Consider the following 1037679-nt stretch of genomic DNA (forward strand, 5'->3'; position numbering starts at 1 on the left):
TCTGTACTCTGTATATGGGCTTGGCCGGCTGCTGCGGCTGGCTTTTCTGGCTTTGTTGGCTTACGAGTGCGGCGGCTTGGGCGCTGGCTTATGGTGGAAGAGAACAAGATTGGTGTGTGGTTGGTGTGGCCTCGTCATCTTCTAGGGTGGGGGGTTCCGGGAGAGGCGCTGCAGGTTGTGACCCTGTGGTTGCCCGGGGGTGGGGTTGTGGTGCTGTGGTGGTTGTGGTTGTGGTGGTAATGGTGGTGGTGGTGGTGGTGGTGGTAGTAGTACTGGTGCTGCTGGTGCTGCTGGTGCTGCTGCTGCTGATGGCCGGCTGGTGGAGAGAATGTACAAAGGGTCTTTTCAGTGTCCAGGACACACCTGAGAGAGGGAGCAGAGCCAAACGGGGCCAGGAGAACGCAAATGGACGTTCTAAGGAGCAAGAGCGCACGAGAGAGGGAACGCAGCCAGGACCCACATCTAACGCTATTGCCCAGGATCCCAGGATATACACCGTGCAAAAGAGCGAAGAGAGGAGCGACCGTCTCGGCTGCTCGGCGCTCGGCAGGAGCGCTCTGTGGGCGGAGAGATGGCGTTGGCCCCCCCTCAGCCCACAGCCAGGAACGGCGCTGGCACAGAGAGAGAGAGAGAGAGAGAGGTGTGCGTGTTGTCTGTCCGTCTGCCTGCCTGCATGCATGCATGCATCTGCCCGCCGCCGCCGCCAGTCTCCGTCGGTATCGGTGCACTGCTCCAGACTGGCGGCCACACCCAAATGCCCCCCCCCTCGGCCTGACAACCGTACTTCCCCCTTCCCCCCACTCTTCCTTTCTCCATCTTTCAAACTGTAGTCTTCCTTCGACACCACACACTACTCCACATACACACACTCTTACCCATCAACCCTCATCTCTCTTCTCCCCCCCCCCCTCCCTCGAGACTCCACAACATCGCATCTCGCATCAGCATCAGCACCCCCCACCACCACCACTACCACCACTACCACCCACATCCACTACACGTCTACATTGCATACCCCTCTCCCTCGTATCTGGCAACGCACCCACCTCCCATCAATCACACACCCAATCTTGCCTTTGCCCCGTGTTCCACCCACCCCCTGTTCCCCCCGCTAGTCTTCCCTCCCCCTCCCCTCTCCCCCCTCCGCCCTTGTCCCGCTCACCCAATTGCCTACGCCACACATCAACAACAAACCGCCGGCCTCCTTACCCTCGCCGCCTTGTCCCGTGTACGCAGCGTTGCATCCTCCAGCAACCCATATCGCCACCGGCAGCTACCACGTCGTCGCTGCATCAACACTTACGTTCGTCTGTTGCTGTAAAAGATTGCCTGGTTTGCGGAGATTACATTCCGGTACCTCTGCTTCCAGCCTATCAAACCCGAGAGAGCCCCAGGTGCTCTACCGCTGTACCATCTCTCGATCGCGCCCCGCCCATCAAAAGACGTTGTATCGATCCACTAGGCCAGGCCCCTCATTGCTTGTCGGCTTGCAGCACAGCAACAAGAGCGTGCACCCGACATTCTAGCCCTCGATCCCGAACAGATAGCCCGTCGCTCACAAATCAACCGCCGTTTCGACGCGCTGCGCCCGATCTGCCCCGCCCGCTGATCGCCGCATTCCCCCCGCCCCCTGTGCACCCAGCTCCCATCCACCACTTGGCACCCCGCTTCCTACTTCGGTCATTCCTTCTGGCGTGGGCTACTATCCACACAGTCAACAACACAACCAGTCGCTGCGACGCGCTTGGACCGGTCCAGAACAGCTGCACCACCGCACTGGCCACCCACCTTGGAACCTGCGCTGTTTCGCTTCCGCGGGAGTAGCAGCCCTTAAAGTTTGGCTCATTTTCAAGAGTCCACGGCCCGCCAAACAGCTGTGTGCCCCCCCAGATTGACCACCACCTGCCTCAACTGAGCAGGCTCTCCTACAGCGCCCTTGCGGAGTAGCGACGTGCCATCGAACCACACGAAGCGCAGCAGCAGCTGTTGGGTTCCTTGGATCTTTCTACGCCATCAACAGTCCTGCTGAAGGATTCCCCCGGCGCCGCCACGTGGAGGTGGCAACGACCTTTCCTTCCCTCAGTCTAACAACCCCCAAGTCGTTGGCCTGCTTGTTGGCAGCCTCAGCCGCTTTTTTTGTTCTTCCTGCGTCCTTGGCTTTACCGCAGAAGGCACAGGTAACAGACAAGACCTTTGTGCCCCACTCGCACATCACGCGTCTCTTTCCCTGGGGCCTCGTGGATTCGCCGGTTGCCATATTGGCATAGTGCTTTTCTCCCGTGAATCCATCATTATCCCAACCCAGGACCTCGTCTTTCTGTCTGTCTGTCTCTCTCTCGTACCCGCAAGCAACCACCCCCCGCTTTCGTCCGTCTGTAGCCTAGAGGGGTAGGGTCCGACATCGGCTCTCTCAAACGCGGTTCCTGAACACACCGACGTACATACAACCCATCTCGAGGGTGGCACAACCAGGAGGCACCAAAGGCACCTGTCGTCTCCGTCGTCGCCCAGTCCTTTTCCTCGGCCTCTCGTCGTCTCTATCTCCGCGCTCAACATCACGCTCGCATAGCGCGGTCCCGTCTCCAGCGCACAGCATCCTCCACCCCGTCGCAAACTTGGTCATTGACGACCGTACGACACAGTACACGACGCACATACCAACACGACACATACACACAGGCTTCCTTGTGTTAGTACTCTCTCCCTTTCCTCTCCTCTTGTTTATCCCCCTTTTCCTATTTTTCTTCTCTCCCCACCAATCTGCCTTCCACACACCCCACTCCCCACCCCAGCGCCTCATCCCTCCTTGTTATTTCTCACGGGCGTACAGTCCTCCTCGTACAGTAACTGTGAGCAGCGTTCTCTCCTGTCCATCACTGCGGGTTAAACTCCGCATGCTGTTGTGCTTTGGACAGTTTCGACGATCTGTCGATCCTGTGTTCGTTCGGACTGGGCGCATTGTCCGACCATCTGCCTTCCTTTGTAAACTGCTGGTCACCACGCACATGCGGACCTGTGCCGACACGTTGGCTCCCAGAGCAGAGGAAAGGAAGCCTTGGCGTATTCCAGTTCCTGTACTTCCTGTCGGCATGTGTACAAAAGCCCCGGACAGACCACGCAACTTGGGGCTCACAGACACACACTTGCCAACATGGTCGTCATGCTTGACGCCCCCCCCCCCCCCCCCCCCCCCCCCCCAACGGCACCTTATCGTGCCGGCGGTCGGCAATCGCGCGCTCACGTTATATGTTCTGCCTTTTTTGTCTCGTGGTTTTCCAACTCCGGCGCCCTCTCCGCGCCCGTCTGTTGTCACTTCTCCTCCTCCGTCCACACATCAACACACAGTCTGGTTCCCTTGCTGATCTCTCGCCCCCAGGTCGATATAGATGCCACACAGGCAGTCAAGCCACCCACCTGCACAACACTTTCTCACCTGCCCCTAAACAACCCATCCCACCATAACCGTCCTACTCGAATACGCATCTTCGCGCCATCAGGCCAATGCCATAGCCCCTCCTCCGCATCAACAGTCACTTACATCTCCCGTGCACATGTCCAGGAGAGCATCCTCCTCTGAGCGGAAGCGCCGCCTCTCGATAGGCGGCGAACAAACCGACAAGCGGCCACGGTCAGACAACGCTCGCGCTGGCGCTGTCCATGGCAGTTCTCATGACAGGGGAAACGCCTCTGCGGGACCATCAAACCCATCCTCGTCGGCTTCGTCGGCTGCCTCGTACCCCGTCAAGCCAGAACGGCCAGTCGAACATTCCTCACGCCGTCACCAAGAGTCCTCTTCACCCACCATGTCGTCTCCAGAATCTTCCAGCAGCCATCGTGACGACCATGATTCTCGCACAGCGCGAGGCTCGGTGCCCCCTCGTCATCCCGAGGCATCGGGCAGCGTCAGGACTCGACCAACATGGCAGACCGAGGGCCCCTCGGACCAGCACCGCGACTCACACTGGCAGCGCGAGCACCGTGACCCGCGCGACCATCGAGAGCAGCGGGAATCCATGCGTCCTTCAAGCGCTAATCCGTCGCGCGCCATTACTCCCACAGGTGGCTTCTCGTCCTCTAGCAATGCGATCGTCCAGCCGCCGATCAAGACCCAAGCGGCCTTTGTCGGCAAGCTCTACTCCATGCTTGAGGACGAAAAGATTGCCAAGTCGGGCTTGCTCTACTGGTCGGGCGACGGCTCGTCCTTTGTGTGTCCCAACCCCACCGAGTTTTCAAAGTGAGTGTGGACTGCGCCCTGTCACCACTTTTGCGGAAGTAGTGCTAACACACACTGCAGAGAAGTACTGCCGAATTATTTCAAGCACAACAACTGGCAGTCCTTTGTTCGGCAGTTGAACATGTACTCGTACGTGTGGCTTGCTTTCATTCTCTCCTTTTTTTATTCCTTCTAACACCACTCTTAGCTTCAACAAGGTATCAGACTTGTACTCGACTGCCAACAGTGACCCTCAAGCCTGGGAATTCAGACACCCACTGTTTCGCCGCGGCGAACCACACCTGTTGCCTAGCATTAAGCGCAAATCGACCCGCCCATCGAACCAGGATGGGCCTGCGAACGATGAGGACGCGAGACCGCCCAACTGGCAGCAGCAGCCTCCGGTTCAGCCTCAGTATCGAGGCTCACCTGGTCGCGATTACCCGAATCACCCCAACTATTACCCAGCTCCTCCCCCTCCCCCTCCTGTTGGCCGCCCCGACAGCAGACATCACTACGACGCCCCACGGTCGCCCCCGCCCCCGCCACACACGATCGCCCATGACCCGAGCCACCCACCCGCCGGCCCGATATATCAGGACAATTCGAGGTCTGAGCCGCCATACTACCCACACCCACCTCCGTCGCGTCCTTCGCCTGTGGAATCGCTCGGCGCGTCAGTTGCCTCGCTTCAGGATCAGGTCCAGAGTCTTTGGGGTCAATTGCACGCCGAGCGCCAGTCAAACATGCAGATCAACCTGGAGATGGCCCACAGCATGCTGCGCATGACCGACTGGCTTACCGACGCTAGCAAGGATCTGAGGCTTCCTTATGACCACTTGATGCACCAGCGCAGCGACTTGATCTCCCGGATCGAGGCCATCAACGCGTCGGACAGGGCGCGAACGTATGCCAGTGGTCCGCCTCACGATGATCGCCGCGGCATGAGCTGTGAGTCTTGCTTGACCCATGCGTATGTAAGAAATTCCTGACTGACCTTTCAGATGAGCCTCCCAACCGGTCAATACACTCGGCAATGCACGACCCGCGCCAGGTGTATACGTCGCACCACCAGCCTTCGCCGCCGCAGTCGCGCATGCCAGACCGCGTGCGCCCGTCGACCTCGGACACTACTGCGATGAGTGGGTACTCGGGTTCGCCACGCACATACCCTTCGTCCAGGCAACCTCCCCCCACATCAGACTTCCGCTTCAGGCCACCCCCGCTGGATGACCGTTTACCCCCTCGGGAACGTGAACGCGAACGCGACCGTGACCGGGACCGTGAACGTCCCCGCCCATTGTCTCGTCGCGAGACTGACCCCCTTCCCCCCCACACCCCCGACGACAGACCCTCGTCGTCCATGGACATCAACGCCCCCAAAACGTCCATCCGCAACCTCCTGCACTAGATCTCACAGAGCGCGCACACGGTCTCTCGAGAATCTATGTCTAGAGAACATAGTGTACCCGCACCCCATTACCCCGCCAGAATACACGACAACAACACCAGCAACAACAGGCGGGTCTAGCGAGTTCAACAAACAATAGCGTCCAGGACGCAAACATGTTATATTCACACTGGGCCCCCGGATATTACCCCACCCCAACACCAACCGTCCATTTTCTCTCTCAAGCATTGGTATCGCATAGTAGGAGGTCTGTTCATTGATGACATGCGACGAAGATAAGCAACCAATAAAAAGAATATATATATTGTTGGCAAGACACTGACTAGATGCCTCGGCGACGAGCTTTGAGGATTGTGAAGACGCGAAGACGTGTTGATTGGCATGTGGCTACCGCCACCGCTAATTCCGTGGCGTGGCGTCGTGGTATACCCCGGGTTAGATTGCCACGGTGGCTCCCATGGTTTCGCAGCGCCTCCCCGAGCCGGCGTGCGCAGGAAGAACGGCAGAATAGGCATGCTGCTGCGCACACGATCCCGGTCCCCCCATCCCCCAACGCCCCCGAGAACGCCGACGCGCCGAATGGCCGTGCCCGTCGGCGTCAGGTCGACGTGGTTCCCTGTTTTCACCTGCTGTGTGTGGACTACTTTGTACCTCGCCGTTCACGCCGTGCTGTCGGTCCCGTGGCGTCTCGAGCTCCGCGCCGCAGAGGACAGAAAAGGCCACACAGAAGGAGGCAAGGAGAGGATGGCGGGGGGCTAAACTGTATCGGACACGGCCCATGCGCTTTGTTTGCATTCCTTTGTCCTTTGTTCGACCAAGCCACCTTCTACGGGTCCGCAGGCCCAAGACCCAATGATCCATTGAGATCCATTGATCCATCTGATGATCCCGCCCCCCCCCCCCCGGCGCCTTGACCTTTTTCTGCTTGTCTCTCACTCATTCTCCGCCGAGAGACACCCTCGGCTCCGTCGCGATTCCGCCGCAGTCGCAGTCACTGCACGTGGGGTATCCCCCTTCAACGGCCACTACTCGCACTCGTGTGTGACACGGGTGCGGCGGCGTCGTGGCGGTACGGCGGTACGGCGGTACGGCGGTGCGTCATGGTCCGCATGTGTCGGACAGAGGTGATTGCGAGGCGCCCGCACAGAACAGCGCAAACCACGCAAGCCGCACACAGAACATGGCGCGTGGCATCTTGTGGCGCCAAAAAAGGGTTTGGACGTGGGTGGACCGTGGCGCCAGCTTTGCCTCGCCGCGCTGGGATGTTTGCGTAGTGCCAAACTCGTCAGCGTGTGGTTTACAGACGTCGGTGCCAGTCCGGCTCGGAGAGTATACCGAGACGGGCGTGAGACATTGCGGCTGGACACCTCGTCCCCCTGCTCGTCCCCCCTGCTCGTCCTTTGGTAGCGTTCACCACAGCTGCAATCAAGAGGCTGGAACACCCTCCCATAGACGAACAATGGCACAGACACATCAGGCGTGTCTCGGCATCGACACAGAGTCACGCAGCAGTCGTTTTCTCTCGGCACTGTCCCTCCCTCTGTAACCTGTGTCCTGTTGTTTGGACCCTTGCAAGGACTCGGCTGGGCATGCACGTTGCCATCTCCCCCAGGATGTTCAACTACCGGCGCGTGTTCCTTCCCCCACCCACTTCGTGCCACTCTCACACCATGTCACGGTGCCTTCTGCTCACAGCCTCGTGTGCGGGGGGGGCCAAAGGCTGCGTAAGCCAATCCCCAAAGTGCCACACTTGCACACCTTTGCCGACACGACATGCCGCCTGCCTCGCGCGCCCGCGTGCCAAGCTTACCTGCCGTGTTATCCTGTGCGATACCCTGTGGCCTGAGGCCTGTGGAACCGTGGAACATGGCAAACAGGGCCGGTAACGAAGGTCCCATCCCCCGTGGTATCATCGGCGGCGGGGTGAAGCGGCAGGGTCAGAACAAGGCGTTGATACCCATGTGGACGATCTTGCTAGTCTCATTCGCGAGGCACAGGGGGAGGAGGAGAGTGGGCCCAGGCTACATACAGCAGTAGTTGTTGGCTCGACGCAGACAAACCCACGATGCCACGACCGTCGGCCCACGAGATGGACGAGATGGACACGGCTTGGAACACGACGTCGTAGGCCGCTGTCGCTGCAGCGGGCAAACCGAGCTGTGACTGCAGGGGAAGACCTCCTGTGTGCACCAGTACGCGGGGACCGGCTGTGTTTCCATCCCCTCGCTGGGCCCGAGAAAAGTTTGTTTGGGGCCCAGACTCGGGTTCCGGTGCACGGCATGCTCTGCCTCGAAACGTCCACAGGCTGGCTCGTAAAAGGCGCTGCAATAGAGTTACGGGGAAAACCCTGTAGCCACGGGCGATGTGCTCAAGTGTTCTGTTGTGAGCATTTGCTGCATCGGGTGGAAAATGAGAGACGTTGTTTGTTCGTGTTTTGGGTGTTCCAGCAACGCGCGTCCATGCCTTCCACTTGGATCCGAATATCGGGGGCAGGAAAGGGGAAACGTGAGAGGGTGACAAAATCCAATAATTAGCAACGTGGTAGGTTAGCAACAGCACACATATGTTTGCTGTGGCTGGGGGTGAGCGGAGGAACGCGACTCCCCCGGCTGGGAAGCGGTTTGTGCACGGCGTACCTCCGACCGCAGGCTACAGGTACGACCAGTTCCAGACGAAATGAACCGAGGCAAGACGCAACCCGACCACGCCTGGACGCAACATGGGTTCTCGTTGATGAATGAATAACGCAACCGAGGCGCTCCAGACGCCGGGGGTTGCGCTTCCACTGCCACATCTCGTCATTCCCGTTCTTGGCGTCTGCTGCTTACCCAGGACGACGCCAGTGGAGTGCCGTGTCACTGTCACTTGTTACATACCAACTTTGGCCCGGAGGTTGCCGCTGCTTCCCGAAATACTCACGCTTCTCCCCCACCCGCGCCTTCCCTTCACGACCGTGGAAGTGGCAGTGCGGAATGCGACTCTTGTTCAAGGTTGGTTGCATCGCCGATCTCAGAATTCGAAGCTTTATTCCTTTGCTCTTTGTGCTCGGGCCTGTCGGAGGACCCGCAGTTGTTACCCCGTTGCGCAGCAAGGACAGGGGCATGTGCTGACACCGAGAGGGGGCGGAAGCAACCTCAACGTCGACATGTACATACAGCGCGGTATCCGTTGCTTCCGTCATCGCCACGAAAGACCAGGGCGGGGAGGCGGAGAAGGGTGGCGACTGTGCCGATGGCCGATCTGGATCTCCCCCGAGGCAAGGACGCTGAGCTAGAGACAATGATAATCAAGGGGAAGAGACAGAAAGAGTGCGTTTGGGTGATGTGGCGTGATGTGCACAGCCGAGGAAGCGAAAAGCGGAATAGGTACAGGGCAGCCAGGAGCAACGGCGTTTGTATACCAGCCGCCACGGTGACACCTTCCTCCTTGGCAGCTGTGCGGAGCTGGCTCAATTGTACGGCTTTTCATGAACTCAGTCAGTCCAGTATTGCATGTGTCCTTGTACAGAAGGAGGGGTGCGAGTGATAGGCATGACCAAAGCACGAAGGGCAGAGTCGAGTTGCGCGAGTACTCTGTGGGAGACTATGGTCGTCTGTATCACGTCCGCCCCGTCTCCTCGCTGACAGTTGTCGCTCCTGGACTTTACGTTGCGAGAGGAGGACATGCGTAACTGAGAGCAGACCATGGAGGGGGAGGCATACTACAGACATGCAGACTGGCTGGAGAAGTGACGTCGCTCTACTATGTGGTCCGTAGGCCAGGGTGCCACGGCGATGCGGCTCTAAAGATGCATTGGTTGGTCCTATGTGTTGCTTGAAAATAACTGCAAATTAAGGCTCATTCCAAAGAGTTGAATTACATGGAAAACGTCGTTGTGTTCGCTTTCGATGATGCGGGTTCCGAGCCGACGGGCCTCTGTTCGCTGGAATAGAATTGGCCGGTGGACAGAGCTGACCGGTCTACTTCTCTTGATGTAAACGACCAGGATGCACATACGCGTATGAGCCTGTGTCTTGTATCCGCACCTGAACTCCGAGTGGGCCTGATATATTTCCTGTGCGCTGTTGCCGAGGCCAGTGGCACGAAGTCGTCTCAGTATGCAAGTCGCCAAGGCTCGCAAATCGTGGCGCCAACCAAACGCCAACCAAACGCCCACATAGGACAACCGCCTATGCTGCCCAGCTCCGTATTTTTGTGCCTGTGCAGTGTAGTGTGGGCACATATTCTGGTCAGAAGACGTGCTCAATGTAGACGAAATGACTCCAGGTGCAAGCCGCGATGGGTTGACAACAATCTGCGGTGTGAACGCATCAGCAACCAGATGGACCTTGCCAGGATGGCGAGCTTACCTGCTTGATAATGACCCTTGAAGTCTCTTGTTTATCTCACACCATCACCGGATTCTCAATAATTCCAGATGCAGTTCTTGGTAGCATTGATCGATCTGGAAGGACCTACGAGGGATCCGACACCGGCTGCATGATGATGACAACCGGACGAATGGGCGGTTAAATACCATTTGGGTCCCTTGGGTTGTCAGTGCTCCAGACTGATCTGCCACTGGCTCCCGGCTTCTCATTTTTGAAATTATGCCCAGTCTTATCCTCATATGGGGATGAATATCTTGGGTTTGATGTGTTGTCGCTGTCTACTTCGAGCAAGCCACACATTGGGAAGGCAGCAACCGGTCAACAATCGAAGGACATGAAACAACTCCATCCACGCGGTTGCAAGACACGTTCTCTGCTTCTCGTCCTCTCCTCTTGCTCGGTCGTCCTCTCAACCACGTAGAGATAGTCTAGAAACGGCTCACCATTGGCAGAGGACGAGGTTTACCGTCCCTTCCATTGCGTTTCCATGAGTGAAGCGGGCATGATGTGGTGTAGTGAAACGCAACAGACAGCTGTATATGTATATATGTAGCGCGTATTTCTCCCTGGAAGTCATGGAGTGCTTTAGAGAGTAACAGAATGTCGTAGCAGGTCCAGTGGGACCAGAAGAATGGCGGAGTAGGTAGATATGTCGCTTATTGTCGCGCGTTTGTGGCACACAGGCAGTTACCAAAAACGCGGGAAACAAAGACCTGCTGTTCTCCCATCCACCGTTACCGGACGCAGACTCGAAGCAACATCAGGCTGTCGGGTAGTGCTTCGTGCAGAAATCCTCTGTGTGGTTCGTGAAACACCTGCGACATCGCGAGTGGCAATCCAACGGTGACACCGCTCCTGTTGCCCCCAGTTGGCTATCGCAAGGGGCATGATGTCGTTGGCCAAGTCGCACAAAAAGCGTAGATAGTGTTTTTTTTTTTTTTTTTTTGTTCAAGCAAACAATTCGATAAAGCTGCGAAGACAACATAGTATGAATTTATGTGATGAAAGATGATGTAGGCAGCCACGACGACACCAGCAGCAAAAATAACCGAAAAATAAGGTACGAAAAGTGGCCGTGCCTGGCTGCGTGACCAGATTCGTCGTCATCTTGTGGCTTTCGACAGATCTTTGGATGTTTGGGAGCCACACATAAGCATACTCTTTTTATTAATACGTCGAAGAAAATGTCTACACCCTTCTCGACGCGTACCCACAATCTGACGGCCGCAGGACGAACGGTTGTGGAAGAAGACCAAGGCAGCCAGCATCACGGACGTTTTTTTTTAAGATGTATTTTTGGCGATGAACATTGGGTCGTTACCGAGTGGAGCAAGCGACGAACACTGCATACCTCAGCACAGCATGCAACACAGGTGCCTCTCCGTCTTTGACAAATGCGTCACAGCATCAACTGAGCACCCGGTGCCCTTCCCGTGGCCCGCAGGTACATGGTGTCCTCCCCGAGACATTGGATCTGTCCTCGTTGGACCGCCGTACGGCATTTCCACCAGCCCAAGTGATCTGCGATCTGTGATGGCAAATCGTGGCGGCCACGATCTCTTCGGCTGATCGACATGTCGCTCGTCCGGCAGACTCACGCAAACCGTGAGCGCGTCGGCATGAGGGATTGTCACGTCGAGAGCTACGTCTTACGATTTTACAACGTAGCATACGTGCTTCCCCTGATGCATACGCAGAGTGATTCGCAGGCCAAGTCGACAACCGAAGTGACTCCGCTCTCCGAATAGTCATCTTGCTTCCCGAGGGTCGGACCAACTGCGCCACTGCTCCGCTTGCTCCACTGGTTTGATTTCCATCCTCTGACTCCCATTTACTGTTATATCAAGCACCTACGCTAAGAGGAGTGAGGTCATTTTCCATCAGCCGCACCGCAACACATTCCGGTCACGCCCGTGCGGTATGATGAATAGAAAGGTTAATGGCCCCGCGCTGTCAAAAGTGGGCCACATTGTAATCAGCTTCGCCTTCAATTCAATGAGGATCGGCCACAAATTTCACGCCCCAAGATGCCAAGAAAGGCCCGTTGCCCGATAACTCGAATTGACCGATATACGTCCAGGGCAAAATGTCTAAAAAACTCCACAGTAGTCCTAAGACGACGTCAACCATGCCCTAGGTCAACAGATCCTGCCGTTCAACAGAGTCCCAGGTGGGGCCTCGGCGGCTTTACTAATGGAGCAATGCAACGCAATGCAACGGCAAGGACAGGATCGACAACGCCACGTTGGCCAACAGAAGTTGAAATTTCAGGACCCTGCCCGTTTGCTTCTGCCCTGTCTGAAAACTCCAACCTCTATGCAAAACACCGCATGGTCCACGTAGGTGAGTCGATAGCGACTAATACTGTGTATTGGACGGTACCAGTGCATTGGAAAGTATGCAGGACTACCTCCACCCATGACCGCGAGGAGGCCGCACAAGTGCACAGGGGAATTCGTTAGCACTTACCCTCCTACCCCACAGTCTCTTGATTCCGCATAAACGGCGCTATTCAACGGACACCTTATGTTCAATCTTCAGGACCAGACGGGCACATCGTTGGAGTACCGATGATTTTATTGGGGTGCGGTTCTGTTCATGAGGGTGTGGTGCTGCGAGCGAGGCATTGGGGCAGGCAGGAACCTAGCTTACCTACAGCGCCGCCACACTGGGCGAGACACCGCTGCTGCACAAGCTGTGCACCGAGTTCATGTCCCAACTGTTTAACAGAGCAATGAAAGCAATGGTGGCTGACGCTCGCCGCTCAGCACCGGCAGTGGGAACAAATAGTGGAGGACCTGCGCGGTCTATCTTGCTTCTTTCTGTCCCTTTGAGCCAGAGGTGGCAAGCTTCGAGTGCGTGCCGTGGCTGCATTATCCTCGGACAAGCACAAACCCCACCCAACCCTGCCACTGATTATCGTCTTGTCATGTCGACTGCAACTCCAAACTTGATCAAGAGGTTGCTGTCTATAAGGTTCCTGAATGACAATTCCAGCTGCAGAGATGCTTAATGAACCTGTCAGCCCACGTCACCACCTACCCTCTACCTACCCTTACCCAGAAAACTGCAGTGACCCCACTACCGAACCGTGCCCAGTAAGTTCATCCCTTGCGGGGGCGCCCCACAGACTCCTTCAACCATAGGACCAATTGTCCGACTAGCGCTTGATTGCACCTACTCATACCCTCAATCCCCGCAATACCCGCAGTAAAGTAACAGCAACATCGTTGTTAGCTCCACCCCGCTTTTGCTCGATGCCAGGTCCCGACGGACAGACGACGAATTATCCTCCCAGGTCGTCAAAGTGGGCGTGCGACTGCCATTATCGTAGTCTGCCCTCCCTTCAACACAGGACGGACCATGACCGGTCGCAGCAGAGCACGATCGCCCAGCCGCACAAGAAGCGCGGCGTTGAATAAACAAGGGGAGGGGCCCACATATAGTGAACGGCGAGGGACGGTACGTCCCTTTCATGCTTCCAAAGTCGTGACAATTTGGACGGACAAATTGAGTGGCACTGATCACAAATGCACTTTGAAACTAGTGGGTAAAAGCGTATCATAGATGGCTAAACATAGCTATCTGTCACAGAGGTACAGAGGGGTGTATAGCTGACAGCTGACCTTTCATAGCGTTGAAACAGTTAGAGCCTATACGTTCACATGCCACCGAGGACATCCTGTTTTCATGTTGCAACTTCATTCTGGCACAGTCACGTGGCAGTTGACATATTATCGCTCTTCTCAAGTCTGACACTACCTACTTTGTGCGAACTCCATCACGCATCGTGAACTCCCTAAAGCTCATCCGTGCTCCACCCTCCTTGGGACTGCACGTCATGATGCCGACGAACACCTCGCCGGCGGTGTGATCGCGGCTGGCATCGTTGTCTACTGTTGGGCCAAACCACTTGACCTGGCGGATCATGTCAGGGCCCAGGTAGACCTTTACGAGTCCTGGAGTGTACGCAATGGTGAAGCGGTTGTGTTCGGCAGGACCACGCTTCACCTTGGACCTGACAAGTTAGACGTCATCGTGGCCACGACCCCAAGAGATAGATCCAAGAGGAATGGAACGCTCCGACCTGGGTGTTTCGTCAACTTACCAGTCAGAGTACGGGTTGACCACGACCACCGAGTTCCAGAGAACATCCTCATCGAACTCCAACCCTGTCTTGACCCAGCACGTGGGCGACACTCGGAGGAACAGACACAACTGGTCGCTGTGGAGTCAGCATCGTGTGAGCCTACCCACACTGCAACCTCCCCTCCGCATCATACGCACTACTGCGACTGTCAGCACGCCACCTGCCCGTATTCTGCTACCTACTTGCTGCTGGGGATCGATCCCGACAATGACAGAGACCTCAAACGAGTCGGCACTTGACCGCGTGAATCCCAGCGTTGGTCCATTGCTTGGACTGCGTTCGGGGCTGCGCCACCAGTCTGTACCTCCCACAGACGTGGTCGCCAAGGTGAGCCCATCGGGCGACACCGTGCCCTCTAGCTTTGACTTGGGGTCGAAAGACGTCCACCGCTTGTCGTTGAAGAGGATCGTGCTCATGGTGGGATGGGTGATGCGTAGTGGTGACGGGAAGTGTAGGCGAGTAATGTTGCTCTGGTGATTCTGTGCCTAACGCGGGAACTGAAGTGGAGGCCGATTCCCATGACGAGAGTTGCGTGGACTGGTTTTCAAGATCTTTTAGCTAGCATCTGCACACAGTGCTGCTGCTGTCATGCGACTCAGGATAAGATAAGACCACAGCGTCTGCAAGGATCCCGGGATCTGGCAACGCTCCAGCTGCCGTCCATGAACTGGTGAAGCTGAACGGCACCCTCACAAACGAACATTTGTCCGATCCACCTCTCGCTTCTCTCACCAAAGTCACGGGCGTGTCAGTTGCAATGTCAGTTGGCACTGAACGGGAAGCAGACTGTTCCTCAGTCAACCTGTGGTCTCTTGCCAGTCATTTCAGAGACACCGAACACTCCACAAAGCACCTGCCCGCAACTGGACTCCGCTTTGTGCGGCGACCGGCGCTGGGCATCCTCAACGGGCCCGCGCCAGAGCGTTCCTATACGCAGTCGTGCATGATATCTATCGTTTTAGAAGCCACCGGAACCTGAGAGACCGACACCGGAGACGTTGGAGGCGCCACCAGTCTTGCGGTGCCAGAAGCCCATGACGGCGCGCTCGCCGCGCCACCAGAGGCGGCCGACACGGACAGCCTCACGGGCGGTGATCTCACCAAGGCCGAGCATGATGCCGTTAATAAAGGGGAGGACGAGGTTGATGCCGAGCGCGGCCACGACGCGGGACACGGTCAGGCCACCGGGCCTGGTGAAGAGCGACAGGGTGAGGGAAGGGGTGGTGATGGGCTCGCCAGCGGCGGCAGGCGCGGGTGCGAGAGCGACGTCCTTGGGCGCCGGGGGAGACAAAGGAGCGGAAGCGGTGGCCTTCTCCTTCTCCTCGGGGGGAGAGCGCTGCGAGGTGCTAGGCGACGAAGCAGTGGCCGACACGGATCCAATGTCCTCGACGCTGCTGTGGGGAGCGCTGATCTCCTCCCACTGGCTGGCAGCGGCCGAGGGGACGGAGGTGGAGGGCTCGGTCTTCGAGGGACCCGAGGCAGCGGGCTGGTCCTTGCCCTTGACGAGCTGCCATGCGTCACGGACCTTGGCGTTGCGGTCCTCGGCAGTGGACGAGGCGACGGCGGCAAAGCTCGACGTCGAAGGGTGCAGGCGGCCCGCCGCCGACGCGTTGTCGTCGGCGAGAGCCTTGGCGAGGCGGACCTCACGCTCGGCGCGCTCCTTCTCCTCCTTGATCGCGTTGGCCTGGGCCTTCTCAGCATCGGCCTTGGCCTTGGCCACGGCGGCGTGCTCGGCCTCGATGGCGGCGCGGGTCGCGGCGGCCTTTTCGCGGGCAACATCGGCCTCCTCGCGCCACTCGGCGAGCTTGGCGTCGTATGCAGGCTTCCAGTCCTCGGTAGCACCACCAACAGCCTCCTCGACGGCCTCCTCAGCCTCGGCCTCAGGCTCGACGTCGGCGGCGGGAGCCGGAGCCTCGCGGGGCTCGGCGGCGGGCATCGCGAACGAGCTGTTGAACGCGGACTGCGGGGGGAAGAGTCAGCACTCGCGCGCGCATCCCTTGTTAGCCACTTACGGCGAGGGAGTCCTCAATGCCAGTGTTGTCAGACATTGCTTTTAGGGATGTACAGGGTTGTGTGGAGAAAGATACGTCGAGCTCGACGTATTGGATGTCGTCCAAGACGATCAACCTGGCGTCTTTGGAAACGGGAGCAAATGTCGGAACACGAAGAACATTGAAGACGCAATCTCGGTGCCCCGCACTGACGTTTCAATCATTCCACTCTTCCTCATGTCCACCTGCCCCGTCTGCGACCAGGTCATCCACGCAGACGACGCGGCGTTCGCGCACCACGTCAATGCCCACTTTGACGAGGCTCCGCTGGACCTCTCTGGCAGCGACGCCGGTGGCCCAAGCGCGGCAACTCTTGTGGCCCACAATGACAACCAGTTTCTCGGACACGAGTGAGTTCACCATGGCCCGGGTTTCTACTGCACGTGACCAGTACACACGAGCGTCTTGAGTTATCAGAAGACAGGGAATGCTGACAGCGACAGGCCTGCCAAAGCAGACACCGCGTGCTTTGTGTGCGGTACCGACCTCTCCGGTCTGTCCGAGCTAGCGGCCAACGCGCACGTCAGCGACTGCCTGGGTGAGTCGGGAGCCCGGTCGTATCCCTGGTGACGCAGCTGACTTGCAGACGGCGGTGCTGGTGGTGCGCCCGAGCCCGATTTCGGCGAAGAAGACGATGAAGACCTGTACAACTCATCGCAAGATGAGGCCGTCCAGCATGCTCGCAAGGACCGCACCGCCGACGGCGCGTGGGACGGCGCCGCCTTTGCCGCGCGTGGAGGTGGAACCGACAAGGCCGGCAAGGGCGACAAGTGGTGAGCATGGCTGCTGGAGAGATCAAACTCCACTGTTGTGGCCTGACTGACATCCAGGTGGGACCCCGTGCGTGGAAGCTTGGGCGCCGGTGCCGTTCCCCCAAACTTCTCCCCTGGTGAGGTTCCTGCGGCCGACGAACGATATGTGTGGCAGCAATGATGTTGACCATCAGGCCTGATACCCGTTCTTCAAAGTCTTCTCCAGCGCTCCGCAGAGTCGGGTAACACGCGCTCAGCAGTCCTGGCCAAGAACGGTGTTCACATTCGCGGATCCTGGGGCTTTGATGGAAGTGAGTTTGTTACTTTGGACACCGGACTGACGGCAGCCTGGGGATGTGGATACCGCAACGGCCTGATGGCGATCGCCACGACATGGGCCACGTACGGTCCAGTCTTCCAGGGAGACCCCGGTGTACGAGCCATCCAGACCTGGATTGAAGACGCCTGGCGGTCGGGCTTCGACGTGGCCGGCAAGGAGCAACTCAAAGGCAAGCTGGTGGGCACGCGCAAGTGGATTGGAACGACAGGTGTGTTGTGCTGTTTCTCTGACCTGCACTAACGGCAGACCTCTATGCCATGTTCTCTGCACTCGGCATCTCGTGCACACTTTGTACGTGTCGCGGCCCCAGCACCGTCACTGACAGCAGACGACTTCCCTAAACCCTCCGACCGCCGAACCGACGAACCCACGTACAAGATTCTCGAACGCTGGACGAGGACGTACTTTGACAGCGACGCTTCTCAAACCGGGTCCACCGACGACGCGTTTCACGAGCTCATGCGTCCCGCAGTGCGAGTCGGTACCAAGTTGCCGTTCATTCTACAGGTGTGGCGCTCATTGTTTGGAACAAGGCTGACAGGCAGCACGCTGGCCACTCCCGCACCGTCGTTGGATACGAGCTCACTGGCAAGGACTTCAACCTGCTTATCTACGACCCTGCCAAGTGAGTGGCATACAGCGAGACCAGCATTCTGACGGCAGGACGGTGCCAAAGGACGTCCGCGAGGCTGGCATTGGGTCGCTGCGACTGGCGCGAGACAGCCCAGCCGCCTCCAACGGCGCCTCACCTGCCTCACCTCAACCCCGCGGTGACGTGCGCGAAGGTGTCGCAGCGGCCGATCTGAGCGATAGCGATGAGGTGACTGCTGGTGGCTGGGTGCGTCGCAAGGCCAAGAAGGACAAGGGCGACAAGAACGACCCCCTTCTCTCGTCGCTGAATGTGTTTCGTGTCAACCTCGGGCGTTGGAAGGCGCACACGCAGTACCAGGTTCTGGCCTTTGACGGGAGGCCGCTCCTCGGCCCAAGGGGGAGGGTGGCACGCAAGGTGGTCGACAGCGTCGTCGTCGAGGCTTGAGGCAGCGCAGCATGATTGGTGTTTGCATGTTTGATGTTTGCATGTTTGGTGTTGGCGTGTGTACGTGTGTCTGATCCATGCGGCGCGCGTTCTTCATGGCTGTCTTTGCTGTCTATTTGAGGACAGACAACACACCGCCTCTCTCCGTACCTTCCTTTCAAACGATTGTATTATGTGACGAGGATAGCGACCTAGTGAACAGTGGGATGCGCATGCCAAGACTGCTCTTGGGAGCTTAGGAGTCTGGATAAGGGGGTACAGCTTCATGGCTGAATGACTCCACCGACTGACCTGCGTCAAGGGCACAAGGGCACAAGAGGCCACCCATGGCTGAATGCCGGCAAACCGCCCTGGAGCTCTCGCTGGCGGCTGGGCCTCTGACCTGCTCAGGTTGCTTTTGGCCAGCCCAACAGTGATCAGTGAATGCATTGCCCACGCACACCAGTGTTGATGTTTGTTGCGGCTGACGTTCCTGCTCAAGGTGTTCTGCTTTGCACAAAAGAGATCAAGAGAGAGAGACTGTGTACGCCTCCGACTTCGGGCGGCGCACGCGAATGACGAGACACAGAATGTCTCACGAGATCTGAACTATATTAGCGCGGCGCGCTATCTGGTATATCTGGCGTCGCAGGACCGTCCTAAAACATTCAGCAACAGCATTGTCCATTCTTCCTTAGTCCACACAATGCGCGCAAACGTAGTCATGGCCTTCTGGACCCCGCGCGCGTGCATGTGTACGTACATACAGTGTGTCCTGGATCCTGGGCCTTTGCTCGATCGGGTTAGCAGAGAACGTGCACACAGGAAAAGTGCAGAAAACTGTGGCGTTGTCGCAATTCAGTCGACGGTGTCGACAGATTTCTGTGTCCCCTCCCTCCTCCCTGGCAGCCGCGGCGGCACCCAGGCACTGCCAGACCTGTTTTCTTTGCATGCCTCAGGTAAAACCTAAAATCAATGTCGACAAAATGCACCGCTGATCCAACAGGGGCCACAGATCTGGGGGGACTGTTGATTGCCGCGGCTGAGCGAGGTCAGAGCAGCAGGTGGCGGCGGTCTGCACCCACAAACACAACCACAACCACCACCCACACCCGCCCGTCCACCACCCGTCCCATCCCCCACCGTCCCATCCCCTTCCTCCCATGCGCCCCCCCCCTGCATGCGGGTCTCTTGGCAGAGATCGAATGACCTTGAATGCGCGCACAGGCATGTCGTGCGTGTGTGTGTGTGTGTGTTGTGCAACCGCTCAGGGAAGGTGGGTGCGTGGCCGTTGTTGTGCCCCGATGTTTGTGCCACTTGAGAATCGACAAGCCCACCACCGTCACCTCTGCTCAGCTCTGACGCCGATACACCGCTGGGGTGTTTGGGCTGGGGAGTGGCATGGCCCAGCCTCTGTCCCCCCCAAACATATAAGAGGCGAGCCGTTTCTCTCAACCTCCTTCTTTCTCTCAAACTTCTTTCTTCATTCTTTCATCCCCCAGTCTCTCCTTCACCGTCTTCGCCAACCATGAAGGTCTCATTCTTTATTGCCGCGGCTCTGTCGCTTATCCAGGCAGCGTCCGCCGCCAACGCGCCCGTCTTCGTTGGCTGTTACGCGCCCGGTCTTCTTGAGGGCCTCCTTACCAGCACCCTTGGTGGTCTCGTCGGCACTGTCGTTGGTACCACCCAGGCTTCCTGCAACGTAAGTCTACTGCGCATGTTTTCCATCTTCCTTGGAGTCGCATGAAGCTGACATGACAACAGACCGCTTGCGGTAATGCGAACTTTGAGTACGCCATGTTCAACGTCGGCATCACCATTGGCATTATCACCCTCCTTCCCTCGTGTGTCTGTGCCCAGTCCGGCGCGCTCGGTACCACCACTCTCGGCGAGGGCAAGATCGTCAGTGCCCAGGACAGCACCGGCGTCTCCTGCATCCCCCCAGGAGTTACCCTTGGCGTGATCTACCCGATTTACAACATCCAGAGGACTCAGGCTGCTGTTGCCACTGCCGACCAGGTCGCTCTTTCCGGCTGCTTCAGCACTGTTACCCTCAGCGGCACTACCACCTCCACCTCCTCGATCACCAACCCTGAGGCCTGCTTCACCAAGTGCCTCGATTGGAAGTACGCGACCTTCACCCCTGTCGGAGCGTCGGGCACCTACTCATGCACTTGTGGTACTGTCGCCACTACCGGAGCCTCCGCCACCTGCGGCGTTAACGTCCCCATTCTCTACAACAACGCGCTCGCTGTTACGGGCGCTATGAGTCGCCGCCGCAGGCAGGCGGCCGCCATTGCCGCTCGCAACGCCAAGAACTGCCCCGCCTCCTACTCTGAATGCCTCGTCAACGCTGCCACCCCCACCACCCTTGCCTCGTTCGAATGCATCGACACCCAGACTGAGCTCGAGTCGTGCGGCGGCTGCGTCAACGGCGTCTACACCGGCCAGGACACTGCCAGCAACATCACCTCCTCGGGCGTCGACTGCACTGCCATCCCCGGTGTCAGCTTTGGCTCTGTTTCGTGTGTCCGCGGCCAGTGTGTTGTCTCTCGCTGCCGCAGGGGCTACCACCTGATCGACGGCACCTGCGAGGCCGACGATGCCACCCTCAAGATCCAGGACGGCTCCTCGTACTTCAAGCGCCTGCTCTAGTTTGACACAAACACCGCTTTTCTCGTCAAGCTGTAGCGCTACTGGCACGGAGACGCCTTTCCTCCTTGTCTTTCACTGTTTAGTAATAATTTTTTCTCTCTCTTTCCCCATTCCCCAGTCATTGGAGGGTTGATGGCATGCATTCGGACATTATTCACGACTGGGGCATGTTGCGCTGCAAGTGTCAGTGGGGATGTGGTGCGCAGGTGGCCTTGGCCTTGGCCTAGGTAGGGGCTTGTATCTTCCAGGCCCCGCGTGGGGGGCCACAGGCGGCCACTTTGCGTGGGGTGGTGTCGAGGGAAGGTGTGAATGGGAGCGCGGTGTGGCTTTGTTCTGATGGCTGGGTGTGTTGACGGCGGTCGACTGTGCCGCTGGCCGCGGGACTGATGCCTGTGCGTAGGTACGGCTGTTCACCTGGCGGCGCGGCCCTCTCCTGGGAGCCTGAGAGCACGGTGCGAGGAAAACATCACTGATCACTGAATGCTGCGTCTAAGGATTCTCAACAAGACCATTTTACCAGAACACTGTGTGAGCCCTGTACCAATTGGAGGAGCTGCAGAGCACTTCCGAGACCACTCGTCGTCCCTGGGCCTCAACAACGACCGTCCGAAGGGCCTGGCTGGGCGCTCTGGACCCAACCTGTGCATCCATATGGTGGATGCCGAGCAAGGGCTCTCCCCAGCGTCCAGCAGAGAAGGAAGGTGGTTGTGTGGCTGACGAACGTTATCTATTGACGGTCAGGTAACTGTGGCGGCGTGTGGCTGCCGGTGGCTTTTTCTTTTGCCCGGTGACCCGGTGGCGGCTGTGGGGCCGGCGGGTGCGGCAGGCGCGGCAGGCGCGGCACTTAGCATCCGGACGGGGGCCCTGGGCGCCACAGTTTTCAATGGAATTTTCAGCGCACCGTGTCGATTACCTCTGTACGCGCCTGGGCCCCTCTGGGCCCCTCTGTACCCTCTGTATACCCTCTGTGTCTGTTCAGCCTCTCACTTCGCACAAGGCCCGCACGTACGCGTACGGCAGCCTCGACCCAGCCGTGTCATTGCTTGGTCCTGTGGTCTGTGGCCCCCCTGTCCCAAGCAAAGAGCCGTGATGGACAGGCTGCCAGCCATGTTGCCCTATACTTTCCAGGACACTCATACGCATTCTGTGCGTTCGTTGTATTCACCGCCCGGGTGCCGTGGCGTCGGTGACGGCAGAGGCACATCGGCTCGACGCGTCAGGACACGTATGACGCCGGCAACAAAGGATGTACGGCGCGTCTCGTTTTCGCCGAGAAAAATAAAAACCATATTGCGTTACTGAATAGAGGCAAAGGCAATGGCGTCTCGTCGTCCGGCATGTCTCACAGCCTATTCATCGTTGGTCCGGCTCGACCCTCAGAACCCCTCACCCCAGTACGCCCACAGTCCGTTGAATTGTTGGCCTCTGCACGCATCCCATGGGACGTATCATGTGGGGGCTTCTTTGCTGTATACAAGATTATACCCCCTGTTCCAAACCAACGTGTCGCACCGTTGAGGCACACTGAGTGTCGACTGGTCTGGAGCTTGAATTACAACAGCCGTCTTTTCAAGCTCATTGATCATTGGAATTGTAGCGGAGGTAGCGGCAGCCCCGGCCGGACCAGCCAGGCCAGCCAACGCGGGCGCTCACGCCCACGCCGGCATCGTGGTCATAGGCCATAGGGCCCGAGGTGCAGAGGTTGGCGCCGGCAGCCTCCTCTGGTTCTGTTCCAGGTCTCTCTGCCGGACCTGCCGAAGCCCGACACCGCTGCTCTCCCGGCCTGCCCTGTCTATTCAAGGATGATAGATCTGGTTCGTCTGTGTACAGTATGTGTGTAGCATGCGTAACACAAACATACTGCACCACACACAACCAAAGAGATGAAATACCGATGCAGGCTTGGCAGGAATCACGTCAAAGGGTCAATACATACGTCCTCCCTGGCGAATACGGCTTTTGTTCTGCGTCTTCCTCTCACGTCCTCCCCCACCTGCCAGACCCCATCACGGCCACAGCTACAGTACATACCTAGCCGTAGCTCTCAAATTCAAAGGTCTGCATCTCCAAGGCGATGTGGGCCTCGAACGTTCGTTACATTCCACTTGACCTTGATCAGCACTCATCAGCGGCGCAGTCACAGAAGCCGTAATCGTCGAGTGCGACACCACCCCTTTATTTTGTATTCCGTACGACGTCAGACATACGCAACTTTCTTCGGTGGTACCCCCGTATATGCTGCCTACCGACGCAACTGCAAAGGCAAAGCTGACTAGAGTTATTCATCATTAGCGCTCAATTTACCGGTAGAGATTAGTAAGACTCGATTTAAGAATTCAGCGACGCACTACCGCGACTGGTTGTGGGCAGCAACGATCGTGTCCGGTGGTAAACCTAATCTTGCACGTCGTACGCTTTTCGCATCGATTTGAGTGAGGACCATGCGTGTCAATGGCCAAGCCCGAAGGCTTGCGTGTGTTGGGGAGGTGACCGCATGGTGTGGTGTGTACAGTATACGGCTCATGGTCCTCCTGTCAAAGCAAGTCACGTGCATATCACAGAACAGGCCGTTGTGCCACCAACCGGTTCGGCCAGTTGAGCCAGGTGATCAAGCGAAGGTTCCGCTGCTCCACCTACGTACTGTTGCCTCTGGCTGTCACGTATTCGCCTTACTCGCTGGCATACTTTTCACCACCGCGTTCAGTCCGGGGTTCCCAGCCCTGCATGCTGCTGCTGTCACATCCATCGCAATGTGCTCACGGCACAGCGCCACCACTCCCCAGTGGATGAGACGAAAAGTTGGAAACACCGAAGGGCCACACAAATCGCGACCGGACATCCATGACGGCTGCGGGGGCCTGTGTCCTGCGAAGGGGGACTGTGAATGCGCACACTGCTGAAAACTTTGCGGACACCCACACAAAAACCTGCAGACACTAGTACAGTACTGTTATTCCTGATCGTCCTGACACCCTGCAGTACCACCGCTGCCGAGTATCTGCCCGTGCGACGGCCCGCGGTCCCGAGTATGTGCAGAGGGACTCGGACCGCGGCGACCACAACTCGTGCGCTAGAAGACTGATGGTTCACAGGTCGTCTGACCCAGGGCACATGCTTGTAGCTTGCAAGGGATACCAACATGTGTTGTCGATATCCAGATCGGAAGGAGAGTGTTGAACCACAGGCAAAGATAACAGATAAAAACGCCACACTCTTTGAGTTTTCTAAAAACGCCACAAACGGCCGACCAGCCCCCCACGGCCCAACCAACTACAAGGCAAAGATGCTGAACTTTTGCCTCTCTGCATCGCCGCGCTGGACCTCTGTGCCGGCAATGCGGTTCTCGAGAATGTACGCCGCTTCAGTCCTCCAGTCTCTTATGACAAAGTTGTACATGCGTTGTTGGAACGCGGTGGGTGACATGCGGTCGTAGCGGTGCCTGTCGATCAGTCAGCACACCGCACACAGTACGGTGTCTCAGTGGATCTGTGGATCTGTGGGCGACGATCAAACGTACGGCGCAATGGGAGTCGTCATGGCTTTACGAATCACTTCGACAAGGCGTGTGTAGTTGTGGGCCTCGGCGGCGTACACGTAACTGAACCCGTCAGCCTCGATCCCAGCCTGCTGCGACGGACGAAAGCCACTCACGGTTCCGCCTCAAGATCTAAAACTTCGTGTTGACAGAACAGCCGGCGACCTTGTTCGTTGTGTTCCACGGCGTTGAGGAAGGGAACACCCTTTGTGGTATCAGCGTTACTACTCTTGCGGCAGCCTTGGGGAATGACCACAAGCTCACCATTGCAAGCGCGCGGTATGGCGATGGGCTGAGGGTCGGCCACCCAATGCCCATGAGTAGACGTGCCTGCGCCACTTCGGCGTCCCACTGGTCCGCATCGAGCGGATACATGTTCTTGATACCTTCCGGGAGGCTCATTCACCAGACTGTTCCATATCCTGTGGACTGCGGTCGTCCCGGACGGCACCGACAAACTCGAACCCAGGGAACTCTTCAGCGAGCTCCTTGGCAGCGCGGGCGAACTGGTCTCTGGGGGTCGTCGCCGGTGCCCGCCACTCGTAAAAGTAATGCAAGCGCTTGGCCAAGACGTATACCCGGTAGGGGCGCTGGTTGAAGGGGATGAATTTCATCTCTTTGGCGGGGGGCTCCAAGGAGTATCCGAGGTAGGTAAAGTCTGTATGGGTCAGACAAGACCAGCGCATCTAGGCCGCAAGGCAGAACACAGGCGGTACCGAGCGCCCACAGATCCACGGAACGTCCCCGGCTACACAACCTCGAGACGTCTCGACCAAAGACTGCCAGCCGGAAAGCCGACACAGTGGCTTCCGGAATGGTACGACGAAAGAAAAGTGACTCACTGTTGAAGTTACCAGAATCGGACTGGAGGAAAGGCGGCTCGGCGCAGACCACCCACTGCTGGCCAACAATGGTTCCTGCCAAGGAAGGAAAGTACGTAAACCGGAAGTGCTGTGACATGTCAGCCACCACGCGCAGCACTCATTCGCTGGTCCTTGTGCGGAGGCACTCACCTTCCAGGCCGGAATGCTGTCGGGTTTCGAGTCCGACTTGATAAAGTAGGTGTAAAGACCCTTCTGGTCATGGTGGTTGGCAATGACGACTCTGATGAGGTCACCGACCTGGCGATACAGATGTTCCGCGTAGGCTAGAAGATGTCAATGGGTGCTACCATGTGGTGGAAGGCGGAAGTGGCTGCCTCGTCGTCGGTGAGACGTGGGCCGCTCAAGCGACGTGGCGGAAGGGACCGAAGGGACAACGTGAACATACCCAAGTCGGCGGGGCCTGCATGCAGGACAGTGAAGCCCATGCCCTCGAGTGCATTGATCTGAGCATGTCAGTCAAGGTTGGCCAGTCGGCGAAGGAGCGGCATCGTAAAGCACGGGCAGAAATCCGACCCGCCGAACTGATCGGCGCCGCGGATTGGTGCCCTTTCGCGCCACTTGTTCAAGCCCCTCACCATTGCCTTACACCTGCACAAGAGTCAGCATAGCGTCGCAGAAGCGCATACATCATACTTCTCAATCCCACAAGCATCGTTTGACCTTCCTGCAGTGCTCCACTCACCATACGCCCTCGCCACCGAAGTACTTGCCAAAGTACGCCCAGTCGCAGTGCACCACGGAAAACACCACAATCTGTTCCTGTCAGTCTCGACTGCCTCCCACCAGCCAACACCCATGGACCGTTAGCCGGCATGAAGTCACGGTGAGTTGACACACACCCGTGTGCGGCGTATGGGCGCCCTGGCACTCGTGTTCACATGTCACACGAGCCTCGCTCCCAAACCGGTGCTCACCTTGTCCGCATTCTCGGGGCAGTCGCCACGGGCCATGCAAGCAGTGAGCCAGCGCAGCTTGCTCTCCGAGTAGAGCTTGTAGTGCTCCTGCCCCTGGGCTCGGAGGCCAGTTGGGACCTTTTCCAGGACAAAGAGCGACTTTGCGGCAGCTCGGCGCTCGTCGTCGCCGACATTGTACCTGCCGCGATGGTCGTCATTACTGTCCGGGAAGAGACCGACCCGTTGCGGCCACCAGGTGTTGACCTTGGACGGTCGCGAGTACGTGTAGCGGGTTCCATGGTATCCGCTGAAGAGGATGAGTGCGACTGTCACCACCACGATGAAGGGGATGGTGTTCCAGCGCCTCATGGTGCGTTGCAGACGTGGGCGGAACACAGCTGAGAAGTGGGAGCAGTTCCGTTGGATGACGGAGCGTGGCGACGATGGGATATGGTTGATGCTGATGTGGCCAGGCAGCGAGGAGACGTTGGAGATTCAGGCTCTAGGCCTGATATTGCGGACAGCAAAGTATTCTGGGCTTGCATGGCTCGCCAGGCTGGAGGAGTTGTCCTTCCGTAAGTGTCGAGCCGTGTTGGTGGAACGAAGTGCGAGCCGGGAATCCGCTCGTGGTGCCCACACACGTCTGAGGTTGCGACTCGGAGTCGTCTCCGTCCCTGCCTGCGTTGCAAGTCAAGGAAAGATCAGAGTGTGGTAAACACCCTGGTGCGGCAAGGGGAGTTATCCCATGTTGGCCGTAAAGGGATAAGAGGGATAAGAGGGACAGAGTGCGAGTGGGGAAGGTTTGGAGTAGGGTGGCCACCGAGCCTCCAGCTCAGCAGGTGCGCACGCGCGGGCAAGTGTCGGATTGAATCCCTCTACCCCAAGTTGGCCCCCAAGTTGGAAAGGCGACGAAGACACAAGGGCGTTCCAATGGTTACTGTGTCAGCATTCGCCGTCGAGACACTTGGGAGTGGTGGTTCAGGCCAACAAGCCACCTTCAGTCAGTTTGGTGATGGAACCGCGTCGCGTCGGCGCACGCGTCGCGCCTGTCTGTAGCCACCAGAGCTTCCAGGCAACCAGAAGCCCCTCCATGTCTGACGAGGTGATAAGGTCTCGCGTTCCTGCCAGCTGGCAGCTTGGCCCAAATGGAACTTCGTCGTGATTGCAACTGGAACGTTGAAAGACGCTGTGCGTATCACATGCAGCGCAGTGAGACGGCCTGGCGTAGAGCACCACCGCGAGAGATGCATGCCAACGCAGGTAGCCAGAGTCCAGAGGAATGTGACTGTATTCAAGTAAGCGAAGCTGGCAAGGCTGCATTGGTGCGCTCGGAGAACTCACTGTGTCATGTCGGCGTGCACCCAGTCGAGGGGATACTGTGTTATTGCAACCGGAAGATAAACGCAGCGTAATGTCCGCCCGCCTACGGTCGCAAACTCTATTACGTGTTTCACCTAAACCTATTTTGTTGGATTCACGCTAATGCGTCATTACTCCGTGGGCCGTAATCCGTGGGTGTTCCTAACATCATAACGTAAAGTGGTCCTCGTTCAAACCAAAGAGCCTGAAACCAACCATTCAAATCGCGCGTCAGCAGCAGCGTTGGGATCATCACGTGACATCTCACACACGTTGCTGCGTCATTGAGGCGCGCGACGAGGCCATCGCTGCTCCTCCGAGTGCAGCGTCTGTGTTTGTCTTCAGCTTTCACCTTCGACATGCTTCACTGATCACTGAAGGGCATGTAGATCATACCAACGGCTTACTTTACACCTCTTTCTAGTTACTGTTCCCAAGGCAGCGAAAGTTATGCGATGGCTGTATCACGGGCAAGTGGCTGGTTGGGGAGGTCACTGGGCCCGATACTGAACGTTCAACACCGTGTCACCACTCAATCGGACTACCTGCACAAGAGTCATGGGTGGAAAATCTCTGGGATATCCATGGGGGCGTTACGGTTCTACAAACTTAATAAAGACGGCAACCACGAAGGTCTGCCAAGCTGAGGCGTTGGGGGGGTGACTACCGGGAGTCGATGATATGGGGGTTTCTCGTTGATTCGTTGAATAAATGCAATACGCTCTCGAGCGCGGGGGGAAGACACACAGACACGTCGCCAGATCTCTCTCTCTCTCTCTCTCTTACACACTCTTGATGTTGTTGGGCTATTGCTCCAGGACCTGGGCCTTAGGTGTTGATCGTGGCCGCCGCGGCATAACTAGGGTGGAGCTTGCTGTTCTCGTGCTTGACAGGAGGTTCCTCGAGCTCCAGCTGGCCTACAATACTGACCGTGTCGTCATCGTCGACGCCGACGTAGACGTGCTCCCAGTCATCGTCGTCTTCATCGGGACGTGTAGGCTCCAGAGGGGGTGTGGCCGGCCCCGCAAGACGAGGCTCTGGCGCCTCGGCTAGTTGCTCTCCCACTTCGACAGCCGTCACGAGTGGGCTAGCAGCAGGCCGAGGCGACGTAGCTGCTGACAAGGCCGACCAAGGCCAGAGAGAAGGACGGGGAGGGGTCGGAACCGGCTCGGTAACGGCTGGAGGTGTTATGGACTCGTTGTCGCCCATTGCCACAACCTCGGGGCGCGGAACAAAGTCAAACCCGAGCTGGGCGGCGGCGCCCGTGCGTTTGGGCCGACCGCGGCCGTCCATCATCAGCGTGGTGAGGGCCACCTCGCGCGACGCGGCCGATGGGAACCCCGCCGGAGGCGTGGAGGCGCGAGTGCTCGACCCCGAGGACGAGGGGGAGCCGGCCGTGATGCGGATGCCATGGAGCGGCGGTGCCGAGGACCCGAACGCCGGCAACAGCTGCATCTCGGCGCGGCTGTCGGCGACGAGCGAGTGGAGAGACCCGCGGTGGTCCTTGTGCTCCTTGCGGGTCACCACACCTGGGCGAGCAGCGGGGCGGCGCGAGTGGGCCGGTGCGGTCGGGATTGGGCGCGGGGGGATGGGCATGGTGGGTGGCAACAGGGGGGTAGGTGTAGTGGCGTGTGGTGGTTGGATGTGGTGAGCGAGATGGGTGTACACGTTGTGAACGGAGTCGGTGGAGAGGAGGGATGTGGAACAGATGAGAGGGGAAGAGAGAGAGAGAGATGGGAGATGCGGGTGATGCGGGTGATGTGGGGGCTGGCGGGGGCGGGCCGGTGGCAACGCGGGGGTTGCCCGAGAAGCGGGAAGCAAAGGAAGGTGGCGACAACGGTCCAGAGATCCAGAGAAGAGAACCGGGGACTCGGAAATCGGGGGTGACGCCAGAGTATGTGTACCGTCGTAGTGTGTTCGGGCAGCCTGGGGCGGTGTTGTGCTTGCTCGTCGTGTATCGACGCGTCCCGGGTAGTGTGTATCTGGCCAAAGAGTCAACAGACAAACCAACCTGGAGAGACTGCGCGGGTGTACGCGCTCCTCCTGATAACAGTCCCCGCGTTAACGCCCCGGCGTTGGAGATAGCCGCACCCTGTGGCCCCAACAACGCGACTGCAGCAACAACCAGAGCACCAGAGATTCAGAAAGATCCAGAGATCAAGAGACTGACTCAAAGCCATTCATTGCGTTGCACAGGTGGGGGTGGGCTGCATCATTCATATGTCCATGTTCCCACGAAAATGGCACTTGGCGTCTGGACAAACAACAACAACCGCAACGGGGAGGTGTGCCGATCGGCCGTGTCCGGCAATGGTGCCGATGCCGTACGCCTCGCTTTGGATTCGCGATAAGAACGCAGTACCTGGCGGGCCGACTTCCCATGCGCAGAGCCAACCCGACGAGGGTTGTTGTGTTGATCTTATGCAGTCTCTGTTGTTTGTACCCACAGCTTGGTGCTGCTCAGCACAGGCGTGTGCATGGGCAGCTGCACGCGTCCGACGTCCAACGCGCTAGCCTGCGTGATAGCCGGTCGGGTCGCAAGAACCCGTGTGGCGATCAACAGGTACCGTTCCCGGCTTGGGCATGCGCGAACGTGCGATCCCGAGTTTGGAGCGCAGGTGGCCACAGGCCACAGGTGGAACGTTCGTCTTCAACAAGTGCACCAAGACTGGTCAACGTCTAGCTGGACGAGGGCCCCGCTGGCTCGCTGGCGGGCTGAATGTCGCAGCAGTGAGTGAACAGCGAGTGTGTTCTCCCATAACCCCACTACAAACACTTCCAGTCGCGTCCCAGTCTGCCTGCTACCCCACTGCGCCGTGTCTAGCGCAGGCGTCACAGATCCAACCGTCAACTGTCTTGCTGGTAACTGTCAGGACCAATGGGCCATTCACAGGCCACCGCGGGAGTCAGATCGCCGCAGGGAGAGGTGGCTGCAGCAGCAAAGATGATGACTGCACGAACAACAACATCATATTGTTGTCCGTGTCTGCCCAAGCAATACTCCACTCCCGGGCAGCACCCATAAGCTATTCCACAGGCCACAGGCCACAGGCGCTGGGAACGCGTCGATTCGCTCGTCCATCCTTTGTCCTCACCCCACAGTACCACAGTCCACGGTGGTTGAGTGGACCTTGCTCTCTATTACGTCATCTCGGTGTTGACCTGCCAGGACCGGCCACGACGCCAAGACGCGCTACACAAGACGCGCTGCACCAGAAACCAATACAGTACCATCGCTCTTGTACGTCTTCACCAACTCCTTTCGCCCAGCCATGACCGTCACCATCATACCCCCGGTCACCAAGGACGACTTTTGGGCTACGCTCGAGTCTGCCTGGCACGGCATCGAGGACGATGGCGCCCGTGCACGCCTCGTCGACGCCACCCTCCCGCACAGCGAGCGTGAGGAGGCTGCCCAACACCTCGGATCCAACGGTCTCATTGACAAGATGCTCGCCAACCTCAAGGCCTTGCTGTTACCATACTCCTCTGAGCGCCTGCACGAATGGGACACGCACCTCGAACGCGCGCAGTACGACATCGACCGCGAGGACGTGCACGAGGCCCTGGACGGTAGCGACGATGGCTTCCTCTACAACCGTGGCTTTGTCGTTGCCTGTGGCAAAAAGTACTACGACGCTGTCAACAAGGAGCCTGGAACGTATGGCTTGTGCGACTTTGACGCCGAGGAGATGTGCTACTTCCCCATGCACCTCTGGAACGAGAAGACTGGCGAGTACCCCGACTGGCCGCGCAGCGGAATCAGCCGCGAAAGCAACAGCAATGCCGCGGGATGGTCGTAGGCCGAGGTGTGGAGGTGTAATGTACAGTACAAAGCAGTCATAATGTGAAGGAGTGCACCTGTAAATGGTGACCAACCCTGCGGCAGGCGACGACGGATTGAATTGCCTTTGCCAGTCCGCGCACCTCACTGATTCCGCGCAGACATGAGAAGCGCTCACCGGCAGCGTTCACGACCTCTTGGCCCTTCGGGCCTCTAGGACTTTGCACAACCAGCGAATACATGCGCTGCAGATAATCATACAAGTTGCACCCAGGCGACCATCTAGTCCATGTGGCTCGCCATCGGTGCAGTGTTGGCGGACATGAATAGTCCTTGGCGTCCCGCCTAACACACTCACTTTTTGTCGCGTCGCCGCCGGTGCGACGTGACCCTCGCATCGACCTGCTCACTTGGCCTCGAGCTTGGTGACAAGCCAGTCCATGCCCTCCATCAAGCCCAGGCCAGTGAGCGCGCTGCAGCCCATGATCTGCCATTCGCGCTCACGCAGGTCGGTGAGTCCCAATGCCTCCGACACCTGGGCCGGGGTGAGGCGACCTTCTTCTGCGGGGAGGTCCTGTTTGTTCGCGAGGACGAGGAGGAGAGACGAGCGCAGTTCCTGCGAACGGGTCAGCTGGCTGTCCAACACGCGACATGGGCAGCCACTTACATCCGCCTTGGTCAGCTTTTGCAGCTCTGTCTTGGCCAGACTCAAGCGCGCCGCATCGTTTGAATCAATGACGAGAATGATGGCCTCGGTGTCGGCAAAGTACTGGCTCCAGGATGACCGCAGCGAGCTCTGTCCTCCAAGATCGATGAGACCGAACCGCACGCCCTTGTAGTCGTAAATCTCGTGGTTGGAGCCGACGGTGGGTGCAGACGCCACGACAGCACCCATGGTGATGCGGTACAGGATGGTCGACTAGCGAATGTCAGCTCAAACTGCTGGGAGCTACGAGCTACCGGCACTGGTAATGTGGGTCTCGTAGCGGTCCGTACCTTGCCAGCATTGTCGAGACCGAGGATGAGGACCTTTGTTTCGCGCTTGGAGAAGAGGCGCGACCACAGGCTCGAGAATGTGACTTTATGTTAGCTTTATTGGTCCGTCCATGTTTAAGCTTACCTCCCATGGTGTAGGCCGAGCACTAGGCGGAGATGATAGACTGGGGAGCACAGGTGGACGTTGTGGACGGGCTGTGAGTGGCGTGGCAACAACAGTGGGACGCGCGCACAATGCTGGACGGAATCAAAATCCCCAATGACGCGCCTGGAAATCGCGACGGGACGGAAGCTATTATTCCCTGCAAATAGACCCAACCGCCAACCCTGTTCTAATACCACTCCCATTTCCTTAACGGCCAATATGAATTCTATACCACTCAAGTCACGTGACTGGCCGACGTCCTAATGTTGCTGTTGTCACACTGAAAACTTCGCCGCTATGTTGCGGATCCCCGCCTTTTTGCTAGGGAAAGGGCCCATAAACGACTCAACTCTCGAATATCTCGGTTTTCTTTCATCTCCATACTCTCTTCCCCCTCCTCTACCCCCCTTTTTCGGGACCCCCCACCCAAACCGTCCACTTGGACTCTAGCTTCTCAGTGAGAATCGCTCCCACTGACCCAGTTCACTGACGGTCTAGGGATGCTCGTCCTCTCCGGCTCGTCGGCTGTCACGCCCTCCAGGCGCGCCGTGCTCCTTGCGGCTCTCCAGGCTGCTGTCCCGAGCATTACGGCGATCGATGCCGTGCACCTTCACCTTGTCAACCCCACCTCGGAGGCGGCGGGTGAGGTGCTCTCTACCCCCGGCTCGGCTGAGCGTGCCATCCTCGACCAGCTCCTCGCCTACGGTGACGACGAGCGTCTCGAGTCAACCACGGCATTCCTGGCTGCGGAGGGCAAGGGCACTGAGGGCATTCTTGCCCTCTACGTCCTGCCCCGCGCGGGGACCATTTCTCCCTGGTCGTCCAAGGCCACGAACATTGCCCAGCTTTGTCGCCTTGAGAACCAGGTCCAGCGTCTGGAGCGCGGCGCGCTCTACCTCTTCTCGTCGAGCAAGCCCCTCACGCTCCCCGAGCTCGCGCCTCACCTCCACTCGATCCACGACCGTATGACCCAGATTGTCTACACGTCGATCCCCAAGGCTGAGACCGTCTTCCCTCCCTCGCACCCCACCCCGGACCCGCTTGTCACCGTCAAGATTGTCGGTGCCGAGAACCCCCGCGAGGTTCTCGAGGAGGCCAACGTCCGTCTCGGTCTCGCCCTCTCCGAGGCTGAGATTCCTTACCTCGTCGAGTCGTTTGTCGCGGCTGGCCGCAACCCCACCGACGCCGAGCTCTTCATGTTCGCCCAGGTCAACTCGGAGCACTGTCGCCACAAGATCTTCAATGCCGAGTGGACTATTGACGGCGCTGTCAAGGAGAACTCGCTCTTTGGCATGATCCGTAACACTGAGAAGGCTTGCCAGTCGGCCGGTACCATTTCGGCCTACCACGACAACGCTGCCATCCTCGAGGGCTACAGTGCTCCCCGCTTTGCTGTCGACGGTGCCAGCCAGGACAACAAGTACGACGCCAACCAGGAGGCCATGCCCATCCTCATCAAGGTCGAGACCCACAACCACCCCACCGCCGTCTCGCCTTACCCCGGTGCCGCTACTGGTTCGGGTGGTGAGATCCGTGACGAGGGTGCTACTGGCCGTGGCTCCAAGCCCAAGGCCGGTCTCGCCGGTTACACCGTTTCGGACCTCCTCATCCCCGGCGCCACCCAGCCTTGGGAGAGCGATGTTGGCCGCCCCAGCCACATTGCCTCGGCCCTTGACATTATGCTCGAGGCTCCCCTCGGTGCCGCTGCCTTCAACAACGAGTTTGGCCGTCCCGCTCTTGGCGGTTACTTCCGTTCGTTCCTCATGGAGGTCCCTTCGCCCAACGGCGAGCCCGAGTGGCGCGGTTACCACAAGCCCATCATGATCGCTGGTGGTCTCGGCATGGTCCGCCCCCAGTTCTGTCTCAAGGACAAGATCACTCCCGGTGCCAAGGTCATCGTCCTCGGTGGCCCTGGTATGCTCATTGGTCTTGGTGGCGGTGCCGCCTCGTCGATGGCCTCGGGTGCCTCGTCTGCTGACCTCGACTTCGCCTCGGTCCAGCGCGAGAACCCCGAGATGGAGCGTCGCTGCCAGCAGGTCATTGACGCCTGTGTCAACCGTGGTGACCTCAACCCCATCCAGTCGATCCACGACGTTGGTGCCGGTGGTCTCTCGAACGCCCTTCCCGAGCTCGTCCACGACGCTGGCCTCGGTGCCATCTTTGAGATCCGCGACGTTCTCGTCGACGACCCCAAGATGTCCCCCATGGAGATCTGGTGCAACGAGTCGCAGGAGCGTTATGTTCTTGCCGTCTCCCCGGAGAACCTCCCCGTCTTTGAGGCTATCGCCAAGCGTGAGCGTTGCCCCTTCGCCGTTGTCGGTATCGCCACCGAGGAGGAGCGCCTCGTCGTTACCGATCGCCTCCTTGGTGACAACGCCATTGACATTGCCATGTCGGTCCTCTTTGGCAAGCCCCCCCGCATGCACCGTCACGCTACCACCGTGTCGCCTCCTCGTGTTGCCTTTGACACCACCCTCAAGACCTACGCCCCCGACGCGGCTGTTGCCAGCGCCGTCGAGCGTGTCCTCCGCCTCCCCTCGGTCGGCTCGAAGCAGTTCCTCATCACCATCGGTGACCGTTCCATCACTGGTCTCGTCACCCGTGACCAGATGGTCGGCCCCTGGCAGGTCCCCGTCGCCGACGTTGCCGTCACCCGCTCGTCGTTTGGCTTTGACGTCGTTGCCGGTGAGGCCATGGCCATGGGCGAGCGTACTCCCCTCGCTCTCCTCTCGGCCGGTGCCTCGGCCCGCATGGCTGTCGCCGAGTCGCTCACCAACCTGGCCGCCGCCTCGTTCGAGCTTTCCAAGGTCAAGCTCTCGGCCAACTGGATGTCTGCTGCCAGCACCGAGGGTGAGGGCTCGCGCCTGTACGAGGCCGTCGAGGCCATTGGTCTCGAGCTCTGCCCCGCTCTCGGCGTTGGTATCCCCGTCGGCAAGGACTCGATGTCCATGTCGATGCGCTGGCCTGGTGCCAAGGGCGAGAAGAAGGAGGTCACTGCCCCCCTTTCGTGCATCGTCACTGCCTTTGCCCCCGTCGACAACGTCGAGCGCACTTGGACCCCTGAGCTCCGCACCGACCAGGGCGAGACTGTGCTCGTCTTTGCCGACCTTGCCCAGGGCAAGCAGCGTCTTGGTGGTTCGGCTCTTGCCCAGGTCTTCAAGCAGCTCGGTAACGAGGCTCCCGATGTCGAGGATGCTGCCGAGCTCAAGGCCTTCTTCAACGCCACCCACGCGCTCAAGAAGACCGACGTTGTCCTCGCCTACCACGACCGCTCGGACGGTGGTCTCTTCACTGCCGCCACCGAGATGGCCTTTGCTGGCCGTACCGGTATTGAGCTCGCTGTCGACGCCATTACCACCACGGACGCTTCCGCCGCGCTCTTCAACGAGGAGCTCGGTGCCCTCTTCCAGGTCCGCACTGCCGACCTCGCTGCCTTCACCGACGCGTTCGTCAAGGCCGGCTTCCCCACCCGTAGCCTCCACTCCATCGGCCGCGTTCTCGGCCGCGACAACCAGGCCATCAACGTTATCCAGGGTGGTGCGGTCATCTTCACCTCAACCCGTGGTGAGCTCCAGCAGGCTTGGGCCGAGACCTCGTACCGCATGCAGGCGCTCCGTGACGAGCCTACCGGCGCCAAGCAGGAGTTTGACGCCATCCTCGACGACAAGGACACTGGTATCCTCTACGACGTCAAGTTCCCCTTCCTTGCCGACGTTGAGCGCTCCCTCACCGCTGCCCCCAAGGTCGCCATTCTCCGCGAGCAGGGTGTCAACGGCCACATTGAGATGGCTTGGTCGTTCCACGCTGCCGGCTTTGACGCCATTGACGTGCACATGAGCGACATTATCAGCGGCAAGCTCTCGCTCGCCGGTTTCGCCGGTCTCGCTGCCTGTGGTGGTTTCTCTTACGGTGACGTTCTCGGTGCCGGTTCCGGCTGGGCCCAGTCTGTCCTCCTCAACCCCACCGCGCGTGCCGAGTTTGCCGCCTTCTTCGCTCGCGAGGACACCTTTGCCCTCGGTGTCTGCAACGGTTGCCAGTTCTTCTCGCAGCTCACCGACATTATCCCCGGCACCGAGTCGTGGCCCAACTTCAAGTGGAACCGCTCGGAGCGCTTCGAGGGCCGTGTCGCCACCGTCGGCATCACCGAGGCCGCCACCAACAACGTCTTCCTCCGCGGTATGGAGGGTGCCCGTCTCCCCGTCGCCGTCGCGCACGGTGAGGGCCGCGCCTCGTTCAACACCCACGGCTCGCTCGACGGTCTCAAGTCGCAGGGCCTCATCCCTGTCCAGTACGTCGACTCGACTGGTGCCCCCACCATGCAGTACCCCCTCAACCCCAACGGCTCGCCCGAGGGTATCTCGGCCATCCAGACCCCCAACGGCCGCGTCCTCGCCATCATGCCCCACCCGGAGCGTGTCGTTGCCGCCGAGTCCAACTCGTGGTTCCCCGCCGACAAGCGCGCCGAGTGGAAGGGCAAGGGCCCCTGGTTCCGCATGTTCCAGAACGCCTACGCCTTCGCCACCGCCAAGTAAGGCGCTGAGCGTGAGCGAAACCAGGAGGAGGTGTAGGAGGAGGAGGAGGAGGTGGAGGGGCGAAGGAGATAGACGGTGGAGGAGACAAAGATAGATTTTCATGTTCCTTTGTGGGACAAGGACAAACCCGGGATACGATAGCATTTCTTGAGCAGCACTCCATGTGCCGTTCCAACAAAAAACGAGTGGGCGAACGAGAGAGCGAGAGAAAAATCAAAACAATTCGTCAATCTTGGTCCAAATGCATGTGTTAGTTCAGCCACAGGTTGCGGAAATTTGGTGACGAAATCTGCCTGTTTATTTAGCCGTGTCGACTCCAAAACGGTTATTCACACAGGGCCGGTGGTATGTTGATGCGTCCCACAGCCAACAGATCCAGTTGAGAAGGGCTCCAGCCATTATATCGAGTCGAGAAGAGCTCGACTCGGTGCAGATTGCGGCTTGGCTGGTACGGGTGGTCTACAGTGGTACATTGGTCGTGTTCGTGGCTGGGAGATGTTCGTGGCGCAAGTGCAAGCACATGGAAAGTCAGTCTTCCTACCCTCATCAATTGTGGGAGCCTGTGTTGTCTGCAGCGGCACACACGCCGAAAGGTTAGGATCCTAGCACTGCATCTGATCTGTGTAGTAGTAGATTACGTCTGCGGACACTACATTTAAGCCTTCTCCTCAGCGGCGGCAGCGGGGGCAGCAGCAGCGGCCTCGGTGGCGGTGGGGTTCTGGCCGAGAGGGCGCATGGCGGGGAAGAGGAGGACCTCCTTGATGTTGGCGCTGTCGGTGAGGAACATGACAAGACGGTCGATACCGAGACCCCAGCCACCGGTAGGGGGGAGACCGTACTCGAGGGCGTTGAGGAAGGTCTCGTCGACACCCTGGGCCTCGTCGTCACCCTGCTCCTTCTGGCGGACCTGCTCCTCGAAGCGCTCGCGCTGGTCGAAGGGGTCGTTGAGCTCGGTGTACGAGTTACAGATCTCCTTGGTGGCGACGAAGCACTCGAAGCGCTCGCAAAGTCCGGGACGCGAACGGTGGTACTTGGCCAAGGGGGACATGACCTGGGGGTGGCCGACAATGAACGAGGGGTTGATGCACTGGACCTCGATAAAGTCGCCGACGAGCTTGTCGAGGAGACGAGCGTTGGTCTTGGGCTCGGAGCAGTCGACGTTGTGCTTGGCGCAAATGTCACGGAGGAACTTGTTGGCCTCCTCGGTGTGGAGGGTGTCGCCGGGGGGGAACTTGACGCCGAGCTGCTTCTCGAGCTCCTCGATCATGTCAAAGCGCTTCCAGGGGGTAGCAAAGTCAATCTCGTACGACTTCTCGTCGGCCTTGCCCTTGGGGTGGAAGGTGACCTTGGTGCCGCCAGTGAGGTACTTGACCATGCCCGAGATCATCGACTCGGTCATGTCCATGAGGTCGTACATGTCCGCGTAGGCCATGTAGAACTCACAGATGGAGAACTCGGGGTTGTGGGTCATGTCGATCTGCTCGTTACGGAAGACACGGCCAATCTCGAACACACGGTCGAGGCCACCGACAACAAGCTCCTTGAGGTAGAGCTCGGGGGCGATACGCATGTACTGGTCAAGCTTGAGGTCGTTGTGGTGGGTGATGAAGGGCTTGGCAGTGGCGCCACCAGCCATCAACGACATCATGGGGGTCTCAACCTCGAGGAAACCAAGCGAGTCAAGGTACTTGCGAATGTAGTTGATGACCTTGGAACGGGTGATGAAAATGTCGCGCGTGTTGTTGTTGACGATGAGGTCGAGGTAGCGCTTGCGGTAGCGGGTCTCGACGTCAACCAGACCCTCACGGCCGGGAAGCTGGTGGAGACAGGGCGAAAGGAGCTTGACCTCGGAGACGGCAATCGAGAGCTCACCGGCCTTGGTACGCGAGGGCTTACCGGTGACACCGATAATGTCACCACGGCGGATGATGTCGTTCGACGCAATAAAGTCGTCGAGGTTGGGGGCGTTCTGGGCCTGGGCAAGGACCTGGACCTTGACACCGTCGGCGCGAATGTCGTAGAAGCGGAGCTTGGCAGAGTTGGAACGCATCGAGACAACACGACCAGCAAGGGTAATGGGCTGCTCAACCTCGACGGTCTGGCCCTCGGGGACCTTGCCCTCGACACCCCACTCGCGCACAAACTGGGGGATACCAGCGCTAACGTGGAACTTGTGGGGGTAGGGGTCGGGCTGCTTGGTCTCACGGAACTTCTTGATGGCAGCCGAGCGCATCTCGTAGTACTTGGTGGGGTCAAGCTCGGCGTCGGCGTCGGCGCCGGCCTTGGCCTTGGCAACGACCGCGGGGGCAGCGGCGGCCTTGGCGGCCTTCTCGGCCTCCTTCTGGCGCTGCTTCTGACGGCGCTTGAGCTCACTGCGCGTATGATCAGCAATGCGCGTCATTGGCGTGGGGTAAGGCTGCGGGTTTTGATTTTGCCTTTTACTTGTGCAGGGCAGGGGCAGTGAGAGCAAGAGCTGGTGGCTTCAAAAGCACTTCGCAGCTCTGCACGCCAGCATCAAAGACTTGCCACTCGCACCCCCCTTCCCCAGACATTATCTCTACTCACCCCTTGGAGATCATCTCTCCGGTGACCTCGTCCTTGTGGAGGGCAGCGTCGGGGGCAGACATGCTGAACAGGCGGTTGTGATAAGAAGCCGGGGGAGGAGCGTTGGGGCAGGTGAGGGGTAGAGACGGGCGACGAGCGAGGAACCGGGAAGGTTGCTGGTGTGCGGCCGATGAGATGAGTGGTGGGAAGATGTTCACGCGGCGAGCAAGGCCTGTGATCATGCAGTGGTGGGTGGGGTTGAAATGAAATGTATAGCAATCTCGACTCGTTCAATGCTCTCTCGCTCTGCCAACTTTGTGCGCGCCGATCGAGTGTCTCCATTTTGGGAAAATAAATGACGTGTATCAGGAAATCCCACTGCACACCCCGTTATCACAAAAGGTCCAGGATGTTCCGACTTTGTTTCGAGAGCATCCAGCAGAGCTTGAAGTGCAAGGACACATCCATACAACTCGTTTCCTCACCACTCCCTCGCCATGTTCTTCGCCCTCCCCGCCATCTTTGAGGCGGGCGCCAGCCGCCTCCCGCGTTTTGCCACCGCCGGCAGCTCGCGCTCCATGTCTACCATCCATCTCGGCAACCTTGCCCCAGCAAAGGGCTCGACCAAGACTGTTCGTATCGTCTAGCGGAACGTCTGGCAGGATATCTGGCGCGACACGGCAGACGCGCAAGGGAGAGAGAGAGGAATAAACTGTGAAGGCGGTTCCCCGGGAGAATGGCCTGGAATCGTGCCCATGTTGGCTCGAGTATTGGCCCAGGAACGTTGGGCTGTTCGACGGAGTGTCCAGCCACTTCATCGTTGGGTGTCCCGACCTCCCGCTCCTTCAGCGTCTCTTCCTCTCCCTCAGCATCTCCTCACTGTGCTCCTCGTGAGCCTGGCGATCGCTGGAGAGCAGAAAACCTACCGGGTGTGGTGTTTTGATCGCCACATCTGTCTGCCGCTGGGGGTCCCGCTCTGCCTCTGCCGTTCCCTCACTGCCTCGTTGCCAGACCAACGCCATCTTCCCCCAAACACACCCACTGACACCTCCCCAGAACACTCGTCGCGGTCGTGGACAGGGTTCGACCAAGGGTGGTACCGCCGGTCGCGGTCACAAGGGTCAGCTCGCGCGTTCCGGCAACGGCAAGCCCGGCCCAGGCTTCGAGGGAGGTCAGACGCCCATCACCCGTCTGTTCCCCAAGCGCGGCTTTGTCAACCAGATGAAGCGCGAGTATGCGCCCCTCTCCATCGCCACGCTGCAGCGCTTCATTCAGTCGGGCCGCATCGACCCCAGCCAGCCCATCACCATTGGCACCGTCGTCCACTCGAACGCTGTGCACGGCCTCTCGAAGAAGCAGGGCATCAAGCTCCTCGGCACGCCCAACCCCGACCTGCCGCTGCCCGCGCTCGAGCTTGAGCTCTCGCGCTTCTCCAAGAGCTCGGCGCAGGCGGTCATCGACGCCGGCGGCAAGGTCACTGCCGTCTACCGCAACGCCCTCGCCCTCCGCCAGGAGGTCTTCCCCCACAAGTTTGACTCGCCCATCAAGATCGCCGAGCCTATTCGTAGGACGGACATTGGTGAGCTGGGACAATGTCACTGGTATGAACTCGAAACACTGACAGCGCCTCCCCACAGAGTACTACTCCAACCCCGAAAACCACGGCTACCTGGCCAAGGCCAAGGCTGCGGCTTTGGCGGCCAAGGCGGCAAAGAGGACTCAGTAGACGCGCAGCATAGATATTCACATGCAACCATTCATTTAGGGACTAGTTTTTTTCACATTCGACTGGACTCGACTGCACGAGCATGCGCGAGGCTGCACAGACGCAGAATACAATGCTTCTCGGGCCATTATTCTCCTCTACGAGATCCAGTCTGTGCAGATGTTGCGCTAGCTCCCTGTGTGGCACTTTGCGTGTGGCGTCTGCTCTCTTATTCTACGGCAATGTCGATCAGTTCCTCTTTAGTTTGCAGCTCTTGGAGGGTGCACCACGCGTACATTCTCACTATAATTCATCTGTATGGAGCCGTGAACCAGCACAGCGAGGGGGGTTTGTATCTATGTACTGACTACCAAGAAAACCCGCCTAGTCACTAGGGGGTAGAGTCCGCCGACAAAGTCCGTGTGTCTCCTTCTCCGCCTCTCAAGTAGCTGTCCTACTCAAGGATCTCGTCGTCGGCACGGATCTCGTGCTCCTCGACCCAGAGGATCTCGTAGTCGTCCTCGTAGTAGCTGTCACGCGCGCAGATCTCAGAAGCAGTAGCCTCGGCGGTCGTTGCGGTGGACGTCGGGGTCACATCGCTGCCGGTAGGGGCAGGCGAAGCAGAGTCGGTAGTCTGGACAGTGGGCTCGACAGACGACGAGGGAGTAGAGGTCGACAGGGGAGCCTCGGACGTGCTGCTCTCGGTGACGCTGGGCTCAGCCGAGGCCGGGACAGACGAAGACGGGTCAACCGAAGCCGAAGTGGTGGCCTCAGGCTGGACGGCGTCGACAGTGGTTGTCGAGTTGAGAGTAGGCTCAGCCGACGAGACGGGGTCAACAGTCGAGGTCGCGTTCACCGAGGCGGTAGGGACAACAGTCGAGGTCGCGGTGGGCTCGACAGTGGCAGTGACGTTGGCAGTAGGCTCCACGGTGGCAGTAGCGTTGGCAGTTGGCTGCACAGTCGAGGTGGCGTTGACAGTAGGCTCCACAGTCGAGGTGGCGTTGACAACGTCGCTGGCCGACGCCGTAGGCTCAACGGTCTGGGTAGCGTTGGCAACGGGGTCAACAGTCGAGGTGGCGTTGACAACGGGGTCGGCAGTCGAGGTAACGTTGGCCGAGTCGGTCGCGGTAGGGACAGCAGCAGTGCCAGAGCGGGTCATGGTGAAGTTGACAGTGGTGTACACAGTCTCGAACAGGGTGGCAATGCCGTTGTCGTTCTCCTCAACCGAGACGGTGGGCGTAGCCGTGGGGACAGCCTGAGTCGATGTCGAGTTGGCAATCGACTCGGTAGCGCTGGGAGACTGCGACGAGGTCGACTCGGTGGCAGTGGGCAGGAGGCTGGTGCTCGACTCCTCGACAGTGGGGAGAGCCTGGGTGGTAGACTCAGTGGGGACAGCCGAAGAGGTCGAGTTGTCAACAGTGGCAGTGGGCTCAACGCTAGCCGTGGACTCTGTCGAGTTGGCGGTGGCAGTTGGCTCAACCTCGGTCACATTTCCGGTGGTGGTGGGCTCAAGCGAAGCGGTAACGGTAGGCCCAACGTCAGTCGAGTTGCTGGTGACAGTAGGCTCGACCTCGGTGGCGTTGCCGGTAACGGTAGGCTCGACAGAGGCAGTGACGGTAGGCGCAAAGTCTGTCGAGTTGCTGGTGACAGTGGGCTCGACAGAGGCAGTGAAGGTAGGCTCAACCTCGGTCGAGTTGCTGGTGACAGTAGGCTCGACCTCGGTGGCGTTGCCAGTTGAGGTGGGCTCAAGCGAAGCGGTGAGGGTAGGCTCGACCTCGGTGGCGTTTCCAGTAACGGTGGGCTCGACGGAGGCGGTGACAGTGGGCTCAACCTCGGTAGAGTTGCTGGTAGCAGTAGGCTCAACCTCGGTGGCGTTGCCAGTAACAGTGGGCTCGAGCGAAGCGGTAACAGTAGGCTCAACCTCGGTAGAGTTGCTGGTGACAGTGGGCTCAACCTCGGTGGCGTTGCCAGTAACAGTGGGCTCGAGCGAAGCAGTGGCAGTAGGCTCAACGTCGGTGGCGTTGCCGGTGACAGTGGGCTCAACGACAGTCGAGTTTCCGGTGACAGTGGGCTCAACGACAGTCGAGTTTCCGGTGACAGTGGGCTCGACCGATGGGTCAACAATGGCAGTCTCCACAGCGGGCGAACCAGTCTCGGTCGAGTCAACAGTGGCGGTGGGCTCAACCGAGGTAGACTCGTCGACGGCAGGGAAAGCGCCCGAGGGGTAGTTGTGGCCCGAACCAACGGTGGCAGTGGGCTGAACAACCGCAGCCGACTCGGTGCTGGAGGGGTCGACAGACGAGGCCGAGGTCGATGGGTCAACAGAGTCGCTCACTTCGGGGGTAGGCTCAGCCGACGCCGAAGTGGCGATAATGTGGGGAGGGTACGAGGGAACGATAACGTCAGCCGACGACGAAGAGCTGGGGGCAGCCTCGCTCGTTGGGTCAGCCGAAGAGACGTCCTCGGTGGGGGTAGGCTCCTCCTGGGTAGCCGTCTCGGTGGGGTCGGTCGACTCTTGCGAGGCCGAGGGCTCCGAGCCGTCGACGGTCGAGGCAGTCTGGTCATCGCCCGAGCCATCGGCACTGCTGTTGTTGCTCGACGACGCATCCGAAGAAGGCGCAGCCGACTGGGAAGACGAGGTGGTAGCAACAGGCTGGGCCGACGATGCGCTCGAGCTGGTGGCCTGGGCCTCGGCCTCGACGGGAGCGCTAGTTGTCGTGGGAGCGGCGGTAGATGACGACGCCGCGATAACGTTGACACTGGAGGCCGGAACAAGGTACTGGTTCGACGAGGTAGTGGTCGCCGATGCCGAAGCGCCGCCAGAGAGGTCGGCAACGGTCGTCACTGGGGGCACGTAGCTCGAGCCAGTCGAGCTAGTGGGAGTCGCAGCGGCGGTTGTGCTGGCCACAAAGGTTGGGGAAGCCGTAGCCGTTCCGTCAGGGCCAATGTGAACAATGTAGTCCCAAGAGCCATCGGCCTCCTGGGTGGGCTCAAGCACGACCTCGAGGGTGACGGTAGGGAGGTACTTGCCCATGTTCTGGTTCATCATCGACGAGATGTACTGGGCGGCAATCTGCTGAGCCTGCGCGTAGGGGTCGTCGCTGCCAGCAGCAGACGAGGTCGCGGCTGCCTGGGTAACAACAGCGGACGAGGTCTGGGTAACCGTGGTGGCGACGTACTGGGTGTACGTGAGGGTCTCGTACACGGCGGCGTTTGACTGAGCAGAGGAGACGTCCGAGTTGCTGAGGTCCGGGGCGTTGGGAACGGTGTCGGTTCCAGTCGTGTTGCGGCTAGGGTACGTGGGCTTTGAAACACCAGCAGACGAGGTCGATGTGGTCTCCTCGCCCACAACCGACTGGGTGGCAGCCGAGTCGGTGGCAGAGTCGGTAGCAGAGTCGGTAGCAGAGTCGGTGGCAGTAACCTGGGCGGTCACGTTGCCGGTCGAGTCAACAACACTGGTGGCAGTGGCGTTGACGGCGTTATCGGTGGGCTCAACTGGGGAAGAAGACACAGTCTCGGTAGCAGTCGAGTTGGCCGACGAGTCATCAACGACAGCGGTCGTGGTCTGGTTGGCGTCCGCAGCAGTCACGGTAATGGTCGCTGCCTCGACAGTGGTGCTTGAGGCACCCTGCGAGGACGAAGCCGCCTCGACGGAGGATGAAGGGTCAGCCTCGGTGGCATTAACCGCAGCAAACTTGGCAGCCTTGAGGATCTGGTCGATCGGGGCACCGGCGCGGCGCTCGCCGTTGAAGACCTTTGTGGTGCGACCGTTGTGTCCAGGACGACGGAGGCTGGGGGCTGCCACGGCAGAAGTCGCCAGCAGAGGGAGGAGGAGGAGGGACGGGCCGGCCGAAGAAGGAAGACGCATGGTGAGTAAAGTTTCTGTTGTGTTGCGCTGCAAACAAGGGAGAGAACTGTCGGTACGTGTCTGTGTGGTGGTGAGGGTGCTGAGAGGAGGGGGTGGAGAGTAGGATGGATGCCGCCAGGGCTGTCTGCGTCAAGCAGGTGAGGGGTGGATGCAGCTCGACTAGCGAGTGCGTGGGAGGATGTGTCGGGAGGATGAGGGGGAGTGAGAAGTGAAGAATGGAGATGCGGTGGGGGGAATGCCTATATGGTGGGTCTCTGGGTGCCGTCAGCCATGCGTGGGTGGGCGCTGGCTGGCTGGCTGGCTGGACAGGGTGTGGTGGCGGGACTCTGGGCGGAGAGGGGGGCGACTGGTTTTTCTTGCCCTCATCGTCGTCGTCGTCGGGTTTGCTGGCCACTAGTCTCTGCCTTGATGGAACAGGTGGTGTGCGTGTCCTGAATACCAAGGCCAATGTTGGTCCCTCTGGAGCCGTGCACCATGGTGCGGTGGCGACAACCCCACCCCACCCCCGCGCAGCACGAGGCGTGTTCAGTAAACTGTGATTGCCCTGTGGTGGTCGACATGCTGCGTCGGTTGGGTCGACCCACCTGCCCTGGCTGCTCTGCTTTCAGTACTTGTGCAGGGAACAGGTCATGAACGGGAACTGCGATGGCGCTTGGCCTGCTGCTGGCCTGCTGCTGGCTTGCTGCTGCTTGCTGGCCAAAGTGTCATGTACAGGAACACGATGGCTGGTCACAATTCACCGTCAGTTGGAATGCTGGCGTACGTCCACCTCTTCCCCCGGGCCCATCGGGAGAGAAAAATCAGCCGCGCTGGCGCACCACCTACGGCCACCCACCAGCCCAAATACGGCGGAAGCTAACAATGGCGCACCTGTACAGCTGTACAGCAAATGACCTGCATGGCCTGCATGCCGAGCTGGGTGGACCCCGGCCTGTGGCGTTGCTCTGCCTGGAAGCTCAAGGACGTGTACACCCCACCCGCACGGTCACGCTCGCTTCATGACCTCACGTTCAACCCTCTCCCGGCCCTCACACTCACCCCTCACGCTTACGCGCCAGCCCGTCAACAGTTTGGCCTCCCATGTGCTTTTCCTGTGATCACCAGATCAATCTTCATGATCCCCTCAGGGAGGGCATAGAGGGCTGGCATAGCGGGACAAATGGGCCAAGAAAAAAAAAGGTCATCTCGCCGTCAATAAGACCAGGGACACTCTTGCTCTTGCTCGTCTCTAGCTCTCTAGGCCTCTAAAGCCGCCCGATCTGTTTGCCACTAATGGACCATTTCGTGTCCAAGGCCAGGATTCAACAAGACTGTTACACGACCATCCCGCACGTCGTGTCGTGCCCGCGGCCCTTGTGTTGACACTCGCCGCGAGGTCGTCGACCAGACAAGCTTTTCTGCCCATCCTCTTTGTTCTCGGCCTCGCCTCGGTTAGGGCAGTCGTTCAATTCAATCATGTCACGGCCGTCGGGGAATGGATCCGACCATGGCGCATTCAGGGGAGACGGCCAACCACTCGTGGGTCCTTGTTGACATTGAGGGATCGAGGTTGGAGCCGCCCACCAGTGTCTATAAGGAGCCGCCAGACTGTCAGTCCGCAGGCCGCAGGCCGGACCCCCCACCCCCCCTCACCTTTCGAGGGCCATGCAGCCTTCCGCATCTTGGAGCAGTCGGTACGTTATACGTGGCCGCCGTGTGCAGTGACGTTGGGATAACATCGTGGCGACGACCTACCTTATGTTGGCGACCGGCTCATCTGAGTCAACTGACGTCAACGTTGCAGACTGTGAGCTGTGGCGCAGTCGGTGGACCGGGATGGCGTCTGTCTGCAACCCGGTCCATACCCTGCGACCACGTCTGAAAGTGGCCACGCCAAGCAAGGTTCAAGGTTCATCAACAAGGCCTTGTTTACATCAGCAACGTTGTCGGGTGACTCGCCAAAGCTGCCCCGATCACTGTCGGCGTCAATGTCCCAGGTTGCTGTCACCACTCCACTCGACGTTTGGTCCACCCACTGATCCTTATTCACCACACACACTGCGGTTTGCTCTCGGTTACTAGACCTGCTTATGGCGATCCTGGAACACAAGCACCAGGCACTCAGGCTCCAATTTGGTGTGGCAAAGGTCCACGAATGTCCGCTGCTCCTGGGTCAAGTCAAGGCTTAGGAGAGCTCGCCCAGTGGAAAAAAAAACAGTTGCAAGGAGGGCAGAAGAGGCAGGTGGTAGAAGCCCTGTTGGGATCAGCAATCTGTTTGTTATCTGGCCACTCGTCACTGTTAGAGCCAGGTCAACGCACAAGTCACACGACAGAAGAAAGAGTGCAGATAACATCATCCGAGGCACGCCTTAGACACCTTCCTTGTCTGTGCGCTCAGCTGCTTGGACCTGGATGGGGAATCGTGGTCAGGTAGTCTGTATGACCTGTGGCGTGATTGCCCAGGAGAACAGTGGTGCGAGCGTGCAGCAGCATTTGGTGTCGGCGGACGATATACACTGATTGGTGACCGACGGACGATATACACTGATTGGTGACCGACGATGCCAACATGAATAGGGTGCGACAGGGACTGAGCAGGTGTCTGTGCAGCTGCAGCTGGTATTAGAAGAGCACCGGAACGGAGACTCAGAGTGAGGGTTTAGCAAGATGGTATTCTGACCCAGGTATGCTCTGAATCAGTTGTAAGGTCCTGGGAAAGAGTATGCGGTTCTTGCTAGGTTCTGTGGATGGTCGCATAGAAGTCGGGGCCCTCGGTGCCACCTGGACGCCTGTGGCCTGTGGGCTGTCCGTCGCCTCCTTTCCCACGGTAAGCCAAAGAACAAACTTTCCCACGGAAGTACCCCAGACCAGAAGTTACGTAAAATAAAACTGGTCGTTTATTACATTACGTAACTTTACTTTTGAACTCCATTACGTAATTCCTCTTTCCACCTCCATTTGGCGTTTTCAAAGATCCGACGACCACTTCATACACCTCATACACACACCACCATGGTCATGGCCACCACCCGTCCCCTCGTCGCCTCGCTGGCACCCACCCTGCGGCGCACAGTCGTGCACCACGCCCGCCCCCCTCGTGTCCCTATTATTTCGGGTCCTCACGTCGAGCACGCCCCGCGCAAGACAGAAGGCACCAACACTGCGCGTCCCCAGGCGCTCGCGACCGAGTCCGACATTCCCGCTTCCTCCTTCACCACCCCGTCGTCGTCCAAGCTCGAGGGCGACCTGACGTTCCACCACGCACCCCCTCCCACCGCTCCCAGCTACACCACCGGCGCCAAGCCCGCCCTCCTCCGTTGGATCGATGGCGAGGGCGTCGCCGTCACGGGCGAGGAGCATGCGCCGCTCCGCCGTGCCGAGCTGCCCCGCGGTGTCGGCCTGCCCTTCTCCGAGGAGCAGGTTGGGCAGATCACCCAGCTCCGTGCTGCTGGCCGGTCACGTGGAGAGATTCTCAAGAAGTAAGTCAAGGGCAACCGAGGCGGGTGTCCTCAGCGTCCTCTGTCATCCGCGTCACACGTCGCAGCCGAGACTGACCAAACCCACAGGCTCAAGCTTCCCAAGGAGCAGAAGCACTTGATCAGCCGTGTGGCCCGTAGCTCGCCGGAGCGTCTCGCCATTGAGGCCAACCGCGTCGAGGAGCAACAGGCCAACTGGCCCAACAAAAAGGCGACCGCTCGTGCCGTCCGCGAGCGTCGCAAGGACTTCTGGTAACGATGTGGTGTATGTAGACAATGGCATATGCAGGCAACCCTTCACGCATGAGATATAAAACGCGCGAGACAGAGTGTGCTTGGTGCGTGTACAGAAGAGCGGCGCTTGGGAACCGGTTGGTTCAGCGGCGGCGGTCGTATCGCGAGTCGTCCCTCTCGTCACGACGAGAGTCTCGGGGGTCGCGCGAGTCGCGCGGGTCATCGCGACGACGGTCTCGGCGGTCGTCATAACGGTCCCTGTCGTCTCGACGGGAGTCGCCAGAGTCGCGAGGGTCGCGGGTATCCCGCTCATCGCGGTACCGGTCGCGTGGCCTGTCGTCGTCGCGGCGGCTGCGGGCGCCACGGTCCTCGTCCCTCACACCGTTCTTGTCGTCGCGAGCAGAACGCTCCCTGTCGTCGCGAGTAGAGCGTTCCCGGTCGGAGCGAGCAGAGCGTTCCCTGTCGTCACGAGGGCGCTCCTTGTCGTCACGAGAAGAGCGTTCACGGTCGTCCCGAGTAGAGCGATCACGGTTGTCGCGGGACGAGCGCTCCCTATCATCACGCGACGAACGCGCACGGTCACCGCCGTCGCGATCCCGGCGGTCCTCGGAGTCGCGCTTGTCCCGCCTCTCCCTGTCATCCCTCTCGGCCTTGTCAACCCTCTCAGCCCTCTCCACCTTGTCCCGTCCCTCACTCCTCCTCTCCCTCTCCTTGTCTTCCAGCCTCTTCGGCCTGTCTCCGCGCTCGCGCTCGCGCTCACGGCCAGACCGCTCGGCACGCTTGCGCTCGCGCTCGGCCTTGCGCGCCCGCTTGGCCTCCTTGCGCGCCTTCTTCTCGTCCTTGCTTTCGTCGCGTTTACGCTTGCCGCTCAGCTGCTTGGCGCGTTCGGCGCGGATGAACTCTGTCATGGGATCCTCCTCGTCCAGGCCGTCGTCCTCGGCCTCGGAGGCCGTGTCCGAGTCGTCCGAGTCTGCGTGAGCCGTCAGCGACTGCATGAATCTGAGCCATGGTGTGGGTCGCCAGGAGGCCCTATTGCGTGCTAGAGCCGAAGTGGGATGCAGCACACGCCTCCAAACAGCCATCCCCATCCCAGCAGACACAGACACTCACCGTCGAGCGGCTTCGGCCGGGCATTGTACGTCGGCTGCTCTGCGGGCTCCCAGTCGCCGCCCTCGTTCTTCTTCCCTGGCTGGCGATACTCGCGCACATGGTCGCACCGCAGGGTACGTCCCAGGACCTGCGCGCCGTTCATGTTGTCCACGGCCAGCACGGTCGAGCGCTGGTCCTCAAACATGATGAAGCAAAAGCCCTTTGTCTTGCCCGTCTCGGCGTCGCGCGGGAGGTTGACGTCGGCAATCTCGCCCCACTGGCTGAACACGGTCACGACGTCGCCCTCGGTCAGGTCGTACGAGAGGCCGCCGACCCACACGTAGGCCGAGTCTGGGACGCTTGTCAGTTCACGGCAGTGGAGTGGTAGCGCGCTGGGCCGGAGCACTCACCTCTGTACTCGTCGTGCCACGAGCCCTTGACGCCGAGCTCGAGCTCGCGCTGGTTGATCGTGTTGATCTCGCGAACACGGCTGATCGTTAGCTAAAAGCCTTGTCCCATCGTGGCCATAACTTACTTCATGCTTGTTGCGTTACGTTGAACGCGTCGATGAGGCGATGAGGCGATGGACTCTTACCTGGTGTTGTTGGATCGGCCTGCACTGAGCAGCGGAAGCAATTTGACATTGCGCGCCCATCAGGTGGCAAAAGCCAGTTCTCGCTGTCAATGTCCGCTACATCGGCAGCCTTTCCCAATCGACGCAACACGATTTCATTATTCGAAAAGCACAAAAACTACCAAACAGCGAGATAGAAGACCCGCGTGTGTACGGAGCTAAACTAATTTTCTTTTCAGAAGAAGAGGAGGGACAAGAAAAAAAAGAGTTCAAAGTCATTAAAAAGGAAGCAGCCACAACATTCGTTTTGCTGTTTTACTGGTCGTCAACGAAGATGTGCTCCACCTCGCTCCACTTCTGCCCTGCCGGCAGGCTGCCCTGTGCCTCGCGGTCGTGCCAGAACTTGACCTCGCCGTCGTCGGCGCGCTTGGGCATCCACAGGCGCTCGCCCGAGTCGGGGTCGGTGACGGGGTTGAACCACCGCGGCTCGTGTTGCGGCAGCTTGCCTTCGGCGCGAAGCTTGCGGGTCGCGCGCTGGTGGTCTTCGTTGGCAGTCTTGAGTGACTGCGCACGCTCGTACTCGGCGTTCTCGAACGCGCGCATGTCGGTACGCAGACGACAGTCGGTGGGCGCAAGGTAGGCCTCCAGACCCTTGGGAATGTCGTTGAGGGTGACGGCGTAAGGGGTGAGGTTGAAGGGAGCCTTGGGCTTGGTGGTGTTGCGCCACAGCTGCATGTACTCTGTCGTGTCCTCGTGGTCGACTTCCTCGTTGGACTCGAGGGGCTCCGAGGCAATACCCGTGCGGCGGGCAATAAGCTGCGAGTCCCAACCTGAAGGTATCAGCTTTACCGTATTACACAACTACTTAGCTGTACTCACGTCCTGCAATCTCCCACTGCGAATCGCCCTGCCTGTCGTACACCTCGCCCTTGATCTCAAAGGCGTCCTTGCCGCGCCAGGTACGCGGCTTGAACGTGAGGGTACACGTCTCGCCGGTACGGTGGTTGGTGACGGTCAAGTCACCGTAGTGGTCGATGAGCGGGTTACCCATGATAAAGTTGGACACGTTGGTGATGACCTTCTTCCACGAATAGTGCTCGACAACGTAGCCCTCCGGGTACTCGGGTCCGGCGTCGGGGTACTTGTCGCCGTCCTTGACCCATGCCCTGGGGATGATCAGGTCACAGTGCGCGACACCCGTGGGGCGAATCTCAAAGTAGCGGCCCTGGAACTTGTTCTTGGCATCGACCTCGCCATAGTACTTCCAAGTGGGGGCCTCGCAGTAGCACGCCGAGATGGGAGGGTGGTGCGAGACCTGCTCGGAGATGTAACGGTAGCGGTTAGGGATGGCGTACTCGAAACTCTGAGACAGCATGGGGTTGAAGGGCTTGGCGATACGGCCAATGGTCGACGAGTAGTTGGACATGCCAAAGGCGGCGACAAAGGCGATACGCTTGAGCGGGTCCTTCTCCCCGGCAGCAACCGTCAAACAGGCGTCATACTCCATGTCCTCGGCCATGCGCTGCAGCATGGAGGTACACTCGTTGAAGTTGACAGGGAAGGTAATCTTGGTAAGATCCTTGCCGATGGACGACTTGAGAATGCTCCAAAGGCTGACACCAGGACGCTTGTCGTCGTCAATGGGCAGCTTGTGGCGGACGTGGCTGTATGGCTCAAGACTGTCGCGGGCGAGGTAGGTGGCAATGGTGTGCTCGTTGGCCGGGGTAATCTCCGCGTGCGGTGGGGGGGCCGTAGGAGTAGCAGGACGCTCTGGGTGGGCGATCGAGTCGTAGAGCTTGAGGTTGGGAATCGTGTTGGTTTCGATGGCGTCAAAGAACTCGTCATCGTCATCCTCCGACTCGTCCATGGCCGCGACGACCTTGTCGACATCGTGTATGCTGAGCGACTGGCGCGAGTAGTTCTTGGACAGCGAGACCGAGTGGCGGGAAAGAGACCCGCGCGAAATAGACTGGCGCGACATGGATCCACGCGAGATGGAACTACGCAGAGTGTGCTGCAAGAGCGCAGGAGGGAGCGCCGGCGCAAAGTCACTCTCCATGATGCCAGGGGAAGCAACATAGCCGCCGTCCTCGCCCTCAATCTTGGGGGACGTGGGCTGGCTGGCACTAATGTCGGCAAGAACACTGCGCGCCTGGCGCAGCGCACGCCGCTTCTTTTCATTGTCCTTGGCCGCCTCGGTGAGCTGGCGATCGGTCTCCTGCTGCTGCTGCGCAACGGCAAGGAGGTTCTCCTCCCACAGCTTGCGAGCGTTCACTTCGCGCTTGATGCGGCTCTCGTAGTACTTTTCGCGGTCCTGGGTCATCTGCCCCTGACGGGCGACAAGGCGCTGAATGGTGGAGAGCGACTCGCGAAGGGCGTTCTTGACTTCATGCTGGCGCGACGACGAGACAGGAGCGGAGCTGCGTGACGGGTCGGGCGAGCCTTGAGACGAAGAAGGAGGGGTGACAATGGAACCGACAAGCTGCTCCGTGGCCTCGAGTTGAGCAGTGAGCTCCCTCATCGACAGCTCATACTCGGACTCGTGGGGAATGGTCTCGGAGTCCTTTTCATCGCCGCTGGCCTCGTCACTGGTCGATGCGCCATCACTGCCAGTGTCATGGTCAATGCCGAGCCCCAGAGCGGTATGCTGCTTGAGGCGGCGAGATGTCGTGGACATGGGCGACGACACCTGCCGCATGCCCTGGGGTTTCCCGACATTTGTATTGACACTGATACCGCTGAGGGCAGTCGGGGAACGCTTCAGGCCAGGGTGGAGGAAACCGTCGGCAGGAGGAAGCTCGCTGATCTGCGTGCCAAGGGCAGCACGGTCCTGGTTGGAGTAGAGGCTGGGGGTGTACTTGCCCTTGCCGGTAGGGTCGCGCGACGACGGAGCCGGGCTGGTCTTGGACCCGCCGTGCTGGTAAAACTCCATGTTGAGACGGATGGCCTGGACCCAACGAGCAATCTCGCCACGAGCGCTCGACTTGACAACAATCTTGGGGACGGAGGTGGTCACGGCCGAGCTCACTTCGAAGCGGCTGCCATCAATCGAGGGGTGGAGGTAGGCGGTGGCGAGCGCAATGGAACCGCGGCAGGCAATGTGCTCGTCCTCGCGGTTGCGGTCTGGGGCGAGGTCAACGCTGTGTACTGTTCACACATGGCTGGTCTGACTCACAATAACTCAACACGCCGTTCTCGAGGACAAACCAGCGAGTCTTCCATCCCTGGCGGTAGTTGACCCACTTGGACAGGAAGCCCTTGAGGTCAGGCGGGCGGCCATCGCTCTTGGGCTGCACGACGCTGTCCTGGTTGCTAACTGTGAATGTCAGCTAACATCAAATGTCACCTAGCTTACATTGACGAAGGTACGCTTTGATGCGCTCGTCGGCGCTCTTGTCGTGCTCCAGGACGCGACGGCCGCGGCGGTCACGGACAAACACGTCTGCTCCCTTCTTCACCACGAGCTCCACAAGACGCAGGTCACGACGACTGCAGTGTGAGCTCAAGGTCCTGCGTCAAGATGTCTCAGCTTACCGTGCAGCCTCGTGGAGCAGGCTGGTGCCAGTCCGCTCGTCGAGGGCGTTCAGATTGACGGCTTCGGAGCGGGGTTCGTTCAGGAAAGTGGCAATGTTGGAACTCTCCTCGACGGAGCTCAGGGGACTGGCGACGTATGCGGTCAAGAGGTTCATAAAACGGACTTGGTGGGTTGAGCGGGAATCTGCAATTGTATGTGTAAGTGAGGGAATGGAGGGTTGAGAAAGGTGTGTGGTGGCGTGGAGGTTGTGGGTGGTAATGTGAATGTTACTCACCCTCGATGAGAGTGGCCACGTCCTGGTTGGCGGCACACTCCAGGGGCGTGCGTCCCTTCTCGTCTCTGAGCGTGTCGTCGACGCGCGGGTCGCTGAGCAAAAGGGCAACTGCGGCTCAAGTCAGCGGCAAGTGCAAAAGGGGGAGGTACCGCCAGACTCTGCTGCTGCGGAAACTGATCAACGTAACGTACCTGCTTCGGGACGGCCAATCTCGCTCGCGACGTGGAGAGCTGTGGCCGTGGTGCCAGGTGCGACGGGGACGTTGGGGTTGGGCACGTTTGGCGACTTGAGGACGAGCTCGATGATGGGCACTGGAGTGGATCAGCACAGTTTGATGCAACGAGCGCGCCGAGGCGCAATGTCTGTGGGGAACAACGCGTCTGGGGCAAAGAGAGGAGATTCGCAACTGCCAAGCGACATCGGCGGAGATGCGTCCGAAGCGACCGTGGCGAGCCACAGAAGCAGTACGTCTCCAAGCTCCGTAGACGGACGCAGTGTCCCCCGTGTCATACCAGTACACACCAGAGGCGACTTGGACGGCCATCCCAAGGACACGTCCGGCAGAGGATTCTTGTGGCGCGTTCTTGAGTTCATCGAGGAACGGCTGGACATCGGCTGGGTTGCCGGAACGAAGCGCCGTCAGGAGCTTAATGTTGTGCAGCGCCGAGGCTGTCGAGGATGGCACCGATCCGACCGATGTGGCCAAGGAAGGGCTGCGTGCTGATCAGTTAGCTTGATTCTCTGCATGACGAAAAAATAAAAAAGGTCGGTGTCGGTGACGGCTGGCGGGACAACGTGTGTGTTGTGCTGCCGTCGCTGACACTGTTTCGGAGGGATGGCACGTACCCAGATCCCCAGGAGCACCACGGGCGTCGGGGCGCGCGGGGATGGGCACTGCCATGTTGCCCGTCTGGAAGGGGAGGTGCGAAGGTGGGAGAGGAAGGGGTGTGAGAGGTGGGTGTGGAGTAGGGGAGAGGTGGAAATGGAGGATGTGAATGGGCACGGAAGGGAGACGGGGGTGCGTTGGAGGATACGACGGGGGAACGGACCTGATGGCGTAGGTGCTTGGGGGCGGGTTTCCCACGGTGGTGCACACGCAATGGATTGTGGCAGAGCCGGATGGAGACCCCGCCCAGTCGGCGGGCGGGCGGGCGGGGCGATGACGATGACGACAATGGTCAACAGCTTACGCACCTGACTTCTCTTTCAAGCATTTCCCCACACAGCGCATCGACTCTTGCACAACAAGAACATGCCCTCGCTACGGCCAAGCTGGGTCATCCAGCAGGTCGTACCTCCAGCAATCCTCACATACTTTGCCTGGGCATGGCGACGCTGCACATGGACAATCGGTCGTGGGTAACGGGGTGTTGATATCTCCTGACCCACCCAGGCGACTACCTCTTCCTCGGCCTCAACCACCGTTGGCTTGGAGGTGAGTAAGAGTGCTGTGTTGATAGGCACCAACGCTCCAGCATTCTACATGGCCGCGACAAACATCCTCATCCCGAGCGTCGCGACCATCTTCCTCCGGCTCTACTTTCTGCCCTCGACACAGTCTGTGCCTCCGTGCCGCCCGCCTGTCGACATTGCGTCGCTCAAGTGCGTCTTTGAGTGCTCTCCCCCACCACAGGCTCTGGACGATGGTTATTCCCTCGTTGTGCGCGGCTCGACCCCTGCACCGGGAACCGCCGACTCGCTCTTGTCCCACTGCCATCGCGGGAGGTGTGGCGGACGGTGGAAACCAGCTCGCGCACGACACTGCTCCGAGTGTGGTGTGTGTCGTGCCGGGTTTGACCACCACTGTGCCTTTGTGGGTAGACCGGCCAGATGCTTCTCGCTAACCCATTTGCTCAGTTTGCAAACTGCTTGACTGCACCGCACCTCCCGGCCTTCCTGGCCCTCTGCTTCCTCACACCGCTGGCCGTCTTCGTCCTCGCCACGCCGGTATACTGGCCGCTCTTCTTCCGCGCGATCGCCGCATGGAAAGAATCCCAGGTAGACCCGCGGGCTGTGGCGTGGTGGTCGTGGGGTCCTAGCTGGATAGTTGCCGGCGGGCCCGTCGGACGCTGGGTCGCGGGGCTGGCACTTGGCTGGCGCGCACTGGACGCCGTCGACGGCGGGCTGGTCGCTGGATCCCAGCGCCTCGAGATCGGGTGTTTGTGTGTTGTCGGCAACGTTCTCGCTGCAATCACATTAGTGGGTTTACAAATTGACTGGCTTTGGATCTAACCCACCCCCAGGCGCTCGGCTGGTCGACGTACACGCACATCCGCGACGGCGAGCTGACTGTCGACAAGGAACGCACGCGCGCGCTCCTCCGCACGCGGGATAGCATCGCCAAGCTCGTCGCGGCTGCACAGCCTGTCCCGCCCGCGCTCACGGCTGATCTGGAGCGCTTCGGCCCGCGACACTGGTTCTTCGTGCCCACCCCTGACTCTGCGACTTGGGCCGGCGTCATCCTCCCAACTCTCCCGCTCGAGCGACCATACAACCTTGGACCGGAAGGTAACCTCGACCAGGCCGTGTCCAGAGGCCGCGGGCTGCGCTGGCTGCTCCCTTGGGTCGCGGTGCGGGCCGGGATGGCGCAGGATGAGGTACTCTGCTGGCCGCTGGACCCGGATGTGGCCGCGCGTCTGGCGCAGGATGCCGACGAACGTGTCCATGCCCAGACCTAGACGCAGCTGGGGGTACCAGCAACAGCGGCAACAAGCTGTCATCGCCAGTCCGTAGACCTGGGCCACACCAGCTGGCAGTCACCCGTTTCTACAAGCACCAGCCTCGACGAAATGACGCAAACCCACAACACAAACCACCCTGCACACCATAACCTCGCCACCACCATCATTCCATACCCTCATGTGATACCAGACTATGAACACGGCATGCGTAAAATAAAAATAAAAGCTATGTACAAATGAAAGTGTTCTGTAGCGCAATGACAACTGTCCACTGTCCGAAACTGTCCAGTTTCTCTGTCTCTACGGCTTTGCCCCGATTGTCCGGCGCTTCCCCAGCTCCCCCATTTCCCCTCTCCCCGCTTCTCTCTGCCCTCCCTCTCCCCTCTCTCAGCTCGCCCTTCCATCACCTCACCTCACCTCACCTCACCTCACTTGACCTCACCTCACCTCACTTGCCGCTCTCCGGAAAGCTCAGCTTCACCCTCGTCCGCCCACTGCCGACGCCCGGCGGCCGCGAGCTCGCCGTCGACGTCGTGGTCTTGAAGGAAAACTCGCTCCCGGCAAGACTCGCGCGGTGGTTGAGCGTGCGCGACCCCTTGTCCGCGCGCACACTGACAGCGGCACTCGCGCCCGCACTGGCGCCGTCCTTGGAGAGGAGGCTGGTGGTGGACGCGGCGGACCCGACCCCGGCGCCCGAGCCGCGGAGCACGTCGTGCAGCAGGCTGCCCTGCGGGATGGGCATGGGCGGGAGGGTGGGCGACTTGGCCCCGGTCCGGCCTGGTGAGCGGGCCGGCAGCGGCAGGGGCGGGTGCGCGAGCGTCAGCGGCGGCGAGGCGGCGCGCGCCGGCGAGCGGTGGGGGATGGGCGGCGTCCAAGTACCCGTGCCCGTGCCCGAGCCCGCGACAGGCAGACCGGGGAGGGGCCGCTCGGTGCTCGAGGTGGAGGCGATGCTTCCCATCGAGACCTGGCGGGAGGTGTGCCTGCTGAGGTCGTTGTTGTTGATGCTGGCGCTAGCCGAGCCGGTGATGACGTTTCCGAGCACGATGGATGGGAAACGCGCGCGGCCATCCTCCATCTCCGAGCTGCGAGGGCGGACCGTGGGTGTAGGAAAGGCGAGCGACGACAGGGACGTCGACGACGAGCCCGTTCCCGATCCAGACACCATGTGGACAACGCCGGGCGTGGAGGGAGTCCCCGGCGCGCCGCTGTTACGGCGGCTGCTATCGGCGGGGGCCGGGGCGAGGATGTTGGCGCCCAGCGCGGGGGCGGAGACGGCGCTGGCGTCCTGCGTGGTCGGCTTGGGAGAGAGGCGCGCCGCGCCCCACGCCTCGCTCGGGATGGCGCTTGCGCTTGCCGGGCTCGAGACCGACCGGCCGTGACGCAGGTGACGAGTCTGGGAGGGCGAGTAGGCGTTGATGTGCGGCACAAGCGGGGCAGTGTTTCCCATGTCCTTGAAGTCCTGCTCCAAACCAATGACGGAGGGCAGGTCGAGTGGATACTTCTGGTCTGGCTGAGCCTGTGTAGAGATGTCGGAGCTGGAGCTCTTCCTGGGAGATGGACGCGGTGGTGGGCCCAATCCGAGCGGCATGGGCGAACCGGGTGTCCTCAGCTCCGGGTCGATTGGAGTAGCCCTGTCCTTGCTGTCCCTATGCCTACGGTCGCTGCGATCCGCAGACATGGTCTGTGTCTGGCCTCCAGGAAGCAAGAGGACAGTACCGATAGGCAGGCCGCGGTGTGAGTTTCCCCGGCTGAGGCTGCTGCTCCGGTGACTGAAGCCGCTGTGGCTGTGATTGCTGCTGTGTCCCGATTGCTGAGACGCCCGAGACTTTCCAGAGTACGAAGAAGCCTTGCTGCTGTGACTAGCGGCACGGGCGACGGCAGGGTGGGCCGGTCCCATTCCCATTCCAAGCGGGAAGGGAATGCTGACGCTGCTGTTCGAGTGGACGCTGGGGGCGAGGTTGCCCGCCGACTCGACACGACGGAGCGGGCGCTGCTGGGCGCTGGCGGACCTGTCCCAGACCTCGAGAGACGAGCGGCGGATGAGTGGCGTTGTTGATCCGGGGGTAACAGGTGGCGTGTGGTATATGGTTGCGCCTGTCTGGTTTGTGGCAGTCGATGTGGTGGTCGGAGTGACCAGTCGGCGATCTTTTGTACGCGGAGTCGAGGACGCGTGGATGTCGGGCACACTCATTGCACGGCCACGAGACTTTGTCGGGGTCGTCTCCGTCGAACCCAAGCCTGAGAAGGGGACCACCGCCGCAATGGCGTCAGACGTGGCAGTGTCGAGGAATCCTTCGGTTCCAAACGCGTCCCGCGCGCTGAGACCAGACTCGGGAGTCGAGCAAAAGATGAAGACATCGCGGCCGGCAGTGCTTGACAGGGGGATGCTCTTGACAAACTGGAAATTGAGCCTGTTGAGAATGTTGATGATGCCAATGACCATGGGAGGCTGCATCCTGTAGCGTTAGCGTGGCAGCGCCGTGATAACTCACTTGGAAACCTGGTCACGCTTGACAGTGCCACCGAGACGGCGGAGACCTGCAAGCCAGAAGCGGTACACGCCAGCGTGTATCCAGCCCTCCGTCTTGATGTCTGCAAAGTTGGAGAGGCACTGACGAACCCCACTGATGATAGCCGCAGAGGCAGGCTTGGGAGGGGACACGAGAGAGATGCGGTCAGGCACTGTAGGCGTTCAGCCAAAAGTTACACTACTGTTGCTCCCCCCATAACCATCCCGGCGGATCCCGACATTTCACGACATGTCGCACAGACATTACTCACAAGGCATGGTCACTGCAAAAAACAGCGGTGCGGGTGGAGGGTCGGGCTTGGCAGCAAACAGGAGGTTGTGTGCGTCAACCTGGACATTGTCAGTGGTCGTCTTCTCGCTTCTGTGTCCCCCACCTTGCTCATCGCCGCAATGTCACCAGCCATTGACCATCCATGTCTACCGAGAGCGGTGAGAAGGGTGAGAATGAGACGGATTGACCTGCACGGAATGTCAGCGATCAGCAAGTGGGCCACACAGCACGGTCCACCCACTCTAGCTCCTGGTTGCCCTTCTTCTGCCACGCCTTGCCACGCAGGGCGATGCGGTACACGATTGGTGTGTTCGAGTCGACGAGCTGTGTTGGGTCGCAGCTGCGGGCGACGACGCCAAGGTGCCAACTGGCCAGAGCCTCATCGGCGGCGCGGACGGCGGCCGCTGGGAATCCACACAACCTCACGCCGGCATCACTGACGAGTGACACAAGAGCATAACGGCTGGGGTTGAGCGAGACGAGGTGCTTGGCCGGGAGGAGGGGGCTCCTGGGGTACGGTACGTCGGGCGGGGTAATGGGCTGGGCGCCAACCTGCACGTCTGGAATCTCTGGTGGTGAATCCGACCACAGGGGCAGACTTGGAACGGTGTCGAGGGAGCTCATAAAGGCCAAGTACAAGTCCCTCTCCTCGTCGGTGATGACCAGTGGTTCATACTCGGAGGCCGGGTAATGCACATAGTTGAAGGGTTCCTTGCTCTCGAACTCGTTCATGCGCGAAATGACCGCGAATGACTGGACGGGGTGGTCGGCGTCGTCGCCGCCGCCATCATCATGGTCGGCCGCCCCGGCTTTCCTGAACCAGTTGAGCATTGTTAAAGTGCGCGACTCGTCCGCAGCGATGGGAGGGGAGGTGTGGAGGTGTGAATGGAGTCAGAAACGTGTGGATGCGGAGTGAGTGAGTGAGAGTGGATGGAGTGAGTGTGGAACATGAACAAAGAAGGAGCACCCACGGGCCGCGGCCGCGCGCCCCCCTTGCACATCACCCCGTCCTTCTCAGCCATCTGCGACGGACATTACACGGACGAGGACGAGGACATATGGGTTCGCGTGTGCGCACGAGCCTTCTCTCCATCCTACAACTCATGGCGTTCACCCAAGCCGCCGCCGCCGCCTGGGAAAAAAAAGGAGAGTCGAGCGAAGAGAAGCCCTCTCTCGCGCTAGAGCCTCCAGCGCCTCGTTGGTACAGGTGCCTTAGCGCAGGCGGTGTGATCGCGCAGCCAGAGCACATGTGCGTGGTGATGCTGGGCCAAGTATAATTTCCGCAGGTATATGCACGGTCCAGAGAGGGGGGGGTCGGGGACAAGGTGATGGGCGATGACGGAGAGAGACATGACGATGAAACCGACACATGACAAACGTTCCTCGTCGTCGTCGTCGTTGATCGTCAGGCTCTGTCGCCGCTGCAGCCATTGTGCCGACGCGCAGTTCAAAAGGAAGGAAAAGGTTAATTTGGCCGTTGCCGCACTGTGCGGGTATGACGTCGACGTCGCACCTTTTTTTCTTGCCCCTCCACCCCGCCTCGCTCCCTCGTAAACGGCCTTGGCGCCGCGTGCACCGACCGGTCGGGCGGTGGGGTGTGCAGCAGTGACCATCACATCACACGCACACCCGACACAGCAGTGGGAACTGTTCCGAGACATCTTGACGCACTTCTTATACACACGTCCAACCCCGCATACCACACTCTCTTTATCTCTCTCACACATTTATAATATAGCCAGCGACCCCTCGCGCGCGTCGACAAGCCCAACCATCATCGCAATGCCGGAAGCGGTCCCTCTGTCGACGACGGCAACGCCGCCCAAACGTTCCACCTCATCAGGCCCTGGCGGTCTCGGTTTGACCATTGACACCGACACGCACGACACACCGCCTCTCACACCGACCCACAACTATCCAACAGCTGTTCTCAATGGCGACGACCGCCTGCATCTGCATGCCATGAACGCGTCCAGCAGCATGGGCGCATCGGCGGTGCCCCCGCCCCACAATAACAACACGGCCGTGGGCAACGGCAGACACACGGCGCATACGCATCCCACGTTCAACCTCCCTGCACACGCCGATGGCAACAACCCGTCACCGCCTTCACCCATTGCCGTCGACAAGCCGCTGCCGAGTCTCAAGGCTCCCTCCCCACTATACCTCGCGCCATCACCATCAGCTTCGAGGTCGGCCCTCGGGTTGGGTCCACTACCAAACGAGAGGCAGCGCACGTTGCCTCCAACGCCAACCACCCCGTCTCCTGCTAGTGCAGACTATCAGTCAGCTCATGACCGGCCTGCGTCAGCCGCCCGGGCAAACCACGTCGCACCAACACCGCCAGGCTCCTTTGTGCGTACAGAGTCCCCATCGCCCCTGGCCGAAAAGGACGGCACGACTCCCACTTCATCTTCTTCTTACGTCCCTTCCTCCGTGAGGACGATGGCCGAGCACAAGCACTTTATCCCCGCCGCCATCGTCGCGACTCTCTTCATCATTTACGCACTTGGCCCTCGCCTATTCTTCACCCTTGTCGGCCTGGCCGCCGCCCCCTTTATCGCTCGCTACCTCCTTCCTCCCCGAGGCAGCCCAAATCCGCCCTTGTCACTAGACGAAATCGCGCAAGGCGATGCCGTCGGCTGGGTGTGAGTCACCAACAAAACTAGCGCACTGGGAACCTGCAAACTGACCCCACAGCAACCACGCTCTGCGCGCGCTCTTCCCCCTCGTCTCGACCGATGTTCTCACACCCTTTGTCGACTTGCTGGAAGATGCGCTCATTCAGCAGGTCCCTCCTATTGTGGTGCGTAATTAATCGGGCTATTTTGGACCCAAAGGCTGTGTGTGGGCTAATTCCGGTATTTAGACCTCGGTTCGCGTCTCGTCCGTCTCGCTTGGTACCAAACCCATCGTCCTCACCTCGCTCCGGCCCATTACCGATGACGAATGGTTCAGATCGCTGGATGAAAAGGCACGAATCATGACCCAGTCCAGTGTACCATATGCCAAGGCCAAAGATACACATATCACTCCTGCAAACATCACAAAGGGCCGTCAGCCATCCGAGACGCTTTCCACAAGGCGTCGACCTTCCGAGATCCAGCGACCATATTCTCTTTCTCCGGGATCCCTGGCCGTACCACTCTCGCCAGGTGCGACCCCATGGTCCCCGTCCTCTGCCTCCTCCTTCGGGTCACCCTCATCTGTTCCAGCTCCAATCATCACCCCTGTATCCCCAACTACTCCTTCGCGCAGAGCAACCACACGCCACACCCGCAGCGCCTCGAACGCGTCCCGTGCCTCCTTTCTCACCGCCTCCGACTATGCCGTCTCCACACACGGCTCCACACAGTCTGGGGCGCCAGAACGCGCACAAACTATGCGTAAACGCGACCGCCTCCTTGCCAAGCTGCGCGGCAACAAGGGCGCTCGTCGGGCCTCATTTGCACCGCCCACGAACGGCAACGGTGCGCCCGGTATCAGTGTTATTCCCTCAGAACCCGGAGAGGACGACCACGACCGCAACGACGAATACGTTCCGTTCTATGACAAGGACGACCCAGACGGGCCCCAGTACGTAAACTACGAATGTGGGTTTGTGTACCAGCACACGGCAGCCATGGGTCGTGGCAACGGCCTACACATGATCACCCACTTTGGCGTCGGTGTCAAGGGTCTCACCGGCACCGAGTGGCCAGTGTACCTCGACGTCAGCCAGCTGTCCGGCAAGGTCCGCATACGCCTGTTGCTGTGTGCCTCCCCGCCATTTGTGCGCGAGGCGGCCTTTTCGTTTGTCACCATGCCCCAGTTTGACATTGCCGCCCGTCCTCTGGGTACCTTCAACGCCATGGACGTGCCTCTCGTCAAGAGCTATGTTGAAAAGTCCATTGCACGCGTGGCGGGTGCCTTTGTCGCTCCCAAAGCGTTTTCTATGGACGTCGACCGTCTCCTCCTGGGCCACGAAAGCACCCTGCGGACCCAGTCGGTCGGTGTCTTCCGCATCATGATCCATGGAGCGTCGGGCCTGCCGCGTACCGACACGGTTGGCTCTTCTGACCCTTACCTTGTCGTCTCCTACTCCAAGTTTAACAAGCCTCGTGAGCTATGGATCTTGGTCTGAACGAAGCTGACATTCACAGTATTCTCTACTCGCACAATTGTCGATACTCTCGACCCTGTATGGGAGGAGCCGGCCTACATTCTCGTCCCAGCCGAAGCCATCGAGGTCGGCGAGAAGCTCCGCATGCGCATTATCGACTCGGACCGCTTCTCTTCCGACGACAGTATTGGCCAAGTCGAGGTGGACGTCTACGACCTTGTTGAAAAGTCCACCAACACCCCTGGCGAAACGCTGTTCCGCCGTACCGATGCACTCCAGCCCGAACAGACCGGTATGCGCACCCAGGGCGAGTTGGACTGGTCCATTCGTTTCTTCCCGCTGTACAAGATGCCTCAGGCGGAAGTCCAGCGCCGCCTGCAGGCCATCCAGGACAAGCGGGGTGAAGGCTACCCGCCGCCTCCTTGGTGGATGGAGAAGATTGCCAGCTACATGGAGGTGCCGGGCTGGGAGACTGAGAGGCAGGAGAGGCGGAAGGAGACTCTGGCGTATTTCACGGGCGAGCGTGCCCGCGACGAGATGGAGGCAGCCGGCAAACCGACTGCCGAGCTGTGCTCTGGTGTTCTCCAGTTCCACGTTCACCAGTGTACGGGTGAGTTGACAGTGCCTTGTTTGGTTGCAGCAGCTGACATACACACGCAGACCTGGAGCTCGAGTCGCCCAACGGCACGTTCTCTGGCTCGTCCATCAGTCGGCGCAAGTCTGCGGCATCTGGCAAGCCCGCTTTGCACGATGCCATTGACCGCTCGGCTGCCGACCAGACCGACCCGCCCAGCTCATACGTCGAGATCCACGTGAACGACAAGTACGTCTATCGCACACGTACCAAGCAACTCAACCCGGTTCCATACTTCAACGCCGTGAGCGAGCGGTTCATTGCCGACTGGCGCTTGGCCAAGATCACCTTTGTGGTCCGTGACGACCGTAACCGCGAGCACGACCCGATTATCGGTCTGGTCTCTCTCCGTCTCAAGGACGTGCTCAAGGACAAGTGCCAGTTTACGCGCTGGTTCCCGCTCGTTGGTGGGCGTGGCTGGGGTCGTATCCGTCTTTCACTCCTGTTCAAGCCCTTTGACATGCACCTGCCACAAGGCATTTCGTCTTTCGAGGCCGCCACGCTCGACATTCTTGGGCTGGCGACGACGGACATGTCCGAGCTGCATGGGAAACAGCCCTCCATCGTCATTGAGACGGAGCATGACAGCGCGTTACTTCGCGAACCCGATGACGACGACCGCAGCGACGAGGCCGTTTCCGCCAGAGCGCAGAACGGCCATGGACAAGCGTACGAGGCGCACAATGGCCAGCAGACGGCCAGCCCCAACTCGGCGCGTGACTCCCGCCACTCGGCCGTGTCAGACCACACGACCAAGTCACATATCCATGCCTCGCACACTTCGGGCAACGGCGTCTCGTGGGACATTTCCAAGCCGGTCCGCCTCGCTGTCATGTACCGCCACAGCTGCTCGGTGGTCTTCAGCCTTGTGCAGCGGCGCAAAATCAAAAAGTCAAAGGTCCACGCCTTGGCCACGCTGCGCCTCGACGACTGTCAGGACGGCGTGGAGACGACCCGCAAGATTCCCGTGTACGCTACCGCGTCGGTGCGGGACGCCATGAGGGCTGCGCGCATGTTCATCGACATGGGTGTGCAGGGAGGTACTGCCAACACTCCGCACGGCGTGCTCCGTGGCGGTGATATCCCCCAGGTCGAGCTCGTCGGCTTTATCACTGTCACGTTTGTACTTCACTCGGGCATGTCCCGAGTCCACCACATACTGAAGAAACGCGACCTCAAGTTCCGCCACGTCTACGAGGCGTGGGAGGCAGCGCGCCTGCTCGAGGGCAGCTCGCACAGCAACTTGAACACGGACAACGAGAGCGGGTCCGACTCTGAAGACGATTCGGATTCCGACAATGACGACTACGACCCGCTGGCGCGCGAGGAGAGCAGGGCCAAGCGGCGTAGCGGCGGCGCGGGTGCGGGTGCGGCGGCCAACGAGGCGATGCAGCGCGACCACACGCGCGAGCTCGCCGAGCGCAGCGGGTCCCACGGCAAGGCGCTGCGCAAGTCGAACAAGGGCATTTTCCAGCTCAAGCTCGCGCGGACAGGCAAGTTTGTCAAGGACAAGGTCGAGGCCAAGCTTCTCTCCAGTTCGGTCGGCACCAAAGTGGATGCCAGGCCGCGCGGCATGGACCTCGAGGTCGAGCACGAGGGCCAGAGCCACTTCTAATCTTTTCTTTTCTTTTTCCATTTTCTTGTTTCCTTATTTCACGAATACAACCGCGTCGTTTTCCGACTTCATGGTGTCGACGACAAGTGTGGACGACAAGTGTGGCACACGAATCATGTATAGTTTTCGCGTCCGTGGGTGTTCTCCACGTTTATATATATATTTAGCTTTCTGCGTGCGGCGGGCGACATACATGGACAACCCGCTTAGAGAAATGCATTGCAGGCAAAGGCGCCATGTTACACAAGGACAGAGAGAATGATGATGCAGGATGGGATACAACGGGGGGGACACCAGGTCGTGAAGCGTAAAAGGCCGAGAGGGCGGGAGGTTGCAAGCTCTTTGGCTTGGCAGCAGCCAAGCTGCGCGCCGGCTGCGTCTTGCCTACAAGACCCAGTCGAAGATTGTCGTCAGGCCAGCAGCGATAGCCAGTACCAGCAGCGCCGAAAAGCTCAGCACAATAGCGAGCATCTCCTTTCCTCGTGGCCGCTCAAACTCGGCCTCGTCCAGGCCCAAATCCATGTCCAGGTCGTCGCTGAGGGCATCGTACACTTCGACGGATGCCTCGGTCGCAAACTGCACGCGGCGGGGTTGGCCCGGATGGCCGGGATGGTCGTGGTCTTCGAGTCCCGCGCCCGGGTGAGCGTTGGCCGCGGCCCACTCGCCCGGATCGAGCGGTAGCAGCGGCGAGAGGGCGTCGGTGCTGCCCCGTGGACTTGCGGGCAAGGTCGGGAGACTCTTGGGGGTTGCTGGGATATGCTCACGGGCGGTGTCACGGTCGCGATACGACTCGGCCGACGGCGAGATGGGTGTGAGGTGCAGGCTGGTCTTGCGCGCACTGCCGCTGGCTTCGCGGTCGTCGTCGCTGACCCCGCTTGCGATGGAGGGCGGCCCACTGCCGCCGCCTGACCGGCCGGCCGAGCGCGCGAGGTGCAGGGTGCTCACGCCGCCGACGGAGCCTGAGCGGCGGCGCGGGGCCGGAGGCGTCGGGAGGATCAACGACGGCAAGCGAAAGTGCGCTGGCGGAGCCATGGTGGTGGTGAACGAGCCGAGTGTCGTTGAAAGACGCACGTCGTTGTGGGGTGATAGAATGGACAATGTCGAAAGTACCACGCGAGTGGTGACTGCCTGGAGGCGGCATTCGAGTTCTGTTCCCGAACGGCGGCGGGCATGGAGGTATGACGCGACGACCAAAGAACGACGCGGCCGCAACTAGACGTCTCTTTCTTTCCTCCACTCGTCCTCGTCGCTTTCCATTCACTACACTACACCGGCCCACCTCACGCACGATGGACGACCCGTGGGCCGCGTGGGGCAAGTCCGCCACCAGCGCTGCTCAGCGCATGATGTCCCTCTCCCCGCCGCCAGAGTCACTCGATGTCTCCGACCCGTGGGCCCCAACCCCCGCCAGGAAGGCAGCGCAGTCCTCGAGCACCGCTCCTGATACGGCGAGCGACAGCACAGCAGGCCCCAGCATGCCCGCCATGCCAGACATGGGCATGCTCCGTGACCTCGGCATGCAGCATGCCCAGACGGCACTGCAGGCCGGCCGCGAAATCAACCAACACGCACAGGCGGCAGCGGCGTCGGCTGCCGCGACCCGCGCCCACGCAACAGCGGCCGTGGACGCCGTAAAGGCCAACGCCCGCGCACTCGAAGGCCTTCCAACAAGCCTGATGGGTGCTGCTACTGGAGCGGCTGGATCGGCAGCAGCAGGCGCGCTCGAGGGGCTGCCAAACCATCTCATGGGCGCTGCAGCCTCGGCGGCCATGTCGGGACAGCTCGATGGTCTGCCTGCCAGTCTCATAGGTGCCGCTGCAATGGCCAACGCAACCAAAAGGTTTGACATGGGAGACATTTCGACTTCGCTCATGGGTGTGGGCGCTGCAGCGACCAAACAGCTTGACGCGGCCAAGTTTGCCGACATGCCAGCGACACTCATGGGCAAGGCTTCGAGCAGCGTCGCCAGCATGAACATGGGCGGTATGGGCGCAGCCCTCGGCGGATGGGGTGACGCAGCAGCAGGATGGGGTACCTCCTCTGCCTCGCCATCAAAACCTACTCGCTCTCCGTCCCCCGTGCGCTCTCTGTCGCCCGAGCTCACCGGCGACGTATGGGGTGCCCCAACACCCTCAAAGTCCACGGACCCCGCCCCACAGCAGACCGCTCCTGAACCCTCCCCCACCTCCCCGACGTCATTCACGGCCTCGGCACTGCCCCGCGCGTCTATCGACGACATGACAGCGTCTGCGGCTCGTCTATCCATGTCCTTTTCGCAATCGTCTGCCTCGCTCGCCCGCTCCATCTCCGGCACTCTCTCCTCCCCGCGCAAGAGCGTCGACAAGGTCGCCCGCCTCGCTGAAGAAGAAGAAGAAGCAGAGGAAGGGTTTGCGTCCCCGCGCGCATCGCTGGATGCTATCGAGCGTATATCGCGCGAATCGTCTCGTGCTGGGTCGCCTCTCGCCGTGGCTGCAGCCAGCGCTGTTGCAAGAGCAGACTCCATTCCGCCCGTCTCCGTCAACGCCGCTTCGCCCACCATCTCGGCAGCATCGGCGTCCTCCCCCCGTGCCTCCCTCGACGCCTTGCGCCTCGATGCCGACGCTCCCCAGCTCCGTCGTACACCAAGCTTTGGTAGCGACTTTGGCGGCTTTGCAGACGCCGGCGCCAGCGACCCGTGGGGCGGCGGTGGAGACGAGTGGGGCAAGCCTGCAGGAGCAGGTGGTGATCAGGACGAGAGTTTCCAGAGTTTCGGCGGCAGGTCCAGCAGCCCCACGCGTGCCAGTGAAGACGGTTGGGGTACACCAGCGCCAGACGAGCCGCGTGGCGGCGACGGAGACCGTGATGCCGACGAAGGCGCGTACGAGGGTTGGGGCGGTGTGTCGCGTTCTGCGGCCGCTCCAGAACCGTCTAGGACCACACAGGAGACCGAGTGGGAAGAAGCCCAGCGCCGGATTGCTGTCCAAGAGTCCCGCGCCCCGTACGCCAAGATTGAGGCACTGAAGCGCGAGTGGGACGAGGTTGCTGCCAGTGTGATCACGCACAAGGTCGAGAACGCCGATGAAGCTGAGGAGACCAAGCTCGAGGCTGGCGTCAAGGCGCTCCAAGACAATGTGTGAGTTTTGTGGCAACACACCGCTGCCTTGCTGACGTTCAGTGCCGAGACGATGCGCTCCCTCACGACACCTGGAGATGGCCGTGTTCCCCCATTACACACCCTTACCACACACCAGCGGTACACTGGTGCCCTGTCGCGTGCAAACCCGAACCCGTCAACGTCACTGCTGCATCTTCCGCCGTCCTCGCGAGCTCGCCGCCTCGAGGGATTGAATTTCGGGCCTGGGCTCGAGGACAATTGGACTGGCCGTTCCCGTCTGGGCGAGCCCGAAGAGTTGGCTGCTGCTCAGCCTGCTCAAGAGGATGCTGGATCCAGCCGCTGGGGATTCTGGCGCAAGAGCGCTGCGCCAAAGTCGCTCGTCACGTCTGGTGGCGGTATCCTCGAGGTCAAGACGCCAACGTTGAGCCCGTCGACCCCTACAAGTGTCGCAACCGCTGCTGGAGCCGCTGCTGCCGCAGCTGTGGCCGAGACGGCCAGCATCGCTCCCTCGGTCGCGTCTGCTCGCCTTTCCACATCGCGCGCTCCGTCCCTTGCATCTCGTCCCGCGACCCCAGACGTCTCCGTGGCTGCTGCGCCACCGGCTCTCGCTGTCACCGAGTCTCACGAGGACGAGGGCCACGACGCACCGTCGCGCTCCCTGTCCGAGGACCCTCAGGCTCAGCCTGCACGCATGTCGCGCTTCTTCCGGTGGGGCCGCAAGGCCGCTGCTCCGGCACAGGAGGCCGACTCGCTCGCACCACAGGATCCGGACATTGAGCTGAGCGCCGACGATTTCGCGTTCCTGGCCGAAGTGCCCACTGTCCAGCAGGCCGGTATGGGTGACCTGCTTGGCATGGACCCGAACGCGACCCGTGAGATGAACACGCTGGAGCGTGTGCTCAATGCTCCAAAGCCAGCGCCTCTTCCGGCTCCGCTCGCTCCGCCACCCCGCGGTGCGCCACAATCTCACCACGCCAGCAGGCAAGGCAGCACGTCGTCGTCGTCATTCCGTGCGCGCATGGCCCCGTCTGCTGCGCCAAAGCAGTCTGCAATGGACCTGCTCTCTGGACTCGATTTTGATGCCCCGGCGTCGGCGACATCGTCGTCAGGTCCAAACTCGGCCTCACCTGTGGCCTCGTCTATTTCGGGCTGGGACGACCTCTTTGCGACGCCCGCTCCGCCCCGCGCGTCCACGCCGCCAACCATCGCCCCACCCATTAATCCCTCATCACCTTCCTCGTCGGCACGAAACTCGTTCCAACTCACGTCGAGCCCACTGTCCCACAGCACGACTCCTGCTGCGAGCACGGCCCCACCCGCCACCTCGTCTTCAGGGTTCCCACCTCCCATCCAACGCATTGCGTCGCCCCCCGCCACATCACCACTGGCAACTGCACCTCCTCTCTCGATGTCTTCCATGGTCCCCTCGGCACCGACTCAGCGCGTCTCCTCCCCACCGCTCATGACACCCATGGCCCCCATGGCCCCCATGGCCCCCATGGCCCCCATGGCTCCGACTCAGCGCGTCGCGTCGCCGCCAGTGCCGTCATCGTTCACCCCCATGGTCCCCACAGCGCGCCCCGCATCCGTCAGCCCCACAGCGACAGGTACGGCCAACGCCGCCGACGCTGCGTTTAGTACAGGTACCAGCAGCGCATTCAGCGGCCTGGACTTTAGCTCCTTCTCATCAGTGTCGGCCGCTCCCTCGCGCGCCATGTCTCCGCCGAGCGTGTTCCACGTCGCGCCGCCGCCTGCAGCCCCAGCACTCGCTCCCCAGACATGGGGTGGGATCACACCCAGCACGGCCCCGCTGTCGCCCAACCCGGCAAGCCGCAGTGCTACGCCCTCAGCGTTCCCTGGTATCTCGCCGATTCCCGCGCCGGTTGCACCAGTCTCCGTCGCTACGGCCGCAGCCGCCGTCGCCGCTGTCAACCTGAACGCCAACGACAATGACGATTTCGGCGACTTTGGTGACTTTGGTGACTTTTCCGCTCCCTCCGCCGCAGCCAGCACTGTGGTTCCAGCTGCCGCCAACAACGCAGGCAGCGACTCGTTTGACGACTTTGGCGACTTTGGGGACTTTGACACCAGCTTTGCCTCCATCCCCCCACCGCCAGTCTCCAAGACATCCACGCCGATGGGCAGTCCTGGGCCTACCCCGCCTGCCAAGGGTCCCGAGATCTTGCCGAGCATGTACGCCATCCGTCCTCCCGCCGGGATCTCGTCGCGCCTGGCCGCCGCGGCCCCCGGCGGTCCCTCTGCGATCCCAACTCTGCCCCCTCCTGACTCGTCGTTTGGCAGCAGCAGCAGCAGCGCTGCTACCCGCGGCCCGCGGCTCACTGACAGCTCGACGACCATGCCCGCCCTGTCTACGTTTTCGACGCGCGGGATCGCGCCCGTGTCGGGCTCGAGCCGCCGCCAGCCGAGCGTGGACCACACCCCGGCGCTGTCGCTCGTCACGGCCGCAAGCCAGACGTCTGGCAAACGGTGGCCGGCGCCGCCCAGTCCCAACCCGCCAGCGATTGCGCCTCCCAGTGGGTTCCTGCCCCCACCGCCTGGCGGGCGGCGCAAGCCTCAAGTCAACCTCTTGGAGGACTTTGACTTTTAGGAGAGGACGAGTGAGAGGAGTGAGAGGAGGGTAGGAGGAGAGGAGGCGCGGACGGAGGGATATCTAGCACACTTTTTGGACACATACAAATGCACCTCATTCTGCATGGGATTAACTTGTGGAACGAGGGCGTAGGGGGCTCTGCAGAAAGGCAGCAGACGGGACGTTGCTCTCGTTGTGCCACTCGCCACTCGCCACAAACGGAGGTGTCAGTCTTGGCCTCCACTCCACTCTCGCCTTGTTCCGGTCCGCTGAAAGCCGTGTTACCCCGCACACCCCCGCATCCGTGCCGCTGAATTGACACCGAGACCAAGGACCTCGCCGTCCACACCAATATGGGTGGGTACTCACGCAGTCACGCGCTGTGGTACGACTGGTGCGATCGTGGGTGTCGAGAGCGCCAGCGGCCAGCGGTGTGTGACGGCAGGGTATACGCGTCGAGAGAGCCAGAACTAAACGTGTCGCTGGGCGATGGTTATGACCGCGCAAGTTCTCGCCTCGCAGACGCGCCACAGTTAGTCTTTACCCCACAGTTGGTGAGCTGGGCTGGCACTTGTCTGGCTCCTGCGAGGCTTGTGACAGAGGCGGCTGCTGCGACTCGCCGACGCGCTCGCGCCGTTCCATGTGACCGGTTACTGGCATCACAGGCTCTGTGGGTGTTATGAGGTCCCAGTTCGATTCACCGGCGCGGCGTGGCAGCGGGGCAGAGAGAGAGCGAGAGCGAGGAATTGCAGCCACGTCAGGCGTGTTTTGGCGGCGGTGGAGCACGGCGCTCGGCCAGGTGGCCACACCATGACACGCCTACAGAGCCTGATGCATGCGGCGTTGGTCCACGGGGGCGTGCCGTCGCAGAGCACTGTTGGCGACCTCGGACCCATGCATGCATGCAGAGTGAACGCATGAACGAGCTGATGAGTTGGCGGGGGGGTGCATGAAAACGGGCTTGACGATTGGCGGGATAGGGCGCGCGTCATACAGGCGGGCGCCAGACGGGGGGAGAGGGCCGGTGGGTTTGCAGAGAGCGACGATGGCTCATCTGACCGCACACACACTCACAACCCGCTCCCCGCCTCTGTACCATCAACCACCAACACCCACATACAACCAACCAACCACCCACACCCCGCCTACCTCCTCGGCAACACCACACCCCCTTCCACCACCGCAGCGGCACAACCCCCCAACGGCGCCTGCGCTGCACACGCCGCCAGGTCGCCGCCCCCGTCCATTCCGCACAAGCAAATTCTTGTTGCGGCGCAAGTGTGATCGACCACCACCACCACCAACAACCCTCTGTCAAGCTCGGTATCCCTGTCGACACCCCGCTCCCCGCCCTCCTTTCACGTGCGCCGACGCGCTTTAGATGTCTCAACGTGCGCGCAGACAACGGTGTATCCCCGAAACCCAGCTGCTGACTTTGTGCCCCTCTTACAGCACACCAATAATCCTCCACCCCACCCCCCACGCGCGCTCGCTCTCGCCACGATGAACGCGTCCGCCTCGTCTTCTTCGTCGTCGTCCTCTGAGGCAGGACCCTCCAACCCTTCCACCTCCTCCCCCTCTCCCAACGACAATGCCCACTACCCTCTCCTGGGGACTAGCGGCGCGTCGTTGCGGGAACCACCAGGCGTTGACCTGGCACCGCGCGAGCAGCCCACCTTGGCCGACTTTCGTATCCACGAAGGCGCCCAGGTGCGCTCCGCCAAGCTCCGTCACTTGTGGTCGTCGCTCCCCAAGCTGCCCGACATTGAGGGCGACCAGCCGACCCCGACACAGCGTATGCGTTTACCAGGCCAAGGAACACTTGCCGCCCTGAGTCCCGAACGCGCCGAGCGTCTCCGCATCCTCTACCAAGAGGAGCTGGTGCGCAGGTGTAGCGAGAACCGTCCCGACGCCCGGCTCTGGGGCGGTGCCGATGACCTGCAGCCAGACTCGGTGATGGATGGCGCCTCCGAGGTGCGCGACAAGAGTGTCTCGTGGAAAGCTTTCCGGTGAGTCACCCCCCGACTACCCCGAGTGACAGGCAGCTAGTCATGAACCTTTGCTGACACGGTGTGTGCAACAGAAAATACCTCTGGGACCAGGAACGCCAGCTGTGGGACATGTTCCAGGAGCTCGACAAGAATGGCGACGGCGTCCTCGACATGGACGAGATGAACACTGCACTGGTCCAGGGCGGTGTCAAGCTGTCCGGCGCTACTGTAAAGGACATTGTCCGACTGCTCTCGGGGTCTGCAAGCGGCGAGTCTGTCACCTTTCCCGAATTTCGCGACTTTCTCCTCATGCTGCCCCGCCGCGCGACGCCAAATGAAATCTACAAGTTTTACCAGGTCCACAAGCGGTTCAGCGACGGTCGCGGGGTCGCCCGGGTCGATAAAGACGGCGATTTGAACCCGAGTTTCCCCAAGGCGCCCGGTGGACCAGAACACTCGACCGCCGCGGGGTTCCTGTTACACTACGAGCACACCGAGTCGCCCGTCGACAACCTGGACGACGCGGTCGACGTCGAAGACGAGGAAGTGTACATTATCGACGAGGGACGGCACGATGCCTGGCGCTTTCTCCTTGCCGGAGGCGTCGCCGGCGGAGTGTCGCGCTCAGTGACCGCGCCCTTTGACCGTCTCAAGATCTACCTCATCACCTCGACCATCCAGCCCGACCCCAACAGCAAGCCCTCGCCCTTCCGCGCCATCCACACCTTGTGGTCTGCCATGGGCAGGATCTACCACGAGGGCGGCGGCGTGCGTGCGTTCTGGGTCGGCAACGGCCTGAACATTGTCAAGATTCTCCCAGAGTCGGCCATCAAGTTTGTCTCGTACGAGCAGGCAAAACGTGTGCTGGCCCGTGTGGTGGATGGCGTCTCCGACCCGGCCGACGTGTCGAGCCTGTCTCGCTTCATCGCCGGTGGATTTGGCGGTATCTCTGCCCAGCTGTCGATTTACGGTCTCGAGACCCTCAAGACGCGTATCCAGTCCGAGACGGGTCCCGCAAAGGGCTGGAGGGACGTGGTGCGCGTCGCACAGTCAATGTACGCCAAGGGCGGCGTCCGCTCGTTCTACCGTGGTCTCGGCCTCGGCCTCATTGGCGTGTTCCCGTACAGTGCCATCGACATGGGCACGTACGAGTCGCTCAAGAACGCCTACCTGCGCTCGACGGGTAAAGACGAGCCCGAGATATACGCCGTCCTCTCGTTTGGTGCCCTGTCGGGATCCATCGGTGCCGCGAGCGTCTACCCCATCAACCTGCTGCGCACCCGTCTCCAGGCGTCTGGCTCATCGGGCCATCCCCAGCAGTACACGGGTTTCATGGACGTGGCAAGACAAACGTGGCGAAACGAGGGACCCCGCGGCATGTACAAGGGCCTGCTCCCGACGCTGCTCAAGGTCGGCCCCGCCGTCGGCGTCTCGTGGATCGTGTACGAGGACATGAAGCGCCGCCTGGGCGTGTAGTGTGTAGTAGGTCTTTGTTTGGTGGACTTTTTGGGTGTGACGGCTTGTTTGGGAGGGGCTGGTGTAAACCGCGCTGTGCTCCCTTTCTGTGTCGCTCCTCAGGTGTCTCCCTCATGTCCCCCCGCGTAGGTGTGGGGTATGTCGTCGTTAAAAAGTGTGCATTTCATACATTTTCATAGTCATCATAGATATTTGCATAGCATTGGCAAGAATGGCTGCAGGAGGAGGAGGGGAGGACCCATCGTGATCAGGCGCTGGTCGTCCACGCGGTAATCTCGACGCCGTCACATCTCATGTACCCCCCGCTATTGCCTGCGCGAAGACTGGTGACGCGGCACCGCCCGCTCATTGTCCATTGTAGCAGCCACATGGCCACATGGGCACCCGGGACATTTGTGCGGATCTCACTCGAGATCTCGAGAACCGAGAACATACATGACCAAAATTAAAGGGGATTGCGTGGACATGTGTCAGGCCAGAATGGTCAGCACGTAGCACAATGAAACAGCTTCTCGGCAAAAGGCAAACAAGAGATAGACATGCAGCATGCTTGGGGATGTGGGTGTGGTTGCGTCGGGATACGGAAACCATTCCACAGCCACTGGGCACTGGCCGGCCACTGGTGTAGCACTACGGTTGCGTCTGTGCCATTGACCATCCGGCGCCCGATGACAGGTCAAACGCTTTGTTCTGCCGCGCCGCCGCGCCGCCGTGCCAGTTACTCCGCCACACGCCTCCCGCCGCCTTGCGTCGTCGTCACCATCGCTTGCCAGGTTTCAGGCAGCGGGGGGCTGAGCGCAGGCAGATGAATGGAATGTGGGTCCGCCAAGTGTGGCAGCGCTGCCAAGGCATCCTAGCTTGCGACCACTGGCAGCAGTACCATTATGCACACAGTGGTACAGTGGCCAAAGCTCTCCCTCTCATCATGTGATGTGATGACCGATGGCCATTATTAATCCCCGTACCTGTTGCCGAACTCCGCGCGCCGGTGTGCAGCATGTGTGTGCAGCAGCGCCAGGTACAGCTGCTTTTGGTTCTCTTCCACAAGGCCATTAAACCCTAACCCGTCAACCGCCCCCACCCCCAACCCCACCATCGTCCACTCGCTCACTCTCTCACCACAAAGCGACATACCCAAATGTGGGCCAACACCACCTCGCCAGCAGGCCAGCCAGGCCTCTGGGCCTCGCTCCTCACCCTCCCCCAAGACCACCTCGCCGTCACGGCCGGTGTTGTTGTTTTGCTGGGGCTGCTGGGCGCACACGCCGTCAACGTGCGCCGCCACCGGTTCGACCGCGTCCGCGAGATGGAGCGCAAGTACCCACACTACCTCAAGGACCCCTCGGGCATGAACTATAAGGATGCGGCCGACATTATGCTCGTGTCGCAGAAGTATGTGAGTAGTAGTCGCCCTGCTGTGCTGCTGTGCTGGCGCCGCCGCACCGCGCACCATGTCGCCCACGCGGGCCGCAGTGGCGAGGGACATGTGCGCACACCCACGACCCCCGCGGGGGGTCCCGTACCGCCCCCACACCTCGCCGGCCTGGCATTTCCGACTTGACCGGAGATGTGGAGCGTGATGATGAAGAGATACGCGCAAAAGATCGACGTACGCTGACAGGGTCTCTCCGCCGCCGATTAGGACATGCCGTGGCTCATTGCAATCTCCCTGAGCTTTGCGCTGTTCAAGACGTATGCCGTGCCGACCATCTCCAAAGTACTCGCCGACTCGAAGCAGCTGCTGCTGCCTGAGAACGCCACGCGCCGCGCCGAGGACACGGGTGTCGTCATTGCAGAGTTTCTGTGTCCCGAGGGCCTCGACTCTGAGCGCGCCACAACGGCGCTCGCGCGCATGAACTGGCTGCACAGGCGCTACGGCAAGCGGATCACCCGCGACGACATGCTGTACACGCTCTCCCTGTTCATCTTTGAGCCCATCATCTTTTGCGAAAAGTTTGAGTGGCGACCTCTCACCCAGATGGAGCAGGAGGCGCGGTACGTCTTCTGGCGCGAGGTCGGCGCCCGTATGGGGATTGCCGATATCCCGCGCACGCGCCAGGGCCTGTGGGACTGGCAGGCGGCCTACGCTGAAAAGGTCATGGTGTACGCCGAGTCGAACGCAAAGGTCGCCGCGACCACCACGGCCATTTTCCTCTCTCCGCAGCCCGAGATCCTCAAGCCGTTTGCACACAAGGTCACGGGCGTGTTCCTCGACGAGCTCTGCCGCAAGGCGTTTGGCCTGCCCCGGTCGCCGGAATGGATGTACACCGTCGTCCCGGCGCTTATCGGGCTGCGCGCCTGGGTCATTGGCCACCTCATGGGCCCGCGTGTGGAGCAGCCGTCGTGGCAAAAAGTAGAAGTCACACAGGGCGAGAATGGCAAACCGCGATACGTGCGCCAGGGATACCTCTTTGAGCCGTGGTACACGAGCGTCAAGGCCCCGCGTCTGGGTCTGTACGGCGCAACGATCAAGCCGGGCAAGCCGTTCCACCCGGAAGGGTTCCAGTCGACACAGCTGGGACCCCCCAACCTCGAAGGCCAGGGCGAAGAGGCCACGCTCCAGAATGCGGCAGAGATGAGGGAGAGGGCGGCCACGTGCCCGTTCTTCATGTAATGGGTGTCTTCTGAAGCGACAGTGACGGGGGTGTGTTTGTATATATGGGAGAGGTTGTGTGTCGATGTATTGGGAATGTGCGTCTCCTGTTGTGCCACACTGTGGCGTCGCTGTCAAAAAGGACTGGGTGTGTAGATTCCCGTCGATTGAAATAAGGGGGGTCTGCAACTGCCGCAAAAATATTACGTCATTTGTCTGTTCGAAAAAAGCGCGCTAAACGGGGTGGGCCGTATAAACTGAATTTTCGGAATGAACCCTGCCCCCCGTTGCAGTTGTTCGGATGAGATGGCGCCACTGCGAGCACGCCAGCAGCAATGTGTGTGAGGGAGCGCGGTGGGTCAGTCGAGTCAATCCCTTCGTCTTCTCTTTCTTCATCTATACATAAACACCCCCATCGCTCCCTCCCCCCTCTCCCCTCCTCCACCACACCAACACACCCTACACCCACAATGTCCGCTCCTCAGCACATCAGGAGGCCATCCGTCTCGGCCTCGGACCCCCCTAGCTCGTGAGTTGCCCAAAACCGACCCGCGTCACCCGCGCGCGCTGCGGCTGCGCGCATCCCTTGTGCTTCTCATGGCCATCGTCAAACGAGATCGCACCTCCATGTCAACCCCCGTACTGACTCGTGTCCCCCTTCCAGCATTGCCATCCCTGCCAACACCCGCGGCATCCCCCAGTCGTCGTTTGGCGGCGTCTCCCCCTCGGCTGCTCTCTCGACCTCGCCCCGCTTCTCGACGTCCCCTCCCACGGGCTCGTTTGGCGGTGCTTCGTTTGGCGGCGCCTCCTTCAGCGGTTCGCGTGCTGCCCGTCAGCTCCAGGCCTTCCTGCCCCCTACCTTCCCCGTCACCAGCGAGGAGGGCACCAGCACCCCTCGCCAGGGCCGCATCAAGGTCCTCCTCCTCGAGAACATTAGCGCCGACGCCGCCGCCTTTTTGAAGAATGCTGGCTACCAGGTAGGTTTTGACGAGAGAGCGACACACACACACGTTCCTAACATGTCCAGGTCGACCACTTCACCAAGGCGTTCACCGAGGACGAGCTCCTCGCCAAGCTGCCCGGCTACCACGCGATTGGTATCCGCTCCAAGACCAAGATGACCGCCAAGGTCATTGAGGCCTGCCCCCAGCTCCTTGTCATTGGCTGCTTCTGTATCGGTACCAACCAGGTCGACCTCGACGTTGCCGCCAAGCACGGTATTGCCGTCTTCAACTCTCCCTTCTCCAACTCGCGTTCGGTTGCCGAGCTCGTCATTGGCGAGATTATCTCGCTCTCGCGTCAGCTCATCGACCGCGCCTCGGAGCTCCGTGCCGGTATCTGGAACAAGGTGTCCAAGGGCTGCTGGGAGATCCGTGGCAAGACCATTGGTATCGTCGGCTACGGCCACATTGGCTCGCAGCTCTCGGTCCTGTCCGAGGCCTTTGGTATGAACGTCATCTACTACGACGTCGTCCCCATCATGCCCCTCGGTACCGCCCGCCAGGTCGACACGCTGGAGGAGCTCCTGGAGAAGGCCGACTTTGTCACCCTCCACGTCCCCGAGATTGCCGACACCATCGGCATGATTGGCCCCAAGGAGTTTGCGCACATGAAGGAGGGTGCCTTCTTCATCAACAACGCTCGCGGCAAGGTCGTCGACCTCTCCGCCCTCGCCGACGCCCTCGAGTCGGGCCACCTCGCCGGTGCCGCCGTCGACGTCTTCCCCAAGGAGCCTGGATCCAACGGCCCCGGCTTCTCTGAGGTTCTCGGCGAGTTTATCCCCCGCCTCCGCAAGCTGCCCAACTTGATCATGACCCCGCACATTGGTGGTTCGACCGAGGAGGCCCAGCGCGCCATCGGTGCCGAGGTCGCCTCGGCCCTCGTCGGCTACCTCAACTACGGCACGTCGCTCGGCTCGGTCAACTTCCCCGAGGTCAACCTCCGTGCCATCACCACCGAGGACGACCGCCACATCCGTGTCTGCTACGTGCACAGGAACGAGCCCGGTGTCCTGCGCAACATCAACGCCATCCTCGCCGCCCACAACATCGAGAAGCAGTTCTCCGACTCAAAGGGCGACATTGCCTACCTCATGGCGGACATTTCCGGCGTCGGCCACGACGAGGTCAAGGACATTTACGAGGCCATCAACCACACCCGCGCCAACGTTCTCACCCGTCTCTTGTATTAAGTGAGCAACAACCAACACGGGCGTGTGAACGGCCGCAGTGTGAAAACCCACCCCAAAAAACGTCCCATAGACTCTTAGCCTTCTCGGTAGGCTGGCCCCTCAACAGGCCCGCCGCTGCTGGAAGAACAACCACCATCTCCCCCTCTTGTGTATCCCCTCTCGGCCAATGTTCTCATATAGTGTGCTCCACCACAGCGGCCAATCCCCCCGTCAAAACCAACCCCCCACATACATCTTCCGGATCCTTTCGATAGATATGCATCTCTTGCGACCAACGAGCGTACAGTGGAGGTGCAGCTGGGCCAGCGTGCAGTGGAGAAAGAAGGAGCTGGCCAGGCGTGGTGCGGTACAGCAGGAGGGAGAGCCCGTTGGGCGATGGGCGACGGGCGAGCAGGACCGGCCATGATGTCAGATTCGATAACCCCTGGGACAGAATGGAAGTGGTCAAGAGGTGCTAGTGGCATTTCGCTGTACTGTATAGGCACATATGGACGAGATGGGGTGATGGATACGCCACGCGAAAGAGGTCTGTACGGTCTGTATTGATGAAAGCGAAGACGAGGAGAGGAACAAAAAAACAATTCTGGGAAAACCCCACTACAACGACAAGTCCGCAATTCTAACAAACTATGCTAAATTAATGCTCTTTTCCTTTGAGATGGCCTCCGCGCGACACGTCCAGCCGCGTCGCTCTATCCCGGTGGTGGTACCCTTGCGCGCAGACCGACCTGACGCACAGATGGTGTCCGTTCCGTGCGTCCTCAAGGTCCATACCCCTCGTACTCGCGCCTCTCGCGCGCCTGCTGTTCCGCAAGCGCCAGCCGCGCCATCAGGCTCTCGACAACGGGACTCCTGCTGGTTCCATTCCCGTTGCCATTGCCACTGCCGCTGCCGTTCCCGGCCGCAGCGACGGTGCGCGTCACCCCACTGCCCATCCCGCCGCCCATGCCCGTCCCGCCGCCCATGCCCGTCCCGGCCCCGGACCCGGTCCCTTCCTGGATCGTGGCTGGGGACGTGCTTCCCTCGCTGGCTACGCGGCCGACACCGCGACCTCCGCGTCGCGTCGACCCCGTCGCCGCCTCCGTCTCGCTGTCCTCGCTCACGTCGGCGCCCAACGAACTGGGGGCGGTCCGCCCCACGCGCCGCGTGTATGACGACGGCATGCCGATGCCAGATGTCAAGGCCGACGCGCTCCGGCGCGCACCGAGGGACGCTCCTGCGCCGCCGCCGCTGGGCCCGCTCGCGAGCGTCTCCTCCCGGCCGCGTTCGGCGCTCACGCCCAGCCGGTACGGGCGGACGAAATCGCGGACGGGCGAGTGGGAGGGCGAGCTGGACGTGGTGGACCCCTTGGAGCTTGCGGGCGGGTTGAAGCCGCCTCGGACGAGCACGGGGCCGCGGCGGCGCGAGTCGGTCGTGCCGCCTGTGGTCTGTGGGGACAGTGGAGACAGTGCGCGTAGGCCGCCAGCAGCGGGCGGGGTCGTGCCGGTCGGAACGGCGCCGGGGAGCGATCGCGCGGCAGGCGCATCGGCCTCGGCTTCCACGGGCGACAGTGTAGATCTCGCTCGGGGGAGGGATCCATGGCGGAGACTGGAGCCAGGCAAGGGCGATACGGCGGACCGAGGCGAGGCCGACAGCGAGCCTGGGAGTGGCAGTTGGCGCGGGGACGTGGACGGCCGTGACGCCGAGAGCAGGCCCGTGCCGACGAGGTGGAGCTCGGTCCGCTCCGAGCCCATGGACTCGCGTCTGGAGGCGAGGCTCGAGGTGGCCATGTTGGACCCTGCACGTGACATGGCCGCTGGAGACGTTCCGCTCGGACTGGCTTGTGTGCTAAAGCTCCCTACCATGCGTTTGAGCATGTCGTCGACGTGTTGGCGGGTGAGTGGGGCACGGGGACCAGTGGTTATAGAAGGCGACGGTGAGATGGACGACGTCGCGGACGACTGTCTGGGTGCCGCGGCAGTGGTAGTGAGAGATGGCCCAGCGGTTGGTGTAGGCTGGACGGCGGTAGTGGTGGTGCGTGGGGACTGCGAATGCGGTGCAATAGTCGCTGGGGGAGTCCAGCTATCGAGTTGCCGCAAAAACGCGTGCACGTCGTCCTTGTCTGGCGCGTCTGGCCTGGGCTCGTCGATACTGTGTCGCAAACCACTCTCACGCGTGCTGGTACGGCGAATCGACGACGGCGAGTCGCCACTTGCGGGAGACCCAGGGAGACGGCGACCGATGGAACCCGAGTACCGTCTAGGGTTGGACTGGGGCGACACTGAGGGACTGTCCCTGTCGAGGCTAGACGCGACAAAGGGGGACGTCGTCGAGAAGGCGAGTGTGGGCTGCTGCCGCACTGCCTGCTTGGAAAAGGACAGCGAGCTGGGGGCAAACGGTGGTGACCCGCCCAGACCAGGCATGATCGGCGGACTGGCTGCTGCCATGTTTGCCATTTGCGCGTGGGAGAATGAACGCCCCGATGAGGAGAGAAACTCGGACATTCGGGGTAGGGAGCCCGGTAGCGGCGATGCTGTGCCGGACACGCCTGGAATGTTTCGTCCTGCCGCCCCGATGGGCGACGGCAGACCACCGACGGCGGCTACAGGGCCGCCACGCAACACGGATGTGGAAGGGGATGCCGAGATGGACCGGAAAGGTTGCAGAGAGTGTGCACTCAGTCGTCGGTAAGGAATGGCCGTGGACGTTGGCGAACTGTTCTCAGTGGCCATTTGTGATGCAGAAGCAAAGGGAAGGTTCTCGGCGAGTGCTCCCCATTTCGCAGCACCAAGCGAACTAGGCTGGCTCGGGGTCGTACCCGTTCGCGATGCCACCTGTCTCGATGCACCGAGAGAACTGCCAGGCTGGCGTGGTGGCGTGGCTGAGGCCGGGGTCGGGTTGGCCGTCCTCGACACGGACCTGCTCGTCGCCGTCGATGCGGCCGCACGCGCCTCCTCGAGCCGATGCCTCGCCACTGTAGGCGTGAACCATTCTTCGTCCATGTCCACAAACCGCTCGCTGAGCACACTCTCCATGTCCTCGACCTCGAAATCCACGTTGGGGCGATACGCCACTCCCAACTCGTACGTGTTTCCAAACAAGTCGAGCGGGGCGAAATCATATGTCTCGATGGTCGATTCCGTCGTCGTCGCCGTGTCCGCCTCGGCGGTCATGTGCTCCAGTGGGACATTGATACCGACGAGACCTCGCTCAATAATGTCCCACGCTTCGGCCAGCCCCGCAGGGGTGTTGGTGGCATATCCCTCGGGTCCCCACAGCTTGATTCCCAGCCGGAGACCCGTGTTGAGACGCCGCAGTCGGCGAAAGAGTCGGTAGGCTGGCAGGAGGCGGATGAACGCGTACAGTGCTCGGAAATGGATGATACCAAGCCTGTAGGCTGTAGGAGGCGCCATCTCTGAGCCAGTGGGAACGCTTGCTGCAACGTCGCTGAAGAGAGAGGGTCAGCCACGCAAAGTGGGTATGCAGTCGGGGGAGTTCTTACGTCACGCGAAACGTCCACTGCTCGAGAACGATGCCAGGTCGCTTGGCCCCCGCCGTCGGCGCATGACCGCGACATGGGTCCAGTGAGACTCGCACGCCATCCCGACTCCACATGAGCGTTTGGCCGGCCGGAATGTCATTCGTGTCGAGAATAAAGGCGATAAGGAGTGGAGGAATAGTGCTCCTACTTGTCCCCTCGCCGGGAGGAGCTCGAGGTAAAGGCGGGTACGCCGAAATGGAGCGGTAGATGGTCAAGTCTCCCTTGTGCACGTCCGTATCTGGGATGGTAATGTTGAACCATCGGTCCTTCTTGTCCTGGACGCCGCCAATGTGCGTCACACGCCCGTCGACGAGCACGCCCACCGTCTTGAGGTAGAAGCGGTACACGATCTGGTCGGAGCGCGATGGCGAGCCGCTCGCGCTCGCGCTCGCCATTTGGGAACTGGCAGCAGACGAGCTTGCCAGGTCAACAGCGGGGCCGGTGGCGGCGGTGGCGGGCGTGGTTCCAGAACCTGGTTGGCCCGGGGTAGATGAACGGCGAGATGACGACTCGAGTCCACCGCCGCTGCTGCCGGCGCCGCCGCCGGTGCGGCCAACTGCCGTGGCGAGCGACGATGCGCGCACCTGGCTGCTGGGCGCTGTCATGGGATGGAGAACGTCTCAAACTATGCGCACACAAGGGGCATCGCGCGGGGGTTCAATGGATCGGCCGCGCGCCCAGTGTGTTGGGGGGTTGGGTTGTGCTTCGAATGAGTAGCGAGTGGATTGGGCTGTGGAGCAGAGGGTCGACGTCGTCGGTGTGGTGGGAAGCTGTGTGTCGATGTGATGATCTCCAGAGCCGGCTGGAGATGAGAGTGGGTTGTTGCGAGTAGCACGATTGTGTGAAACAGCAGAGAGAGTTGTTTGAATGGGAGGATGAGGATGAGAGCGTTACGAGCGACAGCCCCCGGATGATAGCGGGCAGAGCGGCTCTCGGTGTGTGCGTGCGGTGGCGTCAGTTGCGCTCAGTGACGTCCGCCCACACAGTGCGTGTCTCTCGGCTGGCGGCGCCTAAATTGGAGACCCCCACCAACGGGGCCTGGGGTCTCCACCCACCCGCGCCTGGCCGTGCGTGCCTATGACGCGTGGTGCATGCGATATATGCGATATGCGGCCAACCTCTTTGTTTACATGCATCTTCGGGCATGCGGTTGTGTGTGGGAAGCTGCGTGAGAGACAAAGCGCGTGACGCGCGCATGGGGCTTGGATCTGTACATGCTGTACAGGGAGGGGCCTCGTGCTGGTTGATGGCGGGGGCCTCGTCCTCATCGCCGATCGGGAAATCGAGACCGCATGTGAAGTCACACAGAGTGCAGAGTCCCCTGTGCAGCAGCAAGCTCCCCGCAGGTGCTATACAGCAGCACGCATGCGTATGCGATGTGTGCGTTGTAGTGGGCTCGTGAGATCGATGCCTAGTCACTCGGTTGCGCGGCACCGCTGTAGCGACTGCAGATCTACAGAGGGTCAGTCCGGAAGCGGCAAGCTAGTGCCGCACCAACATTCCAGTGTTATCTTCAATCGTGGAGCTCTTTTTTCCCGACCAGACGACGTAGCAGGCTAGACCTGGTTAAAGCGCACAAGGGTAGCAACTGGACTGCAGCGTGAACTGTCGGCGTTTTGTCGTTTATTAAACCCTTCTCTTATCTTTGAAGCCAGAGTTTGCACATATATCCGGGTCTGAACAGCGACATGTGTCACCCAAAAACTCAATATTATTCGTGCCAAACTATGTATCCTAATTATTGTCAAAATACTCCACCATTACTGTCTCCCATGCTGTGCGACTGTCCACTCGTCGCCCACTCTGCTGTGAAAACGGAGGTTAATCCTTGTATAATGATGAGCGGAGACGGGGGCTTCTCTGCTTCTTATTTCTGCTTCTTCTTCTTCCCCAGTTTCCTTATTTATTCGTCGTCAGACACATTCCCATCTCTCTCAACTCTCAACTTAACTGAGATAACTATGTCCACCTCGTCATCTCTTTATTTACCTTTGTCACCCCCCATTCCCATAGACCCCGTGAGTGTCTCTCTGGACGTGGCCCAACACAACAGCCACGGACCCGGCTGGCTGCTGGGCAGACACGTTGCCTGCGCCCCCGCCTTTCGCTGTCCCCCCTCCCCCCCAACACCATAAAAGAGCAACCATCACCTTGCACTGCTTTTCCCACATCTCACTGTACCCCCCATGAGAGCTTCGCTGATGCGCCACAGACTCAACCGTCAACACTGTCTTGGGCTACTGTCCCCGACCCACCGCCACCCACTCCCACCAGCACCATCATGGCCGCTGGCCCATCTACATGCGATCTGCGTGCTGATCTCTCGACTTTCGCCGCCGATGCTGTCGGCTCACCCATCCTCCCCGACGACACCAACTTGGACCGCAACGTTCAAAACGTCGTCAGTCTGACTCTCCCTTCGGGCCACTCGGCGTGGGACTGGAACGCAATGCCACACCAACATTGTGAGAAGGGGTCTCACCCATGCCGCGGCCCGCGCCACGAGGAGCTCAGGCGCAAGTCCCCCTTTCCCCACTTCTTCCTCGAGGGTAACCTCGTCGTCTGCAAGGCCTTTTGGCCTTCTCATCTCTGCATGTCGTGCTTCATCGACGAGCGCATGCTCATCGAGGTCCACGCCAACCACCTTGAGCTTTCTCTCAAGATCAGCAAGCAGCGAGACCTGCGACACTTCCAAGAGAGCCAGGGTCTGGGACGCAAGGGCAACCACAAGGACTATGTCGAGGCCACTGCCGACGACTCCCTCGAAGATTTCGAGGTGCCCTGGCCCTTCCCGACTCCGGAGCAAGTGAGTTAAGGCAGTTCTCCAGACGCACGCTTGCGAGATCAACCACTGACAGGTTTTAAAGGTCTACCAGCTTCCACTGCTGAGGGGTGTCATTGCCGAGTCGATCTTTTGGAGCCCGGGCTTGCACGCAGAGATTGAGCGTTTTGTTGTCACAGGCGACATTGAGGTAAACCCCGAGGTCTTTGCGGCCACGGACCTTGAGCTCATCGCCCCCGTTGAGCGTATTCCTGCCGCTTTCCAGCCCTTCAACTGTTTCCATGATCGTATGGTCCGGATGAAGATGTCGGTGGACATCGAGCACCCCCTCTTCGAGCTCAAGGACGAGGACGACGAGGGCGGCGACGCCAAGGTGTCGACATTCCCTTTCCACCATCCGCTCGAGCTACAGCTCATCCCGGCCGCTGAGAACATTGGCAAGGTCCGAACCCATCCTTTGACCGTGCAATTCGTCGAGACGGCCATTTCGGTCAACCACGACGAGACGCTGCCTGCGAAACACCGCGAGATGCTGCTGGCTGTCCTTGAGAAGCTCATCCGCGCCCTCAAGCCCATCAACTCCGCCTACTGGAACGCCTCCTCTCCCACCCTCTCTATCGCGGCCCGAACGCAAGCCGTCGAGGACAGCACCAAGCTCGAAGAGCTGTTCAACCCCACCGTCGTCGACCTGAACGGTTGGGCCCCATACGTCGACGCTGGCGTCGAATATGCTACACCGCCTGACCTCCAAGTCATTTCAGAGGGATACATCAAGGCACTTACATTCCAGGAGCGCGTCCTCGACCACCTCTACCCTTACGTCGCGACCTTTGTTGCTCTGACTAAGGAGTATGAGACCACCTGTGATGGTGTTACATTCCTCCGCAATGACGACGGCTTCCCCACCGTGTGGTGGGCTACCAATACCAGCACCCACGACACGCTTCTCTTTGCTCTCGCCGTCTTCAAGCATGCAATGGCGGCATGTGACCGCATGCGCATCCCCACCGAAGGCTTTCCCCCCCTCACTGTCATCTTCGTTTGGTGCCACCACTTTGCCAAGTGGGGATACAAGGACCAGCTGACGGGTCTCAAGTTTGGTTTCACCGGCCCGCACGATGTTCTTGCCCCGACTCTCTTGGCCCACAGTATCCACCGGGTCGCCTTCGCCACCGGCTTCCTCACCCCTTACCCAAGCAGCCTTGACGAGTTCGACCCATCGCGCATGACAGTGCGCGTCGAGCTGCGCCAGGCCAACTTTCTCGTTAGGACCATGAGGCTCCCCTCCCTGCTCGCCCTCGTCCGCGGCGCGCGTGACGACTGCCAGCGCATCGTCGACCGCGTCGTGGACGTTCTCGACCTCGAGCGTGTCGAGCTTGTCAAGGAGTTCAGCTTGGTTCCGGCCACCGCGGAGGCGTACCGCCTCAACGGTACCAGCTCGTAGGTATGAACGGATCGGTCGCGCACGCACTGCCAAGTTCTCTGACTGACGACACTAGGTACGAGCGCATTGTCCTCTTCCCGGACGCACCTCGCGAGGTCTCGTTCGATGAGCTCTGGGCGATCTGTCGCGCCAAGAAGATCCGCTGCGACTACAGTCGCCAGGAGATGGTCGAGCTGCTCGAGGAGAAGAGTGTAAGCTGGGCGAGCGGAGGTCGCAGAACGAGACTGACTTGGCTGCAGGTACCCAACGCCCACGCCATGAGCATTTCAACAATGCTGAAACTCGGCAAGGAGACCGGTGCCTTCAGCGGTAAGGGAATCCCGTTCCCCATCCTCCTGCGAAAGCTCGAAGACCATTTCGTGAGTCCCTCCTCCCCTTTTCGAGCCTATAATGAGTATTGACCGGAAAGGCCGGCAGCCTCGACAAAGCCGCCTACTTGAAGGAGGACGGAACCGCGCTTGCAAGCCCGACGACCTTCGCCAGCATCGACGACTATGTCGATGTTGACGAATTCGTCAAGAGCGTCCCACCTGCCGATATCGCGGGATGCTCGGCCAAGGGCAAGGGACCGGTACGTATTCATCCACACTCAGGAGACTGATTCCAAGGCATACAAGCTCTGTGTCGCGGCTGGCATCCGCAACACATACAACACCAACGACATGGTGTGGATGCTGGCAAGGGCAGAGGTGAGTGTTCCCCTTCATCAACCGTTGTTGAATTCTGACACTACCGACAGGCCAAGCCGGTCTCGGACTACAAGGACTGGCCGAGGAAAAAGCTCATTGCGCGTCTGCAAGAGGTCGACCTCTTCGGCAAGTCCAGACAAATCGGCCCCGACAAGCTCAAGGTGCTCCTCGGTCTCGATCACGTACGTGTCTTATTCAACAGCACCGCCACTGCAATAGGACCTGGCTTACCTTGCAGAACAAGAAGCTGCCCGTCCATTACTACGCGGAGGGCAAGGGATTGCGTGCAAAGGAGAGCGAGGACGAGCAAGACGAAGATGAAGACGACGAGCCCAAGCTCAAGGCCCCTGCCAAGGGCAAGGGCAAGGCAAAGGCAAAGCCTAAGCCTAAGCCTAATCCCAAGCAGAAGCAGACTCGAAAGCGCAAAGCCAAGACGCCCGAGTCGGAGTCACAGCCTGACGCAGTGCTGTCCGCCGCCGACGACTCCTCTGAGGAGTACGCAGGTGACGACTCAGAGCAGGGAAGTGGCAGGAGGTTGCAGGGACGGACATTACAATCAGTAGAGCTCGGATTAGGGAGTACAAGGGGGTTCATGTTTGTACACGCAGGCCTCGACACCAAATATGTATTTACAGGTGTGACGAGTTCTCTTCCGGTTGCGAGAGCATCAAGCTGTCAAGACCCTTTATGAATGTGTGTAGAGAGCGTAGATATGTATTGCTCCGCAAGGATCCAGCAGCACTGGGGTGTGAGATGCAACCAAACGACGTATTTGTGCCTCCGCGTGGCGCAACAACTCTGAAGCCTCGGAATTTTGGCTCATTTTCCTGATTTCTCGTTGCCACACGGTCATTTTCATTAAATTTCGAAGTGAAAACCACAGGCTTGGAGCTGTAGAAAGGTCGGATACCATGAAAGCACACGGTAGCGTCCTCCAAAACGGGTCACCAGCCAGCTGAATGGCTTCTGTGAGGGCACGAGGAGGAAGCAATAGAAGGTGCACCGGATGGCGCCATGCAGAGGACGAAGAGGCTTCACGCAGGTCGGCCGGATCCAAGCCCGCAGGACCACTCGGGCACAACATCTGTAGCCCACGAACAAACCATGCGAGGATAAACAGCATCTGTGCATCAGTACGTATACGTATCCATCAGTTTTTCTCTAGCGACAGCTGTCGATGGTGCGTGCTGAAGGCCTAGAGGGAACAGGCGGCAGGGTGCATGAGATACACGTAACGGGGCGAAACCGCACCCAGTGGAACTGGGAAATGCCACATAGTGTGTTTATTGGTTTGCTTCCGTCGCCACCCAACGAGGCCACAAAGTGTGCCACGGGGGAGGGGTCTACACCGGCTACACCACTATGGAGGCTCATCGCTGATAGGCGCTGATCAATCTATGCCCCATGCACTGTGGGGCAGTCTGACACGTACGCAGCGTTAATGCAGCTTGTGATCGATCATGCATTGCTTCAACGGGGAACTACGAAAGATTGAGTACCAGTCGCCAGCCAGTCGCCTATGCAGGTGCTCGGTGTCCAAGTGCCACATCGGCGTTTCTGATATTCCGACTGTCGGCGTTTCCGGGTTGGACTCGGGTGATGGTCAAACTGGCCGCGAAATCGAGGTGGCTCAAAAATTGGTTCCGCTAGGCAGGACGGCCCCGCCTGGGTGTGCACCCACCCGCCGCTGGCAGGCGGCACACATCTTCACACTTCTTGACCTCGTCGACCTCCTAACCCTCAAAACACATCGTCAAAATGTGAGTGTGCAGCTCGCCGACGACAACGGACTGCGCGATACGTCGGGAACCGCTCCCTCGCCAGATCCGAGGCGTTGTTGCGAAAGAATGGGACGCCGTGCTGACAACCTTCGAGGGTCAAGATCTACAAGCCCGGAAAGGTCGCTGTCGTCCTCAACGGCCGGTGAGTACCTTCTGTTGTCCATGAGTCGCTGCTGACGACGTGAAGCCAGGCGGGCAAGAAGGTAGTCGTCATCCAGCAGCGTGACGAGGGCACCAAGGAGCGTCCTTACCCCCACGCCATCGTTGCCGGCATTGAGCGGTGAGTCGACCAGAAAGAGTGGGAGAGGGAGGATCGGCGAGGGGCAGCGTTGGCCAGAGCACGCAGGAGAAGCGTAACCAGCGCACAGGAGAAGCGTAGCCAGCGTACGCAGATGGAGATGGCTGCGTACGGGCATGGCAAGGTCTTGAGGTCTGGCGAGACCAAGGAATTTCAAGGTCGAAGAAATCTCCCGCGTGGCGTGTGCCCAAACGAGCAAACGAGCAAGCCTCGCCTGCACTCCTCTCTCACCCTCTGCATCCATGCGGCGGAACAGCCAGCTGATGCCCCGCCTCCAGTTACCCCCTGAAGGTCACCAAGTCGATGGGCAAGAAGAAGGTTGCCAAGCGCAGCAAGGTCAAGCCTTTCATCAAGGTTGTCAACTACTCGCACCTCCTCCCCACCCGTTACGTCCTCGAGCTCGAGTCGCTCAAGGGTGCCGTCACCAACGACACCTTCAAGGAGCCCACCCAGCGTGTCGAGTCCAAGAAGGCCATCAAGAAGGCCTTCGAGGAGCGCTACGCCAAGGGCGCCAACCGCTGGTTCTTCTCCAAGCTCCGCTTCTAAAAATCTCGACCACACTTTTTTAGTCGGGGAACCAACTTGTCGACTTTAATGGCAAACGGCCGACCTGCTTTTTCCGTTGTCGACGATAGGCCCTCGGCGTGTTCGAGAGAAGGGGCGTGGTGTAGAGGGCCGCGGGCGATGTACCAGATCGTGGGATGCGATCACACCTGCATGACAAAAGAGCAAAACCGTGGCCTCATGGGCACTTTGCTGCTTTCCGAGTGTGTTAGACTGACCTCCTTGCCGCTGTTATCAGCAGTTGCCACAGCCTGTGCCCTGCATGTCGCTGGGGCTATGACCACTGTTATCAGCAGATCTCCATGTGCATGACCACCAGAGATTGAAGTCCAATGCCACTCCACCGATGCACTGCGCAGGATCAGCACATAGTGTGACTGGAAACCACCGTTGCCTTTTTCGTGCCTAGGCAGAGCATCCCCGAGCGACAAGCGGGGTTAGAGCCGCTGCGACTGCTGAGAGTGCAGCGCGTTGTATGTTAAAGACTTTTTGCAGTGTCTGTGGCCAGCTGCAACCCCATGGCAACACCAACGTCAGTTATCGAGCTCACGCTCAGCGGACCAGCGGCTGGAGGCCAATGTCCCCGCGGCTCGCCGCTTGCTGACCGCGGTGCCACACAAACCGTCGTGCATCGCAACGTGCCACCATCTGCCCTGCCACCACTCGTACTACCACCATACGCCTGCATCTCATGTACAACACTGCCACGGGCGCACTAGTCACTGTCGTCGCTGCCGCTGCTATCGTCGTCGTCGTCATCTGGCACCACGCCACTGGCGAGACGGCGCATGCCCACGCCGCCCTCGACGCCAAACTGCACCACTTGCTGGGGCATGGGTGGTGGCTGGGCCGCGACGCCCGTAAAGCCCGCTCCTTCGGCCGTGTGCGCGTACTCGTCCAGCGCAGCCGTGGCGGCCAGCGCGTCCGCGTCGACGCCGCCACCCTCTCCTTCGCCGGCACCGTCGCCGACACCCCCGTCGTCGGGCGCGCCGCCGCCCAGGTCCGCGTTGCCCAGCTCGGCGGCGAGGAGGGCGGCCATCTCGTCCATCTCGTCGTCCTCCATCGTGACGTCGCCTTCCTCCTCCTCTTCGTCGTCCTCGTCGTCGTTTCCGGCCGGCGGCGGGGCCTGGGGCATGTCGACGTCGCCGTCGTCTTCGAGGTCGTCGCCAAACAGGTCGTCCTCGTCCGACTCGTCGTCGGCAACGGCGGGCGACTCGCCCTCGGGCAGGGGTGTGGCGGCGGTGACACCGGGCGTAGGCATGGGCGTGACGGCTGGCGTGGCGTCAAACTCTGCGTCCTCGCCGTCATCGAACAGGTCGTCTGCTTCCGCATCGGCGTCCGCATCGGCATCGGCATCGGCGCCCTCGGGCGCCGGCGTGGCGACCGGCGGGGCCAGGGCCAGTTCCTCGGCCTCCTTGGCGGCGCGGGCATCCGACGCGTCCTTTTCGATGGCGTCGAGCAGCGCCTGGCGCGCGGCGACCTTTGTGTTGACGTCGTCTTGCAGGCCCTTGATGGTCTCCTCGAAACGTTTTGTAATGATGGGGTTGCCGCCCGTGAACCCTGCGCGCTTCTTGTCGATAAGAGTCTCGAGCTGCTTGATTTCCGAGGTGTACTGCTTGATCTTGGCGCGCTTTTCGGTCGTCTCCTCGTCCTCGTCCTCGTCTTCTTGGTCCGAGGCGCCGCCATCGTCGTCGTCGTCGTCTTCGTCTGTTCCCGACAGGTCGTCGTCGGAACCCGACGCATCGGACTGCTCCATCTTCTCCATGAGCGCGGCCTGGAGGTCTTCGTCGAGCACGTCGTCTTCGTCGCCGTCCCCCTCTTCGCCCTCTTCAAACTCGCCGCCTTCCTCGCCCTCGCCGTATCCGTCGCCTTCGTACCAGTCGGCGCCGGCGGTGCCCGGGTCGTCGTACGCCTCGGACCCGGCGTCGGTGCCGTCCCACTGGCCATAGTACTGGTCCTCGGGCGTCCAGTTGATGTAGTAGCTGTCGGGCGCGTCCGGGTCGGGGTTCTGGTCGATGAGGTCAAACGTGCACTCGTCGGCCTCTTCGTCCTTTTTCAACAGCTCCTCCACTTGCTCCTCAACCACCTCGATGGTGCGGCGGGACAGGCGCTTGCGGAACCGCCGTTTACGCGCATACCGCATCGGCGGGGTGATGCCGTGTTGCCAGATATAGTCGTCGACGTTGAGCGGGGACGCCGTGATGGCCGATTCGCTCGTGACGGGGTCGCCGACGATGAGCATTTGCGAAATGTCGGCCACTTTGAACAAGTGCCGCGAGTCGGCCGTCTTCTGCGACTCGACAATACACGGCAGGTCGACGAGCTTGGTCGCATAGCTAGTGTTGCCAATCTTGAACACGCCGCGGCGCGGGTCGAGAAACTTGAACTCTACGCCGTCGAGCCCCCGCCCCTTTCCGCGCACGAGGTCGCGCAGCCCACCGTCGCTGCCCTTGCCGCCATCGGCGACGTGCGGCGGGACGCGGAGGATGAACTGCTCCTCAAACGCCAGCGGCTCGTCGGGCTGCTCGTCCAGCTCGCGGTCGTACTCGCCGAGAAAGGACGTGTGCCGCCCGCCAGCAGCCTCGCCGGCCTTGAAGCTGATCTTGAGCTTGGTGGGGCCCGACGACGCCGCTGCACGCTGCGACAGGCGCGAGCTCGCACGCCCGCTGCTGCCCGCGCCGCGACCGCGGCCACGACCGGTACCCCGCCCGCGACCTCGTCCCCGGCCGCGGCCGCGTCCTCGGCCTCGTCCTCGCCCGCCCTCTTCGCCACCGCCAAACCCGCCATCTACGGCGCCGACGTGCGGCGAGTTGAGCGAAAATGCCGCAGAGGACGGGCCCGGGTCGCCGTTGGACGGCGGAAAGCCGTTGTACGCGCCGTCGGACATTGCGCTTGCGAGTTGGACGGGCGGCGCGCGCGCAGGGAGCGGTAACTGGCCCGGCGTGGGTGGGGGTCGCCTTGTTGTTGTTGTAGCCGCAACTGCCCGCTAGTGCGTGGCAGACGTGGGATGTAATGGGCTTTGTTTGCCGCTGGCCGCTGGGTGTGTGAGTGGATGTGTTGATGGTGGTAGAGGCCGCAGGTGGCCAAGTGGCCAAGGCCATGTGGTCAATCAACATTCGGATATTTGCTTCCGTGCGTGGCGACCTCACACATCCATCCCCGTCCCAACGATTAACCTCCTCCTCTGGCACCTAGCTGCAGCAACCAAGTAATATGCATAGTACACCGTGCGCTCATAGACGCCATCTATCGTCTGGACCGAGAAAGAGAAACTATGGGAATCCGATTCTTGGCGTGTGTCCTTAATAAAAGTCGTCAAACCATTCGCCTTCTGTGATGAGCTGGAAACAAAGTGTCAGTTGCATGTTGCGTGCTAGCCGGTGTTTTGTTTCTCCACTCACGTTCCACATGAAGAAGATGATGACAATGGCGGCGTTGTTAGTGATAGCGGTAATAAACGTGGCGTTGACCTTGCCGCTTGCGGCCTTGCACAGGGGCTCGTTGGCGAGGAAGAAGACGACCTGGCCAGCGGCAAAGATGGCCGTCGCGGCGCCGAGGCAGACTGAGACAAGTGTCAATTTTGTACGCAATCCCCGGTGTTTAAACTCACTGGCAGGGTTCAGCTCGTCGAGGTCAAAGATGACCCAAACCATGGCGATGATGTAGAAGACGACGGCGGCGGCGGGCCAGATGAGCGTGAGGACAAACAGCGGGGTGCTCTTGAGGGTGGTCGCGTCGTGCACGTCAAACACCGACTCATACCCAAAGCCTGTGGCCAGGGAGATGTACAGTGTTCCGGCAAAGGTGATGACCGCGAGACCAATGGTAGGCAGGAGTGACGAGATGGTGGCGTCTCTGGAGGTAGAGGGTTTGGGTCAGTCGAGTCCCCGCGCGGACGAGCACAACTCACTCGACTAGCTGGGTCGCGACCAGCGCGTTACCCAAGAGGAGCCATCCGAGACCCGCAATCATGCCGCATTCGATAGCAGACAGGATCGTGAGCGCCTGTCCGCCCTGTTCGAGCATGGAGCTCATGGTCACGGCCTGGAGAGCAGAGAAGAGCGCAAAGCCCTGTGCGGGTTAGCTTGCGACGGCGTGGTCTTTACCCACTCCGAGGAAGATGGCCATTTCCAACCGGCCGACGGCGGCCTTGCGGTGGCGCGAGTAGTAGACGAGGCCGGCACAGAGGAGGATCGAGAGGAAGGACATGACGACGAGGACTGCGAGGGGGTGTTTGTTGGTCATTCCTTCTTTCCGTTCTGGCGACCATTTCGCCAGCACTCACCGACATCACCGACACTTCCGCGCTGGCCGACGTGTGGGATCTCGCACATGGCGCCAAAACCATTGCCAGCCTGCAGACGGGCGAGCTGGACGTTGGTGTCGTCAAAGAGGCTTGTGCTCGTCTGTGTGGTGGGGTTTCCCATCAGCCAAACAAACGGGGATATGAGCCCAAGTGATCCTGGATCAGCACGCACCACATTGTAGCGAGCAAAGAAGTCCGAGGTTGATGGGAAGAGGGCCGTCACGTCGCTGCCGTTGTTCCACTTTTGAGTGAACAAGAGGTTGCACTGCGGCAGTGTGGTGTGGCGGCCTGCGGATGGCGTCAGTGGGTGTGGGAGTCGGGGGTGGCGACTTGTTTGTTGTTTGTTACTCACAGATCCAACCAAAGGAACCAAAGGGCTCAGGAGACATTATGGGGTGCTGTTGTTATAAGGTGGTGGTTGTTGTTGATGGAGGTAGGAGGGGAGTTCCTTCTAGGAATCCACGAGTAAACACGAGAAGATCAAGAATCGAGGGTTGGGGGTGTAGCGGTTGTTGTTGATTATTGAGCTCGTGTGGTCGATTGATGAGGGGGCTGGTGGAACTAGTAGAAAGAGTAGAGTATAGGAGGATGGAGATCCGAGCGCCTGCGCTGGTGTGGTAGACCGTGCCGTCAAGGCTGTACGGGGGAGGAGGAGTGATGGAGGGGGAGGGGGGGAGTGCAAAAAAACTGGACCAGCCTGTTAGTGGAGTGTTGCAAACGGGAAAAAGAGAAGCAAGACGAGGGATTGACACAGATGAGAATCGACGGGCGAGGGGGCGGGCTGGGCCTGCACCGGTCTCTGGCAACAGCTGTCGCTGTTTGGGGGTTGTTGCCCAGACAGCGACGGCGGCGGCGGTCAGTGCGGCGCCAATGGCTGGACGCTCGCTCCACGGCACGGCTCTAGTGTGGCGTGCAGGCATGCGGGCATGGTGAGAACGGAGCGAAGAGGGGTGGGCATGCACACACAGGTGGCCGTGGGGATGAGAGAGAGATGGCATGGTGCGTGTGTGATTGCCGCAACAGCACCTGCTGTATAGTAGAGATGGAGCGAGCATGCGTCACTCCATAGCAGCAGCAGCAGTCGTTGCTACTACTGATGCAGGCTGCGCTGGCGGGAAGAGCTGTGCACACACTAATGTCGCAAAAGCCTCCCGGACGCCACAGTGTCACAACGCGGTCCGAGCGTACGTCCAGTGCAGAGCCATAGGAAGAGGAGAGAGCAAGAAGGAGAGCAAGGACCAAAAGGCGGGGGGCACCGAGAGCAAAAAGAGCCAGCTCGCTCACTCACCTGTGTAGGAAGCAAAAGGGGCCAACACGGTAACACTGTGCGACACCCAGGTGCACAGGTGGCCAGGTGCTTGGCACTGCAGTCTCCTGGTAACTCTTGGTCGCCCGGCAGATCGATATCCCTGGAGGAGCGTGCGCCTGCGCTTGCTACCTGCTGTTTGCTTGCTGGTTGCTGCGGCTACCTGAGCTGCGCGAGGGATGGATGCGTGAGCACGATAAGCAAGAGAGAGAGAGAGAGAGAGTAATATAGAGAGGAACATGAGAGTTGGCGGATCCCGGTCGTCAGGTGGCAACGAGACGAGAACCATGCGCACTGGAATGCTCTGTGTTCCATGAGTGCCAAGGGGGCGGCTCCACGGCAGCGCGTGCGGAAGAACCCATTACATTGCATAGGCGTTGCACACTTGCGCACACTTTAATTTTGGTTGCACGCGACCTCGGACCGCTTGCTTTGCGGGGGCACACACCACAATATGAACATTATGGAAAGGCGGGTCTGCTTGGCCTCTTGGCCTCTTGTGCGCGCGCCTTGTGTTTTTGGTGGCAAATAGCGCGGATGTCGCTTTTGAATTGGAATGGGACGCGTCGCGAAACAGCACACCGCGTAAGGCAAACTGCGGCGTGGGTGTGCCTGCACTTGGGGAAACTGGTTAAACTGGTGCGCATGAACGCGTCGTCATGCTTATGTCCGTCAGAGCCGTTTCTATAATTGGGAGGGCCCACCCGAGACAGATCTCTGCCCCCCGTTCCTTCTGCCAGGACGTATGGCTTCTGGGGGACCAACAAACTCGGCTGATAAGTTTTCTTGCCCATGGCCCATGTGCATGCATCGCGCGCATCCGCGTGCAGGTGTATTTGGGCTGCACAGAGAGAGAGAGAGAGAGAGATGGACAGATGTGCCTATATGTAGGTCTTTGACCAGGGACGAGCCAGGACGTTGGCCAGGACCATATCCGGGCCCTGCCCGCGACGGACGCAGTTTCGGGGGAGACGCGTCTTCCGTCGTCGTCGTCGCCGCTCTCGCATCTCTCTCACTACAACTCGATACTGACACGCTTCTAACGCTGCACAGAGCGATGCACTCGTCTCTCGCCCATTCTCTTCTTCTGGTTGCCGCCGACGTCACGGCCCAAACTCAATGTGCGCTGTCCTGGCGCAGTCTGGGGAGACGCAGCACACGCGCGAGGGCCACACCGCGCAGAGGCGTGTATAGGGAACACGTTTTGCTCGTTTCAACGCCTCCCCGTGGGCCAACTTTGGGCCTTTGGGTCCAGCGCGCGTATAGGCGTATAGGCGGCAGGCGGCACCCGCGCCAGCCAGGGAGACTCTCTACCTGGGGGGCATTCCGCTGCCCTGACCATTCCACTGCGTTGGGCCGACGCGTCTGATGCCTCTGGCCTGTGGATGCTGGATGCTATTGCTGCCATTGCTGCCAGTGCTGCTGCGCTCACCTGCGCAGGACATGCAGGACAGGCCAGGACGGGCAACAACAAACTGGCCAGCACCCTGCCGCCAACCAACCCACCACCCACACCCCCGTGGCCCGTGGTCCAACCCTCGTGTGGCCGTGTGGCCTCACACCCCGCCGGTCGACCCTCACGCACACCGTATGGAGTCACTCTAAACGCTTTGATCCTGCTTTCGCCCATCCCCTCTTGTCTCTTGTCTCTTTCTCTCCGCCAGGTCCCCCCACGTCCTCTACGTCTCGACGACTCTCTCTTACACCTACCCACATTCTTTAACGACACTCCTTGAACCCCTCCTTTATCCACAACAACAATGCTCGCCCACACCGCCGCCCTCGCGCTCGTCGCCCTCGCCCCCTCGGCCCTCGCTGTAAGTCTGTCTTTGCAGACGTCGTCGGATTGCGGTGCTGCTGGTGGGCCCACAGAAATAGAGACCTGTGCGGCCCATCACATTATTACTGCAGTCCTCGCCTCGTCGCTGTCGCGGCCCGTCGCTAACAGCTGTCCCCCCCGCAGAAGTCGCACCACGCCTCGCACACCGCCACTGCCTCGTCGGCCTCGGTCTCGGACGCGGCGTCGACCACCATGACTACTTACACCATCTCGCCGGCTCTCGCTCCGGGGCTGTGCCTCGCGCCCAGCAACAGCACCAACGGCGCCACCCTCGTCCTCGCCGACTGCTCCGACAACACCACCGTGTTCCGCCACAACACCAAGAACGGCAAGGTGCGCAACATGGACAGCGGTCTCTGTGTCGACGTCACCGACGGCGTCTTCTCGAACGGCACCCTCGCCCAGGTCTGGGGCTGCTACTCGTGCAACACCCACCAGGCGTTTGACTTTATCGCCCAGTCCAACACCACCGACACCAACGGCACCGTCACCGCCGACGTCCTGGGCAACTACACCATCCAGTGGGCCAGCACCGACTACTGCCTCGACCTCATCAACGGCACCGCCCAGGTCGGCGCCGAGGTCCAGGTCTGGAAGTGCCTCGACTACAACGACAACCAGAAGTGGACCCTCGACGAGGTCGTCGAGGTCGACGAGACCGAGGACGACGGCGCCCTCGACACGTACAACGCCGCCCTCGCCGCCGCCCAGAACGCCGCTCGCGTCGCCGCGTCCACCTCGGCCGTCAAGCGCCACATCTACCGTGGCGCCCACCACGGCCGCTCGCACCACTAGGCGCAAGAGCCAAAAGCATAGGGACACCCGTGGTGTGGTCGGGGCGGTAACGCGCCGTTCGATGGCCGCTAGCACTTGACGCGCTCGCGCCGTCTGTTCGCGTTTCGTTTTTGTTTCCACACCACACCCTCGCCCTCGCCCTCGCCTTGTCGTTTCCCCTTCTCGCACTCTCCCCACCCTTCTCCTGATCGCCGACCGCTCGCTGCGCGGGCACCACCAGCGGCAGGTCCGAGTCACGTCCACGGCCACCCACGCCCCATCAACCCTGCATGCACACTGGCTCGTGTTTTCTCTCCTTTTTTATGTCCGATTACGTTCCCCCCTTTTCTTTTCTTTTCGCTCCCTCGCTTGGGCGGCACAGGTGCCGTCCGGGCAGCGTGTGTGTGTGCGTGCGTGCGTTTGCTGGCTGGCTTTGTTGCTTTGCTCGCTCGCTGCTCGCGCTGCGCTGCGCTGCCCATAAACCCAGGTCTATCGTTCTCCATTTTATCTCTCTTCCTCACCCCCTATTCTCCTGTGGAGATGGCACCCGTCAAAAAAGCTACATTTACCACATGGTCATCATCGGGACTGCGACGTAATTACTCTTTACTCTCCCGTCTCTACGTGTTCTATGCTATCTTGCTTGATTGGTGTGTGTATTATGTCGATTTGGCACCAGTTGGTTGCCAGTGGGGGACGGTGTGTGCCGAGAATACCGGGGTGCCGTACAGTGGCTAGGAACCAGGTTGGGGGTGTTCCAGAAACATTGAACATGACAGAAGAAGACAGGTGGAAGGCAGGCAGGCAGGCAAAGACTGGTTGATGGTCGGGACAGACGGCAGACACGCTGTCGAGCATGATGGAGGTCGGCGAAGGCGACGGTCTGGGCGGCGGGGGACGTTCCGGTATCGAGGTGTACAGGTGTACCCCCTTGTGGCTGTGACGGTTTCCGCTGCCAGTGCTGGCTGGCTGGTCGCAGCTGAGCTCGGAGCGCCGCCACGCGCTCGGCGCACACAGGGCCAGACGGACACGAGCACCCAGCGTTTGGCGTTTTTGAGGGGTGACGAGCGTGATGAGCGTGGCGTCAGGTGTGGGCGAGTGGCTCGCGCACTCGCAGTCTCTATCTGACTGATCCCGATCCCGATCACGCCCGCCACCGAGCCCCAACGACGATCGTACGCCGTCCCAACAAACCCTCCACTGACAAGCATACCGACCGCACTCGCCCCGCACTCGCTCCGCTCGTGGCACTCGGCTCTGCTCAGAAGTACCCACCCCGCCTGGCCTGTCGCCACCGCCACGCGCGGCCCCACACCGACCCGCGGCCGGCGTCCCAGTCCACGCCGCCCACGGCCGCCGCGGCGGGGAGGCCACAGATGTCCTCGGCGGCGCGGCGCGCGCTGCCCACGCACCCCTCGAGCAGGGGGATGCCAGGGTACGCGTACGAGCCTGCGAGGTGGATGAGGGGCGCGGGCTGGGGCGGGTGGTCTGTGGATGTCGACGACGGCAGCACCGACATCGACGCGGTGGGGGAACTGGGCGGCCTGAGGCCCGCCAGCGTCTTGGCAGCGTCGCGCAGGGGAAGCGCGCGCTCCAATCTCGCGACGCCGAGGACGCTGCTCGAGTCGATGGGGACGACGGGGTTGGTCGTCTGGTACACGGGACCCGTGGGCGTGGCGATGACGTGAGTGGCCATGGTGTACACTGCGTCCGTGGGCGAAAAGTATGGCGTGCCGCTGCCGAGCACATCCACGTCCACGTCCATGCCGGCAGGACCCGATGCGAGCTGCGCGGGCGGGTTGGGCGGGGACGGGCACGGCGAGCTCGAGGCCGAGCGGGAGCGCGTGGGCGTGAGTGGCGGCGTGTCGATGGAGATGTTGATGTCGGTCGACTCGGTCGCGCCGCCCGCAACCTGTGTGTGCGCCTGCGGCTGGACGAGGTTGATGTCTCGCACATCCAAGGCGTGAGGCAGGACGCTGGCGTCGCGATGCGTGGCTACGATCGTGTCGCGGTAGCGCACCTCGGCAAGGGCGGTACGCATCCGTGCCACGCGGCGAGCCTCGGTGCGTGCGCCGCCAACAACGAGACTCGCCTCAAGACCGGCAAGGAGAGCCCGCGCAGCGCTCGCCTGGGTGGCAATCACGACACGGTCGACGTCGAGCTCGTCGCCGCCGTCCAGGCTGAGAGTGAGGCCCGCGGCAACAGTGGCAGTGGCGGCACGGTAGCGGATCGAGCGAATGGCCGTGCCGAGACGGACATGGTCGTCCCCTTGCGCGCGGATAGGCGCAGCGAGCGACTGGGCGACATCGCGCGCGCTCCGGCCGCCACCAACAGCATAGTGCGACGTGCCCGCACCAGCGTGGATGTAGTCGAGCACATAGTGCGCCGGGGTAGCCCACACGTCGTCGGCGGTCATGGTGCCCACGGCCGAGAAGAGCGGGAGGACAATGTCGGCTGCAAACGCCTTGAACCTGGGTCCCAGACGCGTGTGGACCCACCGGTGGGGGCGGTCGAGGACGTGCGCGACCCCGTCCACCACCTGTGCGAACGTCGCGTCACTGCCCCATGCCTTGGGCAGGCGGCCGTGCCACGACAAAAAGGCAGTGACAAGGAGCGCGAGGTAGCATATGGCAACCACGACAAAGTCGACCACGGCGCGCACCAGGGCCAGTGGCGATGCCCACGCGCGGCCGGGCAGTGATGGGCGCGAGACACCAGACGAGCCGGCGTGGATAAAGTAAGTGTCGGCTGGACGCAGGGCCGCGCGGCCGGCGTGGCCGTGTCCGTGGGCGTGTCCGCGCGTGCGCAGCGCCGAAAAGCTGAATGTGAAACGCTGAGGAGCCAAGGGAAGCCCGAGGTGGGTGTACAGCGCGATCAAGAGCGGGTAGTAGCCCCCTTGGAACGAGCGCATGGGCACGTCGACGGCCGTCTTGTGCCCTGTGCTCGTCGCGCCCGACTTGGCAGCGACGAGGGATGGCAATGGGGCCGCCTTCAGTGCTGTTGTGGGCGACAGAGACAGCCCCGTCGGTGTAGCGCCCAGGCCAGAGAGACCGAGACTGCCGTCGCAGCCGACGTCGGCGACGAGACCAGAGTTGGCGCTCGGACTGCGACGAAAGTTGGCCTTGCCCTTGTGCACCTCGACGCTCACGGGCCTGTCCAGCTCGATGCTCCACGCATGGAATCCGAGACGCTGTGACTGTGATGGCGTCAACACATGTCCTGCTGCAGCTGCGTGAAGGAGCTTTGAAACAGAGCTGGATGGCACATGCTGTATCGAGCTGTTCTTCGAAACATGACACCCAGGTTTGATTGAATCAACGCCAAGACATGACGCACCTTTTCAATCAGCCACACGTCTGCACCTTCCCTTCGAAGGAGGTACGCGGCGGCGAGACCGGCGAGGCCTGAGCCGACGACGGCGACGCGGGGCGCGTCCATCGTGTGCTTTGTGGGACTTGCGGGTGGCGAGGACTGCGGTCGCTGTCGCATGGCCGGGGGCGTTGTTGGTGGGGATGAGAATGACAAGATGTCCAAAGTGGAGGTCGCAGAAGCCGTGCGGAGCTGGGAGCAAATAGCCGGCAAAAGGGGTTCTCGAATCGCACGATGGGCCCAGAACGCGTCGTTTGGGCGTTCTCTTGGCGGGCGTGGGTCGTTAAATTTCTGTCCACAAAGTGCACGAATTTCAAGCCGTTCGTCTGTAACAAGGTTGGTTGCGCGCACCACTAGCTCGGAGATGGTTATATGCAAGAGCAAAGTGCGAAAACAACGCTCGCTAAGCGCTCCTCTGCATCAGTGCCGGGTGGAGGTCCGACGGCCCCGTTCGGCCACCTAAATGTGCGGACATTACAGGACGCCACCGTGCACGCCCAGGAATCGAACGGACAGACGGACATTGGTGACCCTTCACAGTGGCCGTGGATGCGTGCATGGGGACAGACTCGGCCGCTTAAGAAGCCAGAGACTGAGGAAGCTAGGAAGCGTCCCATTGCAGGGAGAGGGAGGGCCTGCCAGTGGGCCCAGGTTTCAGTGGGGATCACGGTCGCCGTCGGTGGCCGTACACGTTATTGCGATGTCTAATCAATCTAGTATCGACATCGGTCTTTTGATTTCCGCAGCGGACGACCGGTGTCGGCGTAGTTCTTAACCTCAGGATGATAACACCCAGGTAAGACACAAGGCAAAATTGTTAGCGAGCTTCAAAATGATTCTCCCGAGTGGGTCTGCGTAACGAAACCTCGGCATACTTGGGCTGTCAGACAAAGTCGCCACTATGGTGCAGTGGGGACACTCGGACTCCCCAACTGGATCGCGGTTCAACTGTAGAGGAGGCTATATGTGCAGATGAAGACAGACCCGCACTACACACACCTCGCTCAGCTCAAACCGGTCCTCCAAGCCCGTGTCTCGTACTAAATTAGTACAAGGGTCAGACACATGGTGTTGCGCATAGTGCCGGGTAGCAAGCTGACACTTCGGTACACCAAGCGTGCCACTACTGTCACTTCACTACCGCCTGATATCGTACTCCACCCCATGAAACGTCGTAGTAGTAGTGTTACAGCGGGACGATGGTGAACCAGCGTCGCTTCTGGTTTAGAGGTTCATGAACGTGGTGGAGCGAAGTACGACGACGAGTGGGTCTGATTAAGCAGCATTTGAATGATCCGAGACAAGAGTGCGAACTCCATGTACAAACGACCCCAGATGGTGTCGGAGTCGGGATTGTCACGCCCGTCACACTCCTTTCCGACCAAAGTGGACGCTTCGAAATGGTAGAAACGACGCCAACGATCCGAGGACGGGGGGGTCACAAGCGAGGAGCATGGAGCATACCGCAACGTCACGCGTGAACTGTACTGTATCGGAACAGGGCCCCTCCGATTCTTTGAGCCTCACAATGTCCGGGAGCTGCAGTCCTGGGTCAATCCAGCAGAGATGACATGCCGATGTCAAAGCCCACGGCAGCGAAACGACAACGCACCCGTCAAATTATGGCTGTAGACATTCCCCACGACGGCGTCCCCGAGACGGCGGTCAGCAACTGTGTGAAGAGAACTGGGTCACACCCTCGTTCACCAAACCCCACAAGTTGTCCCTTCTCCCTCCCAGCCTCGAGGAATGGCTGGGACAAACCTGGTCCGCCGCGTGACACTGCAGACGCAAGTACACAAGAGAGCTTGTTTGGCATGGTTTATGGTTGTGGTTTGCTGGGCTTCTTCAACACGATACCTTGGAATAAGTCTCCCTGCAACGCGCATTGATGACAGCTTGTGGTAATCGCGGGGTGGGTGGGGGGTCAAGCTTTTGGCACACCCAAGCACTCGGGGCAGTGCCGTGGCGCATTGCTGCCGCGGCAATATTATCGTATTCTTTGCGATCCCGCAAGCCGCGTCAGAACACCACACCAACACGGCAAACACCCCATATTTGTAGCGGAACGGACTTGCGTACGTTCGTGTAGCCACTGGTCCTTTGATAACCGCAAGTGGTGCGGTCTGCATTCCACGAATTACGTTTTTGGGTAAGCGTTGTGTGAACACGAACACTTTAAGTGTCTGGCTCTATTCGATGTGTGCAAGCGTTCAGATCAAGACGCACGGTGTGCCACAACACAAACACATGAACACAAGCAGCATGGGTAACTCACACACAGCCTCACTGCCACCGTTTGAGAGCCGGACGGGTGGGCCACCCGATGTAAAAACCGCGATCAACAACTCCACCTTTGCCAGCTTGCCGCCAATGTCGTGTTGTGTAGCCAGTTACTATGGTGCCAAGCCCATGCCGGCGGCTCGTCTACCCGTCCGCCTGTATCCGCGCCACGCCCCTCTGCAAAACAACAACACTGACGGCTGTGAGACATGACACAGACAGACACACGGACAGATGGCGGGACTGAAAACGACGGAACAAGTGGCTGAGACGCCAAACAACAGACCCAACCGGGTACCCGGTGTCTGTCTCGTGTCTCGTCGTCCGACTCTTTCGGCATGGTTGGTTCATCAGGTCCGCTAGCTTGACCTGCTGCTTGGCTACTTCCGCAGGTATCAACAACTTTGTGACAGGCAAAAAACTGGATAGATAAACAAGTCGCGTCCGTATCGGGTTGTCGATCAGCAACGAGCAGCACGACAGGTCCAGGTTGAGGTACTGATGTCAGCCTGCCACCCAACATGTGGTCGAATTCATTGTTTCAACAAGCATGTCCCGCTGTCCAGGCTACAATTAACTGACGGTCAGGCCCCGCTCAACGTCATGCACGGCTCATCTGCTATGGCTCGGAGTGTTCAATACCCGATGGCCACAGTTGAGTGCCACGGCAGTCCGTAGCGTCTTTTTTGGTGCTTTGCTCAGATATCGTGGCAGCAACCACAGTGCTTGCCCAAGGTGGCCAGACCGGCCTTGGTCGTATTAGTTTCCTCGCTTGCAAAACAAGTCGCGAGCCACTGCACTGCACTGCACTGGGCTGTCCAGGACGATGTACTGCCCTGAAGAACGTCGAAAGGAGCAGGGGGGCCAACATCGGTTGCGCCAAGGTCCTCAACGGCTTGCACCTCTGACAACACAGACACACACACAAACACACACACACACACACACACACACACACACACACACACACACACACACACACACACACACACACACACACAAAGTACACTCCAATCCATTGATCTTTCTCCGCCGCATTGGAAGGTACCGTATCCGCGCGTTTTGCATGACCATAGCCGCACAACAACAACAGCAACCGCAACCGCCACCGCCACCCGCTCCGGCAGTCGTTGTCTTCTCCGCCGTGCCTCAGGCACATGGTTCCTCGCACCTATTATCGAGTGGCAGGTGTGCCGACATGGAGAGGTGGGGTGGCGTTGTGCACCAGTGTCTGTGGCTGGGTGGATGAGGGTGGTCTTTGTTGACGGCCCGGACAAGGGTTGCTCCAGAAAGGAACCCAGATTCACTAACAACGTACCTGTTTTTGGTCCTTGTGGTCTGACATCCGCACCGCCGCGGAGACAAAGGCCCCCAGGGAAGTGGGACCGCGTGAGTTTGTGGGAGCCAGCTTTTCCACAGGTGGGAACTGAGTGTGTCAGGCTTGTCATGTGCTGATGCGGGGTGTCCACACCACATGGGACATGGTACACGCCCGACATGCCCTTCTCGGCTGGGCCCGCCTCCCCAACCCACAGGCCAGATCCAGCAGCGGAGCCACAACGAGGTCCATCGGGTCGGGTCGTTTCAGACATTCCCGCGAGGGCCTTCGTATCAGACAGCGGTCCGAACAAGAGGCCGCGGAGCAGGGACGGCAGCAACGAACGACCAGAAAGTGGGGCCGTCATCCAGCCACTTGTTCCTCAGGGCGGACACAGGATGCAGTGGAGTTTAGGGGGGGTGGGAGGGATAGCGATGGCAATGGAAAGTGTAGGAAGAGAATGGCCGACTACTGACTGCCGTCTGTGTGAGGTTGTGTGATTCGGCCACCACTTGTGCCACACTGCCTGCCAGTGAGAGAGAGGTGATCGTCATACAGGGCGACCGATGCCGAGATACCAGGCCCGCAGATGGTTTCGATCGAAACGTAGGGTGCTATGACTCTGGGAAGCCGGCGCAACGGTTCTGGGGAAGGCCACATCGGTGTGAATTTGCATACATCGTGTCATTTGGCTGGTGGTGGTTGGTGGACGAGTGGTTGTGGGACCAGTTTCCGAGTGCCACGGCGCCACGGCTGGTTACCGACGTCGTCGACGTTTGCCTGGGAAACCAGAAGCAGTCGGCCATGCCTTTTTTTGTGTCGATCACACAGACCCTCGGTTTGATTGACTTTGGTGCCGGCAGCGCCAGCCCGCACCAACTCCGTGGGGTTTGTCCGTTCTCGGCGCAGCATCGGAAGCTCCGCCGCGTTTCGGACAGCCCGCTCGCTCCCGCCATCGTCCTCTCGCACGCTATGGCGATCGACCAGATGTTTGCAGTGAAAGGTCAAACGCTCTGTAAAGGTCAAGAGCTCTGTGCAGGCCATTCCTTCCTTGCCCTGCCGATCCACCGAGACAACGCCTCACTCAAACTCTGCCGGGCGCCACTTTGCTCGGCGGGCATGAGGGATACAGGGCAACCATCAATCGTGCCGGAATGATGAACGGGCTGTGCAGATCGTGATGAACATCCACTCCAAGAATACAGGCCAACTCGCTTGCGATCTCCGAGTCATGAACTTGACTCCACGGCTCTCACGCAAAGATCTGTTTGTAAAACTCTTGGTCAAGCCAATAAGCACCACACTCCAATAATTGAGCCAAAAGGCCGACGTCATATGATCGTGGTCGCGAGGCCGTATCCATAAAGACCTCTTCTCCACGGCAACGGCAACGGGCAACGCCTGCTGCCAAACCACGGCTCCTTCGGATTGGACTCTTGGACTGCCGATCGTGCGCCGTCTGGGGCAAATCAAGACGGCAGTCGTACCGTCCGTCCATCGGGTTACCGTCCATTCTGCCTGAATGGAGTGCCGACTGTGACGTGCTCCGAACCCCTGCGATGGTTCTTTCTGAACTCTTTTTTTCTCTGCCCCCGTGCCCTTTCGCCAAGCGTATTGCCTCTGTCATGCTGTCAACTGCCTCGCCACCCTTTCTTTTGTGGGGCCAGAAACCATGGAAGCGTGCGCAACGACCAGGTCACATGCACAGTTAGTAACCAGACCCGCACAACGCCACCACGTCTCTTTTCTGTGGGTCTTGCGGTCTTTGCGCCAGACTTTTATTAGACACACCAGTCCTGAAAGGCAAGCGATAGGTGAAGAGCACTGATCAGTCTCGATCCTGGCAACGTCATAGCAGTCGGGGAGGGGGCGGGTCCCGCAATTCCGGTGTGAGCTGGAAAGGCAGAGCAGAGAAGAAAGCAGGATGAAGGAGTAGACGGCTGAAGGGGTCGGCGACGGGAAGCGCTACACGAGACCATTGCTCTATCTGGTAAGACGGTGTAAGGGGTTTCGGGCAGTCTGTGCTCTTCCGCCTGTTTTTTTGTCTCGTGTTTCGACAAAGCAACTCTGGTATTCTGGCTCGTAGTGGCGCAGAGGACAAGGAATGGCAGAGCTCCACACGGGCTACTCGAATCGTTCTCTTGCCAGCCCCCCACCCATTGCAAGGGAAAAGATAGTTATTCCGTCCCCAGAACAGCTGCGGGTGGGGCGGGCACAACACTGTGGCAAGCAAAGGTGGGCAGGGAGGGATGCTGGCCCGTGTACAGTGCAATAGATCGCGCGTCAACGTAGGGCCTGTGGTTGGTGGCAGAGAACAAACTCTGTAGAAGGCCGGTAGGGATGGAACATGACTTCCGACAACGCCTTTCCAAGCCACCTTGTCTCGGTGTAACTGGCAGCCACACCTGAACCCGCGCTGCTCCCTGGCTGATATCATACTCAATCTGTGCAGATAGCCAGCAGACAAAGGGCGAGGAGAGTACGCGGGTCCACAGGAGACGAACGTTCCTTTGGGCTACGAGAAACAAGGTGCCTTGGATCAGCAGTGCGCTCGTTGTCCTCCCCCACTCGAGGCTCCAGCCTGGCCCTTTTCCCTCCAGCTGACAGCTGAGTACTTGCTTGTCAACCAGTCCTCAACTGTTTGCAACCAGTTCAATGGACTGGGTCGTGTTGGAATTTGCTTGCCTGCGTCTTGCCCCAAGATCCTCTACCAACCGACGTGGTCGGGTGCCGTTAAAGTCGCTGCTCGCCAGCTTTGAAAACACGAGAACACTGTCCAGCGGCCCTGATACTGGGCACGCTCCCGCTAGTGCGGTGCGGGCTCATGACCCCCACAGTCTGGAACGCTCCGCCCTCACCGCATCTCCCTTGGAAATGTAGCAGAGGGTCACTGTGTATCTGGGTGTGTGTGTGTGCATGCTTTGTAAGGGAAGGGACAGGAGGAAAAAGCTGGAGCCGTATCGGTTGCGGCAGCTGCCGTAGGGACAAAGGTCCGCTGACAGAAAGGTCAGGCGCGGAGGACTTCAGCAGAGGAGCGGGGCTTGGCCATATGGGGGGACTGCAGCAGGTGCAAGCGAGAGAGAGAGCTGGCGAGAGTACCGTGGGTGGTTCTGCCACTCACTCCCTGGCGGTTCAACCGTGGATGAGAGCAGTCGTTGCAGGTGACCGGCATTGCATCGGGTAGCCCGGTGGGTGTACGTGCCGCTGCTGCTGCTGCAACAGCAGCCTGCCTCTGTCTGTTACCTCTCTCTGCTCTGCCTGTTGCTTGCGTGGCCGGTGTACCTATGATGCGAGGTTGTTGGCTGCTGTAACCAACCCCTTCACGCCTCCCGCCCTGGCGATGCGATCGACCGCCAAAACCCCCGAGCGCTGCACCCTCTTCGATCCTCGGATGAGCAGCAGATCTCGAGAAGCCCACCCCGCCCAGCCGAGCCTGCCGCACCCACCCGCAAACCACCCGCGACCGCCTGCCCCCCCCCGCCAACCCCCCAGGCCGGGAGCACTATTGAAGAGCGTCGGGCTCTGCGCGGGGCCGGAATGGGCCATGGCCGACATGAGGGGGGAGTGGGGAGCGAGAGGGATACCGCGAGGGCCATGCGAGGGCCGAGAGCCATCTCAAAGGGACCCCCATGCACACCCACTCTTTCAACGGCAGAACATGAGAGAGAGAGAGAGAGCGCGCGCCAGAGAGAGAGCGACCCAAGAGGGACAAGAGAACTACACCTGCACAGAGAGACGAGAGCGACGAACCGCGAACCCGCCCGCCGCATGCAACGTCCGCCTGCTCTGCCGGCAGCGGCCATCAAGAGCCCCCGCGGGTCGGGGTGTGCATCATAGCGTCTAGCTAGCATTTCATCGGCCCAGCCAGCCGTGTTGACCTCTTCGCTCCTCCTCAATCCCTCTTCTCCTCTCACTCCTCTTTTCTCTCCTCTCTTCTCTTTTTATCGTCCTACCCGTCGACTCGAGTCTCCCATTGCTCTCCCACTGCTTCTCTCTTTTCCATCATACCCCCGCCAACGACCTCGACTCGTTTGAGCCGCCCTGTCCCAACCACTTTGTTGGTCACCAGATATCGCTCGCTGCAGAAGACTGCGCCGCGCCCACTCCTCGGCACCTCACTCCATAACAGCCAGAAGAGGCGTCAAAGTGCCACTGTGGCAGATCAGTCCATCTGCGCCCCCCTCCACCCTCGACATATAAACACCCCGCGACAACAACCGTGTGTTCCACGGCCACTGTATCGTTCGTTCTCCCTTCTCCGCCCCCTACTCCGCGGGCGCCGTTCTCTTTCGACGTCCTTCCAGGGCAGTACTGCCCGTACCCTCCGCCTCAGGCAGATCAAGAACCAGAGCGAGGCGGCGTCGCGGCGATGATGCAGAGCTCAAGCTCGGCGCCTCACACACGAACACCGTCGGGCGCCGCGCTGGGTGGACCAGATGATGGCGACAACCGCTCGCGGAATGCCAAAGCCCAGCGCCGACACCGCGAAAAGCGCAAGGCACACTTCAAGGCGGTGAGTAGCTCGTTCTGTGTGCCTTGTCTGCGTCAAATCCAGCGCACAATGCCAAGTCTGAACGTCCTATTACTCTCAGTGACTGACCTCTCATCTTCAGCTCGAGGATTCGGTTGCTCTGCTCACCGCTCAACTCGAGGAAGCGCGCCGTCAAGTAAGCGCCGCGGCGTACGCGAGCTCGCGAATCGCCTACTCGCCAGAGTCAAAGGATGTTGCCCAACTCGCTGCAGAGAATGCATACCTGCGCGATGAGAACGCCGACCTCCGTCGCCAGCTCTATGCTGTCCGCATAAACTACACTCCGCGCGACCCTGGGTCCGCAGGTGGTCCTCTCGGTGCTCCCCCAACAGCCGGTGGAGAACCTCCCAAGGTGGGTCCTTGGATGGGAGGCGACATCAAGCAGGAACCCGCGTCGGGAGCTGCACCCTATGGCGTGTATGGCGTCCAGTCGGCCGGGATGGTATCTCCTCCTCGTGTCGGCTCGTCGTCCCACGGCCGCACAATGTCACACCCAGGCGACTTTGTTCGCGTGAGTCTCCAGCGTCCACATCTTGGAGTCACAAATACATATTTCGCTTTCTCCCCTAACGCTGTACCAGCTGACTTGGCAGGACCCCGCCGCCGAAGGAAGCACGTCGGCGCCATCGTCGTACCCACCACCACTATACCAGTTTGGCACGATTGTCGGCGAGGACAAGTGGGCCGCGCAGGACCCTACGCGTCACCCCCAGCGTGGCTCGAGCTCGAGCTCGTCCCGCAGCCGCCTCCTGTCTTCCTCTTCGGTAAGTTTACCGCCCTCCTTTCCATTGCGTGCGGTCATTGTGTTACGCGCGAGACATGTGGTGCCAAGAAGACTACGCATGATGTCAAGAGAGCAAAAGCACCGCGGTTAAAGTCAGACGTCGGCCGCGTCGCGTCTATCGTCTCCCCGTGCTTGTTCCTCGCGTCGCGCAAGCGCCAAATGGCTGTTTTGGCTCCCCATCTGACCTTTATTTTGTTCCTCATGCTAACACAATCTCAAGGCGCCATCGGCCTCCCCATACGTCCAGTCTGCGCCGTTCCCTACAGACCCACGCGCACACGCGCTTTCAACTCACAACGCGGCCTACCCCGTGCGGTACGAGTCGACCGTCTATCCTGCCGTCCCGCCTCCGCACAACCTGCCTCGTTCGGCCGTCGGAAGCTCGAGCGGTGGCGGCGGAGGTCCATCGTCTTCTGGAGGATATGCTCATGGCGCGCCTCCCGGCAGCGGCGTGGCATATGTCCCGCGCACAGACGGCGAGGTTACTACCTGGGGCCAGCAGGACGTGAGTTGGGCGGCGTCAGTCGGCGCTCAGCCCTGACCACCCCCGCAGCAAGCAGTCCAGCACGGCCAGCAGCAGACCACCTTTGCAGCGTCGGCCGCTGCATCGACGTCAGCAGCAGCGTTTGCCGCTACGGGTGCAGCATACACCAACCCCTTACCCACAAACCCGAACCCGATTGCTTTTCCCCCGAATCACTGGCGTGAGCAACAACCCCGCCACTAGCATCCCCGTAACACTACTCCACCCACTCCCGTCCACACCCGCCCCCTTTTCCCTTGGATAAAAGTCCAATGGTCCACCTTGCGCCACCCACCTCACGGAGATCGCCCACCCTCTCTCTCTCTCTCTCGCAGGCCTTGCATATACGATTCTTCCGCGACACCATCCTGCCTCCATGGTAACCCTTCTGCACTCTGCGAGGGGGGGTCCTGTGTTTGACCCTCTTTGGTCGACATATGGCCAGTAAATTCCCTTACGTTTGTGAGCACACTGCTCCAAAGGGCGTGTACCGGCCCTCGCCACCCCGGTCATATTGCCGGCGCCTTTGCTCTCGTTTGGCGCCTAATATCGCCCAACCACCCTTATTGCGCTTCCTCTTCCAAACTAGACATCAAGAGCCGCGGCTCGGCTTCGCCCTTTCGTTGAACCCCATGGATTCTTTTCAGACTTCGTTTCGTTCCCCCCTCTCTCTTTGGCCCCTTATTTTGGTCTATCGGCTTCGGTCGATAATAGTGTCTCAATTACAGGCAACGCGCTAATTGCCGCCGATCCAATATCTCGGGTTGGCTTCTCCTGCTGGCTTCCGCCACTGGTGGTCTCACTCGTATCGGTTTGTGTCGTTCGTCACCCACTTTTTTTGTGTTTTTTTACCTCCTTGTTTATATGTTGATTTTCTCGCTCGTGCGTCTCAATGCCAACAGCTTCAATGCATTGATTTGCCGCTCAGTGATCAGTGCCTTTCTTCCACAACTTGAGTCTTGCACAATGCATAACCCACCACACCAAAGGTTGCCAAATCCGCCACTTTGTTTGCCGCCACGCTTACCGGTTCGCTGGAACCTGCCCACTTAAATTCCTCGTTTGTCGCCATGCATCCGCACGTCGTGGAGCGACGACGGCATCTCCTCCCTACTTCCGCAGCGCAGCACCGAGCTTCTTCCCTTTCGGCTCGTGGCTTGGGACGTACGTCAGTCGGGGCGAGTGAGAGGTCTATGCAAGGGAGCACTCGGTGTGGTGCGTGCGTCGGCTAAGGCACCCACTTCGCGGTGTCGTCCTGAGTTCCCCCCCCTCTCCTTAATGCTGGCCAAGGAGATCCCCGTCTCTCGGTGGGAGACAGAGTTGGTGTGCGTCGTCGTTGGCGGTTCCGTGCCCGCCTTCTGGGCTCGGTGTTGCGGTGGATGCGCACAGTTCAAAGTTTAACCAGGTCCGCCAAAGGGTCCATCGAGCTCCCACAAAGTTCACCAAGCGTGCCAATTCAAAGTTCACAGCACCAAGCACCAGGCCACCAGGGTCCGGACTCTGACTTTGTGGCGATTTCTGGCACGGCCGGCGACTGAGAAACTTGCGAATCTATGAATCATTGGATCACGGGCTCTACGCAATCAAAGATCATGAGACGCCATCACCCTTGTGTCGCACCTTGCCGACTGCTCGCGACTACGACACCACATTGCCTGCACTGAATTGTCACCACGTGGAGCAGAAACGCACACTTGGGGATTGTTGGAGATCGACATCACCTTCGCCACGCACAACCACTTACGTAGGCCCCCTCCCAGCCTCGCTCCAATGTCTCTTGGCCACAGGCCACAGGCGGGGTACCGCAGCCCAGCGTCCCCGACCGCAGCGACCTGCCCAGTCCGATTCAGCCATACTGCCTGCTGGAGTCGGGCACCGAAAAGGGTCTCGTTGTAAAGGCCCCGGCGACCGGGGAGCAGGTCCCACACACTTCGTGGGCCGCGGACGCAGAGTCAATGGTAGCTGTAGTTGTGTCCTACTGCAGGAGGTGTCGGGGTCAGGCCTGAGCTTGATCTGACGGAGGGGTGGTGGGGTCCGGATCTCCGCCGCTTCGAAAGCAAACTGGAGCACATCGTGTGTGGCAGGCTTGGCTCTTATGTGGGACGACGAACGTCATTGCCGATAATTGGTGTGCAGTTTCACGTGTGAATCTCGCCGCCACATGCCACACCGACATACACACGTAGCAAACGGCCTGACACTACTGCTAGACGTGCTCTCACGACGCGAGAGCCGGGGGAGAGAAAACGGACCCCAATGGACCTGCGGAGGTGTCTACCAGCGCCAATTGGAACAACGCCGTCCTATCCGAATGTACTGCAGCCGGAGACCAATGCCATAGAGAACGGCAGACCCGGGGTGGGGAATCACTGCCGCGCCACGCCACTGACGCCTTGGACGAAGAGAACGAGGAAGGTTACGAGTCTTTTTCCCCCGTAGATGCAGGCGGGCGTTCCTCGTGTCTTACTTTACAGGCTAGCGCCTTGGCTCCGAGTGAGAGGTACACATACACTGCGTGCAGGCGGCCCGGGGACACCAGGCTGCTAGCCGTCGGCAACGTTGTCGTCGACACCTGGATCCGTTCATGCCGATCTCCGCTCCGGTCTTTGCATTCGCCGTCGTCCATTAATATCCGAGCCAGTGCCATTCCGGTTTCCGGAAACGGTTCTTGGGCCCCCCTGCGTCATGCGCCTGCGTAGTTTGCGGTTGATTAAAGGCGCCGCACAAACGTGTCGACAGTGGAATGGCGTGATGCTGAAAAATGGAACAAAAAACAGTCGATAATTCTGCCACATCAACGCGTGAATACAACCCTCCGCCGCCGCTGCGGGTAACGAAGAGGTCAGCGATCAGCAACCCAGTGGCAATGGTGGTCCATCGTAGGTTACGGGGGCTTGGAAAAGAGTATAGCGGAGGTTGCCGGAGGATGCGGAGAATGCGGAGCAGGGCGAGGGGGCAAGCGGCACAGGCACCCGGGTGGGAAAACCCAGTTGTGGTGAAGCAGCCTCCACGACGCACGACATGGACGGTGCACAGAGGGGAGGGAATGCGACGTCATAGCTACCACCGATTTGAGAAGCACGTCGACGACTCCAGAGCCGCCATCAAAAATCAACCAAAGTGGTTTAATGGGTGGCATGTTTTGGGTACATACTCGCAACCGGCGACCGCACTGCCACCTGCAGTCGCCGCCTCACCGCCACCCAACTTTGTTCGCTGCTCCATTCCAGCCAATGTTGATGAACCGCATACCGATGTCCCTCCCGCCACTCCCGAACGGGGTTCATCAGGCCACGCGTGCCATGGACCTTGCGGGCTCGGGTTATGAACTATCGGGCAATTGGAGTCGTCGGAGGGCCACGCATCACGCGGTTGGGAGAGATCAGCCTCTTGTGGCGCTGTCATGCTCACATGAGGCGGGGAGGGGTACTGCACAGTAAGTACGATGGCGACACGCACACAATTCTATTGTTATCTACACTTTGGGTTTGCGGGAAGGGCACGCTTTATCTGTCGCTGGCATAGACTCCAATAAACAGTAACGCGGGGAGGCCAGGGTGCCACACGAGCCGAGATTTATCGAGCCTGTCAAACCTAGCCAACCGGCCAACTTCCACTGTCAGCATGTGTCACTAAACTGTCTCGAAGAGCACACGGCTGATAGATCTATGCGCCTTTGACGCCCCGGACCGCCTATCCATGATACCTCTTCGTCAGACGGCGACTGACTCCGACCCCAGCATCCCTCATGGGGGTTCTGCGACATCAGTGCAAATGTAACTACGTCTCGTGTACTGTACCTACTGTACCCAGTGCTCAAAACCGACCTACACACCCCGTTTGTAGTACGAGGCCATCTCAGAGGATCAGAGGGTTTGTACAAGCCCTAGAACCTATCGATGGAATTGGCATTGATTTATAATGTAAACCTAATCGCAACGTCTGTTGCTGATAGGCAAATCATTGTCAACAACAATGTCTCCCCCGTCTGCACCCATCCAATCCTAGTTCTACCGCGGGTCAATTTGCACACCCCACTCCACTCTTTCCGTTCGTTTTGCCCTGTAATACCCCAAAGTGCCAAGCCCATCGCGTGCCGACGTGCCGGGATGCCGGCGCTAGCCTCTTGCAAGCCGGCACAGCTAGGCTGCGCAGATGCCCGTGTAACCTGAATGACCGTCTAGTCGCTACGCGCATCCACTGCCCGATGACGACCACATTGTTCGAACACTGGATCAGGCTGAGAGAGGAAAGCGTGCGCCAGGGGGGGCTGACGGGCAAAAAGATCGGTCGCTCCCGCGCCCCCCGCGCGGCCGAGACACTCGGCATTCTCACCGAGAACACGTCAACCTCGGGGCATGGTTGGATGGTGGTGCGTACTAGCGACAACGACCAGGCAACGGGTCCGAGCTGTAGTGCAAGTACATAGTGGGCGCGGAGGCGGTTTGCCGCTGGTGCCACTGTATATTGATGCATAATTCGTTCTAGTACAAAACGGAGTACAAGTTGGGGTGGAGCAGAGAGCAACGGGTGCGTGAGGGCTATGCGTGTCGTTCGGGGGGGAAGGGGTCGGTTGTCGCTTGACGGTCGACGATGATGCAAGGGGTGATGTGGATGTGGATGGGGTTGGTCGGTGGGGCAGGTGATATGTAGCAAGGACAGTTTATATTAGCGTCGTTTGGGAATGCACGGTCTGGTGTCGAAAAGCTCGAAAAGCACGAGGGGACAATGTGCGCCACTTAATGTCGCTCGCGTCTGATTTTTCTGCCGGGTGGGCGTGGCCATGATGGGGTCGATGAACGGGTCAAGGTTTGGTGTGGCGGAGGCACAAAATGAATGTGGCTGAGATTCGCACACCGACTGCCATGTTGCTCATTTGTTGCAAGGGTTGCTCTTCACTCTGCGGCGCAGGCGCGACCACGCATGATGTCCCACATCGAGATGTTCCATGGCCATGGCCTGGTTGTCCACATCGAGGTCCAGCGTACCAGTGTCGTCCTCATCCCTGCCACCGTCATCGTAGCCATCGTCATCACCTGGGATATAAGTGAATGGCGAAAACTCGTCGCCAACAGCAGGGTTGAAGACGGACTCGATGACAAGGTCGGGCTGGAGGTCACCGTCAGTGTCGTCAAGGAGGTAGTGGGAGTGGTGGTTGTGGTTGTTTGGTGGGGACCACTCCGGGGACGTGAGGCCTCCCAGTATCGGAGACGTAGGCGACAGTGGTGCAGTAGCGTCCATCCGGCTCGTGTCGAAACGCGTGGTAACGGGCGACAGGGTCGCACCAAACGCGCCATAACCAGAAGGCACGCGCTCAAAGTATCCGAGGGTGCCGTCGGCATCCTTGTCAACCTTGAACTTGGTGTCAAGCATGGGCAGCTGCGTTTCTGGGAAAGTCGGGGTCGACGACGGTGACGTTGTGTATGGTACCTCCTGGGGTGCAACGCGGCTCATGGTGGGAGATGTAGGTGACAAGGAAGCAAAGTCCGATGTGTATGTGCGTTGCGGGCGCGGGTATGAGCGGTTGGAGTCTGACGAACGTGAATGCGCAGCTCGTGGGGGCTTGATCTCTTGCTCAGGCTGCAAGTGGTGCTCAAACGACCTGTAACGATGCCTGCTCGCATGTGACGCGGCTTTGTACGCGTGGGGCTGCTTGGTCCGGCCGACGCCAGTGTGAGCAGAGCGGTGGCTGGGCGGGTTGGCCGAGTGTGAGGACAGGTCCGAGTTGGACGAGATGGAGGGTGTGGGAAGCAGCTGGACTGTAAAGGGCGTAAGCATCGTCCCATCGTCGAAACGGCACGGTACTCACGTTCCTGATATTCTTCGCCAGTGAGGTCTGCGACGGCCACGAGGTGGCCCTCCTGCATTGGCGGCGCCACCCAGTCCTGTTCGCCCCCAATAAACCTCATGTCGACCGAGACCTTCTAATTAGCACCAAGGCACACAGGGATTTTCCGGAGAAGGTAAAAAAACTCACTCGAAGAGTGGCATTAGCCTTGCTGTCCTTGAGCAAGAACTTGCGTGCCATAGGCGGACTGTCGGCAAAGGGCGCAAGGTCAATGTTGACATAGCCAAAGAGTTTGGGTTCAGTGTCCTTTTCGCCCTCACGCGGTGCTTGCAGGATCTCGAGCTTTATGCCGGAATCACTCTGGGGACCGCCACCAAGAACCGGTAGCGACTTCTTATCGGGCGTAGGCGAAGGGTGGCGCGAGTGGCTGCCTCCACTGCTGGGGACCGCCACCGGCTTGCCCAAAGGCACGCGCAACACATTTTCAAGTCTGTACTCCCACGTGATGGTATGGGAGCGAATTGTGCACATGGGCGTCTGCCCTTTGCGTTCACTCGAATCGATAGGGGCAGCGGCTGGTATGCGATTATGAGAGGCAACGAGGGTTGGGTCGATGGTGAGCGACAGGTCGGACCGCGTGCTTGCGCGTGACGGCACGCGTCGCCGCAGGTCATCGGTAACGGGGATCGTCGACGACCTCGAGGCGAGGGAAGGCGTGCTGGCCCCTCCAGCACCCGTGAGGCCGAGCCCGGAAGGAAATGGCTTGACAGACGGGCCAGACGCGGTGGTGTTGATGGAGGGTGTGACCGAGTAGAGGGAAGGCGTCAACGAGTGCACCGACTGGGCCCGCGAGCTGCCGGCGGACTCGGTCGTCAATGTGGGGACCGACGAAGTGGGAGCGTCATCGCTCCTCGACTCGGCATCGCCCAGATCCTCTGGCTCTTCCACAATGTCGCGTCCATTGTCGTCCGTCTGCTGGCGCAACGGAGTAGGGTCTGATCCCTTCTTGCCTCGCAGGCGTGGCGGTCTGGACGTCGTCGGGTCAGCCATGAGGGTCGCATTGCGTCCCAACGGACTAGGCATCGACGACGAGTGGGAAACCGGGTGGGAAGTGGGGTGTGTGGGCGGACTGGGAACTGGTAGCGATGCCGCATGGCGGGGCTTGCTGCCGAGGCTCTGTGGTGCGACGAGCGCAGACGTTGTTGACGTGCCTGTAGTGGAGGTTGACGCGGTCGACGTAGTCCGGAGGCTCATGACAGACCCGGACGGTCGCAACGTCCGCATGTTGGTATTGGGAGCAGGCCTCTCGACGACACCGCGGCGGGGGACAGGCTGGGTGAGGTATCGGTCGGCGTCTCGAGGTCGGGATCCCCGAAACTTCCAGCGGACACTGAATTGACCTTCCAGCTGCGGAACGTTGCTAAGCTCATGGATGGTGACGTGGGCGTCGAACACGGCAAAGCCTGGGTTGCTGTTGAGCATGGACTTGAGCTTGGAAAACTTGGAGCTGCTTTGGGCCGACGAGGTCGGGGGAGGTGTCGCGTGAGGCGTGAGCGACTCTGACCGCACCGAAGGGGTACGTGACGACATGGGTGGTCGCCTACGCTCCACCGCGGTCGCCATGATGTCAAGCTGTTGTCGAGGAGGAAAGAGGTGGACAAGAGGTGGTATGGGGGTGGATGAGTTGCCTTCGGGCTACAGCTTGTCGGGTTCTTCAGCGGCGTGTGACCGACGTGGTGCAGAGGGGGCGATCCGCGGTTGGAGCGAGGTCGTTGCTGATCGCTGACAGTGTCCGTTGAACGTGCGCGCTGCGACCGTGGGACGAATGCAGCCCTCGCGGTCGCACGCGCGAGAAGGGAGTGCTTAAAGAGCTATGCGGAGGAGTGGCAGGGGCGCGCGTGTGGGCCAGGTGTGTGTTGGAGAGGGCAAAGGTGGAAAGAACAGGACAAGACACGAGCTGGGACGAGTATTGGAATGTGGGGGTGGAGTGATCGCCAGAAGTTGATGGGAGGTGGTTGTTTCGCGCTGGTTTGGGGCACGCACAGACTCGTCTTCCCCAACCAACTCGTCACGGTGTTGATCAGTCGAGAAGGACTGACCTGCGCAGACGTTGCTGCAGACAGTGGGAGGTGGGTGTGGAAGGGTGGTCGTGTGCAGTGAGAAGAAAGGTGGACGCGTTGGACTGATAGAGAGCGCGTGCTGTCGCTGTCGTCGCCAAGGATCCCGATGGACCAGCCTGCGGGCACCCGCAGGAAATCGCTGGCAGCTGTCCTCGCCTGTCCTGAACTGCGTCAAGCTTGTGCGCCACCGACGCCGCCGCCGTTGTGGGCTGTGGGCTGGGGGGATGTGGAGGGATGTTGAATCTCCGACGCGCTGGAATTTGGGTTCGCTCGTTGGCCGTTGGGTGTAGTGATCGTGTAGTGAGCGGGAGATGGAGACAAGACAGACAACGACAGAGAGTGAGAAACAGAGAGTGGATACGAAATGCGGATGCGTGGGGGACGGGAGACACAAGAGCGCCGACACTCGTGTGTTCCCTCTCCCTCATTCCCATTCAAGACGACGAACGGCATGACTGAAAGCGGTGACGTCCCCCCGCACCTCCTTCCCCCCGCCGGCGACAGTGACAGGTCTCGGCTCCGTCGCCGACTCCCCGTCGCACCGGCCGCCGGAGGCCTCGGAAAGTCCCCCCCTGTTGCAGCCACAGCTGGCCAAGCTGGGCCCACATGTGCGCGCAGGTGTGCTCCACGTTCCTTGCATGCATATGCTGCCTCTCAGAGCTCTGCGTAGAATGCGTTACTGGGTCGCCCCCAAAGGCACGTTCTGCGACGGATGTGTGCATGTTGGCAGCCATGACAATCATACACAATTTTATCCAACAACGCGCAATTCATTCCTTGAGCACGCGGGGCAGCATGGCAGCAGCGCAGCAGTGTGGCCGCCATGTGGGTAATATCGCGGGGCCTGGGCTCTCGACGTCGAGGCATGCCATATAACCCCCCGTGTCATGATGGTGTATACCCCCCAACAACGTTAACGTTTTTGCTATGCTGCTGGTCCACACCGGTGACACCGGTTTGCCAGGATCCCAGGTTCTCACCTCTCACCTCTCCGACTGTATTCTCAACCTCTCAGCATGTTCCGTAGTCTACGGCATGTGTTTATCGGGGCTGTGTTCTAATCGTTCCAGCGGCTGTCCTTGCTCCCCTCCGTCGCACAGCTGCACTGCAAACATGACACGTCAGGTGTCGAACAGGCTGAAGCTTCACGCCCCTTCCCCTCGCTGGGTCTTGAAGGTTACAGTACGTGATGGAACGCTGGGGTGAAGGGGGCGGGGTGGGCGGGGTTTGGGGAGATGGTAATGCCTGTTACATCATCCCTCGGCGAACGGCCATGTATAGCATGCTACCGTTCAATGAACCGTGAACCGAGTAGTTGGTCGCGTGCACTGACCATTTGTATCAAGTGTCCCCAATCCCCAACCGCGACTGACACTCCCCTTGAGCGAGGCAGAGGCCCCCTCCATTGCCCCGTTGGGTGCGTTTGAGAGCGTGGGGTTACTGCGCCGCCACTGACGCCAGCACGGAACATGTGGGAGTGTGGAGCAAAGGGAAGAAAAGTGTGGGGAAAGGACTCCAACAAAAATCAACAACAACCATGTCATTGTCATGGACACGGCGAGGGCCCACGCAACAGGAAAACCAGTTCCGTGACATTGCCCAGTGGGCATCGACACTTCTGCTGAACTGTGAGTGCGAGAGTGCCAAGGCCTGCTGAATGTATACCGGGGGAGGCCACGACGCGGAACTGCCTGTCCCGCTGTTATACTGTTAAATGCGCGGCTGGAGCCATGGTGAATGACCAGATTACCACACAAAGGTCCAAACGTCCAAAAGGTCCGACCACAGCGGGCCAGCCTTTCGTTTAGCACGTTTTGCAAGCAGCAACCTTCTTGTTGTCAATACCAACTCGCACCTCGACACCACCCAACTCTAACACACAGCTACCTGCATACCCTAGAGACCCAGTTCGCCGACGACTCGGGCCACAGAGATACCCACAGACACGCTACAGGCACCGCACCGCTGAGCATCACACGGCACACCAAGCGCGCCTCCCGCCCGCACACACCAGCTTTTCACTGCACTCCTCTCCTTCCTCTACACCTATCCACCATGTCTGGCCTCTTGGGGAAGTATGCGACCCTTGTCAGCCGCTACCCCTACAGCGGTAACATGCTGCAGTCGGCGGTACGTTGTTTATCAGCAGCTCATGACTGCAGGTTGTTTGTGGAGCTGATTGAAAACACACAGATCCTCTTTGCGACTGGCGACGGTGCGTCCAGCCGATCAACCCGAACGGGCGCATAGCGAGCGCGTCTAACAACTACAGTGATTGCCCAGCAGGGTATTGAGAAGAAGGGCTGGAAGAATCACGACTATGCTCGTACTGGGTGAGCTGGGTGGCAACTGGTGTCGCTTGACCTCGTGCTGACGCTCTACTTCTCTGTTTCCTTCGGTATACCGTCTTCCCCCCCCGTCTTTCCTCGTTCTCTGCGTGACCCAACAATGTCATCCCTCGGCGTCCCAACATTCATTTGTCACCACCTCATGCGGGTTGTGTTCGTCTTGACTACCAATCGCCTCATCCACATCGCCCAACCCAGCCGCATCGTCATCTGGGGAGGAGGATGCTTTGCGCCATTCGCAACCACCTGGTTCCGCTTTCTCCAGAACCTGCCCATCAAGAGCAAGATCCCAGCCACCATCACCCGCGTCGCGCTCGACCAGACTGTCGCCGCACCAATTGTCCTGTCTAGTGAGTTGGACGGGACCCGAATACCAACTCGCGCTAATGGCAGCCTTCTTCACGGTGATGACCTTGCTGGAGGGCAAGGACATGAACGCCGTCAAGGACAAGTGGCAATCTGTGAGTGCTGGAGCTGCCGACCTGCCTGCTGACCTGCCTCAAGACGTTCTGGCCGACACTCAAGTCCAACTGGATGCTGTGAGGCTGCCATTATGATATCCTTGCCAGCCGCTAACGGACAGGTTTGTGCCATTCCAGGCCGTCAACATGGTGAGTACCCAGAGTACTGTAACTGGAGAGGTTGTTTTCCTCCATTCCGGAGTTCAGCCGCTGGCATACTGGCTTTGCCAAGAGAGCAACGCTAGGGCTGCGGGGGCGGTAGGCTAAGCCGGAATGATATCGCAATTCAATTCGGCGACGACAGTCCCCCCTCCCCCCCCGCATACGGCGAGGTCCCGTGGCGCGGACCTTTCAACAGTCGTCGTGTACCACAGGGCCGCGCGCGGCTAGAGGCCGAGTGCCAAGAGCCAAGAGCTAGCTGAGAGCGAGCTGAGGGCTGAGGGCTGAGAGAAGTGTTCTGGACGAGGGGCCGGGTCTTCTGAATTGAGCGTTGAACACCGAGTGGTCCTAGACTGAGCTAACATGGCAGGGTGTAAGTTGAACCAGAACAAGACGATGCCGGCGTCATCACGTCACGTAGCCCATCGACGGACGAGCCTGTCAGCACCTACGCCTCTGTACTGACCGTTTTCTTTTCTCAGATTATCCCGCCCGCGTACCGTGTGCTTGCGATTAACGCTGTCAACATTCCGTGGAACGCGTACCTGTCGCTGCAGAACGCCAAGGCGGACCGTATCGAGGAGCAGCACCACGCCGCTGAGATGGGCATCAAGATGAGTTAGAGGGACAATTTTAGAGAGAGACAAAGAGAGACTGTTACATGCCATACTTTGAGCGCTTCGCACCCACCTCCACTTTTCCTTCCACGCCCGCACTCATTTCGTATCCTTGTGCGCTCCGTACCCAACGGATTTGCTTTTGTGTTCTGTCTCACGCCATCGCTTTCGGTTGCTGTTCGCTCGGGGATGCAGTAGTAGTGTCGCAGTTTGTTGCAGCAGCATAGATACCGGCTATTAATTACATGGTGACACCATCGCTCGTATGCCGATCCGACTCCACCGGGACAGCACCAGTGCATGGACCCCGATCCGGTGGGGTCGGACACGGTGGTGGTGTTACGTCGCCGTGATAACTTGCAGCCCACATTGATATCGCCTATCGCTCTTCCCACCATCGGGCATCCCCCGGACAATGTCCATCACTCTACTGGACCCACGGACGCCGCCAACTGTGCCTTTGTGCACCATCAATAGAGGCCTCTTCGACGACCTCGTCTGCACTCTGCACTGCCCGACACTGTCGGCGATACGTCGGCCGTCGCCACTTTTCACGGCCTGCCGGTGTCGGCTGGCGATTTCCATCGGCGCGACGGTTGTGGAGTCGGTATGCCAAATTGTGGGATCGCTGTCAATCTGTGATCTGTGATCTGTGCCAGAACAAAGGGAGCGTTGCACCTCCTGACCACGACCCCTTCGTCCCCCCTTCGACTGCCCTTGTGCACATGTCCTGGCAGTCCTGGCAGGCCTGGCTGGCCTGGCTGGTCCCCTCGCTGGCTGGCACAGGCCAAGCCAATGAGAATGGTCAAAATAGCATGCCGTGGAGAATGGTGGCGGGGTGCGGGCGGTGACGTCGCTAGGATAAGTTTTGGTTATCAGCAAAATTTCAGCCTTCCCTCCTGCCCCCCCTCCTGAGCGCCCGCGCTCCGCCTGTTTATCCATCACGCAGTCAAATGCCACACCCGTTTTTGGTGAATTGGTAACCAGTCGGTTGGCCCAGTAGTTTGGCCCAGACCGCCGCCGCCCCCGCTGTTGACCGCACTTGACCGGGCTGATCCGGTTCTCACGGGCTTGGGATAATCTCAACTGCGCGCCGGCGATGTCGCCTCGAGAAGCTGTTGCTGCATGTCTTGGCAACGGCGCTGTGGTGCACATCCCGCCCAGACCGCGATGGGCTATTTCGAGCTATCGAAAAACGCCCCGTCAGAGATAACTATCGAAAGCCGCCCCGCTCGCACCGCGTGCAACCGAGGTGTCCTCTTGCCGTTGGCTCCTTTCTGCTGCTGCTGCTGCCTGCTGCTGCAGCAGCTGATCCTGCTCTTGCTCGTGTGCATATGCATTTCCCGGACTGCGCACCGAACCGCGCAATCCCAAACGCTGCTTCCTGCCTGCAGAGCCTGAGGCGACACGCAGGGAGATGCCCGACGACCCACCCACCCACGACCCTGGGGTCCATACGGATAGCCCTTTGGCAAACGGCGCAGATTTCCCGCCAGACCCGGCCAACGGCCGCCGCCGCCGCCAGCAGGCCCAGCAGAGGCCACCGCGTGCAACGAGGTCTCTGGGTGGAGATTTCGAAACTCACAAATACCGGCCCTCCCGACCTCAGTACGTATGGCCCCACCCACATTCTTTCACTTCTAGACTTTCTTACATCTCTACCAAGCCATTGGCTACCCACCTACCCCCCCTCCCCCCCTATCCTCGCCAACCCCCCCACCCCCCTTCCTCGTGCAAACGATGTCGGACATTGAAAAGCAGGTGGCCACCGACAGCCCCGCTGTCGTGTCGGCGTCCAACTCGACCTCGGCCTCGGACGTGGTCCCCATCACCATGCTGGAGAAGTTCACCTACTACAACGGCCGCATGGAGGCTGCCATGGGCATTGAGGCTGTGAGTTGAGAAAAAAAAAGCTGTCTGTCATTTGTGAGCGGCTGGGTGCCGCCTGTGGATGTGGCTGTTGTCTCGGGGCAGTCGGGCACTTCGGCCCGCCGCTCAAGTGTGCTTTTCCCATCGCACGGGCCAGATCCGTTTTGGGCGTTGGGTCTTTTCATTGAGCACCACGGCGGAGGCACCCTCACCCGCTCACAAGTGACGGTTGATCTAACCCGTTCATGTTGCTGACCGTCGTTCTCAGCGTGGTATCCAGCGTGTTCCCGAGGATGAGCGCCCGGACAAGCGTCTGTGGGGTAACCTCACCATCTGGTTGAGTGCCAACTGTGTGCTCCCCACCTTTGGCGTCGGCATTCTCGGTCCCCTCACCTTCTACATGTCCCTCGGTGACTCGATGTAAGTGACACACCGCTAGCCTTTCAAAACAGGCAGACACCCGCGCAGTCACTGACAGAACACCTTCAGGCTCACCGTCTTTTTCTTTGTGATTTTCTCCTCGATCCTGCCCGCCTTCTGCTCGACTTTTGGTCCCAAGCTTGGTCTCCGTCAGATGACCTCGTCGCGTTTCTCGTGGGGCTTCTACGGCGCCAAGGGTGTCGCCTTCCTCAACTGTATCGCGTGCGTCGGATGGTCGATCGCCAACACCATTGCCGGTGCCCAGGCGCTCTGCGCCGTTGGCGAGTGGAAGTTCTCGGCCGCCGCCGGCACTGTCATTATTGGCATGTGCACCCTCGTGATCGGCATGTTTGGCTACAAGTTTGTGCACAGGTACGAGCAGTTTGCGTGGATCCCCACCGCCATCACCTTCTTGGTCGTCCTCGGTGTGGCTGCCAAGCACCTCGTCAACGAGCCCATGGGCGTTGGCCGCGCCGAGGCCTCCAACGTCCTCTCGTTTGGCGGTGTCATCTGGGGCTTCTGCATTGGCTGGGTCTCGCTCGCTTCCGACTACAACGTCTACATGCCCGCCGAAGCCCCCGCGTGGAAGATCTTCATGTGGACCTACATTGGTATCTCGGTCCCCTGTGTGCTTGTCATGTGGCTCGGTGCCGCTGTCGCCGCTGCGGCCCTCGCCGGCGCCGACATGGAGGCCGGAACCACCCTCGCCAACTGGTACGCCATGTACGACGCCCACGAGCTCGGCGGTCTCCTCCACGCCGTCATGGTCCCGCCTCTCAAGGGTGGTGGCAAGTTCTTCATGGTCCTCCTCGTGCTCTCGGTCGTCGCCAACAACATCATCAACGTCTACTCGATGGGCATGTCGATCTCCGTCATCACCAAGTACCTCTCCTACGTGCCCCGTATCGTCTGGCCCTGTGTCATCACCGCCATCTACATCCCCGTCGCCATTGTCGGTGCCAACAGCTTCTCCACTACCCTCGAGGACTTTTTGTCTGTGCTCGGCTACTGGCTCGCCATTTTCGTCACCGTCGTCGTCGAGGAACACCTCATTTTCCGCAAGTCGAACTGGGACAGCTACAACGCCGAGAAGGCTTGGAACGACCGCAAGCTCCTCCCTATCGGCCTCGGAGCGCTCGGCGCCTTCTGTTTCGGCGTCGTCGGCGCCGTTATGGGCATGGCTCAGATCTGGTACATCGGACCTCTTGGAGCAAAGGTCGGAGGTAGCGCCAACCCCTTCGGCGGTGACATTGGCTACGAACTCGCCGCGGCGTTCACCGCCGTCACATATCCGATCTTCCGCACTCTCGAGCTCAAGTACATGGGCAGGTAAAGGCCGCAGGGCCTCTCTGCTTGTACGATCTCGTTTTTTTCTCCGATTCGATCTCTCTTCAGACGACGTTTCAACGTTTCTCTTCATCTAGGTATAAATAGGGGACAGGCGCGAGCCGTCCAGGCTCTTCTTTCAGTAGGATCGCAGCCATTCAGTAATGCAGCGTATGCAAATAGACTTTACACAGCAAGGGGTGCGGTACATGGGTGCAGATGTGCCATTTGGGTATGCTGTGCGCGCAGACGGGGGACAAGTGTCTCTCGGGGGCCTTGGAAACATGAGCATGTCGAGTGTGGCGGTTTCATTCACAACAAATGACTGAGGTGCTGTGCCTGTCCATCACATTGCGATCGTGCACCCCCATGACACACAATGGAACCCTGACGTGTGGCTGTCCGAAGGAGGATGGCTGCCGATGAACAGGCAGTGCAAGGTCACCAACATTGACCGACTGAGGACATTAACGCGTTGGGGAAGGCGATCGAGGAGAAGTATAGAGGCGTGTGTAGTTCATAATGACTACTTTACAGGTGGCACGTCGAACTTTACTAATCCGAGTTGGAAGCTCAAGTTGTGTCAACAGTCAACACCAGCGGCGCGCATGTCATTAGCCGGACCAGTCAACCTGCGTTCCCAGAATTAGCGAGCGTTGTAAAGGTTGTGTGGTTGGTCGCGAAAGGCCTTGAACGCTTTGCTGTCAACAAAGGTGGCGGGAGCAAATTCCCAGCCCCACCGGGTGCACCACATTTTGAATGTGCCCCCCTCTTTTCCAAGCGGCTCCATTTCCGTGCCTGGGCCGCTCCCGGGACTATGACACCTATTTTACGTTGCACCAACGCTTATCAGCTTCCTTCTTTGCCTTCCTTCCTTACCCCCCGCGTTTGCCGCCCAAGCCCCCGGTCCATAAATGACGCCTGCATCATCCATCCAGTTCCTCAATCAATCATCCGAACAAAGCCACAGCCCAAGAATCGTACACGCAAACCACCCAACATCGACACAACCCCCCCCCAACCCACCCAACCCACCCCATCCCGCCCACCCACCTCTCCCTCTCTTCACCAAATGCCCACGGCGCCAGTCCGCGTCCCCGGGCGCACGCCGGCGCGCGGCGGACCACACCGCTCGTCGTTTGGCGCCGCCGACGACATCAGCCACCTGACCCTCACCGAGGTGCGCGAGCGGCTTGCGCGCAACGAGCGCGTCCTCCAGAGCGCCCTGTTCAGCACCTCGCCCAGCGCACCCACGTCTCCACTCATCGTGGGCTCGCCCAACGGCGCCGGCTTTGGGTTCGGCGGCGGTGCGGCCACGTCTCCCGGCGGCGTCGGAATCGGCATTCCGGGAGCGTCGCGCCCGTCGGCACAGGGCCCCGCACCAGGCGCACCGGGTGGTGCTGGTGCTGCCAGTGTGGGCTTTGCGCCGGGCACATCGCCCGTGACGGCCTACTATGCGACGCGCGGCGCAGCAGAGGGCGACGACCCGGTCCGCGAACGGCTGCTCGCTGTGCGGCAGCAGCTGCGTGCGCGCGAGGCCGAGCTGCTCGCCGAGAGTCTGGGCGGGATCAGTCTCGAGAACAGCTCGGCGGCGTTCGCGACCAGCCCGACGAGCAGGAGCGGCAAGGCGCGCGCACTGGACCAAATCCAACGGACGGAGGCAGGCAAGACAAGGCCTGCTATGAGTTTGTGGGTGCACCAGATGACTGGACTCGCGTCGGGTGGGCGCAAGGTGGCCGATAGGGGGCTTTGGTTGCCCCAGTTGTTGGCGGCAACCAATGACCAATGCCCGGCCGTCCCTCTCCCCATACCAGCTTTCCTGCTAACACGCCCCAGGCCAATCTCCCAGACTCTTGCCCTCGGCGAACGCGACTTTGACAACCAGACCGCCGCACGCATGGCCGGCCTGAACATGTCCGCTTCATCGTCCCAACCAAGACGGATCGACGACGAGCTCGGCCGCGCCGCCGACGCAGCCGTCTACGCCCGCCTGCGCGTAGACGCCGACGACGACGACGTGTTCGACACCGACGAGCAGTATGCCGCTGCCAGCGTGTTTGCGTCCATGCGACACGACACGGGCAACGGCCTGCCTATGGCGTCCAAGAAGGCACGGGAGCAAGAAGGGTTCGACAACGACATGCTCGGAGAAGACGAGCCGGGAGACAGCAATTTTGCAGAGGGGGACGACGAGTATGACGGGGCCGGACATGGCAGCATGGAGTCTGGACCGAGCATGGGCGGAGAGTTTGACGAGCAGATGCACGACTAGGCGTGCGGCGGGAGGGAGAGCACGGGGAAGAGAGGGAGAGAGAGGGAGAGAGAGAGAGAGACCAAGAGGAAGATCACAGCAGCAATCCATTGCAATCCGTAGCAAATAGCACCCACATCTCATAGCACATGTTGTCACGTCTTGGGACTATGCACATGTACATTGTCACCAGACATCGGGGAGCATTGACCTTTAGAGTGGAAGGAAAGAGTCAGGGAGGCAGCCACACAATGTACCACGCTCTACTTTATGCACATGTACATTGGTTTACGTCTCTGGCGTCGCTACTCGTGCAGCTCGCTCAGATCGGGTTATATATATCGTCACCAGCAGTCTACTGCGTGGGCGAGAGCTGAGGAGTTAGTTAGGGAAGGCTGCCCACAACTCACGAGAATGACACCGTCGCCGCGCACGAACAGCATCTCGAGGCTACGGCGCTCAACCTGGGAGAGACATTGTCAGTGCTTGGTATGGGTTGCTGTTAAGGAGAATGCAAACCCACCCGGGGAGCCTGAGGGATACCGTCCTCGTTGACGTCCACAATGTGTATTGACTCCTCGACGTTGGACAGCACGACGTTCATGTGCGCGTCGTAGGCCTGGGGCGTCAGCTGAGGACCGTCGCGTCCCACGGAACGTGGGGTGCCGCGAGAAGAACGGAGGGGCCTGCTAACTCTGGCATTCATTTCCGTAGCAGACCTCCCGCTCCGCACTACTCACATGCAGAGTACCAGTGATGGTCCTATCGCCGCGCATCTTCATGAACACGCGCCTGAGGGGCATTGTCAGTTTACCGTCCAAACGGGTTGAAACTTGGGCGCAAACTCACTCTCCGAGGGAGAGCTTGACGATGTCGAGAGGCTCAGAGATGGTAGCGTTGACGGCGTCCTCCATTGTGGTAGTGAGATGAGTTGGATGGGCGTTGTTGACAGTCGTAGCTGTGAGCAATGTCATGAACCTGGCCGACAGGAGGGGGAAGGTGGCGAATTGGTCCCGCTAAAAGAGTCACGTGACCTGAACGTCCTGTGGAGATCGCACCTGCGTATGGGTGTTGTGCATGCATGCATGCATGCATGCAAGAAGAGCTCGTTATATTCTACCAGGTATACGTATCATGCCAGGGGAACCGTTCACTGCAGTCCACGGTGGGACGACGCGGGGTCAACAGGTGTCCCGGCCACGCAGCTGCCACTGATTTCCCGGCTGGAAGGCACGATCGTGCCATAAGTTGAGACGGAGAACGCGTCTTCCCTCAAACCATACTTTCTTTGTTGTACCATCCCAATACCACCAAGCATGAGCGGCACAAGCACACCGACACTGTCGGCTCCCGCCGCAGACGCGAACCGCATCATCGCCATTGTGACGGGTGCTAACAGGTGAGTTTACTCCGCGAGCTAGCAGCTGTCCGCTGTCTGTCATGGATGAGCCATGTCCCCTTGTTTTTGGGCCTCCCAGCTGACTGTCAGCGGTTTTGGCCTGGGTATCTGCCACGAGCTGCTGCGCAACCTCTCTGTCGACTCTGGTGTGCCCGTGCCAAGCGCTGTCCCCCAGCTCGCCGCCCTGCCCTCTCCGCTCTCTGGCCTGCTCGACGGCCCCGGTGCAGCAGCAGCAAGCACTGCCGCGTCCCTTCCCCGCCCGCACCCGACCTTTACGCTCGTGCTCGCATGCAGGAGTGAGAAGAACGCTATTGCCGCCCGGGACGCTGTCCTTGCTCGTCACAAAAAGGACCTGGCAGCTCGCAGGCGAAAGGGCATCCCCGTCCCGTATGGCTGGGAGGAAGGCCTGCGGGTCGAGTACGAGCTGGTCGACCTCGACAGTGTGGGCGGCGACAAGGGCCTGTTGTCCTTTGCCCGTCGTATTGGCGACAAGTACCCGCACGTCACGAGCTTGTTCCTCAATGCCGGCTACGCGGCGTTCAAGCAGGTCGTCATGGGCCGGTTCATGATGCAGGTCCTGACCAACGGTCTCATCCACGCCCTCCACCGTCCCCGGTACAACATTGAAAACGTCGGCGAGCGTTCGGCTGATGGAGAGCGTGGAAGCGTGTGGGGTGTCAACGTGCTGGCCCCTTACATTCTGGTGAGTGGCTGACGCTCACTGGACGACACTCTCGCTGACACTATTTTGCAGGCCAAGGAGCTTACTCCCCTCCTCCGCGCGTCGCCCAAGACGCTCCCCTTCGAACCCCGTGTGGTGTACACCTCGTCGATCGAGGCCGACGCCGAGGGCCTGAAGGAGGACCCTCTGGACGACTACCAGCTGCTTTCTTACGACGAGTCGTACCGCGCGTCCAAGTACATGGGCGACCTGGTGCTCACCGCCCTCGACGGCGACCTCGGCGAGGAGGAGCGCCCCATCCGCTGTATCGTCGCCGAGCCCGGCTGCGTGTCCACCAACATTGCGGTTGCGGGTCTGGGAGCGTGGCAGTGGCTCGTCAAGCTCAAGTGGTACTGCTACTGGCTGACGTTCTATTTTGCGCACCTTATCGGCTCGCCTTACCACCCTGTGTGGGCCACGGCTGGCGCCATGCCCATGCTGTACGCGGCGTTTATTGCCGACACGTTCCTCCTCTCGGCAGCCAAGACGCCCGCACCCAAACTGCACGTCGTGTCTCGGCCCTTGCGTGCCCCGACCGTCAAGTATGGCGAGGTGGACAAGTGGGACCAGAATGCCGATGTGGCCAAGGGCCTGGCTGAGCGCTGTGAGCAAATCCGTCTCGACTGGCACAAGCGCGAGCAGGAGAACAAGTAAGCGGGGGAAGGGGTCTCTTGTCTGTCCACACACGGTCTCTTGTGGCTTGCAGGAGAGACGTGTTGACGGTGTGTGTTTTGGCTGTAGAGGCGGGCACTGCATGACGCGCATGGCGGCGTTCCAGGCGTGTCGGTTAGGTTAATAGAAGGGGAGAGGCCTTAGATTGTGGGGCATGGAGATATGCAACGCGACAAGCCCCGTGTCGGCTGGAGAACTGTGGGGTAGCATCGTGTATATGCATATGGTTTGCGCAGTAACATGTTACCAGAGTACCAGAGTGCCAGTAAAGCCCAAAAACATGGTGCACCAGAGCAACAAAGGCTTGCTGCAAGGCTGTGCAAGAGATGCCGAAGGAACATGCGTTGTCTGCAGGCGAGAGAGCCCACCATTTCCCCCAGGCACACACCACCCCCGCGGCCGCTTGTCCCTTGTGCTCTCGTTCTTTTCCCTGCACGACGCTCGACGCCTCCGTCATATACTCTCTCCCTTCTCCAACCCCCGACACCACCCCTTTATTCCTCCTCTCCATCCCATCCACCCCTCGTCTCTCCATCCGTCCTCCACACACACACACACACACCCCATCCACCACAGCATTCACACAGCGGTGTCTCTGTAGAGACACCACACCCTCCCCCGAGCGCGTGCTTCAACACACTCCCACAATGTTCAAGCGCAAAAGCCACCAGGCGGCAGTCTCCCCACTGCCGGCTCCCGACGACCCCCGTGCCTCCATGTCGTCCATGGCGTCGACGGCCATGAACATCGGCGTGCCCCCCCACCGTATCGCCAGCATCGCCAGCGTAGACACCACAGACAGCGGCACAAAGAGCAAGCGTCGGTCGGGATTCCTGGGCCTGGGCCGCAAAAAGGACAAGGACGAGGTGGGTAGATGACGACTGTGTTTTTCATTCCCCCATTTGCCGAGTGCGGTCGGAGAGGAGCGAGACAGAGCGAGACAGAGAGACACAGCCAGCAAACGGAGATTCAGTGGGGGTTGTCGGCCGGCCTTGCCCACTGCATCTTGTGGGCACGTCCCTCGCTCAACAGACATGGGATGCTGCACGCTCGCGCATCCAGCTGGGGCGACCTTTCGCAGGCCGCCGTATTGCGCGTGATGCGTGATGCGCTGTACGCCTATGCGGGCCTGGGTTGGGGCATGGAGCAGATCGTCGCCCCGGTCCAAGCTTCGCAGCGAAGCAACCTTGGAACGTCAACACACAGAAGCCAGACTGCGTCTGCGACATGACAAACATGCTGACTCTTCATCTTAGCCTGTCCAGAGCTCTCGTCCTTTATCGTCATTCTCTGTCAACGGCCGCGCCCCACTCCGTCAACCTCAGCACGGCGAGTCGTTCGTGCACGAAAACGGCCGCGTCATGGCTGGTACCCAGCAAGGACGACAGCAGCAACAGCAGATGCACCAGCAGCAAATGCAGCAACAGCAAATGCAAGGTGGTGGCGACTTTGGGCCCATTCCGGCCAACGCCGCCCGTGCCAGGAGTATGGGATACGCCTCTGGCCCCAACGACCAGTACGACCAGAAGAACAGCGTGCCCCAGTCGCCTGCTTCGTCCGGCACCTTCAAGCACAGCATGCAGTTGTCGTCGCCCATGGGCGCACCGGCCATCACCGACCCGGCATTCCGCTCCCAGTTTGATACGATTGTGGAGCTCATATCCCTCCAGCCGCACAAGACCTATGTCGCTTCTCCGCCCGAGGTGGAGATGATCTTGGCCCGTACCAGCGCTGGTCAGCAGCCAAAGTAGGTTCCGAAAGGGCGGGTACACGCTAACCTAGCAGACAGGGCGTCCCCGGCTCGCCGAACAATGACTGGGACGCCGTCTGGCTCCAGCTCTCGGGCACGTCACTCTCCATGTGGTCGATGAAGGAGACGCGTGCGGCTGCTGCTCGCGGAGCAAAGGTTCCACCGACCTACTTTAACATTACCGAGTCGTCGCTCGAGCTCCTCAACCCCCTCCCTCCTCCCCCGCACCGACCCAACTCGCACCCCCACAACTATGTGTTTTCGCTCAACACAGCCGGCTCGAACCGTCTGCTCCTCTCGACCCCGACGGACCGCGAGCTCATCCGCTGGACGACTGGTCTCCGCCTTGCTGCCTGGGAGCGTTCCCGTCTTGAGGAAATCTACACCGCCCACCTTATCAAGTCCGTCCTCCGTAACGAGGAACCAATGTCACCCCTTGTCCGCGGGCGCTTTGAAGGTTGGGTCCGTGTAAGGATCATGGGGGGCACCGAGTGGCACCGTCTCTGGCTCGTGCTCTCGGACCCCGTTGGTGCTTCGGAGGATGCCAGTGCTACGGGCAGTGTTCGCCGCCACTCTCTATTCAGTCTCAACAAGCACGAAGAAGTCCAGGAGCCCAACACTGGTGTGCCCATGGCCTCGTTCTACCAGCAACCTCGCACATCCAAGAACCGTACCACCTCCCTCCCGGTGTTGACCCTCACCAACGTCACCCAGACGTACGCCGTCTTCCCCGAGCGCGTCGAAGTCATCGTCCAGTCCAACTTGATGAAGGCCGTCGGACGCATCAGTGGCGAGCTGGTCACCATCGAGGGCGGTCTCCGGGACTCTGGCTGGGCGTTGATCATGCCCGAGCCCGTGGCCGACGACCCGGCTGCGCCCCAGCCCCCTACCCCAGTCGCCACCATGCTTCGCTGGGTCACCGCCTTCCACGATGCCTTCCGACTCCATGGCCGTCCACAGGGATACAGCTGGGACAGGCAGGACCCCAAGAGTCTCGTCTTTGGTTACCCGAACGGCGAGTTCCGCGGCGACCTCTTCCTTTCAATGGACGATGCACAGGCTGCCAACTTCCGTCTCAACACACCCGGCATTCGCGCACAGTTCAACAACCTCGTTCTCCGTCGTCAGCGTCTCGGCCCCGCGGCTCCCGTCGCGACGCCTCGTGACGAAAAGGCCCAGTATGTTGCTGCCCAGCCCGAGACCATCCCCGAGGAGCTGCCAGAAAAGTCTCAGTACCAGCAGGACCAGGCCGAGCAGTCGCGCGCCCCTCAGCAGCGTGAGATGGCTCAGGCCCAGCAGTCTCAGCAGCCTCAGCAGCCTCAGCAGCCTCAACAGTATGGCCAGACCGATCGTGAGGCCGAAGACGGCCCTGAAGCCGACCGTTCCGCCGGCGGCGTCCAGCCGCAGCGCCAGTCATCCGCAGACTTCCGTCTCCCGCCGCTCTCGTTCAATCAAGAGGAGACGTCCCCCGGCGAGGCAGCTCGTTCGCTGACCCCCATCACTGAGGCCGAGGCATCGCGTGCCAACTCGACCAAGCGTGGCCCTGCCCATCCCGAACCTGTCGGCAACCTCCCCCAGCCTGACCTCAACCCCATCCCCGACCAGGCCGAGCACCTCGAAACGCCTATGGAGGAGCAGCGCTCCAACTCGCTCATGACGGACGCAACGTTTGGTCCTGGACCCCGCGAGCTTGGAACTCCGCCCAACCCTGTCCAAGCGCCTCATGTCCACGCCGCTGCACAGCTGTCCCAGCCTTCGCCTCCGCCTCAGCCTCAACGTTCGCCCAAGCGTCTCCAACAACAATACCAACAGATGCAACAGCAGCAGCTTTCGGACCGTACCGCTGTGCCTGCAAACGGCTCTGCCCTCGGTATTACAACCCTCGGCCCGGACGCCAATGCGGTGCCCCACCAGCAACAGCAGCAGCAGCAGCCACAGGTGTCTGGTGCAGGCCTTCCTGACCAGCGCACCGCTGTCAGGAATATGTCGCCCTCAAAGGTCTCACCGTCGTCACCGCCCACGTCCAGTGCAAAGGCACTGGCTGCCGCTGGAGCCGTCGTCGCTGGTGCCGGCGTTGCAGCAGCAGCTGTGGCCGCCGGTGCGGGCTCGCGCCAGGATAGCCAATCATCGCGTTCGCAGCATTCGGACACGTTGCACGCGCCCAAGCCGCAGCGTGCGCCATCGTCGGAGCCGTTGCTCAGAGACGAACCAGCGGCCATGTACTTGATGAACATGGTCGAGGAGCCTGCTTCCATCGCACCACCACCAGTAGTGCCAATCCCCGCCGTCCCTGTAGCGCCACCAGTCAAGTCCCCGACCAGCCCAGGCTCCAGCACTTCCGACAGGCAGCCAGCTCGGGCCGCCCCTGTTGTGACACAGTTTGAGCCCTCCCACCGACCTGAAGTCGCCCGTCGTCCATCTGGAGCTCGCGCAATTCCGACTTCCACTCGTTCGAACAGTAACACTTCTCGCGGCATTCTCGAGGAGGACCACACGCCGGTCTCGACCACCTTTAGCAAGCCGCCGTCCAGCAGCATCAGCTCGCGCGAGTCGGAGCCTAGGGCGCACGTCTCACCACCAATTTCGCAGACCTCCACCATGGCGAGTTCGTTCAACCACCCCAAGCCCCAGCTGGCAGTCCACACCAACCCGGCCGCAGCTGGCGGCAGCGGCAGCGGCGAGTATAACGATGCCGCCGCGTTCATGGCGTATGCCGACCAGAACTCGCCCGTCGCTTCCAAGGCCACGCGGGCGTCGTCAATCCCAGCGCCAGTGCCAGCGCAGTCTGCACCTGCACCTGTGCCCGTCCAAGCACAAGCCCCCACCCCCACCGCCCCCGAGGCCCGATCATCGTTCGCACCCTCCAAGGCCGCTGCCGAGCGTCGTGCAAAGGCAGAGGCTCAGACAGAGCAGCAGCGCTCGGTCATGAACGTTCCCGGCGGTGGTCGTCGTGCCAACCGCGGCATGGCGCGCACGCCTACCCCTCGCGACGAGTCGAGCGACGAAGACGAAGATGAAGAAGAGGTCGAGGAGGACGAGGACCGTTCGCCTGCCTCTCGCCCTTACAGCCAGCAGCAACAGCAGTACCCCGAGGCCACTGTCGAGCGCCGTGGTTCGCGCGCTCTCCCTGCCATCCCACCCCAGATGCAGGCTCAGCCCAGTTACGAGCGCACCCGCTCGTTCTACGATGTCGGACCCTCCAATGGCCACGGCAATGGCAATGGCAACGGCAACGGCGGCGACTATTACGAGATGCCTGTCCAGTCCATGAACAACCTCAACATTGGCCAGACGACCGACCGTCCTCGCTCGCGCTCTCCTCCCGCACCGCACCGTCACATGCCGCCCCAGCTGCAACAGCCCGCCCACCCTGTCGCTCCCCTCCCGCAGCCGCCTGCGCCCGCCACGCGCCAGAACGTCTGGAACGCCAACTTCTCCGTCGAGCACGGTATGCAGGAGCGCAAGGGCACGTTTGTGCAGCTCGAAGAGCCCCAGGTCACCCTCACCAAGGCGTTCACTCCCGGCGGTCTCCTCAGCGCCGGCCTGCAGGACAAGGACGACCGCAGCGCCAAGCGTCAAGAAGAGGTCGCCCGCGAGACTGGGTCGTCCCTCATCAACGTCCCCGCCAAGCCCCCTCCCCCCTCTACGGGTCTGCTTGGTGTTGTCGCCCAGCACGAGTCCCAGCGTAGCGCTCCCGGCGGTATTGGCGCGACGCTCACCGACCGTGACCGCGAGCGCCGCATTGCCGAGGAACGCCAGCGCAAGATTGACGAACTGCAAGGCAGCCAGATGCAAGGTGGCTATGGCGGCGGCATGCCCGGCATGCCTGGCTACGGCGGCTTCCCCCAGTATCCCGGCGGTATGGGCGGTATGGGTGGATACGGCGGCATGGCCCCTCAAATGGGCTACAACGTGAGTAGCTACATCCAACCCGCACTGGGGATAAGCTAACCGTGTTTCCAGCCCTACGGCATGATGTCCCCCGCTGCCCAGCAACAGGCCATGATGGCCGCCCAGATGGCCTACCAGCAGACCATGTACGCCATGTCGCAGGCCGGCTCGCAGATGGGCGACGCGCAGACGCAGGACGGCCGCAACTCGCCCACGCCGTCCAACCGCGCCGCATCGCCCTTTGGCGCCGGCGGCCCGATGAGCATGTACGGCTACGGCAGCCCGATGAGCATGTACGGCGGCTTCCCGCAGTTTGGCATGGGCGGCATGCCGCCCATGGGCATGCCTGGCATGGGTTCGCCCGGCATGATGTCTCCGGCCATGCAGCCCGGCATGCCTGGCTGGGCCTCGCCGCCTGCCGGTGGCGGCGGGGGTGGTGGGGCCTACGGCCGCCCCATGAGCGCTGCCGACGGCAACGGGTCGCCCGCCATGCCTGGAGGCTCGTACAACGGCTCGGACAGGGGCCACGGCGCCCACGAGGAGAGGAACGCGTCGTAGAGACGCAAGTCACAGCACCACCACTCCCGCAAGTACCCAAAATCAAGTAGAGTAAAAGGAATGAGAGGCGCACCCCGCCCGCCACCCGCCGCGCGAGGGCGGTGGATTATAGAGTTTGATCTGTGTGTGTGTTTTTTTGTGTTGGATGGACGATCTAAACGAGTCGAATGCCTTTTTTTCCCATTCCAATAGTTTTAGTTCATAGTGAGCGAGCGAGCGACCGTGTCAAAATAGTGATTCTTGGCCGAGAAATGCACTGCATGATGAACCTGGCAGAGGTGGGGATCTGGCTGGGTCTCAAAAGGCATTGTTGCGGGTGCGGACGAAACATATATCAGTGTCTGCTCATGTGCCAGTCGCCGTCTGGTTCCGCCAACAGTGTGCATATCGATATCTATGTCGTGTCCCCTCGCCTGCCTCTCTCATCGTCCATGGAGTCTAGTGGCCGTAGATGGGCATGTCGAGCTTGAAAGAAAAAAAAAGGAGGTCAGCTAATGATACACCGTGCATGTGCTGCGTTTAGCTTACCTCTTGCTGGAGCAAAAAGCTGACGCGGCGCTGCGACTTGGCGGCGGTACGGCCGCCGGTGGTGCGCATTTCCTGGCAGACAAACGAGTCGGGCGCGCCGGCCCAGTCCTCGAGCGCATAGTTGCCGTCGCCGTGGGAGACGTGGTCCTTTGGTCCACCAAACAGGTCGGTGGCGAGCTTGGTGTGCGAGACACCGCCGTACGTCGTCAGGCAGCGGGGGTTGACGAGGATGCGCGCCGGGAGGAACTCGGTGTTGGGGATCATGAATGGCAGGTCCTCCTTCTTGAGCGCCTCGGGAGCCGGGTTGGCCGCGTCCTCGTCCATCGCGTCAATGTCGGTACCCGAGCCTCCGTCGGCCGGCGACTCGGTGCCGTCATTGTCGGCGTGGGCGTCGTTCTTGTCACGGTTGGGGACCTCGCGCTGGGCGGCCGGGTCGTCCTCGGCAGCAGCGGCGACCTGGGCGGCAATCTCGGCGGCGACACGTCCCTTGGCCTTTTCGCCGTCGGCGAGCTCCTCGGCGGCGACATCGGCATCGGCACGCTTGTCAGCCTCGGCGCGCTTGGCCTTGGCCTTGAGGTCCTGCTCGCGCTTCTCGAGGGGCTCAATGTTCTGGGCGACCTCAATCAATTCGCGCTTGTTCTGGTTACGGCGGGGGCCGCGGTCGGTGTTCTTGAGGCCCGAGCGGGCAGCGTCCACCCACATGTCACGGCAGAACCACATCTGGGTCGAGTCCATGCAAGGAGTGTCAGGGTCGGCCGAGAGGTCGGCGCTGCCAGTAACGTTGACGGCGTTGCTCGCGGCGCGGTACGCGATGCCGCGGTAGTACGACTGTTCGGGGTCAACGACGTGGGTGCCCGACTCGCAGCAGAAGACCTGGAAGGGCAAGTGGTGGGTGTAGCGCTCGGTGCCGACCTTGTCGCGGGGCGGGCCAGCCTCGGGCTTGGACGACGAACGAGCCTGACGGAAGAGGTCGCCGGCAATGTCACGCGTACGCCAGCGGTCCGAGAAGATGAAGAAGCCGTTGTGCTCGGCCCAGTCCATGCCGCAGGTCATGGCGGCCTTGTTGACCTCGGAGACACGGAGCGACTCGAGAATGTCCATCGGGCAGGTGAAGCCCTTGAGCCAGATGACGCGGTGGAACTTGATTGAACGCTTGTCCCACAGCTCGTGGAGGGGCTCCAGGACCGCGTTACGGACCTCGGCCTCCTCGAGAGGGTAGTAGTTGATGGAGAGGGGAGGAATGCGGCGGATACGGAACGAAATGCCCAGGATCGTAAGGACGGCTTCGCAGAGATCCGAGAGAGTAGGCGTCGAGTCTGCCGAGCCCTGGTCGAGCATCGACACAAAGATGTTGCGGGTACCCAGACGGCGCGCGAGCTGGACAATGACGGCCAGCTGGTCAACGAGGAAGTGGTCGGCCGAGTGGACGACAACGGCCACATAGTAGAGGTTGTCGGCGCTGGCGAGGTCCTCGTAGTTGTCATGGCCCGAGTTTTGGCCAAAGGGACGCACGAGCTTTTGGCACGAGGCAGTCACCCAGCCGTTGAACTGGAGGAGATCGTCGACAACCGAGCGCATGACCTGGGTGTCAAGGTGCGCCGTGTCCTTGCCCGTGATAAATGGCTTTTGGAAGCGCTGCCAAAAATCAAGGATACCATCCCCAACCTCGTCGTCAAACAGGTCTGGGCGGTCGTCGCGGCCTATCCTGGCCTGGAGGAAGGGGTACTTGTACACGTCGAGGTACTTTTCGGGGAGGAGGACACGCTCAAACATGCCATGGCTTTGGATCTCGTCGGCGCGCTTCGAGGGGGAGAGGAGGGAACGGAGGAGAAGAATGATCACGAAGAGCAGTCCACCACGGATTGCGAGCCGCTGCTGCGCGGGCGTGAGCGAGAACCCGCGCTGTGTCAAGATCGGCATGGTCGGCACGTTGGCAGCGCCAGGAGACGCGGGGTGGGGCCGACGGTGGTCAAAGCCCTTGGGCTTGGGTGAAGGTGCTGGACGAGTTGACGACGCGTTGGAAAGACGCGAAAGGAAAGGTCGCCGAGGTCACCAAAGCCGGGGGGGAGACCAAAAGGGAGTCGTGAGAGGTGGCCGGGATGGGGCGAGGGGAGGGAGGGCGGGAGGGAGGATGGGTGGGAGAAGGAGAACCGGGTCCAAGGTGGAGATGAGTGACAGCAGAGAGGTTGAAGACGAGATGTGCACGGAGAGCGGAGTCGTCGGTGAGCTGGCATGTCTTTCGGAGGCGTTCAGGCCATTCAGGGCGAGAGGGGGAGGGAGCAAGGACGTACAGGAGGGTGCAATCTTGGGCAAACGAGCTAAAGTAGCTCGAGACGACGAATCCAAAGGAAAAAGGTTGGCTCGGATGGCCGTGGGGGGGTTGCAGCGATTGACGAAAGGAAACGCGACGAGAGATGATGCCAGCGCACTACTGGCGCGTGGGGGGACACAGAATGGCGAGCGAGACCGGGAAAGCGAACAAGAAACCTTACTTTGTGCGCAGACGGTGAAGGGGCTCTCGGCGGACACGACACGACGCCGCCCCCAGGTCAATCAATTGCACGTCCGGGGCCAGTCGCGCGCGCGCGGGACCAGATGCCCCTCCCCGTTGCACCTATCTCTAGCTCGTCGTGCAGACGAGGCGCGCGCGCGTATCGACTGCGTACAGCTGCAGCACAATCAAGGCATAACAAGGGCTCTGCTTCAAGTGCAAGGTTCCAATGCATTGTCTACTCTACTCCTGGCGAATAACCTCCACCGTAACGGCAATCTGCTCGCCGGCGTACCCCTTGACAGCAATAGTCGCTGGCCAGCCGCCCAGCGCCTTCATGCGCTCTTGCTCGTCGCGGTCGACCCAGTTGACCTCAAAGTCCGCGCTCTTCATGCCGTGCTGCTTGGCCAGACGGATGTAGACGTCTGAGATGGTGATGGAGCCATGGATGGCGTCGGTGTCATCGCCAACTGTGCGGCGGTGGAAGGGCAGAGTCTCCGGGACGAGGAACAGCTTGTTGAGCAGTTCAGTGGGAGTGGGGACCGCGGGGCGGGTGTTTCCCGGGGTGTTGGGGTGCAGGTGCGACTGCGAGCCGTCCTCGAGGTAACCGTCGACGTCGGGCTTGGCCACATGGCCCTAAACAGTCAGTACAGGTACTGTGACAGGGTGTGCTCGTAGAGCCCCAGTCATGAACATGAGCTCCAGCTGGAGATCTGGCACGCTGGTCTTCAAACGTACTCGTGGTGTGGTCCAAACACGCGGCGCAGTCTTGGGCATCTTGTAGGGAATGTAACGGGCGAGACGGTAAGGAGCGAGGCTGTTGCGCATCTGGCCCTCGGAAATCTCGACATGGTCGTCTAGACGCTCGTCAGCTCGGTTGTGCCGTCAGAGAAAGGGCAGGATCACGCACGCCTCATGCCAAGGTTCTTCACATCGTGCAGGAGCTCGACGACAACAGTCTTCTTCTTCGAGGCGGGTGCCGAGGTCTGGAAGGATCAATGTCAGCGGTTTGTAGAGGAAGGTGACGTCGATCCGAGGCGGAGGAGAGACAAGGGCATGTGCGAGAGAGACAGAGACAAGTCAAGAGAGCCAGCAGCTGGCAGTAAATGCTGGAGCACTTTCGTATCCTCTCCATGTGGTCCCCATGGTCCTCATACCCAAGTCGGGGACACTCACGGAGAAGGCAGGCGCCTTGCCGGCCGCCATCGAGCGGGACGAGCGGAGGACCGCGCGGGAGGTGGACGCAAGCATTCCGGGAGCAGGAAACGGGGATTATAGACGAATCGGTATAGTCCTCCTCAGTCAACGAGTGTCGTTGTTGAGCGTGGGGTGCTGAGCCGAGGGTGGTGGTGACGACGAGTGGTCCGTTTGACACTTCTTTGCAGGTGGACCATCTTTCGAGTTTTGACCCGAACTTCAGAGGGAACGTTGTGAACGGAAGCAAATACACGTGGTCCCAGGCAATCTCAAAAGTTGAGCGGCGCGCGGCCGGTGGAGGGAGAGGAATAGAACCTCATACGTCCCACTGTCGTCTAACACACATCCCCAACGACAACCACACCATGGACAGAGGAGCAGCACGCAGTCGCAAGCGTGAGCAGCAGGCTCAGAAGGACAAGGAGCAGACAGCCAAGCCCGCTGAAGGCTCATCCCGCCCCGTCAAGCCCCTCCGTGGCGACAAGGGCAAGTTCAACAACAACAAGAGCCGCAAGGATGGCGACGAGGACGACGAAGACAAGAAGGGCAAGGGCGTCCACCCGGACAGGAGGCAAGAGAAGCAAGACCCCAACCCCGAGCTGTACACCTCCAAGGCCATCCGTACTGCCCGTGCATTGGTGTACTCGCAACAGGCATTCGAGCTTCCTCCCCCTGCCGAGCGTCTTGCTGGTGTCACCCGCGTGGACCTGGAGGGAAGCTCGTGCACCGACGTCTCTTGGCTCGCTGGCACTGGAGTCACCTGGCTCAGTGTCAAGGGTTGCCACATTGAGAAGGGCTGGGACGCTATTGGCGGCCTCGAGGGCCTCGCCGTGCTCAACATTAGCGCCTGTGGCCGCAAGACGCTGCCCAAGGAGCTCGGCGACCTGAGCAAGCTCAAGGCAGTGGTTGCGATGAACAACGAGTGGTCGTCTCTGGACGCCGAGGTCGTTGGCGGCTGGAGCCAACTGAACTCTCTCAGTAAGCTGAAGACATCGTCATGTACTCTAGCTAACATATTCCAGTTGTCTCCCACTCACCCGTTCTCTCCTCCCTCCCTACCACGCTCTCGACCCTCCCCCACCTCGCCAAGCTCACCTTCTCCCACTGCCCCCGTCTGGATGCCCGCGGCCTTCCCGACCTCTCGGCTCTTCCCCTCCTTCGTGACGTGCGCGCCAACAACTTGCCCCGTCTCGAGTCCCTCCCCTCCCACCTCGCTACCTGGGGAACTGGATCCCTGGCTCTCGTTGGCAAGGACAAGGACGATGCCGGCCGTAAGGGCGATGGCCTCGAGGTGCTCGATGTCGGCAACTGTTCGCTCCCCTTCTCAGCTGTTACGACTGCGTTTGGCCTCGGTCCCACCGCCACCAAGCCCAAGAACATTTGGCACCTCCGCATGCTCACCCTCCAGGCCAACCCTCTCGCCCTTGAGGAGCCCAAGTACGCCGAGCTCCTGCAGGCTTCCCCCGCCATGCCCCGTTTGCAGATCATTGACTCGAAGCGCGTCGTTGAGCGTAAGCGTGCAGGCGTCGCTCCCGAGACCAAGCAGGAGCGTAGGGCCCGCGAGCGTCGCGAGAAGAAGATGCAGCCCACGGGTGCCAACGCCGGTAACCAGAAGATGAGGACCTGGGGCGGTGCCGGCAAGGACGATGTTGAGGCCGAAGGTGACGAGAAGGAGGAGGGTGGTGACCGCAAGCGCCAGCGTGTTGAGGGCGGCAAGCCCGAGAAGCGCAGGAGGGAGGACGGCAAGTCGGACAAGCCTAGGAGCGAGCGTCCCAAGTCCGACAGGCCCAGGAGCGACAAACCTCGCGGCGACAAGCCCCGCGGTGAGCGTCCTGAGAGGTCCAGGACCGACAAGGGCGACAAGGCCGAGCGGAAGCCAGTCGAGAAGAAGCGCAAGGAGCGCTACTTTGACTTTGAGGGTGACGACGAGACCCCCGCGGCCACCGAGCCCAAGACCTCCAAGCCTTCGCCGGCTGCCAAGGGCAAGGCTCCCGCCACTCCCGCTCCTGTTTCTGCCCCCACTCCTGTCGCCGCTGCTGTGGAGGTCGCCGAGCCCGAGCGCAAGAAGCGTAAGCGCAAGCACGGCAAGAACGTCCAAGCCACTCCTGCTGTCGCCGTCCCTGTCGCCGAGAAGCCCGCAGCAGCCCCCGTACCCGTCAAGGCCGCCGAGAAGGCCACCAAGCCTGCCGTCGTCAAGCCCGCCCGTGCCCCCGCACCGGCACCTGCGCCCGTCCCCATCCCCGCACCAGTGTCCGTGGTCAAGGCGGACCCCTCAACGGCACGCAAGACGGGCAAGCCGTCCAAGTCGCAGACTGCCGTTGTCGGTGTCGTGGACGTTGTCAAGCGTGCTGGCGGTGTCGACTTGAAGTCGATGTTTGGCGGTGCCAAGGAGGTCGGTGCTGGCGCAAAGGACGAGGACAGCGGACTGGGTCTTGGTGGTTGGTAGGCTCGGGTGTCGCGGTGTAGTAGACGTTACATTTTTATGCATTTTGGCTGGATCACAGGAAGTCACTGGCCACTGGGGGACAGACGTGGTATGGCATGCTACGGATGAGCACAACCTGCAATATCCATCTGCGGGGGGCGCAAGAGAACGCAGTACGGCCGCACCTGCTACCGCCACTCGGCTGAATGGTGGGTATCTATCTGCCTGAGGACCCAAAACACGTAACGCGGTGGGGAGCCAGAAAGACGCCTGCCATACTGTGTTCACCTGTGTTGGGTGAGATAGCAGTATTGGGGTGAGATAGCAGTATTGCCGTAGCCGTAGCCGTAGCCACCTTGATAGTGCGTATCGGCCTGAGGCGCAAAACACACAACGTCCGGCAGTGCCATGAACGCGCCCAGCATACTGTGTTTCCATGTTTCCTCTTGTCTTTAGCAGAGGCGCAGAGGGCCATGTTGCATGTTACATACACCTCAAACGAGTGAGATCAGGCACCTTCTCTCCACACCAACGCCCTCTCGTTACTCGTTCCCAGCTTCCCATACTCTCAGGTTGTTTGGGTACTACACAATGTAGCAGGTCGAGGCAGACAGCATACGCCGAGTGCACACAAAACAAAAGGGTTTGGGTCGCGGTCATGTCTGTCGAGGAAAGCAGCAGCCTCTGATCCTCTGACTGGCCACAGGCCACGTCCGCGCGGATCTCTGATGCACTTTCCCCCCCTGGCCCAAATTTAACTGCCACAGGCCACTGGCCATTGTCATCGCCGTAGATCTCGGTGCACGTGTGGACAAGAGCGTACGCGAAACACGTCCGGTGTGTGCCCTCGCCGTGTCTTGGGCTGCCCAGCCCGATTCCGGCTCCGCGTACCCAAAAAAGAATATGCAACAAAAAGAGGCGAGAGGGTGCCGCAAATCCTGCCAATCCTGCCAATCCTGCCACAGATGGCGCGCGATCGGCGCGTGTGGCTGTTGCGAGTCAGGATTTCTGTATCACAGCGTGCAGCGTGCATCTGCCAGAGGATCAGAGGACAAAGAAATTGCAAAGCCGACGCCGAGGACGGCCTCGCATGGCCTCGCATGGGCTCAAACCGCTTGTCACCTATTGCTCCGTCGCGTTGCGCCACGGTGTGCTGTACCCCGCTGTACGAACACGCGCTGATCCATGGCCATGTCACCTCCCTGTGTGGCGCGAGGGCTGTGCTGTTCGGTGTTGCCGACACCAGAGGCGGCGGAGCAGCAGCGGTGCGCGGGGTCCGAACGGCCTGTGGCCTGTGGGTGACAGGGACAGCGACAGAACCCAGGAAATCGGTGCCTCTGTGCCTCTTCGGTACGGCGTCGGCGTTCACATTTTTGTCGTTGGGTACAACCCACACACAGGCCACACGAGACAGGCTGTGGTTGAGGCTGGGGGGGGGGGGGTTTCAAATGGGAGGATAAAGCTGGGCTTCGTCGGCTGGCCGCATGCACGCGCTGTTTACATTGTGGATGGTGTGGCCGTGTGTGCGCCGCAGTCTCGGTCGGAAGCAACATGAGTGATCATTGTCGTCATTGCGTCGTCGTCCAGAACCGCCATCTCTGATCTGCTGTTTGTTGAACCCTGGGTACCGCTCGGTTTGCCCCTGTGCAGTTCATCAAACGAAGGTTGCAGGGCTACTGGGCACCATGTGCTGGCAGGAATGACAAGCTGACAAGACACGGAGCTTGAACGGGGCGGTTAGGGGCAACTGCCGAGGTTGGCAGGAACCCAACGCACACTGTTTAAACCCGTGCAGTCGGAGGTGCTCCGTGCCGAGAGGGAGCTGTGGGCTGGTGCGTTGGGTACGATTGTTGGCGCTGTGTCATGCTATGGCCAGTGGCCAGTGGCCAGTGGGCGTTGATTAGAACACAGCGTGTGTGGCCTGGTAACAGAGCGTTGTTGGCAGAGGAGGGGCTGAGAGGATGCGAGATGCCACGGATCTCACTCGCCACAGAGACCTGGTAGGGGAACAGCGACGTCATGAGCAGACTACCCACGACACACGGAACAAACGGTGGCAACAGGGCAGGGAAAACGCGCATGTGCTGGCCCTCCCCTCAATGGTCTCATTTGTGCCCTGCACCTACACACCTAGGTCGGTTTTGCAGGTGGTGTGGGTCCAAAGCACAGGCCGCACCAACAACGGGGCACAGAGGGATGGAACCGACCGAACGGCCTGCAGTCAGCCTTGCGCTCCGACGGCGACCACCGGCCCCGTACGGGTGAACCGGATTAACGATTTGTTCAGTTCAACCCATTCTCCCACTCTTGTCCACCACCACACGGCCTCGCAGCGCAGGACGCTGCGCACCCGTCATCACCAAGGCAGCTGTACTCCGTCCCTCTTCACCTCTGCTCTCCATCGCCACGCGCTCGACGCGCATCGAAAATTTCAACCTTGTGACCTCACCCGGCAGGACCCACGCGCACCCGTCCCTCTCCGCCATTGTTGGGTGCACCTGGCGCTACTCGTCCCCCCTCCCTTCAAAGCCTCCAAGCCTCCACGCCGTTTGCTGCGAACGCGTACACTGGAAACTGCGGATCTACCTCTCCAGGCCAATCCCAGTCTACCGAACGCCTTTCTTCTACGTGTCCCCCATTGCACACTCGTTCTCGACGTCTCCGCTCCGTCGACTGTTATCGCGCGACGTGCCAACTCCCTACGGCTGCTGACGCTGTTTGGCGACGGCCTCCAGCCCTCGACAACCACGGTCTCGACCCGAGTCCCACTTGGGCGCGCGCTGCGCCTCGGCGCCCGTCGTTCCTCTGTTGTTCGCGTCTCGGCACTCGTCGCCGCTCCGCGTCCTACCTAGTTCTACGGTCACCGCTACCACGAGCCCGTCTTCAACAACCATGTTCCACAAGGGCATGTTCTGCTGGGTCTGGTACGCTGTTCTCGCCGCGTGCCTCGGCACGGCGAGGGCCGGGTATCTGACGGTGAACATGGATGAGTGAGTTCCGGCATCTCGGACCTGCCGCGGGTCGTGACCACGACGCCCGGCGCAGGCTTTAAACCTTTAACGTAGCTGACGGTCATCAAGCCCAGTGCAGTGCGGAAACGCCAACGTCTCGTGGTATGGCGACACTGGGCCATATCATTTGCTCTTAACCCGTTAGTGGAGATTGTTTTGAGAGCCCGCACAAATACTGATGGCGCAGCAACCACCTTCGTATCCCATGGCTACAATGTACGTACACTGGGGAGGCAGGGATCACTTGGCATTGCGAGCGGGCATCGCCCAGAGGCAATGAGAGTGTATCTAGCCTCTATCGGACCCAACTTTGGGGGTTGTGCTCACGCAACCACAGCAATGGATCGCCACTATTCCCAACGGGACAAACTCGTACACTCTCCCAATCAACCAGCCGGCCGGCCTCCAGTTCATGTTGACAGTGTGGGGAAACGGTGGAATCGAATATGCCGGCACCACTACCGTCCTCAGTGAGTTGAGAATCTATCGCCCTATCGGCGTCTCGTTTCTGGGGTGGTGAAGAAGGATGTGGCGTGGCCGTTGCACACGACGTGCGCACACACCTCGTCTACGGGGGGGCGCGGTGTGTCCTCGCTTGTTGCTACTTGCCCACTTTGGTCGGGAAAGTGGGTATGCAAGTGGACAATGGAGGGCGGTGCTCACGCGCCGTCTTCATTGGGGGACCGTTGGCGCCGATCCCCTCGCAGCGTTTTCCTGAGAGCTCTGGCGGATGGCTGCATAATGGCGCGTCCATTGCTGCGACTCCCCTGACTGAAACGGAAGTCTGAGCGGTTTGCGGCGTTGCTTGCGCACGCAGAAAAAAGTTGGGATGGAGGAGCCAGTCGTCTCTATGCAGGTCGAAGAGCATGATCTAACGACGCAGCTGTCGGCAGCTCGCCTACAGGCGACTCGTCGTGTTTCCTTTCGGACAGTGCGATCAACAGCCTCTACACATTTGCGTTCAACATCACCAATCCCAACAGCCTCCCACCACAATGCTCCAACATGAGCATCACGTGGCCGACGTCACTTGAGAGCGCCATCACAGATACGCGACGAAGTGTTCCGGGCGACGACGAGACCGAGGAAGTTTCAATCAACCTCAACCTCGCACGCGATGTGGCAGCGGTGGACTCTACCAACGTGCTCGACGACATGAGCAGCAGCAACAAGTCGTCGGGCAACACCACTGTCCCGCCGACTATTTTCGGCATCATCCCACTGGGCAACTCATTCTCATTGCCCATCACGTACAGCAAAACGTCCAAATTCGCAGATGGACTCCCAGCCTCGAGTCTCTCCGATACGCCGACGACATGGACCAGCCAGGGTATCACTCACATGAACTGGACCATCAACCTCGCCAAGGGCACTCGCTTCATTCTGGTTGCGGGTATCGGCAGCCTGGAGGAGTGGGCCTCGGGTGGTTCCAGTGAGATGATGACTGTTGGCCAAGGCGATTCCGCTTGCCTGTCTAGTTCTGGTGCCGTCCCCTCGGTGACTGCAGACTCGACTTCAGGCTCGGTTGGTCCCACGGACGATTCCAGCACCAGCACACCCAAGCGCAGCACGTCCAGCATCGGCATCATCCTCGCATGCGTCTTCTCGGCACTCGGGACGTTCCTCATGTGCATGGTATTGTGGTGGTGCTGTCGTATACGCAAGCACCGCCAGCGTGCTGTCAAGGCAGGTCTCACCAAGCCAAGTATCGTGAACCTGGCCACGTTTGGCAAAATGGACAGGAAGCGTGGACCCAATCGAAACATTGCGCGCTACTCGCCCGGCCACGGACATGGTGCCGACACGCAGCTCGACCTCATCGGCAACGAGCACGACTCGATTGACGGCGGTACACCACCACCCGGTACGGCTGGCAGCCGCCGCCTACCCAACATTACGACCTCGCCTACCCCCCGCCCGATCTCTGCAGTCAGCGGCATGGAGTACCCCTCGCCAAGCTCGTCAGCCGATTTCCGCGAGGTCACACCGTACATTCACGCTGCGCAGGCGTCCAACGTATCCATGCGCTCAGCGACCATGTACGAGGAGCCACCTTACTCGTACCAGTACGCCACATCACCGCTGTCGTCGCCAGTGCTCCGCAACATGTCGTTTGACCGTGTCTCGGACCTGCGTAACAGTGGCGCCGACTTTATCGGGCGTCAAGCGTCCATCGACGGCCTGGTCTCGTACCCACCACTTGCACACACGCCTGCGGAGAGCACTACGGGCATCGCGCGTCGTGGCCCGCTCGTCCTCCATGACCCCACGGGTGCGGACCACGACAGTGATGAGGAGGAGGCCAACCCTGTGAATGTTGCCGAGTTTAAGCGCGAGACTCTCGCCCACCTCGGTAGCGCGCCGTCATCTCCTACCATTGGTGCTTCAGGACAGCCAGTCCCTCCCCCGCGCCGACGCCGCAGTCAACCGGCAGAATATGTCGTCCACCGTGACGCCGGTCGCGTGGCCGGTACTGGTCCTAGCAGCAGGCGCGTCTTTGAGCTCCCACCACGGTACGAGGAGCTCATGTGGGACGACGAAGACGAGTCGCCCGCGGGTACGGTTGCACCGGGGACACGCACTGGCACGTCGTCAGCGACCGGTGGGTCGACTCCTCTGACTCCAGGCCCTCCTGTATCCCTCCACGGTGTGTCGGGTCCACAGGGATCAGCACCGCCGTCGCCGCTCGCGCTGCGGTCTAGGCCAACCTCGGTTCCCACCTCACCGGTAACCGCCATGCCTTCGCAAGAGGACCGCGACACGACAGGCCGGTAACGCTCTTTCCCTGCCGCAGGCCATCTACACACCCCTGCTTGCCCCGTTATCCTCACTACACATCGACATTCAGTAATTTGCCGACCTACACAGCAGAACAGAAGTACACATGCCGATACAAGGCAGTAATTTGAGTTACCCCACCGACGACGACACCGCCCAGGCCGAACACACCAGATGCCCCGCGCCTCGACAGTACTGGCTCGCGTCACCGCCCCACTCCCCACTCGTCCCCCCCACCCCAATACAATTGCTGCGCCCCGTTCACAGCCCATGGCCCATGGGCACCCCATGGGACGTGGGCGTGCTCGCGTGTACAGCAAAATGAAAATGGGGCCGCCGCGGATACGAAACACCCCACCACACCACAAACCTACTACCACATCCCACACATCACTGCTAATGGTACTGGAACCAACAAATCGGACAATTGTGCACACACCAGTGCGAAGAATGAGGACGGGAGGAGAACGAGGACCAGAGTTTTGATCATTGTTGTAGAATAACACCCATTTGCGATGACAGAAACACATGATTCATGCCATGCCGGCGGGCCAGTTGGAGGACATGGTGGCGCCGAGGGACGATGAGGGTGTGCCACTGGTCACTGGTCGTAGGACATCGCCCTCCATGGCGGTGATTTCACTGCACCCCCGTTGGGTACTTGTCGCCTTCGGGGGGTCACGAAGTCACAGCAGTCACATCCAGGCATGCTTCGGCAGCAGCTGTAACCACCGGCAGATGTACCACTGTACCATACACCGCGGTGCAACAGCGCAAGGAGGTCATACCGAGTGCCGTCGCCGCTTCAACGCTGGCAAGCTGTGACGAGAGACTCGTGCAGCTTCGGTTCTCCGCAGGACATAGGTTCTGAGCGAGGGAGACCGACCAAACCCAACCTATGCGCTCGATGAGAACACGTTAGGGCATCCCCAGCAAGTGTCTCCCAGCTTCCTTCCATTGGGTTGCCCAATCAGTAAGCCACGGTGTTCAACAAGTCGTAAGTAAAGGACCAAGCACGACGCCGCTATAGCAATACAATACATGTGTGGGTGTATGTCGGGTCACCGTCTACTCGTCGTCGCTCGCCTCGCCGCCGCCGACAGCGTCGCGCTCGTGCTCGGCAGCGTTGATGCTGGCCACAAGGTCGACCTGCCCGCCCTTGTCCTTTCGCATCGCTTGCAACCGTTGGCGGAAGATGGTCGCGATCGCCTCGTTTGTTTTACGCTCCAGCTTGCCCATGCGCACGTTCATGTCGCGCTTGAGGTCCCAATTCGGGCGCTTGGGCTGGATGTTGAACAGGTCCTGCGCAAAACGCGTGTTAATTGTAGCTCGAACAGGATCCACCAAAAGCAGCCACTCACCAGCTCCTCGGCGCGGCGCTCCTCGTCCTCGGCGACAATGGCCTCTGCAAGGCCCTCGACCTCCTTCTCGACAGTGTTCTCCTCGGCCTCGCCGGCAACGCGCACGCGAGCCTGGCGCGTCTCGGGGTCGAAGTTGCGCTGCTTGAAGGTAAACGTGCCGCTGGTGGAACCGCCGGCGTCGTGGTTCGCCTTGCGTTTCCTCAGTGCGATGAGGCGCTCTTTACGTGCCGCAGCGGTGGCGGCGAGGTTGGTCTCGATGTCCATCGTGTGTGTGATGGCGCGCGTATGCGTAAATGAAGGTGGAAAAGGGTTGTTGATTGAGGTTGCATTCGCGCAACGATCCCTAAGAGACATGTTGAAATCGACCGTGGGAAAGTCCGGTGGCAACTGAAGAAGTTGGAGAGACTTCGGCGACCATGTGCTCGCAAACCACCGATTTGTCAACTGTTTACCACTGTCTTGCACAAAGCTCACCCAACAATGGACCCCGCGACTGAGGGAATCGACCGCCCTGCTGTGGCAGAGATCGCCAAGGCGCCAACCACAAAGCCCCGCAAGCGCTTTGTGGGCACGTCGGCACGCGCAACCGGTAGCCGTGCTGCTCCCAGAAAGGTCGCCAACCAGATTCCCGACGAGATCCTCAATGACCCAGCGCTCAAGGAGGCTATGAGGGGTGGGTTTCCTGGTCTATTAGACGATGGAAGGAGACTCAAGCTGACATGATGACCCCCCAGCCTTGCCGCAAAACTACAACTTTGAGATCCCGAAGACGATCCACCATGTCCGCCGCGAGGGTGTCAAGACTGTCGCACTGCAGATGCCCGAGGGTCTGATGATGTATGGCACAGCCATTGCGGACATTGTTGAGAGGTGAGCTAAGGGATTCTGCACATATTAGCTGACAACAAGGTTTACCGGCGCACAGCCCCTGCTCCTCGCCGACGTGACGTACGGCGCGTGCTGTATCGACGACTTTACCGCCCGCGAGCTCGGCGCCGAGATGATCGTGCACTATGGCCACTCGTGCCTCATCCCCGTCAACCAGACCAGCATCAAGACACTCTACATCTTTGTCGAGATTGCCATTGACGCACCGCACCTCGCGTACAGTGTGCGCCGGAATTTCCCGTCGTCTCGCGACGCTTTTGCCCGTGCAGTTCTCGGTGCTGCTCCGGCCGCACCGGGTGCCAAGGTCGGCATTGAACTCGAGGAGGACGACAAGGCCAAGATGACTGGAAAGGAGGGTGTGGAGAGTGAGGAGCTGCCTACCCGCCTGGCACTGGTCGGCACTATCCAGTTTGTCGCTGCTGTCCAGTCGCTCCGTGACGATTTGGAGAAGGCCCTCCCCCCTCTTGACGAGGAGGCGGCTGCCGAGGACGCGGGAGAGGACCAGGCGCTGGCAAAGGTCCGCAAGGGCGAGATTGGTGTCTGGAGGGGCAAGTACGACATTACCGTCCCCCAGACCCGCCCACTGTCTCCCGGTGAGATCCTGGGTTGCACAGCGCCCAAGCTTGGCGACGTCGACGCGTTGATGTGAGTTGTTTCCATCTCAGAGTTTAGCTCACACATCAGCTACGTCGGTGACGGCCGCTTCCACCTCGAGTCCATCATGATCGCCAACCCGACTGTCCCGGCCTTCCGTTTCGACCCGTACTCGAAGAAGTTTACGCGCGAGACGTACGAGCACGCCGAGATGCGCACTGTCCGTGGCGACGCTGTCAAGACCGCCCGCCGTGCTCTCTTGGACCGCGGAGCCGCCAGCTGGGCCGTCATTCTCGGCACCCTCGGCCGCCAAGGATCCGTCAGCGTCCTCCAGACCGTCACTGCCGGTCTGCCACCCGACGCCGTCCCGCCACTCTTGATCTTGTTGTCGGAAATGTCGCCGCAAAAGCTGGCCCTGTTCTCCGAGGAGGAGATTTCAACCTTTGTGCAGACATCGTGTCCCCGCTTGAGTATTGACTGGGGATACGCCTTCTCCCGTCCTTTGCTCAGCCCCTACGAGGCGAGCGTGGCTGCTGGACGTATCACTGGTTGGGAGGGCTTGGACCTCGCCGGTACCGAGAAGGGTGCTGGCGACTACCCGATGGACTTCTATGCGGTAAGTGTAGAAACTCCTCGCCTTCTTGCAGAACTGACACGGCTCAGGATGGTAGCCTTGGCCCATGGACACCACGACACCGTCCCCCGAGGGTCAAGTAGTGATAAGAATACAACATGCATGTATAGACAGACACCCAACCGAAGAGCAGGTCTACTGGTCCAGGGCCTCGATGTCCGAGTCGTCACTGTCGTCTGCAGCAGCGAATGGCGCAATGTAGTCGTTCAATCTGTCTGGTCAGTTGGGCAAGGATGTTACAACTCACGTATGAACAAACGGCGCCATGACCGCCACGACTGCCTTGGCCTTATCCACAAAGTCTGGCGCAAGCACCTCTTTGTCTGTGAAACTGAATGTCAGCTAACCGCAGAAAAAGTATAGCTCACTACTTGACAACGGTGATGGACCGGAGCTTGAGCAAGTCGATATCCTTGTGTGTCCTATCCACCCCCTTGGGCGCGACCTTGAGCATATCGGGATGACCGTAGATATTCTGCCTGTGGCCCTTTTCGTGTGGCTTGGCCGGACCAAACATCTTGACAAAGGCCGGCGCGCTGATTGCTTGCCTCAAGGTGTCCGGGTCGGAGAGGAGTCGCGTACGGATACGCTGCAGCACGTCGCGTTCGGGCTGCCATGTCCCGCACGCAATCAACGAGCCACCAGGCTGGACGTAGAGGTGGTATCCGGCCCAGATTCCCCTACGGCCTGACCGCGAGGTCGAGAGCGCAAAGTTGGCCTTGTATGGTGACTTGTCGGCTGAGAAGCGCACGTCGCGGTAGATACGGTGCTGGCGGGGTCAGCTCAGAAGGATGAGGTACCACGTACGACAATGTCGCGCGCAGGCACGATGGGCAGTTGCGTATCGGCCTCGGACAGGTGGACCTGGAGGACTTGGACAAAGTCTTTGAATTCCTGCCAGTGTCAGTTTCGGCAGCGCGTGCGAAGCTAACCTTCTCTGCCATCCTGAACGCTGGCTCATGGCTCCTGAACCAGTCGCGATCGTTGTTCTCGGGATACATGAGACACTCGAGGAAGTTGAGAGTGTTGGCGCTAATCTGACCAGGCGGCACTGGATGTTCAGCTCAACACAGCCATTTAGGGAGCTCACCGAGACCAGTCTTTGGAGCAGAGTGGATACGGCCAATAACCTTCTGTCCCTCCTCGAGCTCAATGTCCGAGTCGTCGTCCACCTCGATGGCCTTGCCCTTGGTCTTCCCATTTTTCGGCGCCGTGGCCACCTTGGCGCGTTTGGACGTGTCCAGGTTACCGGGGGTTGTACGGTGGCCAAACGCCGTGCTCTTGCGCTTGCCCTTGTGGGCTGGGGCATCGAGGTCCTCGCTGTCCATGTCCGACTCGGCCGCTTCCTCGTGCTCGGATTCCGACTCTGGCTCAAACGCATCGCCAGAGGCTGGGTCTGAATCCGAATCGGACCCCGTACCAAAGCCAGAACCAGAACCACTCTCGTCGTCGTCGTCGTCACTCTCGCTTTCGCTCGTAAGGCCCGTCGGTTCGGGCACATCGCTCAGCTCGTCGTCGCTGTCCTCTTTGGCCGGTTTCCTGGCTCTGCCTTTCCCCTTTCCCGCCATTTTGTCAAAGTACGGTGATGTCGTCTTGCTGTCATCGTTCTTCTGGTTCGTCTTTGCTTTCGCTGCGGCGGCGCGCGCCGGGCCTGAGCCCTTGCCGCGAGGCGTTCGTGCTGTGGATGATGGGGCTCCGGCGAGGCTCGAGCTGGTGGATGCGCCACCTGCACGGGGCGTCCTGCGTGTGACCATCGTGAGCGTGATGACAAGAGAGAATGTTGGACGATAGACTGTCGCGTTGAACACAACAAAAGAAACAACTCAACGCGCCGACATTGACAGGCATCGTCCTCGTCGCGTCCCCCCCACATCCTGCGTCATTCTCCACAGTGAACAGTGGTCTCCCACGGTCGACCTCTCGCCCCCACCTTTCCCTCCTGCAAGTCCCACCCAGCTCCCGACGTCATGCGCGGCCCAGACAGACTCGACACAAGTAACATTCACCTCAACACTGCAAGTCCATTCACCCTCACCATGTCGTCGGCATCTCGGAGAAAGGTGAGCTGCCTGTTTTGCGCCATAGCTGACGGAACTAGGTGCTGCTCATGGGCAAGTCTGGTAAGTCAATCGCCCTCAGATACGGTGGCGAGCGAGCGAGAGAGAGTATGCTGAATGTACACAGGGAGCGGCAAGACGTCGATGCGCTCAGTCATCTTGTGCGTTGCGAGGATGCACCTCACTTTGACAACGCTGACCTCTCAGCTCAAACTATACGGCCAAGGACACGAAGCGCCTGGGCATGACCATTGATGTGGAGCAGAGCGCCGTCCGACTGTTGGGCTCCCTTGTCCTCGTACGTTAGATACGACGTCCATCGTCTCTTGATCTAACATTCAGAACCTCTGGGATTGTGGTGGCCAAGACGCCTTTTTGGACAACTACCTCCTCGCCCAGCGCGACACCATCTTCTCCAACGTCGCCGTCCTCATCTATGTCTTTGACGTCACGTCCGAGGACTGGGACACTGACATGCGGTACTTTGAAGATAACCTCGTTGCGCTGCGCGAAAACAGCTCGGATGCCGGTGTCTGGGTGCTCATCAACAAGATGGACCTCATCGACAAGGAAGACCCCAAGCGGACCAAGTACAATGAGCGCAAGGCCGAGATCCTCGCGCTCGACGAGCGCGTGTCCGCAGACGTGAGCGCGGCGGGGACGTGCCGCTGCTTCCCCACAAGTATCTGGGACGAGTCGCTGTACAGGGTGAGTTCGCAGGATGCAGATCCCCAAACTAACGGTAACAGGCGTGGTCGGGAGTCATCCACACCCTTATCCCGAACATCCAGCTCATCATAACCCACCTCACCTTCCTGCGCGACCTGTGCGGCGCCGCCGAGGCTGTGGTGTTTGAGGGCGAGACCTTCCTCACAATGGCCAAGTCTGGCTCCCCGCTCGACGCAGACCCGAACGACTACGACTCTACAGAGGTCACGCGCGGCTACGGCCGCCTGGACAGGGAGCGCTTTGAAAAGATCAGCGACATTGTCAAGAGTTTCCGCAAGACGTGCCAGCGTACCGGCGAGCAGTTTGTCGGCTTTGAGTCGACGTTTGATGGGTGTACCGTCGTCCTGGAGCCGCTTACCAAGAACACGTTCATCCTCATCGTCACCACCGACGCGCGCGTCCAGGCTGGGTTTATCAAGTATAACATTTGGCAAAGCCAGCTCCACTTTGCCGAGTTTGGCACCTTTAGCGACTTTACGCGCAAGTGCAAGTAAGTACCAGCAGCAAACCACCCATGGGTTGCAAACAAGTCTGCTGACATGTTCTTAGCGTCTGCCGCACGACCATCAAGTCGGTGCCCGACGCGACATACGACGTCAAGACCGACGACGACCCTTCGGTGAGGGCTTGGGACGACGTGGGGATCGATGTAAGCGCATAGGGCGGTGCATTGATGTACAAGTAGAACTGTAGCGGACGTAGATACAGGAGATATTTTAAAGCGCCAAACCTATCAGGGCGTAGAGAGTGAGATACTAGCAGATTGCAAGGGCTGTGACAGTTGCAGCAGGCCACACAGGCAGTAGAGAGGGATAAGATCCAGGACCTTGGGTAGGGCCATGGTGAACAGATAGTGACAGTCGAGATCGGCGCGCGACAAGAGATGATACAGGGAGGAGAGGGTCTTGACAGTCGTTCTGGTTACTTGAACTCGGCGAACAGACTTGCAAACTCGTCGCCGTCGACGTTGGGCATCTGGTCAAAGTTGAAGTCGTCAAAGTTGAGGTCACTGGTGAACTCTCCACCCATGTCTCCTCCGCCATAGTTGTCCAAGTCGGGCTGGGGCTCGGGCACAACCTCAGCCACAGGCTGTGGTGCAGGCTCTGGCGCAGGCTCGGGAACCGGCGGCGGCGGCGGTGGTGGTGCCTCGACAACGGGGGCTGGCTGTGGGACAGGTACAGGCTCGACGGGGGCAGGTACAGGCTCGGGAGGTGGGGGAGCAGGCTGCTCCTTGACCTCGACCTTTTGCTCTATAGGCTGAGGCTGAGGTTGCTCGACCTTGGGAGGCTCCATCTTGACTTCCGGCTTCTGCTCCTGTTGCTGCTCTCCGCCGGCACCGCCTGCAAGCAGAGCCCCGAAGGAGCTCATGTCCGTGTCTCCGCCGCCGCTGCCATCGTCTCCAAATAGGCCCTCGAGGGCGCTGAAGTCGAGGTTGTTGAGGTCCACTCCATCCGTGTCGCCAAAGTTGAAGTCAAACATCCCTGCGTCCTGTGCGGTGGGAATGGGCGCCTGTGGCTGTGTTGATGTTGAACCGGACGCTACGGCGTTCATGTTCTGGACAGGCTGTGGCTGTTGTTGTTGCTGCTGTTGCTGCTGTTGCTGCTGTTGCTGTTGTTGCTGTTGTTGCTGTTGCTGCTGCTGCTGTTGTTGCAACTGTTGTTGCAGCTGTTGTGGTGGTGGTTGCTGCTGTTGGTGTTGCTGTTGGTTCTGGTTCTGACTCGCGCCCATCGTTTCCAACATCTTGGATGTATTTGGCGTCATGCCACTTCCATCCGCGCCTCCGCTCCCTCCTGCTCCTCCAAGGCCGAGCGCATTGAGGTCACCCGAAAACTCGCTGCCACCTGCAATGATGGCATTGAGCTCGTCCATTCCAAGACCGTTCAGATCCAAGCCCTCCGGGAACAGTCCGTCCAGTCCGCCGTCAGCTTGCGCCGTCTGCGGGACCATCTGTGGCTGTGGCCGGTCGGCGAGGAACGAGGCGGACGATAGGGGGATGGGGCTCGCCACTGGCAGAGCCGCGAGGTGGGTCGGCACGGTCGTCACCGCTGGCGAGGGCGTCGGGATCGGGGCCGGGGCCAGCGGCGGGGGCCGGCGAGGGGCAAACTTGTCCGGCGCAGCGGCATACTCTTGGTTCTGGCTGATGAACCACTCGACATGTCGCCGTGTCGCATCATAGTTGCGCCAAGCGGCTTCGAGTCGGACCTCGAGTCGGCGTGGTGGTTTGGGCCTGTACCCACTGCGGAAACGAGTCAGTTGGGGACACACAGCAGCAAGTGGCTATGAGGACTCGTGTGACGTACATTGCTTTGCAGTCGGCTTGGAACTGGCAAATCATTGCTGCTGTGACGAGAGCGTTCTGCGCCGTCAGTGGTCTGGGAGTGGGCCGCGAACATACCTTGTATTGTCTCTGCATCACGTCGACCTGAGCCGCAATCCAGGCCGCCCCTGGCGACAGCTTGGTCCTCTTGGCGGCCGGAGAGTCCTTGCCATCCTTGCCGGTACCCGTATCACGACGCTTGAGACTGGGACCAGCGACAGATGGGCTCCCAGGACCGCCTGTTGGGCCGGGGAGGGCAGCAGGTGATGGGCGAGTTGGGGTTGGTAGTCCACGGGCTCGACCGGCCGCCGGCGACGGCGCCGACATTTGCCGTGGGCTGGGGGCGACGACGGGACGGGGTGATGGGCCGGAGAGGGGTGACGGACCTGCGCGCGGCGACGGGCCTGCGCGTGGCATGCCGCCTGCGAGGGGGCTGGGTCCTGCCAGAGGTCTGGACATGGTGTGGGGGCAGGCGAGTGGGATGGATGGATGGACAACGACGAACGACGACGAAGGGTGAGTGTCCCGATTTGGCGGGGTTGAGCGGTGTGGCCGGGGGTGTGGGTGAGCGCGGGGCGGGGGTGGAAGCGTTGCATTGCCTGCCGCCGTCGTTCCCTGGGCCCTGGTGCGTTTGGCAGCCCCGGATAAACTCCCCCGCCCGACCGACTACGGCAAAGCGGTATATAAAAAGGTGAGTTGGGGAGCAAAGCGGTATATAAAAAGGTGAGTTGGGGAGTGTGGATTGCAGCTGCCACCACCCACCAATGCAACCCATCTCATCTGCCCACACGCTCATATCATACAATGCCATCAAGCTCCTATCTATGCCACCTCACATGCAGATGCGGTATGTAATGTATCTGAGACGTCAGCAGTGTTCACGGGAATCTCCAAAGTCGGCAAAGTCTAGGGAATGCGTTGCTCAATGCGTCCAATTCGGCGGTGACCAAAATGGCTGGATGACTCGCTGAACTGGGACTCGCAGCGCTGGGACTTGCAAACCCACAGCTCCTCTCTCTCTCTCTCTCTCTCCCTTTTGCAGTATCAACTCACCGTCCAGCAGTCTGCGACGCGCGCTCGATGCGCATGACCTGTCCCCTACGCATGCCGTAGTAGCGGGCAACGGGGTCGGTGACCAGGATACGGGGCAGCTGGGTGTCCTTGAGGCGGTAACGCTTGATGAGAGCCGACTTCTCCTCGGGGGTCATGATCTGGTGCTTGGGAACGAGGAAGTGCTTGGTAATGTTGACAAGCAGGTCGGCCTCGGCAAAGTCCTCGAGGTGGTACTCGGACTGCATCTCCACAAGGGTCTTCTTGGCTGCCGGCGAGATCTTCTCGCTCCAGATAATAATACCGCGTTTTGCGCCCACGCCGTCCAGCGAGGTGATGAAGCTGGATTGTCAGCAGAAGCACGGGCAAAGTGAGAGGTTGGGGTCCAACACTGGTGTCGATGAGGGGAGGGGGACCACCTCGTCGCGGACCAGCTAGCCATCTGGCTGGAGGGCAGACCAGACCACCAGCCAACGCGGCCGCTGTAGCACATCCTCCGCGTGGCCCCGTCTTCACTCACCTCTTCATAGCCGCCTTGGAGACGTTCTTCTCGGAGCAGAAGTAAACATATATCCTGTCACGCTGGTCGTCCTTGTGGTTGGCGTGGAAGGCCATACGTCCACGGCTGGAGGTGTCAGCTCATGTCCCAGGAGCTTATCGTGCAGCATCATCCAGCTGATTGGGAAAACACGGCAGCCAACTGGATGTATGAAGCCGCCTACGCACTCGACACTGCCGCCACCACCGTAAAGGTCCTTGAACTCGTCGAAGCCAATGTTGATCTCGTAGTCGGCAACCTCGTAGCCCTGCCATTAGTATACCATTACCAATTGTTGGAGAAGGGAGCAGCACATCCTCAAGTGAGGGATATGTTACAGCTCCCAGGTGACCAAATACGCACGCGGTCACGGATCATCTCGTGAACGGTCTTGGAGACGCGCCAGAGGCGCGCGAGCTCGCGGTCCGAGTCGAGGGACATCGGGGAGGTAAGAGTCGGTGGTAGGGCGGTAGTTTGAAGGGGTGAAGGGGAGAAGGGGGCGGATGCCGAGGTGGATAGACAAGTGTTGTTGGTGGTGGAGTGCACGAGCAAACGTCAATGTTGGTGGATGATTGACTTGTGACCGCAAAAAGCTGGTGAAAGCGTCAGTGAAAGGTGGTAGGCACGTGACCACGTGGGGGGAAAGAAGGTGGGTGCCTAATGTTTTATAGGCGTGCACAGTGCTAAAGTGAATTCAAAGTTGTTCTAATTGTTTACTTGGTGCCTGCCACTCCATTACCACATCTCGCTGATCACGCTGGCCCGCCTGTAATCTGTCAATCTGTAATCTCCGCAGCAGGCTGACCCATATGGGTACATGGGTACAGCCTGTGTACCATGTGTGTGCTTGGAGTTGTGGCTGGTGTGCCTGAGAGCGACCACCGCGCGTCTCCCGCACGAGGCAAACGCTTTCGCGGCGCAGGTGACGTCTTTCGGCGCGCGCTACTATTTCAGGCCACACTCGCTCCGATATCTCAATGTCTCCCAACACATCCGTCACCCCCATAACAGGTCCAGGCCATAGCACTTTCGTACCGACAACCTCACAGCGAGAACCACCTGCTCGCCATGATTGTGCGTATGCCGGCCACTCACTCACGACGCGTCGCTCAAGCTAATGTCGCCTCCACACAGGTCAGCGAGGGGCCCATACCGTATCCCAAGTTGGCGGCAGTTCGGACACTGCTCCCTCTGGGCATCATCGCCGCCTCCGCCGTGACCCGTATCCCGCCCATCAAGCGTGCTCTCGACTGGGCCTTCACTGATACCTACCCCCTCTCAGCTGTCCCCAGCAATGTCGAACCCGCCGTCGCCGAGCGCAAGGCGGCCCAGTTTGCTCCTGCGGGCTTCTTGCATCCCCTCCTCGGCTTCCTGAGCGGCATGGAGCTGCTCGCGTGGACCATCGTGTTTGGCGATGAGCTTGCACTTGCTATCAACACCAGTACTGTCGACCTCAAGACCGCCCTTCTCGCCGGTGGCATGGTTATTGTCTGGGTAGGTTCTGCAGTGGCGGGCACGCCGCACTAAGACAAGCGCGCCGCGCGCTAACAAGCATCTAGTTATTCCTCACTGTGCGCACGGTTGTTCACCCACCTGTGACTCCGCCCGGGTCGTCTTTGTTAATCTATGCCGTGCTGTGCGCTTACAGCGTCGCCGTGTGGATTGACGTTGGCAACGCCCGTCTCGCCAATGGCGAGTTCCCCGTGTGGGCAACCCAGCAGGCGCTCATATTCGAGACTGCCAACCTGACAACGACTCTGATGTTGGTCCTGCTTGCGAGCCAGCTTCGCTTTAGCTCGCCCATCGTGCTTGCTCGTGCTGTGAGTGTGGTGGCTCCAAAGGTTGTTGGCTACCGACTAATGTGTACTAGCCCCAGCTGGGCATGGACGACACTGCGACGTTCTGGCAGTGGATCACCTTTTCCTGGGTGTCCTCGTTCATCAAGTACACTGCAAGCAACGAGCTTACGCCCGAGGAGCTCCCGAAGCTGTCGCCTACCCAACAGACTGCCAACACCTTCCGCTTGCTGCAGGATGTGGTCGCCAACACCCTGCTTCGGAAGCTTGCCCTGGCCAACCGCTTCGACGTGTTCGTCGACCTTAGTCTCACATTCGTCTCCGTCTGCCTGAACTACCTGTCGCCATTCTTCCTTGGCAAGATCCTGTACGTGTTCAATGTGGCATCAAAGGCTGAGTGTTTGAAACTGATACACATTCAGCACTGCCATCAGCCATCACCGCAATGGTCACGACGGTGCCCTTGCTCAGGCCTACACTTTTGCATTCCTGGCATTCCTCGCTAGCGTGTCCAAGTCTGTTTTCGACCTGATTCACCTCTGGGCGTGTCGCCGTGCTTCTGTGCGTATCAAGGGCAGCCTCATTGCTGCTCTCTGTGACAAGGCCCTCCGTCGCAAGGATGCTTCGGGTGTCATCAACCCCAAGGAGGAGGAGACCAGCAATGTCTCGAAGGACGGCAAGGACGTTGCCAAGGATGGAAAGGATGGAAAGGACGGCAAGGAGGAGAAGAAGACCAACGCCAACGCCGGCAAGGTCGTCAACCTCATGTCTGGTGATGCCAACCGGTGCGTTGGCTGAATCGTGGACAGCACTGACCCTGCAGTATCGCAATGACTGTGTCCTTCCTCAACATCATCTACGCGAACCCCATCGAGATCACTGTCGCCTGTACTCTCCTTTACGGGTGAGTTTGACCTTGACCGAACGGACATAACTGACATTAGTCTCCTGGGGTGGTCTGCGTTCGCCGGGGTCATTGCCGTCGTGATCGCCACTCCGATAAACTCTTGGATCTCGCGCCGTGCCGTCGGGGTGAGTAGGCTTCGCTGGTGACCACTGACCCGCGCAGATCCAGAAGGACCTCCTCAAGGCTCGTGACAAGCGTATTAACGTGATGAATGAGCTCATTGGCGCTATTACTTTTATCAAGGTGAGTCTGGTTTGCTACACGTACACTGACCCGACCAGTTCTTTGCGTGGACAGAGAAGTGGGAGAAGCGCGCCTCGGACGCGCGCAAGGGCGAGCTCAAGCAAATGATTCGATGTAGGTGCTAAAGCGATGACCGTAAGCTAACCTTTAGCCATCTTGAACAACCTGATGTTCTCGCTCCTCTGGTCGCTTGTCCCCATCATGGTCTCACTCCTCTCATTCTTCTGGTGAGTTGTATTGGATTCGCGAACTCAACTGATGAAACAGCTTCATTGTCATCGCCAAGGAGAAGCTCACCGTGGCAATCGCTTTCGAGTCCATTGCGCTCTTCAGCATGCTTCGTATGCCTCTCAACTCGATCCCCATGTTCATTGTCTGGATCCTCCAGTCCAAGGTTGCCCTGGGTCGTATCCAGTCCTTCCTTGAAGAGGAGGAAGTGCCTGACTGGGTGTCGTCGCTCAAGCGTCACGAGGCGCCGAGCAGCGACAGCAAGATTGGCTTCACCAAGGCCACCCTCAGGTGGAACGCTGGTGACAAGGACAAGACCGAGAATGGCCAGGCTGGCGAGAACGGCAATGGCAACGGTGCATCGTCACCTGATGCCGAGGGCCCCGAATCTTCTTCGGTCGAGTCTGTCCCCGAGGTGTTTGAACTGTCAAACGTTACTGTCGATTTCCCACTCGGAAAACTGACTGTGGTCACTGGGCCTACGGGTGCGGGTAAAACCGCCATCCTCACCGGTCTTCTTGGCGAGATGGACATCGTCCAGGGTGAGACCCACCTGCCCAAGTACCTTACTCAAGTCGATCACACCACCGGTCTCCGTAACTCTGTGGCGTATGCTGCGCAGACGCCATGGCTTCAGCAAAAGACTATCAAGGACAACATTCTGTTTGGCGAGCAGGTCGACGAGGAGCGTTACGAGGCCTGCGTTGATGCCTGTGCCCTGTGAGTTTGGGGAAGAGGGGAGGAGGACAATGGGCTGGCGCTGACGTTACAGTCGGACCGACTTTGACATTCTCGAGGACGGCGACCAGACCGAGATCGGCGCAAAGGGCGTGAGTACATGGTGTCAGAACGGGGAGCGGCGATACATTCCTAACCACATGCCTCAGGTTTCTCTCAGTGGTGGTCAAAAGGCCCGAGTCGCTCTTGCGCGTGCCGTCTACTCGTTTGCGCAACACGTGCTCCTGGACGATCCTCTGGCCGCGGTGGACTCGCACACGGCCAAACACCTCGTGGACAAGTGTCTCAACGGGCCGTTGCTCAAGGGCCGCACAGTGGTGCGTATTCCGCGTGCCGTTTGAGTCGGGCCGGCATGATATCGGCCCGCAAAAGCATTACTGATACGCCTCCCCACAGATCCTGGTCTCTCACCACCTGGACCTGCTCCTTCCGACGGCCGACTACATCGTTCGAATCCTGGACGGTCGCGTGGACTGCCAGGGTGCGCCCGAACACCTGCGCGAGACCGGCGACCTCGACGGCGTTGTGGCAGTTGAGGAGGCTGAGGTGACCAAGCTGGAGATTGTGTCTGCCGACAATGTCGTCGACGAGATTGAAGGCGAGGAGGACGACTCCAAGAAGACCGAGAAGAAGAAGGGCCCAGGTCGCAAGCTCGTCAAGGACGAGGAGCGTGCCGTCGGCAACGTCAAGTGGCACACCTACAAGCTTTACATCCAGGCGTCGACCTACATCACGCTGGTCTTTTGGGTCATCACCTTGGTGCTCTCGCAGTTGAACGCGGTTGCAGAGTGGTTCTGGCTTCGTGTCTGGGGCGAAGCGTACAACACTCAGGTCACCAACTTCTTTTCGTTTGGATACGCCAACAGCCTGCCCGACAAGCAGCTTTCTACCGACTACCACCACCACTTTATCTACCACTCGCAGAACAATGTCACTGCCGCTCCTGGCTTTGTCGTTCAGGGCGCGGACGTTGGTTCCATCGCCAGCCTGCCGTCTGCGGACACCAACCCGGGCTTTTACCTCGGCGTGTACGCTGCGATCATGCTTGGTTCTGCTTTCGTCAGCATTATCCAGTCGATTGTCGGCGCATGGGGCGGATACCGTGCCGGCAAGACTCTGCACGACCGTCTTCTTGACTCTGTGATTCATAGCACCATCCGCTTCTTCAACACGACGCCGCTCGGCCGTATTCTCAGTGCGTGTTTTTGTGTGCTGATCAAGGTCCCAGTTTTCCCTTTCATGGACTTCATGGAGACCAACACTGACGCCGCAGACCGTTTCTCCAAGGACATTGAAACCATCGACACACGCCTCAGCGGCAGTTTGCGCACTGTGGCAGTCTACGGTGCCGCCCTCCTGGTCCGCCTGGGTGTCGTCGCCTACATCGTCCCGTCTTTCCTCATCCCTGCGGCCTTTATGAGCTACCTGTACTACAGCTACGCCCTCCTCTACCTCCGTGCCGGTCGCAGCTTCCGTCGTTTGGAGGCCACGTCCAACTCGCCCATCTTCAGTGGTTTCGCCGAGCTCCTCGACGGTGTCATCACTGTCCGTGCCTTTTCCGCCGAGTCGCGCTTCTTCGAGACCATGTGTGTCCAGGTCGACCAGGCTCTGTCGGCGTTCTACTACTACTGGATGTCCAACCGCTGGCTCATGGTCCGCATCGACGTGCTCGGCGGTGCCAGCGTCTTTATCACCACCCTGATGGTTCTCCGCGCCGCCACGACCGACGGTAGCGCAGGTGTGGCCATTTCGGCTGCGTCCGGTCTCGTCCAGTCGTTCTACTGGCTTTCGAGGTTCTGGGGCGAGATGGAGATGGACCTCAACAGTGTGGAGCGTGTCGAAGAGTACTTGAACATTCCTCAAGAGCCACCCTCGGTCATCGAGGGCAGCCGCCCGCCTGCCTACTGGCCCTCGTACTCTACGACCGAGAGCTTTATCAGTGCCCAGGACCTCGAGATCAAGTACTCGCCCGAACTGCCTACCGTCTTCAAGGGATCGTTTGACATCAAGGCTAGTGAGAAGATTGGTCTCATTGGACGCACTGGATCGGGCAAGAGCACCCTGGCTATGAGGTGAGTCGAGCAATGCCCCATCGTGCTAACTCGTCAGTCTGCTTCGCTTCACCGACCCAGCTTCCGGCAAGCTCTTTATCGACGGTATTGATGTCACTTCGATCGGTGTCGACGACCTGCGTTCGCGTATCACGTACATTCCCCAGGACGCCGTGCTTTTCTCGGGTACTGTGCGCGACAACCTTGACCCCTTTGGCGAACACACCGATGCCGACCTTCTCGATGCTCTCGAGCGCGTCAACCTCGTTGCTGACACTGCACCCGCAAGCCGCATGGGTAGCCGCCCCGAGAGTGGTGCCGCGACCCCGGTGCTCAACAAGTCGGCACCGACACACCCTCGTCTTGTGGCGATTGCGGCTGAGAATGCTGCCGACGACAGCGCCAGCGGTCGTTCGTCCGGCCTCCACACGCCCCGTCTCCAGATCACACTCGCGTCCGAAGTCTCGGCCGGCGGCACCAACTTCTCCCAAGGCCAACGTCAGCTCGTGGCCATGGCTCGCGCGCTGCTTCGTCGCTCCAACCTCATCGTAAGTCTCTGAAATAGTTCGGCGTCCCTCCGACGTGCAATGTGGTGCCCCGACGTCCTCCGATGTTTCGCGAGCAACAGCAAACCACTCGACTCGGAGTGTCTCCGACCTCTGAGCCGAGATGGGTTTGTTCTGGGACACGAGCACCCACATGGGCAGACGCCGCAAACGCCTCTCTGTTCCTCGGTCCACATGTGCTCGTTCACATGCCCGCCCACGTTGCCCAGCGTTCGGTGGAGACCGAGGTGGTGCAAGCGGGGGATTGTGGCGCGCAAGGCAAAGGACGGCCCCAGCTGACACTTGGCAGATTATGGACGAGGCGACTGCGTCGGTTGACTTTGCGACGGACGAGGCTATCCAGCAGGCCATCCGGTCCGAGTTCAAGGAGAGCACCCTGATCACCATCGCGCACCGTCTCAGCTCGATCATCGACTATGACCGCCTGCTTGTGCTCTCGGACGGTGGCGTTGCCGAGTTTGACACTCCCATGGTAGGTGCTAAGTCGCATGCGGCAGAGCCCAGGCATCCCTGAGCACCTGCCTGCCCGCATGCATGGGACCCGCCGTGGCTGACAATGAATGCGCAGAACCTCCTCCGCAAGGACACGTCGCTGTTCAAGAGCCTGTGCGAAAAGTCCGGCAAGTACACGCAGCTGTACAAGGCGGCCGAGCGCAAGGAGAAGCAGCTCAAGGGTGAAGTCGAGGTGGAGGCGGAGGCGTCTCCTGCGTCGGTCGACTGAGCGGCGCGCACACAGACCCGCCGTACCGCACATCGCATGAGTAGCCCCAGGCGGCACAACTGTTTTTGCGAAAAAGGAGAATGAGGCGAGCCACAAAGGTGGTCGCCCGCTAGAAAAGGACAATCAGTTTATCAGAATGCAAACATCGACAGCACCGAATGGGTGTCTCCGCTGAAAAAGCACCACCAGTTTATCAGAACACACACAATCAAGAGCATTAACAGCTACAGAGATGCCTCTGTGAGTTTACCAGAGATGCAGCTACCACTGTGCGTGCGTGCGAGAGCGGGACTGTTGTGCGGCCTGTCCGCGGAGCATGGACAGCCTGGTAAAGCTGTTGAAATGACGCCTGGACACTGGTACACTGGACGGACGACACTCACCCGTTGGCCATTGGGGTCCCCAGAGCATGTGCGGCGATCACGGTGCGTGTCGCCGCGAACAGCCGGTCCAGGATGGGAGCCCGGGGGGGGAGGAGGGGGGGGGGTCCTGGAACACCGGCCCTAATGGGGTGGTGGTCCTGTCCTGTCCATCTGCCTGCGCGCGGGTCCTGGATGGCGCCTGTGTCCCTCGTGCCCGCCTCACGTGCATACTGCCGCTGGACTGGAATCACTGTGGGAGGCAAAGAGCGAGGGTGTTGCGGCAGGCAGTTTGCGGCTGTCGGTCGGCATGACCTGCGGGTCCCAGACCGGCAGTGCGGGAGTTTCGGTGCATTGGCGAAAGCTGGTGCTCGGCTCGGCCCATTATCCCACCGAGAGCAGCGATGACCTTTTGCGTGAGGGTCATTTTCCCGGCGCATCACATGCTTGCGGCAGAGCGGATGTGCCAGCCCCCATACTGCTCCCCCGTCTCCCGAAGTCTTGGCTCTGCGGTCGGCAGCATCGGCGGCAGATATATACCACCGGGTTGGTGCCGAGCCAAGGCAACCAGGCTGCCAGGCTGCCAGGCCCCGCTTCCCTGCCGAGGAACAAATCCTGAGGCGAGAGACGAGGGAGCTGGGAGGGTGTAGATCGAAACCCGCCAGGCCGCCAGGCCGCCAGCGTGGATCGCCGGCGAAAAAGAATGGAGCCAAGCAAAATGCACATGGCCATATCGACCGAAAACAGCGGAAAATGTCCTGCTGCAGACGACGTCGATGGATCCAACACCGGTCTTTGCCGGCGTACGGCGCTTTGCAGCTTTTGCGAACCTATGCAGAGTCGCCTAGCGGCCATGTGCCCGGCGACCCAGCGGCCAGCACGCCGGTCATCGGTGACCGGTCCGGCGATGACGCTCCGTTGGTTTATCGCATAAACTACCGCCGAGCCGCTGTGCAGCCGTGTGTTCCAGTGCCGGTGCCGGTGACGGCTGGGGACGGCTGTTGGCTGTTTGGCTGGCATGGGGTATGGGGTCTATTAATTGTGACTCTGGGCCTGGCTCCCAGAGGCCAGAGGCCAGATTTGATACAGCATGCGTATGCATGTGCGCTTCCGTGGCTTGGCTCACGGGGCCTGGGGGAAGCGAGGGGATCCGCTACACGGGTAACGGCCTATGGACCTTGGGGCCCGTGGGCGAGGAACGGACGTTCGCTTTGGGGTTTGGGAGGGGGTCCGATGGGGCCGAGACATTGGTGGTCATGTGCACAGGCAGCTGAGGGGCGGATTTGATCGCGCGAGTGATCGATTTGCTCTGGGCATGTGTCCTCGGTCGCCCGCTTGCGGGGACGTTCGCTTGGATAACCGCTGGATTTGTATTTTGGCCAGCACCGTTTGCATCGGCGTCTCCGGCAGCGGTCCTTAGTCGACGTCACGCATTCTGCCCACCCACAGGCAAATCAGATGATCAGCTGCCTGGCAGGCAAGGCCGTATACGGCACCCACGACTCCAAAGCCCGGCAGAAGTGATGTGGCATCGCGTGTCTGTGGCTCTTGGCCGCTCCTTGTGGCCCGGGTCACAAACAATAACTACACTGCGATCACCGGCGAGCCCTCAGCCACGATCACAAGACCTGCCCGAATGGTCCCTCCGCGTTGTTAGCTGCATGCCGAAAATGGGCCGGGGGTGGTGTAACGTGACGTTGATCACGAACGGGGTGAGCTGCAGACCCGGCAGCTGAACTCTGATGAAAGCCCACGCCACGTTCGGCGGAAAGCTGGGCGCTGGACGCTGCTGTGCTTTGCGGAGCCACTTCGGGCGTATTGGCCACGGCGGAGAGGCGGGGGGCGCTGACGGCACACGGGGGGCGACAGAGAAGCAGCCACGGGGTCCGGATGGCTGCCGAACACGAGTGCACGCGTACGGAGGATATAGGAGCGCAGCCGGGCGATTGTGGCATGGCCTTGATATGCGGCGGCGGCAGCGGCGCATTGGGTGCGGTATCTATGTGCGGTTTTTTGTGTTTTTTTTTTCTTTCTTTCTGTAGGTCGCTCACGCGCGCTCGCCGAGTTTGCGTTGGCGTTGGCGTTTCTGGCGTCTGTGGCGAGTGCGGGGTGGTCGGGGCTGTCGGCATCTGGGTGTGGGGATCAGGGGATGGGGAGACGCTTCGGGCGCCGTAGAGGCTGTTCTGCTAAAGTTGGCCTCAGCCTTCAGGATGGACGTCAGGAGTCTGCGCGTCCTGGAGATGTGGATCTGGGGGCCGCAAAGCTGGGCACGACGAGTATTGCCGCTATGTGCGCAGCTGCTCACATGCCCGTGTGCGCGTGTTTGCGGACGGGTTCGGAGCATACTTGTCGCTCATTCCAAGTGGCACAGAGTGGCTCACGCCCAGGGGCTGTGCCGTCGGTGGTCGGTGCATTTTTTGTCATTTTTTTTGTACGTGCGTACCGTGCGTATCTATCAAAGTCGCGAGGTTCAGGCGAACAAGGCGAGGTCCGAAGCGCAGGACACATGTGTGCATGACAACGGCTAAATCTACTCAGACGGCCGAAATGGAGAAGGGACCACACGCTCTGTCGCCACCTGCTAAAGCGGCTAATTGACATGAAAGGCGGTTTGTCCCGGCGATCCTTGCACAAGTTCCAGTTGCGTGCCCGGTACCAGTCGTGCTTCTCAGCACTGGTCGTCGAGATCTGCTGCACCGCCGGCTTGCGAGCTTTGGCTCATGGCCTGGCCACTGGCGCGAACGTGTGCTGGCGCGGAATGGCAAAGGCGTGGGATTCGGGGGGTGGCACAAAGCACGCGCTGTGAGGCCGCGCCACGACGAGTTCATGGCGTGTTCTCTTGCGCCTTGTCGGTCTTCGGTCCAAGCCCCTGCTCTCATCGTCCTCCTCTGCTCATGTCACGCCCTTGGCCCCTGTTAGATGACAAGGTACCAGCGCAGCTGCCACGGTGGCGTCTGCGTGAGTCGCCTATCATCCCCGCTGTCCGCCGTCTGTCGTCGCCTCGGTGACGGGAGAGACGGGGTGCGTGGCCGCTCAGCCACGCCCTGCGCCTCCTAGGCCCAGGTGTCACTCTGCGTCCAACACATGATGCTGATTAATATCTGCACGCGCAGAGCACGTTGGCGACACACACACACATACATACACGCTTAGCTTGTGCGGTCTTGGCCGACAGGCCGGTGGCCGGTGTGTTTTTGTCTGTGGCAATGAGTCGCCGGTGGCCGTTAGACGCCAGGCAGTGACTGGCGGTCCCCTTTTCGTTTAGCACGAGAAGTCATTGGGGCCACATGCACGCCCAGGGATGTGCGTGTCTGTGTGTGTTGCTCCCTGCATGCAAAAGCACTCTCGCTATTGCTCACATTCTTTTTCCTTGTCCAGCAGCCAGCAGCTGCAGCACGGCGGATCAATTACGCCGTGGACCAGACGTCAGCATTTGGGGACCGGTGGGGGGGCGGTTATGTCGTTGTTTTTCAGGGGTGCAATGGAGAATACCGATGAACGAATGCCGGGTTTTGTTTCGGCCCGGTGCATCCGACAAGAGGCAGAAAAGCACCCACATCGGGCCTCCCGAGAGGGCCATGGAGACACGGTTCATGCTCCCCCGTGCTTTGGCTGAACACATGCGTGTACGTACAACCGCGAGGAGCAAGGGGGCAGAGAGAGAGCATATGGCCATTGCTGCGGGACCCACATGTGCCGTCTGGACTGCCGCTGGCCGCTCTGGGTGCTGCCTGCCCTGGCGCTGGGGCAACATGCCCAGAGGACAGGGCCCCCAGAACGACCTGAAGCGAGGCGGGGCACATGGTGTGTCGGCCCTGTCGGTCTTTGGAGAGAGCGCGCGCGCGCGCGCGCGCGCAAGACGAGCATGTGTGCCAAGAATCTGCAACAGCGGCACAACACCACGGGACAACAACAATGCAGGACACGCACGCTCACACGGCGGGATCGACAGAAGAAGGTCGCCGCACACACCGAAAAAAGAGCAGCTTAGCAGAGAGGGAAAGAGAGAAAAAAAAAAAGGAGACCGGCCAACAGACCAATGCCACCTGGCCCCCAGCCCCGGCTGATCCCCCCCCCTCCCTTTGCCTCTCTCGCACCCGGCGTCCCTCCCTTTTTGGCTCCCCACATGCCCCCCACCCCACACCGGAGCCCGCGCCGAAAGCAGGTCTCTGTGGGTCCCTTGTGCATGCTGTCGCCCTGTTACCCCGCCAGAGCAGAGTCACAAGAGTGTGGGTCGGCCCGCTCCCTCCGTTGCTCCGCGCTGCGTAAAACAGAACTTGGGACCGGACCGTGATCGGCGCGAACAAACGAGAGAAAAACACAGACACGAGCTGGCGAGTATTGCCGCCCTCGTGACTGTTCGTTCTCCACAGTGTTGCGGTCAGCTGCTTGCGGCAACGTGCTCTCTCTTGACCCTCTCATCCCATCCGCCCACTTCTTGGCTCTCTATTATACACACCCGGCTCTATCCTCCGTATCCCCCGCGCGCGCCAGCCCCCCCACCCACACCCACCTACCCCCCAAATCCACCACCACCCAACATCTCACATCATCCCTCCTCCATCCACTCTCCATCTTCCAACCACTCTCCCTCCCACTCTCCTCCGGAATCTTGCCGACGCTCGTCGCCCACCGTTCGCTCCCGCCTCCCACCCATTCATATATTTCCCTCTCTCTTCAACGACGCCACGGCGCAAGAGATCCCGGCGCCCGACCCCCCCACGGCTCACCCTCGGCCCAACACCCACCACCACCACCCCCTCATTCCTCTCTCGGGACATTGCCCACCCGGCACCGAAGCAGGCCACATTTCTTGGCAGACGCGCTCTAGTTTCACTGCCTCCCCACAACGCCTCCCAAACCCCCCAACTCGGACTGGCTTTGGACCTCTGGACCTCTGATCCGACACCTGTAATAGCGTGTCTCTTCGCGGCTGCCACGGTTGACGGTTATCCGTGTTCCGCAACGCCTCGGCACCACCTTTGTGTCGCGCCTCTTTGCAACTGCACTCTCACCTCATCACACACACACACACACACACCCATCGTTTGCAACTCTTGGTCACTTGTCTGCGGCTCCCGCACGATACACCCCACCAACCAGACGGCAGACAGACTCGAAGGCACGGGGACATCCTCACGCTCCCAAACAGCCGGCGGCACCTCGACACCTCTGGGCCCCGCCCCCCGCCTCTTGCCCGTGCTGGACGTGGCCCCCCTTTGGTCCTGACCAGCCTGGCCGCTACCACCTGCTGCCTCGTACAGCGTCAGCTGCACAACGTTTCTCGCCTCCTGTCGGCTGCGCACAGCTCGCTGGATTGCTGACCGCCCGCGAGACATAATAGCCACACCCATCGCCCTTACCACTTGCCCATGACCTATTCGCCCGAAGCGCACTCGCGCTCACCCACCGAGCCCACCATGGCCATGTCCATCCCCATCCCTTCCGTACACGCCCCCTACACTTCTGAGCGCTCGCTGGGCGGACGTCCCCTCCTCTCACCGTCGTCGTCGCGTTCCCCCACCCAGTCGTCGCTGTCCTCGTACCGCGCCCATCCCTACCCTCGTCGCCACAGCGTCAGCACCCAGGCGTCACTGTCCCCGCGCGAGGACCCATCGCGCATCTACCTTCCCCCTCCCAACTCTGGTGCTCCTCTGCATGTCTTGCACGAGAGACACGAGCGCGACGCCCGTGACCCCCGCGACCCCCGGGAGCAGCGCGACCCGCGCTCGCCTCATGAGAGCCACAGCCACCGTGATGTCCGTGACGCCCGAGACCGTGAATGGCGTGACCGTCGCCCATCGCTTCCGCGTGCTCACAGCGAGAGGTATCCTGGTGAACGTGGTTTCCACCTGCCATCGTTTGCAAGCATCTCGGCATCGGCACATGGCTCGCCCATCCAGCACAACACGGGCCCGCTGACGCCCACGTCGGTTCCCAGCGGCACGATGGGTCCTCCCGCGGCTCTTCCCGCCACTTCCCCCGGCAGTTCTCGCGCAGCCAGTCCGAAACTATTTTCGCTTGGGGGTCTCCGACCCTCGTATTCGTACGACCAGAACAACACACAGCCGGCACCATCTTCCGCCCGCAGCGGCCCCACACTGGGCCTCTCCACGCAGGGCGGCGGCGGTGGGTCCAGCTGCTACCGCAACGACCCGTCACCGCCAAGGTCGTACCCACCCCCCGCGGACCGCGCATCTCCACCTCTCCGCGCCATCAACGGCTACTCGCCCGAGACTTATTTGCAGCAGCCGGCCGGTGGCCGGTCGCGCTCGCACTCTGCTGCGTCCGCACTGAGCCGATATGGGGCACGCAGTGCCGGTTCGTCTGACGGGGGTGACTGGGCCGCGCCTCCTACGCCACGTGAGACCCCTCAGTACACGCCCAGTGGCGGACACTCGAGCGGGGGAAACGGCAGTGGAGGCAATGGTGGTGGCGGACAGAGCCGCCGCCTGGCCCACCTCATGTCTGAGCAAAAGCGCCGAGAGTGAGTACTATCGTGGCACCGGCAGAGTCCTGGGACATTTTTTTTTGGGCCCACTGGCAACTGGCCACTGGGCAATGGGCCACACCCTCCCAGCCGGCCCGACTCTTCGGGTTCGGGACAATGAGGAAATACGTGCTGACGCCACACCCAGGTCAATCAACACTGGATTCCAGTCGCTCCGGACGGCTCTTCCGTCATCCATCCCCACCGACTCCAAGGCCATCATCCTCCGCAAGGCCGTCTCGCACATCACCCATCTCGAGGCCCTGCTGCGCAAGGCCGGGATCCCCATCGCGCCCTCGCCGCCCGGCCTGAACCGCGGCGACTCGGGCAGCACGCGCGGCGAGGAGGAGGACGAGGAGGACGACTCGAACGACGTCGTCATGCGCGAGACCACCGGCGCCGTCGCCACCCTCAAGATGGACAAGGGCGGCTGGGAGAACGTGCACGTCGAAGACGTCGAGGTCACCGACGCCAAGCCCGCCGTCAAGGTCCGCGGATGAGCCTGTGACGCGTCTTGCAGGTCTTTGACAGCTTGCGGTCGTCATTTTCCGCCGCGCCATCTTTGCTAGGCTCTGGAACCACCGAGTCATTTTCTTTCAAGCTCGCCTCGCTCTCGTCTGCGCGCGGATACGACTGGGCTACGACACCGCGCCCGCTCTTTTCTTTTGGGAACATTTTCTTCTGTCCTATGTTTTTGTTTCGACAATACCCCGCCTCCAAAAAAAGGGCTTTCTTTCTATTTTCCCTATTGTTTTTTTTTTCTCGCTCTCGCCTTTTCTTCACAAGCAAGTCAAAAGGCCAGGTGTGCTGTGTTTTGGAGGTTTGGAGATTGGTCTGGGGTTGACGGTGTTTGCTGGGTAGAGCTCACCCGAGTAGCGAGGTGTAGCTGAGGGAGAGGGTGATTCGTTCGAGTTCAGGAAACGTAACAAGAGGACGACAAGGTATCAAAAATATGGTTACGAGGGTTGTTGTATGGGTACCTAGGGGGAGAAGACAGAAAACGCAACATGTCTTGTGGATGAAGGAGAAATATGCAGTATCATATCGTGATCGCTATCACATGTCTCGAGCTCGCTGCCGGCCTGTTCAAAGGCCTTGGGAATGTACCTGTTGTGCCGCCTTTGTTTTCTGTATGGCCTCTCCTCTCCCTTCCTATGTCCCCCGTACTGCCTAACATCAAGTGCCTGACATGTTTGGCAGTACAAAGCGACCACACCGCCTGCCCCACTGCCCCACACACACACCACAAAGCCCAGCAAGTCAAGCGGTGGACGGAACCACGGAACGAGCCAACGACACCTTCGCCTCCCCTCGTATGAGAGCCCGGGAAACACCTCCCCGCTTGGTCCAGCGGGAAAACAAAGAGACCGCACTGCCACCAGCCACGAGAGAGCAGAGTGTGGACGAGAACAAGTGGGGAACAAGGGGGGGGGCGGCACGCAATCGACCATGGGCCGCGTCGTCGCCCATTTCGGCCGTCTTGGCGCAGCCCCAGTTGTTTGCCACGCCCAAGACCCGTGTCACGCCCCGCGCGCCGTCGTGCCATGCCATGTACTGCACTGCACAGTACTGTACAGCAAGGACAGCGAGTCGGCGCCAGGAGGCGTTTTCCGAGCGGACATGTGAGCGAGCACAGGTGTACGCGCGTACTGTACGTCAGCAGCCGGGCGCGCAAGCGGGCAAGCAAGCAAGGGTCGTCGGGTCGTCGAGTCGTCGAGTCGTCGAGTTGTCCCCACGCACAACGCACGCACGCCGGCGGCGCAGCGGCCTCTGCTCGCCCAGTGGCCAGTGGCCAGTGGTCAGTGGCATGTGCGCCGCAAAAGGCCACGGCGAGGCCGCCGACCAGCATCATGTGACAGCAGCAGCGAGAACATGCATCGAACGGGAATCCACCACCTTGGCGAACGGGAATAATGGTTTCGTCCACTGCGCCGCGTTTGCTACTGCACCCAACTGGATCACTTGCGAACGGGAATGGCAAGGCCAGCGTTGCCACGGAAAGCACCGAGGCGTTTTGCGGAAAACGGGAATCGCGGCCACGGCCGGTCCGGAATGGTTTGGGAGCGACCTTGCGCGCGTCCAGTAGGCCCATTAGCGGCAAAACCTCCGCGCGCCCGCCTCGCCAGCCTCGCCCCCCGCTCATATCTTGCGGTTTTTCTTGCCCCGGCCACGCCACGCACCCTTGTTCCGCGATGCAGAAGTAGCGGCGACGTGGCCGAGGGCTGCGACGCGTAGGGTCGGGGTCCTGCGCGCGGAGTGGAGTGGAGTGGAGTGGCGGAGCGCTGTGGAGGCCGGTGGGGAGAGGAGGGGCGGTCCTGGGTGCCAAGTGTCCGGCTGTGGTGGGCACCACATGAGGCTATGAGGGAGGGGGGGCAATTGGCCGACGCCGATCCCTGCTGTCGGACAGTCCGGCGCGACGAAAAAAGTCAAATAAAAAAGTCAAATGTCTGGCGTTGGTTTGGTTGGCTGGTACGCTTCCCGTTCTGCGGCAGACGCGGCGCGCGGACAACACGGACAACGCGGACAGATGGACAGGACAGATAGTGAGGCAGGACAGGCAGGACTCGGGCCGATGGCTGGGAAGCTGGGGAGCTGGGGAGCGGGGGACGCAACGGTAACATGCGGTGCTGTTCTGGTTCTGGTTCAGCCAGGAGCACGAGAAAGCACGAGAGAAAGCAGAAAGCAAGATGTGAGCAACCGCGAATACCCCGGAGGAGGACGAAGGGCGTGGACGGAAGGGACGCGCATTGAAGGGGTTGGCGGGTGGACGCGAGTTGCGCGCCCCATGGCCCACAAACATGTTCCGCCGGTGTCCCAACGACGGACGCCACACGCAACACGCAGACTGCGAGCGCCGGTGACGCCGCGCTGTTCACCTCAGCCTCCTGCCCTCCCGATTACTGCCCGAGATTCTGGGGTCGCGTCAATTGCAGCGGACAGCTGTGCACGCGCTCCTGGTGGCTGTTGTGGCGGGCCGGACGGCAAGCACACGGAAATAACAAGGAAATAAATGGCATGTGAGGGATTCTTACGTTTTTGGTTGTTGCTACAGAAAGAGCAGAAAGGTGGGGTGGGCAAACATCCGCGCTCGTTCCGGTGGGGCCAGCTGGCTGTGCGTGCAAACTGGCTTTTTACTGACGCCAAACAAGCTCTTCCTCGTTGCTGGGACGGGGGACACCCTCGTCGGAGAGAAGACCGTGCGGGTGCAGGGCCTCGTACTCGATGTCCTCGTCTGTAATGTCGTCGCGGCCGGGACGCGGGAGGAGGGGCAGGTGGCACGTGGGGTGCGCGAGCTGGGGATAGTAGGTGCGGTACGAGACGAAAGCTGCGCAGGGGCTCGGGTTAGTATTCATGCCGTGGGGTGCCGGGATAAAGACATACCGATGACAAGGCCCAGCGCCGAGCCGACAAGCACGTCCTGCCAGTGGTGGCGGTTGTCCTGGGTACGCGTGATGGCCACCATGGCCGCGAGGAGGAGGGGGCTGAGGGCGAACCAGGCGCGGTTGCGGTGGCCGTACCTGTCCCAAAGGTGCATCTTGCCGGCCAGGTAAAAGGTCAGGAAGCCGAGACCGGCAAACGAGAGCGACGAGTGTCCGCTGGGGAACGACTTGAAGCCGTCGTCGAGCACAAGCTGGTTGGTGGACGTGCAGATGGTGTAGTTGGAGAGGCCCCAGACCGGCGCATCGGCGGCACCCTCAGCGGGCAAGCAGCGGTTGATGAGGTCAGGACGGGGACGGCCAACCATCATCTTGACAATCTGGGTCACGACACCAGCCATGGTCCATGAAAGTCCGAGGCCTGGGTGGTGGGGTTAGAAACAGTTATTCGACCAAGGACACAGGCGTACCGCAGATGGCGTTGTGCACGTCCCAGGCATTGCGGGCAACAAGGATGCTGATGGGAATGAGGACGGTCAGGGGGACCACAACGGAGACGATGGCGAGCAGGCTGGGAGGATCAGCTGCGAGTTGTTATCCGTTTCAACTGTTAAACACACTGAGGTGGGACGCGCTCATGCACGGCGTACGCAAACTGAATAGTCTTGTCGGTCAGACTGAACTGGCGCTTGTGGCCACCAGTACGCTCGAGGACGGCCAGCAGACCCCTGTGATCTATGTCAGCGTGTCGATCATGTTGCCACACGACAGGGGTGGTGGGTGCCCATCTCCGTATCTCCCAAACGGTCGCGAGCCACCGGTTAGAACAGCGATGGGCACCGGCGACGTCATGTGATGTGACTGCTATCTCCTCACTCCGAGTCTTCCCGGAAACGACGCGCGTGGTTCCGGGGGTGACATGCAGACATGCCATCGCTTTTCGAAGCGAAGCGAGTGGTCGCACACAGGTGCACAGGTGGGTATAGGAATGTGGTGTGGGGACCTGGGTGTGTCTCGGGACACTCGCATGACGCAGACGACACTGGTATGGACAGGAACATGCGGATCGTGCGGACTCGAGTGGCGGCAAATGAGACCCGACGCATATCAATCGCAACTGCGCATAACCCCCAGGTCCGTCACCAAACGATATGCCGTGCACGCGCGGCTTTCTTGCTTGCTTCTGTACGCGCCGCGCCGGGTATCTACCACAGCTGCAGACCGACACACCCCGACCTGCTCCGCGCCATACAGAGATATCCCCATGGGAGTAGAGTATAGGGGCTGGCTCCCCTTGGGGCCTCCACTTACCAGAGGAGAAGGATCAAGATCCAGTCGCTAAAGTAGCTCTTGGCCAGACGCATCCAGGAGAAGCTACGCGACTCGGGACGCGACCCTCTGCGCGACCTGCGCTCCTGGACGCCGTCCTCTGCTGTGACGGGCAGCGCGGGGCGGGGCACTGGAGCTGGGAAGCAGGCCGCGACCGAGTCAGCGACAAAGACCGACATGGTGTTTGGAGCGGGGAGAGGGAGGAGGATGATTGTGTGGTGTGGGTGGTGTGGACAGAGAGTCGGTCGGGTACCCTTCCGCGTCGTTGCTGTTGGAGAGAGATGAGTGACGACCGTTGCGGGGCCGTCATGGAAGCTAAAAAGGGAAATGACGTGTAAAAAGGAGGGTGGGACAAGCGGCGGCAATGGGCCTGCACTGCCCAGGGTCCACACCCGCTTCAACCGGCGGCAGCGGCCGGGGAGCTGCCAACGAGCAAATCACCCCACAGCAAACCAGTCAACGGCCAGAACGTCCCCCAAGTCCCCCTGGAGCCAAGCGCCTGTTATCAGCCGCTGCCCGTCCCCGAGTCGCTGTTTTCCCTCCGGCGCCCACAAATAACAGCGACAACCCCCCCTCGTCTTCTCCTTCTTTCTCTCCACCCCCGTCTTCAACACAACACACCGCTCTCCCCGCGCTCTAAAAGGACCTCCTCCGCCCCCCTCACAGGTAAGTCGACACCACTCTGCACTGCGCGTTCTGGCCACCGGCTACTCCGAAATCCCAATTGCGTGGGCCATTCAGAAATCTCTCGCACCACCCACCCCACGTGGGCCTCGCTTGTGGCGCGCCCTCTGCCGCTACCCACGACGGCGTACATCAGAAGCCCCCAACGTCTCACCGCGATCCCGTTTATCTCACTCACACTCTCAGGCCACCCATTCGTCCACCATGGCTCTCCGCCAGCTTGGTACGTACCCCAGCAGCGTGGATGCAGTCAAAACGAGTGCCCTGCTGCCAGCAGCGTGCTCGTGCAAGGCGACATTCCTCGAAACTGTCGTGCAAAAAGCTGATACAGGTTCCAACTTTTTTCCCGACCCTCTCCGATTGATCTACTCAATGTTGTCATCCAAACAGCCCGCGCCCCCATGCTCGCGCGCTCCGGCCTCGCGCCCCGCGTCGTCGCCGCCCCCCTCTTCGCTGCCCGTCAGGCCGCTGCCACCGTTTCGGCCAGCCCCGTTCTGTCGCGTGCCTACGCGACTGCCCCCGCTGCCGCTGCCCCCGACGCCGGCTCTAGCTCCAACGGCGGCGCTCCTGAGGTGAGTCACTCGCGGTGACTGACAGTGAACAACCCGTGACTGACCGTGTGTTCTCCAGCCCCCCAAGCAGGGCAAGTTCCGCCGCTTCGCTACCAACTTTGGTCGCGTCACCCTCGTCGTCGCCATTACTGCCACTGGCGCCTTCCTGTACGGTAAGTCGCGAGATCAAATGTCCGCGGTCGGATTCCTGGTCGGATTACCGGTCCGGACAGTCATTGACATCCGCCAACCCCGATTGTTGTTGACACGGACTACAGTGACCCAGAGCGAGGCCCACCCTGGAACCCAGCTCGAGCAGGACCCCACCAAGCCCACTCTTGTCGTTCTCGGCTCGGGCTGGGGTGCCACGTCGTTCCTCAAGAACCTCGACACTGACGAGTTCAACGTCGTTGTCATCTCGCCCCGCAACTACTTCCTCTTCACCCCTCTCCTCCCCTCCGTCACTGTCGGTACCCTCGAGGCCCGTTCCCTCATCCAGCCCACTCGCTTCATCACCCGCCACAAGAAGCGCGCCGTCCAGGTTTACGAGGCTGAGGCCCAGGATGTCGACCCCATCAAGAAGACTGTTACCTTCCAGGGTGCGTTCATTGGTATCCTCTTTTCTCTGTCTCTAGCTAACATTCTCGCAGACATCTCGGAGATCAAGGGCACCACCGCCTCGGTCACTGTCCCCTACGACTACCTCGTCTACGCCGTTGGCTGCGAGAACCAGACCTTTGGCATCAAGGGTGTGACCGAGTACGCCTGCTTCCTCAAGGAACTCACGGACGCCGACAAGATCCGCCAGAAGCTCATGGACTGCATTGAGACCGCTGCCTTCAAGGACCAGTCCCAGGAGGAGATTGACCGTCTCATGCACATGGTCGTTGTCGGCGGTGGCCCCACCGGTGTCGAGTACGCCGGTGAGCTCCACGACTTCCTTATCGACGACCTCAAGAAGTGGTACCCCGAGGTCGCCGACCGCCTGCGCATCACCCTCATTGAGGCCCTCCCCAACGTGCTCCCCGCCTTCTCCAAGCAGCTCATCCAGTACACCGAGTCCACCTTCCGTGAGAACAAGATCGACGTCCTCACCCGCACCATGGTCAAGGACGTCAAGGAGCAGTCGGTTGTCGTCCAGGACGCCAACAAGGAGATCCGCGAGATCCCCTACGGTCTCCTCGTCTGGGCTACCGGTAACACTTCGCGCCCCATCACCCGCAACCTCATGAACAAGCTCCCCGGCGCCCAGAACGTCCGCCGCGGTCTCGTTGTCGACGACTACCTCAACATGACCGGCGCCGACCAGGTCTACTGCCTTGGTGACTGCACTGCCACCCAGTACGCTCCCACCGCCCAGGTCGCCTCGCAGCAGGGCCAGTACCTCGCCCAGGTCTTCAACAAGCTCGGCCAGAAGTCCAAGTTTGAGCGTGACCTCGCCGCCGCCCGCGCCACCGGCACTGCCGAGCCCGCGGAGATTGAGAGCCTCGTCAAGAAGCTCAACCGCGTCGCCAAGGTCAACCCCTTCCACTACTCGCACCAGGGCTCGCTCGCCTACATTGGTTCGGAGAAGGCCATTGCCGACCTCCCCCTCTTCAACGGCAACGTCGCCTCGGGCGGTGGTGCCGCTTATCTCTTCTGGCGCTCGGCCTACGTCGTAAGTGTGGCAGCTGACCCTTGAACCTACCTTTGACATCTGCTAACCCACCCTCCAGTCGACCCTGTACTCGATCAGGAATCGTACCCTCGTCATGGCCGACTGGATCAAGGTCAAGCTCTTTGGCCGTGACGTGTCCCGTGCTGTGAGTCACACCTACACCGGCCCTAGGCCTTCACTAGACCACCACCCCCATCGGCATCGGTCGCTGACGTCTCTCTCTCTCTAGTAAACGGCTCACCTTTGGAGTGTGCAACGTAGACGTGGTGGTGGAGAGCGGGGGCAGAGAATGGAGGAGAGGAGAGGAGGAGCAGAGTCGGCGCGGGTCGACGGCGTTTGACTCTGCTGCATTGTTTTTTTCTTGCTTGCTTTCGGCGCATCTTGGCTCGACTCGACTCGTCACTATATGATTTCGGCCCTTGTGGCTATAGACTATGCATCTGTTAGGACGAAACCCGCGGAGGAGGGGTGCGCAGTGAGTGAGCCAGGACGCGGTCCGCTGTTGTGTGAGAGCGCTAAGCAAACGTCGTGAGTGAGGACGTGAGAGTTTGGCGTGAAAGAGAAGAACGCCAAGCAGTCACCGTACCCACCGTTGGGAAACTGATCGACGAGACAGTCACCTCCGCGCGCGCAAGGTACGATGCTGATCCTGCAGCACAAGGCACAGATCACAGATTACGGACGTGGCCCAATCTTTCAAACCGCATGGCCCGGCTGGTCAACAGAGTGGCAGGTGCAGCTGTACTCTACTCACACAAACAACGGTCCGGAACCACCGTGCCGAAGCTGCACACGAGCCTCGCATGCCGACGAGGGTCTTGTCCTCGAAGACCCGCCTCCATATGACGACCTGTGCTCGCGACGAGCCGTCGCCCATGGGAGGCGTGTGGCCGGCCGGCTCACGACTCGGACACGCCCTTCCCTCTGGGCTTCGCTAAGCGCCCCGCCAGGTCAGTCCAACTTGCGTGTTGCGGTCTCATGTCCGTTACGGGTGTGCATGCACGTCTTGCGCGCGTGGAACCCCCAGAACGCAGAACAGGAGATGGGGACGAGGACGTGACGAACTCGGGATCGTCAAGCACTGACCACCTGGCGACGAGCACCCCGCCACAGAGTCCCACACGACACACCATGCCACCACGGCCACCACTGTTTCTCGCGGCACCGTCCCTCCTCAATGGCCTGCCCACTGATCCACTGATCCACTGATCCACGGAACAATCGTCGCCGAAATGACATTCTGACCTCTCTATCATCGTCCATCCACGTGACCCGTCATCGAGACCGTGGACTGAGCGGGCACGCGAACACACGAACACGCCAACACGCCAACCCATAGGTATTGTCGCTCTGAACGCCGCCACGAGAGTATGTCCTCCCGCCTCGGCGCGGCAAGCACGGCTCTCTTTCCTGACAACTAGTACAAAGGTAATCGGTGCGTGTGGAGGAGGGTTTGGGCAATGGGTGCCACTGGCCAGTGGGAAACGGGACTTGTGGCCTTGCATCCCAGTGGCCAGCGGCTGTGGGTGCCCTCCCTGGCTTCCAATGCGTACGCGGGTGCCACGAGCACGGCAGGGTGTGGTGCCAGGACGAGGACGAGGTCTCGTCTCGTCCTGATTGTGAAGATACTGTACACGTCTGACGAATGACGCATGACGCAACGCAACTGAGGCTTGGTGTGCCACAGCTGCAGTGGCCCAGTGGTAAGATCGCAACGAGGGAAACATAAGTTTGGGACGCTTTCACGGCTGAGGACGGCTAGGACGGCCGGGACGGGCTGTCCTGCGACGTGCAGTGAGTGCGGAGGTGCCCTCGTGGTGCTGTTTACGGTAAGAAACAGGACGAGTAACTAGCACCACGACGTCCTCGTGCCATTGGGGTCCTTGGGACATTTCCATTGGGGTCCTGGTTTCCTGGGTGTGGAAACATACGTCAGTGCGTCAAGGAGCGGAATGACGATGTAACCGCTCACAAAGAGAGGAAAGGAAGGTGCAGGGCCAAAAGGTCGTCGTCGCTAACCGAGCTGCTGTACCCGCTCATTTACAGATCTGACATGTTCACCTCCCCCCCCCGCGCATCCCTTCCCCCACCCTAGCCACCCTCCAACCGATAACGTACTGTACTGCGACAAGCTTTGCGCTGGGAAATGGAGTCGTGCCCGGAGTGTTCGTAAGTGATCGTAAGGGACCAGGATAGCCACGGGAGTGACTTGTTAAGCACTGACCGCTGCTGTAATTTGCTGCTGCCTGGCTGACGTACTGTAAGTACAGTACTGTCACTCCCGGTTGACGTATGTACTTTACAGAACATTAAGGTCTCTGGCGACCGTTTCACGCCGGCGGAAAGGGTTGCGGATGCTTAACTCACGCATGTTACGGATAGTTGCCTAATGGAGATGAAGGAGACATGTAGCGTGTGGCACGCCGTGCCAACGTAAGCCGCGAGCCAGCGTCTGTGCCAGCATGAATGTGGCGATGGGTCTATCCATAACACGAACGTGCCACACGAGCAACGATGCTGGCCTCTGGCTGGATGGTACAGGTTCGATACTGTGGCATGGTAACAATGGTTCTACGGCCCGATGCAGTGTTCCTACGGATATACGTAGTGTGGTGGCAACAAACGCCTACCAAAAGCGAGAGCGAGAGATAGAGCGAAAGAGATGGGAAAGAAATGTGGATTGAGAGCGATGGGGATGAGAGACACAGGTGGGATCGGAGATGGGGGCGCGGGCAATGTCTCTAGGCCACCTCGGCGTCCTCGGTCCGCTCGTCCGTCTCCCAAGGAAGAGCAGGCGCCGCGCCGCCGTTGAGAATCTTGAAGCGGACCGCACGGTCGTTGCGCTGCTTCTGCATCCAAGCTCCCTGGGTTGGTGTCAGCGATGGTGTTTTATGCGCGTTTTAAGATGTCCGGGGAATCACAGGACAGGAATGACGGCCGGGGCGACGACGAGGTTGGTTGGGCGCATGCTCTATGTGACAGTGAAGCGTGTGCGTGGTCGTCGAGAACACGCGCATCCAAGGACCACTGCAGAGAAGACGACCCAGCCCTGCTACCACTGTTGAGGGTTGCAGGGCGGTACAGTCACCATGTGGCTCTGCAGATGCGGTCTGCCTTGACGACCACGCAGCCGTACCACCCCGGTCACCGCTTCCCTCCTGTGCCATTACATCGATGACAGCAGTGGTGAATGGTGCACAGGTGTGCTCGGAGGCATGCAGTCGTCCGGCCGTGACGGCACGTCGCCCGACAAGTACCCTGGTCTCTAGAACAAGTGGAACGGCCACTCCTAGTCCACGTTGAAGTCACCAGTAACTCACAGCATTGGGGCGCTTCTGCCTTGCCCAAACCTCCTCAAGGGCACGCTGCTCGGCGGCGCGGGCCTCACGTTCCAGCTGCGCGTCGCTGGGGTCGAACACGGGCTCGCCGACGACGAACTCTCGCGCGGGCTGCGCTGCCGCGGGCGTGTTGCTGGCAATGTCGGGGTCCACATAACCGATGCCTGCCAGTGCGCCAAAGAAGACAAAGAGGGCACTGTTTGTGTGTTTGCGTGTGTACGTGTGTACGTGTGTAGGTATGTGGCGTGTGCAGTGTAATGTGTGCGGAAGCGGAGACGAGATAAGGTGAGATTTCACGAGTTTCAAAACGAAAAGAGATCTCCGTCAGCTTGGGATCTCATCTCTTGGCGTCCCGAGATCGTGGAGCCGCAGTGCTGTTGCTGCGGACCACGTTTCGCTTTTTTTTTTTTGGCGACTCACGTCAGGAAGATGATAAGGAACGGCAGGTTGCCACGGCGCACAGCGCGGAGGAAACGGCTCAGCATGGCCTTGCCGACGCTCCTGGGGCTGAGGCCGCGCGAGGGGCCGTGACTGTGGTGGTGGCCGTCAAAGGCGTCGGGCTTCGACAGCGCGCCAGTGCCAGAGAGAGACTTCTCCCTGGTGTGGGTTGGGGGTTGCGAGTGGGCGTGGGGGTTACCGCTGGGCTTGTGGCCGACGACATCGGCATAGCCGCGCTCTGCCAGCGACTCGTACATGTCGTGACCGTTGGTCTGAGCAGAGGCGGTCATGGTAGGCTGAAGCGGCACCGAGGAGCTGATGGAGCGAGCCGAATTGGGAGGAGTGGAGTGGAGCCGAGAGGGTGGGCAGAGCGTTGGCGATCTGACCTGTGGTCTCTTCGTAACAGAGGAAACACGGGTAGTTGAGACGGTTGTCCGACCAAGATGAAGACAGAGATTGTGTAGATCAAAGAACGTGTCCCGATACGGAGAGCTGCGATATCCAAATGAAATGGAGATGGGGAAGACGCTAAAGTCGATGCGTGTGACCTATGTGATGTTTGTGACGGGCGGGACGATGGAGAAGACAGGAGCAGCGAGAGAGGCAATCTCGATCTTGCGGGAGCGGGATGGGTGGACATGGAATGGGCAGGGGGATCGTCGCCCCCACCCAACAGCCCCACCTACGGGCAGAGGACGCGGGACCAACACGTCGTCGCGAGTGGATTTTACTTCCGTCAAATCCCACACAATGACGGCGACGGAGACCCGTCTCGTCTCAATTGAGAAGAGCGTGGACAGTTAATACTTCCGCTAATACTTTTCGCACAGATTCGCCTGGCAGAAGGGTATTGTCCTGTAGTGTTTTTTAATCCCGGCTTGAAACACAATACCTCGAGACGAAATGGATTTCGAGACGGGTGTTTGTGTTTTTCAGTTGTACTGTGTACCGTATGCTCGGCAGTGCACCGTCGTGGACGACATCTGGATCATGGACATCAGCAACAAGGTCGCAGCTAAGGTCAGACCATGCTCGCCCAACGCTCGTCAGCGCGTCAGCGCGTCCTTCCAAGCATTCCAGGCTCTGTTAAGCTTCCAATGTCTTAGTCTAAAGCTTACTAAAGCTTGTTAAATCTTAGACGCGTCTCGACGCGCGCGGTTTGCCGTTCGCGCGTTCGTGGCGACGGATCACACTACTCACGCTGTCTCTCGTCCGAGTCGTCGAGGTGTACATTCTTGCCAACTTGCCAACACTGACGGAGATATAGCATGCGTGTGCATGTGCAGCACCGGATCTCCCAAGACAACAGCCGCACCGATGCGAACTCCCGTCCTCCAGGTTGTCTCACGCGGGTCCTCTTTTTTCTCCCATTGGTCCACAAAACACATCCCGGCCACTCCTGCACTCCTGCACTCCCAAACAAACACAACGTGATTGAAAGCCGGGCACGCACGCCGATCTCGCCTCGCGGAGCTTTCAAGAGCCTGGAGCCTGGAGTGATCTTCCGCTCTGTTCTTTCCTCCGCGTCGTCTGCTTTTTTTCCTCCTCGAGACCCGCAGGCCGCAGGCCCGCAGGCCGCACACCACACACCGTTTTCCTCGTCCACTTCGACGGCCGGGTCGGGATTTTTCCAGGGACCAACCCTTCCGGCCTTACCGACCTTGAATTGCTGCCCATCCGGGCCCATCTTTTTGGGCCGCGCCTCGAATTTATCGCAGCCTGACCAACGCAGGCTCCCTGTTGGCGCCACCTGGATTTGCTCCAGGTGCACCTCGAAGCGGTGTACAGTACGGCCGTGGAGGAGAGGACGATGTGAGCCCGACGGCCTTGACTGGCGTTCAGGAAGTCAGGAGCTGGACAGGAGCTCGGCAGTGGTTTATAGCCGGCGGTATGCTGAGATCGTTGAGATGAGCCCGCTTCCGACATGGGTATGGTATGGGGTGCAAAGTTGCTTGCACGAGGCCGTCTAGCTGCCATTTGTGGCTCCTCGCACCAGAGGACAGCGGCTGGCGGCGCTGCAAGGTGCACACGAGCGCTGTCTCTTGTGTACCCTTCCTCCATACAGGTAGTCAGCTCTCTCTGACCTGAACCCCGTGTCCCCCTCGGCTCCGAATGCCGTCAGTTATACACGTTGTAGCCAGCTGCTCTGCGAGGTTGGCCACGCCGTGGCCGGATGAGTAGGGAGCTCGCACCCAAGTCGCACGTCGCGGTCCACACAGATGGCCAAACAACGAAAACTGCGAATGCCTCCCCCAACACCAAACACCGACGCCACGAGCATACCGCGCTCGCTCTCAGCCTGTGTCTGGTTAGCGCCGGCACTAGCTTTGTTTTGACACGAGACGGCGGGGTGAGGAAGGGACGACAGAGACCAAGGCCGGGAAGGCGAAAGGAAGGAAGGGAACAGTGGACGAGAACGATGCTCTGACGCGAAACGACAGGTGAGGGAAGGAATACAGGAATACAGGAATACAGGCATACAGGAATACAGGACGGGACAGATGTACAACATCATCGGGTAGCGAACAAGCAGGGTTAGTTCAGGTGTGGCACGCCACCGCAACCCATGTAACGGTGCACGCCTCATTCCTCACTCATCACTCCTCAGTGAGAGGAGAGAGAGAGAGAGTGGACTGTGTAGTGCCAAACACACTAGGTGGACCTGCTTTCCTTGGCGGACGTGCAAGGATGCAAGGATACTGCGTCTACGGGGGGGGGGGGGGGGGGGGGGGGGGGGGGGGGGGAGGCTGGACGCCGCAGACGCCGCTCCGTTTTGCCGAGACCTCCCCGCCCAGCGGCCAGCGGCCGTAGCTGTTTTATGTTACGGCGCACTTTGGTTTGCTGCGGCGCTCTGGTACGGACGCGACGCGTCGTGTTGGGTGGGCCACGGCACCGCAGTTATGGCGTGTTGGTGCCGTTGTGGGCCGGTGGCCGGTGGGTGGGGGAGGCATGGGCGGGCGGCACACGCGTCGCGACCGCGCGCCGTGGCTCGTAACTCGTGGCTCGTGTGCGCAGCCTTTGCTTTCGACCAAATTTCAACCCAACCCAGCCCGCTACGTTCGCGGCCGAGAGCTCGCGGTCTACGGTAATTCCGTGTTCGGTCCTTATCCTAGTCGCGAGCACCTGTATCGAGGTGTTCTCTATGGTATGTAACGACCGGCAAAGGGTTTCTTTCTCGGTCACTTGGTATCCACAATCCACAAGGGTTCTGATCTGCATGGCCGAGTAGGGGTTTTGCTCTCAACCATGCTGCTCAGCCAAAAGGGTTCGGGATGTTGCTGTCAGTAGTTGTTTGACCTGAGCTGCAAGATCTCGCTCGTTCTGGGGTCTGGTGTTCTCGATCGCGGTCGGTTGCGGCCGGTGTGAAAAGCTGCAAACAAGCATGCAAGCAGCAAGCAAGACGCGAGCAGGGAGGCAAGGATGCAGGCAGCTGCGGTGGTGTTGACGCGGGCCGTGGTCCGGACATGTCTGTGGCATGGACGGGCCTACGTTGGTGTTTTCATCTAACCCCTGCGAGACCCGCTTCTCGTCGTTTCGATGGTGGGAAACCAGCACGATGTTTATCTTTCCAAGAACATGCTTTGCGAAACTGGTACATACTCAGGAGACGGAGACCAGGTGTGCGACGAGTGGTATCTAGCATGACACGCGTGTTGTGTCACCTCCGATGGAGACTGTTGGTTGTTCTTTTCAATATCGAGCAGCTGCGACGCCCGTAATGTTTGTACGTCGTCAAGAGGGTGTGCGACGATGCGCAAACAAGCTTATGCAGGAGAAGCAGAGTGAATCAGATGTGTCTCAGATGGGTCAGTGAGTCCTGTGCACAGCGAGTATGATCAAATCAAATCTTTGTGTTTTCATCGTAAGCATGACATTGTCCGTCGTACATGCAACTACGTGTATAAGTGTCCAGGGTTTTCATCTCGATTCCACTCGCGGTCCGCGTAGAGGAAGAGGGGGTGCTCTATGAGTTGGATACAAGCGTGGCAGGCTTTGTACCAAAGGGTGTACCATCATAATGTCCCATGACCTCGCGCCCGACCGCCGCCGCATAGCCGCCGCGTGTGCCGCACATCACCTCGTACTACAAGGTGAATGATGGGCTGGGTGGGGCCGACGAGCAAGGTCGGTCTTGGAGTGTGGGCGCGTCCAGTCAAAAGGTGCCGAGTGGGTACACCGAGTGTTCGAGGGTTGGAGAAGGGGTACGGTGGAAATTATACAGGCGTGGTTGAGAAAGGGGGGGTTGTGGTGGTTGGTCTATATTCGAGAAGGAAGGGTTGGGATAACAGATGCGATCTGATGGGGTGGAGCAGATGCGCTTAGTTGGAGACGCACTGGGCGCCCTCGGCGGTGTAGCCCTTCTTGCACGAGTAGACCTTGCAGGCACCCTGCTCACAGCCGACCGAGGCGGCGTTGGAGATGGAAGTGCAGTCGACACCAGTGCCGTCGGAGATGCAGCCACCGCACGACTCGAGCTCGGTGAGGGGGTTGATGCACTCCCAAGCCCAAGCGGTGCCGTTAGCCGAGGGGACAGTGCAGACCTTGCCCTCGGGGCAGTACATGGAGTCGAACGAAGACTGGGCGTAGGTGTCGTCACGCTTGCCCTTGCGGTGCTTCCAGCCGTTGGAGCCAGAGTTGTGGTTGGAGCCGGCCGAAGGAGTAGCAGTGGTGTGGGTACCGCAGCAGTTCTGGGCCGAGTTCCAGTTGGAGCAGTCGGGCTCGGGCGAACGGGGCTTGAGGGGGACACAGCAGTTGTGCGAGTCGGACCACGACCACGAGGTGGGGCAGGTAACGCCCGAGGGGCACTTGCCGGTGGGAGGGGTCTTGGTCCACGAGTTCTCGCAGCAGAGGCCGGTACGCTCGTTCCACCACTGCGAGCTGGAGCAGCCGCCGCCGGTGGTCAACTCGCACTTGCACGAGTTGGTGTTGTAGGTGTAGCCCTCACCGCAGTCGCAGGTCGAGGTAACCTTGGGGGGAGCACAGGCCTTGGCACCGGTGTGGAAGAGCCAGTCAAAGGGGCAGGTGCACGACGAGGGGATGCTAGGTGTGGCGTCAGCGTCGTCCGTGGCGTGGCGCAAAAGGATTTTGTCGGCCCGCGGGCCGCGGGTCGTGCCAAAAAGGTCCATGCGTCCGAGACATCCCTGACACAACCGGTGGGGTGTGTTTGGGAGATGGAACGCATAGACCAGAAAGCATGGGCCACCGGCATGCGCATGCAGCGCGGTGCGGTGTGTAGAGGGCAAACTTACGTGGTGGTGGTCCACTTGGACGAGACACAGCAGGCCGAGCCGAGGATGGAGGTGTAGAACGAGCCAACAGTGTTGCCCGAGCAGGTGTACTTGGCACCCGAAGAGCTGCAGCTCCAGTTCTTGGAAGCCTTGAGGGTCTTGAAGGAGAGACCACCAGCCTCGGCAGAGGGGGCGATGAGGAGGGCGGCGACGCCGGCGAGGACGGCAGACTTGAACATCGTAGGTGTGATGTTGGGGGGGGAGGAAAGGAGTGTTGGAAGGTGAAGCGAACGGAGGGAAGGTCGAACGAGAGGGGGAGAGAGACCGACTACTGTGGAGAGTGGAAAGAGGAGAAGCTGATGGGGCAAGAAGATTGATGAAGGAGTGTGGGTGGGGTTTATAGGTGTTTCTGGAAAGCGGTCTGGGAGGCTGGGAGGTGGGGGAGGGGGGTGAGGTGGCACGGGTGAAGCGAGCGAGCGAGGAAGGAAGGAGGGTTGTGAGGCAAAGAGAGAAAAGAAACGGGGGGCGGAGTGCGACGAGAGGTTCGAGGTACCCCCTTGCTTGCCTTCCAGCCGCGTCCCTGGTGCTGATTGCAACACCCCCCACCGCCCATGCCATGTGCACCTGGTCACGGTCTGTGTGTCTGTCTGCCTTTCCATGCGCGTCCATGCGTCTCACCCTCTGACATGCATCCTGGTTTGATGCACGCCCGCGGACGCCAGGATCCATGCCCTCCCAGGGTTGGGCCACACCACCACCCAGGGGTCAGCGAGGGCTCGTGCCACATCCACCACGACCACCCCCCCCCCCCCCCCCCCCCCCGCCCAGGGTGCTGCGGTCGGGGAGGTGATGGGGGGCCTCGTGGGCCCGTGCATACAACAGACCCCTCTGGCCGCTGGGTGCGGGGGTCGTCAAGGCCTGAAGCGGTCGGTTGCCATGTACGGTGCAAGGGACAACCCCATCCACCTCTGTCATCCACCAGCCAGCGCGGCCTTTGCAAGACATGGTGGGGCTGGTCAAGCGTCCACGTCCTATGCCCATCTCCACCACTCCATTCAACACGGACTGCGCAACAGGTGCTTACGTTGTGGTTGCTTGCCACTGGCCACCGTTGGACACAACAACAGAATATCAGAATGCATTGGCCGGTTTCCATCACCACAAAGGACAACGGACCCGCCATCGTCCAGTCTGTCTGTCTGTCTGTATGTGCGGCGTTGATCAGTGCGCCAAGGCCGCGTGGGTCGTTGCCCACTGTTCCAAAAACAGCGTCCAGGGCTAGGGCCCATAGCGAGACCGTCTCGTTCCCGGCGGCGAGACGTGCGGCACTAGGCTCGGATGCAACGAGGTAGATGTTGAGGGCACTGGTGTCCACTCGTTAGGGGCACGCCGAACCGACGTTACATCTTCGAATGGGGGTGGCAGGCGCGGTAATAGGTCTTCATTACGAGTTTCATTCCGCCTCACCTGGACGATTGCCGCGCATGTCGTCGACCAGAGCCATTTCGCGAAGGACAGCACACACATACAGAAAAAACGTGGGTCTAGGGTTGGAGCCAGCGATGCCTTGCCTCCTTTCCCTTGTGCGGGGTGGCACATTCCGTAACGATATATAGCGAGGCCGGATCGACTTGCCGAAACTGTTCCGATCCACCAAGAGGACCTGGGTGCCGTAAGGGATAGCGTCGCCCCCCCGACGCAGCCAGGTACTCCCCGGGTTGCTGGTAACTGGTGCCGCGTGTTTTTCTTTACGGTCCCTGTGCACCCACCCACCTATACCACTGCTGTTTCTCGATAACCCAAACGGGCGGATACCGGTCCGTTCCAGGGTGAAACGACTTTGCGCTTCCCGCCAGGTATAAAAAAAAAAAACGAGACTGCGGTTCCTGCTGCAAAACGCCATTGCCGCGGTCCGTCCCAAGGGCCCGGTGCCAGGACGAGCCATCTTGTGGGCTGGTGGTTGCCACACTTTAATGCTGCACTAGAAACCTCCTGCGACAACACCAAAGGGCGGAGTGAAAGAAAGGCCATTGGTTCGCCTCACAGGAAAATGGGTCAGATCAGACATGCTCTCGTCGCCTTGGCAAGTCCATGTCCTGCGACACAAGAGCGCCCATGTGCCCCTGCCAACCTTCAGGACTGGAAACCGGCGGCCGCCGTTAACCGCAGCGACCAGCCCAGTCGGGCAACATCTCGTCGTCCATCGCAACTGCATCAACGCTACCAATGCGCGCCACAAACGTCCCCGAGCAGTACGCAGTTGGCAGAGACGCACCGTGTGGCAGAACACGCATGTCATGTCCGTTTGTGCAGTCGCTGCCGCCGGCGTTGCGCAGGCCAGCCTGCCACCACCTGACAGTTCTGCCCCCCCCCGTCCCGAGAGCCTGCCGAACACCAAGCCCGCACGTACCTTTTGCCTTACCTTCCTTACCTTACCACAGACCTCGATCCTTTCCTTGCACTCACCGATAGTCTTCGTCTCATCGTCTCAGACGCCGCGCCTCCGTTGCCTGCCACGTTCATTACCTCCCATCGGCGTTCACGTTCCCGGTGTTCACCGTTTCAGTTGGCGCCCCCCATCGTGCAGTGTGGCAGCCCCCCCCCCCCCCCCCCCCCCGCAAGGTCCCAAGGTCCTCCCCGCTCCTCACAGCCCCTGCGAGAACGGGCCCGAGCGGGAAATCGATCCTTCTCGAGTCTCTCTCCCGCCCTCAAGACATATGGTGCATCGCCCGTGTCGTGAGACGAAACACACAGAAAGGAGATAACGAACGTTGTGATGCTGTTGCCTAGGGTACCGATCGTGCCGAGGACGCTCCTATACTCTGCTACCTGCCAGGTGCCAGGTGTGTGCAACGGCATGCCACTTGATACATGAATTGGGTAGGTGTGGTGGTCTGTGCGGCCGTTGCGGTATGTCAAGAGGCTGTTGTACAGGTGACTGACACAGTATCCAGCAGCTAGTGGCTAGCACAGACACAATCGAAGCCACTACCCATAGCTAAAAGGATCAGAGACGCGAGAGACAAGGGGGGCACGCAACTCGCCTCCGACCGTCGGAACCCCACCGCCCGCTCGTATTAGCCTCGACATGAGGCAAGGCGACGGAGGCGCCGGGGGTTGGGGGCGTATTGGTCTCTACACGACAGTGTAGTGTTTGGGTCCCAAACCTGAACAATACAGCGAGATTGTGGCGGGCGTTGCCGTGCCACATTGCACCTCTGCCAGCCATGTTCCGGCAAGCGACAAGGGGATATGCGGCTTGTGACTGTTGTCCACCACAATGTTAGCTAGTGTGTATAGCTTCTTACCGTTGCTGTTGCTTGCGTAGCCTGTTACACGACACCCCCGCCTCCGAACAGCCATAGTCGCGGCGACTGCTTCAGCACTGTCCCGCTGGAGGGGGCCCGGCGCCGCATCGGCCGCATCGGCCCGCCGCTTGGTGTCGCTCTCGGTCAGTGGATCAGTGTACTGTACCTGCCGCCATGAGATAACCCGCATTGTTCGGTGCGCATGTCATAAATGCCACATCCAGCGCACCCCGTTGCCGTTTCCATGCTCGTGCCACACGACCGTTCCCGGTTCCAGTTCCAATCGAACAATACATAAATAACAACGACTGCTTGAAGCAAGCAGAGCTTGCCAGCCCCCGCACCGCCCGCTCAGCGCGCCAGCGCTGCCTCGTGGCGTGTGTAAACTTTATATCTGGTCTTAGTGGAACGTGCAACATGACATGCATCCAAAGATCCTCTGGGCAGGCCACAGCGTCAAGGCTGTCGCCCAGTGCGTGCATGCATGGCTTTGCGTGTTTGCTTGCTTGCTTGCTTGCTTGCTGACGACACGCACCGTCCAAAGGGACCAGATTGCCTCAAACCTATGCCCGTGCCTGTCCCGTTTGTCCTTTTTTTAAACCGTCGTGTCTTAGCATGTTGCCTGTCCCGAGAGTTTGTCGTCGACAAATACTACTGCTCCTAGTACTCTACTAATGGACTCGTTACCGCCATACTCCTACTGCGACCGGGCTACTCGGCTCGCTTGCTGTCGTTTTTTCTTTCCTTTTTTTTTCCTTCGGAGGTCAGGGGTGTGCTGTCCGGAGGTAGCAGGACAGACCCCGACCTTGGTCGGCGTCCGTAACACCCACGCGGACGCGGCATGCAGTGACACCGAGAACACCGAGCTAAACACGCAAGCGGACGGCGAGGAATGAGATCGGTGGTGTTCCGGATACCTTTCGCGGAGCCGAACTAAGGTTATGTCTCGGACAGCAAGAGGGTTTCTGTGGCCATCGCCGAGAACCGAACCGAACCCAACGAACCCTTTTTGCCTCGTCACGGTGTTCTTTTTTTTTCCAGTCCTTCGCACCCGAAACGCAGGACTAGGACACCGCAGCAGGCGGTGGCAAAGACGCCATTCCCCGAAGCCTGGCATGCAACTATGGCTAGTGCCAGAGACTAGCCTTGGCAAGAGGGGCATACCGGCGTTGACGAGATGTTGCTTTTGCTCGAGCTGGACGTCGATGCCGTTGAAACCCAAATTCTCCCCGCGACCAAATCTCCGGCCTCGGCGAGCAGAGCGAGCGTTCCGCGCGAGGGTAGCAACGACACAGATCACAGAGCGAATGGAAGCAAAACCACATCCGACAAGCTCAAACAGACCATGACGGAACAGAGGCTGTGAGCCGCGCTGTCACATGTGCAATGGGTGGGAATGGGTGGACGGATGGGATGGACGTGAGGTTCAGAAATAGTCTTGTCAGACGCCACTAGCTGCTTCGGTGAGAGACAACGACGGCCCCCAAGTCCATCCAGTGGTACAGCGGTCTGTGGCATCCGTTATCACTATGCCGCAAGATCCCCCCACAGCACACGGCGGTGAATGCGGCCCGCGCTACGGCAAGTACTGTTGTACATACAGAAGGAAAGGTACAAGCGTCGACATGACGGGTGCCAAACGTTAAACCGCCACCAGTACAATGATGGTTTGACACCGGTCCTCGGGACGCGTTCGGTTGGGCTTGCGTATGGCTTTCACTTGGCCAGCGACCGAGCAGTGCCCAGAGGTAATCACAGTGAGGCCGCGGAAACCCTTGTCGCGCACATTCGAGCCAACCTCGCTCGCTAAATGCTAAGCTAAGGCTCACGATCAGGCTCCCAGGCTCTTCCAGTCGATGCCACCGTCGGTACCGTAACGCTCTCGCAGCCACGAGTTGCTCTTGGCGAAATGCTCGTTGCCCCAGAACTTGCGCACCGACAGCGGACTGGGGTGTGCCGACTTGAGCACAAGGTGTCGGGTCTGCGATGCGTCAGTACAGGTCGCTAGCAGCGGCAAGTACAAGAGCGGCAGCAGAGTGACGGGACACCACCGAACCTTGACTTACAGTGTTGAGCCCTGCGATCATGTTCTGGGCATGCGCTCCCCATGCCATCAAGACCAGTCCATTGGCTCCCGGAGTATCGGGCGATCCGGCCATGTAGTCTGTGACTGCCCCCAACGCGGCAAGAGTGAACTGGTCCCACCCAGCCTTCGAGTGTGATCCCGCCTGGTTAGGTTAGAGATGACGTTCAGAAGCCAGCGTCGACATAGGGATCGTCCACAGAGTTGACGAGTGAACCCGACAAGGTACAGTGTCCCCCTCGTGACTCGACGCTTCTAGCACTCACCTCGTGCGCGCGGACCGTGAGAGATGTGTTAAGCAGCAACACACCGTGCTTGGCCCACTCGGTAAGGTCACTTGAACCCGTCAGCCAAAGAAAATAGGGCTTCCAAGTCGTTGGGCGGGTCATTGGCTCCCCGCACTGACGACCACCACCGCCACGGTCACACCTACCCATGTGTGGGCACAACAAAGCCGTTGACGGCAGTGCCCATCTCCTTGTAGATGTTGCGCAGCGACGGCGGGATGCGCACACCTTTACGGACACTGAATGCGAGGCCCTGTCGGAGTCAGTATTGAGCTATCACAGGCAAGCTTACATGGGCCTGGCCATCGTCCTGTTTTGTCAGCAGGCATTCAACTAGAGATTCGATTATCACTGGACGACCGCCGAGGAAGCACTGGCGGTGGCCTCAACGACGCCGGCAGCAGTGTCGGGTTAGGCTAGATCGATAACTCACATGGTAGGGGTCCTGGCCTGCAAAGGTCAATACGGCTGCTCGTTATCGGCCTTGACACTCACCGACAATGATGACGCGAACGTCCTTCAGTGGGCACAGGCGCGACCACGAATAAATGTCCTCGGCTATACTTGTGAGCTCAGACACGTGTGTAGGGCCAGTAAGCTCACCTGGTGGGAACACCTTCTTCGAACTCTGCTCCTTGATAAGAAACTCCTTGAGCTGCGAAGGGTAATCAGCAGCAGTCAGGCACGATACCAAATATCAAAAGTGGACGCAGCAGGGTGCGAGAAGCGGACACCCACTGAAAGGAAATACGGCTTGGTGAGCTCGTCCTGCAGCGCCAGCAGCCAGTCCTCGCCAAGAGTGTCAAGCTCGAGTTCCAGCAGAGGAAGGACCTTGGGATGCGCTTCCAGCGCCTTGCGGAGCTCGGCGCGGGACTGTGCGCGGGGAATGGTGACGGTCGGGGCCTGGGGGATCACAGCTGCGAGGTGTGAGGACCATGAGGACCACATGATTTCCATTTTTCGACGGAATTCAAAGATAAGAACGTACCGGCTCCCTTCTTCGCACGGCCCGCAGTCGTGGTGGCGGCCACCTTGGCGCGCTTCGCAGGCGGCTCGTCGTTGTCCTTGTTGTCCTTGTCCTTTGCGTCCATGGCGGCTTTGCGTGCTGCCGCTGAGGGGGTGGTGCGGTTGCGCGCTGCGGGGGTTCCGGCGGCCGCGCCGCTGGCAGGCTTGAAGTATGATGCGATTGATTTGGGGGGCATGGTGTGGAGAGAGAAGACGGAGATGAACGATGACTGTTGACCAGAGCTCTGTGATCTGTGGCTTGTGTGTAGTGACTGCGTCCCGCCTGGTCGCGTCAAGTCGCGTCAACTCCTAGCGTTGCGCGGGTGGTGTCAATGTTGACGGAGTGGAGGTAATCCTACCGTGGGATACTTGCCTTGTAAGAACAGGCTGAATTCATATCTCTGGCCATTTGGGCCCCGCCGACGCAACGACGGCATGTCCGAAGGGCTCTCGCAGAAGCGTGAAGCGACAAGCGGCCGTGTCTCTCCCCCTCCACCCCTCTCCGCCCCGCGCGGCAAGCGAGTCGCGAGAGCGTCGTTCTCGCATCTCCCGTACGTGTGTATCTCATCTATCTTATTGCAACTCCAATCCCATCTCTCTCACATCCCCCATCACTACAATCATTCACAATGCCCCCTTCCCCCACCGAGAACGCACCCAAGACCCAGCAGGAGCTGGAGACCCTCCTCAAGGACGATGTCATGGTCAAAGTCGCAGGTACGCTCCAGCTGTTGTTGTCGTCGAGTTGGCCGCCCCGCGGGTCCGCTGACACCCGACGCAGGTATCGACGTTGATGGCGTCCTCCGTGGAAAGGTCATGAGCAAGTCCAAGTTCCTCTCCGCTGCCAAGTCCGACTTTGGCTTCTGCGGTGTCGTGTTTGGCTGGGACTGTGAGTTTGCGACGCGGCCAACCTTGACGTCACGCGAACACCCAAAATGTTGGGCGGGCGTCGTCGTGGTTTGATGTGCCAATATGGCTGGACTGCTCATCAAGGCGCAACACTGACCACAAATAAAAAACAGTGCACGACATGACGTACATGAACGAGGGCCTCGTGTCAAACAAGGCCAACGGCTACCGTGACCTGTCTGCTCGTATCGACATTGCTACTTTCCGCCGTATTCCTTGGGAGAACAACATTCCCTTCTTCCTCCTCCGCTTCTGTGACCAGGAGTCGGACGAGCACATTACCGTCGACCCCCGCACTCTTCTCGAGAATGTCGTTGCGGGCGCAACTGAGTCGGGCTGGGCCTGCATGTCCGGCGCCGAGTTTGAGGTGAGTGATCGATGGTTGGACAAGGAGGTCGGGTGGCAACTGACTTGCTGCAGTACTTCCAGTACGACGAGACGGCCAAGTCGGTCCAGGACAAGAGCTTTGTCAACCTCACCCCGCTCACCCCTGGCAGTAAGTCTCTGCATTTTGTACCGCGACAGCACTGACTCTTCCCTCCAGACCACGGCTACTCGATGCTGCGCACCACGAACAACAAGGACTACTTCTACGACCTCTTCCACGAGTCGGCCAAGTTCGGCATTGAGATTGAGGGACACCGTGCGTATTCTGGCTGTGGAAGGTTCCTACTGGGGAGCTCCGTGCTCACTTGACAGATACCGAGACCGGCCCGGGTGTGTTCGAGACCGCACTCGCGTACACCGACACCTGCCGCATGGCCGACAATGCCGCCCTCTTCAAGCTCGTGGCCAAGAGCGTTGGCATCAAGTACAACATCCTGCCAACATTCATGGCCAAGCCATGGGAGAACGTGAGTACCCGGCAAAGGACTGGCTGGTGGTTGGTTCGCCCCGCGGCCTCGCTATCTGGTGTTTCTATTTGTGTCTCCTGCGCCTCTTGGACGCCACCGCGCCTCGCCCCGATATCCAGCTGACACCATCAGCTTTCGGGTTGCTCGGGTCACATTCACGTGTCCCTGCGTGACAAGAACGGCCAGAACATCTTTGCTCCCACCGACGCAGACGTCAAGAACGGCGGTCGCGCCAGTGCCCAGTGGAAGGACGTCAAGTATATCTCCCAGGAGGCCGAGTGGTTCCTCGCGGGCCTGCTCGAGGGTCTCGCTGATGGTGAGCTAAGACCTGCTCGGTCCTCTTAGCTGACATCCAGTCATCCCCATGATGTGCCCCACCATCAACTCGTACAAGCGCCTGTTGGGCGGTGAGGCCTTCTGGGCACCCGACACCGCGTCGTACGGCTACGACTCGCGCGCCGCCTCCATCCGTATCCTCTCGGCCCCCGGTGTCAAGGGCTACGCGACCCGCTTCGAGGTCCGTATCCCCGGTGCCGACATGAACACCCACTACGCCATGGCCGCCATCTTCGGTCTCGGTCTGCGCGGTATCAAGAACAAGACCGCGCTTCCCTATGGCCCCATGGGCGCTCCTGGCGTCACCCGTGCAACCCTCAAGAAGCTGCCCACGAGCCTCGAGACCGCCACCGCCGTGTTCATGGCCAAGGACTCACTGGCACGCGAGGTGTTTGGCGACTTCTTCGTCGACCACTACGGCGGTACCCGCGAGCACGAGCTCGAGCTCAACCGCCGTGCAGTCACCGACTGGGAGAGTGAGTTTGCCGATCCGTCCCCTGCAATGACGCAGAGCTGACCCCCACCGCAGTGCGCCGCTACCTCGAGCTCGCTTAAAAGATTGTATCCAGTTGTTATGTGTCAGATTACCCCGTGATGGCAGTATCAGTAGTAGTATGTGGATATGGAGCAGTATGCGGCAGTCCCAGCGACCACGGTGCCGGAAGGTTCTAGCCACGGTCTAGAGCAAGTGGCATACCAGACAGGGCACGTCCTCGTGTCCATCGCCTTTATGTGCTCTATTCACGTGGACCCATGCAGTTATCGCATTACCGAGTGGGCCCCACTCCCCCCGCATCTGTAACGCCCACCTCTGGCTGTGTTGTCAGGGTGCGACGGCGTAACGGGAGGTTTCAAAGGTGAAATAAGTCGGCCACGAACAACGGACTCAAAACTCACCTATAACAGACACAACGATCCAGTGATCCAGTGGCCAGTGAGCCACTTGTGTACACGGACATGAGCGAACGGGGTGACCACACTTTTATGATCCACATCTATACCCCTACCTACCTAAGCAATGGTGGGTTCTTGCTTTTCCACCGTGTGGTGTGATACACATGCTCCAGCGGCAAAAAGATTGTTTGCCTTTTTTGAAAAACAGAAAAACATCTAGTGTTCTACCACTGGATGTGTAACATGCATGGAAACAACCCTTGCGATGCAGCCAGAGGCATCCGTCGTGATCTAGACAGGATGCATGACAGACGAGTGCGTCCGGGTTGGCCTGTTGCTCATCAGCCCCATCACATATCCTATGATAGGAGCAATTTATTTATGAACTGCCTTTTATGCGTCCTCTGTCGTAGCACTTCATTCCCGTTCATGACATATCTCCTCTTTTCTATCTATGTTCCCGCCTCAGTACAAAATGGTCTACGAGCAACAAGTTTACCTCGTTCCCGAAATCCATGTTGCAAGTCAGTTGGCGAGACTGTGCCACCACACTCGCTTGATCACGTCTTTGGTGAACCAGCAAGCCCTGGACCCTTCTTTAGGTGCTTACCTGGACGTTGATTACCGTCTGACAAACCGACTGTCGTATATGCTCTATCCTGCCTATACAATGGCTGTGGGATTAGTTGGAAAGTAACCATTGAAGTCTGAAGTTGGAAGGGCGTCCCCCAACGTGGGTCTTGTGCCCGGGGTTCCCACCATCTTGCTGCTATACGACAGAGCAGTGTCCCCCGGGTCTCCAAGAACAGCTCCCCTACCCTCCAGCTTGCTCGCCGGTACCGGACTCACAACACTACCGTCCATTCACCAGCGCCACCAACCAGCTCCGGAAATTACGGAGCGAGCTCCACCACAACTGGGGACTCGCAGACCTTTAGACCGTGTGCGGGCCGTCCACGTCCCCTGGTCGCTAGGCATCTGGTCGTAGGAGCACATTCATGCTGGGCGAGTCGCACAATGGTCTGGCCACCAGCAGCACTCTCATGCAGAGTTGGATCAAAAATGGAACACGGTGCAAGTACATGGTGACCTGGTGAGGAGTGACAAAAGGTTGAGGCTTGCCCTTTACGGCCGTCGACCCCCTTCCTACCAGTGTTGGTTCTTCATTTCGGGATATGTATTTGGTTTATCCCGAGGAATCGAACCTTCAACCCCCCAGACTCCTTCAGACAGTGTCAATAAGTTATGACCCTATTGTCCTACGGACTGTATAGTTTATAGGGGTAAAACAGACCTCATATACTTTTCGGGAGTAACACTTAGTCTAAACACCTGGGCCGAAGCCCGTCGAAGCGAGAGACATCGAGGCCGAGCCAGAGGAAGCAAGCACGCATCTGGGTGCCAAGGCAACTGACATGGCACGTCAGCTTGATGAAGTGGCTGCCTGGTTTATTGCGCTGCAGAGGACGCCGTGGTCTTGCAGAGGTCGGTCGGACAGTGGGCCACGAGCCCACATTCCCTCCACCTGTGAGAGAGGACTGAGCTGAGCGGATGCGAACCGACGAGGGGTTGCAGTTTGACACATGTCAGAGGATCAGAGGGGAAGGAATCGGCTCTCAGAATGTTTTGGTCCTGTATACGCACGGATATGGGGAGGACACGGTCATCTTTGCAGCACCACTGTGGGGGAGGCTGTGGAACGGTGGGAATGAATGCGGTGCGATGAAAGACGCCTGGGTGCGGGGAAGGCCCAGGCTGTCTCCAAGACCAATGACGCGTGTGTGGGGTGGGTTGCATCCGATCTCCTGGCCGGGCGGCAACAGTTGAACCCATCTGCAAGATCTCTCTCAACCCTTTCCTCCCCACACTCCGCATCTCGCTCACAACCCCAACTGTCAGACTCACCCCCTACCACTCCATGCCGCCTCCCCTCTACAGCCTGCCCTAAGCACCCACCATGAACCGCGACGATGCCGACGCCGCCCTAGGCGTCGGCGCCCGTCGCGAAAGGGTGAGTCCCACGCCGATGTCCGGTAACAAGCAAAGCTGACTCCGTCGTGCAGTCGGGACAGGGAAGTGAGTACACATCGCGACCCCACTCTGCCAATGTGATGTATGGCCTGGCAGTGTACCCCGTCATGCTGCATGCCGGGCAGTACAATCCTAGTCCTCACCAGTGGACTGGCGCCTGCACGGCCGGCGGCACATGGGTTGTTGTTGCCGTCGGCGTCTGTTGCCACTGCCTCCTCCGCCGCCTATTCCATCGTCCTTCACTGACACAACAGCACCGCGCAAGAACCGAAAGAAGGCCGACTGGAACAATGGACCAGTCCCAGAGCCCTACCTCGCTCTCGCGCCGCCGCCGATGGCGAGTTCGGCGCCAGATCCTGTCCCAGGCGCTGGCGGCCTCATCCTCCCCTCCGACTATGTGCGATCCATCAAGACACCGCGTCCCACGAGCGGGTACGGTGCCAACCTCCTCTCTCCGCCAAGCATCATGCCAGGCGGTAGCAGCAGCGGTGGTGGTGGCAGTGACCGAGGCAACGGCGGTCGTCCACAAACGTGGTCGCCGTCGCCCGCTGCCGCACAAGGGAGAGGAGGTTACGCCGCAAACCTCCTCTCCCCACCATCCATCATGCCTGGGGGCAATCCATCGCCGCCCCTTGTGCAGCATGTCGGGCCTTCGCGCCCACCCCTCGTCCTCCACGGGGGGCGTAGCTCAAACAACATCCGCACTCTCGGGCAAATGGACGGCAGCTCGACGTCGCTGGGACGCCCCTCCTCACCCAACCCTCCGTCGCGCCGGAGGCCCCGCCGAGTCGTGCACAATGTCGTTCTCTCGCGCCAGCCGACCGTCTCCTCTCGAGAAGAAGGACGTGCTCTCGGCCTCGCACGCGGAGCAAGCATGCGCCGAACAAATGTCTGGGACGGTGCGTTGAATGTAACGTCGCTTGATTTCAGCCCCTGACATCATTTCAGATCTACCAGAGTCCAACGACCCTTTGCCGCCATTCCCCTTTCCGACAGCGAGCAACTCGCGACTTCCTCCAACATTCTCCCCCCTACAGGAGACGGAGGAGGAGTATGCAGCACCGTCGGGGGGATACCTTCCTCCATATGTCGGTGATCCAACGTCAGGTTCCAGCGGCAACAACGAACGCCCGCGCTCGCCACCACCATCATTCGACGCTGCGGTGGGTTCAAGCCTGCCTGTACCTGGTCAACGCGGCGCTTCGCACTCTGGAACTCCCAGCGTTGACGGCTCGTACGCCTCGCATGACGAGACTGACGACGACGACGAAGACGAGCGCGAGGACCGACGGATGTGGAATGCCGACCTCCTTGCTGGTTATTCTCTCGTGGATAGAGTACGACGTGAGGCCGCACGGCGAGCCGACCGGCTACTCCGTTTACGCTCTGGAAACACCCCGGACCCCGTCCCCGTGCCGCGGCCACATAACGAGACACGACCGCGACGAGAGACCGAAGTAGAGGCCGACATTCGGCGAGCGGCCGAGGCTGCATCGGCCCAGGCCCATGCTGCCGAGGCTGCCGCTCAACGAGCTGAAGCTGCTGCCACTGCACGGCGTGCCGAGGCCGAGGCTTCTGCCACGGAATCCGCTTTGGCGGTTAGTCGACGAACGGAGGTCGAATCGGCCGTCGAAGAGGTCAGTGGTGGCAGGAAGATGCCCAAGGACGAGCTCGAGACGGCTGTCCGCGAGGCAATTGAAGTCCTCGGTACCGGACGCGCAAGCAAGGAGCAGATCCTTCAAGCAGCAAGGGACGCTCTAGCGGCCAAGGCGGACAAGGCGAAGCGCGACAAGGAGACTGTTCAGCGCACCAGCCCGGCAGTGTTTGTCGAGACGTCTGGGCCAAAGGTCCTCACCCGGCCCGAAGAGCCCGGTGTGTTCTACCGTCTCGTGCAGAAGAAGGACCCCAAGCGTCCCAAGACTCCGAACACGCCGCACCAGAGGCAGGACGCCCTTCAACCTTCCACTGGCAGCACGCCACCACGACCGGCATCGGCGGCAGCACGGGCAGACCCCAATCGAGTGAACGCGGTCGATACGAGCGAGCTGGACGATAGACCCGGTTTCTTGTCCAACTCGCTACCTCGCAATCGCCCTCGTAGCCACAGCAGCAGTGTCACAGACCGTGACCTGAGGCAGACCCTCCACGACTCGTCTGTCCCGGATGTCCCTGTCATTCCCGACTCGTTGAAACGTCAAAATCGCAACTCGACATCCACCTTCTCGGCCTTGACGAACAACAGTTCAACGACGAGTTTGGCCCAGTCTCAAGTATATGAGACCGGTCGTGATCGCTCCAGCAGTGACGCTGCTGCAGCTCAGACCAAGAGGGAGATCATCGCCGCTCTTGAGAATGAATCTGCAAAGCCTAAACTAGCGCCACTTTCCAAACCTGTCGTTTTCTCCAACCGCGCCTCCGGAGATGCGCTCGTGACCCGTGCAGAGGAGCCCGGCGTCCTTTACCGTCTAGTCACCAATGAGGATGGGAAGCGGAAGAAGACTACACCGGAGATTGGCAGGGGGCCGAGACCGCAATCGCTCCAACAAGGGACTGCACCACAGCGGCCTGTCCCCACGTCTGCAAACACCGATCCGAGCCCGGTCACCAGCGAGCGTTCCGGTTCCGACTTTCGAACCTATCGCCCACAAAGCGCTCAGCACGTCCCTGGTGTTACACCTCGGTTGCGCGAGTCCGTGGCATCGTTTGAGAGTGGCTCCCATGGATCACTGGCTGCTGTGTCTCCGGCTGGCCCACCACCGCTCCCGCCTCGCCCACCCGCGTCATATGTGGCCGAATACAAGGACGACGTTGCTTCGTTGCTGTCGGAGACACCCGACGACGCACAAACTCCTCGTTCACTGCGGATCAGAGGTGCACGTCGTGTATCAGGCCCTGACTCGCCGACTTCGCAACCTACGAGCGGACGTACCTCGCGCGCGTCCATGCAGCTGCCTTTTGTTATGGAGAGTGACAGTTCAATGTCCTCTGAACAGTTGAGACGACATCATGACGCCGGTGGACCCCCACCAACCCCGCACCGCTCCATGACGACGCCGGCGACACCGAGCGTGACGACGGTACCGCCCCTGCCTTCAGCCCCCGCCCCAGGTGGCCACCGTCACAGCGCCGCCGAAGGTATGGGGGGCTGGGTGCCCATTTCAAGCTCCCCAAATGCGGTTACCATGCCCATTCCGTCGGTTGGGACCCAGCAATATCCAGGCTATCGTCGCACGACCTCGAACGCCTCGATCACGTCCATGGCCTCGATCACGTCTGTGGCATCGGTGGCCAAGACACCTGCCACAATGTCCCCGCCACACTCAAACTTGCCGCCAATCTTTCCTGGTCAGCCTCTAATGCAGTCACCACCACAGTCCGGCTCGTCGCTTCCATTCGGCTCTCCGCATGCGCTCCCAACTGCTTTGCCCACTCCGCATCCCTATCGGCCGCAGCATTCACCGCCCAGTCAACATGCGTCGGCGCAGCATCATCAGCCCATACCACCGGTCCATCAGTCGCCACCTGGGCCATCGCGGACCTTGCAGCCGCTCTTTCACAATCTGCCGTCCCCGCGCGCTCCGCCACCGCGTATCAAGGACCAGCTGATGACGATTGAGGATACGTCACCGACTGAAGCGACCGTCCGTCAACCTAGCCCCAGCCGTGAGGCGGCGATGAAGCGGCGAGAGCTTGTACCTCAACTGGCCACCACCTCGTCGCCGCGCTGGTCAGTGCCGGGTGGCCACCAGCAACAGCAACAGCAACAGCAGCAGCAGCAGCAACACCCAGGACAGATGCGACAGACAAGTAGTGGAAGCATTACCACGACTGGTCCTCTGATCGATCTGCGGCCTTCGCCGCCTGACCCGCGCCGCATGTCCCGACCCCCAGAGGTCTCCCCCGACATTGTGCCTCTCGCGACCCCGTCGAGCACGCTGCTCAACCTCCTCGAGTCCGATGGGGATGCGATTTCGGGCGAATCGAGTGCACATGCGGCCGCGAGGGCAGCTACCCAGCAGCGCTTCCATGCCGAGATTGAGCAGCAAAAGGAGATTGAGGCTCAAATCGCCAGTGGCCGCGCATCTGCCATGGGTATTGTGACAGAGGGCCAGCCAAGTTCCAACAAGGAGGCGCCCATCCCCCCTCCATCCCGCAGATCCATCATCGGTTTCCCTGGCGCCACTCCAAACCTGTCATGGAGCGAGCAGTCAAACCACCCACCAAGTGACCAGTCGAACCGTCCGCTCAGCATGCAGTCGAACCGCCCGCTCAGCGTGTATTCTGGACCACCTCCTGGCTCACGCCCTGCAGAGTACCCCGGTACGACCCCACACTTGATCATGCCAGTGTCCCACGCACCGACGCCCACGTCTCCCACAAAGCGACGTGCACCTCCACCTCCACCACCCCGTCAGCTGCCTCACCGTACACAATACGACCCTAGAACGCACTCACCATTACCCCCTGGCGCAATGGAAGCCTTCCGACCGCCATCCCCACATACACTTGACCCCCAAACTACCAATCCGGCATATGGAGCGCCAAACCCTTATGCCCCACAACCAGCTGGTCATTCCGGATACCCTACGTCAGCTCCTCATCCTCCACCTCGCCGTCCGCCCATTCCCGGTGGCAACCAGGTTCCAGCCGCCCTCCCATCACCGGATATGACACAGTACCGTATTCTGGTTGATTCGCAAGACGCGTCTACAGTGAACCGCCGTGAACCACCGCCAGTGCCCCCTCCTCGTAACAGCGCGTTCCGCTTAAGCGTGGATGCCGCCCAGGTGACTGGACACCCATACTTGACGGCGCCGCGGCGTCGCACCCTCCAGGACGGCCAGTCGTTGTCATCATCGACCAGCTCGCTGGTAGACCTGAGCGACCCACCGACCGCCACACCGTCGCCCTCGACTGGGTTCAATTCACCGGCTCTGCAGACTGCTGCTGGTGGCCGCGGTCTTCCACGCCCTCCTGGTATACGCGGTCCTCGCGCGCTTCCCCCGATTCCTGGATCCAATCGCGCTTCCCTCGGTGCCTCGAACGGTGTCTCACCAGACCAAAGCACCGCAAACAGCCCTTTGAGCGCCCTGGGAGGTGGTAGCCGGGTGCCAAGTGACCACCGTCCGCCGCCACAACCGCATACCAACCCGCGGGGCATGTCCGGCCCAGAAGTGACCGACTTGGACATCTTCGTCTCGCGACTGGAGGGCAGCGGCCGTGAATACGAGGTAGGTGTCCACCGCCGTGACAACAAACATACTAACACTTTGCGGAGGGATTAAACCAGCTTGCCCAGTTCCTCGGTCCGGCCAAGGACCCCGGCGCGACCAAGGAGGCCATGGAGACGCTCATTGCTGCGCCGGTACTCGTCGACAGCAAGCGCACAAACTCGCAGGGCAAAGTAAAGCTCAAGCTCTCGGTCCTCGGCGTGCGCGTCTCCAACTGTCCCATCTGCCTGTCCCAGTTCCGCGGCACCGACCTGGCGGTGCTGTTGCCCCGCTGTGGCCATGTGGCGCACGAGACATGCGCAAAGCGCTGGTTCAAGGAAGGCAATACCTGTATGGTTTGTCGCGAGCCGTTGATAGAGGCGGATGACGACCACGACATCAACTGAGAGATGGAATGGAATTGTTCACCACCACCACCACCCCTGTGTCAGATCTTTTGTACGACCTGATCTCGAGAGAGATCTTGTATATTTTAATGCCCATGCACATATGCACACCATGCTAGAAGAGAAGAGGTCAGTGATCAGTGAGGAGGCGGCTGGCACCCTGTGTCCAGGCACACGAAGTGCTGTCCCAGAGCGTCGACTGGTTCCCACCTCCATCGCGCGCTCGCCTGCGCGTATCTGTACCCCATGTCTCTCGAATCGTCGTACATGGTCATGACACTTATCGCCCACCACCTGTCCTAAATAAAAAACACCGTCAAACCTCCGTGTCTCCCAACCTCCAGACGCCAGCGTCTCCGCGCACGCCGCGGCAGAGGGGCAAAAGGGAAGGGTGTGGGGGCATCTATTGGGCGAGGATGGAGCGGACAAACGAGTGGTAGTTGATCTGGCCGTCCTGGACGGGGAAGCCCTTGAGGAGCTCGTCGACCTCGTCGTCGGTCATCTTCTCGCCCAGCTGGGTGAGGACGTAGCGCAGCTCGCCGGCGCCAATGAAGCCGTTGCCGGCCTTGTCGAACACCTGGAAGCCCTTGATGAACTCGTCTGAGGTAGGGAGACAGCGGTCAGCTTGAACGAGGTCGCGGGGGTGCAATGTGTGTGCGTGGGGGGCACTTACCGGCAGTGCCGGCGGGCTTCCAGCCGTCGGGGCGGTTGAGGATCTGGAGGAACTGGTCGTAGCCGACTGAGCAGGTCAGTTTGAGTGTAACGATACATTGAACTGATTGGAGGTGTCGTTCTTCTGCAACAGAAAACGGTGCTTCTGTGGCACACTACTCACAGGTGGCACCGACGCCGCTCTCGAGGCCGGCGACCTCGGCCTGGGTGGGGTTCTGGCCCAGCGAGCGGAGGAGCTCGCCAAGGGACTCGCGCGGGACCTGGCCCGTGCCCTTCTTGTCAAAGAGGGCAAAGGCCTCCTTGTACTCTGTGAAATGCGTCAGCTACATGTGTATGTGTGTGCCACCTTGCTCCTTCCGTGAACGAGTTGCAAGGCGGTGAGCCGGCTAAGCGAGGGGGGTGGAGGGCCCCGATGGAGGAAGGAGGATGGTGCGGTGGCAACACGCGCATGGCGGTGCCGGCTGGAAACGTACCGGCGTTGTTGGGAGCGGACTGCGTGTGAGCTGGTGAAAAATAGAAGGGTCAGCTTACCATTATGAGTGTGTAGAGGTAGTGTTGTAAAGGTTGGACACCAGATATAGGGGTTGAGGAGGAAGGAGCGAGGTTGTGGCCAAGTTGCAATGTGTTTGTGTACGTCCTGACAACGACACACGGCGTGTTCGAAGCCAAGCGGAACCAAATCCACGTGGCAGCCTTACGCGACGACGCGTCCAGAATTGAGGGTCCCGTGCGTCCCCGTCCGTATCACAAAAAGGGAAAAGCGGCCAGCGGGACTGAAACAGAACAAAACACACGTGTAAAAGAACCTTGCCGGAGCCGGACGGATGCGATGACGTGGGAACCCCCGTTCTAATGCCCCACTTTGAATATTTACATCCCCACTGTAAAAGCTGCAATAGACGCAATAGACCCGGTAGTTTGACCCTGGTCCGTCCGATTCAAAACGCGTCATAATGAGAGAGCCTACCGTCCTTGGGGCCAGCACTCCGCTCTGTGGATCCCAAAAACTTCGTGCCATATTAATCCGGCGGCATCAGAAAAAAAAAAATAGGTCCCGGGTCTCGGGCGTGGCCCAGGGGGCGGCAGAGCGGCGGCGGCGGCGACACACACACAGTAGTCACACCAGGGGGCGGCGCGGGTGGGCGGCAGGCAGACGGTCCTTCCCTCTCTCCCCCTTTGCGTGTGCACACCGCCAGAACCGCCCACGGGGGCTCTGCATTCCCCCGCCCGCATTGGGCACACACCCTCTCGTCCTTAAAACTACTCTCTGGCTTTTCCTTCTTCTCTTTCCTCATCTCATCCCCCCCCCCCCCCAACCCACCTCTAAAAACAACCACTCTCCCCCCTCTCCCCCCTTCCCGGCACCGGCTTAGATCGCACGTATCGACACATTCTTTTCGCTCTGTATTCATAGACGAGAAGAAAGACCCAACCCGGAGACTAGAAACACACCTTCCCCATCTCACCAACCCCCCCTCTTTTCAACGCGTCCTTTACCTAGCGAAATCGCAAGGTACACCCCAACAAACCACCTCTCTCAAATCATGACCACAGCCCCCATCAGCGACTCGAACGGTACCGCCAACGGCACCGCCGGCCTCGAGAAGAAGTTCGGTGAGTAGAGGACAGATGGCGGTCGCGTGAGCGCGTTGCTCCCGGGAGTGGTTGGGGGGTGGGTGGCGTGGGTTGGGTGATTCATCATCTTGCCACCCATCTTCCCTTGCCCTGTCTGCATCTCACAACGCGCCATCAACGTCTTCCTACATTGTCAATGGCAACCGCTAACCATCCTACAGCCAGCGTCTCGCTCAACGCCGGACGTCCCGCCTACGTTCCCCCTTACCTCCGCGCCCGCCAGGCCGCCGAGCCTGTCAAGGCCGCCCCTGCGCCCGCCGCCTTCAACGGCGCCGCGCCCACCCCTACCCCCGCTGGCAACGGCTACCGCCCGTCGCCTACCGGCCTCCCCACTCCCGCTCCTACCCCCGTCCCCGCTCGCGGCTCCTACGTTCCCCCCGTCCGTGCCGCTGGCTCGGACGACGGTGGCTGGGGCGCTGGTCCCCGCCGCGCTGCCGGTGGCGGTGGTGGTGACCGCTCGTTCGAGCGCGGCACCGCTCCCGGTGTCGGCGCCTGGCGCGATGGCAAGCACGTCCCTGGTGCTCGCAACCCCCGTCTCGAGAAGGAGCTCTACGGCGAGGAGGGTGACGGCTCTCACCAGGTGAGTGGCAAAAATTGATCGACGGGACCCGACCTGACCCGCCGGAATCAAAAATCCTGTGCTGAATGAAATGCTAATGTCTCAGTCGACCGGTATTAACTTTGACAAGTATGCCGACATCCCTGTTGAGGCTACCGGTGCCGGTGCTCCCGAGCCCGTGACCGAGTTCAAGGCCCCCATCGACCCCGTTCTCCTCGAGAACATTGCCTACTCGCGCTACACCACCCCCACCCCCGTCCAGAAGTACTCGATCCCCATTATCGCTCTCGGCCGTGACCTCATGGCCTGTGCCCAGACCGGTTCGGGTAAGACTGGTGGTTTCCTCTTCCCCATCCTCTCGGCCATGTTCACCTACGGCCCCTCGGCTCCTCCCCCCGAGAACCAGTCGTACGGCTACTCGCGCCGCAAGGCCTACCCCACTGCCCTCATCCTTGCCCCCACTCGTGAGCTCGTCTCGCAGATTCACGAGGAGGCCCGCAAGTTTGCCTACCGCTCGTGGGTCCGCCCCGCCGTCGTTTACGGTGGTGCCGACATTGGCCAGCAGATCCGCCAGCTCGACCGCGGCTGTGACCTTCTCTCGGCCACCCCTGGTCGTCTTGTCGACCTGATCGAGCGTGGCCGCATCTCGCTCGCCAACGTCAAGTACCTTGTCCTTGACGAGGCCGACCGCATGCTCGACATGGGTTTCGAGCCCCAGATCCGCCGCATTGTCGAGGGTGAGGACATGCCTGGTGTCCAGGACCGCCAGACCCTCATGTTCTCGGCCACCTTCCCCAAGGAGATCCAGATGCTCGCCCGCACCTTCCTCAAGGACTACATCTTCCTTTCGGTCGGTCGTGTCGGCTCCACCTCGGAGAACATTACCCAGCGTATCGAGTACGTCGACGAGCACGACAAGCGTTCGCTCCTCCTCGACTTGCTCCTCGCCGAGCAGTCGGGTGGTCTCATCCTCGTCTTCGTCGAGACCAAGCGCATGGCCGACTCGCTTTGCGACTTCCTCTGCTCGCAGCGCCACAACGCCACCTCCATTCACGGTGACCGTACCCAGCGCGAGCGTGAGGCCGCCCTTTACGCTTTCCGTACTGGTCGTGCCCCCATCCTTGTCGCCACTGCCGTCGCTGCCCGTGGTCTCGACATTCCCAACGTCACCCACGTCATCCTTTACGACCTCCCCACCGACGTTGCCGAGTACACCCACCGTATCGGTCGTACCGGTCGTGCCGGTAACACTGGTACCTCGACTGCCTTCTTCAACCGCACCAACCTTGCCATTGGCCGCGACCTCATCGAGCTTCTCAAGGAGGCCAACCAGGAGATCCCCCAGTGGCTCGTCGACATCTCGCAGGAGCGCTCGTTCGGCGGCGGTGGCTACGGTCGCTCGAGCGGCCGTGGCCGTGGCGGAGGCGCCCGCTCAGGCGGTGGCCGTGACGCTCGTACCGGCGGTGGCTTTGGCGGCTCGGCCGGCGGCTACTCGCGCGGCGGCGCTGGCGGCTACGGCGGTGCTGGTGGCTTCGGCGGAGGCTACGGCGGTGCCCCCGCTGGTGGCATGGGCGGCGGCTTCGGCGGTGGTGGTTTCCCCCCCGCTGCTGGCTCGTCCGGCGCCAGCTGGTGGTAAACAACACCACCACAACAGCCAGAATGTCTCGCGACACCTGGCGCAACGCGGATGAGGACTTGTTAAGAACACAACAACCTCGTCGCATTCCGTTTTCTCTTTCCAACCTCAAGTTTCCCTTTCACGTTTCCGACTCGCATCTCATCAAGCGGCTCTTCGCCCGTCCAGCATTTTTTTTATTCGCAAGCATGTGTTCACGCGTCTCCTCAAACCACCCCTTCCATTTCTCCCAAACTTCCTACAGCGCACAATTATACATCAACATCGCATTGATTTTGGTTACCAACAGCGGCGCTGGTCGCAGAACGAAATGGACGTTGCAACTCGATAAACGCATCAGAACACGCTTGCCCACAAGGCCTCCGCTGGCACGGCGGACACGCAAACAAGATACCCCGACCTTACACGACGTGTACGATTAGAAGGGCACCCTATTCAGAGATTCCCCCCTCCCACATGATGGCGACAAGGCACAGCCATTGATATCAAACCAACCACACACCCCAACCGCATATTACGAGCATTGTGCCGCCCCCCCGCCGTCTAGGTGTATATACTGGGAATAGACGGGCAAAGAAGACGCTAGAGGCTTAGAGTGATAGAAGATCCAGAAAGCCTCAATTGGCGTTTTGTAGCCCTGCCGATGAATAGAGTGCGCACGCGCACGAGTATGAGTATTACAACTGGTTGCATTTGCATTGGTGCGCACTGGCTTGGCCACAGATGCAAAGGAGGTCGACCTGGTGGTTGGCGCAGGCGCACAGGCGAAAACATTACCTGGGCGAGACTGAGGGCGACGATCATTCGGACCTTCGGCACGAGAGCGGCCGTCTTGGCACTGTACCTTTTGTTTCATTAACAATGATGAATTCTGCAAAGCAGCTGTGCGAGACACCGAGCCGGTAGAGAGCGGAGCACACGACGCAGTACAGCACAGTAGCCCAGTGGCACTAGTGCGCCTGTGGCCTGTGAGACAGCACCACATTCCAAGACAACGGACAAAAGTTGGTGGTTTGGTACACGTCATGATGTCATCACGATGGGAAGCACGTCCTTGACGCTGACAATCGTGTCATGTTGTGTAGATACCGGGGCCCGTAGTGTTGGGGAGCCTGGCTGGCACGTTTACGGGTTGCGCAGGAACCATGCTTCAAGGGGCCAAGGGGTGTAGGTGTTTCGAAGCTAGAATAACCATCACTCTTGCATCTCATATTTGATTCTACGTCGCTGCCACTCGCTCGCTCACTTGCCAGCAAGGGCACCCATGGGGTCCCAAGGCTCGAGCTCGGCCGGCTCCTGGTCCAGCACCTCGACCCACTTGGTCTCCGCCACCGAGCGCGGGATGACCACCTGGTAGACATACTCGCGGAACCAGTCGGCTGTACCCATGTACCAGCCCTTTTCGCCACTCTCGTCCGACCACGAGTTTTCAATCTTGTAGCGGACGGGCCGGCCCGTGGCTTCGTCGACGTGAACAGCCGTGATGACCATGGCATGGTTGGCACAGCTCTCGCCTGTCACCAGGCGCTCGGCCTTGGTCGAGTTGAACTTGTATGGGAACGCCGCAGAGACCTGGAACAGGGCAGTGTCGAGGATACCCGCCTTGCCGTCCATAAACTTGCCGACGTCGCAGCCGAAGAACAGGGGCGTGTTGGCCTTGATGCCGGTCACGACGGCGTCCTCGAGCTCTTCGATAGGGATGTTGACGTCTGCGACAAGTCAGTTGTAAGCCCTTCAGTCAGGATGCCACAACTCACAGCGGACACGGGGACCGCCCCACACGTTACCCAGACGCTTGACAGTGTAGAGCCTGCCATACTCGTTACGCGGGTCGTTGATGAGCGAGAAGCTGTCCTTGGGCGCCATGTCCTTGCGCTCGCAGAACTCGGAGTAGTACTGCAGCGGTGTGCCCGTCCACGAGTGGAACTTGTTGTCCTTGTCATAGTACTCCCACGTCACCTTGTCGTCGGGCTTGGGAGGTGTGCCGAGGGTGATACACAGCGTGGCGTAGATCTCGCGCATGAACCCGGTTTTCAGCGCCTGCAGCTCCTCGGCAGTCGCTGCTGTCTCGTCGCTTGTGGGGCGGACAGCTTTGCGGAGCGCAATGGTGTACTCGCGGAGCTTGGCCGTGAGGAGCCAGCACATGCGGCTCGAGGACGAGGACGAAAAGGACTCTGGGTACAGCGAGGCCGGGATGATGCCGTACTTGTCTGTGTGTGGGTCAGTTCTCTCCCTGGTCTCACGCTTACACACCCAGGAGGTTGTACGCCATGTCCCATTGTCCACCGTCACCCATAGGGTCCGTGTTGAAGAATGACATGAGGCGACCTTCGAGGGGCTCATCGACGAGCTCAAGAACGTTTCTGCCTGTAAGCTACTGCGTGGAAGAGTCTAGCTCACTCGAGGTAATAGTTTGCCTTTTCAAGCTTGTCGTAGAAGTAGAGGTAGCTCTGGGACAGTTGGAAATCGCCAAGCTTGAGCTGTTCGATGACATTGTAGCGGAGGACATTTGCTGGGGATGGGGATCAGCACCGCCACACTTCCCACTGGTCGCGTGAACGAGTCGACCGACGCCAACAGTCATGTACTCACTCGCAGCAAACAGCCAGCAACGGCCCGACGACTTTTGGTTGACGCGCGGACCGGGGTACTTGCCCTCGTCCTTGTCGCTCACGCCCTTGAGGTTGACATTGAAGACCTTGTCATCGGCAATCTGCGCGCGGCGCGACCTGAGGGTGGCAACCGGGTCGACATGGTTGAGAACCAGGCGAGCCAGGGTGAACTTGTCGTCCTGCTCAAACTCCTCGTCCCAGCTGTTCAGAGAGGACACGGCCACTCCTGCGCTACCACCCAGCTTAGTAGGCGCGGCGGTTACTTCAGATTGGGTGTTGACCAGCGTTTTGGTCATGGTGCGCGGTATGTTGTACGGTTTGTAGCCTTCGCAGGAGCATGTGACCTTGGGACGGGATGACGAGCGATACTTATATGAGGATACGGAGTTTACGCCGGTTCTGATGGCCCCAACACACATACACACCGCGAGGCAGGGTCAGCGGGTCAGCGGATCAGTAGCCAATATTGACACGATAGTGAACGTTGAATGATGGCCAACCGCGACCGATTGTCGCAAATGGGAACGACGGGCCCTAGTGGGCATCGCCAATCGAGTCACCAGACCATGTGGTGTGCGGGGAACAGCTATACGCAGCTATGGCTCTATACACGCGGTACCTGCACTTGATTCCAGTGGGCGTAGACCCCAACTCCCACCGCGGGCCCCCAGGAGATTCAGCGGTCCTTGCATCAGGTGTCCGCATATACGCGTACGAGGTGGGGGATCCCGTAGCTCCGGCATCATCATTACTGCGACGAACGTGATGAGCTGCGGCGATGCTGCCGACGCACCCTTTTGCATGAGGGTGGGCAGGGAAATGGACAGATGACGTGCAGGCCTCTATGAGCGGACCATGCTTCGCAGCTCGTTGCCTGGATGTTGCTTGAGTTGGGCCGTGGAGGGAACCCGCCCATATCCCGACACTCCGCCGCCGCCAATAACCGCCGTCCACAACAACCACACAGCGTCGCTCTTCTCCGCCAAGATGCCTGGAGCTGGTGACATGTTAAGGAACCAGCCTAGCTGCAGCTAGCTGCCGAATGGCCAATCGAGCGAGAGCCGGATATGGCCAATCCCCAGCACCAGACTCTTCTCTCCACAGGCAGCACATGCCGCGGTGCAGCTCGTTGCTCGCCGATTCGGCCGAGAAACGCCAAAGTTCAGCTAACTTTAGCTAATGAGTGTGGAGCTCCAGCCAAACACTCGACCTTCTACCAACGTTTAAAGCGCGTTCAGTATCGTTCAACGCGGGGCAAACGCCGCGAACCTTCGTGCCGAGCGATCGCAAGGAAACGTTCCTGGAGTCGCAACCCCGGGCCGGTCTCTGCCCACATCGAGGATAGATGTGGGTCCCCATGGGCTATCTGAAAGGAAGTGGCCTTGGCACAAGCACTAGAGGAGTTGACGTACGAACCTACCGCATGCTCGGTTTTGGCATTCCATATCTCTTGTCGGCGGTTAGTTCACGGAGTTCGGAAGAGTGGTGATGGGGGCCGGTGGGGCCGTCGACCGGTCAAGCGCTGAGTGTAACTTACAACCCGGTATATATATCACGAGGGAACACCCCCTCGTGATTCCTTCGGTTTGCTTCAGCGCCACTCCACTTCGAACTCAGAAACCATGGCCGAGAAGGACGGCATCACCGAAACCAAAGGGAATGATCTCTGGGTGGTGAGTGGCAGTGAGCGGTGGCAGAGTGCCACTTGTTTATGTGAGAGACTGTGACTGATAGTGCCTAGGAGAATCTTGCAGAGAACCACGATGTCGATGACCACGGTGACCCCCTGAAGAAGGCCGAGGATGCCGACTTGGGTGCCAACCTGATGGCCTCGGGTCACGTCCAGATCACCCAGGCTGAGCTTGAGGAGCTCGAATCCAAGTTGCCCGAGATGCCCGCAGAGGAGGCCAGAAAGGTAGGTGGTGTGCCTCGCAGAAGGATCGCTCGGCAAAACACAGCTGACCAACGTCAAGGTCCTTGACGAGATCTACACTGTTCACCAGCACGACCCTCGTTACGACCCCCAGACCCTCGAGCGCATTCGCATGTTCCTCTTCGACCCAGAGATCCTTGCCAACCCAGAGCTCTACAAGGAACTCATCTTCGAAATGCGGATCTTTGCTCTCCTCACCACCACTTCGTCCGCCTACCCTGAAGTCCGTGCTGTTGCCACCAACACCGACGACCCCACCTTGCCCACCCTCACCATTCGCGTGTGGATTATCGGCACTTTCTTCTCGGCCATTGGATGCGTTATTAATTCCATCTTCTCCTTGGTTCGTTTGGCTACATACTTTGCGACAACATACATACTGACTGTGAATTAGCGTTACCCGTCGGTTGCCATCGGACAAAACGTGGTTCAACTTATCGCTTACCCATGCGGCCTGGCAATGGCCAAGTGGTTGCCGAAGAAGACTATTCTCGGTGTCAACCTCAACCCCGGACCGTTCAACAAGAAGGAGCACATGCTTATTGTCATCATGAGTGGACTGGGCATGTCCTGGCCGCCGCTTCAGCATCTTGTCTTTGTCCAGGCAATGCCCCAGTACTATAACATGGAGTGGGCCCGCAAGCCCGGTTACCAGTTCCTCGGTTCCCTGGGAACGAACATGATCGGTTTTGGATTTGCTGGCCTCACCCGTCGCTTCCTCGTCTACCCATCGTACTGTGTCTGGCCATTCTCGCTGTCCACCATTGCGCTCAACAACGCCCTCCACGACCACGGCAGCAAATCGTCCTACATCCCCGGTCCGTTTGGCACCCGCTGGAAGGCGAGCATGTACAAGTGCTTCTGGGTCGTTTTTATCGCCTATTTCGTCTATTACTTCTTCCCGGGCTACATGTTCCCCAACCTCACCATCTTCGACTGGATGTCCTGGATCAAGCCTACCAACGGCAAGCTTGTGGCGATCACTTCCCTCAACTTTGGTGTCGGCTTGGGCTTCAACCCCTTCCCCACGTTCGACTACAACTACCTTGCCAACCCAGGAGGCTACTACCCCATGTTTGTCCACTACAACTTCCTGGCTGGCCTCACAGTTGCGCTCCTTCTTTCCATCATCTTCTATTATCGTAACGCTTGGAACACCGGATACCTCATGATCGCCTCTCCCAGCACCTTCGACAACAAGGGCAACAGCTACAAGGTCACCAGTGTCACCGACTCGATGGGCAGGATCATCGAGGAGAAGTACCAACGTAAGTCTGTCCCAGACCGAGGGTTACCATGTTATCCCCGTCGAGTTGGCGTTTCGACGCCCAGCTACCTTGGAGAAGGGATTACCCTAGACGCCAACACAAAATAAATAAAATAAAAATATCCGAAAATCACGTCAAAAAACCCCCGCTGACACCAGGGCAGAGTACTCTGAGCCGTACATGAGCGCTACCCGCATCGTTTCCTTTATCGGAAGCTTTGCCTACACCACTGGTAGTGAGTTCTACTATACATATACCCTCGCAGCGACGGTGCCTGACTAACCTCCAGCCCTCACTCACACACTCCTCTACAACCGCCACGAGCTCAAGATGGGCTGGGGTAGCCTGTGGAAGGACTTCAAACGCTTCGTCTGCAGGATCCGTGGCCAAGACGTGGGCGAGGAGGACGATGTCCACTTTGGTGACGACATTCACTACCGTCTCATGCAGGCGTACCCCGAGGTCCCCGAGTGGTGGTTTACTATCGTCGCCGTCGTGTTCATGATTCTCAGCATGGTCTGTCTGGGCGTTTACACCGACGTAAACCCTGCGGTCGTCCTCATGGCTCCCGCAATGACCATCATCTTCGTTATTCCTATTGGCATCGTGACGGCTGTGTCGGGCATCGAGCCCTCTCTCAACACAATAGCCGAAATAATCGGCGGCGCAGCAGCTGGCGGAGACACCATGTTCGTATTTAACAGCGCCCGGTGACGATATACTGTACCTTTTACTGACTAGAACAGGACGGTCCAGTTCTTCCGCATGTTTGGTTCAGAGCCGGCCTACCACGCGTTGATCTACTCCAACGACCTCAAGCTCTCGCATTACGTCAAGATCCCACCTCGCGACATGTTCTGGGTCCAGATGTGGGGTGGCCTCATCGGCACCATGGTCACTGTGGGCCAGTGGAACTGGCTCATGGACCTCCCGGGAGTGTGTACACCCGACGCTCCATTCAGGCTCATCTGTCCTGGAATCCAGGGCGACTTCTCCAACTTGTGGGTTCTTCACTTGCGTCCACGATGCTGACCTCACCAGCGTGTTCTGGGGTACCCTGGGTGCCAAGCGCATGTTCGGCCCCGGATCCAAGTACTCGATTCTGCTCATTGGCTTCCCGCTCGGTGTCGCTATCCCCATCAGTATGTGCAAAGATACGGACATTGTTCTAACAACGCCACAGTCATCTTCCTCCTCAAGAAGAAGTTCAAGAAGAGCGAGATCCTCCAGTCGTGCCACCCACTTCTCCTCATTCTTTCGTTCGCTTGGGGCGGACACTGGGGCGCGTACATCCCCGGTATCTTCATCAACCTGTTCTCGTGGAACTACCTCAAGCGCAACTACCTCGAGTTCTGGACTCGATACAACTACGTTACCCTCGCAGCCCTTGGCGGAGCGATTTCCATCAATGCGCTCCTCGTCTTCTGGGCGCTCGTTTTCCCCAACATCGCCTTCCCCACTTGGTGGGGCAACCCCGATGCCCAGCCTGGTTGCATCGGTGGCTGGAACAACGCAGACTGCGCGCCGTTCAAGATTCCCGACATTGGATACTTTGGCCCGGCTCCGGGCAACCTCAACTAGTTGAGCACTGGTTGCCACGATACGTATGCCCGGAGGATGATTGTTTAAGTGAGAAAGGAAACAAGGAAAGATCAAGAAGGGGTGAACAGTTACTTTTGTAAGACTTTGACGGAATGGCGATGCGATATGTGATCCGTGCAACAATGTGCGTGGTGGCTGCAGTAGACACGGACATTGTGAGAGGCTGTGTGCCTCGACACCCTCTACTGTAGCCACCCTGTGTCCTGTCTCACATGATCACATGTGACCGGGGAAGCTTCCAGACTGTCGGCGATCAGTGGATCAGCGGGAGGTTTAGTCAGATGTTATGCCAAGCGTGCTGCATATAGGACTTCATGACGTAACCGCACCGGAAGGTTGTGCGGGGTGTGACATGTGTCCTCGCAACAAGGTGCTCCACAAGTGCGCAGTGAGTCGCAACGGAGGAGGATCACAAGAACAATTCGCACTCTGTTTAAATGTTTTAATCCGCCCCCCGCAAAATCGCGTTCCGCACTGTCAAGCCGCCGATATTTATCCGAGTTACATCGCACTTTTTGAGGCCACCCTGGGACCTCTCGGCGTCTCCCCCCTACTGCCAAGACCGTCGTCGGTGCCCAACCGCACGGGGGACCCGCCTGTCCACTGGTAACTGCACCTGACAGGGCCCCAGACGCCCTGGTGACCCGGCCCAACTTCGCCGTTTTGCAGCAATTTACAGGCGGCGGCGGGAAAAACTCGCCGATGCCTTGGCGTGGACCGGTAAATCTCGGCGGCCACCGAGCAGCGACCCGTGTCAACCCAGCGCGTACAACTCGAAACGGTCGGCATTACTCTTCTCACCTTGTAGGTAACTGGACCGCCGCTCCCATGGCCCCGTAGCCCTCGCCTGCAACGTATGTTAATGGTGCGAAGGAAACGCAACATGGGCCGGAAGGTTTCCTTGTCGTTGCTGACATATCCAGCCGTTAGACGTGGAGCCCAGCTGAGAAGCAGAAGACTTCTTAAGAGCAACAACTCGCTCGTGACAACAGCAGTTATCTTCCAAGCGTTTCCCACGTCTACACATTTGCCACCCTATCGACACGAACGCCCCCCTCCCCCGACCCCCCGAATTTCCAGAGTTCAAGATGAGCGAGAAGGCCGCTATCACCACACCAGTGGCGGTGTCGGAAAAGACCGACATCTCAAAAAACGAGCCCACCAGCGAGTCGATGAGCCCACTCGAGCGCCTTACGTCTCGCGTCTCGGCCGTGTATGCACCTGAAGGCTGCATTGAGGCCACTGCGTCAGCAGGTATCGCAATGATGGTGAACGACGAGCCTCCTCGTCACCATTATGTCTTTGCTCGCCTGGGCAATGAGATGCCGCGTCCCGGCAAGATGCACTACAACGCTATGGTGTGAGTTTGCAGAGTACCAGAGGTGTAAACGTACTAACATTGCAAGCGGTACTCTTTTCCTCGTCATGTTCCTCGCAGGCTGGAACGACGGCAGTCAAGGCCCCCTCCTCCCCAGTCTGCAGGAGTACTACAACGTGAGTGGCGAGTCGGCAATACACCGAGATCTGCATGCTGACGGCAAATAGGTTGATTATCTGATCAGTAAGTGCTCAAGATGACTCAAGATGGAACAATTGGAACAAGCTCTGACTCCTCCCAGTCTCCATTATCTGGATCTTCAACGCTCTTGGCTTCTTCTTGTCCGGCGTCACCAACGTGTGGCTTACTGATCGATTTGGCTTCGGTATTGGTAGGTCCCTTGCTTCATCCACCCATTTCAGTTCTCACGCACCTCCAGTTGCTCCCCTTGGCGCCATCTCTCAGATGTCGGGCTACATTTTCATGTGCTGGGGCGGCCCATACGAGCTCTTCTGCTTTGCATTCGTGCTGGTCGGATTCGGCCTTGGACTCCAGGATGCGCAGGTCAACTCGCTCGTCTCCCGCATGCCCCACGCCAACACGCTCATGTTCCTCATGCACGCCGTGTACGGCCTTGGCGCAACAATGTCGCCCCTCGTCTCGACCCAGTTCGTCAAGCACGTCCAGAAGGAGGTCTACTACTACTATGCTGTTTCGCTCGGTCTCGGCGCCCTGACGGCCATCATGCTCATTAGCGTGTTCCGTTTCCGCACCGATGACCAGATTCTTGGCCCTCGCGAGCCAGAGGTTATCGAAGGCGAGAACGCTGTCGAACTTACACCTGAGGCGACACACGATACCGATGCGTCGCAAGTTGAGGCCCAGTCTCCTCCTCCGTCACCCAGGAATGCCAAGGGTGCCTCCGGTTCAGGCAGCAAGATGAAGCGTCTCCTTCGCTCGCCCACCATGTACTTCCTCTCCGTCTACATCCTCATCTACGTTGGTGTGGAGGTCACGATCGGCGGCTGGGCGACTTCGTTCCTCATCGACGAGCGCGGCGGCAACGACTCGTCCGGTTACGTCTCGTCGGGATACTTTGGTGGTCTTACCTTGGGCCGTAAGTCTAGAGCTGTTAATTGCACTACAAAGCTGACCCACAACTCCAGGCGTTATTCTCATCCCCGTCACGAGCATGCTGGGGCAGTGGAACGCCGTTTGGGTCTACACCGCCGTCGCCATCGCGCTCGAGGTCGTCGTGTGGACAGTTAGGAGCTTCATCGGTGATGCTGTCGCGTACGCATTTGTCGGTGTCGCCCTGGGTCCCATGTACCCTATCGTCATGATGGTGATTGTCGCCATCATCCCGCAGGAGCTGCAGGGCGGTGCCATTGGCCTGGTCGCCAGTCTGGGCCAGGTTGGCTCAGCCATGCTTCCATTCATCACTGGCGCTATTTCGCAGCACACCGGTGTCTGGGTCTTGCAGCCTCTTATGGTTGCCCTCTTGGGCTTCTCGCTGCTCGTGTGGGCACTTGTGCCTCGCAAGCCTGTCAAGGCCTAAAAAGGAGTTCCCATAGACAGAGGAACAAGCCAAAAGCCCCGGCATTCATCGCAATTCCATACATCCCGTTTCACTTGCTGCATATAGATCACATGGTGTAACCATAGCCATAGAAGAACATTGAATGTACACCGTTTCTGAAGATGGGCTGCGCGAGAGGGGTCAGTGGGGTCAGAGGATCAGAGTGGCCATGTCGCCACAACGCAGAGTGCTGTGGCCTTGTTTGGTTCCGAGGAGCGACGGAGTCAGATGGAGGACGGCGAGACACCACCTACGTCAGAAGCTTGCCTGTGCTCTGCATACTTGACCATGGACCATGCCCGACATGTTGATGCCCAAAATCGTCTACGGAACAGCCTGGTATGTACGGATGTGCTGCGCCAGTTTAAGAGGCCGCCCGCTAACGTACAGGAAGAAGGACCGCACCGCGGACCTCGTCTATACGGCGCTCAAGGCTGGATTCCGGGGTGTAGACACTGCGTGTCAGCCCAAGGTCAGCTCGTCCTGTTGTTCTGAAGCTGACAGCCAGCACTACCGCGAGGACCTTGTTGGCGAGGGTGTGCTGCGTGCGATAAAGGAAGGTCTTGTGACCCGCGACGAGTTGTGGTTGCAGACCAAGTACGGCTCATTGACGAAGGAAACGAGCTGACGGCCAGGTTCACATCCATCGACGGCCAGGATCGCCGCCAGCCCTTGCCGTACGACCCCAAACTTCCCATCCCGGAGCAGGTTAAACAATCCATCGCTCGGTCACTCACCAACCTCGGAGTGACTCGCATCGACTCGGTGGTCCTGCACTCGCCCCTGCGCACGCGCGAAGCGACCCTCGCAGCGTACCGCGTCCTGGAGGACTTTGTCACAAAGGGAACAGTCGGGGCCATTGGGGTGTCCAACATCTATGACGCGGACGAGCTGGCATGGCTCATTGGACAGGCCACGGTCCCAGTCTCGGTAGTGCAGAATAGGTGGTATCAGGACAATGGGTGGGATGGGGCCGTGTATGATCTCTGTCAGAAGCACGGAATCAGGTATCAGAGCTTTTGGACGCTCACTGGGTCGCCCGCTCTCTTGCAGTCGCCGCTCGTAGAGGCGCTGGCGACCAGCAATGGTATCACTCCGGAGCAGACCGTGTATCGGCTGTGTCAGCTGTACGTACTGGCTACGATGAACAGAGCGAATCTCGCTGACAGACCATAGGTGGAACATCACCCCGCTCTGCGGCTCGACGTCGCCGACCCACATTGCCGAGGCGCTGGCCGTTGAGAACTCGTTCACCCTCGACGAACCTGCGGTGAAGCAACTCTGGAGTGTTATGCATGGTGAGAGGCCATAGAGCGTGCTCAAAGGGGCAGTGAACATATGTATGTACCAATTGTGAAGTTGGCTCAGTGTGAAATCGCCGTAACGCCAGCGCGACACAGGGGCAACCCGGGCCTGTTGCATGTCTGTACTCTGCGCGGGGCCCAGAACACTCGACAGTGACTGGTCCGATAAGAAGTAGCCTCTCCACTGATCAGTACACTGGGGTGACAACAATCCGCAGGTCGACGTGGCAGCAAGCGTGGTGCCACGTCCGCAATCTGAGCGAACCGGGAAACGGACAGTCGAATCTCGGAGACGTTCGCCCATATGGTCAGTTGATCGACTTGGCGGTCCTTACCCTGCCCTACACTCGGCACCGACTGGTACCGCATGCAACAGCCAAGCCGCAGATGTTGAGAACCAGACATCACTATGACGCAGGATGAGCAAGCATGCCCCTCTGACGCTGCTGACTCTTGCGCCCGCCATTGCATGAATTCTTGTACGGTTCCGCCAGCGACATGCCACGTCAACAAGTACGTCCAGCCACGTCGATACATGTTGCTGTATGCTCTTGATAAAAGAAAGGTGATGAGTTAGTGGCATGAGAAACCCAGCCTCCTCGGCGAGCCACCAACCTCAAAGCCCAGCACCAACACGCCATATCCACATGACAGTGCCACCTATGACTCTCCACAATAACGACTCGTCCAGCACGGTCGACCTTGGTGAACCTGTCAACAGTATCAGCGCCGCAATGTGCGAGGATACGACTCCACAGCCCTCTCCTGACCCCAATGTCAAGAGCGACAATGACAATCAGGAGGGCAAGGCCGACACGACCACCGATGCCAAACCCACCATCGTCCTCGAGATGGAGATCGAAGAAAGCGAGGTCAATGTCCTCGCTCCTCTCCCCAGTGGACAGAAGACGTTTCTCCTCTTCATCTTTGTGAGCCAACACCATCCTTCGCTTTGACGAGTTATAACGAGTTATGCCAACCTAACGCTTCAGTGTCTCGCGGTCTTCATTGACGTTGCCGGCACCTCTGCTGCATTCATTATGACTGCCCCCATTGCTGAACAGCTAGAACTGAATGTCGCCAACTCCATCTGGACCGTGTACAGCTATTCACTCCCATTCGCCTCCTGTCTGCTCTTCGCTGGAAGAGTGGCAGACCTCTACTCGCCGTCAATGGTGTACAGCGTTGGCTTCCTCGGTAATGGAATCCTGAACCTTGTCCTATCGTTCATGAGTAACAAGTATGCGTTTCTCGTCCTCAGAGGACTGTCTGCGCTCTTTTCCGTCTTTACCGTCCCTTCCTCGGTCAACATGATTGGTAAGTTTGAAGCATATTCTCGCCGGTTTTCGTTTTTGACTCTTGTTTCCAGTTCAGATGTACCCCGACCGCACCGAGCAGTCCAAGAAACTCGCCCTCTTTAGCCTGTCCGCTGCACTTGCCAACACTGTGGCATTCGTAATCGCCGGTGGTTTCCTCGCAGTTTCGTGGCGATGGTATTTCCGTTTGTGAGTCCTCGGCAACACAAGAGGCGAGAACTCATGTCCGCAGCGTGGCGATCCTCGTCATTCCGCTGTCATTCCTAACCCTCTGGATTCTCCCGCGCGTCACTCCTGTCGTACGGCGTATGCGAGGAGTGGACAGGTGGAAGCGCATGGACATCCTCGGATCGGACCTACTTCTCGCCACTCTCGTCTTCTTCATGTTGGCATGGACCCAAGTCGAGACTGCTGGCTGGAGCAACGCGCTGTTCATCGCGCCCCTCACCTTATCGCTGTGCATCCTCCCATTCTTCTTCCTTTGGGAGAGCAAGCTACCCATCGGGTTCTCTCTCTTGCCGCATGACTTGTGGAGGTTTCCCAACATTGGACCACTCGTTCTCGCTGCCCTTACCATCTTCCTGTGTAGGTCGCCACCTATCGATGTTGAACTGTCGAGCTAGCAGATGCTGTCGAGCTAACCAGCCCAGGGTACGCTCCTTACCAGCTCCGCATGGCCACCTACTTCCAGCAAGTCCTGCACAACTCGCCCATCATTACGGGCGTCAAGATCCTGCCCATGGGCATCACTGCCTGCCTGGTTGGTGCGCTCTCACAGCCGTTCCCTGTTCTCTTCCAGAAACCGAGGTACACCATCCCCCTCGCCTCAGCTCTGTGCTTTGGCAGCGGCATCCTGTTGGCATATTCGGGTGGCGGACACGGCAAGGACTATTGGCGCTGTGAGTATTTGAACATTCTGTCATGGGTGCCTTCTCCTGACAGCCAGATATCTTCCCGAGCGAGATTGTGGGCACCGTTGGCGCCATGATCATCTTCGTCGTCATCAAGTGAGTTCTGTCAACCAGCAAACTCTCGCGTGAACTAACAAGTTGACTCAGCACCAACCTCATCCAAACCTTCCCCACTGAATTCGCCGGCGTGGCAGGAAGCTTTGTCCAAGTCCTGTTCCAAATTGGCGCTGCGGTCGGCAACGCCGCCCAAGCCGGGTTTCTCAAGTCCAATCCGAGTGGCACCTTGACCGACTGGACGGGTTCGCGCAACTCGTTCTTCTTCACCAGTGCCGTGATCGCCGCGTCGGGTGTGGTGTTTGCCGTTACCTTTTGCCACGACAAGATGCCAGTCCTCTTCCCGCCGGACGAGACGCAGACGGCGGAGACGCAGAGGGAGAACGGGGCGGATCTCGAGGATAGGTCCGGAATTCCTGTTGCAGTGAAGGGTGAGGGTGAGTAATGTTCAAAACTGTGCGGCCTCGAAGACAGCCTCAGACCTGAAATACAAATGTAACTAGCTGTCTGGAATGTACCTCTGTGCCATGACTGCCGCAACTGCTCTTAAGCAATGCCTTCTATCCTGATATCATAATGTGATGGTACTACAACAATGCTACTAAACTCGGTGGAGGGTATGCAGACGGGGTGGAGAGCAGGTCGCCTATTCTGGCACCTGCCAGCCCTCGTGGCGGCTGTCGTCCTGGTCATCGCCAGCATCGCTGGCGGCATCCTCGCCTTCGTCGTCGCTGTCACCTCCTCCACCAATCTCGATACCCTCGTCATCGCTGACCTCGACGAGACCCTTTTCTTCCATGCGGCGCTTCTGCTTGGCCTCGAGCTTGGCAAGGAGCTTTTCGGCCTTGTTGAAGATACCGTTGGTAGCGGCACCGCAGGCGTAGCACTTTGGCGACTTGATGAAGCGGTCGACGGCGCACTTCATGCAAAAGTAGTGACCGCACTTTGTGACGACAGGCTCGTTAAACTCCTTCTTGCAGATGAGGCAGGCAAAGGGGAGCATCTCCTCCTCCTCTTCCACCTCTTTGACCTGGTCGTCGTTGGGGTCCAGCTGGTCGAGTTGCCAGCCAGCGAGATAGTCGCCACGGTCGTGCATAAACTTGCACGAGTCGCCATAGCCACAGAAACCAGTGTCCTTGTATGGCTTACACACGTCGGGTTGGTAGTCGACGAGGGTGATGGTGCGAATGTTGGCGGTGGCGCGGATGGGACCCGTCTTCATCTTGGCATCGCTCTGCGAACCACCACGAGTGTTGAGGGTCTTGAGGTAGCCGGCTTGACCATGGTACATGCCATCATCAATGTTACCGTCCTCGTCAATCTTGATTCGCTTGTGCTCGTCCTTCTTCTCGACCCCTTGGAGGTCCCAGTTGGCATCACGGGTCGCAAAGTCGTCGGCACGCGACATTGCGCCCTCGTCGGCCTTGTAGTCAAACTCGTCGAGTCCACCACCCGCGCCGCTGCCCTCGTTCTCACCCCGTCGCCTCTTGGAGCCTTGGACGAGCGGGTTGGCGATCGACTTCTTGTTTGGGCGGACGATTGCGGTTGCTTCCTCGGCGGCAGCGCTCCCTTCGTCGTCGACGGGTGGGGTGGCTGAGCGCTTGCGGGACTGGTTTGGCCGTGAACGGGGGCCCTTTTTGAACATGACGACGGGCTTTGCGGTGGATGTAGATGCTTCAGGAGCAGACATGGTAGGTAGATGAGTAGATGAGAGAGAGTGTTGGTGAGTCATGCAATGATCGGCTGTCTTCGTCTGTTGAAATCACAACTGACCATATCTGTGGGTGGCCAGATACTCTCCCACGCATGCTGACTAACGATGACGTCTGGCAGAATCTGGCGGCACAGGCCGGGGTCACGTGATGTTTGTATTGAATGGAAGATTTTGATCCCGTGTGTTTTTTTCCACTGGCCCCCCCAAACAACCGCTTGCGCACGCCACGGCCAGCGAGAGCAGAGCCTGGGGGAGCGACCCGTCGCCACCCGAGCGAGGACCAGGACGAGAAAACCAGTTTGCTCGCTATCACCACTGTTCTGCACAACGTTCACATACAAATCTCCCCCGGCATCCATCCCGTTCCATCCACGTTCCCGCTTCTCCCAGCAACCCTGCCAACAAGGTGAGTCTTTTTGGGCGTATGGATCTGCCGTGTGGTTGTTGGCAGTGGGCCAGTGAGGCCAAGGCCCCTCCCCCTCTGGCAAGACATTGAGACCGCTGCCTCCCACAACACGCCGTGAAACGCCGCTTCCTTCACCACCATCCGCCTCGTTCTCTCCATTCTCGGCGTTACCTCGATCCCCCATCCACCTCCACCGCCGCGTGGTTATCTTCCCCGCTGATAGCAGTTGCGCCCACCAGAGCATGGACGACCTCGCACAACAGGCCGAGCAGGACGTTGCCCTCGCTACCGCGGCCGCCGCCGCCGCGGCCCAGCTCGGGCTCGCCGACCTTCAGCCTGCTCCCCACCAGCAACACCATTTCCACCACAACCTTCAGCAACCCGACTTCAGTCACACCCACAAGGATGATGGCACCGAGCACCACCACCACCACCACCACCAGGATGTCGTGGATGTCCACGCCCTCGAGATCCCCGTGGAAGGCCCGGACGATGTGGGCCTTCACGCTCAGGACACCGACCTCGACCTCAGTTTAGGCATGGGCAGCCCACATGTTGACACTCCGCCTCGCGCCTCGTTTGGACGCCCGCCTAGCATCCGTAAAGGTAAGTGGCACCTCGTGCATGGATGGATGGATGCTGACTCGACCTTCAGCGTGCGACCTATGCCATGCTGCCAAGCAGGTAAGTGGTGTCCCCCCTGCCAACCCACATTTTTCATTGTTGGCTGACGATATCAGAAATGTTCAGGTGACCGTCCATCCTGCACGCGTTGTGCCCAAGGGGGCTGGCAGTGCATCTATGCCCCTCGTCAGCGCCGGAGGACAGTCCCCAAGGACCAGAAGCTCGCCAACGCTTTGGAGCAGCGCTCGCACCTGTCGTCCATGTCGGGTCTGGCCGGCAAGAAGCGCAAGCTGCAACGGGATAGCATCGGCGGACTCGGGACCGACACGATGGACATGCGTATGGCCATGGGCATGGCTATGGACCTTGGTCTTGCCGAGGAGGACGATGACGACCAGATGTTGACAATGAGCGATGACCAGATGGTGGGTTCTTTTGAGACGTTGCACCTTGCTCACCTAGCAGCTCGAGGCTATTGCTATTGACGGCTACCTCGCCGACCTGCCGCTGGCGACGTTTGTCCACAACTTGCCATACAACTCAAGCCAGGGCAACAACAGTGGTCCCTTTGGCACTGGCGACTTTCCCGACACTGGCGATGGAAACTACTCTTCTGAGATGGACCAACACACCACGTCGGCCCTTCGTGATGCCATTTTCTCGCTCAACGAATCAAGCGGCACTGCCCCAGTTGAAGGTCCCCCCGACGGGCAGGACCCCACCGCCGACCACGGCATGGACGGTATGGACCAGCAGGGGCTTGACCCCCATCTCGCCCTGCTCGACCTGTCTCACGCCATGCCCGTCGAGGACGGTACTCAGAACCCCGATGGTAGCGACCTGAACCTCGGCAGCCTTGGCGGTTCAACCTACCAGGCTCCGTGTGCACACGTTGCCCTTGTTCCTCGGGTTCTTGCTCTTCTCACTCAGCACCCCTTGGAGCCCAAGCCTGGATCCAACACACCGCTCAACATGTACATCTTCCCTCCTCTGGCGCGTTCCCTCCGCCTATTCCACTCGGTCACCCAGTGCACCCACTGCTCGGCCTCACCACAACAGACGCTGCCACAGCTCGCATTGTTGTCTCGCACGACCACAATACTCACTTTTCCCTGCCCGCCACCGCCTCCCAACGCTGCCGGCCAGCCTTCGGCCCAGATCACCGTCCACGGTGCCCGCCTCTCTGGCACTGGGATTTCGGAGGCGATCGAATCGCACATTGTCGGTGTCGTATGGGACTCGTGGCGCGCAAGTGTCCGTGAGATTTTCAACGCGTTCGAGCGCAAGGCGCAAGAGGTCATCCAACAAAACGCGCAGCTTGCCGCCGAGTCCGGTGGCCAGCCGCCTCCTTCAAGTGCCGAGACTCAGCGTGCGGGCCTCATGTTCCAGGCCATGTCGCGTCTGGTATCGGCCATGAACGAAGTGGAGCGCGATTAGGCCATAAAACGGCCAACAAAAATATGACATTTGGGTAACGTGGTGGAGTGGGGAAGAGGGGATGTACGTTTTTGATAGACGAGAGTGGCCATAGCCGTCTTGCGTGTAACTTTATCTAAATCTGATATGACGGCCATGTACTGGCGCCGTATGCAAAACCGTGACTTGTTCATGCTCTGTTGGAGGGGGGTTGGTGACGTCAAAGGGACGTCAGGTGTGTTGCCCATCAGAAAGCTGTTGGGGAGGTACAGATGCATACATGGACCAAGACCAGTGACGCGCTCCTGTCATGCCGTCTTGTCTGACCTTCATCGCTCTCGATGTCGTACACGCTACCATTTGGGGTGATCTCGTTGGTCGCGACAAGCAAGTTTCCCACGGTGGCTTTCCCGCCACCCAACTGGTGCCGCCATTACCCGTGCGCAATACGATGATGCACAACATCGACGTCTCCTCTACCTGACCATGAACAAGCCATAACATGGACACGCTCAACCACCTCAAGCTCGTACGTCCTGTCCCACATCTACTCGTTACTGACAGTACTAGCGTATCGAGCGGCGGCACGCAGCGACCGTCCTCCGCGCTCTCCTTCACGCAATCTACTTCCATCGCACTTTGGATAATGTCGATCCCGAGACGGTTGATATCCTCGAGACGCATGTCGCGGTCGCCAGTGGTCGGGACATGCGTGCGTTAGAGCGCGATATCAATACCAAAGTGGACGAGTTCCAGCAGACGTTTGTGGATGCCGGGGCCGACTCTGGAGAGGTAAGCAGCGAGCGTCGTTGATGATCTATCGGCTCCATCTCATTCTGTGCTCACACGACCAGATCGCTGTCGTCTTCCTACAACGCAAGAATCGAAAGGGCTGGTTTGCCGTCACAGAGGTTGGCTTGCCTTTCAGGTAAATACATAAAGCTGACAGACAGGCGCTCGTACCATGGGAGGAGCATCTCATCACCCTCACATTTGTGACGCGGGCAACCACCAACCCGCTACCACATGCGCTACTCCAGCTCTTGTCGTTCTGTAACGAGCGCAAAGGCAATGTCCCTCCACTCGTTGGCACCTCGGTATGTACCGTACGAACCCTACATTAACTATTCCACAATGGCAATAGCTGACCGTGTCCAGGACCAGACCAACCTCTCACACCAGGTATGTCATCCCCCCGCACCCCCCTCCTCTCACCGACGCACTGACTGCCCAGATCCTCATCTCCCCACCACCCCCGGCAGACCTCTTTGCGCCCTCCTCCCCGCCCTCCGGCCCAAATGTCGGTCTACCCCCCAACCACTCCTCCGCGACCATTACACCTTCACCTCGCGGAACGCCGTACCAGCTACCTACAGACCCACGCGCCTTCCCCGCCCGCTCGAGCAGTTCCAGCGTGGCTGGGACAAGTGGCCTGGGTGCACCCCGCTCGGCGTCGCCCATGACAGCTGCAATCTCAGACGCGGGCACGTCAGCGATGGGATACCTCGAGCAAGCCAAGGATGGGCTGCGCGCTGTGGGGGCCAAGGCTGGGGCTGTTGGATGGGCAAGGACGCCGTTTGGGACCCGATAGAGAGTGAGTTGTACCGCAGCGAAGCGAGCTGGAGAGAGGGAGTTGTCATGCCGTTGTATAGAGTGTCAGTGTCATGCATCTGCATCTAGTTGTCACGTGCAAATGATGAAACGCTGAGTACGAGGAACATGGGTTGGCCACAGCGATCACAGCACAGCTGGCTGTAGTGAACGGGATCACCTCACACGGGGCTCACCCCACTCAATCCCTGACTATCTCATGACGGCCATGACGACTGATAAGACCCGGCAGGATACGCCTCCCGAGTCGATCGCGCCCCACCGTGATGCACTCATTACGGGGACGGCGGGGAGCACACTCCAAATGGCGAAATGATGCTGGCCTTCCCGCCCAGTGGGGCCAGATGATACGTCACGTTTTTTCCGCCCTTCACCGCCTCGACCATGTCCACCGTTCGCCACATGGCTGTTAGTGTTCTTTGGTGTAAGTGGAGTCTTGGATGGGAGCACAGGATCAGCAAACGCGGTCGAAAGGGCGAAATTCATACAAATGTGAAAAATACCAGAAAAATTCAAATGCCACCTCACGAACGAAGGTAAGTGGGTGAGCATCCACAGGTTGCATGTGCAGAAGTAGAGATAGAGATGATTCATAGCTGCACGAGGACAGACACAAATAACGATGTGTGTGGAGATCGGGTGTAGGGAAGTACAGGTAAACTATGGGGGGGGGCGTCTAATGGGCATGGCATGTCGTCAAAATGCTAGCACTGTCTTGTCGGCAAATTATAACAAAGGATGAAGATGGGTGGGGTTCGTGTCGGCGGCCGAGGGCCAGTATAATGTCCAAGATAAGAAATCGAGACTGCCGCGTGAATGTTTGGGAGGGGCGAATCTAGGAGGAATGTGGTGTCTGCTGACGCGAGTGTGGCGGACGTGGCGTGGGGAGGGGCATGTGATGGCAAAAATCTACGGGGTTGCCGCACCCTCCCACTTCGCGGATGCCCTTACTCGTCTCTGGGTGTGGCCAGCATGTCCAGGTCGCGGCCAGTAAAGCCTACCACACAAAGTGCGGGACCCGGAGCAGCACAATCTGCCACCTTACAGCTCCCATAGCGAGCCGAGCACTTGCTGGAAACGAGCCGCGTTCGAGGGCTCGCAGGTGGTGCCGTTGACAAGAGTCCAGCCGGTCTGGCAAGCTGAGACGACGCAGCGGGAAGCAATGCACGCCACGTCGGCGACACCGTCAATGGCCGAGCAGTCCTGGCCCTGGCCCTCGCCCACACATCCACCGCACGACTCAAGCTGGGTCGTGACGTCGAGGCACTCAAACTGGCCGTTCCAGCCGCTCTCGCTCGAGTCGAGACGGCAAGCAGTCATACCCTTGGCGCAGAGGTGGTTGACGTATGTGGCGTCACGGCGACGGCGGCTGCCCGAAGGGAGGATGCAGTTGCACGACGAGTCGAGGATTCCGCCCTTCTTGACGCAGGACCACTGAGCGTCACAGTTGCACTTGTTGCAAGAGCAATCCGAGTTGACGCCGAGGCCGCGCAGAGCGCAGGCCGAAATCGCCGCCGCGTTCTTGCAGGATCCGACGGCGGTGGGTGTGGAGCTCTGCGAGGTGGTGGTGGCCGTGCTGCTCGTGGTCGAGACAGGTGTGCACACGCACTTGGCGTTGCACCCATAGCCCTGCTTGAAGCAGTTGCTCATAGCGGTAGAGTCGGTACACGACGACGAGCCGCCGGGGACTGTAGGAGTGCCGCTCACGCATTGGCACTGTCCGTTGGTCGTCTTGCCCTCAAGGAGACAGATGGAGATTGCAAGCCAGTCCTTGCAGACACCAGATGGGGTCGTCGTGGCAGCTGGTGGGCTCGTAGTGGACGAAGCCTTGGTCGAGGATGCAACAGTGGAAGACGTCGTTGCCGGTGTGCAGACACACTTGGCGTTGCAGCCGTAGCCCTGCTTGAAGCAGTTGCTCATCGCCGTGGCGTCGCCGCAGGACGATGACCCGCCGGGAACTGTGGGGGTACCGCTAACACATTGGCACTGTCCGTTTGTGGTCTTGCCCTCAATGGCGCAGACGGCGATGCTCAGCCAGTCCTTGCAGGTTCCGGCCGCGGTAGACGTGGCGGCGGCAGACGAGGATGTGCTGGTGGCCTTGACCGACGTGCTGGTAGTCTTGATGGAGGTGCTGGTGGTCTTGACGGACGTGGTTGAGGTTGTGCAGGGTGTTGTGGTACTGGTGGTCTTGACGGAGGTGCTTGTGGTCTTGGCCGACGTGGTTGAGGTTGTGCAGGGTGTGCTTGTGCTGATGGTCTTGACTGAACTGCTGGTGGTCTTGACGGAGGTGGTTGAGGTAGTACAGGGAGTCGTTGTGCTGGTGGTCTTGACAGAGGTGGTCGAGGTAGTGCTTGTCGTCTTTGCGGACGTCGAGGTCGTCGTCACAGGAGTACAAACGCACTTGGCGTTGCACCCGTAGCCTTGCTTGAAGCAGTTTGACATGGCAGTGGCGTCGGAGCAGCTCGACGATCCACCGGGGACGGTTGCGGTGCCCGAGACGCAGTTGCACTTGCCGTCGGTAGTCTTTCCCTCCAGGAGACAGATAGAAATGGCAAGCCAGTCGTTGCAGGTTCCGGCAGCAGTGGTCTGAGCAGCGGACGTAGTTGAGACCTTGGTAGACGAAGTTGATGTAGTCTTGACCGAAGTCGAAGTAGCAGGAACGACGCAGTTGCAGTTGTTGTCAACAGCGTAACCCTGGTCCCAGCACTTGACAAGCGAGGAGATTGACGTGCAGGAGGCATAGGTGCCACTGCCGCAGGGCTGCGAAGGCTTGGCCGTGTAGGACATGACGTCGCAGAGACACGAGCTGGTCATGCCGTAGCCCATGATATAGCACGAGGCACGCGTGGTTGATGAACAGGTAAAGGTGCGGTCGTCCAGCTCAGAAGCGGTCTCGGGCTGAGCCTCGGGAAGGGCCATGGCATTGGCGAACAGGGCCGGAAGCGCAAGTAGCGCCAGGCCAAAGTTCGCAAACTTCATTTTGGGGAAGATGAAGTGAAGTGAAGTGAAGTGTAGACAATGGGTGACAAGGTGTGCGATGAGGCAGGGAAGGTTGTTGTTGTTGTGGTGGTGGTGGGTCGCCCGTGAGAGAGGTTGAGAGGAGGAAGAATAAACAAGGAAAGGGTAAAGAGAGTGGTGCCGGCAATCAGAAGGCGTTGGGTGGAAGAGGAAGGGTGAACCTGGTCAACGGCACAAGTTGAGGATGAGGGGCAAAAAGTATGGTCAGCTGTCAGTGGCAGTCTATATACTGTCGCGATGAGTGGGGACCGCACAGACTGAAGAGACAGGCAAAACGCCACAGTCCCGGGAAACCGACAGAGCGGTCCAGACATGCCACACACAACTGTCCCGTAGTGACAAGTTACCTGGACCCTTTGATCGACCAAGGCAGCAGACGCGAAGTGGCCGAGCAAGACAACTTTGGGACCGGTTGTTGATGCCCTTAACGTTGGCCCCCTGGCAACTGGGGTCAGTGGGCATCCGTGAGTACGCCAAAGTGTAAACCAGGCGCGGATTCCTCGTCGCGCACGAGTCAGCCAGCGTTTACTTGGGTGTTTGAGCAGTAAACGAGGACCCCGGCGCAGTTCGGCCGGGAACATCCCGTAGTCATTAGCCATAGCGCGACGTGTACCGCGGATGCTTGCATGGCGCGCAGGAAAAGCTGACGCCTGTCTCGGATAGACGGCGAGGGGTAAACAGTTGGCCAAAGTCAGTGGAAGAGGAGGAGAGCAATGGAGAAAGGTTGCGTGTCGCGTGGATGCGGAGCTGCTCGGGGCGCGGAGCCTCAGCCGACCCGAACGTCCCGGGAAGGAAAAGTGGCGTTTCTGGCCTTTCGGCGCGTGAACATGGTTGTCAATCCCGGTGGGACTTGCCGCCACCCTGTACGATGCATGCCCGGGGAACGTGGACATTCTGGGCCTGGCGATCGCAGTGGACCTGAGGTTCAGAGGAACATGGCCCTGGCATGCTTCTCTTGATGGGTCGAAGACGTTTCCGTTCGAACCGGTATCGACCCAGAGTCCAGGACCCAGGGTCTGTGGTGGGAGGACGGGAAGATGTTCGCTTGTCTCGGGCTGCTGGATTTAGCACAGTGAGCTTGGCTCTTTGGGGGGTATGCGTGTGGGCGCGTCAGGTATCTACCTACGCACACGCGGGGTGTGCTATGTGATGCCATGCAGCCCACGTTGGACGCTACGCTGTTCTCGGTACGTTCACCGATCCTGCGAAACGTCACATCAGCCGCGGAAAAACATTGTTAAACCGCTCGCGTCCCGTTGTCCACAAGGCCACAACGTCACCACTGTACCACTGTCGCGACTGCGGCCTCACTTAACTGTCGATAAATTGACGTCCAGGCCTCTACTGCCAGGCATATGCCGCAGCTGCCCAGGAATTCCAGGAACACACAACCGGCTGGTCGGCATAGGAATCAGCGACTAAGGAGAACTCATATCCGGATGTGTTGGGGATCTATGTATTCGAACGCATGAAACTTGCACTAAGGCAGACGCCGCACACTACGGGTTCATCTGATACACTATTGAGCGACCTATCGCCGAGCTCACTATCCGGGGATGGTGATGTGGGACGTGGATGAGGCGTACGGTATCAGCTCGTGAGGCGGCTGTCCTCCAGGCAACATCGGCGACTGGTATCCGCAAGCCTTCGCACCTGTCTAGGTAATGTGCCAGACCGAGCCGAAGCGAACAGTCATGCAGTCAACAAATCAAAGGGAGCGGAGTAGTCAAACATGCCTTACCCAACATCCGCACCCCTCGGTGCTGAGAAACCCCGGACCCCCAGACCCCCAGAGGCCAGAGGCCGGATTTTCCACCCTCACACGACCACACCGATAATACAGCTTGACGATCGTTCCGGGGCGTCGTGGGGGGCTGCCCAGATTCTCGTATGGAACATCTGATGGGCTAATGACCTACATAATGAACCCTTAACATGCTTCCCGGAGAGTGCTCAATGCCACACTGTGGATGCCGTTAAACAGACCCAGGGTGCTTGCGCTCCCGACAGCACCCAAAGTGCTGCGTCCACTTTCGCTTGCTGACGGGCCCCTTGAGTTCTGGAGAGCACGTTACTCCCTTTTACTGGGTTGGCCCAGAGATCCAGAGACGCGGAATCGCCCTCAAGCGCAGGGCAGGTCCTGCCGCCGAAAGCCTTCATCGGTAGCACACGCCGAGCATCGACGGTACACATTCAGGATACCAAAAACGCACACACGAATCCAATCTGACGGGAACGCCAGGGACGCATGAGCACATCCGGCCACAGATCTCCACATCATCCGACAGCATGGCTACACTACGTGCACTGCACAGCGCACGGAGCTGTGGCGGATGGGTACTACCATGTTAGGAGGTACCTTCCGACAGCCTCATGAGCGTGACCGCTGCCCTTGCCACATTAGAACCGAACAAAGAGCGCGAGCGTTTACGTACATACCTATGCTGGGGATCTCGGAGGTGAGTGACGCCTGCCAGATCAGAATGTGCTCCTGTTTGCGACCACATCCTGACATCTGGCTGAGGGCGTTCACGCGTGGTCGAACGGCTGTTGGCGGTTCTTCACTCTCCTGACCATCGTCATCGTCGAGACTTTGCCGTCTGCACCCCAAAACGTCTGAGGGCTGAGCCAGTGCCAAACAACCTCCAAACACCGAAGTCCCAGATCTGACCAAGTCCTCGGTCTCACTTTAGTACTGGTACGATGGTGCATACATGAAACGGTCAACCGCACGCGACTTTTTCGCGGCGAGACCTGTTCGTGGGCGTGGGCGGGACCGATTGGGGCTAGCCAGCACAGAACTGCTGTCTCCCTAACAGCCCTCCGCCGTCGTCATTCGTCTTTCAAGAGGGACGGTCTACCTCTCCTTGGCTCCTTTCCTCTCTCCTTTCTCGCTTTTCTGCTCATATTCCTTTCGCGCTCCGCATACTTCTAGCACTTAGTAGTATGCCGGGCGAGCACGCTGCTGGGCGGCCCACGTTCGCTGCAGGAAAGCGTCAGCCCACTGTCACTCCCGCATTCCCTGGGGCGTGGCGTGCATTGCTCGCTTATTGCAAGTGCAATCCGAACACGACGCCACAACGGAGACTCACGTATGCAGCAACACCAAAGGCGATGAATGCCAGAACACCAATAGCCTGTGAATAACGTCAGCGTCATGTTTCTATTTTCTTCCACCGGCACGTCATGGAGTCTCGTAGTGCGGGTGTGGTGCGCGTATGACCGCTATCTCCATCTCGAAAGTCCGCACATCTCTGATGATCTCTGGTTTCCTTGCCAGCCGGGATACCATAAAGCCCATCGACATTATAGGCAGGCACACTCCACTCACCTTGAGGAGGAAGAGGAACCAGCCGACAATACCGCCGCCGCTGCTGCTGCCGTCCTGGCGCTTGCGAGCGTTGTCACGAGCAGCCTGGCCGCGGGGACCGGCCCTCTTGTCATCCGGGATGCCGAGGGGGACCTGACCGGCCTGGTGGGCGGTCGCACGGTACTGGGGGTACAGAGTGGCAGAGAAAGTCTGGACAGAGATAATGTCGTGGTTGTCCGAGACGTCACCAGTGGCGGCCGAGAAGCCAACGTAGGGGCTGTCCGGGAGGTTGACATTAATCTCAAAGCAAGTCATCCACTGGTCCCACTCCTTGTGGTGGAGCTGGAGCTGGAGACCGTGGTTCTTCACGTAAGTGATGCGAGCCTTGGTGGCGACGTCGCGGCGGCGGAAGTTCTCCTGCATGACTGTCAGTGGGTTCTCAACAGCCCGCGTGCATTGTAAACATACCGAGCACGCTCCAACCTCGGTCTTTGCGTTGTCGCCAGCAAGGTCGTACTGAGTCTTGCCGTCGCCCATCATCGCAGTGATGCGGGGGAAGGTGTAAGAGTGGCGAGAGTTGGAATAGCTGTGGCGTCAGCGGTGAGTCATGGTGCCCCGGATGAAGGACGTGTGGGTGTTCCCAGCGAGATCGGTAGCCGTGTGCTGTGCTGAACAGAAAGGTGGAGTTTAACCAGCGGCCTGTGGGATACCAAGCCCAGCCCAGCGCACAGCCGCAGCAGCGCCGGTCACACGAGCATTGCCACGACCACTCCGCGGTCTCGTTGTAGTCAAGCACTAGCTCAAACAAGACACTTACGTGTCAAAGAAGATGCCGAGACCGTTGAAGTAATCTGACATTAGCTTGGGGCACCTAGATCTTGGCTAACTCACCCTGGCTGCCAAACACGGGGCCAGCGACGGCGCGGTCCTTGGTGACCCAGAAGGCAAAGCCGTCACCGTACATGGACTGGGCCTTGCCGTCAACCTGGAGAGATTGTCAGCCAAGGTCTGAGCAGAGGCCATAACCGGCAGAGCGAGCTGCACTACGCGCGTGCCAGGTAGAGTGGTGGACGGATTACCTGGCAAGATGCGCGGGCGTGTGTTCTGCAACAACAACACCCACCTTGAACTCAAAGTCAATCTGCCAGTTGGTAACACCGAGGGGCATACGGCTCCAGAGCCAACCCGCCTCGGACTGACGGTCCTGCGTCAAACGGATGTGCTTGTTGGTGTTCTGACAGTTAGCCACACTCGCTTCGTTTCATATCCAGCCCGTTGGCCATGTTGGTAAACGCACAATGATGGCGTCTCCGCCAAAGTCCCACCTGTACGCTGTCAGCTGTTATCCAATTTGATAGGTTTCATTCAGCGAAATGGGCAGCTGGGTTGCATAAACGCAGTGGACCAGCTGCGTGCCAACATGACATCTCATGACTGGACAGGACGCGACGCGACGCGGAGTGACGACAACTGCACACGAGCTGCCAGCTCTTTGGTAGTTGCGCATACCTACGCCCATTTCACATGCCACTCACCAACGGTTCTGCAGGTCGGTGTCGACATACGGCGGCGCGATCGAGTGTGTCCTCAACGGCACGCGCTGGACATGGCGTCAGCTACAGCGACTGGCAACTTCGATTTATAGCTCACCTTTTCGACCATGGAATCGACGGACGCCGCGGGGGCGCCAGCTGCGGCCACTGCGGGGCTCAGTGCCGCGAGCGCGAGGGCGATCGCGGTGAGGGGGAGCATGGTGGCGACGTGGAAGACGGTGAAGATGGAGAGATGAGGGAATATGCTTCTTCTGACCCGGCCGTTGTAATGTGCCGTGCTGGCGCTGGCGCGCTGGCAACCGGTGTGCGGTGTGCGTGCACCGTCGCGTTGATCCGCAGAGACGTGTGTTGAAATACTCCCGTTAATGGCCATCGCATGGCTTCCACGTGGTTTTGGAACGCACCTGATTCCGTTGTGCGACAGCCTCCACTTCCTTACTCTTCTGGCCACTGAATTCCGCAGAACGTTATTGTTCTCCACTTATAGCATGCGATGAGCGCACTCAGAAACGGCCCCAGACTGAGCCTCCAACACTTTATTCTCCAGGCAGAGATCATCAAGGCCTACCGCGCAGCAGTGCGCGCTACAAGGCGTGAGTCGGAAAGTCAACACTGCTATTGATATACGAGCTGACGTTCCTTCCCTCCTTCCAGCTCTGCCCGACTCTGCAACCCGGCGTGAGACCCTCGACTGGCTGAGAGGGGACATTGAGCGGCTGCGGTACGAGACAGATCTGGTGAGCACAGTGGACTGATCACCACTTGCGCCGAGGGGCCGGGACCCGTTCGTCTAACACCTCCTGCAGGAGCGCTTGAGAACCAATATCAGCAGCTTCAACCGTAACCTCAAGATTCTCATTCCCGGCCTGGGACTGACGGGCCTCACGCCCGAGCATGGAGCCAAGCTCATAGGACGTGGCGGGAGGAGGACGGTGTAGGCGGTACGGTACATACAGGGAAGAACAGCAGCGACACAGCATAGAAACATCACAGTAGATCCCATGTGAGCAGGAGTGCTCCGGTGCATTTCCTCTCACACTTTTGACTACTACGGGGCACTAACACTAAACACCTCTCCCAATCTCCTACTGCTTCTCACGCCGACGGTGGCGCTCAAGCTTGACGCTCATCTCGTGGTGTTCGCCACATTCGGCCAGCTGCGTGGGCCGCTCCATGGCGGGCTCCTCGGCGGTGAAGTACGGCATGGCGAGGGCGTCATCAGCCAAGAGTCGCTGGGACGGGTCAAACGCGAGCAGACCCTCGATGACAGCGATGGCTCCAGGCGAGAGCCACTTGGCAAAGCTCGCACGGAAGCGGGAGGCCATGGCTTCCTTGGGTCGCACAAGCTCGTACCACGGCAACTCGGTCATGCCAGGCCATTGCGACGCGCTGGGCGTGCCAAGAATGGAATAAATAACCTCCAGCTGGTTGATCTCGTCACTGCCCTGGAACACGGGCTTGGTAGTGAAGATTTCGAGCATGATGCAGCCTGCAGACCACGTGTCCACCTCGGGGCCATAGCACGTCTCGCCCATGAGCAGCTCGGGCGAGCGGTACCACAGGGTGATGACGCGGTTCGTGTAGTCGTCCCGCTTGTGCTTGTGGTACCATCGCGCGAGGCCAAAGTCGGCCAGCTTGAGCTCGCCAGCGCCGTTGAGCAAAATGTTGGAACCCTTCATGTCACGGTGCAAGATACCGCGGCGGTGCAGGTACCCAAGACCAGAGAGCATTTGGTGGTTGAGCGACTTGATGTTGGCCGCAGAGAGTGACACCTCGGGGTGTGAGAGGATACCAGTGAGGTCGTGGTTCATATACTCGAGCACCATGTACACGGATCCCTTCGAGACCATCATCTCGCGGAGACGGACAACGTTGGGATGGTGCAAGGCTTGAAGGAGCTTGATCTCGCGCATAGACGTGACAGGGAATCCGTCCTTTTCCTGCTCCATGCGGATTCGCTTGAGAGCCACGAGGCTGCCGTCCCCAACGTTGCGTGCCTTGTACACCTTGCCATACGTGCCCTCACCGACTTGAGAGAGGCGTTCGTAGGCCTCGCCAGTGACATTGCGTGAGGAGCGGGGCGGACGCGACGTAGAGTCGGAGGACGGGGTCCCAGCGGGAGACGGGCCTGTCAAGGCGGTAAGGGGGGCCGCGATGGTAGGAACGCTTGCCTCGATCCGCAAGGCTTGCTCATGCAAGTGGCGGAGCTCTTGTTGGTCGCGCGCAAGCTGCGTGCGCCGCTGAAGTAACTGATGAACTTGTTCGAGCTCGATATTGCTTGGCTGGCGGCTAAAGTAGTGGACCAGGAACTCAGGCAAGGCAGGTGTAGCGTTTTGCGTATACCACTGTGCAAAGGCCGCGGTGACGTAGGGTGAAATGGTACTCAAGTGTTGGTCGTACTGGCGCTCTTTGTCGGCCAGGCGGTCCAGATACATCGCTGCACGCTCCTGGGAAGGGTCTGACCTCTTGGGAGAGTGTGGCCTAGACGCAGGCATCGACGGTGGCGCCGAATCCTCGTCCTCCATCTCGATCTCAGGAACGTCCGACTCTGGCTCAGGCGACTTGCGACGCGGAGGTGAACCGTTAATCGGGCGCCTGTTGAGTGGCGGCACGTCCTCAAACGTCCGGCCGAATGACGCACGGCGTTGCTGGTTTGGCTGCTGCTGCTGCTGCTGCCACGGGGACCGCTTGCTAGGACTCACGCCGCCGCTGAGTGGGGTACGCACCGGTGTGGAGTGCCCGTTGGATGGGCCTGTCGGTGGCGGGGCTCCAGGGGCTCCAGTACCACCACGGGGACCCGTTGGTGGAGCGCGTCTAAAACCAGCAGGCGGAGGTGGGTCACGCGGCTCAACACGACGCCATCCTGACCCCGCGTCGGGCTGCCTCGCAGGCTGAGGCGACCGTTCCCTCGGTGGAGGAATGGGCGACCGACGCGCAGGTGGTGGCGAGGGCGAGCGACTGGCACTGGCTTGCCGACCCCACTGGCGCATTTTGACAGGGGCCTCTGACACCTGAGTGAAGCGGTTGGGAGGCACATCCGAGAAGCGGCTGGGTGAGACTTGTGCAAACCGGTTGGGCGGTAACGCTAAAGATTGCCTATCACCCTGCGAGGAGAAGTGATGGCGTTCTGTCTGCGAGGAGAAATGCTGGCGCTCCCCCTGTGAGAACGGTTGGCGATCCTGCGACAAAGGCGGGCGGTCCTGTGACAACGGCTGGCGGTCCTGCGACAAAGGCTGGCGGCCCTGTGACAACGGCTGTCTGTCCTGCGAGGACGACTGTCGATCTTGTAATGAAGGTTGACGCTCCTGTGAGAATGGTTGGCGCTCAGCTTGCTGTGAGAATGGCTGACGGTTGCTTGGCGCAAACTGCTGGCGGTTGCCGAAGCGATTGTCGTCACGAGGACCACGCGGCGCAGGTTGCTGCCAGTGGTCTCTCTCGCGGTCGCGGTCCAGTCGATCCCTCTCCACGGGCCGCTCGTGTTGCCGCTCGGGAGCCCTCTCTGCGGTCCTTTCTGGTGCCCGGTCTGGCGACCGGTCACGCTCCCTGTCTTGCCACCTCCCGGCTCCAGCACCAGCACGCGAGTCATAGGAGCGTGGTGGCGAGTCGGGTGAGCGGGCCCTCTCCCTCTCACGAGAACTCCCGCGGGCGGCGCGGCGAGGAGGGGTGGGCGAGCGCGAACGCGAGCTCGAGCGGCTCGGCGACCGCCCTCGGCGAGGCGGGGGTGGAGAATAGTCACGTGCACGTTTTGCGTCAGGCAAACGAGGCGAGGGAGGTGCACGTCGCTTGACGGGTTCGGGCGATGGCGAGCGCCAGCGAGGCGGTGAACGTCTACCCAGTGTCAGCACGCTCATCGGGCGCTACCTACCTCTTATCACGTTCTTTGTCAGAATCCGAGTCACTCAGGCTCGAGCGACGCGCACGCCTCGGTGGAGGAGAACGGTCGCGCGAGCGCGAGCGGTCCCTTCGTTGATCCCGGTCGTCCGGGGAAGCTGCGCGGCCGCCAACGGCGGCGCGACGCCCCCAGCCTTGTTCGCGGTCGTTGCGATCACGGTCACCGCGGTCCCGGTCGTCGGCCCTCTGGCCCCAGCGCCTGTCGTCGTCGTCCTTGTCTTTGCGGCGCGCCGCCCATCCTCCACGATCACGCCCACGGTCCCTGTCGTCGTCGCGGTCAGGGCTGGCGGCGCGGCGCTTGTTGGCCATGCGCTGGCGGTAGTCGTCCCAGCTTCCTCGGTCGTCGTCTCTCGTCTCCCTCTTTTTCCAAGCATCACGGCCGCCACGGTTGTTGTCTCGCTCGGTGTCTCTATCCCGGACATCTCGAGAGTCTCGGTCACGATCTCTCTCACGTTCACGATCTCTGTCACGGTCACGGCTGTCGGCGCGGCGTCCATTCCCTCTGTCCCTGTCGCGGTCATCTGTACGATATCCAGTCGAGGTCGAGACATCTGGGGGCTCGTAGTATGCGTCGGTGCGGGCACGGTACGCTCCGTGGCTGGGACCCGGGGACGAGCTGCGCGGCGAGTCGCGGCTAGCCCACGCGTTGGCTGGGCGCGAGGACGACGACGGCACCGACGCCGCGTTTGGCTGGCTGGTCGAACCCGAGCTCGTAGACGCACCAGGACGCCATGTTGATTCGCGCTTGACGCCAAGGTGAGCTACTGAAGCGTTGTTGCCGCTTCCCCGGTCGCCCGCGCGTTCCGAGCCATTGTCGTGACGACGGTGCGACGGCGGCATGTAGTACTGTGAATCTGCCATGGCGCGCTGACGGTCGTTGTCTAGCGGCGGTAGCCACGGCAGAGACTGATGGGCAGCCTGTTCAGCTTGACTGGCGGGTAGGGATAGGGCAGACTGAACGCGTCTGCTGGGCGTGTTGAGATGGGGAAGATGTTGGTTGACGAATGTTGGATACGACATTCGGGCTGAATGCTCGGTCAAAAGAACGCGAGTGGGCGGCTGGTGGATCCTAAGTGATACTAGAAAGACATTTCCTAATCAATTCAAATCTAATTAGGTGAATCAACTTGACGTTTTGCTTCCGTTCCAGCACCTCCACCTCCAATTTCAAGCACGCAACGCAAGAAGCGGCGCGTTCATAAACGTTCGATCCCAAGTTCATCAACAGACTCACAACAACAGACACCATGGCGTCCCAGGCTCCCTCCGGCTCCAAGCAGCTTCCCGATATGATGACTTCCATCCGTATCACCGCACAGGGTGATGTCGAGATTGTCGACCAGCTCCTCCTGCCGTATGTCGAGCAAACTTCTGCCGTTTAGTCGCTCATCCGTCAGCCACACTGTCAAGTGGGACAAGGTGTCGACCCCCGAGGAGGCCTTTGACGCCATCAAGTCGATGAAGGTAAGCTCTCAGCAATGACATGAAATTGACCTGGCGTAGATCCGCGGTGCCCCCGCCATTGCTTCGCTTGCTGCTCTCTCGATCCGCTCGCACCTCTCATCAGCCAACGCTCCCACGTTCGCTTCCCCCGCCGAGGTGGCGGCTCACGTCTCGCCCATCCTCGACTACCTCCAGTCGTCGCGCCCCACTGCCGTCAACCTCTCTGAGGCCATGAACCGCATCCGTGCCGTCCTCAAGAAGGAGGGCGGTGCCGGTGACGCCGCTGCCGCCACGGACCTCGTCGAGACTCTCAAGGCCATGTGCTTTGCCGTCCACGAGGAGGACATGGAGCGTAACCGCACCATGGGTCGTCTCGGTGCCGAGTGGCTCTGGAAGCAGCGTGGTGGAAAGGACGGCAAGAAGGCCCTCAAGGTCATCACCGTCTGCAACACTGGTTCGCTCGCTACCTCTGGCTACGGAACCGCCATCGGTGTGATCACTGCCCTCTTTGAGGCTGACCAGCTCGACACTGCCTACTACGCCCAGACCACCCCTTACCACCAGGGCTCGCGTCTCACCTCGCTCGAGCTCACCACCCTCCGCATCCCCGCTTGCATGATCTGCGACACCATGCTCGGCTCGCTCATGCAGCACAACGACATTGACGGTGTCATTGTCGGTGCTGACCGTATCGTCAAGAACGGCGACACGGCCAACAAGATTGGTACCTACCAGGCGGCTGTCCTCGCCCAGCGCCATGGTGTCCCCTTCATTGTCGCTGCTCCCGTCACCACCGTCGACCTCTCGCTCGAGACCGGCGCCGAGATCCACATTGAGCAGCGCCCGCCCGTCGAGGCTACCCTCGTCCGCGGCCGCAACGTCGAGACTGGCGGCATGTCGGTCGTCCGTATCTCCCCCGAGGGTGTCGGTGCCGGCCCCGAGCCCTGGAACCAGGTCTACAACCCTTCGTTTGACGTTACCCCCGCCGAGCTCATCAGCGCTGTCGTCACTGAGAAGGGTGTTGCTGTCCGTGCCGAGGGTGCCAAGAGCATTGACGTTGCATCGGTGTGCTAGGTGCTAGAGACTTGTAGATGTGATGATATATTTGCGGTTGTGTGTGTGTGTGAGAGAGAGGAGAGAGAGAGAGAGACGTTAATAGGACGGACAAATGGTGGACCCCAGCAGCGCAATGAAAACTGAAATCTCGCGGAGAAAGGGAATCGATTCCAAGAAATCGTCAACTGACTAAATTCAATTTGCCGAGATGTTGACGTCAGAACATTACTCAACCTTCCCCCCTGTTTCGCACCACCAAACAACTCGATCTCTTGATTTCTCCTTCCAGTCCCATCCATGCCACTCGTCGCCTGCGGCTCGAACGGGTCCGGCCAGCTCGCAATAGGCCACGACGAGGACGTCTCGTCGTTCACGCCGTGCGTGTTTGACCCATCGTGCCCAACCTGGGCTGTGAGCGAGGACTGTGAGATTGTCGACCTCGTCTCGGCCGCGTCGCATGCGCTCCTCCTCATCCGTCTCCGGTCTCAGGATCCAGCAGCCACACCACGCAACGTCCTCCTGGGTGCTGGAACGAACACCCACGGCCAGCTGGGCCTGCGCTGTGCGCTTACAGACTCGCCAACGGTAGCTACCTCCTTTCGTCCCTTCTCCCTCGCTCGCGACGCTGGCCTCGACGATACATGGGAGCCGGTCAAGGTGGCTGCGACCTGGACCACGAGCTTTGTCGTGTATGAAAGACAAGGACACCACGCTACTGGCCCGTTTCCAGAGCAGGTGGTCGTCGCTGGGGGCTCAAACGACTTTGGCGAGATCGGCGTGGCCCCGTCCAAGCCTGCCGTCATGCGAGTCGACGCCGCGCTGCAGGACGGCGAATGGGTCGAACATCTCCACGGTGGACAGCGACATGTCGTGGCCGTGGTCAGCCACGGACATGGTGACAACCGCACGCAGCGCGTGGTTGGGTGGGGCGCCGCGCGGCGCGGCGAGCTCAGCGCCGTGCCCTTGCCTCCGCCGACGAGAGGGACCAAGGGTAAAGGCAAGGCTGTCGCGACACCGACGACACTCCCGCCGACGCCCATCAACCTCGCCATCCCTAGCGGAACACACGTTATCGACCTCGCGCTCGGCGCTGCTCATTCCATTGCACTGTGCGCAAACGGCACCGTTCTCGCGTGGGGCAGCGATGCAAAAGGCCAGATCACTGGCCTCACGTCCTCCTCTTCCTCCCTGTCCTCCCCCTCCTCACTCCCCAGCATGATCACCCATGTACGCTGCATCGGTGCGACATGGGGTGGCAGCTACTTGCTCACTGGCGACGCAATATGGTCCCAGGGGGGCAACACCCACGGCCAGCTGCTGCGCCATACGCCAGCGGACGCCAATTCGGGCGCGAGCCGGGCCGACGACCACGACAATAACGCTGCTGCCCGCGGTCCCGTCCTCCTCCCTGACCATGACGCTGTTACATCAGCCCTCGTTGCCGGCAGCGAGCATGTGCTTGTTGTGGCCGATGGTGGCAAGACACTCTACACTGGAGGCTGGAACGAGCACGGCAACTTGGGAGTGGGTGACACGGTGGACCGTGGGCGCTTGGTGCCTGCTGGCGTCGGACAGGGCCTCGACTCTGGAGCCCGGACGATTGTACGAGTGTGGGGAGGGTGTGCCGCGAGCTGGGTGTGGACTCGATAGAGATTACAGAAGATCTAGAACGAGACAGACCTGGGACCTCATGTGCGTTGCCAAGCACATGTTGGCTGCTCCAATGCACCATATGCACCCCGGGCATATGTTTCGGGTTGGAGGGAGGGAGAGAGAAAAAGGGGTGCTGCCACAAAACTACGCCACCCAAAAGTGCAAAACGCACACCCACTCTCCGCGCCTCCGCCCACTCGCGCGCTGTGGTCACGTTTGTTTTAGGCGCTCGAGCCTCCTACACCAGCAGAGTGTCGACGACAGGAGGACCGTGCGGCGAGGGGGGCACGCAGCAAATGCAGAGCCACCACCCCGGAATGACAATCACACACACGGGGGGCTGGCATAAGATTCCATTTCTGGTAGCAAAACACAAAACAAACAGGTGCATATCAGGACCTCGTTGGCTGCTGGCCTGCTGGTGGTGGCGAGCGAGTGAGCGAGCGAGCGAGTAGGTGGACGTGTATTGCCGTACGCAGACGCGCCTCTTGATCACAGAATGGCCAGAGGCCAGAATGGGCTCCAGTCGCCACGCACCTAGCGCGTGCCGGAATGAACCACCGTACCCACCATGGGCACCGTCTGTGCACGAGCATCCAGAGCACCCCCCCACCCCCCATAATGGCCTGCGGCGCTCGCGCATACGCCTCTTGCGCGCGCCCGGTGCTGTGGGCTGGCACCGGCCGCACTGGACGCCTCTGGACAAGCTCACGCATCACGCACTCACGCGCACTGCAATCGTCCTCAAACACACATCCCGCATCCTCTCCATCATCCACACCTTCTCCATCGCCATCGCCCGCGCCTGCACCCACGTCGTGCACGCTAGGCAGCCTTGACGGCTCCCTGCCGCCATGGCCAGACCTCCTTCTCGTAATGCCATGCCGCCTGCGACAGAGGTCTCGTACACCGCCTACTCGCCTTCGCCCTCGTCTATTAACGCGTTTCACCAAAAGAACGACCGCGTGAATGCGTGGACACACAACGTCGACCTTGCACCGCGTCGGATATCCAAAAGTCCAGCCGGTATCAGTGTCGGCGCCGTGTCGCAGGCATGGACACATGTCGACCTGCCCGAGGTTGCCGCTGCCGCGAGGGCTGAGAGGATGACGACACCTCGTCGACGGACCACACCATCCCCCATCCCGGACCGACCATCGCAACGGCGGTCCACGCTCACAGCGGACGGTCCTCGACCACCGATGCTGCCGCCCCCAAGTGGGCCACTGCCTCCACAGCCAGGTCTGACAGCGCCGCCTCCTCCGCAGTCGTTCCGCCCTGTCCGCCAGCCGCCTCCCAACGCGTACCTCGCCGCCACCCCAGTGGAGCCTGCACACCTCAGCTCAGAGTTTGAACTTCCCCGCATAGAGCACCTGTCGCGCTCGGCGAGTACGGGTGCGAACCATGCGCCACAGGCATCCGCCGCCGCCCATTCGGCGCGTGCACAGCGTGAGGCTTACCTCAACTCGGCACTCGACTTTCCCCTCGACATTATCTCAGAGGTCGACAAGCCTGCAGCAGCGAGTGGTGTCAACAGAGCTGCACCTCCCCCCCGAACGCCGTCGCCGAACAGGGGACTTGTTGGCTCATTCCTTAACCGTGCGCGTAGCAATGTGAGCCTGAGGCATGGCACACATGGCCACCCCGGCCACCTGCCTACCCCTGAGGCCACCGACGTAGTCGTCGAGGTTCGCAAGCCGAAACCCGAGAACCGCGCTCGATCAGCCAGTTTGTCTCAGCATCCAGTCAATGTGGCCCCACTCGCCCCCACCGTCCTGTCTCGCAGTGCCTCGACCGTCCACCACCGCCGCGAAGACAACGTGCCCACGAGAATCGTCGACCGGGTCGACCGCCAGGCCGCAGTCGTGTCCCCTGCACCACCACGACGATCTTCTCGAGCGGCATTCACGCGTGGTCCCGACGACGCCACGCTTCTCGTCACTAACGAGGCGTTCAGGCGCACTAATACTGGACAGAACCATGGCCCTGTTCATCCTCCCACAGTTGCCACCGGTGCTACATTGCAAACTGCTTCAGCTGGAAAGGTGACAACAGCCGCAGCGCCTCCTCCTCCACGCCCAGACAGAGACAGGAGGAGGGTTCTGTCCCCAGACCTCTCAGCTACGGTTGGTGGTTCTGTTCGAGATCGGGCCAGCTTCGTACCACGTTCAGCCTCCGATGCGGATCTTGTTGCTGTCGCAAAGAGGGTTCTGTCCCCACCGCCGCCACCTCCGTCGGCCTTCGCACACACCGCCTCCGAGGCACCGGCCCAAGCTCGAATCCCAGCCGTCCAAATGGACCCCATCCGACTCATGAGGCGTACTTCTTCTCGAGGAGCGTTAAATGGGGCTACCCCTCTTCTCACACAGGTTGCAGACACTGCATTCGTATCTGGCCGTGACCGTGAAGTACTGGGAGAGTCATTGACCCCATCCGACGCCTCCGAGACTGGCACCACTCTGCACGACCCAATCGACGGGTTCCCCTTCCCTCCCCATTACAAGCAACAGTCCCCACCGGTGGTACCTCTTGAAATGTCGCGCTCCAGAGTCCATAGCCCCAACTTCGACAGGTCCCCCACCTCCCCACAGTTTGATAGGATTGAGACTGTCCGCGGCGTCCCCATGTCGCCACCACCCAATGGCTCTACTCCATATGGCTTCTCTCAGTCACTAGTTGACAAACGAGGTGCCCCCCTGGTGCACCTCCAGCCAGCCAGCCGGTCACCAGACATGCTGGCGTCGAATGGCAACGGCGTCGACTGCACGATCGCCCAGCTGCCCCAAGGGGCCAAGCTGCAGGTCATTGTCAACGTCCTGCCGCCAGAGCAGAACAACGCCGATGCACAGCCTGGTGGCGCCAAGATCACCGAGCTCAGCCCAGGCCACTCGGTCAACGGCAGTGCCAGCTCTCTCGGTAGCTTGCCACGGACCATGGCCAACGTCATCCCACACCACCGCAGCACGTTCAGCTCGAGTGTACCAAACGACGCGACGACATCATACCGCTCCAACCTCCTGCGTGGAGAGCAGCAGCAGCATCCCGAGCCTCCTCGGCATGGCAAAGTGCTGAGCGAGGCTGACCATGCCTACGACACTGGAGCCGACCTCGACTCGCCGCGGGTGCGACCTCGCCTCTTCCCTGTTTCGGACGGTATGATAACCCCCGCACCGCTTCTACCCCAGGCCACTGGTGTTTCTGTAGTACCGGGACAGATGAGGTACGCCCATTTACCTGAACAGCGACCGGCATTTATGGGGCCAGTAGTGCACCCTCAGTTGGCCTTCCCCAGCGGTGTGCCTGGTCAACACAGTTGGCAGTACCACCCTCCTCCGCCTCCTCCGCCCCCGCCACAAGCACAAGCACCGGCTCGTGAGCCTTCTTCGTCCACAACATCGGAGCATGCAGCCAACGGCAAGTGGAAGAACAAGATGTGGCCATTTGGCCACAGCAACAACAAGTCCACCCCAGCACTTGCGAGCTCGTCGGCACCCGACAACAGTAACCATTGGCTCCACGAGACGCAGAGCCACCCGATGCCTGTCACAGCTGCTGCGATGCCGCCCGACCAACACCGCACCATGTTCAGCTTTAAGAAGCCGCCACAGCCTGTCGGCTACCCCGTGGTCTCCTTGGGCGACTCGTCGCGTCGCGCAGCCGAGAAGGAGAACGAGCGCATGAGGTCCCATTCTCAGCTCACGAGGCATGAGTCTACTCCATCTCGTACGTCGCTTGTGCCTGAGCGAAGCATTCCCGCCGACAAGAAGCGAAACCCCTCCTCAAAGACGGTAGACGCCGCCGCGAGCCGCAAACCCGCCCTTGGGAACGCAAGCTCCAAAAGCAAGGCGGACAACCGGGACAGCACGGGCGGCAGCAAGTCCAAGGCATCGGCGACCGCGTCCAAGAGCAGCAAGGACCGCTCCTCCAAGGCCAAAGACTCCAAGGACAAGCAATCAAAGTCCAAGAGCTCAAAGGACAAGCATTCGTCCTTCAAGGCCAAGGAGTCGTCCAAGACCCTCGGGAAGAGCACCAGCAAGAAGGTCAGCAAGTAGTTGCCTCGCGCCGTCCACTTCGCTTGCGTTGGCACTGGCCACGCTGGTTTGGTAGGCTTCGACGTTTCCGCTGGTCGTTGCGTCATCGCCACCAGTACCAACATTCTTCTCCACCTCCACCTCCACCTCGTCCCCCTCCTCGTCCCCGTCCCCTTCCCTCCCGCACTCGCACTCGAACTCAATCATCTGGCTCGAGCTGGTCTCGCCTCTTCTGGTGGTGGCCCTGGCGGTCGCGCAAAAGCGACGGTACGCAACACGCCACGCCCAAGCGTACACATACACATCCCACTGCAAGATCAACAACAACATTTTCCCGCAATTCCAAGTCCAAGCAAAAAGCCAAGGCGGCCCGGAAGCGAACACGCATGTCGAGTCAACGGCGACACCAACAACAACAACGGCGCAGGCGCTGGCACCTCAAACTCTCCCCATGGGCGTGTGTCATGGAGACCGAGTATTATTAAGTAGACATCACAGAGAAGACGAGAGAGAAGCAAGGCGGAGGTTGTAGGGGATTGTGGAGCATAAGCATGGAAGAGCGTCGTTAAACCATGGCTACAGCAGTAGATGGATGTACAAACACTTTTTGACACACAACGCCACGGGGCAAGAACTTGAACACTCTACTGAGACAGTTCGGGTACCCGAACAAACACCTCGTCACATTCCTTCTTCCCCTCCAACTCACAAATCTTCCAGGGAACAAGACTGTCCACATGTCCCACATGTCCAAGATAGTCGCGTATCTTCGGACAATCTCACCGGGAGGTGCGAGCGTGTCGGCGAGTTGCCATCGCTCACGGGACGCTAGCCGGCGGCAAGTGTCGACAATGGGCAACCTGCAGCCCCGAACTCGCCGGTACTAGCGCGTAGCGAGCGGGTCTGTCGCGCTGTCGGGGCGATGGCCCTCCGACGGGCCGACTGTATTCGTAGCTCCAGTGCAGCTACACCGCTACGCCGCCGGACGGGTGCGAGGATGCTCCCTCGGTTTTCCGGAGTCTTCCCGGTCGGCGTGATTACGGCGAGGCCGCCGTGCGCGACGGATGTACCGCGGCACAAGTTCGGTCCAGCTCGGAGGGATCGGCGCGCTCGGAGCGGTCGTCGGTGCTGCCTCGAGCACCCGGACCGGCCTCGGCGTTTTGGACGAATAGACGGCCGCTACACGCGGTCGACGTGGGTCGCCCTCGGTCCAGCGGCGAGGGGAGCGCTCCTCGCCGGGAGATTGCAGGGCAGACTGTGCGGCTATGGACGGTGGACGGCGCTCCTCCTCTCATCGCAATGGCGGTTAGCGGTGGTTAGTAGGGTGTTCACGTGTATCTGCGTATGCCATTGCCGCACACTGCCGCTTTTCCTGGTCAAATCAACCCAGCACCAGTGCTGGAACGGTAGAACAACGGGCCGCGAACCGCTTCACGCGCCAGGGCAGTAGAGGGGGAATAACGGATGGTCGCCAATGCCGGCGGCTACGGACCGACATGTGCCGTAGTCCCAAACGATATGCAACCGGCTTTTATCCGTTGTCCCGCAACACCCAGTCAACTGCAATTGCACAAGCTCTGCTGCCGCCGGCTACGGTCCGGAATGTGCTGCAGGTCCTCCTGTTCCCTCCGTCCCGGCCAGAAGTGGGACTTTGATCGGGTCAATGCCGGCGGCATACGGGCTCACCGCGGACACATGCCCGCGTCTTTCCAGATTCCATCCCGGAATGGTCGCCGCGGTGCGGTCGGCGGACCGGTGGATTGTAAGTCCGGCGGTGTACCCGTCAGGACTGGAAGTCGGTATAGGCAATAGGAGGGGGCGAAAGCGGCCGCGGTCAAATTATGCCGGGCATAACGTTTAGGCAACAGCCGCAACGGCAATACATGGTCTCAATAATGGCAACAGAGGGGTTAAACGAAGGGTAAAAGAAAGGGAAGGACAATTTGGAGGCGACCCAGGCGACGAAATAGCCAATACGCTCGTTGAAATCCACGCGTTCTGCCCAATACGAGGTACGGCTGGCCAATAACGATTCCGAGGGTATACCCAACCCGACTACACCCACGACTGTTCACAAAGTTCCGTCGCCAAAGGACCCAGGCGCTTGAAGCGACGTTTCTCCGCTGGCGCGCCAAACGTCCACCTCCGATCACATCGGTGTCGGTGCTTGACATCAGTTGCGGGTCTTGACCGCGGCAAGAGCGGCTCCTTGCCGCGGAAAACAACCGCTGAGACGGTGGATCCGTACATCCCGGCCGGTATTGAGCATCTACAGCGTCTAGGACCGCCGTGCGGAGCTCGCCGCACGACGGTACCGCACAAACGAGAACCGCTGAACCGAGCGGACCTCGCCTGTCTCGTGTATCTGGGCTTAACGTCGGTACGCATGATCATGCATAAACTAGGAGGATCAACATGTTCCATTCCGGAACGGAGCTGGAGGTGGAACGGAGCTGTGAGATCAGCCTCTGCGGGTCATGTAACCGTGGATGTTGCAGATGCGGATGATTGTGGCACCGCCAACACCGGACAAAAGCATGTTTTCCAAAATTTTAGCTCCTAGCGGACCTCGCCGACGCGTCTGATTTTCGGCCCGCCCCAACCATGGATCACGGAGCCACGGAGCCATGGAACCTCACGGGATCACGGCAAACCCACGTCCACCCGGACGCGTGTGGTTTCTCTGCTGTGCAGGAGGTTGGGAGCAACATGCGCCGGATCAACATGGCTCTCATGCATACGTCACTCCGCGCGAAGGAGAGTGCACTACAGTACATTGGGGATATTGGGGACAATACAATCACATGGTCTGGAGACACACCGTGTGCTGCAGAACATTGCAACTAGTTGCCGAACATTCCGGCGATCAGTGCGCGTGCTCCGCGCCAAGTGCAGACTAACACAAGCGAACAGTCTCTAGAGTGGTGGGCTGCACGCTGGTCCACGAGCCAAGCGAGCGCGTACACCGTGCTGGGAGCAACCAAAGCAACATTCCCTCATGGCAGTGCGGGTTTTGTGCGGCCCTGAGGGTGACAGCTGCCTGAACGGTGGATTCCACAGCAAGCGACCCACGCGCAGACGAAGCGGATACCCAACATCCGCTTAGGCGCCATGCGTCAACCGCATGGACGTCGCTTGTGTCGCCTCTCGCGTCGTATGGGCTGCCCGGAGTACACGGAACCACGCGCTAAGAGCTGGCGAACAGTTGCCAACTCGACAGCAAACGCATGGCCAAGGGCGAATGTTGACCTGCCGAGCCGCCGGATGCACATGGTACCTGACTGACAAGTGGGCCACCAGCTCGCCACTGGACAAGGCTGCCGCTTGGCAGAGCAACCTTCACATGCGCGCGTATGGGAGGGCATGTGGTTGAGCACAGTAGACGCGCGGTAAAGACGGCAACCAGTGGGGCAAGCAGATGGAAAGGCATGTGGTGGAGCACAGTAGACGCGCGGTAAAGACGGCGAACAGTGGGGCAAGCAGGTCGCTGCGCGTGTGGTGGCGCTTTGGGAGCAAGACGAGCACATGTTCCGTGGCTGGCCCGCACGCTTGTGATAGGAAATACATGCGAGTACGTGGAAATCACATGCGCTGTCTGTACGTCTGCACGCGGAATCTCCGACAGAGGCATGTGTCCATGTGGCTTGCACATGGAATCATGAGGCACCTTCTGCGGCTCGTATCTGATATGTCATGTTGACCGGCTGGCCAAGGCTGGAACCGCGCTGCAGCGCGGTAGGCAGCATGCCACCCACCGCAGCAGTCGTGTGTTCGCCCAAGAAATCAGACGCGTACCACGCTGGTGTGAGCCGTAGGCCACATGATAATCACCGAAGGCCCATGCGTGTGTGTGTGGACATATTCCAGACCATTCCAGTCCATCGCAGGCACCACATTGCTCTATAGGACGCACATGTTCCACTGACACAATGCCACATTGTCCTTGCAGCTCGCTCGCACCCGGAACATGTGCTCCAACGTCGGGAAGCACAACATGTAGCGTGGCAGTTGGCGCCCGGATTGACGTGCCACCTTTCCCGGCTGTGTGTGATTACGAGTGCCATGCATGATCCGGAGAGTCAGCGTGCCCACGATACGACTGTAGCCGCGCTCCGTAGCTTAGGACAGAGAGCGAGGTTGACGTTGTGATAGGTGCGGCGCGTGCTTGCGGCGAGGCTGATTTCCTTGTTCATACGCGCAAGGCTTACGTCTCCTCCATGGTCCGGACGGCCGCGGCTGCTTTCCTGGTCCATTCTTCATTCACAGGGCTGACGTCTACTGCACGATCCGGACGGCCGCGGCACCACGACGCGCGGACTATGACGGGCGCGGTTGGGTAGACCTTGCGAGACGAACATAGGGCGACTGATTTTGCCTGACGATCATGCACACACGGGCTGGCGCGGCGGATAGCCGGAAAATCCTCGCCGCGAAAAATGGGTCAAGCCAGTGGTGGCGTCCAGCTGTGGCGGTGCCCAGCTTAACAAATCACTGAAAATCTCTAATAATCACCAGAGGGTATGTGTTCACTTTGAATGTGAGTGCTTTCGTGAACGGGACTTGACCATGGGATCCTTCAAGGAGTTATGGCAGCGCACTTCACCTTGCACAGAAGCTGCCACACAAAACAAATACAACTGCGTGCACTGTAGCGCAGCCCACAATGCAAGGTGCATGAACCGCTGGCTACGCATTTCTGACCTCGATGCTCTACAGCTGCATACACGCCAGGTACGTCCCTGCTACGCCGTCATCGTACTGGCCATCCCGACGATGAGCGGACTCTGGCCCCCGCTCATGAGTTCGGTCTGTCCCATGGCAGGGCGAGACGTAGGGACGGCGACGTCGGTCGTGGGTGTGATGGTCCGAGCACGCGTGTTCTCGGTGTGATGTCGGTCGTCGACGCGCGGACGCGGAGTACGCGGAAAGTCGACAGTGCCAAGTTACGGTCGTCCATGGAGGCATGTGCTACGGAAATGTGTGCCACTGTGGCAGATCTACGCCTTCAATCAACATCCGTCGTTTCCACGGATATTGTGGATTATCACATGCGGCCGGGTGGATTCTACCACAAGTATCGGCCCCTCGGTGCGGTAACGGGCCCAGACTACAGTTCCACTGTCCATGTGCGCCAGCAAGGAGCGGTAACCTGTGCGGACGTCGCTGTTATTGCAGTCCCGGACCGATAGGTCAGGAGCAACATGGCATCGCACATTGTCGTCACCGGGCCGCGTATAGACCGAGCTATGACATTGTCGATATCCCAGAGCTGCTGCGCGGACCGAAATACATGCGAGAACTGCACCAGACTCGGCGTGGTACCGAGATTCTGGCATTCAACCGACCGGCACGTCGGTGGTCGCCGTTTAACAGCGTCCGGCAGTTCGGTAGCGGGACCGAACATCCCAACGGCCGTTGGGAAGTATCTTGGGCTATGACCTGGAGCTATGCACAGTTCCGGCCCGATTCTGCGCCGTTTGACTGTTCGGGACCACGACGTAGGACCGAGGAAACAGCGAGTACCGAGGAAACAGCGAGTACCGAGGAAACAGCGAGTACCGGCGAAACAGCGAGTACCGAACGAAACGATATGTGCGATTGCCACGGGGCAATGTGAGAGTCCCGGACCAGACTTTTCCGTTCTTGCATCCGAGGAAACAGCGAACCCCGCCACGCCGCGGTCAACACGCCGTGGAGCGTGACTGCCGGACCGACGTGACCCATGGGACGCAGCATGGGGATTGCATGTAGGGAGCCAGCTGCTCTCTCCGATGCTATCGGGACTCCTATTCCCTCGCCTTACTTCCGGCAAAGATCCATAAATCCCAATTAACCCTCATGAATATGCGCTGTCGGTCCGATTTGTCAATCATGCCTTGCACATCATGCCGGTCCTGGGTGTTCGGCGCGCCGCGGAGCATTGCAACTGTTCAAACCTGCGCAAGCGAGCGCCAATGGTCCGCGGGTCGGTGGATTACAGCCTATCACGCCGTCCGCATTATATGGCCGGTGCCGTAGTTTACAAGACGATTTTCCGAGGCAACAGCCAATTTCGCTGCGGAGTGCGGCCGGCTGTCAGCGGTCTGCCACAGTTCAGCCGTTCACGAGGTCCGCAATGTCCGTTGCGGCCGCCGTTTGCGGCGCAATCGTCGCTGGCATGGACGTAACGACGGGCCGACGCCGAACGCGCCGAGTGCATAACGGGGGGCGGTCCGTTGACTGCTGCACCCAGCAGCTGCCAGTTGCCAACCTGCTAAATTATCGGCCCGGACTGACACCGAAAACGACCGCCGAGTGGGCCGGTTGCATATCGTTTCTCGCAGTACTGTGCGGGGTCTGCTATGTGACAAGGGCATGTACAGTCCCAGAGTGCCGAAGATGGACCGGTTGGCGACGATTTTCCGGGCAGAGACCCGACGTTGTTGATGATCGTCCCGGTGACGGCCGACCGCTACAGAAACGACCTTCCATGATATTTCCTTTACGCGTAGCGAGCTCTACGCGCTCACCTGGCCATGTTTACCGGACAATCTGCCGGACTCTCGCAGATCCCATTGATCCAGAAGATCCAGAGATGGATAGACGGAGAAACGGGTAACCGTCAGTCGGTGCCATATCTGGAAAACGACCAGTTGCCGCTCATATGTCCATTTCACCACTTCGCGCGGGTCCATGGATCCATGGAGGGTCCGGCGCTAGCTGGTCACAGCGGCTACAGACGCTCCAGAGACAAGGCTGGGACGGCAATGGACGGTGGCATTGGTTATGCATGCTATTACGGGCATTCGGGCCAACTATGAGATCCAATTCCCCGGGGGCAACTGTTAACCTACGTAGGCCTCGCTGAATCGTCCGGCATAGAACGAATATGCCACACTACTGTCTTGTGCCTCCCCTATACAACAGGTACAGCGCTTCGCCGACCTCGCCGGGCTCACCGACCTCGGCACGGAGGGCATGCAGCCGGCGGCTGGCGGTTGGTGGCATTAAGCATATGGGCGCTTAGGAGGACTCGTATGGCCCGCCACATTGGCAGCAAGAGTCCCACGTGGTGCTCGTGGAACACCACATTCCCAGTCCCTGACCAGTGGACGTTGATGCCAAGGGTCTTGGTCAATCCCACGAGCACGTGTAGAGGCGAGAACAGGAATGCATGAAGAGGGAGAAGGGCAAACAGTTGACGGCCATTCCAAATTTGTAATCTGTATAACGGGTTTCATCGTATAACGGTTAGTACATAAGATTCTGACCTGAGAGTTGTTCTTGTAATCTGGGTTCGATTCCCAGTGAGACCTTTCCTTTTGCTTGTCTGCTCAAGTGAAGACAGGACGACGGAAGATGTATGGACAGTGTTGAGCAGAAAAAGAGTGGAGTGAGTGTTGTAGAGGTGTAGTGATCATCCGCCACACACGGCTATTCTGACCCGTCATTTTCGACAGCCGACTGCCACTAGTGTGCACTAGTGCCTTTTGGTTTACTCGTCTCGGTTGCTGCATGCTGCAAGTCGTAATCTTTGCAGGTTTCATCTTTTGTACAGGACTCGACTTTACAGTCGTAATCCACGACTCAGTCGGGGCGAGTCGTACGTACTCCAGAGCCACAGAGGCATGTGCATGATTATCTGCGAAAAGGAAGCCATGGCCCGAGAGATCGAGAGACGTGTGAAGCAAAACAATTCATGATAAATGTTACAATACAGACTTTGTTCCTATGCAAGTGCGTTTCTAGTAGGTGTAGATCATCTCGTCGTTCTCGTAGTCGGTAAGGTCGAGCAGGGCGTTCTGGCCAAGCATGACGCGGGCGACGGGCGCCTCGCCCTCAGCGGTAGGAGCAGCATCGGTAGTGTCCTCGTTGCCCTCGCCAAAGGCAACATACTTGCTCTCCATCGAGGTGTCCTTGATGAACCTGGGCTTGCCGTTCTTGACACGCTGGTTCTGGCGAACCTTGTTGAGAGCGTGGAGGACAACAACCTGGATACCGACGACGGCAAGGAGGGCACAGAAGATGGCAAGGACTGTGCGGATACCGGGAACGTAGTGGGGGCTCTGGGACGAGGGGAAGAGCATGGGGCCGATAATGTTGCCGGCGCTCGAGCCAGCGTTGTAGAGGGACATGATGACCGACTTCTTGGTCTGACCAGCGGTGCAACTAATCATCCACGAGACAATGAGAGGGTTGCAGCCGAAGAGGAACGAGAGCAGGTAGTAGCCAGCGAGAGCGGGGCCCTGCTTGTAGGCGTCACCCTTGAGACCCTCCGAGTAGAGGAGGGCGAGACCGACAACGACGGGAACGACGAAGATGGCGAGGACGCCCGACTTGATGCGCCATGCCTGGGCGGCGTACGAAGCGGCAAGAATGCAGATGAACTGGAGGACACCAAAGGGCATGTTGAGGAGAGTGGTGACGTAGGTGTCAAAGCCCATTCCCTTGATGAGAGTGGGGCCAAGAGCGTTGGAGACACTGGCGCCGACGTTGAGGAGGAGCGACATGGCGACCCAGAGGTACGACTTGGGGTCGTAGAAGACCTCGTAAACCTGCTGCCACTTGAACTCGTGGCTTCCGGTACCGGTCTGGTTGGCGCGAAGACGCTCGACGGCCTGGGCCTTCTCGTGCTCGTCCAGGAAGCGGGCGGTGGGAATGTCCGAGTCGATGATCCACCACACAATGGGGGCAGAGATGCAGGTAATGCAGCCAACGACCATGAAGATGATCTGCCACGCGTGGATGTGGTCGCTCTTAATGTGACCCAGGGCCCACGAGAGGAAGGCGGCGGCGATGGTGGCGAGACCGTTGGTCGAGTACCAGGCCGCGACACGAACAGGCTGCTCCGAGCGACGGTACCACTGGGCGGTGAGGATGGAGAAGAGGGGAAGGCAGCCGGCCTCGAAAAGTCCCAGGAAGAAGCGGCAGGCCATGAGGCCGCTAAAGTTGGTGCAGGCGGCCATGCATGCCTGGGCGGCACCCCAACCGAAACAGAGGATAGCCATGAGGTGGCGAGATGGAACGCGAACAATGAGGTAACTGCTCATGGGCATCCAGCAGAGCTGGGCAGCGGCGGAGATGATGCTGACACTGTTGTATTGAGTGCCAACGAGGTGGGTGTCGGTGCTCAGGCCCCAGACATTGCCGACACCGAGGACCGACTTGTCGAGAATCTGCAAAAAGTAGACCCAAATGAGCATCGACAGGATGTACTTGTCGGTCTTGCGACGAATGCGGTCGTTCTAGATGCATGTCAGCTTGTGACCAGGATGACAAGTGGGTAGGAGTGAAGTGACCAGACGTCACTGATCACCACCCCACACCCCACATGATAAAGCACTCACGTCCTCCTGGGTGAGGTCGATGCGTTCGTTGCCAACGAGGGCAAGGGCCATGTCACCGGTGCGGGGCTTCATGTTGGCGACGGAGCCCTTCTCAGTGTCAATGTCCTCGGCATGGGCCGGGATGTCCTTCTCGTATGGTGTCGACATTGCTGTGCGAGTCGAGTCGAGTCGAATGGGGTGGGATGAGAGTGAGATGAAAAGTTCTAACTTTGTCGGAGAGCCAGCGGGCTAGGTGTCTTGAGCCAGTCAAAGGTGTGTGATCTGGGGCCTCAGATGAGGAGTTGGAGAGTCTAGTGGAGAACTGTGGAGCCCTCAGCGTTGAGAGCGATGTCTTTTAATCATCAACATTGTGACCTTCCGGTCCGACGTACCGTACTCTGGCTCCCCTCAACCCCGGCCCCGTCACCCACGGTGTGCGCAGTTTCCCCCGTAGGTTGCCCCAGATATCCCCAGTTTGGCCAAGGGGGTCCTCTTCTGTGGCGAACGACGTTGTACGGGGCCCTGGGGACAGCGCACTGCGAGCTCTTCCGGCCGTGTGATCCAATAGCCATGAGCCTGGAGACGAAGGTTGCCTCGCAAAAAACCGATACGCCGATGTAGGCCGTGAAATCAAAGGGTCGATTGCCGCCCATGTGGCCCTGCGTGGCCCGTTACCCTGGCCGTTGCCTGGCACATGTCCATTTCGAACCCTCGACAGCGCCGGTCTTTCGGGGCGGGTACGACGGGTGCAGGCGGAGGTTGCTGCATCGGGGCGGTGGCCGGCGGCGGCTACAGTCGGCAACCGCACCCGTCGACGTCGACAAGACCTTCGGATCACCTTCCGGTCGGTGCACTCTACCGATTAGCAGCACACCGCTGCGCAATCTCCCGCGGCCGTGCAGCGATTCTCGCGTCATGTTGCTGCATGGATTTGTGGAGGCCGCGCCTTGGCAGCAGGAAACTACGGGTTTGCGGCCAACTGGCCAACTGGCGAGCGCATTGAAACACCGGGGCCAAGCATTGCGGCTGCTGAAGGAGGTAGAGTTCTCAGCACAGTACGGCGAGCCTCGCCGGCGGTGTGACTTGCCGCGACTTGCCGGTCGGTCAACATGTCATTCGCGTTGCAGCAAACAACTTGCCGCGACTTGCCGGCGGATACACGGGCCACACTCGTTGCGTATACGCGTCTCCTTATCGGACCAGCAGTGCAGCTGTCCGGCACAGCAGCAATGACTACGAATCCTCCCATCCGCCGTCGATCCTCCCCACCTTCTCTCATCTGTCGATCTTCCCCACCTTCGTTCCCAGACGGCTACTGCTGCCCCTTGTCGGCCCATGAATTCCGCCCTCCAACTGTGCGGCATTGAGACGTCGCAACCAGTCAACCTCGCCTTGTTGGCGTCCGAGCCTCTGCTGATAGACATTGTGTGCCACGGGGGGGGAAGGAGAACGGACGCTTGGTCAGTCTGGAGCGTCTGGGTCGATACGTCGAGTGTTGCCCGCTTGTCCTTCTCAGTGCACCGCATCCCCGGGCACTCGCGAGTTCCACGAGTTCCGAGCCCAGCTACTTCCAACACCGTTACGGTCGGACACCTGACATTTTCAGCCTCCCTGGAAGGCTGCAGACCCTCCCTAAAGCCTGGGCTTCCAGCGTCTTGAGCAGCGAGGACCTCGTGGAGACCAGGTCAGCTGTGATGAGTTGGGAGGCCCGGGGGGGGGGGGGGGGGGGGGGGGGGATCGCCGCCGCTGCGGGCCCCTTCTGTCGACGGCTCTCCTTCATGGTCGTTGTCGGGGTTACTGCAGAGTGAGGTGGTCCCCTCGCTAGCCACCAACTGTAGCAGCTTCACTCTGGAAGGCCGTTGTCCACCCGCACCGTGTCTTCCTCCGCTCGACTCGAGAGATCATGTACAACGTCAGACCCCTGTCTCTACATGCGTTCCTGTGGTCCGCGACCTTGTCGCGGTAACCGCTCAAAAGTTCTCGCGCGGTTGGCCGCGCCAAACGGCACCCTGAGGGTCGCGCAGTAGAGTCGTGCGTGCATCCGTCGCGTCGCGTCTGTCGCGTCGGTAATCTCGCCAGTGTGGCGACTGGTTTGGCTGTACTCAACGTAGTGTCTGCGCCTGCCCGCACGTGGCGCACGCTCTTGGCTTCTGGGTCTTCACTGTGTCGGCCAGTACACCTCGTGTAATGATGCTCGGGGGGCCGTCGAGGGTGGGCCTTGTCGATGTTTCATGCCGGTATTGAGGACACGCGGATTTTCTGTGGAAACCGGGAGCCGCCTTTAGTGCTTTATTCGAGAAAAGAATCTGTACGTACAGTACGTCCCAGCAGTGGACTGGTAAACACCCACTCTCGGTCCAGGACTTCCGGCATGGTACTCCTCGCATACGTATGTATAGGGTCTGTTTTATTGTCAAAAAATGCACGGAGGTGTCCCAGATGGCCACAGTATCTCATATCAGCGGCTGTGTGATGTTACACCATACTGAGGAGCTTGATACATAACTCTACCATCTATAGGTGAAGAGGCGAGTGGGGAGCTGGACTTCCATGCCCTGAAGCTGGGGGGTGCTATGCATTCAGATTTTAGTATTAACTGTTGCAACTGCCACCAAAATAAATACCCAATTAATTGCCATTCGCATTTTGCGTCCCCTTACGTTCTCTGTCCAGTCTCGACCGTCGTCTGTGGGAGTAGATCGTTTCATTCTAACGTGTAGCTGTAGTTGCAGTTGCTGGGTCCAGATAAAGGACCCCGTCGGAGGAGGAGAAATGCAGCACATAGAGGGAAGCACGCTCGAAAAATTATGAGAATATGTTATGCCGAGAGGTTGTATTGGGAACACAAGGACGTGGTTGTCAAGATGCCACCTAGCAGCAGAAAGTCATCTGCACACGGCCGCGGCCGTGGTACCCTTGCGTAGTTGACAGCCACAGGTGTTTCGTATCAAGACTATGTATGTACATTGCATTCCATGCTCTGTTGCCAAAGCTGCTTCCCTCCCAAACCGTATCGCACACAATCCCTTCCCTTACTCCGCCTACTTGGGCTGTGGCAGCCACTTGCCCACCAGCTGCTCGACGCGCACAATACCCGACCAACCACCGCTCGCGATCCAGCCTGCACGCGCCATGCCCGCTCCACTCTGCCACGCGACGCGGTGTGCCGCCACCCGCTTACTCCAAGCACCAGACTTGACCACTGCCGCGTCCCCTGTGGTCGGGGCCATGGCCTCGGCGCGGTTTCCCTTTGTGCGCGAGTTCTTGTGCGTGGCTTTGGAGGTGGCTTCCTCCAGACCAGAGGCTTCGGCGCGATAGTTGTCCGTCATCCTGTACTGGTGTGTGTGCTCGTCATAGTCGAGCTCGTACAGGCGTTGGAAGAGCATGCCCTGGAGTGGTTGTCAGTGGATGAGACGCTTTGGAGGTTGGTCATCCTGCGACTCACGCCTTGCTTGCGACGGTAGAAGCCTGTGCCGCAGTTTGACACAAGGACCGAGCCGTCGCTGGCCGCTGAGGCGACCATGGTGTGGTAGTCTGATGTGCTGATTTCCTGCACAAGTTAGCGTGTATGCTGGGTGTGGTGGGAACTCACCCATACTGGACCACGGTGTGGGGTGAGATAATAGGTCGCAGGACCGAGGTTGGCGCGCGTCTGGGCCATGATGACCATGTAGTCGACATCAGCATACAGCGGGACGCCGACATGGTGCGACCACGCGGTGGCCATACAGGGCACTGCAAGTCAGCATGGATTCTGTCCAGACACAGAGCACAGAATACTCACGTCGCGAGCGGTTCAGTTCAACCACATTGCTGGGGTCGCGCATGTCGAGCACACCGGTGGTGCCGTCCATTGCACCAAAGGCAACGTATAGTGCCTCGCCAGAGTAATCGAGGTCGCCATCGGCGTCGGTCGGCGGGCAGCGTCCGGTCGAGAGAGAACGGATAGCTGAGAGTGCAACCGTGGCGTAGATGGATGGTAGCGGGGGCTCGGATGGCGGAGAGATGAGCGCATCGACAATATCCCACACGACGATGTGGCCTGAGGCGTTAGCTCAACGATAGCTTTGTGGTGACCTCGGTAACTAACCATTGGCAAGACCAGTGACAATGCGGTGGCCAGAGAGCCACTGGATGCAGGTGCAAGCGGCGTCCGCAATGCTCAGCTTGAGAAGAGGCTCAGCACGCAGGTATGTTGGGCCGGGTTCGGTAACCTTGTCACGCAGGACGCGAGGGTGGGGTACGGCATAGAACGCGAGGCTGCCATCAAGCTGAACAGCGGCGAGGATACCAATCTTGGGGACACCGTCGCCGCCAATCTCGTCCCAGGCGCCAAGGGGCATCCAACGAATGTCTAGCGCGGGGCCACCCGAGAGGCAGAGCACAATCTCGCATGCGGTGTTGCCCTCGGGTCGTGACGAGGCGCCCGCCTCGGGGCCCAGAACAGACCAGATCTGGATCGAACCCGGAGCATCTGGGGAGCAGCGAGCACCGATCGCCGGCTGAATGTCCTCAGGAATCGTACTCAGAGCGACATACTGCTCTCCACCGTGCTCTATAGCCAGGCGGTCGGGGTATGGACACCAGTCGAGACCCCAGACTGGTGCGCCAGCGGCGACGATGAAACCGGTCGAAATGAACGCGTCTGCCTGTTAGCTGGTACAGCATGCACAGCGACAAGCTCACCAATGGGGGTAGTGTCAAACTGCTTGAGCTCGACAGTCTTCTCTGACTTGAGCGAGGCAATGTTGAGATGAACAGGGCCCGCGGACGGGACATATTTGCGTCCCTCGCTTACCATTAGCCTTGTTGAACTCTCGCGCGATGACTATCACGTACCTGGCGGGAATGACGTTCTTGGCCGCGTCGCGTCCCACACCGTCGAGACCGAGACGGACATCGGAGCGCCACTGCCATCCCTCGACGGGTCCGGCCACCGAGCTGGCCTTGCCCTTTCCCTTGCCCTCGCCGGCCTCCCCAGCACACATCTCAGGCCACCAACCCTCGCCCTCCCATGCCTGCCAAGGAGGGATGACAGCGACGCGCTTGGCCTTCTCGCGCATCCTATCACGACGGGATTCCTTGTGCGGGCTGTCGTCGGGCGTGATCTTGAAAGTGGCCACTTGCTCCCTACGGGGCATGCTGGCGAGATGCGTACTGAAGGGGGTGACCACGCCGAGGGGGAAGATGGGTGCTTTGAGTGTCGGCGGTGGTGGGCGCTCGCCACCGTCCTTGCGCGTGAGGCTGTTGGCGCTCTGGAGCAGCAAGTCACGGTACGCGGGCGGGTAGGCGTTGAGAGTCGAGTTGGACAAGGCAGTAGCCGTGCTTCGTCGTCCAGCATCGGTTCGAGGAGTGAGGTTGGCACGACGGACGCCGCGGGGTGTACGCTGCGTCTTGGGTGTCTTGGGTGTACGAGGAGTCACGTTGCTGCCCTTTCCGCGCTTGGGTTTCTCCTCGTCGGCCCAATCCTCTTCCTCTTCGTCATCCTCAGACTCGGGTTCGGGTTCCGGCTCATCCACCTCCATCCCCTCGTCTTCTTCGACCTCGGCTTCGGCGCCATCGTCGACATACTCATCCTCAGAGTCAGAGTCGTCTGGGACACGGATTTCAGACTCGTCAGAGTCGGGCGTTGGCTGGCGAGAGGTCTTCTGTGTGCTCTGTGGACGCGCGCGAGCGCTACGGCGCAAGGGCGTGGCCATGGCGGTCTGGTTTGTGGATAATGGTAAAGTTTCTTGGGCGGATGGATGCTGTGCGGCTGTCCGCCAACGGAATGAGAGAGTTGTAGAGGGCGAGAGGATGGTAGAGGTCTGTCATGAAAGAAACAACAAACCTCGAGCCCCGTCAGTATCACGTGGGTTTGCTCCCGTTCCACACGGTTAGTGGCATCTCCAACTCTGTTGCCTCTCCCATCCACATTGCTGTGCGAGCTCTGTGCAAGTTCTGTACAAGTTCTGTGTACCTGTGTATCTATACATTGTACATGCATGCGGTTAACAGGCGATGCTTACATTCTAATGTCTGAAGCAGCTTTGTGGCTTGTGGGTTAGCCCTCCATGGATCTATGCGGAGACGGTATGTGGCTGCTGGAGAAACACACTACAAGAGTTAGGGACCTACCTCCCCACTGCGATACTTGGTTATCGGCTCTCACAAGAAGACGCGCAAGCAAAGTGGTCACGAAATGCCTGGTCATCTGCCGCCCCTTATGGGTTTCTTCACTGGTCCAGAAACACACTACGGTTCGATCAATTGATTTTGGTATCCGGTGCGGGCATTCATACTCGGTTCTCACGTCCCCGTCATCCCAGCTGTGGCCGTCACAGAATGGGTGCTTGCTTCCCATCTACCTGCCGCCTGTGGCTCAAGCAAATCCGTGTGATCCTCTCGCCCACATGCACATGCTGCGTGGACACCTGACGATGCATCCAGTGGGCCCTCCGGGCCTCCGGTCTTTGCACGCCCCGGCTCGTCCAACAGATCCAGCTACACATATGCCCTCACGTCAACACGAACAAGCGGCCCGCCTCGAGGCATCTCACACAACCGCCCTTTGCGACTCGTCACCAACTTGCTGCGCCGTTTGATGTAAAGTGCCATATGCATCCAGACGTACAGGGGGCACGGGGAGAGGGTATACTTGCTTGCGCCGCGACAAAAATGTATGTACACGGCCGCCGTCGAGAGGCCGTGATAAAAAAAAGGTAGTGTATCAAAATGTCCAGACCACCATTGTTCTGCTTCTTTGCATGAAAAGCAAAGTAAGCAAAGGGTGGTCAAAAAGTGGGGGGAGATGGGTGGATGTTTGGTCGTTCGGGTCGTGGGTGTTGAGGGTGGGATTGGTCGACATTCCCGCGAGTCCGGCGCATGCTCTAGGGCCTCCGCCGCTCCTGCAGCCCGCTACAGCTCAATTTAGAAGATGGAGAGGCCAAGCACGGCGACGGCGAGAGCCGAGCCGGCAACACTGAGGATACCAGTGCTGGCCGAGACCGACGCCGAGGAACGCTTCTTGACGTGGGGGAGCTCGGCACGGACGGAGCGCTTTCGTGATGAGGTCTGCCCAGTGCTGTTGGTACCGGTGAGGGTGTGGGTGGGCAGCATGTTGGGGGGACGGGCGATGAGGTACATCTGAAAAGGACGTCATCAGCAATTGTTACGCCACGCCACTCAAGTTGGCTACTCACAGGAGCAAGCTTGGCGCCGTCAAAACGGTTCAGCTTGAGGGCGTAGTTGGCAGTGGCACCGTCGATGACGATTCCCCAGTCAGAGAATGTAGTCTAAAGGCGCGTCAGAAGTTGCGTAAACGGGGGCGCACACAACGAGACGAATACGTACCACTTGGTCATAGTAGGTGACGACGTTAGTGGTGGCGGCACATGGATCCTGCACTTGGATACGGCCGTCCGAAGAGAACGGGTTGAGGGTCATGGATCCGTCGGTGTTGAGCACGTAGGTGCCGTGCTGCCAGAGGACCATGCCAAGGATACAGCTGGGGTTGGTGCCGTTGGCTGTGTAGCGGTACTGGGCCTCCTCAAAGAAGCCGTCATCGGTGCTGGATCGTCAGTCATGTCTGTGACGCGAGGTGCAGAGACATGAAGGTCACTCACAACGAGTACGAGATACCGGTATTGTTCGGGTAAGTGAAGGTCATGTCTGCGGGAGTGCAGAACGACTGTGAGGGTCAGCTACGCTGCCGTTGTGGAATCCCAAGTTTTGGACACTGCGCATAACTGCGCGCGCATGCAGATGTTTACATGCCCGCGCGTGCGCGCGTGGCGGCCACCTGCCGGCGACTGCCATGAATGGACGTGGGGGGATAGACTTACACCACCGGTGGAGACGGAACCGCTGCCAGACGACCACGTCCCCAGGAGGGACGTGACATTGTTAGCCTCGGAGAGGTCCTGAGCGTTGGCGCCGAGCGCAAGGACGACAGCGGCGAGGGCGACTGCGGAGCGCATGGTGATGTGGGTGGGGAGAGGTGAAGGAAGAGACGGATGTGGAGAGAGACAACGGCGAAGGATCGCGAAGAATAGATCCAGTCGCGTGGGGGTGCTGGTGTGGTGTGTGGATGTGTTATGCGGTACTGCAGTGCCAAGTGTGCGCTGTGTGCACGGCGACGAGGTGGCGGGAACGCGCGAGGGGCGGTGTGGTTTTAGAGACGGGGGGGATGGGGGGCCTGGCGCTGGCTGGGTATGCTGCGCGAAATGTGTGTGTGTGGGTGTGTGTTGAGCGTCTAGGGAGAGGGGATGAGAGGAGGCGAGAGGGGGAGGATGGGGGAGATGGGAGATGGATTGTGTAGAGGTTTGTGAGAGTGCAAGATGTGGAATGGGTGGTGGTGGTGTGGGTGCACAGGTGGCGCCAGGTGGTGCTCTCAGGTGGTGCTGGCTGCGTTGCGCTGCCTGCCAGGTGCCGTGTGTGGTCAGGAGATGGGTGGAAACAGGGGTGGCTTGGCTGGCCACCCCCTCTCTCTTGCATCTCTTGGGCCCTTTGGCGGCCATGCCTGTTGTGCGCGGTGCATCGCCCGCCCCGCCCACGCCCGCCGCCCAGCAAAAGCAGCAAAATCCGGCAAAACGCACGTCGTACAGCGTGCAATACATTTTTGATCCCGTGTGCGGTGCTCGCAGCGACCCACAACAGGTACACAGGGCTGAAAAGGCAGGGAACGCAACAACAAGGTCCACCCGCCCCCCCCCCCCGGTGCCGCCACAGCCACTTAATCCCGCTCATAACGCCGCTCAGTCGTTGCTGCCAGAGTCCCGAGACCAGACGTCATCGATGGAGTGTGGCGATTGCCATACTGCTGGTGAGCTCTGTTGACATGCAGAATGGTGGGAGATGCATATGGCTGGTGCTAGAGTCTACTTGCTGTCCTTGTTGTTGTTCTTCTTCTTCTGCTGGGCGGCAGCCGTCTCCTGGTCGATCTCATACTCGATCAGCCATTGTGGCTTGAGCGTCTCCATTTCCTCCATCGCCTCGTTGAGGCTCGTCTCCATCTCGTGCATCATCTTACTCCGAGGGGTCCGCTCAACCATCTTGTGGCCAGCCTCGCGCTTGCCAAACCTCACAACAGTGGCCACGGGGTCCACACCATCAGGCAGGCCCATTTCTTGGAAACTGGCCATTGTCTGGGCGAACCGAGCCACAGAGTCCGCACTGTCCAAGAATGCCTGGTTCTGCTGGGCCTCCTCGCCCATCCACCGCTGGATGCGGGCGTCAAACCAGTTGAGCTCGACATTGTTGGCCACGGAGAGTGTAGGCGATGGTGGCACAGAGTCGCCATCGGTCATCGGTGCCATCCATTGAATGATGGCGTCATTCACCACTTTGCTAGTCGGCTCTGTCTTGCGGAAGCCACTCCCCGTGAAGGGCGCCTTGGGGAGCACGAACGAAGTGGTATCCACAAACGGAACGGTCCATAGCCAGTACCTGGACTCGCCCTGCTCGCCAACCATCTCCTTGGGGGGAACCTGGCAGTTGATTGAGCATTCGGACAGCTGAATCACCTGTCAGTAATGCTGTCCATACTGGGTCAACTCTCACCTGTTCCTCGCCGGCGTGCATGACGACCCTGTAGGAATACGACGACTCATCGCTGGAATCGGGAGTGAACTCAAACTCGGCCACATAGATGGGCACCATGACGGGGTAGGCAGCCGCAAGGTTGGTCTTCCAGTCACGCTCGTCGATCCGCATGTCGTTGACATGGCAATTGTGTCCAACCTTGCGGCGCGCACTGTCAAGCACTCCAAATGGCGATACGTTGAATGGCACTTCGATAATCTCGTACCCAGAACCAAACTGATTCAGGTCCTCCCGTGGGTTGTACTCTTTGAGTTCGTTCTTGGGCACTTTTGCAACCTGGAATGAAATGTAGGACAAGGGCGCGAACGCGTTTCCTAAGGATAAAGGTCAGACACCGAGCGTGTGGCGACGAGCTGTGACGCACCTGGGATATGGGCCCCACGCAGCGCAAGGGAAGCGTCCATTGCCTTTCCACCTTGTGTCGGCGTCACCTTGCCTTGCACAAGCAAGTCCATGACCCAGACAGGATAGTAGGCGGCCTTCATCTCTGTGAGCTTCAAGTTCGAGGCCAGTCCAAGCTCGCGACCGATGGGCTCGATGTCGGCGCCGAAGAGACGCATGCCGAGGGACAACAGAATGTTCATTGGGCTTGCTTGTCGACGTCAGCCTTTTTTAATAAAACAACAAAAGTCCTTTGTTTTGTTTTTTCTGTCTTCTCACCAGTGGCGGCGAGGCCGATCTGCATAAGGCGGCCCCGAGCTTCCTCCGGGGTGTGCTTGAAGGGAAGGACGGAGACAAGGGAGGGTGGAGGCGTGGACGTGTACATCCTAGCACGGGGGGCGCATGGTGCAACAAACGCACGCCTGGCGGCGGGGTTGAGGGCCACTCTGCGAGCGAGCATGGCGGGTGGTGAAGGAGGTCGTCGAAATGGAGATGGATGTGAGGGCTGCGAAACAGACGTCATGACTTTTGGTCGCGTTCTCCAACGGACATTGCCCACGGTGGTGTCCGGGGGGCCAGCGGGATCAAATGTGGGCTGTGGTCGTCGGGGTGGACATGGCCGGCTGGCACGGCACCGGCTCGCGGCTCGGGCGGTAGCCGACGGAGGGTACACCAGGTCCCATCTTTCTAGATGCACTTGCCCCATCCTTCTCGTTCTCTTCCACCATCTTCTCAACACCCAATGCCTGCTCCTCGCCCCTTTGGGCGCCCAAGCCCCGTGCGCGCAGACGTACATGCTCTCCCATCCGGCGGCGACACTGCTGAAGCTTCCTCCGACCTCTGGGCCGCTCTCCAGCGTCGGCCCAAGACCGACGCGGCAACCCCGTCGCGTATCGCCGTCGCCGTCGAGTGGGCTCAAGAACGCCGTCTCCCACCTTCGGCTCAACGCACAGCTCGCAAGCTCGTCCTCTGGGTCACCCCTGCTACTGCCGAGGTGTGTACTGTTACTATACGGGAACGAGCTTTATCGTTAACACCTACAGCCGAGCACATCATCATCCCCTTCCCCACGTCCCCGCCTCCATGTCCCAGCTCACCTCCTGCCGGCGTACGTCCCCACCCCGGCCGAGGTGAGTGTGCACGCCCACGAACCGGTCCCCCTCTCTCTTGTGGTGGTGCAGCCTGTTGGAGCTGCCGAGATTGTTGCCGACGACCTGGCCTCGTTTTTCCCCGAGGCCCCGCAGCTCCCCAACGGTCAGCTGTGGAACGAGGATGCGAACGGTACCGTCCACTTTGCCGACGAAGGAGATCGCGCTGGCGCGTTCCTCCGCGAGGGAAGGCATGTGAGCTTGGGACACGGCCGTGCATTCCGTGTCCTCATGTGTGAGCCTGTGCTGCAGGGCCTGGTCACACCGGACACCCGCGTGATCGTCGCCGAGCGTTCCGCGCACGGTGAAGACGACAATGTGAATGGTGACGGAGGGAGTATTGCTCCCTCACACCGCTCGCTCGTCGAGGAGTTTGACCCAGACGCGTTCCTCGCCTCGTCGCTTGCTCGCTCCCTTGGCCACCTCGCAGACGACACCGACCTTCCTCCTGGGCCCGACCACTCGTCCGACACATGCTCTTCTGAAATGTCGCCCCTCACCAACTCTGGTTCTCTGACCCCGCGCCCCGGACACGCTGGTGTCCCGCGTCCGCCATCTCCAGTGGCTGCGCCCGACGACATTCTCCAGCCCCTCGACTCGCCTTCCGAGGAAAGCGGTATGCGCTTCGTCGTTGTTCCCGCGTCTGGCAAGGGCCCCGACCTGCCTGGTGTCGAGTACGACGATGACGTCTGCTACGCGGGTGTATGGGCTCTCGGCCGCGCAGGTGTCTTTGAGGGCGACTGGGTGACTATCAAAGCGTTCGAAGATGGTTCGCTGGGACGCACTCGCCTCGCCCGCGTCGTTGCATGGGAACAGCTCGACGAGGAAGCATCAGAACTGCCACCCAACGCCCTCCTCGTTCCCCCCTCGGTCCACCGCGCGCTCTTCCCCGTGCCCGTGCCCCGCCCCGAGGTTTTCGTCACGCCAACCCCCTTCGGCGCACGTCAGCCCACCCTCCCTATCGCCGCCAGCATGACGCTGTCCCGCGTCGCGACCGCTGAGGGTGTCGATAAGCGGTACGAGCGGGCGTGGCTGCGTGGCCTCAAGAGCCACTTTGCCGCCACTGACTCGGAAGGAGAGCGCCGCCAGCGTCTTGTCCGCCGTGGTGACATTATCTCCGTCCCCGTGTGGGTTGGCAAGCCAGTTGCCGAGGACGAAGACGTGTCAGAGGACGACGGAAACGCTTCCGATGACGGCGACGACGCTCCATCCACTTCCAAACCCTCGGCCGTGGCATACTTTGCCGTCACCGCGCTCCAGTTTGAGCCTCTCGTCCCTCCCGAGGACGACTTTAGCTCCTCTCTCGCGTCCAAGGCGCGTGCGGGCGAGCTCGGATGCTGGGTCGATGCCGGCATTGGCGGCGAGACGAGCCTCGTCCTCGCTGGTGTCGAGCGCGCGCGCGTCGCTGGCCGCGCAGGCGACCAGACGTGGCACAACCTCGCTCCTCCCCCTCCTCCCTTCTGCGCTCCCGCCGCGTCCACCTTGCGTGATCTTATCCGTTCGTCATTTTCGCCTCTCGCCCTGGCCCGTCTTTTCCCCCTCAGTGTGCTGGTCAAGGGAGCCCGTGGTGCCGGCAAGCGTGCGCTCGTCAAGGCCCTTGCCGACGAGCTTGGCCTCAGCGTCGTCGAGGTCCCCTGCTACGACATTATCGGCGACACGCCGCAGGTTACAGAGGGAACTCTGAGGGCACGCCTCGACAAGGCACGCAACTGTGCGCCGGCCATTCTCCTCCTTTCCCATCTCGAGGCCTTTTCGCCTCCCTCTGGAGGTGGCGCGGCTCCCCCTACTCGCCCCCCGCCCATTGTCAAAGTTATCGAGGACATTCTCGCCGAATGCCGCGCTGCCGGAGCTGAGACGGGCCAGCCTGTCGCCCTCATTGGCACGACCAGCGCGTCCGACACTGTTCCGCGGGACATGCTGGCGTGCTTCAAGCACGAGATCGCCCTGCCTGCGCCGAACGCTACTGAGCGCGAGGTTATCCTGGCCACAGCGCTGGCAGACACCCCACTCGCCCCCGACGTGCAGGTCTCGCATGTTGCCGCGCAGGCCGCCGCCCTCAACGCCGGGGACCTGTCGTCTCTCATTGAGCGTGCGCGGGACATGGCCCTCGCTCGCGCGTGTGCCGATGCCCCCTCGGCCCCGGACGCGCTCCTCGCCGGTATCTCGCTCACGGCGGCGGACCTGACCGCTGCGCTGGGCGACGCGCGTTCAGCGTACGCCGACTCCATTGGCGCGCCCAAGATTCCCAACGTGTCATGGGACGACGTCGGTGGTCTCGCGGCCGTCAAGGCGGATATCCTCGACACGGTCCAGCTCCCACTGGAGCACCCCGAGCTGTTCGGCGAGGGCATGAAGAAGCGCTCTGGTATCCTCCTGTACGGCCCTCCCGGTACCGGAAAGACGCTTCTCGCCAAGGCCGTGGCTACGTCCTGCGCTGCCAACTTCCTTTCTGTCAAGGGTCCCGAGCTGCTCAACATGTACATTGGTGAATCGGAAGCCAACGTCCGTCGCGTGTTTGAAAAGGCTCGCGACGCCTCGCCCTGCGTCATCTTCATGGACGAGCTCGACTCGGTGGCTCCCAAGCGTGGTAACCAGGGCGATTCCGGTGGCGTGATGGACCGCATCGTCTCGCAACTGCTCGCCGAGCTGGACGGCATGTCGACGGGCCGTGGTCAGGTCATCGTCATGGCAGCCACCAACCGTCCCGACTTGCTCGACCCCGCCCTCCTCCGTCCGGGCCGTTTCGACCGCATGCTCTACCTCTCCGTTCCCGAGACACACGCCGCACAGCGCGACGTCCTGGCCGCGCTTACGCGAAAGTTTGCACTCGACCCGGCCCTCTCGCTCGACACCTTGTCGCAGCGCCTGCCCTTCACCTATACCGGTGCAGACTTGTATGCCCTGTGTGCCGATGCCATGCTCGCGGCCATGTCCCGCGTAGCATCCGAGGTGGACGCCAAGGTCGCCGAACTGGACGCTGCGCCCCTGCCGCGCGCCTACCCATCGCCTCTTACCGCGCAGTACTACCTGTCCGCCATGGCGAGTGACGCCGAGACGGCCGTGGTGGTCAACGAGGAAGACTTTAGCGGCGCGCTCACGCGCCTCATTCCCTCCGTCTCGGCGGACGAGATGGAGCACTACAGGCGCGTGCAGGGCGAGTTCAAGGGGTACGAGATTGGTGCCAAGTGAGAACGTGAGAAGAAGCACAAGGGGTTTGTTCATGGTAGAGCCTTCACGGCGGTTATATACATACACCAAAAAATGTACAGGAATCAATCATGGGTCTCGCTCGGTGGTTTGGGTTGCGGGTCTCTGTCCTCGCTGCTCTTTGCTGTTTGCGTGGTCGCTTGTCGAAATTATGTTACACACTTCTTGTCAATTTGTTCCGCCTTCCTCAACCCTCAGACACCTGCAAGGCCGGACCACTGATCGCGGTCCTTGATGTCGCTCGACTCGTTGGCCATGCGCAGGACCGCCGCGTTGAGTTCGTCGGCGTCTGTGCCCTCGCCATGTCCCGCGCGCGGGAGGGCGAGTAGGACGCGCGCAAGACCTTCCTGCGTGCCGAGCTCGTGACCCAAAAACTCGCCGGCCATGTTGCTGTCAATGGCGTCGCCGAGGGCAAAGCCGCCGTCCACGACGTGAGGGTGCGTGTGGACATGGGCGTGCTCCTGCTGCACGTGGGCCTGCACATGGGTGTGCGCGTCCAGAGACTGCGTGTGGTCCACGGACGTGTGGTCCACGGACGTGTGGTCCACGGACGTGTGGTCGAGGCTGTGGTCGATGTTGACATCGACAGGCGGGTAGGCCTGGACGGCAGCCATGGTGGCTGCGTCGGCGGCCGACTTGTCGATGACAGACGAGGGCCCGGGCCCGGCCGCGTCCGTCTTGACGTCGTCCTCGCCCAGCGCGCGCTTGCGCGAGCGCGGGTTCTTGGGGGGCTTGAATTCCTTGATGGGGCCCTTGAGTTTGCGGTAGCGGTTGTAGATGTCGGGATACTTGATGCGCAGCGTGAGAGCGAGCGCGGGGGGTTTCTCGGGGTCGATGCGCGAGGGGTCCTCTGCAATCTCACGCAGGTACGTGGTCTTTTCCTCATCGGTCATCATGAGCGAGCGGCGGATCTCGTCCGTGTCCTTTCCGGCCTGGATCTGGGCGACCAGCCACTCGTCAATGACCTTGGGGAGACGACCAGACTCGAGCTCGTCGTCGGCGTATGCGTCGTGGCCCTCGTGACGCCAAAAGTATGACACCTTGCACTCGCCCTCTTCCATCTCGGTGAGGACAATGCGAGCGGGGCAGTCGCACTTGACACTCTTCTTGGTGTTCATGCGCAGCTTCTCGGGTGGGAGGGTGGTCGAGTGCTTGGCCTCGTAGCGACCAGCGTGGTGACAGGTGAAGGTCACCTTCTCCTTGATCGTACTGGTACGGTTGCGGCGACGACGTTTCAGAGGAGGGGCCGAGGCAATCTCTTCGGCCGACATGGACTGGAGCATGCGCTCGTGGGCCTTGATGCGCGCACGGAGACGCTCCTCGGCGCGCTTCTCGGGAGTCGTTGTGCGGCGCTGCACAAAGTGGCACCAGCTGCTCTCGCCTTCGAACCAAACCTCAAACTCGGCGCGGTTCGCAAATGCCATGTTCTCTGGGTGGGGGGTGCTGTCGTCGCGCTGTGGGCGGGAAAATGGCGCAATATGGGCCGAGGCGACGCCCATCGCACCGCCCGCCGATTCGTTGCTGTCAATCTGCTGGTCGGTGCCGCCATCGGTGGGAGTAGTGTCCGTGTTCACAGTGGGGCCAGTGAGGGGAGCAGGAGGGGCGACATCCACGCCGACACCGCCGACACTGCCCAAGCCGGCCATGCCAACATTGACGCCGACATTCTGAAGGCCCTGGACGAGGGATGCGCCGAGTGTGCCGTCGCCGTGTTGTTGGTGGTGGTGGGCGGCGGCGGCGGCGACTGCAGCTGCGGCCAGTTCGTCGTCAAATTTGTGTTCTTCGCCAGTGGGGTTGAAGAATTGAGCTGCCTGGGCAGCCAGCTGCGGATCGATGAGGGAGTCGTCGACGTGGGACACGCCGGCGAGGTTGAGTTCGGCCATCTTGGGGAAAGGGGGGGGGGGGCGGTTGTTATCGTTAACGGGGGGGAGGATCAAGACAGGTCGCTATCGTTAACGGGGGGGATGGTGATGAGGGCGGCGGCGGGGTGGGAACCGGGAGGGCGGGACTTAAATTTGATGCCGCGTCCGGAATGTTTGCGTCTGTCTGTGGGGGCGGGCGTGGGAGAGTCGAGCTTATCCGGATTTGCTCCCGCTTTCTCCCGTTGCTGAGTGGCGACTGTGGTGTAAATGTCAGATCCAGTAACATCTCGGCCGACTCAAACCGCTGGCCTTACACACCACAAACGCGACAAGCGTCCACCCCCCCCGGCTGACTCTTCCACCCCCAAAAGGACAGCACTGTGATACTCCAGTTTTCATATTGGACTCTACCTTTTGCTCTCCATCGCCATGACGTTCGCTGGCGCCCTTGTGAGTCACCCAACCCAAGCTCCCCCTCTCCGCCCACTTTGCCGCCGGTTACTAACTGGAGCAGACCATAACGGACCTCGACGACTTTCTCACCCCGTCGCAGGCATGTATCATCCCAGTCAGGACATCGAACAAGCCTGCAGGCCAGGAGACTGGCGAGAATGCAGACGTGAGTTACAGCGCGCGCTCTTCCATCACGCCCTCTCGCGCTCACGCCTGTCAGACGGAGATTGTCATCGACTCCAACAACAACTACTACGAGGTCTCAACATACCCCACCGCCGCGGCTGGCCCATCCACCAATATTGAGGTGGCAGGGAGGCAGCAGCTGAAGAAGGCGGAAATCAGCCTCAACGACTGTTTGGCGTGCAGGTGAGCCAATATCTTTTGCTTTGTCAGCTAACGTCCAGTGGCTGCATTACCTCCACCGAGTCACTCCTCATCACCATGCAGAGCCACAACGAGGTTCTCGACTTTATCAAGGCGGGTGACTTTGCGCGTGCACCCGTTCTGTCCATCGCTCCCCAAACCCTCGCATCGCTGTCGGCATCGTATGCTGCAGCTCACGGCACCGAGCCGATTCCCCTCCTCACCCTTTTGAGGCGGATACGTTCGTTCCTCGCCGACCCGGCACGTGGAGGATGGCAGGTGTGGGACACGACGTTTGCGCGCCACGTCTCCCTGCGCGAGACAGTACGCGAGTTTGAGGAGCGCCGCGCCTCGCCCAAGTCGCTGCCCGTCCTCGCCTCCGCTTGCCCCGGCTGGGTATGCTACGCCGAAAAGGCCCAGGGCGACCTCCTCCCTCTCCTGTCTGCTGCTCGCTCGTCACAGGGTGTGATGGGTGCGCTCGTCAAGAAGTTCTGGGCGGCTCAGAATGGCCGCAATGCCGCCGAGGTGTACCACGTCACCGCCATGCCTTGTTACGATAAGAAGCTGGAGGCCTCGCGCCAGGACTTCTACTCGGATGTCTACAAGACGCGTGACACCGACTGTGTCCTCACCACAGGGGAGCTGGATCTCCTGCTGGCTGAGATGGGTTTCAACCCCATTGTGCCCGTCGATGCCGAGGAGGCCCCTGTCTCGACACTGGCGGCCATCGACTCGAACGCGGCAGTTCCTTTCCCCGAGTTGCTCCAGCACCCCGGCTCGTCTTCGGGCTCCTATCTCGCGACCCTCCTGACATCGCTTGCTGCCTCCCACCCCAAGCCCACACGCGTCATCTCGCGCCAGATTCGTGGCTCGACTGATAATGTCGAGTACCTCCTCGAGGATGTGGACGGCAACGTCCTCTTCAAGGGATCACGCGTGTACGGCTTCCGCAACCTGCAGAACATGGTCCGCAAGGTCGGCCGTGAGAGTGGGCTCGGCAAAGGTGGACCTCGTGGTGCCGGTGCTGGCAAGCTGTCGGCCGCCGTTGCCGCACGCCGACGCAAGGCCCGTACCGGTGCCGGCGAGATCGCTACCCCGTCCACACCGGGCACTCCCGGCACCCCGCCAGTCGACGCCGGAGCCGACCTGGCCACTGCTGCGCTCCTCGCAGCGCGGGACGAGAAGAAGCTCGACTTTGTCGAGGTCATGGCCTGTCCTGGTGGCTGTGTCAATGGTGGTGGACAGATGAAGCCCGCAACCGCTGGCTCCAAGGAGGCCAAGCCCGATGGTCCAGTCGACGCCGAGGGGTACCCCCGCCCCCTGCCCGACGACGGCGTCGCCCCGGCTCCTCTCCCAACAAACTCGGGACTCAGTGGTGCCGACGAGGGTATGCGCTGGAGCACCAAGGAGTGGGTCGATAAGGTCGAGGCGATCTACTGGTCTGGACTGCCCACCCCGCCGGCTAGCCCGACTCTGGCGCCTACCGTCCCTGCTACTGGTGCAAGTGCGGGCGAGGAGCCTGTCCCGGTCCTTCCTGCGCGTACTCGTGCTGCGGACGCGCTGGCCGACGCGGTCATTGCTGCCACCTTGCCGGAGAGTGGAGACAGGTACGACGCGGTTCGAACCAAGTTCAACCGCGTCGAGGGTGATGTCCTCTCCCAAGGTGGACTGACGCACGAGCAGGTGCGCTGGTAAACGGGTGAGATGGCGAGAGGGAAACGTTGTATGGCGTTGAGTAGTGCATTGATAGACTGCATGGATGCATGGTTTCACATTGCAAGCTACATGAGTCCAAAACCACAATCTCAGTCTGCTGTTTCTGATACTGCCCATGTGGTCGCTCTGCTTTTGGTGCTGGCTGAGCTATACGCGCGTGGAGTGCGACTGGGCCTCCCAGAAAATCAGACGCCTCGCGGGATCAAACCCTCTGTCCAACGTTGTGGCACTGCCAGCTCGACGAACCAGCTGCCTGTGAAGCAAATCGAGCGCAAGGAAGATTCATGGACTACAGGAACGATATCTACACCTTGCAACGTAAAGCTATACCTCGTACTGCTTCGGGTCCGCCATGTATTCCTCAATGGGTTTAACCTCGACCTTGCTTCTCGGGAAGTCTTCCGCAATGATGTCTTTCACAATACCGTAGTCCCCGTTGAATTTGTTGTGGAGAGCGAGTTGACTAAGGCCATCAAAACGGAGCCTTTCAAGGCCATAAAACTCAAAGCGGTGGGTTTTCGGAGAAGCGACGTTTCTTCCAACCAACTTGCAGGAGGCTGAGTAGGTCATTGACGAAAAGGGTAGAGTTGTAGCTTGGGTCGGGGCTGGGGCCATACCGTTCGCGCCAGAACACGATCTTGAGTTGATGGTTGTTGACAAAGTGGAGAAACATACCTCTCATGAGGGGCTCTCGTGAGTCAGTCTGTAACTCGTCAGAGCCATACATAATTATGGGAGCGGTGTAGTCCATACTCACGTTGAAACCCATGCCGTCCGGGTTTTGAGTGGGAAGGAAAAGTACGTCCTCTTGATCACTCTGCTGGTTTTGCCAATCAAGAGGGCTAGGAAGGGAAAGGTATGCGCCCTTGCGAATAACAATCTTGCTAGGTTTGAGACGCTCGATAAACGGGCACGACGTCTGTTTGCAAAAGTAGTCGGGCGGGCCTTGCACAATGAGAAGCTCAAGATGGTGTTGCGTGCGCTCGGCCAGGTACTCGGCAATTTCATGGCAGGATGTCGGCCCATCACGATGGGAGCCAATAGTCACGGCCTTCAGATGATGGGACAACAGAGTTGACTTTGCGGTACGTTGCTGGGTCTGCTTGCTACTGTTGGCCTTGCTCTTGCGCCCCTTGCCTTTGTGATGCTCGCCGACCCCGACGTTGGGTTTCACTTTCTTGTTGGGCTCCTCACGGTCCACTCCCTCGTACATAAACTTGTCAAAGTTGTGACTATCGAGAGACACAGCCGTGTACAGTGGCTTGGCGGCAAGGTCGTAGAACCGATGGTTGACAGTCATAAGGGTGGCGAGCGTGGGGGTTCCAGCGGCCGCGACCATGGCTTCCATCAGGCGGTCCGTATCAACAAACGCTTGGGCGGGGGAGGGTGCAGGGGTAGCCATGACGTGCACAGGCGGTGAGAAGTGAGAGGGGTGAGAGATGAGGAAAGAGACGTTCGCGGCGGTGTTATATATCATATCACTCATGCGAGGGCGTTGCCCACGCATGCACGGCGCCGCTGTCACGAGTGTGCCATCGTGACACACATGACCTCACTGACCACTGCGCCCAAGAAAGGACGACACGTCAACTGCAACCACCTCCTTCCATTCCTCCTTCTACCCACTTGATCGTGCATTGCACAATGACACCCCCGGGGGAGCTTTTCTTCAGCATCGACCACCTGGTCGACAAGTTGGTCGCCGCGGCCGACCGCCACACCCTCGCCAAGCTCATTCGTGTCTCTCGCAGCCTTTACGACCGCGTGTCCAAGCCCCTCTACACGATCGTCACTATCTGGGAGGACAATGTGGACCAGTTCATGTACCAGGTGATTGACACAAAGTCGCGCAAGACACACAAGCGCGGTACACGCAAGACCCACAGAACAACAAGGCCAAGGCCAAAACGGCCAACAGTGACTCGGACTGGACCGATGATGACCAGCCAACGACTTCCCCGCGCAAGACCAAGCGCGAACTCCTGTCCCACATGCGCGTCATCAGTATCGGCTCTCACATGAGTTCAGCGTGTGAATCGTATGCCGAGGTGCTCAAGACATACGCGACCAATGTCCAGGTTTTCCGTTTCGTCCAGACCCCCCACTCGTCTGCCCCGTGCTTCCAGTTCTGCGAGCGCAGGTTGTGCCCGTTCCACTTGTGTTTCCGTCGTACCCACAAGCTCGTTTTTCGCAACTGCTTCTGCAACAAACTTCCTATTCCTGCGGCCTGGGACCTTGACAAGGCTACCAAGGATGTCGTCGTCGTCCTTCCCGTCTACCTTCAGCGCTACAGCGGCAGGGACGTTAGTCTGAAAGGGGACCGCTTGAGTGACTGGGCTGACCGGTTACCAGGGTACGGGACCCCATGAGCTCGCCCACAGCCTGGTTGGCCAGTTTGGTACTGCCCGCAACATCAAGGTGGTCTTTTGGCCCGACTGGGATAACAGTATCCCTGCTGTGAACCAGTTAGGCGACATCAATGCCATCGACAAGGACGAGCCCATGTTCCTCGACGTCGTCGCCAACGTCCTTAAGTCGGCCTGCTACGGTCCCGGAGCCTGTGCCAAGCCCCTCGTCACCATCTATGGCCTCGAAACCGTCAAGCTGTGTGACACCACCTTGGCTTACCAGCGCAGTGATGGCCCCAACAGCCCTGTCGACCTCAAGAAGCCGCCCACAACTTTGGAGTCGCCAATTGCCGCAAAGTTCCGCAAAGCCTACCCCAACAAGGACCCGGACGACCTCCACAGCATTGTCCGCCAGCAAGTCGGAGGTCAACTTGAAGTCATTACCATGTTCAAGCAGGCGCCCGACGGTTCTGCGCAGGGCATGCGTATCCTTGGATCGTGTCAGGTCCAGTTCAAGACCATTGAGGAATACCTCGGCAGCCTCTCCAAGGGCAACGGTGAGATCAGCGAGTGGGACTAGTCGCCACGTTACTGCTCATACCCATGCATGTGATATATCGATCCCTACCTTGCTATCCTATACGTTAAATGACTGCTGGCACACTCACACACTACCTAGCGCCAAGAGCAGGCATGCCGCCGCCGCCGCCGCCAAACAGAGATCCCATGAGGTTCTGAAGCATGTCATTGCCGCCGCCACGCTGAGGGATGAGGAAGACCGCAACCGAGATGTGGTCGATAGCCTGGTATTGTCAGCGATAGTCGGGGGCACCAAGAATACAGCTGCATCCATTACTCACCTCGACAACATCTTTGCTAGCCAGCACACCGTCGGTGCCCGCGATACGGCGGTAACGAGCCACGAGCTGCTGCCAATCGCGGGCGACGCCACCGTCGGTTCCGCGGGCCTGGACAGCGCTTGCTCCAGGTGCTGGGGCGCGCATAACGGTCAGGATCGCCAACTGAAGGAAGTTGACGGTCGGGTTGGTCGTGAGCTGGACCTGCGGGTCCTTGTCAGTCGGCCCAGGAGCGGAACCGATGAAGATGGAGGAAGCCGGGGATGAGGGCTGGGCGAGGAGAGACAAGAAGCGGGTGATAAAAGTGGTCGCGGCGAGAACGTTGGGAGGGGCCTGCGCAAGGAAGGGAAGGACACCGCGAGCAGCGTAGCCGCCGACGGGGTCAGCGCCCTTGTGGGACCACTCGAACATGAGCTCGGCGAGCAGGGACGCAGCGTCACGCTTGCCAGAGGCGAGGAGGTGAGTCTCGGCGGGGACAAAGAGGTTGTCTGAGGGGCAAGTCAGAACATCGACAGACATACAGCGGCAACCTGTGCTCACCCTTGTAGTACAGCTCGCCGAGGTACTGTTGCAGCGAGGGGTCGCCAGTAGGACACTCCTGAGCCGACCACTTGACAGCGGCATCGGCGAGCTTCTTGCGCCAGGGTCCAGCAGGAGGGGTAAGCGCGAGCAGCTGCGTGACGGTAGCTGTGAGAGTTAGTCAACTGTGCTGGATACACTGTGCTGGCAATGACACAGGCGCACAGCATCCTTGGCGTTGTGCGGCATGGCACTCTCAGCTGCGAGGACCAGACTCACCCCTCGACTTGTCATCAACCTCGACCTTGGTCTCGCCCATAATCTCCAGCATGCGGAAGCCGAGCTCGACACCACTTGCCACTTCGCCAATCTTGAGCATCTCGCGCGACGAGGCCGCCAGGATCTCAATCGCCAGGGCACCGTGGCCAGAGTGGACAAGACGCGCCGTAGTCGTCAGCGCCTTTTGGTGAGCGCTGTATGCGTTGGGCGGGGTCTCCTCCAGAAGGGCGAGGATAGGTGGCAGGAGAGCCTCGAGAGTGGGCTTGCGTCCGGCGCGGGGCGGCATGGTGGTGATGTTTGGGAACGCGTGTGGGTTGGGAAGAAGCTCGAGGACAATGGTGGATGTCGATTGACATTGACGCCTCGATGCGTGTCATGGCTGGGTCACGTGACAGGCACGCCACTACATCAGCGACTGACCTGACGGCATGAACGATGCGTTGAGCATCCGCTCTTCATCCCTTCGCAACGATCGGTAACCAGACGGTGAATATCACGGAGACGAAGCAGCACCAGGAGTAGGGTTCGGCCCTTGTCTCGACAGAAAGCACACTGCATGCAACTCTACGTGTCCAGCTCATCCAGCACCCCTTCCAGCAGCTCCTCCGCCTCCTCCTCAAACGCCTGTCGTGACATACTTAAAAACTCGCTAAAGCCACTGGCGACATAGTCAATCTGATCCGGATCGTGGGTGTAGGTGATGACCTGTCCACGCATCCCCTCCTCGGACGGGCTCAAGTCCAGGATGAGCAACATCGAGCCGCCCCCAAACGAGCCAAACGGCAGCCAGCCAGGCTGAAACCAACCCGGGCGTATGCGGGTATCCCGCGGTCGTTCTTCCTCGTAGCCGTCATACTGAGGTGCAACACTCCGCTGAGTCTCTCGTGCATTTACCGCCTGTGATACCGACAGAAGGTCGTAACCGGTAAGAAACCCCGGGCGGGCAAAGATTGGGTGGTATGGCCGGGAGCCGTCCGTGATAGACCACATTGCAGCGAGTGTTGGATCTAGGTCGAAATGGGTGTCGTTGTCGGACAGGGCGCTGGCCATCGAGGAGATGGAGGCCGGGGACGCGCCGGCATTGAGAGCCAGTTCAGCACCGTACCGACGGTACACGGCCTGGATGGAAGAGATGTATGTCACGGCCCTGGTCATTGCTGAGGTCAATGGATGAAGTAAAGTGTAGAAGTGGGTCAAGCCCACAACTGTGTGTGGAGGGAAATGCGTGTACCAGTTTCCACTGCCCCAGTACGCTGTGCCAACCATATATATCTGAAGTGCGCCAGTCACCAACAACATCAGTAACAACCCCAACAAGCAGCGGCAACAGCGACGCGGCACAAGGAAAGATCATACAGAGACACCGGGCATGCTCAAGTATCTGAAGAGAACACGAATCCGGCACCACTTGCTCACGCCGGAGCGCTCGCCGTCTGGCTGCTATCGTCATAATGCCGATGCATCCTACACCCACAAGTCCCTAGTCTAGTATTGACTTAGAACTTGGAGAAGCCCTTGGCGGCCTTGTTCTTGGCCACGCGGAGGACGTTGAAGCGGACAGTCTTCGAAAGGGGGCGGCACTGTCCGACGGTAACCTGGTCACCGACCTCGACACGGAAAGCGGGCGAAAGGTGGGCGGCGAGGTTCTTGTGGCGCTTCTCGTAACGGCGGTACTTGGGGATGAAGTGGAGGTACTCGCGACGAATGATGATGGTGTTGGTCATCTTGGTCGAGTGGACGACACCGGTGAGGATGCGGCCACGGATCGAGACATCGCCGGTGAAGGGGCACTTCTTGTCGATGTAGGTGCCGTTGATAGCCTCTGCAAAAGTGTTAGGACATTCCGTGGTTCGTCTAATCGAGCTGATTGGCAGAGAAGAGAGGACTGTAGGAGAGCGACAGTGCTTCTGAAGGCACTGTCCACTGTCCAGCTGGCCCAGCTCCAGTCTACGCCTGCTCCCAATGCCCGCTCTGCCACTCACCGGCAGGGGTCTTGAAGCCAAGACCGACGTCCTTGTACCAGCGCTTAGTCTTGGTGGCAATCTTCTTGCCGCCTGTTCGAGGAACGCAAAGAACAGATTGAAGATAGGTCAACGGAGGGGCAGGTCATTGAATGTCGAAAAAGTTTGGAGCCGGACAAAACCACGAATTCGAGCCAAATGAAGAACAGCGGCAAGAGCAGCAGGAGGCGAGACGAGCAAGAGATTTTGGCGGGCGGAGAGGGGAGAGAAAGAACGCGAGGTGAAGAGAATGTCGATAGCACACGAGAAAGCGAAGCGTCAGCACACAATTCTACTTCCAAATCTCTCCACAAGCGACGCACCCTTCGACTTGGCGTTCTGGAAAAGGTGCTGCTTGCGGTAGGCACGCTCGATCTCAGCCACTTGGAGGGTCAGCACAACGCTCTACACAGTCTGCGGGACGTGTCCAGCTCGAAAACCTCGGCAGAGGGAGGGGCTCATCTCCCTCGCTTCTTCACTTGAGCCGCCCCCCTCCAGCTTCCGACATCTCTCCAACCCCATTCCAAGCCAAGGACGCGGTTCCTCAACTTCTCTGGTGGTCGAGGACGGGAAGTTGTGCGCGATGCGCATGCCGTGTCGCTGGTATCGAGCTGGTGGTCCCCATGGCGAGCTCACTTTTGAATGTTTGACGGGTAAGAGTACGCTCTGACAGACGACCAAGTAGAAACGGCACACCCCGCCGTCCGCCAGACCCACACCCCCCGCGGCCGCATTTCGCGGTCCGTTTGGCCACATCAACGGAACCTTTCGGCGTTTTGAGAAATTGTGGCACTCGACGCAGCTTTCCCACGGTATGAATGGGCTGGTCGTGCCTGGCCAACCTCGGCATTGCAGCACTCGCAACGCCTATACGCATACACGCCTCGCTGTCCACCGCTCATGATGCATCATGAGGCATCAATCCAGATCTACATGTTGGCCAACTCCAAGTGTCCCATGCTTGGTATCGAGCGTAGACAAGTTCCACCTTGGAATGAAAATCCGTGAAAATAACAGTGTCCAGAGCACCGACTGCTTCGCTGGACCACTGACACGGGTCTCAGACAGACAGACGCCGGTCCACGCGCACCTGTGTATGGCAGCCACATACTTTCCAGTCAAGTCACAGTACCACAGTTCTACAATTCTACAATCCACTCACAATACCACAGTGTTCGCATCTACCCAACTGCCCTCGCCCAACGCACAACACACCTGTCCTGTCGCATTCCATCTTGTCAGGTGGAGGTGGGTCCCCGCGTGTCCGTGCGCCACGATTCGACTCGCTCAGTTACGTTCGCATCCGAGGTTTGTCGCGTCTCAAGACCAAAACATTACACACAACACACGCCATGTCGAAAAGGCTGAAGAACAAGCGACAGCTACGCGAGCTGGAAGAGCTCGAGGCCCTGCGTGCTGCGGAAAAGACTGTTACTCCCATGCAGGACGAATCGGAGGAGGAAGAGGAGGAAGAGGAGGCGGTCGACGCGCCCAAGGCATTCAACCCCTTTGCTGCTGTGAGCGTTGTGCCCGGACGCTTCTGTAGCGGCAGCTGACGTTACCCAGCTTGAAGGAGATGAAGAGCCTGAACATGAAGAGGACGAGGACGATGAGGAGGACGAGACTCCTGTGGCTGCCAAGAAGAAGTCCAAGAAGAAGAAGCCAAAGAAGAAGAAGACTGCCGCCACCGCGCTCGCTGCCGAGGACACTCCCTCGCCAGCATCCTCCACGCCCAAGGGCAAGGGCAAGAAGGGCAAGGGAGGTTCTGCGCCGGCCGAGGATCCACTTGATGGCCTGGACGAGGTGGACCGCGCCCTCGCCGAGCTCAAACTCAAGTACGGTGATTCGCCAGCTGCTTCGGCTGCGCCTGAGGCTGGCCCATCGACCTCGGAGCAGCGCTCAGCATTCGCATTCCGCTCTCTTCTCTCTGTTGAACCCAAGAACCTCGATGCCGACTTGGAGCTTCGCCGGTTCTTTGGATCCAAGGTGGTAAGTTGTTGCCACCCGGAACAGGATCCCAGCTGACATTGCCCAGATCGCGTCGGCGGCACCCACTGCCCGTCGCGCTGCCATCTCCAAGGCGCGCTACACTCTCGCCAAGCCCAAGCCTGGATACCCACCACCGACCTCGCTTGCGGGCCTCAACATGCACGAAATGTCCGAGGAGGATGTTGTTGACGCATACGAACGTCGTGGGTGGGAACAGGTGGATCTCGGAGAGAAGTGGTTTACGTTCGAGCACTCGCCTGCGTGGCGTGAGATTGAGCGTCAGTTCCTTGGCGCCGTGAGGAGTCACGACCCCAACGAGCTCATGGCACTGCTGCAAGTGTACCCGTGGCATGTCGACACGTTGCTGCAAATGTCCGAGGTCTACCGCCTTCAGTCTGACATTGGTGCGGCGTCCGACTTTGCCGAGCGTGCACTGTACGCGTTCGACCGCTGTCTCGTTCCCGGATTCAATGTCTCGAGTGGAGCATGCCGCCTCGACTTTGACTATGTCGAGAACCGACCCATGTTCACCGGTCTTCACCGCATCATCTCGTACCTTGGCCGCCGTGGATGCTGGGTTACCGCATTCAACTTTGCCAAGCTCCTCTTTGCGCTCGACCCGGAGGGTGACCCGCACGGCGCAGCCCTCTGGCTGGATTTCCTTGCTGTCAAGTCGGGCAACGGCGACTGGCTCCTCGAAATGCTGGACATGCGGGAATCATCTCGCGCTGCAGCCCTGTGGCATGGATACCCTGGTATGGGCTACAACCGTGCCCTTGCTCTGCGTGCCGACGAGGACTCAGCCAAGGACAAGAAGCACGAAAAGTCCACCGCCGCGCTCGTCAATGCCATCAAGACCTTCCCCGAGGTCATTGTCCTTCTCGCCGACAAGGTTGGTGCCACCGTGCCCAACGGCGCCCGCTCCAACCCTTTGCTTCAGGTCGAGGCTGGCTTCTCCGACTCTCCCACCATCCTCCTCCACCTCCTCGCACACATCTACGTGGCGCGTAACGAAGCGCTGTGGAAGGAACCCTCCGTTCTCGCCTGGCTGGAAAAGACCATTGCCCAGGCTATGCCGCTGTTGGACGAAGGCTCTGCGCGCTCCCTCCGGGCCGAGGCGCACGCTATTGCCCAAACTCCACGCGACCTTGGCGGCGACGGAGACCTCCCCATCCCCCTCAACATCTGCCGCCACGTCCTCTGCTCCGAGTCAACCTCCTGGGTCGGCTTCCTCCCTCCCCAAATCACTTCACGCCCCTTCCACGCCTTTGACCCTCTCCCGCCAGCAACGGCTGTGACCTCCTACAACGCAGCCTACTTCAACCCCGTGGCGCGCGTGCGCGCGCGCGCAACGGGCGGTGCTGGCTTCCGCGGCCCGGCCGACGTCCGGAGACAGATGTACGAGCGTTTCCTGGGTGAGGTGCGCGGCCTCATTGGGCAGGAGCCCGATGACTGGCCACCCCACCTTCAAGACACGTTCCGCGAGTATGCTGGTGGCCGCGCACCGCAGGATATCCCCGTGGAGCAGCGTGCGGCCATGGTGCGTGATCTCGTTCGAATGTGGGAGGAGGTCGTCCGCAGGTTGCAGAATGGCGAGGACTTTGGCGAAATGGTCGAATATGGAGATGAGGACGAGGGCGAGGCTGGCGACATGCCTGGAGCGTTCCCTCAGTGAATTAGAACCCCCGACTTCCGCGGCCCCACGCGATAGCCCGCTTATAGCATTGATGTATCCCATTGCACAAGGCTTCTCTTTACTGTATGCTACATGACTTGAATGTGTGTAATCTATGCCTGCCCATGCCCGTTGGTCAATTCCTTCACACGCTCATTGTTCTCCTCGACCTCGATGCGGCGCCACTCCGCCAGACTCGATGGGTTCACAACCCAGATCCTTGCCCACTGCGCGGTCTCCCCCTCACCGTCGGCTGCAGGGATTCCCTCGGCCACACCGGCCTCGCGCATGACCTTGAGGACGGCACCGCGGTTGTTTGTGAGTACCGTCGCGTGGCGCTCCAGCCCGGCGAGCAGGGTACGCAGCGTGTGTCCGCTTGGCAGACGAGAAGCTGGTGGGAACACTGTACCAGGCCGAAGCGGGGAGCGGCTCTCGGATGAACGCTTGGGCTTGGGTGGGCGGAGAACCTTGTCGGCCTTGGGTGGGCGGACGGGAACGGGCGTAACGGATGGCGTCGGTGCCGGCGTTGGCTCGGGTGACTCGTCGGTCGCGGCCACCATGGACGTCGTGACGTACGTGACCAGTTCATCGAACGGTGTGTCCGGGTCTTGGAGCTTGGGCGCGCTCTCATCCTCATCGGCGTCTTCCAGTACGCGGACGTGGATATTGGACAGACATCCGGCCTTGCCCTCCCACCTACTGCCCGACCAGAAGTCGCCAGCGGTCGGGTCGAACAGTGCCTTGGCTCGCGCCCGCTCCGCCACTCCGCCAATAACGTCAACAAGGGAGGGGAAGCGGTCGTACACCTCGCGCGTCACCCAGAACCTGGGGGCGACACCGCCCTTTGACAGGCGCTCATCAAGCTCAAGAATGAGGGGACGCTGCATCTCGCACCGCAGCTGGTCGCGCAGGTCGCGTGAGGCGCCTGAGTGGCTCGCTAAGCTGCCGTCCACGTTCATCGCACGGAAGCGTGTTTCAACCTCGTCATCGTGGATGGGGAGCTGGTGGTGCGTGCTGTCACAGCAGAGAGCGATGAGGACTGAGAGGTCGAGCACAATGTCGTGGGCGGGCACTGGCTCCGGTGGCAACTGTGAAAGAGGGTGTGGCTGTCCCCATTCGCTGGCAAACTCGATTTCGATACCCAAATCACGCATAGCATCCAGTGTGGCACCTATGCGCGGGTCCGAGTGTCCTGAACGCTCTAAGCGAGTGAGGACATACTTGACTCGCGGAGCAGGCAGGGTCGAAAGCCGTGAGTGTGCCTTTGCCGCCTTCACCAGCGCCTCTGCCTGCTGGAGTAACGAGTTGGTGAGGGGAGGAATCGATGGCCCGCCGGATGAGTCAGAGTCATAGTCCGAGTTGATGTACGAGTCGTGTTCGCGAAACTCGACCAAGAGACGGGACTCTTTCACACTGGAGTCGTTAGCTAACCGACTCGAATTAGCACCATGGACACTGACGTGTTGACCTTGATCCACTCGTCACCGCCTTGGGCCACAACGTCAACCTTGGTCGCGCCATCGCCGCCACCGCTTCGACCGGGACGACGGTCCATGACCTGCCAGATACCGATGAGGGGAGGAGTAGCGCGGCGGAACGCTTCCCATACTCCTTGCAAAGAGACGAGGTTGGTCGGGTAGTCCTCTGGCGGGTTGGCTGATGCGACGAGCTGCGAGTCAGTCAAAGTAGCATGGAAGGGGCGTAAGGGCCAAGCAGTCGTCACCGTACCCCGCCCTCTCAGACCTCGCTCGTGCACCATCACTCATCACTCACATTGTCCACGATCGCCTTCTCCTTTGCCACTTGCGAGAGGTACTTGCTGAGGCCCTGCACACCTTGCTGGCAGTACTCCGCTGGGTGATGCCAGTCAATTATGGGGGGCATGTAGCGGTCACATGGCGGCAGAGTGTTCATGTACGACTCGATGTCGTTCGTGAGGGCGTTCAGCGCCGCCGCCGCCGTGCTGAGCGTCATGGCCGACGCAGCAGGTCGGGTCGTGCGAGCGCAATCGACCGAGCTGGAAGGAACCTTCTGCCGAGGTTGGTGGAAAGGGGATAGTCGGAGGACGCTATCCGAGAACTCCAACCTGTTATAAGGAGCTCCCTGTGTTGCTCGCTGTCGATAGGCTTGATGCGGTTGTTGCGCAAGAGGGTGGTACAAGAGGCGCGTCAATATAGACTGACCTCATAGTTGGCGAGACATGTTGGCCTGTTGACTGTATTCGTCCCCCCCCCTTACCGTCGAGCGTTCAGTTGAGTTTATCCGGTACACCCCTGTACCCCTCCGCAGTAAACCCCATTCCAGGGCAGCCGCGAATTGGGGCTGTCGAGAGCTTCTTTGTCGTTCATTCTGCCTTTGGTGCCATCAAGAGGCTGTTGGTATGCTCGAGTGAGATGTAAAACTATTTCCAAAGGGGTCTTGAGCAGGTCATTGATCATTGAGGGAAGACCCGAACAGGGGGCCAGAGGTCTGCGGTACGTGGCAAATGGTGTTGAATTCCGTGTACACCAGACGCAACTTAACAGACAACTAGGTAACATGCAACGAGTGCCTACACCTACATAGCTACATAAAACAGAAACATGGTAAACTGTACAAAGCGGTGGAAGAGCAAAGTTACACGCCGCGTGGCATCCCAAGCAGTCCGCGGACCGTGGCCGCCTCATTCGTGTACGCAGAGCGCTTGTCGGGGCAGTCTGGGACGCCACTCAGGTCGAGTGCGTGGGTATAGTCGATCACCATCACGCGTCCATCGGGTTGCACGTGCCAATGCTCGTCCTTGATGTCGCCGTGGAGAATGTCGTGGTGATGAATCGCGTCATATGTCTCCACAATCTGATCCCTGCAAATGACGGTCAATAATACAGTAAACAACGGTGCAGCGCTTACTTTTGACGCGCTGTCAGCTCATCCACGGACAGCAGAGGGTCACCAGCGTCCTCGACCAGAAGAGCCCAGTATTCACAGCCTTGAGGGTCACCGCCGGCCCACACCTCTACGAGACGCGGAATGTGATCGATATCCTCAAGCTTCTTTAAAATCATGATTTCGTTAGCGACACATCGTCGCACATCATCAGGCGTGTAATTGTGTTCCGTGTTCGACTGGACTCCAGTGACCTTGAGGACTTGAGGAGATCCCCCAGAGGCGGGGTTGGAGACCTTGAAGACGTTCCAAATGGCACCTTGTCCAACCCGCTCAGTAACCGACATTGTTGGCTCAGGTTGCATTAAAGGGTGGGTGACAGCAGTTACGTCCAACTTGGGCGCGGTTCCCGAGTTGAAGAGTGTTGGCGATGCTGGGCCGCGGAAGACGATGAGGTTGAGGTGGCTCGGGTAAATGGCACCGCAAAAATCTAGGTTCGACTCAACGTCGAGGCATCGGACGTCCAGCGACAGGCGTTCGGTACCGACCTGCCGTTAGCGAAACTCAACATGAAGCTGTCCACACCGAACAGAATGTAGTCAAGGAGGGCTAAACGTACATTAGCTAGGACTAGTCCGGTTGCAGAGCGAGGACTGTGTGCCTAGGGACGTCAGAGCAATCAAACAACACAACAGAATTGACCTACCTCTACCCCTTCCGGTGACGACCATTGAGAGCCGCTGGCGGACAGCGGTGGAGGCGTGGAATCCGAGTACGCCAAGGCTGTTGACATAGCTGGGCCCGCGGAAGCGGACGAGGACCCGCCAGCCGGCGGAACGCCTGCACCTCCGGCTACGGGGGTGACCCGACCGACTTGAACAGGAGGCGAAGCAGGTAGGTGCCTTGCAAGATCGTTTGCCCGTGTCTGCCGTGGGCTTGGTCGGACGGGAACAATGGCGTAGTCTGCATCTGGAAGGACAGCCAGGGCGAGGAGCAGCGTGATGAGATTCTGGCAGGGGTCGGTGGCAGTATTGCGGCCGTCCCGATATAACATCGCCGAGGAGACAATGGAAGTGGGGGTGCGGGCGAAGAGGAGTGTAGCCTCATGGTTCGTGAGAACAACAAAGCGTAGAGGAGGCTGGTAGGGCTGCGGAGGGAACTGGCTCCAGACCTGACCGTGTCAGGTGTTGGACTGGCAAAGACTCACTTGGCGGAGGACTGTCAACGCCTTCATCACGTTGCCATTATCGGTAAGTTGTTGAAAGGGACTTTCCGAGCGAATTTCGACGACGCGACGAATGCGGTTGTAGAATACGTGCCCGGCAGACATCGCGGAAATGTTGAGCATAACCTCAAGAGAGACGACATTCTGAGGCTTAATTTCGATTCCAACAAGCCTCTGGAGACGGTTGCGCAGGTCAAAGTCGGGCTTGCCGGCATTGCCGACGCCTACGAATCCCATATTGCGAGCTCGAATGTTCGCATTGCGGGGCACATCCTCCCAGATGATGGCGTTGACAGCGCCAATGACAAAGCCAAGTACACCTGTGAGCCGCAGCTCGCTCTCCACCGGTGTAAACTGTATCGCCTCGCGAGCATGCTCGATGTGACTCCCAACGCGCCCGCGCTCCCCAAAGATTTCTGGAGAACAACTGTCGGAAAGATAAGCTTGGAGCGGCCCGACGAGTAGGTTGGTTATGAGGTCGTTCGATTGGGTGAAGGCTGTAGGAACGTTGGAATCGATGCCAGGTGTCACATTGGTCGGGTCGTGTGGTGGTGCTAGGCAAGGGATGTGTGGGAGAGAGAGGGTGTTGAGGGCCGCTATGGCATCCACCAATGGCAACGTCATGACGTGCGACTGACCGAGACCGGATGCGAAGCGAGAGTAAAGTTTTGAGGATGAGGACGTGAACGTTGGGGAATTGGGGAAATGGGGATACGAAAGTGGGCCCACAAACAACGACGACGACCATGTGCATCATCGGTCGCGGTGATTTGCTTCCGTGCGGCCAATGTTCGCCCAACACATGCAAACACAACCCACACCCGTACGGCCCGTGGCCTGTGGCCTTTGCCCTTTGGGGGACGTGTGCCTGTCTTCAATTCCTGAGCAAGCCCATCTTTGTCGCAGAACGCGTTTCTTGTCAACAACATCCATTCCGGGCCACAATGTCCTTATCATACGAAGAACAACGTCTACAGAATATCAAGTGAGTGTCAGTGGTGCTCTCTGAGTAAAGCCTTGGAGCTGATGAGTAAAGGGACAATGAAGCGCTCCTCCTCTCACTCGGCCTCGCACCGCCTGCCGCGCCCAAACCCAAGACGCTCGCTCGTCCCAGGGCCAAGGACTTGAACAAGCTCAAGAAAAGCACCGACGACGCGTACGTCGACAAGGGTGAAAACCAAGACAGCGAGTCCGAGTCCGAACCCGAGTCCAGGTGTAGATCCAAGAGGGCCAAGCCCAACAAGTCCAAAGAGGACAACACCCCTTGTCGTCGCAGCACGCGCCAATCCATTGCGCCCGTCCGACATGTCGCGCTGTCGGATGGCGATTATGACGACAACACCGACAGTGACGACGAAGACAAGGGCAAAAGGCCATACACGCCATCTGCGTACTGTCGCGGGTCTGAACCTCAGCGCTTCGCCCAGCGTCTTGGCGTGCGCACACAGGACCCGTACGTCGGAGATGACGCTTTGCGTAGCAATCAGTAGTGTAGTACTAACGCGCACCAGCAAGCAGTTTGGACACATCCCTGGCGTCAAGGTGGGCACATGGTGGGAGTCCCGCATGGACTGCTCGACAGCTGCCGTCCACGGGCCACCTGTCGCAGGCATCAGCGGCAATTACGAAAAGGGAGCTTGGAGCGTCGCACTTTCTGGCGGCTACCCCGACGAGTGAGTTGGTCATACACAAACTAATCCTTTGCTAACATGGCAGTGTCGACCTCGGCGAAGCCTTCACTTACACTGGCTCTGGTGGCCGCGACCTGAAAGGCACCTCCACCGCTCCCAAGAACTTGCGTACCGCGCCCCAAACATTTGACCAGAGCTTCGAGACCCCCACCAATGCTGCGCTCAAGAAGTCGGCCGAGACCCACAAGCCCGTCCGCGTGATTCGCGGTTTCAAGCTCGACTCTCCTTACGCTCCTGTCCAGGGCTATCGCTACGATGGACTGTACGTCGTTGAGCGCGCGTGGATGGCCCCCGGTCTCACGAAGGGTCTCAAGGTGTGCCGTTACGCGTTCAAGCGCGTGGCCGGTCAGCCTCCTCTCCCTGTCCGGGGCGATGAGGAGGAGGAGGAGGAGGAGGAGGAGGAGGAAGAGGAGGAAGTGGTGGAAGATGAGGAAGTGGCGGAAGATGAGGAGAGGGGTGAGGATGCGGACCAGGAGGCTCGAGAGCCCAATGGTGAGCAGAGCGAGGAAGAGGAGGTTCAGCCGCCGCCAAAGCAGTCCAAGAGGAACCGTCTGAGCGTGGTTATGCCCACCCGCAACGCCATTGAGAGCGAAGAAGAGGAGGAGGAGGAGGAGGAGGAAGTCCAGCCCGAGCCGAAAAAGTCGAAAAGGAACCGCCTCAGCGTTGTCATGCCCACCCGCAACACAGTCAAAACCGATGATGAGACTGCCTCGCCTGAACCCAACAACAAAAGCAGGAACCGTGTCAGCGTGGTCATTCCCATCCGTAGCGGCAGGTCGAGCGCCAATGCTACTCCCAACGTCAAGTCGACTCCCAAGGGCAACAGCAAGGTCCCCAGTACCCCCTCCAAGAACGAGTCGCCAGCTCGCCCTACGCGTAGCCGCCGTTCCAGCATGAAGGCGTAGTCGTCCTCCTCCCGCTACCCTCTACTCCTCGAGATACCTGTCACCCCCTGTCCTTCCTTGTTGTAACGTTGCATGCTACCTATACTGCGCAACTTTACAAGCGCCCTAAATTCCCTATTATCACAATCTACCCTGCGTGTCTGTGTTGCACTCGTCTCGCCGGATCGCGGGTCCTCGATGTGTGGATCCACTCTGCCGTCGTCATCTCTGTCCCTTCCTCTCTTAATCACATGATGGAAGCGGGGAGGAGCACGCATCCCCCTCGTTGCCTTGCCTCGTCTAGAACTGCTTGTTGACGAAAATCGCGCTCGTTTCAGCCAGCCAGCCAGGTCTTGTTGCTACGACCTCAATTTTGGTCTCGAGGCCCCGAACATTGACCGTCCAGCGCACAGCCGTAGGGCGGTCCTTGTGAGTCTCGGTGCCGTAGATGACAGTTGGGCGGGGCGCGGGCGCGCCGTTTACCTTGAGGATAACATCGGGGGAGGCTGCGTCCTTTTGGGAGGATCCAGGGCTAGCAGCCTCGGCGTGGTCCATCCAGGCCGTTACTTCGAGCTGGGCCGTGTCCTGCGACACCGATACAGCGTGGGTCATGATGCCACGGAGGTTCTGTAGCCTGATGGACTGGCGAGCGGGGGAAGGTTCGGCAGACAGCGTCGGGGCGAGCGAGAGTGCCAGTGCTGTTGATGTTGACGAAGACTGGCCGTAAGTCAAGTCGATGTGTTTAATCGCCGGGGACCGTGAAAGAGGGACGTCTTTAGAGGGAGACATTGGGGGTGGTGCTGGTGGCGCAACACCGCGCTTGCGAGCCTCATTGACAGCGGCCATCTGGCGGTAGATGCTTTGCGCAAAAGGTGGGAGGGACGCAACCCATGCTTGTTGTTCAACGGCTGGGTAGCGGTCGAGAGAAGACACGACCTCTTCGGTCACGACGCCATGGGGAAGTTGAGGCAGGTAGGGTGCTGGTGTCGGTGCGGTAGGAGCAGCAGGTGAATGGTTGGGCAGTGGCGGGTGGTGGCTTGGAGGCGTGCTGTATGCGTTGTAAGACGATTGTGTGTAGGTGGAACGGATTTCAGGAGGCCGCATGACGCCGGGTTGCGCCTGACTGTTGGGGAGAGGTGCGGGTCGAGCAGGCGTGATTGTTGTTGAAGTTCTGGGTTTGGGTGGTACGTGGCCCTTTGGCTGAGCGAGCCTCTCCTTGACAAGCTCGCGGTGCATGGCGACAATACCTCGGATCTGGTGCGCGTCGCTCCACACCTCGCTTTCGTCTTCGTTGTACGCCATGGCGTTGTCACACATGAGCTCGACGTCGGCAAAGAACAGGTCTGACGAGTCATATCGTCTAGAGACCATGCGATGCTCAATCTCATCCAGAGAGATTGGGTCCTTTATCGTCTTGTAATAGTCCGCAAACTCCTTGCGGTCAGGAAGTGTGAGGAAAATGTCCGCCACATCGCGATCCGAGCCACTGGAGAGTCAGCTTATGCTTCCTTCCGGTCGCAGTACTCACTCTTCCGCCTTGGCCTCCTTAATGGCCCTCATACATGGCTTGATCAGTTTGTACACTGTTGGTCCGTCCTTCATGTAACTTCCGCGCTTGCGTCCCGTGGCCTTTGGAGTAGCTGCAGACTCTTCGGCAGGTGTGGATGGTCCTGCCGTTGCGTTGTCGGCTTCGTCCTCCACGTCGTCGGCCGCGTCCGCGTCCGCAGTCGTTGGTTGGCGCGGTGGTGGTGGTGCAGGCGCTTCTTCCTCGCTCTCGGATTCCTCCTTGCCCGACACATGGTGGTTGTAAAAAGTCCGAGTTATCTTGTGCAGCTTCTTGGCCCATTGGAATAATGTCGAATCGCGCATGTTGTCTATCCATCAGTGACGGTCCTTTGGGGTGCAGACGCGGCCTATCACACTGCTGCAGCGAGACCAACTCACAGCGCTTGGCATTGTTCCAAATTTGACCTAGATCATTGCAGACGTCTCGCAGTTGATTGTATTTGGCAATATCCAGCTTGTCGCGCACCTGTTCCAGTGACAGGGGATGCTTGATGGTCTCGTAGTAGTCTGGGAACTGGCGCTGGAGTGGTGATCAGCCTTCTTTCCTCGGTCTTTCACTGTTGTCCATGGCCCACCTTGTTTGGCAGCTTGAGGAAGGGCTGGGCCATTTCATCACCACTGTTCCGTCAGCCAGATGTTCACCATCGCATCGCCAGTTCAAAGTTCCGAACGTCAATGACGCGCACGCCACGGCCAACGCACTTTGAGTCTTTCATGGCCATGATTCTGGCCAGCAGCTGCAAGCCTAGAGTCTTTGCGCGCTCGGGATCACGAGGATCAAGGTCGGGCTTGACATCATGCGCGGGGCTCGGCGACCGTCGTCGTCGTCGGCCCTCCGTAATGATCAAAGACGTATCCACATCGAGTTTCCGTTTGCGAGCGCGCTTGTCGGGAGAAGTGCCCGGAGCGGCGGGGACGGCGAGTGCACTTTCATCTGCCGTCACCGCAGTGGCCACGGTGGGGGCTGACTCGTCCGTCGACATGGGAGAGTGGATGGGTCGCTGTGTGATAGGTGGATGCTGGTATTTGCTATTGTTGTGGTTGTTGGTGAGGGCAGTGTCGACAACAGTGAGGTGCGTGTGGGTGGTGGTGAGAATTGCTTCCGCGCCCGTCCGTGTTGACACTTGAATGGACGTCAACATTTCAACGTCTTTCCCTCAACACCACCCCTCCGCCGTCGACCACGGCCATCTCGCCAGCATCCCGCTCAGCCGCTGCGACAACGACCTCTGGAAGAAGGATATCTCACAGGCGAGCATCTCTGCAGAGTCATGTACATCACAAACTGACGCATGTAGCCCTACAGCCCCTCCTCCTCACGCCTTCTTTCTGCGCCACTGAGCAACAACAACAATGGCGCCAGTCTTGCCACTGGCTCTCTGCATCCAGCCGGCATGCTTACAGCACAAGTATATCCGCCACCCCAACTCGTCGCACATCTTTGAGCGGCCGGAGCGTATTCGCGCCGTCCTCCTTGGTATCGCCGCAGCCCTCTCTCGCCTCGAAACTGAGGCTGCTCTTGCACGTGCCTTGGATAGCGCAACACCTGCCTCCCCAGGTGGGGAAGACCTGGCTTCCATGCTCTCAGGACTGTCCATTGCATCGTCGTCGCCATTCCTCCCTCCTTTGCATGCCCACATCATCTCGCCGCCTCCTCTGCCCTCCTCACCTGGCCAGATCCTCATGCACCACCCGGCCCTTCAACTGGCACACTCGCCACCCGTCGAAGCGCCCTTTCCTTACCTCCCCATGACGCGGGGTGCGGCCATTCCCAGCAGCACGTATCTGCGCGACCTGTACAAGTGGGCCAGCAACGCTGTAGAGGCGATCAAGAACACTGGGTGCGAGATCCCCGATGACATGGGCCTCAACCCTGGCGACCTCTACCTTGGCCCTGGAAGCATTGTCGCCATTGAGGGATCTGTGAGTGAGAGTGAAGGAAGACAGTCGTATTAATGAGTGAAGATCCAGACTGTGTGTCAGGCAGTCGACGGCGTCTGCGGTTCTACCACTCCCTCACGTCCAAGTACCCCTGTCAACAGCTCCCCCGGGTCACCGTCCAGTACGAAGCCGTTGCCAGAATTTACCAAAGCTTTCTGCGCCATTCGTCCCCCTGGCCATCACTGCGGTGAGGACGCACCTTCTGGGTAAGGTCGACGGTGTCACGATTGGTAGCTGACAACAGCTTCTGCTACGTGAACAACGTCGTCGTCGGCGCTCTGCACGGTGCGTACATCGTCGTCAATATCCGCTGACCCTCATAGGCTACCTCCAACATGACATTGACCGTGCCATCATTATTGACTTTGACCTGCACCACGGCAATGGCACTCAAGCTCTCGTTATGCCTCACAATGCAGCGTCCTATGCCGAAGACCTCGCTGTCAAAGCTGGTAAGCCACCCCAGATGCGTGGGCCCAAGGGTGCCAGGCGAGGTTGGAAGGCGTTCTACGGGTCCGTGCACGATATTTACAGCTATCCCTGCGAGGTGAGTTATTGTTTTGGGACTGGGCTCAGACCCAGGATGGAGACCTTGAACTTGTCAAGGACGCTAGTGTCAGCCTTGCCGCCCATGGCCAATACATGTGAGTTTCAGACTGAAAACAGTGACAGCTGACGTCAGTGAGAACATTCATCTCCAACCTTACGCGTCCGAGGAAGACTTTTACGAGAGAATCTACCCGAAATACCTTACCTTGCTCGAGAGAGCGCTGGTATTCATGAAGGAGACCGAGGCCGACCCGGAGAGGACAATCCTGTTCATCAGGTGAGCTATCATAGTGCCTCATAAGCTGACGCCCAGTGCTGGTTTCGATGCCTGCGAGCATGAGCACCAGGGCATGCAGCGCCACGACCGCCGTGTCCCTGTCTCGTTCTACTCGCGGTACACGCGCGATCTTGCAGCCTTTGCTGATAAGCACACAATGGGTAAGGTTGTCTCGGTCCTTGAGGGCGGCTACGGCGACCGTGCTCTCACGTCCGCTGCCATGGGACACGCCATCGGACTACTTGGTCAGGAAGGTGTTCCATCGTGGTGGGAAGTTGATGAGCTCGTCCTGCTCGAGCGGGCAGCAAAGAAACGCAGGCGCGGTAAGCTCTGTGCACTTGGCCCCGAGCTCGCATCCAACCCTCACCTTGCGCGTACGCACGCATTGCTGGCCCACATGGAGGGATCTGCGCCTCCCGAGACGCCCGCGCCCAGTACCAATGCGACACCACAGGCGCGTATGACTCTCCGTACGCGTCGACAGGCCACTCCCGAAGAAGATTCGTCAGCTCCATCGAGCACCACTCGTCGTCCACGGGCCAAGCCAAATGTGACACCGACGCCGACGCCACTGCGCAAGGGAGCAAGTGAGACGGCTAGTGAGGTGCCAGTCCAACTGGTGCCAAAGCCAGCAGGCGCGTCTGTCAAGGCCGTAACCGAGCTGCCAGCCGAACTTCCACCCGCGGTCAAAGTGATCTCAAAAGTGGAGTTCGTTACCGTTCCTGCCATTCCAGACCTGATCGTCAAGGACGACACGCTTGACGTGTATCCTTCTCCGGCCCCGTCCGCACCCTCACCTACGACACCCATTGAGACCCCCCGTAACTCAACACCGCCAACATCATCTGAGGCTGCCACTGAGCGGATTGTGCTGCGGATCCCGCGGCTCACGCCATCCTCATCGCCCCCGGCCGAGGACAGAGGTCTGATAGATTCGGCCAATTTGGCCGCCCAGGTGTCGTCGTCAACGTCGGCATCCATTGCCTCACCAACAGTTGTGCCGCCGGTTCCACGCGTTGTCGGCCCCTCTGTGCCCGCACAACCGCTGAACCACCGAGCGTCGGCTGCCACTGCCCCTACTCCCCGCCCGATGACATTCCGTCCTGGCGCTATGGAACCCGTCTTGCTGCCTCCATCGCCGGCACGGGCGCCAGTGCACTCGACAACGCCACAGACATGGCAGCACTCTCAGCCGCATCCTTCCTATCCGCGCCCCTTCGCTCCACAGCAAGACTACGCACAGCCCCAACCACCGTTCCCTAAACCACTGTACCCGCAGCAGCAGTATCAGATGGCCCAGTATTCTCTACAACCCCCTTCTTCGGGGGCGTTGTACCCGTCACTTCCTGTGCCCACAGTGCCAGTGCTTCCAGCCGCGCCCCGACTCCAGACCATGGGTGCAGGTGTGGACGGCGCTCCACAGCGTGACGGTCCACCAGCGTATGTCGATCGCGACGCGACAACCAACGCCACAGTCCCTCCCGACCCTGCGCCACGGACTTGACATCACGTCCAAAACGCGTAGCAGATGTAGTTCACGTGAACAACACCATCCGGCAGCTGGCTGCAGCTGGCCTGCCTAAACGGTGAGCAGCGCACAGCTTGCGTCCGTTGGCGGCAAACATTGAAGGAACGTTTACAGTGCTCGTAAGAAGGTGGTTTCGGGAGCAGAGATTCATCTGTAGCAATGTACAACTAGGTAGGTGTGTCTATACTGCTGCGTGCAATTGTCGTAGCTGTTGCCATGCCGCTGCTGCCGCAGTGTGAACGAGCGAGCAACGTCTGGTCGTGATAAATGGTTTGGAGGACAAGGTCCGTGCGATGCAAAACCAAGGGATGGGGAACAGAGATAGTAGTGGGAGTGCCAGAGTGTCCGGAGAAAGAGAGTCTTGACTGGCGTCGTCCCTAATAGGCAGGCGGTTGAGTGTCCTTGAGGTATGTGCGGTGCGACTCGTCCGGCGAGCGCAGCCGTTTTAAAATACGGCAGGAGAGATAGATGCTTGGGTCGAAGAGACAGTGATTGCTGGAGCGAGATAAGGGAAGGTGCGGGATCGGCGGGATCCCAGTGTCCGTGTTGGTTGTCTAGTTACAGGCCTCGACGCGCCATGAGGAAGCGGGGAGTGACCTAATGGGAGCCATGTGCTGCTTGCCATTTCTGCCCGAGTTCCACTTCTTGGGGCGAATCTCGGGCTCCGACTCACTCTCCCACTGGTCACGCTCGCTCAGCGAGTCGTCAGAGTGGGAAAGAATGAGTGCCGGTGCCGAGTCCATCTGGCAGTCGCCGTCGTCGAACGAGAGAGTGAGGCTTTGCTGCGTGGTAGGTGTGCGGGGCTCGGGGGAGGCAGATACGCTCGAACGGCTGTCCGAGAGGTCGGGCTCGTCGTCGTCCGACGCGGCCTCGAGAATGTCCTCGAGGGCGGCTGTGGCGGTTGCAGCGGCGAAGCGAGCCTCGCGCTCAATGTCCTCGGCGGTGATGCTCTGGCGGAGAGAGGAGCGGCGGAGGGGAGCGGCGCTGAGCGTGGCACTACGAGGTAGGAGGCCGTTGGAGAAGGCCCGGCGACAGGCCTTGTCAGCGTCACGAGAGAGGTCGAGCTGCTCGAGCCAGCGGCGTTTGCCCTCCTCGCGCTCGTAGCGGGATGCAAGCTTCGTGATACTGCCGATCCGCGAGGCGAGCTGAGTGAGACGCGTGAGCTGGGCGCTGTATGCAACGCGCTGCTTGAGGGGGAGGGTGTGAGCGGGGGGAATGCTGAGGAGGAAGGTCTGGGGGGAGGTGGACTCGGTTGACTCTAACGAGGACCGACGCGAGGAGCTCTCCGACTCGCACGAGAGGGTGGCGATCGACGACTGGGTGCAGGCAAAGCGGTAACGCTTGAGTGGCGAGGTGGTGTCAACGGCCATGGGGTCGACGCCGGCCTGCTCGAGAAGCGAGTAGATCTCGTCACGAAGGCGGGTGAACTCGTCCATCTTGGTAGCGGTCTCGCTCTGGATAGACCAGAGGAGGTATGCAGATGGGAGGCGGTCCTTGATGAGGGGAAGGACGTAGCGGCGGTACGCGTCAACGAGCAGCGAGCGTGCCTGGCGGCGGTGTGCGCGCGCGGGCTGCTGGTGAACCGCGACGTGAGGAGGAGCTTGGACGGCCAGGGCGGGGTTTGGGAGCAGTGGTGACAACAGGGACAAGAGCAGTGAAGATGGTGTCCGGCGAGAGTTGGCAGCCGACGAGGGAAGCGAGAGGGACGAGTTGGAGCGATCAGATGACATGCTCGAACGCGGCGTGTCTGCCGGCGCCGCAGCTGGCGGGGGAGGAGGAAGTGGTGCGGCGGCGGCGGCGAACGAGAGCTGGACCTCATTGACAACGCGGTGCAGCTGCGCCACACAGTCGCCGGTCAGATCCAGGCTGACGGTAGATCCGTCAACCAGATGCACGATAATCGTGGCGTGAGGCAGAGAGAATGTGACATTGTCAACAACCTGGAGGCGGTGTCAGTGCACTGATAACAAATTTAGCATGTTGGGTCGGCCACTTACTCCACTGATCCAGCTGGACTTGTCACCCAACAAGACGTTGGCACATTCGATGTCCTCCTGCAGGCAGAGGCTGCGGTGAGCGAGAAGGTTGGGTGGCAAGGGGAGGGCGCGCGAGCTAAGCTGTCAGAATTATACTCGAGGGGTATGGGGGGAGTGTGTTGAACTCACGTATAAGGCGACGCAGGAAGGGGGAGGGTGAAGAGGATCGTAGGGGGAGAAGGTTGACTCGGGGAAGGGACAGGAAGCAGGCGAAGAAGCATGGCGACGACTCGACAGTGGTGGGGAGGGGGGTCAAAAAGAACAACAGGGGGGCGACAGTGGGTATTATTTGATCTCCCGTTGAGCAAGAGTCGATCTCAACTGGTCCACAGGTCGAAGAGTGCAAGAGGAAGTGAGAGTGAGTGTGAGAAGATGGGTTGGGAGAGAAAGTGTTGTGGGAGATGGCTGCCGTGTTGCTCGTCGTACGTTACGTTGCCCTTTTGATGCTTCTGGTTGTCCTCTATCATGTCTCCTTGCTCTGGGTGGTCAGACTCTTCGTTTGCCGTCTTGGCCTGGGTTTCTTCCCGTAGCCTGTCCCGTCGACCTGTGTGATCGTAAACGGCAGCCCATGTTGCAGCCCGCTAAACGCGCACGACGCAGGGCACATCAGGCAAGCAGGGACGCACATCCTAAGCCGGGCACGAGCAGTACGACGTCCACCGGGGCTTTGCACCACACAGAGTTATGCTCCTCTGCTCGCCCCGTTGAGAGCGTTTGCGGAACACGGGTTGCTGGCATCCCTGCGTGTCCGACAAGCCCGGATGAACCGGCCGCCCTGGAGCTCGATGCGGCACGTCGTCAAGGAGCAAGAGGCGGTCCGGCCAGTACGCCTCTTCCGAGGGACCTCTAGACCGGGCGGGCAGCACTGTGCTGACGCTCTGAACACGCGACGTGACGGCAGCGGCTACCTTCTTCGCCAGGCATTCCAGCCCAAACTCTCGCTCGGAAGCGGGTCCAGGGCAGCGGGGAGCGGGAAGGCGGGTTGCGCGGCGGGCTCGCATTACCTGTGGACATGTCTCTCCTTTTGCCCGGTCTCGTCTACTTTGTGTGCAGTTTCTGGCCCCTATAGGTCTGGCCTTGTGTACTCTTTGCTCATCCGAGAGCGAGGCAAAGTTGTTGTGTTCCGGGTAATTTTCCTGGTCCACGGAAGGGGAGCCCTTGAGGAAGTGGGCCAGCCCGCTCACGTACTCTGGCTTCCCAAATTGCCCCAGCCAAATTGCGACAACTAAGGTGTGGAGCTTGTGGTGGAAGCGAGGCAATTAGACGGAATGCAAATGCTCACGTCGATCTCGCATGGCACAATTTGCATCGCTGGTGAGCACAACGGAAAGGGGGGATGATGCACCCGGTCCGATCAAAATGCAACACCCGGGGTCTCGAAAAGATAGAACAGTCATGGCGTCGGGCCAGCGATCAGGCGATCAGTTGCAAGCCATGCTCGTCACCAACACCGTCAGTGGCGGCCAGTGGCAGCACCTTTACCCAGTACAGTACCACGGTACCAGGCCTCGGATGTTCCACAAGCACCACACACATATGATACCCCCGCCGCATCATAGATCATCGAGAAAACGAGATCGGGTGTCTGTGATGTTGGCATTGGAGCGTTCGTAACGGACGTCACCACCATCTCATGCCACGCTGATGCCACACATGTTGCCCCTCCCCGGCCTCTCCAGGCGATTCGTCGTTGAACAACGTGTCGGTGGACCGTGTGGCGCTGTGGCGGCGACCCCCGTCGTGAGGTTGGAGCTCACAGAGATCAGAGAGCGGGGGTCGCCAGAGTGAGGGGCATGTACGTGACAGCGCGCAGATCCGGCTTGTCCTGAGCCAAACTCCTGACCCGCATGCTCGGTGCCAGGGAACATCGGTACCTAGTCGTTGTTCCGCGGCGCCAACTTTGCTCGCTCCGAGATGCTCATTCCGAACAGCGAGCCTCCCAGTCAAGAACATAGTGCTGCATATATGGGCAGTACGCGCGGGTCGTTCTACCTGGAATGCAGAAACCGCAGTCGCTTCCCCTCGCATCTTCCTATCCGCCGCCACGCGGCATGACCAGAAGAAATTAAACGTCACGACCTTCCGCGGCTCATCCGCGTTCATCCCACGCGATGTTCTGGCCAACGCATGCAACACACGAACCCACTCACACAGAACCCGAACAGCACCTCCTGTGCTGGCCACTTCCAACGTAGACCAAGGTCGACAGTGACCAGAGTAACAGACCCCTGGCAAAAGAGTAATTAAGACTTCGGTTCACACATAATAAGTATGTAGGCCCAATTGTGGCCCAAGGTTTCAGTACCGTATTCCGAACAAGCGGGTCCAGCCGAGTGAACGCACACTCCAAGTCTGTCTGCCGGCGCCGTACCGTCACCTTGGATCTCGTTGGCAAACTTTGGATGCTCGGCCCCGACGAGCGACGAGCGGGAAGGATCAGACTTCAGCGCCTTTTCCAGCCACTGCAAGCGTGTACATCTCTCCTCTCGGCGTCCAAGCACTTACATGACACTCCACTGCTCTGTTTAATATAAGTATGCAACACCTACGCTGCATCTATAGGCTTGAGCTTAGGTTTGGATGTCAGACAAGCTAAGGCTCGGACGGGATGTCAGTTACCAGCCACCGCAGGAACAATCTGGGCGGTATACGATATGACAGCCTTTTCCGCATGGACAACGTCGTATGCCCCACTATGCCAAAGCTCCAAGGACCGGGGTTTGTATTTAGGGAGTGTTCGTTGTCATGGCAAGCTGCGCACTCTTGCTGGCACTGCCATGGCACCCACTGACGGCATTTAGGAATGGGGTTTCTGTGTAGTATTGAGAGTCCGTCCTTGACTGCCGACAAATTACGAAGCTCACACGCATAGCTGTCAAAGTTAGTGGTAGCGTTACACTCTCAAGCAGAATTGTCAGTTTCTTAACCATTTCAAACAACAACTGCAGGACTGGCGTCTATGCAACGAGGCGCAGGCTTACACGATGGGCACTGTTTAACATTGACAGCAGAATGCAGTGGGTATGCTTCCGTGCAGGGTACTGGGGACGTTGGATACTTTGGGCAGGAAGTTGTCAGGTCGAGTAGTTTGATGTGGCGGCTAGTGGTGCGAAGGCCGAGGGGATCCAGGACGGTTTGGTGCAAGGGGTACGTACACGTACGAGACGCGGCGTAGGGAATGTGCCATGTGCACACTTTCGAGTGAGCGTGGCTCATGGGCAGGTTTGGTGAGCAAGACTCACACGCGTTCACGCAAGAGTCAAACATAGGTAGCGGCAGCCATACCGACTAAAGCAGAAGGGCTGATCGCGCCTGCGGCTGCTCATGTCGGTGCTCCCCTGGCGACTTGATCTAGAGCTTAATTACGACAACGCGCCCACGATGAGCTCGAAAGTGAGGAAGATGACCATGTTGGCCTAATTGTCAGTATCACGTTCTTTATTCACTGTCACGCAGTGGAGCCGTTCAATTTCCAGTGCCTTACTCACGGGGATCGCACTGCCACACCCAGCGACGAAGAGATTAGGTTAGCTCAGAAGTTGCCGGTGCTAGTAACTTGCTTGTCGTAGTCTCAAGGCATGGACGCGGACAATGGACGGTGGATGGTCGCACATGGTCGTCTCGGTTCATTCCAGTGCTACCCCAAAAGGACGTGGAATCCTCTCGGGAAGGGCAGACTGGAATGGCACCAAACCATACCTCCACTTGTCCCTCCATATGTCGCCCACCTGACGACTGCCGATTGGTGCACACTCTCGCGAGTGCGACTCTGCAGTTCACGTTCCACACTACTCACCGAACGACGGTGGGCCAGAGGCCTGCAACCATGACGCCTGGGCCTTCTCGACGAATGCTTTCGGTCGCCACGCGCCATAGACCAGGTGGTTTGCGCGTTCCACTACCTTCCTCCAAGGTGGAGGAGCTCTGCATGCGAGTCTTGAAAACGTCAAACGGGAAGGTGACCTGGAGAAAGCGTGTCAGAACATCAGAACCATTGTGTAGTGGCGGTCTAGAACCATTGAGGCGGGGTTTTACTCCAGTAGGAGGACGTTCCTACCACCAATGCCCCATGTCCAGCCGACATCCATCCGATGCCAACTTACCATCCACGCCACAACACCTGCTACACCGCCAGCAGCCATCAGCTCTGGCCAGCTGAGCGTGTGCATCTCAGCCTCCGCCTCGTGGATGAGGTCGTGGCGATGCGGTTTCTCATGGAGGTCCTCTCCGTCACGCCTTCGGCGCCACTTGAACAGCCTCAGCATGCCCTCGTATCTGAATGTCAGCAGAGAGTCGTCTGCACAGACTTGGCACATGGCAGCAGCATTGTCCGAGTTGGTGCAGCACTCCGACTTTGTCGGCTCCACATTGAAGGATGACAAATGTGACGAAGGAGCGGCAGAATTGACAGAGTGGCAGACAAGGCTTTGGGCTCTTTACACGTGGGCCAAATTCAGAACTCACGCGCCAAAGTACGGCCCATACGCGAGCTCGCGTATCAATGTGGCCGAAAAGCCGCGGTAGATACCGCGAATACCGCCCTGCCTCAAAATGTCCTTGGTGACGGACCATGTCGAGGGGTTCATGTGGATGGGCATGGACTGCTGACGGATCTGCCATAGTCAGTAGCAGAACACGTGCTCGTTACGAGGTCTAAGGGTGGGTCAAACAGTCGGCGAAGCGCGTAGAAGTGACACTGTGGAGCTTCACCTCCACGGAGCCTTGTTCCGTGGATATGTGGGCGCCCAACAACCCCACGGGGTCGGATAACGCCACTGCCGCATGAACCCGGCCAACCCCCGTTTTTCGATGGTACACACACCTTGACGAGCTCGATGGGACATGTCAGGAAACTGAAGTCAGCATGGGTGTGCAAAAGGATGTCCACCGCCATGGGGAAGGGACCTCTCTCAAGCACTCACGCTGCGAGCATGCCGCTTCCTGTGCCAGCCAGGGTGATCTGCCCAAGCGTTGGACTGCTACCGTTTCCTGGGTGTTGGAGGTTGATGAAGAACGAGTAGGAAGAGAAGACGACACCGTTGACCTAGTGGGTTAGATTCAGATGGACAGAGTTTATCGCAGCTCGATAGACTCACGAAAGCAATGCCAGCCTGGTTGTCAGCACCTGCCCTTCATCGTGCTCGTGTGACTCACCATGGGTGAAGTGACGCCTTTGAACAGGCCGACTGTGCCCTCCTGCTGCACGATGGACCCTGCTGATCAGCGCCATGCCAGCCAATACAGAGACCAGTGGTACTCACGGAACGCTCCAAAGATGGAGGTGTATTTGCCGTTGAAGGCAGGGGTCTGGTACCGCACCTTGACGACATCGAACGGCTGGCCGACCACGAGGCCGACGGCACCTGGGTGGTTAGCCTCGGCGCGCAAGAGGGTATGAAGCTGCAGTCCACAGCGGTGGGGGGCAGGGAGCCTCGACCAGCTCTCAGAATAAGATCACGGCGCAAGAGCTGACATCTGCAGGCGCACATGCGGCCCAGACATCCACGTACCTGCGACAACGCCAGCGCTGAAGTCGACAGCTGGGGAGACGGCTACACCGTTAGCGCTCGGCATTATGAAGTCGAGGGAGGGGGGAGACTTACCATCATCACCGTCACTCATAGCTGGTAGATAAGGAGCCTAGACACAGACACGGTGATGGCAATGACACACCGGTGGCGAGGAAGACAAAAGGAGAGGGAATGGGAACGGAGAGATGGGCGGTTCAACCGTGTCCCGGACAACGGTGGGGACAACGTCGGCTCCTTCGGCGATGAAGAGCAGTCGGATACCGGTGGAAGAGACCGGGGGACTGAAGCAATCAAGATAGACACTGGGCGAGAGAGAGAGAAAGAGAGAAAGAGAGAAGCGTGGTCGTTGGTTGCAATTGTGAGTGACAACACGATTCCCGCTGCGTCGCGTACAGGGCGCGTCATTTTGGATCAGCGTTTCGGATCTTCGGATCCTGCCGCATAATCTCGTATCTCTTGTGCATCAACCGTCCTCTTTGATCCTTGACATCGAGCCGACGCTCTTCTTCCCCCTTATCGCACATTAGCCCGTCTCATTCTCGCACCCACCACTGGCCACTGGCCACTGGTCAACATGCACCATGATTGGCACCTCCACGGCACTCCCTGCTGCGGAGCCATGCATTAACAGGATTTGACGCCGACAGGTGCCCCTCACGGCCCTCGCCGAGCCCCTGTGGCCCGGGTCTATCAACCCGAATCCCCAGCACGTCGCTGCCCATTCCCGGTCCGAACCCACCGTGCTCAGCGCTGCGGGCACCACCCGGCCAGAGTGCATATGGTCTTTGTCTCATTGGACTCGAGATGGTAACATGAGCTCGCATGAATCCCTCCTTTTCCGCCCTCCGGGCCTCTCCTCCCGTGCCAGCCGCCCTCTGCTCTTTGTTTGAAGACCCTCCGGGTGCTGGGTGTACAGACGTCGGACCGTGGGGCCTCCTTTCGGAACAGCGCTCGCCCTGTGTACCTGTATGTGTAGGTGCCATTCTTGGGTCAGATCAGACGACCTGTGATGGGTGTTGGATGTGCTGGGGGACATTACGAAATCCATTAAGAAAGATTAATAGATTAATAATTAACGCCACGTGTCGTGACGGGACCAACTAACGGGAGTAAACCTCTTATTAGGCCGCGTCATGTTATCGACAGTCGGCGTCTTGGGCTCTTGATCGACTCCTGTGTCTTCTTATTCCCCACACCTCATATCCCACATCGAGCTCTCATACCCTAACACACACCCTGTCGCAATGAACCTCGATGAGGAGGTCCGCCTGCCCACCACCCCGGCCGAGCGCGAACGCACCGAAAACCTCGCAACGCTCTACAGCATCGTCGTCAGCCTCGAGTACCTGGAGCGTGCATATGTGCGGGATTCTGTCAGCTCAAAGGAATACGAGCCGGCATGTACTCGCCTCTTGGCTCAGTATAAAAGTGTCATGAAGGTTGTGGGCGAGGAGATTGGGGGCGTGGAGACGTTCATGAAGCGGTATCGGGTGAGTTGGGTGACGCGGTGTGTTCAGTTGTACTACTGGGCCACCGAGTTATGAGCCTGGATGACGGATGGTGCACTAACTCTCGACAGATGGACCACCCTGCAGCTCTGCACCGCATACAAGTCGGTGTACCCGCCACGGTTGAACACAGCGCCGAGGCAGGTGGTGGTGGCGAGAGCGGCAAATACGTGGCCGAGGCAACACAGGTAAGTCTGCTCCGCCGGCGAGCAAGTCACAGCACCGTGTTGCTGCAGCCATCCCCAGTACATGCGGGGGACGTAATTTCAATCGCATCCTTGCTAACATACAGGCCTTCATCACCTTTATGGACGCGCTCAAGCTCAACCTCCGCGCCAAAGACCAACTGCACCCTCTCCTCACCGAGGTCATGTCTGGCTACGCAAAGTTCAAAGGAAGCGCCGAGTGGGAGGGCCGCGCAAAGATCATTCACTGGTGCGTAATGCGCGTCATGAGGTGGTGCTCCCGATGTGTCCACCTCCTCTTCGGGGCTTTTCCCCTGTCCTCCTTCCCGGTCCCCAGGTTGACGTCTCTCAGGCTCATTACCCTCAATGCCATGAAGGCTTCCGACGAGATCACAGAGGAGCAGTCTCGCCAGATGCTATTCGACATCGAGAACGCGTACAACGAGTTCTTCCGTTCGCTAAGCTCGGGCAACTAGAGGGTGACGAACGAGCGGATACGATTGTGACGATGAGGACGAAGCCGAACATAGCAACATGGGTAACCAGAGGGTGGGACTAAGCACTAGCAGCACGCACGCGGGTGGCATCATTTGTACACAATATATATTACTACACTCTAGACCCCGAGGCCAAGCTTGACCGACATCGTGTTCATATAGTCCTCTGCGTGTCGTCAGTGAAAGCTCAATGTGGAGGTCTAGTTGATCGCTGTAACACTTACCAGCTTCCTTTCGCAGCGTCCAGTATTGAGCCAACAGCTCGTTGAGCTCGTGCTCGTTCTCCTCGACAAAGGCGTCCATCTCGGCAGTGACAGCCTTGTGGTCGGCAAGGATACGCTCGCGCTCCTTGTTGAGTCCCTGGCGTTCCTTTGAACGCACGACGTAGCTGCAGGGTCAGCACAATCCTGTGAAAACGTCAACTCACTCGTCTTTCAAAGCCTGGATCTTGGCCTTGGCCTCTGCGCGGCTCTCCTCGGTGATCCTCTTCTGGCGCTCCAGCCTGTCTTCGGTGTTCCTCTGTTGTCGTTCGAGCTGCTTAATACGCTCTTCTAGTCCCTCACGCTCAATCTTCCCCTGCTCCACACGCGCTCGCAGGGCTGTACGGTTGCGTGTGAGCTCTTCGCTCTTTGCTCGTTGGGAATCGATCTCGCGCTCCAGATCGACGAGGCGGCGGAGGTCAGCCTCGAGGCTGTCGTACACCTCAAGACGCTTGGCGAGCTCGCGTGCCTTGGTCACGTATCCCGAGTGGGTAGCACGTTCAGAAGCGACCATGGAGCTCATCTCGGAGAGGTGGCGCTTGAGGCGTTCGGGGGAGCGGACGAGACGGGACTTTGCCTCACGGATCTGCTGCTGAACCTGTCCGAGCTCGCGGGCAGTGTCGGCAACGTCCTGTGATAAGCCCGCACGTTCCTGCTTCAGACGTTCGTATGTGTCTGCAGTCTCGCGATGTGACGAGTGCATCTGGAGGAGCTCAGCATGGAGGGCATTGTTTCGTGCCCTTGCTGCCTCCATTTTGGGCGCCTCGTCTGCGTTCTTGGCCCTACGGTCGTTAGCTGAGTATAGGGAAAGGATAACTCACGCAATGTCGCCGATAGCAGCCTCGACCCTGTCCAGCTTGCGCCTGAGGTCGACAGCACGGTCCATCTCGCCGTGTGCGCGCTGCGAGAGCGCCAAGTGCAGGCCCTGTTTGTCTTCGCGGAACTTGGCAAAGTTCATGACGCCGCTCAGGACGGTGCGCAGGCGGTGTGGGTCGGGGCGCGTCAAGTCAGTGGTGGTGAAAGACTTGAGACCACATAGAAGAGCGAGTTGACGACTGTTGTTAGCTTGAGGGGCGGCAGTAACCAAACTCACCAATGACGGTAAAGGATGAGGAACTGGAGTGAGTCGCCGTACAGTTCCTGTCTGTCAGCCTGTGAAGCGTGAATGATAGCTCACCCTGTACTGCATCATCCCGAGGAGCGTCGCCTTGGGACCCTCAAACATCTCGACCGGTGTTCCGGTGAGAGCTTCCAGAAGGGCGGCCCAGATGGCTTGTGTTGACTGGGGTGTTGGCTTCTGGAGGTCGTCGGCGTGAACATTGATGCCCAGCGCGCCGAGGCATTCAAGCACCTCGGGAGTCGTCATCATCGGAAAGCCTAAGAGCTCCTGCTTGGACTGTTTCTGCCGTCCTTGCATCATGGTGCCGGGTGGTTGGGCGGAGTTGGATGTGCTGATAGGTGAGTTATGTGTTGGTTGACAAAGAAAGACAAACAGACGCGACGGCTTTGTTTACGGCGGCGAGTGACTGATTATGTAAGTGGGCGGCGCATTACAAATCGACTACAATTTCAGGGACGCATTTGGTTCCGTTTATTTGAAGATTATTGTAATCACATTGTAAATGGCCACACAGGAAGACAGTCACGTCGAGACAAACAATGTCAACAACCCTCTTCATCGACAACTGACCGTTCTGGCTCCATTGCTCCAACCTACAACCGCTACAACACTTCCAATACATTACCTACCACCATGGCGCCTCGCCAACAACGTCGTGCGACGCTCTCGTACTTGAGCGACGTGCTGCCGACCGCCCTGCCGCCCATCTTTGATCAAGCGCAGGGCACCACGGCCAACCACCGCAAGAACATTGTCCAGCTGCGCAAGATCCAAGACAAGTGTGCTGGTGTCACGGAGGAGACTCCCAAGGGAATCAAACTTGTTGGAGAACGCGCGTTCAACGCCTTGTTTATCGACATGGTCAACCGCGTCCTCCCAGTCAAGAAAGGTGTCGCTGTCGCCGACCGCATCGTCAAGTTTGTCGCCAGCTACGTCGCGTACACTACTGAACAGGGTGAGTTGGAGGCAGAGAAGGAATACGAGCTGACATCAGATTCCGCTTCCGAAGATGAGGACGATGGCACGTCGTCGCGCTTCGTTTCCAAGCTCCTCCGTCACCTCCTGTCCGGCATGGAGGCCAAGGACAAGAACGTGCGGTTCCGCGTCACTCTCATGACCGTGTCGCTCATCAATGGTCTCGGCGAGATCGAGTGAGTTAACCTCTGGTCGCGCAGCGAGCTGACATCAGTGACGAACTGTATGTGCTTCTTCGCCGCAGCCTTCTCGCCCGTGCCCGCGACAAGGAGTCGGCTGTCCGCATCCAGGCCGCTCTCGGTCTGGCCAAGCTCCAGTCGGGTGAGGACGAGGACGATCTGGAGGAGGGCCAAGAGTCGCTCGCCGAGGTTCTCCTCGACCTCCTCCGCTACGACCCGGCCGGAGAGGTCCGCCGTGCTGCACTGTACAACCTTCCCCGCACCCCGGCGACTCTCGCTGTCATCCTGGCTCGTACACGCGACGTCGACCCCATTCTCCGCCGCACCGTCTACCAGGGTAGCTTGAGCGCAGCTGGTCTTCCCGATGCCCGTGTCCTCACTATTGCACAGCGCGAGGAGGTTGTCCGCAACGGTCTTGGTGACCGTGACCCCAGCGTCCGCAAGGCCGCTGCCGCCATGCTCGGAGGCTGGCTCGACCAAGCCGAGGGTAACCTTGTCGAGGTACGTTTGAAACGGTATGCAGGTCAAAGCTAACGTTCAGTTCCTTACTCGATTCGACGTCGTTTCTTCCGAGGTGGCCGAGGACGCTCTCCTCTCCATCTTCGTTACCCGCTCTGAGGTGTTTGAGCACGTCGAGTTTGGTGACGAGTGGTGGAACGAGCTTACGCCAGAGAAGGCGTTCCTCGCTCGCGTGTTCTCCGAGCACTGCATTGCCAACAAGGACGAGGTACGCCTCGAGGAGACCATGCCTGTTGTTACGGCTCTCGCGTTCAAGATCCAGGACGAGTACAACAACCTGGTTACTTTGACGGTCGAGGGTAACGAGGACGTTCAGGACCAGGTGTTTATTGTTGGCGAGCTCCTTCGCCTCGCTATCACCTTGGACTATGCCGACGAGATTGGCCGTCGTAAGATGTTCCAGCTCTCGCGCGAAATGATTGCCCAACCAAACCTTCCCGAGTCCCTCATTCCTCGCTGCCTCGACGTTCTGAGCAAGATTTCCAACGGCGAGCGTGACCTGATCCGCCTTATTGTCGACGTCGTCACCGAGCTTCGTGAAGGCGATGGCGAGATTGAATTGTCCGAGGCGCCCACTCCCAGCCGCTCAACGTATGGCGGTCCCTCCAGCCCTTCTCGCCGCGAGTCGCGCGTCGACCCCAACGACCCCGAGGCGGTCATGCGCGCTGCTCTCATCGACCTGCGCTGCCTGCTCATCTGTATCTCGCTCCTCGAGCGCGTCAACACTCCCCTTCAGGACAACTCGGTCTTCCACGGTCTTCTCCCCGACCTCATCATCCCAGCAGTCCGTAACAAGGACGAACCTGCCCTCCGTGACCAGGGCCTTGTTTGCCTCGGCCTGTGTTGCATGATCGACGAGAAGATGGCGTCCAACAGTTTCGGCCTCTTCATCCAGCAGCTGACCGCTGCCGACGACGAGCTCAAGGTCAAGGTCGTCCAGGTCATCTTTGACTTGCTGATGATCCACGACATTGATAGTCTCATTGTCAAGACAATGCCGGCGGACCGTGTTGTCGAACTGGTTCGCCACATGCTCGTCCAGGACGCACCAGAGGTTCAGGCGGCAGCATGTGAGGGCGTTGCCAAGCTCATGCTGGCCGGCATGATCCAAGACGAGACTGTGCTCCAGTCACTTGTGCTCCTCTACTTCTCGCCCGAGACGGCCGATAACCAGCCACTTCGACAGTGCCTCACATACTTCCTCCCTGTCTACTGCTACTCGTCGCCACTCAACCAGCGCCGCATGCTTGACATCTTCGGTGACACGTTTGCCATGCTCTCCCAGCTGCGTGAAGAGTTTGAGGATGCCACCGACCTCCTGCCTCTATCCCAGATGGGTCTCATGATGGTTGACTGGCTTGACCCTCACAAGGCTGTGTACGTACTCTTCATAGCAACTGTGGCTGACGATTTAGCGAGCGTGACGGGGCCGTGCCCGACCACGCCATCCACCTGGACCTCGCCATCGAACTTGTCAAGGGTCTCCTCACCGAGTCATCACGTGAGTGTTTGTTAACCAGATTAGTTTTGCGTACTGACGGCCGTCCTAGGTGAGGTGCGCAAGACCCTTGTTGGTTTCCTTGGCAAGCTCAACCTGCCCGAGAGCTTTGAGACGGACGCTTGGAAGACCAAGGCAGCGTTCCAGCTCATCGGCGCCGTCAAGCAGAAGCGACCATTGCCAGACACAATGTCCCGCAACGCCTTGTCCCGTTTCGAGGCATCCCTCGTTAAGCGGTACCCCGAGCTCGAGGGCTACGACGAGGAGGTGTTCCGCGGCGAGGGCGCCGAACACGAGGAGACGCAAGAACTGTTTGGCTTCATTGATGATGTGTGAGTGCACTGCATGGGGAACGTCGTTGCATGGCGATGCGTCGCCGGATGCGTGGTCGGTCCGCTAACGCCGCATATAGTGAGGATATGGTTGAATCACCCGAGAAGCCTGGACGCCGAAGCAGCCGGGCACCAGCGTCACGGCGAGGTTCCTCGGTGGCGCCTAGCGAGCGGAGCGACGCATCAGAAGGCGAGGCGACACCTGTGCGCCGACGTGCACCCCCACGCCCCGAGACTGTGGAAGAGGAAACGGAGGAGGAGGAGGAAGAGGAGAGTGATGTGGATGGTATGCTCGGTACCGATGACGAGTAGTGCGCGCGGTTAGTAATTGCGGTGGCTGGCTGTTGTGTTCGAACCGATGAATGTTTTGACTCTTGGCTCCGCTCACCGGGCTGGCGACGTCACTGCGGTGCTTTCTTTAGATTGAAACCACCGAACTGATTGTCTCTGTGCATTCTCTTTTCCTCCGCTCCATCCACCATGCCGCCATCCGAGCGCACTCCTCTTGTGGCCTCGAGCATCTACCCGCCCCAGTGCGAGCCTCTCGAAGACCGCGCCGCCGCGCTCCTGCGCAGCGGCGTCGGCCGCTCGCTCAGTGCAAACGTTGATCTAACCCACGAACTTGCGTCGGCCTTGTATGCTCTCCACGTTGTGGAGCGGCACGATCGCGCTCGTGGGTCTGCTCGTGCGGCCGCTTTTCGTGCTTCAGAGACAGCGCGCACCCGCGCCGCACTCCGCGATCATGCTGTGGCCGCCCTCGATGCCGCCCTCGAGTATGCGGGCGGCAACGCCGGTGACCCAGAGGGCAAGGACGACGACGACGACGATGTACTCGAGCTCTCCCGCCCGCTCCCTATCAAGGAGGAGCGCAACACTACAGGTGAGTTTATTCGGTGCGGTGTGAGCCATCTTGTGCTGGTTGTTTCCAAGCTCGCCGCTGCGAGGTGGAACGACCGAAATGCACGGGTCGCCGCCCAAACATTGATGGCCGGCGGCGTCTCGTCGCTTCCCGCCGTAAACCTACGGCATCATCATCACCCCGCCGCCGAAGGGGACGCACCACACATGACTAACCTCCTTCAGTCGCCGCCCTCCTCGCTCACCATACCACCCCCGACCCCGTTCTCGAACACCCCTTGATCCGTGCATCTCTACCTCGTGCATGGTCACGGTCTCGCCGTAGCCGGCGTGAACCAGCCCGCAGCCTCCGTGGGCTCCTGGACCGAGCCGTCACCCCTGCGTGAGTTCCGGCAGCCATGCCCTGATAAATCCTCTGCCACCGTGAGACCCGATTCTCTCCAGTCGGCCGGCTTGGCGTGCTCTGGTCGTCGTCGTCGTCGGACGGCAGAGGTATCACGGTGGACGTTGTTTGGGTGTGCCGGTCGTTCATTAGCAATGGTCGCTAACATGCCGCAGCCGTGCACACGTGCTTGAGCTAGTGGCCAGCCTCGTGTTTATTGCCCTCACGTTCGTGACTGCGCTTGTACCCGACATTGATGTGCGACCTGATACGAGTGGCGCGACCACCATAGTCTGGTGTGTCTGGGCCTGGGCATCGCTTCTCGGAGTGAGTAGTTTCTGGGTGGATTTTGCCGCTTCAAGCGCCTGAGCGTATGAACCTGACTGACATTCTCAGTCCATGGTGGACGCGGCCCACCGCCGTCGCGGACCTAGCTCCTCCACGCACCTGGTGCTCATGCTCCCTGCTCAACTCGCCGGTGTGCTACTCCCTGTCTTCCCATCCTTTGCCATCTTCCTCCGCACACTCGCGATCCCATGCTGCACGCTGGCTGTGGTCCTCCCTTCGGCTCCGTCGGTCCCGTTCCTCCTGCCTCACCGCCTGCTGCCACTCTCGATCATGCTGGCCGGCATCCTGGCACGTGGCGCCAAGGCGGCCGCCCTCTTGATTCCGCTCGCTGCCGGTCTCTGGGCGCTGTTTGCGTACGCTCTCAACGGCGACGTGTGGCGTGCTGGGTCGATCAACTCGATCGCTAGCGTCGGCGGCGGTGGGCCAATCGAGGTTGGTGTGGCACCTTTCGAGACCCGTGTCGCCCTCTTCGTCACCCTCGTCCTCGTCCTCGCCCTCTCAGCGGCCCTCTCCATCCTCCGCGCCATGGCCCCCTCCAACGACATCCACGACGGCACGTGGGAGGCAGAGTACGGACCGGCTATCGGTTTTGCTTCTCGCCGTGCCCTTGCCGCCGCCGTGGCGCGCTACCTGCCACCGTCGTCGGATGCTGCCCCACCTTCCCCGCCGTTGCCAGTTCCTCTCAACGTCTTTGTTCTCCCTCTCGACATTCTGGCCGGGTTCTGGCGTCTCGCTCGCCACGAGCCACCATTCGGCATCCGTCGTGCTCGCGGTTGGATCGCCCTCATCATTGTTGGAGTCCCCTGTCTTTTGCTTGCCCCCGTAGGCGCCTTCCTCCCCCACTGGTAATGCCCCACTGGTAATGGCGCGTTATCTTGATCCCACTGGTGGGGATATGTGTGGGTGTGCCATACTGTAGAAGTAGTTTTGTGACGCGAGAGTGCAGTACACAGTAATAATGAGAGCATGTAACGGGTGCGAGGATGGCTAGCTACTGGGTCTTGTGTGTGACGGACATGCCTGCGTGCATCGCCCATGCCAACAACATTGTCACAGCGTTGACTTTTGCCAGAACAATGATATAGCATCTTCTTCTGATGTAGGGGCTGCATGTTGTATTTGCGTAACGGACTGCTGTCGGCTGCCAGGCTCCACAGGTCTCGGGTCAAAAGGTCAGCCCTCAAAATCGAGAAACACATAACGGACTGTATGTGTATTCGCCTTTCCTCGACAATGCGTTTTCGCCGCCAAAAACACCCACCCCGCCTAAGCGGCTGCAGGTGGCGGTGCTTGGAGGCCTAGTACACTGCCTTGGCATTTGGCGTGCCAAGTGGCACCAGTCGCGAGTCATGAGTGTACCTCACCAACGTCAACAGCAATTAAGCAAGAGGTGCATGGACCTATGTACGTAGGGGTACAATACAACATTGCTTATTGTCCCTTAGTCTATGTTCTATGATAATCTAGGCGAACAAGAACCTGTAGATCTTGACGTAGAGCGGTGCGGCGGCACGCTCGGCGCGGTACGCGCGGCCCTCTTCGGCGGTGAGCCAAGACTTGCGGCCAGTGTCAAGGTCAATGTCCTTTGCACGCTTGGGAAGGGTGCGCTTCCAGAGGTAGCCGAGGATCCACATGGCAATGAGGATGGGAAGGGACAGGAAGGTCTGGAAGAAGGTCGACGCGGCCTCGGCGCCGTGGGGCTGCTCGCCAATGGGCCAGACTGCGGTGTAGAACTGGGCAATGACGACGAGCACGATGAGGAAGGAGCCGAGGTACGAGCCGTACACGCCACCAAAGGCGCGGTAGGGCAGCTCGTCGACGCTGTGGCCCTGCACCTTCCATGCGCGCCGGAAGCGAATGTGGGTGATAGTGATGCTGAGCCAGGTGAAGAGGGTCGACAGTCCAGAAAGGGCAAGCAGCCAGTCGAACACGGCACCACCGACGTCGGCGCAGTTGACGTAGGCAATGGGACCAAAGGCGCAAATGGCGACAAGCGACCACAGAGGACGACCAGCCTTGTCAATGTAGGTGAAGCACGAGGGAGCGTAACCAGTCTCGGCAATTGCGGTGAGCATGCGGCTGCCGGCGTACACGGCACTCAGGCCGATGGAGAGCACGGCAATGAGGATGGTGACGTTGACGAGGTGGTCGATGCCGTGGATTCCGGCCTTGACCATGAGAATGACAAAGGGCGACGCAGACGCGCCAGTGCCGTTGTACAGACGGGGGTCGTCGTAGGGGATGGCCAGACCGATAATGGTGAGGCACACGATGTAGACCATGGTCACGCGCCAGAAGGTCTGCTTGACAGCAGTCGGGATGGTCTTGCGCGGGTTGGGGGTCTCAGCAGCCGCGAGGCCGACGAGCTCAGTGCCAGAGAAGGAGAAGGCGGCAGTCACGAAAACGCTGCACACGCCCTTGAAGCCATTGGCGAAAGCTCCAGGAGACTGCCACAACGAGCCTCCGATGTAATGGTTGTAGTCGCCAGACTTGGGTCCACCGCCGCAGATGCACACGATGCCAATGATGAGGAAGATGACCGCGACGATGATACGCAGCAGCGATGACCAGAACTCTTCTTCCGCGAACCCGATGGTGCCGAAAAGGACGGCAATGAGGATGACGACGAAGAAGATGGTGATCCATTCGGCTTGAGACAGACTCGTGTTCCAGTACTGCACCGTCGTGTTGGCGACGGTGAGCTCCAGAGGCAGGATGATGGCCCACTGGATGAGGTAGTTCCAGCCCATGCTGAAGGCGAAGGCAGGGTCGAGCATGCGCGAGGCGAGGGTGTAGAAACCACCAGAGACGGGGTAGACGATAGACATTTCACCAAGGGCCTGGGTGACGTTCATGAGCATGACGCCGACAACCGCCCAGGCGATGAGGATACCAGCAGGGCCGCCAGTGGCCAGGGCGCTACCCGAGCCGACAAACAGACCCGTGCCGATCGTACCAGCAACAGCAATCATCTGGAGGTGGCGGGGCTTCATGGTCTGCTGGTAGCCCGGGTTGTCGTGCTCCAGGTATTCGATGGGCACATCGCCGTGAGCCACCATGCCGCGTGTCGTTCCCGGGGCACGCTTGAAGCTCTCCTTCGTGAGACCGATGCGCGTCATGAGGCTCTCCTTGGTCGGGTCGTAGAACGAGGCAGCATCGCTGCCCTTGGCGGGGGCGAAGCCGCCCAGTGGGGTCGCCTTTTCGTTGGCGAACTCCGTTGTGTCGGACATGGCTGCCGGGGTACAGTCCGTCAGAGGGGAATGTGGTGATGGAGAAGGGCGAAAGGAGCAGGTGGATCTAACAAGCGCAAGTGTACTGCGCACCCAGTCCAACAGAGCCCTGGCAGTGGGGGGTCAGAAATTATCGGACCAATTGTTTACGCGTAAAATCCTGCTCGTCAGAGTGCGAGCGAGTCCGTTTTTCCGGCCCTTGAAGGGGCTCCAGCCTCGACTCCGGCCGGGCAAAGAGCGGCTTCGGTCTGTGTCGGCGATGCATGCTGCCAAGGAGGCTTCATTGCTCGAGCGGTGGCGACTCCGAAACAAGTGGTATGGCTGAGAAGATGTGTGCAAGACACGAAGGACTGCGATGGCGGTTATCAGCATATAGCGGATATCCTGTGGCAAGAGGCGTCTGTGTCGTTGACAATTGACCGCAGTGAACGAAAATTGAACAGGTTGCGTCAGCCACAGTATGTAAGCAACTAGTGGCTATGACTGGAAAGTCTCGTTCGAGGTGACACTCGTGGAGGTTACCAAGGGTCTCAGCGCAACGACGTTGAGCTGACAGTCGCCCAGCAGCAAGACCGAGGTTGCAGGTGGAATGGAAGAATAAATAAAAATTGCACTGACGGCCAGTTAATGTTGGGTTTTGATTGTTCACTCGGTGACTCCAGTTTGCAAGACACTTTGGTGTGCAGTCTCAATGTATCGTATACAGAGGTCGTCAGCGGACTACATTGCCGGCCAGTCGCTGTCTTATCTGCAGTGACATGAATACTGGTCGCCTAATAAATATTTATCACGCAAACCATTTAATCTCAGGAGATCAAAGTTGTGCCAACAAACAAGACAAAACAATCAACAAGATGCAGGACTCATATCCCACAACTCTGTGCCACAGTACTGTGAGCCACGAATCCTTATCTCAACGTACAGTGTGGCAAAACGCTCAAAAAGAAGCGCGGCTAGTCGTTTCGGCGGGCTGGGCTGGGTGCCGGAGGCATCGGCCACTCAACACTTTGCCATTCACAAGCCAGTTGAATGTGCCAACAGAGCCACATGCACACATCCATCTTGTTCAAAGCACAGTCATGCAACGGCGCCGTACCTCTGGGTCCAGGATGCATTCTGTGCATGAAGGTCAGCCACAGCCAGTCGCCTCGCAACGACGAACGGCGCCGAATACCAACCGCCACCCGGCTGCTGCGCCAGCACAGCCGGATACAGGGCCTGGCCCCAGCCTGCCCCCGTCCACAACCCCACACTCCAACGGGTCCGGCGTTGATCGACCACATGACGACACGTTCAACGCACACTTGCAACCATCGCCCACTCTCTTCGCATACACCCATCCGCCCAAATGGCTACAGAACAACCACCTACAGACACTCCTACGGCGAGCTCCACTGCACCGGTCGCTCCTGCGGCCGTACCAGTGCCAACAGCGCCAACGGATGCTGCCCCTGGAACGACGTCTGGAGCTGCTCCTGAGACCGTCGACAGCGATGGCACGCCAGTCGCGCTCAAAGAGCTAGTCCTTGGCTTTGAGTCGTACAACTTTAGCGGAGACGATGCGTTCCGGGTACGTTGAAGTCGAAGAGCCACCGGAGAACACATCCCAGGAGGGGCACAAGGGACAAAGGGGCGTGTGGGGTGGTGTTGCTGTGCTGCGCCCTGGCGGTCGACTAGTTGGTGTGTTGCGCCAAGCCTTCAACATCGACCCCACCACACCACCCCACCATTGTGAAAGAGTGAAGGAACGACGCTGACGCTCCGCTCTGCAGACCGGCCTGCCAGCAGTGATCAAGGCGCTGAAGGGTGGCCGGAAATCAACGGCGGCGGACATCGACGACATTATTGCTCGGGCGCAGTGGTTCTACTACACCAGGTGTGTAGCAGCGGACAAGGGACACGGAGAGGACAGTGCTGACATCTGGACAGGCTGAAGGGTTCTGCGGTCCCCTTTGAGACTTACCTCAAGATCCGCACACACGAGACCGAGAGCCGGCCCATGAAAAGCCCTATGGTCTCGACCTCGGCGCTGCCCACCGAGCCAGAGGCCCCAGCGTACAGCGAGGGCTCCATCTCCGTGACGGCTGCGCCTCCGACGCCGCCCACTGGGCATCTGGCACGCGCACCGGATGAGATGACGTTCAACGACGTGGTCCGCCTCATTGCGGCTGGACGCGCAGGCGAAGTCCCTACCCAGGACATCCCGGACGGAATTAACGAGGCAGCGCCGAGTGTGAGCACTATGAGTGCCCGTCCCAAGCCATGGGAGTCAAGCGGAGAGGCTACAGCAGTGGACTCTGCTGTCGAGAGTGCGACGCACGACCATGGAACAGCACCGGATGGCAGCTCCGCGGCGCCTCCAGCGTACTGAGTGATCACCAGGTTTCATAGACGTAGCTTGCGGGGGTGAACATGCACGCGACCACCAATGCTTCTGTTTCAGTAAATCCTTCCTTGCTGCGCTGCACGGAACACATATGCAAAATAAGTTCTAGCCAGCGTGGAGCCATCTCTACATCTGGCGTGGCCTACGGCCGCTCGTGTCGGGAATGGGTACATGCAGAATACGAAGAGACCAACCCCGGTCGCCAGCCCTTCGTCCCTCTCAACCACCACACTGCGTTTCAAAGGCAGCGCTTAAACCATCTGGTGGATGAGCTTGGAGATGTGCTGCTCGCGGTTGCCGGTGTCACCGCCCTCGATGTAGCCGGTGAACTTCCTGGGGCGCCAGCCGCCGGTGGGGTTCGACAGCTTGAAGGGCCAGAGGCCGGAGGTGACCTGCTTGAAGTTGGGGCCGCAGGTGGCGATCTCGTGAACGAGGTCCTCAATGCAGACAATGCCGAACTTGCCGAGCTGCTGCTCGATGATCGAGTTGTCGGTGATGGGGATGCGCTGGCCGCTGACCTTGGCGTATCCGCGCTTGTAGACAAGCTCGCGGATGGCCTTGAGGTTGGGCTCACCGTAGGCGATGTAGGGCTCAACGAGGCGGAGCATCTGCTCGGTGGCCTTGGTCACGCGAACGAAGACACCGTTGTTGATCTGGAGGAGGCGGAGGAGCTGGAGGATCTTCTTGGGCTTGGGGGCAAGCTTGGAGATACCCTTAAGACGAACAACGAAGTAGACCTTGGGCTGGGCAGCGACGTAGTAGTCGCCGGTCTTGCGGGCCTCGCGCTTGAGGCGGATCTCCTCCTTCTCCTTGGCGAGGTACTCCTTGACGTACTCGTCGGCACGCTTGAAGATGACCTTGCGCTTGGCCTGGCGGGCCTGTAGTTTGTTAGCGTTCGTTCACAAGACCAATTTTGTGGGTGGACAAAAAGTTTGCGAATAGGAGGTTTTGGTTCAGCCCCGAAAGATGGTTAATTTACGACAGCATTGCCTTGCGAGCTAGCCGTGTGATGCGACAGAGTCGCCCTTTGCATCATTGAAGGGGGAGAGCTCGCTGCCCGTCCCCCTTCACTCCTCATGCAGAAATCGTTGCCCAACGATGCGGAAAGTCGGAGGACGCTGCTCACCTTGCGGGCCTCGGTGGCGGCGACGAGCTTGGCCTCGCGAGTGGCCTCAGTCGAGCGACGCTTCTTGAGAAGCGTCTCGGGCACCTGCACGTTGACGGCACTGGCAACAGTAGTCGAAACCATTTTGGGATGTGTTGAAGGTTAGAGGTCGAAGGAGGACGAGGTGTAGACGACGCAAAGGGACCCTCCGCTGGACCCACCCACGGCGGAATCTTCTCCTGTGCCAATTTGGATCTGCGCCCTTGCCACATCTATAATGCCGATGAGATGGGGGGCGCATTTAAACATCCGTGGACGCCCGCCCTGGGCGTAGGGGCGGTGGCGCGGATATTGCCGAACGAGCCATGCCGGCGCTCTGCCTGCTGGCTGTGCTGGCTGCTGGCCGTGTAACGTCATGCAACTCTTGCATTGTCCGTCAATGGCCTTGTCATCCCCTCTCTGCTCCATCTGCTTATGACTGTGACTTCAGTTTTACATTTCAGCTCCTCGGCAACGCGAAGACAACCCCCACTATGCCCCGCTCGCCGCTGAGATCTGAGATTTGAAGAGAGACGCCGTGTCCCAAGCGACAGACAGCCTGCGCCCGGGCACGGTTGTACTGTTGCCCGAATGGGGCGGTCATTGCACGCGCCCAGGTGGACCGTCGCTTGGTGGTGGTCGTAGCATCCCCGCAGCGCTCACTGTCCGCATAGTGCTCTTGCTGCAAGCAGCTTCTCCTTATGCCCATGCTGCTGTGCTTCACTGATCATTGCCGTTATCGTGTACCTGTGGCGATACTGTTCTGTTCTCACAACCCCTGCTCTAGATGTCACCAGAACCCCTCCCAGTGGTCCCCTCGATCCCTTTCCAGTGGCCAGTGGCCAGTGGTCACTCTCATCGCACGGGACTCCAATCCTTGCGCCCCCAACCTCCCACGAAGCAATCGCCAACCCCTTTGACAGGTCATCCTTCATGTCCGTTTCTTGCGGGACTCGACGTTCCGCCTCACCGGGACATATTGTCCAACATGGACGAACACGTTGTCAACCAGATCAAGCATGTTTGCCTTGGGGAACTATTTTGGCACGTTCGCCACAGACAGCGTCGCTGGCGTCCGCGGCGCACCCAAGACAGCTGTCGACGTCTTTCCAGCCGACGGCCTACAGCAAACCGTTTCGCCGTGTCTGGCCCCGTGTCTCGAGAGGGCGCAGCTGGCGCAGGCGCTCCATCGATTTCACAGCAGGTCTAGCATGCTACTGGAGCACCGTAGCCATTGCCCTCAATAAACGCAGCGCAAGCAGTGACAAATGAGCGGCTAGTGCCTCAGTGCTCTTAATGCAAGGTCCTGCGGTGGTGCCATATGTGCCCAGCAGCTGGGGCCCAGCCTGCATGCGGCCTGGAAGAGTCGTTCTCCGTCCTTGTCGCTCCCTTACGTCTGATCTGCGCATCAAGGCTCACACTCTCCCCCACGGCGATTGGACTGGCGATGCCTGAAGGCTACCGCGTTTCTCACAACCACATCGGCCTATCGTTTCAGCGGTCCGTGGCAAACCAGCCCGCGGTTCAAGCAGCGTCTACGGAGGTTCCTTAGGCCGAGAAAGGAAGAGCAGGCGCAAGAGCAGGAGCCGAACAACTGCTGGGACAACAACATCATTGGCCACCAGGTCGACGAGCTCCAGGTCGACAGTTCCAACGGCACGCTCGGCAGCGACTCATGCGGTGATGTCCTCGACGATTAGACCGACATTGAAGCATCCAGCCATTCGCCCACGGAAACCTGGCCAAGGTGCCTCCACACGACCACACGAGATATACCACGGGAGGGATCAGCGCTTTGACGACACCTCCGTTCACGACGGGGCCTCTGTCAGCGCTTCAGCCCTATATCGCTGCTGACATTACTGAATGCGAGCGGAACACCCCGCAGCACCAGACCATAGATCCATAGCTTGTATATGCATTTACTTGCCCCGTTCTGTCAACGACATTGGTCGTTCACGCGATGTGTGACAACCGACCAGCGCCTAGCCGACGACCAGCTCAAGGGGCACAACCACCACCTCCTGCGTGTGGGGCGTCCATGTGTGTGTGGGGCGGCCGTTGCCCATGCCCCAGGTACAACTGTCTACTCGTAGCGACCGTGTGGCGGTCGCGGTGCCCGTGGAAAGAGCATGATGCGATTCTGCAAGTACACAGTGCAAGGCTTCACTGAAAGTGCATTCGAAGTGGTCCTCCTTGCGGACGACCTCCACCAGCGAGGGCGTATGCATCCTCTGTATATATTTATTACGAGTTGTTAAGCATTAATCCCAAATGCGATGCCACCGGCGTTATCACCGCAACGGGAGCCAAATTTCCGGAGTGCAGTATGCCCCCGCGCCTGGGGCGTGTGCTGGGTCCCTCGACTTGGTCGTTTCCACAACTCGACACTTTCTTCAATCCAAACGTTGAGCCCGCTTCCCAGCTTAAACAGGTTAACGTAAAAATGGTGAGTACGCCGCTGGAACTGGCGCGTCGACACGCTTCGACAGGGCTTGGGCAGGCTTTGACAGACTTGTCAATGGTCGTGGAAGTGCGGAGGGATCGTCGTGCGTCGGGAGGCGGTGTGTGGCAACAATCTGCGCCCCGTTTCACTGCGTCCCGAACTCGTCCAACTTCTTGCAACATCGCGACAGCCTGCCAAGTCCTTCTGATAGCGACAACGATGCTAACAATCACAGTCCGCCGAGTCCGCTGCCACGCTCGCTGCTCTCAGTGCGTTTAGATTGCGAATTCGCCTGGCAATGCGTGCCTGCGAGATGGACGATAGTTTTTGAATAATTGCTGACTTTCAGTCCTCGCCGACGAGGGTGTTGAGATCACCGGTGACAAGATCACCGCCCTCACTTCGGCCGCCAAGGTTGAGGTTGAGCCCATCTGGGCCACCCTCCTCGCCAAGGCTCTCGACGGCAAGGACGTCAAGGCCCTCCTCACCAACGTTGGTGGTGGTGGTGCCCCCGCCGCTGCCGCCGCTGGTGGTGCCGCCGCCGCCGCCGGTGCCGCTGAGGACGCCCCCGTTGAGGAGAAGAAGGAGGAGGCCAAGGAGGAGTCCGACGACGACATGGTGAGTTTTGCGCGGAACGGTGTCTCCTGCACGCAGAATGCTAACATTTTCGCAGGGCTTCGGTCTGTTCGACTAAGCGCATCGTCCTACCCCGACTTTGCAACCTTCTCCCAGTCTGCATGTCCTACATATATGCATGACTTGGTCCCCCTAAACTAAACCCGTTTGCGAGATTTTGGTGTATGACGAGAAGAGGACGAAGTTGGGACAGCGGTGCGAGGAGCGAGGGCGGCAGGAATTTTTGGCCCGACGTTTTTGACCCATGTGGTTTCAGCTGACCTGTGTAGTGTCAAAACATCCGCAATGTTCACTGATTTCGAGCGTGCTGCTCCTGGAAAGCAGCTTGCGGGAACGATACACCCTATCTAATCTTTGGCAAGCTGCGGGCGTCGCAAGTTGGACATGGGGGTTCCGCATTGAAGGCGTGTGGTGGTCGCAACCGCGTTCCGCAGTGTGTGTTTGTGGGGGAATCAGAGCATTGCAGCTGGGAGAAGCACGCAGAGAGCTGCCGGCAAGTCGACTGTGGCAACGTTTTGGCAAGGCAGTGTTGATTTCTGAGAGCGTCTGCCACTGGCAAGGTAGGTGCCCATCCCGCCACTGTACCCACTCCACTGTACCACTGTGTACTATCTATTTTGTCTATTGCATAGTGGTACAGGACTCATGGCTAGCTGTCCCGCCGCCTTGGTCCCGGCGAATTATTTCTATGGAACCTCCTCCACTGTACCACTGTGCCACTGTAACCACTGTCGACCAGAGGAGAAATACGAGTGCCGCGACACGGGTCGGCCCATGGGCCTCAACTCGGCGGTATCTGCCCCGTTCAGAACGGGCTACCGGCACCGAGGTACACGCGCATAGATGCTGGTGGCACCTCGATGATACGGGCCCGGATTGACTCGAGCTTGAGTCGCTTGGTCGCCTCGTACCTGTCACCTCGTCAGCATGCCGTCAAAATCCAGCTTTCACAGCAACGCACCGGTGACAGCCGCCCATTGCAAAGTAGAATGTCTGTACACCCGCCGCAGGGTTGGCCTTGAGCGGGGCGCGAACCTTGATCACCTCGATAGGGGTAAACACGTCACCTGCCTGAGTTTGTCAGCGGGGGACTGCGGAAAGGTTACTAAGCAGCCCAGTAGCCATCTGGCCACAATTTTGGTCTTCGGCCGACTGGAGGGAGTCAAACTGCACGCACCCGCATCTCGTCCATGAAGGCGAGGACCTTGGCCTCGTCGAGCTCAGAGGGGAGTGGGCGGTGGATCACGCGCATGGGTACAACGTGAACTGGCGCATCCTGGTCGCGAGAGAACACAGATGAGGTAGCATGCGGCGCGGTGGAAGCCTGCTCGGTCGCGGCTGGGGCAGTGTCTGCTGACTGTCTGTTTTCGGTAGGCACGCTCGAGTTTGAGAGGTCGTCTGCGGCCTCACGCAGCTCCTCGGGGATGCAGGCAGCTGTTGTGGAGCTCATTGTTGTGGAATGACGATGGTTGGGAGATGGAGGAATGATGATGGGGAGGCGATAATTAAACAAGGCGGTGGTAATGACGTTATATAATCACCGCCTCTGGACCCTGTTTAGGACTTGGCGGCGTGTGTCATGTCCGGCCGAACAAGGACGGCATCATGGAACTACGTTGGGTTTGAAACTGCATGGCTCGCAGGCGACGCAAGAGATGCAGGTGTGCAGGTGGAGCCCGCCGAGACGGAAAGTGTGTCGCACTTACGACACGACTCGGTATCAGATCATCGCGACGCCTCGCCGCCCATCTCCCGAGACACTGTACAATCTGTTGGAATGCTTGTTCTCCTCTGACCCGCTCAGAACTTCTGTTGCCTCAGCCTCCGAACATGTGGGCAGCCCCGCGATGTTCGGGCCTCTCTTGTCGCCGTTCGGCAACAAACTGTGGTCAGGTGGTGGATAAAGAGATACCAAGTCTGGCAAACGCGAGTGTGCAAGTGGAAAAGCCAGAACCCGCCTGAAATCTCGGACCCTGCCAACAGCTCATGTCGAGGAGATGATGCAGTGTTTTGGAGTGTCGAGTTGGAAGACCGTCCCGTCAATGCTGAACATAAAGCTTTCATGCATTGCCCGCACGCATCCCCGTCGACCCACTGCCCATAATTACCAAACGTTGCTGAACATGCTTGCCATGGCGCCTTCACCAACCGACCACTTTGACATCTCGGCTTACAAGTACGCCTGCTCGCGTCCGGGGTCTCCGCGTCGATCGGATCCCACTCCGCCGCCTTTGGCAACTCGCAACCTGACCTATTCTCATCATCACCCACTACCCATGGACGCCTACAGCCAGCGCCCATACAGCGCGCCTGCACTCCCATCACCTCCGCTCTGGTCACCAAACATCTTCTACCCGCTCGGTGCACTCGTCTGGTACGCAGGCAGCGTGTGGAGGTGCGACTCTCCGCACACGTCCGGAGCGCTCGCGCGGGAGGTAAGTCAGGCTCACGCCCGTTGGCATCCTGCTCACAGGCCCTTCAGCCCACTTACAGTTTGCATCTGTGGACGCCAGTGGGCAGCTCGGTCGTATATGGTCCAGGGTACGGCGCCGACCAAGGCTCCCAACCTCCCTATGGGCAATATAACTCGTTGCCAGAGCGGCCATCAACAGCGCCTGTCGCGTCGTCTTCAGACCGCGCGCGCCTGAACGCGCTCCGCGAAGATGCCGAGGCGGCCCGCAACCCGGCTGCCCTTCGAGACGAGCTTCTGGGAGCGCGCACATGGCGCGTTGGCGGCGTCGGTGTGTTTTCCTACGCCGAAGATCTCGAGGTTGAACGCACGCGCCGCGCCGCGTGGCGAGACTTCACCGAATCGAGTGGGCGAGACGCCTGGCTCCGAGCCGCTCGTGCACGAACCGCCGCATACGACCGCACCGAGTCGACAGGCGCTCTCCGTCCAGTCGTGCGTTGGCACCTTGTCGAAGGATCGGCTCCGCTTCCACGCGATGTTATTCCAATCGGATACGAGTACGACGAGCAGCTCTATGCTGCGCGTGTGTGGCACGAGCGAGGTATGCATGTCGGCAAGTGAGTCGAAAGAGGTGTGGAGGATTGCCATGGTTCTGACGCATACAGGGCTGGAGACCACCTGGCAGGCCGCTGCGAATGGTCCTACGGCGGCGGGACCTGCGGCCCACCCGAAAACTCGGTCGCGTTCGAGGTTCTTTGTGGCGACCCCTCGTCCACACAGTGGGCCGCGTTTGGGCACGGCATGTCGGCAAACATCCCAGGCTGGCAACCCGTCGAGGGTGGGCGTGAGCGTGACGGTCGCGCACTTTTCATCGGCAAAGCAAACGTCGAGAACGGCGTGCATGTTGGAAGTGAGCTTCAATTTCTTCATCAATACCAACACAAACTAACCAACTCTGCAGAAGTGCAGGTCGACGGAGACGCTGCAAACATCGGCTACGGCGGGTTTGAGCGTATCGTTCGTCCATTCGAGGTCCTCACATACGAGTCGTACCAGCGTCGGTGACGTGGCGTCCTTGCCGCCAGCTGCGGATGACCCAACCTAGAATCAGCTCATCCGCCCAATCGCCCTGGTTTCTGTCTCCCTTTCCTTCCCCCCCCCTTTCTCCCGGTCTGCCGCCCGCTGCTCGTACAGGGGTCGGGCATGTGGTGTGGCATTTTGTGCATTGTATTCCCAAACCACCCCTTCGTCTCACAAGAAATGCAACTCTGTGCACCTTCCTACGTTAGTGACTTATTTTTACAGGTTTTGACAGCCGTTGTGGCAGCATGTCCCTGAACCGTGACTTGACCCGCCTGATCAACACGCTGCCTTCGGCGGCATAACACTCTTGCCGCACTTGTCAAGGATCTGGAAGATCTTATCCCTTCCGAGGATGCCGCTCTGAACTGCACTGACGCAGGAGGGACGGCGGCACCGGTCGGTTCCGGATCTCGCACCCCTAGCACCCACCAGGTTACGGACTTCGCTACTGAATGTTTGGTCTTGGTTGTGGTGACGTCCTGAGCAGTTTGCACGTCTCTAGCGACGTCCCGTTCACCCGTGGATGGCCATAATGACCGCACCTGCCTTCTTTTCTCCATTGGGTTTGACGTTATACACGTTATCGCCAAGGTGAAGCGAGGGATGTGAAAAACATACCACAAACGCCCACTTTGGGTGCGGAATAATGTGGGCAAGAGAGTGGCAGCATCAAGATATCTGACCGGGCGGTCATCTTAACCCGCCTAAAGCCCTTGGAAGGGTGTCGCCCGACTGTCCCAGTTGTCACATTCAATTTGCATGGTTGGTTAACTGTTTGAAGAAGCAAATAAAGGGACGCCTTGAGGAAGGGAAGGGGGAGAATTGCGTGAGACCTGCAAGGAGAAGGTGAGCAAGAAGAAAAAGCTGAAAAAGATGGGTCTGACCTGGTGTGGTTCACAGGACTTGACGTGACGGCACGACTGCAGCCCGCTGGCGCCCACTAAAGGTTGGAAGGTCAAGACAGCTGATGATATTTTGCAGGCCTTGCATGGCCAGGTGTCATCCAGTGCTTGTTAACGCCAGTCTGCTTCACGGCCACTGGCTACTGCATGTCATCACATGCGCACCATAACGCCGCTCAGATCTGGCGCTCCATTAATTCATGCATGGCGGCACCAGCAGGTGCAGTTCCAATCTGGTCAGCAGACATCCGGGGTGGCAGTGGTCACCCTCCACTCCCAACCGACCAGCGCGACGCTTCTTGGGCATGCATAACGGTTCCGAATGCCGGCATGCCGACCTCGGCGGCATGTCGAACGCAGGCAGCACATGTATCCATCGCTCCAATGCACTGCTTCGTCAGTCTCCGTCCCCGAGCTCCACTGCAGTGCTCAGCGGGGCAGTGCTTATGACTCGACTGCAATGTAGTGGTCAACTGACTCCTGGGTGAGATCGGCGTCTCGGCGTCTTCTTGGTGATCAATCCGTCACCAGAGACGCCGACGAGTGAGCCTCTTCGAGTCCAGTGATCCTCAGACGAGTATCGCTCAACTAGTAGCGTGCAGTACTGGTACCCTACGTGCGTCAATTTAGGGCGCTGGAAACGGTATTGTGATGTGAGTGACGCCAACGCGCTCATCGCGTCTGGCAAAACGCCACACCTCAACTTCTCAGCGGCGGCGTCCGCCTTCCAGCTGCGTAGGCCCATAGATACCGTGTCATGTCATTGCTGGAACTCACACAAAACTTCCTATTGGTAGATACAGGTAACCGCAGCCCCAGGTACTGCAGCATTCTGCTGTGAAGCCACCACGCCTTCCCCGATTCACTCCCACACTTTATGAAGCAACGGTCCTGGAAGGGTTCATCATTGCTGCGTGGCGCCATGACAACGGTGGCCAGCCGGGGTCTCTATCTCTCAACTGGTTTCGACTACACACCGCCGCAGTCAGGTAATATGGTGCGGACATGGTCATGGCTGCGCCGTCTGGCTGACAGGAGTACCCAGGACAAGGTCGTGATGCACCACCTGCGAAACTCGGAACATAAGCCCCCTCCACTGAGGTCACAAAACGCAATCAAATCTCGAGCAGGTCTACAGTGGTCTCTATTCTAATTGTACAGCATGGCATCGTCGTCAGCCACCCAGTTTTGCGACTTGCCGCGACCCGCATACGTCGCTCGACCATCGTAGGAGGTCGGTCGCTCGGGCTTGACCCTTGTCTCCGTTCTCCTGCCACCATAGTTGATCGGCGGTGGCATAAGCTGCACCTGTTAGCATAGAGATCCAGGCAAGGCATCGACCTGCACTTACGAATTGACCACTGCTGCCCGAGCTGTGCAGGTTCTCACCCCACAGCCCGCCGGTGGCCCCTCGTGGCCCTCCACCGTGGGCCTTTTCTGGTTCGACGGGATAGTTGACGACAATGGGCGCGGTGGACGCCATGGTCGGCATGCCACCTTTACCCTTCTCAACCAGAGAGCTGTCACCACTACTGCTCCCAGTGTCGTGCTTGTTGCTGTTCCGCGACAAGGCTTGAATCAGGCGGTTGGGGTGTAGCATGTTGTGCCTACGGCGGTTGCACCAGATGAACCCGAACATGAGCGCGATGGCCACGCCGAGCGCTGCGAGAGACGCGATAACGATGCCTGCAATCAGACCAGGCGAGTAGACCTTTGGTTCGACCCATTTATCGAGGCTCTGGGCACAGGCCGGCGTGGCGATGACCAGCAAGGCGAGGGGAAGTGGCAGCCGCATGGCCGAGCGTCTCGTTTGTCGTGGTGGCATCGGCATCGTGAGGCTTTTGTCGTAGAACGATGGAGTGTGTGTATTGGTGAGGAGTCAAGAACACGTAGCTGGAAGAGCGTCTCGCTCATCGTCTGGGAGTATTTGAGCATTGACACCCATGCATGCGGCGGACCTGGTGCGTGTCTAATCTCGGCACTAGCAACCATTCAGAGTTCGCAGCAACAGAGAGAGGATGGCAGGCCACAGGCCACAGGCGGTTGGTCTACGGTTTCTGAGAGGCACCGAGGGAACCGGAGCGCCTTGGTAGCACTTGGCAACGCTCCCGCTGTCCGCCGGAGTCTGCACCCTGGCATCCCCACGATACACCGCAGCCAAGAATCCTCCCATGTACATGTTGCATTGGCCGCCACCTTTCCCGGACCGACGCCGCGTCTGCCGTCTTTTGCGTGGACGCAAAGCCGATGACAGCATTCGGGGAGACCCCAATTGCCACACATTGTCACCCACCACGTCGTGCAGACTGCTTTCAATTGAACTAGCTTCCAGGAGGCTTCATAGTTTGAGTCTGAAACCACGCTTAGCGGCGAGCTATTACAAGGAGATCGTTACCGATGGAATTGGACCGTGGTATCAGTTCGGCCAACGCGTGGTTAGAAATATCAAATCCAAAATCGAGAATCCTATTCCACAGAGAAAAAGCACAACAATGCATGATGTGAAACCTTCTGAATTCACCTTCCGAGGCACCGTCGGAGTGCACCAATTGATTGCCTTCTAAATCGCGCGCTCGAGGTACGACTGGATGAAACCAGGCAGGTCAGGAGTGTACTCCTTGATGACGACCTTGTCACCCTCAAGGAAGGTGTTGGCCTGGAGGAGCAGCTTGCGGGGCTGGCGGTTGTTCAGGACAATGTCGCGGTACGCGAGCCAGTCGTCGGGAACAGCAGTGACACGCGAGTACAGGGCCGAGCCACCGTCAACGTCGCCGGTGGCCTTGAAGACCTGGAGCTCGGTGAGGAACTGGCCCATGGCCGGGACGCCGACGTCAAGAATCTTGCTACGGTCAAGAGTGACCAGGAGGTCGCCGTCACCGTGAGGGGCGATGGTCACGAGACCCTTGCCGGCCTCAAGAAGGACGCGGGTGATGGCATAGCGAGCCTGCATGTGGGCCTGGCCCCACTTCTTGGCGGCAGGGTCGTAGAATTCGAGCGCGAGAAGACCAGCACGGCACATCTGCAGCCACCCAGTGTAGAGAATGTCGTCGGCAGTACCCTCCTCGTCCGAGTTGTCGGTGTGGCCAAAGATCTTGAGCATGTCCTTGTCGGTCGAGAGGAACATGGCGACAGCCTCGGCGCGGCACTCTTCGTATGAAGACGAGATCGACTTGAAGCGCGAGCCCCAAGTCTCACCCGGGCCGTACCAGTGCTCGACGGGCTTGCCAGTCAGAGGGTTGGTAGGCGGGTGCTCCTTGTCAAAGTTGGTCGAGCCGTCGCGCTCCTCAACAAGAAGCTTACCAGTGCCGTGACCCAGAAGCTCGTGGATGCCGACCTGAACCTCAAAGGCAGGACCGCGGAGACGCTTGAAAAGCGCCGCGTCTTCCTCCGAAAGGAAAGTGATCTTCTCATCAGGAGCTTTGGCGTTGAGAACGTTGCCAAGGGAGACGTTCTTAAAGCCAAAGGACTGGCGGATATCGTCGCTAGATTACACGTCAGCTCACAGTGAGTGGATCAAGTTTGTCAAGTTACTAATTGGGGATGTTGATGCCCGCGGGGACACCACCTGTTGAGAAGGACAGAACCTCCAGCGAAGTAAAGTCGGGCTTGAGGAAAGTGTCCTTTTCAAAGTCCTTGCCCCAGGGAAGCTTGGGGATAAACTCGGGTGCGTTCTGGACAAGACGTTCAAACTTCTTGGTCATCTCCTTGTTGACCACGGCAACAAAGCCCTCAAACTCGGCACGGGTACCGGCAGGGTCGCGGTAGGTCTCAACAAAGCCAATGTTGGACTCGACAGTGGGGCCGACGTCACGGATCCACTCGCGCTGGCTGTCCTTGTGCTCGTCCTGTCATTGATCAGAGGTTGTCCACTGTAGCGACTTACGATCGAGCCGCCGCGGAAGTGGACGACATAGTGCTCGAGCATCTTGCGCTGGTGCTCGTTGGCCGCATAAGGGATGGCGCGCTCGAGCTCGTCGGCAATACCCTTCATCTCGGGGGCAAAGTCGCCGTAGGTGAGTTCGAGAGTACGGCCACCGTCAATCTTGAATTGCTCAGGGGCGGCAGTGATGTTGGCCGAGGCCACCTTGAGCTCAAAGACTCCGTCGGTGCGCTTGAAGAGACGAGTGTTGAGGGGGTCCATGCCGCGCGACTCACACCAGGTCTGGGACGCCTTGATGTCATCCTTGGTAACGTCCGCGGTGTAGTAGTTGGTAACGTGGCCGTCGTCGGGGTAGCCAAGGAGAGTGCGCTGGGAGGGAGTGAGGGAGTAGATCTCCTCGGCGAGCTTGTCGAAGAGTGGGAGAGCCTCGGCATGGCGTGGTGTAGCGGCCACAACAGCGCGGAAGGCACCCTTAGGGATACGGGGGATAAACTTGATGTCTCCAAACGACTTGTAGTTGGCAAGGTTGGAGAGGGTCTGGGCACAGTACTCCATCACTGCGGTGAGGTCGTCGTCGGTTGCAGCGGCCTTGAGCGAGTCGAGGTTGGCGAGCTCGGTGGGCTTTTCCTTGGACGCCGAGAAGATGACACGGATCAGGTCAAACAGGTCGCTGGCAGTGGGGGTAGTCTGCTCAAGGATCACGCGAGCGCCGACCCAAGACGCGACCGAAATGTGATGGGCGTAGCGCTTCTCAGCGTCCGTGAGCGAGTTGAAGTGCTCAAGGATGACGAGGGGGCAGATGGGGGCCTTGCGGTCGGCATAGTAGCGCTCCTGGGACTTCAGGTCGGTGGTCATAATGAAGAGGATGCGCGAGAAGTGTTGAGAAGAGAAGGACAGAAAGAAGAGGAAAGACGAACGCGCGAGTGATCCCATCCGTGGTGGTGGACAGCGTGCTCGTCATCGGCAACCGCCGTGTTGCACCACGCGGGGAATGCGGGGTCTCCAACCGGGAACAGGGCAGACGGCAGGAACTTGCCGACATGCCCTGCCCTTCGACGCGTCGGTCGACGAGCACCATGCCCAGATGCATGACCATGTCGCTCATATCGCTCGTCGTAGTTGCTGAAGCCATGAGAACCCACTTGCCATTAGTGATCAGTGCCGTTTTGATGTGGATTTTGTCGCCAATTGGCGTGTGGGAATGCGTTGAAAGTGTCACCAGTCGGTGTGAACGAGCCACTTCGCAGTTTGGGTACTTGTCCCAAGCTTTCGAACCTGTAAGCTACGGATGGTATACATAGATGGGCTGCGCTGCTACCTGTTGCCTGTGGCTGGAAGGCTCGAGGGTGCCGAAGACTTGCCGCACCCAAGTTACAGTCATCGACCGGCATGGGGCGAAGAATGATCCCACCCCGTTGGCACTTGGATGATCGTGAAGCTTGACGGAGGCGTGTGGTTCAAGGAAACATGATACTGAACCAGATACGTCCGGGGAAATCGATCTGCAATAACGATGCAAGAGATGGCATGGTTGACATGCACCACACTCAGTGTACCAGCGAGCTCGCGACCAGGCGACTGGTCGCGACTGGGTGACTGGACTGGACTAGCTGGACTGTGTATGTGTGCTCCGTGGCGCGTGTGAGCGCGGATGTTAGTCACCCCTTTTGTCCTGCGCCCCCCCATATGCCATCAGTCGTCGTCTGGTAACTCGTCGTGATTCTCTTTCTCCGTCGCTCTTCTCACCCTTCCGCCGCCGGGCATACGTTTACTCGTTCACCATGTCCGGCATTGACATCCCCGACGACCTCATGAACTCGGCCGCCGCAGCCAACCACCCAGCGATCACCCTACTCCACGCAGCATACGGTGGCGTCCCTCTCCCAATCGACCCTGCGCACTTTCTCCTCTGCTTCAACGTCGCGCGCGAGGCTTGCCACAGCGGCGAAGCATGGTACTATGCCAAAGAGCTCGAATTCTTCGTGATGCAGCTCTACATAGAGGCCATCGGTGGGTAACGTCAATAGCCCCAACGTCCCCAGCTAATTGCCAACGCCATCCTCCAGAAAACGTCCAGATTCCTGAACCCAGTCGACTCATCAGGCGCAACGACCGTCGCTCTGCTGTTCCAAACCAAGACAATGTGGTCGAGCGGCTCCGTTACCTCAACGATAGGGCCATGTCTGGGATCGAGAGTATGCTGCAGCCACACATTCGCCACGTTATCGACGGCGACATGACCGACATGGAGGGCCGTATGCGCCCCATGGGGGGAAGGCACCAGCACAACCCACACTCGGCTCGTCCGCAAGGTGTTCTCGACCTTCCTCTGCGCGCCAACCGCTACCGTTTAGCTCCCTCTGGCGCCCAAGATAACCAGTTGCGTCCTGCGCCCAGACTGGCAGGTCCCTTCCTGGCCAACCAAGACCCTGGCTCCCAACTGGGTAGGTCTTTTTGTCCCTTCTCTGTGATCTGTGGCCCTTTCGGTGGTGGAATAGAGGCTGACCCTTGCAAGCTACTCTGTCGGATAACTTGAACACAATCCGTTCGGCGGTCCACCGAAGCGGACAGACTCTTGCTGCGCTGAGGGAGGCATACACAATCCTCAGCCACATGTCTGCTGGTCGCCGCGGTACCCATTTCTAGGGCGCTAGTGTTGGGCCTGTGACCCCAAGTGGAGGAAGGTGGAGCAAGGCTGGAAGTGTGCATAAGTATGCGTAGAAGTCAAGACAAAGAGGAGAGACGTCGGCGGGGACATGTAGTAGGACAGACAGTGGCGGAGCCATGTACATATACGACACCAACGAATTGCCTCGACGTCCTTCTACTCACCTCTTACGCAACGGCGGTCTGGATCTGACTGCTTGGGAGGAGTGCTCAGCTGTGGGGTAATCAATGATGACTGGAGACCAGCCCGCAGAACTTGACGGAGATCGAAATCTCAGAGGACGCCACGAAGCCACTCGGGTGAGAGACCGACAGCCCCCGACGATGACATGTGACTCGGGAGAGATCTAAACTTGGGCTCGGTCCGCAAATCCAATGCATAACAACAACGCTTGGGGCACGTTATTCGCAGCATTCCGCATTTCTCTCTCTGTCTCACTTTTCTGACCTCGCATGACAGACCCACCTACGCTCACGGCCGCCGAGTTCTTTCTCAGCATTGACCATTTGGTCGATAGCATGCTGTCGTATGCCGAGCCTGCAGCTCTGGCCAAGTTGATGCAGGTCAACGTACCGTTTTACGAACTCGCTGGTCGGCTTCTCTACACCACTCTCACGGTCTCCGGTGTCCAGCTCCACAAGTTCCTCATTTGCAATGGCAAAGAGAGTCGAAAAGCCTACAAGAAGATCCGTCTCGGCAAATCGATCCGCAACTTGAGAGCAAAGTACAAGACCAAAGAAGAACGAGACAGCAAGTCGGTCGAATCGGAGGATTCCAACCCCAACCCCCCTTCCATCCCTCGTCCACCGAGGCTACATTCTTTCGCCTTCATACGTGTTCTCTCAATTGGATCTCATCGGGGTGTACATTGCGAGATATACGGCCAGGAACTGGCCAAGTTGACACCCAACCTTGAGGTTCTGCGTATCGTACAAGGTCCCGAGACTCCACTCTTCCTCGGGCACTATTGCGACCATTACCCCTGTCGGCTCCTCACCCATCTCCGTCCTCGCAAACTTGTGTTTCGCAACACTGGCGATGAACGGTTGCCTATACCAGGTCCTCGGAGGTGGATCGTTCCTTCCTCGGTCGAGGAAGTTGTTGTGGTATTGCCCACGGATGAGGCAGTGTACGCGGGGACCTATGTGAGCAGGCTGGTTTCTTGTGATGTTGCGTTCTAACGTGCTCGCAGGCAGACTCCCGCAGCCACTTTGCAGATAGCTTGCGGGGTCAGTTTACTACCGCGATCCGGATTAGCCTTGTCTTCTGCGACGAGTGGGAGGACATTCCCCCCAAGAACTCCAAGGTATCCCGGCGCCCAAGCTTCAACTTTGTCGACACAATTGCGGAAATCTTGAAAGAAGCGAGCTCCAGTCTGCAAGACGTCGGTCCTCGTTTATCCTGCACCCAGCCTCTAGTCACGGTCTACGGTCTCGAAACACTCGATCTGCCACTCACCGACAAGCTGGGTAACAGCAGGGTCTCTCGGTGGGCTGAGCAGTGTCGCACCCACTATGGCACGGACGATCCCAACGATCTGCACGCCGTCGTGAGAAACCTTGTCTTGGATCCCGATGGGGTGTTCCCATTATCGGACGACCAGTTGGTGCGCCGGGAGATAGAGTTCAAGACCAAGGAGGAGTACCTGGGTGACCCAGAGCTCCACAAGGGGGAGATCAGTGCAATAGCTAGATGGACCATGTAGACGTTCGAGCGAAAGCCGGATGCCGTCGATATCTGCACTGCATTCAGTCTGTGGAAGGTGCCCAAATGTCGATATTAACGATGTCTCTTTTCAATAGCGAGCTGGGGTGACCGCCCGAGGCCTTGGACCACGAGCACTCGACTGCAACGCTGAAATAGGCAAAGACATGATGCCAACACACCCCATTTGGACGGAGAAGATGCGCAGGTGCTTGCCACCGTCTTCAACGTCACAAGACTTCTCAAACACGATGCACAGCGTCTCCACGGGTCTGACAGCTCTGCTCGTCACCTATTTGCCCCTCTGCATCGCCTCTTCGCTAGTATATCGGTTAGTATAACCGCCTCTCATACAGAGAGTGTCAAGATCCTCTTGGACTACGACTTATCGCGGTAGAGCAGGGTTCAACTCCCTGGCGGAGAAGCAGAGTACCTTCTAGGTGTTCTTTTTCCCCCCTGGGACACTGTAGGGAGGACTCTGGCAGTGTGGGTCGTGGGAGAGTCGGATGTCGAGGCTGGCGGACATTGCGAACACGAGAGGAAGCATGGTTACGTCCTCAGACTTCAACACTCGCATGCTTCTCAATTCTTGCAAGTTCCTGCGAGTTTCCCTCACCTTTTGGACCAAAGTTTAAGACCAGGGAGGCGTCCTTGGGAGGAGGTAGGGAGATATCAACGTGGATTCGGTTGCCATCAGAAAACGAATCAAACTCGCCACTGTCGTAAATGGTTGATGGACGACTCTGATCGTGACTGACTCGCCTACGGCCCGTAGCTGCACTGACACGACTCGCGCACCTTTTGGCGTGCAGGCCAGGTTAGGCCGGCTAGGCCGCCTCAAACAGTGCTTCAAAGTGATAGACAACGGGACGAGCCCCAACTCCACGTCATTCACCTGATGACATCACTCACCTCATGGATATTTCTCGAACGACAGAGCTTCTGTTGTGATCCACAAATCCACCAGCAATGAACTTTGAAAGCCCCCTTGATGGGCTGCTCGGCCGCCTCTTCACCAACCAAGGCGATTCAGTCACCGCTGATGACCTCGCCAACTTGGAAACTGGTCTGGCCTCGGACGCCCCCGACCTCGGACTTCTTTGCCTGGCAAAGCTCGTGGAAATTGCCAGCACCGGCGGCGAGGCAACCGTCAAGCACCTGTACAGTGTCGACATTGTCCCCTTCCTTCTCCGCCTCTCGAGCTCATCCAACCTGCGTGTCGGCGAGGCCCTTGCCAACCTCTCGGCTGTCCTTTCTGGGCCCGAGGACCGCGCAGCCTTCATCGAGCAGGGCGGGTTTAAAGCGCTCACCAACGTCATTCACACCTTCCTGTCCACCGGATCCTCATCTCGCGTCCCACCGGATACCAAGATCCTTCTCGTCGCGTGCGAGGTTTACGCCAAAATTGTGCAGACTGCCGCCCTCCCCACCATCTTCCCCCAGCCCTACCGCGAGAATGCAGTTGCGGGCTTGCAACCCATCTTCCTCCTTCTCGCTCATCCGGCGAGCACCCCTACCCAGGTCGGCATCGCACTCCTGACGCTCTCGCGCTTGGGATTGACAGACCCCGTCGTCGGCTCGGCCATCACACAGGGCTCCATTGCCATCCCCGCCGCCACCGCCGCCTCTTCCTCGCGTACGCTCAAGGTCGTGGACCGTATCGAGGGTCACCTCCTCAACCCCAACATGGAGGTCTCGCGCCTCGCTACCCGCGTCGTGTCTGTTCTCGTCAACTCCAAGGCCGGCTGGTACTACTGGTCCGGCGAGCGCAAGTCGTTTGAGTTCCCTGGCGAGGCCGATGCGAAGGACATTTACACGCCAAAGGGCGAGCCGGGCACGCTCGACCCCGAGGCTGGTCGCCGTCTTGGTGTGCTTCTGCTCCTCACCGACTCGGACGACAGCATCACCCGGAAATCGGCTGCGACGGCTCTCGCCGTCCTCACGCAGAGCGAGAGCGCATGCAGCGCCCTTATCGCGCTCAAGATTGTCACCAAGGGGGCCATGATCCCTACGAAGCTGTGGGACCGCGTCGCCGACCTTTTCGAGCCTGGAGGCGTGCGTCCCCCCGCCGACACGCCTGGAGCACGGAGCACGGGCACTGGCCCGCCAGACCGCGAGCTCGCCGACCGTGGAGCCATGATTGCGTTCAACCTGCTCAGTTTCGTTAACCGGTTCTACGAGCCTGAAAAGTCGAACGAGATTAAGAGCGCTGTTGATTCTGGGCTCAAGGCTGCGCTCGAGGCCGGTATTAAGGGTGAATTTGGCGCAGCTGTCGACGCCAACCTCAAGGCGGCGCTCAAGGTGCTTAACAAGTAGAAACCCGATGGCTGTTTTATCCTTTCGTCTCTTTAGTCACATACGGTTCTTTTTTGGCAGATGTATACTACTATACCACTCGGCAGTAGCCCCAGCCCAATGCATGCTAGTCGTTAAACTCATAGTCACCATCCTCCCCGCTCTCCTCCGCCATCTCCTCCTCCTGCGCCTCCACGGCAGCCTCCTCTACTGCCTCCGCATCTTCCAGCCTACGCTTATCCACACCCTCCACATCGGCCTTGCTCTCCTCCCACTGATTGAGCAAGTCCTGGGCAGTGTTGTTGAAACCTGCCTTCCTCAGATAGCCAAGGGCTTCATCAAATCCTTGCTGCGTCGCCCCTGAAGCGAAAATCGGCCAGTAGTAGAGAGCTTCCGCGAGACCCTCGCGATCGGGTCGCTGAACGGAGCCTTTGATGATGTTTAAATAAATGAGTCGTTGCGCCTTTGCTGAAAGTTGCGGGAGGCTGTCGACTGCGTCCGCGATGAGCTGGTGCCGCTGGCTGCCGTTGAGGTTTGTTGCTGTCACCACGCAGTTGATGACCAACGTCCAGCTGTTTTGATAATAGGCTGGATTGGCATGAGATGTGCGGGGAAAGACATGGCGCAGGACATGCAAGGCCAGCTCCAAGCGAGCCGGCGGGATGTCGTTGCGTCCAGGAGGGAGGAGTCCTTGAAGTATGTACATGCAGATCTTTTCGGGGTTGAAGTGTGTTGGAGATATCCCTTGACGGACAATTTGAAGCCATTTCTCTATCGGTGTGTTGGCAGAATCGAGGTAGAAACCAACCATCATGCCGAACGTTTTAGGCTCGGGTACCATGCCGGCCGGCATGCGTTTCATTGCCAGGCGAAGCAGCATGTTACGCTGCTCGTACGGCCGCTTGAGCTTAATGATGGATTTGATAATCCGACTCCAACTCATTAGGTCGCGTAGGCCGGCAAGGTCTGGGTCTGTCTTTAAGAATTCGATAGTACCTGCAGGATCGTTGACGCTGAGGTAGCCGAAGTATGAGGGGACGATGTATTGCAGCCCACGAGTGCCCTGAAGTACCTTGCGACAGCTGTCATAGTACTCGTGCGCGTTAACTTGCTGGTATGGCGCAATATTTATCAAGACGTCCATGCGGATCTTCATGGTTTGGACATCATGTTGACCTCCCCTGCGGCAGATATCATCCCAGAGGTGGTTGATTTGAGCAAGAAGTCGCCCCCGTTCCTTAGGGGTTGCGGCGTGGATCGTTCCCGATAATGACCCCATGGCCACTGCCAGGACGTAGGGCTGGAGCTGTTCTACGCCAGAGACCCGGAAACACAGCGGCAAGTCGACGTGGAGCATCTTCCAAATGAGATCGGAACGTTGCAGAGAAGCAAAAACACTGGCAAAGTGTGCTGCTTGTCAGCACATCGTCAATTAAACAGCCTACTTACCGAAAATCTGAACCCCAACAGGTGCGCAATCGAGACGGTTTGAGCCCTTCCAGGCCGAAACCCAAGTTGACACAAGAACCAGCAGTGGAGCGGGCCTAGTCAACAATGACAAAAGACTGTCGTACGTTTCGAGGATCCGACCTACGTCGCGCACTGCGAGCATGTGTGCCAGGTAGGCGCCAAATGCCAAGTAGTGATGACATTTAATGACCGTCATAAAATCGACCATGTTGACCTGAATCTTGCGACGCAAGTTAAATTGGCCTCTGGGAAGGTGTTTCCATAGCGGTTTCATTGCGCGCCAATGTCTGTCGTCGACGAAGCTCACGCCAAGCAGAGCAGGCATTTGTGTGGGGCCGAATTGGTCCAGCATGGTGAGGGCTGCCATGTAAGGAAGAGTAAGCTCTTTGGCACCTGGGCCGGATATGCGGGCGCGCAAACGAGTCGCGCGGTTGAGATGGTTCAAGTCCTTGAGATTGTGTCCCTGTACCTGTCGAATACGCTTATTCCACGACAGCCAAATGTGTTGCACGTCTGTCGGGCGGTTGAATTGGATCAACTTGAGGAGCAATTCGTTCAAGCCTCTCCAATGATTGTGAGCTGCGGCTTCGATAACCATGTTGCGAAGCAGGCCGAACGTTTCAGGTCTGGTACAGACAATATCCTCGAGTTCCCGTCGCGAACCCTTGAGAAAGTGCTCGACATAATCGGAGATGCTCATAAAATCGTCCGGCGTGGCCACATCGGTGGCCTGGCGATCCACAAGGACATGCCAGACAGCCAGAACCTCGAGAATAGGTTTGCCCATGCTGATAGAGACTCGAAGCTCATGGAGATACTGCCGCTCGATCTTGGGTGATCGTGGGGGTGGAAGCAAAGGCACATATGGCAGGATGTCCTTTGGAAATGTGACGTTGGCAACAGCTGGATCATATGAATCCAGCCTTGATGACTAGGGCCGGTTAACAAAAAAACGGTCCAGAGCAGGGTCAACTTACGCTTTGCTGCCTAGATGTCTTTACGTCACTGCTCTGTAGTGGAGCTTTACCGGTTTGTTGCGGCGACACGCGCTTGCTCTTGAGTCGTGTCTTGTCATTTGGAGTTGGGCCCGGCAAGGGCTCAGAGGTGGTGAGCCGCTTGGGCTTGACTGCGCTGGATGCTCCGGGGCCCGAGCTTGACAAGGGTCTTGTTGCACATGTGCTCTTCTCCGAGGCTTCCTTTTTGTGTGAACGCGTCTTTGTTTTTGCGACTGGGGCCGGGAAGCGTCTGCCTTGCTTGGTCGTGGTTGCCGAGGAATGGAATGGAGATCCCGCAGCTGTCACTGGCTTGCACACTCCTGTTTGGAGCTGCCGGAACAGCCGTGTTGCTGGACCAGGTCCAGGTCGTCCCAACAAAGCGACCTGACCGAGCATGCAGATACTAGAAAGTGCAAAGGCAATGGCGTGGTGTGGGTGAGAGAGACAACAAAAAGGCAGTATGTGTCGTTCACTTTTCGGACACCTCCACAAACGCGTCGGAATCAAATCCGCCAAACAAATTGCTTCCGCTCAGCAGATATCCGTGACTGACTTGTTTTGTTCGTCCAGCCTTCCGTTTGTGCAATCGTCATCACTGTCTCTTCTCCATCACTTCCAGGCCATCGCGGTACACACAACAACAGCTGCACACCAAACAGCAGCTGTATCAAGATTAACCAGTATGACCTCGGACCATCGCCCCTCAGCTCGTGCAGCGGACGTGTAGGTTATAACCATTTGCCGGTCGGTCCAAGCGGAGCTAAACAAACCACAGCTCCAACCCCTTTGTCACAAAGACCGTGACGGCCTCACCCTCCAAGCTCCGCTCAGGCGAATATGACAGTCTCGCTGGTCTCCGCGAGGGAATGTCCCGCTTAAATGTCGTTGACCACAGCGGCGAGTTTGCCATGCCCGAAAAGGCAAAGGACAATAAGAGTAGCCGAGACGTGAGTTCTCCAGCAAAAGTGTCCCTTAACAGTATGTTGACCCTCCCGCCAGCTGGACCGCTTCGTGCCATCACGCCCATCTTCTCTGCACCACTCCTCCCTCTCATCTACCACCCTCTCTGCCGAGGACATTTCCACCGACACGTCGTTTGCCGACAAGTCGACCTCGTCAGCCCTCTCCGCTTCCATGGGCCTGCCCCAGCCCAACCGCCGCATCCTCTCGTTCCGTGCAGCTCCACCACCGGCATCTCATGCTACCTCCCACCTCGACGCTCAGCGCAACTACCTTCTCCACTCGTCGGCGTCGACCAATCGTGGTACGACCACCACCGGACCCGGTGCCGCTACCAAGAAGCGTTCCCCGCCGTACCTGCCTGAGCGCGTGCTCGACGCCCCCGGGTTTGTGGACGACTACTACCTCAGCCTCGTCGACTGGAGCAGCTCGAACCGTGTTGCTATTGGTCTTGGGTCTGTTCCCTACGTCTGGGATGCGGAGACGGGTAACGTCATGGCCCTTGGCGAGGAAACTGAGGAATCCTCGACCGTCTGTTCCGTCTCGTGGTCAAGCGACGGGGCGTACCTTGCCGTCGGTAATGAGAATGGTGAGGTGGAGATTTGGGATGTGGAGGAGAGCAAGCGGATGCGTGTGATGGCGGGCCACAACGCCCGTGTTCCCACTCTCTCGTGGTTTGGCCACATTCTGTCCTCTGGATGCCGTGACGGTTCAATCTTCCACCACGACGTCCGTGTCGCCCAGCACAAGGTTATGGAGTTGCGCGGGCACGCTGCCGAAGTGTGTGGTCTCAAGTGGCGTCCCGACGGTCAACTGCTGGCCAGTGGAGGTAACGACAATGTCGTCAACTGCTGGGACTCTCGTGTTGGCCAGTCGGTCCTCAATGCCGACGGGCAGACTCGCGTGGTGCCCAAGTGGACCAAGCGCAACCACACGGCTGCTGTCAAGGTAAGTCATCACGGAATATCGGATAACAGCAGCTAACAGTTACGCAGGCCCTTGCGTGGTGCCCTTGGCAGACCAACCTCCTTGCCACCGGTGGTGGTAGCCAGGACCAGCACATCCACTTCTGGTCTACCACGACCGGCGCACGCACCTCGTCCCTTGCCGCTGGCTCGCAAGTCACCTCGCTCATCTGGTCCCCGCACTCCAAGGAGCTGCTCTCCACCCACGGCTTCCCCGACCACAACATTTCGCTTTGGAGCTACCCTTCCTTGCAAAAGATCTACGATGTCCCCGCGCACGACAACCGTGTTCTCGCATCGGCTCTGTCCCCCGACGGCTGTACGGTGGCTACCGGAGCTGGTGACGAAAACCTCAAGTTTTGGAAGATTTGGGAGCCAAAGACCGTCAAGAAGACTGTCGACGACAGCGACCGCGATGCCCGTGGCCAAAGCCGTGGCCGTATTCGCTAATGTACCCCAACTCTTTAATATGATTGTTCTTTGTAGGGCACTCGATGCACATACTTGTACAATACAGACACGGAGGACTTTGATACATGAACAAGGGTTATAGTACAGACATGTTTTCATGTTCGTGGGTTGTGTTGTTGACAGTGTTGTTGGCTTGTTTTGACTATATTGTTTCATTGATTGATTGATTGTGTCACTGTGTCTGACACTCGCCGGCGCCGGCTGGCGGATCCTCCTCGGGGTCCGCAGCGACGGCTCTGAAGAAATCGAGCAAGTTGGCGCGATCGGTCATGGCCGGGTTGGCTGTCCTCCTCGCTGCGAGAATCTGGCTCAAGAACTGAAGCGCGTTCGGCTCGCCCATGGGCGCAAAGCTGTGTCGCCTCGGGTTGGCATTACGTGCAATGATCTGGTCCGCTTCGGCGGTACGGCACATTGTAAAGCCTCCAGACGTGGCCGAGGGGTTGTCAGCCGTGCGGCTGGGTGTAGGCGCAAACATTTTGACCGTGTTGTCGATACCGCTGACGGCGATGAGTGGGAGGGTGGGGTGCTGTTCCATGACGTTGACAATGTCACGGTCGCCTTCCCAGATGCCCTCCAGACGGCCAGTCTCCTTATCCCATACGAAGAAGTTGCCATCGTCACTGCCCGACGCGACCTTGTCCGAGCCCACGCCGAGGAAATTGCAGTCCTTGACAGTTTCAGAGTTGCGCGCTCCTTTGAATGAACGGCGGGGCTGGATGAGATCGACAGACTTGAAGCGGCCCTCTTGGGAACGGGCGCCCCGAGGAACAGACCATATTTGGTCCTCATCCTCATCGTCGTCGTCGTCATCATCGTCGTCGCCAAAGTCGTCATCATCATCGTCGTCGTCTACTTCAAAGTCCTCGGCCCGCAGGCCCAGACTTCCGGTGCCAAAGCCTTCCTCCTCGTCGGCCGCGGCCCGGCGGAGGAACTGTTCAATGTCGATCTCTTCTCCCGAGTCAGAGTCGTCTGCGTAGGTCAGCTTTGCTTTGAACATCGATAATGGCACCTACCGTCTTCCTCCATGCGCAGTTCCCGCCGATCATCCTCACTGTCCTCGTCCTCGTCCTCCTCGACGGCCATCTCCTCACCGTCATCCTCCACAGCGACCAGTCCCGTCGGCGAGCTCGACGCAATGGGTGAGCTGCCAGAGGAAGACGCCACAGCAGTTTCGCTGGCATTGACCCGTGCTCGTGACCCCGGTCGACTGGACGCAGAGTGCGAAGAGCGTACCGAGAGTCGTCTCTTGGGAGCCCATCGGGGGCTCGAGCCGCTCTCAGCCTCGGCCTCGTGCTGGTGCGGTGGAGTGTGGCTTGACCCTTGCGCACGGCTGCTTGGCGAGGTGGGCTCGGGGTTGGGGTTGGGGTTGAGGGCTTGTGCAGCAGTGGGGTTGAGACGGGTGCGGGTGGGACCGTTCGGAGGCACGATGCTGGTCGGTCCCAGAGCCATCCCACGGTCCACCGGCGAGTCGTTGAGGGAGAAGATCGAGGTCGAGTGCATCGCGAATGCGCACACCACCTCATCAGGGTGATCGGGACTGATCTTGACACACGTAATGTGTCGTTCGCTGTGTCGCCTGTTAACGGGCGCCACAGTCGTCCATTCCTCCTCGCTCAACCCCAGCCGGCGGACACAGTGCACCTGCGTAGCGCGCTTTGTGTGTGCTCCCCACCCGGGGGTCTGGAGCTCGGGTTTGCGGCGGTCACAAATGTACGCCACGTCCGTCTGCCCCGCAACGGCGAACGTGTGTGGTGCAAGGGCCGAGACGGAGAGAGAGTACAGGTCGACATCTTTCGGTGCGCGGAAGATGGGGTCGGGGCATTCAGGAGTGCAGCGGTGAGGTCGTCGGAGATCGTGCTGCCGCACGGTGCCGTCCTCGCTGACCGTGAGGAAGATGTGGGGACTTGCCTCGGTCGCAATGCGTTTAGTCCTGTCGGTATGACAGCGAAGGACGCGTACACTGAAAGCGTCAGCTAACAGCACAAGAGCGATGAAGCTGGCTACACATCCACTTACCCAGGCCCCTCGACGCCCCACAGCGCGCCTCTCGCCCGCACACTGATAGTGTGCGCGCTCGCCTGTGTCAGGCGCTGGAGATCAAACACTCGCACTTCCCAGTCACCCGCGCAAGTGACGATTGTGTTCGTGTGTGGGAGGAAGCGAGCCGAGAAGATGTTGGCCCGGTGGCCCGTCACGATCGTGTCGCGGAGCTTCAACGGGTGAGGCGAGGCGTGGAGCGGGACGTCTGGAAGGGCCGAGGTGGGGCGGGTGTCCGGTGTCCAGATGCAGATCCTGGGAAGACGGGTTTAGTGTGGAGGACAGAGGAAACGTGGAGCGAGGGAGAGATGGATGAGGAGGGAGGGAAGGAAGTCGAGGACGTCAAGGAAGGAAGGAAGGTAAAACCGTCGCCGCTGGCCGCTGGGGGTTGACTCACCTCTTGTCATCCGACCCAGACAACAGAATGTTGCCATCGTCACTCCACGACAGTGCGTTTACGCAGCTACACACGGCCCCAAGAGTCAGCTCACTGTCTCTCAACAAGACGGCCACGAGAGAAGCAAGAACTAGACGCACCCAGTATGCGCCTCGCCGTCGTCTCCCAACTCCTGCACCTGGTCCAACCGCGCCCACGCATCGGCGCTGAACGCGTGCCGGCGGGAATCCGTATCCCGCTGGCCCGTAAGCGTTGAAGGGAGAGGCAATAGACTGTGTCGGCCGTGACGCATGGGAGCAGGAGGATGCGGGTGCTAAGAGGGGTGGATAATGTGGTGGGTGCGAAAGTACGAAACAGTCGTGAAGCAGCGCTCTCCAAAGACCCAAATGTAAGACGCCAATGGAGACGGTAAAGTGAGGACGTCATAAAGGCAAAGTGGAGGTGAGATTCGCGGCGGCGGGCCGCTATAGCCGGAAGGGACGTCGCACCACCACGGCCCGCTTCAGCACTTGCGTACATGGCCGTGCAAGTCTCTTTTGCGTCGTCTTGTCCCACTCTCGGGTAAGCATGGATGCATTACGGTGCGTTCCGAGTGACTACGTGTTGCTACAACCACGCGGTTGGGGGGTGGGGGGGTAGGGGGGAGAATATTAGGTAAAGGGCGGGTGGGGACAGATGGCTAGATGCGGGTTGGCCAGACTCTCTCTCTTTCTCTCTCTCTCGCGGTCGCTCTTCCTTCGTCGTGTTCTTCTTGTTTCTCATACACACAAACACACAAACACACACAGAGAGACTCGCGCGTTCTCTACCGCCCAGTCGTCGAGTGGATGGACCGCGAGTCGCTCGACCGCCGGTTCTTGGCCTGGGGCGGCGGCAGCTTGAGGAACTGGACGTGCCCATCGTCGGACGTGAAGATGACTTGTGGGCGGAATGAGAAATTCCTGATGGGCGCCATGGGGTGCGGCATCCCGTAGCCTCCAGGCATCGGCGGGCGAACTTGCTGCTGCTGCTGTTGGCCATATGGCTTGGGCTGGGGGAAGCCACCAAAGCCGCCTTGCGGGTATCCAGGCTGCTGTTGCTGTTGCTGCTGCTGTTGCTGAGGAGGTGGGCGGTACATGTTGCCCTGAGCGCCTGGCGCGCCGTACATGAGCTGCCTGGACTGGGGCATGGGTGGCGCGTTCACTGTCGACGGAGGCATGTCGGCGAACAGGCAGTTGATGTTGTGGCCCGGGATGATCTGGACCAGGTGGGACGTCTCGACGTTGCGCACCTCGATAAACGACGGCTCGAACGCAATGACGTAAGGGTACTGCAGCGCAAACGATGTCGGGCTGCCCTCCCAGATAATCGCCCACTTGGGTCGCGACCGCCAGCCGTTCTTGTTGACGTAGAATGCAAACTCGTCGTAACACAACAAAAAGTCGCTCTCGATGCGGTAAATGGCCATGGGGCGTACACCGTCGCGCTTGAGGACAAAGTCGAGGCTGGCATCCGAGGGGTCCAGGAGAGACTGCATGTCGAGTGTCTCGAGGTCGACAATCTCGAATCCCTTTTGGCATCCAACACAGAGCTTGGTCTTGAGGAAGTAGACGGAGAAACTCTCGAGGGGAATGTAAAACTCCTTGAAGACCTTGAGCGTGTCCTGCGCGCCATTCAGGCGCTTCATGAAGCCGCCCTGGGGCTTCTTGTTGCGCATGTTCTGGTCGACGGGCTCGAGGACCTTGATGGTACTGCTCAGGGGAGAGCTCTTGACGACAGCGACGAGGGTACGGCCGAGACAAACGCCCGACTTGAAGAAGCTCGTGTGCGACGAGATGCGCTTGCCGCGCTTGAGAGCCGCGTTCGGGTCGTTGGGGTCGAGGCAGTCGAGCGGGAATGTGGTGACCGAGCGCTCGTGCAGGACAATGAGGAGCTGGTACTCTTCGACAACGTCCACCTGGGTGACGTCCACAAGGTTGATGACCTTGACGGGCTCGCGCAGCTTGGGGTCACGGAGGTTGGAAAAGTAGACACCTTCGTCGGTACCGTAGATCATGCGGTTACCATTGTCGTAAGGGCTGATGCAGTTGATCCGGCGCAGGTTCTGGAAAAAGTTGTCCGTAATCGTCTCGGACATGAAGATGGTGCTGCGGTCACGGATGGTCTGCTGCTGCTTTTCGATGCTCTCGATCCACTTTTTGCGGCTCACGTACGTGTCGACCCAGAGCTGGAGCGAGTATCCCTTGCGGCCGAGGTGGTGAACAGTGAGGGAGAAACCGTGCTTGCTCTCGGGCTTGGGCGGGACGTGGGCGAGGACCTGGCCCTTGGTGTTGCTCCTCGAGATGAGCTTGCGCGACGATGCCGACATTTTGGCCGAGTTGTACACATCCTCCGGGGTGATGAGAACGAGCAGCTCGAGGGGGATGGGCCTTCGGTACACTTTGTACTGCTCGGCCTTGTTGACCCACTTGCTCTTGACAAGCAAGAACGCGTGGTCAAACAGGAACGCGAAGAGGTCGGCGTTCTCTCCCTGGGTGCCGCCACGACGCTTGAGCGGGCCCTTGTGGACGAGCTCACGGTTCTTGTCGCGGAGGCGCAGGTCAATGTTCTCGTGGGGGCGGAACATGAGCTGCTGCTCAATCTGGGCGAGCTCGAAGATGTTCTCCGACTTGCCGCTCTCCTCGTTGACCTTTGCGAGGAAGCCGCGGATGAGCTTGATGACCTCTGGCAAATCCTGCTTGTCCGGGTGGTCATCTGGTGTGTGCTTGAGGACCGCCTCGAGCAAGAGAGGGTAACGACCCAGACGCGTCGTGGGCTTGGTGAGGTAACCGTTGAGCTCGAGCTTGCGCGATTCGGGCTTGCGTTCCGTCTCGTCGACAAACTTGAGAAAGGTCGGGTTGGCGCCCTTTTCCTTTTCAAACTCGTACTTGCCGAACAGCTGGTGCGCACCATAGACGACAAAGGGCTCAAAGTGCGGGACACACTCGAGGAAAATGTCACCGACACTCTGGACGACAGGCTGCTGTTTTTGGCGCTTGGACAGCCGCTCCGCCAGGACAACGTTGACAGTGAGGACGTCGTGGACGTTCCAGAATACTTGTCGCACAAAGTCGTCGCGCCTGGTGGCCGGGACGACGTCCGCCGACCGGAGGGGCTTGACCCAAGAATCGCGGAGGTACTCGAGGTCGCGAACAAAGTCGCGTTCCGTGTAAATGACCTCGTTGATAGCCTCTTGGCGCTTCCACTCCTTTTCGTCGACGCTCTCAAAGACCTCCTGCGACACCGTGTCCTTCCAGAGCCGGCCAGTGTCCTTGGCATCGTCGTGCGCGACGTCATCCTCAATCTTGCGGTTCAGACCCGGGTGCGCCTTCATGTTGAGCCTCTTCATCTGCTCGAGTCGACGAGGACAGTTGATCGAGTAACACAGTCGCTCGCGCGTACATGTGGGAGAGTAACATTCCGTAAGGAGCGTAAACACACCCTGCGGGAGGTCGTCGTCCGAGTCGTCGTCGAGCTCGACTGGGGTTCCGAGTGCCTTGGGCTGGGGGAAGAAGGATGAAGTCGAGTCCGAGCCGCCCTCGTGCGCTTGGTGGCGAGCGGGACTGCGGCGCGCCACCACACCACTGCTCGACGATGATGGACGAGTGAGACCCAGGTGGTCCGGGGAAGGCGAGTCGGTCTCGTTCATGAATGGAGCGACTAGCCGTTCCTTGAACTGGTAAATCTCGTTGGGTGTGTCGCGCAGACGGTGGGCGTACGTCACGTCGTGGAAGAACTTTTGGGCATCAAGCGCACGACCGAGGAGCAGCGCGAGGTTGCGGTCGGGTGTCTTGATAATGTCGGCGAGGATCGAGACGGCAGCGCGACCATCGAACGAGTCCTTGTACGCCAGACCTTCCTTGTGCAACTCGGCAGGCTGGATGAGCTGGCGGAAGGCCTCGGCGACGCTCGAGAGCAAGCTGGGGACGACGGGTGCCATGGTGAGGAGAGTGGCTTGGCGGGCCTGGGACTGGTGACGGACCAAGGATCGCTGGGGGGTGACCGGTGACCCGGGACCACCACCGCCGCCGCCGTTGTTGACCGAGATTCCCAAGCCCTTCGAGTCGAGCTGCGACCCGCCAGACGAGCGGACCTGGCTGATAATCTCACGTCGGTTGGCGGCCGATCCCGAGAACGATGTCGCGCGGTGGTCAAACACCGAGTTGGCCGCACCGGGTGGCAGAGGCGAGTCCTGCAACGAGGTGGGGAGGGGCAGAGAGTGTGTCGACTCCATCGACTTGCGGCCCGACAGCCTGTGGAAGCCGTAGCCATTCTCAGAACCCGTCGGCGTCGACGGAGAGTTGGGAGACTCTGCGCCGGGGCCCCCAATCTGCGAGAGCGGTCTGAGTCTGGTCAGTAGCATGTCCACTGTGGGGGGTAATGAAAGAGAGAAGGTGGGAAAAAAGTACTCACGCCATCCTTGCGCCTCCAATGGTGTATATACTGCTGGCGATGGACGAATCCGAGGGCATGCGAGAATGCAGGCCGCGTGGCTGCGATGACGCGCTGGACGACGACATGTGTCGGGTGTCCACAGACCTCGTTGGCGGCTCGTTTGGGTTTGAACGGACTGGAAGCACAGCGTCAGCTCACCGATATATACATACTCTCCTCTCTCCACGATGTGCGGGAAGTTGAACACCACAGGTGCCTTCCGCACGGGGCCTTTGTGGGAGAGGGGCACAACCACATTACACTTACCTGAGGGTTCCCATGGACCGCGTAACGCGCCGAGATCGGTGCTACTCCTGTCTGGAATGCCGGCAATGTCGTCCAGTGGCCCTGGCGTGCCGCGTCCACTGTTCAAGGTGATGGAGTTCATGGCGCGAAGGTAGTCTGGTGGCGGGCTTGCTTCGCGCGTCGTCGGCAGACCTCCCATACCGTCACCACTGAAGCCTGAGGATGTCCTCGAGGCAGAAGGAGGATATGGCTGTGCTGGGGACACGCCGGGGTTTACGGACGGCTGGGGGATGGACACTCGGATCTTGGATGGTCCCGCTGCGTGATGCAAGGAACGCGATCTGGGGGGAATGGATGTCTGCGTCGGCTGGGGCGCGCCAGCGGCCGACGCGGCCGTCGGCACAGCAGTGGCAGACACGGACCGTGGCTGCGGTGTGGGCATGGTCGTCGACGGAGCGGTCCCGCCATAGGCATGCTCTTGCAATGAGGAGAGGGTTGGCAGTCGGTCGGCCGGGTGACTGGCAAAGCCGTTGTAGGAAGTGGTCGGAGCCCGTTGGAGACCGCCGTTTTGTGGTGGGGGTGCCTGTTGAACACCAGAACTGGAACTGTAGGCTGCGGAAGGTGAGTTTGTGTACTCGATGGGATGCGACCGCTGCGTCATGGACGACGCGAGCGAGGGCGTGAGGGACGCACGACGGTTGGGGAGTGTCTGGCGCTGTTGAGGGTCAGGGTGCGGCGCCTGCGTCGGTCGCGTTAGAACAATGTGGTGAACAGTGGTGTCGCGAGGAGCACTACGCTCCTCTTATATTGTACTCACCGACCCGTAGCTGGACCCCCGGGGTTGAGGTTGAGGGAACCCGTTCGTCATGCTACCTGCGGATGGCCGCGAGAAATCAAACCCATCCGAAGGATAACTTTGCTGATGTCCATGTGCTCCGGGAGGAGGACCAGGAGCAAGACTACCCCCACCACTACTGCCAAGGCCGTGCTGCCCATATACTCGTGGTCCGGGGCCAGCGTGCTGCGAGTAGCCCTGGTTCGGCCCCGCTGGAGGCAGCTGCGGTGCGAGTGCAGGGGGATAGCCCGGTTGCGCCGGGTTGTACACCGGCGCAGGCGGCGGCGCGTTAGCACCGGGGTACCCTCCAAACTGAGGGCGAGCGCCGCCGGGTCCTCCAGGAGCACCTGGCGGACCATGGCCTAGATGGTGACCTCCTGCTGGTCGCCCAAAGATGTTTTCAAAGACCTCGCTACGGCCCGGCGGGGGTGCGCGCTGTGCGCCAGGCGGCGGCGGCTGGCGCGATCGTGGGCCCTGTGGTGGCATCGTCACGGGAATCGCGCGGCGACGCTAGGAAACGGCGCGCGCACGGCAAAGATGCGTGGGTGGGAAACTGGCGGAGATGGAGAGGAGGGGGACGGTGTAGGAGAGAGCGAGGTGGACGGGAGAGGGAGTGAGGAAGGAAGTTTGGAGAGTTGGTTTGGGGGTTTTGTCGTCGCTGCGGCGGAGGAGGAAGGGGAAGGGGGGGAGTCGGGTTGAGGTTGGGTTTGGGGTGGGTGAGGTTGGGGGGTTGGTTGGTTTGAGAGGTGTATGGTGACGGCGGCGTCTGTGCACCGCCGTCAAAGACTAGATGGGTTGTCGTGAGAGGAGGGGGAGGAGGAGGGGGAGGTGGTGGGTGAAGGTGTCAGACGAGCGTGGAGAGGTGTGCCATGTGTTGAGAGAGAGAGATGCGGGTTGTGGAGAGAGAATGTGGATGGGACAGACCGAGAGGGTGAGAGGGAGAGACGGGGGGGCGGGCGGCGTGGCGACGGAGGGCTGCAGGCGGGGGGGGGGGGGCCAGGCGGCCAGGTGCGCACGATGAGAAGACGGAAGCAAATATCCCAATCACCCGCGCGCGTATGGGGGAGGCTGGGCTCGTACAGTGGTGTGTCTGTCGATCGGGGCTTAATTCAGCTGGCCAGCATGCATGGGCTGGCTCGAGCTGGCTCTCACAGGCACAAAACATAGTCGTCTGCATCCATAATATTAAACGCGTCATTAGACCCACTCTCTGCACCATCGCATGGCTACCCCCCCTGCACACACACACACACACCCCCACACTACATCACTAGATACGCTCAATGTATTCTCGCGGCGGCCGTGGCGCAAGCGGCGGAGGTGGGCCATCAGGCAAGGGAGCCAGCGCAGTCATTGCGCGTGCTTTGCCTTTATGACCAGCCCCCACCACAGCCGGAGGGCCGCCACGCGGGTCACGCGGAGCAAAAGGAGATGATGACGATGACGACGGAGAGATATTATTCGTACTTGCAGTGCTGGCCGTGGCCGACCGCATCGGTTTCGGAACGCCCGAAACTGAGCCAAAGCCGTGGTGGTTGTGGTGGTGGCCATCCACAGATGCGGGAGAGGCGACTGCACCGGTGGCTCGTTCGTAGCGACGACGCATGGCGTCCTTTTCAGCCTCGGCGGACATGTAGCCGCCACCAGCCGCATAGGGCGGAGCGCGGCTACTACCCCCGGCGTCGGCTGGGGGTGGTGGTGGTGGCGAGGTGGCCCGCTCTGAAGCACTGCGGTTGATGGCACTGTGGCCATACGTCGACGAGTCGGGCGACGAGTGCATGAGCCCCGGGGAAGACGACGCAAAGGGAGGCGGGGAAGTGGCACCAGTCGCACGAGCCACGCCCATCGTGGCCCGTTCGTACCGCAGTCTCATCTCCTCCTTTTCCTCGGCAGCGCTCCTGTACGCCGCCGGCACCACAGGTGCCGCGACAGGCGGTCGCGACGAGGAGCCGGACGAGGAGGGGCCAACAGCTTGGTCGTAGGGGATCGGGTCCTCGTCGCGGGGTCCAATAGTCTGATGGCGCAGGGCAGATGCCACAGTACCCGTGGCCGACGAAGGTGAGACGTTGGACGACGTGGGGCTCTGGCCGCTAGCAACGCGGTTGACGCGGTTCTGTGCGTCCTCAAACCGGCGGCGCATCATGTCCTTCTCCTCCGCTGCACTCATGTAGGGCGCAGGAGACGACGCTGCTGCCACTGGAACAGATGGGCCGGCAGATGAGCTACCAGCAGCGCCGGCGCTGCCAAACAGTTCGTCATAGGGGATCGGAGCTTCAGTCGGAACCGGAGCGTTCGAGACGGGCACAAGGGGTCCGATTGGCGCAGGTGCAGGAGACATTCCCATGTCAGAAGGACCGGAGGGGGACTCGCCCGCGGCACGAGCGACACCCATAGTGGCTCGCTCGTAGCGGAGCTTCATTTCCTCCTTTTCTTCGGCGGCGCTCTTGTACGTGGCCGGAGACTGCTGTTTGCTGCTCGTGGCGGCGGTAGAAGGGGACGTGGGCGTAGAGGCGATGTACACGGGGATGGGAGCCGGGGCAGCAGAAGCACTGCCCTCACCAGTGGGCGAGGTGCCGCGGTTGACGCGGTTCTGGGCCTCCTCAAACCTGCGGCGCATGAGGTCCTTTTCCTCTGCGGCGGACATGTATGCCGCAGGCGCCGGAGCCGGCGTTGACGTCACAGGCGGCGGGGCAGGTGATGAGCCTGAAGCAATCCCAAGCCCAACAGGCGGGGCCGTGGCTAACTGACTACCGGACAACATCTCTGGCGACCCACTGGGCGAATCTTGCGACCGTGCCACAGCGTTCTGCGCCTCCTCAAACCGGCGGCGCATGAGGTCCTTCTCCTGTGCTGCGGTCATGTACGCAGCGGGGACGGTACTGGCCGAGCGCGTGGGCGAGAAATTGTTATTGGAGCTGCCAGACGCGGCCGGTGGTGGCGAGTCAGCCCTCCCGGGCGAGGCAGTCATGACGGGACTCATGATGCCCGGTGGAGGCGTCTCAGCACCAGCGGTACGTGCCACAGCAGTCTGCGCGTTCTCGTAGCGTTTCCGCATGTCATCCTTCTCCTGCGCGGCCGTCCTGAACGGCTCGGACGCAGGTGGAGGAGCGCCAGATGACGCGCCAGCAGCAGGGGCCGAAGACGAGCCAGCGGCACCGAAGAGGTCATCGTACGGAATCGGGTCCTCGTTGGGAATGGAGGCGGGCACGGGGGCAGCAGCAGCAGGCGCAGTGGTAGACACGCCGGCCGAGTTGCCAGAGTTGTGGCTACCATTGGACACATAGCTGTCGCGGAAAGCAGAACGTCCCAGCGCGGCCGCAGCAACGGCAGCCACACTCCCAGCTGCGACAGCTGCTGCACTTCCCGCCGCAACGTATCCCGCACCATGGACGATATCACTGGCCGCAGGAGCCGTATCCGGTCCGTTCGAAGCCGAGCCGTTCGAAGCCACACGGCGCGTAGCCTCTTCATACTTGAGGCGCGCCATGTCCTTCTCCTGTGTAGCAGAGGGATATGGACCGTGGCCAAGCTGGGAGCGCGAAGGCGACGATGTGACAGGCGACATTGCAACTGGTGGTGTGCCCCTACTAAACGAGGGTCCTGTACCAACGGCCGAGAGCGGAGGTGTGTCTCGGTTGATGGGTATCAGCATGCCTGGGCGCCCGGCGGTGGAGAGTGCCAGCGGGGCGGGCGGGGCGTATCCCGGCGGCTCGTCACCACGGACTGAATGGCTACTGGCCGAGGCAGTGAGACGCTGACTCGTGGCGGGCACGACCGGCCAAGCGGGCTGCCTGGGGGGGACCGGCGACTGGCGGGCCGACGACATGGTCGGGCCAGTTGCGCTCGATGCAGTGGCGGTCGGGCTAGGCGGTTGGCTGGACGGCTCCTCTTCGTCCACGATACGGTCGTAGACGGATGGGTGCCAGCCTCCAAAGGTCGTGTTGGTTGCCATCGAGAATGTGCTCTTGTGCCCGATATCTGACTGGGCCGAGCGGCCTGGAACAGCGCGGGCGCGGAGCGAATCAACGGCAATGTCGTCCACAGATGTGCGCTTGTCAGGCTCCGGGGTGCGCTGGCCGTTGAGATGGGGTGACGGGGTAGGGAATCCGACGCTGGCGCGGAAGTTGTTGGGCAAGGTTGCGACGTTGCGATCTGACAATGGGGGGCCATGGTCAGTGGTGATGGTTGTGGTGGTCGCAGTGGTACCGGACGACGACCGGCGGTTGTGGTCGCGTGGAGTGAAGCCCGCATTTGGCGGCGAGTTCTGGGTGAAGGAAGGTAACTCGGGCTCATTGCTGGGTGGGCTGCCTTGGGGCACCATTGACAGGGGGCGTCCATAAACGGACTGGGTGACGCCAAGGCGGCCGTTGCTAGGGCTCGAGGTCTGGCGGGGAGGGAAGAGCTGTCCTTGTCCTTGCCCAGACATTGACGGGTTCTGTTGGTGACCCATCGGTGGCGGGGCACCCGGTACGCCCATGGGAGGCTGCGCTTGTTGACCAGGTGGCGGACGAGGACAAAGTCCTTCAACGTAGCCAATATCCCTTGGCGTGCGTCAGACAAAAACGCACACGATACGTAACACTGGTTTTGCTCACCTGATGGCCTGCTGTGCCGACGACTTGCTAAACGTACCAATGGTACAGTCGAATCCGCCCATGGATCCACCCATCGATATCTTGCCAGGGCTACCGTCAAACAGCGCCTCGATGGCCAGTTCGTAGGCCACAGCAAATTCCTTGGCATGTGTGACCGTCAGGAGTTGTCGGTCGGTGGGGACAACAAGGTCGAGGTTGGCCCTTATTTCCTGTCCACGACTGAGAATGCCTCCCACGTTGGCGCGACTGCTTGCAACCACTGTGCGCTTGATAGTCGGCTGTGGTGGAACCTTGGGCTTCTTCTTGCCTGGCACCTCCGGGGGTGGGAAGACGGTGACCACCTCTAGGAGCGCGAGGTCAAAGCCTTTGAATCGCAGTGCTTGTGGTGACATTGACTGGACTACTGCGCCAACCACGACACGGTCGCTAGGTCCAAACGCCTTGTTGCTACGGTCCACGATGAAGGAAACGGTGTTGTCGGCCGACGTCACTCGTCTTTGCTCGGGTTGATTGTATGCAGGCCATGCAGATGCGAGCTCGTGCTTTACAATGCGGAGCGGCTCGCCGATGGTTGCGATAGAGCTCGAGTCCTTCTTGAAGAGACCACCTTTGCCCTTGTAACACACGCTGGCGACGAGCTCGTATCGCACACTCAAGCCCTTGCCCAAGTCGACCGTCGGGGCCAGGTCTTGCGGTAAGGGGATGACAAAACGAAAGTCGGCCGTGCCGAGCTGGTCGTACTCTTTGCCTTCGCCTGCCTTCCACAGAACGTGGACTTTGCCGACGTGCGTCCAGGTCGACTGGCTAGACGCCTTTCCGGGCAACAAGCCAGCGGGGACGGACTCGTGTTTGCGGACCTCGACACGCACCCATTTTGCCTTCACGGCCTGGTGTCCCAGGCGGACCTCGACGGTTCCTTGGACTGTTGCAGCTGCACGGCGCTCGGCGGCTGTGATGCCTGGCCATCCTTGGATGAAAGGCAGGTGTGGAGGTGCGCGCAGCAGGAGGCGCACAGCGCCGCTGCTGCTGGACTGGTGGGCCATGTTCCGCGACGTCAATGAGGGGGAGGGAAGGTGACAAGGCGACGTGCGACGGCCTGCACTTGATTAATGTGGTGGCTAGAGATGGATGGGAGTAGGAGTGATGGATGGAAGATTGGAGCGTCGGCGATACAACGAGAGCACGGCCCAGCCTGCAGAGAGAGATTCACGCACGACGCCGATGAGGAAGGGGTGGTCATGGCTTTTGGCGGTTTGAAACCGCGGCCCCCCCGCATTAACCGGCCTGTTTTAGAAGACGACGTCACCATACAAAGTGCCTGCCCGCTCCTGTCAAGTGTACCGCTGGCCTCTGGCCTCTGGGCCACTGTACCGCTGTACCGCTGTGGGACTGCGTCCATCCTGTTCTCGGGCCTCTTGTGCAGCATCTCTGGGACACGGGATACGGCATGCATGACGCGCTTCGCTCATATACTCGACGTCTTCAAGTTGACCAGTTGACAAGGTCAGTGCCAAACGCGCTACAGGCCTCCAGGAAGCCTTGGCACAACCCAAGCGAGCAGTGACCTCACCCTGGCGTCCGTCCACCCCATATCCTTCCGCACAGACATCGTCCGCAGCGGTAACCGACCCGTAGCTCGTTTCTCGGTCATGCGTATCGCCTCAGCCAAGTGGGAGCGTGCTCACTGGATCACTGGCCACTGGTGAGGCATGATTTGAAGGGTTGTGCTTGGGCCGTGACCCGTGCAAGCGAACAGAAAACACGTCGTCGCTCATGTATCTGGAACGAGACAAACCATCCATGAAACCAGTGGACGGAGGGGTTGGCCGCGAATTCGCCGTTTGGCAGTTTCGGTTAGTCAATGTCGCTGGGATCGCTGCATGCAGCTTGCGTGCCTTGTCTCATCGACTGGCGCGCGTCTGGCGCGTCTGAGGCTCCTGGGTGCTGGCGAACAGCGTGAGAGCACGAACAACCTGTGGACAATTCAGTAGATGGAGGCGGACTTGGCGGTATGAACATCGCGGAATTACAAACTTCAATTCCATTGTATTTAATGCCATTAGAGTTGGCATTTTGGGCCCCGCATTTCGCCACTCAAAGTGCGTCATTCGCACCAGCGAACTCAACACCGTCCGTCACCTTCACATCACCACCCCCACTTCCACCACTTTATATCCATCCACAATGTTTATCCCAACACGCCTCCAAGGAGCATCCATGACAAGAATGGTCATTTCAGCGCCAAGACCTCTGCTGTTGGCTGCTGGCAGCATGATGGTCGCTTCGGACCGATCAATTCGATGCACTCGCTCAATGTCGCGGAAAGCCGCAGGTTCCGCACCTCCATCACCGCCGCCCTCGACTGTCCGCACGCAGCTGGATCGCGTAGCGGACCTCCAGAACCGAGTTGGGTCGGTTAACTCAAAGGCTGCAAAGACGGCGTTGATTGGAGAGTACTCTGACATTCGAGACATATTGGAGTAGTGAGCTTCACCGTCCAGGACGCAGCTGACAACCAGCATCTACCAACCGCATCTCAAGCTGCATCTGACTCCAGACGGTCTGATCAAGCATATCCATTTGGGAACCATTGACCTGCCCCCCGAGGACACCCTCCCTGCCACACTCATCGACCTGTTCGATCTGCTGGCAACCCGAGCGCGAACAGGCAACGAGGCCAAAAACGTCGTGGCTGGCTTTCTGGTGCACCACTCTGTTCTCACCGGCCCAGAAGCACTTGAGGAGGCCGAGTTTGACACTTTTTGTCGCTTGTTGAACCGTAACCTCGTCGCTGGGTTTGGCGCCAACACGCTGAAAACGGTAGCTTGGGCCGAGCCAACAGCAGCCGAGCTGCCACCGCCTGCCAAAAGCACCAAGGGCAAAGGCAGCAAGGCGAAAGTGACAGAGGAAACGGTAGCAAAGGACACTGACAAGGTCGTCACCAGCCCACCCCGCGAGATCCAACTGGACAGCTTCTCATGTGCGCTTGGTAAACCCATCTCCCCGCCTTTTGAAAAGCTCTTCACCGCCAAGAGCAAGGTGTCCAAGTGGTACGCCTCTCGCAAGCTGGACGGTGTCCGGTGTCTCATGATGGTCGACATTGGTCTCCCACCATACGATGGCGAGCCGTACGTTGTCAGTGTCCAGCCCGTCTCTCGACATGGCAAACCATTCACATCCTTGGCGCGTCTCGAGGACCACTTGGCCGAGACTGTGAGCCACTTCCCGCAACTTCGCGAGTGGCTGGCACGTGATCCCGTCACGGTGGACAAGTTGGGCGAGGACACGGTCAAGCGTCTCGTCTTCGACGGCGAGGTGTGCGTCATGCGTGAGATGACCAAGGCCGAGGCTGAAGGCGTTTCCATGGATCACGACGACGGTTCAGTAGGAGGCTCGCTGTGGAAGAACGACGGACTGGTCGAGGACTTTCCCGCCACCGTCTCGGCTGTCATGCGCAAGAACCAGCCCGTTGAACGACCACGATACTTCCTCCTCGACATCTTGCCGTGGTGCGAGTTTGCCTCCCACGGACCAGTCAACGGACCGGGACTTGCCAAGACGTTTGGCCAGAGGATACCGGACATCCAGCGCTTTTCCGACTTTCTGTCCACCGACAGCGACCACCAGTCCCTCGTCCGCGCCGTCGCACAGGAGGCGATTACCTCGCGTGCCCAACTGGACGGCATGGTCGAGCGTGCGGCCAATGAGGGGTGGGAGGGCCTCGTCATTCGTGCCGACAAACCGTACAACGGCAAGCGCAGTACGGACGTGTACAAGTTTAAGCAGTGGCTCGACGCCGAGTACACAGTGGTAGACATGGAGACGTCCAAGATGCGCCTGTCCGTGGGCGGAGTCTATGGCGAGCACCTCGCATGTGCAAACGTCTACATCGAGCATGGAGGACACCGCGTCAGTGTCGGCAGCGGGTTCTCTGCCGACCAGAGGCTGCGGTACGCCAAAGACCCCAGTGCTATTGTGAGTGTAGTTTGTCCAGGAGCAGACGTCGGACCATGCCGCCGCCGCGGTGGCGTCGGTGCCAAACCGAGGAACATGTGGCGTGAAGCTAAACGTCTGGCCTGGTTGGTCCAGACTTGTCTGTGGGCTCAGAAGCAGTTCCCGAGATCGGTGACGGGTGGTTGTCAGGCAGCGTGCATGGCATACGCGTGCCGCACTCGTGGACAAACCCACGACAACGCCCCATCGGTTCTAGAATGCTGACGAGAACTGCAGATTGGCAAGCAGATCACTGTCGAGTACTTTGGAGAGTCTGAGAGTACCGACCGCGAGGAAGGCGTCCTCAGTCTGCGGTTCCCGCGCGTCAAGAAGGTGTGGGAGGAGGGTAAGCGGGAGCTATAAAGTAGGCAGGACCTTGGATGACAAAACCCTACTCTTCTTTGGCGCCACTGAGAAGCAACGCCTAGACTGGTAAAGCTGAAATTTGGGGTTCTGAATGGCCTCGCAGTAACGGAGCAGTGGGGTACAGACGGGTAGGTACATGCATGGTAACACAGAATATACAGAGTGGGGGGAGTGTAGAGGGGGCATGAGCATGACCTGGAGTGACAACAGAACAGTTCGAGGTTTTGGGAGGGCGTGGTTGGGTTGGGGGGTCATTCATGAGCGGCCGCTGGGCTTACGCTCGAGGCCGAGTCCGCCAAAGGAGTCGAGACGAATAATCTTGGCAGGGGGGTTGTGGTTTTCCTTGCGCTCCAGCTGGCCCGTGGCTGGCGAGTCTGCACAGGGGACGAGACGCAGACCAGTCTCGGCGACAGTGGGACTGCCGCCATGGGGACCGAGGACGGGAGATTCCCAGCTCTCACCCAGACCCGAACCCGAATCGGAGCGGAGGCTGGGCGTGCGTGGGGTGGAGGGACGACGCTGGCCTGGTCCCGGCGGCGGGGTGTGCATCGGCAAGAGGTTGAGCTTGAAGGGATCGATGCGCGACGAGTCAGACATGTCCACGTCGATGGAGGAGATCTCCGGCTCGTCAAAGTAGGCCGTCTGTCCCATGGGGCCTGCGAGTGGCGACGAAGGCGATGGGGGACAGTTCCACCGTCCGGGCGTGCCAGGGAGCTTGAGCGTGCCGCTGACTGAACGCGTGCGAGGGGGACGGACAGTCGACTCGGGCGTCGTGGGGAACAACGCGTTAGGGAAGCCGGGGAACAGGGATGAGGGGGCCGAGCCGGGAGGAGCGGACACTGAGTGAGGTGGCGGGGTCTTGGGCGGCATGTAGAGCGAGCCGGTGGCGACAGTGGGCGAGGTCGCGAGGAGGTTGGACAACTGCAGAGGCAGAGGAGGCGAGTTGCCCAGCATGGCCATGGTTGGGTACGACGCAGACTTGGGTTTGGGGGCTTGCATGTCACAACTGTTGGAAGCGTGAGCGGGGATCTTGATGGCCGAGGCTGGACCGGCTGCGGTAACACCGCAAGCGCAGGCTGGCGCCTCGATTTGGTGGCCGGTGCGCTCGTCCGGCACGAGTTCCTCGACCGCGGAGTCGTCCTGCGGGCCGTCTTGTTCGAATACCTCAGCGTTCGCCAGTTTGGAGGAGTTGCGAGTAGAGTCGTGGTTGGTACCACAGGAAGGCAGATGGTGACACACGTGGGCTTGGCCGTTGACCACGTCCGAGGCGGTCGTGTCCGACGCCGTCGTAGTGGCAAGCTTGAGGGCTGCGCTGTGAGACATCTCTGAGACGCTCTGGGTCAGAGGCTGCGTGGGCATGACCGTAGTCTCGTAGTCTCGTTGGCACTGGAGAGGGTGGAAGCGAAAGGTGACGGTGAAATACGACCGGCGCGGGTGTGTGACGTGAGGAGCGAGAAGCGTTGTCTGGTGGGGGGAAGTAGCAGTGCGCGTGTTTATACGGCAGACGCTGTCTCCATCCCGCAGGCTGCTGTGTATACGAGGGCGCCGCTGTCTATGCGACCGCCAGGTGTGCAGAGTCCGGAGCTACCGGCCGTGTTCTCTGTGAAAAGGGCGGCGAGGGGAGAAGCGACTGGGTGTGTGTCTCGTGTGTGTGGACACGGAACGGCGGAACGGTGGATGGGCCTGTAGGTGGTGGGAACGAGGGGCGAAGGAGGGAGGTGGTGGATGGATGATGCTTAAGGAGGATGGTGCGAAAGAGAAAAGGATGCATGGGTTTACCATCTTTGTGCTTCCCCATCATTCTCTCCACTGTTTAGTGGCGAAAGCTTGGGCCGCCTGCATGCGCGCGGCGGTGATGGCGACAACGGTGCGGTTGCGGTGAGAGATCTGCTGCCTCTTACGACGCGTCTGCACCGCGCGCACGCTGGGGGCTTTAATGCCTCATCTGCAGCGGCGGTGTGGCAGAGGAATAGAGGAACGCTGGCTGACACATGCACACGCCCACACGCCGCCAATATTCAACGGCAACACGATCTGGTTCTTGCCACTTGTTCCCAGCTCGGAACCAAACAATCCAAGGCGTCTGTTTGGCGTAACCACCAGCGGCCAGCGGCCAGCAAGCAGGTCGAGGTGAGCTGCACGGGTCTCAGAACGCTCCCCAGTGGTTGAGCCTTACGAGGATACTTACATGCTGAGCATTGAAGCAATGACCAAGAAAGTAACCGCCTGACAGACCGCTAGACGGATCAAACAACCTGCTGCCGTCCGACCTCCACCGGCGACGCGGCGACGCGACGCGCGGGACGTTCGCGGAACAGGTCCATGTTCTTTCTCTCCATTTCACGTTCTCCACTTCTCAACCATCCACATCTTGATATCTTATAGCAGAACCCTTATCGACACGATGGTCGGCATCACCCTCGACCATGACGCGTATCCGCACATCTTTGACGCCATCATCGCATACGCTGCACCCCCAGACCTTCTCCCCCTCCGCCTGACCTGCAAGAGCGTCTGCGACCGCGTCGACGGCATCCTGGCACACCACGTCGTCATCCGGTGTCGTCTCAGCTGGGAAAAGCCTGATTTTCTCACCATTAGAGGGCCCGACGATGCGCCTGTTCCCGGCTTCCGTATGCGTCCGTACCCCAACAAAGTCGAGGAGGGCTTGCAGGCTTCCGAGTGGGCAGCCAACGAAGCGCGACTACGCCAGATCCTGTCCAATGCCCGTGTCGTAGACTTTTGGGGCCGATTCGATGCCTGGCCAGAGACGCTCCTCTCTGCACTGTCAAATGTGGAGACTGTGCGGCTCCGCCGGTTTGCAGTGGCCTCATCGACCAAATGTGTGCTCCGGCCCAAGAACTGCATCTTGTTTGCGGAACCCGAGGACCTTGACATCCACAAACTGCCCTTTGACGGCAACCTAGACTACATGAAGTTTGTCGTCAACATCCCTCTGGGTATCGATGATGCAGACTCCTACGTGGCGTCCTTGTCCTATATCAACACCGCGCTACCCGAGAAACGGCCCAAGCTTGTCGTCGTCTTCAGCAACGTGGATCCAGGCGCCAAGACCGCGACCGAGTCACCACCGTCGCAAGCCGAGCCCCCTGAGATGAGCGAAGTCGTTGAAGGCATCCTGATAGAGCTCGGTACCGAACTCCTCGAACGACCAGTGACCATCGTGGGCCTCGCCCAGCTCGACCCTTCCCTCCTCGGTTTTACATCGGAGCCGAGCGTAACAGAGCTCTCTGCGAAGATGATGGACCGGATCGAGTACTGGCAAATGGAGGAGGAGCAGTCAACCTGGACCGAGGAGCAGTTCCAGCTCGCGGCTGCCAACGTCACCTTCCTCACTGAGGACGAATATACCGCCCAGTTGGATCACGAGCAGTGGCTCCTCGAGACTGTGCAATGAGAGCAAAAGGTCCATAAACAACGAGATGTATGTACATGTATGCCGTCTGCAAAGTGCACCCCAGCTCACTGTGCGCGGAAGAAGCTATCCAGCACCAACGGCTGGTCGTCTTCAAACGGCCAGAACTGCAGGATATCGTCTGGCAAAGTAAACACCATGTCGGCGACTTCACCACTGATTTCCGGTGGCTGAGTGTCGTCCGCCGTGTCCACTCCGTCCAGCAGTAACACGGGCGTGCAGAGACCAGAAGGCAGCGACGCGTCACCGGGAGTAGACTGTAGGCCCGTCGCGGTACCCCCTCCAGTGTGCAAGTCGTCATCCGGCAGAGCGGAGATGCCTGCTGCGTTCTGCATGAATGCGTCGATACGAGCGACGTGGTCGAACAGGCGCTTGCTGATGATGGACGGCGCCGTGAGGGAGGTCTCTAGTCCCGCGAGGAGGTTACCAAAGGCGAGACTGTTGGAGTAAGCTTAGAATGATAACCTGGCTCACAGGATCTGCCGAACGTGGAGGTACGAGGAGACTGTGAGAGGGCCCTGTACCACGCTTCCCAGCAGACTTGCGACCCCGCCGAGTTGGTGAAGCTGGTTGTCAGTTGTGCATGAGGGACTGAAAAACTCACAAATGGAGCGCTAATGGCCAGCATGTAGGCCGTCGGGATCTGGGCAAGAGAGTCCAGTAGCTCACTAGCCACCGCGCAACGTTCCGCCATACTCATCGGGTGAGAGCAGGCAATGGACATTTTGACAGCCTGTGTGGGTGAGCGAGTCAGAAAGCGGGGCCACCGTTACCCACCTGTAGAGTAACATTCAGGTTGGCCGCCTGAAAGCTGTACATGTCCCGACCCAAGTTGCCCGTGAGTGGCGCAGCGTGCTTGAAGATGGACGGTAGCGAACCGTACATGTCACCCACGGCCGTCCACGCTGCCGGCACTTGCAACGGCCCTGGCGGGGAGAACGGGATGGGAAGGTCTGGGGGTCGCCTGCGCATGTTCCACCGCACGTCTGCTGCGGCTGCGTCCATGATCCTGTCCATTGTCCGGTAAAAGTCGGTGACCACGTTCCATCCTTCGGTCCAAGAAAGTTCAGTAGACCCAGAAGGCCGAGGACTCACGCCAGAGTCGAGGTGCCAGTCTGGGTACTCGACAAAGCTGTGCGAGTCGCGGTGACGGACTACACCTCCCCACACTGAAGCCACAAAGACGTCTTGTGTGTAGGTCGACCAGTACTGGGTGGGTCAGCAAAGAGGTGGCGACGAAACCGCGCACCAATGCTCGCCGCTCGTTTAGCTGCCACTCTGCAAGGTCTGCAGGCCACTTGCGCTCGTCGTGAAAGTCCAAGAGAGCTGATAGTGTGATGTATCGCCCCAGCGTCGTATGGATCTCTTCAAGTCCACCGTTCTGCATTGCGAGAACAGTAAGAAGCGCGGCCGCTCGCAAGTCGTCAAACGCGGGAGGTCTGTTCAACGGTAAGGCTGGTGCAGCCGCGTTTGCTGCTCGCTGCAGTTCTTCTGCGTCGGGATTCAGGTTGCCTGACAGAACGAGGAGCTGGTTGCAGGCGCCATCGCGGATCCGAGCTGCGACAATGGCGCACATGGCCAAGACGGTCGCCTGGAACGCAGGATCCGTTTCGTGTCGTCGCGCCTTGATGTCGGCTGTGAGGTGGGGCCACGAGAAGAAGCAGTAGCTGACATGAGTCAGCATAAAGACCATATGTTATACCCACACTGGGTACACTGCTACGCGGTACACCTCCACGAGCTCGATCACGCTCTCAAGCGTGAGGGAGGAAGGGATGTTGGTGAGGGGCAGCGAGGCATGTCTGTGAGCCTTCCCTTCACCCTTTGGACGGACCTGCGAATGAGATGGTGCGTACATACGTTCAAAAGCTCACCCCTCTCTTCCCTTGTGGTCGGTTGTAGGTACACTCATCACCGTGGTCGACACACGGTTGACAGACACCGCCTTTCGCCTGAGCGCACTGATGTGAAGTCAGCGACGCCGCTTCCTCTTTTTGGCCTCACCTTGCGACCCAGCTTGTGACACCTATCGCACGCCCGCTAATCAAGTCAGCACAGCACCTGCTATAGCTGATAATACTGATATGCGCTTCCTCTTTGCGCCGAACATTGGCACAGTAGGGCGATGAGGTGATTGGTGAAGATTGCATCACACGAGCCAGGGAGAGCAACGGGTTGCGACCACCGCAGCCGGGTGATCCCCTTATATTCTATTCACCCGGCTTAGCGTGTTCTCCCGGTTTAGCAGGTCCTCCCGGTTTAACAGGTCGAGTTGCCGTGGTTATCGGCCCCATCGTGAAGAAGGTGCACGAGCACCTACTTTGCAGTACTTAAGACCACATCGCTCCTCTCAGGATATGACTCACGTACACACTCAATGCTTTCACAAGTCCGATCCTTGACCCTCACCCTCGGTCGTACCATCATGACCCGCACTGCCCAGCCAATTCGACTCTTCGCCTCTGAAGCCAAGAGCCACCCGGTGGTTCTCACTCCCAGCGATCAAGAGGTGGCCAACTGCCGCCTGAGTCAGAGGTCGATGCAAACCATTCTCGAAGCAATGCACGCCGACGGTCTTGTCGTCGTCCAGGGTGTAGTCGACACCACCGCCATTGACCGCCTCAACGCCCGAATGGTGGAGGACACGCGCACACTCGTGGCGCGTGGCGACGACGGCCCGTTCAACTACAACCTCGGAAACCTACAGCAGAGCCCACCCAACGACCCGGATGTCTTCTCTCCTTCTATTTTGTTAACCCCATCGCGACGCAGATCACCAACGCCTATTTAGGTGAAAAGCCGACCATGTCGTTCATCTCGTCCAATGCGGCTGTCAAGGCTGAGGTGGGGCAGCCGGTCCACTCGGACGCGGATTTTGACCACCCCAGTGTGAGTGCCACTCCCAAGGTGCCCGACGTTTTCGCTGCTAACCAGAACCTGGAGATTCCGTTTGCTGCAGTGGTCAACGTGGGTCTGATTGATATGCACCCCGAGAACGGCTCGACCCGTGAGTGGCACTAGGGGGTATGTGGACGATGGGTGCTGATGTCATCGCCAGAGGTGTGGCTCGGAACCCAAAACAACAATGTATCAGCCCAGGATGGTGCCCATGGCGAGCGAGCTTCTGGACGTATCAAGCTTGATCTACTCGAGAAACGCCGAGTCGTCTCTCCGCCGATCCAGCCTACTGTCAAGAAAGGTGGGTGACATGGAAATGACCTAGATTAACCCACCCAGGCTCCATTGTCATCCGCGACCTGCGCTTGTGGCACGCCGGCATGCCCAACAAGACCAACGACGTCCGTATCATGCTTGCCATGATTCACTTTGCGCCGTGGTATCGCCAGAGGATGACCATGAAGCTTCCGCGGGCGCTCCGACCAAGTATCGACGGCCAAGACCGTCTTGCGCTTGCGGTCGACTGGCAGGATGAGCCGGTTGACCACCTTGACCAGCCGTTTGGGAACGCGTTTGACTTCTGCCAGGACCTCTAAGCTTCCTGTTCCAGCGACGACGACACTACCACGCCGCACAGCGCCGTCAACGGCGAGTTCTGAGTGTCAACACCCATGATCGATGAGATCAACGAGGCAAAGGCGTGAGGTTTGCCACGCCCGAGTCGTAGCAAACGCGGCGGGAGGGGTCAGCGCAAGTGGCGGTAAACCGCAACATCGATTGACGTGAGTGGACATATATCTCTGATGGCAGCTGCTCGGCTGACACTTCCAGGCAAGTTGGACACTGGGCCAGAGACGGTTTTTACGGGTTACATACACGCGTCTGTCATGCGGCACGGGTCATGGATGTTTGTGCATAAACGCGGCTGTGTGTATTGCAGAGTCTAGGGAGCACGTGGCCGTTTGGGCTACAGTCTTCTGACTGGGGTGGGGCACCGGGACACACGGGAGAAGGTCGGCAGCAGGCCGGGCAGGAGTCGTAGCACAGTTGTGACTTTTGTAGGCGTCCAGACAACGGCCTCGAGGGTTGGGTGTGGGGTGTGCGCCACACCACGCATACGGTTAAGCAGCTGGGGGCAGCTGTTTGGTAGGTGGGCGCTGTTGGACGACTCGTGTGTCAGGTGAGGATGATGGCAACGATGTTGTGTGTACATGATGTGTGTGGAGACTCGGATGGGAGCGACAGAGGCCATAGTGGACGAGGGTAAGGGAGCGGGCATCGAGCGTGGTGTTGCTGGGCGATATCGTACGCGTGCGTATCCTTTATGCGCCAATGTGCTGCGACGTGTCCGCCTGGACCATGGCAATGTCGACAGTCTTGATGACCCACGCCCTGTCGGTGTATGGAACAACCTGTATTTTGGTGTTGTTGTCCATGAACACCGCCTTGGCGCGGAGCGCGGGGTCGAGCGGGATGTTCGCCAGGCAGGACTTGGTTTGGCCTGCGGGGTGGTCCGGCCAGATGCAGTGCTCGACACGGCGGATAAGCGGCCTGCGGTCGTCGCTGGTCGACCATGTATCCGCCGTGTTGACAAAGCCACAGGCGCAGACCGACTGGTACGTCGGTCCGGCCTTGTAGAAGTTGGACTTTGCCGAGTTGGCGGCCAGGTGCTTGTCGGCCCGTGCCGACGACGGTGCCGACGACGACGACGAGGTGGAGAGTCCGGCGGTGGCGTTGGCGGTCGTGAGGGTGGCCGGCGCAACAGGTGTGATGGGGGTCCTGTTGTTGCGCCTGGCGCGCTCGTTGAGCACAAACTCGACCCGCTCGAGGTACGTGGGGGCGTGGTCGAGCGAGCGAGGCGTGCCGGGCGTCACACCGTAGACAACGAGGCTCTTGGGGAGCTCCTTGACACCTGCCGGGACGAAGTTGGGCGGGACCTCGGTCATGCCGGTGGTGTCGAGGACGCGCGCGCGCCAGACGTCGCTGCCGCCGACCTTGGCAGCTTCCCTGCGGTTGTACTCCTCGGTGGTGCAAAGCCACGTTGGAGGACAGGCAGGGGCACCCGTGAGGACCCGGAAGGCCAACGCGTGAACATGGTCCATGAGCTGGGCGGAGCTCATGTTCGTGAGGCCCGTACGGGCACCCGTCGACAGTCGGAGGGTCGTCGGGTGTGGCACCGAGGTCATCATGATGCAACCCTGTTGGGCAGGGTTGTACACCAAGAAGAAATTGGCGGTGACGATGCCGTAGCCCTCGGGCATGACCTTTTGGTGGAAGGGGTCATGCTGGCCGAGGTGGGCGTAGTCGCGGAATCGGCGGATGATGTTGTCGCGAGTCGAGCTGATGTGTTTGCTCGTCTCGTCGACAAAGGCCGCCGGCAATGGCGCGCGACCAGCTTGCGCTGGGTTGAGGCAGCGCACGGTGCAGCCCTCCCTCGCGAGGGTGGCGTGCGCATGGGCGTGCTTCAGCACGAGGGTGGCGGGGCAGAAGAGGCCCATTTCGAACGGCTCGGCCTCGCGGAGGGAGATCTTGAACTTGACAACGACGAGGTCGTCGTCAAGCTCGGCGAGGTCGGCCGTCTTCTTCACCACGCGCCTGGGCTCGTCGCCGTACGCCACGACCATTTGGAAGAGGCCGGGCGTCTTGACGCGGCCAAGGAGCTCGGACATGTGGAAGTCGTCGAGCGCCTTGTGGCCCTTGCCGAGCTCCGCGAACAGGATCTCCTCGCCCATGTCGGCGCCAGTTGCGGCCTCGGCGGCAAACTGGTCGGGCGAGAGCACCTGCTCGGGGAAGTAGTTGTAGAAAGCGGACGGAAGCCCGCTTTCGCGCTCGGAACGCAGGCCGGCCCTGATCGCCACTTGGGTGGCGTGGCGCTGGTGCGTGACGGCGTCCGAGGTGTTGGAGCGCGAGGGGTAGTGAAAGAATGTCACTACCCTCGCGCGGGAGGGGTGGCCTGGAAGTGGCCTGGAAGTGGCCTGGAAGTGGCCTGGAAGTGGCGCCTGAAAAAGGCGGGGAGATTTGGCTTGTCGGAGTACTTGCCCGACTGGGCCATCTCGACGAGGGTGTCGAGGATCTTGGTGTCGCGCTGCTGGACCGCGGCATCATGCTCAGGCGTGTGGGCAATGACGTTGGCGGGGTCCAGCAGGGCGAGGAAGCGGGTGTACGCCTCCGTGTCTCCGAGAACCTGGTGGAAGTGGTCCTCGTGGAAGCACGAGGCGTAGCCCGGGAGCAGGGGCACGCAGTTGCCCATGTCGGCCACTCGTTGGCGAGTGGGGACATGGTCAAACTCGACGCGGGTGGCGTGCCCGTCGATGGGCTTGGCGAAAAGGACCTCGACGGGGCACGGAAGGTTGACCTCGGCATATCGAGGGGGCGGCGGGCGGCCATTGTAGCTGGCGTCCGGGACGCACTGCGCGTTGTCGGTCGAGGACATGGCGAGCATTGCGCCGACGGGGGCGCCGCCGCCACCAGCCTTCACACCCAAAGCGGCGCGGCGACCGGTGTCGGCGGAGTCAACATACGCGTACTTGTCGCACACACCTGGCGGGTGTGTGCGCAAGCACAACGTGCAACGGTGCAGGTCTGTGCACGCGTTGCGGCCGCACGTGTCTCCACTGATGGATCCGGCCTCGGCAGAGACCCATCCTGCTTGTCAGCTCCTGCGCAACGGTAAAAGCAAACCCACGAGTGCAGAAACGCGTGCCAGCGACGTAGGTTGTGCTGGCACCACCGCCATTGTCGACCACCACGTTGGCGACGAGGGCAAAGTGACCGGGCGCGCGGTTGACGCCCTTGACCCAGGTCACCAGACGAGGCGTGGGAACGATCGCCGAGTCGACCGTCGCGAGCGTCTGCCTCGTGCACTGGGTGTATGTGTGCGACAAGGCAGAAGCGTAGAGGTTGCGACCAAGGCCGCACTCACCACAGCGCTGGCGAACGGTCAACCTGTTAGAGGCGCTGCTTGAGTGTGTCAGTGAGTGGATCGGAGAACGATATTGTGGATCCGTCGGCCGATCCCACAACTTCGCCACCCATTGCAAGAGTGTTTACTCACACAGGGAGGCCGCCGAGGAGGGCGTAACCGTCGCGGTCGCGAGGTGGGAGGGATGTTGATGTGGTGGCCATCGCTGAAGCGGTAGGCAGAGGTTGTTGGTTGGTGGCGAGGATGCCCATGGTTGTGGCTACACGCGTCAGACAATCTCCCCAGACGGATAGAGTATGAGGAAGGAGGGAAGATTGTATCGCGTGTGAGAGTACGGTGTATCGCAGGGAGCACGTTGATGGGTGCGAGTGTTACTCACGTAGAGAAAGATAGAGGAGTCGAGAGAGATGGAGATGGAGAGAAAAGGACAGAGCACAAAGGCGGTGTTTAGGACAACACTGTGGATGTGTGTGTTCTTGTGGCATGGGCCTCGAGCGGGAACACACTGAAACGGTGTACCGATCCACACGAGGAGTCCGCGGCCCATGGCGTCACGTCGGCTGTCACAAAAGCTACATATGCTTTATACTACAGTGCGCTACCGTGCTTCTTTGCCAATCCCCCCTGGTGTCGAGCAAGCTGTCATGTGCCAAGGTCACGCTCAGCCTGTTGCTGCGCAGTGGGCACACCGTGGGCGCCCTTGGCCCGCTCCATGTCGACAAGCTGGCGCTACAGGCGCAGGATCTCGGCGTCACAGTCGACCACGGCCTCTTCGCCTTCTTGGATGGCGTCAACCGACTCCCCCGTTTCTGCATCCTCGGAGACGACGACGGCGGCGGCGGCGGCGACAGCGGCATCGGCATCGGCATCGGCATCGGCATCTGCGGTGGCAGCAGCGGCTTGGGCGGCATCGGCGGCAAGCATCGCCTCGTACACCATCATGAAATCCACCTCTTCAGGTGGGATTCCAAGGTCGGCGTCGCAGGCGGTGTGGTCGTCCTCGTCAATGTCTTTTTCGTCACGCTCAACAATCCAGGCGCCGTCGTCGCCGAGCCTGATGTCGTGGGCGGGCTGGCCGTGGTGACGCATGAGCTCCCTGTGAGCGTACCGGTGAGCCTCCTCGAGCATGCCATCGCTGGGGACAATGCCGTGCCAGACATTGCCGTTGAACCAGACCCAGTGGAGGGCCCGTGAGCGGAAGCTGTCGAGCTTCCAGTTGTACGCGACCCAAAACTGTGTGTGTCAGGGACCGCAAGGAATGTCAGGAGCGCTGAACATACCACGTTCCGCTCGAGACCACAAATGCGCGCCATCTCGTCGTCGTCGATGCTGATCAACTCCCAATCATACTTGGGTGGAAGGGTCTCTGCGTTGACGCCGCTGATGATCTCGAACATGGTCGTTCCAAAACCGTCTTGGACCTGGCGGCACACGTAGCCAGCAAACATGGCGGGGGTGGGGTGGTAGCGGTCGTGATGGTAGGCGACGTTCGGGTTTCCACCGGGGCCCAGCATGTTCTAAAAAACGCCTCAGCGTATGTAAATAAAGCAATCACCTACGACGCCGTTGAGGTGCGGGCTGAAAATGCCGAAGGGTTTGTCGAGGGACATGGTGGGGTACTGTTGTTGTTGTTGTTGTTGTTGTTTTGAGGAGGAGGGTTGGAGTCAAATATAGGTTATGCTTATTTTACCCTGTGTGTGGGCACGAGGTTTTGGTGGAGGCGGGATCAAAATGTCGCAACTGGGGGCGCTGTCCCTGGATCCCGAGCTTGTTTCGCGAAAGGTCTCACTTTTGGTGCCGCGTAGCGGTTTTTCTCTTCCAGACGACGGTTGGCTTGGAATGAGCTGACTCCCCTGTCGACAAGATTGGACTCTGTACTCTGATCCTCTGAACCAGTGTGCCAGACGTGGCATGGACCTCGTTGCGAGGTTGTGGCTCCAACTCGAAACGGCGTCCGATGACCACCGGGGCGCCGGTTACGTCAACTGCCACCTCGTGTGCGCGATCCCCGTCGGGCTTGGCGGAAAGAGTTGGAAACGGGTTGCGCGGGTTCGGTCTGAGTGATTGGAATACACATCTCTCCCCCAGAGGACTCGCCGACGTCAGAGGAAGCTGCATCGTGCAAGGTAGCGAAGGGGACGACCAGATATATCAGCGGACAAAGGTGATCAAACGGACGTATAATTGCTTCCGTGTGCTGCAGTGGATCTGTTTACAGTACACACTCATGCCGCGCATCACCCAGTAGTCGAATGCAATACATCATGAGACAGACACACTTGAAAGGCCAAATCCACTCCTAGCCGGGGACGCTCTACTCGACGAGCTTGGTAATGAGCTTACCACGGTTCTCGCCGCGGAAGAGACGCTGCCACACCTCGGGAACGTCCTTGAGCTGAGCGTCCACGACCTGCTCGGCCTCGTCGGTCTTGATCTTGCCCTCCTGGATCCACTTGGCAAGGTCCTGAACAGCCTGCGCCCACTTGGGGACCATGTCGAGGACAATGAAGCCTAGAGTAAGTACTGTGCTGACTCGTTTGTCGTATCCTCACCTTCAATCTGGATCCTGTTCGAGATGACCTGGGTGAAGCTGCTCAGGTCGGCCTTGGCGCCATTGTACACCGAGATGGCACCGCAGACACCAATCTTGCCGTGGCGGGTGACGTTGCGGAACATGGTGTTTAAGACGTCGCCACCGACGTTGTCAAAGTAGCGGTCGCAGAAGTCGCCCTTGAGCGCCTCCTTGAGGTCAGCCTCGAGGTTGCCAGCCTTGTAGTCGATACAGGCGTCGGCGCCAAGGTGGTTGACAACCCAAGCGCACTTCTCGGGACCACCGGCGATACCGATGACACGCTTGGCGCCGATAACGTGCTTGGCAAGCTGGATGGCAAGAGAGCCGACGGCACTGTCGTTAGCTCAGTGGTCCTGTACTCGTGTCTACTCACCCTGCGGCACCGCTGATGACCACGACGTGCTCCTTCTCGACCTTGAGGATCTCAAAGATACCCTGGTAAGCGGTGACCGAGACCATTCCGAGGACACTGAGCGTGGCAGTGGGCATGCCAGGGAGCTCGCTGTGGTGTTAGACATTGTCCTGTATGCTTGGTGACTTACATGGCGGCCGAGGTGACGGCAGCCTCGTTGACAACACCGACGTCGAACCAACCGAACATGCCGACGACCTTGTCCCCAGTCTTCCACTTGGTGGACTTGGAGTCAAGCACGACAGCGATACCCATGGCACGGACAATGTCGCCCTGCCTCACGGGCTTGACGTAAGCACGCGCCGCGTCCGAGTTGGCCTGGATCCATCCACGCTGAGCTGGGTCGTTGGAGAAGTACTCCATGCGGATGAGGATCTCGCCATCGGCAAGAGCAGCGAGCTCGCGGCCCGACTCGAGCTTGAACGTGTCAGGCTGGATGGTGGTAACCGGGGGGTTGGCGAGGATAATGGCGTTGGAGGTGGTCATGGTGAAGAGTCGGGTGGGGGAAAAGGAGATGGATGGAAAGAGCGTCGACAATAAGAAGGACTGAATTGTGCCAAGCGTCATCTGCGCCAAACTGTTGCGTAGTCGGCCAGCGCCGAATCCGATCGGCCGGCGCGGCCGGGCACCCATTATCCGACACGCCCTTCGCACCCGTCCCGGCCATCAAAATCCGTGTCGTCGCCGCCTCCACGCTTACAAAGTCTTGAGGCCGACGGGCACCACAAGGGAATGTACAGCATGTGGGCAGGGTAGCGACTTGGGAAGGGGTGTTGTATAGGGTTAGAAACGCGGACCTCGTGTCACAGATATTTTTTCCGGCTCTCGACAGTAACCGATCTCGGTATTCATTATTGGGTTCCTGGCCCTTAACTCAAAAAACGTTCGACTACTTTACAGAATGTCGCCGCTGGTCTTACAATGAGCCAATGGGGCTCTTTCGGGGTCATTCAGCAGGGTCTGGTGGGGTCGTTGGCCTAAGCTTGGCCTGGTGGCTATCCGGGCTGGCGGTGGGATTTCCACGCCGGTGCGCGCGACGCACTAAAGAGACAATCGAGATGGAAACATAGGCAATGACCCATACCTGCCGTCAGCGCCACGCAACACGAGGGATGGCTTACGCAGACGACGACGATCCACCCTGCGCGCCAGTTCCATCCAGGGGTGGGATAGTACCACCTGGGCATTTCCTGCCACATGCCTGTTGCCGGTTGGGAGAAACCCAGAATAGCAATGACCAGTCCCAAGAAAATGTGGAAGTAGTGCTTGAACGAGCGTCCACTGTCGTCCCTGCGAGGCAGCTTCACCCAGTGGACAATCGCACCGAGGCAAGCTTGGAACAGGACGAGTGTCAAAATCGCCACGCCCATGCGCTGCGGAGGTGAGCTGCAGTACAATGACATGCTACCCTACCCTATGGGGCGAGTCCAGATTGCTGGTATCCTGTTGCTGCGTGAGCACACGGGCACAGCTATAGGTAGCAACGACCAGGGAGGTACTGATGAGACCCTGCACAGATGCGTGCGCCGGGAACCACAGTCGGCTGGTAGTAAAAGTGCGTGCAACACGGGGCCCCAAGATGCCGAGGGGGATAAACAGCAGAGTCGCGAGACAGCCGCATACAATGTGAGCCAACAACAGGTTGCTGATGGGCCGACGAGCGTCCGAGTCCTCGGTCGACGGCTGAGTGTATCCAGGTTGAGGTGCTGTGGTGTATCCGGGTAGGGACGACTGGGTAGTGCTCGGGTATCCATACCCAGGCCCATATTGATACCGTGCAGCAAGGTTGGATCCTGGGACGTTGGGAACAGGGGTCGGAGTGTCTGAGCGTCAAACTGGGATTCAGGAAAAGGGGGCCGGCCACTCACCTGGCACGGCTAGGACGCAAAGGTTCTGGTCCTTATGGTGTGAGTGTCGTGTGTGTGTCAACTGAAACTCACGCTGTTGCAGACCGTTTCGCCAGTCCGCTGCGCAGCCGCAACGAAGGAAAGTATGCTGAACAAGAGAGGCGTGATGAGCATCATGGGTGGCGGTGAATGAGAATCGCTTCGCCAGGCGCAGAACAGATATATACGGCTTGCTAGGAGTTTGGTTGGCCAGCATCCATGGACAGTGACCACGTCCCCGAACATCAAAATGGCCGTGTGCTGCGGAACTTGGGTGAGATCAACGCGGTGTGGCGATGCATGTGGGGACCAGATCCCCGCCGCACCACCCCACCACCCACATTGCTCCTGACACCCGACAGTGTCTTGAACTATGTATTTGTCAGACGAATATGGCACGATTCGGTATATTTATGTCACCCACCACGGTGCCAAGCCCTTTGGCCGTGGAATTTGTAGAGTGCAGTGTGAGATCTGGTCATGTGGTGCACGACTTTTTGGTCAATTGGTCTGGAAGGCGGCCAGGCCGCTTGATGCGGTGCACAAATGTCATGCTCGATCGCCAGATCTGTTCAGCACATGGCATTGCGGCAGTGGCCAGAAGTGTCCGTCGAGTACTGTGCATTAGTCATCGACCTCAAAACATCTGACGACCATATGGCAACACCAGATCTCTGACACGTGAGTGCGGTGCTGTGATCCATGGAACTTTCAGAAAGTCGCTCAGCTGCGTAAAATCCCGCGGCGGGCAAGTTACGGACAGGCACCGGGTATAGCTCCAAAAGTAGTGTAGTCCGACAGAAGGTCTCAGATAAGACCAATCTGGCTTACAGAGGCAATACAGGAGAGGTGGGGGGGCTTGGCGGAGGGACGCGAAGCTGTGTAGTGTCTGCGCCGTCGGATGTTGTTCCAAAGTCACCAGCAGCAAACTGCAAGCTGGTAGCCGGGAGAGTCATGGCGTTCATAGGAAGCACAACACATGCAACTGAACAAGTTCTTATATCGATCCCATCATCGGGAATCGTCGGTGGCAGCAACTAGGCCGGAAGAGGAGGTGGCCTCGGCCCAGGGTTTCCTTGGCCATAAGAAGCTCCACGAGGCGGCTATCAAGGACGTCTTTCATGTTGCTCCGAAAAGCTCAAGAAAATCGTCAAAATGGTCCAGCAGGCCGCAGCAAGCACATGCATACCTGCTTTCACTTCCTAAAGACACCCAAGCATCCAGCCATGCCAGATATATCAAAATGAACCAGGTAACCCTTGTGGACGCCGTCAAACAGGTCCTTGAAGTGACCTCCGCGCGCGCCGATTATGGGCCTTTCCTCACCATCACAACACCGTTGGTGAAACGGTATCATGCGTCGTTGCCATGTGCAAGCTCGACGCGGCAGGGGTTCGACTCCCTTACGGTGTACGCACAGGTGCTCTTGAGCATCTGAAGGTTGTTCCTTTTGGTCTCCGACATGCCCAGGAGGTCTGATGAGTTGGCGGAGATTTGTGACGGCGAGGTGCTGGTTTTACCGCCGTTGATGGTTGGGAGACGGGCCCCCATGACGAGCAGACGTTGGTGGAGCTCGAAGTCCTAGTTAACGAACGAGCTTCACCTTCGCTTGGTGAGCCGCCCTTGCGACCGTGACGACTGTAACCGTCCTCACACAGCAGGCATACATGCATTTTGATCAAACGTCCGTGTAAGTTCAACAGGATCCATTCCCGTATTCCAAGTTTCTCGACGAATACCTGATCTCCTACTGTCCCAGAACTTGTTATGCGTCTGTGCGGATGCTCTTGACAGCCTTTTGGGTGTCAGCGGAGTCATCAAGAATGGTAGATTACTCACCGTGACCAACGCGTTGACAATTGCCGCGCGTTCTTTGTTTTGAGTTTTCCCAACGAACGCGTCCATTGTACGGATCGCGCCGGGAAGGTAGGAGGCGCACGGTGAGCAAATTGGCTGGCCAGTCCTGTTATGGACGACGAACATGGTTGACTTGTCGTGCGTGCTTCATTGTCAGCGGAGAACCTAACATGGTAGCCGAGAGCATCGAGGTCAACCCACCCAACGAAACGGCGGCAGCCGAATTGGCCAACGTGGCGGTCGCCACAGGGAGCCTGCACCAACGCATCCGATTTATCCGCAGTGAAGATGTGCTAAGTATGTCAGCACAGGTGCCAAGGGCAAACCTACCCTTTCCTCGGCTGGCAGTTCGGTGACAAGTACACGGCGCGCCGTAGCCAAGGCTTGAATCTTGGCCACCTGCACCTGGATGTGCTTGTTGATTCCGGCTGTACATATTCTGCACGAGACAAAGAATGTACTGGGATTTAGCGGAGCTCAAATGCAAGGGGTCAGCCAGCCAGATTCAGACTTACCCGTCAGACTGCCGGACGCCTTGGAGGCGGTACATTGCCGGTGCTCGTTGGAACAGAAGGGGCCCCAGCAACGCAAGAATGTACCTCCGAGGTTCTCCAAGGTGGCACCTGTACCAAGGGCTGTTGGAGACGTGGTGAGCACATGGAGGTACCAGCTGAAATCGGGGACGAGGCTAGTTGTCAATAACATGGTTGCGAAGAGAGGGACGTACTTTTTGGCGATTACCGCCTCCTGAAAGTGCGCAAAGCACATGACCTTGCCACCGTGCTCTGACCACGGAGAAGGAAGGGCATCTTCAGCCAGCAGCTCCGTGGTCTCGAAGTGACAACCTTGGCGCTGACAATGTCAGACAAGTCTCGAATGTTGATTACTCACGACGCAACCATCTTTGTGTATGCGTCCACGCCAAGTGTTCAGGTCGACCTGCAGGCTGGTGACGAATATGGCCTTCTCTTCCTCACACATGGTCTCAAGGTGGGTAACTCGTAGCCCCTTGGCCAGGAGCACCATGTTGGTAAGGTTGGTGGGGCCCATGTCCTCAAGACGCGAGAAGAGCGCATTGCCGGTAACGGCTTCCACCTTGGCAGGAAGTTCTTGTGGGATAGGAGTCTTGCGTTAGCCTTGTAGGACGGAGCGAAACTCACAAGATCCTTCTCCCACGCCTGTAGCCACTTGGTGACCCCTTTTTGGTTCTTCTTGTCTTTGCAACCGCCATTGCCCTTTCCTTTGCTGCCCTTACCGGTGTCGCCAGATGCTTCGAAATTGTCGGGGAGCATGTGGACGAGGTCGTGCAGGGTCTGGAGCTCTGCGCCGCTGTTGATCTGCTCTTGTGCGGCAGTCAAGACACTGGCCATCATGGTGGCGGTTGTATCAAGACACGGGCCATCATGGTGGCGGTTGTACGCGACAACACCACACCCGATGCGAGGGCCACACAGGAGGCGAAGGGGGCGGAGACGATCTCGAGGCCACTGAGAATGGCCGTCACGCACAGTCTCTGGGCATTGGGGAGCACCAGGCTGTATTGCGACTCGGCATTGTAGTCCGTGACGTTGGGGTCGCGAGTGGAGACGCCCAAAAATCGAACCCGTGAATGCCCGAGTCCAGTGGCACAAACACGCCGCGCGCCAGCAGCGTCTGTGTCAGGTCAGCGTTGTTATAGGACCTCGTGGTATTCAAAAGGTACGGACATTCTTCCAGCGCGGAAGGTGGGTGATGGCGGAGGTGAACGTGTATGTGAACTGCACGCCGCCGATCACGTGAACGAGCTTGCTGAGCTCGGTGGCCATGGGAATGGGGGGGCCGTTGACCAACTCGGGGTTCATGGCAAGATGGTTTATGATGCCGAGTTCCACCTGTTGCCACTGTTGTTTGTTAGCGGGCGGGTGCTGGTGTTGTCACTCACGATGCCATTCCACAGGCTGACGCAGTCCTTTTTGCCCTTGGTACCGAGGGGAATTGGGACGCCGTTGTTGGTCCAGTTGCTATATGCTGGACGCAGCTTCTGGTCGACAAACTTGACAAGCGCTCGGCACTGGTTACTGCGCTTGTTGATGGCCATGCCAGCAGCCGCACCAGTAAACCAAGGACGGTGAACGTCGTCTGGAGGTATTGAGCGTTGGAGAACAGCGCTGGTTTTTGGTTCCTCGGCGTCGAGTCGACGAGAGGTGCGATGAATTATGCACCTTGGATCAGCTCCAAGGGCGATCCCTCAAAGGGGTTCATGCTTGAATCGGGCATGAGGAGTGCGCAGAGTCGGGGAGAAATTGGCACTGAGCCGAGAACAGGCGATACAGAAGGCTCGGTTGAAGATGAGGCAAAGCCCAGACGGGGAGGGGTGTTCGGAGGAGATGAGGGCGGCTGTGAGGGCTCCCACAGCCGGTGTTCGCCGGCCAAGAGGCGGGATGCCACTGACGTGGATGTTGAATAAACGGGAGGGGGAAAGGAGGAACGTTTGGCAGTGCAGCAGATTAGTGGATGGTCGTGGATGGATAACAATCACATAAACGCATGAGCTCGGCGGCCTCGCGCTGTCTTCGGCGCGCGCGTATACTGCGCGTACTATGCACTGCGCCCCAGCATGGGCCAAAGGCCAAAGGCAACGAACGGTATGGCCACCAGTGAGTGGAAATTGATTCCGCGCCTCCGCGCTCCACCCGCCACACTCACCCAATCGATTTGTGTCGGAATTTCAATATTTTTTAAAGCTGTAAGACCGTCCGTCACGCTCCATGCATGCCTGCATGGCAACCAAAGATGCTCGATGCTCGTATAAATTAACAGAATACATTTCCGATTACATTTCCCGACGAATACCTGATTTCTTAGGACAAAAGGCATGTCCTCGTCCACCACGTCCCTCCTCCATGTTCATCCTCCTGTTGATGATTCGGTCGCTCTTGGTACCCTACAATCCCAACCAACCTAGTAGTGCTTCTTGGACGCGTTGGGGGGGTTCGGCTGGTCGTAGATGTAGTCCATCTCCTCGAGGGTACGGCCGCAGGACTCGACGCAGCAGAAGTACCAAATCACCGACTCGAGGGCGTCGATCACGGCGAACACGATGATGTACTTGTACCCAATGCTGAACAAGGCCACGGGTCCCAAGAACATATTAATGAACCCCATGGCCGTCATGGTAAAGGTGTAGACCGTCAGGCCCTTTGCACGCATGTTGTTTGAGAGCGCTTCGACGGGGAGAACCGACTGGAGAGGTGTGTAGACGAAAGCGATGGTGGCACCGAAAAGCATGTAGATCGCGAGTGCGCCCTGAGCGAGGCTCGGAGAAAGGTCGGTAGAACCGTCGGGTTGCACGTGCTTGGCGATGATAGAGTTGAGGCCAATGTAGATGGACAGGAGGCCAGACATGACGGCAGGACCAACGACGAGGACCTTGCGGCGACCCATGGTGTCGGTGAGGGACGCACCGGTGATGGCACCGATGGCACAGACACACGAGTAGAGGATGTTGTAACCGAGCTGCGACTCGACCGACGTGATACCGAGCTGCCCAAAGACAATGGTGATGTAGTATGCGAGACCGTTGCCGGAGAACTGGCCAAAGATACCCATGAGAATAACCTAAGAATGTTAGCTGATACTGTTGACCGAGCTTCAGCTTACCTGAAGAAGCCTCCAGCGACCAGAGTGGGTGGCTACAAGAGGGCTGTAGTCATACCAAGCCTCCATCTTGTTCTCCTGGTAGCTGTTGCGCATCTCCTCGAGCTCGAGCTTGACAATGGGAGCGTTCGGGTCGCCGCCACCGTGGAAGCGGGTGAGGAAGGCGTGCGCCTCCTCCTCGCGTCCCCTCGACATGAGGAAACGGGGGCTTTCGGGGATGACAAAGATGAAGGCGCAGATAATGACTGAAGTAAAGCACTGGAAGATGAGGGGCAGCTGCCAGGCCAAGTCGGTCTTCATGTAGTTGGTTCCGACTTTTTGAATGTCAGTTTGTGAATGAACGGCATATCGCAACGTGACTCACAGGTGATGGCAGCAGCCGGGATGGCACCGGCGTACCAGCCGCAGTTGTAAATAGCCGCGCAACGACCACGCCACTGAGGACGGGCAATCTCCATCGAGTAGGCCGGGGCAGACTGGGCAAAGGCAGAGCCCATACCAAGGAAGAAGCGGCCCACGATGAACTGGGCAAGGTGGTGCGAGGTGGTGGTGAGAATGGTGCCAAGAACGATAAGCAGGGCGCCGGCGGCCTGTGCGGGACGACGACCGAAGCGGTCCATAACGTAGGTGTTGACGGGGGCACCAATGCAGGATCCGGCGTTGAAAGTAGCCATAATGGCTCCAACCTTACCACCGTTACCGTGCGTGCCACCGGTGCCGGGGTGGAACTTCTCCTGGAAGGGCTTCATCTGACAGGTCAGTCAAATTCCAAGTGGCACTGACTCACGGCAATGAGAGCGGTCATGAGCGAACCATCGTATCCCGAGGCGTATGACGAGCAGAAGGCCACGAAAACACCAACTGAATTTTGAGTCAGCACACTTGACGTAGAATCAACAGTCTCTTGAGGACGAGAGCTGGCGAGACTCACGGTAGAGAATCATGCTGTCCTTGGACCACTTGTTGTAGTGGGTGTTCTCGAGGGCAATGGCAAGCTCCGTCTAACTGTCAACACCATGTTGTTACGCAATGAGACTTACGTTCATCTTCTTGTTCTTAGGTTCGACATAATGGCGGTCGGACTTCTCGTCTTGGTGGTTCTCGACGAAGGCGTCGGCACCCTCGATGGGCTTGTCGTAGGTGGACATGTTGCGTTGTGTTGGGCGTTGACAGGGAAAGAGAGATGGATTCACGACCGCCTTTTATGTTTGTACCAACAGAGTCTCGGAAGAGTAGGTAGCCTGGAGCTTGATTTGTGTACCGGCATGTCAGCGGGCGGACTTGGCGACGACGTTGGCAATCCCTTAGTCTCGTCTGTTTGCTTAGCCAGGAGATTAGATAGATTGTCGAGGGGCTCGCTGGCTCGCTCCCTGTCTCCACCGGGTCCCGCGGGGGCGGGGAGGCGCTCCAACGTCTAAGACATTGCAAACATGTCCTTAGCATGGCGGCGCCTGGGCCGCGAACGAGTTGTTCCGTGATTGTCCATGTTCCGGCCATGCACATACACGCGCTGGCTGAGGTACTGAGGGTTGCACTAAAGGTGAACCCGTGTTGTTAGTGGCACACAGTCCGGCATAGGCGCCGCATGGTGCCTCGCAAAGTTTGCTGGGACACGCGATTGACACATCTATAAAGCGTGCTCCATCAGAAATTCCCGTTCGCTCTCAGAAAATTCCCGTTCGTTGACATTCTGTCGCTCCTCGCATTCCCGTTCGCCAGCACATGGTACCACATAGTAGTGCCAAGTAGTCATCGCCCATGGGGCTAGGGACCCGGATGTACGTACTCCGCAGCCCACTCTCCACAGCTCGCGTCCGGTCGTGCCGAGCGCGGCACACCGGCCACCACGCCGATTTAGACTTATCGTTGGCGTCAGCGGGTCTCGCCGCATCCGGGGTACATCCCGGCCCCGTTCCGGAGGCGGGGCACGAACGTTAATGACAAGGCAGCTTCCAACTTCTCTTTCCCCCAGTATCATCACACGACATGCCTCGCCGTCAGCCCCTCGAGCACGAGACTCTTCAACCGTGGACAGGAGCGCTGCCGCCACGAGCATGGCAGGAGTCAGACGCTGTTCGCGTCTTGCTCAACGACAACTGGAAGTTCAGGCTCAGTGCCACTGCTGCCGTCTCGGACGCGTTTGCTGCGTCGACCTTTGACGACAAGTCATGGGACAAGATCCCCGTGCCCTCGCACTGGAATCTCCAAGACGGCAAGTATGGCCTGCCGGCTTACCAGAACATCAAGTTTCCATTCCCTGTTGACGCGCCTTACGTCCCGGCGGAGAACCCCACCGGTGACTACCGCTACGAATTTGACCTTGGGTCGTGGTCCAAGGAGGGCTCCGTGAGTCTCTCTACTGCAGGAGATGGCTAGTTGCTGACTCTTTAAGACTGTCCTTCGGTTTGACGGCGTCGAGTCGTGGTGTAAGGTCTGGCTGAACGGTGTGCTGCTAGGCACGTCGTCAGGTTCGCGCCTGCCTGTCGAATTCGACATTACCAAGACCCTGGCCCCGCACAACGTCCTTGCTGTGCGTGTCCACCAGTGGTCGGCGGCGACCTACATTGAGGACCAAGACCAGTGGTGGCTTCCGGGCATTTTCCGTGACGTGACTGTCATCCACCGCCCCGTCGGCTCAGTCAAGGATCACTTTGTCCACCAGTCATATGACCACGTCAGCGGCGCGGGCACCCTCAAGGTGGACTGCGACCCCGCTGGTCGCGTGCTCGTCCCCGAGCTGGGTATTGACATGGCCACTGGTGAGAGCATCACCCTTCCAGTTGAGCCATGGAGCGCCGAGGTGCCACGTCTCTACGAGGGTGAGCTGGTTACCTCTGGCGAACGCGTTCCCCTCAAGATTGGATTCCGCACTGTTGTCATCGAGGACAAGGTGATCAAGGTCAACGGCCGCCGTGTCCTGTTCCGCGGTGTCAACCGTCACGAATTCCACCCAGACCACGGACGTGCTCTGGATAACGAGACAATGCTCGCCGATGTGCTCCTCATGAAGCGTCACAACATCAACGCCGTCCGCACGTCCCATTACCCGCCGCACCCCCATTTCTTGGACCTGTGCGACCTGTACGGACTGTGGGTTGTCGACGAGGGCGACATGGAAAGCCACGGGTTTGAGCTCTGCACCCCCAAGTGGAACAACAACCCTATCGACGACCCGGACTGGGAGGCCGCGCTGGTGAACCGTACCGAGCGTATGGTGGAACGTGACAAGAATCACCCGTCGATTGTCATCTGGAGTCTGGGCAATGAGGCCGGCATGGGCTGTAACATTGGTGCCATGACCCAGTGGATCCGTGACCGCGACACCTCGCGCCCTATCCATTACGAGCGCGACCTCGAGACAAAGTACGTCGACATCTACTCGGAGATGTACCTCGACCACCAGGCCGTGGAGGCGATCGGCAAGGACATCGAGACCGACAGAGCCGACCTCAAGGTTTCGCAACGCCACCGTGATGCTCCGTACTTCCTCTGCGAGTATGCTCATGCCATGGGCAACGGTCCCGGCGGTCTCACCGAGTACATGGAGCTCTTTGAAAAGCACCCTCGTACCCAAGGCGGCTTTGTGTGGGAATGGATTGACCACGGCATGCCCAAACGCGAAAACGGCCAGACATACTACGCATATGGTGGCGATTTCGGCGAGGAGATCCACGATGCCAACTTTTGCTGTGACGGTCTCGTCTTCCCGGACCGCAAGCCTAGCCCCGGTCTGATCGAGTACGCCAAGGTCATCGAGCCCGTGGTGATCACCAGCGAGGCGGAGGGTAAGATTACCATTCGCAACCGCAACGACTTTGCCGACCTGTCGGCTTACTCCTTCACCTGGCGTCTCGAGACTGGCGGCAAGGTCGTCGCGGAGGGCAAGCTCGAGGTACCGCACGTGGCCGCTGGCGAGACCGTTACTGTCCCGGTGCCGTCTGCTCAGCCTGCCGCGGACGCGAGTGAGGAGTCGTTCTGGGTCGTCTCTGCCACTCTCGCCAAGCCGACCCTCTGGGCCGACGCCGGTCACGAGGTTGCCTGGGGCCAGTTTGCCGCTGCTAAGGCAGTCGCAGTCTCCGCCACCTCGACTGGTACGTCCCCCATCGTCACCGAGGACAAGATCACCCTCGGCCCCGCCACCTTCTCCCCCAACGGCACGCTCCTGTCCATCGGCGACCTTGCCGTCACTGATGGTGCTCAGCTCCAGGTGTACCGCGCCGAGACGGACAATGACTGGCGCTACGACGAGCGCTTTGTGGACCTGACCCCCGGCGGAGCGTGGCGCCGTGAGGGCTTCAACCGCCTGCACCACGAACCCGAGGCCGTGGAGGTCACGGAAGACGCCGTCGTGGTCTCTACGCGGGTTGCCGCCGCTTCACACGACCGCACCCTCGCCACGACCTACCGCTGGACCGCTGGTCCCCACGGTCTCCGCCTCGACCTGACTGTGGACCCCGAGGGCGACTGGTCCGGCCTCGTGCTCCCCCGCCTCGGCGTCACTTTGGGTCTTCCCAAGTCCCTGGCCAATGTCGAATGGTACGGCGCGGGCCCCGGCGAGGCGTACCCGGACACGTGTCGTGCTGCCAAGGTCGGCAAGTATGCGCTGAGCATCGACGACATGCAGACGCCGTACGTGTTCCCGCAAGAGAACGGATCTAGGATGGACGTCCGCTGGGCCCACGTCACTGGCTCGGACGGCTCTGGACTGAGTGTGCGTGGCGAGGGCGGCGTGTTTGCCCTCACTGCTCGCAGGTGGACCACCGAGCAGCTCTATGCTGCGCGTCACACGATCGACCTTGTCCCAGGACCAAACGTTTGGCTTGACCTCGATGTGGGTCACAACGGCGTTGGAACGCTGGCGTGCGGCCCTGGTGTTCTCCCCCAGCACCAGCTGCTGCCCAAGCACACTGAGTTTAGTGTGGTGTTCAAGTCCATTCCGTAGGAGTGGCGCACTCAAAACGCTTTGGAGCTATGCCCTAGTCTTGTGGGCAGGGTGGTGTCGCAGTAGTGTACGATGGGTCAGGAATGAAAGGAATGAAAGATGTTATCTCAGTTGAACGGACCGAGGGGAAGAGTAGCGAGGGGCACCATGATTCCATGAGTTGACAGGGGCCATGAGTTGCAGGGCCTATGCGTCGCAGGGGCTAGTAAGCACGCACCAGTGTGGTTCGGTAGTACGGTAGTCGTGGCGTCGAGTGCTCCTTGGTTGCAGGAGCATGCTGCGTTCCTCCTCTGAATGCATACAGTCCATCAGGTCGTGTATTTATATTAGGGCTATCCAATGGTCTTGTTCCCATATCTGTAGCATCAAACGTGACTGAGAAATGAGGAAGTGTGTTTGAGGCAACATCTTTATTGAAGGCTTTTTTGGCGGGGAGAGCTGCGGAGGAAGGCAGCGCGTCTCTTGCCGCGGAACCGCAGTTGAATGCGGGTTCCTTCAATTACGTTCAACGCGCCATACATGGATGCATGGACAAGCATTAACATGGCCTCTGACTCGCCGGCTTCGGTCACCTGGACTTGAACCGTCCGAGTGACGAGCGCGTAAGCAGGCTGATGTCAAAGTCTTGTTGGAACCGTGCGGAGACGGGAAAGGAAACGTCTGAAGAGATGTAGATGTTGCTCTATGCTTTTGCCGAAACCACGCCGCCCGATGTGTGGCTTGCATGGCTTGCGGGTTACGCAACCATCGGTTTCAAAGAGAGAGGGAGGGGCCTGTTCTCATTGTCCACAAATGCTGGGTGGTATGTGTCGTTTGTGTCGCCAAGCAAATCCGTTAGTCTTCGTCCATGTTGACGATGATCTGGCACCAGGTACTAGTCACTGTAACGCGCTTGTGTGCCTCAAAACGTGCACGCATACCAGCGCGCGCACGACCCTCTTTGCTGGTGATCTGTGCTTGCTGCCCAAGCCGCCCGTGCAGAGGCGACGCAGCACCGGACCGTTGGACCCCGTTGTCAGACGGGGTCCGCCACGCCTCACCAGCAGCCGGCCATGCGTCCGCCCTGGCCCACTGGCGGGCCCCTTTGCCGCCGCCGCCGCCGCCGATACCGCGCGGTGCCTTCCCTGTGTGCCCGTTATTGTGATGCGATCACAACTCTTATTGAAGTCTGCATCCTCTACACACCATCAACACACGTCCTCACCATCATACATATACACACACATTACACACTTTTCTGCCTCCGTCGTCGCTACACCCACCAACTCGCATCTGCTTTCCCTCGACCGCAGAGGTGGGGTTTCGGCGCATCAGGCCCGTGTTGCGCCGTTCCCTCGACGTATTCCCTCGTCCTCCCGCACTGCGCGCCCGTGCGCGCCGCCGCCGTACCGCCGTATCCTTCTGACCCGAGCAGGCGGGCACCTTCCAGTCCCGTTGTCTTGTACACACACAAATCCTGGACCTCGTCTGCAAAGTTGTCAACATCTCTTCTCCCCCCCGCACCTCTCCCGTCGTTCGTTCCGCGCTTCCGAAATGGAGATGGAGGCAGTCAGGCCCTCGACTCCCGCGTCTGAGACTGCGTCCATCGCACCCGCATACCACGAGCTCGATGCCATCCCCGTACTCCCGCCGCCTCCAGCACCGTTCCCACTTGATTACCTGCGACATGAACGTCAAGATGAAGAACAAGGCGTCAATGAAGAGGATGCCGAGTTGGAGGCAGAGGCCGATCACTCAGACCAGGCAACAATATGTCTCCATGATGTGAGTGCTCGTCCCCACACCTCTCCCACCTAGGCCTCTTCCTTGGCCTTTTTCGTGTGCTGTGTTTCCTTTTTGCTTACTCGACCAGGCCGAGGACATGGGCGACTTCAACCTAGTCGGAATCCAACGAGCCTGCGCAGAGACTCTTGCCATCCTTCTCCCCCACAACGCCGGCGCCCAACTCAGCGAGCAGGACCGACCGCTTGCTGCCGCCGTGAGTGACCTCCTGGAGGCCTCCTACGATCTCGAGGCATACCACACTTCCTCGACCAAGTCGGCTCCAATTGCTCCATTCGACAGGGAGACCTCTCCATTCTTCCGCCTTGATCACGTTCTTTCCTCCTCTACCAACACTGCAGCGTTGCGCTCTCAACCTCGCAGCCCCCAAGAAGCTCGCCGGACCGTCCACGAAGAGCTTACGTGGGCGCGAGTTCAGTCCCTCATCGACAACGTCGTGCAGCTTGTGCGAGAAAGGACTGAGCGGGACCGGCAAAGCCAGCAGACTTTGGCAGTGTCGCCACCAGCTTACCGCCAGAGTGTGAACTCGCTTGCTTCAGACTGTCAGTCTCTGCAGTCTCTGCCCGCATACACGGACCACGAGCACGACGAGATGGTCGTTTCCGAGTCCAACGATACGGGCGCCAAGTCCAAGACGTCTGACGATGCCAAAAGTCGCCTAGCCGAGGACGGCAAGGACATTTCGCCCATGATGCACGGGATGATGACGGGCATTCTCAACGACCTTGACACGGTTACCCACGCCATCGAACGGCTTCAAGCCATTGCGCCACAGCTCCAAAACCAGCGGGTTGAACTGCGGGCGGGACCAAGCCGCCGGCGGCGGCTCGATTCCACCTCACACCTGAGCCAACCCCAGAATGAGCGTGAACGCATGCTGGAGCTCGAGGACCTGTGGGACAAGATGGACCGTGTCAATTCGTCCCGCTCCATCATTCTGGACGGTCAGCGCATCGAGATGAGCGACCGTCAGAAAGAGAAGCAGCCGGCGCGCGAGATCAACCTTGATGACGACCTTTACATGGACGACACGCCGGAGCGACGTGCCCTAGAGGCTGACATGCTCATTCGCATTGTGGAGCAGTCTTCGAATTCGCGTATGGGTGACCAGGAGAGGCCATTGCGGACAATGGTAGAGCAGGTGAGGGCAACAGGGGCAAAGTTCATGAGCTAATGGTTCAGCGCCAATCCTTCATTGACGGTGTCATTGATCGTTCAGAGGCCAGCCGGCTGACGGGGCAAGACTGCCCGCTTTCGATCAAAGCTCCCAAAGCAGGAGGATCCAAGGGGCGCCAGTCGTTCGTAGACGACGTGGTCGACCGCTCAAAGGCGTCTCGCCTCACGGGGCAAGACTTTCCGATTACCCTCGAGCAGATGCTCGATGGGAGGAGGAGCCGTCACAAACATGTCTTTGACGACGATGCGGCCATTGACACGCGATCGCGCAGTCCCCTCCGTGACAGCGAGTCCGACCGGGCTCGATCTCTCAGCCCGAGTTCGTCGAGAAACGACTTTCTCAGCCGGGAACTACCTCCCGCTGCCAACGGAAGCGTCTCCATGCCCAGCAGCCCGACTCTGAGTCATGACGGCAGCTTCCACAGTCCAAAATTGGCGGTGCGGAGCGTTGAGCCGTCTCCCCTGAAAGTGAGCGTTCCAACCAGCTCTCCACCCCCAAGGAGCTCGTCTCTGCGTCGACTCTCCAACTCGGGTGAAAGCCGCAGCCCCTTGCTGGGCATGTTTGACGAGGTGAACCTGTCGTCTTCGTCCTCTGGCGGTGCTTCACAGAGGTCACTTCCCGTGACCCCTCTGTACGGTATTATGGAGGACACGACGCAGCCAGTGTCCATTTTAAAGAGGTCACCTAAATCGGCTACCGGCTCGCCGAGTTCACTTCCGAGGTCCTTGTCATTCCAAGCCTCTGAGAAGGACCTGTACAGCGCTCTCTCAAAGGCGGCTGGAGCTGGCCGTATGAGCAACCAAGAGTTTGTCCGTCCACCGCTGCCTCTTGTGACCACGACGTTTGACGATGAGGCGGACATGGTCGACTTCGCCACTCTTTTCACGAGTGAGCCCATGCCCAGCCCACCCATCATCACGGAGACTGTCGCAGACGGCCTGTGGGCTTCCCGCATGCAAAACAACGAGTCTGTGACCAGCTTGCGGCTCGGCGGCGGTGGATCAGTCACGTCGCGAGCGTCTCGTGCGTCGCGTTCGCCCCGCACCCCGCGGACACCTGGCGGGTTTATATTCCCTGAGGACTTTCCTATTCCGCCGGCTAATTCCCGGCGGAACTCTATTTCCTCGATTATGAGTTCCACGCGTTTCAATCAATCCAGTCCACAGCTTTCAACTTCCAACAGCTTCAAAAAGCTCGTACAGACTGTTCTTCCACCTACACTCCACCTTGGTCGCAAGATTAGCAAGGCTAGCATCAAACCCCTTCCCACTCCCCCGCCGCCACCCTCGTTTGAGATTGATGCGGCCAACCTCAGCTATGTGACCGAGCACCAAGAGAATCTGCGGGCCGTCCAGGTCCTGATCCTGGGTCTGGACGCGACGTCGACCGTGGACCTGCAACTCGAGGTCATGTCGCCCACCGATGCCATCCTCGTTAGCAAGGACGACCCCACGCTCCGCGTCTTGATCTCTCTCCCCACTGCAGTCAAGATGGGCCAGACTGTGTCTGTCGCCCCCATCGCCGACTACTACGAGGCCAAGCTCGCTGCCATCCCCACCGCGACCTCCACCCTGTCGCTCAACTCGTCGCTCACGCACGCGCTCTCGGCCCCCAGTCTGCGCGACATTGCCCCGCGCAGCCTGTGCTGCACAGCGTGTGATCGCGTTGTTGCGCAGTTCCCGATCAACGTCCAGTACAAGGACCTGCCGTCGGAGCACTGGGCAGAGATGCTCGAGGTGTGGATGTGCCATGCCGACCCGGCCTTTACGGCCCAGCTCGCCAAGCATACCAAGGATGGATTCTGGCCTTCACAGGACACGGTCCTTGTCGGCGGCAGTTACCTGCTGGTTTCTGGCAGTCACATTTGCGACCAGCACCTGGTCCCGGAATTGTCCAATGAAGTGAGTAACATCTCCTCCCCCCCCCCTCCCCACCTCCCCCCCCCACCCCGGGCTACAAAGAAGGCCGTCGCCATGACTCCAACTGGCGGTCCGCACTCTGGCCGCTGAGTGAAGCTCTTGCAAGTTTCACTCTTCGGCTGGGGTCGGACAGGAGAGATCCTATGGTCGATACAAGGGCCCTACAACAAACATGTCGCAGTCCCGCGGCGCTCGGAAACAATTCCTCGTCCCCAGAGTAACGGGACGAGGGCTACATCCGAAAGCGACAGTTCCAAACCCCATCACTCACTTTATGGCTTGAGCTAACCCCCTCTTCAGCCCGACCAGTGGCGTATCGTCACCTGCCCCTGTGGAGAAGTTCTCGGCAAAGTTCGTCCAGAGGACGGGCAGCCTGGTGCCGGAACCGTCCGCTTCTCCAAGTGGTCCATCGCCTTGCTGCGCGGCACCGGTGCGGATGACGTCGAGCCCGTCCGCTTCCCCGTCTCGACGTTTGTCGTGTCAGACATGCTCGAGCTGGCACAGGCACACGCGTCCCACCGCTTCATCATTTGCGACGAGCAGACGGGCGACCGCCGCCTTGCCATGTGGGTCTTCAACCCGTCCGTCAGCATCGCGTACCAGCGCAACCCCAACTCGCCGCCTGCCCAGCTGCCGCCCCCACTCAGTCCGCTGGAGGGCGAGGGCGAGGGAGACGAGGCGTGTTCTCGCCACCCGCGTCCATCCATCTCCACCTCGCTCCCGGACACGTACTCGCTGCGCGCCTCCAAGATCATGTTCAAGGTCCTCGAGCCGTACTCTGCCGACGCCGAGTTTGAGCACCTGCCCGGCTTTGGCCCGCGCGGACAGGTCGAGCACCTGCGGTACTCGCGCGACGCGTGTGTCAGCCTCATTGCCGTGCTGCGCGCCTCGTCGGCGCTGTACCCTGCCACGCGCAGGACGATGGGCTCGTTTGACGTTGGGTTCCTCGAGCGCACGTAGGTAGAGAGTGTAGCGCACACTCTTCCTCTCCCATTTTGTACGACAAATGTGGCATTCTGCATTCCTTTGTATAAGACTCGCTCGCTTCTTGGTTAATATAGATCGCAAATGCCACGGATGGTCAGCCCCCGTTGCGCGACACGAAACAGCAGAGCAGAGTAAAGTAAATGGGAGCAGTGGGGGTTGACATCTATCGCTACGCTCTTTTTACTCTTCTTTTTTTACTTCTTCTCAGCGGCCAACGCCGCCCTGACGCGCTTCAACGCCTCGCCGGCCTCGCGCCTCCCCTCGCTGAACCCGCTCTCGCGCGCGACCGCGAGGGCCTCGGCGAACCGCCTCGCCGCGTCCTTTTTGTTCCCGTCCATCTCGTCGAGCATGCCGAGGTTGTAGTTTGCCACCGAGCGCGCCTGGGCACACACTGCCGCGGCGGTGTCGCCTGGCGCCGAGCCGTCCTTCCACCCGGCAGCCTCGGCGGCGCTGTCGATGAACTGCAGGGACTGGAGGGACCACGAGCGCGAGGCGCGCACGGCCTGCGGGGTGCGTGGCTCCAGGGCGTGCGAGGACACGGTGGTCATGAGCTGGGGAAACAAGGTGTTAGCGCGATGGGTGTGTGGTACGGACCGGTCAGCTCCGCCGACTCACCATGGCCGCCTGGCACCTATCTGCCACGCTGGGGTTCTTGTCCTGCGGGGGAACGAGCGTGCTGATGGCCTGGATCAGGAGCTGGCCCGCAAGCGCATACTGGCCCTGGCGGGCATACACCTCTGCGAGGGCCTCCATGGTCATGCCGAGTCCGCGGCGGTTGACGCGGCCCTCCGTGTCGCCCTCTTTCTCGGGGAGGTTGACGTCGCGGCCAATGACGACGGGACCCGACTCGGGCGTGGGCGGCGCGCGGCCCGCCAGACCCAGGCGGAGCATGGCACCGAGCGCTCCGGACAGGTACGCCTCGCCGGCGCCGTCCCAGCTCTTGAGCTTGTCCGTCGCCGCGTGCGGGAACGGCGGGGGGATGGGGAACGAGCCCATGCGCACGGCGATCTGCCCCAGTTTCTGCGCCAGGCCAATGGCGCGCAGGTGGTCCTCGTCGTCGAGGACGTGGCCCTCGGCCCACCCGTTGGCCGGGGCGCGGTCCTTGGCCAGCGGCGACGGCCCAAACAGGCCGAGCGCGTCGCGGTACGCGACGAACGCGCGCACCGGCTGGCCGTTACCCTCCAGCATCGTCGCCCACGTAATGTAGATGCCCGACAGCTTGCGCAACGGGTCCGGGTCGAGCGCCGACGGGGGCACCGACTGGGCCGCCGTCACGGCTTCACGGAAGAACTCGTCGGCGCGGTCATAGTCGCCCTGCCCGCGCGCCTTGAGCGCCTTCTTCAGCGGCGTCTTTATGGGCTCGGGCCAGATCTGCAGCGAAAAGTACCATTCAAGGCTGCGGTCGGTGTGAGAAACAGGTGACACGGGGAGCGCAAGCGCAGCGTACGTACAGGCCATAGATGGTGATGAGCAGGCCGAGGGACACGATCCCACCGAAAAGATGCGAGATCTTGACACCGCGATAAGCCAGACCCGGCTTGCCAGCCTTGGGTGGAATGGGGGGCTGCTCGGCCGCACCGGCGCCGGCGCCGGCTGAGGACGACGACGAAGAAGAAGACGCAAAGCGGACGTTGGCGAGGGAGGAGGGTGTGGTGGTTGGGCTGGATGTCAAGCGAGCGCGCACAGCGAGCGAAGAGGGAACGGGGACGCGCGGGAGGCTGGTGCTAGCCCCAAGTGCACGCAGCGGTGCACGGCGGAGCGGGAGGCCTGCTCGAAGGGACATGGTGGAGGTTGACGCTGTGGATATGTTTTGGAGGTGGACACGGCGCGCTTGAGTGCGATGAGATCATGCGCGAGTGTGCGTGCACGCCCTCCCGACCGCCGGCGATTTCAGTGATCAGTTTCGGTTTTCCCGTTCACCAGAACCGTCGCCTGAACACACCTTTGCGCCTTTGCAGCGGTGTTGAGCGCTGCCCACGGCCTCCACTTGCGCCACTTGGCCGCAGGCACCGGCACCGGTTGGTCGCGGATCACGGACATGCGGCCTCTTGGCCCATCGTCTTGGTCACCCATGTCATCACTCCGGACCGATGTGGGCATTCAGCACGCCGTTGGTTCCGGTCGTTGCCATGTCCCGGGATCCCGTGTGACCATGGTCGCCCTATGTAATGTATTCTACTAGATAAGTCATGTCACTCCTCCACACTCTTCCTCACTCTCCCCCTACATCTCTCCCCGCCATTCGCTCATTCACTCGTCACTTGCACGCCCTGAGACCTCGTAGCATCATGGCCGTTCCCAGGATCAACCTCAACGACGGTACCACCATCCCCGTCATTGCCTTTGGTAGGTGTTGCTGTGCCGTCTGCTTGAATGCTCGCGCGTAGATCTCGGAAACCCGCTCGTTTTCGGGTCTTGGCATGGCTATTTCTCAACAGGCGAAAGTATATAGTGCTGACCACCTACCCCTTTAGGCACCGGCACGGCGCTGTTTGGCAAGGACAGCAAGGACCTCGTCCTCGCTGCCCTGGCGGATGGGTACGACTCGCTCGACACTGCCGAGGTCTACGCCAACACGGCCAGTGTGGGTGCGGCCCTCAAGGAGTGGAAGGGCAAGCGCGAGGACGTGTACCTCCTGTCCAAGTGTGAGTTGGAGTGGCACAATGTAAAAAGAGCGCGCGAGTGGGGCTGATGTGTGAACAGGGGGCAAGGCGACCACTGGTGCCGTGGACGAGGCGCGTACCGTCCTCGAGACGATGCTCCAGGAGGTGAGTAGCGGTGTATGTTGATACCAGCAACTAACGGACAAGCTCGGTGTCGACTACGTTGACATGTGTAAGTCGATCCACGACCACCAGGTACCTACCAGCTACGCCGTACTCACCCCACAGACCTCATCCACAGCCCCTTGCTCAACGACAAGGTGTCGCTCGCGGACCAGTGGAAGGTGATGGAGAAGATCAAGGCCGACGGCCTGGCCAAGGCCGTGGGCGTGTCCAACTTCCGTGAGGAGGACCTGCAGGAGGTGCTCGCGTCCAACCCGACCGTCGTCCCGGCCGTCAACCAGATCGAGTTCCACCCATACCTGTACCACGCGCCCAACGTGCAGCGCCTGACCAAGCTGATGAAGGAGCACAACATCAAGATCCAGACGTTTGGCCCGCTCGCCCCCGTGTTCCGCTCCAGCGGCGGACCCGTCGACGCGGTCGCCGAGCGGATCGCAACCGCACACGGCCTCACCGTGCCCCAGGTCCTCCTCAAGTGGGCGAGCCAGTTTGGCGGTGGTACCGTCGTCACGTGAGTGGAGAGCAAGAGGTGGTGTGTGTGGTGTGTGTAGCTGACATGGACTGTAGCACCTCGCGCACCGAGGAGCGTCGCAAGGAGCAGCTGGCGGCCTTTACCGCGCCCCCACTCACCGACGCCGAGGTGCAGGAGATTGCCGACGCTGGAAAGGGCCAGGTGTACCGCAAGTTTATGGTGCACGTCTGGGACGCGGCCAAGCCCTAAGGCCTAAGGAGGGGGGAAAGAGGGATTGAGTGCAAGCAGAAAAGAACAGCAGCGGAGCTTGAAGAAGGTGGTGGTAGAGGTGGATGCGTTTTAGCGTTTTGCTGGATGTCATCGTCAAACTGTGAGAAATGTAGTGCGTGTGCGTGTGTGCAGAGGGAGGAGCGTGGAATGGAGTGAGGTCAGTGGGTCAGAGATCAGAGACACAAGCCATGAATGGGCTACGGGGAAGACGAGGAAGACGAGGAAGACAAGACGAAGCAATGACGGTCGAGAGGGAAGACGCATCCGAGGGAAGACAGCCGGACTGTGGCATGGCCGATCGCGTCGCAAGCGATCCAGGTGGCCAGATGGAAGCGAAACGGGGGCGCTAAAACGATCAGCGAGGAATGACGGACAAGCGGACAACATGTGACTGCCATATACACCCATGTACCCAAACTGTCATTGCTACCGAGACATCTTTTGTGTTTGCCTCCAGACTATAAGGTTGTCCGTCTTGCTTCACTTCACGCACACTTTCTGTCCGACCATTCCCCACGGGGGGGCAGGACGTTCTGTGGAGCCCACACCCAACGCGCTTCCTCGCCAGTCCCCCCGTCCGTCATTCCATACACGGATACCTTTCGCTCGCTCTGTTCGACCCGTGGATCTGTGGGCTCTCGGCAGGGAGCTCCACGACGTCTCGTCTCTAGGTAGGAATGTTGGGTATGGTATTTCTGAAAGAGGTTCTGAAAGAGGCTGTGACGAGTTGGCCAGCGCTCGAGGGCCACGCCCCTCGGCGGCCCCAAGTATGTTCACACTCTTTGCGTTAGCCACGCCCCGGAGCGCCGCAGGCAACGGCACACACCCGTTGTTCATTTTTTAAAAAATACTCTCTTGACTCATGACTCATTCGCTGCGCGCTCGGCTACGACATGGCGACGACCGTCGGGGACCCGCCGGGGCAACCACCGGAGCGACCACCACAGTCACCGCCGGTCTAAGCGGGCGGAGCGAGCTCGAGTGTATTAATGGCATTGATGATATTGAGCCAAGCCAATTTGGGTCGCCCTTAGCCGGCATCGTGCTCCAAAAATGCAGTTGTTTATAGATTTCTTTTCAACTGGGCGAACTGGGCGGGGGGCTAGCGCTGGCGTGCGCGGGGGCGTTGAGTGCCCGGTTGGGCCTGGTTGGGCCTGTTGGCGTGGGTGTAAGTGGCCCAGTGGCCAGTGGGGGACCTGTTGGCGTTACCACCACCTGGGCTGGGTTCTGTGCCTGTTCCGGCCTTTTTTGCAGCCCCCGCCGCTCACATGCAATGCAAGCACACTGGTGATGCGGCGTGGTGTGCACACGTCATCGGCTGTGCTCACGATAGAAAGAAGCAAAGGGAGGTTAACATTAAAATAAATACATGCAAAAAAGCTGTATGTATCTTGGTCTGTATGCAAAAAAGAGTATCCACAGGCCGGTTTTTTCATCGGCTCCGAAGAATATAAGCGCGCAGCTGTGGCCGACTGCGAAGCGCAGAAAAGGGGCATGAGGAATGAATGAGAATTAGGAGAGGACTGTGCAATGGGGGTATGGATAGAGGTCTATATTCTGTGCTGCCGTATGAACAGCAATGGGGGGTATGTGCGTAGTTTTTTTATATATCTCCTCTCCCTGGGTGGACGCGTGTGATGCAGATGCAAACACACATGAGAGCAGCCGCCAGAGTGTCCGTTCGGCGGAGCTGCCGGACATGGAGAGGGGGGAAGAGGGGGGGACCTGAGAGGGGGTGTCACGGCCCAGCGCTTGGGTCCAGCTAAAAATACACGGGCGCAGGGGCGGAGGTGGGTGCCAGACGACGGCCATCCTGCCGACAGACGACGGGGGTGTGTGTGTGTCCGGCGTGTGTACGGTGTGTGTGTGTGTGTTCGGCTGGAACCCGGGGGGGGGGGCGGCCAGAGGCCAGAGATCCAGAGAAAGGGTGTGTGCGGCTATTGTCCGGGCGCCGTTGGGACGCTCCCTCTCCCTCGCTGGATCTCTCCGACGGGATCAAATTTGGCGGGTGCTCAGACAGCCTGCCCACACACACACCCACCCACCCTGGGCCCAAAACGCGGGAGCTCTTCGTTCGAACCCCCCCGCCGTCCTTGCCCCGCCCGCCCGCTCCCTGCTCTCTCCCCCCCCTGTCTCCCAGCGTATACCCACCCACACGGCCCACACACCGCAGAGCCCATACGGAACATCGCCTTGCAGCACCCACATCTCCTCTCATACCCATTACTCCTCTCTCTCTCTACAAACCTGGCCTCTCCATTCCTTCCACCATCTCCTCACATTTCTCTTTCGCTCGTCCTCTCCCACCACCTCCCACCACACACACGTCGGCTATCCACCCCACTCCGCCTCGCACGCGCTATCCACGCCCACCCACGCCCAGCCTCCCCCCCCCCTTTTACGACACGCGCGCATCCTCCCCCCCCCTCCTTTCCTCCTCATCGCTAAGCCGCATTTTGTTCGTCCCCGTCTGTGTATCCCTCAGACGTCCACGACCCACCTTCCGTCCTCATCTTCATCTTCATCCCATTGAGCCTGTTCACTCGACCCCTCCCCTCGAGTCGCCTCCGCCGCAGCGTCCTTCTCGCTCAGCGCCGCCGCCGCCGCCGCACGCGCCCCGTATTTGTCCTTCGCCGCAACGCCCTTCCGCCGCAGGCGATACGACCACCCGGCTACCTGGCTAAAAATACCAGGTGGCCAACAGCAGGACACACATCAGCGCGCTCCACTCACTCGTCGCTGTATATAGCAGGCCCGCGGTGCGTGGCTCACCGCCCGCCCGCCTCGCAAAACGGCCTCGAACCACATGCGATGAAGCGGTGGAAACTCGCTTCAGCCAGCCCCCCGCCGCCCAGTCCCTGGCGGTGGGACATTGGTGGACCCATCACAGACTTCTGCGAGGATGGCATCGAGGCAGGCCCGTCATCTTGTGCTGCGCCGGCAGTAGACGCCGTGTCAGAACAAGATGTTTGCGGACCTGTCCCGGGCAGCAGCCAACGACGACGGAGATTGTCGTCGTCGTCGTCGTCGTCGTCGTCGTCGAGCGGCAGCAGCACCATCGACCGCGGCAGCAGCAGCGTATCGCGTCCCAACCGTCGACGACGCCTGTCGCCATTCGGCGCATTCACCGCCGCCCTCGCACTGTCTCTCCCACTCGTCCCACTCGCATCAGCTGGTCCGGTACCAGTGACAAGAGCTGAACCAGGAGACACGGCACTGTCTGAACTGCCAGCACCCACCGGGTTTTCAATAACAACACCAACAACAACACCCATCCCCGATCCAGCCCCCACGCTTGATCCTCGACGGTTACACGCCGAGCCCGAATACGTTGCACCATCCACTCTTCCTTCAGTTCCTGCCATCACACTTCCAGAAACTGTCCTGCCCTATTACCTCAGCCAGTCCTCCGACGGCTATTGGTACAAAGTCGACCGCGCGTGGTCCTTGTATGGCCGAGAAGCAGTGAGTTTTGACAGTGGCATTCTGTCTATTCCGTTTTCCCCTTTTGTGGCTGACAAACCTCCAGGCCTCTGACGAAACAGGCGACACTTCAGCGAGCATTACAATACCCATCGCGTCGTATGCTGTGGCCTCCATTCTCCCTACCGGCTGGGGCAACACTTCCAAACGCGGCTCGCTGTACAAGACACCACTCATTGCAGCCTCTGCCGTTCTTCTTGCCGTCATTATCGTGGCGGGCATCATTTTCATCACCATCCAACGCCGCAAGACTTTGCGCAGACAAAAGCGCCACGACGCACGGGTTCGTCGCAAAGCACTCGCCGCGGCCGGTATCACCGAGGATGACATGCGCAACGCAAACGAGGAGACTGAGCGCTTGTTCCGCGAGCGTCTCGCCGAGATTGAGCGCATGCACCAGGCCAAACGCCGCTCGGGTAAGACGAGCAAGAGTGTGCCCCATGGCGGCAACACGACGATTGTGCGCACCAAAGTGCGTGTTTGGCGTAAAGGTGTGCGGAGACGCAGGACAGCCCAGCACGGTGGCAACGACGATTTGAAGGAACACTCTTCCCCCAACGGCGGCGCCTACACCTCTGCAAACTTGCTCCGTCGTCGCAGCTCCCTTACCTCGTCCATCATGACCCGCTCGGACGCCTCGTTGGCGACCACCGTTTCGTCAGTCGACTCCCACGACCACTCTCCACCCCGTGATCAGTCGCCGCGCATTCTACCGTCCACAGAGGAAAGTGCAACTGGAAGCGACAACCACACTGGTGCATCGGACACGTTGGCGCAAACAACGTCGGCGTCGGATGCGCCATTGTCGCTCACGTCTTCGTCAGCCTCGAGTCCTCCGGCTGCGTCGGCGTCATCGCCCACAGCAGCGTCCGGCGGACCGTCGACTGCCATGCCGCACATGCCGCCAGCGTATCGACCAGCATCCGTTCGCAGCATGCAAGCAGGACCTTCCGTTCCGCCAGGTTCCAATGCCGCCGCCGGTGCTTCGTCTGCCTCTTCTGCGGCTCTCGCATCTGCTCTCTCCCCGGAGAAGGTCGCTGCGGCAGGCTTCTACCCTGCCCCGGCCACCGAGGATGCAGAGGTCGCACAGGCCATCGCCCACCGTGCAGACGCAAAGTCGCCGATTATCGTGCCTCCAGAGGAAGAACAGGAGCGCGAGCGACGGCACATTGCCACAGACGACAAGCGCGAGCTGGAGCGATTACGGCTGGGAGCATCTGCTCCGCCAGTTGTGCGGACGGACAATGCGGACTTTGGCGGCGGCGGTGGTGGTGGTGGTGACGGTGACGAAAGTGGAGGTCCGTCGGCGCCCAGCTTTCACGTCGATGCTGGTGGCTTTGAGGTGTTCCCGCCCGAAGACGACGTCGACGGCGAGGCAGACGCTGGCCCAAGCCATCCTGCCCAGTCTCCCGCGTCGCTACGTGTCATTACGGGGATCCCGGCACCGCCAGTGCGGGGCAAGCAGCGAAGCCTGTACACCTTTAGCAGTGCTCCGAGCAGCCCTGTCGGTGGTGGTGGTGGTGGTGGTGGTGGTGTAGGCATGACGCCGTTGTCGCCTCTACCGTCTGCGCCTCCGGGCCATGACCAGCTGTCTGTTCCCTCGGCGCCCCCATTGCACGGCCACGACGACGACGCCGCCGACCGCACACCTTCCGCCCCACCGCTGCCCTCGGCGCCGCCGCCGCACGGGCACGACGAGGTTGTGCCCTCCGCCCCAGCATTCGCGCCCGACGATGACGGCCAGGGCCATGATCCCGAGCATCACGCCGCAGACCACGGCACCGCCGACCACGACCTCGACCACGACCTCGACGCGGTGTCCCTGCATCACAGTGTACCGGGCCCAGACCACCCGCACCACGACGCAGACAGCACCAGCCTCAGCGTCAGCGGACACCGGTTCTTGCCGCGGTACGAGCCGTGAGCCGTAAAATGGCGAAACCAGAGACCGAAACCGACGGCGATCTGATGTCTTGATTGATCTCTGCCGAGCTGCCGATCGTGCCACGCGCACGCCCCCATTTCGCGTCATTGGGATCTCTACCTTGACACATTGCTCCCCCCCCCTCTACCCCCTCCCTTTTTCCTCTCTCTCTCTTTCTCTTTCATTGCAGGGCCCCCCAACACAATTGTAGTATTTGATAGCCTCCATCGGGTGTTGCATGTCATGTTCTTTTTCATCACGCATACACATACACCGGTGGCAACTGGTGGCACTTTGTACACGTTTGCGCATATCTGTCGGCGAGCATGCCCGGCCCGGGCCGAGAGCCCCGCCGGACGGACGGGCCATTAGGCCAGTAGGCCATGAGGGCCTGTCCCAGCGCGCCAGCGCCAGTGCCAGCGGCACACCACATGCAGCGATCCAGCGATCACAGCGCGCGGGCTAGCGCCGCTGGCCGCCGGGTTGGGCGGCTGGCACAACGCTACGGCCTCTCCCTCTCCCTGCCCTCAGCGGCGACCGCCACTGCGCTCTGTGCCCCGCGCGCCCCGTCTATATCTGGCAAGTCGCAAGCCCACGGGGGGTGTCTTGGGCCAAAGGGCTGTTAGGGGGTGTAGGGGTTGTAGGGGTTGTAGGCCGTCGTGGGCTGTCTTGGCCATGTCAGCCTGACCTGCGCGAGCGTAGGCCGAAGGGCGCGACGCTGGTGGGTGGTGGAAATGTGGCGGGCTTGGCAGGATTTCGCCTCGCGCCAGTCGGGTCGGAAGCACACTGTCACTGAACACTGCAGTACTGGCAGTACGCGGGGGAAACCCGGGATAAATGCCGGAGAGGGAGAGACGGTCAGCGCCAGCGTCGGCGCCAGGCATTCCCCCGCGAGGTTGGAATTAGGTTTTCGGGTATTGTCTCGTTCTTGAGAGAGGCGTTTATGGGCTTTGAGGGGGGAAGAGTTGAGGCTGGAGGCGGAGGCGCGGGGGTCCACGAGATGGGAGCCATGAGCCACGAGCACGAGCCATGAGCCACAGGCCACGCAGGCCGCAGAGCCGGCAGGGCCACTGGTTCCCCAGTGGCCAGCATGTGCCGACTGTTGGCCATTTGCACGCACATTAAACGACGTGCCCAGGCCTCTAATACACTCGGGAAACCCAGAAATGCACCGGTAACTGACGGACGACGACGCGGGCTTGGGGCGAACGGAAATACGATTATCCGCACAACATGACGACCCCCCGCTTTAACTTTCTCGCAAGGCAACGTGCAACGTGAGTGACGAAAAAACTGGTGGTGCTGGAAATGGGAATATCCGGGACCGCAACGTACCGCAACGCAACACGACTCCCTCATCCCCCAGCACAACGGCCATTGCTCGACAGCAGCAGCTCCACTCGACCTGCCCAACCTCGCAACTAAGCGCACCCCATCATAACGCATAACACGCTCCGGCACGATTCCGGCGGTGCAAGGTACCGGATCCCGGTCTGTCATTTGCAGTGTGGAGCGAATCGAACGCGGTCGAGACCAGCAGCGAGACCGGCGACCATGACCTGTGCGGCACCTGGCGACGTTGGTACCCTGCTTTGTCCGTCACCTTGATGTGCATGCTGTACCTGCCCGGTGCCGTTACCCCGCACCCCGCTGGGCACATTGTGCGCGCTGGGTTGCGGGGCCTTTGCTTCCCCCAACGCTGGCGGCAGGCTGACGAGAGCCACCGCGGTGCCGCGGTGCCGACGGAACGGTCTTTGATCTCCATATCTCCATTTTGCGGTGTGTGTGTTACTGTGCTTTTTTGCTTTTTGCCTCTTCCTTTTTGTTTTTGTTTTTGTTTTGTTCTGTGTGTTACTGTGTACAGCCACGTGCCCATGTGGATCACGCGATCACGCACAAAGCAGAGGCCAGAACGGCCAGAACACAGACGATGTCTCAGGCGCGCCGCATGCCGCGGAACCCGCGGAGGGCGGACGGGGGCGTGGCGGCATGGACGACGAGAGCCACCAAAACGTGTTTTAGCGAATTGACGAGGGGGACCACTGAGGTGGTTTGGTGCTCATACATAGGCTCCGAGTTTGGAAGAAGTGTACAAGAGTGAGGAGTGAGAGCCAGTGGTCGCTCCGCACATGGCATCTGGCAGCTTGCCGTGTCAAATATTGAGTGGACGTCAACGAAGGAATGGATTCCAGCAAATCCCCATTGTGGCGCTTCATGACTTCTGTGGTACAGATAGAACATGCCACAGCCTATCGCTCCCTCACTCGACAGCAACGCACACAAACTGTCTCCTGTGTGTGTAGTATTTGCTTTACCTGTCTCATCCTAAGACGTCACCAACCTCCAACCATCTTGCTCAAACCGTACTGCGATGAGGTGACCCGCGTACCGAAGCCGTTCCGTTTCCGACCATCAAGGGCAGGGGGAGGTTAAGCAAGCAAGCCGACCATGGTCAGCGGTATGGGTAGACGTCGCAACGGCCGTCGAGTCGTCCCGGGTGTTGTGATTGATCGTCGCTGTTAATTGACTATCAAATTGCGGCGTGCAGTGATGAAGGCTCGGGAGATTGCTTGATCGCTTGGCTCCTTGGCAGTCCCACGATCACAACACTGGTCGAGGCACCGTCGATCCCCCGTCGATCCGACAACCCCTGGCCCCCACCCCTCATACTCTACTGGTATCAAACAAGTGTGCCGATGTGAGCTATAGGGCTACAAGGATGGTATAAGTGAAAGGTTGCGCTTTAAACAGGAGACTTGGCCGGTCAGAGGGCCCGACTTGCAGCCCATCAACACGACCCGGGCCTGCGGGGGCATGCAAGAAAAGCAACATCAGGATAAGCGTCAAAAGTGGAGGGATGGACAATCCCGGGGTAATTGGATAATCCGCTACAGCAACAGCCCACAACTGAATTGGCAGCCGTTGGTGTATGCAGGCTCGTATGCATGGCCTCCCGCGCTCTCTACTGATATAGCAGTGCGTTCTGGCGCAGCCTGGGCCCAGAGTTCCTCGTTTAAAGCGCCCATGGCGGCTGTAAGCGATGAAGCGGAGGATAACAAGGGTAAACCTGGGGAGAGTGTGTTGCTCCTTGATAGGCGACGGATAAACACTATTTGTGGCCTCCACATGACGCACACCTTTGTGGGCATCCCGCAACGCGATACAGTCAGCTCATCTAGACCCCCTCTCTCCCATTCTGTCTTCCTCTCTCTCTCATCCCATCTCGCCCACCACGTCGCCAACATGGCCATCTCCATCCGCCCCATGGCCGCCGAGGACAAGAGCCAGTTCCTCGTCCTGTGGGAAAAGTACAACGTCTTCTACAAGCGCACCGTCGCCGCGGCCATCACCGACAAGACCTGGGAGCGCATGCTCGACCCCCAAACGCGGCTGTACGGCGCCGTCGCCGTTGACAGCGACCTGGCCCCGGGCGCCAACATCGTCGGCTTTGTCACCTGGCTTCCGCACTTTTACACCGCCACCGTCGAGGACATTGTCTACCTCCACGACCTGTACGTGAGCGAGGACGTGCGAAACGGCGGCGTGGGCCGGTCCCTCATCAACCACGTCTACGACTGGTGTAAGCAGGAAGGAATAACGAGCGTGTACTGGCACACGCAGCGCTTCAACCACCGCGCTCAGCTGCTTTATACCAAAGTGGCCAACCTCACCGACTTTGTGCAGTACAAGCACGACGTGTAGGGAGATGGATGGGCGAAGGGACTAGGGAATGGGAAGCAAGTAAACCGCGTTGCGTGTGCGTCTGGGGTTATCGCAATGTATTGGTGGGAGGTATGCGTCCAGGAGGTTACCCCTGACCGCTGTGTAAGAAAGAACAGAGCAGACTGGGTCGGAAAGTGCACAAGACATGGATGGGCCCTTGCAAGGGAGCGGTTCAGTGGTGGTGGAGGTGTGGATGCCACCGTGGGAGTCACTGCATAGTCCCGAGACGCTCCTCAAGAAGCGCTGCACGGCGTTGTTGGTTTCTCGGCCAACGCCCCCGTACACCGACGGGGCCAACACACCCACTGGCCACTGGAAATCTTCATAAAGACCTTGATACGGAGGACATGCCATGCACCTACCTACACCAAATACATACCTGTCGCCAAGAGCGTCTGGAGGCTGTTCACGTAGCGGCGGTTAGCTTCCGTCGGCAACAGGTTGCATATCGCGGGATGACAGCAGTGTATCGGCGCCAACGAACAGGCCAGATGGTATTTGAGGGAGAGAGTTTGGGACTACAGACTACTACCGTGTCGCGTCTTGCGAAGGGTATGGTCGTCACACACCACACGCGCCACAAGTGGGCGTGAAGTATGGCTGGTGCCAGGTGCTGTGGCATGACGGCGGCTCTGGGCGTGGACCCCCAGGAGTGACCAGCCAGAGGTCGGTCATGCAGTGGTGCGCGGTGCGTTAATGACCAGTACGGCTTCTAAAGGTACTGGGCGGGCGTTCATGTGTTCCCAATTCCATCTACGTCGTCATCGTCCACTGGGCTGCCTGCACAGCGCGTCCTTTGTTCCTCGTGTCCAAGGCCTATTCCGAGCTCCGAGTCTACGATTACCACAGACAGTCTCCATCCACGGAGGCGAACAAGGGTCCGGAAAACCGCTCACAAGCATTCCACGCGGTCATCCCGGGTCGCAACGGCGGGCATAGCGCATGATGAAGCTGGGGGGCGTGGAGGTACAGACGGTACGCGTACAGACGGGAGCCCGTCGGCACGACCCGATGTCGATGAAAATGAAACAACAGAACCGGCCAAACTCAGTCCGTTTCCTCGACCTCTTGACGTCCATCGTCGTTCTTGACCCTGCTGCGTCTCAAGAACATGGGTCTCATCACGCACGCTTTGGAGACCACCATGGCACCAGTCAAATGTTCAGACACATTGGAGAGTGACGTCCCGCTCCCAGCCTGGCCCGTGCCTTACCCCCGTGCTCTCTGACAGCGGGCTCGTCTTGGTGTTCCGTTCTCTCACCCCTTGTCGTCCGTGTGGTCGTCGTCGTACCTTTACTCCCACCGGGGGCAGTCTGCGAGCGGTACAGAACACACTGACCCGCTTCCGCTGCTGCAAACGTGACCGCCCCTAGGCCATGGCCGTACTCGTTGTCGAGCAAGGGGAAGCCGCAGGCGGAGCACTGCGCGACTGAACAAGAGTACTGACTTGTGCTCTTCACGTTTGTCTTTCCCAGGTCTAGCACACCTACCAGAGCAGTATTCAACAATGGCAGCAGTCACGCACCGTTTCTCGAGCTCGCCACAAAAGCGGGCACCACATGTGCAGCACCTGCAAACCGCCAACTCTCCGTCTTCGCCCGGACTGGTGTCCCCGCCGTCATCCCACCCGTTCTTGAGGCCAGCCATTCAGGCAACGCCTTCGCCTGTCAGCAGTCTCCATGGCAGCAGGAACAGCAAGACGTCCTACTACTATCCTCTGGGCACACCTCATCATGGGGACTCCTCCAGTGCGCGCGCCGCGTCTGTCGCGTCGACAGCTACCAGTGTGCCGAGCCGCAAGCGCCCGCCGTCAGCCCCACCCGCCCCGTCGTACTCGGTCCGCCGCGGTATCCACGTCAAGCTCCCCGCCGACTTGCAGATGACCACCAAGGAGGAGATTCGCCGGTCCAAACCCATCCCTCCCCGCAAGCTCAGTCGATGGGAAGAAAAAGTCCAGGGAGACCTCGCCGGCTGGCGAGGAGGCAAAGGGTGGGTACGCCCCCGCGTGGTGTGGTGCGTGGAGCGAACAAATGGGCTGATGGCTGTGCCAACAGGACACCCAGGTCGTCCGTGCCCCAACCAGGTGTCACCGACACGTACTTTGGCCAGCCGCGTACAGGCATTATCGGGCGTGACCTCCCAAAGGAGATTGTGCGCGTGCAGCGGGTCTGGCACTTGAAGGACGTTGCGCAGTGGGTATCCAACGAAGCCCCGACTGCCCCGAAAAAAAGGACTGACACACTGACGGATTCCTTTTAGGTTCTCCCCGCAGCTTCCGCTGGAACTGGAGGGACGCGTCGGGGCGACGGCGTTCAACTTTTTCATCGAGGCCGTCAACTTGCACCTGCGGGAAGCATACTCGACCAAGGGAGCCGTCGTTGACAATGTGGTCGCGGTGTTGACTTGGTGGACGAGTTTGTTATGGCGGAAGAGCCATTTCGAAACTGTTAGTGACCGCTGGCCCCGCATATAGGGGCGAAGGGAGGCGTTCTGGAGACCCTCCTCCCCCTTCTGTTCCTTCTTGCCCGGACGTAGTGGCACCGAAAGACTGACAATAGCAGGAACTCCGCCGTGCCGAGGAGGTCATCAAGCAGGCCAACGAAGCGACGTTTAACCCGGCGGGTCTCAATGTGCTGTCCCCGCGTACTGTGGCACTCCAATATGTGAGCCTGCGCCGACGACTGCGGTTGTGTGCTGACGGAAATAGCTTGAGATTGAGTGAGCAGCGACCCCCAACACCTGTTTCTTTTGCTAATGAACAGATACTACTGATTCACGCGAATGTTTACCGAATGGACACTGCATGTGAAGGACATACTACACCTGTACCACCCCATGTACTCTTTTTTTGTTGCTGCAAACCATGGCCTCTGGGGGGTGTTGAATGCGGGGGCACTGATAAGGACGGACGCAATGTTGCAGCAGAGATTTTGAGTGAGGGGACCCTGAAACGGCAACGTCCGCCGATCGGTTCGAGACGCGCCCAGTCCAGTCAACCACCCTCAACCCACCCACACCCGCGCCCCAGGCTCCAACAATCCGTCTTCCGCCTTCCCTCTTCCACTCCTCTCACTACACATCCCCTCCCTTCCTGCAATGAGCACACCACGACGCTCAACGCGCTCAAAGAACAACCCATTCCCAACCCCTTCCTCCCGCGACACATCCAACCCCAACTCCACCTCCACCAGCCCAGACATCAAGGACCACATCCCAGTCACACCCAACAGTATGACCACTGATGACGCCCCAACTCCCTCTACGCGCAGCAAGCGCAAGGGTGAGTCTCCTTCTGAAGCAACTGCGCAACCGCCGCGTGCCTTTATCCCAAGCTCACACTCCCCCCGTTCCAGTGATGGACTCGTCGCTATCGCCCGAGCCCGTGCCGCGTAAGCGCCAGGTCCTTGAGGTCTCTCTCCCCGCCCCGCGCCGTTCCAAGCTCGGCACAGAGAAGACCAACAGTGCCGACAACCTCACGCTCGCGTCGTCGTCGAGCTCCAAGCCTAAGCCTACCACCCAGACCGAGCTCATCGACCTCACGGATGACAAGCCCAGCGTTGACGAGTACGACTCGGACGCGACCGAGGTTGACGTCTACGAGCGTCCGCGTCCCACGCGCAGTGCGGCTGCTGCCAAGCCCAACTATGTTCTCGAGCTCAGCGACAGCGACGAGACCGAAGACGACATGCCTCGTCGCAACTCTCGCGGCCGTGCCAACGGCAAGGCTCCCTCCGCCAAGGCCAACGGAAAGGGCAAGGGCAAGAAGAAGGCGGTCGTTGTTGACGACTCGTCGGACGAGTTCGAGTTAGATGACGAGGAGGACGACTTTGCCATGAACAGCGACGACGAAGAGGACCAGGTCCGCGCCGCGGTGGAGCGTTCCAAGGCCGACGTCTCTACGCCATCGCCCGCCTCGTCTTCGTCCAGTCGTCGTGGTAAAGGCAAGAAGGTCACTGCCCACACCCTGGGTGGAAAGACCCACAAGAGCAACACCCCCCACCGTGCAGCCCTGGCCCGCGCTGCTGAACGTAAGCTGTGCCGTTTTTAAGGTATAGCTGACCCCTCAGTTCGCGCCCGTGGCACCCGCGACCCCACTCTCGAATCGCCCGATGGCTCTGGGTTTGCCAGCCCTCTCACCTCGGGCTCGTCCACCCCGTTTGCTGACCGTATCGGCGGTTCGGAGGATGACTACTCCCTGTCTCCCTCCGACTTCTCGGACCTCAGCGACGCCGAGGAGTCGGATGGATCGGACTCGGACTCGGATACCCCACCACTCTCCTCCAAGCAGAAGGGCAAGGCCAAGGCCAAGGGCAAGAAGAAGGCCGCCGCCAAGGGCCAGCGCCTCGACGGTGGCGAGGCTGACGAGATGCCCGAGGCCTGGCGTGGCGTGTCAAAGCAGCAGCGCAAAGCGCTGAAGGAAGAGGCTCACCGTCTCAAGGAAGAGAAGAGCTTTATCAAGCGGAAGGAGAACGAACTCAAGAAGCAGCTCGATCGCAAGCTCACGCAAGGCGAGAAGAACCAGATTCGCCTCCAGCTCGTGGGTTTGCCCGTCATCTGCATCAGGCTAACCCTGCAGCACCACCCAGAGCTCGTGGACGCGTGGGGCGACCTCGAGGCCAATGTGGAACGCGTCAAGCCCGTTCCCATGGAGGCCCACCCTAGCCTCAAGCTCACTCTCCTCCCCTTCCAGAAGGAGAGTCTTTTCTGGATGAAGAAGCAGGAGGAAGGCCCCTGGAAGGGTGGTATGCTCGCGGATGAGATGGGTATGGGCAAAACGTAAGCTAAGAGAGACAGGCCGAAGCTGACGCTCCAGCATCCAGACTATTGCGCTTCTCCTCTCAGAACCTCGTCACAAGCCTTCCCTCGTTGTCGCGCCCGTCGTCGCTCTCATGCAGTGGAAGAACGAGATCGAGACCCATGCTGAGGGCTTCTCGGTCTGCCTCTGGCACGGCTCGGGCCGTATGAAGGCTGAGCAGCTCAAGAAGTTTGATGTTGTGAGTTATCCCTGCACTATCGCGATAACACAAACTCACCATCAGGTTCTTGTTTCATACGGCACGCTAGAGGCCTCGTTCCGCCGTCAACAGAACGGCTTCAAGAAGGGCAACCTCATCGTCACGGAGAAGAGCCCCATGCACGCCTTCGAATGGTACCGGTGGGTTCGATGGCCGCTGCTTGTTCTAACCCTCAGTGTCGTGCTTGACGAGGCGCACAACATCAAGGAACGCTCGACCAATGCCGCCAAGGCCGCCTTTGCGCTCAAGGCCAAGTACCGCTGGTGTCTCTCTGGCACGCCGCTCCAGAACCGCGTCGGCGAGCTGTACTCGCTCGTTCGCTTCCTTGGCGCCGACCCCTTCAGGTGAGTTATCGGACGTACCCTCGAACCTGTAACTGACATGAACAGTTACTACTTCTGCAAGAAGTGCGACTGCAAGTCACTTCACTGGCAGGTTAGTTTTCGTCCGATGGTTGGGACTCAACTAACATCTTCAGTTCAAGGATAAGCGCTCGTGTGACGACTGCGGTCACTCGCCCATGAACCATGTGTCTCTTTGGAACTCGGAGGTGGGTTAGCTTTACCAAGCGAGCAGGCTAACCCTCAGATTCTCACCCCCATCGCCCGCTACGGTATTGAAGCAGGTGGCCCCGGCAAGACGGCGTTCAAAAAGCTCAAGATTCTCCTCGACCGCATGATGCTTCGGTGGGTTTGGCCCAAGTAAAACGAAGACTGACCCGCCAGCCGTACCAAGCTTGAGCGTGCCGATGACCTTGGTCTCCCTCCTCGCACCATTGTTGTTCGCCGCGACTACTTTTCGCCGCCTGAGAAAGAGCTCTACCTCTCCCTCTTCACGACGGCCCGTCGCCAGTTCGACACATACGTTACGCAGGGCACGATTCTCAATAGTGGGTTATTTGAAGCTGTGCGCGCTGACCCACCACAGACTACTCCAACGTCTTCTCGCTCATCACTCGTAGTACGTGTAGCTTCCGTCAACTTTTCCAAGCTGACATCTCAGTGCGTCAGATGGCCTGCCACCCTGATCTGGTCCTTCGCTCCAAGACCAGCAGCCTCGGTCTGCAGGTTTCGGAGGGTACCGTGTGCCGCATCTGCAACGACACTGTGAGTTTCGCATTGATGTCAGGTCTAACTCTCGCAGGCTGAAGATGCCATCGTGTCGGCCTGCAAACACGTGTTCGACCGCGAATGTGTCAGGCAGTACCTCGAGGTCACGCAGAACCGTGGTCACCCGGTGGGTATCTGAAGTTGGTCGCGGCTAACCCATCAGCCCGAGTGCCCCGTGTGCCACATTGAAATCTCCATCGACCTCGAGCAGGAGGCCGTGGAGATTGACGACAGCCCCAAGAAGGCCCGTCAAGGTATCCTGTCGCGCCTTGATCTCAACGTGGGTACCCAAGCAGTGGTGACTTTCTAACCCAACAGAACTGGCGCTCGTCGTCCAAGCTCGAGGCGCTGGTGGAGGAGCTCGAGAAGCTGCGCCGCAAGGACCGCACGACCAAGTCGCTCGTCTTCTCGCAGTTTGTCTCCTTCCTCGACCTGATCGCTTTCCGTCTGCAGCGTGCTGGCTTCAACGTGAGTTTGCCAGACGAGGGGAGCTAACTCTCAGATCTGCCGTCTTGAAGGTGGCATGACCCCCCAGCAGCGCAACGCGACCATTCAGCACTTCAGTAAGTGGCACGGCTGATCGGTGTGACATCCTCAGCTGACATTGCAGTGAACAACCCCACCGTCACCGTATTCCTCATCTCGCTCAAGGCCGGCGGTGTTGCCCTCGTACGTTACCCCTCTTACAACCAGACTGACAAGTCACAGAACCTCACGGAAGCGTCCACCGTCTTCATGATGGACTCTTGGTGGAACCCCTCGGTCGAGTACCAGGCCATGGACCGTATCCACCGTCTCGGCCAGAAACGCCCCGTCCGCGTGGTCAAGCTTGTTGTGGAGGACTCTATCGAGGACCAGATTGTTCAGCTCCAGGCCAAAAAGCTCGCCATGACCGACGCCGCGCTCAGCCGTGACCCCGATGCGGCTCTTGGCAAGCTCACGGTCGAGGACGTGAGTGGTTCTTCCTCGTGGCTGTTGCTGACCACCACAGCTCGGTTTCCTCTTCAAGCTCTAAGTGTCTCCCTCCCGAACCATGTCTGCTGCCTTGGAGTCTGGCTCGACTCTTGTTGCCAGCACCTACCCTCCTCCCCCTTGTATTCTTGCATGCCCATGTAGAGCCGTTTGTTTGTAGAGAGACCCCCTTATGCATGTGTCTATACGTCCAACCAGCGCCAGGTCTACGCCCGCGGAGCAAGCGTTTGCGCCTCACGGTCGGGCATTGTCCCAAGCCCACAGTCGGCGAAAGCCGCCGCCCATCTGTCCAAGCATGTGTGTTTGTGGGCGTCTCGCTAATCAACCGCCCCGTCGACCGAATACCGAAGGACCCGAGAGCCCGCACATCCCGAGGTGATAATGGAAATATCGAAACTGGTGGATCCACCCACAGGCTATGACCATTGCCGGAACGCTCCTCTGGCATGCTCCGGTGTGCCGGCGCCGGGCATGCTGGCTGCTGCTGCTGGAGCGCATGCATGGCAAGGTGATGAGTAAGAGCACGAGCAAGAGCATGGCCCCGAGGCGCGAATGCACTATGGTACGAGTGTTCGTTTTTTGGTTTTCTGTGAGCAATGCGGTTCATGTGATGCAGTAGCCTGGTTCTACAATTCCGATCTCTCCCATCTCCCGTCTCATCGTCATCTCGGCCCCGGCGACTCCGGGGTGGACCTCTCTTTCTCTCCCTCTTTCTGTCATCTGCATCTCCTTCGATTCGACTCGACCATCTCGGCGTTCGCTTCCGGTGTTGGTCTACCCACCGATCCTGAGGGTAGACCAACGCTTCGCAACGCTGCACACTGCGCGCCGGTGCCGGATGCCGTTTCATCTGCCTACGTCCCAAAACCCCTCGTCCGGTGCTAATGTTCGCGCTCGCGGTCGTTCGCTCGCTTTCCAAAGTAGCCGCCGGGGCGTGTGGACGGCTTACTTTCGGGGAACGGCGTCACCGGCGGGAGTGTTGAGGTACGCCTGCAGGTCCTCGATGGAGATGACCTTGAGTCCCCAGGCGCGGGCAAAGCGCCAGCAGTCGTCGCGGTGGGCCATGCCCACTGGCTCGTCGGGGTTGACGAGCTCACAGAGCATGCCGACGGGAGGGACGCCGGCGAGGTAGCAGAGGTCTGGCGGTTAGCACACGGAGAGCAACGGAAACACTACAAGCGACAGTCCAGCTGACTCTTGTACTCACCAACAGCGGCCTCGGTGTGGCCAACACGCTCGCGCGTGCCGCCAGTGGTATACCTGAGGGGCACCATGTGTCCTGGGCGGGTAAACTCGTCGGCACTGGCACCGCCGGCAACGAGGTTTGCGACGTAGGCGCGGTCGTGCGCGCTGATGCCGGTGGACACGGGGTGCTTCTTGCCGTTGGCGTCGAGTGTCAGGTGGTAGGCGGTACCCTTGGGGTCCTCGCTGCTGCCGGCAGCCGTGAGCAGGGGCGGCAGGCGGAGCTCCTCGAGACGTGCGGGAGGCAGTGACATGCAGATGTAGCCGCTGGGCGAGCGTCAGCATATGGGGGGCTTGTGATAAAGAGAGAACCGTATAGGCCATGACCATGTCGGTCGAAGAGCTGGCCGGAACAACTCTCCGCCTGTGTCTCGGCGCAGCAAAAACATGGCTCTCTGCAGCTCCATATGGTACCCACCTAGTCCACTTGACAAACCACGCCATACCCTCGGCGGTCAACGAGCTGCCGGAGCAAATAACGTCTCCCTCGTTCTCGCGGTTCTCGTCGTCCATGACGACGACAAACTCGCCATTCTTGATCGCAGCGACGGCCTCGGGGACAGAGTCGAACTTGAAGGGCGAAGGCACCTCGGTGGGTGGGTTGGCGACGAGCGTAGGGAGCGACATTGTTAATTAAAGAGTGATGGGGGAGAGAATGCGATAGAATGCGAGATTAAGAGATGGAGGGGTGCAATGTGATGCGGAGAGCGCCGAGCACGCGTGCTGGCGAGATGCGGGGTTGGGCGGCCCTTGGTTGGTCGGTTCAGGCAAGGCCGAAGGGGTGGTACTGAGGGGCCGGGGGAGGAGGGGGGTGGGCCAGGGTGAGAGGTCGGTATGGGTGACCTGACGGTGCAGATAAAGCTGGGTGTAGCTGAGATGGTAGAGGCAGGTGTGGGACTGTTCACAGATGGCAGGAGGGAGAGAGAGATGTGAGTGAGATATATAGGAACGGTGCCGTCGGAGTCGACAAATGTCGAACTTTTCCTGGTGTTGTCAGCAGTCCCGCGATGCCCGCGAGGGAGAAGGGACTAGGGACACTCCGGCTTTGTCAGTCGTCGCAGAGCCGCCCGAGACCGGATGACACCGACACGGAAGATGGCGACGAACACATGCCTATTTTACAAAGGCATGCACGTTGGAATGACACGCCTGCAAACATCCATCATGCGCCTATATCTGTGTCATTACGTAACGAATGATCATCCACCCCACGCTATACCTTCCGTGCCTCCACGCCACGCACCGCCAAGTCGCGCCCAACGACACACACCAACCACCCACTGGAGACCGCGCTGGTGTGTGACATTGCAGCGTCTCTCTCACTTGCCCCGTTTCCACACTACACGTCCTTGTTTTCTTCTCCTCCTCCTCCTTTTACTTCTTCGTCTCCTCCTCCTACCCACTGCTTCGACGGCATCGATGCGTCTGCCCGCGTCGTTCAACCTCTCGCCGCTAGCGTCGGCGGCCGCGGTCGTCACGCTCCTCGCCGCGCCAGCACATGCATTCTACCTTCCAGGCAGTGCGCCACACGACTACAGCTACAACGACAACGTCGACGTCTATGTCAACACCCTCACGCCAATGTTGAACGCGACTTTAAGATCCCTGATCTCGCATGACTATTATGACGACCGCCTCCACTTTTGCCAGCCTGACGGTGGCCCTGTCAAGCAGGCTGAATCGCTCGGCTCCATCGTGTTTGGCGACCGCATCCTTTCGTCCCCCTTTGAGGCGCACATGCTCAAGAATGAGAGCTGTGTGACCGTCTGCCGCAGCACAGTGCCTGCCGTCGACGCCAAGTTTATCAACAACCTGATCCGTGAAGACTATGGCCTCAACTTTATCATTGACGGCCTCCCTTCCTCGGAGATGAAGGTCGACTCCAAGTCGGGCGAGACCTTCCTCGACGCGTCTGGATTCAGCCTCGGTGACGCGTCCGACGTCGACCACCCCATGCTCAACAACCACTATGACATTTGGATCCAATACCACAAACGTAACGACCAGCAGTCGCGTGTTGTTGGTGTCATGGTCTACCCCAAGTCGATCGACAGCGCTGTTGAAGGCGACAACACTCCCAACTGCTATGTCCGTGACAAGCACCTCTACCTTTCCGAAACCGAGGACACGCAGTTCTGGTACACCTACTCGGTATTCTTCATCGAGAGCGAGGTCCCCTGGGGTCTGCGTTGGGACCACTACCTCCACGTCTTTGACCCCAGGATCCACTGGTTCTCGCTCATCAACTCGCTTGTGATCGTTGGATTCCTTCTCTTCATGGTGTCCATGGTGCTCATCCGCACCGTCTCCAAGGACATCCACCGCTACAACGCCATCGACCTTGCCGAAGACGTCCAGGAGGACTATGGATGGAAGCTCGTCCACGGCGAAGTGTTCCGTTCGCCGGAGCGCCCCATGCTCCTCTCTGTCGCGACCGGTACCGGTGCCCACCTCATCTGCATGTGCATTGTGACCCTTATTTTCGCCCTGTTTGGATTCCTCTCGCCCTCAAGCCGTGGCTCCCTCACGACCGTCCTCCTCATCTGCTGGACCCTCTTTGCCTGCGCTGGCGGCTACGTGTCAGCTCGCGTCTTTGCGTCGCTCGGAGGCGAGGACTGGAAGCCCAACATCGTCCTCACGGCTGTCTGCTTCCCCACCATTGTGTTTTCGATTGTGGGTCTCCTCAACCTCTTCCTCGTCACCGCCTCGGCCTCGGGAGCCGTTCCCTTTGGCACCATCCTCGCCATCCTTCTCCTCTGGTTCCTCATGTCGGTCCCCCTCTCTGTGGGCGGATACTTTTACGGCATGAAGCACGGCGGCTTCTCGCAGCCCGTCCGTGTCAACCAGATTCCCCGCCAGATCCCCCCAGTTCAGTGGTACCTCAAGCCCGTCGCCGCTGCCATTCTCGGCGGTATTCTGCCGTTCGGCGCAGCCTTTGTCGAGCTCTACTTTGTTCTTTCGTCCCTGTTCGGCAACCGCGCATACTACGCATTCGGCTTCCTCTTCCTCACGTTTGCTGTCGTTGTCCTCACCACGGCGACCGTCACTGTCCTCTTCGTCTACTTTATCCTCTGCTCAGAAGAGTACCGCTGGCACTGGCGTGCATTCCTCGTCGGCGGCGGTTCGGCATTCTGGGTCTTTGTGTATGGCATCTGGTACTATGCCTCCCGCCTCCAGTTCACCGGCGTCACGTCGACTGTTCTCTACTTTGGATACCTGTAAGTGGATGGACCCCGCGACTCGGGCTCCTGTTTTACCTGCTAACAAACGGCGCAGCTTCCTCTTTGCCATTCTGGACTTCCTCGTTGGCGGTGCGATTGGCTACGTCGCCAGCTACTTTGCCATCCGCCGTTTGTATGCCTCCATCCGTGTGGACTAGAGGCTGGCCCATGACCAAAACAAAAACGCATAGTAAGAGCAAAGAAACGATTTACGTATATAGAACATGCATGCCACGTAGCAACTAGAAAGGGACAGGAGACAAGGAAAGGAAGGGTAGCGGTAGGACTCTACTTCTGCGACGCGCGGAACTCGGCAGCGAGCTTGACAATCTCGGCGTCGTAGACGGTCGTGAAGCCGTCTGGGGGGTTCTGCGCGAGCTGGGCGATAGCCTGGCCAACACTGCGGTCTAGTCAGCTGGTGTTCGCCCTGGCGTCAGCAGCAGACTCTACTCACTCGGTGTAGTCGACGCCAAGCGATGTTGTGGGCACGCCGACGGCACGCATGCCCTTGATGACCTTGATCATGACCGACTCGGCCATGCGCGCGTCGGCGCGCTCGTTGTCGTGCAGGAGCGCACCGGGGCGGAGGATGATGGTGCGCTCAAAGCCCAAAGCCTTGACGTTGTCCTCCAGCTGGCCCTTCATGCGCGGGTAGGCAAACCAGCTCGAGGCGTTGGCGCCGGCGGTCGAGACGAGGATCATCTGGATAGGACACAAACGGTCCGTGCGTCATAGGCAGGAGGAGGATCCACCGGCACGAGGAGGAATGGAACAAAGACGTTATGTGTGAGTGTGAGAGAGAAGGACCAGCGTCAGCGACCGTTGTTGTGTGACATCAAAACATGGTTTCCCATGCCCCGGACACAACTCACCGTCTCGGCGCCGTCCTTCTTGGCACGCGTAGCGAGCTCCGTGTTCATGGTAAGGTCAATCGCCTCCTGCTTCTTGACGTCGCCGCCGACGGTGGCGAGCGTCGTGCCGAGACACGAGACGTACGTGCCGCCGGGGGCGACAATGGGCTCGGCGGCAGTGGCGGCCGCACCCACGTCCTCGAGGACGCGGTTGCTGTAAGTGTTGCCAGCGGCAGGAGTACCCGGGGCGGCGCGGCGGGTGATGGTCGTAAGCGCAACAGCCGTGGGGGAGGCGAGGAGCGAGGCGAGGGAGACCTTGCCGGTGAGGCCCGTGGCGCCGACGAGGGTGACGTTGATGGGGGTGGTCATGGTGCGGGTTGGGTGCTGGTGGTGGTGTAGTGGATGGTAACAAGTGGAAGAGGATGAAACAGAGGACACACAATGGATATAATTACGGGTTTACGTCCGCGTGCCCGGTGGCGAGGCCGGTGGAGGTTGTCCACCCCGCCGACGGCCATCAGATGGGGTACGGGGTATTGTCCTCCGTGCCCGCGTTGCCCGAGGGCAAGGACAAAATGTACATCCACATGGAGCGTAAAGGGTAGAGAGTATAGACGATGCGGGGCTATACGTTAAACTGTTCTGGCACTTCTCATATGACGGTGTTTGATGCCATCACAGCCATCGCGCTCACACCACCTCCTTCCGACATTTGACCTCCCGCCTCCAGCAATCTGCAGCAGTAGAAGCACAAGGCCGGGTTAAACCCCCAAGGCTGGCAGGGCAGGTCCCCAGTCATTCCGGAATGACACGGCCTCATCACCCCTCCAGTCGACACATACTTGCTGTACCCAAGACACGGCCTTGCGGGCTTTCCATCTTCAGTCGGATACTTGAACCCCAGTTCGACGGCCACGTCCGCGGCGTGCACTGCCCTCTCCCTCGCCATGTGGGGATCACTCCAGTCCAGCGGCCCTCGGTAGGCATACCCCTCGTCGTCGTGGTCGGGAATGGTCGTCCCATACGCCTGCAGCCAGTGTTGCTGCTTGGAGTGGAACGCGGCCGCCCACGTGACGGCCTCGTCGCGCAGGCGAGCGCCGTTGTCCGCCAGCCACCGGTCGACCTCGGCCAGCATGGAGCCCTGCCGGAGGCGAATGTACCGTGGGACCGAGTAGTCGCCGTGCAGCAGGCCCTCTACGGTGATCTGCTCGGCGTCGTAGCGAAGCTCTCCGTCCGTAGGAAGTTCTTTGGCCCGTGCTGTGTGTGGAGGACCGGACAGGTGCGGGAGGCGGTGCCACCGCTCCTCCAGGTCCGTTGGCAGCGCGTACGGCGACCGGGGGACCATCAAGGGTGGCGGGAGATGCAGGTCTGTTTGCTGGTATACTCTGCGCACGTCGACGGTTGGTGACGCCTTGCGCTTGCGGAGGTAGGTGCGAGTGTCCTCCGGTGCTATGGTGGGGTACGGGGCCGGACTGGTAGGTGATGCCATGGGCATGTCGATGTCCATTGCTGCCATGCTGGTTGCTGGATATGGTGGGAGATGATTGCAGTTGGGAGAAGTCGGTTCTGGGGGACTCTCTGCGTCTGGGTTTTGATGGCGGTGATGCTTCTTGCCACGCACACCTTGTGCATCTCTTCGCATTGACCGGCGCCTTTGCCCCGCCAGTCTCAGATTCCGTGTTACAACGTTACAAACCTCAAACCATCAGCCATGCCTCGAGTTTTGGAGTCCATCACTGATCACTGATTAAGCACTACGCGCTGCATGTATTCCGTGTATGTATACATTTACAAGTGATGAAACTCGCATATCAAGCGCACTGTTGAAAAAGCTCTTGAACGGCGCCAACACCATAACGAAAAGGAGGTTTTTATTCAAAGGCCGACTAATGTATACAAATTGGCTGTGGGGGTTAGATTTCCCGCTGCCGCAGGCGCGGTTTTAATTCTTCGAGGGGTCGTTGACCTCGACGACAGCAGCGGTTTCCTTGTACGGCTTCTCGTCGGCCTTGGCGATCTCGGCGGCCGACTCGCCGCTGGGGTCATCGACCATGCCCATGTGGGAAATGTCGATGCCGTGCGCGACGAGGAACTCGCGGAACTCGCGGTCCTCGTCGACCATCGCGTCGGCCTTGATAGCGGGGAAGAAGAAGAAGCACACCGTGGCGGAGAGGAGCGCCAGGCCAGAACCGATGTAAAAGATGCCAGTCGACCGGAGCTGCGAACCGTCGGGGAAGTGGGCGATGATGTACGGGAAGGTGTAGCTTGGTTCGTTCAGCTGGAGTTTATGAAGCAGTAAACTCACGTTCCGACAAAGGCACCGACCTTGCCGCTCGCAGCAGCAAAGGAGTAGAGCTGGGCACGGACGGCAGTGGGGCCAATGGCCTTGGCGGCGAAGAGACCGATGTTGTTGCCGGGGCCAATCTCTCCGAATGAAAGGACTGTTCGGTTGTCAGCTGCCACCACCGCAGCAAACGATTCCCTCCAGCTACAACTCACAGATACCGTAGAAGATGGCAAAGCCGGCCGTGCTGGGGGAGAATGTCAGCAGTTCCCAAACGCCACAAGGGCCGGCTACTCACTGCTGCTTAAAGTAGCTGTAACCTCCTGACAGAGAAAAGCCAAAGATGGCCTGCATGACCAGTCCAAAGATGAAGCAGCGCTTGGGGCCGAGCCAGTCGGAGAAGTATGCGCCGACGAACGCTCCGGGGCAGTAGAAGAAGTTGATGAGACACGACCAGGCCAAGGTCTGGTACAGAGTGGGGTTGTCTCCAATAGCTCCACTGGTAATGTCGCTGGCGTACATGCCAAAGGGGTAGGTGATCCAGTCGTAGATGAACCAGCAAAACGACACGGCGGCAAGCTTCCTCCAATAGCGCTTGATGATGAGCCTGTACGGAATCTTGACGTGCTTCATCGCGTTCTTCTTGTACGCCTCGGGCTCGTCCATGAACATGCGCGCAAAGATGAGGAGCAGGGGCGGGATGGCACCGAACAGGAGGGCTCCGCGCCAGACGGCACGGAGGTGGTCCATGCCAAAGATCCACAGCAGCACAAGGGCGACAAACCTGGGGTAAAGTGTCAGACGCAATAATGTGGCAGAGCAAGCAAAGGTATGAAACCCGACTCACCATGCCATGGCTGTGTTTCGTCAGCTACTGCAGCACATTGCGGGGCATCTCGTAACTCACGGAATCCCAGGTCAATCATAAAGTGGGTCGCCCACACGAACAGACGCTGCTGGTGGTTCTTCTTGACGCCACTGTTCTCAGTCGACTCAGCAGCGGCCGTCGATCCACATGGGTACTCTCCGCCAATACCGATACCTGGGACACTTGTCAGCAATGCCATGGGGGTGTGGTGTGCTCGACTCACCGACGAAGAAACGGAACGCAATGAGGCAGTTGATCAGGACCTGCGGGGTGGGGCCGGCAGAGCATGCCATGAGGATCATAAAGACGAAGATGATGGCCTAGAGGGAAGCGATTAGTACACTGCCTATTACCTTGTAACGTACAGTGGTGAGGAACATGCCGGGCTTGCGACCCAGCTTGTCAGAGACAAAGCCAAACGTAATCATTCCGACAACCACTGTGGTATACTGTGTCAGTAAAGATGCCACTTGCCACTTGTCCACTTGGGAGATGGCCGTACGGTACCGGCCTAGTTCGGCTATATTTGGTTCCGCCGATCACCTGAAACGTCATAAAAAGCACTCACTGCCGGCAAAGCCCATCGCGCCGACCAACGACCTGTTCTGGCTCAGGTCCGAGTTCATCCAGTCCGGGTACAGGATGGCGAGGATCGTGCTGACGGGTGACACGACTGCATTGGCGTATCCGTCTGAGAAGAGCGCAGCTCCCTGCATACCGTCAGCCCACAGCCCAGACGAGTACCGACCCCACACGGCCCCGGTTGTTCTAGCGCTCAGCAGAGAGAGACGCTAGAGGGCGGACGCTAGAGGGCGGCGGTATTCGCGGTAGTGGTGGTGGTGGCGAGCGAAGCGGTGCTCACAGCTGCAAAGATGCTGGGAACAAGTCAGCACACTACACGTATGGGACCTGTAGCGCTTGCCTAGCAATGCGGGGTTTTCAGACTGGCTGCTCGTTAGAGCGTACGCAACGGAAAAGCAAAGCTGCTCGGGCTGACGCCCATCCCATCCACCCATCCACTTCTCATCGCTCATCATAATCCTCCGCCGAGGATCCTCATCTCATCTCATCGGTACTCACGTTGCGGTGCTTCCGAGCTTCTTGCGGCGGCTCGAGACCGAGTTGACGTCGCCGTCGCGCCCGTTGACGTTGTCGTCGACCTCGGGCTCCTGGCCCTTGTTCTTGTTGAAAAAGCCCAGCATGTTTTGTCGACAAACCAACACAACAAGAGGTGTGATTGAAAAAGAGTTGGACAAAAACAAGAAAAAAGTGATGTGTGATTCACGATTCAAGAAGGTGGCTGCATGGCTGAGCGAGACCTGGCTTTGTCCCAAACGCCTCCTGCTCGTCTCGTCTCGTCAGGTCTCGTCTTCCGGGCCCTTCTGACGCTGGCAGAGTGCCCCCTTTTCCTGATGTGACCCCAAGATGACCCCAGAGCCGCTCCTCTCTGGAGCACCAGAGCTCCAGAGCTCCAGAGCACCCGAGCGGTAGACCCAGAGGCATGCGTGCTTGTGCTCGATGGGCACACTGGTGCCAAGAAACGCCAAGCCCGCCACCGACCCGGAAACTGTCCAACGAGAGCGCAAGCGCAAGGGGCCTGCTTGTTGGTTTGGGTGGTTGCACGCGTAAAAATGACGTCGTTGACGCTCGCCACGCTCGCCAAACACGGGTAGGCATACAGCCCGCATGACCTGAAACCTTGTTAACCTTGTCACATGCAGTATGGTGTGCATTTTCAAAGGCTGCTGGTGTTTCTCAACGGTTTGCCGAGTGCCCACCTTGCCCGCCGTGCCGCCCCACCCAGTGTGCCTCAAAGTGGATAGATGAAAGGCACAAGTGGTGCTGTACGCATGCATATCCTCGGTCATGAGAGGCTTGGCGAGGCGAGGTAGCGGCGGCAAAGCGCCCGATGACGAGTGACGAGCTTGCGGTTTCCCCTCTTGTCCTCTGTCTCTGCACTCGGGACGGCGATGGCGACGGAAGCCGGCAGTCCGTCGGTCAAGCACGAGTCCGGTTGGGTTGCCGGCAGGTGTCTGTCAGGTGAACCGGGTCGGTGGGCGTGGTAGAGCGGGCCGTGCGTGCAACCTTTGTGGTTTTTCCTTTTTGTGGAGGCGGCTCCACTGCGATCCGAAGGCCCTTTTTGTGCAATAGGCTTTTGGCCTTTTGGAATGGTCCGTCGGTGGAACTGGACAATGTCCGGGAGAACGATGTTTAAAGAGTTGATGCGTGGAATGTTTGAATCCAGAGGTTAGGGTCTGCAGATCGTCCGTTGCGCTTATCTGCAGGCAATCTATCAAACCATTATCAGCATGGGGGGGGGCACACGTTGAAACAACAATTGACTTGCTATCTCCACCTTGCGACCCTTCGCAGCGGATCAAAGTCGGCTGCCAAACTGGAAACACAGCCACGTCACAAACTCCCCGAGGCGTCTGTGCGCTCTGTGCGGTGTACGCGTCAGTGGCCGCATGTGTATACCATTCCGGTGGGCCGCTGCCGCACATATTCACAAAAAGACTCTATCGCTGCGTCTGTACATGTTGCTACTGGGGGGAGGGGGAAGGAGGAGGGGAGAGGGGGAGGGGGTAGGAGGAAATGAAATTCCAGGAAATGACAAAACGATGAAGAAGGGAAAATGAACCATATACCTGTGAGGGTGTCTCACTCTACCACTGCACAGGAGTGGGGCCGTAGCGACGGCGAGCGGCCATGTCTTTGACGAGGTTGGCGATCCATGGGCCGTTTGCCTGCACAGTGTCAGCCGAGGGCTGCTTAGACAAATCTACGATCACAAGCTGGCTGTACTTACCGGGATCTTGGAGCTGTGGAAGTCGTCATTCGCGCCGATACCCCATCCATCGGGGCGACGCCACTTGTCACGAGGGAGATACGTGTCGTTGTGGACGGCATAGTACTCGTGGCTCATTAACTCGGCGAGGATGCTGTAGTCGCGCAAAAACGAGTCCGGCATCATGATCTAGACGCGTCAGTACGTTGCCTGGGACTGCAAGTGGGTAAAAGACTCACCTCAAGCACACCGCTGCCAGGCTTCATCCACAGCTGGTGGCTGAGACCGTTTCCGTGGACACCGACCATGATCTGGGAAGGTGGTTAGCTGGGTACCCGCAAAGCCGACGGACGGACGCTACTTACGTCTGTGCGAGCGGCGAGACAGAACTGTTCGGTGCGTTCGATAAACTCCATCTGCGCGTGAACAAACTCAATGTCCCCGTTGTCGTGGAGAGCTTGGAGCGACTTGACCAGGTCCTCGTGACAGTCGGGCAGAAGGCGGCGAGCAGTCTTCTGGCTGTGAGCGTGTCAGCGGAGACGAAGCGAGGTTTAAAGGTTCCGGAAAAAGACACGACGACGTACCGGTCAATATAAGTGACAACGGGGACAGTGGGTTGGGCCCGCTTAGCCGTACATCCGGACACCTCGGAGACCTGCACGACACGGTCGCGGAGGGGGTCCATCCAGTTGAGAGGGACACGGAGCTGGGGAAGGTCGCCAATAGCCTTGTTCCAGTGCTTGACCTCGAGGGTGCCGTGCCTGTGGGCCGCCCATCGCTGAAGGGTGGTGGTCAGGGTCGAGTTATTGCGTTTGAGAAAGAAGTGGCACTCACGTCTGCAATGCCAATCTTGTCATACACGAAGGTGACGCCGCTCAGCTTGCGGTCCTCCCAGTCTGGATGCTCCTCAATCACAGTTTCGGCCATGATGGTGCGCTGGAACCAAGGGGTGATGCCTGTGGCATGGTGAGCTCCAAAAAAAAACAAAAAACAACCCCGCCCTGCCTCATCATCTCAAAACGTACGGGCCCTGTCGCGCTGGACCATGTCAGTGACATGTGCAGTGACCTGTGAAGCGTGTCACACTTGTACTCACCCATTCGGCGCCTTCGCTAAGGAATACGAGGCGTGCGGGCAGCTCGTAGCTGCCAGCCGATGCCGACAGGCGCCAGAGACCGATGAACATCTCGCCTAGACGTCAGCGACTGCGCAATATCAGGGACAACCCACCAACTGCAATGTCCAACGCGATAGTGGCAGAAAAGAAGGCAAAAAGGACAGGAAAGTGACTGTGTCAGCTATGCGCAAACTCGTCCACGCTGTGATCATTGACACGCACTGACTGTATACACGTCAGCTTTTTGATTTCAGCACGCTAGGGAGTTACGTACAGTGGTAGTAGTGAGCAAGGAAGGCCTGTGAGCCACCGCCGTCACGGTCGTTAAAGTAGTGCTGCACCGTTGGTCAGAAGGGGGTGTGTGCAGTGAAATGCCAGATGCTGCCAGCTACTAGACGTACCGAAACACCGTGGCGGCGGATTGCCATCCGTCCCAGAACCTGCTTGGCCTCGGCGGGGGTGATGACCTGCCAACGATCGGGGCCGGCCGTCTCCTTGGTGGCGCCGGAGACGTCGCTCATGATGTAGCCAGGACCTTGGGCGGGGAAGCCGGCGGCCTCGGCATCGTCGGTGACAAAGTAGAAGGTGCCGTTGAAGAGATAGAGGTTGGTGAAGAAGTCTGTAGAGTGGGTGCGTGAGCGTGGTGGAGGGAAGACGCGTATGTACGGGGGAAGACGCGTATATGAATGGGGGAAGACGCGTATCTGGTGGACTATGGGTGGGAAACTCACTGAAACCGGCGATACCAGACGTGAGGGTGGTCTGGGGCACGCCGTTGTGGAACGACATGTAGAGGTCGTCGTCCGCTGCCACATTGTCGGTTACGTGCTGGACCACCTTTTGCTGCTCGTTGTTGCCGTACCAGTTGGACGGGAGCCAGCCGAGGGTCTTTTGAGAGCCGGGTGGTGGCACGACTGCGTTGTGTCTGAGGTCGTGGGTGCGATCGCCGGAGCTGTTGTTGTCGGCGTCTGTAAAGGTGGGGTTGACCTCTGAGTGGGCGGCGCCAAAAAAGAGGATGAGACCGCAGGCGCCCAGTACGGCTGTGACGAGCTGTATCGGGCGAGGCATGGTTGAGCGTTTGTGACTGAGGTTGAGCAGCATCGGAGAGTGGGTGAAAGAGAGCAAGACGCGTGCAACAAGGGGGGAGACGGGGGGGGGCACACTCATCCCACTGTCTCTCACACAGCCGCGGCTTGCCAAGTCGCCCCCCACCGCAACACCCAGCACACACACCACACACACCACACACACCATCCCACCACCACCCACCACACAGACTCGACTCCCACAGCCACTTTGCGCGCATGCCGTAGTGTTCCCTTCCCGCTGCCATCATTCCCAGGTCCAGCCCGCCCAGGCCCCCGCCTGTGGCCTTGGCCGGTGGGGGCAGTGGAGCAGAGGGCGGCGGGTTCAAAAGCATGAGAGAACCCTTTGCCTTTTGTCGTCTCTCCCACGTTCCCGCGCCGTCCGTCGTACCGTCGTAATACGCCACGCAGCCGCCAACACAGCCAGCCAGCCCAGGTCCTTTTTCAATGTCAATTGAGCAACGAGACTGCGCGTACAGGTCGTGCAGTTCTGGACACTTGTTCAGAACACTCAATGCCTCGCCTTTCCCTTTGTGGCTGCATGCATGGTCCTCGTACTGGATTCCACCCAGACAACCATTGCGTGTGTGTGGTTGTGGATGGGACCAAGGGGGGGAGCGCACACTAGGGGGTGTGTGCACCTCCCACAGGCCACAGGAATGCATCAGCAATCGGCTCGCTTTAGACCGTTCTGCACCTACTCGGACGTTGCGACTGGTGCCGGTAGGCCAGTCGCGCCAGTCGTTTCGCTGGAGCAGCTGACTCTGGTCATCGCTCCAGGCCATTCTGTCCCTACCGCCTTGGACCCCAGAGTGTCTCAAACGGCTCTATTCAGTTCATTCAGCGCCAGCATCCATCCATACTTCTCTCTCAGGGCCTGGAATGGACGAACAAAGGCAGGCCGCGCCAGATCGACAACGAGTGCAGTGTCTGGACGTCCAGGACGTCCAGGCGGGAGACCACAGGCCACAGGCTACGGGAATTGTGCGCACCGTCTGGTCTCTGGCACGCACGGCCATATGGGGACATGGCGGGACGACTGGCGGAGACTTTGAGAGACAAACGCCCGTACGCCAAAAGGTCCGTGGCCCGTGGCACTCAATATGTGGGCTCAATGAAGGCTGTTTTGCAACACACCACGCGTCAACGCGCGTCTCTTTTCCAGACACCCATGTGGGTGCACAGTACGCGTGTACGCGTATGAATGAATGACACGCGTGGCTGACGGCCGCGTGCAAAGGAGAGGGCGGACGTTGACTGTCCACACACCAATGCAAAAAGGTCGAAAACACAAAACATGCTCGAGATTCGAAATAGGAACATTACGTGTAAAAGCAGGGACGGCGACGATCACCAACCACATAGACGGGACCCTGTCATTAACACTTCTTGAATACAAACTTTTGAAGTGCTTTGTCTCACATCCCGTGCTCTGTTAATCTGCACAACCACACACGCGTCCTGTCAAGAGGTCCGACTATAACCATTTGAACATGCATATCTCAGTCCGCACTCTGCACTCCTCGCCCAGCCTTGCGCTCATATTACAGCGTCTGCCCCTTTAGGACGACCGAGACCGGACTCCGCCGGCGTATCGGGCGCCCTACCTCCACATGTTTAGGCGGCGTGGACCACACCAAAAGTCAAACGCTTCTCACCACCCAAGCCATCGCTTGGGCCACCACTGCTGAGCTGCAGCCTCGTCGTTTGCCTTGACCTTGTACAGCACCTTGACACCGGGGATGGCCACGTGTTCGCACTGGCATCGCTCTTCCTCGGGAACGCCGGCCAAGGCCTTGAGGGTGTGGGTATCAGTACGTTGTTGATGCACTGCAGCGTCTCTGGCTTCGTCACATGAAGATAATAGGAGCAAAGGCAGACCACCGATGACACCACGCAAGTCGAGAGTCATCATGAGTGGCTGCTCTGAGTCCATGTTTTCCACTCAGGACGGGCCTATTGGGACGTTTCCAGGGCTCACCTGTTCGATGTGGTGGCCACAGCCCCACCAAGTGGGCTTGCCGTCATTTGGACATGTAGTGCGGTGGCACATGGTATGTAGATGTGGGGAAGTGTGTTTGTGTGGATGGAGGATGAGTGAGAAGGGGTCTTGAGCAGTGAGCAAGTGTTCAATGTTACGTTGTTATGGGTGGCGAGCCGGCTGTGAAATGGGCGCTGACCGACTTTCGGCGTCTGCTCCCCACACATACCCCTGCAGGCTCGTGATAACGGCATTTGCCAAAACAAGAGTGACCAGCCGCTGTCGCTACTGCTGCAACACAGTCTTTTGGGCCGTTAGACACAGAGCAGAGTTGTGATCAGATTCAACGTGCCGCGCGAGGTGAGTGACAGGGTCTACAGAGCAAAGCAGCAACGACTCAACAATTAACGGGCGAACAGGGTTGTGGCTACCAATGACGTCACTTATCACGAACTCGAGAGTCTCGCCAGCCAAACACAGATCGCGAATGTCCCCGTATCACTGCGGGGCCATCCGTTTGGCTGAGGGAATTAATAACACGTCATAAAACAGCCCTGACTTTTTCTGGGATTTCTGGAATGACGAGCTCGATGCCAGGCAGTACGGGCGGATCGGCTCAGACCTCAATATCGGACCCAGATGCGATTTTGTTGAACTTTCAACAACCCCACCCACCCCCCCGACACCATGTCTGCCCCCATCGGTGAGCCCTCTTTGGCAAGCACAGCTCGAGTGCAGCCTGCCCTGGCGTTGGCAACAGCTGCTAACTCTTCCCCCCTAGCTCTTCTCTCGGTCTACGACAAGACTGGCCTCCTGCCGTTCGCCAAGTCGCTCAAGGAGCTCGGTTTCCGTCTCCTTGGCTCGGGTGGTACTGCCCGCCTCATCCGTGACAATGGCATTGAGATCGAGTACGTTTGGCTGTGGTGTTTTCCGTCCCCAGAAGCACAACAGCTGACTTGTCATCTAGGGACGTGTCGTCCATCACCAACGCCCCCGAGATGCTCGGCGGCCGTGTGAAGACTCTCCACCCCGCTGTCCACGGTGGTATCCTTTCGCGTTCGATCCCCTCGGACCTCGCGGACCTCGCTGAGAACGGTATCAACCAGATCACCCTTGTTGTCTGCAACCTCTACCCCTTCGTCCTCCAGACCCAGAAGCCCGACAACACCATCGCGGCCGCCGTCGAGGAGATTGACATTGGTGGTGTCACCCTCCTCCGTGCCGGTGCCAAGAACCACGAGCGCACCTCGATTGTCTGCTCGCCCTCGGACTACGACGCCGTCATTGCCGAGTGGAAGGCCAGCGGTGAGGTCTCGTCTGCCACCCGCCGCGGTCTCGCCCTCAAGGCCTTTGAGGCCACTGCTTCGTACGACTCGGCCATTTCCGACTACTTCCGCAAGGAGTACTCGTCGACCGACTCGGCCAAGGACCTCATCGCTGCCGCCGGCGTTTCGTACCAGCGTGTTCCCCTCCGCTACGGCGCCAACCCTCACCAGAAGCCTGCTCAGGCCTTTGTTGAGGAGGGCCAGATGCCCATCAAGAGTGAGTCGAGTCGCAAAGAACTTTCTTGAATTGGCCGAACGAACCCTATGGGGGGACAGGACTTGCACACCCCTGGGGTAATAACCCTGCCATAAATACCTGATACCCCGCACACGAACCTTTTGGTTGCTGACGTCTTGCGCAGCCCTCTCTGGCTCGCCCGGCTACATCAACCTCCTCGACGCCCTCAACTCGTGGGCTCTTGTCAAGGAGCTCGCCGAGGCCCTCGACCTCCCCGCTGCCGCTTCGTTCAAGCACGTTTCGCCCGCCGGTGCCGCCGTCGGTGTCCCCCTCTCCGAGGTCGAGGCCAAGGTCTTTGGCGTTGACGACCTCACCCTCTCGCCCCTTGCCTGCGCCTACGCTCGTGCCCGTGGTGCCGACCGCATGTCGTCGTTTGGCGACTTCCTCGCTCTTTCGCACGTGTGTGACGTCTCCACCGCCAAGATTATCTCGCGTGAGGTTTCTGACGGTGTGATCGCCCCCGGCTACGAGCCCGCTGCCCTCGAGATCCTCCAGAAGAAGAAGGGCGGCAAGTACTGCGTCCTCGAGATGGACCCCACCTACGTTCCCCCCTCGATCGAGACCCGCCAGGTCTACGGTATCTCGCTCCAGCAGCGCCGCAACGACATCAAGATTGACAACTCGCTCTTCACCAACCTCGTCACTGAGAACAAGGACCTGCCCGCCAACGCCGTCACCGACCTGCTCGTCGCCACCCTTGCCCTCAAGTACACCCAGTCCAACTCGGTCTGCTACACCCTCAACGGTGCCGTCATCGGCCTCGGTGCCGGCCAGCAGTCGCGTATCCACTGCACCCGTCTTGCCGGCGACAAGGCCGACAACTGGTGGCTCCGCCACCACCCGCGCGTCCTCGCCCTCCCCTTCAAGAAGGGCACCAAGCGCGCCGACAAGTCCAACGCCATCGACCTCTTCGTCACTGGCGAGGCCTTTGTCGCGTCCCCCTCGGAGCGCGCCCAGTGGGAGTCGCTCTTTGAGACCGTCCCCGCGCCCCTCTCGGCCGAGGAGAAGGCCGCCCACATGGCCGAGTTCAAGGGCGTCTCGGTGTCCTCGGACGCCTTCTTCCCCTTCCCGGACAACGTCCACCGCGCCCGCCGTTCCGGTGTCCAGTACATTGCCGCCCCCTCGGGCTCGATCATGGACGCAGAGTGCGTCAAGGTCGCCAACGAGTACGGCATCGTGTACGCCCACACCAACCTCCGTCTCTTCCACCACTAAGCGTATCGCTTAGTGCGGGTGAGGACGGTGGTGATGGGGACAGTGGACGCGAGCGACGTCGGCGGCGGCGGCAGCGGCGGAGGAGGAGGAGGAGGGGGAAAGCCCGAGTGCATCTCTTAGAGAGGACAGAGGACGAGTAGGAAAACAGTAAAAAATACGCGGGGCGAAGAAAAAGCGCGCGCGCTCAACGACGACGCGAGCTCCGCAGACCCACCTCGACGGGGGTGAGGACGAGAGGGGGGGAAGGGAGGAGGCGCACACCGTGTGTGTTCCCTTGGGATATTCTTGTTCGTTTGTTTTTGTTTTTGTTTCGTTTTTGCGCGCGTGCGCGTGCGCGCGCGCGTTTCGAGGCCGCCGGATAGTAAGACCGGGGCACGAACGCCTGCGCGCCTCCCGGATTCGCTTCAACGGCGAGTCGGGGACGACGGCGGACAACGAAAGAAATTAAAGAAATTTACAATTCCATGGGGGCGCGAGTGGTGTGCAGTGTTTGACGAGCTACGAGCACGTAGTCCGCTGTTAGGTCTGGAATTTATGATACAGAATTCTTCATGAGCATGCTTTGGTTTGCAAATGGGAGCAATGGGGCCTCGCGACGGACGACGGACGAGGTGAAGTCTTGGGGGCGCGGGCGAACGCGTGGCTGTTTGCGTGACCAGTGAGAGATCAGAGAGATGTGGCGCCAAGGGTTCGTTGTTTGGTGAATCTTGCCATGGGCATGTGAACATGTGAGAACAGAGGTGAACACATGTGGTTCGCGGCTTGGCATGGGGACCGAACTGGATGGCACTGCCTGATGTGGCCAGATCTCTTCTCTTCGCTCTGACCTCTGGGCCACTGACCGGCTTTTGTCGTGTCCTGAGCGGACACGCTTTTTGCCGTGGCAAAGTGAGTGTCTGGCGCAGGCCACGCCAAGGGCCAGGGTTGGGCCGCCACACGAGTATGGTAGTGTGCAAAGCGGCTAACAGGATACCGCCACCTATATGCCACCGGCATCACGCATCACGCAGCACGCAGCGCTTTGGGTGTGGGACCATGTGGACAGCGTTGTTGGCCGTGTGATCGATCGGTCGATCACGATCCGCAGCGAGAAAAAGGCCTCACGGTGAATGAACAGCATTCCGCAGATCGCGCTTGGGGGTGTACCTACAGGCCCCCTCACGTTGTCAGAGGCCGGAACAGTGGCGCGCGCGCGCGCGCAAGGCCTCTACACGGTTGTTTCCCCCCACGCATGGCCGCCTGAATTGGACCAGCGCGGCCCGGCGTAAATCGACTTTTGTGTATATCTCGCCCTCGGCCTTCCCAACGTCCCCAGACATACCGCTTGGAGGCACGGCCGCGGTATGTGGCATGAGGCAAGGTGGCACTGTGACCACTTGTTTTTGACGCAGGGTGCTCCGCCGGGAGCGACAGGCCTTGGTGGATGTACGTGTCTGCTTTGTGGATGGGAAGAAACATTTCGGAAAACAGGATACATCAGAGGATGTTTGTGCTACTACGAGCTACAGCTTTGTTACTCGAGTCTATTGTCGCGGTTGATTGCTCTGCCGTCTCGCCAGACCGTCCCGGGTGGGGCCAGGCGGGCTGGGCCGGGGAGAAGCGTCCATGTGCGTTTATGCACATCCATAGAAGGGGAGGGGAGGGTTTCTTTTTGGGTCGGGTATTGGGGTCAAGTTTTCTTCCAACAGGCCAATTAAAAAAAACAAACACAAAAAAAAAGAAAAGGAAACAGGATTGAACAGGGCTGAAATTCGGGATACGTCTACTGCTGGTCCCAGGTATTCGGTTGGGGATGGTTCATTGATAACCAGGCCCATTCGGTATTAGAAAGGTCGCCCTGGTCGCCCATGACGTTGACGAGAGGGGACCAGTGCGGGACACCGTTCATGAGGTGGTTGATGGCCTTGATAATCAGCTCTGGCGTCTTCTCTTCCGTATCAAGAGCCAAATACTTACTGCCACAACTTGAGGGTCATCGCCACCCTTCTGGAGTCGACTGAACGCCTTGCAGAGGCGGCCGTAGAAGCGTCCAATGTACATGAATGTGGTGTCAGGCTGGGCGTTGCCAAGGCGCTCAAAGTTGTCACGCTGGTCGGAGCAGAAGGCAAGGACACGGGCATGGTCCTCGACGCTGAGGTGGCCGCGAACCTGACAGGTCAGCGATGCCATCAAAGAAACACCTACTTTGTGGAGCATAATACCAGGCATTGGGATCATCCAGTAAATCAGGTCGTACCAATACAAGAACTCGCCAGCGGCTGCGAGACCCGTGATCAGTGCGCCAATGTCTTCAGCCTGGGACACCAGTGTGGAAACGGGGATTGTTCTGTCGGCACCTTGGAGCACCAAGGTGACGCGGACCTTGAGAGCAACGACCTGGCTGATGAGCTGAGCTTGGTGGCGGAAGGAGCCGCGAAGGCTGGGGTTGTTCATCCAAGCGTTCATGTGATCGGCGAGGCGCTTTTCCTGTTGTTCGTGCGGCCAAGAGTTAAAGTCGTTTATGCGAGCGTCGAACACAAAAGGCTGGTCGGTCACATCCTTCTGAATGTCCCAGAGACTGCCAATGGTCAGACAATTTCCAATTCCTAGGAACCGGGGGACGGTTTCGGTGTGCTCACCCAGAGACAAAGGCCTTGAAATAATCACCTGGCACATCGAGGTGACGGTGGTTGTCGGCCCACGCTAAAATGGCGTTCATGTTCGGAAGCGAGCAGGAGGTGTTAGGAGGTAATTGAAGGATGAGCGAGTACCACATATCCATGGCTGCAAGTAAGCGCCGGCTCCAGACCACGTTCAATCCGACCTACAAAACGCGTCTGGGTTGGTCAGCATTTATGTTTCTGTGTCGCCGCAACCACGCAACCCTCTAGACTTACTGAACATGGTGCGCTCCGCATCGACCTGACAGCGTTCCTGCTCCTCGGACATGGCAGGTTGAAGGTGTCCGGTCGGCAGCGAGATGCGAAGTTGAACGAGGATACGACAGGCGAGGCCGATTTTGACGTAGGCGGTTCGGTCATCTGGATTGCGCTTCCAGTAGACGAGGACGAGAATCGCCTGGGCCAGCTGCAGGTCGTGCTCACCGGCCAAAACAGCACCCATGATAAGGGTGTCAGCCAGCGTGTGCATACTCTCCACAAGGTCGAGGCGGAAAAAGCGGCTCGAGGCGGCGAGAATGGCAGTGAAGAGAATGGGAGAGGTGCGGACACGGTCGTACGTGTGATACACCGTGTCAAACAGTCCAGAGCTCGCGTTCACCCGCATGAAAAATCTATTGTCAACGTGGAAGTGCGGAGCAAACTCACTGGTCAAAGAGATAACGGGCCTCGGGCTCTGACAGTTGTCCAGAGTCCACAGGGTCAGTGTAGATTGAGTTGCGGGTGGGGGCCAGGTGTGGACTTGGCGAGCGCGAGACGTCAGCATCGAGATGGGGCTCAAGAAAGTCGGTGAAGACGGCACCGCCGGCCCTTTTCCCCGGCTGTGAGGAAGCCATCATGTTACTGTTGAGAGTGGGCGAGGTAATTGTGTCCAGGCTGCCAGTGGTGCTTGGCGCATAGGGCCCAGTGGGAGACGAACGGAAGGCAGTACCATGGTGACTGTCGGCTTGCACGGCGGTCCACTGATTTATGATGCCGTTCATGGGTTGGACGAGACGAATGCTACTGGATGGACCGGCTTGGGCGTTGTTGCGCATGTCCCAGCGCATAGAGGCAGGGTTGTTGTTGATGTGGACGCCGCCGTTAAGGTGGCCGGTGGGGTGGCTTCGGAACGCAGTCTTGGGGCTGGAAGGGGATGCGCTCTGGGGTCTGGAGAAGAAGATGGATAAGCCCTTGGTCTGATGGGAAGAAAGACAGAGAGAGAGAGGACTTACCTACGACGAGCACGAGAGTATACACAAGTGAGGCCAAGACGGGCGCAACGGCTGCACCGCGCCTGGGGGTCGGAATGCTCGCTGTCCGGGAGACAGCGCGTCTGCCATTGTCAACGGTTGTACAACGGCTCACAGAGCCGAGGCGATCACTCACCTTGAGGCCGCGGCAGGTTGTACAGCTATATGCGCGTTAGCGGGTGTTGGCGGCGAGCGATGCAAGAGCCGTGTGGGAGCATGTTGGGCGTGTGGACGTGTTGTGTGGGTGTGTGCGTCCGAGCGGCAACAACTCACGCTTTGCGGGGCCTCCGAATGGGGATTTTCTTTAACGGCTCGTCGCCGAAGGGGCGGCCCAGCATGTTTGGGAGAGTGGTGTAGAGGGAATGTGCTATGGCAAGGAGTGTGGTGGGGAAAGAAACGGATGAAAGGATGATGAAAAGAAGGATGCACGGTTAACGGAGAGGGAAGACAGAGGTACAGAGAGACCCCCGGCCGCTGTGTAGCGACACGACAACAGGACGGCAGCGAGCAAGGGGAGAGAGAGCAAGGGCAGCAGGTAACAGCGCACACGCGCGCGCGCGGGGGGGCATCTGCAGCCGCATCCTGGGACACCACCTGGCGACACCACCTCGGCATGCATGGATGCAACGTACCCGGTACACTTGAGAGGACGTGCGACGTGTATGTGTGTCTCTCCCATGCATGCATGCGATCACGCTCTGGCGGGGGTCCAGGCAGTGTTACGCTGTCAAGGCGGCTTGGGTCGTCCGGGGACACGACCACTGCGACTGGACGCAAGCGATGACGCTAGCTCGCAACAGAGAGAGATCACACACCCCGCCGCCGCCGCCGCCCTGCCTGCCAGGCCGACAGTGTGGCACAACTTCCCACCACACACACCCTTTACCCCAACCCCTCCGCTCCTCCTCCCCTTTTGCCCGCATCTGGCGAGACCCTCTCCCTTGTCCTCTTCGTCCCTACCAATGTCCTCCTCGTGGTCCTCTGGACATACATGCAGGTGGTGCAACAATTGTCGGCGGCGCTAAAACGACACCAAAAGACACACCATGACAAACGGGTCCGTCCACCTGACTCACTTTCCGCGCGACGGGGACTCGACTCCAACGCCCTCTCGGCCGCGCACCCCCATCCTTCCCGGCTTTTGCGCAGCAGAGAGATCCTCCAGGCATGTCGCTCGCAGGCGCCGTGGGCCAAGGCAACCGCTCACATGAATGTCCATTTTACAAGACATGTGTACACATGTGGCATGGGGGGTGCACGTTCCCATTGCGGAAAACGGTCCTGTCCGCCAAGCCCTGCTGAAATCGGGGGGGATAACAAATTGGGACAGCCCACAGGGCCCACAGACACAGAAGGAATATGAAGACCGTGTGTGGCTGTCGGCACTGTTCTTTGGTACTCTTTACATCAGCCAGATCACATGCCCCGGATCGGCAATGACAGGAGCTCTCAGGAGCGTCTTGCAGGTTTAAGCACCGGAAAATATGGAAAGACAAACAAGCTGCTGGAAAGCGGCGGACAAGTTCCCGCAAACGTCTCAAGACCAGTGGCCCGCTGTCAGAACGAGTGACGGCAGATGTGAACGGGGCGGGGAAGAGGAAGGAGCACTATGCGCCGCGTCTCAGGCGGACAGCGTTAGCCTCACTCGGACAGACTCCCAAGAGATCCCCGGTCAAGGGGAGGACCCTTGTCAAGGTCTTGGCCGCTCGACGCTCGGCACAGATCGCCCAAGGAGATCTGGCCCTCTTGGGGTGAGCTCCGAAGCTAGTGTTAAACAAATCCACGTGGCCTCTGCCAACCATACTGGCAATAAAGCATGGATCACGAAAAGGCGGGGTGTGGGTTGGTACTCGGTTCCAGGCCACGGCTTGTAACTCGGGTGGGGGATGAAAGCTGAACCGCAAGAAAAACCAAAGGTAAAAGGTTGCCTCGGCTGTTCACTCATCACACGCACGGATCGGCGCAAGTATGCCACATTTTGTCCGGTGCCAGCCCCACCGCCGCGCTTTATACGATTTTATTCCCAACACGTTTGCGAAAAAAAAGGGGATGCTTTGTGGTGTTTGCAGTCATATATCGGCCAGAGCGCAGACGAGACGATATCCTGGCCACGCCTTTCGTCAACCCGCCGGCGGCAGTCAGTGAGGGTGGTGGAGCGGAAGCATTTCCAGCGAGCTGTGCCACGCCCCGCGTTCTGCCACGGCCTCTGCCACGCGAGCCGATGACGCGCGTGTGTTCCCTGGTGTTCATTGCTGGTTGCTTGTGTCTTTGCTCTTTCTCTTCGTTTCTCAAGCACCATGCTCCGTCCCATCTTCACCCTCCTCGCCCTCGCCCTCGCGGTGCTTGTGGCCGCCAACGACCTCAAGATCGATGTCACCTACAAGCCCGACTCGTGCGGCCTCAAGTCGCGCAAGGGCGACAAGATGAGCATGCAGTGAGTCGCGTCTTCACAGAACCCGTCCTCGTTCCTCGGTCCTGTCTCCTGCCTTCTGCCTGCGTCCTGCCTCCTCCCTTTACCCATCACCTTGCCTGTGATCCTGTGACCTTCCTACCGTCCCCCAAAGTCCCTATGAATTCGCAGACGCCGTATACCGTAGTAAATCAAGCTACGTCTTGCTGGACTTGCCGTTGTCGCGGAGCGAGATCGACCGCCGATCCCGCTAGCGATGGCCGCCTTCCATTCGCCTAAACCTTCAATTCAGCTGCCTTGTGGACAGTATGGGTGAAGGAGTAGCACTGTGAACAAGCACCGCTGGACGGAATCCGCGTTTCGGGGCTCGGATACGACGACCGCCGAGTGGGCCAGTACCCTCTTCTGGTCTGTTGGCGAGGTCGTGGGCGAGGTCGTGGGCAGCTCGATGTTATGGCGGTCGTCGCCGCTGAAGGCTGTGTTCCACCGTCAGTAACCGGCGATCTGCTGCGCCACATGGGGATCGCCCGCTGGCCCACATCGTCACGGCCGAGCGATCTGCAATTCCAGTTACCTGGACAGTGGACCGAAATGGCCCATGGATTCCGATAACCTGTGCCTTGTGACTTGGGCATGTCGATTGCCCCGAAAGCAATAATGAGATCCTCGTTCCCTGTTTCCATCGTGGTCTCTCTCGCCCCCCACGACGTTGTTCCACTTGGTTTCTCCGGGACAGTGCTAACAAACGCAGCTACACTGGCACTCTTGATGACGGATCCAAGTTTGACTCGTCGCGTGACCGCAACCGTCCCTTCGAGTTCACTCGTGAGTAATACACCCACGCCCTCTCGGGTCTACCTCAACATCTGCCCATGCCATTGTGTGATGGTGTCATGGTCATCGGTCGACCCCGTTTGCCCACTGTGTCATGTCCCCACGATCGATAGACCTCGACGATGTGTCCTCGTTTGCCTTGTGACTGACAACTCGCAGTCGGTGCCGGCCAGGTGATCAAGGGCTGGGACCAGGGCCTCCTTGACATGTGCATCGGCGAGAAGCGTGTCTTGACCATCCCCGCTGACATGGGCTACGGTGAGTTTCAAAGAGGAGCCGATACATTATTGGTGGTGGGCATTGGCGCATTGGAAAGGTGTCGGATGCAGTCCACACATTCCGCGTCGGAAGGTTCAATTCCATTGCAAACTACTGCAAGGTGTACGGTGTCGTGATCTCGTGACACTTGTAGATTTGCTGCAGACTAGTGGCAAGCAGACACTGAGACTGGGTAGCTGACTCTGGACAGGCAAGCGCGGCCACCCGCCGGTCATCCCCGCCGAGGCCACCCTCACCTTTGACGTCGAGCTCCTCGGCATCAAGAACCGCAAGGTGGAGCTCTAAAGTGTGTAACCAAGCACACAATGCACCAACCTGCAACCCGACCTTTGCCTTGGTCTTGGACAGGTTGTCTATATGGACTGTGCCACAAATGTCCCAGCTTGGTGAACAATCAGCGGTGCTCAAGACAATGACAATAACGCCACGGCTTTTCAGCATTTTGAGTTGGGTTTTGACATTCAACGGTGGCATTTGCAAGAGTCAATTGAGACTCTGGTGAATACGAGGCGACGCATTACGTTAAGAGCAGGCGTGCCGCCTTGTCGCCGCCGCTCGTTTGTAAATTCGACGTTTGGGACCTGGAGACAGTCTGATAAACGGTCCACGCGTGTCATGCGCCAACACGCGTCTCGTCAGGCCCCATTTTGAACGCGTCCCCCCTGCGGAGCCTTTGGTTGTCAACGACGTGTCAGTTGTCATCCATGGACAAGCTGGATAAAGAGTCACAAGCTGGAGTGTCAATGTTACTCACCAATGTGGAGAGAGGCCGTTGTGGTTGAGCCGACGGGCGTTGAAGGGTTTACGTGTACCCTTTTGCCATGACTGGTTGCCGATCCCGCAATGATCCCTGGAGCGTGCAACAAACTGCCGTCTACTTTTTTGACTGCCGCTTTGTTTGGACGGGCAAACGCCGTGTAGCACCGTGCACTTGGGCGTTCGCGCGCAGATCGTACAGCAGAGAGTTGAGGCAGGTCAACGCCAGGCCGAGCGAAGCACTCAGGCATGCAGCTCTCGGGTGCAGACCCAACGTCCCGTCAACCCTAACAGTTACCCTGTAAGATCAGGACCACGGCCACGCGGGATGTTTCACGCGCTTCACGCCCGTCACGTAGTATCTTTGGCCCTCTCTGCTGCAACTTTCGATTCCTCTTCTTGTACGATTACTTGACCCCACACGCGGCCCCGGCCGTATGTCCAGATAGCCCGTTGTGTGATTGTGAGTACCAGACTTGCCATTTCCAACTGAGTGGTATCGCTGGTCTGTGAAGCTGATGGACATCAGGCCTTTTACGCCGCGCGCCCAAAGATCACGTCCCGACTTCGCCGGACAGCAAGCAGATCCCTCCGCGCGCTCTTTCCTCCTCCTCGTTATCTGCTCCGCGGTTCCGCCTGGCGATGATGAACACTGCCGAGAGGCGCAGGACATGGTTCCGGCTGTCTCTTGTGGCCAACATCGCCCTAATCGTCTTTGTCCTCAGCGTCTATGCCGGCAAGCACAAGGACGCGTCCTTTGCAGACCAGACGCATGTTGTCGAGTCGTCGTCCATCCATGACCATGACCAGTTCCGTGCTTTGCTCAAGTCGGACAAGGGTCTCGCATCGGAACTCTGCCCCAAGCCCATAAAACCTGCACCCGAAAAGGTGATCGTCGAGGTCGAGAAGATTGTCAAGGAGTATGTCAACGTCAAGCAGGACAAGTGCGGCATGTGCGAGGGCCCCGTCGGCAAGAAGTTGTGCGAGCAGTACGGGTGAGTCGGGTCGTGGTTGTAAGACTGTGAGCGCGAACTGACCACGCCTACACAGAGAGGAGGAGGTCCGTCGTTCCGTCACCTATCCTGGTACGCACCTGCGCGATGATCGCGCCCTACCGTGACCGTTCCAAACAGCTGACACCGCATAGGCAGCAACAAACGCCTGCGCCGCGTGCTCGACAAGATGCGTAACGGCAAGGACTTTAAGATGGCCGTTGTTGGCGGCTCGGTCTCCAGCGGTCACGGCCTCAAGGAGGACGACCACAAGTACGGCCCAGGCAACATGCACGCCATCCTGTACAAGCACCTCCAGGACACCTTCAAGCCCACAAAGAGCGAATTTATCAACGGCGGTCAGCCAGCACAAGGTGAGCGCAATGTGGTAGAGCACACCCTCGGTAGTCGGAAGGTGGAGACGGGAATGGCGGCTATTGTATTTGCAGCCGACATTGCTTTTACACATAGCGTGCAGGCGAAACAGTCTAAGCGCATGGCTAACACCACATCTCTGCAGGCGCCGAGTACTTTTGTATGTGTGCACACCTCCACATCCCGGAAGACGCCGACCTGATCGTGGTCGAAGTTGGTACGTCTTGTCCATGTTTGAGTTTGTGTGACATGTCGCTGACCAGGTCGCAGGAATCAACAGCCCTCCGTGAGATCATGTTTAGTCACGCTAATCTAACATCCAGTGCCAAGCCCAGTGTTGAGGCGTTTGAGCTCCTGATCCGCTCGCTTCTCCAGCGCGAGAATGAGCCTGCTGTGCTTATTTACAAGTGAGTCTGACTGCTACGTTCCCAACCTTCCCTGGCTAACTAATCCAGCACGTTTGCGCTCATGTTCGACAACATTGCGATGGCAGGTGACCTGGTAGGTTTGCGCCGCATTCGTCACACCAGCAATCCAAGCTAACGCCAATTCAGAACTACGGCGTGGCGCAGTTCTATGATGTTCCCGTCGTCGACTCGCGTGTGGCCCTGCTTCAGTCCGTTTGGGACGACCACACGATCCTGCCCAAGTGGTTCACCAACGACAAAGCCTTCCCCAGCGGTATCGACCTGCGCCACTTTGGCCCCACGCTGCATGCGTTCTCGGGCGACGTCATGATGGCGTACATCGAGTCGCAGCTGTGCGAGATGGACGCGCTGGAGAAGGCCGACGCCAAGACAAAGTACACGATTGGCGAGGTGCCCCCGCAGCGTGTCTTTGGCAAGTTTACACCCGGTAAAGTCGAGCCCATCCTCAAGCCCTTCTGCCGCACGACAAACTCGGACACGTTCCCGCTGTTGCCCAAGGACAACCATGGGTGGCGCGAATGGTCGTCGTCTCCCGAGAAGAAGTACTGGATCGCCGACGAGCCCGGTTCCAAGATTTCGTTCCCCTTCACCACCACTCAAGGCAACGTCATCCTCCAGTATCTCCGTTCCCGCGAGTTTGGCCTCGGCAACATTCGGTGCTGGATCGACGATACGGAAGACTCGACAACAAAGTACATTGAGGGATACTGGAACGAGCCGTACAATATCGGCCGTACCACCACCTGGGACAGAGTTGCACCGGGAGAGCACACGCTGCACTGTGTGCTCCGTGACCAGACTGCTGACCCGGGAGGCAAGAAGGAGTTCCGCATCATTTCGCTCATGAGGTGAGTCCTGAGTCAACGGTCGATACTACAGGCCACCCTCGACCCTTGGGGGTAAAGACACAGAAACTGACTGCACTCAGCATTTAAGCCATCCGCCATCATTTGCAGATCCGACCACGATGATAGAGGGAAGAGGGACGAGGACAAGTGTCCCGGGGGGGGGGAGGGGCGATATCAAGTTTGCTGCGCGCAACGCATATCTACAGCGTACCCATCTGTACTGTATCCCCGTAACATCGGTTAGAGGTCGACCATAGAGAACCATCCATCCACGCTAGCTATTTCGAATTCTTGAGATAGACGCGCAGTAGAGTTGCACAGTTGGCTTTGGCGGTTCGTTGCTTGGTTAGTGGTTGGAATACGAGGCACACGCCGTGCCCTTGGCAGACGTCTAAGGGTGTGGGCGAGGAAGTGAACATAGGGGCGGCCCTTGGCCGGTGCATAAGGAAAGGCGTGTACATCTATAATGTCCGGGGCGTATTCTATTGTCCGACGACCTCTTCAGCGGCTGGCTGGGTGTCGGGTGGAGTGGGGACCGCGAGCGCGAGCGGTGTGGGGATTGTAGCGTCAGACACATTGATAACCGGGGAAGTGGCCAGCGGCGACGTGGGCAGCGGTGACGTCGGAACCGGTGTCGTACTACCAGATGCCCGGAGAGCCGACGGCTTGGAAGTGGTTATCGGGGCGAGGTCGGGGGCCTTGTTTGGCGTGGCCGCCTTGGTCGGTGACAGTGGCTCTTGGGGGCTGCTCTGTCCATCCTTGTCCGACAAGCCAGACGTGACCGCATCACTGGTGCTCCTCTTGTGTCCGCGAAGGGAGAGACGACGGAAATCCCAGCTCATCCGCCTTCCTTCCCTGGTGGTGGCGGCCTTGCCGTCCTTGTCATCGCCATCTTTCACGCTAGATCTACGCAGGTCACCCCACGACTTGGATGGCTTATCCTTGTCCTGCTTGGACGCGCTCGACCTCCTTCGGTGACCGTGGCCGTGGCCGGGCGTCTTGTCCTTGTGGTGGTGGTGGTGGTGGTCCTTCTCGCGGTCGACAGCATCAGCATCCGCCGCCTCGTTCAGCTTGGTCCAGAACACGAGCACGGTGCTGGTCTTGGCCACCGGTTCGTCCACTGTCATTGCGACGGTTCGGGCCATCTCGCGGTCCGCGATGCCCACCATGGCTGAGAGAGGAGGCTTCTCGCCCTGCAGGTCGCGGGTGAGGAAACCCACGCGCTCAGCGTACGCCCGGTCCTCGATGTGACTGTCGCGCCAGTGTTGCAGGGGAGCGTGGTACTTGGTATCCCACTCGTGGCGCCTTACAAGCCATGTCCCGATCGGACCGTTGCCGCCCACACGGCCGATCTTGTTACGCAACGACGGGTCGAGGGAAGGGACTTGCGAGTCGGGCTCAAAGGCGGATATCCTGCCGTGGGTGGAAACGCGTTCGGCAACAATGGTACGGCCGCGAAACTGGGGCTCGACACCACGTACCTTGATGATGTCCAGAGGGGCGTGACTGAACTCGGCCTCCGACGACTCTGACGATTCTGACGTGTAGTCGGCGTCCGAGCCTGTCGCGGGCGACTCGTTGACCATGGACGCGGCGGTCGAGTTGATGGCCGGCTCCGTCAAGTCGGGGACAGAGGGGTTGCGGCTAGACATTGCACTGTCTCCCAGGGGCAGGAGCATCGGTGACATTGGCGCGCTAGCTGCACCGGTAGCGGCCGTGGGTGAAAGTGGTGACATTGGCGCACTGCCTGGAGCCGATTTGCACCCCTTGAGCGGCTTAACGCGGAGGGTGTCTGGCGCCGTCCCCCTACGCTTCGTTGGTCTGGCCTCCGCTGCTGCTTTCATCTCTGCACCCTTGGCAGCTGCCTTGAATGCCCAGATGTTGAAGTTGGCTGTTCCTCGGAAGATGTGCTTGGCGCTGCGTGTCCATGCGAGAGTGGTTGCGACGTGGCACGCACCCTCAAAGATCTGGAGATGGACCCGTGTGGGGGGGTACTTGTCCACCAAAGCGGCTTGTTCGGGGTACTCTTCCAACGTGACGGGCGACGGTGGGTACTGTTGAGGGTTGGCAGCTTTGTGGGCAATGTATGTGACCTCGTCGCGGAGTAGCTCGGCACTTCCGCCCGTAATGTACAGTGGACACAGGCCGCCAAGCGAACCGTTGTTGATGGTCGAGACGAGCGGGTGTGTGAGGAGCGTGTTGGGACAATACAGCTGGATCTGCTCATCCAGAACCTTCTGCTTGCCGTCTATCTCCACCGTGATCGAGTCGCCAGGTGGTGGGGGCCACGCAGGGCTAGGCCTGTAGTGGAATCCGACGCTGGGGATATAGTCGCCGCCATCCCACTTCATGATGCTCGGCATGGAGTGCGTGAGGTCGACCCAAGGGGACATGAGACTCGCGGCCGCAGGCATGGGGAGACCCATTTCGCGGATCAGAACCAGCAGCGAAAGCGACATGCCTCCGCCAGCCGAGTCACCCATAAGAATGATGTTGGAGGGTAGGATCGCGTCGACGCCTGTAGGAGGGTCGATAAGGTAGAGATAGGCCGCAAGACAGTCCAACAGTCCGCAAGGGAACGGGTACTGTGGTGACAGACGGTAGTTGGGGACAAACGCCCGGGCGCCTGCCTTGCGTGCGTGTCGTTGGATCTGGTATCGATGTAAATCGAGAGATGAAAAGAAGAACGCCCCGCCTGCCAAAATGAGCATTGTGTGTGGGCAGCTGCGTCACACCGATCGGTAAACATACCATGGACGTAGAGAATAACCCGATCTTCCTGCACCTCGCCGCCAGCTCCATCACGAATACCCCGAGGAGCTCGCCGCAACGATGGAAGGTGTCGCCATGAGCGAACCTTGTCGGAGCTGTCTGTAATCGAGCGCGTTTGGCGAGTCTTGAAGTCTTTGGCCATCTGAGACACGTTAGTCACCAGAACTAAAGCGCCGTGTGCCTTACCTCGATCCACTCAGCCTCGAGCTCACGTCCTCGCACGCGCCACCACTTCTCACCTCCGACGAGCTTGATGCCGCCAAACTCCTTGCCGTAGCTCTTCAGGTGCTCCACAAGAATCTCGGCGGCCTTTTCAATGACACCCTCGGGATTGTAACGATATCCCGCCTGATCCAAACTAAGCCGACGTTGTCAGAACCAGGCAACGATCACACATGACAGCTCGCGAACTCACGCGGAATGGGCAACGGTTGCGCTGTGTACCCCTGCACCTCTTCAACGGGGTGGGTACTGGCGAATTCTAGGAAGCGGCGTAGAACGCGCAGGCCTTCCTCGTACCGTAGCTGGTTCCCGGGCAATGTGTCGAGGGACACCGGCGACTCGTTCGAACTCTGGGCGTGGCGTGACCGCTTGTGTCGTTGGGGCCATGTTGCAAAGTGGGATAAGAATGTGGAAACGACTGTAGGGCCTGTCGCGACCGCAAGGCTAGCTGTAGAGTAGCCTGGGGCCATGGTGGAGAGAGTTGGAGAGACACAGACAAGTTGTTGCAATAGATCTGTGTCCCTCGTCGAGACCGGCTAAAGGAGGACACGACGACCGTGTTACAAATTCGGCGGCCGGGCGGGCGCGCGTCATCACCTTTGGTCAATACGAGCAAAACAAATGTTGAGGCCCCGCAAGCCATACAATTGATTACGTAATAAATACTTTCCTTATCAAAAAGTGGCTGCGACATTGACGTGTCAGAAATTGATTTCGGGCATGGTCCGTGTGGTGTGTGGGCTGTGGGCGAGGCCTCGCGCGGGTGTAGCATTGTTCCAACGACTCGAAAAGTCAAGCAGTGATCACTTCACACCTTATCTAGAGTGGACAGTCGAGCTCCTCTGCTCCTCCCCATCACTCACACCACATCCACCATGTCCGCCGACGCCGCCCTCGCGGCCGCCACCCAGGAGAAGCTCGCCGTCGGTAAGTATTCTGCTCTGCTCCGCCCAAAGTGTCAGGTGGCACGGCCTATTCGGATTGATGGCTCACCGTTCAGCTCTCCCCACTCTCTACATCGACGAGAAGACCGGCTCCGACGACACCGGCAAGGGCACTGAGACTGCTCCCTTTGCCACTGCCGTTGCTGCCTACCTCTCGGTCGTCCCCACCGCCGCTGCCACCGACAAGGACCCCCTCTCCGTTGTCAACGTCCTTACTCGCAAGCAGGAGGGTGACGAGCCCGCCACCTGGGCCGAGCTCTCCGGCGCTGCCCGCAAGAAGCTCGCCAAGGGTGTCGACGCTCAGCGCAAGAAGGCTGCCAAGCTCGCCGCTGACGGTGAGCGCCTCGAGCGCGAGCGCGCCGAGAACGAGGCTCGTCAGGCCAAGCTTCGCGCCGAGGCCGCTGAGGTTGTCCTCGTCGAGGATGCCAGCAAGCCTGAGGCCAAGTCGGTGAGTGTCTGTCGCCTCTTGTTGTATGGGATCCCGTGACCGGCACTGACGTTTCCCAGCTCAAGCTCTACCAGCTCCCTGAGCAGGTTGGCGAGCGTGTCCGTCTCCAGGGATGGGTCCACCGTCTCCGTCAGCAGAAGACCAACTTCTTCGTCATCCTCCGTGACGGTTCGGGCCCCCTTGCCCAGCTCGTCCTCTCGGGCGACTGCATTCGCACCCTTGACGCTCTTGACCTGACCGTCGAGTCCACCATTGAGGTTACTGGTCTGGTTACCAAGGTCAAGGAGGGCCAGTCGGCTCCCCAGGGCCTCGAGATTGTTGTCGACTGGTGGAAGATCATCGGCCGTGCCCCCGCCGGTGAGGACGCCTTTGAGGGCCGTATCCACCCCGACATGGACTTTTCGATGCGTGCCGACCTCCGCCACCTCGAGCTCCGTGGTGAGACTGCCACCGCGGTCATGCGCTTCCGTGCCCTCCTCCTCCGCCAGTTCCGCGAGTGGTTCTACCAGAACCGCACCACCGAGGTTACTCCTCCTTGCATGGTCCAGACCTCGGTTGAGGGTGGCTCGACTCTCTTCTCGTTCGACTACTACGGTTCACCCGCCTACCTCACCCAGTCGTCGCAGCTCTACCTCGAGACTGTCCTCCCCTCGCTCGGCGACGTCTACTGCATCCAGGAGTCGTTCCGTGCCGAGAAGTCGCTCACCCGTCGCCACCTTTCCGAGTACACCCACCTCGAGGCCGAGCTCGTGTTCATCAAGTTCAAGGACCTCCTCGACCACCTCGAGAACTTGATTTGCGACGTTGTCGAGACCCTCATGGCCGACCCCATTGCCTCGGAGATTGTCAAGCAGCTCAACCCCGAGTTTGTCGCCCCCACGCGCCCCTTCATGCGCCTCGACTACCGCGATGCCATCAAGTACCTCAACGAGCACGGCATCACCAAGGAGGACGGCACCGACCACGTTGTCGGTGACGACATTGCCGAGGCCGCCGAGCGCAAGATGACCGACCAGATCAACCGCCCCATCATGCTCATCAACTTCCCCAAGTCCCTCAAATCCTTCTACATGAAGGCTATCCCCGGCGACGAGGAGTTCACCGAGTCGGTCGACGTTCTTGTCCCCGGTGTCGGCGAGGTTGTCGGTGGTTCCATGCGTATTTCCGACTTTGACGAGCTCATGGCCGGCTACAAGCGCGAGGGTATCCCCCACGAGCCGTACTACTGGTTCACCGACCAGCGCAAGTACGGTACCACCGAGCACGGTGGTTACGGTCTTGGTGTTGAGCGTCTCCTTGCCTGGTTCCTTGGCCGCTACACTGTCCGTGAATGCTCCCTGTACCCCGTTACATGGGCCGCGCCAAGCCTTAAACAGCGTGTACGCCAAAACTCGACGGGTACTGCGACACCATCTGCTCACCGCCATCTCTGTCGCTTAATAGCCAGCCCTGCCACCGCACGCACGCACGCACACTTTTCACGTAGACTACAATCTTCTCTTTCGATGCACAAGTGCAAGACATGTAACATCCCCCGGCCCACTGCCTATAATAACTATTGTGTCTACTAAGCTTCCACGACAATGTCCATGACCGGCGTGATCACAAAGTCAAAGTCCTCGCCGACGCCTGTGAGGCGCATGCGCTCGATACGGTGCACACCTTCACGGAGGGCCAGGAAACGCACGCGCGCCGCCAGGGAGGCACCTGGTAAGAGTGGCCCACAACGGACATCTGTCTCGAGCGCAATGAGGGCGGGGGCTGCAGCCTCGTGCTGCGCAAGCAGGACAGAGACGACTGGGGAAATGTCAGCTTGCCCTTAGTCGTGGAAAATGACAGCTGAACTCACCTGGGTCGTCGGCACCGTACGTCGGCTCATCGGCCCTCCTTCTCCTCCTCCTCGCCCAGGCATCGCGGATACGCGCGTCCAGTGCATCGCGGGGCGGGATAGCCAGCCTGAAGCGGCGCACACTGTCCGTCCTGTTATGCACAAACACCTCGACCGAAAACGTGTCCAAGGGACGAATAACGTCGTCGGCCAAGTCGGGCGGGAGGAGCTTGACGGAAACGAGCAGGCCATGTCCATCGCCCACTGCCTGGGGGATATTCTGGGCACGGGCCGAGACGACGCGGTTCATGGCTGACGAGGGCATCATCGGTCGGGAGACCAGCCTCGACCTTTCTGGGCCTGGCGTGGGCTTGTCTGCCAAAAGGGCTGCGAGAGAGTACTTTTTGTCGCCGGCAATGGCGTTTGGGATTGGCGGGTTGGGCTTACTGAGGCGGTGCATCGTGTGTCGTGCCGAGGGCGCGTGAGCGGGTGGCGCGGGAGGTGCAGGTGGCAACGAAGCATAGTATGGCGCCAGATCAAGAGCGCAGTTCCAGCGGCTCTGGAAAGCGGCAGTGGGGAACGCAAGGTCGGCGTCAGCCGGGGCAGGGCGGAAGGGGCGGCCCCAGAGAACGATAGAGACGGGACGGTGGTCGTCGCCCTTGGCGCCGGGGGTGTTGGCAATGTCGACAGCGTACAGGAGGTTGTACTGCTCCATGCTGGAGAGACGAAGAGGGAACGTGTTGACGTCGCCGTTGAGCACTTGTCCAGGCTGGCAAATGAGGGACGCAACGGCCTTGGAACCCTTGCCTCCCACATCAACAGTGACGCCAACAATCTCAAACCCGTGCTCGTGTTGGTCGGCTCCATTCTCGATTTCCACAGACAAGACGATGCGACGCTCGGCGTCCTCACTCTCATCCGTAGCAGCGTTGGGAGGAAGGAGTTGTGGGAGGAAGAGGGTACGCATGCGCACGCGGAGGCCAGGCGAGAGACTGAGCACTCGCCTATACGACTTGCGCAACGTCGTGCTCGACGACGGCATTGGGCGGACACTGCCGGGCGAGAACGATGGAGAGTTTGCGATGCTAGGCGATTGGGGCCGGCGGACACTCAAGTCGTCACGCAGGCTTGGTGGGAGACGGCTCGCGGGCATAGGGTCAGACACGAGGCCGCCCAGCAGGTCAATCTCCTCCATGGCCGCGAGGTCGAGCTTGGTCGGCTCCTCGGGGTCGGTCGAGTCCGTTATCAGAGTGCTGGTGCTGACGATCGAGGCCGCATCGGTAACCCCAACGGTAGCCGACCGGCGGCGGCCACCTTCACGCAGTGTCACAAAGGCAGTGAGGGCCAACACGGGGTTTTGGATAGACGTGCGGACGTAGACTGCAATGTTAGCGGCTGAAAGACAGATCGTCGTCGACAACAGCTACTCACCAACAGGCAGCTCGCCCCTCCAAACAGCCGTCCATCCCTCATCTGTCTTGACAAGCACAGCCCCGTCGGCATCCGGCGTCTCCACCGCGCCCTCCCACACTGTCACGCCCTCGACACCGGCGAACGCTTCTGCGCCAGGCGTCATGGCCGGGAACGGGTTGGGAGTGTGAAGCGGCGCACCATCGGCGTGTGGCCCAACATTGCCATGCCCCTGGTGCGGCGAGCCTCCTGGCGCCTGCGTAATGTGAACCTGTGGAGGGGGCGGTCCGCCATTACCCACGGGACCAGGACCGCCAGGAGACGTCTCTGGGAAGTATGATGCTCGCCTGTTTACGGGCGTACCGCTGGCACCGAGACCCTTGGTCGGACTGGGAGGGAGGTTGGAGTGGTGAGGAGGCAGGAACGACGCCGTGGCGGTAATCTGGAGCTGGCGAGAGAGGAGGGCGAGTTCAGCAGGTGGGCTGTCTGGAGTTGTAGAGGGCAAGGCAGATTCGGGCAGGTGCAGGGCGACCGCATAGCTTAGCTTCTCGTCTGTGTGGTGTCAGCTAATATGCTCGGCTGTGCTAATGCGTGGCAGGAAACATGTAGCGAAGGCGACTTGCGCGCGTAAAGTTCAAGCACACAGCTTGATCGTTGCCTCTGCAGCACAACTCCTGCACTTCTGAAACTGGCAGGAACAACAATACGTACCCAAGAAAGCCGTGTCTCTTGTCGGAGCAGAACAGATGTCCTCCCACCACTTGCGCGCCGCCGCGCCGCCTCGCGGAGGGGCCGGGAACGCTCCTGAAGGAGGGACGACGAGCTCGAGCGCGAGCTCGTGGAACAGCGGTTCGAGCAGGGGCATGTGAAGATGGGGAGTAACGCAAAGAGTGGACGACGTGTGGCAAGATGGATGTGCAGGTCATCGCGCGACGACGCAGAACGCGTGGCAGTGCGGGGTCTCCGCATTCGGCGCGTCAATGTCCTTTTAGCCCCCACCCTAGTGATGCCCCAAGCTTCCTCCCTTGCGTTCACTTCTTTGTATGAGTCAATGAGAATATGCATAACCGGGAAGTGGATTGGATGTCTAGTCGCTCTCCTCCTCGCTCTCCTCCTCCTGCTTAGTGTTGGCCATCACCCATTCACGCGCAACGGTCTTGGCCTTGTCCGCGCCAGCGGCGTCTCCAATACGCGCCTCGAGGCTCAGCCACTTCTTGAACAGGAACCTGGGATTGTCAGCATGCTGCTAAACAGAAGAACAAATGGAGAACAGTGGGTGGGTGCTATCAGAGCGACATCGACCGCCCCGAGTTCTCCTATGCAACATTGGTACTCACTTGGCCTTCTTAGCGGTCAACTTCTGCGCAAGAGCGCGCTCCACCAGTCCGCGGACACCGCCAATGTCGCCAGCCTTGGCGACCTGGTCAATGTACACGTTCCACACGTCAAGACGCTTGGGATACCTTGAGAGGATACCCTCAAAGAGAGTCTTGCCGCGCTCGGCATCGCCGTGCTTGAACTCGAGGACGGCCATCTTCTCGGTCATCTCGACGTGCTTGCTCTTGTCGAGCGACTGGAGGGCACGAGGCAAGAGGGCACGGGCAGCCTCGACGTCGCCCTTCTTGAGGTAGTAGTCGACAAACTTTGCCCAAGTGTCGGGGAAGGCGCTAAACTTCTTGAGCATCTTCTTGAGCGTGTCCTCGGCGTCCTTGCCGGTCATGACGAGGGCGTCAATGTAGCGGGCGTACACGGTGCGAGCGTCGTTGTACTGGACAGCCTCCTTGAAGACCTTGTCGGCGCTCTCGGCGGTACCGAAACCAAGCTCGAGGTTGATGAGGGCCATCCACACGTTGAGCTTCTCCTCCTCCTCGCGGAAGTTGATGCGCTCGAGTGCTTGCCTGCCGATGGCGCGGCCCTTGTCGACCTCGTGGAGCTGGAGCTGGAACGACATGTACTGGATCCACAGGAAGGACGAGTTGGGCGAGGCAAGGAGCGCACGCTCAAAGTCGGAAGCGGACTCGGGGGCACCCTCACCGGCGGCGGTGGCGGCGAGGTCGACGGCCTTCTTCTTGCCGGCGGCCTTGGAGGTGGGCTTGACGGGCTCGTCCGAGTCAGAGTCCGAGTCGGACTCGTCCTCGTCCTTGCCAGCGGCACCACCGCTCCAGTCGAAGCCACCAGCGAGCGAGAGGGCAGCAGAGGCGGCGGCAGCAGTCTTCTTCGAGGCCTTGGAGCTGCTAGCGGGAGCAGGCTCCTCGTCATCGTCATCGGACTCCTCCATAGGCTCGTCATCCGAGCCAAGGAGCTGGAGCTCCTCGTCGTCGCTACCCTCGTCCTCGTCGTCATCCTCATCCTCGTCCTCGTCGTCATCGGCAACCTCGTCCATGTCCATGTCCTCCTTGACGTCCTCGTCCTCGTCCTCATCCTCCTCATCATCGTCATCGTCCTGGGCATCTCCAAAGTCCTCGCCAAAGTGGCTAGCCTTGATGCTAAAGTTGATCTTGTTCTTCTCAGTGTCGATGGACAGAACAACGGCCTTGACGGTGTCGCCCTCACGGAAACCGTTGAGGGCCTGGGCAACGTCGGCCTTCTTGTCGTCGGAGATCTCAGAGCGGTGGCAGAGACCCGAGAGGTTGGAGTTTTCGGGACGGAGGAAGAGACCGAAAGTCTCAACGCGCTTGACGGTGGCCGTAATCTTCTGGCCCTCGGTAAAGTCGGCAAGGGTGAGCTTGGTGGTCTTCTTGTCGTTGGCGCGGGTCTTGGTGCGGAGGGTCATCTCAACACGACCCTTGTCGGTGGAGACGATCTTGCCCGAGACGAGCTGGTTGACCTGGAAGCGCGACTTCCAGTCCTTGACAAAGTCGTCGAAGAGCTCCTTGATCATGACGCGGGCGACGACGTTGCGGGACAGCGAGACAAAGAGACCGTTGTCAGCCACAGAGCGGACGAGACCGCGGATGGTCTGGCCGGCCTTGAGCTCCGAGATGTCGGTGACCTCGGTGTCGACAACAGCGGAACCGGCCTCGGGCTGGACGCGCGACCTGCGGGTGCTCAGGTCAATGTTCTTGCCGTCGATCTTGAGGACGTAGCAGAGGACGTTCTCGTCAACGCGGAGGCAGCCGTCGCCAGCAGCGAGGGCAAGGTCGTCGGACGAGTCGGCCGGGTGGACGCGACCGCGCTCCTTGCCACCGAGCTTGACCATGGCACCCTGCGGTGTGACCGCGATGATACGGCCGGGGACGACATCGCCCGCGGCAATCTCGCCAATGTTACGCGTAGGGCCCGAGATACCAGTGGGGGTCTTGCGCTTGTTGGCGAGAATGATGAGACCTGAAATGGCATTCTTGGAGACGACCATGAGGTCATCGAGCTTCTCACCAGTCTTGATGCTGGCGCGGAGCTCGGCAATACCCATACCGCGGTGGTTGGAAAGGTTGGCAAGCGAAAGGAGGGCAGTGACCTGCGAAGGGACGAGGGTGACGACGACCTGCTCGGCGTGGATCTGGGCAACAATGCCGTGGACATCGGCACCGAGCTCGAGCTTCTCAGCAGCAATGGCGCTGGGGAGGGCCTGGCGGATCGAGCCGACGAGCTTGTTGTTGACCATGTCGATCTCGGTAATGCGAACGTTGACGGGCTTGCCAACGAAGAAAATGTCGGCGAGGTTGGTGACAAAGTTCTGGCTGGCCTCGGACAGGGGCACAAAGGCGCGGAGACCGCCAAAGAGGTCAACAATACAGCCCTTGTCGAGGATCTTGGAGACAACAGCAGCGGCAATCTGGCCGGGGTGCATCCATTCAAGCCCCACAGGCATATCGTGCTGGCTCTCGACGAGACTCTTCTTGAGAGTAAGGACAACACGGTTACGGGCCCTGTCAATGGCAAAGACACGGGTCCTGACCGTGGAGCCAACCTTGAAGCGCTTCTCGGGGTGCTTGAGGCGAATGTCGGCGTAGTGGAGGGGCCAGACGACACCATCGACCGAACCCTGGATGTCGACAAAGAGACCCTTGTCGGTGAGCTTGCGGACAGTGCCCTTGAGGCCCCGGCCAACATTCAGCTCGCTGACCGACATGAAGACCTGGTCGAGAACCTTCTGCTCAAACGAAAGGAGGAGAACACCGTCCAGGGGCGAGTGGCCAATCACGCGAGCGCGGTGGTAAGTGCCAACCTTGAACTGGGTGGTGGCGAACGAAAGCGAAGCAATGCGCTCGTTGGACAGGTGCGAAATGTGGGTAAAGCCGTCGATGCCGTCCGAGGTGCGGCACACGACACCCCAGTCGGGCATGACGCGGATGACCTTGACCGACTGAAGAGTGGTGCCGATAGGAATGGCCTTCTCGAGGGGGATCTGCTCGTAACCAGTAAGGGGGGAGGTAAGGTTGAAGATGTGAGGGAGGACCGAGAGGGCAAAACGGCGCTCCGAGCCAGAAGCGACGGTGTCGAAGAGGATACGGGCCTTGATCTTCTTGCCGAGCTTGAAGCGGTCCTCAATGTCGTCCTCGCCGATACCGAGGTGAGCGAGCTCAATGGTACCGTCAAAGAAACCGCAAATCTTGACGTTGAGACCCGAGGGGACAATGGCGGTGATCAAGGTCGACACGAGCGAGCCGGGGAGGAGCGAACCAATAGTCGAGACCTCGGTGAGGGCCGAGTGGATGAGGGTCTGCTGGTCGAGCGAGAGGTGGACGACACGGCCACCAGCCTTGAGCTCCTTGACGACAGTAGCAATGAGCTGGCCGGGAACGAGCTTCTGGGCCGGGACGTTCTTCTCAACCTCCTCGAGGGAGACGAAGCCCTCGACACCAGCGAGGCCGGCATCGGCGTCGAGGCCGAGGCCAACGCGGTAGCCCTTGTCCTCCAGCGAGAGGACCTCGCCGGTGATGCGGAAGCCGGCAGCGAGGTCGGCCTTGGCGACCTCCGAGTTGATCTTCTCGGGGACCAAGGTGAGCTCGACACGGGCCGCGAGGCGAGTGGTCTCGGAAATGGGGTACTGGGCAATGAACGCCTGCGAGGCGGTGGGGAAGTTGTTGATGACTTTGGCGGGGATGTACTGGCCAGGAGTGAAGATGTCGGGAAGCTCGGGGGCACCCTCCTTCTCCTCGTCCTCCTCGTCGTCCTCGTTCTCATCCTCGCTCATGGCCTCCATGTCGGCGTTGAGGGCAGCGGTGAGAGCGCCCGACACCTCGGTAATGGGGACGTGACCGAGGAGGTTGTTGGGGAGCGAGACGACAATGTGGAGGGGGAGAACAGTGTGGACACGGGCAAGGACCATGGTGCCAGGAGTGAGACGCTTGTAGCTCAGCTCCTCGACACGGATAGTGTCCTTGTCGCGCTCGGCGCGGGCCGCGGCGTCCTTGCCGCCGGTAGCCTTCTTCATGCGCTTGGCGTGACGCTCCGAGATCTGGCGGACCTTCTTCTTGGAACCGCCCATCTCAGCCTCGGCCTCACGCATACCCTCGGCACGGGCCTGCTTCATCTCGAGCCCGGTGAGCGCGCTGCCGCCGCCACGAGGAAAGTCGACCTCCTCGATCAAAAGGCTCGACTTGAACGCCGGGGTGGGACGGGGGGCCTCCCATTCGGTACGGGGCTTCTTAGCGCTGGGCGAGTCGCCTCCCGGCTGGGAGCGCTTCTTGCTTGGTGGCGCCATGGTGGTGGGCCTTTTTGGGTTGTGTATAAGGTGTTTAGGGAGTCGTTGTCGCTCGTCGGTGCACAAGATGTCACTGGCAGCGGCAGCGACGCACAACAGAAATTTTGGAAGGGGAGGAAATAAATAAAGCCACGTGGCCCGACGCAATCTGTCCGCTGAATGCTCGCTGTTGGCGTCGCCGCTGCCCGCCGCCGCGCCGAGTGTTGCCGTTCCCGGCGTTGGCACGCATCCAGTACGCCGACATCGATAGCCGACACGGCGGTCTGGCCATCCCCCAGCATCCTCGGCGAGCTCATCCTCACTCCACCTACCCGTGCTCGACGGCCCTCACCTCCCTCCTCAAGCAGCAATGTCCGCCGCTGATATTCGCGCAATGGTGAGCTGATGCTGATCGACATTGCTGACACAAATAGGCCGAGGCCATATACAACGACCTGCTTGCCGACAGCGTGCTGAGCACCACCATTGAGGCGCACCGCGAGATCAAGCGTGGCCAGGTCGTCTGCGCGACGTGTGGTACAAGGTATGTCGTTTTGCTCCATGTTTTTTTCTGGTGATGGGTTGCCACCCCCTCTTCGCTTCTTCCCTCTCCCTTCGGACCGGAGGCTGGGCGGGGTAGGCGAGAACTATTGCAGCACCAAAGTGGTGCAAGTCATCCTTCCGGCTCGGTTAGCCAGCTCTGAACTGACAATTCCTCTGCAGATGCCGTGCTCACGTCCCCATCAACCCCATTGCATCGGGCCAATCGTCTGCAGCGGCGTCGCGTGAAGCGTCGCCGATCAAGGTCCCATCTACCCGGCCAAATGGGTACACTGTTGGGCCTGAGAAGGGGACCGGAGGCGGTACGGGCATTGGATCTGGCAGCGGCCGCGTCGACGCCAGCGGCAACGCCTTCTTCGACTGCCTTGTCTGTGGACGCAGTGTGAGTCGTGCTCGAGTGCAGTGGCAGCGAGAGCAGTTTGCTCTATTGACTCAGCTTTCTGGCCGCGCCTCGTCCGGGCCCGCACGTCAGCTACCGCACTCTCCGTGAAAAAGCTGACACCCATCACCAGATTACATCGTCGCGCTATGCCCCGCATCTCGCCTCATGCCTAGGATACTCGGGGAGCACGCGTCGTGGAGCGTCGCGCATGGCAGCTGCAAAGGCCCGTCTGGGCGCCAACGACCGCGCCAGCCCGTCCCCATACCTCGCGAGCGACATTGACAGCGATGCTGACAGCAACAGCGGCAAACGGAAGAGTGAGTTGCCACGCTTGCCGCAACTCTGTTTTTGTTTCCTCCTAACCACTGCAGAACTGAACGGTTCGTTGGCCAAGCGCGCCGCCTCGCCCACCAAAGTGTTCAAGAAGAAACACATGGCACACTCGGGCAGTGCCCCGCCGGCCTCGAAACCGCACCCCCCGTCCCGCCTGGGTCGACCACCCATCAAGGCCCACTCTGCCTCGCCGTACTCGCCCGACAGCAAGCCCGGCAAGACTGCCTCGCCGGCGCCGTCGTTCCGCGCCTCGGCCTCGGCCGCGGCAGCTGCCTCAGCAGCGCGCGAAAGCAGCGTCGCATCGTCTGCGAGGGCTGGAAGTGTCGGCTCGGCGGGATCCGGGGTGGGGTCTGGAGCCTCGGGGACCAGTGCGGGTACGGCCAATACGGGTACGCGTGGCGGCAAGACTTTGCCAGGCATGAACAATGGTCCCGGTGTCAGTGGACAGGTTAGTCGGCAGGGGAGCGCGATGCCGGAGCACCCTGGCGACGAGAGTAGTGAGGCCGATGACGATTACTAGGCGGGGGGTTACTTGTGAGAGTTTTGTTTGGGGTAGGCTTTTACGCATACGTGTGAGAGAGGAGGAGCGGGATATCGAGATTTGTATCTTAGACGCTGCATGTAGAGTCGCATGTAGATTTCATGAGACGAGACGAACGCACAGACGGCTGGATACTGGTTTGTCGTCCAAAGAAAAACTCGCTTGTGTGCTGACAATCCGCCACGTGATGTACGGCGAGACCACGTCCGTAATACAGCAGTACCATGCATGGTCTATGTATGTCCGTCGTCTAACGACGACTATGACTGTCTTGCTAGTATACAATCTACTGAAACAACGACAACGACAACGACAATCTTGACTTCTATCACTACCGTTCTCTTCTAATGGCCCGCAATGGCCTTCACTTCACTTCTCTTTATATCTAATCTACTCGCCGAGCTCGCGGCGAATACGCTCACGCACCTCGCGGAGGCCGGCGTGGCGCCTCACGCGGCCAGGGCTGGCAGGTCCCGCGAGAGCCATACCGGGACGAACGCGGGGCGGCGATGCCATGGTCGAAGCGAGCTGGGCCTCGATGGCAGCGACACGGTCGGCGCCCTGTCCTGGTGACGGGGGGGCTGGGAGCGCGGTGACCGGCATCTCGAGCCACTCGATCTTGGCGACAATCTTGGACTGGAGGAAGAAGGGGCACAGCTCGATGAGCATGTGCAGCGACGTCTTGACCTCGGCATACGAGACGGGCGTCTTGGAGCTCTTGACGAGCATCTCGGCAATCTCCGACAGAGGGATGGCCTTGCGGCGAGGGCGAGGGGCGGTGGGGAGCGAGTGCGTACCGGGCGAGGGAGCAGAGAACATCATCCACACGCCCTCCGCAATGCCTTCCAAGCGGGAAAGGGTGCTGCGGCGCTTGAGCTCTTCCTGCTGCTCGGCGGCAGAGCGACGGATGATGGTGCTGTTGCCCGAGATGGCGTCGTGGAGAGTCGTCGTGGCGGCCTTCTTGGAGTCGGAACGCGCCTTAATCCTCTCGTACAGCGCCCTGCGACGCTCCTCGACAGTCCCGGTGCCCTTGGTGGCAGCAGGCTTTGGGGTGTCGGGGATCTCAAAGGGGTCGGCCAGGCCGGCACCAAGCACCTTTTTGGGAGGCAGAGGGGTGGACACAGCCGCGAAGAGGCTGGCGGCAGGGGCGGTTGCAGATGGGAGGACAGGGAGGGGGAGGAGGGGGATGGGCGGGATCTCTGAACGAGTAGTGTCGTGCGTTGCTGGTGTGGGCAACAACGAGAGCTCCGTGTCGAGATGCACTACAGGCTCGGGCATGCCGCCGTGCAGTTCGACCCAGCGCTCGAGACGATGGCGAACGGCGTCGTGTCGCAGGTCACCACCGGCGTTCCAGCGCCCGATCACGCGCATGCCGCCTCCTTGGCCCATGTTCCCCAATCCACCGCCCACACCGCCCATAAGCAGCTGGTGGGTCTCGCCGGCGTGGATCTCGAGGTCGATACCGAGACCATGGGTGTGCACCCGCCTGCCAGTCTTGGGACACAGCGTGCGTGTGGTAGTGATGAGGTATGACAGACCGGACACCTGGGTCAAGGGTTCCGAGGGCTTAGAGCTCGAGACGAGGAAAGGGTTGTCCTGCTCCTTGTCGTCGGCAGGGAGCGCCTCGCCATCCCATGTCCAAAGCCACGCGAGGCGTGCCAGCTCCTGCTGCCCGAACCGGCGACCCGACGAGCGCTCGACCGCGTCCCTGATGGCCACGAGGTTGGTGAGGTTGGGCACCTGAACGCGAGTCGCGCGCGACGAGTGAGGAGGGAGGACGGGAGGGTGCTGAGCGATGTGCAGCGAGAGTGTGATGTTGAACGCGTGGTGCAGTGTCAAGAGAGTCTGCAGGTGTGGTGGCAGACGCTTGCGTGATGGGCCAGCTTTGGGAGTCGTCTCGTTTGACAAGTCCAGTTCCTCGACCGGCTCTGACGCAAAGTTGAGTCGCCGGCGTGAACGGGGTGGGGTGGGGAACGGCGCGAGTGGGGGGTTGGGGGTGGGAGTTCTGCAGGCTTGTCAGTTACACATACCCACGCTATAGATGACAGTGACAACTCACTCTGAGTTGTGATGATGTTTGCGCTTGCGCGACTGCGGAGTGTCCGGGTCAGCGCGAGGCCTCTTGCGAGGAGTGGCCTGGATAGAGTCCATGGTGATTAAAGATGGGTGTGCGGGGACAAGACACGAGGCGGGGGGAGGGGGAGGAGGAGGCAAGACAAGTGACGCTGCCCTACAAGAGACGGGCAGTGGTGTAGATGGGGGGGGGTGTTGTGGAAGAGAAGAAAAGAGACGAGGGGTGGATGATGGACAAGAGACAGATGGGGGTCGCGAGCTGATGGCTGGTCGCTGTACATTGCCGTGGCGTCGCGCTCGCACCCACCACCCTGCAAGCGTACTGTATGGGCAGGAGAGGTCACGTGATCCACACCCCTGCGACGCGCCTCAGGCACACACCCCGTACGCTTTTTCAAAATAACGCGGAGATGCATCTCCGTTTCAGGCGCCAAAGATTTGCCCCGGTTGACGACCACTTGCCACCCAAATACACACGCATCGAGGTTGCTCGTCCTCCATCCATCTCCACTCAACAACAACAATGGAGGCACAGTCAGCACCATCGTCCTCGACGGACCCCCGCGAGCCCGTCGTCCTCGAGCTCCGCGCCTCGAAGCAGGGCCGTCTGCACGGCAAGGCCTGGAAGTCGGACAAGGTCGCCACCCGCCGCAGCTACATTTCTTCCGAGCTCAAGACACCCTTTGAGAAGCGCATGGAGAAGAGCAAGGCGCACAAGGCTTTGCTGGCCGTTGAGCAGGAGATGAAGGAGAGCGAGCAGGAGGCCAAGGACAGGTGCGTTGGGTGTTTGGATGCGGGCGGGCTACGGCTTCGTGCAGACCCGCCCGTGCGGTGATTTGCATTGGCAAGCGCACGCGACCGTCACAGCTTTATTGCAGCGTTTAGCCAAGCTGACACTATAAACAGGAAAGTGACCCTCATCCGCGAGCGTCGCGAGCGCCAGGCCGAGAAGCAGCGCATGGAGGAGCGCGCGGCCAAGATGTCGGCCAAGAGGCTCCAGCGTCTCAAGAAGGTGAGCTTTCGGGAACTTGTTGTCAAGCTAACATGCAGCGCCAGGGCCGTTCGAAGAAGATCAACGGATAGACTCACACTGTACAATTATGCACGGCACTACATGGACATGGTATATCGAGGCGGTGGCAGCAGGGGCGGGTGGTGGTGTTGATGGCTACCAACGGCCCGAACTAGTGCGACAGAAGTATCGTATCTTTGGCTCCCTGACGCACTTGTAAACAAGTTGGGAAGGAAGCAATACGAGACGCTGGAACTGATCAAGTTTGACGCATGCCGCCTGGTCTAGACAAGAAGAGTGCCTTGCAGCAAGAATCCAGAATCCTCAGAATAGCCCGCCATTGGACCTCTGTGAGTCGCCCGAAGGGGACATGGGCCATATGAGTGTGGTGCCCAACGACCTACAAATTCGAACACGAATAACAAACGCCCTCGTTCCTCTGTTCTGCGTTGTTCCAGTTTAGAAAGCAACACGGGTGGGTCACATGATGCGCGCAGCGCCAAGAACGAACGGTTTGTCCATATTCGTCCAGATCGATCCAAATGGCGGATAACTCAGCCAGAACAGCCACCTCGGCGCAGCCACTGCACCACTGTTTCCCCGGACAGGCCGTGCGTGAGAACTCGTGTTGCCACGAAACGGCTGCCTTCCATCCATCCCCCCCACATTTCCACTCTGTTTTCTGCTTCCAGACATGAGACATACACCAGGTGTCTCACATCGGAATCGGAATCGCGCAGTCGGAGGATACACCGTGGTAGATCTCTCCCCGCGCGCCCCATTCCGGGGGCGGCGACTGCGCTGTGGCCACGGCCAACGGTCCCACGGCTGGAGATTCCAACGAAAGGTCTCCGCCGCTGTGTAAGAGCATAACACGGCGCACAGAAGGGGCAGAGGACGGACAAGGACAAGGACAGCCAGCAAGTCCTGCGGTCCTGCGGTCCATTGCAGACATTGTCTCAGACCAAGCCGCCGCTGCTAGACCGGGGGACGCGGACCGTGCTGCAGACACGAGGCTACGGGACGCTCTTTCTTCCATTCTGAAATCTGGGTTATGTTGTTGCTCCTTTCAGTGTGACAGGCGACCTAGGCGAGAGCGTCAAGCTGGGATGTGGATGCACTACACGAGATGGGTGCCACTAACGACGTCCTTGGACACGAGTGCGTGCTAATGAGGTGGCATTTCGGAGCGCACTGGCCTACCCGTAAGCGGAACCCAACCTCGTTCCCGCCCTGTGGAGGTGAACCAAGATGTCAACAAAGTGAATGGATAACAACAATAACAACAGCATGACCTTTACGCCCGAGACAGAAGTGCGGATACGCGCGCTGGGCGGGACCGTTTCGCCATCGACAGGATCAGTCCACGACCGACTGCAGGCTGTAGACTTCACTGCTGCCCCAGCACTCGTACTGGAGGGCTTTATCGACGTGGTCGACGTTGACGTCGTCACCGCCATGGTCCAGGCGGCAGACACGCACGGCTCGCGAGCAGCTGCCAGTATGGTGAAATACCCAGTACTCGAATGGGACGTTTCCCCGGCGCCGTTCACGCCCTTTTCGCCCGGCACACCCGACTTTGACGAGTGGGACGGGACGATTGACGACGCTGCGCTCCGGCGCGCTGCGGCTGTGGCTGGGCAGGACGCCTATCCGCCACATCATCCTCCACTCACGCTCGTGTTTATCGGACATTCTGAAGGATGGCCCAACAATTACTTTGTGCTCTGTCAAGACCCCAACCCGGAAAACCCGGCAGTGTACACGACCGACCACGAGGTGTACTTTTCCGAGGTGGAAAAGCTGGGGAGCCTGCTGGATCTGTTCGCGAGGCACATCGTCACGGACGACGAGGTGGTGGGTGTGGTGAGGGACCGGTATAGGCAGGTTTCAGAGTATGAACAGACCGAGCAAGTGGTACAAGGTAGTGCTCAGTAGCCACAAACGCGTCGTGGTATGTCATGCCTTGGCAGATCATTATGTCATCATTCGTTCACGTAGCCACCAGTCACTCGTCCACTGTGGTTGGATTTATAAGCCGTGGTGTGTCACTCGGCCCCCCTTACAGGTGTGTAGCCGGCGATCGGATAGGAGAATACTCGCTTATATGATAGGTGCAGAACAATGGCCTTTGCGACGTAGACTAACGGCGGCCGGCAGTGACATTCCTTTGCCAATGTACAGTACGCAGTAGTGTCACGCGCCTCCCGTCCACATGTGCCACCCCAATTCTTATCTCCTGCCTGATTCTATTGTTCTGTAACCCCCCTCGTCCTGCTAAAACGATCAGGACAGTGGAGACATGCGTAGACAGAACCCCGGACCGTGGCGTATGGCTCGAGGTACGCCCTCAGCAGTGGCCTCGTTGCTCTCTTATTTTTGTCTTTTCTTTTCTTTTCTTTCGGAAACTGATCACCGGTTGATCATTAACCATGGCGTACCTCGATGGCGGACTACGTTTGGCCTGTTCCGCTTACCACCTACGAGGACTCTACCGTGCACAGTCATGACAAGGCATTTGTAATGATCTGCCTCATCTTGGGTGTGTGTTCCTTTGCATTCCAGCCCGATACAGTACAGTACACCCATTGACATTCCGAGCGCCAAACGCCACCCACTCCCCCCTCTCCTTTCTGCGTCCTCCCTCCCCCCCCCCCGCCCGCCAGCCTCCAGCATTCCTCGTCCTGGACCCCGCCGTTCGTCTTGGCACGAAACCTTACTCTCCTGGGACCCCCCCAAGACACTCGCCACAACCATGCGCATTTTGCCTCCTTTTTTGCCTCCTTTTGCTCGTTGAGACAACAAACACGCGTCGTTACGAAAAAGTGACAATGGTGACAATGGTGGGACCCCGCCCGCCCCCTCCGTCTCTTTCCATTCCGCGATCCCAGTCCAAATACAGGCTGTACCTCGCTTCACGCTTGTGGCGCCTTCGGGCCTCTCCTGGCTCGTCTCTGGCTCCGAGCTAACCCCCGTCGAGCTAACATTGTGTGGGAGGTGGGAGAGCTCGGTGGCAAGCTCGGAAAGCGCTGGCTTTGCCTGATCTCTCGCGAACAGAAATACTGTACTCTACGCCCAAAAAAAGAGAAAGAAAAAGTAAAGAGAGAAAAGCCCAGCAGAGTGGTGGAAGTATCGAGGCGTCCACGTACGCCCGGGCCGCGCTGTCGTATGCACGAGGTGCACAAGCCCGGAATACCACTGCATGCATACGCGCATACGCGAATCCTACACGCCGCCCACGTGGGCCTATTGGGCGATTCTCGATTCGTGGCAGCCACGGCCATGACCTATTCGCATATTCGCAGTCCTGCGACCTGCGTGTGCACACCCCGCCTCCCCGCCTCCACCCGCCTCCCGAAGGGGTGCAGCACCACCGTGTTTCTGGATTTTTTCTTCTGGGTTTGGTTTGGGGGCTCAGTCATGCTCAGTCACCGACAGAGGCGCGGCGGCGCCTGTGTGGCGCGCGCATGGCGGCGCGATGGCTGCCCAATGCCCCGGACGCCTGCACGCCTGCACGCCTGGGCCGGACGCCACGCCACGGCTGGGCCAAGGTCCTTCATGCGTGTGCCCAGGAGCCAGGTGCAGCCGGTGCAGGTGCCAGCGCCACGAGGGGGTGTCATGGATGTGCTGCATGTGCTGGCCGTGCTCGGCTGGGTGGTGGAGATGGCGAAGTGGGAGCATGGATGCGGTGTGGGATTATGTGGTGAGAGACAACGACAGAGGTGTGGACGTGTAGTCGTAGTGGCCGTGGGTGCCACTCTTGTGCACGCACGTTTGACGTTTGACAATTGACGTCGGTCCGAAGCACACGGCATCCATTCCGCAAACTTGGTTAAGAGTGGATGGGGCACCGCGAGCGTAATGGCCGTTAGCCGTTTAGCTGGCAGGTGGCCAGGTGGGTTTGTGGTCAGCTGGCCACAGCTGGAATGACACGCAGCAGCGCCGCCGAATGGCCATCCCAGCGATCGATAGCGCCATACCGTCATGTAATGACACGACTGCCACCAAAAAAACAACCTCGCTCGAGACGTCGTCGATGTCCGTTTTTGGACCACGGCCAGCCACTTGCGCAATATGAGTTGCTGACGTCAGAGGGTCGCCGGGTGACAGTGGCCGGGCCACGTCGACCGTGCGTCAGCTGGGCTGTGGCAGGTGTCTTTGCGTCGGAGCGGCACAGCAACTGTGCACCATGGCACCGGCACACGTGTGATCCGTGCCAAGGGCCAGGGGGAGCCAGCTGGCTAGCTGTGGCAGGATGTCATGGTATATGCCCCGGGCTTGTACCATTTGAACTGACACGCGTCCATCCATGTTTTCTACTCTGCACACAGCTACAGTCCACTGAGCTACTGAGCTACTGGCGATTCCAGTGGTAACTTTTTAGACCCCGGGCGATCACTTGACCACTTTGTGTGGGGTTGTTGCAGATTGGGTTGGCTGGGGACACGGGGTACGCCGAGTGCCTCACTAGCTCTCACTGGATCACTGGCCGCTAGGCCTCCAGGTTATATTTGGTGATGCCGCGGGGTTCGGGCAAGCGGGTCTTCGCTTCTGCGTGTTAACGGCATCTGCAATATACGGGGCCTAAGGGGTTCCACAGCGGGGGCACGCTGCACCAAGGACGCGTCTTACACCACACACAGATCCCCCATCGTCCATAGAGTTTGTTCGTTTCTGGCTGCTCTGATGCTCTGGCGTTCTGGCGTGTTGGCGCCCGGCGCTGTGGGCGGTCCGGTGCGCAGCGGAGAACAGCGCGACGAACACGAACAGGAGGGACGGTGGCGCTGGGTAGCTCCAGAGGGCCAGAGACACAGCCTCTTGCACGCATTCTGCGCACTCACACAACGCTCACACACGCGTTCCCGGTATGGGCGTATGGGCACATGGGCATGTGACGCTCCGCCATGCGCGGCGTGCGTGCCAGGCATGCCATGGCCGCTGGCCGCTGGGCCGCTGTGGCTCTCATCATCTCACAGGCCACAGACGCCTCCGTATACGCCGTGCCCAGACCCCTCCCGGGCCTGCGGGGCCTGCGGGCCTGTGGCCTGTTGGCGACTCTCATGCACTGCCACGCATGGCCATCACAGCGGCTACAGTGCGCAGTGGCCTGTGGGACCCCATCTCGGCCCCGTGTTTCCGCTGGGAGCCTGGGGGGTTGAGGCAGGGGGAACAAGCTTTCAGGCCGGCCGACGCACGACGCGTCGTGGGTGGGTTTGTCTGGAATGTGAGCGTGTAACGCGTCTCTTTTTTTGCCTCGTTTCTCATGGCATGCTAAAAAGTTGTGGGGCAACAGGATAAGTACGGGATCTCCAAGTTGTGCGGCAGCGGCCAGCGATGTGTGTGGGTGTGAGAGTATAATTTGGGCTGGAATTGGGCAGAGAGGGTGATACATTCAATGTCTTGGGCCTTGGCAAAAGGTCCTCTCCCTGTGCACTCAAGGGAAGAGAGGGGGGGCCCGCGGTGGTGGCTTGGGCAGGCGGGATGGCGTGGGAACACGCGTAGAAATCGCAAAAAGGGATATGATGCCATGACGCTGCGTGCACGCGCGTTTGAATGGGGGGCCTGCTGGCCTGCTGGCCTGCATGGCCTGCATGGCCTGTGCTCCCTGTGTCTTCCCTACTCCCACAGCGCACACAATGTTGGATCCTGTGTCGTCGTCGTCCCGAGTGAGGCGGCGGCGGCCTTGCCGTGTCGTACTCTCTCTCCTGCCCCCAATGGCCAATGTGTCGCTCTTCCGCGTGCGGCACTGCACTAGGCATATGCTGTAATGCATCAGGGTGAAGCTGCGGCACTGGCAGTTGGGCTGTTCTGGCTGTGTGTGGGGGTGGCATTCAACTCATATTCCCAGTCCATCCATCATCATCACACGCGCGCGCGCGTGTACACGCTACTGCTTCTTCTCTCCATATACTACTCCAATACTACTACTCTCGTTCTCCGACCCCACACAGGTGGCGCATCGGGCATACGTAGCAGCACACTTTGTCCCTCCTCCGACAGACCCGACCACACCCGTTTCCCCTTCTCGCGGCGCCGAGAACCCATCTGGTTGCTGCAGCCGCCGCCGTTCTCTCTTCGAACCACGCCAGCCAGCGAACAACCCGTCAGACGGGCCTTTGCGTCCTTCCTTCCATACCGACGACCACTTGCCCACTTGCAAAACGGTCACACACTCACACCCACTGTCCCCCCCCCCCCCCGCCCAAACGACCCAACGACCTCTTCCTGGATCCTGGCCGAAGCATTGTTCTTGCACAGAACCATCCCACGGTCTCGAAACACAAGAAGATCCCACGGCCTGAAAAAAAGAGACCCTGGGTCCGGCCTGTACCTGTGGCCAGTGTATCAGTGGCCTCCCCCAGTGGTGGTTGCAACACCGATCTGTTTTCCGACGCCTGTTGGCCTGTTGCGCTTGCGCCTGTACCTAGCAGCTAGTGAGTTTTGTGTGGCGAGTGAACGACGGCCTGGGATAGAGAGACGAGGAGATGCGCACGCACACACATGCATAGCGCATTGCCGGGCAGGAGCGAACGGCGGCCGGTGTGTGGGCTTTGGACGGGGGGTGTTTGGGTGTGTGTGACACCATTGTTCTCTCTGTGCACCGCAGGGCATTTGACGATCGCCTGGGCATGGCTTCACGGCCACCACCACGCCACCACCCGAGAGAGTAAGAGAGGAGCCAAAAAAAAACGCCTTCCCTTGGCTGTACCACCCGCAGTGCCTCAATCGGCGCCGGTATCTGCCGACCCTGGGTGTCTCTCTCTCTCCAAGCCCCCCATCTCCCATCTCCATCATATCACAGCGGCAGCAGCACAGAGCGAGAGAGACAGAAAGAGAGTGCACCAGGTCTCACACATTAGCAGAGCAGACAGCAGACAGCGCGGCACAGCTGGAACAAGAAAGACAAGGGCAGAGAGAGACGCACACACAAGAGACACCCACAACTCTACCATCTACTGCATACACTGTCTCGACCACTACACAACCCGAAAAGAAAAAAAGAACCCAGAACACACACACGCAGTGGTTCTGATCTTCCACTCTTGTCGACGCACCACCGTCTCCCCCCTCCCCGCTTCCCTCGCAGACTACAGCACATCGTGTTCACGTCTATCTACTCGCTGCCCCACACCGCCCCCTTTATCTACACACCCAACCCCCCGCCTCCACCTCTCTCCATCCCTCCCTCCCCCACTTGCACCAACTGGCACCACCCTTCTGTGCCAAAAGGTCATTGCAGGTGCCAACGTTTCGGCCTGATCTTCTTCGACCGACACACCCACCGATCTATCGACGTGCACACGTTTTCTGACCGCGTCCACTGCGTCGTCGTCGTTACTCGGGACGGAAAACGAACGCGTCCTTTTCACGGACGGCCGCTCCCGGAGTCGCTCGGTTGCAATTAGGTGAGTGACATCATGCAGGCCCAGGGCCGAGCGTCGCGTCCCCTCGTCCTCTCCCCCCCGGTCGCCATCGCCGTGCATGTCCTGCACTATGTGTCCTGCATGTTCTGCCGGCCCCGCCGCCGCGGCCTTTACAGGCCCCGCTAGGCCGCTAGCACACGTCGCCGGCGGCAGCGTGTACAAGTGTGCCAGAGTACCAGAGTGGGACGGCGAATTTGGGTGGAAACGTTTCTCGTCGTGAATTGGCAGAGAAAAGGATGATTTCTCACCGGTTTATCAGCGATCACAGCAGCGTCGTCACCCCCAGTGCACGCGTGCCGTGACTCCAGTCTATCTGCTGCTTGGGGCAAAGGCCGCCAAGTAATACACACCACTTGTTGCATTGCGAAGCAACAGCCGTTAGCGTACTTTGCACGTTGTTCAGCACCCATCTGCTGGTGAGTACGGCATTCCGTGGTTGTACCTTCGTGTGTCCCGGACAATAGGAGAGTGCAATTGCAAAAGCAGAGGCAAGACACATGTGGGCGGCAACGTCTCTCGGGGGGCCTACCCACCTCACACACGGGAGGGAGAGGAGCCGTCCGCGAACGGCACACCGCTGTGCCGCGTTGCCCCGCCCCGCCCTTTGTACGCATATGTGCGCGGGGCAATGGACCCACAACCTCTGTGTGTGTGCGATGGGCCGAATTTTGTGTCCCCCACACCATACGTATGAGCCCGCCCCCCCCACCATCCCCACATTCCCTCATTCACATTCATTCACACACCATCCTTCCTATCCATCCATTATCCACCATGTCGTCGTCTACATACAGCACCCCCCGCTTCCCTAGTCGCAACGTATTGAGCTGACCGCATCGTCCCCCGCTCCTCACCTGTTTGCACCTTGTTCTTTCCCGCCACCGCTCGTCTTTCCCATCACCCCGCCGCGCGTGCGCCTGGACCGCATCCACTCCCTCCCTTGCCTCTGTTTGTCGGCGCCGCCCCCTCCCTCCCTCCCCTGTCGGCCGACATCGACGCACAACACTACACAGAGCACGAGCATCGTATCCGCTTCCCAGACAAAGGGTAGCAGACACCCCCTCGGCTCGACCTTGTCTTCAACTCACTCTCTCTCTTCTTCATCGAGTCGGCTTGCAAGCCACGCTCGTACTCCTCAAACTCCACATCCTTATCTCTCTCCCGGCCCTATAGTAAGTTCCTGCGCTGTGGCTTGCCGTGTTCTCTTCCCACGCCACTTGCACCCCTCCCTCCCTCACCCCGTGCTCCGCCTCGGAGTACACTCCCAAGAGTGGGCCCACTTGCACCGCGCATGGCGTGCGCGGTTGCTTGTTTGGCTGCCCCTCGCCACTCTGGGCCGAGGGACGATGGGCTTTCCCCGACAAACCATCCCCCCCATCGGTTGGCGTTTGAACAGCGTGTTGGGCTCCACAGCTCTCTCTCTATCTATTCTCAGCTGCCCACAATCCACAGCCTGGTCCCACGGGGCCTCGCTCTCCTCACACAGCCTTCTAAACTATCCCACACCACTTCGCTCCTCTCTCTCTCTCCCTCTCGCTCACTCGCTACCGTCTGCTGAAAAAGAGCACTGACCCAAAGCCAGATTGATCGGCACCCCCTCCCAACACAATGCCGTACGCCGAACCAACATCACCCAGTCCTAGCGACACTCTCAAGTCGCCACGGCCCTTGGTCATGGGCCCCGCGGGCGCCACTCACGACGGCAGCCCGTTCATTACCTCGTCGACAGGTCCCATGCCTGGCATTCCCCGACGCTCTGCGTCAACCAGCAGCAGCCCTCGCAAGAACCCCATTACATTCACTCCCCGGCATGTGGGACCAGTCGTGACTGGTGCCCTTGCAGCGATGCGTGCAGTGGAAAGCTTGCGGCGCCCATCCCCGCAGCCGTCGCAACCCGTCGGAGCCCTGGGCCTCAAGCTGCCTCACCACCACCACCACCACCAGTCGCCTCGTTCGGCTGGTGCCAACAGCTCCTCGGACTCGAGTGCCATCCTCACCACACCCGAGGACAACCACATCCCACTCCCATTGACGACGGCGGCATCACACTCTGGCCACTCGCCCCCCAAGATCTCCCTCTTGCAGCGGCAACGCCAGACGCGCCAGCGGGCGCTGTCCAACTCGTCCAACATTTCGGCTTCGTCCAACGACACGGCTCCCGCCTCCCCGCGACCCCACCACCAGATGGTGCGCAAAAAGTCTGGGGAGGTCGTCAAGTCGTCCCTCAAGCAGCGTTCCATGTCGACGCCCGACTTGGGGCGCGGGGAGGCCTCGTCGGATTCAAGCCCCGCCCACACACGGTCGTCACACAACTTGCGCGAGCGCACCAAGAGTGTGCGTTTTGACGACTTGGGCCTCGAGTCGGTCGTCGTCTTCCTCCGCGGCCAAAAGGTCACCGCCGTCTCCAAGGCGGCCGAGAACGGCGACGGACTGGCCGACGGCGAAGATCAGAGCGATACGGATCTGTCCGACTATGTCCACTTCCGCACCCGCCGCAGCGGTGCAGCTTCGCGTTCCGGTGGCGACGACAAGAACCCACAGATTCAGATCGAAACCCACACCACCGTCCCTCGTGTCCGCCTCGACTTTGGGCCTGGCACCGAGGGCCTGCTCAAGAACGAGTATGTCGTCCTGGAGCGTCTCGAGATGCAAAACGGCACCCCACTCATGATGCGCGGCACCGTGCTTGCCCGCAACATGGCCTTTGACAAATGGGTTGCCGTGCGGTTTACGCTCGATGGCTGGCAGTGAGTGACTCACCGACGTCATGGGACAGATTTGTTGAACAAGGGAGACAGTGTTGCTGACCACGTGAAAACAGGACTGTGTCAGAAGTGTCGGCGCAGCATGTGTGCCACATTCCGGCAGGCACCACCGGTGACGAGGGATGGGATCGATTCAGCTTTTCGGTCCGCCTCGAGGACTACAAGCGCAAGATTGAGGAGCGTTCCCTGCACCTCTGTGTGCGGTTTTCCGTCGACGGCCACGAGTGGTGGGACTCGAACGAGGGCAAAAACTACAGCGTCAGCTTCAAGCGCGCCATCGTCGTTCGCCCACCAGTGGCAGCGCCGGTACCCGCTCACGGCCCGTCGCTGTTTCAGTCGCCGCGCTGCGACTCGCCCCTCCCAGAGCACCCCCACCCACACTTGCGCCTCCTCCCTCGCACATCGCCGAGCCACGCCAAGAGTCCGCGCAACTGGATCTTCCCACGCACCGCCGCCGACAAGGTGGTCGAGCGCTCAGACTCTCCGCAGCTCAGCCCTCCGCCACCCGTGTCGTTCAAGCCCCCAGCACCACCGGACGTACACACGCATCTCCGCCTGAAGAAGTATTGCGCGCCGTCGCCGCCGCAGTCGCCGCCGAAGCGCATGCACCTTCCCCAGCTGCCTCCGCTTGTTCTATCCTTGGCTCCAGTCCGCGCTACCGCTACACCCGGCGGTTCCGGTTCCGGTTCCGGTTCCGGCGCCGTGCCGGTCGCGGCGCCGGCCATGGACCTCATCCACGGCCACCCCGCGACAACATGGTCGCCGCACGAGCGCAGCCACTCGTGGGCTGGCAAGTCGGGCGAGGCGTGGCAGCAGCAAAACGACAAGCAGTCGGCCAGTGACAATGACGAGTCTGTCGGCGGCGACTCGACGCCGCGTGCCGCGCGTGCCCGTTCCCCCGAGACGCGTGCGCCCGAAAAGGCCGACATGGCGTCGATGGTGGACAGCCCGGTCTCGATCACCAACACGTCGAGCTCGAGTGGCAGTGAGGACGAGACCGACAGGCCTGTGACGCTTAACCGCAGCACGGGCGACCTTCGTGCGCTCATCAACCAAGACGCCAGCAACGGACTCATGACACCGCCAAGCAGCAACCTCTCGTCCCCTCCCACCCCGAGCGCCGTCCTCCCCGGTCCCATGTCTCCCTCCATGTCCATGTCCACCGGCGACTCGTCCCCCGTCAACACCTTGATCTCGGGCTCGCCTGCCGAGAACGACAGCCTCGACGAGGCCCGAGGCCGCACCCTCAACGCAGCCACGTACCAGGAGTTTTTGGACAAGTTTTGCTTCTTCAAGTCTCCCCCCTCGGTAACCACTCCGCTCGAGGGGGTGAGTGCCTACACCCGCCCCAACTACATCTCCAACTCGGGCTACTCGTCGCCTTACTACGGCTACTTTGGTGCCCACGCCACCGCTACGCCGACGCAGCTCGCGCACGATGGCGCAGACGGCGGCTACCCCCTGGGCCAGTCGGCCAGCTCGACGGGCTCGGGAGCCACCCCGCGCGCGTCCCCGCCCACCCGCTCCCCGGCGTCCAACGCCTTCCCGCTGCCGTGCGACGCCAACACTGGCACAAGCGGCGTGCCCCTCACCACCGCGTGAACCCATCCTCCGCCATAATCCACCCCCCAACCCCTCCCGCCAGGCGCGGGAGCGGCCCCCCTATAGACTCGCTCGAGAATACGAAATATACGTGCACACTGCAAGAACTGCTCCCTGCTTTCACTTCACTTCACCACTTCATCACGCCACATCACACACACTTCCACCACCACCACCACTTGTATCCACCCACATAGCACCTACACCCACCCCTATTGCCAAGGACTGTCTCAAGAAGAGCGAGAAATACGCGACATCGCAAGCCCGCCAAGCAAAGCAAAGCAAAGCAGAGAATACGAAAGACAGAGAGAGAGAGGAAGAGAATCGAGAATTTGTGACACCGAGAAACGCATCGGTTTTATTTTATTGTCCCACACCCACACCCATACCCCCCCCCCACCCGACCCCTACGCTCCCCCGCGCGCGCACAAAACCGGTCTGTATCAAAAGGCGTCACAAATGCGCCAAGGTGTTCTTTATATGCATTAGGAATTTTCGCAGAACTGGGGTTGCATGGAGGTTGTGCGACGTGGGCGGGGAGGGAGGAAAGGAGGCAAGGAGGTAAGGAATCGGGGATGCGGATGTGTGCGCTCTCGAGCACGAGGCGCGGGCGACTGACCAAGCTTGTACATTGCGTCAGTCCAGGACGCTGGCATTTGTCCCGCGACAGTGAAAGTATCAGACCATGACGGGCGGGAGAGCTGGTGGCCTTGGGCTGCATGACGGAACGAGGCGACGGGGAAAATGGGCCAGTAAAGGAACGGGCATCATTTGTACATTTATATTCCCAAACGACGGTGAATGTCAAGACGCTGTCAATCCAGTCGAGGTGCGCTCTGCGTTATATTCACCTCTCAGAACTAGCCAGGCCCCCTGCCACGGTGTGGCTTATAGGGAGAGTGCTTGAGAGTCGTTGCGGGGACTAGAAAAAAATAAAAATGACACGTGAAGAAAACAAAAGAAAAAAAGAACAGGAAAAAGAACATATGAATACATCGGCCCGCCGGGCTCTCTATACTACTCCTACTCGCTACTCGCTATACTCCTGGCCACCAGCACCACCGGGACCACCGGGACCACCCTGGTTCTGGTTCTGGTTCTGGTTCCAGTATCCGCCCGCCTGGGCCTGCTGCATCTGCTGCATCATCTGGTACTGCGCCGCGGCGGCGAAGCGGGGGTTGATCGCCGGCGCGTTGCCCTGGTCTTGCTGCTGCTGGTGCTGCTGTGGCGGTTGCTGGTGCTGGTGCTGTTGCTGTTGCTGGAAGCCATAGCCCATGCCCATGGGCATCCCCATCGGCATGCCCATCATGAGCGGCATGCCCATGCCCATGCCCATGTTCATGTTGCCCATGTTGCCCATGTTCATGCCGCCCATGTTCGCGTTCATGCCCAGCTGCGGCTGCTGCGGGCTGTACCCGGCCGGCTCGTATGCCTGGTACTCGTTGCCCTGCGCGTGCACGCCCGCGGCACTGGCCTGGTTGCCGGCCCACGCCGCGCCCGGGCGCTGCGGGAGCGGGTGTGGCGAGTTTGCGTTCGAGTTTGCGTTTGCGTTACGCCCAGGACCGGGCGTGCGTCCTTGTCCGCGACCGCGGCCGCCGCCGCGGGCGTTATCCCGAGCAGCGCCGCCCCGTCCTCCGCGGCCTGCGATGCGGCGGTCACCGCCTGCACCGCCGCCTGCGCCGGCGCCGGCGCCCGTTCCGGGCCCGGACATGTCGTCGTAGCTGACCAGCGCGCGGTGCGACGCCGTGGACATTGTGCTCCCGGCGTCGCTCATACCGTCCCACCTGTCGTCGTCGTCGCCGCCGTGCAGCGAGGCCATGTCGTCGTCGCCAGCATAGTCAAAGTGCGGGCGGGCAGGGAGCGGGTGCGCGGCCCCCGGGTGGCCCGAGGACGGCGCCAGGGACGGTGCGCGGCTGCCACCACGCTTCTTCTGCTTGCGCTTGCGCTTGGACGCGGCCTCGGCCTCGTCGTCGCTCCACTCGACCTCGTCGTCGCCGACCTCTTCGTCAAACACGTTCGAGGCGTCGGACGCGAACCGCGGGTCCCGCACGGCATGCATGTCCACAAACTTGCGGTACGTGGCGGCAGCCGGGTAGTAGATCTTGGTGCCGGTGGCGAGGTCGCTGGCGGAAGGGTACGGGTATGGCGGGGGAGGGAGACGGAGCGAGTAAAAGGGCGAGGTGAGCGGGCCAAACGTCTCGCACACGGTGCCGAGGATACGCCGGTCAGACAGGCAGAGGACCGAGCCCTCCTCGAGCCAGCCCTCGCCGGGAGCCTGCATCGCGCGGATGACAATGGTGCCCGCCGATGAAAACTTGGGGATCGTAGTGGTTGGCGCGGCAGGAGTGGCGACCTCGCCGTCGGGCGTGGCGGCGGCCTCGCTCGTGGCCTCCTTGTCCTTCTCGGCCTTCTTGGCCAGCCACGTCTCCACGGCCTTCTCCTTCATCCAGCTCACGACGTCGCCGGCAATGATGAGCTGCACGTCCTCGGGGAGCGCATTGACAGGCGGCTGCGCGACGGGCGGCAGGGGCTGCTCGTGCACACTCATGATCACGCCGCCGCCCGCACCTCCCTCGCCTTCGCCCTCGTCCTCGCTGTCGTCCATAAACTCCATGCCCGTGCGCGCAAACAGGTCGTCGAGGTCGGATCCAGAGTCCGAGTCGCTGTCGTCGTCGCTTCCGGCGCCGGCGGCCGCCGTGCCCATGAACCGGTCCAGCTCCGACTTCATCTCGGCGTGCTCCTCCGCCGTCATGGGTTTATCGGGGACGCGGTCTCCGTCGTCGCTGTCGTCGTCGTCGGAGGACGACTCAAACTCCGAGCTGGAGTCCGAGTCGGCGGCGTCCACGTCCATCGCGCGCGCCTGCTTCTTGGCCGCGAGGCTCGCCTCGACCTCGCGCCGCTTCTCAGCAGCAGTCATGGCCAGCGGCGGGAGCGCGCCCACGACCTCGCCGGCGTCGACCATCTGCTGGATGAGCGCCAGGTCAGACACCACCTCGGGGACGGGCGGCGCCGCAAAAGTGGAGGTTGCGGTCGGGGTGGGTGGTGGCGGCATGGCGGCCGACGCGGCGGCGGCGGCCGAGAGCGGTGTAGTGGCCGGGGGAGGAGCGGCGGCGGCGGCGGCAGCGACCTGCGCCTGCGCAATCTCGTGCGCCGGGTCGATGGCGAGCTCGATCTCCGTGTCCGAGTCGTGGTCCATGGTGGTTGTTTGGGATGTGTGAGAGGAACGACCCACAGCCAAATACGTCAACAGTTCCCGGGTGTGGCCCAAAAGAATTCTTTACCCCGTGGGGACGCGAAATTATAAACGGGGGGCGGGAATAATAAAACGGTGGAGGCAACGGTCATGGAAGTTTGATTCCGTCAACACGGTTCTGAGACGGTCAATTGTCACGTGACTAAATTTTCCGACTACGATCCGGTGGGCATTATGTAACGCTCTTGGCACCACTTCGTGGCACCCGTGCCGCAGACCAGATATCCACTGGCCAGTGAACAGGAGTAGTGATGCTCTTTCTGCTTCTTGCTCCACTGCGTTCTCGCAGAGAAGAGATCCCGAACGGTATACCTGTCCGGGTGATCGGGGCCAAAGAACTAGGCTCTAATTAGGTTGACATGGCTCACAGCGGTATCCCGCTGTGAGTAGTGCCCAACTTTTAGACCCGGTAATTACCCCACCCAATGTATCCTACACGTCTTACACTCGCGCGACTCTTTTGACCTCTTGCTTTGCCGGTTGTTGAAGTTCCCAGTTACACCGGGCCGGCGGCCCCCGTCGGCACGGCTGGCTGGCCGGCTGGCTTGATGGCCAGCGGCCACCAGTTGGTGGCTGCGCCTCACGGGCCCTTGGTGCCCGACCAACCGTGCCCCCCGCTCGCCGCTCGCCGCTCGCCGCTCACCGCTCTGCTGTGTGCCGATGCACGACTTGTGGGTGTTCGTCAGACGATCAGACAAAGCGTGCGTGTTCACGTAAGCCTCGGCCACACACCCCAAGACTCAGGCACGCACGACGACCCCCTCTCCCCCGGGTTATGCACTCGACTCGCAAGTGGAGAGAGGTGGGGAACGTGTGTTCGGGAGTTTAACGTCAGAGGAGTCTCCATGAGCGTGTGTGTCCTTTTGTTGGCATGTTGGCATTTGTGGGACAGTTGGCTGGCCATGGCTCGCTGGCTGTCTGAAACGGCAGGAACAAAGACTGCCGCTGCCACTGCCGTGCTGAGCTTGGCCCAGACCCCAGTCGTGCACGGCAACATGCGGCCACATCCACATGCCACACCCAGATCAACGTCACGGGCGGCGGCGGCGTCTAGAGGCCTAGAGCTAGAGGCCCAGAGGTCGGCGTGATGGAAAACGCGGGGGCCAGGGTTCTTCTCGATTGTATTTTTTTTTATGCTCACCTGAGCGCGCGCGCATGGCGCATCTTGCGGCACAGAGACACACCGTGTTCCGAGGTGGCCAGGTGGCTGCAGGTGGGCCAGGTGCCCGGGGTGCCGCTGTGTCGGAACGCGGTGTTGAGTCTTTGCCTGTGCCTGCGCGCCGGCCCATCCGCGTCGGGCGGGTGCGAGAGGTGGCGAGAGGTGACTGACCCCCCCCCCACCACCGTCCGGGTCCTCTTTCGCGTTTGATGTCTCCATAGTTTGCGATCCGATCAGCGGCCAGCGATTGCGAGTGCAAGGCACACTGCCCAAAGACAGACTACACACTTAGGAAGGAGCGCGGCGACCTGAACAGAGACCCCACGGCATGTTTTGGCCGGTGTTATCTTGGCCAAGACCCTCCCACGCACGCGCGGCAGCGGTCGTTATCCTGCAAGTGTGGTATGTAACTCGGCAAGTGCGCAGTTCGAGTTTGCCAGCAGCGGCCAGCACGCGGTGGGTGCGACGGCCGACTTTTACCCGACAACAGGACAGCACGGACACCAAGAATCGACGACCTGATGGAACTGCCTCACCATACCGCTCTTCCCTCTCTCTCAGTGTCCCCTTCATTCCCCCCACCCCCTAACTTCTAACACTTTTGCTCTGGTGGCACAGACCGCCAGTAGCGCCTAGTCGCTGGGCGCGACCTGATTTGTACATGCCGTACCGCAGCAGGAATGCAAAGCATGTGGCACGGGCGCTCTGGAGGGACTGGCACGTTGTGGTGTTGCATGTGGTATGTGGTCGCCGCGTCTCCCCCATTCTCTCACCCCCCGTGGGGGAAGAACCCCGTAACGATGCGGAACAGCCGGCTGTGGGCGTTTTTTTGACGCCGACACTCGAGGGAGTAAGAAGAGCGCGAGAGCGAGAGCGAGAGAGAGACGCCGAGAGCGCGAGTTCTGGCGTGCTGGGCAAAAGCTTCCTTCTTCTTGTTTGGGCAACAACAGAAGAAGGGGGGGTGACGCACGCTTCCGTGTGGACCACCACTGCTGCTGCTGCTGCTTGCAGTGGGATGTAAGTTGCTGGGCACTGTGTGCATGTGTGCATAAGGAGGCGAGCCACAGGAAGGCCAGGACGACGCGGATTTTTGTGCTCTCTTTTGTTGCCTGACGACGGCCGACGCGATTGCCTGTGTGAGAGGGATGAAGACTTGCCGTAAGGAGACGAGGGAGAGCGAGGGGAGAGGGGGTACAGGATGTTAGCGACGGCAAAGGTGGGGAGCCGGCGGCGGCGGTGAGGTGGGTGTGCGTGGATGGGATGGCATATGGGATGGAGGTGTGGCCCCTGACAGGTTGGGGAGAAGGGGCTTTTTTTCACCCAAAAGGGCGGCAACGGGGGTGGGGGCTCTGGCACACGGGAACGAAAGAGAGCGAGCGAGCGATCAAAGCGCACACGCTGGCAGTGCGCACGCGCGTGCGTGCGTGGACACACAGGATGGAAATGTGTGGATGGAGGCATATGCATGCATGTATGTGTGTGTGCATATGGCAATGCAGGCAGAAGCAGAAGGGGAAAAGGGAATGCAGAGAGAAGGCCTGGCGACACTGGACTGTTAAGGCGGGAGCAGTGTGTGTGTGAGTGTAATAGCAAGGGAACCCACCCGCGGCCACCACCACCGTCACACCCCCCGTCATTGCGATCACTGTGCGCGCATTAATCCCCGTTCTTTGCCATCCAAACCATCACACACACGTCCTGCATATCCCCCCCATTCACTCGGTCCACCGCGACACCACATCCACACCACCACATCCACCACAACCACCACCACCCAGCGGGCATCCCTCCCGACATCCACACCCTCCCCTCCCCCGTCCCCCATCACCCTCCCCCCCCTCTCTCCGCCTCACACCCGGCTCACCCACCACCCATCACTCACCCATCCTCCCTCACACCAACCACCTCCCCCCCTCACCCCTCCCACTGGGACGCCACTCGGCACATCGTCGCCGCCTTCCACCCAACGCACCAACCCCCATCCAACACCCCCCTGCTCCCGCCGCCTGCCCCCGCGCATCTCAACATGGTGGGTCCCCCCCCCCCTCCCTCTCTCGTGCCCGCAGAGCATCCCGCTGACAGACTCCAGTCGGCATCGCGCATGGTCTTCAAGATCACCGTCCTCGGCGACGGTGGTGTTGGTAAGACAGCACTCACAGTCCAGGTGCGTCTCCTAGAACCAAGTTCACCATCACCACCACCCCCGGCAACCATTGATCACCGGTGGCCTGTGCTGACCTCGCGTGTAGTTCACCATGTCCTCGTTTGTCGAGACCTACGACCCTACCATCGAGGACTGTTATCGCAAGCAGTGGGTGGTCGACGAACAGCCCTGCTTGCTCGAGGTCCTCGACACGGCCGGACAAGGTACGTAACAGTTGCTTTGCCGCACCGCGCGGTGCGGGTGGCGTCGTGTCATGGTGTGCACTGCACCTCATGCGTCAGCACTTGGGCGCCCGCGCTACTGCCGTCAATGCTGACACCTATCTGCAGAGGAGTACACGGCTCTCCGGGATCAGTGGATCCGGTAAGTTGATACGCGTTTTCCCTCCCTCCCTCTCTCCAGTGGGAGACCAGTCCGCTGACAGCATCGCAGCGATGGTGAGGGCTTCATTGTCGTCTACTCGATTGCATCCCGGTCAACGTTCGACCGCGTGGAGAAGATTGTCGAACGTGTCATGCTGGTCAAGGAGGAGGCGACGCACGCAGCTTCCGACCCCTACGGCCGTTCACCAGCCGCCCGTGCCCCGCCTAGTGCGGTTCGTGCACGCACACCCATTGTGATTGTCGGCAACAAGCGCGACCAGTTCAACGACCGCGAGGTGTCTACAGAGGAAGGACGCGCGCTCGCCCAGCAGCTCGGATGCGAGTTCTTCGAGACCTCGGCCAGGCTTAACCAGAACGTCGAGCCGGCATTCAAGGCGCTCGTCCGCCAGATCAAGATTGCCAAGCGTGGTCCCGAGGCCGCACCGACAGCGTCTGGCGCGCCCTCACCCAAGCAGAAGAAGCACAAGAAGTGTGTCGTGTTGTAAACACACTCTCGCAACCGACCTACCAACCTCCTCCTCCTCCTCCTCCCCCCTCTTTTTTATGTCGGCCGAACTCTGCCGGCGCGCGCATACGGGATGGCGTGCACACACTATGAGTCAACCAACAACTACTGGCTGTCGACAACGACTACTACCAAAACGACTGCGATACCCGCACTCCTCACGACACTCTCTCCTTCCCTCTCTCTTCTCTCTCTCTCTCTCTCTCTCTCTCTCTCTCTCTCTCTCTCTCTCTCTCTCTCTCTCTCCTCTTTCGGCTTATCTGCGCGCGAGACTTGTGTGAATCTAGACTTCTGGGACCTGGGCAAACTTACAGCATACTCTATGCATCGTCGGGCGGTGAGCCTGGCGGCTACTCTTCGAACGAATCGGCGTGGACGGACAGGCGAGCATGGTGTCCACGCCATTGCTGCCAGCATTCACAACTTTCTCTCGCACAGACAATCTTCCTTCCACTGATCCGGCAAACGATATGACCACCAGCAGCAACGCAAGCAGGACGGGCTCTGTACTGACGCACCTCTAGAGCCCTCGCCACCTCGGTGGGTGCCGCGTGCCGCGTGACCGAGTGACCGAGTGACTGATCCGAACGCACCGGGCGGCGCGCCAAGAGGCGCCTCTATCGCAGGCAGGGTATTGCTCACTGCCGCTTGCCCACCACCACCACCACCACCACGCAAACGCACCAAAAAAGCCTTGGCGGTGGCGAGGGCCAAGGAAAAGAAGATGTCAATGGATGGGAGGCAACACGGTCCTGTGCGAAACGACAATCGCCGCGTGAATGCACGCATTTGTCTGAAATGCCCATCCATGTCCATCGCCATCGCCATCGCCATCGTCATCGTCATATGCCCATGTCCATGTGTATGCCATCGCCGTTGTACCTGCTGATCTGCACCCTCACACACCACCTCACTCAAGCACGCGCGCGGCACGGCCAGTGGCTCGTGGCGCTTACACCGGCGCTGGGCGTGGCCGTGGGTGTGGGCGTGTATGTTGGTCCTTTGAAATCGGCGTTGCTTGTGCGAGTCTGGATCACGGCACTGGACACGCGTCCACAGTGCGCGTGATGGCTGTGGGTGACAACAAGGCAACAGGCCGGCAACAAGGCTACGGACACAGGTCTGGGGATCGTTCAGCCGCGGACACTCCTACCTCTTATCACTTTGTGTGTGAGTGTGGACGGACGGGAGCTGCAGGCCATCTCGCCGTGGCAGCGCAGCAGTGCGACCCTCGGCACCAACAGCCACCCACGCACCACTACATACACCCCTCACAACGAGCTATTCAAAATACCGAAAACAGCACCCACGCACACCCCACCCACCCAAAAAAAAAACGATCTAGAATCCAAGAGGGCCTCCATCTCGCCAATCGAGGGTGGCGCGGCGTCGACGTTCCCGAGGCTTCCATGCCGAATGGAGCAACCGGGGTCCTGTCGGCTGTCGGCGAAAGCGTGGCCGTTCCGCAAGGCCCCAAAGACCGTGGCCGTAAAAGGCTGTAAGGGTCCCGCACATTCGCATGGAAGCGTACGCACGCTGGTACGCTGGCTTGCCTCATGTAGAGATAAACACCGACTGGCAACTACTTGTGGCCTGTTTTGGGCTGTTGGGCTGTGGGCCTGTGGGGGCGGTTTGGGGGTGTGCTGGACGTGCGGAAGCATGCAGAGCGTGCGCCGATTGTCTGATCTCTTGCTTGTTCGGCTACCATCGTTGGTATCCTGAGTCTGGCATACCACGGTCGCTAGCGTGTTGGGCTCTTGGGAAAGCGCGCGCCCAGAGTAGAGTGTGGCGATCGTGCTCGATCGTATATCGTGGCGAATTGCCGACCCGCCAATCCAGGTCCCCCGCCAAAATGGCCCACGCTCGCGATAGCAGTTTTGGAATGGTGGGGCAGAGACCAAACACACGTCGGCATTCTCGCCGAGAGTAACATGGCATGCGTCAAGATATCATGGCATCATTGTAGACGAAACTGGAACTCCCATTGGCGGTGTTCGTGTGCGTGTGCGTGTGCGTGTGCGTGCGGTTGTCCGCCATCGTCGCGTGCGTCTGCCCCGTTGTGCAATGTCGGTCGGACACGCTAGCCCCAAACGTATCGCCGCCTCAAATACACATTCCGCTCTGGCCCATCGTAGTCTTTTGCAGGGTTCTCATTCGGCAGGTGCACAGGCCACGGTTACCAACCAGTACAACGATACACGGCAATCTCATCCAGCTCATCCAAGTTTGGCCTTGTGAGCCTTGTGGCTCTGCCTCACGCCGCCAGTTTCAGTTTCAGTTCCAGTTCCAGCACCCAGTGCCAAGTGCCTCCGAGCTCCGAGCCATCGACCCTCGTACCCTCGTGTCGACCCTGCGGTTCGCCACCCCCGTCACTCTTAAGCTCCTAAGCTCTGTCCGTCGCACCCTCCACCCTTCTCCACCCCCTACTTCACCCTTCACCTTTCGCCCCTTGCTGACATGCAATGCCCATTGTCGATCCGGTCCCACCCGCGCCGGGGGCACTCATTCCCTCCTCGGGGGGCTGTACCAAGTCAACCTATGGCCCCTCACATACCTGTTATCGCTGCGCACACTGCTGCACGCCTGTACTCCTGTACTCCTGGCTCGTGGCAGCTGTGGCCACAGGACATTCGGGCTCTTGAATGCCCGTGTGCCCTCGCTCGCTGGATCGCTCGCTGGTTTATGGCGCACGTCGCTGTCCAAAAGGCCAAGATCAACGGCCAACGGCAAGGCCGGCAATGGCAAACGGCACTGCTGCGAGGCGTGGCTGACCTGCCGCCCGGACTGTTGGCTGGGTGTGGTGTTTTGCGGGTGCCTTTGTGCGTGGCGGCCATTTTGTGTTGAAACCTATTGTTCCTCCACATCCACACCAGCGTCAGTGACAGCCGCCGGAGCAATGGGGGTGGCCCTATGTCATGGCAGGTCCTGAGGCCATGGTGTTGGTGTACATTGTGCAATGTGCATGTGTGCTTGTTATCCTTGGAGCGAGCGAGGGCCGCTCTCGTCGAGAATGTGACGTATGGTTCTGGAATCGCGTTTGCTCGATGCTGTTGGGCTAACCGGCACAATGAACATGAGAGCAACAGTTCGAGCAGCCACCAGCCAACGGCCCACAGCCACTCGGCGCCAACCCTTTTGAGGGGAAAAAAAAGGTAATCACTTCTAAATCCTATTACAACCACCACGTGGCTCTTTTGTAATGTCCATTAGACTTGGTATTTTCCGGATGCATTTTTTCGCTTTTGTGCTCGAGTTGTGCAGCGAATCGCAGGTCGCTCAATCTGGCTCGTGGGTGAGCGCTCTGCCTCCCGGATGGACCCGCGCTACCAGCGAGTCGTCCTCGTCTTCTCCGTCACCTCTACTCACCACTCATCCCCCCCAACCCCCCCATCCATCTCCACTCCCCCAAAATGGTCCTCTCCCTCGCCCGCGTCGCCCTCCGCGCCACCGCCCGCCCCGCGCTCGCCGCCGCCGTCCGCCCCGCCGCGTTCACTGGTGAGCTCGCCGTGCGAGCGGGCGGGCCAGCAGCCGTGTAGTCCCGAACTTGTGGTCTGCCAACACAACCTTGGCTCTCCGACCCCAAGACCACATATACGATACCACACGGCCCATGGCCCGCCGCTGCCTCTGCCGCACCTCCTCCCCCTTCCCCTCCCGCCATTCTTGTGCTCTCCGCTAACCCCCAGCCGCCCGCTACTCGTCGCACCAGGCCGAGGAGTCGTACGAGCAGTTCAACGAGCGCTACCAGGCCTTCTTCTCGCAGGTCGGTGACCTCTTCGAGCTCCAGCGCGGCCTCAACAACTGCTTCGCCTACGACCTCGTCCCCTCGACCGACGTCGTCGAGGCTGCCCTCCGCGCATCCCGCAAGGTCAACGACTACGCCACCGCCGTCCGCATCCTTGAGGGTGTCAAGGAGAAGGTCGAGAACAAGGGCCAGTATGAGGCTTACCTCACTGAGCTCAAGCCCGTCATTGAGGAGCTTGGTGAGTCGCACACAAGGGCATGCCGGGTTGAGATACCTGTCGCAGCGCATGCGAGAAGAGAGAGTCTCTGTGCCCAGACGGTGTCAACGGCCAACCCCCGCTCGGCGGAATGCCACAAGACATCTCGGCTAACACATGTCTACAGGCATCCAGACCAAGGAGCAGCTCTACAACCTTTAAGAAAAGGAATTTAAAGGGAGTCTAGATGGAAATGTCACGTCGTGGCTGCATGGAAACCAACACAATATACTTTTGACCTCAACGCGCGCAGTGGACGAGCTGTGGTTCCGTGGTGGTTCTGTGGTCTGTGAACTGACAATTCCGTTGAACGCGAGTGGGCTGGGACCCACCCACCCAACTACGGTAGAACTAGGAACGAACGTGCCGTCCACACGGACGTCGATTTGGATCGCCGACGCCAACGGCGCACCTTCGCACTGCCTACAGCAGTGTTGTACTGGGGAAGGGGTTAGGAGGCGGAGATGAGCCTGTTGGAGTTGACGATGGAGGATGGCGGACGGCAGACGGAGCTGCTCGGGGAGTCCCAAGCGGCCAAGCGGCGTTGGGAGCGGCGTCGAAGTGCGGTGTGCCTGGCCTTGGCCTTTGTGCAGGTGACGAACGAGCACCTGCCTGCTGGCACCACCGACGGAGCGCGAGGACGAGGAGTAACAGACGTCGTGCATACGGGGAGATCTACAGCGAGTTCCGAGTCGGAAAGGCTAAGCGTTGTTGTGGGCCGTCTGTCACTCCCACCCATATGAAGTCCCACACGACGTCAGAGCTGTCAGAGATCAGAGACTGGCGGAGCAAAGAAATGAACACTTGGGCGGCCGGCGGAATCAAATCCCACGTGCCGGGTACACGCGTACGCGCGTACCTCCACCTCAGCAGTCTGGCCATGACCAGCAAAAGATAGCGATTCAAGCGATTCAACAACCCCCCCAGCTTCACCTTCATCGTCTCCACCTCACTTGGCCTCCCGGCCGAGCTTTGACAAACCGACACCATGGACCCGGGCGTATTCTTCGCCTACCTCGTGTTTGGGGGCTACTTTGCCCTCATCGCCGCGTGCTTTGTGCTGGTGACGAGCAGCATTGCCGCCCAGAAGCCAGCCGATGCGGTCGTGCAGGGAAGGCCGTTTGTCTTCCTTCGTGTGGCCTTTGGTGCCCTCCTCTGTACATGGTACTGTAAGTGTTTAGGTTAGTGATGGAGCAGTGCTGAACGGTGCAGTCATGTTCCAGTTTATGAAGGTGAGCGTTACCCCTGCAGGCGGTGTCTGCTCGTTCGCCGCGTCGATCACCGCGTTGCCGCTCACAACAATGTCCCACTGACACACCCTCCAGTGGTCGTACATGGCCTACCGCCAAACACACCCCGGTGCGCTCATGGGCGCGTGGCTCAAGAACACGTCCTTGTTTGAGCAGGCGTGGCGCGCAGTCTGTGTCGGCACGGGCAACTGGTGGTGGAGCAGCTGGATCTGCACGTCGGCCGTCTTCTTCGCCGCCGGTATCTGGTATGGCTGTGAGTAGAGCCTGGCAGTTGATGTCGTTGGAGCCATTGACAACTGCTGACTCCCACAGCCATTCGACACGGTATCCGCTACCCGTGGGCGTACATGCTCCTGGGCCAGCTGGTCGCCATCTCGGTCGCCATCGCCCTCTTCCTCACTGCAGTGTACATGCACGAGCCCAGGCCCGTACAGCCCAAGGCCCCCTTTTTGCTGTGGACCCTCCTCCTCGCGGCCATGTACGCCATCTACGCTCTTCCGTCGTACGCGCACACGCCGACATTCATGCCCGTCCTGGGCCTCATCCACGGCGCCGTCATCGTCCCGCTCTTCTTCGTGCCCGTCAAGGCGTTTGGAGCGGCCACTACCGCGCCGTCGTCGTCTTCAGGCGTGGCAGTTGAAGGCAACGCGTTTGCGGGCATGAAGTTCCGCGCCCTCTTTGTCATCCTCGCTGTTGCGAGCGTGTTCGTGCACGTCTCAACCACGTCTCAGGTGCTCAGCTCCATCCCGCGCAACGCCTCGCTCTTCCAGCACCTGTACACCACCATCATCTCGCACCCGGCACAGGGCAGCGTCTCGCTCGACGTCATCTGGGTGGCCGTCACCGCCGCAGTCTTTATGCTCATCAACGGCTCGACGGGCGAAGTGATCCTCAAGGGCTCCCTGGTGGCCGCAGCGTTTGCCGTCGGTCTCGCGCGCTACCTCGGCGTCAACTGGCTCCTCATCGGAAGCCTCGTGCCCATCGTTGGCCTCCTCGGCGTGGCGGGTGTGGCGTTTGCGTTCACCCATGTTCGTAAGCGTAACAGGAAGCGCCGCGAGGCCTTCCTCGGGCGTCTGGGGATCAAGGAGTCGACAGTCATTGCCGGTACCGCCAAGGAGGCGCCGTTCATGGCCCGTCGCCGTATCATTGTCGGGTTCTGGCACCCGTACTGGTGAGCTTAGATACACAAAGTGAAAAGCTAACGAGAAGCAACGCTGGTGGGGGCGGTGAGCGCGTTCTCTGGACTGCCATTCAGTGGCTCCAGCGCGAAGACCCCGACGTCGTGGTCCTGGTCTACTCTGGCGACTACCCGACCGCCTCCAAGGAAGAGATTCTGGGCAAGGTCATGGTGAGTTGACTCTCTCCTTCCACGAGCTAACTCCCAGGACCGCTTCTCGATCGAGCTCTCGCCCAAGACGCTCGAGTTTGTTCCCCTCCCGTCCCGCCACCTCATCTCGGACGGTTACTGGCGCCGCTTCACGCTCCTTGGCCAGTCCTTTGGCAGCCTTGTCCTCGCATGGCAGGGCCTGTGCGGCAAGGATGGCATCTGGGGAGACATTTTCATTGGTGAGCTGCCATAAACGCAGCGTCGCAGCTGACAACAGACTCTATGGGCTACGCCTTTGTCCTCCCCTTTGTCCGCCTCGTGACCGGCAGTGAGACCGCCATCGGCTCGTACACGCACTACCCGACCGTCTCTGCCGACATGGTCAAGCGCGTGCGCGAGCGCAGCGCGGGCGTCGAGAATGGCGGTGTTGCCAACTCGGCATCCAAGACCTGGGCCAAGCTCGTGTACTACCGGATCTTCACCACGGTCTACGCCACCGCCCTCCTGTTCTCCGAGCACATCATGACCAACTCGAGCTGGACGCAGGCGCACATCCAGTCGTTGCTCACCAAGGGCCGGTCGTCGACTCTCGCGTCGCTCCTGCTCATGGACGACGAGACGCAGCGGGTAAACGAGAAGCGCGGCGAGTCGACTCCCGACGACCGGGCGCGGTGCGAGGTCGTCTACCCGCCCTGCGACACGACCGAGCTCACCAAGCTTGGCAACCTCGAGCACCGCGCGCGCGAGCTCGTCAGTCTCGCCCAGTTCCGCCCTGAAAAGGACCACGCAAAGCAGATTCACGCGCTCGCCATCCTGTTCAAGGCGCACCCCGAGTACAAGACTGGTCCGGCCCGTGTGCAGCTCACGCTCATGGGCGGGTCGCGTGGACCAAGCGACGAGGCGCGTCTGGACGAGTTGAGAAAGCTGGCCGTGGAGCTCAACGTCGAGGTGGGTTGCCAACATCTTGGCTGTAGCTAACCCATCAGGACAACACCACCTTCCTCGTCAACGAGCCGTACCCCACCATTGTGTCCAAGCTGGGCCAGGCGTCGATCGGCCTCAACACCATGCAGGACGAGCACTTTGGCATCAACGTCGTCGAGTTTATGGTCAGTTTCGAGGTCGTTCATTCTGTGTAACTGACCCCGCAGGCTGCCGGTCTCATCCCCATTGTCCACGCCTCGGCCGGCCCGCTCATGGACATTGTCGTGCCCTGGAAGAACCAGAAGACGGGCTTCCACGCGACCGACGCCGAGTCGTTCGCCGTGGCCATCCACGAGGCCCTGTCTCTGCCCCCCGCGCAGCAGCTGGCGATGCGCAAGGCCGCGCGCGCCCTCGCTGCGGACAAGTTTAGCGAGGCGGCGTTTGAGAATGCGTTCCAGAACGGGTGGATGCGCCTCGTGCATCGCGCCGAGGAGCGGCTGGGCGCGGCGCAGGAGGACGAGCAGTAGCAGTAGAATGATGAGGCGGAGGAGGGGGGGAGGGGAGGAAATGGTTGACAATACACATACGCGTTGTGCCAGAACGATTTTAGCATAGACTGCCACGACGTATACCTTGCACGCTAGTTTGCACTTGCACACTTCTGAGGCTTCCAGCGTGACCGACCCTTCGGGAAGACGCGTAGGTACACACACAGTGGCGTCTGTCCACACGTCTCGAACATCAACACCGCGACAATGGCAGAAATGGGGCCATCCCCGCCACCCACATATTCGCGCAGCAAACGCGCACACCCAATATAGCCAGCTGTGCTGACACGCCCTTGCCATGTCGCTGCGCACCACCCACGCACCGCACCGAGCTCACAGTCACTGCTTTCCCCTTCTCTGTGTCTCACTAATACAGTGTCCATGCATGTCACATACCCAACTGGGGTCGTCATCGTTCTCGTCCGAGCCCTGTGCGGCGGGGTGGGTGGGGGTGGGGGTGTGGGGGTATAAAATATGTCGTGTCTAGGTACTGGTGACTGCCAGGGCGCCCGTGAGGGTGATGGCCCACTCCATGGTGGGGTTGGGCGTCTGCGTGAGCGTGGCCGTGACGGTCGCGTCGGGCAGGTCGTCCGGGTTGGCCGTGTAGTTGTCTGGAGCGGTAGCGACGATGGAGAACATTTCCGACGTGGTGTATACCTGGCCGTGGACTTTTTCCACAAAGGCCAGCACGAACCCGTCGCCGGTGGGCACGGTGCCGTCGAGGTCGACCTCGATCTCGCCGCCATAGTTCTTGTATCCGGTCGTGAGGCGCGTGTTGGGCACGCGGTACGCGATGGGGATGGAGCCGGTCATGATGGACAGGTCGTAGTTGACGAGCTCAATGTCGAACGCGTCCACGCCCGTGTCGGACGCGCACCGCCACGCGAGCAAGTTCTTCTGGCCCAGCACCCATGGTTCAGAAGACGACGGGGTCAGGATTGGCCAGTAACTTGTTGTTGATGACGCTGGGAGGTGTGTTAGTTGGGGGGCAGGCGGAAGCCGAGGTGGTAGCAGCAGCGAGTGAATGAACCGGTGTGGACAGAGCGGGAGGCCAGCGACAGCTGTGTCGTGTGCCCCACGACATCGCCAAGCGCCAGACCAACTCTCCATATGCCTCACAAGCCCACAGCTACGCCTCCTCAGGCGGCGTGATACGCACCAGAGGCAACGGGGACGAACATGGCGCCAACACAGGCGACGAGGTATCGGAGTGCAACCATGGTGGTCACGAGATGCTTGCGGGGGGGATCACGGTCCCGAGGGGGTGGAAGACACGGGGGAGGTCGAAAGTCCGTAAAGGGGGGGACGGGTGGGTAGAGGTGGGTGTGGATATTTTGTTGTGGGTGTGGTGGTGAGTTGGTATCGCAGATGGAGTGAGTGTGCAGATGAACACACAGCAGCAAAGACCTTTGGGTGTGGACACGGGGTGCTCGGTGTTTAAAGTGGGTGGGCCAAACACGTTGCCACCGTGGCTGTCGCCCAGGTTGGTGCATTCCAGCGCAGTGGGACCGTCCACTCGGACGCGCACCACGGGGGCGAGGGACGCGTTCACGGCGGACAGCTGTCGCCGCGTATCTCGGCGTCATGCACTGCGAACTGCGCGCACAATCTTCCACGCAGTCACGATGCCCGCAGCCCTCAAGTCCATCTGCCCCGTCTTCTCCACGCTCGACGTCGCCGCTCTTCTGGACCACTACAGGACACTCGGCTTCACGACCTCGTGCCACTCGGACCCGTCCACTCTCCCTGGCCAGGTCGAGTACGGCTTTGCCGAGCGCGACGGCATTGTCATTCACATTGCGCTCAACCCCGAGCACGACCCAGCCACGACAGCAGGCTGCTGCTTTGTGCATGTCAGCGATGCGGACGCCCTTGCTGCCGAATGGAGAGCCACAGCAGGACGTAATGTCGAGCCGGTGAACACGACATACAACATGCGCGAGGGGGGACATGTGGATCCCGATGGCAACCTGATCCGATACGGTTCAAGGACAACGTAGACACTGCATACTGCTGCTATCTTTGCGGTGCAGTAGCATGATCCCTGGCTGGCGGCCCTCGGACGTCGGTCCTTACAGCTGTACAAGCCCGTAACTTGCGTCTCCCTCGCCGTGCGCTGCGCAGGGCCTGACAGCGACCGGGGGCCGGCGGTGATGTGGCAGAGGCGTAGCCAAAGACAAAGCTCTGGCATTGTGTGGGTTTGAGCATGCTCTCTGATCTCTGAGTATGATTGCGCTCCTTGAATTCCTTCCTCTGCGGTGAGCATGCACGCGATGATGTTGTATCGCCTCCAGGGATGAGAGATGGACCACCTGAGAGGTTTCCCTACACGAGGGGACCCTTCCTCAAACGACCAGGTCTCAGTTGCTCTCTGGATCTCGTAATGTCCCGTATCTCGCTTGCAGGCGGTCTTTTGAGACCTTGTGTCCTGCAAAGCAATGCAGCAGCGTTCGGGCCGAAAGCAATGCAAGTGTGCTCACGTCGACGTGCTTTGCGAGAGTTTACACGAGAACGCGAACGGGGTCCGCCCAGGGGTTTTTGGTGGTGTGCCTCGGAAGGTGACTTGTTTTGCTGTGGGATTTCCTTGATTGAATCAGACTATACACGAGAAACCACACATGGGCCGTCGAGCAGTGCCTGCAGCTGCCGCCAAAGTGCGCGTGTATTGTTTTTCTCTGCCTGCATAGCCCGCCGCCGGCACCTGAAGCAACGCAAACGCAACGGGGGGCTTGGCGCCGGCCATTTGAGGAGTCCCAAGAAGGTCCCTTTTGGGGTCCTGGAGAGCTCTGGACGGGGTTGCTTACCGAACTGGAGTGCATCGCCTGCAGCTATCTCGCGACTTGACTTTTGTCTTTCCTTCTTCTTCTTCATCTTCATCACACTCTCTTCACAACCAAACACAAACACCCCACCCACCCACACTCACTCACAATGCTCTACGCTACCGCCGCCCTCCTCCTCGCCACCGCCGCCCAGGCCATCTCGATCACCTCGCCCACCAACGAGACCACGGTCACTGCTGGCGTCGCCATCGACATCACCTGGTCGTCCGTCTCGACCGACCCCTCGTCGTTTGAGATTGTCCTCCAGACTCCTTCCACCTCGAGCATCTCGACCACCACCATCACCGACGACGTCGAGACCTCGGCCGGCTCGTACTCGTACACCCCCTCGTCGGACCTCGAGGGCGAGAACTACCGCATCAACTTCCTCAACTCGACCACCTCGGCCATCCTTGCCCAGTCGGACTACTTCACCATTGAGGCTGGCTCCGCCACTGCCTCGTCGTCGTCCACCAGCGGTTCGTCGACCTCCAGCGGCGCCTCGACCTCCACTGGTGCGTCGACCACCGCCAGCGGCACCTCGGCTGCCACCACCTCGGTCGTTGCCTCCGGCACCAGCTCCAACTCGTCGTCTACCGACTCTGTACGTTGACAACTCTCCTCGTGTTCCATAAGCTGACCCCTCCCGCAGGCCGCTGCCAGCTCGAGCTCCACTGCCAAGTCGGGTGCCATCAAGGTCGCCCCCTCGCTCGCCCTTGTCGCCGGCGCCATCGCCGCCTACGTCCTCTAAGCAGCTTGTCTGAGCTGTTGAGACACCTCCTGGATAACATAGACAGTACCACCGTGCTTCCTCCTTCCTTCCCCCAACGGACACACTCTTTCTCTATCCACCCACCCTTTCTTCTTCCCTAGTAGATGAACCCACCCCACCGGACTATGATGTACATACGCAACGCTGCATTCTCCCCCTCCTCCCTTGAAAGCAACCCCGCGCTCTAGCCTCTCGCACAGACATCGGACACCTGCGCCGCAGGGATGGGCTCCAGGCCTCCAGGCCTCTAGGGTACGGCGTGCGCATAGCGGTGCTTTGTGCGATCGATGCGCGCATGCGTGAACCCCCCCCATGCTCTCTCATGTGCGTTTCTCGTTTCTCCTCTGCACCGTGCGCGAACACTGCGCGTACAGCATAGCCATGCAGCAGTCAGCCAGCACCGCGCACTGCGTCTCAAAAATCTTGGGGTGTGCATGGGTCGACCACCCGGCGCGGTCGCGTCGTCCGCGTCCAAATAGACGACGCGTGCCGTCCGGATTTTTCAAAGCACGCGCGTTGACGCCAACTGCGCGGGCCGAGACTTGATGGGCTCCTCTGCACCTAGAATTGTTTTGGTGTCATTCGTTCTCACGCCGTGTTTTTTCCTTTTTTTTTTTTTGTTTGCCTCGGCTTCAGCCTGCACAAAGTGCCAGACGCGTCTGATGGTGTGACTGCGCTCGGTCGCGACTGGTGTGCTGCACTGTTTACTGTTTGCCAAGTGACTGCATCGGGGCACACCGACGCGCCCAGCTCATTAACATCCACTATCAACAACTAGCGGTCTATGTGTGGGGGCTGTAAAAGTGCCTCGCGCCTCCCCTGAAACAACTACCGCTCGCTCTCGCTCGGTACTGCTGACGACAGTCGCCAGGGATGAGGGGAAGTGGGCTGTGCGAGTGTTGCGTGCGGAGGTGGGGGGGCCGTGTTGTCGGTGTTGAACGGGAGGTGTCCGCGCGCGCACTCGAGGCTCGAGGGTTGCGTGGTCGTGTGGGTGGCTCGCCATAGCCAGCGTGGGAAGCTCTCGCGGGTACTCGACGCTTGGGGGTTTTGGTTTGCGCCCACGCCCGAGTATACGTTGTCGGTCGACTACATGTCGATACGCGCCTCGCTCGCGGTCGGCGCGGTCCCGCGACCGCGACTACGGCCCCCGCTTCCGCCGCCAGAACCGCCTCCAGCTGCGGCCTTGCCACTGCCGTCCGCACCGTCGGCCTTGTCGCCGCCCTTGTTGCCGCGGCCACGCCCACGCCCACGGCCCCCGCCGCCACCGCGCTTGCTGTCGGCATTGGCCTCGTCCGCCGGCGCACTTGACGGGCCGGCCTTGGACTCGTTGTCGGCCCCGCCCTTGCTGCCCTTTTGTTGCTGGCCCTTGCCGGCCTTGTCCGCCTTGTCCTTGTCCTTGCCGCCACCGCCACCGTCTTTGGCGCCAGCCGAGGGCTCCTTGCCACCGTCGTCGTGCTTGTCGTTCTTGTCCTTCTTCTTCCTGTGCTGGCGGGTACGTTTCTTCTCGCCGTCACCGTCCTTGTCCTTGTCGCCCTTGTCGCCCTTGTCGCCCTTGCCGCCGTGCTTGCCGTCCCTGCTCGTCTCGCGACTGGCCGAGGCGGCAGCAACGTCGTCTGCAGACGCGACATAGACCTCGCGGCCTTTACCGGCGACCATGACAAGCCCGCCACCCTGGTCCTTGGGTGCGCGCTTTGAAGCGGCATCGGAAATGGCAGCGAGGGCCGCCGCCTTGCCGCCGTCGCCCTTGTCCTTGTCCTTTTTGTCCTTTTTGCCACTGCCCTTTTCCTTCTTGTTGTCGCCGTCCTTGTCCTTGTGCTTGTCCTTTTCCTTTTCCTTGTCCTTGTCCTTGTGCTTCTTGTCCTTTTTGGCCTTGGACTTGCTCGCTTGCTCGCGCAGTGCATCCAAGAGCGGTGTGGACGTTGGCTGAGGTGCGGGGTCTGGGACATTGTCAGCTTTGGAACCAACCATTCTGGACAGCCGTAACTGACTGCTTGTTTCGAGGACAGGCTTGGGTTCGGTCACTTGCAGGCTCGCGAGGAAGGAGACGTAGTCCGGGTCTGCTTGTCAGCTACGGCGGGGAATGAGCAAGCTCACCGTCATCAATGGTCCCCTGGCGTTGGTCGTTCTTGACCTTGGACTTGTACGGCGTCTTTTCCAAGGGCGCATACTCGACCACGGACTGGTACTCGACGCCTGGGAGTGAGCTGAGAAACTAAGCCGGAGTAGCTCACCAGCCTTGTTGCGGAAAACATGCCCGTCAAAGCCAGTGTGGAAGGCAACGAGGGCGTCCATGTCCGTCATGAGCACATAGGCGCGGGAATGGATCGGGTGGGCGCCGTAGCTGTGTGTCAGTTGGTGTGACTGTACAAGAACGATGGGTCGGGTAAGGACGACGGTCACAGGAAGACGAAAGCAGATACCTTGGAGAGCAGCCAACAGCTCCTGCCTTCCTAAGCAAAGCCCAGTCCTGGACATGGCCTGTGTCTCCCCAGAGCCCGCTCGTCTAATCCTAGACGCTTCGTCACACTCACTTATCCCCCACGCGGCCGGGGACGTATCGCCGCCAATTACTCTTGCCGTCAACATAGGGCGCGACGACGTTCCAGAACACGTCGGCCGGGAGCGTCGGCGGCAGACGGCGGACGACGAGCTTGAGCCTAGGTGCGGGTGTCTTGGACATGGTGGTGCAGGATATCCGTTCGTGGTATTAGACAATGCCGAGGTATAGTTGGAGAGGGGTGGGAGGGAATGCGTGCTGCCGGACAACTGGGAGGAAGCGTCTTTGTGATTCACGCTGCTGCTTTGAAGGTGCGAGCGTACTGGCGGCGAGGCGAGAGGAGAGAGCAATGCAATGCAATGCCCAGTCACAATCGCGGGGATACGGGGCTGTAGATGGGCCTCAGTTGATGAGGCCAGCCGCGTCGCCGTGCGGTGTTGAAGGACGGTGGATTAATGAGTGGTCGGTGGAGGGAGGGTTGTGTGGTTTGGAGGCCGGAGGAGGAAACTGGAGACGCCGGACCGAGCGAGCCATTGAAACCGAATATGACGACGGCGGTCCCGGATTGTTGTTCCTCTCTTTCGGATACACACTCGTACACTCACCACCCCACCACTGGTACCTCAGACGCCATGTCGACAACACTTCAGAACGTCTATTACGAGCGGGTAGGTGTTGTCCACGGTGGTTCGGAGGAGCATGCAGCTCGAGGGCATGCACGCTAGGTGGGCTACATTGTTCTCCTGGCTGGTGGTGTTGGGTCCCGAAGGCTGGCCTTGCCTCGAACCTCGCCTCGCGATACCACGCAGATACCAATGCACAGCTAGCTCAGCCATAATGGCGCCCATTTTTTTTGCACTCGTGCTAACGGACACAGAAAGTCGGCACCGCCAGGCCCTGCTACGTCTGTCGCCGCCCAACCCAGACTGTGCTCGCGACTCTCAAGTCCGAGGACTTTGTGTACACCTGTGACAGCCATCTCAGTGACCCGTGCGTACAGGACGAGCTGCTACAATCCTGCCATATCAATGCTAGCAGGTATTGGCAAGTGCAAGACACCACGGTGCTGACTCTATCCCTCTGTGTGTCCCTGTGTGGGCTTCCCTTCTCATCTTCCTTCTTCAAACTGGGCGGCCAACATACAGAGGATTGTGAGTTTGAACGGCAGCAGACACCCACTGACCCCAGCGCAACCCTCATTGCCCCCACTGGACCGAGTGCCGACGACATCCGCAAAGTGATCGCCGACTACTCTGCCCGCGAGACCCGCCGTACAGCCCTCAAGGACGAGGCCGAGAAGAACAAGGACGAGGACAAGGACAAGAAGCCAGAGGAGAAGAAGGGGCTGGTGGGAGGGCTCATCTCGAGCGTGTCGAGCAGTATCTCCAGCTTGGCCATGGGCGACACCGAGGAGAAGAAGGACAGCAAGCCGTCATCCCCGGCCCCGGCGTCTCCCGGTTCGCCCACCACCACTGGCATCCCCTCCGTGCCCGCACAGACGCACAAAAAGTACACTCTTCACAGGACGTTCTTTGAGAACCGCCGTGCCGAGCTGAGGAGGCGTGAACAGACCGCGAGGGCCAAGGAGGTCTCCAAGGGTGAGTTGCGATATCATATAGCTGCTCAACTCGCAGATATGCCCCAAGTGCCGCGCGGCTTTTAGACTGTGCTCGCGACAGAAGAGACCAACGTCGCCCGTTAAGAACGCAATGGCCACCTCCACGATGCTCATGTGGCCTGACGGTGGGTCCGCTTTCCGGTTGGATCTAACCCATCAGACGGCCACTTGGAGAAATGTGGACATGTGCATCCGTGCTCTAGTTGTACAATATTATTTACACTCTGTAGACCAGCACCCACCGCCTATGAGCCCTACTTCTTCTCCTCTACAACCTTGAGGCGGGCAACGATAGCCTCGAGGGGCTTGTTACCGCCCAACTCCTTGATCTCGTCCTCGATCTGGGCATAGAGCGTGTCCATGACACCGCGCGTGTACTCGAATGACTTTGTGTGGTTGGCGAGGTACTCGACAATATGCTTCTTGAGGGCAAACGACGTGGTGCGCTTCTGGAGGACATCTGTGATGGTGGTCAGATAACCGCTCATCTGTTCTTATCTGCAAGTAGCATTCACTCACTGAGAATCTGGCGGTTGGACGTGTCTGCCCTCACACCGTGCACGACGGGAAAGCTAAACTTGCCCTCGGTGAGGTCCTCACAGAAGCCCTTGTTGTCCTCGTACTGGTCGTCAGCTAAGAAGATACGATACGCCTGGCGTAGCTTACCTCGCCAGACTGGAGGTTCATGTAGTCGTCGCGTATTTGGAAGTAGATGGAAATGAGGTTGGCGAGGGGCACATAGTCGCTGCCATGTCAGTAGTGCTCCGGGCGTCGCGTCTCAACACTCACACCGTAGACTCAGACTTGGTCATCATGAGCTTGACAGCGATGCGGAACAGACCACCGGTTTCTGGGAGTTAGCCCAGCGCTCCAATACAACCAACTCACTGCCCATCGTCATCTGGACATACTCCTCCTCCGTGGGGCAGGTGAGGCTGTCACGCCAGTAGAGGTCCATACCCTGTCCGCGATGGAGGTTGAGCAGTTCGTCTGTTTGTGAGCTGACGACCAAACCGAGCGAGACAAAGCTCACCATTCACCATCGCCACCATGTCTCCAGCCTTGCCCTTTCCCTTGCCATCCAAGGGACGGAGCTTGAGGAGCTCGTCAAAGGCGAGGAAGTAGACGTAGTTGGCCGTGTTGATGGTCTGGGGCACACCGTACACCTGGTGCGCGACAGGCACACCGCGGCGGAGGTCCGAATTGTCCTCGACATCATCCATGCTGTTGCAGTATTAGCCCTGATCAGCGTGGGAGTGAGTCAGAGGACAGATTGGCAGCTCAGAGCTGCCTTGCTTTCCTCCGCGCGTCGCTTCCTCGAGTTGGACGGAGAACATGTTCCTAGAACGAACTTCCAACTCACAGCAAGCTGGCATTGTGTAGCATGCGCACAATGTTGCGGATCACATCAAGGTCCTCCTCGGGAACGTTGAGCCAGGCATTGAATGCGTCAATGAGGTGCGACCGGACCTCCTTGCCCGGGACCGAGCACAGGTACGTGAACGGCTCGAGGATGACCTGTTTGTGTCAGCTACGCGACGTGATTGCGGTCAACAGCTGAAGAGTGGCAGGTGACGCCTATGTGGACTGCACCACATGACAACGGCCAAGCCCGAACTCGTTTTGCTTAGGATGTGGCCGACCAACGTCCGCGCCGGGCCGCGGGCGTCTTCCAAGTCTTCCTCAACGTCACGAGACCCAAACCGTCCTTGTGTGGTAGGTAGCACATGGCGCCACTGAAGAAGACCAACAACGCACCTCTTCCTGTTTGGCTGTCCAAGACGCCTGCTTGAAAGTATCGCGCAAGTTTGTATAGTCCATTGCGGGTGAGAGGGTGGCGAACAATCCAAAGTCAAAGACGTGGCCGCTGGCACAGCAAGTACGTCACTCGACCGCGTCGTTTCCAGTCGCGCGAGCGGGCACCGGCCAACCTCCGTTCAACGACCCAACCATCGAGATCGACAACAACAGGCACACATGTCACTTGGCGCGCCTAACTGAACATTACAAATAAACCAAGAAATACAAACAGCGGGCGGTTTCTAAATCATTCCGATTCGAATGCCAAATACATTAGACCCGGGTAGACACGGCGCGTTCTGTCCCGACTGTGGCGGATCGGCGTTCGCCGAGAGGGATGTTGCGTCCGCGTCCGGATGCCGGCGGCGCGGTCTCTCTGCTCACGTGGAAGGCAAGAAAGGCTTAACGGCTTATCAGCTGCTTTTTGATGGCGCAAACAGGCAATTATTTGAGAATAGCAAAAGGGGTGTGAAGCAGGACAATTGAGCCTGTGGTGTCGGACTTGTCCGTCTCCGGGGCCTCCGTGGCAAAGCTGGCGTCATTTGGCAAACCGAGCAGAACGACGACCGAGTGTCGGACGGGCTGGGCGGGGGCGACGATATTATTGATCCGGCCATGAAGAGGTAGCCGTTTCCCCTCCACGGCCCAACCCCGTTCTTTCCCTCGCCACTTCCATTCCATCTCGACGTCTCTTTCTCTCAGTCGACCCATCCCAACCTCTCATCCACTCTATCGATCCATCTCTCCTAGCAAGCAGGCCCCTTGGCAACATCAGCAACTCGTTGGCACAGCACAGCGACAACCACAACCCCGCTTCCCCGCTTTTTTGCCGCCCGAGTGGCCTCCAAACACTACACGGAACTGTCCGGTCCAAGCTTGGCAGCCCGGGGCGCTGTCGTTTTTTATCGCCCCGCCATCAACAGCCCTCTCCCCATCAGCGCATGTTCCCCCTCTTCACCACGCCACTTACCGGAGACATGACCGGTAGCGGCAGCGCGTTCACGTCGTGCTCCTGTGCTCATGGTGAAGGCCTTCGCGGTGTCACCCCGCAGCCCCGCAAGCCTGCTGTATCCCTCTTCCCGATTATTCCACCACCACCGCCGCCTCCACAACAGCCACGCGCCTCGCAATCAACACTGTTGTCGGCGATAGCTGGTGCATCAACCTCCATCAACCCGCCGGTACGCGTCAAGACATGCAGCGAATGGGCTAATGGTGAGTTTCGGGACCTTTGAGGGCGATCACCGGTAGCTGATGTAAGACGTCGCCGCCGCTCGAGGAGATCGCGGTGATCCCACCCACCACCACACTCAGCTGGCTGCCCCGAATCACACCAGGGAGCCAGCTTCGTCAGCACCTACGTCGGTCTCCGCAGCAAAGAGCTCGGGAACTTACCCGCCGACATCGCCAGCTAAATGGTATGAGGACGCCGCAGCCGACGCGCGCGTTCAACTGCCATCCATCCCGACCGCCGCGACAGAAGACTCTCCGCCGCCGGCGACACCCGCATCCAATCCCGAATTGAAGCGTGCACTCGAGTACGACGACGACGACCACTTTGGCGACGTCGAGCCGCAGCCAAAGCGCCGCTCGGCACCAGCATCCCCCGTTGGCAAACTTGTACGCGTCCTCTCGCGCACGAGCCCAAACCCCCCGCACGCAGGCGTGCCGACATCGAGCCTCACGAGCCCCCAGGAGGAAGCGCGCCGCCACAGGACCACCGCTCCTGCGCCACGGTCTCGTGGGTCCACCAAGAGCCCCGCCGCTTCCCACTACACCAACCTCGCGCCGCTCTCTAGCCTTCCACGCAACCACCAGTTCCATACCACCAGCACCGACAAACCATAGCAACAGCCACATCGACCACACCAACCACACCAGTAACGACCACTAGCATGACGAGGACAGAAGGGGAAAGAAGCAGCAGTCACAGGCGCAATTGAGACCATTATCCAGACTGGGGCGAGAGCTACAGTAGAGCCGTAATGCTATCTCCTTTTGCGTCCAACTCTCTGCCGTCCATGTCTCGCCATTGCGACCTCCACAGATCCACAGACTGACCCACAGGTGCTCTACATCACACATACACACTCCATGCGCTCATAAACCCAGTGTGGGCTGAATCTGCTACCACCTCCTATCGCGCAAACGGCTATGCCAAGAGCCGCCGGCATGGCACGAAAAACCGTTTTGCTGCGATTACGACGCTGCATATTCGAGTTCCGCCCGACCCGACCAACGCCGTGTTGTAAACCCAAAGATAAATGGCAAATCTGGCCAGATGCGGGCTGGGCCCATTGCTCGGTTGCGGGGGGGGGGGGGGGGGGGGGGGGGGGGGTGGCAATCGAGATCTGGGTCTCCTCGCCGCCACCCGCACCGCGTATGAATGCAGCGCCACAAAGTGGTGCTTTTTCGTATTATCGACGATATCGAAGATAGCTGTTGCGGAATTCTCACGCATAGTGTTTGTGGCCATGTGACAGTTTGCCGGACGCCAGTCTCACGAGACCTCACGAGACCTCACGAGGCCGTCTCGCTCTTGACCTCTTGCCGCAAGCGGTCAAGCGACGCACGCGCCCGGAGACGTGGAGTTTCGTTTTGCGTGTTCGGTGAGGCCCACCGACATCGCCATGTCCAGGTCATTGTTGACGTTCGGAGGAGGCCGAGAAAAAAGGGGCAGGGGAGGAGTCGCGGCCCTCCGCGCCACAGTTATCCTAATTCCTGTAACACAATCCGTCGCCGGATAAAGTCTGTAAACCGGAACCAACGGTCTATATGCAGCTACATGTGTACATGGAAATAAATCTACACAGTGCAGATAGCGAGGAGGAGGTGGCTAGCCACTCTACACGACCTCTGAGGTGATGGGAAGGTGAAGCGGAGCGACGTGCTCCGCCCCATGCTCCCTTCGCCCCACGGCCACACACATTCACCGGCACGCCGAACAACATCCCGCTGTCGGACCGCCATCGGCCGTCGCTGATCGCCGAAACCATGACGCGATGCTGCGAGGCCGCCATCTCAGGTGCGATGACCTCTCGGGTCTGGAAGGATCGACGCGGCGCCACAAACGGCGCCACAGGTAAGAGCGCGCACAATCCAGCCAGCCTACCAGCAGCAGCGTGGGCTTGGCGTGGCGAAGCTAGACTGGGCCAGATGGCAGTGACAGTCGACCTCGTTGCACCGATGATCCAGCTCGATAGGTCGCCTAACGCTCCAGCTCAAGGATACCTTGGGCCTCTCCCCACTCGAGCGCCTCCTCTACAGCCCACTGGCCCACTCGCTCCCACCGACCATCCCACGCTTTTAGCCGGGCCGCGATGGTAAGCGAATTGAGGGGGAGGTTTGAAGAGCGCCCGGTAGACGCTGCTTCTTTTGCCTGAGAACGCTCGAGGCGCGACCGGAATGTACCATGAGCGCGTTCACGCGCAGCTGAGACCACGGGGACGAGAAGAGGTGCGAGCAAGGCGGCAGGCAGTGGCAGGTATCCAGCAGGCGTCACAGCGGTGGACACCTGCACGACACCGCCCTCGATGTGGGCATCGCGGATAGCCCACTCGGTGAGCGTTCTCATCTTGGACTCGCGTTCAGACGAGGAGAGCTGGTACGTGCCCTCCTTTAGGCCACGGGCTTTGCGTCTGGCCACAAGCTGGTGGTCCAAGGTAGTGGTCTTTCCGAGCTTGACGCGTTTGCGGCGCTCCTTCTCCTCTACTCGAGCTCGATTGTCGACAACGCGCTCAGCAAGATCGCGCAATAGAGCGACAGCGAGGAGGGAGGGTACCGTGAATGGATGTAGGGCTGGTTCAGCGACGAGGGCCACGCTGGAGCTATCGCGGTCGCGGTCCACACGAGACTTGAAGGTAGCAGCCATAGGGGTCTTGTCCTTATCGGGAGAAGGAATATGTGTGGGTTTAGCTTCCTGCTGGCGTGCGGCCTCCCGCTCGGCCTTGGAACGAAATGTTGGGCGTGGAGTAACTTGAGTCACTTGAGTCACTTGAGTCACTTGAGTCTCACGAGACGCCGTCGGGTATGACGAGAAGACATCGCTGTCGCGTGTATTGGGGAGCTGAGACGTCTTGCTAACATCCATGTCGAGCCGTTTGGCAGTGTGCGCCCCATACTCGGGGAACAGAACCTGCAGTGCCGGGATGGGTGCAAACAGGCTCATCCCTCGCGTCGCTGCCTTGACCATTCTTGTCGTCTCCTGCGTCATGTGGTCCATCATGTACCGCTTGAACGTGCTCTCGGTGAGGAGTTTGGAGCTAAGCTTGGCAGGGTCGACCAAGTCGGGTCCAAAGGCATCATCGTCGTCATCCTCTCCCCAGTCGGAAGACGCGATGCTTGACATTATCGACTTTGCTGGGGAGGACTTTGCGGGAGACGTGCGGGACGACGAGGGAGCAGGCATGTTGAAGGGGCGCGAGTACAGAGTGTCGTGCAGCTCGGTGACATGTGCGAGATGGTAAAAGTGGTCATCAGGATCGACGACGCCTGCAGTCAGTTGCAGAACACATGTTGTTGACTCACTGATAAGGCCAGAGCCCGACGCTTCATCGACAATGACCTGTCGCACCCATTCTGTTGGTCTGCCGGGCTTTTGCCGCCCCCACTCGTCCACGCGGCCCACAACTCTAACAGTGTCACCAACGCGAATGTCAGGGCGAATATACATCTTCTCAAGCGGTTTAGGAGGAAGAGCTGTACCAGTCGCCTTGAGTGCAGCATTGCGTTCACGGCGAGAGCGGAAGGTTCCCCCTGCATGAGATGCGGTCGGGTTTTGCTGTTTTGGAGCGGCCGCTTCGCTTTGAGCGAGACGGACAGTAACCTGCAGGACGGCTATTCCGTCGCCATCGTCCACTTCAAGGTTAGCTTTGGCCGTTATGGGCTAAGGCCAGCTTACGAGTGACTGTCGTGAATGCGTCCTTGTGATCGACACCTGCGACCCATCCATAAACCTCGATAACCTTGCATGGGAAATGGTTGAGGAGGAAGACGTCTGGAGACAGGCTGTCAGCTCAGTTACCAACTTTCAGGGAACAATGTAAACAAATGGCCCTCCACCTTGCGGCTCTGTGAACCAGTCCACTCACCCCGGGCCGTGCGCTTCACCACGCCATCATCTGCTTCAAGAGCGCAGAGATTGAACACGTCGCTCACAAAGCACTTGGCTACAGCCTGTGGGCGGTGCACCCATGCTTGGAGGCTTGAGAGGGGAGGAAGGTCTGCCGCGGGATCGGCGGATGTTGACGCGTACGGTACCGAGCGGAGCTTGGAAGTGGTGGTGTAGGACGCGTCCCTGTGTCGCGGTGGTGTACGTGGCATTGGGGCCATCGCGTCAGTCATGTCGCTGTCGCGCGGCCCCAAGGGAGCTCCTGGGTATGAGCGAGGTGTGGGTGTTGAATGAGAAGGTGGAACAGAGGAAATCACAGCCCTCAACAGAGCCGGGCAAACCGCCGCCCGGAATCAAATATTCCGAACAGTCCAGTCATCTGGACGTCGTTAGTGCGCGTCCCGATGATGCAAACTGGTCATCTACCCAACTCCTGGACATGTCCAGACCATTCGCATTCTTCTCAGCGCTCCGCTCAACACTGCCAAAGCGGCCCTTGGCTAGCAGCGGCTTTGCCTCGCGCTTTGGCGCCAACGCCGGCGCCGGACCGAGCCGTAATGCGTCACACCACTCTTCGGACGTCGTCGGCGGTGGTATCGTGTCGACACTCTTCCGCCCCATCACCCTCATTCTCATCTGTGCGCCTATCCTGACAGGATACCTCGGCGTGTGGCAGATACAGCGTCTCAAGTGGAAGGTCGCTCTCATCGAGGAGGTGGATCGCAACCTCGCCAAGGACCCCATGGTCCTCCCCGCTCAGATCAAGTGAGTTGGAACGCACTTGTATACATGTGGCCGCCGCAACTGACCCACGCAAGCCTCTCCGCTCTGCCCGACTTTGCCTTCCGTCGTGTCCTCCTCCGTGGTCGGTTCACTGGCCCCGCCCTTCTCCAGGGCCCTCAAACCCGTGAGGGCGTCCCCGGCTACCATCTCATCCTTCCGTTTGACCGTTCCGAGAGCGGCGGCACTACGATTCTGCTCAACCGCGGCTTCATCAAGACTGCTGTGGGTGACGAGGTCCGTACCGGTGCCCGTCCTGTTCCAGGTCTCGGTCCCAACGGCGAGCCCTCGGAGGAGGTTGTCATTGAGGGCCTCGTGACCAAGGCGGACCCCAACGCCAAGTCGACATTCACACCCGACAACAAGCCCAATGAGAACCGCTGGTACTGGAAGGACATTCCTGCCATGGCTGAGGACGCTGGTGGTGAATCCCGCAACTTCCAGCCCGTTCTCATTGATGCGATTGACCGTGAGTAAAGCGGACGCAGGTCGACAGCTGACGCTTTCAGAAGGAGATGTCCTCGCTTCGATCCTCATGAAGCAGGGCGAGCCCGTTGGTCGCTTGAGGGAGATCGAGCTGCGCAACCAGCACATGACCTATGCCATCACCTGGTGAGTACTAGTCAGGCCCCGCAAGTGCAACACGTTGTCGAGCGTTGCTTTGTTGGCGAGCTTGACCGACTTCACTCTGCTTCTGCCACTGACGCTCCAGGTTCTCTCTCTGCGCCGCGACGTCGGTCATGCTTGGCGTTATGCTTGCCAAAGGCCGTACGAAGAAAATCACGCAGCCCGCACGTCGTGCATTCAATGAACACAGGCGTTAGACCATGTATGCATTACCTACTCAGAGATCGGAGGGTTTAGCAGTTGGCCGCTCGGAGCAACCCGCCACAGGCCACAGGGAACTGAGGCGACGCACACGAATAACAGGGTCTCCATATTTAATAGAGTGGCGACTGGCACTGCTTGTGCGTTGGAGAAACGCATTGAGATCGTTGGCCACGTCGATTCTTACATAGTTTTGGCAAGGCAGCGTGTGAAGTATCGGAGGCAACACTGTCGGTCTCGTCAACTGTGGTCAGAGATCCACCTGGTAGTGTGCATTTTCAAACCAACGGCAAACACACAGACTATCACCTGGCAAGTCCGCGCTGGCACGATATTGCACGATAGTGTGAATGAGCTGGGTGGATAACCGGTAGGCAATCATTTGTCACATCGACTCTACCAAGGAATGGCAAGGTAGTGTGAATTAACTGGGATGGTCAAACCAACAGACTCAAACTGATTACGTCGAGTCTTGCATGATATTGCGAGGTAGCAGTGCACCACAGCTTTTAATGGCATGGCTCAGAGAATCTCTTGTGAGCTGCTTATAGAGACCACGGAAGAACCAACTGCTTTACCGCTGGCTTTCAGCCCGTGTTTATATGGCAGTCTTCTTCCTTACGTGCGTGTGCTAGATGCAACTGGCTCTGCAGCAGAGAAATGCTGTTAAAACCGTCGGTGAGGATAGTCTCATGCGTATCCTATCTTGCGGTGACAGCAGCGATCTGGCCGGTGTGGACCGCCGACACACTAACCTCGCGACTCACCTTCGAGCCACTACACGTACATCGTGGTCCAACTCGCTCATTCAATTATCATCGTTTTTGCCCAACAGCATGGTGACCGACCCTTGGCCAGCCCATTTCACCAGGTCCAAGGCTCCCTCAACCCCTGTACTACCCATCCAACAACTGTCTAAGCCTTTCGACGCGCCAGAATGGTCGCAAGGCATCTACGACGGCAAGGTGAATGAGATTGTCGGCGCCGTCAACCTCATCCCTATGCTACAGGCGGACATGCGTCGCGCTCAGCTCGAGCAATAGCACAGGTATGTGTATCCTGGTCTGCCTGTTTCTAACCCCAATACACCAATGCTTGCAATGTGGCGCGCGTCCTCAACGTCTGAGTCAGCGAGCCGCACCATGCCATCGAGCCGTTGTGCCACAAAGCCGACCTACGCTCACACCACACTATTTATAAGGTGGCGATCTTGATATCCTCAGGAGGGTATTCGAGCGACAGCTGCTCAGTCGACGATGATGCAGATATATGCAGCAAGGATGTGGTAAAGGCAGGATCTGGGGATGAACTCTGCACAACGAGAGATATCTATGTGGTCGTAATAGTGAGGGACTGGCCTAATAGGAAACGGACCGTGACGAATATATTAACACTCGACACCCGTGAATAACAAATCGCAAACAGGGGAGGCCTCGTGTCCGAATCCTCGGTCCCCGTACGCTCTGTACATTCTAAACTCGCAGCCTCTGGGCCCTACTGGCCTCTTGGACTGTGTGTATTGTATCTGGCAGAACGGTTGTCTTCCCCGTAAGGTTGTGAGCCTGCCTTCCGTAGCACCCAGGTGCCGCCAATTTATCAGCGACAGGATGCCGCGATGCCGAGAGGCGCCAGCTTGAAATAACGCCACCACCGTCATGGCTCCCAGCTCTCCTTGCCAGTCCTCGTCGGCCTCGTCGTCGACGGCGTGATTGATAGCGACCAAGCCGTCCAGTACACAGCTAGTTAGGGGCGGAGGGGGGTGCTGGGGGACCTCGAAAAACTAGAGGGTCAATGCCAATGCCGTGCCCTCCACAGGAGGCGACGTTGGCCCGAGCAGCAAGCTCGGCTCAGGGAGGATGCCGCTGCACCGCCGCTAGTCAAGAGTGCGAGCATGTCTCACGTTGGGCATTTAGACAGTTCGAAGACGATGAAGACGCTTTGGGAGCAGCAGCTTGTATGACTAGCCGTTACTTGCTGGGGGTGATACATTGATAAAAGGACGAAACGGGAGCGATGTGTGTGCGGAACCGCTGTCTCCCGTTCTGACTGATGATACCCGATTCCGATCAGAGATTGATTGCCACCATATCAACCTTAAGGGACGCACACTGACGCAGTCGTCGCTCTCTCCTTCACCCACTTCACGACGCGTGCGACATCGTCACTCTCTGTCCACCATGCTCCTCCCCACGCGCTTATTCAAGTGAGTCACAACAACCCCGCACTGCATGGCAAGGGGCATCTGCGCACTGCATGCTGGGTGGGGACCTGGCAGCGCAAGTCCGGAGGCACAAGCCGCGGGGCTGATAGCACACTTTCTGTTCCACTCCCCTCTGGCCCCAGTTAACAACGCAGCGTCACCGGCGCGTTCCTCTATCCGGCGTACGCGAGCTATAAGGCGCTCTCCCAGCGTCCCGCCCAGCCGGTCGAGCTGGAGCGCTGGCTCATGTACTGGGCTCTCATCGGCGCGTGGACCACCGCCGAGGGTGTCATAGGCTGGTTCTTGGAATGGTAAGTTTCGCTCCCGGAGTCCCCCTTTCCGTTTGCCACCCGGCCACCTAAGCGAAGACGTGTCCTCCAGCGCATACCAAGCGCCAGTTATGGCCATGGTGATAGCCGGTGGGCGTGGTGTGAGAGGTGTACAGCCAGTGTTATTGTGCAAGCCCGCCTTCCATTTACCGCGGTGACTGCCGGATGACGTCCGCGTGCAGCCCACTTCCATCTAATCTGCACCCTCCGCTACGACCAACACTGACCCCGCAGGATCCCATTCTACACCATCTGCAAGACGCTCGTCTTCCTCTACCTCGCGCAGCCTGGAAACAGGCTCGGTCCCTACCTGTACTGCAACGGTCTTGCGCCCCTCTTCGCTGAGAACGAGGGCGAGATCGATGCCTTCCTCGGCAGCCTCTCTGGCCGAGCCACCAACGGTGCCCGCGGTGGCCTGTGGTGGATCTGGGACCAGGCCAGGCGTGCTCTCGGGGTACGTTCATCCCAGTGTTCGGGGTCGACGACGGCAACTCTGTCCCCCAGACGCCATCGTCGCCGACTACCTTCATGGACTTGAGCTCGTGCTGACGGCCCACAGCTCTCGCAGGAACAGGCATCGCAGCTGTCCAACGCCGCCGGTCTCCCGCAGCCCCCGGCTTATCCTGGCATCGGAGCCGGTCGTCCCGGCGCTGGCTTCCAGTCCGGTGCTGGTGCTGGTGTAGGTGGTGCCCCTGGTGCCCCTGGTGCCCCTGGCACCCCGGCGTACGCCCAGCAGGCATTCGGCCTCGTCTCCAACCTCGCGACGCGATACATGCCCTCGGCCCTCGGCGCAGTGTATGCGGCCGGAAACTCGTTCAACAACGCGGGTAACCCGGGATCTGCACCAGGCTCGCGTTCCGTCTCGAGCTCGTCCACCTCGCCCTTCCCCGTCACGCCCGGCACTTCGTCGCTGTCCTCGTCGACCGCTACCGCCCGTGGCTTTGACCTCCCTCCCATGCCCTCTGTCCCCTCGGGCGCTATCGGCGTGTCCTCCTCCAGCAGCTCGCGCACTTTCTCGTACGCCACTGACGAGTCGGGGTTGACGGTCACGAGCCGTACCGAGGCCCGAATGCGCACGTCGTCGCGCACTTCGTCGGACGGTTCGCTCTCTGGCGGCTCCAACTCGCTCGCCGCGTCCGGCTTTGCCGAGATCCACCCTTCCGAGGCAGACGGGGCCGAGGGTCTTGTTCCGCACGCTCGCCATTCGAGCTCGAGCTGGATGCGCTGGTCCAAGGAGAAGGAGAAGGAGCAGTAAACCTGGGGGGGGGGGGGGGGGGGGGGGGGGTTGCTGACTGCAGTGTAGTGTGAAGTTGAGGCCTGCGTGTTATACACTGGTCCAACACACATGGGCACATGGATATCTACCGCGTGTACAGTACAGTACAGAGCAATGTATGAGTAGCATCCAGAGGTCGCGGTATGAGTAGCACTTGAGATATGTGTGGAATTTGCGATATATATATGTGAGTGCGGGGCGTGCTGGGATCCCCTCCTCTTCGTCCTGTCGTCCTCTTCTTGTTCCCCCTCTCACTCAGTCCAAAGTCTTGCGGCTCAGCACATTGCGGATCTCGCGGTGCTGGAAAATCCAGCGAGTGAAGTCGGCCTCGTCGATCGGCGTGCCCTGCTCCTTGGTCTCGAGGAGGAAGTTGGCAAGCACAATCACCATACCATCTGTGTGGGTCAGCAATGGCGCAGTGGAAACCGACGACCTACATCTGTAGAGATAGTTGACACCTTGGTGCATGAGCGTCTTGTGCTTTTGCGATCCAGGCTCCGCGGCTTCGGCCTTGAGTTTGAAGCTGGGCAGGGTTAGCTGGTATAGTCTCGACGTAACCCACTCGTAAACGGCCTTGCGCAAGTTTTGCACACCCTCCATCTGGTTCATAATCTTGTCGGTGAGACGCTTCGCCTGCTTGCCGTGGCTGAGGACCGTGACGAGCTGGAGAATGGTCTTGTATTCGCCTGATTGTCAGCTACCATTAGCCTCAAATGTCAAGCTCACCATTGAGGAACTGCGACGAGTCTTGCACGTCTCCATCATCCTCAATGCCGTCATCCTCCTCGTCCGCGATGCCCTCCTTGGTCATGTCGCCCTTGACAATAGTGGCGATCAAGGAGGCGACACTCATGCCGGTCGTGGTACGGCCACGGCCCATCTGGCAGTTGAAGCTGGCAGGTTAGCGCTGGCAATCAAACGTCACCTACACAAAGTCTGTGCCTTCCTTCAAACCCTTGACCACACGCTGGACGAGAGTCTGCATCGTGGCCGGCAGAGGGGCCTGTTCATCGGTCTGTGGTGTCAGCTTTACCGTCACTAGGGGCGACATTTAGCTCACAATAGCGACGCGGAAGTAGTCGACGTGGTAGTCCTCGCGCATGACCTGCTGGTACAGCTCCTTGGGGGTCATGACGTCGTTTTCGGACACCTCCTCCCAAATAGGGATAATGTCATAGACGCCGGGCTTGGTCTCCACCTCGTCGTGGAGGAGCATCTTACCGCCCATGAGGCGGATCTCCTTGAGAACTTCCTCCTTGAGCTGCGACTCCATGCGCTCGACAACAGCCGCAGTCACACCGGTAGTTCTGGAGAGTCAGCTTGCACCTGGTCGCCAACGCACTCAATGTTGACAATAGGCCTGTCAATAAGTCGCAGGACGTGCGGGCGCGAGTTGACGTAGAGCACGGGTTCCTGTAAAGCTGTCAGTTTGGGCTCCCTACGTTAGCTCACCTCGCGGAGCGAAGTCCAAAGGACCTTCCTGTCGCCACCAGGCGCGCAGCCCATCTTGGTGAGGGCGTTACGCAAACCCTCGGCGCTCGGCATACCAGTACCGTACACCCAGCTCTCCTTGGCATCCTGATCGTGGCTGTCCAGGGGGATATTCTCGAGCACAAGAGGAGCTTGGCGGTAGTTGGCAGCACCGTCGACGCGTCTGAGAGTGGTTAGCGAGTATCTTCCCTGTACATAACCACAACCACATACTCTGGCAGACTCTGCTTCTGCAGACCAACAAAGTAGTCCGACTTGAGAATCGTCTGGGCTGAGAGAATAGCTCCAGTACGGCTGGCGACAACCTGGGCCTCTTCGTCTTCGAGCTGGAGCGCGTCAGCGATGTTTGTGTTAATAGACTCACCGCCATGCCGGTGGCCGGGTCCGCGCGCTCAATGGGCATCAAGCTCGAAACGCCGCCAGAGCGGAGCTCCTGTTCGAGAGTCTTGAACACGGGGCGGTGCTTGACAAACGACTCAAACGAGAAGGCCGTCTCGTCGTCAGGAACAGTGTCGTCCAGGTATGCCTGGAAGACCAAAAGGTGGAAGTAGCGCATGAGGTGGTGCATGCCTGTTTGTCAGTTTAAGGTCTCATACGTCAACTTACCCTTCTCAATTGCGCTCTGCCTCTCTTCGGGAGTCTTGGCCTCCTGCGCTTGGTCACGGAAGTCCTCAATAGCGTCACGGAGGTTGAAGGCAGCCGATGTGCTGTCAATAGCCTCGTCGACAACACGCTTGACCTCGAGACCGTTACGAATGACACGCAGTGCGCTGTTAATAATCTGCCAGCTGATCTTGGACTGGCCCAAGCCAGGAAGACGACGGCGAGACATGTCGCGACGACGCGGCGTAGTCGGAGGATGGGCGTTTCCGGTGCGACCAGCCCGGTTCTGCTTGAGCCAGCGCTGGATGAGGAGAACAATGACGGCAGTGTTGGAGCTACGTCCGCGACCAAGCTGGTCGTTGAGGATGATGGCGGTCTTGTCCAAGTCGATGGACATGCAAAGGTCCAAAAGCTGAGTGATATCGTGGAACTGTGGCAGGTTAGAGATGGGGTCCACGTGCGTGAGGAACCTACGTCAGGCGAAGACTCCGAGGTGATGGGGACACGCTGGAACTGCAGGTCCACCTCGGTGGCATGGGCGGCAACATCGTCCATGACGTCGCGAATCGACTCGACGTCGTGCTTGTTGACCTTCTCCCAGAGGGGCACAACCTGGCCATCGGCAGCTTCGGTGTGAAGGAGAACACTGCCTTGGAAGGCAACCAGCTCGTTGACAACGTCGCTCTTGAGGCGTTCCTCGAGAACCTCAAGACGGGCAGACGAGACACCGGAGTAGTCGCGCATGTTACGCAGGGCCGTGGTGTCACGACGAAGACAGTAGGGGGCACCTGGCTGGGTTAGCATGAGTTGTAGTACCTGCACCCACCGTTGATCATGACCAGCGGCTCCTCACGCAGGCAGACCCAGACCACCTTGGTAACCGCAGGCGAGCGCTCCTTGACAATGTCCAAGATGGCCGTGATAGCCTCCTGCGTCGGCTGACCAGTGGCGTAGATAGAAGTGTTGAAGACCTGGCGGAAACCGATGGCGCCGCGGACGCCGTCGGTCGAGGCTGCCGAGTCGGCCACCCACAGGTCGCGCTTGAGAAGAGTTCTAATGGGTTAGCAGGTAAGTTGGCATCGCAAACCCACGATGCACGGAGCATAATGCCACTGCGGTTCTTGACGACATGCTCAGCCCACTCGTCACCGAGAACCTTGCCTCCCTCGAGATCAGACTGGCCCTTGCGGAGGTCACGGCGGTCACCGAGGTCAAGCGACCTGGAAATGACACTGAGGTCATTGGCAGGAGCAAAAGCGAACAAGCGGTCGCCCCATCGGCGACGGAGGATCTTGATTTGGCTGAAGAGTTAACCCATATCATGAATGCCCTAACTCACTTCCAAATCTCGGGACGGGCCTTGAGCCACGAAGAGAACTTGGCTCCCGAGCTCATGCCCTGGGGGTGCTCTACGTAGGCAGCGAAGACGATCAAGTCAAAGTACTGCTCAAGCTGATTGTTAGTTTACACCATGATCCTGTTAACTCACAGAGCGGACGGCACGGTCGAGGTACCCCTGGCTCTGCTTGTCATCGCGCGACGCAACGCTGTACTTGATTCGGTTCTCGATGACGTTTTCGCGGAGGTTGACGACAGCGTCACAGTCGTCAATGATCTGGTCGACGAGGGCCTTGATCTCGCGGCCGTGGTCGAGGCTGGACAGAAGCGAGAGGACGATCTGGTAGTTACCCATGTGCGCACGGCGCAAAGACTCGAGGAGGTTGGGGTGGGACGAGAGGAGGTCGATGGCCGCGGTGGAGCGACGCGAAGGAAGACCTGGATGTTAGCTACAAGGAACGGGGAACCTCAGCTCACTCTTGTCGAGCATGCTCGTGACCTTCAACAAACTCTTGTTCAAGGTCTGCTGCTGAGTCGCCTGCTGAAGGAACTGGACAGCCTGCGACGCGGGAGCAGCGGAAGCTCCGGGGATAGGCTTGTAGGTTAGCAGATGTTTGCCAACGCCAGGCCCAGACCTACAGTGGCAAAGCCCGAACCAGCTGCCGGGAACGGGTCCTCAAGGCCACGCTCCAGGTACTGTGCCCTGCGAACCAGCAGAGCGGCAACCATGGCAAAGGTGGCTGTACAGGTTAGTAATCGCTAGGTGCAGTTACCTACTTCGGACAACACCCATGCCACAGTTGAACACGAGCGAGGTGGTGAGCGGGTCAGTGTCCTTGAGCCCCGAGACGTAAGCATCGAGGTAGTTGTCCTTGGCTGTCAGCTTTGGGTCCGTATGACCGTACTTCAAAGCTCACCTCGATAGGCCTGTCCGGTCCAACAGGGATACGGTTATAGTCGACCCTCCAACCTTCCTTGCGGAGCTCATCATAGACCTCCTTCGGGGTACGAATGATGCTCTCATCGACGGACACCCACGTAGGGACGATTTCACCGCCCTGCACCTCGTCGTGGCAAAGGATCAGGCCTCCGTAGCGGCTAGCCTCCTCGAGGATATCGAGCTTGAGACGGCGCTCGATATCCTCCAAGTTGGAGGCACGGTCTGAGAGGTGGAGGGTTTGAAGGGGAGCAGAAGCGTCGCGCAGCACATATGGACGGGAGGCGCTGTGGCGTGAGTAACTGAGTCAGTGCGGACAACCCACATGTAGACTGTGAAAATGTCAGCGATAGAGTCACACGACCACCAAGCCCCCTCGCAATCTCGTACTCACCAAGGGTCTCCTCACGGGTACTGAACCAGATACACTGGCTCGACTCCAGCGGCGTCGTGGACGGGCGGCGACGCATGACCAGGGCGTTATCTCCGGCAGGCTCGGGCTTGTGAGGCTGGCAAGCGAGGATGGTCAGGATCGACTTGAGGCCTGGAACGGTTGGCTGTGCGACGCCGTAGACGTTCAGACCTTCCTCGTCAGGAGCACGGAAGTTGGGAGCACCCTGGACATTGAGGTCGAGGTCGAGAGCGCGACCGGTCGGGTAGTGGTCTGTTGTTAGTTGACAGGCAAGGGATGTTGACTGCTACACACCAGTCTTGAGAATGAATCTGAACACTGTCAGCTACAATCTTCAACGAGCCGAGAACAGCTTACCCTCGACCAAGAACACCTCCAGAGCGGCGCTTGACGACACCATCGGCATTGGCACGAAGTTGCTGGGCGCGCCCCAGCGTCTTTCCCCGGCGAGAAACATTTCCAAGAGCAGAGCCGACGGCAGACATGTCGGTAGACGACGAGTTGCTGGGGCGGCGGGCAGTAGGAGTGGGTGCAGAGGTGATGGACGCGGGTCCAAGAGGGGAAGGGCGGGAAGGGAAGTGGGAGTGGGAGTGAGAGTGAAGAGCCTGGACGTTACCGTTGTGGTGACTCTGCTGGTGGGGGTGGTCGCCGGCTGAGAGGGAGCGGGGCGGTGGCTGTGGTGGTGAGTTTGTAGACATTGTGAGATGCGAGGGATGGGGATGAGAGATGGAGAAGAAGAGAGACGCGGCACTCGTTGGCAGCACCGACGCTGTGGGTGACAGCCGGCCGAGGCAATCGGACATCAACAGAAATGGGCCCCGCGGACACTCCCGCGGCATTGGCACCAAACCCAAACATTCCACTCGCAAGCACGTGTCGTCGTCTGCCGCACCACGCTGGGGGGACCTCCTGTGAGCGACGCACGATGCATCTGTTGCCTCGTAGAATGACAGACACGGTCCATCTCTGTACAAACACCCCACGGCACTCTGAAAATGTTTCTTTTTTTTGTGCAGCAACTCACCAACCCCGGGGCATCCGGGTATCCTAGTGGGGGGATCGCCTTATCTGCAGCCAATATGACTGCCTCCGCTTTCGTCGGTTCGCCCCCCACCCCTCCACCGAAACGGCGCGCAGCAGCAGCAGCAGCAGCAGCGGCGGCCCAAGCAGAAAAAAAAGCCCACAACAGCCATACATTGGACAGATGGCTATGATAGTATGACAGCACGGAGTATGGCCCGGACGAAACAAATCTTAGGCCTCAACCTTGGCCTCCTCAGCAGCGGGAGCAGCGGCCTCCTCCTCCTCCTTGGGCTCGGTGGCTGCGGAAAGCGAGTCAGTAACTGGATGTTTCGTCCCTGGGTCCGGAACGCCCGTTCAGAGCACACGCGACTCACCCTCCTCGTCCTCGGCACCCTCAGCGCCGTCGGCGTTCTTCTTCTGCAGCTTGGCGACGACCTTCTCCACGCGCTCAATCTCCGACTTGGTCTTGGACTCCGAGTTGGCCTCGAACCAAGCCTTCTTGGTCTCGAGGTCCGAAACGGTGCGGGCGACGTCGTCCTTGCCAGCAGGGGGGGAGATGCCGAACGAGAGGAGAGCAGACAGCAGGTTCATGGGGAGCTGGACAGCGGCGTCCGAGGTCGACGCAGCAGCGGGAGCGGGGGTAGCGGCACCCGAGGCGTTGGCCGACGCACCACCCTTCTTGCCGCCCTTCTTCTTGCCCTTGCTGCTGCCGCCGAAGAAGCCGTCGAGCTCGACCTCCTTCTTCTTGAGCTGCATACCCTTGAACTCGGTGTCGACCTGACGGATCTCGAGCTGCTTGACACCCTCGAGGACAGGAGCCTCAGTCTTGCCGCCGGCGCTGGTCTCGGGGACCTCGCCGACACCGTACTTGCCGGCAAAGTAGTTGATGAGGATACGGCTGTCCTCAATCTCGGCAGCGTACGCAGGCATGCGAGCCTCCTCGCGCAGACGGGTGATCTCCTCCTCGCGGCGCTCGGCGTCCTCCTTGGCCTTCTCGGCCTTGTAGCGGTCGTTGCGTGCCTGACGGATGGCCTGGACCTTGGCGTGGTACTTGTCCTTCTCGTCGTGGAACTTCTGGGCAAGCTCGCGCTTGGCGTTGTACAGCTCGTCCATCTTGGTCGAGTGGGCGGTGCGCTCGTCGTAGAGCTTGTTGCGCTCCTGGTACGCCTTGTCGCCCTCGGCACGCAGCTCGTCCATCTCCTTCTTGAGAGTGTCAAACTGGTCGCTGACCTTCTTGGCCTCGGGGTCGTCGAGCTTGGCGCGGACCTCCTCGATGCGGGCCTTGTCGGCGGCAATCGCGTCGTCTGACGAAGCGGACGACTCTAGCGCCTTCCTCGAGCGCTTGAGGGTGGTGATCTCCTGCAGAGCGCGCTTCTCGTCGACGAGCTTCATGATACCCGACTCGACCGACTTCTCGAGCTGCCTGGGTGTGGGGTCAGCGAGCTGTATACTCTGTTTATGCTATAGCTCCAAACTCACTGAATACGGTCCTCAATCTCGCCGACGTTCTTGAAGCCCGACTTGCCGCGCTGGGCCTGCTGGTCCTTGATCTTCTTGCTCACCGACTCCTGGAGTTTCCTGAGCTCGTCGAAGAGCTTGCCGCGGTCGGCCTTGAACTTGCCCTGCTCGCCACGGAGAGCGTCCATCTCAGACTTGAGCTGCGAACGGCGGTCGCCACCGGCAGGGGCCTGCGAGAGCGAGATGCGCGAGCGCACAGCGTCCTGCGATGCGGTGTCAGTAGTGCTTGCGGCTTGTTCCGTAATGTTCCACGCCGACAGGTAGCAGTTGCCTTTTTCCTCGGCTGGCGACTGCTGCTGCAGTGGCAAGGGAAGGCAACAGATGCCACAACGCTCCTCCTAGGCATTTCCAGGCGACTCACGAGCTTGGCCTTGACGGCAGCGATCTCCTTGTTGAGGGCGTCCTGGTCCGCGTTGTACTTTGCCTGGTCGGGCTTTCCGGTGTGCTCGTCGGCGGTGGCCGCAGCGGCAGCCTTGGGGGCAGCACCGTTGGTGCCGTTACCCTTGGCGGCGGTGGGCTTTTGGGAGGCGGTAGGGGGTGGCATCGCGGGGGCGGGGGTGGTGGGATGAGATGGAAGGTGGGTTTGTTGACAACGCGATGGAGGGATATGATGGTTGGGTGTTCCCCCGCGCGACTTCTTTGGGTGCGGAGAGGACGTGGCCGATCGAGTGTATGTGTGGCGTGCCTGGCGCCGCATGTGGCTCTGTCGCTGGTGCTTGTCGGCTCACCCGTCGACCTGCCGGATGGGTCCCATGGAAAGAAACGCTGTTCACAACATGACCAATTCACTGCCAAGGGCACGGCTGTGCTCAGAAGTGCATCAAGGGCGTAGTAGAGACTGTTATTATATCTATGGGGGAATCGTATGCGCGGCAAGCAAGGTTGCATTGCTGGCCACCGCTTCAGGCGCCGCGGCGTCACAGTGTGTACCACATGGTGGTCCCGGAGTTTACCCGGACAAGGCCGTGGCGAGCATGTCGGCGGGGTTCTGAAGCCAGTCAGCGACTCGAACGACTGGCTCAGTCTCAGAGTAGCTCCACTCACCAGGTCAGTCTCCCACTCCCAGAACATGAGGGAGCCACTCCATCCCGCCTTCTTGCCCTCTGCAACGCAGGTGGCCAGGTCGCTCATGTTCATAAAGCCGCCACTGACGACCTCGGACGCCTCGATCGGCTTGCCCAGGACAAGCTTGGAGAGGTCGACACCGCGAGTGGAGTTGAGCTCGAGGATCGACGTGGCAGGCCACTGGGTGCTGCTCGAGTTGTGGATCAGGCTCCCGCAGTCATTGTATGCGTCGTGCTGGTTGTAGTACTGCACGTTGTACCAGTCAATCGTTGAGCCGACTTCCTTGTTTACAGTGTAGTAGGCGCCGTCAGAGTAGGACTGGTCGTCAAACCAAGGTCCGAGAGGAGCGTGCGAGATGAGATAAGAATCACCGAGCTCGTACCGGAGAGTCGCCTGGAAAGCTGCCATGTCAGTTTCGGGAGCATCAACGAAACTCACGTCTCAGCCATGCGCTTGACGTGCCCGCGTTAAACGCGTCAAAGTCCTCATAGTCGACGTCAACGCCGTCAAAGCCCCAGGTCTTGGTGAAGTTGGCAATATCCTGTGCCGTGGTAATGGGGTCCCACTTGGACGTTGTAGGTGTGACAGTGTCGCCAAAGACGGAAACCATGAGGGCAATGCCCGCAGAGTGGTAACTGTCGAGGATCGAGGTGCGTTCACTTGGCGTGAGGTTGGTCCACATGCGAATGTTCTGTCGTCAGTTACATATTCAGTGGTGTGTGAACTCACGTGGTCCGTTCCATTCTTGCCTCCATAAAAGCCGAGGACGACGCGGTTGTACTGGCCGAGCTCTGCCACGGTGGGAAGCGTGTTGTTGGGGAATGTGCTAAACGCGTAAATCACATAGTGCGGGGCACTGAATCCGGACGTTGCAAGGAGGGAGCCGACGTTGGGGGATGTCGTGTTGAGGTACGAGAGCGCTACGGGCGAAGAAGGTGTTGACACAGCTGCGGTGTCGGTGGCGAGCGAGGAAGTCGCAGAGACCTGGGTGGAGGTAGGAGTGGCGCTGCTCTCGTTTCCAGTTGCAGTGGGGGCGGCGTTCGAGTAAGGGGATGAAGTGGCCTCGTCCTCATCGTCACACCAGTCTTTGTCGTCCTCACACCAATCTTCTTCGTCATCCTCTGACGACATGGGGGTTGAGGTAGCTTCAGCCACCGAGCTTGAGACCGTGGTACTGCCAGAAGATTGTGTGGAGGATGGGGGAGACACAGCGAAGTTCAAGGAGGCCGCACCGAAGGACACGTCACTCGTCGTCTTGTCAGGCTCCGCAGACGAAGGCTGAGTGAAAGCTGCTCCACACTCTCCCCAGGTCTCCAATACATCAGTCTGGCTGGCTGCTGAGGCGGAGGCCCTTGTCGGTTGGACAGCTGCTTGCACGGTAATAATGCCTCGAGTCGTCGTACTGTCCGTGAGGAGGTCGGCAGACTCGGTTGTGGTTGGAGTGGAACTGCTGCTCGACTCGTTGGTGGCACTCTCGATGTCTGACGTGTCGTCGGAAGACCATACAGTGCTGGTTGGGACGCTGGCAGGACCAAGGTTGACAAGTGTGGTGGCCGTGAAAGTGTTATCGACGCTAGTTGCTGTAGCAGTGGACTCGACCTCGCTCGTGCTGGCCGAGACCAGGCTGCTTGGGCTGCACGCTGCACCCGTCGAGGCGGCTTGAGCAGCGGGAGGCGTAGTCGACAGTGGGAGGTAGAATCCCGAAGCATCCTGCGAGAAGCCTGGGTAGTTGTGGGCACCAGCGAGGACGCATTCAGAATTGTCGTCCCTTTTAATGCATTAGCAGACGTAAAGAGATGGATGGTGGTCAAACTCACGGGTCGCACATGAACAGCTTTTGACCCTCGTTCTGCAGACCACAGTCCTGTCGACTGATCCAAACTCCGCCGGATTGGCCACACTGCTGAATCCAAGCACCGACACAGCGGTACTCGCCGGGAGTACAGCCGCACTGGGTGGTCTCGTTGTTGCGCTTCTGAAGGTGCGAATGGGGCTCATACTGGTTGCGGGCGGAGGGGACAGCGGTAGGAGACGGAGATGGAGATGGGTAGCGGTAGACATTGTAAGGCAAGGCGGAAACGAGGGTGAGGCTGGCGACCAGCGCCAGAAGAGCCATTGTAGGGCGGTGTGGAGACATTGGTGGCAAAATAAGGGGAGGGGGTATGGGATGAGAAAGGAGTAGATCTGCGTGAAGGGCCCCTGTAGTCTTTATATGTAAACTCGAGGAGGCAGTGGTGGTCTCTACACTCGGGGGTATCAAGGACCGACACAATAGTGCTAGTGTTTCGTCTTGACGACGATCAGGCAGCTTCCACACATGCCACACAGATGTCGCCACACCGAGACTCCAGGGGTTACATTGATGGATGCACATCCATGTCCTGCGGCCATCAAGTTTCAGTGTATCATGTAACAGATCAGTACGTGTTGGCATGGCGAGTGCATACAGCCGCCATTGTGCTGATTGCAAAGGATTCAGAATGGAACACTGTCCACTGTCCGGCAGCGTCTCGCATATGTGACCAGCACAACACCGTCGTCCAGCCGCGCTTCCACGCAACCGTGGCCGTAGCAGTCTCCGACTCTATGCTCCACCTTGGTCATTGGTCGGCGTGGTTGACGGCCCAGTGTCAGACTCGTAATTGTCGCCATCACTCGCCTCGCCTCCATTGGTTGCTGTTGCCTCGGAGTCGGCAATGGCGTATGTGGCAGTCATGGGTGACCCAGCGGTGTCGCCTAATCCTTGGCCAGTCAATCCTGTGCTCGAGGTTGTACCATTGTCAGAGGTCGATCCACTGCTCGAACCACCCAGGACTGTCGAGATCAGCTCGAACGCGCCACCCGAATCCTGTTTGTCAGCTGATTGCCATGTGTAGGGGCATCTCCAACTCACAGCAGCAGACGTGTATTCCCAGAACATGACGCCGACGGTTTGATCGACGTCAGAGTAGCAGGTCGCAAGCGACGCGGGCGACATGTATCCATTATCTGCATCCTTCGAGACCGCCGGCTTTCCAATGGCAAGCTTGGTGAACGGAATGCCCAGACCCGCGTTAAGCTGGTTGATGGATGTGCCCCGGTAGCTCGTCGACATCGAGTCGGTGAGCAACGACGTACAGTCGCAGTACGCGCTCGCGCCCTGGTTGTAAAACTGGACGTTGAACCAATCGAGTGTGGTGCCGACGCTTTTCCAGACGGAAGCGTACCCGCCGTCCGGAGACTGCGAGGTGTCAAACCACGGCGCGATCGGTGCATGCGAGATGAGGTACGCGTCGCCAAGACCCGAGCGGAGGGAAGTGTGGAAAATCTCGATCCACTCGGCCGCCGTGCCAGCTGACATGGCGTCAAAGTCCTCATAGTCGATATCGACCCCGTCAAACCTGTACTGTTTGACAAAGGCGGCGATCGTGCTTGCAAACGAGGCGGCGTCGACCGCGCTAGTCGTGGGCGTGTCCTCGCCGCCAAACACCGAGAGCATGAGCGCAATACCCGAAGCATGGTATGTGTCCAACACGGCCTGTCGGTCCGCAGCAGACATGCCAACCCAGTTGGCAACGTTGGTCGAGTCGCTGTACCCGTTGGCCTGGTAGAACGCGAGTATGAGGCGGTTAAAGTGGCCGAGATCCGCCACAGTCGGCATGGTTTGGCCGGGAAACTCAATATTGGCGTAAATCACATAGTGTGGAGCCGAGAAGGAGCCAGAGCTGCCACGGTTCGTGGAAGACGAGGAAGATGAGTTGCTTGAGGCGGCCGAGCTTGACGACGTGCCGTTGCCGGAACCCAAAGCGGTACTGGACGAGGTGCTGCCAGAGCCCTTGCCCGAGGCACGTTCTGCCGTCTCTGTGCTCGATGACGCGCCAAACATCGTTTTAGTACCTCTACGCTTGACCGCGGTCGTCGCATCATCGGTAGCCGTCGTAGGCAATGGAGCTTTGGCATATACCAGGAGCGAAGGGATGCTTGAGGTAACGGCTGTCGTGGACGCACACTTCCCTGTGCGGCCACGTCGGGGTTGTGATAAAGTGGCATGGGCGTTGGAGCGGACTTTGCGTAAGTCGTGGTGGCGGGCCAGCCGCGCGGGGTGGTTTGTCAAGGGGTGGGCGACTGAAGATGTGAGGAGGAAGAAGACCGATAAGAGAGAGAAGAACGCGACCAGCGCGGGAGACCACATCGTGAATGAGCGTGAGTGGGCAGAAACCGGAGTCGGGGTGGCGAGGGAGTGGTTTTGGCATCACTGCACCTTGACCACATTGTCACAGAAGGGTAGGCGTTCGCTTATGTGGTGTGATATTGCTGCGCAGCCATGTGTGCACCACCCAAAATCAGTATTGAGTGAGCACAGGAGGCACACGGGGAGCGGTGGACGCCGATGAGCGTGCACATGTGCGAAGATAGGGGGATGAGAAAGTTGGAGGATTGCAGATCCGTGATTACTGAAAATAACTGAGTCTTAAACATGGCTTGTCGGGGCGTACACGACAGGGTGCTGCGGCGCGGCTTGTGTGTGCCTGTTGCTGTCTGTGTCGTTCTTCGTCTACGTTGTCTCAAAGTTGAGAGCCGTCTCATGGATTGTCACCAAGGCTTGACGGTTGCCTCGCCACTGGATCAGTGCGCCGCTGAGCGCGCCAGTGTCCTCGTTGGCATCTGTGCAGTCAGTACAAGCTCTCGTGAAGGCAACCGGCGCAGCTCGACCGATGGGTGTTCCACCAGTTGCCGGTCTTGAGATCGACCCAACTCACCTCGATGCGGCCGCACAAACGGAATACGCTTATACGGCGCTCCCCGCTCACTGCCTTGCCTTGGCGGCCCGCCAACATTGAAGAAGCCGGTGAGCGACGATCCGACCTTCCAGACTGTAACCTCCCCTTCGTCCATTGACACAGTTACGAGACGGCGACCGTCGGGCGAGAACGCCACGGCAGACACTGCGCCGTGGTGCGGCTCAATGACGTACAGCCTCGACGCGGTCTTGAGCTCGTACATGATCACTGCGCCCTCGTGCGTGCCCACCACGAGCTTTTGTGTGCCCGGGTGGAAATCGATTGTCGTAAAGCTGTAACAGTGATCAGCATCGTCTAGACAATAGAATACAGAGACAGACTCACGCTTGCACGAGTTCGTTGAGAATCACCGTCGCCGCCTCCCACACGTCGTCGCGCATCTTGCCGACGTTCGGGTCCAGGCTCTTGACGACCGCCTCGCAGATCCGCGGCAGGCCATTCTCAAGCAATGCCGGTCTCTTGCGCGCCATGAACACGCACAGCGTCATGATGGAGGTACGGCCCTGGACCGTCTTGGCGTCGAGAATGTCCATGGAGAGAGTGGACATGAACAGTGGCGCGTTCGAGGAGGCGACGTGCAAGACGGCCAGGCGAGCCTGCGCGGCAACGTTGGCGCCCGACGCATCCTTGTGTGTGGCCAGATAGAAAAGGCGGCGCAGCATGTCCATTGGGTCGACGTACGACTGCCATGTCTGGAAACTCTTGGACGTGAGTTCGATCGCGAGGTTGACGTGGGTGCACTTTGGGTCGTTGAGGTACATTGCGAGCGACTCGGCGACGGCCTTGAGCGCACTGGAGTCAGCTACGTAGAGAATGCAACAGCTGCGTACCTTGGGTTCATGCACGCGAAGCGGTGGAGGGCCATACCGCCCACCATCGTCAACGCACGGGCAGATGCCTCACTCATCCTCTGTTCGGGGGCGACAACACTTGGCACTGTATCTGTCAGCTGTGCCGTAGAAATGAAATTAGCTGCCACTTACAGAGCCCCTGCTGAGCCGCGACAAGCGCCTCGATATCCTCATTGGGCATACGGCTTAAGCGCGCACCAAAGAGCATGCGCGCGGCCTGGTGCACATCCGACGCCGAGTCGAGGTAGAATGCGGCAAACAGCTCCAAATCAGCCTCAAGGGCGTCCCCGGGCAGGCAGGCCGTGTAGAACGCGATCACGTCCGCGGCCCAGCTCTCGTGGTCTGGCGAATCGAGGAAGGGCCGGAGAAGGGAGACAATGGCCAGCTGTCTCAGACCCGTGGCTGTCGGGGAGACGCGCCACGCCGTTGCGGGAGACGAGTATGCGACCGTGGCCGTGCCGCATGGTCCTTCGAGGCCGATGGCAGATGGAGCAGCGGGTGGCTTGATGCCGAGGTTGACGGTACAGACCTCGTCAATGGCGTCATTGATACCAAACGTGAGGAAGACAGATAGCAGGCCGCGCAATGTAGGCAAGGGGCTGTCGTTCAGATCAGTGTGGAGCCAGCGTCCGAGCTGACGGAGGTCGAGTTGGAGGAGACGACCGAGATCCGAATTCTCTGGAGTGGGGCCAACAACCTTGGTCACGGGGGAGTCAAACTTGGGCGGCTCCTGGAACCGCACCTCGGCCCATTCACCAAGCTGGAGCATGTCGTCTGCCGCGTCGAGGCCGGTGCTCCTCCTAAACTCGCGCGTCTCCACATTCCATACCCTGGCCTTTGCGTTTTCGTACGCGATGAGAATGTTGTGGCCGCCCACAAAGATACGGGTGAGCGGGGCACGTGCGGCAGGGATGAGGAAGAGCTCGTCCATGTCCCGCAGGGAGACCAACGAGATGGACCCGCGCACAGAGGTACACAGGAGCGTATCGCGCAAGCTCCCCGCTGCCTCCTTGTCGATATAGGTCGCGGAGCGGACAGCAGCGTCGAAGAGCGTCCATGATCCGCAGAGGCGCATGGAGCCCGCATCCCAGATCCGCACCGAGCCGTCTTCGTCGCCGGCGACAAGGAAACGACCGCTGGCAGCCAGGTCCGATGCCACGACAGTCGAGTAGGTGACGCCCGACTCGAGGCGGTCGGCGGTGACCACGTCGCTATGCACAGGAATATCCTGGAGGTAGTCGGAGAGGGACTGTTTGCGGACATTGCCACTCCCGTCGGCCGCAAACACAGTGTTGGCACCGTGTGGGCAGATGTGGTCACCGGCAACAGGTGTGCAGAGGGTAGCCTCGATACGGCGTTCAAAGGTGCCGAGGTCGACCGTCGCGGCTGCAAACTGCTCCACCTCGTAAAGTATACCGCCATTCACACAAGTAGCGTGGGCGGGGTACGACTTGCGCAGCGACCAGGTTGACGTGGGCTTGATCGGACCGTCGCGCGCAAAGAGGGCCGCCGCCTTGTCTGTCACAATACACACGTCGTGCCAGCCAGAGGTGAAGACCACGTCTTTGACCTTGTCCTCGAGGTTGATCGAGCCGCGAACGGAGAGTGTTTTACCGTCAAACTCGAATGCCTCGACATGGTTGTCTGCGAGACCGACGCCCTGGCCATTGTCGTGCAGCCGAACGCTAAACCAGTGGCCGCCGCCGTCGCGCTGCACCTCTGTACCTTCCTCGACGCCCGGCTTCCCGACTGCTTCCGGAGCGGGCTGAGAAGCCTTGCGGGAGGGGATGCGTCTCGAGGCAATAAACTTGGCGAGACCCGAATCACCTCCCTTGGCCGCGGCGGCAGCAGAAACGGCACGGACACTAGCAAGTGCTCCGGTTCGCCTCGTACCAGGGGGGCCACCTGGGCCGAGAAGCGGAGAAGTAGGCGATGACGAGTTTGCTGAGCCTGGTCCAGGGGTGGCGGAGCGGGACGGGGGGTTCGAGCCCGGGAAGACGATAGGATAGGACATGAGTGAGGTAGTGGTCGCGTGCAGCAGATAGCTCGCTGCTGGGTTAGCGCAGGCACGAGCATCGAACCCACCTTCTCCGGCGGACGCCACGCCGACATCACCAATACCTGGCAGTTCCAGCGTAGCGACACACTCATGTCTTGGGAGACTCAGCATGGCGACGCGGGTGACTTCGCCATTGGGACTTGGGCCTGGGCACGGCCACGGTTCTCCGTTGGCCACAATGAGCGCTCCCTGCGGGATCAGCACATGTGTCGTCTCCTATCCCTTACCTCTTCTCTTGCTGCAAGGTGGACTCTCCTCCACAGCCACGAGTGGGCAAGAAGTGGTGTCCGCGCCGTTCCGGGAGCGACGACATGGTCGAGGCTCACGTGCGTCGTGAGCTGGAGCGTCTCGAGGTTGAGTACATCGAGCAGGCCAACGTCACGGAGGACGACGAGCTCGCCGATCTCTTCGAGCAGTGCGAGGTCGACAATGGAACCGCGGCCAGGCTCGGGAAGCACAATGCGGACGGGGTTCATATCGTTTCCAGTCGGCGGTGGGGTGCGCGGTTCGGAGAAGGGCGCAGAGTTGACCGTCTTGGGTGTAGCTGGCGCGGTATTAACGGCCTGGTGGGCCTTCTTGACAGCCTCAAAGTCCCCAGCCTCCTTGGCATCTTCTCTTTCCTCATGCTTCATCTGGTCCTCAATCTCCATCTCGTCCGCGTCCAACTTGGCCAGAGCGTCCGTTTCGGGTTCTGCGCGTGACCAGAAACCCGACAGGCGCGAGCGGGTGCGTTCACGTCCACCCCCAGTTGTCGGTGTTGCGTGTCCCGAGCCTCCTGACGAAGGGGACACTGGAGGAGGAAACTCCACCACTCCCGCAGCACCATGTGTCGGGACTGGCATTTCTATCTCGTCTTTGCTTTGGATATTGAGGCTGCGGCGAGTGAGGCCAGCGAGTCCCAGGCCGAGACCGCTGCGTTCGTCCGTGTCCTGCTGTCTGAGGAGGTTTTCTAGCAGATCAGTCTTGTCCGAAATCGACAAACGCGTCTGGTGGGAGCTGGACGGGGCAGGAGAAGCCGCGACTGTTGATATAGATGCCGAGGGAGCGAGTGCCGCGGTGGCGGATGCAGTGGGCGAGAACGCCTTGAGGCGAGATGACGACGACAAGATGGACGAGGCCGTTGACGCCGCACGGGGCCGTGCGGGGTGCTTCCCAGCAAGAGGCGGCAAGCGGAACCCCCCGTCTGGCAAGTTGAGGTCTGGAGGTACCAAGTGCGTTGCTGGCACCATGGACGACGTGCAGATCCACACCGTGTTATCGGAGCCGGCGAGAGCGAGCCTTCGCGACGGGCCGGATGGCGTTGTCGCGGTCCACGCCGCCACCCGCACCGTGTTGGTGGGGAGATCCCCCCCGACATGGACGTCTGGCAGGAAGGGGATGGTCAGTGAGGGCTCTGACATGCGTGGTGTGGTTTGTGGTGACGAGAGAAGTGAACGTATGCTCTCGACGCCGTGTATAGTTGGTGCCCATGACGATCATTGTCGTCGTTGGAATGCGGGGCCCTTCCGTTTACTCCCGCTCTCACACCCAGGCTTCATGCCACCAGCGCTCTGTGCTGCAGCTCCCCCACTATCCACTCCAGCGCCATGCTCTCCGCTACGCAATGCATCCCCTTTGATGGTACAGAACATGCTTTTTCTAGTGGTGGGCCTCCTCGCCGAACATACGGGGCTGCAGAGTCAGTGAAGTCCTCAGGTGGGGCGTGGTGGGGTGGCCGCGCTGCGACGATATCCACCAAGCTACTCACGGGAATGTTGCGCTCCCTGTTGAAGTGAACAAGTAACATGTGGTCAGCAGAGTACTCTCAAGTGTAGCAGGTAGCATTAGTACACACCACTTCGTGCCGTCGGGGAACATGGGTGCTGGGGAGTGTCAGTCCAAGTGTATCCCTGCCTTCCGGCAAGCCATAAACGGCGGAAGACTCACGCCTGTAGGGGTCGGGGTGGGCCTCCCTCTCGAGCTTGGCCTCGGCCTGCTCAAAGATAATGGCAAGAGCACGGGGGTCGTTGACGTTCCTGGGTATGTTAGTGGACGTCCATATGGAGGATCGATGCTGTTGGACGACGAGACGGCGAACGGGGTACAACGGCTGAAGGTGACAGAAATAACGCCAGCCGTTCCCCACCATCCCCAACTGTCGTATGATCATGCGATCCTCCTCGATCCATGGCACTGCACGCCACTTGGCAGGCAGCATGCCGACAGCGCCCAACTCTCCACTGCTTCCTCCTCGTCCGGTCCCAACGCACCTGTTGCGCTCGAACTCGGCGCGGATCTCAATGGCGCGCTGGCGCCAGGTGTCTCGCCTGATGACCCAGTTCAGCGAGTTGGTGAGGTAGCGCTTGTACAGCGACTTGACATAGAAGCTGGAGGTGTAATGGTCGTATCGGGGGAAGGTCGAATGGGGGAGGGGAGTGCAACACGGCGCGGGGCGGGGCGGGCAACGAGGGCAGGTTGGCCATGTGCGATAGCGTAGTGGGTACGCAGAAGACACCAGAGTAAGGCAAGAGGCCAGAAGAGGTGCGTGTCATGCGTTGAGGGATGTGTGGTTCGTGATATGTCGGTCGGAGGTTGTGGACACGGAGGAGCGACGAATCGACGGGATCGAGTAGCGGGAACGAGAGAGGCTGCGTCAGAACGGGCAACGGGCGGGCAGAGCTGAGATGCATGCTTACCGGTGAGCGGCGGTGAAGGCGGTAGCGGGGGGAGGGGTCATGGTGGGCGATGGGGATGACTGGGACCAGTAGGTGACCGATGAGCTCAATGGCACTGGCTACCTCACCACCCACAGCGACCACCCAGGCGCAGCGGACGCACCACCCAGCGAGCCAGCCAGAGCGGGCGCAGATTCGGAGAAAACTCAGTGTGGCACCTTGCTTCCGCGCTGGGGGCTCAACGCAACCATGATCCCATGAGCAGCGACGTAGCGAACAGAACGGGCACAACCACAAAACATGCATGCAGATGAGGGTCACGGACGTCACGGGGAAGGAGCTATCAACGATGCAAGGATGAGAGCAGGGCAGTATACGGCGCGTGCAACAACACCAGCGATTTGCCAGATCGACGTCTGTCAAGCTCCCTGGCATAGATTGCTGTGACCAGACCGTCGCAGGCTGGCGAACAACAGTGCCGTGTGTTGGCACAAAAGCTTGCACTGTGCCGCACGCGTGTTCGCGCGTATGATATGCAGGAGGAGGAGGACGTGGCGAGGAGGAGTGGTTGGGCGACGGCAGACAATGGACAAAGCAACAGATGAGACAAGGGATTCTGAATGACCGGTGTGTGATAAGGATTATTGACGTGTGTTGGATCATTACAAGCACACAAGGCACTTTAATCACGTGACTGGCAGCACGATCTTGGCTTGCGCTTTTGTGATCTGGCCGTGTTTTGATCACGGCCCTTGATCCTTGTTTGGGTGTTGGCGGGAGCAAAATTCGCTGTCCACGCAAACATGACGGTGCGCCAAAGTGTTCTCCAGGAATATATAAACACTGCCCTCGTCGTCCTCTTATTCCCCATCCAACAAGCTCTTTCGCCACTCCTCTCTCTCTCCACTCCACTTCTCCCCACTACAACCCACACCCTCTACCAACCAACCCAACCAATAACAATGGCTCGTACCAAGCAGACCGCTCGCAAGTCCACCGGTGGCAAGGCCCCCCGCAAGCAGCTCGCCACCAAGGCCGCTCGCAAGTCGGCTCCCTCCACCGGCGGTGTCAAGAAGCCCCACCGTTACCGTCCCGGTACCGTCGCTCTCCGTGAGATTCGTCGCTACCAGAAGTGAGTGCTTTTTTGCCACCCGGCGGCCCCTGGCCATTTGGGTGTTCCTCGGCCCCGATGTCCTGTCACAGACCGCCACATCGGTGCCACAGTTGGTCTTTTGGAACTGTGCTGACAATACAAGGTCGACCGAGCTCCTCATCCGCAAGCTCCCCTTCCAGCGTCTCGTTCGTGAGATTGCCCAGGACTTCAAGACCGACCTCCGCTTCCAGTCGTCGGCTGTCCTCGCTCTCCAGGAGGCCTCGGAGGCTTACCTCGTCTCTCTCGTGAGTTGCCTTCACCACTTGCTTCTGCCGAACACAACTGACATACCCCAGTTCGAGGACACCAACCTTGCCGCTATCCACGCCAAGCGTGTCACCATCCAGCCCAAGGACCTCCAGCTCGCCCGCCGCCTCCGTGGCGAGCGCTCGTAAGCGACTCCTTTGAGCGTCTTCTCGAAGCGCAACCTTCTTCACCTTCATATACTTCGTTTTGCTCTCTCTGGCTGTTACTGCCACTTTTTTTAGGATGGGTTGAGCGTTATGCATCTAGTTCCCCACCGTTACTGCTGTGCTGCATTGGTTGTTGTTGGCACTGGAGGCTTTCAGTTGTCCCTGGTAAGAGAGGTGGAAACAAACACCTCGCGGAAGATCAGGCTCAACTCTGTCGACCGCACGCGCCCCATAACCAGGGTGTGTCCGGACCTCCACCTGGCGGCCCCACCCGAACCCCAGTTGCCGGCCGGGGTTGATCGTCGCCCACATCTATCGTTCATGTCTTTTCAATTTCCTTGTCCCAAAGCACTTACACGTCTTCCCCCAACTCATACGCATCTTCAACATGGCTCTCAACCCTCGTCGTACAGTCCTAGTCGTTGTGGATGTCCAGGAGCGTTTCCGTAAGTGCCTTTTATTTCCGTGTTACTTACTCACACCAGGCGGCGCGATTCACAACTTTGACGCCATGGCCGCGACTGTCAGGCGTATGGTCCTGGCTGCTGGCGTGAGTCCCCACTCTCTATAACTCGTTGAAGAGAACTCGCTGACCCTTACTTAGATTCTTGACGTATGTACCATTGCCTAGGGGTACGGAGACGCCCACAACGCCTCCCACTGTTGGCCAAGTCCCCGAGTCGGAGTCTCCAGTCCCAGTCCCATTGAGAGCTTCGCTAACCTTCAGATGCGCGTTCTCACCACGGAGCAGAACCCCCGCGGTGAGTATGTTATGCTAGTCTGCTCGGACCACATCGACACTCTGCCTGAACCTGGCCCCGTATACTGGTCACTGACTCCTTGTCCCAGCACTCGGAGCCACGATCCCGGAGCTTGGCATTGGCGCGCTTCCTAAGCACCTCAACCTCGGCACCTTTGCAAAGACCAAGGTGAGCACGCGCTATGAATTTAGTGGAGGCGATGTGGTGCGAGGAGACAGGAATGCGCATGCGTACGTGGCCTAAAGGTCGTTATCCCCGCGCACCGGGTCCCCTGCACCGAGCCAGACTCCCCGTGTATTCCCCTCCTACGTCTTGCCAGCTATTCATCCTTCAACGCTGCTATGTTGGCTCTTGACACCAATACAGCCAATGGACATCATCCAAGTTCTTTCGCTGACCTTTTCAGTTCTCCGTCATGACCCCAGAGGTGTGCAGGGTGCTCGGCGGTCGCTACGGCGCCATGTTCGACGCCGAGAACCCGGTCGACCCAGAGGGTACCGACAACGTGATCCTTGTCGGCATCGAGTCGCACGTGTGCGTGTACCAGAGCGCGCTCGAAGCCCGCTACGGCAAGGGCAACCCGCCCATCGTCATCGCCGATGGCGTGAGCAGCTGCAACAAGGAGGAGATTGGGCTCAGCCTGAACCGCATGCGCGCTGCCGGCGTTGACGTGGGTTCCTCCGAGAGCGTCCTCTTCCAGCTCATGGGCGACGCGAGCAACGACAAGTTTAAGGAGTTCCAGAAACTCATCAAGGCCGAGCTGCCCACCACCAAGGCGTCGCTGCAGACCCTGTTCCCGACAGCCGCCGACGCAAAGCTGTAATGCCTACCCCCGAGCCGTTGAAGACTTGTACACTGTGTTGGGGAGGCCGTAACGACTGCGTGTTGTAGCACGTGAATTTGATTGCATGAGGGTATGCATACAGAAGTGCAGAAGTGTCAATGAACTCGCATGGCTGGGCCCGCGTGGGCAGGGGCTGAGTGTGCAAGGCGTGGGGGGTACGGGAACCCGACCTGGGTCGAGAAACACATAACGAACGCCACCGCGCGCAAACCACCGTGCGAGTATGTTTCTCTACCCATTCGAGAAACGCATTGAAGAGCAAAAACGCACGAGCCTGCTCTCGTAGTGTGTTTCTCGCCTTTCCTTGACGGCCTGCAGCGCATCGAGGGAGGGAGCGAGGGACGGGAGCGAGAGGCAAAGTAAGGTGGGACCAGCTCCCCGAGCGGGACTGAAAACGGGGGCGTGCTGGGCTGCATTTGTTCATCATGTGGCGGTCTATGGCGGCAGGGAGAGATTTGTGAGTCCTAGACAGGCTGAAGAGGCTGGCAGTACACCGTGTATGCTGCATGCCCGTCCAGCGCGTCAAGCCTGGCTGTTCGCGTGCTCAGTGGCAGTGGGAGCAAAGACACACCAAGGAGATCGACGCCACAGACGTCGTGTTGAATACGAGCCAGGGCGCCACTGGCCACTGATGAATCGGATCAGGCTCAGATCCAGGTGGCAGGCGTCGGCCACTTGCGTCCTTGTATCGTCATAAAACAGTCACGACCGGGGCGTGGCATACGACCCAGTAGTACCACTACAGATACCATACAGAACATTTCGGCCACCTACTCTGCGGTCTCGGCGGGCCGCTGCTTCTCCTCTTCGTCCTTGATCCTCTTCTCAGCCGCCACATATCCTGGACGGGCACTGACGCGCTCGACCCAGGCCTTGGTCTTGTCGCCGAGATACATTCCGGCGGGGGCGCCGCGCCTGAGCACCGCGTTGAGCGGGTAGGCCATCATGAACTGTGCCCGTCAGCGACCGCACACACCGCCGTTGCCGTTTGCTTCGCGCCACACTCACGTCGCCCTCGCCCAGCTGTTCTCCGCCGGTAAAGTTCTCATGGGCGGCCAAGAACCCCTCGACCTCTTGCAGCATGTTCTTGACGTTGTCGGCCGCCATGCCCGTGTACCACGCGACAAACTTGCCGACAATGCCGCCAAACAGCATGCCCGCGATGCCGCGGGACGCGAACACCTCGCCGCCGCGCGAAATCGTGACCATTGGCTGGAGGAAGAGCATGAGGCTTCCCTCGGCGAAATGCGACCAGTGCACCGAGTCCTGGCCCGACGCGGGGCCGGCCTCGAGCGCGGCAGGCGTCTTGAAGGTCGAGAGGAGGAGGTGGACGATCGCGCCCGACTCGGTGTAGACCTTTCCGCCGAGCTCGATTGCTGGCGCCTATAGGTGTGAGCAAGGTGTGGGCGTGTGTGGAAGGATCACGTCGTCAGCTCATGCGGCAACTAGCTTCAAGAACAATATCGTAGCTATAGCCGCAGGACGCTGACACGCGCGACTCACCTTGCCGAGAGGGTTAATCGCCTTGAGAGACTCGGGCGCGAATCCAATCTTGGAACGGTAATGGACCGTGACGTCATACTCGACGCCGAGCTCCTCGAGGAGCCAGACGATACGCTCGGAGCGCGAGTTGTTGAGGTGGTGCAGGCGCACGCGGGTGGGGTCTTGGGCCGTGGGAAGGGGGGCGATATCGGCGGCTGCGGGAGCTGCTGGGTCGGCAGAGACCGGAGGAGCTGCATCCGTGGTGACCTCCGGAACGGTAGCGGCGGCGCGCTCAGCCTCGGCGGCGGCGTACGCGGCAGTCTCGGCAGCAGAAGCCATAGTTGCTAGTATGTATTGGGTGGTGGGTGGAAAGAGAAGACGGTGATGGAGGGTGGATGGATGAAGAAGCAACAGAGTTGGCCCCCCGGCTATGCCGATTATTTATGTTAGCGACCGTCGCGCCATCTGCGGACAATGACGCGCACGGTGGCGGGCGCGGTGTTCTATTTCCGAGATTTAGCTTTGATTTCTGGTCTTCTTGGTTTTGCTAAAGCCAGCTGCGACGGAGATTGCCGATTCGGCCGTGTCGCAACCGATAGCGGAACCGACACATCGGACTCCATCGCCATGCACGTTCGTAGACTGCAAGAAGCTCATGCATATGGATATGGTGGTGGTTACTACTTGACTTTTGGACACGAGTCTCCGTCATTAGAGCTCGTCATGGCCGCCGTCAAACTCTTGCTTGAACTTGGCAAAGTCCATCCACTCGTCGTCTCCCTGGTCCTCAAACTGGGCCTCAACCTCGAGACCCATGTCCTTGAGTCCCTGGAAGTCCATGCCGGCGAGGGGGTCCTGCGCCTGCTGGTCCTGCTGCTGGCCGTAAGGGTTCTCGTCCTCCTCGTCCTCCTCGGGCAGCTCCTTGGCCGTAGGCGGGGCGGGACGGACGTGCTCGTCGACCCTTGCCGAGAGAGACACGCCAATGTTGTACCTGAGCAGCGCCTCGACGCGCTCAAAGTACGACACGGGGTCGGCGACAGAGAAACCAGAGCGGATGAGCGCCGTGTCAAAGAGCACGCGGGCAGACTCGACGAGCTCGGCCTCGTCGGCGGACATGTCGGTCTCGCCCTCGGGGAAGTCGAGGACGCGGGCGAGGAGACCCTCAATGAGCGGGGACTTGGGGTTGATCTCGAGGACGCGGGGCATGTTCTTGAGGATCTCGTACATGGGGTCGTTTTCAGCGCCAGCGTGCGACGCCATGATACGGGCCATGTTGGCAGACCACCCGTGGTGCTCGACGACGATGGTGCAGGGGGAAGTAACGAGACGGTTGGTGAGGATGACATCCATGACCTGGCCCTTAAAGACGCGCTCGAGCCACTGGATGAGGGGCTTAAAGGCAATATTCTGCTGGGCAAGCTCGCGCTGCTCGGCGGCGTCCTCCTCCTCGTCGCCGTAAAGGAGTCCCTTCTTGGCAACGTCCTGGACCTTCATGCCCATATAGTTGTTGAGAGCGCCCATCATGGGCTCGTCGCTAGGCAGGTTGAGGAGAAGAATCTCGTAGCCACGGGCCTTGAGCTTCTCGACAAAGGGCGAGCGGGCGAGGTCCTCAGTCTTCTCGCCGACACCGGCCATAAAGTAGATCTGCTTCTGGCCCTCCTTGCGGTTCTCGACATACTCGGCGAGCGAGGTATAGTTGGTACGGGTCGACTCGAAGCGCAAGAGGTTGGCAAGCTTGACCTTGAACTTGTCGCTCTCCATCATGCCAATACGCAGGGCATTGCCATAGAGCTTGGCAACCTCCCTGTACTCGTCGGGCTTGTTCTCGGCGAGGCGGGTGAAGAGGTCAATGGCCTTGCGGATGAGAATCTTTTGCAGCTGCTTGAGGAAACGGTGGTTCTGCAGTGTCTCGCGGGAAACGTTGAGACTGGGATGTGTGTCAGTTAAGCCGGGAGGAAAGGGTGCTAACTCACGGGAGGTCATCAGCGTCGACGGTCACCTTGAGGAAGCTGAGCCAGCGGGGCATGTACTCGACACCGAGGTCGTCGGTGATGAACACGCGCTTGACCATGAGACGGACATTGTTGGCGCCGCTCTGGATACTGTTCCAGAAGTCCTTGGGGAGCGAGGCGGGAATGTACATGAGGGCACGGTACGACACGCCCGAGGCAGTGTCGCCCTTGAAGTGGGACCAGCCCAGGGGGTCGGCCGTGGCGTCCTTTGAGACGGCGCGGTAAAAGTCGACATAGTCTTCGTCGGGAACCTCGGTCGGCTCGCGCATCCAGATGGGGGCCTTGTCGTTGACGTGGGTCCAGACGTGCTCGTACTCGAGCTCGTCCTCGGGCTCACGGTCCGGGTTGTCAACCTGCTTGCGCTCGCGGATGTAGATTGGGAACGTGGTCGAGAACGTAGAGTGCTTGTCAATGAGGGCCTTGAGGTTGGACGTGCTCAAAAACTCCATGTTGTCCTTGTCAATGTTGAGGATGATCTCGGTACCGCGGCCCAGGGTGTTGCCACGCGGGTCACGCACGACCTCAAAGGTGTCGCCGGAAGCCGAGGAGATGAACGTGTACTGCTCGGGGTTGGGGTTCGCCTCGGTCGCGGGAGGGAGCGAAGAGACGTGCGCAGTAGGGGAGACCAGGAAACTGATCCGGTCAGCCAGCTGTTCTGCATGTGACGTGCCAACTTCCAGCTCACCAAGAGTAGAAGCCAAGACCAAACTGGCCGATGAGGTTGCCATCAGCGCCGCCGCCTTCCTCGGCCTTGCGCAGGAACTCGTTGGTGCCCGAGCGCGCAATCGTGCCGAGGTTGCGGGCAAGCTCGGTCTTGTTCATGCCGATACCTGTATCGCGAATGATAATCTTGCCCGTCTCGCCGCCTTCGTCCAGGTCAACTGAAATGGTCACATTGGGCTCGCCGGCGGACATGACGCCACGCTCAGTGAGCGACGTGAGGCGGAGCTTCTCCAGCGCGTCGTTGGCGTTGGACAGGAGTTCACGCAGGAACACGTCCTTGTGCGAGTAGAGCGAGTGGATCACAAGCGTGCGCAGACGCGAAATGTCGCTCTGGCAACGGGTGTCAGCGCCCACACACAATCGGCGCTGCGGAGCTGCGTCTATAGAAAGCAGGCACGTCGGTCGGCCTGTCGATGGATGCTCACCTCGTACCGGAAGGTCTCAGCAGTCTCGGCGCCAGCGTCGGACGCGGCGACCATGGGTGTAAGAAGCGCCACGGCGCCGACGAGCAGCTTCTGGAGCTTCATTGTCGGGGGGGAGACGTGTGTCTAGGAGTGAGTCACAACGACAACATTTAACCCACCTCCACGTCAGTTCATCTTGACGTCCAGCGCGTCAACCTCGGAACCAAAATGGCTGTCTGAAACACGGGGAGATATCCGCGTGGCGAAACGGCAACGACGCGATGTCCAGGTGGCCGGGTGCGAAGTGGTGAATACGTATGCCTTGCGAGATGCTTGTACAATGTACAATGTTTTGCAACTTGACTCTCATCTCCAGATACATCTCATGCTGCCCTCATGCATACCCATATCGTCTGTCTGATGCCTAAAACTCATCGTCTCCAATCTCGATCGCGTCGGGGTTGGCCGCCTCGGCGACACCATTGCCCATCTCCTCGTGCTGCGTCTGGGGCTTGAGTGTCGAGGCAACAAACGCAGGCGCGCCGCCGCCAGTGCCGCGACCACTGCCGCCCATCTCGCGCTCCATCGCCGCCATGGGGTCTGCGGCCTCCTTGGCCTCGGCGGCAGCAATGTCCGTCGGCTTGTCGGCATTGGTGCCGGCGGCAGCGGCGGCCTTTTGGGCGTTGATGAACGCCGCCTCGGTCGAGTAGCTGGCCACAATGCTGCGCTTGATGCGGAGCATCTCGCGGAAGGTGTCCTCTGAACCGGTGTCGACCTCGAATTCGTTCCATTCGGACCAGAACTCGGGCATGATGCGCGGGTCGCAGAACTGCGAGGCGTGCGCGTAAATGGCACGAGCGCGGTCAATCTCGCCGAGCTTGCGCTCCATCTGGGCGAAGCGGCGGCACATGACGGCCGTCTGGCGGTCGGACAGTTGCTCAATGGCACGCTCGTAGATGGGGCGCGTGGCAGGGAGACCAAAGTTGGCCGTAGCCTTGGCAATGTAGATGGTGAACATTTCAAACTTGTCCGAGTCCTGGACGGTCGAGGCGGCGCGGTCGTAAATGCCCATGGCGCGCTTGGCAAGACCGTGCTCCTCCTCGAGCTTGGCGTACATGAGGTAGAGAGGCTTGCAGAACTTGTCGGGGCAGTTTTCGAGGGCCTGCTCGAACAGGTCGCGAGTGCGTTCGAGCTTCTTGCCGCCGTAACGCTTGACAAACTTGGACAGGTAAATGTTCCAAATCTCGAAAGCGATGGGGAAGTGGAACAGCTCGATACCGCGCTCGTACACCTTGAAGCTCTCCTCAAAGTACTTGTTCTCCTCGAGGAACTGGGCATAGTTGACAATGGTCTGGGCGTTGGCAATCTTGAGCTCCATGATCTTGTCGTAGACAGCCTTGGTCGAGTCGACAGAACCAATCGACTCTTCCAGGTCCGAATAGAACGACCACAGCTTGAGCGACTTGAACAGACGCGTCTGCGGAGACAGGCTGTCGTTGTAATAGTCGATCTTGGTGTTTTTGGGCACAGTCGTCGCACGCAGCAGCAAGCGCGCAGCTTCGTCATAGTTTCTGGCGGCGTCAGCTGTTGTGTCCCGGGATTCCAACTCACTCATTGCTCAGCTCCATCTCGGCCCACTCGCACCACACCTCGGCGAGCTCGTCCACCGACTTGAACGGCACCTTTGTGGCCTTGTCGAAAATCTTGCGTGCCTCCTCGATATCGGGCTCGCTGCGGGGCTCGCCAGTCTCGGCGTCGACGCTACCACCCTCTTCGTAAAACTTGGCAAAGTTGACGTAGAGCGGGTACAGGGGGCCTGTGGCCTTGCGCGGGTTGATGGTGTCAATGGCGCGGAGGTACGTGGCGACAACGGCCTCGTCGTCGTCGGCGTGGAGGGCGACGCGCTTCTCCCACTCGACAACCTCGTTGGGGTTACGCCGCAGGAGCACGTCGTTGACGAGGAATGGTCGTCGGTCCATGAGCTTTTCAAACGCCTGCATGCGCTCGTCGAGCTCCTGCTCCGTCTCCTCGACGTCAAAGTCCTCGTCTTCGAGATTGTCCTCGTCGGCGAGGGCGTCCATGAGGGTCGACACCATGGTCTCGGAAAACTCGGCGTAGGCGTCAAAGATCTGGGTGAAATCGCGAATGGTGACAACGGCAGCGAGACCGCGCTCAAAGGTAGCGGTCGCACGGTCGAGCTCGCCGCGCTTGATCCAGTAGGTCGCAAGACCAGTCCACAAGCGGCCGGCCTGGTCCTTGTACACCTCCAAGCCGTCGCGCTCCACAATACCCTCGACGTCGAGGGGTCGTTTGCTTGTTGGGTCCGAGTCCTCGTCGTACGCCAGTTGTGCGACAGAGCTGCTTCCGCCGCCAAACCCTGCTGGTGGCTTGTGGAGCGTGCCAGCAGCGGAGGTGGGCACGGGTGGGCCAGCGATACGCATCAACCGTCCCTCGATGCTCGCGGGCTGCTCGGCGTCTCCGTTGGCCGCGCCCTCGGCATCACCACCACCCGAAACAGCGCCCTCGACAGCTTCCCTCGTAGCGTGGAGCTCGAGCGTCTCCTCCTCATCCATACCCACGTCGTCGGCATACTTTTCCACAAGCTCGAGGAAATCGACAAACAGCTGGTATGGCGACTTGCCCTCGAGCGAGTTGTAGATGTTCTGCTGGGCTCTCCGTGCGATGGACAAAAGGTACTTGGCAGCGGCCAGGGGCTGGGGAGGCTCCGACTCGAGGAGGTAGGTGATGTGACGCTCGGTGAGGGACGAGTCGATCTTGAGGTATCTCCGCCACACGCGCTCGCCGGCCTCGCCGCCGATCATCTCGGCCCAACGAAGGTACAGACCCCAGATGCGGCCGTGCAGACTGGGAGGCAGGGCGCGGAGTGCGCGGTCAAACGTCCTGCGGGCGTAGGTGCGGCGGAAAGTCGGGGGGCACTTTGGGTGCAGGATCATGGAGAGGTGGAGGAGCCACGGGACGGGCAGGTGTGCGAGCCATCCGAGCATGCGCTCTCCCGTGGCGAAGAGGGCACACCACTCGGCATAGCCGACCACACCGTCGAGGCCGCCCTCCCACTCGTTGACGTACTCGGCGTCGTCGAGAATCTCCTTGACGTTGGTCTTGTACGCTGCGCCGCGCTTGCCCTGGTGGACACGCGCCTTCTTTGCATCCTCGGTAAGGTCTCCAAGGACGTGCGACTGGCGCATGAGGAAATACGACTTCCACAGCTTGTAGCTGGAGGGGAAGACGCCGAGCGCGCGCTCGTACACCATCACAAGCTCTTGCAGGCCATCACGCGCCGCCTGGCTGGCCAGAGGGCCCAGGACTTGCTCCTCGGGAGACGGGTTGTGGTTCTTGGGAGGAAGAGTCTTGCCTATCCTCTCCTTGATATGGGCAATGTGTTGAAGCCATGCGCGGAGGTTGTCCGGGTTGTGCAAGAGGTCCTCTTCGACTGCGAGGTCGCCGGTTTTGATGAGCTGTGGATGTGTTGCCGGCGTGGGAATGGGGACGTTGAGGGGGAAGCGCGACGCGAGGTCGGCGATGAGGGATGTCTCTGCCATGGTGTAGGAAGATGTCGTCCCCCCGCGCTGGCTGGGGTGTGTGTATATGGTGGACCGTTCCGACTGTTGTTGGATGCATTCAAGAGTCCTCTGGTGGCGGCACTGGGCGGAGGGAACGCCGATCCAAGTCACGTGGCGGAAATATCCGACTGTGGCACTTCTGCACAGTGGAGGTGCTTCACGATCGAGCAGCGTCCTCGAGTCGGTTGTTGTTGACGCTTCCCGACTTCTTGTCTCCCTCTTTCTCGGTACCGAAACAGCATACTCTTCCGCACAGTCTGCAGGACAGAACGTCATAAAGCAGGATACGCCTCACTAGAAACATATAGATCAATCCTTCCATCGCCACCCTGTTCTCAACACCAACCCTCTGCCGCCGCCTGGCTTCACGATCCACCATGCAGTTTGTCGGTGCGTCGAGCTGCCGATTTTGCATTGTTCCCAGCTAACGCTACAGACATTGCTGTCAACCTTGGCGACCCCATGTTCAGGGGCAGTTACCACGGCAAGACTCGCCACCCGGACGACCTTGCCGCCGTTGTCAACCGGGCGAACAAGGCCGGCGTCACCCGCCAGATCCTGACTGGCACCAACCTCCACGAGTCCAAGCTCGTACTCGAGCTCGCCAAGGAGTACAGTGAGCTAAATCTTTTTTGCCGTAGCTCATACCACAGACCTCCAGTCGACTGCCGGATGCCACCCTACCTCGACCACGGAGATTGAAAAGTACGACGGCGGCGAGGAGGCATATTTCCGCGACCTTGAGGCGTTCATTGCCGCAGACCGTAGCGACGCGGGATCCAAGCGCATAGTATCCATCGGAGAGGTTGGCCTTGGTGGGTCTCGTGTCTGGTTCGTCGCTAACCCGCCAGACTATGACCGCCTGCGGTTTGCCCCTCGCGAGACGCAGCTCAAGCACCTTCCGCGCCTGTTGCTCTTGTCCAAAAAGTTCAACCTCCCCCTCTTCCTGCACGACCGCCACCCCGAGGCGCACGCTGACCTGGTCCGCATCCTCGGCGAGGTCGGTTTTGGCGGCGACTGGCCCGGAGGCGTCGTGCACTCGTTCACGGGCACTGTGCCCGAGATGGAGCAGCTGCTCAAGCTGGGCCTGTACATTGGTGTCAATGGGTGTTCGCTCAAAACTGCCGAGAACCTTGTCGTCGCCAAGGCCATCCCCCTTGACCGTATCATGCTCGAGACGGACGCTCCATGGTGCTCCGTGACCTCGACACACGCCAGCCACGCCCACTTGCCTAAGGGTGTGGTTGTGGTGGACAAGGTCAAGCCCGAGAAGTTTGTCGAGGGCAAGGGCGTCAAGGGTCGCAACGAGCCTGCCGAGGTGGTCACCATTGCGCATATTGTGGCCAGTATCCGTGGGTTACCCGTCGAGGAGGTCGCCAAGGCGGCGTGGGAGAATACCATGAAGGTGTTCTTTCCGGGTGAGGCTTGAGGGAGTCGGAAGTGACAACTAGACCTCCCTCTCCCGTAGCCTTGGAGCACCCCTAGGACACGAGACATTACGGTGCCGTATTCTGCGTCACATATTGTGCCACCTAGTGCCAACCACTCGTAGCCCACCCAATCTAGCCATAGTCCACGGCTGGACATGACGACCCGTCTGCGGGTGGATTTGTTGACAGCGGCGATGTCCGACATCAAACCCGGCGAGATGAATAATTTGCTCCCGCACCTGCTCTGCCAAGTCGCGAGTCGCGCATTGTGATTGTCTGGAAACGCGCGCCTCGTCGTTTGTCAGCATACATTGTCCATCTAACAGGCCACCAGTGTGTGTAGAGTCTCCAGAAGCCGTCGTCCGTCATGTCCTGGGTACGTGCTAGCGTGCTAGCTTGCCACCCGCTGTGGTTCGAAGCTGACAGCCCACCCAGCTGCTCCCATCCCTCCCTTCCCTCTGGGCCAAGCCCGAGCCCCCAGTCGCCGCCGAGTCGAACGGCGACGACAAGGCCACTGCGAACGGTAACGGCAGTCGCAAGCCCGACGTCTCCGTTGGTGTCGAGGAAGACGAGGAGGAGGACCTCGACGTGCCCCCGCCGTTCCCGCTGCCGGACTCGTACCAGCGTTCCGCCGCACCCATCACAACAGCCATGGCGCCTCCCCCGCCGCCGGCATTCGCCCTCGCTCCCCCCTCGCCGACCCGTTCAGACCGGGACGCGACTCCGCCGTCCGACTTGAACATTGCCATCCTGCCCGACGCGGTGCCGCTGGGCGACATGGCGCCGCCACCGAGCACGACGACCAAGCCCGCGTTCGGCATCAAGCCCGGCGGCGGCATGCCCCCTCCCACCGTGTCGATTTCGTCGTCGTCGTCGTCGCCATCATCGCTGGCGCCAGCGCAGACACCCGCGGCCGACGTGAAGCAGGTGTTGACCAAGGAGAAGAAGAAGCGCGGCAAGGTCGCCCTGGGCCCCGGGTGCAGTGCCCTCGACTGGGCGCGGTTGGCCAAGAGCGGCGCCGACCTGCGCGGGACGGGGAGCATGGTGCCGCTGCGTGTGACCATGGCAGAGCTGCAGAAGGTGAGTGCTTCTTATGGGGGCTAGAGGTGCTTGTTCTTCCTGTGTGCCAATTGCTTGCTGGCACAGGGAGACAACAGCCAGTCCAGCGGCGACAGAACGGAACAGTGCCCCGTGGCCCCAACCGACCGTCTAGGATCTCTCGCTGACACCTTTTCCAGCACAAGACCCCCGACGACGCATGGTCCGTCTTCAATGGGATCGTGTACAACCTGACGCCGTACCTCCGTTTCCATCCCGGCGGCGAGGAGGAGCTCATGCGCGTCGCCGGACGCGACGGCACCAAGCTGTTCAGTGAGTAGAGCCATTGTCGAGGGTCTGCGTGCTCGCGCGTGTCTTTTCCAACGGGGCCGCCGTGGCCGAGATCTTGCACCCCCATTTCGATCTCAAGCCCATGGCCCCGCTGCCGCGAGACACCAGCAGCACGACAGGCCAGCTTGCCAGTTCCGTATGTCAATGAAGCTGACACACGTCCCAGTGCTCACCCACTCCTGGGTCAACATGGAGCACCTCATGGCCGAGTGTGCCGTCGGCATGCTCGTGCGCGGCTAGAGCTGTAGAGGCTGGAAGAAGGAGCAGAATATATAGAACTAGAAGGATACAGATCTTGGTCACCCGCCCCAGTCGCCACTGGGTGGCGGTGGTGGCCAGCCCCACTAGACACCGTTTTCGTAGACACACCTCGTCGTTTAGCATGATTGTATGTAGATATTTCACGACTTGTGTGGTTAGCAGCGTCTGCGGGCAAACACCTGCCCACGAGGCCACGAGGTGTGAGACGTTTTGCGAGCTTTGCGCGTCCCATGGGCCATTTGGGCATATGCAGTAACTGTCGGGTAGGATTTCTGTTTTAGCAGAGGACAACAAATGCCGCGCCTGCCTGCGCCAATATCGCTCGTCCAGGGCCATCCGAGCGTTACCGTGCGGTGGAGGCACGCTCGGCCGACTGGTGCGCTGGCTGGCTGGCTGGGCGATGGCGCGACCATCAACAACGACGTCGATTGCTTTGTCAACCTCTGTACATTTTCCTCTTCTGCGTCTCCCTTTCCCTCTCCACACCACTCCCCCGTCGTCTGTACCAGCAACCATGGCTGTGAGTATCCCATACGCAGTGCAAGCGCTGGCGAGCACGCCGCTACGGTGTGTCACTGCCAGCATGTGCGGCGCATCTGCGGTCGTTTGCTGTATCACCACCACGCAGCACCGGCATACACACCCATCGTTGCGTCTGGCTCGCTGCGAACCCACGCATAGCAGCGCTGACATGCCTCGCAGTCCACCGGCCCCGCATACAACTACACCGTCAAGATGACCTGCTCGGGCTGCTCGGGCGCCATTGAGCGTGTGCTCAAGAAGAACATCGAGGCGCGTGAGTGTCGCCTCCTATCTGCGCTGGTGTACTGCTTGGTCATGGCCACGGCGGTTCCGTCCGTGGCAACGGCAGATGAGACGAGGAGGCCGGTACGCGTGGATTGTCCATCCACCGGAGCTGGCTGGCTGCGTTGTGAGATTGAGCTGGGCTGCCGCTCGAGTCTCCCGGTACCAGCGGCGTGCGCGCGTACTGTCCATGACCGCCTCTACCTCTCCTCTCTCCGTCCCTCCCTCCCGCTCGCCCCCCCCCCCCCCCCCTCCACCTCCCTCGCATTCTCTCCCAGCTAACCCACAGCCAACGGCTACACCGTCTCCCTCCCCACCCAGCGCGTGGTCGTGTACGGCCCCTCGCTCCCGCCCTTTGACACCATCACCGAGAAGATTGCCAAGACCGGCAAGGAGATTCTGAGCAAGGAGGAGATTGCCGCCGGTGCCGCGGTCCCTGCTATCGAGGCTTAGAGAGAGAGAGAGTGTGTGTGGTGGTTGAAGGGCAGTGATCGCAGTGAGATGGCCGCTTTGTAGAGACGATGAGATGCAGCTGAGAGACGAAATAGAAATAGACCGTCGCTGGTTAGAAGCAGCGAGTGAACCAGGCATGGCATGGTCATGGCTCATGGCCAACAAGCTGGCACGCTCCCCTCCCCCCCCTTGTTGTTCTGCTCTTGGCTCCGACACGCGCTTGGTCTGCACGCACCCAGTCACGCACGCCCTGGTCGGAATGATGATACATGCAGTGCTACAACTGGCGGCCAGCACCAGCCAATGGTGGTCGAATTGGCGCGACGTGTCCAAGGAGCCGAAGTGAAGTGAGAACGTGGAGTGAAGTTCGCGGCGTCTAGATGGTGATGTGTGTATATGTGATTTCTGAAGAGTGCCCGATCATACCGAGTAAGGCGATCAGAACGTCCCGTACGTCCTGGTACGCCCGCAGGTTGAGACGTAGTAGCGGATCCGTAAGCCGGTATCCATACCAACCAGCGCAGGCCTGATCATGGGCTGCCCGTTGCCTCGGGCAGCGCCGAGCTCGTCTCGTTACCGCAGCCACAGTCATACGTCGAGTCGAGCGTCAGGCAGTCAAACTCGGGCTTTTCCAGGCGCGCATTGACAATGTTGTGCAAGGAGCACAGCCAGAGGGACGCCGTCTTGCGCGACGACGTCTGCGGGGGGTATTTCTCCAGCATCTTTTGAAAGTGCGCGGCACACTCGCCGCAAGGGTACAGCTGGGAGAAGAGGTAGAAGAATGAACGGAGGGTCTCGCGCTCGTCTGGGGTGGGTTTCTGGACATGGCGTGTCAGCGGGTATGGTCGGGGTATGAAGGTAATGAAGGTTCAACGCAAGGTTTGAGTGGAGCCCGTTGGTGATACCCATGCGGCCCGGCCAGGCGACATGGTAAACGAGACGCCCAGCCAGAGATCCGCAGGTGTGCACACTTTGGGGATGTGCGTACAGTGGCCAAAGCACAATGCCACCACCACTCCCGATGGACACCGAGTGCACCAGGGGATCCGGAGCAGCCCGCGATAGCACACCTCCGAGCTCCTTCACACCACATCTTGCACTCACATCGGGGAAACGAAGAGTCATGGTATGCAAGAACCTCCACGTCGCGCGTCCAAGTTCGGCCCTGGAGTGTCAGCGGTTGAGATCTGGGTGTGCAACAACAGTTCATTTTACACCCAGGCGCTGCGCTCGCCACCAACTCACTTGGCAGTTGCGTTGCCCAGCTTTGGCATGATGACTTTTCCGATAGCGTTGTCTGCCAGAGTCTCCGTCACTGCAGCGGGGCCGGCCACATCGGCATAGTCGTCGTCCTCGGCATCATCGACATCGACATGGTCATCGTTGGCTCCGCTTTCGATCTCTTCGTCATCGCGAGCGGCCTCGTCCTCGAACACTGGACGGCCGTTGCCCTGCTGGACCTGCTGGTGGTTCTGCTGGTGGTCATGGCCGTCCTGGGCGTTCTGGTTGTTGTGGTCCGGGTACGCCAGGTGGGGGACGACGGGCTCGCGAATGTGGTCCGAGTCGATGCCGCCCTTGTCGAGGGAGCTTTGGATGTGGTCGGGGTTTGCGGGGCCCGGATAGAAGAAGTAGAGGGAGGGGACGGTGACGAGTGTGAGTGCGAGGACGAACACGCGAGCGAAGCGCGGTACGTGCATGGTGGTGGAGGAGATGTGTGTAAGGGTGGTAAGAGAAGAGTGATGGAGAGAGAGAGAGAGAGAGTAGATGGACTGTGAATAATGAAAGTCGCCCGGGTAAATGTGATGTAATGGTTGGAGAGAGAGGTTGACGGCTCGTGCGCACTGACTGTTTCCCTGCCGAGTGGCCAAAGCGTCGTTCCTTCTTGTGGGTGCATCACGCACACGTTTTGTCCTCGATCTCTATCTGGTACTCTGGATATCTCTTTGGCCATGCATGCATGCAGCAGTACGCGTCCTCTGCTTCCGCGCACACTTGCAATGTTGGCGACCGGGGGGGACGTTGGGCAGAGCCATGGGGGGGACCACACTGTGAAGCAACAGGGGCCAAATTACGGTATGCCTCTTGGGCTGGCGAGAGACGCTCACAGTAACCACAGTCGAGACACAAAACGACGCCGTAATGACGGGAAGCTCTGGTAGCAAAGCGTTCCACGTCCAGAGACGGCACACGCGAGCGATGCCCCAGAGTACCAGAGTGAGACGTGTGCACTCGCTGCAACGCACTTTGCAAGAAGAACGTTTTGCCCAAACATTCCCCCTCATTTTGCCCGGCCCAACGCCATCGGGTCGCGCGCGCGTCGTTTTTGCCCTGGTAGCGTCTCCTTCGATCCTTCCCTCTCACCTGTTGTCGGCGCCCGTGCATCCTTTTCTCTCTCCCCATCATCATCCACTTCCTCGTCGTCCGTCGTCTCCGTCTCGCCGTCTCCCTCTCGTACACCAACGGCCAGATCCCACTTTTAACCTCGCGGACCCCACCCAGCGGTCCCTAGCAACGACCCGCGCTCCGCCGTCACACCCCCCCTGCGTGTGTGCGCACACTGTGTCCGAGACGGCGCATCCCCCACCCTGGCCCCCAACCTCGGCGCGCCGCCCATAATGACTCCTCGGCGGCACCTTTGAACCCCTTCGATCCCGAACATCCATCATCTTTCTCATCCCTCCTCATTTACCACGCATCTCCCCCCACCCCCGCATAGCAGTCCTCCCCCTGCCGCCGCCGCCGTCGCGGCAGGAGCAGCTTCCACCCTCTGTGTTAATCGACCACCGCCCCCACCGCCGTCGCCGCGATGAACGGGTCCAACGCCCCCGTCATCACAAACGCCCTCGTCGCGTGGCCCCCACCGCCGTCCTTTGCGCGTTTTGGAGGCTCACCGCCGTCGTCGGCGCGTCCGCGTCTCTCCTACGCGCAGCCTAGGTCATCTCAGCCTGCATCCCCCTTTGGCTCCCCACCACTCGTCGCAACAACGCTCCCGGGGGCCCTGCCGCCCTTGTCGTTTCCAGGCGCGTCGCCGTTGGGAGGCTATGGCCTTCCTCGAGCAAGTACCGACGACCTCGACTCGCCTGGCGCCGGCGCGTCCACTCCATCCCGTGCATTGTCACTTAAAGGAAAGGAGCGCCAGCGCGACTACCCTTCCCCGAAAGCACCTCTCTCGCCAGCCCAGCTGGCCAGGATCGCATCGAGCTTTGGCATCCACGTGCCTGCCATCTCCGACGCAAATCGAAAGGACTTGTCGCGCTCTTCTTCACCCGTAATTTCCGTCACTGGCGCAGTCGGCACCGGCGCATCCACTGTGCCAGGCCACGTTGTCGCTGTCATCCCCCCCGTCTCCTTGTTAGCACCTGTCCCCGGGGCAGATGCAGCGTCGGAGCGCGAACGCGCGCGCCGGTGGCGCCGTGGACGCCTCGTCCCGCTCCAGCCCACGCTTGGCGCCATGTTGGTTGCCATCGCACGAGAATTCGGCCTGCCGTCAACACAAGGCGTCAACGTCTATCTGGGGACAGATGGCGGTCGCGGCAGTATCAGCAGCGCCGACGATGAGCCTGGACCGCAAATCACCCCGGCAACCTGGACTACGCTGTTTGCGCATGCTGCGTCGACTACGTCGGCATCGCAGCGCGACCCATCCGAATCACCCACCTCGACCCCTTCTTCAACCCCACGCAAACATCCACGGACAACGTTTGGCGGCATGATGTCCACGAGCACCGCGACTCGCCAGCTGCCACAACATACAGCCAACAAGTCGCTGAGCTCAGCAGAACATGATGACGAGGGCCCGTCGCGCTCGTCGTCGTTGCAATCCAGTTCTGCGTCGTCGTTTTCACCACGCACACCCGTGTCGCTGGGCGCACTGTCCTCGTCGCTGCCCGTGTTTGGGACCGTCGAGTTTGACATTGACCCCCAACAGGCTCACTGGCTCGACGACTGGATGCGCTCGGGCGGTCCAGCACGGCGTTATGGCGCTGGCGTCGAGGTGCTGGCTGTCCGCGAGCTGACGCTCGTGGAGCGCTTGAACGACCCACGACCAAAGTTTATGCGTCAAATGGAAGAGGAGCGCGAACGTGCAGAGCGTAAAGCTGCCGAACGCGAGGCCGCCGCCCAGCGTGAGGCCCTGCGGCTCAAGGCCGAGCAAGAAGAAGCTGCCCGCGACGCTGCGCGCCTGGTCGCCGAGCAAGAAGAGGCTGCGCGAGAGGCTGAAGAGGCTGCACGAGAGGCTGAAGAGGCTGCACGAGAGGCCGAGGCGGCGGCAGAACGCGACGAGCAAGAGGCTCAACGGCAATTGGCAGAGTCGGCCCAGATCACCCAGTTTGCTCTGGATAATGATATGATCCGTTCTTCCATCGTTGAGCCTAGCAACGACAGGGCCGTCGACCTCGAGATTGACGTGGCTGCCAGCCGCTTCCCCAAACCTCCCCAACTCCTCCCCCTTCGCGATCTCGCGTCCCCCATCACCCTCAGCCACTCGACGTCTGGAGGTTTGCTGTCCCCAGCCTCCCCGCTCAGCTCTGGCGGCGGCAACATGGACCACCGCGCAAGCGGTATCGTCATGGCCGACCAGCTCAACACTCTTGAGAAGATGATGCGCGACCTGTCTCCGCGCGAGATTCGCTATAATGGACGATCGCCAACGTCCCCAGGCAAGGACGGAAAGTCGCCCACACCGATCAACCTCAAAGAGTTGCCCCAGCGGGGATCAAGCCGCCTCCCTTACCTGCAGCCCGACGGTGCGCAGCTGTCGAGGAACGGCACCGAGTCTACCACCCGCACCCATGGGTCGACTTCAGCCGACAACCCCACCTCGCCCGACCGTGCCGCCTGGCCTGCTGTGCCCTTTTCGTCCATCCAGTCGCCCGATTCGCCCGGCCTGCAAGAGTATTTCAACAAGGGTGCCGTGTCCCCCGATGTTGTGGTCAGCCCACCCGCAGGCAAGGGTGAGAATGGCATCTTTGCGCGTGCCCAGGCATCCGAGTCGGCCTCGCGGTCGCTCACTGCCGAGCGCGAGCGTGAGATGCGTGAAGCTCGCCGTGAACGCGCCGAGCGGGACCGTATCGTGCGCGAGGAGCGTGCCAACGCTGCTGGCGGAGCCGCTGCCGAGCGCCCCAAGTCGGTCGCCCCCAGGCGTCCTGCGCGTCCTCCGACTCCCGACCTCACGACCCCGGACCTGCCCTCACATGTCCTGCCCGCCGAGCTCGTGGACGCGATCAAGAACTCGCCCTCGCCGGTCCTGCCCCCGGTCCCTGTTCTGTCCAGCCTGCCCGGCCTGCCATCGCGCGCGCCCTCGAGCCGCGCGCGCCGTATCTCCGCCAAGGTGCTCCGCCCCAAGGAGCGCGCACACGCGTACGTCGTCGCCAACAGCCGCGACGGCGTGCCCCTCCCCGGTTCCGGACATGGACCCAACCCGCACAGCCGCGAGAGCAGCAGCCAGTCGGCCGACGAGCCCATTGGGATCCTTCCAGGCCTCCCGACATCGTACCGCTCCCCGCCGACCATCCTGAGCGAGATTGGCGCCATCGAGGAGATTGTGCCCATGCAAACGGGCACCAGCGTGTCTGCTGCTCCCATCCCCGCCGGCGCGCGGGGATCGACGTCTGGCGCTCCAGGCGGCAACACCGACAAGCACGGCCACGGGCCCGGGTTCACGTCGCGGTTCTTCAGCTTTGGCAGCAAGCGCCGGGACGAGAACGCCGCCGCTGCCGCCGCCGCCGCCGCTGCTGCTGGTACCGCACCCAGCGGTGCCGGCGGCGACAAGCGCCTGACGATCCAGCACATCTCGGCCCCGCTGCCCACGTCCGTCAAGCACCACCAGGTCTCCGCCGCTGACCTGGGCATGGGCATGGGCATGCCCTCGTCCGCGTCGGCGTCCACCTTGGCCTCCATGGCGCCCGCGCAGGCACCCACGGCCACGACCACGGCCACAAGCGCCGCGACCCCGTCCCCCGGCTCGCTCACGCCCAACGACACCCACCGCGCCAGCCTGCCCAACTCGCCCACGAGCCTGCGCAACGTCCGCCGCAAGCCCGTCCCGGGCGTCGAGGGCCAGCGGGACAGTGTCGACAGCGCGAGCCCCCATCGTCCGTGAGCCCCGAGTGCGAGAGCCATGACTCGTGCTCGTGGAGCGCCGCCTTGACGAGCCCCCTTATGCCTGCTTCACGCCTCCCCCCACGTCCCGCCTCGACGCTCCCACCCACGAACGACTACTACCCTTTTATCTCTATTTGTCGCCCCCTTTTCCTACCTACCCTTTTACCCGTGCTACCTCCCGCTTTACACACTTAGTACACCTTTCGCCAGGACACTCTCCTCTTCTTGCTTTTCTCTTGCGTCTCTGCTTCTTTTGCTTTTTGCTCTGCCCCCTCCATTTTTTTTCTGGTGTTTTTTAGCGTCCCGTACATCTTGTATGAAGTACTGCCCTATTCGCGTGTCCTTGTCCCCTGTGCATTGTCGAGCAAGCATGGGGAGAAGGGGGGGGGGTTATAACTGAACGGGGGGCTACGACAGATATCTCTCTTTCGCTCTCTCTCTCTCTCTCTCGCTCTCACTCTTACACCCAGTGTCCTCGTCCACCAACTGTCCTTCCTCTCTTGTCGCCCCGACACACACCGCACACGCCGTGCGCGCCGCGCGCCGTGATCCATCTAGATGTAGAGGGCGAGTGTGATGGGGTTGACGCTCAAAAAGTCGCCCTCTGTGAGCCACTTTTCGTCAATGAGGAAGTTGATCGGCATGTCCACGACGTGGCCCTTGATCTTTGCGAGCTCGCGCTTGATCTCGGCGAGCGACATGTCATTGTTCATGACGTGGCCGACCTTGACCCCGGCGTTGCGCCCGATAAACTCCTGGTAGCTCTTCCAGTTGCGCACCGTGTCGTTGGGGACGGTGCGGAAGATGCGGTCAAAGATGACGCGGTTGGTGTGCGCCGTCTCGTTCCACAGGCGCGTAAAGTCCTGCGTGAGCGGGTCGGCGACGAGCAGGTCGTCGGGCGAGCCATAGTCGTACTCGGCCAACACGGGCGCGGCGCGCATCCAGTTTGTGGGCTGGTTGTTGCGGCCAATGGGGCCCTGCGGGATGCTCAGGCCGAGGTGCTCGCGCATGAGGGAGCGGCGCCACGAGGTGGCGACCTTGGAGGCCATGTACTTGCGGCCGTTCATGGTCGACTCGACCATCTCCGTGTCCTCTGTGGCTGTTAGCTGAACCCGCTCATGTTAGCGCTCACCAATGATGACGGCAATCTCAGAGTCGTGGTGGCCGTTCTGGCTGCGGTCGTTCAGGTTGGCACTGCCGACAATGACACGGCGGTCATCCACAATCATGAGCTTGCTGTGGATGTACAGGAGCTGACGTTAGCTTGGATCTACATGCCGAAGCTTACCTCGGTCACAATGCAGTTACGCTCCTCCTCTTCGGTGCCGGCCCATGGGGCGTCAGCGCTCGACTGGCCGCTCTCCATGGCGTTCTGGCAAATGTTGTCGGGACTGGTGGGTCAGCATCATTCGTGGGATTCTTAAACACCCACATGTCAGAGTCGTCGCGCACAGCGGCCTGGGTAAACTTGTCGATAATCTCCTGGGCATCCCCGATAGTCCTGGGGAGCTTGACAGAGTCTTCGGCAGTCTTCTTCTTCTGGTTGGTAGCGTCGCCGGCCGTGGTCTGGTCGTGGGGCTTCTCAATGTAGACGACCTCGTCCTCGTCCGCGCTGTCGCCGCCAGGCTCGCCGACATAGAGACGCGCAAGCGCAACCTGGGCCTCGTGGAAGCTGACACCCGACGCGGCCTCCATCTTCTTGATGGCGCCCTGGGGAGCGTTGATACGGTCGTAGCTGCGCAGGTTCCAGAAGGAGATGTACTCGTTCGGGTCGTGGCCGGCCTCGCGAATCTTGTCAAAGATCGAGTTGCCGCCACGGTTGATGGAGCGGTACTGTGCCTCCATGATAGCCTTGAGGCCAGAGCTAGCCTGGATGTCGCCGGGCTGAGAGTTAGTGCGGAAGTGCCTGAATAACTCACGAAGGCACTGTGCAGGTCAGTAATGTTACAGCACGATGCCACTCACGGAACCTCGGGGATGAGGACGTAGATCTTAAACTTGCGGCGGTCCTTGGCGGCGGAGAGGACACGCTCGACAAGGGCAGCACCTGGGTTGTTAGCTGGTGCGGTAAACTCCTAGCTCACCGATGAGGTTCTTGATAGGACCACCCTCCTTGGTAGTGGTGACGCTGAGTGGTTAGAGAGAAAGGTGGGAGACATCCCCAATACTTACACTGCGGGGTCAGCTCATGGCAACAATAACTGTCTTGGCTGTACTCACAGAACTGGTTCTCAATGTAGATGCAGTGGTTGGCCTCGCGGATGAGCTCGATGTATGCCTCTGGGGCGGGTCAGTATGCAGTCCTTCTCAAACCCGCTGCCACTCACGCTGGATACTGTTCTCAGTGAGACAGCCGTGGCTCCAGTCGGCAGCCGAACGGACAACCTGGACACGGCACGAGCCACAGGCGACGGGCTCCTGCGCACGCGGCTCCTCGGAGGGTGGCCAGTGGTAAGGGTGGGTCATACGGCGACCGCGCTGGAGAGTTAGGACCGAAGAAATACCGGAAACTCACGTCCTTCCACTCGGAAAGGTGGGGGTGCTCGGCGCGGAACAAAGCCTGCTTCTCCTTCTTGGCGGCCTCCTGCTCCGAGTGGACGTCGTGCCACGCTGGATGTTAGCTGGGACAATGCATGAATTAGCTCACGGTCAGGAAGCGAGAGGTACTCCATGCGGTGGTCGTGCTTGTACTTGAGGTCCTTGACCTGTGGCGTTAGCATGACCTCGGCTAGTGCAACGCACAAAGTTCCAACGCTCGCAGAAGTGCTGAACAAGGTCCACAACCACGGGGCCGACAATGGTGAGCGAGGTGTCGTGCCAGGCTGGGTGTTAGAGCTGAAGAGAAGCACCCAACTTACGCATACGGGTCGCCTCCTGGATGCACAGCTCGTTCGAGGCGTACTTTTCGACGTTCTGGAAGTCCATGATACGCGAGTTGTTGTAGTCTGGTACCGGTTAGAGCTGATCTCGATACCATGTAGCTCACCTTGGCCGGGGAAGAGGGCCTTCTGGAACTCGGTCGGGTGGACGTCAGCCAGGGGGTGGTCACGAGTGTCCCAGCGACCGAAGCAGGCATCGAGACCACCCATGGCGGCCATCTTGTTGTCAACGACACAGAGCTTCTCGTGGTGGGAAAAGTAGTACACGAGCTCGCCTAGAACAGTCAGCTAGGATCCCCAACAGTAAGCTAACCTCCAGAGTGGTCGGGGTGACGCATGACCGCGATGTTTTCGTGGAGGTCCTCGAGGGCGTGCTGTTTTGCTTGTCAGTGACGTCGCAGGTAGGCAGGCACACGGCCACACGGCCAGACGTACCTTTGTGTGTTTCGAGCCCAGAGACATGGACGCGGTGACCTGTGCACGGGGTGTCAGTGGCGATGCCCGCGGAGGGAAGGAGACGGCCGTCGCAAGCGGCATAGAGGCGATGTCTTCGTTGCCAATGCTCACCTCTTTGTAGACCTGGATGTAGATGCGGACGCCCTCCTCGGCCTTGCGCTTGAGGAGACGGTCCAGACGCCACTCGGGGTAGTAGGCACCCGGACGGCGCAGCTGGAGCTCGGGCGACAGCCACCAGTCGAGGATCATGATGCTCTGCGACTAGGTCAGCTGCGTTCTCCCCACGACGGATTGGCTCAACTCGCCTCCTTGGCCTGGTCAATGAGCTCGGACAGCGCCCAGAAGTAGTCTGGTGAATGTCAATTCCCATCCATTGTGTCTGTCTGTCTCTCTCTTTCGCGACCCGTTCCGCCCAACTTACCGTGGCCGTCAATGTGCCACTTGACGACGTTGTCGGTGCGCTCTGGGGCAAACGACCTGAAGCGGTGGCCATCACGGATGGCGAGGAGCTTGTCGTCGACCTCCTTCTCCCACGGGTCGTCGTGGCGGTGGTTGGGGTTCCAGGTGGTGCTGACGGCGACGCCGAGGCGGGAGATGTCCGACTGGAGGTGGTCTACCTTTTCGCGGATCTTGTCGCGGAGGCCATGTTTGCTGGCGGTGGAGGAGGTTTCTTCAGCGCCCATTGTGGAGAGCGGGAGGGTGGGGGACAGGAAGCAGCAGGAGTAAGGGCCAGGAGCAGATGGATGCGGTGATGTAGGAGGAGGATGTGGATGTGGATGTGGATGGATGGGTGGGAGGATGGGAATGTGTGAGTGAGAGAGGGTGTATTTGTTGCAAGACACCAAATGATGATGATGCACCGTCGATCGTATCGTCATGGTGCATTTCACGGCCCCCGGGTTGCTCTTGAACATATGCCTCCTGCACCTGCGTCCGTCCGTCCGCAGCCGGCTATATTCTGTGTGTGCATATGCACGCGTGTGCTTTGCTGCGCTGCGCAGACCGGGCGAAGGGTCCCCCGTGACATGCCAAGCACACGAGGCTTTGGTTGCTGTCTAGTGTCTGCTTGGGTGCCGATTTGGACGACGAAAGGGGCTCATTCTTGGCACCCACCGTGCATACCCCGGCATGCAGGCAGTGACGTCGTTGCACACACACATACACGGTGCCGACCACCGGCAGGCCAATTGTACTGCTTATGTAATACCACGTGGGTCGCGTCAGACAAAGTCATTTGGATCCGGATGTTTAGGACGCGACGACGCGTAGAGAGTGAGGGAGCGAGAGAGAGCGGTGAGGAGAGATGAACAACAACATCATCACATCCCTTCTGGCCGCCCACCCGGCTCTTCCTCTTCGCTTTTACAGTCACATCGCACCATACATCCCACTGCACCTGGTCTCTCCTCTCATCTCCCCCTCCCCAGACCTCACATCCTCCAACCTCTCCAGTCCACCAGCACATTACCGCGCTCCTCGCGTGCGCGATGCCCCTTCTCCAGCCGCCAGCCCCGGACCTCCGCCCGTCCCAACTTACCTATGTCGATGGGTATCAGTCAATCGTGTCGCGCGTGCGGCGCAAGGGTGGTTCGGGATCCGGCGGTGTAGTCATCTTTGTCGGCGTTGACGTGGTACGTCCGCTGAGCAGAATGCTGCTGGCCCTCTAGCTGACATGACAGGACGGTCTGCTCGCATCGCGTATCCTCGCCTCGCTGTTCAGGCAAGACGACGTGCCCTACCGCGTCGTCCCAATAGGCGGATACTCGGAACTCGAGGCCAAGCGCGACGAAGTAGTCGCATCAGAAGAGGTGAGCTGACTCAGAGGTGACGGAAAGCTCACACCGCAACCCCAGCTGCACACCCTCATTCTCCTTTCGCTCGGCTCGCTGCTCAACCTCTCCGAGTACTTTGACCTCCCGCCCACCTGCCACCTGCACATTATCGATGCGCACCGCCCGTGGAACCTGGACAACCTGTTTGGCGTCGACGTCGATGTCGACGGCGAGGACGGGACGGGGCAGGGAAGGCTGTGGGTGTGGGGTGACGGCGACGAGGGAAGGCTCGAGGGTGTCAAGAAGAGCTGGGAGGCTCTGGAGGTGAGCTCATCACCTGCAACACAACCGAGCTGACCACCCAGTACGCGCCCTCCGATTCTGACGACTCTGATGACGATGACGAGGACAGTGAGGAAGAGGACGAGGACGACGAGGACGATGACGAGGAAGAAGAAGGAGACAGCGACGAGGAGAACCACGTCGGCGAGGGCAGGATAGGCAAGAGGAAACGAACTGGGTCTGCCGGTCCCAAGAAGAAGCGGAGAGACGATGACGATGACAGGGTGAGTTGGACGAGTCTCGGAATTCCAACTGACAACAGCCGCGTAAACTGCCACGAGCAGTAAAGAACGCCCACATTGAGCGTGTCAACAAGTACTACCATGCCGGAACGCACTATGGCGCCAGTGTAGGCTTCACCGTCTACCTCCTCGCCACTGTGCTGGAACGCGCAGACAATGACCTGTTGTGGCTTGCCATCTTGGCCGTGACATACCAGTACGTCGCGGCCCAGATCGACCGCGACAAGTACGAGGAGCACCACGAGCTGCTCGGCGACGAGGTCGCCCGTCTCAACCCGCCAATGCCAGCTGGCGTGCCCGATGCCGACAACCGGAGCATTGCGCCTACCGACGAGCTGCGGTTTGCCCTCGTCCGCCACTGGAACCTGTACGACGCCATGCTGCATTCCAACTATATCGCTTCGCGCCTAAAGATCTGGAAAGAAAAGGGACGCAAGCAGCTCCAGGGCCTGTTGGCGAAGATGGGGTGAGCTCTACAGTTGACGAACTAGCTGACAGTAAAGGTTCTCTCTTCAGCAATGCCAGCAGGCCTACGCGCACATGGACCGCAGCCTCAAGCGCGACCTGCCAGGCAAGCTGGAATCCATTGCGCCAGAATACGGCCTTGTCGAGCTCGTTTACCCGTCGTTTGGCCGTGCGTTTGGCTTCCAAATGGCCCTCCTGTCCGCCGCCGACGCCGTCGAGGGCCTCGAGGCGCTCTTGGAAGCTGCCAAGGGCATCCGTATGGAGATCGAGGTCGACGGCGGCAAGGGCGGTGGCGAGTGGTTTGGCGGTATGCGTACCTGGAGCCTTGACGCCAACGGTAACGGCGACGTCCCCGCCGCCGAGGAGCTCGAGACGCTCGAGCAGGACAGGGCCGCGCCAAAGATCCACAACTGGCACGTTCAAAACTTCTGGACGTCCTACGACGCGTGCGACGAGTGAGTTTTGGCAGTCGTATGACCAGAAAACTGACAGTATACCAGCATTGTCCTCCTGGGCAAGTCGCTGCAGCTCGCCAAGTCGCTCCACCGCGCCATCATCCGGCAGGGCTCGGCGATCCTCGACAAGACCGCCATCCGCCCACTACGGACGTTCCGGTTCGCCGCCGTGCGCGAGGGCCCCGACCTGCGCGTTTTCTGCCACCCGGCGCCGCTGTCGCGCCTGGCCCTGTGGCTCGTGGACGCGACCCGCCACGCGTGGAACAAGAGCGACGTCAAGCAGGGCAAAAAAGCCGCTGCGAACCCGTTCGTCGTCGCGTGTCTGAACGAGGACAGGGGCACGTTCCTCGTCGTCGGCGTCACGGCTGCCAAGGAGTATGGCGACGTGCGCAAAAAGTAAGTGTCAAGTGTGTCCAGCTACGGGGACCTCGAGGTATAGAGCACAGGTAGCAGCTGGCTGACACGGGGACACAGTAAATTCGGCCTCGCGTTCCAGCAAGCGGCGGAAGAGTCGGGCGCCACGTACAAGCACGACATGTTTGACACGTCCGTCGTCGAGGTCGCAGAGCAGGACCTCAAGGCGTTCATCGAGGCGCTCCAGCTGCACTCGGCTGAGGCGTAGGCGTGGGGACCTACAGTGTCGTGTCGTGTTACGCCGGGGGGGGGGCAGAGTGTGTACGGCTTTGCATATGCATCTTTTCATTCCAGACGACTCGCGCGCACGTTTGTGGCGCCACACATGGCTGTTTGTTCACTTCTCCCTTTGTCCTACGAATGCAATGCATAGATCCCTCTCTCCGTCCGTCACCACCGTCCACGTCTAGAGTAGTGCTGCTCGCTGCTCGCTGCCGTTTGCTCTAACGCCCCGCTATTTTAGAACACCAAACAAGAAAGGCTTTATAAAGCCTAAAGCCTCCCCAAAGTCCCAGGTGCGGACCGCTTTAGAACGCGCCAAACCTCTCGGCACGCGCCTGGACCTTGTCCCAGTTGAGCGCCTTGAACCAGTCGAGGGCGTACTGCTTGCGCGAGGCCACGCCGTACTTGTCGCCGAGGTACGCGTGCTCGAACAGCGAGAGGACAGCCAGCGGGACGACCTCGCTGGGGGCGTTGGGGTTGGCACCGAAACGCGGCGGCTGCTCGGGGTAACGAGTGGTCGGGGCGGCGTCCTCCTCGGGCGCCTCGTCGGCGGCGGGGGCGGCAGCGGCGGGCTGGGTGTCGTGCTGGATCGCGCCGGCGTCTTCGCCCGACGTGGCGGGCGTGCCGTACACGGCCTGCAGGGACTCGCGGCCGCGCTGCTGGCGCCTGGTCACGAGGAGGGTGCCGGCGCCAAAGGTGGGCACGACGTCGACGTCCTGCGCGCTGTCGCCCGACTTGACGATCTGTGGGTGTTAGCGGGGGGCGAGCGAAGAGGTGGGAGCAGTGGGCGTGGGGAGACTTGGTGGACTTTACGCGCTGTGCCCGTACCATTTTACCAGGCGACAGCGCACCCGTCCTCCCAAGCTCGATACCAGGGGTGGTACCGGGCTACGGCCACTATATACCTGCAGCGCACGCTCTGTGGCCACAAAGCACATGTGCGCGAACCCACAACCCCACGTGCCACACTACTCACCCAGAGCCAGCCGCTGCCGACAATACCGTCCGCGTAAGCTGCGACGCGGTCCTCGAGCTGCGTAAAGTTCTCGGGGATAGCCTGGGGCGTGGACGCGTTCTGTGTTTATGTGGTCAGTAAAGGCAAACGTGTGAGCCTCGGCGCGGTGCTGCTCCATATGTCCCCTGGGCCTGTTTTGGACAGTCTTTGATTGTTCTTTTCCGACGACGCGCAACCATCTGCCACAAAAGAGCACCAGGGTGGACAGCGAGCAACAACGCAAACCGCCAACGCACAATAGACTCGAGGTAGTACGAGTTGTTGAGCAGGAGGCTGGCGTAGTTGAACGCCAGGGCGCACGCCGGCTCGCGGGCGGTAAAGGTGAGGAGGTCGGTCATGTCGAGCTTGTCGTTGTCCCACTTGAGGCGGATGGGCGCGAGGCGGGGGTTGTCTGGAGAACGTCGTGAGGGTGAGGGTGATGTAGATGGAGGTGGGGGAGAACCAAGACGGACAAGACACGAGCAACCACGGTACGATCAGATGCACGAGGTAAAGAAAGAAAACACACCGTCAGCACGACTTGTCCCGAGAGGTCCAGCCAACAAAACAAGCGACGCTGATGCTCCAGGTTTGGCACAGCACGGCACACTTACTCCTGACCTCGTCTTGCAACCTGGCCCAGAGGCCCGACTGCCACTCGTTGACGCGGGCCATCTGCTCGGCGCCCACAAAGGTCGGCACGCCCTGGAGGACGCGCAGGTCGACACCGCCGACGGCGCCGGGCGCGGCGTGGCGCGGGGCCGCGGCGCCGTTGGCGGGCTGGTGGGTGAAGAGGGTGCGGGCGCTGCGGATTCCGGCGGCGGCGGGGAGGCGCGACGACGACGCGCGGAGGGCGGAGAGGGACATGGTGTGCGGGGCGAGGGGGGGGTGGATGGAGGTGTTGAGCAAACGACGTTTAGAAAAGTCCATTCGGGACTGGCGGAGGATTCGTCCGTGGACGAGTTGGGCGGCGACCGTGGGAGACAAAGGCAGCAAAAGGTCACGTGGTCTGCGATCGAGATGTCGCATGTCGAGGTCAGATGTAACATGCATGTACGACACCCTCTCTCGCGCGCTCTCTGCCACCTGCAACACCTCTCTCTGTCCCCATGTCAGCAATTCCAGCAGGAACAAAAGTAGCGTAAGTGGCCCATCACCTCTTCTCCTGCTCACCTCTCCACAGCGTCTCGGCCACCGCTCCCGGCACCTCGCGCCGCGCCCTCCTCCTCGACGACGAGAGCGCATGGACGGCCCCCGCGACGCCCGCGACCATCACCCTGCGGTTCCCGCAGCCCGTGTCCGCCACCAAGCTCGGCCTGACGTTCCAGGGCGGGTTCGTGGCCAGCACCGTCACGCTCGAGGGCGTCGTCCCCGGCGGAGAGGACGGCGGGCGCGAGGTGGACCTCGGCAAGGTCTACCCCGAGGACGTCAGCCGGCGGCAGGTGTTTGAGTGAGTGGTGTGTATGGGATGCTCCAGCTGACTCGGTGGCAGTGTTTCCGTCGACAATGTCGTCGAGCTCAGGCTCGAGCTGGCCGCCAGCTCGGACCACCACGGCCGCGTGACGCTCTACCACGTCGAACTGCTCGCGTGAGCGGCTCCTCTGTGGATTAGTTGTATAGATGTAACCTAGATGCACGACGAGTTGAATACTGCAGCAACGGTCGAAGAAATGGTATGGCATCTCCTCTCCGCCGGAGCCGGTTGACGGCGGCCGGGGTTACGGGGGTTTAAAACTACTTCAACTACGGCTACAGAAGGGCATACAGGCATAGCTGTACATCCTCCTTCGCTTCTCCTCGTGTGGTGGGGGGATCCGGGGGACAGGGTCCCTCGTTGGCTTGTTTGGGGTTGATGTTGCTGTTGTTGTTTGGGGTTGATTTCCAAGATTGAGATTCTATAGGTTTCTCAGTCGGGTTGCGGTTGTTGTGGTACTTGTGTGTGTGTGTTGGTGTCTCGATATACTTCGTTCTTTAGATCCTCCTCCTCGTCGTCCAAACTCCCTCACTCCCCTCATTCTGGTGTCGCCTCCTCCCCTCCTCTCTTTGCTCTTTATCTCTCCACAATGACAAAAAAACAGTAGGTGGTGGCGCGACACCCATTGGTGGTCGGGCGCGGCGATATTGTAAAAATGGCAAATGTCGTGCAGGTGGAAGATCGTCAGGTGAGGGCGGGGTGGAGACAACATCGGAGGCTTGGTGTGTGTTGGGGGTTTTGGGGTGCGTGTGAATGCGGCGGGCAATATTTGGCCCTTCTTTGTCGTGTGGTGCAGTTCGAGAAGCGGCAATACAAAACAAAACAACAGGGTTCGTACAGTCGAGGTTGGTGAGGGGCCGAGATACAGTCTTTTGCAGGTGTTGTTGTTGTTGGGGTGTGGATGAGTGAGTGTGGGGGTGATCAGGGTCGATTGGATGAAGGAGAGGGGTGTCTTTAAAAGTCGTCGAGATCGGGCTTCGGGAGAGAACCCGAGGCTGGCGAGTTGTGGAACGTCGGGCCAGCGTACTTGGGGCCACCGAGGGGCATACCACCGGCCTTGTTGAGGCGGGGGAAATCGCCCACAATGGGCAGCGAGATGACACCGGGGAGACCAGCGGGGGCCGGCGAGCCGCGCGACGCGGCAGTACGCACGGGCGTCTGAGGCGCGCGGTGCACATTGAAGCCCGTGTGGAACGGGATGTACTGATCGAAAGCGGACACGGGTGCGTGCGCCGCAGGAGCGGACGCAGGAGTAACGGCCGCGGCCATCATCTTGGTGAGGTTGGAGACCGGCACATGGTCGAGCGACTGGCGGCGATCGTGCGTCGGGCGGGGAGGAGGGGCTGCAGCAGCGCCCTGCTTGCCACCACGGCGGCGACCTTCCGACTGATTATTGTTCGAGCGGTTGGAGCGCTTGGACGGAGTGTCCTCGTTTTGCAGCTGCTGCTGCCAGTTGAGGGCCTGAGCACCAACAGGGCTGTCGGTCGGCATTTCCCAAACGGAGGACTGATCGTCCTTCTTCGGCTTGTTCTCCGCAAAGAAACTCGCGGGCAGCGAACGGCTAAGCGCAGACACGTCCATGGCATCGGGCGACGAGTCGAGGGGGCCCACGTCGGCCTTCTTGCCACCGCGAGTGCGGCGCGGCTTGGTGTTGGGCGTGTTGGGCCCAGCGCCAGCCTTCCTTGTCTGCTCGGGGTCCGAGCTCTCGTTGTGATCGACGGGAGTGTCGGTGCGAGACTTGTTCTTTGAGCGGGCGCGCACCTTCTTGTTCTTGTTGGTAGCAGCGTCCATGCCCTCCTTGGAGAGACGGAGCAGGCCCTTTTCGTAGTGCTGGGACACGGGCTCGGCGCTGCCGTCAACACCGAGGAGCTGGAAGAGCTCCTCCGAGTCCTCCTCAGTGTCGCCGGCGGGGGTGTCGACTTCAGAGCCTACGGGAGTTTCGTCGCGCGGGGTCTGGGGCTTGCGCGAGTCGCCGCGCTTGCGTCCATGGTTGCGCTTACGGCCCAATGGGGTGGACGTGTTGGACCGTGGCTCTGAGTCTGCGGGTGCGGGTGCGGGAGACATGGGGGCCTGACGTGTGCGCGGAGCGTGGACGCGAGTGGGGGTGCTAGAACGAGGGGATGCGGCGATGAGGTTGGGTGGCGGGATGGATGGTGCCGGGGAGTGACGGTGGACTGGGGTGTGTCGTGGTGCGATGGTGCGGGTACTCATTGCTGGGTGTGAGCTGATGGGGGTATCATATACCGTGCGTACGAGTTGGCGGGGGTGGTGGGGTTGTTGGTTGGACGGTGATGGTGTTTAGTGAACGGGTGCGTGTGTTGGTGGAATTGAATTGGGTGGTGATGCGGTGTGATGTGCCGAATGTGGTAGAAACAAGGGCAAGGGGCGTTTGGGGGGGCAGGGGTGGGTACCAGGGTACCGATGGGGGTATGGTAATTGGTATAAGGGGAGGGGAGGATGGGGGGGGGGGGGGGACCGTCACAGACGTGGTGAGGAGGGAGAGGAGGAGGTGGTGAGGGGGATGGGGGTTGTGGGGGAGTGGGTGGTAGAATGGGTAGATGGGATGAAGCGGTGTGAGAGCAGAGCAGCGATGGCGAAAGAGCAACGTCCGAGTCAGCCCGCAGCCGCAGCGGTTGGGGGGGGGGGAATGTCAGCCTGACCACCCAGTAAAAGTATGTCATCCGTTGTCAGGTTCACAGCCACGTGGTGTCTAAATCACGTGACTGTCAGGTGACAAGCACCTTGCACCCACGCGACCACCACGTGACTTACACGAGGCTGTTTTCGGACTGGGCCTTTTGACTTTTGAGCGAGAGCTTCGCTCTTTGTTCTCTCCGGGCGGGCAGGGAAACGAGCGACCATCGAGAGACCATCTTGTGCAGCGCGTCGTTTCTCTCTCATACTATATACCCAAACAAAACATGCTCTAGACACACACAAGCACAACCACCATCACCACGGCCATGCTCACACGCATACATTGGCGTATCACCGCCCCGCCATTGCGGAGGTACTCGGCCTTACCACAGCATACACCACCACCACAACCATCACAGCCGGAGGAACCACAAGACGACGCACCCTCCTCGTCTACCCGACCGCCATCCTCCTCGTCGTCCAGGTATACCCACCAACATGGTATCGGCCTCCGCAGGACATCTGTCATTTCCGACGCGCACCCCGACAGCCCACCTCTGGCGCGTCCTCCACCCACACGAGCTTCCGAAGATGGCATCCGTCGGCGACGCGAGTTGCGGCCACGCGACTGGCAACAGCGTATCAGCCTGCTCCGAAGAGCTCTCCGGAACAGCAACTTCAAACATGTCAAGGACAGGCTGGACTTGGAAGAGACCTTGCTAGAGACTGAGCCCGGTCTGCAACAGGTGCTCTTGCAGCCGACTGCACTGGAACAGCATACCATCTTGAACGATCTTGTGCGCAAGGGCAAGGTCGATCTGGCGACCACTGTGCTCTTGGCACTGCTGGCCGACCTGTCTTATGACAGGCCACCACGCTTTCGCAGCCAGACACTTGCTACTGTCGTCGGAGCGCGCCCACCAGAGAGGCGATACGCACCCCGACGAACGTTCACCCCAATCCCAAAGCATCTGCCCCTCGAGCAACCCACACTCGAAGAGCAACAACCACCGCCCGTTCCCAAACCTCTAAACGACTTGCACGCAGTCGTTCGTCAACTGCAAGCAATTCACCACCCACGCCCAAGCATCATTTATCACATTCTCATCCAGGAGGCTCTCGGGGCTGTCCGGCCCGATATTGCTGCTGACGTCTTTGTCGAGCTCGTCGAGGAGTGGATCATGGAGGGACGACTGGCAGAGGGCGCCAAGCTGGAGGATTTCTACGGAAACCACAAGGCGGGCGTCCATGGCAAGCTGGGAGTGCCAGTGTCCTGGCCACCGCCAAAGGATGCCGCCGCCAACGATACCTCGCGGTCGAGCCTACTTGGCATTTGGTTCAGCGGCGTGCGGACATGGCGCTTGCCTGGGGAGGCTCTCTCGCTGCACGAACGGCTCGATCTCTGGCACCCAAGAGGCCATGCCCCAGACCAACGCCCGCGTGGATTCCCGATGCCCATCCCCACCTCGCCACCGAGCCAGGTGCCTGCGCCGTCTCGCCATCTTCTCGAGCCCATTCTCAAGTCGCTCTGCCTCGAGGCACGAGAATGCACCCCTCTAGAGTACGCGACGTCGATGCGCGCTCTGGCTACACTGGCCAACACGATCATGTCCCGCACACTCCCCATCCCCTCCATCCCTACCCTCCTCAAGCGTTTTTCGTCGTCGTCCACCCACCCCGCAGTGTACCCGGAGCGCATGGTGCAGCTGCCCCAAAAGGACGCATGGGCGTACGCTGCCAGCAACCAGGTGCACAATGCCCTAGTGTCGCTCATGTTCTCGCCGCCCAACTTTCGCGCAGCGGCCGCCCTCGAGACCAAGTTTGACCAGGACGAAGCCCTCCCTCCGCCCACTGGTGCGGCCCAGTACGCCCTGCAGGCTCTTGGCTGGCAGTCGTGCATGGTGCTCGTCCAGTATGCGTTGGTCCAGATCAGGCAGCCTCGCATCCTGACGCGTCTGTTCGAGTACATGGTCGACATGTTCCACTGGAAGTCACCCGAGGTCCTCAACAGGATCCTGTTTGCTGCTCGTAAATCTGACCCAGAGCTCGCGCAGGCGGTCCAGGATAAAATGTTCGGTGGAACTCTGATCGGAAACCCCACCAAGACGCCACAACCACCCGCCGCTGCTGCTGCTAAAACCAGCGAGGCCATGGTCGAAACGGTCATCTACACGCAGCCTGGACGCTCTCTCCCTGGCCCCGGTTCGCCCGAGGAGATGGCCTACGAAGTGTCCGACTCTACGTTCCGCCGCGCATTGGCCAGGCTCCCTGATGTGACTCCCAATGAGAAATCGGTCACCGCCCTACTCGTCGACCTGATGAATGGCGGACACTATGGCCAGCTGCGACACGTTGTCACCATTCTCCTGCCCTTTTTGCGAGTCGGCAAGAGGACGTCAAACGAGGAGATTCGGCGCATTGCAAACCTCACTGGCGCCCAGATTGGAGCGTCGGGACGTATCCGTTCAACGGACCTGTCGCCCGAGGTATACACCATCATCCTGCAGGCCATGCTCCGGTGCGAGAACGTTACCTTTGCGCAGCGTGTCTACGACCTGGCAACGTGGCACCGCAAAGACGACTTCACCAAAGCCAGGACAGAAAACCTCGCGCGGAGCCGAGGACGCGTCGACGCAGATGACGAACTCGCCGCTGCTGAAGCCGACAAGGACGAACCGACCAACCCGTTGGACCGGTTCTTCCCCACCGACTTTTACACGTCGATGCTCTCGATCCTCGCGATTGAAGCCTGTCACCCGGGCCCGCGAATCCCTGGCTGGAGGCTGCCGTCGTACATCAGTTTTCACCCAGCGGACAACAGTGCAGCAGCACACGTCATGGGTTGGGAGGTGTACAAGCGTGCCCGCGTCATGTGGCGCCAGACTGCCAGCCTGCCAAACACGTCTGCGGCCTTTCAGCCCAACGAGGACTTTTTCTCAGCGGCCGTTGCGTGCTTTTTCCGTGGCTGGGAGCTGGACTTGGACGGCCCGCCCGCGGCCCCCGACGCGCGCGCCATGCGCATCCTCATCAACGACATGAGGGATGCCGGGATCGATGTCCCGCCCGACCTGATCCGCAAAGCGCGTGGAGAGACGTTTGACGGTGTGAGGCGGTACTTTTTCCCGCGCAAGCGAGTGCCCCACTCCAAGTTCCAGTTCCGCCAAGCACGCATGTCTTCCCCGGCACCCATGTTCAAGCCCGACGACGTCGAGGCCCTCAAGACGCTCAAGTATACCAAGCATGCGGCATATGAAGGAAACAGCCGCGGCCAGTACGCGCCCCCTCGGCCGCGCAGCTACACCGGCATGGCAGAGTACGACCAGTAAACGACCCACCAACCCACCACCCATCACCACTTCCCCCTCCACTCATCGTTTGGCAAACCCTTTTGGCAACTCTTTGGCATCCCATTTTCTTTTGGCATTTTGCATGTTTCTTAGCATCTACTCTATCCTGCTCTCCCTCTGCATCGCTTCGTGCCCATGACTCTACTTCTACCTACTCGCGGTACAGCCCCTGGGCCTCTATATACGCCTCTACCTCTGTCGTACATAACCCGTCCAGCCCACTTCGGCGCGCCACGGCCCGCCGCACAGCCGTGGAACTGACGTCCTCGTACCCCTGCAGAGGAGGCAAGAGGCGGATCTTGCCCTGCCGGACCCACACCGCCACGTCGGGACGGGCAAGCAGCGCGTCCTGCTCGCGCAGCTCGTCGGCCGTGCCGCGCGCGCAGCACACGAGCCACGCGTGCGCGAACAGCGCGTCCAGCGCCGCACCGAGCCCCGACGCAGGGTAGTACTTGGGATCAAAGATACGCACCAGCGTGTCGGTGCCGACGAGGAAGGTGAGTGCCGGCGGTGGTGTGCCTTTCTGTTGTTGCTGCTGTTGTTGTGACAGGGCCTGGACGAGGGCTGTGGACTTTGCCACGAACGTCGGCTCGCTCACGAGCGCCACCCCTGTGCCAGAGCCTACTCCCGCGCCAGATCCACCGCTTCCCGCCGGTCCCACGCTGCGCGCAGCGAGCAGCATCATCTCGGCGCGCTGCGCGGGCGCCGCGTCGCCGTGTTTCGGCGTCTTGTCGGCGTTGCGCGCCGAGTACAGCAGCAAGCGGGCAGTGTATGCGCCTGGGTCCTGCTCTGGCGTGATGGTTTACGGGTGGTGGGAACAGGGTCGAGGCCATGGCAATGTGCGCCAGCGTGGGCGGGTTGAAGCTCGAGTCGAGAATGGCAATGTGGGCCCCGGAGGGGGTGAACGAGGTGGTCGAGGGAGCCGGGACCAGGGCGCGAGGCGCGAGCAGGAGTTCCACGCCGGCGTGCCCCGGTTCACAGACGCGGGCGACGGCAGCGGCCATCGCGGGGGGTAGCATGAAGCGCGGCAGTTTGGGGATGAATGAGTGGAAGAGAGAGAGACAATTGATCAAGTGTAGCAACGCCGCCATGTCTCGATATGCGACCTCCATTCCCGACCTCCACACGGTGCCCCGCAGCCAGGTGACTCAACCCCCAAGATACATCCATCCACTGCCTCGTTTGCCGTCTCTTGCATCCATCCATTTCCTCATCCCCACATATGCCAGACACACCACCCGACCCAGACGCCGTCGTCCCGCTGCAGCAGTGGCTCAAGCTCCTCACTGCGCAGGGTGCGCCAATGCGCGTCGCCATGGCGTTTGCGGCCAAGGCGTGAGCCAATACTTGCTGCTTTGCACAAACGAAACACAACGCTGACATCCGGCCGCTAGGTACAAGGACACCAACACCGTCACCAAGCTCAAGGCGCTCACCCCGGCACAGCTGGCCGCCCTCGTTCCGGACAAGGACACGCGCAAGTTTCTCACCAACGCCATCAAGGGCGTGGTCGCAGGCAACACTGCCCCGGTCAAGCGGCGCGGCGGGCGGGACTCGGACCTCCTCCGGCCCCTCGGCGACGGCGACGCACCCACAAACGTGCCCACCGTCTTTGAGTTTCACGAGATCACAGACGTCGAGGCCGTCCTCCCCGTATCCCTCACGTGCAACCGCGCGCCCATCAAGACGGCGTGGTGCTACGCCGTGGCCCGCCGGCTGGGGTTTGACGTTGCCGAGGCGCTCAGCATCGCGCATGTGTACGTGCACATTTCGAGCCTCAAACATGCCCTCGGCCTGGGCAACATCCTGGACGCCCAGCAGACGCGCGAGGCCGAAGAGGAGATCCGCGAGCTGCCGGGCGAACACGACTATCGCAAGCCCGCCGACAACAGCCGGTCATGGCGGCACAACAGGGATGCAAAGGTCGAAAAGGCCGTCGGGAGCAGTCAGCCGTGGGTGGGGATCCTCAAGGCCAAGTGAGTTGACCAACGCAATGCCGTGGGGGACCAGCTGAACTGACACCTCCCAGAATGTGGGTGTGAATTCGTCATTCGTACCAACTAACCCACACAGCCCTGTGGTTGAACGTCCCGACGGTACATGGCGCGCGATCCAGAAGGGCGCCGTCGTCGAGCCCAGCGTCGTGAGTGGCCCGCGTACGCTGTCGCATTAGGCCAAAACCCATCCTCTGACCCTGCAGGCATTCCTGTACATCACCCGCGCGCTCAAAGACTACACGCCGCACGTCATGGGCGCGCTCCAGCTCGTCGCAGAGTCGTATGAGCCGCACGAGCTGGACGTCGTCGGACTGCATCTTTATGTGAGACTTGCCACAGCTCGTGCTTCACTTTCGCCTCTGAGCTGACCCATCTCCAGACCGCGTTCAAGCCCGATGTCGTCGAGTGGGGTCAGCGCGGCAGTGTCAGCGTGGCAGACATTTTGGAACAGATCAAGGCGCCCGTGGCCGGGTCCCCGGCACCAGACACCGTGCAGGACGAAACCGAGGACGTGCACGACCAGGACAAGGACAAGGACAAGGACGTGCACAGTGGCGACGGCGATCGTGGGACCAAGCGGCCAGCCTCTGACCCTCCAGAGGCGGCAGTGACGGACACGCCAGCCAAGAAACAGCGCGACATGACGGTCGAAGAGTACGAAGCGATGCTCGACGCCGAGGACGACAGTGTATGGGACCAGGTACAGGTCTAAAGCCGAGCACGTAAAGCAGACGCAGATCCTGTAGCGTTTAATACATTCAAAGAAAGATAGTGTGTGTATGTATGTATGTGCGGGGCGGAACGAGCCATGATCCACTTTTTTTTCTCACCTGCAGCGTCGACTGCGAGGCAGAGAGGATGGTCAGGTCAGAATGCCCCTCTTGATCTGCCCTGAGCAAGGCTTGAACACGCGCCGTAGAGGATCGACCTTCGAACGAGGGGGCCGGGCGGCAAAGCGTGAAATAAAGTAGACGCGAACGTCTGATACTCGGGCGTGGTGACTTTCACTTGGGGGTGGGAGGAAGGAGAGGAGGTGGGGGGGGGGGGGGGGGGGGGGAGGAAGGTAGAAGGTGGGTGTTAGTATCGGCTGCCGCCGCGTGATCTACGCTAGATGCATTTTACGGTCCCTTCTGAAGGAACGTGACAAGATTATGGGGTAAGTGCGCGCCAGCGACCTCGAGGACCTGGAGGGTTGTCAGCTGTATCCACCAGGAAGTGTCTTAGCTCACCTTCTTGGCCATGTCTTCGCCGCCGCCCTCCCATGTCCTCGACAGCACTGGACGAAGGACGACGGACACGATACGCGCGACGAGGTCGGGCACGTCGTTGGGCGCAACGCGGCGCCACAGGAGGAGGTTGCGGAGGAGCTTGAGACGGCGACGCACGTAGCGCTGCATTGCGCTGCGCGACGTAGGGTTGTACGGTGGCGGACGGGTGGATCCGGGACCGCCAGACGACGCGACCGCAGCGGCAAGGGAGAAGATGTGCACCTGGTACACGCCCATGATCGCCTTGAGGAGCGACTGTGGTGTGAGCTATAGTCCCACTGATCAACTCACGCTGTACTTCTTGCTGTCCTTGCCAGTGAGCTCGGCGATGACCTCGGCAATGTCGACGGCGCGGCGCGTCTGTGGTGCCGAGTACGGGTCGTATGCGCCAGCCTCGAGTGCGCGGATGAGAACAGGGACGACGGCCTTGGACACCATCTCGGTCGCGAGGTCGCCCTCGGGCCCGACCTCGTCAATGTCCATGTCGTCCTCGTCGTGGCCGTTGCGTGGGCGCGAGTAGTTGTACAGTGCGGTAAACCACGTAAAACTCTCAATCTGGCTGTCGCTCTGTTGCGTGAGCGGCGATTACCAAGGAATAACTCACTCTTAACGGGTCCCATCCGACCATCTCACCGCGGGCCCAAAACTCCCATGCTTGCACGAGCGCAAGGCCGCCAAACGCGCCATCGTAGTCGTCGGGGTAACGCGAGCGCCAGTCGTCAAAGCGCACGGCGAGACCCTTCTCGGGGTACCTGAAGTCCTCGGCCTTGACGTCCTCCAGGAGGGCGTGGACGCGGCGCTCGAGGTCGTGCTGCGAGGCATCATATTCGTCCTGCGTGTCCGGGTCGAGCTCCGAGTCGGTCGAGAAGCCCTCGTCGGTCTCGGACGCGACGACAATACCCCGTCGGCGACCACGGCGGTCATCGCGGGCCGTTCGCCTGACGCGGCGAAAGTCCGAGTTGGCAGTGGACGTGTCCACTTTGCTCCCCTCGGGGACGTTGGTCGGGATACCGAGGAAGAGGGACAGGTCGTCGCTGTCGTCTGCTGCACGGCGCTCGCTGATCATACTGGCGCGCTCGCGCTGAAACTTGGTCGCGTCCTTTTCGATGCCCTCGAGCAATGGGTGCTTTTCCTCGAGGAAGGTACCCAGCATCTCGGCCCATCCCTGGAACTCTTCGACCCACTCTCGCTTGCCCTCGACGCTCTCGACCTGCTTGCGAATGTCGCGCTCCTGCTCCTCGAGAAGTACCAGGTCGCGGTTGGCCGTTTCCAAGTTTGATTCGTTCTCGATCTTGACGGCGCGCAACTCGGCGATACTCTGCGCTATCCTCGCTTCCACTGACGCAATGGTCGGGACGGGGCGAATGGAGGGCACTGATGTCAGCTGCGATAGGACGTGCGCAACTCACTTTTTGTCGGCACATAGCCCGCTGCCTTCTTCGGCTCCTTCTTGGCCTCGGCCATCCCAGTCCCAGCGCGAGCGACGATCGTGTCCTCCCACGCCCGCGTCTCCTCGTCACTGTCGCTCTCCGCCTCGCGCTCTGCAATCATCTCGCCAATCTCGCCCCTCAGCCGCCGTGCTGCCGCCCGGTTGGCGTCCTTGCCAATGTACAGCCGCTGGTTGGACTCGGTGTAGTCGGCCAGGTCCTCGTCGCCGTCCTCGCCCTCGTCCTCCTCGCGCATGAGCCGCGATTCGGGGTGCGGCTCGTTGTCGCCGCCGAGGGAGATGTACTCGTCGTCCATGTCTTCGCCCTTGGCGCCCCGGACACCGCCCAGAGCCGCGGATCGCTTGTGTTTGGCGGCCGCGATCGCCGCCGCATCCGGGATGCCGGCCGACCGGTCGTCCTCGATGGCCGATGCGTACTTGTCCTGCGCGGCGCGCGAGAGCCCGCCGTCGCCGTCGCCGTCCTCGGGGCGCGGGGCACGCGAGGGCGTAGCGGCCTTGAGCTCGTCGAGGTAGTCGCGCGAGTACATGGACGAGGACGAGCCGGCGCCCGCGCCCGCGCCGCTGGTGGATGCCGCCGCGGCTGGAGTCGAGGGTGCGCTGGCCTTGAGCGCCTGCGAGAGAAGCGACTTGCGCTGCTTGAACGGCGTAGAGTCCGACCCGCCGGCCTCGTCGTCGCCGCCAAAGCTCAGCTTGGACTTGCCAAGCTGCTTCTTGCGTTGCGCCTTCTTCCTCTCCATCACGCTGCCGACCTCGTCGCCAGTGTCGCCCGACGAAGCCGGCGAGGGAGCCGTGGCGACCTCGTCTTCGTCCGCTTCCCTCGCTCTAACTTGCGGGCGTGGCCGCGCCCTTTTCACGAACATGGTGGAGTGGATGGTGGATGAATGTCAGCTTGTTTGCCCCGCGTTGACGAGTTGAATGTTTCGGTGGCGATTGGTGGCAAACGGAAGCAAATTCCCCAGTCCACCAATCCACAAATACATGGACGAAATGGTCTATATTCTACATGAAGTCGGCCGCACCCTTGCGTCCGAACCGCGGGGCAGAGGAGGCAGCGGGAGGGTCGTCCTGTCGAGGTTCGCGTTGGGCAGCTGGCACTGGAGACGCCTTCTCCACCCATTCGTCGGCAACCTCCACTGCTCTGGCTCTGGGCTTCTTTTTGGGCTTGACCTCGACGCTTCCCTCCTCATCGTCATCTCCAACGTCAAACGAGAGTGCTCCCTTGCGCTTCTTCTTCTCCTTCTTGTCCTTCTTCTTCTTCTCCTTGTCGCCTCCTTCCTTGCCACCCAGGAAGACCGGCTTGAACGTTGCGTAGTCGACTGGCTTTTCGTCCACAGGGAAGGGATCCTTTGGTGCCTCGGACGCCTTGACCACGGCCTTCTTGGGCACGTCGTCCTCGTCGTCATCATCGTCCTCGTCGTCACTCGCAAAGATGGCCTTGAATATGTCAATGCTGGGCTTGGTGTATGTAAGAATGTCGCGGCCCTGGTTGGCGTCCTCGGCCATACCGACTTCGGCGAGGTTGCGAGGAGCGCGCTCCTCTGGCTCCTCGTCACCGGATGGCGGCGTGTTCTCGCGGTCGGTGCCAGGCTGGTGGATGAACTTGGACTCCCATGACGCATCGTTCTTTGGCAGAGACGATTCAAACCCAGTACCACCAGCTGTCGGGGTCGCAGTGCCGCTGCCACCCTCAGGTGGGCCCTCGGGATGCGGGTCCTGAACGTGGAATCGGCGGCACACAAGCTTGACAGGGTAAAAGTCCTTGACCACGCGGGTGAGCTTGCCATACTGCCCATCGGCGGCGGCTTGCTCGCGAGGGGTCAGGACCTTGGTCACCTCAACCTCGGTGTTCTGCGCCTTGGCAAACTGCAGCGGCGCTTTGGTGGGGTCAAAGATATGCAAGCCGGCCTTGGCTTGCTTCATGTCCGTGGCCGCCAGCGATGCGCTTCCAGACGTGAAGCGGGACGACATGGCATACGACATTGGCTTGAAGATACGAGCCGAAGCTGCAAACGACGCAAGCTCATTGTTGACCTCGTCGACGTTAGTGGATGGGAGTAGTTCGGGGTTGGGGTGTCTCGTGTTGTGCGTTTGCGAACGAAGATATGACCGGTACCGATCCTGTTTGGCTTGGTCGTCCCCGTACGGAATAAACCCTTGCAGAGCAGCCGACGCTGTACGTGGTGACAATGGCGGGATCATCACCTCCGTGGCGCGTTCAGGTGCGAGCTCGGGCTCGGGCTGGAGTGATAATGCCGGCGGTGGAGCAGTCTTCTCCCTCGCAGCCTTGGCAAAGGCCTCCAAACGCTCGCGGTCCTTCTCAGACATGAATTCGAACACAGACTTGGCTGCAGACACGCGAGCTTCTTCTCCAAGAGCAGTACCGCGCTGAAGGATGTCAGCATCGGGGAGTTCACGTTCAGCCTACCTGTTCATGGGTGAGTGGTTGCCCAGGTGCGCCGCGAATCGTTTCATTGCGTGGTTTCTCTCCACAGACGCGCGATGGCTGGGGGCTCCAGTGTGCTGGGATTTCGGGGAAAGGCCACCTGTTGCGTTAGATCGATGCTCGTCGCCTCAAACGCACCATTTATCGCCAGGTACACCCTTGACGTCCAGAACAAAGCCGACCAACACAGCGCGTCCGTCGTGCCACCTGTCTCCCGATCCAGTGGCGCGTGTCTCGGTGGTTTGACGTGACTCGGATGGTCCGCCCATCACAATAACGTCGTCCTCCAGCTCGCCGTTCTCGTCGAATGCGTAGTGGCGACTGTCCATGGAAGCACTTGGACCGGCGCCATAGGGGTCATCGTCGTCATCATCATCTCCCAGTCCTGCGCCATACACTGACACGTCAGTTGTGCGCGAGAGGTTAAGGAAAACTAACTTGGTCGTCTTGACGGCAACTTGCCCATTCCTTGTCCCTTCTCGAATCCCAAGCCCTCCTTGTCGTCCTTGGCGGCGTACACGAGCAGACGGGCATCACGGGGTGCGTACGTGTGCTTGCTGGCCTGTGGGGGCTCGTCGTCGTCATCTTCTTCCATTCCCGCACGAACGCGGCCGAGTTTGCCCTCTTGGATCTTGAGCTTGCGGTGCGTAACACGAGGCCCGAGGCCCTGTCCAGGCCGCCATCCAAGCTTCTGGAGGAGGGTCTGGCCGATGGAGGTCTTGGCGGGGACGATGAGCGACTCTAGAGCTCCAGAAAGGCTGGCGTTAGAAAAGACCACACCTGCATCATGACTCACCTCTTGTTACCCAGGTCCTCGCGCGTACCAGCGAACGCATCCTGCTTGAAAGTGTCGGTGTTCTCGAGCCGCCGGTCGTCGTTGAGCTGCGCGAGATCTTCCTCGTCCATAAAGTCCTCTGCGCGCTGGTTGTGCTGTGCACGGCTGTTGCGCGACGACTTGAACTGTTGAGGAGCCCATCCTGAGAGGTTAGAACCGAAACGCCGCTCACAACAACCTCACCTTCCTTGGATCCAACACTGTTGAAGTAGCCAGCAGAAAAGCCACCAGTGAAGGCGCCGTGGAATCGTCGTCTTCCCTTCTCGTCGCGCACCTGAGTAGGTTAGATTGTATATCAGCATGCCACCTACCTCCTGCTCCCAGACGGGGAGGTACTCCTGGTTGTCCTTCTTTGCGTCGGCGAGGGCGGGCAATGGTGTGCCGATCTGGCGGGTCAGTCTTCGAGGAGTTGGAGAACCTACCTGAACAAAGGACTCGTTGACGTAACGGCTCTTGAGGTTGACATTCTCCAGCTCAAGCTTGTGCTTGAGACGGGACGTCATGCTGGGCGAGGTATCGACGGTTGAAGCGAGGAGTGAGTTGTCTGATCAGTAGTCACAATAAACCCGTGTTGTAATCGGTCGCCCAATTTGGTTCCGTCTGGTGGCGAATACAGGAGCACTGAGGGGATCGACACGTTCGCCACAGAGCCACAGAGCACATGTACAGGGAGATGAGACATACGCCGGTGACGAAGGAGGTCTGCTGCATACACACTACATACAGTCCCCAGGCCACAGTCGTGGGTGGGTTGAATGGCGCAGGAGGCGCGAAAGCTGCAGCCCTGGTGGCACTCGCGATGGATGGCTGCCGTCGCCGTCCAGCCATGCCCATAGCCACACCAATTTATGAGGCTCCCCTTTACGAAAATTGAGCACTGATCAGCTTAATCGCTCCATCGCTCTGGGAGTGTTGGCTAGAGTGCCATCAGAGTCTTGGGACCCATGGATGAGGACAACAGTGCTGTTGACAAGACTCGCAAACTCATCGTATCGGGCTTGTGCGATCGTGAGCCACGGAACCAAAAATGACCACCCCCGGCCCCGGTTAGCCGGCACCGTCCACCATCGTTATTGCAACCACGAACCCCTCTCAACAATACACTCTCCTACAGCAACAACAGCAACAACAATGTCCAAGGCGGTGCGAAGAGGGAGGACCGACAGGGAGACCTTGGAGGTCCTCAACCCCTTTCTGAGCGTCCTTCGCTCGTCGGACGACATTTCCATCCCAAAGGAGACCCTCCAAGGCGCTCTTGGCCACTTCACGTCAACCCTTGTGGGGGACCGGCTCGACTCGTTTATCCAGGACGTCCTCAGCTCGCCATCGCTGTGGAAGACTCTGCAACCCCACCAGATCCAGGCTGCTGTGCGCCCCGCTCCCAAGATCAAGGTCGAAGCTCTCCGACCCACCGTCAAGGACGGGTGGATCTTCCGCAACCAGCTCGACAAGGCCGCCCAGACATGGCTTACGGAGGTGGTCAAGGCGATGAAGACGACGCCTACCTCGTCCCACAGCTTGATTCTCTTGATTGGCCTGCTCCAGGGGCTAGACGATGTCACAGATATCAAGTGGGGCCGTCCACGCATTGATCTCGAGGAGGAGATTGTCATCGCCATCGGCGAGCGGCTGGACAACAACAGCTGCGACCTGCTGGACATGTACTGCCCTGCAGCAGACCACATTGACAGTGCTCGTCTGCGCGCTCTCGATCTGAGGGTGAGTACGACATATGTGATGCTTGTTCTGACATTTAGCAAGTCGTTCCTCGCTTGCATGTGGCGCTGTTCACAGCACTCGGCTACGCCCCACCGCCCGTGCCATCGACGTACACGGTACAGCCCCAGCTCGACATGGATGAGGTCACGTCTCTGTCTCATGGTCTCGCCCGTACGTTTATTGCCCTCTCGGACGGTGGCGAGGGAAGCCAGGAGTTTGCGTGGGCCGAGCTCTCGGCATTCACAACCCGCATGTACGTCGACTGCGCCTCCAAGTTGCAAGAGGAATGGCTCTATGGCGAGTCCCGACCGGCAAAAGGTGGACCAGGTGGGTTCTTTTTTGCTGAGGCGATGCTAACCCGTCAGAATGGGAGAGGCAAAAGGCAGCGCTGTATGCGTTCCTCGCCGTCACATGGCCCGCCGTCCACGTCATGCTCAACCCGGAGCGCTCGTGTTCGAAAAAGGACGCAGTCGAGCTGTCGACCCTTATCGTTGTGACGCTTGCCAAGTTTGCGTCTCTGACAGAGGGCGAGAGCACGATGGACGGATACGAAAAAGTGCTGTACGGTTCTCTGGACGTGCTCGCCGCCGACGGCGGGGCACGTGGAACCAGGCAACTGTTCAAGCTGCTGCAGAACGAGCCCAAGACAGACTCGCTTTCCGGGTTCATCCTGGTCGTTGCCGACCAGCTTATCCGTTTACTGGATGCAGAGACGATCCGCGATTACGTCTTGCCTCTTGCTCACAAGTGAGTTAGCCAAGCACCAGCTCGTCCTAACTCTACAGGTACTTTGTGCGCCCAGAGCACCGCGCGAGCTTTGAGGCTGCCCACGCCTTCCTCCTTGCGCTCCTCGAGGTTGCCTCCGAGTCGCTGCAACGCGACCCCAGCCAAGCTCCCTTTGTGGACGCCCTGGTCCAGATCTGCGCGCACGGTCTGCTGCGGGAAGCACGCGACGGCAGCGTGACCACCGACCAGCTCAAGGAGGCCTACCCAGCCGTGGTCCGCGCCGCGACGCGCGTCAGCCCCGACCTGGTGCACAACTGTGTCCAGCGGGTCGAGAACATTGTCTTCAAGACAAACGAGCACGAGCAGGCCCGCCGCAGCGTGCAGGTCTCTATCGCGGCGTACGTTCCCGCCCCAGACGTCAAGGCGTACCTGTCCAACACTGTCGCCAAGGCCGTTCTCTCGCAGCCCCGCGGATCAGAGAGCCGTACCGAGCTTGCGGCGCTGGCATTCAAGGTCGTCATGAAGGACTTTCCGGACGAGAGTAAGCAGACGGGAATCGAGTGGTGGCTGCGCTGGCGTAGGGTGTTCCAGAGTGAGAAGGAGATGGTGGCACGGCTTTAAGAAGCGAGAGAGGGAGCAACACTGCTTTGTAATGACATGAGACTATGGCATAGGAAGTGACAAATTCAACTAACGCGGCGGCGGCTGACTGGATCTTACCTCATACGAGGGCAGCAATGGAAGTGTCTGAAAACTTGTGCATGTTTACACTCTACTCTACTGTCTACTTTTAACAACAGTGTCCCCCGCACCGGGGAGACACTATGGGACCATGACTTGTCTCTGGTCCACCTTCAAAACAGTAAACCCCCGCCTCATTAATAAGTATTCCTTCCCATTATTAGATCGTCGAGTCCTCGTCGTCGCGGACCACAGTCGACTTGTGCGGGGCAACCTCGGTACGCGCAAGCTCAAGGAGACCACCAAGGTCGCGGGGACCAATGAAGTGGTGGCGGCCAGTGGTGAACCACGTAATGGCCGAGATGATGGCGACAAAGCCCATGACGGCGACGGCGTAGTTCATGCCCTCAGCGGTGGCCGGGAGACCAGGAGGGAAGAGGAAGAAGACGGTGGTGACAATGGTGAAGATGAGGCCGAAGATGTTGGCGATGGGGCCCAGGATGGGGCCGAGGGTGAAGGTCGGCTCGGGGAACGAGGGCGGGCGGAGGATACCGCGGCCGCGAACGAGGACGATGGTGATGGGGATGCAGTACGAGATGTTGAGGGAGACGACCGACGACGAGAGAATGGCGTTGAGGGCCGTCGACGAGCCGAGGTAGATGCATCCGAAGATGATGACGAGGACGGTCGAGAGCATGACGGCCGGGACGGGCACACCGTTCTTGTTCATGTGGCCAAAGAACTTGGAGAAGGGGAGACCGCCGTCACGGGCAAAGGCGTACGACATGCGCGACGAGGCGGTGAGGAGACCCTGTGCGGTGAAGAACATGCAGATGATGGGGAACATCTGCAGGCAGATGGCACCGACGCGCGAGTTGGTGGCCTGGTACATGGCCTCGAGGAGGGGGCCGGCGCCCGAAGTGTTGACGAGGTCGACGCTCTCGACGCAGAAGAGGAGGCACACGAGGAAGACAAACGACGACGAGGCACCGATGCAGACCGCAAGGATCATGACGCGGGGAGCGTACTTGTGGGGCATGGGCATCTCCTCGACCATGTGCGACACGGCGTCGTAGCCAGTGAGACCGAAGCACGACTGGAGGAGACCAAGGATCCACGCAACACCATCGGGCCATCCAGTCTCGTTGATAAACTCGGTGAAGACAAACTTGGGCGAGGCAAAGTCGCCCGACGAGCACGCGAGGCAGGTGATGATGATGACAACGGCACCGGTGAGCGACCAGAAGATGGCCATCTGGTTGAGGCGCGGGAGGATGGGGAGACACCAGATGTTGAGGAAGGTGGCGATCAGGATGTAGCCGACGTAGATGAGGAAGACGTGCCAGTTCTGGACCTCGTAGCTGTCGCCGAGGTTGAGCGAGATGGCGCCAGTGATGAGCGAGCCAGCGAGCGAACCAGCAGAACCGACAAGGGCGATCCAGCCGCACACGGCGAACCAGCCACAGACCCAAGAGATCCAGGGAGCGTGCTTGGGAGTGGCGAGAATGGCGGCCCAGTGGTACTGACCACCCGAGGTGGGGTAGACGTGGCAACTGGAGGCGTCAGCTTGAGAACTTGCACCGTCTAGCTGCTTAGAAACGTACATCTCAGCCATGGAGGCAGCCATGGCAAGGTTTCCCAGGAAGGAGGGGACAATACCCCAGATGACGGCCGAGGGGCCACCCGAGGGCAGACCGATGGACAGCGAAGTGGCCATGGCCGTCCACGAGTTGAGGATGGCATAGGCAAGACCGATCAGAGAGATGAAGCGGAAGTTCCTGTGCTCGAGAGGAGTAGCGTTGGCCTCGGCGTCGTTGACATTCTCAAACGGGCCAGTACCGTGCTGTTCACGCTTGATGCTGTCCTCGACGACCTGGTGACTGTATGGGCCCTTCTCAGTACCCGTCGCTTGAACCGACATGGTGAGGGGCGCCAGTGCGGGGAAGGTTGGGGTGGGTGACAAAAGAGTGGTCAAGAGTTAGTCGTCCGGAGACGGGGGGGGGTGGGGAACAAGCGACGGATCGCGAGTCGTCGCGACTATATACCATGCGCTCCCTCACTAGGTCGGTCACTCCGGCCCGTGCCCGTATCTCTGAACAAGGTCAGGAATCAGACGGTCGTTGGAAAAGAGGCCGTGGGTCGTCATATCAACAGCGTCGCCAGCAACTTTTTTGTCTAAGCGAGGTTGTGGGGCCCAGATTGAATGCTACCCCGCGCTTAGAGAGATGCTGATGGAGGGCCCAAGGGACTCGCTCGGCAAGGAGATAGTGGGCTCCTGCGTTTGGAGCTCAGGACGGGCTGGCTGCGCAAAATCGGGATCGCGTGGAGTGACAGAGGGACAACAATACGGACCAAGCGGTAAAGGACGGGCTCGGAGGCGTGCACTGTGGGAGCTGTGGGACCTGTGGGAGCTGTGACCCATTCTTTTAGATGTTCGGCAGCTCGCTGTGCGCTCCTGGCCAGCAGGTTCATGGAAATTTGACTGAGCTAAAGATAGAGTGCGGACGTATGCTATCTCTGTTCTGTGCCGTCGTAGAGCACGCCACATGCCCCGGATCGGAAGCCAGCAGAGCAGCAGAGGATACGCGGATACGCGCTGCCCCGAGAACAGCGCTGCTCTTTGTGCTCTGCCGTCTGGCCATCTGCCTGTCAGTCGTGTTGCCGTGGCGTCGTCGCCCATGTGGCCAGTCGGATGCAAGACAGTTCAAAAGTGAGACTTTTCCGATCCTGACCGATCCTGAACGTTGACGAGGGTTCCGAGTTCCGAGCTGACCGAGCTGGTCCTCCCACCGCGCGGGCAGTTGGATCCTACACGAATGGTGGGCGGGTGCATGACCTGAAAGGGGATCAAGGGGGGGCGGCAAGTGGTGGTCGCCATTGAGTGGTGAAGACTTGCAAAGCGAGCGCAACGTCTAACATTTTTTTGGGACGGGATATCCAGCATGGACCTGATCGTCCATCACATGCACAGTCGGTCAAATCTGCCCCTCTGCCGTAAAAAGACAAAAACTATGTTTCGCCGTAGAGCATGGCAAACTGTAAAGCCAGACAGGCCAGACACGCCAGCGAGACACGGATCTTCTGTCAGCGGAACGTCGCATACAGAAACCACGAATGCATGTCCTGCATGTCCTGTGTCTGCGACGTGTCTGCACTGCACACACACCCCCGCCCTAGCCGAGCAGTTGGGGACCCCGTGGTCACACGGCCAATAGTCGCTAAGCGAGCCGGTTGCTCGGTGTGTGGTCGGCGATTTCCATTCCCCTCCATCTACGCGTCGGCAACAGATCAAGGGAGCGTAAAAGGTGACAGCCCACCCGGAACCTGGCGCGCATCTTTGCGACTGTTGGGGATATGAGGGGATATGAGGGGGATATGAGGGTGGCTATCGGCAGTAGCCCCCGCTGAAAAGGGTGTTGCACCGCTGCTGACCACTCACGTTGACCTACGACTACGGGGCGGACATGGGGCCATAGGCAGCCCCGTTAATGCTCGCTCGGCCGCCGGCAAGCACGACGTCGACGCAGTGGGGTCGTAGCCGGCCCCCCTCACTCAGTGATCAGGGGAGTAAGGTGCCGGTGCAGACCTCGGATCATTGCACAGTCCAGAGCAGAGCCGGGCCGACGACAGGCAGTTGGACGGTGGTAGGCCAACCATTCGCCGAAAACCCGCCGCGCAGCACCATGTCTCGCCACCTCGCCATTCGGAGCTTGGAACGGAGCGGCACGAGCGGCCGGTAGTGTAGGGTCTTGCATGCATAAAAGAAAATCATTGGACACGATGAGGGCGAGAGTGTTGGCGGGTGTGGGACGGGGTGTACGGTTAGCTGCTGCGCCGTTTGAGATAACGGCTAGCAGCCGACAACATATACGAGACGTCCGAAAGCCGCGGAAATGTGCAGCGTTTCCAAAATTCCTTTTTATTCTCGTGGCCATGCTACTTGGTCAACACCTCTTTCCCTGCACCACCCAACCGGACGGACTTCATTGGCGGTCCGCTCGTGCCTATGGTTTCCGTATCATTGATCAAGGCCACCGTGCGTCCGAGAGCCAAGCGTTGGCCTGCTATTTTCAACCTCGAACCATGAGGGAACGGAACAATGGCTGTTTGTGTGGCGGAGATCTGGCGATGTGGTACCAGACGGACGCTGAAGCATTTGGGCCCCGAGCACCATATCTACAAACGTCGCCACTGACTCTCAGCTTGACCGTCCTTCACCCTCTCACCCACAACTCACCGTCATGCAGCTTGCCACCCACCTCTGCCTCCGCTCCAACCATTCCGAACACCACCACTGGCCACTTGGACCCACTCCGAATCCCCTCTCCCTCTGCCTTATAAATCTCGCCGAATATTTACTTCCGCTCACCCATTCTGACCTCCACCGCGCAGGTCCGTCATCACACGCGCGCGCTCGGGTGACTACGGGCATTCTGTATCCTGTCTGTCACCACATCTCCACCAAGCCATGAGCAGCCCCGCGACAACAGACCGTGGACGCAGGCTAGAGCACCAGCAGCGTGCCGTGAGCTTCTTCTTTAAAGTGGAAGTTTGAAGCTGACAGCCAGTATGAGCTGCAGCTCAGGGGCGGACTCGAGGTGGGTACCCCATGTCATGACATGTCGTTTGGCAGCGTCGGCGATTTCTCGACGCGATGGCGCACAACACATGGAGTCTCGTGCGACCAGGCCTTTGTGTGCCAAGGCCATACCGTATCGAGTCTCGAGGGTTTGGGAGATGGGATATCGCTGCTGACAGCCAGGGCGCGGCTAAATACACCGTGTTCGGCATCGTGGCCGTTGGTATCGCTCACCGCTTCTGGCCTCTGTTCAGGAAGCAGACGTGGGGTCTCAAGGCCTTTATCGTGTCGTCCGGTACGTTCTGTCTGACCTCTCCACTGTGCCATATCCAGGTATGGCGTTAATGTAGTCGTGACCTGGAGGGCGGAGAGCACCTCGTGTCGGTCTGGGGGCTGACAGACACAGCAACGATGAGTGGCCTCGTCATTGGCGCAGGTGAGTGACAGCCCGTGCGCTTATGGCCTTTACCCTTTCGCCCACCGTCTAAACAGCCTAGACAAGTACCTCATCATGTACGAGAGCGCGCAGCGCGATGCCGAGAACGCTGTCCGTCGACAGGCGCAGAACGCCCTTGCCCGCCGCGGCATCATCGCGACCGAGACCGAGATCCGCCGCTGGCGGGCCGAGCAGGAGGCCGAGCGCGTCGCCGCGGAGAAGGTCGCCGTGTCGGACGCCCAGGCCGTGGACGCCGGATCGCCCGTCAACCCCATCGCGATCTCGGTTGTCGTCGAGGAGACGGAGCCCGGAAAGAAGCCCGTCGCCGTCGCTGTGAATGCGCGCGACGTGGTGGATACCGCCGCGGCGAGCGAGAGCGCCGAGGCCGGACTGGTGGCTCGTATCGCCGAGGCGAGGCGCGCGGGCAACACTGTTGTCGTCACTGCGACAGAGGCCGTGTTGGCCGAGCAGCGAGAGGCGAGGGAGCAGCGTGCCAGGGAGTTGGGCAAGCAGTGAGGCGGGGATAAGAACACATGACTCAAATGTATCATAGCAAGCACGCGGCACCGATGTACCGCATGAGCACACGGGACGGTGTCTCTCTCTCTCACACACACTCACTCACTTTCTCACACCCACTCTCTTTCTCTACGCTATGACAGGAAACTGCTGCTACAACACTCTACTTGGCGGGGGCGGGCACCATGTACCCGTACGACTCCCAGCGTTCTGGCTCTTTTATCAGTTTTGCGATAAAATGCTTTTTGGCAAACGTGCGGCCGTTGGCACAGACCAGCGCGCGAAACGAGTACTTTGCCGCGTCCTTGGCCTGCTCCTTCCTGCCCCAGACGGCAAAAATGTAAAACTGGTAGAGGTAGATCTCTATCAGTGGTGACACCAGGCCCTCTAGGTGCGCAAGTGAGCCGGCCTCGACAGCTTCCTCGAGGACATAGGGGTCAGCGAAGAACGTCTCGTCAAAGTGCTTGCCCTTCCACCGCGCAATAATGGTCGCAATGCGCCTACGGCGTGCGTCGGATGCTGTAATGTCTGCGCGTGGTGCAGAACAGACGTGACACTCGCAATCGAACTTGAGCAGGTCCGCTAGCATGGCGCGGCGCTTGGCGCGGGGCTCAAGCAGGCTGTCGTTGTCGGTGTACCACGCGACGAGCTCTTGACCTTTTGGAATCGGCCGGCACGCGACGAGGACTGGTGGGTGTGAGCAACCTCGCCGCGGCCTCAACTACAGCTATACTGACGCATTCTCTGGTCTGCGTCGCTCCACGCCCACCCGGCATTTGGCGAGCACGAATGGTTAATGCGAGAGATGAACTCGAACACGCCCATCAGAGGTTCTTCGTCCTCGCCGTCCTCGTCCTCGACGCAGGGAATGCCGTTGGCCTGTAGAATACCCTCGATGGCCGGTAGGTATCCGCCCGAGCACTCGAACGACAGAAGCAGCATGAGCCATGCTGGCGACATGTCCTTGACCTTGGCGAGCAGCTCGTTGACGCCGCAGTCGCGTTTCGCGGTGAAGATGGGCTTTTCGGCCAGGATAACCTCGCCGGCACTGAGGTCGCGCGTCGCGACTAGCCCACGGCCGCGGTCGCCGCCCATCATCTGGACTTCGCAGGCGCGCGTCGTCGCCTGTGGTGCCAGTGGTAAAGAGCTCGGCGGCGCGTCTGCCCCGTCTACGTCTGCATGGCCAGGCACAGCGGCGTCGCCATCGAGGTTCAGAGATGACACCGTCGGGGCACATGGGTTGCGCGGTACGTGTGGTCCGAAGCGCTGGACAGGCTTGTCGATGCCACGAGGAGGGACCCAGACAGCAGGCTGCTTCTTCGACTTGTACATCTTTGGCTTGGGCTTGGCTTGTGTCGAGGACGGAGGTTGCTGCGTTGAAGGCAGACTGGCGTTTTGGGTCGATGGTAGACTGGCGTTTTGGGTCGCTGGTAGACTGCCACTTGGCAGGAGGGGAGTGGGGTCGGCAGTTCGAGGCGGGCGCCTGAGTCTGTAGTCGGGCCGCGCCATTGCGGACACTCGGCGTGAACGACGTGCTGCGTCTTGCGAGTCCAAGGATTCGTCGATGTGTTCCCGTTTAGGCCGCTTGGACGGTGGGGGCCCGTCTTCGTCACGCTGCTCAACGGGTTTAATGGGTTCCGGGGTATCGGGAAGGGCATCAACGTCGATAGGCTCTGGCGGCGGGGGTCGCGGCGGGGTTGGGAGAAAGATAATGGATGAAGAGCTGGACGCGACCGAGAACGCGCGCTGCTGCCGGTCCAAGTCTGCAGAATCGGGCTCGTTGCCGTTGGCGGAAGGGGGAGCGGGTCGGTTCTGGTCCATCTGCGCAGTGACGTCTGGCACGGCAGCAGCAATGACATTGTTATTGCCATTGGCAGTGGGGGGAACGGGCTGGTTCTCACCCAACTGCGCTGTGAGGTGATGCAGAACAGTATTGGCATCTTCATTGTTGCCGTTGGCAGTAGGGGAGGCGGGCTGGTTCAACTGCGCGGTGACTTCTGGTAGAGCAGTGACCACATTGTTGTTGCCATTGACGGTCGGGGTCGCATTGCAGTCGCGGCGGCTGGCGGTAGGAGTCACATCGCGGTCGTTGCCGTTACCGGTGGGGGGGACGCACTGGTCCTGGTCTAAACGTCCGATCAAATCCCGCAGAACGGCACTGGCGTCGTTGTTGTCGCTGGCCACGGCCGTGGAAGTAGCATTGTGGTCGCTAAAGATGCTGCCGTTCGCGATGGGAGTAGACATGTTGCCGTTGGCAGTGGGCGTAGCATTTCCAGCGGGCATAGGATTGGTGGGAGTAGCATTGTCTCTGGAACCGTTTGGCAGAGGGAGGGCAGGAAGAGATGGTAGAGGGGGTGAGGGAGAAGGAGACGGTGAAGGGGAGAGGAGCGACGATTCAAGTAGTCCGAGACCGATGGACGCGAGGAAGTCGGGGAAGTCGGGTGAGTCCTGTCGTAGGGCGAGGTCTGAGGCTTGGGTGCCCAGAGGGCTCGGCTCGTCCCGCATGATGGGACCGCCGGCCGTAGCGCGCAGGTGGGTGACTGTGGTGGATGGACAAGTGACGAGCAGAACGAGGTGGACGACTGTGAAACACCCACAACAACATCCGCCGCCAGGACCGGGACACAGTCATGCCGCGGCAGCAATTTCCCGTCAGAGAGTTTGGGCACCCCCAGGTTACAGCCTTTCCGACAGACCCAAACGATGAGAGGGGGGTGATACATGAGATGGGTGTATGTGCTATGCTATGCAGTGCGTCTAGATATGAGTTAATTGTACAATACGTCTTCTCTCTGGCCTCACGTGGCCCCTAGGCCGAACACCTCGTCGCGTCAATCACACCGCTGCCGAGGCACTGTTCGCCGCGCCAGATGCCAACGATTTGGCCTTCGGCAACAGCACCAACAGGGTTGGGGAACTCTACAGAGACCCTGGTCGGTTAGCGACATGTGCCCAATAGATACCCACCGGTTCTGATCTGTGCGCACTCGGCCTGTGACAGGCCTCATCCTGTGACGGACCTGCACCAGGGCGTCGAGCGTACCTCCGTCGTCCATCTCGGCCGGCGGGTGGCCTGCGATCCAGTTGAAGTCTCCCGACCAGAGCTGCTCACACTGCAGTGCCGGGTGGTCACTGGGGTCAGCTTGCCAACGCACAAGTGAAAGCTCACCTTCCTGGGACGAGGAGGATGTCCTCTCCCTCTCCAACACCCTTGCGTGCAATGAACCAGCGGCCATCCATGCCTCCTAAACGGGGGCGCTGGCCAATGGTGTAGTAGTGCAAGCCACGGTGCTCGGTAATGCGTTCTCCATCAGCCTTGACAAAGTAGCCCTTGGTGGTAGTGGGAGAGGTGTATTGGGCTGTGATGTCAGTTTACAGTGAGGCGGATACTGCCATAACTCACAGACGAAGTCGCCAAACCGCCCGCGCTCGCCGATAAAGCACACACCCATGCTCTCATCGCGCTCGGCAGTGGGGAGAGCAAAGTGCTTCGCGAGGTCACGCACACGGGGCTTGGGGATGCCAGCTAAAGGAAAGACGGCCTGGAGGTTAGAGCTCTAAAAAGAAGCACGGCTTACCTTGGCCAGCTGTGCTTCTTGGACTTGGCTGAGATAGTATGTCTGATCCTTATTCATGTCGATGGCACGGTTAAGGGTGGCTCCTGTTGGGGTACGGATGACACGTGCATAGTGGCCTGCTATGTCAGTTTGGGTCCAAGCAAGAGAAAACTGACCAGTCGCGAGATAGTGGCCGGGTTTGATATGGTTCATGAGAGCGCCAAACTTGATCTCCCTGCTCAGTCAGCGGCTGTCAATTGCCATGTTCCGTCATTGTCTCCTCACTTGTTACACGTGACGTCGGGGTTGGGTGTCCGTCCTGACTCCCATACTGCCACGGCAGGCTCGAACACTCTACTCCAGTACTCGCGCGAGAGGTCGACAAGGCGAATGTCGCTCTCCGGTACGCCGACATGGGCACATACGCGTCGGACGTCGGCCCAGTCTCGCTCCCACTCGCACGGAGAGAGGTTGGGCAATCCCACAGGTGCAGAGCGACCGCTATATGACAGCGATGTAGTGGTGGGTTGGTCTTCGCGCTCAGTCTCGGACAGGAGGGGGTCCCAGTTCCGCATGAAGAGGACAGTCAGGTTGAGGGGCTGCGGTTAGGTTAGCAGCCAAACTGGTGAACCACCTACTAGTTCCCGCAGAAGACGAAGGGTCAATGACGAGTCGACGCCACCAGACATTGCCACTACCACTGCTTTGTTAGAACTAAACCCCCCAGTTTACCCTCACGGGGTGCTTGATCTCACCGTCATCGCCCTCCTTGAGGTACAAGTCCTCGAGTGTAGGGAGCTGGATGCCATCGATAGACACATGCGAGGTGGAATACAGCCTTCGTATGGAGTTTATTGACTTCCTGAAGTGGCAGGCATGGACCAAGAACCGCCTCGTGGTGGTTCCCAGTGGCCTGCTCATGGTGGCGGGTGGTGAATGAGATGTGGGGAGTGGAGAAACCGCTCCTCGTCACGCAACAACAAATGTCCTCCTGGCTGCCCCGACTTTTGTTTTATTTGATTCTCCCACTTTAGATTGGTTTTCAATCGCTTAGATTTGAAAACTAAGTGTAATTTGCTAATGCCTCGCCGCAATCTTCTGATGCTCTGTCCGTTCTCTTATTCACAGCCTTCGGGAACCAGTCGCAAGGCTCGGCAGGAGCATGTTACACGAATGGGAAGGCGAACAAGAAGGGCAGCATTGGGACGGCGTAACGTACAAAAAACAGTAACGGCGATAGATACTGGTGGGTCGCATGGCGGCAATGTCGGCATTCGGTCTGATCGGAAACGCGACCAGCGACCACACCGCGCCTCTGCCAAATGTCGCGTCGAGTGCGTTTGTGTTGGACATGCAGCAGCCCGGCTCCAAGCATCGATGCATTGCATGGTGTCTGCTGGTTAAGACTCGGACACGGTCTTGGCTGTATGCTGCGTGATAGCTCGAAATGTGGGGATGGCGCATCCCGAATCGCCTTGGAGCCCCAAGAATCCTCCCACGCTCCCTAGTCGCCAATGTTGTTGTTCTTCCTCTCTCCTCACTGACTCTCCAACAAACATGGCGGCTCCACCAAAGGCCGTTCGCACTATGGAGGAGTGTGAGTATATTCTGCCCTCCTGCAGTGCTTCTACAGGCGCAGCAGAGCATCTACTAACCTTCTCCAGGCGACCGGATACTCACACAACCGGGTGCACCTTGGGAGATGGTCGAGCGCGTCGTCCACGGACGCACGATCCGCGTGTGGAAGAATGTGAGCTTATATAGCAGTTCGGAAGCTCATTCTACAGACTCCTCCTCACTTTCGCGCGTTCATCAAGACTGCTCTGCAAAAGCATTGGGACGGTGTCTGGATATCATCGCCCACTCCAAGCCCTGACCCCGCGGCGTATTATGACCGCGAGCACTTCACTTTTGGGGACATTTACAACAAGGCCGTCGACCTCGCGGCTTGGCTCCGTGGCTATGGCGTGCGGCAGGGGACTCGGGTCGGTCTCGGAGGGGCGAACAGCACTGGCTGGATTGTGAGCTGGGTGGCGATCCACCTCCTTGGCGCCGTCCCGGTGGTTCTCAACGCTACTCTGTCAGTTTGGCAAATGTTTGCCGGCCTCAGCTGACGGTACAGTGTCGTCGAGGCCCAGATCCACTGCCTGGCCAAGACACGCCCCATGGTCGTCCTCCTCGATGCAGAGCTGGCAGAGGTTCTCGGTCCCCATAAAAACATCCTCAGAGCCAAGAGGGTTGGCAGGGTTGGTACACGATTTGCGTCATAGGTTGAGCTACACTGACACCAACTCCAGATGTACTGCTGGGAAAGTATCAAACATTACCCAACACTGGTAAAGAAGGGTGTGAAGGTGGGTGGGCTTTGGAGGTTGTGCTCACCAAATAGGAACTTGGCAAGCTTCGTCCACCTGCAGGTCTCATCCGCGATGTTGAGAGTGGCGCTGCGCTCGAGGACCTTGGACCTGATAGTGACGCTGTTATCTTCTTCACGTCGGGGTGGGTGTGCATAGCTCGGATAACGCTTACCTGCACAGCACAACTAACATGCCCAAGGCAGTTCTCTCGACCCAGCAGGCGGCCCTTCACAATGTCGTCTCTGGCAGCCTTGGTACGCCAGTCGTCTCCTGCAACCGCTGACCTGACCCTAGGCGGTGCCCGTGCTGTTCTTCGCAAGGGCGGCGACCTGTCTATGCTTGTTCCCTCGCCAAAGCAGTCGGCCATTCTTGTCGCCGTTCCCATGTTCCATGTCACGGGCTCCCTTGCCTGGTTCTGCCGCTCTCTCAACATTGGCGCCAAGTGTGTGTTCATGCGCAGATGGAATGTCGGGGACGCCATCAACCTCATCCAGTCAGAGAACATTAATGTTATCGGAGGGTGAGCTGAACACGTCTGGCCTCGTAGCTCTTCACTAACGGCAGTGTTCCCGCGATCGTGACTGCCATCTACCAGTCGCCATCAGTGCCAAAGGATACCAAGTTTGACTTCATCTCGTACGGCGGCGCGCCAGCCGCCGAACGCATGTCGCACGACCTTCGTTCACGCTGGCCCAGCGCTTCCATGTGAGCTCAGGAATCCGGTTATCGTCAGCTGACGCCAGTGCACAAGGGTATGGCATGACAGAAGCGAACGGCGTCCACTGCGGTATCTCGGGCGACGACTACGTCAGCCTTGGAAGCTGTACGGGCCCACCACTCCCTATCAGTGAGGTGCGCATCACGCACCCCAAGACGCGCAAGGTCCTCCCGCCGCATACGATGGGTATTATCGAGCTGCGTGGATCCAACATTATGAAGTGCTACGTTGGCGAGCCAGGTGGGTTGAGGCATAGTGTTGTTGGCTAACCCGCCAGCGGCGACCGCAGCTACCCTTGACAAGGACGGGTGGCTCAACTCGGGCGACATGGGCATGCTCGACGACGAGGGGTGGCTCTACATCCAGGACCGCGGTGAGTTGTCTGGAGGCCTCCATTTCATATCTGACACCACAGCCAAGGACATTATCATCCGCGGCGGCGAGAACATTGCCTCAGCCGAAGTCGAGAACGCCATTGCGCTCGACGACCGCATCGCCGAAGTGGCTGCAGTGCCCGTCCCTTGCCCTGTGATGGGCGAGCGGGTGGGAGTCGCAGTCTCCCTTGCGCCTGGGGTGCAGGCGACAGAGAAGGAGATCATGCAGGTTGCGGCGCCTCGTCTTAGATCACCGGCTCGACCAGTCATCGTCCTCGTATCGAGGGAGCCCCTGCCGCGCAACGCCAGTGGCAAAATCCTCAAGAACGACGTCAAGGCCCTCGTGCATGAGATGTGGAAGCGCGAGAACCGGACAGCGCAATATGTGCGTGCGAAACTGTAGCACACGATCAGTCTGTTAGAATACTCAAAGACGTAAACGTTGCTCGGAAGATACAGTCCCATACTTGTGAACGATCACCCAGATGCATCAGATGGGGCTTGCCTTGCTACATTCACTAAACCTAACACTCAACGCACACACGAACACACACCATATGTCTTCCGTCCATCCTGCCTTTTGCCTGATACACCACCCTAGCGGCGGCGAGGAGGGGAACGGTCATCGTCGTACCTGCGGCGAGGGGGCGAGTCGTATCGCTTGCGAGGAGGAGAGTCGTCGCGACGGCGTGGGGGCGAGTCGTCCCTGCGGCGAGCAGGAGGAGACACCGCACGACGAGCGGGCGGCGAGTCATCACGGCGGCGAGCGGGAGGAGAGTCATCACGGCGGCGAGCAGGAGGAGACGCCGCACGACGCGCGGGCGGCGAGTCATCACGGCGGCGAGCGGGAGGAGAGTCGTCACGACGGCGAGCAGGAGGAGACACGGCGCGACGCGCAGGCGGTGAGTCGTCGCGCCTGCGGGCAGGAGGGGAGACATCACGCTTAGGAGGAGCCGAGTCGTCCCTCCTGCGAGGCGGCGAGCGGTCGGAATCATCCGAGTACCGCCTTGCGCGAGGTGGGGGGGAGCGCGAATCGCGCGAGTCGTCCGACGAGTAGCGCCTGCGACGGGGAGGGGGAGAGCGCGAGTCGGACGAGTACCTCCTGCGACGAGGACGACGCGAGTCGTCGGACGAGTAGTCGGACGAGTAATCGGAGCTCGAGCTGGAGAGGTCCGAAGACGAGTCGCTGTCCGAGCTCTCGTCGGCCTTCTGGGCGGCATGCTGCTCGGCAAGGAGCTTGGGCGCATTCTGCAGCCAAGTACGCATGTCCTCGGTGATGGCACCAAGACCAATTTGGGTAAAGTAGTTGATGGCGAAACGGGTGTTGCGCGGGTTGTCGGTGGGGAACATACCCGCGAGGGCGGGTTGGAGGTCGGGGAACCTCAAGCGCTCGACCAGCTTCTTCATACCAACCTCCTCCTTCATCTCGTTGATGGCAATCTTGACAAAGATACGCGACGACGAGGTGGTCTCCTCCTCGTTCATGTGAACAACGTGAAGGACCGCCCACGAGATGGCGTCCGAGGCAAGGAGGTGGCCGAAGAAGCGACCAATGTTACGAAGCTTGTTGGTCTCGTAGCGGTGGATGGTACCGTAGTAGTTCTGGAAGGCCTCCTGGAAGTTGTCGGTCCACACGCGATTCAGCTTGCAGAGACGCTCTCCGATGAGGCCGTAAAAGTTCGAGTACGTGCGGTCCTGTGAACAACACTCGACGACCATCTTGACCATCTCCATCTCGCGGCCTTCGGGGAGGTTGACCTTGAGCAGCTTGTGGACAGCTTCCTCAAAGTTGAGCGAGTTCATGATGGTAAGATAAATGGTCCTTCTCAGGTTGATCAGGTTGGTCTCCGTCATGTCGGTAATACCCTCCTTCTCAGGCGCCACGTCCTCGTCGTCAGACTCGTCGCTGTACTCGCTGCCGGTGCCAGAGTCCTCGTCTTCCGAGTCGCCAAGAATTTCAATCTTGATCTGGCGGTAGCGCTCCTCATTGTCCAAAAAGTTGGGGTCCACCTTGAAGAGGTTCAGACCGTCCTGCACCTTGAGCTCGTCGTCCAGGCTGATACGGTGGGTGATCTGCTCCTCCTCCTCGACAAGGTCGAGACCCTCAGGGATCATCGGGTTGTCCTTGTACTTGTCCTTGCGGACCTGGAACAGGACCTCGATCATGTACTGGCAACGCTTCGAGATGCTGCCCTCGTGAAGAACGGCACGGAAACGCTCGTAGATCATGGTGTTGGCGCGCGGGCTGTTCTCGTTGAGGAAGAGACCAACTTCACGCATGAAGCTGACAGCGACCTCAATGGAGTCGTCGGTGGGGCGCTCAAGACAGAGGAGAAGAATCTGGAGAGCGACAATCTCGTGGGCGACGAATTGGTTGACCAGGTGAGCGATAAACGTCGAGGTGGCGTTGCAAACAGTCTGGAGGGTCAGCACATAAACATCAGTCATTAGGAACTCACCTTGTCGTTACGCTTGTATGCACGGCGGAACTGGGCAATAAGACGGGTAAGGACAAGCTCGCCGACCTGGGGGAGCTTGGTGTTGACAATCGCGACCAGGGCGGCAAAAATGGGAGTGAAGGGGAGGGAAGACGCCTGAGCCCTCATGATGGAGCGCGCAAACAGGCCCTTTCCACGTATCAGGTTCTCGGCAAACAGCTCGGGGACGACGTGCTTGATGTTGGACACGTTGACCTGGGTCCTGTTAGCACTCATACCGTTCGAGGAGAAAACAACACAACTCACCTTGTTGATCATACCGTTGATGCTCTTGCGGAGAGCATCCCAGCTAAGGCGCTGGTACTCTGCACTGGTCTTGTCCTTGCTCGCCTCGGCCTGCATCGCCCTAAGCCGCGCAGGGGGGATGTACGCGCCACCCGTACGCGAGCCAAGCAACTTGGTAAACTCGGCGCGCGCAACTTCATCACCCTTGGACGTTGTTGTAAGGGCGGTCGACGAGCCGTTGGCCTTGCCACCGTCCAATTCTGCATCAATCTTCGCCGCCAACATGGCCTGCTCGCGCTGGCGCTTGCGGACGGGGTCCACATCATTCACGCGGGGCATGTCAAAGGTGGGCTCGGGACGCGCAAGAGGCGGCGACCTCGAGCGGCGGCGCTGTGCGGGAGGCGATGGCGAGCCCACGCGGGGAGAACGCGAAGGTGACCTAGGAATGTGTTAGCAATACGCTTAGACTTGGTGGTCAACCTAGAGCAGACTCTAAGTGGTGGAGATGGAAGATGACCTACCTCTTGCGCTTCGAAGCCGGACCCTCATCAGGAGAAGGGCTCCTGGTTGCGGAGCGATCGCCCGAGGGCGAACGAGCTGGCGAAGGCGAAGCGGACATTGTGGCGTAATGTTGCGCTTGATGAGGATGCGCTGCCACCTTTTGGGGAGGGATGTTGAGAAGAGAAGGGGGAAGATGGACAGATGGCGGCAAACGACTCTCGACCCAACACAAACGACTGGAGACTCGGAGTGCATTGCATTGCATTTGGACCATTTACGTAATCATGTGTTACGTTTATGCGATCCTCCCGTTACCGCTATTGACGCCGTGAAACACGGCATTGGGGTCTCCAGACGCGTACTGCCTCGTCGTCGTGCGTTGTTTCCAAGTGCACCTGCTCCAGCTCCTTCTCCATTACTCTCTTCCCCTCTCCTCACACCATCATGGCTCAGACCCAGGACAACTCGGCGCTCTTCGCGGCCATCTCCAAGGCTGCTGACCAGTACCCCAAGCCTGAGGGTGTCACCTTCAGCTACGGTACTGCTGGCTTCCGTACCCTGTGAGTTCCCAGCGTTCTCCAGCAAGAGGGCAGCGTCGTGGAAGGGCGGGATAGGCGCTGACACCTTTGCACAGGGGAAGCAGGCTTCCGTCTGTCATTCTGCGCGTCGGCCTCCTTGCTGTTCTGCGCTCGCAGCGTCTCAACGGCTCCACTATTGGTGTCATGGTCACTGCTTCGCACAACCCCGAGCCCGTAAGTGTGGCATTGAATGGGGTCCCGAACACGTGTTGACAATGTGCAGGACAATGGTGTCAAGCTCGTTGACCCTGCTGGAGAGATGCTCGAGCAGTCTTGGGAGGCCCACGCTACCAAGCTCGCCAACTGCGCTACCACCGCCGACCTCATTGCTGCGTACGAGTCGATTGCCACGGCTCTCCGCATTAACGTGAACGCACCTGCCTCGGTTGTGTACGCTCGCGACACTCGCCCGTCGGGTCCTGAGCTCATTAAGGCTCTTGAGACTGGTCTCGCCGCGTACGGTAGCCAGATCAAGGTGTCGGACATTGGCATTACCACCACTCCTGTCCTGCACTACGTCGTCAAGGCCACCAACGACAAGACTGGTCTTTACGGCACCCCCACCATTGAGGGTTATTACGTCAAGCTCGCGACTGCCTTCCAGACTCTTGTCGTGAGTTACTAAAGTATGGGACACTCACTGATATGTCAGGGTAACCGTGGTCCTCTTGCTCCCCTCTACGTCGACTGTGCCAACGGTGTTGGCGCCATCGCTCTCGCGGACTTTCAGAAGCACATCGGCGAGCTCCTCCCCTTGAAGGCTATCAACACCGACCTTGACAAGGCCGGTGCGCTCAACTACCAGTGCGGTGCGGACTTTGTCAAGACCAAGCAGCAGCTTCCTCCCTCGGTCGCCGCTGCCGGCTACCTCTCTGCGCCCAAGACCCACGCTTGCAGCTTTGACGGTGACGCGGACCGTATCGTCTACTACTACCTCCGTGACGGCAAGCACTTCCGCCTCCTTGATGGTGACAAGATTGCCGTCCTTGCTGCTCTCTTCATCGGCGACCTCATCGCCCGCGCTGGCCTCACCGACAAGATCAAGCTGGGTGTGGTGCAGACTGCTTACGCCAACGGCAGCTCGACCAAGTTCATCAACCACCGTAACATTCCTGTCACTTGCACCCCCACCGGTGTCAAGCACCTCCACCACGCTGCTCTTCGTTACGACATTGGTGTCTACTTTGAGGCCAATGGCCACGGCACCGTCCTCTTCTCGGACGAGGTTCTTGAGACCCTCAAGAACGCCGAGCCCGAGAGCCCCGACCAGAAGAACGCCATCAAGAACCTGATTGCGCTCTCCGAAGTCATCAACCAGGCCGTCGGTGACGCCCTTTCGGACCTCCTCCTCGTCGAGGTTGTGCTCGCTCACCGCGGTTACGGTGCCGAGGAGTGGGACGAGAGCTACGAGGACCTCCCCAACCGCCTGGTCAAGGTTGAGGTTCCCGACCGTTCCATCTTCCTGACCACCGACGCCGAGCGCAAGCTCACCTCTCCTGCTGGCCTCCAGGCTCTCATTGACGAGGCTGTGAGCAAGGTCGAGCTCGGCCGCTCGTTTGTCCGCCCATCGGGTACCGAGGACTGCGTGCGTGTGTACGCTGAGGCTGCCTCGTCGTCGGCTGCTGAGGGCCTGGCCATCACGGTCTCGGACCTTGTCAAGGAGGGTGCGGCCAAGGTTGCCGCTGAGAAGGCCGGTACGGTCGCCTAAAAAGGGAAGATTAGTAGTAGATAGAAGTACATGTCATCTTAGGCACCTTGGGTTGCGGCGAAGGGTCTGGAAGGAAGCGGGGACGTTGGCGGCTCAGCCGGCGGTGCCCGGTCTGTCAGCAACAACTGTGACCCATACAGGTAGCATGCAGTATGAGAAAGCACAGGTACAGCACGTGCACTTCATGGCCGCGCCACTGCAGCGTGCATGCATGCATGCGTCGTGCGTGCGTGTTGTGTTGCGTGGTCGCTTGCGAAGGCCCGGGATCCGCCACTGACGACGGTTGCTTGCGGGTCCCCACAGGCGGTGACGTCTGACGCCGCCATTCCATCCGCGCAGTGCATTCAGTCACACGCGCCTGACAACCTTCTTCTGTGTGTCTCATCTATAATAGCCGTTATCGCATCCATACCCTTCAGTGATCATGTCTGGGTAGGTCCCCGTCCTTGTCTACGGGAAACTCCACACTGACTTTGCTGGCAGTGTTCGCGAGGCTACCCATGCTGGAAGCTGGTATACCAGTGATGGTGGGTGGATGCTGTCTGCCAGTATTTGCCACCCTGCTGACCTTGCGCAGGCTCGCAGCTCGCCGCCGAGCTCACAGCCAATCTATCCAAGGTCACCCCGCTCTCGGCCCCACCTTATAAACCCCCTGTTCTGGCTGCCAAGGCTGTCATTGCGCCGTGAGCTCGCTCCATATGGCAGGGGACTCGAGCTGACCGCAGGCACGCTGGGTACTCGTATTCTGGCCCGGCAGCGGCGTGGGCGTATGCTGCCATACCCACTGCGAAGATGTGGGTTGGTCGGTCTGATATCTACGGTTGTTGTGTAATGGGCTGCCGTGACAATCGCTAACTGGCCATAGCAAACGCGTCTTCCTCCTCGGACCCTCGCACCATGTCCATCTGAGCGGCGTTGCCTTGTCCAAGTTCGCCTCGTATGAGACGCCCGTGGGCGACATTCCCCTCGATCTACAGAGTTTGTATCACGCACATTTACCTGGCCTTGAGGTAGAAGCTGACCTACAGCCATTGCCGAGCTCCGCAGCTCTCGGCTCTTCTCCGACATGCGCGGCTCGGTCGACGAGGACGAACACTCCCTCGAGATGCACCTTCCTTACATCCGTCACATCTTCCAAGGGTACATCTTCACCGCTCGCTTCGGCACGATGGAAGCTGACTGCCCAGACGCGACGATCTCAAGCTCGTGCCCCTCCTCGTCGGGCAACCGTCGTCTAGCCAGCGTGACGCGCTCAACACCCTTCTGGCCAAGTACTGGGCAGACGAGGCGACGTTCTTCGTCATCAGCAGCGACTTTTGCCACTGGTACGTCTGGCACTCAGGCTGTGCGTCATGGATGCTGACACCAGTGCAGGGGCACCCGCTTCTCTCACACACCCTACTATCCCGGAGCAACGGACCCGTGCCACCCTGTCCCGCCTGTACCATCCGGAGCCGGGGCGGCGGCCACTGGCTCCTTGCCTATCACCAAGCGCTACGCTGGCCAGCGACCAGGAGACGCTCCCATCTGGAAATCGATCCAGTTTATGGACCACGAGGGCATGGACCTTCTCCGCAAGCCTGCTCGCCAGGGAGCCGTGGAGGAGTGGGAAGCCTATTTAGCACGCACAAAGGTGAGCTGCGGCGATTTGCGCCAAGCTGACAGCCCAGAACACAATCTGCGGTCGTAACCCCATTACCGTCCTCCTCCACCTGATCCAGCACGAGTATGCCGGCAAGCCCGGTGCCGACGACGTCACTTTCGACTTTGTGCGCTACGAGCAGAGCTCAAAGTGCAAGGACGGTCGGGACAGCTCGGTCAGCTACGTCAGCGGTATCCTTCGCCCGACGGCGTAGGCACTAGATCCAGGCGTGCGTAGGGGACTGCCATGCAGAAGATTGAAGCCCAGAAATTGAAGAGGAAGAAGGAGAGAAGAGGCGCAAAGGTAGCCGACAGCGTTCGTCAATGTTGGATGCATATTTACTCCTCTACTCCTCGTCGATGATCTTGTAGCCCTTGATCTGTGACGGGTCAGTCGTTGTTTCCATACCACTTTGCAGACGCCAGTACTTTGTTTGCGCGCATACCGTGACAGCACAGCACAAAACTCACCTTGTTGTCGCGGATCATGGCGGTGTACTTCTCGGCGAGCTCGCGGCAGTTCTCGAGGTGGTTGACGCCCTCACCGCGGTAGCACTTCTGGAGCTCGGTGCGGACGATACGGGCCTCCATGGCCCTGACCCAAGACTCGCGGATGTGCTCCTCGCGGGCCTTGATCGTTTCTGTTGGTGGCGCGAGAGTGTCGTCGACGAGAGGGAGCGTAGATGGCAACGAGGACGAGAGTGTTGTTGGAGGGGAGGCAATGGCCGACGGGAGTGGGTCACGAAGGACGGGAAGACCATAAGAATGTTTCCATGATGTTTATCGAACGCAACCAAATCGATTTGAGAGAGTGGCGAGACCAAGTTGAGGGCATGGAAAGGAAGGAAGTCCGTCAGCTCTAGATCATACACACGCAATGCGAGCCACCACGCGGAATCGACTGAACGGCAGCTGGCCAGCCGTCCAGCCGATTTCAACGGTTGAAAAGGCGTCGAGGAGTCACTCACGCCTGTACTCGTCCATGGAAGGCCTGAACTCGGTCATCGTGTCTAGATTTGTGTGCGGTAGGTGGGTGCTGTAGGTGGTCAAGGTCGAGCCCAATGAGCAGGCGCTCTTTGGTGTCAAGAGTAAGATCGGGGGACGACGGGGGCGATTTTGATCCCGTACAGCGTCGCGTGGATTTCACGCGATGTTACGTAACTTGTGTTGGCTGGGAGATTGGGAGCCAGCGGTCGAACGCCTGGCGCGCGCCTGGAGACCTGGAGGGCCTTTTGGTGGCGCGACCTGAGAACCGTCTTTGCCGTGTCCAAAATGTCGCAGTACATGATGAGAATATGAGAAACGCACCACACACGTCACGCAAAAGTAAGGCGCGTCAACTAGATTAAATAACACTCCGGGGAGGATACCTTCCTCTTCTCTCTTTCTTCGTCTCTCCAACACATCTCCCATCTCTCAATCCACCCACCATCACAAACGCCCTCCCACCCCCCCCTCATCCCATTCCCACATCCACCTCGCCTTCCCTCCTCGACCTACCTTCCTCCCTCCGTATCTAGTGGTGGTACTCATATTCCATCCCACAATCTAAAACCTCCTCATCCTTCCCTCCGCATCCTTCCTCCTCCTATCTGTCCCACCTGGGCCCCATCCTTTCCACCTCCCATCTCACACATCCACTCATCCCAAGATCTGCCCCATCTCCCAGCCTGGCCATGGAGGGCAAGATCACCCCGGTGGCCTCGGTAGTATGGCCCATTAACCCTCCATCCCTAAGGCGCATGGCCACCGATTCCAAGTACCCCCGCACACCCAGCACCGACTCTGAGTTCTCTGTCATCTCTGCCCCGACACCAGACCACATCAACACCGCCACCGCCACCACTAGCCTCCAGAAACAGAGGTGGAAGACTGGCATCAGTCCAACCTGGGGAAAGCCTTGGTCTGCTTCTCCAGAGCGTGTGTCGCCCACGACCGAGTCTCCGGCCGCCCAGCAGCAAGAGGACCTCCACCAGCGTGACGCTGTTAGTCAATCGGATGCTGATCATCGGCACTGACGCCACCCAGTTACGCACCACAGTCCTTCCTCAGACTCAGGACACGACTGCTACCGCCCTTGCAACTCCCTTCCTCCCCGGCATCAGTGGTGGTATCTGGTCTCCTCCTTCTTGGGCTACTCCGCCACCCGCCCCAGAGAAGAAGGAGGAAGACGTAAGTGGCCCTCCACTGCATCGCGCTGACTGTGTTTTGTAGAAGGACGCTCAGATTCGCTTCCTCCAGGAAAGGATTCAGCATCTTGCGATGGAAAAGGACCATGCACTGCACGACAATGTTCGCCTGTCCAACGAGGTGGAGCGCCTGTCGGCTCTCGTAAGTCTTCCCGCCTTTCGCGCCTCACCTTCCCTCAGGTCAGCGAGGTAGTCCTCTCTCCTCCTCATTGCAGCACGCCGCTCCCTTCTCCCCACTTGCGCAACAACTTTGGTACCCTTCCCTTCTCGCACTCTGTTCCTCTCCTCAACAACGGCCCCTTTCATCCTGTCGGTGCCAACGTCCCCGACCCTCGGCGCAACCTTGAACCCCTCCAACTCCAATCAACGACCGATGAAGTGAGTTTATCGTCGGGGGAATCCCACTAACTCTCAGTCTGGCGTCTACCGTCCATCCCAGATCACTATTGATCTCATTCTCAGCGGTCAGCTCGACTACATGCGTATGGACCCCAGGAGCGAGTACGACCTCATTCGCCCTCTCGTGTGGACCATTGCGCACCAGGAGCCCCGGAGCAACTCGCAGGCGTTAGTGCAGTCGGGATGTCTGAGGCTAACTCAAAACAGTGCCACGCTGAAGGTTGCGGCCAACGCCTTGGGAGTAAGTGGCTGGCACCTGCCATTGTGGCTGCTGCTGACCTACGCTAGGGACGTCTCGGCCAGCCCCCTTCCATGCCCATCACTCAGTATCTCCTCACTGTCATTCTTGAGTGGGCCAAGCCGCTCTGCTACACCTCGAACGGCAACTACCTCTGCCAACAGCTCCTCGAGAAGGGCAGCACCGAGGACAAAATCAACTTTATCAAGGTCATCTAGTGAGAGCTATAGTACCACTGTTTCAACTGACACCCAGCTCCGACCTCGTCTCCATCGCCAACAATAAGTTTGGTGCTCACGTGCTTGTCAAGGCGGTCAGCGTCAAAGAACTCGAGGTGAGTCGCCACCGTGGGCCGCTCTAACCCTCAGCCTCTAATCTCCGATGCTCTCTTCCAGTACGGTGTCTTTGAGTCCATGCAGACCGGAGCTCGCAAGATCTGGCGTCCAGTACGTTTTCAACTCGAACCACTGCTGACTTGAAGTACCTTGGCAAGTGTCGTGATGCCAACAACAAGGATATCTTCCAGAAGTACGCTATTGTTGAAGGTGGCTGTTGACATCCACAGGATCATGACCGACATGACCGGTCGCTGGTCTGACCTCGCCGTTGCCAACGAGGTAAGTCAACACGCATGGCATTGCTGATTGTGGCAGAACGGCTCCATTTCTGTTCAGCAAGTCTTTGAAGGCTGTGCCAACGAGGAGCTCATGGTCAGTTTAATCACCCTGAGGCTGGAACTGACAGACCAGGACGCTTGTTTCAAGGAGGCAAGTTGACGAATCTTGATCCAAGCTGACTTTAGATCCTCGAGGATATCTCGCCTGTCGCCAACAATCAATTCGGACAGTGAGCTTGCAAATATCGTTAACATCGTTCCCGAGTCTGACTCTTCGCCAGTTTTGTCATCAACAAGCTGTTGAACTTCCATGAGCCGCTCGTCAAGGGCGTGTCTCACGCCATTCTCACGGCCTATCCGCCCCTGGCGACCAACCATCACGGTGTTCAGTTTGTGGAGTTTGTGCTCAGCTCCAGTCGTCTTCTTCAACGCACCAACATTGTCAAGTACCTCGAATCACTGTGTTCACAGCAGAATGGGTACGTTATAGAGTGCGTTTGTCTCTAACCCGACAGCCGCACTGCCGCCATTGTTACCGTCGCCAACTCGTCTGTTGGCCGCGGTCATCTTCGTGAGTTCCACAGTGATTGTCAATGCATAAACTGACACGCGATCAGAGAGTGTTCTCCGTCAAGTGCGTAACAATCCATGACCTGTACTGACCCAGCAGGTGCCTCCCTCTGAACGCGTCCTCATGAGTCGCATTCACAGCACCTGTCGCCAGTACCAGACCACTCTTCGCAACTCCCAGAGTGGTAATGAACTCCTCCGCAGCCTGTAAGTGTGGAGCTATTAGCTTCTTGTTGACTCCCCGCAGCGGCATCATCAACACTCCGGCTAGGCGCAGTTGAGTTTTGGAAGCCATGTCTCCATAACGAATCATCAGATGTCCCAACTGCACGCTTGTGGCTTGTGCTCGCGCCCAAGCCCATGTCCCCCCCTCAACGTCCCGTCCCGTTCCCAAAAGAGATCCCTCCATCAACCGTTGTAGCCTGTTGAACCGCCTCCAGGTTTCCCCCTCTTGTTCCCTTACCTCATTGTCAACCCTCCTAGCCCATTGTCATAGTCAGACAAGAGTCACACATGTTTTAGTCTCCCTGTTCTCGTGGGTGGTAGTCGGAAAGGTGTCACACGCGCCACACTCTCCTCCCTCGATGTTACAATTCCCTTTGTCACAAACGCTGGGCAGGGCAGACGTCCCAATGCAATGGTGACTGCATGCTGTTGTACAACAAGAAGCCTCGAAGGAGGCAGTGTAAATAACGTCTCTCACACTCGCTCAGAAGTGAGTACGTTTCTTGGAAGTCTGCATGTAGGGACGGAGGAGCCACTCGACGTCGGCCTCGGTCTGGTCCACTGTTCCCTGGCGAATCTCGTAGGCTGGCGGGCACGCGTGAGCTTGGAACTGGGTGCCAATCGGGGACAAACTTACGCTTGGCCTCAAAGCGAGGGCCGACCTCGGCGAGCTGGACGTCCTTGTGCGACGTCTTGGCAAAGACGTGATGACTGGATTGTCAGCTTGTGGGGAAGGACAGGAGAGGTAGCTCACCGGAAGGAGATAAAGTCGCGCTCGTTGGCAAAGGTCATGACACGCTTGGCGTCCTCCTTCGGCACGGGGAACAGTGCCTTGAGGATGCTGGCCACACGCTCGCCGAGGCGGGTGGAGAAGCCGTCAAAGATGAGGTGCGGGTACTGCTCCGAGACGGTCGACTGCTGGGCGCTGACGTCGTGGCGGAGGGTGACGTTGTGCAGGGTCATGCTGAGCGTGGGGCCGTGGGGCAGGTGGGAGATGATGAGGGCATCGGGCACACCGCGGTGCTCGTGCACGAGGAGGAGGTCGGTGACGCCCTGCGAGAGACACGTCTGGACGAGGTCCTTCATGACAGTGTTACCGCGGTTGAGGCGGATGGCGTTGGGGAACACGAGGCGCATTTCCTGTACGCTGTCAGCTGCAATTTCCGAGCTTTACCAGCTGCAAGCTTACCTTGGAGAACTGGAGGAGACGCGACGAGGGGTCGCGCGACGTGGTGAGCACGACCTTGGGGTCGTATGTGCCGACCTTTGCGTACTCGTCGTCGACGTGCGAGCGGGGGTCTGCAGGCAAGGTGTGTCAGTGGCGAGTTCGGTGTGGATCCCGCCTTTGCAGCTCTGTACTCACCGGTCTGAGCCTCGTCCAGAACAAGGTCCTTGCCAATCGTGCGCGCATCGTTGCGAAGCTCGGTAGGCAGCTGCTTGCCCTGCGCGACGAGGTCCTTGATACGCTGCTTGCGCTCAAAGACACTGCGCTCCTGCGCCTCGTGCGACTTTTTGAAAATGTACTCGCGGCGCTCACGCGACTGTCGCCTGAGCTGGGGGGAAAGGTCAGTTCTGCAGGTAATAGACGGTAAGTGAGGGAGCACCTACCATGATGGGCGAGATGGATGGGGGTTGGTTGGTTAGAAAGGTAAGGAGAGGTTGTTGCTGCTGCAGTAGTCGACCTCCACACTCAAAATCTCGACGCCGTGATCGACCTGGGGTTTCGCGGGCCTAATTTTGATAACGCAAATTGCCATCGCAGCGCGCCTGGCAAAACGCGTGCAAAGTGTTAAAGTGTACGAGTGTCTAAAATATCTGCTTGCCGATCACGTGCATGCATTCATTGTATTTACTGCGGCGCTGCTGGCAGAGCCAGGTGCAGCCTGGTGAGTGATCCAGTGACGTTGCGTGCGTGCGTGGTTGAGCGGTTGGGCGGCGGCTGCGGCGGACGCGGGTGGAGGGAGAGGAAAGAAACACGTTCGTTTTGTTTCATCCAGTCGCTTGGAAGCATCGTCCACAGGCAGCAACCCGTTCCGCAGCTGCTGAATCGCTCCCCCTCTGCACTCCACCACGCTCCCCACACCCCATCGCACTCCACCCATCTCCCCTCCTCACCATTGGAGCCCACTCTCTCTTATAGCGCTTTAAAGCGCCAGACCTCTTGTGCGCTTTGGACGTCCTCACGCGACCCAGCTCTGCCCGCAGCATTCTCCGAGCCAGCCACCCTGCCGAGCCAAAGACCCACAGGACCGTCAGGACGTCTGACACACATTCATCCCAACGCCGTCGTCACTCCTCGCCATCGCATCTCCACTTCTCACGCATCCCCACTCCACTACACCCACCACCATGCGCGCCGAAGCCGTCGTTGCCGTGCTTGCACTCGCATGCGGCGTCGTCGCCGAGCAAATGCCCTTAAGCGCACCAACGGCGGAGCTCAAGAAACGCAGTTAGTTTTAAGCCTCTCTGGGCGGCGGCCGTCCCACCCCACCCAACCCAACCCCGGGTGGGGTTCATGCCTCGCCGCCTTGCCAAGAATATACATCCCCTGCTCACACCACCAACAGAGCTCAAAGGCCGTTTCCTACACATTACAGACTTCCACCCCGACACCCATTACAAGACGGGCGCCACATTCGACTCTGGCTGCCACCGACTACCCGGCGAAAAGGCCAAGAGCAGCCATGGCAGCGGTGGCAAGGGCAAGAGCAAGTCGCGGCTCGAAGACTTTGATGGCCAGCTCAATGCCACGGACAAAGACGACGACGATGTCAGTGACGAGCGGCTAGACCGTGGCGCCGTGGCACAGAGAGCGACGTTGTTGACACCACACAGGACGAGGACGTTGCGGGCAAGTGGGGCAACATTTTGGCGTACGTGATCAGCTCTCCGCAGGCCCCGGATGCAAGCTGACCTCTTTCACAGAGACTGTGACTCGCCCATGACCCTTGTGGACCTCACATTCGAGTGGCTCAAGAAGGAGTGGGTCGACGAGATCGACTTCGTCGTTTGGACAGGAGACAGTGCTCGGTACGTGTTGTTCATGGCCCGATGCCGACGCTGCACGCGGGGCGTTGGGGCACCAGACGCCAGGCGCCTCCGTCACCTCGCATATCGCATCGCGTCATTACACCTCCAGTCGTGTGGAGGCCGTGTTGTGTGCCTGCCCCTTGTGCGTTGCCTGTGCTGACAGACACAGGCATGACATCGACCGTGACATTCCCCGAACACCAAAGGAGATCTTCAGCTCGAACCGCATGATGGCCCAGAAGATGATTGATGTGTTTGGCAAGAACTTCCCAATCGTGCCTACTCTTGGAAACAATGACATTTGGCCTCACAACATTATCCAGCCAGGCCCCAACCGGATCACCGAGGAGTTTTTAAAGTGCGTTACCACCATTGCCTGCCGGTGTACTAACTCACGCCCAGAATCTGGAAGCACTGGATCCCCGAGGACGACCGCCATGTCTTTGAGCGTGGCGCCTACTTTGCTGTAGAGGTCATTCCAGACCAACTTGCCGTTATTTCCCTCAACACCCTGTTTTGGTTCCAATCGAACTCTGGTAGGTGTTGTTTTGTAGTCCGCACCTAACAAATCCCAGCTGTGGACGGTTGCAAGGACCGCTCAAACGACCCCGGTGCGCTCGAGATGGATTGGCTCGAGGTCCAGCTCAACTTGTTCCGCGACCGGGGCATGCAGGTCTGGCTCATTGGCCACGTCCCGCCTCACCAGGGCGTCTTCTATGACAACTGCTGTACGTACCGATTGTGGATTCGCAAAGTGCCTCTACTGACGAGCAGACCTCCGCTACGGTGATCTTGCTCTGCGGTTCCAGGACACTATTGTCGGTCACCTCTTCGGCCATCAGTGAGTTTGACGTCGAAAGTCCAAACTGACTTGCAGGAATGTTGACCACTTCTTCTTCCTCGACGTCCCCGAGCTCAACGACGCGTTCGCCCCGAGCAAGAAAGACTTTGACATTATGGAGATTCCTGACGCCATGCTCAACGGCAGCAGCGTCGAGGACTTTACCTTCATTGGCCCCGAGCTTCGTCATGGTGGACACAACCTCAACTCTGGCCGCCTCAAGGTCCTGGGAAGGGGCAGTAGCAAGAAGGCCGAATCTATGAAGAAGGACCTGCAGGACTCGTGGGACCTGCTGCCTCCAGTCACCGACCTCAAGTACAAGGACTATGCTGTCATGAACGTTGGCCCCTCCGTCATCCCCACCTACATTCCCTCGGCTCGTATCTTTTCGTACAACATCACGGGCGTCACCCTCGAGGCCGACTCGCAGGTGATGTTCATCAATCTCCCACCCGACGAAGAAGACGAGGAAGATCTCGCAGAGATTGAGATCACCAAGAAGGATTGCAAGAAGCCTGAGAACGAGGACAAGCCCCGGTGCGCGTTCAAGAACAAGCCCCGATACTCGTCACCCGAGTCGCCCTCGCGCTCCAACAAGCCTCTCAGTGCCCTGGGTTATACCCAGTTCTTCCTTCCCACCATCGAGAAGCAGAACAAGCAGCCCGCCTACCAGATTGAATACTCTACCTTCAAGCCCAAGAGCCTCCTCCCAGAGGCGCTGTCGGGTGTGCCTCTCACTCAGCCACCACCGGTCCCGTACCACCTGCTCCCTGGATACGACCCGTCCATCGAGAGGCTCTCCCCAGAGGACCTGTCCTCGCTCGACGACGACGAGTCGGCGGACAGCCTCGTCAAGGGCAAGAAGGGCAAGAAGGGTGACCCAAAGGCCAAGTTCCTCAAGGAGATCAAGCGCATCACCCCATGGAAGATGAACGACCTGACCATCAAGAGCTATGTCAAGTTTGCGCGGACACTCATGGAGGACAAGAAAAAGTGGAAAAAGTTTGTCCACTTCATGTTCGTGTCGTCGGGCGAGGGCGACGAGTAGAGACAGCGACGGCGCGGGGCGGGGTATCACCAACCACAGCAACAATACAACTACAACCACCAGTATATCGATTACGTCCCATGTAACAGTAGAGAGGGCCATTAGCCATATGCATACATAACTAGCTACCGGAGAGTTGGGAGCCTGCTGTTGTCAACAGTGTCGACACTAGTGCGACGCCAAGAAGTTAGTCGCGTGAAGACGGCGCGCGAAGTTTGCCGGTTACAGCCGGCTGTCGGCGCGCACGCAGATCAGCGCTAGTGCCGATCTTCGTGGCACTCGTCTCACCACATCCATCTTCTACCAGTTGTACACTTGTTCTCCATTCCCTTCCATCCACCACGCCGCAAAAGACGCACACGAGCAACGCAGCAAAAGATAGATGACCACTGACAGGATCGAACTGCCGACCTCCGCATGGACTAGTAACCAAGACTGGGTATTAGTACGATGCTCTAACCAGCTGAGCTAAGCGGCCGTCATGTTCATGACAATGCCGTGCAGACTGCAGGCTGTTCGACGCTTGTCGAGGCGTTGGGAGCACATTCTGTTGCTGTCGATGCGTGTGGGTGGATGTTGGATGGCTGCAATTAAGCGGGCACGGATCACTTGACGCAATATACACACATGCGGTCACATTGTGGGTCGATCCAGTCGCTCGTACATCTCTGAGCCGCTACACATCGCAGTCCTAGGCCCACTTCTTGTTCTGAGTTCCTGTCGGGGTTGCGGCGACGGCAACTCTTGCCAACGATTTAGATCCAAGGCATATCGCGGTACATGTCGAGGACTTCGGTGGCCTGGAGTTGAGCGTCGCGGACCGCCGCCTCCAAAATGGTCCGAAGCCTGGCTGCGCAGTTGCGCCGCAAGAAACATCTGCCACTAGAAGGTCAAGAACGTCGATTCCGGTACCACGGTACAGAAAGGTGATGCCCCTAGCAACCTTGGGGCTGCCAAATTGATAAACCACTTCGAATCGGCAATTCGGTACTCGGAACAGCGGTTGCGTACGCACTTCTTGAGGAACCCGCCGTAGCTGTGCTCCAGCATGTGATCTGCTCTAGACTTAAAAGCGTTGGCGTCGAGGTTGGTCTCACGGACGTGATACATGAGGAGGAGCTTGGCCTGGGCGATAGGAGCGTTGGCTTGGAGCACGGTGCAAAGCCAGTCTGGCACTTCTTTCTTGGTTGTTTCGTGCAACAGGTGAAAACTAAGGATGTTCATTTGGTCGACCTCCTCGGCAAGCGTGGCAAAACAAAAGGGGACAAAGTAGCTTCCGGCTCTCTTGTAGGCCTCGCAAACCTTTTCAATGACGCTCGTGAGGTCGTAGGCGTCCGCAATAACGTTCATGTCCACCAACGTCTCCGCCTCATGAGGCAGGTGGTCGAAAAGCGGCAGGCTATGGGTTGTCCTGTGAATGATTTGGAAGGTTGCCTTGAGACCATTGGAAGTCGCTGACGGCAGGGGGATGATGGATCTGTTCGAGGATGAATCTTGATGCTCCTCTGTAGGAGGGGGGAGCGACTTCAGATCACGGAAAAAGGAAGAGGCGACGACGAGCGGTTCCCACGGAAAAGCGAAGAGGACGCCGTCGGCCGCCTCAAAAACAGGGAGACCGACTGCATTAAAGTCAGGTTCGGTGCCGGGGGACGTCATGGGTGTTGATTGATGACTGGGGACGGTATAGAGTGGCCAAGTGTTTGGGAGTTCAGGCGTGGGAAATGAGGAGGTAATCGAGAAAGTCAAGGTGATGGTGGTGGCATGGGTCGACGTGGAGCGTGTACTGTAGCACTCCCTCGACGCCCAGGTTGCGCCCTCAAAATTCTAGCTTCTCGATAACCCCCTCTATCACTCTACCTGTGCATGTCGTATTGGAATGGGCTTACAAGCAAGCAAGAGAAAGAACAAGGGGGTACAAGAACATTTCCGGTATTTTCTGGACATTTCGCCCCATTTTCGCTGCAAGATTGATTGACTGTAATGCTGTACCGGAAAACGACCGACAGCCTTGCGGAATGGTTTCCGAGAGTGACTAACGCCAAGTCAGACCCAAGGAAGCGTTTTAAGAGCTCCGGTGCTGTGGAATCTGTCCACACCTTTCCGGAGAATGATGCTCAGCCGCATATGGCAGGTAGAGCACGAGACGGAGGACAGATGACCAGCGATGACACCATAAGCCCCTTCTCCATAGCGTTGGCGTATAACAACTTCCAGTTCATCGATTTTTTGGAGGGCCAGTGCGAAGAAGGACAGGTGACTGAAAGTCTGGTACTCAGTGCAAGGGAGGTAACGGCACCACTTCTGAAATCCATAGTAGCTGTGCCGGGCTACGCACGTTGCCTCCGACCGAAAGGCGTGGATCTTGTCCTCTCGTTGTTTGTACAGTTGGGAGAGTCTGTAATGCGCGGCAGGGGCTTTGGCGGAGAGGATAGCGTTGAGCCATTCGGACATCTGCTTCTCGGGAGTCTTCAGGAGGTGCTGGCTACACGACTCCATTTCGTCCTCGTCCTGACGAAGGGCGGCTAGGGCGAACCGACGACCGGCGTCCTCGAGGATGTTGGCGCAGGAAGAGATAGGTTTGAGAACGGCGACGGGATCAAGATCATAGGCGTCGACAAGAGTGATAAGATCGATGAGGACTTGCGGATCCGTGGGTGGTGTCATTCCCAATGGTTCTCCGGTGGCGACCGAATTGATGGCATGAAAGGCGACTTTGAGAGCCTGTGACGTGGCGGCCGGAAGCGGTATGACGAGTTCAGAGTCGGAATGGCCTTGGGAGCCGCCAGCGGGGACTGGAAGGGACTGGAGGTCTTGGAAGAACGACGACACAGCCACGAGGGGCTCCCATGGGAAGCTGAAACAAACTCCGTCGGCCGCTTCAAAGATGGGTAGACCGGTGGTATTGAAATCGGGATCGAGGTTCAGCGACGACATTATGACATGTCTTGGGTGCTACACCGAGAGTGTGTGTGAATGAAAGATGGAGAAGATGGAAGAGGCCAAAGAGGTCAGCGGAGGAGGGATGAGGAGACGCTGAAACGTGGAAAGGGCATGGGAAGCTGGGAAGAGGGCGCGTCTGTCAATGCGCACAAGATGTCTCCGCCGCCCAGCAGTTTAGAAGTCCTCACCACATGTCCTGGACGACTGTTGAATTGTGAAGGTCTGACCACGTGCACTAAACCGGCGATGCACAGCATTGGTGGTTACATGTCTCTATATACAGGTGTTTTCTCCTTTTGTATGTACAGTTTCTCCCATGGAGGAAGGAACGGTCACTTAGAACCATGGCTCGAAATGGTGCAGTTTGAGAATTCCGTCGGTTCCCGGCCGAGCCGACCCTACAGCGTCCGACATCAGCTGGGACATGCGACCAGCACAAGTTGGGCACCCAATGCCGGCCACTACGGCATCAATGATTACTTGAGGACCGTGTCCAGCTTCAATAAACGATATGGCACGAGTGATCTCCTTGAAGGCAAGTGAACAGAAGTTGTCCCACTTGGTGCTTGGGGAGCACGGGGGTTCCCTTCGGCACGATTTATTGAATAAGTGGTACTTGGATAGCGCCAGAATTTTGGCCTTATGCTTGAATAGCTTGACCGTAATATGCGTCTTGTGGTATTCACGGAGCCTGTGTAGCTTTGCGCGGGCGACGGGACTCTTGATCCACAAGAGGAAGTCGATTTCTGGATGTATTTGGGCAGCCCTCATTACTGCATGCGCTGCAAGCTCGATTTTGGCAACGTCCCGGAGGGCCATAGCCATAGTAAATACCACAAAGGGATCGTTGCTTAATTTATAAAGACATTCAAGGACGGCGTTGAGGTCATACGCGTCGGCGATGATGAACACTTCCTCGAGATGCTCGTACGGAAAGGGTTTGACCTTCTGCCGAGGCCACTTGTTCGGCGAGAGCACCTGAAACACGAGTTTGAGCGCGATAGAGGTCGCTGAGAGAAGTGGAATAACTTCCTGGGTGTCCGGATCATCACAGGGTGGGAGTGGAATGCTCGTGAGGTCCCGAAAGAACGAAGAGTTGGTGACAAGCGGTTCCCAGGGAAAGCGGAAACAGACGCCGTCGGCCGCCTGGAAGATGGGATGACCAGGGGTGTTGAAGTCGGGATCTATGTTGAGGGACGCCATGGCCAGTGATTGAACACGATGTTAAAAGTAGAAGTGGGATACGGAAAGGAGGGTGAGCTTGAAGCTGCTGGACTGTGAACTCAATGATGTGAAGACGGAGCACACCATTATCGCACCGAACCTGGTCCTGTTGTTCTGTTGTGAGGAAGGATTCTGGGCTACGCCCCAGCGTCATCGAACGCCCAAGCATCATCGACCTCCTTCATGTCAGCACCGATGCACACAACCTATTCCGCATCCTACCATTCGTGCATCGAACTGTCCAACGCTCTTGTATCGCACGAGAACTAGAAGCAAGATGAATTTCAGTCATTTTCTGCATGTTCCGCCACACACCCACAGACTAATTTCATTCATCGGCCGAAGGCACTGCCTACTGAAATCCTTCTTAGGCCAACACCACTGTCTCACCTCAAACCCAAGGAATACTCCTGTAGCAGTTCTTGATGTATGTCCAGTCGTATCGACTGTACACGCGGGCTTCCCTCAGAAGATCTAGGAGGCGGGAGGCGCAGTGGAGGCACTTCAAACTTGCGGTCACAGCGGGTTCAATGACGTCGTGGCCGTGTCCTCGGTGCATGAGAACCACGGCCCGCGAAATCTTGCGATAAGCCAGTGCTTCGAAGGAGGGCCATGCCTTGAACTCGGAACATCCCTGCTGACAGCCCTTCTGACGGCACGTCTGGAGGAACCCCCTGTACGAATTCTTGGCGAGGAACCGGGCGCGCTCGTCAAAGCGTTCAATATTGACCGCGTGAAAGTTTGCGATTTTGGTGAACTTGTAGCTAGCTTGCGGGGCCTTTGTTGACAGGACATCCTTCATCCAATCTTCCAAGGGATAACTGGACGACGCCAAGATATAGGTCATGACATTCTCCATGCCGTTGACATCGTGTAATACGGCAAACAGGGTGAAAGACGTCTTCCAGTTCCTGTTGGCTGTGTAGATCGTTTGAAGAGTCTCGAGGACAATGTTGAGATCGTAGGCGTCAGCGACCGTGACGACGTCGACAAGGTGAGAGAGGTCGCTGAGGTCGCTGGTGGGAACCCTGACAGAGGTATCACCAATCGACTTGAGCACAAGGAAGGCAGTCCTCAGTCCCTTTGAAAGGGCTGAAAGCAGTGGAATGACGGGTGGCAGATCCTGGTCTTGGGCGGGTGGGAGTCGGACGGTCTGGAGGTCCCGAAAGAACGACGATACAGCCACAAGAGGTTTCCATGGAAAGCGGAAACACACCCCATCTGAGGACTGAAAGATCGGGGCATCTTCCGGAGTGGTGAAGGCGGGGTCGAAGACGAGAGGCTCCATTGTGACAGATGGTTCGGTGGCAAAACCGAGACGAAGACGTGGAAGTTGTTGAGCTTTGTTGCAAAAGTGGGCGCAGATGTGTTTCCAAGTGACCTCATCGGTACATATACATGCTTCTATCTGCACAAACTTCAGTCTACACGGTTGCTGCCATCACGCCCATGGAAGATCTTGGTGTTGTGCCACAACGTCTCTCGGCTTGTGAGGGCGGCTATAAGCCAGGGCATTCCGGAGGAGTTCCGTCATACGTGCGGCACAGTCGTCGCATTTGATATCGGCCGTCGCTTTCTCGACCATATCCTTGACGTTTCCGTTGTGTAGGTTGACGACAGCGCGTGTGAGTTTGCGGCTTGCTAGCGCACGGAAGCTGGCCCAACTTCTGTACTCAGGACACTGCTGGGTTCGGCACGTGGGGAGAAATCCGGGGTATTCGTTGCGTGACTTCAGCTCGACTTGGTCCTGAAAGCGGCCAACGTCCATTTTGTCATCGAAGAACTCGAATAGTGTAAGGAGCTTGGAATGGGCGAGGGGAGCTGTGGTGGACAGGAAAGAGTCGACCCATGAAGGCAATCCATAGTCTCCATGACCTTCATTCTGGTACTTGTCCAAAAGCTTTATTGCGGTGGCATCCGCCTTGGCAGTGTCTTGTAAGATAAGAGCCAGGAGGAGGGCCACATAATAGCTCTTTCGGGTGAAATACGCCTTGAAGAGTGGTTCAAAAATGGCTTCCAAGTCGTACACGTCCGCAACAGCAATGACTTCCGGAATGTGTTTGGATCGGTAGGTCGAAGGAACTGACAGGAGGGCTCCGCTTGCGAGCGAATCGGCCACAAGGAATATGGTCTTGAGTGCCTTTGAGGTTGCTGAAGGAAGGGGGATCACAGCGTCCTGGTCACCTGGGGGCAGAGGAAGAGACTGGAGATTGCGAAAGAACGAGGATATGGCGACCAGCGGTTCCCACGGAAAACGGAAACAGACGTCATCCGAGGCTTGGAATATCGGCGCGTCCTCGGGAGTTGTGAAGTCTGGATCAAACACCAGAGGCGCGTTCATTGCTGGGACAGAGGGACAGAGGAGTTGATGGTTTGAAAGTGGCTAGAGTGGTGATGGAAATCGGTTGACTGGATGTGATGAGGACATTTGACTCCGCCGCTCTGTTCACCCCCCCGCAAGTGGCATACCCCTAGGCTGGTCGCGCGCTCATCAGTTCAGCGTTACGCACCATGGCTGTACCAACGCCTCAGTACTGCACCCCCTAACGTCGATAACGTTTACAATGGATCAGTACATGTATAGGATCTCTCAATACGGCCAGGTGGCCTGAAAGAGTGCCCACTGTGGCGTAATTAGACCCATTTTCGACAATTTTCGGTCCGCCAGTTTTGGTGGACATAAGTCTCCCATTAATATCATTGCATCCTGCCGATGCTCTGAGGACAATATCACATCATAGATGGGTACCACTGTAACCCCTGGAGGTAGAAGAATTCTCGTCCAATGCTATAACTGGCCCAGACTTTGCCACTAGTTTTTCTTTGGCCTTCAGCGACGAACGTCCGTCGGCTCGTATAGTGTAGGTGGTTATCATTGGTCGTTGTGGTTCGCAGCAATCTCATCATCTGACCCGACCGCTGTTCGACTCAGCGTGCGAGCACACCCCCTCTTTTGCCGCTCTCGCCATCTATCTTGCACCTTTTGCTGCGCTCGAGGGAACAAGGAAGGAACAGAACGAGCGAGAGCCACACTTGAACTGTAGGAGCGGGACCAAATACGGCCCAGTCCGACGGGGCTCCAAAGTCGTCGGCCGGCGTGTACCCGGGCCTCTTCGCGATCTGTCGACATGGCTGGCCTGGTCGTCTTCACTGTCGCCCACCATGACCCAAGATATCACTAGCGACTCGCTCACCCTTCCCCCACCCCCTATCGACGAGTACCCCTACAACCTTGGCAGCTATTCAAAGACCGTGACAACATCGTCCCCCGACGCGCAGCGATGGTTTAACCGCGGTCTTACCTGGACTTATGCGTTCCACCACCTCGAAGCTGTCCGTTGCTTCAAGTATGCCGCGGCATGTGACCCGTCATGTGCCATGGCATACTGGGGTATTGCCTATGCTGCCGGTCCCAACTACAACAAGACGTGGGAGAACTTCGACACTGAGGAGCTGCGGTCGGCGCTTATCGAGTGCCACCTCGCTGCCCTCCGTGCGGCCGAGTTGGCGACCGCGCCGCAAGAGAAAGCCTTGACGGCTGCCCTCGTGAAGCGCTTCCCCCTGCGGCGCGCTGATATCGACACACGGATCCTCACGGCGGACGGCCCAAAATGCGACGAGCTCGGCCAGTGGAACAGGGTCTACGCCGACGAGATGGCCAAGGTCTACAAAGACTACCCCGACAACCTCGACGTGGCGGCCGTGTACGCCGACTCGCTTATGCAGCTTGCGCCATGGGAGCTGTGGGACATCCAGACTGGCGCACCGCGTGAGAGGAGCCAGACGCTGCTCATCAAGGAGGTTCTCGAGCGTGCGCTCGAGCAATCTGCCGCCATGTCACATCCTGGTGTTCTCCACTTCTACATTCACCTCATGGAGCTCTCGCCCTGGCCTGAGCGTGCGCTGCAGGCATCAGATGCTCTTCTCGGCCTGGTTCCTGACGGAGGTCACCTGCAACACATGCCAGGCCACATTGACTTGTTGGTCGGCGACTATCGCCGTGCCATTGCTGGCAATCTGCTGGCGATCGAGGCAGACGAAAAGTACGTTCACCACGGCACTGCGAACGACTTTTACGCCTTCTATCGTCTGCACGACTACACGTTCCCCATTTACGCAGCCATGTTCTCGGGTCAGTTCAAGGTCGCCATGGACACGGTCGAGCGCATGGAGACGTCGCTCTCGGACGAGTTCCTCCGCATCCCCTCGCCCCCCATGATCGACTGGATGGAGGGCTTCAAGACGTACCGCATCGAGGTGCTGGTGCGCTTTGGCAAGTGGGACGACCTGCTCGCACTGCCATTCCCGGACGACAGGGAGTTCTACTGTGTCACCACAACGTTCATGCACTACGGCCGTGCCCTGGCGCTCGGCCTAACCGGCCGCCTCGACGAGGCGGATGCCGAGCAAAAGCTCTTCCGCGAGGCTCGCGCTGCCATCAAACCGAGTCGTCAGGCCTTTCCCAACCAGTGGCAGGACATTCTCAACGTGGCCGAGGAGATGCTCCAAGGAGAGCTCGTGTACCGCAAGGGCAACTTTGAGGAGGGCTTCGCGCACCTCCGCAAGTCGATCCACTACGCGGACAACCTGGTGTATGCCGAGCCGTGGGGCTGGCTCCAGCCACCAAGGCACGCGTATGCAGCTCTGCTTCTCGAGCAGAACCGGGTCGAGGACGCTGCCAAGGTGTATGCCGAGGACCTGGGCTTCTCGACATCGCTGCCCCGAGCAGTCCGTCACCCCAACAATGTCTGGGCTCTGCACGGCTACCACGAGTGTCTGGTGCGACTGGGACGCACCGCAGAGGCCAGCATGCTTGTGCCCCAGCTCAGCGTTGCACTCGCAGTGGCTGACGTGCCCATCGAGTCGTCGTGCTACTGCCGTCGGGTCAAGAAGGACTGCAATGGGGCATCGGAGTGTGCCGAGGCTTGTTCCAAGTTGTGAAGGAAGAGGTGCGCAGGTGTGCGGAGACGGGGATAGAAGGTAGATCAGTACAGCATGCTATCAATTGACACACAGCTCCTGGTTACTGATGAGATCCTTACTTCTGACCTGTGAAACGATCTCATCAGTGACGGGGTGAGATGCATTCTTGGGGGTCCCAAGTCTCTCACATCAGGTGTCAGCCAGGGGAGACGTCCACTGTTCATAAACCGGCATGGGGTGCTTGCTACCCCCGACTTGTCGTCATCAAAAGCACACACCACCAACACCGACCATGGACCTGTGCGATCTCCTCAGCAACATGTCCGTCTCGGACCCCAGTCCCAAGGCCAACGGTCCCACCGTCCGGCCAGAAGTGAGTTCCTCACTCCATCATCTAGCTAACGCCGTGTCAGTGGATAGCCAGCCTGCGCGCCTTCAGCCTCTCCCCCCTCGTCGCCGACCAATGGTGCAACAACGACAAGGCTATCCTCGCCGCCTCGCTTCCTGAGACGTTTGACGCTGTCAAGACCCTCTTCGGCCCCATTCAGGCCGCTATGAAGCGACTCCAAGCCCAGGACCGGCTTGTGATGGACCGCAAGTCGTGGTTGCCCAGACTCACGGTGGAGATTCTCGAGCTGGATGCCGCGTCTGTCGAGTTTTCGACGGTCAACATGCTGCTCTTGTTTGCTGCGGGCATGCTTGGAAGCGTCGTGGTCACGCATGCTATTGGGACGCGGCTCAACACGCTCGCTGGGGCGCATGTCTGGGACGACGTGGGGACAGAGAGCTGTCCGTACCGAGCCAGGGTCCCGAAGCGTAGTGCCACAGTGTAGACAAGTTGCATATGTAGACAGTGAGTACTTGTGGTTAAGATGGTATGGACTATGTAAAGTGTTCATCGCGAGAGCTGCCTGAGGACGGGTGATTGCTGGCAGGATAGGCGATGGTCCACTGGGACAGAGGTCGTTCAGTCAAAACGTGATCTTCCAAGCCGAGGAGGGGATAAACGACGTCCACCGGCAGCGAACGTTTCTTATTTCCGCTTCGTTGCAACTCCAGCACCATCTAGGGATCCTAGTGGATTGCAAAAGCCATGGGTCTGAGGGGCTGTGCTTGAACTTTTCTTCAAAGTTTTTGGGAACGGGCACCGTACGCAGGTGCCAATAGTTGAACAACGACTGCGGGAGGAACCGCAAGAGTCTACGACGGGTAGGCGGGGGAGAAAAGATGTCGCGGCGAAAGTCCCGGCAGAAAGTGTGCCACGCGAAGTACATGTTCGCTACAGCCGCGTGGATGAGAGGTTCCTTGCGCTCGAGTGTGGCGGCCCACCAAGCGTTGGCGTTGAACTCGCTTTCGTGGGTGAGTAGCTTGGTCGACATTTCAGCCATAGTGTATTTGCAACCTGTAACAGCAGCGACCGTGAAAATGGTAGCAGAGTCCGCTTGATGTGTCTTTAGGGCTTGCAGAAGTATAGATCCCAAGATGACTGGAACATCATAGGCATCGGCAAAGGTGAACACCTCTTCCAGCAGCTTGAGCTCAAAAGGCGGTGCTGGGACGGGGTCGAAGGGGGGATAGTTGCTTAACATCGCCTTGAGGATATGGAGCGAACAGGCCAACGCGGCTGAGCCAATAGTGGGAAACGGAAGGATAATCTCGTCACCGTCCGAGTCGGGTGGTGTGGGTAGGGAACAAATGTCTTCAAAGAAGGACGAGATCCCGACCAAGGTGTGACGGCTGAAGCGGAAGCAGAGACCGTCCGAGGCTTGGAGGATTAACCCGTTGAGCGGCGTTGTAAAGTCGGGATGGAAGCGCAACATCTTGCGAGACAGGGAAATGGTGGAGAAGTGGCCAAAACTGACATTGATTGTTGGGTTGGGGCGCATGAAGACGTGAGAAGAAGCATGAGGTTATGCGTTGCTGCAGGTGAAGAACCGTTGTTTACATAAGAGACTTTGCGCCACTCTTTTCGTCCACGGCTGGCACATAGCTTGTCCACTGTTTTGATACAGCATCCCTTGAGGTCGGATACAGAGTCCGGATAACATAATCTGTGTAAATTAGTGTTGTTGTACATGAACCATATCCTCAAGCTCACTTCATTTGAACTGGAACTCGACCTTGGACGGATAGTGCCCGGCACGCCACGCGCGCAACAGCAGCTGTCCGAGATGTGTCCGACACGCAGCACAGGGGATCTCCATCCTCTCCCTAGTGTCCGCCCAAGGAAATACGGTCGCTTCACTGCGTTGACTCAGCGGCCAGAGACAAGGCAGGTGTTCGTCCAGGAAGAGTCCAAAGTCGGCTCGGTAGTGGCGCACAACACCGCAGGGGGAGTCCGAATGGCACTTGGGCGAAAACCTGTAGTTGGCGTTCATGGCGATGAACTCGAGCAACTGGGAGTATCCGCGGTTCCACCGTACCATGCACTCAACCAGGAGGAGGAAGATCGGTCGGTTTTCTTTGTGGAGGTTGGACGACCACCACGAGTCGCCGAATTCCTCTGGGCGCTGGAACAGCTCACACGCCCACTTGGTGGCGTCTTCGTAACCCAGGCGGACGGCGAGGACGAAGATCACTCCCGGCTGGTTCTTGGCGTGCAGCTCGAGGGAGCGGTACAGCACTGGTAGGATGGGGAGGTCGTACTCGTCATTGAGGAGAAGACATTGGTCCAGGAAGGGGACGGTGAGGTATGGCGGAAAGGGCGGCGCGAGGCGGTGGACCCGTGAGTGGAGGGCCTCGAGTGCGAATGTGAGGGTGACAGAGTCTACGCTGTCGAGAGTGACGACGAGGAGGGAGTGATTTTGGCTCTGAAGACTGTGGTTGGGGTCGCGGCTGGTGTTGGGGCTGGCGAGGAGTTCTTGGAAGAAGCTTGACCTGCCCACGAGTATGTTTGTGTCGGCGCGAAAGCAGAGGCCGTCGGAGGTTCGGAGGATGGTGCCGATGGCTGGCGCCGTGAACTTTGGGTGGAAGCGTAGGGTTTCGTGCTTGGACGGCATGGTGAGGGGTGGCGTTGGGGTGAGGTGTGAGAACGTGAATAGAGGAGGATGTGACTTGTCTAGGCATGTCCTACTGGGAAGTGCGTTGTTTGTACCCCGTTGATCAGAAGAGCACAGGCCACCGGAGCAAGGGCGATCAGTACGGGCTGTGGACTGGCATGGACTGATTGGAGGATACATCATGGAGGTGTCGCATGCGTCACAGGTTGATTGACAGTGAAACCTGGATTTCTACAAAGGTATGCTATAGACAGAACAGTCGTATGGTTGTATGGGAACATGGAGAGAGGTGAGGACTTGGCGACCTAGTCGTTGTGGTGTCGTTGAGGTGAATGGAGGACGTGGACGCAAGGATCGATGGCGATCGAATCTTGAGGGTGTCCCCAGCGGTTTAGGAGGTTACTCTAGGGGGCTGCTGTAGCTGCAGCTGCAGCTGCACCGTTGTTGGCCTTCTTCTTTTTGGGCTTGGTGATGGACTTGCCGCCACGCTTGGGGGTACGCTTGCGGGGATTCATGGTCCAGGTCTGCTTTTTCGTCGAGTGCTTCCAGGCCCAGCTGATGGCGCCCGCAATGCGCTCCACACAGACGTCACAGCCGATGGTGTCCATGCAATACTTGGCAACCTTGGAGGGGTGCATCAACATGGGGCTGCGGAACGCATACGCCCACATCATCTCGCGAGTAGTCGTCTGGAGGAGTTGGAAGTTGCCTTTGTAGTCTTTAAACGCCTTGCACCTGTTGACGAGGCACACTTTGTGGAAGCCGTCGTAGCCGTCGATGGGGACTCGCACACTCGACTCCTTGAACTTGCTGTAGCCTTCCTCCCAGCGCTGGAAGAGCGTGGTGAGGCCCTCGAGGATGTCGGGGGCGTGGTACTTGATTATCTTGGTCGACCACTCGTCCATCGCTTGGAGGCCACCGGCGGTGATAAGTTGGGTACCCCAGTAGTTGGAGTTGCCGTGGTGGGTCCAGGCAGTGACGGCCAGCATGACAGCCGGGGGGAAGTGGCCGCTCTTCTTCATCGAGTCGTACAGCGTGAGGTGGACAAAGTCGTCCAGTTCATACATCTTGGAGAAGTCGAGAATCTCTTCTATCGTCGTCTTATCGGTCTTTTTGAGGCAGGGAAGAGACTTGTGGGCGAGGGTGACAGTCGGGCGGCGGGTCTCGTTTTCTTGGGGTGTCACAATGGGCGTGTTGACGACGGCATACGACATTGCTTCGAGGATAAACTTGAGAGCCAGCGCCGAGCAAAGGAAGGTGAGGACGCGCGGCTTGCCATCATCCACTACCTCCTTGCCACCGCAACCTTCGACCACAAAGACCATGTCGTGGAAAGGAGGGGAGTGGTCTACAAGGAACTTGAGATCGCCGTAGAATCCAACATCGTCGGACGATACGAGGATGGCGGGGAGCTCGGCTCCCCTGACGGGGGTGGCGTAGTTGGGGTCAAACTTAACGGGTATGCCGTCCGCTTGCATGACCAGTTACGGTTGATGGCGAGTGGAGAGAAAGAAACGGACAAAAACGAGTAATGGTGTGGAAGGAAGGTCGAAAGACACGGACGTGTTTGTTTTGAAACCTCCGCCTGGGCGCGTCTGGCCGGGTTAGCGTGGTCAGTGCGGGCCCCCGGTTTCGCCACCCACCTGGGCCGCCAAGACGCAACACCGTCAACCCCCTACACTATGGCCCTTCTACCCTCACCCTTCAGCATGCACATTTGAGTGAAATACAGAAGGACATGCATGTTACAGAGAGTATATGAGATCAATAGTTGTATGGTGGAGCTTTAAACATGATACGGATGGCCTAAACAGCATATACAATACGGTAGCGGCGACGAACGTGGGAAGACTGGCTGTTGGCCTTGCCAGGGTTAAGGCTCCAGGCTTGCCTGGTCACTGACCTGTTCCAGGCCGAGCTGATGGAGGGGGCCAAGCGCTTGGCACAAGATTCGCAAGCGACTGATTTCATGCAGAACTCCATGACCTTGGCGCGCTTCATCAACATGGGGGAGGCGAGCGCATACTTGTACATCTTGTCGCGGAAGCTGGAGGTAAACGCGGCCCAGTTGCCGTCAAACTCGGCAACGCAGGCGCACTGGCGAGTGATGCACTCCTTCGAGAAGGCGTTCTTGCCATCGATGGGCGCTCCGCTGCTCGCTTTCTTGAAGTTGGCAAAGGCGGTGTCCCAGCGATCAAAGAGGGCGTACAACTCTGGAAGCCGTTCCGACGCATTGGTCTCGAGCATTGCGTTGGACCACGGGTCTATGGCGCCCTTGCCTCCCTCCGAGAGGATCCGGGTCGCCCAATGACTAAGGTTTCCCTGGTCGGTAATGGCAGTCATGGTGAACATTATGGCAGGAGAGTAGTGGTGAGCCTTCTTCATAGCCTCGTAGATGACAGGGATCGTAAAGTCGTTCAGCTCGTAGGCGTCTGTGAAGTGTAGGATTTCTTGGAGAAGCTTTATGCCTTGGGGCATGTCTGGAAGGGCCTCATAGAGGGCGGTTTTGGATAACTGCTCGGACGCCGGCTCTCCCGCGGGCGAGCTGGTTTGAGGCGGATGCGCCAGATTGTACGCGACGGCTTGCAGAACAAACTTGATGGCAGGCGAAGACGCCGAGGGAAAAGGGAGCACGCGAGGCTTCTGTCCCTCCTCGACTTCGGGCATGGGAATCTCGCTGAGGTCCTGGCAAAAGCTTGAACGGGAGGCGAGGACCTTGAGGTCGGCGTGGAATCCCACTTTGTCGGACGATATGATGATGGCCGGAAGCTCTGCTCCCTCGACGGGGGAGGCGAAATCGGGGTCGAAGTTCTGTGGGGGTTTGTCGGCGTCTTCCATGGCTCGTTACTTTGGCAGGGGAATGATGAGTAGACGAGCGAGTGAGTGGGTTATGACAGAAAAAGAGAAGTTCTGAAGGACCGTGTACCGTGTGAAGTTGGAGGAGAGGTGTGTGGTCGTAGGATCTGTGCGCCGTGTGTTGTGTTTGTGTTCTTGATCGTCTGAGCGGGGCGCAGATTGTACAGATTCCTCTCGCCAGCGACGTCCAGTGGCCAGCAATTCCAGCCAGCAACGTCTCATCGTTAAACCATTACCGATTCACACAACACACTGACACATTGACAAGTCCAGCAGAACACTTGCTGATCCACCTTGGTGTGCATCCATGCGTGGGCTTACTGACCGTCACCGCAAACGGCAACTCGCTCCTTTGACCTTTTGACCAGTGCGCTATTTGTGTGGCGTTGTTGGTGCCTGCGGACAAGGCCGACTACCAAGGCGGCCATGACACGGCGGCGGCGTCGACAGTCACCATCGAACCCGCTTGGCAGCGTTGCCGGCCACATGTGTAGACTACAGCATAGCACGATGGCCACCTGTCGCGCGCACAATCCGATTCACAATTGCCCACCAACTCACCAAACTGCCCCCCACCATGGCATCCACCCCCAACGCCGCTGCTCGGGTCGAAATCACAGACCCGGTCTCGCTCACGAATCCGTCAGGTGGGCTCAACCCATCCGCAGTGGGATGGACACGAACCCCGCTACACGACACCGACGCCATCGGTACCACATGGACGAGCTTCATGCGCAACAAGCGGTGGGAGTACTGGGCCGTCGTGACCCCAACGCACATCATCAGCTTGACCGTAAGCAACATCGACTACGCGGGCGTGTGCGCCTTGTTCGTGCTTGACCGCGCGACTAACACCGAAATCAACACCGAGCTCGTGGCCCCGCTCGCATGGGGCGTCACTCTGCCTGGAACACTGGATGGTGGAGTGGCCAGCGTCAAGAGCCGTGGTCTCGACATCACAATCACACCCGAGGAGGGTGGAACACGCCTGCAGGCGCGCTCGGCTCGCGTATCGATTGACATCTTCGCCGCGCTACCAAAGGGGCATGAGCGCCTCGGCGTTGTCGTTCCCTGGTCGGAGTGGGTGTTCCAGTACACCGTCAAAGATATTGGTCTACCCGCTACGGGAACGGTGACTATCGATGGCACCGAGATCGCTCTCCCACCAGGCCAGAGCTGGGCCACTCTCGACCACGGCCGTGGCCGCTGGCCCCGCTCCATCACCTGGAACTGGGGTACGGGCGTGGAGACACAGCCCTCTGGACGCGTGGTGGGCATCCAGGTCGGCGGCAAGTGGACGGACGGAACGGGTGCGACCGAGAATTCACTCCTGGTGGACGGCCGGGTGTCCAAGATCCACGACGAGCTCCAGTGGACATATGACATCAAGGACCTGAGCGACAAGACGGTAGAGAAGGTCTGGAAGATTACGGGTGATGGGGTAGACCTCAAGTTCCGCGTGGAGCATGTCCGCGAGGCCCATACCGACCTCAAGATCATCACGTCCAAGACGTGGCAGTGCTTTGGCGCCTGGTCAGGGACCGTCAAGGACGAGAATGGCAAGGATGTGGTGATTGAAGCAGCCTATGGGTGGGCCGAGCATGTTGAGCAGTACTGGTAGAAAAGGGTGGTTTCGTTATTCCTGTCAAAGTCTGTAGCTGCAAGTAATTTCAATCAGTTCCCTCCAGGATGGACGTTTGGTGGGACTGTCGTGTGCTCTTTAGGCCAGGCATGCATGTACTAGGCCACTCAGGTGATAGCGCACTGTCCGTATTGGAAGAGTTTCCCGTTGAACAAGAACCTGTTCCATGCGAGAGATGAAAAGTGGCACCAAACCAACTCCCCATAGTCTGCGGCTCACCTCGTCTACGTCCTCCTCAGAACTCCAAAAAGTGAATGCTCAAGAGCACTCAGTAGGTCACGACGGGGATCGAACCCGCGATCTCCTGATAATCGAAGATGAAATCGTAGTCAGACGCCGTACCATTTGGCCACGCGACCTGGGATGTTGGGGCACTCGCGCGCAGTGCTGCCATCGCTGTATCTCGCCCAAAAATGCATGTGCGGGCATGAGAAGGGGTGGAATAGGTGCATAAGAGGCAGGGCCATAAGGTGGGATGAAAAACGCAAGCAGTTTTGTTTGGACGAAAGCCAAATATGGGCAAAGGGAGTGAAAGGTGTAGTCAATGATGGAGGAAGTGGAATGTCCAAAATCCTCGTCCGTCCAAAATCCTCATGCCACCACCTGCCTCTTCACCTCTGCCAGCTTCTTGCTTCGGGAGAACAAGCGCCGGTGCATCTGGACAGCGTAGAAAATGTAATGCATTGGTTTGGGATGAACTACAAAATGGGGTCATGTTAGCCTAGTCAGTGCAGCGAAGCTTGACAGTCAGCAATGTTAAAATAATTCACTAGCAACCCTCTCAACTAGTCAGTTGCGCACCCGGCGGAATAGTGCAGCTGCAACAGGTGACGCTCTCGGAGTGGGTACTCGACGAGGAACGCAACTATGGAAGCTCACGCGCAAGCGCAATCCCAGTCAAACGAATTTGACTATTGGGACCCCGGACATCTGTCCTTTGAAATGCGATCGTGAGTGTGTTCCATATAGTAAACACAATAACGGGATGCTGTAGGAGATCCATCTCTCCCAAGTATGCGGAAGGGCGCAGAAATAATACAGCGAACAGCCCCCAGAAGAACGACGTCGATCCCGAAGAGGTGTAGAAGTTGCAAACCAGTTGGAGAACTGATTTACTTCTTCTTGGCGTCACCGGCCTTGGCCTTCGAGGTGCCGCGGAGCTTCTTCGAGCGGTTCTTGCGCTCCTTGCGGAGCTTGCGGCCGGCCTTGTCGACCTTGGTGGCCATGCCCGACTGTAAGGGTCAGCAAAGGAACAAAGAAAAAGTTGGGCGGCCAGTGCGAGCTGTGATGAAGACGGGCGGAAAACTGGTCCCCGTCCTCGACACCAAGCTCGTCCTGCCTGTAGAGATACTCACGCGGATGAGGCGGTACTTGGGCTCGAACTTCTTCTGCGACTCCTCGTCGTCGTAGATCAGGCCGAAGCCCTGCGACGAGCCACCACCGAACTTGGCGCGGAGGCCGAAGACAACGACGCGCTGGGCCTCGGTCTTGTAGAGCTGGGCGAGGCGCTCGCCGAGCTCCGAGCGCGAAAGGTTGGCGCGGGTGGGGTGCGAGATGTTAAGCACGAACTGCTTGCGGTTAAGCAGGCGGTTGGTGATGAACTTCGAGGTGCGGATGGTGACGGGGCCGTTGGGGTCCTAGACACTTGTCAGCGCGCTGTACGTTGTGTGCTCGTCGTCGTCCAGCACAGAGCAGCACACTCGGGGATCCCAGACACCAGGACATCGCGCGCGCGCTCGCCATTTGCGCCTCCTTCAAAGTTTGCGCTCGTGAGACACGGCTGACACGCAGTCGTCCCCTCCAACTGCTGCCCTCCTGCCAACTCTCCATGCGCGCGATGCCCATATTCGAGTCCCTTCCGAGTGTTGTGCTTGCGTGCTGGTCGTCGTCGCCGTACTCACCATGGTGGGCGTCTTTTTGCTCTTGAGGAGTAAGGAAGCAAGCTCGTCTCGTATGGCAGTTCAACCACCCACAGCGTCTGCCAGCCAAACGGTGGCATCGAAACTTGACGAAAACGCCGAAACGCCGCAACGTGATTTCCCAACAGGGATACGTAAGCACGAGCTATTACGTAATGTTAATTGTCACATTACGTAAGAGGAGAATTTGTGGCAGTTCCTTCCACCTTGTGGACGACATTGAGGCGATTTAGCTCAGTTGGTTAGAGCGTGTGCTTAACACTTGGACACTGTTGTCAAGAGTTGCGCACAAGGTCGGCGGTTCGACCCCGTCAAACGTCATTTTTGGCTGCTTGGGACGCCGAGTACACCTGTGGGAAGGGAGGGAGGTGTTGACCGCTGAAGAACGTCGAGTTCGAGAGTCGGAGGCGAGTTTTGGTAGCCCCGAGTTAGATAAACACCTGTTAATGGGCCCCTGACCAGACCTCGACCATCTCAGAGTCTCCTGCAGTGTCTCCTGCAGTGTCTCCTGGTCAGTGCGGGGTCCACCAACGTCTCCGCAGGCTCAGACCTCGGTGAGCTTATCTGACCCAACTGCCGTGAACGTCTCATGAAGCGCCAACTGTGATAACTTTCATCTCTGTGTTGATATCCACTGAAGCTATGTACCCTCTAACTGGTTAAGCCTCCATAGCCTGTGCGTACTTGTCAAGAGGAAGGTGGCCGATGTATCCGGTCCTGTAGGTGGATCAGCAAGTGAGCTTTGTGCCGACCGACCGACACAAACAGCTCCTCCAGGTGACTAGCCACCAGCGTACTCACGTTCCAAACCCGCCAATGTAGTAGATATCGTTGATATCCAGCCTCGCCCAGTGGGCAGTGTGTGCTCCACGGGGGTCGTCGGGGAGCCACCAGCGCGCGTCCGGGTGGTACTTGGTGTAACAGGTGGCCAGGCGCTCGCGTTCAGCAACGTCAATGTCGTTCAGCACGGTCAGGTTCTGTTGTCAGCTGGAGTGAAAGCGTCTGGTGGCTCACGCCAATGAAGGCGACACGGGGTCTGCCGTACTCGCTCACACCCTTCTCGAGAGGGGTCTGCAGAGTGTAGGTCGCCCGTCCGTCGTTGGCCTTGATGTTACGCGTCATGAGGGAGATGGGCATGGAGATGAAGGTGAGGGAGCCGTTGGGGTGGCATGGTGCGTCTGTTGTCAATGTCAGCCATCCGGGTAAAGCAGCTCACGAGACTGTGAGATTAGACGGTAGATGTGGTTAGCGACAACTCAAGCGCGAGATGGTGACATCATACCTCCATCAGGGCATACGGGTGACCTGGCCGGTGAGCACTGGGCACCGAGTTCTCTCACCAACGTACCGGCATTGACACCAGCGGACTCTGGGAACACACTCGCCATAGTACCGGTAGTGACGCCCTTGGCGAGGTGAGCGGCGCTGAGGACTGGAGGGTCAGCACTAGGGGCACGTCTTATCGGGTTTGGGTGGCAAATGACGCACCAGCTTCGTCACGCGTCTCGCGGTGAGCCTCGGCATGCAGCGGGGACTGGACAGGACCGGCGATTGCGGTTGCTGCAAGGAGGATGGCTGCGGCGAGCTTCATCGTGTGTGGGTTGGAAAGAGACGAGAGTGGGCGATGGAGTCGTGGTGAATGTAGAGTTGAGACGTGTCGGCTGGTGGGGTTCGGGAACTGGCGCGGAGCTCGGCCGGTCCCGCGTCGCGTGATTATCTTGGCCGCGGTCTTGGAAACAACCGTTCGGCCGACATTGACTAACATTGACCATATGTTGCATGCATATGAGAGCAACAGGTGAGAAGATACCATGTCAATCAGCTTAAGGTATGTTATGCTTGTCTTGGCGTAAACCTGCATGCGGGCGGGCGGACAGAATGACAGTTCACCGGACGATCGGCTTTCTGAATCGGATGTCGTTCGTCACTCGTGTGGCAGAACATACGCCTAGATCCTACACGCCAGTGCGCCAGTGCTGTGTATGTCGTTCATCTCCTTGCCGATTTCTCGTTGGCGCTGTTGCATATATGCCTGAGGGAGCCACCATGGGAAAAGCTGCGCCAGATCGGTGATGTACATACAGATGTACTGCATTTGTCAACTGCTCGGTTAATGGGCATGCCTTTGAAGCGAGCGAGATCGCTACTTCGTGCGTTGTTCCCATCAGCTCTTCCCTGTCATCCTATATATGGGTGCACAAGCTCTCGTAAACTCTACAACCTCGCCAAGAAGGAGAGGATGGGTAAGTCCTTCCATGACATCGAACCATTTTGCAGAACTTGCAGGTTTACTGTCAGACGACCGCCCGGCCCCCGACCACCGTGCGTCAACTGCTGCTGGAAGGTCCAGCCGCGACCGTAAACGCTCTAGGACCATTTCCACGCCTGTAAGTGCACCTTATGTATATCACCACGCTCTGGGAGTGCAGCTGATGATAAGCATGTCAAGTCTGCCGAGGGCGCCAGCAAGAAGCAACTGTCTTCTTTGTCAAACGACGGTCTGATGGACCCCGGCAACCACCTGGAGGGCATCAAGCTCGAGGCCACTACCTCAGTCATCAAATACTGCCGCGAGACCTATGAAAATGGGACGACGTCCCCTAAGTTTATGTTGAGCATCGCCAGGTCGAAAATGAAGGCCCTCCGCATTGAAATCAACCACCTCAACGAGAAGAAAAAGGCGCTTGAGGACGAGCTGCAGAATCTGACGGCCGAGGAAGAAGAGCATGAGAAGGCCATCGAGGAGGCGGCGATCAAGTTCAACAAGACTATGCAAGGTCTGGTTGATGTACTCAAGGAGGAGTGAGGGAGAAGTGACGTCGTGTTATGATTCCATGTACTCTCAGACGTCCTCGTTGCGATGGAATCCGATGAAATGTGACGAAATGCGATGAAATGCGATGAAATGCGAAGATATGCGAAGGGCGACGAAGGGGCGACGAAGGGGACGACATGGAATACGACGAAATGCGACGGAATGCTTCTAAATGTGACGAAAGGGCGACGAAAGGGCGACGAAACACGGTGATGTGCGACGAAAGGCGCTGGCGATCGCTTTCGAACCACCTGCAGTCGTCCGTTGATCGCCTGGCACAGGCCCTTGGTGGCCGCGGCTCATTAGTCTCCGCACCCCACCGTCTATCCGTGTCCATCACACCATCACTCTCGCTTTCGCCGCAACCCTCACGGTCGTCCTCGCCACTCTCTCCATCTCAACCCCTCCTTCCACCAACACTCATCTACTCATGCCATCGTCCGAGTCTGGTACGTAACACATGTGCAGCCTGGTGACGCCTCTGGGCTAACGCTCTGTCACAGTTTCAGACACTCAGGCTGTCCCTATCGAATCAGAGGCTGTTCCCACCGAGTCTGCTGGAGAGGGAAGCCCTTCGACGGCGAACAAGCGGCCAAAGCCCAACGACACCCCGAGCGAGGTGAGTCAGAGCCCACAGCGTTGCCAATACCATGCTTATCCATAGGCGAACACCATCAGTGCTCTCCCAACTCCTCCTCCCACCCAGGACAACGGTCAGGCAGATGGTCTCCCCCAGCCTATTGTTCAGGCCATCGACTTGGCGGCCACAGACGACGATGATGTAAAGCCCGAAGTCCCTCTCGAGCACCCACGCAAACGCAAACACTTCCGCTCGACTTCTGCGGCAGCCGACGGCCTTATTGAGCCCAGTGACCATCTCACGGGAAGGAAGCTCGACGTCATCGCCCCCATGATCGAGTACTACCGCGAGGTGTACAGCGACGAGACGTCATACGCCAAAATGTGGCTCAACATTGCCAAAGACAACCGGACGAGGCTCGAACGAGAGCTTGCAAAAGTGGCCGAGGAGAAGGAGAGGATTGAAGCACAGCTGGCTCAGGCGGTCACCGACATTGAAGAGAACAGCAGGGCTATCAAGGAGTCGACGGACCAGTACAACAAGGTCGTGCAGGGAGTTATAGACGCGATGAAGTGAGCCACCATGTACGCCATGCAGTTGTCTGTGACCCGCGAGCTGAGGCCGTGATCTGTGTGTTCCGTGCCCCGTGTGCATCAGGTGGCCGGTGGTCCAGTCATCCCACCAGCGCCCTCCCACACTTGCCACACCTAACATTCCCACACAGCTTTTGTGTCTTCCTCATACCTCTCACCTGATTCCCACATCTTGACATCCACAATGCAGACCCCCAGGCCCTCACTCGATCCCATCGACTTGTCGGGCCTCAAGGTCCCAAAGGTGGAGCTGGTCTCGGATGACAGCGATAGCGAGGTGAGCTGGAGCAGGTTGTTTTCGTTGTCACCCACACTGACGCTGATCCTCCAGCACCCACCTCCAGCTCCCCGCACCAGCACCGGCCAGACCTACCAGGTCGACGACGACGGCTTCATCGACCACCACCGCGTCGCCCTGTCGCCCCAGAAGCTCTCTCTCATCGGCCCCATTATCGATCAGTGCCGCGTCACATACAATGTCCAGGCGTCGGTGGCGCGCAGCCAGCTAAACGAGACTTCGACCAAGCGCAAGCGTCTCCAGAAGGAGCTCGAAAAGGTCACCGCCGAGGAGGATCGTCTGAAGAAGAAGGTCAAGAAGGCGATTGAAGACTATAACAACAACGTCTCGGATCTCATTGGAGTCGCCAAGCGCCTCAAGTGAGCGGGCCGGGTTGCTCGAAACGGTTGCCGGGAAGAAAGAAGCCTGTTTCATAACAGGTGGTGAGTGGGCGCGTGACGGATCGCAGCTGATCATTCAACAGCCGGTGTTCGTCGTCAGAAGTACCATGAGCGAGAAACCCACTGCAACGTAGCAACCATGCGAGGGATGGGATACCTGCGCGAATGCATCTGTGAGCGCAATACGCCGCCCGCAGGCTAGCAATACTAGAGTGAATGCCTATGCGTGGTGATACAACGACTCTATCGTCTGGCCTCTGGTCGTGACGGTGTGTACTCGTGCGCCGCGCCCACTGGCAGCCTGAGCTTGTAGCAAGTATGGCGTCCTGATCGCCACCCCTAGGCCCCCTTCAATGGTTCGGTCGAAGGGAGGTGTCGCCGTGCACCATCGGGGGCGGACAAGGCGGGCGGAAGGAGGGCAGCTTACTTGGCCTGCTCCTTGGCCCACTGCTCGGGGGTGAAGGTCTTCTGTGAGAAGGCATGCAGCTCGGTGATCTCCTCGGCAAGGATCTGGTTCACTGGGACAGGTGGTGAGCGGCTGACAAAGTCGGTAGGAGGGAAGCAGCGAGGGGTTGGGACTTTGACTAGAGTCTGAAGTGCTTTGGTCCACTCACTGCCACCACCCCCATGCCACCCTTACTCACCCATCTTGTGACGAGCCAGAGTCATCTTCTTTGCAAAGTCGGGCGAGACGATGACAAGCGCGAACGCGCCGCCGCAGTTGCCCGATGTATCGACGATTTCCTGAGCGTCAGCACCAACGCCATACAATATGCACGCACGAGGTGCTCGATGGCGAGGGCAGCACGGAGCTTGGCCTCCATGCGGGCGTCGATGGGCTCGTCCATGTTGCTGACAGATGGAATCGTCCAACAAAGTGTAACCGTATCTGATAAACACATAACGCGTGACGCAAGTGGAGTCTACGAACCCATTACGTGTATTTGAGGTCATGTATGGCGCCCGCATCTCACTTCCGTCCGAAATGCCCCCGTCCAGTCGTCTTTCGCCAAAAGTCGGACATCGACCACCACCTCTTTGACACCATCCACACGTACACCCATGAACGTCACCGCCGGCACGCGCGCGCTGCGCCAGGCCGCTACCAGCCTCAGGACTGTGGCCGCCGCGTCGATGGCCGGCTCGTCCCGTGCGGCGTCGACCTACACCGCCCAGCCCTTCTACGCCCCGAAGAAGCGCTTTGACGACACCGAGCCGCTGCCGCGCCGTGCTCGTCCTCCTACCACTGGTCACTTCACCGGCAAGCCCGAATACACCGAGGCCATTGCATCGCTCGAGAAGATCCTTGAGAAGGCTCGCGCTGCCCTGAGGAAGGAGTACATCTGGCCTGTGCCCGCAGACCTGCCTTACGTGCAGCCTCCTGTTGCGTTCTGGCGTGCGCAGACCGACATGGGCTTTGCTATTCGCAAGAACAGCGACTACACCGCCCTGCTCAAGCTCCTCAACGCGTGCAACTCGGCTCGCCACATTGCCTCGCTGGCTGGCTCGTACGACGTTGCCGCGGCGCTCGACGAGGCTGTCATGCCGTACGAGCGTGCGGACCGTATCGCTGAGCGGGCGGCCAAGCTTGCTGCCAGGGAGAACGCCGACAGCGGCATCGACGCTCTTGGCCGTGCGTACGCTACTGGCCGCAGGAAGAACTCGTCGGCCCGCGTGTGGGTCGTCCCCTCGAAGCAGGGACGGGAGCTGCTGGACCAGCCGTCCGAGAAGGTTGTCGGTCCCGATGGCGACTTCGCGCCGGAGATCCCTATCGAGATCCCCACGGGCGAGGTCCTCATCAACCACCTCCTCCTTCCTCAGCACTTTACCCGCCCCGTGGACCGTGAGACTGTTCTCCGCCCCCTGCGCGTGACGGGTCTTGTTGGCGCCTTCAACGTCTTCGCCCTCGCCCGCGGCGGTGGCTCGACCGGTCAGGCCGGCGCCATCGCCCTCGGTATCGGTCGTGCCCTCGCCCTCTTGCGCGATGACGCTGTCCCCGCTCTCAGGAGCGACCTTGCTCTCATGCGTGATAACCGTATGACCGAGCGTAAGAAGACTGGCCGCAAAAAGGCTCGCGCTGGTGTGAGTACAAGATTAATGTCGTGGGGAGAGGATGGAGAAGGAGTAAGGGGTATTGCCGTCGTGCTCTGGGTGCCAGGCTGGGCTTACCCCTTCCAATCCGCTGCGGCCTTGGTCTTCACCTTGGCGCGGCATGCGGATGAGACTGTCGGCAGCACAAAGAAGCTGGGAACTATACTGACCCACCTTACAGTACACCTGGGTCAAGCGTTGAGCATGCTTCTCCCGATTACATTCCAAACCCATGCGCCTCCTCCTTCTCGCTCTCCGTATTCCCCCACCTGCATGCAGCAGCACATGATCACGAATCCAGAGATTTCCGTTCATGTCACCTCCCCTTTTTTGCTCAACTCATGCCGTGTCCGCTCCGGTGCTCCGGATTCCGTACTCTGAGTTGCTGGTGAGCCACGTATTCGCCAACGCGTATCTACGTCGCATTCCTAGCCCGTGCCTCCATGGCTGGGGTGGTGGTGGTGACTGACTGACTACATGAATGTCGCGATTCTCAATATGAGGGTTGGCGTTTGCAGGCGGTGCAAGGCGTAGCAAGCAGCTTTCATGACGCGGGGGCTTGTCATTTACAGAAAACTCGCCATAGAAGTGGGCTGCCAACGTTTGATTGTCCTAGGTACATGTTCGCAAGCCGGCGGCGCTTGATGGCGGCTGCCTCGTGGCCGGTGGCTCATGGAACAAAAAATCGGGACCCTCGTGCTTGCATTCAATTGTCTGACCTGTGTCTGACCAGTGATCACCCGCCGTCTTGTGTGACGCCACACTTGTACCCCTTGAGAGTCGCCAGCTCCACCAGATCTTAGCCGATCTCTGTCTGCAGTTGCACGACCTGAACTGCTGCATACTGGCGTGACAGATGTAAAAAAAACTAATGTAGGTTTTGCGAGGCCGATGCCACCGCCAGGCGGCCGCCACCAACTGACAACGGTATCCTCTCCCCTGCCGATCAACGGAGCACACACCTGGGACCTAAAGTGACTCCACTCCGCAGTGCCTCAACCGCACACTAAGCTTCAATGCGACATGACATGGACGCGTCAGGTGAAGATACCGATTGGGGGGTTTACAATGCGTCCGTGATCTCGGTTGGCAATCAGGCGGAGAGGTGGCGTGAGAAAACCCAGTTGGCCAGTTGCTACGTGCGTCTTGGAATGTGCCGACCTAATGTCAATGGGGTTGGTTAGAGTACACCTAGCAGCAACTTTGTTTCAAGCAACGGCATGGATACGAGAATAGAAGGGTGCACGACTACAGTACACATCAGGTCTCGCTCATTACGTACAGTACCCCAGGTCCTGACCTGGAGTCAAGTCAATCGTGTGGAGGAAAGAAAACATTGACGGAACTGCTGCACGGCAACTTGTAGAGTTTGAACAACGAGGGTGGCTACGAGCATCATGTCACATCTGTTTGTCATATGCTCGACAGCTGTTCACGTAGGTACGCGCTCTAATCTATATCTTGCATTAGCCGCATCTACGCGGAGCCCTGGCTTTCGCTTTGGACGACAATTACGCAACAATACGCAATCTGGTTCTACCCCACCTCCATCAGTCTCTCCCACGGGAGCAAGATCAACAAACAGAGACGCGTCGCAACCATTGTAGTTTGTACTAGCATTAACTTGATTATGTTCATTAGTAGCGTTTGAATGCGACGCGCGAGACATGGCTTGACTAGCATGTGAAACCACGGACGGAACCCTCGAGGGTTGGACAGCTAGACCAGCGGCTACACGACGATGACAGCAGGGGACTCTGCGGTCACCAACTCGGTCTCTAATTCTCTAATCGAGCGATTGCAACGAACACGCAACACAGAGTCAGCCATCTAGATCTCGGAACAATCGTGTCTGAGAGGCAAAGGAACTACAGCAGTAGTAGTGGCATTCAACTTGCGACGCGTTCCCCGCAGTCTGATCAGAAACAGTCAATTGTCACAAGTCCTTGCCGCGACTCATTTGTCTCCATAGCTTCCTGGTTTCGTCGGCACAAGCCAGTAAGGGTTGAGGAGGATACTAACTCAAGACCTATGACCCAGATCTTTGACTCCTGTGCCGGCAGATCGGCCGGCCGGCCACAAGTGGCGGTGGGCCTGCAAGGGCCGTGTGGGAGTGCGACTGCAGTGTGTCAAGGTTGGAACTGTAGAGAAGTGCGGGGTGACCCAAGACTGATCACCCTATACTACAGCTCTGGAGGCCACCGGGGCGCTACAGCCGGAACACTCCGATCGCGTCACTGGCGACTGGCCACTGGATTCACCACTGGACACGGGAGCTTCTTGGGGTCTGTTGCCTGCGGGGCCTGGGTTTTGGGCGGGGAGTCCGAAAAGCCTAATTCCACCTAGCTCAACACCGACAGCACACTCTGGCGCTGACGGCATGTGGTATATGGTAGTGCAAGGCAAACAATGTCACCAAAAAATCAGCCACGTAAAAGTCAGAATGGGTGAATAGGTCAGTAGCGCGGTACGCGTCTATGCAGCGAGTAGCATTGTAACTGCACGAGCAGTGCAGTATGGGCACCTCTTTCCTTAGTGTATAGGTCACAGTGGCGCGGTCATTGAATGGCCATGTGGAGGCGATGGGGTGCTGGGGTGCTGGACTCCTCGATCTTGCAGGACTGCGTAGGAACTGAACAACGCCGCAACAGCTAGGTATTCAGGAGCATGTTACCAGGATATACGTAGGATCCTAGGACAAGAAGTTTAGAGGTGCACAGACGTGAGCACGATCGGCTTGTTCCGCCTGCATCCAGGGATTGGAATAAACGCCCACTTCCTTTCTCTGAACCGCGCAGTGCGCAGTCAATAGAGGCACTGTGCTTATAGAAATGGCAGCCAGGACATGTGCATTCAGTTCAGCAACTGTAGGGCGGAGAGGTGGGCGACTGTGAAAGCAAGATTAAGCAAACAGCACTGAACGCGTCGACGACGTCGCCTCTGGCTTGCTTTTGCACAGTTGTTTGGCTGCTCACCACATGCGTGACGGCTGGACGCCTTGCTGTGCCGCACAGCTGCCGATTTTCTATCCGATCTAAGGTAGTCACCCGAAGTGGCGGGGCTTTGCTCTCCTGCAGGTCACCACGTCCATGCGTGCACCAACAACAACATATGTATCCCGCATTGGCCGGAGCGGTGATTCCTGACACCGTACTGTGGCATATGTCGGAGTCCAGTAGGCTGTAAATACGGCCCGCTTGATTACGATCACATCTGCGCACGCCTATTGCCTGCCTGCATCTTCGGCCCGCATGATCGCGCTCGCACCCCCACACGTCCCCACATGCTCCACGTCCCTACTCTGACGTGCCCAACTGTGGCACAGACCCGCTTGGCCGCATTGCCACACTGCCGTACCGCAGCATATTGTCGGTATTGCGCTTACACTAACGATGCCACCCCCTTGCAGCGGCCTGTGTTCTTATGGTCCCCGAGGTTGTCCTTAAAGGCTTGCCACATGAAACGACGCGACAACCACTGGCAAACGCGTTAATGAGGGCTGGCCAGTGCGCACTCTGCTTGTCACTGTCTGGAATAACACGACTTCCCTTGATGCTGTACAGTGAAGAGGCGTAGAACGTCGTACGGGTGGTTCGTCTGTTTGATTTCGGGGCAGGAACAGGTCAATCAAGGTTAGCTGCCTTTGAGGCACTTTCAGAGTCAAGGTTGCGCGTCGTACACTGCGAATCTGCATTGCATGTGTACGACGACTCGCTGCTCCTTTCGGCGCAGCCTGGGCCCCAGCCGCAATATCTCATCCGTCCACATGCAGCTGGGAATCCAACAGTGGGCATGGTATTTCTGGCCATTCGCTTGATGTTGACAGCCGTACAAGATTTTGCAGTCCCTTGCACGAAAGAGAACGGAAGTACGTTGGCACGGTTCCTCTACCAATGTCACTTGTTGATATGGTTTAGAAGATCTTTCAGCCCAAGGAACCGCGGCCGAACGGCGACGAGCATCGGTCTCTCAGCATGCCCACTATAGTGCCAACGTAAGCGTTACATCGGCCAAGTGTTCCAGCAGAGAGGTTGGAACTCCACTTGTAACGGCATGCCACACTGGAGGACATGAACCTTGTTTGCCAAAGTTATGACCGCAGTTGTGACCGAGAGCTTGTGGCATGTGGGTGATGAATGCGAGGCCCCCTCCTTCACTGAGCACTTAACCTGACCGTGAGCCGTAAGCGTCACCTTCCGCTAAAAGTACACAGTGAACAAAGGGTCCATACCCAGCGCAAAGTTGGTTGACGGGAGGCGTATGGGGGGCAACGACGGGAGCGAACCCATCGAGGAGGCCCCCATCGCACGCTGTCTTCAAGCATAGCTTGACTTCCGCTGCAAAAAATAACCTCGAGTCCCTCAACTAATGCACTAGTCAACGCGGCAAGGTGTGCCCGCGATTGACCCGCTGGAACCTGGCACCGGCGCGGATATATACTTTCTGCACCCAAAATGCCACTTTTTCTTGTCTTTTCGTTGTCTTTGGCTCTCAACGATCCGCATATCCAAATCCCCAGATGCGAAGACGACTCCATGCACTACTGCCCATCCAAGATCTGGACCAACCTCTCGAAGCTCCCATCGAGGTGGCCTAGAACATATCCATCCACCCCTCGCTGTGTCCGAGCCGACCCGCTGTAGTGGTACACGGGTCCTTTCGTGGCCCGTGCCTTTTCGAGAATCAATGCTAAAATCCTTCCCCAATCTTAACGAGCCCTGGAGCATGCCGGCCCATGCCGTGTCCAGGCGACGACGGCTCTGTGGCCTCTGTGGGCTGGGCTGGGCTGGGCTATTGCGGGTGGAATCTCGGCGCGAATGGGTGTGACTTGGGACCTTGTCTTGAAGCCAAACACCTTTGCGCGGCACATGCATTGGAATGAAGAAAACAATAAGGAAATCCGGAGCGCTCCGGAGCGCTCCAAATGGGCCGAGAAGAAAGGTGGAGCATGTAGGTGCACGTCGTTGCCGTCATGTGCTTTGCTTAGGACTGTGGTATGCCAGCGGTGTTTTGGACACTGATGCGTCGATCGTTGTGGTGCGTTTCCAACCCACTGACACCCTCGTAAAAGGTTTCGAGCTGTCTGTACCGCACATACTCCGTTCCAACTGGGCTACACAAGGGCGACGCAAATGTGGCAGGCGGCAGGGCTCGTCGTCTTCTGTGACGCGGTGGCCAGCCAGGGGGGTCGACACTGCTCCACCCCACTTTAACTCTCCGACTATGGTGTCACTGTTTCAGCACACCTGTAGTACAGGAAAAGGAAAGATGCCACATCCCAAGGGAGTCTGAACTTGAAGCTCAGAGAGACCGCACAGACTCCCGAGCACAGTGCGTCTGTATGATACCAACAGACTGGACCAGGCTTTGGGGAAATACATGCGTGATGGGGGGTACCGGTCGCAGTGGTCAGGGGATCGAAGAGAAGAAAAGCGCAAACCTGGAAACAATCTTCCTGCACTGCACGGCACGGTGCGCTATGCGCAGGCAATATCGGGAGTAGTTGCATTCGCGTAGCTCCACAGAAAGGATTATGCACGGCACGACCCGGGGAGCACAACGGCACAACTGGCTGTACGGCTGTCGACAGTCACCCGGAACACCAGCTCGGCCGTACTTGGCACCTGTTACTCCGTGGCAACGACGGTACGCCCAACGCTTCCCTCGTTCCCATATCGAATGGGGACCAGTATGCAACATGTAAGCCTCAACACCTCGGCTGTTGCTGCTCGTGACCAAAAGTAAAAAGAAGATGGCTTCCTCGGGTCCGCGGTGTGCACTCGGAGAGCGTCTGGCTGAAAAGGGTCGGAACGCGTTGGAAGCTTTTGAAAGCCTTCGTTCGCCCATGGCAACAGTCCTAGTTTTTCTGTCTGTTCACATGCATTCAGCGTTGCGCTCTTAGTGGCCGCCGCTCGCTGCGAAGAGCCGCGGCGGCCCGCAAAGGGTCCGACGTGCCGACTGTGAGGCCGTGGCCGTTGAATGGAAAAGGATCTCATTCAAGATTCTAGGCAACGAGCATGGGGTTCAGCGTCGAGGCGCACCGGGGCGATACCCTCCAGGCCCGCAGCATATGTGGCGTCCGGGGGTGGCGACGGGGGAGACTTCTCCCTTAACCTTCGAATTTGGAGGCCATGGACGGCGACATGGAATGCCTCTCGTTCCAATCTTAGAGTACTCGTGCACCCATGAACGCCGTTGCATGTGGCGTGGCTATAGATCAGACAGGCTGCTCTGCGACATGATAATTGTGATGCGCCCACAGCTGGACCCCAGAGGCGCTTTGGTACAACAGCCGTTGACGTATGTACCGTTTACAGGTGCAGGCGCGGTACAGTTTGGTCCACCTCACAGGGGGATATACACACCCACACGGAACCGGTATATCCTTTGTCCTTGATTTTGCAGAGATTTTGCAGAACAATGCGCGGCTTTTGGGTGCAGGTTGCAACTCGGCTCTTTGCGTTCAGGTGCAATGTCAATGAGGGGACACGGATCCTCCGAAACCACAGTTGGATGTTACCTCTATTACTACCTGTCCTAAGTAGTTATCCTGTGCGGGCCTAGTGTGTCTGATCAGACGTCCGAGGGAGGGGTAATTGCTCTGATCAAGCCCACAGGCCACACAACTTTGACATGCTTTGCAGGTTGAGCTGGTCTGGCGTTATCATCAGTGTCATGTGCCTCGTCCCGGTGTCTGCCGAATCGCCGGCAGACCCCCCAGCCCTGCCAAAGGCGTTGGCCAATTCCCTATGTGTATGTGCGTCCAGTGGCCAGCCGAGTGGAGCAAAGGACGACTGCAGACAGTGTAAGGTAGAGCAAGGAATGTCCGCCATGCTGCTCGTGGCGCCGCCAGTGAGTGGGGTCGAGTGGGGGTGGCGTTGATAGGTCCTTGGACAGCGACGGAGCTTACACCGTGCGACGAGCAAAGGGGGTTAGGGCCATTGCAATAATAAGCTCAGCGATCAGCGACGGGGCTCTAGGTTGGCTTAATGGTGGGCTTTGAGTGGGTTCCAAGAAGGAGCGGAGTTGAAATGTCCCAAAATCAAGCAAGTGGAGCCGAGTGAGCGTCCGGACGGCCACCAAATGCAGCCCCGCCCAGCCCAATCCAATGTGTGTGCGAAACCCCCCCATATCGCTCAATTGTGGCAGGGCGCTGAAAGATACCCCGGCCTTCCGACGATTTCGTTCTGGGACCCGCGGTGTCATCACGTCCCAAGCACTATTGTATGGTCACAATGGTGTGGCGCGACGCGTCTCCTCTTTGCCCTTTGAAACGGCGGTGCTGGCAGTTCAAGGCCTGCAGATGCTTCCGAGAGAGCGCCGAGTACCACGCCGCGGGCCGTGGATGGCGAACACGTTGCGGAAAGAAGGCGGCCTGCTTCGCGTACAGCGAGCCAAGGCCTGGTGGCGACGTTACTTGTCACTTGTAGCAGGTCACGCAAGTATCTTCTTTAGTTGTGCAAGTTGCCTCGTGCCCGTGGCCAGTATCTGGCGAGGACGCAGCGAATCTTGTCGGACTTGCTTCTGGCGCCGACACCAAGATCTACGGCCCGCGGGGTAACGGAGATGGACGCGACGCGCTCGTGTCCGCAATCGAGAGGCAAGAACGCATGCCTCAGGATATACGTGGGACTACTGCTGACCAGTGTATGCACATTCGGTGAAACCAGTCGTTGACGCGTATTTCTTGGACAAGTGGCATGGACGGCGCGCGGTAGCTGCACGAAACAATGTTGGCACCGCCATCTTGTGCGTGTGCGGCTACCATGCATCCTGGCGCTTGTACCTTTCCCACTTTGTGTGCGCGACATGCCGACATGCACAACTGGTCTGGGAGTTCAATTTGGGGTGGTGGCCATGCTGTGGGTGGGGGCCTAGCGCAGCACTTGGCATCCATTCAGTCTGTATTCAGAGAGGAACAGCAGCCACAGCGGAACCTTGCTGGCCACCTGGCCACCTGACGATGCCGCCCACGCCGCCATGGAGCCGGCTGCCCGCCTGCCTGCCTGCCTGCCTGCCTGCCTGCATGCATGCCTCTGGGCGCGGCGGACAGAAACGCCAAAAAAAACTAAACGCCAGGCCCCACAGGCGTTCGCCGTGTTCACCGACTGCTCAGCCTCGTCATGCATGTACGCTGGGTGTATCTTGCAGCAGAGACGGGGGAGAGGGGGCGGCGCTAGGGTGGCTTTGGTGCCAAGCGCCAGCCAGCGTGTGCGCCAGCCATGGAGCAATGGAAACTGGTGCTAGTGTCACTATCAAAAGCTTAGAGAGATTAGAGATCGAAGGCGCGGCTCAGAAGGGGTGTCATGTTAGTGCGTCAAGGGGTCTGCGCAAGTGTGGTCTCGATAAGTGAGTCGGCACTGAATAGCCAGTGTTGCGGGACAGCAACACGATCCAGCCGCGTCGTTTGCCGTGGGAGGCCAGAGGCCCAGAGGGAGAAGCACTGGTGTGTGACTTTTTCGGCCGCGGTGTGTCGAGAGAGAGCCCCACTCTCGGCGTATTAGATGTGCCTCTGAAGCACTTTGGCGGGTCACGCCCTCTTTTTTCTCTTTTGATCTTTTCATACCACCCATAGTTTGGCCGGACCTGTCACGCACGCACACATGCATTTGCAGAGAGAGAGCCGGTGGGGGGCCTCGTCGGCCCCCCGATCCCAACCGCTGGGTGCAGCTGCGATGAGGCCCCTGGATAGAACACGATGACCCAGCTGCACAGCGAGGCACGAATGACAAGACAGTTTTGCCCCTGCGCAGGGCCACTGCCGCCTCGCGGTGCTCAACTCCCTGGGCGCGGCCAGTCCGGCCAACACCCCCCCGTGCCGCACAGTGTCCGGGCGGGTGGGGGGGACGCAGTGCGGCAGCGTGCGCGAGCGAGCCGTCTCTCTTGTCGTTCCAGGCGGCGGCTGGGGCGGTTCTGCCAGTGCGCCAGGAGGCGTTTGTGGTCGTCGCACGTCCCAGCCCTGCCAGGCTATTCCCTGTTCGCGGTGGTGTCGTCACCAGAATCGGCCACTCTCTCTCTCTGATTTTGGCAGACGCGACTGCTCGACTGCTCACACCCCCTGCGCGCATGGCCTGCCTTGGCTCGGGCCAGAGTGCCCAGGCAAACAGGTCCAGACCTCGAGCGATCCAGACAGCGCGTCGCAAACTGGTTCTGCACCACTCCCAGTATATATGGTTGGACGCATCTTGTTCTCTACCCACATCCCTCACAGCACCACCCCCCACACAAAGCATAGGCATTCGCGAACCTCACTGCACTCGCGTTGAACGCTGCAGACATCCTCCAGTCGATCACCACCACAATCACAACGCCACACCCCTACAACAGACCGACCCTTTCGAGCCCACCACCAACAACCCACCCAGCAGCGCTCACCCAAACATAAACTCTATCCCATCTCACTCTATCCCATCTCACTCTTTCCCACCATCTCCTCTCCCACAATGCTTGCCTCCCCGGCCGTCTCTTCGTCCTCGCCGGCGACAGAGTCGTCGTGCTCGAGTGTCAGCATCTTCCCCTCGGGCACACCGGCGTTCACCCCCAGCTCCCCCGCCTTTGAAGACCGCGTTCATCCAGCGTCTCTGGAAGCTTGTGGCGAGCACGACCCAGCCCTTCTCGAGTTTATTCGTTCAGATGTCTCAAGGGATCTTGTCGGTGAGTAAATACTTGGGTCGGGGTCGCTGCCACATACAACGTGTCGATCATCGATGCTTGGGTGTGTGGTGCGATCGCCCAACAGTTGGCTGCAACAAGCTAACCACCTTCAGCCTTCATCTCTCGCACCACCACCAGTGTCATTCAGAGCTCCACTGCCATTGACCTCTCCACCATCGACATGCGCGCCGCGGGCCTCCCCGGCCTGACAACCTTTGTGGCGGTCGTCTGTGACCAGTCCAATGTCCAAGTGGCTACCCTGGTCGCCACCATTGTCTACCTGGAACGTCTGCGTACCCGCCTGCCTCGTGTGGCCAAGGGTATGTCTCCCCCTTTATTGCAGCACTGACCCTCAGGCATGCCTTGCACTCGCCACCGTGTCTTCCTCGCCACCCTCATCGTCGCCGCCAAGTACCTGAACGACTCGTCGCCCAAGAACAAGCACTGGTGCCGCTACGCCCAGATGTTCTCGCAGGCAGAGATCAACCTCATGGAGAAGCAGCTGCTTTTCCTTCTCGACTACAACCTGTCGATCACCGAGGAGGAGGTCGTTGCCTACGCTCAGCCCTTCCTGGAGCAGTACAGCTTCGACACCCCTCCCCTCTCTCCCGCAGCCGCGTCGCCTGCCTCGTCCACCCAGACCCTCCCGGTCACTCCCCGTCTTCCGTCTGGCGCTGTCGTCCTCCCTTCGTGCGCTGGCTCCTCCAAGGCCGGTCACGTCTCGATCACACCAGCACTGGACCGCAGCGTCTCCACCTCGTCGCTTGGCTCTGAAGGCCCCCTCACTCCTCGCTCATCATCGTCGTCACCATCACACGACATGGACGACGATGACGAGGAGATCCTGGTTCCCGAGCACGCCCTTGCCCACGCCCACGACGCTGTGTTTGCTGGCACTCGCCGAGAGCACATGGTCGACAACACCTTGTCACCACCCGAATCCGCCATGCCGGCCAAAGACCGTCCAGCAGACGCCCGAGAGTCCCTCGTTCGTCGTCTCTTTGGCCGTCGCCGCGACGACTTTCTCCACATGTAAAACCCGCGCCTGGACAGCTTCACACACCTGTGCGCCGGCTGACGACACTGTGCCGCCACCACCGCCCCCATCCTCATGTCTTGACGCCACCATATGCATTCGACGCCACCGCCCATGCACGACACCATGATCCACAGACATGGCTGTCACCGACCAGCCTCCCTTCCTCTTCCATTTGCAAAACGTTGTCCTCGCTTCCACTCGTCTTGTCGTCTTGGGTTATCGCTGGAGCTCACTCCACACGCCCGTTATTTTCGTTTGTGCCCGTTCATCAAATCATAGAACCTTACGGGTTCCATCCCCCCCTCCCCCCCGATCCACCCGCAGGCGGGACCTTGTATCTATTAGCCACCGGAGAAGTAACCCGGAATACTGTAGGCTCCATGCAAACCAAAATTGTCATTATGCTGTAACATCAGGCCATGCGTACTCCCCCGCTCTGCTTTAGCTTCATCGGCGAAGAAGAACTGAAATGCCTACGGGAAAATGCAACTCGGTCACTGTAAGTTTGTCAGCTCGGTCACTACTAGGTTGTCAATCGTCGCCAGATGTCACTCGGAGGAATCGTCTGTTACACAGTCAGGCTGTCCGCTCTCCTGTCGTTGTTTTCCTCGTGCAACGGCACGCACGCAAGTCCAAGCCGAGTATAGACTGCCGTGCATTGCAATCACCGTGTCCAGCGCTCAGAGCTACCCCGCCCGCCCGCCCACCCTCTTTCAACCTGCCAGCCAGCCATTGTTTGACGATTGGCCCGGGCACTGGTCACCGTGCCACCACGGGACTTTGGTCCTAATGATGTGCCTCCCACCGCCCCATACCCCCATCGTTCCGACTCTGGGGTCCTGCCAACCAAAAAACAGCCCACATGAATACATTAGGTGTATGAGCTGAAGTGTCTTGGCCAGCGAGGGAGGAACACCAAAGTCTGGCCTGGACGCCGGTGGCGGCACGCCCGTTCCGTGGCTACAGTCTTCGGCGTCGACGGCGGCGAGGTTCGTACGTCATGCAGGTATCCCCCCGGCCCCCATCCCCCCACCCCCTCGACGGCGCATGCTCTTGCCTCGAGGAGCGACCTAGCAGAAACGTTGCATGGCGACACAGTGGCGACTTGGCTGTTCCGTGCCATGATACGACAGAGACCTGGCTGTTCCGTGGCTGGGCCTGTCGTTTGCTTCGTTTTCGTGTATTTTTCTGCAGTGCCGCGACTGTGGTCGCACGCGGTCGCATGCAGTCTCGCTGGTTTCATCGAGAGGGCGCATGTTTACCGCTCACATAACGTGCATGTGCATATACATACACATGGGCCGCGGCCGTAGGCCAGTGCATCTGCCCAGCATCTCGCGGCTTGTGGTTGTGGTCGCTGAGGGGATGTGTCTGTGTGTTGTTCAAAAACTGTGATTTTAGAACCAAGGCACTCGCCACCTGCACACCTGCTACCACAGGTCCCACCCAGGGCACACCGTCCACTTGTGCATGGTAACAGGCCCGAGACCACGACCCCAGCCTCCAGGTTGTGGGGTTGTGCTGTAACAGAACCGTATACGTTACTTTTGGCGTCGTTGCTTACGCAGTTGTTACGACGGTTATTGCATCTATACTTGTGCCAAACCGGCATATGCGCGGGGACCCTGGGCCCATTCGTGCCCACCCAAACCCACCCACCCAGAGCTCCAAGACAACCAGGACAACCACGCTCCAGCGAAGTCTCTTTGATGGGAGTAGTGTGGTGTATCCGTCGTCAAGCAAAGCTAATTCGGTTGGGAGACCTCGCAGCCAGGGTATACCCGTCGATCCCTTGCAGCGCAGCTGCGAGCAAACAAACGCATACACCACATGTACTTTCGAGCAGACGACGGAGATGAGCGAAGATGGATGCAGGCAACATGTTCCGTCCGATGCCGAGTCCCTTTGTCCAACGCGATCCAACGGGCGCCCCAAAGTATTCCCATCCCTCACAGCCCACATACTGTATTGTGGCGACGACGACGACGACGACGTCTTGGCTCACAACACACCCACGCACACATGTGCCGGCGGTAGTTTATGTTCTAACTCTAACTGGCGCACGTCGGCCCCGGTGGACACAAGTCATACCCGACGAGTATGTACTGACAGTATGTGACATTCCCGTACCCCTTCAATAGAACTTACTTTGCAAGTGTCAAAGCCTATCTGTCCATCCGCATCCCCGTTCTTCCTCTCTCCTGTAGCCAGTCGTTGGTTCCGACGTCCAAGGGCGTACAAGACGCCATGTCATAGGTAGCCGTTCCCCCCCTCCCCCGCTCCCCATGCCAATGTGGGGCACAGGTCAGGCAGGGGGCCATCCATGAGGCTGCCCATGTGAGGTCGTGTGTTCGTACACCCCATTTCTCAGCACGGCAATACTACAACCATGTGCGTCCAAACGTCCCTCCTGTCCCATCGCCGTCGTTGGACGTGGGTCGTCGTACTGTCGTCCTTGTGGTCATCCTGCACTCGCAACTTTTTTCCGGCCTCGAACCCGTCCACAGGCCCCGGGTGGCCGTCTCGGCCTGGGCTCAAGTTCTGTTTTCCATTATTTCGAATCTGCCTAGAGAGTATTCTGGATACATGCCAGCCGGTGCCGTATGAAGGTGCCTCACACCGCGATTGTCGGGTGACTGGGACGACGACATGGTTTGGGGGGATGGAGGGGGGCATGAAGCGTTGGTTGCGTACGACGACAGGGGGAGCTGCAGGAGAGTACGACGGCACGGGGGGTATTCTTCCCGAACAAGTCAGACAACCGAGACGAGACAGCCGCCAAGAGAAAAGTTAGTCGCGTCAAGCAAGGTTCATCCTCGGATTCGATGGACGTCACGACGATGACAGGGCGGAATGTGGGAAACGGCAGCACACACCGGCTTCGGCCACCTATCCCTGCACCTACGTACTTGGCGGGAAGCCAATCCACAAGATAGTGCTTGACAACTGCTTATAGCCAGTGCGGTTACCACTTGCCCACGTATGTACACACAAGGCTCAACGGCTCTCACGCAATGTCATGCTCCAACGTACGACATTGGTCCCAATGCGCAGATTCCATCTGGTTGCAGCCGAGAGCCTCGTAGGTGCCCGAGTGGCCCAGGCCGGCCGTTCGCTTGGTGCTATTATCGGTGTGTCTTGTTTCACCTATGGCACACGCACCTCTTCTCACGAAACCCAAGGTTACTCTTTTGCCATGGCGATCTGCTGCGTTTCCAGCATACCACCCCAGGATGCATACGCCCCTTTCTCTCCTGGCCTCCTGGAGAATGTAATGTCCAGATTCGGTATGTGCACCGAGAATTGTCGTGCAGGTCTAAGCGAGGTCCAGTAACGCCGTCGTAGCTTGCCGATCCTTGTGGAGCAGCATTTGGCTTTATAACCTAGAAACAAGACGACACATTCCAGCTCGCCCAGAGTATCATGGCGATCGAGTCTGGTTTGTTGCCGATCTCCTACGGTACCTCGTTCACATCACGAATCTGCTGCAAGTCATATCGGTGATCACGGGCAGGTGTGTATGTTGGGATGTTGGGGGGGGGGGGGGGGGGGGGGGGGGGGGGGGGGCTTTCTAGACAGGCCACAAGAATGCTTCTCTCCAAGGTCGAGTGGCACCACGTCATGGCACAGCGTCTCTCCATCCCATTCACAGCCCAAGACCAACGACAGCCCATACCAATGCATGCATGCTTGGATCTACCCAAATGAGGGGAAGGGAACTATTAAACAGCTTTTAAGATGATGGTCATCGAGTGGCCATGGAGTGCCACTCCGGGCCAGTCGACCGCAGGCGGCATTTTGCTCGCGAGTTTGCGGTAGTACCAGTTTGTTTTGAAACATTATGGTGAGAAATAAAAAAGAGATGGTTCGGCGTGTTCGAACAAACGAGCACCCAGTCACAGAGTCTGCGACTATCGGGGGACGAGAGCGACTGCCGTAGATGGCGGAAGGACCGCACCGGCGACCCGCCGGGGAGGAATCTTGGTGGCAGAGCCTGCTTGTTGCAGGGTCTACTTGTTGGGGACGGCGAGGAAGCCAGCGGCCGCCTCTGCGTCGGCAGCGTCGTGCCGGGCCTCCTCCTGCGCGCGGACAATGTCCTCGCGGGTGATCGACGACTTGGCGCACATCTCTGCAAAGTGGCCGTCGTTGGCGAACAGGTCGAGCGGCGTACCAAACTCCTCGACATTACCTGCCGCCATGCTGTGTGATGTTAGCGCCTGCTTGACATGGTGCCAGCCACTGGTCAAACTTACACAAGGATCTTGTCATATCCGATGATAGTGCGCAAGCGGTGCGCAATACAGAGCAGGGTCTTGTCGCGGAACTCGCGGCGAATGGTTTCTTGGATCTTGGCGTCGGTAGACAGGTCGACGCTGGCGGTGGCTTCGTCGAGGACCAGGACCTTGGGGTCCCTCACAATGGCACGGGCGAGCGAAACGAGCGACCTCTCGCCGACCGACAGGTTGGCGCCTTCCTCCTCGACCACGTAGTCCAGGTTGAAGCGGGAAGTAGGGGTTTCGGTTCCGTCCACACCACCGCCGTGGCCGTATGTGGCCGAGGGGATGAGGTGGGCACGCTTGAGAGCGTCGTAGAGCTCGGCGTCCGACTTGGTGCTGAAGGGGTCGATGTTGGTGCGGAGGGTACCCGAAAAGAGGAGGGGGTCCTGAGGGATGATGGAAATGCGCGAGCGAAGGTCGTGGAGACCAATCTTGCTAATGTCGACGCCGTCAATGGTGATAGAACCGCCCGAAAGCTCGGCCATGCGGAAGAGAGCCACCATGATGGACGACTTGCCGGCACCGGTACGACCAATGATACCAATCTTCTCGGCAGCCTGGACGTTCATGGAGAGACCCTTGAGCACCAGGGGCAGTTCCTCACGGTACTTCATCTCGACGTTGTTGAACTCGATCTGGCCGTGTGCCGGCCACGCGGGCGAGGGCTTGGTAGCGGGGATCTCCTGGGGTGCCTCCTGCTCGAGGTCGTTCGAGTACTCCATGACACGCTCGGCCGAAACCATGTCGTTCTCAACCTCGGCGAGCTGGCGGACAAGCCACGAGAACGCCTGCTGGACAGTGAGCATAGTCGAGAGACCAAGACCAGACTTGGCGGCAGTGATCTTGTGGTTGAGGACGACGATGAGGGCGACGGCAAAAGTGAGGAGCGAACCAAGCATGTCGAGACGGATACCGAGCCAACGCTGGTTGATAGTGGTGAGGTAGTAGGCGCGGTTCTCAGTGTCCATGCGTTGAATGTTCTCTTCGCAGAAGCGCTGGCTCTCGCCGTAAGCGCGGATGGTGCTGATGCCCGAGAGTGACTCGGAGAAGTGCGAGTACAGCGACGAACGGAGGAGCGAGTCGATACGCTTGAACTCGCGCGACGAGCGGCGGTAGAACATGGCGCAGTGGTAGTAGCAGAGAAGGACGACAGCGACGGCAATCAAGAACCATGGCGAGATGATGGCCAGAAGGACGATCGCTCCGATAATGTTACCCAGAGTGCTGACACTCATACGCATCGCGTCAGAGAGGGTGTTGTCCAATGTGTCCACATCTTTGCTGAAGCGGTTCTATGCATGTCAGCGACGATCCCAGAGACGTCAAAACTCACCATGATACGGCCAAGAGGAGTCGTGTCAAAGAAGGACTGGGGGGCGAACAGGACGTGGTTGATGGCTCCGCGGTGGAGGTTGACCGATGCAAAGTAGTTGAGGATGGCGTTGGTGAAGCCCATGAAGAAAGCAGAGATGGCCGAGCCAACACCAAGTGCGGCATAGATGCCCATGAACCAGTTGTTGTTGTGTCCCCACTCGTACTTTTGCCACCAAATCATCCAGTACGAGGTGATGACGGTGAAGGCCTGGGCAATGATGACGGCGATGAGAACACAGGGGACGAGGATCCAACCGTTGCCGGCCTTGAAGTAGCCGCCCCAAGTGTTGCCCTTGATAGTACCGACGCTGCGGAGCTCCTCCTGCATAAGCTGGTGGGCACCTTTACCGCGAGAGACGAGCTTGGAGCGGTCAACCTTGCGCGTAGAGAAGCCCTCAGTGACCTCGATGGCCTCCTCCTCGTCCTCGGCCTCCTTCTCCTCGTGGTCCTCGGCGCCAAACTGGGCAACAAGGCGCGAGAACGCGCCGTTCTTGTCCTTGAGCTCCTGGTAGGTACCGGTTTCAGAGATGTGGCCATCCTCGAGGGTGATGATATAGTCGACGTTGGGCAGGAAGTGGAGAGCGTGAGTGACGAGAATACGGGTCTTGCCAGCGAGGGCACCGAGGAAAGCGTTGTGGAAGATGGCCTTGCCGACACCGGCGTCGAGGGCGGAAAGAGGGTCGTCGAGAGCGATAATGTCGGCGTTGAAGTAGATGGCGCGAGCAATGTTGACACGCTGCTTCTGACCACCGGAAAGCGTAATACCCTTCTCACCAATCTCGGTACCGTCACCGTCTTCGAGGAGCTCGAGGTCGGGCTCAAGGCACGAGTCACGGACAGCATTCCAGTAGCGCTCCTCGTCCCAAGGCTGACCAAAGACAATGTTCTCGCGGACAGTGGCGTTCTGGATCCAAGGTGTCTGGGCGCAAAGCGCGGTCGAGCCAGAGAAGGTGACCTTGCCCTCGGTACGACGCATCTCGCCCATCAGGCCCTGGAGGAGCGACGACTTGCCGGATCCAATCTCGCCGACAATGGCAGTCAGCGAGCCCTTGGGGATCGAGAGGTTGATGTCCTTGAGCTGGAAAATGTTCTGCTGGGCAGCACTGGGGTTTTCGGGGGTGGCGACGCCAGACTTGGCGTTGGGCGTGACGGCACCAGACTTGGGAACCTTCTCGGCCTTGTCAGCAGCAGGGGCGGCCTTGCCGGCCTTCTTGGCCTGCGCGGCAGCGAGCTTGGCCTCGAGCTTGGCGACCTCCTCCTCAACGGGAGGGGCAGCGTCCCAGGTGAACGAGGCGTGGTCGATGCGAACAGCCTCGAGCAGGCTGGGGTCGATGACACGTTCCTCGGTGGTAACCTCGGCGTCGAAGACGGCCTGGAGACGGCCAAGAGCATTGAGAGCATCCGCAGTAGCCGACAGAGTCATGGGCCACATCATCAAAGGCATGCGCATGAGCTGGAAGAGCGAGATGACGGTGAAGATGGTGGCAGCCTCAAGGCTGTGGGAGGTAAGCGTGTAGGTGATAAAGGCGAGGACAGTGGCGAGGACGGGCAGGGACATGGCAAAGGCCATCATCGCAGAGCGCACGACGAGAAGCTGGCGAATGTACTTGACTTCCATGCCACGGATGGCACCGAGGCGCTCGAGGTAGGCGTTCTCCCAGGACATGAACTTGACGATACGGACGCCGCCGAGAATCTCTTGGAGGAGCTTGGCACGCTTGTCCGTCCAGACCATGGCCTTTTTGCGAATGGCAAAGAGATACTTCATAATAATCGCCTGGGCGGGTGTCATGACAAGCAGGAAGCCGATACTGTTGGTGTGAGCAATGGTCCAACAGGTGTGAATGTGGGAGCTAGCACCAATGAGCCACGAAAGCGAAGCCGCCACGCGTGGGCGAGTCAACTGAGCGCAGGTTGTCTGCCGCGCCTTGTCTGCCCTCTTCTGTTTGCTCCTTGTCTCCTCGTTACTCAGTTTCCGCCTCCTCATGTCGCTAGATCGACTGACTGCCACGGAGCCGGCTCTCCGTCGACTCTCCACCCGTCCTCGACCCACGGAGCTGATACCGAAGCATTGTAGAGACATGTGATGGAGGATGATGAAAACGAAAGTGCACTTACCCTGGCAGGGCGCTGTAACCAATTTCGACGAGAAGGATGACCGTAATGACAATGAACTGGAGGGGCTGCTCAAGTCAGTTCACCGCGCTTTTCCAGCAGCCTAGAACAACTTACGGAGGTCCAGATAAGGTGAAAGAAGCCTGTACGTTAGCGTACGAGTCTCAGAAGATGTTGAAAAGTCGAAGAAGAAGGTCACAGGCCGAAGGACGAGGTGGATGTGGCGGCCGTGGCAGCCGGAGGTCAACGATCGACTGCCCAGGCACGTATTTCCATGCATCCGGCTCCACCTTCTGATGGCCCAGCACACCTCTCCACCCCCCTGCAGAAGTTTTGCAGTATTTTGGGGATTTTTGCCAGCAGCAGAAGACTTACCAGCAGCAAAGTCAATGCGAGAGGTATCTGTGCTGATGTGGTTGACGACTGTTGATCAGCATTATGGACACATTACCACGACCTACTCTTTCCATTGGGCAGTTCGCCGCGGGCCTTTTGTGTGAGCCTCATGGCACGCTCGTAGATACCCGAGATGAGGGCCGCGCGGGACAGGACACCGACGCCCATGGAGCGCAGGAAGTAGTGGTGAACACCCATGGACGAGACTAGGAGCATGAGGAGGAGGCCGATGGCCATACCGATACCCTGTCCGATGCTGGGGTAGTGGCCGACACCTTGCATGGCGTACTCATACTTTGTGGCCCAGGCGATGAGGGCGCGGAGGACGAGCGGCGAGCACGAGGTGGCGAGGTCGGCGACAAACTTGATGATACCGGCCATCCAGAAATACATGCCAAACGTGTCCGAGAGGGCCCACGCGAGCGAGGGCTTCTTGAGGCCGTGCTTGGTACGGTAGTCGTGCTCGCGCTTCTCGCGGTGCGGGAGCATCGGGTACAGGACACGCTGGGTGAAGGGGAGAGGGGTAGATGGGTCAGCGAGACGCTTGTTGTACTCTTCGGCCTTGAGCTTGCGCGCCTGGTAATAGTCGGCAAGCTTGCCAGCGAGCACACCGGCGCTGCGCTTCTCGTCCATCTTCCACAGATCGGTCGGCTGGAGGGGACGGGCCGAGCCCAGCGCCATCATGGGGCTGATCCAGTTGAAGTAGAGGAAGCTGAAGAAGCTAGCTGTGACCTCGGGAGTGATGGGCGCGTCGTTGAGCGAGAGAGGAGGAGGCGGGGGAGGGTACTTGGGGTTCATGAACGGCAACGAATGACGCCTGTAATGTCAGCACTGAGCTCTGGTGTGCTCTCCAACTCACCATTGAGGCATGGTGTACGGCCCACCAGTCACGTCCTTGAGGAGCTCCTTGCCCGTCTTCTCCTCGACGACGATCATGGCCTTGCGGACCTGGCCGTCATACTCGACATCGACAATGGCCTTTTCGGCGTACACGTCGCCACCGTCGGCGAACGTCTTGCCGGGCTGGATCTTTTCGTCGACATCGTGGCCGTCGTCCGAGCCCTTGGTCTGGTCGTCTGTCGTATCGGTGCGTTCCACGGGGTTTGAAACGGCCATGGGAGGCGCGGGAACAGTGCTGGAGGCGGCCATCGGCTGGCTCGGCACGGGCGTCTCCGCAGTAGGGGACGCCGGCGGCTCGGCGGCGGGGTTGCGCTCAGCGAGCGTCGACGAGGGCGACGAGTCGCGCTCCGTCATTCGTGAGGCAGGGGGAGGGGGGAGGGAAGGGGTAGCTGTGGTTGAGGTGGGAGTCGCCTGCTTGAGAAGAATTTGTGCAGGTGGTGGCGAAAAATGCAAGAAAACAACGGAACGATGGCCGGCGGGGGTGTTCCAAGGCGCGAAGAGGTGCTCGGAGCCAGCTGTTCGCCAAAGAGTGTCGGGGGTGGGGAAAGGGGAAAACTTGGAGAAACAAGCGGTGTGAGATGAAGATAAATGAGACAGCAAGTGATGCACAAAGAAGCTGTGGGCCCGGTGGGCTGAGCAAGCGTGTCACAGGCATGCAAACGTCCTGCTCGGTGCTTCGGGCGCCGAGGTGTGATGGAGCCGTCGGCCATGTCCGTACCCAACAAGCTACAAAAGGTGTTGAACCATGCGGAACGATTACGGAAGGCTGCCCCGCACCACCGCAGCACCCAATCCTATTCACGGGATGCCAAGCCACTGCTCTCCTGCCCTCGCTGATCGCTCGCCAGCTCGGTCTCGCTCGGTGCGCTCGCCGCACGCCTCATGCATTAGCAGGGGGAATCGCAGCCGCCGCCGCAGCACCACTCGCAGCAGGGCCCGCTCGGAAAATCCGAAGGTACAGGCGGAAGGAAATGAAAGGAGCGTCAGCCAGAAACAGACTCTGGCCGTCGGTCAAAACCCCAAACCCGTTGCTTTCCAAAAAAGTTGGTCGCCTGACGCTTGTGAGTCGTCCCGCAGTTACAAGCGCTTGATCATCAGAATCGGGGCACATTATCATAAAGGCCGATGTCTACAGATTACAAACAAACAACCCGAAGGAGCGCTAGTAGTGTTAGATCCTCTAGATCGGCGCCATGTTTGTCGGGGGAACAAAATTCGACTCGCCGCATTGTTATGCCTCTGGAGCCGGAGCCGGAGCGTGAGGGGCCGGGAGCTAGCTGGCTTGTTTGAGAACACCGAACAAGACAACCGTTTGTAGTTGAAGAGGGTCACAACCAAAGCCGTTGTACGGGCAGTAACGTCGTCATTCCACGTGGATTCCAGGTGTCACTTTACTCCGGCCTTTCTCCATCCCCACCAGGAGGGCGCCATATCCGCCATATCCTCCATATCCTTATGGGTGCACCGGCGCACAGCATGCAACTGCGTACTTATTTGTGAGGATATCTGTAGCCTCCATCTGTGCCTCCAGAACGACTCAACATGCTGCGGACGAAACGTAGACCATGGTCGGTTCCGAACTTGACTGGATCGGCCTCCCACTCGACTCAACACCTTTGACACAGGCGACATGGCGCACACTCATCGCCATGAGAGCCTGGACCGTCCACAACAGTCGTGTGTTGCGGAGCGTGGTCGGTAAAGCCGTCTCCTCCCTCCCCGTGGCAATAGCCGTGGCCAGTCGAGGCCAGTTTTGCCGCCCAGAGGGGGACACAGCGGCGGGCATTTGTGGTGGCGCTCGTCGCCTCTCCCGCAGGGACCGATACCACCCTTGCGTCGCTGGATATCAGAACAGATTATGGGCGTGTCGGCGGCCGTCCGGGCGCCAGGAGTGGGCAGCGACAGTAGTACAAGTGCTCCACCCTCCCTCCAAGGGCTGGTGGACGTTGGGGAATACCGTCAGAAACGTACACCCGCATCCCTGAAGCACTCTGTGAGGTGAGAGCCTGGACTTGGAGATAGCAAAAGTCCTCCGTCAGCCTGTGTGGGAAAGTTGAATAAGCACCTCTCATCTCCTCCCTGCGCACACTGCACCGCAAGTGTCCAGCTTTGCCTGGACCACGCGCAAGTGACCTTTGTAGTGGCCGGAAATTTGGCATCCGACAAAAAGGTGGGAAGAGGGCTGACCGTGTACCGTGATATTTCCTCGCCATATCCGGCCGCCACAAGCCACAAAACCGCCAGGATGTGGACCGAGATGCAGGATAGAGAGACACAAGGTGCAAGACTGCGTTTCCCCGTACGGGGCCCAGCTGGTGCACCATTTGCTTTGATCTGTGGTTGAAGGTGACATTCATGACATTTGTGTCCAGCTGGACAGCAGCACTATGACACGCCTGCAAGGTCGTAAACCCACGACCCGACCGTATGTCGCCGGCACGCAGCACCGCGTGCTGGGCCGCGATACAGTCCTTGAAAAGTCTGCAGTCACGCCCCATATCAGTCTGGTGCGAACGTGAAAGCCAGACCACACCGTGCACATACGGTGCCGACCGGATGAGGCCGACGATACGCCACGAGGACCACGCTGGCGTTTGGCATCACTTGTCAATGGGCCAAAGGGCTGGGAATCGCGGCGCGACCACGGCGATTGTTCAGCACGTGGTATCGTAACTCGGTCATGGACTGAAGGAGGCACCTGCAAAGCCACTGACTGACAACTGGCCACTGGCCACTGGCCACCGGGCATTATTGAACTGCGCTAGACGACGGAGACGATCCAATCTCGCTGTCGTCCAAACAACCCATCCCCATCGATCGCCGCCACGGCCGGCCACAGGCCTCATCCATACACACCACTGTATCCATGGGCACGGCTACACTGGAGTGCCCCCTTGCACGCTTGTTCCGTCCCCCAGTCTCATCTGTGGAGTGCTCCAGGTCACAGAACAGGCTGAGATTTTGGAGAAACACACTAGACGAAATGCTTTCGTCCATTTCGTCGCTCTCTATGTGTTTCTCAGGTTTTGGTGCAGGCGAGGATCGACGCTTGACCACGTGACCATTACAAACAAATGACCCGCCACAAATAGGGGTTTGTATAAAGGCCCCAATTACAAAACGATCTTTTAGTTTCTAATACGATTTTGTTGCTGCAATGACTGACTCTTTTCTGTTCTCGCCATATCACCATGGTACCATGATGCTCCGGCACTCAGGCGGGGGTAGTACGGGGCACGGGGCACAGCGTATGCAGAGCATGGCGCGTGACCAGCTGCGAGGTCATGCGAGACGAGACCGGTCGGTAGTTGGTCCTCGCGTATATGGTTCCACTGGTGGGACCCACTGAACTGTGCACCTGTTGTGGGAATCACTTTTCACGCGCCGTGTTCGATCTAGAACACAGAGAGAGGGGTGTTGTGCATGTGACTGTGCCCAAATGTCGCGGGTGTTCCTCACGGATAACGGATCACGGGCCCACGGGACAACCGCCGCCGCCGCCGCCGGGGTCGTTGGTTTGCGTGTCGTGCCCATTGTACGGTCGTTGCAACCTCCACCCTTGTGGGCCAAATCTCGGATCCATCCTCTCACCTGACCACCCTTCTCGCCCACTCAAAAGGACAGCAGCTGACCCACATCCCACACCCACCTCGATCCGGCCACTCCACTGCACACACACACGCAAGCGTACATCTGGCGTCTTCTGCACGCGCCAACACCCCTCTCCTCCAACACTCCCACCCTTTGGACTTGCTTGCTTGCTCTCTCTCGCTCTCTCGCCGGAGGAACACGCACCCGCTGGCACAACCTATACCGCCATGTCCATCCTGCGCCCGTTTGACGCGACAGACGTGCTCCGCTTCCACAGCGTCAACGCCGACCCGTGGACGGCCACATACCACAACGGATACTATGCGAGCTACCTCGCCCAGTGGCCAGACTGGTGCATTGCCGCGCAGCCCGCGTTTGGCGACAGCGTCGGCGCGTACAGTGAGTCCTGTGGAGTGTTGTGTTCTGTTGTTTTGCCAGCACGAGCTGACCATGGTGTCTTCTTTCGCCGCCGCCGTCCTCCTCCTCTTCCTTGCTCCCCCTCTCATCCCCCCTCGCAGTGATCGCCAAGCACGAACCCCCAGCCCCGGACCCGCAGCACCACGGCCACCTGACCGCGCTGTCCATCTCGCCGGCGATGCGCGGCCTCGGCCTCGCGCGCGTGTTTATGGCCATGCTGGAACGCCTGTCGTCGGACGGGTCTGCAGGCTGGCCTGCGCCATCACCATTATCACCACCACCGCCAGCAGCAGCAGCAGCAGAGGGCGCACCGGCAGAAGGGGCAAATGGTAACAGCACACCAGACGCAGACGAGCCACCACAAGCGCCAGACGGGACCGACTGCGTCGACGCCTTCTTCGTCGACCTGTTCGTGCGGTGTAACAACCACCGCGCGACGGAGATGTACGAGAAGCTGGGATACAGCGTGTTCAGGCGTGTCGTCGAGTGAGTACAGGAGTGGGGGTGTCATGGGCTGGGAGACTCGTGCAGGTCCAGCCCGCCCGTTGTCCTCTTCCTCGCTAACGGCCAGCTACTACACCGGCATGGAGGGCGTCGGCAGCTCGCGCGACGAGCTGGACGGCTTTGACATGCGTAAATCCATGCCCAAGGATACGGTGAGCTCGGAGGACACGACAACAGAAGGGTCCCAAAGCTGACGAAGGCAGGCGGGCCGCTACGTGCGTGCCAACGGGCGCGATATCCTCGTGTCGCCCGACCAGGTCTGGGCCTAGAACATACATGCATAGCACTGGCAGGGGGACACCCTTGCTGTGCTCTTCTCTGTTTACACGCACCTCTTTGGCTCTGGCACTTGTGACCTTCTTCTGACGCTCTCACCCTTTTCTCTCTCTTCTCTACTCAATCTCCACGTCCACCGTCAAGACGAGGTCCCGACTACTCGTCCCGGCATGGAACGTGAACACGCCCGAGGGCACGCGCCATACCTGGCGCTGCACGTCCCAGACGCCGAGGTCCTTTTTGCGCAGCGCAAACTCGACGACCTGCGCCTCGCCGGGCTCGAGGTACGGTTTAGCGTAGCCGCGCAGATGGCGCGGGGGCTGGTCGTGCTCGCTGGGCGGGAAGCTCATGTACAGCTGCGGGACGGCGGCGCCGGCGCGCGTGCCCGTGTTGGCGACCGTGAGGTGCGCGACGTAGAGCGTGTCGTAGAGGCCATGCGGGCCGACGTGCGCCTCGTTTGTGGGCTGCACCGTGTCCGAGTCTGGGATGTGCAGCGCGCCGACGTGCAGGTCGGTCAGCGAGAACGTCGTGTAGCTCAGCCCGTGGCCGAACGGGTATCGCGGGGCGATACCGTGCAGATCAAACCACTTGTAGTCGATCGCGACACCTTCGTGAAAGTACACGCGGGGCGGGCTGTCGCTGTGCTTATCGCGCAGGATCCCGTTTGGCGGCCAGTCGTCTGCGCGCTTGCCCATTGTGAACGCGAGCTTGCCGCTGGGATTGACGTCGCCCCACAGCAAGTTGGCAAGGGCGTCGCCGGTCTCCTGGCCCGGGTATCCGGCAAAGATCACCGCTTTCACATTCGGCAGGTCGATCCAGTCCTCGACGAGCACCTGCCCGCCGGCGTGGATGACCACCACGACGTCGCCGGCACAGTGGGCCGACACGTGCTGGATGAGCGCCTCGCCATCGCGGTCCAGTCCCAGCGTGGCGCGGTCCCAGCCCTCGACCTGGAAGACGGACACAAACACGATACACACTTGCACCTCGCGCGCGACGTGCGCGATGGCAGGGTAGTGCGCCGCGTCGTCGGCGAGGACCTGGTCGACGCGCAGGCTGCGGCCACGCGCGCGCCGCGCTATCGCCTCAATGGGGGCCACGATGTAGCTCGCAAACGCCGCGCCCGACCCGCCGCCAATCGTCACCGTCCCGTTCCAGTGCCGCCGTCCGGACCCTTCCTTGCAGAACAGGTCGCCGCCACACCCAGCAATCGTCGTCGGGTAGTCTGCGTCCTGGCCAAAGACGGCGATACGCCGCGTCCGGTCGTCGAGCGGGAGCACGCCGTCGTCGTTCTTGAGCAGGACATGCGATTCCTCCGCCACGCGCCGCGCAAAGTCGGCGCTGTCGGGCAGGCGCACGTCGACGTGCTCGTTCCGGTACACGAACCCGTTCTTCCACTTTTCGTCTGCCAGGTCCCATTTCTGGTACGACGGCGTGGTGTAGCCGTCTGCCTGGCCCATGGCGATCCATGGCGTGAGGATACGGCGCACCATGTCGTCGAGCCGAGCCTCTTTGACCAGCCCGTTCTTTACCGCCCTCGTAAGCCTGCTGCCGAAATAGTACGTCTTGGGCAACTCCTGGTCCATGCCGGCGTTGACGCTCTCGACGGTCGAGTGCGTGGCGCCAAAGTCGCTCAGGACGTAGCCCTGGAAATTGAGCTCGTCCTTGAGCAAGCGGTTCAGCGACTCGGGCGACTGGCACGAGGGCGTGTCGTTGATGCGGTTGTAGCTGCACATGACGGCGCCGACGCCGGCGCGCACCGCCTCGGCAAAGCTAGGCAAGTACAGCTCTTTGATGGTCTTGTCGTCCACCATGGAATGCACCTGCTCGCATTCCGACCGACCGCCGTTATCATCGATGGGGCCGTCGCACACGGGTTCTTGCTCGTACAGGAAATAGTGCTTTGCGCACGCCACGAGGCCCATGGACTGCGTGGCCGCAATGGCAATGTAGCTCATCGTCGACGAGAGGTACGGGTCCGGTGTGAACGCTTTTTGTTGCGATAAGCACGAATCCGTGTGCGTGGCAGTGGCAGTGACGACACTGTGCGAGACATACCTTCCCAGTTCCGCCCAGTGAATGGAGATCGTCCCAGTGGCCCACCTGTGAGCTGCCTGCGTCAGTCTCGGACCCAACAACGCCGTGTGTAGCACTGATGGGATGGTGCTCACCGGGCCCAGCTCGACGTTGACGCCCTTGGCCACAAACTCGCCCGCAATCCGTTGCTCCAGTTCCCACACCAGCTGGCGGTCAAAACTCATCACGCTTGTGAACTGTGACGGCCACTGCGTCACAAAGTCGGTGTACCGCAGGCCGGCGGCTGTGCGTCAGACATCAGTTCAATTGCAGAGAGAATTGTCAACACGGTCTCGGAGGGGGGCGACGGGGGGTTGAGGGTTGGTTGGGGGACAGAACCAGCGGAGGATCGCTAGGATCGGCATGGCCCCAGAACAACGGCATGCGAGAAGGGAGAAACACGATTGTTGTGCTCACGACCATCGTTGTAGCAGAAACTCGGAATGCCCAGACGCGGCACGCTGCCCGCGTTGGCCTGACAGGGGCCCTGCACGCCCGATGTCATGTTGACCTTTTCCGCGAGCGTCATCTGCGCAACGAGCTCGGCGGCGCGGTCGCGCGCGAGGGCCCATGCGTGCGCGGACCCGGGCCCAGATGAGGATGCTGATGCTGAAGGGGTCTGCCAGTTGTTGTGGACGGGTGCATCGGGATGGAAGGGAGCGTGCAGGTGAACCTGTGCAGATCGGGGATCTTGGGTTCGATCTCGCTGCTGCTGCCGCTGTTGTGGTTGTTGTTGTTGTTGATGATCTTGGTCTCGTTCTCGTTCGCCCAGCGCGCCCAGGAGCCACGTCACCGCGCGCAATGGAGAGGACCACATTGCCGTGTCGTGTTTAACGAAGGGGCAAAGAGGGTTTGGGAGATGGATGGATGGATGGGATGGGTGAGCCACGGGGGGCGCGGCGCGGGGGTGGGGGGGCGGTCGCAACTCTCTCTCTCTCATGGCGTCACTGATGCGTCACGGCGGTGTGCGTCGGATGAATGGCAAAGTGTGATCTGCCACAGGTGGCAAAAGACCCCCATTCAAAAAAGCCGGTTTAATAAAACCCTGCCAATCTCCCATTAGTCTCGCCTGACGTGATATATGAAGGTGTGCTAAAAATGCTATTAAAAACTACACACCACTGTGCATAGCGCGCTCTCCCTTCAGCTCTGGGACGCGGTGCATTCCCGGAACGTTCAGAGGGGCAAAAGCACGAGCAATGTGCAGGATGCTGTGCCGAAAGGCGCCGAGGGGTTGTGTTTGTTGGCCGTTGGATGGCGTCGAGGGCGACCCTTTCCCCCCCCCAGGCCCGTCCCTTTTAACCCACAACCCCTCATCTGTTTTCCGTCGTCCAGATACAGCTGTGTCTATGCAGGGGGGGGGGGGGGGGGGGGAGCAGAGTAACGTCTATAAGGGGAGGTGTCAGTCTGACATGGCCCGCGAGCTTGCTGCCTCGACAAGCTCGCAGATCACGGAGCAACAACAAAGTAAGCTCACACGTTTGTCTCGATCTCGCGCTGCGGTCGCTGCCGCCTGCCAGCTGCCTGGCAGCTGCCTGCCCAAAAGAGTTAAAAAGCGCCGATAAATAGCCACGGCGTAGCGTCCGGGAGACCTGCGTTGTCGTTGTTGTGTCTGATCTGGGCAGTTTTACATCCGGGCGTGGGGTGGTGTGCCCGCCTGTTGCGGTTGGGACCGTTTGATACAAAATGCCAGAAAGAGTGCGTCAGGGGGCGGCGGCGGCGGCGAGAAAATAGAGTGTGTGAGCTCCCGGCCTGGGTGGGTGTGCCGTGGCTCATGACGCAACAACGAGTCAAGGAGTCAAGGGCAGAGCGCGGGGGGAGAGAGGGCAGCATCATAGTTCTGGCCCAAGGTGTTGGGCGGGCGTCCGAGACCGAAAAGACGCCTTTCCGAGCCAACAAGGCGAGCGAGAGAGGGGCCAGAGCATGAGAGCCCAGGATCCAAGGACAAGCGACACCGTTTACGGCGTGCTGTCCCAGACGCATCGGATCGGCGGACAGACGCTAACACGCCAGCCCAGGGGAGCTCTGCCTCCCTCTACTTTTGTCCGCCAGGCCCCCACTCGCTCGTCGCACACAGCCCACAAACGAGACTTCACAGGGTGTGTCATCTGTTATTAAACCTATCCTTACATTTGAGACGACCCCCACCCACCGTCCACCTCGTGCATCCTTTCTCCACCACCACAAAATCCACAGTCCCCTCTTTCTCGCCTCAGCATTGTTCTCCTCCCCATCCCACTCTCTAGCTCGTTCTCAGCTCTGCAAAAATCGACTGGACTCGGCGTCGCCGCGTCCTCGACTCCCACTCGTTCCTTTGTCGCCCACTAAAACCTCGCTCCTCCCTCACGTCATGGCGTCCCGGTGCGACAAGCCTGGTTGCGCCTGCGGCTCTCTCGTTCTCGACGCCTATACCCCCGGCCGCCTGCCTCCCATGGTCGTTGAGCCTCCCACAGCCTCATCGTCGCGGCCCCGCCGCCGCGTCCAGGTCGGCATGTACGGCGAGCTCACATGGTACGTCGAGGGCCGAGGGCGAACGTTGTTGACCCGCCGGGTCCAATTTTCTGACGTTCCCGCAGGGTTGAGGAGAAACCTCGTAGCAGCGATCGCAAACGATCGCCCAAGACGCCTTCATCTGCTTCGCCTGTCGTCCGGTACGTGCACTGCTGCGGTCGTTGGCGTCGACGCGTAGAGATTGAAATGAACACGGAACGTGTGTGCTGACTGCATCTCCAGCAACCACAGCTCGCCTCGCTTGCCGTCGATCACAGAGGAAGCTCAGCGACCTCCGCGCACCACCAGCCTGCTTGGTATCGGTGCGCCTCGTCCACAGCACAGCCGCCGTGTCGTCTCGGAGCCGCGCTACCACCACGGCCACAGTCACGGACACGGACATGGTCACGGACACGGTCACGACCATGCCGCTCACCACCTAGGCCACCGTCGCGGCCTCGCTCCCCCCGAGCTAGCCATTGCGTGGGACGAGTCGTCTCCAAGCTCCGCACGCAGCTCGGGCCAGGGATCTGCATACACGGACCACAGCGGCTACGACTATGACACGTACCCCGACAGCTATGACGAGCACACTCCTCCTCTGTCCGCGTCCGACTCGCCCCGCACCCCCGGCACGCCCGAGGAGCTGCTGCTGTCGCCGCCCGACTCGCTGCACAGCTCGCCGCACGGGTCGCCCAACGGTTCTCCCAACGGCTCCCTCCACCGTGCCCCGGCGTGGACCTCGCATGCAAAGGCGGGCTACGTCTAGAGAGCTGCAGACTCCAGAGTCCTCGTTGCCGAGCAAGCCGAGCTGCCATCTCACCGTGGCTCGCCATGTCATCGCCTGTGCGCCACTCTGCACCGCACCATCCCAAACCAAACAACGGACACTCATCGCCTCATGGCGCTCCCATCCCCCCTCTCCCCCCCTCACAACGCCTCGCGTATACGCGTACGACCTCACCAATGACACAAACTACACCCCCTCCCCTTCCCATCCACACCCCCCACCTCTATTCCCACCCCTTGCCCGAATAGACGAACAGGACACTTTTTTCGTTTTTATATAGTTCTTTAGCACAACCCCCCACGCCTCATGGCCGCCCATACATGTCCATATCCGCCATTGTGGTTCTTAATGTAACGCTCTGCACCTTAAACCCGCACCGTCGAGTCGGATTGGCGGCGACCCGGGCGCTCCGCCCACGTTAACACCAACACCGCCACACCCGCAAGGAACGGACACAGCGGTGGGAGGTGACGTGTGGCCGGCGGTGTGGCCGGTGTGGTGTAACAGCTGGTATGTGGCAGTTTCAGTCGTCGCCAGAACACTGATCACGGACTTGCACAACCTTGGAGCTGTATACTGCACTGATGGACTGCTCCAGCTCATCGGCGTCTACTTGCGGCATGGTGCACGATGGCGACAGCCTTTCTAGAAGGCTTGGTGTTGACTCACGCACGGACCCGTGCTCTGCTGATCAGTGACCACCCCCTCCCTCTCCAGATGGCCAGAGCGCGAGCCCATTCTGTCAACTCACCACCTCATGTGTTCCATCCACCGTCACCACCACCACCACCAAACTCACTACCGCCATCATGGACTGGATCCCTCGCGATGAGTGGGGACCCCCCGAGGATTTGTTCGATGCGGATATCATCCCAGACCAGATCCGTAAGTTGTCGCTGGCCCCGCATGCTCCTTGTTCACAGACAACAAAGCTCACCCATCCAAGGCGAGAATGCACGCAAGAGCGCCAGGAAGGCTGCTCAGTCCAGCAAGAAGAATCAAGCTGTAAAGACTCCCAAGCACCCTCAAGAGCGTATGCCCAAAATCATGATCCCCTGGGAAGACCGTTCGCGCTTGTGTACACGTGAGCTCTGGTGCTCTGGCGCTCTCCGTCTCAGCGACGACGACGACGACGACGACGACGACGGCCCGTGTGCTGATAACCACCAGCGGAACAGAAACGGCTCCACGGACTTCTCCACGAATGGAACGTTTACAGGGGCCAGCAGCGGCTCGGCGTGTGGTCATTCTACGGTGAAGAGCTTCCCGGTCAGCTGTACCCCATCAAGACTGAACCGGCCTCGTCGCCCTTTGCGACTTACGCCCCACAACCGCTCCTGGCCATGCGAGCTATCGCAGTAGAGTATGATCCCGGTAAACCTCAACAACCATCGTTCTGGAGTCGAACCAAGGGCAAACTGGTGGGCGAGAGGGAGGCCGCGCTCGTGAGGTTCCATGAGACGTGGGGTAACGTGGACTATTGGGGAGACTCGCAGGGCAAATTGACTCCCGACGAGCGCAACAGCATCAAGACGGGTAAGCACAAGCGGCTGCTGCAACGCGACGCGCCTGCGGCGGACAACTATATCACTGGCTCGCGAGGAGAATACATTGAGTTGGTCAACGCGGTGATCGAGATCGACCCCGAGCGACAGCTGGCGGTCAAGGCCGACGCCGACAAGGTTCGTAGATTTCTCAACGCGCCACCAAACGTGGCCAAGATTTCCGTCAACTTGCTTCACGCTCTGCCCATCGAAGACCGCCCCTTTGACCAGGAGGAGCGCCGGGCCTCGTCAGAGTCTGTCAACCAGTTCATGCTTTGCCTGGCCCGCCACCGCGTCACAATCAAGCGCGCCAGCCTCAACTATGACGACCCGGCGCTTGCCCGTAGATGGGACAACCTCGAGCTCGACGCCCCCACGGCAATGTTCCTCATCATGTGTATTCGTGACGAGGCGTCACCAGAGTACTGGCGATACTTGAACAAGACTCTGGCACGTGCGATTCGAGACCATGGCCTGTTGCCGCTTGTCGGCCTGAGGAGACTCAAGCGCTGGTTGCAGTCTGAATACAACCTCATCATTCCTCCCGCCAGCTCGTTTGTCAGCAAGGGCTATGGCCCGGACATGTTTGGAAACTACGGGTACCGCCAACGCTACGATACCAACCACGGCGGTGCAGCCCGCTCCATGTTTACCCACTTTGACAGTGTCCAAGCATGCCACGACCTGATGGTGGCGTACCTTCTTCACGATCCGTCGCCCAACAGGTTCAGCGCGCTCACTGTCGATAAACTGGTGGAACTATTCAAGGATGACCCAAGCAAGGGAGGTACTGTCGTTGACAACGTCACAGCCGACGTCCGACAGCTGGGCTTTGAAGTCGGAGTGGTGTATGCAGCCATTATCAACGCCACGACCGATGTCATGAATGACACGACTCGCTCTGACGCCAACAAAACGGCAGCCATCGCCGCCGTCATCAGCCTCGTCTCGACCGGTGTCTCGACCGCCTCGGGCTTTATCCCAGGACCCTCTGAAGTCGGCGGTGCTGTCAGCAAAGTGACCGACACGGTCGCGGGCGTCTTCTTTGACCGGGTCACTGCACGGTACACTCGGCGGCAGGAGATTGCGAGGGCCCTCGTCAACGAAATTGTTCACCGCTTCAACGTGCTTGTGCTGGGAGAGGCGGACAGTGGGAGCATTCCCAACCTGGACCTCGGCTCCCCACCCAGCGACCCCGAACTGGTACCAATCCTCGTCCCTTCGCCCAACGGCTATCCTGTGTACTGCCGTCCCACTGCACACGACATCAACCTGTTCAAGGATACGGCCTGTAACGCCGTCATTGTTCTTTGCAGCACGGCCGGCGTGACGATGGAAGACGACTGCCTCGCGCTGAGCGGTATGCCCAAGGTGTCGCTCCGCAACAGGGCCGCCACCCAGGACAAGCAAGCCGAGGTGCAACCGCCCTACGACCCGAGCCCGGCTCTTCGTGCCGAGATCAAAAAGCAGTTCCATCAAGACGACGTCAACTTGTGGTACGACTTGGTCAGCGGAGTGGCGCGGGCAATGCACTGGCCCGTGTTCAGCTTTATGACCTACGACTCGAAATTCACCGCCCTGCCCGGATGGAGCCACCAGATCAAGAACGTTTTGCAAAACCCGCAAAACGTCCAGCTGCAGTCACTCGTCGAGCAGCTGAGGGACAGCATTGGAGAGCGGGAGAAGAGGAAAGACGTTTACCCGGGGGAGATTGCTGAGAAGGTTCGCTATTTTTTCATCGACCCTCCAAGGGTCACCTATCTGCGCTCGCTGCACTGCCACGAGGATCCTGTGTTTGATTAGTTGATTAGATCGAGGAGAGTGTACTATGCATATGTGTACATCTTAGAGGACGGGGGTTGGGGACATGTCAAGAGCGTGTGGAGTCGTCCGCGGGTGCGCCAGAGGGGGCGCATGTGCAGTTGAGTGCGTGGCGGTGAATAAAACACCAATAATCGAACAAAATCATGCCCCTGTTGGTTTGTCATTGTCTCCACCTCTCCACCAGCAAATCAAATCAGCCACGCTGAAGGTCAAGCACTGCGTTACCAGCACTGATGACCGACGAACTATGCAACCAGCGTCGATATTAGACTTAGACTGGGATAATGCGTCAACGTATCGGTAACCGGTACACTCTAACCATTCTCGAAGCGATCCCGTCGCCCCAACTGCCAGAATGAGGAAGTGCCTCTCACTACCCGGACACACAGAGATCCATATGTGCTGGTGTGGTGCTAAACGATCCCCACCACCTCGCCCACCTCCCAGTCTCCTCCCACCAAACGCCAAGATATCAAGATTCCGAAAGGTCGAAAGTTGATTGAGGTGGGCAATGCCCAGCATGTTCCTGTCTATCCATAGACATGTTGCCCAGCACGACACAGACACCGGGATACGGACTGAACGACTGGAGCGAGCGACCAGTGAGCTGCATGGTCCACGACTACTGCGTGCTATTCGCTTAAGAATGACCTCTCGACCTCCTCCTGACTCATATTTAGACGTCCGCCGGTCTCGACCCAACGCTGTCGTAACCTCGTCGTTGTAAGCTGCTGTCGTCGGGGGATGCTTCGACAAGGCTTTCCCATGGACCTTTCCCTTTCCCCTGGCCCTGTTTCTTGCTGTGGCCCGAGAGCAGGATTGAGATGGACTGGCAAAACTGAAGTCCAGAGTCCAGAAGCGAGCCCACGTCCAGTGCTGGATGCGGCATTGCGAGGTTCCCCGGGCACAAGGGAGGGCCTGGATGCTGCACCATGACCCTTGGACATATGGCTTCCTGACGAAGAAGCACAGAACAGAGGGTGCTACAATATGTCAGGACTGGACCCGCGACCCGAGCTCTCGACAAACGAGGCACCGTAACGGACGTCAGCCATGCGACCACTGGCGAGGGCCAGAACCTCAGCCTGACATTCGTAACTCGGGCCTGTCCCGTTCTTCGCTCGCTACCAGGCGTGTATTTTCCCTCCCGCTTGCTTGCGCCCATACCTCAAAAGGTGGGAGTCATAGATAAAGGTGAACTGGCTCAGAGCGGTCACCTGTCTGGCGGCCAGCGGCTTAGCTATCGGCTTGCGCCGCCAATGTACGTGTGGTACCTCTTCCAGGAGCCTACGAACAGAGCTGTAGCACCGCTTCTTCTCAATGAAGAGGCTATCCGCACATTAGGGTTCATTAGGTTAAATTGGGTTAATTAGGTATTTGGAGACGAAACACACTACGACTTTGCTACCACTTCTCCCAAAATCCGTAGTGCGTTTCTTTGATCTTTGAAAAAGCCTCCGTCCATAAGAACAACGACTGTTTTAACAGTCGAGATATTCGGCGTGCCTCTGGCATTTGAACTGTATTTGACGTGTATTTAAAATTTCTATTCCCAACACGAGCGTGACGCGGAGACCCACCCCCTCTCCGCAAAAACAAGCCCCCAGGCGCCGCCTTTGCGTCATTGCGCCTGCCTCCACCGCCGCACAATGCACACACACACACCCACGGTGCAGAGTCCCGGGCGGGGCTTCGTTTACTTTGTCTCACTCGCGCCGGATCGCCGGCCATCTCACCGTCTGTCACTTTCCTTCCACTCACCCTCTCACCAACCCCCAGTCATGGCCACACAGTCAAACACTGTCGATGCCGACGCGGTCGACCTCTCGGCGACGGCCATTCAAGCGTTCCTCGCCTCGCTGCCAGAGGTCGCACTCAAGGCGGCGCCCAGCACGCATCTGCCGACGACGCTCCCCCTCTCGTTCCCATCCGACCTCCACTGCGTCAACCTCCTGACAGTCCTGCACCTGCTCCACACGTTGTTCTCGCAGCCTCAGCACCGCCGCTACTTTGCCGAGGCAGACACCACACCGTCGGACACGGCGCTGCGCGGCGCGCTGGGCATGTTCCTCGCGTCGGAGACGGGGTGGGACAATGACAACCTCCTCTCCGCCAAGGCTTGGCGCGAGGACCTGCTGAACGAGGCCAAGGTGGCTGACCTGTTTGACATTGAGATTCTCAAGGAGCGCCAGCACGAGACGCTCCCCATCAAGGTCGGCGAGCGGTCGGCGCCCGCCGTCGCCGTGGTTGCGGACGTTGTCACCCTCTTCCACGACCTCGGGTACTCGATCGACGCGTCGTGTATTGGCGAAGAGGTCCTGGCGCTGCTCACGGTGGAGAAGGAGCACACGGCGCAGGACGTCGACCAGGCGCTGGCGTTTGCCCAGGACTTTTGCCATCGCGTACGTTAGCCAGAGCTCTATCCAGTTGCTAACCATCCAGGTGGTCACGCTCATGCCGCTCCTTGCAGACCCGTACCCCGATCCCAAGGGCCAAGGTGAGCATCTGCTTGGCTGCGTTTAGTCAATAGCTGCCCTCCCCCACTGACACTCCCAGTCCTCCCCGCTGCGCCGCTCATGCTCCTGCAAGACCTCGCCCACCGCTTCCCCAGCACGCCCACCATCCCGCTCCCCCCTTCCGCCGGCCTGGCCAACATCTCGCCCCTCCCGCTCCCCATCGACCTGCTCCTGCATTTGGGCATCGTCCAGCCTGACAAGCTGCCGGGCGGGGACGAGCTGCGCCACGCCACGGGCGACTGGTGGGTCGGCCGCCAGCCGGACCTGTTCACCCAGCCCGACAGTGCGACGCCGGCGGGCGCCCCGCCCAAGATCATCACCGTGTCGCGCGCGACCCTAGACGCACTGTGCAACGCGAGCGTGCAGGCGTGCGGCGAGATTGCGTCGCATGCCCAGTTTGGCGCGGTGGCCTGGCAAAAGGGCCTGACGATGGTGGACGTTGCGCACCTCATGGCGGGGCTGGACGGCGTGCTGGACGCCCATGGCATGGGTGTGCGTATTGTCCTCTAGGATGTTCTCTATTTATCTTCTTGGAGGTGTTCGTTTGTGATTTCTTTTCTGGTAGACTGGATGTTCATTGTGGCCAGCCGAGAGGGGGTGTATAGATGCCATGACGCAAGGACTGTGACTGACCGTGGGAGAGTATGCCGCGCCTCTGCGATGTGAGACCTTTTCGCGTCAACTGCCTGACAAAGCGTAAGCCAGAGCGCTGCCAGAGCCATTTTCGGCGTGGCGGGAGCAAACGCCAGGTATGCCATGTCGAATGGGTGAGACGCATGGGAGACGCTCGCTGCCCACCGCAGGGAGGGAGATGAAAAACAGGGGGGAAAAAGGAGGAACAAGGGCTACTCCTGGCTGGCGCATGTCGCCGCCCGCATGTGTTTCTTGTGCTGCACGCTGGTACACGGGTACGCAAAGGACATCCGTAGCCAGCAGCTGGCTGCACGCGTGCAATGGACGGAGCCAGAGGCGGGCACCTAGGCAAGAATGTGGACGATGCAAAGAGCCGAGCACATCTCCAAACCTTTTTGGTGCGACACACACCGTCTCCCATGTGCACGAGCGCGCTCGCCGCCACCCCAGTCCCTTTCTCCCCCACCCCGCGCCGCCTGGCCCGCCCAGCGTCATTACACCGTTCCATCACATCCACCGCCTTGACCTTGTTTCCTTTCTTTCTTCCACACCCATCATCCTCCGCCCAGCACTTGATGCTTTGCCTTCCCAAAAGGCAGTAACACGCGCTCACACGGCCGGCAAAGACCCCTTGGGGTCATCGTCGAGCCCCCACACTCCTCACCATCACCATCGTCACTACTGCAAACGTCTCTCCCGTCCCACGCTAAGGGTTTGCTAGGCCCTTTGCTTCTTGCGAGCAAACCCCCACCCGCCTTGGTCATACTTTTCAGTTGCTGCCTTGTGCACGACAGCGGCCTCGCCTCCCCCAACATCCTCCCTCTGGTCGCGGGCTCGACGCGTGCGCACACCGTCCATCTCATCTCGCACACCCGCATTCCACACGGTCGCACTCCCATCCGCCCTACCGTTTCAGCACCTGCCTTTCCGTCTTCTCAAAGGCCTTTCCCCCTCTCCGACTCTCCTCCACCTTTCACCCCCCGCCGCCGCCGTTGCGACCCGGCAACGGCTCCGGGCGGCTCGCACACCTCTCCAACTCCATCCTTGCCCCCTACCTGTAGCCCACCATGGTGCTTATTAACGACAAGAAGTACGCTTGCGCGACATGTATCAAGGGCCACCGTGTCTCGGGCTGCACGCACACCGACCGACCGCTCTTTGAAGTCAAGAAGAAGGGCCGGCCGGCGACGCAGTGCCAGTTCTGTCGCGAGAAGCGCAAAGGCGGCGCTAGCACTGGCAGCGTCCACAACAAGGTGGGTAACGATGTGCGCCTCGTGCGTGTGGGATCAGTTGGCAAGAGCGGGCGCTGGCGGGGCCGTTGGAGCCGCGCCGCACACCGCCACGCTTCAACGGTGTCTTCGCTTACTTTGTGTGGGCGTTTTTCGGGCTGCCTGACGAGCGCGAGAGCGAGGGAGTGAGCATCATGTGCTGATCCGGGCAGTGCTCATGTGGTGACATCAAGAACCAGCCGCCCCCGACGTCCATCATCCTCAACGCGGCTGCGTCCTCGTCGTCATCTACAGTTCCCAATGCCCCGCCTTCCATACCACCCCCGTCCGCTGCGCCGGTCCAGGCGCCACCGGCGAGCACCACCGTCATGCCAGCGGCCGTCGCTCCTGCGCATCCCTTGCCGACTCCCGAGGTGGAGACCAAGAAGGGCATGCCTGGCTCCACCCCAACATTCCCGAATGGCCTGAGGGACGTGCACGAAATGGCAGCGGCCGCCCAAGCGCTTACGGGCTTGGGTGGCGAGAGCGGACAGGCAGCCGAGCGTAAGCTGCAGAACCTCCTCAACCCGTGCCACTGCTCGACCACAGGCAAGTGCAAGTGCTGCCAGCCCAAGCGCGAGCGTGGGCGCCAGTCACCGGCACAGAGCAACACGCCATCACGTATCGACACCCACGTCCAGGTGACCGACAGCCTGATTGAAATGTTCAAGACCAAGGCGACGACGACGACCCCGTCCGAGGGCGGTACCTCGGGATCGGGGTCTTCCACCCCCCAGCAGCCCACTGCCCCCTTCTCGTCGCTGCGTAGCCTCAACCTGGCAATGACGAGCACCACATTGGCATCACCTGACAACCGCCACCGCCCGGCACACACGTCCCCGCACGTCCACAAGGCCAAGCTCTACTCGCCCTACGCGACCAATGGCAGCTCTACTCCGCGCCACGCCGTCAAGGCTCGCAGCGAGTCGGTGTCGTCGACCCACAGCTACGGTTGGTCGGGCTCGACGTCGAGTGCGTCCCCGCGCCCGCCGCCACCGCGTATCCGGCCCCTTGCCGACATGAACAAGTTCCTCGGCGCCGTGTTCAAGGAAGACGGGTCGGTGGCCAGCGAGATCCCACGGTCAGCCCTGGGGCTTCCTGGCATCCACACGTTTGACACCATGGCGTCCAACGGCGGCGCAAAGGTCGAGCCCATGGAGATGGATGTCGACGGGCCTGTCTCGTTCCCGACCGCCGAGGACGTGGTCATTGGGGCATGTACGTGTGGCGACGGGTGCGAGTGCCCCGGGTGCGCCACACACGGTAACCTGGCCTCGTCCACATCGTCACCCAAGGGGGACCACTCGCACGAGTGCGGCGACAGCTGTAAGAGCTGCTTCGACTGCGGTGACCATCTGTCGATCCCGTCGGGTGTCATGTCCATCGAGCACCTTATCCAGCTCGCTGCGTCCAAGGTGCCTCCCAACCCGCCTCACGCTCGTGTGGCTTCCGAGCTCAACCCACACGACACGACTGTCATTCCCTCGGTGGCACAAATGTCCGAAGACGCCGCTCGCGCATTCGGCTTGGTGAAGCTGAAGCCGCTGGAGTGCTGTAATGGCCGGTGCCAGTGTGCTCCAGGCCAATGCAAGTGCGAGAACGAGTGCTGTGGATGCTGTGTCCGCTGTCTGTGCGATGACGACGGCGACACGCTCATGGCCGACGACGAGCCGCTCGAACCGCCGCAGAAGGCGTCTGGCGGATGTTGTGGCTCGAGTGCGGCGCCAGCTGCCGCTGCTGCCGCTGTGCCAGCGAGCGCCCAGCTTCTGTCGGCTCAATCCGCGTCCCCGGCAGCCCTGTCGCCTACTGGATCCCAGCAGCGCCTACCTTCTCCGGCAGGCAGTACGCCCTCGACAGCGGGTCTTGCCACGACCACGCCGCCCAATGGGCCCGCAAGCGGCGTTCGCCGTGCGGCGTCCGTGTCGCGTGCCAAAGAAGCATCCAACGGCAGCCTGTCGCGCCGTGTGTCTGTTTCTGGCCAGCAGTCGGCCACAGGCGCGCTCCAGAGGGCGACATCGCTTGGATCCAAGTCGGCATCCAAGTCGTTGGCCCTGCATCCCAACCACCCTCGCCCCATCCTCCCCAAACCCATCACAAGCGCTGGTCGTCTTGCCCCTCCCCGCTCGGCGTCCAACAGCAGCCGCCAGCCGAGCCCCGTCCACCGCGGCTCGGCGTCATCCCAGGCGTCGCTCAACAGCAGCCCCTCGCTAAACCCCGTCGCCCTCCCCGGTCCCTCGGACCACCTCCAAGTCCCCGATGCGCTCCAGGGCTCAGAGGCGGGAGGCACCGACGGTGGTATGGCCATTGGCGTCGACGACATTGCCACAGCGTTGGCAGCGTCCGACGTCGACTTTATGGCCTACCTCAATTCCCTCCTCCCCTCGGACGGTGAGGCGTCGGCATTCTCCATCGAGCAGGCCATGTCGTCCACATCCGCCTCCACCTCCACCGCCCCTCCTGACATTTCCCTCCTCAACCTCCAGCCCACGACAGTCCAGACCCCCCGCGCGGCCGACTTTGAGTCGTCAATGGGCGATATCCAGGAACTCATTGCTGGCGCCCTTGCGCAGCAGGGCATGTTCAACCGCGCCGATGCCCACACGGATCCCGAGTTTAACAACTATCTCCTGTCAATGCAGGCTGGCACCGCCGGGGGCGACTTGACCGCTGCGGAACAGCCGGATCCCAGCAAGATGTACTACGCCTCCTATGAGGATACTCGTCATCTCATGAACCCCCTCGGTCCCATGCCGCCCATGTCCCAGACTGGCGCTGCATCGTCGTCGTCCGCGCACGTCTCGGCTACCCAGACACCACCCCAGCAGCTGCAGGGACCGACCCCGGGAGACGACTTTTTCCAGACGGACAGCAACTTGCATTACTTTGAGGGCTTTGGCACCACGTTCCCGCGCCAGATATCGCACCTGCCTCCCGACGTGCGTGCGCCGTCGCGTACGAGCTCGCACGGCGAACAGGCCCCCGCCCCCGCCGCGGCTCCCCCGGTGCCAGCCCCGGCTCTGCCAGTCGAGCCTCCTGCCCCTCCTCTGCAGGCGGTTGTCAACCCGGACATCATCGACCTGTCCAAGCCCCTCAACCCCTCCGACGTCGACCGTATCCTCCAGGCCCTCCTGACCCAGCAGGCGCGCCAGGGCGGCGCGACCTCGGACCCGCCCGCCCCGTCCATCAGCCACGGCAACAGCAACGGCCACAGCCACGAGCCCCCGCCAGCGCTCACCCGCTCCCAGCCGTCGCACACGAGCACTGCGCCGTCCGAGTCTGCCGGTCTCGACCCGAGCGGCGGCATGGGCAGCGTCGCTGCCGACCCGAACACCATGTTCCCCGAGTTCATCTTCGACGCCACGGCCATGGGGTGTGCGGGCCTGCAGGTGGTGGAGCCCATGTCACATGTTCTGCCGGGACCAGGCAACGGGCAGAACCCGGACCAGAGCCAGAGCCAAAACCAGAGCCAGAACCAGAGCCAGAACCAGGCCACCACCGCCGCACAGCCGCATAATGCCTGGCTGAGGGAGGCGTGGGCGCCCGACCTCCTCGGTCCGTCGCAGCCGCCTGCGTAGGGTGTAGGTGTCTGTGCGTTTCTTGTACGGAATATGCCGCGAGACAGAGAGGGAGAGAGAGGGAGAGGAGGCAGCGGCGCAAGTGTGCGGCCGGCAGATACGTAGATACCGAGTTCAGCGGACGTCCTCTAGACATGTATCATTGTGTATGAGCATATGCCGGGAGCTGTTCTGTTGTACCATGGCCATGCATGACTTGACCTGCGTCCCCAGCGTGCCCCAGCTCTACGTACGCTGCGGCGCTGGCATCTCGGCTTCTGTATTTTCCAACGCCCACCCGGTTGTTTTCCATTTAGGACCAAAGGATATTTCCATTCCTTATCTCCCCCCGGCGCGGACACGCCGAGACCCGGCCGGCATCTGTCAATATCCAAGGGATCAGGCAGCGTCAAAAGTGAGTCGGCAGTGCCTCGCGGTCGTCAACGGGCCCTCCGCGTTCTCTCTCTCTTTCCTTTCTTTTCTTCCACACCACACACCACACCACTCTTTTTTTCAACCCCCACGCACCCACGGCTTAACGGAGGTCATGGGGCTCTCACAGTCGCAAAAGGACCTGGTGGGCGGGTCGGTCGGCGGTGTCGCGCAGGTGCTCGTTGGACAGGTGAGTAGGGCTGGGCGTAGGCGAATCGGTGTCGAGGGGTTTGATCGAGCGCGTTGCTGCCATGCTTCGTGCTCTGGGCCACCCTGCCCTCCAGACCTCTCCCAGGAATACTCATGGAGCAGCGCGTCCCTGGCACTCTTTCATCAGCTCTCTTTACAGTGCCAGAGCTGTTCCGTACGAGCCCAGCTGACCACCGCAGCCCTTTGACATTGTCAAGGTCCGCATCCAGACCGCCGCTCCGGGCACGTTTGCCTCCCCGCTCGAATGCGCCAGCACACTGCTCAAGAACGAGGGCCCGATGGGCTTTTACAAGGTGAGCAGAATTCCGGTCTGTCGGTTTGCGTGTCGTGGACGGACGCGGGCGGGGGAGCCTGCGATACATGGTGCACCACCCCCAGTGGCCTTGCTGCTGCTCGAGCCGAAAGCCACGAATGGGTCCATGCCCATCACTCGAGGGCCGTCGCCCACCTCCCTGATGGGGCACACACGATACGCGATAACGATGGGACGTCGAGCTTTGGGGCTAACGCGCGTAGGGCACTCTGACCCCGCTCCTCGGTATCGGTGAGTAGCAGCAGCAGGCCCAGACAGACGCCGGGGGCTGCCGTAGCGTACGTGACGCAAGCAGCCGACGACCAGTGTCGGGCCTCCCCAAAGGTATGCCTAGATGTACTGACTGCCCGTTCTCCAGGTGCCTGTGTCTCGATCCAGTTTGGCGCGCTCGAGTGGTCGAAGCGCTTCTTCTCGGAGCGCAATGGCGGCAAGGAGCTTGGTCTCCGTGAGTCCTCTGGCGTCACGGTTAGGGAGGGCGTGCAGCGGCCGATGCTGGTGTGGCGATGAGGTTCGAGGTCTTGGCCAAGGTATCGAGCTCCTCCTGTCCGTTGTCGTTGAGCTCGACGGCTGCACCTTGATACATCTCCACCCCCGCAATCACCGTGAACAAGTCGAGGAGGGGAGCTACGGTCTAGGCGGTCGCAAGCTCATAGTCCTCCTCGACTCCTACCCCCGTGCCTCCCTCCTACCTCCCTCCCTACCCCCCCCCCCCCCTGGCTAACCCCCACAGCCGAGCTGTACGCCTCGGGCGCCATCGGCGGTCTGGCCAACACGGTCGTCGCCGGCCCCGTCGAGCACATCCGTATCCGCCTGCAGACGCAGCCGGCCAACGCCAAGCTCTACTCGGGCCCGCTCGACTGCGCCGCCCAGCTCATCAAGTCGAACGGCCTGCCGGGCCTGTTCAAGGGCCAGGTGCCCACCATGTTCCGTGACGGTATCGGATACGGCTGCTATTTCGCGGCGTACGAGTGGCTCGTCCAGAGGCACATTCGCGAAAACGGCGGGTCGAGGGCGGACATTTCGCCCCTGTATGCGGTCGGATACGGCGCGGCCGCTGGCTACTTTCTCTGGGGCTCGTGAGTGGTTTTTTGGTGATGTAGAGCGAGGCTGGGAGGGGGACGAGGGGAGGCGCGGGGTGTAGACAGCTGCCGATTCACCCCGCGCCCGACCCAACCCAACCCACCTCGCCACACCACGCCACGCCACGCTACACTGCCATTTCCGCCCCACTGACACCCCGCAGGATCTACCCCATCGACGTCGTCAAGTCCAAGCTCCAGACCGACGCGCTCAACCCGTCCCAGCGCAAGTACAGGGGCATGCTGGACTGCTTCGCGCAGACGTGGCGCGCCCAGGGCTGGCGCGGCTTCACGGGCGGCCTGACCCCGACGCTTGTCCGTTCGCCGTTCGCCAACGGCGCGACGTTTGTGGCCTTTGAGATGGCCATGCGCGCCATGGGCGGACCGGGCGGCGCGCCGGACATTCCTGTCCCCGACGCGATCGTGTAAAGATAAAGAGCAGAGGGGAGGGGAGGGGAGGGGAGAGGAAGTGAGACGCGACGACGGACGATTGGGTCTTTGTGGCAGGGAGGGAGGGCACAGGTGGTGGTGGCGGTTAGAGGCAGGGGAGGAAGGCGGGTCGCGGTTGTGGCAGATACCGGGCGCGTGCCCGTGCTCGAGTAATAGATGCATCTCGGTGTCTAATGGCACCTTGCCTTTGGCTGCAGCAACGAGGTCGCGACAGCGGCAGCCTGACGTCAGTATGTATGCGTCTGTGGATCTTGAGATCCCAGTGATATCAGTGAGCCTGGGGTCGGTCTCTGTGCGGCACGGTTTGACACCAATGTCTATTTGTGTGTTTGGCTGTCGCCTACAGATCCAGAGGAGATCTAGGACAGATCCACTTTGCTCAGCTGCGTCGTTGTTTGCACAGCTGCGGCGTTCACATAGACACGATGCATTGCGGAACCCGGGTAAATGCTGAATATACAGTAGGTATGAAAACGCTCTGTTTGAGGTGGATGGAGGGGGGGAAGGAAATGAATGACGGGACCCAGGGGCGAGGAAGGCGGGCGGTGGAATGGCTTGGGGGGGGGGGGGGGTTAAAATGGAAGAAAATCACAGACGGGGGTGAAGCAACAGGTCGCCAAGAGGGAGATAGTGTTTGGGACACGAGCAAGGGAGCAGACCGGGTCCTGGGGCCATGGTGGAACACGGTGTAGTTTTGTGCTTTGCGGCCTATTAACAGTGGGCCGACGTTTCGTCAAGGCCTGGTGGCGCGCGGCGATAGATATCCATTGCGACAGACGGCTTCATCTACTTTTGCTGGGGCAAACGCAGGGTGATCCGCCTTGGGGGCCCATCGCTGTTCGGAGCGGCGCTGGGCGTGGACGTACGCGACTTGCGGCCGTTGGCGGCGGGGCGAGCGACGGGCACCGACGTGGCGCGGGGCGCGGCAGGCGTGGGCTTTGCGGGCTCGGCCATGACGACGTCCTCGTCCTTGAGCGCGGCTTCCTCCTCCACGACCTCGTCCTCCTCCTCGGGCTGCAGGCCAGAGTGCATAAAGCTGAGAATGAGGTTGGCAGCGTCGAGGTCGGCGCGCGTGGCGTGCTTGAGAGCCTCCTGCGCAACGCGAGCACGCTTGTCAATCTTGGCCGGGGCCACGGCACCCGCGCGAATCTTGTTCCAAAAGTCGAGCTGGATAATCTTCTCGGGGACGCGGTAGCGGCGGTTGTTGATGACCATGTCCTCGTGAGGGATAGCCGCGCGAGGCTCCTCGTCGGCAACGACGACAACGTTGCCGTTGTTGTGCTTGCCGATAGCGCCGACATCGACCGTCTCGAGCCCCGAGCGGACCGTGCGACGAGCGGGCATGACCTGGTCCGAGTGGTTGGGGCACATCCACTTGCGCATCGAGGTGGGCATGGACGCCAGAGGCGGCGAGAGACAGTCAAGGTGCCAGTGGAGGTTGCAATAGTCGCACGAGACGATGGGGCGCCAAGATGCCTCGGGGTCACTGGCCAGCGAACGCATGGGGATCGAGCTTCCGCCGCACTTGTAGCATGCAACGGGACCCGTCTTGGGGTCACGCAGTCGCACGGGGTCGCGCTCCTCAGCAAAGCCCTTGCGGCTGGGATTGTCAGCGAAAGAAAAAAGGCCAAAAAATGTGGCAGCGACTCACTCATACTTGGTGCGGGTTCCCTCGGCATCCACGTACTCGCCGCGTGCGCCAGTAGCCACGCCGACAAAGAACTGGCGAATCTCCTGCGGGAGACGGAACTGGGTAGGGTTGTCGTTGTCAAGCTTGTGGCACATGGTGCGGAACACGGTCTTGATCGGCCCCTCCTTTGCGCGAGCAGGCGAGTCGACGGTGCCGCGGCCGCTCTCACGGTCGTGCTTGCCACGGTCGGCCTTGCACTTGTTACAGAACCAAGTCTCCTGGGCAGGCAACTCGTCGATGCGGAGAGGCGGGTCGAGACACATGAAGTGGAACGAGCGGGGGCAGCCATCACAGCACAGGAAGCGACCGATACCACGGCATACGGAGCAGAAATCCTGGTTGACAAAGTCGGCATCGGCCTTGCCCTTGCCCTTGATCTTGCGGGTTGCACCGTTGCTGGTTCCCGCGGCGTTGACACGGGCCGAGCCGCCCACTCGCCGACCACGGCCGCTGGCAGAGACACCAGAGCGAACGTGTGTCTCGCCACCACGGGTGGGGCGAGCAGTCTTGTTGGCTTCCTCGCGGGCCTCGCGGGCCTCACGAGCTTCACGAACCTCGCGCTCACGGACGGCACGTCCCGACGATCCCACAATCGACTGCACCTCGGCGGCCACATCGTTGGACGTCGGCGCGCCAAAGATACTCAACGCATCGCCACGGGGCGGCGCATCGCCTGCCGGCGTAGCGCGCGAGCTCGGCGCGCTCGATCCGTCGCGCGACGTGCTTCCACGCCCGGGCGTGCCGCGCGGAGTACCACGGGGCGTACCACGGGCAGGCGTGCCGTTGGCAGTCGCCGTCGCAGTGACAGGGGTACCGGCTGCACCGGTGCCCGTACCGGGAGAGGATGCACGTCCGCGGCGAGGGCGACTGATGGGGGGAGGTGGGGGTCTGGAAAGAGAGGGTCAACATCAAATGTCCCATGCGTTTAAATGCGTAGTGTGGCAACATACTCTGAGCGGCGCTTGCGTTTGCCCACGGCACCCGTGGCGGGCGAGTCGGTGCGCTCGCGACCGTTGGGCATAGCGGTTGCGGGGATGCGAAGGATGACGCTGGGACCGTGGGAGGGAGGCTCGACGGGGGTGGACGCTGAGGAGGCATCCATGGGGTCATCCAAGGCCAAGTGGGCGTGCGGAGTGTGGGTGTTGGCGGCAGTGTGCGCGTCGTCACCGGGGGGAACCTGTGGTGAAGCGCCGTGCACGCCGCTGGCAGAGGGCCTGGCAGCTTCCTCGTGCGTGGGAGCGGGTGACACAGCGTTTGTCGAGTAGGGAGAGTTGCGGTCGTGTGTAGAGTTGGACCATGGTTGGACGGGTGCCATCGACTTTGGTGGCGGTTCAGTCCAGGGCGGTGGCGGCACGTCGCTGGCAGAGTTGGTCATGGCAGGTCCAGTGGCGAGCGGCGCGTTTGTCGCTCTCGACGGTGCTGGGATGCTGGCGACGGCAGGAGGGGGAGGGGAGGGACGGGGGAGGGGGTGTGCGGCGTAGGACGCCGTGTCGGGGCCGAGAGACATGAGGCAGGCGCGGGAGGCAGGAGGGGTTATCGCAAGAGCGAGTGGACCGCACGGACAAGGACGCCTGGTGGTGGGTCGCGCACGAGGGTGCTCGCTGTGCGAGTGGGTGAGGGGTGTGAGGAGGAGGGTGTGGAGCGGGGTGTGCGCGCTGTGATGCTGGATGCAATGCTGGAGGAGGGGTAGGAAGGAGGAGAGGGAGGATGGAGTGGATGTTTGCCGTGGTGGTGGTGGTGAGGAGGGAATGAGTGATGAGGGTGCCACATTGACCACCCGCATTGCCCCCCCCCCCGTCGTCGGTCCCCCCCTCCTGCAGCCCCCGCCCGCCCGCCTGCGGACGACCTGCACACCACAGGCGACTGTGGCGGTCAGGCGCTTCGTTTTCGGCGTTCCATTTCACCGATCAACGAGGCACTTTTCAGCGTTCATTACACATGCATTCTAATTCATTACAATTATGTATTCTAAACGGATTACAACAGCTTCACTTTCATGACATTCACATGCCCTACACAGTCCCCCTCCTCAGTCGCATCAATCCTCCAAAACACAGTATGCATCCTCAAAGAACCATTGAATCACAGTCTATGATACCGTAGCTACCCACTCCTCCTTGTCACAAGTTTCCAGCACCCTCCATGGAGGAGACACGGGCCGTGAAAAGTGGTGCCACGCCCGCCAGCCCACCGTGCGAGGCTCTGTGCCCGCCCATTAGCAATTCAGAGCATCTATTTGCCCCCCTCCTCCATGTTCGCAAAACGCCACCGCCACAAAGCCGGACACACGCAAACCACCGTCGGCTTCTCACCAAGCGCGTGCGTCGTCTTAGGCATCCATCCGGTGCACAGGCGAGAGAGAGACGGAGGCCGTCGGCGGAAGCACAGCTCTGCAGCTCTGCAGCATGGGACGTACGTGGCACAGACAGAATGGGAGACGGAACAAACCAGGCTGCTAGCGTCACGTCAGCGCGCCCCAACACCTACTCCTCCTCTCCCTCTCGTCTATACCGTCGCCGTAGCTTGGCAGTGGCGCAGAGGATCAGAGGATGTACTAAACTGCGCCGTAAGCGGACAAGACACTAGTGTCAGCATGACCGTTTGCCAGCATGACCGGTCAATGCCAGTGTGGCAAGATCAATCCCTCTGCGCGAGCTCCCGCCCACCGGCCACCCGCAACAGGCAAGCATTTGATTTCTTTGTTTGGCCCTTCCCGGCGGTCAAATACGGCAGAAATGGGCTGCCGCCTCCAAAGTGTACAATCGAAATCATCCTCCACTCAGGCCACTCAATCGCCCCCACCGCTGGCCACCATTAAAGACAAACCGTACATCGAATTAAAAACCATGACGCTGGTGTATAAAAATGTCTGCCCCTCTTCGACCCACCCCTCCACCTGGAAAGAAAGGGCGGGAGATACGTGAGCTTTTTGACCCAATGCCCACAGCACTCGGACGCGTTCAACCCGGTGAAGGGGATCGCGCCGGCGCCAGAGCAAAGGGGGTGTTCCTCTGCCTCACATGATTCCACCACCGCGTACGAGCCATGGACAGGTGCTGACCGTTCCCGAGGGAAGCTTGAAAGCGTAGTCTTGGGGCTTGCAGCGGGGCAGGAGAGGACGAAGAGAAACCTGCAGTGTTGGGTGCGCTGGCCTTTAACGCTCCGTCGCGGCGTGGGTGTGTCTGTGCGGGTGCGAGGGAGAGCTGGGTGGGGTGATGTTTTATCTGGTCCCCCCTTTTAAACACGCTGGCCGGAGTTTGCGGGTGTATGGCCGCGTGGCGCCTGGCTAGCTGGTGGACGCGCCGAGCGCGCCTGAGGTTGTTCGGTTCCAGGCACTTGGGCCCAGAGCCAAAACACGCGCGCGGTGTGGCCATAGCCGCCCCGGTGGTCATTGATTGCGTGCTGCATCTCTCTCTGGGTCCACGAGGGTTGCGAGTCCCATTGTCCGCATGGTCCTATATGTATCATCCCGAGCTCCAGTCGTGTGCTCTCTCCACATCTCTCCACTACCTCTCTCACCTTGCTGAACATGCCCGTCGCCACTGCTTCCAAGACTCAGACACAGACCCAGGAGCCGCTCAAGGGCACGCTCAAGCTCCAGGCCGCCACTTCTGCCACGGACGAGGCAAAGCTCGTGGACCCGTACAACTATGTCGTAAGCACTCCCGACTTTGCACGAGCACACAAGCTGACAATAACCTTAGGGAGAGGTCCTCGGCGCGGTCGACACCGACTACCCCTACGCCGAGTTCCTTCGTGAGTGGCACCAGGGCCGAGCCCCACTGGCTTTGTTGACAAACAAACCGGGATAAGAGCGCGCCATGTCGTGTGACCACTCCGACTTTTTTTTTTCTTCTTGCTGACACCACACAACAGCCCACAACCCGCCCCGCACCGAGTCGGGACCCGCCCTCGAGCCGTTTGAGTTTGTTGACCGCGGCCACTTTGCCGACCCGGGGTATGCCCGTCTGCGTGCGTTCGTCGAGGCGCACGGTGGCCGTATCAAGGACCTCGGTATCGCTATCGGCACCGTGATTGAGGGCGACGCCAAGATGGAGGATCTCGGCAAGGACGAGCTCGATGACCTGTGGGTAGTATTCGCGCCAACTGGTTGCTGACCTAGCAGTGCCCTGCTCATTGCCAGGCGTGGTGTTGTGTGTAAGTCGTGGTTGCTGGTAAATGCTCCTTTGCCGTTGCTGACCCATTCCAGACTTCCGCAAGCAGCACACCCTTACGATCGAGAAGCAGCGTGAGATTGGTGCCCACTTTGGTCCCCTGCACACCCACCCGACTTACGCTGTTCCCCGTCGTGGCGACTTGGACGATGTTGTCGGTGAGTCTTGGCTGGCGACATGATCGGGGTCCCAGCTGACATGCTCCAGTTGTCTACACCGACCGCAACTCGCGTCCGGACCCGTACGCCTTCTCGCGCGCCGAGCTCTTCCACTCGGACGTGACCTACGAGATCCAGCCTCCTGGACCCACCATCCTGCGTCTCCTCACCACCCCCGAGGTCGGCAACGACACTCTGTGGTCGTCGGGCACCGCGCTCTACTCGTCCCTCTCGCGCTACTACCAGCAGTACCTCGAGTCCCTCTCGGCCCTGCACACGGGATTCAACCAGGCCGCGTCGCGTGTCGGAACCATCACCGTGCCCCGCCGCGAGCCCATCGAGACCGTCCACCCCGTCGTCCGCGTCCACCCGGTCACGGGCCACAAGGCCATCTTTGTCAACCCTGGCTTTGTCACCCGCATCATTGGCGTGCCCAAGGCCGAGTCGGACAACACCCTCGCGTTCCTCCGTGACGGCTTTGCCCAGCAGACCGACGCCACCGTCAGGTGGAGGTGGGAGGCAGGCGACGTCGCCCTCTGGGACAACCGCGTCACCACGCACTCTGCCACTTTTGTGAGTGTCCCACCGGCCGACGTGTTTTTACTGACCATGGACAGGACGCATACCCTTCCCAGCGCCACGGCCTGCGCGTCACCCCGCTCGCGGAGCGTCCCCTCAGCGTCGAGCAGTACGAAGCGCAGACGGGCAAGAAGGCCATCGACTACATCGAGGAGCGGTACGCTCTCCTCGGCATCTCGGGACCCAAGAGCGACGAGGGCAAGACACTTGCCGGTGGCTTCCGCGACTAGGGCGCGTTCTGGACCAAGCCAGCCATGGATAATGAGGAAAAGGAGCAAGATCTGGCGCTCCCTTCAACTGTAAGCGCACAAACGTCCAACTACTGTATACCCCTTTATATTGCGGACCCACATCTCTCTTTGTATGCACACTGGTTGCACTTGCTGGCCGTGAGGCGCGGTCGCTAGAGTCCGCTCTGGTCTTTGTGGTGGTAATATCAAGCTGCGTTTGGACAGAGTGGAGAGAGTAGGTGGAGACACAGCATAGGCCCAGTTGGTCGGCACTGTTAGCTCTGCGAGACCAGGCGCAGACGTCATGGGCCAGTATCACGTCATGGGGTTGCGTCAACGACCGAGTAACAATCGCAACGTATGCAGCCTCCTGGCTTCCTGGAATTCCTGGCCTCCTGCAGCCCCACCTTTCCTCGGCCAGTTACGAGAAATACGGCTGAAATGCCCCGAAATGAAGTATGAAATGAGACTGCAATTGCCCCGAGTGCGGCAGTTCCCCCCGCAACCGTTTCTGAAATGAAATCGCTTTGGAGTCGCATATACGCTTATGATAGATATCGCTTGTAGATCGAAAAGGAACCCATCTGTGGGATCGTCGGAAAGCAATGCATCGACAGAAAGCAACCCATTTCCCCTGCTCGCCACCGCACCCACCGTCCCAACGTACGACGGTTTATCCGCCGCCGCACGAAACGCACGAAATGTACGAAACCGCAGGCGAATCGGCCGCGAAAGGCGCGAAAAATGGCCTGCGAAACACGGCGAATTGTAGTGTGTATTTCGGGGGGGTCCATAACGCACTATCGGGTGCGGGGGGAATTGTTCCCGGATCGATACTGCGTTCTCTGGATCTCTGGCACGCTGGCACCGGCCACGGGCATCTGCCTTGTGGTGTGAGTTGTTTTCCCGTCACGGTGTTGTTTGTTTGGCGTGGGTGAGGTGTTGGATGGGGACATGTACCGCCTGTCTCCTGAGATGGAGTGCGTGGAATAGAGATGCAGCGCCCCGGGGTGGTGAGTGATCAGCGCATATCCAAGAGATGGGCACGCAAGTTGGCGAGCGCACGGGCAGGCTGCTGGCAGGAAGATCACCTCTTGATCTACACCACCGGACCAACGGCTCAAGTGGGATCAACACATTGATTGCAAAGATTTGGTGATCCTGGCGCTCATCCCCCTCTAATGCATACTGTATCGCGGTGAGCCTAATAGAGCATGACGAGGGCGGACAGTCGCTCTCGACACAATGTCCGGCAACAAGCAGTGCGATGCCACTGGTGCCACTAACGAAACCTCAACGAGCCCCCTAGGTTCCAGCACAATGCCAACGAGCTACTGCCACTGCCAGCGGCTCGACTGGGGTGCACATGTTCAAGCGAGCGTCCTCGAGCCGACCCACACCCACCACAACCCACAGCAACCACCGACCTCCCGTCGTGACCGCCAAGTCCACACCGCCATTCCTCCCGCACACACCACCCCTGCAGAGCTGCTGTCTCGTCGGGCACAATGCGGGGCTCAAACGGTCAGCGGCAACATCTTGGCTCTTGGCATCTCCCCTCATGATCCCACGATCGAATGAGGAGAGACTTGAACAGTGCAGGACATTGGGACATGGCGATCGGTACGAATCGGGCCCCACAAACAAGCATGTGCATCTTGCGAATTGCCGAGATCACGACACGATGCCGAGCAGTGCAGTGCGTAGTGCAGTGCAGGTCGAACATTGCGCCCTCTCCCCCATCGCTTTTCCGTCGCATACCGTAGCCGCACACGCGCCCTTTTCTCTCGCTACGGTGCATGCACTTCTTCACTTGCTCGCTGCGTATCCGGGTAGCTCGACTAGCCGCGCTCAGCACGTACATCTGGGGGGGTATCCACAACGACTGCTGCTCCTTCTCTCTCGTGACAAACTTCCACAGCTTCTGGCTCGTAGGTAGCACAACGAAATGTAGCCCGGACGCATACCCTACTCTCCTTGTCTGATCCCTCTCTCTCTCTCTCTCTGTCTCTCGCCTCGTAACAAGCGCAGATAGCTAGCTCGCTGCTGCGCCTTCTGCCGCCGCCACCTAGGCGGAACGCTGCCACACGCCGTACGACTTGGCGTACGCGACGTACGAGCCAATGACGGCGGTGATGAGGGGGTTGGTCCAGAGACCTCCGGGCTTGGACCAGTGGATGGTGAGCGGGATCCAGCCAAAGTTGACCATGGCGTTCTGCTGCCAGGTGGCCCACTCGGCCTTGAGGGCGGCGGCGGCGGACGTCTCGGCCGACGAGTCGCCCGCCTTCTCGTCGCTGGCGGCGACCTCGTAACCCTCGGTCTTCTTGGACGACGCCTTGAGGGCGCGGGTGCGCGCCGTGAGCGACTTGTACTGGAGCGAGAGGCGGGTGACGGTGATGGCCACGTCGACACTGGGAAACAAAAGTCAGCCTCTGTTCAGTGTCCGTGTCTGTACGCTGCAAGCGAGGGGCAGGGGCGCCGCTGCGCTTCCTCCCGTGTTGTACTTACGCCCAGGAGCGGACCGAGAAGACGGCGGCCTTGCCAATGGTCTCGGGCGAGAGGGGGAGCACACCCTTGGTGCCGAGCCAGGCGACGTGCTCGCCAAGGTAGAAGCCCGAGAGGAGCAAGACACGGATCGTGTCGAGAACCTTGGGGTTCCTAATGTCGAGGTTGGCCAGGCTGGGGCGAACAAAGAACTTGATCAGCGCGCTAATGGGCTTGGGGTGCAGCTTGAGCAGCCAGTCGAGCATCGGCAGCATGCCTGCGGGTGGTCAGCTCTGGCCTGTGTCCTGGAAAATGCCGAAGACCGGGGCGACGCCGGGCATCGCCGGTTGGGGGTGGCAGCGGCGGCCGCGTATGCTGTGCGCGGGTCGACACTGAGAACCGACGCCGATAAGGCTGGTCGGAGTGGTGCCATCCATCCCAGTGGGATGTGTTCGCACGTCGTTCCCCAGGCGGCGGTGCCGGCTCTCCCGCGTCTGCCCCGAGCGAGCCCCGAGCCGTCTAGCTCTGTCCCAACCGGGATGAAAAAGCACTTACCAAACGTGCGCATGATGACACGCGCCTCGCCGAGCGAGCCACCGGCACGCACGACACCCGCGGCGAGGTTGGCCAGGCCGTCCTTGGTGGCAAAGGTGAAGAGGGTGGGGTGGGCCTCGCGCAGCTTGATGAGGCGGAGGAGGAGGGCGGCGATGAGCGGGGTCGCGTACTGGATGGTCATGACGCCGGCGTCGAGGCCGCCGGGGGCGCTGGACGCGCGCGCGGCGTGCGCGATGAGTGCGTTGAGCGAGGAGCAGGCCATTGTTTTTGGGAGATGGGGGAGAGGATGGGGAGGAAGGGAAAAGGGGAGAGAGGGATGTCACACTTGTATTGCTGCTGGCCTGCTGCTGGTGGTGAGTGACTGCGTGCGATTGTCAGCGGCCAGCGGCCCCGGCGGCAAGGCGGCTATGAACCAGCCGCCCAACCGGGAGGTCCCTTGTTGCCGAGGGGGGCACAGGAGGGTTCAAACGCGGGTTTTGTGGGGCCACGTCGGGTACATCCGATGGCTCTTGGTGCTGGCACTCGTGCTCTCACGGCCGTCGGCACCGTCCCGTTGAATGCCGCACAGGTGTGAAGGTGAGGGTGACGGTGAGGTGAGTGTGCACGCAATGGAGACTAGCCATTCCGAGCTATGGCCCATTTGGTGAGACGCGAGTTGGTCAATTGGCTGGCGCTAGGGAGAGATAATCATGTGGCACCCAAGACAGTTCCCCCGGCGAGAGCCGAGCGGTGGGCGGGGTTTGCCGAATGGGCGCGTTTTATAAAGGAGGACGTAAAGATATGATGCTGGATGTGTCTCTCATCATCATCTTCTGTTCTTCGCCTCCGCCCCATACACATATACTCTCTCGTCATCGGAGGGGCTCACAGTTATACTCACACTCGTCATAGCAACAACACTAACTCCTTCCTCACATCCTTACATCGCTGCCGCTACTACCTACACCATGCTCGTCGGCGACAGCCTCGACTTGACAGCGGGGACGCCCAATGACCTAGCGACCCCCTCACCCATGGCTCTGCCCCTACCACCTCAAGCCTCGCCCTCGCCCTCGCCCTCATCCTACCCAGACCCTCCCTCTCCCCCGCCTCTGTCTCTCACGCTTCTACCACCCCAGCCACCGATGCTCGACCTGACCCACGACGATGTCACCGACGACGACGACAAGACCATCTCTGGGCCAGTGACCCCCGTCGAAAGCCCCCACAAGCCAGCTCCCCCGAGTCCTCCAGAATGCAAGACGCCCCAGCATCCCGCAACGCCTCGTCCCGTCATCAGCACACCGCCGCCTCCGCCGCCGCGCACCCCTCCTGCGCCCCAGTTCCACCGGCCCCCACGTCCGCGCGACGTCTCCGAGCCACTACGCGAGCTGACCGCACCCTTACCGCCCACCCCGCCGTCCAAGCGTGACCTCGTCCTCGCCCGCCTGGCAAACCCCGACCGCACACCGGCCCAAGAGCGCAACTACTACTTTTTCATCGGGCGTACCTGCTGCCCGCCCTTTCTCTTTTCCAAACGGCAGCCGTGGATCGCGCCGCTCGAGAACGGGCGGTGGGCGTGGACCGGCAAGGTGGACGAGGTGGGGTACATGCGTGAAGTGGGCGAGGGATCGGGTACACTTGGAGTCGAGGGGAGTGGGCTGATGGGTGTGCTTGACGGTGTGGAGGGTCCCGATGGAGTCAAGGGCCGCTGGGTCATGAACGACCAAGCCGGGTTGGTGTGGGTGGCCAAGGGCACGAGCCGGGACAAGACCGTCAAGGCGGCGGCGAGGAAGCGCAAGGCTGACAAGTACGATGACGATGACGACGATGACATGGACGGCCACGAGTGCACGTGTAAGCGGCAGCGGCCCGACGGTGCACCCGTCAACGGCAAGAACCCGAGCAACGACGTGCCCCGCAGCGCGCCACACGAGAAGCCATTTGTCCAGCCCACATTCGGCAACTCGCGAGGCTGGACAACAGCGCAAGAGCGTGCGCTCTGGCGCATGCAGGTACGTCCCCGGCTGTGTCCCACCACTGCTTGGTAGTCCACTCACGGCCAAGCTCATTTACGGCGAGGGTAAGAACTGGCCCGCGGTGGTTCATGCTGTAGGGCAGGCGGGGCACGCAAAGACCCAGCAGGTTAGCTTTTGGCGAGGACGCGGGAAAGCTGACCGCAGGAATGTTCCAAAAAGTGGACACGTATCAAGCACAGCGTGTTTGGAGCAGCCAAGTTGTGAGGTGAGGTCAGCATGTGGAGAGAGACCTGGTAGGAGCGGGTGAGGTCGAGCATGTGACGACAGGTTGGCGCTCAGTAGACGTGTGTGCTGTATACTGCGACGTGTGATGTATTGTTCCATGGTATCAATGCGCGGTATCAATGTGGCCCCACTGTCTCTCTCTCTCTCTCTCCAGACTTCGTCTCAATCCGTGACGCTCTACTCGATGCCGCTCATGGCAACAGCGAGGTTCTCGGCAGCCTTGGACTTGGCAGTCTCGGCCGCAGCCTTGCGCTCGGCAACGCTCGTGACAGCCTCGGAAGTCGCCAGCGAGTTGGCCGCGTGCTCGCGGATAGTCGCCCACGGGTTGGCCTTGAAGGCCGGGTGCTGCATGACGGCGGGGATGCGGCGCGCGTTGTTGGCACTGGGTGTTGTCAGCCCAGCCCCATGTCACCTTTTTATTCTCAACTCACATCTGCTTCCTGCGCTGCTTCTCGGCCAGGGGCTTGGTGCGGCCCTCACCGATCCTTCCGTCGGGCTCCTGCTTCCTCTTCTGTGGAACGTCGTCGACAACACGCGCGTGGCCCTTGCTCTTGGGCACAGGCGCCTCGGGGACGGGAACCTCGCCAGCGGCCTCGGCGAGAGCAGCGGCGACACTGTCAAGACCACCGCCGACGACCTCCTTGGCCTTGCGCTTCTCGCGCCTGATGTGGGAGCGCGAATAAGGGTGCAGCGCGGCGCCGGCCTGGATCGCACCCAGGAAGGGCTTCTCGACTTTTGTCTTCTTGGGCGCCTCGGCGAGGTCGGCAATCTGAACAGTCAGAGTTGTTCAGAACCGTACGCTTTGCAACTCACAGTGACGGCGGGGGCGGAGCCGGGGAGGACCTGCTCGGCGACCTGCGAGTCGGCGACGGCGAAGGAGCGCTTGGTGAGAGAGGCAGCGGGCGCGTGCCGCCTGGAAGTTGTAGCCTTTGCTGCGCGGGGCTGGGGTCAGCGAGCGCTTCTCAACGTTGAGCTACCCACCATGGTTGTGTTGTGTGTGATTCGAGGTTTGTTAGGTGGCAAATTATTTGATTTGAGTGGAGGCTGCTGCTGGGATCTGGGATGAGAGAGGTCACGTGGTTGTCACATGGCGTTCGGGGGAATGAAGCGCGGCGCCAGTCAAAGTTCAGGCAACGGCGACGTCCATCGCTCGTCCGTCAACCACCCACCACTCAACCACAATCCTTCACAGCGCATAGACGCTCGCCTAGCTCACGAGCGAGAGGACTTTCAAAAGGGGCATGAAATATTGAGCATTGCATCATGCCGAGGTGAGCTCGTTGCCATCATCATTGTAGCTGACCTTCAGCTTCGGCAACCGTTCCCTCCTCCGCCTCCGGCGTATGCCGCGTCCTGCGCCGTCGCGGACACCAACACGCTCGCTGGCAACAGCAAGGGAGAGCGAGAACACTTCCGCACTTCCCCCCCACATGCTGCGACCCTCGGCATTTGCGTCGAGCTCGAGGCTCACGCTGGAGGCCTTCTTCGACAGCCGCAGCGACGAAGCCATCTGGTCAAGCATGAGCTTTGCGCGAGACGAGGAGCTGGTCGCTGCTCTCCTTGCCCCTCCACCGGCGGACAACACTCAGTCCTGGATCGACCCGGGAGCAGCCTACCTTGGCCTGCGGTCAAGTGGACTGTATGACCACTACCTCACCATGCTGCTGCCACAGATCCGGACACTGTACACCAACCTTCGTCCGACAGGCATGCACCAGATGCTCGTCTCCGACCTCCTCCTGCGTAAACCCGACGCTCATGCTTTGCGCGAGATTCTCCAGGCAGAGGCAGACCTCCAGCACCCGCAGACGCCCGGCGACAAGTTGAGAACAGGTCTCATTGTCCAGGCGTACAGCACGATTGCCGCACTGCTCCGCCGGCGTACCGTTACTCGCCTCTCGCGTTCGGCCAACGTCATTATCGCTCGTGCTTTGATGAAGCAAGACGCCAATGATCTCCTCCCAAACATCTTCTACGAGATGGTGTACACTTGTACTTGGGAACCAAGACAGGCGTGGCCGCTCCTTCAGATTGTCGCGCGCCTCGCCCGCAATGGCCGTGCATCAGACGCTCTCCGTCTCTTGCAGTACCCTCTCAGTCTTGGAAAGCTGCCAGAAGGTATCCTTGGCCGCAGTTCTCCCACACACCCACAGGCAGCGGCACTCCTCGTCCAGTCGGCCATTGCACGCACAGCCCTGTTCTGGGGGTTCGACGAACGTGCCAATTGGATGATTGACGACCTTGTCACGACCATGGAGAAGAGCGAGCCCTTCAGTGCCGCGTGCGAGCTTGTGTTTGCCGCGTGCCGCGCAGCCTCGGTCAGCGGAGTATCCAGCCAGGTTGAATGGGCTCGAGCGACCCTCTTGCGCATGACCAAAGACGAGCGTTTCCCGGCCATGGACGCCGGCACTCTGAACGTCCACCTCAACGCACTCCCCATCGCCACCGCTCTCGAGTTTTACTCGGCCCTCCCCGTCCCCCACGCCCCATTGACACCTCGCAACATTCTCCGTCTTGCCTTTGCCCGGCCGACGCGTTCCATCCTCATTCGCCTGGCCGAGGACCTTAGCAAGACCAAGTCGGACACGGCAGCTGTCGTCCCTGGTGTGCTGCGTGCGCTGGCGAGCGCCCGCCTTCTCCCGTTTGTGCGCGAAGCATACACCCAGTGGTGCACCACCTCGCCTTACCTCGACGCGTACACGACCCTCACACTTGTTCGCGCCTTCACCCGCGGTACACGGTCCTCGGCCAACACTGCGTTTGCACGGACCGTCCTCGCCCACTACCTCGCCACAACAGGCAGGTGGGTCCCGGTTGACAACCGCGCGACCACTGCACTGCACGCGTACGGCCTCATTGGTAATGTGGAGGGTACCGTCCCCCAGGAGAAGCAGCAACTCGACGACCTCGTCACTGCCCTCGGTGCCGATGGTGCCCGTGCCCGCCTCCGGTCCCTGGCCATGCAGTATCCCCTCCTCGCCCACCGTCTCGTGGAAATCACGCGGGCGCACGGTATCGAGCTCGGCCATTTCGGCGTCACCATCGCCGCAGCCTGCGCGGCACGGCACTGGGGTGCGCTCTCCGTCGTTCCCAGCATCAAGGCCACGCTTTCACGCGGGGACACGGCATACATCGCCGTCCTCCAGGCTTCGCGCAGGAACCGCTACGCAAAGACCCTTGCCCTCTTCAACACCGCGGTTGCGGGATTCCCCTCGGAACCAATCCTCGTCCCGACCACGGCGGCGGTCCTGAACCGTTTCGCACGGTACAAGCGCTGGGCCGACGGTCTGGATGTGGTCGCCGAGGTCCTGCCCGTCATCAGCGAGGATATCGTCGAGCACGTCGGTGTCTACCTTTCTGCAATCGCGCGGGAGGCGCGCGAGGCGCGTCGCGCTCCCCAGCAGGACGATGCCGCCGGCCGATTGGCTAGCGTGACGCTTGCGTGGGAGGGCAAGCTGCCCGTCATCACCGAGCTCGTGGGCGAGCTCGAGACGACACCGAGGACGCTCCTGGAGACCATGGTGGAGGCTACAGACAAGGCTGTGCGCGGTGTGGAACAGGAACAGGCCGGGGCCGAGGCGCCAACAGACAGCGAGGAGGTTGACCTGGAGGATATCTGAAGGAGGACCAGGTTGGAGACGAGTTGCATACCTCCGTCAAGCACCACACACAAATGCATCGTCTAGTGTTTTACATGTTTGTCCGTTACGAGGGATCGAGGGACCAGTGCCTGATAGCCGATGTTGTGGCACGAGTGGCCACGCAGCCGCCATGGCATGCACCTGAACGGCAGTGCCGTCGAGGCCGCATCGCGACTGATTAATCTTATCCATTCTCCCCGCCGTGCAACACTTGATACTCCCTGTAGACTTCATGGCCACGGCAGGGCTCTGCCCGGTCTCGAAAGGAAAGGAGAGCGCGAATTGCGGAGCAAGCCAGTGTAACAGAATTATACAGTCTGTATCCGTATAGCTTTTTAACGTCATGCCACGGATTTCCATCACAGTTAGGTTACTACTGGTGCCACAATCAAGTTAACGGGTGGACATGGTCATGACGGTGAGTGTGGCGGACGAAGTGGCGCGGCATGAGGCGGCGGTGGGAGCCAAGTAGCTGTGGAGGAGGCTGAGGGATGGTGAGAGAAGAATTGATCACCGACGCCTGACGATGGCGATACCATCAGGCATCAGAAGCTCGAGTGTTCTCGATGGTTGGTCGATCACTTCTTCGAGTCCTTCTTGCCGCCGGCGGGCTTCTTGGCATCCTTGGTGTCCTTGGGGGCACCGGGCCTGGATGCAAGTGTCAGCTACGCACTACGGAGCCTTCCTCGTGAGGTGAAGCAGCGGGCATGAGTGAGAAAGAATCTCGGCAGTCGTAACTGCGAGAAGCCTAAAACGTGTCCTCGGTCCAGCCGACACCGACCAGAACGTCCCATCACTTGTCTCCGCCACCTTCCCCGGCCTCACCCCACGTTGACTCACTTCTTGCCACCCGCACCGGGCTTGGGCTTGGGAGCACCACTGGGCTTCTTGGGGGGCATGGCGACGAATGCGAGGCGCGCGGCAGTCACAGAGACAGGTGCGAGGGCTTCAATGAGAGAGTTGATGGGTGGCAGGGTGGCGAGTATGCGGGTGGGGAGAAGGAGAAAAGGCGAGAAGAGGAGGCTACATGGACTGTATTTATCTATCCTCCACGGCGTGGGGGCCGAGCGGCCAGCACACAACGTCGTTGATGGGGGAGGACTTTGGGAATCGCCGCGGCGATAATGATTGTTTGTACTTGTTCTCTCGCCTCAGGACTTCCATATTGATCCCAGATCTGTGTGGAGTGGAGGACATCAGAGCCGCGCCGGCCTCGTAAATGCCTCACGAGTAGCCACAGCCACCGGAACCCGAGTGGCAAAATCACTCGCATCAGTCATCGGCAAACCGTGCGCGCTTCTTTGCCGGTACCGGGACCGAGGCGTCTTCCTCCGAGTCGTCGTCCACGCCTGCAAACATGACACGTTTGCTCTTGGTCGAAGTATCAGCGGCGGCGGGGAGGATCCGCGGGGTTGCTGGGGTGATGATCGGCGTCGTGCTGCCACTTTCTCCCGGTGGCGTGGTGCCGGGAGCGACAGCTGCAAGCGACTGTGCGTACGTCTCTTGCTCAACGGCGCTGAGCGTGGTTTCTCGGGGGACGAGGCGGATGGGAAACGTGGCTTGGTCGTCGCTTTCCGCATACACAAAGCGGGGGTTCTGCAGAATGGGTCAGAAAATGTCGCACCTTTTGTGTTTCGTGTCCGTGCACGAGAAGCCAGCTCCAGCTTCGGGCTTCGGCGAGCCAAGCAGCCAAACGCACCTCGATCAAGGCCCGAGAGTAGCTCTTTTCCTCCTCGTTGGACCGCATTGCAGCTTCACGGCGCACAATGTCCTCTTCAAAGGTGCCCTGGGTGACAAGAATGTCAATGTGGGTCGGCCGAGTCTGTCCAATACGGTGGATACGCTGCTGTCAGCTCCGGCACGTGAGCTAAAAGCTCACCTTGATAGCCTGCGCTTGCACGTCCAAGCTCCAAACGGGCGAAATGAAGATCATGCGGTTGGCAGCGGTCAAGGTCAAGCCGCGAGCAGCAAACTTGAGCTCGAGCAGGCACACGCGCATGCCTGGAGACGCAAAGTTCTTGAGTGCGGCCTTGCGCTGAGTTGCTGGCACTTTGGCACCAGCGTACGCCCTGGAGTCAGCTAGGCGCGAGTGCAATAGCTCACGAATTGATGTCTGTAAGCTCGAGCGCGTCGGTGAGGTGTGCAATCTCCTCATATGTTCCGAAGATGACAAACTTGTCTTCGGGCGGCGCGGCGAGAATCGAGCGGATGACAAAGTTGACCTTGGCCGACATGCTCGTGGTCTGGATGACGCCTGGCATGGGACGAGCACCGCGCATGGATTCTGCAGCGCGCTCGGCATTGCGGGCAGCCTCGTCGAGCGCGTTGTCAATGTCCATCACGTCGTCCGTGTTCTTCTTCTTGCCGAGTCGTTTCACAAGTTTTGGAGCCTTGGGCTTGTCGGCTGCTGCTTTGGTGTCGTCGCGGTGGTGGTTGATACCGGGAACGTGGGCCGCATTGGCCTGGTTGGGCCTGGACCGCCACTCCTTTTCGGCCTTCTCCATGACGGCCAGGAGCGCTTCACACTCTGGGTGCTTGACACGCTCGTCCCAACCCGAACGCACAATGTCTTGGACATCGGCCCCACGCGTGTTTGCTTGACGCATAATCTGCAAGCTGGCGGCGTCGACAAGCGAGGGACGGGTGTGACGGCTTTCGGACCAAGCATCCAAGATGGTAGCTGGCACCATACCAGCCTCATATGGAATAGAGGGTACCGCGCGTTGCATCCATTCTGACCAGTCAGGGCTGTCAAGAACAGCTCGTCGCATGTGCAGGAGGGCTTCTTCCAGCCCCTTTCGTTGTTCCTCGGTGACCTGTTTCTTCCTCAGGTGGCTCTCGGTACGTCCAATGGCACCCTCAAGGTCCATCTCTGTGGACGAGAACCACAAACAGGCGAGATGGAGGTTAGCCACCACTTGATTAAACGCCTCGGTGTTGCGAGGGTGCAGAAAGTAGTCTGGGTCTTCGAAGTTACCTGCTGGGTTAGATGACATAGGAGATGAGTCACCCACTTGTGTAGACGTTACTGGCCATGAGTGCAGTAAGAGCGTTGTACGTGAGACGCTGCCAGTGGGTGAAGTGCACGGTCTCAGCGGTGAGGGTCGATTCCGGGAGGCTGACCTCCTGATCAATCACACCAGGGCGATGCTTGACCATAATAGCGGACATGATCTGTCGGATTCGCTCCACTGCGCCGTACATCGGTCCTGCCCGTTTTCGGAGTGGCGTGGTCACGAGACGCTGGAAGTCTTCCTGCTGGAAAATCTCAGAGGCCAAGAAACCTTTAAGCATCTTGCCGAGGCGCTCGACGTCGTTGAGGTCTGCCTTGGACCACTGCCGCCGCGGTGACTCGGTGCCGGAAGTAGAGTGTCCATTGGTAGCATGGCCATTCGGTGTTGAGCGTCCAGAGTCCACGCGCTGCATGGCTTCGGACTCGAGGAACGACTTGACAGCACTCTCTGTCCCTTGCTTTAACTGTGTCGTCGGCGCTGGTGGGTCAGTTGAGTCCGGCAAAGGTTACCCACTTCCGCTAACGATCCATCGACGCTCGATGCTGAGTGCATCGGCCAGAATCATTGCGTCACTCTTGGTGTTGTTGGCAATGTTACCTTCGTCTGCTTGTCAGTTCCAGCAGCCAGCGCCCAACAACTCACCAAGAATGATACGCTTCCAACGAGCCCTCAAGAGCTCTGTTGTAAGTGTCTCGTCATCATATCGCTGGCCCTCGCGCCGGAAACCTAAAGTTTGTCAGGGTGGTCGTGTTGGTAGCTCACGATCCAAGCTCATAAGAACAATCTGCTGGGTGAGCGCCACACGTCGGGTCAACGGCCTGTTACGTACGTCGTATCGAACAAGCTCCTCCATTGGTGGCAACGGCGTCTTCTCTCGGCCTCCTTCGGGGATAACCAGAATCTTCAAGGCCTCTGCTTCCAAGTGGGTCTCGGCCTCGGCGAGCCATTGCGGGACCAAGAGCAGCGGTACAACCACAAGGGTCGTTTGGGCCAGGACGAATCGCTCAGGCGCTATATCGGGGACCCTCTTGGCCCCACGAGGTAACCTCACTGGTGGCGGAAAGCGGTAGTAGATACACTTGCGCTCGTCGATCAGTTTCTCCACTGTAGGTGTGATGCTCCACCCAGTTCTCGCCGCGGCCGGATTACTGCACGCCACAATGTCGGCACACATGGATGCGAGAGAGGGTGTCCCGTCCGTCGTTGGTGAAATGCCCACCTCTCCCCGCATCACTGCAGCTGAGGCTGTAGGGTAGCTTCGTAAGGCAATGTCCGTCGTGACGGCTGAGATGTTGTTGGCAAAGTCGACAGGCGGCTGAGTGGGCTGGTGGCGCGACACCAGGACCAGCGCGAGGCACATGAGTGTCTTGCCAACACCCATCTGTTCGCAGAGGATACCTCCGCGTGACAGCGGATATCGAAACGGTTGCCGCCGAATGTCCATGCGCTGGAGGTCGACGAAGTACCGCTCCCCGGTAGCGGCTTCGGCGAAGCGCGAGTATGAGGGATCCACCATCGTGCCCGGCTGCGACTCCATCTGCAGCATCCTTGCCACCGAGCGCTAATGTCAGCTCCACGCGGGATGGAAGACGTACAATCTGGTACTTGTACATCATGGTCTGTACGCCTGGCGGGTTCTCATAGTTGGTCAAGCCGGCAAAGGCCTCGTCGTCGCCGAGAAACTCGCCAGGCTCGAAATGTGGTTCTGGCGGGCTCTCAATGAGGGCGTAGAGTGCCTGCATGCCGGCGCAGAGGTCCTCGGGCTGGAATTAGCCGACTGCTTCAACCAAGTGGACTCACTGTATCTTCCAGCAGCCGTCCTTCCTCGCCATCCCATCCTTTGTCCAAGAGTGGAAACAGCCGACGGAGCCGGTTGACACGTTGGGAGCTATTGTTCCACCGACCAGCGTCGTTGGTACTAATGGCCACCCGTACCACAACCTCATCGCCTCTTCGACGCCGATCGCAGCTTGTGCTGAGGTACACGTCGCGCAAAAGGTCCTTCAGGAGCCCAATCTTGTCGCTTTCCTCGGGGGCCCATGGGTGGCGGTCGAGGTAGGCAGCGTCGAGCAGTGCCCACTCTGGGTCGTCAGGTTGTGCGCTTGGCCCTGCATCTGGATCTGCTTTTATCGTCAAGGTGCCCAGCTGCAGAGGCCTGGACGGTGTCATGGTGTTGTTGAGTGACATTGGAGGGGATGGAGTGTCGCGACGGCGAAGAGAAACAAACGGAGATTACCATGTTACGTCATCTTCGACCGGAAGCGTGTCTCAATCGTGAAATGGCCGCCATTTGCCTTGTGCGTCCACAGCTCAAGGCAAAATGCTGCGGATGCGCGACCATTGTGCGCGACGGATCGTACACTACACGGCTGGAGGACCTTCATTGCAGCAAGCAAGTGGCCGTGACTCCATGGGGGGAGCGCGTTTGCATGGCGAACAGATGGCGCAATCAAGGAACCCCCCAATTACAAACTGGACGACGCCTCCAAATAAATCTCCATTTAGCCCAAAATGCTAATGTATTTTTCTAATCGGCCCCCGCCAGAAAGCCGCTAGAAGGCCGGTCCGGCACGGACTTGGCCGGTGTACTCACCGCTCACCGCGAGCCCATGATGACACACGCCGCCAACTCCGGCAACTCCATCTCCCCACAACGACGTCGTACCGCTCTTTAGCATCACCTGCATGCCCACACGCGCATCAGCAGTCGTTCAATCCCTCTTCCACTTCTCCAGGACACTCTCATCCAAACCCACTACCGCACGCATCTCATCACGTCAGCCCATCCGCAAGTTCAGCATCATGGACAATGTTGTCAAGTATGTAGACGCTCTCGTCGGTGCGAGCTTGCGACCATCGCTGTTCATCAACAAACATTCTGTGAATCTCTGACTGACCTCTTCCCAGCTTCTACTCGGGCCAGCCCCCACTGAACCGCGTCTCGTTCCAGCGCTCTGATGCGAGCAAGCTCAACGGATACCTCCCAAGGGCCAAGTTTATGCTGTTTTTGTGAGTAAGGTGTAAAACCTGGATGCTGTCTCGGAAGTCTCGCGCTGCTGTTTTACCAAATACTGCGATCAGCGGACCATCTGCGCTGTACAGCAGCTGACGCGGTTTAGGAAGGGCAACCCTCTCGTCGAAGCAGGCAAGATTGGGACTCCGCTGTTCCTCGACTATGCCCAGGTGGAGCAGTACCTCGCGGGAGGTTATCAGTCGGTACCGGAAAGTGTGACAGACGCTCGTGCCAAGAAGGCGTACGAGAGCATCCGACTTCCCAACACGTTGCCGACCTTGCTCTTCCTGGGCATTGACGAGCGCTTGGCGCCAAAGGGCGAGGACTTGCACGCCCCCACCGGCGTGCCGTACTTTGCCCTCGACGCATCTGCGATTGGTCTGGACCTTGCTTCGGTCAATGGCGAGTGGGGAGACGCTCGCGCGTCCGGTGCAATGATGCCAGCCTGGGAGGCAGGCCTGTTTGCGTTCGCTCGTCCCCTTATCGACTGGAACTTCCGCCACAAGTTCTGCCAGGCATGTGGCGCCCAGACGTACTCCCTTTGGGGCGGCTGGAAGCGTAACTGCATCACCTCGGTCGAGCCCGTCGAGGGCAAGACTTGCTTCTCGACCACGGGACTGCACAACTTTGCGTACCCCCGTACGGATCCTGTAAGCATCCGACAGTGCCTGCGGCAAAGACTTACTGCTCCCAGGTCATCATTATGGGTATCCTCGACTCGACCGGCGACAAGATGCTTCTCGGTCGTCAGAAGGCTTGGCCCAAAGGTGGGTATCTCCTGGCCTCGTCACACCCACTAACTTCCAGGCATGTACTCTTGCCTTGCTGGTTTTATTGAGCCTGGCGAGTCGTTCGAGGAGGCCGTCCGTCGCGAAGTCCTGGAAGAGGCCGGTATCGAGGTCGGCCCCGTGCGATACGGCTCGAGTCAGCCGTGGCCGTACCCTGCCAACTTGATGGTGGGCTTTTACGGCCGCGCACAGGAAGGCCAGCAGATCCGTCTTGACCTGGACAATGAGCTCGAGGACGCCCAGTTCTTCCCGCGCGAAGTCGTGGCAGCCATCTGCAACTCTGCCTCGGGGTCAAAGTTTACAAAGGACGACTACAAGCAGCTGGACAACGTGACAAAGGGCAAGGTTGACGAGTCGGCCCCGGCAGACGACTATGCCCACTTTACCCGTGTTCCCCCAGAGACCGCTATTGCTGGTGTCCTCATGCGCCAGTGGGCACTGGGCCAGCACGCAATGCACCTCGTCAGCAAGATCTAGTAGGCTTGGCGGGTTTAAAAATACCCGTGGGATGTATCGCAAGTCGCAGAGCTCCCCCAGGTGTCGCGGATGGTGTCCGCAACGAGGTTCCCGTGGACCTGGGCACTGTAGCTCTTCACGACAGACACTGTCCAATGACTGAGGTTGCTTCTGACATTGACGTTGTTGTTTCTCACTGCTGAACAGCCGCCGACGAAAACGGACACGCCACGTGCCTGTAACATACGACAGCTCGACAGCATTTGACGACCGCGGCGCGTTGAAACCGATTGCGCACAATACAGGTGGTGCGTCGAGATCCCACAGTTGAGGCGAAGGTGAACCAGTTGTCGGGTGAACCACTTTCCGCCAGGTCTGACAGTGTCATTCGCGGCTCGTCGTGTCCAGCCGCGAATCTCGGGACTACGGTTCGAGTCGTGTATGCGGTGCGGTGTGAGCGCGGTTGTAGCGACGGTGGGGCATGGTTCCTGATGCGAGGGACCGGATACGGATATGCATCCCTTGGATTACGCTTTTTGTGGATTGCGGTATTGGCTCTGTGGTTCGTTCTCCTCATGTGCGTGCAAACGCGCCCCATTTTGTGTTAGCCGCCAGAGTGTGCAAGACACGAAGGCTGAGAACAAGCTTCGAGTCCGAGACGTGCTACGTTGTACTGCCAGTCGTAATTAGGGCTGCCTGGCGAACGAAGGCACCCGGAACGATGTCAATGCTCATGACAGACAAATGAATATGACAAGCCCGCGGCGGTGTCCGACACTGTTCATGTCTCGTGCACGCTTGTCGTGCATATGCTCATGTACAATCCGAACATGCGCGTAACCCCATGTACATGGGAAACCTGAGTGTCCACGCTTCCCAGGCCCCGCCGCCCGCAATTTTGGCTTGCATTCAAAACGAAACAGTGTCCACCACCACCCCGTCTTTCCGACATTCAACCAGCCTCGAGCGATTTTCCGGTCCATTCCGGCTTTGTCGGGGTGGCGAGTATAATTGTCCAGGCATGTTCACGGCTCCTTATCGCAGAACGGTGGTCTCTCTCGTATGTGGGCTCGCCACCTTGGCCCAGCCCTGTACGTACTGCCTGCAGGTAAGCTTGTCTCACGATGCCAAGCACAGCGGATGTCAATGTCGGTGAAACAAAGCCGAAAACAAGGTGTGGCTAAATGCTTCCCACAAGGCTCTCTCGCGACCTCTCGGTTCCCAAAGCGCTCCCTGCCAGTACATACCCCTTGGCCTCAAAGGTCGGTGTCTGTGGCGTCCACGCTACACCGAGACAGCACATTGAATGCTATTGGTTTCTTGGTTGCTTTTCTGCCGCTGCGTCGCGTGCCGAGGAAGTGGTGTACAGAGACAGACATGAAGGCGAGCGTACATTGTTACCGGGACAGGTACACCGCCCCCAAGCCACCCAGTATCCGCTGTTCTTTGACCCAATTGTACACTGGTCTTCCGCTCCTGGTGAGGGAGACCATGCCGTTCTCTTTGGACGAGTGGGAGCGAGCAGGCAGTGCTCTCCGTTGTCACGTGTGGGCGGTAGTCGCCGATCAGCTCAAGGCTCTAGTAACAGCAAGGTACCGGGAGGCTGTCCGGTGCAACCTACATTAGTGTACGGACATCCAGCAGAGCTAGGCAGCTTTGCTTGGCATGCCCTGTGGACCGTGTGGCCTGTGGAGTCCTCAATTGCTGCACAAGTGAGCTTGACGAGCTTGCACTGCCACGGTTCTACGTCCACGTTGCCGCCTCCCATTGCCGTCAAGATCGTACCTTTCTTCATGTCTCACCCCCATCTCCACTCCTGGCGACTGACTATTTATCACCACAACCAACCCGCCCCTTGGCCGCATTGAACGCACGTTTCCGCATATGTGCCTAGAGTCGTACAACCTTGGCCCTGTACAATGTCCATATCGTATCCCAGTGGCCAGTGCGAGTGGGAACGCTGCCACCGGCGTCATTGCAACCCATCAGCTTACGACAAGCCACATGTGTCGGTCTTGCAATACGCAGGTCGCCTCACCTGGTGTACCGCGTTCCCGTACACAGCAAAGGTGGCTACAGTATACAGTACCACGCCTCCCCTCCCTGGCGACATGCATTTAAAGACGTTGCCTGGACCGACCCCTTCCCATCTCTCGACTTGCCAAACCCATCTCCCATCAGCGTGGCAGTCACATTGGAGGATTGACCAGTTAACAGTTTCTGCCACAACTTAGACGAACCTCACACTCGACACAAGAGACACGGCGACGACAATACCCGATCACCACCATGCACTTCCCGCTTGCACACACCCTCCTGGCCCTTGCCACGATCCTCCGTGCAGTGGCGGAGGATAATCCCATCGCTCCCACCTCCCTCGACGCGTCCGCTACTCCCACCTCTGGTGGCGACAACACTGGTGCTACTGCCGAAACCGCCACCACAACGGGCACTGGGGGTGGTGGCGGTGGTGGTGGTGCCGGCGGAGGACCTCCCGGGCTGCCCCCATACGCTCCGGAGAACTACAGCTACCCGCAGCCGCCCATCCCTTCCGTGACCGCAGTGCTGCCGACCTCGTTCAGTCTGGACCCGGACTTTGTCATTACAGACCAGCCGGTGAGTATGGGAGAGGAGGTGGTGATGGGCGCAGGCGCGGGCTGACATGTTCCAACCAGACCGTCCGCGAATTCACGTTCGACATTGCCACAGCTGCCGGGTCCCCAAGTGGTTTCCTCCGCTCGATGATGGTAGTCAACAACCAGTTCCCAGGGCCCCTTATCGAGGTCAATGAGGGCGACACGGTCATTGTCCATGTCAACAACCACCTCGACATCGGCCAGGCCCTTCGTAAGTTTCGGGAGTGGGCAGCAGAGGACTCCGAAACACCTTCAGGCACATCGCGGTCGCGGTGGTTTCTCTTGCGTCGTCGTGTTTCCTAACATGATACCCAGACTGGCACGGCATCTCCCAGAATGGAACCAACTGGGCCGACGGTGTCTCGGGCATCTCCCAGTGCCCCATCCCTCCAGGAGCCTCGTTCACGTACAAGTTTACGGTGAACAACCAGTTTGGCACCTTCTGGTGGCACGCGCACCATTCCAACACAATGGCTGACGGCATCGTTGGCGCGTAAGTGTGGCTGCATGTGGCTGCAGCGACAACGCAGAGGCTGACCCTTGTCCCGCAGGTTCATCGTGCATTCGGTCAACGACCCCGTCAAGCGTGGCCAGGACTTTGACGAGGAGCACCTGCTGTACCTCTCAGACTGGATGAACGACCAGTCCCAAGTCATCGTCGACGCACTGTACAGCCTGGAGGGATACCGTGGCGCCCAGATTCCCCCTCCCGTCGACGCGGTCCTCTTTAACGGTGTGGGCCAGACCAACTGCTCCGTCGCTCAAAAGGGTGTCCCCTGCTCGACCAATGCCCCCTCCGAGGTCGTCGTCGAAAAGGGCAAGCGTATCCGCCTCCGCGTCATCAACTCTGGTACCCACGCCCTCTACCGTTTCTCCATCGACAACCACGTGCTCAACGTTGTCGAGGTCGACGACACTGAGATTAAGACACTCTCAGTTCATGAGGTTCCCATCTCCCCGGGACAGCGCCTGTCCATCATCGTCAACACCGACCAAGAGGGTGACGCATTCTGGATGCGTGCGGGCGTAGGGATGCGTGAGTGACCGCCGCCACCAGTGTGGCACATTTCCAAAAGCTACATGTTTGTTGACACCCCATATTAGACTGCATCGCTCGCCAGGAGCCCATGGTTGGCCTTGGGGTTTTGCGCTACGACCACGGTACTGCCGCCACAAAGTACAGACGGTCAGCCACAGACAACTCGAACCAGACGCCGTCCCAGCTACCCACCACCCAGCCGTGGGGCGACCTCGAGATCCCCGACGCCCCGTGCATGGACATTGACAACCTCCACTCTGTGGTGTGAGTGTCTCAGGCGTGGCTGCATACATGAGGATAGTGTTCTGACCCCCGGTCCTCCCAGCCCGCTGATTCCGGAGAACCCGCCTGCGACCCCCGACGGAGCCCATGTCTTCAATTCGTCGTTTGGCCAGTTCTTCGACCCAATAGACTTTGCCAACTTTAGTGGATTTGCGTTCAATGGAGTGCCGTACTTTAACAAGATCTTCGATCGTGAGTGATACTGAGGTTCTGTAGGGTTTACTGGTGCTCAAAAACATCCCCCCACTCGGGGGGGAAGGTTTGAGAAAGCACACCAGGACCTGGATTGTCTTCCCACTCCCCCTCGCCAGCACCTAACATCACAGCTGTTCTGGCCCAGGTGCAGCGCGGCCAGGATCTCAACGGCAGTCTGTTCGCCCACACCACCTTCCCTACTCTTGGAGCATACGACATTATCGTCAACCAACTGGACAACGGTGTGGCGCACCCGTTCCACCTCCACGGCCGCAAGTTCCACATTGTCGCACGCGGTCTGGGCAACATTACCTGCTTGGCAGACGCCCAGGCCAACGCCGCCGCCGGCAACGGTTTTGTCAATTTTGACAACCCCCTTCGCCGCGACACACTGTTCATCCCCGAGACCTCGTACGCCATCCTCCGCCTGGTCACCGACACGCCGGGCGTGTGGCCTCTCCACTGCCATGTGGGGTGGCACTTGTCCAAGGGCAAGCTGGCGATGATCATCGTGCGGCCTGATACGGTTACGAAGGATGTCAACGGCGACGGCTGGAGCGACCTGTGTTACGGTACCGACCCCAACGCTTGGGGACCGCAAAAACGCCGCTTCGGCCGCTTCATGCCTCCTCAGGGGCGCAAAAGGGTCTTTCGGGCCGTCAACGGCCCTTGAATGACACCTACGGCTCCCCCCACACGCTCTCACTGCCTCTATCACTGGACAATTTAAACACCAAGGACTCTACTCTGTACTCCATATAACCTTGTCATCGCTTCCCACTCGCCGTGTGTCCGGACACTTCTTTTTGAACAATTACGCTTAGCATTTGATAGACTGGGGTTGCCTGCTGCGCAGCCATATATAACTGTTCAATGAACGATGCCTCCAACAGCTAATCTCCTGATCCCCTGTGGGTCATTCATTATGATAGCGAAGCCTTTTTGCGCCGATCCCCAGCCGCCCGAAGCCAGAGTCCATCGTCTCTCCAGGATTCGAATGGTGCCACTTGCTCCTGGGGGCGTCGATGTTGTTTGGTTCGTCTGACGGAAGCAAATGCGCGGTCGCCGGTTGCCAAAACAACAGCGAGCTTGACTCTCTCGTTCGTGTTCTCACCATTGCTCTCTCCCATTGCTCTCATTCCTCGCAGACACCGCGACCGCCTCCCCGGGCCCTGGTTCCTCCTCCTCACACACACACGCGCGCGCGCGTACGCGCCATATCCGCGAGACTTTCAGACACCGCAGCTCGCAGCATACGTGCACCCACAGAGCCGTAACCCCGTCCCGTCGCCAACACCTAGCCTTGCCTTGCGCAACACGGCCGCATCTCCCCCGCAACCCACCTGTCTCCCACCCATCCCTCGAATCACTCGCCGAACCAGATACGCGTTACTCGTCAAAAGCCCACCCCCACCTCTCTTCCGATGGACGGGTTCAGCCAGATGCAGAACCCCCACGAGGCGGAGCAGAACGTGCTGCTCGAGCGCATCATCCGCAATGTCGTGAGTTGTTGAAGGAGGCCAAGCTGTCTGCGACACCAACTGACATTGCCCCAGGACAAGTGTAACGAGGCCATGGTCGAGATGAACCAGTGCTTGCGGGTGAGTGTCTGGAGTCGTGCACGGTGGTATGGGAGATGGGAGGTGCCTGTGCCGTGACAGTCGAGTGATTCGCCGGGCTTTCGGCACGCTCTCAATCCTGTCCTGCCGTCTGTCAGGTGAACAACAGACGTACATGGCGTGGCTTCTTTCTCGTATCCAATGAAGCCATGCTGACGGTCACAGGACTTTCTCGAATCCGCCGCTGCTGTCGGCACCGCCGCCCAGTTGTTTGAAAACTATGGCGAGATCACCGAGAGGTACATGACCACGACCAAGATGATGCCCAAGCCCCAATGAGAGGACCCGGCACGAACGAACCAGTGGCTAGTGGTAACACGGCAAGATAGACCATTGTATGCATGTATCTATTGTAATCGTTGCAACAACGAGGGTTGGATCGCCCTGTGATACTTCTCTCTCTCTCTCTCTCGCTACACTCTCACCCGTCGTCTCCCGCTCCCAACGTCTGTCTAACACGGCTCAAGGCCGCGTACTTTTGAACACGTCTTCTAGGCTCCCCATCTCACTCCCCCCAGGTTCCCACTTTAAACGTGGAGGAAGCCCTGGGAGCCCATACCAAGAGCCGCGTCGAGGTCGGGGTGCTGGGCGATGGGGACGGTGTCGAACGCGTACTCTGCAATGTTGACGTGGGGGCCCTGGCCGGGCGCGTAGATCTGCCTCTGGTTCCACTCGGGGTGGTTGATGCCGTCGATCCAGCCCTGGGGCTCAATGGCCATGCAGCCATACTTGACGACCGTGCCGGCCGACGTGGCGAGCGTGCCGTCCATGCCGATACAGTCGTAGAGCTGGATGGCGGGCTGGTTGGTGTGGACCTTCATGCGGATGCCCGACTGCTCCGAGGTCCAGATGACCTGGGCGGGGCCGACCGAAGGCCCGTCGACGGGCTCGGGCTTGTCAAAGATCCAGCAGTTGTCGAGACCCACACAGCCGTCGCCGCACAGGTTGGCGTCGAGCGAGTCGCGGATGGGGCGGGCCGAGGTGTAGTTGAGCGGGTGGAGCGAGCCGTCGGGGCGGACCGAGCGGAGATCGGCAATCTCACCCGTGGGGACAGCGATGCTGTCGACCATGACGTAGCGGCCGGCGCCGGGGAGCTCGAGGGTGTCGTCGAGGACGGTGGTGGTGGCGTCACCGGCCAGGTTGAAGAACGAGTGGGTGGTGAGCAGGATCGGGGTGGGGAGGTCGAGCGCGTAGGCTGTCAGGATGGTCGTGAGCTTGCCAGCAGTAACAGTGTACGAGGCAAGGGCAAGGACGTTGCCCGGGAAGCCCTCGGACGCGTGGTCGAGCAGCTGGAAGGTGATGGTGCTGGCGTTCGAGCTCAGAACAGTCCACTCGCGAGCGTCGTACGCCTCAAGACCACCGTGGAGGGTGTCGAGGCCGTCATGGTCGTTCAGGGGGGTGTGGTAGTCCTGGCCATCGACGTAGAACGTGCCGTTGCGGATGCGGTTGGCGTAGCGGCTGTAGTAGACTGTTAGCTCCCAGCTGCACGCAGAAGCGCTTCCCCAGCTGAACGCTCACCCGACAACGGAGCCAAAGTACGAGCGGCTCGACGAGGTCTCCTCAGCAAACGTCTTGGTCTCGGCGTGGGCGAGGTTGACGTCGCGCCACTCGCCGTTACGGTCGGGGACCTCGAGAGTGAGAAGACGAGCGCCGTGGGGGATAAACGAAGCGCGGATGCCAGGGGCCGACAGCTTGTACTCCTGAATGGCCGAGTTGGCCGAGACGGCGGGAGCGAGGGCAGCGAGGGCAGCGACGAGGGGGAGAGTGACGAGCATGGCTGTTTCTGAAAGGGGGTCAATCTGCCAGTCGAGGGGGGGAGGGAGAAGGAAAACAGAATGAGAAAGAACCGCGGTTTATGTAGTTGCGGGGGGATGGGTGACGAACACTGTCCACCGACATGTCGGCCCGAGCACCCAGCCGGCGGGCAACCGGTGGAGAACCGGCGAGTTTTCGGACGATTCTGCAGTGTCGCTTGGCGGGTCAACAGAACCCCCATGCATGCTTCTTAATGCCCGGCGAGCACTGGAGAGTCCTTCTGTGATATCTGTGATGCATGTGACGCTCACCGTGGCCCGTTTTGATGCTCACAGGTCGCGATATTGACCCAAAGACTGACAATCTGTTAACCGCGTTCAACCGTTTTCGCCCTACACACGCAAGAACGGGAATTTCCGTCGTCGTTGGATATCTGAAAAGTCGGCCATCGCGCCGAACTGTCATCTGCACCATTCCTCGAGATAGGTCCTGGTCGGCGCCCGTCAGGCCGCGGTGCCGAGGCCGCAGCGACCAGCGTGTGTATGTGTGTGCAGGCAGCCGAGGATGGCGTCAACCCATGCGGTTTGGACGGGCTGGCCACGCTTGGGGGTTGTGTGCCTCCTCAACAAAGCATGTGGGCCCCATGGGGAACCCCCACATCCGACTTTTTCTTGCGTGGCTGGGGACATGACACTGTCAGGAGAGACAGAGAGCAGTGGAGAGGAGGAACAGGTGAGCAGTGAGTAGGGATGCTGTGATGAGATGGAGATGATGGCTTCCCCTTTGTGTGCCAATGTGTGCCCTTTCTTCACACCCACACACGGATATGCCTCTGGACCCGCGGGCTACATTTGTGGCTATCAACGAACAAAAAACCAACTCGCCACACAGGAAATTGACTCGACAGCGACGCCACGGTGTGTGCATGTGGTGCATGCATGCATGGTCCGCTCCGTATCGAAGAAGCTGCTCACGACTTGCTCAGAACGCACGCACCGGTTGTGTGATAGCGACGTCGTCGTCGACTGTGCGCCGAGTCAATGCTCCCACATGTATGCTTCTCGCCACGCCCAGCAGCACCCTCCAGCACACAAAGGGCGTGTATGGGTGTGGGTCCCGACATTTTGCTTCCGCGCTCACCCTGCGGCGCCGGGCCCAGTCCGTTTTTCGAGTCACTGGTCATCAGCACCAGCGAGCTCGCTCTCAACCTCCTCTCTCTTATCGTCCCTCCCACCCCCCCACCTCTTGAAAGCGAGTGCCGGTACACGGCTCGCCACCACGATACCCTCACATCTCATACTTCGCCGCGGCGCGTCCCTACTCCACTCTCGAATCACTGCCGCCGCCTATAAGTCGACCGTGACTCTTCGCTGCCTTTCCACATCCCCTTGCCTCTTTAACAACAACACGGATACCACCATGTCCAACCCACCACCCAAGACCGACAAGAGGGACACCCTTGTGGCCCTTGAGAAGACTGCTCAGGCCGCCTGGGCTGCCGACCGCACCTTTGAGACCGAGCCCGCTCCCCTCCCCGAGGGTGTTGCCTCGTACGCCGACTTTTTCGAGTCTGGCCTCTCGATGGAGGAGGTTCAGGCCAAGCACCCCAAGTGGTTCGGCACCTTCCCTTACGCGTACATGAACGGCTCGCTCCACCTTGGCCACGCTTTCACCATCTCCAAGATTGAGTTCGCCGCCGGTTTCGAGCGCATGCGTGGCAAGCGCGTCCTCTTCCCCGTCGGTTACCACGCCACTGGTATGCCCATCAAGGTATGTCACAGGACACGGTCCGGGGGGTGTGGGCGTGGCGAGGGGCGCGTGTGGTATCTGTGCTGACAATCACGACCAGACCTCGGCTGACAAGATCATCCGCGAGATGGAGCTCTTTGGTGAGGACTTTGCTGGCCACGTCCAGCCCGCTGCCGAGGAGGAGGTCGTCGAGGTCGTCGAGGCCCCCAAGGCTGCCGACCCCAAGGCCAAGTCGGCCAACCCCGCCAAGGCCAAGAAGGGCAAGCTCAACGCCAAGTCGACTGGCCTCGAGTACCAGTACCAGATCATGGAGCTCATCGGTGTCCCCAAGGACGAGATCAAGCAGTTTGCCGACCCCATCCACTGGCTCGAGTACTTCCCCCCTATCGCCAAGGAGGACCTCTCCAACCTCGGTGCCCGTGTCGACTGGCGCAGGCAGTTCCTCACCACCCCTGCCAACCCTTACTACGACACTTTTGTCCGCTGGCAGATGAACAAGCTCCACCAGCAGGGCCGTATCAAGTTCGGTGAGCGTTACACCATCTACTCGCCCAAGGACGGCCAGCCCTGCATGGACCACGACCGCCAGTCGGGTGAGGCTGTTGGCCCCCAGGAGTACACTGCCGTCAAGATGGAGGTCCTCGAGTGGGGACCTGATGTCTCTGGCGACGTCAAGCAGGCTGTCGGCGGCAAGAAGGTCTTCATGGTCGCTGCCACTCTCCGCCCCGAGACCATGTACGGTCAGACCAACGCGTTTGTCGGCACTGGTATCGAGTACGGCCTCTACGAGGCCAAGGAGGGTGAGGTCTGGCTCGTTACCGAGCGCTCGGCCCGCAACATGGCCTTCCAGGGTATCTTTGACGGTGCCCGTGGCGACCTCCGCAAGGTCGCCTCGGTCAAGGGCGCCGACGTTATCGGCACCAAGATCCGCCCTCCCTTCGGCATCGTCCCCGAGGTCTACGTCCTCCCCATGGAGGGTGTTCTCGCCACCAAGGGTACCGGTGTTGTCACTTCGGTTCCCTCGGACTCGCCCGATGACTGGCGTACCCTCATGGACCTCCGCAAGAAGGCCGACATGTACAAGATCAAGCCCGAGTGGGCTGCCGTCGACCCCATCCCCGTCCTCAGCACCCCCAAGTTTGGTGACATGGCCGCTGAGAAACTCTGCACTGAGCTCAAGATCCAGTCGCAGCGCGACACCAAGCTCCTCGCCGAGGCCAAGGAGCAGACCTACAAGGAGGGCTTCTACAACGGTGTCATGACCATTGGTGACTTCAAGGGCGAGCCCGTTCAGGAGGCCAAGCCCAAGGTCCGCCAGCAGATGATGGACGCCGGCCTCGCTGTCGCCTACGCCGAGCCCGAGTCCGAGGTTATCTCGCGTTCGGCCGACGTCTGTGTTGTCGCCCTTGTCGACCAGTGGTACCTCGACTACGGAGAGGAGGAGTGGAAGGCCAAGGCCGAGTCGCTCCTCAAGCAGCTCAACACCTACGTTCCCGAGACCCGCCACAACTTTGAGGCCGTCCTCAACTGGCTCAACCAGTGGGCCTGTGCCCGTTCGTTCGGTCTCGGCTCCAAGCTCCCCTGGGACCCCCAGTTCCTTGTCGAGTCGCTCTCGGACTCGACCATTTACATGTCGTACTACACCGTCGCCCACCTCCTCCACGAGGACATGTGGGGCAAGGAGGGCAAGCTCGGCATCAACGTTGACGACATGACCGACGCCATGTGGGAGTACGTCCTCTGCGACGGCGCCTTCCCCGCCGACTCCAAGGTCCCCAAGGAGAAGGCTGCCGAGCTCAAGTACTCGTTCCAGTACTTCTACCCCCTTGACATTCGTTCGTCGGGCAAGGACCTCATCCCCAACCACCTTACCTTCTGGATCTACAACCACGCCGCCATCTTCCCCGAGAAGCACTGGCCCCGCGCCGTCCGCTGCAACGGTCACCTCATGCTCAACGGCAAGAAGATGTCCAAGTCGACCGGTAACTTCCTCACCATGCGTGAGGCCACTCAGAAGTTTGGTGCCGACGCCGTCCGTCTCACTCTTGCCGACGCCGGTGACGACATTACCGACGCCAACTTTGAGGAGACTGTCGCGAACGCGGCCATTCTCCGTCTCCACACCGCGTGCCTCTGGGCCGAGGAGATGAAGGAGTCGGCTGACAAGCTCCGCACTGGCGAGTTCAACGAGTTTGACCGTCTCTTCCAGGCCGAGACCGACCGTCTCATCGAGGCGGCCTACAACGCCTACGACCTGATGGAGTTCAAGGAGGCCCTCAAGCTTGGTCTCTACGACTTTGAGGCTGCCCGTAACTGGTACCGCCAGGTCGCCGCCCAGGAGTACGGTGGCCCCGGTCTCCACAAGGACCTCATCTTTGGCTGGATCCGTGCCAACGCCCTCCTCCTGGCCCCCTTCACCCCCCACTTCTCGGACTACATCTACCGCACGATCCTCGGCGAGAAGGGCTCGGTCCAGAGCGCCCCCTTCCCCAAGCCCTCGGCTGCCGTCGACCCCGTTGCCATCGAGCAGCTCGAGTACGCCAAGGCCGTCGTCGACGTCCTCCGCTCGGCCGAGACTGCCCTCGCCCGCCGCAAGGGTGGCAAGGGCAAGGCCCCCGTCGCCGCCTTTGACGCCACCAAGCCCAAGGGTGTCCGCATCTACGTTTCGTCCGAGTTCCCCGAGTGGCAGAACCGCTGTGTCGACATTGTCCAGTCGGCCTGGGACGAGTCGACCGGCACCATTGACGACGTCAAGATGCGCGCCGCGCTCACCGAGGCCGGTCTCGGCAAGGACAAGAAGGCCATGCCCTTCATCCAGCTCTTCAAGAAGAAGGTCCTCACCACCGGCAAGCGCGCGTTCGGCCGTACCCTCCCCTTCTCCGAGCTCGACACCATCAAGCTCCTGATCCCCCACATCAAGTCGCAGCTCAAGTACGACGTCATCGACGTCGTCGCCGCCAGCGAGGCCAAGGCCAAGATCGCCGAGGGCACCGTCACCGAGGCCGAGGGCTGGTCGACCGAGAGGGTCGAGGCGTCCGAGCCCGGAGCCCCCGCCGTTCAGTTCTGGAACCTCTAATTCTAGATTCAAGAGTAGAGGTCGCGCGTCAGATGCATATCCATACCATGTGCAGCAGGATTGCCCATCCGCTTGTTTGTTTGGTTTCTGGTTGCGTCGAGGCAGGCGACACGAGGGTTAATACTAAAGGAGCGGTTTGGTTTGGTTTTGGAGTGTGGTTTTTTTAGTAAAATGACCCGCTCGTCTTTGGTTTTAGGAAATTGTCACGCTGGTTTTTAGTAAGAACCTTAATTATCAGTAAAAGAGCGTTCGAGCGTTTGGTTTCCGTTGTGGGTTTTCAGCAAAGCCGTCTTGCGCGTCTGTGTTTTTTAGTAAAACTGTCTCGGTTTTTTACTAAGCCTCTTGTAATCTCGAGTCATCGCGTCAAACCACCAGGCACAGCCGCCCCTTCGTTGGGGCGGGCCGTGACATTCACCCGGTTTAAGAGGTTCAGCCGCGGTTTATCAGAAATCCACTCTGCGCGCGCAAAAGGGACACACCGCCAGTCGACCCCACATTACAAAGCTCCCTGTCTCCACGTTCGTTCGCTTTCACCCACAACACCACCTCTGTGCTTCATCTCTACCATCTGCGCTCGCCACTTTTACGCGTCGACCGTCTATCTTGTAACCAGCTCTTCCAACGCGTTTTCCCGCAGCTTAACACTCCACCCTCCGGACATCGGCTTTATCCGTTTTCCACACCCCTCCCTCCTCCTCGTGATCAACAATGACCGCCGCCATGACGACTGTTCTTGACCCAGCGTACCTCCTCTTTGACATGGACGGTACCCTCCTTGGTGAGCAGTTTACGGCCGTTGCGGGGTCTGAGGGACCACTTTCTGGGCTGTCAACACTGTCAGAGGGCATGTTGTTATCATTTGGACACGTGTTTCGATATGAGGCTGTTGCCCAACGAACAACCTCTTTTTACGCCGTCCCGAAGCTCCTCCATTGCCACCGGAACTCTTACAAGGTCATATGCTGACGCGCAGACTCGACACCCGGTGTCCTTGCCACCTGGGAGGTCTACGCCAAGGAGTTCAACCTCGACCTCGACCACGTTCTCAAGAGTGAGCTCACATCTTCTCCGCCGTTGACCTCGAACTGACCGCTGTCCCCAGCCGCGCACGGAATCCCTACACGCCAGAACCTGTCAAACTTCTGCGGCATCACAGACCCTGCTGAGAACGCCGTGAGTTGAGAAAGAATAGTACGGAAGAATCGCACTCACCTCACGTTCAGCGCGAATCGGACCGTTTCGAGGCCATGATCGTCAGCGAGGCCCAGCGTCTCCAGAAGGAGGGAAAGACTGGCCTCGAGATCCTTCCCGGTGTCCACGACCTTCTTACTACCGTGAGTTTGGAGTGTATGCGGCGAGTGCATGGGGAACAGGTCGCCGACCAAGCATTGCTACCTGTAACCATCCTCTACCACGGCGTGCCATATCTCCATGAGCCAGTACTGACGCTCCTCGAGCTCAACTCGGCCCCGACTCCCGTGTGGGCCATCGTCACCAGCGCCACGCACAAGTACGCCAGCCACGCCCTCCCCACTGCCGGTAAGCTCTTCCAGTAGGCCTGCCATGTTGGGATACTGATTTCGCTTTTTCAGCCATTCCCGCCCACCACCACTTGATCACTGCCGACAACGTCAAGCAGGGCAAGCCCTTCCCAGAGCCTTACCTCACCGGCGCTGCCACCCTCGGTGTTGACCCCAAGGACTGTAAGTCGAGAAAGATTGGACTCAATTCCCGGTTGAACGGTCGGCAAATGGTGGTGGCATGGCCGCGCCGGATTAAGTGCCTGCCACTGTTGCCTTCCGTGGCGGAGATTGAGAACAGTTGCGACGTTTTTTGTCGGAACCTCGTGCTGACGCTCCAGGCATCGTGTTCGAGGACGCCCCTAGCGGAGTCATCAGCGGCGTCAAGGCCGGATGCAAGGTCCTCGCCGTCTGCACCTCGCACCCCCGCGAGGAGCTGGAGGGTCTCGGGGCCACCTGGATTGTGGACGACCTGTCAAAGTGAGTGATGAGTCACCAACATGTTTGGCTGGTAAGGAGGGTGTGTGTAGCTGACAACCGCTCTTAGGGTCTCGGCTGCCATTGTCGATGGCAAGGTCCAGCTCACCATCTCCCAGTAAGCTGGGCGTTCCCTCCATGAGCATCTTGTTGGCGGCGTTTAGAAAGGAACATTGGGAGAGTGTATGCATCGATTACCAGCATCGAGAGAGCGGGTGAGCACAAAAGTGCGCCCCAAGTGCCACACAGCAGTCTCGCCGCGGCATCGCCCTACTGATCCGCTGATCCACTGACGGGCACGTGCCAACCATACACGTCGCGCGCGATCGCGCGTCGTGTCAGCTGCATCACCTCGTCACTTCCCACTCACAATCACGTCCAACACCGAGGCGGGTCCCAGCGCCATGGCGGTCCTAGACCGTAATTTCTTTCCTCACATCTTCGACAGCATTGTCGCTTTCGCTCCTCACGACTCACTGGTCCGGCTCCGCGCGACCAGCCGCGACCTCCTTGGGCTCTGTGACAAGAAACTAGCCAAACACATTCGTGTCGTTGTCGTGAAGTGTCCCTGCCCTGGAGGCCATCACCAGTACCACATTTGCAAGCACAACGCATTTGGGCTCAGGGGGGTAAACGGCAAGCGCATTCCGGGTCGCAATGACGTGGAGAGTGACCGGGCGCAAGACTTCAAGAAGGGCGACATTCTCCGCCGCAGAAACCTTCACTCGGTCGAGACTGTCGATGTGTTCGACGTTGAGACAGCCAGGCTAATACCGTTCGGCCTCCTCTTCAACTTGATTTACGACTTCCTTGACATGTCCCCCATCGGCACCTTCAGATTCTCGATCGAAGCGGCCTTTTTCCTATTCGATGTTGAAATCAATCCGTTCCCGGGTCGTTCTATCGTCTTTCTCGACCTGAACCAACTCCCCTCCCTACGTGACAGGGAACCCGTGAACTGCATCATTGTTCCCGAGCTCAGCACCGAGATGATTATCAACGTGACCTACGACCTTGAGCAACCTCTCTACCGTTTACACTGGGGCGGTGACTGCCCCCGCGCCATCACCCTCATCTTGTCACATCGTGGTGAGGTGCCAAACCTCGAGTCACCTGCCGCCAGCCAGTTCGTTGACGACCTGCTCAACTTTGTCGTTTGCACTGGTGATAATATCGACTTCCCCGACAATTTCCAACGCACAGTCGTTGGCCTCCCCCATCAGCTTCCAGGTATCAAGCCCGAAGGTGCCGAGAAGTTCAAGACCAACCTTAACGCGAGGCTGGTCGCTTTGTCCAATAGCGACGGTTACGCGTGTATTGATATACTCAAGTTCATGACCATGGACGAGTATCGTGCCTCAATCCCGGCCGAGCAGTTCCACCTGGAGACGGTCATGGATGTGTAGTTTGACGAGGCGGTGCCATTGGCGCAGTAACGTCCCCTTAAGGCTTGTGTACACACTGGACAAACTGCATATGCAACTGTACTTTTGGGTTAGACCACCGCTGCTGAGTGGAGGAGGTGGGTGGCGTATTCTCTACCACGGTGCTCTTGCTGGTGACCATCCGCCAATCGACGTTCGCATGGCAGACTCATTGGCTCGTTTTACGGCTGGCCCACGTACCTTCTCAGAGACGGAAACCAGGTGGTGGATCTCTGACACTTGGTATCTATATCAAAGACACGACCTGAGGTGTCAGGCTGGTCGGGAGAGGAAAAATACTTCAAATTGCCGCAAAATCAACCGCCACAAACAGGCGACCGGCACTTCCTCATGTTTTCGGCGTCGCTTCTCGCTCCGCTCACCATTCTTGGTCGCATTCGCCTTCCTGAAGCAATACCAATCTTACTCACTCATACATAAGCTTGTTCTGCTTCGTCTGATGCATATCACATGCACCGCGTCTCTCCCAGTCGCCCACAAAAGGCGGAAAACGAAGGGGCCCGAGACCGCCCCGCAATCTCCTGGTCCTCTTTCATCTCTTCTTGATCGTATAACGGTTAGTATGCTCGCTTGTCACTATGATCGCGGGAGATCGGAGTTCGATTCTCCGTCAGGAAGCTAGCTAGGTGTATCGCAACAGCGGCGCACGGGCTGTCATCTCAGGATGGCAGCTGACCTTTTTTTTGGTTTGGGTGGCGGCGGTGGCGGAGGTCATAACCCCCACTTGTCGGCGGCTATGGCAGCTGCTGACGGGCATGTACCATTCCGTTCGGCGGCGGAATTAAATGTTCTTGCTGCTGACGGTCTCTGATCTCTGTACCTCTGTACGCTTGGCGGTATGTGAACATCGGAAGCCGCCGTTTGTGCCCAGATCCACACCCAAAACGCCCACCCCACCTCCCACGCAACACATTTAGCACCATCACCACTCTCTGTCTCCTCTTTCAACTGTCCATTCCACCATGCCCAATCCAACCACCATGCCCGTGTTAGAATCATCCAGCCCCCTTCCTCAGGCGGCATACCCTCACATCTTCGACTTGATTCTCTCCTTCTCGTCTCGCGAGGCGCTCCTGAAGTTGCGCGCGACCTGTCGTACAGTGCGGGACACCTGTGACGCCATCCTTTCACACCATGTTCGCATGTCGGTCACTGAGGTCGTTTGCTTCATAGCACCTAACAGCACCTGTCCTAGTCCCCACGACCACAGACCAGATCACCCACCCACCTACCAACATGCTGTAATGTTCCGGGACCGTGACGGCAACATGGTTCCCAGTCTTACTTGTGGAGGGGCGGCCCGTGCGCGCAGTCTCCAACTCAATGATGGTTCCGATTACGCCTATCGTTCCATTGGGCATTGCTATACAATGCTCTGGCCTTCCACATACAACTTGGACCAGATTGTGATACTGGACATCTTGCCTCTGGCCGCTTTGTTCATAGTTGGCCACGGCGCCACCAAGTTGGCTCGTCTTCACACCGTCCGATACCCCGCCGTAACGGTGTACTCTGTTGGGTACCAAAACCACCCTGTGGCGTCCACAGTTTCTAACCACATCGTCTTTATGGATCTCAATCGGCAATCGTCCTCAGTGGAAGAGACTGATCCCGTTCTGTATGCCTCAGCCGATGTTCAGCGGCTTGTTCTTACAGTCCGCTACGATCCCGAGGAGCCTTTAATCAACCATTGGGGGGAGTATGAAGGGTCGCTCCAACTCTGCCACATTGTCCTCATTCTTCAAGGCCAGCTTGGGCATGACAACCCCGGTGTCTTGGACCGCCTGGTCAACATCATCAATGGGCTCATGCACCCCGCTTTGCTGGTCCCGTACACAATCGTCGGTGCCGACCCTGCCCTCGAGCGCGAAATCAAAAGCGTAGTCAAAACCAAACTGAGACGGCTCCGTAACTCGGAGCATGACACCGGCATCTTCAAGGGCTTGGACGTCCAGCAGGGGCTCTCCAAATTTCGTTTCTTCACCTTGGACGAATACCGCCAGACTGTGGGCCAGGAGCAATTCATGCTGGAGACGGTTGAGTAAGCAAACGGTGGGAGCAAAGATTAGACAGGTCAGCACCATTTGTATGTACATAGTTGGACCCCCCACATGTCACCGTACCACGACATGCCTGATCATCCCTGAAAAGGTTCGCTATGCATCTGCCTGGATACCCGTTGGCTGCTGAGAGAAGTTGTCTGTGGCCCTTCCAAGCGACCACGATCAGAGCCTGCCATTGTGCCACATTGGCAGTGAGACGACCCGTTTGCGCCCCGCTGATCCACTACTTGGTTCCGTGGGATGACTCGACCACCTTCTTCCTGGTCCAACCTTGTCATCACCCACTCCATCAACTTCAACACATCCCTTTGGCCATGGTACACATTGGCCTCCCGCCAGCGCAAAGCGGTTGCCTCCCTCACAGCAGCTATCCTCACCTGTTCGACTCCATCCTCTCCTATGCCGATCGAGACGCCCTTCTCAAGCTGCGTGGCACTGGTCGTCAAGTCTGCGACCAAGTGGACCACATTCTCGCCCACCATGTGCGTCTGACTGCCGTCTACAATCTCAAAAACATGCCTCGGGATGCCGTTCGCCTTTCGTTTTGCGACCCCAAAGGCAGCCGTATTCCGGCGTTCTGGGATCTCTACAAGCATCAATACCGTATGAAGAAGACCCAGCGCTCATAAAGGGCCTCCGCCTCCAACGCATACTCGGGAGGAGACGCGTCTGTCGCCCATAACACCGACAACAAACCGCCTCGTGACAACCTTTCCCGCATCAAGGTCCTGGACGTCCCCGATGGGCCGGTGCTGATTGCCCTGATGGATAACAACTTCCCCCGTATGCCCAACCTCGAAACTGCGCGATACTACTCCGAGGCCATGTACTCTCTCCACTACCTCGATATGGATGAGTCTGTTTCCACTGGTGCCACGAATCTCATCGTCTTCGTCGACTGTACCAGAGAACAGGAATGCATCTGGTTCAAAAGTTGCCCCGATGGAGAACATCCTATCTGGGTACCAAAGCAGACTCGTCGACTTGTTCTCAACCTTCGCTACAATACCAAGGAGATGTTGTTATTCGACGCCGCCCTCTTCATTGCCGAACGCCCGGAACTCCAGGAGATCGTCTTTACTGTCACTACCACCTCTCTTTGGAGCCCTGCGAAGGCCAAAGACTTCGCCTGGCGCCTGTGTGACACATTCTCGAGCGATATCCTTCGGCACTCGGTCGCGTGCACGATTGTTGGCGTGCCAGACGTAATCGGCACAGCTGACGACAACCCCGACGCTGCCAGGACTGCAATCAAGAATGCCATCCGGACCAACCTCGAAAAGGATAAAGGGTGGGGGAGGCGTCGTATGAAGCGCGAAGGTCCACGTCTCGACATCGAGGCAGCCATGGCCAACGTGCACTTCTACACCCTCGAAGAGTACGCTTCCATGATCTCTCCCGAGCAGTTCAGGCTCGAAACGGTTCAGTGATCAAATCAACTCTCAACATCAAGTCTCTGGTATCCGCAGTCACCTCCCCCCCTTGTGTTTTCAAGATTTCCAAGCCCCGCCAACCACATGAAAGAGCGTTCTGTAGATAGAGCTGTGATATTCCCATGAGCGAGCCCTCGAATCCTGTAGAGTACCGCACTTTACGCCACGTTAGTAGAAGTCTCAAGCTTGTTAGTAAGACGAAATTAAGGTCATTAGTAGTGCTGTATATATCCCCAATGTAGTGACCTGTACCATGATCCGATATGGTGGCAGCCAGCCACGTTGCGTGTGTAGACGATACATACGACATCCGAGCGCAGGTGGGTGTGTCGCTCTTTTTAGATACCTAAGACTAGTTTTGAGAACAACGGATCGAGATGAGACGGGCAAGAGGGTAGAGGCTATTCGGTGTCGCCTACTGCATGGTACCCAAGACCTTGAACGCGAGCGCGCGGAGGATCTGAACATGTCAGTGAATCGGTGGGACAAAAACACGTCTGTCAACACCTACCTGGGTCTTTTGGGACATGGGCAGGCCAGCAAAGACTTGCGCGACGGGCTTGCCCTTCGCGTCGCGTACACGACCGAGCTGGGATCCAGCAAAGGCTGGCTGGTTAGGTTCTTTCACAGTCCGGTAGCTCACCTCCTGCAACAGCACCCGCGGCGTTGGCCACGATAAAGCCGAGCGCAGCGCCCGCGGCTCCGCCGACATATGTCCAGGTCTTGTGGACGTGGGCGACCTCTGGCTCGAGACTGTGACGTGTCAGTTTGTGACAATCAAAAGCATGAAAAGGAAGGCCTTGCGAGGTGAGGACGGGAACACACCACATCCACCTCACGGCGTCGCTGCGATTGAGGTCCACTTACAGGTCCTCAAATACATCGCCAAAGACGTGTTCGGCATTCGGGCGGTGCGGTGCCCCTTCGTCGTCCTTCTCGTCCGTACGACCACCAGATGGGCCGGCGCTCGCCGAACCGGGTTCGGCAGAGGCCGTACCCGTTCCGGCAGTGAAGAAACGAGCAAACTCCTCAAAGAAGTTGGACGAGGCGCGCTCCTGTGCGTCCGGGTCGGTGGAGGTCTCGAATGCCGACGCCGGGCGTGACCGGAAGATGCGGTCGTACTCGGCACGACGGCCCGGGTCAGAGAGGACGTAGTAGGCGTCGGCGACGGCTTGCTGTGAGGTGGTGCGGTCAGCGTCGCGGGGTCCATGACGCGAATGTGCCTGCCTGGGGGCTGCGGAACACTTACGAAACGCTCCGTTGCGCGCCGACGCTCCTCGGCGGTAGCGGTGCCGGGGAGCCTGTCCGGGTGCGTCCTGAGCGATTCCTTGCGGTACGCCTGGCGAATGTCCTCGCTAGTGGCGGTCGACTGGATGCCGAGGATGGAGTAGTACTGCGAAGGAGGGGTCAGCATGGTGGCCGTTGGCCGTTGGGTTTGGGTGGCGACTCGCAGCGTACCTGGGGCAGGCTCATGTTCGGGGAAAACGCGGTGGCCAGGGTGCAGGGCGAGAGCTTTTGGGCGTGCTGGCGGAGATGGTCCTGGGTATGTACACGGGTCGAGAGATGGCTTTGGAGCTGGATGGGTGCGTTGAGTGGTGAGATGTGCGAACTGGAACGGCAGAAGAGTACAACGGGAAAAGTGCGTGACACGTCCAGACCGCGATATTAACTGCCGCCAGGTGGCGACTTCTTCTTGATCAACGCTGCCTGCCACGCCGCCCGATCGTGACGTCATACAAGTCTGCTGTTTTTGGCTGCGCGATTTTTGGCATTAAGCGACTGCCGACACGGTCAGTCGCGGTCAGTCGCGGTCAGTCGTGTGCATGCAACTGTAACAATGTGTGGCTTCTGCGTGTCTGCATCTCCTGCTATATGTGTTTGGCCATGCCTTTATGCTTTTGGCTTGGACTTGGGCGGCTTCAACATCTTGAAGCCAGCAGCGCCGAGGTAGCTGACACCGCTCCAAATGGTCGTCACAGCCACAATCCACCTGTGGGCGTCAGCCGAGGGTTTGAAGCATATAGAACCAGGTCACTGTGTCAAGCCATTCGGGGAGCAAAAGAGGTACGCACTGGAGAGCTTCGAGAGAAGGGGCGACGAACGCAGCGGAAATGAGCGGCGAAACCGTTGTCGCACCCATGAGGACAAGCTGGAGGGCAGTGTTGACCTTGATGTCAGCTTAGCCGTGTCTAAGGGTAAACTCACCTTGCTAATCTGGGTTGCGTTGATTTCTGCAGTCGGCACAGACAAGTCCAAATATCGCTTCAGCGTCCTCTGAGAATGGGTTAGTTGACGATCGCCCAAAGCAAAACCTACAGGAGGAGGCACCGAGATGTATCGCACGTACATCGCCCACATAGAGAGCGCGAAGTCACGTCCAAAAATGAGAAGGGCGAGCGGCACTGTTTTGTTAGACGCAGAACATGTCCCAAGCTGCAGAAGGGGCACCTACAAGGAAGGAGGCCCTTGTACGTGAGGGTGACCACGAGCGTGGTCATGAGCGTCTTGTCCGCCATAGGGTCAAGAACGGATCCCAGCACAGACTTTTGGTTCCACTTGCGCGCGAGATATCCGTCAAGCTGCCGTCAGCCCCCCATCCACAGCTCGCTCAGCCTCACCCAGTCGGTGAACCCTCCAGCGACGAGAAGGCCGGTGGCCACTTCAAAGTTGCCGTGTACGATCGAGTACGCCAGAAATGGGCACGAGGCAATACGCGCAAGTGTAAGCGCGTTAGGGAGCGTGTATGGCGACTCGTGGATCTCCTCGGCAGGTGCAGGCTGTGACATGAGCACAAAGAGGTACGCGAACCTCTTGGCGGCAGGGGCAACATACCTTTGACTCTTTGGGATCCAAGGCCTGACGACGCACCACGGACGTCGAGAGGAGCCGGACAGTGAGGGAATTCACTTTACGCAGTGCGTGTTTCCGCCTGGCAGCCTGCCTCGATGCATGACACAGCATGCAGGTCGCCGCTGCAGCCGAAAACGAAAGGGCGCGCGAGAAGAGTGGTGGTGGCGCGCGCCTTGCTCCAAGGCCGAACGCGGTGGCGACGCGGGGTGCGGCAGCGTCGAGGACACCCGCTGCAATGCGCGGAATGCCGACAAAGACGGAGACGGGCATGGCGCTGCTGTGGGCGTGCAGCTCGAGGTGAATGGGTTGAAGACGACGACGAAAGTGACCGGCCGATGGACATCTTGCTTTCAGGTCCGGAGGTTGAGAAGGGAAACCAAAGGCATTACGTAAGGAGATTTATATGCTGTACCCTGTGATGTCAACAACACTTTGGGAGCGAGCCGCTCATGCCAACTCTCTTTCCTGCATACCCACACACCCGTCTACACACACTCTCGGCACTGCTCGCTGAACGCTGTTGTCTGCAATGAGCCAGCGATCTCGCCTCGACCCATATGCGGAACTGATCGACTTGACGGACTCGCCCGTCAAGAAGAGGACCGATAATCGGCGTGCGGCGCCCTCGCACGGGTCTTCAAGTCCAATGTTTGTCGGCCAACGTCCCCCTCCCCCTCTTGCATCTTCCCAATCTGCAAACGTCGCGGCCCCCGCCAACGCATTTGACTTTGACTCTGGCTTTGGAGCCAGCATTGCCAAAAAGTCTACACCTTCTCGCCCAGCAGGAGCTTCTCGCAAGGGCGGCAACCGCGGCGGTATGGAGTCCTACATCAAGCCTTCGTCTGGCGCCTTTGGCGGCCGTCCAAGTGGAGCCAGTGCTTTTGACCGCGCTGCCAACTACCGCAACGACGGCTGGCCATCATGGACCGACGAACGCACTGCACCCAAGAGCGGCCCGGCGCCAGTCCCAATCCCCATCCCCCAGAACGTCGTCGCGCGTGACAAGGAGGAAGTCGAGGAGAATGGCGAGGACTTTGACATTGGTGCCGCCCAGTACTCGGCCGCCGACTTTGAGCGCTGTGGTGGTGACCCCGAGGAACAGATGCGCGAGCTCCTCGCTGGTGCAGTCGGTGACGGCGAGGAAGGTGGCGACGACGAGGGCGACGACACTGTCGAGGGGTTCGCGGACGGCATGAGGCTCATGCCCCACCAGGTCCGTGGTACCCGCTGGATGCGTGAGCGCGAGTCTGGGCGCAAGTATGGAGGAATCCTTGCAGACGTGAGTGTTTTGTTCACGGAGACAAATGCTGATCCACCCAGGACATGGGTCTCGGTAAGACCGTTCAGACTCTGGCTCGTATCGTCGAGGGGAGGCACACTCCTGCCGAGAAGAAGGTCTACAAGGGTGGAACTCTGTGGGTGGCCCGATGACACAAGCTCAACAGCTAACCCATCAGCATTATTGCCCCCCTCGCAGTCATGGAGCAGTGGGCCACCGAAGTCCGCACCAAGACCAAGACTGGTCTCCTCAAGGTCACGACGCACCACGGTCCCAAGCGTACAACGAGTGAGGTATGGATCCCCGCCCGATAGCTGACAATCAGGTGGCAAGGATCTTGAAAAGTTTGACGTCGTCATCACGACGTTCCAGGTCCTCTCATCCGAGTTTGGGTCTCTTGAAAAGTCTATCCAGGCAAACGCAAACGCCGTGTCCGACTCGGACGACAGCGATAGCGACAGCGACAGCCCCCCTCGCAAGGGCAAGGGTAAAGGCAAGGGAAAGAAGAAGGCCACCAAGGCTGTTCGCAGGGCTGCGCTCTTTGACGTCAAGTGGCTACGTGTTGTTATCGGTAAGCTAACATATAAAATCCATAAGCTCACACCACAGATGAGGCACAGAACATTAAGAACCACAAGACTGCCGCGGCCAAGTCCGCAGTCGAATTGAGGGCCAAGTACCGCTGGTGCCTCACTGGTACTCCCATCCAGGTGGGTCAAGGTCGCTGATATGCAACTGACCCACTAGAACAACGTCGAGGAACTCTACTCGCTCTTCAAGTTTCTCCGTGCGCGTCCACTTGACAACTGGCAGACGTTCCGTTCGCGTGTCTCGTCCGAGGTCAAGGCTGGACGCACCGGTGTCGCCATGAAGCGTTTGCATATCATTCTCAAGGCCATCATGCTCCGCAGGACAAAGGATGCCACTATCAGTGAGTTGCTGCTGAACGACGCCTGCTGACAGGCAGACGGCAAGCCCATCCTCAACCTTCCCGAGCGCCGTGTCGAGGTCGTCGAGTGCACCTTTGATGCGGAGGAACGCCAGTTCTACGATGCTCTTGAGCAACGCACTGCCCTCACGTTCAACAAGTTCCTCCGCAACGGCTCGGCCATGAGCAACTACACTTCCGTCCTCTCCATGCTTTTACGTCTCCGCCAGGGTAGGTTACCATATATTCGTCGGAACTAACCCTCAGCCTGTGATCACCCCGCGCTTGTTACCAAGGCGCTGGCTTATGACGTGGACGCACTCGAGAACAGCCAGGCTGACCAGGCTGATGAGCTTGCTGATCTTCTGTCGGGCCTTGGTGTCGCCTCTGAGAAGAAGTGCGAGATCTGCTTTGTTGTGTGAGTACCCAGCTCCTGGCGATGTGTGTCTGACCTGGCAGCCTCGACGACCAGAAACTGAGCATGTGTCCCGAGTGCAACGAGATTGCGGTCAAGGCCAAGGGAGGAGACTGTGACCCTGTTCTCCCTCCCTCGAGTGCCAAAATCCGTAAACTGCTTGAACTGCTCAGTGACATCGACGAGCGCAGCGACAGCACCGAGAAGACGATTGTGTTCTCGCAGTTTACCAGCTTCCTCGACCTCGTCGAGCCATTCCTTGTGCAGGCCAAGATCAAGTATGTCCGCTACGACGGCACCCTTACGGCCGACCAGCGCGCCGTGGTTCTTGAAAAGATTCGCACCAAGAAGGAGACTCGCGTCATCCTCATATCGTTCAAAGCCGGAAGTACAGGTGAGCTCGTCTTCGCTAATCCACACATCTAACTCTCAGGTCTCAACCTCACGTGCTGCAACAACGTTGTTCTTATGGACATGTGGTGGAACCCAGCCCTCGAGGACCAGGCGTTTGACCGTGCCCACCGCCTCGGCCAGAAGCTCGACGTCAACATCCACAAGCTCACTATCGGCCAGACGGTTGAAGACCGCATCCTTGCCCTGCAAACGCAGAAGCGTGAGCTCGCGCAGGCGGCGCTCAACGGCAGCAGCGTCAAGAACATGAAGCTCACGATGGCCGACATTATGAGTGAGTCGAACCGGTATTGTTTCCTGTACATGCACTTACCCGTCGCCAGAGCTGTTCCAGCGCTCCTCCGACGAGTAGAGCGGTCGAAGCGAGTCGTCCTTTTGCTGGCTAGAGGACATTGTGATAGATCTGACAGTGGACCGGCCGTATACATGTATCCCACGCTCTATGCATGTACCTGTTTATTATCACATGCCGGTGTGTTCCCATGCCTGAGCTTCCTGTGCATTGTACGCTCGACGCCGACTGGACCGCTGGAGATGGCAGCACCGAGCGTGCGGATGCTGCGCCACTCGGATACGTTGCCTCCGGCGGCTCGGCGTTGGCCATAAGCGCCCGGTCCCCACCCACCGACCGCCATTCACCAGGCCACCCATCCTTCGGCAATGTCCACCTTCTTCACACAATCAATGTGGTACGACATCGTTACCAACTGGAGAACTCTTATCGTCGTCGGCCTCGGTATCGTCTCAGCTGCCGCCTTCTGGAAGATCATCTCGGCCCCGGACACCCCGCCTGCCGCCGCCCCTGCCGCCAAGCTCGCCGACAACAAGTCGACTTCGGACACCGCGCCCGCTTCCAAGCTCCCCAAAGCGTCCATCATGTCTGCCCCTGCTACCAACCTCAACCCTCCAAAGGTGTGTACCGCGCCCGCCGAGCACCCCAGTTGGCCGTGTTTGAAGCGTGGATGCAGGCCGTCGCTTTAATTGCCAGGACATGCGGTCACGTCTTCCCTCGTCGCTCTTCGCAATAACAAATCGCTGATGTCACCCCAGTCGGACCCCATCTCGGTCGCCGACCTGGCCCAGTACAACGGCGAGGACGCGTCCAAGCCCATCTACGTCGCCATCAAGGGCAACGTGTACGACGTGTCGGCCAAGACCGAGATGTACGGCAAGGGATCGGGGTACAATGTGTTTGCCGGCAAGGACGCCAGCCGTGGTCTTGGTGAGTTCAGTCTGCGTGGTGGGAGTCTGCGTGGTGGGAGTCTGCGTGGTGGGAGAGAGAAGTTGCCGGTGTGTTGGCTAGCGCAGCTTGGTTCTTGTTACCATCAAGCTGTAGCTGTTGACCTCCTGATGTGACGGTCATGAACCGCCGGCAGACTCTGTGTACTTTGCCTGAGCCTGAGCCCCCATGCTCGCGGACCTCCTGCCCCCGCCCACATCGCGTCATGGCTAACTCTTCCCAGGCATGTCCTCGCTCGACCCCAAGGACGCTGTCGCAGACTACTCGCCCCTCAACGAGGCCCAGATGAAGACTCTGGACGGGTGGGAGACGTTCTTCCAGAAGGTGAGAGAAGGCGTGATTTGGGGCGAGCTGGACGCCGTATGAGGAGCTTCTACTTCGCTTGTGACCGACCCGACCCAGCTCGGCACATACGAGTGACGTCCGAGCTGGTTTGGCACGGTGTTCATGCGCGCGCAGCTGTTTCAAGCAAGTGTGGCTTCAGCTGACATGTGGCAGCGCTACAACGTTATCGGCAAGGTCGTGCCCTAATCGCAGAGCAGCAGAGACGTAGAGGATCGGCAGACTGGAAGAAGGACAGAGATGCATGCAGGCAGACTGACTATCACCCAAAGCTTGGCCTTGTGCCAGGCGGTATCGTTGTTGTCGTTACTCATGTTGACGTTTGCCGTCCGCACGTCCACGTCGCTCCGCTGACGCAATCACTTCCCTTACAGGCGCCTCTCGCCGCCTGCTGCGCATTGTCTCAGCCAGTCACAGGCCGGCCATTCCACATGCTAAAGTGTTCGAGGTGTCAGGCGCGCACCAGCTTGTCTTTCGCGTCGCTGCCATGTTCTGGACTCTCACCTGAGAGCGAGAACAGTGTTTCACTCGGCACTGCTGTTGGCTGCACCGATTTGCCTCCAATGTGCCGCACTCGTCAGTCTGATCAGTGCCACTCATGAACTCTATCGGCCTCCTCTCAACCCAGCGATGAGAATAACAAGATGACATGCAAGGGACACTGCTCTACACACCCTTGCGCTGGATGTTCCTCCTGAACCTACGCCTGTCACCGCCCACAGCGTCGGTACCAGACGCGTCAAAGAACGGCACGTCGTCCCACCTATAGCCGGCCAGGCCGTCCTCACTGACGCCGCCGCCGGGCACGCGCTCGCGCCAGTCGAGGAGACCGCACGCCGGCAGCTCGAGGGCGCGGTTGCACACGAGGGCATTGGCGCGCGCGAGCTCGGCGCTTCCCAGAGGAGTGAGGAGCTGGAGCTCGATGTGGCTGTCGGTCGGGTCCGGGCGAACGGCGCGCACGAGGGCCAGGCCGAGGAAGGTCGCGTCGTCCACGGCAGGGGGGACGCGGGCAGAAACATACATGTCTTCCTCGGCGGCGGTCGAGTCCTCGAGGAGGGCTACCAGGCTTCCGTTGAGGGCCAAGGGCAGGTCGGCTGGGGAGATGGCGTCCGAGCCCTCGCCGGAGAGGAAGGCGCGCTGGAGAGCACCGTCGCCGCCCAGCTTGACGAGGTACGGACGGACGGCGAAGAGCGGAGCGTTAAAGTCCCACCTGGTAGGAGTACCGAGGCGGGCGTGCATGTAAGCAATCGTGGTGAGGGAGCGCATGTCGGCGGCAGTGTAGCGCGCCTGGAGGGGCGAAGAAGGTGCCACCTCGAGAGTGAAGAACAGGGGCGGGGTGGCGCCAGCGAGAGCAGGCTTGTCCCATGGGCCAGGGAGCTCCGAGGTGACCTGAACAGGACTGGTATTCCAACCATTCTCCATCTCAAAGGCGAAGACGTGGGTCGGCTCTGCGGCACCTTCGATGGCGCGCATAAGGTCCTCGCCGAGACCCTTGACCCAACCTTGAGTGTTGACAACGAGGGGAATCGAGTCGGTTTTCCTACCACCGGAAGTGAGGAGCGCAGGAGGGTACTGCAGCTCGTACTGGTAGTGGCCGATGAGCGCATGGATGGCAGCCATGTACTCGTCGGGGCACGAGCTGGGGTTCAGTTCACCCAGGAAGTAGGCCCGCTCGGGGACGCGAGGGTGCGTGAAAGGAGCACCAAAGACTGGGCGGTCGAGAACCCACAAGCCGACGGAGCCACCGGCGCCAAACTCGCCTTGACCCAGGTCACATTCGAGCCAGGCGACCCGCTCGTACGTGTCGAGCAAGCGGTTGAGAGCCGCACGAGCGACGGACGACTTGCCGCTGCGCTTAGGACCCTTGACGAGCACGACGGGCACACGGTCCTGAGGAGGAGGAGTCTCATCGTCATCCACCATGTCGTCGGTATCACGCAGGCTGTCGAGAGCGTGGGCCCACGAGGAGGGCGTGACATGAGGATACACTGGGGTGAAGGTCGAGCCGAGGACGGGGTGCACGCCGTGCAAGCCCCACACGCCCTTGTCACCCAGCCAAATGTTCTGGAATCCGGGGACAACGTCGCCACGGAGACCGTCAATACCACATCGGTTCTCCTGAATGAGGAAGATGGATGTGGACTCGTTGGTAACAAGGGCCTTGGGAAGGCGAAGCTGCGAGAGCATGGGCGACTCGAGCATCATTTCCTCATCCACCTCGGGAGTCAGGACGGGGATGGGGTGGGATGTCGGCGCAAACACGGGGTACGACTCGATGGACTCGGTAGCAGTCCTCAGTGTGGTACAGACCAGAGACGTAGAGTGTCTCAAAGGAGTGAGAATGTACGTTCCGGCGATGAGCAACGACTGCTGGGTTAGATCTCAACGTAGGGTAATACCCACCTCATCTTCACCGAGGGCCACAACCACACCTGGCCCAGGAATCTCCATGCCAGCCGCCTTCAGAGTATCCTCCTTGATGTGGGCCAGGTTCATACCCTCCTTTGCCGCGAACGTCGAGCTACCGGGACGCAGAGTAGGAACGCTGAAAGGTTAGCATTGGAACACGCTATCAAGCTCACTTCTGTTGCCTCGACGGGCCGGGGTCCATCACACGGGGGCTCTGAGCACCTGACCAAGGCGTAACGGCTCCCTCGGTATCCATATCGTTGGTATCCTCATCCTCGTCCTCGCTTGATCCGCCCGAGAACCCATCGTCACTCCCAATAGCGGCGCTGGGGGAGAAACGACGCTGTTTGCGGGAACGCTTGGGCGTCTCTGCAGGCTCCTCGGGGGCGACGTAGTATCGGCTGGATGAAGCAGGCTTGGGAGAAGGCTTGCCCGCCTTCACCATATTCTTTTCCATCTTGCGGCGCTTGTTCGACGGCGCGGGCACAGAGGCGACTGATTCGGGCTCGGACTCGGACTCGGACTCGGACTGGGACTCGGCGACAGGCGAGTCGGACTCTGGCTCGGGAGTCGGTGGCGATGCCTGGCGCTTGGGCTCAGGTGCCGACTGCTGGGGAAGCGTAGGCTTTGTAGAAGCCATGGCGGCGGCAGCGGCCCTCCTTGCTGCGAGGGCGGACATTGTGCGTGGGTGTGTATGAAGCGTGAAGGTGTTGTTGAAGCCGTCCTGTTGCGCCATTACCAGCTCGTCGTTGTTGAGAAATCTTGGTGCCGCCCAAAACTCAAAACGCGGGGCTCCAATTCGCCATTTGCCTTTTCCGCCGCGCTGATCAAAACGGGCGGGGGGCGATTTCGAGTCGCTCAAAGCCGCCGCTGCGGGCTGGCACTACTGGGCGGGTCATTGCTCGCCATCTGTTGTGTTCTCTTCACCACTCTCTAATCACCCCTTCATCACTCTCCTGTGGAGCCACGCAAGTACTCCATCTAATCGCCCAGCCATGTCCGACAGGAATATCCGCCAGGCCGAGGGCCTCCTCATGAAGATTACCAACAAGGAGGACGGTCCTATTCTCCCAGTCGAGGGCGAGAACAATGTCCTCATCACCTCCGCTCTCCCTTGTGGGTACCAGTCACGCGACTGACCGTCGTCCAAGTGCTGACCTTCTTGTGCAGACGTCAACAACGTCCCCCACCTGGGTAACATTATCGGCTCGACCCTCTCGGCTGATGTGTTCGCCCGTTACAACCGCACCCTCAACAACCCCACCCTCTACGTGTGTACACTCCATGGAGGCTGAGAGAGCACAGCCGCTGACGGATATAGGTCTGTGGTACCGACGAGTACGGTACTGCTACCGAGACCAAGGCTCTCGAGGAGGGCATCACGCCCCTGGAGCTCACCACCAAGTTCAACAAGCTGCACACTGAGGTTTACGAGTAGGTGGAGCCACTTTGCCGCTGACTAACGTGTAGGTTCTTTGAGATTGGCTTCGACCAGTGGGGTCGTACTTCGTGGCCCGAGCAGACTGAGTGAGTTATCTCAGCTGCTTTAATAACGCAGCTGCTGACAAAGTAAGGGTCACCCAGGACATTTACAGGCATATCCACAAGAACGGCTTCATGCAGCTCGAGACCGCCGACCAGACCTACTGCGAGGACGACAAGCTCTTCCTTGCCGACCGCTTCGTGGAGGGTACCTGCCCCCAGTGTGGCTACGACGATGCTCGTGGAGACCAGTGCGACAAGTGTGGTCTTACCTTCTCGTCGCCCACCGAGCTGAAGGACCCTCGCTGCAAGAGGAATAAGAACCACAAGCTCTCGGTTCGCCCCTCGACCCACTCGTGCATCCGTCTCAACGCTATCCAGCCCCAGCTCGAGGAGTGGATGCAGGCGCAGCGCGCCAAGGCCAAGTGGGGTACCAACGCCGTCATCACCGAGAAGGGCGAGATTGTTGAGCCCCGCATGCGCGACGGTCTCCGTCCCTCTGCCGTCACTCGTGACCTCAAGTGGGGTGTCAAGGTCCCTTCGGTCGGCGACGCTGAGGAGGATGCCAAGCTGGCCGACAAGGTCATTTGTGAGTCACCTGCTGTTCAACACTGCTGACCTCTAGACGTCTGGTTCGACGCCCCGATCGGTTACATCTCCATGACCAAGGCCTACACCGACAAGTGGCAGCAGTGGTGGATGAACCCCGAGAACGTTCAGCTCTACCAGTTCATGGGCAAGGACAGTGAGTACGTTTTGTTCGATCTTTGCTTACCGTTCAGATGTCTACTTCCACACCGTTCTTTTCCCCTCGATGCTCATCGCCGACGGCCGTAACTGGACCAAGCTCCACAACATCTCGAGCACCCAGTACCTCAACTACGAGGACACCAAGTTCTCCAAGTCGCGTGGTATCGGAGTCTTTGGTAACAACGCCGCCCAGACCGGCCAGCCCGCCTCTGTCTGGCGTTACTACCTCCTCTCGCAGCGCCCTGAGACTGGCGACACCTCGTTCCAGTGGTCCAAGTTCATTGCGGCCGTCAACAACGAGCTGCTTGCCAACCTCGGCAACTTTATCAACCGCGTAGGTGTTGCGGGTCCATCCGTCTGGTAGCTGCTAACCTACTCTCAGGCCATCAAGTTTGTCAACGCCAAGTACGACTCGGTCGTTCCTGGCCCCGCGGGCTTCGAGGGTGGCGAGGTCAAGATTGACGTTGCTGCCGAGACCTCGGACTACGCGAAGCTTGACGCCGAGTTTGTTGCCGACGTTAACACCAAGCTGGCCGAGTACCGCGAGTTCATGCACCTTACCAAGCTCCGCCAGGGTCTTCAGACCGCCATGAGCATCTCGGCCCGTGGTAACCAGTACCTCCAGGACAGCGGTCTTGACAACGCTCTCTTCGCCAACCAGCCCGAGCGCTGCGGCCAGGTGCTCCTCAACGCTGTCAACCTCATCTACCTCCTTTCCGCCCTCTTCCACCCCTTCATGCCCACCGCCTCGGCCGGCATGATTGAGCAGCTCAACGCCCCCGCTCGCTCGCTCCCCACTGCCTTCTCGATCGACATCCTCCCTGGCCACAAGCTCGGCAAGGCTGCCCACCTGTTCAAGCGCATCGACAACACCAACGGCGAGCAGGAGGCCAAGTGGCAGAAGCAGTTCGGTGGTTTCCAGGACCCCACCTCGGAGGCTGCCGCCGCCTCCATTGCCGCTGCCAACGGTAAGGCCACCCCTCCTCCCAAGGGCGCCGCCGACCACAAGGCCAACTGGGCCCAGTCTCAGAACCAGAAGAAGAAGGCTGCTGCCGCCGCTGTCGACGCCGCCAAGTCGCCCGAGGAGCGCGAGCTTGAGACCAAGCTCGAGGCCCAGACCAAGATTGTCAAGGAGATTCGCCTCGGCCGCGCCGAGGGTGATGTTGAGAAGGAGACCGCCCAGGTCAAGTCGATCAAGTCTGAGCTCGCCGAGCTCCGCAAGAAGCTCAAGGCGGCTAAGATCTCGGCGTAATGGGAATCAAATTATATAAGAGAGATTGATAGACCTTTTGTACGGTGCGGTCTTCAGATGTGATACCTTGTCGTAGCCATGAGTCGTCACCGCTCAACCGCTGGCGGGCCGCTGTTGTGGAGGCGAATGGATGAAAGGGGTTAGGGTTTTTGTTGTTGCCATATGACGCGGAAGCAAACTGCCACCCACTTGCCACTGCTTGTTTGTCTGGCGCGTCCGTTTCGTGTTTTGAAGCCGGCGGGGGCCATGTCAATCACAACACAACCCACCACAGACCACCACCTCGTGGGCCGCGCACCTCTTTCGCCAACACACACTCTCCCCATCCCATCCCTCTCAGATAGTCAAATCCATCCATCGCGCTACCCACGCGGGGTACATCCACCATGGTTAACCTTAGCCACGCGAGGAATCTCCTCATGCAGGTACGTACCCGGGCTCACTGTATGCCCTCGACACCGAATGACGCGCTGACATCCCGTCAGCTGAGGAAGGGATGCCAGCACCCGTACCTATGCGAGCCCGAGCTGGAGAACATGGAGCTCTCAGAAGAGGAACAGCACAAACGCCTCGTTGATGGCAGCGGCAAGCTCCTCTTCCTCAAACAACTGCTCCCACGCCTCAAGGCAAGAGGTCACCGTATCCTCCTCTTCAGCCAGGTGTGTGCCCAATGTCCGAGCGGGGGCGCAGGATGGCGGAATTTGATGCTGACATTACCCAGTTCAAGATAGCACTGGATCGAGGTAAGTGCCCTAAGGGGGAGCTGCATCCACCGCCAGAGAGCTCTGGGAGCCGGGAGCTGGCGAGAGCGAGCGAGTGTACTGACCACCAATCAGTCGAGGACTTCCTGTGGGGCGAAGGCTACAAGTATCTGCGACTCGATGGTGAGGTCGCCCAGGCAACACGTCAAAAGGACATGGACAAGTTCAATGCGCCAGACTCGGACTACTTCATCTTCCTCCTCACCACCCGCGCTGGTGGTGTAGGTATCAACCTCGCATCGGCCGATACTGGTACGGTATCTTGTCTTTACCATACCTGACGCACAGTGATCCTCTTCGACCCAGACTTCAATCCCCAGATGGACCTTCAGGTGAGCTAAGGAATGACTGGCATCGAGCTGACCACCCAGGCAATCTCGCGCAGCCACCGTTATGGACAGACCAAACCAGTGCTGGTGTTCAAACTTATGACCGAGAACTCCGTTGAAGGTGGGTGGCACACAGTGCACTATCGCGCTGACAAATCAGAAAAGATGATCAACATGGGCAAGCGCAAGCTGGTCCTCGACCACCTCGTCGTCCAGAAGATGAACGATGAGAAGGAGGAAGGCGAGGTCGACAACCTCATCCTCTTTGGCGCGGAGGAGATTAGCAAGATGGCCGATGACGACTCGACGGCCCACCTCTGGACGCCTCAAGAGATCGACACGCTGATCGAAGGCGCTGAACAGGAAGCGAAGGAACAAGCGGCCGAGCTCGAGGCCCAACGCGCAGCCAAGGATGCGAGGGAAGGCTCAGAGGAAAACGAAAGCGAACGCAAGCAGGGCGGGTTCGCCTTTGCACGCATCTGGGAGACCAAAACGGGCGGACTCAAAGACGCCGATGAGGAGGAGACCGACGTCCCGGATTTCGACGACAACAGCTGGGCTCAGTTTCTCAAACACGCCGAGGAGGCAGAGGCTATCCAGGCGGCTAAAGAGCTTGAGCTGGGCCCTCGTAAACGTGCAGCTGCTCGCAAGGCCGTCAACTACAATATTGATAATGACCCGTTGACTTTGGCTGAGAAAAGGCGGCCGAAGAAGGGCAAGGGAAAAGACAAGCACAAGTCGGCCAGCATCATCGTCGATTCCGACACCGACTTCGCCCCCGCTGCCACCTCTGATGGTGACGATGACGACGACCTCATTGATGACTCGGTACCGGAGAACCTCGCAGACCTCAGTGTCGACGAGAGACACTTCCTTGGAACGACCGTCACTGGAAGGGTCAAGCTCACAAACCACGAGCGCTACCTCCTGACCCGGTACCGTCTGCAACAACAAGCGGCTGCAACGCCCGGCATCCAGCCGCAGGAGGGCGAGGCCGGACCAGGACCATCTACCACTCAACACAAGGCGAATGATGTTCCCGTGGTCTCTCCGCAACTACAGCCTTCGAACGCCCTGGTACACGTCCCTGCTCCACAACCTGTTGGCCCAATGGCAAATGGACGCGCTGTGGTCCATCAACCTGAGCAACGGCCCCAGCCCCACTGGCCTATGGAGCCACGACCTGTTCTGCCAGGACCCCACCCAGCCAACCCACCAGCCATGGACGACCCCGCGGTTTGGGTGGCATCCGCACGCGACACTCTGAGAATGATGCGCGAACTGTTGAAGGATCTGCCGAACCTGCTCCGGGAGTGGAACAGGGTGCTCTATGTCGACAATGACTGGAGACAGCGCATCATGACCTATGACAATTTGGCCATGTGGGCCGACAACCAGTTGGCCGCCCGCCGTCTAAACCCCCACTTTACAATCCCCCAGGTCCGCCAGACAGTCGAGTACTACATCAGCTTAGGCCCAGGAGTCCGCAACGTGCCGTCCTCAGTCGGACGCCCGGCGGTCTTCCAGCAGGCAGCGCAAGGCCATGTGCCTGCACCACCACACACATACCCGCGGCCCCCGCCCCCACACACATACCCCCCACCGCACACATACGCCATTGCCGCTCAGCAACAGGCTCCGCAGCCTCGTCCAGCCGTTGCCGATCCTCCCCCCCAACACCCTCCCCAACACCCTCCCCAACACCCTCCCCAACGTCCTCTTCAAATTGCACAACCACCTGTTCAACACCGACCTGCTCAGCAACCTGTTCAGCACCCTGCTCAGCGACCTATTCAGCAACCTGTTCAGCAACCTGATCAGCAACCTGCTCAGCAACCTGTTCAGCAACCTGTTCAGCAACCTGTTCAACAACCTGCACAACGGCTGCCCGTCCAGCAGGTCGAGCGCCCCCCAGTTGCCGCGCCGTTGACAAACGGCACTCTGCCTGCGGCGAGAACCAACGGTGTCGCTGCTCCTCTGGTGAACGGCGCGGCCTCCTCTGCGGCCGCTGCTGCTTCTGCTTTGCCCTCGTCTGCACCATCACCACGACACCAGTCGGGAACCTCTACTCCTCGTGCGGCTATTCCTTTATCCGATAAAACGCCGCGTCCCAGCCTCGCTCAACCTCAGCCAGAGTCTTCTACCCACGTTCTCCAGTTGGGAGACTCGTCCAGGTTCCACCCCGGCACTGCGACAGCCATGGCCAACGAGTTGTCCGAGATCCCATGTTACTGGTGCCAGCAGAACCACACCTTGGTTGAATGCCCGCAGCTGACACCTCTCAACGAGCTCGAGACAATTGAAAAGCAGATCCGTGCCACCGTCCTTGAGAAGGAAGAACAGGAGAAGGGCTTGATGGCAATCACGCTCATGGTCAACGCCCACACCGAACGCTACAGGCGTGAGCGTGAGAAGAACGCCCCCAAGCGTCGCCGGTCCACCAAGGGAACTACCAACGGCGACGCAATCGTAATCGACAGCGACTCGGATCCTTCCAAGAAACGTCACAAAGCCAACCGCCAGGACGACGACGATGTTCAGGGGTGCATTATCTGTGGCAGTGCAAAGTTGCACATTGCCGCACGCTGCCCCGTCGTCCTGGCTGGAGCTGAGAGCATTGAGGAGTGAGTCTTACAATGAGGGCAACCTTGCTGACGTCACTGGGGCCATGAAACGCTTCAGCCCAGACGAGCCTGTGTGGGCCATCTTGAGCACCCTCCACAGGGCGCGACTCACTGGCAAGGCTGCCCGAAGTCTGCCCAAGTGCCCCTACTGCGGAGGATCATGTGGGATGACGGTGCGCCAATGCGCCGAGGCTCGCGGTTCGCGCAAGGACCTCAAGCACAAGATTCGTGACTTGGAAAAGCCCCTCGGCGAACTGGAACGCAACCTCGCCGACTTGAAGAACCTCCAAAAGTCGTTCGCAGCCCAAGGTGGAAGCAGTAATACCGACATTCAGAGGAGGCAGAGTGTGGCGACCGACATCCAACGCGTCGAAGGACACCTCCAGCGCGTCCACGCCGCCGTGGACCCCCTGTACGAAGCGTATTTAGAGGTTCGTTCACACCCCACCAATCCCGTCAGTAGCAAGCTAACCTTGCAGTGGCCCAACCCCAGGGCAAGCCTGCCGACGCCTCGTGAACCGTAACATGTATCAAAGCACGTCACTGTCAGTTAGCGTAACCTCTATGTATATGGCAGCTATAGTACATCCCTCTCTCTAGTAGTGTCTAAGCCTCGCCCATGGCGGCGAGGAGCTTCTCAGCACGCGCGCGGCGAACCTCGATCGACGCGTCTGGCGCGACGGGGGCCACCTCCTCGACAACAGGCTCCTTGGTCTCGCCGTCAACCTCCATAGCCTCGTCTGGCTTGTCGGCAGCGCTCTCATCCTTCTTTGCCTCAGTGACCTCCTCCTTCACTTCCTCCTCGCCCTTGAGGAACTTGCGTGCCTTCTCCACGAGACCCGTGCGGGCACCACCGACGACGGTCTTGAGGTAGTGCACCACATCCTCGAGGTACGACTCGGTGACCTCCTCGGCGTTCCAGAAGTTGCGCAGGAGCCAGCCCTGACGGGCCTTGTTGAACTTCCACGCCGAGCCGGCGACCGCGCCGCCGTGCTCCTTGTACTGCTGGGCGTACCAGATGGCTAAAGTGTCAGTTGACGTGAACCGTGAAGTGGGGAGTGCTAGACTGATGGCTCACCCTTCTTGGCCTGCTCAGAAAGAGCCTCGTCCGAGAACACTGGGGCCGAGGTGCTGACCTCCTTCTTGGCTCCCTTGGGCTTCTTGGACTTCTTGGCCTCGGGCTCAGCGGCGGCAACGTCGGTGGTCTCCGTGGCCTCAGTCTTGGCCTCGGCAGTCTCGTCGTGCTTGCGCTTCTTGTCCTTCTTGTCCTTCTTATCAGACTTCTCTTCGGCGTCCTTGTCCTCGGCAGCGCGCTTGGCCTGTGCGAGTCAGCCATGGCTGAAATGGTCGTACACGATAGACGAGCAACTCGACTCACCTCCTTCTCGGCCTTGCGACGAGCCTTGCGCTCCTCCTTGGTCTCCTCGGCCTTGGGCTCCTCAGCCTTGGGCCCCTCGACCTTGGTCTCGGCGGCAGCCTTGGACTGTAGAAGTCAGCCACAGTACATTATTCTCCAGCACACATCAACGCACCTCCTTCTCAGCCTTGCGACGAGCCTTGCGTTCCTCCTTGGTCTCAGTGACCTCCTCCCTGATCTCCTGGACGGGCTCGGCAGCAGCGAGCTTGGCCTGATTGTCAGCTTTGTCTTCTCGAGTCTCCGCTTACCTCCTTCTTGGCCTGCTTGCGGGCCCTGCGCTCCTCCTTGGTCTCGGTGTCGCTGCTCATTGTCGCGGATAAGTGAGTGGTGTTGTTGAAATTTCTGGGCCTCCACCCGGCAAAACATACCGTGGGGCCCAGGTTGTCAAAAGCTGACGGCCTTATGCGTTTCAGGCGTCCATTAGACCCAATTACTAATGGGCATTTCCAAACAACATCACCAGTTTGGTTCCGCCGCTCTGGCCAGAGGCGCGCGGCGTGCCCTGTCGGGCTCCTCTCTCATCGTGGCCGGCCGTCTCGTCCATTCCACTATTGCTCAGCACAAATCGCCATCTCTCTCTCTCGCCGCCGCCGTCTGAGCCTCCGCTCACGTTCTCTCCCTCCACCAACCCGGCACACTAGCCCTCTCCGCGCACGTACCGTTGCCAACCCCACCCCCACGCACGCACGGCGCCGGCCCCACCATGGGTCTCTCGCTTTCCAGGATCTACTCGTCGCTCTCGACCCTCGCGTTCTGGGGCAAGGACAAGGAGGTCCGGATCCTCATGGTCGGACTCGACTCGGCAGGAAAGGTGAGACAGAGACGCTAATGGAGCTGCTGCCTCCGATATTGTCGGCGACGGGCGTTGGCTGGCTGCAAGTTGCAGAGACGTGCACTTTGCCGCGGTGGCCGCCGCTGGCAGCAGCCGCGATTCGGAACCAAGGGGTCGCGAAGCTGACGTGCAGACTACCATCTTGTACCGACTGCAAATTGGAGAGGTCGTCTCGACCATCCCAAGTAAGTTGGACAGCTGTCGGTAAGACTGCTCCCCAACTGACAACTCGCAGCTATCGGTTTCAACGTTGAGACGGTGCAGTACAAAAACATCAACTTCCAAGTGTGGGATCTCGGTGGTGAGTCTGGTTGTTTGCGTCGTCGAGGTTCGTTTGTTGACAACCCCACAGGACAATCTAGCATCCGGTACGCACGCCCACCCCTTCATGAGGCATAATCTGACACCAGCAGCCCATACTGGCGATGTTATTACGCGAACACGCAGGTACGTCACACCCACACCCTTGTCGATGGAGGTTCCTGTTGCGCAGCACATGTGCGCAGCTCGAGCTGCTCTTGTTCCTCGTCCTTTATGGCACACAATGTCATGGTCGACTGGCTGACACTATACACAGGCGATCATCTACGTGATCGACTCGGCGGACGTTGCGCGCCTGCCCACCTCGCGCTCCGAGCTTCTGACCATGTTGTCCGAGGATGAGCTCAAGAACGTTCCTGTGCTGGTGTTTGCCAACAAGCAGGACGTGGCTGGCGCTCTGTCTCCAGCTGAGATCTCGGACAAGCTGGGCCTTGCGGGCCAGGAGAAGGGACGCGAGTGGAGTGTCCGTGGAAGCTGCGCGACCAAGGGCGATGGACTGGAGGAAGGATTGGACTGGTAGGTACCGGTTTGGGCATGTGTAGTGAGCTACACAGTGCCCACATCTTTCGGACGGCCAGCAGTTGGACCCAAGTCTTATTGCTGCTGGCACCATCGTCTAGGTGCTCGGCACTGTTTACCCCCTACCTTGCTGTTCAGCTACGCTGTCGCCTTTGCCTCAGCTGACATCTTTCAGGCTGGTCAACACAATACAGAAGTAATAACGCGCTCCGACAAACTCACAACCACCAACGGGCGCGCTGGCATAATTTCTCATGTACCGTCACTGGTCTCTCCCGCAGGACCCTCATCACACCTGTCCCGTTTCTTCCCCTTTTACCCCTCGTCCCTTTTTACCTCTCCACGACCCACCGTACGCGCCACACCACTGCCACGAGCCCCGAGTCCCGAGTCCGAGTCGGTCCACGCGCCGATGATCCATCGAGGAATCTTACGTCCACGGGACAGTCCCGGTCTAGATGATGCACCTGTAGTGAATTTGCTGTTGCAGAGCAGAGCACGACGTGTACCGACCGATAGGTGTTTCACTTGAAAAGACTACTGCGGTGGCTTGACGGCCCGTGGGCTCGTTGGCCACTAAGCGGCCGTGAACCTACCCGGGCTTCATGAATCAGATTTGGGGTATGTGGCGCAAACCGCGTCTCAAGTTATGGGAGCCGAGCACGCGCATACTGATGGTTGATCGTCGGCTGTTGTTTATATTGAATAAAAGAGTCAGAATGTGTGTCATGCATATGTACAGAAAAAGCTGCTGTGAACCCTGGCGTTGCGACCGCCTAGAATCCATTGGTGTTGTGTCCACCTCCCATGCCCATGCCCATACCTCCGCCCATACCACCTGCACCTCCACCGCCTCCCATCATCATGCCCATACCTCCGCCCATCATGCCCATTCCCATCGCATCCGGCACCTGTCCCGTGGCGAGGAACTGCATGAGCTCGATCTGGTTGGGCTCGCGGCCCGTCGACCCGTGCCATGCCGCAGCGAGGGCGGCCCAGCTCTCGGGCTGGGTGGGGTTGAACGAGGCCATGTCGAATGTCGCGAGGGTGGCAGCACCTGACCCCCCTCCTCCTCCTCCTCCAGTAGCAGTAGCAGCACCTCCAAGAGCAGCGTTGACAGGGGTGGGGCTCATTGCCGTGGCCTGCACCTGAGAGTGTTGCTGGTGGGGCTCCGACGGGCGGCTGGGCAGGCCCGCAGGACGCGCCGGCAAGTCTGTCGGCTTGGGAGGGAGGGGTGCGCGGAAGTCGCTTCGGTGGTCGCGGTCGCTGCTTCCCCGTCTGTCGGGGTAGTCGCGCTCGCGATCGTCGCGGCGGTCGTCTCGCCTATCCCTGTCTCGGAAGTCGCGCGAGTCGCGTGAGTCGCGAGAGTCGCGCCTGTCGTCTCGCCTGTCGCCGTAATCCCTCCTCTCACGCGAGCTGTCGCGCTCACGGAACTCGACGCGGCGGTCACGGGGGTCACGGTCACGAGGGTCCCGGTCGCGAGGGTCCCTGTCTCGTGGGTCGCGCGAATACCGGTTTTCGGGGGACCTTGATCGCCGCCTATTGCGGTCGTCATAGCTGCTTCCGGACCCATTGCCGTGGCCGTTGGTGTTGCCGTACCTGTCCCCGTTCGCGGGCAGGGGAGGCAATGTTGGGCGCGGAGGGAGCGAGGCGGCACCGTGAGGAGGGAGTGGCATTGGTGGTGTTGGTGTAGCCGAGGCGGTTGGCGGAACAGCAAGGCTTGAGAGGGTTCCCAGGTTGGCCAGAGCTGCGAGTTGGGCGGGATCCAGCGCCGGCGCTGCCGCGGCCGGTGGTGCGAGTGCGGAGGCGGGGGCGTTGCGAACGTTGGCGAGGACGGCATCAATGGCCGAGGACGTCGAAGCCCTGCCACACAAGTTAGTTTGTGGCGCCACAGACTTGACGTTGTTGACTCACTTTGCCTCTGCTGCACTCTCCGCTGCGCTCTTCACGCCGAGCAGGGCCATGATCTCGGGTGGCAGCTGCCCCGCGGGAGCCGATGGTTGGGCATTGGCCAAAGCAGGCGAACCCGCCGGCGACACCTTGGCACTGGTGCCGTAGCGCGCGAGGAGGTGCGCGGGCGGCGCAGATATGGGTGTGGTGGAGCGGACTAGAGCCTCAGCAACGGTCTATGGTTTAGGGAGAAGGGGGACGGATAGGCAGAGAGAGAGAGAGAGAGATAGAGACAAGGCATCACGACACCTAAGAGTTCCATACGGAGTGGCAAGTGGCCTAGGGGACGATCCAAAGTGGCACGAGCGAGCGGCCGAGGCCAGCCTTCCGGCAGCAGCGAAAGGGATGCATGCGTGATGCGTGGTCGTCCGCCTACAAGCGTAGATACACTCCTGGCGGCTGCAATGGTGATGGGGATGTGGATGTGGGAGATAACGGGGTGGGAAGTCAGTGCGCCGCGCACGTCGAACCGACGCCGCAGCGCTGTGTAAGTCTGTCTTGTTGACGTGATCCGCCACTCTTGATTGCCGCTTGTGGCCACCCGGTTCACAACAACGAGAGAATGCGACAAAAGGGAGACTGATGGACCGATATTTACCTGATTTTGATGGGCCAGCGGCTCCTCCATCTGCTTCGGCAATGCGCTGCGCCAGCTGCGAGATGCACGCCTCGGGGAAGGTCGATCCCTTGCGCCAAATCTCGATAATCTTCCTTGTCTTGTCCTGCAGCAGTGTCAACAACAATACCGCATGCAGTTGGCGCCTTGCGGCGACTTGTACCCACCCTTCCTTCGGACCAAACGCCCCCCTTGCCATCATCGACCATTCCAGCGACCCACGATTCGACCACTCCCTCCATCTTGGCCAAAAGCCCAGCGTTTGTGCCTTGGCCACGGACCGTGGAGGGTGTGCGGCCGTTGCCCTTGTCGACCTGAGACTTGGCCGCGCGGGCAATCGCGTCAAAGACGTAGAGTGACGAGATCCTCGATGTGCTGGCTGTCGGCAACGACGTGTTCAGTCGCAGCAGGCTGGTCACGAGGTGGTGATCGTTCGCGACCAAGCGCAGTGCCGAGTCTGACAGCTCCTTGATTTTGGATCCGGACAGGCGCGGCGCGCGCACTGTCTTGTCCAAAAGGTCGTCAAAGGCCTGCTGGTCAGTACTCTGCCTGTGTGGCACTCTCCCTGTGCGTACCTTGAGGTCGGCCATTTTGTTGGTGATGCCCTACAGATGGTGGGGGGTGGGCTGTGTTGTTGGTTGGTGATGCTTGTCCACAATAGTCTGCTGGCATCAGCGCAGGAGCCGGTCGGACGGCGATGTGGCCTGTAATCCCGCAGTGTGGCGGATCGACGACCTGCCAGAGAGGCAATGACGTATGAGGGCCACAACCCCCGCCGGCTTTCCCTTCCCGATCGATCTTTCACGCGCGGCACGTCGTCACCCAGAGGTTCTATCCTTGTCGTCTTTGCGCTCCTCCTCTTCTTCTTCTCACTCTCGACAACCCTTGCTTACCCTCTCGTTCACAAGCACAATCCATCCACCATGACCGTGAGCATACCGGCGCCCACTGACATCTGCGTACATCGCTAACGGTGCCCAGCTCTACTATACTAGTACGTTCACCACACCGCGATCCAACCCGGCTTCGATTCCCATGAGGCAACGCGAAGCGAAGACTGACAAACACTCCAGTGTGCTTTGGGCTCCTCATGAGCGAGATTGGCCTCTTTGGAGCCATCATCGCTCCCATGCCCTTTGCCATGCGCAAGCGGTGAGCACCAGCGCCGACGTATGGCCGTGATTTGGGACACTGCTTTGTCGATCAGTCCCTGTCATGTCCTGCGCCGCCCGGCGCCCGGCGGCCGTCACCACCAACGAGAACTGACAGTGGCAGCATGATGCACTTCCTGAGCGAGAACCCCATTGTCGCCAAGATCCAGTACGCTGTGAGTGTGCAGCTAGGCGGTGCATGCCGTAGCTGACGCAATGTAGCTCAAGATCACCTTCATGTGAGTTCGCCACAGCTGAACATCCTCCTGTTAGGTGATCAACTGACTGACCGCTTCCAGCTTTGTGGCGGTCCTCTTCATCGATGCGCTCCAGCGCATGGTGCGTATTGCCCAGGAGGGTGCGGCCGCCAAGGCCAAGGTTGAGATGGCCGATGTTCGCGCCGAGACCACCTAGTGAGTACAACTTGCAACATGCAGTGACGACATCATGCCCCCGGGTCTCCGCGATCTGTGTGCAAAGGGACCACCTTACTGACGTATTTCTCAGCGCCGCCCGCCGTTTCTACGCCCAGCGTAATCGTGAGTTGACCCTGTTGCTTTCCTCCATTGGGCGCCGTGTGGCACAGTTGTAGCCACGTCCTCGACACAGGGATGGCGGTGCACGCGTGCGTGGCAGTCCTTGTCGGCCATTTTCGCGTGCACTTCCGCCTCTCTTCTGTTATCGCGGGCGTGGCGTTTTACACTTCCTTGACGCCTGGTTCTCGGGCAGTTGCCCATTCCTGAAACGCCAACTGCAAGACATCCAGGCGGCATAAAGGCTGACCCATCCTACAGTCTACCTCACTGGCGCGACCCTGTTCCTGTCGCTCATCCTCTCGCGCGTCTTCTACATTCTCCTCGACTTTATCAACGTCCAGGAGGAGTACAACACCCTCCAGGCCAAGACCGCCAAGGGCTCGGGTGTCGTTGGCGAGAACGAGGAGCTGCGCAAGCGCGTCAAGGAGCTCGAGGGCCAGGTCAAGACCTACCAGGCCGCCGACCGCGACTTTGGTGAGTGGTATGGGAAAGAGAGTTGAGTGGGGCTGTTTTTTTCTGACCAGTTCCCTCCCCCTTTACAGAGACCCTCAAGAAGCAGGCCGACCAGCAGGCGTCCGAGTACAACCGCCTCGCCGACGAGCACATCAAGGCCACCGGCGCCTTCTCCAACAAGAAGGCAGACTAGATGCTGTCTCCTCACGCGCGCGCTCCCAGCGTCGCGGCGTCCATCTCACTGCAGATTGTCCATCTACATAGTGCCCCCCCTGCCCCCTACCTCCCCGCCTTGTCGACGAAGATGACAATTTACACGTGTGTCTTTTGAGATTTAGCTGTAGCGGTTACTTTGCAGCAGCCATCTTTGCATGTACCCCCCGTGTCCGTGCCCGCATCACAGCCGCCATTCTGGTGTGGCTCGATACGATCCTGTCCTGCGCCTTTTGTTGCTCACACTGTTCTGCTCTGTTCTGTTCTGTTCACACTGCTCTGTTCGCACCAGACTCGACGCTTGACTTGTCTGCTTCTGTGCATACCTGCTTCCCCCTGCGTCCCTGCGTCGCTGCTTCTCTCCCTTTCCCACCCCACCACCTCTGGCTGGATCTGGGCTTCTTGACCTCGATCATGTGCGCGTTCCCAAGATCCCAACCATACACGCGGCTCAAGGAACCTGCCTCACCTCAGCCCTCAGCTGACCGCGGGTCACTCCCAACCCCCCCCCCGTCCGCGTTGGCGTTGGCGTTGGCGTTGTTCCGACGCGTCGTCAGTGAACCAGCGGGACTTGGTCGGGTGCCTTGCGGTTGGCCATGTGCCCATGTGCCTTTCCTTCACTTCCACTTCGCTCGCTCTTGTCAATCTGCAACAATCTGCAACAATGCCCAACTAAAAAAACGGAACAGGCGAACATAACATGCATCATCATACGCAGGGAAGCCCCCTAACGACCGGACCGCGAGGCCATAAATGTGTCGCAAGGGTGTCGTCGGGGGATTGTAGTTGAGCCTGCGCACTCGCGTAAACGAACATGAACAAGGTAAGCCCTTCCGGGCTATGAGACTTGCTCTCAAGCTGTTTGACGCGGGCAATGGCGCCCTCCCGCCGCCCCACCTCCTTGCACAGAAATGTTGTGCGAGGGGGGGCTGACGGGGACTTGGGGCCCTGGTTGGCGCCGGGCAGGGCATGGGCGGTTGCGTGGGGGTTGGATGGGGGGGAGGGGGTGGGGGTGGATATGAGGGTGGGGGGATGTGAGGGGGATGTAATCAGACAGGAGAGAGGTGAGGGGACCGTGCCCAAAGGCGGTCGCGCGACGCGAGGCGGTAGGTGTAGACCGCGTATAGAGAGGGCTGCGTGTGGAAGCAGCCATGAGGAGGGAGACGAGATAGGCTCGAGAGGCGGCCTTCGTAGCGTGACGGATCGTTGAGGCCGTGACGCGCTGTCGAAAAAAGAGTGACAGTCGGGGGTATCATTCGCGAGAGGTGGAGGGGAAATTAGGTCGGGGCAGGAAGGTGGAAGGGAGGGGGAAGGAGCTGGGAGTGGTGAGGGGAGTCGAGATGAGGCTTGTTGATAGAGAGGAAGGTATGGTAACAAGCGAACGAGACGCAGGCGTTGAAGGGGTGCGAAATAGATGGGGGTCGAGGGGGAGCATAGCCGGGGCCATTGGGCGCCGGGGAATCTTGACTGGCGGTGCAGCGATGTCCGCCAAGCTGCTTGTGATTCCGTGGCGAGCCGACCAACATGCTCCTACACATCCACGACCGCTGCCATCCTCCATCGTTTCGCACCACCTGTGCACTCCTTCACTTTCCCTTCTCTCTTGTGCCGGTTACACAGCAGACACACTGCGGCCGCCTACGAGACGACCGCCGCGACGTGAGCCGAGTTGTCGGGCAAAACGGCCTTACCACCCACCCTGCTCGCGAGCATTGTTGCGCGTCTGCGAGCGGAGCTGGCGTTGCGACTCGATCTTGCTCTGGTCGGCGGCTGAGCCCATGGGGATCTGGCCCTCGGCAACAATGCGGCGCTTCTGGGCAAGGAGCGCGTTGTGCTGCTGGAGGTCGGCCTCGGCACCGTCGGCGGTCTTGGGGGGAGGGGGCTGGACCGACCAGTCAAAGACGTAGTCGTACTGGAAGCCCTCACGGACAAAGAGGTCGCGGAAGAGCTTGCGGAGGTACGAGTAGTCGGGCTTGTCGTCGAAGCGGAGCGAACGGCAGTAGTTGAGGTAGATGGCAAACTCGTTGGGGAAGCCGCGGCAGAGGGCGTCGGTGGGGGTGGTCATCTTCTTCTCCATGATGCGGTCGTACTTCTGCTTCTTGGTAGCAGCCTTAAGACCCTGCCAGGGGAGCTGGCCACGGAGGAAGTACATGAGCACGTAGCCGAGCGACTCGAGGTCGTCACGACGCGACTGCTCGACACCCAGGTGGGTGTTGATCGAGGTGTAACGGGCGGTACCGGTGAGGTTCTTGTTCTCACGGTAAGGGATGTGGAGGTGCGTCTTGGGGTCGCGGTACTTCTTGGCGAGACCAAAGTCGATGACGTTGACCTGGTTGCCACGCTTGCCAATGCCCATGAGGAAGTTGTCGGGCTTGATGTCACGGTGGATAAAGTTGCGCGAGTGGATGTACTCGACACGCGAGATCAACTGGTCGGCGAGGAGAAGGACCGTCTTGAGCGAGAACTTGCGGTTGCAGAAGTTGAACAGGTCCTCGAGCGAGGGGCCAAGGAGGTCAAGGACCATGGCGTTGTAGTCGCACTCGGTACCGTACCAGCGGACAAAGGGGACACCGACACCGCCGGCGAGCGACTTGTAGACCTTGGACTCGTACTCGAGCTGGGGGTGCTTGGCCTTGACTGACTCGAGCTTGATGGCAACCTCCTCGCCGGAGACAATGTTGACGCCGAGGTAAATGTCACCTGATCCAGTTAGCCACATGACTTGCGCGCTGAGAAACGGGAACGGGTGGGTCCGCGGTGGCAACGACGACATGCCGAACCGCACCCGTCAGCGTCACCATTTGCTGCACTCACCAAACGAGCCACTACCAATCTTCTTGCCGATGCGGTACTTGCCGCCGACACGGAGGTCCATGGACGCCATCTTGAACTGTGTGGTCATAGCCCGAAGGGGTGGAGGGGTGTAAGGGCCGTTGCGTGTGTTGCGACCGGATTGGGTAGGGTGTCGGGGCGTCGTGGTGAGCGATCAGATGACGGCGAGGCGGTGGGAGGACACCACGCAGGGGTCGCCGGCGTTGACGAAAGAGGAAGGAAGGGGTTCGTGCGACGGGGTTGCGTGAGCCAACGTGGGTTGGGTTGAGCGGGTGGAGCGTAGCGTGGTTGAGAGTGTGGTTGAAATGGGATGTGAAAGAAGAGGAAGAAGAACGACACAAAAGAGGGAGTCGTCCAATCCAAAAGAGAAGCCGACGGAGGGCAGGCGTGCACGCAAGAGCGGCAGACGGATGCGCAAGGTGTGTGGTAGACGCCGTGTGGGAGTTGCAAGGGGGGAGCGATAGGTGGTTGAAAGGATGAGGAGAATGAAGAATGGTCGTGTCAGCGTCAAATTTACTCCACGTCACACGAATGAGGCCGGCCAGCAGCAAGGACTCGTATGTTTGACATGCACGCATATGCACGGGTAGACCCAGGGAGTGTGTGCGGATGGAACCGGTGCACAGTCCCCAGTGTCATGCAGTGCAGGGCGTGCGCCTGTCGAGGTTGGGCACGCGCAGGTACGGCCTCGCAAGAGAGAATGGGGGATGTCGGCTCAAGACTCACCTAACTTGTATGTGGAGTGTATGGGGGTGGGCGACGTGTCCGATGCACTGGTAGCGACGCGCACTGGAGGGCGGTTAGAACGTAGACCGGGGAGGGGAGGGGGGACAATGGAGGTGAGGGAGGGGTGTATGGGACGGGGATCCGCGTCTCCGGGGAAGACCAGGTGGGAGACGGGCTGGGTGGGACGATCGGAGCGCGAAGGAAGGAAGGGGGGGGCACGCGCGGGACTGGAAGCGACGGGCGAGGGCTGGAGTGTGACGAGGGAAGGAGAGGTGGGCGTAGAGTGTACGCAGGGGGGGGGCGGAGGGACGAAGGGGGAGGGAGATGAGGAGGGATAGATGATGTGACGGGGAGGGGAGAGGTGTACGCGGTGGATATGGATGGAGATGAGCGGTGTGGTTGGAAGGCCCAGACGGTGTGTCAGCCAGCCGCCGAGAGCGCCAGCTGTGAGTGGGTGTGCCTTCCCTTGCCTTCCTTTGTCTCCGAACGGTGCGCTGCAGCGTCCGCCCGCTGGTCGGCGGGATGGATTGGGGCGACGGGGTCGACGGGGTGTGGGGATGTGGGAGCGGGGGCGGTGAGAGGTGTGACTTACGTTGTGGGTGTGCCCGTCTACGACAGTCGACGGAGTGGGAGGGGGGTGGGTGAGAAGGAGCGGTGGTGGGTGGGTGTGGGGTGTGGGTGAGTGTCCGTGGTGGGGTGTGTGGTGGTGTGTGTGGGTGGACTGGAGTGGATTGACAGATGAAGAGGCCAGGGGAGAGTGCGAGGGAGAGGAGGGGGGAGGGTTTGTATGGGCACACACGCGCTGGCTGGCTGCTGGCCCCCGCCCGCTGGGTGTCACGGGCTGCGCTGGCAGGTCTGCAGGCGCGGGTGCAAGGCGGCGCGGGCGGGCTGCAGCTGGCTGGCTCGCTGGCTGGCTGGGGGGCTGGGAGCTGTAAGCGCACGGCGTCAGATCTGTCACACACCGCCACATGGCCATAACGCCGTATATATCGCCGGAGACGCGTGAGCGCTGATGGCAGCGTCATTGCCTGGTGCATGCGCGAGCATATGGCTGGGTGTATCCGAGTGTGTCGTTCAAGGTAGCTGCAATAACAACATCTACCACCCCCAACAGCAGCAATGGTGAGCAGCTTGTTCATACCATTACCAACTCAGCTGACCTCCAGTCCCACCGTCTCACACCCGCCACCGTCAATGCGTCCCAGGAGACCTACCAGGTCTCCACCAAGGTACGTCCACACCTCGCCTTCCTCCTCCTATATATGTGACCTCACACTGACCATGGCCAGGCGACCAACCACCCCATGAGCGGCACCCACGACACCTTCCGCTACGGTCTTACCTCGGCCGCCCAGAGCGTCGCTGCCGGCAACGCTTCCCCACTCCAGGCCCGTCTCGAGAAGGTAAGCTCTCCCTTGCCACACGCATTAAGCTGACATGACAAGTGGCAGGAGACCCAGCAGCAGCTCCAGTCGACCGTGCAGCGCAACAACTTTGGTGTCGCCGTCCCCCTGAGGAAAGCCATGGAGCTCAAGCTCGTGGCTACCGTGCGTACCTCCGTTCTATTGACGCCTGGCTGACCCATGTCAGGAGAACCACCACCCGCTCCTGCTCCAGTCGACCTCGTCCGGTCTGCCCCTCGGCGGCTCGCACAACACCTCGCTCGAGATCCTCCAGGGCACCGACGAGTCGATCGACGCCGAGGACTTTATGGCCGGCGGTGCCGACCTCCGTGAGGTCCTCGACATGAGCGCCGTCATGGAGCGCAGCCGCGGCATTTAGATCAAACGGGCGCGAATGGGTGTGTTTGTAGAGCATGCATTGTATCAACAGGGACGCGCGTGGTCGTACCGTGACAGAGGTCGAGCGAACAAGGCTCGTTCTACGGTGCAATTAAGTGTGTATAGGTATACGAGTGACGAGGAACAACTCGGCAACTTAGGCAATTGCCTCGTAGCCATCGCGAGTCGTCTGCCCGCGGGGCTGGTTGGCCTCGTCACCACCAAGACGGTATCCGCCAGAAGGGAATGAGCCAGGAGGGGCCGGAGCAGCAGACGGAACAGGGCCTGTACCGAGCGTCTGGCCACCACCGCCACCACCAGGCATGCCAGCGGGCATCCAGCCTGTCGCCAAGCGTCAGCCAACAGCATCTTCTTTCTCGGTGCACTACGTCATATTTCGCTCCTTGTTCCACTCACCAGCAGGAGCGAACCCGCGGCTCGACCATGTCAGGTCGCCGCCGCGCTCACGGAGGTGGACCACGCCCGAGAGGTAGATCGGGACCTTGAGGAACAAGACAATGAGGGCGACGATCCTGGAAACCACTCCCGGCATCGGACTGGCAATGGACAACAGGTCAAAGATGCCCGAGATCATGTCCATGGACAGGAAGAACTGTTCGCAGCCCGTGGTCGACAGCTCCACCGCGACCAGTCCAAAGAGCTGTAGAGGTTGGGGTGTCAGTGTGTCGGCTCAATGGGGGAAGGGGCACAACCGAGCCGTACCATGAGCGCCAGGTTGTAGGAGAGTCCAACGGTGTCAGTGAGCATGAACGACAGCGCCTGGGCGTGGGTTAGGGCCAAAGACATAGGAGTGGCAACTCACTGCAGCGATGCGGATGAGCTGTTTTGTGTCCTGCGCGGCGAGGCGCTCAAAGTACGACATGGTGGAGATGCGACGGTGAGAGGTGTGGAGAATGCAAACGTAACTCACAAACGCACATGGCTGCGGCGGCTGGAGGACCGGACGAGTGCGTGCCAGGTGGCGAGATAGTGCCGTCGCCGCCCAGGCACCAACGGCCCTCGGATCCCGGCGCGACTGGGGAGTGGCCGGACTGGACTGATACACACGCGCGATATGGCTGGTCAATCCAATTGCTTCACTGTACAATCCACCCTTCGATCTCTCGAAGCAAACCATGGCTCGACTCCTTCTCACTGTGCTCCTCGCAGCGCCCTCGGCACTCGCCCTCGCCGTGGGTAAAGAGGGTGGGGCGGCAGAACGCGCCCTCGCAGAGGACGTGTTGGCGCTCCGTAACCCGTCGGAGCTGCCCGTCCCGCACCGCCCGCTCGAGTGGAGCGACGTGAACATTATCAGCACCTCCGACACGCATGGTATGTACTTGTCTCTGGCCATGTGTTCTGACTGCCAGGTTGGCTCAGGGGTCATCAGCATGTAGGTTGAGCAGTACTGGGTGGCGACTGACGGCGACAGGACACTTGGCCCGAACCAGTGGGTGGCGACAGCTTCGCAGCCTTGGTGAAAGCTGATGACAGAACTACTCTGGTGACTGGGGCACCTTTGCCTCGTTTGCGACGCACATGCGCGCCCAGGCAGACGCACGCGGTGTAGACCTCCTCCTAGTCGACGCGGGCGACCACCACGACGGCTCGGGACTCGTCTCGACGTCGCGCGAGAGCGCAGAGGCCGCAGACGGCATCTTTGGCTTGCTCCACTACGATGTCCTGACGCTCGGAAACCACGAGCTGTACCAGTACAGCTCGGCCAAGTGGCTGTACGACAACCACAAGCGCTGGAATGGCAGGTATCTCACGTCCAACGTGAACATTACTGTAGAGGAGCACGGCGAGGTTGTTTCGGTGCCGATTTCAGACCGCGTGGCCAAGTTTGAGACCAAGCAGTGGGTGGAAGCTTGCTCCCATTGTGTCTGACCCAGCGCAGAGGAAATTCTGTCACTGCATTTGGCGTTCTCTTCAACTGTGAGTTCTGCCAGCGCTTCTTGGAGCTAACTCTCAGTCAAGGCACATGACCGCAACATCACCGTCCAGGCGCCCGTCAAGATGGCCCAGGAGGCTTGGTTCCAGGAGGCTATTGCCGACGCTCCCGACTACTTGTGAGTGTCTTATCACTCATGGGTCTTCAGTTATATGACAGTATGTCTGAACTGACTCTCCAGCGTCCTCGTTGGCCACATGCCCGGTCGTGGCCTGACCTCGGAGTGGTACCCGGTCTACCAAGCCATCCGCAAGGTCCACCCCCTCGTCCCCATCTTTGTCTTTGGTGGTCACACGCACGTCCGGGACTGCGTGCAGTACGACGACCGCTCCATTGCGTGGGTTTTTCTACGACCAACACCAAGCTAACCCTAACAGTGTCGTTCCCGGCTGCTACCTCGAGACCATTGCCTTCACCTCGTCCAACCTTCCTCCAGCGGAGGACGATGGCCGTGCACTTGAGATTAGCAGGCGATACCTCGACGCCAACCCAGTGACTTACAAGTGGCACACTGGCACGACGGACGACGACTTCGACACACAGCTCGGTCTGAACATTTCGCAGTCTCTGGATAACCTGGCGCACGAGCTCAAGATCACCCGGCCGTTTGGTGTCGTCCCGCACGACTACTTCCTCCACCGCCACCCGTACGGCCATCCCCGCTCGGTTCTCACTGTGTTTGCCGAAAAGGTCATTCCAGAGGTTGTGTGCGACCGTGAGCGTCATGGCCACCCTCGTGTGGTCATTGGCAATGCCGGCAGTCTGCGCTTTGACGTGGTGGGTAGGAAGAACGCCAGAGATCGGCACTGTAACCCACTGACACTTCAGTTTGCCGGACCGTTTGACCGCAACGACGAGCTCACTGTGTCTCCCTTCAACACCGAGTTCCTGTACACCCGTCTTCCGGCCGGTCTCGCAGGTAACATTACCGTCGAGATGAACCGCGCCGGCGCGTCCAAGTTTGCCCCCTCGGTGGATGACGACGAGGCATACGTCCGCCACGTATACAACGAGTGGCTCGCGTCCCAGTGGGACCGTTACGTCCAGTCCAACCTGCTTGGCGGCTCGGACGAACTGTCGATGACTTCGGACGCCAAGAAGCCCCGCACGCTCGGCTACGTCACGCACGACGCGTGCAAGGGCCGTGGTGACGATATCGAGCACATTCCCGTGCCCTACTCGCCTGACCAAGTGTGGGTATAATGCCCCTGGGAGCACTAGGTACTGACCCACTGCAGCGACTTTATTCGGAGCCCCATGCCCGACGTGGACCCCGAGGAGGTGATCGACGTTGTCGTCATGGACTTTGCCATGGAGGACTTTTGTGAGTTGTGTATAGGTGACTCGCAGCTGACGCTCCAGTGACGGCCGCGAGCGTCCTGGCTCCCGAGCGCAAGGTCTCAACCGACGACTTTAAGACGTACGCAGAGGGCACCACCATCAACGACGTGTTTGGCCTGTATGCCCGCAAGCAGTGGTGATTTCACATGTGTGCCATCACTACAACCACAACCCCCCAACCCCCTTCACACATATCTTGTAGTGCCAGAGAACTAGCATGGCCCGAGCCTCGTGCGAGAATTCCAATCGCCTTCCATAAGCATCAATGTACTGGATCTGAACTAGCTACCGGCGGCGTGCCTCTGGAACCGCTTCGTTGATTTCTTTTCGGCCCCGTTGAGCGCATTGTCCCGCCACTCAACGGTGTACGGTGTCTTCCCCGCCGCGTCCGAACTCAGCAGTCGGTATGAGCACGTCATTCGGCAACGCCTCTCGGCAGACTCCTCGGCAAGCTGTCGTCCCACAATCGTCCTGTCGCCTGTAGCAAATCGGACTTTCCCAACGCCTGCCCGCAACAATAAGTAGAGTACTCTATATTGGGTTCGATCTCGATCTCAAGATTCGAACCCTCGTATGAGGCGCCTACTTCCCCGCTCCACTCCCCCTCGCTCGCCCCCACCATCTCCTGTCTCGCTGGTCGGTCGGTCGTAATCCCGAGGGATTCTTCAGAGGAGCTCTCTTGCGGTCGGGTGCTGCCCTGGACGCCCCGGACGGGGAATGGCTCGGGCCAGGAGCCATCCATCCACGTACGCGCACGGAATCTAGGTATTAAAGGCGGGCCCACCCCAATTAACCAGTCCGGCAACGCAGCTTCATACTTGTGTAGATGTAAGAAAAGAGAGCCTCAGATGTCGATGCTAGCACTGCTGCAGACAGTACCAGCGAGGTAACGAGGGTATGAGGTATAGAGTGAAAGAGAAACGGAGATGCATGGTATACTAGCGGTAGATGGTCTTTTATATGGCTAGCGCTTGGGGGACTGCTGACATCATTCGGCGGAAGCAATCTGGTTACGTGTTTCTAACAGTAGAGACCGGGGACCTAATGAGGGACTGTAGCCGCCCTGGCCCAGGTGCCCACACGCTCATCACGTGACCTACTATCTACCATCACGTGACCTGCCCTCCTTATCCGCCCCTCCTTGTTAGTGACCTTCCCTCTTGTAGATAGACCGTTCCCCCTCGCATATGGTCATGCATCTTCCCTTTCCCTACACCCGCTCTCGGTGCTAGGCCACTACATAGACGGCGCAGCCTGCAGCCCCACTTCGGTCCCCGCTGGTATTGATCCGTGTGTGCGCGCGTGACCGATACCGGATTCCGTCACCTATTTCAATTGCACGCCCTTTATTATTCCGCTTTGGCGGACCTCTGGACGGAACGGAACCGCGTTCTTGACCGCTCATGTACTCACTTTTGCAGCACGCGCAATCGAGCGACACGCAGACTGTGCATCTCCACAGGCCACAGGGATGGATGGAGGCGCTGGTGACTGCTGGGGGAGGCGACGTGGCCCCGCGGGTGGGGATGAGGGGCCGGGCGGGGTAGTGGCAGGTGGGCTGGTCGGATGCTGATCACATTCTTGCCGCTGCGAACACTTGTTCTCTCGCGTATGTTCGTATAATGCATGGACATGGAAAGGTGGCTGTAGCAAACAGCAACATACACTGCATTTGGCACAAGTCCAAGAGCATCTCGAGCGTGGCCTTGGCTACCCACATCGGCATTGCAATCACCGACAAACTCGTGCCAGTGGCCAGTGATGACCGCGCCGGTTAGCGCCTAATTGCCGTCGTGCCTTGTGCCCCACCTCCCCACAATCCGTACCCCGCCTCTCGCCGCTCATATCCGTGTGCACCATCCCCCCTCTCCCCTCTCTCATCCCCCCGCCTTCGTTTCTTCCTCTCCATTCACCAACTGCCCATTGGTACTGGTCCAGCTACATCTCCCTCGTCAAGCGGACTCGCACTCAACACTCGGGCAGGTAGGATATACACACCCCACGACACCATGCCGCAGATCATCTACACCTCGGACCACCCGGTGCCCCCTCTCCCTGAGGTGGGCCTGTTCAACTACCTGTTCCCCGAGAAGCCTGGCGACAGCCCTCTGCAGCAGTTTGACCCCTCTATCCCTGCGTTCATCGACGGTGCCACAGACCGTACCGTGACCCGTGGCGAGCTCAAGGAGACGTCGCTGCGTCTCGCGACGGGCATCCGTGCACTCGGGCTCAAGCGTGGCGATGTCGCGTGTCTGTGGGGCCTCAACTCGATCGAGTGGGCCCTGGCCGCGTATGGGTGTATGGCGGCCGGGTTGACTGTGTCGCCTGCAAACTATGCCTAGTGGGTAGTTGTGATTCCCGTATCCCTGTTACTAGCCACTGACACTCGCCCAGCGGCCCTCCCGAAGTGGCGCACCAGGTGAACAATTCCGGCACGCAGGTCATCTTCATCGAGCCCTCCCTCCTGCCGACGTTTGACGCGGCGCGTCCCCTTCTCAAGCGCCAGTTCCCGGCGTCGCGGGTCATCCTTCTCTGCGAGCCCAAGGACAAGCCCTTCCCCAGCCAGTACAAGGCCCTGGGGGAGATTATGGGCCAGCCAGGCAAGGCGGCGCGCTTCGACGGCAAGGACTCGCGCATGACCGCTTGGCTGTGCTACTCGTCTGGCACGACCGGCCTGCCCAAGGGTGTCATGACCTCGCACCACAACATGACGTCGCAGCTGCAGGCTGTCAATGTCGCGTACCAGAACCTCAAGTCTGGCGAGGACGTCGTCCTGGGTATTTTGCCGTTTAGTCACATTTACGGTCTGACCGTTGTTCTTCTCCAGCCGACGACTGTCGGCGTTCCCGTGGTCATCCTCCCAAGGTTTGAGGAAATTGCCGTGCTCAGCGCCATTGAGAAGGTGAGCTTGTCCTGGAGTGGTTATTCAGCTGACGCGCAGTACCGCATCACGCACGGCCTCATTGTCCCGCCCGTGGTTATTGTCCTGCTCCACTCGAAGAACGTGGCCAAGTACGACCTCTCGTCCGTCAAGACGTTCATGTCCGGCGCGGCCCCGCTCTCGGCTGAAGTGACTGAACAGTTCAACAAGCGCATCCCGCATATCGCCCTCACCCAGGGCTACGGCATGACCGAGACGAGCCCCGTCAGCCACTGCACGACTGGCGACGAGAACGTCGAGCCCGGATGGGTCGGGCGTATCCTGCCCACGTTTGAGGCTCGCCTGGTTAAAGAGGACGGCGAGGACGCAAAGGAAGGCGAGCGCGGCGAGATCTGGATGCGCGGTCCCAGTGTCATGATGGGCTACCACGACAACCCAGAGGCAACGGCCAAGACGATGGACGGCGACTGGCTCAAGACGGGCGACGTGCTCATCAGGCGCGATGACGGACATTACAAGTAAGTTTTCTTGCAGACCACGCAGAGCTGACAAACCCCAGGGTGGTCGACCGCGTCAAGGAACTCATCAAGTACAAGGGCTTCCAGGTCCCGCCCGCCGAGCTCGAGTCCCTCCTCCTGCAACACCCGCAGGTCGTCGACTCCGGCGTCATTGGCATCTGGGACGACTCGCAGGCCACAGAGCTTCCCCGCGCGTACATTGTCGCCAGCGCAGACACGACTGACAAGGACTCGCTCGCAAAGGAGGTGGCGACATGGGTCGCCTCAAAGGTCGCAAACCACAAGCGACTCCGTGGCGGCGTCATTGTCATTGACGCCATCCCCAAGAGCCCCTCGGGCAAGATTCTGCGCAAGGACCTGAGGGAGCAAGCCAAGAAGGAGCCCGCGCCTGTCCGAGCTGCCAAGTTGTAAAAGCTCGTCTTGTGGCAATGGCGTGCTTGCCACTTGCACCTGGTATCAGGCCATGGGATGTTGGGTCGAGGGACGCGGTCGGTATGAGGCGCCGGGACACCGGTCGCCGGTCGCCGGTCGCCGAAACCAAACTGTCTTCAGAGGTATATTGGCGTGGTAAACTGGGGTTCTGGGTGCGGCATGAGGATACCTGGTGGAACGAAGTCGGTGGGATGTGGTACGTGGTTGGGTCTGGGAGACGCAGTTGTAGGAAGGTAGTCTTTGGGTAGTCACAATGAAATACGAGTGCGTAAACTTCCCCCAACACATCAGCGAGGCGAACCCACTCGACGGTGCAAAGGCATGAGGGGCACAAGCTGATATCGGGACCCGGTATGGAGCTTGAGGGATGGCATCTCGCGTCGTACATGCCTCGCCCCAAGATCTCGTTCACCCAAGGACCCTAGCAGGGAAGGATGCGCGATCCAGCAGGACGTTAGGAGGAATATGATGGAGCTTGACTAATTGCATCTCATCCTCACGGCCGAGAGGAGCGTGGCGGTTGTCGACGATGGTGTGCTCAGATGGGGCCTTCCGCACCGCGTCGCACTTGTAGGGGCAAGCTTCTGGTGCTTGAGCGTGGACACCAACCCTTGTATTTCACTTGCGTACTCCATCGGTACGCAAGCTGGCTTGCGGGTACCGGCGTTTGCAAGAAGAGGTTAACCATGTCCCTTAACATTGACCGAGAAGAGAGGAGGAGTACAGGGAAGATGGGGCAGCTCACATGAGAGCGTGTGCGGGAATCAACCCTCGCCGAGCAAAATGAAATATCCACCTACACTTCACTCCCCATCACGCTGCCATCCGCGCCCACGGCGTGCTTGCCCTCGCTGTTGCGCTCCCCAACCTTCGCAGCCCGTCCCTGTGTTCCGCCGCCCATGGCCGCACTGACAATCTCAGGTAAGGTTGTCGTGCGTACTTACATTTGTCCGAGTGACTCTCCTGGTTCTTGGGAACCGGTAGCTCTGGGGTTCGCGTAAGAGTTGCAAAGTTTGAGTTTGGTCGCATTAACTTGGGGAACGTGGGGTTGCCGTCACGGTCCGAAGAGGTGTGGAGCCAATGCCATATGGGTAAATAATAAACCCAGACCGACCCCATGAGATGCAGCGCATGTGCGCATGCCGCCACCACGCAAAGAGTTCCTGGTCGAGCATCTCGAGAGGGACAACGAGCAAAATAGCACGCCGCAGGAACGGGACACAGAGGGGAATGACAGGCGGATAAGGAATAGAAAGGGAAGACGACATGCTGGGGCAGCTCAGAATTACTATGATAACATGTCTGCAGGTGGTGACGGCCCCAGGACGCTGAACAGGGCACAAGGAAGGATCAGGTTGGGACGAGTGGTGCTATTATTTGTTGATCGATTCAACTGCCCACGGACTGCCTGATCGCCAATGCTCTCTGGCCACTACATACGATGGGAGGCAACGACGGGAGACGCATAACGGTCTTCTGTTCAGTTTATCGTCTGCCCATATCCGGGTGTAGGTGTCGATGCCACAGCTAGCGACTGCAGACGGAACACATCGAGATTGAACGGAAACGGGAAGCGGGAGCCAACGACACATTGGGGACACACCTAAGAATCAGAGATTGGTATGCCAGCGAAATAAGGATCTCTTCACGTGGTACAAGCACTGTACACGAGAACAAAGGATCTCTTATGCCGTCACTTGAGTTTCTCACGGCATTGTGAGAGGCTGCTTTGCATCTGTAGGAGCTCCAGTGGCGCAGCCGATATTGCAGTGTATTGTCATTTACCTTCCGGGACTGGCTGAATTGGCAGCAGGATTATAGGCGAGCGACCACACCTGGCCACCTGATGCCTTTGATCACAGGATCACAGGAGCGCCCTCGACAAGCAACGAGTGCGTAGACGTTCGGTTGCGTGTTGTTCCACATGCTCAAAGCTTACAGTTTACGATGCGCAGCTGCGGCGGGTTATGTGGGCTGGCAATCCGTCTCTTCACGATGGATCTTCAGATCTGTCTGCTCATCTCACTGCACGCAAAAACTATTTTGCGACACTGAACCATACACCGTACCCATCAACTGCTCACACTCTTGTCACCTGGCCACAATGCCCCGAAGTCCGACTCAGATGACCACTCTACTTCATATAGGTGTTCTGGCCAGCTGAATGGGTCTGGATTAGTCTCCCAAGATGCTCAGATATTCTCCGCATCAGAACCCTGCCTCCAACCCAAGTATAGCTTTCCGCTGGCCTCCATGACACCCACGAGACCAGTTCATCCAGTACCCGCTCCGAGCCCACGATCGTGTGAGTTTTCGCGCTTATATGCTCCCTGATGTGTCCAGCTGCTGTCCGCCTGCTGCCGCCATCTACCGCGCGGTGTCGCACCATGTCGCCTGTCCCGACCTCGTCAGCCTCATCCCCCCGCGCGCTTGTGACGAACGGCGGCGCGGCCCGCTGGACATCGCGTGAAGCGGTGTTCTAGTTTGGCTCCTGCCCTTGGCGTTGGCTCTTTGCGTCTGTTCTCACCTCAGGCTCCACTAGTGGTTCGAGATTCCAGTTGACCCAGCCGATCGTCACCCGAACACTAACTCGTACCGCGGAGTGGGCGTCGCGCGCCGAGACCTGAGAGACCTGAGGTTTGAGGCAGATCATCGGGTGTCTCGGTCACCGACCGTTGCTGTGGTACGCTCGAGAATATCACTAAAAAGGTTTACAGCAGCGCACATGCATGGTGCGCACCCGTCGCTTCACTCCCACCCTTTTGCACTCCTCACATCACTGCTACTGTCCGTTCTCTCAGCACATTCCCTCGACCTCGCCACTGCTCGTCGACCGTAACACTGTTATCAACAGTGTGACTGAACCTCACGCAATCTGTTCCTCCTCCACCACGCGACCCAACACCGAATACAATGGTGCTCTCACAGTACCAGGACGACTACCCGATGTCACCACCGGCACACGACCTCGAGCTTGACCTCCCTGTCCTGCCTGCGACTGAGTATCACTATCAAGCAGAACACTACCACGACGGGGCCACCCACTACTCGACCTATGAAGGCGAAAGGTACGGAGCAGGCCGGTTTGCGACTTTCCACGGCCACAGTCTGCGCCAGCGAGATGCTCGCCAACAGCCTCTGGTAGGCATGTTTCCCGTCGACGCTCTGAGCCCTTACGAGGCCGGTGGAAGCGACGAGCGTGAAGCATTGAGGACTCCCAGCCTCGGTCGCCAGCGGGGTGCAGCCGTCGCTGCCACCACCCTCGACCAATCCCCACCCAACCGCAGAACACCAACCTCTTTCCAAGCAGTGCCCATGGTCCGGTCCGAGAGCGTGCCGGTGCTCACGTACGCCGAGCTCGAGCGCGTAGGTGGTACACGCGGCTGGGCGAGTGCGCGTGGCAGCCTGGCGGCGCCTCGAAACAGCGACGAGGACAACAGCGACATGGCAGAGACAGCAAGGCCGTCCCCTCGCAACATGGCAGATGGCACGTCCATGTCGCCTCCTGCGCGCACCTGGCCACGCAGGGAAACGTACACGGCGTTCAGCGATCCTTTCGCCAGCACGCATACCGACAGCACCGTCGATGAGGTCGAAAGGACACCGAGCCCTTGGCCATCACGCCGTACCACCCGAACGCGACCACCGTTGCCCTCCCCCTGGTCCCCATCCGCCACCCCCACGGTCTCAATGTCTGTGTCCACGTCGTCCACCAGTCCGCTGCCATACACGCCACCGTCTGGCGTTGCGATCCCCGTGACCACAGTCTCCCCGTTCCCAATGCATGCGACCGCGAGTACGAGCGGCGCCGCCAGCCCAACGTCGACGGGGGCCACCGTCAGTGGCGCGGCTGGCCATGCGCTGCCGGTCGAACTGGAACCTGACACAACCGGTTACCCTCCGATCGGCCAACACGCCGGAATGCTCGAGGAGGACGATGTCGAGGTCGTGTTTGAAGGGTACGCCACCGCGTCAACGGTGTCGACTATCGGAGCCAGCTGTGGATACGGATCTAGGTCCTCATCGGGGTCTGAGTCTGGGTCCAGCGACAAGATGGACTTGCCACCCATCCTGTCGTCGTCAACCCTCGTAGTGCCCATCTGCAGTGCGTCGTTTCGGCGCACCTCTCTCCGCCCTCGTCCTGCCACCACGACGCACTCGCCCGCTCTCCTCTCGAGCGCGACATTCGAAGCCCTCCCCTCCTCCTGGTCGACAGTCACCGTCCCCGTGTTCCACCGCGCGTCCGCGGTCGCGTGCCCGCCGTGGTTGGAACGACACGGTTCCGCTCCACCACCTCTCGGCGTCGGCGGCGGAGCCCGCTTCTGACGTCGGAAAAGCGGCAAGGAGCGCAAAGTGCATGGCGAGACATGGCCGTTAGTGCCGTGCCATTCGCCAAGCAAGCGGCAAGTAGTATCGGCCCGTCGACAAGTCGGCCTCGATGAACACGAGTACGTTTTTGCTGGTGATCGACAGTGTTCGCCTCCGGATTTTGCTGGGCGACAGCACTGAGCCCCGTTGGACCCGAGAAACTGGCATCCGGTATCTGGGATGCCGCACCCGCCGATCTCGAGCTACCAGTTCGGTACCGCCGGGAATGGACAGCGAGATCGACGCGATGTACGACCTAACCCGCGTTGGAGCTTTTTAGTACCGTTTTGTTGTTTCGGTCAGCCGAGACAGGTGCACGTACACGGAAACCTCTGGGCCTCTGGGAACCTGGAACAGTCCTGGATCCAATCAGACTAGAGGAGATAATGCAATGCATTTTGTAGCCCTAGCTCCATATAGTTGTGGGATAGATAGGGAGCCGCCAGTGCGCATAGCGTGGTGCGACTGGTTTTGTTGTGGCACGCGCGTGACTTTTGCCTGATTTTAGATTTTCCCGAGTGCTCGAGATTGGTTGGGGTGATAATACAGATGGGGGATGTGCGGCGCGAGGTGTGCGTGCAAGTGAAGAATGCGTGCCGAGAGGGATGGGCTCGAGACAACGTTTACTTCTTGTTGGCCTCCTCCTCGCGCATCTGCTTGGCCAAGATCTTGGCACCGACGTTGCGAACGTTGGCGGCGGCGCGCTCAATGCCACCGGCCTGGGCCTTGCGGTAGAGGGTGAGAGCAGTCTCGAGAGAGTCGGCTTAATTGTTAGCTCAGGAATGCGCGTGCAATGTGAGCTACACCTGACCGTAGAGGCCACGGTCTGTGGTTGGAAGGACCACCGGTGGCCGGATGACTCCGGATACCGTCTCATCCCAATGCCAGATCCAACGTGATTTCTCCCTCCAGCCAAGACTGGCAACGGAAGAATCCTTTCACCAGCCTTGCAACAACAACAACACTCACTCGACTCAAGCACGGCAGCGAGGTTGAAGGCAACCTCGGGGTCCTCGGGGGCGATCTCCATGGCCGCAGTGAGGGCCTTGATGGCCTCAGCGGGCTGAGGGGGGCGGGACATCATGTAGGCAGAACCGAGGTCTGTGGCGTCAGCAAGACGACGTAATGTGTATGTCCTGAATAGAGACACGCGCTCCAAGCTTCGAGTGTGCGTGTCCTCACTGTAACTCAATACTCACTGGTGTAGGCGTCGGCACTGGGCTCGAGCTGAATGCTCTGCTTCCAGGCCTCAATGGCGGCCTCGCGGTTCTCGAGCTGGTACTCCACCACGCCGAGGTTGAACCATCCTCCGCTGGTCGACTTGGCGGCCACACTCTCCTTGTACAGGGCCTGAGCGCGCTGAAGGTCGCCCTCCTCGAGGGCGCGGGTACCCTCGTCGAGGAGCGACTGAGCGTGAGCGAGGGTGCCGTCCATGGAGGACACGGGGGCGGGGCCCGAGGCGTAGCCTAGTCGGTGTCAGCTGGTGATCTCGGCCATTTTGGCGGTGTGGGAAGGGGAATCATGCCACGGTCGTGAGGGGCGGACATGAGGTCCGACAGAAGAGAAGGTCAAGGAAGGTGGAGGTGAACATGTCCAGACAAGCGAACTTACGGCGGAAGACGGGGGCCGAAGCAGAGACAGCGGGCCGGGCCAAAGCCATGGGAGATGGGGAAGCGATGCGAGCAGCGCGGAGAGCCGAGAGAGCACGGACGGAGCGAAGGGCACGGGACATGGTGGTTGGTGAGGCAGTGAAGGAGGATGGACGTTTTCAGAAATCTCAAGAACAACCGGGCCACTCCGGCAAAGTCGTCGGACTGGGTGGCGGGAAGCGATTAAGCAAACGTCAAATAGTCACGTGACCATATTGTAATGTCATTTCCTTGCCATTACCATTCCAGACGCGCACGCATTCAGGTTCATGTGGGCGGTGACGTTGCATCACCATTGTCCTCCACCACCACAACCTTGTCCAGCCATGTCCTCGCCGCCAGAGGAGAACCAACCCCTGCTCCCACCCTCAGCGCACCTGGATGCGCCATCTCGCTCCAAGCTGCAAGCGAGGCGATACCTTCCCGAGCCGAAGAGCGACAAGGCGCGCGGGAAGCAGCGCGCCGTCGACGACGGTGACCATGACGCAGAGGCCGAGGGCGACGAGGCCGCCGAACCCAGCGGGTCCCGCGGGGACAGCAAGGGAAAGGGAAAGAGTTCCCATGATGCCGGACGTGCAGTGACCGTCATCTTCTCGGACGACGCGGGTAACCTCGAGGTGTGGGTTGATGACGGCGAGAGTGTTGGCCGCGTCAAGGACCAGGTGGGTAACCGACCGATGCCGTGGTACCCATGGCTAATGGTAGATCCGTCATATGCGCCCAAGCGTCGCTGGTCTTCAGCTCCGTCTCATCCACGCCGGTCGTCTCCTGACAGACGGTATCCTTCTTCTCCCGTGGCTCCGTTCGCTCGAGGAACGTGTCAAACGGCAGGCAGCAGGTGTGGGCGGCGACGTGGGGCAGGTGCTCCGCGAAGTCGGCCTCGCCGAGGTGGACAGGGACGGCGCACCTGGTACCGAAGGCAAAGTGTATCTCCACTGCAATGTCGGCGGTCCGTTGGCTGCTGGAACCACACCGGAGGAAGAAGTCGAGGCGCCAGCTCCCCGGCGCCGTGGCTTTGACACGCTGCTGGACGCGGGCCTGAGTCCCGAGGACGTCGCGAACATGCGTCGCCAGTTCTACGAATCGCGTGGAGAGGAGGTACCCGACCTCGGCGCAAACTATGAAAATGACGAGCACGCTAGAGCTTTGGAAGAGCAGTGGATAGAGGGTGACCTGACACCGGAAACAGCGACGAGTGAGTGTGGTCAATTGTCAGATCATGATAACCTGATAAAGGCTCATCTGATACGGGTCCATTGCTAACTGCAGCCTCATCTGAGGGCATGTACGCCTCGATCCTCCACGGCCTCCTCGTCGGCTTCCTGGTCCCTCTCACGCCGTGGTTCTTCTTCCGTGACGCGCCGCTGCCCAACTTCTTTGATGCCGAAGCCGAGGCAGACGAGGCAGCACGCAGGGAAGACGAGGCTGCGCGCGCAGAGGACGAGCGACTTGCCCGGGCCCACGCTGCTTCGATGAGCGCAAGTGGCACTACTGGCGGATCAGATGGGCCAGGTGTCACGGATGATGACGACCCTCTCGGCCCACAACCACCGCAGCCGTCCACACCGCCCCTGCAGATCGACGCTCTTGCGCCGCCTCCCGCAGCCACTGCGCCGGATACGGTGTCGACCCGCGTATCGTCTTCGCCGCTCGTGGGCTCCGAGGTGGTGCCTTCGGTCGTGTTTGGGACCAGGATGCAGGTTAGTTGAGTTGACTCAATCGCTCCGGTTCCAGCTAACTGACATGACCAGATTGGCATTGTCCTTGGCACCGTCATCAACGTCCTCTTTGGCGCCCTGCGTTTCCTCAACAGCTAGACAAAACACCGTCCTGGGGTGTACCTTCGCAGCATGTACAGTTGTATTTGGCGCACAGCAGCCTGGCAGAGTGGACATGCGTAGCACTTGGACTTGTCCTGTGGCTGGGAGGCGAGTCCTGACTGCTGACACCTTTCCTGACCCCCTCTTCGCCCGTAGTAAACCTGACTGACCAAGCCCGATTCCCTGCCTGTATGCACTGACGCCGAAGTGGACGCAGAGGCGTGCACCCACGCGGTCGCTGTCCAGGAATTATATTAGTGTGCAACAAGTGGCAGAAATGGCGCAGCGGCTACTGTGCGAGTCTGCGGACAGGAGACTGATTCCTGCGGACAGGAGTGTGGACAGTGACAGAGGAGCAACAGCGCGCCCCAAGTTCCCGCAATCCGCACACGACGGTGTGTGCCTTCTCCGCAGCGATATCCTCTCCCTAGGCTGCAACAAGCCAACAACATGCGCTCAGTGATCAGTGTGAGGGCGGACGTGAGATGTGAATGATGCACGTTCGCCATCGAGGCGTAATGCATGACCCTGGAGAAGGAAGGTATAAAAGGTGGTGGGTACGAAAACAGCATTCCGACCCTGGAGACTCGAGAATCCCTAGGCGCGAAAGATGTCACAGTCGCTGAGAATGGCGAGAGTGACAAGAGTGTGTATGTGTGTGACAAGTGTCCGGTTGAGAACAGGCTTAGAGGGCGATGTAGCCCGCGATGCCTGCGAGGAGCGCAAAGGCCACGGGGGCAATGATCTCGTCAGCGGCAGACGCCGTAACAGTGGTCGATGCGGCGGCGGTGGCCGAGGCGCCAGTCGAGGTGGAGTTGTGGGCGGCGGACGTGGTCGAGACGGCAGCGGTCGAGCTCTTGGTGGAGCTGGCAACAGTCGACGACGACGCGACCGAGGTCGACGTGGCAATCTCGCTCGAGACGGCGGCGTCAAAGGTGCCGGTCATGTTGTTGATGCTGCGGGGTCAGCCCTTTGGCTCATGCATGAGGGGGAGAGTGCCGCTTGGGGGTTTCCAATCCTATCCATTTGTTGATGCCTGCGCCACAGCATGTGGCGCCGGAGGCCCAAGCGTCGCCAAGCAGGGAAGACTCAGCGACGCTCGTGCCCTCCCCAACAGGGGATGTATGCGGGGACGACTTGTCCTTTGTGTTGCCATCGCTGGTGGCAGTGTGTGTGAGAGCGAAGAGTGTGCCCAGCTGGCGGTGTATGGTGTGGGTACACACACCCCGCCCCAAGAATAGATCGATCTCCCCCCTCTTGCCCGATTGCCACTACTCACGTGAAACGAGCAGAGAACTGCATGTACGGCTCGGCGGTGGTCGCGTTGGTGTAGTTGGTCGAGGTGTAGCGAACGAACCAGTAGTCACCGCTCTCGCCAGCAGTGGCGTTGATGGTGGTGGTGAGGTAGCTGGCAAGCGAAACGTCAACCGACTCGCCGAGGTTCTGGAGGCAGGTCTGCTGGGTGGTCGAGCCGACGCAGAGGTCAATCGAGCACACGCCAATGGTGGTGAGGTTGGGCGAGGTGCCGTCGTCGACCCACGAGACGTTGAGGACCTGGCCGGCGGTCGCGACAGTGGCCGCGACGGGCGAGGTGGTGTAGATGGTCGCAAGGGCCGGGGCGGCGAGACCGAGGAGAGCGGCAAGAGGAGCGAAAAGCATTGTTGTTGGTGGCGAGGCGGGGTTGAAGGTAAAAGAGAGTGATGTAAAGTGAATGTGGGGGAGGCCGTGGCCAGGTTTCGTACAACGAGAGGAAAGGTGAGTGAGAGAGTGTGTGTGAGAGCGAGGATGGGAAAGAGAAAAGGTGATGTGGGCACCAGCGTTTGCATAAGACGGGCGCGCAGCCAGGCGGTGCGGTTCGACTGGGCAGCGCGCAGAGAGAGACAGAGAGAGAGGGATGGACGCGTACACAGCGAGGACGCGCGCAGTGAGTGAGAGGGAGAGAGGGGAGACGGACCAAGGGGTGGCTGCTCCACCCAAGCCACCGAGCAGCCAAGGCCGAAACAGGACAGTGCGCGCGAGCAATGATGCAGCGAGCGCGAGGACACCCATTCGTCAATTGGGCAAACCGGAAACGGGCAGCAAGGGGTACGCAGAAGCAAGGCAGGAACAAACACGGAAGCCGGCCAAGAAAAGCAGGAAAAAAACGCAGGAAAAGCAGGCGCCGCCTGCGCGGGCACTGGGGCAGAAGCGCAGAAGAGGCAGCCCGGCTCTTTTGGGCATTCAACGAGCCAAGAATACCGCCCAGCTCCTGGATCCTAGAGACTGTGCCAGGCGGGAAACGGCGTACCGGCGTGGCGCACGCGCAGAGCAGCCGCATGGCGCTGTCGAGAGGACGGCATGGACGTCGACCACAGACGCGATCCAGGCACGCTCAATGCGTCCAAACAGCATTAAGCTGCTGCCAATCGGGCACAAGGCACTCGACAGATCTCCATTACGCGGGGTGTAAACATTAGGATCGTGTACATATTAGGATTGTGTAGAGACATATGCTGAGCATGTGTATGTATGTCACAACCGTGCCTACTCCTAGGGAGACATACATGCAGCTATGCCCATGGCTGTACGTAGGAACATTCGCGGTTGCGCGGTTGCTATCTTCCAAACGTACGGACGCGCCATCGTGACTCTTGGCACAGAGAACGCAGTATCTCAGGCTTACCTTCACTATTGTACCAGTCCGTGGCCCGTAGTGTGTTTCTCGATTTTTTAGCAACGGAGAGAAACCCAAACTCCGTCTTTTTTCTTTACGTAATAATTCAGACTTTGAGTCGACAACCACCTCTCTCGGCTGCAGCGGCGGGCCCGTCTACACCCACCCGCCAGCCAGACCCGTCTTTCGAGGGAAAGTGAAGGTTGCCGGCCATCGTTTTCCCGCCAAGCAGACATTCTCTTTGTGTCGTCTTCCAACCACCACTCCTTTAACAATGTCCCTCGCCAGCCTCCGCCGCGTCCCCTTCGCGGCTCGTGCTTTCAGCACCACGGCTGCCGCTCTCAAGCCAGCTGGCCCCAAGCCCATCGACGACTCGACCAGTGCTCTGGACTGTGAGCATCAAGAAGCGCCCTGACCTCTCCTGTCTCGATACAGCTCGGCCGAGTCGAGTTGGATCGTGACGATGAAGAAGAGCTTCACGTCGGCGAGCACGCACAGTTGAATGGCCAGCTGACCATCTACAGACAAGCTCCACCACCCCTCAAAGCGCCCGCCTCACCTTGCTACCACTCACCACCCCCGTGCCCCCAGCGCTGAGGAGGCCGTCACCAACATTCTCTACAACACCCCTCCCCCTAGCGCCGAGCCTTTCAAGCGTCACCTCCTCAACTGTCTCGTCCAGAATGAGCCCGGTGTCCTGTCGCGTGTGTCTGGTATCCTCGCCGGCCGTGGCTTCAACATTGGTGAGTTTATTGATGAGAGGCTGGTTTCGCCTGAGCGAATGCCGCGCTCGGTGTATGGCTTGGCCGCTCTTCATCTTGAGAGGAGCGAGTACGCTGCTGCGTCTAGTCTTTCCATCAGCTGCTTCTCGCTCCTCTCTCGTGGTCGCCCCCTTTTACTAATGTCTCCAGACTCGCTTGTTGTGTGCCAGACCGAGATCCGCGACCTTTCGCGCATGTCGATCGTCCTGAAGGGTCAGGACGCCGTTATTGAGCAGGCTCGCAGGCAGCTCGAGGACCTCGTCCCCGTCTGGGCTGTCCTCGACTACACCAACACCTCGGTGATTGAGCGTGAGCTCCTCCTCGCCAAGGTCTCCATCCTTGGCCCCGAGGTTGCCCAGTCGCAGCTCGCGCCCCCTCCCGCTGAGGAGGTCCACGATGGCCTCATGGCCCGCGAGGAGCAGCTTGTCCGCACCTTCGAGGCCGAGGGTCACCTCCCCGCCGGTGTCTCTGGCGCCGCTCTTTACTCTTCTCGCCGCCACATCACCCAGTCTGAGGCCCTCATCGCCAAGAACCTCCACCTGGGAGCCGTCAAGACTCTCGCCGACCAGTTCGGTGGCCGTGTTGTCGACGTTGCTGAGGAGAGCGTCATTGTCGAGCTCACCGCCAAGAGCACTCGTGTCGAGGCCTTCCTTGGCCTTATCCGCCCCTTCGGTGTCCTCGAGGCCGCTCGTTCCGGTAAGTCAACAGTGGTGTGACGCTACGGTAGCAGCTGTGTCACCTATGACCGGGCGTAAGCTGCGATCCACCAGACACACCTTGTCACCCCCCTTGTTTACTTTACTGACCCACACCCAGGTGTCATGATGCTTCCCCGTACCCCTATCACCCCCTTCACTGAGGAGGACCTCCCCGTTGGCCAGTCTGAGGAGCTCGACATGTCGCTCCTCCCCCCTGGATAGTTGTCATTTGCCCTAGTACAGTAGAATGTGAAAAAAGCGCGATGTATCTGTTGCGCATGGAGTTAATAACATCTCGGTTGCGCGTTGCAACTTGAGGGAGCATTCTGGTCAATAAATCGTTTGTTGAGTGGATGATGATCCCCCAATGCAGACCCTCACTGGTTCACGTGCGGGGCAAGTCGGGGCCACTGGGGTCGGCCCTCGCTGCTGGGAACCCATCACCGGCGATCCCCACGGTACTACCGACACTGGGCTGTCTGGTACGACATGGTTTTGACATATACAGACATGACATCTCGCCAAATTAGACGCCTAACCTCAGCTAGCAGTACTGTACAACACGGGGTCATGAACGCATGAACATGACGGCCCTACGATGTTGGAGTCTCACGCGCCACCCGCGCTGACCCCCAGCCCGCCCACTGCTCCGGAACCCCAGCCGCCCTTCTTGCCACCACGGTTCAGGCCAAACGCTTCGCGTACAATCTGGATCTCGCTGCGCCATTCGGGCACCTAATGGGGTCACAGCGTCAGTGGCCAGTGATCAGTGGGCAAGTCCAAGAGCAAGTCCAAGCCCCACAGGGGTTTGAGCCAAAGCAACTCACCTCCGAGTCCAGGCTGTCGAGGGCAACAAGGGGCTGCATGCCCTTCTCCTCGACCTTGGGCTGGATGTACGCCCGCACGATGGCGATCGCCTCCTCGGACGTGGTGGCATTCTCGAGACGGGCAGTGGCCTGCTCCAGCTTGGCAATGTAGCCGACTGGCGGCTGGTTGGATGTGTCAGCAACTGTGTCAGCAACCACTCGTGGTAGCTTGCAGCAGGACACAAGCACCACACAGGCAGCAGCAGCGCACGTGTGTGCAGAAGACAACAGACATACCAGGTCATACTGCGCGAACACGTCGTCGGGCGATGGCTTGGGGCTCTTGGAGCCCCCGAAGAGATGCTTGATACCCATGGTGGTAAGAGCGAGTTGTCAAAAGGTGGGGACAGGGAACAGTGAGAAAGATGTAAGTGTAGGTGGGTTGGGAATGGCGTGCTGATAAGTTATAAGTGGTGGTGGTTGATTGCGCGTTTCGTGACTAACGCGGTCATGTGCTAAACTCGCTGTATGCTGTGCAGTTGCTAGCTGCTTGGGTTCGGCAGCGAAGCGGCTCGCGGCGGCAGCAACAGCAACATGTCACGGTGCCTTGAAATTGGTAAGCCACTGGCCACCGGGTTCCCCATAGGACTCGCCATTGGACTGTTACTGATGCTTAACTCGCGCAAAGGTGTGTAGAGCGCAGAGCAGAGGGGGACAGGCATGCGGATTATTGGACCATGGACCGTCCGCCCGTTCGTCATTCCACTGGCCACCTTGTTTGGGCATCTCGTGATACAGGTTGGATACATTGATGCTGATATACACTGGACCACACGATTCCACACTCTAGTTGCCCGCGTAGGCCGCATTCTGCGCACCGCTGAACCCGACGTACGGTCCATGCGAGGCGTACCAAGGACCGCCGCCGTTGAGAGCAATGTCGCGGACGGTCTTGAGCCCAAACACATCCCACACGACCTTCATTTCGGGAATGCGCTCTGGCACCTGTCAAGTCTCAGCACAAACGTTCCTCCACGCCGGCTGTTCGAAACCACTCACCTCTTCGGCCAGAGATTGCAAGGCGGTCACGGGCTTGGCGCCCTTCGTCTCGACCTTGGGCTGGATGTACGCGCGGATGGTCGCGATGGCCTCCTCGCGCGAGCGGGCAGCTCGCAGTCGGTCCACAGCCTCGGGTAGGCGCTCAATGGGTGCGACGTTTGGCTGGGCGAGTCAGTGATCAGTGGAGAGTTTGCCACGCCCATCTGGGGGGAGTACGGACAAGACAGTATGGTGCAAACTTCTCGTCCCAGTTTGGCTTGGGAGTGCGCATGTCCTTGATGAGGTGGTGGAGGCCCATGGTTGTTGAAGTCGTTCGGTGAGTGAAAGGAGATGGGAAGTAATGACCCCGACGCTGGATGCCTTTATACCTTTGCCTGGAGAATGCTACTTGTTGTGCCAGCACCGCTCACATGAGAGCACCCGCAGAGCAACACAGCTGTTTAGCAGCGCTTATGCAACAACGGGGAGGGGAAAGGAACACCAATGGACACCGTGAAACGCGGCGAACTTGAGGCGGTGGTGGGCATTACGTCATCGGCAACTCCGAACTAGAAATGTGAACGCTGCTCGCCTTCTGTGTTGTCCTGCCAGTGTCAAGTGGTGTCCTTTTGCGTGGATATTCCAAAGGGAAGGCACGGCCACTTTGATTGGGAAGGTCCCAATGTAAGTACTGCCTTGGAAGACTCGGCTTGACGACGTGGTGGGTACCGAAAGGGACAGGTGCCACCGCGGGCGTTCTCATTGCGACTCAATCTCACGCGCTCGTGGACTCGGCAAGTAATCACTATCTGCTACTTTTCCAGCTCGGTAAAGAATAGAAATATCTATCGCTGCGGTCACTTCCAAACCACACCACAAGAAATGACGCCGAACCTGTCGGGGCAAGTGCCCTCCGTGGGCACAGTTCACCTGCCGTGCCACAGCAGCCGTTTTTCAAATAAACGCTAATGTCAAGCCCGTCTTGTTAGAAACCAGGCCAGGCACATAATTGCCTTGAAATTTCCGTCAACAATTGCCACAGCTCCTCACTCCTCCACTTCCGGATCTCTCACATCCTCTTCTTCTTCTCCACATTCACCACACCCAACCATGCCCGCCGAACGTCAAAACCGCCGCAAGCCCCGCAATGCCAAGGCTGGCCCCTCATCTGGTCCGAAGTTCAAGGTCCCAGCCCTTGAAGCTCGTGACGGTCTTCCCGGCGTCAGCAAGCTGAAGGGACAGATCCGCCAGACCAAGCGTCTGCTTGCCAAGGTGAGTGTCGTATCACAGGGATGGGTTCGGGACGCAAACCAAACCTACAGTGCCCACAGTTAAGCCCGCAGGCAGTCCGCTGACCTACTTCCCAGGACAAGCTCGAGGCTGCCCTCCGCGTCGCCACCCAGCGTCGCCTGACCGCCCTCGAGGCCGACCTCGCGCTCGCCGAGAAGCGCGGTGTGGAGAAGAAGAACGGCACCAAGTACCACGCGGTCAAGTTCTTTGAGCGCCAGAAGCTGTGTCGTCTCATCCGCCGTCTGGCACGTGAGGCCGAGGCTGAGGGCGCTAGCGACAAGAAGAAGGCCAAGGCCGCGGCCGAGCTCCTCGACGCTCGTGTGATGCTCAACTACATCATCAACTTCCCGTGAGTATAGACTCAAGGCCAGCTCAGTGGTTGCACCTATTGCTCTCAAGCTGACAGACTCGCAGCAACTCGCAAAAGTACATTGCCATCTTCCCGCCAGAGAAGGAGGGCGAGAAGACGGAAGAGGAGGGCGACAAGCTCAAGCTCCCCCGTCACCTGACTGCGTCGCTCGACGACGAGTCCCTCGACAAGCCTACTCGCAAGCGCCTCGAGATCCTCATTGAAACCAAGCGTCTCATGGAGGAGGGCACTCTGTCCGGCACCCCCGAGGTGGAGCGCCGCGCCAAGGTCGAGCTTGTCGCCGAGGACAAGACCGAGACCAAGGAGGACAAGAAGGAGGCCGAGGCCGACGACTTCTTCGACGCCAGCGACGACGAGAGCGACTAGACGTCGCCCTGCCTTGCGTCTTGTAACCCCCCCCCCCCCCCCCCCCCCCCACCGAATTACCCATCCCACCGCACCGCACCGCTCCCAGAGTGGCGCACCCATAGTACCCCCTTTCCCCGCCTCGGCTGCAGACGTCCGATCGGCGTCTGTTGTAACTCCTAAAAGCTTTTCATATCAGGTATGCATGCACAGCACGCTACGAGTAGAGATCGCGAGCGAGCGAGGAGTGTGTGAGCGCAGCCCTCGAGCCCTGCGCCCCGGTCTACCAAGTCTAGGGCGTGTTTTTGTTGTTTTGAAAGTGGCGCCCCACTTATTCTGTCTACTTCACTTCTGAAATATACAATGATGATACCCTCTTGCTCAAGCGGCAGCCATGACGCTGCCCGAGGCAAAGTTGAAGTTGTAGATGCCGTTCCAGCAGTCAGCCGAGACGGTGATGTTGCCTGTGCCCGAGAGCTCCGAGCCGCCGGTCGGGGTGATCTTGAACTGCTGCTCGCCGGCGCCCATGGGCACCTCGATGACCTGGATGCCAGCCGCGACGGTCTTGGTGACGGCGGCGTTGCTGCCCGAGGTGACAGTGACGGTGCCGCCCGACTTGGTCATGGCGGCCACAAAGACCGAGTCTGCGACAAACTCCCAGCCGGTAGGCTTTGAACCGCAGTTGTCGGTCGAGTCGCACTCGGCAGTCTTGAGGTGAGGGCGGTACCAGTACACGAGTCCCTCAGTGTCGACCGCAGGTGTGGTAGCACCCGCCTTGAACGCGGCAATGTACGGACGAGCAACATCGAGCATGGCAGTGTGTGGCACTCCCGAAGCCCACTTGCTTGCGCCGTCGTCGGTGTGGGGAGTGTCAAAGGGGCCAATGTAGTGGGACTCGCCATAGTCGTTCCAAGTGACAATCTCGATAAACTGGAGCTTGTCGCCCAGCTGGAGGATCTGGTTCCAGCGGTCAACCCAGAGTGTCTCCGACTTGAAAAGCCAGTTTTTAGAGTAGGAGACCTCCTTGCCGAAATGGGTGCTGAACCACGGTGAGACGGGGGCCATGTAGACCTTGTCCTGAGCCTGGGCGATGGAGATGTACAGCTCGTCGTCGGCAGTGCTGAGGGACGCGTTGATGGGTACGTTGTCAATCTGACCCGGCCAGGCGCGCCACGAGAAGAGACCCGAAACACCAGTGTTCTCGGCGTTGGTGGCCGTAGGGTCCCACTTGGGGACCACGTAGAGCGCGTGGTTGATGCTCTTCTCGACCTGGGACCAGTCAAAGCCGTCGCCGATGAACGTCGAGACAAAGGCGCGGCCGTCGACGCTGTACTGGGCCGCCGAATTGACATAGCGGCCAAGCATGGTAGAGACACTGCTGACCTGGTCGGTCTTGTACCAGTTAAAGTCAAACGAGATGAAGACTGTGAAGCCGCCCACGGCCTCGGCGGCAGCGTAGCCCAGGTCGAGCTGAGCCTGAGAGTAGTCGTCGGTGCCAATGTTGAGGGCGAAACCATCAATGCCGTACGACTTGGCGAGCTTGATGTCATTCTCCCAGTCTTGTTGGGTATACGTCGAGACAATACCGACCATAAAGTGAGCAAAGACCTGCTTTACTTTGAGGCTCTGGGCCATGTCGAGCGCTGAACCGGTGGTAGCATTGAAGGACGGTAGAGAGGGAGCGGCGGTGTTTGACGACGAGCTGTTGACCGACGAAACAGCTGCAGAGTCGCTAGGGGCAGCAGAACCGTTGGCCACAGCGGTGGGGAGCTGCTGGGTTCCGTCATAGTCACCATATGCCACAGTTGTCGGGGTCGCCGCCGAGGGGACGGCACTGGCAAGGCGGTTGGCGGCTGCGAGTCCAGCAGTGGCTGCTGAGTCGGTGACGTTTGCTGCCGAGGCATTTGTAACATTTCCATTGTTGACAGCAGTCGAAACGCCAGCGTCGAGTGCTGTGACTGTAGCAACGGAGGGGGCAGCGCGGCTCTTTGAAGCACAGCGTTTGTTGTAGCGGTGGTAGCCCGCACCAGGCGAGGCTGCCGCCACAGTGGCGAGAACAAGGACAAAGGAGCGAAAGTGCGGCATCAAGCCTTGAACGAAACAGAGAGGCGAGGACGAGGAGGAGAGAGGGGATAAAGCATGCGTCTCTCGCAAGTGACTGCCTTTATATGCGCCATCACTGGAGGCGAGTGGGACTGGGACGTACGGGGAATGGGGAGGACTGCACGCGTTTCTGGCGTTTCTGGTGTTTCTCTTTCGTGCCATCCTTGGGTCTTGCCCCTCTTGTCCGGTTCCTCGATACCGTAACCCGGCCCAACGACGGCCGTGCGTACGCAACTCCCGCGGGGGGCGAGGCATGGCGTATTGTGCCAATGGAAGGTGTGAGGTGTGAGACAAGCACAGCGCCGACAGATTAGAACACGCAACAAGCAGCGTGATAGGCACCGGGAGGAACGGAGAGCACCCCATTCAGACAAGTCGGGTTTCACCATCAGGCATCAGGCGGCAGATGCATATCCTCACAGTCGCCGGTCAAGGACAACTGCATCAGAATCTCATACCTGACACACTTCATGATGCACCATGCGGTCCCAGCACAAAAGCGCGGTCACAGTGTGCACCTGTGTGTATAGGTCGTGCTGTGGATCCACTCATCACGCCCAAACGATACAACCGCACTGGAAAAGCAGGGCAATGCCGATCCGATCCCGGTGGGTTCTTTTGAGTTATCTGACCCGTCTGACGGTCTATATGTGCATGTGCATGGCATCGTGCAGTGAGATATATGGTCAAGGTTTGGATTGAAGGGTGTAGAGGGTGGCCGGTATGGACGGTATGGCCAACCAAGTCTGGTCTGGCCAAGAGGGGGTTTCTGCAACCCATGCACCACGGTACCACAGAGTGTCACGAAACTGGCTATTGATCTGTCGTCGACCAGATTCGCACATGGGCCACCACGTCTATTGAGCTGTCTCGCTCTTCTCCTTGTCGTTACCGGGTGCCTCGCCCTCGGGCTCGTCCTTTGCCCTGCGGTCGACAATCTTGTCAATGATACCAAAGTCCAGAGACTCCTGGGCGGTCATAAAGTAGTCGCGCTCAAGTGCCTTCTCTGCAGAGTGCATGTCAGAACGGCTCGGAGATGATGGCAGCCGAGTACGTACCGAAACGCTCCCTCGCCTGGGTGTGAACCTCGTCTGTACGTGTGCAGTGGTCGGCGTAAATGTCTGTCAGGACTGCACGGATTCTGAGAATCTCCTTTGCGTGCAGGGCGATGTCCGACGCCTGGCCTGACGCGCCGCCAGAGGGCTCTGTTGACAACATCAGTTACTGAAGCCAGGCCAACGCAAGCGTATTCGCACTCCTCCACACACCACCACGCCAATTGTGTCAACTCACGGTGGATCATGACGCTGCTGTTTTTAAGCGCAAACCTCTTGCCCTTTTCTCCACCAGCGAGCAGAAGCGAGCCCATGCTGGCCGCCTGGCCGAGACAGAACGTGTGGACGGGCGAGGAAATGTACTGCATGGTGTCGTAGATTGCCAGGCCGGCAGTCACACTGCCACCGGGGCTGTTGATGTACAGCCTGATGGGACGTGATGCGTCCTCTGCCTCGAGGAACAGGAGCTGGGCCGTGATGAGGGAGCTCATGGAGTCGGCAACCTGCAGAGGTCAACGACAGCACTAGGGGCGACTCGGTCTTCTCCCCTTGAACCTTGAGACCCAGGTCCACGATCGAGAGCGAGTCACACAGCATGTGAGGATATGGAGCCAGGATAACACGGGGTTACCGCGTGACTTGTTCCCTCTCTGTCGCAACGTTTCGCTTTCCCGAACACGACATTCGCCAACCGTTTCGGATGTTGAGTCATGTTCGCGAAGGGGGCGAGAGACTATACACGCGTCACATGTTACTGTCAACTCACTGGACCACCAAGGAAAATGACACGCTCGCGAAGGAGACGCGAGTAGATGTCATAGCTCCGCTCGCCACGCGCCTAAAAGAGTTCAGTCAGCTTGTGCTTCAAACTCAATCGCGGCAGGATCCGCTGCGAGGACAACCAGACGGCCTTGAGGATCACACATGAACACCTCTGTGGCCGAGGCAATCGCATGTGGCCCCCAAATCGTCACATCCCAGTGTCCTGGCCCTCGCTTCCTGTCCATAATGCAGCGCATACTCACAGTCTGCTCGACAACAATGGGAACAAGCGAGCCGTGGAACGCTGGGGTCGAGCCGTCGTCAACGTGTCCGGACGCAAAGCCGAACGAGCGGCGAGCAGCGACGCTAGCGGCCGGAGAGGTGGATGTTGATGTAGAGGCAAAGGCGGTGCGTGCCAGGGGGCGGAGGGATGCGAGTGGGGAGCGCATTGTTGGTGGAGAGGACTAGAAGGAGGACGGATGGATTGGTTGGTTTATCCTCTCCTTGTGTTGAGTGGCAAAGTGGAGGCCCGTCATGGCATGGCTGGGCGGGCGATTTGATGCCGCCACATGACATTTCCAGTGACCTCGAGATGCCCTTTGTCCAGTTCCATGGTACTCTTTCAATGCGTAATTGGGGGTGCATGTATGATATGCTAACTATTAACACTACAGTTACAAGAACAACACATTAGATATCTCTCGTGTCTGCCTCAGGGGGGGCCGCTCAAACCACCACCGTTGCTGCAACAGGTGGAGGAGCGCTGACGATCACTGCGGGTGCCGGGATATCGGGAACCGTAGCGTGGATCGCAACAACAGGCAACCCTGGCGTTGGTGCTGGCGCTGGCGTGTTTGTGACGCTCGTGCCCGCCGCCGTTCCGACTGCTGTTCCCACCGCCGTACCCACCGCCGTACCCACAGCCGTACCCATGGCAACCGTGTTTGTGCCGTCGGTGGTAAGCGGAGCCATGGCGTCCATCGCTGCCTGAGCTTGTGCGGCAACAATAGCCTGCTCGGCCGCCTTGGCGGCTTCGTCTTTTTCTTTCCGCCAGTTGGCCTTTGCGTCGTTGATGAGCTTGAGCTTGGCCTGACGCTGCTGGCCCGGTTGACGCCGTGACGAACGGGCTTGGTCGAGACGGATCGCATCCGACGAAAAGCCTGGCAGTGCGCGTCCAAAGAGGCTCTCATACGCAAACTGAACATCCTTGCGGTCGATCGTGGCCGCATTACGGTGTTTGGCCAGCTGGCAACTTGTCTGGGACACGAGGTCGACATACTCGTCCGACAGAGATAACAGGAGGTCCTCGACAGGACGCTCAATGTCGAGACTCTTGTCAATCGTCAAAGCAAGGTCTTGAACCTTTTGCTTCTTCTGGCCTGGCATGCCGCTTCCCTCGATATCGTGCTTCTTGCCGCCCTTGGCCGCAGCCAGAGTTTCACTCTTTGTATCGGCGTCGACCTCGGTGAGGGTACGGAGGTCGTTGGGGAGGCGCTCGCCGAGGACGTTGGCCAGAGTGGGCACAGTCGAGAGACCCTCGAGCAAAGTGGCGCGGCCAGCAGAGCGTGACGGGATTGCGTGCATCTCAAACAGCTTGGTGCGCAGCTCGGCATCGTGCTCCGGGGTGGCCGTCCACGTAACACGCGACATGATCGAACCCGAGCGATCGAGGCTACCATTGACAATGTCGTTGGTTGAGCGCTGCTGCACGGGCTGAGCCTGTGGCAGGGATCCCTTCTTGTCCAAGTCGGACAAGATGAGTTGGGGCGTGAGGGCCTGTCCAGGCATGGCTTGGAAAGGAACTCCAGGTGGTCGAACCACAGGTGACGGGCCCGGAGATGCCACAGGGATGCCCTGCTGGAACATGCGCTGGGCAGCAGCAGTGTTGCCCTGGGCCGCGGCGGCGACAGCAGCGGCTGCCATCTGGATGTTGGGGCGGACTTGTGGGGACGCCACCGAGCTCCCAGGCGACGACTGCTGCTGTTGCTGACCTCCTTGAGCGAGGTTACGCTGCTTGTTCTGCGGAATATGCAGGTTGTTAATGACAGGGAAGCCGACAGGAGGACGAGCTTGCTGCTGCATCGTAGGCGTACCCGCGCCCTGCGGCTGCTGCTGTTGAGCAGCCTGCTGTTGCTGGAGGTGGGCCTGTTGCGCCTGAGCCTGCTGAACGGCCTGCTGCTGAGCAGCTTGTTGGGCGGCCTGCTGCTGAGCTTGAGCCTGGGCTTGGGCCTGAGCCTGCTGCTGCTGGACAGCCGCCTGTTGAGCGGCCTGTTGCTGCTGTTGCTGCATGAGCTGGGTCGACGACAGGTTGAGGTTGCCATAGAAGAGCGCGCGCAACTTGGGGTTCTTCTCAAAGGCCTTTTCGCGGTCACCCTCGGGCATTTGCATTAAGCGCGTGCGAAGATCGGCAATCTGCTTCTGCTGGGCCGTCTGTTGTTGTTGCTGCTGTTGCTGAACCGCCTGTTGTTGCTGCTGCTGTTGAGTGACCTGCTGTTGCTGCTGCTGCTGGCCCTGAGCGGCAGGCGGACGCGGCGAGCCAAAGTTGTTGTTGGCCTGGGCCTGTGCTTGCGCCTGTGCTTGGGCTTGGGCTTGAGCTTGAGCATTCGCGCTGGCCAGTGCCGCCGCCGCCATCTGCTGCGCCTGTTGAGGCGTAATCGGGATACCGGCCGCCTGGGCGGCGGCCTGTTGCTGCTGGAGGATCTGAGCCGCCTGGATCTGAGCCGCTTGTTGCTGCTGCAACCCCTGCAGAGCGTTTGCCTGAATGTTCGGCAGCTGGGTCTGTCCCAGCGATGGGGTGCGGTTCACAGCTTGGGCTTGAGCTTGCGCCTGAGCCTGTGCTTGCGCCTGAGCCTGAGCCTGGGCAGCGAGCTGCTGCTGGCGGAGGAGGAGCTGGGGGTTCTGCTGCAGCTGCTGTTGAAGCTGAGGGTTCTGTTGCAGTTGCTGAGCGAGGAACTGCTGCTGGAACTGCTGCTGTTGCTGCTGTTGCTGTTGTTGCTGCTGTTGCTGCTGCTGCTGGAGCTGAGCGGCGAGGAACTGCTGTCCTCCTTGTTGCTGAGCATACTGGGCGAGCTGCTGTGGTCCGAGCTGTGCGAGTGCTTCGGGTCCAAGACCTGCTGCAGCGGCGGCCTGCTGCTGCTGTTGTTGCTGCTGCTGATGCCTGGCAAGAGGTCCCTGGCGGTACTGTGCTTGCTGCAGGTGCGCAATCTGCTGGGCGGCAAGGATGGCTGTGGGCTGGTTGGGCGAGTTGACGTTGGCTGCAGCCGCCGCCGCCGCCATGTTGCGCTGCTGCATCTGAGCCTGCTGCTGGCGCTGAGAAAACTGTTGGAGGTACGCCTTGGCCTCTGGGGTAGAGAGAAGGGTGTCAAACTGATAGGATATGTCAGCAATCTGTCATGACCAGGTTGATCATTGCCCAAGGTGGAGGGGAGGCGACGTCGTTTGGTGGCTTGGTGATACTGCGCTGATGCACTCATGCAGCACATTGGTACCAAAAGTCACCCACCCACACCTCTTCACTCACTGTCTTTTGCATCTCGGCATTCATCTGTCCCGACTGGCGCATCTTCATGAGCTGTGGCAGCTGCTCAATGATCTTTGTCGGGTCGCTGCCGAAAACGCTCAATCCCGGTGGGGCCGGCTGGCCAGCTTGCACTGGGGTGCCGGCCTGCTGCATCCCTGGACCAGCACCACCGCTGGGAACGGGCTGCATGCGCGTCGCGACAGGTGAGGCGCCGAGCATTCCTGCAGTGGTTGCTGGCGACTGCTGGGCTTGTGGTGATGGCGAGGTGAGGGACGTCAAAGACTGGGCCATTGGGGTCGCCACGGCGCTTGGTGTGGGCGCCTGCGCCTGGGTAATCTGCCCCGCCTGCTGCTGCTGTTGCTGCTGCTGAGCAGCCTGAACAGCCTGCTGCTGCTGAAGACGCTGCTGGTTTGCAAGGATGTTCTGGAACTGCTGTTGTTGCACCTGTTGCGCCTGGGCTGCCTGCTGAAGACGGAGCTGCTCGGCAAGAGCCTGTGGCGGCGCATCAGCGTCACATCACCATCACCGTGCACACCCATGGGCTCGTGCCATGACAGCAGTCGGCTGCCTGAAGCAGCTCTTACATTGCGTCTTGGCGACAAGGCCACTCACATTTTGGTTCATCTGCGGCTGGCCGTTCATCTGGAGCTGCGGCTGCTGCATCCCGATACGCGGACTCTGGCTTGGGCCTGCCAGCCCCGCTGGATTAGGCGGCCGGATAGCTCCAGGCTGCCCTGCTACAGCAGCCCCCATGATGCCAGCAGCGGCCTTTTGCTGAGCAGCCTGTTGAGCCGCAAGCTGAGCAGCCTTTTGGGCCTCAGCGTTACGCCGGTTTGACTGAACAATCGCGGCGACGCGCTGCCTCAACACCTCCCCGCGCTTCTCAGGCGGCAGCTGCATCTCTGCAGGGGAGAGGATGTTGGGGAACTTTGATAGGATCGAGTCAATGCTGACTTGGGTCGTCATGGTGGGCGGATAGTATGTGTGGTGTGCAAAACGCACACGACAGTCGGACAAACAACGAGCAAGAAGGTGGAGGAGACGGCCGCCGCCCGAAGACGGGTGAGAGCGGGACGGGGTGTTGTCGCGGGGTGGCCAAAATGTGTGGGGAGGCGAGTGCAGTCGGAGTGATACACGCCCGCTATGCAGGTCCTAGGATGGCCTTGATGTCGATAAGGGACCGAGGGATGGCAGAGGAGGATGGATTGGATGGGTAAAAACGTCGAGGACAAAGTCGGATGATGGACTTGATCAAGAGGACTGAGCCTTGATGGACGGCCAAGCCGCCCGGTGTGGATGCCTCGCGCCCTGGCGTGGCACCCTCACACACCCGCAGTGCCTTCCATTGTCGTTGTCCATTCATTTTTGCGTCTGTACGAGATGGTAGTGCATGTAATCATCTGCGAAATATCCTATATAAAGGCCACATGCATGTGAAATCAGGGGATGTACATCGCACATGTCTAACGGTCGTGCATGGAGAAGTGGTTGAGGTTTTATGGCTGTTTAACTGCCAGCCAGCGTTTTACATCTTAGCGGGGGCTGTTCATGTTGCTACCGCTGCGGTCGTTACTGCCAGAGCGCTGCCTGCTGCTGCCTGGGGGTGGAGTAGAGCGTGAGGCGGACAGTGGGTCCGCAGGCGCAAAGAACAAGTCGCTCACTGTCCCGCTTTACTCTGTGTCAGCGTGCCGACCAGTGGGATCACGAAAGAGGCGACAGCGGGCTCACCTAAAGTTGCGCATCCCCTTCAGCTTGCCATTCTCGCTCTCAGCATCTGCGTTGTCGTCACCTCCGTCGGTGCGCTGCATCTCAAGCGAGCCACCACGAGGTGTGCCGCTCGCCGAGTCGTCGCCGGCGTGGTCGGCCCTCCTGCGCGCCTTCTTGGCGTGATGACGGCGAGCGGTGACCGAGTTGGAGAACAGAGGGAGCAGGTACCGTTCGTCCAGGGCTGTGAACCACTGGCCGTCGCGGAACACCATACCAGGACGGGCAGAGGAGCCAGCCTCGGCCTCGGTGTCACCGCGCTCACCGTAGCCCTGGGGCAGGGGCTCCTCGTCAGAGTCGTCCTCGGTCGAGAAGCCGCCACGCGAAGAGTTGCGGGGCAGCGACAGACGAGACGAGGTGCAGCGCTGGCCACCAGGAAGGTTACGGCTAGGGAGATAGGGAGAATCGATGGGGGAGATGAAGCCGCCGGCTTCCTCGTCTTCGCCACCATAGACTTGACCGTTCTGGCCAGCGTAACGGCGGCCGCCGGGTCCCATCTGCAGGGCAATGTTTCCGTGGTGCGAGGTCCAACCCTCTACCTCCTCGTCCGAGCTGGCATCGTCATCCTCGACACCGACACGGATACCGAGCACCTCGAGCATGCGGCCGGTTGTACCGCCAAAGATGATGACGGTGAGCACCACGACCACAAGCACAGTGGTGCGGAGGGCGTCGGCATTGTCGCCAGTGATACCCGTAGCAAGCGCGACGCCAACGGCACCACGGAGACCAGCCCAGAAGAGCATCATTTGGTATGAGTGAGGAATCTCTTCGTAGCGTTGGCCACGGAGGTGGAAGATCCAGTTGATGAGCTCGGACAGTGGGAAGACGGCGGCGTAACGCGAGGCCATGACCGCAATGGCAGAGACAAGGATGAAGAGGGGCTTGAAGACCTGGATCTCCTGGGTGAAGAGGTTGAGGCCGAGGTAGATGAAGATGAAGTTCTCCGACAGCTGAGCCAGTACCGCAAACAGGTACTTTGTCGTCTTTTGCGTTCGCTTCGACATGGTGTGGTAGGCGTAGTGTTTGAGAGTGATACCGCAGAACAGGAGAGACACAATGCCGCTCATGCTGAGACCGTTGGAGAAGAAGTAGCTGGTGTAGGCGACAAGGGCCACGAGACAGCTCTCGATCTGCGGGTATGTGGCCAGGTGCGAGTGCTTGAGACCGAGCGAGCAGGCAAGACCAAAAGCGACACCGAGGGCCATGGACACGAGGAACGAGAACAAGAAAATCCCAGTGCCGTGGAAGAGTGACGACAGGTAAATGTCCTCGCCGTGGAACCGCGAGAGAGTCTCGTACATGACGATCGATACGGCATCGTTGAGGATCGACTCGCCAAAGATGATCGAATAGAGCTTTGGGTCAACCTTGGCCGAGTTGAAGATGGCAAGAATAGTGACCGGGTCAGTGGCAGACAGTGTCGAGCCAAAGATGAGACACTCGAGAGGCGTAAACTTGAGACCTTCCAGACCGAGGATAGACCAGAGGTACACAAGAACTCTGAGGACAATGTCAGTCACAAACAACAGCTTGGCGAGTGACTCACCCAATGCCTACGGCAGAGATGAACGTGCCCACAAACGCAAAGGTGAGAATGATACCAAAGTTACGAAAGAAGTTTTCCTGTCTGTCAGCTTGGAGTCTCGCCAACCTCGTCAACCTCACCTGCTTGAGCTCGTAGCCCGAGTTGAGAATAATAGGCGGAAGGAGGAGGTTGAAGAACAGGGTGTGCTTGAACGACTGGAGAGGTGTCAGCTACAGCTTCACTCAGTCCATCCAGCTAACGCACCAGCATCTGCCTAATGAGATGACCAGGTGACAAGCGAATGACCAGGCCGACGACCATGCCGGCGAAGATTGAGATGACAGTCTCATGGATTGCGCGAATACGCTTAATCTGGAGATAATACGAGGTGCAGAGCGCGCCGATAAGGAGGAAGCAGAGGATACAGAGGCCCCACCTAAGGACAATGGTCAGCACAGACGTACACCTGGGGCAATGCCGCAGTTGCAGGCTGCGGGGACGGAACGCACGAGGCATAGAACTCCTCCTCTCCGGGGTTGATCTCGCCATCGGGCGGCTGGGTGATGGGTGTTGTTGTCCCCGCCATGGCGTTGACTGGTACTAGGTTCTAGGGTGGGCTAGGGTGCGCTGTCCTGCAACGATATGCGGACAGACAAGACAGGACCGTCAACTCTTTTGCCGAGTGGAGGTTGTGGGGACGTGGTCGATGACGCTGGCTGGACCCGAGAGCAGCACGTTAGGCTGCTCGCAGTTGCTGCTCTCGCTTCCAGAGGGTTTAACGGATAGGTGAGTTCGTTTGCCGTGTGACGACAGTGTGCTGGAGAAGATGGAGAGAGGACGGGTATGGGTCTGTCGATGTGTCGAAGCGAGATGGGATACTCTGGAATGGGCGGCGTGATAGCACACGCGCGCCAGCGTGTCGTTGAGATCGGTGAACGGCACAGTCTCACCGGAATCAAAACACCGACTGCGATTAGCGTCATGGACCCGTGTGCCATCACACTCTCTTTCTACTCTGCTCCTCTGTGCTTTGGGTGCACAGCTACATTGCTGCATGGGCACTCGAATGCACATATCATGGGGGTGGTGATATACATGACACGGTTCGACTGGGGTGCTGGTCGACACCGGGGGCTAGCCTCTACGATTCTACAGCGGGGGATTACGCCCATTCCCTCGCCTTCGTCTGTCCTTCCTTTCTCTACGCGCTGACTTCTCCCATTAACCACGTAATCGTTACAAGTCCTCGAGGGCAGAGATGTAGAGAACTGGGGAGGCGTGAGCATGGTCCATCTGGCATGGCTGAAGGAACCGACATAGCTAGACTCACCATTGTTGCCGCGAAGGAAGGTGTCGCCGTACTTTGCAGTCAAGCGGCCGTTCGCCCACTCCTCAGTGTCCTCAAGCGCAACGTTCATGTAGCCATCGAGGCAGGTAAGGAGACCTGGAAGTTAGCGAGGGCCGTTAAGGATGACAGAACCGGGTAGGGGAAGACAGTCATCGGACGCATGTCTGCGTGAGGTTGGCCGCAGTAACAAGCAGATTGGGCGGTAATCAAGCAATCAGCTGCGTGGATACTGGCCACAATATCTTGCAACTAATGCCAATATGCACAGCCTGCGTGACCTGTCCGACAGCGTGTCGGATGCGTCTTCCTCCAGATCCAATGTGTCCTGCTCGGTGCAAGCTCACCGTGGTAGTCGATGCCGCTGCCGATGCGGACCTTGACCTTCTTGCCGACAATGTTCTTGAGGAAGTCGGAGGGGGAGCCAGCCACGGGCTGCTGGGGCTCGTCGGGCTGCGAGGCGGGTGAGTCCATGGTGATGGTGACTGTGATGTGTGGGATATTGTTATGGCCGCGAGAGATGGACATGGCCCGTCATGAGCTGGGGGGGTGGCAGCAGGTTGTGGAGGAGGGGTGTGGGCTCGAATGGGATAAATGCTGAAAAATACATGAGCTGAAAATGGCTGGGTGAGTGGACGCGCCTCTTGCGTTTGTTGTGCCCCGAGAGATCACATGACTTGGTCTTCCCCTCCCACGCTCTCTCTCTCATCGCACACACACCCCAGAGCGTCATTGCCAAGTAACCGACGGGGCCACAACACGCTCCAGCCGCCCACACACACCTACAACCCGCGTTGGCGTCTACCATCCACTCTCACAACTGCCCATACTCCCATCCACCTTGAGCCCAGACAGAGGCATCCACCAACTCCAGTCCCAAGCAATGTCTCTCGCCCGCTCGGGTTCAGCCCCACGCGACGGCAGCTCGGGGTCCGCAGGCGGCCACTCGCGTCCATCCAGCGCGGAGCCCAGCGACCCCCTCTTTGCCAACCTCGACCCTTCCCTCCACCCAGCCACCCTCAACAGCGTCTCGAGCGACTCGCAGAATCCCCTCACGAGCTTTGCTCAGCATGTCCTGGATGACGGCCGCAACGAGTTGTTTGGCGGTCTCAACGTCGGCGGCGACGATGGCAGCCTCTTGATGGGTGAAGCGCGTTTGGACACGCTTCTCGAGGCTGCACACAAGAGCGAACGCGAGCTGGAAGAGTCGGCCGCCGCAGCCGCAGCCGCGGCCGCAGCAGATAACGACCATGGCGACTTTACGTTTGAGAACAGCGCCCACAACCTCAGCAACGAACCAGCCGACGCCGCCATGTCCGAGGACAACAGCGACCAGAACGGCATGCGTATGGGCCGCACGATCGGCAGGGCCAAGCGACGTCGCGAGGACGAAGACATTGTTGTTGGCCCCGTTGAGAACGGTGACCCAATAGACCCCATCAAGATGAAGAAGGACAGCCACGTGGGTAATAATCCATCTTGAATTGCTTGACTGACCCAAACAGAAGGAGGTTGAGCGCCGCAGGCGAGAGAACATCAACGAGGGTATCAACGAGATTGCCCGCCTCATCCCCGGCGGCATGGACAAGATCGGCAAGGGACAGCTCCTGCGCCGTGCAGCTGAATACATTACCGAACTGTCCAACCGTATGGGCCTGGTGGACGAGGAGATACTCGGCAAGGAGCGCGAAAAGAACGAAGTCCAGGTGAGTTTGCCCTTTTTTCGCGGGCGATCGCATGTGTCTGACTGTATTTCAGGAGCAACTGGCCGAGGCGAATGCGCGTCTTGAGGAAGAGCGCGAGCGGTCCATCAAGTTTGAGTCGTCATGGCAAAAGGCCGCCGACCAATTGGCGACCCAGCAGTTTGAGCTTCAGCGTATCAAGGGGGAGCTCGAGGACGCCAAGAAGCAGCTCGCAGACAAGGAGTAAGAGAGTCCCGTCAGTTATAGGAGGGACATATGCGGGTGTTAGATACGAGACGGGCGAGACAGTGAGCGTGATTCTGTTGTAATGTAGCTAGCTAGGGACGGTCGCCTTCTGCAACAAGAAGATGGCCAGTATGGGAAGAACATGGATGGCAATGGGAGTGCGTAGCAACGCCGTGGCAGAGCCACGATTCCCGGTTGGCAGTACCTGGCAGCCGGGACCTGTGCGGTCCAGGTCAGGTGATCAGGTGTTGCAGGTACGTATCGGCAACCAAGGCGTGTGCGCACAGCGCATGGTGTCTTGCAGTCGGGCGTCTGTGTCCACAGCGACGACGGCCCGTACCGACGGTGGCCACCATACAGCTGTGTGCCCGTGGGCTGCGCGTTCGCCACCCGTAGTCCGTGAGTCTCAGTCGCTGGACAACCCCCAAGTATCATGGAGGTGCATTCCACCGCACCGATATAGTAGAGCCAAAGTTGAAGTGGTTCAAGCGCGTTTCTGTGCTCTAGGATGTGACTTGGTGGGGTTACAACACATCACTGGATCACTTGGCTCAGCGGAGCAGCGGCCACGTCCGGCGCCCAGCTGTGCGCGGTTTGACGTCACTACTGAAACATCTGTTGGTTCACCGTTCACTGTTCACAGATCACAGGACAAGGTGTGCCGGGAAGCGGGCCGAGTTTCACCCGTTGGGTGTGTCTCGCTCCACACCGTGCGCACCGGAGCGTACGGAGCGCACTCGTGAGGCGGGGGCCAGGGCTGTGCTGGCATCGTGCATATGCATGTGGGCTCTGTGGGCTGAAAGTAAAAACAAAGACCTCCACCCGGGTATATGGTTTGGTTTCAGCGACGCGTCCCCCCTTCGATGGGACCTTGCTTAGCTTCCTTCCTTTCTGCTGGATGCGTGACCGCCTCCTCCCCCGTGCACACATACATGTCGCGACGTGACACTGCTCCTCCATTCCTTCATCCAAACGCTGTCGCTTCGTCGACCAAAGATACCACCACCACAGCCATGAAGGCCGAGTCAACATCGACACCACCGAGCCAGGTCTCGGGCAGTACGGCCAAGGCCAAGAAGCCGGCCACTTCCAAGACCAAGTCATGGGTACGTGTGCAGTGAAGAGGGTGAAGCAGCGCTGACGGCCCTAGGGATCACTTGGCCGGCCCAAGAAGACGCTGTCGTCGCTCCTCGCCATGCAGAGCGTTGAGGAGAGCAAGCCACGTGTAGGTGTTCGGAAGTCACGTAGGCGGAGCCCATCACCTGCTAACGGGCCACAGCTGTCCAACATATCGTGGCTCGCCGACGTGCTCGTGTACAGCTCCTCCATCATTCCAGTGGTCATGGGCCCTGTCGTCTTCATCACTGCCTTCTCAGCCGCGGTTGCAGCTGCGTCGGTGGTGTTTGGCAAGCACGTTGAGCTCACGAACAACGTGGGTGAGTGGCGTCAGAACTGCGGTGCCAGGCAACACTCGCCGCCGCCTCGTCGTCACCTCGACTACGCTAAAGGCGGCCGCAAAGCACGCAATTGCTGATCTATTTCCAGTCCCGCTGCTCTCTGTCGTCGTCGGTCTGCTCCTCGGTGGGTCCATTCCTTTGGGGGTTACACCTGGCTAACAGGCAGTGTTCCGCAACTCGACCGCATATGAGCGCTATGCCGAGTGCGTATCTTCAGTTCCCGGCTGATAGAGGCAGCTGAGCTGACATGCAGGGGTCGCAAGGACTTTACCTCCCTCATTGCTAGTGCTCGAAACCTGTCTAGGGTGAGCTACAGCCACACATAGGAGCTGACTCGCAGGCCATTTGGATCAATGTGGTGCCCCCTCCCAACGGCGAGATCAGCCGTGAAGACCTCACGCAACGCAAGAAGGACTTGATCCGGCTCGTCGTAGGCTTTGTGTTCGCTACCAAGCACTACTTGAGGTCTGAAGGCGGCGTGCACCATGCGGATCTCCAGGGTGAGTCTTTGGCCACGGTGTCCCGGTTTCAACGGGTGGCCGTGGGCTTTCACATCCAGACGCCACTGACACCGCCGTAGGGCTGCTTCCTCACTCCCTTGTCGAGTTCGTCCGACAGGGCACCCACGACGACAGCGACAAGGACAGTGGAGACGAGAGCGAGTCGGCGTTCAGTGGGTCGCAATGCAGTTCGCCGAGGACATACTCGGGCTCGGCACTGTCGACGGGCGAGGAGGAGCTCAATGTCGGTTTGGCACCGCCACCTGCCCCGCCCAACTCCAAGTCCAACTCGTTCTCCTTCCCCATCACGCCCAACCGCTCGCCCAGCAAGGATGTGCCTGTTGCCTGGATACATGCGGAGCGCAAAGCCGTCCGCCGTCCCACTGCCGTGCGCGTTCGTCGCCCCACAATCAACGAGATTGAGAAGAAGGCCAGTGCACGTTCCACCTCTGCCATGTCGCGCCTGTCCACCACGAGCACGGTCAACGAGCGGACCCCACTGATCAAGTCTGGTGTCCGCCAGGACATTCGTCGTACCGCCGAGGATGTCGATGCGGCTGCTGCCGCTGCCTCGAGCGCTGACAGCGTGCTTGGACGCATGGTCGAGGTCGGTCTGCCTCTAGTCATGTAGGTCATCCTCAGCAGACTCGCGCTCTGACGCTCCACCAGTGCCCACGAGATCAGCCGCGGCCTCTTCCGTTTCCGTCGCCAAGGCAACCTTGAGGACGTCGGCCCAGCAGTGAGAACACCGAACCGCACTGAAGCCTCGCTGACTAGCAGGGTTTCAACGCCATGCAGGGGATCGTGCAGGCGATGATTGACCAGCTTGGGTCGATGGAGAGGATGTGAGCTACCAACCACAGGGTGAAGCTGACGAAACCAGTATCCAGACCCCGCTCCCTTATGTCTTCTGTGTCCACCTCAAGCAATGCGTCACGCTCTACCTCCTGTGCCTCCCGTTCGTCCTCGTCGAGGCCATGGGCTGGAAGATGATCTGGATTGTCATGTGCACCGCGTTCACGCTCTGTGGCGTGGAGGGCATTGCAGCTCAGATTGAGCAGCCGTGAGTTACAGGAGATGCCGAGTAGCTGACGAAACCCAGGTTCGGCGACGACCCGTCCGACCTCAACCTCGACCTGTTCTGCACCGAACTGCTGTGCGAGTGCGAGTGAGTTGCAGCCAGCCATGCAGACAGTCCCAGCTGACAGGATCGCAGGGCGATTGTGGAGCGGCTCCCGGAGGGGGACGCGGATGAGGACCTGGTGTTTGTTCGCTCCCCCATGCAGGTTCGGAAGGACGAGCTCGACGGCGAGTAGATAGATATGCAGCAGTCGAATGTGTATGCAGTGCTGGCAGTGCATGCATGAACGAGCATCACAGCTCACAGCTCACAGATCACAGACTCCTGAAAGTGCCATACAACGGAGGGCTGACCCAGGCACGTCACGACACGTGGCAAACTGCCACATCGGCGAAACGATCTCGCCGGCATTCCATTTTGGCCAAACCTGGGTTGGCTGCAGTGTGGTCCCGCCAGCCCCCGCCCAGCCACGGACGGTCGACGTTCGAGGTCGCCTCGACTACTCCTCACCTACCTCAAAATCAGACAAAATGGGTGCGTTTCGGACGTGGTGGCGAGCGAGAGAGCGCAGCTGACAGAACCGCAGAGAACGACAAGGGTGTGCTCGTTGTGAGTAGCGACAGGAACGCGACGACCACGGGAGTGTGTCTCTGACTAGATGTAGGACCTTTACATCCCCCGCCACTGTGCCGCCACCAGTGAGTTTCGACACGACCCCCAATGGCCAAACTTGGATACAGAGCGCGCGAGCATGCAGCGAGGAGGACGGCTGGGATGGAGAGCATGGGAGGGACAGCGTTGGGGAGCTGGAGGACGGCGGGAGAGGGGCTGTCGGCGCGCGCGCTCTGTTTCGAGGTGTCCGCCCAGATTCGACATTTTGGCCCACGGGAAACAGTTTCGCTGACCACCTTCTCCAGACCGCCTGATCACGGCCAAGGACCACGCCTCGGTTCAGATCACCGTCGCCGACGTTGACGCCGAAGGCAAGGCCATCAAGGGCCAGGGCACCACCATCGCTCTCTGCGGCCAGGTCCGCTCGCAGGGCGAGGCTGACGACGTGAGTTTCGCTCTCTCGTCGCGAGACGAGACATGGAGAGAGGAGGGCGAAAAGTGTCGCGCTACAGACTGGGGACAAGTGGGCCGTCGCGGTTGCAGTGCCAGGCGTGCTGGGTGTCACATGTCGTGGACATGTCGCAGCACGGTTTGCCTGGCCCATCCAATTTACACGCGCCAACCGCCAACCACCCCAGCGCAACATTTTCCTCCCCTCCTCTTCGTCACTCCATCTCCAAACCTCTTTACTGACGCTTCCCAGTCGATCAACCGCATTGCCACCAAGGAGGGCCTCCTTAAGGGCGTCTGGACCTACACCCGCTAAACGGTGCGAGGTGTTGCCAATGTATGCATAGGTCGTCGTAGGACAGCGCGCTTTTTCGATGGCATCCATCTAGCATTCTAGCCGTCTGTTGTGTTCTTGCACTGACACAGTCTCGCGTTTTGTTCATCCTTGCTCGTCATGTTCTTGGCTACACTGACCCGGTACGATACAGCTGCTTGCGAAGTTGTAAAGGCAGAAGCCGCGCATTACATGCCCTCTGTACGCTGCTACATGCTGCCCATCTATCTACCTGCCCCAGTCCTTGGGGTCCCACTCGTCCGCCGAGTCCACCTCGCTGCCCCACACGTCCTCGTCCACAATGTCGACTGGAAGCACATCGCGGCCAGCGGTGCGCGCCACGCGCTGGGCCAGGCGTTCCAGAGCGTATCGCTGGGGGTTGATCTCGGACGCGTACCAGCTGGCGATTGTCAGTTTGTTGCGTCAGTGAACCGCAAACTCACTAGTTGACCGCCACGGCCAGCCCTGTGCTTCCCTCGCTCTGCTCGACCTTGTGCCACCACCCAGCAGGGAGGTAGAGTGTCTCTCCCTCCTGCAGTACCACAGTGACGGGGCGGGACTGGGGAGGCGCGTCCAGGTCCTCGACCCACGGCACGGGGTGTGCCGGTGGCTCGTCTAGTTGGGGCTCGAGTTTGCCGTCTGCGGTACGCACAAGTGTAGATGGGGCATGGAACTGTTCTGCGTTCGAGTGTCAGGTTGCCTTACGGAGTGGTTACACGCACGCTCAAACCAGAGGCCGTCGATTGGCGACAGGAGCGTAAACGTCTTGCTGCCGCTCAGGACGTGGTAAATGTTCTCATATCTGGCTGTCAGCTCCGACCAACAGGATCAGCTCACGGGTCGTGGTGGAACGAGGTAGTGCTCTTGCTGTTGCCGATCCAGAGGTTGACTGCCTCGGCCGACTCGCCTGCATGGGTCAGCACACTGTCAGGAGCAAAGATGCGGCCCACCAGAGGCCTCCTTCATCCACGACACATCGCGGGCCACTACGCTCTGGAAAGTGGCCAGCTCTGGCGAGCCCCGCGCTCCCGGCTCGGAGCGGTAGATGTTGCCGTCCTGCGACTGGAGGTAGAGTGCCTCGTCGCGCGACTCGTCCTGGCCCGTGAGGCGGGCGAGGAAGGCCGTCATGGTCATGGTCTCGTCGAGCGGCTTGACAAACGACGTCGTGCCGTCGGCGAGGGTACGCACCGAGTCGGCAAGTCTGGCATGAGCTTTCCGCTATGGTCAGTATAAGCTCACCCGTCATCCGTAACAGCAATGGTCAGCGGGGTCTCGCCTTGCACCTTGATGTAGGACTCGGGCTGGCGCCAGTCGGTCTCGCCGGCCGCAAGCATCGGGCTGAACCCTGGTCATGTCAGTCCACGGTCTCGTGTCACCTCCTGGTTTCCAGCTCCACCTCACCATGGATCACTGTCGGGTGTCCCTTGCTCGTCATGCGCAGCGCCTCGAGGGCAGTGGGAGGCTGCTGGAAGTGGTTCGCGAGGGAAGCCTGGAGATCTGGAAGCTGTCAGCCTGATTGCCGAAGACACACGAGGTAAGTGGGCTGTCTCATGGCTCGCTCACCATAGTAGTCTGTAGCAAGCTCTTCGAGGTGCGACTCGAGAATCCCCGGTTCGATGGACATGGCGCGAGGGTGGTTGGGCGATGGAGGCCGCTCTAAAGCAACAGGCGCGGCGGGAGACAGCAGCAGATTGTGTAGAGCCCAGGAGATATTCTGTTGGTCGGCCAGGTTCAGCCAGTGGATTTCGTGTACGGCAGGAAATTAGGAAACGTGTTGATCGTGCCTGGCGCCAGAGGGCAATCGGCCACACACCCCCAGGCGCGTCAGCGGCGGCGGGCGGAGAGCGCGCAGAAGCAAGCGTAGGCAAAGGAGATCACGTCGAGAGGCAAACGTTCTTCTCATGGGTCGAATGGCTTTGTCTTCCTCGCACTCTTTCTCTCTCTTCCACACGACAATGATCATCGTCCGTCTCAACTAGACACTCCACTCTTCCTTTCGTCTCCACACCACCATGACGACCCTCACCGTGGTGCTCCTCGCGGCCCTCCAAGGCGGTCTCGCCGCCGCCGAGGTCGTCGAGAAGCTGTCAACACACGCGCGCCCGCCGACTCCTCCTCCAGGCAGTAACCCACTGGTGTCGCTCGCCAGTGCCCTCGTAGCCGCCACCCTCTACATCCTCCAGCTCGTCCAGAGCGCCGTGGCCTTTGTCACCATTACCATTCCTACGTTAGCTGGAAAACCCGTGTCGGGTGAAGCTGACCATCAGCCTGATCGTTCAGATGCTCCATGCGTCGTTTACAATCTCCCTCGGCTTCCCTCACATTGCTGCTCTGTTCGCAGGTGTGGTGGGGGCCATCTTCTTCGTTGTTCGCTACAGGGTGGGTAACTCTTACACGACCCTCTGCTGACCCATCATTAGTACCTCACTCGATACACTCAGCTCAAGGAAGACGCGTAGGTAGGCTGTCCTCAGCAAGTTGCTCACCTCTCCAGCCTCCCTCCCCCTTCCCCTCCCACTCTCTCCAACTCGTTGCCCCTCATTGGCGACGAGGTTCTCAATGACCTCTCCAACAGCTCGGCCAATCCACTCAAGTCGTACCTCGACGACTTTCTCTCTGCCATCCGCATCTTTGGATACCTCGAGAAACCCGTCTTCCATGAGCTCAGCCGCCACCTCCAGACCCGCCGTCTCGCGGCTGGGGACACTATGGAGATTGGCGGTGGCGAGTTCTGGTGTGTCGTCGAGGGCCGTGTCCAGGTGGTGGGTGATAACCTCTCATGCCGTTTCTGACCCAGCCAGTTTGCCCCCACCTCGGATGGCGGCGTCCCCAGCTCTCCCGACCCGTTCACCCACAGCTCGTCTTCATTCAATGGTTACACCCTGATTAACGAAGTCTCCACTGGCGGAACGCTCTCGTCGCTCTTCTCCATTTTGTCGCTCTTCACCGAGGACATCAAACTGCCGTGGGCTACGCCGTCGGAAGACGTCAGCGGTACCAGCAGTCCACACACTGGAGGACGTGCGTCTCGAGCCGACTCTGATGTCAGCCAGTTGGACGGTCGCACCATGGGCCTGAGCCTCAGCCCGGTAGAGGTTTCACCCACTGATCTGGAACCATCTGCCGACCCCGATGCCTCACGTCTGAGGCGTTACTCCTCCGTCAGCACCGCCGACGGCACTGCCCGGGCTTCCTCGTGGTCTCCAGAGCCAGAGAACCCTTCTCCCAAGATGTTCCGTGACGTCTCATCGTCCGAGCCGGTCACTACTCAATCCTCGCCATCAATGGATGCCACACCTGCGCCAAAGTCGACGCTCCGCCCCAGCAACTTGTCCCATCACCCTACACCTCCTGTGACGCCAAACTTTGTGGACGACGCCATGAAGGGCACCATTGCTCGTGCGACGGTGGATAGCACACTCGCGGTCATTCCGGCCGAAGCGTTCCGCAAGCTCACCCGCAAGTACCCCAAAGCAACCGGTTCCATCGTCCAGGTCGTACTCGAGCGGTTCAGCCGTGTCACATTCATGGCCGCCCACAAGTTCCTCGGACTCACTCGCGAGATTCTGCGCTCCGAGGCAGCTCTGAACCAGCTCGTGTCGTACCCGCTACCCCGCTCGTTCTACTCTGGTGGAGGCATGCAGCACCTCCGCGAGCGGTTCCAACCTGAACTGCGGCGCCGTCGCCCAGAGAGCGTCTCCAGACGCACCATGTCAAAGGAGTTCTTGGACACGGTGCCTCCTAGTCCAACGGTCAAGGCGCCGTCGCTCCCCTCCGTCACTCCCAGGTCGGCCAACACGCCCGCTGTCAAGCCCATTCCTCTCATGATCCCCAAAGACGATTCTACTGTTGCGTCCGACTCGGAAGACACCGCCGCCGAGGAGATGCTATCGGTAAGCCCGCTGAACCACCACCACCCTAGCACCTTGATCCACCGCAACTCGCAGATGCGCAAAGAGGTGGCTGCTGGTGACCTGGCCTTGACCGCCGACGAAACCGCTCCTGTCAATGACACGTTTTACCGGTCTCCCAACACGCCAGGCCTGCCCCGCATGGACACTTGGCGTGGCCGCTTGTCCTCAACAGATCACCTCGGCTTTGACTCGGACGAGGAGGACGAGACTGAGCTCCGTGATGCCCTCGTCGAGTGCATTGCCAAGTCGGTTGGTCTCCTGCAGGACGCGCACCACGTCGACGCACACGGCCGTCGCTCTGTCTCGGCTTCTGTGTCGCTATCCACTCCCAACTCGCCCATGCTCTTCCCAAATGGTCGTCCGCACACCAGCAACGGAAGGCCGCCATTCGGCAACGTCCTCGATATGATGAATGCTTCGGGAGCTCACAACCACAACAACATTGGTGGTCTTCTGCGCGAGAGTCTCTTGAATGCCGGTGTAACGGACACGGACGACCAGAGCAGCGTCTCTGCCAGCATGCAGGACAGCTTTGGGGGCGCTCCAGACGTGAATGCCAAGATCCTCCGCGACCTCGGCACCCACCTCGAGATCCTCCACTTTAAGAAGGGTGCAACGCTGGCCAAGCAGGGCGACCGTGCTTCGGGTCTATACTATGTCATTGACGGCTTCCTAGACGTGAGTTAGGCTGGATGAGCCCAGTACTAACTCTGCAGGTTTCCATCCCCGTCCGTACTGCCGAGGACGAGGACGACAATGAGTCAAGCAACCTGCCCGCGGTCGACCGCTCATCGCATGACCGTCCATTCGGCCTCGCAATGGGCCATGTACCGCAGAAGCCTGGAGACTCGAGCTCACCGGATGAGGAGCAGCTCTACACAGTCAAGGTGGGCTTCAAATACCGAGAGCGACGAAATTGACGTCAGCCTGGTGGATTGGCCGGTTACCTTTCATCGCTTTGCAGCCAGGACTCATACGTGAACATTAGGTGAGTTGTGGGGGGCGACCGAGAGAACTCTAACCACGAAGGGCAAAGACCGACTGTTTTGTCGGTTTCCTCCCCCAGCACGCGCTGGATCGTATTACCGAGCGTCGGCCACTCGTCCAGCTTACGCTTGCCAAGCGTCTCCTGTCTCTTCTTTCGCCTCAAGGTAGGTTTACGAGGTGATACCTTGCGAGACTAACCCATCAGTTCTTCACATTGATGCCGGTCTTGACTGGATCCAGCTAGGTGCAGGAGAGATTCTGGTACGTCCGGCAATGGTTGCCCATTTTCTAACATTATCGCAGTACGAGAAGGGAGACAAGGCAACCGATTTCTATCTCGTCATCAGTGGGTACAAGCTGTGTGAGCCCCCACCTCATAGCTAACAATCAGACGGCCGTCTTCGTGCGGTGAGCCCGAAGAAGGACAGGGAGGGCGTCGACGTACATCGCGAGTACGGTCAAAACGACTCCATCGGAGAACTGGACGTCATCACGGGTGCCGTCCGTCCCAAAACTGTGCAGGCTATCCGCCAGACCGAACTCGTCCGTATCCCGGCTGCGCTCTTCGACGCCATCAGTGCCCGCCACCCTGCCACGACGCTGCAGTTTATGCGTCTCATCGCCAGGAGGGTCCGCAAGGCTGTTGGGGAGCAGAGTGTCCAGCACTGGAGTCCGTCTCAGGAGCTTCGCGCCGACAGGAACTTGAGTGCGTTTTCTACACGACAGTTAGCTTTAGCCGGACGGTAACTAACTGTGAACCCAGAAACGGTCTGTATTATCGGCACCAACCGTAGCGTCCCGGTGGCCAAGTTTGCGGGCAAACTGAAAACTTCGCTCGAGGAAATTGGCGGTGCCACTTCATACCTCGACCAGGCAACTGTGATGCGTCACCTCGGACGCCATGCTTTCACCAGGATGGGGTGGGTTATTACTTCCTGGAGAAAAGTCTAACCCTACAGAGCTCTTAAGATTGCAGGCTGGCTTGCCGACCAGGAGGTGGGTTTTCACGGTTCGCTCAGGAACAACCTAACCCGCCAGCAACACCACCGTATTGTTCTCTACGTCGCCGACACGCCGGTTGCGAGCCAGTGGACCATGACTTGTATCCGCCAGGCGGATCTCGTACTGGTTGTCGGGATGGGTGATGACCCATCCCTGGGCGAATACGGTAGGTTATAGCCGCTGGAGTCCGACTAACCGACGCAGAAAAGCTCCTCATGGCCATGAAGTGCTATGCGCGTAAAGAACTCATCCTCCTCCATGACGAACGCACAGTTGCTCCAGGATCGACACGTCTGTGGCTCAAGGTAGGGCTATATTATTGAACCCATTGTTTCTGACAAACCAGAATCGTCCATGGGTCCAGGCTCATTACCACGTCGAGCTCCCCGGCGTCGTCTCCACAAACCAAGCACGCAAGAACCACGACCCTTCGGCCGTTGCTGCGTTCAAGCACCTCCGCGAACAGGTCGAGACCAAGATTAAGCAATACCGTGGCCTCCGTCCTCTCGGTCGCCCACGGCGCCCACCGCACATGGACGACTTTGCCCGTATCGCTCGTCGCTTGTGCGGCAAGCAAGTGGGTCTTGTCCTCGGTGGCGGTGGAGCGCGCGGTATTTCGCACTTGGGCATGCTCCAGGCGCTCGAAGAGGCTGGTATCCCCGTGGACGGCATCTCGGGCTGCTCGATCGGTTCCATGATTGGCGGTCTTTACTCGCGCAACACGGATATCATCCAGGCGACGGGTCGCGCCAAGCAGTTTGCTGGTCGTATGGGCTCGATGCTCCGCATCCTCAGCGACGTCACATACCCCTTCGTTGCGTACACGACTGGTCACGAATTTAGTGAGCTGAATGTGGGCACCTATTAGACTTTTTGCTGACATCCAGACCGCGGTATTTGTGAGCAACGATGGCGATAACAGACCAAGAACACTACTGACGTCTCGTAGACAAGGCATTCTACAATACCCACATAGAAGGTAGGCGACTGACAGCGGAAGCCATGGCTGACTGTAAAGATTTCTGGATTCCGTTCTTCTGCAACTCGACCAACATTACGCATTCCCGCATGGATATCCACCGTTCAGGTTATGCCTGGTGAGCTGGATTGCCATCACGCAGCTGACTTTCAGGCGCTACGTCCGAGCTTCCATGACGCTGGCCGGGTTCCTCCCTCCGCTCTCTGACAATGGCAACCGTGAGCTTCGTGCCGGTTACAACATGAAGCTAACCCCACAGTGCTCGTCGACGGCGGCTATATGGACAACACGCCCATCGGGCCGCTCCGCGCCTCTGGCATTCGCGACATTATCGTCGTGGACGTTGGCTCGATCGACGACACGTCTCCGCGCAACTATGGCGACTCGGTCTCGGGCTGGTGGCTCTTCTTCCAGCGCTTCAACCCGTTCTTCAAGGGCGCCGTCCCGTCCATGACGGAGATTTCGTCTCGTCTCACCTACGTCTCGTCGGTCAAGACGCTCGAAGACGTCAAGGAAGACCCGTACTGCCGGTACATGACCATGCCCGTGCAGCAGTTTGAGACGATTGGAGGATTCAAAAAGTTTACCGAGGTGCGCGAGATTGGCCTCGAGGCGGCCCGTAAGCAGCTCAAAATGTGGGCTGCTGAGGGTCGTCTTCCGCGCGGCTACGTCGACGACAGCAAGAGTGTCATGGCAACCAAGAGGAACACGCGTATCCGGTAAGCTTCATCATCACCGGGTTGGTCGATAGCTAACACCGTCTCAGCCGCTCGTCCATTTGATTCGTCGTTCTCTGTAGTGGTTCCCTGTAGAGCTTTTTCCGATGTGTACAACATTCATATGGCAACAATGAACAAATGCTATTACGCTCGTCACGCCTTCGTTTACGCCAGGCCCGAGACGTTTGGTGATATGCTCATGTTTTCTAAACTGGTACTCAACCCGCCGTCACGGAGCAGGTCGCGACGACGGTGCTCGCCGTACGAGCCGACTTTGGGGAGACGCGGCATGGCGCGGGGCTTGGAGCGGCTGATGGCCATACCGCGCTCGTCGTCCGAGTCGAGCTCCTCCATGTCCTCGTCCTCGTCCTCATCCTCTTCCTCCTCCTCCGAGCCAGAGTCCGAGTCCGAGTCCGAGTCGCCGCCGAGGTCGACGGCCACCTCGTCCCATGTCCTGTAGATGGACTCGACAAACTCGCCCGACCGGGGCAGGTCGTACGGGTCAAAGGGGAAGTATGAGTCGAGGCCGGCTTCGACGTTAGCCTGGCGCGCCATGCGCGGCGCGGCGTGAACGGGGGCCGTACGCTTGCGCCCCGAGCCAGAACCCTGGGCCGAGGTGGATCCCGAGCGGCCGTTGGCGGCAGGGCTGTTGTGGCCCGAGCCGCTACCGCGGAGGGTCGAGGTGCTCGCGCGCGCTGCGGCCTGCTGGTTGGCCTCGATGATGCTGAAGCAGTACGCAAAGCCGGTAGAGTGGGCGACCTTGGCAAACGTGTTGACGATTGTGGGGTTGCAGCCAAGGAGAGGGTTGAGCTCGGATGTGAGGGCGCGCTGGAGCGTGTCGAGGTCGGACAGCCATGGGCCACCGGCCGCGCCAGAGTCGGCGGTGACATCGTCCATCTCCAGCTCACCAGTGACGCAGTCGTCATTGGTGGTGGATCCGGGACCGAACGCACGCCACCTGAAGCAGAAGATGAGCATGCAGGCCTGGCAGACGGCGTAGAAGAGCGGAAGCTCGTCAAGGGCTGCAAGGGAGGCGGCGTCGCCACCGCGAGCCTGCGCGAGCTTTCCCTCGACGTAGGCAAGGAGGTACTGCATAACAGTCCTTGCCTGGTCGTCGGTGACGAAGCGCGCACGGCAGACGAGCGAGCCGATGTAGACAGTGGCCGCTACGCGCTGCTGCAGCGACACGGGCTGTGAGGCGAGGGTGGGAGCGTCCGATGTACGCGCGTACAGCGCTTGCAAGACGAGGAGGTGCAGGAACAGCTCGGTATGGGCCGGTGAGATGCTCGAGCACATGAAGATGACGAACGGGAGGTGCTGGGTCGCGCTCGTGGGGAGGATTTGGCGCGAGAAGAGGTTGAGGAGCGTCTGGAAGTGGGCAAGCGACTGGGCCGGGGAGAGTGCCGGACGCGATGACAGCGAGGTGTTGGGGGTGGTGGATGTCGTCGGGGTGCCCGGGCGGTTGCGAGGGGTCGACGCTCCCGAGCTCTGGGATGAAGGGACGACCTGAGCACCGAGCTCGGCAGCGGACAGGCCACGCTCGCTCACGCCCATGGACTCTTGGAGGTGGCGGAGGAAGTGGGCGAGCATTGCATCGAGCTTGGACCGCATCGACCGCAGAGCATCGCGCTTCAGCTTGCGAGCAGCGGCCAGCTTGGCCATGTTGGGTTTGTCGTCCTCGTCGCTCTCGGGCTCTTCGTCCGAGCTGAGAGCATCAATGTCCGGGTCTGCCTCATCGTCGCTCTCGTCATCGCTCTCCTCATCGACACTGTCCTTGGGTACGTCCTGCGAAACGAAGAGGTCAAATGGGTCGATAGCAGGCGCAGGAGCAAGATCCTCGTCCTCGTCGTCATCATCGTCGTCATCATCATCGTCATCGTCGTCCTCGACGCTGTTGGTGATCTCCAGGTCGATACGGAGCATCTTGTCCACAAGACCCGACCACACACGGGCGCCGAGCTCGGGGCAGTACTCGATCAGGTCGCAGCAGTTGCGCACCCATGTCGACTGGACGACCTCGGTTTCGCGCTTGTGCGGCGCCTGGCGGGACAGGATCTGCTGCAAGACGGTAGGGAGCGTAGGGATGAGCTCGAGCAGGTGTGCCAACAGGAAGTGGTGGCGGGCATGGAAGATGCGCCTGGTGATAGTCGATTCGGAACCGAAGGTGGGCTCTGCGTCATCGTCAGGACCAGTCTACCGGCATCGGCGCAGCCACGCTACTCACGCCACTTGAAACCCTTCACCGCCATGCCCACGACCTCCTTTGCCCATCCGGGGTGAGCAGAGACGAGGACGCCCGCCCATCCGACAAAGGTTTTAACAAAACGGTCGTCTCCCGTTGCCCAGGGGAGGGCGAGGATCGCGCTCACGAGGTTGCCGTGGAGGTCGGGAGAGAGGAGGGAGACGTGCGCGGTGAGGGCGCGGAGGAGGGGGAGGAGTGGAGGGAGCTGGACAATGGGCTGGAGAGCTGTGGGAAGAAAGTGTGCAACGAGGTCGGAATAGTTTGCCGAGTTGCCCTCTGCGCTCTCCTTCAGTGCTCGAGGCACGAATACACCGATGAGCTGGCGTTGAAAGGCCTCACGCTCGCGGGCGGCACTGTTGTCACGGGTGCCGTCGCCGCCGGCGCCGACAGAGCGGGTGCGACGAGCAGCACTGTGGCCCTCGTCGCTCTCACGGGGGCGCTTCTTGCCACTCATGCTGGTTGCACGGGGCGTTCCCGAGCCCGCAGCGACCACGAATGCGTCGCGCGACATTGCGGGCACCGACGAGAGGGGGGATGCGGCGGAGACTGGTTGGGGTTGGTACGGAGCGGGTCCTTTCTTCTTTGTTGGCGTCGTCGTTACACGTGGGCTCCTAGACATGTGCAGCGACGACCAGGCAGAGAATGAGAGGGCCTGGGGCATGGAACGGGGTGTGTGAGCCCGACTGCTTGGCCTGTTGGGATGATGGTGAAGGAGACAGACAGATAGACAAGTGGTCGCGTGCGACACAATCACATCACCCAGGGACACACGGAAGGGCGAGAAATCTTGGGCACTGATATGAAAATGGACACGGCATTTCAACGTTTTGCCACCCAACGGCAAAAAAGGGCCCCGCCTCCACCTTTAGCGCTCTGTCTGTTGTTGGCGGCTAGGTGACCATTCTCGACCTTCCTCGCATCATCGTCGTCGTCCTCCTCTCCACTCTCTCACTCTCACGCACACACACTCTTACCTGGTAGATCTACCACCATGCCACCAGCTAGCTCCCTCGCGACACTCATCATCCCCGAGCTCCCTGTGTTCCCCTTCCCTCCCCTCCCTCCCATTGCTGATCCCGAGCTGGCGCGCCTCGCCGTCACGCACTCGAGCAACCACGCTCTTCCTCGTCGCCCACATGCACTCGAGCAAGATCCAGCAGAAAAGATTGAAGACTATGAAAAGCTCGAGCACGTCGGCGACGGTCTCCTCGGCGCTGTCGTCACGACGCTCCTGCACGACCTGTACCCCCAGCTCCAGCCTGGGCCTGCCACCGTGAGCTGTGGACCGCCCCGCGTGAAGAAAAGTATTGCAGCTAACATCTCCAGATGCTCAAGGCTCACCTCGTAGCCAATACCACACTGGCCCAGCTCTGCTCTCGCTACCACATCACCGACATGATTGTAGCCGCCCCGAGCGCACTGTACACCACCCGCGTCCAGGTCAAGACCCGCGGCTCAGTGTTTGAAGCCTACATTGCCGGCGTGTTCTACGACTTCCTGGCCAGTGATGTTCCGGGTGTGTACACTGCCCAGGCAGAGTCGGAGACGACCGTCTCCGGTGCCGCTGCGACGGCGGACCCTGAGAGTGTACATGGCGAGTATGTCGAGTATGTCGAGTCAGTTGCTAGTGTCTCTTCTGTCGATGTGTCGCTGGGGGCCGCTACCAACACCAGCACACTCGAGGACATGAGCACTGGGATCAATGGTGTCGAGAACAAGGGGTCTGAACAGGTCCAAGACGCGACCAGCGAGGGTGACGAGACGGCCAACGGCTCCAGCGAAAAGGCGTCCCCCAACGGCACCACTTCCGTCGAGGACAAGACTGTCGAGACACCACTGGGGCCTACTCGCGAAGACAAGACCCCCGACAGCCACGCAGAACAGTCCCACGGGGTGATCAGTGACGAAGACGTGAGTAGCTCGTAAGAAAGGAGTCAGGCCTAACTGTTAGGTTTGCAACAAGGTCGCCGACCTCGCGATTCCATTCGCTTCGCCGTGCTTTCCCCCGCCTTGGCCCGAGAAGCATCTCGGGACACCAACGCCCAGGCGCTCCCGTTCAATTCGTTCCAGCTCAACCACCGAGGATGGCCCTGCGGTCCCCTCGGCTTACACCTCTGCGTGGAAACTCGAGCCTCTGGCCCCCCTCCGCCTGCGTCCCATGCGCACGCGCGGCGAGGCGTACGACTATATCGAACGCTGGCTGCGCCCGCTCTTCACTCCCGTCGCACACTTTGCATTCGCCTGCATGGAACAAGACCTCAAGAGCTTGCAGAGTATCGCCGAGGACGAGGGCGGCGTGTCCGCGCACGTGACTGCTGGGTCGACCGGTGCGCTCAACGCATGGGCGATGAAGGAGACGGGCCGCATGCCGTCTTACGCGTGCAGTGCAGCCGGTATGCGCTGGCGTGGATCGGTGAGTGTCGTCGACAAGGAGGGTGTCGAGCACTCTGCCGAAGCGGTGAGGGACACCAAGAAGACGGCCACGACGGTGGCGGCCTGGCTGGTGTGCAAGCAGCTCGGCCTCGAGGTCGACGGCGCGTAGGCGTAGAGCGCAGCCTAGCAAGAAGATCCCAGCTTCCCGCGGCGAATCCAAAGTAGTTTCCGTCGCCATGTGGTGTTTATCCCAGTGGGGGGGGGGGACGAGAATCCCAGCTAGAAGTGTGAGCGCAACCCTTAGACAGAGACACCCTCCGTACTGTACATACCTCCCGTCGATGTGATCATGTGCGTCCGCTTCACTTGCCCTCCAGCTCGTCCGCGAGGCTACCCCACCTCTCAGCACGCGCGGGCCTCCCAAGCCCCTCTTCCACAGCAACGAGCACGCGGAGCGCACGCACGCGCAGGGCAGGCAGCTGGCTGACCCAAGCTGTGGCCTCGGCACTGCCGTCCGCGGCTGCCTCGATCCCCGTCCACCGCTTCGCAGCCTTACTCAGCTTCTTGCACTCTCCCTCTACACCCAGTGCCTCAGCCTCGGCGGCATGCTGGTCTGGGATGGGCAGGAGGAGGTGCGCGTCCGCGAGGGCAAGGCGGGCGGCGAGTATCGGTGTGGGGTCGGACGGGATGCGGGGTGCGTGACGAGGAGCAGGAGTGTGAGCTGGGAGGGGCGCTTCAGCCGCGCCGGTAGAGCTGGCATTGACCTGGGTAGTGATACAGACAGCATCCGTGTTGGCGTTCAGAGCAGTCGTTGCCAAAGCAGACTCTGGAGCGGCGGACGCTGAAGGTGCTCCAGTCGCATGCCGAACCGGAACGTCCTTTGCCAACACATGCACCCTCGCACCGAGGAGTTGGACCCTCTGTACGGGGTCTGTTGTGCGCGCGAGCAAAGTGTCGAGGACAGGGAGGGTGAGCAGCGGGCTGTCGAGTATCGGGAGGGGCATTGGGATGAATGGAGGGCAAAGCAGTAAGCTGCAGTAAGGGAAAGGGTGAAACCAAAAACAAATGAACGACGCGACCGATTTTTCAGTTCAAGCAACCCGCAACCCTCTCCAGCACCCAACTTCTTTGCCACCACGGCCACCCACTGCAACTGGGACGGGAACGCGGTAACCGACGCGACCATCAACTGCATGACACAACACGCTACAAACAATGATGAATCCAGTGTCCTAATGCATGCACCCTCCAATGCCTGCCCATCCTCCCGCTCGCCCTCAAAGTCTCCACACACACTCTCACCGATCAAAGACGCTTCAAGCCACGCTTAGCCTTGGCAGCCGGGGCAGTCTTGGTGGGAGCCTTCTTCACACCCGTAGACGGTGTAGGTGCACCCGCAGTCGGCTTGACGGGTCCATCATCCAGGCTGGGCGGAGCCGGCGAAGTGGCCTGCCGCGACGCACCGAGGGGCGGGCGCGGGAGGGATAGAGGCTGGGGCGAGGCTGATGCCGACGCGTAGGGGGAGGCAGAGGCACTTGGTGCCGAGGCCGTAGGGGGGTTGGGGAGGACAAAGTCGGACTGGGAGGCCGGCGCAGAGTCGCGGAAGGGTGCGGGGGGGATCTGGACGTTAGGACGAGCTTGTGAGACCGAAGCGAAGTCCGAAGCTCACCTTTGGCGTGGCGTGGATGCCCGTCAGCAACCTGGCGTACTTTGAGTATCCCTCATAGTCGGCCAGAAGTTGCTTGCCTGCCTCCTCGTCCAGTGCGGATTCCGGGTTGGGGTAGATCAGCAGGCACTTGATGGTCTGTAATGGCTGTGTGAGCTGCACTCGTTGGGTCTCGGGTCAAAAGCATAGCCGCATCCCTTGCACTCACGACTAAGACGTGTCCAACACCATACTCTCTCTTCCATCCCTTCTTGAGCGTGTCCACGCAGATCTCGCCAGCTTTGGAGATGTTGGGGTGGAAAATCTTGGTGACCATGGTACCTGCAACCTTTGTCAGTCGCGGGTTTCTCAATCCATTGTCCAACACGCACACTTGGGGGGCTGCGAAGGGTAGTCTGGACCAAAGTGGAAGTGGACACGGAAGTAGCCACCCTCATACGGTGTGCCGGCTAGAGCGGTGGGTCAGCAACGTCTTTCATTGATCATTGATCATTTAGGGCGGCAAGCGGAGTCGACCAGCCACCGCACATCACGCCAAACAACCGCCTTGTGGTGGTGGTTGACGGTGTGCTCGTGGATTCGGACGGGGACCAGTGGCAAATGGCACGACTAGATCCGGTTGTGGGGTAACTCACATGGACCTTGCACCCATCCCTCGAGTGCGGTAAGATCGTCCTCGTCAACGACGATGCGGACGCCCTCGGGCGGTTCGGTGCGGAGGGTGACGACCTCGCGCGAGAGCAGGCGGAGCGCCTGTGGTGTAAGAGACTGTAGGGGTGTGTAAGCTCTTGCACAGGTCCGTGGGTTAGAGAGCGCACCATTATGAAAAAGAGGTGGGATGGAGGATGAGTGAGAGTGAATGAGACGGAAATGTGTGGCGGGATGGGACTTGATGGCGCTGTGAGGTCACTCGACCGCGGCGTGTGGCTGGCAACAACATCCAGGACCCCGTACACTCCCACCGTCAACAACGCGGGACCAATATACCTCGTCCGCTTGCGGATTTTTATTCCCGGTGTGGCAATTCCATCCTCGGCATGCATGCTGTCTCACGACCAAGAGGCCATGGGCAAGATAAGGTGCACAGGACACGCTGGCGCCGGTGGAGACAACGAGGTGCGTGATACCTGATGTCACTGGGACGTTTGGGTCATCAAATGCGGTCGGACAAGGCTTCAATTCAAATCACAGGCGCTCCTCGTTGCCACCTCCGTCATTGGCCGCCACACGCGACCTGACCTGACGAGCCTGACTTTCAATGTGACGACGGGGCGGAATTGTTCAAGGCGTGTACTCTGGGAAACCTCTAAGTATACATCTATGTTGAGCAAAGGTTCTCTACCACCGGCCTCATCCCTCGACGTCGCCCTCCCACAACAAGGCGGCAAAGCCACCGCAGATGAGTCCTGCGCCACCAATGGTCTGCAGGTCGGGGATGCGGCCCATCCACACGGCGTCCATGACGGCCACAAGACCGATGGTGAGCAGGTTGGCAACGGAAGCCACGGTGGGACCCCAGATACCAATCAGAGTCATAAGGCCAGCGTTCTGAGCAAGAGTTAGCACTTGATCGACGGGGAATGTAGCTCACGTAAATGGCGCCACCAGACGCAACGACAAACAGTGTGCTCCACAGCTTGCTCCCATGGGGCCACACAAACTCCTCGACTCCTGTCATGTGAAGGAAAGGGAAGGGGACCCAAAGACAGACAAAGGTCGCAAAGCCAATGGCGGAAGTGAGAAAGTTGGAGAGTAAGGCCGTCGGGAGGTGAGGGACTGGCGTGCGCAGGCTTGGAACAACAGGACTCGCCGGGTAGGACGACCGGGGCGGTGAGCTGGTGACGGAGCTAGACGAGCTGCTCGTGGTCTTGGGCAACAGTGGTGTGCGCGAACCGGCAGGACGGTCGAGGGCAATACGGTCGTCATCGTCGTCGTCGTCGTCGTCGTCCCCGACATCGGTTGCTGTCTCGGGGTCTTGCGATGACGAACCCGCAGCGGCGTTGGGCGTGGAGGCATAGTGTGCGACAACTGGCGACGCGGGATGGTTGCCGTGGAGGTGTGTGCCGCCCTCGCCCTCGGGGAGGACCATCTTGTATACCACCTCGTACAGACCCAGCAGGGCCGCGCCAATGACCATGATGATATCACCCACTACGCGGCGCCCGCCAAAGCCTTCTGACCCCTTCGGACCCCCTCCGCCGGCGCCGTCCAGGGTGAGGACCAGGACACCGCCAAACGCGACGGCAATGGCAATAACGGTGATACGCGTTAGGGGCGTGCCGAGGAGGATGAGGGAGAAAAAGTATGTGTGGAACGCGCTGGTCGCGTAGATGGCGGTAATGTCCATGGCCGGGGACAGCGCCATGGCCACAAACCAGGCAATGGCCGGGAACGAGATGAGCCCTGTGAGAGGGAGGATCTTGCGGTTAAGGGGTCTCCACAGCTGGCGCCATCGTGGGGTGACTTGGAGCTGGTCGCCCAGGACGGTGCGAAGGTTGCGCAGGAGCTGCTTGGCTCGTGCGGGAGCACCCCGTGGTCCATTGCGAAGGGACAGGACCGCGAGGTGGACGGGGAAGACAAAGGTGAATGCCGAGTGGGTGACAAAGAAGGAAAAGTACGGCTTGTCAAAGTCGAGAGTCTGGGCGAGGTACGAGGCGAACTCGGTTTGTGTGGCCGACGCGCACACGATACCTACCAAGACGATGAAGGGGCCCACGAAGGTCCGCGTGCGTACGGGCGCATGCGGTGCCGCTTCGATCGCGTGGATCGGAATGCGGGGGAGGGTGGGAGAGCGCATAGTTGAGCTAGGTGGGCATGTGGGTGTTGTGGAGTACCAGTGGAGTGATCAGACGACAACCAGCAGCAAAGCAGGAACCAAGTCGTGAAGGCCCAGTATCCACCGGCGCCGCTGCGGCTTGGCGTGTCGCCGGCAATGCGGGGAGCCGCGGGAGTATTTTCCGCGCGCATGTACGTTTCAGGTCTCAGCTTCAGGACGGGGTTGGGAAGGGGGGCTCAGTTGCGTGTCAAGTTTTACCATGGCATACGCCAGTCAGGCAAAGTCAGGCAGTCAGGAGCGCAGGCGTCCGGTGGGTGCGAGAGGTCCGTGTTGAGATACATCCTAGGCCGGTGCGAGAGGTGCAAGGGGTGCTCATGTTGTGTTGTTCGACCCGCTGTTGCCCTGGAAATGCAGTGTGGCGGAAATGGGACGATGGGTCGCGGGCAGTTTGGCAACACCGTCTGCAGATCCTGCAAACAGCTTGACGTGATTATGTCGCCAGGTCTGTATGCCTAGCGAGGTTGGGGTATCATTAGCTTGCATTGCTGGGCGACTGGCCTGCCATGCAGTTGTTCGGGATGCTGCTTGGCGAGGAGTCAAGCCGATGTCTCGCTTTTTTTTGTAACACAGACAACGCTTCACTGGTGTCATTGCACTGCTCCACTGCCCGTGCCCGTAACCTCGCTTCAGGATTAAATGATAGGCTTTTAGCTGGGAGGTATGGTGGAGTACTCGGCCATACATTACATACACGCAGGATATAAAATTATGTTGTATCAATCACTGTAGTTGCGGACATTGTTATCAATGGCGATCAAGGGTGTGTTCACGCACTGGCATTGACGTCTCGCTCAGTGGTCCAGTGTTACAATGAGGGATTCATAGCGTCATCAGTCTTAGCTAACCGCTACTGAACTCTGGACAAACAAGACTTTTATTGGGAGTGTATAGGACTGACGTCGAGAAAACATGAGTTTTCACAACACAGGGGATATTTCCCGTTGGTCCAAATCAAACTCATAGAGAACGAGCTAGACCTTTGACCACAGCATGCTGTGTGTTTCCGGTTGGGCCAGAAACACCATAGAAAAAGAATGGAATTTTTAACAACAGCGCGTTGTAGGTTTCTAGCTCCATTAAATAACATTTACCAAAGGGCAGGCCTTTTCAAATCCAAAGCAAAAAACATTGGGCACCATTTGGGGCCCTATGTTTTTGTAATGCAACTTCCTTATTCAGATCCCTCACGGGTGGTCTTTTGTTTAATGACCGCGTCCTGGCTAGTGGCGCTACAGGATCTGCCCTCTGTTGGAATCGAACCCCCTCCCAGGTGAGGGGACAGGATTATATTATAATAGGTTTCCTACACGTGTTAACGATACACGCAACGTACGCTTGAGATTTGGGGAATATTGAGCCCTTCAGGGCGGCCTGGCACCGACAGGCCTGTTGAGATTACGTAACCACTTGCGCCACTGCAGTGTGGCACCGAGCTGACCGGAGAACGAGGGTACCGCACCAATGCTGCTCTTTCTGCTTCTTCATTGTCCTCATGCTTCTCTGTAGTGCTCGGGCCTCCCTTCTGTGTGCATATAAGCAGCTCTGTAGACGTCTATGCATCCCCATCCTCTTCTGAAAAACAATTGCCAGCTTAAGACCATCGGTCTCGGGCGCTAAACGGCATCAAATTCCAACAAGGCCAGGTTCATGCTTTGGCCCTATGGTCGATTTAGGCGTTGAACACATTTGCCTCCCAACAGCGACCAAGGCGTCTGTCTGCACTTATTATCCTATGATCCTATAAGCGACATTCACGAGTTAAGTCGGAGAATGCAGGTTTGCCCCATAGAGAACGAGCTGGAGTTTTAACAACTGGGAGCCATATGTTTCTGGTTGGGCCCAGAGAAAGAATGGCATGTTTAACGACGGCACGTTGTGTGTTTCGCACGGCGTCGAAACACGCATAGAGGAACGCTGGCTTTTTTAAAATCCCAACGTGGTGTGTTTCTCATTGCTCCAAAATACCCATATTGAATGCACTGGTTCTTTGGACCCGGACCGTTATGTGTTTCTCGACGCTCAAAAATACCCATAATGAATGCACTGGTTCTTTGGGCCGGGACGGTTATGTGTTTCTAGACGCTCAAAAGTACCCATAATGAATGTACTGCTTCTTTGGGGCCGGACACTTGTGTGTTTCTTGAAGCACCGAAATACACCTAATGAAAAGAGGGGTTTCCGGGGGCCACCTCTCCAGGCCGGCACACCTTGCCAATGATCAACGACTGCGACGCGCGGCGTCTGTCTGATTGATGATCCACCCGTGGCTGAATCCACTAGGCTGCTTGCCAACACCATAGCTGCAAGCTACGGTGGGACGTGTGGTGGCATACGCAACGGACGTGCACACCGGTGTGGCGTCTAAGCACAACGGCAGCTTTCAACTGACTACATTCATAGTCACTGCCTCCCAGTGGCCAGGGTGGACCAGTGGCCAGTGATCTCGTGAATTGCCACTTCTGTGCTTGCAATCGCTTGCTGATACGCAAACGTGGTACACTGGATCCGATGACGCCGGCGAGAAACGCATAACGCCCGGAATTTGTCCACCATTTACAAGACTGGAGCGCCGTCGTTGGTATCTTGGGCGGTCGAGAAACGCACAACGCCCCAAAGTTACCACAGAATCAGTAATTCGATGGCCCATAGTTGGTATGCCAGGCTCCGGCCAGCGAGTACCACTTGAAAGGTCGACGGCCCCGCTGGCCAACATACGAGCGGCGTGATCACTCACAGTACATGTGTCTCCCTTCCGATCCTGCCGTGGAGGCATCTTGATGGCAGCCACACGGTTCCGCTCAAAATTCGGCCTCACACGATGGTCGTGTGTCAACAGCAAGGGTAGAAAGGGAGGATGCACGGAATCAACCACCAGCAGGCCACGACCGGCTTATAATCAGAGAGACCCAGACGGAGTTCGTGCCGACACAGAAAAGGATGCCTGCCGCTCGCTGCGCCGCATGTGCTCCATTCATTGCGACAACCGCCAATACGGGCAGCAACTCCACCACTCTCGTGCTCTTGATAAACATGCATATCGGAACAGGCACATGCAGTGGCATTCTACTGTACTCTGGGTCGGGGAACGGGTGCCAGGAGTTGGGTGTGGTGGTGGGAGGGGTTGAGGTGATGGGGAATTCATTCAGTGTGTAGCCATGACGCGCGTGACTGCGGTTGAAGGCGGTGGGCGAACCGCCAAGCGACTGCTGCGTATTGGGCCAAATGTCGTTCCAAATGGGCTGCAAGCGAGCCTCGTGGCCGGGTTTGAGCTTGGGGCCAGCTTGGACTATCATATACCTTCATTGGGTTTGGGGAACCTAAGACTGGGACAGCGAAGGGACAAGCATGGCCACCCATTTCGCCATGTTGACGTTCTTGGTCTCGGACCGGACGATGAACGGGTGCGTGAGGAGTTCGCGAGGGTATGGTCGTTCTTGACCGTCACGAATGAGACTGGGTCGAGTCAGCTAAACGAACACTGCAGGGTCGAGACTCGACTCACCACTTGGCCAGGAAGTCCCTGATTTCGGCGGTCCAGGCGTGGCCGATGGACGGGTTGTCGTTCATGGACGGCACAGGAGCGGTGACAATGTACGACAGCAGCTCAATGGGGGCAACGTTTTGGCTCTCTCCTTCGGGAGGGAAAGGGAAGCGGAGGTGAGCGACCTCGTGGAGAGTGAGACCCAGAGACCAAACGTCCGACTTGATAGTGTATGGCTTGCCAAGGATACGCTCGGGTGCCATGTAGTAGGATGTGCCTGTAAACGTGCCAGCAACCGAGTCTACGAGTTCTCCCGAGACGCCAAAGTCGCAAAGCTTCATGGCGCCCTGGCGCGTAATGAGAATGTTGGACGGCTTGATGTCGCGGTGGATAATACGGCGCTCATGAAGATAGTCGAGACCACGCAGAACCGACGAGGCGATACGACCCAGAACATGTTCCGAGCAGATGATACCCTGGTCCTTCATGTGTCCCAGCAGCGAGTCGAGTGATCCAGCCTCGCAGTACTCCATAAGAATGCAGATCTGAGTGTCTTGCTCAGCCAGGAAGGCGCCGTAGTGCTCGACAATGAAAGGCGAGTTGGTGGTGGACAGGAATTCGAGCTCGCGGAGTACTTGCTTGTGCATCGATGGGTTGGCGGTGCGGGCAATGACCTTGCGAGCCATGACGCGTCCGTCACGGGCGCTGCAGACGAGGTCGACCGAGCCACCAGCTCCTTCACCCAGGCGGCGCACGAGCGTCAGGTCGGAACCCAGCCGTGTCAAGTCCTCAGTGTCGTGAATAGAGTTGGGACGGGACCCATCGCTGTTCAAGTCGCGCGTCGGCGTACCGATCGAAAGTGCCCGCAGCTGGCGGAGGTCGTCGGCGGGATTCAACGAGTTGGACGATTCGCGACGTTCCATAAAGCTGCTCGCGTTGGATCCGGAACGCGACCGTCCACCGATGCTCGGAGCCGGACTGCTCTCAAAGGTCATGCGACTCATTGCCCTACGCACTTCGTTGGTCATGGCGGTCATTTGGTCGGCGCCGCCAAAGTCGTCGTGGCCAGTTGGTGCCAGTCGGCTGCCGCTGGCTCCGGCGCCATAGCTGTGCGCGTGCACCGTCGCGTCCCAGTCCTCACCGGGGACAGGTGTGCGGAGCTGGCTGGACCCCTCGTCCTCGTCCTGCGCCATGAAAGCAGACCCACCGCCTCCGCCGGCTGGGATAGCCAGCTTGAGGGCTGGCGTACTGATGCGAGGTGTGTTCATACGCGGTCGGCCTGGTGCGCCTGGCGGCGGTGCCAGGGTCGCAGAGAGGGTCGGTGTCAACGAAGCGGCCGGCTCGGCACTATCCAAACCAGCGAGCGTTGGCAACGCGGGGGCGGTGGCTGCGCGCGGCGCACCGAGCGGCAGCTTGAGCTTGGGACGCGCCGATGGGCCAGCAGACAAACTGGGCATTGGCCTGCCTGGGCGGAGAGCCAAGGACGGGAGCGGGGACGGTTGTTGCCAGCCGCCAAGGCCTGCCTGGTCGACGTTGATGCCGGCTGCATGGTTAGCGAGCACGCTGGAGATGGGGATGCATGGGCTTGGAGGGCAGGCGGTATCCTTCGGGAGAGGTGGGGACGGCACGGCGGCGGTGCTGGCAGCTTGTGACGTGGTCACGCCGAATGATCCGGGGGTTGCGGGGTCGCGGCGATGAGAGAGGGGGGAGAGGACAGACTCACGGACATTGCCCTCGGGGATGCTGAGCTGGGGAGGAGGGGGAGCTGGACGAGACGAAGAAGGGTTTGGGCGTGCGCCGCTTGGCCGTCTCGGGGTAGCCATTGTGTGCGTGACTTTGGCGCCGAGCCGCGTCGAACAAGAAGACAACGATGAGATATGTGAGAAGAGCAAGTGGAGATGTGGATGGGCCGGCGGGATCTGGCTGGGTTAGGGTTGAGAGGGAAGGCTCGTCCGTCTCCTTTGATGTCAGAATGTTTCCTTTTGGTCAATCGATCCATTCCCTCTTGTCCATTCCGTCACCCGAACGCATCATGCACATGGCAGCTCTCGCAGCTGCACGCCTGACTCGCCCATCTGCCCTGCATGCTCTCGCTCCGTTGAGACTGGCATCGTGCTCGTCCTTGATCGCACGCACAGGCCCCAGCACCGCTCTCAACCACCGCCTTGACGGCAGCCACCGCCGTCGCCTCCACCAAGCAGCACCGCTCGCGCACGAGAACCCCCTGGTCCGTACTTTGCAACCAACCTACCGATAGTCCTCGCATGTGCTGACAAGTAGGGTATTCCTCGCCGTGAGGCCAACCCGGCGCCCAAGCTGCCCCGTCGCGGCGGCCCGCCCCCGCGCAGCCGGATCCGCGGCGTCAAGAACATCATCGTCGTCGCAAGTGGCAAGGGCGGAGTTGGCAAGAGCACCGTTGCCGGTGAGTCCGACAGCGTCATGCCAAGCTGTAGGTGTCACTAATAGACGCAGCCAACCTGGCGCTTGCGCTGGCCAAGACCAGTCCGCTCGGCCGTGCACCCCGCGTCGGTCTCCTCGACCTCGACATTTTCGGCCCCAGTGTTCCCATGCTCATGGGCTTGGATCATGCGGGCGAGCCAGCAATGAACGAACGTAAGTGGTATAGCCTGGAACTCTGGGCTACACAGTATATGGCCAACTAACATGTCATGCAGAGAACAAGCTCCTCCCGCTGCAGAACCACGGAATCAAGACCATGTCCATCGGTTACCTCCTTCGTAAGCAGCCAGGTGTCCTTTTCCCGCTCCAACGCTCACCCTGTGCAGCGCCTGACCCCAACACTCCTGTTGTGTGGCGTGGTCTCATGGTCCAAAAGGCTGTCCAGCAGCTCCTGTTCGATGTCGACTGGACGGACGGCCAAGGCGACCTGGACGTTCTCGTCATTGACATGCCGCCAGGAACCGGTGACGTTCAGCTCAGTCTTGGACAGCTGGTGGTGGTCGACGGCGCGGTCATCGTCTCGACACCGCAGGACATTGCACTCATTGACGCGCGCAAGGGTGTGGCCATGTTCCAGAAGGTCAATGTGCCCGTAAGTTCACCATTCTCGAACCTGCCGCGTCCGCAGCTGACAACGGTGCAGATTACCGGCTTGCTGCTCAACATGTCCCACTACACCTGCTCGTCCTGCTCAGTGCCGCACGAGCTCTTTGGTAGCGCCGACAAGTTTACCAAGGCAGCCAACGAGCTCGGCCTCGAGGTTCTCGGTGGGTACCACGTGTTGCTCGTCGCACTACCTACTAACATTTCGCAGGCAATGTGCCTCTTGTGACCTCCGTGAGCGACGGCGGTGATGCTGGACGGCCCGTCATGACCCAGTCTTCGCCCGAGGGCGACGAGGTGCGTTCTACTATGCGCAGTGTGGCAGAGCGCGTGTGGGACTGGCTGGCGTCTCGTCCCAGGGAGAACGTCGGTGTCCGCGGGTAGATAGTGTCGATTGGACCACCTCCACCAACAGCACTACTCACAAAGCAATGAGGATAGGCGGTGGGCCAGGAGCGCGAGAGACTACGAAGAGCACAATGGGCATATGTTTTTAGCATAGAACCTTCGTTGCATTTGCATTGCATGTCATTCTTGACCATTCTCTAGTAGCACTCCCCCAGAAATAGGCAGAGGCGTTCAGGTCGGATGCCACCGTAGAGCTTGCGAAACTCCCCACCGTACACAGTTCTGCGCGCGCGTCGCATTCTGGCAGGCGTCCTGACCGGATTCTGTAGCCTCTGCACACCTACGGACATGGATACTGGGGTGCAAGCAACGTATACGACGCGCAGACGCAGAGGAGAGGGCGGTCGGAGCAGAAAGCGCGCTCATCTGCGTAAGTGAAGGGAACATCCACCGGTGGCAAAACAGTTTCGCCCGCGTCAACCCGATTCCCTGTCAATGCAATTTCTGCTATGTGCTCGTGCTGCCCGATCTTTTGGTGCTGTTTTCACTCCTGCCATGATGCAAGCTGTCCATAATCCTACATGCCCGTCCTACTCAATAATCGAGGTGTCGGATCAAATCTACTCCTTGGCGACAATGGCGCGGGTGTAGATAAGCTGGGCGTTGTGGTGGACGACGCGCTTGATGAGGCCCTCCTTCTCGAGGAAAGCGATGGCACGGCGAGCGAGCGAGCCGTTGACCTTCATGCGGTCAATGAGGACCGACTGCGAGATGAGCTTGTAGGTCGGGACCTCCTTGAGGATACGGTCGCTGGGGAAAAAGTCAGTACGAGGACGCAACTATTTTTCTGTCGCTCTCTGGAGAGCGAGCGAGATGTAATACGCACTAGGTCTGCTTGTCGAGGACGACGGCGTTGTTGGCCTTGTCCTTCACCTTGCCCTTCGACCACTTCTTCTTCTTGCTGGAGACAGTCAGCAAATGAGAAAAAACTTGCTATGAGGTGGCAAAGTCCCCAGTCTGGCGGTCTGGTCTGGTCTGCGCTCCTGTGCACCTCTCGTGCCCATCCTCCTTCTCCTCGCAGATGACCAGACACGTTCCAGAACTCGTGGTGGACTTCGCAGATTCTACTCACCCGGCCTTGGAACCGGCCTGAGCGGCAAGGGCCTTCTGGGCCTTGGACTTAACCTGGGGAGGCCTGTACAGTCAGTTCCTGCACTCGTAGGAAGGGTATTGGCGCACGACCATCGACATCGGACAGAGACAGAGACATGTCGAAGTGGGGCAAGGACATCGAAACTGCTCCACCAGGGAAACAGTTTCTGTGCGAGTTTCTCATGAGGACTCGCTCGCGCGACGCCGAGAACGCGTGAAGAGGTGATGGTGCGCGCGCTCGCGGTGTCGAGTGTCGCTGTCGTGCCCGGTGTCTCTGTCGCGGTGGATGTCGTATGGTGGTGGCTGGGTCGCACTCACATTTTGACGGATGGAGAAGGTTGTAACACGCACAGTTGCTCAAAGAACTACCACCTGCCGCTGCCCCAGCCAGGGAGGCAGCGCGAGCGTTTGGTCCGTCGTCGCCGGAGAATGGCGGTAATTTCTGTGTGGCGGCGGACTTTGACAATTACGTAAAATAGTCCGGATTCGAATCGTGACGCGCGCGTGGCCACCAGTTACGCCGTACGGCGCGATACCCAGGTGGAGGCCGTCGTCACCTTGTACCGTTCTACCGTTCCTCATGTTACCATGAAGCGCTGTCGCTCGGCCTCGCCAGCCGACACAGGCCCACATAGACCTCTCAGCGACCTCTTTCAACTACCTGAACTCTTTCTGCGTGTTCTTTCCTTTCTCTCGCCCAGCGACCTCGCACGCACACAGACCGTCAACAAGCACTGGGCTCGCGCCGCCCTCGACCCGCAACTATGGAAGCGCCTCTACCTTGGTAAGAGCTAGAGCATGCGCAACCTGTCCACTGACGTTTGTAGAACGATATCCCCACCCGCACCACTCGCGTTTGGTCTACTCCCGGTCACGGTCAGCGACACCACTACGCCCCATTGCACGATTACCGAGTCGTGCATTCCCGCCACCCAGCCCAAGTCCGACTCCGGCGCCTGATAGCCACGCACATGGAGACCTGGACTTGGATCGAGGTGACGACACGGTCCGTCACGATGGTGTCGATTGGAAGCACATGCTGAAGCTGGGTACAAACTGGTAAGTTGCCCGATACTGGTGCCAGCAGCTGACAGCTAGGTCCAACGGCAATGTCCACGCCGAAGGCTCACTCGACCTCCCACCATCGCCAGCCGCCAGCCGCGAGCGGGACTTCCTGGGCCCACCAGAATCGGGACAACACCTCGCCCTATTTCCCTCGTTCATCTGTGCATCGTCACTGTCTTCCCCACTGGTGCACATCTACGCTTCCAGTGCCGCCTCAGGGTCGCCGCTCGGTATTGTGCCGCCTCCACCGGGCTGGTCCTCGCCAGCACGCCCGGACCTAGTCACTGCCATCGTCGCCGATCAAGCCGTGACTCCAGCAGACGGGTCCCATGTCCCAGCACGCCTAGGAATCTTCTATGAATCAGGAGGGTTCGCTATTGTCCGCCTGCGGTTGGCGGAGGACGGCCGGTTAGTCTGGGTGCGCGAGGCTCTCAGCACTACCCGTTCGCGACCTCGGCGTCGTCATGCCGTCCCGCAGCGAGATGACGACCCAGTGGTCCTCGCTGTGATGCACTACCCAGTGTTGGTATCGTGTACCGTTGGCTTTCACTTGGTCGTATACAAGCTGGCGGACGGCAGCCCGACATTGGTCCGAACGCTCCGCTCCGACGTGAGCTTTCACCCGGCGGCCCTGTCGTTGTTGCCACCGCAAACTGCTGGTGGAACCCGATATCGTGCCGCCTTGACATACTCTACGCCTGTGTACCCGTCGTCTTGGGCTGTGGCAGAGCAAGAGCTTGTCATCAACCTCGCCGCCGGTGCCAGTGTGCGCCGTGGTGAATGCTACCACGTCCAAGCCGCCGAGACGTCGCCAACAGCCTGGCCGCGCCGCATCGATCCCGTCCCTGGCGTGCGCGGCCGCGCCATAGGTGTTGGAAGTGATGGGCGCTGGGTCGTACTCGCAGGCGAGGACAGTGTCATCCACGTGTACTCGCTACCGGCTGCCGGTGAAAGGGCGATCACACATGCTCAGACTCTGCTTGCGCCGAGCACTGGCGTCAGCTCTCTGGCACTCGTTAGTGGGCGAGCCATTAGCGGTGGCCGGGACGGGCGAGTTCTCGTCTGGGAGCTGGACGAGGCGGCCGATGGCGAAGAGGGGGTCGGGATGGAAGCGAGAGTTGGACGTGTGGGTATGGCTATGGGGTACGTCGAGGTCAAGGCTGGTGGACGCCGTTCGCGGCCGCGCGAGCCATCGCCACCCACAGAGGCCGACGAGGACCAAGACGACCTTGCACTCCTTCCACACCCCGCAAGTATCTCTGGCGAAGCACGCCGCCTCTTCCTTGCCTCGCCGCCCGTATCCATGGCGCCCGCCTCTGTCGCTGCACCACCCAAGGAGCAAACTGGTTTGGGCGTTCGGCAAGTAGCATTCGACGAGGAGCGTATTGTGGGGCTGGAGGGGGACGTGATGCGTGTGTGGAGCTTTAGTTGAAACATAGAATGTCCGTCACAGTTGTATCCCACATGTATACTGTATCATCTGTTCACTTCATGTGTCATTTTGTGCGAGTGTATGAGGGAAGTGAAATACGATCTCGGGTCCTATAACAACAAAGTCCCTTGCAGTATTGGCCGCCGCCACACCGGAATTTTCCGCTGCTAAGTGCTCGCGTGGCTGGCTGGCGGGCGGACAGACCGATTTCTGAACTTTCAACGACCGGCCGCAAGACATACACCCACGGCGAGCACCCGCCAACACACGACGAGGACGACAAGGACGACGAACCCGGCATAGATCTGGCCCACTGCGCACCAGACTCATTACCCCCCATACCCTCTTTCCGACTTTTTTGTTCTGGCTTCCGACCCGCCTGAACAAATACATTCCCTCTCCCCCCTTCTCTCCTTCCACCATCTCCACTCCCCCTCTTCACCATGTCGTTCGCCTCCTCGTCGGCGCGCGCCCTTGCGCCTCTTAGGCGACCAGCAGCGCAGGGTGCGTTATGCGTCTTGAGACCCGTCTGTGCTGTCCGCTGACCCGCTTGCTCGTTGTCTCTGACCTCCTGAAATTTCCGTCTGCGTCGTCGCTGTTGTCCGTCCGCGCGCGTCTCCTCGTGTCACCTCTCCCCCTCCAACAACCATGTCACGCCTGCAGCATCGCGCTCGTACGGTGCTTCCACTCGCCAGGTGCACCCGTCCATCACTGCGTCCGAGGCCCAGGAGTTCCTGAGCCACACGCTCCAGCTCCCTTCCTCCGCCGCCATCCCCGAACAGCTGGCGCTCCAGACGCTCACCCACAAGTCGTACCAGTTCGTCCACCGCATGTCCCACCCGCCACCTTACACCGCTGCCGAGATTGAGCAAGGCCAGGCCTCGCACAATGCGCGTTTGGCCTTCCTGGGCCGCCGCGCCATCGGCGCGTACCAGGCCATGTTCATCCACTCGGCGCTGGGCACGTCCGAGGCTGTGCGCCAGGCGGACCTGCTCCGCGGTCGCGACATTGAGAGCATGCTCGCTGCTCTGCGTCATTACAACAACCTTGGTCTCCTCGTCGGTGACAAGTGGAAGGTCGGAGATGTGATGCGCTGGGACCGGGCAGAGGTGAGTGGTGGTTGCGGTTGCCGCAGAGCCGTGTGCCGCGCGCGCTCTGGCACCGACGTTTTCCTCCTGCTGTACATATTGTGCTGACGCTCTCCAGACTGGTCGCGAGGGTGGCCACCTCAAGGTCAAGGGTATGACCGTCGAGGCCATCATCGGTGCCGTGTTCACGCACCACGGCTCGCCCGCCGCCCAGCGCGCATACCACCTGCACGTCCTCCCCCTGCTGTCCGCACAGCTGCGCGACCCGATGCTCAAGGAGGCTGCCCAGCGGGTGGCCCAGAGCGTCAAGAGCGTCGGCGTCGTCTCCGCTTAAAATGGACACCACCATTCATCATAGGTGTTCTTTTGGTGTCGGGTCGAGAGAAAAAGTCCGCATCTAGGGTATTTGGGTGTGGATGGAGGGTATAGGAGCCAATTAGCAATTAGCACCACTTCTGCATGTATTTCATTGCACGGGACTGGCACCAGCAAGCATGGTACGTCGTGCGTGTACCTGCAAACTGCTCTCGTTCAGCTATGCCCGTGTGTCAGAGGCAGAAGCTTGAGCTGGGACGGCCTGGTTACTGGTTGGCAGTGCCACCCACACCAGCGCGTCGGAGCACACAAAGCCAGGGACCAGAGCCGACGACACCCGGCACGAAACCAGCCCCCAACACGGATTGTACGATTGTACGACGTCACGGCCATGCCACTCGCAACCGATTACACGCTACATCTGCACAGTGTCTGCGTGCAGGTCCCCATCCTCCCCCTCCCCCTCCCATCTTGTACTATTTCCCAAGGCGGGCTGCGTGCCCGCAGCCCTATCGCATGCTCAATTGGATAGGTTTGGTGCATATCTAGTCTCCCTCATCATCAACGACTTAACCGACGACAATCTTCTCCTCGTCGTCGTTGAATCCGTACTGGGGGATCTCGAGGTTGAGGGGGGCGGGGCCCTTGCGGATACGACCCGAAATGTCGTAGTGCGAGCCGTGGCAGGGGCAGAACCATCCGCCAAAGTCACCGGCCTCGCCGATGGGGACACAACCCAGGTGGGTGCAGACACCGACCATGACGAGCCTGGAGAGAGAAAGTCAGTATTGCCCGTGGTTGCAAGCAGCATGGCCGCGGTACGCACCACTCTGCGCGCTGGGTACGCTGCTCGTCGGTCTCGGGGTCACGGAGCGACTTGACGTCGACCGAGCGGGCCTCCTCAATCTCATCCGGGGTACGGTGACGGATGAAGACGGGCTTTCCACGCCACTTGACGATGAGGTTCTTGCCTGCGAACACGAGTCAGCATGCGTGGATCCCCAGATAATGTAACAGATGAGTTGTGTACGCACCCTCGGGAATCGCGCCCATCTCGACCTCGATCTTGGCGAGGGCGAGGACATCAGCCGAAGCGGCCATGTTGGAGAGAATGTCAGTGACAGTCGACTTGGCGCCCGAGGCGGCAAGGGCACCGAGGGCGCCGACCATAAAGTACGAGACGTTGGTGTTGCGCGACTCGTTGCCGGTCTTGTAGGCCGAGAAGTCGGGGACACCAGTCGAGGCGCGGCCAGCAAGGGCCTTGGACGAGGTGTGCATGCGGCGCTGGCCAAAGACACCGTTGGGGCCGGCTGCGATTCTGTCAGCTCAACTGTAGACCACTTCAGGTTCGTGTATCGTGCGCGCGTGCAAGCGCAACAACACAAGGCCCAGTAGCAAGAGTGCAAGTGCCCAACAAGTCGGAAGGACGCGGAGCCCTTTCGACATTTCGACATGGCTTGCCAGACAACAGCGATGTTGGTCTTTGGGCAAGCGGCACACTCGCGCACACCGCGCTGCTCCTTGTGCTGCTGCTGCTGCTGCTGCTGCTGCTGCTGCTTCTGCATGCGCACGATACACTGTTGTCGCCGGCCGCGCACGCACCGTTGATGCGCGCGACCGAGGCGACGCCGTTGAACCCACCGGCGAACTTGGCGGGGGCGTCGGAACGGGGGCCGTCAGCGCCGTGGCCGTGGTGGGGGGCGGGGGGGAGACGGAGGGCGACGCGGGCGGCGGGGACGCCCGAGGCGAGGGTGCGCGCGGTGGGCGCGAGGTTGATGCGGGTGAGGGCCATTTTGGGGGAGGAGTGGTGAGGCCGAGAGGTAGGGAGGGAGGCAAGACTGGCAGCAGCAGCGACGACGAGGAAGACAGCCCACGCCTGAGTTGCAGCAAAGACCATTGGCAGGCTGCCCGGCCCAGCCTGGGGGCACGGCGGAACTCGGGCTGGTGCGGACATTCGGCGAATCTGGCAGTGTGGCGCGCGTCCCGCCAGCCAGTGGGCGATGGTTCATTAGACGGTTTTGGGTAGAGGTGGGGTCGTTCACTTCTAATATGCATATGCGTTCTCGTACTCGTTGTCTATAACACCTCTCGTCTCTCTCTCTCTCGATCGCTCTCTCGTCTCTCTATGCACAGCTTCCCCATACCCACCACACAGCACTATAGTGCCGATCCTTGCTGTTCGGAAACTGCCGCCAGACGCCAATCCGGCTCATCCCTTCCACAAACCACCCAGCACTCCAGCCCAGGAACACCCACATCCACACCAGGGCAACCACACGCTCAGCTTCTCGCAGTGCCGGCGTCTCCTTCAGGCCAACGCGCCTCTTGAACGCTCGCCACATGTGTTTGAAGATGGCCTCGGCCGCCAGCGCGAGGGGCTGGACCACAAAGAAGGGCGTGAGATTGATAGCCGAGAACGGTGCGTCGCCGCGCCCGATAGCGTCCAACAGCAGCACAATCGAGGCATAGTCGTGGTGCAGGCCAGAGAGCAAAAAGACAATCACCGACTTGGCCAGGTTGACGACCATGCTCGGGACCTTGCTCTGGCGCTTTGTGCGCTGTGCGGGCGATGACCGGCCGGAATCCGGGGGCGTCAGCGGCATGGCGGGCTGCTGGGTCGCCTGACGTCTTCTCAGGTGGCTGCTCAGGTGACCGTCCACCTTGCCGAGCTTGTCTAGTGTGTCTAGGTTGCTGTTGTCATTGTCGTCCGCAGGAGGGGTGTCAGGTGGGGGTGTAGGGGGCACAATGTCCGCGATGATGTTGTCCTTTGCATGCTCGACGCCCTTGTGCTTGATGGACGGTGCTGCGGGTTCGACCGGTCGAGGTTTAGGATTCTTGACGTTCTCTCCAGTCGGTGGCATACGCAGAAGCCTCTCTCCGATGAGGACCCAGCCAATCTGGGACAGCACACGCCGATTATACTGATTCCACGCCTGAATCATGGTCAGCTAAAACCCAACCCTCGTTCGGAAGCACTCCACTCACCCTCGTCCACATGTAACCCAGCCCTGGGTGGGCGGCGATACTGCCAAGACTGCCAAACATCGGTGGCCATCCCCATGGCGAGAACAGCTCGCTGTCCTCGCTGATACCAAAGTAGCCTCCCGCCATAACACATGCAATAGAGATGCCCACGTGGGTAAACTCTATGGACGTGACGATACGGACGACCACGGCGATCGAGTACGCGGCACGCTGGCCAGTCGAGAGGGACGAGTAGGGTGTAGTTGCTGTGATGAAGAAGTCGGGGGCAGCAATGCGCATAAACGTCGACGCCAAGTCTTCAACGAGGAAGACCGCGACCAGGTATAGCGACCGGTGAATAACGTATGCCCTGCGGCTCGAGTTGCGCTTGAACGGCTCGGCAGCCATGTTGCTTGCGAGAGGAGGAGCAAAGTTCCACCCGATGCCACGCCATGACCACCAAAGCGATGCGGCCCAGCGAGCCTTGGCCCATGTCCAACCCTCGGGAACAGGCTCTGGAATGACGGACCCGTCGGGCAGGTGGCGAATGCGGTAAGCGTTGTGCTCGGGTGGGAACAGGATGAGCCACTCGAATGTACGGACGCCAAAGGAGACTGCGGGGATTGTCAGCACTGAAACAAGGCTTGGTCGCCGATGTCGATGGAGGTGCCCATTCAAGCAGGTGTCCGAGAGTGTAGCCAGCCACCGACAAGACGCTAGTTGCCATGTGCTTCAGGACAAACGGCGGCTCCCAATCACACAACTCACACAGCAGCATTGATGTGCCCCATCGTTCTTGTGGTGTGCGTAACAGTGGCACGTATCCGAGGTAGAGCCAGACAAGGAAGATGACGGGTGCGAGGACTGCACGCACTATCCGGACAGTGCGCGTGGGTGGCGGGACGAGGGCCAGGATGGTGGCTATGATGACGACGTGCGCGAGGACAATGTCGGCTGCGCACATGGGATGGGGTTCTGGGATGGCTGCACGCAGCTGTGCGGCCCACCCTGGGGTGTCTGTGCCCATGGTCACTGCCATGAGAGAGACGACGACGGGGGAGTATGAGTGTATGGAGTTAGTGAATGAGTGTGAGGATGAGGATGGGTGAGATTGTGTTTTGCGTAGTCGCCGCCTGATGGGGGTGTTCGTGTGCCCTCCCCCCCAATCTAACGGCCGCGGTATAGCACAGGCACGATCGCACGCCCCCGTACACGCCCGCCGGCGAGCGACGACATCATTCACCGTCGGCTCGCCTGCGGAATCGGCTCCGCATTTTGCACAGCGCAAAACGGGGGCGCGATTGGTCGATTAGCCCATTAGTCACCGGCCAAATGTAACAGAACAGTCGGCTAAATTAACCCAACACAGACTTTCAAAAGCTGCATGTCGCTCAAAGGTGTGTCCTCTCCCCCCCCCCTCTCACGGTCAGCCCGTTAACCCGTGGATCCGGATACACTCCCAGGGGGGGACGGTACACCAAAGGGCACTTCTCGCTCCTGGTTGTATGGGGGCTCCATGTCTCCATGCATGCAACACACACGGCCTGGACAGCAGCAGCACCAGCATTCCCTTGGCCCTTGGCAAAGCCCTGGTAAGGATTAGGCGGATATACCCTGCCGAGACCCGGAAGCGCCGTGACGCTCAACATCCACGCGCCCGGTATTTCTGACGAGCGCCGTTTCTACGAGACACATGTTCGCCAACCGCTACCCGCCTCGCCTAGCTTGTTCTTCTTTCTCCACCCACAACTACCTCACACATCCCCCCGCTATCCCACTGCCGCCTCCACAATGCTACGGCTCTTTGGCGGCTCGCGCTCGAGCTCGCGAGCGGCGTCGCCGGCGCGACCCCACCACACCAAGCGCGGTGTCCGTCTCCAAATCAACGTCCCAAGCTATGGCGGCGTGTTCATGAACAACAACCGCACCGACGTGCAGCATGACGATCCCGAGGCATCTGGGTCCTCGCTCGGTCCCCCAAGACTAGAGTTGCAGGACTCTGAGCTCTCGGGTGAGCTCGAGGTCGATGTCCCAAGGGGCATGGGTCGACGCAGGTGTCGTGCCATTCGCATGACACTGAAGAACACGTGCCGCTTGAACATGGGTCCCGCACGCATGTGGGAGGAGGACGTGCTGTTTGAGCGTACTATCGAGGTCAAGGGGGCCATCATCCTCCAGGAAGGTGTGCAGCGGTGAGTAAACAGCGGACCGTGACCGACCAGTGGCTTACTCTGTTCAAGCTTCAATTTTACCATTGTCATCCCATACGGCCTCGCTGGGTACGACGTCCACCCCACCGGCCGCGTCAAGCTCGAGCTCATTGCAGAGGTGGAGGGACTTGGCGGTGGCCCTCGCAGTGTCAGTACGCACATGATTTCGCCCAGCCCAAGTCCCGCGCCGACGCCTCGTCGCGGGCGTAGTCCTGAACGAGGCCACGGACCTAGATCCGTCAACGCGTCTCCCTATACGTCTGGAGCCAGTACACCTGTGGGCGACGGCGGGGGTGTTCCCTCCATGGACATTGCCACGCAAATGACAGTGTCGTGGGCCGACCCCGTGGGCCACTCGGAAGAAGAAGTCCGCTGGCTGCGCGGCAACGTCGTCGCGTCGCGAGGCATCTGGCTCATGTACAACCCCGACCCGGAAGATGGCGTGAGCACGCTCAACGAACGCCGACGAGGCGAGGTTCCTGGCCTCGGACCATTCGAGATCCGCTTCATGTCCGACGTCTGGACCGTGTGCGCTCTCTTAAAGTCGACGATTAACATCAACTTTCCCGAACCCACCTGCACCATCTACTACATTCGCATCGTCCTCACGCAGACCACATCCATTAGGTCACCTCGCGATGACCCGGCCACAACCGAACCCATTCGCAGCACTATACCGTTTGTCGTATGGGAAAAGGGCGTGCGTCCCCCTCGTCAGCTTGCCAGGGACTCGCCGGCGCTGTGGCGCGGGACCGAGTGCGGCGGCGAGGACACTGGTAGTCTGCAGGTCACCGGTATGGGACGCTTGCCCAACGACGAGACTGGAAGGCCGTCTACTCTTGAAGGGTGAGTTGAAGTCTTTAGCGTGTCGCTAACTCTCAGGGTCATCACACCAATCCACGTCAAACACCAGCTGGTCGTCGAGGTCTGGTACTCGATCGCCGGGCAAGACGTGCAGGGCAACGAGCTGCCGGCAGGCAACATTGGTGGTCTGCGCATGCTCCGTGTGGACAAGCCCGTCATTGTGCCTAGCTGTGGGTTCATCCCCGAGGTCGTCGAGCTGCCGAGCTACGACTCGTTGAAGTTTGACACTGCGCCGTGTCCCGTGTGCGGGACGCCTGCAGAGCAGCAAGCGTGCCGCACTTGTCCCCTCACGTCCGTCCCGCACTCGCGCCACGACCACGACCCGCTCGTCGTCGGCAACGCCAACGGCGTATGCCCCCGCTGTGAGCGCAGGTTCATTACCGATCCCGACGACGACTTGGGCAAGTGGGCCGACTGCGCTTGTGGTCTGAGCCTGAAAAAGCTGGAAGAGCGCATGCGGTCCGTCATCCCCGACGAGGACCTCCAGGACGATGGGTATGGTGGACAAGTCACGCCGCCTGTCAAGATAGAGCGCGGCAGGTCCATGTGAGCAGATGGGCAGGATGCGTGGATAGACGGAGGTACAGTGGCTGGAGTCGAGACAGGGAAGGTATAATGTGGAGAACGGTGTACCAGGATGGGTGTAACGGTTTCTTTATAACGTCGTCAGGTTTCGTGGCTAGTTTGGTATTATTTTCATGGACGTTTTTACTGCTTTATCATCGCCACTATCGGGACATGGCCACGGACCAGCCGTTTGGAGCGTCAGAGTCATGGACACCGTCCGAGGCGTGGTCTACGACCTCGAACGTCTCGATTTTGCACCTGCGGTAGGCCTCAGCGTGATGCCCTCATAGCTCATGGCAGCTTGTCGTCTCTGACGCCACGCTGCTGCAACTCACTGCGTATACGGCACCCCCGCCTTGCCGCACAACAACTGCCTCACACCCTCCTCAAACCTCCCTCCATCCCTCACCCTCGTCTTGAGCGTGACGACCGTACACGTCCGCAACCCCACAAACTCAAACATCTGGACCTGCTCGGTGTGCGCAAAGTCCCAGTGCTTGACCCGCCGGAGACGCCTGCGGAGCTTGTGCGAGATGGCGCTCTCGATTCCAGGCCAGTCTCCCCGTGGCCACGTTACGGGCAGGATCCACTGTGTCACCTGCAAGAAGGGAGAAAAGGTGTAGGTTACGCATCAGCGACGTGAGACTGAGACTATGTAGCAGAAGCTGGCCGGAAATACCTGGTAGACGGCGGGATATTCGCTTGCGCCCAACATGGTCATCGCTGCCTTGATTGCGGAGACCCTGGGCTGAGGTTGTCGATGGCCACGATGACAATGTCTTGTTGGTCGTGAATGATGACATGCAGAGAGGAAACCTCGCTTGCTCCATAAACGTATGATGGGGGCGACGCGGGCGTTGCGGTGAGAAGCAACGTCGTCTGAAACTTCCGAGACGTCCACCTCCGTCGACTGCGCACCGAGTGATGGGGCATTCTGCTTCTTCTCCAACACGCGCGAGCGCATGCGCATGGCTCTGGTATCCTTAGCAGTTGATGAAATACCTACCAGTGCATTCCTTGGCACTGTCCCCCCTGTCCACCCTGCCAACCGTTAGAGTAAAACGATGCGGGTGGTCAACGAAGCAGGAATGAAGCGGGGGTGTAGACTGTGAGGAAGGATGGCGGGAACCTGCAACGGTGCATCAGTCAATACACAAACTCACATGTCGCACCTTGCGAAAGTGCATCTGTCTCCCATCACCCGCACCCGGCCTTCTCCCACCTCAACTGCAACCATGCTTCCTTCAGACCCATGGATTCAGAAGGTACAGTTGTTTTCCCGCCGCCACAACTGACAGATAACAGCGAGAATGGAGCCTTGCAGATGCTCCCACCCTGGCTGCGTTCGCCGACGCAATGGACCATCTCGACAACTCGTTCCCACGACCTCCCCTGTTCTCTCCCCATCCCCTGTCACCCCCACCTCCATGTGTGCCCGAACACACCGACCCGATGAACCAAGGTGTCTACTCCCACTCCACATGGCCAGACGTCGTTGGGGCCGTTGGGGAAGACAACCTCCGCCTCGTCTTCGACCCTTTGCAGACGATAGTTGGGAACCACCTCCAGCCCTTCGACTCCGAACAGCAGGTCAGAACCCCCGATGGTCTCTACCAAAGCGTGTTTGGGGACATGGTGGAGGAGATGGAGGACGGGTGGACTTTGCACGATGCAGAGTGGCTGGCAGTGTATGCGGACACCTTGGATGCGGCAGACGCGGCATCCAATGTCGAGATACTTGGTCACGGGCGGTGTCTGGGTTCTATGACCAAGAAGGATGGCTCGACGGACGGCACAGCAAAGTGAATAGCAGCTGGGCATGGCGTGTATGGGTCGCGGCGCGTGTTTCCCCCAGATAAGACTTTTTTCCGTGTTTCTTCCGAATTATCTGTCATGTGTTGCACTGTTTCTTGTGCTTCCCACGTCCCATGCATGCCAGTGCTTCTAAAGGTTGTTAAAAACGTGTTTAAACGCTGCCTCTGTGCGCTTGAGGTGTAACGGGAGTATTGGGGCGCCATGGGAGACGCTGATGGGCGTGTGTGTGCATCCATCCTCCTTGGCGTGTGGGTGAGCTCTGTAAACACTCATCCACCCTAATCATCCTCCGCCCCACATCCTCCTGTACACACTCCATCAAACATACATTCCCGCTATTAAAATGTCTGCCCCTCCTACACATCTACACCTTCCACCCATAGCCCACTCTCAACTAGCCTTCCATCAGTCACCGTCGTCCCCGCTGCTTCAGTATCAGCTTGCCACCCAATCAGCCATCAAACATCCTGTATCACAGGCTTACAAGTCGTCCATTGTCCCAGAACCAGTGGCTGATGCCCCTCTCAACTACCTTCAGAATGACTCGCCCGGTCTGTTCACACCCCCATCTCTTTCTTCTCAACACTCATCATCACCGGAGCAACCCACCATGGCAACTCCACTGCTGAACGAGGCACTAGACCCGTTGGGCGACCTTGTGAACGGAGTGGGACCGAGCACTGTACCTGTACGTTCTACCACCACCCTTAGTAGGTTTGTTCTGACTCCACAGCCCATGAGTGACGAAGCGCTCGCCGTCGAGTACGAAAAGGCCTTCCAGAACCTTTCAGAGACGGTCAGCTTCCTCGATGAGAGGTCGAGCTGGTACGGCCGACTTGCCATGTACCACCATGTGAACCGACCATGGGCCGACCTCCCACCCTGCATCCAAACCAGCGTCATACGATACTTCAACTGCGCCAGTGTCGAGCAAGGTGAACTGGCCTGGATCCGCCTTTTGCAATGGACGGCGCGCCGCCGCAGCGTTGGCATCTCCGAGCGCGGGGTTGGCGACCCACCACCAGAGTTTGGCGTCATCGAACTGTCCGACGAGTGGGTGCGCGACCATCAGCCCAACCTCTCGGAGCAGCGGCTCAAGTATGAGGCGTACCAAATGGGCAAGATGATGGTCTACATTTCGCCCAAGCTTCAGCCTACGGAACCGGACTTCCCAGCCTTGAACGACGAGGACCTTGCCCTCTTGGCAGAGTGGGACGAGACCATTGCGACGTTCGATGAGCGACTTGGGCTCGAGGTCTCAGTCACGGCACCTGAGAAGCCTGATGGGCCATCAACGGCACCAGGGACGGTCATCGACCTCACATCACCTTCACCGCCGCCAGATCTCCATCAATCCCCTGCGGACCTGGGACAACCAGCCACGCCATCAGCCAACCCCGCGACCGCCGATGCGATGACCTCGTTCGCAGAGGCCCTCACCTTGCACTTCCAGGAAGACCCAGCAAGCATGGCGGCCTTGGCTGAACTGTCTCAACCACATGGCCACATCAGCCTCGATGTCGAAGCCGAAACGCTGCAGTGGCTGGATGGCTTAGGCAGTGCCACGACCCTTGTGCCAGAGATCCAGCCATCATCCTCTACCATGATCCATCAGGACACCACCTGTTTCACAAGCGACACCATCTTGAGCATTCCTGCTCCCGTCCAACCTACCACAATCCCCCAAGCGGCACTGTACACTGTCCAGGCCCCCAACAATGGCAGTTGCATTACCGAGCCATATTTGCTCTACGCTGGGGCACCAGACTTTCGGCCAGGCTTCGCTGCTCCCGTCGTCTCTCAACCGCCAACCCTCAGCTGGCCTATGGAGCTCCTCTCTCAGCCAAACCAGGTGGTTTACACGTCTCCCGGAGTCGTCAAATCTGAACACCAGCCGATGCTGCCACGCCACACCCAGCAGTTGGCACAGTGGCAGGGAATGCCTGCGGCCCAGCCAGTGCTGTCGGCACCCGTCCGGCAGATGGCGGCTCCCGTCCCTCCAGTGGCGCCACTCGGCAATTCCCTGGTTCCACAGCAACACTACCAAGTTACTGCCGAGGACACCGAGCGGGTCTCGCTCAAGCGCAAACTGGCCGAACTCGAAGAGGGCAAGCTCAAGGCAGCACAGGTGGCGGAAGCCAAGCGCATAAAGCGCAACCAACAATCTATGCTTGCCAGGAAGAGAAGGGTAGCCAAGCAGAAGGCGGAAGCGGCCGCTCGCCTCCTGGCTGAGAATGAAGTCAACGAGGGATCAAGTGCGCTGTACTCGGACCAGCACGGACCCGCAAGGACTCGTTTGGCTTCTCCATTTACCCCACTCCCTCGTGCCGAGGTTGGCAATACTGCCGCTCATTACCCGTCTACCTACATGGACACACCACCTTCGCGCTCGCAAGCACACAACCCGCCTTTTATCCCCGCCAACAATCAGCTTGCGTACCGCTACAGCGAGGCGACACTGGTCCCGCAGTCACAGCCACACCTCTACTCGCTGGATCCGTGCTATCTCGGTCAATACCAGAGCGGAGGCAAACAGGACATCCAGCAGTCCTTCTACACGGCGTCTCCAGCTTCCCAAGGGGGCACAGCTGTACCTGTTCCATGTCATACCACGGGGGCTGTCGGACAGTACCAGGTCCAGTTCCACAACCCTCCTCAGACGCTGGCACCAGAGTCCGCCGACTGGTCGGCTGCCACCTACGACTCCATGTTCTTTCAGCAAGCCCAGCAGTTGGACTCTCAGCAACAGCAAGCCGCAATTCCATCGTGGCAGCGCTCTCAGATTCTCGAGCAACACCGCCAGCTCCAGCACGACCAACAGAAAGCACTCGGCGCAGGCTACATCTCGCCCCAGCTTCACTCCGGGCCACAAGGCGGTCGACCCACTGCAGCTCCGAGAACGTACCCCACCCCACCACACTCGTTCCCAGAGTCGAGACGGCAGTCGACCATTTCTCCAAACTCTGACAGCGACACATCACAGGGTGGACCGCAGCTCCAGACCTTCCCTCTCCATCTCCCGCAGAGCCAATCCCAGGAATCGATCTTGAGTCTCGACACCAGCTGGCACTCCAAGCTCAGCCAACAGTGGCCAGACCCACACACCCCCACCGCGCAACCCACCCCTGGGATGTAGTGGCGAGACACACTAGTATAATGTAATAATCACGCAGAAGTATCTTGTACACATGCATGACATGCAGCCTTTAATCCTGTACGTGTGTCTGAGACCAGCTGACCAGAAGCATGCCGACAAGAACAATGGGGCGAATGTGGCCATGAAACTCACATGCCACAGATCGCCAAATGCGCCACACATCACATGCCCCCCCCCCCGCCCACCCGTCCTGTCTCACTGTGTCACACTGTTCCGTGTTCCGCAAGTACATTACTTGCCCCCAGGGATCATTGATGGCTTCCCCATCCCCTCAACATCACACCATGAACTCTGTCGTCTTTGCGTGAGTGGGTTTTTGATATCGGCTGCACACTAACCCACCGCGCAGCAACCCCGAGTCCACTTCCACTCCGGACGACAACACGTCGGTTGATATCGAGGACGCCTGTGTTCTCCAGTAGCCAGTAAACGGTTGGGATCATGAGTGGATCACGGTCTCATGGCTACTACATATACGACATCTACTGCTGGTTGTACTTCTTATGAAATGAGGCTATGCACAATGCTCCTATCTCCCCCTTCTTCTGTCTCCACTCCCTCGTCCTTCCCTCGTCCTCGCTACTCCCTCTCTACAACTAAACGAGCAACACGTCCAGCATGGGGTCGTCCTTGACCGCGTCGCGGATATGGTACATGTGATCTCCAATGTCATGGTGCAGATGCACCAGGGACAGGATCCGCCCGGCCTCGTCTGAGCAGTCCTTCTCGCCGACGCAGGAGCGGGCCAGCGGGAGCATGCCGAAGATGGCCGTGCGGTGGTCTTGGAGACAGGCCGCGCAGCCGACCATGAGGATGGGCCAGAGCCAGCCCGAGAGGTGTCTGAGGGGTGTGTCAGCGCTGCTCGTGTCCAAAGCCGATCCAGCGCATAACTCACCCGATATCGGACGCGGCCTCGGAACACAGCTCGATAAACTGGGCGACATGCATGATGAGTTCCGGCGACGTGGGCGGGAACTCTTGGGCCTTGTGGATGACCAGGATGAGGACGGCCAGGCGCCACAGGCGACCGCCATACTGCAGTCTCCTGGAATCCTGCCTGCCAGCCAGACGCGGAGGCCACACCACCTCGAGCTCGGTGCGCAGCGAAGACACCTCGTGGTCGAGCTGCTCCTTGACCATCTCGGCTTGCGGGTCCACGGCCAGACGGCGAGACACCAGCCCGACCGCGGTCGCAAACGTCGGGACAATGATGCGGGGAGCGGCCAGGAGCGCCTCGAACAGGTCGGGCATGCCGGGGGCACACTTGAGCTGTAGGGCTCGCGAAGCGAGGATCCACGAAACATCATTGTAGTTGATAAAAATCGGGAGCGTGCCCTCTGTTAGGCTGGCTGCAGGGTGTGTCAGCGCCTGGGGAGGGGGGCAGGGTGTTAGCGCGCTCTCGCACTCACCAAACATGACAAGCAGAGCCGTAAAGTCAGAGTACAGCGCCATGGCGATGGGCTGGACGTTACGCAGATCTCCGCCACGGTGGCCCGGGAGTGGCGGCGAGACACCAATGACCCAGCCGGGCCCACCGCGCGCCACTGCCCACTCGACACCTGCGCGCAGTTGCTCCTTCCACCGCCCTGGCGCCGGGGCGAGAACTTGGGAGAGGAACAAGGTAAACCCCACGGCGCCGAGCTTGCCAGTCACAGGCTCGTTGTTGCCATATCCGCCAAACCCGTTACCCCCCGCGACTGGCGCGTGGAACCGCCATGCCCGCAGCGGCGGCGGCAGCGGCCGACTTGTTGCGCACCAGGCCCAGGTAGTTGTCGGTCAGCTCGTCACGGTTTGTCACGGATCCAGTGGCGAAGAGCGCCGTGGTGCTGCACAGGAGGCGGGACTCGCGGTCGTCCAGGTCGGTAAACGAGCGACGGACAATTGTTTCATGGTACGCCAGGAGCGTGCGCAGCGGCGCAGTGGGACTCCTCGGATCGAACGAGCTGGTCGGGCCCAGCTGGTACGCGAGCTTGGAGAGGAGTGCATCTGCAAGGCTGGACGGCCCACCGGTGGGACTGGCGCACAAGTCAGCATGGTGTGGACGCGAACAGAAAGAAAGAAACAGAAACAACATCGGGACCCACTTTAGGATCTCGAATCCTCGTCCTTCGGCCGCGATCATCCCGGCCAGGGTCCGCTCGACGACAATGTCGCGGTATGCAGACGACAGGTAGGGCTCGTCGGCGATCGGCGGGTCCGGTGAGAGAGGGAGGGCCGACGTCGACGGCGTGCCCGCTGATGTGCTGGCACTGGACAACACCATCGTGTCACTGCTGCCGCGGCCAGGCGTAATGGGGGCGAACTGGTACTCGCATACGCGGTTGGGGTGTCGACTGCAGTTGGTGCAGCGAGGCTGTGGTGGTGGGTGTGTCAGCAGTGGAGACGCTAGACAGAGGGACAACCACAACTCACCCTCCGCTCATCGCACTTGACGCGACGCTGACGACACACGACGCAACCGGTGACGGTGCGGACGCGCTTGACCCGCTGCCGTCCTTTGGCAGTAAGGCCGGCGGGGCCGTCATCACACTCGCGGAGTGGGAGAGTTCTTGGCACAGTGGAGGGCGAGTTGAATGCAGAGCCCCGAAATGATGAAGGGGCCGGTGTTAGGATCGAGTAATCAGCAGCCATGGCTCGTCAACGGCGGACGGAGGGGTGAGCTGGATTATGATGAGAAAGAGCAAATGAGGGGGAGGGGGAACACTATGACTCGATGCTGCGCACCATATGCTCCCCTTATATTTCGGTGTGGACGGAACAGAAAAGTCCAGGGTGGTTGGAGATGGGAGGAGGCCTTCGGCTGTGGCTCAGGTTGGGCATGATACCGCATGGGGGCACTGACGCCTCGTCGCAAAGGGGGGTGGGGGGGGGGGGGGGGATGGGGGGATGTGGGGATGGTGGATAAGCTGCAGGATCTGCATGCCACCTCCATCACAGGAATCTCGCGCGCACCTCGACCCGGGGGGTGTGTGCGTGAGAGCGAAAGCGAGAGCGAGACCGACAGAGAGCGAGCGCTACGCCTTGAACGCGCGGTGAGAGGGGCCCGTGGCGTAAAGGAAAAGTGGACGGTGGCTCTCAGCTGCGTCGCTTCATGGGCTTGGCGGCGGCCCCGCGCTCCGCCACATGTGTCGACCGCGACAGCCATGGCTCGCCATATCACAACGCGGTCGTACGCCTATCGGCAGATCGCCCGAACATCTTGGGCTGCGCTTAGTGATCGCTCTCGGCACAATCAGTGTGCCGATGAAATGTAGTGATCAATAGGTGACCCACATGGGTCTTCGATGCGGCTGAGATCCTGTCCCCAAGCGGCGGATGAGGCGTTGCGGACGACTGACACAGCGGCGTTCGCCAGTGGACGTTCTGACGTGCTGAGGGGGGCCTCTGCCGCTGGTAACCGCTCGTCAAGTGGGTCGGACCATTTCTCGTGACCCAAGTCGGACCATTTTTGTGCGTTACTTCAACACCGGTCGGCCCGGGCAACCGCACGGTTATCGCAGTGTGAAGTCCGGGGTGTGTCCCGGCAGAAGTACTGCGTAATTCGCAGGCGTTGCTGGATTGTTCATGTGCTTGCTACCCAGCTTGCACGTGTCGCCACCTCCCGCAGAGTGTAAATCGCAACATTTCATCCATGTATATTAACGTCAGGAGCTGACAGATCCCAAGTCCGACGGCGCCGTATCAACCTGAGAGGCCCAACTAACACCTGTCCCGGACTTGGGGGAACCTTTAGGGGCCCGTCGCATCGCATCCCTCGGGTCCGTCGGCGCACAGGTCTTGCCTCACTGCGTCATGTGGCGGACGAGAACAAAGATGTTGGACACGGCACGCTCTCAGGGTCGCAAGAAGGTTACGGGGCCTGCGTCCTGTCGTGCGGCCCTCGTCTGTAACCGCACGCCTCAACGTCCACCACGGATCCGTGGACGGAGCGAGACGTGTGTCTCCCTCTGAGGTTTCGAGGCATGAATTCCCAGGTAAGCGAGGTCGATCAGGTCGATCAGGTCCACCGACATGGTGTCGCCTCTCGTCGGCGACAGTACCGAGTAGGCGCGGCGCCGTGAGGGGGAGGCGACGTGTTTGACCTTCGGGCTTGCACCGCTGTTTCCGTCCGCAAGGTGAGTGGGGGGTGGGGGGGGGGGAGAGGAAAGAGGTCAGACATATGGTTCATGGTTTGACAATCGATGATACGCCTCGCGCCTCGTTTCTGTGGCCTTCGCGCGCGTGGTGCCACGACAGGAACGAGACGACGAAGGAATGTCGATCCACATAGGAAGGGTTCACAGGCGCCGCCCCTCCACGTCGACGTACGCAATTTATTGTCCAACACAAAGCTCTCCATGCAGGAAGCAAGGTGTAGGGCCTGTTATGCGTGGGGGGGCTTGCACAGGCCTCAGGAGCAGAAAGTAATGAGGGTGGTCAGCTCGAGCTCTGCGGGCATTTGACATCTGTATAACGGGTTTCATCGTATAACGGTTAGTACATAAGATTCTGATCCGATTGGATAGTTCTTGTAATCTGGGTTCGATTCCCAGTGAGACCTTTACTTTTGCCCACCTGTGCTACGTGTCTGCACATCATGCATCGTTGGTTGAAGCGCAGAGATGTTGAAAGAATGATGAACGGAAAGGTGTTTGTGGATGGTGTTTTGCCGCACTGCCACGGCTCTGGCAATTTGTGCGCTACGGCTAACGATCTGAGACACGGTTGTTTGGCTGATGTGGCGCGTCGTATCAGCACTATCTTATATTCATTTTCTTCCCTCTGTATTCTTCGTCATTCCACGGCCCGACCATCTGAAAGGCATTATTTGACTCCCAGTCTTGGACCTTCTTGATAGCACAGCCTGGCCCCTCGTCGAACCATTGGCCGACAAATTATTGACATCCTTTGTCAGTCATATGTACACTTGCACGCTGCCATTTGTCGCCGCGACGTTGATGTACCTCATACACCGGCTACCAAGGCTAGCTTGCACCATGACAGGATTCCATAAGAGACCTCAACTTCAGACCCATGACACTCCTACAACCGCCCTTGATGCTTGAACAAGCACGGTATAGTTTGAGGCCCCGAGGAGGACGGCTTGCATGCGACTACCGCGACAGTGATGTAGCACAGCAAGTGTCTGGCATGTCTGGTGTAGCTTCTCCCTACGGCAACGGCTGCTCAAAGCCCTCCCTCTGTCCATGTTCTGTTTTCTGAAGGTGTTCCCGGCGCCAAAGCTGCCCGCTCGAGATTGCTACTCCAGACCTGCGGAACCACTGCTGTGCTGCCGTAAGGCATGTCGCCGGACGATAGTGCTGGCCGTGTTCCGGCACCCCACACATGTATATGCTACGCTCCAACGTAAAGAGGTACAGCAGGGAGTGATGCAGGAGAAGTGGAGTCGCCCATGATGAGTTCATAGTTACTGGCCGCACGATGCACGGATATGTTGTGCACTGGCATTATTGAGATGAAAACCACAGGCATGCATCGAGTTCGAGAGGAGCATGTCAGAACAGCTTACTCAAACACAGAAGTGCCAAAGGCTCCCCCTACCTTTTCCCACAGCCTTCCTTTCTTCCTCCCGCCACCCTGTCCGCAGTGGAAACCAAGAAGGCCAAACCCATGGTACACTATTTTTTCCTTGAAGTATGTAGTCGATTATTTTCCCCCACTTTCCACATGACGAGTCCGCTCTGCTTCGGGCAAGTCCCTGCAGGTCTCCAGACTGCATTACATGTTGCTTTACGCCTCATGGAGCATGCTCTAATCCGTCACGAGGATCCTAGAACAGGACTGCAGTGATGACAGTGGAGGGAGCGTGATTAGCGCTACTGTACTGCCGAACAAGTCCGTCCCTTCTCGCCCACGGTCCCAAAATACCTTCTCGCCCAGTCTTCCGCACGGCGCAGCCTCTCGTCCAACGTCTCCCAGAGTGCAATGCAGCAGTTCTCGACGCTAGAGTGCACGTAGATACATGTAACTGGGGCGCTTTGGCGGGTTCTAGTGTATTGTTTTTGAACATCTGCCACAAAACTATCGCAACTAGAAGATGGTAACAATCTCTTCTGCTGACGTGGGGTGGATGGCGACAGTGTCCTGGAACGTCTTGCGGGTGGCGCCGGCCTTGATGGCGACAGCGAAGCCCTGGAGCACCTCGTCCGACTGCGTTGTTAGCACAAGTTGTTGTCAAGGTTACTTGGAACACTAAAAGCAAAACAAGAACACTCACTCCCTTGCCGATCAGGTGAAGACCGATAACCCTCTCCTCCTCGCCGAGACAAACCAGCTTGTAGGCCGTGGGCTGCTTGTGGTCCTCGTCGAGCATGGCGCCGGACATGTCGCGGAACTGGGTCTTGTAGACCTTGATGGCGTCGCCGTACTTTTCGCGGGCCTCGGGCTCGGACAGGCCGACCGAGCCGATGGTGGGGTGCGAGAAGACGACGGAGGGAATGTCCTCGTACGAGAGCTTGTCATCCTTGAACTTGGGACCACCGTAGAGACGGTTGGAGAGACGACGGCCGGCAGCGATGGCGACCGGGGTGAGAAGCGCCTTGCCCTGGACGTCGCCAATGGCGAAGATGTTGGGGACGTTGGTGGCCTGCCACTCGTCGACGACAATGTCGCCCTTGTTGTCGACCTTGACGCCGACCTTGTCGAGACCGAGGCCGTCAATGTTCGAGTGACGGCCAATGGCCCAGACAAGGGCGTCGACCTCGACGGGCTTGTCCTGGCCCTTCTGGTGGATGAGGAGGGTGCCCGACTCGGTCTTCTCAATCTTGGGGATGGCCGAGTGCTTGTGGATGTGCATGCCAGTCTTCTCCATCCAGGGGACGAGGACCTCGGAGAGCATGGGGTCAAAGGTACGGAGGACGGCGTCGTAGCGGATGAAGAGGTGGGTGTCGGATCCGAGGCCGTTGAAGACACCGGCGAGCTCGACGGCAATGTAGCCAGCACCGACGACAGCGACGCGCTTGGGCTGGGTCTCGAGGTCGAAGAAGCCGTCCGAGTCCATACCGTACTTTGCGCCGGGAACCTGCTCCTCGGTGGGGAGAGTGGGGCGGCCACCGACCGAGACGACGATCGTCTTGGCCTTGACAGTGTACTTTTCGCCGTTGGCCTCCTTGATCTCGACAGTGTTGGCGTCGATGAACGAGGCGAAACCCTCGTGGTAGTCGACGTTGTCCTTGGCGAGGTTACGGTCGTAGATGCCGTTCAGACGGTGGATGTAGGCATCGCGCTTGGCCTTGAGCTTGGGCCACTCAAAGCTGTTGGCAATGCCGTAGTTGACCTCGTCGGAGCCAAAGCCGTACGAAGCAGCGTTGCGGAGGGCATCGGCAACCTCAGACGTGTACCACATGACCTCTGGCGACGTTAGCTGGCGGTTTCACAGGTGGACACAGAAATCAAACACCTGGTGCTTTCGCGCGCCGGCTCCGTTCTCTACTCCCAGTACTCACTCTTGGGGACACAGCCGACGTTGACGCAGGTACCACCAAGACGGTGGCTGGCCTCAACGAGACCGACCTTGGCGCCGTAGCTGGCCGCGCGGCGCTATGTGGTCTGTCAGCAAACCTCCTTATCTCCTTCAACCGGCCGAAGTCCCCGTGACGTACGGCACAACCGAGACCGCCGGAACCGCCGCCGATGACAAACAGGTCGCTGTAGAAAACATGTCAGCGAGAGCTCTCTCCCCAACTTGCGCGCGCGCGCGCAAACTTCCATGCGCCACTCACTACTCGCCGACCTCGGCGGCCTTGGACACGGGAAGAGGGGGCATGGCGCTGACGCGGGTGGTGGAGAAGGAGCGGGTGGAAGCGGGGGTGGTGGATGCGAGACGGAGGGCGATGGACGTGGCCGAGACAGACGCGGACGCGAGGGCAGGAGCAGCAAAGAGGCGGAGGGGGGATGCGCGGACTACTCGCGCACGGGCGAGGGTGATGGACGACAGTTTTGTGGGCTGGGTAAGATGGAGTGTGGGGGAGATCACACACACCTCGTGGGTCCTTTATAGATTATTCAAATAGGAACACGGTGTGCCCAAAGTTCAGACATTCAGACACGATCACCTACCCAGATGAATCAGCCGATTTGGTCCCGCTCGCTTCTGGCCGGCCGTGTGGTGGCTGCATCTGTCGTCATCGGCTGGGGCAGAGGGTGGGGTGGGGTTGAAATCACGGCGATTGCGACCAACTTCGGAATCACACACCCGGGGGTCCACTTTTTTGCTGACTATTGGCCGGCGACTGCATCGATGGCGTCCTCGCCGTCGCCGACGTGGGCAGGTCAGTCATCACCCTGAGCCGGCGACGTCCGCAGACACCGGAGAGCAAGAGAGTGTGTGTGTGTGCGCTATGGAACATGCTACGACCATGGGTATTCCCGGGCGAACATTCTCCACTAGTCAGCAACACTCGTCAACGAGGTAGTCACTCCTCCACGCATCCACTTTGCGCCACTGTGCCACATTCGCCACCCTGTCTCCCCTCGGTTGGGACGGATCTAAGGCATGTTGACATGGGGGGGATCTGTACAAATAGGATATGAACCATCATGATGGTGATTAAGGTGTCATCTGTGCCCGTCGTCGGCGGGGTAGTCGTTTGTTGTGTGGGTGGGTGGGGGGGATGTTTGGGTTCGTGGAGGAATGTCGTGGTGGGCGGGGGAGGGGGCGTGTACGGAGCGGGGCATGTGATGCAAAAAAAAAGAGAGAGAAGGAGTGGCGAGATCGCAAGTGGCAAGTGGCTGACTACTTGCCCTCGAGCGAGAGTTCCCACACAATCGGCGCAGTGGTGGTGAGCTCGACGCGGGGCACGGCGGGGTTGACAGCGACAGAGGGCACCTGGAGGACAATGGGCTCGTCGAGGGTCACCAGGCTCGGGCTGGCCGATACACTGGTGCTCGTCGAGCCGCCACCGCTGCCGGTGCTGTTGTCGTCCATCTTGGCACGGCGCACCTTTGGCCTCGAGAAGAGGCTGGGCAGGTCGGCGGCGCTGCGCGACGACCCGCGCTTACCGCTGGCCTTGATGCTGCCGCCACGACGAACTGTCGCGTGGTCGACCTGCAAGGTATCCCGCATGCCGGTAGTCATGGACCGGGAGTTGGGTAGACCCAGACCCCTGATGGAAGCGACGGGCGACGGCGATGTGGACGAGGCGCCAGACACACCACCTCCTGACACGTTACGCTCGTTGCGCTTGGCAGGCGGGAACGCCTTGATGCGGGTAAACGCCTTCTTGGTGTTCTCGATACCGCGCGAAGCAAACAGGGGCTGACGAGCCGCTTTTGAAGGGCTGCGCTCAGACGAAGTGTCCGAGTCCGAGGTGACGGCCTTGCGGAGACCAGAAGGTACACGGATGGACGCGTTACGGCCCGTACGCGACAGGATGCGAGAGGTCGTACGCGGGCGGAGTCGGGCAAAGAACGAGTTGGGAGCCGAGCTTTGGCCCTTTGCGTTGGCGCCATTGATCATCTCGGGGATGGCCTCGGCATCGAGCTGCTCCCAGTCCTCATCGCCGAGCGCTCCAAACGTCCCGTTGAGCTCGACCGATAGCCGCGCGTGCGGGTACTTGTCAATGCTGGGAAGCTGCCGGTGACGGCGGATGAGCAAGTTGGGGCTACCCTGCGAGGTCGAGCCGATGGCAATGACGTCCGAGACAGAGAGACCGCTGGAGGGAGGCCCAGACGGGAGGCGTACAGTGAGGTTGGGAGGGACCTTGCCTTCGGAAGGGGACATTGGAAGCAGCGCAGGCGGCTTGGTGGTGTCGGGAATATCGTTGAGAACAGCAGGAGCTGCGATCGCCTCAGGCTGGTCGTCCACAAGAGGAAGAATGATAGATGGCGCACGAGACGACACCTTTGCCGACGCAGTGGTGCGCACGGAGGGCGGTTTTGAGGAGACTGGCGACGCCGCGCCTTCCCTGTCCAGCTCCGGCTCGGGGTCCTTGAGCGACTCCATGACGCTGTCTGCGGGCTCTGAAGGGATGGTGGGAATGTCGTCGGTGCTGGACGGTGTCGTGGACACAGCCGACGGGAGTGATGTGACAATCGACGGCGCACCAGACATGACCGACGTGGGGCGGACAATGGATGCGGGGCGAGCAAGCTCAGGCTCGTCCTGCTCCATGGCGTCGGGGGCTGCGTCGGCCACCTCGGCGTCGGCGACCTGCTCGTTCTCGTCCAAGTCGTACGTGTACTGGCACGTCCACTCAAACGACTCGAGCTCGCGCGCAAACTCGGCCTGGGCCGCGTTGTAAATCTCGTCATTGTTGAGCGCGTTCTGCTCTCCGTCCGGCTCCTTGCCATAGTCATGGCCCGACATGTCGACCGAGGGAGTCTCCTCGAGACAGAGGCGAGGGAAGAACTGGGTATTGTACTCGGCAACGGGGTCGATGTCGAGCTGAAACGGGTCCTGGTAATCGCCCTTCTCCACAGTCTCCCAGTCACTGGCGCGTAAGCTGCTGCCGACATTGCCCCAACTTACACATTGGTAAAATAAGGGTGGTTTGAGACAGAAGGTTCGGTAAGACGGAACATTGGCTCCTTTTGAAGAAGCTGAACAGATGTCAGTACTTGCCACCCGCAAAAGACAATCTAGCGAACACCCACTCCATCAATAAAGTCGTAAGTGGTCGTGTCGATGCGATAGCGCTCCTTGAGGTAACTGCGCGGGTGGTCGCCACGGTACATGGCGTCCCAGCGCGCATTGATCACACGCTCGTACAGCTCAGCCTGGCAAGGGGTTGTCAGCCACTGGCGCTCGCTGCGGTGGCGTGTGCACACCACTAGCACTACTCACGTTACTCTCGTCGTCGTGGCCGCGGAAGGGGACACGGCCTGTCAAGCACTCGCACACAATACAGCCCAGCGCCCACCAGTCAATGGCGTAGGTGTAGTGGTTGCGCTTGATCACTTCGGGCGCAAGGTACTCTTGTGTGCCGACAAACGAGTACGCCCGGTCCCATGTCAGCTCGCCGTTGCGGTAAGAGCCAAAGCCCTTGCCGGCGTAGTTTGGAGGCGTGCCCTTGCCCTCGATGTAGTCGGGCGGGAGCTTGACGGGGACGGGGTCACCGCGGTATCCAAACGACTTTGACAGGCCAAAGTCTGCCAGCACGGCGTGGCCATGCCAGTTGAGCAAGATGTTTTCAGGCTTGAGGTCGCGAACAAGGATACCTTCCTTGTGCCTGAGGAGGAAAAGAGATTAGCCGCGGGTCAAGAACGGATGTGTCACCACACCCAACTCACAATGTCTCGAGGCCCGCGACAATGTCACACGTGTAGAAACGCGTGCGGAGGGGACCAAGCACGCCGTGGATCTCCATCTGAGTCGCCAGGTCTCCACCTGGATAAAACTCCATCACGAGGTAAAAGTTCTCTTTGTCGCAGAACGAGTAGTAGAGACGCGAGATGAATGCACTGCGGCGCTCGCGCATGGCACACAGGGCCAAAATCCGCTGCTCGGCGAGCGTGTGGTCAAGCTCGTCGTTGGCGAGCACGGCACGCTTTGAGATGGCTTTCATCGCGTGCACGCGAGCCGATGGAGTGTGCTTGACGAGTAACACCTGTGACACACGAGTCAGTACGCACTCCCTTCTCCCTTCTCCCCCCTCCCTCTCTCCCCGCTCGGCTCGGTTTGAGATTCTGCAGACGTACCCTCCCGGCACAACCCTTTCCGAGGACCCGAATGAGCTCAAAGTCGGTCAGACGCGGGAGCTGTGAGCGGACAGCACCGCCAGCAGCAGCAGCGTCGGCGTCGACGGCGTCGGCACGGGACGACCCGTCGGCCTGGAGATCGTCGTGCGATACATCTGGACTGGGGATCGGCGTCGGGCCACCTATGGACTTGGCCGCATGCGCTGCTGCGACGGCGGCAACGGCACCTTTGCTCGAAGTGGAAGGGACTGCGGTGGTGATCCCACCAGCACCGGCTTCGTTTGCGCTCGGCATACCACGGGGCGGGCTTGGCGGCGGCGACGCCGGTAAGGGGACCTTGTAGTCGACAGCGACCATTTCAAGCCAAGCTCTTCTCGGTTACGAGTCTGGAGGGGGAAAAGGTGGTAGGTGTCTCTCTGTTTCTCTAGTCTAGACAGCTGGGGAGGTGTCAGTGAGACTGGCGGGGAGGTAGTGGATCCGGGGGACAGCACACAAGACTTTGCGTCTCTTGTTCTACCGAAGCGAAGACTTACCTGGAGGGCTGGAGGCTCCGGCGGGCTCCGGTTGCAGGCCCCGTCGCCAGCACCGTGCGTATGTGGGTGATATAAAGCGAGAGCGACAAAGGGGGGGTTGGTTGGACAAGCAAGTGATGGTGCGGGGGAGTGTGATGCGCTGGCAGTGGTGTCGCAGAGAATGGAAAGAGGGGTTGAAGTGAGACCTGGAAAGTCTAGAGGAGGCAAAGGTGTCAATGAGACGAGAGAACTACTTGCGAGCGAGCGAGCGAGTGCAAGCACGCACGCACACACTACTGTGCGGGTGCGGCAGAACGGGCTGGCGGGAAGCTTGTGAGGGGAGGCGTAGACAGTGTGTCTACTGTGCTTGCCAGAGCGGCGGCAAAGGAGCGTGGGCGGCGGACCGTGCGCACACCAACGGCAGGGTGGTGGGGCGGCGGGTTGGGCTACTAGTTGGGGGCCGCGGCGTATGGGCGAGGAAGGGGTGTGGCCGGTGTGGACGGCGAGGACGTGGTTGATAAAGATGGACGGATTTGATAGAAGGAGGGAACGAGAGATTGACGGGGATAAGACAAGGACACCGGCGGCGGGGTGGGGGGGAGAGTGCACACCGGGATGCGGCAGGGAGGGGTTGAGAAGGAGTGGACGAGGTGTGATGCGGAGAGAGGGATGAGTGTGGTCGTGGAACAAGGAGAGAAGAATAAGACGCCAGAGGAGAGCCGTGTACTGAAAGCACGGCCCCCATTAGAGACTAGAGAGAGGATGGATCGAGGGAGAGAGACCAAAGCCTTTGATGGCGCCGCACAATGCACTGTCCCTCCCCTGGAGGTCCGACGTCACATCCAGCAGTGCGCGCGCGCTCCTTCCTCTCTCCAACACATTTGCCGGCATCAGTGGGTACCGTCGTGGTCGTGATGGGGCCCACAGCCATCAAACTCATACAGATCTCTTGTCCATGTGCACACATTGTTCATTCCAGAACGGCAGTTCCCAGTCATTGTCCTCGGCTTGACAACCAAAATCCATTGTGATTGCGATCAACCCATCAAACCCAACATTCTAACCTCTGTCCATTCCGTAGCGGGCTGCGTTCTCAGGAACGGCAAACCGTGTGTCGTCCTGCTCGATGGACAGGCAAAACGAACCCCCGACGGCTCTCAGGCGCATTGGCTCTGTTGGCTCTGTACAACACCGTCGACATCAGTCCTTGCAAGCCAAGGACCGACCTGAAGGCTGCAGAACGTCCTGAGAGAGCAAGAGGACGCCTGAACGGCCTGAAAAACACCTGAAAGCTGGGGGCTGCATCCGCATTCCGTCCTTCAAGCCCACCGCTGCTGGCGGTGGCATGGTGGTGGTTTACAGACGCGTCATCCCACCTCGCTCCCTCCCACTTCCCTGTGTGACCCGTGGCACAAACCGCACCCGCACACCGTCCCGCCCGCCATGCATCCCGTCCACTCTGGCCACAGCCCGCTCTAGCGAGAGTGCTGCAGACGGGACCACGGCGAGACGTGGAACGGCGGTTGGACCATCGACGCATCGACGCAGAGCGCAGAGGTCGCTTCACAATCTACGTAAACCGGCAGGCAACCTGGGGCGGAGAGGCGCGTCCAGAACGCGCCACACCGTCCCGCCAGGCCGCCAGGGTGTGTGCCCACCTGCCAAACGCTGCAGTCTCGATCGGTTTGTGTGTGCTGGGCTCGGTGGTCTTCTCTCGCAGCCGTAGTCTTACGCTCAAGACTTGCCTGCCAGAGAGCATACAGGATACCAGTAAAGCATTTTCAGAGCATGAGTTGGGGGATGATTTCATCCTGGGCCAAAACGTCGAGATGGCAAACGACGCGTCCTCCAGGGGCCCGAGTATGGTATGCGGGCCGCGAACGGCATGCCACAGGACTCTGGCAAGGCACCGCGCACTGCGCTCTCTCGCCCAACAGGCATTGGGTTGAACTCGTTCCGAAGGACGGGTGTCTCTCGGACTGCGTTTTGGGTGTCCTCTAGACCGAATGCTTTTGGGCGTCATAGTCTCTCTCTTGTTGCTTTTGTGATAACTGGCGGCAACAGGTGCTGACAGCGAGGTCACTGTGAGGTGAGGAAGAGCCAAGGTCTGCGGAGATGGGGAGCCCAGCACGATACAAGACAGAACCACACCACGGCCAGCCCATGCCCGGACGACCGATAGGGCTACTGAGAGGGGGCGCGGTCCCACTGGCCACCGGCAACTGCCACTAGGATGCCAGAGCGCGGCCAGAGGACCAGAGTTGGTCCGCCGGATACCAAAGCAGCCGCGGCTCACTCTTTGGATGAGAGAGGTGCTTCGTGAGGCGGCGGCGGCGGAGCGAGATTGCGCAATTGCGCCATTGCGCGCGCGCCCAAGCTTCGCCATAGCCACCCGCACCTTGCTCGCTTCGTGCACAGATGTGGCTTGTGTGTACGTTTCGCCAGCTTCGTACGCTCACGCTTCGTACGATGGCACATGTCGCGACTCTAGGATGTTCCGTGCTGGGCTCCACAAGTACGTTTCACCGAAGTGCGTCGAAGCGGTCCGCAGAGGTCAAAGGTCGGAAGTTGTACCCCAGTGGAATCCTATCTCGACATCACTTTTGCGGTAACAACGACAACTTCCTTGTGGAGTTTCCTTTGAATACGCCCCGACCTAATCGCGTTGGTTACCCATTGATCCATTGAAAGGGCAGCGGAATGCCTCCGCTGTGAACTCGCTCCCACTCTCCACGTCAGAGCGCGCCTGAAAGGAGCATTTTTGGTGACAGGACATCGTTGTCTCGGACGGACGCGTGGTAGGGCCCAGGGCGTGCCAGCGCGACGGGTGTCGGTGTGAGCAGGCAGAACCTGGGGGACATGAACACGACAAGATGAAGATCTGGGGGAAAGGTCACTCTTGGCATGACCCAACGGGTGACGAAAATATGACATTCGGGGGGCACGGGATGGCGCACAGGAGAGACACACTCGTACATTTGAAGGTGAAAGCACTTGGCAGCTAGCTAGAGGCCACAGGGCACAGGCCGCGACAAATCCACAGAGATGGAGCCGACAGGTCATTTGTGTGTGCTGGCATGTGATCCTGTGACGACAACAACAAACAACTCTTGCGCAATGTAACGTCTCCGGCCGTACAGTAGCATGTAACTGATCACTGAACGTGCCTCCCACTGAAAGTTTAGGTTTAGAGACGAGTTGTTGGAGAGAGAGGACACGGTCAACAGTTGCAGGACATGGTCTGTCAGAAGTCGTCCTCCTAATACAGTCCCGCCAATAGGCCAACCAAACCATTTACAGAGCCCCATTAGGCCATTAGGGGGCCACAGCACGGACCCAAACTGCGCATTCTTTAAAACAGCTTCCCCGTTAGTTCGGCCCTATAGCCACGCGAGTGCCCCTGAGGAGCGAGTCCCGTTCTCCACGACGCGAAAGGCGGCAGAGGAGAGGCCGGGGGGGCGTGGATGTTTGCCCTGTGTGCCCTGTGTGCCCTGTCCCCCTTGAGTGACAGACATGAAAAAGAGAGCGAAAACCAGAAGCTAGAGAGCGTGTGTGTGTGTGTGTGGTGTGTGCATCGGCGGCAGCTTCCTCTGCGCCCTCTCTTCCTCTGGCCTCTGGCTTTCCGCCCTCGCTGTTGCCCCCGACACGTGAAATGTGTGGTGTGTGTCCCCTCTCACCCTGTGCCCTCTTCCCTCCTTGCCTCCCGCCCATTGCACGCGCCCAGGCCCATGCCTCCTCCATCCCAATCCAATCCATCCCATCCATCCCTGTGTCGTTTACTCTTCTTCTCATCTTCGACACTCCCCACCACCACCACCCTCATCCCTCCGTCTCACCTGTAACGCACAGCTAACGACCTTTCACTTCGACGACGACCAAGTCAACCCATCCACTCCCCTTTCACCGCTTTCTCCTCGGGCACATTCTTCGCGCGTAATCCATCCATCTACTGGGTCAGACGCCGCCATCCCCATCCCCTCCCCCGTCCTACCATCGCAGCGCGCCCATCGCGCCCGCGCTAGCGACTCCTTTCCTCTCTCACACCCCACTCCCACCCACATCGTGCGACCATGGCAGCTGCCGTTCACGCACCAGCCATCTTGGGCCAACACATGGGCTACGACACGTACGGCAACGGTGGCATGTCGGTGCTCGAGGACTCGGAAGACGGTGACCACCACGCCTTGGAAGACGACATGGAAGACTACTATTCCCAGCACCACTATCAGCAGCAACAGCAGATTCAGCAGCAGCAGCTGCAGTACCACCAGTACCATCATGACGACGACGACGACGTGGATGGAGACATGGACGACGACGACATGTACTCGGACGAGAGCTCGGAGGAAAGCATCCTGCCAGACGAGAACATTGACTTTTCGTTGATATACGCGCTGTGAGTAGAGCACGTCTGTTGAATGCTCGTTGTCGCTCTTACATCCACACCAACATCACTGACACGACACGCAGTCACACCTTCCTTGCTACCGTCGAGGGCCAAGCGTCGGTCGTCAAGGGCGACTCACTACTGCTCCTCGACGACGTGAACTCGTACTGGTGGCTTGTGCGCGTCCTCAAGACGGAAGATGTGGGCTACATCCCTGCCGAGAACGTTGAGACGCCATACGAGCGCCTGGCGCGTTTGAACAAGCACCGCAACATTGACATTGCCGCCCCAACAAGAGAGGAGGCAGCCGCAGGAGAGCAGGTGCGCGAAAATAAGCTCAAGAGTCTCATCGGGTGGAAGAGCCGCGCCGCAAGGCAAGAAGCTGCCGCCGCCGACGACGATGTTGTCGAGGAGCGTGAGGGCCGCCGCGTCATCTTTGCGCCCCCAACATATGTCGACCACCCAGGCAACACCTGGAGCTCGGACGAGGAGGACGAGGATGACGACGAACGCGACCTCGAAGAGCACGAGGGCGTAGAGGGCCAGCTCGACCACCACCTCCAGGACGCAGAGGGCTACGAGATTGAGCCCGACGACGGCGTCGAGTGGGCCCAGGATGCCGTCGAGGCGATTCGTACCGCAGGTCACGAGTCGGACGACGAAGAGCATGACATCGACCCGCGTATCCAGGCGCACGAAGACGCCTCACGCGACGAGGTCGAGACGACTGAGAGCCAAATCTCACGGTCGGAGAGCCTCGATCCCAGCACTGCTCTTGCTGCTGGTGCCGCCGCTGGCCTTGTCGGTGTCGACGCAGCCGCAGTTGCGACCTCGGGCGGCATTGCGCCCCCAGACCGCTCCCCGTCACCAGCCCACCAACACGGCGCGCTCGCTCGCACCAACCCCACCCCTCCCCCTCACCGCGCTCCCGCCCTTACCCCGGACAATGCCACGACCCCCAGCCCCGAACCACCGACCCGCGACGAACCCGTCACGCCACCGCCCGCAGTATCCACCTCGTCCGTTGCGACGCCCGTCTCGTCGGAGCGTCCCTACACTCCTTCAACGCCGACCCAAACGACCCCCACCAACCCTTCCCCCACTAAATCTCTCGCACGCTCAACCCCGTCTGTGGTCGCCTCCACACTGCCACCACGCCAGGCCCGCAAGTCTGTGTTGTGGACCGAGGAAGCGTTTGACATTTCGCTGCTCAGTGCGCTCGTTCGCGCCCGCGCCGACGAAGAGCGCCGCACACGACGTGCACCGCGTCCGGTTGAGGCCGACGCCGTGCAAAAGACATATTACGGCGAGAAGCTTGCGCTGGACGCACTCCAGCCTGAAGTCCGCGCATCCTACGTCCATCTGCAGGCCAAGATGGACGCCTTTGACCGCGACGTCGACGACCTCCTCGGCATGCTCGTCGAGGCTCATACCAGAGCCTGAGGACTATTTTTCTTTTCTCTCTCTCTCTCTCTCTCTCTCTCATTTTCCCGGGTTACGCAGTAGGGCTTCCAGACGTTTACCGCGACGGCTGAGACACAAAAGCCGTCGGTTGTATAGTAGTATTCACGAGACTCGTGTGCCACCTCACGCTGTAAAGACGCCTAGCTGTTATGCATTTGGCGTACCGATTCACACTGGAGACGAGCGGCACCGCTGGCCGCTGGCCGTATGGCTGCTGCGCTGCTGAATTGGTTTCAGGCAGGGCAGTAGTCAGTCACACGCGCACATTGAGGCTGTTTGCGGTCTGTGCCCTGTGGGTTGGGGTGCGTTGGGTGCACATGTCTTTGGACACATGTGCGAAGACGAGGCTGTTGGCTGGTGGCCTGGTGGAAAGGAACAGGGAGAACCAGCTCTCGAACACAGGCCGCCAGGCCGCCAGGCTCACCCACCAGGCAGTTTTGGCACAGAAGGCTGGCTGCAGCTGGCTGACATGGCTGGGGGGGGCCGGACCTCTTGTCTGTGCGCTCGACGGCCGCCTGCCTCATATACGCTTGTTTCGCTCTGTAACCGTGCATATCGTGCTGCGCCGCGTCGGGTATGGCTCCCCCGCATCTCCTGTCCGATGCCCAGCGTCGTCCTACAGGCTCTGTCTCCCCCTGCTCAGCCCCGGAGCGGGCCGTCGTGCTGCCTGGGCTCAAGTTCAGTCATCCACTGGCCACTGATGGGAATGCCACCAACCGCACGCCACTCATCTATCATTTTGCCTCCGCCCGGGGCGGCCATCGACGCGTCCAGTGCACTATCCGTGACGTGCCCATCGCCATCGCCATCGCCATCCCTTCCATCGCGCTTCACCTCTACCCTCACACCACCCAGCTATCCACACCATGGGCCAAAGCTCCAGCACAAACCTCACCTCTCTCCCGGACCTGGCGCTGCACTGCCTGCGCGTGGCCGAGGGGTCGCCCGCCGACGGGCTTGTCGAGCCGTTCTTCGACTACCTCATCGGCGTGGACGAGGCGTCCTCGGTGCCCACGGGCGGCGTCGGCGCTGCCGGCGGCGCAGTGAGCGTGCCTACACCTGCCGAGCTCGCGCGTATCCTCGAGACGAACGAGGGCAGGACGATCGGCTTGGTCGTGTATAATGCCAAGACGCAGCGTGTTCGCGGTAAGTGCAAGCAGGGGAAGGAGCAGGAGTTGTCAACTAGTAAGGAGTCAAGGCTGACAGCTGCTGCTCTCATGACGGTGTGACCATTCTACTCTTCCTCTTCCTCTCACGATCCATCCCACCTCGCTGGCTCTGCTGTACCGGTCACGCCCGCCCACACCCACACCAACCTCCACCCGCGCTCGTGCACACCATCGGACTTTCCTTTGCCACGCAGATGTCGCGCTCACACCATCGCGTGCGTGGTCGGACCAGCCGAACGCCTCGCTCCTCGGTATCTCGGTCCGCGTGTGCAACCCCGCCGTCGCGCTTGAGAGCGTGTGGCATATCCTCGAGGTGTTGGAGGGAAGCCCCGCTGAGGTGAGTGCATGAGGATGAGGGTGGAGGCGAGGAAGGAAGGCGGGAAAGGAGGGCGAGGGAGGAAGACGAAGGAGGGAGGCTAAGAAGCAAGGGACTGGCTTGTGATGAGTTTAAGTGGGACAGGTCGACTAAGGACACACGGCGCTGGAGCCATGGTGTCCAACAGCCGCTCACTGCCGCAACGCAGTACTGTGCGCAGATCTATTTCCACCCCTGCGTAGCGTGACGTCCCACCAGCTCAGCATCTGCCATCCTACCCCTCTTGTTCTGGGCTCCTGGGACACAGGCCCTCCCTCTCCCTCCCTCATTCTCTCGCACCACCTTACCTTTCTCCTTGTGCTGCCAGCTGCTCGAGTCCATTAGGAAACGCCGCTGACAAAACAGATGGCCGGTCTGGTCCCCTTTGGCGACTGGGTGTGCGGCTGGGCAGGCGGACCCTTGCACGGCGAGCACGCGTTCTACGATTTGGTCGAAGCGGTGAGTTTGATCGTCACCGAGTTGCTACAGCGTCCCGCACGGATTCGACGACGCAGCGTCACACACGTATGGCACTGACACGCATACCCAGCACCTCGACAAGCCCCTGCGACTGTATGTCTACTCTGCGGACCTCGAGTGAGTACCTCATGGAGGAAGTCGTACCGGAGGGCTGGCATATTCGTAGTCCAGCCCATTCGTCTTCCTTTGTGGCTTCCCACATGGCTCACTCGCTGACGTACAGCAACCTCCGCGAGGTGGTCGTCATCCCGAACGAAAAGTGGGGCGGCTCCGGCCTGTTGGGTTGTGGTGTTGGGTGAGTGCCGAGAATCCGTGACAAAGAGGTGCCGCCGAGGGGAGGCGTAAGGTGGTCAAAGAGAGACAGGACGGGGCCGCGACAGATCTCTCGATCACTGCGACCGAGTTGGAGCGATGGCCTATCTGTGGCCAGTTCCAAGCACTTCTGCGCGGCGTGCCCTTGTATGGGTGTATGACGAGAGATCGGGCGGGCGCGAGTACCGCGCGGGGACCTCGGGCAGCGAGGTCGAGCAGTGCACGCGACTTGGGTGTAGGCGTTTGAAATCGAAGCGTTGGACGGTCACTAATGGCAGCTACGGCATCCTCCACCGGATACCCCGCCCCGCGACTCCGCCTGCAACTGGCTCCGACGAGCACTTTTCGAGCTCGGCTAGGACCTCTGACGCTGGCCGGGCGTGAGAACAGCGTAGGCAAGAGTCGGAGACTGGCCGGCCACGGGACAGGTTGAGCGAGTGAACATGGACTTCATGGACGCCCCCTGTTGCTAGCCCCGGAGGCCAGTGCAGGCAGGAGAGGTTTGGGTTTTGTTGGGCGTGTACAGAGAGAACTACAGAGGGCGCTAGAGGGCAAAATGTATGCATACAGTATGAGACTTTTAGCTCGCGCTGCATCACCGTTGACCCAACTAACGGCTGCGATGGCTGTGGTACCTCCAAGTGTGGCCTGGCTCGCTTCGAACCGGCCAACTCGCTCGGAACGCCACGTGGCCGCTGAACGCGGGCCAGGCGGGAAACGCGTCACCAAGTGAGCCCAAGTGCCCCGTCCACACCCACACCACCACCCGTCGCGCCGTCGCTCACTCGTCCACAACCAGTCGCCTGCTTGATACTTTCAATCCCTCCTCAATCCCTCTTCCACGCGTCTTTCCACCGCCCTCTCCACCTCTCTCTCTCCTTCTTGTCCCTACCTCTCCGTGTCGGCCACCACATTCACCGCCGCGCCGACAACCTAATCCCCCCCTCCCCACCCCGTCCCCCCCGCCGCCTGCCGTGCGACCTCCGCCCGTCATGGTACGCCGAGACACCATTTCTTCAACCAAGACCACCACCAAGTCTAACTCGTCGCAGTCGTACGCTCTTCCCGCGCAGGGGCCCGATCCTGAGCTCTACTATGTCAAGCAGAACCGTATCGGTACGTATCCATCATCCCTGCACGCGCGCGCGCCGCGGTGGCAACGACCCATAAAGTTGTGGTGTTGGGTAGTGGTGTGTGTCGTCGCGAGCCGCCAAAGAGAAACCAGTCGCTCCCGTCCCGCGGTTGCGGCTCGGTGCGCACCCACCACGCCACCACCTTGCACCACACTGCCGGCGCTGCGTGGTGGCCTCGAGCTGCGCTGTACGCTGTCACAGGGGCAGACTGACTGACGTTTTGTTTCACAGGCAAGGGCTCGTTTGGCGAGGTGTTCCGCGGATACGACCGGCGCACGACTCTGCCTGTCGCCATCAAGATCATCGACCTTGAGAGCGCCGAGGATGAGATTGACGACATCCAGCAGGAGATCCAGATCCTAGGCCAGCTCGACAGCCAATGCATCACGAGGTGAGCCCACCGACCTGTGCCCGTCCCTTCAGACAGACACATGAGATACAAGGCAACCCGAGAGTTGGGACTGGTTGGGACCGCGCGATCCAACAAGTGTGGGGGCGTGGGGCGTCGCATCGGGCCGGCGTGGTACGGCCACTGTCACTACGGCACCGACGTGCCAAGGGAGAGACGGGGAGTGAGGTCCCGTGCACGGTCTCGGATATCGGCGACGGCTGGCGTTGTTGGTCGTCCTGCCTCGAGGCCGGCGGTCTGCACGCTCCTGGCACCTGGCTCGTCCAACCCTTTCTCATTCCTCCAGTTCCGCCACTCCCTCTGGCGTGTGCTGACACCCACAGGTACTATGGGTCGTTCCTCAAAGGCTCGCACCTCTGGATCATTATGGAGTATTGTGCCGGCGGCTCGTGCTCAGACCTGGTGAGTCCTGACACGAAAGGTTGAGAGCGCCTATTCGGGGGCTTGAGTTTTGGGGCTGGGAGTTTTGCTGACATGAACGCGCGTAGATGAAAGCGGGGCCGTTCAAGGAGGAGTACATTGCGATTCTCCTGCGCGAGCTGCTGCGGGGACTCGAGTACCTGCACGGCGAGGGCAAGCTGCATCGTGACATCAAGGCGGCCAACATTCTCTTGACAGCAAATGGCGACGTCAAGCTGGCCGACTTTGGTGTGTCGGGCCAGCTGACGGCGACCATGACGAAGAAGAACACGTTTGTCGGCACGCCCTACTGGATGTCGCCCGAGGTCATCAAGCAGTCTGGCTACGACCACAAGGCCGACATTTGGTCTCTGGGCATCACCGCCATTGAGCTTGCCGAGGGCGAGCCACCTTACGCGTCGTTGCACCCCATGAAGGTGCTCTTCCTCATCCCCAAGAACGCTCCTCCCGAGCTCTCGGACCGCTTCTCAAAGCCATTCCGCGACTTTGTCTCGCTGTGTCTCCAGCGCGACCCCCGCAACCGTCCCAGTGCAAAGGACCTTCTCAAGCACAAGTTTATTCGCTCAGCACGCAAGGCGTCGTACCTTACCGAACTTATCGAACGTCACGAAAAGTGGAAGGCCGAAGGTGGACTCGGCGCTGAGGAGTCGTCGCGTGACTCGGGGCCCCAGGAGCCCGGCTTTGGACCTTCAGAGGATGACATGTGGGACTGTGAGTGCCGTGACGGCTTCGTGTTGAGGGGGCGGAGACAACTTGGTGGTATCTAAGGCCTTGGTCTGAAAACAAGGACGACACTTTGGTGCGGGTCAAGTCGCCACCGGCCACCGAGTTGGTGCACACTTGCCACCACCAGACTTCTTTCTTCCTTGCGTAATTCAAGACATCGCTAACGCGCAGTTGGAACGGTGCGGAACACACTACCTGCCACCGTCTCGCGGGCCAGTCGACCACTGCCTGCCCCCGGAGGACCCCCTCCTGCGGTGGGAGTGCCTACTCCGATGGACCCGAACGCGATCAGCAACACCATGCAGCGTGCAGTTCCTCGACAGGACCCCGAGCACATGGCGCCACAGATGGCTCAGCACATGGCGCAGATGCAAAACGACCACTCTGCCGCCCACCAGCAGCTGCAGCAGCAACAGCTCCGTGACCAGCAACTCCGCGATCAGCAGCTCCGTGAACAGCACTTGCGCGACCAGGCTCAGGCGTACCCAGCGGCTCAGTCACAGCCGCGCAACTCGGTCGGACAGCACCCCGCGTACGGTGCACCTGACCCCCATGCCCATGCCGCTCAGATGGCACAACACTTGCCGCCCAACCTGCACCATGCCGACCCATTACTCGACGACGACGAGGACAGCATGCTGGACAATGTGATCGTGCCAGCTATTGCAAGTGTGAGTGGCCCGAAGTTGGCGCTGCGAGATTCCACTCTGCGCCAGGCATGTTTGGTTAGAACCCGTTAAATTGACACCCCTCTGCAGCTGCAGGCCCGCATACCAAACGACGAGGCGGCGCGCGTCGTGCTCGAACGCCTGCGCCAGGCATTCGACTCTTGTGAGAGGCAGATCCCAGGCGTCACCTCGGCTTTTGTGCTCGAGATTATTGAGAATGTCGAACAGGTCGACGAGCACTAGTCTCGTCCCCTTGGTTCCTAATAGTCGAGGTCGTGTGCAGCTGTGGCTGTGGCTGGCGAATACAGCTTGCCAGGTCAATGAGTGTCACACACACACGCCGAGGATAAGGGAGATGCCACCTATACATAAGAGTGGCGCCCCCGTCTGGGACGTTGTATGGCGCGGAGAGGGGGGACGGGTTATGCATTTGTGTTATTGTCACTGGAACTGACGTCGACGGCCGACCGAACACACCTCAAGTCGGGCCGAATGCCGAGTGGGGAACTGACGGCCCCACCCAAAGTGGATTCCTCAATGACGACAAAGGCGAGTGGGAGTGTGTGGTCCGCGAAAGCAAAGGCCGTGCGAGGGCGGATCCAGCAAGCCGGAAGGATACCATGACCGAGCTACACGGAAATTAACACTTCACCTCACTTTCACGCTCACGCTCCTCTGGATGGCTACGGCGGCGGCATGGGTGGCATGGGTGGCCTGGCCATCTACATGCCTCCAGCAGCAGGAACGGTAACCACAGCGGCACCCACAGAAGGTAACAGTGGTTGGACGGCACCGGGACAATGGGCATGCTGGCACCGAGGTATAGCCCCCATGTTGGCCCTCTTCCGTTCGGGCCGGCATGTACGACGAGCACGGCACAAGAGGCGCTAGTGTTCGGCACGGTGACTGGTGACTGGAGACACTACGCTGGAGGAAGGGGAGATCTGGATATCGCCAACGAGATTGGTATTGTAAAGGTACTGCTACTGACGTGGTGGTCAAGGCCGAACCCGGCTGGAGAGTTGTGGGAGAGAAGGGGACGGCCGATACCCCTACGGCATCCTTGCTCAATGAGACTGAGTAACCCTGGGGTGGGTCTTCCGGCTCCACCTGGCTTGCGCGCTTGTAGCCATATGGGCGCTTGTGTGTGTTTGGAGGTGGCGCTTGTGGTCTGCTGGGGAATGGTGGAATGACACAAGAGCCGCGCGCGTGAACAACGTTTGCACGCGAGGACGACCGCCAGACTGCGTGCTCTCCCCAGCGGACATCTGAACGCCGTTCATAAGGGCCGTGGGCCTGCGGTACGGTGTGTCTGTGGCTGCCAAGGTTCCAGTCACAGTTCCAAAGACCAAGGCGACACCAGTTACAGCTTGACACTGCTTGACACTGCAATGAGGAAGGGACCGTCTCCCGGGAAAGCCGTGAGTTGAAGGCGGAGCACGGGAACAGGAACAGGAACTGGTCAACGAGGCAGTGTGGCAGTTGGCACAAGACATGCCCCCGGGGCGGACGTTGGTTTCCGACCCATGTGCACAACAACTATTCAGTATGAGACCAAGCAGTGATGCAAGTGAGCTGGATGAATTCCATAACGGGGTTTAGGAAGGGCCGAGGAGACATGATGGGTCTCTGGCTGACATTGCGGCCTATGTTGCGGACATTGTGCTCTCCGCTCTCCGTAAATATCGGTGTTCTACGCAGCGGGTAACCGTCACTGTCCCGAAGTCCCAAAGCAATGGCCCTACCAGACTGCAGTCCAACACCTGATGAAGGGAACGGGGAGTGGTTTAGTCCCGAGGCCGGCCCTGCGGCCTGCAGTCTGCCCTCGCAGGCTGGATCGTTGTTCCCATCGACGTCGGTGTGACGTGCACCGTGGGACACACTGTCCGACCCACAAACCTAAGCACGATGGGATCTTGAGTTTTTTACTTCTTGAGGGAAGATCTTCACACCCGTGTCCGACTGACCAACAGTGTGATTCGTTGTGGCGCCTGCACCACACAAACACCCACGACCAGCGCGCTAGTGGCTCCACTCCATCTCCCCCACTACCACCCTGCTGCTGCTGAACAACGACGAAGACACGGGCACGTCTGCGGACTCACATGACGCAAGAGCACGACGGCCAGGCGCAGTCGGCGGCACAGCATGGTGCATGCCTGTTGGCTCGTCGAGGTGCACTCGCCGTGTCTCCGCTCCACTGCTCACGCCACATAGAGAGTCATGGATTGTCGGGTTGCTGGAGGGAGGTGGTTTCAAGGGAAACAAAGGGAAACCCGCGTCCATATGGCCATATGCCCGGTGCGGGATTGTGTTTGCCACACTACTATCGCTCTCGTTGATGCACGTATCCCCCTTGCTCCCTATCTCCCACAGTAGCGCTTAACGTCTGGTGCTGTTGTGCGTCATGTGGTGACACGAGTACGCATGTCCTTCTCGGTTCCCCGGACCGTCGATCCCATGTTCCAGAATCAACCCACCCCGAACTCCGCTCTTCGCTCTTGAGGAAGGGTGGCTATTCCTACCTTACAGCTGCCTTCCTAGGGGCCGGGTCGTCACCACAGCCTGCCATGATGTCGCCAGCACAGGTCCACATAGCCGTCAAGGGGTTGATGAACGGGACGCACCGTCTGCGTTTCGGCTGCTTTTCCTGGCTCCAGTCAAAAGGCATTTGGGTGTACGTACGCTTTCCCTTGGGCAAGGTTTCCGGCTGTGTCTGGCAAGACTACTTGAGCACACCAGGCGGCGGCCCAGCGGGATTGCTGGGACCTTGCAAGAGTGGGGGGAAAACGTAACGTAAACGTCTACCAAAACAACCATACAGATCCAGGGCCCAAGCCAGGTCGGAAACGGACACTTTCAAGGCCAAAAGTATCATCCCGGCCCGGGCCAAAAGATACAGGCTGTTACCTGCATCACTTGATGTTGGGCGGACCGCGGATCGTCAGGTGTCCCTTGTGGCACACGTCTCGTCTCATGTCACAAAAGTCTATGTTGTGTGGGTCTAGCGGGAAACGAGCGGAGAGACAGCCGTGCCGCCCGCACTCATTCCTCACGTGTCTGTGGTGTCCCTCAATGCAGTCCAACCTTCACCCAAAGGACTGGACAACGGCCGCGGTGCCGCGATTGTGAAATGCACCGCTTCGTTGCTTGTCGCACTGTCGCTGACCCGTGGACGCGTCGCCCCTCTGTATCGGAGCAAACGTATATCCGCGGTTTGCAGGTGCACATCCAATAGTTGCAAGGCGGTTCGTTGTCCGCCGCGGACCGGCGAGTGAAAAGAAGGGCTGGCAGGTGGCCATGGTGGCCCGCCACACAAGAGGGCCGCGGACTCGACAGTGGAGCCACGCAGCAAAAGGAAATGCAAAAGCAAAAGCAAAAAAAGCAAAAACAATTACCCTTGATAAAATCACACATTTGCGCGCGTTCTGTCCCAGAGGCCAGAACGGTGCCTCGCCAATGACCTGGGTGTGCCCAACACATGGGTACGTCCCTCCGCAACGGCCCTTCTAGTTTGCCCTTGTGTGTGTGCTTTTTACAATGTTCTTCGGCTCCGTTCCGCACGTTCCGCGCGTCGAAAGCGTCCCAGAAGCCGAAGTCCGAAAAGTTTGTTCTTTCTCGGGTGCTGGGTCTTACGTGACCTGTACCTTTTGTGCTGCGTCTTTTTCCGTTGGAAAGGCATGGTAACAGAAGAGAAGTACGAGAAGTGTGTCGCGTCGGAAACTCGGAAACGTTGGATACATACATTTTGCATGTAACGTACAGCGTGCCGTGTGTCGATCTGTGGCGGATCTCGCAACCAGGCAGTTTAGCTGCATGACCATTTCTGGACCGCCGGCCGGCGGCGTACATGCAACAACATGAGTGTCCCTACTCCCACGGATGTCCCTTTTTTTTCTCGCTGGGACCTGGTCCATGGCCAAGAAGAATCACGTAGGAAACACACAGTGGCGTACTTCTCTTGCTTCATAACAGATACATGTGCGGCATGTGAGGGTTCTGGGAGGGGGAAAAGGGGGCGGCAAGACGAGTCTATGTGGCTCTCTCGCAGAGAGAGATCTAGGGATACAGGCAGACCCCGGTTGTAGGGGCCGCAAAAGGTCATCGTGAGGTGGGTGGGGTGGGTGGCTTGTGGCGGTTGTGTGGTAGCGACGATTTCGGCTATCCACAGGTCTGTTCGAGTCACGGCATCATCATGTGTGGGTGGCTCGGCACGGATGGGTGCTGAGGGAGCAGGCCCGTAGCGGATGCCACTTGTGATTGCCCGGGAGACAGCTGAGGCGGCATTTGAACTGGTTGAACGTGAGGCGACAGCTCGCGCGGGGCAATGTAGTCTTGTGCGTAATCATCTGGCGAGGGCAAGTGGTGGGGCGGTTGAGGAGTGTAGACTCCCCCACCTGGTCCTCCGCCGGGAGGAGCATGAGGGACTGAACCGGGACCAACTGGGGGCGCATAACCATATCCAAACATGTCCGAGAGGATATTGTCCATTGACTGCTGCTGGGTGCCAGGGTGGTGCGCAGTCATTGGAGTCGGAAGAGCACTTGGCGGGTGCACAAGATGTTGGCCAAACTCTGTAATCCCGCCGCTGGGACCCGCTTTACCAGATGCCCCTTCGCCATGGTCGGCCGACAGCCACCTGTCGGAGGAAGGCATGTAGCCACCTGAAAAGTTGGAGGGTCCGCCGGCAGAGGGTGACGGGACGGGGCCAAGGAGAATGGGGGTGACGGGGCGCATTTGCTGTGGTGGCAGTTGTGGCGAGGCCGAAAAGGACATTGGCACCTGGCGGACGGTCGGGTGCACTGGGTAGGCGATTTCACGCTCAATGTGCGCGGTCCACATGTTGACCGTGCGAACCATTGAACCGACGAGGTTGGCACATCCGTTGGCAACACTCTCGCCTCCGTCACTCTCCGCCTCGTCGTGAGGCATGCTGATTTTGCGCATGATGTGGCCCACTTGAGTGAGAGGGTTAGCCCAACGAGGCAGGCCAATGGCGGTCTGGATAGGGATGAACTGCCGGATGAGGCTCAGCCTTGAGGCATGGAGCTCGACCAGTGATTTGGCACTCTCGAGGACGACGGCAATGGTGTCGTGCAGAGGAATAATGTCCGCGGCGCCGCCATGGGTAGGGAGGATCGAGTGCGAGAGCTCAATAAACGATGACAATTGCTGTTCAGCCATGTCACCACGCGTACGAGAGATGCGGCGAAGGTCGTCGGCGGCAGCCGAGTTGCTTGATTGAGCTCGGAGCACTTCAGATGGGTCGTAGGCCCGGTTCAGCGCACTGTGAACAGCGCGAGCGCTGGTGAGCTGTACCGGGAGGTTGTGGAGGGCGATCACCGAGCCAGGAAGAAAGTGGAGAGCCACCAAGAACTGGAAGGCCACCAGGTACTGCTTCATGGTCTCAAATCGACGCCTGATGGTCCGGTACGACTGCCACGCGGAGGAGAGAGACAACGGGAGCGCCAGGAGTGCTAAAACGTGTCAGCTGGGAGTGCAGAAAAGTGATTTAAAATGACTATACTCACCTAGAACATCGTCATGGCGCTTGTCCACTGCTGCTATGCGGTGACCAAAGTGGTCTACTTCGTCCAGGATGCCTTGAACCGCGTTGTAGTTTGGCACGTTGCTGGCCGTGTCGACAACGACCCTCAGGCGCCCCAGAGAGTCGTGCAGCTCGTCGAGGCGGGCTAGTCTATCACACACGGTCAATTTCCCGAGCAGCTCCGCAGAGTCCTCCGCAAAGGAAACGGAGGTCCAGAGGCCTTCTTTGTCCGGCGCTATGAGCTCCATTGCCGAGGCTCTGGCTTCGGACAAAAGAGCCGGCTTTCTTGGCCGCTCATCTTCCAGTGCCATCTGAGCTTCGCCGATGCGGACACCCAGCCACAGCCAGTAGTCAGGGTTGGGCCAGTGCTCGATAGGAGAGTTGACAAGGGCGTTGAAATTGAGCATGTCGGAGATGTTACACGCGGCGCCAATGAGCCCGCGGGCAGGGGCAAGAGTACGTGGGTCCGTGAGCTGAAGAGGGAGTGCGGGGGCGAACGGGACGTGTAGACTCAACACCTCGAGCGCCTGTATGGCGTGAAAGGAGGACGTCTGGTGCGCCAAGACAAGCTGGAGCAGGTGACTGATCACGGGTGCAAGCTCGTCACGGAGGCGGCGACCGTCACTGTCACTCCCCAGCGACTGGGCTGCGATGTAGACCGTCGAGGTGAGCAGGAGTTGGATTGGGGTATCGGCTGGCGACTCGCGGTACATGCCGAGGAGTTCGTTCAGGTTTTGCAGGTGAGGGTGGATAGTACGCAGCTGGGCAAAGCCAGCAGCCAACCGGGTCCGCATCACCGGCTCGATGAGACGCTCGAGGTCTCCGTCGTCCACGACAACAATTTGCCGCCCAAGGCCTTCAAACATCTTGGCATATGCAATGTTGAGCATGCCAGCAGTAATGGTGAGAGGTCGGCCATGCATGCGTACAGTGTGCCTTGCCGAACTGAGAAAAGGTAGTCAGTTACACCGTTGGTTTATGTGTTATAAACGCACGTCCTGGATGGATCCAGTTCCATAGGGTTTGTTGTTGAAATGTCAACATTGTGGTCGACTGGGTTGACAGGTGCGGGTGTTCCTTCTGGGCGAGACGACTGCCGTGACACGCTGGATTGCTGGCGCCTGGGCACCGAGCCTTCTCCCAGAGGGGACGACCCGGTCTTTGAATGTGGAGCGGGCGTGCGGCTCTTCCTGGTAGCGACGGAGCGGACTGGACCGATCCCAGAAGGTCCTCCGGCGGAAGTGGCCGTATTGGCGACGCCGCCAGACGAGGTCATGGGTGTGCCGACCTTCTTCCTGCGCTTGGCCATGCGGCTGTCGTCGACGACGCACGGGAGAGCCAGCACTCTGCATCGATGGCAAGACTTGTCCGTGGGCAGAGGTGTGGAAGAGGAAGGGACGTCGAGGTCGGGGAGCTCACATCTCGTCTTGCGTACTTTGCAGAGGTCGCAGGATCTACGTGCGTGAGTACGTCGTGCTCGAGGCTCGCCAGAGATGGTCGCCATTTGGCGAGGGAGACGTTGCGGACAGAATGGGTGAGGGGAGTGAGAGGAGCCTGCAGTGAAAGAAAGAAACAATGAGGTTGGGGGGGAGGAGGAGGTGGGGGGGGGGGGGGGTTGTGGTGGAAGAAAGAGCGGGGGAGAGAGAGTGAGGGGATGGGGGGGGGGGAGGACTAGAAGAGAGCAGGTTCTTGGCCTGGCTTTTGTGTATTTGGCTTCTGGCCCAGGACGGACGGCCGGATGTCTGGCTGGCTCTGGCTCGCGCTCTCTCTCTGTCTGTCTCTTTCTCTTGGCTGTGGGCGGGGCAGCTGCTGGGGGTGGGGTGGGTATAGGTAGGTAGTAGAGCTGTCGCTGCTGCAGCTTGAAAGCGTGATCCTCACACAATCGATCGGAGGGATCGTCGTCGGTGAGCGTGCCGAGAGAGTGGGTTGCTGGGTGGGGGAGAGACACACCGCGGGGCCACTGGGCACAGGCGCGCGACGGTACGCGCGGAACCAAAATGTCACATCCTGCGTTTGTAACGTACGTACGCGCGCACCGCGATATCCTTTGCTCCTCCCTCTCTGTACCTCTCTGTCCGTTGTCTCTCTCTCTCGCCTCTCGCTCTCGCTCTCGCTCTCGCTCTCCCTGCCGGCACACCTTGGTCCTCGTCCTCGTCCTCCTGTGTCGTTCTCTGTGCGTGCCTCGCTCGGCTCGGTCGCACCTTTTTTTCTTTCCCTCTTGTTGCGTTCCTCTCCAGCCGTCTCTCGTCTCTCGTCTCTCTCTCTCTCTCTTTCCCATCAACCCCCTCCTCCTCTCCTCACACTGCCCCGGCATGGCAGACATCCACCCGTCGAGACGACGCAACATCCCACGCTCTCCTCCCACCGCTCATTCCTCATCGCACGCATCCCCCGCTCCTCCGTCCACAGCACAAGAGCACCGCCAAAGCGATCTCAAACAACAACTCCTTGCCAGAAGGGAAGACCGCACTGGTGAGGAGCGGCAAGCTTTCGACAGGCACCAACACCCACCTCTTGACAAGGGGGAACATCAACAACCACTGCACCGCCATCCAAAAGGCGATGCTCGCGGGCTCTCGTCCATCCAGCCACTGCACACAGGTCTACCCCCTCGTCCTCCCCGAGGTTCGTCTCCACCACCACCACCACAACAACACCATGCACGGCAATCCGAGTCTTCCGGCCTGCGCATCCTTGGTCACGCTTCAAACACCGTTGACGACCGCGACAATCGCGACGACCGCAACTTGAGACGCGACGCGTATCGATCCAGAGGAAACTCGCCAAGCTATGCTGCTCGTGAACGCGAACACGACAGGGAAGGTGGTCGCCAAATGTACCCTCCACGGAGGGAAGGTGGAGGTGGGACAAGGCCTTTGCCACCCCACATGTCGTCACACCGGTCGTCACCACCACCACCGCATTCGATGCCTCCGTTCCAACCGACGTTGGCACCTGCATTCAGAAGTCATCCGGGTCAACTGGGTCAGCAGGGACAGCAAGGACCCGTGAACCTTGAGGAGTGAGTCCCCATGTTGCTCTGTTGTCCCGTCCCATGGTACACTCTTCCGCCATCACGGTTTCCCAAATTGGCCTTTTGGCTCTCGTTCTAGACTGACTCTTTTTCCTCATCAGACGCCGCCAGATCCGCGAGAAGAGCGAAATCTCAATCTGGCCACCTTCTCCCAAGGTCCCCTATGCCGAACAGATGCTGTGCGTGCCCGCTTGTTCCAAGTTCCCGCCTCCGCCCCTTGTGCCGCACCATACCATTAAAATCTCCACATGACATGTGATGTGGGCTCATGTGGAGCGGATCTGCGGGGGGACATGACCAGCATGCCCACAAAAAAAAGCTGACACCACCACCATCAGGGAACGCGAAGACAAGGCACGTCGGTCACAGAAGTCGTCGAAATCACGTCGCCGGAGGAGGTACACATCCGAGTCGGACGACTCTGATGCGGAGCGTGAGCGCGAACGGCGACGAGCCCGCCGGAGGCAGCGTGAACGTGAACGCGACGACGACAAGGACAAGGACCGTAAACGTAGGCATCGTTCACGGACCGCCGACGACGACTGGGTCGAGAAGAGCGGTGCCACTGGTCGCAAGGCCCGGTCGCGTTCTGCTGAACGCGAGCGTGAACACGATACGCAACAAGCTGTGCAAGCATCCGAGTTACCAGCAGACGACGAGGGACCAGAGGTTGGACCGCAACTTCCGTTGGATCCGGCTCGCAAGTATGACCGTGGAGCGTGAGTCGTTTTATTCTTGTTCTTTCTCTTGTCTCGGAAACGAGAAACGAATTTGCGATGGCTGCCATTGCTGCCACATTCGTTCACGTAGACTGGTGTCGCGTCTTGGCACTTGCGCAAACGTCACATTCCGTTCCACGCGGACTCCTACCTGTTTCCTTTTTGACAGGCTTTATTACACAATGGCGGTGCTGATACCCCCTGACAGGTTCCGCGACCTCCTGCCCGGTGAGGGGCAAGCAATGCAGCGGTTCTTGGAGAAGGGCGAGCGCATTCCTCGGCGTGGCGAAATCGGCCTTGATTCAAAACAAATCTCTGCCTACGAAGAGGCCGGTTACGTCATGTCTGGTTCTCGACACCAGCGCATGACTGCTGTCCGACTGCGTAAAGAGGGCCAGGTCATCAACGCTGAAGAAAAGTGGGCAATTCTCAAGATGCAGCGCGAGGAGAGGGAGAAGAAGGAGGGCGCCATCATTTCCCAGTTCAAGGAGATGATGGACGAGCGCCTCCAGATGGAGGAACGTCGCGAACGCGACGCCCAGCGCGACAGGGAGGAGCGCGACCAGCGTGACAAGTAGTAGAGTCTGTAGTATCACAAAAGGCAGAGAAGAAAAAAAAGTACCGACGGAGTATACGCAGTAGCTTTGGGTGTGTGCAGGGGCAAGAAGCAGGTGGCGGTGGTCAGATTAACGTGCGCGTCGTCGCCGTCGTCGTCGTCGTCGTTGCCAAAATTGTATACGCGTTCTAAACGTACCGGATGTATTCATTCGGGAACACCACGACCCTCATTCTCCCTGCCTGCGGAGACCGGCATATGACAAGTGAGACATATGCCCATGGCGGGGAGGATGGCATGCTCGTTGTCGATCAGGACAAGAACAAATTGAGGTTGCTACCGACCGGGAATGTCGGGAGAGAGGATGACACCGAGGCAAGCGTGCATCCCCCCCGGAAGCGACCAAAACCTTTATTAACAAGGCACAGTGCTTTGCTGGACACCGCCGCTTCCCGTGAGGAGGAGGAGGAGGAGGACGACGACGACGACTCCGCTTCCGATGAGATGAGGGAGAGCGAGGAGGTTCGAGGTGGCAATCTCGAGCTGGAACAAAAAGCGCCGACGACATGTAACGGTCGTGCGAGCATTCACCGGCGTGGGGTCGCCGGTACGGAGGTACGGAATTGCTCACTCCTGAAGGCTGCTCCTTCTTGGCATTCTGGCCTCGACATGCGCTTTGTCAGCTTATGGAACTGGCGTGGCCTGGCATTCCGACGTTCCGGACGTGGCAGCGGGCAAGACTGGGGAGATGGGTGAGGTCCCCCACTCCAGGTAAATACCAATCCGCTACCTGATCGCGGGGCATTCTCTGGACGAACGAGGCTTTGACACTGAGCGCAACGTCTTCCTGGCGGGACAGATACCATGAGGGAGAGACGGGTGATAGAGTGGAGAAAGGGAAGACAGAAGACCGAGGCCGGTCGCTCGAGCAGTGCCACCCCAAAATACCATTCAGCCTGTTCCTCCTCCTCAGCCGCCATGGAGTACCCTGCACGAGTACATAATTTATTGCGCCGGGTCTTGGACGCTCGCGCGACCACCAGAACACTGGTAGAACTAAAGGTACGATGGCACCCCACGCAAAATGGCAGACTAGACTGTGTGTGCTGTTTCCGAAGGAAACAGCGAGGAAGACGTTCTGCCGCGCCCGCGCCACGCCATGCCATGCCATGCCCATCGCCCTCCTTCATCCCCTCCAGTGGGCGAAATAAAAATAAAAATGCACAGTAGCGCTTACCGATGGCCGCAAGCAAGTCACTGCTGTGCGCCATACGAGAAAAATACAGTGCTGCGACAAGAGGAGGTTGCAGTGTTGACCGGTGCAACAACCCCCCCCCCCCCCCCCCACCGCACCGTCACCAGTGTCGGGTAACTGACCGGCGGCTGGGCACGACATGACTCTCTGTGGCAGTGGTGCATCGCTAGTGCCGTACCTGTTGTCCATGCCATGCCGTACACTATGGGATTCGTCTCCGTGGAGACTAACGGTTTGCACAGAGTCAGTCTCAGAGATACACTTTTGAGAGTACATACACATACCTTTTGCGGGTCCTCACCACGCGTGGGGGGCTGTGGGCCTGCAATGACGGACTCTGGTTGTGGCTGATACATGTCGCTCATAGATTCTGGGGTTGGAAACTCGTCAAGCCTTTAATTCCCTCTGCCACTGACTGCAGCATAGTGTCGTTTCCCGAGGTGAACAGGTTACGCTTTTTGCTCGTTTACCTCCACACTCCACACACCATGTTTAAATTATTAAAAGGATCTTGGACCTCGGATCTCGCAACGAACACCAAAGATGTGGCCGAGAATCCAATCTGGCAGATCTTTTCAAAGAACAACCAGAACTGACTGACAAGCACACACGCCGCACCGCCGTCATCATTCCCGACTCGCTCGCCCGACACCGCTTCCGCTTTCAACACCCCGGTTCCACGGCCGCCCGCTTTACACATGCATAAGGGACCATCTCATACCTTAGCTACAGACTTTTGCACACGGCCACACACACACTCGCGAGATCTGGGACGGGGGTGTGACCAGCGTACACTCTAAACCTCTTTAAAAACATTTCTCTTTATTCGAGGTCCATGGCCGACACGTCGGCCTCGGCGGCCGCACGGATATGGCGGCTAGGCTCCCAGATCTGGAGAATGTTGTCCTCGGCCGTGGTGGCAATGTGCCACTTTGCGCAGGGCGACCACGAAATGTCGTTGACCTTGGCGGTGTGGCCGCCGTGGACGAACATGAGCTCGGGAGGACCGTCCTCGGCGTCATCGGGGGTCTGCTCGGCGCCAATGGCGTCCAGGTTCCAAATGTGCACGCGACGGTCGCCGGCGGCGGAGGCAAAGTGGACAGGCGAGTGGGGCGACCAGGCGACCTGGAGAACGTCGTCCGAGTGCGACTCGAACGAGTGCAGCTTCATCGACAGCTTGCGAATGTCCCACAGGCCGATGGTCTTGTCGCTCGAACCGGTCAGGATGAGGTTGGGCGATGCGGGGGCGAATGCGACGGCGTTGACCTCGGCAGAGTGGCCCTCGACCTGCTGGCTGGGCTTGGCAGAGTTTTCGCTACGAGTGTCCCAGATCATGAGCTTGCGGTCGTCACCGACAGAGGCGAACATGTAGTCGTACTCTGGGTGCCAGTCGACATCGCCCACATACGCCGAGTGGCCGGTGTACTTGCGCAGAGGCTGGATGCCGGCCTCGTCCTTCTTGTACGCCTCAATGTCCCAGTGAGCGACAGTCGTGTCCTCGCTGGCCGACAGAATGTGACCCGAGCGGACCTTGGACCACGACAGGCCGTAACCTTCCTTGCTCTGGCCGACGAGGCGAATGTCGGGCTTGCACTCGCCCTTGGGAGGAGCCTTGGACTCGTGCTTGGTGCGGTCAAAGATGTAGACGGGGCCGGCCACAGTCTTGGTCGCAATCAGGTCGGGGTTCTGGGGCATGTAGCGCGCGCGGTTGACCTCGCCCTTGTGGTTGATGGTCTGCTTGACGCGAATACGCGCCGAGCTCTTGGTGTGCGAACCCAGCTCCTGCCTCTCCTCGTCGTACAGCTCCCCAATGTCGCGTCCCGAGCCGTCCGCACCACCCTTTGGCAGGTGCACCTCGGCGATCATGAGGTGGTCGTCGGCCTGGCCCGAAGTGTGGGTACCGAGAATCATGCGGTGGACGGTGTAGTCGGCATCCTTGGGCCTGAACACCGGTGGTCAGCAACGGCGCTGCTCGTTCATCACTCACGACTCGACGTCAGGAAGCCACTGGCACGTCAAACTAGGCCATGTGAGCGCGTGGGTGATGACAGTGTCGTAGAGGAAAGGGGTGCTGAGGAATGTCAGTGGAGGGATCTACAACACATACAGCGACGTCGCGTACTTCTTCTTCCAAATCTTGTACTCCTGCCATCCGTCAGCTCACAAACCACACAGTCAATCCATCACAGTGCACTCACCTCGTTGATGACCTGGTTCTCCTCGGCAGCAGAGAGCTCGTCGGTGACCTCGATGGGCTCGTCGGCGGACGCCATCTTCGAGTCGCGTCTAAACAATGGTGTAGGGGGTGGAGAGGGAGGGGGGAAGGGGGTCAAAGCCGGGTGGGGGGTGGAATAGGTGTTCTAGTGGTTCGCTCTCTCTACGCGTTTCGGAGTGCTGTGCCACGCCCTGTTGGCTGGATGCGACGGTAGAGGGTGGTGTTTGGAGGATGTTGGGATTCAGATGATTGAACGCGTTCACAACCCCCGTCATGGCGCGGCGGGGAATCAATCTGCCAATCTGATTCCGTTCCTTGTTCGAGCCAGACGGCGGCGGCGGCGATCAGCGTGAGTGACACCAACGCCCCAACAAGTTACGGCTGACATATTACGGCGACAAAAAACCATGGCAACGCTACGTTATACACACACGCCCACAGCCAAGCACGTTGCACATAATCCTGTAGAGCCATTGCATTTCCCTAAATGGCGCGGTGTCTAATATCCAGCCTACTTCGACTCCCACGAAGCGACGACCTTCTCGAGGTCGAACGCGGGGTCCTCGGGGTCAGTGACGACTGGGTATTGTCAGCATAAACAACAGGAATATCGAGCTGGAGGTGCCGATGTTTTGCAGGAAGATGGAACAGCCCAGAAAACAACAAAGAGGTGGGCCCGTCGTTGCGCGCGAGCAAGGTGCCTGTCGGCTCTTCGGCTTCGGCGGATGACGGATGACGACTTCCGCCGCGAGACGAAAAGTGACTGGGGGAGGGGCCGGCGACGACAATGAGCCCCCCCTCCTCCCCATCTTCAAGTCCCAGCCGCGCATGGCACACCCAGGACCTCGTCCGGGACCACACCCAGTCGACTTCTGCTTGTCCATTCCATCTTCCCTGCTAGCACCTGCTTCCAGCTTTGTGTGGCAGACTCACGGCCCGAAGAGCTCTTGGCGGCGGCCTGCTTCTCGACCCAGGCCTTCTTGGCCTCCTCGATGAGCTCTGCCCGGCGAGCGGTGGCGTGCTGGGCCTATATGTAGGAACGTGAGGGTTGCCAAAGGTCGCCGAGGAGCACAAGACCAGACGGACGTTGTTGGTATCGAAGGTTCGAGTTGACCCAAGTGTCGTGTGTTTCGGATGGGTTCGACGGTGGTTCAAATCGGTTCGGTGGTTGGAGATTGGCAGGGAAGAAGACAAATGGTCAGCAAAACAACATTCCCGTTCGCGCGCGCGCGCGGGCAGCTTGGTGTCCAAGCTGCCGCAGGAGTACGCACCGACTCCTCGTTGTGCTTGGCCTGGAGGGTGCCGGCGTGGGAGAAGCCGTAGATGACACCGGCAAGGATCGCGGTGTAGCGGACGACCTGTACGACGTGGTTAGCCAACATGGATTGCTTGGGGGCAGTGTTGGAGCGTTGCGGTGTGCTCACGTTCTGGGTGTTCGAGGCCATTTTGGAGAGAAGCGGGAGGGGACCGGAGGAGAGGTGTTGTAGAGGACCGTTAACACGAACCGTTGAATCCAAGGTAATCGCTTTTGCCTGGTCCGCTCGGCAACGTCGGAGGGATCAGGCATGGCCCCCCCCGCGCCCACACAGCCAGGACGACGCACACCGCCAGCCCAGGAGCCCACAGCCAGCCAGCCCACAGCCAGCCAGCATGCACCCACCAAGCCAGCCAGGCGGGCGGTCACCTCCGGGAATACCCGGTAATAACTCGGTGTGGCAGTCTGGGGCCATTGAGCCCAGAGCGCGCCTGGCAGAGGGGGCCTGGCACACGGCGGAGGGCAGCCTCCACGCCGTGCGTGGCCTGGGTGTGGACGTGACGCGCGCTCCAGCTCATCGACGACAGGTCCACCTGCAACACCAATTGCGAGAGACAGCTCCTCACAGCCAACACACACCACCAACACCTACATCCCTCTCGCCCCGTCTCTCCTCGCAGTCGCGCACTCCGCCAACAGAGTACTGCGTGCGATCCCCCCTCCCTCCCCCTCCCCCTCCCCTTCCTGCGACAGCCGCCCGCCATGGAACCCTCGGCGACGTGCTACACTATCATCCACGATGACCTGCTCGACACTCCTTCGTCGCAGGACCTCCGCAATGCTCTCCAGAAGGGCTCGGACGAGGTCAAGCTGGAGACCATGCGCAGGATCATCGTCGGCACTCTGAATGGCCAGAGCCACGTAAGTGGCTGCAACCAGCAGCTAACAGCAAGCGCACATTACTGACCTGACATCTGCAGCCTACGCTTCTCATGCCCATTATCCAGTATGTCCTCCCTTCGCGCAACAAGCAGATCAAGAAGCTTCTCCACTTTTACTGGGAGTGAGTACACTGGCCCGTCCTCACACTACTACCTCTTGGTCCTAACCATACCCAGGATCTGCCCCAAGCTCGACGAGAACGGCAAGCTCAAGCAGGAGATGATTCTCGTGTGCAATGCCATCCGTAACGACCTGCAGCACCCCAACGAGTACATCCGTGGCGCGACTCTGCGCTTCCTGCAGAAGATTCGCGAGTCCGAGCTCCTCGAGCCTCTGGTCCCCTCGGTTCGCTCGTGCTTGGAACACCGTCACTCGTTTGTGCGCAAGAACGCCGTCTTTGCCGTCTGGACTATTTACCAGGACCACGAGCACCTCATCCCCGACGCGCCCGAGCTCCTCGACACCTTCCTCGCCGCCGAGTCGGACTCGACCTGCAAGCGTAACGCGTTCACGGCCCTGTGCAGCGTGTCGCAGCCCACTGCCGTCCGCTACCTGCTGTCCGTTGCCGACCAGCTCGCGACCATGGACGAGCTCATGCAGATGGCCGTCATTGAGCTCATCCGCAAGGAGGCTCGTGTCGAGGGTGGCCACCGCGCCAAGTGGATCCGCTGCATCTTTGAGCTCCTCAACTCGACCAGCCACGCTGTCAAGTACGAGGCTGCCACCAGCCTGACCACCTTGACCCAGAACCCCGCTGCCATCAAGGCTGCTGGCCAGGCGTTTGCCGAGCTCATTGTCAAGGAGTCGGACAACAACGTCAAGCTCATTGTTCTGGACCGCTTTGACGCTCTCCGCCAAAAGCACGAGCACGTCCTGGACGGCATGGCCACTGACATTCTCAAGGTGCTCAACAGCCCCGACATGGAGGTCAAGCGCAAGGCTCTTGGCGTCGCTCTCCAGCTTGTCACCAGCCGCAACGTCGAGGACGTTGTTCTCTTCCTCAAGAAGCAGCTCCAGTCGACCCTCGCGGCCGACTGGGACAAGAACGTCGAGTACCGCCAGCTTCTTATCCAGAGCATCCACACGTGCGCCATTCGCTTCTCCGAGGTTGCCGCCAACGTTGTCTACGTCCTCATGGACTTCCTGGGCGACTCGAACAACCCTTCGGCCGTCGACGTCATTTCGTTTGTGCGCGAGGTGGTTGAAAAGTTCCCCGACCTCCGCTCGGCCATTACCGAAAAGCTCATCCAGACCTTTGGCGACATCAAGTCGGGCAAGGTGTTCCGTGGTGCCATGTGGATTGTCGGCGAGTACTGCAAGGACCCCGCGGGCATCAAGCGCGCCGTCTTTGAGCTGCGCAAGGTGATTGGCGAGGTCCCCATCCTCGCTTCCGAGCAGCGTCTGCTCGACGAGGCCGAGGCTGCCGATGAGGCTGAGGGTGTCAAGGACCCCGAGCAGCCCAAGGCTGTCACCACTACGCGTGTCCTTGCCGACGGCACCTATGCCACCGAGACTGTTTACACCTCGACCGCCGCCGCCGCCCGCCTCGAGCAGGTCCGCTCAGCTGCCAAGCCTCCTCTGCGTGCCCTCATCCTCGGCGGTGACTACTTTACCGCCACCGTCCTCGCCTCGACTCTCACCAAGCTGGTTCTCCGCTACTCGGAGCTCCGCGCCGAGCAGGCGATCCTCAACCAGCTCCGTGCCGAGGCCATCCTCATCATGACCTCGGTTGTCCGCGTCGGCCAGTCCAAGTTTGTCACTGTCCCCATTGACGAGGACTCTCAGGAGCGTATCCTCAACTGTGTCGAGTCGCTCGCCCAGCTGCAAGACTCGCAGTCTGTCCACGACGTGTTCCTCAAGGACACCCAGGCTGCGTACGCCAAGATGCTTCGCGCCGAGGAGGCCAAGGTGTCGGCCAAGAAGGAGCTCGAGTCGAAGAAGAAGGCGATCCAGGTCGACGACCTGATCAACTTTTCGCAGCTGTCACTCAAGACTGCTGGCGGCGACGACGATGATTACGAGGCGGATGTTGTGCGCGCCACGGGCACCACCGAGGTCAAGGACGACTTTGTGTCCAAGCTCTGGCGGATAGTGCAGCTCACTGGTTTCTCGGACCCCGTGTACGCCGAGGCTGTTGTCAACATTCAGCAGTTTGACATTATGCTCGACGTTCTCATTGTCAACCAGACCTCGGAGACTCTGCAAAACCTGACCATTGAGTTTGCGACGCTCGGCGACCTCAAGCTTGTCGAGAGGCCAGCACCCCACACCTTGGCCCCGCACGGCTTCCACAGCATCAAGGCGACCATCAAGGTGTCGTCGACCGAGACGGGTGTCATCTTTGGCAACATTGTGTACGACAAGCAGGGCGCAGCCGACGCCAGCGTCAACATTGTCCTGAGCGACGTCCACGTCGACATTATGGACTATATCAAGCCCGCATACTGCAACGAGGCCCAGTTCCGTAGCATGTGGACCGAGTTTGAGTGGGAGAACAAGGTCAACGTCAACACGGCCATTTCCGACCTCCGCGCGTACCTCGACCACATTATGAAGTCGACCAACATGGCGTGCCTCACTCCCGATGCGGCCTTGTCGGGCGACTGCGACTTCCTCTCTGCCAACCTGTGCGCGCGCAGTCTGTTTGGCGAGGACGCCCTTGCCAACTTGTCGATTGAAAAGACCGAAGAGGGCACGATCCAGGGCCACGTGCGCATCCGCTCCAAGACCCAGGGCATTGCTCTGTCCCTCGGAGACAGGATCACCATCTTGCAAAAGACCTTGAAGTGAGAAATGCGCTGGAAATACGGGGCATAGATAGCGCGCGCCGAGGGCATTTGTACGATGATAGCATGATTGATGAAAGGCCAATGGCCGTAGCCAAAAGGAGACGCAGCAGCGAGCGACGCGAGCTCGATGGGGGGGAAATATATCTAACAGGTAGCACTCTGCATTTAGGCTAGCAATACACTCTGTCCTTTGATGGACATTATCTCTATAAAGTTGTCGTCGTCGTCGTCGCGGCGGCGGGGCGGGCGGTCATCGTGCCGCAATCTCGTACCCAACGCCAGGCAGGGGCTCAATGTCCAGCATTTCAATCCTCGCCGGTCCACCACCACCACCTCCGGCACCATTATTCCCATTGGCCACGCGCCGTTCTCTTTCTGTAGCACGCTGTGCCTCTGTCTCGCGCTGCGCCTCTCGCAGGGCCTGTAGCGGGAGTGGCAACGTGAGCATCAGCCAGTCGGGGAGGTTGGCGAGGCCGCCGCCCTTTTCGACCACTTCGGCCCACACGGGCGCGAGGGAGAAGAGGTCGATGAACTGCTGGTCGACGGCGCGGGACTTGGGCGCAGAGAAGCGGCGGTACCTGTACGTCAGCTGGCGCCCATGGCCTCGAGCTCACTCGTCAAAGATGGATGTGAGCGACCACGATTGGAGCCGGCGGATACACCCAATGAGGCAGCCTGTGCGGTGCTTCCTTTGTCAGCCAAGAATGTCGATGTACGGGATGTAACTCACCTTGCCCTTGTTACAGTGGATCAGCAATGGGTGGTTGCGCTTGTCCAAGATGGCCACGAGCGCCGAGCAGATGACGTCCTCGGGGATATTGTCAAACGGCTCCTTGTTGCCCGGGATACCGAATTGCTGAGCGACGTTAGAGGGAGACGGAACGGTCCACACGGCCCTCTTTGTCTCACCATGAACTGGATATCCTGGTCCTGGCACCACTGCAGGTTTGCCTCTGGGTAGTCTTCGAGTACGAGCGTCAAGACGGTCTTGAGCTGCAGCGTCTCGAGAAACTTGAAGTTGCGGCGCTTCGGGAAGCCGCACCTGTACACGCCATGTGTCACCGCGGCAAAGTTTTCGGGCGGCACGAGGTCCTCTTCGACAGTGGGCACGGCCGGAGGCGGCAAGTACAGTGCGTTGGGAGGAGGAGCGATCGGGATCACTGTGGTGGGCGTGGTGGCACCGTTGGGCCCCGTCGCACTGGTACTTGTCGACGCGGTCTGGTTGCCGCCGGCATGAACGGGCGATTGGGTCGAGGATGGGGTTGTAGAGTCGATGGGTGCTGTCTGCACCGTCTGGGGCGCATGGTGGGCGCGGATCTTGGCGAGGAACGCGGGGACGCGCGGCGGCTCGGCCATGCCGGGCTTGGGAGTGGTGACGACCAAGAGACGGACGTTGAAGACGGGGGATCTCCAGTGATTGCGACGAAAGCACCGACCCAAAATGGGTCTACGACACCAACCCACATCGAGGGAGACGTTGGTCTGTGGGGTATTCTGCCTCCGCCATCCCACGCGGCTGCTTGGAGCCCCGGATCATCCGTTGGCGTGCGCGGGGCAGAGAGACACGGGGGCTCGGCCCATCGATGACGTCATTATGTATCGCAAAACCCGCCCATTCACTCCGTCCCCGCCGGCCCCCGGCGGATGTCACGATCGCCCTCGAAAAGGACCCAATCTCCATTGTACAGCATCACTCTCCTCACCGACGACACATCAACACACACTTCAAAAACCATGCCCAACCTCACACTGCAATGCCTCGTCCCAGCCGTATGTTCCTGCAGGTGGATTGTTGCTGAACAGGGCATAGGACGTGCCAGACCCCGCGGGACCCGATTTCGCAGCGTTTCTCGACCAGTACTTTGCTATGGGCGAGGAACTGGCGGACACCTTGGAGTGAGGGCGTTGGTGATCGGCTGGTGCTGACCACCTATTAGCCAATGGAGCAAGCACTCGGCACCACACGGTGGAAACACCCAGCTGTTCACTCTGCCGAATTCAGGGGCGTCTGGCAAGGTAAGCACAGAGTGCCCCGTATGGTCGTGTGCTCATCATTGTCCCAGATCCGCAAACAACTCGGCCTGAATGATTTCTGGGCCGGCCGTATGACATCTGTAAGTGTGAAATGGGTTTCCTGTGCTGACTTGCCCAGTGTACTCCTGATTCGATCCGAGAAGGCGCCGAACAGGACGGCGCGTCCAACTCGTTGCTGCAGGCCATCGGCAACAAGCTGCGACGACGCAGCTCGGATATCCATGGCGTGGACCGTCCGACGAATGAGCGCAGGCCGACGTTTGAGCTCAACGATGTGGAGCGTCAGAAGCGCATCATGACGTCCTCTCCCAACGGCCTGTACGAGAGCTTTAGGCGTGGACTGCTCGAGTACCACTCAGAGGTGAGCAAAACGTGAATGGCCAGAGAGCTGACGTTGCGCAGAACGAGAGAGAGTGAGCATATACGCGTCTCGCCATTTACTGACCCTCTTAGGTACATTGAATTGTTGCGCGAGTCGGAATGCCTCCAGGTACTCCAGCCTCATGTCGCCGAGATCTGGCGCATGACATACGTGACTCCCGCGCCCACCAACCCGCGCACCTTTGTCACACTGTTGCTCAGCCGCGAGCTGAAATCGGCACCCCATGGCGAGCGGTCGTTTATGAATGGTGCGTCTGCGTTTAGTAACCTCGTGCTCACCTCCTCCCAGTGTCCATCCCGTTCCTCCACCCAGACTGCCCCGAAAAGGTCGGCGACGAAAAGTCGCGCGTGCGCGGGCGGTACGTCTCTGTCGAGCTCGTCCGGGAGCACGGCGAAGAGGTCGAGTGGCGCATGGCCACGAGCAGTGACGCTGGCGGTAACATTCCACGCTTCATGGTCAACAGCAGCTTGCCAGGAAAGATTGCAGAGGACGTGCCCAGCTTCATCGGGTGGTTGGCGCAAAAGGACAGCAGCGGGACATGGAGGAAGAGCACGTTGAGCTAGAGAGATGGATGCATGGGTGAGGCTCACGAGAGGATGCGTCTTGCCTGCCTGGTGACTTGTCGAGCGCATGTTCTTTCATACATATGATGCATACGTGACTGAACTGGGGACGGTTGGGAGCAAAGGTTGGTTCACCAGGGACTGGTTGAATGCGCCGTTCGTGGCCCATCATGTAAGCTTCCGTCCGTATGTACCTTTTGCGCTTCTACGCCGATGGGTATACAAACAATACGTCAGCCTTTGCTGTGATACAGTGACAGTTCAGTCCAGACTTATGTCGAATGTAAGCCTTTGCACTTGAAGCCGCCAGGTTGGGACCAGGCTGGCCAAGTCCCTGTGGCGAATTGGGGTTAAAAATCATAATTGTTGATTTTCCTCACATTTTTGACATCTGGAAAAGGCGGGGGCGCCCGTGTTCTGCTACTTGTCCATTGATGCACTGGTCGCTTACTTACCTGGTGTTGCCTTATCTCACGAGCACCTTCTTTCATGCATGGGTAAAAGTGGTACAGATCCTTGGCCTTTGCGTGATGGCATCCTCATCTCCCCCTGGCAGCGATCCTGCCACAAATGTACAGAAATGCAGAGCTGCAAACGTCCGTGAAATTCTGCTCGGATCGAGGAGCCCACTCTGTTACCCTTCCCCCTCCCTCCACCGTTTGTCAGAGCTTCATCTGAAGACTAGTGGGGGAAGGACTCCCTTGAATGCATTTGGATACGGATGAGTTTTAAAGAGGTAATGGGATAAGCCCAAGGATGAAAAATGGAATGAGAGAAGAGAGACGATGGGGGAAAGGAGGGAAGGGCACGCCTATGGGAGGGAAAGATCGCCGACGGCGGGTTGAGTCACCCAGGTATGGCATGTTACCACTCCATCTTCTCAATACTTACATTATCACACCACCACCACCCCCACCACCATCGCCCCCATCGCTACATCTTCCACATACCCCTCTCTCAAACCCCAACCCCTCATCACAATGAGGTGGTTACTCGCCCTGGCCTTGTGCCTTTCTGTCTGCGTCCCCTTTGGCGACCTCTTCCGCGTCTCGCTGCAGCTCGCTGTCTTGCCGCGCAAGGAGTCTCTCCTTCTCTCTGTCCACGCCACTGCCCCCACTGCGTGAGTAACCTGACCAGATCATGAAAAGAGACACACCTTGCGCCACCGCCGCCGTGGATGTGCCGCATTCTGGGCTCCGCCACTGTTGTACGGTAGTTATTGGCGGTGCTTCTTGTCTGCTTTGCGAGTCGGTGCTGACGATCAAGAACCTCGTCCCCATTCCTTCGCGGCTCAGCCTCGCCAACAGTCTTCGGCACCACTGTTTCGACCCCCACCACCTCGCCTTCCCCATCCTCGCAGCCTTCTCAAACCACCGACCCAGCCACCCTCCTCGCCGAGCCTCCCCACCCTCAGCACCTGGAGGTTCACGATGTCCGCGGTGACGGCAACTGAGCCCACCGCGCCGTCGCCCTCCAGGCTGGTGCTGGCGTCGACCACCTCGACCTGCGTCTGGCCACAGCCGACGTGCTGGCCCAAACGGCCGCCGACTGGTTTGGCCATGTGGCCGACGTGAACGACCCGGCTGAGTATGTGGAGAACATGCTGCAGCCTGGTCAACACGCCGACCACATTGACCTCGCCGCGCTCGCCCGGTACCTCGGTCGAGCCATCCGTATCCTCCACCTGGATGGATCGTCGGTCACGCTCGACCCCACGGTCTACTCTGGTACGCCGTACACCATCACCGTCGGCGTCCAGCAGCAGCAGCAACAGGACCTTCACATTCCGTCCACCGGCTTCGCGGGTCCGGCCATTGTCCTCGGCTACCTGCCCGAGGTCGACGACCACGCTGGCCTGCGTGCCCCCAACTTTGAGGCCGCGGACGAGGACGACGAGTTTGACACGGCCGACGCCGACGCCCAGGAGGACAAGGTCGACGACCTCGGTGTGCCCGTGAGTGTCTCCTTTGTCACCCCGTTCTAGATGTCTGTAGGCCGTCCCCCGCGCTCGATTCGAACTGTCACTCAGCCCGTTCGAGGGGTTGAGCGCAAGATCAGGACTAGATACCCGGCCCGTCGCTCGACTGACCCGTGTCGGTCCAGGTCGTGAGTGAGGAGAACCAAATAGCCGCGCTGACCGAGACAGGTTGAGGACACCCTTCCCGTTTTCCGCCACTGGTGGAACGAGCGTGCCCAGTCTGTGGCATACGTGCCCAAGCAGGCCACGCTCAAGGAGCGTCTCGGTCGCGTCATGGCCGCGGCTCACGAGCCCGGTATGACAGACCTCTTCCACGGCGTGACCTCGCTCCTCTCCGTGGACGACGTCCTTCCGCTTCTTGTCCTCGGCACCGCGCCCGAGGTGCTGGACATTCTCGTTTCCGACTCGCCCCCCACTGCTGTCCAGATTGGTTGTCTCCAGACGGCCAAAATGAACAGCACTTGGGGTTCGTACATCAAGGCTTTGTCGTCCAAGGATGGCTCGTTAGCCCTGTACGCCGGCACCGCCGCCGCGCTGCCAGAGGTGGGACCAGCACCGTAACCGGATCGACGAGGGCCCCGAGTGCGTACCATGTGCAGTTGAAACGGTCTCTGACAGCATCAGGCTCTTCAACGTGCTCGCGCGCGCCAACATCAAGGCCGGCGGCAAGAAGGAGGATGTTACCATGCACCCCTTCTTCCGCATGGATGCTCGTGCTCTCCCCGCCCGTCGCTCGGCCCTCGGCATCACCGGCCGTGTGTTGGGCCAGTATGTGGAAGCTCTGCTCCACTTCTGGCTGGACACATTTGTCGAGAAGAAGGGTGTCGTTTGGCCTGACCGCCACCACCGCGGCACGAACAAGGTCAACCCGCTCAAGCAGGCCGTCCGGGACATGAATCCCTCGACCCCTGCCGAGCAACGCGCGCGTTTTCTCCAGCGGTACCACAGCGTACTGTACCTGCTGTTAGGGACCGCATCATCCAACGCCTCCGGGACTTCCGTAGGAACCACCCCGAGGTCCAGCACGAGCGCGACCAGGTAGTGCGCGAGAAGCGCAAGTCTATGCTCGAGTCGCTGCCCAAGACCGAGCAGGACGACATCAACGAGCGCTACCGCGTCGTCGCGCGGCAGTCGGACAAGAAGTGGAGAGCATGAGTGAATTCCGACCCGGCAGCCAAAGCTGCCTTCGACTTCAAGCGGCGTCTTCTTCGCGTCAAGCGCAAGCTCGGCCCGGACCGCCATGACGAGGCTCTGTGGACGACCTGCGACCCCCAGTCGTGGCGCAAGAGTAAGTCAGTGGTATGACTATGCTGCTGACCGCAACAGAGCCCTGGTCTACAGGCCTGGTGCCGGTGTCACAGGCCGTGTCACAATCAATACTGTATGTACCATCGGAACCCAGGAAGGTTCGGACTAAACCTATACGAGTTCCACCCGTATACATGAGTTGGAGAATGGTATATACATAGCTAGAGCAACAGCATCCTTGATAGTTCTCTAGCGAATGTATCTTCTCCTGTCTACAACAATACGTTCTATTAACCAGTCTACAACAGTGTAACCTCGACTACTGCTGCTAGCCGTCCCGCTCTGCCACCAAATTGGCCCGTATCGTGTCCTTTGACAACCGGCGTCACAAAGGACAACGCGCTCACGCGACCGTGCGCCCAGGTGGCACAGGCCACGGCGATGTCGCTCGCGAGCGGACCTGACATCGCGGGCAGCAGCATTTGCAAGCAGGTTACCCTGGCCACGGTACATAAAGGCCAAGCCATCGACCGCCAAGGTCGAATGTGGACCACCGCACTCGCCCTCAGCCTCCTGCGCCTGGCTAGAACCAGCGCAAGCTCTACTTCGTCCCAGTGGTCGTCTACGGTCGTACAGCGCGAGGCCCAACTCGTCTTCTCTGTACACATTACTATGACATTCATGGCCAGCACAGCCGATATTACTTGTGGAGGTTGTCATAAAGACGTGAAAGTGAAAAGCAGTGCATGTTCAGCTGAGTCGTCCAGACGTGGGCGACATGGTCAAAATATGCACCGACAAGTTGGGAGGTGATGCAGGCTATAGCCCAATATGCAGCACAGAGGGATGTAAGTGTAGGATACAGTAGAACTATAGTGAATACGGCGTGCGACGGGTCACCATGACCATGGTTGCCGCTTGGCCGCGTTGTCACCGGGAAGAAGCACAAATGGGCTTGTCGAGTGTGCGCTTGCATGCACCCACCTGCAAAGGGCGCAGGGCTCTGTGGTCCAAAGTGCCACTTTTTCAGATGCGCCACATCCATGTGGCATCCATAACTCCGCCCTCGGTGCGGTGAAATTTCGCTGGCAGGCGGCAACGGAGGCAAATGGCGATGCGGGTTGGTGCAGCCTGGCAGGCGACTTGACTGGCGTTCTGAACGCAGCGACCTCTCTCCATCCCGCAAGAAACCCATCCAAAATGGTGAGCTCTACGGCACGAACACGGTGGACATCGCGACGACCACGACAACCGGACGACAGAAGGAAGACAGCGCGACCGACGACGGCAGGAACGCAGTGCGACCGACAGCTGGCGTTTGGTGGAACGAGAGCGGGAGGCCTCCAGGAGGACATGCGTGGAGACGTTGTGTTGGAAGCTGGAGGGCATATGTTGGATCGGGTTGGACAAGCCCAACTCGCCCAAGAAAGCGTCTCCACTTGCTCCTCATCGGCGTCCTGTCCGTCACCGTCACAAGCAAGAGGGGCGTAGATTGTCGCAATTTGCGCCAAATATCCAACAACCATCAAAATCGTCCGGATCGCCCTGCCAGTCCACCGTGTTCTTGCTCTTCTTGTTCTTGGATCATTGCTAACATCATTAGCCGTCCCAGAAGACCTTCCTCGTGAATTTTGCGGTGTAGAGGACGAGAGGACGAGTGCTAACAATATCTAGATCAAGCAGAAGCTCGCCAAGAAGGCCCGCCAGAACCGCCCTATCCCCCAGTGGTTCCGTCTTAAGACCGACAGTATGTGTCCCTCGAGCGTCGAGAGATCCAGGAGAGGGAGAGGGAGCAGGAGGTGCTTGGGCATGGTTGAGGCAGAGAGAACAGCTCTGTTCCAACCAAGTTTGCCCATCGCCGCATACCGTCTAGCTCCCCTCTTCCCTCTTTAACTCTCCCCTCCCGACGACCCCCTGCTAACCCCCCACAGCCAAGATCCAGTACAACGCCAAGCGTCGTCACTGGCGCCGCACCAAGCTCAACCTCTAAGCGCGTCAACTTCGTATCCGCGTGGGTGGTGGACTGGCCAACCTCAAGAGACTTTGCCATGGTTCTCCCACTCGGAGTCGTGTAGACCGGGGACTAGGAGAGCATCGCGTGTATACTAGCGCATCAGGCGCCTCTATGGATGGGGTGCTTATGGCACTTGAAATAATGTTTCTTGAAGCTCGGTCGTGTGGTCGTGTGGCACTGACAATTTGCGCTGGAGGAAAAGTTCCGCGGGCGACAGTCCAGGCTGGTGGTCGACACGACCCTCTGCATGTTGCGTCTGTGCCCAGAGCTATAGCGCATCGTGCGTGACCAGTCGTAGCTGACCGTTATGCGCAGGTCGCGCTCATTCTTACAAGCACATGGCGCAACGTCATTACAACCTGCACTGCTTCGGCACACCGTGTGGCAGACAACCTCACTGTACATCACACAACGACAACGTGTTGCGCCACTCACTGCCCGAGCTCCCCTCGTCCGCTGCGTCCTTGCGTCCGTCCGCGTCCTTGCGTCCGTCACAATGCATTAAGTCTCAACATGGAATCAAGGTGTTGTTGGATGCAAGATATACAAATAACCGGAATAGTCGTTAAACGCGCGTAAATGGGGGTATCGTGGCTCGTCAACGAAGATGCACAGCTGGGAACGCCGGCGCAGCCGACGGTGGGGGGAAAGGGAAGGAGCAGCCTTCCTACTCGGCGCCCATGACGAACAAGACCTCGCTGGGACGCACAAACAGCGCCCTGGGCTTTTCTGGCGCTGTCCAGTCTGCGACAAAGGGGCTGGCCGCGCGGCGCGTGTCGGCTGGTGGACCCAGCGAGTTGTTGCCGTTCACGGCCAGGCCAAGACCATTGGGGCGGCGCACACCGCGGCCGGACAACGAGTCGGCAATGGCCGAGATGCGGCGCTGGCGGATTGACCTCGCTTCGTCGCCTGCTGGTGCGTCGGGGGGAGAAAAGTGGAAATAACGGACACCGCTCTTGGCGCCGGTCGGGAGCGTCTCGACGCCAAAGCGGTCCAAGTCGTCGACCTCGAGACCGACCCAAGGCCCGCGGGCGTTGGCCATGGTGCCGAGGTATTTGACGTTGGCACGGAAACGCGCACGACGCGTCGAGAGTGTCACAATGCAGGGGATGCCGACGTGCAGCGTGACGCCGCTGCCCTTGAAGGGGACATTGCCGTCTTCAACCTCCAGTTTCGGCGGGGCGGGTGGCGCCGCCGACACAGATGGCTTCCGTGGAGGTGGGTCAAACGCGTGAGCCGGATGGTAGCGAACAGAGCGCACACTACCCGTCTCGCTGACTTTGCGAGACATGGTACCGGCAAAGCCGCTGCGAGGGCTGTCTTCCACACTGGCGATGGTGGGCACGGGAGAAGTAGAGGGGAAGCTTGGAGGAGGGGCCTTGGCCGCACGAGGCAGAGGCTGCTCCATCTTTGGTGGTGTGGCTGGGGGTGCGAATGATCGCCTCGGGTTTTTGGGAGGGGTTGGAGGAGGGTTGGCCGCGCTCATCGTCGCTTTGGGGAGGGCGGCCATAGTGGGAACGGCAGGAGCCACCTTGGCCGGGGTGGGCGGAGGTTCGACGACAGTAGGAGGGGGCACAGTTGGAACCTTGGCTGGAGCTTCAGGCTCGACCACAGTGGGAACCTTCGCCGTGGGCTCCGGCTTCACGGTAGCGGCGGTAGTCCGGGGTTTCACAGCAGGCTCTGGAGCCTTCACTGCAGCAAGCTCAAGCGCTTTCACAGGACCAACAGTGGGAGCCTTCACAATGGGAGCGGGCTGTTCCACCGTAGCTGGGAGCACCACTGGTTGTTGAACCACAGGTGGCTCAACAGGAGCAACCGGCTCGATAATTGTTGGCGTCGTTGGGACAGCCTCATCCTCAGGTGTCGGGCTGATCACGACCGAGATGGGGGACACAACCTCGGCCTGTCCATTGCCAACTTCCTCGAGCTTGACCGTGGGCTCATCGACCACCTTCACCTCTTCCACCACCACCGATGGGAGGGGAGGCACGGGCGGAATGTCCGAGTCGGACGACCGGCGCGACTTTTCGTTTGGCGACTCGGCGAGTACCGGGCTGTTGGTAGCAGAGTCATCCAATACGATAATGGGCTCAACAACCGAGAGGCGCGGGGTAATCGCTTCGGGAGGACCCTCGGTGGATCCAGAGGAGGAACGAATAGACCCACGCGGCTTCACGCCAGCGACGGTGGGTGGAAGAGGGGTCGCGCGTTTCCAGGGCGCCGACGACGATGCCGTACGCTGGCGGGCGATAGACGGAGGAGTCTCCTTTGGGTTCAGCGACGTTGCGCGGACGCGAGTGCTGGAACCAGTAGAAGGTGTCTGAAGAGTGTCGGATGGAGTGGACGGGGTCCTGGCAGGTGGCTTGGTAGGGGCTTTGGAGACGGTAGGCGTCTTTGGTGTGGTAGAGACCGCTGTCTTGGTGGTCTTGACCGATACCGTGGAACGAGCGCCGAGCGACTTTGTAGAAGCAGATGGCCGTAACGTTGGTGTCTTTGCCGCAGCAGCCGTCTTGGGGTCGGATGGCCTGGCAGTAGTCGCTCTGGCTGCAGCAATAGACGCCTTGCTCGCAAGGGACGTCCGGCTCGCAGAGGGTGTGACGACCGGCTGCTTGGTCGTGGTCGTTGTCTTTGGCACAGGGGGCACGTCCGGCACCGCACCAGGAGCCACCGTCGGGGCTCGAGATTTTGAACTGGATGCCGACATAGTCCGTGTGCGCGGCGCCACTGGTTTGACAACAGAGCTAGTGCTGACGGCCGACATTGTACGCTGACGGACAGCCGCAGTGGCCGCAGACACTGGCTTTGTGGCCAGCGCTGCGCGGACAGGAGCCTTCCCATTGGCAGTAGCAGCAGCGCTGATGGGAGTTCTGGCAGTGCTGGTGGTCGTACTGGAACCGGAAGCTTTGGGAGTACCAGTACTGGTGGTCGCACTGGAACTGGAAGCTTTGGGAGTACCATTGGCAGCAGTGACGGTCGGCCTGGCCGTACGCGTTGCAGGAGTGGTCGTCGGTCTTGTCACCGTCGCCGGCCTAGTCGTTGCGGCCGCTGTAGCCGGTCTGGCAGGTGCCTTGCCGACTGGCGCTTTGCCAGCTGCGGTGCTCGATGACGACGCCTTTGTCGGTCCCGTCAGTCCCGTAGCCGTCCTTGTCGATGTTGTCGAGCGAACAGTCGCCGATGTACGCGACGTGGCAACGGAGCTAACGGACGCCATTGAAATCTGGTGACGCAGACCACGGGTTGGTGACTGTGGACGAGAACCAGTACGAGTACCAGGTCGCGACGCAGGGGGCGAGGGCGATGCCGGGGACTCTATGCGCTCCTTGACCCTCGACCCCACAGACTTGCCAGTCAGGAGTGGTCTTGGTGGACCTGTCATGACCTGACCAGGACGTGGAGGGGTAGGACTCATGGTTCCACTTGGACCAGGCGTGCCCCTAGATTTGCCGACCGAAACCACAAATGTCTTGTGTGCAGCCGTTGGACTACGTGCCTGTGGGCCAGTAGTAGGTGTGGTACGTCGTTGAGTAGACGCAGTACGCGACGCTGCTGTGCGCACCGAGACGGCCGAACTGGTTGACGCAGAACTCGATAGACGCAGACGCCGCAGGCCATTGGGCTCGGGCGGCTCAGGGGTCTGTACGGGGGCAGACCGCAACGTCGAAGTGTGGCTTGCGTCCGACGCCGTGCGCGTGCGAGAGCTATCAGCCTCACTGAGACCAGTGGCCCGAGACGATGTCCGCGGGAAGCCCTTGTCGCGAGAGCGAGGGAATGTGACGTGTCGGGCCGAAAGGAGGTCGTCTACAGGTACTTCGATTTCTTTTCAAGTCAGTCTCAAAGCTACACACAAGAGGACGCACCATCGCTAATCTCCTTCAACGACCAGGGCTCAAGTCCCAAAAACCCGCCGTCTTCCTTGATTTGCATCCATCGACGGCGAATGTGCACGAGGATCCCTTCCTTGGCCTGCTCAATCTTTTGACGGCTCAGACCGCGCGGCGGGAGAGCAGTCTCCAAAGTATCGGGGTGGACCTTGAGGAGAATGGACGAGACAACAGTCTGGTACATCTTGGGCGATTCGATAAAGATCGGTGGGCGGCCTGCAATGTCGACAATTTCGCGCAAGACGTGGTCGAGAACGTCCTCGCTAAAGCCCTTGCCGGCCATGACGTCCCAGAGTTCCTTGCTCTCACACACAGCGGCAAACTGGGTGGCGAGGACTTCGCGCGCGCGCTTCTCGACGACCTCGATCATGTCGCCGAGCGCGTCGACCCAGATGGCAGCGTCGGCGCCCTTGGTGCGAATGCCGTGCTCCATGCGAGCGCGGACGCGCTCAATGCCACGGAACGAGGTGACGACGTTGCTGGGGCCAAGCGTCGAGATGACGTCCGTGACCAGGTCGTCCCGCTCGCCCTTGTCGGCCAAGCCAACCTCACGGCCCCAGCATTCGGCCCAGCCGCTCAGGATGAACCTGCGACAGCGACGGTGCAGCTCCAGTGCGCCAACGTCGCCACCAGTGGTAAAGCGCCAGATGCGCGAGACGCGGCCAATGCACTTGCGGCAGTGACAGCGACTCCATTCGAGGCCGTGACAAAAGTCGTGTACAAGGCGTGACTCGAGCTCGTCGGCAAGAGCCTCCAGTTGCAGGTAGCTGGCAGCACGGTAGATTTGGAATGCGGTCAAGAGATCAAAGGAGCGGTTGGAGAAATCGAGGTGACCCGCATAGATCCAGCCCAGACAAAAGTGCAGGGCTGCGGGGGTGAAAGGAGGGGTAGGGAGGTGAATGTCGGCTGTGACGGGGCGGAATTGGCTTGGGTTGAGAAGCACAGTCGAAAAGTAGGGTGAGCGTGACGCGAGCATGAAGCGATGAGCGGTGAAGATGACTGTCGACGACAGGGAATCGTCAGAACCCGCGGACGTGTCGGAATTGTAGCCTTCGCCATCGGGGGTTTCGAGGTGAATGCGGACGTCGCAGTACAGCTTTGATGTCCACATGTAGGTGAGGTCTTGGCCAAGCTTGTCCCTGCGGTCTGCAAGGTCGCCGCGGCGACCAAGCGAGTCGCGTACATTGGCATTAGAGCCCCCAGCTTCCTCGCTAATCCACTCGACAACGTCGCCAAAGCCCTCGCCGGTGTACAACCATTCAAGCTGTGCGCGGAAGAGCTCGGGCGCGTCGTCGTGGCCGAGGCGGAGAACCCCGTCGCCTGCACCCAAGGTGGGGGCACGGAGCGTCCCGTCGCTTTCAGCAGTGTCAATCGACGCAGTGCTCTCCCGGAACAAGGATGGGCTGGGTGTCCTTCGTGCGTAGCCTGGTGGCAGCAAGGACGACCCAACAGGGTAAGGAGAAGGAGTGGGCGCCTGAGCGCTGAAACTGGTTGGAGATCGTGATATAGTCTTGTTGGTTAAGAAGTAGCGGTCCTTGAATGCCTCTGCGGAACGCGTCAGTCGACTCTCCGCTTGCTCATTTCCATATGCGCTCCGCTGTTACCCACTGGGTGCTCGGACGTAGACAACGGCTGCGGGACAGGTCAGCATGGAGTCTCACACAACTTCACACGTCTCGGACAACGGCACCACGCCTCGCCCCCACCCCATGTGCAGTCTGCACCCACCTTTATGCGCCCATACGCGGTCGCCACTATCCGTTTCCCAGGACACGTCGGCGAAGCGGTCGCGCGCATGCTCGAACAGGCTTCGGAGGTCGCGCGCCCAGAGCTCTGTTGATTCGTGCACTCGTGCCTCGACCGTCGGGAACGGCGTGAGCGCCTGGAGGCTCTCTGGTGGCCGTCTCATCGGAGGCGAGACTGCGCTCTATTGCGCCGGAAGCGCCTTGAACATTGACAGACCGCGAAAGATGAGGTTGGGCGAAGCGCGTGTTTGCTATATGTTGTTTAGAGCTGAGTTATGACGCCTGGCTTTGATGGTGTTCACGCGGCGGCGACCACACCATACCGCACGCGCGTGCAACAAGAGACGCGCGCACGGGTCGCGGGAGAAGCGGCGATTCACACGTCATTTTTGATTTTCCGTGTCCGTCTGATATCATGTGGCCTAACGCTACAACACCCACACCTGCTGCAACGATCACGGCATAGTCCAACCACAGCTACATACTAGGGGTATACAAGGCCCGTCGGGCACGCCAGATTAGGGCGCGCACACACTAGCACACTACAAGGGATATTAACACCAAAAAAGGACATGTTTATGGTTATTTCGATGGGTTATTACTTGCGAGAGTGGTTCACGCGCGCGTGGCACCGCCAAGGCGCTGGGCAATAATGAGCGCAGCAAGAAGACCAGCACCAAGGGCACGGGCCTGCGAGTTGCCGCTCATTTCCAAAGCGTCCACAAACGCGGCCGGGGCGGCGTTGGTAAGAGGGAGAAGGAGGATCGCGAGGCGGAAGAACACAAACGTGAGGGGGTCGAAGGTGGGTGTGGGCGGGTGCGCGGCTAAAGAGGGCGTGTCAACTGGGCACACATTATGACGACTCACCTTGGTAGCGCGTGGACGCGCCGGCACGGTGGATTCCCTTCTGGGGAATGAAGCTGACAAGGCTGGAAAGAACCAGAGGAGGAAGCACGGTGGAGAAGAACCTGGCAATCAGCAACCATCGTCTCTCGTTGTACCCACCACCAAGCAGTAGCAGGCCAGACATCCGAGCTCGGGTGGACCGACTCGAGAGTGGGGAAGCAGTAGCTCCATGAGATCGAGGGGGCCCAGAAGAAGGCGGTACGGAGGAGCGAGGCCAAGGTGCCCTTGTCTGAACGAAGGGGCGGGAAGTGGACGACATGCTTGCCCAGCGAGACAACGTGGGAGTAGAGGAAGGCCTCCTCAATGGCAATCGCGACGGGAATCAGGCCACATGGGGTGGAAAGAATCTACACATCAGCTAGTACTCTGTGCCAAAAACAAAGAACTCACGTCGCGGAGGTCCCTGACGCAGCCCTCAACAGCGTTCTTGCGGCCATCAACAAACTTGACAAGCGTGCTTGAGGCATCCGAGATGCGGGCCGCAATGTCCTTGGTATCAGTCTCGACAAGAGCGAGGGCGTTGTCCGCCTTCTCCTGGATCTTGGAGCTGCTGTGGGACACGTCAACGACCGAAGCTTCAACCCATGTTGTCAGGGGATACCCACAGCGGGCTGTCAGGGAGCGGGATGTTGGCCGCATCGACAATCTTCTCGAGTGTCTTGTTGATGGAGCGGCGACCGCGACCGGGAGTCTTCTCCGGAGCGGGAGTGTCGGAGCCGTCCGACGTCCTGGAGAGGTGTTAGGCGGTGGATGGATGGCGGTTGGATGGCAAGCCGTTGCCAAAAGTATTCTCTGTCATACTCAAGGTACGTACTGGTGACGACGGGAACGGCCGTAGAGACCCTTGAAGGCGTCCGTGGTGCGCAGCGAGTCGGCGTTGGCGTCGAGCTTGGACTGGATGCGCTCACGGAGCTCAATGTTGGTGCCCTCCTGGTCTTTGATGCCGAGAGCGTCTGCAATCTCGACGAGGTCAGACTTTCTTTTGGCCACCAAGGAGCCTGAGAATTGTCTGTGGCGCACGGGGTCAGATAGGTGTCCCGCGGAGGAGGAGAAGGCACCACGTACGACATTGTGCACAAGGGGGGGTTGTCAAGATGGATCAGGAGTGTGTAGTAGGAGTGACCAGGCGACGAGACTGGTGTGGATGGGTGGATGGCTGTGGATGAACGACAGTGTGATGATGAAGGTGTGGTGTCGAGATGGAGGCTTTGTTTACTGTTTTCGTGCACGCGCCACTCGCCCGCGTTCCAACCGAATGACGGAAATTGCCAAAAGCGGCGAATACAGTGTAATGTTACATTACGTAAGAATTTTACCACGTGGAATTCATGTGAGCGGCGCGCGGCCACCGTCTCAACCGATCGGCGTGTCAGCTCTCTCATCGCCAGCGCGCCAGGTGTGTGTCGACGCTCTGACAGACGGCAAGAACACGTCCCGGCAACAGCAACATCACTCATTCAACAACAACAAAAATGGCTGCTCCTCACGCCCACCCCCATCCCCACCCCCATCCTCACCCCCACCCACAACAGGTGGGCCCTGGCGGCCCTCCTGGCCCCAACGTCCTCCAGCAGTTCAACGGCGACCCGGCAATGCAAGCTCTCCTCGACTCGCTGCCGACCCGTACCGTCCCCTTTGCGTTCGTCGAGGCCCCGATCCCCAACACCCAGCCTCCCCAGAGCCAGCAGATGGTTGTCTGTGCCGAGCACAAGCTCCCATCGTGTGACGCGTGCAATGTCAACTACACTGCCCTCAACTACATGCACCAGTTCCTCCGCACCGCGCCTCCCGAGGCCATCCCCCCTCCTCCCAATGTTCAGCCCCCTCCCCAGCGTGCCGAGCAGATCAAGCAGGCCAAAGAGGCAGGTAATGTAAGTTGTCATCGGCTCTTTGTGTTTGCTCAGAGCTGACATTATCCTTGCCTTGTCGTACAATTGTCGCCCACTCCTACAGGTTGCGTTCAAGGCTGGTAACATTCCCGTCGCTGTCCAGAACTACTCTCGCTCTGCCGACATGGCGCTGTCTCGCCCACCCTGGGAGTTGGCGCAGCTTTCCAAGGAGGAGACCTCCATCGCTCTGTGCAACCGTTCCGCCGCCTTCCACCTGGCTGGTGCTTGGTGAGTATAGCTCGATGTTGAGGACAGGAGCTGACCCAACCAGGGCCAACGCGCTGGCAGATGCCGAGGCTGTCATCGCGCTCAGGCGTCCTTGGACCAAGGGACACTTCAGGCGAGCACGCGCTCTCGTCGGCCTTGGTCGTTTCGAAGAGGCTCACGACGCGATTATCGACGGACTGCAGTTTGAGCCCGAGGACAAGGTACGTTTGACCGTTTGCGTACCACGACGGTTGCAGAAGCTGACTATTGTGTAGGAGCTCAACGCGTTCCTCGCCGAGGTGGACGCCAAGATCGAGGAGCAGAACAAGCTTTAGACGGGAGGAGAGGAAGGAAGAAGCCGAGCGGAGCAGCATTTGACCAAAAGTGCGAGCGTTGTTAATATCTATTACCTTGGGTCTTGATACCCTGCCATGCATACCACGGGTTCTACCCGTCACGCAGAGAGAGCAGTATTGCCCCCACCTCTTATACACCCATGTCTGTGATCTGTAATCTGTGATCTGTGATGTGCTCGCACCTTTTGCCGCGTCCCCGTGCGTCGTTTCGGCGATGACATCGTTGCGCCACCCGTGCGCTCGCATGCCACCGCATTGCCACTGCCGGTGCAGGCAGTTCTGTCGTCCTCCTTTTGCACTTCCCATCAGTCTCAACAGCCCTTCGACGACCCCTCACCAGCAACTTCGCACCACAAGCACTGGTACACTACAGTCTCAAGCACAACTCTGCTCCAAATGTCCGCGGCCACCCCCATCGTCGGCGACGTCCACCCGGAGGTTGTTGACGGCGTCATCCCCAAGTCGCAGCCTACGGCCACTCCCATTGCCCAGCCGCCCACTACAGTTCCTGCTTCACCCAGCCAGGCTATCGGCACACGTCTCCGTGGCGTGTCCAACTCTCTCAACAGCGCCCGCTCTTCGGTGGCCGTGACGCGTGCTCGCGAGCATGGCGCAAAGGTCTCTGCCGCGCTGGGAGGCGCCCGTCAGCGCGCTGTCGAGCTGGGAAACCACCCCGTCGCAGTTCGCGCACAGGGCATTGCCAGTGCCAATGCGAACCGGGCCCGCGACATCCTTGGTCGCTCCGAGACCATTCGCAGCGCTGAAAAGCTGACTGGCATCGACCGTCTTCTCCTCGTCATCGGTGGCAATGTCCTGTAAGTCGGACCTTTCCTGTGGGAAGCCCATCGGGTGAGGAATGAGACGCCCCAAACCTAACACACGGTCCGCAGGTTCGCACTGCTCGTTCCCTACAACATTCTCGGCCTTGCGCACCCGATCACCACGGCCCTCTGCCTTGCTGGTCCCACGTACCATGCAGCTATGCTCCTGGACGACGGCAACATTGGCGAGATTGACAACATTCTCCTCTACTTTGTCTTCTTTGGCCTCGTCCAGACCATTGAGAGCCTCGCCGCGGGATTCCTCGAGGCCAACATTCGTATATCGCCAAGTTTGACTTTATTGCTGAACCCTCCAGCCAAGTACTACACTATCAAGCTCTTCATTCTCGGCTACCTCGGCCACCCTCGTTGGAAGGTACGTTTGATGGTGCTGATTGGGAATCGCTGACTCGGCAGGGTGCCTCCAAGATCTACGACGTGACTCTCAGGAAGCTCGTTGGCAACAGGGCTGCTCCCATCCCGGCGGTTGACAACACCTCTGGTGGAGGCTACGCTGTCCAGCCTGACAAGGATGACTGGCCGCCCGCGGCCGTCAGCTCCCCTACTGTCATCTCTTAAGAGCTACCGATCCATGCTGCCTGTTCTATGACATGATAATGACCTTCCACGCTATAAACCCAATGTGAATATAATCCGTATGGCTTTGCGATGAACACGATATCGGAGGGCTAGTCGCAATGGTTACCTGCCGGGTTTCTTCCAGCGTTCTGTGTCATATCGTGTGAGAATCAGAAGCCCAGGTCCGAGAGATTCCGAGAAGCAGCGGGTTTCAGTGGGTTCTCTCCTGCAACGTGGGCTGTCATGACTCTTAGCACACATGCTATCATCCTCCCACTGTGCGACCCCCTCGGAACTCTATACGACAGACACTGCGATGCATACACGCCGACGATGGACTGCCAACACATGCTGCCACAGTCGCTGGCTGCCACAACGGCAATAACGGTGTTACAGCGATGTGGCGGTTTTACGCCCTCCGAAAATCAGGCGGGCGTGTCGTTGCCCCTTCTTTGCCAGCGCGTTTGAAGCGGCGAGATCAGCAGAAAACACCTATACCCCATCACAAAACGATAAAATGGTCAACCCCGACCTCAGCGCTTTCAGCGAAGAAGACCAACGCGACATCGAGGCGGAGCTCCAGGAGGGCTACGCCGAGATTGAGGAGAAGTACGCCGTCGACACCCAGCAGGGCTTTGAGAACGTTCTCGTTGTCGACAATGTTCCCCTCGTCAACGAGTCCAAGAAGGACAAGCTCATTGAGCGTCTGAGGCAGACCTTTGCCAAGGCCGGTGCCCCCATTGACGAGGACCGCGTCAAGTGAGTCGCAAGCAAGCATGCCTGTGTGCCGTTGTTGGGATACTGACTGCATCCTCAGCATGCCTTGGGAAGGCGACTCCAACAAGGGCTTCCTTTTCCTCACCTACCCTGACGGTGCCGAGGCTGAGCACGCTCTCCGCGTGATTGACGGCGCCTCGTTCGGTAAGAACGTCCTGCACGTCAACCGCTTCGGCGACATTGAGCGCTTCGCCAACCTCCCCATCGGTGAGGGCGAGCTCCCCGCTGGCTGGCGCGAGAAGGCCTTCATTGAGAAGGACCACCTCCGCAGCTGGCTCGGTGACGTTGCTGGCCGTGACCAGTACATCACCTTCCGTGACCAGGAGGTCAACCTCTGGTGGAACGGCCGCAACGGCACCGCCGAGGCCGTCAAGGACACTGATGGCAAGCCCATCAAGAACCAGAAGTGGGGTGAGCTCTACCTCCAGTGGTCGCCCCTCGGTACCCACCTTGCCTCGCTCCACCGTGTCGGTGTCGCTCTCTGGTCGGGCCCCAAGCTTGACGGCCCCATTGGCGTCAACGTCCTCCGCTTTACCCACCCCGGTGTGCGTCTTATCCAGTTCTCGCCCTGCGAGAACTACCTCGTCACCTGGTCCGAGGAGCCCCTTGGCAACTTTGAGAACCACGCCAACGCCGCTCTCCGTGAGACCTTTGGCCCCGACGACGAGGGCAACCAGTTTGTCATCTGGGACGTCAAGACCCAGCGTGTGCTCCGTACCTTTGCCGCCGACCAGTCGGCCCAGGCCGAGGGCCGCCCCCAGCAGGCCTGGCCCATCTTCCGCTTCTCGCCCGACGACGCCTACGTCGCTCGTGCCCAGGTCGGCTCGGCCATCCAGATCTACGAGCTCCCCGGCATGGGCCTCTTGGACAAGAAGAGTGTCAAGATTGAGGGTGTCCAGGACTTTGAGTGGTGCCCCATGAGCGAGAAGGACTGGGCCAACCGCAAGGCTGGCAAGGGCCGCGAGTGCATGCTCGCCTACTGGACCCCCGAGGCCCAGAACCAGCCCGCCCGTGTCAACCTCATGGCCATTCCCTCGCGTACTGTCCTCCGTTCGAAGAACCTCTTCAACGTCACCGACTGCAAGTTCTACTGGCAGAACCAGGGCGACTTCCTCTGTGTCAAGGTCGACCGTCACGCCCGCAAGGCCAAGACCAAGAAGGCCACCTTCTGCAACCTCGAGCTCTTCCGTCTCCGGGAGAAGGACTACCCCGTCGAGGTTATCGAGCACAAGGACTACGTCCCCACTTTCGCTTGGGAGCCCAGTGGAAACCGTTTCGCCATTGTCTCGACCAACGACCCCAACTTTGGCCAGAACGTCCCCGGTGCCATCATCAAGTACACCGTCTCGTTCTACCAGCTTGACCCCAAGAAGGGCGACTTTGCCCCCATCAAGCACCTCGAGGGCAAGGTTGCCAACACCCTCATGTGGTCGCCCCGTGGTCGCCACATTGTCCTCGCTTCGATGGGCTCGTCCCAGAAGTTCGACATCGAGTTCTACGACCTCGACTTCACTCTTGCCGACACTGACAAGCGTGAGGTCGCCGAGCCCGGAGCCAACGTCCAGCAGCTCGCCATCGGTGAGCACTACGGTGTCACCGAGATCTCGTGGGACCCCTCTGGACGCTACCTCGCTTCGTGCGCCTCGTCGTGGCGCAGCACCCCCGAGCCCGGATTCACCATCTGGGACTTCAAGGGCCAGCAGCTCGTCCACCAGAGCCAGGACAAGTTCAAGCAGTTTGTCTGGCGTCCCCGCCCCCCTACCCTCCTCTCCAAGGACACCCAGCGCAAGATCCGCAAGGAGCTCAAGGACTTCTCGCGCCAGTTCGACGAGGACGATGCCGCCGAGGAGAACCGCGGTTCGGCCGAGAAGCTCGCCCAGCGCCAGCGCGAGATTGCCGAGTGGGACGCCTGGCGTGCCCGCAACAACGCCCGTCTTGCCGAGGCCCGCGAGGCCCTTGGCAAGGAGCTCAAGCACGCCGCTGCCGGCGAGCAGGAGCAGGTGTCCGAGTGGGTCGAGGAGCTCATCGGCGAGGAGACCGAGCTCGTGTAAGCGGAGCGCGAAGGAGAGCAGTAATTTTCATCGTTGTCATCTGTCAAACGCCCCAACACTTTTTTGCCGTGCCGTCGTCTTGTACTCGGCACCTATGCACATTTTTGCAACAATCACTGTGATGCTGTTACATGGCAGGACAAAGCAGCAAAGTCTGGTTGGAGCTGGGTGCCGATTTTGGACGCGACAAACGGTGCCTCCGGTCAACTATGACGCACACCGGTCGGCACCTTGTCGAGGTTTCCCATCAGCGGCTGTTGCTCTCCAGATGAGCTGACTCAACCACTTGACCTCTTCACTGCCTGTCGCTAATCTGACTGATACATAAGAGACTACCTCAGAGCGCCGCAGCCCGTCGCCAAATGAAGACCCACAGGATACAGTGCACACCATGACGACCCCAACCATTGACACGGCCATCTGCCCGCACCTGCGAACAACACGCACCGTCCCTAGCCGGCAGCCGGCGGCGCACGACCCGCAAACGTCGTCGGCGCACTGTGCGCGCTGGGCCCCCGGCCAGCAGGTTGTGCTCATGACTCTCGGCGCGCAGCACGGCCGTCCGGGCCACCTCCCGTCCTCGGTGCTGGACACGCCGCTCGCCCTTGTCGCGCACGGCGGTCCGGGGACATATGACGTCGGGACATCGACAGACGCTGCCGGGCGCGAGGCGCGGACGGTGCTCGCGTACTGGCCGTCGCGCGCGGCGTTTGCCACCTGGCGCTCGGCGTCGGGCTTCGATACGTGGTGGAACGACGCGGCGCGCGAAGTCGAGCCGGGCGGGTATGGGTGGTTTCTCGAAGTGGTCGCGCCGACCGACGACCGGATGGAGGCGCTCCTCGGGTCTGCGGCGGGGCTGCGCGAGGGCGCGGCGCGGCTGGCACCGCATGCGAGTGGACCGGTCCGCGAGGCAGGGTACTGGGGCGCGTCGCGGGACCGCCTTGGGATCGCGCAGACGGACGCGGTGGCGGGCCTGGAGTGGTGTGGCGACACGGAGCGGGCCAAGGACGACCGAGACGACAACGCGTCTGGTGTGCGCGTCAAAGTGCGCACGCGGCGCAACCTCTGCTTCACCCGCTCGGGGCAGGACTGGACAGGTGCCGACGACGACGAGCGCGCGCTCTACCTGTCCACCTTGCACCTGGCCCTACAGCGCGCCATGGACAAGCTCCGCGACAGCCCCAAGATGGGCTGTTACTCGGCAAGGTTTGTGCGGCAGCTCGCGCCGCCGTCGCCCGGCAGCAACGAGTGGACGGAGCAAGACAAGACGTATGGCCTGGCGTACTTTGACGACTTGGCCAGTCTGGAGGCGTGGGCCGCCGCCGAGCCGACCCATCTAGAGCTCTTCCACGGCCTGAGCGACTATGCCACCCAGCTCAAGGGCAACAAGAAGCTCCAGTTGTGGCACGAAATCTTCATCCTCACGCCCGACCAACAGGAGTATGAGTATATCAACTGCCCTCCTGGCACAGGCATGCTCGCTTCGTTGTAGTTTTGTGTATCTATTGTACTGCATCCCATATAAGAACATGCGCGGCTGTCTATACTACGCCCTAAGCTGCCATCACAGCAGGCTGGGTACGGAACCAGCACTGATGGCACTGGGTCGTTGCGCCCGCACCGTGCCAGCGGGGGGAAACGTCGATACCGCAGGACGAGCAGCTGTGTACGGGCGCAGAGGTGCTTTCAATCTCCTCAAACCTGTCGAGACGCTGGGCTTTACGGAGGAGGGCAAAGCCGTCGGTGGCAGGGATGGTCTTGTACAGTGTCGAGTAGATCTGGAGCGCATTCTCGCCCTGGTCCGGGTCGACCTCGAACATGTCGTAGATGGCACGGCCCTCGAGGTCGTGGCCCTTGCACCAGCATCCAGGGGTCATGACACCGGCCTCATCCTTGAACTTTGCAATCGTGATTGTGTCGCGGTGCCAGCGGCCAGGCTTGGCGAGCTGGAACTCAAAGCCGAAGCGGTAGCCCGCAATGTATGCGCACGACGGGTGGACATACGTCGCACAGTCGTTGCACTGGATCTTGGCACCGTCCTGCTGGCCACAGAGCGTGCAAGTCTGTGAGATTAGAAGTTGAACAATGTGTGTATACGTCAACTTACCGCCTCCCATCGTGAGCTCGCGATAGTGCTGATACCCTCGACGGGCCTAAACGTCCCTCCGTTGGCGTACTGCACCTCTGGCATCCAGGCAGAGCACAGGATGTGGGCCCAGCGGCACCCCTCCGTAGGCTTGAGAGCCGAGAGCATGTCAAAGTCGGCAGGCAGCTTCTTGCTCTTGATCCTTGCCACGAGGGCCGAGTTGTCGCGCGGGCAGAGGACACAGCGGGGTTCGAGGTGGCTCTCCTCGGTGCCAATGTTGGCGCACAGCTCGCACTCCCAGTTGGGACCCATGGCCTCGGGAGGGATACCGTAGCAGCCAGAGTGGGCCGAGAAGGTGCACGTCTTGCAGCGCGCCATGGTCGACTTGGGCTCCATCTTGCGGCAGCACGAGCACGGCGGCAGCTTGGGTGCGCTCGAGGGAACCGGTGTTGACGCGCCAGACGCTGTGTCGCCCTTGACGCCGCGACGGCCCTTGGGCTCCTTCTTCTCTGGCCGCTTGGCATCCTCGGCCTTGACAAACGAGATGACACCGTACTTGCGGTAGTTGGACCCGCAGCTCTCGCACATGGCATTGCCTGCCACCGTGCGGGGGCACTTCCACCACACGTTGGACGTTCGCGTTGAGCACGCAGCACACTGCATGCGGTTGATCGTCGCAAACGACGCGTTGTAGAGCGAGCCCTCGTCGTCCGAGTTTTCAGACTCGGCGCGCGAGCGAATCTTGCCGAGGGAAGGTGGTCCAAGAGTCCTGTTGTTGTTGCGCGCGTGAGCAGCGTGCACCTTGCGGTGTTGGCGGATGAGGTCGTTTTCAGTCTTGAGCTTCTTGTTCTTCCACGTGTACGAGAACTTGAGCACCTCGGCGGCCCGCTTGCCGAGCAGCTTGCCCGTTGAGTGGGCATCGAGACCACCGTTCTTCTCCAGTGCCTGCTCAAAGATGCGCGTCTCCTCGTCCGTCCACTGGATGTCAGCTAAAGCACCATTACTCCAAGCTTACCTCGATCGGGTTGAAGTCGGACAGCTTGAGCGACTGGAGGTACTTGAGAGCCTTGTCGGGGCCCATGGCAGTGTATGACTCGACCGCCTTGTTCAGACGCCTGACATCGTAAGGCGGAACAGGCATCTGCAGCTGTGCGACGGCGTCCATGTAACGGCCGACTGCTGTGAGCTGAATTCCACATATGGCAACTCACGTTCGTCACTTGGTTCACAGACGAGGGTGATGGTTGACTCGTGCTTCTTCTCCCCGGGGTCAAAGCCTCGTTCCACTGCCGTCAGCTAAACTTGTCCAAGTCGCATTGAGCTCACAAATCAGCCTTGACGGGCCTACAGTTTCCAAGCTCTCCTGTCGCCGGCGCTCGGCCTCGACCTGCTGCTCCCACGACATGACGTTGGCCTGGAATTTGGGGCCAACACGCGTCACTGCGCGCGGGTAGATGAGGTCCTCGGGGTTGAGCGTGTCTTCGGCACGCGTGTACATTCTGCCGCCCGGTCAGCACATTCAGTCTGCAAAGTGCATGGTACCCACCCAAAGTAACGCCAGGGCCATCCACGGAACATGACGTCGGGCTTGTCATTGACGGCCGCCTTCTCCTTCTTGGCCGCCTTGCCGCGGGGCGGTGCTGAACCACCGTTCGATGTGAAGCGGTATTTCTCCGACTCGACATCCTTGCGGCGCTGGATGGTGCATGCGAGGCATCCCCACGAGTAGCCCTTGGCTGGCTTGGCTGCGAGTGGTGGATTGAGGCATTGCATGTGGTAGAACTTCTTGCAGAGCCTGTGGGTTATACAGTCAGCAAACGCGCGACACGCCCCCCCAGGAGATACACAGCAGAATTTGACTTACTCGCAGCGAACAGTGTCGGGGCTGGCTGCCCACTTCTCACAGATAACACAGCTACGATATGTATCAAGGAGATCGGCAACCATCTCCTTCTCCATAAGGAGATACTCGTAACGCTGGAGGAGAACTTCCTTGACGTCTGGTGGGACTGTTGCCATGTCAGCACAAAAGTTCCGCAGTTGGTCCGTTCCATTTCTGTCCAGCGTCGTGCAGGTACGCACTGTTGTTGACGGCAGCAGTACGCAGCACTTCATAGTCGCGCTTGATGTACGGATCGAAGAACTTGACAAAGTAAAAGTGGTCTGGTGTGTGCTTCCACTTGATGAGGTCTTCAATCTTGTCCTTGTGTCGCACATAGCAACGACCACGGACGACAGAGATTGGTTCAATGATGGTGTGGATGGCGGCGAGCAGCAGACGGAAGTCTGAGACGCTTCGTCCTGAGATCTGTAGTGATGCGTGAGCTGCAGGGTCACAGGATATGGTGGTGGAAGTATAGGAGGCATGTCACCACTAATGACGAGACTCACGTCGCTTGGACGGTAGTACAGAGACAGGCGGACATGGAGCTCGTTTGGTGGAATCTTGGACGAGCCCTTCTTGATCGCGCTGCTCGGAGGGAGAAAGTCCAGGATGCGTGCGATAATGTACGGAGTACCTGTGGACGAGGTGAGCCCAGTGGGGGCGACACTGTCAGCTACAGTGTCGACAATCGAACCGTCCGTGCTCACCATCACGTTCAGACCATGGCGACGAGACGTAGACGTAATCTGGTGAGGGTCAGCCCATCTGCGAGCTCGTATCAAGTGGGGTCAGCTCACCGTTGATGTGCACCGTCTCGCCGTTGGCTGCCTTGGCCGAGTTGAGTGTAAAGCCCTGCGTGGCCATGTCGGACGCGCGAGAAGGCATGGTGACGGGATTCTCTCAGCGGTTTGGTTCGCGAGGGTGTCGTCGTCGCGAGCTATCGCTGGTGCACTAGCTTGTGGATCGGGATGGTGCGGGGCAGCTACTGTACGCGTGCAATATATGCGCACGTGGAGCAGTGCTTTGGAGACGGATGGGTGACAACAAAGTACAGTGACAAAGTGTTGTGGCGTGGCGGGATGGACAATGGAGGAATAGCAAGTTGGGATGCACGATGAAGCAATCCAGTTGAAACGCGGTCAACGTCAGCTTCCGACCAGTGCTCCAGGCAAAGGCATCTTGTTTGCAAGGTACAACCTCGTGCATGGGGGTCCTATGCATCTACATGACACCACTGCTAGCCTTCGTATGTACATGTAGCTGCCCACAAGTGCATGGCCACAACGGCCACCATGGGCATGAGATTACATGGACGACCACTAAACCGTGGCGCAGCCGTCTCATTTCCGCCTTCGCCGTCGGAGATCCAAAGTGCCGTCGCGTCCCCGCTACACATGAGGTATGAGGCAACCCTATGGATCTATGGCCAACTCTCAAGCTTGGCAAGCTGCCCTCCTTGCGTATCGCCATCTTGGTTTGAGCATGACGTGCTGCTCTGTGGTGTATCTGCTCTTCACTGAGCAGAGCTCGAGGCACGGGGGTGGTGGATTCGACAACAAAGCTGGAATCCTGACCTCTGGCCCCTCTGCCCCTGACAACAAAGCACTGCCAGCGGCATAACCGCGTGTTGTGAACGGCATCGAACAAGGCACCCCTGGAGTTGGGACAATGAAGAAGCGGCAGGTCGGCAGTCATGTGGTGGAAGCGGTGGTGCAGGACCGTTGGGCCCGGACATGTTGTCAGCCCGTTTAGGCCGATCAGTACCACCTGGAGGACTCCAAATGTCATCGCGGCGGTTTGTTGTTGCGCCACATCAGCATTTACCTGGCACCAAATCGGAACGTTGGAGGGAACGCGAACCCTCAGAGATTCAACACTGTGCCAGCTAAGATGCCCAGTGGTCGTTTCTGTGCCGTGCTGGTGGGCTCTCTGGCCAACACTTTGGCTGTTCCGCACAGCGCACAGTCCTTCCCTCCCATCGCCTCCTTGCCTCCTGTCTGTCGTGCTGATCGCTGCGCTGGGAGAGCACCTGGCGACGCACACCTATTTTGCCGATCATTTCGACGCGCCTTTTTTCCTGCGCGCGCCTTGTCATCAATCACGTGAGTCATTACGTAACGCTCTTACATTAGGGCCCGTTCGCTCGGTGAATCCGACGAGAGTCGCCTAAATCCCAAAAACAGGTTCCGTTGTAAAGGATCCAAGCTGCCCCGGCCGAGCTCCGGTTGCTCAATGACCCGGCAGCAGCGCGCGCGCCAGGTGGTGGGAGTGGGTCTGTCCCTTGGACCCGCATTAACAACCTTTGCCTTCTGCCATCTCTTTGTTTCTCTAGACCACACCATCCTCCTCCCCACCGCCATGCTCTTCCGTTCCGCCGCCCGCACCTCCCGCATCGCCTCGTCGTCGCTCTCGACCCTCTCGCAGCGTCGTCTCGCTTCGTCGCTCGTCTTCCTCGAGCAAAAGGGCGGCAAGCTCAACGACGGCTCCCTCACTGCCGTCACTGCCGCCCAGCAGGTCGGCGGCGACGTGAGTGGCCTCGGATACCCTTCGCTACAGTCCATGCAGTACTGATACCCTAATCACAGGTCGCTGGTATCGTTATTGGCTCCAAGGCCGACGTTGACGGCGTCCTCGCGCAGGTTAAGAGGTGAGATCTGATCCATCGTGTGCCGGGGGGCCATTTTCTTGGCGCCGGCATGGGCGCGGCGAGTTCGCAGTGTCCAAGCACGCACGCATGCTTACACGCTCTTCTCCTTCCAGCATCAACGGTCTCTCGAAGATCTACGCTGCCGCCGACGAGGCGTACGCCAACGGTATTGCTGAGAGTGAGTTTGTGGTGGTCGGCTAACCCATCCTTATCCTCGTCTAATGGCACCGCTAACCGAACCACCCAGACGTCACTCCCCTCCTTGCCTCTGTCATCCCCAGCAAGTCGATCACCCACCTCTTCGGTGCTCACTCTGCCGCTGGCAAGAACATCTTCCCCCGCCTCGCCGGTGCCCTCGATGTCTCGATGGTAAGTCTGCGTCCTTTTTGCTTTTGCTCGCCAGAACCGGAATCTCGGTTTTCGGAGGTTGGCCCCGCGCGGCGCTGACGTGCTTAGATTTCGGACATTGTCGCCCTCGAGGGTGAGGACACCTTCACTCGTCCCATCTACGCCGGCAACGCCATCCTCAAGCTCAAGTCTTCCAAGGACGCCGTCAAGATTGTCACTGTCCGCACCACCGCCTTCAGCAAGGCCAGCACCGAGGGTGGCTCGGCTGCCGTCGAGGAGGTTGCCCCCGTCGCCTCCGACTCGAACACCAAGTTTGTGTCCGAGGAGATTGTCGTCTCGTCGCGCCCCGACCTTGGCTCGGCCTCCAAGGTCGTCTCTGGTGGCCGTGCTCTCAAGAGCAAGGAGAGCTTCGAGTCGGTTCTTGACCCCCTCGCCGACGCTCTCGGCGCTGCCGTCGGTGCGTCGCGTGCGGCCGTCGACGCCGGCTACGCCGACAACTCGCTCCAGGTCGGCCAGACCGGCAAGGTCGTCGCCCCCGAGCTTTACGTCGCTGTCGGTATCTCGGGCGCCATCCAGCACCTTGCTGGTATGAAGGAGTCCAAGCTCATCGTCGCCATCAACAAGGACGCCGACGCGCCCATCTTCCAGATCGCCGACGTCGGTCTTGTTGCTGACCTCTTTGACGCCGTGCCCGAGTTGGTCAAGGAGCTTGAGGCCCAGAAGTAGAGAAAAAGAGAGCAGTATGATCACTGTGTCACATAGGCGTGCAAATGCATGGAAGATATACATTTACCTCTGACAAGGGCTAATAATGTCTGGACGGTGGGGAGGGGCTAATCTACCACTTGACCTGCAGCTCGAACGCGGCCTCGCCAATCTCTGTGCAATACTCGTCAAAGGTGATGAACCTCCAGGTTGTCATGAGTGCGGGATAGTACAGTCCCCTGTTGACGACATCTTCCCGCTCATGTTTGTAGGCCCAGTACAGTAACGCGGTCATCTGGTTAACGATGTGCGTGGACGTCGGGACGCCCGGGTCGAAATTTGGGATCTGCTTGTCGCCATACAGCCACTTCAAGTCCCACGTCTCGTACCCCACAAACGTGCCCTTGACGGCCAGCTCGCGCCGCAAGGGTACCTGCGTGGCCAGCATGACGAGGAAAGGCATTTGTCGCGGGGCGAGTGTGGCGGCGCGAGCATAGGTGCGAGATGGACCGCGCGTGATCATCACCGTGACCTCGTCCATGACGTCGGGAATGTAAATGTTTGGGAAAAAGGGCTTGGCCCAAGGCGTGAGTGGGTTGTTGTCGTAGACAAAGTTGGTGACCGTGCTTTGGAGCCTCGTTGTGCCGATGTCCAGGTCACCCCATGACTTTTGCCACTTGACGTTGGTCGGCTGGGTGGCTGTGACGCCGTCCTCGCCCTCGCCCTCGGTCTCGAGTTCACAGAAACACACCAAGTGGGGCGCATCGAGGAACGGCGACTTGCGCGTGCGAAGAACGTCCGTCGACGAGAGACGCCCGTTCAGCTGGTACAGATCGGGAACAGCACAGCACGGCTCGTCGTCGTCGTCGTCCGAGCAGTATCCGTTGGAGCCTGTGAGGACGTGGTGTTCGATAGTGCGTGGCAGGACAAGGAATAAGTTGCCAAAGGCGTATGGAAGGTCGCCCTCGTGGTTAAGGGGGACGAGGTTATCCCCCTCGTCCTCCGCCCATTCCGCCTCCATGTCGCTGTCCACGGCTTTAACTTTCTGTAGCTCCATGGTAACCCAAGACGCATGGGTCCAGGGGATCCTGAGGCCGGCAGCGCGCGGTTGAAAGTAGATGTACTCGTCCGTGAGGGTCACATGCTCAAGGAGGAGGTTGGTCGCCAAGGTCTTGAAATGCTCAGACACGCCACGTAGCGAAAGGAGAGTGCGGGTGTCGGAGTAGCAAACAATGCGCTCGATGACATGGGGGAAGGCATCGTAGTCGAGCATGGCGGGTGTCTGTTAAGGTCGAGTGAGTGGAGAACGAGACGAAGCGGCGACGTGCATGGGATCAGTTCAGTCTAGACATGGCCAAAGTAAGCATGCGAGCACAGTGCGCAACACGCAGCACACACTGCGCCCAGACTCCCATCGACGTGGACAGAAGCACACCGTCTCGCAACCACACATTCCACTTCTCAAATCACTCCACTCATCCTGCTGTCAAGCAGTTCAAGACCGCCACACTGTCAATACGGTCAACCGAATCACTTGCCAGGGCGTTCGCAGACCAGCCAGGTAGATAGTAGGGCGCCGGGGTTGGAGTCAGTGACATCAGTTGAGGATGGCATGTCTCTTCCCCGCTGGCCCCGTTTACAAAGGACGAGATATCGATATCGCACCGGCATGTCGTGCACTGGCTCCGCAAATCACAATGTGGGCTCAAACCACGAACTGCCGCTGTGAGCTGCACGTGTGGCCTGGATCATTCGGTATCTCTGGCCTGTTTCTTCGGGGCTCATGACCCGAACGAATGTCGCCACGTTGAGACAACCCTTGCCACATCAGGCGCTGGTTGAGCACATGGGTATATTACCTGTAGGTTTCCGAGAGGTCCTGCAGCAGTAGTGCTTGGACGAACAGCCACAGTGAGAAGCCAGCTGTCGACGCGTAGAGTCAACAAAACGACGGAAGGATCCGCCTGAGCTCCCGGGATGCGTCCCCGACATCCATGGATTACACGTTTGCCGCGCACGTGTGGCAATGAGGCCGAAAGGCCATGAGGAGTGCATGTAGCAATGCCAAATCCACCCCGCGTTCTCGCCGTTACATCCGACCACATGGTGGGGTCAGGGGGCGGTGGTCTCTGGGGCTGACAGCACCCTCCGTACGCAGCGCCACAACGTCGTCGTCCTGGAATTTTGGCCATGTCGCGTAGATCACACCACCTGCGCAATGTTTTGCGCGTTTTTGGCCTCGGAGTGAGCGAGCGACGTACAGTAGTCGTGCTCGGGATCTCTCGTATCTGTGCATGTGTGTGTTGCACACGACACGAGTACACGAGACACAAGATGTGACGACAGAGATCTTGAATTAGAGTGACGATGATGGTGAGGATGGTGAAACCGTCTCGTGTGTGTCTCTCTCTCTGCCGTCGAGGTGCGGTCACTCCGGAACGGGGAGGCGAACCCGACAGATCGCGACAGTCGCCAGCACACTCCGACTCGACGGACCCCCGAAGCTGCGCAAGGCCGCGTCGGCAGGCAGGAGATAGACGGAGTATACCCGACGCAACGCAGGTCGATAAGGGCCGCTGGGTGGTGACGCCAGCCGCGGAGGCCCCGCTGCCACACCTGCTGTGCGTGGCTCACTCGGTCATTCCGGGCGAGCGGCGCCCCGAGGGGAGGAAGTGGACGGGGCAAGACAGTGGGTTGCGTATACGACAGCTTGGTGTGTGTGTAAGCGTACATACGTCGGGTGCCCGCCTGCGCCCGCGGGGTGTCACCTATACCAGAGGCCAGAGGCCAGAGGGTAGCTATGGCTGGCTGCCTTGACAGCGCGTCGGCAAGTGTCGGCAGCCACGCTGGGTTTCTCCTCAACACTCACCCTGGATGAGTCTACCCGTCGCCTATGTGGGCAATGTCTTTACTATACACCGTCACCCGCACGCATGTGTCCATTCACAGGCAACAGGCTGGCAAACACGAGGCAAAAAACTGCTGTGCATTGCATCTGGGAAACTGGCATGGGACGCCGATAAGGACGCTGGGTGTATGACTCGAGGGCGCGAAGGAGATAAAACAGCACCCGCTCCAGTGCTCTGATGATAAGATACGGAGGACACACACTGATCCACACAGCGAGTCGACTTTTTTGGAATGCCGAAGGGCACACCCGCACCGTCGTCGGTAGAGCAACGTTTGGTCTGACGCTCTGAAAATTTGTCACTGCATAGTGGGACCAGCACGGCGTGATGCACAGCAATGGTAGTGGCCAGCGGTGACAGTGCGAGCGAGGCCCCATCGCTCAGCCCGCTGGGGCCCTAGTGGACCAGTTTAGTTTGCCCATGGGGTCCACTCTCCGTGGCGTGCTACGTGGCCTTGTTGGTCCACTCGTGCAGCAATTTTGCAGATGGGGGTTGGTATGGGGGCAGCCCAGGCCTGGCTGGCCTGCCCAGACTCGTTGCGGGGGCTCTCTCCTTGCGGTGACTGCCGCTGCAAAATCGAAATCGTCACGCCGAAACGAGCGAGCCAGTGTGGGCATCTGCATGATCCGACTCGTCATTCGTGTTAGTTGGGGAGTTTTCCGGGGGTTTCCCGTCTTGGGGCGAGAGCCTGGCATACGCTGGCGGGACACCGAGACGCAGCATGTGCTCTTGGCTGGCGTTACCGGGCGAGCAAGCCGAACGCTGGCCGGAAATTCGAACAAAGTGGACGGTGTTTTCGAATCATGTATTTCCACCACCAATTCCACCCTGTCTTCCTGAGCCTTTATCTGACCTTTTTGCAGGTAACATTGGGTAAACATTTGGCGAGCTGCCCCAGTACCCGAGGCATTGGGGGGCAAGCATTGCAATAGGGATCGTCGACCCAGCCACCGGTGTTGGACCCGCAAGGGCTGGGCCTGTGAGCTTGGCGAAGCTACTGCTGCAGCACAGTGCCGCGTCTCTGCTACAGAATCAGTGCGAGAGAGTTGCATGTGACCAAAGAACCTCCAGCATGGCTTGCATCGGGTTGGGAACAATGAGCAGTTTGAGTGGCATTAGAGGAGAGTAAGAGTATGCGGGCATCTGGCCGGGCCGCTCACGTCAAGCCTCCTACATCACACCACTGGACACTGGCCACTGCACACCCCGCTTGAACGGTCTGCCTGGCTTTGTTTGTTGGCCGCGGAAGGGTTCGGTTAGCCCACCTCTTTCCATTTTCTGCCACCACACAGACTTGGCGTGCGAGTCGTGACCGCCGCGCTCGCTGTCTGCACTGACGTCGACCCCGGCCGCGAACCCCAGAGAGCAGCACACGCTCTTGCTGCTGAAAAAGACCTGGCACGCACCGGATCAGGGCCGACCCACGCACGCTACCTGAGGGCTCGCAGCCGTGCTCTGTCGTTGTGCGCGCCCGGATCATGCGGGCTGCGCGTGGTCGTTTTCGAATGGCTAGGGTGACGCAAAAGAGAATTGCCCACACGTTTTTGGCGGGAGTTTTACCCCACACACGCCGCCAGCCCAGCCAGCCCGTACCTGCGCGGACGCCGTCAGATCAGCGCTTACTGTCCCAGCCAGCATCATCGACCAGCCCACCCAGTTGTTATATTATCACGCGCACCTCTCCCCGTCATCTTCTCCTCACAAACCCCCCATCACCCCACAACTACTCCCTACTGCTTCCCCGCAGCAGGCAGACTCGGTCTCTCGCTTTACGCGTGCTTCCTGGGTAAGTGAGATCCACAGATCCCAAACACCCATCCACTGCCTTCCCCGCACCACCACCACACATTCCACACACAGCGTACACCGCTCTGCCTTCCAGCACACACGCACACACAAGGAGGAGAGGGAGGCAGTCGTGTAGAGCACTTCTTGCCCCCCACCCTCTCGTCGCTGCTTGTGTCTGATAGCAGGGCGTGGTCGCTGTGACGCTCTGTGCTATATCGGAGACAGCTCCAACAGTGGCACACACACAGCCCCCGCGCCCTTCGTTTGAATCGCGCGGCTATAATCGCTTCCCGCAACAGCCATCCCCCCCATTGTTACTCTTATAGCACAGACGCTGACCGTGCACCAGAGCAACCCTCCATCCCCCACATTCCCATCCCACCTATAATCCTTCCATCCTCCCCGCTTCTTGACTTTTGAGGTGAGTAACTGGCGGTGCGAAGCACCCAGAAAGCCGGCCGGAGCAAGGCGCTGGTCTCCGTGATGGCCGCGATGGCATGCAGACGGTCACGAGATCATCGCGTCACTTTGAGCCGCCCCACCATGTCCGCCCCATACGGGGTTGGCTCGCCCACCACCTCGCCCACCACCTGCTTCCCAGCGGTCCACTACATAAAACTGACGCCCCCAGTCTCGTCGCCCTTCTCCCTTTCGCCTAGTTTCCTTACCCCCCCATCCTCCCCCTATCATCATGGCCACCCCTACTGCCACCCCGGGTCCTGTAAGTGCCAGCGTCCCGCCTCCCCGCACCACTCTCGCTAACGTTGTTGTTTAGAACGACACCACCCACATCCCCATCCCGGAGAACCTCACGGCCGGCAAGACTCAAGAGCGTCGCCTCAAGGACCAGATGTGAGTATAATTGTTTTCCCATGGTCAATGGCGCGAAGAGTTTGGGTCGGGTATTTGAAACTGACGTCATAAGTGGCTATGTCGCCTCTCCCTTCCCCCTCAAGGCCTCCCAGCAGGCTCAGGTCACCCAAATCTTGACTCAGTCCGGCTTCATGCCCCAGGAGCTCGTGTCTGGCGAGGTCGACTGGTTCTACAACGGCCTCGGCATTGACAACGCGTACTTGTAAGTAAAATGGTGGCAGCGGGGATATAGCGTCTATCAAAAGCTGACGGGACAGCATTTCCGAGACCCCTGCCGTCATTGCCGACCACGTCCTTGCCCTCTACTCGGCCAAGCTCCTTGCCTACACCAAGCACGACCCCGAGAAGCTCGTGATTGACCTCGAGAAGGTCACCACCGAGGACGAGGTCAAGCAGGGTGGCAAGGAGGGTGCCGTCTTCATCCACTCGTCTGCTGCCGGCATCACCGCCAAGGACGGCCCGGGTTCGACCGTGGAGCGCCGCATCGACGCCGGCTTCCTCGACAAGTCGACCCCTGAGAAGGCTTACCGCCTCGAGACCTACCGCTCGGCTGGTTCCATCTCGTCGACCATCTCGCAGCAGCTCCGCTGCTACTTTGTCTCGCCCTGCACTTTCCCCAAGACTGCTGCTGTCCGCGATGCCAACGGCCAGATTGACATTCGCTCGGTCTCGGACGAGGCGTTCCTCGAGAAGGCCACCCCCAACACCCTCGAGATTTACCAGTCGGTCCTCAACGAGGTTGAGCGTCGCCACGGTATCGTCATTGAGCAGTACCAGATCGAGGACTCGCGCGAGCACCGTGTCGTCATTGGTTACAAGATGGGCTCGACCCACTCGTACTTTGCCGCCCTCTCGGACCTCTACCACTTCTACGGCCTCTACTCGCCCCGCAAGTACGTCGAGCAGTTCTCGAACGGCATCACCATTGTCTCGCTCTACCTCAACCCCGTCCCCAACTCGAAGGCTCCCCCCATCGAGCACTCGATCCACCAGGTCGTCCGCGAGGCTTCGCTCCTCTACTGCATTCCCGACAACCCGTTCTTCACCGTTGCCTCGGGTGAGACCCCTCACGCCGTCCAGGAGGCCACCTACGCCTACGTCGGATGGATCTTCACCCAGCACTTCTGCAACCGTCTGGGTAACGCCTACATGTCGCTCAAGAACATTCTTGACGAGAACGACCCCAACCAGGCCGAGGTTCTCAACAAGATCAAGCAGCGTTTCCGTGAGGAGACCTTCACCCGCGAGAACATTCGCGAGGTGATCCAGGCCCACCCCGAGCTTATCCGCATGCTCTACATCAACTTTGCCATGGTCCACTACCCCGTGGCCGACGAGGCTTCGCAGCTCACCCCTACGCTCTCGTTCCAGCGCATCAAGACTGAGGAGCCCCTCTCGGACGCCGACCTCTTTGCCAAGATCCGCAAGACCGCCTCCAACCCCCACGCTGCCCAGATCCTCGAGGCCTTCCTTGTCTTCAACAAGCACGTCCTCAAGTGTAACTTCTACCAGCCCACCAAGGTTGCCCTCTCGTTCCGCCTCAACCCGGGCTTCCTCCCCGAGATCGAGTACCCCAAGCAGCCCTTCGGCATGTTCTTCGTTGTCGGCTCCGACTTCCGTGGCTTCCACGTCCGCTTCCGCGACGTTGCCCGTGGTGGTATCCGTCTCGTCCGCTCGCGCGGAAAGGAGAACTACAACTCGAACATCCGTACCCTCTTTGACGAGAACTACAACCTCGCTGCCACCCAGACCCTCAAGAACAAGGACATTCCCGAGGGCGGTTCCAAGGGTACCATCCTCCCCTCGCTCGGCGCCAACCCCCGCAACTGCTTTGAGAAGTACGTCGACGCTGTCATCGACCTCCTCATCCCTGGCCAGTCGCCTGGCATCAAGGGCCCCATTGTCGATGTTTCGGGCCGCACCACCCCCGAGATCCTCTTCTTCGGTCCCGACGAGGGAACTGCCGAGATGATGGACTGGGCCGCGCTCCACGCTCGCGCTCGCGGTGCTCCTTGGTGGAAGTCGTTCACTACCGGCAAGTCGGCAGAGCACCTCGGCGGTATCCCCCACGATGTCTACGGCATGACTTCGCTCTCGGTCCGCCAGTACATCCTCGGTGTCTACAAGGCCCACGGCCTCAAGGAGAAGGACGTCACCAAGATGCAGACCGGTGGTCCCGACGGTGACCTCGGCTCCAACGAGATCCTCCTGTCCAACGACAAGACTGTCGCCATCATTGACGGCTCGGGTGTCCTCTACGACCCCCAGGGTCTCAACCGCCCCGAGCTCATCCGTCTTGCCAAGGGCCGCAAGATGATCGGTGACTTCGACTCGGCCAAGCTTGGCCCCGAGGGCTACAAGGTTCTCGTCTCGGACCAGGACTACAAGCTCCCCACTGGCGAGATTGTTCCCGACGGTACCGAGTTCCGCAACTCGTTCCACCTCCGCGTCAAGTGCGACCTCTTCGTCCCCTGCGGTGGTCGTCCCGAGTCGGTCAACATTTCCAACGTCTCGCAGCTCGTCGACTCGGAGGGCAAGCCCAACTTCAAGTACGTTGTTGAGGGTGCCAACCTCTTCTTCTCGCAGCAGGCTCGCTTCTGGCTTGAGAAGAAGGGCGTGGTGCTTTACAAGGACTCGTCGACCAACAAGGGTGGTGTCACCTCGTCGTCGCTCGAGGTCCTCGCCGGTCTCTCCCTCACCGACCCCGAGTACGTCGACAAGATGATCTTCAAGGACGGCAAGAAGTCGGCCTTCTACGAGGCCTACGTCCGCGAGATCCAGCAGAAGATTTGCGAGAACGCCGCCGCCGAGTACAACTGCATCAACAAGCAGTGGCACGCCCAGAAGGGCACCATGGCCCGCACGACCATCTCGGACCGTCTCTCGACCACCCTCAACAAGCTCCAGGACGACCTCGAGTTCTCCGAGCTTTACGACGATGAGAAGAGCCGCCGCAGTGTCCTCGCCAAGGCCTGGCCCCAGACCCTCATCGACACTGTCGGCCTCGACGAGCTCCTCCGCCGCCTCCCCGAGCACTACCTGCGAGCCACCTGGAGCGCGTGGATCTCTTCGCACTACATCTACCACTCGGGCATGGACGCCGGCAATGTGGATTTCTACCTGTTTATGAAGCACATTCAGTAGGCGTTGTTGTATAAACTGTAATTGCACACGAATGCATGAAGAAGAGGACTTTGCTGTGAACAAAACAAAAGACGTTGGGGTGCATGTAGCAACAGATCAGGCAGTCTCCATCAAAGCAGTCGTTGACCTGCTGAAGAAGTGGATGTCGCGACCCACATGGACTGCACACACCCCAGTCACCCACTCGGATCTCAACAGTGCTGAGCGCTTACCTCTTGTTTTCCAAACCCATGCCATCATGCTCGTACGTACGTGTCTACAGTTTGCTACATGCATACCGCACTGCCATACTGCCTACAGCCTGCTGCCTGCTCCCACTCACTCTCGCTGTGTCTCTCTCACTGCCATCTACACCCGTCGTCAGCCGTCCACCGGACCGCGCCTCGCCTCGCCTTGTCTGTCGCCTCGGCCAAAAGCGCACAGCCTATCTACAACTATTTATATTACCACCAGCCACCACCCGCCTAGTGGACGTGGGCCAGCCTGCCGTTGTCCATGGGCAGCTCGGCCGAGTTGCGCAGGTCGTCGGCCTCCTCGCGCGTGTGCGTGACCTGCGGGTCGGCGTTGGCGAGCTCGGGGTCGCGGTGCGCAATGGCCGGCTCGACCAGGGCCTCGAGGTGGGGCCAGATCTCGTCCGAGCTCGAGCCCGAGAGCGAGTTCAGAGTCTCGGGGCACGTGTGCGCAAAGTACTGTGGTAGCAGCGTCAACAGTGCCACGGGTTAACAACATGGCGCAAGCACTCACCTCGAGGAGTGGTGCGGTCGACTTGTAGTACGACTGGAGACGTTTGGAGAAGACCTCGGGAGTGTCGTCTGGGCGCTTGCTGAGGTCCTCACCGGTCACGTCGTCCTTGCCGGGCACCTTTGGCGGGTTGAAGTCGTCATTGTAGACACGACCCGACGGGAGGTGCACCCAACGTGCTGTTCGGTTGTGAGCTACAAGCGAACCCAAACGCGAGGCACGGCTGGCGGGACCAGAAACGGTCGCACTACAGCCGGCCACTACGCTACTCACATGTGATGCGCTGCATGATGATCGCGTCGGGCACGTTGAGGTTGACGATCATGTTGAGGGGAATGCCCTCGGCGGTGAGGACGTCGTTCAGCATCTTTCCCTGCTCGAGGGTGCGCGGGAATCCATCGAGGATCCAGCTCTGGACAATGATTAGCACGAAGCCGATAAAGGAAGTGTGTGTGTTGCTTCTCGTTCTCATTGCCACTTTCACACACCAGCGCACAGACTCACCTTGCCCTTGTGACGGTCCAGCTCGGTCTTGACCAGCTCAAGCATAAGCTCGTCCGAGACGAGACCTGTGAGGCTTGGTCAGGAAACGGAACGCCAGACAACCGGTCACCCGGGACTACTCCGGTCCGAAGTGGTTGACTCACCGCCGGCCGCGACGACTTTCTCCGCCTTGCGTCCAACGTCGCTCTTGCTGCGAATCTCGTGTCGCAAAACGTCGCCGGTGGACACGAATGCAATGTCGTGCGACTTGATTAGCCTGCAATGTCAGTCCTCCATGAGTCGACGATGTTGACGCAGGCCGTACCTCGAGCTCAGTGTTCCCTGCGAGTCAGCACGACCGACCGTTCGATCCCCTGACCTTCCCCCACAACAACCGACGTCGCCGTGGGTGACTTGGGTTGAGCTGCGAGACAACGCACCTTTCCACTAGCAGGCTTTCCAAACATGAGCATGCGAAGACCATTGTGGAACTGAGGGTCCGTCTTCTTGCCGTTGGCTGCGTTGTTGGCTGCGTTCGTACGAGCCGTCTCCAGGACGCGCTCCAGCTGAGCCTGTTCGCGCTCGAGAGTTGCGGCAGCTTCGCGGGTAGCTGTCGAGGTGGTGTAGGAGCGAGCTGCAAGGCGAGTAGCGGGGAGAGAAGCTGCTGCCCTAAAGGCTGCGGTGGTGTGTGCACGGCGGGCGGTGCTAAGGGCGGCTCGCAGCGACATGGTTTTGGTCTAGGTTGGTATTATGGAAAGGAAGAGACCAAACGTCCGCGTCTGTTACTTTGGGGTGGAAGGGGTCTCCGCATCATGAACGCTCGCGGTTGCCGCCGCTCCCGCAGATATGCTTCCGCTCGTCAACAATGTTTACGTAATTTATTATTGGCCGATTGTTTCGCCCTGCGACACTTGCGTTCACCATCTCGAGCTCACCAGGCGCGATATTGATCGGCCTCGAGTGACCACTTGGGACCTCATCGTTGCCCGCACATCCACCAAACATGAGCGCCGCCACCGACCAATACGTCGACGGGTTCCTGCGCTACGATGCGTTTCCCCAGAATGCGTTTGCCCAGCGCGACCTTGCCGTGAGTTTCCCAACGCCAGTGGTGCTCAACTGATCTCCTAGGTTCCTCGCTTCTCTCGAGCCATCGAGGTCCGTGGTGGCAACACCAAGCCCGTAAAGTCGATCGCATGGAGCTGTGACGGAAAGCGGGTGGCCACGGGCACCGAGGCCGCGGGTCTGCGCGTGTGGGAGGCGCAGCACATTGGCACGCACGGCATCAAGGTCGACTCGAGCTCCAGTCACAGCCTGCCGAGCAGCTCCAAAACGCCCTCACCACATGGGCACAACATCGCGGCGCTGGCATGGAGCCCTGTGGACCCCAAGATTCTCGTATCGGGATGCAAGGCCGCAGGGAACAACATGCCGGGCTCCATCGCCGTCTGGGATGTGACAAAGGGATCCGCGCCGCTCGCAACGTTCAAGATCCCTGGCGACGTCCTGCACCTTGCGTTCCACCCAGGAGGACGTCATTTTGCCACGGTGTGCCCGCGGCAAACACGTGATGAGGTCCTGTTCTTCTGGCTCGTCGGAAACGACGAAGACGAGCACTGGGAGCAGCGTACGGACATCATGATGGGCGGTGCCGGCATTGACATCGGAGTCGAAGAGGTGAGCTCCACCCCCGCCCTCAGACTCTCTGGTCTGTATACTGACGCTCAGATCAACTCGCTTCGCTTCTGGCTGGCAGGTGACGCTGTCATGTCGGTCTCCAACGACGGATCCCTCACTTCCTGGTGGTACCCGACCGATGAGCGGCCACCGCTCGCGCGCCCTGACGACGAACCAAGTGCCGACGAGCGGCCAGCGAAGAAGAGTCGTACCTCATCGCCAGAACCCGAGGCGGAGGGAGAGGCAGAGCGTGAACCTGTGGATGGCGAGGGAAGGGAAGTGGTTGAGGGCGAGGAAGGTGACAACACTGAGCCTGCCGAGGGTGCTGAGGGTCAAGAGGCGGAAGGCGAGGGTGCCGACAATGACATCCCAGAAGTCAAGATCGACGCGCCAGCAGACGGGGACATTGAGATGGCCGAACCTTCGTCTGGAGACTCTGCTGTACCCTCTGCCGCGCCTTCCCCCCGCCCGGCCGTCGACAGCGCTGCTCCATCTGCACCTGCCACGGCCCCACCTTCCCGACAGCCGACTCCTCCTCCACAGACTCCCTCGCTCGAGGACACCGCGGCTGCCAACGCTGCCAAAGAGGCTGCTATGCGGGCCGCCGCCGCTGCCGAGTTCGAGCGCAGGAAACACCGTCAACTGGCAAGGTGTTTCCGCCAGGTGCCCCATGTCGCCAGCTTACTGGCCCTGGCTATCGACCCTCTGGGAAGGTGCGTTGACATTTACATACCATGGTACTAACCCTCATCAGGTACCTCGCCATTGGCGGCCAGGACGGACGCCTCTCCATTCTCTCGACGCGTGACTGGATTGTCGTGCGCAACTTTGACGCTCCCACCACCGCCATCCGCCACGCTGCATTCTCTCCCGACGGCGAGCTCGTTGCCGTTGGCGACGACACGTGCGTCTTCATCTTTGCCGTTCAGGCGCGCACCCAGCTTGCCAAGATTTCCGTTACCAACAGTGTAAACTCGCTTGCGTGGTGCCCCGTGCGGAATGCCCTCACATACTCGACCAGCTCCAAGACTGGTATCGTGTGGTATGTTGTCAACCAGGAGTAAAATTGATAGTAGACTTGTAGAACTTGCTCTTGCCATCTTGATGCAGAAGTATGTACCAGCAGGCAGAATGCTGACTACGGACAGACGTCGTCCGTTTAAGTCAGCAGGCCAGCAGGCATGTTGGGAGGAACACCTGGGTGACCTAGATATGCTAGGCAGCTGCGTTCCGTTGGCACCATACCAACACCCTCCCATTTCCCGATCACCCGGTTCATGGTTGGTATTGACTATTCGCAGCCCAGGTCCTCGAGCTTGATCGCTTGATGTCGCCGGCCGCGTGGCAATAAAATAGTCGCTTTACACTGGCCAGTGCTTTTCCCCCATGTTGTATCTCAGATCTACTTTGAACCCCGGCCAGCTTGGTAATATACGTGGTTCGTGTTTCGATCTCCTGGATTCGAACCCCGGCCAGCTTGGTAATATACGTGGTCCGAACCTTTCAGGGCACTTTAACGATTATGCTAACGAGCGACTATATCTGGGGGGATGTTTTAAACCCGAAATAGCGCTCAGACTCTGTTGAAAAGGGACGACCTGACAGCTTTGGCGTCGACTTTGTGACCAGCTAACGAGCTCAAGCGACGTCAACCGGCAGATCGCGTACCACTCGTACCTGAGGGGACCCAGAAGTACAACTTGTACAGGAGCTTTGGTTGAGGAGGGCAAGTGGAGGGTCACTCTGACGGAAGTCCCCCATGCCACTTCGCGTCCCTTACACTCGTTTTGGCCCAACAAGTCCTCATGCAAGACATCTCTGCCCGTAGAACGCTTGGAACTCTAGTATGTCCTGTTCTGGCGTCTAATGTGCACGCACCAGAACTCAGATGAGAGGCAGTCACAAAAATCAGGGGAAAATAGACGAAAAAACTCTTCTTCGCGACTGTCCTGACCTTCCTCGTGTTCTTTCCTACTCCAAAAAGTTGACTTGGGAGGAACTGAATCCTCTTTTGACGAGAGTGGGATTCGAACCCACGTCCGAAGACTGCGGATGAAATTCTGAAAGAAACAGAAGAAAACCTTAACACAGCGCCTTAGACCGCTCGGCCATCTCGCCGATGATGTTTTGTCAGTTGGCCAATGGTTGCGGTTCTGGGTTGACCCCGCAGGCTCTGCTACAGAGGATTGAACACCTTGTTGTTGACCTGACAGTCTCTCTCATGTGCGTCCCGTTGCTGACTACATCTAACTCGTGACATCCAATGTACCAATGTTCTACTCGTCTACAATCTGGACCTTGATGGAACGGCTGGTCCTGTCCGCACTAATCTCGAGCGCCTCAACGGCCTTCTCGAGTGGCAGCTTGTGTGTAATGAGCTGTGTCACGTCGCCGAACACGCCAGACTGGGCGAGGCGGAGAACCACAGGCCAGGTCTGCTGATACCTGAACGAGGTGACAACGTTGACCTCGCGGAATCCCAGGCTCATGAACGGCAGCGAGATCTCGGGCTTGCCGCAGCCCACCTGCAGGAGGGTGCCACCGTCCTCGACGGCGTAGCACGCGGCATTGATGCTTGCCTCGGAACCGGTGCACTCAAAGACAATCTGGGGGAGACAGCCTGCGGCGGCACGCAGCTTGGTGGCCACCTCGTTTCGGTCCCATGCCATGTCGATGAGAACCGTGTTCTTGAAGCCCATCTCCTTTGCCTGCTCGAGACGGTGGGCCTCGAGGTCGGTGATGACGATGGGGTTGGCACCGGCAGCACGAGCGCTGAGTGCCACGGCCAGGCCGATGGGGCCGGCTCCGGCCACGACGACAGGCTGGCCAAGGTAGGGTGCTGCACGGCGCACGGCGTTGTAACCAACCGACAGAGGCTCGATGAGGGCACCGACCTCGTAGCTGACGTCGTCGCCGAGACGGTGGAGGAACCGGGCGGGGTGGGCGACGAACCGCCTCATCGTGCCGTCGGTGGGAGGCGTGCCACTGAACTTGACGTCGGGGCACAAGTTGTAACGACCGCGAACGCACATGCCACATTCCCAGCAGGCGACTCCAGGCTCGATGGAAACGCGGTCTCCAACCGAAAAGGAGGTCACGTTGGCGCCAACCTCAATGATCTGACCGGCGCTCTCGTGGCCCAGAATGATGGGGTGCGTCACGCGGACATCGCCAATGCCGCCAGTCTTCCAGAAGTGAATCTCACTGGGCAGCAGGTTAGTGTCTGGAGATGGAGAGTAGAGTCCCTCAATATACTCACGAGCCACAGATTCCTGTTGCTTTCTGTCGTTGTCAGCGGCCATGCGCCACACATTTAGGAGACTTACGACGTGCACGACACAGCTGTCTGGCGGGCAAGTGGGGAACGCCTCCTCCTTCATATAGATTCTTTGCTCGTCAGCTTCAGAGCCTTTCGGTATCCCGGCGGTACCCACTGCTTCTCATTGTTGACCCAGAGTGCGAGGTTGGGACGCTGGAGGAGCGCGGGGTCGACCTGAGAAGTGCCGTTTGTCTCAATCGTCTTGGTCATTGTTGCTGGAGTGTATGTGTCTAGGGGAGGTTCTTTGCTGCTGCATTTCGGTTCTTTGCTGCTGCCTATATCAAGGCAAGCGGTTTGGTGGCCGGCATGTCGACCGGCACCATGACTGGCAGAAATGGAGCGCCCCGTCGGGAGATGCGAGCTGGCTGTGGCATGGCTCCTCTGGGCCAATGTTTCTGTGCCCGGAGCATCCCAGCTTCAGGTCCACTCCGGCTGAAAGATGCACCGTTTGCCTGGGCCACCTGTTCGACATGTTGCCGACGCAACAGCCGGATAGGTGCGAGAAAGGAAACTCAACACGGGAAAACCCCGGGTTAACTGGCTCCAAGCGGAACGCGGCAACTTGCGGGCCACGACGGGCGCTGGGGCCGTGGGGGACCCGCGTTGACGATGCTCTTGCAACGCGCGGGCGCACAAGAGCAACGGCCGACAACAGTCCGCGCTCTTCATCGTCCCGGGAAAGTCGCAGGTGGCCGACTGTCGTGTTCTCGGTTGCTCTTCGCCCCAGGGACAGGCCTGGCCAAATATACCTGGGCTGGGCAGGACACCACGAGTCTGGGCAGTCGGCGGACGGTGTGGAGGGAGAGAGAAGCCCGGGAAGGAAAGGAGTTTAAGGAGCAAGAGGCGTCCACGCGGACCTTTACTGGTTTACGTCGGTGAATGGCATGGCTCTGTCATCCAACGCAAACGACGCTGGGATCAAGTGTTACCACATCACTCACTCTCATTCAGTGAATACACAAACATACGGTGGTCGCGGACGATATGCTCGGCCTCGACACGCAACCTGTTACTCTTGCGGATGTTGACACTCTGAGATCGACAAAGAGACCATTCGGGGAGGAGGATGGCAGCGAAGGCGGCGGCGGCGACACACCATATGAGTTTGGCCCCAACCGCGACCGCGACGACAACAGCTGCGAAAACGACGACGACGGCGACCTCGGCCCCAAGAAGCGCAAGGTGGAGCGCGCCAAGAAGGCATGTCTTCCCTGTCGCTCGCGCAAGTGCAAGTGCGGCGGCATGCCGCCGGCGCCTTGTCCCAACTGCCTGGACGACAAGATCCAGTGCCAGTGGCCAACCGAGGATGGACGCAGCAGCCAGGCTCGAAAGGAGCGGAGTCGCGCAAAGCGTCTAGCGTCCATGGCGGAGCGCGGATTGGGTCGACCACCCCCAAAGGCACAGCGTGGAGGAAGTGGGGCCTCACAAAATGCTGCTGAAGAGTGGGACGCGGGGGCAGCGGGGCCTTCTTCGGCGCCATGGGACCTGTCGTCGGTTGGATGGGCGCCATTGCCCGCGACGGTGGAGCCCACTTCGCTGTCGCTCACCAGCAACAATGTGGACTTTGGTAACAACCCATTCACGCTCCCGCTGGCAGGGCTGGATGGGTTTGATCCAGAACAGTTTATCATGGCCATGAGCGCGCAACTCCCGACAGTCGAGGAAGGCAGCAGCGACGACACCAGTCCTGCACAGCTACCCCACGGTCTCCGTACTCCCAAGACGGGTGATGGCCGCATCGTCAAAATCACTTGGTGGCGTCCCCACGGCCCAACAGCCATTGCCCCTGGTCTCAAACGTCTCTCGCTCAAGGTTCGCATCGAGAACGAGCCACGAACGTACCCTTCGCCTGCGCCAGGTCTGGTCAGCGACGACATGTTCGGCACGGACGGCATGCCGGTTACACCAGTGATGCAGCACCTCCTCGATGTGTTTTCCGAGCGGTTCGGATGCCAGTTCCCAGCCCTTGAACGTGAAGCACTACTTCGTGACCTCGAAGCCGGGTCCGGTAGCGTGTTCCTCTTCAACTGCATTGCCGCCATGGCGGCGAGGTTCTCCGAGCACCCCGCGATTGCCCTCGCGCCCCTCCAGCCGCACGAGTATGGCAACATCTTCCTCAAGCGTGCCAAGGACCTCCTCCCCAACATGCTGGCGGTTCCTTCCCGCGAGACAGTGATTGCGCTCTGTCTCCTCGGCCACATTTGTTTCGGCAATGGTGAGTGACTAACTACAAGATTATGTGATATACATACTGACGGGCGAAACCAGATTCTGAGCCTGAAGAGTGGATGTACACGGGCATGGCGGTGCGCATGGCCATTGACATGGGCCTGCACCTCAAAACCGTCGACAACATTTCTCCAGAGGAACGACGCATGAACAGGCTCACATTCTGGAGTGTCATGCTACTCGACTATGCGCTTGCCTTTGGTACTGGCCGACAGACGACCTTCCGCGTGGAGGAAATCACGCAGGACTTGCCTACCGAGGAAGACGTCCACCCTAACGCGACAACTCCGGGTGCTCCTGGCGCTCCCTTCCCGTTTGCCGCTCGCCAAATGTTCGCGTACGGCACTCTTATCAACCTGCTCAACGCGCCAGTCGAGCCTCAAATGGTCGGCGAGGTGGAACGGGAGATTACAGCGCTCCGTGCGGCCGCCGTTGCAGAGTACAACACGCTTCCCGAGGGCATGCAGTGGAGTGTGGCCAACCTCCAGGCTCACCGCCACGCGCACCAGGACTCAATGTTCCTGCACATTCATCTCTGGATGCACATGCAGATTGCATCCGCCTACCTCACAGGCGTAGAGTACACGCGGCACCCTCGACGTTCAACGATGCCCAGCGGACACCAGACACCCGTCTGCGGCGCCAACGTGTGGCGTAACAGTGCGCGCACCATTGGCGACATGCTCGTGCTTGCCGACGTGATCAACCCGTATGCCTACTTGGCGCTCCCGTTTGTCAACCAGGCATTCTACGTCGCGGGCTGCTGCTACATCAAGGAGATTGAAAACAAGGGCGGCGACGACACCCGGGCTAATGGCGGCACCACAAACGCCGAACGACTGAGGAACGCAAAGGACGCCCGCCAGATCGAGCTCTTCCGCACCATGCTCACGTCTGTGGCAACAACCTCAATCTCAACGCTGCAACAAGGTCTAGCGCGGCAGACAACGTATTGGTCTGGTGTCGCCTGGGTGGCCGGTACCCTTGCGCAGCGTATCTCTGGAATCCACGCCGACGAGCTCGACATTACCGAAGTGCAGGAACAGCTCCAGACGTACATTTCCATCCCTGACGCCGGCCTCGTCCAGCGTAGGTGCCAGGATGGGAGCGGGACGACCAGTAACAGCAAGCCCCTCCCGCAAACCTCACCGCCAATGGATATCTGTGAGTTGACAATCTGATCAAGTCGGTGCTGGTCTGACTACTCTTCAGCCCAACTGGATCTCATGACGCTGCGGTTCGACCTGCCCGGCATGTCCAACGTCACCCTTCCTCCTCTGTAACCTTCCTTCCCCGTCTCACTTTTCTCCCTGGCCCACAATAGGGGTGGGCCCTTTCCCCAACTGTAAACCTTTGTCGTTGTACAATAGAAAAACGCAGTAGTGCTGCATGTTACACTGTACGGAACTGTTTCTACATAATTAGTGCTGAGCATAGCCCTCGAGCAGCTCCTCAAACTCGCCCACACCGGGAAGGACAAGCTTGCCACTGTCGCCGCGCCACTTGTCCACATAGCTGCCAATCTTGTCGGCGAGGTTGCTGGGCGAAAAGCCAAAGTGCTCAAAGAGCACGTCCTGAGGCGCCGACACGCCAAAGGTGTGCATGTGGCAGCCGGCGTGCGCGTACCGTGCCCATCCGAACGATGCCCACGCCTCGATAGCGACGACGAGGGACGTGGACGCTGGGATGACGGAGCGGCGGTACTCGGCCGGCTGGCGGTCAAAGAGGGCCAGGACGGGGAGGGAGACGACGCGCACGGCCAGGCGGGATTCGAGCAGCTTGGCAACATCGATGGCACGCGACACCTCGGCACCAGTGGCGAGGAGGGTGAGCTGCGGGTTGGCGGAGCCGTACACGACATAGCCGCCACGCGCGACACCGTCGCGGCTCGAGCCCTCGAGGAGGGGCACGGGCTGGCGCGAGAGCGCAAAGAGCGACGGCTCGACCTCGTCGTTCAGCGCGAGCTGCCACGCGCCAATGACCTCCTCGGCGTCGGCGGGGCGGACAAAGTTGATACCGGGGAGAGCACGGTAAAAGGTCGCCAGGGCGATGGGCTGGTGGGTGGGGCCGTCCTCGCCGATACCGATCGAGTCGTGGGTGGCGATACCGATGAACCGGAGGTTCTGGAGCGCCGCCATGCGCACAGCTGGCGCAGCGTACAGCCAGAACATGAAGAAGGTCGACATGACAGGCAAGAACATGCCCTTCTGGTACGCCGCAAGACCGTTACCCACCGCCACCATGGCAAACTCGCGAATACCGTAGCGAATCTGGCGTCCAGAGTAGTCGCCAAGCCCAGACTCGGGGTTCTGGAACTCGGTCATGCCCGGCCACGAGACAAACGTCGACTCGAGAAGGTCCGCCGAGCCGACCATGAACGAGTTGTACTTGGGCGCCAGGGCCTCGACCATGATTCCGCTCGACTTGCGCGTGGGCTGGGGAGCAGTAGGGAGGGCGCTCTTGGGGGGAACCAACTCTTGCCAGCCCTCGAGCTTGCCGGCCATACGGGACCGCAGCTCAGTCGCCTCCTTGGGATACGTAGCCTGGTACTTGGTCCACAGCGCGTTCCACTCGGCCTCGACAGCGGCTCCACGGGTCTTGGTCTCGGTCCAGTAGTCGTACACGCTCGAGGGGACGACAAACTTGGCGTCGGCGTCAAAGCCGAGCTGGCGCTTGACGTTGGCGACGTCGGCATCGCCGAGAGCTTGGCCGTGGACCTTGCCCTTGCCCTGGTTGGCCGCGCCAATGCCAATAACGGTGCGAATGTTGACAAACGTCGGCTTGCCCTTGAGGTTCTTGGCGGTCTCGAGAGCTTTAACGACGGCAGTCAGGTCGTCACTGCCATTCTCAACGTCAATCACGTGCCACCCGGTAGCCTTGAGCTTGGCAGACGAGTCGTCCGTGAAGCAGTTGGCGATGGAGCCGTCCACGGTGACGCTGTTGTTGTCGTAGATGAGGATCAGGTTGTCGAGGCCCCAGTGGCCGGCCATCGAGATGGCTTCCTGTCCGACACCCTCTTGCAAGCACCCGTCGCCGGTAAAGCACCACACCTTGCCATCGACAAGCGGGAAACCTTCGCGGTTGTAGGTGGCTCCGAGGTTCTTGCCAGCCATGGCGAGGCCGACGGCGTTGGCGATACCCTGGCCCAGGGGACCGGTGGTGACCTCGATACCCGGGTACTCGATCTCGGGGTGGCCGGCCGCCTTGCCATAGTTGGGCGCGTGGTACTTCTTGACCTCGTCCAGTGACCACTCTTCATAGCCTGCAAAGTGGAGCATCATGTACTGCAGGAGGCACGCGTGGCCGGCAGACAGGACAAACCCTGCAAACATTAGGAAAGACACACCTCGGCGGTTGGGCTAGCACTCACTGTCACGGGCAAACCAGTCGGGGTTGGCAGGGTTGTACTTCATGAGGTATCGCCACAGCGCGACGCCGATGCTGGCCGCGCCCATGGCGGTACCGGGGTGACCGCCCTTGAACTGCTGGCACAGGTCGGCAGCGAGACACCGGATAGTGTGGATAGCGCGGCGGTCCTCTTCGCTCATCTGGAGAAACTTGGTGATGGACATTGTGAGTGTCGGTGCAGAGTCGTGTCGAGGGAAGACGGCCCTCGAGTGCGTCCTTTTATGACCCAGGTCCCCTCCACCCCTGTCCTTGCCGCAACAACGACCGTTCTTCCGGGGTTTATCTCGGAGATGGTCATGGCAGCTGGCACTGTGCGAGGACCCCGTTCGGTGGAGGAGGTGGCCGGAGGAGCCGTCGGTTGTTGTGGTGGGTAACCGCTCCGGAGTGGAATTGCGGCAGAGCCAGCGGCAGTTGCATTTGCGTGGTGCCTGAGGCCGGTGATCCAACCACCGAGTGGTCCGCAGGACCGCAGTCAACGAGTATTATCGTCTTGTGTCTCTCCTTACAACATGACCGTCCTGTCCGGAGGACTGCGGTGTCATAGGCGCGTTGATTAGCAGTTCAGTGGATCAGTAGACAAGGAGTCGTGGATGATGGAGAGATAGGTGACGGCTAACAAAGGCCGGTGCGGATCTATCACACCTTCCCTCCGATTCAGCGCTTCCCTCCGCCCTCCGTTCGGCCGCGTCCTTGTACTGAGCGATAGGCGGACGCCGAACTGCATTCACATTGCATAAGTTGCACTCTTGTTCTCGCCACTGTGTCCGGACAAGCTGGACGCAACAATGCTGAGGGAGTGACCATACGTGGGTTCTGGGACTCTCGGAGCAACTGCAAATGCTTCCTTTTCATCCGTGGCGCCGCCAAAATGGACTTAACGGACACGGCCATTTGTCAAGGAATCGACCTTCGCTTGCAGCTTGTATGGTTTGCCGCACAGCCGACAAAAAGCGTATACGTTCAAGACCCACTGCAGGTTTCAGAGTTGATGCTGGATGCACAAGCTGACAGAGCTGATGACAAGCACACACCAAGCGTGCAAAGTGACGGCCACCCAGACGTATGGGTGGTATCTGTGGCCCGCTCACGTGATCCAGGCACGGTACCGACATGTTTCCTTGCGCAGAGGCGCGCCAATCCCACGGGTGTGCCTGGGAAATGACTTCTTCGCGATCAAAAAACGCTACGTCCGTCCGTTTGCCGATGGACAGAGCGCACACGCATGGACGCATGGACGGGCCCGAACCGTGTGCGGTTAACACGGAGACCCGTTTTCACCGGCGCTTCCTCGCCTTTTTTGCTGACGGCAACGCCAGATGTGAGCAACGGTAGGGTGTCCGGTGTGAGACGCCGCGGTCAAAATGGAGGCGTGTTTAGCAAGATCTGGTCTAAATGTCGCACCACCTCAGCCGTGATGACGTTAACTCGTTGCGGTCCTTGTGTGGCAAACACTCGGCCAAGCTGGACCAAAAGGTCAGCAGGCCAGCATGTGCGAATGTTTCCGCAGCCGAGCATGTCGCAGTGCGCAGATCGAGCTCTGTTTGCACAGATTAATCCACATGGTCCTGCCTTCTCCCCTGATTCATGGTGCGGCGGTGCTCCATATAATGTAACCAGTTGCAGCGCAGGCTGCATGGTGTGTGCCAATGAGACTGAAATGTGCTCGGGCCTCTGTCCTGTGGCCTGTGACCGGCTGCTTCTCGTGTGGGCCGGTGCTCCTGACCACACCATGGTGTCGTCAATCAAGCAACGGTGTGCGACGACGTAGGCTGTGTGCAGGCTCGATCGGTCAGCTCTAGTCGTCCCATACACAAATAGCAGGCTCTGTCGCACCGTTAGTTGGGAAGAAGGACATAGGTATGCACTGTAATGTTGGCCATTAGTAAGGCTGCCTAATGGGTATAACAATGACAAGTGTAGCTTCATATTGCGTTGGCACGAAATAACAAAACAAAGACAAGGCAACTGTACAACTGTGGAAGGTGGTGGCGACTGGCAACACCATTTTGTGCATTGTGGGAGAGGGAGGAGGGAGAGGGGCTGGACTCTTTGCAAGAAGCGCAACAACGGAATGGGTGTCTTGTGGGTGAAAAGTGACGCCCCCCACGGCACCACGGTGTTGCCCCCACATTTTTTTTACCGGAAGGCGACACAAAGCCGGGGGCGACCGAGAGGCTGACGGCTGTGACCTTTTTGGTCTCGGTCGTGTCTTGCGCGCGCACGAAAAAAGCGAGAGCGGGCGGGCCGACGACGCATCAAGGTTTTGTTATGTGAGAGGGGTTATCACACTGAAAATGGGCTGTGTGTGTGAAAGAATGACGTGTGATCTGGGATGGTACATTTAGTCGCTCCGATTACACTCGCGTCGTTGTGGATCGGTGGATTCAACCAAAGGGAGAGACGACGGGGTCAGTCGGCGCCAGGAGAGGGGGCAAGGAGGGCATCTCACCCACCACGACAGCAGGCCTGCCGGCCGAGCAAAGGGCACCCCCCCACCTCTCCTAGTCACAGCACCCACATCTGCCTTGTTCTTTCCCAGATTCCCCCAACATCCCCACCTTGAATCGCTCCATCCACCATTGCATACCCCGCCATCCATCACCCAACCACCCAGCTGCACGCCTCGCCCAACACCCACCACACGGAACCTCCACCCACCACCCACACCCCAGTGGAACCACCAACCCACCCACAGTCAACCAAAGAGTTGACAACCCTTTGGGCAGCCCCGCCCACATAACGGGGTTCTTCCCCCCCCCCGTCCCCCCCACCCACCAGCAGCCGCCGCTCAACCCACATCCTCATTCCCACCCATCGTCGGTCACCCCGCCTCAAACGCCTGTTGCTATCCATCCACCACGCGTTTATAGGTACTGGCGATGGTCGAGTACGAGCGTGGCGCGCACCGCCGTCAGCGGCACCACTCGCCCAGCATTAGCCCCGTCCAGTCTCATTCTGCACTCGGATCAGTAAGCATGAACGTTGACCGAGCCGTGCGTCAGCTGGTTGTCGTCGTCGAAGCCCACTGCCACACCCAGTACTGACATTGTTACCCAGCCATCGCCTCCGCGTCCGACGCCCGCTTCTCGCATGGCTTTATCTGCACTCGTCAATTCTCCTCCGCCCGCGTCGCCCCCTCGGTCCTCGCGTCCTAGCGGCGACCTTCCCAGGCAGTCATCGCACTACAGCTACGCCGCCGAGTCTCGCGGTGGCTACGATACCCCGCCATACGCTGCACGCAGCCGTTCCGACTATTACAGTGCAGCTGCGCCTGTAGATGTTGGTCGGAGTTACCTCCACCGCGGTGACACCAAAGGTGGGCCTTCATACGACCGCAGTGGTTCGTATGAGCGTCAAACCTCGTATGATGGCCCCGAAGCCGACCCCTACGACAACTATGATGACTCGCGTCATCATGGCCACCGCCCGCGGTCGCGTCCTGGGCCCTCCGCTTCATCTTCATACCCATACCGTTCCCCTTCCCCTCCGCCTGCACCTTCTCGCTCCGCTCCAACTTTCCAGCCATTTGAACCCTCGGGCTGGCGGAACGGACGCGCGTCTCCTTCGCGCCCAGAGTCAAGCGCAGGCTCAGACCGTCGTCACTCGCCAGAGCCGGCGCCACAACCTGTCGAGACGACCACACCAACAGTCGCAAACTCGGGACGCAAAGGTGTGATGAGACCCGACGACGGCCTCACCGCCAACGACGAGGTCTGGCAAGAGCACCTCCGCCTTTTCCAGCAGCGTCGTGAGCGCGAAGCATCCCAGATCGTCCACTGGACGCCTGCCCTCGGGAACGGCGACGAGCGTCCTGTCAAGGTCCCCGTCAAGCGCAAGGGCTGGCCCGCGGACCACCCGACGCGTATTGCTCAACGCCAGGCTAAAGAGGCTGCCATTGCCGCTGGTATCGAGATCCCCAAGAAAAAGTACAAGCGCAAGCCCAAGGTGTCGTCTGCGGCCATTGACGATGAGCTTCTCGGCCTGGTCGAGGGCGACGTCAAAGGAAGCAGCCCCATGCCCCCTTCTTCGGCCATTGACGGTGACGAAACACGCGATGAGATCACTGTCCCTGGCGACCCCAATGGAATTGTGTGGCCATGCGGCCTCACTCGTCTCGAAGTCATGGCCAAGGTCGAGGTCAACGACCTTCGCGGTCTCACCGAAGACGACGTCAAGCAGGTCCAGGACGAGATGTGGCTGCGGAAGAACGGTCCCGCCTCGTTGCGCAAGGACGGTACGATGCGCAAGAAGCCTGGGCCCGCCAAGGGCTGGAAGGCGATGCGCAAGATGCAGGAGCGTGTCGCTCGCGGCGAGGCCGTCGAGGACAGCGACGCCGGCGATACGACGTTCAACGGCGAGGCGGATGCCGACATTGCAGCCCTTCTCGAGGATGGCGGCGAGGCCAGCCCCGCGCCTACCAAGCCCAAAACCAAGCGCAGGAAGAAGCAGCACGCTGTCGACCTTGCCGAGGAGGCGATCATCTCCGAGCTCGACGACATCAAGCCTCCCCACACCGACGACGAGCCGTCTGGCATGGAGAATGGCGACACCCCCATCTCCACTACCAAGAAGCGCTCAAGCAAGGCCAAGGAGCCTGGGGTTGGGAAGGGCCGCTGGACCCGTCCCCCCAAGGGCGAGAAGGAGACGCCGACCAGCAAGCGCGGCGAAGGCAAGAAGCAGGCCGCGGGCGACCAGTCCGAGGCTGGCGACCTCGACATTGCAGACAACGTGTCAGAAGTCGGTCCTCCTCCGCCACCGCCTGCTCCCGAGCACATTCCTAACACGTACGACCCTCGCGGCGTGTCCGAGTCCGAGGCCAAGGTCCGCCTTGGTCTTGTCGACGAGATCCAGCGCCAGGTCTGGATGTCCATCTGCCGTGACATTCCCAGGGTCTACCGTGTCAACCAGGCATACGACAGCGCTACCAAGCAAGACTGTCTGCGTACAGCACAGGCCGTTGTGCGCAACGCCTTTAGCCAGCGCAACATGAAGCCCACGTACCGCTCGTCGACCAAGATCAACAAGGACGCCGCCGTCAAGGGCAAAAAGGTCATGCGCGAAATGCTCGTGTACTGGCGCAAGAACGAAAAGGACGAGCTGGCTGCGCGCAAGCGTGCCGAGAAAGAGGCCCTCGAAAAGGCAAAGGCCGAGGAAGAGGCGCGCGAATCCAAGCGTCAAGCCCGCAAGCTCAACTTCCTGCTCACCCAGACCGAGCTGTACTCGCACTTTATCGGCAAGAAGATCAAGACTGCCGAGGCCGAGGGCAACGACGGCGAGTCTACGCCTCGTGGTCCTCCTCCCGAAGGTCACGAGCTCGACGGCGTGGACGGTACCGAGCCGCTCAAGGAGCTCGACTATGACGAGGACGACGACGAGAACCTGCGTCGCCACGCAGCCAAGAGCGCCCAGGCGGCCATCCAGGCCAACAAGGACCGCGCTCGCGACTTTGACGCCACGCAAAACGCCAACGGCAAGGTGCTCGACGATGACACCATGGACGGCGACGAGCTCAACTTCCAGAACCCGTCGCTCGGTGACAACAGTGTCACCATCACCCAGCCCAAGATGCTCATGGCCCAGCTCAAGGAGTACCAGCTCAAGGGTCTCACCTGGCTCGGAAACCTTTACGAGCAAGGTATCAACGGTATCCTTGCCGATGAAATGGGTCTCGGAAAGACTATCCAGTCCATCTCGCTTCTCGCGTACCTTGCCGAGAGCCACAACTTGTGGGGTCCCTTCCTGGTCATTGCACCAGCCTCGACACTCCACAACTGGCAGCAAGAGCTGGCCCGTTTCGTGCCCCGTCTCAAGGCTCTTCCTTACTGGGGTTCGCCCAAGGACCGCGAGACCCTCCGTCGTATCTGGAACAAGAAGAACCAGACTTTCACCGAGGACTCGCCCTTCCACATTCTCGTCACCAGCTACCAGTTGGCTGTCATGGATGAAAAGTACTTCCACGGCATGAAGTGGCAGTACATGATCCTCGACGAGGCGCAGGCCATTAAGAGCTCGTCGTCAAACCGTTGGAAGTCGCTTCTTTCGATCGACTGCCGTAACCGTCTTCTGCTGACGGGTACACCCATTCAAAATTCGATGCACGGTGAGTTGAGGTCACCTTCTGCACGACTAGCAACTGACAATTCTCCTCACAGAGCTCTGGGCGCTTCTCCACTTTATCATGCCCCAGCTGTTCGACTCGCACGAAGAGTTTGCCGAATGGTTCTCCAAGGACATTGAGAACGCCGCCAGTGGTGCCGACAAGTCGCAGCTCAAGCCCGAACAGCTCAAGCGTCTGCACATGATCTTGAAACCGTTCATGCTGCGTCGTGTCAAGAAGCACGTCCAGAAGGAGCTTGGTGACAAGATTGAGATTGACCTCCTCGTCGACCTGAGTGGCCGCCAGAGGAAGATCTACAAGGCTCTGCGCCAGCGTGTTTCTATCTCGGACCTCATTGCTCAGGCCAACAACTCGTCCGACTCGGCCAGTGCCAAGTCGCTCATGAACTTGGTCATGCAGTTCCGCAAGGTCTGCAACCACCCCGACCTGTTTGAGCGCGCCGACGTTGTATCGCCGTTCATGTTTGGCACGTTTAGCCAGAGTGGTAACCTCAACCGCCAGGGCGACTTGCTATACTGCCCCGAGTCGTGGCGCAACGCCATCGAGGTGCCGTTGCCCAAGATTGTGTGGACCGACGGCGGCAAGCTCAACCGGCCAGGAGAGACGAGCCTCGCGGGCTCGGACACGCACGTCCTCAACAACCTGCTCAACATTTGGAGCACCGACTGGATCAACTCGTCGCTCAAGGAGGACAACTCGAACTTTGGTTTCCTCCGGATCATGGACCAGTCGCCTGCCGAGACACACCACCGTGCCACTGCCCACCCCTTGGTCAAGCTGCTCGAGGGCTCGGAGGACTCGTACGAATATGTCGTCAAGGGCCCGTTCATCTCGGACGCTACGTTTGCTGCCTCGTCCAAAAAGTACAACCCCCTTGCCCCGCGCGTGCCGCTGGCCGCCGCGCAAGGCCTCCCTGCCCTGCGCGACATTACAACGCAGGTGTGGAACGAGTCGTACTTTTCTCGCGGCGGCGCTCGCTTTGCCTCTGTCGATGCCGTTGCACCGCCCATCACCCCTGTGGTCTCGAGCCGCTCGTTTGTCGACACGCAGCAGCGTCTGGCCAACGACCAGACTGTCCACTCGGCTCTGTACGGCGTTACGCCCAGCGAGCGCGACAAGAGCTTGGCCGTGGCGCAGCTGGACCACATCGTGCCCGGCGTCCCTCCCTCTGGTCTCCTCGGCGCATCGCCAGCGTACCAGACGCCCATTTCGACGCTCAGCGCACCGCAGATCAAGCGCATGATTGTCGACTCGGCGAAGCTCGCTCGTCTCGACGACCTGTTGCGCGAGCTCAAGGCCGGCGGCCACCGTGTCCTGCTCTACTTCCAAATGACCAAGATGATGGACCTCATCGAAGAGTACCTCATCTACAGGCAGTACAAGTACCTCCGCCTCGACGGTTCGTCCGCTATTGGCGACCGTCGCGACATGGTCACGTCGTGGCAGACCAACCCGGACATTTTCGTCTTCTGCCTCAGTACCCGCGCCGGTGGTCTGGGTATCAACCTGACTGCTGCGGACACTGTGGTCTTTTACGACCACGACTGGAACCCTTCCAACGACGCACAGGCCATGGACCGCGCGCACCGTGTCGGCCAGACCAAACAGGTCACCGTCTACCGCCTCATTGCACGCGGCACGATCGAGGACCGTATTGTCAAGCTCGCCCGTGCGAAAAAGGACGTGCAGGACATTGTCGTTGGCCAAAAGTCGATCAACGACGTCACCAAGCCGGCCGAGATTGCCTCGCTGTTCATGGACGACGAGGAACTCGCCGAGTCGGTCGCCAAGCGCAAACAGGCCGAGGCCCACGGCTACACTGCTCCGGCCTTTGGCGCCGCCACCCAGCGTCGTTCGGCCTTTGGTGACGGTCTCGGCAACTTTGACGACGACGGCGACGACTTCTTCTCGGCGGCCAACGCCCGTCCCGCAGCCGACGACGACGACATGGACGACCGCGCGCCCAGTGGCGCGCGCACACCTGTGCCCAAAAAGGCCGGCGCGGCGGCCAAGAAGAAGGACGGCAAGAAGGCCAAGCCACGCGCGAAAAAGGTCAAGATTGCGCTCGGGCCCGACGGCCTCCCCATCTAACGAACGCGACACCATCATTCCAAACCCACCAACCCACCAACCAACCACCCCGGACCCACACACGCACCGTTTACGCATGATGTTGTGAGATATACCCAGGCATAAGGTCCCGCCAGGCCGCTGGCCGGTGGGCAATGTAGTTAGATGCATTTTGCACCGTTGAACCCCAAGCAGACCCCGCCGCGCGGTCGTCGTCGATCCTCATCGCCGGATCCCTGGTCACCATCATTCCTTGTCACTCACTCACTCGCGATCGCGTTCCCCCCCTCTTCCCTCAAACTAATTTCACGCCGAGCGTGTTTCAGGCCGCAATGCCCCCCCCCCCTCTCCTCTCTGCACGGCCCACGACGCTAACCGAGAGACAGAGCGTGCACTGACCTTTGCCTTGTTCATGAAGCCACACAGGGAATCTATACCGCAGGGAAAAAACACTGCGATGATGGCGCAAGACGCGGCGCGAGCGCAAGGCACGCTGCCGGCGCCACTGCCGGTCCCCCAGCTCTCCAGCTCTCCTCTCCTGCTCCTGCTCCTGCATGAAATGCAAATGCCAATGCCAATGCGAGAGGGCGGATGGGCAAGCGCAGCCGTGCGCAGGCCGTGGTGTCTTGGCCCCCGTGGCCGTTACCGCGCGCCCGATCGTGGCGGCAGGTATGTATCTCGACTGCCCACAGTGGCGCGGCGCGGCGCCATCGCCATCCCCGGCGCGGGCGTCTTCCTCTTCGTCTGCGTCTCTTCTCCTGGCCGCGCGCGTACCCGGCGGTGGCGCCGGTGCGCACCGACCCGCACCGGCCGCACCGACCCCCGAAGGCGCCGAAGGGCCCGAAGGCCGAAGGGAAGGAAGGAAGGGGTTACGTTGGCGCGAGCGCGGCGCATTTTGTTCTACCTGCGTGTGCAGCAGCAGCAGCGAGTGCGCGAGTACTCTGTACCGAGCGCCGCGGCGTCCGGGTCTACCTTGCGGAAAGTGACAGGCGCACGGGGACACGCAAATGGGCATATGGGCATATGGGCATGGGGGGGACTGGGGGTGGCTTTTTTTTTTACCTGTTTCTCGAACCTGCTACAGATGCAGGACAATGGTGCAATGGAGTCTAGGGAGAGAGAATGTGCGTCTGTCTGCGTGACGACCGCGCCTGTGGTGGACGAGCAAGACTAGGTGCATCGACATAGGTGAGTAGGTGGAACGAAACGCAAAGTGGTCTACTAGTGTGCATTTGTGGCGCTCGCTCTGCGCTTGCCGTCGGCTGCAGCGACGTTGGTCGTTGGTTGTTCGGTGTTGGATGTTGACTGGATGTTGGTTGGCCCACTGCTCGGGATACGCAGTGCGTGCGTGCGTGCGTGCTGCCCACGTTGGACTATCGCTTGCGATTACTGGCGCTGCTGGGATAAGGATAAGCTGCCCACCGGGGCAGTGTTCGCTCCCTCCCTCTCCACCCCGGCCCTCGCCCTCGCTGCACCTGAGCTCCGGACGGTCGCTCCTGGAGGGCAGAGCGATTGCGTCTATTGTAGTCATTACGATCCTATTTATTACTGGTCAAGCTGGCCATGTGCCATCATTGCGTGCGACGGACGGTCCATGCTGCGTCCGCCGTCCGCCGTCCGCCGCGTCCTTTGAGGCGACCCACATGGCCACGGCCACATGCTGGCCACAGCCTCATGGCCTCATGGACTACGCAGTGCCGCGGTACTGCTGCACCTTGCGGACAGTTGCGCACGAGACCCGGCCCGAGATTAAATGGCTGATGCTGGACCGAGGTCAGCGTCAGGAATCGTGTGTTCTGGAATCGTGCGTTCTGGAAGCGATGAAATGAGATATGGAACGTGAAGAATGAATGTGGCACACGCCCCCCACCTGGCTGTCATGCAATACTGTCCCGAGTCCCTCCCTCCCTTTTGCTTCCAATGCGGCCATGCTCACGATCCCTTCAGTTGCAACAAGTCATATGAGGGGGCAATAAATGTCGTTTTCATCGTCTCGATAACAGCTACAAAGTGGGCTTGTCTTTCTATTTTTCTCCTCCGGTGGGCGGCACATGGCCGCCAACCCAACCATATGGCAATCGGTCTGCCCAAGCATGCCCTGCACGCATCCAGACCGCATCGCATGTAACGCTCCAAGGGTTGAACAAGTCTCACCAACACAAAACTCTCGTCGTTCGGCGCGCCTTCTCCCACGTTTCGCCCCCGCTCATACTTCCACCTAACTTGGTGCCACCTGCACCCGCGGCGTCTGGTCGCTCACGACCCCGCTCACGCTGTTGCTCACGGCTCAAGCCTCGAAAGGCGAGCGGGTGTGCCGCGGAGGCTGGGGGTCGGCTGTTCCAGGGGCCATTCGGGCGCGGGATGACACTCAATACCAGGATGGGAGTGTGAGGGAAGGTGTTGGTGGAGAAAGGTACACAAAACTAAGAAAGTGTGCCGGGAGACATGCCAGCCTGGTCGCAATTGCACGAGACACGACTGAGCACGAGACAGGGACTTACAGACAATAGGCCAAGGGGGCGCACGATAAGAGTGTGTATACGCCAGGCCGAGATCATACACAAACGGGACAAGTTGACCCGCATTAGGGTGTAGGGGGGGTGGTTGGTTGGGTGTTTTTCGAGTAGTGTGTTGTGTTTTGTTTTCTAAGGGGGGTTTCTCTTCTGATCCTCCGCTGTCATAGTCCTTGGTTTAGAACTCGACCATCGCCGTCTCCCAAGCCCACTGGTCGCCGGTCATCGCTGGCGAGACACCAACATTGCCGGGAACAACCTTGGAGACGCTGTCGGGCTGGCCCTCGAGCGTCTCGAGAAGGTCGTTCATCTCCTCGTCCCACTCGTGCGCCTGAGTGCCCTCAGGGAACCAGGCGTCCTGCGACGAGCCGACGTCTTGAGCTGAGCGGCTGTCCGCGCCGAACGAGCCTGCGACGCCGAGGTCCAGCCTCGAAGACGCGCCAACGCCACGATCACCCTGGCCACGGTAGCCAGCCGCTGCCGGTTGGCCGGCAAGTCCAAGTTGATTGCTGTCAAAGATTCCGTCGCCCGCTGCAGGGCCACGCCGCGCCTCTCAGAGGAGACTGCCGGCAGAGTCGCCACCACTGCTGGGTGGCGAGCGACGGGAGTTGACAGGTCAATAAAGGACGAGACGACGTCCGCGGAAGCGGTCGACTGGTTCGTGTCCGGGTGGGTCATGTTGTTGGTGGTGTCGAGCTTGGTCTGGAGACGGAGCGGCGACTGGACGGGCTCGCGCAGGGTCGGGAAAAGAGGAGGCGAGAGGGTCGCGTCCATGCCGGCGATACGCGGGGGCGAGGGAGTGTGGACCTCCATCATGGGGTGGGGCGGGGGTGCCGTGGCCATGTCGATGGGGGTGTTGGACGAAAAGTACGCGGCGGCCTGCTTGACAATGTTCTCAAGCATGCTGACGCGCCAGCGGAGGTGCATGTTCTCGGTGGCGAGGTCGGTCGAGGGCGCCTGCTCCATGATGGAGAGCTGGGGCGTGGCGATAGAGATCATGTCGGGAACAGAGGTGGGGATGCGAGGCTTAATGTCCTCAATGTCGACGTCGGCGGGAGGCGGGGCGACGGTGGCGAGGTTGACACCGCCGCCGGCGCTGACAATCTCGGGTGGGATACCGAGGTCGGAAGCGAGCGAGACGATCGAGTTTGCGGGGGAAGACTCGCGGGTCTTGCAGGGAGTCGAGGGGGCGGTGCCGCCCGTGCGCAGTGCACGGTTCTCGTTCTCGAGCTCGACGACACGAGCTTCGAGCCAGCTGAGGTGGGCCTTGCGTTGGTTGCGGGACCTCTGCGCCGACTCGCGGTTGCGGATTGTCTAGAGTGGGTGTGAGTTTTGCTGTGAATGGATGTGTGTTTTTCGGCCGAGCGGCAAAGGACACTTACCCTTGCTTCGCGGCGCGCAGCCTTGGCCTTGCTCTCGTCGTCCATGTCCTCCTCATTGATCGGCTCATCGTCGTCCTCTGGAGCCTCGCTCATGTCGGTGCGTGCACGCTTGTTGGCTGCTGGGGTGGCCGGGGTGGTGGGTGCGGCGCGTTTTGACGACGACGCAACGGCAGGTGAAGCAGCGGCGGCAGACGACATTGTGGTGTGGAGTGAGGTGGAGGTGTGCGGGGGGGAGGAGGGTATTATTGGGGGTGTGTGTTCGTGAATGGTGTCGTGGGTGGGTATCTCGTTATGCCAGATAGTGGTGGTGGTGGTGGTGGTGGTTGGGTGTGATGCAAAGGTTGGTTGTGGTTTCGTGTGATCAGAAGAAGGGCAAAAAAGGTGTGTGGAAATGGCAAAAGGAAGAGGAGCGAACAATGAAGGAAGGACGAAAGCGGATGCCTGGGAACGACGAGGCCGGGGGAATCTGGGGACGGGGCGCTGGCTGTGGGTTTGCTTGCTGGGTGGGAGAGAAGCTGGGGCTGGGAGAATGGCCACGCTCTTTATGAGCGTCGACGTGGAAGGGGGGGGTGGGTACGCGCGGCTCCATTCAGCTGGCAGGCTGCGGCTACGGCGCAGGGGGAGCACCCGGGGAGGCAGACGGAGGCGCGGGGCGGAGGGGGGCTGTGGCAGATCGCTCGCGACAGTTTCAGGGGTCCGCACCGTGGGTCCCTTTTTGCGTCTCTCCCCTGAGTGCAGTGTGCGTCGGGGTTGAGGCCGCGGGGCTGCGATAATCCATGCACACACCACCACAGCCGACGCCCCGTGCTAAAACGTCACACACACACGTATTCTGCGCCCGGCATCCCGCAGCAACCGGACGGGGCGGCAGAGGTCTGTGCGCAGGCGCACCCGGGAGAGAGAGCGACCAGGGCATCTTGAACCCACACAGATCCGCGCGCACACACGCTAACGCGCATACACACACACGCCCGCCGCACGCGTCGTCTGCACGTTTGGGTCCTTTGAGAGAAGTTCCCACGCAGCCTTCCTTCCTTTGCCTTCCCCGGCACCGGTCCCACGCACGCGAGAGAGAGATCGCGTGCACGCGCATTCTAGCCCTCTCTATTACGCTTTCTATTGTAGCGCGTCAATTCAATATATCTCGTTTTCTGTGTTATCGCCAGAGCCGAGGGAGAGCCTGGCCCCTTGGCTCGCACTCTCCGTTACATCTAGTGGCTCTTGGGCTCTGCGCTCTGCACCTTGGCAGGGCACCCACGGCCCCCCAACCTTGTCTACCGCGGCGGCGGCGGCGGCGGCCTTGCGTTAGCCATCCGGGCTGACACAATGCCTGGGAGACGAGACGGTGCGCTCGGTGCGTCCAATGTTCTCTCTGTATGGCTGGCCCCACGCCGCCCCGTGCGCAACATGTATCGGTATGGCATGTGTGTGTGCATATTACGCATGGCGACATCCGCACACCCGACTACACCACCCCGCGCGCGCAGCCAGTCACAGCACTCCCGCCCACCTGTTTTGGGAGGGCCTCGAGGCGCCGTCTGCCAACCCACAGCAGCCCCTCGCCGCACCGCACCGCCGCCTCCCCCACTCGACTGCCCCGCCGGCACCAAAATCCATCGTGTGCACATGCTCGAGTGCAGGCCGGCGCACGGGCCCTCGCCGTGCTCTCGTTGGTCGTATGATACATGATACCCAGGATACCGTCAGCCTGCTGCACCTGGTGAACCTGGTGTGCACCTGGACGCCCACGCCAAAGCCTCCTTTTGTTTGGTCTGGGCAGGTGGAACGTGGGATGTGTCGGGTTACGGCTCTAGCTCGAGGCTTGACCTCTAGGCATCTAGGCATCTATAGGCTCTTTCACTCGCTCGCACCCGGAAACCGTTGCCCACATGCGCCATCGCTCGCGCGCTCGCATCACCGTATCAGCGTGACCGACGCAGCTCGCACATGTCAGATGGGTGGCCGTCGACCATGTCTTTTTTTTTTTTGGGTTGCATGGTGGCACAGAAGAAAGAATAAAAAAGACCAACAGCCGCCACAAATTGGTGCCTGTCATGTATCGCGCCTAGGGGTAGCTTTACTCTGTTGCGCTCCACAAAGAGGAAGCGACGCAGTTGCCATGGCGGTACACGACCGACGCGTGAGCCTCACGCGCGTCTTTCTTTTGCAAACAGGCAGACAGTGCCACACACGGGGCCTGTGCTATCGCGATACGTCCTGGTGCGAGAGGAAGCGTCGCTTAGGACGGGGGGATGCAATCGCGCACATCAAACAGAGACTACTCGCTCTCGACGTTAGGCAGACATCGCAACCCCCCCGTTGTCCTGGTCGATCCCTCCCCAATCATATTCCCAGGTTGCTCCGAGGCATATCGAGGCATATCGAGGTATTCCGGGACGCTGTCCCTCAGCGCCATCCCATTTGGCCATTTGCATCCCCTCTCCCCGCGTCAGGTTGCCCAAGGTTCCATTGAGACAGGCGAGAAGCGCGGCGCGACACAGTCATGGATACACACGATAGCCTCCGGGTCTCGGCGGCGCAGTAGATTGATTGCCTTTGACCTTGCTCTTTCATTCATTCGCGCTCGACGCGGGAACGGTGGTGAAACAAAAGCCAGTGTGATGCCCATCTGCCCACCCCTCTCCCTCACCCCTTCACGTCATGCGAGAAACCCTTAGATGCATTTATTGGCGAGTTAATCTCCGCGGCAGCACACCACTGATCCACTGAGCAACCGACCGCTGCCACCCTCGGGCTCGCCCCTTATGTCCCGCTCGCCGGTGGGCACGGAGACGGGGACGGCGGCCTTTGGGTTTACCGACGCTGGAATCCGTCGGACTGCTGACGCCATAGCAACGGAGCATGACATAAGGGGGTCAGTCTGTTGCCTGCGAGGGAGCAGTGAAAAAAGACGGTCGCTCGCTCGTATCGCTGCAATAAAAGAAAGGAAAAACAGGGTTTCTCGGGGATCCAGGACTTTTTTATGTGCCAGGAGCGCAGAGAGGCTCACAGCTCACAGGAGGGTGGGTGGGTGGTTGCACTGCAATGGTGCGTGCGCGGTCGACACTGCGTTTCGTCTCGTCTCTCGGCGTAGGCTTGGCTCCCCCGGCGACGCGGCGTAGCACGCACACCGGCGCGCTAAAGGAAAGGTATCCACCATCTCATGTCCCCTCGGAGCCCGCCAGCATACCTGCACGCCTGTGTGTGGCGCGTGAAACACGAGCCTGTTATGCTATGCTGCGCGGCAGCGATCGCGTTTGACATCGTCACTTCCAGTCTCCATACCTCCAGAGTCAGGGAGGACGTGGGCGCGGCGGGCCCATTGGGCTCAGTAGTGGTTAATGTAAGGGAGATGCATGCGTCACACATTGCAATCATGGTCCGCCCAGCACGAGTGACCCGTGGGTGACTTTTTAGGCCGAACCCGCCCACAGGCCCCAGCTATACCGAGGCATACCGAGCCAAGCGAAGCGACGGCAAGAGTGCAAGAGCGCCACTCAAAAAAAGTCGGTAGTGCTCTCGGGCCAACCTTGTCGCTTGCGATCGTCGCGTAGTGGGCGTGGTTGCCGCCCACAGGCCGAATGTTCAGGACTGCGGCGAGCGGACCTCCTTTGCTCGGGTATGCAAAGCTTGTCTTCATGGAGCCAAGCTCATCGGTGGAGCTATCCTCGCTGTACCTCTGCCGCTCAAGTCGTCTTCACCCAACTGGTACGGAAGGAAACGCTACGCTATCCCGTTGCACATGTCGGGACATTGCGATGCTCTTTCTCTCTCTTTCATGAAATGAAGGGAAAAAAGCATGCTCACACCCTGCCGCGCGATAAGCCCAGGGCCGGGCCGAGAGCAACGCGGTCTTGCATGGTCTTGCACAGGCTTGGCCTTTTGGTTCTTGTTTCTTGGTCTTTCTTGGCCTCGGCCGAGCGTGTGTGCTAGGGACATGCGGACCACCCACCGACCCGCTCGCTGGTCCACAGCATTGCGCAGCTGCACTTGCTGCTACAACCAGTCGTTAATCAGATTACAGCACCGGGTGCGAGACGCCGGGGTCCGAGATCCGAAAATGACGAGCATAACACTGCACGACGCATGCGCAGGCCCCAGGGCGACGTAATGAGGCCTTCTTGGAAGGGGGGCAACAGAAGATTGAGAAGGCCTCGGAAATGGACCACTCCGACGCAGACAGGGGGGGAAACCTATGTATGTACGTCGACATGACACCCGATTGTGCGCTCTGCTGCGCAGCAAGCGGTCCAGGCGCTCGGTGGCGGCCTTTTTTTTTTCGTTTGGCTCGCTACCGGCTACTACTGGCTCTATGTACTGTGGAAAACTGAGCGACCAAGCGTGGATATCGCTCAAGGAAGTGAGTCTCGCCTAGGTCGTGAGGGTTTCAGAGGTTGGGGCAAGGATGGTGGGTAACGGGGACACCGACCGTGCATTATAACCAATCGAGCTCTCTGACACCCCCCAGACCACTACGATCGCATACGGCACCTGATACACCAAGTGGCAGCTCTAAACACAGGTGTGTGCAGGGGCTGGCGGGGTGTTTGGGGTGGACCACCTCCACTTGCCTCTTACGGGTCAAAGTGCAAGTGGCGGCGAGGCGATAACGAGGCGTTTGCGCCTTCCGGATTAGATGCTTTTATCTGTCTCTTGACTTCCTTCTCTGCGTCCTGCTGTATGCACTCGCCAGTCGCATTGCTCAGTGACCCGGGTAAAAAGAGACGACATATACAGGCTCAACAGACAAGACAGCAACGGTCATGTGCCGGCCGAAAGGCTTGGCGGCGGGAGCGGCCTTGCGTCCAAACCCATTGAGAGGACAGCGGGTGAATCATCATGAAATAGAACAGTGGCAGCAACGCTGTTGCGCCTGTTTGTTGCTGTGTCTCCTGTTTGAGCTGCCCAGAGGCTGAAAGGAGGTGGGTTGAGCTGACATGTTCGGCATCGTGTGGCCAAAGGAAAGCGAGCGATAATCAGCTTTTGGCCACTATGTGGTGCCGTCATGTCATGTATCGATGCCTCTGCGGCCAACAATGAGTGCATAGAGGTTTATATTTTTGGGCTGGCTATCTTGAAAGGACATATATGAGGCCCCCTCGTTATAATGGACTCGGAGTGACAGGGACAGTTTTCTACATCGCATGAGAGGCGAGTGGCGAGCGCGGACCACGAGGAAGCGACGTGAGGCGTATCGTTTGAACGTGCCCGTAACGGGGTGGCCAGAGAGGAAATGGGGAAGATAAGAGGGACGGAGAGAGATAGATAAGCGTAGCTATGTGGGGGAGTCAAGAAATAACAAGACTATCTCGGTGTGGAGCAATATCTGTCGGCCATCTGCCTCGTCATTTGCCTGGTCATTAAATGTGAGGCCATTTTGCGATGTTTTTCTTTTTTTCTTCTGGTGCCACTTCACAGGTCCCCTGCGTGTCCGCAGGGGCACAGAATATTGTCAAATATCCTATACTGGACCAGCTCTAGCACAGATGTGAGCGGTGGCGAGGAAGATGCGCTCGACGGTGATATGAGCCGTGATGACGGTTTGACGCCGCTCTCGGCGTCGGCCACAGGTGTCACTTCGGCTTGAAGCATCAGACGCCACTAGGACAATCTGCTGTCTGCTTCACAGCACTGTCGGCTTACAGACATCACAAAACCCGTAAACGAGCCGTTGATGGGAGAACGACATGGAAAAGCGGCCAACCGATAGGGAGCAATTGCTCACGCCCGCGGCCAACCTGGTTCCGTCGTTGGTATTGCCACTGGCGAGTGACTCACCACTCACCACCAACCCAACGCTGCTCGCCACTGTTCCGTGCACAACGGGCATTCCCGTTGCCGTCATGCCCAACAATGCACGCATCGGGGCTTACGAGGAGGTGGGCAGGTATACCTGGCCGCGGCCAAAAGCGGCCAGTGGTGCGAATTGACGGCATTGCGAAGATCTCCGAGACACATTCCCACAGCCAGCCAACACCAAATGACGAAAACGATCTGTGAACCCCTATCCAATGAACATTGCCATTCAAAAAGGCTGCGGCGTATCACTGGCCCAATGGATAACGGGGGAAATAACAATGGGATGGAACAATGGCGGCGATAACCATCTCATGACAGACGACCTAGGCAAAGTGCCTTGGCAACCGCGGATGATGTACTCTGCCAAGCAACTCCGGAACATCAGTTGCCAATGGCTTGCCGGTCGTGGTCTCGACTCGGCAGTCTTGTGACCTTGTGCCCGGTGACATGGGTTGTACATAAGGCAAGGAGGGTGGGGGTGGGCATGCATACAACAGTCGCCACCGAGTGATCCTTAACAACTTCCTTTCCCTCACACACAACACAACCACATCAACAATGAGTGAGTCCCGTTGAGTCGTCTTGCAGGGGCGGCGGGTGGCAAAAAAGACGCAGACGCTAACGTGACGTCAATAGCCTCTCCCGTCAACAAGTCTGAAGACCTTGCGGCCGCAGCCCCACCCACCGCCGGCGGTGGTGGCTTTATGGGCCGCCTGCGCCGTTTCTCCCACGACATCCTCGAGAAGCCCGACCGCGTGGGCAACGCCGACATGCAGCGCGGTATCGAAGAGCTGGTGACCATGGGCTTCCCCCGCGGGCCCGCCACACGCCAGATGCAGATCACCAACGGCAACGTCCAGGGATCCGCTGAGGCCCTCGTCCACGCCGCACATGGCACGACCGAGTGGGGCGGCCACCCGGACTGCCCCATCTGCGTGCGCGAGACCGAGAACGTCCGCATCTCCGAGGGCCGCCGTCTAAGCGTCTCGGACGCGCTCCACCGTATCACCAGCCGCGGCAAGTCCCAGGAGGGCGAGGCCGAGCACGGATGGGGTAACCGCGCCGCGGGCGACGGCACCAGTGGCGGCCGTCGTGGTAGCGTCGGTGCCATGCTCCGCCGTGCCAGTGTGGCCGAGGGCCTTCGTCGCATGACGACCCGTGATACCAAGTAGGACCCGACTTCCTCAGGTCCCCAACCCACCCCCGTCGCCTGTCCCAACACCAACGCCCCCCAAGTCAACGAGCTTACATCAAGTTAATCAGCGCTCCCGTCTATAGCAAGAAGCCAAAGAGAAGACGTCCTAAGAGAAGTACATGTCTTAGTGAAATGTATTTGTTGTCAAATGGCAGTTGGTGGAATGCCGTGGCCAGTCCAGTGTGGCACGGTGGGCAGAGCATGGTCACTGCTGCTCGTCAACTTCGCCACTTGGCCACTAGGTCTGCAGCGGGCAGCGCGAGGAACAGGTTCATTGTTGTCGCAGCTGAATCATCCACGGACCCAAAGGACATGTCAACAATAGGTGGGTACACTACTGATCTACTGATCCAGACCATGGCGCAGGTGCTTCTAGCGTTTTTGAGAAAAATCGGCAGTGTCAGAATGAGAAGCAATTGAGTGGGTCTCGCCTCGGAGTTTGCCGACCACCAGAACCGACATACCTCCGTTCTTGTCCGAAAGCCGAGGCACCAGCTTGGCAAACGCGCAACAAGAGAACGGCCACCAGCGTTCACTGCAGAGACAGCCATGCTTGAGACGACAGTAGATCCCTGGAGGCCTGTAGGAGTGCAAGGATCCAAGGAAGAGATGGCCCGTATGGCCCCGACGAAAGGGAGGTGTGGGACCCCCCAGGGATCTCCCACGCCCGACGTCATGAACGGAACCAAATATACTTCACATCTCCAGGTCACGTGACGAGCTGTTTTCGACGGTCACACATCCAGTTAATCTTGAACTTTTGGTGAGCATAGTCTGACCAAAACAACCCTCTTTGCCTCTCCAACTTAACAAAATGGGCAAGCACGGAAAGCGCGGTGGTGGTGGAAGGGTAGGCTTGAAGGCTGTTGGCAGGTGCTAACCGAAACAGGGCCGCAGGCCGGCGTCCAACGCCCGTACTCAGCGTCCTAACGGCGCCTCGTGGAACGACTTTGACACCGAGTCCATGAAGAACAAGTCCTTCGAGGAGTACTACAAGGTAGGTTATGGATTCCTCGGTATAAGCTAACCTTCCAGGCGCAAAACATTGTGCCCGAGGCCGAGTGGGAGGACTTCCTCAACATCCTCCGCACCGAGCTGCCCACGACCTTCCGTGTTACCGGCTCGCGCGAGCACGCCGACACCATCAACGGCCTCATCAAGGACGTCTACGTCCCCACCATGCAGGAGGTCGAGCTTGAGGGTGTCAAGTACGCTGCTCCCAAGCCCATCGAGTGGTACCCCAACCAGTTTGCGTGGGAGGTGTCTGCGCCCAAGCGCGTTGTCCGCAAGCAGCCTGCCTTCAAGACCTTCCAGCGTTTCCTCGTCGGCGAGACCTCGGTTGTAGGTAACACCGCTGTACTTGCAATGCGCTGACCTCGCAGGGAAACCTCAGCCGTCAGGAGGCCGTCTCGATGATCCCCCCTCTCCTCATGGACGTTGAGCCCCACCACTACTGCCTGGACATGTGCGCCGCCCCCGGCTCCAAGACCACGCAGATCATCGAGGCTCTCAACCCCTACCACACAGAGTCGACCGGTATGCTCATTGCCAACGACTCGGACTACAAGCGCACCCACATGCTTGTCCACCAGACCGGCGGCCGTATGCCCACCAAGGGCCTTATTGTCACCAACCTCGATGCCAGTGAGTGCCGCGCTCTTCACCCTCTCAGCGGCGACTAACACCCTCAGCCATGATTCCCAACATTAGCCTCGGCGATGGCGAGACCCTCAAGTTTGACAGGATATTGGCCGACGTCCCCTGCTCGGGTGACGGTACCATGAGGAAGAACCTCGAGATCTGGAGCAAGTGGTCGCCTTACGACGGTGCCTCGCTCCACGTTATCCAGCTCCGCATCCTCGACCGCGCCATGGCCATGCTCAAGCCTGGTGGCCGTCTCGTCTACTCGACTTGCTCGTTCAACCCCACCGAGAACGAGGCCGTCGTTGCTGCCGCCCTCAACGCTCACCCTGGAGAGTTCCACATTGTCGACGTTGCCGACAAGCTCCCCGCCCTCAAGCGCCGCCCCGGGATCAACTCTTGGAGGGTCTTCTCGCGCCCCAACGACGAGCTCGTCGAGCACGCTTCCTTCAAGGAGTACCGCACTGCCGTCGATGCCAGCGCTGAGCGTGAGCAGGACAAGCTCAAGGGCATGCCCGAGACCTGCTGGCCTCCCGCCAACGCCGCCGAGCTCAACCTCGAGCGCTCCCTCCGTCTCCTCCCCCACGACCAGAACACTGGCGGTTTCTACGTCTGTGTCCTTGAGAAGAAGGCTGCCCCCGAGGCCCCCGCCGCCAATGCCACCAAGGTCGAGAAGGTCGACATTGCCTCGCTCCCTACCCCCGACGAGGTTATCGCCATTGACGAGAAGGGAAGCCTGCCCCTCAAGCGCGCCGCTTCGCCTTCTGCCGAGGCCGCCGCTGCGCCCAAGAAGCTCCGCTCCGAGGCCACCAAGAAGGAGAAGCGTGACCTTCAGTTCCGCGAGGACCCCTTCTCGTTCGTCGACCCCACCCACGCCGAGATCGACGTGCTCAAGGAGTGGTTCCAGCTCCAGGCCACGTTCCCCGAGAACAACCTCCTTGTTCGCAACGAGTACGGCAACCCGCTCCGCACCATGTACATTGTCAACGACACCATCAAGAAGATTGTCTTGAACAACGACTACACTCGTCTCCGCATGATCTCGGCCGGTGTCAAGACCTTTATCCGCCAGGACAGCCAGCAGCGTACCGACATCAAGTGCAAGTGGCGTGTCTCGGCCGACGGCATCAGCGAGATTCTCCAGCACGTCCCCACCGAGTCGGTCAAGGTTGCCCGCGTCGACGAGCTCCGCACCTTCCTCGAGGACATGTACCCTCCCATTGACAAGTTTGAGGAGCCCTTCAAGACCGACCTTGTCAAGGCCGACCTCGGCAACATGCTTGTCAAGTTTGAGGCTGGCGAGGCCCAGGGCGGCAAGCTCACCCTCCCGCTCTACCTGCCCGTCTGGAAGGCCAAGCACTCCATGTCACTCCTGGTCGACAAGCAGGAGAAGAGCGTTCTCTCCGAGCGCACTTTTGGCGAGGACATTTGCAAGCCCGCCCCAAAGTCCACTCTCCCCGGTGGCACCCCTGCGCTTCCTAGCGGCGCCGTCACTCCCGTCGAGGGCACTGCCACCCCGGCCGAGGGCACCGAGACCCCCGTCGAGAACCCCGTCGTTGACGAGGAGGCTGCCCTGAACGCTTAGGAGCTTAGGTCTGTAGATCATTGTATACCCCTCTGCATCTTGTCCACATCGTATGTCATGCTTCGTCTGCTTGGTGGTTGGGAGGAATGTTGGAATAAACGGGGTGTCAGCCACCGACCAACTCGCCCGGAATGGTATATTTGGTTCCGTGGCGGTCGCTTGCCACCCACATCCGAGAGTCTCTCCAATGTGTCCGGGCTCCAAGCCAAGCCAAGCGACTCACTTCGTCATGTAAAGAAACGCCCCACACACTCATATATCCATTTGTTCACACAACCTCCATCGCACAGCCTGACCATTCACCCAGCGTCTGGCACCTCATCATCAGCAACTACATCACCTTCCAATTGCATCTTTCAAGCCCCTGCATCCATCCTCTCTCACACCCTCTCGGCATTCCACTCCACCGGACTCTTCCGAGCCCCCCCCACAAACAACCGCCTGCGAAACTTGCCAGATCTCGAATACCGACTCTGCCGCACCGAGCGGAGCGTAGATGCTAGCAGCTAGAATGGAGCAGCTCACATGGTAAGAGATCCTTGCGTGCGATACAGAACGCTGACAGGCAGGGACTAGTGGGTTTTGCGCAGTCGGTGGCGACGGAACAGTGTGCTGACCCAATCTTCTCTTCCGGTGTGTGCTTATTACGCGATGTCTCTCGGTGCTCGATCTCAATCTCCTTCTTTCCTTTCTTCCTTTCCAATTCGTCACTCTCGCTCGCTCTCTCCGCCTCCCCAAACCACTGCTTCTGACATCCAGTATCCTCAAGTACGTCATTGTCGGTGACGCTTCGGTGGGCAAGTCATGTCTCCTCGTCCGCCTCACCGACGACCGGTTCGGGACCAGCGAGCCGACACTCGGTGTCGAGTTTGCGGCCCGTATCATTGATGTTGGAGAGCAGGGGAAGCGTGTCAAGGTGCAGTGTGAGTGTCTCCTCCCCACAGCCACAGTCGGTCACCAACACCAACTCGTTGCGATGGGACATGAGTATGGCCAATGCTGACTCGACTTCTTTAGGCTGGGACACGGCGGGCACCGAGAGCTTTCGGAGTATCACCAGGAGCTACTTCCGAGGCGCAGCTGGCGCGCTGCTCGTGTACGACGTGACGCGGCGAGAGTGTGAGTTAAAGCGAGCCGCTGTTCGGTAACTGACGTCAGCATTCGAGCACGTCACTTCCTGGCTGGATGACCTGCGAGCACACGCCGACGAGAACGTCTCCATCATCCTCGTCGCCAACAAGACCGACCTGTGCGCGACCGAGCCCACCCCGCTGCCACAAATACAGTTTGGCCAGGCGATCCCCGTGCCCCTCGACCCGCCCGCAGCAGCAGAGGGCAGCGCACGGCCGAGCGAGGACGGCACGACCGGCGGCAGCGCGGGCGCGACTGGAGCCGGCATGCCGGCGTCCAAGCCCGCCAAGAAGCTCGTTCCGCGAGCCGTGTCGACGCTCGAAGGCGCCCTGTTTGCCAAGCAGCACAACCTGCTCTACGTCGAGACCAGCGCCAAGGAAGGCTGGGGTGTCGTGGACGCGTTTGAGTGGACGGCGCGCCAGATCCTCGAGCGTGTGGAGCGCGGAGAGTTTGAGCGCCGCAAGCCTGCCGCAGCAGTCAACTTGAAGGAGCAGAAGGCAAAGGGCGGGTGCTGCTAGAGAGGCATGGTGCAGCTGGTGGCGGCGTGGGCATGGCAGTCAAGAGTGGTTTGTACAGGTATGAACATTTCCTCGGCATACAGATGGCAGCAGTGGCAGGAACGGTGTTGTCTGGTTGTCACCGAGTCCGCGAAAGGTGCTCGGAAGAGTGCCTTGCGCGCAACATGCAAGGCCATGAAAGCAGAGGTGATGGTTAAGGACGTCCCCTCGTCGCGGCTGGCCCCTCGTGGCCTTCAAAACCAAGAAGTAAACACAACACAGCTTCGAGCTAACGGATACTAACCCATGACGAGATAGCAAAGGATGGGTGCAAGGAAGGAGGCTGCTTCAAATGGGGCCAATGTAATCAATGCCGAGGTGACGAGCGTGTGGCGCCTGCACTACGTGGGTTCTCCCCGTCATGATCACCATGTAAGTGTTACAGTTTGACGAGCAAAGTCGATACACTTCCAGAGAGTACGCGAAAGCGGAGACAAGCTGGGATCGGATACAGTCAAGTGGAGAGGAAACGAGCGGTGCGTTCAACTGCCGCAGCCAGCGTCGCGATCGAGCGAGGCACAGCCAAGCACAGCCAGTTCATGACCACATGCGAACAGTTACAATCTATTGTCGTCCTATCGAAGCCTCCCCAGCGTCTTTACGCACTTGACGATGATGGACGCAGGCCACCCGTCACCCTCGTGGCTACTCTTCGGGACAGATACAAGACGATAAACCCAGCGAGCGGGGTAATGATCAGGGCTGGGAACAGAATGGTCACACTTCCAAGCAAAATGAGCACCACTTGCATGGGCGTCACGTTCTTGTTGTCCGCGTCGGGGTTCTTGTACGCATCCACCACGTGTCGGTTGTACCACTTGAATCCCGGAGCCCAGACACTGATCCACAGTCCGATGCAGCAAATGTGGAAAGCAGCCGTGGCCAAGATGCGAAGGATGAGACGGAAATTGAAATTGGCAAAGATTGCAGCTAGGTCCGGGCGAAGCTGGCTATCAATCCAGTTGTCGAAGCCGTCTTGCATTCTGCCGTACAATATTGGGCTGTTCGAGGCTGGTGTGGGTTGTTGTTGGGACGTGGGTGTGGGTGCGGTGGGGGTTGTCTTGTTGCTGGAGCGACAGACGGGGCAATCCCCGCATGCTGGGCGATACGCTGGGCACGTGTCTTCGGCCAGCAGCCCCATCTCGAGGTCGTCCTTTTCTCTTGCCGAGGCCATTGCGATGGTGGATGGTGATGGGCAGGTGGGGTGAACACGAGACAGACGTCGTTGATGGGAGGCAGTTAAGCTTAAGGATGAGCGAGATTGTGGTCAGTGGCGCATTGTCTCCCCCTTCGTCGGCTGCATCGGCTGGCGCCCAGTCGAACCAAATGCGAGCGAGCTCGAGGGTAGGCAAGTGGCGGGATTGGCAGCCCAGAGACCCTGCGTGCCAACCCCTTGATGCAGTGTGCGCGGTGTTGACGAGCTGCTCACGAGCTCCAGTCATCTTTCACGTTACGATACATGCCCAATCTCCTCTTCTCGCACAAACGCTCATCTCTACAAAAAATCGTTCCTTTCGTCCGTTCACTCATCTAGCAGCTGCTCTAAGGCGTCCACCACTTCCTCGGGGCACGTGACGTGCCACTGCGCGAGCGTCTTCTTGGCCGCGGGGCCGACAGTGGTGGCAAAGACACCCTCGGGGCGGATCTGCATCTCGACCTCTGGGAGAAGCTCAATCTCCTCGGGCTCGAGCACGGATGTGACGCCGACGGGCGGCTTCATGGTCACTGGCTCGTCCTCGCGCGGGCCGCCGGGAGGGAAGATGCCGCGGAGGGAACGGAACATGTCCTCGTCGGTCTTGTCGTCTCCTGCGCAAATGACAAACTCGGCGTCGGGGTTTTCGTACAGGAGGCGACGGACAATCTCGCCCTTGTTGATGGCCAGGGGCCGGACCTCGAGGTTCTTCTTGCCAACGAGCACCTCGATAGGCCGGCGGGGAGCCAGGCTGCTTTCCAAAAGGTCCAGGGCCTGCTTGCACTGGAACTCGCCAAAGTCCGGGTCGGCGTTGCGATAGTGCCACGTGATGGAGGCCTTCTTGAGCTCGATCATGGATCCAGTCGTGCGCTCAGTGTAGTAACGGAAAATGTCCTCGACCTCGGACATCCAGCTCATGTCGAGTGCCTCGGTCATGTTGACCCACTCGCCTTCCTGCGGCGTCTTGACAAACGAGCCGTGCTCAGCCGACATGCCGAGACGCGGGACCATGCCCCAGTGCTCCTCAAGGAAGTCACCGTCGCGGCCTGAGATGAGGTACACGACGTTCATGGGATCGCCAGCGAGAGCGGCAATGGCAGCGCGAGTGCGGTCCGTCGGGATGGCCTGCGAGGGGACCTTGACGATAGGAGTAAGAGTACCGTCATAGTCAAACATGAGCAGACGCTTTTTGGCCTTCTTGTATTGGCTCTGCATGTCGGGAACATCCAGGACGGGTGTCTGGTGGGCCGTGTGCTCGTTGCCGACGTTCTCGAGGAGCTTTTGCACAATGGTCGACGCCCATGAGTGAGAGGTGTGGCCGATGACGCTCTGGTACATGGCGGCATGGCGGCGAGCCTTCTCCTCGTCGGACATTGAAAGGCCAATGTTGATCGCCTCGGCGACACCGAGGAGGTCGTGAGGGTTGATGACGAGAGCTTCGCCAAACGACGACGAGGTGCCCATAAACTCGGAGAGCACCAAGGGCGACTTGTTCGTCTTCTGCTGGCACAGGATAAACTCCATCGACATGGTGTTCATGCCGTCACGGAGCGAAGTGATGAGGGCAAGGTCCGCAACAGACAGCAGGGCAAAGTACTCGTCGTGTTCAATCGCTTGATGGCTGCGGGTTAGCAAAGTTATGGCTCCCTTGTAGCTTACTAGTGGTGGACAGGGGTAAAGTCAAGAGATCCGTAGGCACCATTGATGTGGCTGACGAGCTCTGCGACCTCGCGCTCAAGCTTGGGCGATTCGGAAAGCGCTGGGGTAGTGACCTGGATGAGGACAACCTTGTTCCTCCACTCGGGGTAGACCTGGAGGAACTTTTCAAACGCCTGCAGCTTGTTGTACACGCCCTTGGGAGCGTCCAGCTTTTCCCGGCCGACAATGATCTTTTTGTCGTGGTAGAGAGCGCGGAGGGTCTCGACCTTGGGGAAGACACCAGGCGAGTCGCGGGCAGCCGAGACGCGCTTAATGTCGATGCCGATAGGGCAGTGGCCGACGACAACGTTCTGGCCGTTGACATCCACACCACCCGAGGTCGACTCGTAGCCGCAGACACGGATACAGCTGGACACAAAGTGGCGCGAGTACGAGTAGGTCTGGAACAAGACAAGGTTTGCGCCAAGCATGCCCTCCAGGAGCTCTCTCCTCTCTGAGGCAACGTCAGTGCGTGTGGGTGACAACAAAGGTGACTCACTCGGCAGGCATCGGAAGATCTCAGAGCTGGGCCATGGGGTATGAATGAACAAACCAATCATGATCTCGCCAGCACCGTTGCCGTTGGCGAGGTGGTCGGTAGCCTTGCCCAACAGACCCGAGGTAGCCAGATGGTTGGCGGCAGAGCTGCCAGAGTGTGGTTGCAGCTTGTCCGACGCGGCGCTGCCATTCTCCCAGTCCATGCCTTTCCGGCTCTCGGTGCTGACCGAAGGCGAGGGGTTCATGATGGGCACAGTCCACTGGGGGTTGAAGATGATGGGGGCCTGGAGCTTGTCGCGAATCATCTTGGGGGCCAAGAGGAGGTGGTAGTCGTGGACAATGATGAGGTCACCGGCGCGGTACTGCTCAGCCACTCGCTGGGCAAACAGCTCGTTGGCCGTCTGGTAGGCAATCCACGACGGGTCGGGCGACGGGACGGTGGCGGTCGAGTCGAGCCACAGCAGGTAATGGAAGAGGGGCCAGAGAGCTGGGGTCAGTTCGATGGCGGATTCCGCGGAACTCACTGGTCTTGCAGTAGCCCTCATAGTGGCCCTTGCTCACATCACGCGGGAGGAAGACGGGGACGTAGTTGAGGAGACCGCCGCCCTCATGCTGGGCCTCAATCTCACTGAACCGCTCGAGCTCGGACGTGATCTCGTCCTGCTCCTCCTTGTCAAACTCGCCGTTGTACACCATGAGCGGGGTGTCGTCAACGAGGAGAGGGTGGAGCTCTACAGCGTCCTGGAGCACCATCTTGGGTGGTGGGTCGGAACGTCTGGGGGTTGGCACCTGCTTGGGGGTGTTGACCTGGGACGGGGCGCTCGGCTGGAGGAGGACGTCGCCTGTCCACGCCACAACAATCTGATTGTGGGTGTCAGAGAGGGAGCGGATACCGGAAATCATGGCAGTGTGGCCGCGACGGGCGTGAATCTTCCATTTGGCGTCAATGCTCTCCACCGTCGTGGAAGTGTCTTCAGGCTTGAACTCTGGGGTTATCGGAGACGACAAGGTGCCGAACGTGTTGGGCTGGGTGAGACGGACAATTTCGACGGGCAAGTGGTGAAAGACGTGGATGATACGTCCCGAGAGAGGCATGCCCTTGGCGCGGTGTGCGGCCTCGAGACGCGACACTTGCTCGCGAATGTCCTCCAGGCTTGCCGGGACCGCCGGGGTCGGGTCGGGGTGCATCGTGTCCATGGCGAGGAAATGGCGGGCCCCGCGAGACTGGTACTTGGATGAAAGTGCCGAGTCTGCTGGTGGGGATTGGGAGAGGATGGGAGAAAGAGGAGGAGAGGGGAGAGATGCGATAAAGGTCATCAAGGTCATGAGCGACGGTTGTGTAAGCGTGTACAGATCGGCATGCGCCCAATGGTCCAGAGGGGGATGGTAAGCGAGTTGGACAGGTGGAGAGAAGAAGAAGATAAGAGTCAGCACGACCTCAACGGCGCAGTGTTCATCATGAAGGGTGAGAAAGGGGGCGGTTGTCTGAGTGTGTGCAAGGCGGGGCGACGTGTGAGAAGCCAAAGCTCATTGCCCACTCTCCGAGATCGCACGAAGCAAGGAAGGCGCGCCCATATGGTGGGGGCAATGTTCCTGCCGCTGGCCAGCAAGGATGCTTGCTTCTCGGCCAGTTTGTGTTGGCGTTGCTGGCTGCAGTGACGTACCAGGTAAGAGGGGAGTCTAGCAGGACTGCTGGGAAAGGTGGATACTGCACGCGGTGGCAGGGGGATGCGATGGGTGTGGTGTAGGCGATGGGGTGGGAACGACAAGAGATGGTGGAATGGGATGTGAGATGAGGTAGCGATTTGGGTGAATCTAGCGGCGAGTGGGGTTCTCTGGCTGTGGTGGCTGTCTCACCCCCGCGCGCCCACGCTGCCGCTCCCTGGGTGGTGCCGTGGAACTCTGCTGCATACATCTGTGTGCCTGAGTGGGTGGGTCCTTGCTCTCTTGTGGCTCTCTCTCGTTGTCGGTCGGTCGTTTGTCGCTTGTCCTGTTTCTGCGTTCCAAGCGTACCTCTTCTCGTCTGCCAGAACACCCAGGCTGCTGCTGCTGCCGTTGCGGGTTCCTACGGGCCTACTGGCTCTTGCCGCAACCCTCCGCACGTCCAGGCACCTTGCAAACCCAACGGCATCGTCATCATCAATCGTCAGCAAACATCGTCATGTTCGTCATCAAGATGCATATGCTACGTCGTCGGTGCAACGAAGAAAAGGTAACTCCATCGCGGAGGCTGCTGCTGCTGCTGCATGCGTGTCATCAATGATCAATGACACCAACACTCGTTCTCCACACAGCATATACACACACCCCAAATCTCACCTTGCAGAGCAGGGGGTGTGCATACCGCCTCCGGTCTCTCCCCCCCACAGGGAACAGGGTTGTCGCAGCCCAGGCCGCGACCGACCGACCGGCTTTATCTCTGTCGTCAGCGGCGCAGCCGCAGCGACGACGATGCACCCGTGTTGCTTCTGCATTACGCATTCTGCTAAAGTCCGACCTGACATTAACCGGCGTTCGCACCAGAGGGACGCGCCACTTCCAGACCCCTCCCCACCCATGCTTCTGCGAGAATCAGAACCACCGCGAGTCCGTTGGCACAACTGCTTCTCGTTCACTCACCCCGCATCGGCTGGCCGACGACTGGGCCGCCCACCGTCGGCCTATTGTTTCTCACCTCCACCAGCCACACAGTTGGTGAATGAGAGGGGCGTGCTGGCGACCGCGTCGGCTCGCACGTTGCCGTGCGGCCCGTGGCCCGTGGCACGTTGGCTGCAAGCGCATGGGCATGGGCAGGTCGCAGGTTGAAGATCGAGAAACGTGTCCATGCTATGCTGCTATCTATCTATGCTATACACGGGCGGGGGGCAGATGCGGCTCATTCCCACTCATAACTGCTGCGACGCGGCATACGGCCGTTGATCAAAGTCGCGTCGCTGTCACTGTCACTGTCGCTGTCGCCACGACCAATCTCAAACTGACCACCCACATCGAAACGGCGTGGTACTGGAGGCGCAAACTGCTCTGGGTGGCCAGGCTCAACACCTGGCTCGAGGCCAAGACGCAGCTCCGAGGTGAGCGCCTTGAGCTCCTGGAAGGCCGCGGGGTCGTGGGCGAAGAAGTGGCCAGCGCCATACTGCCTGGTAGGTTAGCACGCGATGCGCAATCGGCAACCTACCTCATACGAGGCCGCGTAAGAGGCCACAGGCCTTGCCTGACCTCTAACAGCCATCCACGCCAAGTTGTCGAGGGCATGGCACCATCGCCGCAGAACACGGAGCGCATGTTACGGCGCCATCCCACATCATAAATGTTGATACTCCGAGCTTCCTGGCGGAGACGGGTGCGCTCGGGACGCGTGAGGATGTGGTCCGGGCGCCAAGCTCCAGGAATGCGGTGGCGCGTACCACGAGGCCCAAGTTCTTCCAAGAGAGCCCTCGTCGGAGGATCCAGCAACGCAGTCGGCACGGAGCGGTTCATGTCCTCGAGCGTGGTGCGGTTATTCCTAATGGTCAGACTTGAAGGCATACCCCTTGACAACTCACAAGAGCAGATACCAGTGGTATGCGCACAAGGCACCGAGGGCAATTGAAAATGCCACACCGAGAATGGTCAGGAGCATGAAGATTACAGGCCGGAGAGCAAAGCGCATCTGTCCCGCGTCAACATTATACTTCACGGTCACGGCAGCTTACATCCATCTCATCCATCATGGCTGCGGCGTGAGGGTTGTTCTTCAGTTCCTCAACATCGAGTGGGTCAGTGAAGAAGCGATACACCTCAATGCCGGCCTGGGAACAGCCGAACAATGCCAGCGCAGTGGTGTACGAGAGAAAAAGCATGAAGGCTTTGTCTGCCATGTCAGTGGGTAGTATTTGCGAGCCAATGACTCACGGTTGTGGAGTCCAACGCAATTGTCGAGCCAGGGGCAGTGGTGGTCCACTGGTTTGGGTCAGCATGATCCTCCAAAAGGAGTCTTTCTACCCACTCTTCAGGACACACTGCATACACGACCGGCAATGGTGACAGCGGTCAGGCTTCCAGCCATCACACTTGCGACACCATCGGAGTCCGCCGGTGGCGCCCTTGGCCATGAGGGCCGTGGCTTCGGGCTCGGGATCCTTTGCCAGCAAGGCGTGGTTCTCGGCGCCGTCCTCGCCATAGTCCTCGTCATCACCGCCGCCGTTGCGCTCGGCGCTACGCTTCGGACTGCGGCGACTGCGCGCGTTGGCTGCTGCATCGCCATCCTGCTCAACTTGCCCATCTGCGCCTGAGTGTTCATCCCAGGGCTGCGGCGAGCGTGTGGCTCGCAGCAGACGTAGTGGAATGTCGTCATCGTCGTCTCCATCGACTGCGGCGGTCGCGGGGCGAGCAGGTGAAGGTTGCCGCACCTCATCGGGGCGGAGAGGCCGCGCATGGGGCGGCGCGAGGTCTTGGTCAGGCGAGATGGGGCGGTGCGTCACAGCCGCAGTATAGGAAACGGCAGAGAGGAAAAGAAGGGTGTGGTACACCACAATTCTGTACAAGTCAGCTCACAGCAATCTTGTGTCCTCGGGGACGTCGTCGACGCACTGTATGAGAAAGCGGCCCGTCTCATGACGAGTGAGGAGCACCTGCTGTACGGAGACGAATGCAACGAACAGGATCCATGTGCCAGCGAGGAGGACAACAATGACTGAGGTTAGCGCACACGCCCAGCATAAGAGAGAGCTCACCAGCAACGGGAGCGCGTCGCATCACGCGTTGCACAGCGGCACGCGAGTCGTTGTCCAGCACAATCATGGTGGCGGGCTGTGGGGATGCCGGGTCGTGGGAGTGCAGTATATGGAGCAAACTCCGCCGAGGGCAAGGGAGGCTTCACGGCTTGGTAGAGCTTCTGGAGCGTCTTGTGCGTGGGGTGGTCGAAGTTGGACGAGGATAGAGTGGTTGTTGCGATTACAGAAGATCCAAAGATGACAACCAACCCACCAGATGACCCCCGTCGGCCTCCCTCTCCGGGAGACGGCGGTGCGTGACACCAGGGGGCGCGGCTGGGCGGCGAGGCCGTGGGGCCCTTTGAGAGCGCTCAAATGTCATAACATATATGATTACGTAAAACAGAGTAATTAGACCCGGATTCAAATTGCCTGCGGAAGTAAACCAGTCGCGCCCGTCAACCAAGTGTCAGTGTAAGGACAATCAACCGAGAGCCAAACAAAACAACAACCCCAACAAACCCCCTTCCTTTGCCTCCCCTCTCTCTCCCTCCTTGTCACTAGCATCCATGCCCACACCCATCTCATCCCCTTCCACACCACTACGGCGTCGGGCACAGGCCAAGAAGCACGCGTCCATCGCGTCACCGACATCTGACAGCACCCCACTCCGTCCGACAAATCGCACAAACCAAATGATCAACGACGACGCGGCAGAGCGTGCTGCTCGCCGCAAGTCCGCCCACTTTGCAGACATCGGTCTCGGACACGCTGGAAAGGAGAATCCTGGTGGCATGGGGTCGCCTGCCGATGTTCCCCAGCGCAAGGGTTCCGCCCTCGCTGTTCAGCAAGTTGCCGCGCGCCGCGCCAAGCGTCTCAGCACCGTCGGCCCCACCACGCCGCCTGTCAGCATGGAAGTCATGAACACCAACTTTGAAGAATGGATGAAGCTCGCCACTGACAATGTAAGAGGTATTGAAAGTGTTTGAGCTGACCTCGCAGAAAATCACGGCGACAAACACTTGGAACTTTGCCCTCATCGATTACTTTCACGACCTGACCCTGTTGCGCAACGGCCCCGACGACCAGAGCATCAACTTTCAAAAGGCGTCGTGTACGCTGGACGGATGTGTCAAGATCTGGACGTCGCGTGTCGACAGTGTCGCCACCGAGACTGGCAAGCTCCTCAGTGGTCTTGCTGGCGGCGGCGGTGGCGGAGACGACGGCGACGATGTGGATGGCGAAGACGATGAATCTGGCGAACCAAAGGCTGCCAGGAAGGTAAGCTTGGCAAACATCGCCGTTTAGCTGACATTAGTCCCACCGTTCCGAGGCCACTCTGGCCAAGTCGTTTACGACGCTCCAGGTCAAGAAGTTTGACCTTGAATTCACTGTCGACCCGCTCTTCAAGAAGACAAGCGCAGACTTTGACGAGGGTGGCGCCATGGGTCTCCTCATGAACCACCTGGGCATTGACGGCACGGGTCGTGTTGTGTTTGACGCCGGTGATGCTGTCATTGAAGAGGAGTACGAAGAGGAGGAGGAGCCAGACGACGAGCTCGTCGACATTTCGCGTCTTCGCGAGCTCATCCCCACCGAGGAGGAGACTGCGCCCCTCGCAATCTCCGAGACTCTGGCCACCTTCCACTTTAGCACCGATGCCGACGACATGCCGGACCTCGCAGCCATTACCGGTCTGTCCTCCCTTGCGGACGAGCCCGAGCGACCAGTCCACGACGCGCCCGTGGGTGAAGCCGTCGACTTCTTCGGCGACGACGACTATGACATGGGCGGTCCTTCCGGCTATGCCGGCGATGACATGTCCATGGCCGACGACGGCGAGTTTGCCCAAGATGTGTTTGGCACCGGCGCGCCCACGGCCCAGCACGGCGACTCGCAAGGCCCCTTTGACCCTCGTCGTGGCGCCGACCTTGTCATGTCGTTTATCGGCACAGAGGACGGCGACAACATGTTCGACTACTTTGACTCTGGATTCGGCAAGGCCTGGGCAGGCGCTGAACACTGGAAGCTCCGCAAGGTGTCACGCAAGGACACTGTCATTGCGGGTACCAGGGAGAAGAAGGAGAAGAAGGCTCCGTTCACCATCGACTTTATGAACCCAGAAGCCGCACAGTCGTCCAAGACTCTGTTTGCGCCTGGTACCAAGGCTACAAACCAGCTGCCCTCCTCATCTCGCTCGCGAGGCAAGAAGTCTGCCGCAGCAGCACGCCGCGAGGAGTGGCTCCTCCCCGACGACATGCACTTTAGCAGCCAGCAGTTGCTGCGATTGTTCCTCAAGCCCAAGTTTGCGCTCCGGATGCGTCGTGGCGGTGGCCGCGTAGTCGAGAACGCCAATGGCGAGATTGACGAGAACTTTTGGGCCCAGGCCGCTGCCGACCGGGCAGAAGGCTCGGATGCCATGGACATGGACAGCGGAGCGCTACCTTTCGAGTCGCAGTTCTTCCACGACGACGGCGATGGAGACGACGACGGATTTGTTGACGACGCGTTCGTCGACGACGCTCTCGCGCCTCTTCCCGATGGCGATGTCGACGACCTGTGGCAAAGCACGCAGGGCGAGGAATTGCGCCGCCCCCGACCAGAGAACGTGCGGTACGCCAAGAAGGCCAAGCGCGTCGACGTCAAGCGCCTCAAGGACGATATTTGGGACGACCTCAGGGGTCTGGTGGACGATTCAGTGTCCGACCCCGAGTCACAGGCGCCTCAGACACCCGCCGAGCCCGCCGACCCGTCAGCCCCCCTCGAACCCGTCAAGACGTTCGACCATGTCATCCAGTCCCTCCGCTCAAACTACCCGCGCGAGAAGATGTCCGAAATCTCCACTTCCTTCTGCTTCATCTGTCTTCTTCACCTCGCCAACGAGGAGGGTCTGCGTATCGAAACGGCACGCTCAGACGGCCTGGAGGGCATGGATGTGGGCATGAAGGGTTACGCCGACCTGGACGAGGAGGACGAGGAGCGCGGCTTCCTGCCTTCCAAGCGCATGGACGAGGGCGACCGCATCGACCGAATCGTCGGCGAGCTCCAGGCGCTCAAGGTCTACAAGGTTAGTTGTGTGCATGACATCTCGGATGAGATTCAACTGACCATATTTACCAGGACCCCAACGCCGGCCGCGCGGCATAGCACATGCCCAACGATCAATGTACGATAGACATAATGTATCTGGTGCAGGCGGCGCGGGTACACTACATACACAGATACCGCGGCGATAATGGCTTCCTTTTTGCGAACAGTACAGGGTATGCATACCAGATGGACCAAATTACACTGCGCGCAGCGACCGACCACCGTGTGGTATGTGCAAGGCGCCGGCGCAGAAACATACTATATATATTCTCTTACGGAGGGAGGTATACGTTTGCGTGTCTTAACGGAACACGGCGTGGACGCGACGGCCCACCTCGTCGGGGCTGCCCTTGAGGTCTATGCGTCGTCAGCGCAACTCGTGTCACCCACTCTCGTCTGTTGTCTACTCACACTTGTCATACTTGCCGTGCGCCTTGTTCCAGAACTGGGAATAGGCTGTGCGCACAAGCTCCTCCGTCTCGTTGCCAACGCGGTCGCGGAGATGCGGGTCGGCCCGGGACAGCGGGTATTGTCTGCACGTCTGCTCGAGCTCGGAAAGACGCTCAAAGAAGGCCGCAGCAGCCTCCTTTGTGCTCTGCTTGTCATGCGACGAGCCGACGTTGAAGCGCGACTGCACAGTGTGCTGGAGCAGTGCGGTGAGGCCGGTCCATTCGCCGAGATAGCCCCTGATTTTGTCAGTTATGCAAACGAAATGTAACTCACTGCTTGGCTTCACGGAAGTGCCGGTTCAACATGTCCTCCGCGCCTGGACCGATGATGTCGGCATTGAACGACGAGGTGGTGTTGCGGATATGGGACACTGTAAAGTTAGCAACAGGTCGTGACCACGGATATCTCTTGGTGGGACTAACAGTTGTTGAGAAGGAAGGTGGACGACAGTGGGCGGCGCATCATCTTTGCGCTCGTATCAAGGTGAATCAAGAGCGTACCCAACACGTCTGCTGCGTACAGGTTGACGAGGCCACCTTCCTCGGCTGCAGAGCGGGCCGTGGATGGCGGTGTGCTCGCGCCCATGAGCCACGAGCGCTCAATGTGACCGCTACTCCGCAACAGCGTCTCGACGAGGTTGCCGTAGGAAGGCAGTGCCTCGAGGTCTGCGAGGGTCGAATGCGTCGTGTCCGAGATGGACACGTTCTGGGTGGCGTTACGCGCTGGGGCACGAATATCGACAAGGCGTTCGGGGAATGAACGTAACGCAAGCGCGCGCATAGTGCTGAGAGTGGGGTTGAGTGCGTTTTGCACGTCGGCGCCGTCCTGGCCGAGCAGGTTTGCCATAACCGTCTCGTACTTTGGCTGGAAAGTGCTGAGGGCCGCGTAGAGATCCAGGAGACACATGGTCTGGGTCGTGAGGGACTTTTTGATACCCGCGATAACCTGGGTCATCGTTTGGTTGAGCACTGTTAAACCATATGGCAGCGTTTCGACAACCAGCTGGTGGCCTACAGATCCGGGGAAGGTGACGGCCGCAAGGGCGGCTTCGGCCTCGGCAGCGACGAGGTACGAGTCCCACAGCTTCATGACCAGTCGGACCTTTTCGCTACCACGGCCTTCATAGTTGCCAGTTCCGGCCTCGTCGACATGTGCCGACACGGCCGTGAGAGACCGGCGAATCCAGTCACCACGCGCGGCCGCAAGGTCGGCGATGCAATCGTTCAAAATGGGCTGCAGGACCTGTGTCGTCTTGGGAGTAGGTTGGTCGGGGTAAACAGCGGCCGCTAGACGGGCGGTGAGAGCGCGCACACTGCTCAGCGGCGGATAGTATGTAGCTGGGGAAGGCACGTCGGAGCCCGCAAATGTGTTGGGGTCAAAGGGTCGTGGCATTGTGTCGCGCGTCACTTGGAGCAGCATCTGGACACACTGGCCAAACGCGTCCTCAACAATGGATGACTGGCAGGTCAGTATACTCTAGATTAAACACACTTCCACCACTCACCAGTTCGGCAACGCCCTGCTCCCTCGTGCCTCCCCGTCCCTCCATGAGCCCCTGGTTCATGTGCTCGAGGTCGGCAATAACGACCTCCAATGCGCCAAAGTACTCTCCCAGAGCCATGATATCCGGTCCGCGGGACAGAATTACACGCTCTCCGCCATCTCCCTGTGGACTCCATGGGATCTGGGGCGACAGGGACTGAGGGGTGACGACCGGGCTCATGGGGCTCGGAGCTCGTTGGGTAGGCAGGCTGGGCGCTGCGAGCTGTGGCGACGTCTCCTGCCAGCGGGGAAGAACGTCGGTACGTGGCACGGCACGCTTGCGGTCCATGACCGAAGGCGAAGACGACAGGGGTGATTCCGTCTTCTTCTTCTTCTTCTCTTCCACCACTTTACTCGCTGGCTTGCTGAACACTTGCGAGGGCGGAAGCTGGCCTGCGGAACCGCTGCGAGGAATCGAGCTGCTGCTTTCCGTATAGGAGCCGTGTCCGTTCGCACTCGACGTGGTGGGGTACGAGTCCTTGCGCTTGGCTGCAGAGCTGGGCACCGGTGCTCCGGTCATTTGCGCAATGGCCAGGTCAATGTTGGCGGCTTGTCGCGTGAGCTCGCGGATACCCAACGGCGCGATCGACTTGTCGAGGCGAGAAAGCCGTGTGTCAAGCTGTGATAGAATGGCTAAAGGTTAATAAGGGATACGCAATGGCAACTCACTTGTCATACGCTTGCTCAGAGTGTTGGTCTTGAGCAGATGTTGGTCCTGCATCAAATCAGTAACACGTCGGGCGCGAAAGTGACATCGACACATACCAGCAGAGCGAGGTCGGTCTCTTCGTCAACAGCCAACGACCCGCCCGCGAGTCCGCTATCGTGGGCGGTCACTGCCATTGTTTATCACTCTCTGTTGTTCGGTACGGGTCGTGAAGGTATGTGGAGGGAAAAGGAGATCAACAATGCTTGAGAGTTATGAGCCTACTGGCAGTAATCGTCATGTCTCGCGTATTCCGGGTGGTCAGGCGCGTGTGGGTCGGCGCGCGACCTCGAGGGCGCGGAGGCAAATTATGGGATGCTCACGAGAGAGACACGCGGCGGTCGCGTGGCACGCCAGTGGCGCGGTGCCATTTGTTTGGGAATTATATGTATTAATAGTGAATTATTCGTCTCCCTTATATCTGTCTATAGTATCTTCGGCCATATTATGCGCAACAGCGATGAGGGTAGGGACAGCAGGAGAGGAATGTCTGCGAAGCGCTCCCAGTAAACCCAAACTCCATGGATAGACTTTGAGAGTACATATGTATCCAGCAATGAAGGCAGATGTGGGCTAGCGGGGGCACACATGGCCTCTCTTCGCGGATATTGATCGCACCGGCGAGGCATCGATTGCGGAGGGAGGTTGTGACATCGCATACCAGTCAACTAAAGGCTGCCATGCCATGAAGTTCGCAGCCACGAACCGCAAGACAGCCTTTTGCATTGTGGCATTGGTGTACACTTGAGTGTCTTGGTGCCACAAAGGACATTTGGCCAGGAATGGATTCGGGATAGTCCCCGAGAGACACAGAGACGAAAGATGGCTTGCAACAAAGGGTTGAACGCCGTCTAGCCAATGGGCGAGGGCGGCTGGGGGAAGGAACTGTGTAATGGGTCAAGCCCGGGCGGGTCAACGTGTCATCCCATGATGTAAACCGGTGTCAGTGTTCCTGCACTGCTGTCCCAGTTACACGGCAACTGTTCCGCTCAATGCCACATGCCTGTCAGAAACAACAATTCAACAACGTGTGCACGGAATGGTTGGGCGAAAGGGTGTGTTGCAAAGGGTGCCACCTGTCGGGGTTTTCGGCATTGATTAAAGGACCCATGGGACGACGTGGAGGGAGGTGGGGCTGCGGGATCAAAATTAGCTGAGGGGCGATTTTGCCCTGAGGGATCGAGCGATGCGGACAGACACCCGCCGTGGCTGGGCGTGCGGGTCTCACACTGGGCAGATTCAAAAACCAAGAACGTGTCCGCGACTTTCAGTTCTTCACCCCCACCCAACCCCCCCAAACCACCTCTACCAAAATGTCTTACAAGGTGCGTCCCAACACACCAACCAGCCTTACACAGGACAATGCTGACGCTGCATACAGGTTGCCGACATCTCGCTCGCCGCTTTCGGCCGCAAGGAGGTGAGTACAGCATGGCATCGCACTCTGCCTCCTGTCACCCATCGTTTGGGAGACCGAGAGTGGCAGGGAGCGACAGGCATCGTGCTACTTTGAGCAGGCGCTAACATGTCCAGATCGAGCTCGCCGAGCGCGAGATGCGTAAGTCTAAAGCTCTGGGAGACCGCACGAGAGTGGCAGATACGGGGGACCCCAGGTCGCATACATGGCGTATGGGCGGCTTCTTATCCTGCCGACTGTCATCAACGCGTATCCCTCGCCGACGATTCTAGAGCAATTTACTGACGTTGACGATAGCCGGACTCATGTACCTCCGTGAGAAGTACGGCGCCTCGAAGCCCCTCAGCGGTGCCCGCATTGCCGGCTGTCTCCACATGACCATCCAGACCGCCGTCCTCATCGAGACCCTTACCGCTCTCGGTGCTGAGGTTACCTGGTCGTCGTGCAACATCTACTCGACTCAGGACCACGCCGCTGCCGCCATTGCCGCCACTGGTGTCCCCGTCTACGCCTGGAAGGGCGAGACCGAGGAGGAGTACCTCTGGTGCATTGAGCAGACCCTTGCCGCCTTCCCCGAGGGCAAGTCGCTCAACCTCATCCTCGACGACGGAGGTGACCTTACCTCGCTCGTCCACGAGAAGTACCCCCAGTACCTCAAGGACATCAAGGGTGTCTCGGAGGAGACCACCACCGGTGTGCACCACCTCTACAAGATGTTCGCCGACGGCAAGCTCAAGGTCCCCGCCATCAACGTCAACGACTCGGTCACCAAGTCCAAGTTCGACAACTACTACGGCTGCCGCGAGTCGCTCGTCGACGGCATCAAGCGTGCCACCGACGTCATGATCGCTGGTAAGGTCGCTGTCGTCGCCGGCTTCGGTGACGTCGGCAAGGGCTGTGCCGAGTCGCTCCGCACCTACGGTGCCCGTGTTCTCGTTACCGAGATCGACCCCATCAACGCTCTCCAGGCTTCGATGTGCGGCTACGAGGTCTGCACCATGGAGGACGCCGCTTCGCGCGCCAACATCTTCGTCACCACCACCGGTAACCGTGACATCATCACCGCCAAGCACTTCGAGGCCATGCCCGAGGACGCCATTGTCTGCAACATTGGCCACTTCGACGTCGAGATTGACGTTGCCTGGCTCAAGGCCAACGCCAAGCAGGCCGTCAACATCAAGCCCCAGGTCGACCGCTACACCATGGCTTCGGGCCGCCACATCATCCTCCTCGCCGAGGGCCGTCTTGTCAACCTTGGCTGCGCTACTGGCCACCCCTCGTTCGTCATGTCGTGCTCGTTCGCCAACCAGACCCTCGCCCAGATCGCCCTCTGGACCGAGAACGAGAAGTACCCCCTCGGCGTCCACATGCTCCCCAAGGAGCTCGACGAGGAGGTTGCTCGTGCCCACCTCGCCCAGCTTGGCGTCAAGCTCACCACCCTCTCGTCTGAGCAGGCCGAGTACCTTGGTCTCCCCGTTGCTGGCCCATACAAGCCAGCTCACTGTATGTCATGCTTTCGGCGCCATCAGAATTGTCGTGCTCACCATCACAGACCGTTACTAAGCGATGGAAGACGTCCAAGGACTTTTGATGCCTCAACAGCGTCAAAATTGCTCCCGTTTTCCCTCCTAAACCCACTATACCCCCAGTCCCCCTTTATCTCCATCATTTGTGACTACCCACCCCCCCATAAAACATGGCTTTTCAACACTAGCCGCTCAGCATTCAAGAAACACAGTCTCGTCGATAGTTATAAGTCGATGTATCAAGGACTGGAGGCATATACAGACTGTGGCGGATCCGGGATTAATCAATTAACCGATCTTACCGATATTCACCGATATTCACCGATTTGTCTGATGTGCAGCACGAGGGATATCAGTACAGCGATCTGATCTCTGATCTATGAGGTCATGCGCATGTGTTCTGTCGGAAAGAGGCAACACGTTGTTGCCCACGATGAAGAGGCTGTACAGCGACCTCCCTGCGGCGCTTTAAAGGAGTCGGGTCTGACTGTCTGGTACCAAGGTATGAGAAGTGATCGCGGCAAACACTTTTCGCCTGGTTAGACGCATCAGCAGGATGATGGTCTACATCATAGCCACCCAAGAACCGCAAGAAGCATATGTCGTAAGAAGTCGCTGGGCGATGGAAGAGGAGTTGTGTGCAACGACAACGTATGATAGAACTTTATTTCTTTTTATTTACTACCACTCCCAAGAACGTCCAGGTTCCGTGTCGCGCTGGCGGCTTCCGTCAACATCGTTCTCTTCCTCCACCTCCGCGATGCGGACATGACGCCCTTCCTGCGCCTACTCTTCTGACGTCTCACTCATTTAGCGGTCGGTGTCAGCCGCATGCTTGGCTGCAGCAGTCACAGCCTCGTCAAACACGCATCCATTGAAAAAGGCCGAGTGGCTCAAGCACCACAGGTGGGCTTGGCCGTCGGGACCACGGGTGCCGTCGCCGACCTACTGTCAGCATGCATGTGATGACATGGAAAGCCACCTGCTTGAAGCCAAAGCGGGCCATGTTGGCTGTGAAGTTGCGCCAGGTCAAGTTCTTGCTCGCGAGGCTGGACGATCGCGGTCAGCTCCTCTTGTGCTGCTCCCACACAACAACAACTTGACTTACAGCACTTCGGTTTCAAAGTGGGCCTTGTCAATCTGGAGAACGCCACTGTTGGTCCCCCATTGGATGGAGCGCTCCAAGGGGTTCTTGGTGACAGAGGCGTCAAGAGCATCCTGGAGGAGCTCAATAAGGTTGCGCGCAGCGTCGACGGGCGTGGCAAGACGTTCGTCGAGGACAAGACAATGTCCTTGTCACGCGAATCGAGAGGCTTGATATCGTCAAGGGCGTCGCGGTCGTTTTTGATGAACGAGGGGTGGTGAAACGCGTAGGCGTAGTTGTCGCCACTCTCTCCCGTCTTCTGCTGCATTTGATGTCAACCCTACTGTATGCGTATTGAAGTAGGACATACCTCAAAACCCATCTCGGAAAGCTGTTCGATGAATGAACGACACACATTTTGGGAAGGCGACTTGAAAGACCTATGGTTAATTGGAAAGTGTGATTACACGAACAGGTCAACAAACCCGTCCTTGTTAAACACTACGAATCCAGATTCGTCACCCCAGTCGGCGATACGGTTCTGGGGCGCGAGGGGCGCCTGCTCGACAAGGAAGTCGAAGATGAGGCCGAACCAAGGGTTCTCTGGACTCAGGACTTTTTCTTCCCATGGCCACACAGGAGGAGGCACCTTGTCACCATTCGGGTAGAAGTAGCCGAATTTCTCGCCGGCGAGGATCCTGGCCTCGAGGGAGTTCTTGTAATCTTTACGGCTTTGGGCCAGGCGCTTGCGCTCCTCTAATTCGTGAGTCTCAAGCTCATGAACCTTCACACTGATCCAATGCACAATGCACACACTCACTAGCCTGCTCTTGCTTGGTGAGAAGGGAACGAGGGTGTGTGTTTGAATTTGTGAATGAACGTCGGCGGTGAAGTGGTCCGGCGCCGTGGGGGTTGACTGGACTCGGATGGCTGGTGGCAATCCGCCCCTGTTTGGCCAACAGCCAGTGGCCAGTGGGCCAGTTTGTTGTGTAAACACACCCCGCGTTTTGATACAACGCGCTTCGACGCGTCACCTCGATCACCTCCACCCGCACAAACACACAGATCCAGCTGGACGTTCTCGGGTTCGTGTGTAACCGCATCGTCTTCCTTCTCTCCATCCATCACACCACTCCTTTTCGCCACCCAGCTCACTTGTGTACCGCCTTCCCTCATTCTCTCCTCACCCTGCACTCTCATCACCATGGGCAGGGCTGCAGATACAATAGGAGAGGAGGCTACCGCCTTCTGGGAACAATTGTCGGCCAGCCCCACCAACTTGAGCTACCTTGACTCTGTTCCCAAGAGCCAGAAGGTTCAGATTGCGGCCCAGGTGGAAGCGACGTTGCGTGCCGGTGACCCCAATGCGGCCTTCAAGATTTTCCTCTCTTTGACCGGAAAGACCCAAGCGATTCTTCTCGGTGGCGGGGACCGCTGCCCAAAGCTACCAGCATCCACTGTACCCGTGATTGAATCCCTCCCTGTCTTCAAGATCACGAAAGACGTCTGGTGCCAGTCTCTGTCCCCCACGACACCTGGATACATCGCACACCTGGCTTCTCAGACTCCTTGGTTTACTCCCACCGAGGCGAGTTCTGCTAGTTCTGCTGTGGACGCGGAAAGCTAACAAGAAGGTTGAAGAGCGCCTGGGCCTTGTTGCCGACATGTTCATCAAACACACCGCCGGAAACATCATCACATCACGCGAGCTGCTGCTCAACCTCTGGGACGACGAATACGGAAGCCGAGACTTCGACATTCACCCCACCATCCCCCTCGGCGTCCTCTTTGACACCAGCCCGATCAATGGTGGCCTTGGCGCCTCTGGTTATCTGTCTCAGACGTGGGAACAGCTGCAAGAGGTGTGTTTTGTTCAAGGGCATGGCTAACTGTAGTTCACAAAAGTACGAATGACGGCTGCCGGTCTGACTCCGCCACGCCGCGTGTCGTTGTTCCACCTCACGACTCGAGTGAACGAGCTGTACTTCCAGTGAGTGCGGTTTCTTTACTTCCGCCTATTGTGTGCAGTTGAGCAGAGTTCTGACCCCAACAGTGACCAGGGTATCGTTCAGTTGGAGGAGGTCGACTCGGTCGAAGCGCAGGAGATCAAAGAGTACGCCTCCGACAAGCTCCCTGATGGCATCCCACGGTTGCCGCCATGGTTCACGCCGAGTTCGGCGTTATGGTACCTCAACGCTCCTGGCTTGGACAGCTCTTTAAGGAGCTGGTGGGACACGACAAGGTCCCTCCTCTCCAGCCCATCGAAGAGCGCGTCCAACACTTGCAGGATCTGGCAACGAGGTACGACAACGAGGACGTTCACTCTCGCGTCTTCAACGATCGCCGCTACCAGTGGCACTACTGCGACCCCGCCATCATCCTCGACAGGCGTCGAGAGTTATACGGCGTTGTCGCGGGTACCCCAAGGGCCGCTGCTCTCGTTAAAACGGGCGACATCACCGGCTGCTGCCAATATGGCTGCCCACTGTCATCTACCGCCATCGTGGGTACTGGTCTCACCACGGGCCAATGGAGTATCGACTTCCTCGACGTCGACAGTCACACGTCCGTCTCTTGTCCCCGCCACTCCCCGATCAGCGAGTTTCTGACCGCTGCTGACGGCTTGTCACTCACCAAGAGCATGGCCCGCGCCCTCATCAAGACAGCAGGGCGCGTTCTGTTCAATGCCATTCGTGGTGGCTTCTGTCAGGTGGAGGACAGCTTCAGCCAGGGCGTCTTCGGCGTGACCAACTTCGAAGACCCCACGGGACAACATCTCGCCATCTGCGTCAATTGCCACAGCTTGGGTGTTCCCCAATTGACCAAGACCCAGCAGCTCGTAGGGCTTCCCACACCACACAATTCTGCTCCGACACAGTCTGTCAAAAATGCATGCTATGCTCTATGTCTTGTACATTCAAAAAGTGGAGACCAAACAAGCACAGGTATGATAGACGGCGCGGCTTTGCACATTCTTCACACATCCGCACTCCTGCGTGCAAAATTATTGAGACGATCCACAATGCGCTGTGAAGTAGGGCAGCGTCGTGTCTGATACTTTATAATTTTTCTGACGTGGAGAAAATACTACTGTGCCACCGCAGCCCTCAAGATGGTGAGTTTGAATAACTCTTGGGGGCAGGAACCGCTGTCGCCACACCTTGGGGGTGCCACCGTCCGCCGCTTCTGTTCGGTCAATGGGCAATTCAACGCATGGCATAAGGAACCGCATGGCATGAGGAGCGCGTCACGTAGGGAATGGGTCATGTATGCTACACCAAGTATCTCTTACACATCGTCCTCGCTCCAGGGCTGGACCTGGCTCAAGAACTCGATCGCGCCAACCCGACGAGTGTTTTGCTGGATGAACTGGAGTAGGCCGCGCCGGGACCATGGGAACTGAGCAGCCACGTCAATACATGAAAAGGCAAATGGGGTCAAGTCGTCCTTCTTACCAGGGTAGAGCTTGTGAGTGAGGTGAACACTCTGCTCGCCTATCCGCTTGTGGAGGTCGTCATTGGATAAAGCGCTTTCGGATGCTGCGCGGATAACAATGTCGGCAGCGCTGTCGAAACTTTGCGGTCGAGTGCACCACCAAAGAGGCTGCCAAACTTTCCAGCGACCTTGTTGCGACCGCGGATGCGGCCGGTAGCCTGGAAACAAGTGGGGCAGATGCTGTCGCCTTTGGACGACACGAAACCATACACGCCGTAAAAGGTGGAGCCCGAAGGCCGGTCGTGGGCGACGCAACGGTTGGCACACCCTGCCATCCCACATTGCAGGACGACCGCATTGCGCGTGCCGCGGATGGTGGCGACGGTGTTCTTGCGGATGACCTCCTGGCCCAGCTTTTTGAGTTCCGACATTTGCTCTCGCCTGTAAATCTTGCAGGATCCACAAACGGCGAGGTACTGGCACATGGGATCCTCGTCATATGCCATGCCGTAAATGTCACCCGCAGCGCAGTCTGTCACAGGACAGCTGCCGCTTCGGATGACATTGAAAGGGTTCGGCCTCCGGTCGTGAGGAGGGCCGGAGCCAAGGGTTGGGAGAATGCCAAACCATCTTCACGATCAGTGAAGTATTCGGCGAGCTGAAGGTAGACTCCGCAGCAGATGAGGTTGGTGGGGTCGCTGCGGAGGGGGTCGATGGACCAAAAGCCGTCCACCACGAGACCATTCACGGATCCTCGGGGCAGACAGACGACAGAGGTAGCAACATCCGACCTTGTTGCCCTTCTGGGCCAGGGCATCTGCCTCGACGGTGCCATCCAGAATGCCTTGCGCCTCCCAGGCGCGGTCGATCGTCTGGAAGGGGTTGTAGGCCGACCACACGAAGCGACGGTCGTTGAGAAGACGGGCGTGGACATCCTCGCGGTCGTACATGCCGCGCAACTCATGGAGGTCGTCGTACCTCTGCGCGAGTGGCTTCAGTGGGCCGGAGGGCAAGCGGCTGAGCCAATTGGCGTGGTGAGGGACCAAGAGGACGCCGTGCTTGCGGAGAACCATGCTCGCCACCGTGCGCAGTGGTGTACCTGCCGATCGTGCAGCGCTTGCGTACTTGAGGACCTCGGTTTGCTCGTCGTCGTTGAGCTCTTCCATTTGAATACCGTGGTTACCTTGACTAAAGACAGTCAGAACCATTGGTTTGGTGGAAATGTGATACGTTACTCACGGGAAATAGAACGCATTGACGTCCGTCGTCAGGTGGAACAAAGTCGCACGCGGACGAGGGATTTGTCCTCTGGCGCGGACACGGTCGTCGACCATCTGAATTGCTAGTCAGTCAAGTCACACCAATTTTCACTCACCGTCTGCAGGGACTTCCACATTGCGTTGGCATAAGTCATGGCCATGCCTGTAATGGGAGACATGTCCATGACAACGCCTTGGACGGTGGTGGGCTGGAGCTCGAAGTCGCGAGACTGGTGGAGCTCATCCCACAAGTTGACGATCAAGTTTGGTGAAGGGATCACCAAGCCGGACGTGTGCTCAATGAAGAGGTCACAGATGGCGGCGATGCGTGTCTTGATCTATGTTTTGTTAGCGTTGCGGTGACCTTGTCATCTCTCACCTCGTCTGGGTTAAACCAAGGGGTAAAGAGGGGGAGGAATGCGATAGAGCTTGGATCCGAGGGAGGCAAGCTTGAACACCTGACATCGTCAAGGATCCGGTAGACTGGCAAGTCCTTGATGACCGGGACGGTGGAGTTGAGGATTTTTGTGGTGGGCTCCACACCGCCCAAAAGGATTGCTTGCGACTTGCCGGTCAGGGCAAGAAGGGTTTGAAGCGCTGCTTCGGCGTCACTGGCAGCTAGCTGGGCATCGACATTGACGACAACGGCGGCCTTGTCGGCCTTGGAGGTAGTGTCAAGATACCTGTAGTTCAGAGTGTTTGCTCTAAACTCTTTCGGATCCATTTGAGTAAGGATCTCTGTTGACTCGATGGCCATGTTGGGGTGTGATTGTTGAGAGAGAGAGAGTGACTGTTGGCGAGGTGATAGGAGTTGAAAGGAGGTGAAAGGAGTTGAAAGAAAGCAGAACCTCTTGCCACTGGCGCGCCACTGGGCGTGTGACATATGCGTGAGAACGGAGAGAGCGCCCTATGCGTGTGCGCAGTGGTGAGCGTGGGGCTTTCCAGTGGCCAGTGGGTCAGCGCGACGCCCGGTGTGTGGCTGGTGCGGGATGACTGGACTTCGCACTCATTGTTTATCGACGGCTATTGTGGCACCGGAAAGAGGATGCTCTTCGACTCTTCTGTGATCTGTGATCTGTGAACCCCCAGGTCCTGTCCGGGGAAGACTGATGCATCGCGTCTTAGCAAGTGCACAAAGAAGGCTAGGCGGCACAGCGGTACAGCGGTACAGGGGGCCAAGGGTAAAAGCCTTTTTTCTTTTTTTTTAGTACAGATAACAGGCGGTGTACAAAGTCCTCTGAGCTTCCGAGAACCTGTGTCTTTTGATCCTCTGATCTTGGCGCTCACAGCGATCACATTCTGCACAGCTTCCCCTTGAGCCCACACATGGCACGACTTCGAGCGTTGGCAATGTCTCTTCCTCCAGACCTCACGAACCATGAGCGTGACTCTGTCGATTCCCAGCTTCCCAGTGCACTTGCACGTCGTGGCTACGTTACCACCGTCCGTCCGCGGGCACAAGAGACGCGCCCCTCCCCCCCCCCCCACGCCGATCCCCCTCCCCGGTACGGACTTTGGGCTATGCTATGGGGGGAAGCTATGGGGGGAAGCTATGGGGGGAAGCTATGGGCTGCGCACTGGCGCACTGGTGACCTTGACGACGATGGGGCATGGGACACGTTGGAGCAACGATTCTTTTGTGACTTCTAAGTCGTCGTACGAGATCACCGGACCGCGCCCCAGCATCGCCACCGCCCTCCCCCCCAACCACCACCCGCACCGCGATCTCTGACTGCTTCACAGTTTCTTTCAGTTGCGTTCAGCCCCACCTCCCCACCCCACCCACTCCACCCACCCCACCATTATCCACCCACCTTCATACACCCACCTTTATCCACCCAACTTAATCTACCATGGAACCCCCACACCCCCTCGACATCCCCAAGCTGTCTTGCCTGGACCAGCCTATTTCGGTTTTCAGCCTGGCCACTATGGATGCGGCTGTGCGAAAGATTGAGGAGGACAAGGGTGAGTACCCCCTCCAAGCGGCAGCGATCTGTTGCTGACAAGGCAGCCCTCGAGGAGAAGAGGCTCGCAGCTGCCATCGCCTACGTCCAAGCGGAGAAGGACAAGATCGCGGCCATTGCCAAGTATGGCATGTTCAAGCCGAATGGCGAGCCGGTCCCCCCTCCGAGGTGGCCGTACGAGCGCACGCACGTCGACCGCAGCAAGCCGTGGATAGAACACCTCTACGACTTGGCGGTCTCGCAGGCGACGCTCCCTCGCCAAGAGCGCTTCGTCTCCTGGGCGGAAGGAACAGGCGTTCTCGTTCTGAGCAAGGCGAGGTTCACGGAGTGGCTGTGCGTGTACCACATTCGAGAAATGTTTGCAAAGACTGACAAGCTTGAAGGGAGACGATGTCCTCCAAGTCCAGCAACCCTTGGGACGCCTTCCGCCGCAATATCCAGAAAATGGGCATCAAGGTGCGTCGTGTCTGTGGCCGATCTGTGGTTTGCTGTTCGCCGGCTGACCCAAACACAGTTTACGCGCGGCAAGAAGGACGACCGTTTCGAGGTCAAGATGGACCACCCAAATCTGTCCAACGACCTCGCCTCGGTTCGCAAGATCCACCGCCCTGTCCAGCGGTCGGACGCGCCCGATCGCCGCACGGCCAAGACGGTGGACACCGCGCGCAAGGTGCTCGCCCTTCTCCTCGGCGCCATCAATGCCGAGAAGGACAAGCACCCGTCCAAGCGCGCCATCCTGTGGGCTGAGACCCCCCGCACGGTCCGCGTTCACAAGGAGGCGTTCCACAAGCACTTCCTGTAAGCTGAATGTCCTCACGTCCTCACCAGGTTGCATAAGCTCACACACGACAGTGGCGGCACCGCGGCGGGCTGGCGAAACTTTGGCAAGGATGTGCGCCGCTTCGGCTTCGTGGTGGGTTTAGTCTCTCACCGACACTCACTAACAGCCAGAGCGAGGAAGAGCACCGCGGCCCCACCGACAACGGTGGCTGGTGGAGGTGGACGCACTTCCAGTTCGGGCAAGACAGCGACCTGGACGAGGCTGCGGAGGCTGCTGGCCAGTTCGCCACCGACGCTAACCGCTCGGCTCAAACCAACTCGCGCCGGGCTAAGCGTAGGCGCGGCAAGCTGGGCGACGACGAGGACGACGCTGTCAGCGACACTCCCCTCAAGAGTGCTCGCACCAGTGACAACGCCGTTGCTGGCCCCTCCCGAGCCCGACCCTCGTCGTTCCCGTCCGGCGGCAGCGGTGCAGAGCTCATCGACCTCAGCGACATGCGGGAATCCAGGTCGCCATCTCCCGCCCCGGCTCGTCGCCACTCCACCGCCGTCGCCAGCCCAACGCCGGGCGCGGCGGTGGTTGCCGCTGCCTCGCTCTCCATCCCCGCCACAGGCTGCACGTGGAACTTCCCGACATGCACGTACGAGAACCACTTTGACTATGGCCGCTGCGGTAAGTCACACTCCCGCAGCTGGAAGGATTGTTGCTAACTACCACCAGGCATGTGCCATTATCGTCCAGGTGGGAGCAGTGGGGAATTTGGAGGTGTGTACTGTTACATAAGTGTACAAATATGCGTGGCCAAGCATGTATGTACCATTTGCGTTGGACGAGCAGTGCACGGTGCCCGGTGTGATAGCGTGTATGTTGTATCCGAGCCATCAGTGCTGGACGTGTTGGGAAGTGTGGCAGTGCCACAAGGCTGTTCTTGGGTTTGTACAATCCGAAGTTGTGTCCAATGCAGTGCACAGATCACAGAAGGAGTGACTGACACGGGCGGCTCAAAGTCCTCTAAGCTTCTGAAGGCCCCTGTGCCCCTGTACCCGTGTCCTCGGATCGTCGGATCCTTGGTAGTCCCGACGCGTTGCTTCCAAAATGCGGAAGGACTCCCCTAGTTCACACGCCTCGTGCGGCTGCGAGGTCTCTCCTCGTCCAGACGTCACGCACCAGAAATGTGACTCTGGCGATTCGTTCAAAGTAGCGAGACCAGAGTTCCGAGCTCCACAAATCCCCCTCCCATTGCACCATTTCCACCTCTTGCTATCTTACCACCTTACCACCTTCTTTGCAAGATGACCACGCTCCCAACCGCTGTTGCGAGTGGAAGCGACACCACAAGCACGGACACGTTCCTGCACGACTTGATTCAAGGCAAGTACCGTGTCTGGTCTCTTTGCCACCTTTATGGCTGACCGCTCCAGAACTGCCTCAACTTTGGCGCTACGTGGCCGAGGTCGACGCCGACGTCCCTGGTCTTTACCGCCAGGTCAATCAGGCTCAATCCGCCGTAGCCTCTCCCATCTACATGGACCACTTTGCGCACAAGTTCAACCAGACGACTGTCTCACAGCCAAGCGTACCTTACCCACCCGTCACCTGCCTGCAGGCGTGGATTGGATCTCGCGTCACCATCGAGTCTCCTGGAGGTCTGGTCTCATTTGTTCGCACTGTGGAGAACCTTGTCGAGCGATCAGGTCAACTCCTTATTCTCAAGCACCTTGTTCTCGCTCCGGGTCTCTTTGAGGGAGTTTCAGCCCTATGGAACACCCCCAATGGCCACCGTCAAGACCATCCTGCTCGCACGGACGTCGACCACGGCATGGCTCGCCTCCTCGAGCTCCTTTTTTCTCTCGAAACCCTTTGCGTCACATACACTGCCCCGGGTGAGAGGCCGGGGCTGAGACGGGTCGTCCGGACCGCTTCAGCTACTATCTGTTCACGTTCCTGAAGCACGCCGAATGCCTCAACGTCCAGGTCATCGGCCATCACCATGTCATTCATTGCGTACCCCTGGCAAATTTCGCTCATCAGGCGGTTGATTTTTACACCCCGACCAGCCCCACGCGCAGACGTGAGCGCAATTTCGACATCTTCAACGTCGAAATTGCCAGTGACAATTCGCTGGCGGACGCCATGGAGGCCAACTGGGAATACCTCGAGGGCTATGGCCAATATACCGGCAACTCTGTGATCGAACACCTCAAACATGACGGAGCTAGTGGCGTTGCCAGGTGTGCTGCTCAATCACATACTGCAACGTCCCACCCGCTGCGGTCATCAAAATGGAAGGGACGTTGCAGTATGTGCTTGAGCGGCACACTTTGTAAAACGACCTCGAGCACGCACTACACATGGAGGCGACTGTCAATGTGGCTGGCCGCAGCAATGAGGCGAACGTTACCGTAGTTGTCTTGTCAGGCGTGGGCGGCTGAATTTTACATACATACTGTATTGTGAACACAGGTAGAAGATAAAGTTTATCGATGTATAGCCTCGTGCTCCCTGGTGATGGAACATGTCAGGCATCCTCGCTTTGCATGTAGCACAGGTCGTGGCCGTCGCCGAAACTCACTGATCATTGAACAGGCTGCTCCGCGTCGGGCTTTACATCCAAGAAGCCTGGTCCTTTGCTCTTCGCAGATCGCAGAGCTGTTGGGCATTGAAGGGCGCTGTGCGCGTTGCGAGGTCACGCATACTAGCCTCATGTGACACACGCTATAAGAACAACGCCGCGAGGCGTGTGTGCTGCACACGCGCACACGCCTCTGCTGCACACGCTCCACTCGCGCCCGTCCTTCTGGGGCAAAACTTGGTGGAGGTTGCACAGCTCATCCCATCGCCCCAACCGCCCGCCCCCCTCACTCTTGTCCTCTGCGCCTCTGAGGCCTGCGGCTCTCCTTTACCATTTCTTCCCGACTCCCTTCTTTTCACCTTCGTTTCACCACCCACCTGAAAACACAACATCTCCCCACTCACCCATCCACACCCCAGTGGACTCTCCGTTCCGGCCGCAGGCTCCTCGTCGGTCAGTGCAAGCCTCTTGTACAGCCACTCCACAGTGAACGCTGATGGCATATAGTCCTCCTTAACTCCCCGCTTCCCCGTCGAGCTTGACGACGACTTTTCCGTCAAGGTCATCGAGTACGAGCACCTCCAGAAGCGTGGCGGCTCGTTCGAAGACTTTGCCAACGTTGCATACGCTCTCCCCCTTCCCCACCCCGATTATCAACATGGGCACGACGGAGATGACGAAGATGGTGAACCGCGCGAAGGCGGAAACGACAATGACCTGCTTCAGCGTGCAGCTCCGTCTGCTCCCTTTGGTGATGGGCTGCGAGGTACGTTCACATTGACCTTCTCAGTGGTTCTCCTAACACTCCCAGCCGATGTGATCGTCTGGACCGAGCACCATGACCCCCTCAAGCTCCGCGACGGTAAGCGTATCAGCGAGAAACGACGCTAAATGTACAGCGCCTGGCGGTTTCAACTCACCCGCCTCGTTCGACCTGCGCAAGGTTCGCTTCGCCCCCGTCCCAGCCGAGAACGCGGACGTTCGGACCCGTTTGGCAGACGCACTTGGTCAAGCAAACGCTTTGAGTATGTCCTGAAGATCGCCTGCCACAATCACTGACAGTCCCAGTGCACTACCGCCAGGCGTATGCCGGCGCTGTCGCCGCCAAGCTGGACGGCATTCCTGCTCGCCCAATCTCCTACTCTGACACCCACGGAGGTTGCGTTCGCGTGTCCATTGCGTACCAGGCCTTCCCACTAGACGCGGCGGCCGCAATCGCCGAGCTAACTGAGCTCAAGAGCATCAAGCCTTCCCTCGTCCCTATCACTGTAGACTGCCAAGCTTGTGAGTGAAACTTGCAGCCACTGGCTAACCAACAGCGGCCAGGTCGGCTACCTACAGCCACCTGAATGACCTCACATACTATCTTGAAATGACGCAAAGGCAATCCCGTCTCTGCATCTTCCTCCAAGGATGGTATGCCCACCGAGACCAGCCCCTCTCTCCTGCCCCCGACTTCCTTGCCGTCATATTTGATGGCGAGGACGCCGACATCACCACCGCCGGTAAGTCACGTCATCGTTCAAAACCAAGCTGATCATCCAGAGAAGACGTCCCTGCGCTCTCTCTCACGATCCGGGTGGGCGGCAAGTATGCCAGTGCCGACACCTCTCGCATGACGCGCGACTTGGTTCCCGCGAGCAACATTGGGGTAAACGCCAACATCAACCGCTGGGCACAGCCCATCATCTTTGCCATCTCGCGCTCTGCCGCCTCGTCCCCCCCGTCCGACACTCCCCCAATCTCGAGGAACGGTATTCTGGTTTATCTCAACAAGCTTGCCAGGGGCCTCGAGTCGGCCGTGCGTGCGCGCCAGACGGAGGGCAAGGGCATTGTCGGTGTCACTCATCTAGTCGAGGGCGACCTCTGCTGGCAGCGTCGTGGTCGCGAGGGTACCATTCACGTGCGTGTCGTGGGTTTGGTCTGCGACGAAGCAACTGCCTTTGTGGCACGTAAGACAAGGGAGGGAGATCACCGCCGTCACCAAGCGACCGTCAGTGACACGTACGATGTCATTCAAGAGCAACTCGGCGGCTTGTGGAACAACGGCGGGTGCTGCACGCTGGCGCACCTCCTCTCCTGGCTGGCACAAGACGAGAACGCCGCCAACACTCTCTACTGGACCCTCTGCGTTTTCGTAAGTGGCACCATCTCTCCTCATGTGACATCTCGCTGACATCAAGCAGGTCGAAGGCGAGTGGCTCCCCATCTCCAGCTGCATCCACGCCGGCACCAAGATCTCACCGACGGCCCTCGAGCTCGTGCGTCGCGACCCCGGATCCTCGCTGGCACTTAAGTCCGTCGCCTTCACCGACTTGAACGCGGGCAGCGCCACCATGCTTGGCACGGTCAACGTCGCCAACGTTCGTCTGCCGTCGACGACTGCTAGCCCGGTTGCCCCGCTCGCTCCACACATGGAGGAGGTGGTCAAGATCCTCTGGGGCCTGCCAATCCCACCTACATCTTGGGCAGCCGTCGGCCTCGGTGACAGCTTCCTCGAGTGGGGCAAGCGCCGCGGCATTCCTACGCTCGAGGCACTCGCCGCCCTCTGGCACCGGGGCAGCGATTACCGCAGGGAGAACCGTTTGGCCATTGGGGAGTCGTTCAAACGTGGTGGACAGGCGGTCGTGAGCAACATCAAGTCCGCTCTCGACGCGCCTTCAACATACAACGGACCTCCCCCCAAGAGGGCCAGGCGCGGCCGCATGGTGCCACCCCCTTTCCCATGGGTCGCTGGTCCCCAGCCCTCGACTTCCACCGAGACAGAGAAAGAAGTTAAGAAGCCCCAGTAATGTGGACACGCCGTGGATGGAGGTGTGCACAGATGTGGATCTTTGGCACTGCCCAACAATCGGCTGCTGGTATGTACTGTACATATGCACCCAGCACTCGACGGCCTCGGAGACGGGGAGATTATGTAGAAAAGTAGCCCTATTAATATATGCGCGCTGTGGATGGGGGTGTGCACATACATATACAATGCCCCTCAGCCTTTGGCCTCTACCGACTGCCATGTTATGGTGATGTAAATTTTGCTAGGAGGGCAGAACATGGACCACAGTTCAGTCCACGTTGGTTTAAAACGTGACAATTAACGAGAAACAAAAAATCACCAAAAATATTTTTTCTACGGGCACAAATTACATTGTGTTCTGTCAAAGGCGGTACTGGCTGCTGCAAAGACCGCGACGACAAACGCAGCTTCATCAAGCAGGCCATGCACGATATCGCCGAGAAGCAGAAGAACATATGCAGTTGGAATGGGAATGGCCTTGCACGCGACTTAACGATGTGCAGAGTCTTGCATCCTCAATTTCCTGGCGGCAACGCGTTGCGCGCACGAAATTGAGTGCGCATGGCTGGATCGCCTCTACCTTCTACCTACATCGTAACCAATAGCCTAGGCAGCTCGTCGTTATTCTGAATGGTCCAAGTGCTCCTTGTAAGCTTGACGCTGCGTATCGACCGTGCGGTGATGGGTGGCTTTGGCGCCGCCCGACATGCATGGCGCACCTAGCAACATTTTGCACATTGCACTCTTTTGATCCTTTGACCTTTGTGCCACAGCGCAGCGCAGAGCCATTTTTGAATGTTCGGCCGCTTAGGGTCCGCGTGTCCGATCTGCTTCCGAATTCCGAACGCGAGCTCGAACCTTTGAAACCAGAGGCCAGAGGCTTTGCTTTTGCCTCCTTGACGGCGGCCCCCGCGCCGCGCGTACGCCGCAGTGAGCGCTGTTGTGGAGCTACTGCGGCCGGCACTGCTTGCACAGGTGTGCAGCACCGGAGGACTACACTCTCGGCGTAGTCATTGATCGGCCTTTAGATCGCGATAGGTCGAAGCGAGTGGCTGGGCAGCTGTGTTTCAGAACTGCCAGAACCCCGATGGCGCCGAGCCATCGACACACTAACAACAGGTGGCCGCAGCGGACAGCAAGCTGCAAGCAGTGCCACAGCAGCCAGCGGCCAACAGAGCCAGCTACAGCCAGCAGACTTCAGTGGACGGAGACGTGGACGCGTGTACCAGACTGTGCAGATGCGAAACGCACGCAACTCGCGCGCTCTCACGACAAGCACATACGCAAACTACGCACTCCATGCAAGCACACGTGCGTCACCCGCAGGCCGCCGTTGCAGTCGCACTCTTCAGGTGCCCAGGTGGACACATGCGATCCACCCGCGCGCTCGCTGCCGCTCTCGTTTAGCGCGTGCAGTAGGTTGTGACGTTTTGCGTCTCGGGAAATTACTACTACGGAAAAGTGACTGCGCGCATTGTATGGTGATGCGTCATTGAATACGTCTGCAGTAGAGAGACGAGAGCCTGACGTAGCACGGCCCCACCTGCTACTCTTACTACCTGAGGGAGGAGGCGTGAAGGCTTGAGGCCCAGACATGCTGCTGCGCCTGCGTCTCCTGCAAAACGTGCACGCAGCGGTATAGCGATGTCTCCAGGCTGCGAGACGCGCAGCTTGGTGCAAGAAAACCTGTTTCGATGACTGCGTTCTATTTCGATCTGGCGCATCTAGTGGACGGCCGTGCATATGGCGAGAACAGCGCCAGCGCAGGCCAGCGGGCCCCTCACCCCCCACCCCCCTGCGTCCCTCCCCTTATGCACCGCCAGCTCCGACGGCAGCAGCCAGCAGCAGCAGCAACAGCAGCAGCGGAGAGGTACAAACGAGGGCCGAGACCGGCTGGCAACTCTGTTTTTTGGGCAGTGGGCCCCTAGATACGCAGCAGCGGCGGAGCGGCGTAGGTCACTCTGTCGGATCACAGAGCCCCTTTGCCCATCCCCCCGTAACTGTGCACCCACCCCACCACCAAAACAGCAACCACCCCCCGCGCGCGTCGTCCTGCTGCGACCATGCTACGCAGTGACCACGCTCTTCGCAGCAGCGATGCTTCTCTCTCTCATGTACCATATCTCTCGTCCCCCATCCCAGCTACTGTAAAAAGCACGCGCCCGTCGTGCCCACCCCCCTTCCGACCACCTCATTCCCCGTCTCTAATCGCACTGTCTCACCGACCTTACCACAGCAGCCTGCGACACCTGTGTTGTTCCCACGACGTTCAGCAGTGCCATCGCTCGACGACATACTCGTCCACTCTCTTCCCTTCCCTCTCGTCGTCTCGTCGTCTCCGCAAGAGGCCATCGACGCGTCTCTTCCCCGCTCGATGAAGCCCACTCTATCGTTGAACGACTCGCGACCGAGTTCACCTTACTCGTCCTCATCCCCAGCCAGTTCAGACAGCGGCACGCTCGTGTCCTCCTATTCAGATTCCAAGCCGCCGGCTTCGCCCAGCATGCTCGAGGCCGGCTACCACTATGGTAGTAACAACAACAACGGCAAGGGTTCAGGTTGGGCGCGTGTGCGTGCCCGACTCTGTGGCCGCACCGGGCTGCGGCGTATCCTTGGCCTCACCTTGTTTTTGTCATTGGCATTGCTAGTGTATGCCCACGACCGCGGCGTGAGTTTGGCAAACAAGGAACCGCACACTGACTTTCGCATAGTATGCATTTGGCCCGTCCACAACGCAGTATCAGGACCCGTCCACACCGACGACACCCACACATGACGCCCCTCTGCAAGAAGAAGCGTCCAGCGAGTCCAGCGACTTTGTCCAGCCCAAGCCACTGGAGTTCCCGCCTCTGAGCGACGAACTGCCCAAGCCTTCCGACTACTCCCCCTTCTACGGCGGTCCCTCCAAGCGTGCCATTGACATTGCGTCCGACCCCTTGCCCGTCACTGCGACCTTGCGTCAACGCCTAGACGCCTGGCGCGCTTCCCCCGGCGGCCGCGGTGAGGTCGAAGGCGAGGTCGAGCTGGGTGGTTTCATGCAGTGGAACTTGGAGGAATGCTCCACCATCAAGCCACAGCATGGGTCCTACATGCTGGAAACGCACTCCAACGCCTGGATGACGTTTAACAGGTCGTCGATTCACGACCTGCGCGAAGAACTCATCCAGCACATGGAGGCCCTCATTGACACGCCCACGCTCAACGACTATGGAGAGGAAGGCCACGGAATCGTCATGGTCGCTGGTAACGCCGACACGCTCCAGCGCGCCGTTTGGTCTATCCAGGTCATGCGCAAGCGCGGCACTGTGCTTCCCGTTCAGATCTTCCATTTCCCCGAGGAGGCCCCCGCCGAGGACGACCCGATTCGCGAACAGCTCAAGGAGCTCAACGCCGAGCTCACAGCTGTCGAGGGCCAGACCAAGGACCGCAACGCTCGCAAGTCGTACCACCTCAAGGCCATTGCCATGATCCAGTGCAAGTACCGTCACGTCCTGTACCTCGACTCGGACTCGATCCCTGCCGCGGACCCACAGTACATGTTCGAGTCGCCAGTGTACAAGCGTCTGGGTCTGTTTACCGCTCAAGACTATTGGAAGACGTCGGCTGGCTCGCCCGTCTGGGCGCTCATGGGTATCAAGTGCCGCAACGAGTGGGAGATGGAGGCCGGCCAGATCTTTATCGACAAGAAGCGCAACATGGACATTCTCCTGCTCAGCAAGTACATGCTGGAGGGTCACGAACGCTTCTACATGTTCTCGGACGGCGACAAGGACATCTTCCGCTGGGCCACTCTGTCCCTGCGCAAGCGCTACGGCGTGCCCGGACGCTGGGTCGGAGGTGGTGCCTTGCCCCGTGACTCGGCCACTGGTTTCTGCTGCCACACCATGATGCAGTCGGACGCATGGGGCGCCCCGCTGTTTGTCCACTACAACCTCCTCAAGCAGATCCCATCGGGTGTGGGTCTTGGCTTTACCTGGGGACAGACCAAGCAAATGCCCCTGTTTGACACCTTCCCCGCCACCCCGGCCACGGCTCGTCTTGGCGAGCCACTCGAACGGCCCAACGACGACGACCGCCGCGGTCTCGGCGACATTGACAACGACATGCTTGCCGACGCCGACGAGTACGGTATTGCACGTGCACCTGCAAAGGAGATGATCATGCGCCGTGCCGCACGCGAACGCGGTGCCAAGGCCCGCTACCACGGCGGTGTCGTTTCGGCCCTCTGCATCGACTTTGACTATGTGGATGCGCGCGAGCCCGCTCGTCACGACGCCGACGAGCGCCGTCACACCGAGGAGGAGCAAAAGATGAAGCAGGTCATGCAGGGGTGGGAGGCTGCTGTTGCCGTTGCCAAGGAGAACGGCGAGGACGAGCCGCCCAAGCCCCCACCACCTGGTGGCCCCGTCCAGCCCGACTGGCGCCAGAGCCCCTTTGAGATTGTCAACTGGGACAAGTACGACAACCTCAGGGACTTTGAGTCCATCATCTACGGACTGGGTTTCAAGGCGTTCAGCGCATGGTAGAGACGTTCCAAAAACAAACAACTAGACATACGTTCTCGGCAACGACGAGAAACGAGACACTCAACGGGGAACAGTTGCGAGGCAGTCACAGCCTTTGCTATTTCCGGATTGCCCGGGCTTGGCAGGTGCGACCCTCCCATCTCTGCAACTGCCCACACTAGCCATATCCACATAGATATCTACACTCTGTTAGCCCCTGGTGGGCATGTATCACTCCACCATCATGCATTATGCCGTGTACCATGATCCTGGCCGTCCAAGCGCTGGGCTTTCTCGACTGCGGTCGGCTGATATTTGTAGTTTTGTAAGCGATTTGTAGTCGGTTGAACCGAGATTTGTATTGGGGAGGGCGGTGAATTAGTCCTTTTTTTGTCAATTTGTATTGTCGGGTGTGGCGTCATCGTTCGCGATTTACGGGTCCGATCACGCACCATTCCTCGCGCCAGGCGGCCAGGGCCGGGGCCAGGGAGGTGACCTAACCGCGCGCAACGGCACCAACGCTCTTGGCACTGGCAACGCAAACAACGCAAGCTATCGCGACTATCGCGCGCCAATAACACGCTAATAACGTGTCAACGTGAGCGCATTGCGGGGTAATAAGAGCAGGAGCAACACATTGCCGGTCCCTCTCTCCCCACGTCCCCACACGAGATCACGAGAAAAGGGGCGATCTGCAATGGAAAGACAAAAAAACGGGCCGTCAAATGTGATCTGTGAGCTCGTCCGAGCTCGTCCTCTGCGCCGGAGCCAAATGCAGCCAAGCCAAGACACGCCCATTGCTGTGAGCCATTGCTCTCTGCGCTCAGGTAGATAACCCAACGCTCCTCGTCCTTTCATCTTTTCTCTTCTTCTTTCTCACGTCTAACCCCCCCAACACACACCTCCTTCTTTGCGCGTACACCTTTTTGCGAACCAACGACCATGGCGGGGTCCAACTATGGCACGATGGCAACCGACGCCGAACAGGCTAGGCTCCTTCCCTCTTCCCCACAGGGATCACCCTGTCGGTGCAAGTGTGGGTGCGCCGACGCCATAAGCGGAATGGCGCACGCGACCTCGGAAACGTCCTTGACCAGCACCGAGGTCTTCAACGAGCGCAGCGAGCTGGCCACCGAGGCAGAGACCAACCAGCCCCCGCACCCCATCCGCGTACGCACCGGCGCCGACGACGACGACGACGACAACAACAAGTGGCAACTCGCCGGAGGCGCCCGTAAGGGGTGGAGCGCTTGGCTGTCGGACGAGATTGCACCAAGCGCCGCTGTCCCTGCCATGCTTGTCGTGAGCTTTAGCACAAGTCTCCTCGACAGCATCATGCTTTCAATTGTAGGTACACCGCAGCACCTGCACGCTGGCAACTGCGCGCGGCTGCGCTGACCACACACCCAGTACTCATGCTTTGCGACCAACCAAACCGGTATGTTTCCGTGGATCCGTGGATCCGTGCCCTTGGGGCGGCACCGTTCAAACATGGACGCAAAGGAGGCGACGGATCTGAGACACGGCCGAGTGGCGAGATGGCAACAGTCGCGCTGACATGGGTGTTTTCTTTTTTTCCTTCAGGTAACACTATCCTCCTTGCGCTGGCGACACACCACAGGGGCCGAAAGCTCACGCTAACGGCAACGTCCATGGCCGGGTTTGTCGGTGCTGGTCTTGTGTTTGGCCAGCTCGGCGCCAGGTGTGGTGAGTTGCATGAGTTGGGGCCAAGTGTGGCCACCGGGTCTTAGTTTGTGGCTGACGTCGTTCCTCCAGGACACCGGAAGCGCGGCTGGATCCTCTTCTCGCTCGTCTACCAGACTATCCTGCTGTTCCTGTTCTCCTTCATGGTGTCTCCCAGCGCACCCATTCAGCTGCAGCAGTATGGGAGCTACGAATGGATATCCATGCTCGTGGCCGCCGTCCAGGGTGGTCCCCAGATCGTCATGGGTACCACAATCGAGCCGCTCATGCCAACAGGTTTGTCGAGCTTGCGTTCTGCACAAGGAAATTAGTTTGCTAATTTCACAGGCATGGTCACGTCCGTCATTGTGGGCGTGCTCTCTGACCCAAAGTTGTTCTTCTGGGGTCGCTCGCGCGTACGCGACCTGCGTGTCGTGTACCTCGCGACATTTGTCTCTGGAGCCCTCGCCGGTCTTGCCATTGAACAAGTGACCTCGGCGTGGTTCTCGAGCCTCATGTCCGCGATCCTCAAGGTCATCGCCATCGGCATGGTTGCGTACATCAAGTAGATCTGCCCTTCCGGAAAGGCCAACCGTGCCATACTCGTCCATAGCATCCCCCCGACACACACACACACACACACGCCATCACATCTTGGCGCCACCATCTCGTCCCCCATCTCACCTAATGGTTTATCTAGCTCTTCTTTCTGCATAGCATTGTACTCAGTACACACTCCACGTTGTAAAACTCTTTGCTCCCACGACACGTCGTCGTGTCTACACACATCCGTGTGCCACTGCTCACTGGCACTCGGCGCATTCGGGGGCCGACGATCTGCTCCGCTCCGCGCCACTTCCGCGCCACCTCCGGGTGCCACCAGATGGCTACTACGGTTACACCTGGAACGCGGCCGGGTTTCAGGGAGATCATGAGATCGTGTGCCTGTGTGTGAGCCAAAATAATTGGAGATGGTGGGGGATTTGAGATCCCGGCATCACCAAGCAGCGTTCCGTGCGTGCGTGTGCCGTGCCACGAAGAACCTCGGTCGGTCGTTTGCAATGGACAGACCTGTTCCCAGACACCTCCCCGCAGCATTTGTAGATGTCTGTGACCGTCCTAGACTCTTGCAAGAACCTAAAAAGGAGCTGGAGATGCGGTGAATCGAACACCGGTTACAGACAGTCGCCCTCGTCTCTCCAAGCTCGAGGACGAGGTGGAGAGGATTGAGGATTGGATGCGAAGTCTGTGTCTTACCACTAGACGACATCCCCGAATTGGAGATAGTGGCTGGAGGCCGGCTTCGCTGCTCGATATATAAATGAGACGGAGCCTGGTATGAGGGATGGGCAGAGGCGAGTTCGGAATCACGTAAGAGAGGTGGTAGTTGTGCCACAAAACTGAATGTGGCAGTTGTGGCAGGCGACTGGTCCAACTCTGCCGACGATATCAGCCTGTCAGATTCTATCCACCTTGGTTCCCCGCATGTTCTGTGCACTCCATGTTCCAGCTCGCCATCATCACCAGCATCTCGAGGACGGCAAAGACAGTGCTTGGGGGGGGTACCAGGGTGCAAAGTTCGGGCCCCCGAATTTGTGACCCCACACCAGGGTCCACCTCCTCTTCATGCCTCCGCCGGACCAATGTCGTCTCGCCCTTGCTCGCCAGCGGGCCCCAGTCGTTCCCAGGTCAGATCATTGTCAACAGAGGAGTGCAGACGCTCGAGAATAAAGCAGCAGAGAACACAGACATGTCGGTCTGATCGTATAACGGTTAGTACACAAGATTCTGATTGGCTGTACGTAGTAGTCTTCAACCCTGCTATTGTCTCTCGTTCTTGTAATCTGGGTTCGATTCCCAGTCGGACCTGCTGAGCTGCTTCTGAGTGATCAGAAGCATTCATTTTTGAAGCAGGAAGCAGAGGAGGAACGGAGGGAAGGCGAGGAAGAGGATCGGGACATTATGGCCGGTGTGTCTCGTCGGCTTGCCGCCTTGGTGCATTTTTCCGGACTTTCATTTTGAGGAGGACACGGGGGTGCTCCAGAGTGAACTCAAGAAATGCTGCCCTTACGTTGTATAGCCTTACAGGCCCGTTAGGTGTCATCAAGGCCCACTCTCGTGACAGCCAGCGCAAAATTCTCTTCCCGGGGGCAGGGCCGAGTTTTCCTCGCACCAGACACCCTCTGCAATCCTTAGCAGGCAACGGGCCCGCACTCCTGTGCAGATAATCGACCCCCAAGACCTCCAGAAGTTCCTGGTACCCTCGAAGAAGCCACCATCGGGGTCTGATCGTATAACGGTCAGTACACAAGATTCTGATCCTCATCCTCCTCCTCCTCCCGACGAGTGTTGTCTTGATCGTTCTTGTAATCTGGGTTCGATTCCCAGTCGGACCTGCTGTGAGAGCCCCTCTTCCTTCCTGTCTTCAAAGGAGGAAGGTGGGGAGTCATTTTTGGGATTGTGGACTGGTGGGACTGTTGGCGGATTGACTGGGCGTCGAAATCGCCGATCCCGCCACATTCACATGTCTTCGTGGGCTTGTCTGCTCTCACCGCTGTCAGTTTTGCGTCAACGGTGCTGGCGCTTGGCTGCAATTGCAAAATAGTGCCGGTTATTATCACCGCCATGTTCTCAGTTCTCTACCTTGGAGTTGGAGCCGACACTGAGGAACCTCCTGATGCCCTCCTCTTCACGTTCCTTACCTTCCATCGGACACACGCCAGCTGACACCCTAACAATACGTCGTTGATTCCATTTAGGGCTTGCAGACGACACGATCTTGGACCACAGTGTACTAAGTATGGCCCCCAGGAACATGGTCAGGTCAGTGTCCAACACGGTGGACGCTTGCGGCCAGCTGCTCAGTGGCATGTGTGTATGATACATCTATATTAACCCGGAATCACCTACAGACATCACCCGGGCAACCAGTCTACTCCCCACGGGCGCGCTTGTGGGCCTCCTCGTCGACGTCTGGGCCGGAACCAGCCATGTCGCCAATGTCACCGCCAAACGAAAAGCCCTCACGCACGGCACGCTGGACGAGGTCGCGCAGCAGGTCGTCGGGGTTGGTGCCAGTGCGCTGCGCCTCGGCAATAATGGACTGAGACTGGGCCATGAGGTCGGCGGTCTGGCGGGCGGCAAACTCGTCCACGGCCAGCTGGTTGACACCCTCACCCTCACCCTCGGCGGCTGGGGCTGCGGGGGCTGGGGCACCATTGACAGAGCGCAGGTACGCGGCAACGGTGGGGTGGTCCTCGTCGAGGGAATCGGCAGCCTGTTCATGGTCAGTTTGCGCTAGCAACAGTGCACGGAGCGACAACGGAAAAGGACCCACTGTCAAGCCCTCGCCATTCTTGTGGGCGGCGTCAGCACCGTGCTCGACGAGCCACTGGGCGGCCTCGACACTCTCGCAAGTGAAGAGCGGGGTGTCTCCGTCGTCGTCAGGAAGGTTGACGTTACCGCCGGCGCCAACGAGGAACTCGAGGAGGTCAAGGTGCGCGTACGAAGCGGCGGCGTGCATGGGAGTGTAAGAGTGCTGGTCCTTGTCATTTGGCGACGCGCCAGCAGCGATGAGAGCCTGGAGTGTCAGCAAGCGTCACACCAAGAGTGAGGGAATGGGGGAGCAGATGGTCTCTAGAACCAGACGCGACTGGTCCTGCTCAAGCATGGGCGTGTGGTCGCACGGCCCAGCGCACCGAGACAAACGGCACACGTTTGGGAACATGCAGATCGAGGGTGGTGGAGCCAATTGCTCAGCTGCTTCAGCCAAAGTACGCACCTGCACACGCTCGAGGTCGCCATCGGAAGCCGCGACCCAGAGATTCTTTGCACCTGGAGCGACCATGACGTGTGTGTGTGTGGGATGGAGGAGTGTCTGTTGTTGGGTTTGTCAACTTTCAAAACTCGAGAATCTGAATCTTGCAACTTCGAGCGGCGGCCAATTCAGGCACCGACTACGACGCCGTACGCCGAACAGGTGGTGACGCACAGGTGCAGGCGTTCCGGATGTTCATTCCTCTTTGCATCTCTCTCATCAACCCACTCCCCCCCCCCCACCCGCTCAACGCGCTGCATTCACGATGAACTCGTATCCTCTCGAGGTACGTCCATGGGACCCCACCTCCCGCTCATGTTTATGCTCACCATCCAGTTCCTCGCCCACCCGCAGCCGCTCATGTTCGTCGGCGGGCTCAACCCGAACACCCGACGACGCGCGAGCAGCGCAGCGCGAAACCCAGCACTGAGCCCGAATCCAGGCCTCAGTCCGAACCCGGGGCTGAGTCCGAACCCAGGAATGCCCTCCCAGCTCCCCGTGCCGCTCAGCCCGAACCCAGGAGGGACTACGCTCTCCCCGGCGCTTGGCGTGTCGCCCAGCACCGATACAAGCGGTCTGCCCCTCATGTCACCCGAGGTGGAGACCTTGGCTCTTCCACGCGCCAGTGACCCCCGTGACGCCGAGTTTGATACCTTGACGCGCGATCTGCGCAGTGTGTTTGCACCCCTCGGTGCGCCGGCTCGCGTATGGCTTCCCGAAGACCAGCGACGCGACTTCCGCGTCATGATGGTCGACAACGGCGTGCGCCTCCCGCTGCGCAAGATGCCCGGTGCCAACGGCCAGCCCGGCGGCGACGACTCCCACTCGCCCCTCTCACCACTCACGCCTAGCTCACCGCTGCACCCCGACGGCCTTATCGCTCCGGTGTGGGTACGCAAGCACGCCGAGCTGGTGCCGTCCGTGTTTGTGCTCTTCCTCCGATTGTACGAGACGCCTTACCGTGCGCATGGCGAGAGTTCATTGGGCGAAGAGGTCCTTGCCAACGCCGAGCGCGAGGCAGAGCGTGAGGCAGACGAGGCGCTTGTCCGCGAGATTGCCGACCGGAGAAAGCGTCTTGGCGAGCGCGGTATCAAGCTCACCGTCGTGCTCATGGCGTCGGCAGCGACTCTCGAGTCTCAAGGCCTCGACCAGCGCTTGTCGCATCTCCGCCGCACCTCGTCGTTGTCTGCCAAGGCGTCCTTGTTTGTTCTTACCCCTGTTCCTGCTTCTGAGCTTCCCGACTTTGTGCGATCGCTCCAGGACGCGCTTTATGACTCTGCACTCGAGTACTATAACGCGCACGGCAAGAAGCTGCGTCGCAAGCGCGGACGTGTCGCCGGCCAGAGCACATCTCCACCCCCGCAAACGGGCCGACCTCGAGCCGCGTCTGTCGCTGCGCGTCCACTGGGACCGCAGGGCTGGACAGTTCGATACGACTTCAAGGCTGGTTGGTTTGCCGAGGTCCGTGGCGAGCTCGACTTGGCACGCCGCCATTACGAGGACTGTTGGAACGAACTGGCACGCATGTTCAGTTCGACGACAACGATGCCTCCGCGAACAAAACGCTGGGCCGAGGCAAAGGTGCTCGCCGATTGCGTCGCCGTCAAGATTTGCAAGCTGCTCCTTTACGAGGGCTCGGGTCCACGCGTGCTTGTCCCATACTTTGTGCACCTGCGCCGCTTTGGTGAGCTGTCCCGTGGCTGGGGTATTGGCGAGGAGACGTTCGAGTTTTGGTCTTGGGTCGCGAGGCAGTACCGAATCCTGGCCGAGGTGCTCGAGATGGCTATTGCCGAGGGCTTTGTCATTCCCGAGCTCCCAGCACCGACGTACCCGCCCCCACCGAGCGTTCCAGCCTTGGACGACCCGTTGCCGAACAGCTCGACCAATGCGTTACACATCCTCCACCCACCCGCATTCTACTACTACACTGCGGCGTGCAGCACTCTTGAGCGCAAAGCGCGCTTTGACGCTGCGCTTGCCGCCGAGCAACATGGCACACTTGCCTCAGCACCTGGATTCAGCAACGAGAAGAAGATCGACCACGCGGCGCTTGTTGTTGAGCTCCTGAACAAGGCATTCAATCTCCTCAAAGAGCAGGGCCAGGAAGAGTCCCGTCTCGCGCTGTATATTGCCTTCAAGACTGCCGAAGTGCACTGCGGTGCTGGACAGTATGACCTGGCTTTAACGTACGTTGTACTGTCGTTTTACCAAAGCTTACACCCAGATCTCTTAATCGCATAGAGGGCAAGTTCACCGCCGACAACTGGCGCCCAATGGTCCGCCAGCTTCGCGCCATCGAGTACGAATGTGCCCAGGCCACAGGCAACGTCGAGACCGCCGCTCGCCTGCTCATTGAGATGATGGCGCCAGGCAGTGGCGTCGAGGCCGAAGACCGTTCCGGTCTGCCTGAGGACTTTACCAGCCTACTCACGACGACGGCACCTGCCACGTCTGAACCCATTGTCATCGACGTGGGCGACGATGCGATCCTCGAGGCGCGTGCCGGGTTCCGCTCCGCACAATCCCAGGTCGGCGGTGCCGTGCCGTTCCAGGTTGTGATCGACAGCCCCACTGGCGTGGATATTTCTCGGCTCGAGTTTACGGCGTTGCGCATCGCCTGTAGCGATGCACGAGGGGACATTGTGGTCACTGCAGCCGGCGAATCGCGTGCCGTCAATGTTGGTACCATTGACACTGGGCTGGCCGAGCACCCTGTTGAGGCCGCACTCAAGTGGGTGCCTGGCCGGCCTCTGGTCGTCACCGGCGAGCTTGTTGGCGAGCTCGGTGAACTGTGCGTCGCAGACGTGACCCTCACTCTCACCCAAGGCCCCTGGACATTCGACCTTCGTCTCACCCCGCGCCGCCTCTTGCTGTGGACCACCAACGGCCAGTCTTTTACTCCTCTCGGCGGTATCCATTCTGTTGTCTCGTTTGCTCCCCGTGCACACAGCGTCGCCCTCGAGGTCGTACACGCGCCAGCCGCGTTTGTCGGCGAGGCACTCCCACTCACTCTCAAGGTGACTGCCGCCGAGGCGTGCGACGCCAACCTGGCGCTCTCGCTGTCGGTTCTTCTGCAGCCTGGCGCGGAACCCGACGGTGCAACCGTATCGCTCGACGACGAGTCGACCGAGTCCATGCTCAAGGAACACCACCTGCAGCTTGTTGACGGCGCCGCCGAGACCGTCTTGTATCTCGTTAGTCCGCGGGCAGGCACCAAGATGGTCGATATTAGCATCGCTGTCACGCGGCCCGACGACGAGGCAGACGACGAGCACACAGTCTCTGTCGCCGAGGTGGCCAAGACGGCCGTTGTCCCCGTCCTCTCGCCGTTCAGCTCTACCCCAACCCTCTCTCGTGCTGGCGCAACTGCCTCTCTCGCAACTGTTCTCAGTGTCCCAGGCCCGCGCGGCGTCTTCGTCTCGGCCCTCGAAATTGTTCCTGCCGCTGAGGGTGTGACGCTCTCCAGCTCGTCGCTCCCGTCCACCATATCCCCCGCTCAGCGGTGGGACCACATGACGGCCTATTCCCTCGCTGCGCGGTTCAAGCTGGACGCCGGCGCGCAGCGCACTACTCCACCTGGACCCGTGGCGCACCTCAAGGCAACGTGGCGACCGGCCGACACGGCCGACGAGACGGAACACACCGCCCTCATCGCCCTCCCAGCCCTCCAGGCCGTGCCGCCCGAGCCCTTCCTGACAGCCACACTTGCGTCGCCGGCTGTGGTGCGCTCCCACGAGGCCTTTTCCGCCACGCTCTCGCTGGCCAACGCGCACCCGTCGTCGGCGGCGTACGTGGCCGTCCACGGCGACACCGCCGACGGGTTCGTCTGGTCGGGACCGCGCGGAGCGCGTGTCGGTCCCGTCCCGGCCAATGGCAACCTGGACGTACGGATCGACGCCGTCGCCGTCGGCGGGGCTGGATGGCTGGCACTCCCGCATCTCAGCGTCAGCCATGGCGAGGGCGCCGACAAACGCGAGGTGCGCGTCCAGCAGCCGGCGGATCGCGCCGCGTGGACCGTGCTCGTCCAGCCGTAGATATCTTGGACACACACGTAAGCTGGCGCCAGGCGCCGTACGCCTCGTCCGTAATGAATCAGTAAAGCAGGAGGAGGCGCACAGTGGGCCGTAATCCACACAATCTAGATCTGCGTGGCGCGCTCATGTGGGACCTAACAAGGCACTGTATGTTCACGTCATGCAAAAGGAGTAGCTGCTTGCAACTGGGCGTTTGTGCGTCTCGCTTCTTCGCTTCCCAACATGTGCATTTTATTGCCTGCGGTACAAGGGCGGTTAGGTAGGCCGGGGAGGAAAGGCAGGAGGGGTATAGAACATGGGTAGGCAGTGCAAAAAACAAAGGTCAAGCCAGCGAGGCATGGGATTCCGGGGAGGTGACGACTATATATGCAAAGTAGAAATGGAAGAACGACGTAACACTCCTGAACTCCGTATGGCGAGGCAAATGAAAAGGGCCCAAGAGAGGTGGGTGGGGCAAACATTGAAGGGTGAATGACGAACGTGAGACGAACATTGGGGGGAGGGGGGCAAAAGGGGGATGGAATGTCTGCTGACGCAATGACGTCTGATCACAACACGATGGGCGCACCATGGCCGTGACCGTTGTGGTTGTGTTCGACTGTGTCATCGCCATTCACAGGTTCGTGGTCGAGTTGCTTTGCCCAGTCACGGGAGCCAATGTTGGCGAGCCCTCCACCCTCCATGATTTGCTGCTCGATGTGGTCTCCCGTGCGCGAGACGGTATGGGCGCGGTCACTTCCAGGGGTGTATGGCCGTGAGGGGAGGTGGGATAACTCGGTTGCGCTGGAAACAAACGCAGGGGACGGAGCGTGTGAAGGAGGACCATTGTCACCGAGGGCCTGCTGCGCAGACTGAGGTTGTGGTTGTGACGGCATCTGGGGCACAGCGGGGCGCGCACGGGCACCAGGCTGTGATCCCGGTGGATGGTAGTAGGACCGCCTCTGTGTCCGGGCGTAGTCAAACATGGTGAAGCTGCGAGGTCAGGTCAGCAACCATCGCGCACTGCGGTACCCGCCAAATACATACTGTTCTTCCATCATGCGCATTTCTGGAGAGAGCGCGGCGGTGTCTGTATCTGTCTTGCGTTTACGCGCCTTGAGCGGGTTCTCTTCCAGTAACAGCTCCTCGAGCTCGTGAGTGGCGTCAAAGTTGGCGCGCTTGGACTGTCACACCGTCAGCCACAGGCGGAGGGCGGTCGTCTCCGGCCCGAAAAGGGTGGTTGAAGGGCACTCACATCAGGTTCAAATGGTGGCACCACTTGCTTGTTGTAGAGTGCGTCCCAGTCGATTCCTGCAAACCAAGGGTGAGCCTTGATGTCGGCAAAGCCGCCGCCTCCGGGGCGCCATCCTAGACGCTTGTTGGGGTCGCGCTCCAGCATCTGTTTATCAGTGGGAGCACAGTGGGGTGGAAAGCAAGCCGCGGCGCAGCGCATACTCACCGCTCGGATCGCTTGCATGCCCTCTGACGAGCATCGGCTCGGTGCATCTTCGGGCCACATCAGAGGCTCGTGGAGGATGGCATTGGTGAGTGCTGGGTTTGTCTTGCCGCGGAATGGTCGTCGCACAAACAGCAGCTCGTACGCGAGAATACCCAACGACCAAAAGTCTACCGGGGCAGAGTAACCGCGCTTGGTGAGAACCTCGGGCGCTGTAAGGGAGGCAGTGTGAGCAAACCACCCATTCTGGTACTTTTCTTCTCCTTCGTCTTGTCAAGGGTGTGCCGTCCTTGGCAAGACCTGTCAGGGAAGTGGCCTGGACTTACCCATGTACGCCATGCTGCCTGCTACTCCTGTCAAGAGACGTCGCTCTGAAAAGTGCACAGCAATGTTGAAGTCTGTGATGTGTGCGTGTCCGCGCTCGTCGAGGAGAATGTTGTCGGGTTTGAGGTCGCGATGCACGATCCGCTTCGAGTGCAGGTAATCAACCGCCAAGGCAATCTCGGCTACGTAGAACCGCACGACTTCCTCGGAGATGGCGCCTGCCCTGTCGAGGTGGAAGCGCAGGTCGCCTCCCAACATGAGGTCCAGAACGAAGAAGCAGTTCTCGTCGTCCTGGAACGCGTATCGCATGTTGACGACGAACGGGTGGTCAATCTGTGGCGCTGTCAGCGGGCTGTCATCCGATGGCCGGTCGTCAACCCAACTCACCTCTTCGAGTAGCCTGCGCTCTTGGATAATGTTGGCCACGGCCTTCATCTTGACACATTTTTGTTTGTTGATGTACTTGAGCGCGTACAGTGTCTTGGACTGTTTATGCTGAACCACACGGACCTGAAGGGGGATTAGGTCAGTCATCGTTGCGACAAGGTGGCTGAGGGCTACGCACCTTTCCAAACGCGCCCTTGCCCACGCTGCGCAAGAGGTAGAAGTGGAAGAGGTTGACCTCGGCGTCAAAGTCGATCGCCTGTGGGGGGCTTGTCAGTGGGCCGCTGCATGTCAGAGCGGGGTCGGGCAGCTCACCTCGGGCTTGCAGCACGCCGCACCCATGTTGACGGAGGTAGCGCTGACCGCTAAAGCTGGCCTTTGTGGGTATGGGGGGGTTTCAGGAAAGGGAGTGAAGCGCAGGTGATGGGGGATGCGCAGATGCTAACCCGCAATGGTTGGCGTCACAACGATAAGCGCCGGTTGAATGTGTGGTCTGGCGGAAACCGTGGGAGCACGCGACTTGGTGCTGGGGATGCGCAAGAAGCAAAGCGAGGAAGCTGCAAAGGTCGATAGGAGGGCTTACGGGCTCCTCGGTGATGGGATGTGTGGATAGGACAGTCGAGCAATGTCAGCCGTCCGGGGGGATAAGGACAATGACGGCGGGTTGTGTGTGCTGCCTGGGGCTTGACGCTGCGTGAACGGAGCGCGTGCCACTGGAGCGATGCGGGGAGAGGGGGCCTGGTGGCCGTTACCGATTGTATCGGGCTTGGAGGGTGGATGGATGAGCGGTGATGAGAATGAGGTATGCAGTGGACTGCTCGAGACGCAGAGACGGCAGAGATCCAGAAATGGGCGTGCCGGGCGTATGGGGCGGCGCGCGCGTGGGCGGCGGGCGGCAGAGAGAGCGAGAGATGGGAGAAACGAAACAATGGCAGATGGAAACACCACCGCTCGGACCACCAACCTCGACGACGGCGACACCTCGGATGGGGGAGACAAGGGGATGGACGGATAGATGGAGGATGTTACAGAGTGGGTCGCGGGGTGGCTTTGTCGGTTTGCGTGTGCGCGCAATGTCCTGGCGATCTGGCGAGTAGCGCAGGTGGACAAGATCCCACAGAGTCGGGGGTGTGGGGGAGAGGACTGCTGCGCGTTAGCTGGCCGTCGAGCCTAGGCGTATAGGCGGGGCGGGAGTTGGGCGACGACAAGATGCTGAGCAGACATGGCCAGGTCTCACATGCTGATGACCCGGGAGCGACGTTCTGGCGGCATTGCGCACGGAACAACCCATATCTGTCATCGTTCAACCTCGCGAGGCCGGCACATCCAAAACCGACCTTACAGGTCGGTCGTGCCTTGCTTGCACTCTAGGTGCTCTGCAATTTGTCCAAGCGAGGTTATATCAGTCGAGGTGGTGCTTCTAGCCCTCGGGTTCGTTGCCTCTCTCCTCTTCCTTTTACTCAACAACACACGCCTGTGGACCCACCTTTGTGTCTCCTTGCTAGCGCGCTAGGAGAGAACTGCCGCACAGTACGCAGCCACAGGTGGGGTGGTGGTGGAAACCCGTATGTCGCGCGTGCCTGTTGTATGGCGAGGAATGCCAACCTTGCCCGCAGACGGTGGGAGTTGTACGAGCGTCGAAGGAGGGGCACCCTTCTAGCGTATGTAGTGGTAGTGAGCGCGTGTGTGTATGGGCGGAAGGATGTGTCTGTTAGGAGTACTCGGACAACGACAAGAGGAAAGATGGCAGGGCGGGCGCGGCGCCAGGCGATCTGGCGAATCGGTTCAGTATCGGGTGTGTGCGAGGCAGAGTAGAGTGTGCGCCTGGAGTTGCCATGGGGCCATGTGCGGGTATGGGCTGACTGGCAAAGCTGACTGGCAAATGCCTGGCCTGCCTGGCCACCTGGACGCCTGGACGCCTGCACCTGAAGAGACCTGAAAGCTTCACCGACGAGACGAGGGACAGCGAAGGGAGGTGGCTGATGGCGACCTGCAATGGACTGCAGTGGCAGTTGGCCGCTGGCCGCTGGCGCTTTCCGATGGCGTACAGGCCGGCGTACAGGTGCGTCAGATCAGGGATATGACCCGGCCGTGTAGCTCTCGTAGGCGGTCCACGAACAGCGGCCACGAGCGCACAAGGGAGCCGAGGGAGCCACAGAGGTGCAGGTGCAGATGGCGGCAGGGATGCAAGGCTCGCCCATCCTCCTCTCGGGTGTCTCAGTGCTGGAGTCAGACATCGCTCGGGCCTCTCTCTGTGATCTCTGGGCCTGTTCGATTTGCTGCGACATGGTCTGAGCTGTTGCTGCGCCTGCACGCAGGTGTTCTGCGCTGTCGCTCAATGGCAGTACTATCTGCTGGGAAATGGCAGTCGCCGGCATTCCAACCGCGGTGCCACCTCCGGCCACCTCCGCCCTCCATTTCCTGAGCGCATGCTTCAACCTTGGCTTTCTCGTTCTTTCAGTGTCGGTGACTGCGTTCATGCTATCGTTACAATGCTCCAAGTCTACCAGTATGCCCCATAATCCACGTTCTTCCGTCTCTTTTACGCCGAGACGGCCGTGGGCTGGGCAGAGTGACCGCCAACAACCTCCTTGCCCTCCCAGAAACGGGGGAGCTCGTTTCCGGGGACACTGTCGCCTGTCAGCACGTCTCTTCTGCTTTGAATTCCGTGTCCATGACTCACAAGTGGCGCTCAACCTTGTCCTCGGTGATGACGCACATGCGGATGCAGCCACCCGACGAGCCGTCGCGAGCCATCGCCAGTGCCAGGGCTAAAAGGAAAGAAAAAAAAAGGTTAGCGTAGCACTCAACGGTGTTCGTTGCAATTCAACCCACTGTTCTTGACAAAGTTGACAGTCTCCTCCTCTCCCCAGCCTTCGCGGTAGGTCGCGTCGCAGTAACCGTACACGTACGTTGAACCCGAGCCTGGGTATGTCAGTATAGTGCGAGCCTGTAGGGCCAAGTCCAACTTTCAACACTCACCGCCAATGGCCCAAGGCTGCTCAAACATGCCACCGCCGAGGGGAATGTTGTACACGCTGCCGCCCTTCTCCTTGTCCCAGCCGCCAACAATGATACCGGCAGACAGGTTGTCCTTGTTCTCGTAGCAGAGCTTCTCGAACAGAGCCGCCACAGTGTTCACGGGAGGGTTCTCGCCGTACACGGCGGTGTAGGTCTGGGCGTGGTAGTGGACAATGTCGGCCACTGCCTGGGTGTCGGCGGCCGAGCCCGAGCGACAGCAGTAGATGCGGTCGTGGATATGGGTGAGCTTGTCGGTCACACGGTTGGCCTGGCAGAGTCAGCTGAGTGTCATAATGAGACGAGGGAGGGAGCTTGAAATTGCCTGTGACGCACAATGTACGAGCCGGTGGTCGTCCTCGAGTCGGCGCCGATAACGACACCCTTGTCAAACTTGACGGCCATGATGGAGGTCTGGACTGTCAGCTAGAACCCAGGAAGACAAATGAAATGGCCTGGGAGCGCTCACCCCGAGGTTGACCTCGCCCTTCTTGAGGTGCTGGATGTCGACAAAGTTGATGTTGGACATGGTGATGGGAGGGTTGTGTTGGAGTGGGATGGGTGAGGTGGAAGCTGGGCGTGTGGGCTAGAAGGGGAAGCTCTCTTGCTGCCTAGTGATGCCGGGAGTGGTAGGTGGACGAGGTGTATGTGTGCTGTGTCTTGTGGCAATGCAGCACCCGATCTGTGGCAATGTGTGTGTTGTGGTATGTATCTAGCAACGCGCAAGCATCATCCCACCACCGTACGCAACGCAATGACGCGCGTCGTCGTCGCTGGGTGGGTGAGTGCAGCTGGCGCGCTGGCTTGCCCATGACCACGTGGGGAGATAATGCCGGTTACTGCCAGGGCGGTGTGGCCGGAGTTATAACGTTGTATATGGATGTGGCACGGGGGATAACATGAGCGATGGTTCCTGACAATATGACGACAGAGCGCGTGAGCCAAAGCCTTTGTTTGGGCCTTGTTGGGGGGATGGGGGAGACGTTTGTTGCGGGGACGGGTCACCATGATCACCAGGTGGCCCGCACGCAGTCACGTAAATGGGAGACAACATATGGCCGCGTACCCACACGCGCGCGGAGCAAACGTGCTCTGAGACGGGGGTGTGGCCGGTGTGGCTTGGCGGAGGTAAATTAGCCCACGATTGACCTGCGCGCGCCTGCGCGGGCACGCGCGCGCACACTACAATACAGTTTGCTCCCTCGGCCCCTCATTTCGGCGGCGGCGGAGCGGCGGCGGCGTCGCGCGTCGGTCGTCTCCTGTGCCATCCATCCCATCTTGTCTCAGTCAACTTTGTGTCACGCAGCCCACAACACACAACACACAACGCGTTCGTTCCTACAACACAACACACTCTCCAGCCCCTCCCCCCATCCACCCTCCCCACGGATCCACGGAGCTGCAGGATTCAGCTCCCCGTGCTGCCCCCCCAGGCCCGATCTCTCACTCGCTCGCTCGCTCTCTCCCCCCTCTCTCACTCCCTTGGCTCATTACTTTGGTGGCCCACCCCACCCCCCATTTCAACTCCGCAGTCGTTTCCCCGGCGCCTCGCGAATCGCCCGCAACTGGCTTCCTCTCCACCAGCCCTCCCACACATCACAACCAACCCATCCCTATGCCATCGGTCATCACCACAGGCCTGCACTCTAACAAGTCGTACGCCCCACTGGCCGACGAGGTCAACCCACCGTTTGGCAATGTGGCTCCCTCCCCAACCTCTGTCAACGGGTCCATCGTCTACTCGAAACGCATCTCCTCCCCGACCGTGACCCTAGACGACCACGGACCCAACGCATCCAGCAGCCGTGTCCTCCGCGAGGACAGCGACGACACTCTCTCTGGATCAGACCACCACCGCAAGGGCAAAGGTCGTGGCCATTGGTCTTCTACCAGCACAGAAGAGGGCGACGAGAGCGGTGATATCGGTGCAGTGCGGAGCAGCTATCGTCTCAGCAAGAGCAAGGGCAAGGAGCGCGCCTGGGACAGCGATGGCTACACTCGCCAGGTAGAGCCGGAGACAAGCTCGTACCCCCCACTCAACGACGTCGAGGAAGAGGAGAAGCGTGTTCAAGCTGTATGTGTCCCATGGCTCTTTTTTTTTCCCTCTCTCTTCTCGGTCGCCGCCGCGTGCGCGGCGTCCTCGCCCTCAATCCTAGAGGACAGCTTGAAGGAGGCGCGGCATACGTTTTTTTTTTTGCGCAGTATGGTCGCTGACAAGCTGTGCACAGAATCTCGCCAAGTTTACCGCGCGCGAGACTGCAAGGCGAAAGGCTGCAAGGCAGTCCCGAGTGGTGCAGTCGCCAGTGGGGTCCGAGTCGCCCAATTCCTCGTCGGCGTCGTTGCCGCGCACCTCTGGTTCGCGTACTTCGCATGGGTCGCGACCGATGTCGTTCATCAGCGAGTCTATCAGCTCGGCCAAGCGCAGCAATGGTATGGGATGGGGAAGCCTCACTGGCAAGGACAAGCGAGTGCCCGAGGACATCGAGGTGAGTGTCCATCACAGCGTCGTTGGCCGGTTTCCCTAACACTTGCAGCTTCCTGCATCGCCGACTGTGACTACGGGCAGCGCAGGCCCCAACGCGTACACCAACCCCTACGACCCCCAGCCGCCACCTGCCGCGGCCGCGAAGCCAACGTCCCCTACGTCCCCCACGATGCAGCGGCACGGTCCCTTTGCCGATCCTCACAGCCACTCGCGGCGCATGACGGCATCGTCACCGTTGACCTCACCAATCGATGAAGGGGGGTTTGGCTACGCTGGCCCCGGGTGGCGCGGCGGTGCTGCTGTTGCTGGCACCTCGTCGTCGACGGACAGTGAGTCTACACCACCTCCCTCCAAGCCCGAGCGCTGGTGGCACGCGCTGTGTTCGTGGGGATCGGATCTGGACGGTGGCCACGGAAACAAGGCAAGCAACCAAGCCGGCCGCACCAACCCCTTTGAGTAGACCCCCGAGGTCCGTGTAGGGTGGAGGAAGAGGAGGAGCCACGTCTTACATCGTGCCTCCCCTTTCCCTTCCTTGCCAGATGTCGGGCTATAAGCTGGCAACGACGTAGGAGACCAAGTAAGGAGGGAGGAGAGAGGGTACCCAGGCGCACAAGGAGCCAAATGTACATGGGAACGGTCCACCCCACTAGAGGGGAGCCTGGGTGCCCAAATTGTAAGCACTACAGCCTTGATAGACAGACGGGTGGCGCGCAATGTCGAGACGAAGATGCCAATGTTGATCAATACCTTCCTTGTCTTCTGTGCCACCAGGGATTATGAGAGGGCCGGGCACGCACCTGTGCACCTGGGCTGCGGCGTTGGTGCTCTGACGCATCTTGGCGTTCGGGGCACTTGGGTCTGTGCAGCCAGCCGTTGCGGCCATCCCTTCTGCTAGAGTATGGCGGGCTGACCTTGGACGCTAGTGCGCGAGATATATATATATATATATATATAAAATTGCTAGTCGGTCCGCATGTCTACATGTCTGCATCCAAAGCAAGCGAACAAAGCAGCGTGCTAGTATGAGAGAGGCTTCGTGCATCATGGGGGCCCATGCCCCGACCACACGCCACAGCGTACCACAGTACCACAGTTGTCGCCACAACGTGTGGACGGAGGCAAATTAGGTGCCGCTGGGTGGTGGTGTACCCCCGTCTCACCAATCCCAATCCCACCGCGCACACCGTACCCACACCACCACACACCCCTCGGCGCAACACCCACCAGCCCGCCCCCCCTTCTCCTGGCACCCAACAACACCCGTCCTCGTCAACACCCCCGCTTCTCTCCACGCGCGACCCACCCCACCCTCCACTCTCGTGCACACAGGCCAGGTCGTTGCCCTCCGCCCGTCACACGTGCAGTCGCGACACGCCGTTCTCGCTGCAACTGCACAGCTCGCGTGTACCTACCTCCTCCATTGCCTTGTTCGTCGCGTCCACCTGAGCAAAGGACCCAAACCAGGGACGCGTTCCAAAGCCTTTTCGTCCTTGTTAGCTTCCCTCAAGCCTCATCTCGGTCGTGCACTCTCTACACAACAAAACATCAACAACAATCAAACAGCGGTTTGCCCCCCCAGTCCTATACACTGCAGGTCACCCACACGTCCCATCAACCTCCTCCCCCTCCAAGCTTACATCATTGCGTCCTCTTCCCCGGCTCATCCACCCACCTTCCCTACCCCTCCACCTTCCTCGGCACCCTCTGCAAACATGGCGAGGGAGACAAGGGGGTCCGCCGCTCGCGACACACCCATCTGTAAGTACACCCACTCGCCATTGCATTGGGCGCGCATCCGCTCCTCTGTGTGCACCATACGGTGGTCAACACACGCCATGCAGTCTGCCAGAACAAGCAGCACCTAACAGACATTAGCAGCCTCCCCATCATCGTCCACCGATGCCAGCGGAAAGCGTAAGCGTACATCGTCGATCGATGCGTCCGCCGCCGCCGATGCTGCTTCCACCAATGTCACCTTGCCGTCCGCGGCAGCCGGCCCTGTGGAAGGCGGCGAGCAGCCCGATAGCAAACGCGTACGCATCAACGGTAGCGAGGCGGTGGGTGAAGAGAAGCCCGGCATTGGTGCAAATGGCGACCGCCAAGGACGTGTCCTCTCGAAAGAAGTCCGCGACGCCATTGGAGTGGTCCTGTCACAGTGAGCTCTCCGGTTGATTGCATGTGACCTCTGATCTGACAAAACAGAATGGCAAAGGGCTTACCTTCCCCCATCAACAATGTCCTGACCCTCTGGCTGCCGCCCAACTTTGACCAGAGGGAGGAGAACACTCTGGGATACCTCCTCAAGCAGGAGACGCTCACGTGGGAGCAGCTGGTGGTATGTTCTCACTTTCCTCTTTTGTGCGGGCTGTGCTAAATGTCATGCCAGGCCACTTTGCACCTCTTCTCCAAGCACCTCCTGCTGCCCGGCGGCTACCCCAATCCGGTCCCTTCCCTCGCGCGCATCCACCTCCCGACCCCTCCTTTGCCGTCCCACTTCCCCACTGTCGCCATCTACGTCTTTTGTGCAGCTCTGCACCAGCTCCTCCTCCAGGTTGAGCCCCTCGCTGACGGCACATCGAGTCTCAAGTCGACTGCGCCCCTGGAGCGCTGGACTCTGATGCAAAAGACCCCCGGAAACGGACTGGGCCACGCCAGTGGCGAGTGGTTCACCGCCAGCGCGGACCTGAGGGAGATTGAGGACGCGCGCGAAAAGATGCGGCTGCCTGACGACAAGACGCTCCTCCAGACCTTGGCCGCGACGGGTGGCAAGTTTGGCTATGCTCAGCCTGTCCTTGTGCAGGCTACCGCGCCTCTCGGTGCCGATGACAAGGGTCCCGTACCAACACTCGCCGAGTCCCTGGTCCGCCGCGCCAGCATGAAAGCCCAGAGGTGGAAGGAGCTGCGCGCGTCTCGTCGCACCCACTTTGACTCCAATATCCATCCCGTAAAGTCACTTGCTGCCCCGAACAGGCCGTTCCAGCCTTCCTTTGCTCCCACCTACGACTCGCGCATGTCCAGCGGCCTTGGCTACTATTCGACTCTCGACCTCATGCACGAGCACACCCGCCATCGCGAGTGGACCCGTCGGTCGACAACTGTTGTTGACATTGCCAACGAGGGCTGGACCGGCGTGTTGGAAGCAGAGGGCAAGGATGCCGAGGTCGAGAAGAATGCCGACAAGGACAAGGAGACCGAGGGCGCCGAGAAGGCGGCTGCCAACGGCGAAGCCGACAAGGAGCTGGATAGCGTCGACGCGATCCTCGACGCCAACGTTGGCCGCATCGAGGAACTGCAGGTCTGGCAAGACTTGAGAGTTCGCAAGGGCGACGCGTCCTGGATCTCTGACCGCGAGCGCGCCGTCGCTGACGAGCTCTTTGCATCGCTCGCTGATCTTGTCGAGTCGTCGGATACCCCTCCTGCGGCCCTTTTGCCCGAAAGTGCAAAGTCGTCGTCGTCGTCAAAACCTGGCCTCGCCCACACTCTCGCCCGCCGTCTTCTCTCGAACCGTGCACCTATCATTCGTGGCACCCTCGACCCACGACGCGCGCATGCTCTTCACGACAATGCCACCCTTCGCCTGCGGACGCAGGCCATGGCAACCATGGGCGGTACACCAACAATGGGCGTCAATGGCCTGTCGCCTTCACCTCACGCCCAGCATCCCAAGCTTCCTGGCACCCCTGGCTACATGACTTCACCACACAACGCCCTGCGCGAGCCTCCACCCCACACACTTCCCCCTGGCTCACGCTATTACCCCCAGCAACAGCAGCAGGTTCAGGCAGCTCAGCAGGTCGCCGCTCAGCAGGTCGCCGCTCAGCAGCAGGCCCAGCGTTACGCTCAGCAGCAACAGCAGCAACAGCAGCAACAGATGTTGTCGTCTCCTGGCCAGATGAACCAACAGCGTGTTCTCGGTCTTGGTATGCAGGGGATGCAGCAGGCTGTTCCTCAGCAGGCTGTTCCTCAAATGCAAGCATATCAGCTGCAGCAAGCAGCTCAGCAGCAGCTGCAGGCCCAGGCCGTCGCCCAACAGCAAGCTCAACAGGCGGCTCAGCAACAACTCGCCCAGCAGGCAGCTGCTCAGCAGCAACTGGCTCAAGCTCAGGCCGCACAAATGGTCCAGCAACAAATGGCTCAACAACAGCAAATCGCGTATCAGCAGCAACTTCAGCTTCAGCAGCGTCAACAACAGGCCATGGCCCAGCAGCAAGCTCAAGCTCAGCAAATGGGTTCGCCCCTGCCCCATCAGTACCGCCCACCGTCTGGCGGCGGTGGCATCTCTTTCTCTCCCCAACAGCAATATCAAGTCCAGCGCGCCGGTCTTCCTCCCAATGCCGCTCTCGGTGGCATGGTGCCGAGCTCGCCACAGCAGGTCGCCTACCCGCCTGGCATGATGCCCCAGCAAGCCGCGATGCAGGGATACCCCATGCAAGGCGGTCAGGGCGTGCGCATGCAAGGTGGGCCCATGCAAGGTGGACCCATGCAAGGCGGTGTCGGTGTTCCCAACATGCAAGGCATGTCGGGAATGCAGCAGATGTACGCTGGGAACATGCGCGTCCCAGGCGTCCCTGGTATCCCTGGCCAGATGCCAATGCAGCACCGCTAGAGCTGGGAAGGGTGTGAGAAGGGTGTGAAGTAGAGCGCCACCTGACAGAGGAGGAGCGTGCCGAGTGAGCAAGGAAGTGAGCAAAAGGCAGAGAGAGGGTCATTTGTTGTGGGCATAGTTTTTTCTTTATTCTTAGTGTCCGCACTGAAATATCCATGAGGAGCATGTAGTCATGCAGTGTTGGATGCAGCCAAGTTGCATTGTGATTGACAAGCCAGCGATCGCACAGTGGCCCAGTGGCCATCGTTTAGCCCCGCGCCGTCGAGCAGCGAGCGGGATCAAATTGGTTGTCAACAACAAGCCCTATTTCCCGACGCGACCCAACTCTCCGGCCTTGTCTCATCCACAACCACTACCATCATGTCCCCATCACATCCTCTCCGGCGCATCTCCACAGGGTCACTCTCCGGTCTCGCCCGCTCGACCGACCGGTCCACCAAGTCTGCCGCCGAGCTCGACTTTCTCGCTCCGGCGCTCACCGAACTTGCCGATGAAGCGGCGACACTGGCCGCCAACATGCAGCGCGTGGGGCAGCTGCACGATGCCCTGGGCACGTTCAACGAAGGGTTCTCGGCCTACCTTTACGCGATGAAGATGAACGCCTTCTGTATCGAGTGGGACGAGGCGCCCGACCCGAGCAGCTGGGCACGAAAGGAGGAGCTCGAACGCCTCGAGGCCCGTACCGCCGTGGCAAGTGGCAGCGGCAATGTGCTGGCATCGTCGTCGTCGTCAGCCACGCGTGCGTCCAACGCGCCCCCGACTCCTGGCCGTGAGCCGTCGTCTCCGGGCGGATATGCCGGCGACATGACGTACGCAACGGTGTACGATGACGAGCAGTCCCGCCGCACGACGACTGCTGCCAAGGCTCGGCCCGGAGCCGCCGCTGGACCCAGCGGTGCCGGTGCAGGTGGACGGCCGAGCGCGCTCAAGAAGCCTACCGCCACCACGGCGGCGGCTAAGAAGGCTGCGTTGGCAGCAAAGAAGAAGAGGGACGTGAGTACGGGCGATCCGGCTGCAGAGCTCGGTGTTCGCTGTCACCGCGTGGTGTCAACCGCCGCTTCCTTACTGCGGCGCACTTGCAACACAACTGCCGTTGTGAGTCATCAGCTGACACCTGTCTCCCTCTCTTAGATCGAGGTTTCGCGCATCATCGACACCCAACTGCCCCTCGAGTACCGCGGCGGGGACATGGACGCTAGGTTAGGCATGGAGAAGGTTATTGGACGACTCATGGACAGCGAGGAAGGTCTTGCGAGTAAGTGTCCTTGGCTAGTTCTGGTGCGACACCGCGGCCGTGTGCCAACGTTCTCTCACCCAGCCGGCTTCTGGCTTCCACATCACGTTTCGCAGCCGTGTAACACAGTCAAACGACTTGATTTACTGACACTCTTCTCAGTCGCCGAAATTGTCGCTCCCCCTGAACTCCCCCATCCGCGTGTCAACAAGGCACTCATCGCTCTCGTGGCCAAGAAGCTTGTCGCCAAGAACATGACAAAGGGCAAGACCATCTATGGATGGGTTGGGCAGTAAACGGCTGCCTCTCCGGGCGGGATGGGTTTGATAGACGCGTGGCCGACCGGTCGAGGGCCTCATCGTGTTGTAATGTACTCGTACCCGTACGCATACTTGTTGCAGTGTGCAGTTGAGGCGGCTCTCCGAGTACTGTTGGAGGCTTGCACAGGCATACAAGACATGGGTACGCTTTCGAGGGTGCTGCCAAACACACGTCCTGTCTAGCCCAACGGCCACAGCATCCGGCAACGGAGATGGCCGATATACTCTAATAGCCGAACCATCGTCATGGTTTCTTCCTCCATCTTCTTTCTGTCTGTCTGCCCATTCTCCCTCGTCACACTACCATGACGGCCACAACAGCATCACCGCTTACACCACACGCTGCACTTACACCATGTCCTCCAGGCTTCAGCGACCACGTGTATGCAACCATTGCTGGCGTAGCGTGTCCATTACGCGTCTGGCCAGCAGACTCCGGCTCGACACATTCCTCCGCCTCGCCGTGGATCCTTTGGCTTCATGGCGGTGAGCCCCCGGCTTCAGCTACACGACTCGCATTGATTGTACAGCTGACATTCACCCCCTAGGCAGCTTCATGGGAGGTAAATGGTCCTCACCTACGGCCTGGGTCGTACCGGCCTTTCGGTCACGCGGATACACTGTCGTGTCGGTCGGCTACCGCATGCTCCCACACGTCGGCATCAAGGACATCATGACAGACGTTCGTACCGCGTACGCATGGTGCATGGACAACTTGCCGCGACTGGTCGGTGCCGACCCCTGTGCTGGCGTGATTGCTGGCGCCAGTGCAGGGGCGACAGCAGCCCTGCTGGCCGGCTTTGACTTTGACCCCAAACCCAAGGCTGTGATAAACGTGTATGGCATGGTCGACATGCTCGACCCATCCCACCATACCACGCTGCCGTTCAAGGCTGACCCGTACATCACGTCGGCAACGGAGGGGGAACTCGCCGAGGCCATGAAGACGAGGGATCCGAGCAAGGCCCTCGTCCAGTGTCCGTGGGCGGGTGACTTGCCCCCCGTGGTCCCTCTCGAAGTAACCCGCGCACACCTCGGCTTGCCAGAGTATACACCCACCGACGCGACCTTTTTCCACCTCGACCTCGTGACTTATATGGTAAAGAAACGAATAATGCTTCGCACGGTGTTCCGTTGCGACGAAACGGCCGACGACAGCGTGTTCCGTGCTACCCTCCGAGCATGGAATCCGCTTGATCGCTTGGCAAACGACGTAGAAGTGGCCAGGGCATACCCTCCAACGTTCATCCTGCATGGGTCCGCAGACCAGTTTGTCCCCTTGCACGAGGCGACCAAGATGGCCGCCATTTTGAGGAGGGCAGGTGTGGCTGTTGGTGAGGCATATCCCGAGGGCATGGACCATTGTTTCGACTGGGCTATTGGGGTAAGTTGGACTGAGATCAAGATTGGGATCCCGTTAGCCAGTTATTTACTCGAACAGTCGCCAAAGGACGAGGGGTGGGTCGAATGTGTTATCCCCATGCTCGACTTTCTCGACGCACATTTGCGTGGCCCGACTTAGATTGAGCCATTTGGCAGTGCGAACGATACCGATGGCCAGAGGATATATTATACCATGCATATATAAACGCATTTCATACCTGTTCCGAGGAACAAGCTGCAGCGCATGGCATCCTCACGACCTCGTGTGTTCAGAGGTGGCTCCTGGGGGCGACACTGTACCTACTTTATCTGCGCCGATGACGTATTGGCGGTTCCACCTGTTGGACACTCACTCTCGCCCAACCGGCACAACCCATGAACGCACTCCGAGCACTCGTTCGCTTCCCTCTTCGCCGTCGCGCAAGCACAATGGTTATAGAGACGTCCAAGCTGAGTGGTGAGTCGCGCTGGGTGTAAGAACTTGAGGGCAAACTTGGCACATTGACCGGCTCATGCTTGTCCACGATGGGTGGATCGTGGGATCCACCATGTGCCGTCGTTCCCTTTCCGCTTGTCCAGTGACCCCAGCGGCCGTCATGCTCGACCTTTTGTCGCTGATGCACCAGTGTTACATGGGCCCCTGCAGCCCAACACACGACCGGGGGACCGATCCCATCCGACGGGGTTCTATCGCGACGGATACTGCTGGGGCGAGGAGGAAGACTTTGGGCAGCACTATGTTGCGGGCATCATGACCAAGGAGTTTCTCGAGTTTAGCAAGCGGCGAGGTGAGTGTCGTCATGGGGGTGGTGTGGGCCAACCATTACACTGCCTCTCATTGCGGGCCTGTGCCCAGACTGGATGCGTAACATTCTCTGCATTCGCTGACCGTCAGGCAACGACCTCTCAAGTCGCCGCCCAGGATTCCAAGGTCTCACCGAGGGCTGTCGCTGGTGTCTCTGCGTTGAGAGGTACGTGCAGGCGTTGACATACATTAGCCGTGCTAATGAAAGATGGAAGGAGGCCATGATGGCTTCTGAACGTCTCGGGGAACGCGTTGTTCCCAGGTGAGCTCCCGCTTCTCATGACCCTCTGATTTTAACATGTCCAGAGTCGACCTCGCTGCAACTGCTATGGACACGCTTCGTTCAATCAACCTTGAGGACCTCCGGCGCTTTGCATGGCGCGGAAACGACGTTGAACAGCGCCGTGAGCGCGAGGAGCCTGCTCCAGAGTCACCGCCTGGCAGGTCTGGGGGACCGGGTCGTTCCGGCTTTGGAGGGGGATCCAGTGGATCCGGACCGCGGCGTGTGCTGTGAGCAACGACCGGGCAACATGTCAAGACCATGTCTGAGATAGGAACACAGAGTACTTGTAATCTCACAGTTGTATGCAGAAGATGGTGTGGTGTCGTGCTCGCCCTCCATTAACACTCACGCCACCGCCATCCCATCGCCGGAGTGTCTTGGTGCGTCTCCCGGCCAGGCACGGCGGTCTAATCGGACCAACAATTTCGGACCCAACAAAAGCCATCTCTTGCATCGTTCACCATCTTCGTCAAGCTTGTTGCGCGTACTCTCGGCTGCACTGCACGTCCGCCGCGTGTACGCTCTCAAGCACCGACTCAACCTCCCTCGCCCCTCGCTCTTGCGTTCTCTTTGGCCTTGCACACCACGCGACGTGCTCACTCGTCCGCCTTCCACCCTCGTTGTCCACCTTGTCTGTATTGTCCACCGCCTGTCCACATCACCTCTCTTCCTTCGCCATGCCCCCTCCACCTTCCTCCTTGGCATCGGGTATCACACTCTCAGTGGTGGGACTGTGGTGCAAGGCATTCCTGGCCCTCACAACACGCGGGTACAAGGTTCACGGCACGGAGCACCTCCTCAAGGCGCTTGAGAACAAGCCCGAGATGATCGCGGCCGCAGCTGCGGCAACCAGGGAGGGCAAGGGCAAGGATGTCTCTGTGCCAGGACATCTGGGCAGCTTGCCGCGTCGAGGTATCATTACGGGTACGTTCGAACGTGTGTCACCGGCTGGCAATAACCACTGTGACACCCATCTGCAGTGAACGGACGTGCTAACCCGCAGTATGCAACCACAACTCGGTTGTTGACGACCCCATGGTGTGTACCATGATATTTTATACCCCTATCCATGATGAACAACTGACACTGCTCAGATGTGGTCGATGCTCCCCCTTTCCACCTTTATGCCTTTCGCGCGTCCATCACACACGTGCCACAACCTGCGCTGGACACTAGGAGGTGTGTGCTTCCTTCCAACGACCATACATGTCTCACAGCTCTGACACTTTCACTATAGCCTCTGACATCATGTTCACCAACCCCGTCATGTCCAAGTTCTTTGGCTGGGGCCAGGTCATTGAGACTGTCCGCGGCGGCGGAATCTACCAGCCTGCAGTCGACACCGCAATCAAGCGCCTTGAGCAAGGCGGCCATGTCCACATTTTCCCCGAAGGCAAGGTCAACCAGGAGAAGCCCAATCCCAAGGGTGGACTGCATCGGTTCAAGTGGGGAGTGTAAGTGTCGCATAGAGGAGAGGAGAGGCTGTAAAGGCAAATAGTAGCTTACAAAACAGTGGCCGTATCCTGATGGACGCCCAGACAATGCCTGAAGTCATTCCCATTTGGATCTCTGGTGAGCTTTCAGACCATGTTGAAGCGTGGCTGACGACAATAGGCTTTGACCAGATCATGAACGAGCGCAGGACATGGCCTCGCGGCATGCTTCGAACTGGTGCAAACGTGAGCATCACCGTTGGGGCACCCATCACCGCGCGTGTGCAGCCCCTGGTCGAAGCATACCACGCTAGCAAAGCCTCTGGTACAGACAATCACGGCCCTACCGCCACGCGTATCCATATCGTGCACGAACTGCAGGAAGCGGTGCGTCAACTGGGCGATAGTGTGGAAGAGCGCGAGGGGCGGTTCGAGCGCCGCGAGTGGTCCCAGTCACGGGCAAACGCTCACAAGACTGGCGTGTTGGAATCATCAGCATAGCATTTGGGGATCATAGATGAGGATGTGAAATTGCATATACATCTCGAACGTCGTACACAGGAGGAGAGAGAGAATGTCGACATGGTCGACGGAGGGCGAAGGGGGCTGGCTTGATGAGGGGTTGGGTGGACACATTGTAACAGGTGGTGCGACCGGTCGGGTCGCCTAACGGCCGTAACGGTGAAGCTCCCATTGACGGCTAATGGATTAGTACACCGAAACCAAATGGATACGCACTTGTCCAGAGGGCACACTGCAAGAGTCAGCACGTCGCAGAGTAATGGAGCCATGTCTGTGGTACACACCCTGGCGAGTCTTGAGCCAACGCGAAATGCAGTGGAAGTGGAACGCATGCTGCAGTATGAGCTGACAGACCCTTTTATCTCTTCGCATAATCTTACGTTGCAGATACCCCACGCAACGGTGCATCCCTCGCTCTCGGCACCCTGGTTGGCCTGGCACTCGATACCTGCGGGGATAGTCAGCGCGCCGAGTTCGGATGCTAACCGCAATGGCCCGGAGACGTACACAGGTCCATGATGTGGTTGCGGCAAATAGCGCAGTTGTCGACAACAATGTCTGCTTTGTCAGTATCTGTTTGACATGTGGGTCCACGACGTACCCCAAGCCCAGAGAGCGACAGCGTTCCACTGCTTGTCAGCGTACGTGATTCAATGACACGAGGAAGGTGTGGTCGGTGAGACGAGACGTACCTTCTTGACCTCGAAGCGAGGCTTCTTGTCCTTGGTGAGTGCGGTGGAGGGTGCGTCGACGTCCATTGCTGCCGACATTGTTGTGTACGTGCTGATGGATGAGTGGAAAGGAAGGGAGATGATGATGACGGTTGACGATGGTGGAGGACAGACTAGCGACGGAATCAAATTGGCACACACCACACGACTTTGGCGCGTTATCAAGGCCCCCAGGAGCCAGGAGAGTTCAAAACCAGGTGTCATGGTGGCCTACCTACGGTGGCGACTTTTATTGCTCCTGTGTTTTGCCTGTTCGGAATGCATGGGTCACATCGCCCATCAGATGTCTGGCTATTCCTCTCCCACGATCTCTCGAATACAGGCAAGGCTCATGAAGTGCTTTCCTTCATTTTTCAAGGCAAAAACTACTGACATTTATCTCCATGCCGTCCTCCGCAAAGGAAGGAGACTGGCGCCATTCTTGAGACGTTGTTCAGGCAATTGCCAAGCTGGTACCTTCACGCCTGTAAAATCAGTACAGAACTCCAGTACTCGTTGTCGACGTCCAGCCTTGCACTTCGCTGCCATCCCCTCAGATACCCCTCTACCGTGGCGTCAGAGGTGAAGACGATACCAACATTTATGTCTCAGTTTCGCCATTCACGATTGTGGTGCAAGTGATCCCAGTCCCCATACTGCCAAACAGCGAAGTATGGCCGAGCTCCGAAACGGGATATGGTAATGGGACCCAGCATTGCGTGGGCCTTGGAAGGTTGCCAAGCTCCACCATCACGGATCACGGACCACACCTACCTGCTCTGCAGGAAGGACACATATAACATGTATGATATCACAACATGTATACCTGTCGTCGCCTGAGCTGAATCCGACGCCGTTCCCAGAGGCCAAAGGTTGATGGTGTTCAATTTGGGGCACTAGATGCTCATCAATGCTTCTTCGGTTCCTCATCAGCAGGCCCAAGCTCGGAGAAGGGTGGTGTTCATGGGTGGCGCATTCGAGGGAAAAGAAAACAGATACGCATGTCCACACTGTCAAACGCCGTCATCAGCGCGCGAGGACGACGCAAGAATGTCGAGCAGCTGCGAGAAAGAAGGGCCTGACAGACCGCCGACCACATCAAGCCCGTGACAAACGGCATTAGGCGGCCTGGGAAGCGTAGCAATAACCCTTGTCCTGTGATGATGGAGAGCGGACGAAATTGGCGGAGGTGAGACTCTGGTCAACTGTGCGGGTACGGTGTTTAAACCAGACAGACGACCTGACGTGCTTTTGTGAATGGATTTTAGGGAGCGTGTCTTCTTTACTGTGCTGTAGAGTCATCGCTTGGTTGAGGGGATATCGCGCGCGAAAGCGCACATTGGCAGAGGTTCAGCATTTCCGGTCCACCCTCAGTCAGCCAAAGCTCCAATCTCTATCGTGTACTTGGATTGGAACCCGCACTGGCTTGTCCGCAGCAAGGCTGGGCCAAATGGGCTGTGCATAGTGGCTCTAACACCTGGGGCTCGACGGCGTGCATGGTTGGTTCCCGAGACAGCAAATGGCCGACCCCCCCATGCATTTGCACGATTTGGAAAGGAGCGAGCAATGCGCCAAGGTGTGCTATAGCAGCTCATGCGGAGCAACCATGCGGGCCGAAGTCGGCACCGTGTTGGCATTGGGCCTGCGGAAGAGTGATTGCGGGCCGTTCGTTGCTCGCATGCTCTCTGCGCGTGACGGGTTGATGGGGGTGAGTATCAGGAGGTAGTGCATGCTCCTCTCTTTAATTACTCGACACGAATCGGCCTACACCTCCTCAACGACCCCCCGCCCGTCGCCTGATCGCCTGTTTGTCCTCCGAAGAAACAAGCCACTCGTTCTAATCGACGTCACTCACGATCGTATCCCTTGGCGCTCCCCTCCACAGTCCACACCCACATCATGGCAGTTCCGCCATTGTCACCCCCTCTCTCTTCGCCTTCGCTCACCAAGGTCACTTCGTCCCCATGGCACAATGGTGACCGCTCATTCCTCGACGCGGACATCCCCGATCTCGTCAGCCAGCTGAGCCGGCAGGAGAAGATCAAGTTGCTCGCTGGCGCCGACTGGTGGCATACTCACCCCGTCCCCCGTCTGAACATTCCGGGTGTTAAGGTATGGCTGCAACTATGTGGATAAGCTTACACCTGCAGGTCAGCGACGGACCCAATGGTGCGCGTGGAGCGTCATTTGCCGAGCAGAGTGAGTTGCAAAAGTCCCATTCCCATGGGTTTGTGTGTGAGAGTGTGTTGTTGACAATCCTTTCTAGCCGCCGGCATGTGCATTCCGGTGAGACATGATGCGTCCACTTAACCATCACATTTGCTTATGCGCCGCAGAATGAGACCGCACTCGCAGCCACCTTTGCGCCCAAGCTGGTGCACGCCGCCGGTGGCCTTCTGTCCCGCGAAACCAAGGACCGCGGCGCTGTCGCCCTCCTTGCGCCGACGACCAACATCCAACGCTCGCCACTCGGCGGCCGCTCGTTTGAGAGCTTCACCGAGGACCCCATTCTGAGCGGTATCATGGCTACGGCTTACATCAATGGCCTCCAGGAGAATGTGAGTGTGGCATGAACGTCAGACGAACTAACACCCATAGGGTGTGGCGGCTGTTCTCAAGCACTGGGTTGCCAACGACATTGAACACGAGCGCACCGCCGTCAGCTCCGAGGTGTCGGAGCGTGCTCTCCGCGAGGTGTACATGCGCCCCTTCCAGATTGCTGTTGCAGAGGCAAACCCTCTCTCCATCATGTCGTCGTACAACCGTGTCAACGGTGTGCATGTCGGCGACTCGAAGGAGCTCCTCGATGGTGTCCTGCACAAGGAGTGGGGATGGGATGGCATGATCATGTCTGACTGGTTTGGCACGTACTCTGTTGACACTGCTATTCTTGCTGGTCAAGGTGAGTTGCAAAGAACTCCTCCTGGGATTGTTGTGGCTGACGTGAAAAGACATTGAAATGCCCGGAACTGCAAAGTGGCGCACACCTTTCCTCGTCGAGCACTGCCTCGCTTCCCGCAAGCTTCACGAGCGCGACATTGACGCGCGTGTCACCAATGTACTCAAGTTTGCGCAGCGTGTAGCCCGTCTCTCTCCTGAGACCGTCTACGGTGACGACATTGAGGTCACAGGAGACCGCCCGGACGACCGCGTGCTGCTCCAAGAGCTTGGCGCTCGTGCTTGTGTCTTGCTCAAGAACGAGCGTCAAGCGCTCCCTCTTTCGAACGGCGGCGTCAAGCGCATCGCCGTCATTGGGCCCCGTGCCCTCGATAAGACTGTGTTTGGTGGTGGCTCGGCCCAGCTCAACGTCACCTACGTCGTCACCGTGCTCGATGGTATTCGTGCTGCGGCCCCCGAAGGCGTCGAGGTCCAGTACGCGCTCGGTACTCCGAGTCACAAGATGCTGCCATACCTGGACGGCATTCTTCGCGATGACGGTCAACCTGGTGCCGACATGCGCCTGTACACTTCGCTGGCTCCTGGCTCCTCTGCCGTGCATCACTACCGCCGCGAGGCGTCTCACGTACTCCTCAACGACGGTGTGCCTGCCGTTCTCGATGGTCAAGACTGGTACGGTATCATGAGTGGAACCTGGACTGCCAGTACAACTGGCCTCTTCCAGTTTTCCATTTCCGTCTGCGGTCGTGCCAAGCTGTTCGTCGACGGCAAGCTCGTCGTCGACAGCTGGAATGTTCTGCAGTACCCCGGCGAGACATTCTTCGGCCAGGGCACGCTGGAGGAGTTTGGTACTGTCGACGTTGTGGCTGGCCAAGAGTACAAAATCCACTGCGAGTACTCCAACATCCCTGGTGTTATGAGCGGTGGCAACGAAACTGGCCAGATTCTCAACTTTGGTGTGCGCATTGGCGGATTCCCCGTGGTTGACCCCGACGCGGCCATGGCCGAGGCCGTCGAGCTCGCCAAGAATGTTGACGCTGTCGTGCTCGCTGTTGGCCTCAACCCGGACTTTGAAAGCGAGAGTTACGACCGCCCAGACCTCTCGTTGCCCATGCGCACCAACGAGCTTGTGGCCAAGGTCGCCGCCGCCAACCCACGCACGATTGTGGCCGTTCAGACCGGCTCATGCGTGAGCATGCCGTGGGTCGACGACGTGGCCGCGATTGTCCAGGCGTGGTACGGCGGCAACGCCGCTGGTGCCGCTCTTGCCGACGTTATCTTTGGAAAGGTCAACCCTTCGGGTCGCCTACCCCTCACCTTCCCTGTGCGTGAAGAGGACATTGCGGCTCACGGCAACTTCTGCTCCGCCAACGGTAAGGTTCTGTATACCGAGGACCTCGCAGTCGGGTACAAGTGGTTCCTTGAACGCAAGATTACCCCACTTTTCGCATTCGGCCACGGTCTTTCGTACTCTTCGTTCAAGTACAGTGCCATGGACGTTAAGCGTGATGGCCTCAACCTCGACTTCACATTTACCATCACCAACACTGGCGGAGTGGCGGGAACCACCTCGGCGCAGCTGTACCTCTCTTCTCCTCCAGCTCCCATTGCTCACCCTGTACGCCACCTCGGAGGCATCGCCACCACGGACATGCTGGCACCAGGTGCCAGCCAACAGGTCACAGTCAAGATTACTCGTCGCGAGCTTTCGCACTGGGATGACCTTTTCCATTGCTGGTCGGTGGAGTCGGGCAGCTGGAAAGCTTTCCTTAGTGACAATGCACTTGCGGACGAGCAACTCGTGTACGAGTTTGAGGTCAAGGGACGTAACGAATGGAACGGGTTGTAGGTCAGTGGCATGGGTGTAAATAAACAGTAGAGCCTATGCATATGCGAGACACATTTGTGTGGAACCACTACAACTTGCGCGATGTAGCGCACCAAGGGACCAAACACGAAAAAAAAAAAACATAGAATGATAGAGAGTATGATCAGGGGGAGTCACTGGGACCCATCGTGGAGACCGGAACTAGAGAGAGAGAGGAGGGAGAGAGAGGGAGAGAGCAAGGGGGAAAAGGGGGGGGGGGGATGGAGGGGGGGAAACACAAGAAGCATTAACGATCACGTTACTCTGCGCTGACGTCCCGGCCGAAGGTATACATGCCCTCGATAACCGAAAGGACAGAGAGGAATTGCATGAGCAGTGTTTGACTGAGAGGGTTTAGCACAGCTCCTTCGAAAGCCTGTCACTCACGCTCGGATGGCTTGAGGCGAAGTTTGAGTCGAGCATTCCATCAACTGAATTGCGACAAAGCGAACTTTCTGGACGAGGGAAGGGCCGTTGGTCGCGACACACTCCTCGGGGAGACTGTTCAATCCATCGAGGAGGTCACATGCAATGTCTTCCGCCACTTCGTTGTTCTGCACACCTGCCAGACCGCCGACACCCTGCATAGGCATGTGCGTCAAGGCGGACAACTGCAGAAGGAGAGCCTCGCGCGTTTGGAGGAGCACGAGGCGTACGACTTGCTGAGTGACGAGAATGTTGCCTTGCATGACGAGGAAGCTGTTAATGTGTTGCGTCTCCACTGCGCCCGTGAAGAAATCCATAAAGCGGCCTTTGAGGTTGGCCTCCCATCCTTGCGCCGGACTGCGGTCAGCGCAGTCAGGATACACAGGACAACTTACCTTGCGGCGCGGGAGTCGTAGGCTGAACGGATCCGCAGCGGACTGGATACATCCGCAGTGGAATTCAACACACGCTCACGGAGCTGGTTGACATTTTGCAGGTCGGCGAGAATGCTGTCGACGGAGGGAGCCGCCTTGCGCCGTTGAAGAAGAAGGGCATCGTTGAGGATGCGGAAAAGGTTGGTAACAATGTTGAAGCCGGCAATGACCGGGGTCATGCCAATCGGCTGCGGTAAAATGCCGTTAGAAGTAATCTGCTCATCGTCGACCTCGGTCGGCAGACAGAGACCTGGGGCGTCCTCGAGACGCAAACAGATGGTACGGGCCCGCATACACGCCGAACTCTTGTCCGCCTGGAACAAGAGCCAGTAGATCCTGCGACGTATCTCCGACTCGATGGGGTTGAGGCCTTCGTAACTAGATTCTTCATTGAGGCGCATGGCGAGTGCGCACTGGTTGGCCTGTGATGTGACAATCACATGCGCAGTGTTGTTGCCCAAGAGTAGGTGAACAATGCCCTCGAGGTAGAAGATGACAACTGTAGCAGGTCAGTAAAGGACCGACCAAGTATGTCGGCTCACCAAACTCGGCCCGAACCGGCACTGGGTCTTCCCAGATAAACGCGACCTTAGTCCTCGCTACGCGTACGCAGCGCCGCGCGAGCGCCTCCACTTCTTGCTTGTCGAGGTTGACAAGAACGCGAGGGACCTGCACCAGAGTCGAGGCCAGCACGACTAGAACAAGAGAAAAGAAGATCGGATCCGTCTTGTCACGGCGTGCTGCTAGATCGGCAAGAAAGGTTGGCCTGTGCAGGCAGGGCGTAAGGGGGTAGACATAGTCAAAGAACAGCTGGATGATCTGGTCCACAACGGTAGGGGACACGACCTGGTCGAGGCTGACGGGGATGGCGGACATGTCCACATTGGGGCTGCCCGCCAGAAGGGGGAAGGAGGGCGAAGTAAGGACACTATGTGGTGTGTTAGCATATGGCCCCCACCGTCCTTTGAGAATGAGGTGACTGCGCCGGTTATGTGAACGCCTCCACCGCCGCACGTCACTGGCCACTGGGAGGTGGGATACTTACGGTGCGTTGGCATCAAAAGCGAGTCCGCCACCGGATCCTGACGTTGTGGTTGGGATTGACCGCGCCGTGTCCATCGACTCCACCGCCGTCGGCGGCGGCGGCGGCAGGGTGTATCCGTGGGCGGCGTCAGAGATGGCGCTCAGATCGCTACATCCGTTAGCTTTGAACGCCATGGGTATGTTGGACTTACACCGGGGCTGGTCCCTTGCGGCGCACGACACGCATGCGGACACACTCGAGTGCAAAGCGGCGACAACGAGCGCATGGGAGCTTGGCAACGTCGGGGTGGTCAGGTGGTACCAGCGGGGAGGGCTCGCACCGACGCCTGTGACGGATCAGTACACGTTTTCTCGCCAACAAACAACAACAGAGGCACTTACTTGCCCTTGCGACACGCTTCGCAGCCTTGGATGGATCAGTAGTTGTCGCGACGGTACACGCTATGGCAGACTCACTCGTCAGGACTTGCTGGGACCCGCTGCTGCCAGAGCGAGGCTTTTTGCGTTCAGTCGAGTCTAGCTCTTCGTCCATCGACCCGGGACTCGCGAGGAGGTTGTTGTTCATTGTGGACGAGGTGGCTCGCGGAGGAAGTGGAGGCCGTGCGGCTGAGGAAGGAGGAATAGGGTAGGGTGCGGACCTGCGTCGTTTGTTGGATGATGATGAACTGTCAAAGGGGAGCGGGATGTCGCTTGCCAAGGGGTCCAGAGGGAGGATTGGTAGGATGCGCGGCGGCGGCGAAGTTGCGAGCACGGAAGACGAGGCCGTCGCCTGGCCTGGCTGATGGATTACTCCCGCCCTACGAAGGTGGCCTGCGACGGGAGAGAGCTCGCCCATGGAGTTGCCGCGGGAAAGCAGGCGAAAGGGGAGGGGGGTAGAGGGTAGAGGGTAGAGGGTAGAGGGTAGAGGTGCAGAAGGATGGTAGGATGGTAGGATGGCGGCGGGCTGCAATGCACGAAGAAAAGAGGTGCGTGAAGAGAAGAATACGGATGGTCGTCCAAGGGGGCGTTGACGACGACGGTTGAAGCGAGAAAACGAGAACTAAAGTGTAAACTGCCTGCCCAGACGGCCGGCGGCGGACAAGGGTGAATGGATGATGAGACGAGTCAATGAGCCAACATCGGGGACAAAGAGACTGACCAGTCTTGCATTATGTGTGTGGCCGTGTGGGGGTGTGGGTGGGTGGGAGGGTGGGTGGACCTCGTGTCCTCCCTGTGTCTCTCTGACTCTCGACGTCCTCTCTCTCTCTCCTCTCCCTCTCTCCCTCTCTGCGCCGGCTGTTCCGCGTTCCGCTCCTCGATGCTCCCGGACTCGTCGCCGCCATGCCGCTGTCCATCTGCAGCCATCTGCCTGCCAGCTGGCCAGCTGCAGGCTGCTGCCCAGCCGGCGCTCTGCCCCCACCCACACCCCGCCTCTCTTCCCCGCGTGGTCATGCAAGAAATGGGCCAAATGGGCTCTGGGGACCCCTCGTCGGTCGCCAGCGTGCCAGCGTGCCTGCTGCCTGCTGCCTGTTGCCTGCTGGGCCTGCTGCGGCACTCGTGCTCGGCATCCTCAGTCGGCCCTTCGTTTGACCCATGCCTCCATGGCCTCATCCCTCTCATGCCTCTCACTTTTGCCCCCCCGGGGGTTTGTGGATCCGTGCCCACCTACCGGTCTCACTTTCGTCCCCTCAACTTTTTGTCGCCATTGTCTCCATCATTAATGCGCGCATGCCATTCGGCTCGCCTGCATGTCCTGCATTTCCTGGCACGCGCGCATTCCCCCCTCGACCTCCCATCTTCTGCCGACGCGCACACACCCCGGGTCGGTCGGCCCCCAGGGGGGGTCGGTCAGCCGGCACGCCACCGACTCAAATGAGGCGGGGCCTGTCCAGCGCGCCAGCGCCCAACCATCCCGTCCAAAGCGCATTCTATGGGCCGACAAATTCTGATTGCGAGTCTGCCTTTCAAGACCTACACCCTCCTGTGGCTCGTCACCAAAGCGGTCCGGGCACAGACCCAGATATAGGAAGCCAAAGCCACTTTGCCACTTGACGGGCCCCGCCGGCACGTCCGGTCAGTCGGCCCGTTTCTGCAACCGTCTCGGGCCGTGAATGACCTTGGCGTTTGGGCTGGCGTGGCCGGCGTCATGGGTGCCATGGCTTTTCGCACGGTCCTCTGGCCTCTGGTGTGTTCACTGATCACTGCCGTCCCGGGAGCCTGCTGCGACTATTGCGCTTGACCAAATTAATGAACTGCAAGTACAACATGGCAGAGCAATAGTAAAAATGTCCTACCGATGCAGGGTATTCTCTGGCACTGCTCCAACAGACCACATGGACCAGGGCAAGGTGCCTCGCAGGCCATGATAAGCGTGTCACCCTTCTCAGTCACGTAGATATTGAGCCCTAAGGGACTTGGTTAGCAACCTCGCTGGAGACATCATATGGGGTCCAGGTACATACCAATCGTGAATGCGATCAAACACAGCAGTGAGGTAGGACGTTTCACTGAGCAGCACCTCGAACTGTTTAATCGCGTCTTCTTCCGATAGGTCGAGCATAAACTTCTCTTGGACCTGGCCATGTCAGTGGCCAGTTTGGAGGTAATATCTCACCTTCCACACAGCTTTGTCTGGCTCAAGCTGGATGTCCTGAATACCGGCGTCCACCATGAGAGCCACAAGATTGAGAATCAGGTTGGAGTTTTTGCGTAGACCGATGAATGCCGTGTAGCAAAGAGCCGTGAAGCGGGCGTAGTGGGTCGAGCCTGTGCCTCCCATGGCGTCCACCATCTCTTTGCACACTTTGACAGGGGGCGGGTATGGCTTGGGATCACGGCCGAGAATATAGCCAAAGTCGACATGGAAAAAGTGACCTGCCAGTTAGCAAGATGCCGACCTTCTTGCCCTTACCATCTGGCGACAGCATCAGGTTATCCAAGTGGCGATCGCCAACGCCCAGGACATACGTCAAAACAGAGTAACCGGCTGAATGTTAGCAGATGCTATCCGTAGACGGTTTACACACCGCAGCTGCGAATAAAAGTGTCCATCACCCCGGCCTCGATGCCGTAAGTGCCGAGAGCACCGTCGTCGGAATGACCCTCCCGCAAATAGTTTTGCAGACTGCCATACTCGGACATGATGGCGGCCAAACTCTTACTCGGAACGAACTGAATCATGCCTTCGCTGGTCGCTGTTGCCAGGACCGAGTATGGGCTGAGACGCAGGTCGAGATTTTCCTTGCGCAAGAGACGATCCATGAGATTGAACAGCTGAATGACCAGCTGGTCTTGGCGCAAATCATCACCATTCTTGAAGATGACCGGGTAGTCTGGCGACAGGCTATCTGTATCGGCATCCTCGTCCTCCTCGTCCGCCGGTATCACCTGGTCTCCAGTTTCGAACCAAACGAGAAGGGGTAGCAAGTTAGATTTGAAGATGGACGACCGGTCGGCGGCAACGGAAGTGACTGATACTCGGGGGTTCAGGGGAAGCGGCAGAGGAGCAGGGAGGGGGCAAAGACCATTGCGAGCGTCGGCAATGTACGCTTGAAGTTTGTCAATCTTTCGAGACCTCGAGTCCTTGGAGCCCCGAATGTCCTTGGCACGTGCTGATAGCGACTCGACCAACTCGCCCTGGCGACGCAAGACATCCCTTTGCGCAACACCCGCTGATGTTTCCAGCAGCTTGGTCATGAAACGGAATGCCACCTTGGTGAACATTTTACCCGTGGGGGTGCGTGTGTCACACTCGATCATCAAGTACCAGTGGAAGGTGGTACCAAACTCCGGGTTGGTAACCGCGCGGTCGATAAGGAATTGAGCTAGCCCACTCTCTTCGGCCTCATGGCTAGGTGCTACCTCGCGACGACGGTGTGAACGTGTGGATGGGATAGGTTCATGCTCAAACTTGAGCGCTTGAACGAGTTGTAGCAGATATAGGAGAATTTCCTTGTCATTAGCTCAATTCCACTTGCCAAGAGCTCACGTCATCGTCTGCCCGCTTCAACCGTTCCACTGCAAATGCGCGTACACGCCGGTCGGTGAATCCCGGGCCAAGAAGTTCCAAAGCGTCGTCCATACCGACATCCTGTCCCCACAGGGGGAGTAGCTTCTCGGTGGCCTGCTTTGCTTCAACCGGATCAGACCAAGTTACACATTTGAGGAACTTTGTGAGCGATCGAGGGGAGCGGAAGAGCGAAAAGCGAAACTTCCACAAGAGGTCCTTGTCGTTGGCAGACAGCGACGCTGTGGGCGGCAAACTAAATATTTCCTAAATTATCAGCATGGCGCATAACTTCCGTCGTGGTGCTCACGTTCAACCTGTCACGGTCTGCAGGGCTAGGCTTGAGGTCCCTGCCCTCGTCCCCTAGACGCTGGCTACGTAGAAGTTTACGGTGCTTGATCTCCACGGGATTCTCACGCCACGAGTCAGGATCATACAGTTTCCAGAGGTTCTTGTCGGTGGTGAGGAAGTGGGGCGGCAAAGAAGGAGTATGTTGCTGCGCCTGTGGGGGATGCGCGACTGGTTGAGGGGGATTGGGAATCGGACTCTCGTGCTCCGAGAAGACTACCGGAAAGTCAAAGTGAGGGAGGTCGATGTATAGGAACAAGTGCTGCGATTTGTTCGCTTCAGCCTGTCGGGTCAGTAAATCGTCGTTCCCATGTCAGCCTACCGCATGAGCTCGTTCAATCTGACGGAAGGCTATCCGGTCGAGCCAGTCAATCTTGACAATGTCCCCACGCTCGTACTCCTTGACCAATTGCTCTAACCGCCCGGTCTCGTCCTCGGCCATCGGCATCTCGCAAGGCGTCGTGGACTCTGGCTTGGGATCGGCTTCCACACCGCGATGAACATATAGGCGCTGCTGGCCACGGCGCAGAGTCCTGGAAATGGTAAGCTTAGCACATATTAGGTGAACTGCACCGGTCAGAGCTAAACAGGCTCATTGTGGTACCGCCAACTGGGACGTTCTTGCCTGCGCCTTGAACATCCCAGATTGTGAATGCCAGCTGGGAGTTGGGTAGCAAGCTTGGGTACGTTATAGGCAGTACGATTGACTGGTTCCATCTACAAGTCAGCACCGTTGTATTAATTAATTCCCTCTCACATGTATGACCTCGCAAAGTCCTTCCACGCTGTTCTGAAGGGAAGAGTCTCGGCCTTGCCATCGGTCCACAGTTGACAGGTGACATACAGGTCGGCCAATCCTCTGCATTGTCAGTATCTGACCGACGGAAAGAACTCTCACTCCTTATCAACCCCCGAATGCCTGAGATCTTCATTCTCCAGTAGCTGAGTATACGTTCGTTTTGGGATCTTTCCTTCGAGGGAGACGCTGGGGCACAATGGTGAGGACAGGTTCGACGAAGGGCATGGGTTTCTCTCACATTTTGATTGCGACATGCAGTCCAAGGTCGCTGAGCTTTGCGAATGAGAGATCTTTATCTCTAGATGGTTCCCCTTGCATGTTGGCAACAGTTATCGTCCATGGACTGTAGCCGGTAGAGGGAGGATTGAATGTCGAGAGTTGTTATGTCAACACATTGTCACTCAGCAATGACGCGCACCACACTCTCTCTGGCGGCAGTGGCGAGCGGCCTCTTTTCCGGAGTTCTCTCTGCATCTCCGTATCAGCGATGCGGTGGATTTTCGGTGGACCCAAAAGTTCAACTTCGCGGCACCATGCTTCAAGCTCTGCTCTCTTTGTGTACACAAACCTACCAATAACCATGGCCCCGTCACAGCTGTCGCAGCTTAAGGCTGCGCTCAACACAGCTGGTCTGAACCGCAAATCGGCCTCCAAAAAGGATCGCAAGGGGAAAAAGGGGAGGTCGCAAGATGTTGACCGCGCGAAGAAGGCTGCCAAGCTCGACGAGATCCGCGCCAAGTTCAACTCGTTTGACGAGCGCGAGACCAAGGTGAGGAAACGGACACTATGGATGGACTGCAGCTAATAAACTAGACCAAGCACGATGTTGGGGGTCGCAAGTTGAAGGGCGTCACTGGTCGCCCTGCGGCGGCTCGCCAGGCCGGTCTCGAGCAGCGTCGCAAGACCCTCCTTGAGGAGCACCACCTCCGCGACCACACGGGAACGTTCCGTGATCGTCGTTTTGGTGAAAATGACGCTACAATGTCGCTCGAAGACCGTATGCTCGAGCGTTACACCCGTGAACGGCAGAAGGGCCAGGGCAAGAAAGGCGCCTTCAACCTCGATGACGATGACGCGTTTGGCGACGACGACGAGGACGGCTTTGCTCTTGGCGGTCTTACGCACGGCGGTCGCAGTGTCATGGATCTCCCCGGCGACGACTTTGACGCTCAAGGCCTGGGAGAGGACGACGAGGAGGACCGTGGTTTGATCGGTCGCCGCCAGGTTCACCGCGAGCACTTTGGAGGCTTTGCCAACGACGAGGACGAGGACGAGGACGAGGTGAGTTGAATAGGTTTGGATCAAGCTAACATTCACAGCCCGAGCGCAAGAAGACCAAGCAGGAAATTTACGACGAGATTATTGCCAAGAGCAAGGAGCACAAGGCAAGTTGTTGTTTGTGCGGTAAACGCTGACTGGCAGCTCGAGAGGCAACAACAGAAGGAAATGGACACCAACATGCGCGAGCAGCTTGACGAGGGACTTGACGAGCTGCGCGAGCTGCTTGGTGGCGCAGTTCCTGTTCGCCCTAAGGTGCAACTTCCCGGCCCCTCAAGAACAGCGGTCCCTCTCCCAGGCCAGAATGACGACAAAGACTATGACCAGTTTGTTCGTGCTCTGGCATACGAAGCCCGCGCCAAGCCCAAGGACCGCACCAAAACGGAAGAGGAGATCGCCGCCGATGAGAAGGAGCGCCTTGAGGAAGCCGAGGCTAAGCGCCTGCGTCGCATGCGTGGTGAGGACTCGGAGGATGAGGAAGATGGCGGACGGAAGAAACGCAAGGCGGATCGCGCCCCTGACGCCGACGACCTCGACGACGACTTTGCTGGCGATGTGGACGAGGATGGAGGCATCTCCCTTCTTGGTCCTGGTCTTACCCGCGAGGCAATTGAGACCATGGACGTTGACGAGAGTGACGATGAGGACGAGGACGACGATGATGGCGATGAGGAGGACGGGGACAGCGAGGATGACGACAGCGATGAGGACGATGAGGACGATGAGATGTCGGCCATGGAAGACCTCGACTCTGACGTCGAGGGCAATGACGACGAGGAGCCTGTCGCCCGCCTTGTCAAGGGCAAGGCCAGGGCCAAGTCGTCCAAGGCCAAGGCTGCCACCAAGGAGATTCCTTACACTTTCACCTGCCCGGCAACGGTCGAGGAGTTTGAGGACCTTCTCGAGGGCCTCGACGACAAGGCTCTTCCCACTGTTGTTCAGCGTATTCGCGCACTGCACCACCCGAGTCTCGCCCAGGGCAACAAGGAGAAGCTTCAAGAGTTCCTCGGTGTTCTGCTCGACTACATTCTCATCTTGGCGTCCCAGGACACACCGGACTTTGGCATCATTTCCGCTCTGGGCCCTCACCTCGTGGCTCTTGTCAAGCTCAACCCTTTGACCGCAGCCTCACACTATGTCGCCAAGCTCTCCTTGATGCAGAAAAACCTTCAACGCGGAATCGCTCACGGGCCAAGCAACCCCGACTCGAAGACGCTTCCTGGCGCCCCAGAACTTGTCATTCTTCGCCTCGTCGGCGCGACCTGGTCGACTAGTGACTTTTCGCACCCAGTTGTTCAGCCTGCAGTGCTGCTTATCGGCCAGTACCTGTCACAGAGTCGTATCCGTGGTATTTCCGACATTGCGTCGGGCCTCTTCCTGTGCTCCATCATTGCCCAGTATGAGTCAATGTCGAAGCGCCTGGTCCCCGAGGCCGTCAACTTTATTGCAACGTCGGTCCTCTCGCTGGTCAAGCGCCGCAAGGACGCCGCACCTGTCACTGCGTATCCCGACGTTATCAGCTGTGATATCCAAATGACAACGAGCGTCTCCCCTCAGCAGCCTGCCGACCTCGTCTCTGCGTTGAACGAATCGGACGAAGAGCAGAACAAGGCGGACCTGTTGGCCGCTGCTCTTCAGCTCATCTCATCGTTTGCCACTTTATACGCATCGACCGCGGCGTTCATTGAGCTCTTCACCCCCATCTTGGCGGTTCTCGAGGGCTCTCGCTTGGCCAAATTTGCCCCCGAGCTCAAGAACGTCTTCACTCAAAGCACTTCGAGCCTTTCGCGCCAGCTTGGCTTCGCCCGCGACGCTCGCACCCCCCTCACACTCCAGGACCACAAGCCCATCCCCATTGCCTCGTATGCTCCCAAGTTCGAGGACGACTTTGCTCCCGGCAAGCACTACGACCCCGACGTGGAGCGCAACCAGGCGAACAAGCTTCGCGCCGAGTACAAGAAGGAGCGCAAGGGTGCTATCCGCGAGCTTCGCAAGGACAACCGTTTCCTTGCTGGCGAGAAGGCGCGCGAGCAGCGTGCCAAGGACGACGAGTACAACTCCAAGATGCGCAAGGTCATGGGATCACTCAATGTGGAGCGCGCCGAGGAGAAGGAGATGGAGCGCGAGAAGAAGCGCGAGAAGCGTCGCGCTGGAAGGAGCTAGCTGGGATCGTCCGGGCACTGTGGTTACCCGCAAAGCGGAGCACGTTTCATTTCGTAGAGGCATTAGACATGTATCATTGCATCCTACTTGGTTACAAACCACATGGCCAGTGGGTCCAAAGAGTGCAAAAGAGAGCTGTTTTCACCGCCCTTTGCGACGACATCTCTTCAGTACTTCCTGACGCCCTCTGTATACATGACAGTTGGCTACTCACCGCAAAGAAACTAAACGGCAGTACTGGAGGCCAGAGAGAGGATCAAGTCGCCCGGGCAAATCCGACTACCCTCAGCTCCTGCGCGCGTCATCAGGCACGTGAGGAGCAACATTTATCCACTCGACTCGAGCGAGTACTCGCTTAGCAGATCTTAGCACCGTCCATTCCGCCATTCCATCACAGGACATGAACAGTGAGTCTACCATGCCCGTATGATGTTGACGTCGACAGCAGCACCCAATGCCTCCATGGCTCAGACCAACCTCGGGCCATCCGAGGCGCCGTCCCGCACCTCCAGTCCCCCGGAAGGCGAGCTCCCTGTCGTTGTTCGCCAAGCAAAGGACAAGGACGCCAAGGTGATCGCTGACATCGGTTGGCGTGTCTTTGAAGCAACGTTCGCGCACACATGCAGCGCGGACGATATGAATGACTACCTCAATACAAACTTTACGCCTGATGTTATCTCAGCCGAGCTGCGCGACGAGCGCAAGACATTCTCCGTTGCGAGCATTGGCGATCAGGTCGCTGCCTTTGCCGCTCTCACAACCGGCACTCATGAGCCTTGCCTTGAACACATTCCCGCGCCGGAGCGTGTCGAGCTGCAGCGTGTCTATGCCGACATCAACTTTCACGGACGGGGGGTGGCACGTGCCCTGCTCGACGAGACGCTCAGCGTTGCCCGCAAGCAAGGCTACAAGTACATCTGGCTCGGCGTCTGGGAACACAACTATCGCGCACGTCGCTTCTACGAGAAGATCGGCTTCAAAATGGTGGGCAGCCACGACTTCTGGTTGGGCAAGGACCAGCAGACAGACGACATCTTCCTGTTGGAGCTTTGATATGCACCTGTTCATCCATTCACAACACGGGGACCTTCTGTAACAACCTGTAACCCTCCTTCTAACCGTTCCGCTCGCCCCTACACTTTGCAACGACGCATAGATATATATGGAAGACCTGTCTCGATTTATGCGCGCAAAAACTTGGTCAGGACCTTTGCAAACGTCGCCGTCGCCGAGCGAGACTCCTCGTACGTGATGATAGAGTACGAGATGCGGAAGTAGCCCACACCCTTCCCTCCAATGTTGTGCGGACCCTTCGAGTCGAAGCCGATGCCTGGTGCAAAAAGGACAAGGTGTTCCGCGAGCTCACGCCAGAGCTTGCCCATGAGTACATCGTCGGCGTCGTTGCCCAAAAGGTGGTAGTCGGGGTGCTGGTCGAGATGGACGGCCAGGAAGATGAACATGCCTGCCGTCGGCGGGATGAACGAGCAGAGAGGGGTGCCGCGGCTGGACACGACGCCGCGCTTCTCATCCCATTTTGCCTCGGCGCTGCCAGTAGGGTGCTTGGCATAGGCAGTGAAACCGCGACCGAGACCAGCCGTGTCGCGAACCAGTGGGTTCAGAGCACCGTCATCAAACTCGAGGTGGAACTGGTCGGCCAGCGCATCGCACATCCAGTCACGGCGCATCTTGTATGCCGCCTTGATACCACGTAGCCAGCGCATGTACCCATCCCAGCCCCAAGTGTTGAGCATGGTAATGGTCATTGCAGTTGCAAAGCCACTAGGAGCCTGGGTGCTGGCCTCTGCGATGCGTGTCAGGCGCTCGACAAAGATTGGCGAAGATGTGATCCAGCCCAGGCGCGATCCAGGGCACGAGGTCTTGGAGAATGTGTCGAGGCGAATGACACGGCCTTCAGTGTCCACAGTAAGGTAGGTAGGAGGCAAGGACTCGATGAACGCCGCATTGCCTTCCTTGCCTTCCTGCTTCTCCAACTCGATCTGACGCTGCTGCAGGGGTGTCGCATTTGTGCCCTGCTGCTGATACTTGCCCAAGAACAGGGTGTAATAGGGCTCATCTTCAACGATAACGACGTCGTGCTTGGACGCAATAGCGTAAATGGCCTTCTTACGGTCTCCAAGCATGGTCGCGCCCGTAGGGTTCTGACCCGTGGGGACGGTGTAAAAGACACGAGGACGCCTCCCCTTTGAGTCGTCCCAGTTGGCCAGCACGTTCTCCATATACTCGGGAATCACGCCTTCAGCGTCCATCTTGAGAGCAACGGTATTGACCTCGTAGGGCATGTAGGCGTTCATTGCGCCAGGGTACGTCCACTCTTCCACGAGAAGACTGTCACCGAGTTCCAAGAGCATGTTGAAGACCTTGGCAAAGCCGTCGGTCGCGCCTACGTCGAGAATGACATCCCAGTCGGCATACGCGGGCTTGTAGATTTCCTCGACGTATCGACGAAGGAACTTTGGGAATGCAGGAGGCCCGGTAGCGGCTTGATACTGAAGCGAGGTGGCAAGGGAGATGGCCATGGGATCCTTTGGGTCTTCGGCATACTTGGGGATCGTAAACGAAATGTTGGCCCCACCAAAGAGCCACGACAGAAGCGACTTCTTCTCCTTGCCTGGGACTCGAGGGGGGTCGAGGGGGAGGTGGTCGTATGGAAGGATAGTGGCCGATAAGGTCTCAAAGGGGAAGTAAGCAGGTGACGGGATGCCTGGATTGTGTCAGCAAGTACATTACATCTCTGCCATGTCGAGCACCAGTGTGCTGCAATCCCTTTCTGACTTACCACCGGCCATCGACACCATACCCGGCAACGACGCATACTTGTACATTTCCTTCAGGCTGTTTGCCTGACGGTTCTTGGTGAGGCGGTTGATGTGGTGGCTCATGTCCTTGGCAAGCGGAAGCTCAGCCAAGCGGCGGGGCTGCGCCACTGGGACGGACGGGGAGACATCCATGTTGAAGGTGGCCAAAAGTATAAATGGTGTGACAGATGTTGAGAGAGGAGAAATGTGGGAAGTGGGAGAGAACGGAATGCAATCAACGGAAGGGTGGTGATATAAGAGAGCCCCGGCCGGAGGCGAGAGCTGATTCTGGCTTACTCACTTATCTGGCCATCTCTGGCGAAACGCTCTGGCGCTCTGGGCCATCGGATCCGCCCGTCTCGGTCATGGCCGCCACGGCCCGATGGGCAAAAGCAAGAGTGCTACGCCTGCTACGTACATAAGGCCTCTGGCCTCTGGCCTCAGGGGCTCGAGATAATTGAGTGTGCGCGTGCATGCGAGCAAGCTGGCCAAGCTGGGACAGGTCTCAACATGCTTGCTGGTACTGTTGCTGCCGCTGTTGCTAGGCACTACTACTGTGTACTGTGTGCAATAAATATCCAAAGTTACCGTTGCCCCAAATCCCTCGACAGATGACGCTGGCCGCCGGGCACAGCCAGCAACCACCCGTGTGATCGGCAGGATTTGCCGCCGGTATAAAAGGATCACTGAAGTCTCGCACAAGCAGCACTCTACTTAGTACTGACTGCGCTGCACGCACGCGCTGGCTAGCCACCGATCCACCGAGCAGCGTAGGGATGGAGCACATCAAGCAGATCGAGCACATCACGTGACGTTCTGTGGCCTGCGGTGGTGTTGTTGTTTGAGTGTCCCTGAGAGCCACCGCTGCACCGCTGGCCGCTGGGCACACTTGAGAGATGGAGACCCCGACGCACCAGAAGTAATGTCAATTCCCGTCTCTCAATCTCTTGTGTGTCGATACACTCACTACTCTATCTGCTTCTTACAGCGCTGAAACGTGACTGTTTGGCAGCTGGCCAGCTGGCTTGCTGGCAATTGCTGGCCGCTGCACACACCCCGCTGTGACCCCAGCCAGCCCGCCAGGGTGAGTACAGTGTTGCTGCGCCGAGTTGGACGCCACTCGTCAGATGTCGCAAATACACCTGGGAGCTGGGGGCCGTTATATGTGCGCGCGCGCGGCGTGCGTTTGGGCCCGTCGTCGCCGCCGCCATCATGGCCATCTTGCGCGCCTTGCGCGTCTTGACCGTCGTCGTGGCCCCTTTTGTCTCGAAGCAAGTAACACCCCCCGGCGCGTCTCCTGTGTGCACGGGCCTCGGACCACCATCTGTCGGTCGACCGTTCCCCCTTTGTCCCTGCCAACGCCGCCTTGCGCTTCGCTTGCAGGCTTGCAGCCCCCCGCCCAGCACAAAGAACTGGAGCAGGAGACTCGAAACGCGAGACACGGTGCGCGCCCGCGCACGCGCGGCGGTGCGCGGTGCCCGCAGCACAGAGATCCAGAGACGAGAGACGAGCGAGAGAGACCGACGACACATGCTGGGGGCGAGGCCGGACCACTCACCATCTCTCCGACTCTCAACACAGTCCGTCCAAGAAGTCATCCCCCTTGTTCTTTCTCGACTTTCCGCCTCCTCTTGTCTGGTGTCTACGACAGGTACCCCCCGCCCCTTCGACCAACACGTTTGCACGCAAACGTCGGTCACTCAACGCCCGCTGTCCTCGGAGCTCGTTCCTCGCTCACGGTCCTCATCATCGCCTCTGTCGCTATCTCTATATAAGCGTGCCCCACACCGTCATACCCTCGTCTTCCTTTGTCCTTACCCCAACTGCCTGCCCTCACCACCACAATGTCCACTGCGACTCGCCGACAGGCTGATCCCCAGCGCGCTGCCGCAGCACAGGCTGCCATGGCCGCAGCCAACGCCGGAGTTCAGGACAAGTCGACTCGTGGCTCGAGCACCACTCACGCTCGTCGAGCTCGGTTTGAATGTGGTGAGTCCGCGCTGCCATCAATGGATAACGGCAACTGACAGCGGCAGGTAATGCCTACTTGGTCGGCGACTTTGTGGGAGAAGGCGCATATGGTGTCGTCGCCTCGGCCACACACATTGCGTCTGGCACCAAGGTTGCCATCAAACGCATCGCCCCGTTCGATCACTCCATGTTCGCCCTCCGCACCCTCCGTGAACTGAAGCTGCTAAAGTACTTTGCCGACGAGGGTGTCAGTGAGAACATTATTACCGTCCTTGACATTGTCAAGCCTCCATCATATGAGCAATTCAAGGAAGGTGAGCAAACTGCAATACCCAGAAGAGGCTCCAGCTGATGGGACAGTCTACCTGGTCCAGGAGCTCCTCGAGACGGACCTGCACAAGGTTATTCGCACTCAAGACCTCAGTGATGATCATTGCCAGTACTTTATCTACCAGGCGTGTCGTGCTCTCAAGGCCCTCCATTCTGCTGAGAGTACGTTGTGCGGACGGCAGGTTCCGGTCACCACCTGACAGCCCAGTTATTCACCGTGACCTCAAGCCATCCAACCTTCTCCTGAACGCCAATTGCGATCTCAAGGTCTGCGACTTTGGCCTCGCTCGCAGTACCCAAACAGCACACCCGAACAACAACGAGCAAGGCCTCATGACCGAGTACGTGGCCACTCGCTGGTACCGTGCACCAGAGGTCATGCTTTCGTTCCGCATGTACAGCAAGGTAAGCACGGGAGCTAGTTGGCAGTTACATAGACTGACCAAGCCCAGTCCATTGACGTCTGGTCCATCGGCTGTATTCTGGCAGAAATGCTCAATGGAAAGCCCCTGTTTCCTGGTAAAGACTAGTGAGTTAAACCGCTGCGCATGCTTCCAGCTACTGACTGGCCAAAGCCACCACCAGCTGTCTCTGATCATGGACGTTCTTGGCACCCCAAAGACGGACGAGTTCTACGCCATCACGTCGCGCCGCTCGCGAGACTACATTCGGGCCATGGCCTTCCGCCCACGGAGATCGTTTGCGTCGCTCTTCCCCAGGGCAAACCCTCTGGCTGTCGACTTCTTGACGAGGACTTTGACCTGTGAGTTGTGCACAGCAGCTGCCCGCCGCCGTAACCATTAGCTCACAACAACAGTTGATCCCCGCAAGCGCTTCACTGTGGAGCAGTGTCTTGAGCACCCCTATCTGGACGCTTACCACGACCCTGATGACGAGCCTACTGCCAAACCTCTGGACTCATCGTTTTTTGAGTTTGATCTCATGAAGGACAACCTCAGCCGGGAAGAGCTGAGGCGTCTTCTTTACGACGAAATCATCAGCTTTCACAAGCAGTAGAATCACTCGCTGATCTCTGAACCCCATCATCCCCCAATAGTCTTGCGCTCGTAGTAGCGCGCTCATCCCCTCCCTGCCCCCAAGTTGTGGCGCAAGGTTTGCTATTTTGTATCACCAGTCTCATGCTCTCATGAATTCAATGCCAATAGAATATAAAAATAGGCAGGTGACAGCGGCGCCCATTTTGCTTCCGTCGCCCATCCCCGTCCCCGCCGCTCGGCCACCCGGGGCCACGCTCCGGTGTTCATCATCACCATCTGATGCACTGCTCGTCCACGCAGTTGTCCATACCCCCCACCCCGCCGTCGACCGTCCCCTTCTCACCAACGGCCACCATATAGCTCTGGACTCGCCAGCACCATGGCCGCCGGCCACCCCACTCTTCCAGTGGTCGCAGACCCCGTATCTGTGCCCGGCAGCCCACACGTGTCGAGTCTGTCCACCTTCCCCGACAGCGGGCGGCCGACTACGACTCCGACCCCCTTGCAGGTCTCACCCAAGGACCGCACAGTAGACATCTTTCGGAGAACATCTGACATGGTAGATCTAGTTGCCCCAGACCAAGGTCATCCGGTGTGTACTGCTTACGGCAGCGACATGGGATCAGAGCTGACCGGCTGCAGCTGTCCACCACTTCTACGTCGTCCTCGTCAAACCCAATCTTCACATGGCCGTCCTTGACGTCTGCGCCCCCTTCGCGCGGTCGTGACCCATTCGATAACACGCGTTCGTTTTCAGAGGACCCGTTTTCCCATCATTCAAGCTCGAGTTCGTCTGGCGATGACAATGACGCGCGCCCTCCGCCCCCTACCACCACCACTGAGGCTGGTCAACCCTGGCAGCTACCACCTCTGCAGACTTCTTCTCTACAAAGAGATTTGCCTCTGAATGAACTACGAGTCTATCCTCCGTCCGATGATGGCTCGATGTCATTCAGTCGACCTACTAGGAATGCTAGTCGCAACAATCTACCTCAATTGCGTCCACCACCGCAGGGTGCCAAGTTTGATCCATGGCATTCGCTTTCCCTCGAACTTGTGGACTCGTTACACGCGACGATGCAGGCACTCCTCTACGTATCCCCGCCACACCTCTTGGACAATGCAAAGGAACAGTATGCAGGGTGCGCCATACCAATGCCCACCACCACCGTCTCCGCCTTGCTCACATCGATACGGGGCTTGAACTACCTGTCCGCCAACCTTGTGCCGTTATGTGAAGGACAAATTGGCGCCGTACGTGTGGTTGACGATTTTGACATTGGCGAGCTTCTCCAAAACGTGGCAGATCAACTAAGTGGCGAGGCCGCACAGGCGGAAGTTGAGCTAGTGCTCTTCCACAGTGACGTGGGCATGAAGCATATTAGTATGACTGGTGACCGCGAAGGAATAGGATATGTCTTAAGCCATGTAAGTGTCCTGACGAGAACGAGAACGCGACCAGCTGACAGGTAAACAGGTTATCCGCCAGATCCTGGCCGTCGCCAGCAAGGGCGATACTATTGAGCTCGGGTTGCAGGTGATACCCCAGTCCCCATCCATGCTGCGTCGCGTTTCCGTCCCGAACGTGGATCTGGAAGGAAACCTTGTCCACGGAGCTTCACCTCGCCCGTCCTCGCCTGGGTATGCCTCTTCTACATCGTCTGCATCGGCGGATGGCCCGCTGTTGTGCGTCTTCGAGATCGTACACAACGTGGCGCAGGTGTTCGATACCTCAAACGCGGTGACACCAAAGGCCGAGTTGAATCCATTCACACGCCTTGTGGAAGAAAAAGAGGCCGCCACCCCCAAGCTCGAGACACAGCTGTGCTATCGACTGTTACGCCAGGTGAATGCGTGGCTCAAAACGGACACCATTCCTTCCTCGCCCACAGGGTTTGGGCTCCCTCGCCACGCGTATGAACTTTCAGTCGTCCTCCCTCGAGCCTCAGTGGGAGAGCAGACCCCTCTGTCACCTGAGCAAGAAGAAGCCCGACAGCCATTTGCTGGTATGCTTTTACCCCAAGAGCCCACCCTTAGCGGACTTGCAGAGTTTGCCGAAACGCTTAGGGGATGCAAAACCAACCTTCACGCCAGCCACACCAGCATCTTTGCTCGACACCTCACCAGCTATCTGACCGCTTGGGGATTGGACGTGTCCCATATTCCTGTGGATAGCAACGTCCACACCATCGAAGTGCCAGCGGCGGCAAAGTTTGTCATTATTGACGAGGATATTACCGTCCTCCGCCACGAGTTGCTGCGACTCAAGCCTGATACGCCACCCGCAACTGTACGACAGCGGTCCATGAAGCGACCGGGGCTATTCCGTAGCGCAAAATCTACAGCAAGTGTTCGCCAGTCACCGGCAACTGTTATCATCCATTTCACCAGTCTCGACAAGTATCATCAAGTGCGAGATGTTGTCTCCGTCATGGGTGCCTCATCTGCAGCAGAGGTCATGGTTGTCCCTAAGCCCGTTGGTCCACGTCGACTCCTCACAACACTGTTTACTGCTGTTAGGCAGCCATTCGTTGACCCCATCTTTTCGCCCATTGCCACTAGCCCTCGATCGCCTCAGATTGCGTCGGGCAACCGCACCCCCACCGGTGTGCCTCAAGAGGGATTTTTCGACTCGGTTGACATGCTACATGCTGATCCGACTCCACAAAAGGCTCGCTCCCCTCTGAGCGAAGTGCCGCCGTCGGTCATCTCCCCACCATTACGTCCAGCCGAGGTCGTCATTCGTAAGGCTTCGACGCCAGCCGAGGTCGTGTCAACGTCTGCCTCAGAGTACTTTGCACGCTCGACGACCGGCAAGTCAGTTTCGGGAGCCTCTGGGGTCATCATGCAAAGTCCCGATGGTCGCCCGTTCGGAATGTTCTTTGAGCCGCCCGCAAGTGGGCGCTCCCTGTCGTTCTCGCAGCGCAGCGAAAGTGCACACAGTAAACAAGCTGCTACGAGTCGTAGGACTTCGACAGAACACGACATCCTGACGGCATCAACTTCACCTTCCGACTCGCTGCAAGGTAGTCGCAGAACGTCCGCCATCTCCACAACCTCCACAGCCAGTGCCACCACGGACGATTCAGCCCGCGCGGCTGAGACTGAAGCAGCCATGGCGCTGCCATCCCCGCTTTCGGCTCGCCGCAAGACTCTTCCCACGCACCCAGATGCAAAGCCTATTGTCGCCCAAGGCAGGGAGCGGTCTTCTACCGTGACGCGTCGCGTTGGCAGTGACAAGCAACTTCCCAACATTGCTGAGAATCCCGTCCTCGCTCGCCCCCCCAAGACACCGGATGTCGTTATGCCTCCCATTAATGTCTTAATTGTGGAAGGTGGGTGCTCTTCAGTGTTCAGGGCAAGCTGTGAGGACCATTGCTGACCAAGCCAGACAACCCTATCAACCAGAATATCCTTAGCATGTTTTTCCGAAGGAAGAAGATTAAATATCAGACCGCCAAGGACGGAGTGGAGGCGGTTGAGAAGTGGCGCACTGGCGGTTTCCACCTCATTCTTGTGCGTTATCCAAGAATGGTGTCACAACTGACCCATGTAGATGGACATCCAGCTGCCTGTCATGGACGGCATCGAGGCGACAAAGGAGATTCGCAAGCTAGAAAAGAACAACAACATCGGCGTTTTCCCAAGCACACCTCTGGGTGACCATCAGCGACCGATAGAAGTTGTGGCATCATCTCCCTTTCGGTCGGCAGTCATCATTGTCGCCCTCACTGCGTCGTCACTACAGACCGATCGTGTAGCGGCCCTGGCTGCTGGTTGCAATGATTTCTTGACCAAGCCAGTCTCTCTCAAGTGGCTGGAGAAGAAGACGGTTGAGTGGGGTTGTATGCAGGTGAGTCTCTCTCTCCAACGTCTACACGTGCTAAACCTCCCCAGGCGCTTATCGATTTTGACGGCTGGCGTCGGTGGAAGGGATCCGACCACGCAGAAACCAAGCGCGGTTTCCAGACCGGCCCCCAGGCAGCTGCGCGGAATGTGGCCAGCCGTCTGCGAATTGAACGCAGTAAAGGCCGTCCTGCTCCGTCATTGCTTAGCTCGGCCGCGTCGTCGTCATCCACAACAGCTTCGACAAACACTATTTCAACCCCGGCTGCTATCCCATCCCCTGCTCTCCTGCCGCCTCCCATAGGCAACAGCCTCGTATCATCCGAAGAAAAGCCCCTTCCAGCTCTGCCATCGGAATAAACTCACGCCCCCACAACACTTGTACTTTGTATGAATCACATATATGCATGCCATCTATTACAAGCTGAGCGGGCCAGTTTACACACTGAGCTGCCAGCGACCATCTACAAAGCTAACCTGAATACCCTGGAGAACCTCCGACTTGTCGAGCGTCTTCTCCTTGCCTTGAGCGACCTGCTCGAGCCAATTGGCAAGTGGAACACCAGAGGCCTTGTCCTCAATCTTTGACATGTGTTTCCTCAAGCGCTTGAGGGTCTTGTCGGAAGGAGCGGCAGTGGGGGCATCCTCAACCTCGTCGTCGCGTTTCCTCTTCTTGGCTTGGGGCTCGTCGGCCTCGGTAGCAGCGTCAGAAGCCAGCTTGGCCTTGTTGGAGTTGGCCTTGGAGCCACAGCCGCCCTTGTCGCCCTTGCGCTTCTTCTTAGCATCGGTCGCCACAGCGGCGGTCGCCCCCACCGGTGCTACCTTGGTAGCAGCAGGAGCCTCGGAGTCGGACGTGGGTGCCGAGCCCCATGTCCTCATACCGGTCTCGGGCGCGGTCTTGTTCTCACCAGTGGCAGACCAACGGGGGGTAGCATTGAAGGGAGCACCGCCGTTGAAGCCGCCACGACCGAATCCACCGCGGCCGCCGCGCTGAGCAAAACGTCCTCGGCCAGCTCCGTAAGATGGCGCTGGTGCTTGAGACTCGCCGGCCTGCATCTGGTTCATGCGCGAGGGGTGAATGGCAATACCAGCGCCCTCGGAGGGGGCAGGTGAGTCGGCGGGGGTGGCGTTGGAGGAAGCGGGAGTGGACTGGTTCTGCTGGCCCTTGCGGGGACCCTTGTAGAGAGCACCCTGGTACTTTTCGGCCTCAGAGATGCACGAGGTATGCGACTTGTAGTCCTGGTTGTGGAAGGTGGTGGAGCAGTCTTAGTGGATGTCAGAACACCGTGTTCCCTTCATACACAATGTGCAGAACTTACCGATGCAGCTAAAACTCGCCCAGCAGCGCTGGCGGTGCTTGTCAAGAGCGGGCTTCTTGACGGTATCGGCGCAGCCGTCACATCTGCTTTGTCAGCCAACGTCCCCGTAGATAAGGGACTCACTGGAAGGAAACCATGTTGATTGTTGAAGAAATGGTGTTTGTGGAGAACGACAGCCGCCCTGCTATAGCCATGGGTCACACCAACGGATCATCGCATAGCTTGCAGACTTTTTCAGGATCACGTGATCATTAGAAA

The 1037679-nt window shown here is 59.6% G+C and overlaps 367 protein-coding genes and 11 non-coding genes across 378 annotated transcripts; 196 read left to right on the top strand and 182 right to left on the bottom strand.

Annotated features, from left to right (window-relative positions):
- Positions 1–3803: 3803 nt before the first annotated feature.
- EHS24_000224 (uncharacterized protein) lies at positions 3804–5624 on the top strand (the record flags this gene model as incomplete). The annotated part of the gene is made up of 4 exons (XM_028616059.1): positions 3804–4234; positions 4295–4363; positions 4422–5164; positions 5218–5624. 4 exons carry the CDS (start codon positions 3804–3806, stop codon positions 5622–5624), a joined length of 1650 nt encoding a protein of 549 aa, XP_028479916.1.
- Positions 5625–13756: 8132 nt separating this feature from the next.
- EHS24_000225 (uncharacterized protein) lies at positions 13757–14560 on the bottom strand (the record flags this gene model as incomplete). The annotated part of the gene is made up of 3 exons (XM_028616060.1): positions 13757–14012; positions 14103–14212; positions 14327–14560. 3 exons carry the CDS (start codon positions 14558–14560, stop codon positions 13757–13759), a joined length of 600 nt encoding a protein of 199 aa, XP_028479917.1.
- Positions 14561–15102: 542 nt separating this feature from the next.
- Positions 15103–16192, bottom strand: EHS24_000226 (uncharacterized protein; the record flags this gene model as incomplete). The annotated part of the gene is made up of 2 exons (XM_028616061.1): positions 15103–16104; positions 16157–16192. The coding sequence occupies 2 exons, from the start codon at positions 16190–16192 to the stop codon at positions 15103–15105; spliced, it is 1038 nt and encodes a 345-aa protein (XP_028479918.1).
- Positions 16193–16372: 180 nt separating this feature from the next.
- Positions 16373–18323, top strand: EHS24_000227 (uncharacterized protein; the record flags this gene model as incomplete). The annotated part of the gene is made up of 10 exons (XM_028616062.1): positions 16373–16545; positions 16639–16733; positions 16782–16968; positions 17026–17084; positions 17142–17258; positions 17295–17495; positions 17534–17578; positions 17616–17794; positions 17833–17912; positions 17951–18323. 10 exons carry the CDS (start codon positions 16373–16375, stop codon positions 18321–18323), a joined length of 1509 nt encoding a protein of 502 aa, XP_028479919.1.
- A 1507-nt stretch (positions 18324–19830) lies between these two features.
- Positions 19831–20957, top strand: DHA1_1 (Dihydroxyacetone synthase; the record flags this gene model as incomplete). The annotated part of the gene is made up of 2 exons (XM_028616063.1): positions 19831–20004; positions 20067–20957. 2 exons carry the CDS (start codon positions 19831–19833, stop codon positions 20955–20957), a joined length of 1065 nt encoding a protein of 354 aa, XP_028479920.1.
- A 3270-nt stretch (positions 20958–24227) lies between these two features.
- On the bottom strand, positions 24228–26638 carry EHS24_000229 (uncharacterized protein; the record flags this gene model as incomplete). The annotated part of the gene is made up of 10 exons (XM_028616064.1): positions 24228–24396; positions 24475–24555; positions 24609–24843; positions 24899–25150; positions 25335–25443; positions 25506–25639; positions 25762–25819; positions 25952–25964; positions 26059–26129; positions 26291–26638. 10 exons carry the CDS (start codon positions 26636–26638, stop codon positions 24228–24230), a joined length of 1470 nt encoding a protein of 489 aa, XP_028479921.1.
- Positions 26639–28456: 1818 nt separating this feature from the next.
- On the bottom strand, positions 28457–29224 carry EHS24_000230 (uncharacterized protein; the record flags this gene model as incomplete). Its single annotated transcript, XM_028616065.1, has 1 exon — positions 28457–29224. One exon carries the CDS (start codon positions 29222–29224, stop codon positions 28457–28459), a length of 768 nt encoding a protein of 255 aa, XP_028479922.1.
- Positions 29225–30900: 1676 nt separating this feature from the next.
- EHS24_000231 (uncharacterized protein) lies at positions 30901–31431 on the top strand (the record flags this gene model as incomplete). The annotated part of the gene is made up of 1 exon (XM_028616066.1): positions 30901–31431. The coding sequence occupies one exon, from the start codon at positions 30901–30903 to the stop codon at positions 31429–31431; it is 531 nt and encodes a 176-aa protein (XP_028479923.1).
- Positions 31432–31818: 387 nt separating this feature from the next.
- Positions 31819–32539, bottom strand: EHS24_000232 (uncharacterized protein; the record flags this gene model as incomplete). Its single annotated transcript, XM_028616067.1, has 4 exons — positions 31819–32028; positions 32080–32331; positions 32409–32491; positions 32533–32539. The coding sequence occupies 4 exons, from the start codon at positions 32537–32539 to the stop codon at positions 31819–31821; spliced, it is 552 nt and encodes a 183-aa protein (XP_028479924.1).
- Positions 32540–33053: 514 nt separating this feature from the next.
- Positions 33054–37085, top strand: EHS24_000233 (uncharacterized protein; the record flags this gene model as incomplete). Its single annotated transcript, XM_028616068.1, has 1 exon — positions 33054–37085. The coding sequence occupies one exon, from the start codon at positions 33054–33056 to the stop codon at positions 37083–37085; it is 4032 nt and encodes a 1343-aa protein (XP_028479925.1).
- A 655-nt stretch (positions 37086–37740) lies between these two features.
- KRS1 (lysyl-tRNA synthetase) lies at positions 37741–39871 on the bottom strand (the record flags this gene model as incomplete). Its single annotated transcript, XM_028616069.1, has 2 exons — positions 37741–39457; positions 39651–39871. 2 exons carry the CDS (start codon positions 39869–39871, stop codon positions 37741–37743), a joined length of 1938 nt encoding a protein of 645 aa, XP_028479926.1.
- Positions 39872–40126: 255 nt separating this feature from the next.
- MRPL10 (YmL10) lies at positions 40127–41355 on the top strand (the record flags this gene model as incomplete). The annotated part of the gene is made up of 4 exons (XM_028616070.1): positions 40127–40265; positions 40314–40519; positions 40686–41208; positions 41267–41355. 4 exons carry the CDS (start codon positions 40127–40129, stop codon positions 41353–41355), a joined length of 957 nt encoding a protein of 318 aa, XP_028479927.1.
- Positions 41356–41788: 433 nt separating this feature from the next.
- Positions 41789–45202, bottom strand: EHS24_000236 (uncharacterized protein; the record flags this gene model as incomplete). The annotated part of the gene is made up of 1 exon (XM_028616071.1): positions 41789–45202. One exon carries the CDS (start codon positions 45200–45202, stop codon positions 41789–41791), a length of 3414 nt encoding a protein of 1137 aa, XP_028479928.1.
- Positions 45203–48193: 2991 nt separating this feature from the next.
- EHS24_000237 (uncharacterized protein) lies at positions 48194–48913 on the top strand (the record flags this gene model as incomplete). Its single annotated transcript, XM_028616072.1, has 2 exons — positions 48194–48660; positions 48748–48913. The coding sequence occupies 2 exons, from the start codon at positions 48194–48196 to the stop codon at positions 48911–48913; spliced, it is 633 nt and encodes a 210-aa protein (XP_028479929.1).
- A 121-nt stretch (positions 48914–49034) lies between these two features.
- EHS24_000238 (uncharacterized protein) lies at positions 49035–50520 on the bottom strand (the record flags this gene model as incomplete). The annotated part of the gene is made up of 4 exons (XM_028616073.1): positions 49035–49861; positions 50002–50331; positions 50391–50470; positions 50516–50520. The coding sequence occupies 4 exons, from the start codon at positions 50518–50520 to the stop codon at positions 49035–49037; spliced, it is 1242 nt and encodes a 413-aa protein (XP_028479930.1).
- Positions 50521–50869: 349 nt separating this feature from the next.
- On the bottom strand, positions 50870–55264 carry EHS24_000239 (uncharacterized protein; the record flags this gene model as incomplete). Its single annotated transcript, XM_028616074.1, has 9 exons — positions 50870–51384; positions 51434–53677; positions 53730–53870; positions 53910–54043; positions 54089–54272; positions 54364–54471; positions 54555–54674; positions 54832–55083; positions 55210–55264. The coding sequence occupies 9 exons, from the start codon at positions 55262–55264 to the stop codon at positions 50870–50872; spliced, it is 3753 nt and encodes a 1250-aa protein (XP_028479931.1).
- A 351-nt stretch (positions 55265–55615) lies between these two features.
- Positions 55616–57041, top strand: EHS24_000240 (uncharacterized protein; the record flags this gene model as incomplete). Its single annotated transcript, XM_028616075.1, has 5 exons — positions 55616–55718; positions 55757–55798; positions 55839–56176; positions 56221–56562; positions 56607–57041. 5 exons carry the CDS (start codon positions 55616–55618, stop codon positions 57039–57041), a joined length of 1260 nt encoding a protein of 419 aa, XP_028479932.1.
- Positions 57042–57492: 451 nt separating this feature from the next.
- On the bottom strand, positions 57493–60676 carry EHS24_000241 (uncharacterized protein; the record flags this gene model as incomplete). Its single annotated transcript, XM_028616076.1, has 5 exons — positions 57493–59500; positions 59537–59726; positions 59826–59904; positions 59949–60033; positions 60087–60676. The coding sequence occupies 5 exons, from the start codon at positions 60674–60676 to the stop codon at positions 57493–57495; spliced, it is 2952 nt and encodes a 983-aa protein (XP_028479933.1).
- A 951-nt stretch (positions 60677–61627) lies between these two features.
- On the top strand, positions 61628–66196 carry EHS24_000242 (uncharacterized protein; the record flags this gene model as incomplete). The annotated part of the gene is made up of 5 exons (XM_028616077.1): positions 61628–62493; positions 62546–62651; positions 62715–63945; positions 63988–64557; positions 64608–66196. The coding sequence occupies 5 exons, from the start codon at positions 61628–61630 to the stop codon at positions 66194–66196; spliced, it is 4362 nt and encodes a 1453-aa protein (XP_028479934.1).
- A 384-nt stretch (positions 66197–66580) lies between these two features.
- EHS24_000243 (uncharacterized protein) lies at positions 66581–67228 on the bottom strand (the record flags this gene model as incomplete). Its single annotated transcript, XM_028616078.1, has 1 exon — positions 66581–67228. The coding sequence occupies one exon, from the start codon at positions 67226–67228 to the stop codon at positions 66581–66583; it is 648 nt and encodes a 215-aa protein (XP_028479935.1).
- Positions 67229–67485: 257 nt separating this feature from the next.
- On the top strand, positions 67486–71898 carry EHS24_000244 (uncharacterized protein; the record flags this gene model as incomplete). Its single annotated transcript, XM_028616079.1, has 2 exons — positions 67486–69308; positions 69351–71898. 2 exons carry the CDS (start codon positions 67486–67488, stop codon positions 71896–71898), a joined length of 4371 nt encoding a protein of 1456 aa, XP_028479936.1.
- A 1485-nt stretch (positions 71899–73383) lies between these two features.
- On the top strand, positions 73384–75347 carry EHS24_000245 (uncharacterized protein; the record flags this gene model as incomplete). Its single annotated transcript, XM_028616080.1, has 2 exons — positions 73384–73889; positions 73964–75347. 2 exons carry the CDS (start codon positions 73384–73386, stop codon positions 75345–75347), a joined length of 1890 nt encoding a protein of 629 aa, XP_028479937.1.
- Positions 75348–76485: 1138 nt separating this feature from the next.
- Positions 76486–77961, top strand: EHS24_000246 (uncharacterized protein; the record flags this gene model as incomplete). The annotated part of the gene is made up of 2 exons (XM_028616081.1): positions 76486–76743; positions 77038–77961. The coding sequence occupies 2 exons, from the start codon at positions 76486–76488 to the stop codon at positions 77959–77961; spliced, it is 1182 nt and encodes a 393-aa protein (XP_028479938.1).
- A 449-nt stretch (positions 77962–78410) lies between these two features.
- Positions 78411–80131, top strand: EHS24_000247 (uncharacterized protein; the record flags this gene model as incomplete). Its single annotated transcript, XM_028616082.1, has 3 exons — positions 78411–78469; positions 78605–78917; positions 78968–80131. 3 exons carry the CDS (start codon positions 78411–78413, stop codon positions 80129–80131), a joined length of 1536 nt encoding a protein of 511 aa, XP_028479939.1.
- A 761-nt stretch (positions 80132–80892) lies between these two features.
- On the bottom strand, positions 80893–84256 carry EHS24_000248 (uncharacterized protein; the record flags this gene model as incomplete). Its single annotated transcript, XM_028616083.1, has 2 exons — positions 80893–83557; positions 83613–84256. 2 exons carry the CDS (start codon positions 84254–84256, stop codon positions 80893–80895), a joined length of 3309 nt encoding a protein of 1102 aa, XP_028479940.1.
- Positions 84257–85932: 1676 nt separating this feature from the next.
- On the top strand, positions 85933–89257 carry EHS24_000249 (uncharacterized protein; the record flags this gene model as incomplete). Its single annotated transcript, XM_028616084.1, has 8 exons — positions 85933–86457; positions 86519–87873; positions 87933–88068; positions 88117–88236; positions 88287–88448; positions 88495–88566; positions 88617–88748; positions 88805–89257. 8 exons carry the CDS (start codon positions 85933–85935, stop codon positions 89255–89257), a joined length of 2955 nt encoding a protein of 984 aa, XP_028479941.1.
- A 769-nt stretch (positions 89258–90026) lies between these two features.
- Positions 90027–91191, top strand: EHS24_000250 (uncharacterized protein; the record flags this gene model as incomplete). The annotated part of the gene is made up of 4 exons (XM_028616085.1): positions 90027–90326; positions 90449–90489; positions 90535–90627; positions 90924–91191. The coding sequence occupies 4 exons, from the start codon at positions 90027–90029 to the stop codon at positions 91189–91191; spliced, it is 702 nt and encodes a 233-aa protein (XP_028479942.1).
- Positions 91192–91924: 733 nt separating this feature from the next.
- Positions 91925–94096, bottom strand: EHS24_000251 (uncharacterized protein; the record flags this gene model as incomplete). The annotated part of the gene is made up of 2 exons (XM_028616086.1): positions 91925–93847; positions 94001–94096. The coding sequence occupies 2 exons, from the start codon at positions 94094–94096 to the stop codon at positions 91925–91927; spliced, it is 2019 nt and encodes a 672-aa protein (XP_028479943.1).
- A 415-nt stretch (positions 94097–94511) lies between these two features.
- Positions 94512–95904, bottom strand: EHS24_000252 (uncharacterized protein; the record flags this gene model as incomplete). Its single annotated transcript, XM_028616087.1, has 8 exons — positions 94512–94550; positions 94611–94771; positions 94820–95064; positions 95120–95280; positions 95320–95429; positions 95495–95615; positions 95688–95803; positions 95868–95904. The coding sequence occupies 8 exons, from the start codon at positions 95902–95904 to the stop codon at positions 94512–94514; spliced, it is 990 nt and encodes a 329-aa protein (XP_028479944.1).
- A 2677-nt stretch (positions 95905–98581) lies between these two features.
- On the top strand, positions 98582–99456 carry EHS24_000253 (uncharacterized protein; the record flags this gene model as incomplete). The annotated part of the gene is made up of 2 exons (XM_028616088.1): positions 98582–98638; positions 98785–99456. 2 exons carry the CDS (start codon positions 98582–98584, stop codon positions 99454–99456), a joined length of 729 nt encoding a protein of 242 aa, XP_028479945.1.
- A 1240-nt stretch (positions 99457–100696) lies between these two features.
- On the bottom strand, positions 100697–102873 carry EHS24_000254 (uncharacterized protein; the record flags this gene model as incomplete). Its single annotated transcript, XM_028616089.1, has 2 exons — positions 100697–102718; positions 102772–102873. The coding sequence occupies 2 exons, from the start codon at positions 102871–102873 to the stop codon at positions 100697–100699; spliced, it is 2124 nt and encodes a 707-aa protein (XP_028479946.1).
- Positions 102874–110774: 7901 nt separating this feature from the next.
- Positions 110775–112447, top strand: EHS24_000255 (uncharacterized protein; the record flags this gene model as incomplete). Its single annotated transcript, XM_028616090.1, has 5 exons — positions 110775–110918; positions 111019–111447; positions 111530–111700; positions 111941–112225; positions 112274–112447. 5 exons carry the CDS (start codon positions 110775–110777, stop codon positions 112445–112447), a joined length of 1203 nt encoding a protein of 400 aa, XP_028479947.1.
- A 4668-nt stretch (positions 112448–117115) lies between these two features.
- Positions 117116–119654, bottom strand: EHS24_000256 (uncharacterized protein; the record flags this gene model as incomplete). The annotated part of the gene is made up of 3 exons (XM_028616091.1): positions 117116–118002; positions 118053–118167; positions 118221–119654. The coding sequence occupies 3 exons, from the start codon at positions 119652–119654 to the stop codon at positions 117116–117118; spliced, it is 2436 nt and encodes an 811-aa protein (XP_028479948.1).
- A 2552-nt stretch (positions 119655–122206) lies between these two features.
- On the top strand, positions 122207–123742 carry SYM1 (Protein required for ethanol metabolism; the record flags this gene model as incomplete). The annotated part of the gene is made up of 8 exons (XM_028616092.1): positions 122207–122281; positions 122345–122366; positions 122424–122484; positions 122698–122849; positions 122893–122960; positions 123004–123038; positions 123083–123110; positions 123602–123742. 8 exons carry the CDS (start codon positions 122207–122209, stop codon positions 123740–123742), a joined length of 582 nt encoding a protein of 193 aa, XP_028479949.1.
- Positions 123743–125476: 1734 nt separating this feature from the next.
- EHS24_000258 (uncharacterized protein) lies at positions 125477–127358 on the top strand (the record flags this gene model as incomplete). The annotated part of the gene is made up of 3 exons (XM_028616093.1): positions 125477–125629; positions 125874–126025; positions 126095–127358. The coding sequence occupies 3 exons, from the start codon at positions 125477–125479 to the stop codon at positions 127356–127358; spliced, it is 1569 nt and encodes a 522-aa protein (XP_028479950.1).
- A 1065-nt stretch (positions 127359–128423) lies between these two features.
- Positions 128424–129623, top strand: EHS24_000259 (uncharacterized protein; the record flags this gene model as incomplete). The annotated part of the gene is made up of 2 exons (XM_028616094.1): positions 128424–129040; positions 129188–129623. The coding sequence occupies 2 exons, from the start codon at positions 128424–128426 to the stop codon at positions 129621–129623; spliced, it is 1053 nt and encodes a 350-aa protein (XP_028479951.1).
- A 334-nt stretch (positions 129624–129957) lies between these two features.
- On the bottom strand, positions 129958–130516 carry LSM3 (U4/U6-U5 snRNP complex subunit lsm3; the record flags this gene model as incomplete). The annotated part of the gene is made up of 5 exons (XM_028616095.1): positions 129958–129975; positions 130013–130066; positions 130126–130221; positions 130343–130394; positions 130452–130516. 5 exons carry the CDS (start codon positions 130514–130516, stop codon positions 129958–129960), a joined length of 285 nt encoding a protein of 94 aa, XP_028479952.1.
- A 402-nt stretch (positions 130517–130918) lies between these two features.
- EHS24_000261 (uncharacterized protein) lies at positions 130919–132376 on the top strand (the record flags this gene model as incomplete). Its single annotated transcript, XM_028616096.1, has 3 exons — positions 130919–131001; positions 131092–131704; positions 131756–132376. The coding sequence occupies 3 exons, from the start codon at positions 130919–130921 to the stop codon at positions 132374–132376; spliced, it is 1317 nt and encodes a 438-aa protein (XP_028479953.1).
- Positions 132377–133041: 665 nt separating this feature from the next.
- On the top strand, positions 133042–138593 carry EHS24_000262 (uncharacterized protein; the record flags this gene model as incomplete). The annotated part of the gene is made up of 4 exons (XM_028616097.1): positions 133042–133260; positions 133651–134141; positions 134180–138056; positions 138108–138593. 4 exons carry the CDS (start codon positions 133042–133044, stop codon positions 138591–138593), a joined length of 5073 nt encoding a protein of 1690 aa, XP_028479954.1.
- Positions 138594–139112: 519 nt separating this feature from the next.
- CAP60 (capsular associated protein) lies at positions 139113–141041 on the bottom strand (the record flags this gene model as incomplete). The annotated part of the gene is made up of 1 exon (XM_028616098.1): positions 139113–141041. The coding sequence occupies one exon, from the start codon at positions 141039–141041 to the stop codon at positions 139113–139115; it is 1929 nt and encodes a 642-aa protein (XP_028479955.1).
- An 814-nt stretch (positions 141042–141855) lies between these two features.
- On the bottom strand, positions 141856–142863 carry EHS24_000264 (uncharacterized protein; the record flags this gene model as incomplete). The annotated part of the gene is made up of 4 exons (XM_028616099.1): positions 141856–142248; positions 142351–142469; positions 142523–142598; positions 142789–142863. 4 exons carry the CDS (start codon positions 142861–142863, stop codon positions 141856–141858), a joined length of 663 nt encoding a protein of 220 aa, XP_028479956.1.
- Positions 142864–143174: 311 nt separating this feature from the next.
- Positions 143175–145255, top strand: EHS24_000265 (uncharacterized protein; the record flags this gene model as incomplete). Its single annotated transcript, XM_028616100.1, has 2 exons — positions 143175–143787; positions 143832–145255. 2 exons carry the CDS (start codon positions 143175–143177, stop codon positions 145253–145255), a joined length of 2037 nt encoding a protein of 678 aa, XP_028479957.1.
- A 2871-nt stretch (positions 145256–148126) lies between these two features.
- Positions 148127–151020, top strand: EHS24_000266 (uncharacterized protein; the record flags this gene model as incomplete). The annotated part of the gene is made up of 5 exons (XM_028616101.1): positions 148127–148224; positions 148315–148385; positions 148433–148461; positions 148583–148715; positions 149129–151020. The coding sequence occupies 5 exons, from the start codon at positions 148127–148129 to the stop codon at positions 151018–151020; spliced, it is 2223 nt and encodes a 740-aa protein (XP_028479958.1).
- Positions 151021–152091: 1071 nt separating this feature from the next.
- On the bottom strand, positions 152092–152648 carry EHS24_000267 (uncharacterized protein; the record flags this gene model as incomplete). The annotated part of the gene is made up of 2 exons (XM_028616102.1): positions 152092–152325; positions 152385–152648. The coding sequence occupies 2 exons, from the start codon at positions 152646–152648 to the stop codon at positions 152092–152094; spliced, it is 498 nt and encodes a 165-aa protein (XP_028479959.1).
- Positions 152649–152864: 216 nt separating this feature from the next.
- Positions 152865–154583, top strand: DPH1 (Diphthamide biosynthesis protein 1; the record flags this gene model as incomplete). Its single annotated transcript, XM_028616103.1, has 5 exons — positions 152865–153057; positions 153119–153254; positions 153294–153917; positions 153957–154482; positions 154530–154583. The coding sequence occupies 5 exons, from the start codon at positions 152865–152867 to the stop codon at positions 154581–154583; spliced, it is 1533 nt and encodes a 510-aa protein (XP_028479960.1).
- A 52-nt stretch (positions 154584–154635) lies between these two features.
- EHS24_000269 (uncharacterized protein) lies at positions 154636–156254 on the bottom strand (the record flags this gene model as incomplete). The annotated part of the gene is made up of 6 exons (XM_028616104.1): positions 154636–154711; positions 154748–154831; positions 154869–155269; positions 155308–155394; positions 155433–155551; positions 155591–156254. The coding sequence occupies 6 exons, from the start codon at positions 156252–156254 to the stop codon at positions 154636–154638; spliced, it is 1431 nt and encodes a 476-aa protein (XP_028479961.1).
- A 282-nt stretch (positions 156255–156536) lies between these two features.
- On the top strand, positions 156537–158121 carry GTR1 (GTP-binding protein gtr1; the record flags this gene model as incomplete). The annotated part of the gene is made up of 8 exons (XM_028616105.1): positions 156537–156560; positions 156599–156620; positions 156685–156718; positions 156765–156855; positions 156900–157265; positions 157307–157776; positions 157836–157935; positions 158074–158121. 8 exons carry the CDS (start codon positions 156537–156539, stop codon positions 158119–158121), a joined length of 1155 nt encoding a protein of 384 aa, XP_028479962.1.
- Positions 158122–158207: 86 nt separating this feature from the next.
- EHS24_000271 (uncharacterized protein) lies at positions 158208–160062 on the bottom strand (the record flags this gene model as incomplete). Its single annotated transcript, XM_028616106.1, has 3 exons — positions 158208–159522; positions 159587–159642; positions 159682–160062. 3 exons carry the CDS (start codon positions 160060–160062, stop codon positions 158208–158210), a joined length of 1752 nt encoding a protein of 583 aa, XP_028479963.1.
- A 419-nt stretch (positions 160063–160481) lies between these two features.
- RPB5 (DNA-directed RNA polymerases II 24 kDa polypeptide (RNA polymerase II subunit 5)) lies at positions 160482–161632 on the bottom strand (the record flags this gene model as incomplete). The annotated part of the gene is made up of 5 exons (XM_028616107.1): positions 160482–160590; positions 160657–160995; positions 161174–161278; positions 161380–161459; positions 161555–161632. The coding sequence occupies 5 exons, from the start codon at positions 161630–161632 to the stop codon at positions 160482–160484; spliced, it is 711 nt and encodes a 236-aa protein (XP_028479964.1).
- Positions 161633–162259: 627 nt separating this feature from the next.
- On the top strand, positions 162260–168441 carry EHS24_000273 (uncharacterized protein; the record flags this gene model as incomplete). Its single annotated transcript, XM_028616108.1, has 18 exons — positions 162260–162265; positions 162326–162685; positions 162751–163011; positions 163062–163354; positions 163410–163772; positions 163811–163891; positions 163932–164019; positions 164057–164137; positions 164176–164251; positions 164289–164364; positions 164405–165085; positions 165138–165195; positions 165253–165420; positions 165500–166298; positions 166332–167175; positions 167213–167702; positions 168010–168192; positions 168289–168441. The coding sequence occupies 18 exons, from the start codon at positions 162260–162262 to the stop codon at positions 168439–168441; spliced, it is 5061 nt and encodes a 1686-aa protein (XP_028479965.1).
- Positions 168442–174172: 5731 nt separating this feature from the next.
- Positions 174173–175790, top strand: EHS24_000274 (uncharacterized protein; the record flags this gene model as incomplete). The annotated part of the gene is made up of 2 exons (XM_028616109.1): positions 174173–175287; positions 175439–175790. 2 exons carry the CDS (start codon positions 174173–174175, stop codon positions 175788–175790), a joined length of 1467 nt encoding a protein of 488 aa, XP_028479966.1.
- A 2631-nt stretch (positions 175791–178421) lies between these two features.
- EHS24_000275 (uncharacterized protein) lies at positions 178422–180175 on the bottom strand (the record flags this gene model as incomplete). The annotated part of the gene is made up of 5 exons (XM_028616110.1): positions 178422–178615; positions 178672–179088; positions 179138–179238; positions 179288–179395; positions 179979–180175. 5 exons carry the CDS (start codon positions 180173–180175, stop codon positions 178422–178424), a joined length of 1017 nt encoding a protein of 338 aa, XP_028479967.1.
- Positions 180176–180884: 709 nt separating this feature from the next.
- On the top strand, positions 180885–183120 carry NDE1_1 (NADH:ubiquinone oxidoreductase; the record flags this gene model as incomplete). The annotated part of the gene is made up of 7 exons (XM_028616111.1): positions 180885–180903; positions 181071–181252; positions 181311–181404; positions 181510–181830; positions 181882–182888; positions 182947–183033; positions 183118–183120. The coding sequence occupies 7 exons, from the start codon at positions 180885–180887 to the stop codon at positions 183118–183120; spliced, it is 1713 nt and encodes a 570-aa protein (XP_028479968.1).
- Positions 183121–185629: 2509 nt separating this feature from the next.
- On the bottom strand, positions 185630–186954 carry EHS24_000277 (uncharacterized protein; the record flags this gene model as incomplete). The annotated part of the gene is made up of 3 exons (XM_028616112.1): positions 185630–185752; positions 186209–186422; positions 186647–186954. The coding sequence occupies 3 exons, from the start codon at positions 186952–186954 to the stop codon at positions 185630–185632; spliced, it is 645 nt and encodes a 214-aa protein (XP_028479969.1).
- A 4029-nt stretch (positions 186955–190983) lies between these two features.
- On the bottom strand, positions 190984–192131 carry EHS24_000278 (uncharacterized protein; the record flags this gene model as incomplete). Its single annotated transcript, XM_028616113.1, has 2 exons — positions 190984–191704; positions 191914–192131. 2 exons carry the CDS (start codon positions 192129–192131, stop codon positions 190984–190986), a joined length of 939 nt encoding a protein of 312 aa, XP_028479970.1.
- Positions 192132–197031: 4900 nt separating this feature from the next.
- On the bottom strand, positions 197032–198772 carry UNG1 (uracil DNA glycosylase; the record flags this gene model as incomplete). The annotated part of the gene is made up of 10 exons (XM_028616114.1): positions 197032–197181; positions 197267–197428; positions 197550–197619; positions 197717–197823; positions 197863–197880; positions 198004–198020; positions 198066–198128; positions 198174–198225; positions 198309–198487; positions 198559–198772. The coding sequence occupies 10 exons, from the start codon at positions 198770–198772 to the stop codon at positions 197032–197034; spliced, it is 1032 nt and encodes a 343-aa protein (XP_028479971.1).
- Positions 198773–199204: 432 nt separating this feature from the next.
- Positions 199205–201229, top strand: EHS24_000280 (uncharacterized protein; the record flags this gene model as incomplete). The annotated part of the gene is made up of 9 exons (XM_028616115.1): positions 199205–199292; positions 199357–199464; positions 199598–199851; positions 199905–199980; positions 200029–200127; positions 200184–200338; positions 200471–200654; positions 200695–201150; positions 201204–201229. The coding sequence occupies 9 exons, from the start codon at positions 199205–199207 to the stop codon at positions 201227–201229; spliced, it is 1446 nt and encodes a 481-aa protein (XP_028479972.1).
- Positions 201230–203525: 2296 nt separating this feature from the next.
- EHS24_000281 (uncharacterized protein) lies at positions 203526–209216 on the top strand (the record flags this gene model as incomplete). Its single annotated transcript, XM_028616116.1, has 5 exons — positions 203526–203579; positions 203632–203734; positions 203854–204498; positions 204548–208830; positions 208899–209216. The coding sequence occupies 5 exons, from the start codon at positions 203526–203528 to the stop codon at positions 209214–209216; spliced, it is 5403 nt and encodes a 1800-aa protein (XP_028479973.1).
- Positions 209217–209619: 403 nt separating this feature from the next.
- On the bottom strand, positions 209620–210422 carry EHS24_000282 (uncharacterized protein; the record flags this gene model as incomplete). The annotated part of the gene is made up of 5 exons (XM_028616117.1): positions 209620–209816; positions 209890–209955; positions 210052–210195; positions 210362–210380; positions 210420–210422. 5 exons carry the CDS (start codon positions 210420–210422, stop codon positions 209620–209622), a joined length of 429 nt encoding a protein of 142 aa, XP_028479974.1.
- Positions 210423–211432: 1010 nt separating this feature from the next.
- Positions 211433–213718, top strand: DED1 (DEAD-box ATP-dependent RNA helicase; the record flags this gene model as incomplete). Its single annotated transcript, XM_028616118.1, has 3 exons — positions 211433–211502; positions 211685–212103; positions 212189–213718. The coding sequence occupies 3 exons, from the start codon at positions 211433–211435 to the stop codon at positions 213716–213718; spliced, it is 2019 nt and encodes a 672-aa protein (XP_028479975.1).
- A 1242-nt stretch (positions 213719–214960) lies between these two features.
- Positions 214961–216626, bottom strand: EHS24_000284 (uncharacterized protein; the record flags this gene model as incomplete). The annotated part of the gene is made up of 5 exons (XM_028616119.1): positions 214961–215427; positions 215476–215928; positions 215972–216081; positions 216119–216230; positions 216311–216626. The coding sequence occupies 5 exons, from the start codon at positions 216624–216626 to the stop codon at positions 214961–214963; spliced, it is 1458 nt and encodes a 485-aa protein (XP_028479976.1).
- Positions 216627–217952: 1326 nt separating this feature from the next.
- EHS24_000285 (uncharacterized protein) lies at positions 217953–221112 on the top strand (the record flags this gene model as incomplete). The annotated part of the gene is made up of 9 exons (XM_028616120.1): positions 217953–218003; positions 218072–218245; positions 218304–218606; positions 218658–219531; positions 219695–219766; positions 219821–220220; positions 220278–220532; positions 220573–220673; positions 220715–221112. 9 exons carry the CDS (start codon positions 217953–217955, stop codon positions 221110–221112), a joined length of 2628 nt encoding a protein of 875 aa, XP_028479977.1.
- A 1109-nt stretch (positions 221113–222221) lies between these two features.
- EHS24_000286 (uncharacterized protein) lies at positions 222222–224009 on the top strand (the record flags this gene model as incomplete). Its single annotated transcript, XM_028616121.1, has 6 exons — positions 222222–222493; positions 222540–222627; positions 222679–222694; positions 222753–222842; positions 222891–223568; positions 223618–224009. The coding sequence occupies 6 exons, from the start codon at positions 222222–222224 to the stop codon at positions 224007–224009; spliced, it is 1536 nt and encodes a 511-aa protein (XP_028479978.1).
- Positions 224010–224325: 316 nt separating this feature from the next.
- On the top strand, positions 224326–225342 carry EHS24_000287 (uncharacterized protein; the record flags this gene model as incomplete). The annotated part of the gene is made up of 5 exons (XM_028616122.1): positions 224326–224369; positions 224421–224502; positions 224539–224627; positions 224666–225157; positions 225207–225342. 5 exons carry the CDS (start codon positions 224326–224328, stop codon positions 225340–225342), a joined length of 843 nt encoding a protein of 280 aa, XP_028479979.1.
- Positions 225343–225996: 654 nt separating this feature from the next.
- EHS24_000288 (uncharacterized protein) lies at positions 225997–228060 on the top strand (the record flags this gene model as incomplete). The annotated part of the gene is made up of 7 exons (XM_028616123.1): positions 225997–226263; positions 226327–226651; positions 226704–226839; positions 226883–227235; positions 227301–227549; positions 227597–227657; positions 227709–228060. The coding sequence occupies 7 exons, from the start codon at positions 225997–225999 to the stop codon at positions 228058–228060; spliced, it is 1743 nt and encodes a 580-aa protein (XP_028479980.1).
- A 201-nt stretch (positions 228061–228261) lies between these two features.
- On the bottom strand, positions 228262–229305 carry CWC24 (RNA-splicing factor; the record flags this gene model as incomplete). Its single annotated transcript, XM_028616124.1, has 1 exon — positions 228262–229305. The coding sequence occupies one exon, from the start codon at positions 229303–229305 to the stop codon at positions 228262–228264; it is 1044 nt and encodes a 347-aa protein (XP_028479981.1).
- A 672-nt stretch (positions 229306–229977) lies between these two features.
- On the top strand, positions 229978–231796 carry EHS24_000290 (uncharacterized protein; the record flags this gene model as incomplete). Its single annotated transcript, XM_028616125.1, has 4 exons — positions 229978–230341; positions 230391–230419; positions 230551–230784; positions 230825–231796. The coding sequence occupies 4 exons, from the start codon at positions 229978–229980 to the stop codon at positions 231794–231796; spliced, it is 1599 nt and encodes a 532-aa protein (XP_028479982.1).
- Positions 231797–232277: 481 nt separating this feature from the next.
- Positions 232278–233366, top strand: EHS24_000291 (uncharacterized protein; the record flags this gene model as incomplete). Its single annotated transcript, XM_028616126.1, has 6 exons — positions 232278–232304; positions 232346–232567; positions 232630–232686; positions 232729–232872; positions 232934–232957; positions 233010–233366. The coding sequence occupies 6 exons, from the start codon at positions 232278–232280 to the stop codon at positions 233364–233366; spliced, it is 831 nt and encodes a 276-aa protein (XP_028479983.1).
- A 1061-nt stretch (positions 233367–234427) lies between these two features.
- EHS24_000292 (uncharacterized protein) lies at positions 234428–236365 on the bottom strand (the record flags this gene model as incomplete). The annotated part of the gene is made up of 1 exon (XM_028616127.1): positions 234428–236365. The coding sequence occupies one exon, from the start codon at positions 236363–236365 to the stop codon at positions 234428–234430; it is 1938 nt and encodes a 645-aa protein (XP_028479984.1).
- A 2977-nt stretch (positions 236366–239342) lies between these two features.
- EHS24_000293 (uncharacterized protein) lies at positions 239343–241466 on the bottom strand (the record flags this gene model as incomplete). The annotated part of the gene is made up of 10 exons (XM_028616128.1): positions 239343–239387; positions 239497–239541; positions 239736–240131; positions 240183–240300; positions 240532–240565; positions 240606–240699; positions 240838–240948; positions 241012–241039; positions 241250–241314; positions 241365–241466. The coding sequence occupies 10 exons, from the start codon at positions 241464–241466 to the stop codon at positions 239343–239345; spliced, it is 1038 nt and encodes a 345-aa protein (XP_028479985.1).
- Positions 241467–241760: 294 nt separating this feature from the next.
- On the top strand, positions 241761–242205 carry EHS24_000294 (uncharacterized protein; the record flags this gene model as incomplete). The annotated part of the gene is made up of 3 exons (XM_028616129.1): positions 241761–241860; positions 241922–242004; positions 242074–242205. 3 exons carry the CDS (start codon positions 241761–241763, stop codon positions 242203–242205), a joined length of 315 nt encoding a protein of 104 aa, XP_028479986.1.
- Positions 242206–242352: 147 nt separating this feature from the next.
- CTK1 (kinase subunit of RNA polymerase II carboxy-terminal domain kinase I) lies at positions 242353–246178 on the bottom strand (the record flags this gene model as incomplete). Its single annotated transcript, XM_028616130.1, has 2 exons — positions 242353–245095; positions 245133–246178. The coding sequence occupies 2 exons, from the start codon at positions 246176–246178 to the stop codon at positions 242353–242355; spliced, it is 3789 nt and encodes a 1262-aa protein (XP_028479987.1).
- Positions 246179–246405: 227 nt separating this feature from the next.
- On the top strand, positions 246406–247675 carry MRI1 (S-methyl-5-thioribose-1-phosphate isomerase; the record flags this gene model as incomplete). The annotated part of the gene is made up of 3 exons (XM_028616131.1): positions 246406–246512; positions 246556–246622; positions 246662–247675. The coding sequence occupies 3 exons, from the start codon at positions 246406–246408 to the stop codon at positions 247673–247675; spliced, it is 1188 nt and encodes a 395-aa protein (XP_028479988.1).
- A 279-nt stretch (positions 247676–247954) lies between these two features.
- On the top strand, positions 247955–249307 carry EHS24_000297 (uncharacterized protein; the record flags this gene model as incomplete). The annotated part of the gene is made up of 1 exon (XM_028616132.1): positions 247955–249307. One exon carries the CDS (start codon positions 247955–247957, stop codon positions 249305–249307), a length of 1353 nt encoding a protein of 450 aa, XP_028479989.1.
- An 857-nt stretch (positions 249308–250164) lies between these two features.
- On the top strand, positions 250165–253362 carry EHS24_000298 (uncharacterized protein; the record flags this gene model as incomplete). Its single annotated transcript, XM_028616133.1, has 3 exons — positions 250165–251323; positions 251687–252432; positions 252589–253362. 3 exons carry the CDS (start codon positions 250165–250167, stop codon positions 253360–253362), a joined length of 2679 nt encoding a protein of 892 aa, XP_028479990.1.
- A 7191-nt stretch (positions 253363–260553) lies between these two features.
- Positions 260554–260636, top strand: EHS24_000299. The gene has a single exon. It is a non-coding gene; the product is annotated as a tRNA-Gln (tRNA).
- Positions 260637–261065: 429 nt separating this feature from the next.
- Positions 261066–262814, bottom strand: EHS24_000300 (uncharacterized protein; the record flags this gene model as incomplete). The annotated part of the gene is made up of 2 exons (XM_028616134.1): positions 261066–262565; positions 262668–262814. 2 exons carry the CDS (start codon positions 262812–262814, stop codon positions 261066–261068), a joined length of 1647 nt encoding a protein of 548 aa, XP_028479991.1.
- Positions 262815–265687: 2873 nt separating this feature from the next.
- On the bottom strand, positions 265688–268345 carry EHS24_000301 (uncharacterized protein; the record flags this gene model as incomplete). Its single annotated transcript, XM_028616135.1, has 7 exons — positions 265688–266035; positions 266092–266196; positions 266239–266381; positions 266431–266688; positions 266737–267291; positions 267333–267439; positions 267486–268345. 7 exons carry the CDS (start codon positions 268343–268345, stop codon positions 265688–265690), a joined length of 2376 nt encoding a protein of 791 aa, XP_028479992.1.
- A 1210-nt stretch (positions 268346–269555) lies between these two features.
- ROT1 (Reversal of tor2 lethality) lies at positions 269556–270604 on the bottom strand (the record flags this gene model as incomplete). The annotated part of the gene is made up of 5 exons (XM_028616136.1): positions 269556–269771; positions 269828–269920; positions 269979–270195; positions 270251–270315; positions 270470–270604. The coding sequence occupies 5 exons, from the start codon at positions 270602–270604 to the stop codon at positions 269556–269558; spliced, it is 726 nt and encodes a 241-aa protein (XP_028479993.1).
- Positions 270605–271504: 900 nt separating this feature from the next.
- Positions 271505–273069, bottom strand: EHS24_000303 (uncharacterized protein; the record flags this gene model as incomplete). Its single annotated transcript, XM_028616137.1, has 4 exons — positions 271505–272140; positions 272187–272542; positions 272593–272820; positions 272889–273069. The coding sequence occupies 4 exons, from the start codon at positions 273067–273069 to the stop codon at positions 271505–271507; spliced, it is 1401 nt and encodes a 466-aa protein (XP_028479994.1).
- A 282-nt stretch (positions 273070–273351) lies between these two features.
- Positions 273352–276946, top strand: PEX6 (peroxisomal assembly protein; the record flags this gene model as incomplete). Its single annotated transcript, XM_028616138.1, has 3 exons — positions 273352–273603; positions 273653–273739; positions 273791–276946. 3 exons carry the CDS (start codon positions 273352–273354, stop codon positions 276944–276946), a joined length of 3495 nt encoding a protein of 1164 aa, XP_028479995.1.
- Positions 276947–277158: 212 nt separating this feature from the next.
- EHS24_000305 (uncharacterized protein) lies at positions 277159–278847 on the bottom strand (the record flags this gene model as incomplete). The annotated part of the gene is made up of 1 exon (XM_028616139.1): positions 277159–278847. One exon carries the CDS (start codon positions 278845–278847, stop codon positions 277159–277161), a length of 1689 nt encoding a protein of 562 aa, XP_028479996.1.
- A 408-nt stretch (positions 278848–279255) lies between these two features.
- Positions 279256–281340, top strand: NAR1 (Cytosolic Fe-S cluster assembly factor nar1; the record flags this gene model as incomplete). Its single annotated transcript, XM_028616140.1, has 4 exons — positions 279256–279276; positions 279341–279445; positions 279500–279648; positions 279687–281340. 4 exons carry the CDS (start codon positions 279256–279258, stop codon positions 281338–281340), a joined length of 1929 nt encoding a protein of 642 aa, XP_028479997.1.
- A 523-nt stretch (positions 281341–281863) lies between these two features.
- EHS24_000307 (uncharacterized protein) lies at positions 281864–282763 on the bottom strand (the record flags this gene model as incomplete). Its single annotated transcript, XM_028616141.1, has 2 exons — positions 281864–282064; positions 282119–282763. The coding sequence occupies 2 exons, from the start codon at positions 282761–282763 to the stop codon at positions 281864–281866; spliced, it is 846 nt and encodes a 281-aa protein (XP_028479998.1).
- Positions 282764–283005: 242 nt separating this feature from the next.
- EHS24_000308 (uncharacterized protein) lies at positions 283006–284289 on the top strand (the record flags this gene model as incomplete). Its single annotated transcript, XM_028616142.1, has 3 exons — positions 283006–283191; positions 283248–283664; positions 283714–284289. 3 exons carry the CDS (start codon positions 283006–283008, stop codon positions 284287–284289), a joined length of 1179 nt encoding a protein of 392 aa, XP_028479999.1.
- Positions 284290–284380: 91 nt separating this feature from the next.
- EHS24_000309 (uncharacterized protein) lies at positions 284381–285650 on the bottom strand (the record flags this gene model as incomplete). Its single annotated transcript, XM_028616143.1, has 4 exons — positions 284381–284512; positions 284570–285054; positions 285107–285253; positions 285365–285650. The coding sequence occupies 4 exons, from the start codon at positions 285648–285650 to the stop codon at positions 284381–284383; spliced, it is 1050 nt and encodes a 349-aa protein (XP_028480000.1).
- A 278-nt stretch (positions 285651–285928) lies between these two features.
- Positions 285929–286519, bottom strand: EHS24_000310 (uncharacterized protein; the record flags this gene model as incomplete). The annotated part of the gene is made up of 1 exon (XM_028616144.1): positions 285929–286519. The coding sequence occupies one exon, from the start codon at positions 286517–286519 to the stop codon at positions 285929–285931; it is 591 nt and encodes a 196-aa protein (XP_028480001.1).
- A 341-nt stretch (positions 286520–286860) lies between these two features.
- On the bottom strand, positions 286861–288598 carry EHS24_000311 (uncharacterized protein; the record flags this gene model as incomplete). The annotated part of the gene is made up of 6 exons (XM_028616145.1): positions 286861–287186; positions 287347–287418; positions 287688–287747; positions 288298–288404; positions 288455–288474; positions 288527–288598. The coding sequence occupies 6 exons, from the start codon at positions 288596–288598 to the stop codon at positions 286861–286863; spliced, it is 657 nt and encodes a 218-aa protein (XP_028480002.1).
- Positions 288599–288716: 118 nt separating this feature from the next.
- Positions 288717–291028, top strand: EHS24_000312 (uncharacterized protein; the record flags this gene model as incomplete). The annotated part of the gene is made up of 3 exons (XM_028616146.1): positions 288717–288881; positions 288931–289353; positions 289400–291028. The coding sequence occupies 3 exons, from the start codon at positions 288717–288719 to the stop codon at positions 291026–291028; spliced, it is 2217 nt and encodes a 738-aa protein (XP_028480003.1).
- Positions 291029–291141: 113 nt separating this feature from the next.
- On the bottom strand, positions 291142–295742 carry EHS24_000313 (uncharacterized protein; the record flags this gene model as incomplete). Its single annotated transcript, XM_028616147.1, has 8 exons — positions 291142–292441; positions 292489–292697; positions 292802–293143; positions 293681–293870; positions 293918–294441; positions 294513–294554; positions 294600–295052; positions 295101–295742. 8 exons carry the CDS (start codon positions 295740–295742, stop codon positions 291142–291144), a joined length of 3702 nt encoding a protein of 1233 aa, XP_028480004.1.
- A 320-nt stretch (positions 295743–296062) lies between these two features.
- On the top strand, positions 296063–297714 carry EHS24_000314 (uncharacterized protein; the record flags this gene model as incomplete). Its single annotated transcript, XM_028616148.1, has 4 exons — positions 296063–296103; positions 296155–296571; positions 296630–296791; positions 296835–297714. 4 exons carry the CDS (start codon positions 296063–296065, stop codon positions 297712–297714), a joined length of 1500 nt encoding a protein of 499 aa, XP_028480005.1.
- A 279-nt stretch (positions 297715–297993) lies between these two features.
- EHS24_000315 (uncharacterized protein) lies at positions 297994–300242 on the bottom strand (the record flags this gene model as incomplete). Its single annotated transcript, XM_028616149.1, has 5 exons — positions 297994–299179; positions 299222–299567; positions 299638–299779; positions 299835–299877; positions 299962–300242. 5 exons carry the CDS (start codon positions 300240–300242, stop codon positions 297994–297996), a joined length of 1998 nt encoding a protein of 665 aa, XP_028480006.1.
- Positions 300243–300612: 370 nt separating this feature from the next.
- Positions 300613–303530, top strand: EHS24_000316 (uncharacterized protein; the record flags this gene model as incomplete). The annotated part of the gene is made up of 7 exons (XM_028616150.1): positions 300613–301182; positions 301225–301406; positions 301445–301485; positions 301524–301747; positions 301807–301844; positions 301883–302026; positions 302063–303530. 7 exons carry the CDS (start codon positions 300613–300615, stop codon positions 303528–303530), a joined length of 2667 nt encoding a protein of 888 aa, XP_028480007.1.
- Positions 303531–304108: 578 nt separating this feature from the next.
- On the bottom strand, positions 304109–305811 carry EHS24_000317 (uncharacterized protein; the record flags this gene model as incomplete). The annotated part of the gene is made up of 3 exons (XM_028616151.1): positions 304109–305494; positions 305552–305666; positions 305720–305811. 3 exons carry the CDS (start codon positions 305809–305811, stop codon positions 304109–304111), a joined length of 1593 nt encoding a protein of 530 aa, XP_028480008.1.
- A 3405-nt stretch (positions 305812–309216) lies between these two features.
- On the bottom strand, positions 309217–311212 carry EHS24_000318 (uncharacterized protein; the record flags this gene model as incomplete). The annotated part of the gene is made up of 11 exons (XM_028616152.1): positions 309217–309325; positions 309387–309553; positions 309694–310015; positions 310055–310203; positions 310413–310443; positions 310513–310634; positions 310687–310701; positions 310745–310803; positions 310852–310953; positions 311101–311142; positions 311194–311212. The coding sequence occupies 11 exons, from the start codon at positions 311210–311212 to the stop codon at positions 309217–309219; spliced, it is 1137 nt and encodes a 378-aa protein (XP_028480009.1).
- A 1153-nt stretch (positions 311213–312365) lies between these two features.
- Positions 312366–313290, top strand: VPS28 (Vacuolar protein-sorting-associated protein 28; the record flags this gene model as incomplete). Its single annotated transcript, XM_028616153.1, has 4 exons — positions 312366–312611; positions 312701–312817; positions 312922–313064; positions 313167–313290. The coding sequence occupies 4 exons, from the start codon at positions 312366–312368 to the stop codon at positions 313288–313290; spliced, it is 630 nt and encodes a 209-aa protein (XP_028480010.1).
- A 140-nt stretch (positions 313291–313430) lies between these two features.
- NUF2 (kinetochore-associated Ndc80 complex subunit nuf2) lies at positions 313431–314991 on the bottom strand (the record flags this gene model as incomplete). The annotated part of the gene is made up of 6 exons (XM_028616154.1): positions 313431–313477; positions 313536–313699; positions 313739–314353; positions 314393–314626; positions 314665–314711; positions 314749–314991. 6 exons carry the CDS (start codon positions 314989–314991, stop codon positions 313431–313433), a joined length of 1350 nt encoding a protein of 449 aa, XP_028480011.1.
- Positions 314992–315324: 333 nt separating this feature from the next.
- EHS24_000321 (uncharacterized protein) lies at positions 315325–318506 on the top strand (the record flags this gene model as incomplete). The annotated part of the gene is made up of 7 exons (XM_028616155.1): positions 315325–315646; positions 315686–315842; positions 315911–316346; positions 316387–317741; positions 317780–317865; positions 317915–318194; positions 318275–318506. 7 exons carry the CDS (start codon positions 315325–315327, stop codon positions 318504–318506), a joined length of 2868 nt encoding a protein of 955 aa, XP_028480012.1.
- A 168-nt stretch (positions 318507–318674) lies between these two features.
- Positions 318675–320631, top strand: EHS24_000322 (uncharacterized protein; the record flags this gene model as incomplete). The annotated part of the gene is made up of 4 exons (XM_028616156.1): positions 318675–319074; positions 319278–319434; positions 319611–319761; positions 319831–320631. The coding sequence occupies 4 exons, from the start codon at positions 318675–318677 to the stop codon at positions 320629–320631; spliced, it is 1509 nt and encodes a 502-aa protein (XP_028480013.1).
- Positions 320632–321245: 614 nt separating this feature from the next.
- On the bottom strand, positions 321246–323012 carry EHS24_000323 (uncharacterized protein; the record flags this gene model as incomplete). The annotated part of the gene is made up of 1 exon (XM_028616157.1): positions 321246–323012. The coding sequence occupies one exon, from the start codon at positions 323010–323012 to the stop codon at positions 321246–321248; it is 1767 nt and encodes a 588-aa protein (XP_028480014.1).
- A 1348-nt stretch (positions 323013–324360) lies between these two features.
- Positions 324361–325383, top strand: EHS24_000324 (uncharacterized protein; the record flags this gene model as incomplete). The annotated part of the gene is made up of 3 exons (XM_028616158.1): positions 324361–324582; positions 324785–324888; positions 324942–325383. The coding sequence occupies 3 exons, from the start codon at positions 324361–324363 to the stop codon at positions 325381–325383; spliced, it is 768 nt and encodes a 255-aa protein (XP_028480015.1).
- A 266-nt stretch (positions 325384–325649) lies between these two features.
- RPL7 (60S ribosomal protein L7) lies at positions 325650–326647 on the bottom strand (the record flags this gene model as incomplete). Its single annotated transcript, XM_028616159.1, has 2 exons — positions 325650–326276; positions 326378–326647. 2 exons carry the CDS (start codon positions 326645–326647, stop codon positions 325650–325652), a joined length of 897 nt encoding a protein of 298 aa, XP_028480016.1.
- Positions 326648–328988: 2341 nt separating this feature from the next.
- On the top strand, positions 328989–329682 carry EHS24_000326 (uncharacterized protein; the record flags this gene model as incomplete). Its single annotated transcript, XM_028616160.1, has 4 exons — positions 328989–328991; positions 329224–329257; positions 329338–329606; positions 329662–329682. 4 exons carry the CDS (start codon positions 328989–328991, stop codon positions 329680–329682), a joined length of 327 nt encoding a protein of 108 aa, XP_028480017.1.
- Positions 329683–330429: 747 nt separating this feature from the next.
- Positions 330430–331074, bottom strand: EHS24_000327 (uncharacterized protein; the record flags this gene model as incomplete). Its single annotated transcript, XM_028616161.1, has 3 exons — positions 330430–330535; positions 330586–330695; positions 330802–331074. The coding sequence occupies 3 exons, from the start codon at positions 331072–331074 to the stop codon at positions 330430–330432; spliced, it is 489 nt and encodes a 162-aa protein (XP_028480018.1).
- A 682-nt stretch (positions 331075–331756) lies between these two features.
- Positions 331757–333099, top strand: EHS24_000328 (uncharacterized protein; the record flags this gene model as incomplete). Its single annotated transcript, XM_028616162.1, has 4 exons — positions 331757–332059; positions 332107–332651; positions 332700–332944; positions 332996–333099. The coding sequence occupies 4 exons, from the start codon at positions 331757–331759 to the stop codon at positions 333097–333099; spliced, it is 1197 nt and encodes a 398-aa protein (XP_028480019.1).
- A 2069-nt stretch (positions 333100–335168) lies between these two features.
- EHS24_000329 (uncharacterized protein) lies at positions 335169–335850 on the bottom strand (the record flags this gene model as incomplete). Its single annotated transcript, XM_028616163.1, has 2 exons — positions 335169–335321; positions 335371–335850. 2 exons carry the CDS (start codon positions 335848–335850, stop codon positions 335169–335171), a joined length of 633 nt encoding a protein of 210 aa, XP_028480020.1.
- Positions 335851–336579: 729 nt separating this feature from the next.
- On the bottom strand, positions 336580–338754 carry EHS24_000330 (uncharacterized protein; the record flags this gene model as incomplete). The annotated part of the gene is made up of 3 exons (XM_028616164.1): positions 336580–337501; positions 337551–337864; positions 337903–338754. 3 exons carry the CDS (start codon positions 338752–338754, stop codon positions 336580–336582), a joined length of 2088 nt encoding a protein of 695 aa, XP_028480021.1.
- Positions 338755–339680: 926 nt separating this feature from the next.
- EHS24_000331 (uncharacterized protein) lies at positions 339681–342272 on the top strand (the record flags this gene model as incomplete). The annotated part of the gene is made up of 4 exons (XM_028616165.1): positions 339681–339909; positions 339966–340343; positions 341027–341712; positions 341760–342272. The coding sequence occupies 4 exons, from the start codon at positions 339681–339683 to the stop codon at positions 342270–342272; spliced, it is 1806 nt and encodes a 601-aa protein (XP_028480022.1).
- Positions 342273–342522: 250 nt separating this feature from the next.
- EHS24_000332 (uncharacterized protein) lies at positions 342523–343028 on the top strand (the record flags this gene model as incomplete). The annotated part of the gene is made up of 2 exons (XM_028616166.1): positions 342523–342602; positions 342674–343028. 2 exons carry the CDS (start codon positions 342523–342525, stop codon positions 343026–343028), a joined length of 435 nt encoding a protein of 144 aa, XP_028480023.1.
- Positions 343029–343240: 212 nt separating this feature from the next.
- On the top strand, positions 343241–344587 carry EHS24_000333 (uncharacterized protein; the record flags this gene model as incomplete). The annotated part of the gene is made up of 1 exon (XM_028616167.1): positions 343241–344587. The coding sequence occupies one exon, from the start codon at positions 343241–343243 to the stop codon at positions 344585–344587; it is 1347 nt and encodes a 448-aa protein (XP_028480024.1).
- A 106-nt stretch (positions 344588–344693) lies between these two features.
- On the bottom strand, positions 344694–347427 carry EHS24_000334 (uncharacterized protein; the record flags this gene model as incomplete). Its single annotated transcript, XM_028616168.1, has 4 exons — positions 344694–345963; positions 346016–346110; positions 346161–346967; positions 347014–347427. The coding sequence occupies 4 exons, from the start codon at positions 347425–347427 to the stop codon at positions 344694–344696; spliced, it is 2586 nt and encodes an 861-aa protein (XP_028480025.1).
- A 286-nt stretch (positions 347428–347713) lies between these two features.
- Positions 347714–349406, top strand: CDC20 (ubiquitin-protein transferase activating protein; the record flags this gene model as incomplete). Its single annotated transcript, XM_028616169.1, has 4 exons — positions 347714–347754; positions 347807–347978; positions 348031–348939; positions 348987–349406. The coding sequence occupies 4 exons, from the start codon at positions 347714–347716 to the stop codon at positions 349404–349406; spliced, it is 1542 nt and encodes a 513-aa protein (XP_028480026.1).
- Positions 349407–349599: 193 nt separating this feature from the next.
- EHS24_000336 (uncharacterized protein) lies at positions 349600–352153 on the bottom strand (the record flags this gene model as incomplete). Its single annotated transcript, XM_028616170.1, has 5 exons — positions 349600–350396; positions 350441–351387; positions 351444–351719; positions 351862–351927; positions 352002–352153. The coding sequence occupies 5 exons, from the start codon at positions 352151–352153 to the stop codon at positions 349600–349602; spliced, it is 2238 nt and encodes a 745-aa protein (XP_028480027.1).
- Positions 352154–352666: 513 nt separating this feature from the next.
- On the bottom strand, positions 352667–357880 carry ROM2 (RHO1 GDP-GTP exchange protein 2; the record flags this gene model as incomplete). Its single annotated transcript, XM_028616171.1, has 4 exons — positions 352667–356222; positions 356293–356449; positions 356581–357298; positions 357377–357880. The coding sequence occupies 4 exons, from the start codon at positions 357878–357880 to the stop codon at positions 352667–352669; spliced, it is 4935 nt and encodes a 1644-aa protein (XP_028480028.1).
- Positions 357881–358664: 784 nt separating this feature from the next.
- Positions 358665–363032, bottom strand: EHS24_000338 (uncharacterized protein; the record flags this gene model as incomplete). The annotated part of the gene is made up of 2 exons (XM_028616172.1): positions 358665–361935; positions 361990–363032. 2 exons carry the CDS (start codon positions 363030–363032, stop codon positions 358665–358667), a joined length of 4314 nt encoding a protein of 1437 aa, XP_028480029.1.
- Positions 363033–364302: 1270 nt separating this feature from the next.
- Positions 364303–366345, top strand: EHS24_000339 (uncharacterized protein; the record flags this gene model as incomplete). The annotated part of the gene is made up of 3 exons (XM_028616173.1): positions 364303–364472; positions 364509–365964; positions 366220–366345. The coding sequence occupies 3 exons, from the start codon at positions 364303–364305 to the stop codon at positions 366343–366345; spliced, it is 1752 nt and encodes a 583-aa protein (XP_028480030.1).
- Positions 366346–366603: 258 nt separating this feature from the next.
- Positions 366604–367707, bottom strand: EHS24_000340 (uncharacterized protein; the record flags this gene model as incomplete). The annotated part of the gene is made up of 1 exon (XM_028616174.1): positions 366604–367707. The coding sequence occupies one exon, from the start codon at positions 367705–367707 to the stop codon at positions 366604–366606; it is 1104 nt and encodes a 367-aa protein (XP_028480031.1).
- Positions 367708–368752: 1045 nt separating this feature from the next.
- Positions 368753–369766, top strand: EHS24_000341 (uncharacterized protein; the record flags this gene model as incomplete). Its single annotated transcript, XM_028616175.1, has 1 exon — positions 368753–369766. One exon carries the CDS (start codon positions 368753–368755, stop codon positions 369764–369766), a length of 1014 nt encoding a protein of 337 aa, XP_028480032.1.
- A 65-nt stretch (positions 369767–369831) lies between these two features.
- Positions 369832–371934, bottom strand: EHS24_000342 (uncharacterized protein; the record flags this gene model as incomplete). The annotated part of the gene is made up of 6 exons (XM_028616176.1): positions 369832–370222; positions 370309–370517; positions 370562–370993; positions 371034–371451; positions 371659–371745; positions 371789–371934. The coding sequence occupies 6 exons, from the start codon at positions 371932–371934 to the stop codon at positions 369832–369834; spliced, it is 1683 nt and encodes a 560-aa protein (XP_028480033.1).
- A 275-nt stretch (positions 371935–372209) lies between these two features.
- Positions 372210–373278, top strand: EHS24_000343 (uncharacterized protein; the record flags this gene model as incomplete). The annotated part of the gene is made up of 5 exons (XM_028616177.1): positions 372210–372515; positions 372557–372673; positions 372719–372791; positions 372843–372983; positions 373022–373278. 5 exons carry the CDS (start codon positions 372210–372212, stop codon positions 373276–373278), a joined length of 894 nt encoding a protein of 297 aa, XP_028480034.1.
- Positions 373279–374004: 726 nt separating this feature from the next.
- Positions 374005–376855, bottom strand: EHS24_000344 (uncharacterized protein; the record flags this gene model as incomplete). Its single annotated transcript, XM_028616178.1, has 4 exons — positions 374005–375646; positions 375718–376327; positions 376368–376639; positions 376737–376855. 4 exons carry the CDS (start codon positions 376853–376855, stop codon positions 374005–374007), a joined length of 2643 nt encoding a protein of 880 aa, XP_028480035.1.
- Positions 376856–377333: 478 nt separating this feature from the next.
- EHS24_000345 (uncharacterized protein) lies at positions 377334–378214 on the bottom strand (the record flags this gene model as incomplete). Its single annotated transcript, XM_028616179.1, has 3 exons — positions 377334–377837; positions 377885–378121; positions 378164–378214. The coding sequence occupies 3 exons, from the start codon at positions 378212–378214 to the stop codon at positions 377334–377336; spliced, it is 792 nt and encodes a 263-aa protein (XP_028480036.1).
- A 704-nt stretch (positions 378215–378918) lies between these two features.
- Positions 378919–380074, bottom strand: EHS24_000346 (uncharacterized protein; the record flags this gene model as incomplete). Its single annotated transcript, XM_028616180.1, has 4 exons — positions 378919–379115; positions 379157–379509; positions 379550–379678; positions 379719–380074. 4 exons carry the CDS (start codon positions 380072–380074, stop codon positions 378919–378921), a joined length of 1035 nt encoding a protein of 344 aa, XP_028480037.1.
- Positions 380075–380992: 918 nt separating this feature from the next.
- Positions 380993–381956, bottom strand: EHS24_000347 (uncharacterized protein; the record flags this gene model as incomplete). Its single annotated transcript, XM_028616181.1, has 4 exons — positions 380993–381411; positions 381457–381487; positions 381529–381845; positions 381899–381956. 4 exons carry the CDS (start codon positions 381954–381956, stop codon positions 380993–380995), a joined length of 825 nt encoding a protein of 274 aa, XP_028480038.1.
- Positions 381957–382807: 851 nt separating this feature from the next.
- EHS24_000348 lies at positions 382808–382887 on the top strand. Its single transcript has one exon. It is a non-coding gene; the product is annotated as a tRNA-Gly (tRNA).
- A 352-nt stretch (positions 382888–383239) lies between these two features.
- Positions 383240–384704, bottom strand: EHS24_000349 (uncharacterized protein; the record flags this gene model as incomplete). The annotated part of the gene is made up of 7 exons (XM_028616182.1): positions 383240–383269; positions 383314–383476; positions 383533–383624; positions 383662–383759; positions 383847–384183; positions 384223–384456; positions 384492–384704. The coding sequence occupies 7 exons, from the start codon at positions 384702–384704 to the stop codon at positions 383240–383242; spliced, it is 1167 nt and encodes a 388-aa protein (XP_028480039.1).
- Positions 384705–385022: 318 nt separating this feature from the next.
- EHS24_000350 (uncharacterized protein) lies at positions 385023–385587 on the bottom strand (the record flags this gene model as incomplete). Its single annotated transcript, XM_028616183.1, has 3 exons — positions 385023–385211; positions 385253–385449; positions 385533–385587. 3 exons carry the CDS (start codon positions 385585–385587, stop codon positions 385023–385025), a joined length of 441 nt encoding a protein of 146 aa, XP_028480040.1.
- A 684-nt stretch (positions 385588–386271) lies between these two features.
- EHS24_000351 (uncharacterized protein) lies at positions 386272–388115 on the bottom strand (the record flags this gene model as incomplete). Its single annotated transcript, XM_028616184.1, has 6 exons — positions 386272–386928; positions 386971–387281; positions 387332–387716; positions 387755–387828; positions 387899–387968; positions 388008–388115. The coding sequence occupies 6 exons, from the start codon at positions 388113–388115 to the stop codon at positions 386272–386274; spliced, it is 1605 nt and encodes a 534-aa protein (XP_028480041.1).
- Positions 388116–388953: 838 nt separating this feature from the next.
- Positions 388954–391909, top strand: LAC4 (Beta-galactosidase (Lactase); the record flags this gene model as incomplete). The annotated part of the gene is made up of 2 exons (XM_028616185.1): positions 388954–389313; positions 389360–391909. The coding sequence occupies 2 exons, from the start codon at positions 388954–388956 to the stop codon at positions 391907–391909; spliced, it is 2910 nt and encodes a 969-aa protein (XP_028480042.1).
- Positions 391910–393442: 1533 nt separating this feature from the next.
- Positions 393443–397747, top strand: EHS24_000353 (uncharacterized protein; the record flags this gene model as incomplete). Its single annotated transcript, XM_028616186.1, has 4 exons — positions 393443–393673; positions 393762–394832; positions 394874–396769; positions 397088–397747. The coding sequence occupies 4 exons, from the start codon at positions 393443–393445 to the stop codon at positions 397745–397747; spliced, it is 3858 nt and encodes a 1285-aa protein (XP_028480043.1).
- A 221-nt stretch (positions 397748–397968) lies between these two features.
- On the bottom strand, positions 397969–399557 carry EHS24_000354 (uncharacterized protein; the record flags this gene model as incomplete). The annotated part of the gene is made up of 3 exons (XM_028616187.1): positions 397969–398325; positions 398390–399170; positions 399226–399557. 3 exons carry the CDS (start codon positions 399555–399557, stop codon positions 397969–397971), a joined length of 1470 nt encoding a protein of 489 aa, XP_028480044.1.
- Positions 399558–400062: 505 nt separating this feature from the next.
- On the top strand, positions 400063–401281 carry EHS24_000355 (uncharacterized protein; the record flags this gene model as incomplete). The annotated part of the gene is made up of 6 exons (XM_028616188.1): positions 400063–400120; positions 400249–400419; positions 400478–400542; positions 400585–400609; positions 400666–401071; positions 401128–401281. The coding sequence occupies 6 exons, from the start codon at positions 400063–400065 to the stop codon at positions 401279–401281; spliced, it is 879 nt and encodes a 292-aa protein (XP_028480045.1).
- A 2832-nt stretch (positions 401282–404113) lies between these two features.
- On the top strand, positions 404114–406709 carry EHS24_000356 (uncharacterized protein; the record flags this gene model as incomplete). Its single annotated transcript, XM_028616189.1, has 3 exons — positions 404114–404256; positions 404374–404767; positions 404832–406709. The coding sequence occupies 3 exons, from the start codon at positions 404114–404116 to the stop codon at positions 406707–406709; spliced, it is 2415 nt and encodes an 804-aa protein (XP_028480046.1).
- Positions 406710–409952: 3243 nt separating this feature from the next.
- On the top strand, positions 409953–410411 carry HPA3 (D-amino-acid N-acetyltransferase; the record flags this gene model as incomplete). Its single annotated transcript, XM_028616190.1, has 1 exon — positions 409953–410411. The coding sequence occupies one exon, from the start codon at positions 409953–409955 to the stop codon at positions 410409–410411; it is 459 nt and encodes a 152-aa protein (XP_028480047.1).
- A 1528-nt stretch (positions 410412–411939) lies between these two features.
- Positions 411940–417571, top strand: EHS24_000358 (uncharacterized protein; the record flags this gene model as incomplete). Its single annotated transcript, XM_028616191.1, has 24 exons — positions 411940–412421; positions 412487–412624; positions 412692–412878; positions 412994–413095; positions 413562–413712; positions 413786–414460; positions 414500–414969; positions 415009–415208; positions 415246–415426; positions 415472–415587; positions 415624–415791; positions 415837–415882; positions 415926–415997; positions 416036–416133; positions 416173–416336; positions 416375–416407; positions 416450–416553; positions 416591–416683; positions 416768–416836; positions 416875–417024; positions 417092–417119; positions 417167–417225; positions 417265–417507; positions 417548–417571. The coding sequence occupies 24 exons, from the start codon at positions 411940–411942 to the stop codon at positions 417569–417571; spliced, it is 4053 nt and encodes a 1350-aa protein (XP_028480048.1).
- Positions 417572–418473: 902 nt separating this feature from the next.
- Positions 418474–419397, bottom strand: EHS24_000359 (uncharacterized protein; the record flags this gene model as incomplete). Its single annotated transcript, XM_028616192.1, has 3 exons — positions 418474–418667; positions 418736–419037; positions 419189–419397. The coding sequence occupies 3 exons, from the start codon at positions 419395–419397 to the stop codon at positions 418474–418476; spliced, it is 705 nt and encodes a 234-aa protein (XP_028480049.1).
- Positions 419398–420189: 792 nt separating this feature from the next.
- Positions 420190–422149, top strand: EHS24_000360 (uncharacterized protein; the record flags this gene model as incomplete). The annotated part of the gene is made up of 2 exons (XM_028616193.1): positions 420190–421988; positions 422047–422149. 2 exons carry the CDS (start codon positions 420190–420192, stop codon positions 422147–422149), a joined length of 1902 nt encoding a protein of 633 aa, XP_028480050.1.
- A 130-nt stretch (positions 422150–422279) lies between these two features.
- FMP52 (Protein fmp52, mitochondrial) lies at positions 422280–423211 on the bottom strand (the record flags this gene model as incomplete). The annotated part of the gene is made up of 3 exons (XM_028616194.1): positions 422280–422391; positions 422446–422693; positions 422864–423211. The coding sequence occupies 3 exons, from the start codon at positions 423209–423211 to the stop codon at positions 422280–422282; spliced, it is 708 nt and encodes a 235-aa protein (XP_028480051.1).
- Positions 423212–423359: 148 nt separating this feature from the next.
- EHS24_000362 (uncharacterized protein) lies at positions 423360–424358 on the bottom strand (the record flags this gene model as incomplete). Its single annotated transcript, XM_028616195.1, has 2 exons — positions 423360–423467; positions 423666–424358. The coding sequence occupies 2 exons, from the start codon at positions 424356–424358 to the stop codon at positions 423360–423362; spliced, it is 801 nt and encodes a 266-aa protein (XP_028480052.1).
- A 426-nt stretch (positions 424359–424784) lies between these two features.
- On the bottom strand, positions 424785–427196 carry EHS24_000363 (uncharacterized protein; the record flags this gene model as incomplete). Its single annotated transcript, XM_028616196.1, has 11 exons — positions 424785–425106; positions 425148–425283; positions 425342–425373; positions 425425–425910; positions 425974–425983; positions 426034–426168; positions 426218–426314; positions 426360–426514; positions 426563–426704; positions 426857–426869; positions 427075–427196. The coding sequence occupies 11 exons, from the start codon at positions 427194–427196 to the stop codon at positions 424785–424787; spliced, it is 1650 nt and encodes a 549-aa protein (XP_028480053.1).
- Positions 427197–428660: 1464 nt separating this feature from the next.
- On the bottom strand, positions 428661–430967 carry EHS24_000364 (uncharacterized protein; the record flags this gene model as incomplete). The annotated part of the gene is made up of 13 exons (XM_028616197.1): positions 428661–428741; positions 428804–428971; positions 429022–429093; positions 429148–429301; positions 429367–429560; positions 429617–429738; positions 429808–429820; positions 429879–429973; positions 430013–430071; positions 430118–430124; positions 430174–430234; positions 430301–430518; positions 430631–430967. 13 exons carry the CDS (start codon positions 430965–430967, stop codon positions 428661–428663), a joined length of 1581 nt encoding a protein of 526 aa, XP_028480054.1.
- A 1556-nt stretch (positions 430968–432523) lies between these two features.
- Positions 432524–433037, bottom strand: EHS24_000365 (uncharacterized protein; the record flags this gene model as incomplete). Its single annotated transcript, XM_028616198.1, has 3 exons — positions 432524–432587; positions 432643–432905; positions 432966–433037. 3 exons carry the CDS (start codon positions 433035–433037, stop codon positions 432524–432526), a joined length of 399 nt encoding a protein of 132 aa, XP_028480055.1.
- Positions 433038–433652: 615 nt separating this feature from the next.
- ADE10 (Bifunctional purine biosynthesis protein ade10) lies at positions 433653–435743 on the top strand (the record flags this gene model as incomplete). The annotated part of the gene is made up of 4 exons (XM_028616199.1): positions 433653–433668; positions 433747–433873; positions 433933–434507; positions 434653–435743. The coding sequence occupies 4 exons, from the start codon at positions 433653–433655 to the stop codon at positions 435741–435743; spliced, it is 1809 nt and encodes a 602-aa protein (XP_028480056.1).
- Positions 435744–437505: 1762 nt separating this feature from the next.
- EHS24_000367 (uncharacterized protein) lies at positions 437506–439970 on the bottom strand (the record flags this gene model as incomplete). Its single annotated transcript, XM_028616200.1, has 9 exons — positions 437506–437646; positions 437700–438300; positions 438362–438506; positions 438551–438559; positions 438620–439014; positions 439049–439549; positions 439615–439715; positions 439769–439793; positions 439906–439970. The coding sequence occupies 9 exons, from the start codon at positions 439968–439970 to the stop codon at positions 437506–437508; spliced, it is 1983 nt and encodes a 660-aa protein (XP_028480057.1).
- A 1959-nt stretch (positions 439971–441929) lies between these two features.
- FPR2 (Peptidyl-prolyl cis-trans isomerase fpr2) lies at positions 441930–443440 on the top strand (the record flags this gene model as incomplete). The annotated part of the gene is made up of 4 exons (XM_028616201.1): positions 441930–442066; positions 442794–442867; positions 443036–443134; positions 443346–443440. The coding sequence occupies 4 exons, from the start codon at positions 441930–441932 to the stop codon at positions 443438–443440; spliced, it is 405 nt and encodes a 134-aa protein (XP_028480058.1).
- Positions 443441–444556: 1116 nt separating this feature from the next.
- Positions 444557–446641, top strand: CAS3 (CAP64-like protein; the record flags this gene model as incomplete). The annotated part of the gene is made up of 9 exons (XM_028616202.1): positions 444557–444906; positions 444962–444996; positions 445059–445277; positions 445424–445495; positions 445549–445564; positions 445602–445685; positions 445734–445779; positions 445833–446554; positions 446635–446641. 9 exons carry the CDS (start codon positions 444557–444559, stop codon positions 446639–446641), a joined length of 1551 nt encoding a protein of 516 aa, XP_028480059.1.
- Positions 446642–447036: 395 nt separating this feature from the next.
- On the bottom strand, positions 447037–450018 carry EHS24_000370 (uncharacterized protein; the record flags this gene model as incomplete). Its single annotated transcript, XM_028616203.1, has 4 exons — positions 447037–449249; positions 449306–449468; positions 449513–449684; positions 449738–450018. 4 exons carry the CDS (start codon positions 450016–450018, stop codon positions 447037–447039), a joined length of 2829 nt encoding a protein of 942 aa, XP_028480060.1.
- A 405-nt stretch (positions 450019–450423) lies between these two features.
- EHS24_000371 (uncharacterized protein) lies at positions 450424–452380 on the top strand (the record flags this gene model as incomplete). The annotated part of the gene is made up of 4 exons (XM_028616204.1): positions 450424–450475; positions 450549–450940; positions 451000–452279; positions 452317–452380. The coding sequence occupies 4 exons, from the start codon at positions 450424–450426 to the stop codon at positions 452378–452380; spliced, it is 1788 nt and encodes a 595-aa protein (XP_028480061.1).
- Positions 452381–452507: 127 nt separating this feature from the next.
- On the bottom strand, positions 452508–455043 carry EHS24_000372 (uncharacterized protein; the record flags this gene model as incomplete). Its single annotated transcript, XM_028616205.1, has 4 exons — positions 452508–452737; positions 452790–454148; positions 454200–454730; positions 454890–455043. 4 exons carry the CDS (start codon positions 455041–455043, stop codon positions 452508–452510), a joined length of 2274 nt encoding a protein of 757 aa, XP_028480062.1.
- Positions 455044–455265: 222 nt separating this feature from the next.
- RRP5 (rRNA biogenesis protein rrp5) lies at positions 455266–459825 on the bottom strand (the record flags this gene model as incomplete). Its single annotated transcript, XM_028616206.1, has 2 exons — positions 455266–455404; positions 455516–459825. The coding sequence occupies 2 exons, from the start codon at positions 459823–459825 to the stop codon at positions 455266–455268; spliced, it is 4449 nt and encodes a 1482-aa protein (XP_028480063.1).
- Positions 459826–460174: 349 nt separating this feature from the next.
- EHS24_000374 (uncharacterized protein) lies at positions 460175–461600 on the top strand (the record flags this gene model as incomplete). Its single annotated transcript, XM_028616207.1, has 5 exons — positions 460175–460201; positions 460239–460348; positions 460528–460747; positions 460878–461064; positions 461119–461600. The coding sequence occupies 5 exons, from the start codon at positions 460175–460177 to the stop codon at positions 461598–461600; spliced, it is 1026 nt and encodes a 341-aa protein (XP_028480064.1).
- A 411-nt stretch (positions 461601–462011) lies between these two features.
- On the bottom strand, positions 462012–463772 carry EHS24_000375 (uncharacterized protein; the record flags this gene model as incomplete). The annotated part of the gene is made up of 2 exons (XM_028616208.1): positions 462012–463626; positions 463681–463772. The coding sequence occupies 2 exons, from the start codon at positions 463770–463772 to the stop codon at positions 462012–462014; spliced, it is 1707 nt and encodes a 568-aa protein (XP_028480065.1).
- Positions 463773–464217: 445 nt separating this feature from the next.
- On the top strand, positions 464218–464777 carry CGR1 (rRNA-processing protein cgr1; the record flags this gene model as incomplete). The annotated part of the gene is made up of 3 exons (XM_028616209.1): positions 464218–464468; positions 464601–464706; positions 464751–464777. The coding sequence occupies 3 exons, from the start codon at positions 464218–464220 to the stop codon at positions 464775–464777; spliced, it is 384 nt and encodes a 127-aa protein (XP_028480066.1).
- Positions 464778–465996: 1219 nt separating this feature from the next.
- On the top strand, positions 465997–466644 carry EHS24_000377 (uncharacterized protein; the record flags this gene model as incomplete). The annotated part of the gene is made up of 1 exon (XM_028616210.1): positions 465997–466644. The coding sequence occupies one exon, from the start codon at positions 465997–465999 to the stop codon at positions 466642–466644; it is 648 nt and encodes a 215-aa protein (XP_028480067.1).
- Positions 466645–473738: 7094 nt separating this feature from the next.
- Positions 473739–476497, top strand: EHS24_000378 (uncharacterized protein; the record flags this gene model as incomplete). The annotated part of the gene is made up of 2 exons (XM_028616211.1): positions 473739–474877; positions 474952–476497. The coding sequence occupies 2 exons, from the start codon at positions 473739–473741 to the stop codon at positions 476495–476497; spliced, it is 2685 nt and encodes an 894-aa protein (XP_028480068.1).
- Positions 476498–477385: 888 nt separating this feature from the next.
- EHS24_000379 (uncharacterized protein) lies at positions 477386–479693 on the bottom strand (the record flags this gene model as incomplete). The annotated part of the gene is made up of 2 exons (XM_028616212.1): positions 477386–477419; positions 477913–479693. 2 exons carry the CDS (start codon positions 479691–479693, stop codon positions 477386–477388), a joined length of 1815 nt encoding a protein of 604 aa, XP_028480069.1.
- A 3242-nt stretch (positions 479694–482935) lies between these two features.
- RAS2 (Ras GTPase ras2) lies at positions 482936–483941 on the top strand (the record flags this gene model as incomplete). Its single annotated transcript, XM_028616213.1, has 5 exons — positions 482936–482938; positions 482999–483073; positions 483159–483276; positions 483403–483436; positions 483506–483941. 5 exons carry the CDS (start codon positions 482936–482938, stop codon positions 483939–483941), a joined length of 666 nt encoding a protein of 221 aa, XP_028480070.1.
- A 3430-nt stretch (positions 483942–487371) lies between these two features.
- Positions 487372–488124, top strand: COX6 (Cytochrome c oxidase subunit 6; the record flags this gene model as incomplete). The annotated part of the gene is made up of 3 exons (XM_028616214.1): positions 487372–487456; positions 487648–487944; positions 488090–488124. 3 exons carry the CDS (start codon positions 487372–487374, stop codon positions 488122–488124), a joined length of 417 nt encoding a protein of 138 aa, XP_028480071.1.
- An 826-nt stretch (positions 488125–488950) lies between these two features.
- On the top strand, positions 488951–491990 carry ALG11 (asparagine-linked glycosylation protein; the record flags this gene model as incomplete). The annotated part of the gene is made up of 9 exons (XM_028616215.1): positions 488951–489131; positions 489175–489194; positions 489288–489465; positions 489525–490383; positions 490422–490560; positions 490616–490778; positions 490817–491487; positions 491526–491648; positions 491691–491990. 9 exons carry the CDS (start codon positions 488951–488953, stop codon positions 491988–491990), a joined length of 2634 nt encoding a protein of 877 aa, XP_028480072.1.
- Positions 491991–492494: 504 nt separating this feature from the next.
- Positions 492495–493231, bottom strand: EHS24_000383 (uncharacterized protein; the record flags this gene model as incomplete). Its single annotated transcript, XM_028616216.1, has 2 exons — positions 492495–492976; positions 493171–493231. 2 exons carry the CDS (start codon positions 493229–493231, stop codon positions 492495–492497), a joined length of 543 nt encoding a protein of 180 aa, XP_028480073.1.
- Positions 493232–493636: 405 nt separating this feature from the next.
- On the top strand, positions 493637–494011 carry EHS24_000384 (uncharacterized protein; the record flags this gene model as incomplete). The annotated part of the gene is made up of 1 exon (XM_028616217.1): positions 493637–494011. The coding sequence occupies one exon, from the start codon at positions 493637–493639 to the stop codon at positions 494009–494011; it is 375 nt and encodes a 124-aa protein (XP_028480074.1).
- Positions 494012–494942: 931 nt separating this feature from the next.
- Positions 494943–495584, top strand: EHS24_000385 (uncharacterized protein; the record flags this gene model as incomplete). The annotated part of the gene is made up of 2 exons (XM_028616218.1): positions 494943–495437; positions 495486–495584. The coding sequence occupies 2 exons, from the start codon at positions 494943–494945 to the stop codon at positions 495582–495584; spliced, it is 594 nt and encodes a 197-aa protein (XP_028480075.1).
- A 1107-nt stretch (positions 495585–496691) lies between these two features.
- EHS24_000386 (uncharacterized protein) lies at positions 496692–498285 on the bottom strand (the record flags this gene model as incomplete). Its single annotated transcript, XM_028616219.1, has 5 exons — positions 496692–497542; positions 497594–497662; positions 497700–497798; positions 497837–498051; positions 498137–498285. 5 exons carry the CDS (start codon positions 498283–498285, stop codon positions 496692–496694), a joined length of 1383 nt encoding a protein of 460 aa, XP_028480076.1.
- A 449-nt stretch (positions 498286–498734) lies between these two features.
- Positions 498735–499765, top strand: EHS24_000387 (uncharacterized protein; the record flags this gene model as incomplete). Its single annotated transcript, XM_028616220.1, has 4 exons — positions 498735–498770; positions 498980–499092; positions 499291–499700; positions 499737–499765. The coding sequence occupies 4 exons, from the start codon at positions 498735–498737 to the stop codon at positions 499763–499765; spliced, it is 588 nt and encodes a 195-aa protein (XP_028480077.1).
- Positions 499766–499974: 209 nt separating this feature from the next.
- Positions 499975–501541, bottom strand: BTS1 (geranylgeranyl pyrophosphate synthetase; the record flags this gene model as incomplete). The annotated part of the gene is made up of 8 exons (XM_028616221.1): positions 499975–500180; positions 500240–500342; positions 500387–500465; positions 500510–500570; positions 500609–500710; positions 500754–500944; positions 501084–501238; positions 501479–501541. 8 exons carry the CDS (start codon positions 501539–501541, stop codon positions 499975–499977), a joined length of 960 nt encoding a protein of 319 aa, XP_028480078.1.
- Positions 501542–502461: 920 nt separating this feature from the next.
- On the top strand, positions 502462–503368 carry EHS24_000389 (uncharacterized protein; the record flags this gene model as incomplete). Its single annotated transcript, XM_028616222.1, has 2 exons — positions 502462–502735; positions 502782–503368. The coding sequence occupies 2 exons, from the start codon at positions 502462–502464 to the stop codon at positions 503366–503368; spliced, it is 861 nt and encodes a 286-aa protein (XP_028480079.1).
- A 1360-nt stretch (positions 503369–504728) lies between these two features.
- EHS24_000390 (uncharacterized protein) lies at positions 504729–506851 on the bottom strand (the record flags this gene model as incomplete). Its single annotated transcript, XM_028616223.1, has 4 exons — positions 504729–506011; positions 506048–506377; positions 506421–506516; positions 506611–506851. 4 exons carry the CDS (start codon positions 506849–506851, stop codon positions 504729–504731), a joined length of 1950 nt encoding a protein of 649 aa, XP_028480080.1.
- Positions 506852–507069: 218 nt separating this feature from the next.
- Positions 507070–509281, top strand: SHY1 (surf-like protein; the record flags this gene model as incomplete). The annotated part of the gene is made up of 4 exons (XM_028616224.1): positions 507070–507395; positions 507449–507879; positions 507920–508022; positions 509110–509281. 4 exons carry the CDS (start codon positions 507070–507072, stop codon positions 509279–509281), a joined length of 1032 nt encoding a protein of 343 aa, XP_028480081.1.
- A 1134-nt stretch (positions 509282–510415) lies between these two features.
- On the top strand, positions 510416–512022 carry EHS24_000392 (uncharacterized protein; the record flags this gene model as incomplete). The annotated part of the gene is made up of 4 exons (XM_028616225.1): positions 510416–510441; positions 510594–510749; positions 511002–511221; positions 511327–512022. The coding sequence occupies 4 exons, from the start codon at positions 510416–510418 to the stop codon at positions 512020–512022; spliced, it is 1098 nt and encodes a 365-aa protein (XP_028480082.1).
- A 276-nt stretch (positions 512023–512298) lies between these two features.
- Positions 512299–517522, bottom strand: EHS24_000393 (uncharacterized protein; the record flags this gene model as incomplete). The annotated part of the gene is made up of 24 exons (XM_028616226.1): positions 512299–512438; positions 512481–512566; positions 512606–512729; positions 512770–512936; positions 512973–513058; positions 513104–513350; positions 513386–513456; positions 513496–513697; positions 513748–513860; positions 513899–514104; positions 514141–514567; positions 514612–514925; positions 514964–515190; positions 515229–515438; positions 515477–515589; positions 515627–515913; positions 515953–516070; positions 516115–516215; positions 516253–516346; positions 516393–516699; positions 516738–516744; positions 516807–517076; positions 517119–517135; positions 517182–517522. The coding sequence occupies 24 exons, from the start codon at positions 517520–517522 to the stop codon at positions 512299–512301; spliced, it is 4275 nt and encodes a 1424-aa protein (XP_028480083.1).
- Positions 517523–518078: 556 nt separating this feature from the next.
- EHS24_000394 (uncharacterized protein) lies at positions 518079–519909 on the bottom strand (the record flags this gene model as incomplete). Its single annotated transcript, XM_028616227.1, has 4 exons — positions 518079–518146; positions 518222–519270; positions 519327–519568; positions 519727–519909. The coding sequence occupies 4 exons, from the start codon at positions 519907–519909 to the stop codon at positions 518079–518081; spliced, it is 1542 nt and encodes a 513-aa protein (XP_028480084.1).
- A 405-nt stretch (positions 519910–520314) lies between these two features.
- On the bottom strand, positions 520315–522546 carry EHS24_000395 (uncharacterized protein; the record flags this gene model as incomplete). The annotated part of the gene is made up of 5 exons (XM_028616228.1): positions 520315–520353; positions 520410–520831; positions 520869–521121; positions 521160–522198; positions 522248–522546. 5 exons carry the CDS (start codon positions 522544–522546, stop codon positions 520315–520317), a joined length of 2052 nt encoding a protein of 683 aa, XP_028480085.1.
- A 468-nt stretch (positions 522547–523014) lies between these two features.
- On the bottom strand, positions 523015–524601 carry EHS24_000396 (uncharacterized protein; the record flags this gene model as incomplete). The annotated part of the gene is made up of 1 exon (XM_028616229.1): positions 523015–524601. The coding sequence occupies one exon, from the start codon at positions 524599–524601 to the stop codon at positions 523015–523017; it is 1587 nt and encodes a 528-aa protein (XP_028480086.1).
- Positions 524602–524964: 363 nt separating this feature from the next.
- Positions 524965–529521, bottom strand: EHS24_000397 (uncharacterized protein; the record flags this gene model as incomplete). The annotated part of the gene is made up of 6 exons (XM_028616230.1): positions 524965–525074; positions 525170–525483; positions 525536–526003; positions 526042–526147; positions 526195–528310; positions 528349–529521. 6 exons carry the CDS (start codon positions 529519–529521, stop codon positions 524965–524967), a joined length of 4287 nt encoding a protein of 1428 aa, XP_028480087.1.
- Positions 529522–529596: 75 nt separating this feature from the next.
- Positions 529597–530837, bottom strand: EHS24_000398 (uncharacterized protein; the record flags this gene model as incomplete). The annotated part of the gene is made up of 5 exons (XM_028616231.1): positions 529597–529717; positions 529789–529884; positions 529956–529983; positions 530048–530487; positions 530797–530837. The coding sequence occupies 5 exons, from the start codon at positions 530835–530837 to the stop codon at positions 529597–529599; spliced, it is 726 nt and encodes a 241-aa protein (XP_028480088.1).
- A 900-nt stretch (positions 530838–531737) lies between these two features.
- Positions 531738–532323, top strand: EHS24_000399 (uncharacterized protein; the record flags this gene model as incomplete). The annotated part of the gene is made up of 3 exons (XM_028616232.1): positions 531738–531907; positions 532032–532173; positions 532225–532323. The coding sequence occupies 3 exons, from the start codon at positions 531738–531740 to the stop codon at positions 532321–532323; spliced, it is 411 nt and encodes a 136-aa protein (XP_028480089.1).
- Positions 532324–532729: 406 nt separating this feature from the next.
- On the top strand, positions 532730–533925 carry EHS24_000400 (uncharacterized protein; the record flags this gene model as incomplete). The annotated part of the gene is made up of 6 exons (XM_028616233.1): positions 532730–532787; positions 532827–532891; positions 532946–532954; positions 533069–533102; positions 533191–533270; positions 533509–533925. The coding sequence occupies 6 exons, from the start codon at positions 532730–532732 to the stop codon at positions 533923–533925; spliced, it is 663 nt and encodes a 220-aa protein (XP_028480090.1).
- Positions 533926–534716: 791 nt separating this feature from the next.
- Positions 534717–535767, bottom strand: EHS24_000401 (uncharacterized protein; the record flags this gene model as incomplete). The annotated part of the gene is made up of 3 exons (XM_028616234.1): positions 534717–534896; positions 534955–535329; positions 535450–535767. 3 exons carry the CDS (start codon positions 535765–535767, stop codon positions 534717–534719), a joined length of 873 nt encoding a protein of 290 aa, XP_028480091.1.
- Positions 535768–536139: 372 nt separating this feature from the next.
- Positions 536140–538690, bottom strand: EHS24_000402 (uncharacterized protein; the record flags this gene model as incomplete). The annotated part of the gene is made up of 4 exons (XM_028616235.1): positions 536140–537355; positions 537402–538073; positions 538126–538493; positions 538589–538690. 4 exons carry the CDS (start codon positions 538688–538690, stop codon positions 536140–536142), a joined length of 2358 nt encoding a protein of 785 aa, XP_028480092.1.
- A 301-nt stretch (positions 538691–538991) lies between these two features.
- SYF1 (pre-mRNA-splicing factor syf1) lies at positions 538992–542127 on the bottom strand (the record flags this gene model as incomplete). The annotated part of the gene is made up of 2 exons (XM_028616236.1): positions 538992–540138; positions 540179–542127. 2 exons carry the CDS (start codon positions 542125–542127, stop codon positions 538992–538994), a joined length of 3096 nt encoding a protein of 1031 aa, XP_028480093.1.
- A 398-nt stretch (positions 542128–542525) lies between these two features.
- On the top strand, positions 542526–543577 carry EHS24_000404 (uncharacterized protein; the record flags this gene model as incomplete). Its single annotated transcript, XM_028616237.1, has 4 exons — positions 542526–542538; positions 542585–542764; positions 542802–542963; positions 543000–543577. The coding sequence occupies 4 exons, from the start codon at positions 542526–542528 to the stop codon at positions 543575–543577; spliced, it is 933 nt and encodes a 310-aa protein (XP_028480094.1).
- A 368-nt stretch (positions 543578–543945) lies between these two features.
- On the top strand, positions 543946–545207 carry EHS24_000405 (uncharacterized protein; the record flags this gene model as incomplete). Its single annotated transcript, XM_028616238.1, has 4 exons — positions 543946–543954; positions 544014–544658; positions 544817–544949; positions 545134–545207. 4 exons carry the CDS (start codon positions 543946–543948, stop codon positions 545205–545207), a joined length of 861 nt encoding a protein of 286 aa, XP_028480095.1.
- Positions 545208–545742: 535 nt separating this feature from the next.
- Positions 545743–546485, top strand: ATX1 (Cytosolic copper metallochaperone; the record flags this gene model as incomplete). Its single annotated transcript, XM_028616239.1, has 3 exons — positions 545743–545748; positions 545931–546024; positions 546322–546485. The coding sequence occupies 3 exons, from the start codon at positions 545743–545745 to the stop codon at positions 546483–546485; spliced, it is 264 nt and encodes an 87-aa protein (XP_028480096.1).
- Positions 546486–547015: 530 nt separating this feature from the next.
- EHS24_000407 (uncharacterized protein) lies at positions 547016–548182 on the bottom strand (the record flags this gene model as incomplete). Its single annotated transcript, XM_028616240.1, has 3 exons — positions 547016–547303; positions 547590–547650; positions 547731–548182. 3 exons carry the CDS (start codon positions 548180–548182, stop codon positions 547016–547018), a joined length of 801 nt encoding a protein of 266 aa, XP_028480097.1.
- A 1109-nt stretch (positions 548183–549291) lies between these two features.
- Positions 549292–552585, top strand: EHS24_000408 (uncharacterized protein; the record flags this gene model as incomplete). The annotated part of the gene is made up of 1 exon (XM_028616241.1): positions 549292–552585. One exon carries the CDS (start codon positions 549292–549294, stop codon positions 552583–552585), a length of 3294 nt encoding a protein of 1097 aa, XP_028480098.1.
- A 556-nt stretch (positions 552586–553141) lies between these two features.
- EHS24_000409 (uncharacterized protein) lies at positions 553142–556171 on the bottom strand (the record flags this gene model as incomplete). The annotated part of the gene is made up of 17 exons (XM_028616242.1): positions 553142–553680; positions 553720–553840; positions 553876–553978; positions 554020–554471; positions 554507–554513; positions 554553–554634; positions 554672–554715; positions 554760–554772; positions 554808–554867; positions 554915–555065; positions 555103–555197; positions 555235–555292; positions 555330–555409; positions 555446–555532; positions 555574–555741; positions 555780–555840; positions 555902–556171. 17 exons carry the CDS (start codon positions 556169–556171, stop codon positions 553142–553144), a joined length of 2391 nt encoding a protein of 796 aa, XP_028480099.1.
- Positions 556172–556218: 47 nt separating this feature from the next.
- Positions 556219–556605, bottom strand: EHS24_000410 (uncharacterized protein; the record flags this gene model as incomplete). Its single annotated transcript, XM_028616243.1, has 2 exons — positions 556219–556271; positions 556344–556605. The coding sequence occupies 2 exons, from the start codon at positions 556603–556605 to the stop codon at positions 556219–556221; spliced, it is 315 nt and encodes a 104-aa protein (XP_028480100.1).
- An 804-nt stretch (positions 556606–557409) lies between these two features.
- On the top strand, positions 557410–559820 carry EHS24_000411 (uncharacterized protein; the record flags this gene model as incomplete). Its single annotated transcript, XM_028616244.1, has 8 exons — positions 557410–557553; positions 557602–557730; positions 557776–558018; positions 558060–558260; positions 558326–558744; positions 558782–559198; positions 559244–559594; positions 559673–559820. The coding sequence occupies 8 exons, from the start codon at positions 557410–557412 to the stop codon at positions 559818–559820; spliced, it is 2052 nt and encodes a 683-aa protein (XP_028480101.1).
- Positions 559821–560139: 319 nt separating this feature from the next.
- EHS24_000412 (uncharacterized protein) lies at positions 560140–561695 on the bottom strand (the record flags this gene model as incomplete). Its single annotated transcript, XM_028616245.1, has 5 exons — positions 560140–560577; positions 560663–560722; positions 560811–560909; positions 561086–561240; positions 561443–561695. The coding sequence occupies 5 exons, from the start codon at positions 561693–561695 to the stop codon at positions 560140–560142; spliced, it is 1005 nt and encodes a 334-aa protein (XP_028480102.1).
- Positions 561696–561937: 242 nt separating this feature from the next.
- EHS24_000413 (uncharacterized protein) lies at positions 561938–562420 on the top strand (the record flags this gene model as incomplete). The annotated part of the gene is made up of 3 exons (XM_028616246.1): positions 561938–561969; positions 562012–562278; positions 562321–562420. The coding sequence occupies 3 exons, from the start codon at positions 561938–561940 to the stop codon at positions 562418–562420; spliced, it is 399 nt and encodes a 132-aa protein (XP_028480103.1).
- Positions 562421–563256: 836 nt separating this feature from the next.
- On the bottom strand, positions 563257–564513 carry EHS24_000414 (uncharacterized protein; the record flags this gene model as incomplete). Its single annotated transcript, XM_028616247.1, has 1 exon — positions 563257–564513. One exon carries the CDS (start codon positions 564511–564513, stop codon positions 563257–563259), a length of 1257 nt encoding a protein of 418 aa, XP_028480104.1.
- Positions 564514–565265: 752 nt separating this feature from the next.
- On the top strand, positions 565266–568265 carry EHS24_000415 (uncharacterized protein; the record flags this gene model as incomplete). Its single annotated transcript, XM_028616248.1, has 1 exon — positions 565266–568265. One exon carries the CDS (start codon positions 565266–565268, stop codon positions 568263–568265), a length of 3000 nt encoding a protein of 999 aa, XP_028480105.1.
- A 210-nt stretch (positions 568266–568475) lies between these two features.
- Positions 568476–569290, bottom strand: EHS24_000416 (uncharacterized protein; the record flags this gene model as incomplete). Its single annotated transcript, XM_028616249.1, has 3 exons — positions 568476–568481; positions 568549–569070; positions 569093–569290. 3 exons carry the CDS (start codon positions 569288–569290, stop codon positions 568476–568478), a joined length of 726 nt encoding a protein of 241 aa, XP_028480106.1.
- Positions 569291–569508: 218 nt separating this feature from the next.
- Positions 569509–570995, top strand: EHS24_000417 (uncharacterized protein; the record flags this gene model as incomplete). The annotated part of the gene is made up of 6 exons (XM_028616250.1): positions 569509–569621; positions 569681–570262; positions 570316–570318; positions 570360–570429; positions 570487–570606; positions 570663–570995. 6 exons carry the CDS (start codon positions 569509–569511, stop codon positions 570993–570995), a joined length of 1221 nt encoding a protein of 406 aa, XP_028480107.1.
- Positions 570996–571401: 406 nt separating this feature from the next.
- EHS24_000418 (uncharacterized protein) lies at positions 571402–573858 on the bottom strand (the record flags this gene model as incomplete). Its single annotated transcript, XM_028616251.1, has 5 exons — positions 571402–571467; positions 571513–571806; positions 571843–572118; positions 572156–572925; positions 572961–573858. 5 exons carry the CDS (start codon positions 573856–573858, stop codon positions 571402–571404), a joined length of 2304 nt encoding a protein of 767 aa, XP_028480108.1.
- A 139-nt stretch (positions 573859–573997) lies between these two features.
- Positions 573998–576779, bottom strand: EHS24_000419 (uncharacterized protein; the record flags this gene model as incomplete). Its single annotated transcript, XM_028616252.1, has 8 exons — positions 573998–575383; positions 575424–575541; positions 575580–575838; positions 575880–576199; positions 576238–576418; positions 576460–576550; positions 576588–576662; positions 576699–576779. The coding sequence occupies 8 exons, from the start codon at positions 576777–576779 to the stop codon at positions 573998–574000; spliced, it is 2511 nt and encodes an 836-aa protein (XP_028480109.1).
- A 628-nt stretch (positions 576780–577407) lies between these two features.
- On the top strand, positions 577408–579342 carry EHS24_000420 (uncharacterized protein; the record flags this gene model as incomplete). The annotated part of the gene is made up of 4 exons (XM_028616253.1): positions 577408–577995; positions 578034–578322; positions 578361–578742; positions 578781–579342. The coding sequence occupies 4 exons, from the start codon at positions 577408–577410 to the stop codon at positions 579340–579342; spliced, it is 1821 nt and encodes a 606-aa protein (XP_028480110.1).
- Positions 579343–579622: 280 nt separating this feature from the next.
- Positions 579623–581323, bottom strand: EHS24_000421 (uncharacterized protein; the record flags this gene model as incomplete). Its single annotated transcript, XM_028616254.1, has 2 exons — positions 579623–580955; positions 581007–581323. 2 exons carry the CDS (start codon positions 581321–581323, stop codon positions 579623–579625), a joined length of 1650 nt encoding a protein of 549 aa, XP_028480111.1.
- A 2547-nt stretch (positions 581324–583870) lies between these two features.
- EHS24_000422 (uncharacterized protein) lies at positions 583871–584933 on the top strand (the record flags this gene model as incomplete). Its single annotated transcript, XM_028616255.1, has 5 exons — positions 583871–583927; positions 583971–584000; positions 584165–584276; positions 584388–584417; positions 584479–584933. The coding sequence occupies 5 exons, from the start codon at positions 583871–583873 to the stop codon at positions 584931–584933; spliced, it is 684 nt and encodes a 227-aa protein (XP_028480112.1).
- Positions 584934–585099: 166 nt separating this feature from the next.
- Positions 585100–587441, bottom strand: EHS24_000423 (uncharacterized protein; the record flags this gene model as incomplete). The annotated part of the gene is made up of 2 exons (XM_028616256.1): positions 585100–585623; positions 585674–587441. The coding sequence occupies 2 exons, from the start codon at positions 587439–587441 to the stop codon at positions 585100–585102; spliced, it is 2292 nt and encodes a 763-aa protein (XP_028480113.1).
- A 304-nt stretch (positions 587442–587745) lies between these two features.
- Positions 587746–589414, bottom strand: EHS24_000424 (uncharacterized protein; the record flags this gene model as incomplete). The annotated part of the gene is made up of 7 exons (XM_028616257.1): positions 587746–587866; positions 587904–588068; positions 588106–588295; positions 588340–588478; positions 588515–588728; positions 588779–589092; positions 589214–589414. The coding sequence occupies 7 exons, from the start codon at positions 589412–589414 to the stop codon at positions 587746–587748; spliced, it is 1344 nt and encodes a 447-aa protein (XP_028480114.1).
- A 636-nt stretch (positions 589415–590050) lies between these two features.
- EHS24_000425 (uncharacterized protein) lies at positions 590051–592345 on the top strand (the record flags this gene model as incomplete). Its single annotated transcript, XM_028616258.1, has 12 exons — positions 590051–590090; positions 590158–590243; positions 590281–590573; positions 590616–590739; positions 590791–590851; positions 590911–590992; positions 591031–591104; positions 591145–591370; positions 591415–591555; positions 591594–591808; positions 591858–591941; positions 591984–592345. 12 exons carry the CDS (start codon positions 590051–590053, stop codon positions 592343–592345), a joined length of 1788 nt encoding a protein of 595 aa, XP_028480115.1.
- A 194-nt stretch (positions 592346–592539) lies between these two features.
- CWC22 (pre-mRNA-splicing factor cwc22) lies at positions 592540–595284 on the bottom strand (the record flags this gene model as incomplete). The annotated part of the gene is made up of 4 exons (XM_028616259.1): positions 592540–594360; positions 594402–594635; positions 594687–595104; positions 595187–595284. The coding sequence occupies 4 exons, from the start codon at positions 595282–595284 to the stop codon at positions 592540–592542; spliced, it is 2571 nt and encodes an 856-aa protein (XP_028480116.1).
- A 326-nt stretch (positions 595285–595610) lies between these two features.
- PCM1 (Phosphoacetylglucosamine Mutase) lies at positions 595611–597452 on the top strand (the record flags this gene model as incomplete). Its single annotated transcript, XM_028616260.1, has 4 exons — positions 595611–595726; positions 595801–595918; positions 595968–596357; positions 596397–597452. The coding sequence occupies 4 exons, from the start codon at positions 595611–595613 to the stop codon at positions 597450–597452; spliced, it is 1680 nt and encodes a 559-aa protein (XP_028480117.1).
- A 424-nt stretch (positions 597453–597876) lies between these two features.
- EHS24_000428 (uncharacterized protein) lies at positions 597877–599308 on the top strand (the record flags this gene model as incomplete). The annotated part of the gene is made up of 9 exons (XM_028616261.1): positions 597877–597884; positions 597936–597979; positions 598030–598135; positions 598178–598246; positions 598318–598430; positions 598481–598592; positions 598640–598777; positions 598827–599085; positions 599123–599308. The coding sequence occupies 9 exons, from the start codon at positions 597877–597879 to the stop codon at positions 599306–599308; spliced, it is 1035 nt and encodes a 344-aa protein (XP_028480118.1).
- A 132-nt stretch (positions 599309–599440) lies between these two features.
- On the bottom strand, positions 599441–600098 carry EHS24_000429 (uncharacterized protein; the record flags this gene model as incomplete). Its single annotated transcript, XM_028616262.1, has 3 exons — positions 599441–599473; positions 599565–599734; positions 600062–600098. The coding sequence occupies 3 exons, from the start codon at positions 600096–600098 to the stop codon at positions 599441–599443; spliced, it is 240 nt and encodes a 79-aa protein (XP_028480119.1).
- Positions 600099–600769: 671 nt separating this feature from the next.
- Positions 600770–603386, top strand: EHS24_000430 (uncharacterized protein; the record flags this gene model as incomplete). The annotated part of the gene is made up of 18 exons (XM_028616263.1): positions 600770–601078; positions 601122–601265; positions 601308–601424; positions 601463–601660; positions 601698–601849; positions 601889–601922; positions 601970–602136; positions 602175–602253; positions 602315–602365; positions 602413–602447; positions 602485–602536; positions 602594–602629; positions 602722–602765; positions 602817–603014; positions 603051–603106; positions 603153–603169; positions 603206–603312; positions 603353–603386. The coding sequence occupies 18 exons, from the start codon at positions 600770–600772 to the stop codon at positions 603384–603386; spliced, it is 1830 nt and encodes a 609-aa protein (XP_028480120.1).
- Positions 603387–603814: 428 nt separating this feature from the next.
- IMP4 (snoRNA-binding rRNA-processing protein imp4) lies at positions 603815–604941 on the bottom strand (the record flags this gene model as incomplete). The annotated part of the gene is made up of 6 exons (XM_028616264.1): positions 603815–603915; positions 603968–604041; positions 604085–604470; positions 604520–604629; positions 604694–604883; positions 604939–604941. The coding sequence occupies 6 exons, from the start codon at positions 604939–604941 to the stop codon at positions 603815–603817; spliced, it is 864 nt and encodes a 287-aa protein (XP_028480121.1).
- Positions 604942–605679: 738 nt separating this feature from the next.
- On the top strand, positions 605680–608249 carry PPN1 (Endopolyphosphatase; the record flags this gene model as incomplete). Its single annotated transcript, XM_028616265.1, has 9 exons — positions 605680–605779; positions 605898–606100; positions 606166–606203; positions 606256–606360; positions 606530–606718; positions 606763–606896; positions 606936–607088; positions 607135–607201; positions 607238–608249. The coding sequence occupies 9 exons, from the start codon at positions 605680–605682 to the stop codon at positions 608247–608249; spliced, it is 2001 nt and encodes a 666-aa protein (XP_028480122.1).
- A 383-nt stretch (positions 608250–608632) lies between these two features.
- EHS24_000433 lies at positions 608633–608727 on the bottom strand. The gene has a single exon. It is a non-coding gene; the product is annotated as a tRNA-Ile (tRNA).
- Positions 608728–609131: 404 nt separating this feature from the next.
- On the bottom strand, positions 609132–609905 carry EHS24_000434 (uncharacterized protein; the record flags this gene model as incomplete). Its single annotated transcript, XM_028616266.1, has 1 exon — positions 609132–609905. One exon carries the CDS (start codon positions 609903–609905, stop codon positions 609132–609134), a length of 774 nt encoding a protein of 257 aa, XP_028480123.1.
- A 458-nt stretch (positions 609906–610363) lies between these two features.
- Positions 610364–611183, bottom strand: EHS24_000435 (uncharacterized protein; the record flags this gene model as incomplete). Its single annotated transcript, XM_028616267.1, has 2 exons — positions 610364–610547; positions 610585–611183. 2 exons carry the CDS (start codon positions 611181–611183, stop codon positions 610364–610366), a joined length of 783 nt encoding a protein of 260 aa, XP_028480124.1.
- A 342-nt stretch (positions 611184–611525) lies between these two features.
- Positions 611526–612392, bottom strand: EHS24_000436 (uncharacterized protein; the record flags this gene model as incomplete). The annotated part of the gene is made up of 1 exon (XM_028616268.1): positions 611526–612392. The coding sequence occupies one exon, from the start codon at positions 612390–612392 to the stop codon at positions 611526–611528; it is 867 nt and encodes a 288-aa protein (XP_028480125.1).
- A 412-nt stretch (positions 612393–612804) lies between these two features.
- Positions 612805–613701, bottom strand: EHS24_000437 (uncharacterized protein; the record flags this gene model as incomplete). The annotated part of the gene is made up of 1 exon (XM_028616269.1): positions 612805–613701. One exon carries the CDS (start codon positions 613699–613701, stop codon positions 612805–612807), a length of 897 nt encoding a protein of 298 aa, XP_028480126.1.
- Positions 613702–613817: 116 nt separating this feature from the next.
- Positions 613818–614754, bottom strand: EHS24_000438 (uncharacterized protein; the record flags this gene model as incomplete). Its single annotated transcript, XM_028616270.1, has 2 exons — positions 613818–613821; positions 614111–614754. The coding sequence occupies 2 exons, from the start codon at positions 614752–614754 to the stop codon at positions 613818–613820; spliced, it is 648 nt and encodes a 215-aa protein (XP_028480127.1).
- A 509-nt stretch (positions 614755–615263) lies between these two features.
- Positions 615264–615355, top strand: EHS24_000439. Its single transcript has one exon. It is a non-coding gene; the product is annotated as a tRNA-His (tRNA).
- Positions 615356–615575: 220 nt separating this feature from the next.
- EHS24_000440 (uncharacterized protein) lies at positions 615576–617354 on the top strand (the record flags this gene model as incomplete). Its single annotated transcript, XM_028616271.1, has 1 exon — positions 615576–617354. The coding sequence occupies one exon, from the start codon at positions 615576–615578 to the stop codon at positions 617352–617354; it is 1779 nt and encodes a 592-aa protein (XP_028480128.1).
- Positions 617355–617655: 301 nt separating this feature from the next.
- Positions 617656–618169, top strand: EHS24_000441 (uncharacterized protein; the record flags this gene model as incomplete). The annotated part of the gene is made up of 2 exons (XM_028616272.1): positions 617656–617709; positions 617750–618169. The coding sequence occupies 2 exons, from the start codon at positions 617656–617658 to the stop codon at positions 618167–618169; spliced, it is 474 nt and encodes a 157-aa protein (XP_028480129.1).
- Positions 618170–618307: 138 nt separating this feature from the next.
- EHS24_000442 (uncharacterized protein) lies at positions 618308–619222 on the bottom strand (the record flags this gene model as incomplete). Its single annotated transcript, XM_028616273.1, has 1 exon — positions 618308–619222. One exon carries the CDS (start codon positions 619220–619222, stop codon positions 618308–618310), a length of 915 nt encoding a protein of 304 aa, XP_028480130.1.
- A 213-nt stretch (positions 619223–619435) lies between these two features.
- Positions 619436–620335, bottom strand: EHS24_000443 (uncharacterized protein; the record flags this gene model as incomplete). The annotated part of the gene is made up of 1 exon (XM_028616274.1): positions 619436–620335. One exon carries the CDS (start codon positions 620333–620335, stop codon positions 619436–619438), a length of 900 nt encoding a protein of 299 aa, XP_028480131.1.
- A 404-nt stretch (positions 620336–620739) lies between these two features.
- EHS24_000444 (uncharacterized protein) lies at positions 620740–621813 on the bottom strand (the record flags this gene model as incomplete). Its single annotated transcript, XM_028616275.1, has 1 exon — positions 620740–621813. One exon carries the CDS (start codon positions 621811–621813, stop codon positions 620740–620742), a length of 1074 nt encoding a protein of 357 aa, XP_028480132.1.
- A 328-nt stretch (positions 621814–622141) lies between these two features.
- EHS24_000445 (uncharacterized protein) lies at positions 622142–623173 on the bottom strand (the record flags this gene model as incomplete). Its single annotated transcript, XM_028616276.1, has 1 exon — positions 622142–623173. The coding sequence occupies one exon, from the start codon at positions 623171–623173 to the stop codon at positions 622142–622144; it is 1032 nt and encodes a 343-aa protein (XP_028480133.1).
- Positions 623174–623768: 595 nt separating this feature from the next.
- On the top strand, positions 623769–624812 carry EHS24_000446 (uncharacterized protein; the record flags this gene model as incomplete). The annotated part of the gene is made up of 1 exon (XM_028616277.1): positions 623769–624812. The coding sequence occupies one exon, from the start codon at positions 623769–623771 to the stop codon at positions 624810–624812; it is 1044 nt and encodes a 347-aa protein (XP_028480134.1).
- A 294-nt stretch (positions 624813–625106) lies between these two features.
- Positions 625107–625192, bottom strand: EHS24_000447. The gene has a single exon. It is a non-coding gene; the product is annotated as a tRNA-Arg (tRNA).
- Positions 625193–625945: 753 nt separating this feature from the next.
- RPS24A (ribosomal protein S24A) lies at positions 625946–626737 on the bottom strand (the record flags this gene model as incomplete). Its single annotated transcript, XM_028616278.1, has 3 exons — positions 625946–626065; positions 626189–626470; positions 626735–626737. 3 exons carry the CDS (start codon positions 626735–626737, stop codon positions 625946–625948), a joined length of 405 nt encoding a protein of 134 aa, XP_028480135.1.
- Positions 626738–626975: 238 nt separating this feature from the next.
- EHS24_000449 lies at positions 626976–627073 on the top strand. Its single transcript has one exon. It is a non-coding gene; the product is annotated as a tRNA-Val (tRNA).
- Positions 627074–627411: 338 nt separating this feature from the next.
- Positions 627412–628343, bottom strand: EHS24_000450 (uncharacterized protein; the record flags this gene model as incomplete). The annotated part of the gene is made up of 5 exons (XM_028616279.1): positions 627412–627469; positions 627554–627729; positions 627767–627930; positions 628035–628184; positions 628241–628343. The coding sequence occupies 5 exons, from the start codon at positions 628341–628343 to the stop codon at positions 627412–627414; spliced, it is 651 nt and encodes a 216-aa protein (XP_028480136.1).
- Positions 628344–628871: 528 nt separating this feature from the next.
- EHS24_000451 (uncharacterized protein) lies at positions 628872–629558 on the top strand (the record flags this gene model as incomplete). The annotated part of the gene is made up of 3 exons (XM_028616280.1): positions 628872–628995; positions 629039–629139; positions 629193–629558. 3 exons carry the CDS (start codon positions 628872–628874, stop codon positions 629556–629558), a joined length of 591 nt encoding a protein of 196 aa, XP_028480137.1.
- Positions 629559–629997: 439 nt separating this feature from the next.
- EHS24_000452 (uncharacterized protein) lies at positions 629998–630723 on the top strand (the record flags this gene model as incomplete). The annotated part of the gene is made up of 3 exons (XM_028616281.1): positions 629998–630016; positions 630071–630186; positions 630232–630723. 3 exons carry the CDS (start codon positions 629998–630000, stop codon positions 630721–630723), a joined length of 627 nt encoding a protein of 208 aa, XP_028480138.1.
- Positions 630724–630924: 201 nt separating this feature from the next.
- Positions 630925–631401, top strand: EHS24_000453 (uncharacterized protein; the record flags this gene model as incomplete). Its single annotated transcript, XM_028616282.1, has 2 exons — positions 630925–631017; positions 631072–631401. 2 exons carry the CDS (start codon positions 630925–630927, stop codon positions 631399–631401), a joined length of 423 nt encoding a protein of 140 aa, XP_028480139.1.
- Positions 631402–631841: 440 nt separating this feature from the next.
- On the bottom strand, positions 631842–632266 carry EHS24_000454 (uncharacterized protein; the record flags this gene model as incomplete). Its single annotated transcript, XM_028616283.1, has 3 exons — positions 631842–632002; positions 632063–632162; positions 632201–632266. The coding sequence occupies 3 exons, from the start codon at positions 632264–632266 to the stop codon at positions 631842–631844; spliced, it is 327 nt and encodes a 108-aa protein (XP_028480140.1).
- Positions 632267–632480: 214 nt separating this feature from the next.
- MRPS9 (37S ribosomal protein S9, mitochondrial) lies at positions 632481–633711 on the top strand (the record flags this gene model as incomplete). The annotated part of the gene is made up of 2 exons (XM_028616284.1): positions 632481–633500; positions 633691–633711. The coding sequence occupies 2 exons, from the start codon at positions 632481–632483 to the stop codon at positions 633709–633711; spliced, it is 1041 nt and encodes a 346-aa protein (XP_028480141.1).
- A 9241-nt stretch (positions 633712–642952) lies between these two features.
- On the top strand, positions 642953–643512 carry EHS24_000456 (uncharacterized protein; the record flags this gene model as incomplete). The annotated part of the gene is made up of 2 exons (XM_028616285.1): positions 642953–643163; positions 643277–643512. The coding sequence occupies 2 exons, from the start codon at positions 642953–642955 to the stop codon at positions 643510–643512; spliced, it is 447 nt and encodes a 148-aa protein (XP_028480142.1).
- Positions 643513–643626: 114 nt separating this feature from the next.
- EHS24_000457 (uncharacterized protein) lies at positions 643627–644199 on the top strand (the record flags this gene model as incomplete). The annotated part of the gene is made up of 1 exon (XM_028616286.1): positions 643627–644199. One exon carries the CDS (start codon positions 643627–643629, stop codon positions 644197–644199), a length of 573 nt encoding a protein of 190 aa, XP_028480143.1.
- A 4013-nt stretch (positions 644200–648212) lies between these two features.
- EHS24_000458 (uncharacterized protein) lies at positions 648213–653618 on the bottom strand (the record flags this gene model as incomplete). The annotated part of the gene is made up of 8 exons (XM_028616287.1): positions 648213–648402; positions 648456–649771; positions 649813–651910; positions 651972–652036; positions 652086–652111; positions 652344–652391; positions 652430–653181; positions 653224–653618. 8 exons carry the CDS (start codon positions 653616–653618, stop codon positions 648213–648215), a joined length of 4890 nt encoding a protein of 1629 aa, XP_028480144.1.
- Positions 653619–657082: 3464 nt separating this feature from the next.
- Positions 657083–658045, top strand: NAT3 (N-terminal acetyltransferase; the record flags this gene model as incomplete). The annotated part of the gene is made up of 4 exons (XM_028616288.1): positions 657083–657254; positions 657374–657758; positions 657844–657928; positions 657980–658045. The coding sequence occupies 4 exons, from the start codon at positions 657083–657085 to the stop codon at positions 658043–658045; spliced, it is 708 nt and encodes a 235-aa protein (XP_028480145.1).
- Positions 658046–658168: 123 nt separating this feature from the next.
- On the bottom strand, positions 658169–660945 carry EHS24_000460 (uncharacterized protein; the record flags this gene model as incomplete). Its single annotated transcript, XM_028616289.1, has 2 exons — positions 658169–660372; positions 660546–660945. The coding sequence occupies 2 exons, from the start codon at positions 660943–660945 to the stop codon at positions 658169–658171; spliced, it is 2604 nt and encodes an 867-aa protein (XP_028480146.1).
- Positions 660946–662478: 1533 nt separating this feature from the next.
- On the top strand, positions 662479–663387 carry EHS24_000461 (uncharacterized protein; the record flags this gene model as incomplete). The annotated part of the gene is made up of 3 exons (XM_028616290.1): positions 662479–662639; positions 662705–662779; positions 662862–663387. 3 exons carry the CDS (start codon positions 662479–662481, stop codon positions 663385–663387), a joined length of 762 nt encoding a protein of 253 aa, XP_028480147.1.
- Positions 663388–664217: 830 nt separating this feature from the next.
- EHS24_000462 (uncharacterized protein) lies at positions 664218–666755 on the top strand (the record flags this gene model as incomplete). Its single annotated transcript, XM_028616291.1, has 3 exons — positions 664218–664293; positions 664355–664492; positions 664579–666755. 3 exons carry the CDS (start codon positions 664218–664220, stop codon positions 666753–666755), a joined length of 2391 nt encoding a protein of 796 aa, XP_028480148.1.
- A 1802-nt stretch (positions 666756–668557) lies between these two features.
- On the top strand, positions 668558–669802 carry EHS24_000463 (uncharacterized protein; the record flags this gene model as incomplete). Its single annotated transcript, XM_028616292.1, has 3 exons — positions 668558–669178; positions 669219–669273; positions 669333–669802. The coding sequence occupies 3 exons, from the start codon at positions 668558–668560 to the stop codon at positions 669800–669802; spliced, it is 1146 nt and encodes a 381-aa protein (XP_028480149.1).
- Positions 669803–670992: 1190 nt separating this feature from the next.
- On the top strand, positions 670993–674768 carry EHS24_000464 (uncharacterized protein; the record flags this gene model as incomplete). Its single annotated transcript, XM_028616293.1, has 2 exons — positions 670993–671178; positions 671367–674768. 2 exons carry the CDS (start codon positions 670993–670995, stop codon positions 674766–674768), a joined length of 3588 nt encoding a protein of 1195 aa, XP_028480150.1.
- Positions 674769–675294: 526 nt separating this feature from the next.
- On the top strand, positions 675295–677210 carry YMC2 (Mitochondrial carrier protein ymc2; the record flags this gene model as incomplete). Its single annotated transcript, XM_028616294.1, has 6 exons — positions 675295–675369; positions 675569–675682; positions 675906–675933; positions 676061–676147; positions 676433–676778; positions 676946–677210. The coding sequence occupies 6 exons, from the start codon at positions 675295–675297 to the stop codon at positions 677208–677210; spliced, it is 915 nt and encodes a 304-aa protein (XP_028480151.1).
- Positions 677211–678017: 807 nt separating this feature from the next.
- Positions 678018–680428, bottom strand: EHS24_000466 (uncharacterized protein; the record flags this gene model as incomplete). Its single annotated transcript, XM_028616295.1, has 3 exons — positions 678018–678831; positions 678883–679809; positions 679872–680428. 3 exons carry the CDS (start codon positions 680426–680428, stop codon positions 678018–678020), a joined length of 2298 nt encoding a protein of 765 aa, XP_028480152.1.
- A 2022-nt stretch (positions 680429–682450) lies between these two features.
- On the top strand, positions 682451–684063 carry EHS24_000467 (uncharacterized protein; the record flags this gene model as incomplete). The annotated part of the gene is made up of 7 exons (XM_028616296.1): positions 682451–682576; positions 682626–682677; positions 682798–683008; positions 683048–683079; positions 683132–683254; positions 683304–683827; positions 683872–684063. The coding sequence occupies 7 exons, from the start codon at positions 682451–682453 to the stop codon at positions 684061–684063; spliced, it is 1260 nt and encodes a 419-aa protein (XP_028480153.1).
- A 2068-nt stretch (positions 684064–686131) lies between these two features.
- On the bottom strand, positions 686132–687364 carry EHS24_000468 (uncharacterized protein; the record flags this gene model as incomplete). The annotated part of the gene is made up of 3 exons (XM_028616297.1): positions 686132–686474; positions 686572–686824; positions 687103–687364. The coding sequence occupies 3 exons, from the start codon at positions 687362–687364 to the stop codon at positions 686132–686134; spliced, it is 858 nt and encodes a 285-aa protein (XP_028480154.1).
- Positions 687365–688049: 685 nt separating this feature from the next.
- Positions 688050–689324, top strand: EHS24_000469 (uncharacterized protein; the record flags this gene model as incomplete). Its single annotated transcript, XM_028616298.1, has 3 exons — positions 688050–689096; positions 689149–689226; positions 689265–689324. The coding sequence occupies 3 exons, from the start codon at positions 688050–688052 to the stop codon at positions 689322–689324; spliced, it is 1185 nt and encodes a 394-aa protein (XP_028480155.1).
- Positions 689325–689522: 198 nt separating this feature from the next.
- Positions 689523–690329, bottom strand: EHS24_000470 (uncharacterized protein; the record flags this gene model as incomplete). The annotated part of the gene is made up of 4 exons (XM_028616299.1): positions 689523–689727; positions 689777–690114; positions 690159–690287; positions 690327–690329. 4 exons carry the CDS (start codon positions 690327–690329, stop codon positions 689523–689525), a joined length of 675 nt encoding a protein of 224 aa, XP_028480156.1.
- Positions 690330–690775: 446 nt separating this feature from the next.
- EHS24_000471 (uncharacterized protein) lies at positions 690776–692965 on the top strand (the record flags this gene model as incomplete). Its single annotated transcript, XM_028616300.1, has 1 exon — positions 690776–692965. The coding sequence occupies one exon, from the start codon at positions 690776–690778 to the stop codon at positions 692963–692965; it is 2190 nt and encodes a 729-aa protein (XP_028480157.1).
- A 1293-nt stretch (positions 692966–694258) lies between these two features.
- EHS24_000472 (uncharacterized protein) lies at positions 694259–698169 on the bottom strand (the record flags this gene model as incomplete). The annotated part of the gene is made up of 12 exons (XM_028616301.1): positions 694259–694582; positions 694686–694829; positions 694866–695055; positions 695090–695963; positions 696001–696477; positions 696514–696603; positions 696643–696726; positions 696763–696784; positions 696830–697084; positions 697220–697561; positions 697596–697763; positions 697987–698169. 12 exons carry the CDS (start codon positions 698167–698169, stop codon positions 694259–694261), a joined length of 3153 nt encoding a protein of 1050 aa, XP_028480158.1.
- Positions 698170–698685: 516 nt separating this feature from the next.
- NPY1 (NADH pyrophosphatase) lies at positions 698686–700278 on the top strand (the record flags this gene model as incomplete). The annotated part of the gene is made up of 5 exons (XM_028616302.1): positions 698686–698819; positions 698908–699009; positions 699120–699663; positions 699708–699780; positions 699821–700278. 5 exons carry the CDS (start codon positions 698686–698688, stop codon positions 700276–700278), a joined length of 1311 nt encoding a protein of 436 aa, XP_028480159.1.
- A 2268-nt stretch (positions 700279–702546) lies between these two features.
- LCC2_2 (laccase, multicopper oxidase, benzenediol:oxygen oxidorectuctase) lies at positions 702547–705082 on the top strand (the record flags this gene model as incomplete). Its single annotated transcript, XM_028616303.1, has 7 exons — positions 702547–702873; positions 702933–703104; positions 703209–703386; positions 703445–703929; positions 703998–704196; positions 704258–704406; positions 704541–705082. The coding sequence occupies 7 exons, from the start codon at positions 702547–702549 to the stop codon at positions 705080–705082; spliced, it is 2052 nt and encodes a 683-aa protein (XP_028480160.1).
- Positions 705083–705833: 751 nt separating this feature from the next.
- Positions 705834–706307, top strand: EHS24_000475 (uncharacterized protein; the record flags this gene model as incomplete). The annotated part of the gene is made up of 3 exons (XM_028616304.1): positions 705834–705911; positions 705966–706010; positions 706194–706307. The coding sequence occupies 3 exons, from the start codon at positions 705834–705836 to the stop codon at positions 706305–706307; spliced, it is 237 nt and encodes a 78-aa protein (XP_028480161.1).
- A 248-nt stretch (positions 706308–706555) lies between these two features.
- EHS24_000476 (uncharacterized protein) lies at positions 706556–707803 on the bottom strand (the record flags this gene model as incomplete). Its single annotated transcript, XM_028616305.1, has 2 exons — positions 706556–707486; positions 707547–707803. 2 exons carry the CDS (start codon positions 707801–707803, stop codon positions 706556–706558), a joined length of 1188 nt encoding a protein of 395 aa, XP_028480162.1.
- Positions 707804–709202: 1399 nt separating this feature from the next.
- On the top strand, positions 709203–712608 carry CDC60 (cytosolic leucyl tRNA synthetase; the record flags this gene model as incomplete). Its single annotated transcript, XM_028616306.1, has 2 exons — positions 709203–709553; positions 709633–712608. The coding sequence occupies 2 exons, from the start codon at positions 709203–709205 to the stop codon at positions 712606–712608; spliced, it is 3327 nt and encodes a 1108-aa protein (XP_028480163.1).
- A 708-nt stretch (positions 712609–713316) lies between these two features.
- On the top strand, positions 713317–716011 carry EHS24_000478 (uncharacterized protein; the record flags this gene model as incomplete). Its single annotated transcript, XM_028616307.1, has 9 exons — positions 713317–713386; positions 713582–713659; positions 713711–713781; positions 713832–713942; positions 714066–714147; positions 714201–714311; positions 714470–714608; positions 714676–714723; positions 715054–716011. The coding sequence occupies 9 exons, from the start codon at positions 713317–713319 to the stop codon at positions 716009–716011; spliced, it is 1668 nt and encodes a 555-aa protein (XP_028480164.1).
- Positions 716012–716589: 578 nt separating this feature from the next.
- EHS24_000479 lies at positions 716590–716668 on the top strand. Its single transcript has one exon. It is a non-coding gene; the product is annotated as a tRNA-Asp (tRNA).
- A 362-nt stretch (positions 716669–717030) lies between these two features.
- EHS24_000480 (uncharacterized protein) lies at positions 717031–718095 on the top strand (the record flags this gene model as incomplete). Its single annotated transcript, XM_028616308.1, has 2 exons — positions 717031–717145; positions 717647–718095. 2 exons carry the CDS (start codon positions 717031–717033, stop codon positions 718093–718095), a joined length of 564 nt encoding a protein of 187 aa, XP_028480165.1.
- A 417-nt stretch (positions 718096–718512) lies between these two features.
- EHS24_000481 (uncharacterized protein) lies at positions 718513–719543 on the top strand (the record flags this gene model as incomplete). The annotated part of the gene is made up of 2 exons (XM_028616309.1): positions 718513–718595; positions 718745–719543. The coding sequence occupies 2 exons, from the start codon at positions 718513–718515 to the stop codon at positions 719541–719543; spliced, it is 882 nt and encodes a 293-aa protein (XP_028480166.1).
- Positions 719544–719961: 418 nt separating this feature from the next.
- On the bottom strand, positions 719962–721019 carry EHS24_000482 (uncharacterized protein; the record flags this gene model as incomplete). The annotated part of the gene is made up of 6 exons (XM_028616310.1): positions 719962–720006; positions 720058–720152; positions 720190–720299; positions 720414–720721; positions 720796–720939; positions 721005–721019. 6 exons carry the CDS (start codon positions 721017–721019, stop codon positions 719962–719964), a joined length of 717 nt encoding a protein of 238 aa, XP_028480167.1.
- Positions 721020–721436: 417 nt separating this feature from the next.
- On the bottom strand, positions 721437–722666 carry EHS24_000483 (uncharacterized protein; the record flags this gene model as incomplete). The annotated part of the gene is made up of 6 exons (XM_028616311.1): positions 721437–721536; positions 721619–721713; positions 721752–721948; positions 721999–722125; positions 722165–722323; positions 722379–722666. 6 exons carry the CDS (start codon positions 722664–722666, stop codon positions 721437–721439), a joined length of 966 nt encoding a protein of 321 aa, XP_028480168.1.
- Positions 722667–722925: 259 nt separating this feature from the next.
- EHS24_000484 (uncharacterized protein) lies at positions 722926–725781 on the top strand (the record flags this gene model as incomplete). The annotated part of the gene is made up of 11 exons (XM_028616312.1): positions 722926–723675; positions 723717–723811; positions 723854–723968; positions 724009–724246; positions 724285–724385; positions 724423–724606; positions 724643–724834; positions 724871–725021; positions 725063–725412; positions 725452–725703; positions 725753–725781. 11 exons carry the CDS (start codon positions 722926–722928, stop codon positions 725779–725781), a joined length of 2457 nt encoding a protein of 818 aa, XP_028480169.1.
- Positions 725782–726089: 308 nt separating this feature from the next.
- On the top strand, positions 726090–727200 carry EHS24_000485 (uncharacterized protein; the record flags this gene model as incomplete). Its single annotated transcript, XM_028616313.1, has 4 exons — positions 726090–726341; positions 726480–726651; positions 726893–726993; positions 727168–727200. The coding sequence occupies 4 exons, from the start codon at positions 726090–726092 to the stop codon at positions 727198–727200; spliced, it is 558 nt and encodes a 185-aa protein (XP_028480170.1).
- A 477-nt stretch (positions 727201–727677) lies between these two features.
- On the bottom strand, positions 727678–730099 carry GRC3 (Polynucleotide 5'-hydroxyl-kinase grc3; the record flags this gene model as incomplete). Its single annotated transcript, XM_028616314.1, has 3 exons — positions 727678–729378; positions 729415–729556; positions 729594–730099. The coding sequence occupies 3 exons, from the start codon at positions 730097–730099 to the stop codon at positions 727678–727680; spliced, it is 2349 nt and encodes a 782-aa protein (XP_028480171.1).
- A 316-nt stretch (positions 730100–730415) lies between these two features.
- Positions 730416–732904, top strand: EHS24_000487 (uncharacterized protein; the record flags this gene model as incomplete). The annotated part of the gene is made up of 8 exons (XM_028616315.1): positions 730416–730536; positions 730591–730691; positions 730742–730854; positions 730891–730947; positions 730995–731491; positions 731528–731647; positions 731685–731986; positions 732035–732904. The coding sequence occupies 8 exons, from the start codon at positions 730416–730418 to the stop codon at positions 732902–732904; spliced, it is 2181 nt and encodes a 726-aa protein (XP_028480172.1).
- A 386-nt stretch (positions 732905–733290) lies between these two features.
- Positions 733291–737135, top strand: EHS24_000488 (uncharacterized protein; the record flags this gene model as incomplete). Its single annotated transcript, XM_028616316.1, has 11 exons — positions 733291–733329; positions 733390–733563; positions 733626–733647; positions 733741–733917; positions 733954–733997; positions 734037–734115; positions 734155–735451; positions 735630–735893; positions 735950–736618; positions 736677–737049; positions 737112–737135. 11 exons carry the CDS (start codon positions 733291–733293, stop codon positions 737133–737135), a joined length of 3162 nt encoding a protein of 1053 aa, XP_028480173.1.
- An 89-nt stretch (positions 737136–737224) lies between these two features.
- EHS24_000489 (uncharacterized protein) lies at positions 737225–738343 on the bottom strand (the record flags this gene model as incomplete). Its single annotated transcript, XM_028616317.1, has 5 exons — positions 737225–737640; positions 737697–737937; positions 737997–738101; positions 738151–738246; positions 738284–738343. The coding sequence occupies 5 exons, from the start codon at positions 738341–738343 to the stop codon at positions 737225–737227; spliced, it is 918 nt and encodes a 305-aa protein (XP_028480174.1).
- A 395-nt stretch (positions 738344–738738) lies between these two features.
- Positions 738739–739907, top strand: ARF3 (Arf GTPase arf3; the record flags this gene model as incomplete). Its single annotated transcript, XM_028616318.1, has 7 exons — positions 738739–738846; positions 739001–739052; positions 739103–739168; positions 739220–739235; positions 739281–739314; positions 739445–739704; positions 739883–739907. 7 exons carry the CDS (start codon positions 738739–738741, stop codon positions 739905–739907), a joined length of 561 nt encoding a protein of 186 aa, XP_028480175.1.
- Positions 739908–740483: 576 nt separating this feature from the next.
- Positions 740484–742863, bottom strand: EHS24_000491 (uncharacterized protein; the record flags this gene model as incomplete). The annotated part of the gene is made up of 4 exons (XM_028616319.1): positions 740484–741570; positions 741622–741814; positions 742256–742379; positions 742441–742863. The coding sequence occupies 4 exons, from the start codon at positions 742861–742863 to the stop codon at positions 740484–740486; spliced, it is 1827 nt and encodes a 608-aa protein (XP_028480176.1).
- A 333-nt stretch (positions 742864–743196) lies between these two features.
- Positions 743197–744606, top strand: EHS24_000492 (uncharacterized protein; the record flags this gene model as incomplete). Its single annotated transcript, XM_028616320.1, has 9 exons — positions 743197–743202; positions 743255–743267; positions 743347–743425; positions 743549–743600; positions 743647–743663; positions 743724–743837; positions 743932–743963; positions 744219–744434; positions 744503–744606. 9 exons carry the CDS (start codon positions 743197–743199, stop codon positions 744604–744606), a joined length of 633 nt encoding a protein of 210 aa, XP_028480177.1.
- Positions 744607–746313: 1707 nt separating this feature from the next.
- Positions 746314–747528, bottom strand: HRR25 (serine/threonine protein kinase; the record flags this gene model as incomplete). The annotated part of the gene is made up of 2 exons (XM_028616321.1): positions 746314–747326; positions 747441–747528. The coding sequence occupies 2 exons, from the start codon at positions 747526–747528 to the stop codon at positions 746314–746316; spliced, it is 1101 nt and encodes a 366-aa protein (XP_028480178.1).
- A 1775-nt stretch (positions 747529–749303) lies between these two features.
- Positions 749304–749966, top strand: EHS24_000494 (uncharacterized protein; the record flags this gene model as incomplete). Its single annotated transcript, XM_028616322.1, has 5 exons — positions 749304–749306; positions 749351–749413; positions 749474–749587; positions 749636–749731; positions 749775–749966. 5 exons carry the CDS (start codon positions 749304–749306, stop codon positions 749964–749966), a joined length of 468 nt encoding a protein of 155 aa, XP_028480179.1.
- Positions 749967–750122: 156 nt separating this feature from the next.
- Positions 750123–750848, bottom strand: EHS24_000495 (uncharacterized protein; the record flags this gene model as incomplete). The annotated part of the gene is made up of 4 exons (XM_028616323.1): positions 750123–750307; positions 750383–750626; positions 750689–750745; positions 750789–750848. The coding sequence occupies 4 exons, from the start codon at positions 750846–750848 to the stop codon at positions 750123–750125; spliced, it is 546 nt and encodes a 181-aa protein (XP_028480180.1).
- Positions 750849–751101: 253 nt separating this feature from the next.
- On the top strand, positions 751102–753400 carry EHS24_000496 (uncharacterized protein; the record flags this gene model as incomplete). Its single annotated transcript, XM_028616324.1, has 11 exons — positions 751102–751297; positions 751336–751358; positions 751398–751415; positions 751460–751824; positions 751866–751903; positions 751941–752037; positions 752101–752256; positions 752297–752696; positions 752748–753112; positions 753158–753243; positions 753282–753400. 11 exons carry the CDS (start codon positions 751102–751104, stop codon positions 753398–753400), a joined length of 1863 nt encoding a protein of 620 aa, XP_028480181.1.
- A 1869-nt stretch (positions 753401–755269) lies between these two features.
- On the top strand, positions 755270–757070 carry EHS24_000497 (uncharacterized protein; the record flags this gene model as incomplete). Its single annotated transcript, XM_028616325.1, has 4 exons — positions 755270–755601; positions 755655–756162; positions 756202–756659; positions 756701–757070. 4 exons carry the CDS (start codon positions 755270–755272, stop codon positions 757068–757070), a joined length of 1668 nt encoding a protein of 555 aa, XP_028480182.1.
- Positions 757071–760004: 2934 nt separating this feature from the next.
- EHS24_000498 (uncharacterized protein) lies at positions 760005–761417 on the top strand (the record flags this gene model as incomplete). The annotated part of the gene is made up of 1 exon (XM_028616326.1): positions 760005–761417. One exon carries the CDS (start codon positions 760005–760007, stop codon positions 761415–761417), a length of 1413 nt encoding a protein of 470 aa, XP_028480183.1.
- Positions 761418–762082: 665 nt separating this feature from the next.
- On the bottom strand, positions 762083–763191 carry EHS24_000499 (uncharacterized protein; the record flags this gene model as incomplete). Its single annotated transcript, XM_028616327.1, has 4 exons — positions 762083–762222; positions 762429–762560; positions 762659–762925; positions 763071–763191. The coding sequence occupies 4 exons, from the start codon at positions 763189–763191 to the stop codon at positions 762083–762085; spliced, it is 660 nt and encodes a 219-aa protein (XP_028480184.1).
- Positions 763192–763434: 243 nt separating this feature from the next.
- Positions 763435–764925, top strand: EHS24_000500 (uncharacterized protein; the record flags this gene model as incomplete). The annotated part of the gene is made up of 4 exons (XM_028616328.1): positions 763435–763770; positions 763814–764303; positions 764378–764808; positions 764860–764925. 4 exons carry the CDS (start codon positions 763435–763437, stop codon positions 764923–764925), a joined length of 1323 nt encoding a protein of 440 aa, XP_028480185.1.
- A 688-nt stretch (positions 764926–765613) lies between these two features.
- On the bottom strand, positions 765614–766587 carry EHS24_000501 (uncharacterized protein; the record flags this gene model as incomplete). The annotated part of the gene is made up of 2 exons (XM_028616329.1): positions 765614–765884; positions 766208–766587. 2 exons carry the CDS (start codon positions 766585–766587, stop codon positions 765614–765616), a joined length of 651 nt encoding a protein of 216 aa, XP_028480186.1.
- A 1268-nt stretch (positions 766588–767855) lies between these two features.
- Positions 767856–769262, top strand: EHS24_000502 (uncharacterized protein; the record flags this gene model as incomplete). Its single annotated transcript, XM_028616330.1, has 4 exons — positions 767856–767973; positions 768106–768324; positions 768493–769038; positions 769159–769262. The coding sequence occupies 4 exons, from the start codon at positions 767856–767858 to the stop codon at positions 769260–769262; spliced, it is 987 nt and encodes a 328-aa protein (XP_028480187.1).
- A 387-nt stretch (positions 769263–769649) lies between these two features.
- EHS24_000503 (uncharacterized protein) lies at positions 769650–770221 on the bottom strand (the record flags this gene model as incomplete). The annotated part of the gene is made up of 3 exons (XM_028616331.1): positions 769650–769775; positions 769868–770029; positions 770144–770221. The coding sequence occupies 3 exons, from the start codon at positions 770219–770221 to the stop codon at positions 769650–769652; spliced, it is 366 nt and encodes a 121-aa protein (XP_028480188.1).
- Positions 770222–770692: 471 nt separating this feature from the next.
- Positions 770693–771203, bottom strand: EHS24_000504 (uncharacterized protein; the record flags this gene model as incomplete). The annotated part of the gene is made up of 3 exons (XM_028616332.1): positions 770693–770851; positions 770906–771067; positions 771126–771203. 3 exons carry the CDS (start codon positions 771201–771203, stop codon positions 770693–770695), a joined length of 399 nt encoding a protein of 132 aa, XP_028480189.1.
- A 791-nt stretch (positions 771204–771994) lies between these two features.
- On the top strand, positions 771995–772910 carry EFG1 (18S rRNA maturation protein; the record flags this gene model as incomplete). Its single annotated transcript, XM_028616333.1, has 3 exons — positions 771995–772156; positions 772252–772523; positions 772589–772910. 3 exons carry the CDS (start codon positions 771995–771997, stop codon positions 772908–772910), a joined length of 756 nt encoding a protein of 251 aa, XP_028480190.1.
- A 360-nt stretch (positions 772911–773270) lies between these two features.
- EHS24_000506 (uncharacterized protein) lies at positions 773271–775247 on the bottom strand (the record flags this gene model as incomplete). Its single annotated transcript, XM_028616334.1, has 1 exon — positions 773271–775247. One exon carries the CDS (start codon positions 775245–775247, stop codon positions 773271–773273), a length of 1977 nt encoding a protein of 658 aa, XP_028480191.1.
- Positions 775248–775849: 602 nt separating this feature from the next.
- EHS24_000507 (uncharacterized protein) lies at positions 775850–777258 on the bottom strand (the record flags this gene model as incomplete). Its single annotated transcript, XM_028616335.1, has 5 exons — positions 775850–775998; positions 776051–776197; positions 776286–776550; positions 776814–776885; positions 777073–777258. 5 exons carry the CDS (start codon positions 777256–777258, stop codon positions 775850–775852), a joined length of 819 nt encoding a protein of 272 aa, XP_028480192.1.
- A 321-nt stretch (positions 777259–777579) lies between these two features.
- Positions 777580–781295, bottom strand: TAF12 (Transcription initiation factor TFIID subunit 12; the record flags this gene model as incomplete). The annotated part of the gene is made up of 4 exons (XM_028616336.1): positions 777580–777582; positions 777731–780175; positions 780330–780821; positions 780942–781295. 4 exons carry the CDS (start codon positions 781293–781295, stop codon positions 777580–777582), a joined length of 3294 nt encoding a protein of 1097 aa, XP_028480193.1.
- Positions 781296–781861: 566 nt separating this feature from the next.
- On the bottom strand, positions 781862–784207 carry NHX1 (monovalent cation:H+ antiporter, CPA1 (nhx1); the record flags this gene model as incomplete). The annotated part of the gene is made up of 5 exons (XM_028616337.1): positions 781862–781997; positions 782058–783596; positions 783643–783836; positions 783886–784057; positions 784131–784207. The coding sequence occupies 5 exons, from the start codon at positions 784205–784207 to the stop codon at positions 781862–781864; spliced, it is 2118 nt and encodes a 705-aa protein (XP_028480194.1).
- A 650-nt stretch (positions 784208–784857) lies between these two features.
- LSM6 (U4/U6-U5 snRNP complex subunit lsm6) lies at positions 784858–785440 on the bottom strand (the record flags this gene model as incomplete). The annotated part of the gene is made up of 3 exons (XM_028616338.1): positions 784858–784889; positions 784952–785065; positions 785314–785440. 3 exons carry the CDS (start codon positions 785438–785440, stop codon positions 784858–784860), a joined length of 273 nt encoding a protein of 90 aa, XP_028480195.1.
- Positions 785441–785849: 409 nt separating this feature from the next.
- On the top strand, positions 785850–786895 carry CBF1 (basic helix-loop-helix protein; the record flags this gene model as incomplete). Its single annotated transcript, XM_028616339.1, has 3 exons — positions 785850–786428; positions 786472–786672; positions 786725–786895. 3 exons carry the CDS (start codon positions 785850–785852, stop codon positions 786893–786895), a joined length of 951 nt encoding a protein of 316 aa, XP_028480196.1.
- A 1012-nt stretch (positions 786896–787907) lies between these two features.
- Positions 787908–790167, top strand: EHS24_000512 (uncharacterized protein; the record flags this gene model as incomplete). The annotated part of the gene is made up of 13 exons (XM_028616340.1): positions 787908–788000; positions 788045–788119; positions 788174–788330; positions 788440–788475; positions 788518–788554; positions 788605–788656; positions 788692–788851; positions 788932–789478; positions 789521–789590; positions 789632–789696; positions 789735–789914; positions 789954–790019; positions 790068–790167. 13 exons carry the CDS (start codon positions 787908–787910, stop codon positions 790165–790167), a joined length of 1638 nt encoding a protein of 545 aa, XP_028480197.1.
- Positions 790168–790462: 295 nt separating this feature from the next.
- On the top strand, positions 790463–791310 carry RPS21 (40S ribosomal protein S21; the record flags this gene model as incomplete). Its single annotated transcript, XM_028616341.1, has 5 exons — positions 790463–790466; positions 790519–790541; positions 790597–790630; positions 790850–790989; positions 791248–791310. 5 exons carry the CDS (start codon positions 790463–790465, stop codon positions 791308–791310), a joined length of 264 nt encoding a protein of 87 aa, XP_028480198.1.
- Positions 791311–791556: 246 nt separating this feature from the next.
- Positions 791557–792952, bottom strand: EHS24_000514 (uncharacterized protein; the record flags this gene model as incomplete). The annotated part of the gene is made up of 8 exons (XM_028616342.1): positions 791557–791728; positions 791772–792006; positions 792051–792130; positions 792166–792235; positions 792279–792529; positions 792568–792673; positions 792730–792825; positions 792892–792952. The coding sequence occupies 8 exons, from the start codon at positions 792950–792952 to the stop codon at positions 791557–791559; spliced, it is 1071 nt and encodes a 356-aa protein (XP_028480199.1).
- A 388-nt stretch (positions 792953–793340) lies between these two features.
- On the top strand, positions 793341–798992 carry NTE1 (phosphatidylcholine and lysophosphatidylcholine phospholipase; the record flags this gene model as incomplete). Its single annotated transcript, XM_028616343.1, has 21 exons — positions 793341–793578; positions 793670–793707; positions 793749–793783; positions 793823–794090; positions 794130–795920; positions 795959–796129; positions 796279–796393; positions 796435–796490; positions 796533–796575; positions 796621–796935; positions 796993–797149; positions 797189–797225; positions 797268–797397; positions 797436–797536; positions 797596–798073; positions 798119–798130; positions 798181–798210; positions 798250–798328; positions 798364–798428; positions 798470–798929; positions 798977–798992. The coding sequence occupies 21 exons, from the start codon at positions 793341–793343 to the stop codon at positions 798990–798992; spliced, it is 4635 nt and encodes a 1544-aa protein (XP_028480200.1).
- A 102-nt stretch (positions 798993–799094) lies between these two features.
- EHS24_000516 (uncharacterized protein) lies at positions 799095–801832 on the bottom strand (the record flags this gene model as incomplete). The annotated part of the gene is made up of 2 exons (XM_028616344.1): positions 799095–801100; positions 801154–801832. 2 exons carry the CDS (start codon positions 801830–801832, stop codon positions 799095–799097), a joined length of 2685 nt encoding a protein of 894 aa, XP_028480201.1.
- A 330-nt stretch (positions 801833–802162) lies between these two features.
- EHS24_000517 (uncharacterized protein) lies at positions 802163–803713 on the top strand (the record flags this gene model as incomplete). Its single annotated transcript, XM_028616345.1, has 3 exons — positions 802163–802444; positions 802498–803082; positions 803135–803713. 3 exons carry the CDS (start codon positions 802163–802165, stop codon positions 803711–803713), a joined length of 1446 nt encoding a protein of 481 aa, XP_028480202.1.
- Positions 803714–803906: 193 nt separating this feature from the next.
- Positions 803907–804548, bottom strand: EHS24_000518 (uncharacterized protein; the record flags this gene model as incomplete). Its single annotated transcript, XM_028616346.1, has 1 exon — positions 803907–804548. One exon carries the CDS (start codon positions 804546–804548, stop codon positions 803907–803909), a length of 642 nt encoding a protein of 213 aa, XP_028480203.1.
- Positions 804549–804849: 301 nt separating this feature from the next.
- On the bottom strand, positions 804850–806031 carry EHS24_000519 (uncharacterized protein; the record flags this gene model as incomplete). Its single annotated transcript, XM_028616347.1, has 6 exons — positions 804850–805164; positions 805214–805366; positions 805419–805531; positions 805582–805659; positions 805846–805978; positions 806029–806031. 6 exons carry the CDS (start codon positions 806029–806031, stop codon positions 804850–804852), a joined length of 795 nt encoding a protein of 264 aa, XP_028480204.1.
- Positions 806032–806560: 529 nt separating this feature from the next.
- On the bottom strand, positions 806561–808007 carry EHS24_000520 (uncharacterized protein; the record flags this gene model as incomplete). Its single annotated transcript, XM_028616348.1, has 2 exons — positions 806561–806758; positions 806802–808007. 2 exons carry the CDS (start codon positions 808005–808007, stop codon positions 806561–806563), a joined length of 1404 nt encoding a protein of 467 aa, XP_028480205.1.
- A 3356-nt stretch (positions 808008–811363) lies between these two features.
- MKK1 (Protein kinase C signaling pathway involved MAPKK protein) lies at positions 811364–813350 on the bottom strand (the record flags this gene model as incomplete). The annotated part of the gene is made up of 3 exons (XM_028616349.1): positions 811364–811499; positions 811549–813070; positions 813251–813350. 3 exons carry the CDS (start codon positions 813348–813350, stop codon positions 811364–811366), a joined length of 1758 nt encoding a protein of 585 aa, XP_028480206.1.
- Positions 813351–813565: 215 nt separating this feature from the next.
- EHS24_000522 (uncharacterized protein) lies at positions 813566–814974 on the top strand (the record flags this gene model as incomplete). Its single annotated transcript, XM_028616350.1, has 7 exons — positions 813566–813754; positions 813808–813949; positions 814000–814140; positions 814203–814265; positions 814314–814579; positions 814631–814754; positions 814802–814974. The coding sequence occupies 7 exons, from the start codon at positions 813566–813568 to the stop codon at positions 814972–814974; spliced, it is 1098 nt and encodes a 365-aa protein (XP_028480207.1).
- Positions 814975–815558: 584 nt separating this feature from the next.
- Positions 815559–816208, bottom strand: EHS24_000523 (uncharacterized protein; the record flags this gene model as incomplete). The annotated part of the gene is made up of 4 exons (XM_028616351.1): positions 815559–815748; positions 815825–815899; positions 816071–816133; positions 816201–816208. The coding sequence occupies 4 exons, from the start codon at positions 816206–816208 to the stop codon at positions 815559–815561; spliced, it is 336 nt and encodes a 111-aa protein (XP_028480208.1).
- Positions 816209–816678: 470 nt separating this feature from the next.
- Positions 816679–818587, top strand: EHS24_000524 (uncharacterized protein; the record flags this gene model as incomplete). The annotated part of the gene is made up of 3 exons (XM_028616352.1): positions 816679–816874; positions 816918–817149; positions 817189–818587. The coding sequence occupies 3 exons, from the start codon at positions 816679–816681 to the stop codon at positions 818585–818587; spliced, it is 1827 nt and encodes a 608-aa protein (XP_028480209.1).
- Positions 818588–819030: 443 nt separating this feature from the next.
- Positions 819031–820009, top strand: EHS24_000525 (uncharacterized protein; the record flags this gene model as incomplete). Its single annotated transcript, XM_028616353.1, has 3 exons — positions 819031–819091; positions 819251–819696; positions 819794–820009. 3 exons carry the CDS (start codon positions 819031–819033, stop codon positions 820007–820009), a joined length of 723 nt encoding a protein of 240 aa, XP_028480210.1.
- Positions 820010–820559: 550 nt separating this feature from the next.
- On the bottom strand, positions 820560–823993 carry EHS24_000526 (uncharacterized protein; the record flags this gene model as incomplete). The annotated part of the gene is made up of 7 exons (XM_028616354.1): positions 820560–820758; positions 820817–820961; positions 821025–821300; positions 821593–821894; positions 822139–822923; positions 822976–823568; positions 823723–823993. The coding sequence occupies 7 exons, from the start codon at positions 823991–823993 to the stop codon at positions 820560–820562; spliced, it is 2571 nt and encodes an 856-aa protein (XP_028480211.1).
- Positions 823994–824745: 752 nt separating this feature from the next.
- Positions 824746–826578, top strand: EHS24_000527 (uncharacterized protein; the record flags this gene model as incomplete). Its single annotated transcript, XM_028616355.1, has 3 exons — positions 824746–825146; positions 825195–826010; positions 826047–826578. 3 exons carry the CDS (start codon positions 824746–824748, stop codon positions 826576–826578), a joined length of 1749 nt encoding a protein of 582 aa, XP_028480212.1.
- Positions 826579–826879: 301 nt separating this feature from the next.
- EHS24_000528 (uncharacterized protein) lies at positions 826880–827316 on the bottom strand (the record flags this gene model as incomplete). Its single annotated transcript, XM_028616356.1, has 3 exons — positions 826880–826885; positions 827005–827193; positions 827275–827316. 3 exons carry the CDS (start codon positions 827314–827316, stop codon positions 826880–826882), a joined length of 237 nt encoding a protein of 78 aa, XP_028480213.1.
- A 514-nt stretch (positions 827317–827830) lies between these two features.
- On the top strand, positions 827831–828401 carry EHS24_000529 (uncharacterized protein; the record flags this gene model as incomplete). Its single annotated transcript, XM_028616357.1, has 2 exons — positions 827831–827860; positions 827901–828401. The coding sequence occupies 2 exons, from the start codon at positions 827831–827833 to the stop codon at positions 828399–828401; spliced, it is 531 nt and encodes a 176-aa protein (XP_028480214.1).
- Positions 828402–829020: 619 nt separating this feature from the next.
- Positions 829021–831546, top strand: EHS24_000530 (uncharacterized protein; the record flags this gene model as incomplete). The annotated part of the gene is made up of 2 exons (XM_028616358.1): positions 829021–829098; positions 829144–831546. The coding sequence occupies 2 exons, from the start codon at positions 829021–829023 to the stop codon at positions 831544–831546; spliced, it is 2481 nt and encodes an 826-aa protein (XP_028480215.1).
- Positions 831547–832163: 617 nt separating this feature from the next.
- Positions 832164–834198, bottom strand: EHS24_000531 (uncharacterized protein; the record flags this gene model as incomplete). Its single annotated transcript, XM_028616359.1, has 6 exons — positions 832164–832407; positions 832463–832916; positions 832977–833208; positions 833324–833582; positions 833652–833920; positions 833980–834198. 6 exons carry the CDS (start codon positions 834196–834198, stop codon positions 832164–832166), a joined length of 1677 nt encoding a protein of 558 aa, XP_028480216.1.
- Positions 834199–836022: 1824 nt separating this feature from the next.
- On the top strand, positions 836023–836107 carry EHS24_000532. Its single transcript has one exon. It is a non-coding gene; the product is annotated as a tRNA-Gln (tRNA).
- A 1490-nt stretch (positions 836108–837597) lies between these two features.
- Positions 837598–839684, bottom strand: GLR1 (Glutathione reductase; the record flags this gene model as incomplete). The annotated part of the gene is made up of 6 exons (XM_028616360.1): positions 837598–837717; positions 837785–838917; positions 839013–839106; positions 839169–839214; positions 839289–839558; positions 839626–839684. The coding sequence occupies 6 exons, from the start codon at positions 839682–839684 to the stop codon at positions 837598–837600; spliced, it is 1722 nt and encodes a 573-aa protein (XP_028480217.1).
- A 617-nt stretch (positions 839685–840301) lies between these two features.
- On the bottom strand, positions 840302–843561 carry EHS24_000534 (uncharacterized protein; the record flags this gene model as incomplete). Its single annotated transcript, XM_028616361.1, has 6 exons — positions 840302–841997; positions 842036–842106; positions 842161–842283; positions 842351–842735; positions 842797–843113; positions 843205–843561. The coding sequence occupies 6 exons, from the start codon at positions 843559–843561 to the stop codon at positions 840302–840304; spliced, it is 2949 nt and encodes a 982-aa protein (XP_028480218.1).
- Positions 843562–847786: 4225 nt separating this feature from the next.
- On the top strand, positions 847787–849546 carry EHS24_000535 (uncharacterized protein; the record flags this gene model as incomplete). Its single annotated transcript, XM_028616362.1, has 2 exons — positions 847787–848112; positions 848187–849546. 2 exons carry the CDS (start codon positions 847787–847789, stop codon positions 849544–849546), a joined length of 1686 nt encoding a protein of 561 aa, XP_028480219.1.
- An 887-nt stretch (positions 849547–850433) lies between these two features.
- EHS24_000536 (uncharacterized protein) lies at positions 850434–852267 on the top strand (the record flags this gene model as incomplete). Its single annotated transcript, XM_028616363.1, has 6 exons — positions 850434–850713; positions 850931–851073; positions 851458–851550; positions 851642–851688; positions 851795–851866; positions 852162–852267. 6 exons carry the CDS (start codon positions 850434–850436, stop codon positions 852265–852267), a joined length of 741 nt encoding a protein of 246 aa, XP_028480220.1.
- A 608-nt stretch (positions 852268–852875) lies between these two features.
- On the top strand, positions 852876–855482 carry SPS1 (putative protein serine/threonine kinase; the record flags this gene model as incomplete). The annotated part of the gene is made up of 6 exons (XM_028616364.1): positions 852876–852999; positions 853248–853407; positions 853749–853827; positions 853914–854556; positions 854743–855242; positions 855330–855482. The coding sequence occupies 6 exons, from the start codon at positions 852876–852878 to the stop codon at positions 855480–855482; spliced, it is 1659 nt and encodes a 552-aa protein (XP_028480221.1).
- Positions 855483–859421: 3939 nt separating this feature from the next.
- Positions 859422–862096, bottom strand: EHS24_000538 (uncharacterized protein; the record flags this gene model as incomplete). The annotated part of the gene is made up of 3 exons (XM_028616365.1): positions 859422–860716; positions 860771–861732; positions 861783–862096. 3 exons carry the CDS (start codon positions 862094–862096, stop codon positions 859422–859424), a joined length of 2571 nt encoding a protein of 856 aa, XP_028480222.1.
- A 1579-nt stretch (positions 862097–863675) lies between these two features.
- On the top strand, positions 863676–865118 carry EHS24_000539 (uncharacterized protein; the record flags this gene model as incomplete). The annotated part of the gene is made up of 4 exons (XM_028616366.1): positions 863676–863809; positions 863923–864000; positions 864160–864540; positions 864749–865118. 4 exons carry the CDS (start codon positions 863676–863678, stop codon positions 865116–865118), a joined length of 963 nt encoding a protein of 320 aa, XP_028480223.1.
- A 2055-nt stretch (positions 865119–867173) lies between these two features.
- HAT2 (Histone acetyltransferase type B subunit 2) lies at positions 867174–868624 on the bottom strand (the record flags this gene model as incomplete). The annotated part of the gene is made up of 4 exons (XM_028616367.1): positions 867174–868293; positions 868339–868422; positions 868474–868496; positions 868550–868624. 4 exons carry the CDS (start codon positions 868622–868624, stop codon positions 867174–867176), a joined length of 1302 nt encoding a protein of 433 aa, XP_028480224.1.
- A 453-nt stretch (positions 868625–869077) lies between these two features.
- Positions 869078–870011, bottom strand: EHS24_000541 (uncharacterized protein; the record flags this gene model as incomplete). The annotated part of the gene is made up of 4 exons (XM_028616368.1): positions 869078–869145; positions 869500–869593; positions 869838–869924; positions 869991–870011. 4 exons carry the CDS (start codon positions 870009–870011, stop codon positions 869078–869080), a joined length of 270 nt encoding a protein of 89 aa, XP_028480225.1.
- Positions 870012–870583: 572 nt separating this feature from the next.
- SEC26 (coatomer subunit beta) lies at positions 870584–873553 on the top strand (the record flags this gene model as incomplete). Its single annotated transcript, XM_028616369.1, has 3 exons — positions 870584–870742; positions 870802–870884; positions 870940–873553. 3 exons carry the CDS (start codon positions 870584–870586, stop codon positions 873551–873553), a joined length of 2856 nt encoding a protein of 951 aa, XP_028480226.1.
- A 249-nt stretch (positions 873554–873802) lies between these two features.
- EHS24_000543 (uncharacterized protein) lies at positions 873803–874908 on the bottom strand (the record flags this gene model as incomplete). Its single annotated transcript, XM_028616370.1, has 4 exons — positions 873803–874130; positions 874167–874237; positions 874283–874408; positions 874462–874908. The coding sequence occupies 4 exons, from the start codon at positions 874906–874908 to the stop codon at positions 873803–873805; spliced, it is 972 nt and encodes a 323-aa protein (XP_028480227.1).
- A 378-nt stretch (positions 874909–875286) lies between these two features.
- EHS24_000544 (uncharacterized protein) lies at positions 875287–876531 on the top strand (the record flags this gene model as incomplete). Its single annotated transcript, XM_028616371.1, has 8 exons — positions 875287–875322; positions 875363–875448; positions 875490–875568; positions 875616–875666; positions 875705–875947; positions 875989–875999; positions 876040–876215; positions 876257–876531. 8 exons carry the CDS (start codon positions 875287–875289, stop codon positions 876529–876531), a joined length of 957 nt encoding a protein of 318 aa, XP_028480228.1.
- Positions 876532–877511: 980 nt separating this feature from the next.
- Positions 877512–881747, top strand: RPL39 (60S ribosomal protein L39; the record flags this gene model as incomplete). Its single annotated transcript, XM_028616372.1, has 11 exons — positions 877512–877651; positions 877798–877954; positions 878009–878485; positions 878678–879066; positions 879134–879448; positions 879478–879628; positions 879707–879797; positions 879836–879855; positions 881361–881381; positions 881432–881504; positions 881689–881747. The coding sequence occupies 11 exons, from the start codon at positions 877512–877514 to the stop codon at positions 881745–881747; spliced, it is 1893 nt and encodes a 630-aa protein (XP_028480229.1).
- Positions 881748–882438: 691 nt separating this feature from the next.
- Positions 882439–887561, bottom strand: EHS24_000546 (uncharacterized protein; the record flags this gene model as incomplete). The annotated part of the gene is made up of 4 exons (XM_028616373.1): positions 882439–885587; positions 885629–887197; positions 887261–887284; positions 887381–887561. The coding sequence occupies 4 exons, from the start codon at positions 887559–887561 to the stop codon at positions 882439–882441; spliced, it is 4923 nt and encodes a 1640-aa protein (XP_028480230.1).
- A 451-nt stretch (positions 887562–888012) lies between these two features.
- Positions 888013–889373, bottom strand: EHS24_000547 (uncharacterized protein; the record flags this gene model as incomplete). Its single annotated transcript, XM_028616374.1, has 7 exons — positions 888013–888221; positions 888265–888365; positions 888403–888650; positions 888694–888853; positions 888909–889031; positions 889118–889312; positions 889369–889373. The coding sequence occupies 7 exons, from the start codon at positions 889371–889373 to the stop codon at positions 888013–888015; spliced, it is 1041 nt and encodes a 346-aa protein (XP_028480231.1).
- A 402-nt stretch (positions 889374–889775) lies between these two features.
- On the top strand, positions 889776–890734 carry EHS24_000548 (uncharacterized protein; the record flags this gene model as incomplete). The annotated part of the gene is made up of 4 exons (XM_028616375.1): positions 889776–890174; positions 890257–890420; positions 890464–890620; positions 890675–890734. 4 exons carry the CDS (start codon positions 889776–889778, stop codon positions 890732–890734), a joined length of 780 nt encoding a protein of 259 aa, XP_028480232.1.
- A 417-nt stretch (positions 890735–891151) lies between these two features.
- Positions 891152–892155, top strand: EHS24_000549 (uncharacterized protein; the record flags this gene model as incomplete). Its single annotated transcript, XM_028616376.1, has 4 exons — positions 891152–891570; positions 891646–891854; positions 891894–891952; positions 891994–892155. The coding sequence occupies 4 exons, from the start codon at positions 891152–891154 to the stop codon at positions 892153–892155; spliced, it is 849 nt and encodes a 282-aa protein (XP_028480233.1).
- A 517-nt stretch (positions 892156–892672) lies between these two features.
- Positions 892673–894983, top strand: PRT1 (Translation initiation factor 3 subunit b; the record flags this gene model as incomplete). The annotated part of the gene is made up of 2 exons (XM_028616377.1): positions 892673–892914; positions 892973–894983. 2 exons carry the CDS (start codon positions 892673–892675, stop codon positions 894981–894983), a joined length of 2253 nt encoding a protein of 750 aa, XP_028480234.1.
- Positions 894984–895374: 391 nt separating this feature from the next.
- On the top strand, positions 895375–896475 carry EHS24_000551 (uncharacterized protein; the record flags this gene model as incomplete). Its single annotated transcript, XM_028616378.1, has 1 exon — positions 895375–896475. One exon carries the CDS (start codon positions 895375–895377, stop codon positions 896473–896475), a length of 1101 nt encoding a protein of 366 aa, XP_028480235.1.
- Positions 896476–896536: 61 nt separating this feature from the next.
- Positions 896537–899839, bottom strand: SNT2 (putative PHD type zinc finger protein with BAH domain-containing protein; the record flags this gene model as incomplete). The annotated part of the gene is made up of 11 exons (XM_028616379.1): positions 896537–897046; positions 897091–898047; positions 898085–898255; positions 898303–898365; positions 898418–898568; positions 898616–898864; positions 898934–899078; positions 899152–899377; positions 899461–899588; positions 899662–899700; positions 899752–899839. 11 exons carry the CDS (start codon positions 899837–899839, stop codon positions 896537–896539), a joined length of 2727 nt encoding a protein of 908 aa, XP_028480236.1.
- Positions 899840–901312: 1473 nt separating this feature from the next.
- ETF1 (Electron transfer flavoprotein alpha-subunit) lies at positions 901313–902675 on the top strand (the record flags this gene model as incomplete). Its single annotated transcript, XM_028616380.1, has 5 exons — positions 901313–901480; positions 901540–901601; positions 901715–901779; positions 901849–901970; positions 902058–902675. The coding sequence occupies 5 exons, from the start codon at positions 901313–901315 to the stop codon at positions 902673–902675; spliced, it is 1035 nt and encodes a 344-aa protein (XP_028480237.1).
- Positions 902676–902787: 112 nt separating this feature from the next.
- EHS24_000554 (uncharacterized protein) lies at positions 902788–903927 on the bottom strand (the record flags this gene model as incomplete). Its single annotated transcript, XM_028616381.1, has 1 exon — positions 902788–903927. One exon carries the CDS (start codon positions 903925–903927, stop codon positions 902788–902790), a length of 1140 nt encoding a protein of 379 aa, XP_028480238.1.
- A 4115-nt stretch (positions 903928–908042) lies between these two features.
- GDH2 (NAD-dependent glutamate dehydrogenase) lies at positions 908043–911368 on the top strand (the record flags this gene model as incomplete). Its single annotated transcript, XM_028616382.1, has 4 exons — positions 908043–908072; positions 908127–908203; positions 908277–908426; positions 908482–911368. 4 exons carry the CDS (start codon positions 908043–908045, stop codon positions 911366–911368), a joined length of 3144 nt encoding a protein of 1047 aa, XP_028480239.1.
- A 464-nt stretch (positions 911369–911832) lies between these two features.
- EHS24_000556 (uncharacterized protein) lies at positions 911833–913320 on the bottom strand (the record flags this gene model as incomplete). Its single annotated transcript, XM_028616383.1, has 7 exons — positions 911833–912057; positions 912113–912288; positions 912383–912521; positions 912614–912678; positions 912757–912869; positions 912918–912934; positions 913033–913320. The coding sequence occupies 7 exons, from the start codon at positions 913318–913320 to the stop codon at positions 911833–911835; spliced, it is 1023 nt and encodes a 340-aa protein (XP_028480240.1).
- Positions 913321–913595: 275 nt separating this feature from the next.
- Positions 913596–915333, top strand: EHS24_000557 (uncharacterized protein; the record flags this gene model as incomplete). The annotated part of the gene is made up of 4 exons (XM_028616384.1): positions 913596–913682; positions 913724–914269; positions 914321–914982; positions 915024–915333. The coding sequence occupies 4 exons, from the start codon at positions 913596–913598 to the stop codon at positions 915331–915333; spliced, it is 1605 nt and encodes a 534-aa protein (XP_028480241.1).
- A 948-nt stretch (positions 915334–916281) lies between these two features.
- On the bottom strand, positions 916282–916387 carry EHS24_000558. The gene has a single exon. It is a non-coding gene; the product is annotated as a tRNA-Leu (tRNA).
- A 158-nt stretch (positions 916388–916545) lies between these two features.
- On the bottom strand, positions 916546–917798 carry LAD1 (L-arabinitol 4-dehydrogenase; the record flags this gene model as incomplete). The annotated part of the gene is made up of 4 exons (XM_028616385.1): positions 916546–917473; positions 917529–917551; positions 917596–917656; positions 917704–917798. 4 exons carry the CDS (start codon positions 917796–917798, stop codon positions 916546–916548), a joined length of 1107 nt encoding a protein of 368 aa, XP_028480242.1.
- Positions 917799–918572: 774 nt separating this feature from the next.
- EHS24_000560 (uncharacterized protein) lies at positions 918573–921100 on the top strand (the record flags this gene model as incomplete). The annotated part of the gene is made up of 3 exons (XM_028616386.1): positions 918573–919803; positions 919857–920981; positions 921030–921100. The coding sequence occupies 3 exons, from the start codon at positions 918573–918575 to the stop codon at positions 921098–921100; spliced, it is 2427 nt and encodes an 808-aa protein (XP_028480243.1).
- Positions 921101–921238: 138 nt separating this feature from the next.
- Positions 921239–923389, bottom strand: EHS24_000561 (uncharacterized protein; the record flags this gene model as incomplete). Its single annotated transcript, XM_028616387.1, has 2 exons — positions 921239–923139; positions 923188–923389. The coding sequence occupies 2 exons, from the start codon at positions 923387–923389 to the stop codon at positions 921239–921241; spliced, it is 2103 nt and encodes a 700-aa protein (XP_028480244.1).
- Positions 923390–926200: 2811 nt separating this feature from the next.
- Positions 926201–931434, top strand: INO80 (putative DNA helicase ino80; the record flags this gene model as incomplete). Its single annotated transcript, XM_028616388.1, has 3 exons — positions 926201–926218; positions 926283–929325; positions 929378–931434. The coding sequence occupies 3 exons, from the start codon at positions 926201–926203 to the stop codon at positions 931432–931434; spliced, it is 5118 nt and encodes a 1705-aa protein (XP_028480245.1).
- A 2670-nt stretch (positions 931435–934104) lies between these two features.
- On the bottom strand, positions 934105–935506 carry EHS24_000563 (uncharacterized protein; the record flags this gene model as incomplete). Its single annotated transcript, XM_028616389.1, has 3 exons — positions 934105–934383; positions 934470–935240; positions 935309–935506. The coding sequence occupies 3 exons, from the start codon at positions 935504–935506 to the stop codon at positions 934105–934107; spliced, it is 1248 nt and encodes a 415-aa protein (XP_028480246.1).
- A 6159-nt stretch (positions 935507–941665) lies between these two features.
- EHS24_000564 (uncharacterized protein) lies at positions 941666–942279 on the top strand (the record flags this gene model as incomplete). The annotated part of the gene is made up of 2 exons (XM_028616390.1): positions 941666–941669; positions 941744–942279. 2 exons carry the CDS (start codon positions 941666–941668, stop codon positions 942277–942279), a joined length of 540 nt encoding a protein of 179 aa, XP_028480247.1.
- An 837-nt stretch (positions 942280–943116) lies between these two features.
- On the top strand, positions 943117–945528 carry EHS24_000565 (uncharacterized protein; the record flags this gene model as incomplete). The annotated part of the gene is made up of 5 exons (XM_028616391.1): positions 943117–943152; positions 943192–943299; positions 943338–943643; positions 943685–943946; positions 943994–945528. The coding sequence occupies 5 exons, from the start codon at positions 943117–943119 to the stop codon at positions 945526–945528; spliced, it is 2247 nt and encodes a 748-aa protein (XP_028480248.1).
- Positions 945529–946039: 511 nt separating this feature from the next.
- Positions 946040–947177, top strand: EHS24_000566 (uncharacterized protein; the record flags this gene model as incomplete). The annotated part of the gene is made up of 5 exons (XM_028616392.1): positions 946040–946056; positions 946098–946103; positions 946288–946451; positions 946546–946647; positions 946687–947177. 5 exons carry the CDS (start codon positions 946040–946042, stop codon positions 947175–947177), a joined length of 780 nt encoding a protein of 259 aa, XP_028480249.1.
- A 637-nt stretch (positions 947178–947814) lies between these two features.
- On the bottom strand, positions 947815–948198 carry EHS24_000567 (uncharacterized protein; the record flags this gene model as incomplete). Its single annotated transcript, XM_028616393.1, has 2 exons — positions 947815–947821; positions 947882–948198. 2 exons carry the CDS (start codon positions 948196–948198, stop codon positions 947815–947817), a joined length of 324 nt encoding a protein of 107 aa, XP_028480250.1.
- Positions 948199–948738: 540 nt separating this feature from the next.
- Positions 948739–951930, bottom strand: TPS2 (threalose-6-phosphate phosphatase; the record flags this gene model as incomplete). Its single annotated transcript, XM_028616394.1, has 4 exons — positions 948739–950029; positions 950068–950560; positions 950606–951091; positions 951129–951930. 4 exons carry the CDS (start codon positions 951928–951930, stop codon positions 948739–948741), a joined length of 3072 nt encoding a protein of 1023 aa, XP_028480251.1.
- A 1549-nt stretch (positions 951931–953479) lies between these two features.
- Positions 953480–955383, bottom strand: PFA3 (palmitoyltransferase for Vac8p; the record flags this gene model as incomplete). The annotated part of the gene is made up of 8 exons (XM_028616395.1): positions 953480–953741; positions 953780–954106; positions 954147–954253; positions 954297–954454; positions 954496–954543; positions 954590–955119; positions 955174–955276; positions 955317–955383. The coding sequence occupies 8 exons, from the start codon at positions 955381–955383 to the stop codon at positions 953480–953482; spliced, it is 1602 nt and encodes a 533-aa protein (XP_028480252.1).
- Positions 955384–955990: 607 nt separating this feature from the next.
- Positions 955991–958442, top strand: EHS24_000570 (uncharacterized protein; the record flags this gene model as incomplete). The annotated part of the gene is made up of 4 exons (XM_028616396.1): positions 955991–956260; positions 956298–956576; positions 956614–958362; positions 958416–958442. The coding sequence occupies 4 exons, from the start codon at positions 955991–955993 to the stop codon at positions 958440–958442; spliced, it is 2325 nt and encodes a 774-aa protein (XP_028480253.1).
- Positions 958443–958686: 244 nt separating this feature from the next.
- Positions 958687–961220, bottom strand: EHS24_000571 (uncharacterized protein; the record flags this gene model as incomplete). Its single annotated transcript, XM_028616397.1, has 7 exons — positions 958687–958742; positions 958797–959071; positions 959109–959205; positions 959258–960293; positions 960340–961010; positions 961047–961092; positions 961143–961220. The coding sequence occupies 7 exons, from the start codon at positions 961218–961220 to the stop codon at positions 958687–958689; spliced, it is 2259 nt and encodes a 752-aa protein (XP_028480254.1).
- A 1176-nt stretch (positions 961221–962396) lies between these two features.
- SAH1 (S-adenosyl-L-homocysteine hydrolase) lies at positions 962397–964063 on the top strand (the record flags this gene model as incomplete). The annotated part of the gene is made up of 5 exons (XM_028616398.1): positions 962397–962408; positions 962465–962503; positions 962617–962641; positions 962798–964003; positions 964053–964063. The coding sequence occupies 5 exons, from the start codon at positions 962397–962399 to the stop codon at positions 964061–964063; spliced, it is 1293 nt and encodes a 430-aa protein (XP_028480255.1).
- Positions 964064–964828: 765 nt separating this feature from the next.
- On the bottom strand, positions 964829–966286 carry EHS24_000573 (uncharacterized protein; the record flags this gene model as incomplete). The annotated part of the gene is made up of 8 exons (XM_028616399.1): positions 964829–964831; positions 964879–964971; positions 965009–965075; positions 965135–965244; positions 965295–965432; positions 965481–965550; positions 965596–965864; positions 966266–966286. 8 exons carry the CDS (start codon positions 966284–966286, stop codon positions 964829–964831), a joined length of 771 nt encoding a protein of 256 aa, XP_028480256.1.
- Positions 966287–966314: 28 nt separating this feature from the next.
- Positions 966315–968229, top strand: EHS24_000574 (uncharacterized protein; the record flags this gene model as incomplete). The annotated part of the gene is made up of 6 exons (XM_028616400.1): positions 966315–966719; positions 966742–966972; positions 967006–967100; positions 967164–967337; positions 967412–967949; positions 968215–968229. The coding sequence occupies 6 exons, from the start codon at positions 966315–966317 to the stop codon at positions 968227–968229; spliced, it is 1458 nt and encodes a 485-aa protein (XP_028480257.1).
- A 169-nt stretch (positions 968230–968398) lies between these two features.
- On the bottom strand, positions 968399–970561 carry EHS24_000575 (uncharacterized protein; the record flags this gene model as incomplete). The annotated part of the gene is made up of 7 exons (XM_028616401.1): positions 968399–968684; positions 968723–969077; positions 969182–969243; positions 969287–969733; positions 969785–969879; positions 969921–970142; positions 970184–970561. The coding sequence occupies 7 exons, from the start codon at positions 970559–970561 to the stop codon at positions 968399–968401; spliced, it is 1845 nt and encodes a 614-aa protein (XP_028480258.1).
- A 1096-nt stretch (positions 970562–971657) lies between these two features.
- EHS24_000576 (uncharacterized protein) lies at positions 971658–977916 on the top strand (the record flags this gene model as incomplete). Its single annotated transcript, XM_028616402.1, has 16 exons — positions 971658–971772; positions 971819–972104; positions 972155–972227; positions 972286–972569; positions 972624–972684; positions 972723–973224; positions 973974–974458; positions 974503–974783; positions 974842–974851; positions 975632–975890; positions 975936–975986; positions 976024–976149; positions 976193–976412; positions 976451–976629; positions 976675–977261; positions 977311–977916. The coding sequence occupies 16 exons, from the start codon at positions 971658–971660 to the stop codon at positions 977914–977916; spliced, it is 4125 nt and encodes a 1374-aa protein (XP_028480259.1).
- A 2505-nt stretch (positions 977917–980421) lies between these two features.
- EHS24_000577 (uncharacterized protein) lies at positions 980422–982444 on the top strand (the record flags this gene model as incomplete). The annotated part of the gene is made up of 2 exons (XM_028616403.1): positions 980422–980586; positions 980630–982444. The coding sequence occupies 2 exons, from the start codon at positions 980422–980424 to the stop codon at positions 982442–982444; spliced, it is 1980 nt and encodes a 659-aa protein (XP_028480260.1).
- Positions 982445–983485: 1041 nt separating this feature from the next.
- Positions 983486–984675, top strand: EHS24_000578 (uncharacterized protein; the record flags this gene model as incomplete). The annotated part of the gene is made up of 5 exons (XM_028616404.1): positions 983486–983770; positions 983834–983861; positions 984008–984130; positions 984200–984403; positions 984455–984675. 5 exons carry the CDS (start codon positions 983486–983488, stop codon positions 984673–984675), a joined length of 861 nt encoding a protein of 286 aa, XP_028480261.1.
- A 1186-nt stretch (positions 984676–985861) lies between these two features.
- On the top strand, positions 985862–985975 carry EHS24_000579. The gene has a single exon. It is a non-coding gene; the product is annotated as a tRNA-Gln (tRNA).
- Positions 985976–986388: 413 nt separating this feature from the next.
- Positions 986389–986502, top strand: EHS24_000580. Its single transcript has one exon. It is a non-coding gene; the product is annotated as a tRNA-Gln (tRNA).
- A 536-nt stretch (positions 986503–987038) lies between these two features.
- Positions 987039–987953, bottom strand: EHS24_000581 (uncharacterized protein; the record flags this gene model as incomplete). The annotated part of the gene is made up of 3 exons (XM_028616405.1): positions 987039–987383; positions 987444–987686; positions 987888–987953. 3 exons carry the CDS (start codon positions 987951–987953, stop codon positions 987039–987041), a joined length of 654 nt encoding a protein of 217 aa, XP_028480262.1.
- Positions 987954–988188: 235 nt separating this feature from the next.
- On the top strand, positions 988189–991957 carry EHS24_000582 (uncharacterized protein; the record flags this gene model as incomplete). The annotated part of the gene is made up of 3 exons (XM_028616406.1): positions 988189–988209; positions 988260–990109; positions 990148–991957. The coding sequence occupies 3 exons, from the start codon at positions 988189–988191 to the stop codon at positions 991955–991957; spliced, it is 3681 nt and encodes a 1226-aa protein (XP_028480263.1).
- Positions 991958–992505: 548 nt separating this feature from the next.
- On the bottom strand, positions 992506–994442 carry EHS24_000583 (uncharacterized protein; the record flags this gene model as incomplete). Its single annotated transcript, XM_028616407.1, has 8 exons — positions 992506–992929; positions 992984–993120; positions 993192–993335; positions 993396–993661; positions 993719–994049; positions 994104–994226; positions 994282–994359; positions 994416–994442. The coding sequence occupies 8 exons, from the start codon at positions 994440–994442 to the stop codon at positions 992506–992508; spliced, it is 1530 nt and encodes a 509-aa protein (XP_028480264.1).
- A 2200-nt stretch (positions 994443–996642) lies between these two features.
- Positions 996643–997647, bottom strand: PRE3 (Proteasome subunit beta type-1; the record flags this gene model as incomplete). Its single annotated transcript, XM_028616408.1, has 6 exons — positions 996643–996730; positions 996784–996871; positions 996936–997025; positions 997083–997389; positions 997455–997532; positions 997588–997647. 6 exons carry the CDS (start codon positions 997645–997647, stop codon positions 996643–996645), a joined length of 711 nt encoding a protein of 236 aa, XP_028480265.1.
- Positions 997648–998733: 1086 nt separating this feature from the next.
- Positions 998734–1000063, top strand: EHS24_000585 (uncharacterized protein; the record flags this gene model as incomplete). Its single annotated transcript, XM_028616409.1, has 3 exons — positions 998734–999192; positions 999347–999604; positions 999653–1000063. The coding sequence occupies 3 exons, from the start codon at positions 998734–998736 to the stop codon at positions 1000061–1000063; spliced, it is 1128 nt and encodes a 375-aa protein (XP_028480266.1).
- A 186-nt stretch (positions 1000064–1000249) lies between these two features.
- On the bottom strand, positions 1000250–1000438 carry EHS24_000586 (uncharacterized protein; the record flags this gene model as incomplete). The annotated part of the gene is made up of 1 exon (XM_028616410.1): positions 1000250–1000438. The coding sequence occupies one exon, from the start codon at positions 1000436–1000438 to the stop codon at positions 1000250–1000252; it is 189 nt and encodes a 62-aa protein (XP_028480267.1).
- Positions 1000439–1001315: 877 nt separating this feature from the next.
- Positions 1001316–1004209, top strand: EHS24_000587 (uncharacterized protein; the record flags this gene model as incomplete). The annotated part of the gene is made up of 4 exons (XM_028616411.1): positions 1001316–1001361; positions 1001482–1001758; positions 1001806–1001938; positions 1001990–1004209. 4 exons carry the CDS (start codon positions 1001316–1001318, stop codon positions 1004207–1004209), a joined length of 2676 nt encoding a protein of 891 aa, XP_028480268.1.
- Positions 1004210–1004569: 360 nt separating this feature from the next.
- Positions 1004570–1005739, top strand: EHS24_000588 (uncharacterized protein; the record flags this gene model as incomplete). Its single annotated transcript, XM_028616412.1, has 3 exons — positions 1004570–1005202; positions 1005341–1005464; positions 1005606–1005739. 3 exons carry the CDS (start codon positions 1004570–1004572, stop codon positions 1005737–1005739), a joined length of 891 nt encoding a protein of 296 aa, XP_028480269.1.
- A 379-nt stretch (positions 1005740–1006118) lies between these two features.
- On the top strand, positions 1006119–1007285 carry EHS24_000589 (uncharacterized protein; the record flags this gene model as incomplete). The annotated part of the gene is made up of 3 exons (XM_028616413.1): positions 1006119–1006143; positions 1006312–1007147; positions 1007205–1007285. 3 exons carry the CDS (start codon positions 1006119–1006121, stop codon positions 1007283–1007285), a joined length of 942 nt encoding a protein of 313 aa, XP_028480270.1.
- A 290-nt stretch (positions 1007286–1007575) lies between these two features.
- On the top strand, positions 1007576–1008465 carry EHS24_000590 (uncharacterized protein; the record flags this gene model as incomplete). The annotated part of the gene is made up of 5 exons (XM_028616414.1): positions 1007576–1007603; positions 1007773–1007934; positions 1008042–1008117; positions 1008160–1008213; positions 1008258–1008465. 5 exons carry the CDS (start codon positions 1007576–1007578, stop codon positions 1008463–1008465), a joined length of 528 nt encoding a protein of 175 aa, XP_028480271.1.
- Positions 1008466–1008911: 446 nt separating this feature from the next.
- Positions 1008912–1010168, top strand: EHS24_000591 (uncharacterized protein; the record flags this gene model as incomplete). Its single annotated transcript, XM_028616415.1, has 6 exons — positions 1008912–1009158; positions 1009238–1009272; positions 1009329–1009413; positions 1009472–1009688; positions 1009748–1009806; positions 1009849–1010168. 6 exons carry the CDS (start codon positions 1008912–1008914, stop codon positions 1010166–1010168), a joined length of 963 nt encoding a protein of 320 aa, XP_028480272.1.
- A 199-nt stretch (positions 1010169–1010367) lies between these two features.
- On the bottom strand, positions 1010368–1010959 carry RBX1 (RING-box protein 1; the record flags this gene model as incomplete). The annotated part of the gene is made up of 5 exons (XM_028616416.1): positions 1010368–1010421; positions 1010474–1010637; positions 1010697–1010747; positions 1010791–1010818; positions 1010882–1010959. The coding sequence occupies 5 exons, from the start codon at positions 1010957–1010959 to the stop codon at positions 1010368–1010370; spliced, it is 375 nt and encodes a 124-aa protein (XP_028480273.1).
- Positions 1010960–1012798: 1839 nt separating this feature from the next.
- Positions 1012799–1015646, top strand: EHS24_000593 (uncharacterized protein; the record flags this gene model as incomplete). Its single annotated transcript, XM_028616417.1, has 6 exons — positions 1012799–1013011; positions 1013050–1013098; positions 1013166–1013185; positions 1013236–1013457; positions 1013498–1013801; positions 1013851–1015646. The coding sequence occupies 6 exons, from the start codon at positions 1012799–1012801 to the stop codon at positions 1015644–1015646; spliced, it is 2604 nt and encodes an 867-aa protein (XP_028480274.1).
- Positions 1015647–1015923: 277 nt separating this feature from the next.
- EHS24_000594 (uncharacterized protein) lies at positions 1015924–1018133 on the bottom strand (the record flags this gene model as incomplete). The annotated part of the gene is made up of 7 exons (XM_028616418.1): positions 1015924–1016008; positions 1016052–1016447; positions 1016486–1017023; positions 1017067–1017452; positions 1017570–1017716; positions 1017786–1017894; positions 1017950–1018133. 7 exons carry the CDS (start codon positions 1018131–1018133, stop codon positions 1015924–1015926), a joined length of 1845 nt encoding a protein of 614 aa, XP_028480275.1.
- Positions 1018134–1019952: 1819 nt separating this feature from the next.
- VPS34 (Phosphatidylinositol (PI) 3-kinase) lies at positions 1019953–1023018 on the bottom strand (the record flags this gene model as incomplete). The annotated part of the gene is made up of 12 exons (XM_028616419.1): positions 1019953–1019960; positions 1020056–1020122; positions 1020162–1020421; positions 1020459–1020533; positions 1020574–1021498; positions 1021536–1021820; positions 1021864–1022184; positions 1022224–1022434; positions 1022475–1022618; positions 1022659–1022760; positions 1022800–1022886; positions 1022939–1023018. The coding sequence occupies 12 exons, from the start codon at positions 1023016–1023018 to the stop codon at positions 1019953–1019955; spliced, it is 2565 nt and encodes an 854-aa protein (XP_028480276.1).
- Positions 1023019–1023280: 262 nt separating this feature from the next.
- On the top strand, positions 1023281–1026141 carry NOP14 (nucleolar complex protein 14; the record flags this gene model as incomplete). Its single annotated transcript, XM_028616420.1, has 4 exons — positions 1023281–1023469; positions 1023514–1023981; positions 1024020–1024089; positions 1024217–1026141. The coding sequence occupies 4 exons, from the start codon at positions 1023281–1023283 to the stop codon at positions 1026139–1026141; spliced, it is 2652 nt and encodes an 883-aa protein (XP_028480277.1).
- Positions 1026142–1026603: 462 nt separating this feature from the next.
- Positions 1026604–1027194, top strand: EHS24_000597 (uncharacterized protein; the record flags this gene model as incomplete). Its single annotated transcript, XM_028616421.1, has 1 exon — positions 1026604–1027194. The coding sequence occupies one exon, from the start codon at positions 1026604–1026606 to the stop codon at positions 1027192–1027194; it is 591 nt and encodes a 196-aa protein (XP_028480278.1).
- A 128-nt stretch (positions 1027195–1027322) lies between these two features.
- EHS24_000598 (uncharacterized protein) lies at positions 1027323–1029110 on the bottom strand (the record flags this gene model as incomplete). The annotated part of the gene is made up of 2 exons (XM_028616422.1): positions 1027323–1028863; positions 1028939–1029110. 2 exons carry the CDS (start codon positions 1029108–1029110, stop codon positions 1027323–1027325), a joined length of 1713 nt encoding a protein of 570 aa, XP_028480279.1.
- Positions 1029111–1030801: 1691 nt separating this feature from the next.
- Positions 1030802–1032275, top strand: PMK1_1 (MAP kinase Pmk1; the record flags this gene model as incomplete). Its single annotated transcript, XM_028616423.1, has 7 exons — positions 1030802–1030946; positions 1030994–1031242; positions 1031289–1031420; positions 1031467–1031663; positions 1031711–1031787; positions 1031834–1032021; positions 1032076–1032275. The coding sequence occupies 7 exons, from the start codon at positions 1030802–1030804 to the stop codon at positions 1032273–1032275; spliced, it is 1188 nt and encodes a 395-aa protein (XP_028480280.1).
- Positions 1032276–1033411: 1136 nt separating this feature from the next.
- On the top strand, positions 1033412–1036462 carry SSK1 (ssk1 response regulator receiver; the record flags this gene model as incomplete). Its single annotated transcript, XM_028616424.1, has 5 exons — positions 1033412–1033684; positions 1033734–1035591; positions 1035648–1035772; positions 1035813–1036109; positions 1036154–1036462. The coding sequence occupies 5 exons, from the start codon at positions 1033412–1033414 to the stop codon at positions 1036460–1036462; spliced, it is 2862 nt and encodes a 953-aa protein (XP_028480281.1).
- Positions 1036463–1036540: 78 nt separating this feature from the next.
- EHS24_000601 (uncharacterized protein) lies at positions 1036541–1037558 on the bottom strand (the record flags this gene model as incomplete). The annotated part of the gene is made up of 3 exons (XM_028616425.1): positions 1036541–1037367; positions 1037422–1037504; positions 1037545–1037558. The coding sequence occupies 3 exons, from the start codon at positions 1037556–1037558 to the stop codon at positions 1036541–1036543; spliced, it is 924 nt and encodes a 307-aa protein (XP_028480282.1).
- Positions 1037559–1037679: the final 121 nt, after the last annotated feature.

Source organism: Apiotrichum porosum (assembly GCF_003942205.1).
Source record: "Apiotrichum porosum strain DSM 27194 chromosome Unknown scaffold_1, whole genome shotgun sequence".
In the NCBI taxonomy this organism is placed as follows: Eukaryota; Fungi; Basidiomycota; class Tremellomycetes; order Trichosporonales; family Trichosporonaceae; genus Apiotrichum; species Apiotrichum porosum.